The 1,153,433-nt window shown below is 43.7% G+C and overlaps 4 protein-coding genes across 16 annotated transcripts in view; all 4 read right to left on the bottom strand.

Moving 5' to 3' along the window:
• tmem214 (transmembrane protein 214) overlaps positions 1 to 6,028 on the bottom strand; it is a 59,612-nt gene extending 53,584 nt beyond the window's left edge. For all 3 annotated transcript variants that reach the window (XM_078541497.1, XM_078541499.1, XM_078541500.1), the window contains exon 1: positions 5,872 to 6,028. In XM_078541497.1, the coding sequence (XP_078397623.1) occupies positions 5,872 to 5,995 (124 nt within the window). In that variant the 5' untranslated portion in view covers positions 5,996 to 6,028. The remainder of the gene's footprint in view (positions 1 to 5,871) is intronic.
• A 29,050-nt stretch (positions 6,029 to 35,078) lies between these two features.
• Positions 35,079 to 133,971, bottom strand: LOC144680482 (microtubule-associated protein RP/EB family member 3-like). 3 transcript variants are annotated; one of them, XM_078541494.1, is made up of 9 exons: positions 133,880 to 133,971; positions 129,680 to 129,770; positions 123,759 to 123,804; positions 105,039 to 105,166; positions 91,506 to 91,651; positions 81,975 to 82,176; positions 74,103 to 74,245; positions 49,580 to 49,732; positions 35,079 to 35,906 (listed from the first exon to the last, which is right to left on the bottom strand). In XM_078541494.1, the coding sequence occupies exons 4-9, from the start codon at positions 105,157 to 105,159 to the stop codon at positions 35,838 to 35,840; spliced, it is 834 nt and encodes a 277-aa protein (XP_078397620.1). In that variant the 5' UTR covers positions 105,160 to 105,166; positions 123,759 to 123,804; positions 129,680 to 129,770; positions 133,880 to 133,971; the 3' UTR covers positions 35,079 to 35,837. The 3 variants fall into 3 exon arrangements, with proteins under 3 accessions (XP_078397620.1, XP_078397621.1, XP_078397622.1); XM_078541495.1 differs by lacking the exon at positions 129,680 to 129,770 and having other exon boundaries at positions 133,880 to 133,951; XM_078541496.1 differs by lacking the exons at positions 129,680 to 129,770; positions 133,880 to 133,971 and adding an exon at positions 49,124 to 49,166 and having other exon boundaries at positions 123,759 to 129,044.
• Positions 133,972 to 190,492: 56,521 nt separating this feature from the next.
• On the bottom strand, positions 190,493 to 282,497 carry dpysl5b (dihydropyrimidinase like 5b). Its single transcript, XM_078541493.1, has 12 exons — positions 281,964 to 282,497; positions 267,479 to 267,637; positions 234,296 to 234,475; positions 233,956 to 234,024; positions 225,173 to 225,217; positions 225,002 to 225,077; positions 221,689 to 221,845; positions 219,393 to 219,534; positions 215,449 to 215,591; positions 210,852 to 211,059; positions 191,763 to 191,925; positions 190,493 to 191,053 (listed from the first exon to the last, which is right to left on the bottom strand). Exons 1-12 carry the CDS (start codon positions 282,222 to 282,224, stop codon positions 190,968 to 190,970), a joined length of 1,689 nt encoding a protein of 562 aa, XP_078397619.1. The 5' UTR covers positions 282,225 to 282,497; the 3' UTR covers positions 190,493 to 190,967.
• Positions 282,498 to 289,046: 6,549 nt separating this feature from the next.
• dnmt3aa (DNA (cytosine-5-)-methyltransferase 3 alpha a) lies at positions 289,047 to 875,936 on the bottom strand. Of its 9 annotated transcripts, none has more exons than XM_078541484.1 (26): positions 875,832 to 875,936; positions 872,845 to 872,984; positions 818,946 to 819,023; positions 774,378 to 774,485; positions 698,545 to 698,923; positions 568,913 to 568,959; positions 566,855 to 567,001; positions 507,078 to 507,266; positions 492,616 to 492,825; positions 483,586 to 483,744; positions 481,563 to 481,670; positions 477,308 to 477,464; positions 460,219 to 460,365; positions 454,622 to 454,666; positions 454,451 to 454,530; positions 437,952 to 437,975; positions 436,547 to 436,659; positions 422,197 to 422,380; positions 411,412 to 411,496; positions 383,768 to 383,913; positions 374,576 to 374,666; positions 362,601 to 362,749; positions 358,876 to 358,976; positions 333,426 to 333,495; positions 309,825 to 309,943; positions 289,047 to 291,030 (listed from the first exon to the last, which is right to left on the bottom strand). In XM_078541484.1, the coding sequence occupies exons 2-26, from the start codon at positions 872,902 to 872,904 to the stop codon at positions 290,889 to 290,891; spliced, it is 3,138 nt and encodes a 1,045-aa protein (XP_078397610.1). In that variant the 5' UTR covers positions 872,905 to 872,984; positions 875,832 to 875,936; the 3' UTR covers positions 289,047 to 290,888. The 9 variants fall into 9 exon arrangements, with proteins under 9 accessions (XP_078397610.1, XP_078397609.1, XP_078397611.1 ...); XM_078541483.1 differs by having other exon boundaries at positions 872,845 to 872,964; positions 875,813 to 875,921; XM_078541485.1 differs by having other exon boundaries at positions 358,891 to 358,976; positions 872,845 to 872,964; positions 875,813 to 875,921.
• Positions 875,937 to 1,153,433: the final 277,497 nt, after the last annotated feature.

Genomic DNA, 1,153,433 nt, shown 5'->3' with positions numbered 1-1,153,433 from the left:
GCAGAGTGCATTGACATTGTGAATTACTGCCACTGTGCCATGTCACAAGAGGCAACAGCTCCAGTATTGAGTGCAAGGTTGAAACAAGTATTCTAAAGTTTTGCTCAACTTTATGAAGGGAAATGGAAAGGATAAAGTAAGACTTGGAATCTTATCTCTAGAGGCAAAACGGGTCCACAGCTAAAGAACCGCACATATTCGAGGCTAAATACACCCCCTTCCTATTCTGTGATTACAATCACTGAAAATGTGATTATAAATAATGGGATATTATCTGCACCTCACCAGATTTCATCATGCTGAGTTCTGTGGAAATGGATATTTTATAGATCAGTGCAGTCAGATGTCTATAGATTTTACCTATTCAGATAGGTGCTCACATAAAAATCAGCCAGTCTTCTATTTTCAAGAGAAACAACAATGCAAGTCCAGCAGATTTAAGACTCACAGGTGCCCAGTGTGGTAATTTAATGAGTTATTTGATAACCCCAAGTAAAGCACCTTCAGATGTTTGGCAGCATTAAAAAAGTGCTGTATGAACAAGGTTGTTGTTGAGTTACATTGGCAGTGAGTGTTGGTTCATTATGGTAAACATTGCAGGAGTCATATCTAAAGCACAAGCCAATTGAACAGGTTAATTCTTCCATTTCTGATGCTCAATTCCAGCTTCTGTAAAGGGTCAGATTAATAAAATTGTGCTGGGCACTACAAATTTGAATATTGTGTTACTCTCAAGTCATATAGTTAAAAATTCACTGCTTTGGAAGTACAAGCATCAGACACAGAATCAGAATTGTTACAGCCAGGAAGGAGGTCATTCAACAGGTCATGTCTGTGCCAGCTCTCTGCAAGAGAAACTCAGCTAGTCCCACTCCCCCTTCTTTTCCCTGTGGCCTTGTATTTTTTCTTGCTTCAAGTAATTATCCAATTCCTCTTTGAAGGCCCATGACTGATTCTGCTTCCAACACACTCAGGTAGTGCATTCCAGATCATGACTACTCAATGTGTAAAAATGTTTTTCCTCATGTCACTTTTTGCCATTCACCTGCAAATTGTTTTTCTATGGTTCGCGACAGTTGTACAGAATTAGATACGTTTGGAATTGTCAGAATTGGTAAATGACCTCAGTCCAAAAGGACCACCTTTCAAGAAGTTTGCTGTTGTGATTGTAGATTCATGTGGACAATACATGAAGACAGCATCAGGCTTGTAGTTATGTCTCCCGCAGCCAAAAACCTGCCAACACTCACATGATGACCGACCACTCAGGCAAGACACAATAACAAGGCTCTTGTGAAGCTGCCTCCGTAGCACAGTACTCAGGCATGAGAACAACTGCCCATGACATCAAAGCAGCATTTAACAGTGTAGCATCAAGGAGCCCTAGCAAAAGTGAAGTCAATGGGAATCAGGGGGCAAAACTCTCCACTGGTTGGAATCATACCTAGCACAAAGAAAGATGGTTATGGTTGTTGGAGGCATATCAGTCCCAGTACATTACTGCAGGAGTTCCTCAGGGTAGTGTCCTACACCCAACCACCTTCAGCTGCTTCATCAATGACCTTCCCTCCATCATAAGGTCAGGAGTGAGGGTGGTAGCCGATGAATGCAGTGGTCAGAACCATTGACAACTTCTCAGATACTGAAGCATTCCGTGCCCGCATGCAGCAAGACCTGGACAATATTTAGGCTTGGGCTGGTTGCTGACAAGTAACCTTTGCACCAAATCAATGACTATTGCCAAAAAGAGAGACTTTAACCATCTTCCCTTGACATGCAACAACATTACCATCACTGAATCAACGACATCCATGTGATTACCATTGACCAGAAACTCAATTGGACCAGCCATACAAATATCATGAGCAGGGTAAAAGGCTGAGAATTCTGTGGCAAGTAACTCACTCCCCCAAAGCCTGTCCAACATCCACAAAGCACAAGGCAGGAGCAACTCCAACAACATTCAAGAAGCTTGACACCATCCAAACCAAAGCATCCACTTGATCAGGACCCCCATCTACCGCCTTAAACATTCACTCACTCCACCATTGGCATGCAGTGGCAGCAGCACATAACATCTACAAAATGCACTGCAGCAACTGCCCAAGGTTCCTTCGATAGTACCCTCTAATCTGACAATCTCCACAACCTAGATGGAGATGAGCAGCAGGTGCAGGGGAACATCTCCACTTGCAAGTTCCCCTCCAAGAAAAACGCCACCTTGACTTGGAACTGTAATCACCATTCTTTGGGTTGCTGCAACAAAATCCTGGAACACCCTTCCTACAGCAGATGGACTGCAGCAGTTCAAGGCAGCAGCTCATCATCATCTTCTCAAGGATAATTTGGGAAATAAAGAATGGCATTGCTAGCAACGTTCACATCCCAAAATGGGTTTTAAAAGAAAAAGAGCTCCACCAATACACTGTGGCTGTAGTATATACTACTTGCAGTAGGAGGCAGTACAGAAACTCACCAAGCTTACATCAAATCACTTCCCAAATTAACCTTCACCGCCAAGGGCAAGATAAGCAACAGCGATGCAAATTAACTTTGAAGTTCTCTCCAATTGAAATACCATCTCAATTTTAAGTGTTAATTGTATATTGCTTGTGGTTAATTGTATGCATGTGAATATTAACTGTAGTTTTACTTAAGCACACAGGCACTTATTGAAATTGTGGTGTTGAGTTAGGAGGTATATGCTTGTAATGTTTATTTCCGTAAACAAATGCGAGACTAAATAAAAATTTGCCCCAGTGCTATCATTCACCAACTAGCAGTCCGGAGAATAACACAGTATTGTGCCTTCATTATTGTTAAATTAAAATCCTAAATTTTCTGGCTTGAACCATTGTGGGAGCACAATCACCACAAGGACCACAAAAAACAGTTCCACCAGCTTAGAGTGACTTGTGATGGGTAATAAAAGCAGCGATACCATTGCTGCCTGCAACCCGAGGAAAAGAAATTTGAAGAAAAAAGTTCAGTGATTTTAGGGAGGGGGAGTAACATTGGCAAAAATAAGAAGAAAATTACAGTATTAAACAACTAAAGAAAATAAAACTATCAAAGCTGGAAATATATAGTTGGTCCATTAACACCCAAAGAAAATAAAATCAAATTGTTTTGAGTATAGACTTCCAAAGCTCACAGAAGCTCTACACCCGAAATAGTGATACTGCCAGCGTTACATACTTTCAGAATTTTTCAGGTAAGTAAACTAATATGCTGCATAACGTAGCAGTGTCTAATGCAGGGCATTTGTTATGCCTGCAGAGCACTTGCACTTTCAAAAAGTTGTCGAGACTGGGCAAGGAGAAAACACAAAGGAAATGTTCACAAATCCCACCAGCCATTTGTTTCAGGTGAAGTTGCAGTCCTTCACAGACAGCAAGAACCTTCTGCACCAGACCAATACACTCAGTATCTATAAACTTTGATGGGAAAAAAAACTGTAGAAACAGAAGTCCATCTCCCAAGCAGCACTCTTCATAAAAGGAGTCTATGCAAAAGGGGGATGTGCTTATGCTTTTGTTAATTTTATGAAATTACTTGCAGGAAGACAGAAAAAAATATTAAAAGTTTTTCAATTCATTGCTTAAGCTATGTGATCACAATTTATTACAGTGCCAGATCTGCAAATGGATGCATCAACTTGTAATTTTTGTTTTACACAACTCTGCCTCACTGAGGATTATTTAATTCCAGCTGTAGAAAAAAATTGTTCCTTGTACTTTGATAAGCAACATATCTCACCAAGTTGCAAGCATGACATAGGTAGGAACCAACAAAATTAAAATCTACCAAGTGGAACAAAAAACAGAGATGATCAAGGACATTATACATTCCAACCAGAACAGCTGATAGGGACAGGAGTTGTACTAGAACCAATACTCTTACATCTGGTCCTTTTAAAATCACTGTTGTAGTGGACAGAGAACTTCACCATTAAACATTCCCAAAGTACTTGGCAAGTTGCTTAAAAAAAGGCTGAACTAACTATAAAGTTGCAAGTTCAAAAGAATGTCTCTTGCAGCCATTAACGTAGGCTCCTGGAGGTAGCCATTTGTGAAATATGTTGGGGGACAATGTGGCAGGAATTTGTACAGAAGACAGATAGAGGTTAATGGTTTAATTTGTTGGTTTCAATTCCTGAACACTGATTTTAGATTGGTCTCTGCACTAACTTCAACCGGCAAATGGTGGCTTCCTGGAGGCAGTCTCCCATCTCATGTCTCTTGATTAACACTGGCAGTTTTAACTCTGATGCATACCCAGAACCATATCTCATAAATGGGCAAACAGTACTTTTATATAAAAATAGCTCAAATTGATTATCAAATCAATAACTTACCCAAACAAATTAACCATTTGTGTAGCTAAGTCATGCAGATCTGTAAGGTTTCAAGTCTGATTCCCCAGCCCATGCAGAGTTAACTTATTTGGATCTGGGTAACAGTAGTAAAACTATTTATTACAGTTCTTCTCACTCAAGTGGGTGGGATTCCCTCTCCAGATCAGCTAACCAGCAATCACTGGTGGAAATACACAATGTGAAGATCGAGTCAAACTCAGTCACAAAGATACCTACACCCAAGCAACATTCACATGACTAGCAATCAGCTGGACAAAATACCAGAGGATGCTGGCAAGGAGTCACCATTTCAAAAAACACAAAACTGGCAAGGAAAAGAGAGACAATCACAGCAACCAAAGGAGGATCTTGCTGCCAACAAATGTTCTTTATCGACTCTCCAATCAAATGGCAAGTGTACAAAAGGGATGAGACAAGTTGAAAGCTATAAATTACATAGTAGAATTTCTTTTGCATTGCACTGGAAGTGATCCATGTAGTATTAATAAATTTACTACTACAAACTAGATAGATAAAATTTAAATTCAATGTGAGAATATCCCATTAACATGAAATTACAGCCAATTTAAAAAGTGAACATCTGAATAGCAATTCTCAAAAAAAGTCTTCTTACACTTGTTTCAGTTTTGGAGTCATTACGTGAATTTAATTCCCCTCACACCAATTTTAACTAACTGCTCTTCCTTGGCTGATCCTAAATCGAAAAAAAATAAAGAGCAGTCCCATTGAAAAATATTAATAAAACGTCAAAAATTGAATTCACATCACATCAGGTGAACTTGATCTTTAAAAAAAAAAGTGGTTTGCAAACACTACCAAGGTCCCTTTAACTTTAGAAATTCTCAATTCACCCGGTAGAATCGAAACGTTTTGATGCATGCGAGTTGAATGCAACAGAATTCTTGCACCTACGCCAGATATTAAACAGCTTAAAATATCTCATGTTAAAGGGGCCAAGAGTAAAGACTTAGAAGCAACGTCACACTTTAATAGGTTTTTTGTTTAGCAGGTTGACACACTGGAGCGTACAGAGGTTGGTCAACATCGTCGAGGGTCTAATCACAACATACTGCGAAATCCAAGTGAGGAGGACTAACTAGTGTTTATTAGAAATAATACTAGCTTGAAACGCAGTGTAGTAAATCTTTTTTTTTTATTCTGCTATAAAACAACAAGTACAACACTGACTCAAATCAAAATGTCAACCGGTCCAGGCAGCCTCTCCCCGCCCCCCCCCCCCCCCACACACACACACACAAGCTGAATCACTCTTCCTAAATCTTAAATCAGGATGTTCCGAGTGGGCTCTGAACAGGGGCACGGTTAGCTAACCCATAGCATGCGTGGCAAGGCCGAGGACGCCACCATTTCCAGGCGGTGCTCGACTGACACATGGGCCTCCCCCTCTCTCTCTCTCCCCCTCCCTCCTGAAGGGCCCCCAGGCTGGGAAGGCCACTTAGCTCAGAGGGGCATTTTTTTTTTATATTACTCACGGACTGGGTCTATCCGAGGCATGTTCTCAGACAGCGCTTTCCGGGCCGACTTCTTCTCATTTCTAGTCAAAGTGGTTTTCTTGTTTTTCTTATTGACGATTTCCCACTTGCCAGCAGACGCCATTCTGGCCGGGTCGGTCGGTAATGGAGGTAATGGCCCCCCCCCTCCTAGGTGCCGGTTGCTTGGAGGGTGGGCGGGGCCAGGCGGGGGTGTGTGGGAAGTGTTGGCTGCCAATGAACCAGCTCCGAGCTCGAGGCCGCCGCTGACAAACGGCTTTCAACAGTTTCTCAATCGGGCCGCCTTTCAAACTGCTGCCTTGCGTCCAATCAGAGCGGCCGGCGGCCGCCAGCTCCGCACGCGGCGTGACACGTCGCACGGGTCCCTTGTGACGTCACACGGCTCAGCCTTTCGTGCGAGGGGTTGAGGGCTGGAGGGTGGAAATTTGTGTTGGAATGTGAGCCGGGGTGGGGTGGCACGTCCCATTATCACTACACAACACTCATTCATTGATCGGAAATCACTCCACTTCAATGTATAAGCATATATATATATATATATATGGCATGTTAATCCAAATCCTCAAAATGAACACAGCTCCGTATGTTTAAATGGACCTGGCAGCTGTGTTTACCTGTGCCCCCTTAACGGTCTTTCCACAGCTCTGCCATTGCAATGGTCCTGATGCTACTTGTCTGGAGCTAAGCAGTTCCAGTTAATTTCTTTGGGGTTCGCCTTGTATTCATTCTGTCTACCCACCCACCCCCCCCTTCCCTTCCCTCCTCCTCCCTTCCTTCAGGCACCAGCAGGGTCTTCACTTTACAGTGAAAACTGCTTTGATTTAAATTATACCCTTTTGAAGGAGGTATGTAAACTATGGTGCCGCTTGTAGATGAGACCGATGATTGGGAAGCTCACTTGGGAGGAGTGCTAATGGTTCCAGTTATTTCACGTGGTGCGCGACATTTGGACGGGGTGGGTGGGGAAGGGGTGAGGGGTGTTCGTACAGATTATTTTCCTTCTAAAATGGGATTATCTATGGAATTCATTGCCCACAGAAGGCTGTGGAGGCCAGGTCATTGAGTGCATCTAAGACCAAGATAGATAGGTCCTTGATTGGTAAGGGGGATCAAAGGTTACGGGGAGAAGGCAGGAGAATGGGGTTGAGAAACTTATCAGCCATGATCGAATGGCGGAGCAGACTCGATGGGCCGAATGGCCTAATTTCTGCTCCTATGTCTTATGGTCTTATGGGACGGGCTCAAACGCTGCTACTCCAGTTCGGGCTGACATTCTCTAGATCTGACAGAATTATGAAAAAGGCAAATGAATTCGATTCAGGACCAAAATGCTAAATACTATCAAAATATTTGTTAATCCTGAAAAGAAAGAATAAGAAGGCTTGCATTTATGTGCCGCCTTTGATAATCGCAGAAAATCCCACACGCACTTTACAGCCACTGAAGCGCTTCTGACATGTAGCCGCTGCTGTAGGTAGTAAAATGCAAACTGACATTTTTATAGGTTCTGTGCTTTTTTTTTAATATTGTGAAATTAAGTACTAGTGGGCCTGCTATAGTGCTGCACGTAGTACAAAACAGAAAGAAAAATTGGGAACTCTGAAAAAACAGACTGTTGTAAGAACATTTTTGTGTGTATTTGTATTTTGTTTTTTAGTTTCTGCCTCATTTGTCTAGAAATCCTTTTCAGTCAAACATTTTGATTTATTTTATTTTGTCTTTTTCTCAGGTGGTATTCTACAGGGATGAACAGAAAAGGAGAAAACACAACCCAGCTGGAAATAAGCAAATTGAAGCATAAGGCTGGAGAGTAGTGTCAGGATCCAGGTGTTCTCTCAATAACAGTGATGATGTCACTTACGGGGTAATTTTCATAAGGGAATTGAGTCTCATATGAAGTAAAACTGACACCTTTGTACATACCATGAATGGGGAAAGCATGCCATGGGACTAACAATTATCGCTTAAATATATTGCATCGTCAACTACATAAAATGTCCACCAAGTTGTTCAGTGCAAAAGATGGTAAATACCATTTAAACTCTTGGCCAGACCATTGTTTCCCAACTAAAAGTTATAGGCAGATTTGTTTACAACTAAAGTAGCAGAAACAGAAATATAGCAAGATATTAGTACTTTTCTGTGCTAAACAATAAAGATAAAATCAGTTTGAAAAGGGATTTAAATAGTCTCATTTAGAAAAGCATTTCTTGCACAGTTCATCATGTGACAAGGATTTTTGATGAAACAGCCTTTCATACACTTTCAATGATGTAATGTTGTACATCAGTGATGATTCCTTTGTTAACCCATGCCAAATCCTGAAACTGAACTGAACTCAAGTATATAATTACAACAACAAATTACTGCGGGTGCTTGAAATCTGAAATAACAACTGAAAAAGCTGAAAATACTCAGCAGATCAGGCAGTATCTTACACGCTCTCCAGTATGAATTTGACGGTGAGTGGGGAATAATTGTTAGATTTGAGCTCCAAGTGGAGAAGAGAATAGAAGATGCAGAGTTCAGTACATAAGAGACACGTGGTCCACTTGCAGCACCTGTCATTGAGACAGGACAAATAAGTGTTGAAGAAAGCACAAACCAATAACAGCTTCTCTGAAAGCATCCTTGAAAACTGCTTTACTCTTAATTTTTCAGTGGCCACATTGGTTCGTCCTTCCAAATTTCCCCTGTTCTTTCCGCCTTCGTTGCACCTCCATTGGGATGAAAGCAGAGTTTTTGTTCTGTCAAATAGGGAAAAAATGTATTTTTTATAATATTTTATTTTAAATATTAATGGAGAAAGAGAAAAAAGTGGACACTTCAGTTTGATGACATTTGGTCAGAATAGAAAAACTACCATTAACAGACATGGCAGATTTTAAGCGAATACAGAGGCAATACAGGAGAGGAGGAAAGAACAAAACGTGTTTAGATGGAAGGAGGAGAGGTTAAATTGCAAAAGAGAGAATGGTGCAAGGCAAAATGGGATGGTAATGGGCCAAGTAAAGAAATTTTTTAAAATGAATTTAGAGGGAAATGGGAACAGCAGAACCATTGCCAACATTTGCTGCCGATGAAAAGGTGTGCAGTGATTATGATCCAAAATTGTGCGACACAATGTTGTGTCCAGAATGCTGTGAGGTGCCTAATTGCAAGATGAGGTGCTATTCCTTGAACTTCATTGCAATAGTGTAGGAGGCTGAGGGAATGGAGATCAGAGTGGGAGTTGGGTGGAGAATTGAAATGACAGGCACTTGCAGACTGAATGGAGTTCCACAAAACGTTCACCCAATCTGTGCTTGATCTCCCCAATGTGGATGACGCTACAATTTAGTATATTTGCTGCTCATGAGGCATTCTTCTTCACTTTCAGAGAACAAATGTAGTTTGGGTGATTCCTTTGTGGAATAACGACAACTTGTATTTATATGGCGACCTCCATGTAGTAAAACATCCCTTATCACCTCTTTTACCTTGCTCCATCATCCCTTTTGTCCCCCGACAGGTTAGGGCAGGCCTGACTTCCACCCTATCATAGGCCTTCACTTTTGTTCTTTCTTGCCCTCCCCATCATGCCCTGACTTCTTACTTGCGCAAAACCTGTTACAGCTCCAATTCTTTTCATTCCTGATAGAAATTTATTGGCCTGAAATGTTGGCCTGGATTTTCATCCTTGAGGGAGGTAGGAGTCAGAAAAGTCCCCAGCTTAGACAGCCTGCCTTGGGAGGAAGTACCCACAAAGGTGGGATCTTCATTGCCGAGAGCTGGGTGGGGGCTGGAGTCAGGCCAGCTGACCAGCGAAAACATTTGGAGGCAGCCACAGGGGCTGCTGGGAGCGGAGGCGTGCTGTTTAAAAGGCCTGCCTTGGTGCTGTGGGACTTTGTCCCAGTTAAAATAAAAACTAAAAGGCCCTCACCGCTCACATCCCTTCACCCTCCAAACATTCCGCATGCCCTATCAATGCCACACCACGCCCCTCAGCCAACCCCTATGGCCCATCATGCTCCATATGCCAAGTTCTGCCCTCCCACCCACCTCACAAGCCCCTTCATGCCCCCTATGTCAAGCTCTGCCCTTCCATCCACCCCCATGGCCCCTATGCCAAGCTATGGCACTTCCATGCCCAATGACCCACTTTACCCTGTTGAGAACCAATGAACCCTATAGTGACAGTAGGATGTGTAAAAAAAAATGCTTTGAAAAGCAGTAATTCATTCATAACGTTCTCCTATGTTGAAAAAATGTCATTTCACTACAAGCTAATAAAAGTGTCAATCAACCAGACCCTTTAAAAATATCAAGAACAAATACCACTAACCCTTGAAACCACTTAATGTTGTGTAAACAAACATTGTGAAATTGACAGCAGAGATCAGAGACCCTAAGCTGTCAATCGAATAATGTTTTCTCTGGGGCGCAGCTATTTCAACAAGCTTAATGGATGTCTTGGGCCATGGAAGGTAGGTGGAAGGGCAGAGCTTGGCGTAAGGGGCATGAGGATGTCCTTTGAACTTATCTTTTAAAAGGTCCCCTCATGCTGGGGTCCATGACTCCCCTGATGGGCCATGACTCTTTAAAAACCTGACTCTATTCCATATAAATTGCAGAGGAGTAGGACAAGAGTAGTAATGGAGTTGGCCAGACCTAGGGTGGTGAATATGGGCTTTTGACAGGAACAAGCCCACACTTATTAAAGGCACTCCCAAAAATAGGCCCGGAAATGGGGTCGGGAATCCTGATATATCCTGGTATCCACCATTTTTAAAGGGCTCCAGAGTCATTTGACTCAGTGAGAATTAGGTGGTTAAGTTTGTTTCTATCTCCATAGAGACTACCTACATGTACTTCCTGTTTTTATTTCAAGTTAATAATTTCTGGCCCACAAAGATGAGTGCAATCTTAAAGCTGTTACAAATAAGTAATTTGATAAAGGTCATCTGGATATTAAGCCTCCTATAGTTTTTTTTTTAAATTGCATTTAGAATTTCTCCTTGAACAAAGACCTCTTTATCTGTTTAATTAGCAAAATAATCTCGCCAGTTTTGCCTAGGCAATCTGACTCTGCTCTTTATGTTTCCTTTTGAAGTTGTGTACTGATTGGGTTGAAGTTGAAGTCACCTTCAAAGTTAACTCTAGTTAGTATAAAACGCTATAATATTTTTTTCTCTATTAGACAGAACAAAAACTCTGCTTTTATCCCATGGAGAATAAAATAAATAGGTAAGATGAAGGTGGAAAGAATAGAGGAAATTCTGAAAGACAAGCCATTTTGGCCACTGAAAAAAAAATTAGAGTAAAACAGTTTTCAAGGATGCTTTCAGAGAAGTTGTTATGGTTTGTGCTTTCTTCAACACTTATTTTTCCTAATATGACAGGTGCTACAAGCAGACCATGTCTCTTATGAACTGAACTCTGCATCTTCTATTCCCTGCTCCACTTAGTATAGCTCAAATCTAACAATTATTCCCACTAATCATCAAATTTATATTGGTGGAGCATGTAAGATATTCATTACACTAAACCTCTTATTGATGCAGAAAACAGAAGTTGTCACTGCATAAGATTACTCTGCTCAGCCTACTGTTGTTTAAAAACTTATTTACAACCAAAGGAGAATGGACCCTAACCAGCACAATACTTGTCTTGGAGAGTGAGAAACAATCCACAAGTTAATTTCACTTTTTCAGAAACCTTCTCCCAGTTTTTTTGTTCTGTTGCAATCAGAAATTACATCGGTGTCATGAATCCTGCGCATATCTTAACAGTTTAATCATTCTGTCATCCAAAAGATAATTTATTTGATATTGATCAGTTTTGATCAACAGCCCTTCTGGTTCTCACAGACTTGGCCCCACCTGTAACTGACTTAGATACTATGAGAAGGTTATAGTATTTGCTGTGACTGTGAACCCAATTTGTTGAACTGAGTCAGCACATCTGTGATACAGGCATAAACTTTGGCTTGAACTAAAAAGCAGGCGTTTCCAGTTTTGCATTGGCCTCATATATTCACTTGGGTACAGAGGTGCTGGTCATTCCCATAAGCAGCCTGTGTGTCTTATGTTCAAGATATCTGACGTATCAATATTTAATTGTATTTGTAATAAATACAAGCATAATTCAGACATATAACAATAGAGCCTCCACAAAACCACTTGTATTTGTGTTTTCCTTGATATTTTATGCGGGTTCAAGATTTAATTCACTTACATCAGGCCCCATGCACAAATCTGACTACATCCCCAGGTCTACATTGCAAGATTCTGTTGATTGTGCTGGTTCAGGAAGGTTCTTCAAATTATGCCAATTTTCTTTGGTGCACATGCAAGGAGGCACATTTTAAATTTTTGATTTTTCATATCAAAATATATTGCTAGTTTATTAACTAACTTACTAACAAACTGATTACTGTTTACACCCATTAAACGAATAAACGGTTCAGCATAATTCTTTTTAAAGTCATTTTCAGTGATTTTAAAATCAGATTACTCACATGTGGAGGACTGGACACCATTATGAAAAATGCTTCTTTTTGGTGATGAATTCATTTTCAACTGGATTAATAAAAAATGCACCAGGTTACCACCATTACATAGATCAAAACTTTGTTAATGGAAGGGGAAATAAAATAACCAATTGCTTTTTATTACGCTGTCTGATTATGTTTGCTCGTGGAAGATTTGACTACCCTGATTATGCAAATTAATTTTAGTGGAAACTTGAAGCGTAATCTAACCAGTGCAATTTTGAGTGCATTTTGGGTACAGCTTCCCAATTACTCCCAAAGCAGAAACACTACCCTATAAGCTTATCTAATTTTTCACAGTGTGGTGCAGATTTTCTAACAACGCCTTCTCACCCCTACTATCGTATTCCGTAACATAAAGAGGATGATTACTTACATTTTTTCCTCTGGTGCCTTTTTACATTCAGTCTGTGAGGCAATGGATAATCTTTCTCCCTGCCTTTCCCTAATCGTACAGCCATGGGTGATCAGCTGCACTTTCACCATCCTCACTCACCTTGCACTATTCAGTTCTCCCTGCAGAGCCAGATTAAGGATTCTTGAGGCTCTGAATGCCAAGAACACTTGGAGCTCTGAAGCATCCAGTCGGTCTCTGCTCCTGTTCCTCTGTGCAGTGCCAGGAAGCCAAGAGTTCCCCTGGTGCTATGGGGAGAAATAGCAGGGTGTATGGCTTTTAAATTCATAAGCATAAGTACTTTTCCTCTTTATGTTAGAGCAGGTGAACTTACACTGTTATTCTTACCTTTTCTTGCTGCTCTTGAACTTGAAGATCTCCTTTGAGGTCCATGAAATAGTCAACTTAGAGCTGACTCCGTTATCTACTGACACACACCACAGTTCCTTAAAATGCCAACTTGATATTCAGTTAAAAATTGCAGCAGAACTTTTAGATTCCAATCATTAGACCAGGCTTTCAAAACATTGGATGTAATCATTTAAAAATGCTCCAACTTTGGCTTGCAACACATCTGGATTTACTACATTTGTGTCTTTTATCATTGATAACTGGCTCATTAGTCTTTTTACGAGTGCAAAATGAGCACTACAGCTGTGTTATGATTGGTTATTTAGCTGTAATTCCTGTTATTTAATTCATGTTGCACCATATCTACCAGTGAACTGGGAGCACCTGACGCTTTGATTGGCTGCTGTTAAACATGATTAATGTAGGGTTAAGTCTTTATAAATAATTTAAAAAAAGAAAAACATTCCCTTAAGAGATCAAATTCCGCTAAGGTGGTTCATGTTTTTTTCAGCTGCAGCCATAGTAAATGTGTAGCCAATATTCTGTTGTTAATACAAAGGAGCTTGAATACAGATAACAACAGAGCATCTTCTTACGCTCTGGGGGACAAGATTGCTATAATTATCTATTGCTGAACTCTGGGGAGAAAAGAAAAAAATATGGCTGAACACACATACTTTGAGTTCTCAAACTGCGTAGATCAAAAGTAACTGAGATGATACGTACAATTTTTGGCCCATTTTTGAGAAAGTTTACCACAAGCTGGATTCTACTGCCCCTCTTTAGGCATGGTTTTGGTGGGGGCACGTGAAATAGGACGAGTGGCTAGCCCACCACCTTCCCACCCACCCCCAACTTGGTCCCCATAATAGGATAGGCAGGCAGGTGCCAAAATTGGCAGCCTGCCCGCAGCTTTTAAATAATTAGCAGGCAATTGAGCTTGTTACCAAGCCAATTGACACGAATATTAACACAGAAAAACTCAGCAGATCTGGCAACATCTGCGGAGAGAGAAACAGAGTTAACGTTTCAAGTCCACATCGCTTCTTCAGAGCTGGAGAGAGGTAGAAACGTGATGGATTTTATACTGTTTAAGAGGGGGTGGAGCAGGTGGAGCAAAATAGAAGGTCAGGGATAGGCGGGAGCTCAGGAGAGATTTGACAAAGATGTCATGGACACAAGACAAAGGGAGTGTTAATGGTAGTGTTAAAGATTACAGAATGTGCTGATGGTGGCAAAAAGCTAAGACAGCAGAATGTGTTAATAGCAGAACAAGAGTCAGCGCTCTGTGAAAACAAAACATAAGAACAAGTGATAGATGGCCCTGAGATGATACATACCTCGACTACACCTCCTCACACCCTCCGCTGCATCTGTTCCGATTATGCTACCTTCCAAAACGGCGCCTCTGACATTGTCTTCCTTTTTCCTGAACCAAGAGGTCCCCCGTCAATCTGGTTGACAGGGCCCTCAACCTTGTCCAACCCATCTCCCGCACCTCTGTCCTCACCTCCTCCCCTCCCTCCCAGAACCATGATAGCGCCACCCACTTATCCTCACTTTTCACTCCACCAGCCTCCGCATCAAAGGATCATCCTCCGCCATTTCCGTCAACTCCAGCATGAAGCCACAGCCAAACGCATTTTCCCCTCAACCCCATGCCCTGTCAGCATTCCGTAGGGATGCCCTGATCCACTCCTCCATCACAATCGAGTCCGCATCCCCTCCCCACGGCACCTTCCCATGCAATCACAAAAGGTGCAACACCTGCCCCTTTACCTCCTCCCTCCTCACCGTCCAAGGCCCCAAACACTCCTTTCAGGTGAAGCAGTGCTTCACTTGCACCTCCTTCAATTTGGTCTACTGTATTCACTGCTGCCAATGTGGTCTCTTCTACATTGGGGAGACTGGGTGACCGCTTTTGGAACACCTTTGCTCAGTCCGCAAGCATGATCCAGACCACCATGTCGCTTACCATTTCAACTCACCGGCTTGCTCTCATGTCCACATGTTCTTCCTTGGCCTGCTGCAATGTTCTAGTGAAGTCCATGCAAACTGTAGGAACAGCACTTCTCAGCCTTCTGGACTTAACATTGAGTTCAATAAATTCAGACCATGAACTCTCTCCTCCATCTTGTTACCTTTTTTAATCCTTTCCCCCCCCCACAACCACCACCCTCCCCAACACAGGGCCACCTGTGTTCTTATGTTTTGCTTTCACAGAGTGCTGGCCCTTGTTTTGCTATTAACACATTCTGCTATCTGACCTTTATGCCACTATCAGCACCTGCCTTAGTCTTTAACACTATCATTACCACTCCCTTTGTCTTGTGTCCTTGATATCTTTGTCAAACATTTCCTGAGCTCCCACCAATCCCTGACCTTCTATTTTGCTCCACCCCTTTTAAACAGTATAAAAATCCATTACATTTCTACCTCTCCAGCTCTGAAGGAGAGTCATACAGACTCAAAACGTTAACTCTGTTTCTCTTTCCACAGATGCTACCAGACCTGCTGAGTTTTTCCAACATTTTCTGTTCTTATTTTAGATTTCTAGAATCTGCAGTATTTTGCTTTTATTTTATATTATTATGATCTTTGATTATGATTATTATGGTCCACACCAGAAAATGGTTAACATTGGCCAGCAGGCAGGACAGGGAAATGCCGTTTTTTTAAGCCAACTGATTAAAACTGCCCCCTCCCTAGGGTGCAAAATCCCTCTCGGTCCAATACTCCCAACTTACCGCCAGGATCCATGTCCTCTTCACCCCAGCGCCTGCTTGCAGACCCTGCAGTGCCCACTGATGACTTCTGGTGCTGCTGGGACTGCTAGAGCCGCCGGCCAGCTGGCGGCATGGCCAAGGTGAGAGGGGCAGAAGTACCACTCTCACCTCGGTCACACCACCAAATGGTTTATTGCTATGGGTTGGCCTTGCTGAGCAACAATTGGAATGACTTTGACATTCTTTCTGGGGTGGGAAACAATACATGCCCCCACCTCCCACAACAACCCAACCCAATAAATACAACGCAGCATGGCTTGATTCCTGATCATTTTGTGTTGATGGAATAAAAGTGTTATGCTTTGGAAAAAAGGAAGCAAAACAGCTTATGCTGAAAAGGAACAGGAATAAAGAAGTTAATGTCTCAGCTGTAACCTTTCAACAGAACTACCCAGAAACAGCATAAGGTTTGCTTGACTCTTGCTGCCCATCGATTGTTTCAGTTAAAACAGGATACCCATTCAGTGCACAAGCATGAGTTAATAATTTGCCCGGCATTCATTTGAATCCCACCTAATGTCATGCAGTTGGTGTCCCACTTGGCTGAAGAGTGCTGTTGGGTAGCAAAAAAGACTTTTCACAATATCCCCTGTGTATCTAATAGCAAAGTAAAACATGAATCACAGTGGAGGAAAATCAGCAGCTAACCATTAATTGCAGCTTCAATTAATTTTAGACAAGTACTAATACCTAAATTGTAACCTACTGGACATGTATTTTCGATCGCTTCCACGTCCAGATGTAATTGAAAAATGTTTAATGCACTACGTACTTACTTTGCATCATATTAGAGCATTCTTCTGAATGGATATACTTGCAATGTACATAAAGGCTACACCAGTAAATGCTGTTTCACAATAGGTACCAGGCAGGGGCTCTATTCGTGTAAATAAAATAACAGGATCCCAGGAGAACAAAATGCCACAAAAACAGAAAACGATGGAAATACTCAGCAGGTCTTGCAGCACCTGCGAAGAGAGAAACAGAGTTAACGCTTCAGGTTGATAGCCTTTCATCATAAATTGTTATTTTAGACAGAATATCGTAGAAACAGATGGAGGTCCACAAGGAATATGATCAGCTAGAGGTCCCACATACATGCCAACTTAGACAATGAGCAAAAGCTGACTATCAATTTCAAAAACAAGCATGAATGCAGATGTATAATATATATTTATATTGAAAGTGTGAGGCATGGGTCTGTTGGAACTTAAATGGCAGATACACTAAACATTTTGTGACTTATTTAGTAGATGCACTCCTCCATGAGCTCATGCTGGCATTTTTAGCCTTATTTCCATTCACAGAGACACCCTTTCCAAGTTCTTGTTAGCATGCTTCTCCCTTCCTGCATCAGTCTAAGCTGTCACCCTTCTCCTGTCTCACTCCTTCAGTTCAAGTATTATTGAATGACAAAATAGGTTCAAAGAACCAAATGGCCTACTTCTGCTCCTATTTCTTTTTTTTAAATTTATGCACGGGATACGGGCTTCGCTGGCTGGGCCAGCATTTATTGCTCATCCCGAGTTGCCCTTGAGAAGGTGGTGGTGAGCTGCCTTCTTGAACCGCTGCAGTCCATGTGGTGTAGGTATACCACAGTGCTGTTAGGAAGGGAGTTCCAGGATTTTGACCCAGCGACACTGGAGGACCGGTGATATATTTCCAAGACAGGATGATGAGTGACTTGGAGGGGAACATCCAGGTGGTGGTGTTCCCATCTATCTACTGCCCTTGTCCTTCTAGATGTTAGTGGTCGTGGGTTTGGAAGGTGCTGTTGAAAGAGCCTTGATAAGTTCCTGCAGTGCATCTTGTAAATGATACACACTGCTGCTTCTGTGCATCGGTGTTGGAGGGCGTGAATGTTTGTGGATGTGGTGCCAATTAAGCAGGCTGCTTTGTCCTGGACGGTGTCAAGCTTCTTGAGTGTTGTGGGAGCTGTATTCATCCAGGCAAGTGGGGAGTGTTCCATCACACTCCTGACTTGTGCCTTGTAGATGGTGGACAGTCTTTGGGGAGTCAGGAAGTGAGTTACTTGCACAATTCCTAGCCTCTGGCCTGCTGTTGTAGCTACAGTATGTACCTCCTATTTTATACCTTTTTATACCTCCTCCCCCTTTCCTGCGTACACTGACATCCCTAACAAATATGCCAATGTTTATTCTGAAGTTTGTCTCTTTTGTGCGGTATATATTCTTTATTACATTTGAATTTAATATCTAAGTTGCTAGGCATGTAAAATCAGTTTATATAAGAACAGTTATAAAACTTGCAAATTTGTAACTGGTATACTTGTGTGTTGACTTTAAGATGCCAAAGGAAGGTTACCTTGGTTTTCAATATACTTATAATAACCTGAAGTAGTTATACAATCTGTTAAGTGTTGCAATGAGAGAAGAGGATGATGTGGGGTAGGAGATGGCGTTTGAAATCTGTGTGTTTGTCCAATATGTTTCTTGATTTGTGACTATCCTCCTTGGGACAGAGATAACCAGAACACCTTTGAGATCTAAGTGGCTCCAAGATCGCTAGTCAAGTTCATTAATTTTTTTTAAAAATTCATTTTTATGGGATGTGGGCATCGCTGGCTAGGCCAGCATTTATTGCCCATCCCCAATTTAAGAGTCAGCCACATTGCTGTGGGTCTGGAGTCACATGTGGGCCAGATCAGGTAAGGACAGCAGATTTCCTTCCCTAAAGGGCATTAGTGAACCAGATGGGTTTTTTTTTATGACAATTGTTTCACGGTCCTCATTGGACTTTTAATTCCAGATTTTTATTGAATTCAAATTCCACTGTCTGCTATGATGGGATTCAAACCCGGGTACCCAGAGCATTACCCTGGGTCTCTGGAATACCAGTCCAGTGACAATACCACTACGCCACCACTTTCCCCTTGAGGGAAGGAAATCTGCCATCTTACCTAGTCTGGCCTACATGTGACTCCAGACCCACAGCAATCCCAGAAAGAAAAAACAATTTGGACCAGTACTCTTATTTCCCAATTTACACTGATGTTTCATTTTAAGGTATACAAGACCAATTCGGACCAATATTCTTATTTTCCGGTTTTTCGTTTTTTCCTTCTGGCACTTGGTTGAATCTTAACTGCCCTCTGAAATGATCTAGCGAACCACTCAGTTGTATCAAAACTGCTACATGAAAGTCAAATAGGAATAAAAGCAGATGCACCAATCAGCATCGATCTAGGCACCAGAAGCAACAAAAGCATACCATGTGCAATCAATCCTATAAAATGCTCCTTGTTAACAACTGAGGACTTGCGCCAAACTGGGAGAGCTGTCTCACAGACTAGTCATGCAACAGCTTGACATAGTCATACCCATAAAATCATATGTTACAGCCAATGTCCCAGACTCGGCATCATGACCCCTGGGCATGCTCTGTCCCACTGGCAGGATAGTCCCACCAGAGATGGCAGCACAGTGGTTTGCAGCTGGGAGGAAGTGGCTCTGGTGTCCTCAACATTGACTCTGGACCCCATGAAGTCTCATGTCATCAGGTAAAATATCAACAAGGAAATCTCCTGCTGATTACCACGTACCGCTCTCCCTCAGCTGATGAATCAGTACTCCTCCATGTTGAACACCACTTGGAATAAGCACTGAGGATAGCAAGGGCACAGAATGTATCCTGGGTAGGGGACTTCAATGCTTATCACCAACAGTTTGGTTTGGTAACACCACTTCTGATCAATCTGGCTGAGATCTGAAGGTCATATCTGACAGACTGGGCCTGTGGGAAATAGTGAGAAAACCAAAAAGAGGAAAAAAACCTACTTGACCTCGCCCTCACCAATCTACCTGTCGCAGATGCATCCATATCAGCATTGGTAGAGGGAATCTGCAACACAGGGCTACATGCATGCTAAACAATGGAAGCAGTACAAAATAGCAGAGTCGAAGGGATCCCACAATGATTAGGTCAAAGCTCTGCAGTCCTGCCACATCCAGATGTGAATGGCGCTGGACAATTAAACAACTAACTATAGAAGGGGGGTCTGTAAACATCCCCACTCTCAACAATGGGGGGGACCAGCACCTCAGTGCATAAGACAAGGCTGAATCAATTGCAAACATCCTCAGTCAGGAGGGCCAAGTGGATGATCCGTCATGGCCTCCCGATACTCCCAGCATCAGAGATACTAGTCTTTAGCTAATTTGATTCAATCCATGTGTCATAGAGTCATAGTCATAGAGTCATAGAGGTCTACAGCACAGAAAAAGGCCCTTTGGCCCATCGAGTCTGCACCGGTCAAACAAGCACCAAACTATTCTTACTCCCATTTTCCAGCATTAGGCCCATAGCCTTGTATGGCATGGCATCGCAAGTGCACATCCAAATACTTCTTAAATGTTATGAGGGTTTCTGCCTCTATCGCCCCTTCAGGCAGCAAGTTCCAGACTCCCACCACTCTCTGGTTGAAAAAATTCTTCCTCACATCCCCTCTAAACCTCCTGCCCCTTACCTTAAATCTATGCCCCCTGGTTATTGATCCCTCCACCAAGGTGAAAAGTTCCTTCCTGTCTCCCTTGTCTATGCCCCTCATAATTTTATACACCTCAATCATGTCCCCCCTCAATCTCCTCTGCTCCAGGGAAAATAACCCCAGTCTATCCAATCTCTCCTCATAACTAAAACTCTCCAGCCCAGGCAACATCCTGGTAAAGCTCCTCTGCAATATGATATTAAAGAATACAATGTGATATCAAAGAAAAACGGCTGATTTGTTCTCCAGTACTAGATGCACTCCTAGCCAAGCTGTTATAGCACAGCTACAAATCTGACATCTACCCGACAATGTGGAAAATTGCCACGTATGTCCTGTCCACAAAAAGCAGGATAGACCCAGTCTGGTCAATTACTGCCCTATCAATCTGTTCTCAATCATCAAGCGAAGTGATAGAAGTGTGTCTGACGGTGTTATCAAGTGGCACTTATTCAGCAACAACCTGCTTATTGATGCTTTGGTTGGGTTCTACCATGGCCACCTGGCTTCAGACTTCATTACAGCCTTGGTCCAAACATGGAAAAAAGAGATGTGTTCAAGAGATGAGATGAGAGTGACTACCCTTGACATTTGACTGAATGTGGCATTAAGGAATCCTAGCAAAACTGAAGTCAGTAGGAATCAGGCTGAAAACTCTCAATTGGTTAGAGTCATACCTTGTAAAAAGGAAAACGGCTATGGTTGTTGGAGACCCATCATCTCAGCATGAGGACATCACTGCAGGCGTTCCTCAGGGTAGTGTCCTATCAATGACTGTTCCTCCATCATAAGATCAGAAGTGAGGATGTTCGCTGATGATTGCACAATGTTCAGCACCATTCACAACACTTCAGATAATGAAGCTTTGCATGCAACAAGACCTGAACAACATTCAGGCTTGGGCTGATAAGTGGCACATGACATTTGTGCCACACAAGTGTTAGACAATGACCATCTCAAACAAGAGAGAATCTAACCATCTCTCCTTGGCATTCAATGGCATTACCATCATTGTACCCCAATATCAACATCCTGGGGGCTACCATTGACCAGCAACTTAACTGGACTAGCCATTTAAATATTGTGGATATGAACAGGTCAGAGGCTGGGGATTCTGTGGTGAGTAACTCACCTCCTGACTCCCCAAAGCCTGTTCACCATCTACAAGACACATCAGGAGTAATGGAATATGCTCCACTTGCCTGGATGACTGCAGCTCACTCGATACCATCCAGGGAAAAAAACAACCTTCTTTATTGGCTCTCCACTCACCCCCTTAAACATTCACTTTCTCCGCCTCTGTGGCTGCACTTGTACCATCTACAAGATGCACTGCAGCAACTCACCAAGGCTCCTTCAGCAGGGTCCCAAACCCGCGACCTTTACCACCTAGAAGGACAAGGGCAGCAGATACATGGGAACTCCACCACCTTCAAATTCCCCACCAAGTTACACACCACCTTGACTTGGAAATATATCACCATTCCTTCACTGTCGCTGGTCAAAATTCTGGTACTTGCTACCTATCAGGACTGTGATGTATCTACACCACAACGACTGCAGCAGTTCAAGAAGGCAGCTCATCATGACCTTATCAAGGGCAATTACGGATGGACAATAAATGCTGGCCTTGCCAGCGATGCCCACATCCCACAAATGAATAATAAAGAAAAAGTTACATTTTCCCCAGACTGACAAATGAATAATCTGACCTCCAGCCCTGAACAACTCCATTATCCGCCAAACTACATCACCTACCAACTTCCACCCCAAACAAAAACAAGTGAGAGAAGAAACAGAAATGAGCAGAAAAGAGAGACACCACAAATCAATACGACAATACCACTCAATGTTTTTTATTATAAATGTGGCTGGGCGGACAGTCATGGCTGTTGCTTAGTTTTTTCCTTCAATTATCCACCTCAAAAGGCCCTAAACTAATGCTCTAATGCAGGGTGGATTGACTATGCTCTCTGCACACAATGCATCTGGAAATAATTAACAATCCCAGCAAAGTTCGATCTCTTAGGGGAATATTTTCCCCCTTTCTCATATTTTTGCTCCAGGTGTTAATTGTGATTAGAAAGTAGGTGTGTTTGCCTGAGCAGCTGCTTACTGCAAGAAAAAAACTACAGCCCATGTGAAAATGATATTTTAAAAAATAATATTGTAGGCTCATTTATTTGTACCTCCTAATCATTAACTCAACACCAGGTTTGAAAACGTCTATTAACAAATTAACAAACAGTGTTGGGGTTGGCACAATGGCGGCCTATGCTGCTGAAATATAATAAGAAGAGGGGAAGAGACTGAGGGCGGAATTTTCAGTGCCCGCTGGTGTTGGGCTTCATGGTGGGCGTGAGCGGTGGGAAGGCAAAAAATCAGCCTCACGATGTCATGAAACCAGTTTGCTATCATCCGCACCACCAGTCAATGGCGGGCCATGTTTCCTAACGCTGCACATCAGGAACTTCACTGTAATACATCTGCCTACCATTATCGGCCCAGGTCGCCAGAATCAGCCCCCATACTGGATCATCCGAGCACAGCTGTACATAAGCGATATGCGCCTGGTGAGCTGCACTTTGCTCGGGACGTTGAGATTTGTTTGCCTACCTGGCTTCGGGCAGCACTCGCGGTCATCAGCGCCAGGCTTCACAGGCAGCACCACGTCACTTTTAGGGGGGATCATGGGCCTTACCATGGGCTCTACCTACCAAAACAGCCATAAGACGGGGTTGGCTTTTCAATGGCTGCAGGGTAAGGGCTTGTTTGGGAAAGGGGGGAGAAGTGGCTACAGGCAAGGGAAGAGGCTGCAGGGCAAGGGCTGTACTGGGGAAGGAGGGTAACCCAGGGTGTGTGTGTGGGGGGCACATGTTGATCTGTGAAAGTGACCTCAATATGGTGAGGGCTGAGGAGGCAGTCTCCAGAGGAGGTGAGGCCAGATGGAGATGTGAGGGTGTGTGTGAGAGAGTGAGTGGTGATGTCCCTTGAGCTGGCAGTGAGAGAGATGCCAGTGAGTGTATGATGGGCTTGTGAGTGTGTGAGTTTAGAGTGATGAGATGGTTGCCTTACCCTAGGGGCACAGATGAGACCATTCATCCTCTTTCTGCACTGGATGGCCAACCACTTCTGTGCAGCACTGACCACCTCTGCCACCACCTCCCAAGCCGGAATGGTGAGTTTGCTGGACCTTCTGCAGCCAGAGCGGGGTAGAGGACATCACATTGGGCCTCTGAAAGGCATTCCAGTGATGGGCTACTGAACTCTTCCTGGCTTTCAGGGCCATGTCTTCACTGGAGCAGTCCTGGCCTGCAAACATTGAGAACTGTGTGCACGGCTGCAGTTTAGATATGGCATCCAGAGCGAGGAAACAGTGAGATAACAGCATGGCAGGTGATTCAGAGTCCGCCCACCAGCGAGACGGCGCGTTTCCTGTGGCTGCAAAATTAATGGGGCGGGATTGGGGCGATACAGTGTGAAAAGCTGCCATTGTGGCCAGCGAATAAAACGTCCTTTTTCCCACCCACTACCACATTTAGTGCGAATCTGGGACGATTCCGCCCTTAGAAAACAAGGTATTAGAAAATAGATAAATAAATGTGGGTATAGATTTTCCCTTATTATTGGAGACATGAACCATATCAGTACTGAGAAATATTCCTTTTAATACATCAGACAGATTATTGGAACAATTTGACTTCAGAAGAGATTTTTACTCTTTATCACTGGTATCTTAGTAGAACTATCTAACTATTATTGACTAACATTGGAACTCCTGGAATTATCTTCCACGCCTCTTTATCCATTATGGAATGGCAAATACTCATATAAACTAGAGCCCTGGTTTTAAATGCTCCCCCCCTTCCCTGTCATGCCCGGTGGGAGTGGTGCAGGTGACGGGGGGTTAAGATAGTGGCCGGAATTTCCCAGCCCTATTGCGGTGGGGGCGGGGCTAGAAAATGTTGCGAGCCATTCAAAAGTCCATTAACTTTGGCGTGTGTCACGAGACTATTCCCTTTTTTTTTTGAAAAATGATTTAAACTTTCAACTGACTGGAAATTTTACCATTTGAAATGAGACAGAACAAGCTACTTAAAAACGCAAGGCCACCGTCCAAGGTGAAGGTGTAAAGACAAGCAAGTCACCCTCAGGGGAGCATGAAGAGAGGAACATTTCCTATCATTCAGAGGCCCTGGAAACTCATCACTCTCTAAGGAAGAGACATTAAAATGTAAAGTACTGGATATTGAAACAATGGCTGCCACAGACAGACCCACCCAAAACCCTTTGGAAATACACAATGGGTGAAATATAACAGGCCAAGGCTGCAGCTACTGCAGAGAGATTGCAAGAAAGTTTTCAACAGAGGAAGCAGGTTGAAAACTGGGCTCTCTCCCCCCCTCTCTCTCTCTCTTTTGGAGCAAGTGAATCACCTGTTTCAGAAGCCAACTTTACTAGAAATCTACCAGTGAACCAAGATCTTGTAATAATTGCAACATCTTCTAAATCTGACCGCATCCACGAAACTAGTGAATTCAAACTGGCCACAACATTTAAAAATCTATGCCTCAAGCACAAGAAAGGACCCTGAACTGTATGTTCTTTTATTTTCTTTTTATTGGACTCTAACTTCCTTTATTTCTGATACTTGTGTATTTATGACATTGCATTTTCACTATTTTTTCTTGGGTTTGGGATTAATAAATTTGCTCTTTCTTTAACCCAATAAAACCTTGTCCGATTGGCTCCTTATTGCTCGCTGCTTAAATAGTTAAACACATTTGGGTTCGGAAAGGCGCATCCTCGTGAAAAAGAAACATAAACCTTTGTTGCGACTAACCGAAGAGGCTGAATTAGAGGGGAGCCAGTTCACTCTTTCTCATCTGGCCATAACAGCTGGGATGGCCACACAGCAAATTCCTACCATCTTCACTTCAGGTATGGGAGGCCAGTCCAGAGAAGTGGGAGCCGAATGTAATGGTGAAGTTTGTAGTTTAATGATGTCATTTGGATGTGCACACAATATCATTTACAGGCCAACTTAGGGTTGCAAAGTCTCAGAGCTGCTGGCAAAAGTGAATAACAGGCAGTACTGTAGCCACAAAACGCCCAGGTGAATTTATTTTTTCTTTCTATTTAAAGGTGTCGTGTGGACCCGGCAGCTGCCTCCACAAGGATTCCTTGGGTCTCCCTTCTCCTGGCGTCCCACCCTTCATCACTGACTGTGATGCTAATCCCCTTCCTTACTTACCTTGCTGGGGATCGATCCCTGTGTTGTTATAATCCAGGTTGGTGGGTAGACTGCATGAGATTTCTGCTTCACTATCAGAAGAAATGTTGGTGAACTATGATGTGGTTAAAAAAAAACTATTTTGAGTGTGTATGAGTTGGTTCCTGAGGCACGCAGGCAGAAATTTAGGAATATGAGAAAACAGCCTGGGCAAACTTATATTGAGTTTGAGAGAGTAAAACAAAGTAATTTTGACCAGTGGATACAGGCATTAATGATAGAGATGACACATGCAGCTCTTAGAGAAGTAATTCTTTTGGAAGAATTTAAAGTTTCAATTCCTTTGGTAGTTAGAACTCATGTGGAGGAACAGAGGGTTAAAATGGTAAGACAAGCAGCTGATATAGCTGATGATTATGAGTTAGTTCATAGAGCTAAACCCTTTTTTCATCACTCTTTTAAATCCGAGAAGGATAGAAAATGGGAAGGTGACAGGGAGGTGGGTAGTGAGGGAAGAGGAGTAGATGGAAATTCCCAGGAAGTTTTTTCTCAGAATAAAAAGGAAGGTGCTGAGGGTACAAGTGAGACTCAAAAATGGAAGTATTTTCATTGTAATAAAGTTGGACACGTGAGTCATTGTGTTGGAAATTACAGGGGAAATCTGTTGGGATTATTGGGGTGCAGAAAAGTTCTGGAAGTAAAAGCACTGGGGGTTCTGAGGTTCAGGCACAGGAAAAACCAATGGTTTGTGTACAGGTAAATCAGGAAGAAGTAGTGATAGGTAAAGAAGTGGGAATGTGTTCACACTTTACCCAAGGGAATTTGGTTGCAGAAATGTTTAAAGATTTTGTGTGTGAAGGGGAAGTCTTTCCAAGTGTGCAGGTTGTGGTAGTTAAAGAGGTTAAAATTTTAAGAGACACGGGGGCTAGTCAATCCTTAATGTTACAGGATAGTGATATTTGTTGTTCAAAGGGAGTATTTCAGGAACATGTGATAATAAATGGGGTTCATGGAGATGCTAAACCTATTCCATTGTGGAAAGCAAATTTAAATAGTAAGTGGAAAACAGGTAATGTGATTGTTGGAGTAGTGGAAAAATTGCCCATTGCAAGGGTTCAATTTATTTTAGGTAATGATATAGCTGGGTCATAGATGTGGGTGATGCTTATGATAGTTGAGCAGCCTGTAGAAGTGTTTTCAACACAAGTGTTGCAGAGAGAGCATCCTGGATTGTTTCCAGATTGTGTAATAACAAGATCATTGGACCACAGGTTGAAACAAGAAGAACAGGAAGTTAAAAGGCAGGGAGAAGGTGTGGAGGTCCAATTAGTTGCCACTGTTTTTGATAACATTGTTCAAGAAGAAAGACTGAGAGAATGCAGCTGAGGCGTTTAACTCAAGGCAGTTGGTGGAGTTACAGGAAAAGGATATGCAAATAAGATAGTTATATCAAACAACTTACTCAGAAACAGAGGCAAAATGTATTCTAGAATGTTATTACCTTAAGGGTAATGTTTTAATTAGAAAATTGCAAACTTATCATGTTTTAGCAAATGAAAGCTAGAGGGAAGTGCATCAGATTGTTATACCATTTGAATATAGAAATGAGATTCTGAGGATAGCTCATGAAATTCCAATGGAGAGACATTTAGGAATTAGAAAGACACAGGCAAAAATACAAAAACATTTTTATTGGGCTGGGTTGCACAGAGATGTAGTCAAATTCTGTAGAACATGTCACATGTCAGGTGATAGGGAAACCACAAGCAGTGATTAAGCTGGCACCTTACAATTCCAGCATTTGAAGCACCTTTTATTAGGGTCATGATTGATTGTGTAAGACCCTCCCTAAGACTAAAAGTGGAAATCAGTACTTATTGACAATAATGGATATGTCTACAAGGTTTCCTGAAGTGATACCTTTGAGAAATATTACAACAAAGAAAATTGTTGAAGAGTTGACTAAATTTCTTTACAAGATACGGTTTACCAAAAGAAATACAATCAGATCAGAGTTCAAATTTCATGTGACAGCTGTTTAAGGAAGTAATGGACAGTTTGGGGATAAAACAGTTTAAGTCAACAGCTTACCATCCTCAGTCACAAGGGCTTTGGAAAGATGGCATCAAACTTTAAAAACTATGATGAGGGCATATAGTCAGGATTATCCACAGGATTGGGATGGGGGGGATTCTATTCTTGTTACTTGCTATTAGGGATGCTCTGAATGCATCAATTGGTTTTAATCCTTTTGAACTAGTTTATGGTCATGAGGTGAGAGGATCACTGAAATTGATTCATGAGAAATTGGTGGGTCAAAATTCAGAAACTACCCTCCTGGATTACATATCAAACTTCAGAGAAAGGTTGGACAGAGCATGTGAATTAGCTGGGGAACATTTAAAGATCTCACAGCAAGTGATGAAAGTGAAGGCAGGTAAGAAAGCTACAGCTTGTAGATTTGTTGATGGGGAGAAAGTGCTAGTTCTGTTATCAGTACTGGGTGACTCATTAAAGTCAAGGTTTAATGGGCCTTACAGGATTGAAAGGAAGCAGAGTGAAGTAAATTATTTAATAAATCCTCCAGATAGAAGAAAGAAGCAGAGGGTGTGTTATGTGTGTAAATATGCTTAAAAAGTACTTTGACTGGGAAGAGATCCAAAAGGAAGTGTTAGTGGTGGTAGATAAAGAGAAAGAGGTAGAAATGCAGGGTTCTGCAATTGATTTTCCTCTAATCAAATTGGATAGAGGAGGTACTTGAAAATTTAAATGTAATATTGAGTTACCTTCCAGACAATTGTCAAAGTGATTTGGAGGAGCTATTACAGTCACACAAAGCTATTTGTGGGAATAAGCTGTGGAGGACAAATTTAGCTATACATGATGTATGTGTAGAAGTTTCATCTTCGATACGGCAACATCCTTATAGATTAAATCTGGCAAAGTTATCACAAGTACAGAAAGAAATTGAATTTATGCTTCAAAATGACATCATTGAGCCTAGTTGCAGTAACTGGAGTTCGCCTATTGTACTGGTACCGAAAATGATTGGAACACAAAGACTGTGTGTAGATTATTAAAAGGTGAATGTGATGAGAAAAGCAGATTCATATCCTATATCATGTTTGGAAGATTGTATTGAGAAAGTGGGACAATCAAAATTTATCACAAAGTTTGACTTGCCAAGAGGATAATGGCAAATACTGTTATCGGAGAGAGCAAAGAAGATATCGGCTTTTGTGATGCCAGATGGTCTATATCAGTTTAAAGTCGTGCCATTGGTATGAAAAATGCACCTGCAACATTTCAAAGACTATCAAGCAAAGTAATTGCAGGTCTGAGCAATTGTGCTGTTTATATTGACTTGATTGTTTTCAGTCAAATGTGGGAGGAGCATTTACAATATCTGGAAGAATTATTTAATCGATTAAAAGAAACTGATTTGGTGATGAACTTGGCTAATAGTGAATTTGCAAAAGCGCAAGTTACATAACGAGGCCATACCATTGGACATGGTAAGGTGGCTCCAAGAGATGTGAAAGTCAAGCCTACCGTGGATTTCCCTGTGCCGACAACAAAACGAGAAGTTTTGAGATTTCTGGGCATGAGTTGGTTTTACCGGAAATTTGTACCAAATTTTAGCCAAGTGGTTGCTCCACTGACTGAACTATTAAAAACAACAAGAAGTTTTAATGGACACTGGAGTGTCAGAAGTCATTTGACAGTTCGAAAACTGTATTGACTATAACACCAGTTCTGGCAGTACTCAATTATGCCAAGTAGTTTAAGTTGGCTGTTGACGCAAGCGATATAGGCATTGGGGCCGATTTGTTACAAGAAGATGACACTGGAATTGAGAAACCGATTGGGTATTTTTCACAGAAGTTGAATGTATAACAGAGAAGATATTCAATGATCGAAAAGGAGACTTGGGGTCTGGTGTTAGCATTCCAGCATTTTGAGATTTACGTGGCAAACAATTCATCAGAAACAATTGTTTATAACAGACCACAATCCTTTAAAGTTTCTGGACAAATTTTGAGACAAAAGTGCAAGGCTATTCTTTGGAGTTTATTACTACAACCATTTAATCTACAGATTATACATGTGGCTGGTTGAGAAAATCTGATTGCAGATGCATTGTCAAGAGTTTGAAGCTCAAAGGCAAAATTGGACATTTAAAAACCTGAACACTGGACTGGAATGATCTCTGTTGATACCAAGCATTTGTATATATATTATGTTAATGCATACATCTGGTAATGTAAGAGTGTGGGTATATAGATAAGTATATGAGGTAATGTAAGATGGTTTAAGAAAATAAAGCCGTCTTTTAAAATTATGATGGTTCATTTTCCAGTAAGGAGGGGGTGTGTCATGAAAATATAATAATTTTCATAATATTATTGTAATTTATTATAAAGGTAGTTTAATAGTGGGGTTTGGATTAGTTTCTCTGTGTATAGTTGAATTACAGACAGCTAGGGTGCTTTGATGTATCAGAAGGGAAACTAGGTTTGAAATGCTAAGTACATGGTTGAAGCTTTAGAACGGGAGGTGTGAAGAACATTTGCATTTTTAGATAAACCCAAGTAGTGATTTTCAAAGAGATGGTAAGGTGTTACACTTAGCCAACAGAGGCTAAGCCAAATAGCGTCTTTATTTTTCCCAAAGGTTACTGATAATATGAGTACTATGAAAGATTTATATTATAGAAAATGTAGTTGCAAAGACATATTGGAACAATGGGATATACATTAAAGAGGGATAAACCTGTATAAAGGAGATGAGGTTATGTGTAAGAAGAAGGCATTCTAAGATCCAACAAGTGTGAAAAGCCTCCAGTCTCAACGTACCAAGCTCCTGTCTCCAGGAATCAAAGCTAAGGGAATTTATTTTAAATAGCACTGTCCAGGGTATTGTGTGCTTTGGTTGGGTCTGTTGAAATCTATGTTGTTTTACTTATGCCTTAATGGAGGTGTAACTGGGAGCTAGATTAATTAGGGGGTTTAGGAGTTATCATGGTAGTAATTTGTAGACCCATGTATGTGCTTAAAATCATTTATTTTATTAATAAATGTTTAATTTAGTTTTGTAAAGAACCTCTAAGACTCAGTGGACTTATTCCTTCTGAATTCAAGGCACATATCTCAAAATAAAAATATAAATTGCAAAACAGTTGTGGCAGCTGGTTCAAGTTTCCCTCTGGGATTTGAGCAGTTCAGCATTTACAATCCGCTGTGCCATAACAGCCTATTCGTGGTTTTGTGTGCGCTGGCAGTGTTTACAACCTGCAATGTTGTGAGCTTGTCCTTTGTAATCAATTCTTTTTGTACTTCAGGGTTCGCAGAGCCCCAGATGAACTGATCTAACAGTCTTTAATCTGGGTCCTTAAATTTACATTTTCTGGCTGCATGTTTCAATCTTGTTATGAAATTGTCAACAGTCCCAACTGATTCCTGCCTCAGGGCTTGGAATTCATATCGGTGGATTCAATTATCTGATTTTTGCTGGAGATGTGTGCTGAATTTTTCAAAAGTTTTGTCTGTGTTTTTGCTGTCATCCTCACTCACCTTCCAGCTATTAAACAAATTTAACACTTTCTCTCCTGCCCACAAAAGGATGTAGCTGACCCTTTCCTCTTCCCTAGTGCTTTTTAGAAAGCAGTCTGCAGTTTTGTTTAAATTCTTCAAATGCCTCCATGACATCATTAGTTTTCCAATTCATCATGGGCTGGAACTGTGTGTTTACTGCTGCAGTAACCATTTCATTTTTGCGCAATTCGGTTTTTTACTCTCAGGCACCAATTCTTAGTTTCAGAATACAAAAAGGTTATGGCCTATAAACCAAGTTTCCCTCTGGGATTTGGTTTGTGTAGCAATTAACACTGGCTGTGGTCATGACAGTAGTCCGAGCTTTACCAGGTTGACACCTCATTTTTAGATATGTCTGGTGCTGCTCATGGCATGCTCTCATTGAACCAGGGTTGATCCCCCAGCTTGATGGTAATGGTAGAGTGGGGAATGTGCCAGGCGATCAGGTTACAGATTGTGGTTGAATACAATTCTGCTGCTGATGGCCTACAGTGTCTCATGTATGCTCAGTCTTGAGCTGCTAGATGTGTTTGCAATCTATCCCATTTAGTACACTGATAATGCCACACAACACGTTGGAGGGTATCCTCAATGTGAAGGTGGGGCTTCATCTCCACAAGGGCTAGGTGGTGGTCATTTCTACCAATACCGTCATGGTCAGATGGATCTGCAACAGGTAGATTGGTGAGAACAAATCAAGTAGGTTTTTCCCACTTGTTGGTTCCCTCGCCAGCTGTTGCAGACCCAGTCTAGCAGTTGTGTCCTTTATGACTCAGCCAGCTTGATCTGTAGTGGTGCTACCGAGCAACTTATGGTGAAGAACATTGAAGACCCCACCCAGAGTCTATGGCGCCCTTGCCACCCTTAGTGATTTCTCCAAGTGATGTAGTTCTGATTCATCAGCAGATGGGGGGCAGAAGGTGGTAAACTGCAGGAGGTTTCCTTACCTATGTACTACCTGATGCCATGAGACTTTATGGGGTCTGGAGCCAGTGTTGAGGAGTCCCACAGTAACCACCTCCCGACTGTATACCACTGCGCCGCCACCTCTACCGGGTCTGTCCTACCGGTGGGACAGAACATACCCAGGGATGGTTGTGGTGGTGCCTGGGACATTGTCTGTAAGGTATGATTCCATGAGCGTGACTAGTTTGCGGGACACCTCGCCCAATTTTGGCACAAACCCCACCCCCCTATGTTATTAAGGAGGATTTTCCAGGGTTGAGTGCATCGTTGTCATTAGCAGTGCCTAGGTCGATGCTGGTTAGTCCATCTAGTTTCATTTTTTATTGACTTTTCTGTAATGGTTTGATATAGCTGAGTGGCTTGCTGGGCCATTTCAGAGGACATTTACGAGTCGACTACATTGCTGTGGGTCTGCAGTAAGGACGGCAGATTTCCTTCACTACAGGCTAGTGAATCAGATGGGTTTTATAAGGCAATCGGCAATGGTTTCATGGTCACTATTACTGCCCAAGATCATTAGCCTAAGCCTCTGTATTACTAGTCCAATTAAATTACCACTACTCCACCGCCTGCCACAAAGTCTGGCAATTGGAGACTTAGCTGCATTCGGTTCTAGGCGCCACATCCCCAGAAGGATATATTGACTTTGGAAGAAATGCACTGCAGATTAATCACAATAACACAGGCTGAAAGGATTAAACAATAAGGATAGGTTGTGCAAACCAGGCTTGCATTCCCTTAGGTATTAATGGTAAGTTTATGGAGCTGACAGAGAGAAAGAAACTATTTCCTCTGAGGGGGAAGTCCAGAACAAAAAGGCATAACCTTAAAATTAGAACTAGGCTGATCAGGGGTGATGCCAGAAAACACTTATTCACACAAAGGCTGGTGGAAATCTGCTCCAGAAAAAGCTGCTGAGGTTAAATCAATTGAAAATTTCAAAACTGAGTGATTTTTGTTTTAGGCAAGGGTATTAAGAGCTATGGAACTAAGGCAGGAAGATAGTGTTCAGATACAGATCAGCCATGGCCTAATTGAATAGCGGAACAAGCTCGAGGAGCTGAACAGTCTACTTCTGTTCCTCATCAATCTGGTCTATAATAGCTTTGGAGTTCGTAGTAAGATGCATATGGCCTGCAGAGAAACAAATCCCAAAAGCCGGAGACAGGACAGCAGGTCAAATCAGCATTATGAGTCTGCAAGTAGCCAAAGATGTGACCTGCTGAAACAGGGCAATATTAAAATTATTTAATAAATTGTGTGCAACGATAAGAATATTTGGGGGAGCCCACAAAGGGCAAAGGACACATTGGTGCCAAGGAAGGGGAGCAGGATGTCCCAAACAATCAATTTATTAAAAACTTTTACTTAATGAAAAGTTAAAAATATTTTCTTCTAAAACCAAAATTTAAGTTAAAACATTGAAATGAAGCTTTTTGGAACTTGATATGCAAAAAAATTGAGTGTGAGTACGTTTTTAAATAACTTTCAGTGCCACCCAATTGTGGAAATCAGCACAAATAACCTTGACATAGCAAAATTCCATTAGAAATATGGACACAAGAAATTATAATTTCCTACATTCATAATTCTAATGGGAAAAAGTTAACACCAAATTGCAACAAAAATGTGACACAAAGGAGTCAAATGGCTCAGAAATCAAGTATATCCATATATTAAAAGTTTAATATACCACGGGTATAGACGATTGCTCAAATTTTGCAGTCAGTGCAAAGCAACGGTGTTCACCACCGATCTTGAAGAAAGCTGCCCACAAAGATCTAGCGATCTCCATGGTGTGGATTTCCCTTTCCTGGTCAGTTTGAATCTTATGTCAAGTCAAGGGGATTTCCAAGTGCCCAGCAACAGTGATGTCATCAAGCACATTAATGTTTTCTAACAGACAGCAAACCAGAAAGTTTATTGCACTGAGTTATTCGCTATTAAAAACTTTGGATTTCCTGAAATAAATGACTGGGACATTAATGTAGAAACTGAAATATCAAACTTAAAAAAATTATTTTAAAAATGTTAATTATCATGAAGGAGAGATTTGACACTCAACAAATTAAGAATTAGTTTTTCAGGGACAGTGAGGTTGTTCAGGCAGAATAAGAACTTAGTATGCCATTAAAAACCCAGCTACAACTCATGTAAAAGGACAAGTTCTCATCAGTTCAGTGACTTCTAGTTGATTTCAGTCTGCCGGGTGGGGGGGGGGGGTACTTCCAACAGTGCAGTTTGTGGGAAAGGTATAATCGCTGACAGGAATTTCTAGATTTTTGCATTTAACTGCTCATCTGTTGGCTCCAGAAATTGCTGTCAGTTTCAGAGGAGTAAGACAGTCAATGCTGACAGTTTGCTTGTCAATTCTACAACAAAGTCTGGGCCTTACTTTTAGGTCAGTGTGTCATTAGTCATTTGATTGTACATTTTATGGTTTTGAAATGCAAGAAAATTTGTGTCTATACTTGAATACATGTGTGTGTGGAGCATTATCATGTTTATATTGCTGATTAGTCTGCATTTCTTTCAATACACCCTCAATAGTTTGACATGTTTTCTGCATTAATTTTGCATAAAGCAAACCTAGCACAAAAGTATAAATTTCATTCTGGACTGATTCAGTAGCTGGTCAGTATAAATTGACGGCAAGTTTGCTGCTGAATTTACCATCCAATGACAGTACAGGTAACATTTACAAGCCGCCCCAACTGCAGAGTTACCAAACTGACCTTATCTTTCTTTAGCAAGTGGGCCAAGTTGTACTGAGTTAACCATATAGAGTTTCATATTTAGCTAGCAAGATACAGATAAAATAAAACATTTTCTTCTGTAATTTTTCACACGTTTATTTTAAATAAAACTTCACAGATGCAAGTTTTTTCGCACATTAGTGTCATGGGCATAGTATCAGAGAGGTGGTGCAATATGTGATGTCAAAGACATATTTTAGTGGTTTCTGATGAAAAGCAGCTGGAACCAAGTTAATTTGATCTTAGTCACACCATAAAAGCATCCCTTATTCCTCATATTTAGAGCAAACTATAATAAATAAATCCCTTAAAAGCACTATTAAACTTTACACTCCAGACTTTTTCAATCCACTAAGTAATTATGATTTTCTGTGTTTAAAAGCCAGCGATTTGCACACAACTGTAAAGACACCATCTTCTGCGTCACGTCACCACCTACTAAAATCTCCGGGTTCTTTCAGATGTTAGAAAATGACCTCAGTTTATCCAAGCTGCTTCAATTTTAAAAGAAACCCAAACTACATGCTGCATATAACACAAAGGCAATCAACTTGCATCATCATGGATTTCCAATTACTTTCAAACCAAAGTGCAAGTTATTCATTTAAGAAAAATATACAAATTAAATATATTTTATAATACAATCTGCCAGTTATAGTGATGAAAATGACAGCTTTAGCAATCTGTATACAGAATGCACAGGATTATTGTGATTGTGCAGTGGCTGTACAAACTCAATTCAAAATAATGTTAGTAAACAGCCTGGGTGGGGTTCTCAATCACAGAGAGAAGACAGATAGGGAGAGAAATGGGTAACAATTACATAGGCTTAGTATTCATCCTGGTCATCTTCTGGGTGATTTATAATTTCATCATCTTCTGGAGGAGCGAATCCTTCCTGTAAAATAAAAACACAAACAGAATGTTTTGCATCAGCAGCACTGGACCGACTCAACAACAACGCACATTTACATTGCATTTTTAACATGGTAAAATGCCCCAAGTTGCTTCAAAGAAGCATTATCAAACCAAATTTGAATCTAAGATAGCAGTAAAAAAAAATTCAATAAAATTGAGATTGCTGAAAATGCAACTGCTGCCAATGGGATTGCAGTAACTCTTTTAGTGTCGCTACATCTGAATTGTATGCTTTGTAAAGAGTTTATCACAAGGTATCACAGCTGAAGCCATCAAACTTAAGAAATATTCATTAACCAGCAAAATGAACTCATCTCCAAAGCAATAGTTATCAATGCAAAATGCTGATTCGGCTTGCCTAGGCCCCAATTAATAAGATACATGAATAACCATGACATGTTGGATATTCTGGGTGACGTGTCCTCTAATTTTCCTCCAAATTGTGGCTTCTCCTGCATCTTTTTGACAAATGTTCTAACTTGGATTAAAAGTATTTTTCACTGAACCATAGAAATGTATAACAAAAACAGAATTACCTGGAAAAACTCAGCAGGTCTGGCAGCATCGGTGGAGAAGAAATCAGTTAACGTTTCGAGCCTTCACGGCCCTTCGGCAGAACTGAAGCATGGTTAGGAGAGGGGTGAAACATAAGCTGGTTTAAGGTGTTTGGGGCGGGGGGGGAGAGAAGTTGAGGGTGTGGTGATTGTGGAGATAAGCAAACAGTGATAGGATATCAGTGATAACTGATTTCTTCTCCACCGATGCTGCCAGACCTGCTGAGTTTTTCCAGGTAATTCTGTTTTTGTTTTGGATTTCCAGCATCCGCAGTAGCTTTTAGCTTTTTGTTTTTATCATAGAAATGTATAGCATAGCAAGAAGGCATTCAGCAGTCATGTCTGTGGTGGCTCTTTGAAAGACCGGTGTTGCTTAGTCCCATACCCCTGTTTTTTTGCACATAATCCTGTAAGTTCTTCACCCTCAAGTACTAACTCCTTTTTAAAATGATTAATGGAATCAGCCCCCATCTTTTCAGGTAAGACGTTCCAGCTCCTGACAACTCTGAGTGAAAACATTGTTCATCTACCCTCTAGATCTTTTGCCAATGATTTTAAATTATAACTCTGGTTGTTCATCAACTCACTGGACAAAATGGGTTTTAATAGAATAGGTAGAGAAAACCTATCACCTTGAAATGCTCTATTAAATCCAAATCTTCTCTGTTCAAAGGAGAATAGTCCTCATTTCCAATCTCTCTTCATAAATGAAGTTCCTCATCCCCTGAAAATATACTGCTAAACCCTATCTAAAGCCTGTATACTTTCCCAGGCCTTCACATCTTTTCAAAACTGTGATGCCCAGAATTAGCCACAATACTTCAGCTGAGGCCTGACTAGTAATTTATAAATTTCTAGACCACTCTCTTTGCTTTTATATTCCATATCTCTTTATAAACCTAAATAACCCATTTTTAAATACCATCTTAACAACTTCCCCTGCTAGTTTTGAGGATCTGCGCATTGGTACATCAAGATCTTTGCTAATCCAGACGTTTTAAAATTGCATCACTTGTAATATGCGCTCTTTCCATATTAATCCTTCTGAAGTGCATCACTACATACTTCTCCACATTGTGCTCCCTCTGCCATGCTTTTTAACCATTCTGTCTATAAAAATAGTCGTTTGGTAGTACAAACTTGAGTATTGCTGAGAAAGAGACATGCTGTTGAAGTTTTTCATCTTGCACTCATCAGTACAGATTCCCCCTTGAACAGAGAAGATTTAGAATTTAGGATTTCATCTACCACTTGTCTGCCCAATCCACCAACCAGTGTCCATGTCCTTTTGAAGTTCTACACTATCCTCCTCACAGTTCATAATACTTACAGCTTTTGTGTTGTCTGCAAATTTAGAAATTGTACCCTTTACACCAAAGGTCTCGGTCATTAATGGATATCAAGGGCAGCATGGGGCCTAATACCAATCCCTGCTAAACTCCACTAGAAATCATCCCCCAGAAATGAACACCAAATGTCAAACCATGCTCTGTTTCTTGTCACTCAGCCAATTTCATATTCATGTTGCTACTCTCCCTTTTATTCCATGGGTTCCAATGTGTGAAAACATTCACCCACTATCACCCTTTGCTTCCTAGTCAATCTCAGATCCATACTGCCACTTTTCTCTAGTCCATCTTAATAAGCTTCCTGCGTGCTACAGCTAATAAAGCCAGGTGGTGAGGGCTAGAACAAGAACCTAACATGTATACACTTAAGCTTTTAATTAACAGAGATACACATCACTAACTTGTACCTCCAAACCTAACCAACAGTTTCAGTCTGCTATTATATATAGTTTACTCACTGATGTTCAAAATGACCATAGCTCGATGGAAGCAGAGGCACTAACATTAACAGATCTGCTACTACATATAACTCTTTCGAGTACATTCACAGTTCTTGATTTTTTTTTTTGTTCAAGTCCTGGAGTGGGACATGAACCTGCTACTACATATAGGGGCACAAGTGAATCCTAAGTTAATACCCACCACCTGAATACAATTCAACATCCAATTAACACTGTGTAGCATTTTGTCAAATGCCTTCTGAAAATCTGGATTTACTGCATTACTCTGATCAACTTTCTCTGAAATTGCAAAGAATTCAACTAAGTTAGGCATACATGATCTGCCTTTAACAAATCCATGTTGGCTCTCGATTAATCCATGCCTTTCCAAATTAAAGTTTATTTTGTGCCTGATAATTGTTTCCAATAACTTCTCATGATAGGCTTACAAGCCTGTAATTTCCTGATTTATCCTCCTTCCCTTGCTTGAATCGTGTTATAGCACTGCAAAAACCTCCAGTCCTACACTTGTCCAACGAGGACTGAAAGGTTGTGATCAATGCCTCTGCTATTGCAACCTTTACTTCTTTCAGCAATCTAGGATGCATTCCATCTAGACCAGGTGACTTACCAACTTTCAGTGACGCTATTCTTTTGTAAAGTGCAAAATTATTTACACAAATATTGTGCTGTGTATCTTAATGTTAAATGAAGGTCCAGCTGCCTGACTACAGCAATCTGGATGAAGTTAGATTAATTCTCTCAGATTTGATTGTATCTCATTCTGTTATTGTTAAAATGCCATATACAGAAAGAATTTGCTATATCATAAGGCTGTGTTTGCTGCCACCACCACTGCAGGGGGTGTACTCACTGCACATACAGTCGCTGTGCCTGTGATGTCACTGTCATTAACACCACAGGTAGCTGCCTGCATCAAAGATGAATGTTTTGGATGCTTGCATCGCTGCCCCACTCACAATCCCTCGCTGCCTGCTCACCTCCCATTTGCTGCCTCTCTTGTTGATCCTCTCACTGCCCCGTTCCCAACCGCTGAGCCTTCGCTATCTCACTCGCCACCTTGCTGGCTGTCCTGTTCCCTGAATAAAGCAGCAAGCAGGGCAGTGAGGGGAGTAGCAAACAGGGAGGGGCAGTGAGAGGGTCAGCGAGTGGGGAGATAGTAAAGGGATCAGTGAATGGGCAGGGAGGGCACCGACTTCCTGTTCCAGTGTAGTGACAGGTGATACAGTGTTAACGTAAAGGGTAGGGTGAAGTGGAAATCAATTAGCTGGTTGTCAAGTTAGGAAAATTGAGAAGGGTTATACGACATCTCAACTACTATTGCATGAACTCTCAGTGCCCCTCATTTCAGTTGAATGGCCACTGAGTTGGGCATGATGCAAAACAAGATTTTACATGTTAAATAAAGGTGTTAAGATCAGACTTGGATGATTTTTTAAAAAGCTGTTATAAATTGTATAAAGGGCCACCCTGGGATTGTTCGGAGTATGTAAAAACAACTAGGATATACCTCTAAAATACATGTTGGTGCTTGTCAGGAAGATATAATAATTCCCATAATATTATTGGGGTTTACTGTTAAATAGAGTAAATAATGGGACATGTCTCTGTCTATATGTGTGTTTGTGTGTGTAAGACTTAACTGAATTAGTCTAGGGGCTTTGATGTAAGAAGAGAAATTAGGTTTGAAATGTTAATTAGGTAAACATGGGGAAGCTTAGAAACATAGGTGTCAAGGGAACATTTGCATTTTGAAATAAATCAGGCTAGATTGTTTTCAAAGGAGGGATTAAATGTGTCACCTAGCCAGGTGAAGTCCAGAAACAGTGTGTTTATTTTTCCCAAAGATTACTAGTAAAATTTAGTGCTATGAGGGGTTTTTATTATCAGGAAGGTAAAATCCAAAGACATAGTGAAACAATTGATATTTACATTCAAAGGGGAAAATATGTACAAAAGAGTGAAGGTTGTGTGTAAGGGTAGGCATTTTAAGCTCTTACAAGTGTAAAAAAGCCTTAAGCATCTATACCTCAAGCTGCTGTCTTCAAAGGACTGAAGTTAAGAAAACTCACTTTGAATTTGACTTGTTCAGGGTATCATGTTTCTTTTCCTGGGTCTTTTAAAATCTATATATCTTATTGTTGCATTAACGAAAATGTAACTGGGAGTTAGATTGATTAGGGGATTTAGAAGTTATCATAGTAGTAATCTGTAGATCTACGTATGTATTTAAAATAATTTCTCTTATTAATAAATGTTTAATTTAGTTTTATAAAAACCTATAAGACTTGGTCTTATTACTACTGAATTCAAGGCACGCATCTTGAAATTTATACAAACTGCAAATCAAGTTGTGGCAGTTGTTTCAAATTTCCCTTTGGGATTTGAACAACTCAGCATTTACCATCGGCTGTGACTTAACAAAAATTGGGGGCTCTTTGCGGGATATATTTGAAATTCCTTGATTGGTTTGGAGTTGGTGAACCTTAAGGTTACGAGTACAAGAAGCACTTTGAATTCATGAGTTGGTGTGAGGTTTTTTTTGTAGTAGTGAGACTGCAAAATGGCTTTGGCAATTGCTAAGACTTGTCTGGGAGTTGAAGTTATAACTTCGATTGGTTTACAAAAAATAAATAAAGCTAAATTAATGGAATTAGCGGGTAGGTTACAATTAGGATTACCTGCAGGGGTGAAGAAATCAGGCATAGTTGAAGGTATAGCACAGCATTTGCAAGTGGAAGAAATACCTGGGAAACTGAGTTTTCAAGGAAGTATAGTCTCTGAAATTCTTCTTTCTAACAGAAAAAATTAAATATACGGCACAGAGACAGGCCTTTCTGCCCAATCAGTTCATACCAGTGTTTATGCACCGATTGAGCCTCCTCCTATTTCTCCTTATCTGAATCTATCATTGTAACCCCCTATTCTCTTCTCCCCCATATGCTTGCCAAGCTTCCCTTAAATACATCTATACTGTTCGCTTCAACCACTCTCCTTGGTAGTGAGTTCACATTCTCACCAGTCTTTAGGTAAAGAAGTTTCTTACAAATTCCTTATTTATTTTTTGATGACTATCTTATATTGGTGGTCTCTATTTACACTCTTCCCCACAAGAGGAAACATTCTGTGTGTTTACCATTCATAGCTGACTAAGTGAAACAGGGTTTCAGACAATTTTTGCGGTTAACCTGAAATAGTTTATGACAGGATAGATGCATTAGCTGATGTTAGTGAGATCATTTGAGGCCATAGAGATCCTAGAGTCAAAAGCAGGTGCATCAGTGCACATATTTCAAACAATAGTATCCTTCAAGGCTCCTTTTCAGTGAGGTTGAGTACCCTATCTTTGGAGACTACTGCCTGGCACTGGACAACGTTGATTAGGCCAAAGATGATTCTTACACCTCAGCTTAAGTTAATACTTTTAGTAAAATGGAAAAGACCAAGTAATAATTTTCTTATGAAGGACAATAATGGGGCTTTACCGTCAATGAGGAGAGAAAACTAGAAAAACTACAATTCAACAAAATGCATGAGTGATGAAGAACACTTGGCTCTCAAATTAAACAGGGGAGTAGCGGTATTGTCACTGAACTAGTACTCCAGATGCCCAGGCTAATGGTGGTCTGTGTTCGAATCCCACCAGAGGAGATGGTGAAATTTGAATCTGGAATTAAAGTTTAATGATGACCATCAATTGTCATAAGAGCCCATCTGGTTCACTAAATGCCCTTTAGGGAAGGAAATCTGCCGTCTCAGAATCACAGCGCAGAAGAGGCCCTTCGGCCCATCGAGTGTGCACCGACTCGTGAGAAACACCTGACCTACCTACCTAATCCCATTTACCAGCACTTGGCCCATAGCCTTGAATGTTATGACGTGCCAAGTGCTCATCCAGGTACTTTTTAAAGGATGTGAGGCAACCCGCCTCCACCACCCTCCCAGGCAGCGCATTCCAGACCGTCACCACCCTCTGGGTAAAAAAGTTTTTCCTCACATCCCCCCCAAAACCTCCTGCCCCTCACTTTGAACTTACGCCCCCTTGTGACGGACCCTTCAACTAAGGGGAACAGCTGCTCCCTATCCATCCTGTCCATGCACCTCATAATCTTGTATACCTCGATCAGGTCGCCCCTCAATCTTCTCTGCTCCAACAAAAACAACCCAAGTCTATCCAACCTCTCTTCATAACTTAAATGTTTCATCCCAGGCAACATCCTGGTGAATCTCCTCTGCACCCCTTCCAGTGCAATCACATCTTTCCTACAATGTGGCGACCAGAACTGCACACAGTACTCCAGCTGTGGCCTCACCAAGGTTCTATACAACTCCAACATGACCTCCCTACCTTTGTAAACTATGCCTCGATTGATAAAGGCAAGTGTCCCATATGCCTTTTTCACCACCCCACTAACATGCCCCCCTGACTTCACAGATCTATGGACACACACGCCAAGGCCCTTTGTTCCTCAGAACTTCCTAGTGTCATGCCGTTCATTGAATACTTCCTTGTCAAATTACTCCTTCCAAAGTGTATCACCTCACACTTTTCAGGGTTAAATTCCATCTGCCACTTATCTGCTCATTTGACCATCCCGTCTATATCTTCCTGTAACCCAAGGCACTCAACCTCACTGTTAACCACCCGGCCCATCTTTGTGTCATCCGCAAATTTACTAATCCTACCCCCTACATAGTCATCTATGTCGTTTATATAAAAGACAAATAATAGGGGACCCAGCACAGATCCCTGCGGTATGCCACTGGACAATGGCTTCCAGTCACTAAAGCATCCTTCTGTCATCACCCTCTGCCTCCTACAACTAACCCAATTTTGAATCCACCTTATCAAATTACCCTGTATCCCATGTGCATTTGCCTTCTTTATAAGTCTCCCATGTGGGACCTTGTCAAAGGCTTGGCTGAAATCCATATAAACTACATCAACTGCACTACCCTCATCTACACACCCGGTCACCTCCTCAAAAAATTCAATCAAATTTGTTAGGCATAACCTCCTTCTGACAAAGCCATGCTGACTATCCCTGATCAAACCTTGCCTCTCCAAGTGGAGATAAATACTCTCCTTCAGAACTTTCTCCAATAGTTTCCCTACCACTGACGTGAGACTCACTGGCCTGTAGTTCCCTGGCTTATCTCTACAGCCCTTCTTAAATAGCGGAACCAAATTAGCTGTTCTCCAATCCTCTGGCACCTCCCCCGTGGCCAGAGAGGAATTGAAAATTTGGGTCAGAGCCCCTGCAATCTCCTCCCTTGCCTCCTTCAGCAGTCTGGACACAAATCATCCGGACCTAGAGATTTGTCCACTTTTAAGCCTGCCAACACCTCCAATACCTTGTCACTCCCTATATCAATTTACTTAATAACCTCGCAGTCTCTCTCCCCGAGTTCGATACCTTCATCCTCATTCTCTTGGGTGAAGACAGACGTGAACTATTCATTCAACACTCTAGCGATGTCCTCTGGCTCCACCCATAGATTGCCCCCTTGGTCCCTTTTGGGCCCTACTCTTCCCCTGGATATACTTATAGAATATCTTGGGATTTTCCCTACTTTTACCAGCCAGAGCTTTCTCATATCCCCTCTTTGCTCTCCGAATTGCTTTCTTAAGCTCCACCCTGCACTTTCCGTACTCCACTAATGCCTCCGCTGATTTGCTACCCTTGTACCTGCTAAAAGCCTCTCTTTTCCTTCTCATTGTAACCTGAATATCTCTGGTCATCCATGGTTCTCTGGGCTTGTTACTCCTTCCTATAACCTAGAGGGAACATGTTGAGCCTGTACCCTCCCCATTTCCTTTTTGAACACCCCCCACTGTTCCTCTGTAGATTTCCCCACAAGTAACTGTTCCCAGTCTACCTTGGCCAGATCCTGCCTTATTTTACTAAAATCCACTCTCCCCCAATCCAAAACATTTTTTTGCAACCTGTCTATTTCTTTGTCCATAACAAACTTAAATTGTACAAAGATAAAAACAAAAAGCTAAAAGCTACTGCGGATGCTGGAAATCCAAAACAAAAACAGAATTACCTGGAAAAACTCAGCAGGTCTGGCAGCATCGGCAGAGAAGAAATCAGTTAACGTTTCGAGCCTTCATGGCCCTTCGGCAGAACTGAAGCATAGTTAGAAGCAGGGAGATATATAAACTGGTTTAAGGTGGGTGGGGCGGGGGGTGGGGGAGAGAGACATTGAGGGTGTGGTGATTGTGGAGATGAGCAGATAATCAAAAGATGTCACAGACAAAAGGGTCAAAGAGGTGTTGAAGGTGGTGATATTTGTCTAAGAAAAGTGCTAATTAAGAATGGAAGACAGGATATTCAAAGTACAGCTCTAGTGGGGGTGGGGTGGAAAGACTAACGAGGTTTTAGTTTTAGATTTAAAAATAATGGAAATAGGTGGGGAAAGAAGAATCTATATAAATTATTGAAAAAAAAGGCGGGGGGGTGGGGGGCAGAAACGGGGTGGGGATGGCGGGGGGGGAGTTTAAGATCTAAAGTTGTTGAATTCAATATTCAGCCCGGAAGGCTGTAAAGTGCCTAGTCGGAAGATGAGGTGCTGTTCCTCCAGTTTGCGTTGGGCTTCACTGGAACAATGCAGCAAGCCAAGGACAGACATGTGGGCAAGAGAACAGGGTGGAGTGTTAAAATGGCAAGCGACAGGGAGGTTTGGGTCTTTCTTGCGGACAGACCGCAGGTGTTCTGCAAAGCGGTCGCCCAGTTTGCGTTTGGTCTCTCCAATGTAGAGGAGACCGCATTGGGAGCAACGAATGCAGTAGACTAAGTTAGGGGAAATGCAAGTGAAATGCTGCTTCACTTGAAAGGGGTGTTTGGGCCCTTGGACGGTGAGGAGAGAGGAAGTGAAGGGACAGGTGTTGCATCTTCTGCGTGGGCATGGGGAGGTGCCATAAGTGGGGGTTGAGGAGTAGGGGGTGATGGAGGAGTGGACCAGGGTGTCCCGGAAGGAACGATCCCTACGGAATGCCGTCAGGGGGGGGTGAAGGGAAGATGTGTTTGGTGGTGGCATCATGCTGGAGTTGGCGGAAATGGCGGAGGATGATCCTTTGAATGCGGAGGCTGGTGGGGTGATAAGTGAGGACAAGGGGGACCCTAACATGTTTCTGGGAAGGAGGAGAAGGCGTGAGGGAGGATGCGCGGGATATGGGCCGGACACGGTTGAGGGCCCTGTCAACCACCGTGGATGGAAAACCTCGGTTAAGGAAGGAGGAGGACATGTCAGAGGAGCTGTTTTTGAAGGTAGCGTCATCAGAACAGATGCGACGGAGGCGAAGGAACTGAGAGAATGGGATGGAGTCTTTACAAGAAGCGGGGTGTGAGGAGCTGTAGTCGAGGTAGCTGTGGGAGTCGGTAGGCTTGTAATGGATATTGGTGGACAGTCTATCATCAGAAATTGAGACAGAGAGGTCAAGGAAGGGAAGAGAAGTGTCAGAGATGGACCATGTGAAGATGATGGAGGGGTGGAGATTGGAAGCAAAATTAATAAACTTTTCCAGGTCCCGACGAGAGCATGAAGCAGCACCGAAGTAATCATCGATGTACCGGAGAAAGAGTTGTGGGAGGGGACCGGAGTAGGACTGGAACAAGGAATGTTCCACATACCCCATAAAGAGACAGGCATAGCTGGGGCCCATGCGGGTACCCATAGCCACACCTTTTATTTGGAGGAAGTGAGAGGAGTTAAAGGAGAAATTGTTCAGTGTGAGAACAAGTTCAGCCAGACGGAGGAGAGTAGTGGTGGATGGGGATTGTTCGGGCCTCTGTTCAAGAAAGAAGCTAAGGGCCCTCAGACCATCCTGGTGGGGGATGGAGGTGTAGAGGGATTGGACATCCATGGTGAAGAGGAAGCGGTTGGGGCCAGGGAACTGGAAATTGTTGATGTGACGTAAGGTGTCAGAGGAATCACGGATGTAGGTGGGAAGGGACTGGACAAGGGGAGAGAGAAGGGAGTCAAGATAACGAGAAATGAGTTCCGTGGGGCAGGAACAGGCTGACACGATCGGTCTGCCAGGACAGTTCTGTTTGTGGATTTTGGGTAGGAGGTAGAAGCGGGCCGTCCGAGGTTGGGCGACTATCAAGTTGGAAGCTGTGGGAGGAAGATCTCCAGAGGAGATGAGGTCAGTGACAGTCCTGGAAACAATGGCTTGATGTTCTGTGGTGGGGTCATGGTCCAGGGAGAGGTAGGAGGAAATGTCTGCGAGTTGACGCTCAGCCTCCGCGAGGTAGAGGTCAATGCGCCAGACAACAGTACCACCCTTGTCAGCGGGTTTGATGACAATGTTGGGGTTGGACCTGAGAGAACGGAGTGCAGTGAGTTCAGAGAGAGACAGATTAGAATGGGTGAGAGGAGCAGAGAAATTGAGATGGCTAATGTCACGCCGACAGTTCTCAGAACCCCTCCCTCTGGATTCTTACCTTCTCTTAATCTTTTCATTGAGAACTGTCAGCCTTCCGGGCTGAATATTGAATTCAACAACTTTAGATCTTAAACTCCCCCTCCCCCCATCCCCACCCCGTTTCTCCCCCCCATCCCCCCGCCTTTTTTTTCAATAATTTATATAGATTCTTCTTTCCCCACCTATTTCCACTATTTTTAAATCTAAAACCAAAACCTCGTTAGTCTTTCCACCCCACCCCCACTAGAGCTGTACTTTGAATATCCTGTCTTCCATTCTTAATTAGCACTTTTCTTAGACAAATATCACCACCTTCAACACCTCTTTGACCCTTTTGTCTGTGACATCTTTTGATTATCTGCTCATCTCCACAATCACCACACCCTCAATGTCTCTCTCCCCCACCCCCCGCCCCACCCACCTTAAACCAGTTTATATATCTCCCTTCTTCTAACTATGCTTCAGTTCTGCCGAAGGGCCATGAAGGCTCGAAACGTTAACTGATTTCTTCTCCGCTGATGCTGCCAGACCTGCTGAGTTTTTCCAGGTAATTCTGTTTTTGTTTTAAATTGTACAATGTTGTGGTCACTATCGCTAAAATGCTCGCCCACCACCACCTCAGCCACCTGTCCGGCTTTATTCCCCAGAATTAGGTCCAGCAATGCACCGTCCCTTGTTGGACCCTCTACATATTGACTTAAAAAGTTCTCCTGTACATATTTCAAGAAATCCACTCCATCCAAGCCCTTAACACTATGTCTATCCCAATTAATGTTGGGAAGGTTGAAATCACCTAATATAATTAACCTATTGTTATTGTTTTTACATACCTCCACAAATTGTGCACATATTTGCTCCTCAATTTCCTGCTGACTATCTGGGGGTCTATAATAAACACCTAATAATGTGGTTGCCCCTTTTTTATTCCTAAGCGGAGCTTCATTCGATGCCCCCTCCAAGATATCATTTATCCTTACTGCAGTAACTGACTCCTTAACTAATAATGCAACGCCTCCTCCTCTTTTACCCCCTCCCCTGTCTCGCCTGAAGATTCTATATCCCGGAATGTTGAGCTGCCAATCCTGCCCTTCCCTCAACCACATCTCAGTGGTGGCTACTATATCACAATTCCACATATCAATCCTTACCTTTAACTCATTCGCTTTACCTGTAATACTCCTGGCATTAAAGTAGAGGCCATCCAGCCTTGCCTTACTCCCTTGAAGCTTATTGCAGCTGTACTCCCTCTGACTTGATCGTTTTACTGTATTATGATGTGTCCCTAATCTGCTAACATTCTGTGTCCCCTCCCCCTGCTGAATTAGTTTAAACTCCTCCCAACAGCACTAGCAAACCCGCCCGCAAGGGTGTTAGTCTCGCTCTGGTTCCGATGTAGACCGTCCCGCTTGTACAGGTCCCACCTTCGCCAGAAATGGTCCCAGTGATCCAGGAATCTAAAACCCTACCTCCTGCACCAACTCTTAAGCCACGTATTCATCTGCGCTATTCTCCTATTTCTGAGCTCGCTAGCACGTGGCACTGGGAGGAATCCAGAGATTACAACCCGAGAGGTCCTGCTTTTTAGTCTACTGCCTAACTCCCTGAATTCTTGATGCAAGACCTCATCCCTCTTTCTACCTATGTCATTGGTACCAACATGTACCATGACCTCTGCCTTATTACCCTCCCCCTTCAGGATGCCCTGCAGCCGTTCAGTGACATCCCAGACCCTGGCACAAGGGAGGCAACATACCATCCTGGAGTCACGCTGACAGCCACAGTAGTGCCTATTTGTTCCCCTGACTATAGAATCTCCTATTACTATTGCTCTTCCTCCCCTCCTGTACAGACAGGGTGCTTGTGGTGCCAGAAGCTTGGCTGTGTCTCCCTGGAGGAACCAGTGCCCTCATCAGCTTCAAAACGGAATACCGATTTGTGAGCAGGATCCCAGGGGACTCCTGAACTACCTGCCTGTTTCTCTTGGACTGCCTGGTGGACACCCATTCCCTTCCTTCCTCAAGTCCCTTCATCTGCAGTGTGATCACCTCTCTAAACGTGCTATCCACGATGCTCTCAGACTCGTGGATGCTCCACAGCGTCCCCAGCCGTCGTTCCAGCTCTGAAACCTGAGCTTCCAGGAGCTGTAGCTGGACACACTTCCTGCACACATGCTGGTCCCAGGCACTGGAAATGTCCCTGGCTTCCCACATGGAGCACGAGGAGCACACCACGGCTTTGAGCGCTCCTGCCCTGACTTATCCCTTTAAATTAAACCTTTTAGTCAATTACTCTAGGGCCCTTCTTTCCTGATCCTCGTTACTGTAGAATATACAAACTGTAAACCACAAAAAGACCTTAAACTATAAGCGATTAAAGTAGCAAATACCTTCCCCACTACTTACCAGTGATTCCTTTTCCTTGTAGCCTCTCCTGTTGCAGCACGCTCTGAAGATTTAAGAAGTTGGATAGCAAGGAAAAAATGTAAAGAGCACCTCATCCCCTCCGCATCAAATTCCCGCTTTGCACCAAATTCCGAATACCCACTCTGGCTGTGCCCCACTCAGGATGTGCTCTCTCTCCTGTTCGTGTGCAAGCACGTCCTTACCTGGTCTGGGCCTACAAGTGGCTCGAGACCCACAAGCAATGTGGTTGACTTTTATATGCCCACTGAAATGGCGTAGCAAGCCCTTCAGTTCTCAAGGGCAATTAAGGATGGACCATAAACGCTGGCCCAGCCAGCGATGCCAACATCCCATGAACAAATTTTTTAAAAAATTCTTAAGGGATATTGGCTTTTATGATTGTGCTCTATGTTCTATTAACATATTATCTAAAAATATTGTAATGGCAAAACACACCTCAGTTGCATACAGAATCTCCACAATCCTCTGAATGGCAGGGTTGTTCTCACTTTCATGTTCTTGGCAGATGAGTTCAATATCCCTTAATTTACTGAAGTAAAAGTCTCTCTCCTTCTCAAGTCCATCCACTGTCAATTTCAATTCCATTAACTATTAGAAATTAAGAGAAAAAAAGTGTTAATCAGAACAGTTCTTCTTTGAAACCTGATAAATGCCTGTTTTCCCAATATCCTGGTAAGAACATAAGTGGTAAACCCTACAACACATGATATTGTGACTATATACGGACAAAGGTATTTAGAGGGAAAGTGCAGTCAGTACATGGGTAAGTTTGCAAGGAAGTGCATACAAGTGCTGCTCAAGGTGAGCAGAATAATATGCTATTTTTGAGGCTGATTAGGATGCTTAAGCAAAATTGTCCATTTTTTTTAATAGCATGAAAATTCTGGAGCTATTTTGGGGTTTAAATTCTGTAATTATGCTCATTTTGTGGAAGCTCTTAATTGATTTTTTTTTTTCTATTTATTTTTGCACTAAATTTGTCTCTGAAAATTGTGCGCGCAAAATGCTGGATATACAGGAAGATGGCAGGAAAGATATTCCAGATAGCAGAAAGGCAAGAGCATGACTACCAGGATGGAAAGGCAAATGGGTTTGGAGGGTGAGTAAGGGGTCTAAGAAGCAGTAAGAAAGAGATGACGAATCAGAGAATTGGGAAGGAGGGTTCCTGAACAATGAAAGCAGGTTCAACGTTTGAAGGCATTGGAACCATGGAAATGCTGGGAAGGTAGTCCTGATAAGTGGGACTGATAGGATCACAGTGGCAAGCAATCATGATACTGGGAGGGAAAGATGGGAAGAGGAAGAAGGTAAAGGGCGTTGTGGAATCGGATGCATTACTTAGGTGATTTGAAGCGGTAAGTGGAGGATGGGGTTTGAAAGCAGTGAATGGAGCATAGGAAGTGGTTACAGGAAAGGTTGGTACACGCAGTGGGGACATTAGGTTCCGGGACAATTGAGGATAGTGGTCATGATGCATGGGAGAATTTTTTTTTAATTTCTTCTTTTAGGGGATGTGGGTGTTGCTGGCTAGGCCATCATTTATTGCCCTTCCTAGTTGTCCTTGAGAAGGTGGTGGCGAGCTGCCTTCTTGAACTGCTGAAGTCCGCATGGTATAAAGTCCTGACTCCCCAAAGCCTGTCCACCACCTGTCCACAAGGGACATCAGGTGTGTGATGGAATACTCTCCACTTGCCTGGATGAGTGCAGCTCCAACAACACTCAAGAAGCTTGACACCATCCAGAACAAAGCAGTCCACTTGATTGGCATGCCATCCACAAACATTCACCCCCTCCACCACTGACGCACAGTGCAACAGTGTACACCATCTACAAGATGCACTGCAGAAACTCACCAAGTCTCCTTAGACAGCACCTTCCAAACCCACGACCACTACCATCTATAAGATCAAGGGCAGTAGACACACAGTAACACCACCGCCTGGGAGTTACTCGCCAAGCCACTCACTGTCCTGACTTGGAAATATATTGCTGTTCCTTCACTTTTGCTGGGTCAAAATCCTGGAACTCCCTCCCCTAATAGCACTGTGGATGTACCTATCCCACATGGACTAGAATCGTTCAAGAAGGCCGATCACCACCACCTTCTCAAGGGCAATTAGGAATGGGCAATAAAAGCCAGCCTAGCCAGTGACGCCCACATCCCATGAATGAATAAAAAAGAAGTGGCTGGTCCAGTTCAGTTTCTGGTCAATGGTAACCCCCAGTATGTTGATAGTGGGGGAATTCAACGATGGAAATGGTGTTGAATATCAAGGGGAGGTAGTTAGATTCTCTTTTGTTGCGGACGTTCATTGCCTAGTACTTGTGTGGCACGAAAGTTATTTGTCACTTATCAGCCCAAGCCTCAATGCTGTGCACGTCTTGCTACATATTTATAGTATCTGTGGACTTGCGAATGGTGCTGATGTGAATATCCCCACTTCTGACCCTATGATGGAGGGAAGTTTATTGATGAAGCAGCTGAAGATGGTTGGGCTTAGGGCACTAGGAACTCCTACAGTGCTTCCCAGGACTGAGATGATTGAGCTCTAACAACCACAACCATCTTCTTCTGTGCTAGGTATGGTTCCAACAAGGGATGGTGATGGTGGCATCTGGGACATTGTCTGTAAGGTATGATTCCATGAGTATGACTATGTTAGGCTGTTGCTTGACTGGTCTGTGGGACGACTTTCCCAATTTTGGCACAAGCCCCCATGTGTTAGTAAGGAGGACTTTGCAGAGACAACACGGCTAGGTGTGCTGTTGTTGTTTCCAGTGCCTAGGTGGATAGTGGGTGGTCCGTCCAGCTTCATTCCTTTTTGACTTTGTAGCAGTTTGATATAATTGAGTTGCTTGCTAGGCCATTTCAGAGGGTGTTTAAGACATTGTCAATCACATTGCTGTGGGTTTGGAGTCACATGTAGGTCAGACCAGGTAAGAATGGCAGATTTTCTTCCCTAAAGGACATTAGTGAATCAGATGGGTTTTTATAATAATCGTTTCATGGTCAGCAATACTGAGGCTAACTTTTCATTCCTAATTTATGAATTGAATTGAAATTCCACCAGCTGCTGTGGTGGGATTTGAACTCATGTCCCAGAGCATTAGCCTCTGGATTACTCATCCAGTGAGAAGTCACTATGCCATGGGGAACTGAAAAGTAATGGTGCTCAATGGGTGTTGGTCGTATTTTTGGAAGAGAAGGTGAAGGACAATAAAGGCATTAAAGAGCGGTTTCCCAGCACCAAACTTGAAAGTTGTTTTAGTTATTTAAAATGCTTTTTACATTCTAAGCTGACAAATAAATGCTTTCAATTCCTAAAATATATTTCCTAAAAAGGTATCCGAGAACCACAGTACCCGAGGGGAAAGAAATACAGCAAAAGTTCAGTTTTTTTAAAGGCAGTTCCTCAGTCAAAGCCTAGAACTTTACTACGGCGGTTTTCTTGTGCGGGTGGGGGTTGGGGGGATTTTCTTGTGCAGGTGGGGGTTGGCAGATTTAGAAACAGAGCGCAATCTTTCAGGCTGAGAGCGAGGAAAGGATGAACAGGGAGTATGAATGTTTCACTTCTCAATTTTTCCACCAAGTTCATCATTTTCCACAGTTACTGCCACTGCCAGTGCCTTTCCTGTCCACTTCTGCAGTTTATCGCATTATTTTGTATTTTTATCTCTGCTGTTCTTATTGCCTTTTTTAAGATTCCACTCTGCTGCCAATCTCTCTTTTCCTCCATTCTAAATCCTTCCATTTCTTTAACTTTTCCTCTGCACTTTGTCCTATTTGCTCCCCCTATCCACCCCACTTGCTGCAAATAAACCACCTCACGAAGGTGGTTGAGCGGGGATCAAATTGCCACACACGTGTAGTGAATACACTGGCTACTAGAGTTTCAGCCACTAACTTCGGGCAATTTTATTAATATGCATATACATTTTTTTTTAAGAAGTTCATGCCAATTTCAGGAACAATGGGCCCTGATTTTTATCCCATACCACCATGTTTTATAGATGGCCAGCAAAGTAGCCATTTGAATGTTGAAAAAAAAACATACTGCTAACTTCCCACCTGAACTCAAGCTATTCTGATTTTCTGTCGACCTTGATTTAGGTGACAGTGTTATTACCAGAAACAGATACTCTATGCAATCTATGCTCTATAGTTAAGGTCCGATGCCATTTTGGTTATCAGCATGATGCCCCCTCAGGTAAACCCGCCCACTATGTTGGGGCTATACAGAGCAGAAATAGCCATTAGCTTCACTCAAATAGATGACTGGAGGTCTGACAATATAAAACATTAATGGTGTGCATGTTTTCAGCCTTCAGGATGATCTCAGCCTCAACTGCTGCAGGCTTATGGTCTGTGACTGCCCTGCTTGATTTGTGTGCTGGTAATGCACCAGTGGAGTATAAATGAGGCCCAACCATCAAAATGGTTTGGGCTCCTTACCATCAAGCTGGTGGTGTGATTGCACCATCACTGCAAGCCTAAACTGGAAGACAAAAATCAAAATTGTGGCCAAGAATGACAATAGAGGAAAAAATGACTTAGATTGTGGGAGGGTGGGGGTGGTATAGGGCACAATTTCAAAATTTGCAAATGATACAAAACTTGTAATTGTAGCAAGCACTGAGGAAGAGAGTAACAGACTTCAGGAGGACACCGACCGATTGGTAGAAGGGTGAACACACTGCAGATGAAAGTAAATGCAGAAAAGTGTGAGGTGATACATTTTTGTACAAAGAATGGTGTTGTAGGGTGGCCGAGTTGTGCTATTAATGATACAGTTGATCAGCAGACACTTCTTAGGTGGAAACTTTAAGCTTATTTACAATATACTCTGCAGCAACTACACGTGCTTTCAACTCCAACTCTATCTCTACACTGTAGTAGTAGAATGGGCATCAATAATGAGGAGAAACATTGTTCCAAGGAAAGGTCCAATGTAGTCAATGTGTAACAGCACCCAGGGTCTACCTAGCCACTCCCATGAGGGTAATGGAGCTGTCACTGGCAACTTTTGCAGTTGCTGACATTGCACACAGTGCTTTACTAAACTATTTCGCAATCAATCCCAGGCCACCATAGATAGCTGTGTGTTATGGTCTTCATGTATGAAATTCCTGGATGGGCACTGTGTGGTTCAATGAAAAGTGGCTCCCTTCCCTTTGGAGGAACTATTACTGACTCCTGAGGTAGCCCGCGCTACTATCCTATTGGTTACTACAGATCATGTGATCTTCCTTAACCAGTATTATTCTTAAAGGTACATTACACACTAAATAAAACCATAATCACTACATTCCTCTCCCTTTAGCTCAGCTATACATATTACATTTCCAAGTACACATTTTTCAAGACAACATAATATTTACACTAGGTAAGAAATTTACAAATTCAGTCTTTCAGATGGTTTCCTGGTATGTGTGAACGTTGAAGCTCCACAACTTCAGATTCTGTGTCAGGAACCTCCTTTTCCGGAGTTGCCTGAACATCAGGTGTTTCGGTGGGCACTTGCAGTTCTGTATCCTCAACTCTTACAGGAACATCAGATATATCAGTCCTGGGTTGAGTATTCTCAACAGGAAACGCAGACCCGGTCATGAACACAGGTGGAACCATATCCTGGTGATTTGTCTCTCTCTTCTTTAAATGGTCCGCATGTTTACGGATGATTTGGCTTTCCACCACCACGTGGTAAGATAGAGGTCCAGTCACCGCACTTATTTCATCCAGTAACCACTTTGGTCCTTCCCCGAAATTTTTCTAAACCAACTCTCCCACAGTAAATTTCCTCTCGCGACTATGCCAGTCATGTCTAGTTTTCTGGCTTCCCTGATTCCTTTCCACCTTCCCCTCTAAATTCAGCATTATTAAGCTCGATCTCGTCCTGAGACGGCGTTTCAACAATAACTCCACATATGTGACATCTGTTGTGTGAGGGGTAGTGCTGTAATGAAAAAGAAAGCGTGCTAGCTTGGTTGCCAAGGAATTGCCAATTAGCTTTCTCGTGCCTGCCTTGAACATTTAAACTGCCCTGTCGGCCAGTCTGTTTGAGGAACTTTTGCAGTTGCTGACATTGCACACAATGCTTTACTGAACTCTATTTCGCCATCCATCCCAGGCCACCATAGACAGCTGCGTGCTATGGTCTTTATGCGTGAAACTCCTGGATGGGCACTGTGTAGCTCAATTAAGTGCTCCCTTCCCTTTGGAGGAACAATTACTCGTGCTCCCCACAATAAGATGCCATCTTGGCTGGTTATTTCATGTCTTCTGTTGAAGTACAGTTTCATTTTGTCAGATACAGGCTCCTGTGACCAAACATGTAGCACTTGTTCTCGTACTTGAGGTAGGACTGGGTCCTGACCTAATCTCTAATCTGTCAAGTACATACTGGCGATGAATCTAAGAAATTTAGCAGTAGGACAAGTTTCTGTGGAACTGGAATGTGCTCATCATTTTCTTGTAAAGGCAAACAACTAAGGGCACCGGCATTTGCGATTTGATTGCCAGACCCAGGTACGAAGGCGCATTTGTATGCTGCCAGAATTAAGGTCCATCGTTGTATTCTTCCTGAGGCTGGTATAGCCTGGTCCTCACTAACCAATCCTAGCAATGTTTTGTGGTCTGAAACGATTGTAAAATGATGGCCTTGTATGTACTGGTGAAATTTCTTGACACCAAAGATGATGGACAGGCCTTCTTTTTCTATCTGCGACTATCCCTTTTCCGCTTTGGTGAACGTTCTTGATACGTAATCTATTGGCTGTTCCATGCTGTCATCTATCCGATGAGAGAGCACTGCTCCCACTCCGTTGGGAGATGCGTCACACGTCAGCGCCAATTCTTTCGTCTGGTCAAAATGCACAAATAGATTGGACGAGTGCAACAATTGTTTCACCTTTATGAAAGCTTCTTTCTGGGGCGCCCCCAAGACCAATGCTGTTTCTTTTTGAGTAGAGAATGCAGGGGGGCCAGCACTGTAGACAAATTGGATAAGAACCACCCATAATAGTTGATCTTTCCTAGGAATGTTTTGAGCTCTGAGGCATTCTTTGGCGCAGGTACCTCTCTTATGGCTCTCACTTTGTCCTCAACTGGGTGGAGGCCCTGTGAATCTACCCGGTGACCAAACAGATTATCTCCCTCATTTGGAACGTGCACTTTTCTTTTTTCTAGCGCAGACTTTAATCTCAGCCGCCTTATTTATTTCACTGTTGGCCAGACTTCTCTCAGGTGCAAGCTAAACTTGTCTGAACTCAGTGGCTGAGTCTCCCAAAATTTCATTATCTGTCTGCTTCTTGGAAAATTCTGCGACTTTTGCTTCCAAAGCCTCTTTGGCTTCATTTAGCTGATTCTTCAGCTCTTCTGTACCTTTTTTGTATTTGTTTGCTGCCTCCTGGAAAATTGAACAGTGTTGTATCTTTTCTGCCAACTAACTCTTCGGTTTGTTCAGAGAGGTGCTGAATTCTTTCTGTTTCTCTTCATACTTTCCAGAGATACAAACTTTGACCTGAGGAAATCTTGTAGCGTGTGAAGGTCTTTCAACAGGTTTTCTTTCTCCCTTCGAAGGTTGCTCACCTCGTCTCAAACTCTGTCATTAAGCAGGGTCTCTTCGAGTTCCTACTGCTGTTCTTCCAGGTTTTGGCTTAGGACAACCTGCATTTCTTTAGGTTGTTGAGTCCTTACACACTCCTTTTTCAAAACAGGAATACTTCCAGCTTTCTTTTGAAATCTCAGTGGCCAATCAAGGTTAATTTCCCTTAGTCAATTTCGCCCTAGACGGCTTGGTCCTCTGCCTCTCAATACTAACACTGGTGGCTTTGCCGATTGGCTTCCATAAGGGACAGTTACTCTGCATATGCCATTTACTTGAATGTCTTCATGCATATATGTTTTTAGCTTGGCATCTGTTTGTTCCAAACTTAATTGACGTCCACCATTATTCAAATGTCTGAAGGTATGTTCCCCAATTACTGTAGTGGAAGCTCCCATGTCTACTTCCATTCTAACAGGTTTGCCATTTACTTTCACTGTGACAAATATTGGTTCTGTCTTTCCAACTTTCAGATTAAACGACGAGCAAATGTCTGAATTTGTTGTTTCAGGCTCCTCTACATTGTCGATTTCATTGGGCTCCTTTTGCTTGAATCTTTCCTTGCACTGCCTCATTATATGTCCATTGCTGTGACAATAGTAGCATTCGATTTTTTTAAACTGCCAATCGCTAAAAGACTGATTGTTTCTACCTCTATTAAAATTATTCTTCGATTTCGCTGCTAAGTTATTTTTCTTTCAGTCTTCAGCTAGTGGGGGCTGTTTCCCGCTTCTCGGCGGAGTCTCACTTTTTAGCACCTCTTTCGGCTGGGGTTTCCCACCCAATGGGGAGGACGGCACTATTTTGCGCACCCTGTATTGCTTTTGAATTTCTTACTGTGCTTTTCATGGCCAGCGCTATCTCTAGCCCCTTTCTCAAAATCCAGATTCACTTCAGACAATAATCTTTTCAGAATAGTGTCCTTTTTCACATCCCCCACACTAAACGATCTCTGAGCATGTCATTCAGAGTCGTACTGAACTCACAAAGTTCCATTAGCTGCTTCAAATTTGCCACGTAGCATGCAACTGTCTCACCCGGGGCTCTATTTCGCGAAATGAACCTGGACCTCTGTATCATGACTGAGGGCTCTGGTTGAAAGTGACCTTTCACAAGGTCCACCAATTCATCAAAATTCTTTGAATCTGGGGCGCTGCTTGCCATCAAACTTCGAATCAGACTGTAGGTTTTGCTCCCAGAAGTACTCAAGAGGATCGCTCCCCTTTTCTCTTCCCCCGTAATCTCATTTGCTTGAAAAAAGAACGTGAGGCGTTCTACATATTGAGACCAATCATCTGTGGCAGCTCAAAAGGATCCATTCTCCCAAATTGTGGCATTTTGAGGGGATAACCTCCTCAATTCTAACAGAGCATGCTACTTACAATCACTGGGCGAGGTACAGTGCCGATTTCTTTCTAACTTGATTTCTTCTGTTCAATCCTGTTTTATCCTCGTCACCAGTTTTTTGTAGGGTGGCTAAGTTGCACTATTAATGATAGAGTTGATCAGCAGACACTTCTTGGGTGGAAACTTTAAATTAATTTACAATATGCTCAGCAGCAATTACACTTGTGTTTTCAACTCCAACTGAATCTCTACACTGACTCCTGAGGTAGCCTGCACTACTCTCCTATTGGTTACTACAGATCATGTGATCTTCCTTAACAATATTATTCTTAAAGGTACATTACACACTAAATAAAACCATATTACTACAAATGGGGAGAAACAATACATGCAAAATGATGCAACTTTAAAAGGGAATGCAAGGGCAGAGAGACCTGTAGGTGCTCGAGTTTAAATCCTCGATTGCAGGTGGCAGGAGAGTAAAAGCAGTTCGTAAATCATTTGTAATCCTTGGGACTAACTTTATTTCTATTAAGTTAGACAGTCTGATAAATAGAGACATGGCAGGGCACCTCAGTCACGTCATATGCAAGGCCTGTGCCATGTAAGAACACCAGGATGCTTCTTGAGTTGTGGACAACTACATGTGTAGCAAAATGTCATCAGCTGGAGGAACACGAGCTCTGGGTTTCAGAGCTTGAGCAGCAGCTGGTGTCACTGCAGTGCATCCACGAGGCTGAAAGTTTCATGCATAGCACTTTTCAGGGCAGGACTGGATACTAAATATTCCTGGGTACAAGGTGTTCAGGAAAGAAAGGAGGAGGGATCGTAGAGATTAAGGAGAATATTACAGTGCTGGAGAGAAAATATCCTAGAGGGTTAAGGTCATTTTAGATAAAGAAAAGAAACAATTGAGGCATCATGAGACTACTGGGTGTATTCAAAAGGCCGACAACTAGTGGAAAAGACTTGGAGGAGAAATTTGCATCATGTCACTGGCTAGGCCAATATTTATTGCTCATCCCTAATTGCCCTTGAGAACTGAGTGGCTTACTAGGCCATTTCAGAGCACATTTAAGAGTCAACCACAATGCTGCAGTCTGGAGTCACACATAGGCCAGGCCAGGTACGGACAGCAGATTTCCTTCCTGAGGAAAGAACCAGATGCTTTCATTGTCATCATTAGACTTTTTAATTCCAGATTTTTCATTGTTTTCCAATTTTACCATCTGCCTTGGTGGGATTCAAACCAGAGCATTACCCTGGGTCTCTGGATTACTAGTCCAGTGACAATACCACTATGCCACTGCCAATAATGATGGACATCAATTATCCTAATGGTCAAGTGGATCAAGTGTCAGTAGGGGAACATTTAGGGGACAGTGATCATTCTATCATAAGGGTTAGCTTGCTTGTGGGAAATTACAAGGAACAATCCATGACAGTATGAATGTAGGGAAAACTCCAATTTCAATGCAGTGAGAATGGCCCAAATCAACTGGTATCAAAGGTTGGCAGGCCAAACGATATCTGAAGAATGCACAGGCATCACAGAAGAAACAGTTTGGGCACAGACAAGATATATTCCCATCAGTGTTGGGACCACAACTTTTCACTTTATACATTAATGATCTAGATGAAGGAACTGAGGGCATCCTGGCTAAGTTTGCAGATGATACAAAGATAGGTGAAGGGACAGGTAATATTGAGGAGGTGGGGAGGCTGTAGAAGGATTTGGACAGGTTAGGAGAATGGGCAAAGAAGTGGCAGATGGAATACAACGTGGGGAAGTGTGAGCTCATGCACTTTGGTAGGAAGAATAGAGGCATAGACTATTTTCTAAATGGGGAGAGAATTCAGAAATCTGGAGTGCAAAGGGACTTGGGAGTCCTAGTCCAGGATTCTCTTAAGGTTAACTTGCAGGTTGAGTCAGTAGTTAGGAAGGCAAATGCAATGTTGGCATTTATTTCTAGAGGACTAGAATATAAAAGCAGGGGTGTGCTGCTGAGGCTTTATAAGGCTCTGGTCAGACCACATTTAGAATATTGTGAGCAATTTTGGGCCCCGTATCTCAGGAAGGATGTGCTGGCCCTGGAGAGGGTTCAGAGGAGGTTCACGAGAATGATCCCAGGAATGAAAGGCTTAACATATGAGGAACGTTTGAAGACTCTGGGTTTATACTCGATGGAGTTTAGAAGGATGAGGGGGGAATCTGATTGAAACTTACAGAATACTGAAAGGCCTGGATAGAGTGGACGTGGGGAAGATGTTTCCATTAGTAGGAGAGACTAGGACCCGAGGGCACAGCCTCAGAGTAAAGGGAAGACCTTTTAGAACAGAGATTAGGAGAAACCTCTTTAGTCAGAGAGTGGTGAATCTATGGAATTCATTGCCACAGAAGGCTGTGGAGGCCAGGTCATTGAGTGTATTTAAGACTGAGATAGATAGGTTCTTGATTGGTAAGGGGATCAAAGGTTACAGGGAGAAGGCGGGAGAATGGGGTTGAGAAACTTATCAGCCATGACTGAATGGCGGAGCAGACTCAATGGGCCGAATGGCCTAATTTCTGCTCCTATGTCTTATGGTCTAAGTGGGAAGGCTGTGCATCTGGATGGCAAAAGAGATAGAGATTAAGATGAAGAAAAAGCATGCTTATGGCAGATGTCAGGTGGACAATACAATCGAGAACCAGGCTGAATACAGAAGGGTCAGAGGGGAAGTGAAAAAGCAAATAAGAGGAGCAAAGAGGGAGTATAAAGAGACAAACATCTAATATAAAAGGGAATCCAAATGTTTTCTATCGGCATATAAATAGTAAAAGGGTGGTAAAAGGAGGAATGAAGCCAATTAGGGACCAAAAACAGGATTTACACATGGAGGCAGAGTGAATAGCTAAGGTATTAAATGAATACCTTGCATCTGTCTTTACCAAAGAAGAAGATGCTCCCCAGGCCTCAGTGAAAGAGGAGTTAATTAATACATTAGAATGATTTAAAATTGATGATGAGGTATTAGATAGACTGTCTATACTTCAAGTTGATAAAGCACCAAGACTGGATGGGATGCATCCAAGGATATCGAGGCATGTGAGAGTTGAAATTCTAGAGGGGCTAGCCATAATTTTCCAGTCTTCTCTAGTCTCAGGGGTGGGAGTGCCAGAGGACTGGAGAATTGCAAATGTGCACTTTGCTCAGGAAAGGGTGTACCACTGGTTCGGCCTCAACTGAAGTATTGAATCAAGTTCTGGGAGCTACACTATAGGAAAAGATTCACGAGAATAGTCCCAGGGTTCAGGAACTTGAGTTATGTAGACAGATTGGAGAAGTTGGGACCATTTTCCTTGGGGAAGAAAAGTTTGAAAGGAGATTTGACAGAGGTATTCAAAATTATGAGGGATCTGGACAGAGTAGATAGGGAAAAGCCGTTCCCGCTGGTGGAAGGGTCAAGAAAAGAGGGCACAGATTTAAACTAATTGGCAAAAACAACAATGACGACGTGAGATAAAAATCTTTCACGCAGCAGGTGGTTTGGATCTGAATACACTGCCTGGGTGCGTGGTGGGGGCACGTTCAATCGAGGCATTCAAGAGGGAATTGGATTATTTGAAAAGGAAGAATGTGCAGGGCTATGGGTAGAAGGCACGGAAGTACCACTAAGTAAGTTGCTCACACGGAGAACCAGTACAGACACAGTGAGCCAAATAGCCTCTGTCATGTCCAGTAAAAGCATGTGTTATCTATAACTTTTAAAACATGAATTGTAATCAGTTTGGAATCTTCTGGAGCTAACATTTCTTTTCAAAAACGCGCATTAAAATGTTGCAAAAAAATGGCCAAGTCACCTGACTTGACCTATGGATTAAGGCTGCCACAATGTTTTGAGAACAAAAGGACACATTCCAATCTAATATCAATATTCATATCCTGAGGCCATCTAGAGATTTCCTGACTTGAATGGGTCTTTACAGAATAAAAGACAGTGTTTGTCGTAGACCCCCAGGGTGAAAGTCTGCACACACACAGACAATTTATGCCAAACACCCTATTTGGAAGGGAGCCGTGAAGGACCACAAGGCAGCCATGTTGGTAGCCCTTTTCAAAAGAAACCCTTCAGTGCTGTTTTCAGAACACACAACAACTGCAGTCAACAGTACCAGAAAGGGCAGCAACATCTACATCTTTAAAAACTGGAGACTGCAACATCTTAAGGTCTCCAAGCCTATTCCTTGACCAGTCCACCGGTATGGAAAACCGACTTCCTGGCAACGAGACAAGTGGTAATTAATTTTGAGAGTGATGAAAATTCATCCCTTTGAGGGAATCTTGCAATAATTCTGATATACGACTCTGGCCATTGAATCCTCTCGATTACCTGCCAGGAGTGAAAACACCTTCGTTCCTGGGCGCGCAACAAATGCCGCGCAACACGTGCTTTTTGCCAAGACCAGCCAATCTCATGAATTACAAACTATTATTTTGTTAATAACTTGTAAAAGTGCACTATTGTCTTTAACTGTATTTTTCTTTGAGAGGGAAAGAGTGCGTGTGTATGTGTATGGAAGAAAGAGAAAGAGAGAGACTGGTGAGCGAGTAACATGACATTAGACTTGCGGGGTGAACGTGTGAATAAACAATCCTCTTACTTAAAACCACAAAACACTTTCTGCTGGTCAGATAGTCCACACACTCAGGTTAAGACGCGCACACATCTTTTTCAAAAACGCATTGATTACAGACAATAAAGGAAGAGAACAGGAGGTTCAGTAGTTTTCTCTCATCCCTGTCTGTAGTACCTCCTTCTGTGTTACAACAATTCTGAGATGCTATAATGTAGACTAGTATAATAGGATTACAAAGGGCAGAGAGGGGCAAACGTTTCTGAAGTGAATTCAGGAGAATTCTTTTTGATCAGTATGTTTCCAGAGCAACATGAAAGGAGGCATTCCTGGATTTGGTTCTAGGGAATGTGGTGGGTCAAGTAGATCAAGTGTCAGGAACATTTACGAACTGTATCACAAGGTTTAGGTTCGATGTGGAAAAGGAGGAAGCTAGAGGATCAATTTCAGAGGGTTGAGAGCAGATTTGTTTCAGGTAAATTGAAATCAAAGGTTTGCAGGCAAAATTGGTATGGAACAATTGGCTGCCATTAAAGAGGTGGTCCAGGTGCAGTGGCAGCATGGATTTAAAGTTGGCTTAGTGAATGGAAACAGTAATGGTTTACAGTTGGTTTCTCAGACTGGAGGAAGCAATACAGTGGGGTTCACCAGAAGTCAGTAGTACGACCACTGCTTTTCTTAATATATAATAACAACTTACACATAGGTGTAAAGGGCACAATTTCAAAATCTGCAGATGAGACAAAACTTGGAAGTCCTGTGAGTTGTGGGAAGGATAGTGATAAACTTCAAGAGACCACCATCAGGCAGGTAGAATGGGCATATGCGTGGCAGATGAAATTTAACACAGAGAAGTGTGAAGTGGTATATTTTGGTAGAAAGAACAAGAAGAGGCTATATAAACTAAAGGCTACAATTCTCAAGGGATTACAGGAGCAAAGAGACCCAGGAGATTTTGTGTACAAATTATTGAAGGAGGCAGGGCAGGTTGAGCAAGTGATTAAAAAGGCATATGGGATCTATAAATAGAGGCATAGAGCACAAAAGCAAAGAAGTTTGATGAAAATTTTTAAAATACTGGTGTGGCCTCACATAGAGTATTGTGTCCAATTCTGGGCACTGCACTTTATGAAGAATACAAAGGCATTGGTGAGGGTACAAAAACGATTTGCAAGAATGGCTCCAGGGATGGGAGGGACTTCAGTTAGATGGATAGGGTGTGGAGGCTCAGATCATTCTCCTTGGAGAAGGTTGAGAGGTGATTTGATAACGGTATTTAAAATCTTAAAAAGTCTAGACAGAGTAAATAGAGAGGAGCCGAACCCATGGTTAGGAATGATCGAGAAGTAGGAGACACTTTTTTTTTATTCATTCAGGGATATGGGCTCCGCTGGCTGGGCCAGCATTTATTGCCCATTCCTGGTTGCCCTTGAGAAGGTGGTGGTGAGCTGCTTTCTTGAACCACTGCAGTCCATGTGGTGTAGGTACACCCACAGTGCTGTTAGGCAGGGAGTTCCAGGATTTTAACCCAGTGACAGTGAAGGAATGGCGATATATTTCCAAGTCAGTTTGGTGAGTGGCTCGGAGGGGAACTTCCAAGGGGTGGCGTTCCCATCAATCTGCTGCCCTTGTCCTTCTAGACGGTAGAGGTCGTTGGTTTGGAAGGTGCTGTCTAAGGAGAGTTAGTGAGTTTCTGCAGTGTTTCTTGTAGATGGTACACACTGCTGTCACTGTGTGTCGGTGGTGAAGGGAGTGAATGTGTGTAGATGGGGTGCCAATCAAACGGGCTACTTTGTCCTGGACAGTGTCAAACTTCTTGAGTGTTGTGGGAGTTGCACTCATTCAGGCAAGTGGGAAGTATTCCATCACACTCCTGACATGTGCATTGTAGATTATGGGCAGGATTTGGGGAGTCAGGAGGTGAGTTACTCGCCGCAGGAATCCTAGCGTCTGACCTGTATTTATATGGCTAGTCCAGTTCAATTTCTGGTCAATCATAACCCCTAGGATGTCGATAGTGGGGGAATTCAGTGGTGGTAATGCCATTCAATGTCAAGGGCAATGGTTAGATTGTCTCTTGTTGGAGATAGTCATTGCCTGGCACTTGGGTGGGGTCCAGGTCTTGCTGCATTTGGACATGGGCTGCTTCAGTATCTGAGGAGTCGTGAATGGTGCTGAACATTGTGCAATCATCAGTGAACATCCCCACTTCTGACGTTATGATGGAAGGAAGGTCATTGATGAAGCAGCTGAAGATGGTTGGGCCTAGGACACTACCCTGAGGAACTCTTGCAGTGATGGCCTGGAACTGAGATGACTGATCTCCAACAACCACAACCATCTTTCTTTATGCTGAGTATACTCCAGCCAGCAGAGTGTTTCCCTTCAATTCCCATTGAATCCAGTTTTGCTAGGGCTCCTTGAAGCCACACTCATTCAAATGTGGCCTTGATGTCAAGGGCAGTCACTCTTGCCTCCCCTCTGGAATTTAGCTCTTTTGTCCATATTGAACCAAGACTGTCATGAGGTCAGAAGCTGAGCGACTGTGGTGGAACCCAAACTGAGCGTCAGTGAGTAGGTTATAGCTAAGTAAGTGCCGCTTGATGGCACTGTTGATAACTCCTTCCATCACTTTACTGATGATCAAGAGTAAACTGATGGGGCGGTAATTGGCCAGGTTGGATTTGTCCTGCTTTTTGTGTACAGGGCATTTTCCACATTGCTGGGTAGATGCCAGTACTGGAGCAGCTTGGCTAGAGATGCAGTAAGTTCTGGAGCTAAAGTCTTCAGTATATTGCTGGAATATTGTCAGGACCCATAGCCTTTGCAGTATCCAGTGCCTTCAGCCATTTCTTGATATTAGGTGGTGTGAATCGAACTGACTGAAGACTGGCATCTGTGACGCTGGGGACCTTTGGTCGAGATAGATCATCCACTTGGCATTTCTGGCTGAAGATTGTAGTAAGTGCTTCAGCCTTATCTTTTGCACTGCTGTGCTGGGCTTCCCCATCACTGAGGATGGGGATATTTGTGGAGCCTCCTTCTCCAGATAGTTGTTTAACTGTGCACCACCATTGACGACTGGATGTGGCAGAGCTTGTGGAATCACTTAGCACTTTCTATCACTTGCTGCTTATGCTGTTTAGCATGCATGTAGTCCTGTGTTGTCGTTTCACCAGATAGACACCTCACTATTAGGTATGCCTGGTGCTTCTCCTGGCATGCCCTCCTGCACTCTTCATTGAACTAGGGTTGATCCCCTGGCCTGGTGATAATGGTAGAGTGGGGGGTATGCCGGGCCATGAAGTTACAGATTGTGGTTGAGTACAATTCTGCTGCTGCTGCTAATGGCCCTCAGCGCCTCATGGTTGCCCAGTCTTGAGCTGCTGGATCTGTTCCAAATCTATCCTATTTAGCATGATAGTAGTGCCACACAACAGATGGAGGATATCCTTAATGTAAAGACGGGACTTTGTCTCCACAAGGACTGTGCAGTGGTCATGCCTACTGATATGGTAATGGACAGATGCATCTGCTGCAGACAGGTTGGTGAGGATAAGGCCAAGTATGTTTTTCCCTTTTGTTGGTTCCCTCATACCTGCCACAGACCCAATCTAGCAGCTATGCCCTTTAGGACTCAACCAGCTTTGTCAGTTGTGGTACTACCGAGTCACTCTTGGTGATGGACGTTGAGTTCCCCCATCCAGAGTACATTCTGCGGTCTTGCCACCCTCAGTGCTTCCTCCAAATGGTGTTCAACATGGAGGAGTACTGATTCAACAGCTGAGGTGGGGCGGTACATAGTAATCAGCAGGAAGTTTCCTTGCCCAAGTTTGACCTGATGCCATGAGACTTGATCGGAGACTTGATGTTGAGGACTCCCAGGGCAACTCCCTCTCGACTGTATACCACTGTGCCGCCACCTATGCTGGGTCTGTCCTGCCGGTGGGACAGGACAAACCCAGGGATGATGATTGTGGCATCTGGGACATTGTTTGTATGGTATGATTCAATGAATATCACTATGTCAGGCTGGTGCTTGGCTAGTCTGTGAGACAGCTCTCCCAATTTTAGCACAACACCCCAGATGTTAGCAAGGAGGACTTTTCAGGGTCAACAGGGCTGAGTTTGCCATTGTCGTTTCCAGTGCCTAGGTCGATGCCGGGTGGTCCGTCCGGTTTCATTCCTTTGAGACTTTTTAGCGGTTTTGATACAACTGACTGGCTGGCTGGGCCATTTCAGAGAGCGTTTTAAGAGTCAACCACATTGCTGTGGGTCTGGAGTCACACGTCAGCCAGACCAGTAAGGGCGGCAGATTTCCTTTCTCTAAAGGACATCAGTGAACCAGATGGGTTTTTACGACAATCGACAATGGTTTCATGGTCATCATTAGACTTTTAATTGCAGGTTTTAATTGAATTCAAACTTCACCATGGTGGGATTATTTTTATTTAGAATTATTGTCACAAGACCCAAAAATGGTATAAGGAAAATATTTTTTGCACAGTGAGTGGTTACAATCTGAAATGCACTGCTTGGAAGTGTGGTGGATGCAGGTTCACTCATCCTTCTAAGGTGAATTGGATGAGCACCTGAAGGGAGAAAAGTTGCAGGCATATGGGATAGTGCGGGGGAGCGAGGCTAACTAAGTTGTTCTTCCAGACAACCAGCATGGACTTGACAAGCCAAATGGCCCCTTTTGTTCTGTATCCCTTCTCTGATTCTATTCTACTCTGATTTTACAAAAGCCAGGAAGTTATACTGATACTCTATCAAATACTAGCTCAGTCCCCACTGGAGTACAATGCCCAATTCTGGACAACACACATTAAGAAGGATGTGAAGGTTTTGGAGAGGGTACAGCAGAGATTTACTAGAATGGTTCCAGGGATGATGGATTACAGTTATGTGGATAAACTGGAGAAACTGGGATTGTTCTCATTCAAGCACAAATCACCAAGAGCAGATTTGATAGAGGTGTTTAAAATCATGAAGGGTTTGGATAGAGTAAATAAAAATTTGCCAATGGCTGAAGACTGAATAATCAGGGGGCACAAATTAAGTGATTGGCAAAAGAACCAGAGGTGACTTGAGGATTTAAAAAAGAAACACGTCAAGTAGTTAGTATTTGGACTGCACTGCGTGACAGGGTGGTGGATACAGAATCGATAGTAGTCATCAAAATGGAACCGAATAAATTCTTGAGAAGAGAAAAAAAGTGTAGGGAAATGAGGAAAGAGGAGAGTGGGACTAAATGGGTTGCTCTTCAAAAGAGATGGCCTTGATGAGTCAAAATGGCCTCCTTTTGTGCTAAACTATTCCATGATTCTAAGAAGCTGTACGGCAGTGGAAGTTGAACTGCACATAATGCACCTGGCATCCTTTGTCTTCAGCACTGTGTGGCTCACACAATTCAGAGTTAACTGTTAAAGTTGGACAAGTAAACCATGACAGCTGTTTGCTTGCATCTTGCCATCTAGTTATTAACACAAATAAAGGTGCTGAGAAAATGCCTGAACTGTCGCATTATTTAGGAAAGATTAAACTAATTTTAATAATTAAATGTTTGGACATTTAATCTTGCATTAAGATTGCAGTAAAAAGACTGCACAAAGTCCTATTTATCATCTGTCAAGTCCTCATCCAGAATCCACAATTACTTTCAACAAAAAATTAAGGACATATAAAGTCTTAAATGTATATTTTTATTCCAATCTATCTGAATTACTGCAGAAGTTTGAATGTTAATTTATTTAAGTTGCTCTAAAAAAACACACAAATGGGTTAATCATATTAAAACTACAACACATTATTTTGTTCATATAGATAATTGAAAAGTAATTTTTCCACTGCACAAAATTCTTTCAGTGGTGATATACATAATTAAATCTTCTCCCTGCATTACATAATTAACAGCATTTCACAACTGCGATTTTGTGTGTTCTATTCAAGCTTGATCCATCAGTAATGTGCTTATGATGCAAGAAATGCTCAAGTTATAATGCTAACTCTCGCAAAATTCCATCACTGATTAACACCACCAATTGATCGGACTTCGAATTGTTTTAGCAGGGTTGATGAGCGGGGGCCAAGAAAATACAAAAATAATTTCTTCTCTCTGGATTTGTTGATGCATTCAAATCTTTCTCACAGGCTTATTACTTACTGCAATAGTATTAAATCTTGTTAGCATTCTCAGATAGAATAAACATATATGCAAGGGAATTTACAGGGGCAATGTTAACTGAATGGCTACTCTTTATGTAGCTACTCAGTTTTAATTAAAGTTTGAAAACTTAAGAGATTTTTTTTCAAATTACAAGTGGTATGTCAATTGTGATTACTTTAAAGTTATTACAAATAAAAGAACAAAAAGGAAACTGAAGGGAAAAAAATGGAAGTGATGAACAACTTGTAGATGACAGTCCAACTTCTGTATGTTTAGATAAACACGAAAAACCTCAATTGTGTATGTTAATTTCAGCTTAAAAGGATTATACATCTTCAGAACATGATCTGCATTATTTGGAAACTATATAGAGTTAAGAGTTTAATCTTGTAAAGCACATTGATTGTTCTCAGTTACACTATTTCTCTTACCATCAAATTGAAATATAAGTTTAATAATGTTACGTTAAGATTATCAGAACTCATGTTGCAGCATGGATTCTGCAAATTGCTTTTGCTACACTTATGATTCAGTCTATTTCTACCAAACATTCTTGGAATTGTAACACTGCAATCTTTGATGGCAGAATGTTATGTCTACAAGTACATTGACAAAATTTATAAGTATACTGTCTAGTGTTTTGGTTTACATAATTAAAATAGCTGTACAAAAGGTACAATGAAATTCATCAGGTCCTTGACATCATCCAAGTGAGTTAAGCGTGAAACTCTTCAGTTTTCAATTATACTTACGTTAACTGCTGGCTGTGACAGTTTCTTTATATGAGTCAATATGTGGGGACGACTCTGGACCACCTTAGACATCACAATATAACCCTAGACAAAACCTAATCTGAATCAATTTCTCCTGCAATAGCGCTTTAAAATCTGTTGCCCGATACTGGACAATTTTTAACAATGATGTGTTTTTCTACTGCTCACTTCAAGTTTTATTTCATTTCACACGGAAACCATAATGACCCTGATTAGGCAATAAAAATAATAGTGAGGCTATCAGCAGACCCTTTGTTATAACGGTGCCTCATCAAGGGCCTCAACATCGAAATGCATGGAAATACTTATATAATAGATACCTACTAAACTTGCCAAAGTTAGGGATTGTTCGTTCCAGCAAAAGTAATTTTTTCATGGTCTGAATTACTGGCTAACAAGCGCTCTGTTACTGGAAACCAACTTCTACAAACATGGTATAAAAACATAAAAGGCTGGAAAAACTCAGCAGGTCTACAAATATAGTGTCTCATTCCATCAGATTTGAATTATCATTGGAAATTTTTTTAAATTATGTTTTAAATTATCCCTCGCTCTTTTACTTTCCCTATCTTAACCCCAATTATGTTGCATTCTGCATATGATTTGGCATTGAATTAACTATTCTAACTTACATTCCTGGTTCAGACTCTGTGTGCCTCAGTAAAGATTCTTAAGTCTGATTAGGTAAGGCATTACTGCTCACACAAGCCCCAGTTTCCCTGGAGAGGTCAGTGCATCATAATGGCTTTCTAATCACAGCAATTTCCAGTGTAAAAGCCCATAGTAGGTATAATGATTCATGGCAGACTACAAAATCCAGGACAATAAAAATTCTGCAAAAGAGTCACAGTTTGTTTACTCTGATAACCATGAGATGTTTGAAACATGCTGAATATTGCAGTTTTCTTGCTGGTGAGAAATAGTTTTCTGTAAGATATTGCAATTAGTAAAAGGTTTAAGATCTGCATTGCTGGTGGTTGCCATAAGTTTGTATAGTAGCACATCTCAGCAAAGAAAAGGAAACATAAATGGGCTTGTGTCACCAAATCTCTTAAACCAGCTAGCAAGAAAAAACTGCTGAAAAGAGGTACACTTAAAAAAATCTAAATATGACTGAAGCAATTACACAGTGAGTGGCAGTGGTGAATGCCCTTTTTAAATCATAGGGACATTTCTTATTTCCTACATTAAATACCGTTCTTTGTATGAAAAAATCATATTGCTTTATGTGTATTTTAGGCAGAGGTAACTATTATCTATTACCAGAGTAGGTGTAATTTTAGCAAACAAAAACAATATAATTTAATTTGCATACAGTTAACCTTATACAGCAACAGCGTATATATCCTTGTTTCCTTTCTTAAATATATAGAAGGCAAAATTGCTTCAATAGGTTTTGTATAGCTTATTTTGGTGTAATAGACCAGTACTATGGAGGTCAAGAGGCTCATTTAATAACCTATATCTCATTTAGCTAAGAAACATCTCATAAGAAATAGGAGGAGTAGGGCATTTGGCCCCTCAAGCCTACTCCACCATTCAATAAGATCATGGCTGATCAGACTGTGGCCTTAACTCCACTTTCCTGCTTCCTCTCCATCGTCCTCATCTCCCTTTTAGATCAAAATCTAACTCGGCTTTAAATATAAAAGCAAAATACTGCGGATGCTGGAAAAAAAACAGAAAATGCTGCAAAAATTCAGCAGGTCTGACAGCATCTGTGGGGATAAAAACAGAGTTGACGTTTCGAGTCTGTATGACCCTTCTTCGGAATACAGAGAAGTAGAAATGTGATGAAATTTCTACTGCTTAAGGTGGGTGGAGCAGGTAAAGCAGGATAGAAGGCCAGCGATAGGCGGAGGCAAAGGAGAGATTGATTTTTATCCTTTTTTTCAAAATTCATTATTTTTTATTCACTTATTTTTATTTTTATTCATTGTTTTATCCCCCTTTTTATCCCATTTTGAATCTTTTCTTCCCCAACACCGTACCCTCCCCCCACTCCACCCCATTGGGGCCATTTGTTACTTGTTCATGTTGTTCTTTTCAGAGTGCTTACCCCTGTTCCAGTCCCACTCAGGCCCCCTCCCACAACTCTTTTTACAGTACATCGATTACTGTTTCGGTGCCACTTCATGCTCTCGTCTGGACCTGGAAAAATTTATCAATTTTGCTTCCAATTTCCACTCCTCTATCACCTTCACATGGTCCATCTCCAACACTTCCCTTCCCTTCCTTGACCTCTCTGTCTCCATTTCTGGTAATAGACTGTCAACCAATATTCATTACAAGCCTACCGACTCCCATAGCTACCTCGGCCACAGCTCCTCACACCCTGCTTCCTGTAAGGACTCCATCCCAGTCTCTCAGTTCCTTCGCCTCCATCACATCTGTTCCAATGATGCCACTTTCCAAAATAGCGCTTCTCACGTCTTCCTTCTTCCTTAACCGAGGTTTCCCACCCACTGTGGTTGACAGGGCCCTCAACCGTGTCCGACCCATCTCTTGAGCCTCTGCCCTCACACCTTCCTCTCCCTCCCAGGACCATGATAGAGTCCCCCTTGTCCCCACTTTTCACCCCACAAGCCTCCGCTTTCAAAGGATCATCCTCAGCCATTTCCACCAACTCCAGCATGATGCCACCACCAAACACGTCTTCCCCTCACCCCCTACCCCCGTCGGCATTCCACAGAGACCATTCCCTCCACGACATTCTGGTCCACTCCTCCATCACCCCCAACACCTCGGCACCTTCCCATGCAATCGCAGAGGGTGCAACACCTGCCCCTTTACTCCCTCACCGTCCAAGGGCTCAAACACTCCTTCCAGGTGAAGTAGTGCTTCACTTGCACGTCCTTCAGTTTGGTCTATTGCATTTGCTGCTCCCAACTCGGTCTCCTCTACATTGGAGAGACCAAACGCAAACTGGGTAACCGCTTTGCGGAACACCTTTGGTCTGTCCGCAAGCATGACCCAGACCTTCCAGTCTCTTGCCATTTCAACACATCATCCTGCTCTCATGCCCATCCTTAGCCTGCTGCAATGTTCTAGCGAAGCCCAACACAAATTGAAGGAACAGCACCTCATCTTCCGATTAGACACTTTACAGCCTTCCGGAGTTAACACTGAGTTCAACAATTCAGGCCATGAACTCTCTCCTCCATCTTCATCCCTTTTTTATCCCTTTTTTCAAAATTCATTCTTTTCATCCACTTATTTTTATTCATTGTTTTATCCCCCTTTTTTGATTTTGACACCATTTTTGATCCTTTATCCCCACCACCGCCCCCTCCCCCCACCCCACCCGGGCCACCTGTTACTTGTTCATGTTGTTCTTTCCAGACTGCTTACCCCTGTTCTGCTATTATCATTCTGCTTTCTTACCTTTATGCCACTATCAGCACCTTTTTTAGCCCTTACCACTACCATTAATACCCCCCTTTGTCCTTTTGTTCATAACATCTTTGTCAATCACTCCTTTACCCCCACCAACGCTGGCCTTCTATCCTGCTTCACCTGCTCCCCTACCTTAAGCAGTAGAAATTTCATCACATCTCTACTTCTCTGTAGCTCTGAAGAAGAATCATACGGACTCGAAACATCAACTCTGTTTTTCTCTCCACAGATGCTGTCAGACCTGCTGAGTTTTTGCAGCATTTTCTTTCAGCTTTGAATATATTCAATGACCAGAATTCCAACAATTAACAACTCTCTGAAAAAAGAAACTTTTCATCTCTGTCTTAAATGAAAGACTCCTTATTTTGAAGATGTGCCCCCTAGTTCTAGATTCCTCAATGAAGGAAAATAATCCTCTCAGCAGCTATCCTGACATAGCTTTGTGAAAAGAACTCAATTTGTTTTTTTAAAAGTACTGGATGTTTAGGGAAAATATTAAGCTTTCTCAGAAATATAATTTGTAATTGTTTGCCCCCTTTAAAAATTAAATAAATTAAGAAAGGTTCCTGTCAGTATAAAATGTACATTGTCAATTGGAAGAACTGGACTGATGAGTCAAATGGGATTATTCATTCCAAGCACATTCTTGTAAACGTAGGTTTGTTGTTATTAGACTTTTACCCCTAAAATATAAATACTTATTTAGTGAGAGGATAAAAATAATTCACAACATATTGATCAAACAGCTAATTAGACTGTCAATCCATAAACTGAACTTTGTATGAAGATCTCGCCAAAATAAGGAATGCTAAGAAACTATAACACAAAGCTAATGAAAAGTGCATCATTCTCTAACATTTCTACTCCTCTTTACTTTTTCAGTGTGTCCTTAATTTGTGAAGGCATTATTTTCTTTTAGAGTTTTTGTTCCATTACTCAATTTTCCCCATTTAGAGACACCTAATAGGAGCAGAATATTCATATTTTTGCTGATTATGCAGTCCAAGTACAATATCTAGGTCGGTTACCCCTGTAGCACTAAAATTAAGCTTACCTGCTGATTCAGCTCTATTATCTGGGCATCTGCATCACTGGCTCCATTTCTGGCTAAGTGTTGGGTTTTCCTTATCCCCATTGAGGATGGTACATTTGGTGTTCTTGTGACCTTAGGTGCTGTTGGAGATGTTCTCTGCGGCACTTAAAGCAGAATCGAAAATAGATCATTTCAGAACAATTTCAAACGTTGCATTTCAGTATTTTAGAACTGATTCCTGACTGATAATCTAGAAAGTAGAACATTTTCCTAGTGACGAATCTAATCTTTTATTTTCTGTATTTGGTGTGAAGTGGGAGGTGGAATGGGGCTCAAAATACTGACATGCTGGAAATTTTCAGGAGATCATTTCTGTTACGATGACTGACAGGAGTAGGCATTCCAGAAAGTTAACAAGACACTTCATGCAGTATTTATTCGGGGTTGATTAAAAAAACTGTCAGCCTTCCAATCTTCCAATTAACATTCACACTACACAAGTGCCAGGCAATAATAATCTCCAACAAGAGACCAACCACCTTCCCTTGACATCAACTGCATTACCATTGCTGGATCCCATACTCAATATCCTGGAGGTCACCAATGACCAGAAATTTAACTGGACCAGTCACATAAATACTGTGGCTACAAGAGTAGGTCAGAGGCTGGGTATTCTGTGGCATATAAATCAACTTCTGACTCCCCAAATTTCCACCATTTAGAAGGTGAAATGTACAAATGTGCAAAAATAATTTATTCAGGAGTAGCTTTTTTTCAAAAGAAAAAAACTGGAATTTTTATCAACTCTTCAGGCACATTGGCCATAAAGGTGAGGGTTGTTAGTGTTGAACAATTTTCATTTCAGGCACCCAATGACATTACAATTAGTGCAAATCAGGTATGTAATAGAATACTCTCAACTTGACTGGATGAATGCACCTCCAACAACACTAAGCAGCTCAATATCATCCAGAAAAAAGCAGCCCGCTTGATTGGTGCCCTAACCACCACCTTAAACATTCACTTCCGTGGCAGCAGTGTGTACCATCTGCAGCAACTCACCAAAACCACTTTCCAAGTCTCGACCTCCACACCTAGGAGGGAAAGGGCAGCAGCCACATGGGAACACTACCACCTGCAAGTTCCCCTTGAAGTCACACACCATCCTGCCTTGGAACTATATTGCTGTTCCTTCATTGTGTGTCAAAATTCTGGAACACATTTGCATACAGCACTGTAGGTGCACTACACCATGTGGATTGCAGCATTAGGATGGGCAATGTGTTAGACTTGTCAGCAACATCCACATTCCATGAACGAATAAACAAAATTAGTGATTCCCTTAGAAATGTGGTTATTAAAAAATGAATGATTTTCAATATTCACTGCATATTCCCTACATGATACCATCCTCTTGTTAAAATCTCATTTTTATTCTCAACCAAGCTTTGCATTATGAGTGATTCCTCAACTTCAGTAACATGAGCCTGCATCAGCTATTACCCTATGCCTCTCTCGCGATCCTTCTGCCCTTTCTTTCTTTCCTCAACCTCACCCCACGGATAAACTGCAGTACGCACATCCAAGGCCACTCCATTGGCTTTGCAGTACACAAATTGTCATCAAGGGCATGATCGCTGACAAATTTACATGTCTCTTTGACTCAACATGTCAACATGGATAATCTCATCCCATTAGGCATGTTCCTGCCCCTTCAAAAGTAGGAACATTACCCTCTCCTAAAAAAAATCTTCAACCGTTCTATCAACTCAAACTACCAGCCTATCTCTTGCTCTTTCCAAGGCATCTGAATGCATTTTTGATACCCAACTAGACATACTTGTGTTTATAACAACATGCATTTATATAGTGCCATTAAGGCGGTAAAATATCCTAGAGTGTTTCGTAGGATGCAATCAGACAAAAATTGGCAACAAGTCCAAACCTCTTTGCCTTTCCATGCCTTCTCCTTTGTGGCAATGCTAAAAATCTACCTCGCTGACCAAGCATTTGACACCAGTTGAAACAGTCAGAATTCAGAGTGGGACCAGTTAAAAAGGCAAGAGTTCAGAGTGGGACCAGTTGGACAGATGACCAAATGCTTGGTCAGAGAGATAGATTTTCAGCGTTACCATGGAAAAGGCATGGAACGGTAAACAGGCTCGTGGAGCAAGAATTGTCGAGCTTAAAGCAATTGAACATACAGCTGCCAATGGGAGGGCAAAGGAAATGGAGAATGCATAAGCAGTTAGACGGTTCTCAGGCTAGAAGATATTACAGAGATAGGGAGAGGTGATACTTGAGGTATTTGAACATAAGGAGAATTTTAGAAATAAAGCATTAGTGGATGACAGAGATAACAGGTGAAAGGGATTTAGCGCAAGTGAGGATATGGTTTAGGATGAGTTTAACTTTATCGAGTGTGGAAGATGGGAGGCCTTCCATAAGAACAACAACTTATATCTTTATAGCACCTTTAACATAATAAAACAAGCCAAGATGTTTCACAGGAGCATTATAAAACATAAAATGACACAGAGCCACAAAGAAATATTAGGTCAGATGACCAGAAGCTTGGCTAAATAGGTAGGTTTTAAAGAGTGTCTAAAAGGAGGAAACTGAAGTAGAGTGGTGGAGAGGGGCAGGGAGGTACTTCCAGAGAGCTTAGGGTCTAGGCAGCTGAAGACCCAGCCACCAATGGTGGAGCGATTAAAACTGGAGATGCGTAAGAGGCGAGAATTAAATGAGCGCAGATCTCTTGGAGGGTTGTGCGACTGGAGGAGTTTAGAGATAGAGAGGAGCGGGGCCATGAAAGGATTTGAAAACAAGGATAAGAATTTTTAAATTAAGAAGTTGCTTGATGGGAGCCAATGTAAGTGAGTGAGCACCAGAGTGATAGCTGAATGCGTCTTGGTGTGTGTTAAGACATAAGCAGCAGTTTTGGATGACCTCAAATTTACAGAGGGTAGAACGTGGGAGATCTGCCAGGAATGCATTGGAATAGTCAAGGCATGAATGAAGGTTTCAACAGCAGATGAGCTGAGACAAAGGCATGTCAGACAATGTTGTGGAGATGGAGCACTGGAATAGTCAAGTCTGGAGGTCAAGAATTTAGGCATGAGGGTTTCAGCTGCCAGTGGATTGAAGAAGGGGCAGAGACAGGTGTTTTTATAGAGGTAGAAGTAGCCACATGATGGAGAGGTTATGTGCTTGGAAGCTGAGCTCTGAGTCCAGTAAGAAGGTAAGAATGGGAACTGATTGATTCGGCCTGAGTCAGAGAACAGGGAGGGGAATAGAATTGGTGGCTAGGGAATAGTATTGTGGCAACATAGAAGGCCTCGGCAATGCTTAATTTTCAATGTTAAATAATGTCTTTGACGATTTCAGGATGCTCCAAAGCGCTTCAGTGCCAATAAAGTACCTTTTCTTTGGTGTAGTCACTGTTGTAATTGTAGGGTTCCACAGCAACTGATTGTTTTCCTTGACCTATCAGATTTTCTTCAACATTAATGTTAAGATGTTGGAAACTACTTTTGCTCTCCCACTAGTTGTTTCTCCACTTTCACTTCTGATGCTTGGTGTGAGGAGTTCAGGGACTTATTTATTCTGAAAACATGAGCTATCTGCTTGGTAGATTCTGACTTCTCTACCTTTTTTATACCCTTTCCAATCACATCTTAATTCTCCCTCCTCCAATCCACCTCTACAGCATTGCTCTCTGATGGGTTCAACAGTAAGAATGTATCTTCCAATGATCGGTACCCACTCTAATTCCAACTTCTCTGATTAAGCACCAACACTAGACTTGATGACTTGCAAACTCCAAACTTTACTAAACCCTGAGAAGACCTTTAATTTGGAATGCAGCGGTTCAAGAAGGCAGCTCACCAACACCGTCTCAAGGGCAATTAGGAATGGGCAATAAATGATGGCCTAGCCAGCGATGCCCACATCCCTTGAAAGGATAAAAAAAATTCCATATTCAATCATCGCCCAAGAAGTTCTTCACTTCTGCAACATATCACTCCCAACACTGCTAATATCTTTACCAACACTTTTATTCCATGTGTAAACTGAATTCAGATGTTTGTTCGAAGCAACAGCACACAGTTCACTCAGCCACATGAATAGTTCCACCACAACAGTGGGTAAGAGTATTTGCTGCAGAATAATGCAACTCTCATTACACTAAATGTGGGAATAGATAATCTTTATCAACCAGAACATGAACTGTTAGTTCTGCCTTTAATTGGAAAAAAAAAAGTACAGGTCAATCTGCCCTACTGAAGCAAAGGCTATCACTGGGAAGGGGCAACACAGCAAAGGCAGTCCAAACTTTGGAAAAGATGACTGATCCCAAAGAATGACGGGCTCTAAAGTGGCTGACAAATCCCACCTGATCATAGCAGCTCCCCAGAATCAAACACTTTATATCATCATCTTTCCACTTCGCATAACTGCTCTACTAATGCTATCTCATCACCATGCACTCAATGTACAGTGTTATTCAAGTGTATATAATTATGATAGCAACTCAACATTTCAATATATATCTTAAGTACTGTCCAATCAAAATTCATGACCGTAAAATCCATTTATGATGATCTCAGCTGATGTTACTACTGGGCAAACCAGACACCAAGGTGGAACCTGGCTTGATAGATCCTAACTTTTATTTTTTGTTTAGAAATGTGGAGGGTGGCTACTGAACAGAGTCACAGGAGTCAACTGAAGAACTTTTAACAAAAGAATAGAAGTTATTAAAGAAAATATGAACTATGTTACAATACTTCACTTTTTATCTGTAATGTGTTAGGCACTAGAGATAGTTTAAGTAAGTTATATTTGTACTTCTGGGTGTTAGGAATGAGTTTTAGCTTTAAGTTTAAGGTTAATTTGTGTTTCTGTATTGGTGTATTAAGGGGCGAACTTGAATTTCAGTTTCATTTTAGCATACAACTATATTATTACAGATATATACAGATTTGTAAGGATAATACAAGTTACAAAAGCTATCTTATACTCTCATATTCACAGTAAATACACAGTCCATGTAAACTAACAGGCGACTTGTGGTCAGGCACAACACACTCTGAAGCCAAGTGACAGATACCACCCCAAACAGATGCTATGGATACCTCATTAACTCCCCCCAGATGCTTGCCACACCGTAAGCCACTGAACTCCGTCTTTCACAGGACGGTTTCCAATCTCCACTCTCGAAGAACCCGCTTCGGAATCTTCTTCCAAATGACACTTTCTCTCGGGCGTTTTCCACAAGAGTCCACCTCCAGGGTTTCAAACACTCCCCTGGATGGCCATGTGCATTCAAGCTTTGCCTTCTGCACACTCCTCTCAGATACTCAGCCGTGCCAATGGAACACCACTGCTTCACATTCCCATAGTATGGAGTCGCCAACCTTTGGCTGTCTCCTTTGGCTTCTTGCAAGCCCGTTTTTGCTTTAGGTCTACGTCCTGCAGTTATCTCCTTTTAAGCTTGTAGCCTTCCTCTGCTCTTCACTCTTAACTTCACTTAACAGGGCCTTTTTCAGATTCCAGTTCTTTTCCTTTGACTAGAAGGTCTTCTTGGGACCCCTCTTTCTGTCTCACTCCTTGGCTTTGGGACCTTGCAGTTCTTTTGGGAAATCTGCTCTCTGCAGTTCCCTCTGCTGTGTCCAGCTTCTCCTGGTTTCAGCTGAACTAAAAATAACTGCTGTTCTGTTTCTCCCTGTGTCTGTGGGCTTCCTGTTCCTAGACAACAGCCCAGTTTTCTACTTCAAGAGTCATAACCCTCATTAAAAATGTAGGTACACAAACAAAGCATTCAGACTTGCAAGCAACTTGTAAAATGAAACTAAAACTCAAGTTCGCCCCTTAACATACCAAAACAGAAACACAAATTAAACTTAAACTTAAAGCTAAAACTCATTCCTAACACCCAGAAATACAAATATAACTTAAACTATCTCTGGTGCCTAACACATTACCAATAAAAATCCTACAGTCATAACATTCCATTTCAAAGTACACAGAAATTCCCTACATCAACCTTCCCCAAGGGATTTTCTCATTTTAAGAATGTTCCCATTTACCTGTAATACCCATGTAGGTGGCACAGAGGTATGTGGTTTAATGACACTAAATTAACTTTATCAATATTCTAGTGTTTTGAGTCAGTTTGCAGTTCTGTTTCTGGTCACTGCATTGCTGTGCAACGACTATGCTAGTTATTATGTTTTATGAGAGTATATTCCTCTATTTACTCTACTTATTATGTTTTATGAAAGTATATTCAGCAGTGCATTATTTTAATAATTTATTTTCCCCTGCCGCTTTCTTTATTCTGGCTGCTCCAGCTGAAGTTAAGGTCCCTCTCCCTTCCAGGTATCTTGCTTCCTTGACCCAATGGCATTCATATACCATTTCTCTCCTGGGGTGGCATCTGTTCCTATTCCCTCTCTAAATACCTTCCTCCTCATCCCTTGTGTGAGAAATTGATGTTTTAAACAAAATATTTTTAGGGAATATTGTGTTATTCTGTGGAAAAGGCTCCGTGTAACTATGTGTATGATTTAATTAAGCTGGGCAGCGATTTATCAGAGCCAGGCAGTCTGGAGGGTTAAAACATGAAAAGGATAGCGGTGTTAGGTTAGAGATACAAGTAAATAGGTTAGATTTAACATTTGCATTTTTAAATAAGTTGAGAGTTTGGGGAGTCAGAGGTGCCAAGAAATATGTTTGCATCTTGCAGAAGTTCATAAGTAAACAAGATGTGGGGATATTATATTTTATTGATCCAAAAGCAAAGACGAGATGGAGACATGAAAGGTTTTATATTTGGTAGGGTTTGAGTTTCAAAGAGGTATGAAAACAATGGAACCTGAGATGAAAGGGGGAAAAAGTTATTTCAGGGTTCCTGTTTGAGCTGTTGAGGTAGCTATAGCTGGAGCTGCTGTGTGAGCTGTGAAATGAGAGGCTGGAGCTGTTTGAGCAGTTGAATTGGGAGCTGTTAGCTGCTGGGGTTGGGAGAGGTTGCAGTTTGAATCAATCACACAGTCAAGCAAGAAAAATCTTGGGCTGCAAAAAGCAGTTTTATTCTGAAGTTTGGATTTTCACAGCAGAGTGGGAGAGAATTACAGGTCATGTGGTTTGCCTTTATTGAAGATACAGCAGGTTGCCTTGGGTAGTATTACTGGATTTCTTATAGTTAAACATCTACAAGAGAGTGTTGCCTGGAAGGTGTTTACTTGTAGGTCTGACCAAGTGGAGGGTCTTTTTGGGGGGAATGGTTGTAACACTAACCTTAATTGTACAGCTGTAATCTTGTGTGCTTAAGTTTTCTTTTATTCTTGTTAATAAAACTCTTACTTTTAATTTTTTTAATCCTAAAAGTGTTACTGGACCTCTTACTGCTGAGATCGGTATGTTTTCTTCTCGTTTTCAGAATACAAAAAAAAAGGTATGGCCCCTAAGCCAAGTTTCCTTCTGGGATTTGGTTTGCGCAGCATTTAACACCAGCTGTGGCCATAACATTCTATGGTTATAGTAACAAATGTTACTCAATTCATCTTTCTTAAATGGAATTTAGGTTCTCCACAGTCCCATTTTCTTCTATACCCTATCATATTCCCCCTCTTTAGGTAATTATGCAATACATTTTTGTATGATGTAAGCAATTTAGCAGTGATCAACACTTGCTGCAATGCATTCCACATTCTGGTAACTCAGGGTGTCAACATTTCTTCCAATCTTCACTTTATGTATATTGCATTTATCTTCAGCACATATCCTCTGCATGTAAACTCAGCATGGAAATAAGAGCATTAGTTATCATTTGAGAGTATGCTCAGAGAGGACAAATTTCCATTATGCAACAGGCAACTAGAAATTTACCTGCAGTGCCCACGGGTCTCCTTGGTTTGTTGAATATTTGATCACCTGGAGTGTGTGGTGCAAATACATCTTGTCCTTGTCTTGCCAAAACCGGGTCATATTCCTTCCCATCATAGTTTGCATCAAAGAATTTCTTAAACCACTGAACAAATTCAAAATTGTCTTGGAACTTTCCTTTCACTAATCTTTCTACTGGAATAATCTGAAAACAAAACGAGAAATAAATTTCTTCTCCGATCTTGTTAGTTCTTATTTTTCAAATTTAACTATCCTCCATATACCTATGGGACAGGTCAAATCTATTAAGTCCTACATGTAAATATTTCAATGCATTTGCCTCTTGAAAAGTATTTATTAGCCAGGATTTGATTGTCTGTTCTTTATGAAGATGTATAACTCTTTTATTCTTTTATTTCAGCAAATAATAATTGAGTCAAGTTTACCAATTTTAAGTTTTTGCTTTTTATTGATGTTTTGCTTACACAGCTCAAATTACGCTGATTAAAAGCCACAGAAACTAGCCCCCCGCAACATCAAAGAGAGAAATGGCAAAATGCATAAAGCATGTGCACAGCAGACTAAAATGAGAAAACTGAACCTACAGTAATGAGAGGAATTTCAAAGCATAGTCCTTATCAAAAATGTGTGAAACATGAATTGTAGACTTTAAAAGAGGTAACTACATTTGCAAATGAAGACTCACTGGTGAGTATAAGTAATTTATTTGGATTTTCAAAATGCACTTTGAAATACCCTACACATGAGGTTCCAAAAAGCATCAATTGATCACAAATTAGATTGGTGGATTAAAAATTATTTGCCACAAAAGGGAGATAATGACAAATAAGAAGAATTGTTTGGGAAACAAAGGCCTGCAGAATCCCATATGACTTAAATGATAAGAGGATATCTCTGGCAACATTACAAAAATCTCAAAGTATGTGACCGCATGAGTACTTTACAGCACCAATTGCATTCTAAGGGTTTGAGCGATCAAGCAGATGAATTCTTTATTTTCTTCCCCCTCAATTTTCTGAGTTTCTCTATTAGGCCGTCCTGTCCTGAAAGTAATAACATGCTGGGGTGCCAGTGACCTGAAGAGGAGATTTTTCATTTGTGAGCCTATTTGTGAGTGGCAGTGCACTGTTCAACTGGGCAAGTGGGAGTACAAAAAAAATCAAAGGAGGACAAAAGTGTATATAAACTCTTCAAAACTCTTGATTTCTATATGGGTTAACGCCAAAAACCAACTTGGGCTGGAAATCAAATCTCAAGTTGAGCGATGAGAAGATTTTCCCTCTAATAAATAGTGGAGATGTGGAACCGATGCTGGCAAAAGGGATGCTAATTCCTTTTATTTTTAAAAAAAAGGATTGAAGGTAAGGACGTAGGAGTAGAGATTTACACATGTATCAAACATGTCTTCTGCTGGGTCCACAGATGACAATCTTGTTAAACATAACTTGTCAGTATTGTATGCCTTGGATACACTTGAATTAATATTCTGAAATTTCATTCTGCCCACATTTTTTTATTCCATACTTTGTTACTTTTCTTATATTAATTAATGTAATCCACAAGGCAGTAGGAGATGCATTCAAAGGCTGATCAATTTTGTATTCATTGCAAAGGAAGGTGACAGGGTCACCTTAACCTGAATCAAGTATGGAAGTGCTCTTTTGTTTGACTGGTATATTTGCATAGTATGGGCATTAATAATTTAAACAAATGCATCAGATGCTGTAGCACCAAATCATTCACTAGGTTTACTACTCAGGAGCAGGAAAGGAAGAACGATGTAATAGTGTCACAATCTGCAGCTCAGCCACATAAGGCAAATATAGTGTTAGATTTATCTTTCAATTTTATATTTCACTTGTACATCCTCACTTCGTTTTCTCCGCCACTGGAAATTGCACCTTCAGCCATATAGGTCCCAACCTCTACAATCTCACTTTAAATCTCTCCACCTCTCTCTTCCTTTAAGAACCTCCTTAAAACCTCCTTGACAGCAAAACTTTTGGTCGCTCTGCCTATAACCTCCTTTCTGGGCTCAGTGTTAATTTTTGTCTGATTACACTCCTGTGAATTTCTGACATGGTCCTATGTTAAAGGTGCTATATAAATGCAAGTTGTTGTTGCTGTACTATTCTTAGGAATGACAATTACACTTGGAGAAGTGTCCACTTACAACTTACACTAAAATGAAAAATAATGATGATGGGAACTACAAGGAGGTGCTTTTAAAACAGATTTATCAACACTGAATCAAATCCATCTTATATGGGAGAGGACAAATAACGAAAACTAGAAAGTGTTGACTGATTGAGATCAAAGGTGTGAGTTTAAATCCCAAACTGAGCTCAATAAAAAGTGTTTTGCAGGCTAGCACCAGAAAAAAGCTGCTGGATTGTCATAAAAATCTAACTGCTTCAGTGTCCAGTTTCAACACATAATTCTAGAATCCATACTATAATTGGCATCTAATTCCCTCTGTAGTGAGCCAGACAGCTACTCAGTTGTACAATCAGTATAAAGTCAGAAGGCAGCACACTACCATCTTTTTCCAAGGTAATTAAAATAGCCTCACCAATGTCACCATGTTTTGAAAACAAGAGAAAGCTTAAGTTTTAAATAGTTACTGAGAAATGCGAGTTATTCTATAAAAAATTTCAAAAGCACAGATTGGGAAATCAGAGGTGCCATAAAAAAGAGCTCTCAGGGAAAATGAGAACAACACAAGTAAGCAGTCTTTCAATCCATGGTTAATATTTCTAGGACTCTAGACTTACCTGGCCTGCATCCAATTTATTTTTATTTATTATTCATTCTTCGGATGTGTTGTTAACAAGATCAACATTTGTTGGTCTTGAGAAGGCCATAGTGAGTCTTCTCTTAAAAAGGCTGAAGTCTATGTGGTTAAGGCACTCCCACAATGTTAAGTGGGCAGTGCCATCATTTTGAACCAATGATGAATAAGGAATGGCATTATGTCCAGGTTGCAAAGATGTGGACTGGGAGGGGAACTTGAATGTGACAGTGTCCTTGTGCACCTACTGCCCTTGTCCTTCTAGGTGGTGGAGTTTGAAGCTTTTTGTAAGCACTGTCAAAGATGATGACTATGTAAGGCTATTGATAGGAATTTGTGGGACAGTTCTACCAGCTTTGGCAATGATTTCCAGTCGCTAACAAGGAGAATTTTGCACGGTCGACTGAGATGTGTCTTTTTTATGTCCAATGCCTAGGTTGCAACCGAGTGGCCTGGCAGGTTTTATTCTTATTTTTTTCCAAGGCTGTTCGATACAATTCAGTGGCTTCCTAAAACACTTAAGAGGGCAGTTGACAGTCAACCATATTGGTGCTGGACTGAAGCCGTTTATATGCTGAACAAGGCAAGGAGGGCAGATGTCCTACCCTTAAGGGCATTACTGAACCAGCTGGGTTTTTATGGCTCTCTGGCAGCTTCCTGGTCACTTTTACTGATACCAATTTTTATTTCTAGCTTTTTATTGTAGATTTATTTTTTAAAAACTGAACTCAAATTCACAAATGTGAATGGCGTGATTGGACTCACGTGCTCGAGAAGACTCATATAGTAACATAACCACTACACTACTGTTACCCATGAGGTCTACATCTAAAAAAATAACTTACAGTAATCACTGAAGAAAGAATTTCAATTTCTCTGACCATCATAATTGCTCTTGCTGAGCACAATAGTTATGAATAATACATTAATGCTACACTGGAATTTTATGTTTGAATTGTAATTGAATCAGGTATTCATTCAAACGTTACTATCTATTGTAAAAATCCTTTATGTTTATTTCAACACGTATAGAGACAAGCAGGTCGTCCATCTTATTGCACTTGGGTAGTCTCAGTCTAGAGTGTGATTATGATGTTTTGCCAGTGACTCCAAAAAACCCCAAGTTGGCAAATTCAAGTAATTAAAGCTGCTTCTAAACTTAGAGGACAATTGCAACTACTTGTAAATTTCAATCATGTAACAGCTACCTTTAAGAAGTCTTTTTTTGCATCTGCAACTTGTCACAATGCATTGTTATAGCTGGAGTGTAATAGACATGTATTAGGAATAGAAGAAAACAAGTAGGTTACTCAGTCCCTCAAGCATGTTCTAACATTTTATTAGATTGTGGTTGATGCAATATATATACATATATACTATATATATATATATATAAAAATACCATACACACATATTTATAGTGTGTGTATATATATATATATATACATAATATACACACACACACACACATATATATATATATATATATAGATATACGTGTGTGTATGTATGTGTGTATATATATATATATACACACACACACTACACACATACATAAATAAATGGTGATATCTCAGCTAATTGCGAGACAGTAGTCCATTTGAGCAATTTAAAAGCATTGCAAAGATAAGGAATGACATCACTGAACAGCATTTCTCAAATTTTGAAACAATGCATGTTTCCATTGCTGTTGGTTTGTGCAAAGTCAGGTGACGTACCTTGGTATGGTCTTCCTCATGATTTCAATGTAGTTTATCCACCACATACAGATGAATCAGGTCTGTCATCCAAAGGGGGAAATCACAGGACTCTGTCCTTTTAACAATGTTCCTCGCAACAGCCATGTGATCTCCCTCACTCCCACACTGTATACAAGTCAGCGATCCCGATTCCCTCCTTAGGTATTTTTGATGGAGGTGGCTGAAAAGTAGACCGAGGTGATACAACGAAGGAGAAATTAAACAAAATTAACAATCAACCTCCAAGCACTCCAAATCAGCACGAAGACAGTGGGGAATGAAGACTGAAGCTCTTTATTTGAAGGATAAAATACACTTAAAGAATGAGGAAGAACCAATACAAAAGGGAGATCATCCTATTTGCTTCCTCATTTTATCCTCCAGATACAATTATACCATGGTAGCAGCAAAAATGGAGATGGGAAAATTCTGTGATTTGACTTAAAGACCAGCTTAGAGAACAGATGTGGCAAAGATGGTATTTGCCTTAGCAGGTATATCCAAACAACGGTGCTTAGGAACATCTCGAGGGTCTTCCAAGTAGTTGCCTTGTAGCTAGTCTCTCTCAAAATTAATCCATTAAGTAGACATAGACTCAGCAGAATAAACTTTAATTCTGCTTGTAAGTTGCCAAACCAACCAACATAATATGATAGAGAAATACATTCCATTACCTGTTCACAATATAATGCTTGGAGATGGATGCACTTAAGAGTTACCTCAAGGGAGCAAGTAATTGTCTAGAAATGACAACTCCTTGATCCAATCCATTTTATTTGCAACACATCTTAAAATATTAACAATGAATGCTGCAATCAACTTCTGAGGAATACAATGGGGCAAAAATTCTGTCAGCAGAATGAGAGAAATAAATTACTGGAACAAGTTTTCATAAAACATACGAAGGAGGTTCAAGAATAGCTGCACTTGAATGCCAAAGTGGTTGCAGCACAAAAGAATGTTGTTCATCTTGTCAAACAGAAATGAGCACCATGAGACCAATTGTTTCTGGTGCAAGGCATTGGATCTCAAGTGATCACAAGAGTAAAGAGGCATATAAAAGTTTAGGGAGAAAACAAGATTATCACAAGCTGGTTCTAAAGCTCGGTATGTAGAGGATAAAATACATTTAAAGAATGAAGAACCACCAATACCAACGGTACTGCCAAGCAAAACCTCTTATTCATGTGTTCTGAAAACCAAATTGACTGCTTTCAGATAACGAATTCACTTGGGAGATGAGCCTTGCCCCTCTTCATAAACACAGCAGGAACTTTCTATACGCTGGAGAGGTGCCATGCAGAAAGGCCAGCAACACAAATGCCAAACATGTAGTGAGTCTCTAATCAGAGAATGAGACTGGCACCTAATTTTTTAGTAGTACATAACGTATCACCTCAGATCCTCAACAGCTGTGCACAATTTCAATCTTCAAAGAAATATCATCACTTGTGGATGGACAAATTACACTCAGTACTTTTGAGTGGCCATCTGTATTTGTAAGCTGCAGAGTATTCATATCTAGGCAAGGTTTTGCATTCTTTATCTACATGAGGAACATTAGAAATGACTCTGCATTAAACTTTCCGGATTTACACAGCTTGTCTCTTCGACTCAAGAAAGTAATCCAAGCCTTTCCATACCAAGTTTTTGAATCCACAAAAGGATATAAGAAAAAAATCTTCTGTTTATCATATATAGAATAGATAAGATGGTATTAGGATCGAACTCAAACAAGATTTACCCTACACACGGATCTAAAAATTCTTTGACTTCCAATTCAACAAATTAAAATGGCTCACAAAATAGTGAGCCTCAAGATGCACGAGCATTTCAGCTAAAATATAACAAAGCAGAGTTAGCTACCACTACCTAAGATTGCATGTGGGCACCAACAAAGTATCACTGACTTATCAGCAGCCTAAGCAACGGCTGATATAAAACAAATTAAGCCAACATGTACTATAGCTCATACTAACTTGTTAAAACACGCTCACATTGAGGAAAACATTTTTCAAAATCTTAACAGGAGAGGGGTTCTCATTTAAACATTGGTCTCAGAAAACCAATCAATTGAGTTATGTAGATAACCTCTGTCTCAGAACCCACTTAAAGTAGGTAACTCGCAGCTGAATATAATGTTCTTCCACATCTTAGTAAGCACCGAAAGAACTTTGTACTTCTAGTTAGGCTGGAATCTCAACTTCAAAATTTCACTTGAAGTAGAAGTCATCCTTTGGTCCAGAAATCTTTTCCAGTGAGTCAGAATTTCTCAACAAGTGCTTCTTGGAAATGAATTGCCATGCTTCTTTCGGGATACTGCACAGATGTAAGACAGTGAAAATGTTGCTTGAAATAGCTGATGATAAAACAAACTAAATTTAAATAAAGCAATAAATGACAAAACTTAAATTCAAATATTTTATCAGATTGAAGATGTTTAATAACTTGTTACTGAGGGAAGCGCAATACTGTTACTGCTGTTAAACCGTGTGAGAAACAGGAGGGAACCTGGATCGAAGTTTTAGATATACCAAAGCAATAAGGGAGATCTTCCAGTTCCTGGACGAAGACGCGACGAAATCCTGTGATTTCTGTTGCTAGGTGACAGACCTGATTCATCTGTATATGGAGAATGTGTGATGTAAGAAAAATGAACACTAACTTTATTTTCCAAAGGTGTAATGCCTCGATGAGCCATATGATGCAGGACTTCACAAAATATTAGTTCTATGCTATATCAGAGTTCCTAACTTTAGATCATTTAGATAATAATTTTCTCAGTAGTTCAAAATCATCTGTACATTATCTACGCTTACATTTAGAATTATTCTATCACAAACCATAAAACCAGGAAAGCTCCCAGGACTACACAAAAAAAGACTCCTTTTCATTCTCTTTGTTGATTTAAGACTGAAGTTACTGGGGAAAGTGATTTATCTAATTTCGAGCACTTCCTTTCCAGATGAATAACAATACAAGAGCTCCGAAGGTACTTAATGTTATTTCTTGAAGCACAATAATTTTGCTACCCCACTTATAAAGTCCTCAAAAATGCATCTTCAAAGGTTTGGAGGGTTGGGATTTCCTCTCTTTTATTTCTATTGCATCAAATAGAAGAATCAAACATGCTATGGCTTTGTCAGTACAACCATTATGGCCTGAAATTGTTCCTTCGTCATGGCTATGATACAATTAGACAGAAAAATCTTCCTTTAGAATAGAATGAAACTCAATCGTCAATTGCAAGCAGTATCTTTTGTCAATAACCACATGAATGATTTTTACTGTGCATTCAAAATCTAAGTAGAAAAATATTTTGCAGGTGTACTTTAAATCAAATCTGCTCCTAACATCAGAAATTGAATTAGAAATTTAGGCTTTCAAAGCCTGGTGTGATATTGCATATAGAATTAAAACACAATTTTTAGCATGTTATAGTGCAAGCCGATTCATGGACACAAATTAACTAACTCACTTGTAAAGAAAATTGCTTAGTCTTCAACTGTTAAACATCTTAAAGGACAGAAATTTTCCAGAACCTTTTCAGAAATAATTAGAAACATAATTGCTGCTGTTTTTGTTTTCATGCAACTCATCCAAAATAGCAATACTTTATACAAATATAAATAGCAATTGAGTCCATATGCAAATTACCAAACAATACATGCAGCCTTATAAAGTTCAAAGGATTAGTTTCTACCTTTTCAATCTTCTAATCAAAAGCCTGGTTTTCAGGATGTGTTAATGGCATTAGTTCTTCGTCATTTAAGATATACTGTTAGTTGGAATCAGTAAACATACGTGTAAAGTGTTGGTTAAACAGAATCATTTTTTGCCATTAAAAGATCTCTGTTGTATAAAATATTAGGCATTTGTCTTTATTTATGTCTCTTGTCTATGCACTGATTTAAAACATTAAATGTATAAAATGGTTGGCCCAAACAGAACAACTGCTGAGCTGGGAGCTATTGATTGTGTAGGGTTTTATTTTCTGTTGGGAGATAGAGTTGTGACAATCAGGAAATGTTATTCACACTCGGCAGGTTGGGTAACATCCATGGAGAGAACAGACAAATTGACATTTAATATATGGACATCTCATCAGAACAGGAATATATTACAGATAAACAACATTTAAAAGGAACAAAGAGAAGGACATTCACAAGATACAGGGCGTGCAAGTACCAAAGAAAAATGGGGATAAGGCAGGCAGAAATTGAAGTATAAAAAAATAGCAAAGGCTCCACAGACAAGGAAGTCTGGATACAGACTGCCCGCCAGCATGGAATCTCCCTACTCTAAGACCTGTTTATTTGCTTCTCCCAGGTGGTTTGGCCAGTGGGCCCTGCTCTGCTTCGCTTGTTTTTTGTGCTTCTATCACCTACATCTATCCCCGTCCTCTTGAGCTATTTGGACATTTTATGTGTCTCATAAATGTCTTTGATTTCTACTACCCCTTCTAACATTTCCACTCAAACACTTTACAGGTCACTCTTTCTCATGAACCCACATGTCTGCATATACACTTTCCTCCCTTCCCTTTGTTTTATTGCTTTTATAGGCTGATCATCTATAATATCTCCCAGTTCTGATGAAAAGCTCACACCTGAAATGTCGACTTGTCTGATCTCCCCAGATTTGCCTGACCCGAATGCTTTGAACATTCTGTTTTTGCTTCAGCATTTTAATGTTGCTTTGTTGAAAATGTTATGTGATCTTATGCTTAGAAAATGCCATCTGATGCCAACATCTTAAGATTCAGTACAGGGTCAACAGAAAATACGTGCCAGGAGTTGATTAACAGAAAACCTTAGAAACGATTTCTGCCTACAAGAGCCAGTACAGGGTACCCTGCTGCATAAGGCTATGTAGAGATGTCCGCCCAAGGGGAAAAAACATTTGGCACGAAGAAAAACTTGGCAACTCAAACAGTCCCTTTAATAAAAAAAGAGTAGGCTTTTTCAAAATTTGAGTACATACTTTATCAACATTCATTTTCTTGAAGGCTGCTTGGAGGATTTTAAAATGTTGAATGTATTCATGCTCCAACTTTGCTTGGAATTTGACTTTCTTTAGAAGGATACATCCTGGAAAGAGCATATCCATAAACTGACAGTATGCTGTTCCTATTGAAAAAAAACAGCCATATTTTAGTAAGAGCAGAGATCAGTTTGTAAACACTTGAGCTTTCTAGGATATAGGTAAGGTTGTACATATTATTTTGAATGTACACATTTGCATTGAAAAGTCTGTATAATGAATAGTGGAATAACCAGAAGTCAATAATCGCATCACGTGAGGAAAATTAAGCAAGTTATTTGCACCATTACGTGAAGTCTCACATGAAATTACACTCTTGGAAGAATCCACAATATTGGAAAAGAATCTGTACTATAGAGAGTCAAGTATTTTGAATGCCATAGGCACAAGGAGAGTTAGTTAATGTGTGAAAGGTGGAAGATTGACCATCCTTGCAGGCTAATTAAGTGATACTCCAAAAGTAACTTAAGTAATTTACCATAAGATGCAGGAGCAGAAGTAGGCCATTCGGCCCGTCGAGTCTGCTCCGCCACTCAATGAGATCATGGCTGATCTGCTAATCCTCAACTCCACTTTCCTGCCTTTTCCCCATAACCCTTGATTCTCTTACTGATTAAAAATGTCTACCTCAGCCATGAATTTACTTAACAATCCAGCCTCTACAGCCCTCTGTGGTAAAGAATTCCACAGATTAACAACCCTTAGAGAAGAAATTCCTCCTCCTCTCTGTCTTAAATGGGCGACCCCTCACTCTGAGATTATGTCCTCTGATCCTAGACTCTCCCACAAGGGGAAACAACCTCTCGGCATCTATCCTGTCAAGCCCCCTAAAAATCTTATATGTTTCGATAAGGTCGTCTCTCATTCTTCCAAACTCCAATGAGTACAGGCCCAACCTGCTCAACCTCTCCTCATAAGAAAATCCATCCATATCCAGGATCAACCTACTGCCTCCAATGCCAGTACATCTTTCCTTAGATATGGGGACCAAAACTGTTCATAGTATTCTAGGTGTGGTCTAAGTGCCTTGCATAGTTTTAGCAAGGCTTCCTTATTTTTATACTCCAATCCCTTTGAAATAAAGGCCAACATTCCATATGCCTTTCCTATTACCTGCTGAACTTGTATATTAGCTTTTTGGGATTCATGCACGAGGACTCCCAAACCCCTCTGTGCTGCAACTTTCTGCAGTCTTTCTCCATTTAAATAATATTCAGCTCCTCTATTCTTCCTGCCAAAGTGCATAACCTCACATTTTCCCACATTGTATTCCATCTGTCAAGTTTTTGCCCACCTATCCATATCCCCCTCTGTAGACTCTTTGCGTCATCCTCACAACTTGCCTTCCCACTTTTGTGTCATCCGCAAATTTGGCGATAGTACATTCATTTCCCTCATCCAAGTCATTAATATATATTGTAAATAATTGTGGCCCCAGCACTGATCCCTGTCACACTCCACTAGTTACAGGTTGCCATCCTGAAAATGCCCCCCTGTATCCCAACTATCTGTCTTCTATTAATTAGCCAATCCTCTATCCATGCGAATATACTACCCCCAACACCATGGGCTCTTATCTTATGAAGTAGCCTTATGTGCGGTACCTTATTGAACACCTTTTGGAAATCCAAATATATTACATCTACTGGTTCCCCTTTATCTATCCTGCTTGTTATCTCCTCAAAGAATTCTAATAAATTTGTCAGGCATGATTTCCCCTCATGAAGCCATGCTGACTCTGCTTGGTTATATTATGCATTTCTAAATGCTCTGCTATTACACCTTTTATAATAGACTCTAACATTTTGCCCATATGGATGTTAAGCTAACTGGTCTATAGTTACCAGCTTTTTGTCTCCCTCCCTTTTTGAGTAAAGGTGTTAAATTGGTAGTTTTCCAATCCTCTGGGACTTATCCAGAATCTGGAAGATTACCACCAGTGTATCCACTATCTCTGTAGCTATTTTCCTTTAATATTCTAGGATGCAACCCATCAGGTCCAGGTGACTTATTGGCCTTTAGCCCCATTAGTTTCCCTAGTACTTTTTCTCAAGTGATAGTTATTGTATTTATTTCCTCCCCCCACCTTTTGCCCCTTGATTATTTAGTGTTTTTGGTATGCTATTAGATGCAAAGTATTTATTCAACTCCTCTGCCATTTCTTGCTTCCCCATTATTATTTCCCCAGCCTCATTCTCTATGGGGCCTATGGCCTCTCTCTTCCTTTTTACATATTTAAAGAAGCTCTTTCTGTCTGTTTTTATATTACTTACTAGTTTACCCTCAAAGTTTATTTTCTCCCTCTATTTTTTACTGGTCATCTTCTGTTGTTTTATTAAAACTTTCCCAATCCTCTGGTTTACCGCTAAACTTTGCCATATTGTATGTTTTATTCTTTCACTTTGATACTATCCTTAATTTCCTTGGTTAACAATGGGTGGTTTATCTCCTTCCTTGAATCCTTCTTCCTCACAGGGATATATCTTTGTTGTGAGTTTCTGCATTGTTCATCAACTGTCTTTTCTGCTAAACTCCTTTCCCAGTCCACTCCAGCTAACTCTGCCCTCACTCCTTTGTAATTACCCTTACTTAGGTTTAGCACATTTGAATGCTAAATTTCAACATGTTATGGTCATTGTTTCCTAGGGGATGTTTTGCTCAGATTATTCATTAAACCTGCCTCATTACACATTGCCAGATCCAAAATAGCCTGATCCCTGGTTGGATTCACAACATATTGTTCTAGGAAACTGTCCTGAATACACTCTATGAATTCTTGATCGTGGCTACCTCTGCCAATTTGATTTTCCCAATCTACATGAAGATTAAAGTCACCCATGATTAATATACTGCCTTTTTTACATGCCCTCATTATCTCCTGATTTATTCTCTGTCCTACAGTATAGCTATTGTTCGGTGGCCTATAGACTACTCCCACCGGTGTCTTCTTCCCCTTGTTATTTCTTACCTCCACACATATAGCTTCCACATCTTCCGATCCAAGATCATTTCTTGCTTTCGTACTTATTCTATCTCGTGCCAACAAAGCTACCCCACCACCCTTTCCTTCCTGCTGTATTATATCAAGTACATTGGTATTACAATACAATGGTAATGGGTATGGTAATGCAGTGGTCATATTTCCAAACTAGTAATCCAGAGGCCTGACCATGAATCCAGATAAAGTGTGTTCAAATTCTACCATGGTAATTTGAAAATTTGAATTCAGTTTTCTAAAAAATTCCAGAAGCAAAGAGCTGGTATCAGTAAAAGTGACCATGAAGCTGTTGGGCTGTTGCAAAAGCCCAGCTGGTTCTATAACATCCTCGTAAGAATGCTTACCTACAAAAGGCATTTTTAATATCTCTTATATTTCTGTTTGTAAGTAAAATGTAACCAGTTGTTGTATGGACAAACGTGGAGCTCAATGGGTGGTAGGAACATGTAGTGTGGAGGATATCGGGATGAAGGGAGAAGTATTCTGATCGAAGACATATGTGCTGAGGCTCATATTGGACTTTTTAAAAATAAAGACAGTTTTAACTGAACAGGGTCACAGACATGTCATTAAGGTGGTGGCCCAGACTTCATGCAAGTGGTCCTGCTAGCCATGGTGGGATTGATAAAGCACTGAAACCCAATTTGATGACCCGATTCGCAGTATTGCCTTATATGTCAAGGGACCAGGGTCAGAAAGGGGCGTAATGCCACAGCCCACAAGGACACTGTGACTGCAGCCATGACGTGGTCAGTCACGTGAGGTTGTGTGGATACCGAAAAGGCTATGGGCCCTGACAACATTCTGGCAATAGTAGTGAAGATTTGTGCTCCAGAACTTGCCGCATCCCTAGCAAGCTGTTCCGGTGCAGCTACAACACTGGCATCTACCCGGCACTGTGGAAAATTGCCCAGGTATGTCCTGCACACAAAAAGCAGGTCAAATCCAACCCAGCCAATTACCACCTCATCAGTCAACTCTCCATCATCAATAGAGTGATGGAAGGGGTCATCAACAGTACTATCAAGTGGCACTTGCTTAGCAATAACCTGCACACTGAGGCACAGTTTGGATTCCGCCAGGGCCACTCAGCTCCTGACCTCATTACAGTCTTGGTTCAAACAGGACCAAAGAGCTGAACTCCAAAGGTGAGGTGAGAGTGACCGTAACATCAAGGCAGTATTTGACTGAGTACAGCATCAAGGGGCCCTTGAAAAACTGGAGTCAACAGGAATCAGGGGGAAATCTCTCCACTGGTTGGAGTCATACCTAGCACAAAGGAAGATGGTTGCGGTTGTTGGAGGTCAATCATCTCGATTCCAGGACATTATTTTTATTCGTTCATGGGCATCACTGGCTAGGCCAGCATTTATTGCCCATCCCTAACTGCCCTTTTTCAGAGGGCATTTAAAAGTCTACCACATTGCTGTGGGTCTGGAGTCACATGTAGGCCAGGCCAGGTTAGGACAGCAGATTTCCTTCCCTAAAGGACATTGGTGAACCAGATGGGTTTCAGACTTTTAATTCCTGATTATTTTTTTTTTTTACTGAATTCAAATTCACCATCTGCCACACTTTCTGCCAGAGTGTGATGGAATACTCTCCACTTGCCTGGATGAGTGCAGCTCCAACAACACTCAAGAAGCTTGACACCATTCAGGACAAAGCAGCCTGCTGGACTGGCACCCCATGCACAAACATTCACTCCCTCCACCACAGACACAGAGTGGCAGCAGTGTGTACCATCTACAAGATGTACTCCAGAAACTCAACAAGGCTCCTTAGGCAGAACCTTCCAAACCCACGACCACTACCATCTAGAACATGGGTACACATAGTCATGGGTACACCACCATCTGGAAGTTACCCTCCAAGCCACTCACTGCCCCAAGTTGTAAATTTATTGCTGTTCCTTCACTGTCGCTGGGTCAAAATCCTGGAACTCCATCCCTAACAGCACTATGGGTGTACCTACACCACATGGACTGCAGGCGTTCAAGAAGGCAGCTCACCACCACCTTCTCAAGTGCAATTAGGGATGGGCAATAAGTGCTGGCCCAGCCAGTGATGCCCACATCCCAGGGATGAATTTTTTAAAAAATTTGTTCAGCGGATTGACCACCCAGGAACAAGCTCCTGTACGCAAGTCTTACTAAGCAACCAGTATTCTAAGTATATACCATTGCTTAGTAGGTTAATAAAGGTTTTCCACTTTTTGTTTCGTTTCATTGTATGGGGTCCAGACCTTTGAGGGAAGTGAGACCGCTCTGTTTAAGAGTCTTACACTCAGTCCTGCCTATAGGTGAGCCAATCCCACGCCAAGATGGTTGACCATTTAATGGCCACACAGCTGTATCAAACTGCAAGAAATATAAGAATAAAGCCAGATGGGCCACTTACCTGTACTAGGCATTGAATTAGAGTATAGCAGAGGCATGCCTAGCCCAGTCGAGCCTGAAAACTCCTCCTAACACCTGGAAACTGGTGGCCAAATTGGGAGAGCTGGCCCATAGACTCGTCAAACACAATCATAACAATCAGCCAGCGTCAACATCCCTGGGTATATTCTCTCTAACTAGCACCACAGACCCACTCGAAGCACAGTATTATAGTCTGGAGGGGCTGGCCTAACAATGTGGAAAATTATTCAGATATGTCCGCCCACAAACAATCAGCAGAAATCCAACTCAGTCAATTATCACCTTATTATGAGAAATGAGATTGAAGGTGCTGTCCGTAGAGCTATTGAGCTGCTCTAATTGATAACCTATTTACAGGTCCTCAGCTTGTATACCACTAGGGACACATGGCTAGACGTCACTGCAGTTTTGGTCCAAACATAAACAAAAAGTTATATCTGAGGCTAGAGCATTTGACATCCCTGTAGTATTTGACTATCTGGCTGAACCTTAGTGAAATTAATGTCAACTGATGGGGATCTGAGTTGGTTGGGGGGGTGGAGGTGGTGGGGGATCTTTGTAGTGGATTTCCAGGCACAAATGAAAACATCGGTGGCTGTTGAAGGCAATCATCTCAGTCCCAGGACTGAGGAGTGCAGTGCCCTTATCCCAATAATCTTCAGCTGTTTCATCAATGAATCTCCTTCCACCATAAGGTCAGAAGTGGGGCTTTTTGCTGATGATATGAGAAGACAGGTCCATTTACAATTCCTCAGATAATGCAGTGGTCCATGTCCACAAGCTACAAGATCTGAACAATATCCCAGATTGGGGCTGATTAAGTGGCAAGTAAAATTCTTGCCACACAAATGGCAGGCAATGACCATCTGGAACAAGATGGAACTTAACCTCCCCTTCTTGACATTCAATGGGGTATCTTAACCTAGGGTTATCACTCAACAGAAATTCACATGGACCAACTACACAAATGTCATAATAACAAAGTCAGAGTTGAGTAATCTACAGCTTGAGGCTCACCTGCTGACTCCACAAAGCCTCTCCACCACCGACACAGGAGGGGAATACTCTACAATTAATTTGCATTTGAATATATCAATAGGAAATGCTTCCACAGTCTCCCAGGGAGGTTGTTGAACAGAAAAATTCTTGCTCACTTCAATATTGCTTCTGGAGGTTAGTTTTGAATTTAACAAACTTCAAGTCTAAGTTCCCCCCCCCCCCCAGTTCTACCAAGCAGGGCAAGGTTAAGTAAGTTTCAATTTTGGTGTGCCTTAAGACCAACCCAGGTACACACATCAGTAAACCTGGCAAGGGGATGGGAACAGTCATCCTTAACAAGCGTGGATATACCAAAAAAATGCATGCCATTCTTAATGACAAGTCAAAATTCATATCCATTGAACCTGCCGTTCAGCATGACTAGACAGCCTTGCTCAAAGGCAAGCTAAAAAAAACACAGGGTTATGGAGAAAGATGGGGAGTGGGACTAGCTAAGATGCTCTCACAGAGGCCCAGCGCAGACATGACAAGCCTCCCTTCTGAACCGTTATATGATAATTTGTCACACACAGAAAGATAGATTGGCAATACTTTCCCTTTATGAAACCATATTGGTTAACTTATATGGCTTTGTTTATCCAGATGCTCAATGATCTTATTTTTCATAATATGACCATAGCAGTGACGGCAGCAACCTCAATGCAGTAGAACAGCTCACCTATCTAGGCAACATCATCTCATGTAATGTCACTGTCAACAAGAACATAGGCCAACAGCTCCTTTGGCCACCTCTCTAAGCGAGTCTGGCGCAACTATTCACTCCGTGTCACAACCAAAATCCAAGAGTGCAGGGTACACCACCACCCACTTGTATGGATCAGAATCATGGGTTCTGCACAGCAAACACATACCGGCACGTTTCCATTAACTCCGTGTTCGATCAGATGGCAAGACTATGTTGCAAACAATGAAGTCCTCAACAGGACTAGAGTCCTCCCCAAACCAGAAGTTCCTGTGCCCCAACTGCTCGAGTCGACAGAACAAGAATTGGCCTCTACAGTCACCAACGATCCTGCCAACCACTACAGGCAAGCCTTCCTATGATCTTCACCTGCAAACAATCTGCCTTTATGATCATCATATTACCCACAATGTATGTTGCTGAATCACCTCTGCTGTACTTTTTAAAATAGGAGCAGCTTTGACTTAAACTTAGCTTCCAAAATCTTTCTTTCCTTCATGGGTCTTACTGTTCATATTGTTTATTTCCCCTTTGTATAACCTATTTTATTTTTGTTTTAATTTTCCCAATCCTTGCAATGGAAAATAACTTGTAGCCTTATTGCCTCTGTACAGCTCCACATATTTACCTGCTAATCCTTTATGACAGTTACTCCTAAGTGATGTTCTGCTTTCCATGAGATTTACCATTTTGCCCCAAGTTGCTAAAACTCATTTACTGTACTTAGCCTTTCCTTCACCTCGGAGTCTTCTCAAAACTCTAATTCTTCATCCACTCAAGAATCCAGTAATGCATGCCTGAGTAATTTGTAATATTACCTCTGAGAATGTACTTGCTGCGACCTAGAACAGCTTCTGGTTTTCTTTTTACCTTTTCACTGTACTTTAGAATTGAATTATTTTAAGACATTTCAAAATGCCTAAATTGACTCTGATGATTTGTAAAAGTTTCAAGGTGTTAACATCAATACTAAACAGTAATGATGCATAGAAACATTCATCCCTTTGAGCCTACTCCACCATTCAGTCAGTCCATGGCTGATCTGTACTTAGTTCAATTTACCTGTCTTTGTTCCATATTGTTTGATATTCTTACCTAGCACAACTACTGATTTCAATCTTGAAATTTCAACTGAACATGCATCCAGCGCCTTTTGGGGAGATAGAGTTCCAGATTTTCACTACCTTTTGTGAAAGTGATTCCTGATCTCCCTCATGAAGTCCACTAGCTCTAATTTAAGATTGCAGTGCCTTGTTCTGGGTTTCCTCACTGGAGGAAATATTTTTAATTTATCTCCCTTCGCAAATCCCTTTATCAGTTTGAACATGTCAGTTAGATTACCCCTCAAATTTCTAAACTGAATGAAGTACAAGTGAGTTTATGCTACCTGTCCTCAGAATTTAATCCTTTAAAGCCCAGTGTTATCCTGCACAATCTCTGTTTCATCCCCTCCAAGGTCAAAATATCTTTCCTGAGGTGCGGTGCACAGAACTGAATGCGGTACTCCAGATGTGGTCCGACTAAGGCTGTCCAAAATTAAACCATAATTTCTTCCCCTTTGTATTTCAGCCCATTTAAGATAAAAGCCAACGTTCCTTTTGACCTTTTGACTATTTTTTATACAATCTCTACTAGCTTTTAGTGATTTCTGTGCACGTATACCTAAATCCATTTGTACCTCCACAGCTCCTAGTTTCACACCATAAAGGAAATATCCTGGTTTATTATTGGATTCAAATTGTATGACCTGACACTTAGGTCAGTGTTCAGAGTTTTGCACAATCAATGTCTCTTTAAAAAGGGCCATGACTCCTAATCAATGTTCCCTGTAAGATGCGCAGGTGCGCAGCAACCCGGAAGTTCCTGGGCAGACTGTGCACATCAGTCCCTTTAAGTGATAGCACACACAGGATGCGCAAAAATATTTAAAGAGGCTGTGCATTTAAATAAATCATCTACACACTCCAAAAAAATTAGAGGGGTGCGTTGATCCTAAGTTGCTGTCATCCACAAGCTTGAATGTGCAACTTGTTATGATCCCCGTAGAGACCGATAGCTTTTAAAAGGGAAATGAAATTCCCAGTGTCATGTTCTCAGTACAGACCAGTAATGTGCTTTTTATCAGAATCCAAAAACCCAAGTATTTACTGAATGAATGATGTCACAAGGTACACGGCTTAAAACAAGAAATTTACCACACTAAAATCAAAGAGCATGAATCCTAATAATCTTAGTCAGTTACATAAAAGATATTAAAAGTACAATGAATACATATATTTATACTTTCCTTGTGCACCCATTTGACTTGCACCCCAAAAACACAAGTCAGATTATCAAAAATTGGAAGATTAACCACTTGGCCCGAGTATTGTTTCAAATATTCATTTAGGCTTGAGATTTCATGGGCCTTCCACTTACTTCCGGCAAGGTCTCCTCTTCAAATCTCTTCCAAGTGTCCTACGGCTGTGGGCTCTCCCTTCCACTTAAGTGTCTCTCAAGTCAGAACTCGCCTGATTCTAATATTCTTTAACTCTGGAGTCTTGCATCTAAAACGCTCTCTCTCCTTAGCTTTGCTATACCAGAAGTCCAATTCACCGTTAGGAATTCTTGAGTTAAGCTCTTTACAAAGATGTTTTCTCGTCAGCAGTCCGCTTCTTCCAAAACCTCTTCTCAAAGACAGAACCAGCTCCAGGAACACACACGCTCCTATTTTTTTTTTATATATTCTTTCATGGGATGTGCACACTGCTCCAAAGGCAAGCATTTGCCCTTGAACTGAGTGGCTTGCTAGGCCATTTCAGAGGGAAGCTAAGAGTCAACCACATTTCTGTGGGTCTGGAGTCACATGAAGGCCAGGCCAGATAAGGGTGCCCCAAAAGGACATTAGTGAACCAGATGGGCTTTTATGACGACTGATGATAGTTTAATGGTCACCATTACTGAGACTAGCTTTATGTTCCTGATTTGTTAACTGAATTCAAATTCCACTGAATGCTGTGGTGGGGTCTGAACCCACGTCCCCATAGCATTAGCTTGGGTCTCTGGATTACTAGTCCAGCGATATTACCACTATGCCACCATCTCCCGTCTTGCAGGCCTTTTCTGTTCCTATTGTTTATCTTCCAGACAATTGGTCACATGATAATTTACAAACTACTCCATTTTACTATGAATTTACTGGAAGCCAGCTGCTTTTTTTTTTAAAACCATAAATCAGATCCTTGAGAAACCAATTCTTAAAGGGACCATCACCCCAAGTGACCAACCCAAAGGATTGCACAACAAGATTTCACATTTTAAGACTTTATTGTAGCACGTTAAAATCAATATAGACTAAACATTACTTAGTGGGCAACTAAACGTTAAACTAAAGAAAAGGTATTCCTTATTAACTTATTAGCACAACCAAAGACCCCATGCCACATTTATACATTTCACCACACTCTCAGCAGAAATAGACGTGCTTAAAAATCCCAAGCTGCTCCTGGCTTTAGCAGGATCTCTTCTCCTAGCCCCACCAAGGTGAATCTTCCTGTGTCCTTTTAAACAAAGTCCCCTTCACTCAATCTTCAGAGCGTAATTGAATGGACTTCCAGTAGCAAGGTACCCTCTGATGATTCCTTCATTTTTAACTCTCCACAATCTTTGCTTCCTCGGACAAGGTTCCGTTCTCACCAGCACTCCGCTTGGTGATTAGCCCAAAAGCAGTCTTTTTCTTCTGCCTGTCATAGCACCACCAGCTTTCTGTCTTCTTGCCCAAGCCTTTCGGTCTGACTACCTCTGAGAGTCTGAGACTCTGGACAACAGCGTGGCCAGTTGCCTTCTCCTTTGTATCAAGGTATTAAAACTTTGCACCTTACTTTTAATAAGTTTCAATTTGAGTTTTAGCTTCCATAACAAGCAGGTCCCATGTGTGTGTCTCCAGGCAGGTTCAGTTTAAGTTCACACGGGCTTGCCTCCGGGCAGATCCCGTATGAGGCCCCATTCCCCTCTCCAAACTACTCCATTTTACTATGAATTAAAGGAGACAATTTAAAACATTACCATCTTATAAAGTCCAGCATTTGTAACTACATTCATTCATTCATTCATTCACTGGGCAACACCATTTGACATAACCCACCAATCACAGGACATTCTTTCTATCCCTATTGTCTTTTGCCTCACAACCAATTACCGCTATGTCATCAGATTACCTCCAATTTTATGCATTTCAACTTTTGCTGATAATCACCTATGCAGAATCTTATAAAATATCTTCTGGAATTCCATACAGACAACATCCATAAACATTTATATGTCCACCATGTTAGCGATCGCCACAAAAATTCAACGAGATTACTCAGATGTGACCTACCCATCATAAATTTGTACTTACATTCTTTGATCAGCTCATCCTTATCCTGAGTACTCAGTCACTCTGCCTTTGATAATAAATTCTAGCAACTTCCCCACAACTGATGCTAAACTGATAATTCTGTAGTTCTCTGGTTTCTTCTTCCTTACCTTCTTAAACAATGGAGTGACACTCTTAATATTCCAACCCAAGGACAATGAAATACTTTGCCTTATGCTACTGGTTGGCTGGATAAGGGCCACCAGGTGATGTTCAAGTACATTCTTACATATTGTAGCTACCTTGTTAATCAACAATTTTTATTTTTAAAAGCTCTTCTTTGATGATCAAGTTGTGTGATGGAACATCATCCATTTTGTGCACATTGAGTGAGCACCAAGAACTTAAAGTCATATATAATTCAATTAGATGATAAGCAGAACTCCACTGTACTCTGCTCCAGCTGCAAGCTCAAAAAAGAGTAGCTCTTGTATTAAGAGAAATTTAAAATTAGGGGAGTTTTGTGGTGTGGTTCATGCCGAAAGAGTTGAGCTTTATCCAGCAGATTAGCTCAAATGGCAGAGCACTTGTTTAGCCAGCGAGGGGTTGAAGGATTGATGTCCGTATCCTCCAATATGTTTTTTAAGCACATACTGATTGAACTGAATGGTCTGTTTCTGCGTCCTACATTCAATGTGAAGTGCATTCAGACTGACCAAATGCATATTAAATAGATTCCTTACAGCAAGGAAAGGTGTTTAACCCCAGCAGTCTAAACATGGATTTAAATCCAGTCCCCAAGGCAATTGGGTTCCAATAGAACCATTTAATTACAGTGGAGGAGCAAGGTCTAGGTATGCAGTTTCACAGGTCATGAAAAATGACGGAGACACATAGAGGGAGAAGGCGGGAGGGAGAGACTAGAGAGAGCGAGAGACTGAGAAAAAACTGGAGACCCCAAGTGATAGGGATAGGGATGGAGAAGTAGACCAACAGAGAGACAGACAGCATAGCAAGAAAGGAAGTGAGCTTTGTAATCATGGTGCGTTTTCCTGCACTACACAGTCCCTATGTCTCCTCATCGCCCAACATTTTCTAACCTTAGACTGAAAATCAAGTGAACCCACCGCTTCTCGATTTGTTGCAGTACCCGAACAGTCGAGTGGCAACTCCATGTGCTGCTTGGGTCGGCTCAAAAAATTTCCAGACAACTGGTGTGTCCGGACTTCAGATTTCTGGTCTGTAGAGGTTGTAGTGTATTGAGGGGGAAAAATAAGATCCGAGTGTTATAATGCATAGGTCTCTCAAGGTCCATGACCGAGAGTCTATAGTAAAAGTAAAGTATATTTGGATGCATAACTCGGATAATTCAATATAAAACAGAGTACCAGTGTCCTTGTTCAAGATCTTGGTCAGGCCCTCATCTAGAATACTGTGTACAATTCTTGTCTCCCCTCATGTAGTGGCGGGAGATATAGAGGCCCTGGAAAGAGTTCATTTTTCTTCAATAATATTCTCAGAAGTATTATCTCTACTCTAATTGTGTACTATTAACAATTCATAGCAAATCCATTGCAGTGATTTATGCATCTCAGAAAATGAATTCTGGCTGGCAAACTCAATTAAGTTTAGCATCTTTGTGTCTAACACTTAGAAGTAACAAGACATGACCTGAACTCAGCTTTGACAAGGAAAAAATATTGTGTAATCCACTATGACACTTATTCACATTAAATTTGTTTCCTAGCTCTTCCTCATTTATAATTAAATCAGACAGCACTATTGAAAAGAAAACAGCTAACTATGAAAAATGCATTGTGATTTAGTTCCTTCTCAAACATCTGCAATGAGATAAATATAATGCCAGGAGGATTAATTTTACTTTTAAACCTTACAAATGACCAAACAAAGCATCACAACTGAAAATCAGTGTTACACTTGCTACTTATCCAATAAAATTATGTCACCATCTCATTACCTGAACATAGTTGCTCAATCTTGGTGTAGTTGAGCTGGAGGGAGTCATTAACCCATGACAGCATGTCATGTCGGCTTAGATTTTCACTTGTCACAGAGGTGGAATATACATTCACTGCCATGCCACAGCTGTAAGAGAAACAGATTAATAAGTTAAGAAAGTAGAAACAAAATCAACTAGACACCAGTGTGATCCAAAGCAACCAAATCTGCAATAAGTGTGCTTGGTTCAAGGAGCTTTGCCTTAAGTCAATGAGCTGGGTGCCAAGCTACGGACACTTTGTTCCAGAAGGCAGTCACACTCTTTAGGATAGGGTCATTTGATTTGATCAGTAACAAACGTCATGAGGGTGTGACTGCAAGTGAGGCAAGTAAGGGGATCAAGCAGGTAGAAGTGGAGGTGCCTCAGCTCTTGCAATTGTCCAACAGGTTCGAGGTTCTAGCAGCTTGTATGGATGAGAGTGGGGGCTGGAAGGTGGAGGAGCAAAATGACCATGGCACAGTGGTAAAGGAAGCCATTGAAGTGGGGGTGCTAAATAGGAAAGTTGTGGTAATGAGGACATTGTAGTCAGGGGGACAGACTTGGTTGTCTGCAGCCCAGAGCAAGAGAAAGCTATGTTGCCTGCCTGGTGCCTGGTTTTGGGACATCTCAGGGCTGGAGAGAAACTTGCAGTGGGAGGGGGAAGATCCAGTTGTCGTCGTCCACGTGGGTACCAAGGACATCGGTAAGACTAGGAAAGGGATTCTGCTTAGGGATTATGAGCACCTAGGAGCTAAATTAAAAAGAAGCTCACAGGTAATAATCTTTGGGTTATTACCTGAGCCATGAGCAAATTGGCATAGGGTAAATAATATTAGAGAGATGACTGCAAGGCTCAAAGACTGGTGTGGGAGCAATGGGTTTCAGTGCATGGGGCACTGGCACCACTACTGGGGAAAGCAGGAGCTGTACCATTGGGACGAATGGTCTTCACCTGAACATGCTGAGACAGTATTCTGGTAAGCTGTACAATTGGTCGAAAGGGCTTTAAAGAAAATAATGGGGGGAAGGAATCATGTAAGGGGAGATGTGGTAAATTAAAGAGAAATGATAAGGTTATAGAGCAGAGTAGCAATTTGGGTAATGATAACCAGAGTATGGCAGAAAGGGACAGAGCATACAAACTTATGAGTGCACCAAAAGGTAATGTTAGAGATTGTAAAAATGGTAAAAAGACAGAGTTAAAGGTGTTGTATCCGAATGTGCACAGCATTTATAACAAAAAAGATGAGGTATTAGCACAGATAGAAATAAAAATATATGACCTAATAGCCATTACAGAGACATGGCTGCAAAGTGTCCAAGGTTGGGACATGAATGCTGAAGAGTATTTGACATTTCCAAAAGACTGAAAGTTAGGAAAAGGTGGTAAGGAGTCACTTGTGGGAGTAGTTAATTGGCCCCCTAATAGTAGTTACACTGTAGGTCAGGGTATACGGGAAGAAATAAATAGGGCATGTAAGAAAGGTACCACAATAATCATGGGTGACTTTAATCTACATCTAGGTTGTGCAAATCAGGTTGGCAAAGGTAGCCTGGAAAATGAGTTCATAGAGCGTTATTTGGGACAATTTCTTAGAGCAGTATGTACTGGAGCCAACCAGGAAGCAGGCTATTTTAGACCTGGTAATGTGCAATGAGATAGGATTAATCAATAGCATCATAGTAAAGAGGCCTCCAGGCAACAGCGATCATAACAATATAGAATTTCAAGTTCAGTTTGAAGATGAGAAGTGTGGGTCCAAGCCTAATGTTTTAAGTCTAAATAGAGGTAATTATAAGGATGTGAAGGCAGAGCTGGCTAAAGTGAAATGGGAAACTAGGTCAAAAGGTAGGACAGTAGAGGTGCAGTGGCAGAATTTTAAGGAGATATTTAATAACTCTCAACAAAGATTTATCCCAGTGAGAAAGAAAGATTCTTTGAGAAGGATGTATCATCTGTAGCTAAGTAAGGAAGCGAAGGATAGCATCAAGTTGAAAGAAACACAATACACTGGCAAAGATTAGTGATAGTTCAGAAGACTGGACAGATTTTAAGAACCAGTAAAGAATGACGAAAAAAAAGACGAAGAAAGTACAGTATGAGAGAAAGCTAGCTAGAAATAGAAAAGCATAGTAAGAGTTTCTACAAATACTTAAATAGGAAAAGAGTAACTAAAGCGAGTGATGGTCCTCTAGAGAGTGAGTCTGGGAAAATAATAATGGAAAACAAGGAAATGGCAGAAGTGTTGAACAGATGCCTGTCTTCACTATAGAAGACATAGAAAACTTTCCAAAGGTACTTGAAAATCAAGAGGTAAAAGAGAGGGAGGAACATAACACAATCACCATCACCAGGGAAAAGGTACTGGGAAAACTATTAGACTTAAAGGCTGACAAGTCCCTAAGGACCCAATGGCCTGCATCCTAGAGTCTTAAAAAGTGGCTGCAGAGATAGTAGAGATATTGGTTATAATCATCCTAAATTCCTTAGGTTCTGGAGTGTCCCGGTGGATTGGAAAATAGCAAACATTTATTCAAGGAAAGTGGGAGACAGGCAGCAGGAAACTATAAGCCAGTTAGCCTAACATCTGTCATAGGGAAATTTCTAGAATCCATTATTAAATGGGTTATAGCAGGATACTTAGAAAATCAAAATGGGATCAAACAGATTCAACATGGTTTTGTGAAAGGGAAATCATGTTTAACTAATCTATTAGAGTTCTTTGAGGACGCAACAAGCAAGGTGGAAAAGGGGGAACCTGTGGATATGGCATACTTGGATTTCCAAAAAGAATTTGATAAGATTCCATTTCAAAGGTTACCACACAAAATAAGAGCTCATGGTGTACAGCTAACATATTAGCATGGATAATGAATTGGTTAGCTAACAGGAAGCAGAGACTAGGGATAAATGGGTCAATTTCAGGTTGGCAAGCTGGAACTAGTGGTGTCACAGGGGTTAGTTTTGGGCCTCAACTATTTACAATCTATATCAATGACTTGGATGAAGGGATCGAATGTATGGTAGTTAAATTTGTCGATGACACCAAGATAGGCAGGAGAGGTTGTCAACAAGAGGTAAAGAGTCTGCAAAAGGATATGGATAGGTTAAGTGAGTTGGGAAAAATTTGACAGTTGGAATAATAATGTGGGAAAATGTGAACTTAGGCAGGAAGAATAGAAAAGCAGTATACGACTTAAATGGTGAGATATTGCAGAACTTGGTGGTATAGAAGGATCTGGGTGTCCTGGTACACGAATCACAAAAAGTTAGGAAGCAGGTACAGGAGTGGTTAGAAGGCAAATGGAATGTTGGTGTTTATTGCAAAGGGAATAGAAAATGAAAGTATGGAAGTTTTACTGCAGCTGTTTAGGGCCTTGGTGTGACCACAACTAGAATACTATGTACAGTTTTGGTCTCCTTATTTGAAAAAGGATATAATTACTTTAGAAGCAGTACAAAGAAGGTTCACGAAACTTATTCCTGAAATGAAGGTTTATCTTTTGAAGAAAGGTTTAACAGGTTGGGCCTATACCCACTGGAGTTTTGAAGAATGAGAGGTGATCTTATTGAAACATGTAAACACGTGAGGGGACTTGATAGAGTGGATACCAGGAGGATATTTCCTCTTATGGGGAGACTTGAACTTGACACAATTTAAAAATAAGGGGTCTTCCATTTAAGGAGATGAGGAGAAACCTTTTCTCTGAGGATTGTTAGTATGTGAAATTCTCTTCCCTAGAAAACAGTGGAGACAGGGTCATTGAATTTATTCAAGGCTGAGTTAGTTAGATTTTTGATTGACAAGGGAGTCAAGGGTTATGGGGGCAGACAGGAAAGTATTGTTGATCAGCCATGATCTTAATGAATGGCGGGGCAGGCTCTAAGGGCCTAATATCTACTCCTGCTCCTAAGTCCTATCCTCATTTATTCAAAACAGAGCGATAGGTTGCTCTGCCAAATATGATTGAGAACAAGAAGATGAAGTGTTTTGGCCAATTGTTTGAAGTTCCAAAACAAAATATATCCAGATGCATTCATAACAGTAGCTTAATTTATGTAATCAGGATGAAGGATTTCAGGGAGGGGGGTGCAGGGATAAAACAAGAAAAGACTTACACTTAAATAGGGCTTTTCGCAATCGACCACACATCTCAAAGCACTTAACAGTCAATCATGTACTTTTGAAGTGTAATCAGTGTTGTAATGTAGTAAATGCTGCAGCAAATATGCTCTCAGCAAATTCCCAGAAACAGCAATGAGATAATAGCTGGATAATCTGTTTTTTCAGATGTCGACTAAAGGATAAATATTGACCAGGGCACTGGGGATACCTGCCCTGTTCTTCTTCGAAATAGTGCCATGGATTCTTTTACACCAACTGAGCCAGCAGGTGGTGCCTCAGTTCAGTATCTTATCCAAAAGATGGCACCAGCAGCACCACTGAACTGAGTACTGAACTGAAGTGTCAGCTGTGCTCAATACCTTAAGTGAACCTTCTGATTTAGAGGCAAGCATGTTACCAACCAAGCCGCAGCATCAACATAAAAGTGAAAAACTCTTCTGTGATTTTAAAGTTACAGCCGTCGCTGCAGACTGTTAAGCAATCCCAATCCCTCTATCCAGCACTACTTCAGATCAGGTGGTTTACCACCGCCCCCATGAGTCAAGTTCCATAGTTCTAAAGAAAGCCAAATTCCCCAAAGATATTGACCCAGATTTTGTGGTAATAACTGAGGATATCTGTGCTCAATATTATGGACCAAATTAGACTCTGTCTGTACATGCATAATTAAAAGCAGAAATCAGGAAGCTGCTGCCTGATATGTCCTGTTCCTCCACTACTTTGGTAACTCACTTATGCATACAAACAATACTGTTATATACATGTGAAATGAAGGTTGTGAAGTTGCCGTACTTATCTATCAGTTGCCCACTAAACATGCCAGACAGACATGCTGCCAAAAAACTCTGGTACTGCGAAGTGTGGGCTTTCACTTCAGCATTCAATTATTGTTGGAGATTAATAAGGTAAAAAATATACTTATAATTATTTTTGTGGTCTTACCTCTCTTAATCCCACCTTTCCCTCACCTTATTCTGCTTTATATATGCGATTTTACAATTAATTAAATATTTTGATTTATACTTTCTGGTTTAGAATCTACGATCAGAATGTTACACCACCATATCCCCAGGGACAGGCTGGCAGGTGGGATAAAATCACATAGCATGGCGGTGGGCACCGTTTCAGTCATTCAACCGTCTCCACTGGAATTTTACCAGGAGCAGCCCATCTGCCGTTGGGCCAATTAAGGCCCTTACCACTTAACAGCCTCCTCCTGCTGCTATGTTACCAGAAATGGAGGGTTCCCCCACCACATGGCAAATAGCTGTAGGCTCAGGGGGTGGGGACACTCCTGTTTGGGTACCCTGTGCCCAATGGAGGCCCTCCCCAACAGTAACAGCTGCCCTCACTTGTCTCCCCACCACACTCCCTTTCCCACCCCAGGGTCAGCCTGACTGGCCTCAGTGAAGCCACGCCAAATTACAGTATCTGGCGTCATCCATGGCTCCTCATGGGGGACTGCTGCAGTCCCAGCAGTGGCACCGCTCCCAGAGATGTTTCTGGGACTGGAGGGATGCCAGTCATTTGACTGGCTAGCAGCCCTTGAGGCAGGGCATTCACCTGCATGGAAGCGTAAGCCATGACCTTAGACAGCTAGCTAACTGATAACTGTGAAATCTGTTTTTGGCTTCCAGACCCAGTGGAGGCTGTCTCGCCCCCAACTTTTCGGCCGATGGGCAGCGTCACCGCCTCCACAAAAAAATACTGGCCTACATGTCTCAATGAGGATTTTCAATCTGATTGGTTAAGGACACACACTGTTGCCTGCCCTGCTCATATATGCCACAGATTCCCTGTACAGGACACCATGGCAGAAAAAGATCTCCAATGATCACAAGTTGCTACTCAAAAGCCAACAAAAGGTCTGTGGCCAGTTGTAAGCGTAACGAATGGGAAGTTCTATTCCATCACCACCAACCACAAAATTTAGACCATTGCATACCAGAACATGTCCAGTGTGCATAAATTTGTCATCCTGGGTCAGTGGTATTGTCTCAGTATTTGAGCCCAGCCTACTTTTGCAATTGAGGGGGAAAACACCAGAAAAGTGAGAATTTTTGAATTAGCCTGAAAATAATCTAAACCATGGATTTTGGGAATTTTGAGGGGTTTTTTTCAAATGGCATTCATAAATCTGGTTCTTGAAGAATTATCTGATATTTTGCTGTCTCATTACCTTGTAGTTAAATGGGAGAGGCGAGATTTTTTTTCAGGTGCTTCCTTATCCAAAAGTATTTAGGAAACATTCACCTCAGATACAAGTTCCAAGGTAAATTCTGGAAATGTTTATGAGGGGCAAAGACATAGTACTCATTTAAGGCCCTACATGCAAGTTTACCTCTACCCTTCGAGGATGTACAGAGTGGTCATAGAATTTTACCTCTGTTGGAAGTCAAAATTATTTTGTTAAAGCCACCATCCAATTGTTTACTATTGGAGCAAGACAAAGTATGATATTTTTCCATTAATGCATGCAATTATGGTAATTAAGGAAAACATTATTCATTTATTTTTCAGGAGCCAATCAAAAGTATTCAATTCACCGTCCTTGGGGAAATCACATCGAGCCAATGCCCTTGGTCAAAGAGGTAGGTTTCAATGAACTTCTTAAAGGTGGTGTTGGACAAACAGAAAGGTTTAGGGACAAATTTCCTCTGCAATCAAATCCAAGTAGGCACCAGTGAAACTCATGGAGAAGTAATAACTTGCGATCTTTCAAAATTTTCAGATCAAATATTGCCAAAATCTGGTCTGCAAATGCTGTATGTATTAAGAACATAAGAAACAGGAGCTTGGAAGTTCCCTTCCAAGTCACTCACCATCCTGACTTGGAAATATATCGCTGTTCCTTCACTGTTGCTGGGTCAGGATCCTGGAACTTCCTTCCTAATAGCACTGTGGGTGCACCTACACCACATGGACTGCAACGGTTCAAGAAGGCAGCTCACCACCAGCTTCTCAAGGGCAACTAGGGATGGGCAATAAATGCTGGCCCAGCCAGCGAAGCCCACATCCTACATGAGTAAAAAAAAGTAGGCCATTCAACCCCACTCTGCCATTCAATGAGGTCATGGCTGATCTTCTACTTCAACACCATTTTTCTGCACTATCTCCATATCCTTAATGTTTTTAATGCATAGGGATCTATCAATCTCAGCCTTTAGAACACTCAATGACTGAGCATCCACAGCCCTCTGGAACAGAGAATTCCAAAGATTCACCACTCTGAGTGAAGAAATTCCTCCTCATCTCAGTCTTTGATGGCCAGCCTCTATCGAGGCTGTCCCCCCCAGAGCCAGAGGAAACATACTTCCTGCATCTATCTCAAGCTCTGTAAGAGCTTTGTATGTTTGAATGAGATCGCCTCTCATACTTCTAAACTCCAGAGAATAAAGGCCCAGTCTATTTAATCTTTCCTCTTAGGACAGTTATACATTCATTTCTGGCACAAAAACACAACCGGAAAAGTAGGCCAACCATGAATAACAAAAGAAATTAAGGATAGTATTAGATCCAAAGAGGTGTCATATAAAGTTGCTAGAAAAAGTAGCAAGCCTGAGGATTGGGCAGAGTTTAGAATTCAGCAAAGAGAGCCAAGAGATTGATTAAGAGGTGAAAAATAGAGTATGAGAGTAAACTTGCAAGGAACACAAAAGTGGAATGTCCATTAACCAGTTCTCAATTCATGCCAGTATATTCCCAATCCCACGTGCTCTAATTTTGTTTACTAACCTCTTGTGTGGGACCTTATCACAAGCTTTCTGAAAATCTAAATATACCACATCCACCAGTTCCCCCTTATCTATTCTGCTAGTTACATCCTCAAAAAAACTCCCAGGAGGTTTGTTAAACAAGATTTCCCTTTCATAAATCCATGTTGACTCTGCCCAAACCACCATTATTTTCGAAGTGTCCTGTTATCACATCCTTTATTATAGGTTCTCACATTTTCCCTACGACTGCTACTAAGGTGAACTGGCAAATTAGGTTAAGGGATAGGTCAATAGAGATGCAGTGCCAAACAGTTAAGGGGATAATTCAGAATAAATATGTTCCAATGAGTAAGAAAAAGTCCAAGGGTTGGGCACACCATCTGTAGTTAAATAGAAATGTTAAAGATAGCATCAAACTGAAAGAAAAAGTATATAGTTGTTCAAAAACAGGTGGAAGGTCAGAAGGTTGGACTATAAGGAACAGCAAAGGATGACTAAAAGATTAATGAGGGAGGAAAGATCAGAGTACAGGAGAAAGCTAGCCAGAAATATAAAAACAGATAGTAAGGGTTTCTATAAATATTTTAAAAAGAAACGAGTTAACAAAGTGAGTGTTGGTGCTAAAGTGAGCCTAGAGAATTGATAATGGAAAACAAGGAGATGGCAGATGAATTGAACAGGTATTTTGCAACAGTCTTCACTATAGAGGATACAAGTAACATCCCAGATGCAGCTCTAAATCAGGAAATGGAAGGGATGGAGGAACTCAGGAAAATTACAATCACCAGAGAAGTGGTACTGAGTAAATTGTTGGAGTTGCGGGCTGACAAGTGCCCGGGTCCTGAAGGACTTCATCCTAGGGTCTTAAAAGTGGCTAGTGAGATAGTTGATGCATTGATTTTAATCTTCCAAAACTCCCGAGATTCGGGGATGTTCCCATTAAATTGGAAGATAGCAAATGAAACTCCACTATTCAAAAAGGAAGGGAGACAAAAAGCAGGAAACTACAGGCCTGTTAGCATAACATCCGTCATAATGATAATGTTAGGAGCTACTATTAAAAATTTATAGCAGGGCACTTGGATAAGTTCAAGGTAAACAGACAAAGTCAAAATAGTTTTGTGAAAGGGAAACCATGTTTAACTAACCCATTGGGGTTCTTTGAGGGAGTAACGTGCTGTGAATAAAGGGGAACTGGTGGATGTTACTGTACTTAGATTTCCAGAAGGCATTTGATAAAGTGCCACATCAGAGGTTATTGCATAAAATAAAAGCTTATGGTAAAAGGGCGTAACATATTGGCATGGATAGAAGATTAGCTGGCTAACAGGAAGTAGAGAGTAGACATAAATGGGTCTTTTTCTGGTTGGCAGGATGTAATGAGTGGTGTGCCACAGGGATCAGTGCTGGGACCTCAACTGTTCACAATTTATATAAATGACTTGGACGAAGGGATGGTTGCCAAATTTACTGATGACACAACGATAGGTAGGAAAGTAATTAGTGAAGAGGACATAAGGAGGCTACAAGAAGATATATATATATATATAGGTTAAGTGAGTGGGAAAAGATCTGGCAAATGGAGTTTAACGTGGGAAAATGCGAAATTGTCCATTCTGACAGGAAGAATAAAAGAGAGGCACATTATCTAAATGGTGAGAGATTGCAGAGTCTCAGATGCAGAGGGATCTGGGTGTCTTAGTGCATGACTCGCAAAAGGCTAGTATGCAGGTACAGCAAGTAATTAGGAAGGATGATAGAATGTTATCATTATTACGAGGGGAATTGAATACAAAAGTAGGGAGGTTATGTTTCAGTTGTACAGAGTGCAGGTGAGTCCAAATCTGGAGTACTGTGTACAGTATTGGTCACCTTATTTAGGGAAGGATGTAAATGTGTTGGAAGCAGTTCAGAGAAGGGATCAGTGCTGGGACCTCAACTATTTACAATTTATATAATGACCTGGATGAAGGGATGGATGGGATGTTTGCCAAATTTGTTGATGACACAAAGATAGGTAGGAAAGTAAGTTGGGAAGAGGACATAAAGAGGCTACAAAAAGCTGTAGATAAGTTGAGTGGGCAAAGATCTGGCAAATGGAGTATAATATTGGGAAATGTGAAGTTGTCCATTTTGACAGGAAGAATAAAAGAGAAGCATATTATCTAAATGGTGAGCGATTGCAGAGCTGAGATGCAGAGGGGTCTGGGTGTCTTAGTGCATGAAAACAGCAAGTTATTAGGAAAGCTAGTAGAATATCATCGATTGCGAGGGGAATTGAATACGAAGGTAGGGAGGTTATGATTCAGTTATACAGAGCACTAGTGCGACCACATCTGGAGTACTGTGTACAGAATTGGTCAGTATTAAGGAAGGATGTAAATGCGTTGGATGCAATTCAGAGAAGGTTTACCAGACTAATGCCTGGGAGGGTTGTCTTATGAGGTTGGACAGCCTAGGCTTGTATCCGCTGGAGTTTAGATTGAAACATACAAGACCCTGAGGGGTCTTGACAGGGTGGATGTGGAGAAGATTTTTCCTCTTGAGGGAGAATCTAGAATTAGGGGTCACTGTTTAAAAATAAGGGGTCACCCATTTAAAATGGAGATGAGGTGAAATTTTTACTCTCAGAGGGTCGTGAGTCTTTGGAACACTTTTACTGAAAAGCCAGTGGAAGCAGAGTCTTTGAATATTTTTAAGGCAGAGGTGAATAGATTCTTGGTAAGGAAGGGGGTGACAGGTTATCAGGGTAGGCAGGATATAGACTTAAGGTTATCAGATCAGCCATGATCTTATTGAATGGCACAACAGGCTCAAGGGGCCAAATGGCCTACTCTTGCTCCTTGTTCATATGTTCCTGTGTACTGATATCAGCCTAACAGGCTTGTAGTTCCCCATTTTTTCTTTCCCTCCTTTCTTAAATAGTTGGGCTATATTTGTCCCCTTCCAATCTGCAGGAACCATTCCAGAGTCTATAGAATTTGAAAAATTACCACCAATAAATCTACTATCGCTACAGCCACCTCTTTGAACACTCTGGGATGTAGATTATCAGGTCTGGGGATATATCTACTTTAAGTCCCGTTAATTTCTCTAGTGCTATTTGTTTACTAATATAAATATTTTGCCGTTCCTCGTTTACATTAGTGCCATGATTCTCCATTATTTTGAGGGAGGGGTTGGAGGAGAAAAGAGGCTAGTTGTGTCCAGTCAGAGGGTGGGGGAGTCAGTTCAAGTCAGGTCGGGTGGGGGTGGGGTAGTTATGTGTTCGAGGACTAGTCAGGTAGTCTGGGGTAGTTGAGTCAGATGGGTAGTTGAAGGGGTGTTCATGTCCAGTTAGAGAGGTGGTTTGCGCGGAGGGGACAGCTGGGGTAGGGGTAACTGCATCCGGTTTGAGAGGGAGGGGGGTAAAGTTCTCGGTGGCGGGGGGCGTGATTGGGAGGATTGGTTGTGGAGTTACGCGATGTTAGACCAGATTTCAATCTGTCTAACATTTCCTGGGTAATTATCAAGGTAAGTCACACAGATCTGACCCAAGTCTCCAGCTCTGATATTCACACAGGGTCCTGGGCATCAGGTGAATTGTCTATTGGAAGTTTAGAGTTCCTGGGCAATTGTCATGTAGTTCTGCACATCAAACCTTCCACAGGGTCTTGAAGCTTATCTCCTGTCGTGTGGCCAATTCCAGTGCATGTAAATGTGCCACACTGCAAGCCCAACTAACAATCTTCAATTGGCTGTCAGCATAATTCTTAGCTCACTGAGGATTATTTAGCAAATGTGCAATCGTAGAATCATATCTAATGTTGGGCACTGTGTTTTGAGTTTTGCAAGCATGGATTGATTGGGTACGGTCTGTACCTTGTCCGTTGCGAACAATGGCTACGACGTGCTATTTGATACGATCCATCAGTCTTTGAGATGTACGGCCTACATACCTAGCATCACACTGGCACTGGAATTCATGTACCACATCACTCATACGTATGATGGGCAGAACTTTTTTTGGCTTGACGGCAACATCCTGTTCGTGGCGAATACCACTTGTGTTGCTACTGCATAGTAACAGCATGAAACAGCTAGTTTCACCTGTTGCTCAAATGTTTGAGATACCTTGCCCTTCCAGGGAAATCTGAGGTAAACTGGGCACTTTTCAGAGTCAAAAGTGATGGCCTTCATGAGTTTGCATGATATACAGCGCAAAATCATCTCAACAGTGTAACCATTATTCTGCAGGATGTCTTTGATGTGCCCTATTTCAGCATCAGGCTTGCATGGTGAGCAAATGTCTTGGGCCCTATTTACGAAGTTGCCGATAAGACCAATCTTATAGCTTGCGGAACTGCAAGAATCCCAACACGTATCTTGACCAGTGAAGGTAGGTTTGCAGTAGACTGTGGTAGAGAACCCTCTGGCAGATTTCTCAACTAGTACGTCAAGTAAAGGGGTGGTTGGGGGGGGTGTCATTTGACTGCTCCATTTCAAAGGTGAATTTGAGTGCAGGATAGAGCCCATTAAGTCATGTAAGGAAATTATTACATGTAGCTACGGATTTAAATATAGCAAATGTATCATCCACATATCAGAAATGTGCAAGAGTAGGATGTTAGGTGTCATTCCATCAAAGACATGTTTTTCTTGGAACCCAACAAAGATGTTTGCGAGGCCTGGGCCTACAGGAGATCCTATGTCAACACCATCTATTTGGGCATACATGGCGTCATTAAAACTGAATTCAACTGCACGAGTTGCCGAGTTCATAAGTTCAATGAACACTGATTCATTCTATAGCGCAGGCCTAGATTGCCATAATACATTGCTGTAGCACAAATATCTATGACCTCCTTAAGTGGAACATTGGTGAGTAGGCTAGCAATGTCAAATGAGCACATGGACACATAATTGCTGTCAAAATGCAAGCCTTCTAAGGCCTTTGCAAATGTGAAGGAGTCCTTCACCGTATATGTGGAAAACTTGGTCAAAGCTGGTTTTAACAATTCACCCAACCATTTGGTTAATTCATATTGTGAATTATGCTGACAGCTAATTTAGGATCGTCAGTCGGGCTCACAGTACTGACATTTGTGTGTACTGGAAGCTACATATTGCAGACAGAAAGAACACATACACACATTGCACCTGTTTCAGATAAACAAAATAAGTGACAGCCATTCTCGGACTCATTCCTCAGGGCAATGCCTTGACCAATCAGGGTCAAGTTGCCTGGTTTAAATTTCAAACAATGCTTGGCAGTTAACTGTCAGTCACCATCACTGGTGCATTCTCCATAGTAATGCCCTAACCAATCAGAGTCCACTTGCCAAGCAATCAGCACTCTCTTCACATACAGTATAAATTGTTGTTTTCTTCTTGTATTGGTATTCTTGTGAAGTGTCGTGATGAGTGCAAGACGAAAAGCTTTGACATGTCTCTTTTTCAGCAATACTCAAGTTCTGTACTACCAAATGACAATTTGCACGCTCACACTCAGGCCAAGCAAGCACCCAGGGAGAAGGATGAAGCTGTGCTAGCGTGCAAAATTTATGGCATGAGAAAGTTTCTACTGAGTGGAGTTGAATAAGCCCTTGCTCATTCAGGAGTACGTGTCGACGAAACAATCAGTCAGCACAGTGGTGATCAAGAAATCTCAAGCAGCAGCAGAAAGACAGTTAACAGAAACACAGAGGCTTACAGCAGCAAAAGACGCCAAACAGTCCTTCATATCTGAAACAATCCAAAGCTGACCCCATAGCCCTGTTCTCTCGCTTGAGCTTTGTATTGTTCGCTGAAAGAAACTATAGACTCCAGCTCAAACACTCCCCTTAGCAAAGCATTCCATGCTCTCCTAACCACTCTATGTAAATCATTTGCTCATAATCTTGCACATCATTGTTAATCAGTGTGAACTTTATCTTTTATTGCTAGAGCACACCAGCTATCAGCACCTGCACTGATTTCTGATGCTGACAGCCAAGTAAAACGCATTCAGTTGTCATGAAGCTATTAATGTACATAATATTATTGGAAAATATTTTTCTTTTAAAATAAAGGTTTAGTCTGTGGGTGTGTCTTAATTGGATTAAAGCCAGCTAGTCTGGGTGCTTTGATGTGTATTATTTTTGAGATGTAAGAGAGGTGGAGTGCATTTGCATTTTTTGAATACAGCATTAAGGCGGCAAGTGAAATCTGGCACCTAGTTAGCAGAGACCAAGCAATATGTTTATATTACTAATAAAATTGGTACTATGAAAGGGGTTTTATTGTTAGAAGAGGCTGGTGATACAATGAGAATTTACATTCAATGAGCTGTGCTAGGTATAACTTAACAGCAGTTTTCATGTTTTCATGCAGGGCAGAGGCAATGTAAGATCAAGGTAGCTATAAGCCTACAACTGCCTCCACAGGAACCAAAGTGAGAAGAACCTCATTTTGAATTCATAAGATGAAAATGCTTTGCCTGGTGTCTGGTTAAAAATCTATGGGTTGCTGTTGCCTTAATGGAGATTAGTTTGGGGATTTGTTAAAAGTTATGATAGTAGTAATTTGTATCCATGTCTATATATTTAACTTGCATAAATTAATAAAATGTTTCATTTAGTTTAATATAAAACTTCTCGAGAATTGGTGGTCTGATTCCTGAATTTAGAGTTGCATCTCAAACATACCACTTAAAAATAAAGGTTATGACAGTTACAAATGACAAATTACATTTTACTTGGCCATCAGCATCAGAAAGCTACACTCAGTCTAAAGTTTCCCTCTGGGATTTTTAAATAATTCAGTTTTACCGAAAGGCTGTCTCATAATACAGTGCACAACTCAAAATATCACAAGGCTCATTTCCTATTAAATGTCTTTTATTTACTGGTTATCTGAATACATTACTAGCAAAATATCCCAGCTTCTTATTCAAATTACAAATTTCACATATGGATGAGATTTCTAAGCACTGAACCACTGCAGTACCTGGGCTGCATAATTTCATGTCAAAAATCATGATGCTTGTTTCAAATTGGGAGATCACAAGGCATCCAATGACAATGCTCTCCCCCACACCCCTCTGTTGGGCAGAATAAATTTTCTTGCAGTTTAGGGCAAAACTGAAATGAAAAAAAATCGTGGAAAAATATGGTCAAATTTAGTAGACACCAAGTCGATGGTAGCTATCTATCAAATCTGTTGTTGCAAAAATGTCTAATCTCATGATTCATAAGTTTTAGAAGTAAAACTTTTAGTTTGGGGGCTGACGTTTTAAAAAATAATAATAGAAGCACCTGGTTTGGGAGGCTGGAAAACAGACTTACAGTGTTTGCAATTCAAAGGATGGCCTGTGTTTATTGAATAAGATTAAAGTTGTAAGTGGGAAAACATTTAACAATGTGTGGCCACTTTGAGTCTTGGTGGAGACGAAATGTCTACAGATGTCTTCATAAGGGGTTTAATTTATTCATATAGTTTCCAAGTACAAAGGAAATGTTTGAGATAATGAGTTGAAACCTCTACCCGGATCATCCCAATAAGGTTGCTGTGGGAATAGATGGCAGGGAGGTGGTTTTCTTGGATTGGGTTTTTATCTGTGTGCTTTCCCACAGAAACAGTTGGAGCCCGGCAGTGGCTTTGAGAAGTAGAGTGTGTCTCTGCCAGGAGCTGTCGACCAAAAGCAAAAGGGCTATCAGAAACCAAGGGTGTTGTCTGATTTTGGAGTCACTGAGCTAAAAAGCTAAGAGGCCCATGCTTGAGCTGGGATGCCCACAAACCTAAGGTTCCTCAGGAGAGTTGGGAGGGTTCGCTTAGCCGGATGCTGGTGAAATGACCCCAGAAAAGCGCATACCTTGGAGAATAGCAAGAACACTGAGGATGATCAAAGTGAATTCCTGAGAGCTGTGGCTTGGTTTGATTCCAGAAGTAGTGAAGGAATCCTCAAGTAAAGCACAGGGGCACTTGAGTGAAAATACAAGTAGAACGGGGAGTGTGCCGTTGAGATTTTCAAGCTTGAAGAATAAGTGTTTGCAAAATATAGTGTTCGGTTAGTAATACTTGCTTTGTTTAACTTTTGTGCAGTAGAAGTTTTTGTTTAAAATGTGAAACCTTGAGGCATAATTTCTTCAGTTAATAACTGGGAGCTTGAATTTCTTTTTCATCCATTGTCATGCTGACTATTCCATGCTCCTGAGAACAAATGGCTTTTAGATCCATAAAAGAGAAATAATCAAAGGTGATAAGGGATGGGAAACAAATGCTTTGCCATCAACACCTGGATCCCATGAGTTTTCCTGAACATCAGATTTGCTGTAATTTACAAGAATAGGCTCCCACAAACTTTCTGCGAAGGCCACTGAAATTAACATTTCCATTTTCTGCAGCGAGCTGACCAATCTATACTGGGGGTGTATTCCAACAGGAAGTTTCTGGTTAATGCAATCCTAAACCTGATGCATATAACTGATTACAAATACTGTAAAATTTTAATAATGTGAGAAATGGATGTGTCTGTAAAATATTTTTGGGGAATATTGTGTTATTCTGTGAAGAAATCTGTGTGCGCGCGCATATGATTTAATTAAGCTGGGCAGAGGTTAATAGGAGACAGGTTGTCTGGGCGGTTTAAAACATGAAAAGGAGAGGTGTTAGGTCTGAAGTACAAGTAAACAGGTTGGATCTAACATTTGCATTTTTAGGTAAATTAAGAGTTTGAATATCAAAGGGAAGTCAGAGGTAACAAGAAACATGTTTGTTTGCATCTTGCAGGAGTTCCATTGGTAAACAGAAGTGGGGATATTATATTTTATTGATCCAAAAGCAAAGACAAGTTGGAAACATGAAAGATCAGATCTTTGGAAGGATTTGAGTTTCAAAGAGGTGTGAGAACAATGGAACATGAGGTGATAGGGGAAAAAAGACATTTTAGAGTTACCGTTGAGAACTTAAGGGAGCTGTGTGAGCTGTGGTGGCTGGAGCTGGAGCTAAGCTGTTGAGCTAGAGCTGAGTTGGGAGCTCTGGGCTAGGAGAAGATGCAGGTTTGAATCAGCCATCCAGTCAAGCCAGAAAAGTCTTGGGCTGCAAAAAACAGTTTTATTCTGAAATTTGGGTTTCTGCAGCTGTGGATGAGAGTTACAGGTCATGTGGTATGCCTTTATTAATGCTACAGCAGTTTGCCTTGGGTAATGTTACTGGATTTTTATAGTTAAACATCTATAAGGGAGTGTTGCCTGGAAGGTGTTTACTTGTGGGTCTTACCAAGTAGAGAATCTTTTTGGGAAACGTGTTGTAAGACTAACCTCAATTGTGCAACTATAATCTTGTGTGAAGTTTTTTTTTTACTTGTTAATAAAACTTTTACTTTTAATTTTGAAAAAATCCCAAAAGTGTTACTGGACTCCTTACTGCTGAGATCAGAATGTCGTCGTCTTGCTTTCAGAATACAAAAAAGTGTATGGCCCGTTACCCAAGTTTTCCTCTGGGATTTGGTTTGCGCAGCATATAACATGGCTGTGGTCATGACAAATAGCACTATTTGGTCTTTCATATTTTAGGGAATATAATGTACTTTAAAGTCAAAGCAAGTTAACTTTTCAACCTGAGATGTTAAAACAAGGATTTAAAAGCATTGGAATATGAAACTTTGCAAGTTTTGCAGGGTCAAACAGAAAAGATATTCGTGCTTATTTTTATCTAGAATATATTTTTTAAAACTGTGCATAACAGCAAAAGAACACAATGCACATTGTAATTAAAGGATTCACTTTTAAGGAGCAAATTAGGATATAGGATGCTTTTGTTGTCTTTGAGTAGTTTTGTTTTGTTAATTTGTCCTCTCTGTTGAATTATTTTCCCTTTGCTTTCCTTTTATATTCAGTAATCTGTTTACGTTTCATGTACAATAAGGCCAACAGTAGTGTAGTGGTAATGTCACAGACACCCAGGCTAATGCACTGAGGACATGGGATCAAATCCCACCATGGCAGATGGTGGAATTTAAATTCAATTAATAAATCTGGAATATAAATATGGTCTTTATAATAATGACCATGACAACTATCACTGCTGTAAAACCCCAACTGGCTCGCTAGTGTCTGCCAGAGAAGGAAATCTGCCATCCTAACCCGGTCTGGTCTACATGTGATTCCAGACCTGCAGCAATGTAGTTGACCCTTAACTGCCCTCTAAAATGGCCTAGCAAACCATTGAGTTCAAGGGCAAGTAGGGATGGGCAACAAATGCAGGTCTTGACAGTGACCCCCACATCCCATGAAAGAATTAAAAAACATGCCAGTAATCAACATTTCAACAATTTCATCGCCTGGTATAAATTTGCCAGCTCCTTTTGAATTTCAGCTCAACCACTGCTCAAAGCAAATCTTTCTCATCCAAATACTGCAATGGCCTTTCAACTACATCTGGCAAGCATGCTGAACTGGAACTTTCAAAAGCTACATCAGCAACAGCACTGCAATTTTACATGAAGTTATCAGTGGCCAGTGTCATTTATTGATGGATGCATTTGCATGAATAAACAATTCTGTAAATCCTGACCAGAAACAATTTTGCCTCCTAGGTTTTTTTTAATACAAATGTACTTGTTTAAACAAATTCATCAGGATATCTTAAAGGTCTGATTTGCTTTCTTTGGTGTGCATGAAATCAAACGATCGAAATAAGGTTGAATAAAAGGTTAAAATACAGTATTTATGTTCATAAACTGCACACAATAACATAACTTACAATTTAATTCTCCGTATTTAAACAATCCTTTTCAATCAAATAAGAAAACTGGAATTTCCTCTTCTAGCATTTCAAACTACATACAAATAGGCATAAAGATAACTTCTTGAAGAATGAATGCAGTAAAAACCCACCTGTGTCTCTGGCTAGTAAACGCGCCCCAAGGTTTAACAGTGCTCACTGAAAAACAAGTTTGAAGTTTTATACAGTGTAAGTTAGCATCCTATAACCTGTTCCACTGCAGATAACGTTATACTGCAATGTTGGAACAGAGCCCTGCTGCACTAAAAATGAATCGTTCCCCAGCATTTAACATGCTAAGATGAGGAAGCTTTCTTTACAGCAAAATTGTCTAGGTACTCTACATGAAGAGAACTACACATTTCATGAATTTTTTTAATTGTGTAACTCTGGCGCTAAACGGTACAGGTTGACAAGTTATGTCAAGTGACAAAGTAAATGTTATCCCAGTATCATTTTTAACCGACAACATGCACAGAACTGTGTAATCTGTGGATTTTAATAATAGCAATAAGGTAACTGAAAATGTCTCCACATAAAACAAGTTACAGCAGAAATAATATTTTCATAAAGGCTTAATCTAATACTTAATCTTCCACCATCTATGAGTTTTACGAAATAGCATCGTAAATGTTTCAGATTACCTTTTATTCTCACGTGAACCTAAGTTTCACTTTTCAATTAAAGCAAATTGCAGGGTTAAAAGAAAACAATAAAACTGGTGTCAAATATGTCAAGATATTTTTTCTGAGGTAATTGTACAATGATTTAAAATCAATTTTACGGACCATGAGCATGGATTGGCAAGGAGTACAAATTCTTATTCTTTGATCGAGTAGCTTAATGGTCTGCCAACAATATTTTCTATCATATTGAGACAATTTCATAGATTCAGAATCGCCAAAATGAAAATCTATCTGTAAGAGCTTTATTTTGTCATCTTTAACATGTTTATTTATATATTTTTATAAAATGAAATGATAAAGAGCAGTGCAATATTTAGCAACAAACTGATTTGATGTTCAAATGCCCTTGTTTTATTATTTTTGGTCTATTGACTTCAGCAGAGATCATGGGGTTAATTTTTCCATTACTTATCACAATATCACAGAACTAAGCAAAATGTAAATATAATTTCTTTGCTCACAAATATGCAAAAACAACCATAAATTACAAAAATGCTGCCAACAGCATCTCAGGTTTCTATTGCATAAACATTTTGCTAAGTGCAGAATACCTGTAAGACTGATCTTTTCTAACTGCGTTTGTGGAAGGGAATGATCTTACTTCCATTGGGACCATTGCTTCTAGATGCAGAACGAAAAGATAAGGGCAGTGGGGAAGGAGTCATGATTGCATTGAATAAAACACTGCAGAGACAGCACCAAATTATTGCAGCTCCCCAAATGAAGCGATGGCAAATAAGTCGTTATAGCATTCTGACACCAACAGTTTTGATAAAGAATAGGATTTGAGGAAAATGGATGGTGTGTGGTTAAACATTCAAGCTATGAGATTTAATACTGCTCTTGTGGTTAACTGTTTGTCAACCCAGATCTTCAAGTTACGATACAAGGCAATTGTAGGCATATTTATTTAATGTTGAGTTTGTCGACATTATTAAACAGCATATAAAAATTCCCCATCTTGCCTCCAAATACCATGTCTTTTGTTTTCAATGTGACCATCTCCACACCCATTGCCAGTGACTATTTAAACTGCTTTGTCAGGGGAAGACTGATGCTATTTCTTGCAAAGGTTAATTGTAATGATACCAGCACTATGCTTGATGATGATCAGCTAACAATATGGACAAAGGATGGAAATGCAAATATTTCTGGTCTGTATTGCTCAGTTCCCCATGGATTAGTCTATTTACCCGCTGAAACACTGAAGGATCTCCAGAAACCTGTTTTCATAGAAACCTAACCAGATTCTACTGGTACAAAGCTATTTGATATCTGGGGTTACCTATTGCCTACCCCCACATACTTTGGTTGAAGACAAAAAATAAGTCAAGTCAGTGGTTGGCAGAACTGAATCTTTCCTTCAGTCTGAGGTCCATCCCCTCAGGACACTAGTTAGTGTAGGTGTTTGTGGCTTTGGAAGGTGGTTATATCCACAGTAACTAACTGGTGTCATGGTTAGACCCTAGTGTAAAGAACATATCTTTTTATTTCTGTTGGACTGTGGATTAAAATTACAATGGTTGCAGTTTGAAAGACATGTCTACTGGGGCAGTGTGAGGGATATATACCATGTTGCTGGAACAGTGTGTGCCATGAAAGACACGATGGTGCCAAGGAGGAATCTGGTCTAATGGGGAACTGCCTGGGGCAACAATGTTTTAATTGGCTCCTGACCAGGTGACCAGGGTTTGTGTGAGAGCAGTGCAGCAGAATAGCTTATAGCCTGAAAGGAAAAAGACCTAAAATCTCTGTCTCTTGTGTGTGTAAGATTCCAGTAATTCTACAATAATAGCTAGCTGGCTTTTTTCCCTCGTATCTCTTTAACCCGTTCTCTCTCGGAAAACCCATGTCAAGCAGAAAAGGGGGAAATCACCATTAGAGACATTGAAAGGCAAGTCCTCAGCCAGCGAACTAAAGACTGAAATTGCTGGAAGACCACCTCGTGTCATCAACAGAGAACTGAAAGGAATTTGGGTGACATCGATCAAAATCTACCCATCGAATCCTGTACTCCGGAATTGGTGCTACTGAACTGTTTTATCCCACCCTTAAAATCCATGTTTTTATGTGTCTCATGTGTCTTGTATGTGTGTGTATTGTGATTTAAGAAGCGGTAGAGTTTAGGCTATAGAATTAGAAGTTGGCAGCTCATATTTCTTTCTTTTGCCACTGGTTAAAGACAATTTTAATTAAGTTTACAAGCCTGGTGTTTGTATTCTGTTAACCTAAATTAAACAGTTAGGTGGGTTGATCAAACTTTTCATGGCTCAGGGAGCAGTGGGGCTTGATATTGGAGCACACTATCCCCAGTGAGTCACGATACCAGCATCATTGCAGGTTGGACCGAAATATGAGGCAATACAGGCACTTTACTCATTAATTGATGTATTGAGGAATTTAATATCTTCAAAAGTGAAGAAATCCCCAGGCCCGGATGAAACATCTTCTAGGCTGTTAAGGGATGTAGGAGGAGAAATAGTGGTTGCTCTGACCATCATTTTCCAATCTTCTCTGGCTGCACGTGTGGTGCCAAAGGACTGGAGGACAGCTAACATTGTGTCCTTGTTTAAAAAGGGAGAAAGGGGTAGACCAAGTAATTACAAGCCAGTCAGGCTAACTTCAGTACAAAAGCAAAATACAATACTGGAAATCTGAAATAAGGATAAAAAAAGCTGGAAAAACTCAGCAGGTCAGGCAGCATCTGTATGATGAAACAGAGTTAACGTTTCAAGTCGATGACCTTTCATCAGAATAGAAGATAGATTTTAACGTAAGTTTTTAAGCCAGTGGAAGGGGGTGGTGGTGCAGGAAGAACAAAGGAGGTGGTCTGGGATAGGGTGGAGATAAGGAGAGATTAATTAACTAAAGTTTTCATGATGCAACAGTCAGAGTGGTAATGGATATAGTAAAGAAACAAAAGTTGTGTCCAAATGAGACATGAATAGAGATTTAAAAACCATCTGAATGCAACATGAAAGGATAAAGAAATATCACCAACAAAGCAAAATAAAAAACACAGAACAAGATGGGGGAAGAGGCTATGATCTAAAGTTGTTGAACTCAACGTTGAGTCCAAAAGGCAGTACAGTGCCAAGTCAAAAGACAAGGTGTTGCTTCTCGAGCTTCTGTTGGGCTTCATTGGAACACTGTAGCGGGCCATGGACAAAAAGGTCAGCTTGGGAAAAAGGTGGAGAAATAAAATGACAAGCAACTAGAAGCTCTCAGCTGCACTTGAAGGCTGAACGGGGGTGTTCTGCAAAGCAGTCATCCAGTCTGCATTTGGTCTCCCCAATCGAGAGGAGAGCACATTGTGAGCAGTGAATACAGTATAAGAAATTGAAAGAAGTACAAGTAAATCACTTGAACAGAGTGTTTGGGGTTCTGCTTCCATTTTGCTCTTGGTGATTTTTTTTCTTTTTTATTTGTTTTGCTGGGTTGGTCTTCTCTTGTTTCTTTCTTTATCCCCTTCATGTTTCCTTTCAGCATTTTCTGTTTATTTCAGATTTCCAGCATCTGCAGCATTCTGCTTTTCAATTATTTCCATACTCGTTTCAGCTGATATTTTAATTTCTGACCCAGCTAAAATAGTTATACAAACATAATATATGTTATTCTTAAAATCAAAGTTAGTCATGGTACTATTAGAAATGTCCTCTCTGGAATAGATCTTCGGTTCTGTTTCTTTTAAGGGAATGCTTCCTTTAAGGTAACACCTTTCATAACCTCAGCGCATCTCAAAGCGCTTTACAGCCAATGAAGTGCTTTTGAACTCAATGTTATAATATTGGAAGCACAGCAGCTAATTTGTGCACAGCAAGTACCTACAATACCAAAAAGCTACAGTGTGAAAATAACCAATCTGTTTTATTGATATTGATTAAGGGATAAATATTGATGACCTGGACACCAAGGATAACTTTCAATTCTTCTTTCAAATAGTGCCATGGGATCTTTACATCCACTTGAGAGAGCAGACATGCCCTCATTTTAATGTCTCATCCGAAAGATGATATATCTGACAGTGCAGGACTCTCTTAATACTACACAGAGTGGCAGCCTAGACTTCTGTGCTCAAGTCTTTGGAGTGAACTCACAATCCTCTAACTCACTGGTGAGGGTGCCATCAACTGAGCCACAGCTGACACTCTTGCCCTATTGTGACATTGATCAAGCATGGTCGGGTGTCTTAGCATAACTGTTATGTTCAGCATGTTCCTATTCTGAGCTAAGGGGCAGAGTGCAATACAGAGTTTTTAAATTAAAATCAGAAATGATAGAAGCTATTCTCAGAATGATTTTTTTCCTGAAGAACCATTAAGTCATTCCTGAGCAGAAGCCCATACAACTTCCTGAGTACTATTTAACTGTATAAAACCACAAAAGCTTACAGCATAGGAGGTGGCCATTCAGCCCCTTATCTCTATCAGTTCTTTGCTAAAGCAATCCAAACCAAATCTCTCTGCCCTGTTCAAGTGTCACAGCTCTGTACCTTCCTCACCCCTTTAAAGGCACAATCAATCTTATCCCAAATGCTTCTTGTGACAAATCACTCAATACTCCAAATTATCTGCATAAGGAAGTGCCTTTTAATCCCTCTACTACCCTTAAGTGAAGGTTTAAAATAATTCAGTCATTTTCTTTGACTTCCTGACCAGAGGAAATAGGGTGAATGAGGAATGACTATCAATAATCTTCATAATTCTAAAAACCTCAAGTAAATGTGTTAAGCCTCATCTACTGCAACAGAAATAGCCCTAGTGCAGCGAGACCTGTAAACTGGGGACATCCAAGGGACTTGAAGGTACTTGCAGGTGTCTTTATTTTGCAAATGGCCATAACATGTAAAACAAACTGGATGAGCCAAGTATTCCAGAATTCCCAAATACATCCTCAGCATTCATCCTTTTTTCATCTGGAATCATGCCTAATTCTGGAGCCTTGCCAGCAGGGTGTAATTTCAGTTCTTTTTCAAGTTTGTTGGATTTCTTACTTTATTGCCACCCCATGATTCATGAACATTTCCTAGATCATTACGATTCCTTTACTACTGAGGGAGGGGATGTTCTGATCCATGGGACCTATAGGGCCGGAGCGCCTGGAAGTTCGCAGCCAAATTAGGACAATTTGCGTCCTGCAGGTGCCTGTGTGGGAAACCCTCATTTTGAGTGCTACTGATGTTTGGCATGATGGGAGTTGGGTAAGGGGCTGTTCATAGCTCAATAGTATCTTCTGTACTGATAGATTAAGTTTGCCAAATCTGTTTGGAGGTAATCCTGGAGGTTTGATTGTGATAATCTGACCGTGGCATTGGGTCACATGACTTCTACAGTTTACACTGGATTTACCTTGTTAAAAACGTTGGTTCCCTTGTAGTTGAGAATCTTTATTTCTTGCCAGCAGTTATTGTGTGAGAAGGTCCAAGAACCAGGAGGCCGCCTGAGAGCCAGCAAAGAGAGGAAACTGAGGACAAACAGGCAGGGAAACTCTTTTTCACATCACCCCCCAAGCCTCGAGATCTGGCTTCCCACCCAACCCCCGCCACATTCCATAGTCTTGAGCACCCCCACGATTTCAGCCTTGCACCCTTGAAATTTCAGGGCTCCCAATTTCTTACAGCCCACCCTCTCAACTGGCTTGTGTGTAATCGAGATCATTTTACCCAGGAGCCACAGTGGCAGAGAAACTCCTCGATCCCTGTGATAGAGCTGTGATGGTTTTCTGTAGCAATGCATAAGCTGCGCAAAGAGATCTCGATCACATGAAAGTCATTTTTTTCAACCACTGCCACCTTGCACTTAACATGTCTGCTGTTTTGATTTGTAGATTTAGTGCATTGAAGGCACCGGGGATAATTTGTAATTTGCTAGGACCAATGGTTTCAAGGGGCAGTCTGTATTTGTTACAAGTTACTTGGGACTGTCAGTGGTTCTTTTTTGCAGTTATCTATTTTTTGGGGGGCAGACATCTGTTTGTGCAGATTTCAATGTATGTTAAGTTTCTCCTCTCAACCATAGTTTCTCTGCTACTCTATCAACTTGAATTAATGGTGTATACAAAAACTGTAGTGTACACCATGTTCTTTCTACGATGAGACATCAAATACTGCAAATAATTCTCATTGTGAATTAACTGCCTTTTTGTAATTTTTCTCTTCATTCCTATACTCCATTGCGCTATTTATTTAAACACTTTTAATTTTATGGCTCCATCTAGCTATGCTCACATTAAAGAAATTATTTAAACTCAACATGTCTATTCATCTGCACCTTTCAGAAATGTTTTGTGGGTTCACCCACCCACTCCATTTTTCCTTACTTGCAAGTATATACTTTTCCACTTTTGTTTTGTACCTGAGAGTGACAGGTTAGCACAATGGGCAGACAGATGTTTGAGCATCTACTTTATATGAGGAATGACAGTTGCGTGCCCATTCTGCCAACCTATGCCTCTCTCACAAACGCACACACAAAAGTGGGAGGCTTCAAAGTGGTGTTTCCAGTTCAGGCAGCATCCATTTATACAACTGCTGACTCATGTGAGCTTGTCTAACCTTTGTGTGTTGTAAAATGCTGGCAGGGGGCAGGGAGAAGAAAATGAGGCAGAGATGAACAATGGTTGAAAACAACCAAATGTAAACAGAGGTCCATATAACTCCATGACAAACTGCTCAGTACAACTAAAGTGAAAAAAGTATGAAATTCAAACATTTATACACAAATGGTAAAGCAGAATTTAGATATCTAAAACCCTGAATAAAGTGGCTAGCATTGCATCCATTTGGAAGTCGATAGTGCCGAAGCAAAGCAAAGATCGGCTAACTAGGAGGGGAAAGGAATGGGGGTGAAGAGTGGCCAGGAGGTTTGGGGGCCAGGCAGGGACATGGGGCGTGAGATGTGGAGGCGATGGCCTGGACGCTGGATTGGGGGTGGAGGAGGGGCCAGACATGTGCGGGGGGGTCTGCCAGAAGCCTTAGGGGAGAAGGGGGATGGGTTGGCGGATGCCCAGAGAGGTGGTGGGGTTGGGGTTAGGGTTAGGAAGAGGGGAGTAGGGAAGAAGGGGGACCGTACCGAGGGAAGCACGGGGAGGGGCCGTACCGAGGGAAGCACACCGAGGGGGGGGCCGCACTGAGGGGGGGGGGTGCACAGAGGGGGCACGGGGAGGGGGAGGGGAGGGGGGCCGCACAGAGAGGGAGGGGGGGGCACGGGGAGGGGGGGCCGCACAGAGAGGGAGGGGGGGGTCGCACATGGGGGCACGGGGAGGGATCGCACAGAGGGGACACGGGGAGGGAGGGGGCACGGGGAGGGAGGGGGGGTCGCACAGAGGGGGCACGGGGAGGTCGCACAGAGGGGGCACGGGGGGAGGGGGCACGGGGAGGGAGGGGGGCGCACAGTGTGTCACGGGGTGGGGGGGGGGGCTATGATGGGGGTTGATGTGCGGATTTGGGGGACTGTCCAGGTGGACGGTGCAGGGTGAGGATCCACACTCTCTTTTCCCCGGCCTTGAACCCGGAGGCGGCTGGGTGACGGGGGGCAGGGTGACGGGGGGCAGGGGGGCTGGGTGACGGGGGGCAGGGTGACGGGGGCAGGGGGGCTGGGTGACGGGGGGCAGGGGGGCTGGGTGACGGGGGGCAGGGGGGCTGGGTGACGGGGGGCAGGGGGGCTGGGTGACGGGGGGCAGGGGGGCTGGGTGACGGGGGGCAGGGGGGCTGGGTGACGGGGGGAGGGGGGCTGGGTGACGGGGGGGAGGGGGGCTGGGGGAGGGGGGCTGGGTGACAGGGGGGGAGGGGGGCTGGGTGACGGGGGGGAGGGGGGCTGGGTGACGGGGGGGAGGGGGGCTGGGTGACGGGGGGGGGAGGGGGGCTGGGTGACGGGGGGGGGAGGGGGCTGGGGAGGGGGGCTGGGTGACGGGGGGGGAGGGGGGCTGGGTGACGGGGAGGGGGGCTGGGTGACGGGGGGGAGGGAGCTGGGTGACGGGGGGGGGAGGGGGGCTGGGTGACGGGGGGGGAGGGGGGCTGGGTCCGGGGGGGGAGGGGGGCTGGGTCCGGGGGGGGGGGGAGGGGGGCTGGGTGACGGGGGGGAGGGGGGCTGGGGTGACGGGGGGGAGGGGGCTGGGTGACAGGGGGGGAGGGGGGCTGGGTGACGGGGGGGGCTGGGTGACGGGTGGGGGAGGGGGGCTGGGTGACGGGGGAGGGAGGGGGGCTGGGTGACGGAGGGGGGAGGGGGGCTGGGTGAGGGGGGGGAGGGGGGCTGGGTGAGGGGGGGGGAGGGGGGCTGGGTGACGGGGGGGGAGGGGGGCTGGGTGACGGGGGGGAGGGGGGCTGGGTGACGGGGGGGAGGGGGGGCTGGTGGGTGAGGGGGGGAGGGGGGGGGGGTGGCTGGGTGACGGGGGGGAGGGGGGCTGGGTGACGGGGGGGAGGGGGGCTGGGTGACGGGGGGGAGGGGGGCTGGGTGACGGGGGGAGGGAGGGCTGGGTGACGGGGGGGAGGGAGGGCTGGGTGACGGGGGGGAGGGAGGGCTGGGTGACGGGGGGGAGGGAGGGCTGGGTGACGGGGGGAGGGGCGGGACGGAGGGAGGGAGGGCTGGGTGACGGGGGGGAGGGAGGGCTGGGTGACGGGGGGGGAGGGAGGGCTGGTGACGGGGGGGGGGAGGGAGGGCTGGGTGACGGGGGGGGGGAGGGAGGGCTGGGTGACGGGGGGGGGAGGGAGGGCTGGGTGACGGGGGGGGAGGGAGGGCTGGGTGACGGGGGGGAGAGGGAGGGGCTGGGTGACGGGGGGAGGGGGCTGGGTGACGGGGGAGGGGGGGCTGGGTGACGGGGGAGGGGGGCTGGGTGACGGAGGGAGGGGGGCTGGGTGACGGAGGGAGGGGGGCTGGGTGAGTGACGGAGGGAGGGGGGCTGGGTGACGGAGGGAGGGGGGGCTGGGTGACGGAGGGAGGGGGGCTGGGTGAGGAGGGAGGGGGCTGGGTGACGGAGGGAGGGGGGGCTGGGTGACGGAGGGAGGGGGGGCTGGGTGACGGGGGGAGGGGGGGCTGGGTGACGGGGGGGAGGGGGTCTGGGTGACGGGGGAGGGGGTCTGGGTGACGGGGGGAGGGGGGTCTGGGTGACGGGGGGAGGGGGGGTCTGGGCGACGGGGAGGGACTGGGCGACGGGGGGAGGGGGGGACTGGGCGACGGGGGGAGGGGGGGTCTGGGTGACGGGGGGAGGGGGTCTGGGTGACGGGGGGAGGGGGGGTCTGGGTGACAGGGGGGAGGGGGGTCTGGGTGACGGGGGGAGGGGACTGGGTGACGGGGGGAGGGGACTGGGTGACGGGGGGAGGGGGCTCTCTGAGCGTTAACCCGGCTCCGATCTGAACGGGAAAAGCTGCCGTTTGCCTGATACGTAATTATAATTTAAACTGAAATCCGAGACTCGGCCTCGCTCCCCCCAGCGCGAGGGAGCCGAGCCACATTAACACCCATTTATCACCGGGCGGGACGGCTGCCCCGACCCATCCCGGCCTCTGCAAGAGAAGGAGACACCGTTTTGGGGACCAGAGGACCGCTACTCACCGTGTTCCGCAGGTCTGAAGCCCGCACTCAGGCCACTCGCTCTACTCGCACTCAATCAACGCAACGCAACGCACCGCAGCCGTACTGCGCCTGCGCACAGCGGGCGGGATGGGCGGGGCCTCCCGGCACTGCAGCACTGCGCCTGCGCACAGTGTCGGCGGGGGCGGGGGGGTGGGCCAGTTCTGGGCTGAAGGTGGGGCGTGGCTCCAATGCTGCAGTCTTGCTCCGGGCAGGCGGGTGGGGGGGGGCGGGGCTTAGATTCTGCAGCGCAGACGGAGCTGTCAGCGCGTTAATAGCGATGTGTGCATTGAAAACTCAATTGATCACTCTCAGCGTCTGTCAATATCCTAACCCTGCTGAGGTGGGTAATGGGGAGAGGATGTTGTAATCTGCAATTGTCCGTCTGACAGCAAGTGTACAATGTGTGCCAGGAATAACTTGCATTTATATCGCAACATTATCAAACAAAATGCAACACGCAAAGTGTGATAGATGACCCAACGCCTGGTCAGACAGGTAGTTTTTTTTATATATAAGGAGTGTCGCCAATGAGAAAGGGATTTCCAGTACTTAAGGGTCTTGGCAGCTGAGGTAAGGCAGCTAGCTGAATGGGGGGGAGGGGGGGCATTTAAAATAAGCGATGCCCAAGCAGCCAAAATTTTGAGGAGTGCAGATAGATGCCTTGGATGGTTCGGGCTTGGAGGAGAATCAAAGATAGGGCAGGACATGGCCATGGAGAGACTTGAAAGTAAGGAAGGAAGCTTTAAAATTCAGCTGTTGCTGGACTGGGTGCCAATGTAGGTCAGCGAGCACAGGTAAATGGGTGAATGAGAGTTTGGTCATGGGAAGCAGAGTTTTGGATGATCAAAATTCAGTCAAAATTGAAATCAAACATTTGGAATGTTGTTTATTTCAAGGGGAATTTGGATATTTAGATATTCACTTGCATTGCCCATAGCCTCCAGAGCTATGGGCCAAGCGCTGGAAAATGGATTAGTGTAGTCAGATCTTTGTTGACCGGTGTGGGCACGATGGGCTGAATGGCCTCCTCCTGTGCTGTAGGCATCTATCAGTCTAATGGAATATAAAAGTAAGGATGCCTTACTACAGTTGTATAAGGTATTGGTGAGATATAGAGCACTTTTGGTCTCCTTATTTAAGAAAAGACACAATCGCATTAGAAGCAGTTCAGAGAAGGCTCACTCAACTGACTGCTGGGATGAGTGGGTTGTCTTATGAGGACAGATTTGGCCTGTATCCATTTTAGTTTAGAAGAATGAGAGGTGGAGCTGAATTTTCCAGACCCACTGGCAGCGGGCGTGATGGGTGGTGTGCGCGGAAAATATGGCGCAACGGTGTGAAGGCAGATCGTGATCGTCCGCTCAGCCCGCCAACGGTGGGCTCCGTTTCCAGCCATCGGTCGGCGGGGAGCTAATTGTAATACATCAGCATATAGTTAAAAGGCCATCCCGCCAGGCTCTTGGAACCCCGCCGTATCGTCCATCCACATCGGCGGGAAAGCGCGTCGACGTGTTTCACAGCAGCACGCAGGAGACATGCACTCGGCAGCCTTCACTCTGGGGGAACTGAGGTGAGTGAGCAGCAGCGTTCTCCACAGCTCACCCATCGTTTACAGGCCTCAGGGGCACCGGGGGGATGAGGGGCAACTCATGCCTGGCCTCAGAGGCAACTGCTGAGGGGGTGGGTGTCCGGGGGCAAGTGCTGGCCAGCCTCGGAAGTGACCGTTGTTGGTGGGGGGCAGGGGGGAGGGGGGGTCAAGCGCTGCCCTGGTGATGCAACCCGCACACTGGCAATCGAGGTGGGGGCAGGGTAAGCGAGGGATGTAGTCACGCATTAGGGACACCCCGTATAAACTGACCGTGCCTCTGCAACTGAGACAGATCAGGCGCAGCCACAGTGATATGATTGGGGTAAGGCTCCTAGCCTGCCCACCCATAATAGCATCGCAGAGGCAACAAAGAGCCACTAAGTGCACCATACCTTAACCCCCCTGCCACTCCACCCACCCCCGGCACAGACTTCGAGTCTGCCACCACTTTATTGAACCATGGAGCAGTTGGACTGCACACGTTGTACAATCTCCTCGCCAACACTGGCCATGTAGCAGTCACTGCTGGAGGTGCTCACAGCCCCTTGCAATCCCAGCATCCTGGTTTGGACCAATGTCCCCCCATGTTGCAGGCTAACAGGGCAGACATGCAGTGCACTCATCTCTGGCCATCCAAGGGGTGATCAGCACTCTCCGGGAAGCATTAAGGGGCAGTCACACAGGGCCCCGAAAGGCGCTAAGTACAGCCATGATAACCACGTCTCTCTCGCTTTCATGCTGCAGGAGGACCACGTCAGGATCGTGGATCCTGGTGACCTAGCTGTATGCTGGTGGCCCACAGAGACCGGAGAAGACGGAGGAGAGAGCAACTGAGGCTCCTGGCTGTACAAAGGCAGGAGCAGCAACTTCATGAAGAAGGGGCAGCAGGGGCTCCCACACACTCTGCCCAGGAGCGACAGCGAGTGGCTGGTCAGCGCCTAGCAACACCCAGAGTCTATAGATGCCGCCTGCCATTCCTGCAGATGACTGAGAACCAGTGTCACCGACGACTGCGCATGTCTAGGGATCTGGTGGCTCACATCTGCCACTTACTGCAGGACTTGTCGCCAAGGGGACATGGAGAGCATCCATTGCCAGTGACTGTGAAAGTGACTGCGGTGCTCAATTTCTATGTCAGTGGCTCCTTTCAGGGCTCCACAGGTGACCTCTGTGGGATTTCACAATCCGCCACACAAAAATGCATCCATGATGTCACGGATGCCATCTTCTCCATGGCACACAACTTTGTGCATTTCGCCTGGGACTGGGACACCAGGATGCAAGAGTGATTGGATTCACCCTGATCTCAGGATTCCCACAGGTGCAGAGTGCGATTGACTGCACTCATGTGACACTCAGGTCTCCATCGCTACACTCGGTGGACTTCATCAATCGCAAGGGCTTCCACTCACTGAACATGCAGCTGGTGTGCGACCACCAGAAATGCATCCTGCAAGTGTGCGTATGATTTCCAGGGAGTGTGCACGGCGCCTACATCCTGAGTCGCTCGCAGATCCCTGCAGTCTTCCAGCATCCACAGAGGCTGCAGGGTTGGCTCCTTGGAGACAAGGGCTACCCGCAGGGACTGTGGCTGATGACACCCGTGCGGCGGCCTCAGACTGCAGCAGGGTGACACTATAATGAAGCTCATGCAGCAGCTTGTAACTTGGTGGAGCCGACCATTGGGGTGCTGAAGATGCGGTTCTGGTGCCTGGACCGGTCTGGTGGAGCCCTGCAATACAGTCCGCAGAGGGTGTCACACACCATCGTCATCGGCTGTGCCCTTTACAACCTGGCACTCCAATGGGGACTCAAGCTGGCTAAGGAGGAGATGGAGGAGCTGGAGGTCTCCTCACATGGGGAAGATGCCAACAGGGATGAGGGTGAGGGGGTCCTTGGTGGTTACTATGATGGGGATGAGGCTCTGGCACTGGCTAGATGAGGTAGACATGCTCGGGAGGCCCTCATAGCTGCCAGATTTGTGGAGGATGATGACGACATGCAGTGAGGTGTCCCCATATATCCTCATATCGCAGTTGTGAATGTTTGACTCCACCCTGGCTTATGGCAGCGCCAATACCCTCTGTGTTAATGCTCCTGTCATGGAGATGCAGTGAAGGCCCTGATAGCTGCTTGATCGTAGGAGGATGATGACAAGATGCGGTGAGGATACTCCATAGATCTTCACATAGCTTCTGAGAATGTCCGACTCCTGTCTGGCCGAGGGCAGCTCACTTGCGCTCCATGATCAGGGCCATCTCAAAGACGCAGCCATGAAACTTTAGACGCATGTTAATGCTGTGATCGCCTTCAGCACCTCAGCCCTTCAGGAGCTGGTGCACAGCATCACTGGTCGCAGATGCTGGTGTAATGGGGGCCAGCCCCATCGTAAAGGTGCTGAGAGCACACAGAGAGTATGAGGGAACTCTGTGGTGCCTGCCCACTACATTCTGGCAGCAAGGACCAGAACTGCCCAGGTGCAAACATCAGTAATGTTTCCAGAGAGTGTGAGGCCAGACTGTCATTGTGGCCTGAAGACTGCACAGAGCACAGGGAAGAGGCCCTGGACTGAGACACCTGCCTTTATCTTGTGCAGAAAGGTTTCACATCTAAGTGACAAGAACACTGCTCATCAGAACAAGGAGCCACAGGCAGGGAGACATCCTTAGGAGTTTATTGACAACAGTGAACAATATGTACAAGTGATTAACACCCATGCCCAGGCTGTGCAACTACTTCTACCTAACTTTTCTAACCCTGCCTTGGTGCTCCCTGGACATCCACAGCAGGGGTTACAGCAGCCTGCTGACTGTGACGCCCTGTCTGTGATTACTTTGGTGGGCGTCCTCTGGAGGGCCAAGTCTTGGTAGGCCCCGGCCTGCTTTCGGGGTCCTGCTGTGTGGCAGTGGCACCTTCCTCGGCCTGTGAAGCTGGAGCTGTGGAGGTCACAGGAAGAGGGGGTTCGGTACTCTCCTTGACCACCTTTGTTAACCACGGGTGATTCATCCTTCTCATCGAGTCCTTCTCTTTGACCAGGATAAATTTTTACTGAGCATTATGAAATATCTGCTTAAATGTCTGCCACTGCTCATCCACTGCCCTTCCCCTTCATCTATTTGCCCATCCCGCTTTAGACAATTCTTTCTTTATACCTTTGTAATTGCCCTTATTTAAGTTGAGGACCCTGGTTTGAGATCCAAGTTGCTCGCTCTCAAACTGAATTTGAAATTCTACCATGTTGTGATCACTACCCCCGAGAGGATCCTTAAGTACGATATCTCTTATTAATCCTACCTCGTTACACATCACTAGATCTAAAATAGCCTGTTCCCGGGTAGGTTCGGCAATGTGTTGCTCTAAGAAACAATCCCTGATGCACTCTACAAATTCGTCTTCCATGTTACCCCTGCCAATCTGATTTGTCCAGTCAATATGCAGATTAAAATCACCCATGACAATTGTCGTGCCCTCCTTACACATCTCCATTATTTCCCGATTTATGCTTTGTCCTAAAGTGAGGCAACTCTTCGGGGGCCTATAGATGACTCCTACACGTGCTTTTTCCACTTGCTATTCCTTATTTCCACCCAAACTGATTCCACATCACGATCTATTGCACATGTATTACTACTCACCGCCGCACTGATACTTTCCTTTATTAACAAAGTTACCGCACCTCCTTTTCTTTTTTGCCTATTTTTCCGGAAAGTCAAATACCCTTGAATATTGAGGTCCCAGTCTTGGTCACCCTGCATCCATTGCTCTGTAATAGCTATCAAGTCATATCCATTTATTTCGATTTGTGCCTTCAACTCATCTATCTTGTTACAAATGCTGCATGCATTCAGATAAATAGCCTTAAGCTTTGATCTTTTACCATTATTACTCATTCTCGTTCTAATTTCTGCTGCACTCTTCTGCTAATATTTTCTGCCCTTTCCTGTCAGACTATGATTATCATTCACCTCTTCACTACCCTGCACCTCTGCTCTCTCGTTTATTTTTGATTTTCTAAACTTCCCTTCAATTGAACCCTCCCCCCAACTAATTAGTTTAAAGCCCTATCTACACAAAATATAGGAGATCCCCACGTTCTCTGGGCTCAGGCATCGCTAGCTACTTGATGGCAATCATCCAAAACATAAAGCAGGTAAATTGGGCTATAAGATGGAGGGGCTGTACTGGATCTTGTTTCATGAACTGCTCTCCAAGCATTGCAAATGTTTTTTGATTTGATCGAATATACATATTTAGAAATCCAATTACTAGCATAAAACATATATCTGATGGTGCAATTTGGGGAATCATATCCTGCTAGAAGTGTGCTGGCCATATTGTACCAAGCTCCTCCATAGATGTCCAGGGTGCCACCTGTAGTATTTAAACGCCTTGTTATATTTAAATTAGGGGCCAACACTGTCCTATGCTAACCATATTTTTCTGGTGCTAGATTGCTCCTGGCTGTCTTCAGGACAATTACATTACATGGATGGTCTAGTAGGGATGCCTTTGGGACTACAGGATGAGAGAGAGCAGTGAAGAAAGCAACCAATTAAGGCCCGCCCAGCATGAAACGTGAGCAGCAGCACTCAGCGCTGCCTTTGCGGGCGGGAGGTGGGGGGTGGGTTGCTGGTGGGGGGTTGGAAAGGGCAAGCGGGGTGAGTGCGTACTTCACACATGCTCGTGAGTGTGCGCTTGAGAATCTCCCTGAGGCAGCTCTGTGATGAAGAGTCCAGAAAAAAATAAAGAAATTAAAAATGTTATAAAACGTGTCTCCTCGTGTGACTCTCTCATGAGCAGGGATATGTTGTTAATTAAGTTTTAAAATGTTTATTTTGTTTTTATTTGCTTTAGGAAACCTCATCCCGCCTGTGGATGAAGTTTCCTAAAAAGTGCGAAGGCTGTTTGGCCTTTTCGCCTGCCCGCCGGCCGTAATGTTGGACGGGTGGTGAAAAGTTTCTTTTTATTACCTTGTTAATGGCCTTAATAGGCCTTTTAATTGTTGGCTGTCAACTCCAGCACGCGCCCGCCGACCGAAATATTGCACGACTGCGCGTTGACGTTGGGACGCTCAAACAGATTGGGCGCGTGCCCGCCCAGCTAAAAGTTTTGCCCCTGGGCACAAGTGGAGAGCTCCCGTTCGTGTGCTGTGTTGGATTGTTTTCTTGTTCTAATTTGGTTTGTTACTTTCAACGCCAAAGTACACACATATGCAGTAGTAACAATGCACGGTCTGGCTTTACTGAGCTATCAGACTTCATAGTCAAGGATGAGTGCCCTTTTACAATGGTTTGCTTATACCTAAATACTATTTTTTTCCATTAATCATTACATTTCATGCACATTATCAATAAATTACAGTGAAGCAAAGATACATGTAGGTGACAGTATAACCTATTAATGCAGTGAAACCAAGATACACAGTATAACTAACTAATTGTAGTTAAATAACAAAACATTCACATAGCTCCAAATCATTAACAATCCCTTTCAATTATTCCATTACCATGGTTATGTTGCCTTATTTAGCTCAGTGCCATTCTCATAACCACCAGTGATCAGATAGGCATGTTCCAGATCATTGCAATCGTTGCTGAGTGCTTTTCTGACATTGCATCACCCACTTTATTTGTGGAGTTGCCATTCCTTGTGCCCTTTTACACAATCACAATGGCTTACAATCCCACATTGAGCTTTACAATCCCACATTCAGCTTCACAATCCCATATTCATCAGAAAGCCATTTTAACTCATCGTGCATTGATCCTGATTTAATGCATACTAATCCACAGGCTGTCCAAGGCATTGTGTGGACTCTTGTTTTCCCAGTGTCAGCATCAGAAATGTCATCGAGCAGACTGCCAGCATACTCAAGCAATATTTCAACTTCCTGGGAGACATTTAGAATATAGATCGGTTAAGTTAATTGGAAAAAAATTGGCAGGAGGAGTATAATGTGGCAGGAAGAATAGAAAAGCAATATGTTATTTAAATAGAGAGATATTTCAGAACTCTGTGGTACAGAGATATCTGGGTGTCCTACGCATGAATCACAAAAAATTAGTATGCAGGTACAGCAAGTGATTAGGAAGGCAAATGTAATGTTGGCGTTTAGTGCATGGGAAATGGAATATAAATGTAGGGAAGTTTTATTTCAGCTGTACAGGGCCTTGGTGAGACCACATCTGGAGTACTGTGTACAGTTTGGTCTCCTTATTTGAAAAAGGGTATAATTGTGTTAAAACAGTTCAGAGAAGGTTCACTGGACTCATTCCTGGGATGAAGGTTTATCTTATAAAGAAAAGTTGAGCAAGTTGGGCCTTTATCCATTGAAGTTTAGAAGAATGAGAGGTGATCTTATTGAAACATATAAGACCCTGAGGGGACTTGATAGGATGGATACCAGGAAGATGTTTCCTGCTGTGGGAGAGACTAGAACTAGGGCAAATCGTTTAAAAATAAGTGGTGTCCCTTTTCAGATGAGGATTTTTTTCTCTCTTAGAGCCTCGTTAGTTTGTGGAATTCTCTTCCCCAGAAAGGAGTGAAGGGTGGGTCATTGAATTTATTCAAGGCTTAGTTAGATAGACTTTTGATTGACAAGGGTGTCAAGGCTTGTAGGGTGGGGGAGGGGTGGTGGTGCAGACAGGAAAGTGGAGCTGAGGCCACAACCAGCTCAGCCATGATCGTATTGAATGGTAGAGCAAGTTCAAAGGGCTGAATAGCCTACTCCTCCTATGTCCCTATGTTTTGTAATGCAATCTTGACTATATTTCCAGATTTGTTGTCATATGTTGCATAAGTTTACCACAATGGGGGACCTGCCTTTAGCACCTACTGGTCAGAAAGAAGTACAGGAGGAGAAAGAGCAGGAGGCAGGAGCAACATTGATGACTACCTGCCAGAGTTCTTTTAGAGTAACTCACCCAGGAGCACTTTCCTGAACCATGCAGTTCTGCAGTTCCCATTCCTGATGTCCCATTTACCACCAACAATTGCTTTCCCTCAGTCCAGCATTATAGATCTAGTTTTTACTTCAATACAAATAGTAACATAAAAATCAAATCCAGAGCAAACATAAATATTCAACAACTCAGTTCCATTATTTATATTTAACAGAAATATTTAAGAATCACCTTACGCAACCCCCTTTTGCCTGTCTGCTGTGCTCATTTATCCATTGTGGTATTCAGTGGTATTCATGAAAAGTGTTCACTCAACTGGGAAGGTTGGGAAGTGGAAATACTCCTGAGCTTCTATTGAGGAAACTTCAGAAGGCTGTGGTCGGTTGTAATCTAGTGCAAATGGGCTTTGACCTGTGGACTGCACATCTCAGTTTGGGCATCTCCCAGCCTCCATCAAAACAAAATTCTTCTATTTCTGATACCCGAAGAGAACTGTTATTGCGATGTGTTGCTTTGGTGTTTGGCAGATCGGAATCAGGTTGAAAACGTAGTTTTCAAACTTGTCCCTGTTGAACCTCCTGGAAGTATTGGCAGACTTCCAAGAACTCTCTGTTCTAAGACTTCAAAAGCTAAAAGTAGCAACCCAAAACTAAACTGTACGATTACTCAAGAAAACATTTTAACTAATATTGGCTGCAGAAGCATCATGCCAATTATGAAATTGAAATTGCACTGACAGCAATTCAGATCTCACACAATTACCTTACTTTGCATTCTGGAAATCCCTCACAGTGCAGGTTTGAAAGCATTCATCTAGACAATGGCCTCAAAAGCTCTCATATTCTGCTGCAGAACAGAGCATTCCCTGTTCATCAGGAGCTATTCATAGCCTGGCACACAATATCCCAAATCCCTGTTGGATAGTTAACACAACATCTTCATCAGATAGGAATGCCACATAATACTCATTTCCTTCCCTGCACCCTGGCAGTATCCTTGATACCAAAATCTTTGTTCGCAGCTGGTAAGAAGATTTTAAAAAAAACATCCATATGTATAATTCTCATTTTGTTTCAAGTGCATACCCCAATAATAACCTGCCCCTAACTCAACCACCTACCCTTACAATTCACCACCACATGAAATGATCCAAATCACGAAGGTAGACAGAAGAAAGCATATGAAAGGGTTATAAAGCAAAGGAGATAATAATCTGTATGACCATAGTAGACATAGCAACCCCATTTAAACCTATTAACTGCTGACGTCATGATCCAAATCTCTATGAATCTGTTTCAATAAGGATTAAAAAGCATTGCGGTTAAAACTTCAAGTTCTGGATACCCTAGCCAGGTCAATTCATAAAAAGATGTCATTATTAAATTTTACTATTACAAAAGTTTGTTTTTCAAATAGAGAAATTAAAGAACTCTTTACTTTATAGGAGACGGAAGATTTAGTATAGCAATCAGACTGTGAGACACAACAAATCAGTGAAATTTAGTCAAGGAGCATAGTTTTAACAATAGAAGAGACAAAATGGGGGCAAGATCTTTGCCCCAATATGGAGGTGGAAGTGTAATTTTGTGGTGCTGGCCAGAATGCCAATCTTGGCACCATCCCACCCCCAAGCCTTTCTCCTGCAGGCCAGATAGGGGGCTGATCAGCTACCTGCCTGCCAGCAAAGGATAGCTTGTTAAGATTAATAAAATGTCAATTAAGGCCAGCTATCAGAGGCTAACTGGAATTTTCAGAATTTACCCCTGCAATGTCAGGAGCATGGCAGCTGCCTGGAGGCAGCCACTGGAGGGATACCAGGGGGCCAGCGCTCCGGGCTAACTTTGAAGCCCTATTGGCCTTCCAGTTTCAAGGGCCCACCCACCATCTTTAATTGTACAGCGAGTTTGCCATCTGGCTACTAATTGGGCAGTCCAGGCAAAACTAGTTCCTGGTTGGGATCCTATTGGATGCCATCGGTCAGGGTCCCACCCCAAAATAGAAAATCTGCCCAAGGGTAGATTCTCTGTAGAAATACGTGCTGGGAATTGGGGTTATGATTATTCAGCAACACAGACGTGTTTATGGCTGTACTTTTAATTTCCATACTGGCATGGGATGTAGTGAATCATCCTATAGCAAAAGATCATTTTATTTTGAGGCTAACAATTAGGTGACTACAGTTCTGCAGTCAACAGCAGCACATTTTAAGTAAAGTGAGTGGTTGCTGTTTGGACTATGGTGAATAAGGGAGCCTATGGTAGATTAAGCTGAATTATTGATCTGAGATCCAACACTTAATTTCACAGTTTCAAAATATGCACCTTGTGTGCATAAAATGAACATAGGCTGGAGGAATAGTTCCAATATTTGGATTACTGGTAGGGCTGCTGCTCTACAGTCCACAGGGTCTATAGTTTAACCTAAAAACAAGTGAGCCCACAGAAAACAAAAAAGGCAGCAAGAAAATTAGGAAAGAGATGAGGAAGGAACTGATGTGCAGACGAGGAAGCTGGATTGAAACTCTATGATTAAATATGACTTAAAGGCAGCGTTTCTCCCATTGGTTGGGGGGGGGGGGGGGGGGAGGTTGTGTGGGGGTGGGCGGGGGCGGGCAAGAACCCGATCGGCGTCCTGGTCGGGTGCGCGCTGCCATTTTACGTGGGCGGTCCAATTAAGGCCTGCCCAACGTGACATCGGCCCAGAAGCACTGTGCGCTCCCTTGGCCCAGAGGTGCCTCAGGGAGATTAGTTTAAATTTTAAACTTTGAAATAAAGGAATAAAAAAATTTTAAAACACGTCCCCTCGTGTGACAGTGTCACATGAGCTGGGACATGTCATTGAATTTTTATTAAAACTTTTGTTGAATTTTTAAACACTTCATGAAATCTCAACCTGCCCGTGGATGAGGTTCCATGAAAAATGTGAAGGCCGCCTGGGCTCTTCGCCTGCCCCCCCGCCAACTTAAGGTTGGATGGGCAGCTCCTTTAACTGTTTTAATAACTTTTCAATACACCTTAATAGGCCTTTGATAGTTGAGCAGGCGCGCAGCCAACTCAGCTGTGCACCCGCCGAACTGAAAATCTAAATGACACGCAGTGATGTCAGGACCCCTGCCCGACATCACCACATGTCATTTTATGTGTCAGCGATCGGGCCCCGCCCCCACTTGCTGAAGGGAGAATTCTGCCCTAAGAAGTTGCTACACTCTGCCACGAATGAATTTAATTTGTGCTATAAAAACACACATATTGTTCTGCAAAGAATATGCTCCACATCCTCTCCATCCAAACTGAATGGTCATCCTGCAGCCAACTCCCTTTCCATGGGTTTACCAAGGAAAGATTTTCCACATTAACAAATCAAAAGATCAACATTGATTTTCTGCTATTTACAATAATTACGTTCCCATAAACTCTAGATCTGGATTTTCCATTGGTGATCCTATGATATCTGCTTATCCTACTCTGTAATCTATTACTCTGTATAAACTGCTGCCTGAGTGAAAGGAGCAACTGTGGTGGCAGTTTTGCTGTTGGGCAACACAGCCTTGCACATCCTGTCCCAAGTTGGTCATGGTGGACTCAAATGATGTGGAACTTGTCTTCTGCTCATATCGTAAGTTCTTTCTGACTAAGGTCCATGGAGTAGACTTGCATCATGGATTGTCAGTCTGGTGAGACCTTTTGCTTTCCTGCCATTTTCACGTGCTCATTCTTACTCTTGAGTTACAAATTATCTTCCTCAAATTCACTGCCTACATTTTACAAGGTGCTAATAGTTATACCAGTGTTGGCATTCGAGGATCAGTAGTAGCAGTTGTTTTGGCCTCTTCTTCATCAAAGTCTGGCACAGGAAAAGAAACAGAGGAAGGAAGGTTTTACAATGCATCCCCAATACAATGCCTTCAATGAGTGTTATTTCACACATCATATACCTTGCTTTACAAGTGTACCTCAATTGTGAAGTTTTAAGGAGTGAATCAGTACAGTTAAAGCCCTTACATTCAAAAACACTTTTACATTCTCAGGATCATCATATGCAGCAATGAATAAAAAAATTGATATCTTTAAAATGTAGTCATTGTTTTTTAAGCAAATGTTAAACTTGTTTTTTATGCAAATGTAAAAGCCATTTTGCTCACAGCAAGGTCCTCACAAACGACAAATGAAAAAACTTGATCTGTCTTTGGTTGAAGGTGGATTGGTGGCCTGGACACCAGCAAAACTCCATGCCCATCTTCTAGTAGTGTCATGAGATCTTTTATGTCCACCTGAAGGAGTTAAACCAGGCCTCATGAGAGACTTAGAACAAAACATAGCTACAGAGGCAATACACAACAGTAAAACATTATTTCAGTACCATAATAGCAAATACCCCATCATCAGCATTATGTGGGTTAGCAGAAACGTAACTGGACCTGCCATATAAATACTGTTGCTATGAGAGCGAGTCAGAGGCTGAGAATTCGGCATCAAGTAACTCATCTCCTGACTTGCCAAAGCCTGACCACTATCTACAAGGCACAGGTCATGGAATACTCTCCACTAGTCTAGATGAGGGCAGCTCCAACAACACTCAAGAAGCTAGAAGCCACCCAGGACAAAGTACCCCTCTTGATCAATGCCCCATCCATTGTCACTGGGTCAAGATCCTGGAACACCCTACCTAACGCCATTGTGCGTGTACCTACACCACAATGACTGCAGCAGTTCAAAAGGGCAGCTCACCATGTCCTTCATCAAGGGCAAATTCTTTTTAAAAATTTTTTCACGGGATGCAAGCATTGCTGGCAGGGCAGCATTTATTGTCCATCCCTAACTGCCCCTGAGAAGATGGTGGTGAGCTACCTTCTTGAACAGCTGCAGTCCATGTGGTGTAGGTACACCCACATTGCTGTTAGGGAAGGAGTTCTAGGATTTTGACCCAGTGACAGTGAAGGGGCGGTGATATATTCCCAAGTCAGGATAGGGATAGGCAATAAATGCTGGCCTTGCCAGTGATGTTCACATCTCATGAACAAATAAAAAAAGATTGCCAGAGAAGAGATGAGAACATTAAAAGATGTAAATCAGTTTAAAACAGATGATCGTCACAAGATAATCAACACTCTGGATAGTTAATTCCTCAAAGCATTCACAAGGGAAAACATGAAAATTGTGTCTTCCCAAAAAGAGTTTCCAGGCATAATTCAATCCTTAGATCTAAATTAAATGGAAATCCTAAACAAACTGAAAGGGCTTAAATAAAACAAGTCAGCAGGGTTATCTAACATTTATCCCAGCGGTGTGAGGGAGACTAACAAAGAGATTTGAAAGACACTGGCAATCATTACGAGGGAGTCAGTAGAGATGAGGAAGTACCAGTGGATTGGAAACAGGCTACAATAATGTAATGCCCATATTAAACAAGGATGATAAAACATCCACAGGCTACTAGGACCTTTTACTTCAGTTCCATGTAAAATTATGAGTTAGATTTCGTGAGTAAACTTGAGTATAATCTTTACAACACTGTTTTAGTTAGGTACGATCCTGCCTGACCAATATCCTTGATTTCTTCAAAAGTAGCAGCCTAAATCACCTGTGATAAATCCTCCAATGTTGTCTAGATAGACATCAATAAGACATTTGATAAACTTCAACACAAAATGTTACTAATTAAGCTCAAAACTGTTGAAATTTGGGGCAAATTCAGCATCGTAAGAAACTGGTCAAGGGTAGAAAACAAGGGGGTTATGTCATGTCTTCTCGTTCCCATAAGTTAGAAATGATCACACTTTAGACTCACAAAGTTAGAACTTCATCAAGTATATTTCTTTGAACTCACTATGTGGCTGGGAATCTGATATATTGTTACTCAGTGCATGACTACAGTGCAACAGTGAATATGGCACCCCAGGACATATAGTCACATGACAATTAGTTCCTAGCACTTTACAAATAATACAACAATATAACAGGGGCAATGTGGGTGCAAAGAAATATGAAGTGGAATGTCCCAGGGCTTAGTAATTTGAACCACTACTGTTTCTAATTTACATTAATGACTGCGCATTGGGAGCTAGGTGTGCTTTTCAGTGCTTAGGAATCATACAAATGTCTTAAAACAGTAAATTACCAGGCTTGTGAATAGAAAGTGGTGCTTAAAGGCAGAACGGGTCAGGGAATCATGCGGCATGTTCTAACTCTGACCTTTTTTCATTAATCTCGTTTGTACTATTAGGTTTCCATTGTTTCCCATCAGTGGCCCTGTGGAGCCCACATCCGATACCAGTGGTATGGTAGGGATCCATTCAGACGATGGGCCTATCTCTCAAGATTGCAGCTCATTCATGTTCTTCCGCCAGCCCCCTCATATACCTGAACATGAGGCCGAAAGGGGGTAGGGCCAGCAGCGCAAGTGGTGCAGCCCACAGTAGGTCCATCTTAGCTACGCAAAACAACAGAGCTCAGCCACAAGAGTCTCGTATTGACACGCAGTGCCCAGCCACCTCATAAACTCGGGACATTGGGGAGCACTCAGAGTACTAGATTAGGATTAAAAATCTACAGTTTTCACATGCTGGTACTAGAATAATAACATACCATTTATATAGCACATTTAACATAAAAAACATCCTAAGAGGAAGCACAGTGCTAAGCTTGATTAGGCACATACACACTATGCATTTTCATTGGAATTGTGTTTCTAAAATCAGTGTGCTGGCAGACATTTTTCTTGGCAAGTTTCAGAAGTTGTTTTCATCAGATAATATAAATGGGAACAGTGTTTGTTTAAAATTCTTTCATGGGATGCGGGCATCACTGGCAAGGCCAGCATTTGTTGCCCATCTCTAATTTCCCTTGAACCGAGTGGCTTGCCACATGATTTCAGAGGGTAGTTAAGAGTAAACCACATTACTGTGGGTCTGGAAGTCACATGTAGGCCAGACCAGGTTAAGGATGGCAGATTTCCTTCCCTAAAGGACATTAGTGAACCAGATGAGTTTTTTTTACGACAATCGACAATAGCTTCATGGTCACTATTACTGAGACCAGCTGCTGTGGTGGGACTTGAACCCTTACCCCCATAACATTAGCTTGGGCCTCTGGATTACGAGTCCAGAGACATTACCGCCAAGCCACCATTTCCGCCCCCACAAGGAGTTAATGGCTTCTGGAAAGGCTGTGAGAAAATTGACAAGAGGGAAGTACAGACCTTGTTGAAGGAAAGACCCTAAACTGTATTGCTTTCCTCTGGTTACAGCAACGACTCTGTTTAGAAATGCAAGAAGAATCAAAGAGGAAGTGGTTTTAGTTGTTAACCTCACCAGAAGCAGCAGCTACAATTAGAAGCCATTTAATCATTCAGAATATTTCCTGTTTACATTCCATACTAACAGTTTTTAGGAATTATTATTTAAGGTGGAAAACTATGGGTGCAGTGTGTTTCTTCTGTTTTCAGTTTGGCCAAAACGAGTAATATGTTTAACTGGGAGTATTTGAGAGAAGCAAAGTAAATTCTAACAAAAGTGTTTATGTATGTGCATAAAAAAGTGAAAATGTTTTAAACAGTACCATAAGGTGTCCTGAGATTGAAGCTGGGGAGCAGAAAGATTTTAAAGAAAGATGCATTGGTATATCTGAGCTGGAGATAGTGGCTTCACAGTTAGTTTGCACTAGTGTGTCAGGACAAACTGAATGCTGGAACAAAGAACTGCAGTGGGATCACACTAGATCACTAATTGGCACTGGATTTTAGGCTGCTGCCTTTCTGGCAGTGGCCCTAAGAGCAAGGGGGTTGGGGGTCTCAGAGGAGAAGAATCAGGGAGGGGAAGGGCAGTGCAAATGGCAGCCAGCAACAGCGCTTAGCATAGGAATGGATCAGGAAGAAGCACCTCAGTTCTTTCCAGCTCCACTTCCAAGTAAGAATTTTGAAAGATGGTGTCAGGAGTGTGTAGCTGAATTTGAGTGGATTTTGATTGCTGCAAGAGAGGCAGCCACTGTAAGAAACTGCAGAGAATAGTTAAAACTTCAGTCTGTAACTTTGTACAGGGCATTGACTGCTGGGTGAGTCAGCATGGCTTTGGATATTCCAGTACTGGCTCCTATGGAGATGAAGGGAGATTTGAAAATGAATTGGAAATTCTTCCAGTCTCAAGGTCAGAACTATGAAATTGTCACAGAGTTAAATAAGAAACCTGAACAAATAAGAGTAACAATTCTGTTATTAGTGCTGGGGAAAGAGTGCTAGAAGCTGTACCGCACCCTAGACCTCACTGAGGAGCAGAAAAAATAGAATTGTGAAATTTTGGAGGCGTTAAAGGCCCACTTGGAATCCTCTACTAATGTTATTTATGAACACTACAGGTGGAAGTGTCCGCTCCCGTTGGCGGAGTGGGTGGACAATATGGTGGAAGGCCAAAAATCGCAGTGAGGTGGCTGCATGGCAGGCGAATCGGAGGAAGCCCACCAGCGAAATGGTGTGTTTCCCGTGACTGCATAAATAATGAGGCGGGAAGGGGATGATACAGCACGAAAACCCGCCATTGCAGCCTGTGGGCAAAATGTTGTTTTACATGCCCGCTACCGCATTTAGTGCAACTCTGGGACAATTCCGCCCTATGTGTTCAACACCAGAGCTCGAGAAGAGGGGGAGAATATTGATCAGTATGGGACTGCATTGAGACGTCCAGCTGAATCTTGTGAGTTTGAGCAACTGAAGGATGATCTGATCGAAGATAGGATTAGCTTAGGAACAAGAGATCCCGCCGTGAGAGCACATCTGCTGAGAGATAAGAAACTTACTCTCAAGGAAGTTACTGACATGTGCAAAACTCTGAAGTGGTCAAGCATCAGCTGAAGAATATTGATGAGAGAACTGACAAGTCTTTGCACTGTGCTGAAAAGCAGCTCAGGCCTTACAAGCACAAGACAATGGAGTAAAGGAAGAACTATTTACATAAGGGCCGGCAGAAAGATCAAGGCCAGGGTACTGAATTTAAATATTGTGGTGGACACCATACAAAAGAAAAGGAAGCATGTCCAGTGTGGGGAAAACAGTGCTGTAACTGCAAGAAGGTGAATCACTTTGCACACAGGTATTTTGCTGAAAAAATAAACCAGGCCTATAAAGATATCTGCTGGAGAGACTAAAGATATCATTTAGAAGTGAAGTACAAGCAAGGGAAGCAGATGTACATTGCTGACAGACTGTTGAGAGCTGCAATCCCATTTAAGGAAGCTGATGACACTAGTACAGAGTGTGATACCTTTCAGATTCAATAAGAAGCAACAGCACAACATGCTCTGGTAGTCATCAACCCAACAGAGACATTGAATCTAACAGACAAGCATTTTGCTCAGATCAAGTAAGCTACACAACAAGATGCAACTCGCCAAGTGCTGCAAGGAGTAGAGATGAAAGGATGGCCTGAGAACATAAAGGGCACATCTATTGCCAGAAGGGAGTGTTGGGCTTACAGGGATGAAGTGATTGGCCAAGATGGCAACTTGTACAAATAAACCAGAGTCATCACCCCCAAAGAGACAAGAAAGGAGTTGCTGCAGTGCATCCAAGAAAGCCATCAAGGAATGGAGCCTAGCTGAGGAAGGCAAGAGAAGTGCTCTACTGACCAAACATGAGCAATGAGATTAAGGACCACATCCGTTAGTGCAGTTCTTGTAATGAACATCAAGCTAAGCAAACTAAAGAGCTGCTTGTGACCTGTGACCTCCCAAACAGGCAAAAGTGAGGCAGACTAGAATGAACAATCTTCAGTTCACGTGTGATGACTTTCTTTGTAGACAATGTATCTGGATAACATGTAAGTGCAAATGATAGTGCGTGAATGTGTTGTTTTCTTTTTATGAAAAACAGGATGTTTTGGGGAAAAAACAGGACTTCTATTAAGCTGCCATCACCTGACTTTCCCTCCTCACTGATACCTTTGGTCTAACTGCCTGTCTGGGAAATTCCTTGGAGGCGCTCCCACTTCACCAGCAACACTTCACTAAAGTGCAGCAGGAACCACATTGACAGGCATCAGCAGAGCCTCTGCCACACTTCCGACAAAGTAACACCGATGGATCTGAAGCAGCTCCAAAGAATTTCCTGGCTTATCTTTTTAACATTATCTCTATTTCTTTCAAAACTTCCCTTTACAATCCTTACTTGAAAAACATACTCTCAACACCCTCTTTTCATGCCTGGCCTGACCTGACCTGACCCGGCCTGAATTGCCCAGCCCATGAAACCAGCAAGATCCAAAATCCAGTACGGACTTGGTCCCGAGGTTCCCAGTTTTGTGACACTGTACTGGTGCTTGCATTTAGGGCAGATTATTTTATCAAAGGGTGCCTCAAACAGGCATTAGATCCCTTATTTGAAAAGGCCCTACTGTCGGCTTCAGCTGTGGGCCCTGGGTGCTTCTATTTCTGCATTTTAACAACATAGTGGGCAGCACCAATTGTATTGCTCTGCATAAGACATCACAATTACATTGGACAGTTAGATCTTTTTCCTCTCTGTTATTTTCATGGGAAAAGTGATGAGCCGCGACTTGACAACTGAGCTCCTAGTAAAGATGAACAAGCGGTCAAAGACCAGTATCATAGAGCAGCAGCAAGACAGCATGAGCAACTGTTCACTGAATCCAATCCAGGCAGAAAGGAGAAGCACGAGGGAAATGCTGGGGAAGTAAGAGGGACACTGCTGCACTGGTTTCAGAATGTGTTGGGGAGAAATGCATTTTAAGTGCTCTCTTCTAGTCTAAGGGGCCAAGCATTTGAAGCAAGAGACACACTTGCATTTCTGATTTTAATCCCTGGGAAAAGACAGATATGCTTTGTAATGAATTGAGGAACTACTATTTACAAATTTAGGTATGGCTTAAATAAATGTCTTGAGTCCATTGACAGGCAGGTTCACTTTGTTTACTGGTGTTTTGGGGCATTTTGAATGTCAAGTTAATGTTTGTGAAGCATCATTGTTACTGTCCACCTCAGATAGTGGACAAATTGCATTAACAACCATGTGCCTGACACAACCAGTGGGGACTGGTATCTGGCTGAAATTAGTACTTTCCAAAACATAATAGCAAATTTTTTAGGCTATATGTATAAGTCCACTAGTTCAAAAGTAATCATGATGGATTTCTGATGAGCCAAAATTTATTTTAAAATAAAGGATCCACGGGCGTTGAGAAAAAGATTTAGAGATATTCCATTACAATCAGTCCTCTTTTATCCATCAATGTAGTCCAAAATTTACATTTAACTTCTCACGTTGAATTACCTAATATGATATGACACAGTAGAAGACTAAAGTGCAAGGATATGATTGATATCCACTCATGGTGCTATGAATCACAGAACTGTATTCCTTATGCGATCAGCCCAATTATTAATGCCAGCTACCGCCCACAGCTTCTCATCATGTACCGGTGTATAATTACTTTCCTAATTTTATTTTGTTTACACAGAAAGCCAGAAGTCACACCCCTTTATCTCCATAGCTGCTTTCTGCACACTGGAATTCAAAGGAGTCAGTCAGTATTGACTGAACATTCTGATGAAACTGCATAACAATTCAAAAGATGTCATTTTACCCCACCCTGCGAAGGAAGATATTTAATTAAAGGATTATGTGGGGTGAAAGCATTGGGTGGAACTTTCCGATCCCGCTAGCGGCTGGTGTGATAGGTGCGGAAAACATGGCAAAACCTGCTTCACGACGGCTGGAGGCAGTTCACGATCGTCCGCTCAGCCCCACCAATGGCAAGTCGCGTTTCCCAACACGGGGGTTGGCTGGGAGCTAATTGTAGAACATTAGCATATAATTAAAAGGCCATCCCGCCAGGCTCTTGGAAACCCGCCGAATCGTCTGTCCATGTCGGCGGGAAAGCGCGCTGATGTGTTTCACAACAGCACGCAGGCAACGTGCACTCGGCGGCCTTCACTTTGGGGGAACTGAAGTGAGTGAACAGCAGCGTTCTCCACAGCTCACCCGCTGTTTACAGGCCTCAGGGGCACCTGGGGGCAGGAGAAACTGATGCCTGCCCCCACAGGCGATGCTGAGAAGTGGGGAGTATCTGGGGGCAAGTGCTGGCCAGCCTCGGAGGCGACTGCTGAGGGTAGGGGTGTGGTGTCCGGGGACAAGAGCTGGACAGCCCTGGAGGCGACCGTTGTTGGTGGGCGGGGGTCAAGTGCTGCCCTGGCGCTGCATCCTGCGCGCAGGCAATCGAGGTAGGGGCAGGGTAAGCGAAGGAAGTGGCCATGCATTAGGGACACCCCGTATAAACTGACCAGGCCTCTGCAACTGAGACAGATCAGACGCAGACACAGTGATATGGTTGGGGTCGGGCTCCTAGTCTGCCCACCCATGCAAGCAACAGGGAGGCACCAAAGGGCCACCAAGTACTCCATAGCTTACCCCTCTGCAACCCCCTCCTCCCTCTGCATCCCCCCCGCCCCCCCGCACAGACTTTGAGTCCGCCACCACTTTATTGAACCATGGAGCAGTTGGACTGCACACATTATACAATCTCCTCACTAACACTGGCCATGTAGCAGTCACTGCTGGAGGTGCTCACAGCCCCTTGCAATCCCAGCATCCTGGTTTGGACCAGTGTCCCCCCATGTTGCAGGCTAACAGGGCAGACATGCAGCGCACTCATCTCTGGCCATTCAATGGATGACCAGCACTCTCCGGGAAGCATTAAGGGGCAGTCACACAGGGCCAGGAAAGGTGCTAAGTACAGCCATGATAACCACGTCTCTCTCTCTTTCATGCTGCAGGAGGACCACGTCAGGATCATGGATCCTGGTGACCTAGCTGTATGCCTGATGGCCTACAGAGACCATAGAAGACGGAGGAGAGAGCGACTGAGGCTCCTGGCTGTACAAAGGCAGGAGCAGCAACTTCATGAAGAAGGGGCAGCAGGGGATCCCGCACACGCTGCCCAGGAGCGACAGTGAGCCGTGGCTGGTCAGCACCTAGCGACACCCAGGGTCTATAGACATCGCCTGCCATTCCTGCAGATGACTGAGAACCAGTGTCACTGACAACTGCGCATGGCTAGGGACCTGGTGGCTCTCACCTGGGAAGTCCCTGCCTCAGCCTGCTGTGGATCAGAAAGTGCGATGTGCTCACCAGATTGTGATCCCGCGGCTACTCTAAAGCTAGGTCCCACCGCGGTGTGTGTCTCTGTGCTGGTGGAGGGTGTGGGTGAGCGCTGCGATGGGACTTCAGGGAAGGTGCCTTCAGATTCCTCTTCAGAAGTTTCTTCGGGGCTTAACTGGAGGCCCTGGGTCATGGACTCTGTTAGCTGTTTGGCAGATGTGCCTGTGAAAGCAAGGGGAGGTAATTAGTGCATGGCAGTGGCCTGTGAAACAGGACACATCACTCACAGCATGGTTGTCTGATGGATGTTGCACTGCTGGATCCTCACTTGGTAGAGTAGCTCCAACCTCACCGTCAACACAGGACCGGTCCCGGTCATCGTCGGCCAGCTGGATGGCTCTGTTTTCAAATTCTGTCAGAACTTTGATCTCCGGCATCCCCCCACCTGTCTGCAACCTTTCCCTCCTGTTGTGAGCCAGTTGTCCTGCATGGATAGAGATGGGGAGAATGTATCAGGACGCCTGCCAGGCCAGATGATAAGCATGTCTGGCCTGTGTGGGTAGTGAGTGGTCCCATGGACAGGCTGAGGACAAGGATTGTGTGCTTGAAAGAGTGAATGGTGATGTCCCTTGCACTGGCAGTGAGTGAGGGCCCTGTGGATATGTGATGGGTTTGAGAGTGAGAGAGTTGGGAGTGATGAAAAGAGTGACTTACCCTGGCGGAACGGAAGAGATCATTCATCCTTTTGTGGCACTGGGTGGCTGTCCTCCTCTGCAGGGCGTTTGCGCTGACCAGCCTCTCCCAAGCCGGGCTGGTGACTCTGCTGCCCATCTGGCAGCCAGAGCAGGAGTGGAGTGCATCTCGGTGGGTCTCCCCGGCATCCAGCAGTTGCTCGAGGGACCCGTCGTTGAAGCCGGGGGGGTGGGGAGGGGGGTGGGGGGGGGGGGGTGGGGGGGGTGGCGGGGGTGCTGCAGCCTTTTCTCCTTGGCTGGCCATGTCTCCCAGGCAGCGGTGGTGATCTGGTGGTGATGAGTGCTTTGCTGACGGCTGCCTTTTAAAGATGGCGGCTGGCGTGACGCAACAGCGGGGTGATGGCGGGCGGGCGAATGACAGCCCACTTGTCATGGAAATGGCGGTGTTTCGCGGGAGTGAATAAATAATAATGGTGGGCTTGGGACGATACGGCGTGAAACCCACCATTTTTGTCGGCGGGTAGGATTCCATTTTACCTGCCCACGACTGCACTTAGTGCAATTCTGGGAAAATTCCGCCCATTGTGTAATATAACCCAAAGGAAGAGGGGGTATACCTTCCCTGTGAGTCTTCAACAAAAAAACTTTCAAACAAGTTTGCCTAATGCTGAGCATGTTTATAAATGGCCAGAATTAAGAAAATGAATTGTATATTTGTGGCATTAGGGTGATTATTTTATAACTGAAGCAGCAAGAAATTCAGGCTGAATAACAGTTGCCAAAACCCTGTATACAGATACTCTTAGTGTTTCTCAGAAATTCCTGGTCAGAAATCTACGCTGCCAAACAAAATGCCCAACATAAGGCGGAGCAGGAATGGAGTGGGAAAGGATTTTATTAAAATATAAACGTTATACTTCAGTGCCTTGAGCAAAGAGATTTTACCTCAAAATCGCAGAAACTGCCATTCAAACCTGAATTTTCTAAATCCTTTGAGCCAATCCCAATTTTAACCTGCTCTTCAGCATAAGTGGAAAAGGCACCCGACTGATACCGGCAGAGTCTTAATTCAGGTATGCAGATTGGGGGTCTGATGATGCCATAGAACCCCGGCTGCCATCTCAGTTTGGGCCTGAGTGGTGGAAGCCAGTCAACAGAGGATTGGGGACATTGAGGCCTGGGATAAAGAGAAGTGGGAGTGCTCCACCAAGCAAGCCAAGGCTTCCACTGCCTCTAATTCCCTCCTGCGAGACTTCCCCAGAACACCCCCCTCTACTTGCCCATCAGCAGACAGGCACAGTTGACCAATATTCTGGAGGCTAGCCGCTTCTTCCTGCTCACTTTTGGTAACATTGTAATGAAGCTTGCTGGCTAAAATTGCCATGGTTTCATTGCTGCCAGGGGTTAAAATCCACTTCCTTATTGCAGCAAGGGGCCTCACTTTATTTTTGTGTTTGAACTCTGTATGTGGTGGATGCGAAGGTGCTAAAGCTGCAGCTTGGTGGCTCCTGGTCTCCCAACAACCAACTTTCTCACCCTTTCTCATCCCGTGACAACGACACAGAGGATTGCCTTAATATAAGAGCATGGTAGGAGCTGATGGGAACACAGGCACTCCAATGGGTTATTCTGTGTCATTGGTCAGAGGTCATTTAGGAATCAAAAGCCTTTCAGGAAAGCAAAAGCAAAACATTTCACATGCCGGAAATTTGAAATAGAAAAGGAAAATGCTGGAGCTACTCAGCCTGTGAGGCAGCATCTTTTCAGCTGAAGTATGGGATAGTTTTATGCTCAGGAGCCAGAATGCCACATGCGCACAATTAATAATTTCCTAGATGCTTTGAAAGCTAACAGAACTGTAGGGTTGAACTGCCCTGGTCTATTGGCTCTGCTTGTCTGCAGAAAAGTTGGTTAACATTTTGTGCTATGAAGAATAAGGTATCAAACTCTTCCTTAGATGCATTTGTACACAGGAAGTTGACTGGAAGAGGACTCCAGTGCTTGTCTGATGCACAGACATTGAAGGCTGAGAGAAATTTTGTGGCCACCGGCAATGCTATGCAGCTGTAATATGGTCAGTAATTCCCGCTAGAGCAGGTGGAATAAGTTTAGTCACTGCTTCCCAGTTTAGCTGCAGTCCCTTAAGACACTGCTCATCTGTCATTCTCAAATAGTTGTTAAAAAGTGCACTGAAGCCAACTCCCTTGCAGAAGATTCTGGATGTTGCAGTCGACTCCAGTGCACAAGACCAGCCAGCAGTGACTGTGAAGCAATGTTAAACACTGCTGAAATGCTCCAATTCCATTGGTCCCTTTTTCAGAATCCCCATTAATCATCTAAAGTGGAGCAACAAAGCAAGAAGCAAAAATTCTCACTTCAATTCCTTAACTTTACACGCTACAATGTTAACAGCCAATTTCTCTTGGCAGCCATTTAATTGCATCTGCACTGTGGGAGTTAATTATCTATTGCTGTACACTCAATTATTGCCTATTAGCTCTCACGCACAGTGGGCATTTAGTCTATTGGTAATAATTTCTACCTCAATATTTAGTAGCAGCAAAGTAAGTGTTCCAATTTTAAAGAAAGTCAAAATGGTGCATGTTCCAACCGCACCACTGGCAGGCTATCCACGTGCCTTAACATTCAAGCAAAAAAGAAGCAATTATCAAAAGAGAAAGAAAAAATTACTGACCAGAAATACAATGTTAGAAATTTGCCAGTGCAGCTTGTCAAAAGAAATGGTGCATTATATTAGCTAGAGTACTAACAGAAAGAAATGGGCCTAAAAGTCAGCGACATAATTAAAACTCTACAAATACCAAGCCGCAAACCTCTGAGGCATCGAGAGGAGTTCAGTAGAACATTAATGGGAAAATTTTAAAGACACAAAAGATAATTATGTGGTTAAATTTAACAATGTTAAATCTTAAATGATGTTAAGACAGCGTGTGGAGATCAGAGTAGCCATGAAAGAGTGCTAAAGTGTAGGGGGTGGTGGCGTGTGTCAGCTTCACCTCTGACTTCTGAGCGGTCCGAATCACTCCCACTCCCTGGGTTCTTGACCTTGGACTTATTTGGGGGTTGTGACAAAGTGCAGCAGACAACTGGTTTTGGTGCAAGAAAAACTGGGTTTATTGAAGTCACAAAATGAATTTATAACATTAGGATTACACTGAGATTATACAGATTTACAGAGTACACTTAGTTAAGAATGGGTAACACACGGCATAACAAGGGAAAATCACGCTACTAATCCCCTTACCCTTGTCCCATACCCAAAACCTAACTAAGTTGAACTAGGAGAGGTCAGGGATCATGTTCACCAACCAGGCAGTTCGAAATCCAGCCAGGTAAGCCGGTTGCAGTTTTGGGGTACGCTCTTTGTGTCCTCTGGGGCCTGCCATCCCCACGTGGTCCTGGTCTGTGGAATCTGCGAAGGTTCTTCAGTTGAGTGGAGGGCACGGTTGTGGGTGGTTGATCTTCGTGGAGGGCACGGTTGCGGCCTTGTTGTCTTCGGTTGAGCCTGCCACCCCGTGCCCCTCACCGTGATGTTGCCTGCGGGCCTGCAAACCTCCAGATCTCCTCCCTCCACTTGGCTCAGCTACAACCGCTCCAAACTGCTCACTGCCCAAAAACTGCCCTCAAAACTGCTCACCCTTCTGTCTCAGCTTCACCTTCGTAACTGGTGGCCCAGTTATACTGTTTTTTCGAATTTCTTATCTGAAACCAAATCAAGGTTAGTTCTTTGTCTGATTTTTGGTGGGCTTCTTCAGGTGATTGTTGTCTCGTTGTTTTTAATGGGCTCGCATGATGTTTATCGTTATCTTCCTGTCCCCATAACTAGTTTTGAACTGAAAGCCATTGTATATGTGGAGTATTGATGGGTTCGCATAATTGCATTGATTGCGGCCTTCCTGCCTTAGTAGTTAGTAGCGATTATTTATGCAAGATTTTGATGGGCTTTAGTTTCATGTATGATGAAGTCTTTCTCTGGGTTGATTGTTTTAAAGGGAAGAATGCGAATTCTGTCTCCTCTCATCCTAGCCTCCTGTCTGCAGGGTTCTACACTTAACCCAGCAGTTGTGTCCTCTGCCATAAAAGTCCAAAAGTCCTATCCTTGTTGATGATATGAAAAATGTGGGAATTTTGAGAACCCTCCAAAGTTGGGATTTTGTTGCAAGTGTGAATTCAATGTAGGAGGAGATGTTGCTTTTTAATTTTGTTTTGTCTCAAGTTTTCCTTTAGTCTCTCCAATAGGAAACTGTATCTTGCTGTTACCTGACTAAATTAGTAACTTAAACTAGCTAAACCAATTAATAACACTGAAATAATGAATTCAGTTAAAACATTAATAAACTAAATAAATAAATAAGATATCCTAGACATGGCAGGGCAGGCACAGTCCCATAACTGTAGCACATGGGAGCTTGTGAAAGCGCTGAAATTTGAAGGATTTCGACTCAAGAATTGTTGAGCTGCAGACATTGAGAGACGTCAAGGGTTACCCGGACATTTTGTTCCAGCACACAGTCAAACTCTTTAGGTTAAGTAGGACTTTAGGGTTGGTCAATGGTCAGGGTGTGACCGAGAGTCAGGCAGGCATAGGGACCGGCCTGCAATGATGGAGGAGCCTCAGCCTTTGACTTCGGCCAACAAGTATGAGGTGCTTGCTACCTGCCTGGATGAGAACAAGGACTGCAGGGTGAATGGGCAAATTGATCATCATCCCAAGCTGCAGGATGCCATTCATGTTTGCGGGGGGGTGGGGGCGCGGAGTGGGTGGGGGAGGGAGGTGAAAGGAATATGGTAGTGATAAGGGACAGGGGAATCTGCAGCTGCGACTGGGAGTTCCACAGGTTTTGTGGCCTGCCAGGTGCCAGGGTTAAAGACATCTCCTCGTGACTAGAGAAGAACTTGGAGTGGGAGAGGAGGATTCAGTTGCTGTGGTCCACGTAGGAATCAATGACATGGGTAGATCTCTCTCTGCTGAGTGTGTTTGTGGAATTAGGATCCAAATTAAAAAGCAGAACATCAAAAGCATTAACTTCTGGCATGTTACTTGAACCATGCAGCAATTGCGATAGAGATTAACAGACCAGAAGGTTAAATGCATGGCTGAAGGAATGGTTTGGGGGCAGGGTTTTTGCTTCATGGGTCACTGACACCAGAATTGGGGAAAGATGGAGCTGACCTATTAACAGGCTCCACGAACTGGGCTGCGACAGTTGTCCTGGCGAATTGAATAATAAGGACAATAGACAATGTTTTAAGCTAGGCGGGGTGGGGGGTGAGGGAGAATTGAGGAAAGGGTAAATTCAAAAGCATCAAGGCAAATGTCAAGGCCCTGAGAGCAGAGCAGAATTTTGAGAAAAGTAAGCAGAATTAATCAGGAAAGGACAGTGAGAGTAACAAAAGCATTGGTGATGTAAGGGCAAGTTAGAAAAAAAGCTAAAGCTAAAGGTACTATCTCTGAAAGCACAAAGGATTCACAACAAATTTTGCATTTGCTGGACCATAGTATGCACTAGACAATAAGGTGCACCAGGATTTTAAAAGGAAATATTGAGAAAAATAATATTTCCATGCATATATTTAATATTTACATTTACTATTACTATTTACTATTACCATCTTCAGCTGCTTCATCAATGACCTTCCTTCCATCATAAGGTCAGAAGTGGGGATGTTCGCTGATGATTGCACAATGTTCAACACCATTCGTGACTCCTCAGATACTGAAGCAGTCCATGTCCAAAAGCTGCAAGACCTGGACAATATCCTGGCTTGGGCTGACAAGTGGCAAGTAGCATTCATACCACACAAATGTCAGGCAATGGCCTTTTCCAACAAGAGAGAATCTAACCATTGCCCCTTGATGTTCAATGGCATTACCATCACTGAACCCCTCCACAATCAACATCCTGGGGGTTACCATTGCCCACCACGGAGATGAGACTGACTGGTCTGTAATTATTCAGTTTATTCCTCGCTTCATTTTTAAACAAAGGTACAACATTAGCAGTCCTCTGGCACCTCACTTGAATCCAGTGGGGATTGGAAAATGATGGTCAGCGCATCTGCTATTCCCTCCCTGGCTTCTTTTAACAGCATGGGGGTACATTTCATTTGGCCGTTTATACACTTTCAAGGGTGCTAATCCCCTCCTTACTTCCTCTCCCCCTATGTTTATCACATCAAATATTTTACACTCCTCTTCCTTAACTACAATATCTGCATTGGTCCCCTCTTTTGTGAAGACAGGTGCAAAGTATTCATTCAGAACTATACCCGCATTTTACACCTCTACACATCGGTTACACTTTTGGTCTTTATGGGCCCTACTCTTTCCTTATTAATCCTCTTAGCCTTAATGTATTGATAAAACATCTTTGGGTTCTCCTTGATTTTACTTGCCAATATTCTTTCATGTCCTCTCTTTGATTTCCTAATTTCATTTTTTGATTCCACCCCTCCACTCTCTATACTCCTCTCGGCTTTCTGTAGTATTGGGTCCTCAGTGTCCGAAATAAGTTGTTTCTGCCTGATCTTACCTTGTAAGCTCCCTTACATCCAAGGGGCTCTAGATTTGGCCATCCCACCCTTTTACTTTGTGGGAACATGTATACTCTGAACCCCTTGAATCTCCCCTTTGAATGCCTCACGCCGCTCTGACACCGATTTACCTTCAAGTAGCCGTTCCAGTCCACTTTTGCTAAATCACTCCTCAGCTTAGTAAAATTGGCCTTGCCCCAATTTAGAACTCTAACTCCTGTTCTAACTTTGTCCCTTTCCATATTATGTTAAAACTAACCGAATTATGATCGCTACCACCAAAATGCTTTCCCACGGCCGCTCCTTCCACCTGCCCAGCTTCATTTCCTAAAACAAAGTCCAGAACCGTGCCCTCTCTTGTTGGACTTGCTACATACTGGCCAAAAGAGTTCTCCTGAATGTACTTCAAGAATTCTGTTCCCTTCATTCCTTTCACACTAAAACTATCCCAGTTAATATCTGGGGAATTGAAATCCTCCATTACTGCCCTATTTCAGAAATTTGCCTACATATTTGCTGTTCTATCTCCCTCTGACTGTTTGGGGGACTATAGTACACTCTCAGTAATGTGACTGCCCCTTTTTTGTTCCTTAGTTCTATCCATTTGGCCTCATTTGATAATCCTTCGAACCAAGATCCCTCCTCACAGCTGTATTTGCTACTCTAACCAAAATTGCCCACCCCCTCCCTTTTTATCCCCTCTCTATCTCGTCTGAAAACCCAGTGACCAGGAAATTTGGTCTGCCTTTCCTGTCTCACTTTAAGCCATGTTCCTGTAATAGCTATGATTTCATACTGCCACATTTCTACCTGTGCCCTTAGCTCACCTGCTTTATTTGCTATACTCTGTGCATTGAAGTATAGAGCACTGCCAAGCTCTTTTTCTTATTTTCTAATCTTTGTTTCCTCTGCCTTCCAGACTCATTCACTAATTTTCAGCCTTCCATTTCCATTTCTGATTTTGTCCCATCTGAATTCACCCTCAGGTTCCCACCTCCCCTGCTAAACTAGTTTAAACCCTGCCCAACAGCACAAGCAAGCCTCCCCGCAAGGCTATTTGTCTCAGCCCTATTGAGGTGCAAGCCGTCTGGCTTGTACAGGTCCCACCTCCCCCAGAATCAGTTCCAATGCCCCAGGAATTTAAAGCCCTCCCTCCTGCGCCATCTCTCCAGCCACACTTTTATCTTCTCTAACCTATTTCTATGCTCACTAGCATGTGGCACTGAAACATAGAACTTAGAAAATAGGAGCAGGAGTAGATCATTTGGCCCTTCAAGCCTGCTCCACCATTCAATATGGATTATGGCTGATCCTCTATCTCAATGCCATACTGCTGCGCTCTCTCCATACCCCTTGACACCTTTAGAGTCTAGACATCAATCTATTTCCTTCTCAAATATATTCAGTGACTTGGCCTCGACAACCTTCTGTGGTTGAGAATGCAACAGGTTCACCACCCTACGGCTGAAGCAGTTTCCCCTCATCTCAGTCCCAAATGGCCTACCCTGTATCCTGAGACTGTGACCCCTTGTTCTAGACCCTCCCAGCCAGAGGAAATATCATCCCTGCATCCAGTCTGTCCAGCCCTGTCAGAATTCTATACCTTTCAATGAGATCTCCTCTCATTCCTCTAAACTCCAGTGAATACAGGCCTAGTCAACCTAATCTCTCCTCATACGACAATCCTGCCATCCCAGGAATCTGTCTGGTGAACCATCACTGCACTCTCTCTATGGCAAGTATATCCTTTCTTAGGCAAGGAGACCAAAACTGCACACAATACTCCAGGCGTGGTCTCACCAAGGCTCTGTACAGCTGCAGTAAGACATCCTTGCTCCTGTACTCAAGCCTTGTTGCAATGAAGGCCAGAATACCATTTGCCTTCTTAACTGCTTGCTGCACCTGCATGCTTGCTTTCAGTGATTGATGTACAAGGACACCCAGGTCCCTTTGTATATCAATATTTCCCAATCTATCACCATTTAATACTCTACCATTCTGTTTTCCCTACAAAACTGGATAACTTCACACTTATCCATGTTATACTGCATCTGCCATGTATTTTCCCACTCACTCAACTTGTCTAAATCGCCTTGAAGCCTCTTAACACCCTCCTCATCACTCACATTCCCACCAAGCTTCATGTCATCAGCAAACTTGGAAATATTATATTATAATATATTGGGCCCCAGCTATGCCTGTCTCTTTATGGGGTATGTGGAACATTCCTTGTTCCAGTCCTACTCCGGCCCCCTCCCACAACTCTTTCTCCGGTACATCGATGATTACTTCGGTGCTGCTTCATGCTCTCGTCGGGACCTGGAAAAATTTATTAATTTTGCTTCCAATCTCCACCCCTCCATCATCTTCACATGGTCCATCTCTGACACTTCTCTTCCCTTCCTTGACCTCTCTGTCTCAATTTCTGATGATAGACTGTCCACCAATATCCATTACAAGCCTACCGACTCCCACAGCTACCTCGACTACAGCTCCTCACACCCCGCTTCTTGTAAAGACTCCATCCCATTCTCTCAGTTCCTTCGCCTCCGTCGCATCTGTTCTTTTGACGCTACCTTCAAAAACAGCTCCTCTGACATGTCCTCCTCCTTCCTTAACCGAGGTTTTCCATCCACGGTCGTTGACAGGGCCCTCAACCGTGTCCGGCCCATATCCCGCGCATCCTCCCCCACGCCTTCTCCTCCTTCCCAGAAACATGATAGGGTCCCCCTTGTCCTCACATCACCCCACCAGCCTCCGCATTCAAAGGATCATCCTCCGCCATTTCCGCCAACTCCAGCATGATGCCACCACCAAACACATCTTCCCTTCACCCCCCCTGACGGCATTCCGTAGGGATCGTTCCCTCCGGGACACCCTGGTCCACTCCTCCATCACCCCCTACTCCTCAACCCCCATGTATGGCACCTCCCCATGCCCACGCAGAAGATGCAACACCTGCCCCTTCACTTCCTCTCTCCTCACCGTCCAAGGGCCCAAACACTCCTTTCAAGTGAAGCAGCATTTCACTTGCATTTCCCCTAACTTAGTCTACTGCATTCGTTGCTCCCAATGCGGTCTCCTCTACATTGGAGAGACCAAACGCAAACTGGGCGACCGTTTTGCGGAACACCTGTGGTCTGTCCGCAAGAAAGACCCAAACCTCCCTGTCGCTTGCCATTTTAACACTCCACCCTGTTCTCTTGCCCACATGTCTGTCCTTGGCTTGCTGCATTGTTCCAGTGAAGCCCAACGCAAACTGGAGGAACAGCACCTCATCTTCCGACTAGGCACTTTACAGCCTTCTGGGCTGAATATTGAATTCAACAACTTTAGATCTTAAACTCCCCCTCCCCCCATCCCCACCCCGTTTCTTTCCCCCCCCCCCCTTTTTTTTCAATAATTTATATAGATTCTTCTTTCCCCACCTATTCCCATTATTTTTAAATCTAAACTAAAACCTTGTTAGTCTTTCCACCCCACCCCCACTAGAGCTGTACTTTGAATATCCTGTCTTCCATTCTTAATTAGCACTTTTCTCAGACAAATGTCACCACCTTCGACACCTCTTTGACCCTTTTGTCTGTGACATCTTTTGATTATCTGCTCATCTCCACAATCACCACACCCTCAATGTGTCTCTCCCCCCCCCCACCCACCTTAAACCAATTTATATTTCTCCCTTCTTCTAACTATGCTTCAGTTCTGCCGAAGGGCCATGAAGGCTCGAAACGTTAACTGATTTCTTCTCCGCCGATGCTGCCAGACCTGCTGAGTTTTTCCAGGTAATTCTGTTTTTGTTTTGGAAATATTACATTTGGTTCTCTCGTCCAAATCATTGATATGTATTGTGAATAGCTGGGGCCCAAGCACTGATCCCTGCGGTACCCTATTAGTCATCTTCTGCCACTCCGTTTATTCCGACCCTCTGTTTCCTGTCTGCTAACCAATTCTCATCAATGCCAATATATTACGCCCAATTCTATCTTCTTTAATTTTACACACTAACCTCTTACGTGGGACTTTATCAAAAGCTTTCTGAAAATCCAAATACGCCACATCCACTGGTTCTCCCATGTCTATTGTGATAGTTACATCTTCAAAAAGCTCCAGTCGGTTTGTCAAACATGATTTCCCTTTCATAGATCCATGTGGGCTTTGTCTAATCCCGTTGATATTTCCTAAGTGCCCTGTTATCACATCCTTTATAATAGACTCTAGCATTTTCCCTACTACTCATGTTAGGCTAAGCAGTTTGTAATTCACTGTTTTCTCCCTCCCTCCTTTTTTAAATAGTGGGGTTACATTTGCCACCTTCCAATCTGCCAGGACTGTTCAGAGTTTACAGAATTTTGGAAAATGACATCCGACGCATCCACTATTTCCATGGCCACCCCCTTTAGTACCCTGGGATGTAGATTATCAGGCCCTGGGGATTTATCAGCTTTCAGTCCCGTTAATTTCTCCAGCACTGTTGTTTTAGTCATACTCAGTTCCTCCTTCTCACTAGGCCCTCGATTCTCTAGCATTTCTGGGAAGTTATTTGTGTCTTCGTCCGTGAAGCAGAACTAAAGTAATTGTTTAATTGCTCTGCCATTTCTTTGTTCTCTATTATAAATTCTCCCGTTTTGGACTGTAAGGGACCTACATTTGTCTTCAATAATCTTTTTCTTTTTACATATTTATAGAAGCTTTCATAGTCTGTTTTTATTTCCTTGCAAGTTTACTCTCATACTCTATTTTTCCCCTCTTAATCAATCTTTTGGTCCTCCTTTGCCGAATTCTAAACTGCTCCCAATCCTCAGGCTTGCTATTTTTTATAGCAACTTTACACAACTCCTCTTTGGATCTAATACTATCCTTAATTTCTTGTGTTAGCCATGATTGGGCCACTTTTCCTGTTGTGTTTTTGCACCAGAAATGAATATATAACTGTCGCAATGCATAGATTCGTTTCTTAAGCATAGCCATTGCCTATTCACTGTCATGCCTCTTAATGAAGTTTTGGAATCTTTTTTAGTTTCTTTCCAAACTTCATAATTTCCTTTGTTTAGATTTAGTACCTTAGTTTTGGATCGGACTACTTCATTTTCCATCCTAATGATGAATTCTATCATGTTATGGTCACTGTTCCCTAAAGGACCCTCACAATGAGATTATTATTAAACCCTTTTCATTACACAATACCAAATCTAGGATAGCCTGTTCCCAAGTTGGTTCCCCGTCATACTGGTCTAAAAAACCATTTCGGACACACTCCAGGAATTCATCCACCATAGTGTTATTGCTAATTTGGTTTGCCCAGTCTATATGTAGATTAAAGTCACCCATGTTTACTGTAGCACCCTTGTTAAATGCATCTCTAATTTCTTGTTTCATGATGTCCCCTACCTTACCACTACTGTTTGGAGGCCTATAGACAACTCCCACTAATGTTTTCCACCCCTTGTTGCTTCTTAGCTCCACCCAGACTGATCCTACATCTAGGTTTTCTAAGCCAATATCCTTTCTCACTACTGTACTGATTCCATCCTTAACTAACAACAACATCCTAGCCCCTTTTCCTTATTGCCTGTCCTTCCTAAATATCGAGTACCCTTGGACATTCAGTTCCCAGCCTTGATCACCCTGCAGCCATGTCTCTATAATCACAATAATTTCATACCCTTTTACATTTATTTGCATTGTTAATTCATCCACCTTATTGCGAATGCTCTGTGCATTTAGACTTGTCTTTTTAACATTTTTACAATTTTTCTTTGTACAATGGTCCTATTTGCTGCCAGCCCTTGTTTCCTCTGCTTTCCATTTTTGCTTTCCTGTCTTTCATTCCTCTCTTTATTTCGCTCTGTTGTGTCTCCCTGCTCAGGTTCCCATCCCCCTGCCACAATAGTTTAAACCCTTCCCAACAGTACTAGCAAATACCGCCGCAGGTCCTGCTGGGGTGCAACCCAGACAGCTTGTACAGGTCCCATCGGTCCCAATGCCTCAGGAATCTAAATCCTTCCCCACTATACCATCTCTCCAGCCACGCATTCACCTGGTCTATTTTCCTGTTCCTGATCTCGCTAGCATGTGGCACTAGGCACGTATATATAGGCCCCCTAACAGTAGTTGTAGCATAGGGTGGGGTATCAGCCAGGAAATTAGAGGCTCATGTAACAAAAGTAATACAGTAATGACGGAGAGTTTAATTTTTATATAGATTGGGCAAACCAAATTAGCAGTGATATTTTGGAGGACAAGTTCACAGAATGTATACAAGATAGCTTTTGAGATCAGTATGTCGAGGAACCAACTAGAAACAGGCTATTTTAGATCTAGTATTGTACAATGAGAAATGGCTAATTAACAATATTGTAGTGAACGGGCCTTTAGGGGAGAGCGGCTGTAATTTTATACTGAATTTGGGAGTGAGTTAGTTAAGTCTGAAACTAGGGTCTTAAATCTAAACAAAGCAAAGTCCATAAAAGTATGAAGGGTGTTAGGAACACTGAATTTTACAATACTGTTATGTTTTAAAATGTTTCCTTTAACTTAAAGTAAGATTGGGAATTCCAGGGGCACTCCAGCTTAGAGACATGCCTATGTGGTCTGGTTGCCATGGGTGTCAAACTTAAACAGAAACCTATTGAAATCAAGTGACAGTTTTCACAACTGTACACAGCAACTCACAGCAAGGGGACAGCTGCTTGTTGAAACATAGAAAGAAAGCAACTGCTGCTGTGTGGAGGATCAAAGCAGCGACAGCTGTAGAGAAGCAGGATGCTTGTAAGAATTTGTTCTCTGCTCTAAAGGAAGGAGACAGGACCAATGGGTTTTCAGGAGATTTAAAGAACATGGAGTCACCAAGGTGAGCCTTGCTGACGGAAGTTGGATCTGGAAGACTTTGAGTGGAACAAATTTCGATGGACACTGATAGTTTTGACTTCATGTGACAGGGAGAAAGAGCCTGCTGGAGGGCCAGAAGGAACTTTGGACTTGCTCTTGTAATGCTACACATCTACTAGAAAAGTGCACAGTGAAAGGGGTTCTAAGACATATCGAGGTTAGTTAGTCAGTTAATATAAAAGTGCCTTTTCTCTAGTTTGATGTATTAGTTGCCTGTTAAGCAATATTTGGTTTGAATTTGTTTGTTACAGTAAAAGTCATAAAACATGAAATCTTATTTATTGATTATTTTTGTTGCTCATTTGGGAAATTCATCTCTTTTTAAAAGTTATCAATCTCTACAGGGCTAAGTTGGCTAACGTGGATTATGAAACTACATTAAAGGATATGATGGTAGACATTGGCTAATATTCAAATAATTCAAACTCAACGTCCAATAAATATGGCCGGAACTTTCCGGCCATATAGCTGTTGGATGTCATGGCTTGGGGGGGTGGGGGGGGGGGGGGGGGGTGGGCAGATGATGGGACAATCTGGCGAGAAGGCCAAAAATTGGCTTTACGTCATCGTGAAACCAGTTTGCGATCGTGCATCAATGGCAGGCCGCGTTTCCCACCATCGCACGTCAAGAACATTATTTTAATAGTTTTGCATCTAATTATAAGCCCTGCTCACAGGAATCATCCCCCAACATCAAATTTACTGCCGATGTCGGTGTAACTTCAGAATGGCGTGCTTCATAACTGCCTTTAAAAGGCGTGCACCTGGCGACCTGAAAGTCAAGGGGAACTGGGGTGGCGGGGGGGGGGGGGTGGTAAGTGCACACAAGCTTGTGTAGCATTCACGAGCATCGCCCGCAGGACATCAAGGAAGAGGCGTCACGCATTCCCCGGGTGGGGGGGGGGGGCGGTGGGGGGTGGTGGTAAGTCACCTTTTCCCAGCTGGTTTTCAGTGCAGGGGCTCCCATGTTGATCAGGGCGGGGCTGGTGGGGGGAAGGGGGCAAGGCAGCACAGACTGAAGGAAATACTCAAGCACATGCTGGTAGGGGGTGGGGTGAGGGAAGCGGACGCGCACTTGGAAAAGTTTGTCAAAAGTGAGCATTCTTCCGCAGCTAAGACTGTTCAGCAGGAGCTCCATTGACAGGCTTGGAATTGGGCCTCTGAAGCTTTTCTGCTCACTCAAGCAATGCACAAGCATAAAATTGCCACCAAATGCTCCAGAACTTTTCACCCCTCAGGCACAGGCTGCAAATTAATGTGCATTTTAGGGGACAGCAGAGAAATTGGCCGACTGGGCAAGTTGTACAATCCCCTTGTGAAAGGTGACCATTGCGCAGTCACTGGTGGAGGTGCTCACAGCCTCTTGCAATGTCTTTATTCAGGTTTGGACCAGTATCCATCATGGTTTGCAGTGTGAGTTAGGAGAATGCCTGCGTTTGAGCTGAAAACACAGCATGTAGCCCAGTGGGCAAAGCTGCTGCCAATCGGTCAAGTGGAGTGAAACCGAGGTGGGTGGGTTTTTGGGCAGCCATGCACACACTAAACTCTGGCCATCCAAATGATGGTCAGCACTCTCCTGCATGCATAAAGGGTCCTTCAGACTTACCCATGAGAGGTTCTTAGGGCATATATGCTAACCCACATCTCTCTCTTTGATCCTGCAGAAGGAGATCATCAGGATCATGGAGCCTGGTGATTTAGTGGTATGCCTCATGATTTACAGGGAGCAGGGAAGAAGAGAAGAGCGGCGGAGGTGTCTGTCTTGGCAAAGGGAGGAGCATCTCCCTCAAGATGAAAGGGCGGCAGGGCCTGCTGTGCACGTAGCTGAAGGTCCACAGTTAGTCATCGCTCATCGGCATTTTGCTAGACCCAGGGTCTATAGATGGCGCTTGTCATTACTGCAGATGACAGAGAACCAGTGAGGCCGAAGATTGTGCATGTGTAGGAAACTGCTCGGTCACATATATCACCTACTGCAGGATTTGGTGCCATGGGGACATGGAGGGTATCCACTGCCAGTGGCCATGAAAGTGACAACAGCGCTCAATTTTTATGCCAGTGCCTCCTTCCAGGGCTCTGCAGGTGACCTGTGCAGGATCTCGCAAGCCTCCACGCGCAAGTGTATCCAGGAGGTCACGGATGCCATCTTCACGAAGGCACAGAACTTTGTGCATTTTGCCTGGGATTGGGAAAGCCAGGAAGCAATAGCGCTAGGATTAGCGCCAATCTCAGGTTTCCCACAGGTGCAGGGTGCCATCGACTGCACTCACATGACGCTTAGATCTCCTGGCAACAAGCAGTCAACTAGGTCAACCATCAGGGCTTCCACTCTCTGAATATTCGGCTGGTGTGCAACCACACAAATGTATCATATAGGCCTGCATGCGATTCCCACGAAGTGTCCACAACTCCTACATTCTTAGTAGGACTCAGATCCCTGATTTCTTCCTGGGTCCAAAGAGGCTGTAGGGATGGCCCCTCGGGGACAAGGGCTACCCACAGAGGACGTGACTGATGACACCCGTGTGGCGGCCTCAGACTGCAGCAGAGCGACGCTATAATGAGGCTCAGGCCGCAACCCAGACTTTGTTGGAGAAAACTGTAGGCACTTTGAAAATGAGGCTCTGGTGCCTTAACAGGCCTGGTGCAGCACTGCAATACAGTCCCCAGAGGGTGTTGCACATCATTGTAGCTTGCTGCAAGCGCTGCAGTTGTGGGAGGACCTGGCTGAGGAATTGCACATCTCCTCCGTTAGGGAGGATATCAAAGGGGTTCATGATGATGAGGTCCTTGAAGGCGAGGTGATGAGGCCATCGCACTGGCGAGACGAGGCAAGCGCGCTCAGGAGGCCCTCATAGCTGCTGGATACATGGAGGATGATGACGAGCTGCAGTGAGGACAGTCCTGACATCCTCACCTTGCATCTGTAAACATTTGACTTCTGTGTGGCTGATGGCAGCGTACATACCCTCAGTGCTCAGGCTCATGACATGGAGACGCAGCGGAGGCCCTAATAGTCGCTATATTCCAGGAAGATGATGACAAGCAGTGAGGATACACCATAGATCTTCACATAGCCTTTGAGAATGTCTGACTCCTGTCTGGCTGAGGGCAACTTGTTTGTGCTCTGTGATCAGGGTCATATCATAGAGACGCAGCCGTAAAACTTTAAATGCACCTGTTCCTTTGTCAGCCTTCAGCACCTGACCCGTTCAGGAGCGCAACATCACCAGTCACAGGTGAAGAGATGGGGGCCAGCCCCACCTCAAAGGTGCTGAGAGCACAGAGAGAGAATGATGGAACTCAATGACACCTGCCCACGATATTCTGGCAGCAATGACAAGCACCATCGAGGCGCAGGCATCACTAATGTGTCCAGTGAGTGTAAGGCCGGACCATCACTTTGGTCTGAAGGATACACACTGCACAGGGAAGAGGCCCTGGACTGAGACACCTGCTTTTATCTGATACACAAACCAAGGTTTCACATCTGAGTGACAAGGAGCCATAGGCAAGACGACATTCTTGGGAGTTTATTGACAATAATTAACAGTATAAACATTTTATTAACACTGATGCACAGGCTCTGCAACTACATCTTAACTTTCCTAACCCTGCCGCTATGTCTTGGTGCTCCCCTGACATCCACAGTGGGGGTGGAGGCAGCCTGCTGACTGCTACATCCTGTGATGACCTTGGCAGGTAATCTCTGGAGGGCTGAGACCTGGAGGTCCCCAGCCTGTTTTTGAGGTGCTGCTGTGTGGCATTGGCACCCTCCTCAGCCTGTGGAGCTGGAGCTGCTGGGGTTACAGGAAGAGGGGATTTGGATGGGGTGGGTACTCCCGGAGTCACCTGGGTGGATGGCCCCCACAGTGTGCATCTGCTGATCCTCCTCCCCATGGATGCCTGAGGGTCCCTGGCTGACTCGTTGAGAAGGGGGAGCTGGCGTGAGATTGAGCTACCATGCACTCCTCTTGCATTGACACTATTGGAGGCTAACAATGGTGTCAGTGATAGAGTTTAGCCTGCGCAGCAGTGTAGGACCGACGTCCTGGGCCAAGGTCTCCATGGTGACTGCCATCCTACCAGTGTTGACCTTGTTGCGTTGGCATGCCGACACTATCGCCTCAGACAGAAGGTGAATAGACTCCTCCGTCGTGCCTTGCAATCGGAGTAGTGCAGCGGACATCCCTTCCTGATGTTCCTGAGCTTGCCTTTGCTACTCTAGCAACCAAGGTATGACTGAGGCCACAGGCTCATCATCCGACTCAAACTCAGCAGGTTTTAGGCCTCCAGCAGTCCTCAGAGACACCTGGGAAGTCCTTGCCGTTGCCTGCTGTAGATCAGACAGTGTGATGTAGTCACCAGATTGTGACCCAGAGGCTACTCTCGAACTAGGTCCCACCGAGGTGAGAGTCTCTGCGCTGGGGGAAGGTGTAGGTGAGCGCTATGATGGGTCTTCAGTTAGGGTGTCATCAGATTCTACTTCTGGAGGTGTCTTCAGGACTTGAGTTAAGGACCTGGATTGTGGACCCCCTCAGCTGTTTCCCAGACGTGTCTGCAAAAGCAGGGAGAGATAATTAATGCATGGCAGGGGACTGCGGAACAGGGGAACTGACTCACAGCCTGGTTGTCTGATGGATGTTGCCCAGCTGGATCCTCACTTGGTTCAGTCGACCTCACCATCAGCACAGGAACCGTCCAGATCGTTGCCGGTCAGCTGGATGACTCTATTTTCAAAGTCGTGAGGGCCTTGATGTCAGGCATTCCTCCACCAGTCTGTGACCTCCCTTTTGTTGTGTACCAGCTTGTCCTGCATGGATACAGATGGAGAAAGTATAAGCAGGACGCCTGCCAGGCCAGATGATAAGGATGCCTGGCATGTGTGGGTGGGTGAGTGGCTCACCTTGGACAGGATGAGGGCATGATCCACAGGGCAGATGAAGGTGTGTGTGTGTGTGTGTGAATAGTGATGTCCCTTGAACTGGCAGCGAGTGAGATCCCTGTCGATGTGCAATGGGTTTGTGAGTGTGTGAGTTGAGAGTGATGAGAAGAGTGACTTACCCTGGCGGAATGCAGGAGACCATTCATCCTCTTTTGGCTGTCCTCTTCTGAAGGGCGTTGGCACTGACCACCGCCTCCCATTCTGGGTTTTGTCACCTTGCTTGCTGACCTTTGCCCAGAACGGGAGTAGAGGACTTCAAGGTGGGCCTCCACTGTGGCCAGTAGGTGCCTGAGGGAGGCGTTGCTGAATTTGGGGGCAGCTTGTTCTCCCCCCCCACCCACCCTCCCCTTTGGCAGCCATGACTTTGCAGCAGCTTCCAAACCCTTAGAGAGAGTTGCTCTGTGCAGGGGTGCCCTTTAAATATGGCGCTTGGATTACTGAAGGCCTGAGGTGACGGCAGGACGGGTGAATCAGAGGCCACCCCGCCAACGATCCAACGTGTTTCCTGGGAATGTCTTATTAATGAAGCCGGATGCGCCGGGAATGGGACGATACAGAGCGAAATCCTGCCATCGTGGCCGGCGGGTAATACATCCTTTATCCCGGCCGCTACCACACTTTGCGCAAATCTGGGACGATTCCACCCTATATATTCTTTTAAGGCTCATAAACTCCACAGAAAAAATGTCCGACCATAGCTAACAAGAGGAGTTAAAAATAATATTAAAGGAAGAAGCTTATCATGTTGTCAAAAAGAGTAGCATTGTGCAGGATTTTAGAATTCAGCAAAAGAGGGCCAAGAAATTGATAGGGGCAGAGGAACAAAAATATGAAAGTAGATTAGCAAGGGATGTAAAAACAGATCATAAATGTTTCTATAGGTATATAAATAGGAAGGAATTAGCGTAAGTAAACACGGACCCATTAAAGGCAGACACAGGTAAAATTATAATGGTGGATAAGAAAATGGAAGAGACATTAAGCTACTTTATAACACAAAACAAAAATACCTGGAAAAACTCAGCAGGTCTGACAGCATCTGCGGAGAGGGATACAGTTGACGTTTCGAGTCCGTACGACCATCAGAAGAGTCATACGGACTTGAAACGTCAACTGTGTTCCTCTCCGCAGATGCCGTCAGACCTGCTGAGATTTTCCCCAGGTATTTTTGTTTTTGTTTTAGAATTCCAGCATCCGCAGCATTTTGCTTTTAAGCTACTTTATATCTGTCTTCACGGTAGAAGACAAAAAAAATTCCTGAAATAATGCTGAACCAAAGGCCCAGTGAGAACGAGGATCTTAAAAAATAAAAATCAATATAAGCAAAGGAATAGTATTGGAGGAATTTTCCCAGGCCAGGCGATTATCTGTGGGAGGGGGAGTGGGTGAGAAGGAAAATTGTAATAAATTGCTGTTGGGCAGGTACCTGGACGTGCTCCTGCCTCCTTCAATCTTTCCCAGGATGGGTTGGGAGTGAAGTCAGGAACCTCTGCAGCTGAGGCAGGTAGGCAATTAAACTTGCTAAGTAGGCAATTGAAAGATTTTGCAGATAGATCTCCTTTTTCCCAATAGGGGAGCAGTCACACATTTTGTCTCCAACCTGGTAGGTTGGCAAAGGTGAGGCCATAGTGGGAGGGGGGGGGGGGGGGGGGGAGCTTCCTTAGCGTAACTGCAGACAAGCTGTGAAGGTTTCGATCAGTTGCACTGGAGAGCTGTACACGTGGCCAGGTGAGAGGCTGCTATGCAAAGCACTCTTTCTGTCAAAGCGGTCACTGCTTGACCAGCACACATCGTCAGCCACATTTCTCCACCGCTAGCCTTCAGAGCAGCATAGAAGCAGCTTATGCAGCTCACCTTCCATCTCTGCTGATGGTCAGGGCAGGGGTCTTTCCACTTTACTATCCTTTGCAAGTTTCTTTTCATATTGTGTCATGACAGAATTCTTCTTCAGCTCTGAAGAGTCATACGGACCGAAACATTGGCCAGAATCTTCCGTTCGGTGTGCGGGCCCCACATGCCGAAGTGTGAAATGATGCAGTGACGTTGGGCGTGCGTCCCGGCATCACCGCGCGTTGTTCCGATCTTCAGTTGGGCGGGCGCGCACCGGAGTCGGCTGCACGCCGCCGAACTGTCAAAGGCCTCTTAAGGCCATTAATTAACTAATTAATGTGATTGTCAGGGCTGCCCGTCCAAGCATAAGGTCGGGGGGCAGGCGAAGAGCCCAGGCGGCCTTCGCATTTTCCATGAAACCTCATCCATGGGTGGGATGAGGTTTCACGAAGTGTTTATTAATTAAACAAAATGTCTTATGGAAATTCATAAACATGCCATAGCTCATGTGACACTGTGACATGAGAGGACATGTCTGAGTAATTTTATTCTTTCTTTCTGCCAAAGTTTTATAAGTAAATTAATATGAGCTGCCTCAGGGAGATTTCTGTGCTCCTTTGCGCATGTGTGAAAGAGTGTGGGCCCCGACACTCCCTCTCCACCACCCCCGCCGCACAGGTAGCACTGAGCGCTTCTGGGTGCACGCCACACTGGGTGGGCCTTAATTGGCCCACCCACGTAAAATGGCGGCACGCAGCCGATCACGGGCGACGATTGGCTCTAGACCCACCCGCTCCAGGCTGGCCTGCCCGATGGGGAGAAAATTCTCTCTGTTAACTGTTTCTCTCCCCACAGATGCTGCCAGACCTGCTGAGATTTTCCAGCATTTTCTGTTTTTATTCCATAGTCTTCACTGCCTGTTTACCTCTCATCATAGAAGTAATTTCATTCTCAATCACTAAAGTGGCTCTTCCCCTTTCCTGGAGACCGTGGGGGTGGGCGGGAGAAATTTATCCAGCCCCACAGTTTGGAGGCAGAACAGGGCCATGAAAATCTTGGAAAAATGCATTGCGCTGATTCCCTGGCAAAATCCTGCCTCTGGCAGCCTGCCCTGAGAAAAGCTGCGTGTAAAAGGCAATCTGCCTGACAGCAACTGGGATGCTAATGAAGGCCATTGAGGGACTAATTAACCAGTATTTTCATAATGCAATGGCAGTTTGCTGGAGGCGAGTGCATCTACAGCTCATCTCCTCACAGGAGACAAGAACACAACAGGAGCTCTAAATGCCATTAGCTGAGTTTGTACACTCATGTTGAAGAAGTGGAATGGTCTTATTCAGCACATCCGCAGGCCAATGCAGTCATTTGGAGGCATTGCCCTTGCAGACTGAACCCCAAAGTCGTCTTGCCCATTACTAGGATGCCATTTCTACCATGTGAAGTGAGTCACTTTGATATTCCTCATTTTCAACATAGCAATTACCTACAAGGATGGAAAATGGTATAAAAACTCATTGGGCAGATTGCTTGGGAGGGGAGGGGGGTGGGGTGTGCTATATAACTGTCCAAGTGGCATTCCTGCCATCCACCCTGACCTGTTCACAATTTTACCTGGGATGGTCCACACGCCTTCACCCCAATTGAAGCCCTTAAATGGACAATTATTGGTCACTTAAGGGTTGCTTCCCCTGTGGGCCTCCATTTTGAAGCTATAAGAAATCAGTGGCGAGGGGAGAAGCCCAGCTGGTCACCCTGCTCGTGGCTCGGGTGGGAAGACAGGGGCGGGGGGGGGGGTGTGGGGGAGGGTGGAAGCGCCTCTCTTAAGGGTCCCCTTTCCATTTGGGGTGCCTCTCCCCTCCAAGGCCATATTTCCAACACTCGCTCCAACACTTCCCCCAACCCCAGTCTTTCCATCAAGACTCCCACCGCTGCCAGGCTTCACCTCCTCTCTCTGCCATGATACCCCTTGCCCTTAGCTGGTCCTGGACTGTAGTGCTTGGAATACGAGGACTGTTTTTAGTCCCATTGCTGCTGCTGGCATTTCTGTGACTACAGACCTGCCGGCCAATTTGATTGGCTGGCAGCTGAAGCAGGACTTCCACCCAAGTGAGGAGTGGAAGTCCCATCTCGGCCAATTAACACTCCTTGGTGAGTTAAATGGCTGTGGGGCTGCCATGATTGGTGGGGCTTTAGGTGGCAAAGTGAGAAACCCTGCCATTTGAAAAATCCTGCCCATTGTATGGGGGAAACTGAGTCTGCATTTAGCCTCTCAACAGCACGCGGAAGCTGGCTTTATGATCTTAAACCACTTTTAAACAGCTCAAGTTAAATAGTTGTTGGGGGAAACTGTAGTGTTTAAAGCGCAAGGGATGGAAGAGAAAATTGTTGCAGGAGATGGTCTAGCATTGGCTGGATAAGAAGAGTAGAATCAAGTGAGAGCAGTTCCATCAGTTCACCAATGGAGGAGGCTGGAATCTGCAAATGTTTAGGAGTGGCAAAAGCATAAAGGAAGGAACAGGCACCAGAGTTAGAATGTTGCTTGTAGCTTTGATTAGAGTTTTGGGGCTATTGGAGGAGCAGAAACCGGACTGGAGAGAATAAAACAGGTAATTGTGGTAGAAATGTGCAGTTTTGGAGGCAAGAACATCTTCAAGGATGTTGAAGAGGAAATGAAGGTTAGAGATAGGGTGGTAACATGCAAGAAGTGAGAAGTCAAAGGGGATGATGACGACACTGGTTTTGAAAGGTGTGGGCATGAGGACAAGGAATCATATGCAATATCAGCTAGGATCGGTGTCTGCAAGGGAAACTGTGTGGTCAGTAGCTTACTGGGAATACTGTAAAGCTAGCTGGAAGTAGGCCTCATGGACAAGATGAGGTTTGTTGTATACATGCATGCTGCCGAGAGGCTGAATGAAGACTCTGTTTTTCCCATACGATGGGCAGGGTTTTTCGAATGGCGGGGTTTCTCACTCCGCCACCTAAAGCCCCACCAATGACGGCAGCCCCGCAGCCATTTAACCAAAAAAAAGACCTTTTTATGTCAGAGCTTCTTGTGAATTGCCCTGATTATTGCAAAACAAGAAAATACCAATGTCACCAGAAACAACATATTTATACTGTATTTGTACTATTTATACTGCACAGTATAAATATGTTGTTTCCCATGACATTGGTATTTTCTTGTGAATTGTCCTGATGAGGGCAAGACAAGAAGCTTTGACAGAAAAAAGTTTCTTTTTTCCAGCAATGAGGTTTGTGTTGGAGCAGAGAGATCTGGTGATGAATAGCCAAGACGATTGTGTACCATATACATTCAAGTCTATGCCCCTTGGACTTAAATGATTGAAGATAGCAGAGGTGGACCACATTTTTCTGCAGAAATTTCAGTTTGGTTCCATCAACTTTATTACTACTCTCATACTAAAACCCAACAAATGTCCTATAAAGTCTTTACTGTACCAAAACCATGTCAACAGATACATTTTGATGTGGAAAACTCCTTATTTTAAAGACTAGCAACAATAATGTCATGCTTCCCTTGAAAATAAATTGTTCTGGTATGAAGGAATCACACACAAATTTGATTTGTAAACAAACATGCACTCCAAAACAGGTTTAATGCTGTTTTGCATAAATTATCACAAACTTTATATATGCATATATATATACACACAAACACAATGAAATAGCCATAAAATAGCTTGGTCATTACAGCAAAAAAAATGAAACTGATAGTGATTTACTTTCTCCAAATTGAAACAGTTTTCTTTTCCAACACTGACAGTAACCTATTTGCTTTCTAAACAAAGTACAGCGTTTCAAAGGTATATTTCTACACAACATTACACTACAAAATTGCAACTTTTTTTTCCAAGATCTACACATCTCATATTTGCCATCATTGAAATAATCCTACAGGTGATGTACAGCTCTTCATATTTTCTTTGAGAACCATGGGAATATCAGTTCACTAAAACAATACATGCTTCAAATAATCTGGCTTTTAAAACCCAACATGATTGAAATATAACTGTAGATGTGGGAGTATATAGCATTGACTATTGCATTAGGAATGGAGCATTTTTGAAGCACAGCTGAAATATGAAGTTTCAGTTTATTTGAAAAAAATAAAATCAGGGACATCAAGGAAAAATGTAAAAACAGGTTCTATTGAAAGATCTAGAGTAGGATAACATGGTAGATATTATCCACAGTATTTTAAAGTTGTTAAGTTTGCTCTGAAGAGCCAACTTACCACCTTGTTCCTGCTGTTAAAGAAAATCCTCAAACTTTTAAAAGAGAAATGTTCATAAGCAAACCTAGGCTATTAATCATATATGAATTTAAACATCATTCATACTTAGCCAGCTTTAACATCAATCTATAGAATAAAACCAAATGATCCTATCAAGCCTCAAACAACTCTGCAGCAACTTCACTATAACCACGATAGTTGGGCTGTCACTGGAATATACGTTTGTATTCAATAGTTATTGTTGTAATCAAGATTTAAAATGGAAACTGAAAAAGTACATTCTATCTCCACTTCATTTAGTTCATGCAGACTACATTCTTATGTCAATTTCAGTATTCATCACATGTACAGAAATCATTTAAGTATAGAATGAACAACTTAATTTTTAAAAATTATTTGTTTATGCGTTGTGGGCATCACTGGCTAGGCCAGCATTTATTGCCCATCCCTAACTGCCCTGTTCAGTTAAGAGTCAACCACATTGCGGTGGGTCTGGAGTCACATGTAGGCCTGACCAGGTAAGATGGCAGATTTCCTTCCCAGATGGGTTTTTACCCCACAATTGGCAATGGTTTCATGGTCATCATCAGATTTTAAATTCCCAGATTTTTATTGAATTCAAATTTCACCATCTGCCGTGATGGGATTCAAACCCGGGTCCCCAGAATGTTACCATGGGTCTCTGGAACACTGGTTCAGTAACAATATCACTATGCTGCCTCCTCATAAATTTAAGGCTACCAACCAGTTTTAGTGATACAGATAGAAATACATTCTATGGACATGTTTCAATTTAAAAAGTGCTGACTTCCATCTAACTTGTCATCCTTTTGGATGCCAAAACCTCCCATTTAATGTAATTATGATTTAAACATGGAAACATTCTGTAAATTGGATCATTATGGAATTAGAATCTCTTTTTACTTTTCATTGACTTGGCGTATAGAATGAAAGTACCTACAAAATTAATTCTCTCAATTTCAAATGTTTACTCCACAAAAATGTTATAAAATCAAAGAAGTTTATGGGTCAATATCAAGATATCCTAGACATGTCATTTTAGCATAGGACTGGTGTGAAATTTGATGAAATGAGAAAAATAGACACTTAAAAGTTTTTAAAAAATGTTGGTTTGGTGTCAATATCAGTTCGGTTTAATACAAGTGCAATAGAACTGGAAGTCCATTATCTAATTATGACTATTACTTACATATGGTTATATCAGTGCCAGGTATATAAGTAGCATCATGTGTAGCCCATATCAGCTTTCATTTAAAGTTCCAAACAATTATTTAGAACAAATGGAAAAAAAGATTCTCTTTACCAATGAGCCTTAAGAATGCACTAGATAAAAGGATAAGTATCTTTTGGCAACAAGTATAAGGTACAAATGGTCAGTGGTACGGTGCTCATGCATGCAAGTAAAGGCTCTGGAAAGAGGACTGTCTTTAAATACTTCATCAAGGAAGAATCTGCCTGAATTTTTCCTTTAGGTTCCTCTTCCTATTTCATGATTACTCTTTTCCCATTACAAGTATTGATTCTGTTAGAACAGGTCTAAGTTTCTGAGCAGATCAAATAAATTATATTGTCTTGAGAATCATATGGACCTTAGACAGAAGCCTTATTTTGTTATGACAGTTAGCTTGAAACAAAGCTGCTTAAAACAAATCAACCTATTAATTATTCTAACGATGCTTCCAAAAGTAGTGATGCACTGCAGACTAAATTATGAATGTCAGTAATTGTTAGTGAAAATGCAGTACTTATATAAAATGAGACACAATAGTTATGATAAGGGACTTGTGATACTGAAGCTATTTTCAATGGAACAGAGCAGGCTCAAAATAATCTAATAGAGATTTTGTTAGAATAAACAAAGTCAATTTTTATTGGTTGGGCAGTTAGTGATGAAGAGTCATCAACATCATTCCCTCCAAGCTGCATGGGGACTTGGCTGCGCAGCCATCAGCAACGTGTTGCACAAAGCAGAGGCCTTTAAGATGTGCACACATGTGGCAACCTTAAAAGGGACTGCACAATGCAACAAACAGGGACTTACAGCCAAGAGAAATTAGAGGAAACATTGGTCATCAATTTAAAATTTCAATCAGGGTATGCAGGGAGATGTTAAGGAGTGATGTCTTTACGAAAATAATTTGGAGCATGGAATGCTTTGACTCAGGAAGTGGCTGTGGAAGAGACCATATCATATTTTGCAGATACGGTTTTGTATTTTCCTATGTTTCAAATCCATGGGAAGAGATCCAAGGTAATGGGGTTAGATTTAAATTATTTTAGTGAAGAGTAGGAACAGAAACGCTGAGTCAAATTGACTTCTTCTAATACTTTAAACTTATGCTTCTATGGTTCAATGATTTTCAGACATCTTCTCAAAAGTCAACAAGTAGGCAGGATTTCTAAATTAGGATTTTTAATTTTCCAAGCTGTGTGTTGTAGTGTTTCATAAAGCTGGCGGAAGCTAAATTGGAATTCTTCCTACCCAAATGCTAGCCACAACAGCCAAATTTAAAAGTTGTGAATTTGACCAAATGAAAATTCGTTTAGGAAACAGCTGGGTCTGGTATAATGTAAAATAGAGGGCACGTGACAGTGTCCTGCCGGGAAGCAGAAATCGCCGAACTATGAAAGGTATCAGAGAGGAATTTACAAAAGCAATTAATTTCAAATGTAACACTATCTTAGAGCCATGATATAGATCCAACCATACATAACTTTCTGATACTTACATATTTCTGTTTTTTTTTACTATCAGCAATGCCTCCCTCGTCTTCATTAGCTTATAGTTATTTGGGGAAGGAAGTGAAGGAATTAAGTAAAAGTCAATGTGTTTCCCATAGCTATGTAAATCTGTTGTTGCTAATGCTGCATTTAATTGAAAATAACAGACATTTGGTGTAACATTCTTGCACTAACAGTTGCTTGGTAGTACGGATTTGAATATTGCTGAAAAGAGAGCCATGTTACTGAAGCTTTTCATCTTGCAGTCAGGACAAAATGCTAGAATGCCAAATTTCAAATGTGATTCCATGATTGGGCAGCACTTGCCGAACAATACCGAGTGTGCTACACTAACAATTTAAGGTAAGCAGTTGAGCTCTTAACGTAACTCATTTACGCTTGCTAGAGGTGACATACTTTCATACACAGGGACCCTTTCTCTGCAAACTAAAGGAATACGTTCAAGGCATGTGCCTTTTTTGAATTACTTGGGATCTTGGGGAGCCGATAGTTCCTCATTGCTTTCTCCATGGCAATATTTCATACAATCAGAGTTAACTTGCCACCAATCAGCACCCTGTTCTCCTATAGTATAAATTGTTGTGATTGGTTGTGTTTGTCCTGATGGGTGAGACACAAAGTTTTAGCAAGCTGTCTCTTTTCAGTAATATTCTTGCACCATTTGGAAGTTAAGTCCAAACGTAGGTGCCATGTAAATTTTTCACAGACATATTGATAAAGGTCCATGAAGAATTTGACAGGAACCAGAATCTAGAATAACTTTATTTCACTGCTGAGGTGGGAAGGGTTTGTAGCAAGGGACTCTTTGTGATGATGTATTAGGAATGGAAAAACATGATTTTCTTGAAGTATTTATCGGAATTATATTCCTGCAGCTCAAAACCATTTTGTTTCCATTCCAACACAGCATTTGTGACACATATGAAATAATTTTTCCAAACTGGAAAATCCTATTTATCAAGACGAACTGAAGAAATCCATGACACAGTTGCCTAGATGAGTTCATAGTAAATGTATAACTAAGTCCTAATGAAATATCAAAGTTGCAAACTTAAGACGTTTAAAAAAAAACCACCTAAATGAAAGTAATTACTCCATAAACTTTTCTTGGCACGTGGATGACAGGATCACCATATCGTCTCTGTCCTCTCTTTTTCCATCACTTAGCCTGTGCCTGGACCTAGGCCTTGAGTAGGATGCAACAAAAAAATTACCAGAATTTTATCAGAGCTTAAAGATTTAAATTATGATGTCAGGTTGAATAAACTTGTATTGTATTCCTTGAGTTTAGAGATTGAGGGTTATCTAATAGATGTTTTTAAAATGATAGAGATTTGATAGGGTACATACAGGGAAACAGGGGGAGGGCAGGCTGAAGTGGGGCATATACTTCAAATTGGAGGTAGGCAATTTATAGTGAAATTATGGAGCACTTTTCCCAAAGACTAGTAGAAATCTGGAATGCTCTCCCCCAGATGACTGTGAATGCCTGGGTCTATAAATATTTTCCAGACTGAGAATGCTAGAATTTTATTAGACAAGGGTACCAAGGGACATAGAGCACAGAGGGGTAAATGGAGTTGAGGTCCAGATCAGCCATTGCAGAACAGGCTCAAGGGGCTTAAATGGTTTATCCATAATCTTATGTTCCTGAAGAACTGTGCAGTAAAATGGAAGAATTTCCCACTTCACAATCAGTAACAGTAATGGCTACATTCTAAGGGAGGGATTTTTCTGTCCTGTCCACCGCAGGAATTGTTGCAGGAGAGATGGAAAATTTAACGGACCAGCAAAAGGTCTGATGACTTTGGGCAGGAATTTCCGATCCCGCCTGCTGAAAGTTTCATTTTAGACAGCCTTCAAAATTACTGCTTTATTGGTACTTAAGACTGGCTTAATTTTCTCTGTGCACTCAATAATAACATTAGGAATAAACAGTAAATGAGGAAGAAAATCATCAAGGCATACAGGTGACAGCATATGGCTATTAAGAAGTGGGTAAATACAGCACCACATATTAACATTAAACAGCTGTACAATAGCTCTGGAAGTCAGAAAAATTAGCCTTGCTATCTTATTTAGAAAAAAAAAAATCATTTGTGTGAAAATCCAGCGCAGTGACAAAGAATGTTTAAAAAAAAAATGCAAATAGAAAAGCACGTAATTCTCAATTTGCCAAAACATCAATGTCATAAAAAAAGCCCTTAATTATTGTGTGGAATAAGCATTTTCAAAATGATCAATATTCTAAAATGCTTTAAAAAGCTATGTATTTAAATTTTCATACACAAATTATACCAACACACAGAAATGCAACCTTTTCTACTGTGACTGTAATGGGGTTTGGAACCTCTTTCTCCCTTCAGCAAAAAAAAAACCAAGGGATAATGTTACCTGTAGGCAAAACTCATTTAAAAGGCTGTACACTTGCAGTCAGATTTTTGATCATATTAGACGAGTGCTACATTTACACTAATTATCAGCATCAGGCTAATAGCTGCACTGCAAGTTCAAGCCAGAGACAGCCCAGCTGAAACTCCAATTTCTCTGCCCAGGAAAAATTCTCTACCTCCGTGGTTAAAATACATGCAGACATCCTTTTGCCTGGAATTTGCATTTTAAATATTTAGAAAGAGAGCAGTAGCACTTTCCACAATCTCTAAACAGCCATGCTATTTTAAGATAGGCTTAAAAAATGTTCAGGAAGCCGAATGGATACCATAGGCACTCTCTTAAAACCCTTTTGACTCCATGTTGGTTACCACGTGCATGTAACCTGCAGGGAATCTCCCACCATTGCCCCTGGAGTCAGGGTGGGCTCCAACTTCACATGCACATTACAATTTCAGCATCAGGGAGCCTCTTCAAACTGACATCGAAATTGTGGTGGAAAATTTAGTGGCCACTTGTACTGATTCTTATGGCTGCTGTTTACATCTAGATGATTAATACCGAGCTTGATGTCCCATACCAGAACAACCAGTAATAAAGTGAAAGAGTGACCCTGATAATTTTAAGGCTAGTTGAAACCGCAAGGAGGTTCCATTAAATTTTATTGCTTTTTTGCCATTTTTAATCAGTTTCCACATTAGCAGATGGCTTCTAAGTTAGAAGCAGGCCCTATTTTATTGAACCAGGCAAGTGAAAACAATCGTACACAAAAACAAAACTTCAAGCTTCTATCATATTACTATCAAATTGAATTCACAGATAAAATCTGCAGCTATATTCATGTTCTAATGTTCTCCAGCGTACTGTAAGGATTAGTGTATAGAGAACAGTCATTTTATATCCTGTCCAACGTTAGCACCAATTCCAAGGAGTTTCACAAAAATTTAACTGGTTCAAACAAGATGTTTGCCATTGTTAAAACGAAATGTGTGGCAGAATATGGTTATTAAAAAATCATAAATCAGCACATAAATAAAAACAAGGATAAAATATAAAAACATATTTTTCTTGTTGCTTTTGAAATAAAAAAAGACTAAAGTTTCTTTTCAGCTTCTATGAATAATTTGCTCGAAATTTCAAGTGTTAAATACTGAAGTAAAGTTTGAGAAATATGCAACAGAAAATTGAGTAAGTACCTGGACAAACATTTGATATAGGGATATGATTGATATCATGGAAAATGATTGTTCCAGAACACTGGGACTGGCCAAGAGGACCTCAATGGCCTTTAACATTTCCATGAATAATTCACAGTATTATCAAGATTAAATACAAATCTTGCACTTTTGGTGTATGTAATTTTTCCTTTTGCACAATCAAGTTGAAAGTACCACTGGCCTAACTTAAATTTGAACCAAACACATGAAAGCTTTTCTGCTCTTCTTCCCCCAAGATGTACATAATTGGTGATAAGCAGCAGACTATAGTGAGGCCTGTATAAAACTACATTCCCTTCCTTTGAGTGGGCACAACATAGACATGCAGGCTATGTGCTTTGTCCACACATATATGCAATGCACTAAAGCTATGACCATCTGCACAATGGCTAATGCATTCCAACGCCACAATTAAAATCTTTCCATATTTAAGCAGCCTCAATTTAAGGTCAAATTACTCTTTGCATACGTTCAATAACAATGACAAATTTCATCAATGTTGGTGAGATGTTATGGTAATTAAGAGTGCCCATTACAGACAACACACACACACTCACAGGCATCACTACAAGTGTCTATAAAACACAAAATACCACAATATACTAAGACAATATTAGCTATCAAACTTGATCTCAGACATTGAACGTAATGCATTCATAAATTACACAAGAACTCTTGCTCACAACTGTAACATCTGTCATGTTTCTAAGCAGCTATTCTAGAAGACAGATCAGAGTTTTATAGGGTCCTTCATAAGTTTTGGAAAAATTACATTGCTATAGGGAAAAACAAGTAACGAGATTCCAGGAAAGGAGATAATCCCCAAGAAAAATCAATTAAGGGTTAATTAGAGCATATTGTTGTTGATTAAACCCTAAGTGTGTACTCGAGGGAATAAGTACCCAAATTTTAACAACTTGCCAATCAAAAACCCTAACAACAGAGTCTTAGAAATCTTTTGAACATGCATCCATTTGTCACAACCCTTACTCTGGCAAAGCCTATGGGAAAATGTCATCAATAAAAAAATGCTCACATGCAACAAATGCTTTTCTTTTTAAAAAAAAGGGTGGATTTAAATTTTTTTTTCCAGCCTCGTAGTTGCTTCCAGCAAGGCACACCATCATAAAAAAAATTCAAAACAGGTTTTTCCTACACAAGTAATAAATTTGTTTTTTTAAAATTATAGCTTGAATTCAATAGTTTTTTTTTTATTGATTATGAATATCATCATTGAGATTTCTTCAGAAGTCTGGTTACATCACATCCTGGAGAAAGGAAAACATTCTAATTCAGTATATTTAGGAAACGAGAGGAACAATTTGGTATTATAGATCTCTGATCAGCTTTTAACTGAAAATCTATTACATTACGCAACAATAATAGTTAACTACTGTGAGTTCAAAGTGCTGTAGGCACCGCATGCTCTAGGAATGCCAGGGGACAAATGCATAGATTCTAGCAAAACTATGCAATTCTTTCATGTGTGCGCTTACCAGTTAGAGAAACTAAATACTAGACAATCAATTATTATAACACCATCTCCGACCATTATCCAGTCAACTGAAAACTGCTGAATTATCCATTAGGATAGGCAAGTGAATGTCAGGCGAGGCTGGAAATTAAATGCAAAAATAAATATGTAAAAAATCTGAGCATAACTTTATTCAGGCTAAATGCAGGAAGCGCCTGAAACACTGTGTTGTACACATAAGGTTTTCAAATACTTATATTTTAGATGACTTCGAACTTAGAATACTGATTAGAATGACCATTTGTTGCATATCTCCTATTTTCTTTCATCAAATTAAAAATCAGCTGCGTGCAATCCTGAAAAAAGTAACTGGAGGGATGGGCCTGGAAGAGACAAGAAAGAATGGCAAGATATAAACAATTGTTTTTTAATGCTATAAATGCTTAGTAACTGCAAAATCTTGATTTATTATGTGGTGTTATTTAATTGAATCATTAGTGAAACTATAATAAAATCAGCTGCTTTGACGCAGATAAAAACGTACTTTTAAACAAATTTCAGCATGTTCCTTTAAAGAGCATCGATCTTATTAATTTGTGCACTTCATCAGAAGTTTCTTCAGAAAATCTACACGTTTAATAGTTTGGAACCAACATTAAAGACAAGTGTAATAAATTACTGTTTGGTCATAATAACTTAATTGTTTACAATTATCTTTGGGATATATTTAGTTACATGACAGGGCACTAATTTTCTTAGAGATGTAATATTTAGGTAAAAATGATTCACATTTCTTGAAATCTCCAATTTTCAAATTAAAAACCATAAAAAGACACTACATACACATTAAACGAGTTACATAATCTTGTATATTGCAGGACGTTTGAAATGAGAAGGAATGACGCATGATGCTTCCTGCCACATCAGCACAAGCACACCAATTATTTCTCAGGAAGATCAAAAGACTGACACTCAATGCAATTACTTCTCGAGAATTTGTATGCTACTAAACATCACAATGAACTTAATAAAAACAAAAAGCTAAAAGCTACTGCGGATGCTGGAAATCCAAAACAAAAACAGAATTACCTGGAAAAACTCAGCAGGTCTGGCAGTATCGGTGGAGAAGAAATCAGTTGACAATGAACTTGGCTGCCTCATTGATGTATTTGGTGACTTTGGTTGCACAGAATTTTTACAGCAAATAACCATGAGGCTCGGTGGATTCACGTTGGTGTTTATGCTTCACGTGAGCCTCCTTCCATCTTACGTCATCTCACCTTATTAACAGATCCTTCTATTCCTTTCTCCTTCATGCACTTATGTAGCTTTCCTTTGAATGTATCTATGCTATTCATGTCAACCACTCCACGTGGTAACGAATTCCATTATTTTCACCTCTCTCAGTAAAAATGTTTCTCCTGATTGGATTTATTAGTGACACAGAATTTGAGCTTCTGTGGGTGGGGGTGGGGGGGTGCTGACGTGCAACAGTTTTCTACAGAAGTGCAAGAAACACAGCTCCTTTAACTTTACATAGTAAAATGCAAAAATCTTCAAAGGACAAGTAGTGGAAAAAAGGAAACTGTTGTGTGATCACATTCTAAATTGCTCAAAAGACCAAATGCAACATGTTTCAGCAGGGACTCACACCAGGGTTTGGTAATTTATCCAAAATAAACCAAGTGGTGACAACTTGCACAACTCGTACATGGCATGCACTTATGTAACAAACAATTTGCAACTTGTTGAAAAAAATTAATTTGGTTTGGCTAATTTTTCACCACCTTTCCAGGGCTGATTGAGATCTTGCACAGTGAAACTGCCCAAAAAATCAGCACAAGGTAAAAGTAATAGGATGCACCAGTTATTATTAGTTTACACAAAAAGGATAATTTTGTTCTGACAGCAGCACAGGCCACTAAGTATATAAACCACCTGAGCATGTTAACATAAATTATTGTGCAACTTGCGTGCAAGCATTAGAAATTAGTAAGTATTTGAATTTTTATTAGCATTGCCTTCTCAAGTAGTAAGTTTTCTTTTTTTTTTGAGGTGAACAGTTACAAATTTTTTGGGGTGTGTGAAGTCAGCTTGCACCATGCACAGACTACAAAACATTTCACTCACTTGTGTACAATTTATTGTGGCAGAATTATGAAGATTCTGCACTTGCAGCAGCAGAGCCTAACATATGACTATAGTAATGGATCTACAATTTTTAATAATAGTCTACTTTCAGCTATGACCAATTTCTTAAGCGGTGATGTAACATTCTCATACATCTTACAAAAGTCTTAAAATAACCAAAAGGTGGCTTGTATGTTCATTCATATGATAAAGATATGGCATTGCTGAGGCCAATGTAGTAAATTCCAGTGTGTCATGGGTCTAAGTCATTCGTATTCTGTTTTCATTTGACGGTAAGAGTTGGCAGTACTGAGATACACTGTTATTCTTTTACCAGATGCCATTAGAATGGCCACCAGGTGGAGCCAAAACTCTAGATACAGGTCGCTTTGGCAGGTGATCATCAACTTGTGATCCTGCAAAGAACAGATTGAACAGCAATATAAAAAACTGCCTTTCCCAACAAAATGAGTAAAGGATTACCAATATTAAAATATGACCACATACAGCCAGGTCAATATTATGTAAAATCAAAGAATTACTCATTATTTTTCTTATTATCTATAGACCCACATAATCCACATGTGGGCAAGTGATAAATCTACTGAAAGCATATTAAAATGATTGTACATACTCAATTTAGAAAAATTGTAGTTATGCTTAACCAACATAGCTTCAGAAGTGGCCCATATTCTTAAGTAGAAGCAAATTATTACAGATCAACACATTAGAAAGGTCCACAGGGCTTCAAGCTAAGATTTATGGATATTCACTGATTCAGTTATTCAGGTGCATTAATTATTATGCATATTCACAGAATTGTTGCAAGTAAAAGGCAAATAACTGACAATACTGTTGAAGCTGTGACAATGGGAAATAACAAAATAATTTATTTTTGAATCTCATTTAAAGTGGGTGGACAACCTCCCTTCTGACCTCCACCAATGACATCCACTAACACTTCCCTGTAGAAGTCAGTCATTACTTCTGATTCCTCACAACATTAAATTTTGATAACCAATAACTTCAAACACACACCAACAACAATAGCTTAATAAGTTCTAGTTACCTACAGTTAAAAAAAATAGAATTTTGCAAAGTCCTTAAGATATAGTTAAATTTTACCTGATAAGCTGAAGCTGGATTCATGCAAATCTCTCACTCCACTGTGGCGTGTCACAGACCGGGATTGGATGTCTGGGTGAGCCGACATCTCTTTTCCTGCATTAGGCACCATCGCCACATCACCTACGTACGGGGCACGATCCACAGGCTTTGCAGTAAAATTCTAAGATAAATATAATAATGCCTCAATACTGGGTTACATTTATCACTTAAGATCTCATTAGCCAAGTTGTTTGGAATTCCTTTCTGGTCGTTCCTCCTCATATAGCTTTCATTGCAACTGACTTAAGCTCTGGGGCACAGGCCTGAAGATTTATGGCAGGTAACTAGTTGAACCATTCATTACAAATCTGGCTGGGCCACATAAAGCACCATCACGTCTTGCTCTCCTCTCCCAAAACTGCTCACCAACCCAAGGTCATCCTGAAATGCAACGATAACACCAGACTTCTCTTATCCATTGCATACAACTGCTTGAAAATACTCTCTTCCTCCACCTGCGCCTCACAACAAGTGAGAGGAGCTCATGGATTACTTTGTCACCAAGATAAAGACCATCTGGTCAGCTGTCTCCAGTTCACTTTCTTTACCAGCTCTCTAAGAATCCACCCTACCATAGTTCTCAAGTCGCATTTTGAGTGTCACTCCCTTCATGTCCTCTCCGAGCTCATTGTGTCCATATGATCTACCTCCTACTCTCTCGGCTCTATTTCCACAACTTTCCTGGATTCTGTGATGGCTGATATTGTTAATGGGTCACTCCCCTCAGGTACCATTCCACCCCCCCCATCAAATCTGCCTTCATTATCCTTCTCTTCAAACAATGCACCCTTGATCCCACTGCCCTGGCAAACTATCAACAAAGATCCAACTTCATTTTCCTTTCCTAAGTCCTTAAATATGTTGTTGCCTCCCAAATCTGTGTCCATCTTTCCTGCAATTCCATTATTGAATCTATCCAATCAGGTTTTTGCTCCTGCTACAATACTGAAATGGCCCTCAACAAAGCCGCAGATGACATCCTATGTGACTGTGGTAAACTGACCATGCGCAACTGTGCTGCCGCATTTGACCCTGAGGTGAACCTTCAATCACATAGCCACTTCAGCACAAAGACTGCATATTTCTGCTGCCATAACAACACCTGATTCATTTTTTAAAATTCATGGGATGTGAACATTGCTGCCAAGTCCAGCATTCAATGAACATCCCTAATTGCCCTCGAGAAGGTGGCGGCGAGCTGCCTTCTTGAACCTTTACGATCCATCTAGTGTAGGTACACCCACAGTACTTTAGGCAGCTCACACCCCACTACCTTTTCAAGGGCAATGAGAGATGGGCAATAAATGCTGGCCCAGCTTGCAACGCCCACATGCCATGAATGAATAAAACAAAAAGTTCCAGGTTTTTGACCCAATGGCAATGAAGGAACAGTGATATGGTTCCAAATCAGGATGGCGTCTGACTTGGAGAACTTGCAGGTGGTAGTATTCCCATGCATCGTCTGCCCTGGTCTTTCCAGGTGGTAGAGGTCGTGGGTTTGGACAGTGCTGTAGGAGGAGGCTTAGCGAGTAGTCTCAGCTCATCTGCTGCTAAAACCCTCATCTATGCCTTTGTTACTTCTAGGTTTGACTACTCCAATGCTCTCCTGGCCAGCCACCCATCTTCCACCATACATAAATTTGAATGAATTCAAAATTCTGCTGCCTGTATCCTGACTCATACCAAGCCCCATTCAACCATCACCCCATGCTCATTGGCCTACATTAGCTCCTGGTCTGGCAGTGTCGCAATGGTAAAATTCTCATTCTTGCTTTCAAATCACTCCCTGGCTTTGACCTTACCTATTTCTGTAACTTCCTCTGTCCCTACAACACTGAGATCTCTGAACCTCCCCAATTATGGCCTGTTGTACATCCCTGATTTTAATTATTCTCCCAGTGTTGGCTGTGCTGGCAGCTGCTAGGCCCCGCGCCCCAGAATTCCCTCCAAAACCTCCCCACCCATCTCTCTCCTCCTTTAAGATGTTCCCAAAAATCTAGTTCATTGATCAAGCTTTTGGCTTTGTGTCTCAATATCTCTTTTATGTGGCTCTGGAGCAAAGTTTTGTTTCAAAACACTCCTATCAAGCACCTTGGGATGTTTTGCTACACTGAAGATACTATATAAATGCAAAATTGTCATTGTTTCAAATAGTCACATTTATAAATTGGTCTCAATGCATTTGTTGTTGTATTTGAATAGTTAATTCTATGTAAGTGGAGTGGCAATGCATTGCAACGTATAGATTTAGCAGCAGTATTTACGGGGGAGGGGGGATTCAAAAACAGTCATGCTGTGTTACTAAACACTTCACGTGGAAGTCTAGACACAAGCAACAGCTGTTCCAATTTGGCCACAGAAAATATTTAAATTCGTGCAAATATTCACATCAATACTTTGGCTTCAATAGCCCCTGGTTGCACTGACCTGTCTTGGCATCAGTTCGTTGCTGATTCTATCCAAACTGCAGCAACTTTATCGGACCTCTGACTTCAACTTTAGTTTTCCCATGTGTTGTCTCCTCCTTGTTCCTTTATCCTTCCTTTCTCTTTACCCCCTCCCACCATCATACTCCTTTCATTTCTACGCCCTTGGACACATTACCTTCATAAACCTCAATCCTTTAGAAGATCGTGCTTCTGACTCACATGCCATCAACCCATGCTTGACTCTTAAATAATTCTGCAGTTGCCCTCTCTTGACATCCTCAGCGGGGCGCACCGAGACACTCGTCACTGTCTCCTAACAAGCAGCCACCCTGCCCCACATTACTCCATCCTAATCTCACAGCGTGCCTGCTGCGTGGGAGCAGGGAAGCTAATCTTTCAAACTTTCTTTGTGTCCTATTCAATGCTCTATCTGCTGACTCATTGCACTCTGCCAGTGGATCAACCAAGGCCGCCATCTCTGTGCCTTCCTCCAAAATGTATGTCCATTTGTGAACAAGGCCCTTGCCATTGATGAGCTTATCAACATTCATCAACATCCTGGCCTTGACAGTGGTGACGGCATCTTTCCCCTTAATGAAGCTTCCCCACCTGTCTATACCTTTCACCACATAACCCACTCAAACCTCCAGGATGGTGAAACAGCCCTCATCTCTAAATCACATCCCCTCTATTTCGCTGGCAACTTCTCTTTTGAGCATCTCACTTATTCCACCCCTCACGCCTCATACATTAAAACCCTTGTTCTGTACAATACAACCAAGTAACATGTCAAGTTTTTCCACTTGGATATCTTCTTTTCTTTCTCTGCACCGTGACTTCCCATCCTTGGTGATTTCAACCTCCAGCTGAACTCCTCTTCTTCTCTTCCCCAAGTTCACGGTCCTCCTTTCTGCCCTAAATCTCTATCTTCACATAAATTCTCTTACCCATATACACGGCCACATTTTCGATCTCATCATCTTACGCGGCCTCATTACTCCCATTGTAACCATCACGGAGAAAGCCATCTCTGATAATTTCCTTGTAACACACTCCACCCAATCTCTCCCAACCCCATTTCCTTCTGGTTCTATTCCTTGATAAACACTCTTACATGTACCTTACGATTGCACTTTCAAAGTTCCAACTAGGCATTTGCCCTCCATTTATCATGTCATTTCTGCAGCTAGCAATCTCTTAAATCACTCTCTCTTCTTCACCTTTGATGCCCCTGTCCCCAGTAAAACCATTACTTATTCCCCTCACCCTAGTCAATCCCCATGGCATACTCCTCAACTCCACTTCTTAACTTCAAAGGAGACAGACTTGAACATCTACTACTAGTTTAATCTTCCATTGTCAAATCTAGCAAAACCATACAAATCACTAGCAGGTCCTCATCTCGTTCGGTAAATTATTCAAAGATCATCCTGAAGTGCCGATAACTCCCAACTTCTCTTCACAACTAACTGTTTTCTTAAACTACCTTTCTATGCCTCCTGAACCTCATCTCCAATAACAAGTGCGAGGGGACCATGGACTGTTTGCGATAAAGGTAAAAAAACAGCATTCAGCTACCTCTGCCCTTCCCCAGCCCAACAGTCTGAAGTTCCCTTACTGTTCCTGCTGCCCTAGCCCTACACTCACATCTTTCTTGAGATTCTACCTCCTGCATTGCTTTCTCCAAGCTTATCTTGTCCATGAGACCCAATTTTATTTTTCTCTTTTATTCATTCATGGGACGTTGGGGTCACTAGCTGGGCCAGCATTTATTGCCCATCCCTAATTGCCCCTGAGAACCGAGTGGCTTGCTAGGCCATTTCAGAGTCAATCAAATTGCTGTGAGTCTGGAGTCACATGTAGGCCAGAACAGCTAAGGATAACAGATTTCCTTCCCTAAAGGACATTAGGGAGCCAGGTGGGTTTTTATGGCAATCGTTTCATGGCCATCATTAGACTTCTAATTCCATATTTTTTATTGAATTCAAATTTCTCCATTTTCCATGGTCAGATTTGAACCCTGGTCTCCGGAGCATTACCCTGAGTATCTGGAGTACTAGCCCTGTGACAATACCACCATGCATCGATCCGACTCCCACCGAACCTGACCACCCAATATTCCTTCCTGGTTCCCATGTTGATTGATGTTAACGGTTCGATCTTCTCAGGTACTGACCAATGTATCCTCTCATTTTTTTGTTGTGTGCAGCTGATTCATTTAAATGTGTGGGCCCTATAACTTTTTTTTGTGTGGTCGGGCACTCGTAGTAACTTAAAGGGGCTGACATATGGGCAGCCTGGGGGGAGGAGGAACTTCTGGTTTGTCACGTGGCTACGCAGCTTAGAGGGAACACTGGTACTGACCCTTTTGCCCTGAAATTCTCCAACATTACCCCTTCTTCTCAATAAAAACCCACCCTTGACACCATGTCCTTGTCAACTCCTGCTCCCTCTCGAAGTTCCCGTTTCTCTCCAAAACCTTTGAATTGCTCTCACCTCTCAAATCCATGCTCAATTTCCCAAAATTTCATGTTTGATTCCCTCCAATTCAGTTCCCACCCCTGCCATAATACTGAAACAACCCTAACCAAAGTCACAAATGACTGTGACTGCACCTATGGTAAACAGCCTTTGCTCACTTGTCCTGTCCTATCTGTAGAGTTTGACTTAGTTGATCACACCATCCTCCATCCTCCAGCTGGGTGAAACTGCCTTTGTGCAGTTCCATTCTTACCAGAGAATGCCAGCTAGAGAATCAACAGCAATAGATTCTTTTCCCACTCGCAAACTGTTATCTATGGAGACACCCAAGGATTTATCCTTGGCCCATTATATTTCTCATCGCCATACTGCCCCTTGGCAACATCATCTGAAAACACAACATCAAATTTCACATATATGCCAACAACACTCAGTGCTATCACATCACCACCTGTGTTGGACCCTCTATTTTCTCAGATCTGTCAAACTGTTTGTTTGACATACAAAATTGAATGAGCAGTAATTTCCTCCAGTTAAACATCGGAAAGACCTAAGTTATTGCCATTCGCTGGTACAAACTCCATTCTCTGATCGTGGTTTCCATCCCTCTCCCTGGCAACTGTCTTGAGAATGAACAAGACTGTTTGCAACCTTGGTGTTGCGTCTGACCCCAGAGATGAGTTTCTGACTAGTTATCCGCTCCACTACTAAGACCGTCCATAAAACCTCCGTAACATCGCCTAATTCCAACCTAGCATCAGCTCATCTACTGCTGAAACCGTCATTTATTACTTTTAGAATTGACTAATTCAATGCTCTCCTAGTTGATCTCCCACTTTCCACCTACATAAAGTTGTGCTCATCCAAAAACTCTGCTGCCCATGGCTTAATTAGTGTGAAATCCCGTTCACCATTACTCCTATATTTGATGACCTACATTGGCTCTCAGTCCAAAAATGGATCAATTTTAAAATCCTCACCCTTGTATTCAAATTCCTCCATGACCTCACCCCTCCCCATCTCTGTACCCTCCTCCAGCTCCTTCAATTCTGGCATTTTATGCATCCCCATTTTAATTGCTCCACTAGTGGAGGCTTTCAGCTGCTTTGGCCCTAAGCTCTAGAAATCCCTCTCTCTCCTTCTCTAAGATGTTCATTAAACCTGACTCTTTTAACAAGCCTTTGGTCATCTGTCCTGATTCCTCCTTCTGTGGCTCTGTTTTTACTGATAACATTCTTGTTAGGTGCCTTGGGTGTTTTACCACATTAAACCTACTATACAAACCTAAGATGTTGTTGTTGATTCTATTACACACTTGTTAAAAACATTCTTTGCTGGATTTGAACAACTTTAAAATCAACTTCATCTTCCCCATTAATTTCCTGGCTAAGAGGGTGGCAAGATCATCTATTCTCTGATCACAGGCACCATTTTAGAACTGTAAGGGCATACAGGAGCATTGCCTGGGATAGTGATCAGCTTTTGTATTCTTCCCCCATTTTTTCTCTATTGGCAAGCAGCTGGCTTCCTCTAGCTTTTGTAGTAGCAGTCAAGACATAGAACTAAATGTATGGGGACAGTGCATACAATTTAACGTCTTGACCTTCCTTATGTGCCCACATTGCTTACTTAAAACATCTGTATTTCCACCTAGCAATTGAATTTTCTCAAAAATTAGTCACAGATAAACTTGCTGAATACGCAAAGTTACAGTATTTAAATAAATCTTTAACTTAATCACATTTCTCAAGCTTCATTTTAGGCTAAATATGGTCATTTATAAATTTTTCTTCAAGTGCAAGTACACTTTCCAATCAACCTGCAAAAAAAGAAAAAATTGGTGGCATATCAGAGAACATTAGGCTGGACGAAATCACGTAACTTGTTTAATTTAGTTTACAATAGTAATTAATTGTTTCATCAAATTCATAGCCCCTATAACAACATCATAAACTGCAACTTTAGTATAAAGTGATTTCTAAATAAGCTTGTATGAATAGGTTTCCCATTCAGGAAAGAATGTTCAAATCAAAGGCTATTAAATGAGTGTAAACTTACAAATACAGTACAAAGCTCTTGTGTATTTATATGATACCAGTATTACAAGAAAAGTTTTAGGGTCTTCTTTGCAGCGGTGATTATAACAGTAATAAATGATGTTAGTTTTAACTCCATTTATCAGAAGCAATCACACTAAAGGCATCAAGATGGTAGTAAGGAAAAACAAGAAAGTTATAGTGGGTTCTTTCAATAGTCTTAATTGCAGGGGCTTGAGTTGAGGAATACAAAATCTTGCTGCAATTATTTAGAGCTTAGGCGAGGCCACATTTGGAGTACTGAATAGTCTCCTTAATCAAGGAAGGATATATTAAAGGGGGAGAAATGAAGGTTTATTCGACTGATTCCTGGGATGAAAGCGCTGTACTATGAGGAGAAATTGAGTACAATAGGCCTATGTTGTATGAATTTTAGAAGGATGAGAGATGATCTCATTAAAACATAATTTTACGCGTCACTTGAGTTGCCTGTCTCAAGGTGTTCCAGCCAAATATGTTCGCTCATGTTGCTGCGGTTGCCTACAGGAAGGTCAAAAGTACAATGAGCCCTAAATACTGGGCTCATACAAAGAAAAATTCTGAGCACAACTCTAGCACCTCAATGAAACTGAAATTCTCTGCAAAAGCAGGACTTGATGATAGTGTCCGCAGACAGCTGTGTTTTGATGGTCATTAAAGCAACTCCACCTACTGAATAATATTTTAGCCTGGCAAAAGGCCATGGTCACTTAAGAATTCAGGCTTTCGCAGTCTTTCAAAAGTTCTTCCTGAATCTCTTGCTGGGATACTGAGGACAGGAAAAAAGCAACATTTCATTATAATTTATAGAATCATACAGCATAGGGAGAGGTCATTTCGGTCCATTGTCCCTATGTCTTACCTTTTTGAAGTCTTCTTTTACAAAGATTTATCTATTTACCTTTTCTAAGCTATTAAGGACTTTATTTCTGGTAGGGTATTCACTATCTTAACGACCTTCTGCATAATAATAATTCTCCTAACATCTATCTTTTCAATTTAGCATTCATCTTAAATTTCTATCTTGTAATCACCAATTCACCAGCCAATGCAAGTGGTTTTTTTTCCTTATTTTCCTCAGCAACACCACTCAATTTTGAACACTTCCATTACGTCTACACTCAACCTTCTTTGTTCGAATGAAAAGAGCCCCAGTTTCTTTGATGTCATGTCAAATTAAAGCCTCTCAAACCTGGGGGAAAATTTTGCCCCCGTTTGGGGTGGGGGGGGAGAGTGCAGGAGCGAGCGTGGGCTGGCGCACCTCCGATCGGGGGCCCACCACCATTTTACGTGGGTGGGCCAATTAAGGCCCACCTAGCGTGACGTCTGCCAGGAAGCACTATGCGCTCCTTGTACAGGCGGGGGGGGGGAGAGATTGCCTCAGCTAGGAGTGTGCTCTTTCACACATGCACACGAAAGAGCGCACTGATCTCCCTGAGGCTAAGTGCTGCCTCAGGGAGATCAGCTCCAAATTTAAAAATGTTAAAGAGCGGAAAACAAAATTTCCCTCCCATGTCCCCTCATGTGACACTGTCACATGTCCATCACTTTAGGTGAAACATTTATTAAATATTTAAAAACCCCCATGAAAACTCATCCTGCTCGTGGATGAGGTTTCATACTTTTTCTTAAGCCCGCCAGGGCTCCTGGCCTGCCCGCCAACCCTAAGGTTGGTCGGGCAGGTCCATTAATTATGTTAAATACTTTTTAAATGGCCTCAACAGGCCGTTGACAGGTCGGCAGGCGCACAGCTGATTCTGCTGCGCCCCCACCGACCTGAAAACTGAAACGACACGGGATGACGTCAGGAGTAACGCCTCTTCTACACTTTCTCACAGTGATAATATAATTGAGCAGCTAGAGGAAGAGAAAGTTGAAGGCAGAATCAAATGGAGGGAAGATCAGAGCAGAGTGCGCAGGAAGGGAAAATCAATTCCAAACATTAATAAAAGCAAAATATTGCAAATACTGGAGATCTGGAATAAAAACAGAGTTCTGGAAGTACTCAGCAGGTCTCTTAGCAAGAGAGAAACTCTTCTTCCGAAGAGGAGCTCTATTCAAAACATTAACTCTGTTTCTCTCTCCACAGATGCTGCCAGGCCTGCTGAATATTTCTAGCACACAGTTCTTGTTACAAACATAAATATTTCACTTAAGTCATCCAACTCAATTGATGCCTTTATTACTGTGTCACCTAAGGGTACAGATACTACAATTGTTAAATGGTGCTGTATCAAATGCCAAATTCCAACAGTATGTCCAACTATTAATTTAAGCATCTCCATAACTAACATAATTTGGAACATTTTTAACTTAATTCAGTGAGGTTTTCTGTTCCACCAAATTTGCCAACATGAACCACTGTTTTAAACTCTATGACATTTGTTTGGATTCATGCATATTCGTAGACTTAAGGATTGTCATTACCATTGCGGCTTGGTTGGAAAACCAGCAAGAACTATTATTACATTCCAGGATCATTTTAATAACCTTTTGGAAAATTTGTCTTAAGTTTCAAATTTCCTTCCAAATTATTGGCTTGCTTTAAAACCTGAGTCAAATAGAATTAAGGATTCTGGTAGTTATTTCCTTTGGATATAATTTCCTTCCCTCTTCACCATCTAAAATTTCCATTTGTGCATAATTTTTTAGCAATTAATGAATGTACAAATTTCAAAGACATTTGGTATTCAGAAAGGTTAATCCATTCTGTTTCATTTAAGTGATGTGTCCAGTGGCAAAACACTTGCTTTGGCTGTGTTTTAAAACGCATGAGTGCATATATCACAAAACTGTTACAGTGCAGGAGGCCGTGGGGTCCAATGTATCTGCACTGGCTCTCCAAATGAGCAATTCACTTAGAGCCATTCTCCCACCTTCTCCCCGTAACCCTGCACATTCTTCCTTATCAGATAACTGTCTAATTCCTTAATGAATTATTCAATTGAACTTGCCGCCACCACATTCTCAGGCAGTGCATTCCAGACCTTAACCACTTGCCATGTGAGAATGATTTTCCTCATGTCACTTTCCCTTCTTTTACCTATTACTTTAAATCTGTGCCCTCTCGATCCTTACACGAGCAGGAACAGTTTCTCTCTAACTACTCTGTCCAGACCCCTCGTGATTTTGAATACCTCTATCAAATCTTTCAGCCTTTTCTCCAAGGAAAACAGTCTGAAGTTCTTTAATTATCTTCATAATTGAAGTTCCTCATCCATGGAACCATTCTCGTGAATCTTATGTGCACTCTCTCCAACGCCTTCATATTCTTCCAAAAGTACGGTGCCCAGAATTGGGCAAAATACTCCAGCTGAGGCCGAACTAGGGTCTTACACAAGTTCAACATAGCCTCCTTACTCCTGTATTCTATGGACCAATTAATAAAGCCTAGGATGCTGTATGCTTTATCAACTCTACTCTCAACCAGTCCTGCCACCTTCAGTGATTTATGCACACAGGTCCCGCTGCTCCTGCACCCTCTTTAGAACAGTGCCCTTTATTTAATATTGTTTCTCAATTTCTTCTTAGCAAAATGAATCACTTCACATTTCTCCACATTGAACTTCATCTGCCACCTGCTCATCAATTGCGCCAATTTGTCTATAACCTTTTGAAGTTCTACACTATCCTCCTCACAGTTCACAATGCTTCCAAGTTTTGCATCATCCACAAATGTTGAAATTATGCCTGTACACCAGGGTCTAGGTCTTGTGTGCATCAGTGTGTGTCTGGTGTATCTCAATTGGTTGCACTCTTGCTGTGACTCAGAAGTTTGTGGGTTCAAGTCCTATATTTTTTTAATTCACTTATGGGATATGGGCATCGATGGCTAGACCAGCATTTATTATCCATCCCTAACTGCCCTTGAAAGGTGCTGGTGAGCTGCCTTCTTGAACCGCTGAAATCCCTTTGGTGTATGTACACCCACGGTGCTATTAGGGAGGGAGTTCCAGGATTTTGACCCAGCGACAGTGAAGGAACGATGATATATTTCCAAGTCAGGATGGTGAGTGGCTTGGAGAGGAACCTCCAGGTGGTGGTGTTCCCATGCATCTGCTGCCCTTGCCTTCTCGATGGTAGTGGTCGTGGGTTTGGAAGGTGCTGCCTAAGGAGCCTTGCGGAGTTTCTGCAGTGCATCTTGTTGATGGTACACACTGCTGTCACTGTTTGTCGGTGGTGGAGGGAATGAATGTTTGCAGAAGGGGTGTCAATCAAGCGGGCTGCTGAGTACTGGAAGATATCAAGCTTCTTGAGTGTTGTTGTAGCTGCACTCATCGAGGTAAGTGGAGAGTATTCCATCACTCTCCTGACTTGTAGATGGTGGACAGGCTTTGGGGAGTCGGGAGATGAGTTACTCACCCCAGGATTCCTAGACTCTGACCTGCTCTTGTATTTATGTGGCTCGTCCAGTTCAGTTTCTGGTCAATTGTAACGCCCCCAGGATGTTGATAGTGGTGTACCAAAAATAGTAATGCCATTGAATGTCAAGGGGTGATTATTAGATTCTTTCTTGTTGGAGAGGGTCATTGCCTGACACTTGTGTGGTGCAACTGTTACTCGCCACTTGCCAGCCTAAGCCTGGATATTGTCCAGGTCTTGCCGCATTTGAACATGGACTGCTTCAGTGTCTGAGGAGTCACGAATGTTGTTGAACATTGCACGATCAGCAGCGAACATTCCCACTTCTGACATATGATGGAAGGAAGGTCATTGATGAAGCAGTTAAAGATGGTTGGGCCGAGGATGTTACCCTGAGGAACTTCTGCAGTGATGTTTTGGAACTGAGACAACTGACCTCCAACAACCACAACTATCTTCCTTTGTGCTAGGTATGACTCCAACCAGCGGAGTGTTTCCCCCCCCGATTCCCATTAACTCATTTTGCTAAGGCTCCTTGATGTCACACTCGGTCAAATGCTGCCTTGATGTCAAGGGCAGTCACTCGTACCTCACCTCTGAATTTCAGCTCTTTTGTCCATGTTTGAATCTAGGCTGTAATGAGGTCAGCAGCTCAGTGATCCTGGCGTAGCCCAAACTGAGTGTCAGTGAGCAGGTTATTGCTAAGCAAGTGCTGCTTGTTGATGACCCCTTCCATCACTTTACTGATGATCGAGGGTAGACTGATTGCTTTGTGTACAGGATATAACTGGGCAATTTTCCACATTGCTGGGTAGATGCTAGTGTTGTAGTTGTATTGGAACAGCTTGGCAAGTTCTGGAGCACAAGTCTTCAGTACTATTGCCGGAATATTGTCAAGGCCATATGTATCTAGTACCTTCAGCCGTTTCTTGATATCACGTGGAGCGAATCGAATTGGCTGAAGGTTGGCATCTGTGATGCTGGGGACCTCCGGAGGAGGGCCAGGATTTGACAACAAAAATCAAGGCTGACACTCCAGTGCAGTACTGAGGGAGTACTGCACCGTCAGAGGTGCCACCTTCGGATGTAACAATGAACCAAAGCCCCATCTGTCAGGTGGAAGCAAAAAAAAATTCCATGACACTATTTCGCGAAAGAGCAGGGGGCTTATCCCCGAAGTCCTGGTCAATATTTATCCCTTAATCATTATCACAAAAACAGAAGTAGTAGCACTGATTGCTCAGTTCTCCATGTCTTTTGGTCTTGTGCTTTCTTCTTCAGTTGTTCAAAGGAGCCTCCCATTTTCAATTTCAAGTTGTCTAATAACATTATGCCCTTTCTCCCTCTTGGTCTACATGCCTCCAAGCTTCCTTCAATCACCTCCTTCAGCAAGTTCTCATGCCATAGAATACCATCTAGAATGACAAGGGCAGCAGATAGATGAGGACACCACCACCTGTAAGTTCCCCTTCAAGTCACTCATCATTCTAACTTGGAACTGTATCACTGTTCCTTCACTGTCACTGGGTTAAAATCCTGGAACTCCCTTCCTAACAGCACTGTGGGTGCACCTATACCATATGGACTGCAGCGGTTCAAGAAGGCAGCTCACCACCACTTTCTCAAGGGCAACTAGGGATGGGCAATAAATGCTGGCCCAGCCAGCGAAGCCCACACCCTGTGAATGAATAAAAAAAAAATCCAACCCTTATTGCCTTTTCTTGATGATCTTCAGGAATCATTTTTCCTCCTCCTCCATCCTGATAATTTCTCCATTGCACTCGTGTTCTCTCCAACTAACCCACTCCATCCTTCTGCAAACCACATTTCACAACTTTCTAGTCTTTGGATGTCCGTTTTTCTCAAGGTCCACACTTCAGCCCTAAACAACAAGACACTCCAATCACAGTCTTGATAATTATTTTCTGAAGATCTCTACTCATTTTTATGCCAAGCAATTCTTTATGCTCGGAGAATGAATTCTTTGCCACTGTTATTTTAGCTTTGATTTCTTTCTGGCAAGATGCTGCACTGTTAAATTGTGACATCTGCTCCAGATGTTGACCATTTCTTTTGACCTTGACTTTCCCACCATTGTTTCTTCCAATCTTCATGGACTTTCACCTTTTTTATATTAATTTTCATTCCATACATTTTCACCACTTCACTCATTCTATCCATTAGTACCTGCAGATCTTTTGCTGTGCTAGCCACGAGAGCCTGGTCATCTGCAAATCTCACTAACTGACCTCATGTTTTGACACCTTTCTGTACTTCATCTAATGCTTCCACAGAGGTGTTAAAGAGCAACTGTGATAGTAGATAGTCTTGTCTCACTCCATGCCCAACTACACCAGGCTCAATTTCACCAAACACTACATACGAACATATGAAATAGGAGCAGAAGTAGGTCATTTGGCCCCTTGAGTCTGCTCCACTATTCAATAAGAATGGCTGACCTGTTTGTGTCCCATGCACAGAGCTGTTTGTGTTTCAAATTCCACGTTTCCATCTACCCCTGATAACTTTGATTCCCTTGCCTAACAAGAACCTGCCTTAAAAATATTCAATGACCCCTTCCTCTACCGCCTTTGGAGGCAGAGGGTTCCAAAGTCGCACAACCCTCTTAAAAAAAAAATTCTCCTCATCTCTGTCCTAAAAGGGCAACCCCTAATTTTAAATAGTTCAGGACTCAGCCACCAGAGGAAACATCCTTTCCATGTCCACCTTGTCAATGCTGTTCAGGATCTTAATCTTCAATCAAGTCACCCCTCATTCTTCTAAACTCCAGTGGAAAAAAGCCCAGTTTATCTAACCTTTTCTCATAAGGGAACCCACTTATTCAAGGCATCAATGTAGTAAACCCCCTCTAAACCGCCTCCAAAGCATTTACATCCCTCCTTAAATGAGACCAAAACTCCACACAATATTCGAGATGTGGCCTCACCAATGCCCCGTATAATTGAAGCATAACATTCTCCCTTTTTATTTTCAATTCCACTCATAATGCTGTTCTGATTGTAACAGGGCTCTCCCATGTACAGAGCTACAATCATTCTTTTATTCATCCAGTCAACTCTGATTGCCTCCAGCACTTCCAACAGCTTTTGCCAGTTCACCTGGTCGAAAGCTTTTTCATAATCCACTAGGAATTGTCTTGCTCGTATTCTATGCTTCTTTCACGTAACACATATGACCGCTATAGCTTCTCTAGTTCCACAACTCTTCTGAAAACTGAACTGATTTCCAATCTAGTTGCATGCATAATCAAAATTTTGGCGTGACATTATTCACATTATGCAGAATTTGCCTTCTCCAATGGAACAATTGTGCTCCTCAAAACATCTTCTGGCCACTTCCCCTTGGCGTACATCTCCTTACACAGGTTAATCAATTCTCATACTGTCTTCTCTCCAGTTTTTCTATATCATTTCTGCAGGGATTTCATCATATCCTTCTGCTGTTCCTGGCTTCAGTTCTTCTATAGCTCTAAATATTTCACGCTCCAGAAGATCAGGTTCTAAATCTTCCTGGGAAATATCATCTTCTTTCTCTGGTTCTAGTTCTGGTGGCTTGCCATCTTTGTTATACAGGTCTTCAATGCAATCTTGCCATTTCTTTACTTTCTCAAGTTCTACAAGCAGCATACCATCTCTGCTATCGATTCCTTTGTGTTTGCTTACCTCTCCTTTCTCTAGCCGATTCCTTTATTTTCTTATAGGAAGACTGGTTACTCTCTTTTTTAAAAGAAATAGTTCTTCCAATTTTGTGCACTGTACTCCCCACCATCTGCCTCTTGCCTGGTCTACATCACTCCTGAGCTAATTATTTAGTTTTCAGCATATTAATTAACCTCCATTTGTATTTTTGTTCTTCCACTCTCTTCGCCTGTCCACTTTCTTCAGCATTTCTTCTGAGACTCATGGCTTTCTAACTTGTCCCTTCAACCATACCAATATCTTCTTTGGCACTTTCCAAAATATCCCACTGACCTTGGCAATTACACATTTGGAACAGTTTGTTAACCTCTAATTTTTTCTTTGCTGTTTCACAAAACTTAATCCCCTCAGAGCTCTGTATCTTCTTTCTTTCCCACCTAGGCTTTTGGTTTCTCCTCTTGATTTTATTTAGCTGAATTTTAGCTTTCATGGCAACTAGATTATAATCTGTGTGTACATTTGCACCTGGGTAAGGCACATATGCTGTTGATATCTCTGCTTGACAAGGGTGTAATCAATTTGCTACTGCTTCAGATCCCCAGGTGATTTCTGAGTGTACTGTTTCCTCTGATTCTGCTTAAACCAGATATTGATGTTGCACAGCTTCAATCTTCTGCAGAACTCAATGAGCATTGCTCCTCTGTTGTCTCTGACAACCAGTCTATGGCTTCCAACTTTGTTTGCTTTTCAACCTTCAATGCCTTCAGCATACCAGTCTTCCACGAACACCAAGAAGCTGTTTCCTTTTTCCTTTTCAATCAGTTCTTCCCATTTCTAATACTTTGTCTCCACTTCTTCATCCAAGTGGTAAACACTGTTATAACAACTACATCCACTGGAGCACCACCTTCAGCAGTCTGTTTTTTAATTGATCAATTCTCATCACACACTTGACCATTTCGTTATCCAATATTATAGCATTGTTTCTTTGGTTTTGTTCACCACCTGCATAAATGACTTTTATATCATCACTTTCGAAATCACCAGACCTCTCCATCTTACTTCTGTCAGACAAATAATGTTCAGGTATTTCTTCCAATTTCTCTCTTGACATTTTGCAGCTTCCCCCTTCTTTTCATTGTTCTCACATTCCAAGTTCTCATTCTCACTCTCACCAATTTTTCATTATGGATTTTGCATGTTGACAACTTGGGATACCTGATTTCCTCCCTTGCAGGAAGAGACACCAAGGGTTGGATTTAGTAAGCCCAACAGAGGTCTTGTCCAGTCAGAGAACTGGAGGGTAACCCCTATTAGTTCCATGGGGGAGGCCAGGTGGTATTAAGTGTCCTTTAGGTACTTATATGGCCACCGTCGGGCCTTCCCAGAATTCAGGACCCCAGTAGCGGATGTCCCATTCACCAAGAGCTGCCGGTCAATCAAAGGCCAAAAGCTTCTCATTGCTGTCAGCACCACTGCGAGTGGTGGCAGCTGCTGGCATTGCACCCACCAGAGGCCCAGGATCGCCAGGGGACCCCAGGACAAAGCTGAATGAGGGTCAAATGGGGATCACAGGCTGGTGCCGTGGGGGTTGGGTGAGTCAAAGGCAAGGGTAGGGGTGGCTTTTAGTGGTCATCTTCTCGATGCCAGGTCCCCCATTTGAACTGTGGTGGACTCACGGATAATGGGTTAATTAACAAACTGAATTGACATTCTGCCGCCATCCGGAAATTCCGCATCAACCCCTTCTGCCCTCTGACTTAATTGGGGGAGGTTTTACAGCCGTCAGGGGACTGACATAGGACCTCCTCTGCAATTAAGCGGGCTCAGCCGCCTTGGTGCCTGGCTGCATTAAATCCAGCCCCAAGTACCTTGTTGGCCCATTTTGCTTCATTTGCTTATACCTTTAAGTTGTTCAGCTATGACCAGTGACCAATAAGGCTAGGGAAAATAATACATGAGGTGGTTCCCCAGTGCCTTCTTCACTTGCGCTTAAAGAAAATAACTCCTCTTCCCAAAAGATCCTCTGCCTGTAAGCAGCCAATGCCCTTTAAGATTTATCATTCTTTATCACCACCAAAAATTCACTTGTTTTGCTGTTGACCATGGCTTGTAACCACGAGCATGGGATTCTTTCTTGGCCTGAGATGACTCACAAAAGGGTAGGTTCACCCACCCCAAGGCCTCAAATGACCCTTTTACCCCATATGATCTGGTTATTATCACATTCTGTCTGTGGGAGCTTGCTGTGCACGAATTGGTTGCTATGTGTTTCCTACACGACAGTGATTACACTTCGAAAATATACTTCATGCGATATCCTGTGCTCATGAAAGGGTCTATATAAATGCAAGTCACTCTTTCCCTCCGTACAGCCAGACTGAAAATCTTGTCTCTGAAAGATGCACTTGAACAAATGCTTAGGAGGAGCAGGACAACTGTGCAGATTATCTCACCCTTTGAAACTCCTTGCCATACTCTGTGTCTTCTCCATTACTCAACTGAGATTATCAACTGGGCAATGAGCAATACTTTAAAACGCTGAGGTAGTCAAGTGCATTTGATACTCACTGGAGTCGGAGTCTTAAGCTATGTCCCACCAAAGCCAAGAGCGGAAGCTGCTTCTAAATTGTATTAAATAGCTAATCACTAGCATGAGACTGCTGCCTGCACTCTTACTTTTTCTCTATTTGTGCACAAGGAGCAGGCTTTCAATTGGCACATGATTGCAGTTAAAATCAGAACTCACCATATATAAAATCAAAGACATAAAAATGCAGTTCCAGCATGCTGCGAGGCTGTTTCTCCACCAACATACTTGCAGTTGGATAAAATTCCAATAAAGATGGATTAACGTGAGGTTGTATGAAAGACCAATAAGGCAAACCTACTAAATCATTTGGAAGATCCTTGGAACATTTTTGGCCTATCCACATTCAAATTAAATAATACAATTTATAACAAAGCATAAAATTAAATGTTTGGTAAAACAAACTGTACAAAATTGCCCAATTGCATCAAACCTTTGCTGCCAGGGCGTGGAGTGGATAAAGAATCTAATCTCTGGCAAGTGTCTTGTGTTGAGTTTGGCTCTGAGACTGCTACTTGTGCTCCTGGTGCAGTTGCTTTGTGATCCCAAGTAATGTCAGAAGGGCATATACAATAGAAGGGCAGCAGAGCAAATGACACATGCGAACCAGCAAAAGACAAATTGAGAGCAAGAAGATGGAAGCTTGAAAGAAATAGGTAGAACAAAATAAACACACAAAAAAATGATGGAAGACAAAGCTGGATAGAGCAAACACAAAGTATTTAAGTTCCATGAAATAGAGGGAGTTAGTGAATCTCGCTGATTCGTTTGAATCTTTTGCATGCTGAGACTTGGGCTCACCTCGCTGGCCTTTCATCTTGCCACCTCTGCAATTTACAAGTCCATACCAGAAAGAACTAGGAACAGTGTTTTCAATATTAGTGAAGGCTTTTCTTAAATAATTCTCTGCCACTTCCAGGAGGCTACTGTTTTTTTAAACTATAAAACATTTAATCAAAACAGATTGTCTAAACCTGCAAAATTTAAGCTTTCTGTTCCTTCCTGCTGCCCCACATGTTCATGCCTTCTAATCAAGGTATCAAACTCAGCAGAGTAGATGACATCTAACTTTTAAAAAAAAAGTTACACATTCAAGTGGATAATGAAGGCAGCATTTGATGGAATTTAACTGGTAAGATGCCTCAGTCAAAGGAGAAAATTATAGGACATGGTTCATGTTTCAATATATCCAAGTAGGATTGATAATTCTTTACTAATTTATGACTGATCGTAAAATTACTCTATTATTCCAAGTATACAACAAGGGTATCAAAGTCAACCTTTGGTTACCTTGCATGTCAAATCAAAATCATAAAATAGCAGACAATGCTCCTTTTCCTCATCTCCAAATGCCTTATAATTACAAACCAAAGATTAAAATCAAGCATATGAAAAAATGTTGTACATTTCTACATGCCAGTGGAGAAAAGCATAACGATAGTCAACTCTACCTTCTCTCTCTGGATCAGCTTCTTGTACACAAACTCCGAAAAGGGTCGAAGTGGACAGAACTTTCCTGTCCCCTCAGCACAAGTAAAGATGCCATCTTCATAGACAACTCGCCCACGGCTGATTGTCACCAGTGGAACACCATGGCATCGTATGTTCTCATAAAGGTTTACATCACCACCCTGTACTTGCGTGCTCACAGATATTGTTCTGAAACAATCATTTAATTCTTACTACACATGCAGCGATAAACCATTGAAATATATCACAGATTAAAACACAAAAGTTTTAAATTTCAAACCAATGACCTCTGAATAAAATGTGGACTGATATACCTTAATATATGGAAGCAACCTTGGTTGTTATACAACTCTGTTTTGTTGCACAACTAGCTAGAACCTTGGCTAGGCTAATTATGCCTTAGTTAAATAATAGTTAAAGGAATCTAAATGAGGAAGAATATTAGCTTGGTTCAATTAGTCGAGGAGCTGACACTCTCTCATTTAATTTTCTAAAGGCCACTGAGCCAGAAGTTTGTAGATTCAAGTGCTCCAGCGTTTCAAACTTAATCTAGCATAGCACTTCAATGCAGAACTGAGGGATTTCTGGACATCCGCTGTCTTCAGATGACAAGTTAAAAGCAAGATCCTATTTCACTATTCACATGAAGGCAAAAGATCCTGTCCTATGGCACTATTTGAAGAGGAGTAGTCCAGTGCTCTGACCAATATTCACCCAACACCAACAAGATAGATTAACTGGTCACTTGCTTCACTACTCTTTGTGGGAACTTTCAGTATGCAAATTGGCTGTCACATATGCTTACAAAACAGTGGCTGCATTTCATATGTAACTGATTATCTATGAAGCAGTTGGGATACCCTGAGAACATGAGGTGCTCTTTAAATACAAATTATTTATTTTGGTGCAAAACGGATGATCATACTGTTGTGATTATGGTGCAGGCCTGGCTCGAATTTGTTTTTGGTGTGTGGGAATGAATCGAGGAAAAATAATTCTCAATGCTAATATCATGCTGTAAAAGCTGATCTTAATTATACTTTGTAAGGGATATAAGGCTCACCGTCAAAGTTTATAGTAGGATGTAACTGTCACCACGAATATGAGGTAAGGAAGGCTAGGAAGATGATAACACCATTTACTTCAGATACAAGAATTCCCATTTCTCCGATCCTAACTCAGGATATTCATTATGCAAAAAAAACCCCAATGATCATATTTTCCAAATATTGACCTGAATTCACATCAGCGAGACTGGTGGCACAAGTCTTGGTCTGCCCACCTTGGAAGAAAGTGCCTTGCCGTGGGGCCGGGTGCGGGTACGGGCTGGAGTCTGCGCAGTTGACCTGAGGAGGAGGTCGGAGGCAGCCACAAGAGCTGCCGGGTGCCTAGACAGGTTGTTTAAAAGACCCATCTTGGTACTGCAGAACTTTGTCCCGGTTAAAATAAAAACATTAAGGTCTTCCAGCCCTCACCCTCCCCAACCCCCCTCACGCTACCCATGCCCCATTACTGCCACCTCATCAGCCCCCCCCACCCGCCCCCCCCCCTCCACTATGGCCCCTCATGTCCCATATGCCAATTTCTGGCACTTCCATGCCCATTTACCCACTCTACACTGTATAGAACCAGAGAAACCTAGAGTGACAGTAGGATGTGTAAAAAAAGCTTTAAAGCCCAGACAACCATTACTCTTGCTGAAACAGCTGTACCCTAGAGAAAACATTGCTTGATTGACAGCTCAGGCTCTCTGATCTCTGCTATCAATTTCACAATATTTATTTACACAAGGTTAAGTGGCTTCAAGGGCTTGTGGTTTTTGTTACTTTTAATTTATAAGTATTGATCATCCAGGCCCTTTTTACCTTGCAGTGAACTGACTTTTTTTGTAATATATTGGAAAGTTATGAATGAATTACTTTTTTTTTTAAAAAAAGGATTTTTTGCACACTCTACTATCACTATAGGGTTCATTGGTTTTAGACAGCATATAATGGGTCAATGGGCACGTCTGGCAAATAATTTTCAATACCTCTCTGGCCACAGGAGAGGTGCCAGGGGACTGAAGGACAGCCAATGTGGTACCGTTATTCAAGAAGGGAGGAAGGGATAAACCAAGGAACTACAGGCCAGTCAGTCTAACCTCAGTGGTGGGGAAATTATTGAAAGCAATTCTGAGGGACAGAATTAATCTACACTTGGAGAGGCAGGGATTAATCAAGGACAGGCAGCATGGTTTTGTTAAGGGGGCGTCATGTCTGACCAATTTGAATAAATTTTTTGAAGAGGTGACCAGGTGTGTAGATGAGGGCAACACATTTGACATGGTCTACTTGGACTTCAGCAAGACTTTTGATAAGGTCCCGCATGGGAGACTGATAATGAAGGTAAGAGCCCATGGGATCCAAGGCAATTTGGCAAATTGGATCTAGAATTGGTTGAGTGGAAGGAAGCAGAGGGCGATGGTCGAGGGGTGTTTATGTGACTGGATGCCTGTGTCCAGTGGGGTTCCACAGGGATCGGTGTTGGGTCCCTTGCTGTTTGTGGTATTTCTAAATGATTTAGACTTGAATGTAGGAGGGTTGATCAGTAAGTTTGCGGATGACACGAAAATTGGTGAGATGGTAAATAGTGAGGAGGATAGCCTTAGATTATAGGAGGATATAGACGGGCTGGTCAGTGGCAAATGGAATTTAATCTGGATAAGTGTGAGGTGATGCACTTCGGCAGGACAAACAAGGCATGGGAATACTTGATGAATGGTAGGGCCCTGGGAAGTACCAAGGATCAGAGGGACCTTGGTGTGCATGTCCACCGGTCCCTTAAGGTAGCGGGACAGGTAGATAAGGTGGTTAAGAAGGCATATGGGATACTTGCCTTTATTAGCCGAGGCATAGAACGTAAGAGCAGGGAAGTTATGCTGGATCTGTATAAAACGCTGGTTAGGCCACAGCTAGAGTATTGCGTGCAGTTCTGGAATTCGCATTATAGGAAGGATGTGATTGCACCAGAGAGTGCAGAGGAGATTTACTGGGCTGGGCTGGAGAGTTTTAGTTATGAGGAGAGATTGGATAGACTGGGGTTATTTTCCCTGGAGTAGAGGAGATTGAGGGGGACATGATTGAGGCGTATGAAATTATGAGGGGCATAGATAGGGTAGACAGGAAGGAACTTATCCTCTTGGTGGAGGGATCAATAACCAGGGGGCATTGATTTAAGGTAAGGGGAAGGAGGTTTTGAGGGGATGTGAGGAAGAACTTTTTCACCCAGAGGGTGGTGGGAATCTGGAACTCACTGCCTGAAAGCGTGGTAGAGGCAGAAACCCTCATAACATTTAAGAAGTAATTGGATGTGCACTTGCGATGCCATGGCATACAAGGCTATGGGCCTAGTGCTGGAAAATGGGATTAGAATTGTTCGGTACTTGTTTGACCGATGCAGACTCGATGGGCCAAAGGGCCTTTTTCTGTGCTGTAGACCTCTATGACTCTATGAGAAGTGTATAGCTTGGCAGGGGGGTATGAGAGGCCTTGAGGGGGTGGGTGGAGTGGCATAATTTGGAATGGAGGAATGAGGGGCAATAAGGATTGGTGGAGAGGTATAGCTTGGCATAAAAATGATCTGCTGGACTCACCTTTTAAAAGATCCCCTCATGAAGACTAGGTCTCATGATTTCCCCGAGGGGCTGTGAACCACATTTCTTTATAAACCTGGCCTGACTCCACGTAAATTGAAGAGTAGGGACATGCCTATCTCGGCAATGGAGCCAGCTCGGTCAGGAGTGCCAGGTTCAGACTTTTGACAGGAACCAACTCACACCCTTTAAAGGCACTCCCGAAAATCATACAGCTCGGGGATGGGGTCGGGAATCCTGGAATCGAGACCCAGCCGCCATTTTTAAAGGGCTCCCGAGTCATCCCGTCTTGGTGAAAATTTAGCCCATGATGATACCAAAAATCCACACCATAGGGTGGGGGAAATGGGTCAATCTAGTTGGGACACACCCACCCATGCCTTTGTTCTTGACTCTGCTACATTCACATGACATCTAGGGCAATCCACCTGCCACCAGCAAGCTAAAATGTCTGGTGCAACTTGCCAATTTCAAAGGGGCCAGCTCCTTTCCCTCCAAACAGAACTTAAAGTGTGCTACCAGCTGCTCCATTATATCTACATTCAAGTAAGTTGCAACTATTTTCTTTAGCACTGCAGGACACAAAGCTGATTTGGCATCTCAGATGGGGCCTACTCCTGCTGTTTGGCAGTACAGTATGCCTAATCCAATAACGTGTTCCACTAAGACAGAGATGCGTAAAGCTCCGGTCTTGAGAATCCCTGTCCATCTTCAGCTAATGGCCTTGGACAGAAATGATAACCCCAATTTCTATATCCACAAATGTTTACTCCCTGAACCAGCTGAAATTATCAAAGTTACTTGAGATTGGGATTAATAGTGTTATGGAGCAGGCTGGCCTTCCAATCAAGGGTATAAACATAGAAGCTGACTTCCTGTGCTGCAGTCTCTACAAAAGTCTTAATTACATTTTAATCAAAACTCACATGTTTCAAGGTACATACCTTGTAGCTTCTGGGTCCCACACAACAATATCAGCATCAGCTCCTGGAACAATTCTTCCTTTCTTGGGATACAGATTGAAAATTTTTGCAGCATTTGAACTAGTCACAGCAACAAAACAGTTTTCGTCCATTTTGCCACCAACCTGAAAATATCAATTGTAAAAATAGTTGCTTGGACCCTTTGCTTATATCTTGCATTAAATTTACATCTCCCTCTTAGATCTTCCAACATGCAATATCATTTTCCAGCAAATAGCTTAACAAGAAACCTGCATGCAGATACTCGTCAATCTCTCCACTAAATATCTAATTGCAGGTATAGGAGAATGTTTCAACATGACTCATCTTTCCAACTTTCCCTTCCTCCCAGTTACTGTCAAACCCTGGAAATATAGCATGGATCACCACCCTGTAACAGAGCAAGGGCAAAAACAGGTAGAAAGTCAAACTGCAAAAAAGGGCAGAAAGGAACTGTCAAAAATCCAAATCAACTAGAAAGACACATGCAAAAAATTGTAAATAATATAACACAAATCTTAAAATAAAAAACAATTTTAAATGAATGCGAATACACAAAAAGGATTTGTGAAAAGAATTTAATTGCTTCCATGCTTTTTTGTATGTTTAAACTTGTTGGCATAAAAGAAATGAAAACTAGACAAAAGAAGCAGAAAGATGGAGTCGGGGGTGGGGGTGGGGCAGCAGAGAGGGAACTGATGTGCAAAACAATTTGAATGATTTGGCAGCATTGATTTCTGGGGCAATTTGTTCAACTACTGACAGCCCAGCACAGAGGGCTGATTATTTTTTAATGGTGAGTGCAGAGGCCTACAATTGTTCTTCCCGGCAACATAAACTTTGCATATCGCAAAATGCTTGATCCAGCCAATGTGTTAATTGGCGGTAGGGGAATGAGGGATTGGGGGCATGGTGCAACTCTGCTGGGAACAGAGTGTGCTTAAGATATTCATACCAATTTCACAAGTGACTTCCCCACCTTGACAGTTACTTAGTACACATCCTCAGTTCTTGGCTTCAAACCTGCCTCAACTAGTCAAGAACAAGAATAGAAGCAAAAATGGATGAATTTTCTCCTCTTTTATTCCCACCATCTACTGCAGATTCCAACACACCTAGGTATGATTTCACAGGGACTGGCAGCCCCCTGACCCTTGAAGCCACCCCTGACAGCAAGTAATAGCAGGCAGGTTTTGCTGTCTTCATCCGGTATCTAAATAAGGAGACTTCCCAGCAGAGCAGGATCAGCTTAAACTATAAGAACAGGTTGAATAAACTTGGTTTGCATTCTCTTAAATTTAGAAGGTTGAAAGATGATGTAATTGAGGTCTTTAAAATTATTATTAGTCATTAGGCTAGCTACAGAGAAACTATTCCCTGTGGTGAAAAACTGGGCCATTTTGGAGTGAAATCAGGAAGTACTTTTTCACACAGTAGTGGAAATCTGGAACTCTTTTTGTGGAGGGGGCAGGGGGAAAAAACTATGGATGCTGGGTCAATTGAAATATATGTAATATGCTTGGAGATTATTTGTTAAATAATCAAATTCACATTGGAAAGACCTAGGTTGGCAAACTAATCACATTTATTCCTCAACCCTAAGCACAATGGCAGAGATTTTCTTAATCCTGCTCCTGAGCTCGAGTTGCTTAAATTCAGCAAGCAAAAGCAAGTTACAAAAATCAAGAGGATCACAAACTCAAGGGAGCCTGTCCAATTTTCTGCTCATGAATAGTCTGATGTAAAATTGTGAGGGTTCCCTAACATGAGAGATTGAATATCAGCTGTGGGGAAGCTACTGGAATCTGTCATTAAAGTCACTGAGCTTTTGAGCAAATATAGGCTAATCAAGAGAGCCAGCATGGTTTTGTTAAAGTTAAATCATGTCTGACTATATTGAGGAGGTCAATAATAAGACAGACAAAGGAGTATGTATGCATCTTATCTACATAAACCTAGAGGGGGCATTTGGTAAAGTTCCATATGAAAGATCATTGGCAAAAGTGAAAGCACCTGGAGCGTTTTTACTTCTGTCGGAAATTGGTTGGGAGGTAGGAGACAGAGGGAGGTTATTTTGGTGAAAACAGGCACTAATTGGGTGTTACACTAACAAGACGTGCCTATTTGAAATTTAGCACACACATTCGAGACTAATTGATGATTTCAATTATATTATTTTTCTGCAGGTGCTAAAATGGATACTTGTATGTTTAGCACACCAGTGCTGATTGAAAGCAATTTTGTGGAGTGGTATAATTAGCCTCCACACACCTACTTTCACTAGGTATGGAATACATTGGCTGGCAGAGAAGTGAGTGCGCTGCAGAATTGCTCAGGGACCTACAGAGAGGGCGCATAGGTTTCAGGATGCAGCACTGGAGGTCCTGATGGAAGAGGTTTAGAGGAGAAGGAATTTTCTGTACCTGAAAGGTGGGGGAATGGGGTGCAAGCCTTAAGAGGTGAACAATTCCACAAACCCTGCTCAATTACTGTACCAACACCAACCTCAACACACTTCATCGACCACCCAATTACACACTGATGTTTAACACTGGGCACCATGCCTCATAATAGGTACTGATCCTTGAGAGGCAGTGCAGCGCAGATTAACTAGAATCGTTCCAGGGCGTAGCAAGTTAAATTACGATGACAGATTGCATAAAATTGGCTTTTATTCCTTTCAGTTGGGAGGGAAGATGCTGTGGACAGTGGATCAATTGGTGCTTTCGAGATATAGAATTATATTAGGTAAGGCTATCAAGGTGTATAAATGGAGTTGAGGTGCAGATCAAACAACATTTAATAGAATGGCAAAACAGCCAAGATGGCTGGATGGCCTACCCCTGTTGCTTGTAGTCCTCTTTCTTCAATTTTTCATTATCAGCTGCACCCAAGTAATTCAATATGCTCAGGTGCAAGGCAGGAAAACTGTCTCAATAAGAGTCAACAAAAATGGTGCAGAAAAAGGTCAAGTTACTTGATCTAGAATAGGCTTTGAGCACAGGCAGCCTGGTGTAAATCTTTCAATGGGGTAACACCCTAAAATGATTTTTCTTCCTGCGAGGATGGTAATGTGAAGACTGACAATGTACCAACTGTCCAATCTTCATACACACAACCCAAGAAAAATAATTAACATTTAGCTGTAACAAAAGAATCCTTTCAACTGTTTACCTCTAATAGTAATGGCTATCAATTAAACTGATAAAAGTGGAATAGGAATGTTTCAGTATCATATCAGTGTGTTAGGATATATAAAATTATTCACTTTCCCTCAGTTAAATAAACCAAAATAATAAAAAAACCACTTAGTAATGAAGTATAGCTGTCTTTTTTGGAAGACAACAAGCACAATAAAACTTTAAGGAAGTGGTGGAACTCAAAGAAACTCATTTTTTAAACTGTAACTTCACTGTGAAGTGTTCTTAACAGAAAGGAAAGGAAACCGGAGAAAAGAACACAGTTTTTGTATGTATGGGTATATGTTTGAATCAAACACAAACTGATCTGGGGCAGGCTGAAATCTTTTTCTCTGCAATGTGCTAAATTAATTGCCTTTGCACAGTTTCGATCAGACTTCTAGGGAAAATCAATGTGTTACAGTTTAACAGGAGTGTCAATCACATCTAATTGCTGTTAATACTAGACTGGTATAAGAGACGTGGAGTGGGGGAAATAAAACGCCTCTAAAACATTCTATTCCACTGTTGGCAACCTCACATTCTAAGGTATACAAACTCAGAAAAAGTTAAGAAAATAAAATAACGATAATAATTGAAATAGGGTTGAAAGGTCTAATAACATTGCACTATTTGCAGTTTTAAATCAAAATGCTATTGTTAATAGTACAATTACCAAAAGTTGGACTCCCCAGTGCAGAAGTAATAGTAATCAACATTAAAATATCCTAGTAATGTTAAACATACCACTCCTTTCTCCCAGATAACAGTCATTCTGTCCTGCACTCCAGTAACACCGTGAGGAATTTTGGTAAAATCTTCCTTTCCTATAGCTTTTTGCTTGGTAGTAAATGGGCGATGATCCGAAGCAACAACATTAATGGTATCACTAGGAAAAATAAAAGAACAGAAATAATATTTGATGAGTGTCCAACTGAAGTACCATGGCATGACAGATTTAATATTGGATTCATGTTTTGGTCATTTCAATTTAAGGTTAATTATGACAGAAAATATTTTTCACAGCTGTGTTGTGCAATATATATTTTTTCTGTCCCTGACTTTCCACTGTAGATTTATGGTTTTCATTGAAGCTGTTCACATGAAGCAACCCTCAGGGATTTTCCCACTCCAACAACCAGCCCCTGAACAAATGATCACTTGGCACAGGCTAAGTCCGGCTGGCAGTTGACTCCCTCTTGTTTGATGCTGACATTAGACATTGCAACAAGTCTTAAACATATTACCCCAATAAAACATCTATGCCATCATTCCCAATGGCATTAGCTCAGAATGATTATAATGGCTTACAGCACACAATGCCAAGAAGTTTTGTTACTTAATACTGCTTGCCCCTCAGTTACTTTCTGCTTTTCTGCTTGGTGTGCTTGAGTTAATTTGCCAAATTGAACCTGCTGAGCACTTAAGTTCATAGGAGTAGGGCAAAATTTATAGCTGTCCATTGTCTGAGCACCTGAAAATCTCCAGCTCAATCTAATTACCTACTCATACTCTAGTGTCCAGATAAAAGTCTAAAGTACTTTGCAGGCATTTTCAAACATTTCTTTAAATCAAGTTTAGTAATTTCCAAATTGCACAATTTTCTAATACAGTTTTGGTTTATTTTTTAGTTTATTCACATGACCTGGACATCACTGGCAACCCTCGAGAAGGTGGCATGAACTGCCTTCTTGAATTACTGCAGTCCATGAGGTGAAGGTACTACAACAGTACTTTTAGGCATGGAGTTCCAGAATTTTGGACCAACAATAATGGTGCACAACTTGGAGAGGAAACTTGGAGCTGGTGTTGTTCCCATGCACCGGCTGCCCTTGCCTTTCTAGGTGACAGAGATCGTTGGATTGAGAAATGCTGCTGAGGACGCCTTGGCAAGCTGCAGTGCATCTTGTAAACGGTACACATTGCAGACAGTGTGCTTGTGGCAAAGGGAGTGAATGTCTAAGGTGGTGGATGTCTAAGGGGTGCTAATCAAGCAGGCTGCTTTGTCCTGGATAGTGCTGAGTTTTTGAGTGTTGTTGGCCACTGCACTCAAGATTTGTGCCCTGTAGATGGTGGAAAGGTTTTGTGGAGTCAAGGTGAGTCACTTATTGCAGAATTCCCAGCTTCTGATCTGTTCTTGTAGCCACAGTAATAATGTGGCTGGTCTAGTTAGTTTTCTGGTTAATGGTGACCTCAGGATGTTGATCTTAGGTAAAAGCAAAATACTGTGAATGCTGGAAATCTGAAATAAAAACAAAAATTGCTGGAAAAACTCAGCGGGTCTGACAGCATCTGTGGAGAGAAAGACAGAGTTAACGTTTCGAGTCCGTATGAGTTCTGAAGAAGTCATACGGACTCGAAACGTTAACTCTGTCTTTCTCTCCACAGATGCTGTCAGACTTGATGGTAGGAGATTTGACAATGATAGTACCATTGAATGTTGGTCACACATTCTCTTGTTGGAGATGGTCATTAGTGCGCACTTGCATGGCATGAAAGCAACTTGGCACTTATCAGTCAAAGCCTGAATTTTACCCAATTCTTGCTGCATGCAGACACAGACTGCTTTATTATCTGAGGAGTTGTGAATGCCATGTTATAAAAGGCATTTCTTGTTATATACATGCTTGGATGGAGTGATTTAGAAAAATGTGGCCAAAAACATGAGGATGAGATGATGATTATATGTAACATTTTCTGGTTTGTAACTGGAAGCTTTGAGAATAAAAAGAGGTATTTGACTACTTGGTAATTTGTGTGAAATTTATACCACATTGGCATTTTTTTGTTACTATTCATATTTAGTATTAAATATAACAAATAAATTCTAATCCATGTTATATTTATAGAATAATCTGAGCTGTAAAAATGCATTTGCCAATTTGTGAATTATTAATACTGAAATCACTCAGGTAGAATAAATTATGATATGCACCTGCAATCTTCTAATATATTTGACCACAGCTTCGTCAAAAATAGTTTTCAAACATTGAGCAGGAAGCTTAAAGAAAAGTAATGGTTTCAGTTTGTTACAGAAACTCACTTGGCCAGCAGGCTCATGAGATAGTTGGGTGTGCTAGCATCCAGTCGGAGAGGAGGCGCAGTAACGTGAGCAGCAGCAAGAGACCAGTCTGGATGGTAATAGCTTGATCCATTTAGAGTTGTGTGCGCTAGGGTTGTTTCCCCATATATGATTTTGCCTTAAAAAAAGATTGAATTAGGAATTTAAAAATAGCTACCATAATGTATACATTATTAACCTAATTATAGCTTACCAATTAAATATACATTTGTCATGTAGACACAGATACTTTAAGTAATTTTTGTTCTCTATGTCACAGGTTTTTAATTTCATTTCTATGAAGCATATTTTAAGTTTGGGTTAATCTAAATTGTTGTACACCAGTATTAACTTTTAAATCCACACACATTTTGGCATATTAGGGACAGAATCAATTTGAGGAAATTATTGTTGTTAAAGCAATCTTTTGCAAAGAAAACATTGGTAGAATTTTGATTAATAGTTTTATCAAGTACAAACCAGTCAGGTATTCTGACATTATTGATGAGAGTATTGCAGTGAGCATTTAAATAGCAAAGGATGGGGTGTGATTCTGGACAGGCCTGAGCTATTCAAACCTGAGAAATCATTCTATAGATTGGCATGTAGTTGAACCTAACCATTGCTAACATCACAGAGTTGTCCAGGAGGGAAGATCTAAAAGTTACTATCTTGGCAAGAAATTCTCCTGAAGGTATTTTTTTTCTACAAAATTGGAGTCGGGTGTGGGTTGGAGGTACTTTGATTAGCTTTCCAATTGTAACTTTATAGATGAAACTGATCAGCAATTACCGGAGTCTTGACAGTGAAATTTATACCACTTTAAAAGACTCAGCTAAATGGCGAAATCAGTACTGGATATAAAGAAAATAGAGGACAGTCCTTTTTCATCAAAATAACAATCTTAAAAGATTATACATGCATAAATTGATCTTACGCAATCCTGCACAAGGGAAAGGAGATCAAGTGGAGTCTACAAGGCAAAGAGGAGTCTTCAGGTGTAACAAAATTAGGCATATCTGATAACTGGACCAGGGTGCATTGAGCTAATTCAATTCCCCTTTTTAAAGTAATAAATTCTACATAATGCTTCAATATTATATTATTCTTGGTTAGATAATACAGTCTATCTGCAGTACAGGTTAGGGAGTTGAGAGTTGCAAAACTGAGCTACTTTGCAATCATCACTGGCAGGAAGGTATAATTACTGTGTGACAAGTTTACATTAACAGTTTCCTTCATAAATGTGCAAATAAGAATTCATTTTGGAGAAAGTTGATACAAGAGTGTGACAATACAGGGAAACAGGAAGTGAGGTTTGTGGCCAACAGGTTCATGTGGATGTAATATTTTTTATTATAGGGCAATGGATTTCCCATGGTGGTGTTCATGGTAAGTCAAGGATATATTCTCTCCTTTATCCATCTCTTTTTTCTTTCTCAAATGCTGACCCATGTTCTGCTATTCACATATTCTGCTTTCTTACCTTTATGCCACTATCAGCACCTTCTTCAGCCCTTACCACTACCATTAACAGTCCCTTTGTCCTGTGTCCATGACAGCTTTGTCAATCTCTCCTTAACCCCACCTATCACTGACCTTCTACATTGCTTTATCTACTCCACCCCACTTAAACAACATAAATTCCATCACTTTCCACTTCTCTTTAGCTCTGAAGAAGAGTCATACGGACTTGAAAAGTTAACTCTGTTTCTCTCTCTACAGATGCTGTCAGACCTGCTGGGGTTTTCCAGTATTTTATGTTTTTATTTCAGATTTAAGATGAGCCTGATCCGAGTGCTAACTAACATGAGTGCCTTGATAGCCATGGCTTGATTTAGTGAGACAAAGAAATTAACGTAATTGTCATAAATATGATGTTAAAGCCACCAAATGATGGGTTCAAAGCACAGAGAATGAGATTAGGACAACATAAATCAAATAAATTAACTCTCTTAGTTCTTTCCTGAAGCAAGAAGCAGTGTTTGTGATAGAAATAGGGCTCCATTTGATCTCAAATTATGATGTATTTCTGTACTATAACTTCTCATTTGAATGGTAGCTTAGATAGCAGGCACTGAGAATTTAAAACTAAAGCTTTAGTTTTTTTCCAATGAGATTTCCTCTGACCTTTGCTTTGAGTGCCTAAGGGGTAAATGAATGCTGCCTGTGTTTGACAATCAAGTGCTTGCCTTTTATTTGTTTTTTTGCCCGCTAGAATCACTGAAGTTTCAGATGGTTGGCCTTAACCCTCAAGCTTGTGAAATGCGAATTGGTACAAAGCTTTCACTTTGGGAAAATATATATAATAGTCACTTAGAAAACAACAATATTTGTAAATCCTATAACTTGAAGGAAGATCCAAAGCTATCTAGGTTTCAAAAGTTGACAGTATTTGCTTTATCTACTTGGAAGGTGTAATGCATTAAAAAGTTGTTTATAACTTGTTGAAAAAATGGTTCACAGCTTCTTGTCACTTCAGGTATAACTTCCTCCCTGGCCTAGTTATTAATAATGCAGGCTTTTGGTTCTTCAGTTCATTCTTTTCTTTATTCATTCATGGGATGTGGGCTTCGCTGGCTGGGCCAGCACTTATTGCCCATGAGAAGGTGGCGGTGCACTGTCTTCTTAAACCGCTGCGGTCCATGTGGTGTGGGTACACCCACAGTGCTGTTAGGAAGGGAGTTCCAGGGTTTTGACCCAGCAACAGTGAAGGAACAGCGATGTATTTCCAAGTCAGGACAGTGAGTGACTTGGAGAGGAGCTTCTAGGTGGTGGTTGTTCCCATCTATCTGCTGCCTTTGTCCTTCTAGATGGTAGTGGTCATGGGTTTGGAAGGTGCTGTCGAAGGCACAAGACAGAACTCCATAAACAGAAGTGTTCTCAACAAGAACATAAGTTTGCTGAATACTACTGCATCTTTGCCATTGAAAATAGGACACTTTCATTTAACATAAAAGCAAAAAACTGCGGATGCTGGAAATCCAAAACAAAAACAAAAATAAAAATACCTGGAAAAACTCAGCAGGTCTGGCAGCATCTGCGGAGAGGAGCACAGTTAACGTTTCGAGTCCGAATGACCCTTCAACAGAACTAAGTAAAAAAAAAAACTTTTTTACTTAGTTCTGTTGAAGGGTCATTCGGACTCGAAACATTAACTGTGCTCCTCTCCGCAGATGCTGCCAGACCTACTTTCATTTAACAACTTGATCATCAAGAACAACCTTGTGTGTAATGTCAGAAAACACTGGATTGAACTGATTTGATGTTTCCGTACTCTAGAAACCAACCTTACCTTGCATTCTTGCAGAAGCAATGACATCACCTGCAGATTTGCTTGAGACATTAACCAAATATAATGGACAATGGGTCTGAAATTTTAAATTAACAGGAAGAGTTAGATATGGGGCTCAGCTAAAACATTGAATAGATATTTAAAACATAAATACTTAACAGAAAAACTCACTCGATTAGCAATTGTGATGGCACGATGTGTTGCTTCTGCCTCAAGCTGTATGAAGAAAGCAAGAAGTATTTTAAACATTTTTCACACAGAAACAAAAGCATTAGGGGAAAATAAACGAGACTAGCTCTTCCAATTTCCCCAAGGGCAGGGTTTTACGCGTCGGCGAGCAGGGGCGGGGTCCGCTCGCCGACAGGTAAAATGACGCACGGTGACGTCGGGCAGAACTCCCGACGTCACTGCGCCCCATTTAAATTTTCAGCACAGCGAAATCAGCTGCACACACGCCAACCTGTCAATGGCCAACTGAGGCCATTGACAGATTCAATTAAGTAATTAAAGGGCCTGCCCATCCAACTTTAAGGTTGGCGGGCAGGCCAGGAGCCCCGGCGCGAACTAGAAAAAGCATGAAACCTCATCCACGGGTGGGATGAGGTTTCATTTAGGTTTTTAAAAATTTTAATAAAGTTTTTGTAAAAATTATGGACATGTCCCAACTCATGTGACAGTGTCACATGAGGGGACACATCAGGAAATTTTATTTTTCTATTTTTAGGTTTTTAACATTTTGAGCCGATCTCCCCGAGGCTGCACTTAGCCTCAGGGAGATGAGTGCGCTCTTTCGTGTGCATGCGCGAAAGAGCACACTCTCAATTTTGGGAGTTCCCCCCCCCACACCCGCATGTATTTTGTGGACGTCACGCTGGGTGGGCCTTAATTGGCCCGCCCACGTAAAATGGCGTCGTGCCCCCGATTGGGGGCGCCAGTCAGAAGCACGCCTGTGCACACCCGCCCTTCAACTTCGTCCGCGATGGGGGGAAAATTCAGCCCCAAGTGTTTATGTACAGCAGTCTTAGGAATAAACAAGATACGATGAATGAATTTTAAAATAAGGCTTTACTTAGCTTTCGCAGAGTTCCACAATAATCACTGCAACACAATTCTAGTGAACATTTTTTTCCTGTGCAGTTTTCAAAAGACTATGCAGGGGAATCTAGCAATGGGAGTTGACAGAATGCCTATTTAAAATCATCTGCTTCTTTTAAATTTCCAAAATTTTAAGACAAGTAATTTTCAATTTTAATTGAAAATATGCATTGTGAACTTACTGAAGCAGCACCATTTTAATTGGTAAACTAAACTCAAACAGAAGCTTATTTCAGCTTTTTGTGCAGTTTTCATTAACATTCCAGTTCAAAACATAACAATTTACATTTCCATGGCAAAAGTTACAGACACTTGCTAAAACCGCTTTGAAACTTGCCTTGAAATCAAAAGATAGCTGACCTGTCATTGTCAGAAACCTTCAGTGCATAATCTCCAGCATCATACTGAATTACTGACCACTAACACAAAGCCAGATTGTACAATGCAATCCAATTTCAGTAGGGGGCCCCATGATGACGTGAGAAAGGTGGCTTCCCTCACCACCAGGAGCACATCAAGAAACTCCTTAAGTAGTAAGAGAGCGAAAATACCAGCAAACCTGAACAAAACAACAACTCACATTTATATAGCACCATTAACACAGTAAAACACCCCAAGGAACTTTACAGGAGCATTATCAAATGACATCTGATCCTGACCCCCTGGGGCAGATGAGCAAAATCCTGGGCAAAGATATAGCATTTAAAGGACCACCTTAAAAGGAAGGCATGCAGAGAGTCAGAGGTTTAGGGATGGAATTCCAGAATTGGAGGCACACAGACATCTTGAAGAGTTATGGTGCTACAGGAGATTAGAGAGATAGGGCCATACACAAATTTGTAAACAAGGATGTGAACTTTAAAATGGTAGTGATGCATATGGGGAGGTGGTGGCATAGTGGTATTGTCACTGGACTAGTATTCCAGAGATCCAGGGTAATCCTCTGGGGACCCAGGTTGAATCCCACCACAGCAGATGGTGACATTTGAATTCAATAAAAATTTGGACCCAAAGTCTGAACAAATCTGGTTCACCAATGTCCTTTAGGGAATCTGCTACCCTTACCTGGTCTAGCCTACATGTGACTCCAGACCCACAACAATGTGGTTGACTTCAAAATGCCCTCTGAACAAGGACAATTAGGGATGGGCAATAAATGCTGGCCTAGGCAGCGACGCCCACATCCCATGAACAAATAAAAAAAAAATGAAATAACCGGGAGCCAATGCAGGTCAGCCAGCAGAGGGGTGATGGGTGAATGGGACTTGGTGAATGACCTTAAATTCACAAAGGATGGAATGTGGGAAAACAGGCAAGTTGAAATAGTCAAGTCTATTTATTCCCTATCTTTTGCTACAGGTAACAAAAATGACAGTTTCAGCTGATGATGAACTGAGGCAGGGACAGGGTCAGGCTATGCTACAGAGGTAGAAATAGGCGGTCTTAGTGATGGCATGGAAGTGTGATTGGAAGTTCATCTTGGAGCCAAATATGAAACCAAGGTTGCAACCAGTCTGGATGTCTCCAAGGGACAGCTTGCAAATGAGAAATATGAGGTGTCAAAGTATAGATCCTTGGGGCAGGCAACAGTACAGGAGCATGAAGAAAAATCACTGCAGGTGATTCTCTGGCTGCAAATGGATAGGTCAGAATGGAACCAGCGAAGTGCAGTCCCACCCAGTTGGACAATGGTGGAGGAGGATGATGTGTGATCAATCACGTTAGAGATCAATCATGTCAAAGGCCGCAGACAGATTTAGAATACTTAGTTTTGTAACAGACACATAGGATGTCATTTGTGACATTAGCAAGAACTGATTTGGTACTGTGGCAGGGTGCAAACCTCATCAGAGGGATTCGAAAATAGAATTCAGGGAAAGGTGAGCATGAACTTGAAAGGTGACATGTTCAAGGATTTTGGAGAGCAAAGGGACGTTGGAGATGGGACAGAGGGGTGGAGGTTTTTCTTTTTGAGGACAGCAGTGAAGACTGCAGACTGGATTGGTACAGGGGCAGTACCTGAGGAGAGAGAACTGTTAAAAGTATCTAGCACGGGAGTCAGGAAATTAAGTTGGCTGGCTAGCAGTTTAGTGAAAATAGGATCAAAAGGACAGGAGGTGCACCTCATGGACGAGATGAGCTCGATGGGTCATTAGGTAGGATAGGAGAGAAACCAGAGAAAGATGAAAATTCACAACTAGGGAATAGAGGAAACCTTAGAAGTTTGGCCTGGTCAGATAGGGGAAGGAAAAAAAGCAGTGCGGTCAGCTAATTGGATGGTCTCAGTCTTAGTGACAAAGAAGACCATGAGCTCCTCATACTTATTGCTGGGGATGAGTAAAATGAGAATAAACATCTGACTTCTATTTATGATCCTTCCTACACCCTCAGACCCCAAGGCAATCAAGGGTGTGCTTTCTTTTCTCTACATGAATTTCCAAAGGTTATAAAACAGAGGCTCAGTCAGAAACCCACAAATAGTAGATGGAATAAACCATTTAACCTTATCAACGGTATTGCTTCCTCATGAACTATTTGCTTTCATCGCTGTACGTTTTCACTTTTAGCTTGCTGTCTCACGGAAAAAGCTTCTATTTACTTGAAATTAAAGTGACCCTATATTATAAATGTGCAGAATCATCCGGTCTCGTTGGCGGCAGGCGTCATGGTGGGCATGAGAAGGCTAAAAATCGGTTTCATGCCGTCATGAAACCAATTGGCAATTGTCTGCTCCGCCCGTCAATGGCGGGCAGCATTTCGTACCGTCCAACGTCTGGACCTTAATTTTAATGCATTTCATTATTGTGCTCTCACACCAGAATCATCCCCCAAGTGAATTTACCACCCATATCGATCAGAACAGCGTAATTCACAACTGCCTTTAAAAGGCAGGCATCTGGCGAGCTGAACTTAAGAGGGGAACTTGGAGGTGAATGCACACAACCTTGTGTAGTGCTCGCGAGGATTGCCCATAGGACATCGGGGGGAAGTCACTATTTCCCAGCTGGCTTTCAGTGCAGTGTCAAGGCAAGGGCTTCAGTGCAGGTGAGGGTGGCAGGAGGGGTGTGTGGGCAAGGCAACACAGATTGAAGGGAGTACACCAGCAAATGCCAGGAGTGTGGGGGGTGTGAGGGAGGCAGCCATGCACTTGGAAAAGCTTGTCAAAAGGTGAGCATTCTTCCGCGGGTGAGACGGTGCATCAGCAGCTCCGTTGACATGCTTGGAGTCAGGCCTCTAAAGCTTTACTGCCCACTCAAGCAATAAAAAAGCATGAATGTGTCACCAAATGCTCCACAAATTTACATCCCTCGGGCGCACACTGCAAATGAATGTTTTAGAGGCCAGCAGAACAAATGGATGACTGGGCAAGTTGTAGATTCCCCTTGCAAAATGTGGCCATGGCACAGTCACTGGTAGAAGTGGCTCAGAGCTCCTTGCAATGTCCTTATTAAGGTTTGGACCAGTATCCCTCATGGTTCAAGCTAACAATGCAACCTTGCAGTGCAAGTTAGGAGAATGCCTGCAGTCTAGTGGTCGAAGCTCCCACCAATCGGTCAAGTGGAGTGGGGCAGAGGTGATGGGGTTTCAGACAACCGTGAAGCGCACTATACACTGGCCATCCAAGATGTGGCCAGCACGCTCCTGCATGAGTGAAGGGGCTTTCAGACTTAACCAAGAAGGGTCCTTAGGGGACATGTGCTAACTCATGCATCTCTCTTTTTGATCCTGCAGGAGAACATCAGGATCATTGAGCCTGGTGATTTAGTAGGACGCCCCATGGCTTACAGGGGGCAGAGAAGAAGCAGCAGAGTGTGGCAGGTGCGCCTGGCTCGACAAAGGGAGGAGCACCTCCCTCAAGATGAAGGGGCATCAGGGCCTGCTGCACACACAGCTGAAGATCCCCAGAGAGCCGTCACTCGTAGGTGCTTCACTAGACCCAGGATCTATAGACGGCACCTGTCATTCCTGCAGATAACTGAGAACAACTGTCGCTGAAGACTCCACATGTCTAGGGAACTGGTCGGTCACATATGCCACCTGCTGCAGGATTTGGCGCCACGGGGACATGGAAGGCATCCACTGCTAATGGCCATGGAAGTGACCGCGGCATTAAATGTTTATGCCAGTGGCTCCTTCCAGGGCTCCATTGGTGACCTGTGTGGAATCTCACGAATCTCCATGCACAAGTGTATCCAGGAGGTCATGGACGGCATCTTCACGACGGCACAGAACTTTGTGCATTTCGCCCAGGATTAGGGAAGCTAGGAAGCACAGATCTCTGGTTTTCCACAGGTGCAGGGCACCATCGGCTGCACTCATGTGGTGCTTAGATTTCCATGACAACAAGCAGTCAACTACATCAACCGCAAAGGCTTCAACTTGCTGAATGTTCAGCTGGTCTGCAACAACCACAGATGCATCCTACAGATCTACATCGGGTGAAGCTTCCCAGGGAGTGTCCACACTTCTAAATCCTGAACAGGTCTCAGATCCCTGACATTTTCCAGGGTCCACAAAGGATGCAGGGTTGGCTCCTCAGGGACAACGGCTACCCACAGGTTGAGGATACCTGTGCAGCGGCCTCAGACTGTAGCAGAGTGACGCTATAACGAGGCTCATGCTGTGACCTGGACTTTGGTGGAGCAAACGATAGGCATTTTGAAAATGAGGTACCAGTGCCTTGACAGTCCCGTCAAGCACTGCAATACAGCCCCAGGGAGTGTAGCACATCATCATAGCTTGCTGTCCGCTACACAACCTGGTGCTGCAATGGGGGAGGATCTGGCTGAGGAGGAGATGGAAGAGCTGCACATCTCCTCTGAGGAGGAGGATATCAAAGGAGATGATGATGATGATGATGAGGTCCTCGATGGCGAGGATGCTGGAGATGAGGCCATCACACTAGTCCATGTGCTCGGGAGACCCTGATAGCCGCAATATTCATGGAGGACGATGACGAAATGCAGTGAAGTCAGTCCTGACATCCTCACCTTGTGAATGTTTGACTCCTGTGTGGCTGGTGGCAGTGCACATAATCTCAGTGCTCAGACTCAAGTCATGGAGATGCAACAGAGGCCCTAATAGTCGCTAGATTCCAGGAGGATGACAACGACATGCACTGGGACACTCCATAGATCTTCACATTGCCTTTGTGAATGTCTGACTCCTGTCTGGCTGAGGGCAGCTCACCTGCGCTCTGTGATCAGGGTCATACCATGGAAAGGTATCCATGAATCTTTAAATGCACCTTATCCTTTGTCAGCCTTCAGCAGCTGTCCCCTTCAGGAGCACAGCATCACTGGTCACAGATGCTGAAGAGATGGGGGCTAGCCCTACCTCAAAAGGTGCTGAGAACACAGAATGACAAAGTCTGATACCTGCCCACGACATTCTGGCAGCAATGACAAGCATCGAGGTGCAGGCATCACTAATATGTCCAGGGAGTGTGAAGCCAGACCACCACTTTGGTCTGAAGGTTACACACTGCATAGGGAAGAGGCCCTGGACTGAGACACCAGCCTTTATCTTGTGCAGGAACCAAAGTTTCACATTGGAGTGACAAGAACACTGCTCATCAGAACAAGGAGACATTCTTGGGAGTTTATTTACAATAGTGAACATTATGTACAAGTGATTAACACCTGTGCACAGGCTGTGCAACTACATCTTCTTAATTTAGAGGTGTCAGCTGTGGCTCAGGTCATAGCACCCTCGCCTTTGAATCAGAAGGTCGTGGGTTCATGTCCCACTCCCGGAAACCAAGAACTGTGAATGTACTCGAAAGAGTTGCATTCTGTGACTGTCGATAACTCGAAAGAGTTACATCTTCTTAATCTTCCTAAGCCTGCTGCTGCATATTGGGTGCTCCCTCCAAAATCCACAGCGGAGGTGGAAGCAGCCTGCTAACTGCTACACCCTGTCTGTGATGACTTTGGTGTGTGTCCCCTGGAGGGCCCTGGCCTGCTTTTGTGTGCCCTGCTTTGGACCAGGTGCAACCTCCTTGCCCTGCGTCACTGGAGTTGATGGGGGTCACAGGAAGAGGGGATCTGCACATTTCCATATTCACCTGGGTGATGGCCCGGGGTGTTGAGCTGCTGGTCCTCCTCCCTATGGGTGCCTGACGGCCCCTGGCTGACTCGTTGAGAAGGGGAAGCTGGAGTGAGACTGAGCTGCCCTGCACCCCTCTCATGTTGACACTACTGGCCATCTATGGCATCAGCAATGGAGTTCAGCCCATGCAGCAGTGCAGGACACATGTCCTGGACCAAGGCCTCCATGGCGGCTGCCATCCTGCTATCGTTGACCTCGGTGCACTGGCATGCCGGCGCTATCACCTTGGACTGAAGGCAGACCGACTCCTCCATTGTCCCTTGCAATCTGAAGAGCGCACCAGACATCCCTTCCTGATGTTCCCGTGATTGTCTTTGCAGCTTCACCAACTGATTGAGGACTGAGTCCAGAGGCTCATCATCTGACTTGGACTCAGCAGGTTACTTGCCTCCAGCAGTCCTCTGAGTGCCGGCAACCAAGGATGTCCCTGCCTCTGCGGAACAGGTCGTGTGTTGTGCTCCCAGGCTGTGATCTCGAGGTTGCTCTACATATAGGTCCCACTGAGGTGTGTGTCGCTGTGCTGGTGGAGGGTGGGTGAGCGCTGTGATGGGTCTTCAACGGTGCTGCCCTTAGGGTCCTCATCAGAGGTGCTTTCAGTGCTGGGATTGGGATCAAGGTTGCCTGTGGGTCAGATGTGCCTAGAACAGAATGGGGAGATTATTTGTGCTTTGCAGCCACGTTAAACATAGACAGTGGGCTCAGAGTAGTGTTGAGAGGGGGATGATGTGGTGCCGGATCCTCACATAGGTGTTTGCCACCGGCCTCATCATCGCCGCAGGAATGATCCACATCCTCTCTGGCCAGCTCCAACACGCGACTCTCGAACAGAGTGAGGACCTTGATGTTTGGCACTTCACCCCCAGTCTGGGACCTCTCTCGTTAATTGTGCGCAATCTTGTCCTTCATAAAGGCAGGTAGATAAAGGCATAAAGCGCATGCCAGGCCAAATGAGAAGGATGCCAGGCAGGCATGTGTGCTGAGTGGAGCCATGGATGGGATGAGGACGCTATCTCCAGAAATGTGGCCAGATGGAGATGTGAGGGTGTGTGTGAGAGAGTGAGTGGCGGTGTCCCTTGAGCTGGCAGTGAGAGAGAGACCAGTGAATGTGTAATGGACTTGCGAGTGGGTAAGTTGAGATTGATAAGATGGTTGACTTACCGGCGGCACAGATGAGATCAGTCATCCTTTTCCTGCACTGGATGGCCAACCTCTTGCGTACAGCGTTGGCATTGACTACCTCTGCTACTGCCTCCCAAGCCAGAGTGGTGAGACTGATGGGCCTCCTGCAGCTAGAGCAGGGGTAGAGGACATTACAGCAGACCTCCACGGCGTCCAGAAATTATCCCAGAAATGTATCACTGAATTGGGGGGGACTTCACTCTTCCTGCTTTTTGGGACCATGTCTTCACTGGACGAGTCCTGAGCTACAAGCATTGAGAACAGTGCACGTGGCTGCAGTTTACAAATGGCACCCAGTGAGAGGAAGCAGCAAGATAATGACATAGCAGATAAATCTGAGGCCCACCAAAGATCCAGTGCGTTTCCCATGACTGCATAATTTACGATGCGGGAAGGGGACGATACGGCACGAAAATCTGCCATTGGGGCCGGTGGGTAAAATGTCTTATTGCCATGTCCACTACCGCACTTAGTGCAAGTCTGGGATGATTCTGCCCAAGGTTTATGGTAAATATCATTTTTTTGTAAACAGACACTTAATGTGCCTTAATCATTTTAATAAGACAAACCTCCTCAGGTCTGCTGATGTCTAATCCTTCAGGCCCAGTGATTCCCAGTTCAAGGGCTTCTTTTGCACCCTGAAAAACAAAAGAAGAAATAATGCTACAGCACAATCCTCATTCCGGAATTAAATTATTAATTCACCTGCATTAGCTTTAATGCTACTAGAAGTTCTGCAGCATAGAATACACATAACATTGGGTTAATTAAAGCTTTGAATGCAACCTTAAATTCTGCTGTGCCTGTGTCTAAAATGCAATTCAAAGATGACTTCAAACACTACTCATGCATAATTTCAAACATTTTTCATTGCTGACATGGCAGCCAGTTTTAAATGTGAGCATTTACCTCTGCTACGAGCTCTCCATTTTCAGCATGGACACAAGGTATGGCACCAAGGCTTTTACATGCACGAAAAACTTGGTAAAGCTCACTGTCCCGCAGCATGTATTGGTCCTTATAAGTCATGTATGCCTGGAATGAATTCACTCCGTGCTCTTTCACTAGCTCCTCCATTTCAAGTTGCACCTGAATAATTAAAAAAATTGTTGAAGATTTCACCTTAAATGTGCTCATTTTTATCCATATTTATTTAAAACTCATCTATAGCATTACGAGCATTAGGAACAGTAGTAGAAGGCCATAGGGTCCCTTGAGCCTGCTCTGTCATTCAATAAGATTATGGCTCAACGTCCACATCACTTTTCTGCCCTATGTTCATATCACATAATTCCCTTGGTGTCAAGAATCTATTGGTCATGGTCCTGAATATACTCGATGACTAAGCATCCAGAGCCATTTGGGGCAGACAATTCCAAAGATTCACAGACACTTGAGTGAAGAAATTTCTCATCTCATTCTTAAATGGCCAACTCCTTATCCTGAGACCACTAGTTTTAGACTCTCTAGCCAGGCTAAAAAGCCATTCAGATTCTGTCCTGTCAAACCCTCTCAGAATCACAGAATGTTAAGGCGCAGGAGGCCATTTGGCCCATCACATCTGCACCGGCTCTCCAAATGAGCATTATGACTTTGTGCCATTCTCTTGCCTTTACCCTGTACCCTTCCACATTATTTCTTTCAGATAATCATCTCATGCCCTCTTTATTACCTTGATTGAACCTGCCTCCACACTTTCAGATGGTGCATTCCAGACTTGAACTACTCATTGTTTGAAAAAGATTTTTCTCACATCACATTTGCTTCTTTCGCAAATCACGTTAAATCTGTGTTCTCTCATTCGCGATCCTTTTACAAGCGGGAACAGTTTCTCTCTATCCAGTCCTCCCAAGGTTTTGAACACCTCTATCAAATCTCCTCTTAGCATTCTCTTCTCCAAGGAGAACAGTCCCAGCCTCTTCAATCTATCTTCATAGCTGAAGTTTCTCATCACTGGAACCATTCTTGTAAACCTGTTCTGCACTCTCTCCAATGTGTTTACAACCTTCCTATAATATGGCGCCCAGAACTGTACACAATACTCCAGCTGAGGTCTAATCTGTTTTATATAAACTCAGCGTAATCTCCCTGCTCTTGTACTCTATGCCCCTATTAATAAAGCCCAGGATACTGTATGCTTTATTAACTGCTCTCTCTACCTTCAATGATCTATGCACATATGCACCCAGGTCCCTCTGCTTCTGCACCCCCTTAAGAATTGTATGCCTTATTTTATATTGTCCCTCCATGTTCTTCCTATCAAAATGCATCACCTCACACTTCTCCACGTTGAATTTCATCAGCCACCTATCTACTCACTCCACCAACTTATCTATGTCCTTTTGAAGCTCTACACTGTCCTCCTCACAGTTTACAACGCTTCCAAGTTTCATAGCATCTGTAAACTTTGAAATTGTCCCTTGTGCACCAAGATCTAGATCATTAATATATATCAGGAAAAGCAAGGGTCCCAATACTGACCCCTGGGGAACTCCACTCCAAACCTTCCTCCAGCCTGGAAAATATCCATTCACCATTACCCTCTGTTTCCTATTACTCAGCCAATTTTGTATCCATGTTGCAACTGTCCCTTTTAGTCCATGAGTTATAACTTATCTCACAAGTCTGCTGCATGGCACCCAATCGAATGCCTTTTGAAAGTCCATGTACACCACATCAATAGCATTACCCTCATCAATCCTCTGTTACCTCTTCGAAAAACTCCAGCAAGTTAGTTAAACATGATTTCCCCTTTTGAAATCCATGCTGGCTCTTCCTAATCAACCCACATTTTTCCATGTGACTATTAATTCCATCCTGAATAATTGTTTTAAGAAGCTTCCCCACCACTGAAGTCGAATTGACTGATCGATTGCTGGGCGTACAACCTTTTTTGAACAAGGGCATAATGTTTGCAATTCTCCAGTCCTCTGGCACCTCCCCTGAGTCTAGGGAAGACTGAAAGATTATGGCCAGTGCCCCTGCAATTTCCTCTCTTACTTCCTTCAATATCCTTGGATGCATCTCATCCGGTCCCGTTGCCTTGTCAACTTTAAGTACCAACAGCTTATGCAACACTTACTCATCAATTTTGAAGCCTTCAGACAGAGTTTCCTCCTCTGTTGCTACGGCCTTGGTAGCATCTGCTTCCTTGGTAAAGACAGGTGCAAAGTGTTCCATTTAACACCTCAGCCATGCCCCCTGCCTCCATCTGTAAATCCCCTTTTTGGTTCCTAATCAGCCCTATTCCTCCTTTTACCATCCTTTTACTATTTATGTGACGATAGAAGACTTTGGGATTCCCCTTTATGTTGGCTGCCAGTCTTTTCTCATAAACCTTCTTTGCTTCTCTTATTTGCTTTTTCACCTCCCCTCTGAACCTTCTGTATTTTGCTTGGTTCTCAACTGTATTTTCTACCTGACACCTGTCATAAGCACACTTTTTGTTCTTTATCTTAATTTCTATTTCCTTTAATCCAGTTAGCTACTTCTCCATTCATTTTATGAGTGCTAAATCTTCAGAAATTTTGTATGTTCATCTTTATTGAGTGCCTCAAGAAAAGTCCCATATCACCTCCACTACTGTCATTATTAACAGTTTAGTTAAATTTTCTCAAAATAATTTCTTTGCACTTTCCTGCAATTTCTAAAGGCATGAGCAAAGTCTTGGTAATCTTGAGACAGACAGCATCTGGAAAAATCTGAGAACATTTTCTCCACTGATGAAGTGCAAAAAGGTTCAAGATATAAATGGTAGAATCACATACCAGTTAACAAATTAAGAGAGCCCTCATATACAGTTCCTGTGTTTACAAAACTTCAAAAATATTAGCCAGTTTCACCTAGCCCCTCTCTTTGCTAATTAAAGGATGCATACTATCTGATCCATGTGTCATCTTAATATTTAATTCATTAAGCTTGGCATGCGCTTTATTGGTAGCCACATGATTCCAGAGCTAAAAACAGGTATAAGTGCAATTTACTCACACTATTTGAAGACTTTTTAAATTGACCTTTAATTCCCATTTATTCTGTGTACAGCTAAAAGCAATCCCTTGATCGCTCTGGCCAAATACAGTGTCCCTCTCAATTACACAGAGCTCTTGTAGTACTCATTTCAGTTATCCTCAAGTGATTTTTATATAATTCACAGGCCACAGGTCATTTCTTTGTATTTTTGAATAATTTCTCATTGACTTTCATGCAATTTAGACCTGCTATGAGGTTCAACTACTTCCAAGTCAAGAATTGGTTCCAATGGATTGCTAAAATACTAAGGGTAGTCTATAGTAGCATTCACACTTGTTTTTCTAATGATGCATTATGAAACTCTTTCAAGTTATCAACAGTCACAGATTGCAACTCTTTCGAGTACAATCACAGTTCTTGGTTTCCGGGAGTGGGACATGAACCCACAACCCTCTGATTCAAAGGCGAGGGTGCTATGAACTGAGCCACATGATGCATTATGAAGCAGCTGTAAATTATCTTCCCTCATAACTTGCCCCTGGTGTGTTCACTTTACTTCAGAATTTCTGACATCCTCAATTACATTATAATTATCTGTAGCCTGTCTTAATTCCAAAATAGCTTTTATATATTTGCTCATCCCACGCTACCAATAGTGGCTGAAATCAGTTAATCATTATTGGTTTCCACGTATAGTAATTGTGATTTTACCTAATGCAGTGACAGCCAACCTTTTGATGGTGGTTAGATCACTCCTTACCAATAATAGCAGTCCTCTGCATTTATGCTCACGTTTACATAGTGTTCCAAGTCCTCTTTATCTTCATATCTAATTTTTATAATCATGTTTACATGAAGAGCTGCACTATGTCCATATATACAATGATTCCCTGTGCCAAAAGCTCTCCCTCTAATTGTGTGGAGTTTATCCACCCCAATTATCTACCAAGGCAATTAAAGTTGAAAAATTGGGGAGAATTAGCAGTCATTGAAGTCAATTACTTTGCTACTTTTATACCTTTAGATTAGATACAGAAAACAACCTAAAGATAACTGTAAAACAAAAACAGAATTACCTGGAAAAACTCAGCAGGTCTGGCAGCATCAGCGGAGAAGAAATCAGTTAACGTTTCGAGCCTTCATGGCCCTTCGGCAGAACTGAAGCATAGTTAGGAGAAGGGAGAAATATAAACTGGTTTAAGGTGGGGGGGGAGGGTGGGGAAGAGAGACGTTGAGGGTGTGGTGATTGTGGAGATAAGCAGTGATAAGAGCAGATAATCAAAAGATGTCACAGACAAAAGGGTCAAAGAGGTGTTGAAGGTGGTGATATTTGTCTAAGAAAAGTGCTAATTAAGAATGGAAGACAGGATATTCAAAGTACAGCTCTAGTGGGGGTGGGGTGGACAGACTAACAAGGTTTTAGTTTTAGATTTAAAAATAATGGAAATAGGTAGGGAAAGAAGAATCTATATAAATTATTGAAAAAAAAAAGTGGGGGGGGGAGAAACGGGGTGGGGATGGGGAGTTTAAGATCTAAAGTTGTTGAATTCAATATTCAGCCCGGAAGGCTGTAAAGTGCCTAGTCGGAAGATGAGGTGCTGTTCCTCCAGTTTGCGTTGGGCTTCACTGGAACAATGCAGCAAGCCAAGGACAGACATGTGGGCAAGAGAACAGGGTGGAGTGTTAAAATGGCAAGCGACAGGGAGGTTTGGGTCTTTCTTGCGGACAGACCGCAGGTGTTCTGCAAAGCGGTCGCCCAGTTTGCGTTTGGTCTCTCCAATGTAGAGGAGACCGCATTGGGAGCAACGAATGCAGTAGGCTAAGTTAGGGGAAATGCAAGTGAAATGCTGCTTCACTTGAAAGGAGTGTTTGGGCCCTTGGACGGTGAGGAGAGAGGAAGTGAAGGGGCAGGTGTTGCATCTTCTGCGTGGGCATGGGGAGGTGCCATAAGTGGGCGTTGAGGAGTAGGGGTTGATGGAGGAGTGGACCAGGGTGTCACGGAGGGAACGATCCCTACGGAATGCCGTCAGGGGGGGTGAAGGGAAGATGTGTTTGGTGGTGGCATCATGCTGGAGTTGGCGGAAATGGCGGAGGATGATCCTTTGAATGCGGAGGCTGGTGGGGTGATAAGTGAGGACAAGGGGTACCCTATCATGTTTCTGGGAAGGAGGAGAAGGTGTGAGGGAGGATGCGCGGGATATGGGCCGGACACGGTTGAGGGCCCTGTCAACGACCGTGGGTGGAAAACCTCGGTTAAGGAAGAAGGAGGACATGTCAGAGGAGCTGTTTTTGAAGGTAGCGTCATCAGAACAGATGCGACGGAGGCGAAGGAACTGAGAGAATGGGATGGAGTCCTTACAAGAAGCGGGGTGTGAGGAGCTGTAGTCGAGGTAGCTGTGGGAGTCGGTAGGCTTGTAGTGGATATTGGTGGACAGTCTATCATCAGAAATTGAGACAGAGAGGTCAAGGAAGGGAAGAGAAGTGTCAGAGATGGACCATGTGAAAATGATGGAGGGGTGGAGATTGGAAGCAAAATTAATAAATTTTTCCAGGTCCCGACGAGAGCATGAAGCAGCACCGAAGTAATCATCGATGTACCGGAGAAAGAGTTGTGGGAGGGGGCCGGAGTAGGACTGGAACAAGGAATGTTCCACATACCCCATAAAGAGACAGGCATAGCTGGGGCCCATGCGGGTACCCATAGCCACACCTTTTATTTGGAGGAAGTGAGAGGAGTTAAAGGAGAAATTGTTCAGTGTGAGAACAAGTTCAGCCAGACGGAGGAGAGTAGTGGTGGATGGGGATTGTTGGGGCCTCTGTTCAAGGAAGAAGCTAAGGGCCCTCAGACCATCCTGGTGGGGGATGGAGGTGTAGAGGGATTGGACATCCATGGTGAAGAGGAAGCGGTTGGGGCCAGGGAACTGGAAATTGTTGATGTGACGTAAGGTGTCAGAGGAATCACGGATGTAGGTGGGAAGGGACTGGACAAGGGGAGAGAGAAGGGAGTCAAGATAACGAGAAATGAGTTCCGTGGGGCAGGAACAGGCTGACACGATCGGTCTGCCAGGACAGTTCTGTTTGTGGATTTTGGGTAGGAGGTAGAAGCGGGCCGTCCGAGGTTGGGCGACTATCAAGTTGGAAGCTGTGGGAGGAAGATCTCCAGAGGAGATGAGGTCAGTGACAGTCCTGGAAACAATGGCTTGATGTTCTGTGGTGGGGTCATGGTCCAGGGAGAGGTAGGAGGAAGTGTCTGCGAGTTGACGCTCAGCCTCCGCGAGGTAGAGGTCAATGCGCCAGACAGCAACAGTACCACCCTTGTCAGCGGGTTTGATGACAGTGTTGGGGTTGGACCTGAGAGAACGGAGTGCAGTGAGTTCAGAGAGAGACAGATTAGAATGGGTGAGAGGAGCAGAGAAATTGAGACGAATGGAGGAACAGCACCTCATCTTCCGACTAGGCACTTTACAGCCTTCCGGGCTGAATATTGAATTCAACAACTTTAGATCTTAAACTCCCCCTCCCCCCATCCCCACCCCGTTTCTCCCCCCCCCACTTTTTTTTTTCAATAATTTATATAGATTCTTCTTTCCCTACCTATTTCCATTATTTTTAAATCTAAAACTAAAACCTTGTTAGTCTGTCCACCCCACCCCCACTAGAGCTGTACTTTGAATATCCTGTCTTCCATTCTTAATTAGCACTTTTCTTAGACAAACATCACCACCTTCAACACCTCTTTGACCCTTTTGTCTGTGACATCTTTTGATTATCTGCTCCTATCACTGCTTATCTCCACAATCACCACACCCTCAACGTCTCTCTTCCCCCCACCCCGCCCACCCCACCTTAAACCAGTTTATATTTCTCCATTCTCCTAACTATGCTTCAGTTCTGCCGAAGGGCCATGAAGGCTCGAAACGTTAACTGATTTCTTCTCCGCCGATGCTGCCAGACCTGCTGAGTTTTTCCAGGTAATTCTGTTTTTGTTTTGGATTTCCAGCATCCGCAGTAGCTTTTAGCTTTTTGTTTTTATCTAAAGATAACTGTATTGTTTACCTTATACTTATTCTGCAAATCTCTTCATTACATCTTGGGGTTGACACACTATTTTTGCTAATTGTCCCCACAAGTAATATCAGGCCTCTCATTTTATTCCTCCTTTCACAGTCTGATAACCATACCAGTTCTTTCACAATCTATATAAATAACTTGGACGAAGGGACGAAATGTATGGTTGCTAAATTTGCTGATGACATAAAGATAGGTAGGAAAGTAAATTGTCAAGAGGACATAGAGTTTACAAAGGGGCATAGATAAAGTGAGTGGGTAAAAATTTGGCAGTTGGAGTATAATGTCGGAAAATGTGAACTTGTCCATTTTGGCAAGAACAACAGAAAAGCAGCATATTATTTAAATGGAGAGAGACTGCAGAGCTCTAAGGTACAGAGGGATCTGGCTGTCCTGGTACATGAATCACAAAACATTAGAATGCAGGTAATTCAGAAATGATTAGGAAGGCAAATAAAATTTTGTTATTTATTGAAAGGGGGGTCAAGTATAAAAGTAGGGAAGTGTTGCTTCATCTGTACAGAGACCACATCTCGAGTACTGCATACAGTTTTGGTCTCATTACTTAAAGGATATAATTGCTTTAGAATCATAAGAACATATGAAATAGGAGTTCAATAAGATCATGGCTGATCTATTTGTGTTTTGAATTCCACATTCCCATCTACCTCCGATAACCTTTGATTCCCTTGCCTAACAAGAATCTACCTACCTCTGCCTTAAAAATATTCAATGATCCCATCGCCACCGCCTTCTGAGGCAGAGAGTTCCAAAGTCAATCAACCCTCAGAAAAAAATTTCTCCTCATCTCTGTCCTAAAAGGGCAACCCCTAATTTTAAATTAGTTCTGGACTCACCCATGAGACGAAACATCCTTCCCATGTCCACCTTGTCAAGACCATTCAGGATATTATATACTTCAATCAAATCACCCCTCTCTCTTCTAAACTCCAGTGGAAACAAGCCCAGTATGTCTAACTTTTCCTCACAAGACAACCTGCTCATTCCAGGTAGCAATCTAGTAAACCTCCTCTGAACTGCCTCCAACACATTTACATCCTCCCTTAAATCAGGATACCAAAATTGCACATAATATTCAAGATGTGGATGTGGTGATTGTTGCTTTAAGGCCAGCCTTACTGAGTAAGGATCACGTGGTCAGAACAGCCAAACACCACCAAGCGCGTGGAATCTCATAAGGGGTGGAGTTTTCCTAGCCTGGGGAGTGTATTGTAGCCTTGCCAGAAGCAGGCTGCTAATCCAACAGCTCTGTAAATAAAATTCATTGTTCAATTAAAGAAGCCTCTCGGTAGTACATCTCTACGTCTGGCGACGAGGAATCACAGAATTTTAATGGCACAGGAGGCTGCCATTCGGCCCAACGTGTCTGCACCAGCCCTCCAAATGAGCATTATGACCTGGTGCCATTGCCCTGCCTTTTCCCCGTAACCCTGCACATTGTTTCTATTCAAAGAATCACCTAATGCCCTCATGAATACATTGATTGAACCTGCCTCCACAACACTTCCAGGCAGTGCATTCCAGACCCAAACCACTCGTTGTGTGAAAAAGTCTTCTCTCACATCACATTTGCTTCTTTTGCAAATCAATTTAAATTTGTGCCCTCTCGTTCTTGATCCTTTTACGAGCAGGAACAGCTTCTCCCTATCTACTCTGGCCAGCCCCCTCATGATTTTGAATGCCTCTATCAAATCTCCCCTTATCCTTTTTCTCTCCAAGGAGTACAGTCCCAACCTCTCCAATCTATCTTCGTAAGTCAAGTTTCTCATCCTTGGAACTATTTTTGTAAACATCTTCTGCACTCTCTCCAATGTGTTCACATCCTTTCTATAATGTGGTGCCCAGAACGGTACGCAATACTCCAGCTGAAGTCTAATGTATGTCTTATATAAATTCAGCATAATCTCCTTACTCTTGTAATCTATGCCCCTATTAATAAAGCCCAGGATACTATACGCTTTATTAATTGCTCTCTCCACCTGTCCTGTCACCTTTAGTGATCTATGCACATATACACCAAGTTTTTCTGTTCCTGCACCCCCTTCAAAATTTCACCCCTTATTTTATATTGTCTTTCCATGTTCTTCCTATCAAAATACATCACCTCACATTTCGCTGCATTTAACTTCATCTGCCACCTATCTGCCCACTCCACCAACTTGTCTATGTCCTTTTGAAGTTCTACATTGTCTTCCTCACAGTTTACAACACTCCCAAGCTTCGTATCATTTGCAAACTTTGAAATTGTCCCCTGCACACAGAGATCTAGATCATTAATATATATCAGGAAAAGCAAGGGTCCCAATACCAACCCCTTGGGAACCCCACTACAAACCATCCTCCAGCCTGAAAAATATCCATTGGCCATAACTCTCTCCTTCCTATTTTTCAGCTGATTTTCTATCCAGTAGCATCAGGATAAATGATCCTGATGCTACCTCTTGCCCTACAACTGTGAGCATCTCGTTTTAAAGAAGAAAAAGATATATACTTACCAGGATGCCTCTCTTTGGAAGGATTGACCCATTTGACTCCTCCACAGAGGAGTCAAGAGCCTCTGGTTTTATTTCCAGGCCGACTAAATAGGGGAGGCGGCAAAGCGCAAAGCAATTAGAACGTCTGTGGGAGTCAAACTTACAACCTTATTTGCAGTCTCACAGCCCCAAGCGTGTCTGACTCCAAATCATTCAGTGAGCTCGTGGATTTAGTGAAGGGCCATTTTCAGCCCAAACCATCGATAATTATGCAAAGATTCAAATTTAATACAAGGGTGAGGGCCCCAGGTGAATCGATCACGGCTTATATTGCTAAGTTGAAGCAATTGTCAGAGCATTGAGCTTTCGGAGCGACCTTGAATGACATGCTACGGGACTGGTTAGTTTGTAGCTTGTGCAATGACGCCATTCAGCATCTATTGCTTGTACAAGTCGATGTAACTTTTAAACGAGCAATGGAGATAGCACAGGCCATGGAAGGCACTGAAAAAGATTCACGGGAGCTACAGAGCTTGCAAAACTGTGCCGTTTACTAGTTACGGCTGGAACCTGCAGCCAGGTGTGGCGCCAAAACCGCTGAAGCAGCAGCAAAGCGGGAACCATTCCCAGTCACCCAGAAATCAAAAGAAATACCAGAGGCAGACAGTGGTCCTCAAGTTGAAATGTTACCAATGTGGGGGTAACCACACTCCTGCAACATGTAGATTTAAGGAGGCAGAGTGCAATTACTGTCGCAAAAGAGGACATTTGATAAAGCAGTGCAGAGCATAGTGCAGACTGCCAAGTAACCAGCCAGCAAAGATGTTAGAAGTACATAACGTTAAAGAGCCTGAAGTAACTGATTCTGACATCCATTCTCTCTTTAATCTTAAAGCAGTCAAGACAGACCCTATATTACTGTCACACTCCATGTGAACAGGAAGCCTCTAATTATGGAGGTGGGGACAGGGGCATCAGCCACAGTAATGGGTGAGCACACATTTCAGTACCTGAGGGAAGGTACCCAACCCTTGAGCCTGGAGAGAACTTCTGCCCAGCTAAAGACTTACACTGGAGAAGCAATAAAAGTAAAAGGCACCACCATGGTACCTGTGAACTATAGGCAGCAGTCAGCCCAGCTCCCAGTCATAATAACGATTGAGGAAGGACCAAGCCTTCTGGGCCGTGATTGGCTAAAAGAAATCAAGTTAAATTGGTCTGAGATTTTTCAAGTGAGGGCAGGAGGACTGCTAGATTTGTTGAAAAAATATAACAGCGTCTTTCGCAAAGCATTAGGAAAAATCAAAGGCTTGCAAGCCAAGATTTATGTTGATCCAGAGGCAACTCTCTGAGTTTTAAGGCAAGACCAGTGCTATATGCCTCAAGAGAAAAAGTGGATGCTGAGTTAAACAGGTTGGAGGAACTAGGCATCATACAGCCGGTTCAATTTTCAGAATGGGCAGCACCCATCGTCCCCGTACTGAAACTGGATAAGACCATCCGCATTTCAAGCAGTTATAAGCTAACAGTTAATCAAGCCGCCAAGTTGGTTAAATATCCAATTCCAAGAATTGAAGACTTGTACACAAAGTTGTCAGGAGGTCCTACACTAAGTTGGATATGAGCCACGTGTGCCAGGAACTCAAGATAGGTAACACATCACAATAAACACACACAAAGGCCTTTTCCAGTATACGCACCTCCCTTCTGGTGTATCTTCTACATGTACAATATTTCAAAGGACAATGGCGAGTCCACTAGAGGGACTACCACGGGTTGTCATATACCTTGATTACGTCCTCATACGAATTAGGAGCAGGAGTAGCACATTCAGCCCCTCGAGCCTGCTCTGTCATGCAATAAGATCATGGCTGATCTCAATGTAACTTCAATCCCACATTCCTGCTTACCCCCGATAACCTTTCACCCCCTTGTTAATCAAGAATCTATCCAGCTCTGACTTAAAAATACTCAAAGACTCTGCTTCCACCGCCTTGTGAGGAAGACAGTTCCAAAGACTCTCAACCCTCAGAGAGAAAAGAATTCTCCTCATCTCTCTTAAATGAGTGACCCCTAGTTCCAGATTCTCCCACAAGAGGAAACATCCTCTTCACATCCGCCCTGTCAAGAGCCCTCAGGGTCTTACAGGTTTCAATTAAGTCATCCCTTACTCTTGTAAATTCCAATGATACAATCCTAACCTGTCCAGCCTTTCCTCATAAGACAACCCATCCATTCCTAGTATTATTCCAGTCAATCTTCTCTGAACTGCTTCTAACGCATTTACATCTTTATTAAATAAGGTGACCAGTACTGTACACAAAACTCCTGACGTGGTCTCACCAATGTCTTGTACAACTGAAGCACAACCTCCCTACTTTTGTAATCAATTCCCCTGACAATAAATGATAACATTCTATTACCTTTCCTAATTACTTGTTGTACCTGCATTCTAACTTTTTGTGATTCATGCACTAGGACACCCAGATCCCTCTGAATCCTCTCACTATTTCACATTTTCCCACATTATACTCCATTTGCCAGATCTTTGCCCACTCACTTAACCTATGCCACTTTGCAGTCCCCTTACGTCCTCTTCGCAATTTACTTTGCTACCTACATTTGTGTCATCAGCAAATTTAGCCACCATTCCTTCCACCAAGTCATTTATATAAATTGTAAAAAGTTGAGGTCCCAGCACTGATCCCTGTGGCACACCACTCGTCACATCCTGCCAACCTGAAAAAGACACATTTATGCCAATTCTCTGCTTCCTGTCAGCTAGCCAATTGTTTATCCATGCCATGTTACCCCCTACACCATGAGCTTTTATTTTCTGCAGTAACCTCTGATATGGCACTTTAATCAAATGCCTTCTGGAAATCCAAGTACAGTACATCCACCAGTTCCCCTTTATCCACAGTACATGACTTCTTCAAAGAACTCCAATAAATTGGTTAAATATGATTTCTCTTTTACAAAACCATGTTGACTCTGCCTGATTGCTTTGAATTTTTCTAAGCGCCCTGCTATAACATCTTCAATAATAGCTTCTAACATTTTCTCTATGACAGCTGTTAGGCTAACTGGCCTATAGTTTCCTGCCTTCTGTCTCCTTCCCTTTTTGAATAAAGGAGTTATGTTTGCTATTTTCCAATCTAATGGAACCTTCCCTAAACCTCGGGAATTTTGGAAAATTAAAACCAGTGCATCAACTATCTCACTAGCCACTTCTTTCAAGATCTTGGGGTGAAGTCCATCTGGACCTGGAGATCTGTCAGCCTGCAGCCCGAATAATTTGCTCAATACCACTTCCCTGGTGATTGTAATATTCCTGAGTTCTTCCCTCCCTTCCATTTCCTGATTTACAGCTATTTCCGGGATGTTACTTGTGTCCTCTCTAGTGAAGACCAAAGCAAAATACCTGTTTAATTCATCGGCCATCTCCCCACTTTTCATTATCAATTCCCCTTACGCACGCTCAATAGGACCAATGCTCAATTTGTTAACTCTTCTCTTATTTAAATATCTATAGAAACTCTTACTATTCATCTTTATGTTGTTAGCTTTCTCTCATACTTCAGTTTTTCCCTCCTTATTAATCTTTTTGTCATTCTTTGCTGTTCTTTGCATTCTTTCCAATCTTCTGACCCAGCACCCATCTTTGCGTAATTATATGCTTTTTCTTTAAGTTTGATACTGTCTTTAACTTTTTTAGTTAACTGTGGATGGTGGGTCCTCTTCTTGGAATTTGTCTTTCTCATTGGTATGTATCTATTCTGTGTATTCTGAAATACCCCTTTAAATGTCTGTCACTGAACTTCTATTGACATATCCCTTAACCTCATTTACCAGTTCATTCTTTAGTGAACTGCTTCACTGCTTTTATGCCCTTATAATTGCCATTATTTAAGTTTAAAATACTAGTCTTGGACACACTCGTTTCTCCCTCAAAATTAATATAACATTCAATCATATTATAATCGCTGCTACCTAGGGGTGCCTTCACTTGGAGGTCATCAATTAATCCTATCTCACTGCACAATACCAAGTCTGCTCTCTGGTTGGCTCCAGAATGTGCTGTTCTAAGAAACCACCCTGAAAACATTCCATGAACTCATCTACGCTACCTTTGCCCATCTGATTTTTCCAGTCTATATGTAGATTAAAATCCCCCATGATTATTGCTGTGCCTTTCTGGCAAGCTCCCATTATCTCTTCTTTTATACTTGTCCTACTGTGTAGTTACAATTACACAGGGAGCCTGTACATGACTCCCACAAGTGACTTCTTGCCTTTATCATTTCTCACCTCAATCCAAACCTCTTCTACATCCTGGTTTCCTGAACTTAGGTCATCCCTCTCTAATGTGTTAATACCATCATTAATTAACAGAGCCACCCCTCCACCTTTTCCTAACTTCCTGTCCTTCCAAATTGTCATATATCCTTCAATATTCAGGTCCCAATCTGCTATCCTGTAGCCATGTCTCTGTAATGGCTACCAGTTTGTACGTATTTATTTCTATCTGCACTATCAGTTCATCTGTTTTGTTTCAAATGTTACGTGCATTTAGGCACAGAGCCTTTAGTTTTGTCCTTTTATTATTTTTCTTGCGTCTAACTTTACCTGCTGATTCACTCTTAGATTTGTACTCTCTATCCCTTCCTGTCACAGTGTTTATCATTTCCTATATTAATACCAGTCTCTCTTGCCTTGTCTCTACTCTTTGGTTTACCACATCTTCCCAAATTTAATCCCTTGCCCTACTATTGTCTAAAAACCCTTTCTACTTCCCTAGTTAGGTGGCTCGTGGGGACACCAGCACGGTTCAGGTGTAGACCGTCCTAACGGTACAGATCCCACTTTCCTCAATAGTGGTGTCAGTGCCCCACAAACTGGAACCCACTTCTACTACACCAGTCTTTAAGCCACGTATTCATTCCTCTAATCTTATTTGTCCTATGCCAATTTGTAAGTGGCTCAGGTAATAATCCAGAAATTACTACCTTTGAGGTTCTGCTTCTTAATTTGGTGCCTAGCTCGTCATATTGACGATGCAGAGCCTCCTTCCTCATCCTGCCTATGTTGTTGATACCTCCATAAACCACGACCACTGGACGCTCCCCCTTCCACCGCAAGTTCCTCTCCAGCCCTGAGCAGATGTCCCAAAACCTGGCACCGGGCGGGCAACAAAGCCGTCAGGACTCTCGCTCTTTGCTACAGAGAATAGTGTCAATCCCCCTTACTATACTGTCCCTACTACCATTACTTTCTATTTTGCTCCCCCTACTTGAATGGCTTCCTGTACCACGGTGCCATGGTCAGTTTGCTCATCCACCCCGCAGCCCCCACTCTCATCCAAACAAGCTGAGAGAACCTCAAACCTATTGGACAATTGCAGAGGCTCACACTCCTGCCCTCTGGGTCCCCTTATCTGCCTCACTCGCAGTCACACCCTCCCATCCCTGGCTACTGACCAAATCAGAAGACCCTATCCTAAGTGGTGTGATTGCTCCTGGTATAAAGTATCCAGGTAACTTTCCCCTCCCTGATGTGTCACAGAGTCTGTAGCTCAATGATTCTAAGTCGAAGTTCCTCGAACTGCAAACACTTACTGTAGACGTGTTTACCCTGGATCACAATGTTATCCAGGAGCTCCCACATGCTGCAGCCTTGACACATCACCTGTCCTGCCATCTTTAATGTGTTTTAAATTATTATTCAATTATATTAATCACTTACTTATGTTGCTTTCTTACATATTTTATTAACTTTACCCCCAAATTGTGGTCGACAGAGGCCGAGCATTTAGTAAATTTAGAGGAGGTATTAAAAAGATTTCTAGGAGTGGGAGTTCACCTTAAAAAAAGAAATGCACTTTCCAAGCCACCGAGGTTACCTATCTGGGCAGTGTAGACGCACAAGGATTACACCCCATAGAAGGAAAGGTTAGCATGATAAAGAAGGCGCCTTCCCCCACAAATATCACCAAACTCACATTTTTAGGGATGGCAATTTTACCCAACTTATCGATTGTACTGGCCCCCTTGTGCATTCTGCTGAAGAAACACCATCATTGGTCCTGGAAAGTTCCACACAAGGAAGCCTTCAACAGAGTAAAACAACAGCTGCAATCCTCAACCTTGTTAATGCACTTCGACCCATCCAAAGAATTGATGTTGCCTGCGACGCCTCTCCATATGGCGTCAGTGCAGTGTTGTCCCATGAAATGGACGACGACTCTGAGAGGCCAATAGGTTACGTATCAAGAATGCTCTCAGTAGCTGATAAAGGTTATTCGCAGATTGAGAAGAATGAACTGTCAATAGTCCGAGTTAGAAAATTCCACCAGTACTTACGTGGCAGGCACTTTACTATCATCTCTGATTATAAACCGCTCTGGGCCTTTTCAAAGAAGACAAGGCTATACTGCCGATAGCCCCGGCAAGAATTATGCGATGGGCATTAATTCTGTCCGCCTACGAATGCACTTTTAAGCAGTGACCCGGGATACACAGTGAACACGGATGCTCTTAGCCGCCTAGCCTTGCAAGGAAGCTTCGTGTGTACTCCTGCACCTCGAGAAATCATCCTTGCATTGAATTTCTTAGACACATTGCCTGTCAGAAGGTCAGGAACTGGACTAATCGAGATCCGCTTCTGTCCAAAGTGAGAAACCAAATACCTGTAGGATGGTTAAATGAGTCCGTCTTCGAGGAAATGAAACAATTTTTAACCTGGAAATACAAATCGAGTTGTCAGGATGGCATCATACTCTGGGGAGTCAGGGTAGCCGTTCCTGTACCAGGCAGGGAACTATTCCTACTTACACAATGCTCATTCTGGCATTTCTAAGATGAAAATGCTCACCAGGAGTTACGTGTGGTGGCCTGGTAAAGATGCAGATATCAAGAAGCTAGTCAAGCACTGTCAACAGTGCCAACTGCAGCAAAAGTTGCCAGCCGCAGGCCCCCTACAGCCTTGGGAATGGCTTGGTTGGCCATGGGTGCGGATCCATTTAGACTACGTGGGTCCATTCCTAGGCACAATGTTTTTGCTTAGAGTCAACGCACACTCAAAATGGATGGAGATTTTTGAGGTGAAATTACCTACGTCGTATGCAACCATCGAAAGTTTACACCAATGCTTTTCGACTCACGGATTGCCATAAGTTACTGTATTAGACGATGGAGCCGTATTTACAAGTGCTGAATTTCAGAACTGCACCTGTCTAAACGGCATTAAACACATCGAATTGTGCCTTATCACCAGCATCAAATGGCTGAGAGGGACGTCTAAACTTTCAAGCCAGGACTAAAGAAATTGTCGGGAGGAACCTTGGAACCTGAAATCTCACGCTTCCTTCTTAGCTACCGCACGACTCCACATGCAACAATAGGAGTTCCAACAGCAGAACTGCTTATGAAGTGTCATCTCAGAACGAGACTGAAACTTGTATTTCCAAATTTTCCAGGGAGGGTAGCGAAGAACCAAGGTAATCAGAAAACAAGCCACGGTTTGCGTAGTAGAGCCCAGAAATTTACAGTAGATGAAGCCGTATATGTAAGAAACTTCGGTAGCGGTCCAAGTTGGATCCCAGGGATTATTGTCTGTGAGACTAGGCCCCTTTCATACCAAGCAGAGATGGAAGGCCAGATCGTTTGTAAACACGTGGATCACCTGAGGAGCAGGGAGATGCTTCCACAGTCAGTGTTGCCACCAAGGAATGTTATCGAACCCGTAAGCACCGAAGTACCTGATCGACTTGTTATAGACATAACTGGCGTCACCATTGAATCAAATAGTAATGAACTGCCTGTGCCAAAAGAGGTACCCATTATTGCAGTGTTCATGTTGATCCTGTAGGAGAGCCTCAGGCTGTAGAGTTACGCCGCTCTACCCAAAATAGAATACCCACTCAATGATTTAATTTGTAATTGCTGGCCCTATGTACATGTGCATAGTCTGAATTCATGGCAAAGTGCAGGTGTGATTATTTCTAAGATCTTTGACATTGTTTTCTCTTCACCTGTTAAAGTAATTTGTTTAAGGAATGTAAAACAAGGAGTTAAAGGGGAAGGGATGAGGGGATTGCGTTAAGGCCAGCCTTACTGAATAAGGGTCACATGGTCAGAACAGCCAATCAACCACCGAGCGCAGGGAATTTCATAAGGGGATTGAGTTTTCCTAGCCGGGGGAGTGTATTATAGCCTTGCTAGAAGCAGGCAGCTAATCCAACAGCTCTGTAAATGCAGTTTGTTGTTCAATTAAAGAAGCCTCTCGGTAGTATATCTCTACAATGGCCTCACCAATGCCCTGTAAAACTGAAGCATAACATCCTTACTTATGTTCAATTCCTTTTGTAATAAAGGATAGCACTCCATTAGCCTTCTTGATTACTTGCTGTACCTGCATACTAATTTTTTGTGACTCATGCACTCGAACACCTAGATCCCTCTGCACTTTGGGATTCTGCAGCTGTTCTCTGTTTAAGTAATACTCTGCTTTATTAATTCTTCCTGCAAAAGTGAACAATTTCACATTTTCCAACATTATACTCCATCTGCCACATTTTTGCAGTCCAGAGAAAGTTCACTTGACTGATTCCTGGGATGAAGGTGTTAGCTTATGAGGAAAGGTTGAGCAGGTTCGGCCTGTACCCATTAGAGTTCATAAGAATGACAAGTGATTGTATTGAAACATATAAAGATCCTGAGGGGACTTGACAAAGTAGATGCTGAGAGGATGTTTCCCTTGTGGGGAGTCTAGAACTAGGGGACACAGTTTAGAAATTAGAGGTGTCCCATTTAAGACTGAGATGAGAAGTGTTTGGAAATAGAGTTGGCTTAGATAAGTTATATTGGTATTTGTGGATGTTAGGAATAAGTTTTAACTTTAATGTTTAGGTTTGATCTGTATTTCTGTATCTGTGCGTTAAGAAAAGGTCAAGTTGAGTTTTATTTTCACTTTAAAAAAGGTGTCTGCATTTCTAATGAGAGTTTACGACTGTTAGAGAAGTTAAGTAAACATGAATAGAAAAACTGGGTTGCTGCCTAGCAACAGGGGACCCAGAGAGGCAGGTCCCTCCCACAGACACAAGTAGAAACAGCAGTTTGATTTGGAAGCTGTTTGAGTTCAGTTGGTTTGAAGACAGCTCCAGCCAGATGTAACTCAGATGGGGCAGATAGCCAGACCAAGCTAAAATCGGTTGAAAGTAGCTGCCAGAGAGAGACTGGAGCAAAGAGACAGATAGCAGGTTCCAAGCTAAAGAAGAAAGTCCCCAAATCCAGGGGAGTGAAACAGGTGAAAGCCCCAAGAAGGCCTTCTAGTCAAGGGAAGGACAGAAACCTGGAAAAGGTTCTGTTAAGTGTAGTTAATAGTGAAGGGCAGAGAAAAGCTGCAAGCATCAAGATTAAAGTTTCAAGCTGCAGGAAGCAGAGTCAAAGTGACATAAAAACTTGTGAAAAGTCAGAAGATCCAAAGAGGCAACTGAAGGTCTGTAATTCTGCACTGTCTGTGGAATTCTCTTCTCCAAGAGTAACGGAGGCTGGACCATTAACTATATTCAACGCTGAGATAGATTTTTGGACAAAGGCGTCAAGGGTTATGGGGGGGACAGGCAGTAAAGTGCAGTTGAAGTCACAATCAGATTAGCCATGGACTTATTGAATGGCGGAGCAGGCTCGAGGGGCTGAATGGTCTACTTCTGTTCTCAACTCTTGTGATCACTCCAGCTGGACATTACCACCACTTTTTCTTTTCTATTTAATTAATTTACAATTACAAAATAGTTTCTTCTCATCGTACCATATATTTGCATCTTACATTTCCACTATTTTTCAACCAGAATTCTTTCCATTGCATCTTTTTAGCTTTTATCTTTCCAGCTAAATGTTCAATTATAATTAAAATCAAATGATTATTTTTACTTACAAAATGCTTTATTTCTCAACACATCAAGAGAGGTTTCATGGCAACTGCAGTTCATTGTTAATATATAAAGGACAAATCAAAACCTTGTATTTGTACAGAACCATTAATGTAAAGAACATCCCATGGTCCTTTCCAGATAGGCGTATGGAAGGTGGACACCAAGCCAAGGGAGGACAGAGTATGGCTAAGGTAATGGAAAGTTTTGGTGCAAGTGTTTGGATGCACAAGGGGCCAGAATCTTAGGAAAAGAACGTTCTGAGTGCAGGGCTGGGGAGATACATAGGATTACATGATATATGACATGGAAAGGCTATTCACCCCAACCAGCCCACAGCGGCATTTATGTTCCACTCGAGTCTCTTCCCATCTTTCCTCATCTAGATCTATTATTGTAACCCTCTATTCCCTCTCCCTCATACGGCTGTCTAGCTTCCCCTTAAATGCATCTATACCAATTTGCTTCAACCACTCCCTGTGATAGCCAGTTCCACATTCATCACCACCTTTTTGGTAAAAAAAAAGTTTATTCTGAATTCCCTACTGGATTTCTTTATGACTATCTTATATTGATGGCCTTTAGTTATGCTCTTCCCTGCAAGAATAAACACTGGCCGGCCCAGGTAGGACTGGAAATACTCGCCTAAAGTCAATGGACTTTTGGCTGTCCTGCCAGATTTTGTCGTGGGTCCCACCGCGAGCGGGACCAGAAAATCCTGGTCATTCTTTCTGTATCCACTCTATCAAAACCTTTCATAATTCTGAAGACCTCAATTAGGTCATCCCTTCAGTTTTCTTTTTTCATGAAAAGACCCAGCTGTCAATCGTCTCCCAATATGCATACCTGCACATCTGGTATCATCCTTGTTAATCTTCCCTCTCCAGTGCTTCTATATCCTTTGTATAATATGGTAATCAGGACTGCACACAGTGCTTTAAGTGTGGTCGAATCAAGGTTTGATACAGGTTTCGCACAACTTCCCTACTTTACAATTCTATCTCTCTAGAAGTAAAATTTAGTGCTTTGTTTGTTCTTTTTAAAAAAAAAATGGCATTGCTAATCTGTGGCACAACCACTAGTGACTGCTGTATTTGTACTCTGAAAGCCCTTTTTCCTCTATTGCATCTTCCAAGTAATGTGACCATCCTATTCTTCCTACCAAAATGTACTACCCTACATTTATCTGTGTTGAACTTAATTTACCAATTATATGCCCATTCTGCAAGTTTATTAATATCGTTCTGTAATTTGTTGTAATCCTCCTCAGTATTGGCCATTCCCCCTCCCCACAATTTGGTATTATCTGCAAATTTACAAATTGTGTTTTTGATTCAAAGTCCAAATCATTAATGTAAATTGTACAATTGTCCCAGCACTGATCCTTATGCAACACTGCTTCCTACTCTGAAATACTATCCTTTACTCCCACTCCCTGCTTTCTATCTTGAAGCCAACTAGCAATCCAGTCTGCCATTTGTCCCCAAATCCACATTCTCTGACCTTGTTCATTAGCCTATTATAGAGTCATACCATTTTACAGCACAGAAAGGGGCCCTTCAGTCCATCGTGCTGCCCCTGTCATTAAGCTCCTATCTAATCCCATTTTCTAGCACTTGGCCTGTAACCTTGTATGCAATGGCGTTTCAAGTGTTCACCTAAATGCTTCTTAAATGTTGTGAGGGGACCTTATCAAAGGCCTTTTGAAAACCCAGATAAATTACCTCTACTGTATTACCATTGTCTACTCTTTCTTATCTTCTCGGAAAATTCAAAAAGTTTGGTCAAGCAAGACTTTCCCTTTTGAAATCCACTCTGATTATTCGTTTTTATATTTTTTGTTTCTTGATGTTCTTCTTTTCTCTCCTTTAGTGGGGATTCTATTATTTTTCCTACCACTGAGGATAAGTTGACTGGTCTACAATTCCCTGGGCATGTTCTATTCCCATTCTTAAATGTAGGGATTACGACAGTTATCTGCCAGTCTTCTGGCACTACACCTTTTCCTAAAGAATTATTAATTGTGTATAGTAATACCTCCGCTATCTTTTCCCTAGATTCTTTTGAAATATATGGATGCAATCTAACCGGACCAGGGGCTTTAACCTCTTCAAATTTGATTAGCTTATTCAATACATGCCCTTTTTTTAAATTTTAAATGCACTTATCTGATTGAATAATGAGGTGAGCAATATCATGTCCAGCTGTTCTATCTCCCTGGTAAATATCAAAGTGAAATAATTATTTAATATTGCTGCCATTTCTTGAGAATACATGTGTGTCTCTACCCTTTAAATGTTCCTATTCCCACCACAGCTTTCTAATGTTATTGATATGCCTATAAAATATTTTATTATTCTATGTTCCTTGATAATTGAATAGTTCCTCTTTGCCTTCCTCATTGTTATTTGACTTCTCTCCTAACCTCTTTGTATTCTTTTATTATGCACTCCTCTCCTATCTATGTACAATGAAAAAGCTCTTTTCTAACCCTCAATTGTTCCCTTATGTCTTTATTCAACCATGTAGACTACTAGTCTTTAGAATGTTCTTTCCACTTAGCAGAATATATTTTCCCTGCACTCTGTTGAACACCATTTTAAATGTTTCCCACAGTTGTTCTACATTGTTTGCCAATCTTGTTGACCATTTTATTTTCAAGTTCTATTCTCAACACCAAAAAAATCAACTTTTTTCCAATTTATTAACTGGGTTTTGTCATATTTATGTCCTTCCCCATCATCATTTCAAAGTATATTACATTATGGTCACAACTGCCTCAATGTCCACACAATTTTGTTGGGCCTTTTGCACAGTGGGTTAGAAAGGGGTCCTGTACACATTGTAGGAACTCCATTCCCTTATTCCCCCTTATCTTCCTCTTCGGACAATTGATATCAGGGTAATCGAAATCCCCCAGGATTATTATTGTGTTTTTTTTACTCAATTCCCTAATCTCTCTCTATTTTCTTCTTCCATCTCCATTCCATTATGAGGTGCTCTGTAGACTACACCTATTAGTGTGACGGATGTTTTATTATCTTTTATCCCTATCTGTATGGATGCTAATTGCTGTGTCTCTTTTTTTCTACTGCCATTATGTTATCCTTTAAAAATACAGCTACTCCGCCTCCCCTTTCCCCCTCGCTATCTTTTCTAAAAATATTGTGCCCTGCAAATGCCCAGTCCTGATTTTTCTTTAGCTTTGTCTCAGTAATCCCTACTACATCTGTTCCTCCCAATGCAGGATTGCCTCTTTACTAAGGACAACACATGCATTGCTGCACAGACATTTTAACTTTTTTTAGTAGGATTTCCTCACACTTATGTCGAACCATCTTTTTCGACTGTTCTATAACTCTATTTATTACCCTGCTATCAATGTTTCCCTCTTACTTCATTATTTCCTTTGCTCTTCTTCCTAGTCTATGTTACTTGTAGGTCCCTCCACTCATTTTATTAGTTTAAAGCCTTTGCCACCTCCCTATTTACCCTTTGTGCAGTGACACGGGTTCTACTCTGCTTCAGGTGCAGCCCATCCCACTGGTACAGCTTCTTCCTGTCCCAGAACTGGTACCAGGTTCCATGAAAATGATCTCCTCTTTCCCACACCAGCCCTTTCGCTGTGCATTAATTCTACTGACCTGTCAGTTCTGATACCAATTTGCATGCATTTTGGCGATAATCCAGGAATTATTATATTCAAAGTCCTGCTTTTTAAATTAGAGCCTAACTCCTGATACCTTTGTAGTAGGTATCAGGAGTAGGTCCTCCCTGTTCCTACCAATGTAATTTGTTCTAACATTGATCATGGCAACTAGATTTAACCCCTCTCTTTCCAAGTTTCTCTCCACTGCCATGAGATATCCCTTACCCTGGCACTGGGTAAGCAACACAGCCTACGGGATTCTCATTCTTGGCTGCAGGGGATGCTACCTATCCTCTAAATTATAGGGTCCCATATTACTACCATATATCTATTCTGCTCTTCTCCCCTTCTGAGCCCCAGTGCTTTGGTCTACATTGTGGCTGTCCTCCTTACAGCCTTTCTCCTTATCCTAATAGGTAGCAAGTTGAATCTGTTGGACAGGAGCAGAGTCTGTGGAGCCTCCATTTCAACCTCTCCTAAATTCCCAGGCCCAGGCTCTCTATCAGTCACATCCTTCCTTTCCTGAACTTCTGTTTTCCTCAGGGGTGAGAGCATATTCAGGATAAAACTAGCCAGAAATTCCTTCCCTTAAGTGTCAAAATCTCTCCAACTCACACTTGAGCTCACTGATTCTAAGCCCGAGAAATTTGAGATGGAGACTTCTCCTGCAGGTGTGTTTACTCAGAACAACATCATTGTCCAAATTTGCACATTCAGCAGTTCAGACACACAACCTGCTCTCATATCTTTGACTAGCCTTATTGTATTTATTCAATTAATTGAGGTCTTTATTCAACTATTATTTGTAGTTACGTTAAGCAGTTTAACTCATTAAACTATAATTTTAATAATTTTTAATACAGTACCTATACTTTCCCAATCCTAGGTTAAACTGGGGGCTCAGTTTAGAGATAAAAGAAACCTTAAAACTCACCAACCATTCAATTACTTGCTTACCTAATTAATGCCTCTGGACTTCAGTTCTCAGGTCTTGTTGTCTCCTGATCCCTCTCTCGGACCACTCAGTTTTGTGAAAGACCAAACAGTACTTCTTTCCTCACTGCACCAAATTCCCTCACTTACCAATTACCCAAGTTAACTAAGTACTCTGCGCTGAACTTTGTGCTACTTACTACAGTGGAGGCAAAACATGCAGGGATTTAAAGAGCAGTATGCTGAATTAGACATTCTGGCGACCAAAGTCAGTGTAGGTCAGTGAGGGCAGGGATCATGGTTGAGTGGAAAAAGATGCAGCCTGAAGAACTTCGAGTTTATTGTTATGATGCAGCAGGTGGTATTTGCCAGGCTGACCAAATCCACAAGGGAAACTTGGCCACACAATCATGATTTTGCAATTTGTATTTATAACGAGAAGGCTTGTGCGCTGAAATCAGAAGTAATAAGTCCACTACCCCCTTTAGAGATTTTAAAGATTAAATTTAAACATTTATTAACAAAAGAAGCAAAAACATAAACATATATAACTGTATAACTGTAATCTTATATAAATTCCCAAAATGTCTACTTAACCAGGCTCTCAACTACACACCCACTTTAAGGCAATAGTCCAAATAGATTCCAAATTTATGAAGTCATCCAGCAATATTACCACAATTACCCACTGGACAATGAAATTCCAAAGGTCTTTAACACAACTTTGGTTACTGGAACAGCAAACTCCTGCAAGGTGGCTGGTGGCTTTTCCCCTCCCCAAGTCTGGTTCACATAGTCATTTTTCAAGGTCTCACATGGCTACACCTCACACAGCCTACCATCCTTCTTGAAATATATTCCTCCTTTTTTGATCTGTAAATCCATTGTTTCCCCTTGTCTTTAGAAGTTTCTTTTCCCAGAATATAAAAATCTTTTATGTTCTCATTATGGCCACCACTTTTGGGGAAAATCAACCTTTCCTTATTTATCTTGCCAGCTGTAAACATTTTCCATGTCCCTGTTTTATGCCTAACTTCTTTGATAATTTAAACCTTGCAGTCTAATTGTCTCTAGTTTAAATAAATTAGCCACACACACAAATATAAGCCTGCTTTAAAGTATCCCACAGTAATATCATGAAAAATATGATAATCCTTTGACATTATGAACAGTGGAGAATAGGAAACCAGGAGTAAAGCATTTGTATAGTCACATGGGGGCAGACGATGTGCTGAGGTGGTTGCATGTGGTCTTCAAGATGGTTATGAAGCTCAGCTCCAGGTTAAAACAGGACACTGGTTTGGAATCACTGTGGGTCAGCTCCAGACAGCAGAGGGGGAGAGGGGTGAAATTTGTGGCGAGCCAGGAGGAATTAGAATAGTGCCCTGAAAGTTTGCTCTGTGACATCAACATCTTTGCTGCCAGCCTGTCCACACCAGGCACACTTTTCTCCGTTAGATTCAAGGTTGTTATGGCAAAGGACAAGGATGAGCCAGAAATCAGAGTCCTAAATTGGAGGAAGGCCGGTTTTAATAAGATCAGATATGACTTGGCCAGAGTGGACTGGGAGCAGTTACTTTTAGGTAAATCTGCGTCAGAGGAGTAGGGCTCATTCAAAAAGGAAATAGGGAGAGTACAGGGCCAACATATTCCAGTAAAGACAAAGGGTGGGACCAACAAATCCAGGGAACCCTGGGTGTCAAAGGATATACAGGATTGGATAAAGAGAAAAAGGGAGGCTTATGACAGATACCAAGGGCTCAAAACAGTGGAAGCCCTAGAGGAGTATAGAATGTGTAGGGGGGAACTTAAAAAAGAAATTAGGAGAGCAAAAAGGAGGCATGAAAAAACAGTGGCAGGTAAAATAAAGAAAAATCCAAAGTTATTTTACAAGTACAATAAGAGTAAGAGGATAACTAGGGAAAGAGTAGGGCCCATTAAGGACCATAGTGGTAATTTGTGTGTGGAGCCGGAAGACGTAGGTAGGGTTCTAAATGAATACTTTGTGTCGGTGTTCATAAGTGAGAGGGACGATGTGGGTATGGAAATCAGGCAGAAGGACTGTGATATAATTAAAGAAATTAGCATAGAAAGGGAGGAGGTTCTATGTGGTCTGGCAGGCTTAAAAGTAGATAAATCTCCAGGCCCGGATGAAATATATCCCAGGCTGTTGAGTGAGGCAAGGGAGGTAGCAGAGGCACTAGCAATAATTTTCAATACCTCTCTGCCCACAGGAGAGGTGCCAGAGAACAGCCAATGTGGTACCATTATTCAAGAAGGAAAGAAGGGATAAACCAGAGAACTATAGGCCAGTCAGTCTAACCTCAGTGGTGGGGAAACTATTGGAAGCAATTCTGAGGGACAGAATTAATCTACATTTGGAGAGGCAGGGATTAATCAAGGACAGTCAGCATGGTTTTGTCAAGGGGAGGTCAAGTCTGACCAATTTAATTGAATTTTTCGAAGAGGTGACCAGGTGTGTAAATGAGAGCAATGCATTAGATGTAGTCTACTTGGACTTCAGCAAGGCGTTTGATAAGGTCCTGCATGGGAGACTGATAACGAAGGTAAGAGCCCATGGGATCCAAGGCAATTTAGCAAATTGGATCCAGGGTTGGCTGAGTGGCAGGAAGCAGAGGGTGATGGTCGAAGGGTGTTTTTGTGACTGGATGCCTGTGTCCAGTGGGGTACCACAGGGATCAGTGTTGGGTCCCTTGCTGTTTCTAAACGATTTAGACTTGAATGTAGGAGGGTTGATCAGTAAGTTCGTGGATGACACGAAAATTGGTGGGGTGGTAAATAGTGAGGAGGATAGCCTTAGATTACAGGAGGATATAGACGGGCTGGTCAGATGCTCTGATCAGCGGCAAATGGAATTTAAGCCAGATAAGTGTGAGGTGATGCACTTGTGCAGGACAAACAAGGCACGGGAATACACGATGAATGGTAGGGCCCTGGGATGTACCGAGGATCAGAGGGACCTTGGTGTACATGTCCACAGGTCCCTTAAGGGAACGGGACAGGTAGATGAGGTGGTTAAGAAAGCATATGGGATACTTGCTTTTATTAGCTGAGGGAGGTTATGCTGGAACTTTATAAAATGCTGGTTAGGCCACAGCTAGAGTACTGTGTGCAGTTCTGGAATCCACATTATAGGAAGGATGTGATTACACTAGAGAGAGTGCAGAGGAGATTTACTCGGATGTTGCCTGGGCTGGAGAGTTTTAATTATGAGGCGAGATTGGATAGACTGGGGTTATTTTCCCTGGAGCAGAGGAGATTGAGGGAGGACATGATTGAGATGTATAAAATTATGAGGGGTGTAGATAGGGTAGACAGGAAATAACCTTTCCCCTTGGTGGAGGGATCAATAACCAGGGGGCATAGATTTAAGGTAAAGGGCAGGAGGTTTAAAGGGGATGTGAGGAAGAATTTTTTCACCCAGAGGGTGGTGGGAATCTGGAACTCACCGCCTGAAAGGGTGGTAGAGGCAGAAACCCTCATAACATTTAAGAAGTATTTGGATGTGCACTTGTGATGCCATGGCATACATGGCTATGGGTCTAGTGCCGGAAAATGGGATTAGAATAGTCAGGTACTTAAAAAAAGCTTTTTATCTCTGTGTTTAATTGACTGCCACCTCGCTTCAAGAAATGCCCTCTCTGAAGAAGTATGGTTCTGTTCTCCGACAGGATTTCCGCCTGTCTCTTCTGCCCTGCTCACCTTCATTGCTTTCCATTTCTCTCCTGGTGTTTGACAAGGTGTTTACTAAAACCCGCTTTCACAGCCATATCTCTTTCTCAGTGACTGCCTCCATCTCCGACTCACCCCACGTGGATTTCAACTGAAATTCCATCCCTCTTGTTTTGAACCCACCCAGGATTACAGGTATCTCCGGGACATAAAACGTTTCTCGGACTGCTGTTCCCGTCGCATTCTGAGATCCACACTCAGTGCCATGCGCCGCCATATGAACACACTCGACCTCTCCCTCCAGCAGCACCGCCGCACCCTTTTTCAAAGCTGCACGTGCCCCCAGTTTCATTTTATTCTTCGCCTCATCCGTCGCCTCAACAAGAAACTTTTTCTCTTTCTCTTAAGTGCTAAGGAACGCAAGCTCCAACAACTCATCGACACCAACACCCATCTGGGACCCTCCACCCCTGCTTGTCCCTCCATCCATACCCCATCTTCCAATCCCAGCCCCAACCACGTATTCACTATACCCCCTGACCTTACCCCCTCCTATGCTGAACGTTCAGTGCTCAGCAAAGGACTTAGTTTCATACCCTTACGCCCTCATCTCAATGAATTTCGGGCTCGGCATGATGCTGAACTCTTCTTCCGCCGTCTTCGTCTCCGTGCTCACTTCTTTGGGCAGGAGTCCTCTCCCTGTTCAACGGATCCTTTTACCCACCTCCAATATTCTCCCTCCACCTGGACCCCTCCCTCTGGATTCTTACCTTCTCCTGATCTTTTCATTGAGAACTGTCGGCGTGACATTAGCCGTCTCAATTTCTCTGCTCCTCTCACCCATTCTAATCTGTCTCTCTCTGAACTCACTGCACTCCGTTCTCTCAGGTCCAACCCCAACACTGTCATCAAACCCGCTGACAAGGGTGGTACTGTTGCTGTCTGGCGCATTGACCTCTACCTCGCGGAGGCTGAGCGTCAACTCGCAGACACTTCCTCCTACCTCTCCCTGGACCATGACCCCACCACAGAACATCAAGCCATTGTTTCCAGGACTGTCACTGACCTCATCTCCTCTGGAGATCTTCCTCCCACAGCTTCCAACTTGATAGTCGCCCAACCTCGGACGGCCCGCTTCTACCTCCTACCCAAAATCCACAAACAGAACTGTCCTGGCAGACCGATCGTGTCAGCCTGTTCCTGCCCCACGGAACTCATTTCTCGTTATCTTGACTCCCTTCTCTCTCCCCTTGTCCAGTCCCTTCCCACCTACATCCGTGATTCCTCTGACACCTTACGTCACATCAACAATTTCCAGTTCCCTGGCCCCAACCGCTTCCTCTTCACCATGGATGTCCAATCCCTCTACACCTCCATCCCCCACCAGGATGGTCTGAGGGCCCTTAGCTTCTTCCTTGAACAGAGGCCCCAACAATCCCCATCCACCACTACTCTCCTCCGTCTGGCTGAACTTGTTCTCACACTGAACAATTTCTCCTTTAACTCCTCTCACTTCCTCCAAATAAAAGGTGTGGCTATGGGTACCCGCATGGGCCCCAGCTATGCCTGTCTCTTTATGGGGTATGTGGAACATTCCTTGTTCCAGTCCTACTCCGGCCCCCTCCCACAACTCTTTCTCCGGTACATCGATGATTACTTCGGTGCTGCTTCATGCTCTCGTCGGGACCTGGAAAAATTTATTAATTTTGCTTCCAATCTCCATCCCTCCATCATTTTCACATGGTCCATCTCTGACACTTCTCTTCCCTTCCTTGACCTCTCTGTCTCAATTTCTGATGATAGACTGTCCACCAATATCCACTACAAGCCTACCGACTCCCACAGCTACCTCGACTACAGCTCCTCACACCCCGCTTCTTGTAAGGACTCCATCCCATTCTCTCAGTTCCTTCGCCTCCGTCGCATCTGTTCTGATGACGCTACCTTCAAAAACAGCTCCTCTGACATGTCCTCCTTCTTCCTTAACCGAGGTTTTCCACCCACGGTCGTTGACAGGGCCCTCAACCGTGTCCGGCCCATATCCCGCGCATCCTCCCTCACACCTTCTCCTCCTTCCCAGAAACATGATAGGGTACCCCTTGTCCTCACTTATCACCCCACCAGCCTCCGCATTCAAAGGATCATCCTCCGCCATTTCCGCCAACTCCAGCATGATGCCACCACCAAACACATCTTCCCTTCACCCCCCCTGACGGCATTCCGTAGGGATCGTTCCCTCCGTGACACCCTGGTCCACTCCTCCATCAACCCCTACTCCTCAACGCCCACTTATGGCACCTCCCCATGCCCACGCAGAAGATGCAACACCTGCCCCTTCACTTCCTCTCTCCTCACCGTCCAAGGGCCCAAACACTCCTTTCAAGTGAAGCAGCATTTCACTTGCATTTCCCCTAACTTAGCCTACTGCATTCGTTGCTCCCAATGCGGTCTCCTCTACATTGGAGAGACCAAACGCAAACTGGGCGACCGCTTTGCAGAACACCTGCGGTCTGTCCGCAAGAAAGACCCAAACCTCCCTGTCGCTTGCCATTTTAACACTCCACCCTGTTCTCTTGCCCACATGTCTGTCCTTGGCTTGCTGCATTGTTCCAGTGAAGCCCAACGCAAACTGGAGGAACAGCACCTCATCTTCCAACTAGGCACTTCCGGGCTGAATATTGAATTCAACAACTTTAGATCTTAAACTCCCCATCCCCCCATCCCCACCCCGTTTCTCCCCCCTCCCTTCTTTTTTTCAATAATTTATATAGATTCTTCTTTTCCCACCTATTTCCATTATTTTTAAATCTAAAACTAAAACTTTGTTAGTCTTTCCACCCCACCCCCACTAGAGCTGTACCTTGAGTATCCTGTCTTCCATTCTTAATTAGCACTTTTCTTAGACAATATCACCACCTTCAACACCTCTTTGATCCTTTTGTCTGTGACATCTTTTGATTATCTGCTCCTATCACTGCTTGCTTATCTCCACAATCACCACACCCTCAACTTCTCTCTCCCCCCGCCCCCCCACCTTAGACCAGCTTATATTTCACCTTTCTCCTAACTATACTCAGTTCTGCCGAAGGGTCGTGAAGACTCGAAACGTTAACTGATTTCTTCTCCACCGATGCTGCCAGACCTGCTGAGTTTTTCCAGGTAATTCTGTTTTTGTTATAGTCAGGTACTTGTTTGACTGGCGCAGACTCAATGGGCCGTAGGGTCTTTTTCAATGCTGTAGACCTCTATGGCTCTATGACTTTTGGTAATGAAGCAAATCAATGCAAATTAAGTCCCAAAGCTGCCTAGACACAAAGCAAGTCCCATAATAAAAAGATCAGACTGAGATTATGATACCAGAATTTTTAGCATGACAGCTTATGAAGAGGCACATTTTGTTTTTAAATCTGTTTATGTCTGCTATTAGCTTTAATCTGCATGTTGGTGGTCTTCATCTTCATTTAATGGTGTCCCAAGGTGGGTGCGGCTTGGTGGAAGTTTCTCTATTTATTTCAGGTGGCTATGGAACAGCTGTATGTTAAGAGGGGGAGGGGATCTTGCAAGCAGAACAAAATAGGGGGAAGCTGTTTATGATTCAAGAAAGGGACAAGTGAATTTTTTCAGCTGTCAAGGTGGCTTGTGGTCATTTCCTCTTGTCGGTCTCCTACTATATTGTTTAGATAGATTAGCATTCTATATTAGGACTAGATCAATAATAAAGCTAAGCCTGGGGCCTGCTAGCAAGCGAAATCATTCAACTTCACTCTTGGCTACTTCAAACATCATTTATGGAATGTGTACAGTTCATCTGTGTTCCACTATACAGTATTTTAATTTAATTTGTATCATACCGCACATGCCATTCATCCATCAACATATCATTTACCAACTCATAACAGTACTATGACTGATTTTTTAGCTTTCTTTTCTCCCGCCACAATTTTGGCACTGTCTTAAAATTTAGCCAGGTTTCAGTGAGACTCCGAACCCAAGTTGTTGAAGTAAAGTTGGGAAGTAAGATTCCCAAAACTGATCCATGGGACACTTTTTCTCCACCTCCCTGACATCATTCTGCTAACTAGCAATCAAACTTGCTACTCCTCAGCCAATTTCTTCTCTACTACTAGATTTTTTCCCTTAAATTCTAGCAACAGTTTTTCCTTCCAAACTTTGCTAAAGGCTTTTTGAAAGTCTTGGTATTCTGTGCCAAAAAGCTTTGGCCTTGGGATGACACTTTGTGAAAATAATGAAACAGACTGACCAGGCAGGATATTTCTTTCAATGCCACAAGAGGCACAAGGTATTAGGACTCTTTCCACTTGAAAAGAAATGGTTAAGGGGAAATTTCATAGAATTTTCAAAACTGACAAAAGCTTTATTAGAGTCAATATAGAAATATTATTTTCATTGGTTGGTGTGTCATCAATTTAAATTTTTAATAAGAACACCAGTTGGGTTTAAAGAATTCAAGGAGTGTTTTGTCACAGGGAGCAGTTCAGGAAGAGACTACTTCATCCTTTAAAAGAAATGAGAAAAATTATCTTGAACAGAGGATACATAAGACTATGGAGGGATCAAAGGGCAGTGACATTACTTTTGGATTGCTATAACAAAGGGCTAGCACAGACAGAGTGGGTTGAATGGTTTCACTGTGTTGTAAACTTTTATGGTTGTTGAGATCTTATAGGCAATCCTTAAGTTTATGCCTGATAATTGATTCGGTTATTTTGTTAGGTAATAAAGAAAAACTAGTTCTGTCGTCACTTGACTCTGTCCTGTTACTTTTTTTGAAAATGGTTGGCATGTTAGTTTTCATTTAATCTAACAGGACTTCTAGTGCCATCAGCACCTCCCATCTCCTGTGTCTCATATCCAGCCATAAGCCAGTTTTTACTGGGCTTTATAATTAACCCAAAGCGTGTGAAAGATTTCTGTTCAGCATCTCAGCTTACTACAAATTACCTAGATAGCATGCAAAGAAATATGGATGCACATGCAGAAGTAGCTTGAAACACTGAAACCGAAATAAATATCTGAAGAAAAAACTATTACCAAGCCAAGATGTCAGCTGCCTCTTGTTTCTTGCTGAGTCAAGAGGCTGGACTTAATTACATTAACAAGCTCTAAACCACTTGAACATTTACTTTTAACTTATGCAACTTCCTTATTAATCTTATTGTCACATACTCTTATCTCTTCAGTGAATTAAGTCTACTTTCTTATACTGATCTGGTATTCTCTCGCATACCTATAGCATTACTTTTGCTTCCCAAATTGAAGAACAGCCAAATAAACAAACAAGCAAAAACTTTTTTCAAAAGCTAAATAATATAGACTGTAAAATGTACACCTACCTGTGGACCCCACCAAGTTACACCAACGTGAAGGCAGTAGTCACAGCAGACCTTGGGATCTGCTAGATTCCTACACTTTTTATAAGCCTCCAGTAGCGAAATCTCTTTATCTGGCAACACATAACCAATTATCATTGTTGTTCCTCCGACCAGGGCAGCCTATAGAACAAGAGAAACTTTTAATATTCTGAATAATTTAATAATGCAGGGCATATTTAGGAAAATAAAACCAATATACTTTGTGCATTTAAGGCAGGCATTTTAACGTTTAAAATAAAATGCATAGTCTGAAGGGGAAATCCAAATATTTAATAATCATACAACTCTAATAGTTTTTGATGGAGATTCCTGAACGCTTAGGCTGGGATTTTCCATGTCCACCGGCAACGGGCGCATTCGGCGGCGAGCGGACAAATTAGACCAGCCTGCCAGAATCATTTCCCCCTGCACCCCCTGCCCCCAGCTAAGTCGTCTGTCCACATCAGCATGTTTCACAACAACTTATAAAAGGTGTGCACTTGGGAGGCTGCACTTTGAGGGAAACTTGGAGGTGAGTACACAGCAACGATGTGCAGCGCTCGCCAGGGTCACTTGTTTAACTTGAAGCTTCAGCAGCGTTTGAGGGAGGTCAAGGGCTGCCCTGCCATTGAGATTATTTGTGGGGAGAGGGCAAGGGCAGCCCTGCCTCTGAATATAGCGCACAAGCATTCGGGCGAGGGAAGCGGCCACGCATTAGGGAAACCTGTATTAAGTGACCATTCCTCTGCAGCTGAGACAGCTCAGGCACAGCCACATTGATATGTTTGGAGTTGGGCTTCTAGCTTGTCTGCCCACTCAAGCAACGCAAAGGCACCAAAGTGCCATTGAGTGCTCCAGAGCTTTTCACCCCACCGCACAGGCTGCAAAGTCATGAGCGTTTTAGTGGACCAGACCATCACTTTGGTCTGAAGGCTGCACGGAGAACAGGGAAGAAAGGTTTCACATCTGAGTGACAAGAACATTGTTCATCAGAACAAGGAGCCATAGGCAGGGAGACATTCTTGGGAGATTATTGATAATAGTGAACAGTATGTACAAGTGATTAACACCCATGCCTTGGCTGTGCAACTACATCTTAACATTTCTAACCCTGCCGCTACATCCTGGTGCTCCCCAGACATCCACAATGGAGGGTGAGGCAGCCTGCAGACTGCAAAACCCTGTCTGTGATGACCTTGGCGGGCGTCCTCTAGAGGGTCGAGACTTGGAGGACCCTGGCCTGCTTTCAGGGTCCTGCTGAGTGGCAGTGGCACCCTCCTCGGTTTGTGGAGCTGAAGTCACAGGATGGGCCGGACGCTCCCAGAGTCACCTGGATGGATGGCCCTAAAGTGTACGCCTGCTGATCCTCCTCCCTATTTATGCCCTCGGGCCCCAGGCCGACTCCTTGAGAAGAAGGGGTAGCTGGAGTGAGATGGAGCTGTGCGACACCCTTCCCGCGTACAGACTGTTGGAGGCCAACTATGGCATCAGCAATGGGAGTTGAGCCCGCGCAGCAGTGCAGGAGCGACGTCCTGGACCATGGTCTCTTTGCGGCCGTCATCCTACCAGTGTTGACCTTGGTGCGTTGGCATACCGGTGCTATCACTTCAGAGTGAAGGTGGACAGACTCCTCATGCTTTGCAATCTGAGGAGTTCAGCGGACATCCCGTCCTGATGTTCCCAAGCTTGCCTCTGCAGCTCCAGCAATTGCGACATGACCGAGTCCAGAGGCTCATCATCTGACTCGGACTTAGCAAATTTCTCGCCTCGAGCTGTCCTCCTCCAAGGAAGTCCCTGTTGCTGCCTGCTGTGGATCAGACAGTGCAATGTGCTCACCAGATTGTGATCCTGAGGCTATTCTAAAGCTCGATCTCACTGAGGTGTGTGTCTCTGCACTGGTGGAGGCTGTGGGTGGGTGCTTTGATGGGACTTCAAGGAGGGTGCCTCCAGATTCATCTTCAGAGGTTTCTTTGGGGCTTGATTGGAGACCCTAGGTCATGTACTCTATCGGCTGTTTCCCAGGTGTGCCTGCGGAAGCAAGGGGAGATAATTAGTGCATGGCAGTGGCCTGTGAAACCGGACACATCACTCACAGAATGACTGTCTGATGGATGTTGCACTGCTGGACCCTTACTAGGTAGAGCACCACTAATCTCAATGTCAGCACAGGACTAATCCAGATTGTCATCGGCCAGCTGGATGGCTCTCATTTCAAAGTCCGTGAGGACCCTGATTTCAGGCATTCCTCCACTGGTCTGCAACCTCTCCCTGTTGTTGTGTGCCAACTTGTACTGCATGAATAGAGATGAAGAAAGTGTAAGCAGGGTGCCTACAAGGCCAGATGATAAAATGCCTGGCATGAGTGAGTGATAAGTGGTCCCATGGATGGGATGAAGACAATGACGCTGAGTGTGAGCAAGTGAATGGTGATGTCCCTTGAACTGGCAATGAGTGAGATCCCCGTGGATGTATGATGGCTTACCCTGGCGGAACAGAGGAGATCATTCATTCTCTTGCAGCACTGGGTGGCTGATCACTACTGCCACCACCTCACAAACCTGGCTGGTCACACTGCTGCCCACCCTGCGGCCGGAGTAGGGGGGGGCGCTAGAGGCCATCCCAGTGGGACTCCACGGCATCCAAAAGGCATTTCAGTGATGCGTGGCTAAACCTGGGGGCTGCAGTCTTCTTGCCTTTCATGTATATCTTCCTTGCAGCAGTCATGGGCTGGAAGCACAGAGATGTATGCATGCGGCTGGACTTTAATATGGTGCCCGGGGCGATGAAACAGCGAGGTGATGGCAGGCAGGGGAATGAGAGCCCGCCCACCGTGGAAACGGCGTTTTACCCACCTGCTACCACACTTATTGCAAACATGGGACAATTTCACCCTTAGTTTTCCACTGGTCCCATTTTATCATCTTTAAGAGAAGCCTTGAAGAAAACTTTTTTTTATTTATGATCTGCCTGTTGAATTATGACATGGAGAAGGAGTGCACACTTCAGGTAACACTACTGCCAATCACTGAAGTGAGCTCTTGTTAATTTACCTCATTTTTGTTCAAAAAAATCAAGTTATTCACTAATTCAAAGTAAGCGACTAAACTAAAACACATTTTTGTGTTTTTGGAAGAAGAATAACAAATAAATCAATGTAAATGAATTAAGCAACTTTGAATTCAAATATTACAGTAGTGAACTTTAGTCCGCTTTAAGTTTTTGAGCGTACATTTTCAGAAATATTTGGGCACAATATTTCAATGAGGCCTAACCAGTTCACCGTAACTTCCTTGCTTTTGTACTCTTATGCCTCTAACTGTAAAGCCCAATATCGCATATGCTTTAACAATCTCATCAATTTGTCTTGTCACCTTCCAAGTACCATGTGCATCCATCTCCAATCTGTGTTCCTGAATCCCCTTTAAAGCTGTATAATTTCATTTGTATTGACTGTCCTAATTCTACTTTGCAAAATGCAACATTGCACACTTCTCTGCATTAACTTTCATCTACTACATATCTGCCTATTTCAGCAGTCTGTCCACATCCCCTTGAAGTCTCCTCTATCCTCACTGTTTACCACATTCCTAAGTTTTGAGTCATCTGCAATGTTTGAAATTATGCTCTATATACCAAAGTCCAGGTTATTAACATGCATCCACAAGAGCAGTGGTCCTAATTATGATCGGGGGGCCGTGACTGTACAATTCCTTCCAGTCTGCAAAACTACTGTCCACTACTACCCTCCAGTTTCTGGCTCTGGGCCAATTTTGTACCCATGTTACCACTGTCCCCTTAATTAAATGGGCCAAGTAGAATGTGATGTAATAAACAAGTGTGACTTAAGTCAGCATTTAACACTGATGTGAAATTCTCCACAAGAATGTTAAACACAGACACACGCACAGTAGTACAGTGGTTAATGTTACTGAACTAGTAATTCAAACGCCTGGACTAATAATCCAGATAATGTGAATTTAAATCCTACCATCTTAGTTTCAGAATTTGAATTTGGAAATCAAAAGCTGCAATCAGTAACCATCATCATGAAGCTACCAGATTGTCATAAAATCCTAAATGGTTCAAAAGTGTCTTTGAGGGAAGGAATATAACTGTCTTTACCTGGTTTGGCCTATATATAACTGCACTCCCACACCAAATGTGGTGGACTATCTGAAGTGGCCAGCAAGCCACTCAGTTTGGGCAACTAGAGATGGACAATAAATGCCAACATTGTCAGCAATGCCCATTTGCCAAGAGTGAAATAGAAAACATTTGACACAGTACCCTAATTGTGTATAATATGTAGCTGTCTAGGTTTACAGATTGACTATATGCAAATCTTTTTTTTAAAAAATCATGAATTAAGGCACATTTTATGAATGATTCAGGTTTATAGTTTCCAAAGCGCTCTCAAATTTCCTTTGACAATGTCAATTGTAAATTGAATCATTATTTCTACAAAGAAGGTAATAGTCATTTTGCATAAAAATTAATAACTGCCATATTAATAAACAGTTGTAATTGGGAAGATCATCTAAAAAAGTAAAATAAGAGCCAACATTTGTAATTTTGGGCAAGAGCTACATTTAATATTTCTCTTGCAATTTTTTTTACTATTGTACATACCTTATGCTGATTTTTTTTTAAAAAGGCTCTGTTATGCTTACACAGATGTGCAGTTTGATAAACTTAATTGATTGCGAATCACCTCAGATATCTGGGGCATATTGTTCTTCACATGTTATACGTTCTCCTTCCTACTTCCCCAGTGTCCAGGAAGCTAGTTTGCTATCTATAAAGAGGCAACAGGGCATTTGAAATTGTAATGGATGGGATATTTTCCTCCCTGCATCTGATACATCACCACTTCTAGAAACATGATTGCACGCAAACGGCAACAAAAATCTAGAAAGGACAATCCAGACAATTCTGCATGCAGTATAAAAGCAAACTAGAAAGGCTGATATTCTTGGATTCATGAATAATGAAGCAGGTTAGGATTCATTAATAAATTAAGCAGACCTGCATCAGACACCCTCCAAAATCGGAGAAATATTAGTCACCAGCCCAACCTTTACAATTAAGGCCTGTACTATGAAGACACTTTTTCTGTTGGACTTTACATTAAAGCCGAATCTACACCGACATAACTTCAGCTTCATTACTGCTGAACATTCGTCATTCTGTCAAACAGGCTGAAATGTAGATTATATACACATCACTTACAATGTGCATATTGACATTAAACTGCAGTGTGATGTATCTATTCACACAATATATTCTCTTGGAACCCTGGCCAACATTCCTCTCTCAATCAATGCCATCAGACAAAACAACAGATGAACTAGGAATTTATTTAAAGCTGTATAATTTCATTTGTATTGACTGTCCTAATTCTACTTTCCAAAATGCAACATTGCACACTTCTCTGCATTAACTTTCATCTACTACATATCTGCCTATTTCAGCAGTCTGTCCACATCCCCTTGAAGTCTCCTCTATCCTCACTGTTTACCACATTTCTAAGTTTTGGGTCATCTGCAATGTTTGAAATTATGCTCTATATACCAAAGTCCAGGTTATTAACATGCATCCACAAGAAAAGTGGTCCTAATTATGATCCGGGGGGCCCGTGACTGTATACTTCCTTCCAGTCTGCAAAACCACTGTCCATTACTACCCTCTGGTTTCTGGCTCTGGGCCAATTTTGTACCCATGTTACCACAGAGCAGAGCAGCTTTTACCTATGGAAGAATAGTCACTGATCTCAAATGTAGTTCATTAAGCAAAGCATTTTAATTGCTCCAGTTATGTGTTATGACGTTCTAATCCTTCCAACTTTTAAAAAAAATAAAAAGCCTAATATCTAACTGTTCACAAATAAAAATAAAAAAGGAAACTACTTGTATATTAAATCTTAATCCTCAGAAAAGATCATAATGGCATTCCATTTTGCAGCTAAGGTTGGTCCAAGATGTAGCACAATAAAATGTACAGCAATCGACATGATTAACATGTAAATTCACTGATAATCTGGGTTCCTCATAAAAATCACAATGTTTAAAGTATCCTTCATTAATGGTTGAGGTGCTGCAACGCACCGTTAGTATTTTAGGTTGACCTGGTTTTAGCGTCAGTAGGATACTGACGTATTTAACAAAATCTCAAGCTTATAAATTTGAAATCACTATTGTCTCAATTGCTCCTGTACCAAATAAGACCACTAAAACTTAGACTTTTACAAGCCAGAAGGAACAATCTTAACATTCAACCTATGAAAATCAAAGTGCACACATGAATTGTTGGTAGTTACATATTCTTTTTGTATTTGTTGCTATTGGGTGTTAAAATTCAAGAACTTCACCTTTGCCACAGACTAGTGTTAAATCTGTTCACAAAAAAGCAAGTGAAAAGGTTGTGAACAAAACATAAAACAAAGTGACAAAATAACTCTTCTTACTGGTTAGTGCTATTATACTAAAAGTATACACAAGATCTCAAAAAGCAGAACGTAAAATTACAGGATGAAAGCAAAATGCTGCAGATGCTGGAAATCTGAAATAAAAATAAAAAATGCTGGAAAAACTCAGCAGGTCTGGCAGCATCTGTAGAGAGAGAAACAATTAACGTTTCGAGTCCGTATGACTTCTTCAGAGATAAAGAGACTTGAAACTTTAACTGTTTCTGCCAGACCTGCTGAATTTTTCCAACATTTTTTGCTTTTATTACATAAAATTACACTTCAGGTTGGATTCCATGCACAAAGTCTCTCACTTTAATTTATATCTCCACCTAAATCATGAAAATTCAGCCATGTTATCCCAGGAGAGTCGTATATTGCATCTGCCATTGTTAATGTGCACAAATTTCAGCACTGTTTAATGAACAGCTCTCTCAGCTTTACTGCACTTCCAACAAAATCACATAATTAGGCTTCCTTTTAAAACTGCCACAGCAGTCAAGCTAACCATTTCAAAGTTCCCATTGACTTTAACCTTTCCAGTCAATCAGGCCCCAAATAGGAGAGAGCATTTACTTAATTCAAAATAGAATTTAAAGGTAACAATGGAAAGTTAACACTTTGTGAATAAAATTCAAATGATCAATTAAGTAACTAAACAAAATTAAGTGATTTTTATTGAACAGCAACATTACCTTGAAGGGGAGATAAGAGCCAAATTCCTATAGTGCTGAAACCCTAAAATGAAAATTTTGGGCTAGATTTTCGGAGGTGACAGGAAGATCGATTCGGGAAAGTTCCCGACCCAGCAGATCTGTTTGTTTACTTTAAAAAGGCCCTCACCCACCGTTTTTTCATTCCAGGGTGTTCAGGCAGGATGGAGTTGGACCCATCGCCTCCTGAGGCAGGCCAACGGTGACAACACAGGCAGACGGATGGCCAGGCTGGGATACCTGCCTCTATTTAACGGGACATCGGGCCAGTTTTAATGATGAATGTCAAGTTCTCAAACTCTCACCCCCATCCACCCCAAAAGCCCCCTCATAATCCCCAACATGCATCCATACCCCCAATTTTTACTCCTTAGCCTAGTATGTAAATTTGAGCAACCGGTGAAGCTAGCAGTTTCATGCTACTACTCTGCACTGACAACACAAGTGGCGTTTTCCACTAACAGGATGCTGCTGTCAAGCCAAAAAGACACACTGCCTACCATACAAATGATTAATGTGGTATACAAATTTCAGTGCCAGTGTGATGCCAGGTATGCAGGTGGTACATCCCAGTGGCCGATGGATCATATCGAACAGCACATCTCGTGCTTGCAAGACTCAGAACATAATGTCTAACATTAGATGTGATTCTGTCACTGGACACTTGCTGAACAATCCCAAGTGTACTAAGAATTATACTGACAACCAAATTAAGAATAACAGTCAGGCTTGCATTGTAATTTACTTACATGTGGTAGAAGCTACATATATTCATATGCAGGGACTGTCCTGTGCAGAGAAAAGGACATTGCACCTTCTTTGAATAAAAATGGGGGGCAAAGCTCCCTACTTCATTGACCATGGCAACGTCTCAACCAATCAGAGCCAACTTGCCAATCAAGCAGTATAAATTGTTGTTTCCTTTCAGATTTGGTATTCATGTCTGTCCTGATGACTGCAAGGAGAAAAGCTTCAACAGCACGTCTCTTTCAGCAATATTAAATTTTAATAAGCAAAAAAGGTTTCTTATGTCCAATTTTTTCCATTACCCTACTGAAGGTAGAACCTTATGTAACTTTCAAAGTATTACAGATTAAAAAGAATATTGAATGTCCAAAGCACTGATTTGTCACAAATAAAATGCTCTATAAGCCACTACATATCACAGGTGAGATAGCCGAAATGAAAAACACATGCTATACCTTAGGACGTCACAGCTGTTAACTGAACCAGTGCCATGCTGCTAACTGTATCACCGTTACTGTTTAAGCAAAGAGCTCAAGTTAGCTCGAAAACAAAGAAGCTCAGGCTATGTTTCAGGTTTCCAGCCAATATTTCCTGAAGTATATTACATAGCGTAAGAAAATCAGATTGATAAATAACACTTGGTTTTAATTAAAAACACTACTAAAGTTCACCAGAAAACCAGGTCAACTTATACAAAAACCAAGGTTATCAGAAACAAGGAGGTGAAGTCCTTTCCTTACTTAGCTGTCATAAACCTCTCCATTCACTGAAGTATTGCTCCTCTCACAATAGCAGGCAGCTGACAGCTATTTAATCACCAGAACAGAAAGTGAACCTTTGTTAACAGGCAGCCAGATAGCTGTCAAAGTAGAACAGAATTCTCTTTATTTAAAAATGATCTCTCTCCTCTATTCAATCTGCTAGCAACAAAACAGCATTTCTAGAGGGGTATCGTTTCTCAGTCCATAATAATTTCACTGAAGAGTGACAAATTCCCTCAATTTTTTCACTCTGTTCTCCTGGTGAAACAAAAATTACAGGGACAAGCTTGTACCTTACCACACAAAGTGTTGCACTATACAATTGTACCTGTGTAAAAAGGTATCAAACATAAGCTGAACTATGAAGCACTTGCAACTGCATATTTGATTTTTTAATAGCAAATAAACTAAATTAAAACTTAATGCATACAGTGGAGCAAAGACAGCCATGGCGTAGTGAAGGTGATTGTCAATAAACACTGCTAATGGTTAGGAGCATCATGAAGAGTTCAGTTCTTTCTCGACTGGAAAGTAGGGGTGGAGGAAAGAGAGAAAATCAACTTGCTGCTATTAGAAACTGTTAGAATAGTGGCTTGGTGTGCAGGAAGAGAAGGCAAATCATCTTCCCTCATGCACTGAGGCCAGAAAAAGGGAGAGGAAAATACCTCACATGGAAACAAAATAAAACTGTCAGCGCATGTCATAAGCTATAATGTACTTGAATGGTTATAGATAGCATATCTTATCATATGAGCTAACCTTCAGTGAATAGTGCGTGAATGATTAGATAACAATGGATTAGCACAGTGGGTTCAGATCTCTGTGACTGGGTTGAAATCAGATTCAGATGAAGTCTGTTTTTTGTCTCTTCAATTTTGACAATTTTAAACTCATTTAGACTGCACACAGAGCCCCATCAAATGACTGTCCACTTGTGCAGAATTATGGACAATCTCAAGCATTGGTCCAAATGTGTCAGGTGCAGGAAACCAGTGGAATTACACTATCACGGATGCTCTTCTGAAGTTGTAGGTAAACTAATTGTTAGGGCAGAGTAGAGGAAGTTAAACTCTGCCTCACTATAGTATAGTGGACCAGAAAAACAGAGAATAAGAAGGTAAAAACAGAGAAATACCATTACCCATTATGAAAATCTCTCAGTTCACTGGTCACGAAAGAGAAATATATATATATATATATATGTATATATTCAAACTTTCATTTACTTTAACCTTCTTTCCTTTGATCTATTGGTCAATTTTTCTTTCAACACTGCTGCTGTTGCCATCATGCCAGACTTTTGCTATGTAACTGATCATCCCTGATCTGGCAAGATCAGTGTCAGCTAAAAGTAGAAAGGAGTTTTAATCTGAGAATTAAAAATCTTAACAATATCCCTGCTTATGGTAATGGGAGGACACAGATTTAATATAATTTTCAATGAACCAGAGGGAGGGGTTGGGGGGGGGGGAGAGAATTAATTTTATCTTAACACAATGAGTACAATCTAGGATGCACTGCTTGAAGGCAATATGGAAGTAGATTCAGGGATAACTTTCAAAAGGGAATTGGATACATACTTGAAAAGGAAAAAATTACAGGGCAATGGGGAAAGAACCGGGGGCGGGGGAAGTGGTGGTGGAACTAACTGGATAGCTGTATCACGGGCATGATGAGCTGAATGGCCTCCTCCTGGGCTGTATGATTCTATGATATGACACCAGAGTTTCATATCATTTGCTTTTCTTTCTATTGAAATAAATAGGTCACAACATTAATTATTTAATCATACACACAATATATGCTATGCTTGATACAGTAAAATCATTACCCAGCATGCATAGGGAATGGGTGGTGCCAGTTAAACAAAAATGCGGGTTAATGGAGAGTTTCATTTACCAATGGAACATAGCACAATATTTGTAGCATGAGCTAATATGCAAATACTCAGGAAGTAAAGAACAGTATTCTTTTTACTTCTAATCTTCAACAGTATATTAAAACATAAATTTAAGTATAATGTAATACAGTATGCAGGTACGGTTCCTGACAACTTCATAATTACTTATTCGGGGAACATCAGAAATTCTGGTCACTAGGGAATTCTGGTTGATAGAGCACCAGATAACACAGTTTCCTGCACTATGTCTGTTAAATTGGAGAATTTGTGTATAGGAGAACTGCTCATTTTGTTACAGGAATAAACGGTTAAACTTAAGACTACAGAAATGGCAGACATTTATTTTTTTCTAGATTTGGGCCAATCTCTTGCACAGGCAAACCCTTTTTTGATGGTACTCATCCCGATTACACCAACAATTCAGCTGATTAGGATCAGTCAGCATGAGAAGTGCTATTAAATAACTATTGTATATCTTTTTGCGCTGGATTGGTAGGGACACAATACAGTACTGTGTGATGGAATGACAGGGAGTGGGTTCTCATCTGACTTCTCACTAAACAAAGAACAATTACCAATCTCAGCTGCCTTGACAAGAGGGAAAATCCAAGAGCCATTCATCCCTGCACGCCCCAATGATCAGTTTGGAGCAATATGACTGCAAACAGATAAAATAGAAAGTAAAACAAAGGTAGTTGGGGTCTTAACTGATGTCAGCTTCCTCCAGTTACAAAAAGTGAAGCTTTAGTTCTGAGCTGCAGAATTAGAATTTGAATTAAATGAACAAATATGAAAATTTCACATGTCCTCTACTCATCTTTACTGAAATCCTAATTGACAAAACTGACAGAGTTTAACAATTTTGTAGAGTTGGTACATTTGTGCTCCACTACATTGCTGTAAGGAGTGGAAAAACTTGGATAAAGAGTAAGTGTAAACTGTGTAATGTGATGACATCATAAACCACTCAAGATGGCTCTGCAGCCCTGCTCAACATTCATTCTATTTTCTGGCAGCCTCTTTCAATGCAGAGACTAAAAAATATTGCAATTGGTTGATATAGTCCACAAGACATTTTCATGAGATCTATAATTTTAACATCAATGAAGAGCTCAAATCAATACCGATGCTATTAAATAAGAGCAAGTTGTAAATCATTTTTACTCCAATCCCATCTACCTCATTATGCAAATGCAGCATTTGGATGGGGTTTTTTCATGCTCCGGCAGGCAGACGTATCCTGGCCAAGCTACTTAACTGTGACAGGATGACAAAAGAACAATTGGCTGATTTCTATCCCCCTCAGATCTAACAATGCATACTAGATCAGTTTGTTGAAAACAATTCTTTTGAGAACACATAACAGATACAATTACACTGTATTTATTGTTTCTGGTATTTCAGTAACTGTAAATCCTACAGTTTCTGCCCTCTATCAGCAAAAAGAATGAACATGCCAGGCATTCCAAGCAACATAAACAGTGCCAACTTTGAGGCTATTTTGAGAATTGAAACAAATGTTCTTGATTAAATAGGTTTTTTCGAAGTATTTTACTGAATAGAAACAGGAACAATAGTACTCGATTAAGAAAGGTCACATTTACCACCATTAGAGTACTCAAACAGGTAGAGTGATGAGAAACAACTCTTCGTTATCTAAACAAACATCACTGCCAAAATGAATTCAAAAAAAGTCAAAACACATTTAAAATAGATACGGTCAGTGTAATTAAATTTTGCTCATATTGAACCCGTCACCACACCTCTCCCCGCTCTATTGGATAATACAGCCTATGCCAATAGTTTAACCCAGCAGTTGAAATGCAAAGAATTCATTACCCTGGGGCAGAGTTAAAATGGGGACGGGATGAGGCAACCCAAGTAGCTAAAATAGTACCTCGACACAATAGCATTGCCAGACACATCACAGTCAATTGCCAGTTAATTTTTGGGTAGAATGTGGCAGAAGGTGGTGCACCTTTGCCTGATCCCTTTCAGAAATAATTTTGGCACAGTAATTGTTCAAAGGATGCTGGTGATTGGCATATACAAAATGACTTTCAGCTCATCTATGTGAGCAGTGCACCTCCAGCCTAACTCTTCAGTGCCTCTCTAATCCTCATTATTGAAAAATAAATTGAAGCACAATATTTATGTGGTAAAACTTCCATAAATTTATCAACAATATGAAAATTGACTCCAATTATGTTAAACATTTTGGTAATTTATTCTCCAGATTAACAACTGCACACTTGCCTGAAGTGTAAAGGCTGTCGTTAGACAATCTACCTTATTTCCCTGCTACTTACTTTATGGGGAAGGAAAATTGGGTGGGGTATATATGAGCTGCACATTTCCTGTCCAAGTTTAAAGTTTTGCCCACTGTTTTGATGCAACTACTTTGTTATCTGGCACCAGCAGTACTGAATTTGAAATTGGATGCTGAAATCAGAGCTGTGTATTTGAGGGCTGCTCGAAATATGAGTAAAACTGCCATATTTGGAGAATAAATAAATTAAAACACTATCAATAGTGGCACAGACCTAAGAGCAATGCAACTTCTCAATTTGCTGTGGAAAAGCACATTTAGATTAACCAACAAGCATGCCTCCTGTTAGCTTATCAAAGTTCAATTGTTGGTGAACATGGATTTGGTGGCAATGAGCTCTTTTAGAAACTTAAATAATGCCTTATAGTTCTAGATAAATCTCTCCCAACTGGGACATAAAACAGATACCTGTGTATACCTGTTCTTTATTTTTTTGTTTCAACATTGTCATTGGTGGTCTGAAGTTTCTTCTAATGTCATGAACTTTTTTGAAGCAAGTTAAGCTCAAATGGATAGTTTATACTTCATCAGTATGAATAATACTCTAATTCAAGGGCTCCCAACATCTATTATCACCCAAAAGAAATGACCTGACAGAGAGAAATGTTTAAAAAATGCAAATAGTAATCTGAATTGTGATATTTTCCATCGCAAGATATTCACGTGAGGATCTGAGCTTCACAAGATATTCATGTGAGGATCCGAGTGCCCATCTTAGTTCATCCATCCAAGAGTGATGATTTATTTAAAAAGCTATCAAGGTTCACTTGCACCATTTGTTAATTAGTCCATGAAATAGAACAAAATCTTTTGCTCTTCTCCCCAACTGCAAAAAGAACTGGTCACATAAAGCAAAGTCATGACAATTGGTTTCTCATAATTTTTTTTTAAAAAACTGCTGCAATATATGCTTTTCAGTTATCCAAATCAATTTAACTTGGGAAAAGACAGGATACATACCTTGAGCTAAAGCTGCACGTATAAGGTCACACTGATACAAAATGCCAAAGCATAAATGAACCTTTACCACGACACGACCTTCCATCCCTGGCGCTCAGCGCCTTCGAAAGTGTGAATTTGTTTTCCCCCAGTCAGATATAGACAACGATCCGAAGCCAACAGCGGCGGCGTCAGTAAAAACATTGCTCACATCTCCTCCTACCGCATTACATGTCTTGCCTCCTCATCCCTAGCCACATTTACCCCGCCCAAATCGTATTGTGTCCACCTGCCTTCGCCACCTTTGCAAAACATGATGCTTCCCCATACTCAATCCACCTGCTCTCCTCCAGTCCAGTCCCCCTCCCCCCAACCCCCATCCCCATGATCATTGTTAGATGAACTGGAGACGGCTCCACCCAGTGAAATCAGCAGCGACCCCGGTCCACAAAATGCTCACTCAGTGGCGACGGGAACCGAGGGCTTCGAATTAACGCAGGTGGAGCCGGGGGGGGGGGGGGTTCTCGCCTCCCCTCCCGAAGTTTGCCAGCTGCCCCCTTTCCCTTGAAGGAGCGGGTTGTCGCCTCCTCCTCCTCCTCCCTCCCTCCCTCTTACCTTGGTGCCGTGGTAGTAGTCGTCCACCGAGGTCACGTTCATGAAGGTCTCCTGGAAGTGGGTGCTGGTGTCGATGCCACCCGGCATGACCAGCTTGCCGGTGGCGTCGATGACTTTGGCCCCGCCGGGGATCATGAGCTCCCGGCCGACCAGCTGGACGACGCCGTTCTCGATGTAGACGTCGGCCTCCTGGGTGCAGTCGTCGTTGACCACCCGGCCCCCCTTGATGAGGGTCCGCAGGGCGCTGGCGCTCGCGTGCATTGTTCTCCAACAAAAGCCCCCCCCCGCCGCCGCCGCCAACTCAACCGGTGAAGACAAGCTCCCACCCGCTACCTGCCTAATGACAATTCGGTTATGTGTGTGAGGTGAGGGAGGGTCTTCCCTTCTTATTATTAAGATCTGGGGTTTTGAGGGGAGGGGTGGGGGGGGTTGTGTGGAAGCCCGAACCTCTCCCTCTCCGTCCTCTCGCCTCGGCGACCGTTGGCAAGTGGGCAAGAACCGCGCAGCCCCTGGATCGCGCGATTGTCGCCCACCAGCCAATCCGCGTGGAGGGAGCCGGCGGACAGCGCAGCGCGGTGGCCGCCGGGAGCTGTAGTCTCCGCCCCCCCCGGCCAAACGGAGAGGGGCTCGGCCGGCGGACTCCAAGTCCCAGTGCGCTTCGAGCCACATTGGCGTGGTCCTGGAATCTTCAGATCGGGTCCAGGGAGAAGCGGTGGAAAGACCGCATCGCCCAAGCATTGTTTCAGTTTGATCCACCGCGCTACAGTAACGCGTGACCGGTGACATTTATTTTGCTATTTGTATGTGATATTGCACAAATCAATCACGCAATAATACTGCCAACAGGAAAACTTTCTAAAAAAAAATTATGCTTAATGCAACTTTAGATGAAATCCAATGAAATACATTACGGTCCCTCGACCTTGTATACCAACAGATGATTTTCAGTTGTCCATGTTTCTGACTGCAGCTGCTGCTCACATGTCATCTAAGGCAGACATTTTTGAATATAAATCCTTCTCACAGGCCATCATGATTAAGGAGGGCTGTTGCTTTTTCCCTATTTATGATTTCACTGAAGTGGACTATCGCATAAAATATTTATAAAGCATGGGAATTAGACCCCACATCCACCTATTCCTTGAGGTCTTGCAGATATTAAAATCTGTCGCTGATCGCTCCGTCTTGGACAGCACACCCTCACTTCATGTGATTCCTGTCCATCTCGATCTCCATCTCCACTGATCACCAACTGCTAATTTCTAAGCCTGATTCCTCATTGCTTCTTCGAATCCACCCATAAAGATCCACTGGGTTGCTTTAGTGTCATTAACACAAAAACTAACAAAAGTGCCCGCTTTTTAGAAGGACACATATAATAAAGACACAATCATAGTCAAAGGAAACTTAAATTATGTTTCCACCCATGTGAACTATGCACTCCAGTCCCTGCGGTACCCACTGTGAAAAATCTCAAACATTCAGATGGCTTTTGCGTGCTCCTTCTTTAGGGCCACTAGATGTGGACAAAGCCCCAAAAAAGAGGCAGACAGCCAGAGCAACCACACCACAGACTGAATCCAACCTGGAATTGTGGATGGCTACCCTTGCTCGGCCCAGGCGTAGACCCACAAAGAGGTCTTCTGCCTTGTCTGTCCTCCTCTTCACTAGGTGGCTAAAGGTAAAGAGAATGGGACTGAAGTGGAGTCCAAAGCTGAGGAGCAGCCCTTTTATATAGTGAAATTGATTTGCAGCACTCACACTCCATGCATTTATGACACACGGGCCAGAACAGTTCATTCCTTATTGAACCTTTGCAGCTAGCAGGGCAGGATTCATACAAATTGCAAAAGTAGTACCATGGATTACTTAATTTTAAGGCAGTGGTAGAACAGACAACTGAATGGGCTTTATGATGCAGTCCCCCAAAGTGCTTTATGGATTGATCAAGTGAATTACTGTTTAAAAGGGCTGCTCTCAACTTTGGGCTACACTTCATCCATGAGATGAAGTAGGAAACCTGTAGGCTTCTTAGTCAAAATATCCAGAATATCTGACGATCATAGGGATTTATGACTGATTTATCTTTGCTGTTAGATTGTGCAACATCTCATGTTAAATAGATTGGCACATCAATCATTAAGACTAATGCTAGAGACGTGAGGCAACTCATGATCCATAATATTGGACTACTTTTTCCCAGTTTACTTCCCCCATCTCATACTGTTGAAGTGCAATTTTGGAGTAAGCCTTGAATTGACCTAAACCTTTTGATCTGAGACAAGAAGCACATCAGAATCCAATGACTGGTTTTATATTTTGTGTTCAAGAAGCTAAACTCCATACATTATACATTGGAGCTAGATTAAATACTGCAAAATCTATCAGCTTTTTAGTATAATACTTGTGTGAATCAAAATTAGTATAATAATTTTTAAAATCCTAGTGGTAGTAATGAAATTAACTTTTTTTTGTGATTCCTAATAGTGTCATGCAGGCTGGTTGACGTTTTTTGGAGACTGGTTCTCAGGTGAATTTCCTAGTCATGACTAGAATTGGAACTACAAAATCAGTGAAAAATAAGGTTATTTTATAGCTCAATATTCCACAGTACAAAACAAAAATTAGCTAACATTTCATAGTTTTCAAGGTACTTTTGCAGATATTAGAGACATGTAAGATGGAAAGGAAAATGCAAAATCTGTAAATGTTACTAAAATTAAAGGAGTACAAATTTATCTCATTCATTCTAAAGTATTATTTGTTCAGTGATAATGGTAGGTAGGTTTCTAAAGTCTTGGAATTGGATCAGAAGTTGAACTTTTATAGCTGTGCTTGGCTTACAGTGGACTTGGTTGTGATAGATCCAAATGTAGCAGTTACTTTTTTTGTCTCTCAGTAACAAATCCATGGCGTACATCTGTATTGGAACTCTATCTGATAGCATCAGAGTAGTGAGGTGTGGACTGATGTCTATGATCCACCACATTGGTGAGTTCCCAACTTCAGCTGCATTATTTCCGATCATCGTTAAACAAAGGACAGGCGCTTCCCTGGAAAGGAAACTATGGGGAAAAGTCATCCCTAAGATGACTCATATGTTTGGAAGTAGTTACTTTTGAGCTAGAGTGACTAGACATCCTGGAGCTGTTTGGCTGCCAATTCTTCTGGCACAGGTGACATGTGACAGTGGAAGAGCTGGTAGGGGAAAATAAAAAAGCGTAGAACCCTGATTTGCAGCAAAATTGATTGTCCCATGGCAGAATTCAAGCAATAGAATTTGGGATTAATTTGTATTTTTATAGTTGTTGATGAAAAAATAAGAATACCTTTAAAAATTTTCTATGTTTTGGCACAGAATATTGACACATGTTATACCACACTTTGGCAGAAAGTGGTATTGCAGCCATTGCTGTCATAAATTATGTCCCTGCTCTCAAATGTTTCACTGTGAGATGATGCAGAGCAAAGGCCCTACACGGATTGGGGAATTAGAAGGTTAGTTACTTCAACCCACTCTTTTGTACCCCCTAGTTTATGGTTGTACAGAATCCTGAAAGAAGCCTAGAAGTAGGACTTCAAACGGTGCTCTCAGCTTCACAATTAATTTGGCACTGAGGAACTCTAGGTGAGGAAAGGGTGTTTAATTCCCTAAAGTATTCCTTTGTACAAGATGAGAAGAACTTCTTTCACCCACCCAAAAATATTGAAATGCTGAACTGCATGCTCAGGTCATGGGATATTGGATTGTGTCGGGGATGTATTCTCTATGTTTTACTTAAGAGTGTAATGGATATATAATGCCAAGGGAATCCCAAATGAATATTGGTAAGCTGTAATATACGAACAGACCATGTTCAGCTCCATAACGAGTGACAATGTTTACAAGAATGTTTACAGCCAATCAATTCGAAAACGGCTGAATAAAAAGTGAAGATAGTGTTACATAAGATCTTTGCAGGAATTTTAAAAAGTTTTGGTTTTAGATATCATGGTTGTTTGGTATCCACAATTGTTCTGCAGTTTATTAATGCAATTTCAATGCATTGCTCAGCCAAGCAATGAAAATATATATTAAGAAACAATTGGATTTGTCTAACAATTGAAGCTGTATAAAGAAATTTATGAAAAAAGGTGTGAACTTAAGTAGATCAAAAGATTAAATAGTAGAAATAGCTATTCTTGAGTGTTCTGTTGAAAGGTCATGACCTGAAACACTGTTTCTATCCCTACAGATGCTGCCAGACCTACTGAGTATTTCCAGCATTTTCTGTTTTTTTTCTGGAGTGTTGCTTTATTACCTTTGGATGTCAGTGAGAAATTTATTTATGCTCTGAGAGGAGGCTTTTTTTCTGACTGCACTTGCTTGTATTACTATTTGGACATTGGTCCGCCATTTATGAACGTCTGATTATAAAGTGTTTGACTATAACTACCTGCTAATGAACAGCAAATTTAGATTTTGACTGATGATCTTGGAAAAGGGTCATAAGCTGTTTGACTGCAGAGTATCTGCCTGGAGACACCCAGTTATTCAAGGTTAAGCCTATTTTTTCAGAACAGTTTGGCCGATTAGCTGTCATATATTTTTGTTTAATTTTCAATTACAGCACATGTAGCTTATTAAAATCATGTCAAAACTTTATATCATTGTAATGTGTAATTATCCTTCAAAATAATAGAAATTCATAACAGTTTTTTTTCCTCAATTGAATCTTGTATGGTTCATTTTTTCTGTATAAAATAGAGCATAATTTGGTAAATTATGTAGAAAATATGCATGAACTACGAGTCATGCTGTTCTCAATAATAAAATTAGTGCGGTGAGTGTAGTTACCACAGAACTAACAAACTGAAGGCAATCATACATTTGTTGCTTAGCAGTGCAATTTTGTATAACATTTTATTGAGGTTTAACAGACATACAGTCACAAATAAATGTACCAGTATAAATTTTGAGCAGTTACATTAACCATCCTTACAGTAACAGTCACATAGCAGGGTTACACCTTATATAATCATAATATCAATGATGGATGTGGGGTATATATATTAAAGGAAAGAGATGAGAGAATACCTCATTTTATTTAAAGGGATACTGCCTTCATGAAAAAGTGTTTGGCAAACCTTTTTTTGTTTGGAGAGAGAAAATAGGTGTGCACCATTTTGAATCATGATGATATCATGAACGAATGATACAGTAATGTCTTTTGGACAATTAACAATTGCATGTGTGTTTGTAAACAAAAAAAGTTTTCTCAAAATACTTTTTTGTGACATCAGTGCCCCTTTAAGATAGTTTTTTCTGTGCACTGGAGTTGCCATTAACCCTGGTGTGATACAATGTGCTCCAGAATGGACTCCAAATTTATCACAGCTAGATTTTTATGTACTGAGTACTTTTTTAAGCATTTAAAAAAATATTTTGTACCTCTTTCCCCCGTTAAATCCTTACAGTTGCCACCCTTTAGCACCATTATGCTTCATTTTTCAGTGGGGCGGAAGGGACAGTTTCAAGCTGTGGAGAATTGCTGCTCTAGGATCACATAACAGGAGGGAACCTTGAGCAGGGCAGGTTTTGTCCTGCTTTTCTCCTCTATTGAGCTGGAGTTTAATGTAGCTCAAAATATCCATATTGAGCAGCCCAATCACAAGCAAACAAAACTTTTGCTCAGACTTGTCTTCTGAAAAATACTCTACCATTGCAGCAGATGAGCTGCTCTACTATAATGCTTAGGACATATTAAAATGCAGAGACTGCAAGTTCAAATCAAAAGCATCAATATCATTTGAATCTGCTTTCTTAAATTGGAATGAACTCAACCATTTTTCAACTGGCAGCTTAGTGAGTGTCTCAAAGAAGTACAAATTTCAATTTTACTAGGGACTAAGAGACTACTCTTGTCCCATATAATTGCACATTGACTATTAGTTGAAGATAGAGGAATAGCAGTGTAATTTATGGAGGAAGCCACAGCTTGGAGCTCTCCACTGTCCTAGCTGAAGAAAAGCAGCATAGAGGTGAGCTGTCATGTTAGGGAAAAATGGTAAAAATTGGGAGAGAATATAAATAGAAAAATATATCATTAAGGGGGTGGGGCCTTATATCTGCTGGCTACTGGAGTATCAAGAGTTCCCCCAGCCCTACATTTTTTAAACTTAACAAGTATTTGTAATTAGTTACTAATCTGTACTAATTGTCCTAATTGGGATGTTACTTGGATATACATTTTATGAGAAGCTCTTAGTTTTATTGGCATAAATGTTCCCTTCTGACAAAACATTGGATGCCACAGAAGAGGAGGGAAAACAAAGAGCTTTTTCGTCCTTCAAGTTGTTACCAGTTAAAAAGTGCTTCCCCAACTATAGGCTAACACTGCTCCAAAAGGAACAGATTCGCACAGGTCATCTTTAACTTCAACATTTCATTATTTAATTTTATGCTGATTGTACAATACATGTATTGTCTAACAATATCAGCACTTTGCAACTCAGTACTCTGGATAATGTGACGCACCTGGGACCATTTGTGCTGGGAAACATGTCCACAATGAAGTCAGCAGGTAAGCAAAGAGGCAGCAAAATGTGGCCATCCATGTGGTGAAAAAAATGCAGTGTTACAAGCTTAAATTTCCCCACAACACAGCAGCACACAGTTTAGAACACTAGGCCGAGGATTGGTTTCTGAGTAAACTTGCCGAAGTGTTGCATATGATTCCTTTTATTGGATCAGATGCACACATCTGAAACACATTAGCTTTTAGGACAGCAGAGTTCCTTCATCATATGAGAAATGGAAACATGGGAGTCTGAAAACGTTCACATACAGTAAGAGAAACTGTTTTTTTCTAGTGTGCCAATATAACAACCTGGCTGTTTCTGAATAAAACTATTGGAATTTTCTTTTTGCTCCTCAGCAGCAAACCACCTACTCTGATTAATTTAAGGGAACCAGATCATACATGGGTGCGATTTTATTTCCTAGATGTCAGCCAACTGGATCTACAGTAGAAAGAAACAATATACTAGAAGAACAAAAGAATACACAACAAGCCGATACACAACTGTGTACACTTTGCACAAAAAAAACAATACATTTATTCAAGTGTTCTCCAGCACAAGTACATGAGTTTGGGCATTGAAAATGGGGTGGAGATTGACTGCTACATCTGCTGCACGTACTGACCTTTCCATAAACAGCTATGTCACGAGCAATACACAGTAATACAATATTCACTGAAATACAACCTTCAGTGAAATCTCTTAACTTTGAAATGCACATTATTGTCAATAAATATTATCAAAGTTATGACATTAGAATGAAGAAATATAACCAAAAAATACTGTTTGCTGCATGGAATGTGGAAAGAAAATGCACTGCTGCTGGGGATCAAGCAAATACATATGTAACAGTAAAAGTATTAGCAAATTTACTACATTGTCTTCAATATGAATACATGATTCCCACAAATAAGCACCAACTACGGCACTGTCTAGGCTAAAACACATGAAACTGATTTTTTTTCTTTTCAAGTACAAAGTTAAAATGCCTTTTTCTTTTCTTAAAAGAGTAAAATAATAGTGCTTTTCCTTGACTATGAGAACTTAATAAGTCATTGTCAAGAGAGCAGATTTTTATCAATTTCAGAAAAAAAATGTGTAGCACCATATGAATCGACAACTGCTTCACGGGCAACTGGCGGCTGTGTTTGATCAAGAACTGACAGCAGAAATACGATTCGCATAAACAACTTATAAACAACAAAAAAACGTAGATTAACAAAAAAAAAAGCCAAAAGAATAAGGAAGGAAATGGGAACAAAAGAAAAAAAAAAAGAGGCAAAATTACACCATCAAGCTGCACTGTATTGACTTGTACCTGATTATATGCAGCTACAAGGAGGGGTATGTCCTGGTATAAAAGAGACCCCTTAGGAAATTTTAAAAAAATCAACCAAAAAAAAAGGAAAACACAGATGTAAAAAATTCATCAGTCCTTCAGTAAAAAACTGCAGCCTGTCATTTAGTTTTGGATGACCAAAAACATCACTGCATGTTGGCTGGCTATTTGTGCTGCCTATAAGTGACCTGTTAAGTAAGCACCAGGCCTTAGCCCAAGGATGAAAGCTTAAGAAAAAAGCACCATTTTCTGTTATATATTTTTTCTTATTGTACAAACATGATAGAAAAATTACAGTCATGGCAAAAGTCCTTAAAAGTGACTTCTTGAGCATATGAAAACGTTACTACATTTTCACACTCAAGCCACTAAAGACCACCTCGACAACATTAAATGTTGCTCTTTCCTGATTATTTTACAATTCTGCCTCTTGTAAACGGTAAGGCAACATCAGAGCTGATGTTTTCAATCACCTTTTGTAAAAGCACCATTGCAGAAATTGTTGCACAGTAGTACCTTTTTCGAACAACTATCAGTGTATTGTAAATGAGAGGTACTGGCAGCTGATGTACTGTTTCTTCATGGATTCTGGTTGTAGGCACCTGAAGTATTGTATAACATTTGTATGTAGCTTTTGATTTTTTTTGCTCGAGATAGATACCAGAAATGGTGCTGGTAAGGCAAGGCTCAGCTGGCTGACTTGATGTTCCAGGCTCTGTTCAAATCCAGCTTCTTCTTGGTGCTCCTATCCACCTACACAAGGCAAAATTGTCATTTTCCCAGTGCTGCAAAGGATTGAACAGCCTCATCTCAAGTACAGCTTGAACACAACATAAACAAAAATTACAAAATCACCCATTAAAATAGCTGAAAATTAAAAACATTTAAAAAAATTAAATAGGATAAAAAGGGTGACATTTAAAATTGTGAAATTAAGTAACATCTAAACAGAATGTGAATTTTCCTTGCAGGAAATTAATTTCTTTCCTTTTTTTTTTAAACAAGTTCCTTTGTCTTCTTTGTTTTCAAACACAGGCAAAATATTCTTTCAGTGGTGCAAACAGGTGACGTATGACAGGAACACTCCAGGATCTTCCGAGAAGTCTTTGTCGGGCAAGGCGGCTCATATTGGAGACATCTGTGTAATGGACTGGGAAACCAAACACCCTGAAGAAAAAGTGAAAAACGTCAATTGTCAAAAGCATTACAATGATGCCTCATTCCAATGAAACCTGTAGTGCTTCAGGATTATAAAAAAAAGCCTGTCCATCCATGTACATATATGTACGCGGTCGTAAATCAATGAATTAATATTAGAGGACACGTGCAAAAATGCCGCTTCTGGATGAAACCTGGAAAAAATTGCCAGGTTTGAACAAGAAAAGTTTGTATTTCCTTTCTCTACAAGCAGCTTGGTTTGAGAGCCAGTTCACATAAAAAAATGGCCTAGTTATTCTCAAAAATGAGTTCCCATCGGTAGATTGAATATTTCATAAACTAAGAGAATGCCGAATGTTTCACAGCTCTATCTCTCACACGTAACCTGGTTATAACATGATTTGATGGCAAGTAGCAGCAGCCGTTCCATTTATTGTATTTTGTAATGATGTGAGGCTAAAACATAATTTTTGCTGTAAGCTGCAATTTACTAACGCACTGTTTTATTGGGCACTTGTGCTGTGAAAAGTGGATAGAGGGCCTGAAGAGACTTCAGGGATAGGTTGGTATGATGAAATGGAGGAACTTAAAGAGAAAGCTGAGATTATTCAAAAAATTCACCCTGGACCCCTCTGTCTTTGCAAACTCTTTAACTATTTCCAACCCCTCTTTTCGCTCCAAAGCTTTTGAATGTGTTGTTGCCTCCAAAATTCGTGTCAATCTTTCCTGCAACTCCATGGACAGGATTTTGCCCTTGGTGAGGGGTGCTCGGCGGGGGTGGTCGGGAAGCCAATTAATGCCTGCCCTGCGTGGATCGCGAGTGGCAGCGCTGAGCGCTGCCTGTACGGGCAGGGGGAGGAGGGAGAGCCGGGTCTAGTGCGCAGTTCGCGCATGCATGAGAAAGAGCATTTCAATCTCCCTGAGGCAAGGAGCTGCCTCAGGGAGATTGAAGCGCTGTGTAAAAAAAATTAATTAAATAAATAAAAATTTAATAAAACATGTCCCCTCATGTGACCCTGTGAGCTATAATGCCTCCAATGCCTATCATCTCTTGTACAGTTCAGTGGGACTGCACTTGCTTAGATCCCCTCTTACCTATTCATAGTCAGATCATTTCCAGCAATGACTTCTCTTCCTGTACGCACTATTACCTCTGGATTTCTGAAGGATATATCATTGGCCCCTCCCCTTTCCCATCAACATGCCTTGGCAACAAAATCCAAAGATGCAAGGCCAGCGTCTACATTTACACTGATGATGCCCAGTTCTACCTCTCCATGATCTCTTCCAACCCTCCTTCTGCCTCTATGTTATCAGGCTGCTTGTACAACATCTAGTTTTGGATGAGCTTCAATTTCCTCTGATGATCAATTTGTAGTCACTTGACAAGTACTTTGAACTTGTTACTAGCCACCCTACATAACTCACAGCCTGGACTCACAATGCATGAGTTTTGCTGAGTTTGCTCAGTTAGTTCAGAATTTTGAATTTAGATGCTCAGTGTGAGGCTGTAAGATACATTCACTCTACACATGGGAACAGTCATTATGCACTGGTGTTGGAGAGGGAGGAGAACATACAACTAGAAAGAGTAAGTATTTGGGACTGAGCAACTTCTAATTGGATATTTGCAGAGGTGGTGACTGAATTGTGTGTGGCTGTCAGGAGTACTGTAGAGTGAGGAGCAGCACTCTCCTACGCTTCTTCAAACTGGTGCCACGGGAACTTTAATGTCCACCTGAGATGGCAGACAGGGCCTCGGTTTAATGTCTCATCTGAAAGAAGGCACCTCCGAAAGTCGGACAGAGCACTAAACAAGAAATTATTGGAGCTTGTAACAAAGGCAATGTAATAGTTGTGGGGAAATTTAATCTTCATATAGTCTGGACAAGTCAAACTGGCAAAGGTAGTCTGGAAAATTAGTTTGTAGAATATTTTCATGACAGTTTACTGAAACAATATATTGTTGCATCAACAGTGATAAAGCTATTTTTGATATAATATTGTGCATATGAACATGCACAGAATGTGCTAATGTCTCATAGCAGAACCTGACCTCCAAATCTCTTGGGAACCCCCTTGCCTTGGACCATGTGGTAGTTAGGGTGTGACCCCGCGTAAAACAAAATCATGCACAGAAATTTTCTACACATCAAAATTAAGGTTAAGACTGGAACTTCAGGACCCTCATGGACAACCCCAACAGTGACAGATCTGAGCGCTGCATTGCCACCATAACCTGGGAACTTAGTGATCTTGATGTCAACATTGCCACCCTGATGTGCCGGAGAAGGCCAGCTAAAGGAATAAGGCGGCAGGTACATTTTTCTGGAACAGCCTTCCAGCAGAGGTACGATGTCTCTACAAGGTGAGCTTCGCCATCAAAAATGAGCTTGTCTGGCACCTCAGCGACTGCCCCTGTGGGATAAGCAAGTGCTCATGACTGCCTGGCTCACCCCGACAAGGGGTGTTTACAAGGTCAGTGTTTACATTCCTACATTTGAGGCAACAGATGGCACTAAAGAGGGATTCTGCACTGACTTTGAACAATCCGTAGCCCGAGTCCCAACAAGTGACAAATTGATCCTCCTCAGATATTTCAATGCCAGAGTCAGGAAGGACGCAAATCTCTGGAAGGGTATCATAGGCAAGGAAGGAGTAGGGAAACTCTAATGGAGTTCTCCTCCTGATAAATTGACTAGAACATGTCCCTGTCATAACCAACACCCTGTTCTGCCAACAAAACAAGCACAAGGCTTCATGGCAACACCCACGGTCCAAACTCTAGCGCTTGTTTGACTACTTCATTGTTCAAGCAAGGGACTACAGAGATGTCCACATCAGTCATGCCATGACTGGGACTGACGACTCCCGGATCGACCTTCACCTTATCCAGGGGCGTAATGCCAAATTTTGAGCTGCAACAGCTCTAAGAAAATGTGTTTCATTTCTAAATCTACTATAACATTGTTTTCCTATGTATTAATCATTTGAGCCCCCAAACGTCACTAAAACGATGCTTTTTAAGAGAAAAATATTATGTCGTTAGGCATTTTATTTTGAACCACGTGGTATTTTGAATCATTAGTCTTTAGCAGAGCTAGAATTTCATTATGCAATAGTTTAATTATTTAATTCAAGCCTATTGAAAGCATGAACTACCGAAAATTTTATTTACTGCTGACTGGGGGATGATATATAGTGGGACCACTGCTTTTCTTGATTTATATTAATCGCCTAGACCTGGGGGTACAGGGCACAATTTCAAAATTTGAAGATGATGCATGAATTGGCAGTACTGTGAACTGTAAGGAGGACAGTGATAGACTTCAAGAGGATATAGACAGCCTGGTGGAATGGGCAGATGCATGGCAGATGATTTTTAAAAATTCATTCATGGGATATGGGGGTCGCTGACTAGGCCAGCATTTATTGCCCATCCCTAATTGCCCTTGTTCAGAGGGCACTTAAGAGTCAACCACATTGTTGTGGGTTTGGAGTCACGTGTAGGCCAGGTAAGGACGTCATATTTCCTTCCCTGGGACATTAGTGAACCAGATGGGTTTTTACGACAATCGACAATCAAACTTTTAATTCCAGATTTTTATTGAATTCAAATTTCATCATCTGCCCCATGGTGGGATTCGAACCAGTGTCCCCAGAGCATTACCCTGGGTCTCTGGAATACTAGTCAGTGACAATACCACTATGCCACTGCCTCTAAAGAGAAGTGTGAAGTGATACATTTCGGTCAGAAGAATGAGGACAGGTGGCATAAAATAAAGGGTACAATTCTAAAGGAAATGCAGGAGCAGAGGGACTTGGGTGTATATGTGCATAACTCATGAAAGGTTGCAGGGCAGCTTGAGAAAGCAGTTGATAAAGTATACTTAATCCTGGGTTTTATAAATAGGGGCACAGAGTACAAAAGCAAGTAAGTTATGAACCTCCACAAAACACTGGTTCAGCCTCAACTGGAAGGATGGGAAGGTTTTAGAAAGGGTGCATAAAAGATTTACAAAAATAATTCTGAGGATGAGAGACTTCAGTCATGTGAATAGCTTGGCAAAACTGGGGCTGTTCTCCTTGGAGAAGAGAAGGTTGAGAGGAGATTTGTTAGACATGTTCAAAATCATCATGAGGGGTCTGGATACAGTAAATGGGCAGGAACTGTTCCCATTGGCAGAAAGTCGAGAATCCTAAGGTGATTAGTAAAAGAACGAGAGGTGACACGAGGAAAAAGTTTATGCAACAAGTGGTTTGGATCTGGAATGCACCGCCTGAGCGTATGGTGGAGATAGATTCGATTGTGGCTTTCAAAAGGGAACTGGATAATTATCTGAAGGGAAAATATTTTACAAGGCTACAGGAAAAAGGCAGTCTAGCTGAGTTGCTGTTGCAGAGAACCGACATGGAGATAATGTACCGAATTGCCTCCTTCTGTGCTGTAACCATTCTATGATTCCAGTATAGATACATTCAAGGAACCTGATAAACACATGGGGCTGAATTTTTTTCCCCCATTGGGGGGGTTGTGCGGGGGCGGGCGCGAGCTGGCGTGAACCCGATCGGCGCCCCCGATCGGAGATGCACCGCCATTTTACATGGGCGGGCCAATTAAGGCCTGCCCAGCGTGACGCTCGCCCGGAAGCGCTAAGCACTCCCTGTGCGGGCGGCGGGGGGGGGAAGAGGGATTCCCTGAGTCGTTTCCTGCGTTCTTTTGCGTGCATGTGCACGAAAGAGCGCAGAGATCTCCCCGAGGCACAGAGGTGCCTCAGGGAGATTGGTTTGACATGTGTAAATTTGAATAAAGGGAAATAAAAACTTTTAAAACATGTCCCCTCATGTGACACTGTCACATCAGCTGGGACATGTGAAAGAATTATTTTAAATTTTTTTATTGACTTTCAAAACACTTCATGAAACCTCATCCCGCCCGTGGATGAGGTTTCATGAAAAATGCAAAGGCCGCCTGGGCTCTTCGCCTGTCCGCTGACCTTAAGGTTGGATGGGCAGCTCAGATAATTGAATTAATTACTATTTAAATGGCCTTAATAGGCCTTTGACAGTCGGCTGTGTGCCCGCCGAACTGAAAATCTAAATGATACACGGTGACGTTGGGACGCCCGCCGACATCACCGTGCCTCATTTTATGCGTTGGTGAGCGGGCCCCACCCCTGCTCGCCGACCAGAGAATTCTGCCCATGAGGAAGAAAGAAGCTGAAGGTTACCCTGATAGTATGATCAAGAAGGGTGGGAGGAGGCTTGTTTGGAACATAAACACTAACATGGAGGATGTGGGCCAAATGGCCTGTTTCTGTGCTGTAAATTCCATGTAAAGCTGCCAGCAGGGAATACAAACACTATACTGCGTTTCACATCCTCAGGCTATCACAGCCCAGGAATTAACGTTCAGTCGGCAAACGCAGCAGGGTGTTTGGGGAATATTGATGCTGCTTTAAATCCTGGGAACCTTGAGCTTCAAAAGACCCTGAAATGCCTATTTATGAGAAAGCTGTGTGCAGGGAGTTGTAAGGTCTGTATTTGTTTACAGTCAGGGAACTGTACAGGAGTACAATGTGCTGTTGCTGCACATTGACTCAGAGACATTCAGCAGCAGCAGCAGCGTGAGGCCCAGGACCCTGGGCCTGGCCTTCCCTCCACCACCTCTTAACCTCCTCCAGTCTTCAGACTCCAGAGTCAAAGCCACACTGCGAGCTCCGGACATTCTGGTCAACTCTTAGCGTCCAGCCTGAACTCAAACTCCAGGAACTTGTGGCCAAGCTTGCCCATGCGTCCTACATGATAATACAGGTAGAAATCACTTGACGTGGCACCCACACTGGCTGCCTCTGCATCACAAGTCACGCAGCTCCATGTGGTCGTGAGAGGATGATTTCCTTCCGATTCTTCCATGAATGAGCCAAATCCCCCTGCATGTGTTACTCCTGGAAACAAGTAGCTTTAATTTCGGAGGCGGTGAGGATTAAAATCAACACCGATCTTACAGACTGAAGATCCAGTCAAACAATTAATGGATTGGATTCCACTGAGATCAGTGGAAAGAATAATCAAGTGGGGCAGAAAACGGGTGGCTAATCAGCAAAGGAGAGTTTACCATCCAGCCTTTAAATAGGAGGTGTCTGAGGTAAAATAGGGGATATTGGAAGTAGGGTAAGGCTGCAGCCGGAGTTATGGAAAAGCCAATGACTTTTCCTAGCTACCAATCTTCGGGACTGTTCTCATGTTAGTTTTAAAATTCACAGCTGACCTCCGGAAGTTTATATCAATGCATCTTTTGTTGGTGATTTCTCTTCCTTAGCAACGTTTTGTATTGTCAGGAAAGAGAGACTGGATTTGTACAGCTCGAGTTGACCCAACAGCTCGAGTTAAGGACGGGCGTCTAAATGCCACAGGCAGCATTGGTAACTATTCGATATGGTCCTTATGAATCTTGTGGAGTGCTGAATTACAGGACTAGCTATTAAAGCCTTTAAATAGGAGGTGCTGGAACGGCACTCCAGTGGGTTCCAACAGCACTACACCCCTGACCTTATCTGATCTACCACTTTCATCAACCTGGCCCCCTAAACAGTGGAGGCAACAGCAGCGATGCCGCAAGTAAATTACCACCGACAGTCTCAAAGATCTCACCAAGGTGGCTCTTCCCAGTCAGTACCTCACTGCCAACCTCTCAACTTCCAGGCAGCAGGAGCTACAGTGTGCCCATAGTGCCTGGCTGACCCTAAAGTCCTTGGTCTCTCTCGCAGGAAACATTGTGACTGGTTTGATGAAAATGGCCAAGAAATACAGGACCTAATTGAGCACAAAGCTTCCATTGACTGGAAATTCCACAACAGCTCAAGAGAAAAGGAGTAGTCCCACAGGTGGCTGAAGGCAGTGGCACAGCATAAAACCTGCAACATCAAGAACAAATGGTGGGTAGAAAGAACACGGAGATCCAACAACAACTTGTGGGTATCAATGACGTGTGTGGTTTCTTCAGTGCTGTTACGATGATCTATGACCCAAGAACTCAAGGGCGGACCCCGCTGACAGCCAAGTATGGAGGGAGCTATCAGGGACAGGGGTGCAGTCAGTGCTTGCTGGAGAGAGTTTTTGGAAGAATGCCTCAACTGAGACTCTGTCTTTGACTTGAACATTCTGAACTCCATTCCTCAATACCCCAATTGGCTCAGTCTCAATGCAACCCCAGTCTGAACCAAAGTTGAAAAACAACAGAAAAACAGCTGGAAAGTGACAAAACTCCTGAAGCAGCAAGTGACCACAGTGCTCAATTTTATGCCAGTGGCTCCTTCCAGGGATCCACTGTCTGGGGGCCAGGTTGATGAAAGTGGTAGATCAGATAAGGTCAGGGGTGTAGTGCTGCCGGAGCCCACTGGAGTGCCGTTCCAGCACCTCCTATTTAAAGGCTTTAATAGCTAGTCCTGTAATTCAGCACTCCACAAGATTCATAAGGACCATAACAAATAGTTACCAATGCTGCCTGTGGCATTTAGACCTGTGCAGGATCTCGCAAGCCTCCACGCACAAGTGTATCCAGGAGGTCACAGACGCCCTCTTCACGAAGGCACACAACTTTGTGCATTTTGCCCGGGATCAGGAAAGCCAGGAAGCAAGAGTGCAGGGATTGGCACAGATCTATGGTTTTCCACAAGTGCAGAGTGCCATCGATTGCACTCGCGTGGCACTTAGATCTCCATGCAACAATCAGTCAACTACGTCAACTGCAATGGCTTCCACTCGCTGAATGTTCAGCTGGTATGCCAACCACCACAAACACATCCTACAGGTCTGCGCATGATTCCCAAGAATCGTCCATGACTCCTACATCCTTAGCGGTCTCAGATCCCTGACATCTTCCAGGGCCACAGAGGCTGCAGGTTGGCTCCTCGGGGACAAGGGCTACCCACAGAGGACGTGGCTGATGACACCCGTGCGGTGGCCTCAGACTACAGCAGAGCGACAATATAACAAGGACTTTGGTGGAGAAAACAATAAGCACTTTGAAAGAGGTTCCAGTGACTTAACAGATCCAGTGGAGCCCTGCAATACAGTCCCAGAGGGTGTCACGCATCATCGTCGCTTGCTGCGCACTCCACAACCTGGCGCTGCAATGGGGGGACGGACTGGCTGATCAGGAGATGGAGGAGCTGCATGTATCTTCCAATAGGGTGGACGTTGAAGGGGATGATGATGATGAGGTCCTCGAAGCAGAGGATGCCAGAGATGAGGCCATCGCACTGGCCAGACGAGGGAGGCACGCTCAGGAGGTCTTCACAACTGCAGGATTCATGGAAGATGATGATGAAATGCAGTGAGGACAGTCCTGACATCCTCACCTTTCATCTGTGGACATTTGACTCCTGTGTGTTTGATGGCAGCGCACATACCCTCGGTGCTCAGGCTCATGTCATGGTGATGCGGTGGAGGCCCTAATAGTAGCTTGATTGCTGGAAGATGATGACGACGTGCAGTGAGGACACTCCATGGCCTCCGTGAATGCCTGACTCCTGTCCGGCTGAGGCAGCTCGCTTGTGCTCTGTGATCAGGGTCACATCATGAGATGCGGCCATGAAACTTTAAATGCACCTGATCCTTTGTCAGCCTTCTGCATCTGACCCTTCAGGAGCACAGTGTCACCGGTCACAGGTGTTGAAGAGATGAGGGCCAGCCCCACCTCAAAGATACTAAGAGCACACAGAGAGAATGAGAGAACTCTGTGACTCCTGTCCATGACATTCTGGCAGCAATGACCAGCACCATCGAGGTGCAGGCATTACCAATGTGTTCAGTGAGTGTGAAGCTGGATCATCACTTGGGTCTGAAAGTTACACACTGCACAGGGAAGAGGCCCTGGACTCAGACACCTGCCTTTAACTTGTGCAGGAACCAAGGTTTCACATCTCAGTGACACAAGCACTGCTCATCAGAACAAGGAGCCATAGGGAAGGAGACATTCTTGTGAGTTTATTTACAATAATGAACATTATGTACAAGTGACTAACACCCATGCCCAGGCCGTTCAACTACATCTTCTTAACGTTCCTAACTCTGCACTATGTCTTGGTGCTCTCCTGACATCCACAGTGGAGGTGGCGACAGCCTGCTGACTGCTACACCCTGTCTGTGATGACCTTGGTGTCCACTGGAAAGCCGAGACCTGGAGGGCCCTGGCCTGCTTTCGGGCTCCTGCTGTGTGGCAGTGGCACCCTCCTCGGCCTGTGGAGCTGCAGCTGTTGGGGTCACAAGAAGAGGGGAATCGGATGGGCCGGACACTCCTGGAGGCACCTGGTTGGATGGCCCCAGTGAGCACACCTGCTGATCCTCCTCCCCATGGGTGCCCGAGGGCCCCTGGCTGACTCCTTGAGGAGAAGTGGAAACCGGAGTGAGATCGAGCTGCCCCGCAATCCTCTCACGTTGACACTACTGGAGGCCAACTATGGCATCAGCGATGGCGTTCAGCCCGTGAAGCAGAGCAGGACCAATGACCTGGACCAAGGACCCCATTGCGGCTACCAGTATTGGCCTCAGTGCGTTGGCATGCCGGCACTATCACCTCAGACTGAAGGCAGATGGACTCCTCCATTGTGTCTTGCAATCTGAGGAGTGCAGCGGACATCCCTTCTTGATGTTCCCGAACTTGCCTTTGCAGCTCCAGCAACTGAGACATGACCAAGTCCAGAGATTCCTCATCTGACTCGGCCTCAGCAGATTTCTAGCCTCCAGCAGTCCTCCTGAGTGCTGGAAACCTAGGAAGTCCCTGCCGCTGCCTGCTGTGGATCAGACAGTGAGATGTGCTCACCAGGATGCGACCCTGAGGCTACTCTCGAACTAAGTCCCATTGAGGTGTGTGTCTCTGTGCTGGTGGAGGGTGTGGGTGATGCTGTGACGGGTCTTCAATTAGAGTATTATCAGATTCTTCTTCCGAGGTGTCTTTGGGGCTTGAGTCGACGAACTGTCTCCTGGACCCCCTCAGCTGCTTCCTAGATGTGCCAGCAAAAGCATGGAAAGACAATTAGTGAATGACAGGGGACTGTGGAACAGGGGAACTGCTCACAGCATGGTTGTCTGATGGATGTTGCACTGCTGGAGCCTCACTTGATTGAGCACTGCCGACCTCACCATCAGCATAGAAACGGTCCAGATCATCGCCGGCCAGCTGGATGACTCTATTTTTAAAGTCTGTGAGGAACCCGATGTCAGGCATTTCTCCACCTGTCTGTGACCTCTCCCTTTTGTTGTGTACCAGCTTGTCCTGCATGGAGAGGGTGTATGCAGGATGCCTGCCAGGCCAGATGAGGAGGATGCCTGGCATGTGTGGGTGGTCAGTGGTGCCATGGATGGAATGACGACCCGATCGGCAGGGCAGATGAAGGTGTGTGTGTGAGAGAGTGAATGGTGCTGTCCCTTGAACCGGCAGTGAGTGAGGGCCCTGTGGAAGTGTGATGGGTTTGTGAGTGTATGAGCTGAGAGTGATGAGAAAAGTGACTTACCCTGGCAGAATGGAAGAGATCATTCATCCTCTTTCAGCACTGGGGGACTGTCCTCTTTTGCAGGGCATTGGCGCTGACCACTGCTGCCGCCGCATCCTATACTGGGTTGGTGACCTTGCTTGCTGGTCTTCACCCAGGGCAGGGGTAGAGAACGTCATGGTGGGCCTCCACTGAATCCAGTACGTGCCCGAGTGAGGCGTTGCTAAAACTGGGGCAGCTTGTTTCCCCTCTTTGGCAGCCATGGCTTTGCATCAGCTTCCGAACCCTTAGAGAGAGCTAAATCTGTGCAGGGGCACCCTTTAAACATGGCGCCCGGATTACTTACGGCCTGAGGTGACAGCGGGGTGGGTGATTCAGAGGCCCGCCCCACCAGCGATCCCGCATGTTTCACGGGAATGCTTAATGTATAAGGCGGGACACATCAGAAATGGAACGATACGGCATGAAAACCCACCATTGTGGCTGGCGGGTAAAATGTCCCTTTTCCTGACATCTACCGCACTTTGTGCAAATCTGGGACAATTCGGCCTTTTGAAAATGGCCAGAAGTCTTCAGGGTGCTGGCATTCAATTTGCCTGGGGTGCTAACAAACCTCAAGCCAGCCCCGCACATCACCTCTAGCAAGTTACCCACAAGTGTGGAGATAGTCTACAGAACAGAATCACAGAATTGCACAGTTCAGAAGAGGCCCTTCGGCCCATTGAGTCTGCACCGACACGTGAGAAACACCTGACCTACTTACCTAATCCCATTTACCAGCACTTGGCCCATAGCCTTGAATGTTATGACGTGCCAAGTGCTCATCCAGGTACTTTTTAAAGGATGTGAGGCAACCCGCCTCCACCACCCTCCCAGGCAGCGCATGCCAGACCATCACCACCCTCTGGGTAAAAAAGTTTTTCCTCACATCCCCACTAAACTTCCTGCCCCTCACCTTGAACTTATGTCCCCTCATGACTGACCCTTCAACTAAGAAGAACAGCTGCTCCCTATCCACCCTGTCCATGCCCCTCATAATCTTGTACACCTCGATCAGGTCGCCCCTCAGTCTTCTCTGCTCCAACGAAAACAACCCAAGTCTATCCAACCTCTCTTCATAACTTAAATGTTTCGTCCCAGGCAACATCCTGGTGAATCTCAGATGGCAAACTGTTCAATCAATTTCCCCTTCAATCCAAAACCAAAACCACCCCTCATCTTTGAACTTCAATATGCAGATGATGCTTCAGTGTGTGCCCACTCAGAAACTGAGCTCCAGGTCATTGTCGACTCCTTCTCTGAAGCATATGAGAAAATGGGCCTTTCACTAAATGCACAAAAAATTAAAGCCCTCCTCCAATCAGCTTCCACAGCAAAACATCTCCCCCATTGATTAGGATATCGATGTGATCCTGGAAAATGTGGACATTTTCCATATCTTGGGAGGCTCCTCTTGATGAATGCAGAAATAGATGACAAAAATTCATCATCACCTCCGATGTGCCAGCTCAGCCTTTGGCTAACCGAAGGTTAGACTATTTGGAAGATTATTTGAGGGCCAGGATCTCAAATTGGAGGCTAAGGTCATGGTTTACCGGGCAGCAGTGATCTGTGCGCTCCTATAAGCTTCGGAGACTTGGACAACCTGCAGCAGGCACCTCAAAGCACTGGAGAAGTACCACCAGCGATGCCTTTGCAAGATCCTCTAAATCCCATGGTAAGAAAGGTGGTCCAACAGCAGCATCCTCTCCCAAGCCAACTTGCCCAGTATCAAGGTACTAATCACTCAAAACCCGCTCCACTAGGTGGTATATGTCCTTTACGTATCTGACCACAGACTTCCAAAGCAACTGCTCTACTTGGAACTCGGTTGCAGCAGGAGAGTCCCAGGAGGATAGTGGAAACACTTTAGGGATGTCCTCAAAGTATCCCTGAAGAGGTTAAACACACCTGCCGACTCATGAGAGCCCCTGGATTGTGACTGACGTAAAGGGGAACGCTCATTCGGGAAGGCACCGAACACATCAATAGACTTTGTCAGGAAGGTGCAGAGGTGAAGTCGAGGCGTTGGAGGGAGTGCACACACCTCAAACCAACCCGTCTCCCCAACCCTTCAAATGCCCTGCATGTAAGAGTCTGCAGATCGCACATTGGACTTGGTCATCTTAGAACCCATCGAATCAGAGCAGAAGCAAATCATGCTTGATCCCGAGGGGCTGCCTAAGAGAAGAGAGTATTGTGCACTGAGGCAGGGTTAACTAGTAATGTAGTAGTAGATCTGCTGGGAAATAGTGATCATTATACAATTGAATTCCATTTTAAGTTTGAAAGTGACATACTCCAATCACAAACAAGAATCTTATGCTTAAACAAAGCCAATTACATAGGTATGAAAGGAGAGCTGGCTAAAGTTAAAAGGGTAAATAGATTGAAATGTATGGCACTAAATAAACAGTTGGAAACACTTACAGAAACAATTCAAAATGTTCAACAAAAATACATTCCACTGAAAATCAAAATTTCAGCAAGGAAGATCCATGCATGGATCACTAAGGATGTTAAGGATAGTATTAGATTAAAAGAAAAGACTTATAGTGTTGGCAAGAATAGTATTAAGTCTAAGGATTCGGATTGTCTTAGGGTGCTTCCCTAAGCCAACCCCATCCAGAAAAGGGTGGCCAAAAATTGATAAAGAGGGAATAAATAGAAACTGAGAGTAAACTATCCAGGTATATAAAAGCAGATTGTAAGAGATTTTGCACGTGTAATAAAAGGAGCAGCGTAGCTAAAATAAATGCTGGCCCCTTAGAGAAATTATCGTGGGATATGAGACAATAGCAGAGACATTGAACAAATATTTTGTTTCCTATAATGTGAAGATAGACACAAGTTACATACCGGAAATAAAGGGTAATCTAGGGGCTAATAAGAGTGAGAAAATTAAGGTAATTAATATCAGCAGACAAAAAACAATGGAGAAATTTAAAGGACTAAAATCCAACAAATCCCTGGGACCTGATGGTCTACATCCTAGGGTTCTGAAAGAGACAGCTGCAGGGTCAGTGGGTGCACTGATTATGATTTTCCTAAAATTCCCTAGATTTTAGAATGGTCCCAGTAGACTGAAAGTTGGCAAATGTCACACTACTATTCAAGAAAGGAAGGCGAGAGAAAACAGGAAACTACAGGCCAGTTAGCCTGACATTCGTCGTTGAGAAAGTGATTGAATCTGTTATTAAAGAAGTCTTAATAAAGCACTTAGAAAATCACAGTATGATCAAAGTCAATATGGTTTTATGAAAGGGAAATCATGTTTGACAAATTTACTAGATTTTTTTGAGGATGTAACTAGTAGATTAGATGAAGGGGAACCAGTAGATGTAAAATACTTGGATTTCATAAAGGCACTTGATAAGGTGCCACAAAAGGGTAATATACAAGATAAGGACTTGTGGTGTTTGAGGTGATACATTAGTCATGATAGAGTATTGGCTAATGAACAGGAAGCAAAGCGTAGGTATAAACGGGGCATTTTCAAGTTGGCAGGCTGTCACTGGTGGAGTGCCGCAAGAATCTGTACTGGAGCCTCAGCTACTTACAATCTATATTAATGATATAGACAAAAAAAGAGTAATGTATCTAAGGCCAGGATTTTCCCCTCGGCGATTTGGGGGCGGGGCCCGGTCGCCGAGGGGAAAATGACGCGTGATGATGTCAGGAGGAATCCCCGATGTCATCCCGGTCCATTTAAATTTTTAGGAAGGCGGGCGGACAGCGAAATCAGCTGTCCGCCCGCCGAACTGTCAATGGCCAACTGAGGCCATTGACAGGCTATTTAAAGTAATTAAAGACCTGCCCGTCCAAGCTTAAGGCTGGCGGGCAGGCCAGGAGCCCCAGCGGGCTCCAGATTATTGATGAAACTTCATCCACTGGCGGGGTGAAGTTTCATGTCCGTATTTTTAAAAATTAATAAAGTGTATGTGTTCTTTATTAACATGTGCCATCTCGTGTGACATTGTCACTTGAGGGGAACATGTTAATAACTTTTTAATGTTTCTATTTTTAATCTGTCGGTATTCTCCCTGAGACAGGACTTTGCCTCAGGGAGCAGTGTGCTCCCGAGCGCACTTTGACAGTAGGGGATTCCTTCCCCCCCGCACAGGAAGCGCATAGTGTTTCCTGTCGGGGATGCCGCTGGGCGGGCCTTAATTGGCCCGCCTACTTAAAATGGCGGTGGGCCCCGTATCAGTGGTGGGGATCGGCTGCCTGCCCACCATCCAAGGGCAAGATTCTGCCCTAAATTTGCTGACGATCAAAGCTAGCTGAGAATGCAAGCTATGAGGAGGAGGTAACAGGAGGCTGCAAAGAGATGAAGACAGGTTAAGTGCATGGGCAACAAAGTGGCAGATAGAGTATAATGTGGTGAAGTGTGAGGTTATTCTCTTTGGCTGTAAGAATAGAAAAACAGAATATTTTTAAAAAGATGTTAAGCTTGTAAATGTTGATGTCAGAGGGACTTGGGTGTAAGGGACACAGAAAGCTAACATGCAGGTGCAGCAAGCAATTAGTGTGCAAATCGCACGCTAGGCTTTATTGCAAGGAGATTGTCTTGCTACAATTGTACAGGGCTTTGGTGAGAGCAAGCCTTGAGTACCATGTGCAGTTTTGGTCTCCATATTTAAGGAAGGGTATATTTGCATTGGAGGTGGTATGGCAAAGGTCTACTAGATTGATACCTAGGTGAGAGGGTTGTGGTCCCTATGGAGAGGGCTTGGATTATTTGGGTCTATATTCACTGGATTTAAAAAAATGAGGGGTGGTTTCACTGAAACATATAAGATTCTGAAGGGCCTTGACAGGGTAGACTGAAAGGTTGCTTGCCCTGGCTGGGGAAACTGTGCATGTAGCAGTCTTGGGATAAGGGGCTAACATTTAGGAATGAGATGAGGAGAAATTTCTTCACTCAAAGGGTTGTGAATCTTTGGAATTCTCTTCCTCAGAAGATTATGGATGCTCCATCGTTGAATAAATCTAAGACTGAAAGAGAGTTTTGGTCTCTCAAAGAATCATTGAATCATAGAATGATTACCTGAGAAGGGAGCCATTAGATGCACTGTGTCTGTGTAAGCCCTCTCTTTGCAAGAGCAACTCACTTAGTCCTATCCCCCTGCCTTTTCCCTAATAGAATCAAGGATATGGGGAGCGATGGGGAAGTGGAGTTGAAGCTAAAGATGAGCCATGATTGTATTGAATGGCAGAGCAGGCTCGATGGTCTGCATGGTCTACCCCTGTTCCTATGGGCGGAATTTTCCATCTGCCCACCACCGGGATCTTCCGGTCCCGCTGCAAGTCAATGGACCTCTGGCTGTGGCGCTGCCTCACCCTCAGCGGGGTCCCGTCCATGACGGGGCTGGAAAATCTCGGCCTATTTCTTATGTTCCATTGCTCTACATTAAGAAATATATACTTTTTGCCAACTTTTTCAGTGGTGGCTGCTAGCTGGGCCACATTCACATCCAGAAAATCTGAGCAAAGCAGACCTTACACCGGAGAGGGTTGTTCAACAGGTGGTAGACCCCTCATTAATCCATTCAAGTGGCATATTCCTGTTTTAGATGGCCACTCAGGATCAGTACATCAGTTGGTAGTACTCTCGCTCCTGAGTCAGAAGGTTCTAGGTTCAACTCCCACTCCAGGACTGAAAATCAAAGCTGCACTCCAGTGTAGCACTGATGAAGTGCTGCACTGTCGGAGGTGCCATCTCTCAGATGAGGCACTAAAACGAGACCCATCTTCCCTCTCGGGTGCACGTAAAAGTTCCCATGGCACAACTTTGAAAAGGAATAGGGGAGTCAGCCCTGGTGCCCTGGCTAATATCTACCCCTCAATCTACTTCACAAAGATACATTATCTAGTCATCACATTGTTGTTTATGAGAGCTTGCTGTGCACAAATTGGCTGCTGTGTTTCCCACATTACAACAGTGACTACGTTTCAAAAGTACGTCATTGGCTGTAAAAAACTTTGGAATGTCCTGTGGTTGCGAAAAGTGCATATATATGCATGTCCTTTTCTTTCCTTAGTTAGTGAATTAAATACATCAAGATAACAGAATTACAGGAATGATTGGGAATGTATGAAAGAGACTATCATTGTGTCGAGTGGGAGGGGGATTGAAATGAGTGTCATCAGCAACTGGAACCAAGGCAGGTTGAGCTCAGGAAAAGAAAAGGAAATAAAACATTGATTTATCGACTTTACCATGATGACTTAAATAAATGAAAGGGAGGCTTATAAGAAGATAAGGAGAGACTTATCGATACTTGCATAAAAGATTAAGAGAGAAATTGCAGGATAAAACAGAAAATGGAATAGATTTACAGTATACATTCATGGTCATTTCCTATAGCAATGTATTTTAAATCAACATGACAACAGACAGTACTCATTCAGTTATGAGTATTGATCCAGTAAGGGAACATCTCTGAAATAGTGCCCCTAATATAGTTGAATTCAAAAGCAGGTTTAAAGGGAAGAGAGTAGCAAATCATATTTTGTAGTTTTAACAAGACTAACTATGAAGTGCATCAGAAGAAACTGACTGCAATGGAGTTGGAAGAAATTGTTAGCTGGTAAATCTACAGATCAGCAGTAAAATCTTACTAATTCTTCAACAAGATTGTGAGAATGTGAAATGCATTAAAAGACCACAAATGCAGTTGATTGAGGTATTTAAAAGGGAAATAGGTGTACACATGGGAACAAGCGTGTTAAGGGATTTAGAGAAGAAACATTGTGATTAAAAAGTTAAAGGGCTAGATATCTCATTGTTAGCTAGAGCAAGTGTGTGGTGGGACATCTGCTTGCTACCCCAAACCCACCATGATCATGATGTATCTTCTTGCAGTTCTTCCATTACAGCATTAAAGGAGAGGTGGCCAAATTTAAGGGGATAGAAGCATCCCAAAGGGTGATTTTAGTTTTAGTCTTTTGACTGGGCTGCACCTCTATACAATGAGTAGTTGGAGCCTCAGGAGAAGGAGAGGTGCCCATGACTGGGCCCACTCCTTCCAACTGGGACATGTTTGGGCCTTCCGTTGCTGCCCTAGGACTGTCACCACCACTCCTTCCTTGGAGTCCTAGGATTGACAGGTATAGTGGCTGAAAGCAGGGGATTCAATCACAGTGCCTGGCTCCAACTCTCTACTGTCAACTACATGTAGCCGTTGCTTCTTGGTTGGTGGAACGAAAATTTAGTTTGGGGTGGAGATGTGGCAGCAGAGCCCCCTACCAATTTTCTACCACTATACTGAACAAATTCAGGGAGCGTGAAATCCAATTCAAAAAGCTGCTATGATCAGCAAAATGGCATTGTCAGCTCAGCAGGGTAAACTCCTTATGTAATGTTGGTTAGAAATATTTCAAATCTCATCTTTTAATTGTTTCTTCACAATTTGCATGCTACCTACTGCTCGCAGGGTATATGACTAACTACAGTGGTGCACTCTAAAATCTATGAGCTGGACGTGGACTTGTCGAAGCTCAAGATTTTGGAAATTGCTGGAATGCTAGATAACTAGACTAAACAAATGAGGCAAATACTGCATAAGTGCGGCTAAAGTCAGTTTAAGAATAGATTTGGTCGTATTAAAAAGACAGAGGACGAGGTGGCGTAATAGTATTAATTAGTAATCCAGAGACCTGAGTAATGTTCTGGGGACCCGGGTTTGAATCCCACCACTGCAGATGGTGAGATTTGAATGTAATTTGGAATTAAAAGTCTAATGATAACCATGAAACCATTGTCGATTTCCATAAAAACCCATCTGGTTCACTCATGTCCTTTATAGAAGGAAATCTGCAGTCCTGACCTATATCTGACTCCAGACCCACAACAATGTGGTTGACTCTCAAATGCCCTCTGAAATGGCCTAGCAAGCCACTCAGTTCTCAAGGGAAATTAGGGATGGGCAATAAATGCTGGCCTAGGCAGCGACGTCCCCATCCCATGAACGAATTTTAAAAATGCATAAGATATAGTACAAAGGGGAAGAACAGGTGGGATTATCCAGTTCATGAATTCTGGTCTGGTTAGAACTCATTTTACACACACACAATGGGCTCCATCTCTCAAGCGACTGTTCTCATAGAAGACTTGGTGATGTTGTCCAACAAAAGAACATTTTTATTAAATCCTGCCTCATTTATGTCCAATTGTGCTGTATTGATTATTGACGGTGAGAGGCCAGCATTCTATTAGCAGTTGGAAGTGAAAAACTGTGATTCGATTTGAGAAAAATAACATACCTCTCCATTTCAGTGCACCAGAGAATGTCTTCCTTCTCGTTCATTAGGACTGGGAAGTGCTGGTCTTTGCCCTGCTTGACAGAATTAGATCTAGTGGTGATGGTTCGCACTTTGTTGAACTAAAAGAAAAAAGTTATGCTTAAGACCAAAAAAAAACCAAACCAATGAAACTAATATAAGTTCTAATTTACAAAAACTTACTGAGGAACATATGCAAATATGGTTTTATTTATATTTCATAATGCAACATGATCTTAAAGTTTCACAGCACTTTTATGTTCAACACACAAATAAAAAGCAGGTTAAATAGATTCAGTATTTCTGGAATTGAGCACATTGTTAAATAATGGTAGAGGTTAGGGTTAGATATTTTCTAGCCTGTTATGTAACATCGTCATTGACAATCAATTCTCATTGGTGGGAAAAGGATAATGTACTTGCAGTAATAGGTTTGCCCATCTATAGTTTTGAAAATAATTGTACACTATACATAATAATAATAATAATAAGTAGAACCATTAAACCAGAATGGAAGCAAATGATTAGAACTACTTTTTAATTACATTATGGGTAGGGATTGGATCCTTTTTATGCAGGGAAGGGCAAACTTGGAAAATTGAAACATGGCCTACTGAAAGTGGGTTTCAGACCATCCAAAAACTTGGATCCAATCTGAACAAATAATGAAATATGGCACTTATTCATATAAATAGCTATGCATTGAGATCCCAAGGTGTCAAAAGTTAAGCTCAGCTTCTGTTAGACCAACGTTCTAACTGAGTCACACATGAGAGCGCAATCCAACATGTGACCTAGTGTGCAGAGTCCATGGATGTGGGAGAGGTAAACAGGTAGAATCTGAAATATTTGTAGAGAATCTTTTTTTCATATTTTTGCAATTCCAATATGTGAGAATTTATATTTAGAGAAAGCACACTATTAGTATGCTTACCTCACACAAAGAAATCAAAAATCATGAAAATGATCAAGAATCCATTTTCTTTGCGATAATTGCTACTTTCTGTAGTTGCAGTTAGCAAACACTTGTTAGCTTCATTACCACGATGGGACATGTTGACTGCTTCCTAAACAATGGAGAGTTCCAGACAATTGAGTATGACAAGTGATTAAAATCAAAATAATGAAAACACACAAATGACATCTGGAATGGAACTGCAAATATACAGGAACAAAACAAACTATTCTGGCCAACAGACAACATGGGAACCTACTTGTCACTGGCAAGGCCTCAACTGCTATGGATGGAGCCAAGTACACAGAGTACGAAATGAGCATGGTATGGATCCATAGTGCTGTAACCAGTGCATTTGAATAGTAGCGTTTATACAATGTTCCCAAGACTTCAGTAGCCAGGATTGCAACATGATTACTTCATTTTAATGTTTTAATACTTTGCCAAATTTCATCAATGTATGTAGAATTTCCAGCAGTTGATATTCTTTGTTCTTCTCTTACACACCAGTCGCAGTAGCCCTGTAGGATAATCGGGTTGTTATGATCCTGGTGATCCCCCTCGCTGCATTACTCAGGCATGGTGGGTTATGGGTGGGTGTTGTGAGCTACATGTGGAGTAGGTATTCCCTTGTTGCCCCAGCAGCCACCCGATTACAATGGTGGAAGGGTCAAAAATGAGGGAGAGGGGGAGGGGGTGCGGTGAAGAGAATGGTCAAGTGCCACGAGATAAATGCATTGTGATGGTTACCTGGGTACCTTACACATACTTGCATGATCTTATTTCTGTGATCAGAGACTAAGTTAGACATTAATTGACTGGTAGCCCTTCTTTTTCACAAATGCTCCTGGCTAATTTTCTGGTACCCCTATGGCAACATGTGTACTGTCACTGATGCCCTGGACATGAGGAAAATCAGCCAATACTGCAAACTCCAAGCTTTTTCATGTTGACCGCTGAGGTCACTTGGGGAGGGTGATGTATTGGTTAGGTCTGGCAAACAGGGCATTGGTGAACTGCTCAATGCAGTTATGTATTGGTCGGGTGGGAAGTATGGGTAATGATTTTTGTAACAGACTAGAAGGAGAAAATAGCAAAGGAGTTAAGCACTGTGGTGACTTTGAGAGCCACTGCCAAAGCATGGTTCCTGGTCCAGCAGGCAGAGTCCTGTTGCTAGGAGGCTGCATAGGTCTGCAACAGCCTGCCCACAGCAGTGCAGTCACCTGAAGCACTGCCCTTCAGATAGATCCAAGAAACTAACTTCTGGTTGTACACCCTGTATGTTGGATATGTCCTCCGATGATTACCCACCACCATCACCACTCTCACCCTACCTAGCACCCTTACCTGCTACCTTTTAATATGCCTAGCTGTTGCTGGTTGCTGAGGCTACTGCTAGTACTGTGGGTTGGATTTTCCCAAAGCCTTAAGGAACCCCAACACTGAGACCAAATGGAGGTCCCAAGCCTGCACTTACTGGTGCAACCAATGGCACAATCTTCCCAGAGGTGGGCTCCTAATTAGCCACCTTTGCCCAATCAGGAGCTCTGGGGGCTTGGCAGCCACACCAGGAGAGGTAGTCGCTGCTGAGACAAGTTGGGAACTGTGTGTGCATGTATTTATAGTTAAAATTATTAGGAGCAAGCCTCTCGAAGTGGAGGGGAAGCCCCTCCAAGTGCATTGTCTGGGTTGTGGGTGTGGCCTTTCCTGTTTGCGGCTCCCCAACATTGGCACATGAAGCATCTGGCTCCAATGGTCCCCCAGCTTGCTGAAAAGAGGCTGACTCCAAGGAAATGGCAGCCCCTGCAAGCAGTGCTGTTGCCATTCCACCAGAAACAAAATGCCAGGGCACCCACAGAATCAGACCTAATTGTGTCTGTAAATCAGCTTCATTGGTCACCCACCTTCCTCGGGCAGGCAGTCGATCTGCGTCCCCACCCGCCCATGAGAAACTTCCCTGGTGGCGGCAATACATCGGGAAGCTGTCTGAACACGGCTTCCCCCCTAACTTCCTAGATCCACCCCCGCTTCCAAGTGCACCATCGCAGGAAAATTCAGCCCCTCTTCCTTCAACAATTCCTCCATCCAATTACTCTGGCAAGAACAGCGCCCATGATAAGCAGATAAAGCTTCTCGCAGGTAAGTAAGGCAAAAAAATTGTAGAAATAAGCAATACGGAAGGTGAAAAACTCTCCTGGCAATCCAGAAAACATAATGGTACACAGATCCTTTGATCCAATTACCTGCAGTGAGTTCATGTTGGGCAGGCAGGATTAAAATCACCCATTATGTTTCAGCATCCTGGAGGATTGCACTTCTATTTGTGACTGCATGCAGGTGACCTTCACAGTGATGGTCTGATAACATGCAAAATTAAATACTATTATCACTTTAAATTCCCACTCTCCTAATTAACAATTAAATTGAGGCACGTTCAAATTTATTATGAGCTTCCTACTGGCAATGAATGAATTTAGTGTTGAATTGGAGGACAAGTTCCAATCTATTTAGTGATTAAAATTTGAATTTTAATCTCGCAACCTTTGATTTGTTCTCTGAAGCACGACATTTGCAAGAAACTTGTACCAAAAGCAGTTCTCTGTATGAACGATCTTGACAGGCCTGATATAAAATTGGTTCTTAAATCTCCTCCTGACTTGGTTTAGTTGGTAGTATTCCTGTCTTGGAATCAAAGTTGGTGGGTTCAAGCCATCTTCAGGGTTTGCACACACACACCCTGGGTGCTCCAATGCAATACTGAGGGCTTGCTGTTTTGCAAGAGATGGTGGTCCTTTACATGAGGCTTTAAACCAAGGTCTCATGTGCCTATTCTAGCGGTTCAGTTATTATTACAGATCCTGTGGCTGTTACTGTTCAAAGAACCGCAAGTAACTTTCTGAGTATCCTGGCCAACACTACTCCCTCAAGTAACAGTACACATTAGCTGACCATTCATACATCACACTGTTTTCAGATCATGCTGTATGTAAAATGGCTGTTGCATTTGGCTTACGCGGCAAGAGTGACCATGCTTATAAGCAATCTTTTGTCAAGGGTACCGCAACATGTTTGAAAATAATGATAAGGCTTATTATATGCACAAGCCCTTTTCTATCAGCAGGCAAGAAAAAAAGTCAACATGTTCCACAAGAGTTTCACCTCTTCGATACTTCCTGATACATGGTTCAAAGAGGAGGAATGCTGAGAGTAAACCTTTGGAGCTAGAAGTGAGTTTGAACAATCCAAACTAAAAATGAGCAGCCTAGATTTAAAAACCAGAGTTATTTTAACATGGGCATTAATTAGTTTACTTTAAATAGGTTGATGCCAGTGTTTGATCAGAATATCTAGGTTATTGAATTATGAAACAAAGGTGTAGTTTAAACACAGTTGTAGGTTGTAAGGAAAACAAAGTACTGGGCAACATAACAAAATATTTAAAATATAAATTGAAAGGTTATTTAAAAATTGTGCATGACCTTGGTAGGACCACATCTTTGTGAGCCCAGTTTTAATTCTCTCATTCAAATGGAATATCAGAGTGGGCTCAACACAGGAGTACAAGATTAAATGGCAGCATGCAGAGTACGCAACTGTAAAGAGTTATTGTATTATCGAGGGTTTTTCTTTCTCAGGAAGACTTAATAGAAGTTTTTAAGACTGACTGGATTACATAAGTTTGATATGGCTAAGTTTTTCTGGAGTACACAAAATTCCAGAACCAGAGACCATAGATTCAATTTGAGGAAAATTAAAATTAAATTAGCAATTCAGACAGAATTTTGTTTTGAAGGGATGACGTACATGTGGAATAGGATGAGTTGCAGTTTGAAACTGTGGAAGTTTGAAGTGCCTGGCATTAGAAAGGATTCATGGCAATAAATGATATAAAGGTAAGTCATAGGAAAGAAAGGGGTTAATCCGTTGTGCTGGATATGTGGATGAATGATCTTCCCTGACCTAAAATGAGTTACTCTGACCTTGTAGTTTAACGTAGACAGTGGGTGGATTCCAGTGAAGCTTGTGGCATTAGGAAATGAGGTGGGCAGGTGCACTTAGTTGTGCAGGAGGCGAAATGTTAGCTTTCCGACAGCGGGATGAATGTTGGGAAGTAAGTTGGTGGTAGATTGAAGGCTGATTGTGGTTCCCAATGGATTGTGGTCGCCAGGTTAAATTGTAACTTTGTGATTAAGTCAGCAGCAAATAAGAAACATGAGCCTTCAGATTCATGACTGGTTAAAGGTGGTGTGCAGCAGGCAAGGTAGGTAGTCTTCCTGGTGGTTTTGGAATGAGTAGGAACTGCTTTTCTTGGATGGGGAACTTTGTTGAACCAGGGGAGAGGAAGCTGAGCTGTTGCATTGAGCTTGGGTGGCAGTTGCCCAGGGAGGTCAGCACATGGCCGTCCCAGGGGAGGGAAGGTCAATCTCTGCTCAAAGCAGCTCAAGCATAATAGAGGGGAGATCAAGGGTGATTGAGGGCAGGACAATGTTGAGGCTGGGAGAGTCAAAGGTAACTGAGGGCAGGTCAAGGGTGATAGCAGGAGGGATGAGGATGACGGTTGGCAGATTGAGGGGTAGGTCCAGAGTGCTGGGGGACAGCACGATGGTGATGGGGGAGGGCAGATGTAAGTTGACAGTTGAATCAAGGGTGATGGTGGGTGGTTCAAAAGTCCACAGAAGGTGGACTGGAGTGATGGAGGGAAGGTCAAAGGTGACTGAGGGCGATGGCTTGCAGCTCCAAGGATAAAAGTAGATCAAATTCAAAATCCTCCTCTCAGACAGGCAGAATGGTACATGGTTTGCAGGGCCATAAGACCATAAGACATAGGAGCAGAAATTAGGCCATTCGGCCCATCGAGTCTGCTCCGCCATTCAATCATGGCTGATAAGGGCATGGGTGCCTGTCTGGGTGCTGATTAAATATGGCGCCCGGACCTTTGACCACTGTGAGGTAATGGCGGGGTTGACGACTTCTTGCCAGCCCCCATCCCACAATTAAGCCACGTCCCTCGACTGTGCACAGCTACTTGGCTGGCCACCACATGATCCCGCCTCCGAGTGGAAGTCCCGCTCACTTCTGGTCCGCCGTCAGGACACTTGCTACTACAACGCGATTCAGTCCTGTGATTCTACCCATAGCCAAGTAGCTATGGTACGAAACATGATATGAAATAACATTTTATGATCATACGTGTCATGCTCTGCCATATCATTCAGATTATCAAAAAAAAGATGAAAAACATTAGTTAGAGCTGAAGCAGTTTCCTCAGCCTATCGTAGCTGGTGCCAGAACATTCTAGCAAGAACATTCTAGCAAAAAGGCTGATCTTCAAAGACTGGAATTCTCTGGCTAGCTGTCTATTGTTTCATCAGTCATTTGGGGTATTCGCGACACTGTAATATTTCTAGTTAGTCTATTTTTAATAAGGGGCTCTAATATGACAAAATTTTCCTGTTGCAGGCTCATGAATTTGTAATCAGGCTCATTTATTTTGGGTAAAATGCAAAAACGTTGCGTAATCTTTTTTTCTGAAAGAAAGAGCTTTTTCCATGTTTTGGTGGCTTGTACTCAAATCTCAAAACAGAAATCCTGGATTGACGCACTTTTCAGGTTTTGGGCAAGAGCTGCAACAGGGAGGTGAAGAAGAATATTTTTTCACAGTAACTGGTAATAATCTGGAACTCGCTGCCCATGAGGGTGGTGGAAGCAGAGACAATCAATGATTTCAAAAGGAAATTGGACGGACACTTAGGGAAATAAACTTGCCAGGCTACGGGCATAGAGCCAGAGAATGGGACTGACTGGATTGCACTGCGGAGAGTCGTCGTAGATTCAGTGGGCCTAGTGGCCTCTTCCTGTGCAGTAAATGACAATATGGATAGAATTTTCCCCCCATTGGGGGGGGGGGAAGTTCAGGAGTGGGTGCGCCGCCGATCGGCTCCTCCGATCGGGGACGCGCTGCCATTTTACGCGGGCGGGCCAATTAAGGCAAACCCAGCATGACATCTGCCAGGAAGCACTATGCACTCCCTGTGCGGGCGGGGAGGGATTCCCTCAGCCGAGAGTGCGCTCTTTTGTGCATGCGCGCGAAAGAGCACACTCATCTCCCTGAGGCTAAGTGCTGCCTCAGGGAGATCGGTGCCAAATTCAAAAATGTTAAATATAGAAAAATAAAATTTCTCTGACATGTCCCCTCATGTGACACTGTCCATCGCTTTTAATTAAACTTTTATTAAATTTTTAAAAACCTACATGAAACCTCATCCCGCCCGTGGATGAGGCTTCATGCCTTTTCTGATGCCCGCCAGGGCTCCCGGCCTGCCCGCCAGCCTTAAGGTTGGACGGGCAGGTCCTTTAACAAGTTCAATTACTTTTTAAATGGCCTCAATTGACCATTGACAGGTCGGCGGGCTCACAGCTGATGCAGCTGTGCCCCCACCAACCTGAAAATTGAAATGACTCTGGGTGACGTTGGGAGTTCCGCTCGATGTCATCCCGCGTCATTTTATGCGTCGGCGAGCGGGCCCTGCCCCCCCACTTGCCGACCTCAATATCTGCCCCATGACCCTCAATCCATGCCCTAAGGTAGGGGCATAGATTGAGATACTAAGGGTGACAAGTTAATCCTGGTTTAAATGATATCAGGTTAGTCAGTTTTGTAATCATTTTGAACTGACTGGAACCTGAAATAATAAAAACAAAGAACCTGTTTCAGACTTCAGTATTTAATTGTTTCTTCAACATTACACTACAGCATATCCTTGATGAGGGACAGTTGATCAAGGATGATGGTGAGTGGCTCAAGAGTCCCTGACCTTGGAACACTGGCTGCATGTTGGAAGTTTTCCAAGACTGGTCAGTCCTCATGCATTTGTGGCAGAATCTCATTGTGACTTCAGCAGAGTCCATTGAAAAGACCACAGGTTCTACCAGGAACTGGATTTGCTGGCTCTTCCCCTACCTTAGGACATAGATTGAGAGTCATAGTGTCATTTACTGCACAGGAAGAGGCCATTAGGCCCACGGAATCTACGACGACTCTCCGCAGTGCAATCCAGTCAGTCCCATTCTCCTGCTCTATTCCCGTAGCCTGGCAAGTTTATTTCCTTAAGTGTCCGTCCAATTTCCTTTTGAAATCATTGATTGTCTCTGCTTCCACCACCCTCATGGGCAGCGAGTTCCAGATTATTACCTGTCACTGTGAAAAAATATTCTTCTTCACCTCCCTGTTGCAGCTCTTGCCCAAAACCTTAAATCTGTGTCTCCTCGTCCTTGGACCATTATCTAATGGGAACAGTTTTTCCTTGTCTATCTTATCAAACCTCTCATAATCTTGTACACTTCTATCAAATCTCCCTTCAATCTCCTTCGCTCAAAGGAGCAACCTAATCTTGTAGTTAAAATCTCCATCCCAAAAACTAATCTGGTAAATCGCCTCTGCGACCTCTCAAGGACCCTCACCTTAGAATCTTTCCTAAAGTGTGGTGACAGATGGAATGCTCTAGTTGCGGTCTAACCAAAGCTTTATCAAGGTTCAGCATAACTTCCTTGTTGTTGTACTCAATCCCTCTATGTAGGAAACCCAAGATCCCACATACTTTTCTAACCACTCTCAATGTGTTCTGCCACCTTTAAAGTTGTTTGCACGTGCACTGCCAGATCTCTCCGTCCCTGCACACTCTTTGAAATTGTACTATTAAGCCTATATTGTCTCTCTCTAACCCTCCTGCCAAAATGCATCACCTCTCACATTTCTCTGTGTTAAATCCTATCTGCCGCTTGTCTGCCCATTCTGCTAGCCTATCTATGTCATGTTGCAGTCGATTAGCATCATCCTCATTGTTTGCCAATCCTCCAAGTTTTGTATCATTGGCAAATTTTTAAATTTTTCTCTGTATTCCAATATGCAAGTCATTTACTTATATCAAAGAAAGCAATGTTCCTAGCAGTGACCCTTGGGGAACACCACTGATTACCATCCTCTAGTCTGAAATATACCCATTTACCATGACTCACTGTTTTCTGTTCTGAAGACAATTTTTTACACAAGATGACAATGACTCTCCTGTTCCATGAGGCACAATTTTGTCAACCAGCCTTTTATGTAGTACTTTGTTAAATGCTTTCTTAAAATCCATATAGACAAGATCCATTATATATCCCTCTTTACCCTTCTGTTACCTCATCAAAAAATTCAATTAGATTAGTCAAGCATTATCTGCCTTTTACAAATCTGTGCCGGCTGTCCTTAATTAACTCAAGCCACTCCAAGTGCCTATTGATTTTTTTCTCTGATTATTGTTTCTAAAACCTACCCACCACCGATGTTGAACCAGCCAGCCTGTAGCTACTATAGGAATGTTCTTGCAGCCTTTCTTGAATAAGGGTGTCACATTTGCCACTCTCCAATCCTCTGGCACCTCCCCTATATCTAGGGAAGATGAGAAGATTATGGCAAGCCCTTCTGCTATCTCCACCCCACTTCCTTTAGCATCCTGGATGCAAGCCATACAGACCAAGCGACTTATCCACTCTAAGCAAGCCATACAGACCAAGCGACTTATCCACTCTAAGCATAGCCAGCCTTTACAATACATCCTGCTTATCAATTTTCACACCATCCACTACCTCTACCATTGCCACTGCCACTGATATTTTAAACAAAAACAGAAATACCTGGAAAAACTCAGCAGGTCTGGCAGCATCGGCGGAGAAGAACAAAGTTGACGTTTCGAGTCCTCATGACCCTTCATTTTTACTCAGTTCTGTTGAAGGGTCACGAGTACTCGAAACGTCAACTTTGTTCTTCTCCGCCGATGCTGCCAGACCTGCTGAGTTTTTCCAGGTATTTCTGTTTTTGTTTTGGATTTCCAGCGTCCGCAGTTTTTTGTCTTTATCCACTGATATTTTGCCTTCCTTAGTAAACACCAATACAAAGTACTCATTAAGTATTCTGGCCTTGCCCTTTCCCGCTAAGCATATATCATCCTCTTTGTCTCTGATAGGACCCACTTCACCTCTGAATACCCATTTACTATTTATATGTCGGTAGATCATTTCTGGCTTACCTTTTATGTTAACTGCCATTCTATCTATTTTCATTTTCCCTCTTTGCCAGTCTTATTTTCCTCTTCACTTCCCCTCTCAACCTATTGTATTTGTCATCTACAGAATTTTTATTAATCCTGTAAACTCTTGTGCTAGAAGCTAATATTCATTTTCCATTTTACACTGGATTCAGCAACTGGCATGGACAGAAATTCCTAACAGACTGAAAAACATCTAAACATTTAAGTCGCAAGCAAATTTAGTCCAGAACAAATCTCTTTTCTTAAAGCCGGAGGATACTGAGGTCAATTAGAGGTTCAGAAAATCTTGAAGTCAATTCAAAGATAATCGTTTCCCTGGAGGTTGGCAACTGCTCGTAAATTCTTGACTTTTTTTTTGCAATTATGACAAAGTATAAAGTCTTACGTGTGATGGATGTACTCAGAATTTTGTATAAACTAGGGGATCTCTTGTGTTGCTCATAAATAGTCTGGAGTGCCATGGAGGAGGTTTTAGCTCCTAGCTTAGCTTTTCCTTTCAAGGCTGCTGCTAAAGTGGTGGGAATCCAGTAAATAATAGCTACTTGTAATTTTGGCATATTTTAGGTGAAATCAAATCGATGTTAGTAAATTGCTTCTGCATTGCAGGCCTCAATGTTTGAATTCTTTTTCTAAGATTATTTTGCATTTGCAACAAAGTCCGGAGTGCACTCACTGGAGTATAACACACCTATGCAAGATTGCAAGACTTTTAAATGTACCAATCAATCAAAAAAATTTCCAGTGGCATTGCTTGCAATGAACAGGAAGATACACTGTTTTATGATGAGGATAGTTTTACATGAACCAGATGTAACATAGCGAACACATGGCTAGACAAGACTAACATATACACACATACTTCAACTGGAAATAAAATTGGTGGGGTGTCAAATGGACAGCCAACCCAATCCTGTCAGTTTCCACCAGGTGGATTAGTTTAAATTTACCTCCAAATTATACTCGTTTTCCTGTTTTTTTGCCTTTTAAGCCAACAGAAGAGATGGGCAGGACTGTGAACTTCTCAACAATGTCAAAAATGAAATTCTATGTTCATTGTTCAGAAAAAAAATCACTTCCTATAAGAATAAAATGTCAGTTTATGTCCACTACAAAAAAAGATCCCTTTCATGGGATGTGCCTTTAAATTGTGCAGTCTAGAAGTAAGTGTCAGTGTGGGTGTGGAAAGTGCAGTGGCAGGCAAACACATCAAAACTAATTGAAGGCTCCAGCCACCGAGCTTTGAAAGCAGTTTGCTGGAATTGGCATTAAATAGGGGCAGGTGGTGAGCTGAAAACAAAATGGGTAAGAAATAAACTCAGAAGTTTTGAAGAACTAATCGAAACCAAATAAATCATTAAAGCAGCCAGATCAAACTATAATAGAACAATATTCCATACTCTAATCTGGGTTCAAAGATAATTTGACATTTTTTTAGTCTGTAAATACTTAAAGGTACACAAATGGAAAAGAGCCACTGATTGAACAGTTCCGAAGAAGTCATATTGGACTCGAAATGTTAACTCTGTTTCTCTCTCCGCACATGCTGCCAGACCTGCTGAGTTTCCCCAGCACTTTCTGTGTTTATTATTGATTGGGGAGTTTTGGTGTACCGCTCCTACAGCCAAAATAGCAGATCAGAGAAAAAGTGAGATGGTGACACAGGGAGACAATAGTGCAGTGGTAATGTCACTGGACGAGTAATCCAGAGTCCCCGGTTAATGCTCTGGGAACACAGGTTCAAATCCCATGGCAAGTGGTGGAATTTAAATTCAACTCAGTGAAAGCGAGTCTCAGTAATGGTGACCATGAAACTATGAAGCTGGTCTCAGTAATGGTGACCATGAAACTATCACGGATTGTTGTAAAAAAACGCATCTGGTTCACGAATGTCTGATAGGGAAGGAAGTCTGCCATCCTTACCTGGTCTGGCCAACATGTGATTCCAGAACCATAGCAATGCGGTTGATTCTTGACTGCCCTCTGAAATGGCCTAGCAAGCCACTCGGTTCAAGAGCAATTAGGAATGGGCAACAAACGCTGGCTTTGCCAGCGATGCCCACATCCCACGAACGAATAAATGATTAAAAAATTATCAATTTTCAATCCTGAGTTTTGAAGGAAAGAATGAATGAAACCATTTGGAACTGGGTGATACTGTAGTTTGGCACACAGTCATTTCATTTTGAGATGCTGGCTTTGAATGCACTCAGGTGGGATGAAAGTTTCCTCTCTCTTTGATGTAAGAGTCCTGTTTTGTGCTATTCCAGTTCCTAGTACATGTGAGCTCTCACCATAAAAAAGACCCTAGCACGATAAAAATGGGTTGAAATGATCTGTTTTAATGGGCTGTTTAACATTTTATGCAAATTATTTGTGGGTGAATTAAAAGACCACACAGGGCTTTGATACAAACAATACAAGCCATGTTTTAAGATTTGCTCACAAAGGAATTTACACTCCTAAACTGGCAATCTCGCTCAGAGAGGCATGTGGGGTACAGAAAAATATTCATATTGGTGCAGCCCTGCTAGGTTGGATTAAAAAGCATTGATGGGACAGCATAAAAGGAGCTTTATCCAATCCATGCCACACAAACTCTTGATTGAAAATTGGTTAAGTATAATCCTTTCCCAAAAGCTGCATCTTTCCCTTTTACTTTGATACCTTCGAGAATAAAATTCACCCATGCAAAAAAAAAATTAAAATAAAATTTTCAGTTGTTCCTATTAATTTGCCCAACGTTTTTAATTTTAGCACATGATTAAAAAGCATCATAAACTGGAAAAAAAAAGTATAGGCTGGGATTCAACGTGGGGGTGGTGGCCCCACTGGAAGGTCAGGCCATCTCCGCTGGCCCTGGAAGACGTGACTGGAATTTACGGTCGTCAGACAATCAGTTGCCTGGCAGTTGGGAGGTTTGACTTCTGCCAACCACCCCCCACCCTTCCCTGAGACAGGGTGTCCTGCCTCCAAGAACAACCTGCTGATCGGAGGACTGGCAGCTTTTCAGCCTCAGCAGCGCCACGGGGAGTGGTGGCCACTGCTGGGACTGCAGTGAGCCTGGGACCAGGAGCAATGCTGGGATGACTGGAGTAAAAGTAAGTGGGGTGGGCTCACTGGGGCTGGTCCGGCAGGCTCTAATGAGGGGTGGGGAGAGAGAGGTGATTGAGAGGTCAGGAGGGGGTCTTGAAGCTGGGGTTGCCCTTGCTGTTGGGGGGTCCCTCCAAAGGGCACCAGGTGGTGAAAAGGAGGGACCCCCCACTACCCGAGTCCACTGTCTGGTTGCCACATGATGCGGGCTTCCCCGTGCACTGGTAAAATACCAGCCACAGTGAGAAGAGACCCTGATGTGACCTAAGGGCTTCCAGGGTGGGCAGGCCATCTGCAACCCACCTCACCACAAGTAAAATACCAACAGAGGGGAGTAGGTGATGGGCAAAGCCATTCCAAACGATTTTAAGCAACCCCGCCCCCTGCCTCCCAGGTTGCCCCTTGAGCTGCATAAAATTCTGCCCCTAGATTTTTACTTTCAACAGGCTTTGCAGCCAGCATGTAACCCAGATCTGATGTAAAAAAGTTTGCACGACCAAATTATTTGTGCACATATCAGTCTATCAGTGAACTGTCAAATAGCTCCCTGCCTCAGGATTTGAAAACACACTTTTGACATCAATGTTTCTATAATCTATGTTCAGGAAAGTCAAACATATTACGGTCTGACAACATCATATAAATAGCTCAGCTGCAACACAGATGGTTAGCATCCTTGGATACTGTTGCTAAACATCTCTGCCTGGCTTGCATGTGGTAACACAAATAATACCATGCACCAGCCAGGTTCTACCTGCTGCATACAAAGCACTCTTTCTTGCCTTGAAATTCGGAACAACACACGTGCAATCATGTGCCTAAGTGCATTAAGCATCATATATGCATTTCTGCACCTACAGTGTTGCCCTAAGCACTACAAAAAACCAAAGTACCTAGCAATAAGTAGAAGAATAAAACAACAGCGCAAAACCACATCCCAAAGTGCTTTATAAACAATCGATTTCTTTATGGAAGTGTTCTCAGTGTTGTTATGAAGATACACACAAAAGCTCATTTACGCACAGGAAATTCCCAGCAAATGGGATGGACCAAATAATCTGAGTATAATGATTATTACAATAACTCGTCTACTTCAGTGTAGGAAAATATCCCAAGGCACTTTACATTTGGGGTTCAAGTCTGAGGATAAATACAAGGCAAGTTAAGGAAGCCAGCTGTAGCCACTACCAGAGAAGTAAAGCTTAAGCAAGCTTTTGAGGGCATGGAAAAACATAGCACGGCGTGGGGGTTAGGGAGAGATTTTTGTAGCCTGGTGTCAATATTGCTAAAGCTTCTGCCATTAATGATAGACAACAGGGAGAAAGGGGGGAAAACACATTATAATTGAAGGTGAAAAATGGAGGTGTGAGTAGGGATGTTGGCTGTAGAGATTTGCAGAGGTAGAGATGCATAAACTATGTAGAGAATTGTTAAAAATGAGATTTTGAAGCCAACCTGATGAGGGACAGGGAGACTGCAGAGTTCAACGGGGACAAGATTGACACTTGAGCAGGACTACATGCAAGATAGGATGTGGGAAGTAAAAATCAGGATCAGTTAAAGTACATGGGAGGTTGCTGAACATAGGGAAAAGTCTGAAGATAGCCAAGGCATGGATATGGATTTCAGCTGCTGTGGGGCGAGACAAAGTAGGAGATGGATGATACAGGTAATTTGAAGGAGGTCATGGACGTGCACTGAGTGCACTTGAAACTCACTGTTGAACAGAATACTAATGTTGCACACCGCTGAGCTAAACTTTAGAGCCTAACTTACCTAACTGCAAATGTTATTTCTGGCCATCAACATGCAGTTAACTAACACTCTGCATCAGACTAAAGTAACATTTGGTTACAGGATGTTCCATCCCATCTATCCAGGCATTATTTGAACATAGGTAACACAACGTCCATTATCATTATTTCCATTCTTTCTGATGATCTCACATCTTATTGTCCCCAATGATTGGAAGGTAGCAAACGTAACTCAGCGAATCAAAAAAGGAAGGAGAGAGAAAATGGAACTATAGGCCAGTCAACCTGACTTCAGTAAATGATCAAATCTATTATTCGGGTCATGGTAACAGGGCACTTAGAAAATCATAACATGATTGGTCAGATCTATGAAAGGGAAAGCTTGTTCGACAAACCTATTAGATTTTCTTTGAGTTTGGAATAAGCAGTGTAAATAAGGGAGAACAAGTGGATGCAGTATATATGGATTTTCAAAAAAATAATAATTAAGATGCCATAAGACAGTTATTCCACAAAGTTAGGGCTCATAGATTGGGGGGGATGGGGGGGTAATATATTAGCATGGATTGAGGATTGGTTAATGGACAGAAAAAAGAAAGTAGGAATCAACGGTTCATTTTTGGGTTGGCAAGTTGTGTTGAGTTGGGTAGCGCATGGTTCAGTACTATTTCCAATCTATATTAGTGACTTAGATGAGGGGACTAAGTGCAACGTATCCAAGTTTTCTGATGATAAAAAGCTAAGTGGAAAAATATATAAGTATATAAACTGCGAGGAGGACACAAAGACGCTGCCAAGAGATAGAGGCAGGTAAGTGAGTGGGCAAGAATACAGCAGATGGACTACAATGTGGAGAAGTTGTCCACGTTGCTAGGATTAAAGAGAAAAGCAAAATATTGTTTTAAAAGTGAAAGACAGGGGAATATTGGAATTCAGAAGGACTTGGGTGTTCCTATACAAGAGTCACAGAAAGAAAATCATACTGCTAAATCTATGCCAATTTCAGGAATATTATCACATAAAATAACAGCTAGAGAAATGAATGTGAGCAAATTCACAAGCTGAATGAAGTACATTCACATTCTATAAATATAAGGACCAATTCCATGGTCCTTGCTGCCAGTGGGGAGAGAATCCTGGGAAATTGTAGACATTCAGGCAATGAATTACCACAGTATTTTGTAGAATAGGCCCAACATTTAAACAGTAATTTTTAAAACGTCAATACATGAATAAACTAAACCATATACTGTTTTTATATTTTATGTTTGACCACAAATATACCACTGTAGACTTCAATAGGTAAATGGTGTACAGGACACAATAACAAACCAGCTTTTCAGCATATCTAATGCTTCTCAATTGTTTCAAAACAATAGAGTTTTCAAAGTCAAATTTCCTTACTCTTTCTCCCATTTTCAGGATGCACAAGGGAATATAGCTACAGCATCAACGAGGGCAGGACCCAACAATGAAATATTAAAGTCCTTTTATCCCCTGTCAAAATTTCTAGTCCATTTGTGGGCAATCACATGACATCACTGCCACAAATAGGCAGTTGCATCCAAACAAAGGAATGATATCATAAGAAGCCATTCCTGCATTTGTGTGCTAAGTAACCCTGAGCGCCAGAGATGCCTGTACGAGCTACGGCAGTGTGAAAATCAGCTCACTGAATAAAGAAAGCAATGCTTTCTCATCAATTTCATCGGAGCAGCCCAGTAATGCCAATGGCCAGTCCATCTTCTGAGTTTCCTGCGGCGGGCGCCTCAGTTGCAAGTTTAATAGTGCAGGCATCCTTTCAATACATTCAAATACTGCTGTGCCCAGGCTTTGAGAGGGGATCAAGGATACACTGAAATGTGGGTAAAATTCTGCCATGCGTCATACTCAACAGGCCTCCTAAGGAAATTCGAGGCACTTATCTTACTGTGTTGGAAAAGACAAAAGCTGAGCATTTGCATGCCGATTTGACATTTTGATTAGCAAGCACTTAAATGCTGTACTGACACTGCGTGAATGGCCTTTTTGCAGGTTACTTGGATATGGTACAGTATATGCCAGGGATTAATACAAATCTGGTCCCCAAATCCAAGTTTATGTGTATTTGACTGGTTTTCTTGGGTGTGAGTTTAGATTGGCTGGGTTTATTGTTTAGGAAATGGTGCCTGTTTTTTTTTAGCAAAGGCTACTCCTGGACTTAGAAGTGAACAGTTCTCAAGCTTTTTTAGTGAATTGAGATTTAAGCCAGAATCAGAGAGGGCATTTTCTTAATGGCTAGCTACAGAAACTTGCAGCAAACACATTTCATTCAATCTTCAGAGACTGTTTTTTTAAAAATCAAATTATGCAAATATCTGCAAGTTTTAAATAAAAACACTCTTTAAAACAAACGATTTAGCCTATCCTTTTGCTTCCGTCATATCACATACCACTCCCTGGTCAAGAGGGTTGAAAGGTGACTAGTTCGCATGCCAATCCATTGCTCTATTCAGAAGTGAATCGGAAATGATTAGAAAAGTTCCATTCTGTGTGGGAGCTTCTATCTTAAAGTTGGTGTGTCATTTCGACTGGACTCCTGAGATTGTGAACTCACTGTATTTTACATATTATGAAATCCTCATGCTCTTGAATGAATCATAAAATATAACATTAAAAGACCAGAGCCAATGTTCAGAAGTATTATTATGGCTCAATGGCACAGTAAATTGGTACCCAAATGTGCCATGGCACAGAGTTTCTAGACATGGGTTCCAGTCAATGATTCTCTATCTGTTGAGTTCACAACCTCGCCATGGTCAACAATGGGTGGCACCAAGTGCCTATTAGCAAGAAGGGATCATAGTCAGACCCCAGTAAAAGCAAGGAAGTATTTCTACTGGCAAAAGTATTAAAGCTCATGGAAACCATGGTAAATGAGAAGCTGTTACAACATCTCAATCATAGAAATCTACTATCTGTTTGATAATTTAGCTTTAGAATAAAGCAGTGGATTCCTGATGCCCTCATCCTCAAGATCCATCAATGGAATGATTCGCTCGTTGTCCAGTATGAATTAGTGCAGTAGCCTCTGACATTGTTGGACCTTCAAGAGGGTATGGAACCCCTCCCTCACTGAGAAGATGGTCTCATGTGGTATATCTGGTGAGCTGCTTAACTGGATACAACTCTTCCTCAGAAGATGCAAACACCAGGTCATGGTTATTGGATGCTCATCTTCTTAGCTCAACACCTACGCAGGGGTCCCTCAGGCAATTGTGCTTGGCCCCACTCTATTTCTTGTCTTCATCAGTGACTTGGTGGATGTCATCAAAAGTGATGTTCTCTTTGCTGATGACACAACCCTCTACAGAGTGGTTAACTCCCCATCTGAAAGACAAGCAGCGACTGAATCACTGCAGGAATAGACAGCATTGGACAGTGGGCGGACAAACGGTGTGTTATCTTCAACGCTAAGTAGATCAAGTCAATTTCTCGGTCAAGAAAGTTTAATGGGTCCCACCCACCTCTACTCTACAAGGTTGTAAACTCAGCTCAGTTCCTTCATTTTGCAATCAAATCTCTACTGGGAAAAGCATGTGAGCGTGGGTGGAAAAGCTGGCAGATTGGGGGTTCCTCAAGAAAGCTCAGCCCTATTTGTCACCAGCAGCAAATTCAGAGTTCTACAAAGTTCATATCTGCCGAGTGATGGAACATTATTGTCCTATTTGGGAGGCTACAGACAATATGTATTGCCTGTTACTGGACTTAGTCCAGTCTAAAGCCATGCAGACCAGGGGACAGAATGAGAATGGCTTACTCCACATCAGAGTCCACTTTCCACAACATTAGAAGGATGTGGCCAGACTGTCAGTCTTCTTCTACCCAGCCCAGTTATGAGAGCTCAAGCCAAAACTCCACGTTTAAGCCAGGAGCATAAGATCTGCTGCATTTGCCCCTCAATATTCTGTATCAATTCAAAACATTTGCACAGAATACCAGCGGCGAAGCTTAACACACCGGTTCTCCTGCCTCTCCAGACAGTGGTCATCTAGAGCTCCATTCCTAGTATGCAGAACTTCAAATGCAAAAGTAACCATCACTTCTTGAACCAGGGTTGCAATAGACTATCAGAAATTTCTGATCTGGCCATTGGTGCCTCAGGACAATTTTCCCATACCTTTTAGTACTCTGAGCAACCACCAAGGTCAAATTCGTGGACATCTGTCCTTGCTACAGCTGCACCTGTTTTTGTGTCACCCAATATACAAAGAAAGAAATTGAAGGATAGGTAACTCTGCAAAGGGACTGGAGATAATCGGAGGGAGAGTGGTCTAGGTCTACTCTCCTGCACAGTCCAGTGGTTCTCATGGGAAGGAAGGAAGGTAACATTTCCAGTGTTAACATACCTTAAAGAAACAGGGATAGAAATTAGCTTTGGGGATAGTGTAAAATGGGCAGTAGATCGGCCACCTGTTATTCATCCCACCTGGTATTCAGTTGCACTGAAATCAATGGAACTGACTATCATGCTGGGTGTATAACAGAGAGCCAATAAAATACCACTCTATTTTGCACTCCTGCCCGAGATTAATTTCTACCATCACAGCGTACTTTATTTTGAGTTTACATTTTCTTTTAAACAAAGGTAAATGTAGTTGTTATCCTGGAACCAGGGCAGCATTGACCATACCAATGAGGAGAAAAAGAGGAATAATACATCACTGAGAATGTCATTTGTGACTTTGGTTAGGGTTTATTTGGTGCTGTGGGAGGGGTGGAAACCCAACTGAAGGGATTGAAACAGCAAGTTGAGGAAAAAAACTCTTTTAAAGTTTACTGGATTAACTTCATGACCAAGTTGTCAATAGGACAGAAAAGTTCTCACTTCCTGGTTTAAGTGGGTCAGAGAGGAAAATATTTATAACCAGGATTGAAAAGTGAAAATGTTGGAATGGGTGAAATGTTCTGAACGTTGCTGGATACCCTTTGAGTATAAGGAAGTATTTCTGCATAATAATGAGATTAAATGAATGGGATAACGCCCATGATATGGGAGAGAAGTTAATTGGCTAAATGGCCATTCTTTACTGCTTTCTTAGCCCATGTTCTGACATAAAATGTGATTTTTTTCCCCCGTTCCTCCAGTGAACTTAATTCAAATGGAAGTCCAGGAGCTACAAGTTCAGGTTAGTTAATAGGATGAAACAAGTATGCTCACCAAACTTGGTCTTTCTCATTAAGTGATTAAAAATACGTGATTTTAATAAATTTATACCAGGAGCTAAACATTTTTTTTTAATTTTTGGACTGTTAGGGACTAATGGGCTTTTGTGATTTTAATTAAGACATATTAGGGTTGGATTTCAGAATAAGTACTTCTGGTGAGGAGTGGTGATTGCAGGTTGAAAAATTGCTGTAAACTTTACTTTTTGTCCAGTTAAATGAACAGATGGCAAAAAAACAAGGAATATAGTCCTGTTGTGAGTGCTGCCCTCGGAAGGGAGTGCCAAATCATGGAATCGGCCTTAAAGCTCCTTCGAATGTCTATTTTCTATAAGCAGTGACAAAGCTGCACCTAAAGGTGATTAAAAAGCTGATTCTGGCCAAAAAACAAATCATCTTAAGATAACACTGGTATTACTTCTGGTTGTTTTCAGCCATTTTGATCAAATATGGATTAAGTACCATGCCACATTCCAACTGCTGACAATGAGTTACATCAAGGGCTGAAACTGGTAACTAATGAAACACTCTCTTTTATAATGGCGTATTTGGAAACCAAAGCTAATTCAGGTAACAGATTCAAATTGCATTACCGTACATTAAAAATATGATGCTTTTAATAACCATGGTTGGAAAGGCAGGGATAGTTCTATTCTTATTTTTCAGAGATGTTCTACTGATTGGACATTATTGTGCACCCCCAGTAAGAGGTGGTAGAAAAAAATGTTTTCTAGACATCCATTCTCGCAGTGACAGAAAGGATTGCAATGTGGCACCAGTGCGTACTGATATTAATCTAAAGGATGCTGACACTGGGAATATAGCACACCTTCCCCTGGAGTAACACATGACTCAAACCAATTAGTTCTTTATTTGACAACCAGGGACATGTTATACAAAGTTAAAGGACAAGGAAATCCAAGGACAAGTATTATGAATGGTAAGCATTAAGCCCTTGGTGTGACTTAGGCTATATATCTCATTAATAATGCAAGCATGATTGGGTGACACCAGGCAAGTAGGCCTTGATGCATGTTCATTTCCTATGATTGGTGTCACTGTTTGTCTATGTAAGTTTCTAGTTATAATTTTAGCAAAATCTCGGTGGTTATTGAGAAGTTTTCTTTTTAAAAAAGAAATGAAACACACTGACACCAAAGAATGGTATAAACAAGCAACCTAGGCAGTGTGAAGAGCTGCAACAAGTTTCAAAGGATCAGATGCATTTCTTCCAATAAATTTAAAAGTTTTTTTTGACTTGGAATAACTGAACTTATTCAACATGATTTCAAAGGGTGTAAAGCACAGTGAGAAACTGTGCTCCACACAGGAGAAACACCCAGGTGCTAGAAATGGTGATTCACAGTAAAGGGTAACATGTCCCCATAAACAATGTTAAAGGTGCCCCCATGAGAGACAGATTACAGTCGTACAATGTCTACTGACAACATTTTCCTGTAGGCATCTTAAATTACTTTAACAAGGTTTGCTTGGTGTAATTATTTCATGTCCTCTTTTGTCAGTTCACAGTGACTTAATCATGTCAAAACTCAGAACTTTTCCTGCTTGTTACTCATTTCAATATTTATATATTGCACTCAGTTCAGATAAGATGCTATTTTGAAACTAAATCTGGTCTTTTTCTTTCATCTCTAACAGAACCTTGGTGGGATAGAGTTACAGATGATTTATAAGTGAAGTTATCACATTTCTGTTGTATTATTTAAGAAATTACAGACAATCAGATATTCTGTAACCGAAGTTTCCTTTCTGTTTTGCAACACTATGACACTGGGTGAATTAGCTCAGCTCGCATTTCTCCTCTCAACTTGCATATTCTGCGGTATTTGACCTTAGCCTCATGAACAAAGGCCAGGAAATATGTGGTTCAGTTTAATGCGTAGAGTGTACAACTGACTGCCTTTAAAGTAGCATCAGTAAATTGGATTTTTTATTCTTATTTGTTTCGGAATAGATTATAATGTGCAGTTGCAAAGTAAATGAGATTTTTAAATCACTAACTATAAATCTATTTGAGAAGGGAGCACAGACAAGTGATTACAACCCACTGATGGCACATGAATCTCTAATTTCATAGAAAATTTGACCTCAATCTATTTCAGCAGCATTCATCACCTTTATCAGATCTTAGCTCCCCTTACTGATAATGTCTGATTTTCTACAAATGGAAAAGTGTACATTAATTCATTGTTATTTAATTATCAAGGGGATATTAATATATTGGCTATTGTCTCTCAGTTGCTCTTCTTCACCCTCAAAGAAGTGGTGAGAACAGCATGAGAGAAGATTTTAATAGTGTGTAGAACTTATTTGATTTGACATTATGGATGAAAACAGGAGATATTATTTCATGGAGGAGAAATCCATGATGCTTTAGAAGGATAGTTTTACTCAGAACACCTGCTTCTAAACAGGAGATCTAAATGTAAAAACAGAAGACTGAAAGACATAGGTAACTGTACAATACTTGCCTTTAAACATTTCTGACTACAGGGTAATTCTGCAATTCAACAGACAAGACTATTCATTGATAGGAAATCTTTGGCGGGAGTGGGGAGAGGACATGTGAAGATCTGCAACAGGACTGCTGAAAATGAAAATTAAACCCTGTATGTTGTCTTTAATATACACTCTCCAGTTTATTAACTGTACGAAGGTGATGTTTGAGAATTCCAGTCAGCATTGTAAAACAGCATGTTTTGGATTGGGAAATATTGGGACAATGACATTTGCTTTTAGGTTGTAAAATAGAAGCAGAGAAATATTTCTTTTTCTTTTATATAACAATATGCTATTTGGCAAATAAAGTATGCAGCCTCTTCACATTTTTCTCTCCGTACAGAATCTTCTTGGGATCATGGAACTCAGGATCAGGCTGGGGACCGTGTTACACTCCGCCCAACTTTATTACCCATTGTACGGCAATGGAAAATAAAATTGGGTGGAGTGTAAAATTGGGCAGATTAGATTAAAATTATCCCCCTTAAGGACTCTGTTTAGTACCTTCCAGTACATTGTGTCTGAGCCAGTAAATTCAGAGCATGTAAGCTTGATCCTTCGGTGATTAACCTTGTCATTTTTTTTTTATTAATAAGAAAGATTGTTTCCTTGGGATTCCCCACAGAGAGGGAGGGAAAAGCTCAGTTATTTTATTAGGCAGCCAGATATATGGTATTTCTGCAAAGAAAAGGGGGAAATTGATTCACAGCGCTCATCTCCTAGCAACTAGATACAGATAGTACTGGCAAGAGGAACTAGTCACGTGTCCTATTTCTCTGTTGCATAAGGCTGTGTGGGATGTGACATTTAAAATTGGTAGGAAAAAACTGATACCATACATGCTTTCAATTTTTATCATCTCAAAATAGCCATCCAAATGGCAATAGATTAGCCATTTTTCAAGCTCTCCCTCAATGTTTCGTTATTATACAGTGGATAGAAAATTATTTTGAAAATTATTTGCACTAACCTTTGCTGTCCTGCCATGCTCCAGGCAGGTCTGAAGGTCAAGTTTATCATTATACATGGCAACCAGTGGTCTAAAGTAAAAAGAACAGTTAGTTAGTCTGGCACTAGAATTAAACTTGATTACATTGAACAAATGGACATACATTCTAAACACTTTCCTGCCTTCCCAGGTCAAGGGTATATAACTGGAGTAAGAAGAAAGCTTCCTATCTGTCTTTGTTTCTTTGTGAATGTTGACCTATATTGACTGCTGGTGTGACAATGCTTCAATTTTAAAATTCTCATTCTTGTCTTCAAGTTCATCCATGGCCTCATCCCTCCCCATCTCTATTATCTCTTCCAGCCCTACACGCCTTTGAGCCCCCTGTGCTCCTTCAATTCTAGCCTCTTGCGCATCCTCAATTTTAATTCCTCCACCTTTGGTGCCCAAGTTTTCAACTGCCTTGGCCCCAAGGACATTTTTTAATTCACTACCGAAACTTCTCTACTTCTCTCTTCCCCCTTAAGATGCACCTTAAAACCTATCTAGTTGACCAGACATTTGTCCTGATAACCCTCTCGCTACTTCGATGTCAAAAATGTTTTATTGTTATTGTTCTTGCCAAGTGCCGTGGGATGTTTTTGCTACATTAAAGGCCCCTTAGAAATGCAACTTGCTGTTATTGTTGTTTGCTCCTCTTTAATAAACTTTTTATTTTTGCCCTTTTTTGTCAGCTTTAATGTGCATGTTTCCTAGATTATATAATATTAAATTGGGGTTTGTGTTATCTTGGAGTTTTTGCAATAATTAATAAATCTTCATATTTATGTGGTCTTTGTCAATGAAAAATTAAATACAGAAAAAGGGAAAGTAGGCACTTGGATCAGAAACTGGCTGAGTGACAGGAAACAGGGTAGTGATAAATGGTTGCTTTTCAGCTTGGAGGAAGGTCTGTAGTGAAGTTCCCCAGGGGTTAGTGTTGGGACCCTTGCTCTTCTTGATATTTATGAATGACCTATATTGTGGTGTGGAGGGCATAATTTCAACATTTGCGGATGATACGAAGATTGCAAGTTTTGTTAACTGTGATGAGGATAGCCTTGAACTTCAAAAGGACAGACATGTTGGTGGATTGGGCAGACAAATGGCAGATGAAGTTCAATGCAGAGAAGTGTGAGGTGATTAATTTTGGCAGGAAGGATGTAGAGAGACAGTGTAAAATAAAGGAAGAAACTCTAAAGGAGGTGCAGGAACAAAGGGACCTCGGTGTATGTGTACATAAGTCATCGAAGGTGGTAGGGTATTTTGAGAGACCAGTTAATAAAGCATATGGTATCCTAGGTTTTATTAATAGGGGCATTGAGTACAAGACTAAGGAGGTCATGTTAAACCTGTGTAAGACATTAGTTAGGCCTCAATTGGAGTACTGCGTTCAGTTCTGGACACCATACTTGAGGAAGGGTGTGAAGGCACTGGAGAGTATAGAGGAAATTCACAAGAATGATTCCAGAGATAAACAACTGTAGCTATGAGGACAGATTGGAGAGGTTGGGATTGTTTTTCTTGGAGAACAGAAGGCTGAGAGGAGACTTGATGGAGGTATTCAAGATCCTGAGGGGCATGGGCAGGGTAAATAGTGAGAAACTGTTCCCTCTCAAGAGTACATCAAGAACTAGAGATTCGAAATAATGGGCAAAAGGAGTAGAAGTGATGTGAGGAAACATTTTTTCACCCAGAGGGTGGCTGGAGTCTGGAATGAACTTCCTGAAAGGGTGGTGGAGGCAGATTCAATCGAGGTACTCAAGAGGGAGGGGAGTGGGACTGGTAAATTGCTCTTTCAGCGAGCCAGTGCAGACTCAATGGGCCGAATGGTCCCCTTCTGCACTGTAAAGGTTCTGTGATTCTGTGAAAATACATATGTCAAAGGGCAGAATCTTACAGCCCCGTTTCGGAGGGGGGGGGGGGCGCATAAAATGCAGCGAGGCATTCAAAAGTCCATTGACTTCAACGGGACTGGAAAATCCTGCCAGCGGGAGGGGCTGTAAAATTCTGCCCAAAGTCTCTCCAGAAAAGTCCAAACCTCAAGAAATAAGGATAATAATAGTGGCTTTTTGTTTCAATGGCCACTCACTCCTGGTCATCTTAGTGCTTGGAATTATTGAAATCTCACTACAATTGATTTCCACGTGAGGAAAGTGAAAGCACTGATACATCTGCATCGCTTTGGCCAAAGCAATAGCTGTACCGACCTAAAACCCCAATTAAATTAGGCGCATGGATTGGGACAAGTCCTTGGCTCCGTATCAACTTTTGAAAGCAAAATGAAATACAGGCACTGGAGAAGGTGTGACACAGATTCACAAGAAACGAGAGCATTTAATTCTAGGTTGAACAGGCTGGGGCACTTGTCTCTAGAAAAGAAGTCTGAAGGGTAACCTGATGGAAATCTTTAAGATTGTGGGCTGGCTAATATGCTGTGGAGTAGGCGTGGGGGGGCAGCGGGGGTAAGGGGGGGGTGGCCTTCCGACTTCTCGTCCCGCTTTCGGAACATGCCCGATTAAGCGCTAACTGGGGCACTTGAAATCGCAGGGCAGGCTTGAGGCCTTCATCCCATCCAATCAGTGCTGGAGCGCAGGACATCCAGCCTTTGAGGTCATTGGCTGTGACCCGCAACATCGTCACTACCAGTAATTTAAAGGGCTCCCTGGCGTGGGACAATGTCAGTGGACCCAGCAAATGCCAGCATTGTTCAGAGTTTGGAAGCTCATTGTGACTTCAACGATTTAGTGTGCATTTATTTGAGTTCTGCCGTTTCCAAACTTTGCCACTGAGCAGAGGAGACACTATTTTTGAACCTGAACAAGTTTTCCACATCTTTGCTGAGAGGAGTTGTCTAATTTTGCATGTTTTCCTCCAGAGACGTCTGAGCCATTGGAGTGAGGGGAGAGGCAGGGGAGAACGGCCAAACCAGCCCATCGATTTAATGATGACTCTCCCAGAGCCCTTCCCCATGCAGTGTCGAACCGACGTGGGCAGCTGATGCCATCCAGTGGGAAACGGAGAAACCTGACCAAAACACCTGCTGCCTGAGAGGAGGTGACTGTGGAGGTCAGCAGTGTTGGGCTAGTGAGGAGAACATGGTCTCAATGCCAGATGAGGCTTAATGACCTCTTGAGGGCAGCCAGGGTGAGTAAGTCTTTAGGATGTGTTATCTTGTGCAAGTGTGATACAGAGTGCCATCGTGAATGCAGGAGGAAAGTGAGTTTGGCTGGAGCTCCAGGGCAGCATGATGCAACAAAGACATTACTGTCAGTGATGATGTCAGTATGCTCCTAAAGCTTTGGTCCAGTTGGAGGATTGCGGGGGGGGGGTGGTGGTTGGCAGACTGTGCAAATGAGGGATGTGCACAGCATCTGGGCAGCCAGACACTTTGCTAATAATGCATCAGTGGCATGCCATTAAGTAAGCTGAGAGTGCCAGTGAGTGCAATCTTACACATCTTTGCAGGAGAAGCGAGCCCACTATGCCCGAGAATGAGGCTGGACTAGGTGGGGGAGGTGGTGGTCTGTCAAACCTGGTGGTCTTGAGGAGAAGGTGTTGACACTCACTGTCACAGAGTCATCCAAGACCATTGGCAGAGGTGAGATTGGAGGAAGGCAGGGGTCTGGTGAGATGGCAAAAGGCAGAAACTGATAGAAAAGGGGAGAGGGCAAGTGGGAGGTGGATGGAAGTTAGGCATGATGCAATGAAAGTCGTTAATATAGTTCCGACACTGAAACTCTGGGAAGCTTCATAATCGGAAGCTTCAGATGTTGGTACAAGCGTGTATTGTGTCTGCATAGTCTCATCTCTCGTGTTGAACATGACTAATGTAGCAGAGCTTAGTGACTTTGCGCTGATGTGGCAAGGTCTGTGATGACCACTAATCCCCTCACTAATGTTTCTTTGCCACAGGCGGAAGCTTCTTCGGAGGACCCTCCTCCAGATGCCATGCCACCACTCCCCTGCGAAGAGGAGGAATAATCCTTGAAGAATGCAGCGTCACATCCTTTCTCTGTCCCAAGCACCATCACAGATACTGGCATCTTGGCAAGGATTTGCACATAAGAACAGGCGCATGCACAGTCTGGTGACGGCACTTCAGAGTGCCACATGCAGCTACCAGACGGCGTGGTGGGGCAAGTCTCGGGCAGTCGGAGAAGTGTCCGGGGTGATCCAGAGACTGATTCCAAGGCAGATGATGAGCGCTGGAGTTGTCTGTAAGGCAGCAGATGCTGGATGTCCAGTTCAAGGTCTGTGAAGATTTGGCGGTGTACCAGAGGGGCTGCGTGCACTGGCCAGGACTGTGGAGATGTCCTTCTAGGCCATGTGCACCCACTCTTCAGAGCGCCAAGCTTCCTCCATGGATAGATGCCGACTGTCCTGGAGGCCCAAACCAGGTGTATTGCAGACGCACTTGTTGGTATGCTCTCCGACCTGCACGCCATCGCCCTAGCTCTGAGCTCAGGGGCCAAGAGTCAGGGCCACAGGGAGCATGGGTTCAGACCCAGTTCCTAGGATCTCATCGGTTGGCAGGGAGGACCAAACAGTCCTAGTGGCGGAGGATGAGCTGCTGCTGCTGCCATCTGGAAACACCTCTCAGGGCACTTCTGATGGGGGCAGCATCTCTTACGTCCATCCACCATCGGCACGGTCCTCATGCAGTGCCACGGCAACAGAAGATCCTCCTGCCTCTCAGCAGGGGTCTTCTAATATGGTGAGCTGCTCAAGGCTGCAGCCACATAGAGGACGCCCGCCAAAGACATCCAGGGCAAGGGAGGTGGCAGATCAGCAGCCTCTCCCCAGTGGAAGAGCAAGCGAGGGGGGAACACTGCACCAGAGCACTCATAAACGCATCAAAACAAAATCACAGTAGTCATCAAGAGGGACACATGGGTGAGTAGCTTATTCCTGTGAATATAAATAATCACTGGACATTTGTAAATAAACTGAGACCTCATTGTCCCTCATGCTGATGTTTTTATACCACCCTGTGGCTGTGGGCCTTGTATCAGGAGATAGACAAAAGCTTGAACATATCAATGCAGGGCAGGATACCTCGTGTGTTAATGTTTGGAAAGGGTAAATGTGCTGACATGACAGTGACATCAGTGGCACAGTGCACATGGACAAAGGTTTGGACACATAGCATTCACAGATCTCTGATGCCGGGGCTTTTGAGGCTATCAAAACCTCTGCCTTATTAAGGCATCCCTGGTGTCATGGCCATCCATGCCATCACGGCCAGGGCCATCAACCTGAACATCACCATGTTCCCTCACCTCATCCTCTGAGGAATGGCCCCGATCGGCCATGCCCTTATCCTCCAGGGCATCCCCTCTTTGGATGGCAGGGTTAAGGAAGGCGCAGCACACCATGACCGTCAGGGACACTCTTGAAGGAGCGTACAGCAATGCCCCTCCTGATCTACCAAGGCATCTGAACCTCATTTTCAAGAGGCTGATGGTCTGCTCAACAAAGGCCCTGCTGCTTCCGTGGCTGTCGTACCTTCTCTCAGCTTCTGTTCTGGGTGCCCTCACAGATGTCATTAGCCATCTCTTCATCGGATACCCCTTGTCACCTATAAGCCATCCATCCAGGGCTTCAGGGCTACTGAATAGGTCTGTGAGTTTTGGACAATGAAGGAATCGTGACTGCTGCCCGGGTACCTGGCACGCGCCTGCACGATCTGGTGATGGCAATCACAGACCAGCGGGATGTTGCAACGAGTGGAAGCCCTTCCTGTTGATGAAGGTGCAGGGCTGTCCAGCAGGAGCCTTTATGGCAACGCGCATACAATCAATGGCTCCCTGCTGCCTGAAAGGAGCCTGTTAGGAAGAAGTTGAGCATGACAGTGACCTTCAAAGCTACAGGCATCGAGTAACCCTCCCCAAACAGTTGGAGGAGATTGCCCCTGCGACTATGTCACACAGTGATGTGAATGTGGCTCTTGTGAGCCTGATCCTTCTCTTGCTCGAGTCTCTGACATTTGCAGATAGATCAGACTCTGCCCGTACACTTGAGGGGCTGCATAAGACCTTTTAAACCTCTGCTGAGGATGTATGACGCCTTCAATGACCCTCTGGGTCTGGTGCAGCTCTGGCCCTTCATGCACCACCAGTGCATCCTGGATCTCCCACTCTGCCCTTCTTCCTCTCACTCTCAACTGGAAGTTGTGTCTCCCACCGAGACCACAATGCCCATTTTTCTCAGCTACTTTAAAGCCTTGGGTGATAGACAAGAAATAAATAGAGCACTCAGCAGGCGGATAAAAGTCCTCTGATTAATCTAAGTTTTAAATGGAAACTCTACTCCTTGAATGAAGCACTCCCAGCAGTTACAGGACCCTGAGCTGCCAGGATGAGATTTAGGGCTCACTGAAGCTTTTAAACTCACCCTAACAAGCTTCCTCATAAAAAATTTAGGAACCCTACATGGCCTAAAACAGAGTCTGCAAGCGTATTATTGCTGACACAATGTATTATTGCAGTCAATTGGGTCGTTAATAACCTTGAAACCTACTTAAATAAAATTTTAATAACGCGGACAGGCTATGGATTTTTAAGCACGCCCACCCGCTGTATTACACAAAACTGGAGCAATGACGTCGGGAATATGACCCAACGTCATCACGCCTAATAATACATTGGGGGTAGGTGTGGGGAACACTCCTGATTTGGGAGTGGATTATTCAGACCTATGAAGGGGTTCAATAATCCAATTGAGATTTCATGTGAAACCTCTTTACTCAATGAGTGGTGAGAATATGGAACTCGCTACTACAGGGAGTGGGTTTTCCTTGTTTTTTCAGCTGACCTGACTTCGGGGCTGTGCTTGATTTATCCCTTATTTTGTTAATTTAGTTAATTGTTTTAACTCTATAAGAGTTACAGGGAGTGGGTGAAGTGAATACATTTCAGGGGAAGCTAGATACATACATGGGGGAGAAAGGAATAGAAGTATATGTTGACGAGGGGAGATGAAAAGGGTGGATGAAGGCTTATATGGAGCATAAATACCGATACTGATTCCGCGATTGGACAACATTTGCTAGATAAGCAAACTAACTGGTAACATAAAATGTACTGATTGGTTAAAAAAAAAGCAAATTGTCCAATTTAAGGAAAGATTGGAATCCTTCTTCTACAAGCTGTTTTCTTTGGATCCTCCTTTCTAAGGAATTTCACTGCCAAAGAGGGTGGATGTTCCCTGGCTTCTGTAAAGGCCACCCCAAATCATCCACGAGCAGGCGGTAACCTGCCCATTTTAGGCAAAAACACAGTAATTGATTAAAATTATCAACTGGTAGCAATGTCAAAACAACTTATAGGGCTGGTTAAAAAGAGGCCAGGAGGCAATCTTAAAAACAGTCCAGTTTGGTTCTCTCTCTGAACTTCTCTGAGGTACGTTATTCCATGCAGAGACTACAGACAGCAAAATTAGAATTATATAGGCTGTGGGCTGGATTTAATGTTGCCATCGCAGACTCACTGGTAGACTGTAAGTTGCCAGAGGCCTGGCATGGGTTCATGGCAGCCAGCTGAACCTGATCCATCCAAGGGACTGGGTCCAGTGCAGGAATAGGATGAATGATTTTCTTTGCACCGATAGGGTGGGTTTGAATGACAGACTGGCAAAAGTGGATTAAAGGTGGGTGATGACAGAGGGTCATTTAATTATTATGGGCTTGGACAGGCAGGGACACGTACACTGTGTCCCCTCACCAGCTTCCCTAGCTGCACTGGTTGCATGTGTGTGTTTCATGGGATTCTGAGTCTCCCTCTCCACGTTAGGCACCTTTCTTGAGAGCATGAGTTTTGGAAGGACAGATGGGAATTGTCACACCTCATGGGACTAGGGGACAGTCTAGCAGTAAGGGATTCTCCTCATCATCGTTTGAAGCCTCACTAACTCTCCTCTTATGCATGTAGGACAAAATGCCCACAGCAAGGAGTGGATGAAGACTGGGAGTGAAATGCAGGTAAAAGACATTGACCAACACAGAGCTGGAATCACTGGAGCTGACAGGGGAACAGGGTGGATGCTGAGTTTGGAGTGTCAGGTGTGGAAAGTGAGGAAGATTTGCATTTATCCATCAGCTCTGGCTATGATGGCAGTCCACTACATCCATAGATGGGAGTAGACCGTTCAGTCTTCACTCGAGTAACTGTGTTTGTGCTTCCTTTGCAGGTTCGACTGCTGCAGAGACTTGGGAGCAGCTGGGCTGTACACTGCCTCTGACCTTATCTGAGGTCAACAGTCCCAATGTCTCTGAGGGTGCAGCGTCACATCTGTTCCCATGCAACCAGCACCAGCATGATACACACAGCTCAGTGGGGAGTCGATTGCAAATCGGCCCTGGGTCACATTCTGGTGAGCGCCTCACAGCTACGCAGATGCAGATGACTGAGGCAGTGACAATCAATGGAGTGACACAGACCACTGACAGTCAGAGGAACATTGGAGGCTAGGCTTCTGCTATGCCCCGGCTGATGGGCCTCTGATGATGGCCACATTGCGAGAGTTTCAGAGGCAAACAGGGGTGGAATTTGGCAGCACTTCCTGAGGCATTGAGCAGACCTGCACAGTCAATGGGGAATCCATCCAGGCCATGACCTCTGCCATGATACAGGTGGGTGAGTGCATTGCTTCTTCCAAGGAGAGGTAGACCCAGGAGACCACACAGTGGGTGCCTAATGTTAGTGTGAACCTGTAGACCATCGCTGGCACCATGACCATGATGTTGCAGTGGCCCAACAAGAAGTGGACGGTGCCTGTGGACATCCTTCCAGGAGCACATCCACACATGGAAAGCAGGGAGGTGCCACCCCGCATTGAGAGTAGTGAGGAGCGGATGGTACTTTTCAGGGCACTCGATGGTAGCCAGCAGCTCCCAACCCCTCTGCCAGTGACTCAAACTCCTCCAGCAGTATCAACTACAGAAGAGGCTCTTGCACCAGTACTGGAACTCTCTGCCAGCCTTGGTCCATCCAGGCCTGCAGCATCCAGAGGCACCCACCACAGTCAACAAAAGGCACAGGGCATGGGGAGAAACAGGCTGCATCAAAGTTGTCTGCAGATGTTGGGGAAACACCTCGCCACAGCACTCGCAAACATTTTAAGAAGGAAACATAAACACATCACTGTGGCAATGGGGTTTCTTTGATTTTGTCAAGATTGTTCTGTGCATTTTGAATCAAACCTGGTTGCGTTTTTCAGATCTGTGTGATCCATTCTGATTTCAGGTAGGATAAGAATGGGGAGACTGCTTAGCTGGTGTGTCACATACATGACGTGTGGCTGCCTTGTTGGGTGAGATCATTGTGTCAGCATAAGAGATGGGACATGTGGGCTTTGTATGTGATGGGGACTTAAGGCCAATAGTCAAGTGAGGAAGATCTTTGCCCAGCTGAACCTCATTATATAACTGGCACTGAAAGTGGGAGAGGATAAGGTTGCCTTGCACCTCCCTTGCATCAACCTCCACTCCTTTGGTGTCTGCACCATGTTGATGTAGATGTCCCTCTGCCAGAGCTATCCCCTCCTCTCCATTGTCATGATCAGATGAGGCGTTTGCTGCCTCTTCCTCATCTGGGTTCAGGTGTTCTCTCCTTTGTAAGGCCACCCTATGGGGGGCACAGTACACCATGAAGAGCTCCCCCTGACTTGTTCAGGCCACAAAAACATATTTTCAACAGCCCTAGTGTCTGCTCTTTGTTGGCCTGTGTGGAGCCAAGACTGGCATTTTAACTTTCCTCCACTTCAGTGCGAGGGTTTCTCTCAGGCATCTTCAGCCAGGTGCACAGAGGGTATCTGTGGTCCCCAAGGATTCATCCATGACGCTGCTGACTGAACAGCTGTGGCATTGTGAGTGTCGCAGTATACAGGCGTCATGGTTGCTTCCTGGATATCTGCCACACAGCCGAAGAAGCCTTTTCTGGTGTGCAATAGCACCCTTTTGTAACCAGTGTGTGTGTGTGTGCACATACATAAGAAAAACAAATTAAACCAATCTCTCTGTTACTGATGTCCATGTTGTCCACATGGATGATTTTGTCTGTAAAAATGTGACAGTCTGGCAACAAGGGGGGGATTATGGATTCCTTAGCTGAAGAACTTTTGGTTAGAGGGGTTTACTAACCAACCGAGGAACAGTCTCTTTGTTTGAGAAAGAGGTTTAAAATCCGGTCTAAAACAAAAGTGGATTGTACACGTGAGTGGACTGACCTTCCGAAATGGCTGTGCTGACAAGAACTATCGGGTGACGGGGGCGGGGTTCCGCAGAGGTGTCTGAGATGCTCAAGAATTTTCCTGCCCCAGCAAAGCCAAGGGACATGATGCTGAAGGACATTTTGATTAAGCTCGACCAGCACGACAATCCCAAGCCATTGGAGATTTCAGAAAGCTATCATTTTGGAAAAAGGAATCAGCCACCCACTGAGGACATTGGGGAGTTTAGTGCGGATTTGAAAAAGCTGTCAACTCATTTTTGCAGAATTTTAAGAGCGACTCCTGCGTGACAGATTTGCTTATGGCTTAAAAAGTGAGCGCATTCGCAGTATGTTGATGATATTGCCAAATGATGATGACTTTTGCCATAGCTTGTCAAACCAGCATCATCCATGGACGTGGCAGAATGCGACTCAAGAGAAGTTAGAGTTAACAACCAGCAGTTGTCTGCTTAAGTAAATAAGCTGCAGCTGAGTAAGCAGAAGGCCCCAACAATGGCAGCTGGTGGAACCCACTGGGGTAGTAGCAAGTGTACGACAAAGTCCTGTTACTGCTGCTTAGGTCAACACTGGGCACAGAATTGTCCATTTGCGAAGGCAGAGTGCTAGACTGCAAGAAGAGGGGTTAACTTGCCAAGGCATGTCGGAAGAAGGTCAACGGAGAAAATGCTGACAAGAGGGAACGTCAATCGCTACATATGGTTGTCGACCAACAGAAGGCTGACGAGGGGTCAGTTAAGACCCATACGATTAGAAGCACCAGGATGCCCAGTGGAAACTTGCAGGGCATCGTGGTCCAAGTAACGTTGGATGGAGGTCTGGTAGACATGGAAGTTGACATGGATTCATCAGTTAGCGTGATTCCTGAGTCGCTGTATTGTGAGAAGCTGTTAACATTAGCTGGAAAATTTGCGAACAGAGTTATGCAGTCATGGAGGAAAATTTCCATAATTGGAATTGAGTCGGTTCCAGTCACATAAAATGAGCAATGCGCAAATTGCCCATTATTGTTATGAGAAACCAGCCTTATTAGGAAGAAATTGGTTAGCAGCGCTCAAGTTAAATTGGAACCTTTTCATATTGAAGTGGAATTCACAACACAAGATAACATGGTCGTCAATTGTCCGAAGGTGTTTAGCGAGACTGGCAAAACGATTCAAGTGTGCAAGGCTAACGTACAGGTTCAGAGGAACGCAAGGCCAGTTCATTGCAGGTCGTGTCCAGTATCCTACACTCTTAGAGAGAAGGTAGAGGAAGAATTGAAAAGGCTTGAGTCTGAGAAAATTCTCTCTTAAGGAGAGCAGAGTAACTGGGCTACTCCCATTGTGGTAATGCAACATACAAATCTGAAGAAACGTCAGTTGACATTGGATCACAGACTGGTGAACTTGCTGCTTACCTATCGTAACACCCCTCACAATATTACTGGCAGAACGCCAGCTGAATTGTTTCTTAGAAGACAGCCCAGGTTGAGCTTTACATGGCTGAAGCCATATTTAGCACAGTCAGTAGAGAAGAAACAATCAAGACAGAAAGAGAGTCTTGATAGGGGTAGAGTGAGAGGAAGAAGAAAGTCGGGCAGAATCAAATGAGACTGATAAATCAGATAGTTTGGATATGAGTCGAATACCAATAGTTACTCCAACACAAGTCATGTCAGAAATTAGTTCAGACCCAGGTTCAGAGGCAAACAGACACGTCTGATGACGTGGAAAATTCAACTCTAGGTCAAGGACAAAATCAATCCTTGTTGGAGAAAATTTCTCCTCAAACTCAGTTCAAGGGGGGGTCAAGGTCTTTCCACAAGTTCTGAATGTTTGGGTCAGGAAAGGAGATATCCCCTTAGGAAGAGGAAACCTCTGGTTACTTTTGATTTGTTAATAAAGGAAAACAAAGAAATGTCTTAAGATTGTGTGGAAATCAAACATCATAACTTTTTCATTGAGGGGTAGTGGGGGGGGGAGCTGTAATAGTGTCTTGTCACCACTGTGAGTATAACATGTAGATAAGAAAAAACAGATTAAACCAGTTTCCGTGTTACCCAAGTCCATGTTGTGCACAGAAGCGATTTTATCCACTAAGATGATCACACACTATCTGGGCATTTAAAGATTAAAATCCCTTCTGGTTTGTGAAAGCAGCCGGCTGATCAGAGAGTGCCTTGATGATGACTTGTGTGCAGTCGATGAGCCCCCTGCAGTGGTGGAAATTCTGCCATGGTCACAAAACCCATGGAGCACTCAGCCTGGCTATCCTCATCCATGCAAAATTTTATGAAATCACCAGTACTCTTGAAAACAGCACTGGTGACTTTCTTGATGTAGCTGTGTGTGTGGCTGCCATGAAATCCCAGATAGGACCCTGGTCAAGCCCTGGAAGGAACCACTGGCACAGACATTCAGCGTGGCTGTCACTTTAAGCAGGGGGTTACCACCCCATAGCCCCCCAGGTGAAGGTTGGCCTGCATGAGGGCGCATAGCTGAGTGACAGTCTTGAAAGAGAGGCAGAGTCGCCGCTGGCGCTACCCCTTAGCCATCAGAAGGCAAGTTAAGCATGTGGAAAAATCTCTAGGCTAGGCTTGGGTGCCATCTTCTGTGTCTCCCCTGCTGCCTGGCCACTTGTTCTGGAGTGGCCTCCTGCGGCTGCTGCTGAGGGACCTGTCCTGGTGCCTCTGCACCAATGTCCTGATGAGCATCACGGACACCCTCAAATCCAAGTGGATTGAGCATTACAGGGTGAATTAATTCCATTGCTGGTCCCTGCAAAGTGAAACCACCGCTTTTGTGCTGCCACTTTAAGAAGCAGACTTCTACTCCTGCACTGAGCGCCGATACTTTAAGGGCCTGGCCCTCTGACTGCCAGAGGTCAGCTTCCTGAGATAGGCTCCACTCCCACATGTCTCCAGCCAGTTCTCTGGAGCTTCAGATTATTCAGGCTGGATCAGAACACAATGATATGCAGATCAGGTCTCAACTGACACCAGCTCAGGCAGATCGTCTTATAAGTCGCCAGGTTTAGCTGGGCAGGTTTCAGCAGCCACGGGACACTAATGGGATTTTCATGTAATGAACAAGGCATAACTAAGTCGCGGCACATTTGACTTTAAGTTACTTTAATGTGCTTATTAATGGGCTTAATTACCTTCCCGCTGTAAGCGGGTGATTTTCCTGCATTGACACCATCTCGCAGCTGACACGTTTCTGGGAGGTTTCCCCACCACTGGCAACCAGACACGCAGCCTCCCACATGATCAAGTCTCCCCAGACGCCATATTTCCCACCATGGTGGGCTGCTTTAAATTGTGCCCTCTTTCTCAGTGCTTCTCCCCCACCTCTCCATGCTAATGTCTATTGTTCAATGCACTTCTAGAGGGCATTCTAGAATTTAATAACATGATTTAATTTTAAACACTTTTATATTGCTGAAAAGAGAGACACGTTGCTGAAGCTTTTCTTCTTGTATTTGTCAGGAAAAGCACGAATACCAAAAAAAAACTTAGCGGAAGATGAAAAGCTTCGGTAACATCTCTCTGTTTTCACCAATATTCACGATCTGTAATACCAAGTGACTATTTAAATACTTTTATTAATTTCACAATTACTTAAGTAAAGTGGGGAAAATGAAACAATATTTGCATTTATCCACATTTAATATGCCATAATTTGCTAAGGAAAGCAATACCAGCACCCCCCAAATTTTTTTTTAAGAGGTACTCTCCTCATGTTCATAGAGATCCTTATCCTGTTCACTGAATAGCCCCTCCTCGTTTAGAGGCATTCACGCTTTCCAGAAACCCAGTTTACAGAAGCGTTCTCCCTAATAGATATCCTTCCCACTTCCGTTCCTGGCTGCAGCTCTAATTCATGCAGGTACATCATTACTGGACCATCACTATTGTGTGCTGAAGGAGGAGTTCTTGATCTTCATTAGGCTATTAGGAGGTGGAAATGCCATGTTCCCCTAGCCAGATCCCTTAAGGTAGTAGATCTGCCCTTGTATATAGGAACAGAGGAGCAGGAGTAGGCCATTCGGCCCACCAAGCCTGCTTTGCCATCCAGACAGATCATGGCTGATCATCTACTTTGACATCATTTTTCCCCAATATCTCCATATCCCTTGATGTCACTGGTATCCATAAATCTATCGATTTCTGTCTTGAACATGTTCAGTGACTGAACTTCCACAACCCTTTGGGGTAGAGAATTCCAAAGATTCAACACCCTCTGAGTGAAACAATCCCTCCTCATCTAAGTCTTAAATGGCCTGCCCCCTTTTCTGAAACTGCCCACTGGTTCTAGACTCACCAGCCAGGGGAAACATCCTAACTACATCTCCCCTGTCACACCCTGTAAAAATGTTGTAAGTTTCAATAAGATCACCTCTCATTCTTCAAAACTGTAGGTAATTCAGACCCAGCTCCCCAATCTCTCCTCATAAGACAATCTCCCCATCCCAGGGAATAGTCTGTGAATCTCCACTGCACTCCCTCTATGGCAGGTATTTCCTTCCTTAGATAAGGAGATCAAAACTACACGCAATACTCCAGGTGCATTCTCACCAAGGTTCTATACAATTGCAGCAAGACATCTTTACTCCTGTACTCAAATCTCCTTGCGATGAAAGCCAACATAACGTTTGCCTTCCTAATTGCTTGCTACATCTGCATGTTAGCTTTCAGTGATTCATGAACAGTGACACCCGGGTCCCGTTGGACATCAACACTTCCCATCATCTCACCATTTAAGTAATATTCGGCCTTTTTGTTTTTTCTACCAAAGTGGTTAACTTCACAATTATTCACATTATATTCTGCCTGCTATGTTCTTGCCCACTCACTTAGCCTGTCCAAATCCCCTTGAAGCCTCCTTGCATCCTCCTCACAACTTACATTCCCACCTTGTTTAGTGTCATCAGCAAATTTGGAAATGTTATATTTGGTTCTCACATCCAAATCATTTATTCAGATTGTGAACAGCTGTGGCCCCAGCACTGATCCTTGCGGTACCCCACTAGTGACAGCCTACCATCCTGAGAATGACCCATTTATTCCTGCTCTCTGTTTTCTGTCTGTTAACCAATTCTCAATCCATACCAGTACATTACCCCCAATTCCATGTGGTCTAATTTTGTTTACTAACCTTCTGTGTGGGATCTTATCAAAAGCCTTCTGAAAATCCAAATGTACCACATCTACTGGTTCTCTTTCATCTAAGCTATTGGTAACATTCTCAAAAAACTCCAAAAGATTTGTGAAACATGATTTCCCATTCATAAATCCATGTTGATTTTGCCCAATGATATCATTATTTTCTAAGTGTCCAGTTATCATATCCTTTATAATAGATTCGAACATTTTCCCTACTACTGATGTCAAACTAACAGGTCTGTAGTTCTCTGGTTTCTCCTTCCTTCCCTTCTTAAATAGTGGGGTTACATTTGCTATGTTTCAGTCTGCAGGAACCTTTCCAGAATCTCCAGAATTTGGAAAGATACCATCCACTATCTCCATAGCCATTTCCTTCAAAAGATCATCTAGTCCAAGGGATTTGTCAACCTTCAATCCAATTAATCTTTTGAGTGCTAGCTCATTTTCAGAAGTCCCTTGGTTCCCTAGTATCTCTGGGATATTTTCTGTATCTTCTTCTAAGGAGACAGACACAAAGTAATTGTTTGATTTCTCTGCCATTTCCCCATTCTCCATTATAAATTCTCCTGTCTCTGCCTGTAAGGGACCCATATTTGTCCTTGCTAATCTTTTCCTTTTCACATACCTATAGAAGCTTTTACAATCTGCCTTTATGTTCCTCGCTAGCTTGCATTCATATTTTCTTTTCCATTTCTTTATCAGTTTCTTGGTCCTCCTTTGCTGGATTCTAAATTACTCCCAATCCTTGGGCTTACCAATTTTCTGGCAACCTTATAAACCACTTCCCTTAATCTAATGCAATCTTTAACTTCTCTTTGTTAGCCACGTCAATTTACCTTTCCTGTTGGGTTTTGTGTCTTAGATGAATAAATATTTGTTGTAGACCATGTAATATTTCTTTAAATACTAGCCATTGCCTGCCTCCTTTCAAATCTTTTAATGTGTTTTCCCAATCCAGCACTGCCAACTTGCCCCTCATACCTTCATAGTTTCCTTTGATCACATTTAAGACCTAGTTTCAGAATGAACTATACAGCTTTCAAACTTAATGTAGCATAAGCTTAGGCTGCAAAGGTTCATTTGCCACCCCAGAAAACAAAAGCTATACACATTTGTGTGCAGTGCACACACCTGCTATGGTTCTGGCAATGAGTAGTGTTGTTTGATAGCTGAGTGCTCATGGGAGCCCAATGTCTCTTATTGGAACTTTTGTGTCACTGCTACTTATTTACTGAACACCTGGTTAAGTCATCAAATGTAGTGCTCATCATTTAAAGTTAAACATACATTATTTCAACATGCGAAAATTATTAGCACATGAGCAATTGGCATAGGATGAATAAGATCAGAGAGTTGAGCGTGTGGTGCAAAGATTGGTGTGGGAGAAATTCATGTGGTATTGGCGCAAGTCCTGGGGAAAGAGGGAGCTGTTAAATTGGAATGGGCTTCACTTGAACTGTACTGGGACCCGTGTCCAAGCGAATCAAATAACAAGGGCTGTAGAGAGAGCTTTAACCCAAAAAGAGCTGGGGTAGGGAAGATAAGGGTTGAGGTGAGGGGAGATTTAGAAAGTTAATGAAAAAGGTCAAGGCAATGGTGCAGGGTAGTGATACGGGCAATGATAACCGGTGTGTGACAGGAAGGGACAGATTTTAGAAATGTATGAATGCATCAGCAAACAGGGTGAGGATGGGGAAGCATGATAAAAAGACGGAATTAAAGGCTCTTTATTTGAATGCATGAAGCATTTGTGACTAGATGGCTGAATTGATAGCACAAATAGAAACAAATAGGTACAATATGATAACTATTGCAGAGACATGGATGGTAAGGTGACCAAGGCTGGGAATTAATATTCAGGAGTATTTAACATTTTGGAAGGGTAGGAAGAAATGAGAATGAGGTGGAGTAGCTCTGTTAATATAAGGATACAATCAATTCAGTATTGAGAAATGAATTTGGCTCGAAAGACTACAACGTAGGGTTTTGGTGGAGATACGAAATATTAAGGGAAATAAGTTACTGGTGGGAGTAGTTTATAGGCCTCCTAACACTACTGTAGCACAAAGTATAAATCAAGAAATAATGAGGGCTTGTAAGAAAGGTACTGCAAAATTGCAGATGATTTTAATCTTCATATAGTTTGGACAAATCAAATCAGCAAAGTGTATTTGGGGCAGCTTCTTAGAACAATAACTCATGAAACCAACCAGGGAAAAGGTTATTTTAGATGTGAAATTAGATAGGATTAATTAAAAGATCTCATAGTAAAGGATTCTCAAGGGAAGAATGATCATAACATGACAGAATTTCATATTCAGTTTATGGATGAGAAAATTGGGTCTGAAACTAGAGTCTTAAACTTAAATAAGGACGATTACAAAGGTATGAAGACAAAGTTTGCCAAAGTACACTGGGAAAATAGGTTAAAAGGCAAGCTGGTAGATAAGCAGGGGCAGACATTTAAGAAGATATTTCATAATTCTCAACAAAGATATATTCCATTGAGAATGACAGCCTCTCCAAGAAGGATGAACCATCCATGGTTGACTAAGGAAGTTAAGGATGGAAGAATAGGTGTACAAGGCTGCAAAGGTTAGTGGTAGCTCAGAATATTGGAAAAAAAAATTAGCAACCAGCATAGGATGACAAAAAACGAAATATTAAAATATGAGAGTAAACTAGCAAGAAATATAAAAACAGATGGTAATAGTTCCTTAAAGTATATGAAAAGGAAGAGAGTAGCTAAAGTAAACATTGGTCTCTTAGAGGATGAGACTGGGAAATTAATAATGGGAAACATGGAAATGGCTGAGACTTTAAACAAGTATTTTGTATTTGTCTTCACAATAAAAGCTTCCCAATAATAGAAAAAAGTCAAGGGGCAAAAGGCAGTCAGGAACTTAAAAGAATCACTATCATCAGAGAAAAAGTAATAAGAAAGCTAATGGGACTATAGGCTGACAAGTCCCCTCAGCTTGATGGCCTGCGTCCTTGGGTCTTAAAAGAAATGCCTGTCGAGATGGTGGATGCATTGGTTGTAATCGTCCAAAATTCTGGGAAGATCCCAGCAAATTTGAAAACTGCAAATATATAGACTCCCTATTCAAGAAAGGAGGACAACAGAAAGCAGGAAACTATAGGCCAGTTAGCTTAACCTTTGTCACTGGAAAATGCTAGATCCATTATTAAGGAGGTAGTAGCAGAACATTTAGAAAATCATAACACAATCAAGCAGAGTCAAAATGGTTTAATGAAAGCGAAATCATGTTTGATATATTTTTTAAAGTTCTTTGAGGATGTAACACACAGGGTGGATAAAAGCGAACCAGCAAATGTTTTGGATTCCTAAAAGGCATTTTACAAAATGCCACATAAGGGTTACTACACAAGATAAGAGCTCATGGTATTGGGGCATTATGCTGCATGAATAGAGGATTGGTTAACTAACAGGAAGCAGAGAGTTGGGATAAGTGGGTCATTTTCAGGTTAGCGAACTATAACTAGTTAGGTTCCATAGGGATTAGTGCTGGGGCCTTAGCTATTTACAATTGATATTAATGACATGGCTGAAGGAACCAAATATATTGTAACCAAATTGGTTGATGATACAAAATGATAGGTATGAAAGAAAGCTGTGAGGAGGACACAGAGAACTGGCATAGGAATACAGATAGTTTAAGTAAATGGGCTAAACTTTGGCACAATGTGGGAAAATATGAGGTTGTCAACTTTGAGCTTGACAGGGTGGATGCTGAGAAGATGCTTCCTATCCTGGGTAATCTAGAACTGGTGTGGGGGGGGGGGGCGACATCGTTTTAGAATAAGAGGTCTCCCATTTAAGACAGAGATGAGGAAAATTTCTTCTCACAGAGTGTTGTTAATTTTTTGAATTCTCTACCCAGGATCATTGGATATATTCAAGGCTGAATTAGTTAGATTTTTGATCTATAAGGGAATCAAAGGTTATAGGAGGTAGGCAGGCAAGTGGAGTTGCCACGAAACAGGTCAACCATGATCTTACCAAATGGCGGAGCAGGCTCAAGGGGCCAAATGGCCTACTCCTGGTCTGATAACTTATGTTATTTCTTATTTTCATATATAATGAAGGCATGAAACTATTATTTAAACAGGTGAACCAATACCTTCTGTAAATTAATGGTAAAAGGAACATATTAATCAATCAAATGCTCGTGTCCCATGGCACCATTTCAGGAGCAACAAGCTTATTCTTAAAATGGCCAGCCAACATGGAAGGTAATCCACAAATACTCCTAAACATAAACATCTAAACAACTGCCTACTAAGGCAAGAGTGAACCATACATACAACAATTCTACCCTTGTGCCTTTCTCTTTTCTGGCACCTAAAATCTGAAACCTGGCCGGGGGGGTGGTAGCAGAGAAAGAGGTGGAAGAACAGGAAGACAGCGATGATGAAGAAACGCTGTCACTTGCTTTCACACTGACATTGTGCATACTTTACAGGATAGCTTACAGGCAGAATCTGCATGTTGTTACGACCAGGTGAGACGGGTTGAACTGGCTCCCCTCCATTCAACCTCCTCGATTGGTTACAACAAAGGTTTGAGTTTCTTTTTCACGAGGATATGCTTTTTCCAAATCAGAATGTATGTAACTATTTACTGCGAGCAATAAGGAGCCAATCAAACAAGGTCTTCTTGAGTCAAAGAAAGAGCAAATTTATTAACCACTAAACCCGAGGGAAGAAATAAAAAAAATGCGACATCACACCAAGGTATCAGAAATAAGGGAAGTTAGAGCCCAATAAAAAAAAGTTAAAAGAATATACGGTTAAGGGTGCTTTGTTTGTCCTTGAGGCATAGATTGTTATACGTTGCAGCCAATTTGGGTTAACTGGTTTTGTGGTTGTGGTCAGATGTAGAAGATGTTCCAATTATTGTGAAATCCTGGTTCGCTGGTAGATTTCTAGTAATGTTGTCTTCCAAACTAGGTAATACGCTCGTGCCAAAAGAGAGAGAGAGAGTCCAGCTTTCAGCCTGTCTCTTCTGCTGAAAACTTTCTTGCCATCTCTCTGCAGTGGCTGCAGCCTGGCCTTTGATACTTCGCCCATTGTGTCTGTCTGTGGCAGCCATTGTTTCAAAATCCAGCTCTTTGCACTTTTAATATCTCTCCCTTAGGCAGTGTCAAGTTTTGATGGGTTTTTGAATTCTAGGAAGTGTCCCTCTCTTCACATTCCCCTGAGGTTGTCTTGTTTGCTTTAAGTAGTTTGTTCTGTCTCATTTCAAATCGCAAAATATCCAGTCAGTTGAAAGCTTGAAAATCATATTTTCAAAAATAAAGGGGCATAGCATTGTGACAGAGTGGGGAGACATTGGGCATGAGTGACCTACCTGCATTCAGGGCAGGGGACAAGGGTAGAACAGGTGCCAGTTGACCAGAGGGCAATATTGCACACGGGTTCCACTGCAGAAGATAACATTGATCACTTCAATATGGCGGCCTACACAAGAAGGCTGATGGGTATGCACAATGAAATGCTTGTTGCACTGGCAGGCCTGGATGCATTGTCAAGGAGCATGGAGGAGCTAACATCAATAGGGATTTGTGCATAACTTAAGAGCCCATCCTTTACAACATGGAAGGGATGACCAATTCTATTAGCACGCTTGTGGTCCCAACTATCATGGAGCGCCTGATGATTGATGTCTCAGCTTCCATTATAACACAAGCAGAAGCCACTCAACTTCTGAGTGCTGCAGCGGAAGCTCACGCTGAGGTCATGCAAGGCATCACTTCCACTGCCATGCGAGCTCAAACTGCTGCCATTTTGGCTGCGGATCAAAGTGTTCAAAGTGACTTGAACAGCGTCACAGTAGTTGAGCAATCTGTGCTCCAACAGATTGTGAAGCTTGCTGAGGCCCCACCTTGATCGAATGCAGTGTCCTTGTGGAGTATAAGCCTGCTGCCCTCTCTTCGGATGACAGCATTTGGCTTCCAACCACTGCCACACCATCAGTGTCCCTGCTGTTGCCTGTCAGCCAGCCAGCACAGACCTGCCACCCACGCTAAGATAGTGCAGTCCAACGCTGGGCCTTCTAGGCTCTGCCTGCTTCTCTCTGGCAAGAGAGAATGAGATGTATTTTAGCTCTCTTGTGACTTGGTGCCTTCTCTTGTTCAACAATGATTTGTGAAATGGGAGATGTTGCCATTATCATCTGCTCCAGCCTGGAAGGTGCCAGATGCATAAACGTACACAGTCACAATCTTCTTGAGTACCACTGGCAATGCTGTCCTCTCTCTGCTCTGAGGCTCACCACTGCACCTTCAACTTCCCAACTATCTAGCCTTTGGCCTACAAATTCATCATGAAATTTCTGCAGTTACTGATTTGCTAACTGTCACTCTCTACACTATCGTTGATGCCCTTGCCCCCACGAAAACCATTACACCCTCTCTCACCCTAGACGTTCCCCGATATAGAGCCCCAACCTCGCTCCCTTAAGTCTAAGGGATGCAGGTTTGACTGTTTTTGGTAGATAATTGATTTTATCTGGATGGATCACAAAGTGTTATTGGCTCCTGTTCTCCATTCCTAAAACTGCCCACTATTTGAAGATTATCCAGGCAGACAAAGAATGTTCTGATGAAGAGTCATATGGACTTGAAATTCTGTCTTCTTCTCCACAGATGCTGTCAGACCTGCAGAGTTTTTCCAGCAATTTTTGTTTTTGTTTGAGACAACGAGAACAGCCAGCTTCTCTTCTCCACCATGAATACTCTTAAACCACTTACACCCGTCTCCTCCATTTCACATCCAATAATAAGTGCGAGGAACTCATGCACTTGTCACAAAGAGCAAGACCATCTGTTCAAATACCCTGTTGCTTCCCTCCCCCTAACTCACTGGAACAAATTAACTTCCTCTGAGGTTTCCCGTGCCTTAACCCTGAACTCAGGTCTTTCTCTCATTTCTTTTCTACCTTCCTCAGGCCCTCCCTGAACTCATCTTGCTGATGAAACTGTAGATCTTTTCCTAAAGGCTCCTATATTAGGCAATATTATAAGTGGCTCTCTCTCCCAAGTACTGTTCCCCTCTCCTTCAAATCTGCCATCATCACCCTTCCCTTCAAAAACCAACCCTTGACCACCTCCTTTCCTGCAAACTACCATCCCATTTCCAATCTCCCGTTCCTCTCCAAAGTTCTTGTTGTTGCCTCCCAAATCCATACCACCAAGTAATGAAACAGCCTTTATTAAGGTCAAAAATTACATCTTATGTGACTGTGACAAAGGTAAACCATCCCTCCTTGTTCCCTCTCAACATGTTTGAGCTTTTGAGACAGTTAACCACAAAATGCAAAGTCTCTCCATTGTTGCCCAGATGGGTGGGACTGCATTCGCCTGGTTCCATTCTTATTTATCCAATTGTAGCCAAAAAATTACCTACAATGGCTTCTCTCTTCTCTCCCTCATGCTACCTCTGGTGTCCCCTAAGGATCTATTCTTAGCCCCTCCTATTTCTCATCTACATGCTGCCTCTTGGCAGCATCAATAGAAAACACAGAGTCGGCTTTCACATGTATACTGACAATACACAGCTCTAAGTCACCCACACCTCTCTTGACCCCTCCACTGTCTTAACTTGTCGGACTGCTTGTTCAAAGGCCAGTATTGAATGAGCAGAAATTTCCTCCAACTAAACATTAGGACAACAGAGACACTGTCTTAGTTCATGTCACAAACTCCATTCCCTAGCTAGGAATTCCATCCCTCTCCCTGGCAACTGTCTGGGGCTGAATAAAAACCGTTTATAGCCTTGGTATAATACTCGATCCCGAGATGAACTTCTGACCATATATCTGCACCATCACTAAGACCGCCTATATCGACTACCGTAATGTTTCCTGGCCTCGTCCCTTGTTGCTGCTGAAACTCCCATCCGTGCCTTTGTTACCTCGAGACTTGACTATTCCAATGCACTCCTGGCTGGCCTCCCTTGTTCTACCTTCTGCAAATTTGATGTCATTCAAAATTCTGCTGCCCGTGTCCTAACTTGCAAGGTCACACATCTACCCTGTGCTTGCTAACCTATAGACCCCTCTGGATATGCAATGCCTCGGTTTTAAAATTCTCAGCCTTGTTTTCAAATCCTTCCATGGCCTTGCCCCTTCATAACTTTGTAATCCCCTCCTGCCTTATAACGCCCCTAAGATATCTGTGCTCTGCCAATTCCAGTCTCTTCAGCATCCCCAATTTCAATCACTTCCCCACTGGTGGCCATACATCCAAGTGCCAAGGTCCCAAGTGCCGGAACTCCCTTCCTAAATCTCTCCGCTTCTCTACTTCTCTTTCTTCCTTTAAGAGGCTCCTTAAAATCCAATTTGACCAAACCTTAGGCCATCTGGATCTCCTGTGTGTCTCAGTGTCAAATTGTGTTTCATAATGCTGGTAAAATTCCTTGGGATGTTTTATTAAAGTTGCTGTTGTTAAGGTTCAGGAAGGAAAACTGCTCACTGAATACCCTGTGTGGATACCGCAATTCCCTCTTCCAGCAGTTTGTCCTGTTCCATGTCATATTTGCTTAGTCTCTCTGTCATCCTGTAGTCTAAGGAGAATCCATACTACTGCACCCATGGCTGGGAGCAAGTAGTTTGCGCAGAATCCTTGAATCCAGGATAAAGTTGTTCAAGACCTGCCACCTGACTCCCTGTTAACTTCAGCAAATTTAAAGACCTCTCCGAATGGCCTCCTTCTGTGCTATAAATCGTTCTGTGTTTCTATTAAAGCACAAACCCTTTTACAATCATAGCAAGAGCCAGTACATATCAGTCAGCAAGTAACCTGATTCTCCCTTTAAATAGTGTGGTTAGGGGATCCTTCCAGCTGAATGTGTGTCCAGCTGTGCTTGTTTCAGGGGTGATGTTAGCTGGAGTTTTGAGCTCCAAGATGGCAGCACTGGCATCAAATCAAAGTTATACGCTGATTAATGTCATAAGCTGCCTATTATGCATACTTCTGGCAGCTGGTCCCTAAGCATTTGTGCCAACACCCTCCCCATTATGCCATCCAGTGTGGATCACACCAGACATGTTGTCGAAACACTTCTGGTGCTGAAATCTGGGACCTGAGTATTTCTTGGTGTTTTTGTTAGCTGGTTATATAGGCTCTGTGGATCAGTGGCTATAGGGAATTAGAGATTATGAAAATTAGTAGAACATACACCTGCCCTCAATCTGTATCTCTTTACTCTTCCACCAGCATCTTCACTTCAGCAAGCGGGAAGGCAGCAGACTTTTCCATAATTACCGTCAGCAATGTTTACTATCTGCACGATCAGCTTTCCTTTCATAAGCTAAAATGTTCTCCATTTCCTGACATTATTTTGAATCTGTTGCCAAGTCAAGGGGATCAGAATGTAGCCGGTGGGAATGGGAAGTGGCACTGAAAACAAGTCGTTGGAAAGTAGATTATTCGTGGTGAACCTGCGTAAAGGTTCACGACATTTGCTTATTTTAAGGTTTTCTTCGACTATTTCCTGCGGCGTGCCTGTGATGTTGTACTTACATCGCTGTGCTTTTGGGATTGAACATTGTGGAATAAGATGTAAAGGAAGAAAATATAGAAGGACAAAAATCAGGCACAGTAATTAGAAATTAAATCTTGACAATTTAGAATTGCTTAATTCTAGAATAAAAAGCGTCTGCCTCCAAAAGACAGTCAATAGTTTCAACTTTCTGAGCTGTCATTTCAATCAGTCTACAAATTTCACCAGTTCTCGGTCAGGTGGGACACACTGTAGAAACGAGTTCCTCTGCAGGAATAGGAAAAACTGACAAATACGTCTCATCTTGCATCTAGCAAACCAATCACAATGTCAGAACACTACAATCCGGACCACATTACATCTCATCCTGGAAGGAGCTCAGTGGATGAGACAAAATGAGGTATAAAATCTGGAATCAAATGGTGAGTCAAGGATTTCTATAGAGGTTCTATGTTGGCTGACAGAATACTCTGCTGAGTCTCACTGTGTCACGTTGTCCACTGGCTAATTCTCAGTATGGGTCCCTCACCGTGCTTTCACCAACCTGTTCATACCAGGAAGGTTACCCCAGAAGTAACGGGCTCGGTGGGCAGCGGAGACTTCCTTGGCATCTATCATCACAGGATTACACTGGCACAAAAAGAGAAAAAGAATGAGCTTATTAATTTCATGAATATTATGTTCTGAATGGAATCTTCTCCCATCCCACTCATCCACCCCAAACTCTCGGATCACCTGCTTAAAAATCAGAAAGGACGTTTAGCAATTTTCCCATCTGGCCTAGAGAGTTGTCAGTTGGGGAAAAATGTGAATTTTGGCACGCTGTCCCCATGAATCTCAGTCAACCATGAGGGGCATGCACCTGTATTCTCAACAAACACTCCTTATTGGCAAAGGTCAATGCCAAGAGTGTGGTTTCACAAAATTACCCCTTATATATAACTTTTATAAATGACGGATAATTTAAGTTGAATTAATGCCACTACCTTTGGCATGTCACAAAATTCATATTTCCCTGATACATTCTATGGTGTCTTACAATACGTCTGCTACAATAAGCTTTGCCTTTTAAGAGAATTTTAAATCAACACAAAAGCATGAAATCATTCAGCAGGTTAGTGCATATGTCACCTTGTGAGGGCAGAAAGATATGGTGGACCGGGCAACGCCACTCTATTTAAAAAGGATTCTATGGCATTATAAATATTATAGCTGTAATCTTAATCCACTGCATTTCACGTGGCTGCATTGATGGAAACAGAATTACAGTCCGGAAACAACATGTAGCAAATATCAGGGCGTGCTTCTCAAAAGCAGGGGACATTACCAACCACTCGAAAATACACAGACTGTTGAAGCAAAATAAATGTTATAAGACAAGCATGCACTGCAGTCGATGAATTAATAGAGCCACCACATTGCACTGTTTGATTTGGATACCTTGTTGCTTCAATATAACTTTCAAATACAGCTAAAATTGGGGCTTTAAAAAACTTGGAGATTTGGGAAATTATTTTATATGTGAATTTTTTCTTCATTTATCCGTTCATGGGATGTGGGCATCACCGGCTAGGCCAGCATTTATTGCCCATCCCCAACTGCCCTTGAGAAGGTGATGTTGAGCTGCCTTCTTGAACTGTTGCAGTCCATGTGTTGCAGGAACACCCACTGTGCCGTTAGGAAGAGTATTCTAGGATTTTGACACAACAACAGTGAAGGAACGGCGATATAGTTCCAAGTCAGGATGGTATGTGGCTTGAAGGAGAACATGCAAGTGGTGGTGTTCCCATGCATTTGCTGCCTTTGTCCTTCTAGGTGGTTGAGGTAACGGGTTTGGGAGATGTTGTCGAAGGAGCTTTGGTGAGTTATTGCAGTGCATCGTCTAGATGGTACACACCAATGCCACTGTGCATCGGTGATGGAGGGAGCAACTGTTTAAGGTGGTGGATGGGGTGCCAATTTGTCCCGGATGGTGTCGAGCTTCTTGAGTGATGTTGGAGCTGCACTCATCCAGGAGAGTATTCCATCACACACCTGGAGTGCGCCTGGTAGATGGTGGACAGTCTTTGGGGAGACAGGAGGTGAGTTACTCATCACAGAACTCCCAGCCCCTGATCTGCGCTTGTAGCCACAGTATTTATATGGCCAGTCCAGTTCAGTTTCTGGTCAATGGTAACCCACAGGATGTTGATGGTGGGGGATTCAACGATGGTAATGCCATCGAATGTCAAGGGGAGATGGTTACATTCTCTCTTGCTGGAGATGGTCATTACCTGGCACTTGTGTTACACAAATGTTATTTTCCATTTATCAGTCCAAGCCTGGATATTGTTCAGGTCTTGCTGCATTTGGACATGGACTGCTTCAGTATCTGAGGAGTCGCGAATGGTGCTGAACATTGTGAAATCATCAACGAGCATCCCACTTCTGACACAATGATGGAACGAAGAGCATTGGTGAAGCAGCTGAAAATGGTTGGGCCTACGTCACTACCTTGAGGAACTTCTCCAGTGATGTCCTGGAACTGAGATGATTGACCTCCAACAACCACAACCATCTTCCTTTGTGCAAGGTGTCACTGCAACCAGTGGAGAGTTTGCCCCATGATTCCTATTGACTTCAGTTTGCTAGGGCTCCTTGTTGCAACACTCAGTCAAATGCTGTCTTGATGTCACGGGGAGTCATCCTCACCTCACCTGTGGAATTCAGTCCCTTTGAACATGTTTGGACCAAGGCTGTAATGAGGTCAGGAGTTGATTGGCCCTGGCAGAACCCAAACTGAGCATCAGTGAGCAGATTATTGCTGAGTGAGTGCCACTTGATAGCACTGTTGTCGACTCCTTCCATCACTTTACTGATGATCGAGAGTGGACTGACTGGCCAGTAATTGGCTGGGTTGGATTGGTCCTGCTTTTTGTGCACAGGGCATACCTGGGTAATTTTCCACATAGTTGGGTAGATGTACTGTATTGTAGTTGTACTGGAAGACCTTAGCTAGGGGCGCGGCAAGTTCTGGAACACAAGTCTTCAGTACTATTGCCGGAATGTTGGCAGGGCCCATAGCTTTTGCAGTATCCAGTGCCTTCAGGTGTTTCTTGAATTCACATGGAGTGAATCGAATTGGCAAAAGACTGACATCTGTGATCCTGGGGGAACCTCACGAGGAGGCCGACGTGGATGACCTGCTTGGCATTTCTGGGTGAAGATGGCTTCAAATGCTTCAGCCTTCTCTTTTGCACTGATGTGCTGGGCTCTCCCATCGTTCAGAATGGGGATATTTCTGAAGTTTCCTCCTTGTCTTAGTTGTTTAATTGTTCACCACCATTCACGACTGGACGTGGCAAGACTGCAGAACTTAAATCTGATCCGTTGACTGTGGGATTGCTTAGCTCTGTCTATCTCATGCTGCTTCCACTGTTTGGCACGCAAGTAGTCCTGTGTTGTTCAATTCCAATATAAATCAAACCTGGCAAAATGAGGGCAGCTTTATCATTCTATTCCCCTATCTAATGATACATAAAGAAATTATCTAAGAGACATGAATCCATCTAATTAGACACATTCTCATCGGTATTTTTTTCTACAACCATAGATTTTAAAGGCAATCATTTGCTTGATTTTTTTTTGTTGTTTTCCTGTGAACACTTTTAATTTCATAAAGAAAAGGATACTGATTTCTTTCCTCACATATCTTAGATCATCACTTTTACTTCAACAGAGATCATAGTTATCATGTACACTTCCATTCTGATTGAAACAGAATGCTAGCAATGGAACGAGGCTGGAGATTTCTGACAAAATACACTCAGAAATTAATAATAATATTCCTCACAGTTGCACTGAAGCACAGACCATAAGGCATGTCGGCATTTTCTCTGTCTGATTTGCCCCTTTAAAGTCTTTCTGTAGCACCCACAATACAATTGCTAAGAAGGTGAGTAGCTGGGACACTCCCAGAACTCTGCTAATGCAGTGTCAGCGCAGACAGGAGCTGGGAAATGCATAATACGCAAGAGTGACTAGGTCTCCAATCTTATCATTTTGCATTGTGGATTTATTATGAATGGTTTGCAATTTAATTCAGATCCACTTACAGGAAAATTATGAAGGCTGTGAAGTATAAATGTAGCAAATTGACTTATGGGACAGAAATTCGGATTTCGTGATTTGACCTGTCTTTTTTCAGGACTGCAGGGATAGAGTTTAAAAGGAATAGCTGTTTCTGTTTCGGCTTCTTGCTTCGAAGAAACTTACCTCTAAAAAGCGGGAGATGTCCCTCTTGTCACTGACTCCCATTGCCACCACATTTTCAAACAGCCAGAAGAATGGCCTATTGTCTCCTTCTTTAGGCCTTGTTTCATGGAGAAGACGATAGAACTCAAAAAACAGGCGGCCTGTGCCTTCTGTAAAGTAAACAGGATATAACACATTGAAAGCTGTCCCTTTGGACACCTTGCCGCGAAATTTGATAAGACCCAAAAACAGGCACGGTAAGCGTGATGCACAATTAACCCATGTCCATTGCCTCCAATGTAGGCAGGACACAATCTTTATGCTGCCTTCTCATTTAAATGATTTCTGCCTGCAGCCAGCGCTAACTGCATTGTTGAATGCCTAAGCAGAGGGCCCAAAATTGTGAGGGGTCAGCACCACTTAAAGATATCCTACACTACTTAGCTGCAAAACGGAGCGTGAGCTAGAAGAACACTGAATGGTGGCACAACATGGCAGTGAGCAGACTCCAAGGGTTTTCTGCGCTATACTGGAGGCTTTGGTTGAGGGGGTGCAGATTACATCAGAGGACAAGAGGTGTTATATATCGGCAGGTGGTCAAAAGGATTTCTGAACAAACTCTTAGAAGGCAGTGGAAGCAGGTAACTGTGGTGGTCAATGCCATGAGTCCAGCCTCAAGGACCTTGATGCAATGATATAAAAAGTTCAATGATCTAACGCGAGTTGTCAAGGTTAGTGAATATATCTTCAAATGCTATATCCTAACTGCATTATTAGACTCACAGACTGCTCAATGCCCCACCACATCCCCATCACTCAGCTTCCAACTATTTCTAACATTCACCACTCATACATTTCACCTCACTCTCACACACTTTATTGCTGCAAGACTCACACCTACAAATCACAGCTTGCACACACTTCCAGTTATTCAACCATGATAGCCACTTCAACCAAACAGATTGCACCACACTTGCAGACACACTTCCTTGCCGTTTCCTTTAAACAGAGGCAGCAGGAGCTGACTGGCAGGGGAGATGCATTCCTGCATGTCCTTACAGCAATGGAAAAGACAGTGCTCACCATCATTGGAGCAGCAATGACTGAGGCCTTGGCCAGCAGTAAAGTTGATGACAGCATCCTCACAGCTCATCCTTCCTTTCTCACATCCCATTTCTCCTCTGCCCACAATCCTATCTGGTTTACAAGCTGCTGATGTGGAAGCACGTGCCTCTTGCTTCCCCCCACCACCCCCACCAAATCCCATCCCTGCACCACAACCCTATCCTTGTGACTTGCTCCCTTCAGATACCCAAGAACTGCAGCCTGGCCAGGAGGTGGTGAAAGAGAAAGAGGTGGAAGAGCAGGGAGGCATGATGAGAAAGAAATGACACTACATGCTCTCACTCGCAGACACCAGCTCTGATATTGACACTGCATTTATTTTAGAGGATAGCTTAAAGGTGGGATCTGCACATGGAAAGACAGTGGACAGGACAGCCCTGTAGCTAGGGCAGGGCACAAGGTTTGTGCAGGTGCCAGTTTGTTGGAGGGCAAGTTTTCACATGAGTTCTGATGCAGAGGACTCAGATGAGGACTTCAATGGGATGTCCTACAGAAGAACACTGATGGGTATGCCCAATGAAATGCTTGGTGCACTGGCAATGCTGCCAGAAAGCTTGCTGTCACTGTCAGGGAGCATGGAGGAGTCTGGCTTCAACTTGGCATAGGGCTTTGTGCAGAGCTTGGAGCCCATCCTTTACCACATGGAAGTGGTGCCTAAATCCATTCGCAAATTTGTAGACCCAAACACGATTCATTGTCTGATGGCTGGTGTCTCAGTTGCCATTGCAGTACAAATAGAAGCCACCTTAAACATGGCTACTGCAGTGCAGCTCAGACTGCTACCATCATCGCTGCAGGTACCAGTGCACAAAGGGGCTTTCAGGGGGTCACATCAGTCTAGCAATCTGTCTTGCAACACATTGTTAGGATTATTAAGGCACTGCTGCGAGGGAGTAGCAGTGGCACTGAGAAGCACAAAGCTGCTGTCCTCTCTAAGGACGACAGCACTTGATTTCCAAAACCTGCCACTCCACCAGTGCCCTTGCTGTTGACCATCAGGGAGCCAGCCGGTGGGAAGGTAGCGAAGGTCTGAAGCAAAGGCTCCTGGGCCAAAATGTCGACCTCCAAGGCCACCTGTAGTCTCCTCCACTGAAAGTCAGCAGCCTTCCACCAGAGATTTGCAGATACTGGAGCAGCAGTGTGTAAGAGCACCAGGGCAAGTAAAGGCATACTGTAAACAAGAACTATGGGAATGCACAAGGGTGAGCGGTTTGATTACTAGATTTGGTTTGGAGTGTTTGTTTTACATTGACTTTTGTTTCGCATTGTGGCCAAGAGAATGCTGCGATGGTCAGTAACAAAGGGAAAGCAAAGTGTTTGACTGCTGGTTAACGGGAAATTGGGATTTGCATTCACTGGTACCACAGTCAGATGAGTCAAATATGGGGTGCCTGGCGAGAAAGAGAATGTATTGGTTGTCTCCTCACATCTTCCTCCCCCTCTTGCTCCTGCTGCTTCTTAGTTGTGCAGGATATATGTGGTGGCAATGATGGTGAGGTTGTGCAGGATGTAGCAGACCACAACAAGTTGTGACATGCACTCTGCCGGGAGCTGCAGAGCTCCTCCAGAGTGGTCCTGGGAACAAAAATGTTGTTTAAGCACCCCAATGGTCTTCTCAATGACATTTTGTGTGGCAGCATGAGTTATGATATTGACATGCTGTCTGTATGTGTGGGTTGCACACCACAGTCAGGAGCTATGTGGTTAGTGGGCAGCCTTTGTTGCCCAGTAGCCCTCCCCCTCTGGTTTATTGTGGTACTCGAATGCAGATGGCACAACGGACTGCCGCAGAATGAAGGCATCATTTACCACTGCCAGGCTACTGGGCATTGATTTGCATGATTTGCTGAGTATGATCTCACATCAGCTAGACACTGAAGGAGTGGAATCCCTTCTAGTTGCTGCACATCTCAAGAGCTGACATGCGTCACCCATAAATCAATGTGTGTCAGTGAGTGACACCCTGCACCATGGGACATCCTGTCATCCTCACAAAGATGCATCCTCCATCTGTTTGCTTGCTTCTGACAAAAGAGAATAAAATGTAGGCAGCTCTCTTCGATCAAGAGCCTTTGAAACCTCTCTTATGCAACAGTGAACACCAAACTGCAACATGCTGCAAATACCGCTTGCTTCAGCCTGGAAGGAGCCAGACGCATAGAAGTTAATTGCCACAGTCACCTTCATAACCACTGGCACTGAGGCCCTCAACCTGCTCAACCTCTCCCATTGTGCTGTTGGGGGTTCTATCCTGCTACTGAATGTGGGTTCAGGGTGAGGAGAGAGCATTAGTTGGAGCACTCTGATAGAAAATGGCACCATTATAGCCAAATCAGTGCTACATGCTGACTTTGGTCATGATCTCCCCATTCTGCATGCTTCTGGTACATAATCCCTCTGTGTACCGATGTCATCATCAAAATAGTGTATGGCAAAGCCAGCACCTAGAGCGTGCACGGATGTTATTTTGGACCTAGAATGGCACCTGTCTGCTGCAATTTTGCAGCCCTCAACAGCTACTTGTTCCAAGTAGACACAATTTCTCAGTCGGATTGGTATTTACTATACTGGCTATGGACAATGGTAGAAATAACAAGATAACACTGTTACTACAGTTCGGGACACACAGTTCAACAACTGACTTTAAACAGTATCATAGCCATTAGGTATAATTTTGAGCAAGTTGATATAATTTCAGTACTGAATGTGTTAGACACACTGGAGTGCATGGTATGAATTTGTATCTCACACTTGCTATGACTGCATCTGACTACCACCAGGGCATACTGTGCTTATAAATGGGGTAATTTAAAATCCTATGACCAGCAGGAGATGGTTGGATTGGGGTGGGTGTGGGGAGCTGAATCAGAAAATGTGCAAAACCTGACTCCAACTCATCATAAGTGCACCTACTTCTGTTTTAACAGTGGTGGGTCCACTCCTTCAATGTCTCAGTGGTGTAACCTATCCTGGAGATGTGGTTCTGTGATTATATTTTAAAAAGGCTCTGCTCCTGAGAATTTTGCAACCAGTTAAATGTAACTTTGGCCAGTTGGGTTTCCCAGAGCCAAGAAAACTGTCAGCTAAAGGGAGACTGGAGCAGCCGAATCAAGTGCTTTTTAGAGCAGTGCTTGTGGGTCAAGAGAAGCAGGAGTGATTGATTGCCCCAGGATTTTCAATCAATCTTCCTGCCACGATCAACTGACCCTACTGACCTCCAATCCCATTATCTCTTCTGGTCAAACCCCTTTTCGATTGCTGCTCTGAACAACCACACCCCAACCCCGTGTTCTCTCCAAGTCGTTCAATCCTTCCTGATTGCTTGTCCCACATCCCAACAACGCTGTCATTTCTCCTAGTAACTCTTTCACTCCCAAATGCATGTCTAATTCCCCCCATCCAACTCCAAAGCTTTTCCCATTGCCCCCCCATCAACACCCCCCCCCCACTCCCCCCTCCTGATTGCCAGTCCAAGGCCCCTCCAGCAATCCCAGCATGCTACCTGGTTGCCAGAGAAACATGCCTGGTTGCACACACCTGCTGCTGGCCTTCCTGCCTGGCAGCCTGTAAATTCAGCTGGCTGCCTGGTGGAAAACTGAGTGAAAAATTGATAATGAGCTCCCGCTGTTAAATTGGGCAGGGCCTCCATGTCCCCAGCATTTCTGGGGTTCTCCCCTCTACCCGAAACACAAGTGCCGCTCCTCCCTCCCCATAAATATTGGGCCCAAAGTTTCAATTGCAGCAGTTCGTTCAACCTCCGATGTCCCAATCAGCACTGAGGTCATGAAGAATTTTGGCCAGAGAGTAAAAGGTTGAACAAAGAACAAATCTAGGCTCATTAATGTCTGTCCTAATTTATTGCAACTATTAGCCATGTTTACTGCCATGACGGTTGTGCAGCTGACTATGGAGAATGTCACTTCTCCACAGCCACAAGGAAAAATGTAAGCAGAAATAGAAGGCACAAAATTCAGGTGTGTGGCGCCTGTTTTTTTGGGCATTGTGAGTGGCCTTAAAAGTCTAAAATGGCATATGCAGTACACACACACATTTCAGGTGCACATCACGCTGGATGCCATATTGATAAGGGCGTTAGCATGCACACAGTACCCGCCCATGGGTAAAATGCAGAGCAGGCAGATCATGACATTGATTAATATCCAGCATTAATTTGATGCCAAGAGTACCAGTTTGGAGCTCAAAGCTCCAGCACATGTTCTCACTTCACCATGCACAGCTGAACATGCACTCAGCACCGGGAAGGACACCCTACCTGTGCTATTTCAACTACTTTCAGGTTAGTTGCTGAGTGATTTCTACTGACTGTTGCTACAATTGTACAAGTGTTTTTTTTTCCCCAGTTGCTTCAAGTAGCTAAATTCTACAGGGAGTGGTGTGGCAGTTGCTGAAGGACTTTTGCTGACTTCAAGGCTTCTGCATAAACCGACTGTACCCAGCCATGGGTGCAGTCGTAGGCATTCCCTGTGGACTACAGCATAACTTGGAAAATGAGCAGAGGGCAAGCAGAAGAGGACAAGAAGCTAGAAGAGAAGGAGGGGGAGAAAAGCTCTCAGGAGGGGGCGATATTCATCCAGGCTACTCAGGGAGCAATTCTCCTACCTGAACCTCAGTGATGAACAGTGTGTGAGATGTCAGTGCTTCAGTGAGGCGTGAGTTGGCTAAGATAGATTGGGGAACTTCATTAAAAGGCATGACGGTGGATAGGCAGTGGCTAATATTTAAGGAACAAATGTATGCATCGCAACAGTTATATATTCCTTTCTGACGCAAAAACACAACAGGAAAAGTGGCCCAACCATGGCTAACAAAAGAAATTAAGGATAGTATTAGATCCAAAGAGGAGTCATACAAAGTTCCTGGAAAAAGTAGCAAGCCTGAGGATTGAGAGCAGTTTAGAATTCAGCAAAGAAGGACCAAGAGAATGATTAAGAGGGGAAAAATAGAGTACGAGAGTAAAATTGCAAGGAACATAAAACAGGACTGTAAAAGTTTCTTTAAGTATGTAAGAAGAAAAAGATTAGTGAAGACAAATGTAGGTCCCTTACAGACCGAAACAGGAGAATTTATAATAGAGAACAAGGAAACGGCAGAGCAATTAAACAACTACTTTAGCTCTGTCTTCTCGGAGGAAGACACAAATAACTTCCCAGAAATACTAGGGAACCAAAGGTCTAGTGAGAAGGAGGAATTGAAGGAAATTAGTATTACTAAAAAAGCAATGCTGGAGGAATTAATGGGACTGAAAGCTGATAAATCCCCACGGGGCCTGATAATCTACATCCCAGGGTACTAAAGGAGGTGGTCATGGAAATAGTGGATGTGTTGGTTGTCATCTCCCAAAATTCTGCAGATTCTGGAACAGTCCTGGCAGATTGGAGGGTGGCATATGTAACCCCACTACTTAAGAAAGGAGGGAGGGAGTAAATAGGGAATTACAGACCGGTTAGCCTAACATCAGTGGTAGGGAAAATGCTAGAATCTATAATAAAGGATGAGATAACAGAACACGTAGAAAATATCAACGGGATTAGACAAAGTCAACATGGATTTATGAAAGGGAAATCATGTTTCACAAACCTACTGGGGTTCTTTGAGGATGTAACTAGCAGAATAGATAAGGGAGAACCAGTGGATATGTTGTATTTGGATTTTCAGAAAGTTTTTGATAAAGTCCCACATAAGAGGTTAGTGTGCAAAATTAAAGCACATGGGATTGGGGGTAATACATTGGCATGGATTGAGAATTGGTTAGCAGACAGGAAACAGAGAGCAGGAATAAATGGTCTTTTTCAGAATGGCAGGCAGTGACTAATGGGGTACCATGGGGATTAGTGCTTGGGCCCCAGCTACTCACAATGTAGATCAATGATTTGGATGAGGGAGCCAAATGTAATACTTCCAAGTTTGATGATGACATAAAACTAGGTGGGAATGAGAGTGGTGAGGAGGATGTGAAGAGGCTTCAAGATAATTTAGACAAGTTGAATGAGTGGGCAAATACATGGCAGATGCAATATAACATGGATAAGTGTGAAGTTATCTACTTTGGTAAGAAAAACAGAATGGCAGAGTATTATTTAAATGGTGAAAGGTTGATGTAGAAAGGGACCTGGGTGTCCTTGTACATCAATCACTGAAAGCAAGCATGCAGGTGCAGCAAGCAGTTAAGGAGGCAAATGGTACGCTGGCCTTCATTGTGAGAGGACTTGAGTACATGGGCAAGGATGTCTTACTGCAGCTGTACTGGGCCTTGGTGAGACCACGCCTGGAGTATTGTGTGCAGTTTTGGTCTCCTTGCCCAGGAAAGATAGACTTGCCAATGAGGGAATGCAGTGAAGGTTCACCAGACTCATTCCTGGGATGGCAGGGGTGTCGTATGATGAGAGATTGGGCCGAGTAGGCCTGTATTCACTGGAGCTTAGAAGAATTGAGAGGGGATCTCACTGAAACATATAAAATTCTGACAGGGCTGGACAGATTGGATGCAGGAATGATGTTTTCTCTGGCTGGGGGTGGTCTAGAACAAGGGGTCACAATCTCAGGATATGGAGTAGGCCATTTAGGACTGAGATGAGGAGAAACCTCCTCACTCAGAGGGAGGTGAACCTGTGGAATTCTCTTCCAGAGAGGTCTGTGGAGGACGTCACTGAATATATTTAAGAAGGAAATTGATGGATTTCTAGACTCTAAAGGCATCAAGGGGAATGAGGGGAGAGCGGGAGCATGGCATTGAGATAGTGGATCAGCCATGATCATATTGAATGGCGGAGCAGGCTTGAAGGGCCGAATGACCTATTCCTGTTTCTATTTTTCTACGTTTCTATGAAATCTGTCACCTGCTGCAGCCACAACTGCAACATCAGAGCAAGCACTGCATTGATAGTGGTTGTGTAGGCGAGTATGGCCATGAACTTTCATGTGTCGGGATCCTTGGAGCTGGAGCTGGAGATATTTGCAGCATCCTGCATTGCCACGTAAAGGAATTCACTGACACTCCAGTCAAAAGACCAGCAGATGGACAGATATGTGGTTTTACAAGGTTTTCTGGCTTTCCATGGTGCAGGGTGACATTCAGTGCAGGCACAGCACGTCATCTCTCAGATGTACCAGAACCAAAAGGGGTTCCACTCCTTCAATATACAGCTGGTGTGCAACGATATGCAGCAAATCATGCAGGTCAATGCCCAGTATCCTGGCAGCAATCATGATGTATTCATTCCGAGGCAGTCCACTGTGTCAACGTGGTAAACCAGAGGGTGGCTACTGGGTGACAAGGGCTATCGACTGACAACGTGGGTCATGATGACAGTGCAGAAGCCATACATACTTGGGTAGCATGCACACACTGAAAGTTGTACTGCCATACAAAATATGAGCAGGCCACTGGGCTATTGAAAAAATCTTGTGCTGTCTGTACTACTCTGGAGGAGCCTTACAGTACTCGGTAGAGCAGGTGTCAAGATTTGCAGTGGTCAACTATGTGTTGCACACACTCGTCATCATGAGCCTCTGCCACTAGGTATATGGTGGCTAGCTGTGGAGGAGGAAGAGGAAAAGAGGAAGAAATCCACCCAGTTCCTTTCTGCTAGGCTGCCGTAAACAGCTTGATAAACTGCGATACCAGTAAACACAACTGAAAGTCTCCAATCACCACCAGTCCCACACCTGACCTTCCCTCTGTTACTACCACAGAGTCCACTTGATCACAATGCAAAAATAAAAGCCACCACAACATAAACATTCTAGACCAAATTTACAAATGAACGCATTCCGTATGGCATCTAAACGTCAACTAATCACCTTTGTGCATTCTCTTATTGCCTTTGTCTATCGTAGGACTCCAATGCAGTGCTACCCCAGTGGCTGCATCAAGGCTGGTGATCTTCGGTAGGAGACACGACAGATGGATGTGGAGGATGGCCTTGAATAGCTCTGGACTTGGAAGGCCCAGTGACAGACTGCAGCATCTTGGCATGCGCAGCAACAGCCTGGGCTGGCTGGCTTCAGGCAACAGCCAGGACCCTGGCATTGTGGCAGAGGTTGGAGGGTGGATGCTGGCATCCTGACAAAGGACAGCAGGATGGCACTCCATGGAGCCACTATCTCTGCCTAGGGGTGACTCTTCAACTATCCTAGTAACCTGTTACAGGGCGAATTGCTGGACTGCTGTGTCCCTATCAAGACTGTAATCCACAGCCATGTTAGCAGCAGTCTGAGCTGGCGTCAATTTAATCTGAGTTTCCACTGTAGCACCAAGACTTTGGGTGGTTGCTGCTTGTGCTGTAATGGAACCTGAGAAACTAGCCATCAGATGCTGCATCATGATTGGGTCCACAAGTGTGTTAATCCAGTTGACCACCACCTTCATGCTGCAACGGATGGGCTCCAAGCTCTGCCCAAGGCTCTGTCCAAGCTGGTGTCAGTCTCCTCCATGCTCCTGGATATTGCATTCAGGCTTTCTATCAAGCTTCCAGGTTCACCCAGCACTTCATTGTGCACGCCCATTAGCCTTCTTTTGTAGAAGCAAAATACTGTGGATGCTGGAAATCTGAAACAAAAACAAAAAATAGCTGGAAAAACTCAGCAGGTCTGACAGCATCTGCGGAGAGGAACACAGTTAACGTTTCGGACTCGAAACGTTAACTGTGTTCCTCTCCGCAGATGCTGTCAGACCTGCTGAGTCTTTCCAGCTATTTTTGTTTTTGTTTCAGCCTTCTTTTGTCGTGGCTCCATCAAAATGCTCAAATGAGTCCTCCGCAGCAGAATTCATGTCCGATCTCCCCTTTGGAGCGCTGGCACCTGCACTACCTTTGCTCCAGGCCATGGCTGCAGTCCACTTTGTGACCAGTGTCTGACTAGGTGCTTATTTCTCCTCTAAATTACATGCAGTGTTGGTTTCTGAGTTGGTAGATGCAAGTGTAAGATCAAGTTTCTTCATCATCACTGTCTTCTTGCTCTTCCATTTGCTGCTCTTCATCATTGCCTGGCTAGGTTTCAGTTGCTATGTATCTGAAAGGAAAGAGGCACAAGGGTAGGGTGTGGTGAGGAGAGTGGAAGAGAGCAAAAGGTGCATGTTTAAACCATCTGCTGCTTCTAAATTAGAAGAGATTGTGAGATGAGGAGGAAATGGGACACAGGTGAGGATATGGATTTCGCCATCTCCTATTCTTTCAGCTCTGCCATTGGCCATGGCCTCAGCAATAGCCATTCCAATGATGGTGAGCACCATCCCCTCCATTGGTGTAAGGGCATGCAGACTTCCCTGTCCACTGCATCCAGTTGTGCACCACCTTGTCCTGCAAGAGAGAGGGAAGTGTGTCAGTGAGTGCTGAGCAATCAGTTTGGATGATATGACGGTTATGGTTGGATAGCTGATAGCCTGTGCAAGCTGTGAGATATGGGTGTGAGGGCTTTGGTAGTGTGTGAGGGTGTGGAAAATGTTAGGCATGAGTTATAGTTGATAGAAATTGTTGGTAAGTGTGTGATGGGGGTCAGGTGATTTGAGTAATATCTGAGGTTAGTGATATAAGATGCATTCATTACCTTTATTTCTCACTTAAGTTCATTGAACTTTTTGCGGCACCGCATCCAAGTCCTTAGTTCTTGACCCTTGCTATTGATTGCCACAGCTATCTGGTTCCACTATCTGCTGAGATCCTGTTCTCTGCGTTTCCTGGCCCTCTTTGATTGAGCACATCGCTTCTCCTATGCACATCCTTAACTAAAGCTCCCAGTGCAGCATCAGAAACCTTGGAATCGGCTGTCTGCCACGTTGTGCCATTTTTCTGTCCTTCCCAGGCAGGACCATTTGCAGAATAACTTACAGCATCTGCTCTAGTTACAATGGTCATGCTCCAGTCCATTTTAAGAGTTTCAGGCTCTATTTAAGTATTGCAGGCTACCTTTAACTGGCGCTAGCCTCTAACAATTTTGGGCCCCACAATGAGGTGTGCAGTCACTCAACAGCACTGGCTGCATGCTGCAATTATGGTAAACAGCAAGAAGATGGCATGTTACCTGCATTGGAAGCAAAGTGCATAATTTAATACCCCCCTTGCAATCCCCATGCCACATTTTGCGGGCTATTGAATTTAGCCCCAAGTAGTTAAGACCAGTATTGCGAGCTGCAATGCATAAACAGTAGATTTATCCTAATATGATTGCCACTGTGCTTACTGAAATCTTAAGCTCAGAAAATTCTTCTGACACTATTTCACTATTTTTTATTTGAAATAAGCAAGGCACTAACACCATTCCAAGAGTCACATTTTTAGCCTGTATACCTTATGGAACATAATGTAACCAACAGAGCAGGTAAACCATCTTTTTAAGATGGTTTAGAAGGCAAAAAATTAAAGGGAAATGTATCAAATGATAATTTTTTTGGTAATGTTCATTTAAAAAAAAGTTAAATATTTGTTGTATTGAGATATGTGTTCAACACAACAGAGCTTTAAAACAACAGCCTGCCAATGGGACATTTCAGGTACATTAAAATTGAATTGTAATGAAATTGGTGGCACAGTTGATTAAACAATTACTCTTGCACCTCTGGGGCTGGGTAAAAATTCTAATCAACTGAGAGGATGGAAGTCCCCTCTATTTAATAGGTGTAAGTATCAAACTACAAGAGGAAAGTAAAAAACTAACTCTTACTGTTCCATGGAAGCACGACTCGATTGGGCAACCACAGAGTTACCTGGATTGAAACATTAATCATCCCACTCAACAAGCTGAACGAGATGTTGTGGTGCTTGGAGTGGAGTTGATGAAATAACAATGAATTCAAACAATTGGGTGGAGAATGTGATGGACAAATGGGAATAGTAGCAATTATATAATTCACTCACCATAAAGTCCTTTCCTGGCAGGATTCACTATGGACAAGTCATTGCAGGGACTTCCACCAATCACCAGGTCAAATGGTCCCCACTCCAATAGCTGAAGGAAGAAAAGTAATTTTAAACACAATTTCAAGCCACAGTTACTGAGCTGTCATTAAATACCACAGCCAAACTGTCAGTTTAATTGGTAATGGCTGACTAAACTGAATTATTCAGGTGTTGTACTACCACATGAACCATTTTCTGGTGCCTACTTTATTTTGAGATGTAAAGATTTTCTGGAAGTATAACACAGACTAACAGTTCTTTTGGTTTAAACAAAACTGCTCATGCAACATGGCAACACAACAAGCAGGTGCTCAAACATGGTGGCTGAGAAATTGGGTTTGTTAGCACCTGTTTTTTTTGAAGGCTATGGGTGCCCTTCGAGAATGGTATCTGTTGGGGTGTGCGCACATTTGTGAAATGGAACACAAAGGATGTAATTTTGGTGCCAAAGTTAGTGTGTACACAGTGAATGTACCACTGGATGTACATAACATTAATTGACGTCAGCCCCCCCATTTTAGAATTCAATGCTTCAGCCAACATCTTCTTTCAGTATCGCACAGCTGAACATGTGTTCAACAGCAGCAAGGGCCCCCACCAGGATAATTTCTAGGGATCATCAACTTCTTACAGTTTAGTTGCTGGTTGACTTTTTCTAGCTGTTGCTACAGTCCTACAAGTGTTTGGTGCTTTGTATAGGTGTTTCTAGTTACAAAACTCCCCAGGGACTGGTGTGACAATGCTGAAGGACTTGTTCCTGACGTCAAGGGGCAGGATTTTCCCTGTGGGCATCAGGATCAAATGGGGGGGTCAGAAGTCCGCATGGTATGGGGAACAGCCACCCGGGTGTGATTTACCTCGGTTTGGCCAATTAATGGCCACAGGGTGGGCTCGTTGTCCAATTCAGGAAGGCAGGCAAGGCTCTTGAAGTTGGAGGGCCTCCAGCATAAAAGCAGCAGCAGGCTGCCTTTTCAGGTAAGTGAGGGAAGAGACACCCTCTCACCAACCTTTCGAAGTTGAAAATAAGAAATGTTTTCACCAGCCAGGCCACACTGTGGAGGGTAAATGCCACCTCAGAGCAGTGTGCAGCAGCAACTGAAACCCAACTAGCCTCAAAGCCAGCCTGGAGCGCTGGCCCCCAGGGCTGCTGTTGGCAGGCCACCTCTTGGAGCTGGACTGTTCCTCGATACCTCCTGGGCCTGAAGACCAACTGGAAAATCCCACTCGGCCTCTGACAATTGGTCTTAATAGGCTTTTAAACAACCTTAATCAGCTACCTGCCACTTGCAGGCGGGTAGCCCTGCCACCCTCCATCCAAATTCTCAGAAAATGGTTGGGGTGGGGGATGGTGCTGCAAAGCTGTGTGAAAGTCTGTGGCTGCCTGCCTCTGTGCTTGCCCCTTGGGGCCTAAAAATTCTAACAGAGGTTTCTGCACAAATCACAAACAGGGCATTCCCCTTGGAATACAGCGTAACTTGGAGAATGAACAGTCACACAAAGCAGGGCAAGCTGCCAGAAAAGGGAGGAGGAGGGGGAGATGGAGAAGGGCTCTCGGTTGGAGGTCATAAACATCCAGGGTGTGCAGGCAGAAATTCTCAGTGAAGAACAATGGCTGTGGTGTCTGCGCTTCAGTAAGAATGTCCCCAATTAAATTTGTCATTGTGCTGCAGCCACAACTGCAACCTCAGAGTGGCAGGGACTGCATTGCCAATGGCCATGAAGGTGACCATGGTGATGAACTTTTATCCACTCGGTTCCTTCCAGTCAGTAGCTGGAGATGTTTGCAACACCTCACAAGTTTGCTGTCCACTGTTGCATAAGGGAGGTCATTGAGGCCCTGTATTCCAAGACAGCTAAAAACATTTCATTCTCTCTTGAAAACAGCAGTTGGAGTAAGCACATGGCTTTGCTAAGACTGCTGGCTTCCCCGTGGTATAGGGTGCCAATGACGACACACAGATCATTTTGCAGGCACCACAGGCAACATTTTCTCCCCTTTGGGGCAGGGGGGAGGGGGGGGGTGGTGGTAAAGTGTGGGAGCGGGTGTGGGCAGACGGCCCTCTGATCGGTGCGCCCAATCGGGGGTCGCCGCCATTTTTAATGGGCGGGCCTTGACATTGGCACGGAAGCACTATGCGCTTCCTGTGCGGGCGGTGGGGGAATGCCAAATGCAGAAGTGCGCTCCTTCATGTATGCGCATGCACGCGAAGGAGCGCTCCGATCTCCCGGAGACTAAGTGCTGCCTCAGGGAGATCGGTTCCCAAAGTGAAAAAGTTATTCTGTCGAAAATTTCATTTACCACCCATGTCCCCTCATGTGATAATGCCATATGAGTTGGGGCATGGACATAACTTTAAATAAAAGTGAATCTTAAATTTTTAATTCAGTCATGAAACCTCATCCCGCCCGTGGACGAGGTTTGATGCTTTTTCAGGCGGCCGCCAGCGCTCCTGACCTGCCCGTCAACCTTAAGGCAGGTCCACTAATTGGTTTAACTGTTTTTTGATTGGCCTCAATAGGCCGTTGACAGGTCGGCAGGTGCGCAGCTGACTCGGCTGCACCCCTGCTGACCTGAAAATGCAAATGACGCGGGATGAGTTCTGCCCGACGTCATTCCGCGTCACTTGACGTGTCAGTGAGCTGGCCCCGCCCCCGCTCGCCGATGGGAAAAGTCTTCCCCACATGGCAACTCTGACCTATGCTGAACCAAATGTGATTCCACATTCTTAATGTCCAGCTGGTGTGTGACCATAGGCAGTGAATCATGCAGGTCAATGCTTGGTATTCTGGCAACAGGCATGATGTCTCCTTCAGTCTGCATTTCAGCTATCATGGCAAACCTAAGGGTGCTACTGCGGGACAAGGGTTATCCACTGATGGCATGGTGGATGACTCTGGTATGCAACCCAAGCACACACATATAATCAAAGTCATGTGGCCACGAGTGATGATACAGCAGGCCAGTGGAGTTCTGAAACAGCTGTTCTGCTACAGGATTGCTCTGGACAAGCCCTACACCCAACATTGTGTGTGCCAAGACTTGCAGTGGTCTGCTGTATCCTGCACAACCTCTTTATCATGAAGGGACAGTCCTTGCCACCAACTACACAGTGAGCAGCAGAGCAGCGGCAGCCTGAGGGAGAGGAAGAGGAGGAGGAAGGGAGGAGGCAACCCACAGAGCCATCTTCTGCCTGGGCTTTCCTTAAGGAACTTGTCTGAGTGCAAAACTGTTAAGTATAACTCCCATTACCCATTCACCGACAGTTCCACATCATACCTTCTCTCTGTCATTGACCATCATAGCACCTGCTTGACCACAATGCAAAAATAAAACCCAAAACAGAATAAACCTTCCAAACCAAATTTGTAAATCAAAGCATGTCATATTGCATACAAGTGTCTTTGTGCATTCCCTTAGTGCCTGTCTTCCATGTACCTTCACCTGTCTTAGTACTCCTCTGCAGTGATACTTCAGTAGCTGCACCATGACTGGTGGAAGGCTGCTGATTTTCAGTGGGGGAGGTTGCAGATGGTCATTGAACATGACCTCATTCAGCTCTGGGCCTAGAAAGACCTCCTGTGGACTACACCATGTTGGCATAGATGGCAATTATCCGGACTGGATGGCCGACAGGCAACAGCAAGATAACGAGGGAGTGAGAGGATGAACATATACATACATATGAATTAGGCACATGGGTTTGCCATTCAGCCCCTCGAACCTGCTCTGCCATTTGATAAGCTCATTGCTGAGTTGATTGCGGCCTCTAATTTCCTGCCTACCTCCCAATACAAACATATGAATTAGGAGGAGTAGCCATTTGACCCCTCAAGCCTACTCCAAATGAATGCTGTCATGCTGAGGGAGGAAGCAGGTTCATGCTCTGTGTAGCCACTGCCACTTCCCTGGGGTGATACCTCAGTAATATTGGTAATCTTTTGGAGAATAGATTGCTGGGCTACTGTGAGACCCTGCAAGTCCCTTTACACACTGTAAAGTCATAGGGTCATAGAGATCTACAGCACAGGAAAAGACCCTTCAGCCCATCGAGTCTGCGCCGGTCAAACAAGTACCTAACTATTCTAATCCCATTTTCCAGCACTAGGCCCATAGCCTTGTATGCCATGGCATCGCAAGTGCACATCCAAATACTTCTTAAATGTTATGAGGGTATCTGCCTCTACTACCCTTTCAGGCAGTGAGTTCCAGATTCCCACCACCCTCTGGGTGAAAAAATTCTTCCTCACATCCCCTCTAAACCTCCTTCCCCTTACCTTAAATCTATGCCCCCTGGTTACTGATCCCTCCACCAAGGGGAAAAGTTCCTTCCTGTCTACGCTCATAATTTTATACACCTCAATCATGTCCCCCCTCAATCTCCTCCAGGGAAAATAACCCCAGTCTATCCAATCTCTCCTCATAACTAAAACTCTCCAGCCCAGGCAACATCCTGGTAAATCTCCTCTGCACTCTCTCTAGTGCAATCACATCCTCCCTATAATGTGGATTCCAGAACTGCACGCAATACTCCAGATGTGGCCTAACCAGTGTTTTATACAGTTCCAGCATAATCTCGCTGCTCTTATATTCTATGCCTCGGCTAATAAAGGCAAGTATCCCACATGCCTTCTTAACCACCTTATCTACCTGTCCTGCTACCTTAAGGGATCGGTGGACATGCACAAGGTCCCTCTGATCCTCGGTACTTCCCAGGGTCCTACCGTTCATCGTGTATTCCAGTGCCTTGTTTGTCCTGCACAAATGCATCACCTTACACTTATCTGGATTAAATTCCATTTGCCACTGATCAGCCCGTCCATATCTTCCTGTAATCTAAGGCTATCCTCCTCACTATTTAGCATCCCACCAATTTTCGTGTCATCTGCAAACTTACTGATCAACCCTCCTACATTCAAGTCAAAATCATTTATATTTACCACAAACAGCAAGGGACCCAAGACCGATCCCTGTGGAATCCCACTGGACACAGGCATCCAGTCACAAAAACAACCCTCAACCATCACCCTCTGCTTCCTGCCACTCAGCCAATTCTGGATCCAATTTGCCAAATTGCCTTGGATCCCATGGGCTCTTACCTTCGTTATCAGTCTCCCATGCGGGACCTTATCAAAAGCCTTGCTGAAGTCCAAGTAGACTACGCCAAATGTGTTGCCCTCATCTACACACCTGGTCACATCTTCGAAAAATTCAGTCAAATTGGCCAGACATGACCTCCCCTTAACAAAACCACGCTGACTGTCCTTGATTAATCCCTGCCTCTCCAAGTGTAATCCATAGTCATGATGGCAGCAGTCTGCGCTTGCAGATATGAGGCAGCAAGCTGACCTTGTATGACTTCATTCTGAGCTTCCACTGCAGCATTTAGATGTAGGTGGCTAATGCTTGCGCTGCAATGGAAGCTATCACAGTGGCCTTCAGATGCTGTATCATGGTTAGATCCACAAGTGTGTGAACAGAGTTGGTCAACGTTTGCATGCTCAAAAAGTTGGGCTCCAAGCTCTGTGCAGAGCCCTGTGCCAAACTGGTGCTGGACTCCTCCACACTCCTTGAGATTGATGGCCAGCTTTCTGGCTGGCTACCCAATGCACCAAGCATTTTGTTGTCCATACCCATCGGCATTCTGGTCTAGACTGTCCTGTGAGCCCTCTGCAGGAGAACTCGCATGCAACCTTGCCCTCTCCATCTTTTCCAAATCTGTAAAACCAACCGCTATCCCATGGCACTTCATGTTCAAACGCCAGTGCATTGTAGCACCACACCCATACAAGTTTCTTTTTAAATCAAAAACACTGCTAGCCTGTACTGGATTTCCAAAATCATGAGAAGCTGCCGTTTTTATCTTCAGTTTTTCTTCCAGATATGAAATCTTCTTTTTCATCAGAAAAAAAACACAAGCCTGTGTTTGATCCGGGCTTAATGTTTGCAAATGTTTATTTGGATTGACTGAACTGTACTCATATCAGCTCCCACTGGTACTGTATCAATATTAGCAGCGATTATTTCAATTCACTTTTAAGTTTTTGAACCGATTACTCTCTAAAATTGAAGCAGACATTCACTTGGTCAGAAACTGCAGCTACATTGAAGAGGCAGCTTTAAAATTATAAGTTACCTCACATCTCTCGTTTTCTTTCCTTGTTCATATCTTAGCTGAAATTGTTAACGGTTCTCTTTCTTCAGATGCTGCATCTCTTTTCTTTAAATCTGCCATCTTCACCCCTCTCCTCAAAAAAAAACAGCACCCCCCCCTTGATCCTACTGTCCTTGCAAGCAATGGCCCATTATTCAACTTCCCTTCCCTTTCCAAATTCCTAGAATATGTTGTTGCCTCCCAAATTGGTGTCCATCTTTCCTGGAACTCCATGTTTGAATCCCTCCAATTAGGTTTCTATCCCTGCCACAGTAATGAAAAGGATCTTATCAAAGTCATAAATGATATCCTGTGTGATTGTGACAATGGCAAACTATCCCAAGTTATCCTTCTCAACCTGTATGCACCTTTGACACACCATCCTCCTCCAATGCCTCTCCACCATCATCCAGTTTGGTGGGACTGCACTTGCCTGGTTCCATTATTACCTATTTAATCATAGCCAGGAGTATCACCAGCAATGGCTTCTCTTTCTGCTCCTGCACCAGTAACTCTTGTGAACCCTAAAGATCTATCCTTGTGCACACCCCTTCCCCGATATTTCTGATATAATACTGTCCAACATCATCCAAAAACTCTTCTGATGAAGAGTCATACGGACTCGAAACGTTAACTTCGTCTTCCTCTTCACTGATGCTGTCAGACCTGCTGTGTATTTCCAGCATTTTTTGTTTTTGTTTCACCCAGAAACAATGTCACTTTCCAAAAGTACACTCTCGACGCCCACCTCTACCTCAGCACCACTTCTCTCGACTCCTCCACGGTCACCAAATTATCAGACGGCCTTTAGCATCCAGAACTGGATGAGCAGAAATTTCCTCCAATTAAGTACTGGGAAGACCAAAGCTATTGTTCTTGGTCCCTGCAACAAACTCTGTTCCCTTACTACCAACTCCATTCCTTCCCCAGGCAACTGTCTGAGGCTGAACCAGACTGTTTCCAACTTTGGTGCCATATTTGACTTTGTGATGAGCTTTCCATCACATATTCACACCGTCACCAAAACTGCCTATTTCCAGCTCTGCAACATTGTGCTATTCTGCCCTTGCTCAGCTATTGCTGAAACACTCAGTCATCTCTTTGTTACCTCTAGACTTGGCTATACCAATGCACTCATTGCTGGCTTTTCACACTTTACTTGGTGCACACTTGAGATCATGCAAACTCTACTACCCATGTCCTCCCACCAAATCCCATTCATCCATCATCCCAGTGCTTGCTGACGTACATTGGCTTCGAGTTAAGCAATACCTCAATTTCTTATCCTTTTTCTCAAATCCCTCCATTATTCGCCCCTCGCTATCTCTGTAATCTGCTCCACAGTATCTTTGCCCCTCTAATTCTGACCACTCAAGCATCCCTGATTTTAATCGCTCCACCATTAGTGACCATGCCATCAGCTGCCTCTGTCTTAAGCTCTGAATTTCCCTCCCTTATCTTTCCTTGTTTAAGATTCTCCTTAAAATCTACCTCTGACCAAACTTTCAGCCATCTGCCTTAATATTGCCTCATATAGCTCAGTATCAAACTTTCCTCTATAGCGTTCCTGTAGAGTGCCTTGGGATGTGCTATTCTGCCCTTGCTCAGCTATTGCTGAAACACTCAGTCATCTCTTTGTTACCTCTAGACTTGGCTATACCAATGCACTCATTGCTGGCTTTTCACACTTTACTTGGTGCACACTTGAGATCATGCAAACTCTACTACCCATGTCCTCCCACCAAATCCCATTCATCCATCATCCCAGTGCTTGCTGACGTACATTGGCTTCGAGTTAAGCAATACCTCAATTTCTTATCCTTTTTCTCAAATCCCTCCATTATTCGCCCCTCGCTATCTCTGTAATCTGCTCCACAGTATCTTTGCCCCTCTAATTCTGACCACTCAAGCATCCCTGATTTTAATCGCTCCACCACTAGTGACCATGCCATCAGCTGCCTCTGTCTTAAGCTCTGAATTTCCCTCCCTTATCTTTCCTTGTTTAAGATGCTCCTTAAAATCTACCTCTGACCAAACTTTCAGCCATCTGCCTTAATATTGCCTCATATAGCTCAGTATCAAACTTTCCTCTATAGCGTTCCTGTAGAGTGCCTTGGGATGTTTTATTATAGTAAAGGTGTGAGTTGAATAAAAATGGTTGTTATTACAGCCTGGAATTCCTGGAGCCACTAACATTTAAAAAAAAAACAGCTGAGAACGAATGAGCTTGAGACCAAACCTAAAAGCTAAATAAATCTAATTTGGAACAATATCGATTATTTTAGATTTTAATTCTAAAATGTTGCTGCTTTTAGTTCAAATACACCTCATTTGAATTATCAGTAACATTGATTTTTCTCATTTACAGAAGGTCAATTGCTGTTATAATTAATTTGCTCAATTTGAATTGTGGGTAATTTGAGTTTGTTTCTTGGAGAAAAACTTCAAATGAACAGGAAAAGACTGTATTTATAGATGGCTGGCCCTAAAATTTGGAACATCCCCCCCGCCCCCCCACCCCACCCCAAACCTCCCTCTCCTCCCTTACAATGTTCCTTAAAACCTACCTCTTTGACTTAGTTTTTGGCCACCTGTCCTAAAATCTCAATAGGACTGGAAGCATCTATGGATAGAGAAAAACAGAGTTCGCACTTCAGATCCATGACCTTTCATGAAAGGTCACAAACCTGAAATGTTGAGTCCGTTTCTATCTCCATAGATGCTGCCACACTGGCTAGCTCTTCCCAGCATTTTCTGTTTCCAGCATCCGCAGTACTTTGCTTTTGTCCTAATGTCTCCTTATGTGGCTCAGTGTCAAATTAAAAAAAAAAAATAGCTGTCTTAAAAAAATTGAAGCTGCAATGTGGATCAGATAATAAAAATAGAACATTACTAAAATACTTGTAAAACCAAATCTATTTGTTAGCAAATACTAATCTGCATCAAATTTACTTCCAGATTCTGATGCATGGAATCAATTTCAAAAGTATTCACGTACATGTTTGCGAGTAACATTTCGAACATCTCCCACATACATGATCTTCCCCTGGTGTCTGACCATACCCACTGTGATGGAATCATCACAGACCTCCGATGCAATGTAGCGTTCCACTTGGATCCCCAGATCCCTTAGCACTAGGAGCCCTGCAAATAGACAAATATAGTTTAACTTGCAAAGAAAAAAAATGGTTCAGCCTGCTGTTTAACTCATCTTTCATTGATAAATTGATGCAGAGATAATGCTGATTGACACAGCTAAATCCTGGTAAACGCACACTCTGCCAAAAACTGTTTTGGCTCAGTCACCATTTCAACAAATCACAGCTAGACAAGATGCCTCAACCTTCAGTCCTTCTTTTAACAACACAAATATTGAATTGCTAAATATTTTACCATTATTTTATATATATTTTTTTTAATTCACATTAAGAAATCTGAATTTTTAAAATTTATTCTTTCATTGGATGTGGGCATCACTGGCAAGTGATGTTGCTCATCCCTTCTTGAACTGAGTTGCTTGCTAGGCCATTTCAGAGGGCAGTTGAGAGTCAACCACATTACTGAGGATCTGGAGTCACATGTAGGCCAGGCCAGGTAAGGATGACAGATTTACTTCTCTAAAGGGCATTAGTGAACGAGATGGATTTTTACAACAATTGGTGATAGTTTCATGGTCATTATTACGGAGGATAGCTTTCAAATCCATATTTTAAAAATTGAATTTAAATTCCACACACCGCCGTGGCGGGGTTTGAACCTGCATCCCCGGAGCATTAGACTGGGCCTCTGGATTACGAACCCAGTGATATAACCACTACATCACTGTCTCCCCCTAAGAGTAGACATCTGCTTTGAACAATGTTGAATTTCTGCTGTCTGTCAGCAAGCAGGTCCACACCATCCAGGACAAAGCAGCCTGCTTGATTGGCACCCCATCCACCACCTTCAACATTCTCCCTCCACCACTGATGCACAGTGACAGCAGTGTGTACCATCTACAGGCAGCAACTCACCAAACATCCTTTGACAGGACCTTTCAAACCCATGACTTCTACCACCTAGAAGGACAAGGGCAGCAGATGCATGGGAGCATGGGAAGTTGACCTTCAAGCCACACACCATTCTGACGTGGAACTATATTGCCATTCCTTCACTATTCCTGGGTCAAAATCCTGGAACGCCCTTCCTAGCAGCACTATGGGTGTACTTACACCACAAATACTACAGCGGTTAGGAAGGCGGCTCACCACCACCTTCTCAAAGGTAATTCGGGATGGGCAATAAATGCTAGCCTAGCCACATCCCATGAAAGAATAAAAAAAAACTTAAGACAGTGGATAAACAACATCATTCAAGGAGCTTCCCTTAGAAATCCTAAGATATTAGCATAAACTCTATGTTCAGATCCAAAATTAAATGTCTATGAAACAGGTGTGAATGATAGAATTTACCATGCTGGCACTTTATGCTTTTGTTGGGTTTTTTTTGTTGAATAGCTGTAACACTGATTTTCAGTTACAGTTCAGCTCTGCTTTGCAGAATAATGATCTAACATTATTGATACAACAGCTGAATAAGTACTATTTCCGACTGAACATTCTTTATGCTTGAATGAGGCAACTTTTCACATTTTTAAGATTCTCAGTAATGAAACAAAATCTCAACAAAAAAGTACCAGAAATATAAAATTAAACAGCAGCATTAATTGAACACACATTGGGACACAATTTCCATATGATTTGGAACCACAATTAACAGAACCAATTGACAATTTTGTTGACCCATGGAAATAAAACTTACCTCTTTGACCAGGCGTCTGCTCACCTCTCCTTTAATTTTTTTTGCAGACTGTGAAATGCCTTTCTATATTAAAGCTCGTAAATATATCTACTTGTCCCAGGTCTCTACTTATCAGTCTCGTGAATCTTCCCTCCACTCCCTCTAAGCAAGTACAACCTTTCACAGGCAAGGAGGCCAAACTGTACACAGTACTCCAGATGTGGCTTTAGCAATGCCCTGTATAATTGCAGTAAGGCTTCTTTACTCTAATACTCCAATCCATTTGTAATAAGAGAAGCACACTATTTGCTTTCCCAATTCTTGCTTTCATTTATTCATTGGCAGCCTTCCAATGAGATGATGGTTTGCATGGTGATCAACACGGTGTTAAACATCGCCTGGTGTGGCTCAGGAGACCCACTCTGCCATGGCAGCCTCTGCCAGTGCTACAAGCAATTTTAAGGTATTAGCTTTTAACGTCAGGGATCAACTATTATTGTGTGTGAATGTGTGTACTTTCTCACCCTTGGAGTGATTGAGTCAATTTAAATAACTCAGTAGCAAGCTTCTGTGGATTAATAATGAAGAAAGTTACTCTATTTCTCACATGCACTTGTCCTGAAGTTTAAATGAACGCTTAATGGCTCACTGACATGACACAACCACACCACCGTACATACAAAGACTAGGTACAACTGAAGGTATAGCAGTAATTATAAAAATCGAATTTAACTCAGTCTCTATTTGTTGCGGGCCCAATGTTTCTTGGTTGAATTGATGATTTGACTGGAAGTGAAAATCTTGAAAAGCAGGGAATCCTCTGCAGCTGTGAAGACTCTTGTAGTTGATCTGCCAGAGGTTGAGAGTTCAGGGGCACCTGGTGGGGGAAATAGTTATAGGAGAGAGTCCTTGTTCCTCTTGCAATATATCACAGGTATATACTTTGTAGGACTCTCCTCTCTAAGGGAAGCTGGTCTTGAAGTCTCTGAAGATGTTTTTTTCTCCAAAAGTCAGTTTGAAATTCTGTTAATGTCTACTAGCAGGGAGCAAAGGTGGCTGATGTATTATGTGACCTCACACCAATGTGGAGTTTTTAAAATTGATTTTCAGGATGTGGGTGTCGCTGGCTAGGCCAGCATTTATTGCCCATCCCTAATTGCCCCTGAGAAGGTGGTGGTGAGCTGCCTTCTTGAACAGCTGAAGTCCCAGTCGTGTAGGTATAACCAAGGGGCTTCCGCACGTGCGCACACACACACATACACACACACACAGAATTGGGGAAATTCTGCCAAAGTTTAAAAGTCAATGGTTCAAAGGTTCAAATGATTCGTATGATAGATGGTGGAGCCCTTGAAATAGCACCTGGGTTATACAGTTGGTCTCTGCTCCGCAAAACCATTAATCACTCTGGCACTGCTTTTCAGGCAGGCTCGAGGACCACTGGCAGGTAGTCTATTCAAGCACATAGCAACTTAGGAGCAACTTATATTCACATCGGCTCTTGACTGCAAAAAGGCTGCTGTCTTCCTTCTCGAGCAGTTGGTCCTTCTCTTCTCAAATGCAAGACCAAAACCCACCTTTAAAATACAGTCTTCCAGCCATTTTTATTTTTCAGAGCCATAAAACCATGTGACTCCTTTGTACACAGTTCACTAGGGTCAAGATGTTTCCAGTTTTTTTTACAACTGCTTAGTTACCCTTTCCTGTAAAGAGATGCTTTTTCACGGAATAGCAATCAGAGTCATGCATTAACCCTTTAAGGGACAGTGTCTTTTAAAATGCAAATTCTTCCAGAACGTCCTAAGTCCTTGAAGGCGAATCATTTTCTGTGCTCAAAGTGTTCACGACACTCTACCCAAGTGGTCGAATGTCTTGGTGAGATCGATGAAGGCAATATGTAGTGATCTCCTTTGTTTACAGCATTTCTCTTGCAGCTGCCAGTCTGAGAAGATCACGTCAATTGTGGATCTTCCAGTTCTGAAACCATTCTGGGATTTGGGCTCGATGTGTTCAGCCAGGATCTACAGCTTGACAAGGGCAACGTGGGCAAATGCCTTTCCCACAATGTTTAGCGGGGAGATGCCCCGATAATTGTTTCAATCACTGCGGCTGCCCTTGTTCTTGTACAGGGTCACAATCTTAGCATCACACACATCCTGAAGCATCGCCCCCCCACCCCACCCCACCCTCTCTCCAGCAGAGGCAGAGAAGTTTATGCAGATGCTGCAGGAATATCCCAATTCCTAATTATTCCTATACCTGCAGGTTAACTTTCTGTGATTTGTGGACAAGGGCAAACTTGTGAATACCAACATTTCCCATTTCCTCACCATTGAAAAAATATTTTGCTTTTCAATTTTTCCTATTAAAGTGGATAACCTCAAATGTCTCCACATAGTGTTCTATCTGCCACATTTTTGCCCAGACGTTTAACCTGTATATATCCCTTTGTGGCCTCTTTGGGCCCTTGTCACAACTTACTTTCCCACCTTCTTCCTCTTAAGTCCTTCTTGATCGAGAATGACTTGCTTCCACTCTGACTTGATGGGTTCTGAGATGGCTGCTAAGTCCAGCGTGTGATTTGCAGACTCTGCCACATGCAGGGCAGGTGGTGCTTTGAAGGGTCGGGTAGATAAGATGTTTAGAGGTTTGTGTACTCCCGCTGATGCCTGAACTTCACCTCTTCGGTGCCTACCCCCGAATTTATCTTCTCCGTTTTGGTCGGTCGCACAAGCCAGGGATTCCCATGAGTTGGCGGGGATGTTTGATCTCTTCAGGGATGCTCTGAGGACATCGAGAATTTCCACTGTTCTCCTGGGAATCTCCTGCTGTGACCGAGTTCTGAATAGAGCAGTTGCTTCGCGAGTCTGGTGTCAGGCATATGGATGACATGCCCTGCTCAGTGGAGCTGGTTTTGAGTGATAAGCACCTCGATACTGGCATATTTGCTCGGGAAACAACAATACTGTTGGATTGTCTTTCTTTGCCACCAGATTTGGAGGATCTTCCAAAGCACCACTGGTGGTATTTCTACAGTGCCCTGTGTTGGCTGCCCAAGTCTCTATAGCATATGGGAGCAGGGATCACTGCTGCCTGGTTAAATCATGACCTTAGTCTCAAGTGCGAGTTCCTGGTCCTCAGATACTCTTTTTCTCAGTCGGTTGAAGGCTGAGCTGGCACTTTGGAAGTAGAAGAATTTTATCATCCCATGTCTGCCTCTGTCAAAAGGGGGCTCCTAAGATATAGTAAATGGTCTACATCTTCCAAGATCTTGTTGTTGATCTTAATCTATTTCAGGGGGGTGGGTGGCGGGGCTCAGAAATGTTGTGCGTTGCGCTGTGAAAGCTGGTTGGAAGAGGACCTTAGTCCATAGTTTTCCAAGTGTTTTCTCATATGCTTTGAGAAGGAGTCAACAATGACCTGGAGCTCAGTTTCTGCGTGAGTGCACACATAAGGGTCATCTGCATCCTGAACCTTGGCAAATGCTCGTGCAGACTATAAGCTTCACCACAGCTCAAGAGAAAATTAGCAGTTTACAGGCACCTGAGGGCAGCGGTATAGCATAAAATTCGCAATATAAAGAACAAATGTTCGGTAGAAAGAGCATGGGAGGTGCAACAACTTGTGGACAGCAAAGACATGCACAGTTTCCTCAGCGCTGTCAAGACAGTCTATGGCCCAAATGCTCAAGAGTCCACCTCAAGAGCCAAGTACGGAGAGGAGCTCACCAAGGACAGGGAGGTAGTCAGTGCTCGCTGAATAGAACATTTAGAAAAACTCTTCAACTAAGGCTCTGCAACTTGAGTACCCTCAACTCAACTCCACAATACAAAATCCAGCTCAGTCTTGGCCCCTAGCACAGTGTGGAGCCTTTCAACAGCTGAAAAACAACAAGGCCTTTGGAGCAGCTGGAATCCCTGCCGAAATTCTGAAACATGTCAGTTAGTCCTGGCAATGGCTGCTCAACCTCCTATCCTTCATCTGGGAAGAGGAATGCCAGTGGAATCTCAGGGATGCTGTAATTGTGACTATATCCAAGAAGGGTGACGTGTCCGATTGTAACTGCTGTCTGCCACAGGGATGATCATTGCAAGGATCCTCCTCAATCGCTTCCCCCCAGTGGCCGAAGAGCTCCTTCCGGAATCGTAATGCAGCCTTCGCTCGGCGAGAGGCAACGCAGACATAATTTTCACTGCACAGCAAATCCAAGAAAAATGCAAAGAGCAGCACCAACTGCAGTACATGGCCTTTATTGACCTTACAAAAGCCTTTGCCTCTGTAAAGCGTGAAAGTTTATGGAGTATGCTCCTCAAATCTGGCTGTCCTCAGAAATTTGTCACCGTCCTTCTCCTACTCTACAATGACATGGCAGCTGAGATTTTAAAAAAATTCATTCATGGGGATGTGGATGTCGCTGGCTGGGCCAGCATTTATTGCCCATCCCTAGGTGCCCTTGAGAAGGTGGTGGTGTGCTGCCTTCTTGAACCGCTGCAGTCCATGTGGTGTAGGGAGGGAGTTCCAGGATTTTGACCCAGTGACAGTGAAGGAAGGACGACATATTTCCAAGTCAGGATGGTGTGTGGCTTGGAGGGGAACTTGCAGGTGTTGGTGTTTCCATGCATCTGATGCCCTTGTCATTCTAAATGGTAGCAGCCGTGGGTTTGGAAGGTGCTGTCTAAGGAGCCTTGGTGAGTTCCTTCAGTGCATCTTGTAGATGGTACACACTGCTGCCATTCTGCGTCAATGGTGGAGGAAGTGAAAGTTTGTGGATGGGGTGCTAATCAAGTGGGCTGCTTTCTCCTGGATGGTGTCGAGCTTCTTGAACGTTGTTGGAACTGCATTGTGCAATCATCAGCGAACATCCCCACTTCTGACCTTGTGATGGAAGGAAGGTCACTGATGAAGCAGCTGAAGATGGTTGGGGCTAGAACACTACCCTGAGGAACTCCTGCAGCAATGTTCTGGAACTGAGATGATTGACCTCCAACAACCACAACCATCTTCCTTTGTGCTAGGTATAACTCCAACTAGCAGAAAGATTTCCCCAATTCTCATTAAGTCCAGTTTTGCTAGGGGTTATTGATGTCACACTCGGTCAAATGCTACCTTGATGTCAAGCACAGTCACTCTCACCTCACCTCTCGATTTCAGCTCTTTTGTCCATGTTTGAACCAAAGGAACCACCACAAACCCTATTTCAGTGAAGACTGGGGTCAAACAAGGTTAGGTCATCACACTAACATTCTTCTCCATTTTCCTCACCGCAATAATACGCCTACCTCCAACCAATTACCCACAGTCATTTACAGAACAGATGGGAAACTGTTCTATCTTTTCCTCCTTCAATCCAAAACCAAAATTACTTTCCCATCTAACACTATCATCAGAAAACCTGGAGACATTATACTTGGTCCCCACATCTAAGCCATTGAAATAGATTGTAAATAGCTGAGGATCATGCTCTGATCCTTGTGGTATCTTGATAGTTACAGCCTGCCTAACAGAAAATGACCTATTTTTTCCTACTCTCTTTTTTCTGTCTGTTAACCAATCTTCAATCCATACTAATATACCCCAGTCCCATGAGTTCTAATTTTGTGCAATAGCCTCTTATGTGGCACCTTACCAAATGCTTTTTAAGGATTGAAATACAATATATTTACTGACTCCCTTATCTACCCTGCTAGTTACAACTTCAAAAAACTACTACAAATTTGTCAAACATGATTTCCCTTTCATTTACCTGTGATGACTCTACCTGATCATTATGATTTTCTAAGTGCTCTGTTACCATAATAATAGATTCTAGCATTTTTTTGATGACTGATATCAGGCCAATTGGCCTTTAGTTGCCTGTTTTCTCTCTCTCCCTCTTTTCTTGAATAGCAAGTTACATATGCTGCCTTTTAATGCTTTTTCATGAAAAAGATCATCCTTCACTGTCACAAGTGAGGAAACTGGTGCACTGAAGTGGGATACTAGGAAGTTGTGCTGGCTGGAAGAAACAGACAATGATAAATGCAAGTTGGAAAAAGGAAAAAGACAGGGGGCGGGGATTGTTGGAACAGCAGGGGAAAAAAATTAACCACAGTGGTCAGCAAGTTTTCAAAAAAGAAAAAAAAAATCTATTGGGAAAATGTTTAAAAATGTTTGGGGCACAGAACTACATCAAAACATAATTGCAGGGAACAACAAAAGGGTCATGAAGGAAAACTAATAGGATATGAAAAGGGCCTTAAGGAAGAGAGGCCTGTAAACAACAAATCATCAACTTGCACTTACCTAGCACCTTTCATCTAATAAAATGTCCAAAGGCAATTCACAGCAGCATTATAAAACTTGGCACTGACACACACATGTTAGGGTGAACAACATAGCTTGGTCAAAGAAGTGGTTTTGAGGAGCTTCTTAATGGCAGGACTAGAGGTAGCAAGGCAGAAAGATTTAGGGAGGGAATTCCAGACTTTAGGCACTGGGCAGCTGGAGCAATTAAAATTGGAGCTGCTTAAGAGGTTAGAATTAGAGAAGCACAGTTGTTTATTTCAGAGATTTGGAGTGGCGAAGCCATGGAGGGATTTGGAAACAAGTTTAAGAACGTTAAGATTGAAGCGTTGCTTAACTAGGAAGCAATGTAGGTCCGCAAGCACTGGGGTTGACAGATGATTGGAATTTGATACGGGTTAGCACATGGGCAGCAGGGTTTTGTCTGAACTCAAAGTTTATGGAGGGTAGAAGATGGGAGGTCAAAAGATGTATAATGAAATAGCCTTTTTTATTCTTTCAGGTGATGTAGACATTGCTGGCAAGGCCAACATTGCCCCTGAGAAGGTGGTGGTGAACCACATTCTTGGACCATTGCAGTCCATTTGGTGCAGGTACGCCCACAGTGCTTGTAGGAAGGGAATTCCAGGATTTTGATCCAGTGACACTGAGGGAAAGGAGACAAACCAGGATGGTGTGTGGCTTGGAGGGTAACTCAAGTTTATGGTGGTGTTGTTCCCATGCTTCTGCTGTTCTTGTCCTTCTAGGTGGTAGAGGTCATGGGTTTGGAAAATGCTGTCAAAGAAGACTTGGTGAGTTGCTACATCTTGTATTAGGTACACATGGCTGCCGCTGTGCATTGGTGGTGGAGGGAGTGAATATTTAGGTTGCTGGATGGAGTGCCGATCAAGTGGGCTGCTTTGAGCGCTGTTAGGGCCGCATTCATCCAGGCAAGTGGCGAGTATTCCATCACACTCCTGATTCATGCCTTGTAGATGGTGGACAGGCTTTGGGAAGTCAGGAGGCGAGTTACTCACCCAGCCTCTGATCTGCTCTTGTAGCCACAGTATTCATATGTTTTTTTCATGGGATGGTGCCCTTGAGAACTGAGTGGCTTGCTAGGCCATTTCAGAGGGCATTTAAGAGTCAACCATATTGCTGTGGGCCTGGAGTCACATGTAGGCCAAGCTAAGGACTGCATATTTCCTTCTCTAAAGGACGTTAGTGCGACAATCAATTTTCCAGATTATTTTGATTGAATTCAAATTTCACCATCTACCGTGGTGGGATTTGAACCCAGGTCTCAGAGCATTACCCTGGGTCTCTGGATTACTAGTCCAGCAATAATATCACTACATCTCCCCCTGGTCCAATTCAGTTTCTGGTCAATGTTATCCTTAGGATGTTGATAGTTGTCGAAAGGTAACAGAAGCATGCAGGAGGGTTTTGGTATGAGATAAGCTGAGGCAGGGGTGCAGACAGGTGATGTTATGGAGGGAAATAGGCAGTCTCAGTCTTGGTATGGCTGTGTGGCTGCAAGCTCATCTCAGGGTCAAATATGACACCAAGGTTGCAAACAGTCTAGTTCAGATTCAGGTTGACATACCTCCAGGATGTGTGTGCATATGTAAGGCTTTTTATATATTTCTAGTGGAAATTCTGTGGTAAATTACAGGAAACAGTTTCTGTCTTATCTATCTTTATCATCTTTTGAGATTCTAAGTCCTTCCCTCTCTGTCCTTTCATCACTCATTGATTGAGGATTTTTTGGACAATGGTGGTGGTGGTGGAGGGGAGCGGGTGGTGGTAGAATGGTGACTGATGGTGGATCAGTCCCATTGCAAGGCCTCATTGACATACATGCAGCAAGCTGCTTCAAAAGAGTTCTTTGATGTAGGTGCCAGCTGTGGGCCAGCCCTATAATTTTTCAGCCCAGAGGCTGACATGGTCAGAACACTCCTGTTCCTCCAGGCCCCACAAAATATATATTATAGTGCTTATCTCTACTACTGCAGTGAAGCCTCCATATTAGACATTCTATCCAATATCAGCTATGTCATAAGGTCTTGATTTGCATAGAGTAATAAGGATCCTGTATTGGGCACCTTGGCTGTCCAGCACTGATCCTTGGGAAAATGGGAGCGGAATAGGAATGGAGTGGTAAGTTCACTGCAATTTTATCTCCATAACTGCCTTGTTAAAAGCTCCCCATCCATAATTTTTCTTCCGGTTCTTTCTACGTTCTCTCTCTGCTTTTCCTTTTTGCCATCTGAAAATCTCTCTTTTGTCGTCTCTGTCTTTCTTTGTCTTCCCTATCTCTTGTCCTTGTGTCTGGGTGAAAAGCTATAGCCAGGGCTGCCAGCCACAAGGCAGCACAGCCTTTTCAGGTTGAAGGTGTGGCTGGTGAGTGGGTAGAAAGGTCAGGCCAAGAGGTTACAATTTTTGAGTGATGCATCAAAGGCAACAGTGGAGAATGGGATTCAGGCAGAGCCAATGGCCAGCTTTCTGCAGCACATATGGTGCTACAGTTAATTGGTGGAAGTTGAGGAAAGGGTTTGGACCAGGGGGTAGCAATATCAGATGGAGGGGCAGGATGCTGGCCAGTGGACCAGTACAGAGATGGCAGGCGGTGACTGCAAGGTGGGATAGGGGTATGCATAGAATGGAGAGGGGAAAGGAAAGCAAACTGAAGTTGGGGGTAGGTGGGCAGTGGCACAAGAGACCAGTGAGCCACAGTGCCACCTACCATAGAGATGCAAATTCTGGAAGATGGGAGGAATGAAAAGTAAGTACAACATAAGCATATTAGGAGTTTACATGTTATGCAGATTATGTAGCCATCACAAATATGATCCTCTGATAAAGGAAAAGTGTTCTTTATTTAAAATGTTGATATATTTGTGAATATATTTGCTGTGCTTTGGGATTTTCAAACATTTTTCATGCTAATAATTTGGTTATGATATACATTAAAACAATGCTTTTATTTAAAGTGAGTTCACAAATATTTAAAATTCAGTTTTATCCCATATGCTGGGACCAATAGAACATTGTGAATAAGCCGACCAAAGATGTTATTCGCAACCACTGAAATGATCTTCCATAAGATCAGGGAGAATAATTAATTCATTATCCTGCTAAAATCAATATTATTACTTCAATTCTCATACATACATTCATTGATCAAATTCATATATTGTTAAAATGTCTGGATTCAGATATACTTGTTGGGCATGATTCCGAAGCAGCCCAAAAAGTTCCACACCAAACTAAAAACTCTCAGAAGAGACATATAGAATGCCTATCAACAGCGGCTGGGATTTCCCGTGCCCACCAGCGTCGGGCATGTTCGGTGGCATAAGTGGACAATACGGTGCGATCGGTTTCATGATGGCTTGCAACCAGCTCACGATCATCCGCTCAACCCACCAATGGCGGGCCGCATTCTCTGCCATCAGACATCAGGAACCTCATTGTAATATACCAGTACATTATTATTAGGCCTGCCCGCTGGAATAGTACCCCCCCTGCTGGATCATCTGCCCACATTGGCGGGAAAACACGCTGATTTATTTCACAACAGCACCTGGTGAGCTGCACTGCTCAGAACTTCAAGGTTTCTTTGCCTACCTTGCTTTGGTCAGCACTCGCAGTCATCAGCGCCAGGCTTCATACACAGCACCGCATCACTTTTAGGGGGGCTCAGGGGAAGGTCTCTACCTACCAGATCAGTCATATGTGGATGGTTTTTCAATGGTTGCAGGGTTAGGGCTTGCTTGACGAAGGGGGAAACGTGGCCTCTGGTAAGGGAAGAGGCTGCAGGGCGAGAGTTGTACCAGGGAAGGAGATAACCCAGGGTGTGCGGGGGTCACATGTTGATCTGTGCAAGTGGCCTCAAGATGGTGAGGGCTGAGGAGGCAGCCTCCAGAGGAGATGAGGCCAGATGGACATGGGAAGGTATGTGTGTGATAATAGGTGGTGATGTCCCTTGAGCTGGCAGTGAGTGAGATGCCAGTGAATATGTGATGGGCTTGAGTGGGTGAGCTTAAAGTGATGAGATGATTGCCATACCCTGGCTACACGGATGAGATCATTCATCCTCTATTTGCAGTGGATGGCCAACCTCTTCTGTGCAGCATTAGTGCTGACCACCACTGCCCACCGCTTCCCAAGCCTGGGTGGTCACGCCACTGCTCATCCTGCAGCCAGAGCGGGGGTAGAGGACATCATGGCGGGCCTCCACGGCGTCCAAAAGGCGTTCCAGTGTCGTGTCACTAAACCTGGAAGCTGCGGTTTTTTTTTTGCCTTTTGTGGACATCTTTCCTGCAGTAGTCGTGGGCTAGAAGCACTAAGATGTGTGCATGTGGCTGGACTTTAAATATTGCACCCAGCATGATGAAGCGGCGAGGTGATGGTGTGACGGGCGAATGACAGCCTGCCCGCCATGGAAACGGCCTGTTTCCCTGGAATGCAAGACTAATGAGGCAGGTTTTGGATGATACGGCGTGAAAGCCTGCCCTTGTGGCCAGCGGGTAAAACATCGCTTTACCTGCCCGCTACCGCACTTAGTGCAAATCTGGGACGATTCCGCCCAGCATCTTTTCAACAAAAACTACTATGGGACTAGCAATTTTAACTTTTTTGTAACTCAACGTAGGCTAGAATTATTCTCGAAATAGTTTTGACATAGGGGTCCACCTGAGCATTACCTTCAATATTGGTAGAAGCAAATCTGCATGTAATACATAGTCCAATATACAAAATGTTTAATTTAAAACTCCACTGAATGACATCACACTGAATATTGTCAGCCATAACTCAAGTGGTCACACATTTGCCTCTGAGTCAGAAGGTCTTTGGTTCAAGTCCCAATCCACAGAGTTATGCATGTGATCTATGCTGACAGGTCAGTGCAGTACTGAGGGACTGCTGCATTGTCAGAGGTGATGTCTTTTGAATGAAATATCAAACGTAGTCCCCAACTGGAACATAGGAACAGGAAGAGACCATTCAGCCCCTCAGGTTTCTTCCACCATTTAATGAGATGATGGCTGATCTGTATCCTTTTATATTCTTGTCTAGAAAAAATACCTCACAATTAAAGAAAATGATTAACTGAGCTAGCATCTACTGGTTTTGCAGGAGAGTCCCACACTTTTACCAACCTTTGCTTGAAGGAATGTTTCCCGACTGCTTTCCTAAATAGCCCAGCTCTGATTTTAAGGTTATGTTCCCTTGTCCTGGACTCACCCACCAGCAGAAAAAGTTCCTCTCTCTGCCCCATAAATTCTTTACAATATTTTAAAATCCTCAAATCACCCCTTTATCTTCTAGATTCCAGGAAATACAACACTTGGTAATGTAATTTTCCCCCCACAATCTAACTCGCGGTGCTCTGTTAACGTTCTAGTGATCTGCACTCCTTCCAAGATAAATATACCCTTTCTAAGGTGCAATTCCCAGCACTGTGTACAGTGCTCCAGATGTGATCTAACCGGGGTTTTGTTATAGCTTTTTTGCGTTGCAGTGAAACACCTCCTACAGTACATTCTAGGCAGCTAGTTGTAAGGCCTAACATTCCATTAGCCTTTTTGATTATTTCTTCTTTCTAATTATCACATTCTAGTGATCTGGTACATGAACTCCTAAATCTCGTTGGACGTTCACTGTTTTTAGCTTTGCACTACTCTCAGTTGGATGTGCGAGATTCCATGGCATTTTCAAAGAAGTGCAAGTGAGTTCTCCAAAGTGGCCTGATTAATATTTATCCCTCAGCCAACACCTCCAAAAATAAGATTATCTGGTGACTTATCTATGTGCTATTTGTGGGGCATTGCTGTGTGCAAATTGGCTACTAGAGTATCCTTCATTATAACAGTGACTACATTCATAAATAATTCATTGGAAGCATTTTGAGATGTCCTGAGCTCATAAAAGATGCTTTATTAATGCAAGCCCTTTCTTCCTTATCATCAATATTAAATGAATGCTAATTAAATTAAGTTTAAGTGGCCCCAACACAGAAAGTAGGAAGGAATTATTAGATGATCAAAAAAATACGAGAATTGTGTTAACATACTTTGCATCTCAATGGCTTCTACATTTGGTCTCTATAAGCTTTACATATTATTTTTTGTCTTTTCCAATTGACACCTAACTCACAGTTTTAGGATTTTCTGTTTCAGAGGTACATCATTTTGTAGATACCTCATTCCAGGAAAAAACAGCATTCTGCAACCTAACTTAGAGGAAAAGAAAAACATATTAAAGATTTCCAGAATTCCCTCAACAACCACAGCTTTGAAATAGTGAAATCAAATTGCCCCTACAACTGTCTATTGGTCAGTGAAATCCTCTTTGAGTAAAGATTGCTTCTTTAAATAATTAATATTAACTGGTTATTAGTTTGACTAATTATGCCAATGAGAAAGCTAATACTTGTCTTTTCTTTTACAAAGCAATATCATCACCTTTCAAAGGTATTAGGGTTCTTAGTTCTGTTAAACATGATGAACTGATATTGTTTACTTTGAAAAGTCAGTTACATTCTAAAAATTATGTGCTTTTGCATCATGATTTATAGTCTTCCCACCTTTTTTCCTCCAGAATTTGTTGCCCATCCCTAATTGCTATTGAGAAGGTGGTGGTGAGCCCACTTCCTGAAATGCTGCAGTCCATGTGGTGTAGGTACACCTACAGTGCTGCTATGAAGGCAGTTCCAGGATTTTGATCCAGCGACAGCGAAGGGACGGCGATAGAGTTCCAAGCCAGGACGGTGTGTGGCTTGCAGGGGAACTTGCAGTTGGTGGTGCTCCCAAGCGTATGTTGCCCATGGTGGAGGTTTGGGAGGTGCTGTCAAAGAAGGCTTGGTGAGTTCCTGCAGTCCAACTTGTATATATCGGTGGTGGAGGGGGTGAATATTTAAGGCGGTGGATGGGGTGCCAAACAAGCAGGCGGCGCCTGTCCTGGGTGGTGTTGAGCTTCTTGAGTATTCTTGGAGCTGCACTCATCCAGGTAAATGGAGAATATTCCATCACATTGCTTGTAAATGGTGGACAGGCTTTGGGGAGTCAGAAGGTGAGTTACTTGCCTCAGAATTCCTAGCCTCTGACCTGCTTTTGTAGCCACAGTATTTTATAATCACTGGTCCAATTAAATTTCTAGTCAATGGTAACCCCCAGGATGTTGACAGTGGGTGATTCAGTGATGGTAATGCTCATTGGATGTCAAGGGGGGATGGTTAGATTCTCTCTTGTTGGAGATGGTCATTGCAAATGTTACTCTGCTTGGTTTAGCAGAGGAAGATATTCTGCTTGTACTATTTTTGAGGGAGCTTACAACAAGCTCAATCACTTACTGTTTACAACTAATAAAGTGTTTCACACAAGTGGTAGGAACATTCTGTTCACCTCCATTTATTCCGCATTTGTATAGTTATTGAAAAAATGTTTTGTTTAAATTCTGAGATATGCACTGGCATCATTCGATATGTCATGTGCATGCTCATTATGAGAAGCAGTTCATTATATGACTGATGTAAGTAGAATGCAAATACCAAAATACTACTTGGAGCATCACAGAATAATCAAGTAATACTTATAATATAAATAAATCATAAGATCTGTTACAGTTATTAATGCATTCTGAACAGTATTTTCAGTATGTTTTTCCCCCTATAGTTAACTTTCCCTTTCTCTTTGCCACAACATTGGTTTCTATTCTTCAACTGCCTAACCCCATGCTCTGGAATTGGCTCTAAAAATACATCTTTCTTTCTAACTTCCTTCTAATTTGCCAAGTCCCTCCTTTAAGCTAACTGCTTTAAACAAGCTTTTGATAACTTATCCACATATAGTCATAGAGTTATACGGCACAGAAAGAGGCCCTTCGGCCCATTGTGTCCACGCTGATCACCAAGTCCCTATCTACTCTAACCCCATTCTCCAGCACTTGACCCGTAGCCTTGTATGCTATGGCATTTCCAGTGTCCATCTAAATGCTTCTTAAATGTTGTGAAGGTTCCCGCCTCTACCACCTTTTCAGGCAGTGAGTTCCAGATACCCCCCCACCCTCTGGGTGAAAAAACTTTTCCTCAAATCCCCTCTAGCCCTCCTGTCCCTTACCTTAAATCTATGCTCCCTGGTTATTGACCCCTCCATTAAGTGGAAAAGTTTCTTCCTATCTACCCTACCCATGCTCCTCATAATTTTGTACACCTCAATCAGGTCCCCCCTCAGCCTTCTCTGCTCTAAGGAAAACAACCCCAGCCTATCTAGTCTCTCTTCATAGCTGAAACACACCAGCCCAGGCAGCATCCTGGTGAATCTCCTCTGTACCCTCTCCTGTGCAATCACATCCTTCCTATAATGTGGAGACCAGAACTGCACACAATATTCCAGATGATGGCTAACTAACGCTTTATACAGCTCCATCGTAACCTCCTTGCTCTTGTATTCAATGCCTTGGCTAATAAAGGCAAGTGCCTCATATGCCTTCTTAACTACCTTATCTACCTGTCCTGCTGCTTTCAAATATCTATGGACATGTACATCAAGGTCCTTCTGATCCAGGGTCCTACCATTCATTGTGTACTCCCTTGCCATGTTAGATCTCCCAAAATGCATCACCTCACACTTTTCAGGATTAAATTCCATTTGCCACTGTTCTGCCCATCTGACCAGCTCCTCTATATCATCCTGTAGTCTAAGGCTTTCTTCCTCACTATTTACCACGACACCTATTTTTGTGTCATCTGCAAACTTACTGATCATACCTCTTACATTCAGGTCTAGATCATTAATGTACATGACAAACAGCAAGGGACCCAGGACCGAACCCTGCGGGTACGCCACTGGACACAGGCTTCCAGTCACAAAAACAATCTTCAACTATCACCCTCTGCCTCCTGCCACTAAGCCAATTTTAGATTCAAGTTGTCAAATTGCCCTGGATCCCATGGGCTCTTACCTTCTTGACCAGTCTCCCATGCGGGACCTTATCAAAAGCCTTACTGAAGTCCATGTAGACTACATCAACTGCACTACCCTCATCTACACACCTAGTCACCTCCTCAAAAAATTCAATCAAATTTGTTAGACATGATCTCCCCCTGACAAAGCCATGATGACTATCCTTGATCGATCCTTGCCTCTCCAAGTGGAGATTAATTCTGTCTCTCAGAAATGTTTCCAAAAGTTTCCCTACCACTGATGTTTGACTCACTGGCCTATAGTTTCTTGGTTTATCCCTGCCACCCTTCTTGAATAATGGTACCACATTAGCTGTCCTCCAGTCCTCTGGTATCTCTCCTGTGGCCAGGGAGGATTTAAAAATTAATGCCAGGGCCTCTGCAGCTCCTCCCTTGCCTCCCACAGCAGCCTGGGATACATCTCATCTGGGCCTGGGGATTTATCCACTTTTAAGCCCGCTAAAACCACTAATACCTCCTCCCTCTCAATGCTAATTTGTTCAAGTAATCATAGTCCCCCTCCCTGATTTCTATACCCACATCGTGAATACAGGTACAAAGTACTCATTTAAAATCTCACCTACGTTTTCCGGTTCCTCACACAGATTGCCACTTTGGTCCCTAATGGGCCCTACTCTTTCCCTGGTTATCCTCTTGCCCCTAATATAATTATAAAATGCCTTTGGATTTTTCTTCATTTTACCCGCCAGTGTTTTTTCATGCCGCCTCTTCGCTCTCCTAATTTCTTTTTTAAGTAAACCCTGCACTTTCTATACTCCTCTAGGTCTTCCGCTGCTTTGAGCCCTCGGTATCTGCCATAAGGCTCCCTTTATTTCCTTATCTAATCCTGTACATTCCTTGACATCCAGGATTCTCTGAACTTGTTGGTCCCACCCTTCACCTTTACAGGAACATGTTGGCCCGGCACTGTCTATTTCCTTTTTGAATGACTCCCACTGCTCTGGTGTAGATTTTCCTACAAGTATCTGCTCCCAGTCCACTTTGGTCAGATCCTATCTTATCATATTAAAATCTGCCTTCTCCCAATTCAGAACCTTTATTTCCAGTCCATCTCTGTCTTTTTCCATAACTACTTTAAATCTTACTGAGTTATGGTCACCATCACTGAAATGCTGCCCCGCTAACAATTCTACCATTTGCCCGGCTTTGTTCCCTAAAACTAAGTCCAGCACTGCCCCCTTCTCCTTCTTTGGCTGGCATTCATTTTTTCTTTTGATTCTACTGTACCTCTGGTAAATGCTTTGGAATGTTTTTCCACGTTATACAACAACCTGCATATATTTTTACCTTTAACATAGTAGACCATTCCAATGCATTTAAGTAAAGGTGATATATAAATTCAAATTGGTAAAATTTGCAACATTTTCATAACTTGTATTGCTGATGTCATTTTTTCCATTCGTAGAATGTCATTGCCTCGTTTATATCAAGCAGAAAATAACATTTGATATTGTCATGTGATAAAGGGATATTTTGCTGACAACTAACACATTATGGTTCTCCTCTGGTCACATTTCATCTCCTTTAATAATCTTAACAAATAAGTCAGGCATCAGTTGGAATAGAATTGATAGACTTGTTAAATTTAAAATCAGTCAGTGTGAGAGTTTTTTTAGTGCCACTTCAAACTTACGGTGTCTAAATATTTTCCAAAGAATATCTTTATTTCAAGGAGGTCTTGTTCCTCTGTGGGCAGCATTCCTGCCTCTGAGCCAAAAGCCATGGGTTCAAGTCCCACTCCAGGATTTGATGGTGAGGAAGGTGCGTTCATTACTTGGCCAAACAGGTTGAGTATCAACTTGTAAATTCTTCCAACATATGCCAATGACATATGCCAATGGTAAGAGCAGGAAAGATTCCTGGTCAGCATTCTAAATACTACAATATTGTGATGGAATCCGTGGTTTGTGGGACCAGTGGGGGAACATGTGTGAGCTGAAGTCGGAAGAGGTGGCTTGTTGAATGTTCTGTTGGGTGCACTGACCCTGGTTTCAAAGCTGGCATTTTTTTGGGGTCAGACCCTAACTGAAAGGGAAATGGAAACTTCAGGTTTCTAGGGAAAGCAAAACTGAATCCAAAACTTCAGGCTTCTCTGGAAACTGAAACTAGTTGAAACCAGATAAAAGAAATAGAGCTATGTGAGCTCAGATAATCCAATACAGGCAGGCTGAAGAATACAAAGGCTAGGTCCAGAAGCTGGAAATAGGCAAATATCAGGGTTGCTGCAGTTCTTTTTGTTACTTAAAGTAACTGACTGACCAGACTTGACTATACAGTGCACTGAAGGATCAGATAAAAGTAATACAAGTAAATCCATGCCATCAAGACTTTCACGAGCGGAGCTGAAGAGGTTCTGAAGAATTGCGCAATTTTGGTGAGACCACTGTGGAACTTGGGTTGAAGGGGAGCTGCTGTCAGATGAGAATCAGTGGTTAAATCCTTGAAGAAAAGGAGCTGGAATTCTGAGGAAATTTTAGAACTTTGAAGGACTTTGAGGCTGAAATTGGTGCCATAGACGCTGAGTGGACTCCTCAGTAAATCTGAGAGATCTAGCTTTGATGCGTAAACATGCGCCATTTTTTACGCAATTTGTAGTTTATATTGATCTCAATTTGCTTATTAGTTCATGTTTGCTTTATGTTGATTTTGATCTGACTGTTAAAATATAAGTTATGAAAAGTAAAATCTTGCCCATTGGTTTTTCATTGGGGTTGTTCGGTAAACTCAGTTCTTTTGGTTTGTTGGACTCCACAGGAATCATAACAATATTCTTGGTAGTTCCTGCATGTCCTTCCCCCACCCTTCTTCTCCAGTCTACAGATCTCACAGAATTGCAACTCAAATATAAAGGTACAGACTGTTAACTATTGGTACCTAAAACATATAACAGTTGGATAAAACTGGCACATAACAGTCAGGTCTTAAATCTTAGAATTATTAATAATGAAAAGTGGTGAACATTCTCAGATAGGAAGAAATTGGTTGGAAAAAAATAATTGGAGCACTTCCTAATTAATGAAGTACACAATGCTGTACAGGAGTTATAACAGAAACATCAGGCTATGCTCACACGCGAAGGTGTGTTGATTCAAAGTCTGAAGAAGGGAATTAAAGTTTAAAAAGTATGTCTAAACTCTTTAAACTAAGACCTGGTCCCTCTAGCTCTGAAACTTAACTCCCAACCCTGGAGTCTCATTCAATGGAAGTGAACATTAGAGAATCAGTTGGAGAGGTCAATGCATCGACTCATAGTACCTCCCCAATTTTCCAGCCACTTAAGCTTTAATTCTTAAATTGGCTGCAGAAAATTTACACACACTAGAATATGCTTCAACAAAATACAATGAACAGGGGGTGTCTATTGTATGTGAACCCAAAATGACATAATGTGTGAGGATAAGCAGATAAGACTGTAGCTGCGCAATAGACTTTCCTGGGGATTAGAATGCAACCAGACCTTTTTGAAAGAACAATGGCCCAGGTTTTGTGGTCAGTGGTGAAGAGCTGCTGCTCACCACTAACCTGGAAGAAAATTGCCTACAAAGCTCAAGCAATCCCTGCAGCATGGATTTCACCTTTCCCAATGTTAATTTGAAACTGTTGCCAAGTCAAGGGGATCTCCAGGCATCCAGCAACAGTGATGTCATTAAGCAGGGCAAGAAGCTAATCACATTGAAGCATTCTTACGGACAGCAAACCAGGAAGTAAACTCACTGATTATCCTAAACTTCTACAAATGGTACAGAGGGGAAACGAAATGATTAAGCTAATATTTCATACATATTAGAAGCTGAAATTTCATTTAAAAAGTTTTTTTTAAATGATATTAAAAAAACTAGAATTTTTATCAGAATGGAAAAAATAATACACAAATAAAAAAATAGTTTTCAAGGACAAGAGAGGTTCTTTAGCAGTAGTTATGACTTAGTATGCTGTTAAAAAACAGTTATAGCTTATTAACAAGATGTAACTTTTTTGAGGGTTCTTTTTTTACAGCAATGTTACAGCATAAAATGTGATATTCTCATTAGTTTAATGATTTCTGCAGCTATTTCAACACCATACCTAATAGTGAAGCATAGAAGCACTGACAGCACCTTCTGAACGCACCTTTGTGCGTTTTACTGTGCACGTGTAGAAGTAGCTGTCAGTCTCTGAGGAGTAATGATGGTGACTGCTGACAGTTTCACAATCATTACTGCTACAAAACCTAGCCTAAGGGTCGAGCTAGGCAAGAAATGGATCAGATCATTTGCAACCTCAATCATTTCCAAGCAAACGGAAACAATGAGCAGCAGTACCTGTAACAGTTGGAAAGGATTTCGATCACTGAGAAAAATGTTTGTTGAATACTCCCAGCCCCAAGGTGGCAGGGTTGGATGTGGGGCTCGGGGAAACCAACAGGAAGCCAGGAATGTTCCTGGGGCAGGAACCTAATTAATGTCGTTAAGGCCCTAATTGGGGAAATTTTGCTGACAGTGGTGCAGTTCTTTGCTACATGCAGAGCCCACCAGTAATGGAGCAAACTTCCCTGTGGCAGACTGTTCCCACATTATCAAGGAGCCATCTCGGGGGGGGTTTCCCCCCCTGGTCTGAGGGGCCTACTGTCATCCCCTCTCTGATTAATATATATTGCGGGTCCTTGTGGGTCGTTTTGCTAGTGCTGTTGGGGAGGGTTTAAACTAACTTCGCAGGGTGTGGGAACCAGGAGAGAATATTAGAAAATAACACCAGGGTGCACGAAATGCTGGGAGAGGCAGATAGCACTAAAATGGAGATTAGTAAGTTAATAGATGGAGTCCAAGTAAGGGAACAAGTAATGAAGTCTAAATCAGGATTTAAACTGCTTGTATGTGAATGCACGGAGTATAGTTAATAAAATTGGGGAGTTACAGGCACAGATTGCCATGTGAGATTATGATGTTATGGCGATAACGGAGACCTGGCTTAAGGAAGGGCAGATCTGAGGGTGTTAAATATTCCTGGTTACAAGGTGTTCAGATAAGATAGGAAAGGGAAAAAAGGAGGAGTGGTGGCGTTTTTGGTTAAGGAGAGTATTGAAGTACTGGAGAAAGAGGATGTGTCAGAGGATTCAATGACAGAATCAATTTGGCTAGAGCTAAGGAATAAGAAGGGTGTGATTACATTGCTCGGTGTAATATATAGACCCACCAGCTAGTGGGAAGGATATAGAGGAACAGATCTGCAAGGAAATTACAGAGAGGCGTAAACATTGTAGAGTAGTTTTAATGGTATTATAATTACCCATATAAAGACTGTGATAATGGTGGTGTAAGGGGCAGTGAGGGACAAGTGTCCCTAGATTGTGTTCAGGAAAATTTCCTACAGCAGATGTGTCTAGTCTAACAAGAAAGGAGGCACTGCTAGACCTGGCTCTTGGGAATGAGGTTGGCCAAGTAGATCAAGTGGCAGTGGGGGGAACATTTAGGGGACAGTGATTATTGTATCATAAGGTTTAGGATGATGGTGGAAAATGACATTCGTCAATCCAGAGTAAGAATAATCACTCACAGACAGCAGACTTCAATGGGGCAAGAACGGAGCTTGGCCAGATAGACTGGAACCAAAGGTTGGTGGGGAAAACAGTGGCTGAACAATGGGCTACCTTCAAAGTGGAGATGGTTTGGGCACAGTCAAGGTATATTCCCTCAAAAGAGAAGGGTAGGACAAACAAATCCAGAGCTCCCTGGATGACAAAGGAGATAGAAATTAAGTTAAAGAAGAAAAAGTGTGCTTACGACAGGTGTCAGGTAGCAAATACAATTGAGAACCAAGCTGAATACAGAAGATTCAGAAGGGATGTGAGAAAGCGAATACGAGAAGCAAAGAGGGATTATGAAAAAAGACTGGTGGCTAACATAGAAGGAAATCCCAAAATATTCTATAAGCACATCAATAGTAAAACGGTGGTAAAAGGAGGAGTAGGGCCGATTAGGGACCAAAAAGTGGATTTACATATGGAGGCAAGAGGCAAGGCTGAGGGTTAAATGAATACTTTGCATCTGTCTTTACCTACGAGGCTGATGCTACCCAGGCTATAGTGACAGAGGAGGAAACTCAGTCATTAGAAGGGTTTAAAATTTATAAGGAGGAGGTATTGGATAAGCTGCCAGTACTTAAAGTTGATAAGGCTTCTGGACCGGATGAAATGCATCCAAGGATATTGAAGGAAGTGAGAGTGAAAATTGCAGAGGCACTGACAATAATCTATCAATGTTCCCTGGATTTGGGGGAGGTGCCAGAGGACTAGAGAATGGCAAACATTATGCCCTTGTTCAAAAAAGGTTGTAAAGATCTGCCCTGCAATTACAGACCAGTCAGTTTAACTTCGGTGGTGGGGAAACTTCTAGAAACAATTATTCAGGATAGAATTAATAGTCACATGGAAAAATGTGATTTGATTCGGAAGAGTCAGCATGGATTTGTTAAAGGAAAGTTGTGTCTAACTAACATGCTGGGGTTTTTTGAAGAGGTAACAGAGATGCTTGATGAGGGCAAGGCCATTGATGTGGTGTATATAGACTTCCAAAAGGCATTCAATACAGTGCCATACAGCAGACCTGTGAGGAAAGTTATAGGTCATGGAATAAAAGGGACAGTAGCAACGTGGACACAAAATTGGCTGAGGGATAGGAAACAGAGAGTAATGGTTAATGGGTATTTTTCGGGCTGGGAGGAGGTTTGTAGTGGAGTTCCCCAGGGACTGGTATTGGGACCCTTGCTCTTCCTGATATATATATAAATGATCTAGATCTTGGTGTGCAGGGGACAATTTCAAATTTTGCACAAGGCACAAAACTTAGGAGAATTGTAAACTGTGAGGAGGTCAGTGTAGAACTTCAAAAGGACATTGACACATTGGTGGAATGGGCAGATAGGTGGCAGATGAATTTCAATGCAAAGAAGTGTGAGGTGATACACTTCAGTACAAAGCACATGGAGAGACAGTATAAAATAAAGGATATTATTCTAAAGGGTGTGCAGGAGTAGAGAGACCTGGGTGTATATGTACACGAGTCATTAAAGGTGGCAGGACAGGTAGAGAGAGCTGTTATTAAAGCAATACAGTATTCTAGGCTTCATTAATAGGTGCATAGAGTACAAGAGCAGGGAGTTTATGATGAACTTACATAAGACACTGGTTAGACCTCAGCTGGAGTATCGTGTACAGTTCTGGGCGCCACACTATAGGAAGGATATGAATGCATTAGAGAGAGTGCAAAAGAGGTTTACGAGAATGGTTCCAGGGATGAGACACTTCAGTTATGAGAAAAGATTGGAGAAGTTGGGACTGTTTACATTGGAGAGGAGAAGGCTGAGAGGAGACTTGATAAAAGTTTTCAAAATCATGAGGGGTTTGGACAGAGTAGATAGGGAGAAACTGTTCCCACTGTAAATGGATCAAGAACCAGGGGGCACAGTTTTAAAGTATTTTGCAAAAGAAGCAAATGTGAGGTGAGAAAAAACTCTTTCACACAGCGAGTAGTCGGGTTTGGAATGCCCTACCTGGAAGTGTGGTGGAGGCAGGTTCGATTGAGGCATTCAAGAGGGCATTGGATGATTATTTAAATAGAAACAATGTGCAGGGTTATGGGGAAAAGGCAGGAGATTGGCACTAAGTTAAACTGCTCAGAGAGCCAGTGCAGACACGATGGGCCAAATGGCCTCCTTCTACACCGTACCAATTCTGAGATTCTGTGATTTAATTTTACCCCTCAAGGGTTTTGAGGTACCCTCGAAGCCTCCCTCCTGCCTCAGTAGTGTCCGCTTCTCCCAGTGGGGCTGCCGAGTTTTCAGAGCTACCGGCCCTCTGAACGGATGATAAGCTCAGAGGCAGCAAGTGAGGAGGCTGCCATTGTGCTGGTCTAGCTGTCATCAAGAGCAGGCTCAGGATCCCCATTCGGCCCTGAAGTCTTGTTCCCGACACCCGTGGGAACATCCTGCCTATCGTCACAAGTCACAGAAAGTGAAATACAACTTTTTCAGAACCACTTTACATATTCACTATGGTGTGGAGGTTTTTTGCACCACGAGAATCATATATGATAATCTCTAAACTCAGTCAAGATGATTATAGGGTCTAAATGAGAAATATTCTGGCACTGTTAAAATTAAATGTTTAACTCAATGGTTCAAACTTGCTGGATATAATAAGCGCCTGTAAATGTATCAGCTAAATTCTGCTGTTACTCTGTATCATCCTTGGAAATAGGCATGTAAGCCATGTCGGAAAGCTTGCTCTTTCTGAAAATACTTTATTGTTACTGTTGCTATTCCAGATGACCATAGTATTAGCTGTGCCCACTGTAGCTTCCAACAAAAGTCTGTTGCTTTGATAAACCTGAAGAAATTGCCCTCTTTCACTAAATGCTGTGAAGTACATTAAAAGTACTTCATGTTATTCTATTTTAAAAGGTGAGGTAAGATGGCTTGCTTACGTGCTAAGACTGGAAGGGATTTTCCTTCTGGCATTTGTGATCAAATTTTAAAAATTAATAGTTGTTGAAACATTCTATATTGTATTGTTGTAAAATGACCTCATGCCAGTTAACACTGAGCCTTATCTAAAAAATAGCAACAGGACACAGACAAATTAAAAGACAGATATGGTGCCAGATATAAATCACCGAATCCTTCACTCTGGCTAGTTCAGGAAAAAAAAACAAGGGGGAAAGGGGTGACAAAAAATGATTCCCCTCGAGAATGATTAAGAAGCCAAGTTTTTGACTAATGAGGTGAATGCAAGTCGTGAAAATTTGAAGTGGCATTTGGGTCAACTTTAATGAATGAAGTTAGTGCTTTCGACAAGAAATCAGAAAATGATTCTTGGTCAATGGACATAGACAGCCTATGTGAAATCTAGACAACTGGAGTTAAGAAAAATGATATTCATGACTTTGTTGATTAGCAACTGAAGTATCTTTCTCACAAGTGAAATGTTGGTTCTGGAGACTGGGATAGTGGTCTCATGAGAAATTTGTGAACAACCATAATAAATAATTTAAACTGCCCCAACGAATAATAATGGCTCTAATTTGCTGTCAAAATAACACTGAGGCTAATGTCACTGCCTGTCATTTAAGTGCAAATGTTACACCAACTTCAGGTGAGGGCAGATGAGCAGTTAAATATAGAAATCCAAAAGCTATTGTGCATGATGCACTGCTTGTCATTAGCTTAATAAGAATGGCATTTCACCATTTGCTTCACCATTGAAATACATTGAATGCCGGTAAGTTACTGTATTTGTGCAGTAGATTGTCCACAAAACTTAGGAACTAAACTCGCCACAGAAAGTTAAATCTTGTCTACTTCAGTCAAAGTGCACATTTAACAATGTGTTAATTACTGCTAATAAACATCCCTGACACAGAAAAATAATGATAACAAGTGTGGAGTCTCATTCCTTCAGGGAACAATTGTTGGAGATTGCAAAAACATAAAATTTAAAACCTTTTTTTACTTTTCCATTCTGTCACATTTCTCTTTCCCTACCTAATTTGACATTGCCTAATTTACACTTCCTTCCTAGTCTTTGCACTGTTAATTTCACAACCCTTCAACCTGATTAGATAAGTTGATGCCCGGTTGCTTGCCCTGTTCACACTCAGACCCTACAAATCCAGTTTTCCTCACTGTGACATTATCAACTCACATTTTCAACAACTTGCCACACGAAAAATTTAGAAGCCTAAATGTGGAAGGCTAAATCAAACAAACAGCAAATTCTAATAGATTAATTGCTACAGCAATTTATGGCTCATTGTATGAATGTATTAATTATCACAAGTGAGGCTATTCTTAATCTTAATTCATCAGAATTCATACATACAGAACAGCCTATCTAATGAATTGCATTGATCAATCCAACTCCTGAGATTTGCGCTCATAATCTATGAGCACTTGAGCTCTGAACTGAGGCTGTGCTGCATTGTCGGTAGAGTAACTTTTCAATATTACACAGCAATGACTAGTCTACGTTCCTGTTTGATGATTGGATAGGAACTGCAGCAGATGCAATTTTAGCTTAAACATTTGTAAAGATATTATTTTGCGTTGTTGTTAAATCTGTGATGCAATGCTCGACGACATGCATTCCAAGATAATTTGTTAGGCAATAAATTCCCTTTATTAGCTACCTTTTGGCATTAATTTTATACTGTATTACAATAAATCAATAGGTCTTTCGAACCCCAGTGCAATTTAATAAAGAGAAGATTAAAGGTCCACTGTTAACCTCCTGAATTCACCTATCTCATTACTACCTTGTTTGAGGAGAGTGAAATGATGCTAAAGGAAACCAACCAAACAAGTTCAGCGAGGGATTGAGGGCAAGTTGTAGGATTTACCTGCCCAACCTGGAAAGTGGGAGAAATTAAAACAACTATTCTTAAACCTGACCGTATCATTTTTAGTATCTTTTTCTGTAAACATTTGAAACCTATGGAATGGAGGAAAAGTCGGGAACAATAACATTTTTAAAGCTCCTGCAGAATTGAAGGGTGCACAAAAATAGAAGGACAATTTTATTTATAAAATCCGAACGGTATGCGGTTTATCATTGAACATGTACATTTGGCTGTATACACTACCTGTGGCTATGCCATCAAAAAGTGACAGTACTCGAACAGGTTTTCTCTTCTCAGCAGCAATGGGTGCAAACAACTTTGGTGGGTCCTGCCAATTTAAATAAATAAAAATGTTAAGAGAATTTCAGACCAGTGCATGACATTACAGAAAAATCCCTTGGTATACGAGATTACACGAGTGGATCTCCCTTGGAGAAGTTAATTGCTTTATGAATTGCCGGAACTTTCTGGCCCCAGCATGGTGGGACCTGGCGTGGGAGATTTGGCGGCCCGGCCAAAAGTCCCTTGACTTTCGGTGGGACTGGACAATCCCAGCAGTGGGCGGGACCTGAAAATCCCACCCTTGCTTTTCCTTCTCTTCTTTGATACAGTATTTTACTTAAGTGTAAAGCAAAAAATTTGCACAGAGTGGTGTGATGGACAAACCCTACAACCATTTGTGGCCAGGGATGATTTATTCTCGAGGTTTTCTTCATCTCTGTGGGAATGAAATGTTTCAAGGAATCACAAACCCCTCCAACCTAAATGATCTGTTGTGTTGCTTTTATTTCCGCAATGTAATCTGGCACTTTGGGCCAAATTTTCCCGGCCTAGGTGAGATGGAACCGAGGCGGGAAAGTAGGATAATGACTGCTGAGCACAACGGCCAGAAGTCCCACCTCGGTTTCCACCCTCTGGCTAATGCTCTGTTGACATGGGTTCAAATCCCACCATGGCAGCTGGTGGAATTTGAAGTAGTTAATAAAAAATGGGATATAAAACTAGTCTCAGTAACGATGACCAAGAAACTCTTACCGATAGTTGTAAAAACCCATCTGATTCACTGATGGTGCCTGCTTCACCATTCACCGATAGTTGTAAAAACCCATCTGATTCACAGATGCCCTTCAGGGAAGGAAATCTGCCATCCTTGCCCTATCTGGCCTACATGTGACTCCAAATCCACAGAAATGTGACTGACCCTCAACTGTCCTCTGAAATGGCTTAGCAAGCCACTCAGTTCAAAGGCAATTAGGGATGGGCAACAAATGTTGGCCTTGCCAGTGATACCCATGTTCCATGAAAGAATAAAGAAAAACTCAGTCTGACTCTTACTTGAGTCTGACTGTAGTTGCACCAGAATGGATTTCTCTCTACTTTAGTGGCATTTGCAGACCTAATGGCAGGAATGTAGGAGAGAACTCCCAGAAGAACATAAGAAATAGGAGCAGGAGTAGACCATTTAGCCCTTTGTGCCTGCTTCACCATTCAATAAGATCATGATTGATCATTGCTACACTTACCCGTCCTATCCTCATATCTCTTTATTCCCTTAATATCCAAAACTCTACTGATCTCCATCTTGAATAGACTCAACAACTGAGCATCCAAAGCTTTTGGGGTACATAATTCCAAAGGTTCACAACCCATTAAATGAGGAAATTTATCCTTATTTCAGTCCTAAATGGCCACCCCTTATCCTAAGAGTATGACCACTAATTCTAGACTCTCCAGCCAGAGGAAACATCCTCTCAACATCTACCCTGACATGCCTTTAAGAATTTTATATGTTCTAATGAGATAACCTCTCATTTTTTAAACTTTAGGGAATATGTCTACTTAATCTCTCCTCATGGGAAAATCCCCATGTCCCAGGAACAGTCTGATGAACTTTATTTTCAGGTTGACAAGCTGGTACTGGTGGAGTGCCACAGGGATCAGTTTTGGGTCCTCAGCTATTGACAATCTATATCAATGACTTAGCTGAAGGGACAAAATGTACAGTAGCTAAATTTGCTGATGAAACAAAGGTAGGTAGGAAAATAAGTTGTCAAGAGGACAGAGTGTCTACAAAGGGATTTAGATAGGTTAAGTGAGTGGGGAAGATTTGGCAGATGGAGTATAATGTGGGAAAATGAGAACTTATCCACTTTGACAGCAAGAATAGAAAAGCAGTACATTACTTGAATGGAGAGAGACAGCAGAACTCTAAGCTACAGAGGGATCTAGGTGTCCTGGTACATGAATCACAAAATTCATGTCTCATGGTGCAGCAAGTGATTAGGAAGGCAAATGGAATATTGTCATTTATTGCGAGGGGAATTGAGTATAAAAGTGGGAAAGTTGCTGCAGCTGTTCACGGCCTTAATTAGACAGCATCTGGAGTACTGTGTACAGTTTTGGTCTCCTTACTTCAGAAAAGGTATAATTGCATTAGCATTTCAGAGGAGATTCACTCAACTGATTCCTGGAATGAAGGGGTTAGCTTATGAGGGAAGGTTGATCAGGTTGGGACAAAACCCATTGGAGCTAAGAAGAATAATAAGTAATCTTATTGAAACATATAAGACCCTGAGGAACTTGACAAGGTGGATGCTGAGAGGATGGAAGTGGGTGGGCTCCAAGGTTTTCAGACGCTGCACTGGAGCCATTGGTGGAGGAGATGTTCTGTATCTGCAGACACATGTTTAAAGGGTGGTGGGAACAGATAGCCATGAAGGTCAATTTCAGGAGTCGAGCTTTGAGGAACTGGATGCAAGAACTTCAATGACCTCAAATGAGAGGTGAAGGTCAGTTGATGCATTTTCAAATGGCATATCCTATCATCTGCACCACTAGCCTCAAACAGTGCACAATTCACACTTCCATTATTCACCTACCAGCACTTTCTATTGATCAGGACTCCTAAGTAACATTCATATGTTTCACCTCGTCCTCACACGCTTGCTGCTGCTGAAAGGCTCACACCGAAATCTCATAGCTTGCACATAATGCCACATACGGCCACATCAGCCAAACAGATTGCGTAACAGTCAATGACACAGTTACCTCCCTCTTGCAGGGCAAGGTGGCACAGAACCAGAGGCAACAAGAGAAATTGGATGGGCACTTGAAGGAAATAAACTTCTGGGGCTACAGTGATACAGATACAGTGGGGGAATGGGACTGACTCATTCCTGGGATAAAAGGCTTATCTAATGAAGAAATATTGAACAGTTTAGGCCTGTACCCATTGCAGTTTAGAAGAAGAGATGATCTTATCGAAATATATAAGATCCCGAGGGGACTTGATAGGGTAGATACCGAAAGGATATTTCCTCTTGTGGAGGAACCTAGAATTTGGGGATGTAGCTTAAGAATAAAGAGGTCTCCCTTTTAAGGCAGAGATAAGGAGAATTTTTTCTCTCAGAGGATTCTTAGAGTGTGGAATTCTCTCTTCCAGAAGGTAGTGGAGGCAGGGGCTTTAAATTTATTAAAGGCGAAGTTAGGTTTTTGTTGGGCAAGGGAGTCGGGGATTATGGGGGGTAAACAGGAAAGTGGAGCTGAGACCACTACCATATCAGCCATGACCTTATTGAATGGTAGAGCAGACTCGAAGGACCAAATGGCCTCTTCCTGCTCCTAAGTCCTTTGTTCCTAAGTATGAAGGAGTCCAGCACCAACTGAACTTGGACTTTGCACAGAGCTAGGACTCCAATCATTTCAGCATGGAAGTGGTGGTCAACTTCATCCTCACACTTGTGGACCCAACCATAAATGCTGCACCTGATGGCCAATGTCATAACTTCCATTGCAGTACAGGAAGCAGTCACTCTACCTCAGAGTGTTGCAGTAGATGCTCAGGCTGGTGTCATGCAAGCTCAGTGCTGCCATCGTGGCTGTGGATTACAGGTGTGGGACTGTTGGCGAATGGGGTATTGGGGTTCTGGTTTCTGGCATGACACCTGGTTGAGTTCTTCACTGACAGCTTAAGCAGTTTATTTTCTCTATTTTGCATCCTCTTCTTCCCCATGCTCCTACTGCTCAGCTGCCTGCCAGACAGCTGGTAGCAAGGGGTGTCCTTTCAGGATGGCGAGGTTGTGCAGAATGCAGCAGACCATCAGAATTCTTGATACTTGCTCTGCTGAGTGCTGCAGGGCTCCTGAAGTGCGGTGGTCCAGACAGCGCAAGTGTTGTTGTTTCAGAATGCCTATAATCTGCTGTATGCTTGTTACCGACTTTTGTGTGGGTTGTGCACCAGAGTCCTCAAGCCAGCAAGAGATGCAGGGGAATGTGAGGAAGAGTTTTTTAATGCAGCAAGTAATGACCTGGAACTCGCTGCCCATGAGGGTGGTAGAAGCAGAGATGATGGATGATTTCAAAAGGAAATTGGATAGGCACTGGAAGGGCTACAGATTTACAGTGGGGGAATGGGACTGACTGACTGGATTTCTCCAGGGAATGCCAGCAGACCTGATGGACCAAATGGCCTCTTTCTGTGCCGTAAACAACTCTATGACTCTATGTCATCAGTGGATATCCCTCATCGTCCAGCAGCTACCCTTTGTTTTGTTGTGGCGGCTAAAACGTGACTGACACAGCAGATTGCTGCAGAATGATCGCATCATGACTGCTGCCAGGGTACTTTTTAAAATTAATTCATGGAATGTGGGTGTCGCTGGCTAGGCCAGCATTTATTGCCCATCCCTAATTGTCCTTGTTCAGAGGACATTTAAGAGCCAACCACGTTGCTGTGGGTCTGGAGTCACATGTAGGCCAGACCAGGTAAGGACAGCAGATTTCCTTCTCTAAAGGACATTAGTGAACCAGATGGGTTTTTACAAGAATCAACAATGGTTTCATGGTCCTCATTAGACTTTTAATTCCAGATTTTTATTGAATTCAAATTCCACCATCTACCATGGCGGGATTCAAACCCGGGTCCCCAGATCTGGATTATTAGCCCAGCGACAATACCACGAGGCCATCGCCTCCTCTGAGTATTGGGCATTGACTTGAAGATTCTCTGCTTATGGGCACAGACGAACTGAACTTTGAGGGAGAGGGATTCCTACTGGTTCCAATCTTGGGCAGAGTTGACATCCGGTGTTTGCAAAGCAACAGGCGTGCCATTGTTGTCACTCTGCAGCACAGGAAAGCCTCGAATCATAGAAAAGCCTCAACGTTTGCACTGGTGGGGGTGGTGTCCTACCTGCTGCTGAATGTGTGTTCAGCTGTGAGAGGTGAAGAGTGGGCATAGCTGGAGCACTGAGCTCCAATATGGCACCACAGGCATCAAATTAGCCTTGCACGCTGATTAACATCAAGATCTTCCCATTCTGTATACTTAAAGCAAACATTCACTGAGCTAATCTGATGCCCTGCACACTAATGCCTGCAACAATAAGACTTCCACTGTGATTTGTCCTACATGCATGTTTGCGCATTGTGGAAGCCATTTTGGAGTTCCAAGGGTAATGGCTGCAGCAAAGGAAATAAGCCCAATTTCTCACTCAATAACCTCGTCCTGTGCATTATCAGTTGGTCAGGGCCAGGGGTTGGATGGTGCAATCCTCTCAGCACCAACTGGCACACCAAAATTTCGACAGTTGACATATATGGTGACCACAATGCAGGTGCAATTACTTAAGATGATAGTTATTGAATGAAATTAGGATATTTCGACACCACAGGAGGCAGGTAAATTGCAAATTTAGATTGTCTTGAGGCAAGGAGTACACTAGACAGGTTGTATCATCACATTGAGGAAACTGGGCCTGCATTCTCTAGAGTTTTGAAGAACGAAAGGTGATCTCATAGAAAATTACAAAATTCATATAGGGAGTGATAGGGTAGATGTAGATAGGGCGTTTCCCCTGGCTGGTGACTCTAGAACCAGAGTACATAGTATCAGAATAAGGGGCAGGCTATTTAAGACTGAGACAAGGAGGAATTTCTTCACTTGGAGTGTGGTGAATGTTTGGAATTCTCTACCCCAGTAGGTTGTGGAAGCCCAATCATTGAGCATGCTCAAGACAGAAATTGACAGATTTCTGGAAGCTAAAGACATCAAGAGACATGGGGATAGTGCGGGAAAGTGGTGTTGAGCCATGATCTAATTGAATGTGGAGCAGGTTTGATGGGCCAAATAGCCGATTCCGACTCCTATGTTCATATGTTCTTATGTATATGGGAACATAGACGCATGAGTAGGCAATTCATCCCCTTATGCCTGTTATGCCAACAGTCAGTTAGACCATGGTTGATCTGTACCTTAACTCCATCTATCCACCTTGGATCTGTAAAGCTTAATATCCTTACCTAACAAAAATTTATCAACCTCAGTTTCAAAGATTTCAATTGACTTAGCTATAGTAATCTGATATGTAGTATACCTTTAAGACAAGTGTTGTAACGTAAGATCACATGATCTTAATACCCAATAGCAGAGTAGCGTGGGCTACCTCTATGAGAGAGTCTTGAGTTAGACACTGTAGAGTGAAGACAGAGTTTTGAGTTGTGAGCACACAAGTGTAGCTGCTGGGTTCAGTTTGTAAATAAACCACATGTGCTTATTCTAACAACAATCTCCAGACATTCTCTGTCTCTGTACCAACTCGGTCACCCCAAACAAAGTGTGCAATCCGGATCCTTTAGACCCGACAAACCAAGAGCACCGGATCCAACAAACTGGCGACGAGAGTAAAAGCACGAAAAGCCACGGAAAGAAACGAGGTAAAAGGCGAGGAAGAGCGAGGGAAATCAGAAGAACCGAAATCGGGCTGTACCTCGCATGGTAGTCATAAGTAAAAGAAAATTTCCTTCTTGATTGTTGAAGTAACCCCCTCAGAGCATACTGCAATTTGGAAGAGTGGAGCCTTTCGATGCAACCGTGGGCAACTGGTCTCACCATGTTGAACGCCTCGCGTTCTTCTGCCAGGCGAACGACATTGCAGGGGAGGAGAAGAGGCGCGCGATCCTGCTGTGCACGTGTGTGGGAGTAAGACATACTAATTCGAAATCTGTTGGCGCCCAGTGCCCCAGACTTGAAAAGTCCTGATGACTTAGTGAACCTCGTAAAGAATCATTTCCAGCTCAAGCCGTCGGTGACAATGCAACAGTTTAAAGTTAACTCAAGAATTAGAGCTGTGGGGGGGAAGACATTTGCTTGTTGCTTGGCAAGTCTGAAGCAATTAACTGAACTTTGTGAGTTCGGTACATCTATCAACGATATACTTAGAGATTGTTTGGTGTGCAATATAAACAAAAATGCGATTCAGAAGAGATTACTGACTGAAACGAATTTAGATTTTCAGAAGGCATTGGAAATCGCTCTGGCAATGGAATGTGCAGTGCGAGACTCAGGTGCCAATGGCCAAAATGGCGTCGTCCTCCATGCTGGGCGGGGAGCTTCATCCAAAAAGAGCGCGAAAGTACAGAGCTTTGCTCAGAAGCGGGAGGCAGCCATCGCTAACAGACAAATTAAAAGGGATAATTTAGCAGCAAAAACATGGCATAATAGTAACAGAGATGGAAGCAGGCAACCTTGCAATGAATCACAGTTTAAAAAATTTGAATGTTTCTTCTACCATCGATATGGACACCTCATGAGGCATTGTAAAGATAGAGTCAGGCAGACTTGCAGACAAAAGGCAAAGACCCAATGAGATAAACAGCATTGAAAAGCCTGAAGTAATAGATCCCGATATCTATTTGTGATATAATTTAGTGGTAGGAAGAACAGAGCCTATCTACATAACCTTGAGATTGAATGAGAAGCCTGTCAGAATGGAGGTGGATACTGGTGCAGCTATTACGGTGATTGGTGAACAAACTTTTAAATACCTGAATCATGGGGAACATAAACTGAATTTTGAAGAAACTGATGACAAATTAAAAACTTACACTGGAGAAGAACATACAAGTCAAAGGTGTCTGTAAAGTCACAGTACATTATAGAGCTCAGGGAGATTACCATTGATGGTAATAGCAAGCAAGGGACCCAGTCTCCTTGGACAAAACTGGCTGAAAGAAATTAAATTGAATGGGTGGAAATCTTCCAACTGAGAACTAAAGGGCTTTCAGAGCTACTACAAAAACGTGCCTCCGTTTTCAAGGAAGAACTTGGAAAAATTGAAGGGCTACAAGCAAAAATTCATGTAGATCCAGAGGCAACACCAAGATTCATGAAGGCAAGACCAGTACCCTATGCAATGCGGAATAAGGCAGATGCTGAACTGGACAGATTAGAAAAACTGGGAGTGATACAACCAGTGCAGTTTTCAGAGCGGGCAGCTCCAGTTGTACCTGTTCTCAAACCTGACCGAAGTGTTCGAATATGTGGGAACTATAAATTAACAGTCAATAAATTGGATAGACACCCTATACCTAAAATTGAAGATTTCTATGCTAAATTGGCAGGTGGAGCGGCTTACACGAAGTTAGATTTGAGTCATGCCGACCAACAACTGGAATTAGAGAAGGCATCCCGGAAGTTTGTCACCATAAATACACATAAGGGATTGTACCAATACCCCCTTTTACCTATTTGACGTATCATCTGCTTGTGCCCTATTCCAAAGAACCATGGAAAGTTTACTACAGGGATTGCCCCACGTTGTAATTTATTTGGATGACGTTCTCGTGACTGGACTCACTGAAAAGGAACATTTGATGAACTTGGAGGAAGTTCTGAAGTGTTTTTCGCAGGTGGGAGTGAGATTGATAAAGGAAAAGTGCACATTCCAGGCAAAAGGGGTGACTTACCTAGGTCACAAGGTAGATTCACAAGGCCTACATCCAGTTAAAGAAAACGTGAAAGCCATTAAAAAAGCCCCATTACACCCTGGGAGTGGCCAGGAAGGCCATGGGTATGGGTACACATCGATTACATGGGACCTTTTATGGGAACAATGTTTCTACTTATCGTCGGCGCACATTCAAAATGGATGGACATATACGAAGTGAGGTCCCCCACATCTTCAGTGACGACAGACAAGCTACGGCAAAGTTTTGCAATTAATGGACTACCTGAAGTGCTCTTTTCAGATAATGGAACGTTATTCACAAGTGCTGAATTTAACTGATTTACAAGCCTCAACGGTTTTGTTCTTGTGAAAACATCTCCACACCACCCTTCTTCAAATGGACTCGCTGACAGAGCAGTTCAGACATTCAAATCTGGTATGAAAATATTATCCCGAGATTCGATAGCAGCTAAATTAGCAGGATTTCTTTTCCATTATAGATCCACCCCTCGTTCGACAACAGGTGACACACCTGCGGAACTGCTGATGATGCGCCGACGCCAATCGAGACTGAGCCTAATTATGCCAAACTTAGGGGTGATGGTAGAAATAAGGCAGAAAATGGAACATGATTGTCACAGTCGGGACAGAACAATTAATGTAGGAGAGAATGTATTTGTGAAAAATTTGAGAGAGGGATCAGCATGGTTGTTCGGTGAGGTAAATGCAGCAACCGGACCTCTTTCCTACCACTTGAGAGTCGAAGATCGAGTAATTAGGAGACATCTGGATCACATCAGAGGAGAAACCAAATATCCAAAAATGATTCCCCCAGTGTTCGAGACTGAATTGACATCTTGAAAGATGTCAACCGAGTACAAACGTGTTTGAAGGGCTGACTGTACTTGAAAGAGTCAAAGAAACAGATTTACAGGTACCTACTGAAGAACCAGATGCTCAGGTGACTCCAGTAAAGGAGGTCCTAAATCAAACTTCAGAAGCTGAACAGCTGGGACCTTATACATGCAAAAGGAAACCCCCAGAGAGACTGACTTTGTAAGTAATTGATCTGTGTAAATAACTTGATATATTGAAAAATTTGTAACATGTATTTTTCAGTAAAGGGGGAGGAATGTAGTAATCTGATATGTTCTATACCTTTAAGACAAGTGCTGTAATGTAAGATCACATGATCTTAATACCCAATAGCAGAGTAGCGTGGGCTACCTCTGTGAGAGAGTCTTGAGTTAGACACTGAAGAATGAAGGCAGAATTTTGAGTTGTGAGCACACAAGTGTAGCTGCTGAGTTTAGTTTGTAAATAAACAGCATGTGTTTATTCTAACAACGATCTCCTGATGTTCTCTGTCTCTGTACCAACCCGGTCACCCTGAAACAAACGTGCAACCTGGACCCTTTAGCCTCAACAAACCAAAGGGCACTGGATCCAACATTAGCCTTAACAGCTTTTGGTGGAGAGAGTTCCAGATTCCCATTACCATTTGTTTTCAGACATCATCCCTGAATGGTCTCGCTCTAATTATAAGATAACACCCCATTGTTCTGGACTTTCCCATCAGTGGAAATGGTTTCTTACTGTATACCCTATCAACGTCAGCGGCTGGGTTTTCCCATTGGAGTTGTGAACTGGGAGGCAGGTTTGATTCCTGGTCGTAAACCCTCCTCCATCTCCAGAGTGTGAAGTGGGACGTTTTTGGGATTGGGATCATAATAACCCTAGAGATGCTGCCTTATTAGTGGCTGGGGTTGTGGGGAGTGGCTGGGGGGTGGGAGGGGGGTGGGGGGAAGCAGGGGTGAAGGGGGATATGTAGGTGGGACATCAAAGAAGCGAAGCACATTCTGGCCCAAGCAGTGACTGCCGTCTGTGTGTGCTCTTTAAGAAATGAGAGGTTCTTCATGTTCAAAGTGGCCAGGATCAGTGGAACGCTGGGACCCAGGATAGGGCAGGGAAAGGTTGCTTACTAAAACGTTCGTTTTGTCCAAACTTTCAATTTTTTCACTGAATAAACTGTTTCAGGGCTGCAGGCCTGTTCCCGCCAGTTTCTAGTTGGTCAGCTTCAGAGAGCTCCGAACGGCATCAGCACCCATGAAAGCCCCCGGGGAGGCCAGAAGGCAAGTTCTTAACAAGCTCCCTCAGGATCTCAAGCTGCCCGATCAATGATGCGAATGACTTCACTTTCCCACATCCCTGTCCTCAGGAAAATCATCACAGTCAGGAACATCTCAATTCTATCACACGTTCGCATATCTTCGAAAAGAAAGCACATGTAAATAATACTCACAAATTCCTGGTCGTGGTTATTAGCAAAAAACTGTTGGAGCCGAACTGGCCAATCCTCCCTCCGCCTTAGCAGTCCAAAGATTCCTTTATGATTGCACATGTAACAGTTCCAGGGGTCTTCTTTAATAGCTGCCTGTGCAGCACCTGGTCCAACCAGTAGGTCCACACATTCCACACAGAAACACCTTGATGAACAGAAAATGGAGCATGTGTTTGGCGGCAAGGTCAAGACTCAGTGACAAGATTGCTGGATCCTACAGCTCTGGTGGGTGAAGAAACTGTTGGTACTGACGCTTTCCGTAAAAAAAGCAACTTTTGTTATTTCAGAACAAGCCAATATAACTGAAATAATAAACGATAGATTTGACAGTTTTCAATAGTGAGACTGAACAATATGTAATTTCTATTGATGGAACAAGAAATTAAAAATTGAGAATTTCTGTTTTCTACTAATGGTCCGACATCATCCTATGCAAATGTTAGCATTGATTTTTGAGAAATAATAGAACTCTTAGCAAATGCTCTGCACGGAAACAAACTTAACAATGGTGTGCAAATTACAGAGTGCTGTTAGCATATAACTGCACATAGCAAATTTCTCTGTCTTGCTCTTGGTGCCATATTTGTCCCTGAGATGAGCTTCCGACTGCACATCTGAGGCATCACTAAGACTGCTACCTCCACCTCTGTTAGACTGCCTGACTCCGCCTCTGCTTCAGCTCATCTGCAGCCGAAATGGTGGTCCACCTGTTACTTTTAGGCTTGATTATTTCAACGTACTCTTGACTGGCTTCCTACATTCTATCCTCCGTAAATTTGAAGTCACCCAGAACTCTGCTGCCCATGTCCTTACCCACACTAAGTCCTGTTCACCTATCAGCCCTGAACTCGCTGACCCACAATGACTCATGGTCAAGCAATGCCTTTATTTTAAAATTCTCGTTCTTGTTCTCAAATTCCTCCATGGCCTCATCCCTCCATACCTTTGCAGTCTCCTCCATCCCTGCAACACTCCAAAATATCTGCACCCATTTAATTCTGGCCCCCTGAGCATCCCCGATTTTAACTGCCTCACAGCTGGTGGCTGTGCCTTCACAAACGTCTCCACCTCTCTACTGTCTTTCTCCCTTGAAGAAGATCCTTAAAAACTAACACTTTGTCCAAACGTTTTGCCACGTGCCCGAATATCACCATATGTGGTTTGGTATCTAATTTTAAAGTATAACACTCCAGTGAAGCTCCTTGAGAAGTTTTATTAGGCTAAAGGCACTATATAAATCTAAGTTGTTGTTTTTGTTGTATGATACTTTAACAGGGGAATAAAGACGCCTTCTGAAGCCGCTGGGTGGTATTTTCCTCTTTGACAGGTTGACTGCCAGAAGTGTATCCAACTCCATTTCTACCTGCTGCTGTCAACCTGCTCTGATCCCATCATGTTTTTCTCTTTAATATTGAGGATGGGCTCCCAGTTACTATTAATGGCATTTATTGTAAGCTTACCTCTGGGCCTGCAGTACCTTTAAAGTGGCAGGCCAGAAATTATCTGCAAGCTAGGAATTTAACAAAAGTCAGGAGAGGAAACATATCTGAGGGTGCTAAAGCAAGGTGCAGAGCCCCCAAGTTTTTAACCCACCCATAAAGGTTTTATTGGGCTTGTGGCACTATGGACAGTGTCCCTGCCTCTGAGCCAGGAGTTGCGGGTTCAAGTCACACTCCGGAACTTGATGGCCAAGGAAGGTGTGTACATAACATAGCCAAACCAGATTGCGTATCAACTTGTAAATCCTTCCAACACACGCCAATGGGCAAGCGGTGAAAACAGGGGAGATTCCTGGTCAGCCATGTGATGGAAAGAAAATTAGAGCCTTCACCAACACTATCCAAGTGCATGTTGTCACAACAACTCACTCTTTGTGTGGGGGTGGTGCAGGTGGCTCAGTTGACTGAACGGCCAACATGGATCTGATTGGTGCCAACACCACCATTCCGGCTGGGGTGGATGTAGGAGCTGTCTCCTTGCCCTACCCATGGTGGAGGTTGCAGCGCTATGGGTAGAACCTGCCTTTGGCAGAGAACCGAAGAAGCAGAATAAAGGCTTTAATGTCCAAAATGAGGCAAAGGATTTCTGTGATCGAGCAGAAATTGGCCACACATGCTGCAGCAACAGAGAGAATGAGAGATTGTGGCATTGTATGCTCTAGGATGTGAACACCTGCAGTGGTAGCAGAGGGAAACAGGATCCACAAGTCCAATGAATCTATGAGTAACTGGAACTGTCCAATAGGTATTTAGAAGATAATTTGGATGCCAAGAATGGGTGGGTTTGAGTCAGGTGAGAAGTCAAAATTTGAAAATTTTCAAACCCAACCTCAGCCTTCTCACCTCGTTTTTTTTTCATTTGTTCACAGGGTTTGGGCATCACTGGCTAGGCTGGTATTTATTGCCCATCCCTAATTGCCCTTAAGAAGGTGGTGAGCTGCCTCCTTGAACCACTGCAATCCATGTGCTGTAGGTACACCCACAGTGCTGTTTGGAAGGGAGTTCCAGGATTTTGACGGTCAGTGACAGGGAAGGAATAACGATATAGCTCCAGATGAGGATGGTATGTGGCTTGGAGAGGAACTTGCTGATGGTGGTGTTCACGTGCATCTGCTGCCCTTGTCCTTTTAGGTGGTAAAAGTCGCAGGTTTGGAAGGTGCTGTCGAAGGAGCTTTGGGAAGTCAATGCACTGAATCTTGTAGATGGTATGGCCTGTTGCATTTCCTGGGCTTCAGAAAACCTGCAGTTGAGAAGGGCTCTCTGCAATCTCTCCCTCCCTCCCAACCTACATTCTGGTCTTCAGCTGTAGTCAAGTGCTTTCCCACCCCACAGGCTGGCATCCTGTCTATCAGGCTGCCTGCTAGGTGACAAACCTAGTGAAGTGCAGTGAGAAGGGGTTAATCATTGTGCAATGAAAAGGGATTAATTACTGGTCTTGTTGTGCAGGGTCCTTCAGGGAACAGTGACCATAACATGATAGAGTTCTTCATTAGGATGGAAAGTGGAGTAGTCTGATCCGAAACTCGGGCCCTATATCTAAACAAAGGAAACCTAAAAGGTATGAGGCGTGAGTTGGCTAAGATAGATTGGGGAACTTCATTAAGAGGCATGACAGTGGATAGGCGGTGGCTAATATTTAAGTAACGAATGTATGCTTGCAACAGTTACACATTCCTTTCTGGTGCAAAAACACAACAGGAAAAACGGCTCAACCACGGCTAACAATTCCGCCTCAATGATGGTGGAGTCCAGCATATCAGTGCAAAAGATAAGGCTGAAGCATTCGCAACAGCCTCAAGCCTGAAGTGCTGAGTGGATGATCTATCTCGGCCTCCTCTGGTGGTCCCCAGCACCTCAGATGTCAAGCATGAGCCAATCTGATTCACTCCACATGATATCAATAAATGGCTGATGGCACTGGATGCTGCAAAGGCTCTGGGCCCTGACAATATTCCGGCAATAGTACCGAAAACTTGTGCTCCAGAACTTTCCACGCCCCTAGCCAAGCTGTTCCAGTGCAGTTACAACACCAGCATCTACCTGGCAATGTGGAAAATTGCCCAGGTATGTCCTGTACACAAAAAGTAGGACAAATCCAACTCAGCCAATAACCACCCCAGCCTACTCTCGATCATCAGTAAAGTGATGGAAAAGGTCATCAAAAGTGCTATCAAGTAGCACTTGCTTAGCAATAACCTGCTCAATGACACTCAGTTTGGGTTCCATCAGGGTCACAACTTCTGACCTCATTACAGCCTTGGTTCAAACATGGACAAAAGAGCTGAACACCAGACGTGAGGTGAGAGTGACTTCCTTGACATTAAGCAGCATTTGACCAAATGTGGCATCAAGGAGCCCTAGCAAAACTGGACACAACTGAAATCCGGGAGAAAACTTTCTGCTGGTTGGAGTCAGACCTAGCACAAAGGAAAGTGGTTGTGGTTGTTGGAGGTCAAACATCTCAGTTTCAGAGCATCACTGCAGGAGTCCCTCAAGATAGTATCCTGATTCCAACCATCTTCAACTGCTTCATCCATGACCTTCCTTCCATCATAAGGTCAGAAGTGGGGATGTTCGCTGATGATTGCACAATGTTCAGCACCATTTGCGACCCCTCAGATACTGAAGCAGACCATGCCCAAATGCAGCAACACCTGGACAATATCCAGGTTTGGGCTGGTAACAGCCCAAGTTACATTTGTGCCACACAAGTGCCAGGGCAATGACCATCTCCAACAAGAGAGAATCTAACTATCGCTCCTTGACATTCAATGGCATTACCATCGCTGAATCCCCCACTATCCTGGGGGTTACCATTGACCAGAAACTGAACTGGACTAGCCATATAAATACTGTGGCTACAAGAACAGGTCAGAGACTAGGAATCCTGCAGTCAGTAACTCACCTCCTGACTCCCTAAAGCCTGTCCACCATCTACAAGGCACAAGTTAGGAATGAAATGGAATGCTTTCCACTTGCCTGGATGAGTGCAGCTCCAACAACACTCAAGAAGCTTGACAAGCAGCCTGCTTGATTGCCACCCCTTCCACAAGCATTCACTCCCTCCACCACCAACAGATAGAGGCAGCAAGTTGAACCATCTACAAGATGCACTGCAGAAACTCACCAAGGCTCCTTAGGCAGCACCTTCCAAACCCACAACTGCTACCATCCAGAAAGACAAGGGCAGCAGACACATGAGAACACCACCACTTTGAAGTTCCCCTCCAAGTCACTCACCATCCTGACTTAGAATGATATCACTGTTCCTTCATTGTTGCTGGGTCAAAATCCTGGAACTCCCTCCCTAGCAGCACTGTGGATGTACCTACACCACAGGGACTGCAGCAGTTCAAGAAGGTGAAATTAAGGATAGTATTACATCCAAAGAGGTAGCACATAAAGTTGCTAGAAAAAATAGAAAGCCTGAGGATTGGGAGCAGTTTAGAATTCAACAAAGGTGGACCAAGAGATTGATTAGGAGAGGAAAAACAGAGTATGAGGTAAATATGCAAGGACCATAAAAGCGGACTGTAAAAGCTTCTATAAGTATTTAAAAAGAAAAAGATTAATGATGACAAATGTAGGTCCCATACAGTCCGAAATGGGAGCATTTATAATAGAGAACAAGGAAATAGCAGAGCAATTAAACAACTACCTTAGTTCTGTCTTCACGGAATGCGAGGGAGCCAAAGGACAAGTGAGAAGGGGGAACTGAAGGAAATTAGTATTACTAAAACAAAAGTCCTGGAGAAATTAATGGGACTAAAAGCTGATAAATCCCCAGCTTCTTTCTTAACATTTTCAAAAATCTCAAGAGTGTGAGAGGAGAATCCTGGGACAGGCAGTCAGCAGCAACTAGAGAAGAGTGCAAGAGCAGGGCCCTGGGACTGGCAGTCAGCACCACATAGATGAGAGTGTGAGAGGAGGACCCTGAGCCAGGCAGTCAGCAGTGCCTAGAGGAGAGTGTGAGAGGAGGACCCTGAGACAGGCAGTCAGCAGCACATAGATGAGAGTGTGAGAGGAGGACCCTGAGCCAGGCAGTCAGCAGCACCGAGAGGAGAGTGCAAGAGGAGCACCTGTTTCTACCTGTCAGAGACAAAGTGTGACGTCAGAGGAAAACAGATAGGTGACTGGTGGGTATCTCTTCCATGTCTCTTTTGATTGGCCAAGTGGTTTAAATCAGGAGACGTTATTGCAGCTAAAGAGTACAATTAAGAAATTCACTTTTAGAACATTTACCATCCAAATGAATTAATTAAATAGAATAGAGATGGCTGGGCAGGCGATGTGTTGCAGCTGTAGTATGTAGGATCTGGATGACGCCGGTGCCATCCACGGTGACCACAGCTGCAGCTGTGAAGCGTTGGCTGCTTGAGGAACTTCAGCTCAGAGTTGATGAGCTGGAGTCCAAGCTGTGGACATTGCGACACATCAGGGAGGGGGAGAATTACCTGGACACTGTGTTTCAGGAGACAATCACACCCCTTAGATTAATTACATCAGATTTGAACAGTGGTCAGGGACAGGAGGGTGTGACTGCTAGTGAGGCAGGTACGGGGATCCAAAATTTAGCTTCGGAAAAGCCTCAGCCAGTGCCCTTGTCCAATACCATGTCCGGGGTTCTTGCTCCCGGTGTGGACAAGGAAACAGACTGCAGGGAGGATAAACGAACTGAACACAGCACCGTGGTGCAGAGCGCCATTCAAGAGGGGAGAAAAGAGAAATGTAGTAGTAATGGGGGATAGCATAGTTAGGGGAATAGATACTGTTCTCTGCAGCAAAGACAGAGAGTCCCGAAGGCTGTGTTGCCTACCTGGGGCCAAGGTTAAGGACATCTCTTCTGGTTAGGAGAGGAACTTGGAGTGGGAGGGGAAGGATCCAGTTGTCGTGGTCCATGTAGGCACCAAAGACATAGGTAGGACAAGGAAAGAGGCTCTGCTGAGGGACTACGAGCAGCTCGGGGCTAAATTCAAAAGCAGAACCACAAAGGTAATAATCTCTGGATTACTACCTGAGCCACGTGCAAATTGGTGTAGGGTAAATAAGATTAGAGAGGTAAATGTGTGGCTCAAAAATAGGTGTGGGAAAAATGGGTTCTGATTCATGGGGCACTGGCACCAGTACTGGGAAAGGAGGGAGCTGTTCCACTGGGACAGGTTTCATTTGAACCATACTGGGACCAGTGTCCTGGCCAATCATTTGGCTAGGGTTGTAGATAGGACTTTAAACTAATTAGTTGGGGGTAGGGTTCAATTGACGGGAAGTTTAAAAAATCAAAAAGAAACGAGAGAGCAGAGGTGCAGGATAGTGAAGAGATGAACGATATTCAAAGTGTGACAGGAAGGGGCAGAAAATATAAGCAGAAGAGTGCAGCAAGAATCAGAATCAGGATGAGCAATAATGGTAAAAAGTCAAAGCTTAAGGCCCTTTATCTGAATGCATTCAGCATTTGTAACACGATAGATGAGTTGACGGCACAAATAGAAATAAATGAATATGACTTGATAGCTATTACGGAGACATGGTTTCAGGGTGACCAAGAATGGGAACTCAATATTCAAGGGTATTTGACCTTCCGGAAGAACAGGCAAAAAGGAAAAGGTGGTGGGGTAGCTTTGTTAATAAAGGAAGGTATCAATGCGGTGGTGAGTAGTGTTATAGGTGCAATAGGCTGTGAAGTGGAATCAGTTTGGATAGAAATAAGGAATAGTAAGGGGAAGAAGTCATGGGTGGGAGTTGTCTATAGGCCCGCGAAGATTTGCCTCACTGTAGGACAAAGTATAAATCGGGAAATAATGGAGGTGTGTAAGAAGGGCGCTACAATTTTCATGGGTGATTTTAATCTGCATATTGACTGGACAAATCAGATTGGCAGGAGTAACATGGAAGACTAATTTGTAGAGTGCATCAGAGATTGTTTCTTCGAGCAATACACTGCTGAACCTACCCGGGAACAAGCTATTTTAGATCTAGTGATGTGCAATGAGGTGGGATTAATAAGAAATATCGTAGTTAAGGATCCTCTAGGGGGTAGCGGTCACAACATGGTAGAATTTCAAATTCAGTTTGAGGGCGAGCAACTCGGGTCTCAAACCAGGGTCCTCAGCTTAAATAAGGGCAATTACAGAGGTATGAAGAATGAGTTGTCTAAAGCTGGGCTGGGAAAATAGATTAAGCGGAAGGTTAGTGGATGAGCAGTGGCAGACATTTAAGCAGGTATTTCATAACGCTCAGCAAAACTTTATCCCGGTCAAAAAAAGGACTCCGTGAGAATGATGAACCGCCCGTGGTTAACAAAGATGGTCAAGGACAGTATCCAATCAAAAACTAAGGCATACAAATTGGCGAAAACTAGTGGTAGGATTGGGAATTTTTTAGGAACCAGCAGCGGGTGACTAAAAGGCTAATAAAGAGGGTGAAAATTGATTATGAAAGTAAATTGGCAAGAAATATAAAAACAAACAGCAAGAGCTTCTACAGGTGAATAAAAAGAGTGGATAAAGTGAGCGTGGGATCCTGGGAGGGAGCAACTGGAGAGCTGATAACGGGAAACAGGGAAACGGCCAATCATTTCAACCAATATTTTGTATCGGTCTTTACGGTGGAGGACACTATATACATCCCAAAGATATCAGATATGCAAGGAGCTAATGGGAGGAAAGATCTTATAACAGTCTCCATCACAAGGGACAAAATGTTTGACAAACTACTGGACTAAAGGCAGACAGGTCGCCAGGACCTAATAGCCCGCATCCAAGGGTTTAAAAGGAAGCGGCTGCAGAGATAGCGGAGGTCTTGGTCGAAATATTCAAGAACTTACTGGATTCCAGGAGGGTCCCAGTGGATTGGAAAACTGCTAATGCGATGCCCCTGTTCAAGAAGGGAGGTAGACAAAAAGCAGGAAACTATAGGCCAGTCAGCCTAACATCTGTAGTTGGGAGAATGCTAGAGTCCATTATTAAGGAAGAAATAGCAGGGCATTTGGAAAAGCTTAACGCAATCAAACTGAGTCAAGATGGTTTTGTGAAAGGGAAGTCATGTTTGATAAATTTGCCACAGTTCTTTGAGAATATAACAAATAGAGTTGATAAAGGGGAACCAGTAGATGTAGTGTATTTAGATTTCCAGAAGGCATTCGATAAGGTGCCGCATAAAAGGATTTTGCACAAGATAGGAGTTCACAGTACTGGGGGTAATGTATTAGCATGGATTGAGGATTGGTGAACAGACAGAGGACAGTGAGTCGGGATTAATGGGTCTTTTTCAGGATGGAAAGATGTAACTCCAAAGATTGCGGAGTGCCACAAGGATCAGTCCCAGGGCCTCAATTATTTACTATCTATATTAATGTCTTGGACGAGGGGGCAGGGTGTAATGTATCCAAATTTTCTGATTATAAAAAATAGGTGGGAGGGCATGTTGTGATGAGGACATAAGGAATCTGCAAGGTATCCCCAAGTGGAGTGAGTGGGCAAAAACTTGGCAGATGGAGTTTAATGTAGGAAAGTGTGAGGTCATGCACTTTGGTAGGAGGAATCAAAAGGCAGACTATTATTTAAATGGAGACAGACTCCAAAAAAGTGCAGCACAGAGAGATCTGGGTGTTCATGTGCATGAAACACAAAAAGTTAGGATGCAGGTGTAGCAAGTAATTATGAAGACAAATGGAATTTTGGCCTGTGTTGCTAGGGGGTTGGAGTTTAAAAATAGGGAAGTCTTGTTACAACTGTACAGGGTGTTGATGAGGCCGTGCCTGGAGTACTGTGTACAGTTCTGGCCCATGTTTTTAAGAAAGGATATACTGGCATTGGAGGCAGTTCAAAAGAGATTCATTAAGCTGATTCCCAGGATGAAGGAGTTGACTTGTCAAGAGTGGCTAAACAGGTTAGGCATTTATTCATTAGAGTTTAGAAGAATGAGGGGTGATTTTATTGAAGCAACAAGATTCTGAAGGGGCTTGACAGGGTAGATGTTGAGAAAATGTTTCCGCTAGTGGAGGAATCTCAAATTAGGGGACATGGTTACAGAATAAGGGGACATTCATTTAAAACTGAGATGTGAAGGAATTTCTTCTCTCAGAGGGCAGTGAATGTCTGGAATTCTCTACCCCAGAGAGTTGTGGAGGCTAGATCACCGAAAGTATTTAAAGAGGAGGTAGATAGGTTTTTGAAATATCAGGGAGTTGAGGGCTATGAGGAGCTGGCACGAAAGAGGAGCTGAGGCCTGGGGCAGATCAGCCATGATCTTATTGAATGGCAGGGCTGGCTTGAGGGGCTGAATGGCCTATTCCTGCTCCTATTTTTTATGTTCTTCTTATGTTTTTAATTCACAAATCCCCAGGGCTTGATAATCTACATCCGAGGGTATTCAAAAAGATGGCCGTGGAAATAGTGGATGCGTTGGTTGTCATCTTCCAAAATTCTATAGATTCTGGAACAGTCCTGAAAGATTGGAGGGTGACAAATGTAACCCCACTTTTTAAAAAAGAGGGAGAAAACAGGGAATAATAGACCGGCTAGTGTGCAAAATTAAAGCACAAGGGATTGGGGGTAATATAATTGCATGGATTAAGAATTGGTTAGCAGACAGGAAACAAAGAGTAGGAATAAATGGTCTTTTTCGGAGTGGCTGATGGTGACTAGCGGGGTACCGTAGGAATCAGTGCTTGGGCCCCAGCTATTCACAATATATATCAATGATTTGGATGAGGGAACCAAATGTAATATTTCCAAGTTTGATGATGACATGGAGCTTGGTGGGAATGAGAGTGGTGAGGAGGATGTTAAGAGGCTTCAAGGTGATTTAGACAGGTTGAGTGAGTAGGCAAATACATGGCAGATGCTGTATAACGTGGATAAGTGTGAAGTTATCCACTTTGATAGGAAAAACAGAATGGCAGAGTATTATTTAAATGGTGATAGATTAGGAAATGTTCATGTACAAAGGGACCTGGGTGTCCTTGTACATCAATCACTGAAAGCAAGCATGCAGGTGCAGCAAGTAGTTAAGAAGGCAAGTGGTATGTTGGCCTTCATTGTGAGAGGACTTGAGTACAGGAGCAAGGGTGTCTTACTGCAGTTGTACAGGGCCTTGGTGAGACCACGCCTGGGGTATTGTGTGCAGTTTTGGTCTCCTTGCCTAAGAAAGGATATACTTGCCATAGAGCAAGTGCAGCGATGGTTCACTAGACTGATTTCTTGGACGGCAGGATTATTTTATGAGGAGAGATTGGGCCGACTCAGCCTATATTCACTGGAGTTTAGAAAGATGAGAGGGGATCTCATTGAAACACATAAAATTCTGACAGGGCTGGACAGACTGGATGCAGGGATGATGTTTCCTCTGGCTGGGGGCTTCAGAACAAGGGGTCACAGTCTCAGGATGAGGGGTAGGCCAATTAGGACTGAGATGAGGAGAAACCTTTTCACTCAGAGGGTGGTGAACCTATGGAATTCTCTACCACAGGAGGCTGTGGAAGCCAAGTCACTGAATATATTTAAGAAGGAAACTGATAAGAATTCTAGACTCTAAAGGTGTCAAGGAGTATGGGCAGAGTGCGGGAGTATGGTGCTGAGACAGAGGATCAGCCATGATCATATTAAACGGCGGAGCAGGCTCAAGGGGCCGAATGACCTACTCCTGCTCCTGTTTTCTATGAAGAAAATTAAAATATGCCCAGCATTTAATATCTGCAGACATCTGGGAATTCCATACTTGCAGCTTCTGAAAAATTGGATCAGGGCTTATTGGTGAGAATATGAAAGCAAAGAGCATTTGGACTAGGAACTTAATATTCTTGGTAATAACAGTTCAAGAGAGGCAGAGGGATTTCAGGAAGGAATACTCGAGTTTGGGACCTAAGTGGCTGAAAGTATGGCTGTCAGCAATGGGACAAAGATAGCATCTGGGGTTGGAAACACAGCTTGGGTTGAACAGAACTGAGATTGCAAACTGGCTGGGTTAGCCCAGGATGGTAGTTAGTGAAGGGGTTGAAGTTGGTAACAAGGGTAGTGAGTCTGTGGTGGGAGACAAATATAATGACTTTGTTTTACCCAGTGATTAGTTGGAGAAAGCTGTGGGTCATCCGAGACTAGAGGTCAGACAAGATGTTTGACAGCACAGAGGCATTGCAAGGGTCAACAGCCATGATGGAGGTGTTTGGCTAGGTGGCATTGTTATTTTTTATAATGTTTCACAGGAAGTGGGCGTCGCTGGCTAGGCCAGTATTTGTTGCCCATCCCGAATTGCCCTTGAGAAGGTGGTGGTGAGCCGCCTTCTTGAACCGCTGCGGACCATGTGCTGTAGGTGTACTCACGGTGCAATTAGGAAGAGAGTTTCTAGGAATTTGACCCATTGACAGTGAAGGAATGGTGATATGGTTCCAAGTCAGGATGGTATGTGGCTTGGAGGGGAAGTTGCAGGTGGTGCTGTTCCCATGCTTCTGCTGTCCTTGTCCTTCTAGGTGGTAGAGGTTGTGGGTTTGGAAGGTACTATCTAAGCAGCCTTGGTGAGTTGCTGCAGTGCATCTTGTAGATGGTACACACTGCTGCTACTGTGTCGGTGGTGAGTGAGGGGATGTTTAGGTTGGTGGATGGGGTGCCAATCAAACGGGCTGACTTATCCTGGATGGTGTTAGGCTTCTTAAGTGTTGTTGGAGCCACACTCATCCAGGCAAGTGGAGGGTATTTTACCACAGTCCTGACTTGTGCCTTGTAGATGGTGGACAGGCTTTGGGGAGTCCGGGGTTGAACTACTCTCTGTAGAATTCCCAGCCTCTGACCTGCTCTTAGAGCCACAGTATTTATATGGCTGGTCTAGGTCAGTTTCTGGTCAATGGCAACCCCCAGGATGTTGATAGTGAGGGATTGAGTGATGGTAATGCCATTGGACGTAAAGGGGCAATGTTTAGACTCTCTCTCTTGTCGGAGATGGTCATTGCCTGACACTTGTGTGACATTTATTGGACATGGAAGACCAAAAGCTCACAGATGATGTCACCAAAATGAAACATACACGAAGAAGAATAAAGGGGCATGGCTGGTTCCTTGGGACTCCAAAGGTTTTGGAAGAGAAGACATTGATAGAGTTACTCTGGCTGTGATTGGAAAGGTAAGAGAGGAACCAAGCAAGGGGAGAGTCACGGTAACATCGAGGTTGCTTGCCATACTGTCCTCCAACCTAAAATATTCTGGCAATGCATATCAGACAGTTTCCACCCATACATTAACTTTAAGGAGAAAATATATCCTAAAAAGCTTTAAAGCAGTAACATCAAGGCAGGAGCTGGCTGAGAATGGACAAATCAGTGGAGGGGCAGGATGCACCTAAGGGTGGAAACAGGACTGTCAACCATGGATTGGGGCCTGGTGGTTTGCAAGGGACCAAGAATAATTAGATCCATTATTTTGGGTTCTCTTTTATTATAAGTTTACCCTGCCCTGTACCTCCTTTCCTACCATTCCACCATGGCCTTGCTATCCCTATCTCTGCTATCTCCTCCAAACCCCCACCACTCCTCTAGATATCTGTGTTCCTTTAATTCTGGCCTCTTGTGCATCCCCAATTACGATTGCTCCACCATTGGTGGCTGCGCCTTCCATTGCCTGGGCCCCACGCTCAGGAATTCCCTTCCTACACCACCCCGCCTCTCTACCTTACTTTCTTCCTTTCAGACACTCTGTAAAACCTACCTCTTTTACCAAGCTTTCGGTCAGCTGACCATAAATTTCCTTATGTGGCTTTGTGTCACATGTTGCTTTATAATGCTTCTGTGAAGCACGTTGGGACATTTCATGACGGTAAAGGCACTATGTAAATAGAGGTAGTTTTTGTTGTTGTTGATGGCAATAATGCCCAATACTGCTAGACTTTGACCTCCTCTGATCCCATTCCTAATGCTTCAGGATTGTTCTTCCTTCCTCAGCACTCCCAGGTCCCCTCTCCAATGATCCCAGGCCCCAGGAATTGCCACCTTGACCTCAGAATAACAATTTGTTCCTGGAGTATTGTATTTTAATCCTGAGAATTGATAGCTTTACTATGTATTAAAAATAGTACTGCTACTTTGAGGCTCAATTTATTAATTTACAATCTTAATTTCAAAACCAAATACCCCCTTAAAGCAGGATTGTGCCTGTAGCTTTTCTGTAATTGCACAATCTGAGTATGTCATAATGAAAACTCCATTACAAAAACTATTGTAAGTATACTCATAGAGGGGGAACCTCAAAAAACTACAAGGCATTGCTGGAGTATACTTCATGATACTATTTGTGAGATTAATTTACACAATATTTTCTCTCTTGTGGAAGATCATTAAGAGGACTTTTCTAAGTTGATTGTGTATGTATAAAACTTGCCTTGTGTCTCAATATTACCTCATCCCAAATCATCTATATATATGATTTAAATGTAAATAAATTACGTGGTGATTTAAGCCCATAATAGTCTGGCAATAAGTGACACTTCCATACTCAAATGGAACGAAGATGCAAAATTCAATGTATAATTTTACTGCAAAATAGGATCATTGTTAATCATGGACTATATACTCCTCGATCATGAGAAATATAACTAGCTCCCAAGTAGTCTGTCACAACCTTTGAAAAGTGCACCAATGTGAGATCCTCTTAAGGGCAATATTATTCTTCCTATGTCTTGGTAACAAGAATTGCACAGTACACAGGGTAGAGTCTAACCAGTGCCATATAAAGTCACACTGTGTTACAACAAGTATCCAATAAGTTGACTTTTTATTCTGCGTTTCCTCTTCTCCTTTTCCCATTTGTAAAATCAAAAATTGATCGTACCTGCAACAATTATTGTTTCCGCACATGAGTACTTCCCTGCCTCCACAGCAGATGGTACAATAGGACTGGTAACCGTCATCATCGTATTGGTATGCACACTCCAAGAAGCAATTCTGCAAACAACCACAACATGATTTGGAATTTCATAACCAAACTTTTCCATTGTACTTTCTTTAACCTTTCGCTGCACCTCAAAATCACCGTGAGCTCGTGCAATGGTGCTCACTCTGGGATTCTCTGTGTCACTCAGTGCTTGGAGCACACCTTCACATGACTTGGCTCATGCATTTACAATTTCTTCCACCACATTAAGTTTTGACACCAAAGTACATTTGCATTTTTAAGAAATATCTGACCAAATAATAACATTCTGTTGGGTTGGCCTGGTGGCTTTGAGGTACCAAAATGCCACATTACAGAGTTTTAGAATATGGGATCAGGCCTGCTAACCTGCTGGGGTATCTGAGATGGTAAGTAGAGACAAGGTACTTCCCAGCAGGGAGGGAGAATCAGAGGTTAAGTAAATCTGTGGTGCTCTCAAGCACTTCCTAGAAGCCAACTCAAAGAGTGACTTTGGTAGAGGCCTGAAACAGGTTACCGACCCGTCCTCTCAGTCAGAAAATGGTGGGCGATGACCTAGAGAAAGGAGAAAAAGAGGACTGAGAGTAGACAATAATTCTCTTAAAGGGATAAGGCAATGGTGGTGGTGGAAAGGGGAGGGGATGTAATTTACATGTGTGTGTCCCACAGAGACAGGTTTGAAACCACTGCAAAAAAAGTAATCAAAAATAAGGAGAAAAGCTACTCAGTTTGTCCCAGAGGCAGTGATTTGACACAAGCAGATGCAATATAGACATGAAGAAGGGAAGAGTCTTACACATCATGAGTACCTTCCCCCTTTCACCTTACATTTCACATCTGTTTCAAGCAAGTAACTGTCTCCTATGATAATATGGAAGATGATTACAACCAGCTATTAGTTAGTAATTAATCTTGTTTTAAGCCCAATACTGTGTGGCACACACTGTGGTGGGAAAGTGGAAGATACTTTCCATTTAAAGTACTTCCTCTCCCCACCACCCAATATACACCCCGTTAACCCTTTGAGTACTTGCTGTGCCTTGCAGCTTTCACAATATGCACCTCGGGCCCTATTTTCAAACCTTTTGCTGCTTTGAAATGTTATTTGCAGAGTGTTTGTTTTGGGCAAGTTGCGCTTGCAAAGTTTTTCGTTTTCTCCCCCTTTGTCGGGGGGGCAGAGCGCATTGCAGTTGCACAAAAAAACTTCTGCAAAGGTTTTCTGCAGTTTTTGGAGGCAATTCCCGTAGGATTATCGCACTGAGGATGCGATATTCGAATCTCATAAACTGCCGCAAATTGTCAGGTTTGCGTGAAATTGACTTACCCCAGTTTTAACTTGCCGTAAGCCCTGCAGAAACAAGAAACATACATTAAAATAAAAAAAAATGCGAATTTGTTTTACAAATGACAAGGCATGTGTATGTGTCTTGGGAAACAACAATGCACAAGAAATAACTTCTCACTCTGAGGGGGTCATCTTCCCAAATGTTAGTGATCTTTGCAGGGGCTGCCAATGTCTTCTGTTTCATTTTATTCCTGGTTCAAGATATTCCTGGTTCACCAAGATTAAAAAGTGCCATTTTTTGATTTTTTTTTTCCAATAACATAATTGACACGTGACAGCGCAAAATGTGACACTGAGCTAAAACTTGATATCTCAAGGTGCAGCAGTGCACAATTTTGAAAACATCCCAAAAGTCTTCAAAAAGAAAATTTCACAAATGATCTGCGGTGCGTCTCTGCAAACTAAGCAGCTATTGCGCAAACAAAAATGCAAACTATTGAAAATAGGGCCCATTACATTTCACACAACATCATAATGAATTGTTGAGTACTATAAGATAATTAAGAGAGCTGTGTGAAAGCATGCATCAGGTCTTTGTTCACGTTCTTATCCAAATAAACCAAAACTTTAATAGCTGTTATTTTTATTCGCATAAATCTAATATATTCAACAGTCCTCAAAGGGTTTGTTTCTCTTAATAACAGCTTTTCCTCCATATGTTCTTCATCCAGAATACGCTATAACCTGTGAAAGTTCCTTAACTGTATATTAGTGGATGCAGCATAACCCAAAGCTTGGGTGCTTATACAATAAGACTTTAAAGCAGATTTGCACCCTGACAAACTGAATATTTGTAAATATTTGAGTAAAGCAGATATGAAATAGCCATGTGCCGCTAAGAGAGGTGGGAGAATCCCACATGTTATCATTACATTTTCACCTGTTACTGTTCGCATATTGCATCTGCTTCATTCAAATAACTGTTCCTTGGGCTTTACAGATACTTTCTCTGATAGATCCATGCGTTATGATGTTGATACTGGATAATGTCCTCCTTTGAGTTTCCACTGTGAGGAGCATTTTAATTGGGTTAATGCCGCCATCAAAACAGAAGGCATTAGAGTTTAGCAAGTACAAATGTACAATATTGTGCAGTGTAATATCCATATCAAGTATATATATAAAATGTCAGTATGTGTCTGTCTCCAGTGGGTTATTCTGTATGATAAACCTAACCAGCAGATTATATGTGACATTAATCATGGAAAAGTCAAAGGAAACGTTGTTTTAGAACAATAAGGGTGTTATCAACAATGACAGGGAAAACATTATGAAAAAGTGTTACAGGAAATGTAAACTATATGTAGGGCTTTTAAGATATTGTAGACATTTCACATTGGCTTATTTTTTTTCATATTCCTGTATGTGTCCATCTTCAATAAGGTTTCTTATCGTCCACTTATCGCAAGTAAAACAGAGCTTTCTTTATCTGTGTCAACAAGTTTTGATTTTCTTCCCACAGGAGCTTGTATCCTTGCACTCCTGAGTTGGAGGTCAGGATGATTAAAGTTACAAAATTCACTATGATCCTTTACATGAATGGAAGAAGCATTTGTTGCACAGCAAATGTTCAAAATAGGTTGTAAAGATCTGCCCAGCAATTACAGACCAATTCGTTTAACTTCGGTGGTGGGGAAATTTCTAGAAACAATTATTCAGGATAGAATTAATGGTCACATGGAAAAATGTGGATTGATTCGGAAGAGTCAGCATGGATTTGTTAAAGGAAAATCGTGTCTAACTAACTTGCTGGAGTTTTTGGAGAGGTAACAGAGATGGTTGATGAGGGTAAGGCCGTTGATGTGATGTATATGGACTTCCAAAAGGTGTTCGATATAGTGCCACACAACAGACTTGTGAAGAAAGTTATAGGTTATGGAATAAAAGGGACAGTAGCAACGTGGATACAAAACTGGCTGAGGGATAGGAAACAGGGAGTAATGGTGAATGGGTATTTTTTTGGGCTGGAAGAAGGTTTGTAGTGGACTTCCCTAGGGGTCAGTATTGAGACCCCTGCTTTTCCTGATATATGTAAACAATCTAGATTTTGGTGTGCAGGGCACAATCTCAAAGTTTGCGGATGATACAAAATTTGGGAGAATTGTAAACTGAGGAGGTCAGTGTAGAACTTCAAAAGGACCTTGACACCTTGGTGGAATGGGCAGATAAGTGGCAGATGAAGATCAATGCAGGGAAGTGTGAGGTGATACACTTCAGTACAAAGAACATGGAGAGACAGTATAAAATAAAGGGTATTATTCTAAAGGGTGTGCAGGAGTAGAGAGACTTGGGTGTATATGTACATACGTCATTAAAGGTGGCAGGACAGGTAGAGAGAGCTGTTTCTAAAGCATACAGTATTCTAGGCTTCATTAATAGGGGCATAGAGTACAAGAGCAGGAAGGTTTATGAGAATGGTTCCAGGGATGAAACACTTCAGTTATGAGGAAAGATTGGAGAAGTTGGGACTGTTTTCCTTAGAGAGGAGAAGGCTAAGAGGAGACTTGATAGAAGTTTTCAAAATCATGAGGGGTCTGGACACAGAAGAAAATGTTTCTGCTTGTAAACAGAATGAAAACCAGGGGGCACAGTTTTAAAGTGTTTTCCAAAAGAATCAAATGTGAGGGGAGAAAAAACTCTTTCACACAGCGAGTAGTCAGGGTTTGGAATGCACGGCCTGGAAGTGTGGTGGAGGCAGGTTCAATTGAGGCATTCAAGAGGGCATTGGATGATTATTTAAATAGAAACAATGTGCAGGGTTATGGGGAAAAGGCAGGAGATTGGCACTAAGTTAAACTGCTCAGAGAGCCAGTGCAGACATGATGGGCCGAATGGCCTCCTTCTACACAGTACCAATTCTGTGACTCTGTGTTTAATTTTAGACAGTATGTCATACCAGTCTGCCACATAATAGGATTGTCAGCAAAGTTGAAGCCCGTTGAATAAAATCCACAGTGGCAGCATGGATATGAAGTTAGCTGAATGACAAGAAAGAGAGAGTAGTGCTGAATGATTGTGTTTTGATCTGGAGGAAAGCATATAATGAAATTTCCCAGAAGTAAGTATTAGGCCCATTGCTTCTGTTCATCTTTATCAATCTAATTGACTTGGGTGTGCAGGGCACTATTTCAAAATTTGCTGATGACACAAACCTTTCAAAAAATTTCAAACTGTGTGGAGAATAGTGATAGGCTTCAAGAGGACATAGATAGGCTGGTGGGATGGCCTGACACATGACAGATGAAATTTAACGTGGAGAATTGTGAAGTGATGTACTTTGGTAGGAACAACAAGGAAAGGCAATATAAAACAAACGATACAATTCTAAAGGGGGTGCAAGAGCAGTGGAAGCTCCAGTGTATCTGCACAAATCATTGAAGATGCAGAGTAGGTTGAGAAAGCAGTTAATGAGGCACAGAGGGTCGTTGGCTTTATAATGGGAGGCATAGGGCCAGATTCCTATCTCCAAATGGAGGCAGGAATTGGGGTACAAAGCACAGCGCTTGTGTTTTTCAGAGGAATCTTCCCAAACCTGCACCATTTTCATGTGCCATTTTGCAGCCCGGGAAGGTGTGCAAAGTGCACATTCACCTCTTCCAATATCGGGGTCACCATTTTGAAGACGACAGGAAAATTGTACTTCCTCCCGCACAGCATTTTCATATGGTAGTGCAAGGTTTGTGAAGCTCTAAAAAAAATACATCTCCTTGGAGAGGACTTGAACGCGAGAGAAAACCTGCTGAAGAGTCGGGGACATTCTGACAAGTAAGTGTTAAACGTTTTGACACATTCAAATGTCCATATTAGATGGTGTATTGTAATGCAGATGTGTTATTAATGCACTGATTCATCACTGGCGTCTGTCCTACAAAGGTAAGTTGACCATTCCATTGACTGGCATTGTCTAATTGTTATCAAGTATTACAGTACTTCTCCAATTCTCAAAAGAGCCATGATACATTAAAAATGTAAAAAAAAAAAATCCTGTCAGACTGTTGTCAGGTTTTGCAATGTGATTTAAATCAACTGACTGTTGAATGGTAGTGAATGAATAAGCAACTCACTCGAGGAGGAGGCTCCAACAATATCTACATCCTCAGTGATGGGGGAGCCCAGCACATCGGTGCAAAAGATAAGGCTGAAGCATTTGCAACAATCTTCAGCCAGAAGTGCCGAGTGGATGATCCAACTCCGCCTCCTCCTGAGGTCCCCAGCAACACAGAAGCCATTTGGGCAGAACCCAAACCGAGCGACAGCGAGCAGGTTACTGTAGCACAGAGCTGCCTCAGGGAGATGAAGATATAAAAAAAATAAAGAATTTTAAGGTGTTAAAAAACACGTCCCCTCACGAGACTCTGTGCGAGTGTGTGATGACGTCGAGACGCTTGCCCAATGTCATCGCACGTCATTTTACACTCGTTTGGGTTGGGCGCGTGCCCACCCGACGAGCAGAAAATTCTGCCCATGGCGCGGTAATTGGCCAGGTTGGATTTGTCCTGCTTTTTGTGTACAGGGCATATCTGGGCAATTTTCCACATAGCCGGGTAAATGCCATGTTGTAGATGTACTGGAACAGGTTGGATATGGACGTGGCAAGTTCTGGAGCACAAGTCTTCAGTACTATTGCCGGAATATTGTCAGAGCCTATAGCCTTTGCAGTATCCAGTGCCATCAGATGTTTCTCGATATCACTTGGGGTGATTTGAATTGGCTGAAGACTGGCATCTGTGATGCTGGACACCTTCGGAGGAGGCCGGGTTGGATTGTTGCAAGTGCTTCAGCCTTATCTTTTGCACTGATGTGCTGGGCAGCCCCATCATTGAGGGTGTGATATTTGTGGAGCCTCCTCCTCCAGTGAGTTATTTATTCATCCACCACCGTTCACGACTGGATGTGGCAGGACAGCAGGGCTTAGATCTGACCGTTGGTTGTGGAATCGCTTAGCTCTCTCTATCACTTGCTGCTTATGCTGTCTGGCACGCAAGTAGTCCTGTGTTGTAGCTTCACCAAGTTGGCACATTTTTAGGTATACCTAGTGCTGCTCTTCACGTGCCCTCCTGCACTCTTCATTAAACAAGTGTTGATCCCCTGGCTTGGTGCTAATGGTAGAGTGGGGGATATGCCAAGCCACGAGGTTGCAGATTGTGGTTGAATACAACTCTGCTCCTGCTGATGACCGACAGCAACTCATGGTAGCCCAGTTGTGAGTTGTTAAACCTGTTCAAAATCCATCCCATTTAGCATGGTAGTAGTGCCACACAACACGATGGAGAGTATCCTCAATGTGAAAACAGGACTTTGTCTCTACAAAGAATAACCGGAGGTCACTCAGACCAATACTGTCATGGACAGATGCATTTGCGGCAGGCAGGTTGGTGAGGGTGAGGTCAAGTATGTTTTCCCTCTTGTTGGTTTTCTCTCCAACTGCTACAGTCCCTGTTGAGCAGCTATATCCTTTAGGACTCAGCAAGCTCAGTCTGTACTGATTGTACCGAGCTACTCTTGGTGATGGCTATTGACGTCCCCCACCCAGAGTACATTCTGGGCCCTTGCAACCCTCAGTGAGTCCTCCTAGTGGTGTTCAATATGGAAGAGCACTGATTCATCAGCTGAGGGGGAGCTCTATGTGGTAATCATAGAGTCATAGAGTTTCACAGCACGGAAAGAGGCCCTTCGGCCCATCATGTCCGCACCAGTCACCAAGCCCCTATCTACTCTAATCCCATTTTCTAGCACTTGGCCCGTAGCCCTAAATGTTATGGCGTTTCAAGAGTTCATCTAAATACTTCTTAAACGCTTCCACCTCTACCATCCTTTCAGGCAGTGAGTTCCAGGTACCCTCCACCCTCTGAGTGAAAAGAAATTTGCGCACATCCCCTCTAACCCTCCTGTCCCTTACCTTAAATCTATGCCCCCTGGTTATTGACCCCTCCACTAAGCGGAAAGGTTTCTTCCTAACTAAGCCCCTCATAATTTTGTACATCTCAATCAGGTCCCCCCTCAGCCTTCTCTGCTCTAAGGAAAACAACCCCAGCTTATATAGTCTCTCTTCATAGCTGAAAGACAACAGCCCAGGCAACATCATGGTGAATCTCCTTTGCAACCTCTCCAATGCAATCAAATCTTTCTATAGTGCGGAGGCCAGAACTGCACACAGTGCTCCAGATGTGGCTTAACTAACACTCACAGCTCCATCATAACCTCCCTGCTCTTGTATTCAATGCCTCAACCAATAAAGGCAAGTATCCCATATGCTTTCTTAACCACCTTATCTACCAGTCGTGCTGCCTTCAAGGATCTATGGACATGCAGACCAAGGTCCCTCTGATCCTCTGTACTTCCTAAGGTCTGACTATTCAACATGTACTCCTTTGCCTTGTTAGTCCTCCCAAAATGCATCACCCCACACTTTTCAGGATTAAATTCCATTTCACTGTTCATCCAATCTGACCAGCCCTCCTATATCATTCTGTAGTCTAAGGCTTTCCTCCTCGCTATTTATCACACCACCAATTTTCATGTAATCTGCGAATTTACTTCTCATACCTCCTACATTCATGTCTAATGTACATTAGTACATTAATGTACACTACAAACAGCAAAGGACCCAGCATCGAACCCTGCGGTACGCCACTGAACACAGGCTTCCAGTCACAAAAACAACCTTCAATCGTTACCCTCTGCTTCCTGCCACTAAGCCAATTTTGGATCCAATTTGCCAAATTGCCCTGGATCCCATGGGCTCTTACTTTCTTGACTATTCTCCCATGTGGGACCTTGTCAAAAGCCTTACTGAAGTCCATGTAGACTACAACAACTGCACTACCCTCACCTACGCACCTAGTCACCTCCTCGAAAAATTCAATCAAATTTGTTAGACATGATCCACCCCTGACAAAGCCATGCTGACTATCCTTGATTAACCCTTGCCTCTCCAAGTGGAGATTCATTCTGTCCCTCAGAAATGTTTCCAAAAGTTTCCTAACCACTGATGATAGACTCACTGGCTATAGTTCTCTGGTTTATCCCTACCGTCCTTCTTGAATAATGGTGCCACATCAGCTCTCCTCTAGTCCTCTAGTCCTGTGGCCAAAGAGGATTTGAAAATTAATGTCAGGGTCCCTGCAATCTCCTCCCTTGCCTCCCACAGCAGCCTGGGATACATCTCATCTGGGCCTGGGGATTTATCCACTTTTAAGCCGCTAAAACCACTAATACCTCTTCCCTTTCAATGCTAATTTGTTCAAGTATATCACATGCCCCCTTCTTGATTTCTATACCTACATTGTCCTTCTCTATAGTGAGTATAGATGCAAAGTACTCATTTAAAACCTCACCTATGTCTTCCGGCTCCTCACACAGATTGCCACTTTGACCCTAATGGGCCCTACTCTTTCCCTGGTTATCCTCTTGCCCCTAATAAATAAATGCCTTTGGATTTTCCTTTATTTTACCCACCAGTGTTTTTTCATGCCCCCTCTTCGCTCTCCTAATTTCTTTTTTAAGTTCCCCCCTGCACTTTCTATACTCCTCTAGGGCTTCCGCTGTTTTGAGCCATCGGAATCTATCATCAGGTTCCCTTTTATTCCTTATCCAATCCTGTACATGCCTCGACATCCAGGGTTTTCTGGACTTGTTGGTCCCACCCTTCACCTTTCTGGGAACATGTTGGCCCTGCGCTCTCCCTCTCCTTTTTGAATGACTCCCACTGCTCTGATGTTGATTTTCATATAAGTAGCTGCTCCAAGTCCACTTTAGCCAGATCCTGCCTTATCATGTTAAATCACCCTTCCCCCAATTGAGAACCTTTATTTCTGGTCCACCTTTATCCTTTTCCCTAACTACCTTAAATCTTACTGAGCTATAGACACTATCACCGAAATGCTCCTGCACTGACAACTTCTACCACTTGCCTGGCTTCATTCCCTAAAACTAGGTCCAGCACCACCCTCTCTTTTGTAGGACTTTTTACGTGCTGGCTTAAAAAGCTCTCTTGGATACATTTTAAAGAATTTCGCCCACTCTAAGCATTTCATACTTTATCTATCCTAGTTAATATTGGGGAAGTTGAAATCCCCTACTATTATTACCCTATTCTTTTTACACTTCTCTGAGGTTTGCCTACATATCTGCCCTTCTATCTCTCCCTGACTGTTTGGGGGTATACAGTACACTCCCAGCAATGTGGCCTCATTTGAGGAACCTTCTAAGATACCATCCCTCCTTATTGCAGTAATTAACTTCTTGATCAATATTGCAACACCATCTCCTCTTTTAAACCCCGCCCCCCCACCATCTTAACTGAAGATTCTATACCCCTGAATATTGAGCTGCCAGTCCTGCCCCTCCCTCAACCATGTCTCCATGATAGCAATGATGTCATATCCCCATGTGTTAATCAATACCCTCAACTCATCTGCCTTACTCACAAGGCTCCTTGCATTAAAATAAATGCCATCCAGCCTTGCCATGCTCCCTTGTGCCTTAACTTGACTGTATACGCTCTGCCTTCTAGATTGACTTGGTTTTCTTTTTATGCTTCTCTGTACATCACCCCTACTCTACCTCCACTCCATATCCCACCCACCCCTGCCAAATTAGTTTAAACCCCCACAGCACTGGCAAACTGGTCTCACTATGCTGGTCTGGTTCCGGTTCAGGTGCAACCCGTCAGAGGAGGTTTTCTTGCCCACGTTTGACCTGATGCCATAAGACTTCATGGAGTCCAGAGTCGACGTTGAGGACTCCCCAGGCAACTCTCTCCGGATTGTATACCACTGTGCCGCCACCTCTGCCGATGGGACAGGACATACCCAGGGGTGGTGACAGTGGTGTCTGGGACATTATCTGTAAGGTGCAATTCCATGAGTATGACTATGTCAGGCTGTAGCGACAGCCGTCCCAATTTTGGCACAAGCCCCCAGATGTTAGTAAAGAGGACCTTGCAGGGTCAACAGGGCTGAGTTTGCTGTTGTTGCTTCTAGTGACTGGGTCGACACTGGGTGGTTCACCTGGTTTCATTCCTTATTGACCTTCTAACAGTATGAAACAACTGAATGGCTTGCTAGGCCATTTGAGAGGGCATTTAAGAGTCTGGAGTCATACGTAGGCTGATTTTCTTCTTCCCTAAAGGGAAGGAACCAGATGGGTTCATACAACAATTAACATGGTCATCAACTGACTTTTAATTCCAGATTTTTATTGATTGAATTCAAACTCCACCATTTGCCATGGTGGGATTTGAACCTGGGTCCCCAGAGCATTACCCTGGGTCTCTGGTCCAGTGACAATACCACTACATCACCAACTCCCCTCAAATATTCTGTAATAAAAGAATATTCCTTTGATGTCGTTTCTTGTAAGTTTGCAAACCTAAGTAATCCCAGAAATAATTGTGAATCAGGAGGTAAAAGGGAGGGAGGAACTCAAAACAATTACAATAACCAGGGAAAAGGTACTGAAACAATTATTAGAATTAAAAGCTGACAAGTCTCCAGGTCCTGATGGACTTCATCCTAAGGTCTTAAAACAAATAGCTGCTGAAATAGTAGGCGCATTGGTTTTCATTTTCCAAAATTCCCTAGATTCTGGAAAGATCTGGAAAGGATTGGAAAATAGAGAATGTGGTTCCTCTATTTAAGAAAGGAGAGGGACAGAAAGCAGGACGCTACAGGCCTGTTAGCTTAACATCTGTCATAGGAAAAACATTGGGATCTATTATTAAGGAGGTTACAGTGGGGCATTTAGAAAATCTCCATGTAATCAGGCTAGAGTCAACATGGTTTTATGAAAGGGAAATCATGTTTGACTAATTTATTGGAGTTCTTTGAGGAAGTAACAAGCAACATGGATAAAAGGGAACCTATGGATGTGCTATACTTAGATTTCCAGAAGGCATTTGACAACATCAAAGGTTTCTTACGCAAAGTAAGAGTTCATGGCATTGGGCGTAACATATTAATCTAGATGGAGGATTAGTTAGCTAACAGGAAGCAGAGGGTTTCTATTGTCTTAAGTCTTTTGTAACTGTCATAAGCTTTCTTTCTCTGCTTTATCTTGGCCTGTATGCTTCTGGATAACAAAGAGGCTCTGGATTTGGCAGTACCACCCTTTTTCTTTGTGGGGACATGTCTACGCTGTGCCCATAGAATCTCGCTTTTGAATGTGTGACAGAACCTCTGAAAATTAAGCTAACTTTTTTAGGTGTACGGACACTAATATGCACATTTTAAAAGCTTGTGAATATAGTTTTTCTTGAAATTACTTAGAAACTGACAGAAGTATAACTAGTAAATGGTTCCATATAGCCTTTTTAAAGTGATTTTTGGTTATTTAAAATCCAGTTATTCACAGGTGATGGAACCTACACTGACTAAAATGCATATTTTTTTAATAAACACACTTTCGACTGCATTAATCAAGTCGCACCAAATTACCACTCTTAAATATACCAAGGGGTATTTTTAAACCAAATTATAAAGAAAATAACTTGTAAAATGCTGTCAGATTGTGCTGGTCCATAGCAGAATTTTTTACTTGGCCATTATTAAATGTGATGGGTGGAAACTTGGGGAAAGAAGCACTTTGTGAAATTAGGGCGATACTGAGTTAATTTAATTGCTCCAAGATCATCAATTATAACTGAAGCAGAAACTCTGGCCAAACAGTCTAACCATTCTTAAATAGATGCAGTCTGAGGTACGAGTTTAATTGGTAGGAGGAAAAAGATCAAAATACGTTTGTAAATTTCAGCTACCAGTCAACTGAATCTGGCCTTAAGTCATTGGCTCTTTTTTTAAGGTTTGTTTATGTAGTAATTGTAGCTTTAAGGAATGTAGTGACTGTAGCTTTAAGAATTATTGGGTTCTATAGTATCACGTGACAGTGTGAATGAATCAACTCTAAGTGCAGGGAACCTTAGAGTAGAAATTCTTCTTCTCGTTGTGGAGCTTGATGGAAGCGTGTAACTGCTGACGCAGTCTATAAATAAAGTTCGATGTTTCTCATGAGAAACCTGTCTGGAAAATCAAATCCATAACAAACTGGCGACGAGGATAAACTGCGTCCGGCATTGTCCCTGACCCAGGGACTGAGAGTATCTTGTTTAAACAGAAGAAATGGAAGATACACTCACCAGATATGCCACATTTTGGCAGGACCGACCCCTTCGAACCATCCACAGAGGATTAGTGTCAATATGTAGAATGCCTCGGGTTCTATTTCCAGACAAATGAAATAACGGAGGAGGAAAAGAGGAGAGCAATTCTCCTAAGCGTTTGTGGCAGTAAAACCTATAATTTAATCCGAAGTTTGACGGTCCCGAATGCAAAGACCTTCGGCGAATTGGTTGACCTCGTTAAGGGACACTTTCAATCCAAACCCTCAGTCACCGTGTGGATGTTCAGGTTTAATTCAAGAGGTAGAGGCCAGGGGGAGACCATTGATACATATGTGGTGAAATTGAAACAACTGACTGAAAACTGTGATTTTGGGGAGACCCTAAGTGATATGCTCAGGGATTGTTTGGTCTGTGATGTGCGAGCAGATACCAGTGAATGACGATTATTGGCTGAAGCAAACCTCAATTTAAAAAAGCATTGGAAACGCGCTCGCATTGCAAAGTGCCGAAAGGTGTACAAAATGGCGCCATTTTGCAACTGGACTGGGAACGGATAGCCGGGTGTGGCGTGAAAAGCCAGGACTCTGCCGCGAAGTGGGAGACAGTCTCCACTACCCGCAAATTTAAAATAAACACAGGAAACAGCTCAGCAGCAAATCTGAAAATGATTTGCTACCGATGTGGAAGCAATCATACTCCTGAAACTTGCTGTTTTAAAGAGGTGGAGTGCTATTTTTGCCATAAAAGGAGGGCACATACTGAAGCACTGTAAAGCAAGATTGAGACAGACTCCCAGACAGCAAACTAAGTTAATCAAAGTACATAATGTGGAAGAACCAGAAACCACCAATTCTGATATTTACTCCCTATTTAATGTAAAGTAGGGAAGGCAGAGCCAATCAATGTTACTCTGCAGGTAAATGGAAAACCTTTAATGATGGAAGTGGACACTGGTACTTCAACCACTGTAGCGGGAGAGCACATCTTCAAGTATTTAAACAAGGGTACTCAACAATTGAATTTGGAACAGACTTCAGCCAAATTGAAAGCTTATACTGGCGAAGCTATCCAAGTGAAGGGTATTATCACCGTACTTGTTTATTATAAGCACCAAACAGCACAACTCCCAGTAATGGTAGTAGAAGGTGAAGGACCAAGCCTTCTAGGTTGCAATTGGTTGAGGGAAATTAACCTTGATTGGCCAGTGAGGTTTCAAAAGGAAGCAGAAAGAGTTCCTGAGTTGGGAAAAGAACAAAGCAAGGTACTTCAGAATGAGCCTGGAGAGTCACAGGACCTTACAGGATGCAAAAGGAGTGTGTAGCCATTCAGCAACCTGAGGAAATGAAGACTGTCTTAAACAGCAGCATGGAAGAACAGAAGGAGAGACTCAAGGAGACTCTGCTGAATCATAGGATTCAAGATGAAGCAAGTGAGCTCCACAAAGAAAAGGAAAACCTTTTGAAAGGCCTTCACACGCTACAAGGATTTTTCAGGTCAAAGCTTGTAACTCTGGAAAATTACAAAGAGAAGCAGAAAGAATTTAATGTCACTCTGAACAAACGGAAGAACCAGTTGGCAGAGAAGACACAGCAAGGTTCCAGGTGAAAGCCAACAGATACAAGGAGGCAGAAGGGCTGAACAAACAGCTGAGTGAAGCAAAAGAGGCATTAGAAGGAAAAGTCGTGGAACTTTCCAAAATGCAAGTGAGTGATGAAGCCATTGAAGCTCAACCTCAAGAACTGAACCAAGTTGAGATTTCGCCTGAGAGAAGTCTGGCCGACTGTGAAGTCAAAACGAAGGACGAGACTGAACTCTGTGGTAGACAGAAGAAGACAAGATAGAAGGTGGTTCAGAAAAGACAATGAACACCCCACCCCCCCCACACACTACTACAGATTCAACACCTTCAGAGTTACTTATGAAGCGACGCTTTTGAACGAGATTAAGCTTGGTACTTCCCAATTTGAAGGGGAAGATGGAGAAAAGTCAATGGAATCAAAATGCAACTCATGATTTGCACAGTCGTGAACTAGAACTTACTGTTGGTGAAGCAGTATACATATGAAACTTCGGTGGTAGATCGAGTTTGTTACCTGGTGGAATAGTTTCTGTGACTTGACCCTTGTCATACCACGTAGAAGTGGAGGGCCGGATCACCCGCAAACATGTAGATCATTTGAGAAGAAGGGAGATGCCCCAACAAAATGTTGTTCCACCTGTAACCATTGTAAAACCCATGGTCCCTATTGAAATTGTTCAACCAAGGATAGACATACCAGATGTCTCTGTTGGGAGTAGATAACACTGAACTGCCTGTGCCTAAAGGAGTACCTGATGTTGCTGTGGTTCCAGATATTGTGGATCCTGTAAGAGATTCGAATGTCGTGGAGCTACAATGTTCCACCTGGGTCAGGAAACCACCTGAGAGACTGAACTTATAATTCCATGACCTGCATATATATTTGTAATGTGATGAAGGTAGATGTTTTTGTAAATACAAACTGTACAAAAAGTTTAATGGGGGAGGAATGAAGTAATTGTAGCTTCAAGGAATGTAGTGACTGTAGCTTTAAGACTTATTGCGTCGTATAGTATCACATGACAGTGTGAACAAATCAGCTCTAAGTGAAGGGAACCTTAGAGTGAGGAGTTCTTCTACTAGTTGTGGAGCTTGATGGAAGCATGTAACTGCTGCCGCAGCCTGTAAATAAAGTTTGATGTTTCGAATGAGAAACCGGTCTGGAAAATCAAGTCCATAATAGTTTACATTTGTAGCAAGGTTTCATATCAGGTCTGTGACTGAAGTCTGCTGGATGCAAGACTTATTATCTATATATATCTTATTAATAATCTTCACCTGGAATTTTCCAAACAATTAAATGGACCACATGTAGAAATGTGTGACAGTGATCGTGCTAAAGTTTGAGAGAAAAATATGAGCTGAATGCGACATTTTGTTCATACGTTACTGGTATTTTTCATGAAGATTCATGATTATATTGTTGCACAGGATTGCACATCTTTGATGAAAGAATTTGGGGAAAAAAAAGGGATCCTTCCCAGAGACAATGAAACAAGTATCTTTTGAAGGAAGTGGAAAATAAATAGTACTGTTTTTACCCATTTAGGTATAGAAATAGATATCACAGTTACATAAATACATTTCTGCTAATAACATTGGGGAAAATAACTCTTTATTCTTAATTGCTGTTTAAGTGTGCATTTAGAACTATGAATGAAGGCCAAGAAACATATAAAACTTGAGTTGAACTTTTTTATTAGAACCTTTAAGTCTTTACTAAATATACTTATGACAGTACTTAGCATATTTAAGAAAATCGTTTTGGTAAAACATATAAACTTTAGAACTTTTATTTAGCACCTCCCTACAGACTTGAATAAGGTCCTTACAAATGCTATCTATTTATGTGAACAATAATGTTCAGTTCTCGGTAAAAACAAATAAAAAGCTGCTGTTGTTACCATTCAGAATACATTGCAAAATAAAAAAAACATCTTTAAAATGTGGCATAGTTTAAAGTTTGATTTGCCATACATGTAATATACAATGAACAGCTCTAGTATAAATAGTGTGTGCATAATGGAGTATTGTAACCTAAATGATCTCAGTTAAAATTGAAGGACTTATGCCTTGTCTTTTCTTTGATATTTTATGCAAAACTGCTCCGCTCCTCAAATTTTGGCTACTTTCACTGTCCAATAAATTGTTTCCTGGAGTTGCGCATTTTTGGTCATTTTGCATTGGAGAGCACAGGCCCTATAAAATTTTGTCACGGTGTGAATGGTCAGTCTTGTTGTCAATCATAAAAGATTCCAGAAGTTGTACATATCGCTGAATGCTAGGATCTGTTAGCTTGAGCCTGTTCAGCTAACAATGATGGGCCTAACAACTTGCAGGACAATGTCATCTCACACAAATACTCAAAGGAAACATAGAAGAAAATATCATGTAGGTAATTTTTAAAAATGGCCAGGGAATTCCTCAGGGTTGCTTCTACTGCATTCAGGTCACTTGGTCAAAGGTCTGATCTATGAATGGAGATGGAGTTTCTGCCACAGTTTCAGTGGGTGGAGTTGGAGCGATCTAAGGTATTTCTGAGCCTGTATTTTTCAAACTTATTGAATTACTTTAATGTCCTTATTATGTTATAAATATTATTCCCAGTAGTATGTGTTCAGTTTTGTAGTGAAAACAAGATGGCAGCCAAAAGGATGTAACAAATATATGGAGTAATTTCACTTGCTCACTTTCTCCTCCCTTTCATTGATAGAGTTTGCTAATTGTATATCCTTAATGGCTCTTCACTGGTAGCTTTTATTAATTGCTTTCTCCCTTTTGGTTCATGCATTCCATACCTCTTCAACTCTGAACGGTTGCAGTTTTATAAATGCTAAGTGCATGCCGATCAATGGCAAGAAATTTGCACATATTCATATAAGGTGTGACACAGGAAGTATAATGTGCCAGGCAATATGTGTCCTAGCGACAACATTAGTATACACATTTGGATCAACGGGTAGCTAGATAGATAAATAAATGGTCAGACACATATACGGATACATCTTCAGTAAATCCGATGTTGAGCAATCACCTTTAGAACCAAAGAGATGGGAAGGATGTTTCATAGATTGACTGAGCATGACTTTTCCGAAGAAAAGAGTCTTCTCCCACCAATTTTCCCATCCTGGTTGTACTTTATTTGTGAAAATATTTTGCCCACTGATTGTTCTGGCTTGCGGCTGAAGTGAATTGGGAAGAAAACATGGCTGAAAGTAACTTTTAGCAGTGGTGGAAAGCGAGCAGAAGGAGACTGGCCACCCATTATACAAACCGCACAATATTCCTATCCATTGCCTTCAATTAATCATGGCAGCTGATCTGCTACCACCCATATTCTGGCACTGTGAAAAGTTAACATCAGCCCTAACTTACTTAACGTCTTCTGTTCATTCTTTTAAGGTCTCCCTGATTCCTGTTCCACTGGCAACAGGGGCTGCAGCCAAGTCTATTGCAAGAGGCGCCCAGGAAACATGCACAACGTACCTGAGCAGAGACAAGACCAGTTTCCTAACAATCTTAACTCTGCCTCTGGTCACTCTATCACAAAAAAGGGAAAATCAGATGGTGCGTCAGTTGCTCCACTGACCCACCACCTTTTAGATCGGCTAGCCCCCTTGCCCGGAGTGAACCCCTGGTAAGATGGGGTTGAATCACTAACGTGGTGATAGCCCTATTTCATGTTATCATCAGGTTGACAAAAAAAAAAACTACTGACAATACAGCTGCTCTAAATCATCACCAACAACATTGTAAACCATGTGACAGATATTTTCTTACCTTACAACTTTGGCACATGCCTCCAATGAAGAGAGGGTGCTCAAGAGTAATATTTTGACTTCCACAGGCAAGGCAGATATCTGCAAATGGTTTAGAAAACAGTAATTAGCTTACATTAAACTTATGTTTGTTGGATAAAGTAATTCCTTAATGAAATCGGAATGTATTTACCTTCAATGTTTCTGCTGTTTTGCCTCACATCATAGACTAGCCTCTCTGAAAAACAAAAGACATTTATGAAAAAAATATGGTTGATGTTTCAATATCACTGCTGTAGAATTGAAGCATCATATACTCCCGGGCTAAGTCTAAACCCACATCCTTACTGCCAATTAGATACTGGATGACCAGTGTTCAAACATTTGAGCCCAGATTTCCCAACACCGTGAAGTCCAATCGGAAGTAAGACAGAATGCCTAGATGTCAAGTGAATTACACACTTTACTTATTTAAATTCTGAGATAGAGTCTAATTTAAATAATCAGATCAGGAATTCCACGATTGTGAACTCATCCATTGGAAAACGTGAACTCCTGAGGGTTTAAAGACATGCAGCAGTTTAATGGGGATGGTATCTGGGAAAACCGATTGGAAAAAGAGAACATAAGAACAAAAGAAATAGGAACGGGAGTAGCCCATTCGGCCCTTCGAGCCTGCTCCACCATTCAATAAGATCATGGCTGATCTTCTTATGTTTGGATTTCCACGTTCTCATCTAACCCTGATAAGCTAATCCCGAGCAGAAAAGTCTGTCAACAGTAATACCTGTGAGGTCCGCAGGAGCACAGAGAATCCCCAGGTTCACCTATGTAGCTGTAGAACTGCTGCTGAGCTAAGGCAAGCAGAGGAGAGAGGTACAGGAACAGAATGGTGTAGATCACCAAGGTGAGCTGCCCAAGGAGAGTGAAAGGGACAGTAAGTGTCAATGCAAACACCCTGTCACAGGAGAAGGCTCATTAATCAGATATCGGTGCTGGGAATTTCCTTAAGGGATTCTCCCTCTCCTTCACTGTGACTTTGGTGAAGGATTAAGGTTGCCTCCATGACCTTCCCTCTCCATGTGCTCTGATAGCACCCGCTGCAGCTCCAGCATGTTCTCCTTTCTGCTCCTGCTACTGTTGATGCAGCTCCTCCGCCTTCTCACCTGCCACATGCCCCTCGGATTTCTCCTATGGCAACTTTCCTCACTCGATCTCCCTCCCTGAAGGCAAAGAATAAATTCTGCCACAATTCTTCAAAAGATCTCTCTGCTGTAACTGGTTACCGAAGTTGCAAATCCTTCCGCAATGTTCAACTAAGAATTTTAGCAGAAGTACCCACCATTCTTTCTGCCGCTGTTTGCCCCTGTAAAGCAGGTTTTTATTTCCCAATTGTGGCCTTAACCGCCTAGGATTACTGGGTGGTCCAACTCCTCAGTCCTACTTTCATTTCAGGTACCTATTCGAGTCATCGGACCCCAATTTGCAAAAGGGTATTAGTCTATTGTTGCTTTCAATCAGTGACCTAGGCTGCTTATGTTGAGGGCCACAGGATGATGGCATTGTCAATGGAAAATGGGCTGTAATTCGTTTCTGACTGTGTGGGAGGTTTCAAATTCACCTGGAATTTAATTTCTTTGTGCATTCGACATGCACCTGCTCTCCAAAGATTACAAGATACCTACAGATGAGGAAGGCCATTTGTCCAAATAATTTATCTGTTCAGAAAAACCAGACCCTATTCCCACTGTTATTCTAATTGATTCCAGTTTTTGCCTCGATTCATCCATCTGAAGTCCATTCTATGTGGTAATTATTCTCTGTATGAAGTAGAGCTTCCAAATAGCAGTTTCCAAATCACTTTTTACTAGTCTGATAGTTAATTCACAGTTTAATTTAAAGTAGTATTCTTGATTTACCTTTCTCATTCCCTCAACAATCTTATATGACTCAATAGTCACCTCTTGGATGCCTTCTTTCCTGGCTAAAAAGCTGATGTTTCTCTAGTCTTTCTCTAGACCCCTGTCACAAGAGATCAGCCAAATGGATCTTCGCTACACAGCCTCCAATGCTTCAATCTTTTTCTTTCTCAGCAATCAAGGTGTGATCTGAGCAGAGCACCATACAGTTTGATGGTGATTTCCTATCACTTACATTCTACTGTTTTTTCAATGTAGTCTATGCATTGAACCATAGAAATGTTACAGTACAGAAAGAGGCCATTCAGCCCATCGTGTCTGCGCCAGCCAAAAAAAAACTAGCTGCTCATTCTAATCCCACCTTTCAGCACCTGGTCCGTATCCTTGCAAGTTACAGCACTTTAGGTGCAGATCCAGGTACCTTTTAAATGAGTTGAGTGTTTCTGTCTTCACCAGCAAACCAGGCAGTGAATTCCAAACACACACCACCCTCTGGATGAAGAAGTTTTTCCTCATGCCCCCTCTAATCCTTCTACCAATGACCCTAAATCTATGTCCCCTGGTAAGTGACCCCACAGGTGGGGGAAACAAGTCTTTACTGTCTACCCTATCTAGGCCCCTCATAACTTTGTACACCTCAATTAGGTCACCCCTTAGCCTCCTCTGTTCTAAGGAAAACAACCCAGGCCTATCCAATCTCTCCTCATAGCTGCAATTTTCAAGCCCTGGCAACATTCTTGTAAATCTCCTCTATACTCTCTCCAGAGCAATAATGTCCTTCCTGTAATGTGGAAACAAGAACTGTACACAAAATTCCAGCTGTGGCTGAACCAACGTTTTATACAGTTCCATTATTACATCCTTGCTTTTGTATTCAATACCTCATTCAATAAAGGAAAGCATTCATAAACTTTTTTTTTACTATCTTATCCACGTGTCCTGTCACCTTCAAGGACCTGTGGACATGCACTGCAAGGTTTCTCACTTCCTCTGCCCCTCTCAATATCCTCCCGTTTATTGTGTATTTCTGAGCTTTGTTTGCCCTCCCCAAAATCATTACCTAACACTTTTCTGGATTGAATTCCATCTGCCACTTTTCCGCCCATTCAACCAAACCATTGATATCATTCTGGAGTTTACAGCTCAATCAACTACATAGCCAATTTTAGATCCAACTAGCCACCTTCCCCTGTACCCGATGGACTTTTACTTTTCTGGCCGGTCTGCCATGTGGTACTTTGTCCAATCCAGGCCTGACTAAAATCCATGTAGACAACATCCACTGCACTACCCTCATCAATCCTCCTTGTTACTTCCTCAAAAAATTGATTAAATTAGTTGACATGACTTTCCCCGAACAAAACCATGCTGACTATCACTGATTAATCCATTCCTTTCTAATTGACAGTTTATCCTATTTCTCAGAATTGATTCTAATAATTTTCCCACCACTGAAGTCAGACTGAATGCCTATAATTATTTGGCCTACACTCGCACCCTTTTTAAACAATGGTACAATTTTCGCAGACTTCCAATCCTCTGGTATCTTGCCTGTATCTAGTGAGGATTGGAAAATGATCCTCAGAGCATCTGCTATTTCCTCCCTGACTTCCTTTAATAGCCTGGGATACAATCCATCTGGCCCTGATGATTTATCCATCTTCCAGGGTGACAGTCCCTCCAGTACTTCCTCTATCACTATGCTTATTGTATCTAATATTTCACAATCCTCTTCTTTAACTAGAATGTCTGCATCATCCCTTAGTTGATTGCGGCAATGATTGGATAAGTTGAGCATTGAGTCAACAAAGACTTTCAATGTCATCCAGAGCTACTTAAACACTAATCATGGAGTATATTCATGAATACCCAAAGCCTGTCCACCATCTACAAGGCACAAGTCAGGAGTGTGATGGAATGCTCTCCACTTGCTCCAACAACACTAAAGAAGCTTGATATCACCCAGGACGCTTGATCAGCACCCCATCCACAAATATTCACTCCCTCCGCCACTGAAGCACAGTAGCAGCAATGTGTACCATCTACAAGATGTACTGCAGGGACTCACCAAGCCTCCTTGGGTGGCACCTTCCAAACCTACAACCATCTAGAAGGACAAGGGCAGCAGGCACATGGGAACACCACCACCTGGAAGATCCCCTCAAAGCCACACACCATCCTGACTTGGAAATATATCACCATTCCTTCACTGCCGCTGGATCAAAATCCTGGAACTCCCTCCCTAACAGCCCTGTGGGTGTACCTACACCACATGGACTGCAGTGGTTCAAGAAGGTAGCTCACCACCACCTTCTGAAAGGCATTTACGGATGAGCAATAAATGCTGGCTTAGCCAATGATGCCCACATCCCATGAATGAATTAAAAAAAACTATGTGGGTTTTCCATTTTTTTCACCCTATCTGCAGAAATTTATATTTCTCTGCATTAAGAACAAAGGAACATGGCTGACCTGGAATCTGACTCCATATACCCACCTCTGCTCCATATTCCATAATATCTTTGGCTAACAAAAATGTACCAAACACAGTTTTAAAATTAACAATTGATCCAGCATCAATTAATGTTTGCAAAAGAGAATTTCAAACTTCTATCACCCTTTGCATGAAGAAGCATTTTCTAATTTCACTCTTGAAAGATGTGGCTTTAATGTTTTGACGATGCCTTCTAGTCCTCAACAGGCAAAAAATATTTTCTCCCAATCTACCCTATCTGTTCCCCTTAATATCCTGAAAGGTTTGATCCAGTCACCCCTTAACCATCTAAATTCCAGGGAATATATTGTTTGACCTCTCCTCCTGGCTTTAAATTTCAATTATATTTCATTAGCACATTTTTTCACTCATTCTATTATTTCTGGGCTGTCTCCTTCATTTTTATTGCCCCTCTTAGTTTTGGTATCATCTGCAAATTTGGACAATTTGCATTGAGGCCCTAAGGACAGTCCTGTGCTATACAGGTCTAGGTGCTAGAATGGAGAGAGCTGCCTTCCTCTGACCTCAATGGCATTGGGGCTGGATGACTGATAAGCATTACACAAAGTATTGCTCATCTCATTGATATAATTTAATCTGCTTTCCAGTAGATCAAGTGTGTACATCAGGAATGAATATGCATAATGGTGCTGTCACACAGGATAGCTTCATACGCAAGCTTTCAAGTCAGACATCTCATGCATGTGGCTGAAAGGAAGTAGTGCAGTGCAGCAGCATAGGTGGTGCAGCCTGCAGCAGATCCATGACAGTATTTAGCTGTCATGAAATGTCTGGCTCCTCAGGCTCTTATTGCAATAAACAACCAGCCATCTCATGCACTTCAATCACTAAGGTAGCTCAAGATGAGGTGTAAGACTTTAAACAAAAGGAAGTGCATGGATATGATTAGCCCCAGTTGTAGAGGCTAACCTTGATATTCTAGGAGCTATTCAGAATGTGTCTTTCTGGGTGAAAGACTGCTACTACAGTAGGCTACCTTTAATTGAAGGCACTGTGCGGCTGTGTTATGGTATACTGCTGATCACAAATGAATCACACATTAAGTGAGTGAAGACAGTCTAAGTTCAAGCATTGAACAAGAGTGCATGTATGACTGTGTGGGTGAAATCAATGATTCTTTGCCAAATCCAGCTACTGACGTAATGGTATTTATGTGGAGGTAGATCAGTCCATTTGTGGCATATAGACAAAGACCAAACATCAGAGGTCATATATATATATATATATATTGTTCCAAGAATTAGTTTGAATATTCAAAATTAGTTTCCCATTTTTCTTTCTTCTGAAAGGATTCTGATTCTCTTTGCATTCCATTCAATACTTGTTAAACAAATCGTTTGAACAACAGGTTCGTACCTCGAGTTTGTTCATCTATGATTTCTTTGACTTTTAGCTTCTCTGTGCTTCTTCTTGGTTTTTTGGCTGGGGGAGGCGGAGGATAAACAGCAGCTTCAGGCTCCACCCAACTCTCTGTATAAACCTCTTTGTAAGGATTTCGTTCTTCTGAAAATCAAAGAACATCATTGTTACTAAATACAGGACAAAGCCATGCAAAGACTACAAAAGGCAGTATTGTACAGCGATGGAATGTTGACAGGTTTGATGATGTTCATAAACACATGGGTAAAATTCAACTTCGTGGGCATTGGTGGATTGGCTGCCTGTTATACACCCTGTCCAATTCTGTTTTCCATTGAAGTTATTGGGCGGGTTGTTTTGTGCCTCTGTGCAAGATTGAATGTTACATCCTCATAGCCATGTCTTTCCGATTTGGTGATTGGCTAGTTACAAAATGTCACTGACAGGATTGTCCATCAATGGTCTAGGAATCTATCCTCAGATTTGGTTAAGATATTGTGTAACTTCCCAGCAATACTATTTAATCCTAATTATAGATTTCTATATTTCCAACTTTTTCTTCTTTTAAGGCAATTTTGCAGGGAATGGTTCAAATCCAGAGCTGACTTGTAGGATAAATGTCTCCTTCCTTTGAAAGTTGGAAGAGTCTCACGTGGAAAAAAAATTGGGCATTTTGAATCCAGCTGGTGATGAACATGGGCAGTAGCAAAAAGTACTTGTAACTTGACATGAGTTGTTACTGAGCTGTCTATCTCACTCAGAGAGGCTGCATGGTGACTGGCTGTGAAATGTCATCCTGGTGTAGGAGGACATGCTCTTTTGAGTTTGCGTGTGGGGTAAAGCTGTAATCTGGGTCTAACTGTGTTACAGATCATCTGGGAATGTTTGCTGAATTTGGATACCTTGAAAAAATGAAAACTCTCATCTTTCTGGTGGTTGTAAAGGTTCTATGTAAAATTTCTTTCACCATTCTCAACTGAGTTCTTTAGTGGACATGGGATCCAGCACAAAATTGGCAATCTTAGTTGGAGAAGGAACACGGTCGCTTGGGTTGTAAGTGGAAAATGTATATTTTAATGGACTGGGGTGCTCTCCTACTTGGGGGCTGAGGCATATAGCTGCAACATGGTAACATCTTTCATGATAATGAACATTTAATTCACAATAAATTAATAACGTATCCTCACCAAATATTATGTTATTTATGCTGTCCACAGTTGAATCTAGAACGGTATCATAAAGGTAGCAGAGGTGAAACTGAACTTTCTACGCCTTCTGTTTTTGAATGGGATTTAGTGGATTAGAAATATTCTACCACTTTACCAGAAGCTCCTTGCAAATTCTCACCTTAATTTTGAGCAGGTATTCTTGAAGCTACCTCTGCTGCAATGGCATTCCAAGGTGCCAAATGACCTCTGCAGCATGAGAGGGAGCTTAAAGAATGGTCAATGAAGTAGAAATAATCAGTGGAATTTAATGGTTGTGGCTGTGTGCCTGTCGTCCAGCTGAAAAGCAAATGGCAATCCCATGGCAGCTATATCTGGGAGCCCCCTTGGGACTAAATCCCAATCAGACAGCCCGCTGGCTGCCATGAGAGCTCCCGGCTCGTGTAGGGGGAATTTCTGGCATCAGCTTCTCTTGTAAGGTGGAAGTCCTACCTCCTAGAGCTGCCAGCCAATCAGAGGCCGGCAGCTCCACCAAGAGTGATGGCCATTGCCGGTACTGCAGTCGGCCTGAGGCTGAGGATCATTGCTGGAACTCCGTAACACAGGTAAGTGGAGTTGGATCACCAGGGTCAGTCAGGGAGGCCCTGGTGATGGGTGGGGGGGTGAAGGGGAGTTGCTGTAAATGGCAAGGAGGGTGGCCGGGGAGGGGGAGGGGATGGGGGGAGGCTTTCTGCAGGTCCCTCACTTGCCATTGGCGGGTCCTACCATTGGGTACAGATACTTGAGAAGGAGGGATCGCCACCCACCCCCTCAGACCATATGGCATGGCCCCCCGTCTGCTGTCAGCTGAATGCCAATGACAAGCAGCAAGGAGAGAAAACACAGCAGTTGCCAATAGTAAATACAGAAAACAGATTGCAAGAAACAGCTGAAAGACTGCTCACAGAGCTGGGCCAGTTTAAACCCAATGTCAATGGCTGCAATTCTTGCTTTCCGGTTGCTCAAATTGAACTGAATGGATGTGTTTGAAGCACAGCAGGGGTGCTTATGGGAGAGCTTAAAAAAAAACACAGGAGAATGGGGAAGGAGGCAGGGAAATGTTTGGAGAGGGCAGGAAGGTGGAAGAGAGGAAAAGATGGAGTGGAGGAGAGAGAGGAGGAAAGTAGGGGAAGGGATAAAGCTAGAGAAGAGAAAGGGGAGGCATGAAGTAAGGAAGTGGGCATAGGAGAGTGAAGAGGAGCAAGCTGGAGAGGATGCATGGATGGAGTAAGGATGAAGAGGAGGAAGGTGGTACAGAATGGAGGAAGGGAAGGAGGAGGAGGAGGGGAAGGAGAAGAGGAGCATGAAGAGAATGAGGATTGGGACAACAGAGGTGAGGGACGATGGCAGGGAGGAGTGGTACAGAGCAGGCGGTTTGCTGTTTAGTGTGTTGCGGCCATGCCTGGGAAACCATGTCACAATGAGGGGTGTGGTACGAGTGCTGACGGCTGAAAAATTCAGCCAGTGGGTTTGGTGGAGTGCTGGCGTGGATGGACAATTCAGATCAGCAGAGATATGGGGATTGGGGCAATGGTCAGCCCGCCATTAAGAGGAAATATCATAGCAGCCAGTGGTATTAGAAGATAATGTGGGTGAGAAATGCATTTGGGGAGGGGGAGGTACTAATAGGGGAAAATAAAGTAGGCTAGGGGAGACTGAGAATAATGCATCCAAGTTTGTTGGGAATACAAAGCTAGATCAGAATGTTAATACCTGAGGAGGACACAAAGAAGCTGCAAAGAGACATAGACAGGTTAAGTGAGTGGGCAACAGGGTGGCAGAAGTATCATGTGGGAAAGTGGGAAGTCATTCACTTTGCTGGTAGAAACAGAAAAACAGAATATTTTTAAAAGATATGAAACTTGTAAATATTGATGTTCAGAAAGACTTGGGTGTTCTCGTACAAGGAACAGAAAAAGTTAGCATGCCGGTACAGTAAACAACCTGAACAGTACTGGCAAGAGTAACCTCGCAGGGAAATTTGCTAGTGCTGTTGGGGGAGTGGTGGGGCGGGGTTGAAACTAGATTGGTAGGGGGAGGAAACCTGGGCAAATTCAGAGCAGGGAATGGGGGAAGGAGAAATAGTGAGTGACTCGAAAGGACAGAAGCAGCACAGGTTAAAAAGTGTACAGCACAGGAATTTGTCAGTGTTAAAAGGTATATATGTAAATGCAAGGAGCATAGTAAATAAAGCTGATGAGCTAAGGGCTAAGATAGACACATGGCAGCATGATATCATCCACTATATCATCCACTAATGGAAACTTGGTGCAAAAATGGCAGCTCAACATACCTGGATATAGAGTTTTCAGGCAGGATAGGGAGGGAGATAAAAATGGTGGGGGTGTAGCATTATTAGTTAAAGAATCTATGACAGCTGTGAGGTGGGATAATATACTAAACGAATCATCAGATGAGGCCACATTGGTTGAGCTCAGAAATAAAAAAGCAGCAGCCACACTGCTAGGAGTGCACTATAGACCCCCAAATAGTGGGAGGGAGTTAGAAGACCAAATATGTAGACAGATTTCTGAGTGTAGAAAGAATAGGGCAGTAATCATTGAGGACTTCAGCTACTCTAATATCAAGCGAGATATGAACAGTGTGAAGGACACAGAGGGTGCAAAATTCTTGAACTGCATTCAAGAGAACTTTTTTAGCCACAAGCCCAACGAGAGGGGGAGCAATTCTAGATTTTGTCTTAGGAAATGAAGCTGAGCAAGTGGATGAAAAGCAGTGGGGAACCATTTTGGAGACAGTGACCATAATATAGTTAGATTTAGCATCATTATGGAAAAAGACAAAGGTAGAACAGGAGTAAAAGTTCTAAATTGGTGGGGGGGAGACAAATTTTACAAAGCTGACAGGTGAGCTGGCGAGTGGGGACTTGATACAGTGATTAGAAGGAAAAGCTGTCAAATCAGTGGGAGACATTCAAAGGTGAGATTCTATGGGCACAATGTAGACATGTCCCCACAAAGAAAAAGGGTGGTACCACCAAATCTGCAGCCCCCTGGTTATGCAGAAGCATACAGGCCAAGATAAAGCAGAAAAAGAAAGCTTATGACAGAGGCAAAAAGACAAAAGACAGAGTAGAGACAAGGCAAGAGAGACAGATATTAATATGGGAAGTGATAAACAGACTGTGACAGAAATGTAAAATCTAAGAGTAAATCAGCAGATAAGGCTAGACACTGCAAAAATAATAAAAGGATAAAACTAAAGGCTCTGTATCTAAACACACATAGCATTTGAAACAAAACAGATGAAGTGATAGCGCAAATAGAAATAAATAAGTACGATCCGATAACCATTACAGAGACATAGCTACAGGGTGACATAGATTGGAGCCTTGTACATGACATTTAGGAAGGACAGGAAGTTAGGAAAAGGTGGAGGGGTGGCTCTGTTAATTAACGATGGTATTAACACATTAGAGAGGGATGACCTAAGTTCAGGAAACCAGGATGTAGAAGCGGTTTGGGTTGAGATGAGGAATGATAAAGGCAAGAAGTCACTTGTGGGAGTGGTGTACAGGCCCCCTAATTGTAACTACACAGTCGGACAGAGTATAAAAGAAGAGATAATGGGAGCTTGCCAGAAAGGTACAGCAATAATCATGGGGGATTTTAATCTATATATAGACTGGAAAAGTCAGATGGGCAAAGGTAGCATAGATGAGGAGTTCACAGAATGTTTTTGGGATAGTGGCAAATGGAATTTAATCCATAAAATGCATTTGGGGAGGGCAAACAAAGCAAGGGAATAAGCAATAAACAGGAAGCTATTGAGAGGGGTTGAGGAAGTGAGAGACCTTGGAGTACATATCCACAGGTCCTTGAAGGTGGCAGGACAGGTGGACAAGGTGGTCAAGAAAGCATATGAAATGCCTTCCTTTATTGGACGAGGTATAGAATACAAAAGCAGGGATGTAATGATGGAACTGTATGCTACAGTTGAAATTTTGTGTACAGTTCTGGAACATTACAGGAAGGAAATAATTGCTCTGGAGAGAGTACAGAGGAGATTTATAAGAACGCTGCCAGGGCTTGAAAATTGCAGCTATTAGGAGAGATTGGGTAGGCTAGGTTTGTTTTCCTTAGAACAGAAGAGATTAAGGGGTAACCTAATTGAGGTGTATAAAATTATCAGGGGCCTAGATAGGGTAGACAGGAAAGACTTGCTTCCCTTAGCTGAGGGGTCAATTCCCAGGGGACATAGATTTAAGGTGATTGGTAGAAAGATTAGAGGGTACATGAGGAAGAACCTTTTCACCCCGAGGGTGGTGAGCATCTAGAATTCACTGCCTAACCTGGTGGTTGAAGCTGAAACACTCAACTCATTTAAAAGGTACCTGGATCTGCACCTGAAACGTTGTAACCTGTAACCAGGTGCTGGAAAGTGGGATTAAAATGAGCAGCTAGATTCTTTTTTTATCTTTTTGGCTGCCGCAGACACGATGGCAGAATGCCCTCTTTCTGCACTGTAACTTTTCTCTGGTTCTAATTACAGCAAGAAATTAGGCAGGCAAATGGCCTTTATTGCAAGTGGACTGAAGTACAAGGACATAGGAGTCTTGCTGCATTTTTACAGGGCTTTGGTGAGACCGCACCTGATGTACTGTGCACAGCTTGTTCTCCATACCTACGGAAAGATATACTTGCCCCAGAGGCAGTACAGTGAAGGCTCACTGGACGGGTTCCTGAGATGAAAAGGTTGCCCTATGATGAAAGGCTGAGTAAATTGATCCTCTCCTCTCTGGAGTTCAGGAGAATGAGGGGATGATCTTGTTGAAACATACACAATTCTGAAGGTTGTTGAATGTATTGAGTGGCAAAGTATGCTCTGGTTTTGTTAGGGTAAGATCGTGTCTTACTAAATAGAATTCTTTGAGTAAGTAACAAGGAGGATTGATGAGGATAGTGCAGTGGATGTTGTCCACATGGATTTTGAAGGTTGTTGAATGTATTGAATGGCAAAGAATGATCAAGGCGCCATATGGTCTATTCCTCCTCTTATTTCTTACATTGTTATGAGATTTCACTTAGACAGGGCTAACCAAGACAACTGAGATTGCCTGACTGACAAATAATGGAACGGAAAAGTCTGGCATTAGACAAGGATGTTTACATCAGCCTGTGATCATGATTTTCTTCAAGAAGCGAGACAAATCTGATTGCCGTAAACTACAGGGGAGTCTCCCTGCTGTCTGCCACAAAGATCACTGCAAGGATCAGACTCAACTGCTTCCTCCCAGTGGCCAAGGAACTCCTTGTAGAGTCACAATGTGGTTTTCAGCCATCAAGAGGCACCACAGATATGATCTACACTGCAAGGCAAATTCAAGAAAAATGCAAGGAGCAGCACCAAGAGCTGCATATGCGGTTTTGACTGTCAACTCCGAAGGCTTATGGAATATCCGCCTCAAATTTGGCACCATCCGCCTCCTACTCCACAATGACATGCACTCTGAGATTCTTACCAAAGGACCACCATAAACCTTATTTCAGTAAACACCGAGGTCAAACAAAGTTGTGTCATTACACCAGCTCTCTCCTCCATTTTCCTCATTGCAATACTGCACCTCACCTCTAGCAAATCACCAACAGGCATGGAGGTAATCTGCAGGACAGACGGAAACTGTTCAACCTACACCACCTTCAATCCAAAACCAAAACCACTCCAACTTCAACCATTGAGCTCCAGTATGCAAATGATGTGCGCTTACTCAGGAACTGAGCTCCAGGTCTTTGTTGACTCCTTCTCCTTAGCATATGAGAAAATAGACCTTTCACTAAATAGCCAGAGAACTAAGGTCCTCTTCCAACTAGCTCCCACAGCAAAACACCGTACCCCCATATCAATTAGGGTCAATGCGAGATCCTGGAAAATGTGGACCACCTTCTGTATCTTGGAAGGTTCCTTTCAATGAAAACAGACATAGATGACAAAATTTATCATCACCTCCAATAGGTCAACTCACCTTGGGCTGACTGAGGAAAAGAGTATTTGAGGACCAGAATCTCAAACCCAAGACTAAGGTCATGGTTAATTGGTTAGCAGTGATCTGTGTGCACCTCTAAGCTTTGGGGATTTGGACAACCTACAGCAGGCACCTCAAAGCACTGGAGAAGTACCATTAGTGGTGCCTTTGCAAAGATCCTCCAAATCCAATGGCAAGAAAGGAAATGCAACAGCAGCGTCCTCTCCCAAGCTAATTTGCCCAGCATCGAGGCGCCAATCACGCAAACTTTCTCTGCTGGGTGAGGCATGTAGATTGTATACCCAACGCCAAACTCCAGAAGCATCTGCTCTACTCGGAACTCTGTAGCAAAAGGAGGCTCCCAGGAGGAGAAGTCTTCAAAGCATCCCTGAAGAGATCAAACATCCCTGCTGACTCATGGGAGCCCCTGCCTAGTGACTAACCAAAATGGAGAAGGCTCATCCGGGAAGGCATCGAAGACTTTGTCGCGAATGTGCAGAAGTGAAGTTGAGGCATTGGAGCAAGATCGCAAACCTCCAAACAACCCATGTACCCAACCCTTCAAGCACCACCTACCTCGCATGTGACAGAGCCTGCAGATCACACATTGGACTTATCAGCCATCTCAGAACTCATTGGATTGGAGTGGAAGCAAATCATCTTGTTAGGGATGAGTTCCAGAACTTTGACCCAGCAACAGGGAAAGAATGGTAATATAGTACCAAGTCAAGATGGCACGTGGCACGAAGGGGAACTTGCAGGTAGTGGTGTTTCCATGTGCCTGCTGCCCTTGTCCTTCTCGGTGGTGGAATTTGCGAGTTTGGAAGGTGCTGTTGAAGGAGCCTCAGGGAATTGCTGCAGTGCATCTTGTAGATGGTACACACTGCTGCCACTGTGCATCGGTGGTGGAGGGAGTGAATTTTTAAGGGATGGATGACATGCCAATCAAGCGGGCTGCTTTGTCCTATATTGAACAGATGTTGCTTCTGTCTCTTCCTCCTGGTATTACTCCCTCATGAAGACATGGTGGCAGTTTCTACAATCTTTAGCATTCACAAATACCACCTGAACGACAGGGGAATGGAATCCCTTGCAATTTAAAAAGTTCAGGTAGTTGTGTGCTGGAACCAATATTACAAGATGGTCTTTGTCATGAAGCTTGCACCCAAGGGCAGCCAACTAGTCTTTCCTGGGCTGAGATCAAAAGGTTAGAAATTTTTTATGCCCTGCTGAGATAGAAACTGGCATACACAGTAATGGGCTGAGAATTAGAAGTCAGAACTTGTAGCCTGAAAGGACTCATGTCACAAAGGAATTGAGAATTGCTCTGACTTTCACTGAGATGTGGAGTACAGAGAGTATTTGAAAGGAGGTATGGAAGTCTGAATGCAATTGAACTGAACTGTAGTCTCCTTCTGACTTCTAATTCGCAGCCCATTACTGTATAGGTCAGTTTCTATCTCTTTTCAGCAGGACATAAAAATTTCTAACCTTTGGAATATCAGCCCAGGAGAGACATTTTTTTTATTATGTATACCTTTCAGGCATGTTCTGCAATAAACAGTGCAGTCTCTAAACTCAGGTGGAAACCATCATCCTAGCTCCTGCAGCATTGTCTTGTGTGCCTCTCTCATTTCCTCTTCAATTTTACTCCTACCCCCATAATCTGGTCATACATATGGGAATGCCTGAGGGAAGCCCAGGGTAAAGTCACAATGAAGGAAGAGTGCAAAAAAGTTCCAATCTAAAATCATTGATCAGCAGCAGCACAGGGCTAAGAAGAAAAAATCTAAATTCAATCACTCATTGTATTGAGCAACTCCCGACATGTATACAGGGATGAATTCAGTCAGGTTCAGCTCTGGTGGAAAAGGTGGAATTTCTGATTGGTCTCAGCATTCCATTGTTATCCTTCCATTTACATAAAATTGCCACTGATGTTCAGAGACCTTCTTTATCTGTAAATGCTGATAAGCACCAAGATTACATTCCTACGGATTTTCCAAGCCATTTTGTCTTCTGCATTTTAGAGGGTGCAGGCTTTGGATTATTGGAGACTTAGCCTGCCCTTATGGAAACTTGCCCATAAACACAAGACAAAGGCTGGGATTTTCCATTCCCACCAGCGTCTGGCGTGTTTGGTGGTATGAATTTGCAACTGAGACAGTTCAGGCACAGCCGTTAATATGAGTGGAGTCAGGCTTCTAGTTTATCTGCCCAGTCAAGCAACACAGAGGCATCAAGGTGCCACCAAGTGCTCCAGAGCTTTATACCCCTCGAGCACAGACTGCAACATAATGAGCATTTTAGTGGGCTGCAGAACAATTGGACGACTGCACACATTGTATAATCTCCTTCCTAAAGTTGGCCATGGAGCAGTCAATGGCGGAGACACTCACAGCCCCTTGCAATGTCAGCATCCCGGTTTGGACCAGTCTCCCTGATGGTTCAAGCTAACAGTGCAGTCTTGCAGTGCGGGTAAGGAGAATGCCTGCGTCTGAGCTGAGAGCACAGCATGCAGTCCAATGGGCTAAGCTGCTGTTGATCAGTTGGGTGGAGTAGGGGTGGAGGTGGGTGGGGTTTTGGGCAGCCATACTGCGCACTAATCTCTGTCCATCCAAGTGGTGGCCAGCACTCTCCGCGATGTGTTAAGGGGCCTTCACACTTAACCAAGACAGGTTCTTAGTACACCCATGCTAACCCAAATGTCTCTCTCTGTCATCCTGCAGGAGTACAATATCAGGATCATGGAGCCTGGTGACCTAGCTGCATGCCTTGTGGTGTACAGAGAGCAAAGACAACAGAGAAGAGAGTGACTGAGGTGCCTGGCTGTGCAGAGGGAGGAACAGCACCCTCAGGAAGAAGGGGAAGCTGAGGCTCCTGCACGTGCCACCGAAGAGCCACAGTGAGTCATCGCTGACCAAGAACCAGTGTCGCTGAAGACTGTGCATGTCTAGGGAACTGGTCGGTCACATCTGCCAGTTATTACAGGATTTGGCACCACGGGGACATGGAGGGCAGCCACTGCCAGTAGCCGTGAAAGTGACCACGGCGCTCAATTTCTACAACAGTGGCTCCTTTCAGGGGTCCACAGGTGACTCTGTGGGCCATCACAAGCCTCCACCTGCAAATGCATCCATGAGGTCACGGATGCCATCTTCGCAAGGGCAACTTTGTGCATTTTGCCTGGGACCAGGGCAGCCAGGATGCAAGAGTGAATGGATTTGCCCAGATCTCGAGTTTCCCACAGGTGCAGGGTGCGATCGATTGCACTCATGTGGCGCTCAGGTCTCCGTCGCAACACGCGGTCAACGAGATCAACCGCAAGTGATTCCATTCGATCAATATGCAGCTGGTGTGCAATCACAAGAAACGCATCCTGCAGGTCTGCACATGGTTTCCAGGGAGTCTGCACGACTCCTACATTCTCAGTCGGTCACAGATCTATGACGTATTCCAGGGTCCACAGAAGCTGAAGGGATGGCTCCTCGGGGGCAAGGGCTACCCACAGAGGATATGGCTGATAACACCAGTACGCCGGCCTCAGGCTGCAGCAGAATGAAGTATAATGAGGCTCATGCTGCAACTCGCAACCTGGTGGAGCAGACGATCAGGATGCTGAAAATGAGGTTGCAGTGCCTGGACCGGTCTGGTGGAGTCTTGCAATATAGTCCACCGAGGATGTCACTTATCATCGTCGCCTGCTGCACCCTTTACTGCAGGAGGAGATGCAGGAGCTGGAGGCTTCCTCGGAGGTGGAGGACACTGACGAGGAGGAGGGTCAGCAGGTCCTTGAAGGTGGCGATGACAGGGGTGGGGCCCTTGCACCGGCCAGACGAGGCAGGCAGGCTCGGGAGGCCCTCATAGCTGCTGGATATGTGGAGGATGATGATGACATGCAGTGAGGTGACCCCATAGATCCTCACATCGCATTTGTGAACGTTTGACTCCAGCCTGGCTTATGGCAGGGTGCATACCCTCTGTGAGAATGCTCCTGTCATGGAGACTCAGTGGAGGCCCTAACAGGCGCTCAGTTGCAGGAAGATGATGACGCCATGCAGTGGGGACACTCCATAAGTCTTCAGATAGCCTCTGAGAATTTCTGACTGCTGTCTGGCCAAGGGCAGCTCACTTGCGCTCTGTGATAAGGGTCATATCATAGAAATGCAGCCATGAAGCTGTAGAAGCATCTGATCCTTTGCCCGCCTTCAGCACCTGCGCCCTTCAGGAGCACAGCGTCACTGGTCACAAATGCTGAAGAGATGGGGGCCATCATTCTGGCAGCAATGATAAGCGCCATCGAGGTGCAGGCATCAGTAATGTGTCCAGGGAGTGTGAGGCAGACCATAACTTTGGTCTAAAGGCTGCACAAAGCACAGGGAAGAGGCCCTGGACTGAGACGCCTGCCTTTATCTTGTGCAGAAAGGTTTCACATCTGTGACATGAACACTGCTCATCAGAAGAAGGAGCCATAGGCAGGGAGACATTCTTGAAGTTTATTTACAATAATGAACATTATGTACAAGTGATTAACACCCAAGCCCAGACTATGCAACTATATCTTCTTAACCTTCCTAACCCTGCTGCTACATCTTGGTGCTCCCCGGACATCCACTGTGGAGGTGGAGGCAGCCTGCTGACTGCTACACCCTGTCTGTGATGACCTTGACGGGTGTCCTCTGGAGGACCGAGGCTTGGGGGACCCCGGCCTGCTTTCGGGGTCCTGCTGTGTGGCAGTGGCATCCTCCTCGGTCTGTGGGGCTGGAGCTGCTGATGTCACAGGCAGTGGAGATTCGGATGGGTCAGGCACTCCTGGAGTCACCTGGAAGGAAGGTCCCGGGCAGAGGGGGGGCGGGGGGTGACTGGGGCATGGGGAAGGGGAACACTTCCTGATCCTCCTCCCCATAGATGTCCAAGGGCCCCAGGCTGACTCCTTGAGGAGCAGGGGTAGTTGGAGCGGGTTCGAGCTGCCCAATACCCCTCTCACGTACACACTGTTGAAGGCCAACTATGGCACCAGCAATGGAGTTGAGCCCACTCAGCAGTGCTGGAGTGACGTCCTGGACCAAGGTCTCTATGGCGGCTGCCATCCTACCAGTGTTGACCTCGGTGTGTTGTCCTGACAGCACTATCACCTCAGCCTGAAGGCAGACGAACTCCTCCATCGTGCTCTGCAATCTGAGGAGTGCAGTGGACATCCCTTCCTGATGTTCCCGAGCTTGCCTTTGCATGTTGCCTTGCAACATGATCAAGTCCAGAGGCTCGACATCTGACTTGGACTCAGCAAATTTCTGGCCTCCAGCAGTCCTCTGAGTGCCGGAGGCCTGGGAAGTCCCTGCAGTCGCCTGCTCTGGATCAAGTGATCCTGAGGCTATTCAAAAGCTAGGTCCCACCGAGGTGTGTGTCTCTGCGCTGGTGGAGGGTGTGGGTGAGCGCTGTGACGGGACTTCAGGGAGGGTGCCTTCAGGTTCCTCGTCAGAGGTTTCTTTGGGCTTGATGGGAGGCCCTGGGCCGTGGACTCCTTCAGTTGTTTCCCAGATGTGTCTGCAAATGCAAGGGGAGATAATTAGTGCATGGCAGTGGCCTGTGAAACAGGACACATCACTCACAGCCTGGTTGTCTGATGGATGTTGCATTGCTGGATCCTCACTTGGTAGAGTAGCACCAACCGCACCATCAGCACAGGAACGGTCCAGATCCTCACCGGCCAGCTGGATGGCTCTGTTTTCAAAGTCCACGAGGACCTCGATTTCAGGCATTCTTCCACCAGTCTGTGACCTCTCCCTCTTGTTGTGTGTCAGCTTGTCCTTCACGAATAGAGATGGAGAGAGTGTAAGCAGGACACCTGCCAGGCCAGATGATAAAATGCCTGGCATGTGTGGGTGGTGAGTGGTCCCATGGACGGGATGAGGAGGATGAAGGTGTGTGTGAGAGAGTGAATGAGTGACGTCCCTTGAACTGGCAGTGAGTGAGATCTTTGTGGATGTGTGATGGGTTTGAGAGTGTGTGAGTTGAGACTGTGAAAAGAGTGAAACGGAGGAGATCATTCATCCTCTTGCGGCACTGGGTCCTCTTTTGAAGGACCCTGGCGCTGACCACAGCTGCCACCGCCTCCCAAGCCTGGTTGGATACGCCGCTGCCCATCCTGCGGCCAGAGCGGGGGTAGAGGACATTGCAGCGGGGCCTCCAAGGCGTCCAAAAGGCGTTCCAATGATGCGTCGCTAAACCTGGAGGCTGCAGTCTTCTTACCTTTCATGGACACCTTCCCTGGTCTGGAGGCACTGAGATGTGAGCGTGCGGCTAGACTTTAAATATGGCACCTGGCGTGATGAAGCGGTGAGGTGATGGCGGGCAGGTGAAGGAGAGCCCGCCTGCCATGGAAACGGCATGGTTCCCGGGAATGCATAAATAATGTGCTGGGTTTGGGATGATATGGTGTGAAAACCCACCATCGCGGCCAGTGAGTAAAATGTCGTTTTACCCGCCCTTAGTGCAAATCTGGGACAATTCCGCCTAAAGTATTAAAAAAAAGCTCGAGCTATAATAGAACGTTGTCAACTTAAACCATTCACCTTTCAGTTTGCCATTAATAGTGGAGGTGCTCTCTGTTGCTAGTACATTCAGTTCTAATAATGATAGCCTGGAAATTATTGTTTGCAATATTAGCATATGAATGCTGAACACATTATTAGATTCCTCTGTCTGATATGTTAATGAAGTATTAATCATATATTTTAAAAAGGCTGCTGCTAAACCAGCAAAAGAATATCATACTAATATTAATGGGTTAGGCACCTGCACATTAACATTGCATAAAGTCAATTATCAGTGCTATGTTTTTAAACGTAGGAGGTGTTCTAGTACAAGATGACAGGCTTCCTCAAGGATAGATTATGCTTTATCCCGCCCCTCTGTTTCTCCCAGTTATTCCACCTTTGCTGCACAGACCATACGAACGTACGAACGAGGTGCAGGAGTAGGCCATTTGGCCCCTCGAGCCTGCTCTGCCATTCAATAAGATCATGGCTGATCTGACAGTAACCTCAAATCTGCATCCTGCCTACTCTCAATAACTTATCACCCCATTGTTTACCAAGAACCTATCCACCTCTGTCTTAAAAATATTCAAGACTCTGCTCCCACCACCTTTTCAAGAAGAGAGTTCCAAAGACTCACGGCTCTCTGGTAGAAAAGATTTCACCTCATCTCTCTTCTAAATGGGCGACCCCTTATTTTTAAAGAGTAACCCCTAGTTCTAGATTTTTCCACAAGGGGAAACACCCTCTCCACATCCACCCTGTCAAGACCCCTCAGGACCTTATATGTTTCAATCAAGTTGCCTCTTACTCTCCTAAACAGCAGCAATTACAAGCCTAGCCTCTCCAACCTTTCCTCATAAGACAACCCACCAATTCCAAGTATTAGTCTGATAAACCTTCTCTGAACTGCTTCCAAAGCATTTACATCCTTCCCTAAATAAGGTGACCAATACTGTACACAGTACTCCAGATTTGGACTCACCAGCACTCTGTATAACTGAAGCATAACCTCCCTATTTTTGTAGTCAATTCCCCTCATAATGAATGATAACATTCTATTTCCCTTCCTAATTACTTGCTGTACCTGCATACTAGCCTTTTGCGATTCATGCACTAAGACACCCAGATCCCTCTGCATCTGAGACTCTGCAATCTCTCACCATTTAGATAATATGCCTCTCTTTTATTCGTCCAGTCAAAATGGACAGTTTCACATTTTCCCACATTATACTCCATTTGCCAGATCTTTGCCCACTCACTTAACCTAGCTATATCTTTTTGTAGCCTCCTTATGTCCTCTTCACTAATTACTTTCCTACCTATCATTGTGTCATCAGCAAATTTGGCAACCATCCCATCCATCCCTTCGTCCAAGTCATTTATATAAATTGTGAACAGTTGAGGTCCCAGCACTGATCCCTGTGGCACACCACTCATTACATCCTGCCAACCAGAAAAAGACCCATTTATGCCTACTCTCTGCTTCCTGTTAGCCAACCAATCTTCTATCCATGCCAATATGCTGCCCCCTATACCATAGCTTTTATTTTACGCAATAACCTTTGATGTGGCACTTTATCAAAAGCCTTCTGGAAATCTAAGTACAGTACATCCACTGGTTTCCCTTTATCCACAGCACGTTACTTCCTCAAAGAACTCCAATAAATTGGTTAAACAGATTTCCCTTTCACAAAACCGTGCTGACTCTGCCTGATTACCTTGAACTTATCCAAGTGCCCTGCTATAGCTTCTTTAATAATAGCGTCTAACATTTTCCCTATGACAGATGTTAAGTTAACTGGCCTGTAGTTTCCCGCCTTCTGTCTCCCTTGCTTTTTGAATAATGGAGTTACGTTTGCTATCTTCCAATCTAATGGGGCCGTCTCTGAATCTAGGGAGTTTCAGAAAATTAAAACCAATGCATCAACTATCTCACTAGCCACTTCTTTTAAGATCCTAGGATGAAGTCCATCAGGACCTGGGCACTTGTCAGCCTGCAGCTCCAACAATTTACTCAGTACCATTTCTCTGGTTATTGTAATTTTCCTGAGTTCCTCCCTCCCTTCCATTTCCCGATTTATCATTGCTTCTGGGATACTCTATTTTGTAGAGTATACTCTATTGTATCATTGTTTGTATACTCGTATACTCTATTTTGACATGTATTTATTTTTGTCAGTTGAAACTGCCTGTGCCTGTCCCAATTCCTGGGTCACTGATTTCAACCCTTCCCTTTCCACCCATCAGCCTCTACATTTGCCAAATGCTCTTCCACAATTTCTACCGCCTACAAAGTGAGGCCACTGTGAAGCAGATCTTCTTCTCTCCTCCCCTCTCTGCTTTTCAGGAGCATAGTACCCTCCACGAAGCATTGGTCCATTATTCTGTCGTGTCACCGCTTCTTCCCAGGCAGCTATATAAATGCAACACCTGTCCATTTACCTCCTCCCACACCATTATCTAGGGTCTCAAAACATTCATTCCATATGAGACAGCAATTTACTGAATTATGCAGTGGGGCAAATAATTTCATCATTTTCCTAATGGCCAACAGCAGCCATGTGAGGAGATCAAAAGACCCTTGTGGGCATTGACATCACACAGGTACATTTAATCCTATTCTATATGCAGCATAATTATCAAACATGCCACATAAGTTTTCAATTAGCACTTCGTATGCCTTGAATAATTGGGAGATACCTTACAGTACAACAGTACAGCTTTTTAGGAAAAATATTATCATCTCCTTCGTGTCCCATGTCTTCACCCTACAAAGTGGCCTCAGTATGAAGTTGAGTAACTAGATGTCAAACTTGTGACGGATCAAATAAGCTGAAGCTGCCAATGAGAAATTAGCTGTGCAACCAACAATACAAAGAAGACTGGTGCACCAAGCACTAATTCAAGGTGTTTTATTCTTCAGTTGTTTCATTCAGTTAATCTATGTATTGGCCATTCTACCAGCTCAACTGTGTAAATGCTTCCAAATAGCAGTTCAGAACTAATTCACGTTTCTTTCATTTAATGGGTGATACATTGTGTGGATGTTGTAACCCACATTGCATCACACACACTGAAAACAGTAAAATCATGCATTAAAAAAAAATCTTCACAATCTTAAATCTCCCTCAATTAACCTCAATAGCACAGGAACCGAAATTTCCAGATTATCACGATGATGCTTTCTCTTTTAAAGCAATAATATTCTTCCAGGCTATCTTCTTCTCTACGCATAATTATCAGTAGAAATTTCTCATCGCAACATATGTGTGACAACGCTGTAATTTACATGAGAGAAAAATTTCTACATCTAGTTACCAGTTTAGTTGGAGCTTTTCCCAATCTATGCTCAATCTTACCTTCTGGTGGTTCCAAACCCTTTGGCCCCAAAGGCAGAAATCCTTCCGAAGCCCATTCGATCATCTGCTTGGTTTGGGCTTCCACGCCTTTGGCTGTGTCTAACTCATCATTCCCAGAATGTGTTGGAAAGAGCTTTCCTGCTCTGTTGCTTGCCACCTGGTTTAAATTGGTAAATTGAAGATTCGGGGTGATCTTTTGGTAATTTGAAACCTGAAGCTGCAGCTTACATCTCTGAGCGTACAAGACCCAGACAACAACACACATAAGGTTGCAACTGTATGAGTCAACTTGTATAAGGTTAGCATAAATCGCCATTTAAAATTATTCGTATAAAACAGTTCCCTTCACAATACGTTTTATTTTCAAATGATGGACACATTATTCAGCCTACTCATTATTGTAAGTGACAACAGTTGTAATAATGGCCAAGACCCAAATGCAGGATTAGTTTTCTTAGTTACAGTTTGTGGTGTACATGATAGAATTCAGGTTCAGGTCCAGGCCTATGATGCCTATATCATGAGTTGTCCACATCACAGGGGAAGGAAGCTATGAAAGACTAATATAAAAGGTAAGTCAACCTCTACTATTTTTGTGTGCCTCTTAGAGTAGATGATTAATTACCTTAGGTCATTCATCAAGTTTACAGGGACAAACATTCAACTGTCCATTCCCTTTTTTTTCAGAACATAGGCACTTTTCTATAATTTTTTTTTACTGAAACAATATCTTTGTTAGGATTGGAATGAAATTATAAACTTTCGGTTGAAACTCAGAATTTATCCATATAAAAGAGAATTCAAACTGTGTGTGGTTGAGATTGGGCTGTGTATAAACGCACAGCGATATAAATGTCTATTATTACATTATTAACATATAGTCCTCTCAATGTTTTCCGGAGAGTATTTTATTTCTCTTTGTGCTCTTCAAGGAAGAATGTTGAAGGCCTTTCCAAAATCCGATCTTGAGCACTGCCATACATCTTGTGAGTATGGTTGTTTTTTGGAATTTTCAGTCATCCAATACAGTCCCATCCACATCTGTACATTGCCATGGTCTAATCCATTTTGACTAACATTGCCTTGTGCACTAGTTGAGCTATCATGAATGCCTATCCTTAGATTTAATAAAACATTACATTTTATACACAATTGAAACAAAATACAACTAACGTTACAGTCCAAATGTGCAATTGCCTTCAAGTATTTTACAGCAGTGCTTCCCCTTGGTGACAATACACTGGGAGGGATTTTATGCCACCCCATTCCCGTCATCATATTTGAAGGCAGGAGCGGGTGGAGTGGTGGGGCTAGCCCACTGCCTTCCCACCCATCTCAGAGCTGGCCCCCATAATATGGTGGACGGGTGTCAGTGTCTGCATGTCTGCGAAGGAGTCTTCTTGACTTTGCTCCATTTAAATCACTGACAGAAAATTGAGTGTTACCCCTCACTCACATACACTCCGACTCACCCTTCTTTGCTGACACCTGCTGCAGTCAGGCATTTCAGTCTGCCTGGACAGAGGCTGAAGAAAATCTCCCATTATGAAATATGTGCTCTAGAACTAACTTATTGCTTCCTCCAAGTGTTCTGTCAGTGGCAAGAGTAATTAAGGTAGCAGGCTTCTTGATCTCTTGGGTTTGAGGTGGCATGTGTCTCTTCGTCTTGGTTCAGGGAATGGCAAATAACTTTTTTGGCAAAGTCCACTGCTGCAGTGGTCGGCTGGTCCTGCCTACTATTCAGCAAATCCATTATCATTTAAATACGGAGGCTGGAGATGGCACCTTCATCAATGCCAACTCAAGCTATTGCTCTGTTGCTAGGCACTCCAACAGCCTTTTTAGTGCCTTTTGGAAGAGTAGACATCTGGTCAACAATGGGTGTAGTGCAAATCTATGTGTAATTGGACTCTCCATCTGATTCTCCAGTGTGTTGGAGCTTGAGAAGAGCGTTTTATGGTATTTGAAGCCCAAAACCACCATCCCAGCAGTCTGAGCGTTCACCAGTGCTCACTCCTGTGAGAAAATTTCCATCATGAAAAGTTTGATGGTAACTGGTCTAAGAGCTCCTTGTACTTCATGCAGCATTATAGTTTACTTAAGTCGTCATGCATAAGTCACAGAATGGTTACAGCACAGGAGGCGGCCATTTGGCCCATTTGTGTCTCGGTTCTCTGCAAGGCTGACTCACCTTGTCACATTCCCCTGCTTTTTCCCTGTAGCCCTGCAAACTTTTTCTCTTCAGATAATGATCCAATTGTCTTTTGAAAGCTATGATTGAATCTGCCTCCACCAAACCCTCAGGCAATGCATTTAGATCCTGACCTCTCGCTGCATAAAAAGGCTTTTCTTCACGTCGCCGTTGCTTCTTTCGCCAATCACCTTAAACCGGTGTCCTCTGTTACTCGATCCTTCTGATAATGTCAACAGTTTCTCACTACCTACTCTGTCCAGACCCCTCATGATTTTGAACATCTTTAGCAAGAATGCCTCTGAAGAAGAGTCATACAGGCTCCAAATGTTAACTCTGTTTCTCTCTCCACAGATGCTGTCAGACCTGCTGAGTTTTTCCAGCATTTCTGTTTTTGTTTCAGGTTTCCAGCATCCGCAGTTTTTTGCTTTTACCTCTATCAAATCTGCGGACAACCTTCTGCTCTCGAAGGAGAACAGTCCCAGCTTCTCCAATTGATCCACGCAACTGAAGTTCCTCGTCCCATTCCCTGGAACCACTCTCGTGAGTCATTTCTACACCCTCTTGGCATCCTTCCTGAAGGGTGGTGCCCAAAGTGTGGTGTCTTATGAGGAAAGGTTGGACAGACTAGGCTTGTATCCGCTGGAGTTTAGAACAGTAAAAGGCGACTTGATTGAAACATATAAGGTCTTGAGTGGGCTTGACAGGGTGGATGTGGAGAGGATGTTTCTTTCCTCTTGTGGAAAAATCTAGAACTAGGGGTCACTGCTTAAAAATAAGGGGTCGCCCATTTAAAACAGAGACGAAGCGAAATTTTTTCACTCGGAGAGTCGTGAGTCTTTGGAATTCTCTTCCTGAAAAGGTGGTGGAAGCAGAGCCTTTGAATATTTTTAAAGCAGAGGTGGACAGATTCTTGGTAAGCAAGGGGGTGATAGGTTATCGGGGGTAGACGGGATGCAGATTTCAGGTCACTGTCAGATCGGCCATGATCTTATTAAATGACAGAGCAGGCTCGAGGGGCTGAATGGCCTACTCCTGCTCCTTGTTCATACGTAATATGTTCAATACTGCAGTTGAGGCCGAACCAGTGTTTTGTACAGGTTTATCATAACTTCCTTGCTTTGGTACTCTGTTCCCCTATTTATACATCCCAGGATCCCCTATGTTTTAATAACCGCTCTCTCAACCTGCCCTGTCACTTTCAATGATTCGTGCACATATACCCCCAGGTCCATCTGTTCCTCGACCCTTTTTAGAATTATACCCTTTGTTTTGTATTGCCTCGCCTCATAATTTCTACCAAATTAATCACTTCACATCTCTCTGCATAAAATTTCACCTGCCCACTTGTCTGTCCATTCCATCAGCACAGATGGTACTCTTCGAGATTCACAACCAAATTTATTTTTTAATACTGTGCCAAACGCTACTGATAGGATCCTTCTTTTGAATGCAGAGTTTATGAGGATCAAATCTCAGCTGAACAGCTTAGGGCGGAAAGGAGCTGGTCTTCCAACCCCTTCACAGCTGTCATGTACTTCTGCTCACTCATGCTCTGAGATTTGTCTACTGCACCCTCCTGCCCCATTCCTTCTGCTTTATTGTAACTCTTTCGAGTACATTCACAGTTCTTGACTTTTTTTTTCCGGGAGTGGTACATGAACCCACAACCTTCTGACTCAAAGGTGAGGGTGCTATGAACTGAGCCACAGCTGACACCTCTCTGCTTTATTGTAGGTGCTATTATTTAAGACTTGTTAGCATGTAACATTTTCTGCTTCCTGCACTCCATTAAGCTCCATGTTGCAGGCCTATTCCAATTTGCTGTGAATAAATAATAAGGCTGATTCTAGAAAATATAGCAGGATGGGCCATTCTTGAGAGCACTGGTCTTGCTGCTTCAGTGCTTGAAATGCCATAGCTAAGTTTCATAACATTTCAGGTAAACATCAAAGGATTATTTTTATTGAGACCAACCCAATCAAAATAGACCCACAGAAGCTGGTGACATATATTAATAATGAACAAGCGTTTAAAGAACAGATAAATGAATGGGTTTCATACCTGTAAGACTTCAAAAATTGCTTTCCTATACATAGGCTGTTTGCTATAGGTTGGCTGGTGAAAGGCAGTAGAAAAAGAACTCAAAGGCATCAGCTTTTCTACACAGACCTGTCAAACCAGAGAAGACTGAACTCAGTGGTAATCACAATCATTGAAAGAAGTACTTATGACCCTTCATTCACATACCTGAAGCCCAACGTATCTGAGACAGAGGAAAAGTAGAAAAAAAACAAAAGAAAGAAATGGGAGAGACATATTTATCTAGGATTTTTTAATCAAGTCTCTGAGAAACACCTCAAAACACTTCACATATAGTGAATTGCTCTTAAATACACAGACTGTTGCTCTCTAAGCAAATGCAACAGCCAATTAAAATCCTACATAGAGCAATGAGGTGAATGGCCAGTTATTCTGTTTTAAGTGTTGACGGCTAACGGAGGAATGTTATCAAGAAGCACTGGGGAAGTCATTCTCACGCAGCAGGAACAGAGGCATTTGATGCACTTTGTTCACAGCCCTCAAGAAGCAAAGCATTTAAGATAGCTTATTCCCTCACTTCAAGAGCAGAAGGATCTGCGATGTTTCACTTGCAGAACTTGAGCAGAGGAGCACCTGAATTATTTAGTTCAGAAATATCAAAAACAAGAGAACTTAAAGCAGTGTTCCCATTTCATGCTCAGATGTTTTTCTGTTTACTTTCCCTAAATATCTTGAGTGGCCTGAATATTTTTGTATACATGGTGTTAGAGCTCAACTTGAAAAGTATGAAACAGAACAATACGTCTCAGATTCTCTTGCATCTAAACGTCTGTACAACTTTGTGTTGTCTTATGGGGTTTGCAGCACAAGTGGATTCATCCAAAAAGTTACAAGTGTAACTTATTGTTTCGTTTCTTTTCTCTAGCTTTATCACTCCTTTTCCCATCAGCTGTGTTCCTTTAATTTTATTCTCTCCCCTTTCTCCAAATTTCAGTTTCCCTTTATTCATCTACTGTTTCTCCCTCCGTTTATTCCTTTCTTTACCCCTTCTATTACCCCTGTATCTCCCTTCGCATGGTTTTCCTATTTCTCTTTCTTTTTCTCCAGTTTCTATTTTATCTTCTGTTTGTCTGGCATCTCCCTTCAGTTTCTTGAACTCACAATGCAGTTGACCACTATATTTCATTGATACTGTGCTCTCCTGTGACTAACCAAGAGAAAGTTGGGGCAGATACTAAGGTTCTAGATTTGTAACCACAGGCCCCTGCGTGTCCCTTAAGACTTTTTCTTACGGAAGAGCGAAATCCCATGCTTTTCTCTGGTCTTCTCGCGCCAGGTATTATCTGTGGCAAAATAGACAAGCAGGTGACTGGTTCCCATTTCGCTGACCATTCTGCTCCGAGCTGATTTTCAAAAGGCTCATGTGAAGGGAATGCTGTCTCACTCATTTTTCCTCCCTCAAGACCAGCCCTGGTTCTCAGCCCAGTATTAGCCCACGTTAAAATTGCTGAGATTGAGAACTCAGTAGAGTTGGTGGCTTGGACTTGTCATTCTGTAGCACCGCATGCTGATATTTCAATGTGCTATGCTACAATGCTGCTTCACTCTATGAGGCAGGTGTTTCTAGGTGATATGATGTAATGTTGGACCTTTTTTAATCATCGGAAAGAATCACAGAATCACACAGTGCAGAAGAGGCCCTTCGGCCCATCGAGTCTGCACCGACATGTGAGAAACACCTGACCTACCTACCTAATCCCATTTACCAGCACTTGGCCCATAGCCACCCACCAACTTTGAGAGATGCACTGCTAGCTTCCTACAAAGGCATTATCAAATGAACAGAAGAAAAACAATAATATGTAATGATTTATTTTTAAATCGTAGTATTTGAAAGTAAACAGGCATTGAAGGGATAAAAGAGGATTTTGTGTAAAGAGCCTAGATTACAGGGTAGCTTCATGAGATCAACTATTTCTATTCTCCCTGTCTCAGTAAGAAAGTATATGCAAGTTTTTTTTGAAAGCCAAGATATTAGACTTACAACAGAAAATTTTCCATCTCCAAACCACATCACCCATCGTGTTCCTTCAGCTGCCCGGCTTCGGCCAGTCATCCACCAGGAAACAATACGACCAGGCCACCAGGAGAATCCCCTTAATTTCCCCCAGACCAGCTCACCAATGCCAAATCCACGCCCATCCTGGAAATTCAGATGGCAAATGTTAATGAAGGAATTTGACATTTCATCGCAAAAATATGAGAGGTCCAAGGATTGAGGCCTGCAATCAGACAGCCTTGCTAACCATTACTTCACTATGAAAGAATATCACGACAGTTCGTTATTTTGGAAGTTTTTGTACTCACCCATTAGTTTTAATCAACAGAAAACATACCAGGCTGACTGAAGTTCGTGCCTGGCAAGTGGAAAAGTCCTGCGCTACAGACACAAATTTGTACTCCTTGTGCACTAATCCCCATAATCTTCTGGTTCCAGCCGGGTGCCAATGCAACCTTTTTCTAAAGTATTTGCTTTTAAATATTATAGAATCTTAGAGAAATTATAGCATGGATGATGAGGTCATTTGTTCATCACACCTGTGCAAAAGATAGCTTTTCAAATGGAGTCCTCCATTCCAATCCCAATTGCCCGCCATTTTGTCAAAAGAGGTAAGCTTTGGGCACTATAACACCGGTAGCTGACTGAATTGCTTTGAGGTGCTGGGCCCTGTGCCTACACTGGAGGAGCATCTGCCCTATTGAAATGCCCTGAACCCAAAAAGCAAAACAACTTGTATTTTATAAAGCACCTTTAACATAAGGTGCTCCACAGGAGCATTAATCAAACAAAATTTGACACAGAACCACACAAGGAGATATTGAGGCAGATGATCAAAAGTTTGGTCAAAGAGGTAGGTTTCAAAGAGGAGCATCTTGAAGGGGAAACAGTGAGGTAGAGATTTTTTTGGGGGGGAGTGGGGTGGTGCAGGTGGGGGGGGGGGGCAGGGGAATTCCAGAACTTAGGGCCTAGGCAGCTGAAAGAATGGCCACTAATGGTGGGGATGCTCAAGAGGCTAGAACTGGAAGAACGCAGATATTGTGGAGCATGCAGGGCTAAAGGAGATTACAGAGCTAGGGAGAAGCAAAACCATGGAAGAATTTGAAAACAAGGATGGGAATTTTAAACTAGAGCTATTGCTTGACCAGGTGCCTATGTAGGTCAGTGAGCACAGGGGGTGATGGCTGCATGAGATTGGGTGTTAGTTACGACATGGGAAGACGGGAGATAACAAAGGCATGGATGAGGGTTTCAGTGGCAGATGAGTGAGGCAGGAGCTGGGTAATGTTATGGGGGTAGAAATAGGCAATCTTAATGTCGGTCAGGACATGTGGTCAGGAGTTCCTCTCTAAGTCAAACATGACACCAAGGTCGTGAACAATCTGCTTCCACCACAGGTATTCACCAGGAAGACCGAGGAATAGAGAAGCATTCAGGTTGTGTCAGGTGGAACATATTACACTTGAGTCATGCCAAAACCCAGGGGGAGGGAGGTGTGCGAGGGGGATGAAAATTATTCTACTAATACAGCCTCTATAAAGCTTTAAAATTAATTTTAAATATTTGTCAGGCCTTGCTAAAACTGGAGTGGATGTGTGGCAGGTGAAGAGGAGGTATAGAATATTGAGCAGAAATGAAGTGAGAGGAAATCCATTGTGTAAAGGGAGGAGATGGGAAAATAGATTAAGTGTGTCAAAGAGAAATTTCTTGAGCAGTATATTTCTGGCCCAGTGAGAGAGTATCTGGTTCTGGGAAATGAGGGGGGCCAACTGGATTAAGTGTCAGTAAGGAAACATTTAGGGAACAGTGATCAGTGTATCATAAGGTTTAGATTTGTTGTGGAAAAGGAGGGGTAAAAGTATTTAATTTGGAGAGGGTTAATTTCAGTGGGTTGAGAAAGGTTCTGTCTCGTTTAAACTGGAATCAAAGACTGACAAGCAAAACTGTAATTGAACAATGGGCTGCCTCTAAAAAGGAGATGGTTCAATACATTCGAGGCACATTCCCATGAGGGAGAAAGGTAGGGCGACTAAAACCTGAGCTCCCTGGATGACGAAAGAGATGAAGAATAAGATGAAGCAGAAAGAGGGGTAAGACTGCTGTCAGGTTCTTAATAGAAGCAAGAACCAGACTGAATATAGAAAGCTCAGAGGGGAAGTGAATTGGACAAAGGGAACAGACTGGCAACTAACATAAAAGGGAATCCAAAAGTCTCCTTCAGACATTTAAACAGTAAAAGGGGAGTGGGGCCAATCAGGGGTCAAAAAGGAGTCCTACATGGAAAGTAGAAGCAGAAAGTATGCTTGAGGTGCTAAATGAGCACTTTGCATCTCTCTTTATCAAGAGGATCCCCATAATGAGGGAAACGTCGTTAAGATATTGGATGTGCTAAAAATCGGTAAAGCAGCCATATTAGGAAGTCTAACTGTACTTAAAGCTGATAAATCCCCAGCATCGGACGGGATACATCTGAGGATACTGAGGGGAATAAAGGTGCAAATTGAAAAGGTTGTAGCCATAATCTTCCAATCCACCTTAGATACAGAGGTTGGTTCTAGAGGACAGGAGAATTGTAAATGTTACATTCTTGTTCAAAAAATGGTGCGAGGATAATGCGAGCAACTTCAGGCCAGTCAGTTTAGCCTCAGTGGTGGGAAAGCTTTTATAAATGATAACCTGGCACAAAATAAACAGCTATTTGGACAAGTGTGAATTAATTAAGGAAAGCCAGCATGGATTTCTGAAAGGCGAATCATGTTTAACTAATTTGACTGAGTTTTTTGGATGCGGTAACAGAGAGGGCTGATAAAGGTCATGTGATTGATGTGATGTAAATAAGCTTCCAAAAGGTGTTCGATAAAGTCACATAATAGGCTTGTCAGTAGTGCTGAAGCCCTTGGAATAAAATGGGAAGTGGTAGTGTGGATACAAAGTTGGCTGAGTGACAGGAAACAGACTCTAGTGGTAAGTGGTGTATTGGGTAAATTTCAAAATTTGCCCATGATACTAAACATGGAAGTTTGGTAAATGGTGAGGAGGATTGTGATGGACTTCAAGAGGACATACATCGGCAGACTTGGTGGAATGGCCTGCCACATGATATTTTGGTAGAAAAAAATGAAGGGAGGCAATAAAAACCTAAGAGTACAATTCTAAAGGAGATTCAGGAACAGGCAGATTAGGTGGTATCTGTGCACAAATCATTGAAGGTGGCAGGGCAGGTTGAGAAAACCTTTAAAAAGGCATTCGGGATCCTGAGATTTATAACTAGACGAATAGAGTACAAAAGCAAGGAAGTTATGATAAACACTCATAAGACATCGGTTAGACCCCAAGTGAAGTATTGTGACCAGTTCTGGGTATAACATTTTAGGAAGGATGTGAAGGCTTTAGAGAGGGTGCACAAAAGATTTACAAGAAGGGATTCAGGGATGAGGGACTTTAGTTACATGGATTCGATTAGAGAAACTGGGTTGTTCCCCTTAAAATGACGGTTGGGGGGAGATTTGATCGAGGTGTTCAAAATCTTGAGGAGTCTAGAAAGGTCAGATAGGGTGAAGTTGTTCCCACTGGCAAATGAGTTGAGAACCAGAGGACACAGGTATAATATGATTGGCAAAAGAATCAAAAAGGACATGTGGGGAAACCTTTTTATACAGCAAGTGGTTACAATCTGAAATGCAGTGCCTGAAAGGGTAGTAGAGGCAGATTCAATCACTGTTTTCCAAAGGAGGACTAGTTTTCTCTTTCATTCGTTCATAGGATGTGGGCGTCACTGGCTAGGCCAGCATTTACTGCCCATTCCTAATTGCCCTTGAAAAGATGGTGGTGTGCTGCCTTCTTGAACTGCTGTGATCCATGTGATATACGTACACCCACGGTGCTGTTTGGAAGGGAGTTCCAGGATATTGACCCAGCGAACGGTGATATAGTTCCAAGTCAGGATAGTGTGTGACTTGGAGGGGAACTTCCAAGTGGTGGTGTTCCAATGCATCTGCACAAAGGAAGGTTGCGGTTGTTGGAGGTCAGTCATCTCAGCTCCAGGGCATCACTGCAGGAGTTCCTTAGGGTAGTGTCCTTGGCCCAGCCATTTTCAGCTGCTTCATCAATGACCTTCCTTCCATCATAACATCAGAAGTGGGGATGCTCGCTGAAGATTGCACAATGTTCAGCATCATTCGTGACTCCTCAGATACTGAAGCAGTCCACGTCCAAATGCAGCAAGACCTGGACAATATCCAGGCTTGGGCTGACAAGTGTCAAGTAACATTCGCGCCACACAAGTGCCAGGCAATGACCATCTCCAGCAAGAGAGAATCCATCCATCGCCCCTTGATGTTCAATGGCATTACCATCACTGAATCCCCCACTATCAACAGCCTGGGTGTTACCATTGACCAGAAACTGAACTGGACTAGCCATATAAATACTGCGGTTACGAGAGCAGGTCAGAAGCTAGGAATCGTGCAACAAGTAATTCACCTCCTGACTCCCCAAAGACTGTCCACCATCTACAAGGCACAAGTCAAGACTGTGATGAAATGCTCCCCACATGTCTGGATGAGTGCAGTTCCTGAAACACTCAAGAAGCTTGACACCGTCCAGGACAAAGCAGCCCGCTTGATTGGCAGCACCTCCAAAAACATTCTCTCCCTCTACCACTGACACACAGTAACAGCAGCATGTACCATCTACAAGAAGCACTGCAGGAATTTACCAAGGCTCCTTCCAAACCCACGACCACTACCATCTAGAAGGACAAGGGCAGCAAATAGATGGGAACACCTCCACCTGTAAGTTCCCCTCCAAGTCACTCACTATGCTGACTTGGAAATATATCGCCGTTCCTTCACTGTCGCTGGGTCAGAATCTTGGACTCCCTTCCTAACAGCACTGTGGGTGTACCTACACCACATGGACTGCAGTGGTTCAAGAAGGCAGCTCACCACCACCTTCTCAATCTCAAGGGCAACTAGGGATGGGCAATGAATGCTGGCCCAGCCAGCGAAGCCCACATCCTGTGAATGAATAAATTTTTAAAAATGCTGCCCTTGTCCTTCTAGGTGGTACAGGTCGCGGGTTTGGAAGGTGCTGTCAAAGGAGCCTTGGTGAGTTTATGAAGTCCATCTTGTACCTGGTACACATTGCTGCCACTGTGCATCAGTGATGGAGGGAGCGAATGTTGAATGTGGTGGATGGGGTGCCAATCAAGCAGGCTGATTTGTCCTGGATGATGTCAAGCTTCTTGTGAGTGGTGGAGCTACACTCATCCAGGCAAGTGAAGAGTATTCCATCACACTCCTGACTTGTGCCTTGTAAATTGTGGACAGGCTTTGGGGAGTCAGGAGGTCAGTAACTCATCACAGAATTCCTGGCCTCTGACCTGCTCTTGTAACCACAGTATTTGCATTGCTCCTCCAGTTCAGTTTCTGGTCAATGGTAAGCTCCATGTTGATAGTGGGGGATTCAGTGATGGTAATGCCGCTGAATGTCAAGGGGAGATGGTTAGATTCTCTCTTGTTGGAGATGGTCATTGCCTGGCACTTGTGTGGCATGAATGTTATTTGCCTCTTATCAACCCAAGCCTGAATATGGTCCAGGTCTTGTTGCAAATGGACACGGACTGCTTCAGTATCTGAGGAGTGGTGAATGGTGCTGAACATTGTGCAATCATCAGCAAACATCCCCACTTCTGGTATTATGATGGAGGGCAGGTCACTAGTGAAGCAGCTGAAGATGGGTGGGCCTAGGGCTCCTGCAGTGATGTCCCAGGATTCAGATGATTGACCTTCAACAACCATAACCATCTTCCTTTGTGCCAGGTATGTCTCCAACCAGTGAAGAGTTTTCGCCCTGATTCCCATTGACTCCAGTTTTGCTCGGGCTCCTTGATGCCACACTCGGTCAAATGCTGCCTTGGCGTGAAGGGCAGTCACTCTCACCTCACCTTGGGAGTTTAGTTCTTTTGTCCATGTTTGGACCAAGGCTGTAATGAGGTCAGGAGCTGAGTGGCCCTGGCAGAAACCAAACTGAGCATCAGTGAGCAGGTTATTGCTGAGTAAGTGCCGCTTGATGGCACTGTCGACGACACTTTCTATCACTTTGCAGGTGCAGCGTGCCAAAACATCTCCCAAGCCAAGCCTGGCAGGTATGAGAAGATCTTTGAAGAACATCTTTGAAGAATTCCTCTAATTAAATTAATGGCAGTTCAGAATGTTCTGCAGGTCCCTTTCAATACTGGGCTTCTCTAAACTTTGCAACTGAGTCAGCAAAATGGATGAAGCTGTTTGAGGTTCAGGTTGTCACTGTAACTGAAACCAGCAAAAAAAAAGTAGCTCGATAGGTGCAACCACAAGACCAGTTGCATGTGTAGAGGTGCCAGCTGATTTCCCTGCATACAGGCGAAACTCTCTTTTTCAGTATTGTCTGCCATTCCGGAATTGTTTATTTGCACAGGAAAATCAGGAGTATGTTGTGCAACATATGTAAACATGTATTGTGTACTGCAAGTGGAAGCATTCTAAGAAATAACTGACTCAGTCATTACGGTACACTCATTTGGCAGCAGAATGTAATGGGTGGGAGAAGACAAAGTATTCATTTCCATTCATAACTGATCTCATCATAAATCCGGTCATTTAAACTGGCATCTTACTAAAATTCTAGAGGAGCATAATCCCTGGGTAATTCACACAGTTTACACGAAAAATGAGTGTATAAAACCTTTTATGAGAGCGTCCAACTCCCTTTTTTATTGTGTTCTCTTCCAGGCCAAGTTCCTGGCTAGGAAGATAGTTTACTCTCCGGCTATCACTAAACGCTGTCTTCGTCTGTCGATTCGGATCAGTGTGAGAAGGATTCAGTGGAGATACCCTTACTTATTTGTTTCTCTCTTATGATGAGATGCTCGGCCTCTGGCCAATAACAGCCTCAGTCATAGTGACAGAGCAGCTTAAGTTTGGCTAACTAGCAGAGTGGGAGATTAAACTTGCATCTCTCCAGTCAGTATCATGCAGTGACATTTTAATGTCAGGAAGACCTTATAAAGAAGTGCTTCAAACTATTTTCCAATGTGACCTTATTTTAACACCTGAAAATTAATGTGACCCCAGATGCCAGCCAAAACAAAACAGCAATAAAGCAGCACAGTAACTGTCAGTATATAAATGATTAAAGTTCACATATTATGGATCAACATGGAATAATACATCATATAAATATGAAAGCTGTGTTTATAAAGTACTTTGTGAAAATGAGTACATAAAATATTAACTTGTTATTTTCAGCCAAGCTCTCCATATTCTTCAGTGACAGAAGGCTTAGTGAAGACCCCTTCCCCACACCCCAACACACGCACAGTAATGAGCCCCCCTCCCCATAAATGCAGTAATCAGCCCCTCTCTCTCCCCCCCCACCACAGTAATCAGCCCCTCTCCACTCCCACACACAGTAATCAGCCCCTCTCCCCTCCCACACACAGTAATCAGCCCCTCTCCCCTCCCGCACACTGTAATCAGCCACTCTCCCCTCCCACACACAGTAATCAGCCCCTCTCCCCTCCCCGGTACACAGTAATCAGCCCCCCTCCCCTCCCACACACAGTAATCAGCCCCTCTCCCCTCCCACACACAGTAATCAGCCCCTCATCTTCCACACACAGTAATCAGCCCCTCTCCCCTCCCACACACAGTAATCAGCCCCCCTCCCCTCCCACACACAGTAAGCAGCCCCTCTCCCCTCCCACACACAGTAATCAGCCCCTCTCCCCTCCCACACACAGTAATCAGCCCCTCTCCCCTCCCACATACAGTAATGAGCCCCTCTCCCCTCCCACACACAGTAATCAGCCCCTCATCTTCCACACACAGTAATCAGCCCCTCTCCCCTCCCACACACAGTAATCAGCCCCCCTCCCCTCCCACAGACAGTAATCAGCCCCTCTCCCCTCCCACACACAGTAATCAGCCCCTCTCCCCTCCCACACACAGTAATCAGCCCCTCTCCCCTCCCACATACAGTAATGAGCCCCTCTCCCCTCCCACACACAGTAATCAACCCCTCTCCCCTCCCACACACAGTAATCAGCCCCTCTCCCCTCCCACACACAGTAATCAGCCACTCTCCCCTCCCCGGCACACAGTAATCAGCCCCTCTCCCCTCCCACACACAGTAATCAGCCCCTCTCCCTTCCTGCACACAGTAATGAGCCCCTCTCCCCTCCCCGGCACACAGTAATCAGCCCCTCTCCCCTCCCCGGTACACAGTAATCAGCCCTTCTCCCCTCCCACACACAGTAATGAGCCCCTCTCCCCTCCCACACACAGTAATCAGCCCCTCTTCCACCACTACTCCTCCCCACCGCAACCAACCCCCCTTGCACGCCCTTTTTGGTCTAGTTGCTGGTGCTGCAGAGCATCGTTTCCAGCCCAGCCAGGGTAAGGAGCCTGTACAACAGGAGCAGAAACACGGTAAAGCTTGAAGCCACCACTCAGCCCCACGGCTCAGCCGCACGACCTCCTGGTTTTCGCCGCACACAATCAGTCACTGAGTTACAACCGCCTGCCTCTGCCTGCACCAAGTCAGCGCACAAACACCCAGCGCCTGCTTCGCACTCACCGCTAAAACTGTTTACTGAGCTTAAAGAGGGTTTTGAGCACACCATCCACCCCTTGCTGTTTGGTGTCAAGCAGTCAGTGAGTCCAGGACTGTCCCGCCAAAGTCAGCTCTCCACGCCAGTCATCCTGTTGCCTCGGAGGAGAGAGAGAGAGAGAGCGTGGGATCCTAAACTCGATGCGACCCCACTGGGGATCATAACCAACGGTTTGGAAACCCCTGTCATAAAGGCATCAGCACTGTATCACGATCCCTTAACCAATCGGCGCTGGCATCTCACCATGATGCCACTTCTGTATATTTCTTTCTGAGCATTAAAAGCACTGAGCTTGGCGCCTTTCACAAAAACTGCCAAACTACCCAGCCAATGTATATCGGAGGATTATAAAACAGTTAACTTACTTCATATTCTGCTTCCTCATCGATCACTTTGGACGTGGTCTTCTCAGCTGTCTCATTTGCAATGACTGTAGGTTCTGGAGTGGTTGCAACGCTGGGAGGTGTTGGATCAGTGGACTTCTGGGAAATGATTGTGCTTGTTTCTTTCTCTTTCTGAGCCGGGGTATCTTCCTGGGCGTTCATTACAGCTACAAGTTTTGCCCTCTTCTCAGCCTGTGGAATAGGAAAGGCGTGGTAGCATGGGGAAGGAAGGGCATAAGTTAGAATAGGGATAAATAAGTGAAGGTTCTAACAAATATCTGTACCTCTGAAGGAGTAATATACTTTATACTTTCTAACATGAAGTTTCTTTGTAAAACACAGCTATTAACTAAGTCTTTTGAACAACAGTACATTAGTTGGATGAGAAATTAACTCCACTGATGTGAGCCTTTGCATTAGAGATATTATCATTTCAATTGTGCATCATGCCAATTTTTCAAGCTGTTTTCTTTTGTAAAAACTAAGGCAATGTCAAAGTAAGTCTGCGGGAAAAGCATTTCCTGTGTGTTTAAAAATATTCATCAGGGTCAATCAAGCACTGACACGAGTAAGTCAACCAGCTATGCCACATGGATTGCTCAAACTAGTGTTGGATGCCTATGACATCCCAAAGGTCAGGTTTATCTCACGGGTGGAAAAATGGAAATTAGGTTGAGCAACTCCAGGATGGTTTTGCGAAACTCCAGGGGGGGGGGATTTTCCCCGTCGGCGAGCGGGGGGGCGGGGCCCGCTCGCCAACACGTAAAATGACACGCGATGACGTCGGGACACAATTTCTGGCCCAGGTAGAAAGTTATACAGAGTATTGCAGAGATTTGTGAGTATGGAACTTCACCACCTTCTTGTCAGGCAATGCTGGACCAGATCGAAGGTGGGCGGGAGCTAAAAACCCCTCTAGCCAGTGTGCCAGTTCCCAGGCTCCATCCTGCCTCTGGGCTATTCTTGTGATGGTGGGATGGAGAGGGGGCAGGGCGACAGGAGTACCTGCCTGCCCGTGTAGCCAACCCAGCTCTACCAGGTCAACTAAAGGAGGCTGACTGGAATATTCCAATGGGCCTCCAGGTTTCCATAGGCGGTGGTGGCCAGCACTCCAGGCAGGCGCAAAGGCCCTCACTGCCTTCTTGGATGCAGGGACAGCCACGGGCTACCTTATAAATGGGCTCCTACCACCGCTCCACCCCACCCCACCCCAACAGTAATGGCTGGTTGCAAAACCAATTTTTGATTTAGATTTGAAGAAGTTAGAAAGCGCCTCCATCTTGAAGTGCCCGCTCACTCACTTACCTTACATTGCAGCCTGTTGCTCTTTTCCAGCTGGAAGGTCACTGATTCAACCTCCAGCTTCAAAAGCCCACTCACTGTCCTTAATTGGACGGTGAACCTGTCTCCAGGCCCCAGTGCCCCCTGAAAATCCCAGTGAATGACTGCTTCCCCAACGGGGCGGGTTCAGCCCCTAGAAACAGTCTTGAACTTTGTTTCCCACCCCCAGAGGGAAAGCCCTGCCCATTGTGATGTGGTGGGCTTTCAACTCTGGAGCTGGGTTCAAATTCAGCCCAGCCCAATAAGATTCAATAAACTGAGTTTGAGCAATCTCAGTTCCTTTCCTGGAAGGAAGTTAATCTTAATTTAGCACCAACTGGTATCAAATTGCCAGCCTTAGTTGGAGATGTCATGATGGCTTGTTTGGGAAATGGAAATGTCACTGAGGAGATACTCTTTCGAGTTATCAACAGTCACAGATTGCAACTCTTTCGAGTACAATCACAGTTCTTGGTTTCCGGGAGTGGGACACGAACCCACAACCCTCTGATTCAAAGGCGGGAGTGCTATGAACTGAGCCACAGAAATGGAAATGTCACAATGATAAAGGATGCTCCTTGGAGTCTGAGGTTGATGATCTTGGCACAGAGTAGAGGGATACCAGGGATAAAGCCCAACACTTTCTGGTCCGTGTGACTATGACGAGTTTATTGATGTCAGCCACTGGCAAAGCTAAATCACAACATTTTATGACGGACATTCAACCAGGTCCCTATCTATTTCTCAGCACTAACACCCATGGCCACAGTGACGAAAAAATTAACAGAAAAAGAATATCATGTTGGGAGGGAATCTGAACGCTGGAGTGGAGAAGAACAAATAATTTTAAGGCAGGTGAAAAACAGTGAAGATATCCATGAAATATTTTTCGATGTTAGTAAATTAAAGTGGCTACTGCACAATTACACAACATACTTAGCAAACCTGGAAATGTATGTAAAGCATAAGTGGGACCTCACTGAAAAAAGGTAACTTTTTTTAAATTGGTGCAACATTTATCGTGTACACAGTGTGCTGAAATTTATCATTGAATGTTTATTTAGACAAAATGAAGCAGTACAATGCAGTATAAAAATTTCACACACACAAATAATCCATAAAACACACAAGGTTCCCTGATTTGGGAAACAACATGCTCCAAAGGGCTATTCATTTAAAGGGAATGCTGAAATACCCACCTGCCATACCTACCCTATAAATCAAATTAAACTTAAATAAGAGCACATTATCCCACCAATCCGCTCCTGTTGATCCCAAGAAAGATATAGTAAACACCAGAGTGACCCACTGTCCGGTTGCAGTATTTTATTGTCTAGTGGTGTTCCACTGTTGTGATTTTACATTGGGTATCTTTTTTTTATTTCTTGATATGTTTCATAAGGTCTAAATGTTAGAAATGCCAAGATTTCTCTTTATTTGAAACTTGTTTTCATGTAAGTGCCAATTGGTGCTGGACGGCCGACAGACCACTGACAGCCTTGTTCTCCTGCGCTGATGCACACACAAGAACATTTTGCACTTGTCAGTTTTTTTCCTTTCTTTCCTGTCGGCCTGTATGACCAAGTCATACTAGGTTAAGGTACATTGGATACTGCCACACTCTGGTACCTCACCAAAGCGGCTACTCTTCATCTACGAGAGCTTAGACAGTAAGAGTTGACGCGAGGGGCGTCCTGGCTGAGTCTGATCCTAATGTTCACACATCCACACTTTCCAACACGAGTCACTGGGCAGAAAGTCTGGATGAATATTTTTCCACTCCGCAGTCCAATGTACTCCAGTTTAGATCAGCTAGATTGGCACGTAACCAGGAATCAAACCTGAAACTTTCTGGTCAGTGTGACTTAAGATTAAATTTGCTTTAGTTGGCCATTGGAAAAATTAAATTGCAGCATTTTATGATGCAACAGCAGAAGGAGGATTATTCTCTAGCTAGGTAGGTGCTTGTTATGATTTGGTGCTTATTTACCCAGGAAAGGAGGGATGTGAAACCAGTCTTTCCTTAACATAGGTTTATTCCCAAAACCCAGAGAACAGAGGCACAAACTTCCCTTTCCTTCCCCCCACACAGGGGGAAACCGGTTTTTATATATACTTAAGATTAATGCCCTAACGTTTCCCCAATTAAGAGCAGCTTTTCACACTTACATGCACTTCATTGTGACAGGGCTGCAACATTAACAGTGCTAATCCCTAAAAAAATGAGACCGTGCTTGACATCATTACTGGGCACTAAATGTCATTCGATTAGGCCAAAGAGATAGTGATCGCAAAATAGATATTTATGTCCACATAGAGGAAACATTCATCTAAATAATATTGTGAGGTAGCTCACAGTGGATTTGACTTCAAACTTTTGTTCTGTTCTTTGGTAGAGAAGTCTGCGAACAATTGATCAATGTTAAAGAATGCCACGTGGAACGAAATAAGGTGGAATAGTATTTTGTAAAGTTTGGGAATAAGTTTGATAAAGATGTTTTCCTGTCTTTAATCAAAAACTGCATAGTTACTGCCTTATTTAGGTTGGACGAAGAACTATCATTTCTCAATTAATGTAAATATTTAACATCGCCCAAAATCTGTAATATAAAATGTATTTACCAGATTAATTGACCAACTAGATGGCTTCTGAAGGCCAATGGGCAATTCAAACTATTCCTCGAAGACACCCTACACCCACTGTTCTGAACAATGGCTTCAGTAACTTCAAACTTTGGGTGTATCTTCATTTCCAAACTAATTTTAATTAACCCCAGCCTTTCCAATGTTTGTTTATATAGTGCCCAATTTCCTTAGATATTTATACTTTTTTTTTCTTCTATGATTTAATGCTCCTGCCTATTACTTGACTGAGATGCTGTGTGACATTCTTCCATTGATGCTTCCTTTCTAAATTAAGAACAGAAAATGCTGGAATGACTCAGCTGGCCAAGGCAGCATCTGTGGAGAGAGAAACAGTTAAACCTTTCGTCAAGATTGTTTCACTCTCCACAAATTCTGTGTGACCTGCAGAGTATTTCCAGCATTTTCTGTGTTTGTTTCAGATTTTCAACATCTGCTGTATTTTCCTTGTATTGCTGTTTCTTTTCTGTTTTTTTTTTCATATATTTCCCTTCCATTTTCTGATGATATTAACATGCCTACTTGTTATATTTCAGTCCTGCAGATGGGTTCACATCTTTAAGGTTAACTGGTCTGTTCTCTCCACAAATGTTGCTTGACCTACATACCAGAGATTTTATCTTAATCAAAATTATTTGACTGATGTCAACAAAAAACATTAATATGTCATGTATTGAAACTATGTACTAAAAATTCAGATCATAGTTTTAGTCACTCAAATCTTATGCCGATCAACATAGAATGTCTCTTACCTCATGTTTTGGTAACATGCTAAGTATATTGAAAATTCATGTCAGCAATTCAACAGATGCTGTGACTATAATCTAAAGGCTGAAGAGAAGTAGAAGTGCAATTTTTAAAGAAATATTTGTATTAGCAATGGATGCTATAGTTATTTATATTTGTTTCTATGATGGGGTCATCAGCAATTTGGTTTCAATTCAGCATTTCTCTATCCAAAGTAATTATGACGACCAGACATACAGAGATTTGTCATATGCAGGGTGGTGGTGATTGTAAGGTTGGACATAGATATTTTGCCCCATGAAAATGGCTAAGTTGCGATACAGCCTACTTTAATACCTCCCCGGAATCCGCTGTATGATGTTATCTTTCAAATCAATTACTGCATCAATTATGTAATCCTACTGTTCACATAGAATACTGACAGCCAAAAATAATTTAGTATTGTATTGCAGAGCTATGGAGGCAGTTAATGACAAATATAAAATATTATGGCATGATGGATTTCAAAAAGCTTTTAAATTTTGTTCTTAATGTTTATGAACAATTGATCCCTGCCTCACAACTGAATTACATTGCAATCTCTTCTGAAATTGGAGATCCTCCTTAAATGTACTTCACCAGGTCCTCTTTGGCCGGCCCGGTCTTTTTCCGCCTGGTGGTGTCCATTCCACTGTCACTCTGGCGGGGCGTACGTCCAGGAGGCAAAATATGTGTCTTGCCAGCCACAGTCATGATGGCCCACAGGTGCCTCTGACCATCCGCTGTGGCACTTCTTTGTTTTTAATGCTCTCTCTCCATGTGATGCCCAGGATCTCACATAGGCTGTGCTAGTGAAAGGGGTCTAACTTACGTGACACCTTTGCTGTTTTCTGCCATGCCCCACTGATATAGATTGTAGTTGGTATTACTATGGACATGTAGAATTTCAGCTTCATGGCTGTGTTGATGGTGTTGGATGGCCAGACAGTGTGGAACTTTTGGAAGACCAATGTTGCTTTATCGATTCTTATGTGGATGCCGATCTCCTCATCCTCTCTGGAGATGTTGCTTCCTAGGTAGGGAAGTGGTCGACATCCTCGATGGTGATGGGAGGGAGGGCCTCGTTGCCATCCAGTCGTCACTGTCTTGGTCCTCTCGCAGTTGATGTGTAGCCCAACCTTGGCGCAGCTACTCTCAAGACTGGTGGTCATGTCTTGGAGCATGTGCAATTCTTTGGCCAATGAGGTAATGTTGTCTGCAACATCCAGGTCTATGTACTGCTGGTGCTGACACAGGATGCCAAAGCCTGCACCCACCATTGCCTTCCTCACAAACAAATCAATAACCAAGAAGAAAAGGAATGCAGGGGGTATGTAACCTTGCCATACTCCTCTAATGATGTTGAAGGAGCCCATGTTGCCCATGCTGATCTTGGTGCAGCAGCTGGAGTCACAGTACAAGGCTTTGAAGATGTTAACGTACTGCTCCAGGATGTCATAACATCTTGCGATGCACCAGAGTTCTGCCAATGGATGCTATCAAAAGCTTTCTTGAAATAAATGAAGTTGAATACAATGGCTTCTGATATTCTAGGCTCTGCTCTATGATGCTGAATGTAAGGATCTGCTCGCAGCATGTTCTGCCACCTTGGAAACCTGCCAGGTCTACATTAAGGGTACTGTCTACCTCCGCTTTCAATCTGTTGAGGAGCACCATGCAGAAGACCTTGCCAGGTACTGGTAGCAGTGTTAAGCCCCTCCAGTTGTTACAGTCGCTGATGTTCCCTTTCTTTGGCAGCTTGCTGATTACCCCTCATCATCTCCAGTCATCCAGGACATCCTCTGCAGACCAGGTCTTGTTGAACAGGCCCACGGGCTCTGTTACAATGGTGTTCTTGCCATGTTTCAATAGCTCTGCTGGTAGCACATCAATCCCAGGTACCTTGTTGTTCTTCAGGCTCTTGATAGCTCTCTGGACCTCTGATCTGACAATTTCTCCCAGGTTGACACTCAGCTGCTGAGGTGCAGTTCCGTCATCAAACTTGAACATGGAGCTGGGGTTGGGCTGGTTGAAGATCTCCCGAAGATGTTCTACCCATCTTGCCTCCTGCTCCTGATCCTTCAGTAGTGTCCTGCTATCTTTGCCCTTGATTGGTACAGTGCTGTTGCTTCTTGCACCAGTCAGTTCCTGTATGATCCTGTACAGTGTCTTGGAGTCATTCCAATTTGCTGCTTCTTGTGCCTCCCTGCCTTTGAACGCTATCCAGCCTGGTCTGTCCCTCTCATAGCCCTTCTTCGTAGCTTTATCTAATCTTCTGTACTTCTCCCTGTCTTCTTGTCTTTGCACAATTTTCTTTTCCTGGTCCCTCTTGCTTGTCACCAGCTTTTTCTCATCAATCAAATTCCAAGTTGAGTTAGTGATCTAATGTCCTTTGTTGGTTCCCCTCCTCTGTCCTATTGTGACGTATGCACTCTCTTTAATCCCACTTTTGAAAATTTCCCACTGTTCCTCAATGTTGCCCACTTCAGCAATATTTAAAATCTGTTGGAGAGGGCTGAGATGTCCTTGTCCTTCAGTTTCTGCATTGCAAATGGCCATTGTGTCTTTGTGATTGTTGTCTTCTTCAGCTTCAGGTGGCTCTTGCTGAACACAAGGTGGTGGTCCGAGCCTACATCAGCACCTTGACAAGTCTCTTGCTGATGGAGGTCAATGTCATTCAGGGTGTTACCATCTGGAGACCTCCATGTCTTTTTGTGGATTTCCTTGTGCTTGAAGAAGATCTTCCCAATGCTGAGCCTATTGCTGTTGCAGAATGCCAGGAGGTGCTCGCCATTTCCGTTGAACATGCTTGCTGACCATGGACCATCGACCTTTGCAATGAGGTCACCAATTCAATGAGGCCCAGCGTGGACTGCAATTGTTGGTGGAATTGATCTTTCTTCTCTATGTCTGCCTCTGTTGGTGTATAAACCTACACGACAGTGACGTTGGCGTGCCTAGTGTGGAATCTGGCGGTGATGGTGCAATGGTTTACTGGCTTCCCCCCCCCCATCTAATGTTTATGCTGAGCACCTGTTGAGTATGAGGCCAACTCCATGGGTGTGATGTCCTTCTTGGCCGTAGTATAGAATCATCGTGCCCTCACCGTTGATTTGTCCTTGTCCTGCCCACAATGTCTCGCTGATGCCCAAGATGTTGAGGCGATAGGTTCTCAACTCTCGCAGCACCTGAGACATCTTCCCACACGGGAGGAGTGGTCGGATGTTTCAGGCCTTGGTTTGGTGTTGAATATTGGGCTTGTCAAGGATCGGACTTCTTTTCAGCTGTCATCCAGTCCCAACATACTCACATCTTCAGATGTGCTGTCCTTTCTTTGCCGGTTTGCTGGTATGGCTACTTCTTGCAGTTTCTGTAGCAGAGCTGCGCTCATCCAGATAAGTTTGGAGTATTCCATCAAAACCCTGACTTATACCTTGTAGAAGGTGGACAGGCTTTGGAATCCCCAGCCTCTGACCTGCTCTTGTAGCCACAACATTTATACGGCTGGTCCAGTTAAGTTTCTGGTCAATGGCGACCCCAGGATGTTGACAGTGAAGGAATGCCAAGAAATGAGTGAAGGTGAAGACACAGCACCTTCACTTGATTTCACACTCGAAGCCACGAGCTCAGATGCTGCCACAGTTTGCATCTCAGAGGATGGATTAGAGGCAGGATCTGCACGTAATGAGACCCCAAGCATTAGTGTGCTGTAAGCAGGCCAGGGGCAAGGACAGTGCAGGTGCCGGTTCACTGAGGGTGAGGTTGCACACCGTTTCTGCTGCAGAGTACTCAGATGAGGACTTTGATGGGGGGTAACCTACAGAAAAACACTGATGGGTATGCAAAACAAAATGCTAAGTGCATTGTGAAGCCTGCCAGAAAGCCTATACTCAATGCCATGGAGCATGGATGAGCTCAACACCAGCCTTACACAGGGCTTTATAAAGAGCTTAAAACCCATCATTTCAAGCGTGCAAGTGGTGGCCAACTCCACACTTCCGAACCCAAGATCATGCAGTGTCTGATGGAAGTTCAGACTGCTGACATGCAAGATCAACTTGCTGCCACACAAGCTTAGACTACAGCCATCATGGCTATGGATTAGTGCTCAGAAAGGTGCATGGTGGCTCTATACGAACATAGGAATTGGCAGCTGGCTATTTGGCCCCTCGAGCCTGCTCTGCCATTCAATAAGATCATGGCTGATCTGACTGTGGCCTCAACTCCACCCAATAACTTTGACTTCCTTGTTAGTCAAGAACCTATCTCCTTCTGCCTCATTGACCCTGCCTCCAATGCTCTCCAATGCCCTCCAGCAGATTACTGGAATTGCTGAAGCACCATCCTGGGGTAGTGACGCTGGCTCCATGGACCATAAACCTGCTGCCCTGTCTGAGGAACACGCCATTCGTCCTTCCACCCTGCCACTGCCCTTGCTTTTGCCTGTCAGACAGCCCCTGATGAGATGGTGCAGGCTTAGCTGGGCCCAAAGTTGCTCGTAGTCATCCTCCAATGTCACCTGCAGTCTCCCCCTCTGAAAGTCATCATCCATATACCAGTCATGCTGCAGCCATTAAGGCATCACTGTGTCGGAGCACTGGGATAAATAAATACATGGAAGACACACGCCAAGGGAATGCACAATGACGATTAGTTGACTTTTGTGCACAATATGGTATAATTTCACCATAAATTTGGCTGGAAATGTTTATTTTGTGTTGGTTTTGATTTATTTTTGCATTGTGGTTAAGCAGATGCTGTGATGATCAGTACGGAGGGAAGGTAAGGTGCAGGACTCTTGGTGAATGAGGAGTTGGGTTTGCGGTTACTGACATTGCACTTGGATGAGTTTCAGCATCTCCTGCTCTGTGCATGCATTTGTTTATTCTTTAAGTCATGCTGTATTCCAAGGGGAGTGAGTGCATCCATGCCTGGGAGCAACTGGTTTGTGTCTGTATGCATCAGAAAAATGTCCTTCAGTGTCTTTTATGCCACTCCCTGTATACTTCAGCAACTTGAAATAAGTAAATAAAGTCACAAACATGTGGGAATAGCCCAGGTAGAAAGAGGCTGTCTATGATGCCTCCTCCCATCCTCTTCCTCCTCATGTCTCAGCTGCTTGTTTTATGGTAGGTGGCATGGTCTAACCCTTCATGTTGGCGAGGTTGTGCAGCAGGCGATGGCGATTTTCCACACCAGTTCTGCTGACTGCTGCAGGGCTCCTCTAGAGTGGTCCAGGCAGCGGAGGCATTGTTCCAATACACTAATGGTCTGCTCTATTCCATTTCCTGTGGCAGCATTATTTTCATTGCATGCTGTGCATGTATGAGTGGGTTGTGCACCAGGGTCATCAGGGATCCATGCAGCAGATAGCCCTTTCCTCACAGTGGCCATCCTTTGGTTTGCTTTGGCGACTCAAATGCAGCTGGTAAAGCAGACTGCCACAGAATGAAGGCATCATGAATGCTACCAGGATATAAGGATTGACAGCATGATTCGCTGCCTATGGTCACACACCATCTGAACGCTGAGGGAATGGACTCCCTTTTGGTTCTATTACAGAGCGGAGTTGGCATGCAGTGCCCGTGTGCAGTCAGTGGCATCCTGCACAATGGGAAAACTGGTGATCCTGGCGAAGCTGTATACATCTGGCAAGTGTGAGAGATGAAATGTCATTAGTTCTCTTCGGTAGACTGCCTCAGTGAGTTTATGTAGTTGCGGAAGTCAAACTGTGAGATGTTGCAAATTTCCAGTCTGGAAGAAGTCAGAACGCACAAAAATACATTGCCACTGTCACTTTCGCAGGCATTGGCAATGCTGTCGACACCCTGCACTGAAGTTGCAGCTGTGGCTGCAGCAGGTGGCAGATTTCAGTGAGTACATGTTGCTCCAAGTAGGAGAATTGATCCCTGAAAACCATTGGTGCTTAGAATTCTACTCCCCTCCTCCCTCTTTCAGCATCTCCTGCCCTGTGCAGGGTTTGTTTATTCTTTAAGTCATGCTGTATTCCAAGGGGAGTGAGTGCATCCATGCCTGGGAGCAACAGGTTTGTGTCTGTATGCATCAGCAAAATGTCTTTCAGCATCTTCTACGCCACTCCCTGTATACTTCAGCAACTTGAAACAAGTAAATAAAGTCCCAAACATTTGTCGGGATATGACAATAGCCAGAGAAATTAAGAAACAACTAGCCAGTAAGGGGTGGATGATTCTTCTCAATAGTGTTGAAGCAGGCTGAATACCTGAACGCATGTAGAGGATGATGGTTACAACCAGGATGACAGTGCTGGGCTCAAATCAGTGTTGCCCACTGATTAACGTCATGACTTATTGCTCTGCATATTTCTGGTAAACATTCAGCCCACACGCACTAATGCCTGCATCAATAAAATGAACAACTCATCCTTCAAGTGTGTGTACCATTATAGACGTAATTTTCGAGTTCTTAGAGCCCAATTTCTCCCCCAAAGTACTTTAATTTGAATGGCATGATCTCATCGCTTATAAGCAAAAAAAGTCTGAAAAACATAAAGGAAGGGAACACTATTGAAATTGACTCATTTTAGGGAAAGCTAAATAAGGGATTAGAAGATTCAGATGAAGTAAGGTGGGAGAAGATTCATGTGGAGCATTGACACTGGAATGGATCTGTTGGGCCGAATAGCCTGTTTCTATGTTGTAAACACAATGGAATTCTTCAATCTTCTTTATGATGAAGTAAAGTAATAAGATCACTGAAGTTGTGATGACCACTGTTTTATATCAGAGCTACAACTGTCACTTGGATGGAGCAGTGGGATTTGATATCAGTCAGGTAAAGTTGGCAAGTTTTATTCGAATTCCTAAGTTAGACTGATTCAGATCAGTTAAATCATTTAAATCACCACTGAAATGTTACTGGATTTGGGCGCTAACTGAGGTAAATAATTCAGCTAGTTTTGATGAAATCCAGTCCAAACTGGAGCTCTTACAAATTCCAACCAGTCAAAAAAGCATCTTATCAACGCTAATGAAAATTTTAATTTATGGAAAGCAGAAACAGCCCTAGGCACTTTTCTAATGCTTCCTGAGGAGCAAAAAGACCTGCCATGTAAAAGGAAGGATAGGTTTAATGAAAGTAAACTCCCTGCATCGAGTTTCGTACCAGGGAGGACAAGTAGGGAACTTAGAAAGGCAGATCAGTGGGCCTCCCAGAATTTTCCATCCATTAACCAGAATGAATAGAAAATCCAACAAGGCCCACTACCCACCCCATTCAAAATCCTGGTACATACTCCCAGTGCACAAAGCTCTGCTCTGGGATTACAATTCATAAAATTTACAGTGCAGTCAAAAATAAAGCCTTCATTGTATGTAGAAGGAAACTGACACATATGACTTGAAATTGAATCTAGCTTCAGTTCAGGGAATATTCAGCAGGACTATGACCATATTTTCTGTTAATTGCAAAGTTATGTTAATGTATTTCAAAGTCAAAACAATTTTCAGATGTTGCACACTACATGGTCACCATTTGTAATGGCGATATAAAATTCTGCCCAAGGAACTTTCCTATACACGCATCATACCAAACATCATTGTTGAACAGTAGTTAACTTTAATGTAATATTTAATTGTGAGGTCTTGCAACTGCATTGACACAAAGAATTATGTAACAAAATTATGTTTAGCCACTAGGTGGAGATAAAGTTACATATTTTGAATGGTGAGTAATTTGCATTTTTTAAGATCAAGGACATAAAAAAATCTTGTTAATTATTCCAAGAGATATCTCTAAAATGCCAAGCTTACATTTGCTGGTCCGACACTGAAGTCACTCTTTTATCCTTGCAGAGATGTAGGGTGGGGGTGGAGTAGGCGGGAGGGTGGGAGGATCAGTGGCCAGAGGGTGCTGGAGGTGCAGTGGTGGTCAGTGGTAGGAGGGGCGGAAAAGTGAAGGCCACAGTAACAAGCTTAAACTTTAAACTGTTTACTGTGTTTCACCTCACAAGCCTCTGAACCTCTGGTATACAATGTACTGCTCTTGGAGTGGTGAGGAAGTCTTCGGATTTCCTCGTCAGTCTCCCAGTCGTTGGAGAATGACTGGAACGGGGGGAGAAAGGAGGGCTGCGTGGGATGGGAGTGGAAAACAGGCTGCATTCAAAATATATCATATCTGTAACACTCTGTGTTTGCTTTGCTTTGGTTAGATTTGATTTATTTCCTGATATCCTAGATAGGATATTACTGGCAGTTTTATTGCTGTTACTCACAGTAACTATATAATTAACATTGCAAAACACTGTAATTCAAAGAATGATTTCACATATTCAAGCAGGTAAGAATTCCTCTGGTTACCATGTGGAAAAAAATGAAGAACATCTGCATTCACTATTGCAGGTGAAATCATAGGTACAAATGGAAATGACCAGCTTACCATTTCTCTCAACAAAGGACATCTCCACTAAACTTCACTTATTGCTACAGAGTGGTCTGAGAAATTTTCATTAACGGTTTGAAGTTTGGGAAGTGATCACGGATTTAACAGCATAACACAGAACCAAAATTCATCACTTAATTAACATCCTTGGAAACAATCCTTTAAGGATTAGGGAATTGAAGGGCCATACCTAGTCAGCAGTGTGAATTTTCTGAGGTTAAAGATTAATGTAACGTCAACATCTTGTAGAGAATGCTCTACATTGTTTAGGGCCAATATCATAACTGATCAGGGAGTGCTTGTTGCTCTCAATGAAAGATGGCAATGTGGAGAACTATTCCACCAACACTCCTTACCTTGAAATTTCCCAAATCCCTGAAAGCTCATGAAGGAGAACTGTCTGTTCTACTGATGACCACACTTGTGCTAACTTTTCATTTCTTTTTCTCATCCTTCTCTTTTTCACCTCATCAGTTTTCTTTCATCTTTCCTGATGATGCTATCTCATTGCTGACCTACATTTATTTGAGTCTAGACAGTGAGCATCAGCAGGTTTCTTGACAATAACAGTGGAAAATGGCATCACTGCAAAGCTGTATCCTGCCCTCACATCAACTTACAAGCACTTCCAGCACTTGTCTCTGGATTGTGATCAGAAGTGGGAACCATGATTAATTTTTCCCTCCTGAACCCAGTGGTCATTGTGGTCAATTGCGGCGCCCTTTATCTCTGCCTGGATGGGATCACCAAACTCTTCGTTGGCAGCGGATTGAACTTTTCTGATCTGTAAGGCTCAGCTTGTCTCTGGTAAACTTGCTGAACCATCCAGGGAGGCCAATTCTACGATTGAACGATTCCAATCCAGATTGAGGGTTAATTCCCTGACGCCAACCAATTCCAAGATGCTCTTGGTACAAAGCAGCACTCCCTGGGAGCACAGCTCAAGAAACTGCGGGCCAGCACTGCTTAGGTCATGGACGTGATTTCCTGATTAAAATTTCCTATGAGAAACACTCAACACTTGGATCAATGGGCTAGGGAATCAGCCTATTGGTTCTTAACCTATACCTGCTGCCATTATGTTCAATCATTCAGTTAGTGACAAAAAAGATGGTATCTGTAGTAACAAGATTATGACATCATCAAGGCATCTCATGGCAACAACCAATCAGAAATGTCCTGATAATACAGACAGGAATTTGTGCGATTACTCTACGCACCCCTGCTTTATGCGCTGGGTGACAAAATTACTTATTGAAACAAAGTAACCCAGTAGTGTAATGGTTTAGACACTGTACCTCAGTCTGGGGGAGGGGGTGCAGATTCCCACTTCGGGGAAAATATGATATTCTTTCCATCTCACCCCACGGTAAGAGTGCTTCCTCTTGGCTAAGCAATGGAGAGGCATTCAAGTGAGAAGCATCAGTGGGGTCTGCAGCCTTTTTACTCACCCTCCTAGCGGGAGAAGGATGCATGGAGGTGAGAGACTAAAGTGAAGGAATAAGAAGACAAAAACAGGAAAAATATAAGTAAATGAAAAGAACACCCATTATGGAACGGGGACAACATTAATAAATTTTCGGTGTTTCGTACCTACAATTATAAATAAATATATACTAGCATAACTAGAAATTCCACCATTGTGACATTACCTTTTTGGGCTACATTGATCAGTAGTCAACCAAGCAATAAGCTAAGCTATCTTCACCCTGTTTAAGTCTGACCTTCGGAGAAACTTCCACCATCTCCTTTCAAAATTTGTGCAATGTGCCCTTTCAGTTGATCTTTCACACATAAATTTGCTCATTTGGTTAAGGTCTAGAACAGAATAGTATTTTCCAACATTTCTGTAATTTCGTTGCACTATTTTGAGGAAGATGTTCAATACATCAGGTTAGATTGTCTATTGATCTCCGAGATTAAGCTTGTACTTCTGCAGAAACTTTCCCTGGTAGTTGGGGGGGGGTAGGAAGGGGGCAGTAGGGAGGAGTGAAGTAACCAAATGAAGCAGCTGGCACTTTTTGCAGATACGAGCTGGTCTAACACCAGTTCGTAGTAAGACCTGTAGGATTGCTAAGCACCGCATTGTAACACCATTTTTTTTTTTGCTACTAATCCTTCTTCCTTATAATGGATAATTCCTGCTTACCAAAATGGTGGTGGCATAACAGATAATTATTTGTTGATTGATTACTTTCTTCCTGAACAGAGACTGGTAATGTGTGTAATCACTGGAGGCCACACTAAGGCATGCAGCTTAATTTAAAAATTGTTTTCATCATACTTAAGAATGCCTTCCATTTATAAAGATACATTATGTAGCATACCATCTTTGTAACACTGACGACCTCATCTCTGACAAAACACATGCTAATTCCTTCAGTAACTCAGAACTCATGCCAAAGATCCCGACTGATTATACAATCTTTGCATGATTTCGAATGTAAAGATCGGACAGCTTCAACTTTTCAACTTAAAATTGAAAAGCTGCTTTGTTTAGTATTCCCGCTTACTGCTAAATATCTTCCGGTCAAGTGTTTACTGCCTTCCTTATATTGAAGTGGGCAGCAATAAGGTACTGTTTTACCATGCGATGTCTCTCATGATAACCATAAAGGTAAAAGAAAATGTGCTGAAGTGCAAAACATTTGTACCGCATGAACTCATTAGTGGAGCTGCCACATTTTGCCTACAGCCAGTTTAGTGGGCAGGTTGTCCAACTGACCACAAATTAGAATTTCTACTGTTGGTGTGTGTGCAGGCGTGCGTGTCCACCCTTGTGTGCATAAAGTCAATAATGGCTTGAACACATGACCTGTGTGGGTAAAACCTGCTACAGCAAAGCCTAAGAATCAAACCGTTAAGTTTGGATAAATACACAGGGGTCAGTCAGAATTAGCAACGTGAAGGGGATAGTTTTCTGTGTTTGTGAAGTGCATGGGGAGCCTTGCCCCTGGCCATGCATATTGGAAATTACAGGAACGCCATCCATGATTTCTCAATTTTCACAGCAAGTGGGTCCGGCTACATGAAGCAGCATAAATTTGTAAGATCGATGCTAATGTGTTACCAAATGACTGTATTCTTGGGAAGACTCTGTAAAATGTTCCTTTAGCTGCTCCAATGTAACTCTGAAACCACAGAAGTGATTTCTCCCGCTCACAACAATTCCTTCTTCCTTGTCCAGTCCCCTCTCATTTACACCTGTGAATCTTCTGGTGCCCTCCATCTCTTTAACAGTTTTCAATCCCCTGGCTCTTTCTGCTTTTCATTATGGAGATCCGATAACGCTACACCTCCACCCCCACCCACCTTCCTCCACCTGACTGAACTTCTCACATATGTTATGACGGGGATGAGAGGAGCGCGCCACATGAAGCCCCACAACTCCGCAGGCTGTACCATTAATCTAAATGTTAATTTTCTCCCTGAAATATTCAGTTGTGTTCCTATACCTTTCGTACCCAGAAGAAAAGAGACTCTGACCAGGCTTATTTCAAAAACTCAGAATGATTAATTTATTTTTAAAACAAAGCTTCTTTTAACAAGTTGCCAGTCCTGGTTAACACAGGATTGTAATCGGGAAGTACAACCATCCATCTCTTCCTAAAGAATTCCACCCGTGCACACATAGACAAACAAAGGACAAACAGATAAGAGTCTCTCTACAGAGATGGGCTTTAGAGGATGGGGGCTATAAAATAAAGGATAGAGTCCGTTGGGTCTCAATGCTGTCAACCTGGAATTCCCTCATGCGAAGACGGGCTCTGGTCTCGGTAGAAGTCTGGAAGTTTTCACCAACTGGTCTCAGCTTTGCAGGTCCAAATGCAGGCTGGCTAGACTCAGGTGAGGGCTCTCTGGCTACAGGTTGATATCCACACACAATTTTAGGCAAGATAGAGAGAGGGAGCCAGCTAGGGTAACCTTCCTTCCACACCTTGTGCCCCAACAAGACTGAAAGCAAAACCACAGATTCAAACTTAAGGTTTGCCTCTGCCATGTGATTGCCTTTTTTGCCTTCCAGCTTTCGTTGATTAAAGGGCTTTGCAGTGCAAAACAAACAAATCAAGTGCCATAAAGCTCAGGTGATTTCTCGGACGAGGCCTGCTTGCTGACAGTTCCAAGGTGAACTTATGACTTTCTTTAAAATAAATCCCAGGTGAGCATCCACGTGTTCAGATCGTGGCATGCCCTTCCATTTTGTAAAAGAAAACTTCAGTCTTGAGAGATATGATTTTAACACACTGAACAACTTTCCCTTTGACTCCACTCATTCACTCCTAAATAAAAGATTTTGCTATCAAGAACCTTTATGGATCCTAGCTATACCTGACTTTTTATGGGTTGTGTGGAACAATCTTTTGTTCCAGTCTTACTCAGGTCCCCGCTCCCACTTCTTTCTCCAGTACATTGTATCAGATTTGTTATTCCCTCTCGCCCTTAACTGAAAAAAATTCATTAACTTCGCTTGAAATTTCCACCCTTCCTTCATCATCACATGGTCCTTTATTTGCCTTCCTTGACTTCATTCTTATAATTTCTGGGGCTAGGCTGTCAACTAATATTGACTATAAACCCAATTAGTCCCACAGCTATCTTAACTGTACTTCCTCCCACCCCGCTTCCTATAAGGGATTCTATTCCATTCTCCCAGTATCTCAGACTCCATTACATCAGTTCTGACATGTCATCTTCCGACCAATACTTCAGATGTCTTCCTTTTATCTCAAGCGAGGATTCCACTCCACTGTGGTTGACAAGACCCTGACTGTATTTGTTCCATTTCATGCACTTCAGCTCTCAATCCTCCCCCTCAATCCCAGATAGTGTTCCCCTTGTTCTCACCTCACCTGGCTCCATGTTCAACGATGCATCCTCCGCCATTTCCACTACCCACATTGTGTGACGCGTCACAAAATATATCATCTCCCACCTCGAGAGCCAAAATCTGGACCATAAACTCTGCTTCTTTCTCCGCATATGCTGTCAGACCTCACTAAGTATTTCCCGCCATCTCTGTTTTGGTTTTGGATCACCGGTATCTGCAGCATTTTCCTTTCTGTAACTCTTAGCTCATTTTGTTGCAACTATCCATGTCTGAGGCCTTTCTTTGCAATAATGATGAATAAACTAGAGCTGGTTTTCTGGCTCTAATCCACCAGTGGGGAGCTTAGCTGGCAGTGTGGATCGGAAATTGAAGCCAGTAGCGTGTGCCATTTTTCCGATGGATAATTGGAAATCATGGGTTGCACATACCTGAATTTCCAACATGCACATCTATCAGGCAAGGCTCCCCATTGCAAGGAAAGATTCATAAAATCACCTCCTTCCACAGTGTGTCACACCTGCACGATTGCAGGGAAATCTGCTCAAAAGCTACCCCAAGTCCTTGGTCCCGATAAATCCATTCCTATTTCCTAATCCCCCAAACCCCCGACATGGTATAAACGTCAGTCATGCCAACCTAGCCCTTTTCTGTTCAATACTTTAAGAGAGAAGATCATTTTTTGTTAATTTTTATGCTGAGAATCAGCATTGATATATATATATGAGAACCCAGGTAAAATAGTATGTGAACGTATTTAACCAGAGGCGGGCAGGGTCAAAGCCACATGGGCCGACCTCCAGGAATACTCTGGCTGGTAGGCCTCAGGGTACCTCCTTGCCTGGCGCTTTGTGAGGCATCCACAGGTGGGAACAGAGTGACCCAGAATAAGACCCTTCCGGCCTCCAAATTTACCTGCCTCCCCCTCACCAGGACCTCCCTGTCTGGTCCCAGTGAACCCATCCCAATCACCTGTTTCCTGGGGCTCCAGTGTTGGTCCCGGTGGCACAGCCAATTTGGGAGAGCTCATGGCCTCAATTGGCCAGCAGCTCTTGGAGGCGGGACATCCACCCCACACCAGGGTTTCTGGGGAGAAATTCCACTCACAGGAGCCGGGAAACCCAACAGCAGGCAGGTAAGCGCCTAATTGGGACTAAATCTCATTGGGCCTCTATAAAATGGCCACGATGGGGTTGCCATCACTTTTTCAACTGGTGGACGGCCCCCCATCTGTGACCATTAAATTCCACCTGTAGTTTCATGTCTAGGGCAGGGGGAATCTTAGGGAGTTTTGGCTTGGTGAACATGTGAAAGGAGGAATGCTGCAGAGACAACTCAACCAATGACCTCCATCTTCATGACAAAGAAGACATTGGCCGGGATTTGCCAGTCCCGCCAGTGGCGGGCATAGTCATGGGTGGGACGGGAAAATTTGGAGAGCGGTCAAGAGTGCCGCCTACTGAGTTCCTTGCATTTGTTATAGAGGTTAGGGCTGAGGGGAGCGGACAGAGGGAAGAGCTTTAAGGAGTTGTTGTTTTCTTTGTTTTCCTGGATGGCCCTTAATTAGCAAGAGGGGAGCAAGGGTTTTATGTGGTCCAGTCACATCTTGGAGTGGATGGTTTAAAACAGTTGGTCTTTTATAAAAAGTAATATTCTGTGTCACTGCAAGGGTGATTAGAACTAATGTGGCTGCATTATGAACCAGTCATCTAGGAACGTCACAATTGGTGTTGATGTTTACACACACAACCACTAGTATCTTAAGAGAATCACAAATTGGATGAACTGATACCCACCCTAAAATGTATACAATTTTGGATCTTGAGCCAGTTGAATTTTGTAGAGGCAACCAAGCTACAAAATGTTGCGAAACTTCTACTCAAGTCGCTGGAGAAGATCCAAATGCAGTTCCCTTATCCAGAATATGGACCATGGCTGACCTTTAGGCGTGAAAGTTGGCCATAACGAAAGGTCAGAAGGAAATAAGTGGGTTAGGCAGTAGAGGGAGAACCCCAGTTCCTAGCAAGAGCTGAAAGTAACAGCCCTGATTTGGGGTGAACGCAAAGCCTGATTTGAAGGATGACTTGAAACACAGATATTGTAGTCTTCTGAAAATAAACTGAGACCGGAATTATTCAACTGAATCTATCAATATATTGTTTTCCCTCCCCCAGCTAATAGACATAGAACCCCAGATTGAACCATGTCAGGCCAATCTGGAGAGTATGGATGGCTAACTTTATGTTGGGTGGATGTTCCGCTCCGGAGACTAAGTGCAGTGGTGGGCGGGATTAGTGATGGGTTTCCCGCTGATCAGTGGGTCAGGTTCTCACGCCCGATCTTCTGCTCGAAACCTCATTAAATGTGCATAGGTGAGCTGCTCACTGAATCACGTGGCAGGGCAAGCACTGGTTCTTTCAGCCGCCGTCACCTCATGGGGTTGAAGTTCCTGACGCCATATTTAAACGCCACCCGAACAAACGCATTACTCTCTGCAGCCCAGTTGTGTGGTCAGAAGTTCTGGAGATGGCCCTGAGGAACAAGAAGACGGCGCCAAGGTTTAGCCTCGGCTCCCTGGAGGCTTTAATTAGGGGTATCTGCCAGCACTGGGAGGTTCTTTTTCCCAGGGATGGATCCAGGAGGCCTACCGATCTCACCCCGCCGGCCTGGGAGGCAGTCATGAAGGAGGGCAGCTCCGCAGGTAATCGCCAGAGAAATGCCATCCTGCGCAGGGAGAGGGTGAATGAGCTCATCCGCACTGCCAGGGTAAGTCAGCCTTCAGCTCACTCCAAACTCACACTCTCATCATGACATTATGTGCTCAAAGCGTCACACAGCTCAGGGGTCTCACACAATATTAGCAGGGGAGATATCAGCATTGAAAGCCCATGCACCAGCATCTCATCTATTATCCTGCACCGGCAGCAGCTTCAGCCCTTACTGGGGAGGGCTCAGCACACAGCAGGCATGCATGCTTCCCAAACTCTGCTCCATCCCTTCTCATCATATCCCATCCATTTGTCCATGCAAGCCAAGCTTCTATTCTCACATTCCTCTCTGTCAATGCTCAAACTGATCATCTTCATTGTGAACCCAATGACTCCTGCAGTCTCACATTAAAGCGCTCCAAACGTCAGTGGCCCCAGTTGCACCTTCTCAATAAACTCTTCTGGAGGTCCAGCAGCTCAGACTCCATTTCCATCTAAACATTGTGAGGGTGCCCTCTATAGAGCTGCTGAGTCCAGCTGTGGGCCCCTCCCACATTGCCTCAGCCCCCCTCCCTTGCACATTCTTATCCAGTTCGATTGTAAACTGGCATAACATCGGGATCTCAAGATGGTGGCGCCGTATTTTTACTTTGAGACTAACTTTATCCCTCCCCCTGTCAGAGTTTGGCTCCCCCTGATATTCCTTAAGCCTCATGACGTGCAGGTAGAATTCCCTCTGGTGATTCTCCAGTCTCCCTCAGTAACCCTGAACTGCATTGTCATTGTTGTGGACATATATGCCCTTTCCCACCGGGACCCATTACTGCTGATCTCCCCATGCCCCATGTGGACCTCACTCTTCCCCATCTCAAGGCTGTGCGCATGGTCACATTCAGAGGTGACACCCCCACCCCCGCCCCAGGAGAGTTTCGATTACCCACCCCCTTTATAATGTTCTCCCCATTTACAGGATGCAGATGCCTCCTGTGACCATTACCATCCCACCTACAACCCAGTACCGAGCCACCGTTGAGAGTGAGACTATGGCCACGCCCTGCACACGTGATCCCCACTGAGCACATAGGCCTTGTCCCTCCCTGGAGCGGGAACACGACGCACGTGGCATGCAGGACCCTGTAGCATGGCCCACACAGCCCCATGTGACTACCTTTAACCTCTCATCCTGACTACGTGGTCCACAGGGCCCCTGGACTGCCTTTAATCTCTTGTCTCGATGTCTTGGCATCTATACAGGGACAATGACTTGTCTTTCACTCAGCTCTCCTGCTCCTCAATGAATGACCACAAAACCGTGCAACCAGTCCCTCTTCTGCAAGTCTTTCCCACCCAAGACCACTCATGAGTCTCGGTGGAACCCTTCCCTCTTGTGCTCCACTAACTTCCCCACCGCCACCCGATCTAATTTCCTAATTTAGACTGATCTCATTTCCTGCTGGCACGGCATATAATTGGGAGGAGAAACGGGATTCCGACGAGTTGCATCTTTAATGAATATTCATAACATGCCAATGGATGCAAATGATGTTCCCGACATGGCTCAGCGGGGAAGCCCACCCGCCCTCATCCCGCCAGGAAAGCGGCGAGGGGAGAATTCCGACTCGTTTTTCCTCTGGTGGGAATCCGACTTTTGGCCTCACTCCGAACTTTCTGCTCCCACCGCGGGCGGGTCTGGAAAATTCCGCACGTTTACTAAAACAATTGGTTCAGAGACAAAGGTAACAAGCACTTAATACACAAGGCTGTACAATACCATGGAAACACGAAGGTCAACCGGGAAATCATTTCCAGGGCAAAACTCAGTCATGTCCATAAGACCACAGTCTTATGCAAATGTAGAAATTAAGGTCCTCAAATGGTGCAATGGGAATACTCGAATACGGGTGTTAAATCTGTTCACGCGAAATTCTGGTCTCCATTATTTTGATATGGACACTGACCCACTTATTTTAAGGAACTTAAAAATGTTTGAAGCCTTTGCATCTTACTATTAGGTGGTGTCATTTTAGGGGTTTAATCAGTGTTGAATCAGGCATAACGAGCTCAGTATTTGATTCTCCAAACGTATTCCTGTCAAGCAAGCTATTTTGCCAGAAACCTAAGGGAAAGAATTTGGTAAAACAATAAGCTACATAGTTTTAACCGAGAGCTTTTATGAGCACTGCGAATACTGGGATAGCTCTGACTCTGGCTCTTTCCCCACATATGTGCAACCTTTTCCCCTTCAATTATTTATCTAATTCCTTTTGGGAGCTAATATTGAATCTGTTTCCACCACTCTATCAGGCAGCGCATTCTGAATCCTATTCACTTGTTACCTAAAAAAAACTTACCCCCATGTCACCTCTGGTTCTTTTGTCAACCACCTTAAATCTGGGTGCTCTGGTTATGCCTCCTTCAGCCACTGGAAACAGTTTCTCTTTAGTGGCTCTATCTAAATCCTTCATTCTTTAAACCCTCTATCGAGTTTCCTCTTGGCCAACTCTGCTCAAAGAACAACCCCGGCTTCTTTAGCCTATCCACTTCACTGTAATCCCTCGAGCCTTCCCAGGAAATCTCTGCTGTACCCTCTCCAAAGCCTCCGTATCCTTCCAAAGGTATGCTGCCCAGACTTCAGCACAATACGGCAGCTGGGGCCAAGCTAGTGTCTTATAACAGGTTTAGCAGGAATTCTTGGCATTTGCACTCTATGGCCGAATTTTCCTAGCCCTGAAGATGCAAATTTGGAATCGAGGGAGAGGGTGCTGGGGGAGGCTTCGTGTAATTTTAGAAATGAAATCTGTAGATCGGCTCCCCAATATGTTCCTGCTTTCTACTGCTTTTCCCAGTGGCAGCAGCACACCAGCCATGGCAGCAGTGAACAGATAGTCATGTCAATTAGTGAGATACTAAACAGTTATCTTGTGAGCTGACTGCAATCTTCCCAGCATTGCGTGGGCCCCAAATTGTTTGCAGCCTGGCAAGTAAGAGAGGCAACTACACTGTGGGAGGTGGCCGCTGTGCTATACATAATGAGATTTAACAGGCCTCAGCAGAAAATGGCAAGTCTGCTTTCTTCCCATCTCAGCCTTGCCATTGAGTGGGGGATTCCGGGGAACCGATGTTTCCGATCGTCATGGGTCTCACGGTGGCTCAGCTGCTCCCTTGGTGCTGATGATAGCAGCAGTGCTTCCCCGCTCCTTGGGCCTCAGCAATGCTCCCAATGATCACACAGTAATGGCTGCTGGCCCCACTTGCAGCAGGCCGCGCTGTCCTGAGCTCTTGTCTCTGGAACTCGCTTGCTGTCCCTAACTGGACAGTAAACGCAGAGGCAGCCCATTGATTGGTCGCTTCCCATAAAATGATGCCGGTGGGCACGCTATTGAAAAGCGCAAGCTCGAGATCTGAAAACAGTCCGAAAGCCCAAGGGGAATTTCAGTCCTTTGCTTCTATTTGTGATGCCCAGGATCATTTATTTTATCAGCTGCTGTGTTGACCTGATCCACACCCTTCAAAGGTGTGTGCACAAGCATCCCACGGTCTCTCTCTCTCTCTTTGCAACCCTTCTTAAAATTATCTTTCCTCATTCTTCCTACCAAAATATATCACCGAATACTTTCCTGCATGCAATTTCATCTGCCATGTTTACATCTGTCCATTCTACCAGCCTCTTTGTCCTTTTGCATCCGATCTTTCTCACTGTTTACTGTATTTCCGAGTTTCGTGTCAGCTGCAAATTTTGAAACTGTGTCCCATACCCCAAGTCCAAATCATTAATGAATACCAAAATGAGCAATGATCTGAGCACTGAACCCTCTTGTATACCTGCCTCCAGTCCATAAAGGCGCCATTCACTAAAACTCTCTGTTTTCTATCCCTTAGCCAATTTTTTTTATCCATGGCGTTCCTGTGCCTTTTATTTTGTGCCTTTCAATTTTACTAACAAGCCTATTATGTGGTACTTTATCAAACTACTTTTGACAGTCCATTTATACAGCATCAACTACTTTGCTCTCATCCACCCTTTCTGTTACCTCATCAAAAAACTCAATCAAGTTAGTCAAGCACAATTTACTCTGAACAAATCCATGCTAACTCTCCTTTATTTGTCTATATTGTCAAAGTGACTGCTAATCTTCTCCCAGATTATTGCTTCTACAAGCTTTCCCCTGCACCGAAGTTAAACTGTCAAAAGGCTTCTCCGTTTGAATCCTTTGGAAAACCTTTAGTTATAATGCGCAGGTGGAATATGTGATCTGCTGAAATATGGGTATGCTGGAGATACACTGAATAAACTATAAGATTCTGTGAAAGTCTGCCAATAGCTCACAGTCAACGTGGAACATGTCAATGTTTTATTGAATACAACCATGGTCATCTACGTGGCAAATTATACTTTTGGGCAGCCTTAACTTGCCAAATTTATTGAGGTTTGCCATCCTTTACTACATGGTACTACCCTGAGGGTTACCATTGACCAGAAACTGAACTGGACTAGCCATAAAAATAACAACAGAAACAAAAGTTGCTGGAAAAACTCAGCAGGTCTGACAGCATCTGTGGAGAGAAAGACAGAGTTAACGTTTCGAGTCCATATGACTCATCTTTTAGTTCTCGAAATGGACTCGAAATGTTAACTCTGTCTTTCTCTCCACAGATTCTGTCCGACCTGCTGAGTTTTTCCAGCAACTTTTGTTTTTGTTTCAGATTTCCAGCATCCACAGTATTTTGCTTTTAGCCATATAAATATTGTGGCTACAAGAGCAGGTCAGAGGCTAGGAATCCTGTGACGAGTAACTCACCTCCCGACTCCCCAAAGCCTGTCCACCATCTACAAGACACAAGTCAGGAGTGTGATGGAATGCTCCCTGCTTGCCTGGATGAGTGCAGCTCCCACAACACTCAAGAAGCTGGACACCATCCAGCACAAAGCAGCCCACTTGATTGGCACCACATCCACAAACATTCAGACCCTCCACCACCGCCGCACAGTAGCAACAGTGTCTACCATCTACAAGATGCTCTGCAGGAATTCACCAAGGCTCCTTCAACAGCATCTTCCAAGCCCACTACCATCTAGAAGGACAAGGGGAGCAGATAGATGGGAACACCATCGCCTGGAAGTTACCCTCCAAGTCACTCACCATCCTGACTTGGAAATATATCATCGTTCCTTCACATCTCACTGGGTCAAAATCCTGGAACTCCCTTCCTAACAGCACCGTACCTACACCACATGGACTACAGCGGTTCAAGAAGGCAGCTCAGCACCATCTTCTCAAGGGCAACTAGGGATGGGCAATAAATGCTGGCCCAGCCAGTGAAGCCCACATCCCATGAATGACTAATAATAAAAAAAAAAATCTGCCAGTTCCCAGTTCCTTGGGTAGTTAACACTACGTTGACCCTAGCTTTCCTTCCTGCTGTTGCTTTGAATGTTAAATAAGACAATGATTTTTGCACCCATGTCATGCAGTAGCATTTTCAGTTCATCAGTTGGGTGCAATGCTGCTCAGTGATATATTCATAGACGCTGTTTCGTATATCCACATAAAATATGTCTTGCCTTGTTTATTGTCTCTTGCATTTTACCTCCTATTTATCCTTTTCAAAAGTTACCATATACTTAAAATAATTTTGCAGACACCCGTGGCTTTAAACGAACAAATCCCTCCAGTTTGACAGTTTACAGAATCTTCCTACTCCTGCTCCGTGTTGGGCAAGCTCCCACTTGCAGAAAGAATCTAGGCCAGAAGTGCTACTTAGATTGTCCAACCTCACAAAATAACTGAAGGACAGACTTTGTGGCGTTCACCAAGCACTTTGCTCAATATTCTTCTGCCCTGGGACCAAAAAATTTAACGTTATGCTTTTACATAATATATTCATTTCCTTCAATGGAGGGACTGGGCAGCACACTGTAAAGTGTTCCTTTCTACAGCAGAAATTTCTCACCTGGGCCAATAGAAAAAAATACCAAATAGAAATATACACTTAAAGCCGGTAAATATATTTGTTTGGTGAAATGGTTATCAGAGTGATTACGATTAAGTAGTAAACAGCAGTCAATATCAGCCCATGTTACTTGCTTAGAGAACTCTTCCAAAGCACAGATATGTATGAATCAATGACTGAATTTAACTAGTGCTAGAAAAATGTTGCTGGATTGAAACTAGGAAGGTATAGAATAAGATTGGAACAAAAGCAATTATTGTTTTTGACTGGATAATGTACAAAGTTGACTGTAGATGTGTAACATAAACACATCACAGGATTAAGAGTCCACAGCAGATTCAGAAAAGGTGCTATATTAACACCATGAGCTCCAAAATGAGGAATCATCAGTCATGTTTTGCTCAATAATAATCTATATCTTATCACAGATTGTTACTGCAATTTAAAGGTGAAGCCTATTGAATACAAGATGTGAAATGTTGTTGCTGCTCGTTAAATAATTTTAGTATCACAACCAAAAGCAAAAAAAAATCCTGCTGTTCCCCACCACCAGACTGCCCAAACATGTCCAGGAATAGCAGGTTTCTTACATTCTTCTCAGACTGCTCGGCGAAGAGAGGTATCCTCTCCACGGTTCAGGTTTTCTATCAAAATCCTTGTTTGATTTTCACCAATGAATGCCGTGCTGAAAAATATCTGTGACGACAGAACTTTTGGGAATTGAGCTCCCAGCTGTTTCGAGTAGGACCAGTGGCCATTCAAAAATTTACTGGGGCTGAACTTATGCACTCAGTAAGCCACAGCTTAAATAAAAACGTTGTCTGTCCACTGCCTCATTACCAGCACCAGCGAGTCAGTTGGCAGATGGAAACTGTCCCTAACGCGTCTTCAGGAGCAAAGGCAAAAATAAAAATTGGAAGGAATTTTTTTGGAGCTAACTAATCTACTAGTGAATAAATGGGTGATGCATTTGCTTGAAGTGTTTATGTTTCAAAACATATGCCCTTTTTGATTAACTTGTGCTATTACTTTCATTCAACAGGGCTCGCTCTCGCAGCTGTTGCTTATCGGTGCTACAATATAGCCTTTTTTTAAACAAAATGATGCCATTTTGCACTGGTAAGGTTATGAGAAAATGCAGAGGCCATTACTTTCCAGGGGCCTCCTCAAAACTGGAATAATGTTAATAGTCACTTGATAGTACAGAACTTGAGCATTGCTGAAAAAAGAGACATGTTGAAGCTTTTCATTTTGCACTCATCAGGACACTTCGCACCAATATAAGGGGAAACAACATTTTATACTTTATGAGAAGAGAGTGCTGATTGGTTGGCAGGTGGACTCTGATTGGTAGAGGCGTTGCCATGGAGAATGCACCAGTGATGGTGACTGACAGTTAACTGCCAACCATTGTTTGAAACTTAAACCAGGCAGCTTGACCCTGATTGGTTATGGAGGAATGAGTCAGCGAATGGCTGTCATTTATTTTGTTTAGCTGAAACAGGCGCAATGTGAGTACGTGTTCTTTCTGTCTGCAAAGAACAGGGTCCTGTATATTAATATATGTAGCTTGCAGTACACACAAATGCGCCTTACTGCAAGCCCAACTAACAATCTTAAACTGGCTGCCAGCATAACTCTTAGCACGCTGAGGATGATTTAGCATATGTTGTCCAATTGTGGAATCACATCTAATATTGGACACTTTGTTTTGAGTTTTGCAAGCACGGGTTGGTTGGGTATGGTTTGTATCTTTGCAAACAGTGGCTGGGACATGTTGTTTGATAAAATCTGCCAGTCTTTGGGTCATACAGCCTACATACCTAGCATCACACTGGCACTGAAATTCATATACCACATTACTCATTTGTGTGATAGACAGAACATCGTTTTGGCTTGACGGCAGCATCCTGTTAGTGGCGAATACCACTCGTGTCGCTACTGCATAGTAACAGCGTGAAACAGCTAGCTTCACCTGTTGCTCAAATTTTTGAGATACCTTGCCCTTCCAGGGTAATCTGAGGGAGACTAGGCACTTTTCAGGGTCAAAAGTGATGGCCTAAGGCGCGAAATGATCTGATCAGGGTAGCCATTATCCTGCAGGATGTCTTTGATGTGCCCTATTTCAGCATCAGGCTTGCATGGTGAGCAAAAGGCTTGGGCTCGATTTACAAGGTTGCCGATAAGGCCAATCTCATAGCGTGTGGAACTGTAAGAATCCCAACACGTATGTTGACCAGTGAAGGTAGGGGCTTGTGGTAGACAGTGGTAAAGAAACCCCTGGCAGATTTCTCAACTAGTACGTCAAAGAAGGGGAGTTCATTTGACTGCTCCATTTCAAAGGTGAATTTGAGCGCAGGATGGAGCCCATTGAGACATGTAAGGAAATTATTACACGCTGCTACAGATTTAAATATAGCCAATGTACCATCCACATATCAGAAGTATGTAAGGGGTAGGAGGTTAGGTGTCATATCAACAGCAATGCTGTGTCCATTTGCTCATTTGAAGTTGCTAGCCTATTCACCAATATTCTACTTAAGGGAGATATAAATATTTGCTCTGCAGCACTTATATCATGGTGATCTAGACCCGCCACCATTGCATGAATCAGTATTCACTGAGCTTATGAAATCGGCAACTCATGCAGTTGAGTTCCGTTTTAATGATGTAATGTTTGCCCAAATAGATGGTGTTGCCATGGGATCCCCTCTTGGCCCAGGTCTTGCAAACATCTTTGTTGGGTTCCATGAGAAACATGACTTCAATGGAATGACACCCAACCTCCCACCCCATTGAAAAGGAGCAGTCAAATAAACTCCCCTTCCTTGATGTGCTAGTTAAGAAATCTGCCAGGGGATTCTCTACCATGGTCTACCACAAGCCTACCTTCACTGGATATGCGTTGGGATTCTTACAGTACCACACGCTGGAAGATTAGTCTTATCAGCAACCTTGTAAATAAGGCCCAAGCCATTTGCTCACCATGCAAGCTTGATGCTGAAATAGGGCGCATCATGCAGGATAATGGCTACTCTGATCGCATCATTTTGCACTGTATGTCACACAACTCATGACGGAGCTAAGGCTGTCACTTTCAACCCTGAAAAGTACCCAGTCTCCCTCAGATTACCCTGAAAGGGCAAAGTATCTCAAAAATTTGAGCAACAGGTGAAGCTAGCTGTTTCACGCTGGTACTATGCAGTAGCAACATGAGCGGTATTCGCCACTAACAGGATGCTGCCATCAAGCCAAAATCACGTTCTGCCTATCACATAAATAAGTAACGTGGTATAATGAATTTCAGTGCCAGTGTGATGCTAGGTATGTAGGCTTTGTGGCCCAAAGACTTGCGTATTTTATCAAACAACGTGTCCCAGCCACTGTTCGCAACGGGCAAGGCTCAGACCATACCCAATTAGCCCGTGCTTTCAAAATTCAAAACAGTGTCTAACATTAGGTGCGATTCTGTGACTGGACAACATTTGTTAAACAATCCTCAGTGTGCTAAGAATTACACTGGTAACCAATGTAAGATTGTCAGTCGGGCTCGCAGTGTGGTGCATTTGCGTGTACTGGAAGTTACATATATTAATACACAGGGCCCTGTTCTTGACAGACAAAAGGAACATGTACTCACATTGCGCCTGTTTCAGCTAAACAAAATAAGTGACAGCCATTCGCTGACTCATTCCTCAGGGCAATGCCTTGACCAATTAGGGTCAAGCTGTCTGGTTTAAATTTCAAACAATGGTTGGCAGTTAACTGTCAGTCACCATCACTTCAGTCAGAGTCCACTTGCCAACCAATCAGCGCTCTCTTCACATAAACTATAAATTGTTGTTTTCCCCTTATTTTGGTAATCTTGCGAAATGTCTTGATGACTGCAAGATGAAAAGCTTCGACATGTTTTTTTTTCAGCAATACTAGGATAATATTTCTGTATTTTCTCACTGATTTGACACGGTGAACGTTTTGGCGGAGAATATTAACTAGTTTTTATACTGAAAATGATGCTGCCCTTTGGAGAGCTGACTAAATTTGTTTCATGCTTCATAGGCACCGCCTGGATAAACTAACATTTACAAAATGGAGATTGATGTGACTCAAGTGGCCAAGCCTCCTTCAGCCGGAAGGGCGGCGAGATGACTTATGTAACAGTGTGATGATATTCCTCTTCCGATTCAGCCAACAGCAGGAGTGTTGGCTGGGAGGGGGTGGGGGGGGGAGAAAGATGGCCTATGTCTCACTCGGCAGTCTGACAGAGATAGCCTAACATAATCACATGTGGATGAGGGGGCTTGAACTGGAAACCGCGTCAAGATTTTACAACTAGGCATATAACTATTGTAAGCAGAATTACAGAAAAGAAGCAAAACACGTGCAGCTTTCAGGATTATTCAAAATAGACCTTACAGCCGTAATTTCTTTATAGTTTTCATTTCAGTAAAAGCTAGAGATCTAAAATTCATCGGAGTGATTGATTTACTATAAAATCACCCAAAAAAAAAATCAAATTTTCTGTTTTGCATTTACTGCTATTTTGCATCAAAAATAGGGACAGGAGGAATTTCAAACCAGAAATGCTCTTGTAACCAATATTCTATGGGTGATTAGTTGTACTACTTAAATGGTATATGAATTCACTGTTGCTAAGTCAACGTCAAAATGACTTATGCCTTGTTACTAAAATAGCAATGTCATGGCCGCGTTAGAAGTTTGCCATGAATGCTGCCCTTATATACATTTACCGGTATAAAATTGAAGAGAAAATATTTTATAAACTGTCCCTGTTTATAACACAAGTTGATAAGAAAGACCTCAAGGTTACGCATAGAGGAAAATATACCCCATTGTGTTCTAGTAAAAGCAGAAAAGTAGCATAAGCTAAACAACAGCAACTTAATGTAAGCCCTCATAGCATTTGAAATGTAAACATCACTTTTTATTTGTATTAATGTATCAATTTACCAGCATTTCATCCATTTAGGTGAGATATAGCAGCTGCTTTTCATCTTAATTACCAACAACCACTAACATCGGAACCCAGTAAAAGATTTGCAGCGCTGTAAGAGTTAATGTGAATGATGGACGCCTTGAGAAACAAACTATTTTGCCCAGTTGCCTTGATCAAATAAGACATAGCGTAGCGGAGTGTTTGTTTTAGGCAATACTATTATGAGAATTAGAATTACATTCCCAGTTTTTCTGTGTCTGTTTGAGAAAAAGTGCAGGGATTGTTAACCGATAATAGATATTTGGCTTTGTTGAGCTTTTATTCAACGTAACCAAAAATCCTCTCCAGTAATGATGGCAATTTGCATTGTCATTCTATATCAATGGTTCTCAAACTTCATCACCTGCAGACCACTGCAAAAGACCACATGCTGGTTCGAGCCAACCCGCTTTTGCTTGCCACTGCATAAAACTCGCAGTAGAATTAACGGGAAGAGCGGTGCTAATGTGCTGAGACACCAATGAGGTGACTGTTTCACCAATAAGGACAGTGGTCTTCATCAGTGCCTGTCTCAGTGAGAGTCTTTATTGAACTAGGTAGAAATGGCAGCCGACAAGTCAGCTTGCCTCATGGCAGAGTCACATGACTATGGCAAGTTAGGCGGTACACTTAGTAAGAACGCTTTCTTAAAACCCCAATCACCCCCCTTTGCCTATCGAACAAAAGATACAATCATCCCCCTTTCCCTAGAAAACAAAACAATACGTTTGCATGCACGATCCTGTGTCACTGAAAGTTACCTACTATACACACACGATTCCCGTGCATTAACAACCATTTGTTCTATTAGTCAGTCTCTGCACATGCATCGCACACATAGACCGGAATTTTTAGCTCGGCGGGTGGGCGGGCGCCTGACCCGAGCGAGCATGAAATGGCACGCGATGACATCGGCCGAGCGTGTCTACGTCAACGCGCAGTTGTGCAATAGTTCGGACAGGCACCCGCCGGCAATTAAAAAGCCTATTATTAAGGCCATTAAGTTATCAATTGGCATTAATTTTTCACTGCCCGTTCAACCTAATGGTTGGTGGGCAGGTGAAAATGCCAAGCGGCTGTCGCATTTTTTTTGGAAAACTCATCCACTGGCGGGATGAGGTTTCCAAAAGCAAATAAAAATAAAATAAAAACTTTATTTTTTAAATTGAAAACATGTCCTTGCCCATGTGACATGTTATATTACATTTTTCTGCTCTTCATTATTTTTTGAAGTATCTCTTCATCTCCCCGAGGCACGGAGCTGCCTCAGGGAGATTATTCAGTGCTCTCTCGCGTGCATGCGTGAAGTTCACGCTAGGCCTGCTCGCCCTCCTCCCCTCGTCCACACAGACAGCGCTCAGCATTGCTGCTCGCGTATTGCGCTGGGCGGGCCTTCATTTGCCTGCTAGCATGAAATCACGGTGTGCTGTTGATCACAGGTGGCGGTGGGCTTCCCGACTGCCCCCACTGATCCCACACGCCAAGGGCAAAATTCTGCCCATAGTCCTTAAACCATGCAGGTCTCTTAATGGAAAGGGTGCACGTTGACATCAGCTGTTCGTCTGGGTGATGTTCCTTGTCCGGAGAATTTCGCTCCCATGGCCTTTGTTGCTTTGGTGACTCCTGTTGTTCCACTGCGTTGTTGGGGACTCGTGGACCTCTGGGATTGATGATAATTCTATACTCAGTGCAGCTGGTGAGGTCCCTTCTCCCTGACCAGCTGGTTGCTGTGAAGGAGCAGCAAAGTTGTTTGGATATGCCTACGGTTGCACTGGTATATGTGGTCGCTCACTTGCACTGCGTACAACCGAGGTGACAATTTCAAGTTTCCGTGTGGGCTGACTCCTGTGGAGAGTGTTGAAGGTTTGCACCCTGACTGGTCCTCCAATGCTCAGTTCTGGTAACGGTTTTGGCGGTCTTGTCAAACTGAAATTTGGCTGTCATTTCACCTTGATCTTTTCACTCACGCCTGTTACGACTTCTGGTTTTAGTAGCTTTTTTGCTATTGACAGGGTAATTTACGTGTGGCATGACGTCAGTCTATAGACAGGACCACATACCAGGCCTTCAGCTGGTGTGTTTCTCCATTCAGGGATTGCCTTGTTTTACACCAGTGCTAGATTTGCTCAATTTCTTGATGAATCCTTTGGCAATTTTTACTGCTGCCTCAGCCTTTCCTTTTGACTGGGGCTAGCGTGGAGATGATGTGTCGTGCTGAATTTCACAACACTTTGTGAACCGGCTGAATTCTTCACTTGTGAAAATAGGGCCATTGTCACTCATCACAATGTCCGAAATGCTGTACTGACTGAAGTGTGCGTTGAGGCATTCTCCCCTTTCTCCCGTCGTTGTTGAAGTCAACTAGTCTAACTCCCAGTAGTCAGAATAGTAGTCTACAGTGACAAGGTAATCAGTTCCTGCCAAAGTGAAAAGGTCTACTCCCAGCTTCATCCATGGTCTGTCTGGGCTGCCATGCATCATCAACGGCTCTCTAGCTTGTTTAACTTGGTACCCGTTACAAACACCGCACTGACCTACGTGGTCTTTAATTTCATTGCACATGTTTGGCCAGTAAAGCACATCTCTTGCTTTTCTCAAAGTCAATTGAATTCCTTGATGGCTTGCATCAACACACCTTAGCATTTCTCCTCTCATCTCCTTAGGGATGATGACTATTTCCTTTGTACAAGATGCTATCTTGGGCTGTCAATTCATCTCGGTATGCTCAATATGCTTGTGACCTCAGGTGTGTCTTGATGCGCTCAGGCCATCCTCTCATCACCACTTCTTGTGGTGCTTGGAGAGTTGCATCATGCTGGGTAATTCGCTTGATTTGAGCAAGGTGCTTGTCTGTCAGATTCGATGTCTCTGCTGGGTTGATGGCTTCCAGATCATGTCTAGCTGCTACTTCAGGTTAAATGTGGAAGATGTCGCATTCTGTTGTTAAGGGATGCCTGCTTCCAACCTGGAGAGCGTCAGTTTCACATCGGGCTCTATGTTCAGCTGGTTCCTCTTCTTTGCTTTCAGCCCCACAAATGCTAAAATCCGATCTCACGGTTGTTAGTTGCAACAGTAGCATAAATTCTGCTTGTAAAACTACATTTTAAAACAACATTGCCTGCACTTACGTTGATTCATACCATGTACACAGGAACCTGTCTGGTTGTGTGAGTGGTGGGATGAGGATTCAGGCCTGTTCTCTCGTATGGCTTCAGCTTTAGCATTGTGTGTCAGTGACTTGCACTCTGGACCAGCCTGTGGACCACAGTTTGAGAACCGCTGCTCCCTCTATGTATAAGTTCTGATGCGTTGAATAAGCAAAGTGTATGCTGGCATTTTGTAATTGCTGGGTGTCATGAGGTAGAGGAATGTACTTCAACTTACTTAAAAGTATTTTGAAAAACAATTCTTGACACAACATTTTAAGAGGGATGTTAAGGCCATGGACAGGGCACAGAGGAGAATTACTGGAATGCTACCAGGGATCAGGGACTTAAGTCATTTGATATAGATACATTGCTGAACATTTCATTTCTAACTCTGTTTGTGTGCAACATGTATCCAATGTCCACAAACAGAAATTAGACAATTGACCAGATAATCAAACTTAGTGATTTTGGTTTGAGGAATCAATATTAGCCAGAACATCAAGAGAACCACTCTGCCCTCTTCTTCAAATAGAGCCTTGGGATTTTCTATATTCACATGAGGGGGCAGACTGTTTAAGGTCTCCTCTTACAGGGCAGCAGTCCCCCAGGACTACATTGCAGTGCTGACCTGGATTATGTACTATGAATCTCTGGACTGAGGCTTGAACCTACAACTCTCTGACTCAGAAGCAAGAATGCTACCACTGAGCCAAGGGCAACACCTTATGAAACCAAATACAAAATCACCCACCAGTAAAACACAGGAGTTCTCCTGCTTACTATTTTCTGTTCGGTTTTTTAAAAAAATGCCTATCCAAAACAAGCAAAACAAAAACCAACGTAGATTATTTTTTGGAGAAAATCTCCTCTGCATTTCATTTCTTTACAAACGATTTCTTCTTTGTCCGTTTATATATGTACAGAGAGAAGAGAGCAATTGGCCTTCATGGCGTGACCCTATCTGCTTTTCTCATGGCTTGAATGAAAGCTGCTGTATTTATCCTGAAAGATGCTTTGCTGAAGTTGCACTAGGTTTGGTGCTGGCTTACGGCATTTCCTGGCATCAATTCTGCTCTCTACAAACCCGCTATATTTATTACACTGCATTAAATCATAAACAAGTACAAACCTGAAGAAAGCCATGATTCGTGTTGCAAAGTTCAGAATTCCCTCTGCATTGCAATAAATTAATATGAACTGAGGCTCTCGTATATGAAATGTGAGATTCTAACCATAACAATAACTGTGAGCCAACCCTTTCTTTTCAGATGGGCCTCATTGAAGAAAATATTCTACCAGATGTGTGACATTTTTATACATAGCTTCAAGGATTGTTTAAAAATGACTTTAAGGCCAAAGATGAGAGATATATAGAGGAAGGTTTTCAAGTCATCCAAAAATGGGTCCAATACTCACGGTGCGGAGAGAGAGAGACGAGAGGCCATTAAAGAGTGAGGAGAGAGTCAAGAGAGCATTAAAGAGCACAGAGAGAGGGGGGCAAGAGACCATTAAAGAGTGCGGGGAGAGAGGTGAGAGGTCATTAAAGAGCGCGGGGTGAGAGGTGAGAGGCCATTAAAGAGTGCGGGGAGAGAGGTGAGAGGCCATTAAAGAGTGCGGGGAGAGAGGTGAGAGGTCATTAAAGAGCGCGGGGTGAGAGGTGAGAGGCCATTAAAGAGCACGGGGAGAGAGGTGAGAGGCCATTAAAGAGTGCGGGGAAAGAGGTGAGAGGTCATTAAAGAGCGCGGGGTGAGAGGTGAGAGGCCATTAAAGAGCACGGGGAGAGAGGTGAGAGGCCATTAAAGAGTGCGGGGAGAGAGGTGAGAGGTCATTAAAGAGCACGGGGACAGAGGTGAGAGGCCATTAAAGAGTGCGGGGGGAGAGGTGAGAGGCCATTAAAGAGCGCGGGGAGAGAGGTGAGAGGCCATTAAAGAGTGTGGAGAGAGAGAGAGAGATCAGACACCATTAAAGAGCGCATGAGGGAAAAAAGCGCGGAGAGCAGCTGCTTGGTGAGTAGGATTGGTGAGTATTTCCAGGCTTTAAAGTAAAGAGTCTTTTTTTCTCTTTTTCTTAAAAATAGCTTGTTAAGTATAGGATCGATACGTGTAAAAAAAATAATTACAATAAAGTGTAAAGAGTGGGGGATTCTTCAAGTGTAAAGAGCAGGGGTACTAGAGGAATTAATGAATAAATTAAATAAAATACGACAGTGATGGCAGGACGGGTGATGTGTTGCTGCTGCAGCATGTGGGTACTGCTGGACACCAAGGTGATCCAGGGTGAACACATCTGTAGTGTTTTCAGCTCGAGGAACTTCAGATCTGAGTTGAGGAGCTGGAGTCCGAGCTGCAGACATTGCGCCACATCAGGGAGGGGGAAGGTTACCTGGACACTTTGCTCCAGGAGGCAGTCACACCCCTCAGATTAGGTCATTCAAATTTGGTCTGTAATCAGGGACAGAAGGGTGAGACTGCAGGTGAGGACGGTGTGGGGACCCAGGGGGTAGCGTTCAAGGAGCCTCGGCTCCTGCCACTGTCCAACAATTACAAGGTTCTTGCAAGCTGTGTGGACAAGAGCGGGAACTGCAGGGAAGATGAGTGAACTGACCATGGCACCATGATACAGGGAGCCATTCAAGTGGAGGGAGGAATTAGGAACATAGTAATGGTAGGGGACAGTATAATTAGAGGGATAGATATTGTTCTCTGCAGCCATGAGCATGAGTTCCAAAGGCTGTGTTGCCTCAGGGTTAAGGGCATCTCCTCAGGGCTACAGAGGAACTTGGAGTGGGAGGGGAAGGATCCAGTTGTCGTTGTCCACGTTAGTACCAACGACACTGATAGGACTAGAAAGGAGGCTCTGCTAAAAGAATTTGAACAGTTAGGAGCTAAATTAAAAAGCAGAACCTCCAAGGTAATAATCTCAGGATTATTACCTGAGCCATGGGCAAACTGGCATAGTGTAAATAAAGTGCGTAGCTCAAAGATTGGTGTGGGAGGAATGGGTTTCAGTTCATGGGGCACTGGCACCAGTACTGGGGTAGAAGGGAGCTGTTCCGGTGGGACGGGCTTCACTTGAACCGTGCTGGGACCAGTGACCTGGTGAATCGAATAACTAGGACAGTAGAGAGGGCTTTAAACTAAATAGAGGAGGGAGGGTTTTGGGGAGGAGATATGTAGGCTTACAAAGCAAAAGAATATGGCAGCCTTGCAGGGCAGCTATTTAGGTAATGATACCCAGAGTGTGACAGGAAGGGACAGAGTGTATAAACATAAAAAAAGCAGCAAACAGGGTCAAAGGGGGGAAAAATGGTAAAAAGGCAAAATTAATAGCTCTTTACTTAAATGCATGTAGTATTTGGAACAAAATAAATGAATTAATGGCACAAATAGAGATTAATGGGTTCGATGTTATAGCCATTGCCGGGATGTGGTTATAAGGAGATTAAAGCTGGGAGCTAAATATTCAGGACTATGTGACTTTTCAAAAGGACAGGCAGGAAGGAAAGGATGGTGGGGTAGCTTTGTTAGTACGAGATGGAATAAGTACGATAGCAAGAAATGATAGGATTGGAAGATGTAGAATCCAAATGGGTGGAGGTAAGAAATAACAAGGGAAAGAAGGCACTGGTGGGAGTAGTCTATAGGCCCCCTGACAGTAGCTATACTGTAGGACAGGGGATAAATCAGGAGATAATGTGGGCATGTAAAAAAGGCAGTACATTAATCATGGGTGACTTTAATGTTCATGTAGATTAGGAAAATCAAATTGGCAGAGGTCGCCACGAGCAAGAATTCATAGAGTGTATTCAGGACAGTTTTCGAGAACAAAATGTTGTAGATCCAACCAGGGATTAGGCTATTTTGGATCTGGTAATGTGTAATGAGGCAGGTTTAATAAATGATCTCAGGGTAAATGATCCCCTAGGAAACAGTGACCATAACATGGGCCAGGATTTTCTGGTCCCGTTGTGGGCAGGACCCACTGCGCGCAAGGCAGTGCCCCAGCCAGAAGTCTGTTGTCTTGCTGCGGGACCGGAAGATCCCGGTGGCGGGCGGGTGCAGAAAGTCCCACCCATGGCTGAATTTAGCATTCAGTTCGAGAGTGAGAAACATGGGTCGGAAACAACTGTGCTAAACTTAAATAAGGGTAATTACAAAGGAATGAGGGCAGAGTTGGCTGGAGTGGACTGGGGAAGGAGAAAAGACAGTTGGTGAACAATGGCAGAGGTTTAAGAAAATAGTTCATGACTCACAACAAAGATATATCCCAGTGAGGTGCAGGGTGGCAAGGTACATTTAAACTTGTTTGTTGATGAATGGGAAGACATGAATTGATGTGGGCCAATGAATGCTCAAGGGGTGATTGGTTGTTTGGAGGACTGCGTTGCGTCAATGGCAATGGGTAATGTGGGAAGAGTAGCCATTGCATATTGCCTGTGACATGGGTTCACTTGTACAACATAAGTCAACCTTGTATTAATAAGGGTAACCTTGGCAGCAATGCGATCAGCTCGGGATGAACTGCCATCTTCACTTGGTTCCTACTAATTTTCCTCCTCTTCTTCTAGTCTTCTTCTCGGAAGCTGCAGGTCTCCGCCGCTTTCCTGACATGACAACCTGAGCCTCCTGAGACACAGCTGTTCATGCATGCCAAGTATGCCCTGCCTGTAGACCCTGTCTCATGTGTGATGCCTCCTGCGAGCTGCATCTCTCTGTTTCTTTTATTAATTCTTCCATGGGGATGTGGTCATCACTGGCTCGGCCTAGCAATACAGCACTTATGTGGCATGAGTGTTGCTATCCTGTCGTCTGTTTCCTTCTCTGGTGTTCCCCTCTCTCCTGTGCAGTTACAAGTCTGTGCAAGCTTTTGGGTGTGGTTCTTCAGCCATTGGCCATTTGCTCCTCATTCAATCTAAGGCAGCCAAAGAACCACGCATGCTGATGCAATAGAACAAGTCTCCAAAGTGTAGAAAGTGAACTCTCAGTGAAAAGTACTGTGAACAACCTTTCCCACTAGCAGGAAAAAAGCAGCTGTGAGTACTGACTATCTATTGTTATATTTTCATCTGACGGGTTGACCCCCTAAAATTCAAAGTTAGTTAGAAAGGGTCTAATAGGTAGCTGAAGAAATACAGATACTGTTTAATACTTAAAAGCATTCATTTGTTACTTCACAGGCTCCCGTAGTTTGCAACGTTGCCAATTTATATGGTTGAGAATGACAAAATTACAATACCCCATGGATAAACGGTGCTGATTCAGACAGCTAGTAATTTACCCTGTAGTTAAAATGCTGAATTCTATTTTAGTGTGATTTAAAAATAGCTAAATGTTATCTAAGTAGTACAGTTAATCATTCTTAGCAAGAATATCCTTAGCCACCATAAAAAGGTTATGGTGACATTTAATTTTCAGGACCATAGTTTCTTTGGCTTGTTATGATGTCATGGCCATGAAATATTTGGTCCATGGGGCTGTTGATAATAGTAATTACTTGAAGGGACAGTGGAATAGAGGAGGGGCACTTTGGGGGAACTTTAACATAAAGGAACATTTGAGTTTGAAAGTGGATGGGGGTTAAAACCAGGAAAATTGACAGTGGGGTTGAGAATCCAGCTCCAATCTGTCAACTTCTGCATTTCACTGCATCTCTTTAGGCTTTGTGCACACAAACCCCCTTGAAAGAGGTGGGGTGCCAATTAACATATGTTAATTATTCCATTAGAATAATACTTAGAATAATAAGACTTTTGACTTTAACGTTGGGTCCATGGGTTTCCTGAGCTTCCTGTAATTTGCCAGTGTTGGCAAGTTGAGAGCACAGCGGCATTTTAGGGGGTCAATCCATCTAATGGAAATATAAGCAATAAATACTCAGTACTCAAAGCTGCTCTTTTGGTCTGCACCTCTTCACAATTTTTCTGCTAATGGCTGATTTATGTATAAACATTCCCACACGTACTGTTGAAGTCTTAACCTACATTTTAATAGATCACCAAATATATGTGAATAAGGACAAGTGTATAAGGCTCATGAACGAATCTCCATGAAATGTAGGCCCATCACTTGAGATAACTTGTGAATTATCTGAAACAATGCAGGTTTGGACAGTTGCTCCATTTTCCAATAGACAAACGCCTACAACATACTGAGCAAAACACCTTCCCTTCAAAAACAGCACAACAGATAAACAAAACAATCCCCATAGCTCCACGCACGCGTACCCTGACCCTTGAGCATACACACGCACATACAAGGAAAATAAATACTTAGCTTCATCAGCAAGTACTGTCTTTGGCAAAGTAAACATCTTTGGTCATGCCAAACTTGTAAGCACAATAAATGTATTTCTGACAAATGTATATAATGGTGATCCACACTACAACCAAATCCAAAATATTTTATTTTATAACTGTTAACTGGGTAGTAATAATTGTTTTCTTTTTCAGAAATACTGTTGCACATTAAATAATTAACACCCAGCTGTCCAAAAACAATTGATCATATTTCCACCTATAAATATTTCCTTAAAGACTAGTTCTCTTTCTGTGAGAATTTATACAAACAGCTAATGAGTCCCTTAGGATACTGATTTTCCAGTAGTTTAGTCTAGAGGGTCCTTTATATTGTCGTAAATTCAGCAATATTTTAGTGAGATAGAATGCAAGGGGGCTTTGAACTGTAATTTTGAAATCTTACAGGGTTTTTACCATTGAAGAAATTCTATATTTTTTTAATAAAACAGTATTTTGTACCTCAAAAATATGTTTCCATAAAATCATCTTAATATCAGTGAGCCAACACCTATGGAGAACAAAATGCAGTCAGATCTTCAAAGCATGACTATTCCTGAAAGGCAAAGACTTACCTGTAATACAGAAAGGGAAGCACGTGGAACCCAATCAATTCCATTTTAATTTTAATCATAGAAGAAACACACAGAAGCAAAAGCCAGCAACAGAACACCCAGTGCTGAAACAGACTAACTCACTGGCTGCTCACATTAGATGCTATTAAATAATTTTATTCAAAACCAAAACAGAGAAAGAACTGGGAGAAGAAGAGACCTTTATAATCTGACTGCTCACTGCACTCAGGGCGATGTCTCGAGAAAAAAAAAATACAACTGCAGATCATACCTTGTACAGATTTATAAAATCTTTCTCAAGTTTGAAATTTTGGTCACTCTGTGATCTCATATTGAGTAAAAAACAAAAAAAAATGATATGCACAATTTACATTAAAAGGGATAAATCTGTACTGTACTTTATTGGACTACCTTTTATCTCAGAGATAGGAACTTGCTCTATTTCTAATGTAATAATCTATCAATGTCTTGATGACCAAGAATAATAGAGTAACAATAAGGTCAGGGTGAACCCCACCGGGTCAACTCCTCTCCCTTACGATCTGGAACATGACAACTATAGAACGTCAGGGAGGTGCAGTTTTGGTACACGTCAGTGATTCCTCAGGTTGCTTGCACAGGTTTCTTGACCACCTCCCCCCCCCCCCCCCCCCCCCCCCTGCCCCCCCCAACCTACCCCTTCTCACCCTTTACCAATAGGGACCAATAAGTTTTTCCATCTATCACAACATCAGTTTCCATATGTATGCTGATGACACCTAATTCTACCTCATCACTGCCTCTCTCAACCTCTCCACTCTCTAAATTCCAGTACTGGATGAGCAGAAAGTTCCTCCTATTTGGGATGACTCAAGCCATTATTTTCAGTCCCCATCACAAAGTGCGCTCCGTCGCCACCAATTCCATCCCTCCCCCAGGCAACCAGCTGAGGCTGAACCAGGCTTTTTGCAACCTCAGTGTCACAATTGGCCACGAGGTAAGCTTCTGACCATATAACTGTGCCATCACTATGGCTGCTTATTTCTACCTCTGTGACATCCCCTGTCTCCACCCTGCCTCAGTTGCTGCTGCTGAAATCATCATCCATGTCTTTGTTACCTTCCAGGCTAGACTATTCCAACACACTCCTGGCTGGTCTCCCACATCCTACCCTCCATAAACTTGAGGTCATCCAAATCTCTGCTGCCTGTGTCCTAACTTGCACCAAATGCCGTTCACCCATTCTTACCGGCCTACATTGTTTAACTTGGCGCCAATGTCTCAATTTTAAAATTCTCCGCCTTATTTTTAAATCCCTCCACAGACTTGTCCCACCCAATCTCTGTAAACTCCTCCAGCCCTACAACCCTTCAAAATAAGTGCACTCCTCTAATCCCGGCCTCTTGAACATCCCCGTTTTTAATTGTTCCACCATCGGTGGCCGTACCTTCAGTTGTCTAAGCCCTAAGCTCTGGAATTTTCTCCACCTCTTTACCTCATTTAAGACTCTCCTTAAATCCTACCTTTTTGACCAAGCTTTGGCTCACCTGCTCTAATATCTCCTTACGTAGCAGGGTGTCAAATTTTACTTTGCGAAGTGCCCTGGGACATTTTATTCCATTAAGTGTGGTATATAAATACAGGTGTTATTTTCGTTATGAACAGCCAAAGCACAGAAAATCTAAACCACAAATTATTTGTAAGAGAACCTTTCCACAGTGTGTGCACTTAACCAATTCTTCTCCCGGTAATTAAAAACTTCAAAGAGTGACATTCACAAACATTGTTTTGTCTAAGTAACATACTCCAACCAATGACAGCTCCATACTCTCCTCCCAATATCGCACCTTGAAAAAGTCTAGCAACTTGTTGAAGCAGGCCAATGTTTTCCCAGATTTGCTTTTATTGCCTGCGGCTCTTTTCTATCACTGTTGTCTCTCATTGATGCCAGTGGGAGTGGGATACTTCTGTGGCAGGGGCATAGCTGTAGTTATAATCTGACTTCAACTTGTTAATGGCAGTTTGAATGCAGCAAGGGAATTGTCCACAAATCAGAAAGTATGCTCATCTTTCAAGGACAGGCTCTGAGACAACCCAAAACGGTGTACCCAGCCTACCTGAAGTAGCAGGGCATTGCTGTTTCCTCCTCAATCACCTTATCCCTTAAACCCCGTTTACCAACTACTACATCACTGTCAGAGAGAGAAAAGATATCAGAAATAGCCTTGTAACTTGGAGAAAGAGTCATTTGTAATCAATCCAGAAGAAGCTCTCAAGAAAAATAAGTTTTTTGGGCTGCCTTAGCATTTCAGTTCATGCTCCCACGAGCAAGGGGAAAAAAAAACTTGCATTTATATAGCACCTTTTATAGCTTCAGGACGTCCCAAAGTGCTTTACACCCAATGAAGTACAATGATGTAACGGGTATTCACCTTGCTTCGTTTTATTTTGCTACTGACCTAAACATGATGGTCTGGATTTTATGGCCGGGTGTATTTTCAGTGGGGTGGGAGCACTTGAAATATGAAGGATGGCTAGCTCACAGCCTTCCCGCCCATCCCCATCCCCGATGGCCATAATAGGGTGGGTGGGCAGACACCAAAATCGGCAGCCTGCCCGCCATTTTGGAAAACATTAACAGGCAACTGAGCTGGTTAACAAGTCAGCTGACCTGAACATTACGCTGCCTACGCCAGAATGGGGTTGGAGTGGGCAGATGGGCAAAAGTGGGGAGTCAGCTCTTTCACCGACTGAGGTAAAAAAAGTGGGGAGTGTGGAGAGCATCCTTTAGGGGGTGCCCTGTGCTCATAGGGGGCACCCCACCCCCCACAAAGATGATACTCTCCTTTTGTGCTTCCTCACCTGGCCTCCAAAAGCCTCTCATCCCCCATGCCTCCCCTCCCTAGGGTGCCTCATCACTTCCCACCCTAAAAGCAAGGGACTTACCTTAGTTCGGGATCCACTGCTCTTCTTCCCGGGGTTTCCGTACAGTCCCAGCAGCGCCCGTGACTGAGTTCTGGCACTGCCCGGGCTGGTAGAGCTGCTGGCCAATCAGATTGACCGGTAGCTCTTGAGGGCGGGGTTTCCACCCACCGACGAGCAGCTCATTAACGCAGCCAGCATCATGTTATTGCTGTGGGACCGTCTTTTCTGAAGTCTGTCAGTTCATGGCCGACTTATGTAATTGAGAGGGGGAGGTGGGGGTGAGCAATATGCCCCCCTCCCCTATTATTTTAAAATAAAAATCAGTAACAACAAAAAACTGAAAGGTGGTGTGTTCTATCAATGTCTGCTATTCGTCTTCCGCGCCAGCAACATAATTATTTAATAAATCCATTTGCTGAAAATGCCCCATCTAATTAGAAGGTTGCGTTCAAGACATTTTAATGAAAACAAACCCCGAGTAAAAGATGGATTTTTACCATTTTGGAATTAAATGGGCATTTTTAAAAATAATTACGCTTTTCACTGATTAGGCACAGGCTCATAAAAATGGTGTTAAAGATGTGATTTACACCATGCACAGGTACTGCACAGTTACTTTGCTGCAATGTGAAAATATAATTTATAATTTTGAAATTTCAACATCTGGCACGGCACTTTCATAGTAATGTCATTTGAAAACTAACATCATGAAATATTGGTATGTGCACAAATAAATACATATACTTTTTAATTCCTTTTAAAATAAGTTATGTTAATCCAGAAAACAGAACTAAGTGTCACATGTCACCTATTTAAACCATGTCTTTAAAGAAGTCTGGTATGAATTAAAGTTTTTGAAAATTAATAAATACGCTGATTGAGATTTTAACAACTTAGTTACAAAACTTGACTTTAAAACCATAAAACAAATCTGCCACCAGTTTCATACTTAACTGTGACATAAATTCAAACCTTGTAGCACGTTTACAACCAAACATTTGGGAAATAACATCTCAATAAACGCACATCTTCTATAATCTGCCATCTACTTGTGCAGTAAAAGTTATGAAACACGTCTGTTTTGTTTTCAGTTTCCCCAGGAGGTTTATAAAGCGTTCACCTGCCCTGCCCCCACCCCCCACAACTGCAACCCCCCCCCACCCCAACCCCCCCTCCAACTCCCGCAAGTCAGTGGGCCTGTGTCTGCATGCAAGGACTCATCCAGCTATCCAGCTAGACTGCTTAGCAGGTTTTGTAATGTAGTATACTAGTATAGGAAGTGCAGGACAAAAATATCACAGTGCTATATAAACTAGTAAACAAGGGACATACCAGGTACAGTACATCTTTTTTTTAATCCAATGAGTTTTGCCCCCCTCTTGCAGAATAGAAGCCCAGAAACAAGCTGATATTTCCTTTGTCTGGAACTCAAGACCACATGATTCTAGTCAAGATTTCTGGTTGGCTAACATCTGAAAATCTGGCAAGGAGCCAAAAACTGCTGGATGTAGGCTGAACATTCGGTGTACATTCTCTCTTTCTCCCTGTTGCATTTAAACCAAACACTATCTGTACAGCAGTGACAGAGATATAAAAGCCAAAAGCTAAACTGTCAGACTGACTGGGGCATATGTTTATTTTTGGCAACACACTAGCTGTAACAATACTGTCAGATTTCCCTTGTGTTTCTGTACCATTTCTTCTTCCAAGACTTATTTATTGCCTGGTCATGTCCCTTCACTGCAGGGGCCTATATAACAAACACACACATACAGGCTTTGGAGGAAATAGGCCGTACTCTGGTTACCATGGCAGCAGGTCATTATTAAACTGGGTATTGTTTAGTGTTTCAAATTCATTTTTGAAAGAGACAATTTATAGCTTGAGAGGAGGCCAACCAAGACACATTTTATGCTTAGAACGGAAATGAAGAATCGATGTAAATAATCAGAAGATTTTAAATACATGCACATTTTTTTCCTGTACTCCTATAATATAACTGCCCATGACATGCCCTGACTCACATGAACTGCTGCAAAATAAGCTCTTTGTCGGTTTGCTGTGGCCACTAGTAGAATTCTTATGCTTACAATTGACATGTTGATTATGGAAAAAGTATTCACAAGACCACAGGCAAGAATGGTTCAGTCTTTCCAAAAGTAGTCCAAGTTTCACCACTGTTACGACTAAGGAGCTAAATAAAGTAATCAAAGCAATATGTGTAGGGGAAGCAGTGGCATAGTGGTATTGTCACTGCACCTGTGTTCCAGAGACCCAGGGTAATGCACTAGGGACAAAAACAAAAACAGAAAATGCTGGGAAAAACTCAGCAGATCCGACAACATCTGTGGAGAGAGAAACAGAGTTGACGTTTCGAGTCTGTATGACCCTTCTTCACAGCTGTGCTCTAGGAACATGGGTTCAAAACCCAACTTGGCAGAGAGTGAAATTTGAATTCAACAACAATCTGGAATGAAAAGCCTGATGATGAAACGATTGCCATAAAACCCATCTGGTTCACTAATTTTTTTAGGGAAGGAAATCTGCTGTCCTTACCTGGTCTGGCCTACATGTGACTCCAGACCCACCAGCAACGTGGTTGACTCTTAAACGCCCTCTGAACACGGGCAATTAGAGATAGATAATAAATGCTGGCCTAGCCAGCGACGCCTATGTCCCATGAACGAATAGAAAAACTATTCAGGCAAATGAAGCAAAAAATGTATGACATTTATTATGTATGACATGTATTACTTCAATCTCTTTCTCATCTTGAGCCATATTAAATGAAAGACTGAAATGCAATAATTCAGGAGTGTCTAAGCTTTTAGTCATTGTGGACTGCTTAGATGTTTACCATGGAGTCTCAAGGGCCAAGGATAAGCTGTGAAAAACGTTTCTATTAACTTACATACATCTCAAGCTGCAGATACCAGAAAATCTAAGCGTTATGACCTGGTATTTGTCCATCAATGAGATAGGTGAAAGAAAATCAGTCCTCTCCAAACTTCCAGGCCTTTAAAATACAAACAGAAATAACCAGTGACAAAGACAACCACAAGTAGAACCTGAGCTGCCTGAATTTCATGGGCTAAACTTCCCAGGTGCATGGGCACATGGCATAATTTAGACACCACAGAAACAGTCAGTCTTTGAATTTAATTTCTTATGATATGAAATGGGGCAATCTGATCTGGTGATCATTTCATTTCTTATTAACAATCTACGTTTATACTCAGGCCCTACACATCCGAATGAAAAATTAAATAATATTCTTGATTTGGAAACAATGAAGCAACAAATCACTTTACTTTTAACAAAATGTGATACCAATATTCCTTTTATAGATGATGTAACTAGGTCTTTTTGGACCTGTGGAATAACACAACTCGCTGTCCCATTATAATGACGCGATTGTGCTGCCAACTTACTGTCCCCTCATTTTAATTGCATGTCAAAGTACTGGGCAAAGCAAACATTGCTATTTACTCATTTTTAAAATTCATTCACAGGATGTGGGCTTCGCTGGCTAGGCCAGCATTTATTGTCCATTCCTATTGCCCTTGAGAAGATGGTGGTGAGCTGCCTTCTTGAACTGCTGCAGTCCATGTGGTGTAGCTACACCCTGTTAGAGAGGGAGTTCCATAATATTACCCAGCAACAGTGAAGGAACGGCAATATGTTTCCAAGCCAAGATGGTGATTGACTTGGAGGGGAACTTCTAGGTGGTGGTGTTCCCACCTAGCTGCTGCCCTTGTCCTTCTAGATGGTAGTGGTCGTGGGTTTGGAAGGCGCTGTCTAAGGAGCCTTGGTGAATTCCTGCAGTGCATCTTGTAGATGGTACACACTGCGGCTACTGTGCATCGGTGGCGGAGGGAGTGAATGTGTAGTGCCAATCAAGCAGGCTGCTTTGTCCTGGATGGTGTCAAGCTTCTTGACTGTTATGGGAGCTGCACTCATCCACACTCCTGACTTGTGCCTTGTAGATGGTGGATAGGCTTTGGAGAGTCAGGAGGTGAGTTACTCACTGCAGGATTCTTAGACTCTGACCTGTTCTTGTAGCCACAGTATTTATATGGCCAATCCAGTTCACTTTCTGGTCAATGGTAACCCCCAGGATGTTGATAGTGGGGGACTCAGTGATGGTAATGCCATTAAACATCAAGGGACGATGGTTAGATTCTCTCTTGTTGGAGATGGTCATTGCCTGGCACTTGTGTAGTGCAGATGTTACTTGTCACTTGTTAGCCCAAGCCTGGATATTGTCCAGGTCTTGCTGCATTTGGACATGGAAAACTTCAGTATCTGAGGAGTCACGAATGGTATTGAACATTCTGCAATCGTCAACAAACATCCCCACTTCTGACCGTATGATGGAAGGAAGATCATTGATGAAGCAGCTGAAGGTGGTTGGACCCAGGGCACTCATTTAGTCTCAAGGTACAATGTGTTATGAAATGCATGCTTCTTTGCACATATACAAATAGCTGTTGCTGTCAGGTCAGGCTGTGGACTTGGATATAGAAGGACAATGAACCAAAATCTCGTGGGGCCATGTATTTGTAGTGTCCAGTACATCTTGAATCTTGCTTGTTTGAACAGTAACCCAATCACCAATGCCAATCACACAAATGAGAGGCATCTTTAAATAAACGTCTGTTCTGAAGCTTGTGCAAACATTCTCTTATTGTCATCCATTATGTGGATGAGACTTCACACTGAATAATTAATTTATCAAATCCAAACATCTGAAGTAAATGGCCGGGCAACAGCAGGTCCCAGAAACACTCAAATGGTCTAATTTATGCACAATTTGGGTGCATTCAGGATTTCCAGGATATTTTATAGGGCGGAATTTTCCATTCTGGAACTAAGTGTGATGGCGGGGAGGAAAGTAGGCATGATTTCCAGTGTGCGGTGGGTCAGATGAACTCACACGATCTTCTGGTTTTTCAGCTCATTAATTATGCATCAGCGAGTTGCTTGTTGAATCTCGTGGCAGGGTGGGCAGGAATTCGTCTGTCCCGCCTTAGCTCATGGGGTTGAAGGTCCTGGCGCCATATTTAAATGGCACCTGGACAGACATACACTCACTGCAGTGTTGTGTCATCCAGGTTCCCATGGTTCCTAAAAGAACCAAACCCTCCACTGCACGGTTCAGCAAGGCCTCCCTGGGAATGCTCCTCCAGGTCGTCCAAGAAAGGCAAGAGGTCCTCTTTCCTCATGATGGGAACTAGAGGTCCTCCCGCCTGACCACGCCAGCCTGGAAGAAAGTTGCCAGGGAGGTCAGTCTTCATGGCCAACAAAAAGGAGTGCTCTGCAGTGCCAGAAAAGGATGAATGTTCTGATACGCTCCTGCAGGATGGCTGAACGTCCTACACGCTCTCATAAGGGCAACAGGCAGTTTAAGAGTTACAGTCCATAGTGATGTCACACTACCAGCAGATAGGACATCAGCACTGAGTGTCCTTTCTTAGTTCTCACTCTCCCCATGCATGACACAGAACAATGGAAGTTGGTTCCACTCAGCGACATTAGAAATATCTGCTAGAGGGAATGAGTGTGTGTTGTCAGAGGTGTGTGCTCATCCTGATGAAGCCATTTAATTACCTGTGAAGATCTTACTTTGCACATGGATAGCTGCCTACAGTGCTTTGCAGCCTCCTTCTGTATAGGCACAGTATGCAGCTCGATATGGAATTCATTGCACTGTGCACTCATTGACTCTGGGTATGTAGAAAGGATTGGTCCTTGTGAGGTGGACAATGTTGAGGACTGTAATACTACGAAAGAGATGCTTTGGCACAGCTCTTGAGTTCTCAGCAAAATCTATGAAGAGAAGTTATCATTGACTGCTGTGTCAATACTGACTGGACAATGTTTCTCTCAAATGCCAAGGCAATATCGGAGGTAGACTTGCCAGGCTTCTAACAAGTGTAGAGTCATGAGTGTTTGTCAAAAATCAAACGATGGTCCTGCTGAAGCACTCTCTGTGAGGACAATGCTCACATGACTCTCAGCTTTGGGTGCATGCTGTAGAATAACTGGTCACTGTATCCTGGTGTCCGATGACACCTTCGGGCTCAGTATCTATGTTATTTATCTGTGAGAGCTGGCGTTTGGAGAGATGGTGCTGTCTGAATGTTGGTCCCTCTTGAGACAGTCAAGCGTTAACCATTTTTCCTGTTAGCGCTGCTTTGCAAAGCTACTGTCTTTGTGGGTGCGGTCCCTCCTTGTCAGCATCTGGGATTCCCTGGGGCCCTGCTGGCTCTTAATGCCCTGGGCAATGGTCTTCCCTCAGCTGTGCCAATTGGCAACGGGCCCTTCTTCTCTACATTCTAATCATAGCTGATCTATAACCCACAGTCAGGCTTCTGCTGGTTGTCTTTCAGTGCCCTTGACAATAATTATTGATACCCAATCCTTGCATTTAACTCATGACTGCAGGTATGGTGCCTTGAATGCCATGACCAGTGTAGGAGGCTTGTAGGGTCCATGCTGCTTCTGGGCAGCAGCTGTGGCCCTTGATTGTTTGACCCTACAATCAATTCTCACATGCCTCTGTAAGGATCAGATGCCAATTTAGACCATATGCATCACAGCACCTAAACCTAATGGATACTTGTCTAAATGTGCAACATTAGTAAAGGAACTAAGCTCATTCATTGCGTATCAGACCCTCGAGTTCTGCATTCAGCTGAGCCGTGCTCCCCATGGTTTGAGCAGGAAATTTAAAGGGTGTCTCTTCAATCGGCCAAAAATTGCTGTGCTGAACTCTTCCCATGTGCCGAGATCCCTCCCCAATTGATTTTTTTCCCAGCTTGTTCTTCAAACTGCATCATTCTTCACTGAATGGAAAAATGGTGGTGTTGACTTTCGTGCATGAGACCAGCTTCCAACTTCCCCCTATCATCCATCAAGTTCCTTCCATCCTCCTCTATACTCACTGCCTCCTTATTCTCATTCCTCCTGTCTCTATCCCAGCCTCCCCCCGCCCGTTACCCTTGACCCCATCATTGTTCACGTGGATATACCTGTTCTCCACCCTGAACCCTTTAATGTTAAATGTCCCCATGCCTGACCCCTACCCTTCTTGAAGCCACAAGTACCCTTACTTTTCAGGACCACACACCCCCTCCCCCACCCCAACCCCCAACCCCCGACCCCACCATGAAACTATCCAATACCCCACCATGACTTTTCAGCTACCAACCAAGGATGCCTCCCTTGAACGTTATTGTGTCCCCTGCCTCACAATAGCATGACTCAAACTCCCAGGATCAAATGCCTTAGGCGACTGACTACACTCTGCACACATATTGTGCATGACCATTCATGCCCAGAGAGGCCTCCCCCCACCCAGGACAGGGACCAAGACATGCGTGGCATGCAGAGCCCTCTAACACGGCCCGTACAGCCCCAGCAGACAGTCTCTTAATATGCCTCCGACAGCATGGTCTCAGTTCCAGGGCAGTCTCTGACACTTCCTTGGTCTTTCACTCTTCCACTCTGCTCCTTGGCCACCTCTTAGTCCTGTCTCCATCTCTCCACTCCCCTCTCATGTCTTCCCCCTCACCAGTGCTGCTTCTGTCTCCACCTTTCACGCTCATGTTCCACATTCCGCCCCCCTCCCTTGTCCTGCCTCCGTCTCACCCCTCCCTGCTGGTCTTGCCTTCCATGCCCAGCCTTGGCGCAGCTTGTGATAAAGACGCTCGATATTTGGCAGCTACGGTCTTCAAGGAAGGTGAAAGCAACATCTACTCCATGCCATGGAAGATGTGAAGCTCACCAGGAGCGCGCTCTTTCGTACAGTTGCAAAACAGACCGTTCTAACTAGCCGCTGGCAGGGCACTTATTTTGGACGGGGAACATAATTCCGGTGAGTTGGCCTTTTAATGAGCATTCATGAGGTGCAAATGAGTGCAAATGTAATTCCCGGCACAGATCAGCAAGAAACACGACCCGACTTTAACCTACCATCAAAGACAGGAGAACAAAATCCCAAATTAATTTCCCACTGGCAGGAAATTGACTTTTTCCATCACGCCAAATTTAGTGCCCCCCCCCCCCCGTCCGCCATGCACCACGATTCCTGCCGCTGGCGGGGGCGAAAGATTCTGTTTGTTTGACACCTTGCGCAAGATTTTTCCTGTGAAAATCAGGAAGGAGTGCAGAGAACAGAGTCGTACTCTGTTCTGATGGATCAATTGTCTTGTTCTGAAGTTTTTCAGACAGCCACATTGATAGATAGTAGCCTCAATTTTAACCAAAAATGGGAATTGGGCAGGCGGGGAGGGATCAAGGCGAGTGTGAAATCCGCTGACATCAATAATGAGAGCCCAAAGCAATTTTAACTCCCAAATCTTATCTATGTGTCCCAGGTAAGTTACCCGCCCAAAATGGGTGGGAGCCAACGGCAACCTTCTTCAGTTCCAGAGGTTTTGGCATGCTGGCTACTGGAATCTGGATGAGAACTGAGTTCTACAGCTGATATCACACTCCAGAAAAATAGGTGTAACAAACATGCAAATCCAATGATAAAAGCAGCATCACCAACTTATAAATATATTTAACGGAGTGCAGTGTTCTGAGAGTATGGGAAAGAGGTGCTTAAAAACAAGGTTGAACAGCCAAGGCTAAGATGACTTCTGAAACTAGGGAAGGGATGAAGCAAGTTGCAAAGTCTTAGTAAGGGAGTTCCAGACAGCAGTGTCATCCTGTTACCAATGATACAGCAGAAGGAGAGGAACGTGAACAGCAGCACAGACTAAGAGCAGAGGGTGTGGGACAGTATGTATGGCGACAGGAGAGGGCAGAGGTTGGGCAGTGAGGTCATGTAGAGATTTGTAGACGCGGAGAAATATTTTAAAGTCAATGCAGTGGGGGATTGAGAGCTACGGAGGTCAGCAAGGCTAAGGGTAGCAGGTGACCAGGACATGCTGGGGAATAGGATGTGAGGACAGAGTTCTGGATAAGTCAGAGTTTGCCTATAAAACATTTCAGAAGGATAGTGGCAATAGCTATGCGGAAAATGAGCCTGGAAGTGACAGCGATCTAAACAGTACTCTTACAATTCACACATACCCAGGCTTGTGCCTTAAAGCTGGAGGTAAAGAGGAGGAACTAGTTGAGAAGTACAGAAAATGTTTTTCTAGTTGTTTTACAAGGGAGAAACTAATTAGAACATTGTCATCCTGCCTTGCCTCTGGTACATTGCTCTACACTTGAACATGTGCTATGATATGCCAGTGTTAGGAACGTGCCAGGTCAAAGGTTAAACAATTGCTAGTGCTGTGCAATGCCTTACGGTGTCTAGGTCAGACAGTTAGGGCAGAAACTGTCTCAGGATAATTAGTGTGACAGACTGACAGGCACAATAACATGATTAAGTGCTTTTTTTTTTATGACTGTAACCTGAAAGTCATTAGATTTAAATATACACTGAGCTGTTACATCCAGAGCCATTTCTAAATCCTTTGAAAAGTATAGTAGTATGCATCAAAATCAAATCAACGTACTGACAGCACGATTACCAAGGTGCGAACCATGTGAATACTTAGTAATCTGAGCAGTTAACATATAAGGAAATTCTCTGACCCAGGAAGTTGTTAATCATTCTAGAAATCGACTCCAGTTCCTCCATCACTTGGTCTTGCCTTGCAAATTGATCTTAAACTTCTGCCTTATAAACAGCACATAATTCAATGAGACATTTTTTTTCCCAGAGACAGCTATCGAGATATTACTAAGAGGGAATGGGTCCAGTAACTGTGTGACTCAGGCAGCAAGGTTGGGGACAATAGGCTATATATAATTCAGTACAGAACCTTGATCTCTCAGGTTCCCACTCGTCCTACAATCCCCAGAAAATTATGCTTCAGGGAAGGATGGTGCAGACGCTTTGTTTGCTCTCTCATGTCACATTACACAAACAGTTTGTGTTACTGTAAGGGATATAAGTCAGTCTGAAGCGCCCTAGTAAATCCATCAGGACCTTCATCTACTCAACAGAGGCCTCCCCATGAGTAGGAGATAGTAATGATTGCCATTAAACAGAGGGGGTCTTTTGTTGGGTCTGGTACTTAGGTTTCCATAAGACCATAAGACATAGGAGCAGAAATTAGGCCATTCGGCCCATCGAGTCTGCTCAACCCCATTCTCCCACCTTCTCCCCGTAACCTTTGATCCCCTTACCAATCAAGAACCTATCTATCTCGGTCTTAAATACACTCAATTACCTGGCCTCCACAGTCCTCTGTGGCAATGAATTCCATAGGTTCACCACTCTCTGGCTAAAGAAGTTTCTCCTCATCTCTGTTCTAAAAGGTCTTCCCTTTACTCTGAGGCTGTGCCCTCGGGTCCTAGTCTCTCCTACTAATGGAAACATCTTCCCCACGTCCACTCTATCCAGGCCTTTCAGTATTCGGTAAGTTTCAATCCCTGCTTGGAGAAGCAGATGCCCCCATTGGAATTGGCTGCCTTTATGGATCAACACCAGTTATGATGCTAAAGGAATGGGCACTCAGCTGAAATATTTAAACGACCCAGTTCCGGGGACTGGGGAGGGTTTAGTAGTGGTTAAGAGTAGTGGGCAGAGGTTCTGTGCCTCAACATATTTACAGGAGCAATATGGCTGTGGCTTTTCTGCTGTAAGAACTGAAAATACTTCTAATACAGTCCAAGCAGTGCACTATCTAAGCAAAAGTTGTAAGGCTGTGAACCAATAACAAAAGACATTGAAAAGGTAATGTTTTCAGACAAATATTGTTTGGTGCAACCTCCTTCATTTATTTGCACATGAGACACAGAAACATAAATTACATTGCATCTCTCACACATCACTCACCTCTCAACCTTTTAGTAAAAATGGACCTTTCTGATTTAAGTTTTAACACTCAAATAAATGGAATAACAAATTAAGTTAATGTTCATTCAGATGGGTTGGGCTGACAAATTTCAGAATTTTCACCATAAGAGTGAAATTAAAGCTTGCGCATATTTTGCATCTTTTATATTCTCAGGATATCCCAAGTGCTTCACAGTCAACTAATTATCTTTGCAGTGTCATCACTATCATTATGTAGACATCCATCGATGTCTCCTCCCTCCAAACGCTCCAGGCTCCAACCCTGTCCCATCAACCCCACCCTTCCAATCCCGATGTCTGAAGCCTCCCGGTTTGACAGCCAGTCTCTCAATCTGGCTGGTTGCAAAAAGGAAACAAATTTCAAAAATGATAATCTGGTCTCGCCGTTAAATTTGGCAAGGTCTGAGGGAAACCTATCTTTCTGAATTTCTGGGCCCACAAAGCTGTCTCCCCACTTCCTCCCTGTCTCCCCTTTGATAATCGAGGCCTGTCAATCTGCAGTGCTGAAGTTCTTTTGAACGCAAATTATCTTCAAGATGAAGTGAAGGGAGAGAGACTCAATGCCATTATCATCAATTTCATCATAATATCTTTAAGACTTATTTTACTACGGTCAACTTTCCTCCTAAAATCCTTGACTGCGTTGCTACCTCCCAAATCTGTGCCCATTTTCCCCGAAACTCCCCAATCAGGTTCTTGCCTCACTGCACCACTGAAATGGTCCCTATCAAAGTCACAAATAATATCCTCTGTGACAGTGTCCGTAGTCTGACTTAATCCTTCTTGACCTGTTGCAGCCTCTGAGATATTTGACCACATCATCCTTCTCCAAAGCATCCCTCTGGTGTCCAGCTGAGTGGGACTGCCTTCACCTGGACCCACTCTTACCTATCCATTCTTTATCAAAGAATCTCCTAGAGAGGCTTCTCTTTGTTGCTCCCTCTCCCCAAATCAACCCCAACACACTTACCAATGGAGTCTCTCAAGGATCTCTCCTTGGCCCCCTTCTATTTCTCATCTATATTCTGTCCCTTAGTGACATCATCCAAAAATACATCAGATTCCACACATACACTGATGACATCCAGCTCAACTGTACTTAAATCTCTCTCGACCCTTCCGCTGCCAGTCTGACAACCAATCTCAGGTGAGTTGAAATTTCCTCTAATTAAACACAAGACTGAAGCCATGAACTTAATTCTCTAGCTGATTCCTCCTCTTCAGTGGATGCTTTCACACACTGAACCAGACTGTTCTCAACCTTGGTGTCCAATTTGACACTGTCGAGGGCTTCCGAAGCTACCTCCCTCTCTCAATCTTCCATTGCTTTTGTGTTGCCAGAATTCTTGTCTGGCATCCATTCTCAGTTAAGCTGTCTCGAATCCTTCCTGTAGCTACTTCTGGGCTGAATCGGATTACTCACAACCATGACATCCTCGTCAACCCCTTGAAGGAGAGCTTCTAACAACTGCCATCATAAAGATTGCCTACTTCTGCTCCAATCTCAGCCTATCTGCCACTGAAACTCTTACACATTCCCTTTTCATCTCTATTACTCTAATGCTCTCCTGGCTAGCCTTCCATACTTCACCTTCAGTAAACTTCGGATGATCAAAAATTCTGCTGCCTCAGTCCAATCCTTCATCAAATCCTCTTCATCCTCATTGACCAACTCTGGCTCCTAGTCTCTCAACACTTCAAATGTGTGTGTATATATATATATATATTCCTCCATGGCATCGTCCCCACCCTCCATTCATTAGTTTCTCTGATTCTAAACTCTTGTACAGCTCCTCTCTCTTTGCACTGCCATTGGCAACCTTACCATTCAGCCGCCTACAACCCCATATTCTGTCATCTCCTCTCTATCACGTTCTTCTCTTTTGACATCATCATTAAGACCCATCTCTTTGAGCAGGCTGATTAATAAACAGGCCTGAATCCATCTCCTACTGTTGCAACATAGACGTAAGATAAGTATGGAAAAAGCGTAGAGACAGAGAGAAAGAAATGCCATGTTTACATTCCAACAAAGGATGCAGTCCTGCTCTATTTTCACACAAATGTAAACTAAAGGCACATTTTTTTGCTATCATTTTGAAGCGGGATGAATTAAGAGCACCTGCTCGCTGGCCTCCTGCTGCAGCCTCTTGTGAGTTTCAATGATGAAAAACAGCTGCTGAAATAGTCAGTACTTTTCGAACTTAAAAAACTAGAATACACCTAGAGTTTATTTAAAACTTAGAAACTTACTTTTTAAAGGCGCTTTGCCCCAGTTGCTTTAATGCCCCCCACTACCATTATGAGGCCACCTTTTCCAGGTAATTTCTGGTAGGTGACTGACCTACTTCTTGATCTTCTTGCTCTCCAGATCAGGAGACACAACTGAACAGCTGATGGTAAAGTAGCATTGGAGTGATCCCAGTAGCAGGACAGCAAATTCAGACTAATGCACACACGCAGGCTGCGTCCTGACCCTTACATGTTGCTTGCAGTCTGTCATGAAAAACTGTAAACTCTATGTATATGTTTTGATACGAGACTTCAGGTACGGAGCTGAATTGCAACTAAAACTCTCACGCTTAATATAATGCTGCAGGGCAGGATTTTCCTACCACCTTTACTGTGAAGACAAGGAAACTAATGGAAATGTGAGAGGAAGCAGAATAAAGCCCCCCCCCCCCCAAAAAAAAGGGCAAAAAGAAAACGTGCAGAATTATTTTCAAGATTAGTTTTTTTGCAAAATGGTCCTTTGCTGCTGTTTCCAGCTGGAACAAATAACGACTGAGAAACGCAGAGCACCAGGGGGCGCCGTAACCACGATTTTACTCAAAATTGGAAAACACATGTTAACAATCAGGCCTGAATCCATCCCCTGCTGTTGTGACATTGAACATGGAACCGAGGCCAGCATTTCTCACGCGATAACAGTGTAAGGAAAGGGTTAAAAAAATTTCAAATCACACAGCTGATTTTACCAGCCAACACGCCAGGCAGTTCTTGAGCGACATAAACATTGGTCACAGATATTAGCGACTGGAACCTTTCTCAAAACCAATGGGGCGAGTTTTAACCTGTCAGGATGGTCAGGAAAGTCGTGGGTTAAGTTGCACAAATGGAAAGCCATCCGCAAACCTCTGGTTTGAAAGGCTGTTGGCTGGGGTGGGGGGCGGTTGGGTAGTAGTGGCTGGGGTGGCAAAATGTAATCAGGTAAGTTACCTGCTCTCTGGAAGCAGCCCAATAATTATAATATGTTAATGAGACTGAAAAGCAACAGTTTTTTAAATCTATCATGGGATTTGGCTGACACTGGCAAGATCAGCATTTCTTGCCCATCCCGAATTGCAACAACAGAGTGGCTGGTTAGGAGTAATTAAGAGTCAATATGAATCTAGATCTGGAGTCATGGGTAAGGACATTAGTTAAACCAGGTGGGTTTTTCCTGAGTCAATGGTAGTTTCATGGCCACGATTACTATTTTAAATTATTGATTATTTTTTTATTAATTGAATTCTGCACCAGCTACCATGTGGAATTTGTCCTCCGACCATTAACTTGGGCCTCTAGATGACTAGTCCAGTGGCATTACCACTACGCCACTGCGTCCCCATAGATTTTAGTGGTCATTTAGACTTAATGACTCAGAATGTCTGGCAGCTAAAGGGAGGTGAGAACTGCCAGATACAGCAGGTAAATGCTTTTCCAGCACTGCTTGTGGGCCAGGAGCAGCAGCAGTGCTTTAGCCTTGGCCCCCCCACCCCCCCACCAAACTAACCTCTTATGAAGTGCCTCCCTCCCAATGATCGGCGGACCCTTGCGCTGTCGGCTGACACCCCGCACCATGATCTAATTTCCAGATCAACCAATCTGATCTCTGGACCCCAACTCGCAATCCAACCACAAGACAGCCCAGTGACTTGGTCACAAGAGGCCCTTCTGTTCTGATCTCAACCCCCCACTCCACCACAATCTTATCTCCAGACCACCACTCTTTCCGACCCGTGGTCTGATATCCAGAGCCTATCCCCTCCCCTGGTGATTTTTCCCCCCTCCCCACTTCTTCAGCTGCAGGCTTGTACCGCAGGCCCTCTCACCTGGCAGCCTCTCAAACTGGACGGCTGCCGGGCAGGACACTCGAGTACGAAAAATTTTTATGAGGTCCTGCCATTAGGTTTAGCAAAACCTCTGGGTTTCCCCAGCTGCTTATAGTCGCATCCCTCACCTTCCCCGCAAATGCCGGGGTCAATTTTATTTACAAACCGGCCTAGAGGGTCTGCAGAAATAGCACGTTCATAGCTGGCACTCATCCATCATGCTTGCAGAGATCGTGACACAGCACCTTGCTGCTCTAAAATAGGGGGCTACAGGTTGAGGTCCACATGAGTTCTCAGGTCACAATTTATAGATCTGGGACTCTGACATCGATTGCTGTTTGAATTTTGGATTTTGGGCCCACACGCTGCGCAGTTGTCGCCAACCACACTGGTAGCTGGATTTCCAGGATGTTCCTGTAACTCCTTCACCCCCATACTCTCAAAACCTACGTTAGGACAGAGACGGAAGAAACAATGCAGCAATAAATAGAAACCCAGTCCGCAGTCTGCAAAACCCTCTCTGACGTCCACCCCAAAAAGCAGCAGATCATTTTGGGTTTATAACTTTGAAGAAGTATAAACTTGAGACTTGTTCCACATAAATGAATAAGAAAACATTGATGATGTTCAAGTGAAGGGTTGTCCTGTGGCTAACTGTGTAACCACTGTACCTAATATGCAAGCAGCACTTGCTTGAATCCGATTTAATATTATGAAGATGGGGTGACTCAATTTTTCCCTGTAGTTTATAGGACAGCTCTGACAATATTTGTCCATCTGAATAATGATACATCTGCCCACATTTCCTGTCCATCACACACACACACACACACACACACACATCCTGTATCATTCTGCTTTGACACATATAATTTTTAGACAAATTTATTTCAGGTCAAAAAAAACCCACAAAATTGTCATCCTTGCTTCTAACTTGCAGCCAAAAGAGAAATTGATCTGAAATTGACCAGTGCCTCTGTTTATTTTATAATAATTAGACTTTGTGGCCACAAAGAGGCAACACTCCACATTTGCAGCAGAACAGTATGTTGTGTGTTACATGGTTTATACTCCCACCCCTATCAAACGTGTCACGCAAGTTAATTGCTCGGATCTGGCAGTCCCAACTCAAGACTGCACAGGGTTGGGCGGGAGAAAAAAAAAATGGTGGCTGCAGGGTGAATTCCCCCATTTGCTTCTCCGGCTATTTTCAGCGGTGTGAGAAAGGGGGTACGTTGGGAGCCCCGCGTCCTGCTGTTTAGAAGTAGCTGGCACCGTTCTGGATGTGGATCTTTCAGAACTTTTTGCAATTTTTATCGAGGTGGCTGCATTTTGGAAGCCTTTCTAAATCACGCTTGGTGTGTGGAGTCATTAACCATGGATTGGAAGTGGGAAAAGTCTAAAAGGTGAGTAAAAAGAGTGTTATCCCTTTGCAGTTCATCACGAAATGCTGTGGCCTGAATAATATAAACTGTTTACTGTGATTGGAAAAGGTGTAAGTGGCCATTAAATAATGTGGTTGCCAGGTTGTTAAATCTGACAACTGGCAAGCTGCCAAATGAAATAACAGCATTGTAAAGGTGGACAAGTCATCAGCTTCATTAGAATAAATTATTCATTGGATAAAGTGCTATTCTGCATTGTACAATATTGAAAGCATAGCCCAATGTGAGATTAATAGCTAATCATTTAACTGGCTTTCAATCATTCCTTTAAAAACATCCTAGCAATCTGTTTGGCTGTTAGAAAGCTTTGACAGATCTTTGAGCATTCATTCATTTTTTAAATAACAGCTCAGCCATCCTTTTGGCTGTTTCAGAGCTTTGATAGGTGTCTGAGCTTTTCACTGTCTTCAAAGGCACTACTGGATTCTGTACTGCAGGGTTTGTTTAAACAGCTTTGATAGGAAATGTCAGTTTGACTGTTTGGCTGCCTTCCAAACCACTAATGGATTCTCCACTGAAGGGTTTGTTTGCATCATTGTCCAGGGATGTGAGAGTTTGATTAATTTGACAGATTTATGAGTTTCAAAACGGATAATGGTTTTCACATGTCTATTCAAGTGATGTTTGTTCATCTGGACAGATTTCGGAGCTTTTCAAAGGCTTCCAAATGCTATTCAGGGCTTCTGAGTTCTGTATATAAAATGGATACTGGATGATTGGGTGAGGGGTTTTTGAAGGGTGAAGAGGGTGAGGAGGTGAAGTAGTAAGGGGATGAAGAGAGTAAAAGGGTTGAGGGGTGGGAAAGTTGAGGGGATGAAAGGGTAACGAGGGGATGAAGGGTGGTGGAGAAGAGGCGGTGAAGGGATGAGGATGTAATGAGAGAGTGAAGGGGGTGGAAGAGAGGGAATTCTATTGAAGAAAGCTTTCTGTGCCATCTCTCGTTTTGGGGCCTCTTCCTCATTGAGGATATATTCTGACAGTTGTCTTTAGATGGCTACTAGTGAAAGAATATCAGTTTCATAAGTTTTTTGTGAAGTTATTAGTTATTAATAAGTTATTAGAAAGACAGACAATTGTGCTGAGGAACATTTGTCCACTTGAATCTATATGCAGGAACCTCTGATCTGCAGCCACTCATTATAAAGCTTTTCAATGACAAAACATCTGAATTCCTCAGGAAATAAAACAAGATTGTCCTTTCAAGGTTTAATAATTATCCAGCCTCTACAAACATGTTTTTATCTGATCATGACCTGTCATACAGTGCTGTGACATGCAGTTGAACAGTACTGATGATCTTCGTCCCTGTATTTAAGGGACAGTTTCGATTGATTTTGCTTTGAGAGGCTGAATTCAAACGAAATTGACTGACGCAGTTTCCCTATGATTGGAATTTTTAAGGGGGTAGCAGGCACAGTAATTATCTGAAGAACCCACTTTTAAAATAAATTTACAGATCGAGTGAGCGGACATCAGCTCGAGTTTCCAAACCTGATCCCTAATCCAGTGATCCCTATCGGAAAATGCATGACAATGGATGTCAGGGGGCAAAAACAGAATCAGGATTCGTTTGGTGCTTCTCACGGCACAACATTAACTATAATCGGTCACAAAGAATTGCCTTTTTCAGAGGTGCTAATTATTTCGTGTGGTGGGTAAAATGACTTCTGCCTCCATCCTTTACTGCCAAAGGAATGACGCCACAGCTCACATGACTCAGAGGTCACACGATTATGGCAAGCCACAGTACACAACATGCACCGTGCACAAAGACAAAGGCATTTCTCCTTTTCATGAAAATTAAAAAAAAAACCGCCTTGCATGCACTATCAGTTGTAGTTGCAAGTTAGCCTCATAAATGGTCTATACAGAAAGTCACCACGTGTGAATGAAAAATCATTCATTCTAGACTCACTTTTGCCTGTCTCTACACATGCATTGCACTCATGATCTTTAAAGTGTTCGGGTCTTCTAATGGTACGTGTGAGGTTGTTGCTGGTTGTTCATTTGGGGTCTGCCAGTTTCTGGTGTGATGTTGCTGCTCTGGGGAATGATGTTGCTGTGGCTAGTGTTGCTGCTGACCCGTTGCATTTATTAAGAGCAGCTGACCTCTGGGACTGAGAGTCATTTTGTTCTTTGTTCAGTCGGCGAAATCAACTCTTCTATAATCAGCTGTCTGCTGTGAAGGAGCAGCTTCTTCCGTTACACGCATGTGTTTGTGGTTGCGACGATATATCTGGTCACTCGTTTTGACTGTGTACGGTTGAGGTAACAACTGATTTACATAAGTTCCAAGTTGCCAAGTGGGCTGACCTTTGTTGAAAGTGTTGAATGTGTGCACTCAAACTGACTTTCCAACTCTCAACTCTGGCAATGACTTGGCCGCTTTATCAAAGTGAAATTTGGCTCTCTGTCTTTCATTTTGCTACTCGCTCCTATTACTGCTTCTGGCTTCAGTAGTTTTATTTTAGCTACTGGAAGAGTAGTCTGGCGTGGGGCGTGGTATTAGTCGCTGGACTAGACTACTTTCCATGCCTTCAGTAGGCGTGCTTCTTCACCCTAAGATCATCTTGTCCACATCTGTGCTGGATCTACTTGATTTTTTGATGATCCCTTTGGCAATTTTCACCACAGCCTCAGACTTTCCATTTGACGGGGGATAATGTGGTGGTGATGTGTAGTGCTGAATTTCCCAATTATTCATGAAGTGCCTGAATTCTTCACTTGTTAACTGAGGGCCACTGTCACTCAATGCCATAATGATTGAAGTGTGCTTTCAGGTATTCTACGATCTCACCAACAGTCATTGACGACAGCTTGCCTAACTCCCAGTAGTCTGAATAGTAGTCGACAGTAATGAGATAGTAAGCCCCAAGAGAGTGAAGAGGTCTACTCCAAGCTTCATCCACGGTCTGTCTGGGATGTCATAGGTCATGAGCAGCTCTTTAGCTTGCTTAGTTTGATGTCATTACAAATGCTGCACTGACTGATATGGTCCTCAATCTCATTGCTCATGTTTGGCCACTAGAGCACTTCTCTTGCCTTCCTCAGACTAGACTCAATTCCTTGATAGCTTGCCGGGATGTGTTTCAGGAGGTGGTAGCATAGTGGTATTGTCATCCAGGGTAATGCTCTGGGGACCCGGGTTCAAATCCCACCATGGCAGATGGTGAAATTTGAATTCAATAAAAAAAAAACCTGGCATTACAAGTCTAATGATGACCATGAAACCATTGTCAGTTGTCATAAAAAACCCATCTGCTTCACTAATATTCTTTAGGGAAAGAAATCTGCCATCCTTACCTGGTCTCACCTACATGTGACTCCAGACCCACAGCAATGACTTTCAAATGCCCTCTGAAATGGCCTAGCAAGCCACTCAATTCTCAAGGGCAATTAAGGATGGGCAATAAACGCTGGCCTAGCTAGCAATGACCCGCATCCCATGAACGAATAATAAAAAAAATCTCTTTTCTCATCTCCTTGGCGATAATTGCTCTACTTTCTTTGTACACCCACTTCATATCGGCACATCCAACACAGTCTTATAGCAATAGGTGTGTCCTTGATGGTTACAGGCCATCCTTTCATCAATACTTCCTGTAGCACGAGGAGATTTGCATCTCTTTGTGTAGTCTGCTGCATCTGAGCAAGACCCTTGTCTGTTAGGTTCAATGTCTCGGCTGGTTTGATGATTTCCAGAGTGTGTCGTGCTGTTGCTTCTCTTGATCCTGGAAAATTTCGCACGCTATGCTAGCACCATCAGCTTTCTTCAAAGGAGGTGCAGCTCTCGACAGCATGCTGGCAATGTACATCTGCTTCCCTTGCTTGTACTTCACTTCACTTCTCTGCAACCAAAGTAACATCCTTTGCAAACGCTCCAGAGCAGATAGAAGCAGTTTGAGAAAGATGCTTTGAAGTGGCTTGTAGTCAGTCTCTACTGTCACTTTGTCTCTTCCAAACTGGTACTGATTAAAATGCTCACAAACAAAGACAATAGCCAGGCACTCTTTCTCAATCTGGGCATAATGTTGTTTAGTTTGCCATTAATACTCTGGATGCAAATGCAACTGGTTGTCCTTGTTGCATGAGGGTTGCGCCAAGTCGTGTTTCACTGGCATCACACTGCAGGGCGACTTTGTCACTGACATCATAGTACCTCAGCACTGGTGTTGTCATCACGAATTGTTTGATGTGAGTGAAGGCTGTTTCTTGTTCTGTGCCTCAATACCACTGAACATCCCTTGCAGAGAGCTTGTGTAGATGTTCACACTCTGATTACAAATTGAGCAAGAACTTTGCTAGGTAGTTCACAAATCCAACAAATCACTGTATCACCTCACACCGGTTGGTTGATGCATCTCTGCTACAGGTTTCATGTGATGGGTAAAATGGCTTCCGCCTCAGTCCTTTGCTGACAAGACAAAGGAATGACATCAGAGGTCACATGATTTGGAGGTCACATGACTATGGCAAGCCACAGTACACGACATACACAGTGCACAAAGGCAAAGGCCTTTCTCTGCACACTAATGATATGATCTTGCTACTTCATATCACATGATTCTTCTTATCAATTTCAGAGGCTTTGCAGCTACTTGTTCACTGGTAGCCCTCAAGGATATAAGAAAACAAGAAATAAAAATGGTTACTTTGTTCCCATCGCATCATATGCTTTCACAAGTCATATGTAATCTACTCTCATGAATATAACAACAGCTCATATAATCTCCCGATGAAATGCTCTATGAAGTTTCTTCTGCACTTCCAAAAAATTACATCAAGTGCAAATGCAGACAGTCTATCTAACCTTACATCTTAACTGGTTGCCTTCCCTGGCATCACATATTTATGATCCTTGCACCTAAGGGAGTTCTACGTTTCACAGAACATTCAATCAATCTTATCTCTACTTAACCTTTTCACTCTCGGTGCTATTCCTAAACATACACTTATCCAGGTTCTTGGAAGCTGCTGATTGACGCAATTTCAACTGGTTTTGTTGGAACTCAATGCGATGAAAAGAGGATAAAATCCTGAAGGGATGGCAGGCAAGTGATACAATCCTCTGATAATTAAAAATAACTTTCAAATGTTATTTAAAAATGGTTTTGGTTTTATGTTGTCAGGACATCATTTCTTCCTGCCTTGGGATATGATGTAGTAAGGCCACATCATTAGTGCCTCTGCAAAAGGTTAATGGAGTCACCCTAGCCTTCACAAACATGGATCAGTTACCTGCATTTCTGAAATAAGTTATCTTCTTCAGTTGGACAGAAACGATTACTTCCATAATAATAGATGACATTAATTCATCCTCTAGGATACTTAGGGTCAAGTTGTTCTTTCAAGGGAAATTCAAATGATCTAGTTTTATGACAAACATCTGCAAGCAGAATACGATGAAATTGTTGATATGCAGCAAGTTACTATAAAAAAAAATAAGCGCTTTAAAGGGTCATGACCATTATTTGCGTCTATAGCAAAGTGTTGGGTGTTACCTTTCACTAGTTAAGGAGCCAGTGAAAGATGTGCTTGCAGCACAGGCCCAAGGCAGCAGACAGGAAACACAAAATGGTTTCACTACCATATATGTCTTGTTTGCTGCTCACAAAAGTATGTCCCAAGTGCTACCTCAAGAATTGTCCATGAGTGTAACAATTTTAACAAGAGAGCTTGCAAAAAAGAGGAGTATGTTGGAGTGGTAATAGCATAAGATGCATCCATATATAAAATGATCAATTTTAATCTATTTAATTTTGAGAGAGGGGTGTAAATAAAATATAAATCTCGAACAAAAAGGACAGTGGCCAGAATTCTGTGGAGGCGGCAGAAGTCCCACTGCCAGGCCGAAAGTAGGAGGCGACCACACTTCAGCTAACAGTTGGATCTCGGGTTGCATCTTGCCGGTGGCAGCCTATTAAGAATATGGTGGCCTGCCCCCAAGAGCAGCTGGCCCAATCAGAGAGCTGGCAGCTCAGGAGCCTCAGCAGTGCCACTGCTGACAGTGGTCATTGCTGGGCCTGCACCTGGAGGATGAGAGCGCATTGTTGGCTGTGCGCCCTTGAAGGCAGGTAAGTGGGGATCCAGGGCGAGGCAGGCAGGCCCCAGATGGTGGTGGTGGTGTTGGTGGTTACCGTCACGTGGCTGCAGGGTCAGTCATTGTTGCCAGGGGTCTCCCACGTGGTCCAAAAAGTGCCCAGAGAAGGTCCCCCACCTGAGCCCACTGGAAGAAATCCAGAGTTGACCTGGCTGTTTCCTCATGAAGTAAGAGGGAGGGGTGGTTTGTGGGGTGGGGGGGGGGCTGCCAAGGTGGGTCCTCTGCCACTGGATAAGTACCAGTGGAAGCGGAAAGAGGTCCTTAACTGGCCACTTAAGTCATTCAATTGGGCTCCAGGTGGTGGGCCTTCTTCCATCTTTCCCATCACTAGCAAAATGGCATGGTGGGACGATGTCAGGCACATCACATGACATCTTTCTGCGTCACTTTGCCATCCCCAAAGGAATGGTAAAATGCAGTTCAGTGATGGAGAGCCTCTAAGGTGTATAAAAGTTTACAGCATACATGGAGGCCTTGGGCTCGTTGTGTCCCTGCTGACTCTTTGCCAGAGTAATTCAAATTGAATCCCGCTTTCCTGCTATCTCTTCACACCCTTGTACCTTCCTCTGTTTAAAATATTATACTATTTTTCCTTCAAAAGATGTAATGCTTTTTATCTCAATCCCTGCTGTGGAAAAGCATTCCATGCTCAAACAACCCTGTGTCAAGGAATTTCTCTTAATCTGTCTTCTCAATTTTAGTGAGATTGCTTCTATAAATTGTCCATTAAATTTGCTTTCGTTACAAAGTATAGAAAGTGCAGTTCTTGATGTTGATAATTTTAATAAAAACTCTACTGGTTCACCACTTTGTGCTCAACAACTACTTGCATTTATATCATGCCTTTAACCAAGAGAAACATCCCAAGGTGTTTTACACACACAGGCATAATCAAAAATAAATGAGCGCCAAGGCAACATTATATTATAATTAATATTATACTAGGAAGGGTGACTAAAAGCTTGACCAAAGTAGTGGGCTTTAAGAAGGGTCTTAAAGGAAAAGTGGGCTGGGTTGGTGGAGAGGTGGAGGGGCTTAGTTAGGAATTCCAGAACGTGGGCTGAGGCAGTCAAAAGTATAACTGCCAGTAATAGGGCGAATGGGAGGGGGTTGCACAAAAGGACAGAGTTGGAGGAACAGACAGTTCAGAAGGGGAGCTATAATGCTGTTGCAGAGATTGAGAGTGAGCAAAACCGTGAAGAGGTTTAAGCATGAAAATTAAAATTTTAAATGGGAGACACCATGAGGACAAGGTGGGTCAGCAAGGTAGGAGGATGAGGGGGGAGGGGGTTGATGAGGGTAGTGTCGATGAAGGGGAGCGAAGGGGGTAGGGATTGAAGGGGGTGAGGGGGTAGGGGGGGGTTAAAAGGATCAGGGTGAGCTTTATACTGGACTGAAGAACTGGGCCGATGTCTCTGGAAACAGAGGCCAGCATTTTAACGTGGCCACTTTTGCAATGGCCCATTTTTGTCTCCACCTTCATCTCCACCTTCCTCAGCAGGCCCGACTCCATGCCGTCCTGTCCTCAAGGAGTTGAAAATCCCGCCTGCTGGCACTGTTGGGACAGAGGCAGAGTTGTGATGAAGTAGTGAATCCAGATTCTCGCAGCCCCACCTCCAACAGGAAAACTCCCACCTTGATGTCGAACAAGCAGCCTAATAGGATGAGGCTTGTGAGTAGTAGAGTTAGGTGTATCAGAAAGATTCTCAGTTCTGATGAAAGGTCATCAGCCTGAAACTTTAATCCTGTTTCTCTCTCCACAGATGCTGCCTGACCTAATGAGTATTTCCAGCATTATTTCCGATTTCTGGCATCCACAGCACTCTTGCTTTGGTATCTGCATTCATGTCTGTGTATCAAGTTGCCAAGTATGGAGATAAGGAAGTGGAGGTCAGATCACTGGACGATTCCAGAGTTATTGCTGATGAGAAGAGAAGCAATTGTGGGGCATGCTTTTGCTATAATTGGACAGGTAAGAATGTTAACTGAGGGCAATCCCACTGAGCTGAACAACAGAGGATAGCCACTGGAGAAGGATGGTGTGGTCAACCATGTCAAAGGCTGCTTTGTGGTCGAGGGCACCAAGGAGGAAGAGGAGGATAGTGTGCCATGGTCACAGTCACAACAGATGTCATTTATGATGTTGGCAAGGGTTGTTTCGGTATTGTAGTAAGGATGTAAACCAGATTAGAGATTCAAAGACAAGAGTTGTGGGAAAGGCGCACAGATAAGCGAGGCAACAACATTTTTAAGGACTTTGGAAAGGAAAAGGGTGTTAGTTTGCAAAGGCAGTGGATCAATGGTGATTTTTTTTTGAGGGAGAGTATAATGACTTCAGCTTAGAAAGACAAAGGTATCGTTCCTGAGAAGTAAGAGTCATCTACAATGGCAGCTACCAAGGGGTCCGAAAATTGGATGGCCAGTAGTTTAAGGGGAATAGGGTCAAGGAAGCCGGAGGTGGATCTCAAAGTTAAGATGAACTCAAAGGAGATGTGAATGAAGATGGGAGAAATACTAGAGAAAGATTTCACACTGAACTTTCCAATGAAATTATTAACAGGAAGATGTTTATGAGTAGCCTGTGCTGATGGATAATCACACCTCTCCTGATATTCACGTGAGTTCAGCAAAATATTTCACAATAACCTAGTGATGGCTGGAACAAAAACAGAATTACCTGGAAAAACTCAGCAGGTCTGGCAGCATCGGTGGAGAAGAAAGGTTATCTCAGGTGTGAACCTCTGCATCTTTGCCTACTTCCTATACGAAGCTGAATTTATCAATGAATATGTGTACAGTCTAGTAGTGGTGGGAAAAAAATGAAAGCCAGCTTCCACAATTCACCGGGAGTGAGCACTGCAAATAAATGACAATATCAATTTTGCTCAGCATTTGATTAACACAATGGTATAATTACCTTCAACAATAAAAAACCACTGAAGCAACGCTGGTCAACCTTCTCACGCCGCAGTATATCTGTGGTTCACTCCTAAAAAATAATTTCCTAGTGAAGGGTGCATTCAGTTTGTTGGCTGTTGTACAGTGGTTCTTTTGCAGTTTGCTTCATGCCTTGAAATCTCATCTTCCAGTTCCCCTGTCTGAGAGGCCCCACTTACAAGCCAACTCTGAATTCAGAACTTGTTTCCAACATACAGATCTTGAAAAGAAATAGAATTCTATAATACCATCCTGCTGTCGAACGTTTCGTAAACCAGGACTGACCCGCCTCTTCAGGCCAAAGCCAGCTTCTTGGGAGCTTGGTTTCCTGCACATCATTTGTCCACGGTGTGACATGGTACCTGTTTGCTGCAAATCAAGCTCGCGGTCCACGATGCTCTTAAGTTTAGGTATAAGTTCAAATATGAGAATAAAAAAAATGGCATTTCCTTCATACCCTCCAGGCAAATTCAATGCAAATGAGGCCCCTGCTGGCCTGGGACATTGCAGCTTTGGTTCGCTGCCCCCAGCAGAAATGGGCACGTCGGCCAGGTTCTGGCCTCCCCAAATTCATTTTTTCATGATTATTTTCAACCACAAACAACAGAGAACTACAGAGACTGCGCACTCAGACATACAGACAGACAGACAGACACATATATACAAAATCTGGAAAATGTTTACCGAATCCGTCCCGAAAGGAATGCTTTATATAGATGTGTAGACTCAAGTGAGTAGACTGGCCAGGAGTTGGAGGTACTCAAAGCATTTCTCTGTTGGACTTCATGGGAGGATACAGGTTTTCTGCCACAGCATGAACCTTTTCTGATCAACTTCTTTTTGTAACGGTCTAAATTTAATGGGGCACATATGGTGGCATCACTCGCTGCAGGGAGAGTGTTCCAGCATTTCCCTGAGAGCCTCCACCATACTGGACTAATTATATTTTACTGATGGACAGGTGGAGCCAGTCTTTGTGGCTTTGACTCCAAGATAACAGAAAGTATCTACCCTGGCTAGGTTCAGCAAGGGTGAAAAGATCCAGCCCTATACCAGGCTCACATTCCTTTACAGATACCTTTATGGGAGACAACAGGTTTTTTTTAATTCTTTCATGGGATGTGGGTGTCACTGGCAAGGCCAGCATTTGTTCCCCATTCCTAATTGCCCTTGAAATGAGTGGCTTGCTAGGCCACTTCAGAGGGCAGTTAATAGTCAACCACGTTGCTGTGCACCTGGTCTCACATGTAGGCCACTCCAGGTAAGGATGGAAGATTTACTTCCTTAAAGGACCCTAGTGAACCAGAAGGGTTCTTATGGTCACCATTACAGAGCCTGGCCTTTTATTCCCAATTTATTAATTGAATTCAAGTTTCACCAGCTGCCATGAACCCATGTCCCCACCGCATTAGCCTGGGCCTCTGGATTATGAATCCAGTGACAGTACCATTACGCCACCATCTCCCCTGTTAACATACTAACTTGTGTTGCCTGAAGTTTTCAAGAGAGGAGAATGCCTTTTAAATACTGCCTTTTGTGCCTGGAGCAAATCATTTTTAAAACAACGTAAAGCATAGTTCAAGAAAACTCTTGCTTATGTACTCAGGGACACCTATTTAATCATCTGAGGGAAAGTTGTACATATTCATTCAAAAATCTCTGAAAGTACTCTTACATTTGTGTGTCCTAGTGCATCAGTCCCTGAACGTGTGGGTCTTGCATAGCTGCCTGCAAGTCAAATGCAAAGGTGCTGGGACTGACTACAACTTGCTTCCAGGAGGATGTGTTTCCAGCAGGTCTTCCAAACTGCTGGTTTCAGTGCATCCCATCAGTTTTTCACTTCCCTTGCAGTCAGTTGTGGAGATTTGTGTTTCTGGGTACTGGCATCATTTAAAAAAAAACATTTACAGGACTTCAAAATTAATGAAAAAAGCTTATTAATTCAGAATGAATGGTAACAAGGTAGCACAAACACAGGATTATCACTGAGGAATGAAAAGAATGAAAACGTTTCATAATTTTGAAATCCCCTTGAATGGATTCCCCTCCTATAAGCTCTTTGATCCAGAGAATGAGTCCTTAAGTCCTTTTTAACCTTTCCTTTCATAATTCTTTTCCTCCTCCAGCAAATTGCTGCTGTACCTTTTCCTGACTTCAATCTTCTTCGATAAATGGGGTACCTTGAACCTTAAAATAAAAGCAAAGTACTGCGGATGCTGGAAATCTGAAATAGACATGGGGTACCTTGAACCTCTGCAGCTTTAGCCTAGTCACTTCCTGGTGGAAATTCAACTGCTCTTCCTTGTTGCTTTACTCAAGAATCAGAATCCAAATGACCATTTTGTAGCTTTTTTCTGTCTGCATTCTGAGCTTTAAAGATCGGTCTATCTGCATTTCTAGTTTTCACTGTTCCTCCTCGGCTCGATCACAATATTACAGGTTAAGATTTACTATCCAAAATGTAAAACTCTACGTTTCTCTCATTTGAACTGCATCCGCCATCTCTCTGCCCAATTTGCTAACCTGCTACGCTCCTGTTGTTCACTGCTTTGTGGGAAGAAAATCAAACTTCCAGTTTTCCTTGAGATTTTGTTAGCATTCTCGTCGTGCCCTCTATCATTCTGCATTTCAACATCCAAGTTAAAAAGCCTGCTAATATCTATGGTTCTCAATATTTTGAAGACCATGTCTTCTTTTCTTCTATAACTATTGCAGCTTTCTAAGCCTCTCCTTAATGATGTAAACAGTGGGGGCAGTACTACATGCATTTGGTGCCCCGATAGCACAACCATTACCTAGTCAGCCTTTTTTTCCATCATGGCCATTCTGGTTTTCAGACTACATTGTGAGCTCAATGCAACGCCACATCACTTAAAATACCAAGCATATAACACTCCACAAAAGAGTCTCCAACAAAGCTATTTGCTTGAAGGCTAAATAGTCACTGCTACCTAGGTAGTTCATGGGAAAATCAAATCTAATTTAACGCCTGAAACTGTACAAGGGAAATGTTGAAGATTTTAACTGGAATCAGAACAGTTTAACATCCATTCTGTTGTTTTGATTTGACTCTTTATTTAAATAGCCAGTTCCATGTTGCTATTTAAGTAGTGCCAGGGCATCTTACCCTAGTTCCTGAGTAATTTCAGTTACAGGTGACTGTTTGTTTCCACATTCTGTCATACCTCAAACTGTAATAATGAGCATGAGGCTTTACTATGCTGCCAATTTACTGGGAACAGTTCCGTTTTTTTGTGTCTCACTTTCAAATAGGCAAATGAATTATACAGAATTGTACCAGAAAAATGCAACAATCTGTGTAGCACTTACAGGACTAAAGCCACAGCAACTCCACAGGTTCAAGTTCATGTTACTCTACTGCCACTCAGATTTATGCCAGGTTTACAAAGAAGTGAAACTCAAGTACAAAGATCTAAATTACAAAATATAGATCACAAGCCATGTGTCTACTGCCATTTCCTCCCTCCTCCACTTTCCTGTTAGCTTTAAGAAAGATCTTAAGTGGAATGTGAAACTACTCTTGATCTTCACCTACAAAGTGCTGATGTCATCTTTGAGCTAAGTAAATCTGCAAGTAACGAGCATTAGCATATATACATATATACTCCAGATTTCATTTAAAGTTTGGACTTTAGCTCGGTTTACACCAGAGTACATCATGGTGGTGTAAAAGTGTCATACAATATAGTCAACCAAATAAATAACACAATACCTTGCAGTTGTTAAGAACCTTGTAGTACCCTTCTAACAGTCATGTGATCAGTATACCTCCAATTACGTATCCCAAAATGCTTGTAATTGGTACTCAATAACATCACCCTTTGCCACTGCATTAGAATACAGGGAAACTCTACATTGGCACCAAAAATGCCCGCATTCAATTAATTAAAATTATACATAAGCATTTAAAAAGCAGTTGGAATGAGGGAATTGAAATATATTAACGGAGCGTCTTTTCAGAGGGAACTTTTGATCTATTTGAACCCCTTTGGTGATGTCAGTGCCTTGTAACCCCTGATTGCCTATGACTTGACACGTAAGCACAGGAAAGGTGAAGACTGCCAACTTGTCATGAGATTATCTGAAAACAGGCGCAAGTTTCAAATTGTCATTTTCATCCTTTATCCTACGTTAACTGCATTCTTAACAGGGCTAGGGTCTCTGCTGCTCTCCCAATGAAGGCCCAGTTTTATTCACAATGACAACTCACCTCCTTCTTCCATTTTGCAAGCCACTCATCCCTCTTCCTTTTGCTGATATAATAGGGGTCGCCAGCCTGGAAAGTTATTCGCTGCATAGGTCTCGGACGCAGGCTACTCTCCCATCCTGACTGGCCACGGCGTCGTCCCCTTGTTCCCTGTTCAAAAGGATGGATATTGTTGACAATATTGGAAAACATCAACCTATAACTCACCTCTTATTCATTTCTAACGTCAATGCTAAATCAACAGTTACTGAGTGTGAATAGGCAGCTGTAGGTGCTACCAGAGCTAGGTTCCTGCTGGATGGAGGCCAAACTTGATGGAGGTGAAAATTCATATCACATTTTACAGCGGTTCAAGAACACTTTACGAAGATTTACAAAGAATATTGGGCTACTCTGAAAAGGGCTAGCCAGCCACCTTTGGCTTGGATATTTCATTAAAACTGAAGGGTTTTAGATTTTCCTGTACAGTGGCAGACAAATATAAAGTTAAAATCTCTTCCAAATTGAAGAAGAATCACATCTGAGCTCAGGTGTGGAGGATTTTGCTTTTTGATTTAAGGAACAGAGGTAGGTGGCAGGAGTAAGATTTCACTTGGCCAATTAAACGCATGAAATTATTAAGTTTAATGTTCATTCTTCCTGGTTATACGGTGCACAATCTGATCCAACCACAAATTGGCTTTTGAAAAAAAAACCTAGTTAAAGACAGCATGCGGCTTATCAACCAAGTGCCAGCCTTCTTTCACTCGACGCCTCAATACTTAGGCCGAGATTTTCCGGTCTTGCTGTGGCTGACCCGCTGCGGGAGGTTTGGCGGCCCAGCCAACAGTCCATTGACTTTCGGGTGGGACCAGACGATCCTGGTAGCGGGCGTACCCGGAAAATTCCGCCCTCAGTTTGAAAGCTAGACTTATATTTACGTGGTTACGGAGTAGCAACTCAGCGACTGGTGATAATTGGCATCCGTATGAAGAAAAATTGCTCATTTTGCACCTAATTTTTTTTTTCCAGTGACGTGATTTAAACATAACTTGAAACTCTGGCTCTACGTATAACTGACATGCACTACTTTTGATGAAATGTGATGGTTTCACACAGAAGCTGCACATGAATAGATTGTTGCAAGAATGATCGTGTATTTTATATCCCTGATTAACAAAAATGATTGAACTATGTCCAGATTTAAAAAAAAAAGTTTGTTCTGACACATGCCCTGACACAATGTGAAAATTACAGAACTTAATTTAGAAAAAAAAGTGTGTGCGGGCATTACAGGTGCTTGAAAAAAACACAGGAGGAGCTCAAGACAATGTTCCAAACCTTTGAGGTTTAAAAGTTTATGATATGAATCAAGAGATTGTATTGCTTCACTTGACTGCAGTTCTCGCAAGCTGTTATTTTGTAGATAGTGAGATGTTTTGTTGCAAAAAGGACCGTTGGTCCACTCTCCTCTACTCTGCCTGGAATCGTCCGTTGCGATAGGTTTAAGGTGAGGGGCAGGAGGTTTAGAGGGGATATGAGGAAGAATTTTTTCACCCAGAGGGTAGTGGGAATATGGAACTCACTGCCTGAAAGAGTAGTGGAGGCACAAACCCTCATAACATTTAAGAAGTATTTGGATGTGCCATGGCATCCAAGGCTATGGACCTAGTGTTGGAAAATGGGATTACAACAGTTAGGTACTTGTTTGACCGGCACAGACTCGATGGGCCGAAGGGCCTTTTTCTGTGCTGTAGACCTCTATGGCTCTACGATATCACACCATTTGATAGAAAGGAAGTAACGTAAACATTCTGATGAAAAACCTGTCGTGCTATAGCATCATGCACTAGGAAACAACACTGCAAGGATACTCACTACCTTGTGCATATATATATATATATGTGTTTATGGGCGGGATTTTCCACACCCACCTGCCGCCAGATTGGTCCGGTCCGGTCCCGCCACAAGTCAATGGACTTCTGGCTGGGGCGCCGCCTCGCCCGGGGGGGGAGTCCCACCCACAATGGGGCCGGAAAATCCCGGCCTATGTTATATATAAGATGAAAGAAGGGGTATTACCTCTACTTTTACTGACTCCTGTGTTGATGTGGTGTTTTCCTCAGATCCTAAAGAAGTGAAAAAACATTCATGACTCTTCAGAACTATATCACCAAATATATTAGACTTAAGCACAAGACAATAAAGCTGGGATCTTATCATGGGCTGTTTGGCTTTACTTATAAACATTTTTGAAATGTCATGTGGGGGACGAACAGCAGGCATTTTCCAAAGTTTTGAGATCGATCAAGAAATCTTAAATTCCTATTTTGACGTAACCACATTATTTTCCTATGGAGAAATATGAGTGACTTGCATAATTGAGGACACACATTTTCCTTAATATGCCTTGTATCTACGATACCATCTTACTACTTATATATGGGAATAAGGCTGGGGAGGTGCATTCCCAACCATTTCAAAAAAATATTTTTCTCCTCCCCTCCTTTTTGATAATTTCACCTGACAAGTCAGTATTCGTCGCTCCAAGACTTTCAAGTGGCTGCCTGTGTACTGGGATTGGTAGACGTGGAAATCGGCTTTTTCAGCTGAAGTGAAGTAGTAGAATGGTGTGTTCACAATTACATCGCTTTCCCACAGTCCCGATGTCAAGGCAACCCAACTATCCTAAATGAACAAGCACAAATCTAGGGCTGCTTTAAATGGAGGGGAATGGGTTCTTTCCTGCCAGCTGGAGCCAACAAGAGACCCACGTCGCCTCTTGTCGGGGTGACTGGCCGCGTTAAGTGCTAATCAGGCACTTAGCTGGGCAGCGCAGGGGCTTTCCCGGGATCAGTTTTTATGACTCGGTAGCAGCACCAGGGAGGCGGGTGGCTGTTACTGGTGACAACACAAGGCTCTCCCTTCCCCACCCTGCCTCCCCACCTCCATCTGCCCGGAGGCAAACACGTCAGGATTTGCTTTTCGGGCTTCCCACATGATGCACCCCTCACCGTCCGCTACTGGGATGAATACTAGCAGCGGCAGGATGAGGCCCTTTAGTGGCTATTAATTGTCCACTTAGGGCCTCAATTGGTGCTGGGGTGGGAACGCTGTCCACGGGCTTCCCTTTCATCGACTTAATAGCGGCATTGGCGGGAAGGGTCCGGGGTCCCCACTCGCCATTCTTCAGCCCGATTAAATGCCCCCCTGCCACCACCAAACTTGCCACAGGGGAGGGCATTAAATACCACCCCTAGAGACATTTAGCAGAGGAATATGAAACATTAGGACAATTTCTGTTTAGCAACCCTCTTAAAGGATGCTGTCATCATGGAGTAGCATTTGGGAAAAACTTCTTTTCTCTTTTTACAAAAATGTATTGCATTGATAATGTAAAAATACACCGCAACATTGTAAGGGTAAACAGCTCTACTGGCACCATTTCTTCCACAAACATTAAAAAGCTCACTGAGCACTTTTTTCATGAAAATGGTGCGGGATTGTGGAATACGTTGCTAAATAAAGGAACTGAAATGCCAAGTATAACTGGGTTCTAAACAGAGATGAGGATCACGTGTAAAAGAAATACTCGGGCTTATAAAACACCTTTAATGTCCTAAGGACATGCCCAAAACCAAGGAATTACTTTTGAGGTCTTATTACTGTGGCCATGTTGCCAGCCGATTTGCAAAAGGCAGGAGTTACAAGCAACAGTTAACGTGCTTTTTGATGGTGTTAGTCAAGGGAAGAACATTGGTCAGTCTTTGGCAGAAATCCATTTTCCTTTGACCAGTGCTGTGGCGTACTTTGCATTCATCAGAGCTCACGGATGAGACTGTGGTTCAGTGTCTCACCTGAAGGATGGCAGCTCTAAGAATGCAGCGCTACTCTCTTAGTACTGCACGATATTACCAGCCTAGGTTATGTGCTATAAGCCTGGAATGGGACTTGAAGCCATTGCCTTCTGACTCAACAATAAGGAAGCTACCGCTTAGCCAAAACTGACACTGGGCATGTAGGTGACACTCAACAACCGAAAAGGGTTGTGCTTCTAGCCTCAGTTACCCTTTGCTGTTCTTAAAACATCTTAAGACAGTGCCTGTAAGTGAATAAAATCTCAGAATTCTCATAAACTTGAAGATTCAAATGAACTAAAAGCTATGCAAATTATATCAACGGCTCTTGACTTCCTTAATTTAAAATGGATCAGTGGCGGACCAGTGGGGAAGTTAATTGCCTCTAGTGGTGCTGAGTCGGAAAGTCCCTGGTCCTTGCTGAATTAGCTGACCCCACTCATGTGGTAATGAGGATGATGTAATTGACCTCAGAGAAATCTAACAGGGGAGGGTTCCTGCTCTAGTTCACCATTCACTAATTGCTGGAAAGTGTAGATATTAGGTATGACCAGCATCAAACTCCTTTTGGGATTCCTCCCAACTGCCTACTGACACTCAATATTTAGGTTCACACATAAAGAGTGGTCACTTGAGGGACGCATTGTAGAGCTGCTAGTGCCAATGAAAAGGCCTCCCAGCATGAGTTATTGCATTGAGGGGAAGAAGGAAGCGAAGAGAGATGGAAAATATAAATGGCAGCATTTAGGGCCAGAAGAGGCCCAGACAGCATATTTTATATAATTGTTTTTACAGGTTTCGTTGCGGGTCAGGAAGAGCATTTCGGCTCCTCCAGGTCCCACAAAGAAACCTTAAACCTTCCCTCACTGCTCGCTTTTCCATGTTTCTGCCTTGCAGTTAAAATTAAACTCCGACTGTCAGAGCAGTAATGTTTACAGCCACATATTGGAGGTGCAAATGTATGTTCTGGCCCAGCCTTGTTCAGTTTTCAACCTGTGTGTGTCCACATTATGACAGTGGGAGACACTACAGAAGGGAACATTCTAAGTGAATCATATCTGCTAATACACAGAGCGGTTGTGAAAGAAGTACACGTAAATAGAGTACAACTGTTGGGAATTTGGTGAAAGTGGGAATTCTCTGTTAAGTATTGATGTTGAGCTGTATATGTTGAGCTGAAAATTTAGTTTAAAATTTGAATTTAAATTACAACTTGGAAAACTCATTTCTTTTGTAGAGAGTCCTGGAATATGTGGAGACCTTGCAATTATACTCCTGCCTTATCTATTATTCTATGATGCCCCTCAAATCAGGCTTCCAGTTCAGAAAAGCACGACTATCTCACTGATCTGTGGAACTGTGTTTGCAACTTGCTTTCTTCCCTCCTTAACAGGTTTAATCTGTCAGCTGCCAACAATACCATTCACCGTTTTGTCCTCCTTGAATGTCTCTCCTCCACAGTTCACCTCCATGGCACTACTACCTCATGGCTCTACTCTCATCTGTTAGTGCAAAGAGATAATAATAAGGTTGATTCTGCAATCCACACTCTCGCCTAATAATGTTCCATGCTCCAAATAAAGACTCAAGTATACCCTTTAAATTTTCTCCAAAACTTTCTTCCCATGGCCCCATGGTCACATGTGCTTTATTTCATAATTTATATGCTAGCCCATGATAATGTTAGCCAAAAACATGATATATACATCTACATGTATACGAATGATTCTCTGCAAAATCTCTTTGCCTGCTCTATCAACTCCCAAGCCATCACCACTGTTTCCCATTGTTTGTTTCACATTAAGAGCTGGATGAGATGTAACGTCTGCCACCTAAATAGTGGTAAAATTGATCCTCCTCTTTGGCTCCCACCAACAACTATGCACCTCTAGTCTTGATTCCAACAACCTCACCAGCTGCCCAGTGGTGCGAAACCTTAAAAGTTAACCCCATGGTCAGCTTCCTGCACCACATCCAATCCATAGGCAAGAAGGCTTTCATTCATTACTGAAATATCACTTGGTTCTATTTCTACATCCCTCCTCTGCTTTATTAAATCATGGCTCAATTTCCACAGGGCTGTTGCATTAATAAAACTGAGAGGTTTCTTTATTGTCTAAGAACCTCAGAATTGACATATATTGACCTAAGTTGCTGTATGTGATTTTTTTTTCCCTTAACGTTTATAGAATACCAGAATGCAGTAAAATAATTAAAGGGACAGCACAGCAACCAGTTCAATGTTGTATAATTGAAAGTATCATTGCTGCGGAGAAAGTACTTTCAGTCGGCATGGAAAATTCACCAGGTTTCTGGTACACAAAGCGGTGTTGTGTACTGGAAAATTCACCCTCCATTTCCTGCTCTGTACTTTGTAATACTGATCGAGTTCTACCTATTGCTTGGATTGCATCCAAGAGAAACACAGCAGCACAGCTGTAAGTACAGTGCAAACAAGGGACTATATGTACATGGTCTTTGGACTTTAGTAGCTCTCTGAGCTCTCATTGATTTTATCTAAAATTACACTCTAAACTTCTAAAAGTGACAGTATATATTTTTTAAAGTTCTGATATAATGTATTTTTAAAAAATTTATCAATGCAGAACCACTGCTAAAAACTACCTGTGATATTTTTGTTTATTTTGTGAAAATGGCAAAATATAGATTTCAAATGAACACTGGTGAATTCTGAAATTCCTTCCGAAAAATGGATACCTGATTTTCCACTTTTGCTTGCACACTTTGAAGTGTAACATAGGGCGCTTTCATATCCAACTTACAGTCTAAGAACATAAGGAAATAGAAATAAGATAAGGCCTCCCATTCATCCAAGTCAACCTGCCTCTTTCAGGACCTGCCAAAATCATTTTTATCTCTCTCCTGAATTGGCATCAAGCCCAGATCTCTCCATCGCCTGATGAATTATGAATATGCTGTTTTCCCTCTCAGTGGTAGAACTGAGTCGGCATATACCGTACTGAATGGGTTTTTTTCCCCACAAGTTAACAACTGTTAAGTTGTTCTCCTGCACAACAACAGTACCCTGCTTTGCTGCTCGCTTCATCGAATTCTCCTTGACTACCTGCTCCTTCAGAAGGCCTCTCTGTGCAATAAGATCGTGTAACTTGCAGAAGATTAGTATATTCTTTGGCGCCATGGTAGACGTAGGCTGTGGTATATTCCCTGATTTGGCCCAGAAAGCTGAAGCATGGGTTGAACAGACAGAGATAACATGCTGCGTAAATATCCTGTTGGTCACATGTAACTCATGATATAACTGTCCACTTCTTATAGTTATGATCCAGGTATGATATATTTACCCACAATATCCAAAGATAATTACAGATGAGGAAAGCCGCTTATCCCATCTCAGACAAAAAAACCCCTACATTGGCCCACTGCAGCATCCACTACAACGCCTAATTATTTCTTAAATAATTCCAAGGTTTTTGCCTCCACCGGTTTGTCTTGATCCCCTGATATTTTATTGGGCAAAGGCACCGATCCCTGCTCTATTCTGAGTCCCCTGTACTGGCTGTAGATACAATCCCTGGTTTGTCCTTATTCCTGGAATGTTTGCTGGAAAAAGGTCAAGTTGCCTGACTGTCCATTCCAGGTGTTGATCGCTTTTTCTGTGAAGAACCTGGCCCATCTTAATCCAACTGGAGCTGCAACTCTCTTCCATGTCTTTGTAACATCCAGACCTGATTATTCCAAAGAGCTCCTGGCTGGCCTGCCATTTCCCACTCTTTGGCGGCTCATCTAAACCAAGACCCGTTCATTCACCATTACTCTCATTTCTGACATACATTAGCTCCTGGTTCCCAACACATCCAATTTAAAATTTTTATTCCTGTGGCTAAAGCCCTTCATGGCCTTGCTCCTCCCTATCTCACCTCCAGCCGTACAATGTCTCCACCCCTGAACATTTTGATTCCTCTGACTTGCTCTGCCATGAATCATCCCTTGCCTTTGCCTCAACATTGGCAGCTGCGTATGCCATATACTCTGGGAATCCTTCCCTAAAACTCTCTGCCATTCCACTTATCCATCCTCTTTTTAAAACCATCTTTGGAATCCATCTTTTTATCAAACATTTGGTCAGCTGATCCTGATGTCCCTTTCTCTGGCTTACTCTTTGTTTTTCCTTTATGCTTCTGTGATGCATTTTGGGGAAATTCCTTCTACGTTAAAGGCACAATTTAAATCTATGATGTTATTGTTATTCTAGTAAATTTATCTTGAAACTGTGTCCCTTTGTACCATTTTTGTACCTTAATTTAATGTATTGTTCTGGATTTAGATTTTCTGTACCTTGACTATTTGAATCAGAAGGCAAATGGATAATGTTCAGCAGACGCATCAAAATTAATGTATAACAACTGCTGCAAGGGAAATAAGTTTTAATTTCTGAATTTCCATTATATTGTGCAGATGGTCATGGTCCATCTGAAAATTCACGCAATGGATTTCCTTTTAGCACCTGAAAACTTTGACATCCAGTGCAGGGGATCTGGATGGGGATGGGTGCCATCAATAATATCCACAATTCGTGGAATACAGGCACACAGAAAAAGCAGTCCTTTCACGCTGCTGCTTGGTTTATGTGAGAAAACAGGAATAAGTCAGCTCTGACAGACAACACATCTGTCAGTTCTATTGTATGCACCAGTGCACTGTTTGACTTGACATACAGCCCTTGTGCTAGCTTGGAATGATCTGAAGGCATTAAAGTTCAGTGCTGTGTTTACCTTTACAGACACTGGTAGAACTGTCCTTGTGGTTAATCTTGTCTGCAGATGAGGCTTAAGGATATGACATAATTTTATCACTGCTTCCCTGGTGAACTGGCAACTGCAAAGATTGATTTCCTCAGGCATTCCCAGGTCTCTGTTCCCAAATATGCAGACAACGCTATATTTGGTAAGGCCACGTGCAGGCAGTTCACCTCTGGTGTTAGGAAGCTGCCTCTCATCCCTCCTCGGATCCTCACATTTCACCTCTACTTAGAGAGGCAGAAACCCATATTCTAAAAGTTGACTTACAGCAATTCCAAAACTGCATATGTCAGAAATCCAGACGTTGTAAAGATAGGCAAAAAAAAAATACAGCAGACTAATGCGCAAAGCAAAACTGCAGAAATGTAAATTTTGGGATGAAAAGCTCCCAGCACATTCAAAAGAAGTCATCTCCTGAAGACCAGAATGGGCCTCCCCTTCATCACCCATTTTGTACAGGTTACTTCAACACACAGAGAATTCCAGGGAAGAAAAACAGCAAATCTTGCCACGGGGTACTTTATTCACATTTGCATTAGTTCCAGGCACTTTAATTAAGCTGTAGCACATTTTATGCAAGAACGTTTTAGGATTGAAGCAAAGTCCTGAGAGGAAAAAGAGGCTCAGGGTAAATCAGGTAGGGATTGTGTTGCAAAGATCTCTGCCTGATTTTTTTTTTTTTTGCCTATGCTTACACATTCCACACTAGTGAGAACTAGCTCGGCAATCAGAAAATTGGCCCTGGTCCCTCTGGATAAATGCCAAGTAACTAATTTTCTTGAAGGAGTGGAGGGATTTTACTTTCTAAATACCTGATTTGCTGAAGCGATGAGGAGAGATCAGACTAACTGGATCAGTTGTGTACAGTGACTATCAGAAAATCGGGCGGGTCAGAGCACACACAATGTAAATGTCATTTCTGTTGACTGAAGTGGAAGGAGGATCAGGTGGCTTATTTTGCAGCTATGCACGCTGACCTGCCCCTATTTTTCTCCAATGTCACTGTGTCTCCCGCCAATGCAAGATGGCCGCCTAAGGTGGTCGCTGATACCTGTCTGTGCATGTGCACTCGTTCACTCATACACGGAAAGCCAATGACATCGTTGGCCGGATTCACAGTGCCAGCAAACCCCGTCTTTTTTTTTTAAAAAAAACTTCTACGGAGATTTTCAAGTCCAAAAAACGATAATTGCATTCAGATGTTAAAGAACCTGAATTTATAGATCCCGCTTTTAATAAATCTGAGTGTTATATTAGGTTATTTACCATTTGGTAATGTATGAACTTCCCAGATAACCTAGCGTTAAGGCAACACAACAGTACTTGCAGAACATGAGGATTATATCTTCAGTGTCTGAAGGCTTTCAAATTGATCTGTACACGTTTTTGAATTGTTTCATACGAAAGTACATTGATGCTTTAATATTTAGAAAGTGATGGAATTACATAGAGATTAGCTACTTTACCAGATGGATGATCACTATTGCTTTAATTTAAAAATACACTACATTCATGAATTTTTCATTACAAATAAAAAATCTTAGGCCATGAGTATCTAAGGAACTGAAAAGTATAATTGATATGAATTCTGATCTCCGTCGCTCACAATGAAATCGCGGAGTAATACAGTACAACTACGCATGCACTGGCTTGGCAGCAAACGCAGCCCTCTGATAATCTTGGTGCTAAGGGGATCCAATGCACTTGGATGCAGACCCAGGAAAAGCTCTCCTGCTGTGTGCTGTCTTCATGTATTCCACACTCCAAAACTAGCAGCTGATGTGCTGGACTGGAGTGCCACAAACCTCAAAATCTGCACACTTCTTAAGGTTGCTCATGGGTCTTTACAGGTCAATTATGAATTGCAAATTGCGCTCAGTATTTGCCTCTGCCGTCCTTGTCTTGTTTTTAATCTCAGTCTCTATTTTATATCATTAATAAAACATTTGTTATGAATATATTCAGGTAATATTCAAGGAATTCCCAAACTAGGAAGTATCATAAGTGTTGATCTAATAGTTTTGAAAATTGATTGTAAATTACTTCACAAATTGTTTGTTACCAAGTTTCATTCTGGCTGAGAGAGGCCTCACTAACCTTGATGGTGCAGTGGGTAGGACAAGAGTTAAGGCTGAGTCACTATCTCAGCAATGCATTAAAATGATGGCCCTGATCCAAAACCATTCTTAAATTTCAGAATTATTCATATAGAGAATGCTCAATGTTAAGGCCACTTATCGGGGTGGGCGGTTTGGCATGGTAGTCGGTGGTAGTTGAGGATAGTCGGGGGTCATGAGGGTGGTTGGGATGTAGTCAGCCGGGCAGCTGGGTGGTCCAGAGATTGGGGGTAGTTGGGTGGTCAAGGGGTTGGGAGTAGTCAGGAGGTGGGGGGAATTGGGTGGTCAGGCGGTGGTGGGGGGTTTAAACGGAGGTTAGAGAAGTAGACAGGGGATGGGGATAGTTGGGTGTCAGGGGATGAGTAGTCGGGGGTTTGAGAGGTAGTCAGGAGTAGGGGGTAATCGGGTGGCCGGGGTGGGTAGTTGGGTGGTCGGGTTGGGCTAGTCAGGGGGTGGGGGAGCAGTCAGGGTGGTCAGGAGTGGGTAGTCAGATAGTTGGAGGGATAGATAGTTGGGTGATCAGGAGGTGAAGAAAAGTTGTGTGGTTGGGGGGGTGGGGTGGTAGTTGGTGAGTTAGGGGGTAGTCGGGGGTTGGGGGGCGGTAGTCAGGGGGTCAGTACATGAGGGGTTAGTTAGGAAGTTGGGGGGAGTGCGGTTGGGTTTAGTTGGGTGGTCAGGGTGGATGGTTAGGAGTGTCCAATGGGAAGTTGGGGGATTAGTAGTATAGGTATCCAGGAACTAGAATTTTTCTGCTAAGTGAGTCGAAACATTCTGAAGACTCTGACTTTAACTCCGAGTTCTGAAGGGTTCCAGATGCAGGGTAATTGCCCTACGGCAGTTGGAACTTCCCAGGCACTTCCATGTAGACAGTGCGTGAGGACCTCCAAGGGGTTCCCCAGCGCATCTTTCGGGGTACCTCCAGGATACGACTATCCAGAGACTGGAAGCTCTGGGCCATTGTGTCCCATTAATTCTTTACAGTTTCCTCAAATTATGTCAGTTGACCTGTCCATGAAGTCAGCAGGAGCCCTGTATCACAATACTAATGAGGCAGGAGGGGGTGTTCCCAGCCTTCTGCCTCATTTGGCATTTAATGAAGGTGTTGAATGCTCCCGCAGAAGGGTAGCTGAATAAATCTGCCAAGATACCCATGGACCAGAGCATATGCAAGGGGCCAAGGGACCAGAGCATATGCAAGGGTCCAAGGGCAGCAGCAGCCAAAAGTTCGCAATGCCTACTACCAGGAAGATGGCTTCAGGTCTCTCTAGCTTACTGCTAAGCTCCTGTTTACTGCCTGTTTTCCAGCGAATGGTTCAGCAAAGGTTAATCGTGAGCCAGAGGGACATCTGGCTACACAAATGGTCAGGCCATCTTTTGGATAAGATGGTAAACTATAAGATCCAGACTCCTCAATGCCTGTCCACCATCTACAAGGCGCAAGTCAGGAGTGTGATGGTATACACTCCACCAGCTCCAACCAATGACATCATCCAAGAAAAAGCAGCCCGTTTTTTCGGCACCCCATCCACCATCTTAAACGTTCACTCCAATGCACAGTGGCAGCAGTGCGTGTACCATCTACAAGATGCACTGCAGCAACTCACCAAGGATCCTTCGACAACACCTTGCAAACCTGTGACCTCTATCATCTAGAAGGACAAGGGCAGCAGATGAATGGGAACATCAGGACCTGCGAGTTCCCCTCCAAGCCACGCATCATCCTGACTTGGAATTGTATCGCCTTTCCTTCACTGTCACTGGTTCAAAACCCTGGAGCTCCCTCCCTAACAGCACTGTGGATGTGCCTAAACCGCATGAACTGCAGTTGTTCAGGAAGGCGGCTCACTGCCACCTTCTCAAGGACAATGAGGGATTGGCAATAAATGTTGTCCTTGCTAGTGATGTTCACATCCCAAACAGATAAAAGAAGGCATCTCAGGCGGAGTTATAACTGTTTCAAAGTGGCACAAAGGAAAACCCATACCAAAGGGAGTCTTAGTGACATTTACATTGTTCCCTTTAACTGTGCTCTTTTTAAGTTTAATGACGTATTAGCAACATAAGCTCAGCTAGCTCATTCTAGTTCCCTCTAAATGGCCTAGTTCATGATTATAGATACCGTCTCAAAACAATTACAAGCATTAACCTCAGTCCAAAAACAAATTCTGTTGTTTAATTGATCGGCTGTTCCTCAAGGATGACATCTATTCAGGGTTGCATGTTTCTACCATGGGTCTTCATGTGACTGAACAGGCAGGTTCTCGACCCACAGGGCTGTATCTTCTGGTCGGCGAACCATGGCGGGGCCCACTCGCTGATGCGTAAGATGACACGAGGTGGCGTCGGGCGTGCGTCCTAATGTCACCCCGCGTCATTCAGACTTTCAGTTCGGCGGGCGTGCACCTGAGTCGACTACGCGCCCGCCGACCTGTCAGCGGCCTATTAAGGCCATTAACAAAATAGCTGAAGCCATTAATGGACCTGCCCGTCGGACCTTAAGGTCAGGAGCCCTGGCAGGCCTCAGAAAAAGGATGAGGTTTCATCAGGGTTTAAAAATCACTCAATATTTTAAAATAAAAGTTATGGACCTGTCCCAACTCATGCGACAGTGTCACATGAGGGGACACAGCAGGGAAATTTTTTTCTCAGCTTTATTTAAAGTTTAAAATGTGAGCCGATCTCTCTGAGGCAGCACTTAGCCTCAGGGAGATCTGTGCGCTATTTCGCATGCATGCGTGAAAGAGCGCACTCCCGGCTGAGAGAATCCCCCCCTCCCCTGGCTGCACAGGGAGCTTCCTGGTGGACGTCGTGCTGGGTGGGCCTTAATTGGCCCACCCATGTAAAACGGGGGTGCGCCCCCAACCAGGGGCGCCGATCGGAAGCCCGGCCGCCTTCGCCCGCTCCCGCACTTCCCCCACAATGGGGGGGGGGGGGGGGGGGTGAAATGTTGCCCCCAGAGTTTTGGGCACTTGGGGAAGGACGTCCCATGAGGTAGTGCGATCCATGGTGCAGGGTTTCCTTCCTTTTCTTTCCTCCTCTGCTAGCTCTGCCTCATCATTTAGATGTTTGGACTCAAAGGGTGATGCTACTTGATGGACAAGTTGTCGCCATTTTGTACGATTGGTAGCAAGCTCCTCCCAATCATTAATGTCAATGCTGCCACGTTTCAAGGAGACCTTCAGAGTGTCTTTGAAGCATTTTCTTTGTTCTCTGCTGGGACACTGGCCAATTGAGAGTTGAGACAATAGAACCTGGCCTTTTTTGAAGCCACCAGGCCATCTATAGACCAAAGTCAAATGGACAAAATCCTCTTTGCTTACAGGATGGTGTCTCTCTTCTTAAGGATAACAATGCAATCCTTCAATGCTGGAAAGAACATTTCCAACGACTCCACAACCCTGAATCCCAGCTGGCAGCACTCTCCAGGCTATTCCCCAGTACCCTGTGGTGGGATCCACCGCTGATGGGACAGCGGCAACACGCAATCAAACGGATGAAAAACAACAAAGCCTGTGGCTCCGATGGTATTCCAGCTAAGGTCTTCAAAGCTGGTGGACGTTTACTCACATCAAGGCCCCATGCACTCATCCTACAGAGGAAATAGAATTCCACCCCCCCCACCCCCCACCCACACCCCACTCCCACCCCCCTCCCTGCCAAAACCGACTTCAGCAATGCAACAATTGTAATCATTTTCAAGAAATGAGATAAATCATGCTGTGGAAGCTTTCAAGGTAGTTGTCTCTTGTCTGTAGCATGGAAATCCTGACACGCATTCTCCTGAATCGTCTACTTCCTGTGTCTGAGGAAATCCTCCCAGAGACACAATGTGGCTTCAGACCTTCCAGAGGAACCTTTGACATATATGTTGCCTGGCAGATCCAAGAAAAATGTTGATAACGCCACCATCATTGCACTCATTGACCTGACCAAAGCATTTGATGCAATAAATTACGAGGCTCTGTGGATTGTGCTTCAGGGGTTTAGATGTACAAGAAACTTCATTATAATTCTGAAACTGCTGGTTTGATGTGACTGTAACTGGCTTGACTGCGAGATCTGAAACAGTCCCCTTCAAACTCCGGCAAGGCTGTGTGATAATCCCCATGTTATTTACAATCTACCCAACAGTGGCTATTCACCTCATCATACAAACACACAAACAAGGAGCAGGAGAAGGCCATTCAGTCCCTCAAGCCTGCTCCACCATTTAATAAGATCATGGCTGATCTGATAGTAACTGAAGAAAGCTACATCCCACCTACCCCCCCCGATAACCTTCACATACCAATAATCTATCCACCTCTGCCTTAAAAATATTCAAAGACTCCGCTTCCACTGCCTTTTCAGAAAGAGAGTTCCAAAGACTCATGATCCTCTGAGTGAAAAAAATGTTGCCTCATCTCTGTTTTAAATGGGCGACCCCTTATTTTTAAACAGTGACCCCTAGTTCTAGATTCTCCCACAAGAGGAAACATCCTCTCCACATCCACCCTGTCAAGATCCCCTCAGGATCTTATATGTTTCAAACAAGTCGCCTCTTACTCTTCTAATCTCCAGCACATACAAGCCAAGCCTGTCCAAACTTTCTTCATAAAACAACCCATCCATTCCAGGTATTAGTCTGGTAAACGTTCTCTGAACTGCTTCCAATACACTTACATCCTTCCCTAAATAAAGTGACCAATATTGTACACAGTACTCCAAACGCGGTCTCACCAGTGCCCTGTACAACTGAAGCATAACCTCACTACTTTTGTATTCAATTCCCCTCGCAATAAATGATAACATTCTATTAGCTTTCCTAATTACTTGCTGTACTTGCATACTAGCCTTTTGCGATTCGTGCACTAGGATACCCAGATCCCTCTGCACCTCAGAGCTCTTCTATCTCTCACCATTTAGCTAATATGCCTCTCTTTTATTCTCCCTGCCAAAATGGACAATTTCGTATTTCCCATATTATACTCTATTTTCCAGATCTTTGCCCACTCACTTAACATATCTATATCTTTTTGTAGCCTCCTTATGTTCTCTTCATAACATACTTTCCGACCTATCTTTGTGTCACCAGCAAATTTGGCAACCATCCCTTCAGTCCCTTCACCCAATATAATATAAATTGTAAACAGCTGAGGTCCCAGCACTGATCCCTGTGGCACACCACTCGTTATATCTTGCTATCTGAAAAGCACCCATTTATGTCAACTCTCTGCTTCCTGTTAGCCAACCAATCTTCTATCAATGCTAATGTTACCCCCTAATACCATGAGCTTTTATTTTACGCAATAACCTTTAATGTGGCACTTTATCAAATGCCTTCTGGAAATCTTAGTATAGTACATCCACTGGTTCCCCTTTATCCACAGTACATGTACTTCCTTAAAAAGCTTCAATAAGTTGGTTAAACACCATTTACCTTTCACAAAACCATGTTGACTCTGCCTGATGACCATGAGCTTATCCAAGTACCCTGCTATAACTTCTATAATAATGGCTTCTAACATTTTCCCTACATCAGATGTTAATCTAACTGGCCTGTAGTTTTCCACTTTCTGTCTCCCTTCCTTTTTGAATAGTGGAGTTACATTTGCTATCTTCCAATCTAATGGGACCTTCCCCGAATCTAGGGAGCTTTGAAAAATTAAAACCAATGCATCAGCTATCTCGCTAGATGCTTCTTTTAAGACCCTAGGATGAAGTCCAGCAGGACCCAGGCTCTTGTCAGCCCGCAACTCCAACAATTTACTCAGTACCACTTCTCTGGTGACTATAATTTCCCTGACTTCCTTCTCCACTTCCATTTCCTGTTTGCTTCTGGGATATTATTTGAATCCTCTATAGTGGAAACTGACGCAAAATACCTGTTCAATTCATCTGCCATCTCCTTTTTGTCCAATATCAATTCTCCAGACTCACTTTCTATAGGACCAATGCTCACTATGTTAACTCTTTTCTTTTTAAAATATTTATAAAAACGCTGTCTGTTTTTATATTTCTGGCTAGCTTTCTCTCATACTTGAATTTTCCCTCCTTATTAGTCTTTTACTTGTTCTTTGCTGTTCCTAATATTCTTTCCAAGCTTCTGACCTGCCACCTGTCTTTGTGCATTGAGATGCTTTTTCTTTGAGTTTGATACTATCTTTAACCTTTCTAGTTAACCACGGATGGTGTGTCCGTCCCTTGGACTCTTTCTTACTCGTTGGAATGTATTTATTCCGCGCATTTTGAAATATCCCCTTAAATATTAGTCACTGCATCTCTATTGACCTATCCCTTAATCTAATTTACCCATTCACTTTAGCCAGCTCAGCTTTCATGCCCTCATAACTTCCCTTATTTAAATTTAAAAACTTAGTCTCAGACCCACTCTCTCCCTCAAACTGAATGTAAAATTCAATCATATTATGGATTGCTGCTACCTCGGGGCACCTTCACTATGGGTAAAATCTTTAGCTTGGTGGGCAGGCGCCTGACCTGACTGAGCATAAAATTATGCGCGCTGACGTTGGGTGAGCGTCCTGACATCATCGCGCGATATTTCGGTCGGCGGGCGCGCCCTGGAATTGGCAGCGTGCCCGCTGAAAAGTCCAAGGCCTATTAAGGCCATTAAAAAGTTAATTAAAATAAATATTTTCGCTGCCTGCCCAACCTTAATGTTGGCGGGCAAGCGAAAAGGCCAAGCGACCTTTGCACTTGTTTGGAAAACTCATCCATGGGCGGGATGAGGTTTCCAAAAGCAAATAAAAGCTTTATTTTTTCACGAATAACATGTCTCTGCTCGTGTGACAGAGTCACATGAGGAGACAGGTTTCATAACATTTATAAAATCTTTAATTTTTTTTTGAAATCAGTTCATCTCCCTGAGGCAGCTCTCTGGTTGACACCGGAACATGCTATTCTAAGAAACTGTCCCGAAACATTCAATGTACTCGACATCTAGGCTATCTTTGCCCATCTGACTTTTCCAGTCTATATGTAAATTAAAATCTCCCATGATTATCTCTGTGCCTTTCTGACAAGGTCCAATTATTTCTTCTTTTATGCTCAACTCTACCACGTGGTTACTGTTAGGGGGCCTGTACACGACTCCCACAAGTGACTTCTCGCCTTTACCATTTCTCATCTCTACCCAAACCATTTCCACATTCAGGTTTCCTGAACTTAGGTCATCCCTCTCTATTGTGCTCATACCATATTTAACTAACAGAGCCACCCGTCTACCTTTTCCTCACTCCCTATCCTTCCTAAATATCCTGTACCCTTCAATATTCAGGTCCCAATCCATGTCTGCCTGTAGCCACATGTCCGTAATGGCCATCAAATTATATTTCTATGTGTGCTCTCAGTTCATCTTTTGTTTCGAATGCTACGTGCATTCAGATACAGAGCTTTTAGTTTTATCCTTTTATTTTTATAACCTCTAGTTTCATCTGTTGATTTTCTGTTAGATTTGTGCTGTCTATCCCTTCCTGTCACTGTCTATTTTTCATTTCCCACAATGATACCTTTATCTTTTGTCTTTTCTCTGTTCTTTGATTTACATCTTCCCAAATTTGATCCCTCACCCCCACTGTTTAGTTTAAAACCCTCTCTATTTCCCTAGTTATGCGGCTCACAAGAACACTGGTCTCAGCACGGTTCAGGTGTAGACCGTTCCAACGGTACAGATCCCACCTTCCCCAATACTGGTGCCAGTGCCCCACAAACTGGAACCCACTTCTCCCACGCCAGTCTTTGAGCCACACATTCATCTCCTTAATCTGATTTGTCCTCTGCCAATTTGTATGTTGCTCAGGTAATGACATTTGAGTTTCTGCTTCTTAATTTGGTGCCTAGGTCCTCATACTGACTCTGCAGAACATCCTTCTTTGACCTGCCTATGTCATTGGTACCTACATGGACCACGATAACTGAGTCCTCCCCCTCCCACTGCAAGGTCCTCTGCAGCCCTGAGCAGATGCCCTGCACCCTGGAACCAGGCAGGCAACACAGCCGTCTGGACTCACACTCTTTGCAACAGAGAACAGTGTCAGTCCCCTCTGACTATACTATCCCCTACTACCACTACATTCCTTTTTACCGTCCCCACCCCCCCCCAACTTGAATGATGTTCTGTACCATGGTGTCATGCCCAGTTAGCTCATCCACCCTGCAGCCCCCACCCTCATCCAAACAAGCTGATAAAACATCAAACCTGTTGGACAATTGTAAAGGCTGAGACTCCTACCTTCTTGCGCTCTGAATCCCCTTACCCGCCTCACTCGCAGTCACACTCTTCTGTCCCTGACCACTGACCAAATCAGAAGACCTTGTCCTAAGAGATGTGACTGCCACACGGTACAAAGAATCCAGATAACTTACCCCCTCCCTGATGTGTTGCAGTGTTTGTAGTTCAGCCTCCAGCTCATAAACTCTGAACTGAAGCTGCTCAAACTTCAAACACTTACTGCAGGTGTGTTTGCTCTGGATCAAACTGGCATCCAGGAGCTCCCACGTGCTGCAGCTGTGACACATCACCTGTCCTGACATCCCTAACATGTTCTAATTAACTCTTTATTGCATTCAATTATATATTTTACTTTTGTTTTTATAATATTTTATTAACCTCACCACCAGCTGCCAGATTATGATGAAGTTTAGGAATAGAATAAATCTTAGTCACTTATCAGATACTCAACGTCGCAGAGTACAATCACTTCCTGAAGGCTGAGAAAGTTAGAAAGCAGAAAGCAAAAGAGCACCTCCTTCCCTAACTCCCTTAATTACCCAACTCCTGGCACTCTATTCTAAGTCGCAATTCTTGCAGTAAACCTTACCTAAAGCACCTCTTTTCAATTATGCACTGAATTCCCACTTTGAACCAAATTCCCAAATATACTTACTCGGTCTCTGTCCCACTCAGGCCGAAGTCTCCCCTCGCTGATCGTGCGCCTCTTACTCTGCCCCTCTGGTGAGAGTATTAAATACTGCCTAGATGGAAAACTCTTTAACCCCAATTGCTTCTGTGTCAAAACTAAACTGACCACCATAGTAACACATGATCTACAGTTTGCAGATCACTGCAGTGTCGTTGCTCACTCTGCACCAGATCTATAAGCCACTCTCGATCTCTTCAATTTTGCATACAAGAAACTTGGCCTGTCCTTGAAAGTTGCCAAAACAAAGCTGTTATATCAACCCGGACCTGGTCAGTCAAATATTCCACCTCCCATATATGTTGAAGGAGAGACTCTAGAATATGCTGAGTATTTCCCATAACTTGGCATGTCTTTCAAAAAACCCCCATTAATGAGGAGATCCAATACCAGATGAGATGTGCCAGCTGAGCCTACTACAAACTACGGCAGTGAGTGTTTGACAAAAAAGACCTCCACAAGTCAACAAAAGTCCAAGTATACACAGCAGTTGTTGTCACCACACTCCTGTACTGCAGTGAGACCTGGACTGTGTATCAGCGACACATCAAAGGGCTAGAGAAATTCCATCAGCAACGTTTCTCCCACATCACCTGGATTCAATGGGAGGATCGTCAAATGTACGTTCATGTCCTTCTTGAAGCAAACTCCACAAGCCTTCAGGTAAAACTGCAAAATCAACTACAATGGACTGGACACTGTGTCTGGATGGCCGAAAAGCTGTTTAATTACTACTCATTTAACAATATTGGTTGGAGAAAAGTATTGGTAATGAAAATGAAGGAGATGTTCTCAGATGTCGTGGGTTGTATCTCAAGGTCATCATTTACAGCACAGAAGGAGATCTTGCGGCCGACTGAGTCCATGCCATTTCTCTGTAGAGCAATCCAATCAGTCCCACTCTGCCGCTCGATCCCCGTGTCCTGCAAGTTTATTTCCCTCGAGTGCCCATCCAACTTCTTTTACAAATTATTGTCTCCACTTTCACCACCGTCACAGGCAGCAAGTTCCAGGTCATTCCCACTTACTGTGTAAAAAAAGTTCTGGCTCTTTTTCAGCTGAAAATATCTGATCATGTGGGATGGGGAGATGCTTGCTGGAAGTTAACAATGTCCCATTCTGCAGCGCTGACATCATGCTGAGTACATTGACACAGACAAGCTCATTTTATTATTCCATTAAAAATTAGAGAGATACATTCAATGGAATGTTCTCTCCTCTGTTCTGTTACTTTTCAGCTGACAAAACTTACAAATATTAGCTAACAATTAGCAAGCCTAAAATTTAGAAGTGAAATTCAATTTTATATTAATCAAGCACGCCTGCTTTGTAAGAAGATTTAATGAGGCATGTTACCCGAAGTACATTTTGTTCACGGAATCTGTCATAAGGAAAATGTTAGAAGCTACTATTAAGATGTTATAGCAGGGCACTTAGAAAAATTCAAGGCAATCAGGCAGAGTCAACATGGTTTTGTGAAAGGGAAATCATGTTTAACCAATTTATTGGAGTTCTTTGAAGAAGTCACATGGGTAAAGGGGAAGCGGTGAATGTACTGTACTTAGATTTCCAGAAGGCATTTGATAAGTGCCACATCAAAGTCCTAGGAAATAGAGGTAGTTTAAGTAAGTTATATTTGTATTTTCTGAGTGTTAGGAATGAGTTTTAGCTTCAAAGTTTAAGTTTTATTTGTGTTTCTGTATCTGTGTGTTAAGAAAGGTCAAATGGAGTTTTAGTTTCACTTTAAAAGGGTGCTTGCATTTCTAATGAGGTTTGTTATAACTGTTGCAGCTAAGTTAAAGAAACAAGGGCAGAAGTATTGGACTGTTACCTAGCAACAGGGTGCCAGACAGGTAGGTCCCTCTCACAGACACACAGACAGAAGAAGAAAAGACAGGTCCTGTTAAGTGAAGTTAAAAGTGAAGTGCAGAGAGAAATGCTCCAAGCTTCAGATTTAAAGAATTTAAAGCTGCTCAAAGCAGATTTAAAGCGAGAACAGGCTGCAAGAGGCAAAAAGGTCCAAAGAGACAACTGAAGGTCTGCAACTCTTTACTCTGGGCATGTGAAGCAGTGGGGTACCATTGACGACTGAGTCAGTGAGAGAGAGTGCGTGGAAGACAGCTTGAATGCATGCGGCGACCCAGGGGAGAGGAACATCGGAAGGAGAGTTTGAAATCTTGGTGGTGAACATTTGTGGAAGGCACCTGAGAGAAAGTATCAGTTTGGGAGAAGGTTACAAGGTGAGGTCTTAGAGAGTGGAGTTTGGAAACCCTTGTGTGAAAGACGGAGTTCAGTTAGACTGGTTGGCTCAGGGTGTGGCAAGCATCTGGGGGGAGTTGAGGAGAGATCCATAGCATCTGGAAGAGGTGACATCTGTCACTCGATTTCAGGGTATGGTTTGTCTGACCACAGGATGCCTATTGGTACATGGACTGTGTACTTACTGTGAACATTAAAGTATAAGATAGCTTTTGTAACTTGTGTTATCCTTACAAATCTGTACAGACCCGTAAAGGTATAGTTGTGGGTGAAGGAATATTGAATTATAGTTCATCTTTTCCTGTTTAATAAATGTTTTATTCTTTTGTTAAAAGTTCATCAGCTGACTCCTGTGACTCTGTTCAGTAGCTACTCTCCAGGTATTTAAACAAACAAATAAGAGTTAGGATCTATAAAGCTGCAGTCCACCCTGGGATCAGGCTTGTCTAGGGGTAATCTCAGCTGGGATCATAACAAAAGGCTATTGCATAAAATAAAGCTCACGGTAAGGGGATAACATATTGGCATTGATAGAAGATTGGCTAGCTAACAGGAATCAGAGAGTTGGCATTAAATGGGTCTTTTTCTGATTGGCAGGATGCAACGAGCGGTGTGACACAGGGATCAGTGCTGGGGCCTCAACTTTTTACATGTTAAAGAACTGACTTGGATGAAGGGACCAAAGGAATGGCTGCTAAATTTTGCTGATGACACAAAGATAGGTAGGCAAGTGAACTGTGAAGAGCACATAAGGAGGGTACAAAGTGACATAGATAGGTTAAGTGAGTGGGCAAAGATCTGGCAAATGGAGTATAATGTGGGAAAATGTAAAATTGTCCATTTTGGCAGGAAGAGTTTGTATGTATATATTTTTGATGGTGTAGATACATATTAATACTAGATACTCCCACAAGGCTGAGCAATCAGTTAAATATTTTTAAGTTTCACTTGAATTTATAGTAGCCAGCATTTTTCAACCTCAATTATTAAATACACTCAGTTCAGATTTTCTTCTGATTGGCCTATTCAGGATGTCTCACCTTCTAGAGATTGAGGCAATTTGCTTTTTGAGTGTGCGTGAACAGGAAAGCAATTTTAATGGGTGACTTCAATCGACTTGATATAAACTAGGAAAATTTCATTGGTTTAGAATCAGTTTTTATGGGCCCCTGCCAGTGGGTTTGCAAGCAGGGGGTCCCATAAAATTCTCTGGGTGGCCTTCCCGCCCCCACGTGCCAGAAATTTTAAGGCGGGAGGTTGGGTGAGGTCTAGAGCAGCCTGTCCACCCTCACCCCAATCAGGGCCCTTAAGTACCCGAATACTGGGCACTTGAAGGCCACTTCCCACACAGCTGCAATTTTGAGGCTGGAGGGTAGAAGGTCAGGGACGGAGAAACCCTGCAGGTTAGTCTGCTTGGGCCTCAGGCAGGAAGGAGTTGTCCCGCCTCCCCAAAGTCTGCCGCCACCTCCACCACCCCCCCCCCCCCCCAACACCCCCTCCACTGAGTGTTCTAACCCTACAATCCCCAGGAGCCTCCACTCTTGTCCCCGCCACAAGAGGGGTGGAAGTCCCATCTCAAGCAAATTAACCTTCCATTGGCTGTCAACGTTGACAGGGATACATTCTCTACTGACCTTTCGAAACCCCACTACACAAAAAAATCCTGCCCAGAGTTGGTAGGTGTCATGCATGTCTGTCTTTTCACTCAGTGCATCGTGGAGGTCACAAGAGGCAATGCTCAACTTGATCTGATATTAATTAATAAATTAGTTAATTAACCCCAAAAACGTGCAGAAACAGATATTGTGGTGTCAAGAGACAATCTAACCTGACTTGGTAATCAGAAATATAAAATAAGAGAAGCCAACTACATAATTTTAAAAAGACTAAAATTTGACACAATAAGGGGGCAATAGAAAGAAACTGGGGAGGTCGTTGATCAACAATTCAGTGGAAGGCTAATGGAGCGCCTTTAAAGATATGTGCTGGGAATTTTCTTTGAAGGATTAGGGGGTTCTCCCAATTGGCCACTACAATTTTGGCAGAAGACTGGCGGAAAGTTTGGATAGGTGTGTAAACAGGATTTCAGCTGACCTTTCACGGAAGTTATGGAAATCAGCTAGGAGAACCCCCTAGGGGAATTCTCTGTTATGATGTTAAACACGCAGGACAAGTAGATTCTCAAAACTAACAATTTCAAGAATAGGTAAATGTGATGCTAAACGGGTTAACAAACATGTTAAAAGCGAGTTAAAGAAGTAATATACCCTGAGCCAATCCTGCTGCAAGGCAGTAGAAGTATTCCAGTTGGAAGAACATTAAAAAAAAACCCCAAAACTTTAACAGGGTGATGCATTGATTTTCAGGAATAAATCTGAGGACGATAAGTATAACAATGAACAAGTTAATAGCAGCTAGCATGCATTCAAAAGGGGAAAACCGCCTTGATTTCTTTGAGGAAGTGACAACCCAAGTGAACAATTATAGTCCCAATGAGTTGGGCTCCTCAACTTCTAAATAAGGTTTTAATGAAATTAAGTGCTACAAAAGGAAACTAAGACAGCAAAGTAACTTTTATCACACTTAAAAATGAAGTGGTCCAAGGGGGCAGATGTTTATCTTTATGGTTGGGTTGACATAATAAAAAGCTATCAATTAAACTGAAAGTTATAGCAATTCAAGGTAAACTCTGGGAGCGTCTGATGGATAATAAACAATGAATACTCTTTAGAGGAGTTATGTTGGAGTGGAAAGAACAGTAACTGCAGTGCCCTAGAATTTAGAGCCGGGACAATTATTGTTTCTGATCCATGCAAACGGTCTAGAGTTGGAAACTCAGTCCAAAGTGCAGCTTCAGCTGAAACCAAGCTGGGCAAAGCATTGGAACTGGAGGAGGCAGGATGAGTTGGGATAAAATATCCAAATTGACAGAACAATGGCAGATGAAATTTAATGAAAAAAGTGTAAAGTGCTATATACAGGAAAGAAAAATACACAATTACTTTATAAATGGAGTGCATAAAAACTAAAAATTAGGTTGAAACGGCACTATGAGTCCTAGTAGATTCTATACTAAATATGTCCAATCAATACGGAGCAGCAATTAACAAAGCCAGTAAGATGTTGAGCCACAGCCAAAATAGCAGGATAGAAGTCAGAGGGCGTAATGATCAAATTTTATAATTTTATAATATGAGTAGATCGCAGCTTGAATTTACATCCAGCTTGGATTACCGAGAAATAACAGAGACATTCAAATGCTGGAGATAGTGCAGAGAAGAGATGGTAGGTTGATCCCCAGTGTCTGAACTGTGAAGAAAAGCTGGGTTTTCAGCCAAGAAAGGAGGTAACTGAGAGGTAATCCAACAGAGATTTATAAGATTGTTAAGAGCTTTAGAAAAAGTCAACCCTGAGTACTTATATTGAATTGTGGAAGTAGAAACATCAGACAGATGTTCAAACTAACAATAGGTAAGTTTGGGACTAATACCAGGGACAAAACGTTTGCCCGGCGGGTGGCGTGCACTTGATCCGCTCGAGCGTGAAATAACGCGCGCTGACATCGGTTGAGCGTGACAATTAAAAGACCTGTTAAGGCCATTAAGTAATCAATTGACTTAAATTTCTCGCTGCCCGTCCAACCTAACGGTCGGCGGGCAGACGAAAAAGCCAAGCGACCTTTGCATTTTTTTTGGAAACCTCATCCACAGGCAGGATGAGGTTTCCAAAAGCAAATAAAAATAAAATAAAAACTTTAAAATTTTTCATTAATAATATTTCCCTGCTCGTGTGACAGAGTCACGTGCGAGGACATGTTTCGTTATATTTTTATTTTTTTTAAATGATTTTTTTCATATCTCTTCATCTCCCTGAGACAGCTCTCTGTGCCTCAGGGAGATTATGAAACGCTCACTCATGTGCATGCGCAAAGTTTGCACCTGGCCTGCTCACCCTCCTCCTCCCACCCCTGCACAGGCAGCACTCAGCGCTTGCTGCTCACGTTTCACGTGGCCTACCAGCGTGAAATCGCAGTCCAGTGCGGATCGTGGGCAGCTTCCCAACAGCCCCCACCCGCCAAGCCCGCCCACCAAGGGCAAAATTCCACCCCAGGAATTTTTTGCTCACACAGTGTGGTCAATTTGTGGAACGGAGGTAAAAAAAAGCTCTGGGATAATTTCAGAAACAACTGGATGCTACAGGAAGGTGGGGTTTGTATAGGATGTCACTGGATGGATGAACGTTAATGGGCTGAGTGATCTTCCACATATATAATTATTTTATGAATGGTGTGTGGAAATCATGTGACCCAAGCCTGCAATACATGTCTAGTATTTTGATTGGCCTAGAGAAATTACATCATTGTTCCCATAATCAATTCAGTATTACCACAGGTCACCCACTTTTATTCTCCAAATAAATTTGCCATTTGCTTTTTCCTAAATTCACTTCACTAAGCTGTCCAAGGCTAAGCCTAATGCCCCTGTCATTGCCAAAGGCTAAATTCCAAGTAACAGTTGCCAGTAGTGGTTCTTACCTCAGAGGATCCTGTATATTGATGTTTGTGCTTTTCTACTTCCAGTCTCTGACCTGCTGTAAGGCCCCAGTGGTGATATTTTATTCTGTCTCTGCAGCTGAACGTCTTTCTTAACCTGCTTCTCAAGTGCTAATATTTCTTTCAACAGTAATACACCCTCCCAAACTGTTTTCCTGATTTCCTCCGCTCTTTTCTCCCATTTCATCCGAAGTACGTTTTGCTTCAGGAGAGGACGTAGGTTCCCCTCATTATTAAACCATGACAGTTTCCACAACTGTCACTGTAAACTACAGTCATCACCATCGTGGCTGCAGATTATCACCAGGAAATCTGCAACCCAGGCTAAACAGCTCAATCACCACCCGAAATGTAAACTCGTTTAATCAAATTCATCAGCAACACAAAATCAAGACAAAAAAACAAAATAATCTTAAATACCAAAACAGAAGGCTTAAGAAAATGGCAAATAAAATAAAGGAGGAATGAAGTGGAAAGCCAAAACAGGGTAAATGGATAAAATATAGAATGTAAAAAATAGCAAAGAAATACAAAGAAAAAAAGTAATTTTATAGCAAATGTTTAAGGTTTTAATTTAGTTTTGTTTTTCAATTTCACCATGCACAATGTCCAGCACCATTCACGACTCCTCAGATACTGAAGCAGCCCATACTCAAATGCAGCAAGACTTGGACGATATCCAGGCTTAGGCTGACAAGTGGCAAGTAACATATCGGCCACACAAGTGCCAGGCAATGACTATCCCCAAAGCCTGTCCACCATCTACAAAGCACAAGTCAGGAGTGTGATGGAATGCTCCCCACTTGCCTGGATGAGTGCAGCTCCCACAACACTCAAGAAGTTTGACACCATCCAGGACAAAGCAGCCCGCTTGATTGGCACCCCATCCACCCCGATGAACAGTCACAGCAGTGTGTACTATCTACAAGATGCATTGCAGGAACTCACCAAGGCTCCTTAGCCAGTACCTTCCAAACCCACGACTGCTACCACCTAGGAGAACAAGGACAGCACATACAAGGGAACACCACCACCTGCAAGTTCCCCTCCAAGCCACTCACCATCCCAACTTGGAAACATATTGCTGGTTCCTTCACTGTCGCTGAGTCAAAATCCTGGAACTCCATCCCTAACAGCACTGTGGGTGTATCTACACCAATGGGCTGCAGCAGTTCAAGAAGGCAGCTCACCACCACCTTCTCAAGAGCAACTAGGGATGGGCAATAAATGCTGGCCTAGCCAGTGATGCCCACATGCTATAGAAGAACTTTTTAAAATGTAGTCGATCTACCAGAACCACTTTAGTGGGTTGTTTAATTGCATTCCATCTTCATCCCTTTTTGTTGTATCTTTCTGTCTTGTTCGAGCAAAGAACCATGAATATAGAACAAACACGTTTATCAGCCTTCCATCCTGTATCCTGATTACGTGACCTTGGGTTTTTAGTATCAGTGTACTTTGCTTGTGATGTTGCATCAGAAATAACACATCACCATTTTTTCATGTACCGAGAAAGTCTGGACCAGAAATTTGAGCTAATCCAATGGATTTAGTGCGATTAAATTGAGGCAATACTTAAGTCAGGGCTTGACAGGTTCAGGGTCCTTTGGAAAATCACTGAACTCTTGCTTTAAAGGAGCGGGGGAACTGGATAGTGGAGAAGTCAGGGAATTTTAAAAGTTGCTGTTGATAGCTATGGGTAATTCAATCACACATCATCTGTATATGTAAACCTGATTGTCCTTCAAAACCAAATGAGAAAGGCATTTGAGTTAGGTTGAAGGTACTTGCTAATTTCACTATGGTGATCTCATATACTGACTCCGGATACAGCCAGTGGCTGAATTATTATCTTACAGTAAGAAGCTGAGAAGCAAAGTGGCTCTCAATGGTGTGTCGGTAACACTAGGGGAACAGCCTAGACTTTCATTGCCAATCCTTCCATTGGTCTTTTTACATGCAGATCCCATAAAATGGCTATCAGTTCATTAGATGCTTAATTTTGGTGGACTAGCGCATAAATCACATGGCAGTCAATGTAGGGTTATTCTTTTAACAAGGAGTCTTTTAACAAGGTAGATGACCTCAGCGGAATTTTATCAGCATTAAAGATTTTCAGGTGTCGAGGTCAGTAACTTCTGCAGTGCACCCTCCAGCACGATCCTACGGGCAACAGCCAATTAACAAGTCGCCCACGGGTTTGCAGCCCAATTACGGATGCCCCACAGGTTCCGGAGGCGAGAAGCCCAACAGGAGTGCCCACAGCACAGGACAGATGGCAGCCTCACTGGGAGAGGTGGGTGCTGCTTGGCCAGGTAAGTGAGTACTCGGACGCCTGAAGATGGAGGCACTTTCAGAAGTCTGCTAAAACTTTAAAAAAATAAGCAAGGCCTCCAGCTCTTAGAGCCATCGGTGTGGAGGATAAACCCCTCATCAGGAATGATTATGGCTGAGGCTGAAACCTTTCCATTCTTGCAGCTCATTCAATGAGGAGGCATTGATGGCCCTCTGGCTGCCATCGTGAGGCCGCCTCTAAGTTGCTCAAGGCCTTTGGACTCAGCAGTAGACCCAGTCCAATATCAGGAGAGTATCACCGGTGTCTGAAACTTGGCCCTAGGTGGAGCCATAATTACCTTCCTGCCGCTGCCATGTGGGGGAACTTCCGCTGCTTTAAACCAACCTCTGGCAAAAGCGTACGGAGCCAGCAACATGTCAGGGAGCCGACCCGAAGCCTGGCTTCCAAAGTTTCTCCGTGCCCCTGGCTCCAAAGCTGACTCCGCAGGGCTGGTAATATTCCGCCCCATCATGTTCGAGCCAGCTAAACTGGGTGACAGTAAGTCATTGATGAGGTGAGAAAACATTCATCAAAATAATAAAATTACATTCACATCAATAATTGGTGTGTACCCAAGGATTTTGTGTTATCTAAGAATGCTGCTCTTTGTTATACAAATTGTTACAATTTGAGCTTACACGACAAACATTTTCCTTGTGCCAAGTGCAAAAGACCAATCCTATAAACAAGCCTTTGCTTCCCAGGAACTGACGCATGATCTTAAGGGCAATGTATCTGATTAGGCAGCGTGCCTGAAGTAAATATTAAATCCCTTACTATGTTATTAAATTCACTGGAAGTCAAATCTGCTGTCTGGTATTCCCATGACCTCTCCAATTGTTGGACAAATAATATTCTAATTGAGGATATATCTCTGGCTACAAATTATGAAGCAATTAAAGAGAAACAAAGTCAAAGAAAGCAAATTTCATCGGATTATTCAGTTTCTCACCAGTACTTTAAACCAATTTCAAAAAATGCCTCAATAACTTGGTAATTCTTCTCATATTGAACACAAGAGTTTGAGGAAAAGCTTGTATTTGAACTTGGCTATTCACAGAGTCCTCACTCTGCCTCAATACTATTGCAATCAGAAAAGACCTGAACTGAATTATGAAACAGGTCAACCCAAGACTTTGCTTTGATGTAAAAGTTGTTGGCTTTACATCATTTTCAGTACATAATCCTAATATGATTTTAAACTAGATATCTTAAAAGTATTTGTCACCTTGTTTGATTGGTTCACACTGAGTGCAATTCATAGTGGGGCAACTCTGCAAATAAATTGAATGGGAGGAAAACTCAAAGGGAGTATCTTTACAAGAATGTGTCCTGTTTTCTGATATTCACAGCGCCAGGTAATCCAGTATGGTTGGGCATGGACCCAGGAAAACTTTCCTTTATAAATATAGCTTTATAATTAGTTTTTGCTTTCTATTTCGCTAAAATTCTCATGCCAAAAAAAGATCAAAACATATGATTATGTACTGATTCCAAAATTAGACAGCCAACCTAACCACCTTCTTTGAAGGTTAATCGCTGCTTTGTTGCTATTTATAAGCTTGGAAAGGTATTACCGTTTGCATTCCTACCTGTTCGCGAAGCCAACTGAGGAAAGCCTAAACATGCTGCCTTGCCCATATGACCACCATAACGAAACAAAACATGGAAATCCATTCATTTTCACAGGCAAACGTCAACTGTTTGGGGAAGTTCAAACTTATGCCATTTTTGTCACGATCAAGTTTTGGTGTGGACCACATCACAACGTTCAAGTCTTTGGCAAGGTACTTGTCCCACACAAGACAATGCTACTTTAAAATAAGTACTTCTGAACCACTGTGCAAGAACGTTGGGCAGGTTTTAGTTAGCAACAAATATCCAAGTAGTAAAAGTGCTGTGGCTGACAGACTCCAAGTAGTCAGGGCTTGGGAGGAGCCCTGGAAAGCTGAAAAGGCAGCTGAAGTTCTGTAACTCCATGCCGTAGGCCGCGGGTGCAAAGGTGTTCACCGTGGTGCTCATTGTGGCTGAGGAGCTGGAGTTGGTGCTCGGGAGTCGGTGCAGACTCGAGAATCCAAGGGAACGTAGTCTCGGGGGATGAGATTAAAACCCTGGGAGATAAGCAGTCTTTGAGGCAGCTTTGAGGGAATTCAGAGACTTGGGGCAGGATTTTGCCCTTGGCGGGGGTGCTCGGTGGGGGCGGACAGGGGCTGTCGGGAAGCTGACCGCCGCCCACGATCACCTCCGCACTGCGATTTTATGCAGGCAGTCCAATTAAGGCCCGCCCAGCGTGGAACGCGAGCAGCAGTGCTGAGCACTGCCTGTGCAGGCAGGGGGGTGGCGGGGGGAGGAGGGTGGGCGGGCCTAGCGCACAATTCACGTGTGCGCGAGATAGAGCGCTTCACTCGCCCTGAGGCAGCTCCGTGCCTCAGGGAAATGAAGCGCTGTTTAAAATAAAAAGGAAACACACGTCATAAAACATGTCCCCTCATGTGACTCTGTCACATGAGCAGGGGCACGTTTTTAATTCAAGTGTTACCAAAGTTTTATTTTATCTTTAGTTGCTTTAGGAAACCTCATCCCGTCCGTGGATGAGGTTTCCTAAAAAATGTAAAGGCCTCTTGGCCTTTTTGCCTGTCCGTCAACCGTTAGGTCGAATGGCCAGTGAAAAATTCAGTACAATTGTTGACTTAAAGGCCTTAACAGGCCTTTTAATTGTCGGCGGCCGCGCGCTTCCGGCTCTGGAGTGCGCCTGCTGACCTAACTATCGCGAGAGTGCGCATTGACGTCGGTGCGCTCGGCTGACATCAACGCACTTTATTTCGCGCTCTGGCGTGTCCAGCGCCCGCCCACACGCCAAGCGTAATTTTCTGCCCTTGATCTTCGAAAGTGAAAAGTTTGGAAATCCCACCCCCCCCCCGCCCCATGAGGGAGACAGAGTTTTATCAGGATTGTGTAACTCCACAGTGGGGTACAGCCATCTGGGTGGGTTGCTGAGAAATCTGTGTATCTGCCTCGTTCACATTTGTGTTACGTTGTGCAGTGTAGTGTGTTCGACCACAGTTTGCCTGTTAATTCACATGTGCTTCATTCTAATTCTGAATGCTAAAGAGTACAAGGTAGATATTGTAAATTGTTTTACTTTTCTGACTTTGTATAGTAAAGTTTATTTTGTTTGTTCAGGAACCGTGCAATCCTGTGGCTTCATTCTCTTAGTAAGTGCCTTGGATCTCAAACTCTGTGTACTTTAAACAAAACGTTACTGGTCCCTAACCAGATCGTACTAAATCTGGTCCAAGGTCATAACAAATGTCAAAGAAGAAATTTATAAGTGGCCAATAAAGAAGGGCGTTCTATACCAATTATCTATTCCATAAAGTCCTTTTAACCCTTTCCATAGGCAAATCTGCACAAAAACTCTCTAACATGTAAAACCAAAGTTGTACTACAATTTATCTCAGTGCAATATTCAGCACTTTTCAAATACTTTACATACTATCAAACTTGTGGCGATAATTACAGAATTTTCAAGAACATCTAAGATGTGTGGAATTAGGGTTCGTTTGTTAAAAAAATTAATGACTTGGAAGCCTGATCGTCGGAGGAACTGTGCATATTTATCCAACAATGAACCCAGAAGGAGTGCAATTTGAAGACTTCCGGGAGAATTCCGGCTTCCTGGCATGAGCTGGTGGTTCAATTAGTTCCCCACCAGCCACGCAGTGCTCGGAGGCCGTGATGACTTTAACTGCCTCTTTGACAAGCCATCAAGCCCAGAGTGTGCGGAATCCCGATGGTTTTCCAGCAAGTGAGTAAACTGGGAAATTTTAACAGCCCACCTGCCTGGCTTACACTGGCAGGTAAGGTTAAAAGCTGCCTCCTGCTGTGTGACGTTTTTGCTCAGCTATCAGGAATGGTCCTCGAGGAAAGGTAAATCATCTGACCTACCGCTTGTCGCATTTTTGCACTCTGAGCACACGTGAATTTAGTCCCGGATTTAACATGTTGAAATCAACATCTGGAAAAAAACTCCCTTGCACACCGCACTTATCTCATGGGCAATACAATATTGGGTATGTGACTTTGCCACGGAATATATTTAACACTTGTAATAATATTTTGTCCCACTACTTTACCACTGAGCTTAGGCCAGAAACAGCATTGCCAAGGGTAGGGAGGGCTGGAAGTCTGGGCTGAGCAGTTAAAGTAAAATTCCCTTGCGCAAAGTGAAGCTTAATGTCATTTGAATACATGGTTGGGGTACTGTCATATGGAGGACATGTTTTGAAGACCCGCTGTCTTTCTTTCATACAATTGAAAGCACGTGTTCATCAGTATCACGCCTTTCAAAGGCATCAGACCTGAAAATATGAAACAGCAGATGGTAGATGCTGTGTGTACAATAGGAGGCAAAGCAACGACTCACCAAGGTACTTCAACAGCTCCTCCAAGCACCTTGTCCTTTACCACCAAGAAGGACCATGTTGTGCAAACATGCTCAACTCCAAGTCGCACAACGTCCCAACTTGAACTTACACTGCTGCTTCATCATTGTTGCCGGGTCAAAATCCTGGAATTCATTATCTAACACCTATATCAGAGCAACATCGTCACAAGAGCTGCAGCATTTCGAAAAGACAGCCTGACCACCACTTTCTCAGGACAACTAGGGATAGGAAATTAAGTGCGGCATTGCTATTGCACTCACATCCCAAGAACCAACAATATATATATTTTTTTTTTTGAATGTCATCAGTCTTCAAAAGTCCTGCATCTTAAAATATCAGCCCACAATGGTCAGGCATCTATAAAAATTGGCATAAATGCAGGAAAGAACTTTCCCACATAGAAGCCTGTTTTCCTGTTTGAGGCTTGGATCGTTTTACTACACAAAAGAAGATGATATAAATACGAGTTGTTGCTGTGGTCAGCTGGGCCGGGGGAGGTAATTTCCAGCAGCTGTTGACATATTCTGTCTGTGCGAAGGATGCCTCAGGCTTGATGCAATTTTCACCCAGCCAGCTCATGCGGGATATAAAATTATGAAAAGTGCATTGCAGCAGCTCTTGTGCCATGACAATGTGGTGGAGAGGACCAGGGAGTTTTACCCCTGGGGCAAAGTAGTGTCTGACAGACATCATGGGAATTGCAATCAACCTGCTCATGTGGAATTTCTACAATACTCGGGTGTGAACTGTGATAAACCATGGCAAACATTTACTAAGAGCAGCCGTAAAATGTGAGTGACAGTAAAAAAATGTTTTTTTTTTACAATTTAAGTTATCAAATGAAAATTCTGAGCTGTCTGTTACAAGGAATGTTTTTTTTTCTTTTGTATAGCCTTTGCTTCCAAACCTTTGGACCTTCCTTCTAGTAATTCTAGATCTGATGTGCTGATAATATCTGTGCCCAAGTTACTGTCTGATACCGATCACGTTTTGTGGGATGACTTAGGAATTTTTGACAGCGTTCCCCGAATTGGTGACTGGTTTCCGTGTTTTTTTTTTGCCTCTTCCGGGAAACGAGTGAGTCGGAAGGAAAGATTGTCATATGAGAATTGGTCTGGTACAAAGTGGGCAGAGTGCAAATGGGCATGATGGCGTTTTATTGTCTCGAGGACATGACACGACACAATACAACATAGCTACATAAACATAAAATAACTACATAACTTATCATATAACATAACATCATTGTTCTTGGAAAACCTCCTCACGTTAAAATGATCAGCTTTTTAACACATTAGCAATATCAGGGTGGAGCTTACACTTGGGTCCCACTGTTGCCCTAAGTCAGCACAAGCTCGGCAAAAGATTTGAGAATTTTAAGTGTACAATTACAGTCAGCACAAATCACTTCTCCACAATCTTTAATGGTTAATTTCAGAGACGTTCTGCTTGAAATCGGCCTCGTTCACAAAACAGGTCATGCCCCCAGGATGCAGTAACCACCATTAGGTGTTTCCATAAATTGCAGTTATTTGCAGGCGTTCCAAGAGGCTCTAAGAATTTAGCTTTTTGAGCGCAAGGACTACTCTGCACCTGCTCAAAGCTTTAGAATGTAACTTTTAATTTAAAATCAGGTTACTCATAAATGGTGGATTGACACTGTGATTGAAAACACTTATTTTATGTGATAAACCCTCATTCACTTGTCATCAAACTGCACCAAACTGGTAACTTTCAAATACATCAAATAATATTTTTTTTTTAAAAAAAAAATGCTTTCAAACATTGCCCCAATTATGTTGGTTCATGGTGGATTTTCCATTTGGTGATATGCAAATACGTTTGAGTGGAAACTCAAGAAAAAAAATCCAGTTCTTAACCATGCACAATTTGCACCTAGATCACTGATTGTGGCCAAAGAGGAAACTCAACCCCCCCCACTATGTCAAGAGCATGCAGGCATCTTACTCCTGCCGTTGCAGTTTGTCACAGTTGCAAAGCAATCTTAAAATACAAATAACTTTTGACTTACACATTTAACCTCCAGCAGCATATTTCCAACTCCGAAAATCCCTGATCAAACAATTCAACGCTATTTACTTAGCAATTGTGGCTTTAAAGGAACACAGCTTCACCTGAGAAGCAGAATAATACATTGTGCAGTACATGGCTATTAAGATTCCTACATCATCCAAAGCACAGCAAGCATGACTGTGGGAGATTCCCATTTAGATACAATATCTTCGAAATGCATCACACTTTGGATGCCTCCTTTTTTGCCACATGGCAAATTTCTGTGACATACAGAAAACAGATGTATTAAAAGGACAGAAATCAGGTATTTCCTGTCAGTTTCAGGGAGACTGTTCTATTAGCCTCAGCATGCGTGCAACAGCAACAAACCCCAATGAGTCTCAGGACGGGCTTACAGAAGAAATAAGACCTTGTAGCCGGGATGTATACGTTACTCTGGGTCACATGTTGCTCATCAGTTTTAGCAATCTAGCCCATGGAACTCAGGAAATTAGCTGTAAATAATTTTTATATTTTTTACTCAATGCTTTGTCCTCTTTGAACTTTGTACATCTGTGGACTTGAAAATGGTGGTATTCATAAACTGCTGCCTCATTTTGGATAAATCCTAAATCCAGGCATTTAAATTGTCAAGAACTCACAGCTTGATATATACAGGCACATTGATTTACACTATTAAATGTGGCCTGTGAGGCTCCATGGTATGCAACTAGGTCGCCTAAAATAGAAAGGTTTGGACAACCTTGAAGAAAGGGCGGGTTACACACAGGTTTACCCTTAGTAGCAGAATGGTACCTCATCTATGACATGGGCAAATACCACTGCCCTTATAACTGAGAGTATCCTCTCCCTTACTGTGAACAATTCCTTGGAAGATCTGTCACTATCGTTATACGTCTATGATTCTGAATATATTAAGCAGTATGCGTGCACATATTTTTTTCTCTGTCATAATTCACGTATCACACTCTAGATCTCACACTACGGGCAGGATCTTCTGCCCTCTCTGGTGGCAAGCTTGGGGGCAGGAATGGCACTTACTAAGGTGGGATGGCGATGTACTGGAACCCCGCCGCCTTCCCATCTCCGCCAGAATTAGGTTATGGGCAGGAAGGCCCATGGTTGATCTTCCTGCCCCACTGCCAGTTGAGGCCCTTAAGTGGCCAATTAATGACCACTTAGGGGCCTCATCCCACGTATTAACCCAGCTGGAGGTAGGCCTGTCACCATGCGGCGTGCACGGCAGCTAACACAATGTGGGCAACTTGTCACCTCCTGCGACTGGGGTGGGAGGGAAGAGTCCCTTGATTATAGGCACTCAGTGCCTGATTGAGGGCCTCGACAAGAGGGAGGGCCCGCCTAGCGCCACCCCCTGCCCTTGCTGCTGACCTCTCTACAGCCCTCTGCCTGTGACCACCACCCCACAAAACCCCCCCATCCCCCACATTACTTACCTGTGGCTTGGGCTGTTCCACGATCCTGGGACTCCAATGCCTGTCCTTCCAGCAGCAGCCACAGCTGCCCCTGTGGCGCTGCTGAGCACCATAGCTGCCGACCTCTGATTGGTCGGCAGCTCTTGGCAGGCGAGACTTACGCTCCTTGGGTCTTGATCCCAGGAGAAGGCCTGCTGCTGGCCTCCTCGCTGCCTGATTGGCATGTAGTTTGGCGGGCCTTCCCAGAAGGAGGTAGCACAGGCCTCTCACCAGCTCTCCAGCCAGCATGCGAGACCCCGACGCCTCAGGAAGATTCCACCCTGTGTCACAAATGCAAAACTCTCTCCAAAGAAAAGACAAAAAGCAGGCTTACTTCATTCTGAACACTTCCAAGCTACAGTGCGAAACTGACAGACACTTCCCAATCTGCGAACCTTCCCATCAGACACACAGATCAAAAATCTCCAATTAGTGTTGATTAGAAACCGTCCTTAGAAAGTTTTCAAAGTAAGCATCTCCTTACAACTATTCAACATTTAACTACCCTCCGTGTAAAGAGATTCCTTCAACTTCCCTTTACATTTTTTTCCTGAAATGACTTAAATTTGTGCCCTTTTGTTACCACCTCACCATCCAGTGTAAATAATCTACAATTGTTTACCTTCATCCTCATAGTTTCGAAGACCTTTATCAGGTCATCCCCTAACATACTCAGCTCTTAACTCCTCAGGTCTCTCATTCCCAGGAACACCCTAGTGAATCTACGTTAAACCCTTTCCATTGCCTTTATGTCCTCCCTATAAGTGCCCAAAACGAAACACAACACTTACACTGTAGTACAACTATGGTATTATACAAGCCCAACATTATCTCCTTGCTTCTGTATTCTATGTTTCTATCGACACAACCAAGGATTCAATTTGCCCTTCTTATAATAGTTATCAATTATGCTGCCACCTTTAACAGTCTTTTTATCTTAAAATCTTACTGTGTCAGTGTATTTTCCTTTCACGTATGTCAAATATTTAAAGATCAGAACTCTGAATGACATCCTTTTATAAGCATATGGTGTAGGTAACAAATGGGTATGTGTAGAAAATGGCCACAAGTTTAGAAGTTCAGCTTTTTCCATGAGGTGAAAGAAGTAGTTAGCAGTGATCAAAGATGTTATCAGTGCAAATAGTTTGAAACAGTACCTGCCTTCATTTACTGAGCCACACTTCAATGTTGTTTTAAATTATGTGAAACAAATGTAACGTTTCTTGTCTTAGCCAAGAAAAAGAGTTCAATTACAATTAGGTCGTTCAAATAATATTTCTGCATATCAATGTGTGCATTGATAGTTCAGAACTATTCTGTTTATTAAAACGTCAGCCTTTTCAGATACTTTGAAAGCTCTCCAACATAATGCATTTTCTCAAGAGATTGAAAATATAATGACATCCAAAGTCTGTCCACTGGTGCTAGTGAAATCTGTCAAAGCACGTATTAACTCACTGTTTTACGTGGAGAGAATTAAAACAGTTCTCTTCCATAATACTTTATCAATATGTAAACTCAACAAATGCTTTCTATTGTTGAAGTGTGTATCGAAGCACTTACAAAACAGGTTGACTAAATTATCCACCCTTTCACCGGTATTTACTATGAAACGACGATTTGACATGCAACACTAATAAGAGGCTTGTTGAAGAAACATACAATCCATGAGATTGCAGGTTTCTGGTCCCACTGCGAAGATCAGTGAATTGGGAATGAAGGTCATTATGGCCAAGACGTAGCAATGCCGATTTTTCAGCGATGAACATTAATGAGCACAAAATTGATAACACTACAAATCAAGCAGGCAGACCTATATGTCTGCTTGTCCTGTTGAATGGGACAACTTCAGGAAAAGAAAATACTTACACACCACAGCAAAATCTTACTCTATAATTTCAGGGCTTTTTATTTGAACAAATAAAATGAATAATAAAATCATGCAAATATTTGATTCCTACAACTAGGTTACATACATGACAATAACCTTGTTGAAGTATATAGGACGAATTCACTCAGACTCTCACCAGCGCCCTAGTTAATTCTTACATTTATGTTAAGACGGCCTACATAAGTGGTTACAAGAAAAATGGGTTGTGTAGCATGCCACAACACAATCTATCTCACCTTTGGCACCTGGATTTGAATGTAGATCAGACAGAGAAGTCCTTTACCTTACATTGTAAATGAGCCTTAGCAAGATTACATAATACAAAGGTCTTTTAAAATACACATCACTTGTCCAAAGCCTATTTGTACTGCGCTGAGACAAGATCCTATTATAATAGTTAGTGATGAAGGATAATGTCACTTGAGTTGCTGCAAACTCCATTCACTGTGCAAGAGTATCATAATTCATTTCAGAATTCTGTGCAAAATAAAAACAGAATTACCTGGAAAAACTCAGCAAGTCTGGCAGCATCGGCGGAGAAGAAATCAGTCAACGTTTCGAGCCCTCATGGCCCTTCAGCAGAACTGAAGCATAGTTTCAACAAGGGAGAAATATAAATTGGTTTAAGGTGGGTGGGGGGGAAGAGACACATTGAGGGTGTGGTGTGAGCAGATAATCAAAAGATGTCAGAGACAAAAGGGTCAAAGAGGTGTTGAAGGTGGCGGTCTTTGTCTGAGAAAAGTGCTAATTAAGAATGCAAGACAGGATATTCAAAGTACAGCTCTAGTGGGGGTGGGGTGGAAAGACTAAAGGTTTTAGTTTTAGATTTAAAAATAATGGAAATAGGTGGGGAAAGAAGAATCTATATAAATTATTGAAAAAAAAGGCGGGTGGGGGGGGAAAAGAAACGGGGTGGGGATGGGGGGAGGGGGAGTTTAAGATCTAAAGTTGTTGAATTCAATATTCAGCCCAGAAGGCTGTAAAGTGCCTAGTCGGAAGATGAGGTGCTGTTCCTCCAGTTTGCGTTGGGCTTCACTGGAACAATGCAGCAAGCCAAGGACAGACATGTGGGCAAGAGAACAGGGTGGAGTGTTAAAATGGCAAGCGACAGGGAGGTTTGGGTCTTTCTTGCGGACAGACCGCAGGTGTTCCGCAAAACGGTCGCCCAGTTTGCGTTTGGTCTCTCCAATGTAGAGGAGACCGCATTGGGAGCAACGAATGCAGTAGACTAAGTTAGGGGAAATGCAAGTGAAATGCTGCTTCACTTGAAAGGAGTGTTTGGGCCCTTGGACGGTGAGGAGAGAGGAAGTGAAGGGGCAGGTGTTGCATCTTCTGCGTGGGCATGGGGAGGTGCCATACGTGGGGGTTGAGGAGTAGGGGGTGATGGAGGAGTGGACCAGGGTGTCCACTCCTCCATCACCCCCTACTCCTCAACCCCCACTTATGGCACCTCCCCATGCCCACGCAGAAGATGCAACACTTGCCCCTTCATTTCCTCTCTCCTCACCGTCCAAGGGCCCAAACACTCCTTTCAAGTGAAGCAGCATTTCACTTGCATTTCCCCTAACTTAGTCTACTGCATTCGTTGCTCCCAATGCGGTCTCCTCTACATTGGAGAGACCAAACGCAAACTGGGCGACCGTTTTGCGGAACACCTGCGGTCTGTCCGCAAGAAAGACCCAAACCTCCCTGTCGCTTGCCATTTTAACACTCCACCCTGTTCTCTTGCCCACATGTCTGTCCTTGGCTTGCTGCATTGTTCCAGTGAAGCCCAACGCAAACTGGAGGAACAGCACCTCATCTTCCGACTAGGCACTTTACAGCCTTCTGGGCTGAATATTGAATTCAACAACTTTAGATCTTAAACTCCCCCTCCCCCCATCCCCACCCCGTTTCTTTTCCCCCCCCACCCGCCTTTTTTTTCAATAATTTATATAGATTCTTCTTTCCCCACCTATTTCCATTATTTTTAAATCTAAAACTAAAACCTTTAGTCTTTCCACCCCACCCCCACTAGAGCTGTACTTTGAATATCCTGTCTTGCATTCTTAATTAGCACTTTTCTCAGACAAAGACCGCCACCTTCAACACCTCTTTGACCCTTTTGTCTCTGACATCTTTTGATTATCTGCTCACACCACACCCTCAATGTGTCTCTTCCCCCCCACCCACCTTAAACCAATTTATATTTCTCCCTTGTTGAAACTATGCTTCAGTTCTGCTGAAGGGCCATGAGGGCTCGAAACGTTGACTGATTTCTTCTCCGCCGATGCTGCCAGACTTGCTGAGTTTTTCCAGGTAATTCTGTTTTTATTTTGTTTTGGATTTCCAGTATCCGCAGTAGCTTTTAGCTTTTTGTTTTTATCTCAGAATTCTGTGTCCTGATATGACCACAATTAATTTCCCAAAGGTCCCATCAATTCTCCTGATCACTTTGATGTCCTGCCTCTGTACGTGCAGCTCATTCTATGTGCTCCAACTTGAACCCAGGCCAGTTGCTATGTTAATGAAAGCAAAATAGGAACAGAAAATGTTGGAAAAACTCAGAAGGTCTGGCAAAATCTGTGGAGAGAGGAACAAAGTTAACGTTTTGAGTCAAATAAGACTCTTCTCTGGAAATGAGTGTTACTATGTTCTTTGACCATCTGTAAAATGTCACCATAACACCATATACAACTGATGTGCTCGATCAGCCTCTTGGGACAGTGACCTCCTGATAAGACACATGGCAAAGGAATTCCGATCTGAGCTTTCCAACAGATGAGGAGTGTAATATTTTGTGCCACTTTCAGCAATAATTGTGTTCCATCAGTTTTGCACTGTATCGTGTAAGTTGCTGAATATCTAGCATTAACACAAGAAAAATGTCTTCGTTTTATGTAGTATGATATGTGCAATAGTTTTTGAAAAGTCAATGGAGCGGGGGGGTTGGGGGGGGTTAGAAATTGATATGCATAGTCTCCCTTTCTTGGACTGCACTGTCGGAGGTGCCACCTTTCGGATGAGGCTGATAAACTGAAACCCGGTCTGACCTCTCAAGTGGATGTAAAAGATCCCATTGCACTATACTGAAGAATTGTGCTCTTCTGGCCAAAGGCTATCTCTAATCCAACATCAGTAAAACAGATGACCTGATCATTATCACACTGCTGTTTATGATATCCTGTTGTGCACAGGTTTATTCATTTCATTACAAAACTGACTATACCTTAATAGTATTTCATTGGCTACAAAGCACTTTGGGATGTCCTGAACTGTGAAAGGCACAATATAAATGCAAAAAATACCTTTCTTTTAACTAATGTTACGATTATCTTTCAATTTAATACAGGTGAACCCTTGATTATGTCCAACTTTTGCCCTGGAACTATGAATTTTGACATTAACTAAGCATAAGTAAATACAAATCAAATCAGTATTTAACACTGGTACTTCTGTGGCGAGGATTTGATAATTGCCCATGTTTACATTTTTTGATAAAAGATTCACAATGTTGATGTTATGTTAAAGGCTGGATAAAATGTGATAAGATTTATAAAATAGTCATCAAAGTTTATTGAAGCATTTCTGTGGCAGATTCTCAATCACTATTAAGAAAGAAAATAAGCCCTGTGTGTTGAGACTTAACAAAAATATTTCGCCTCCTTAACATATTCACATAATAAAGACTCAGGATATTATTTACTGCTCAAAATGAAAGATATCTGTTTTTCCTCATTTTTGTGGTATCGTTGAAGTTCATCATGTGTGCTCTTCCTGAAGGCAGGTCCTTGGCTTATCATCTGCTGATGCTTCATCCTGAGCCATTTTCTTGGCAGTTTTTGTCAGTGGTGGTTTGTTACTGCCTTCCACTCTCAGGCGTATGGCAAAGAGGCAGGTCCCAAGTTTACCTCAGCCGGGACTGAACCGGAATCAAACCCGCACTGTTGGCATTGTTCAGTTGCTGCGTGCCAGGCGTCTGGCGAATTGAACTAAACAACTACCATTCCATTGTCTAAATTGTCAAGCTCAATTCCAGGTGTAAAGAAATACCTTTGCCTCACTTTGTTGGTTTGTTCAATGGGCGCGATGATTACCTTCAAACCTTTCACTGTCAGTCAGAAAACAAGAAGCTTTCTCGCTCCTAGCCCAGGTCATACTCTCTCTGTGAAAAAAAAATGTGACTCAGGTCTGGAATAAATAGACATCCTTCTAAGTATTTGCTCTCTCATCAGAATTAACTATGCTAAAATCTGATGTATGTTGGGTTTACATCTTCCAAAAAAAAAAGGAAACTGGGATGAAACAGACAGGGCAAAAAGGCAATTGAGGGACATGGTCTCAAATGAATATACATTGTATGGTTGTTCATATTATGGTTAAATATTTGGGGGGTGTGGGGAGAGATGGACATACATAAAAAGGAACATTGAGTCCATAAACTTATTTTAGAACTCCCAGCCTGAGAAAATTTAGGATGATGGAAACTCAGCCAAATGCTAAAGGCTAAAGAGTGAAGGCCAAATCAGCCTTAAAATCATTGACTGTTTCAAGGTCCAAGAACGTATGAGGTCTAGATGACCTCAGATATGATGAGACGTACATGGAACTCAGTGATACATCCTACCCTTTTACTGTCTAATTTATATGCCTGTGCAGTGGTGTCCATGTGGTGAAAGTACTCCCACAGTGGTTAGATTTTGACCTAGCAACGGTGAAGGAATGGTGATATAGTTCCAAGTCAGAATGGTGTGTGACTTGGAGGAGAACTTGGAAGTGGTGGTGTTTCCATGCACCTGTTGCTCTCGTTCTTATAGGTGATAGAGGGCCTGGGTTGGAGAAGGTGCTATTGAAGGAGCCTTGGAAAGTTGAAATAGCTATTGTAAACTCTCAGCTTATTCAATTTAATGCCAATAGACTAAATAATATATTAAGGCTAGGATTTTTTCAACAGCTCGCAACTGGAACTGTGCACCGCTTATGCTCTCTTTTTCCTGATTCCCACGTGATTACAATTAAAATTATAAGTGCTGGCGGCATGCAATGGAAATCACGTGCGATTAATGCGGAAGGTACAGGCGGGCTGTAAAAGAGCCTCCTGGACAAACAGGGAAGTTCTGCATCATGGTCACAACTTTCCTGCCCAACTTCACTGTGATTAACATGAGACTTGAGAGCACAAAGGTGGCACAGTTGTTTTTCACAATTAAATTTCACTTGTAGATATTTCACATTACGCTGGTTTCACTTTATTCACATGTGCATCATCAAGATTTGTTGAGACGAGCTTAGACACAGAGCTAAGTATACTGGCACGCCTCATGGTTGGCACGCATTGACGGTTACAGAGGAGTTAGGGACATTTCCTTTATTGTAGAAGAGACAATGTTGTGTTTTTGCATTCAGTCTTTATTGAATGTTCATGTTAGCGTCCCGTGTTGTACTTACCACTCTGTGGGACATGGATGAACTTGCAGGTTTAGCTGGCCCTCCCTTCTATGCATGGTAAAGGACATTGTCTGAGATCACTCTCAGTGGGGGTAACTGAAACGTTGTAGGTGAACTCAAAGCCTTGTAAGCAGGATCAGGGAGAGAAATCATGGGCCACGGTGCTTTTCTTGTTTCTGGGCCACTTATTCCCCCCACCCCCTTAACCCTCATCCCCAGTCATGCAAGCTATTTTATTTCCTTTCAAGATTCACCAAAAAATCACAGAAAGGTCCTAGTGAAATGATTGACGCGGATTGTTGGCAACTGTTATAAATATCGTCCAATGTATATGCAAAATAGGGTCATTAATGTTAAGAGCAGCAACAATATAATGCAGTGTTAGTTTGTGTGCATCCTATAGGTGATCCTACTGCAACTATTAAACAAGCCAGAGAGTACAAATTTTAGTTTAATAGCATTGTGCAATATTGTTGATTTGACAGGAAAATATCCCATCAGTTATTTAAAACAGTGCAAGTGATAACATTGTTTTGGTTACTGCCTCATTAACATGTTCTGTACATTGCATCACACGTACATGGTGACAATAAACACATATTTGGGGGAAGATTCAATACTTGTAACACAGGTTACAAGAAAATCTTTCAGGTTTTGGTTTATGTATTTCGACTATCTTTTCTGTATAGAAAAGAAAGACCTTCTCCATGCTGCAGCTTGCATTGTTTCATTGTCAGAGAGTTACAGAAGGGAAAGAGGGAGGGATTGAGGGGAGGAGGAGAAGGAGCTGTCCCATTCACTTGCTGCTGCCCAAGCTCCCTCTTCCCTCCCTGGACAAATTGGCACAGCACTCACTCATAAATAAATAAATAAACATTGTGCAATTGATAGTTCAGCGCCAGAATTATCAATCAAGCAATGTTTTCCCCGGGGCTCAGATGTTTCAGTGCTCTAATGGGTTTCTAGGCTTTTAAATGTTTATTTACACAAGATAAAGAAGTTTCAAGGGCTTGCAGTTTCTGCTATTGATACTTGAAATGGTCTGGATGATTGACACTTTTGCTAGTCTAAAGTACAAAGGAGTTTTGTTAAGAAAGTGGAATGTTATCAATGAATGACTGTTTGTTTTTGCTTTTCTTTTTAAATCTAATGTCACTCTAGAGTTCATTGGCTTTATACCATGTTTAGTGGGTGAATGGGCATAGAAGTGCCATACCTTGGCATGGGAATATGAGAGGCCATAGTGGGTGGGGGAACAACCTTGTTATGGGGGGTCATGAGGGGCCTTAGGGGGTAGGTGGAGGAAATACCTTGGTTTGGGCTGCATGAAGGGTCATAGGGGGTGGGTGGAGGGCATAAGGTGGCATGGAGAGTGTGTTGTGGGGGGGGGGGGGGGTGGTGGTAAGGGCCAGAGGCCTTATTTTTTTCATTATAACAGGGACAAAGTCCTACAGCACTGAGGCGAGCCTTCTAAACAGCCCACCTCGGCACCTGTCAGGCCTTGTGGCTGTCACCGAGCTCTTTCCCAGGTCAGCTGGCCCAATTGCAGTCTGCACCCGCACCCCCCCACCCCTGCAATGAAGATCCCATCTTTGTGGGCACTTTCTCCCGAGGCAGGCAGGCTGAGCCGGAAAATTTCCCGACTCCCGCTACCCTCCTTGAGGATGAAAATCCGGCACTTTATCCGCATCTCAACTCACCATCGGGAAACTGAAATTACACACCCCGCCTAATTAATCACCCAGCGCACCATGTTCTCCGCTCTGTAAAATCCACCCCCCCAAGTGTGTGTTTGTATTTAAAATGCATGTGATACTCAAAATATTGTGGGTAGGAGGGTGGCTGCTCAGAAATAAGGGTGATTCTCACTTCAAAAGTAAGAGTCTACTGGAGGGCCTAGAACTTTGTGGGCGCTGGAAGTTTCAGTCTTCACTGTTATGAGTACAGCTTACATATGTCAAAGAGAAATGAAAACATATCGCTCAGGCAAGCAAAGAAACACAGTTATATTCCTGCCTTATTTTTATAAAATTACGAAACTGCGGCCTATCTATCGGCATGACATGGAAGTATCAGAAACTCAAGGTTGGCAAGACATCATTCCAGGGTGTTGGGTACATGCCAATGAACAAAATAAAAAACAGTGTAATGTGGTAACTTGTTAAGGTTATCATTGTTCCACACATGGGCTAATTTTAACCTTAACCACCTGGTAACTTACAGAATCAGAGGCTGCTGCTTATTTTATAGCCGACCCAATTTTAACTGCCTACTGACTTCCAAAAATCAAGTGAGCGGCCCAAGTGAATTTTACAACTTCTCTCCCTCCACATTAAGTGCGTTTCTGGGGCTCTCCCGTGCTACCCATACCCCTAATTATGTCCTTGTAAGGCCCAATGCAACTGAAAGTGACGATGGTTGATGAGAAAAAAACCAGCTTCCAAGAAGGGAGGCAAGAAAGCCTTAAAGAAACCGGTAGCGAAGGGCGGCAAGAAGCGGCGAAAGTCGAGGAAGGAGAGTTACGCCATCTACATCTACAAAGTGATGAAGCAGGTTCACCCCGACACCGGCATCTCCTCCAAGGCCATGAGCATCATGAACTCGTTCGTGAGCGATATTTTCGAGCGCATCGCGGGTGAGGCTTCCCGCCTGGCCCATTACAACAAGCGCAGCACCATCAGCTCCCGGGAGATCCAGACCACCGTGCGCCTGCTGCTGCCCGGGGAACTGGCCAAGCACGCAGTGACGGAGGGGACAAAGGCGGTGACCAAGTACACCAGCTCCAAGTAAAACCCCACAATGGCCTGAAAATCATTCTCACTAACTGAGAGGTGGTATTAGTTTTATCCCGATCTATGAAAGGAGGAAAGACTAAGGTAAGAAATCACGGAGGAGGGGGCGATAATCAGAAAAATCATGGCACAGAACTCCTTTGCTGAACTTTTGCTTCCGAATCGGGAGATTGTAGGTTCAAGACCCACGCCAGGAACTTGAGCACAAACATCAAGGCTGAGGCTCCAATGTAGTAGGGCAACTCTGTAAGAGGTGCCATCTTTGAAATGAGCCATGAAAACAAGGCCTAGGTAAAACTCTTAGGCAAAAAGTCTCACGCCACTATTTTGAACAAGAGTAGGGGAGTTCTCCCTGGTGTCCTGGCCTGTATTTATCTTTTAATCAACATCGCTAAAACAGATTATCTGGTCGCTATCATATTGCTGCTTGTGGGTACTTGCTGTATGCAAACTGGCTGCTGTGCTTCCAATGCTACAATAGTGCTATACTGAAAATGCACTTCACTGGCTGTTAAGCGCTTTGGAAGATCCTGGAGTTGTGAGAGACACTATATAATTTCAAGTCTTTTTGTTCTGAATGCAGCAAACGTGGGGCCGGCTGCAATCGAGATTATGAGGTCCATATGCAACCTAACCACCAGTGGACCTTAAAAGAAGGCTGTCACCAAAAAGGTACATTCTTTAAAAAAAAATGAATATATTTATCTGAATGCGGAGCAGGAGCAATTGGAGTGCTCGACACAGACAACGAATCACCACTGTCAGTAGCTGCTTGCATTTACTCTGGCCCCTGGGACTGCGACCCAGGCTCACAATTGGTCCTCAACCGGCAGCTCAGCAAGACGGTCCACTGTCCTCCTATGACCTGGTGAGTTGCCCTTGGGGGTCACGGCTGGCGCATGCAGCTTATCCATGATCAACAAAGGAGGAGCAATTTGCCATGGTCGTGCCACTACTCTCTTTAGGTGCGCAGAGCGGGTACTGCACCAGTGCTGCATTGCAGGATCCAATATGAGTCACTACATTCTAGATATAATGTACAATGCTTTCCTGCGCTGCCCTTTTCGAATTAACCTTAGCTCTGTAATTTTCCAGACACAGTAATGACTTTGTTGCTTTTTTTTCATACTGGTTGCTCCAAGAGATGGATATCCTTTGTTTCTAAGCCTGCTATTTATACCATGATTGTATTGCACAATGGGGCTCCAACACTGGTCACAATCTGACCTTAGATGTGAATAATAATAGTCCACCTGAGGCATGAACGCTGGATTAGAGCCAATATAAACTAGGCACAGCACTGGGGTTGGTTTCATTCTGGCTGTGGTTCAAACACATGTAACTATAACTTGGGTAACACCACCAATACAGCATCAGCACTATCCTAAACTAATGTACAGGGTGTCAGAATTGCTGAGACACTGTAGCACAGCTTGCAGGGAACTATCACATTACAATCTTACATCTATTAATATTATTAATATATGCAATATCAATTATATTAAGCACACAATCTGCAGGTTTTGGCAGTTCACACAAATATAGTCACAATATTAATAGATATAGGCTTTAATTGAACACAAAAAGTCCAGTTTTTAAAAATTCTTTCAAGGGATGTGGTCTTCACTGGCTAGGCCAGCAGTTACTGCCCATCCCTAATTGCCTTTGGGAAGGTGGTGGTGAGCCGCCTCCTCGAACCACTGCAGTCCATGTGGTTAGGTACACCACAGTGCTGTTAGAATGGGGGGGGGTTCCAAGATTTTGATGCATCCTAAATGTTATGAGTTGGCATTGGTTATTCATGTCTGAGTCAAACTTTCCTTCTGGTTTTCCCCTGCACTCCCCCCGCCGTATCTCCAACAAGAATCCAGCAGAACATCTTGGGGGAAAAAACAAGAGACACAGATAATGAACAGTGAAGGCCAGTACGTGTGTGACAAGAGTATGCACATTCCAGATAGATTTGGAGGGTGTCACTTGTCGGGGAGGTGGAGTGGAGAGTTGCCTAGCAGTCGGCCAGAGGTGCAATCTGAACTGCAAAATATACAAACATTTTTTTTCTAAATTGTAGATCCAATCCTAGCTTGAGGAAACTGTACGCAGTCTCTAGGGAGGGCCTGAGAGTCCTCCTATGGTCAAGTGACAGGCTCTCTAGGACCGTGCGACTGATGCCTACAATCGACCTTGCTGATTTAGGTGCCCACCAGCTCCATGGAACTTAGATGCCCTCTCACTGCACTGAGTGCTAATTTGAGTGCACTGAGTGTCAAGCTGGGGCTCAGTGAGTGAGGGAGTTTGGTGCAGATGGGGAACTATAAATTAATTAAGAAAAATAAATTTCTTTAATTAACACAATACAGATGGCAGGACGGGTGACGTGTCACGGATGCAGCATGTGGAAACTGCTGGATGACACTGCAATCCATAGCAACCACATCTGCATTAAGTGTCTGCGGCTTGAGGAGCTATGGCTCAGACTTAATGAGCTGCAGGCATTGCGACTCATCAGGGAGGGGGGAAAGTTATCTGGACACTCTGTCCCAGGAGGCAGTCACATCCCTTAGATTAGCGTCATCTGATTTGGTCTGTGGTCAGGGACAGGAAGGTGTGACTGTGAGACAGGCGGGTCAGGGGATCGAGAAGGTGGGAACGGAGGAGCGCTTGCGACTGACCGACAAGTTCAAAGTTCTTGCAGCTCGTATGGACAAACCAAGGAGTGCAGTGTGAGTGCGTAAGCTGACCATGGCACCATGGTACAGGGAGCCATTTAAGTTGGGGGAGTTAAAAGGAATGTAGTGGTAGTAGGGGATAGTATAGTCAGGGAGACAGGCACTGTTCTCTGCAGCCAGATCAAGAATCCAGAAGGCTGTGTTGTCTGCCTGGTGCCAGAGTTCAGGATACGTGCTCAGGACGGGCGAGAAACTTGCAGTGGGAGGTACAGGATCAAGTAGTCATGGTCCATGTAGGTATCAACGACATAGGTAGAACTAGGAAAGAGGTTCTGCATAGAGAGTACGAGGAGTTAGGCACTAAATTAAGAAGCAGAACCTCAAAGGTAATAATCTCTCGATTATCACTTGAGCCACATGCAAATTGGTGTAAGATAAATAAATCAGAGAGATGAATGCGCGGCTCAAAGAATGGTGTGGGAGAAGTGGTTTATGGGGCATTGGCACCAGTATTGGGGAAGTTGGAGCTATACTGTTGGGACAGCCTATACCTGAACCATCTGGGACCAGTGTTCTAGTCAGCCGCATAACTAGGGAAGTTGAGGGGGTTTTAAACTAAATAGTGGGGGCAAGGGATTAAATTTGGGAAGATGTGGTAGAGACAGGGCAAGAGAGAAATGATAAACAGACTGTGACAGGAAGGGACAGAGAGTACAAATCTAAGAGCAACTCAGCAGATGAGGCTAGGGATTACAAAAATAATAAAAGGACGAAGAAAAAAGGCTCTGTGTCTGAATGCGTGTAGAATTCTAAACAAAACAGATGAACTGATAGCGCAAATAGAAATAAATAAGTACGATCCAATATCCATTACAGAGATATGGCTGCAGGATGACACAGATTGGTACCTGAATATTGAAGAGTATGAGACATTTAGGAAGGACAGGAAGCTGGAAATGGGTGAAGGAGTGGATCTGTTATTAAAGATGATATTAGATCAATAGAGAGGTGGTGGTGAGGTAGAACTGAGTGTCGTCAGCATACATGTGAAAACTAACGCTATATTTTTGGATGATGTTGCCGAGGGGCAGCATGTAGGTGAGAAGTAGAATGGGGCCAAGGATAGGTGTTTGGGGCCACCAGGAGGAATGAAAAAGTTTTTTCCAAGTGGAAAATTTCAGTGCTGTGAGTCACTGTGTTTCAGTAGCCCAGCTGTGATCTGACTGAATACACCTTAAACCATGCTGCCAGATTCAGGTGTTATGCAGTAATATTGCTGGAAACTAGGGATGTTTCCCAGAGAAGTTCTTGTGGGCCTGTTTCCTGGCTCTCACCTTATAGGTACTAGGCAAGCACAATGCACCTGAAGTGTACTGTACCTGAAAAGGCACAAGCAGCAATCCGGGCAATTACTGCATTTGGAGAAGGTTCCATTAGTTTGGCAAATAGCAGATGTAACTCCTTTGTTCAAAAAGCGCAGGAGACAGAAATAGCAGAAATAGGTCCTAAGCTCAGGAAACCAGGATGTAGAAGCGGATTGGGTAGAGATGAGAAATGATAAAGGCTAGAAGCCACTTGTGGGAGTGGTGTGCAGGCTCCCTAACAGTAACCACATGGTAGGACAAGGTATAAAGGAAGAAATAATGGGAGCTTGTCAGAAAGGTACAATGATAATCGTGGGGGATTTTAATCTACATAAAGATTGGAAAAATCAGGAAGACAAAGGTAGCCTAGATGAGGAATTCACAGAATGTTTTTGGGATAGTTTCCTAGAACAGCATGTTCTGGCGCCAACTGGAAAGCAGACTATACTGGATCTGGTATTGTGCAATGAGATAGGATTAATTAATGAACTCATAGTGAAGGTGTCCCTAGGTAGCAGTGATCATAATATGATTGAATTTTACATTCAGTTTGAGGAAGAGAAGAGTGGGTCTATGACTAGTATTTTAATTATGGGAGCATGAAAGCAGAGCTAGCGAAAGTGAACTGCAAACTAAGTCAAGGGACAGGCACCATTTAAAGGAATATTTAAGAATACACGGAATAGATATATTTAAGGGGGGAAAAAATTCCAAGGGGAGGACCCACAATCCATGGGTTAACTAAAAAAGTTAAAGATAATATCAAACTTAAAGAAAAAGTATATAATTGTGCCAAGATGAGTGGCAGGTTAGAAGATTGGACAGAATATAAAAAACAGCAAAGAATGACTAAAAGATTAATAAGGAAGGAAAAATTAGAGTATGAGAAAAAGCTAGCCAGGAATATAAAGACAGATGTGAAGAAAGAAGGCAAATGGTATGTTGGCCTTCATAGCGAGAAGATTCGAGAACAGGATCAGGGATGTATTACTGCAATTATACAGAGCCTTGGTGAGACCATACCTGGAATATTGTGTGCAGTTTTGGTCTCCTTATCTGAGGAAGGATGTTCTTGCTATAGAGGGAGTGCAGCGAAGGTTTACCAGACTGATTCCTGGGATGGCGGGGCTGACATATGAGGAGAGATTGAGTCGGTTAGGATTATATTCACTGGAGTTCAGAAGAATGAGGGGGATCTCATAGAAACCTTTAAAATTCTAACAGGACCAGACAGGGTAGATGCAGGGAGGATGTTCCCGATGGTGGGGGAGTCCAGAACCAGGGATCACAGTCTGAGGATATGGGGTAGACCATTTAGGACTGAGATGAGGAGAAATTTCTTCACCTAGAGAGTGGTGAGCCTGTGGAATTTGCTACCACAGCAAGTTGTTGAGGCCAAAACATTGTATGTTTTCAAGAAGGAGTTAGATATAGCTCTTGGGGCAAAAGGGATCAAAGGGTATGGGGAGAAAGCGGGAGCAGGCTACTGAGTTGGATGATCAGCCTTGATCATAATGAATGGCGGAGCAGGCTCGAAGGGCCAAATGGCCTACTCCTGCTCCTATTTTCTATGTTTCTATGAATTTCTATAGAAATTTAAAGAAAGAGTTGGCAAAGTGAGAGTTGCTCCTATAGAAAGTGAGTCCGGGGAATTAACAAAGGAAAATAAAGGAAACGGCAGATGAATTGAACAGGTATTTTGCATTGGTCTTCGCTATAGGGGATACAAGTAGCATCCCAAAAATAGCTGTAAATCAAAAAATGGAAAGGAGGGAGGAACTCAAGAAAATTACGATCACCAGGTAAGTGGTACTGAGCAAATAGGTAGAGCTGTGGGCTGACAAGACCCTGGGTCCTGATGGACTTCATCCTAGGGTCTTAAAAGAAGTGGACAGTGAGATAGTTGATGCATTGATTTTAATTTTCCAAAATTCCCTCGATTTGGAGAAGGTTCCATTAGACTGGAAAATAGCGGATGTAACTCCTTTGTTCAAAAAGCACAGGCGACAGAAAGCAGGAAATTACAGGCCAGTTAGCTTAACATCTGTTATAGGAAACACATTCGAAGCTATTATAAAAGATGTTATGGCAGGGCATTTAGAAAAATTCAAGGTAATCAGACAGAGTCAACATGGCTTTGTGAAAGGCAAATCATGTTTAACAATTTATTAGAGTTCTTTGAAGAAGTAACATGTGCTGTGGATAATCGGGAACTGATGGATGTAGATTTCCAGAAGGCATTTGATAGGATGCCGCATCAAAGGCTATTGCAGGAAATAAAACTCATGGTGTAGTGGGGTAACATATTGGCACGGATAGAAGATTGGATAGCTAACAGGAAACAGAGTAGGCGTGGGTGGGTGTCATGAAAATATAATAATTTTCATAATATTCTGGCTTATTGTAAAAGTGGGTTAATAGTGGGGTTTGGGTTAGTTTCTCTGTGTATGTATGTGGGGTGGGATTTAATTGAATTGAAGGCAGCTAGACTGGAGGGTTTGAGTAATCAATAAGAAGCTAGGTTTGAAATGCTAAATACATAAACATAGCTGAAGTTATAGAATGTGAGGTGTAAAGAACATTTACATTTTTGGATAAATTAGGTTAGTTTAAATTTCAAAGAGAAGGTAAGATGCTACACCTAGCCAGAAGGAGCTAAGCCAAACAGTGTGTTTATTTTTCCCAAAGGGTACTGATAAAAATAGTACTATGAAAATATTTATATTATGATAAAAGTAAAGTTTCAAAAACATAAGGGAACAATGGAATTTGCCTTAAAAAGGAGAAGCATGTATAAAGGAGATGGGGCTATGTGAGGGGAATGGAATACAAAAATAGGGAGGTTATGTTTCAGTTATACAGGGCATTGGTAAGACCATATCTGGAGTACTGTGTACAGTATTGGTCTTCTTATTTAAGGAGGGATATAAATGCATTGGAAGCAGTTCTAAGAAGGTTTACTAGACTGATAACTGGAATGGGTGGGTTGACTTATAAAGAAAGGTTGGACAGGCTAGGCACTGGAATTTAGCAGAGCAAGAGGCGACTTAATTGAAATATATAAGATCCTGCGAGGTCTTGACAGGGTGGATGCGAAAAGGATGTTTCCTCTTGTGGGTGAATCTAGAACTAGGGGGTCAGTCTTAAAAAATAAGGGGTCATCCATTTAAGACAGAGATGAGGAGAAACTTTTTCTCAGAGGGTTGTGAGTCTTTGGAACTCCCCTCCTCAAAAGTAGTGGAAGCAGAGTCTTTGAATATTTCTAAGGCAGAGCTAGATAGATTATTGATAAGCAAGGGGGTGAAAGGTTATCAGGGGGAGGTGGAAATGTGGGGTTCAGGTTACAATCAAATCAGCCATGATCTCATTGAATGGCAGAGTAGGCTCGAGGGGCTGAGTGCCCTCCTCCTGCTCCTAATTCGTGTGTTCACTGACCCTGCAAACTCTGGCGGGGTTAGTACTGGTGGGCACTATGGATGCAATAATTGCCCGGATTGCTGCTTGTGCATTTTCAGGTGCAGTACACATCGGGTGCATTGTGCTTGCCCAGTACATATAAGGCAGAATTTTACGACAGCAGGATTTTATGTTCCCGCTGTCGTCAATGGGATTTATAACGGCCCCGCCACATTTTACGGTCCCGTCCCCACTGAAACAGGGCCATAGAATTCTGCCCATAAGGCGAGAGCCAGGAAACAGGCCCACAAGAACTTCTCTGGGGGGAAACATCCCTACTTTCTAGCAACATTACTGCATAACACCTGAATCTGGCAGCATGGTTTATGGTGTATTCAGTCGGATCACAGCTGGGCTACTGAAACACAGTGACTCACAGCACTGAAGTTTTCCACTTGGCAAAAACTTTTTCATTCCTCCTGGTGGCCCCAAAGACCTATCCTTGGCCCCATCCTATTTCTCACCTACATGCTGCCCCCTGGCAACATCATCCAAAAATACAGCGTTAGTTTCCACATGTATGCTGACGACACTCAGCTCTACCTCACCACCACCTCTCTTGACTCCTCCACTGTTGCTAAATTATCAGACTGCTTATCCAACACCCAGGACTGGATGAGCAGAAACTTCTTCCAATTAAATATTGGGAAGACTGAAGCCATTTTCTTTGGTCTCCGCTCCAAACTCTGTTCCCAAGTGACCTCTCCCTGGCAACAGTGCGAGATAAACCAGTTTGTTTGCAACCTTTTGTCACAATTGACCCAGAGATGGGTTTCTAGTCACATATTTGTGCTATTGCTAAGGCTAATTATTTCTACCTCTGTAACATCATCTGATCCCAGGGCGGAACCCAGCTTATAGATCCTAACATTTATTTGTTTGTTTAGATACGTGGAGAGGGGCTACTGAACAGAGTCACTAGAGTCAACTAATGAACTTTTAACAAAAGCATAAATCATTTATTAAACAAGAAAAGGTGAACTATATTATAATACCCCTTCGCTCACAACTATACCCTTTACAGATATATACAGATTTCTAAGTTACAAAAGCTACCTTATATGTTCACAGTACAGTCCATGTAAACCAATAGGTGACCTGTGGTCTGACATACCACACTCTGAAACCAAGTGACAGATAACACCCCAAGCAGATGCTGTGGATCTCTCCTGAACTTCCCCTTGGTGCTTGTTACGCCGTGTGTCAACCAGTCTCACTGAACTCCATCTTTCACACAAGGGTTTCCAATCTCCACTTTCCAAGAACTTGGCTCAAGAACTAACCGCATTCTCTCAGACGCCTTCTGCAAAGGTTTACCTCCAGGGTTTCGAACTCTCCTTCTGAAGTTCCTCTCCCCTGGGTCACCGTATGCATTCAAGCTTTCTTCCATGCACTCTCTCTCACCGACTCAGCTGTCAACAGTACACCACTGCTTCACATGCCCTTAGCAAATAGTTACAGATATTCAGTTGCCTCCTTGGACATTCTGACTTCTCACAAGCCTTTATATCACTTTGACTCTGCTTCCTGTGGCTTGGAGCTTTAAATTTGATGCTTGGAGCCTTTCTCTGCCCCTCACTCTTAACTTCACTTAACAGGACCTTTTCCAGGCTCCTGTCCTTCCTTTGACTAGAAAGTCTGCTTGGGGCTTTCTCCTGTTCCACTCCCCTGGATACCTGGGGTCTTTCTTCTTTAGCTTGGGACTTGCTATTAGTCCCCTTTGCTCCAGTCTCTCTCTGGCAGCTACTTTCAAACAACTTGGGCTTGGAACTGGCTGTCTGAGCCTTCTAGGCTGCTTCTGTTTGGCAGCTGTCTTCAAAACTGAACTGCTGTTTCTAGTTTCTTGTGTGTGTGCCTGTGGGAGGTTCCTGCCTCTCTGGACTCTGTTGCTAGGCAACAGCCCAGTTTTTCTACTCTTGTGTTTGCTTAGCTTCTCTTACAGTCATAAACTCTCATCAGAAATGCAGGCAGCTTTTAAAGTGAAACTAAAACTCAGCTTGACCTTTTCTTAACAAAGATACAGGAATACAAATCAAACTTAAACATTAGAGCTAAAACCCATTCCTAACACTCACAAGTACCACTATCTCTACTTCCTAACGAAATACTCGCCCTTGTTTTCTAGTCCGCACATGATTTTGTTCCCTATCACTGTAACTTCCTCCTGTGCCACAATCCTCTGAGATATCTGTGTCCCTCTAATTCTGGCCTCTTGCACGTTCCTAATTATAACTGCTCCATCACTGGTGTCCAAGATTGCAGTTGCCTAGGACCTATGCCGTGGAATTCCCTCTGCCTCTACCTCGCCTGCCTCCTTTAATACACACCTTAAAACCTACATCTCTGACCAAGAATCCAGACATCTGAGATGGCTCAGTGTCATAATTTGTTTTATAACACATGAAGTGCCTTGGAATGTTTTGTTACATTAAACAACATAAATTGTTTTTTTGTATTTCATCGATTGCTAAGATGTACCTCTTCTTCTTCTTTCACCTCTCCAATAAAATTCCAGTACTTCATCTAACAATCTACTGATGAGCTGAGGAAATTTGATGTTGAGCACCTCCAGGGTAACTGCCTCCTGACTGTATACCACTGTGCTGCCACGTGCCCCATCACACCCCCGCCACTGTTTTACCTGCAGCAAGTGGGGGCACAGGCCCAACAGGTAGTCTGGCAAGTTTTATTGGGTGAGCTGGTGTCGGGCATGAAGTGGAGGGAGGCACCTTTTGGGGGTCTCCTATGTCCATTGGAGGTGTATACCCCATCAAGGTCATACCTCCCCATTAACCCAGATGCCGGCTTCTCAAACCTGGCCCCCTCACCTCCATACCCCCTCACTGAAGCCTGCAAGCCTGCCCCCCGGCCCCCTCACCCCCACCCCCACCCCCACCCAATACCCCTTGACTTCCATAACCTCCTCTCCTTTGATGACTGTAGTCCCAGCAGTGGCCACTGCTTGAAACTGAAGCTGCTGGCCAACCGGGTTCCCCGATAGCTCTCTATGGCAGGACTCCCTCCCCAGATGGGGAGGTGGAAGTATCGCCCTGAGCTAGTTAACACCTCGCCAAATGTTAAATAGCTACGGGGCAACTGCACTCTTTGTGGCCAAGCTCCCAACCGACTTTCTAGCCTGGGGTCCGGGGAACATGGCACCCCATAAAATCTAGCCTAATGCTTTTTGGCAAAAATATGCACCACTGCTTTGACATAATAATACAAAAGCATAACTTTTTCTTGAAAACAATATTGAACCACTGTATTAAAAACACAATTTACTGGTGCTCAACCTATAATAGCAAATGGGATCTTGAGATGGTACAGACCTCAGAATGTTTACACTGCTAAGGGGTGTTTTTAATGGAAATATTCAAGATCCACGAGGATACCAAACTGATAAATGCCGATGGAATAGAATTTCCCAAATAAATGCCTATTTGCACTCTTTCCCAGAGTTTTCATCGAGATTACAGGGGACATGCACAAAAACTCCTGTGGAAATTACTGGGATATGTTTCACGCAATCACAGATGCTACAACAACTCTAAAGGGTGCAGGGGATTAAAAAAGTTTACATTTAATCGCATAGATATTTGTCTCTGTATGAAATGGATTGTCAAAGGGGGCAGTGGAATTTGAGACAGTTGGATAAGTCTCTGACAAAGATTTGATAAAGGGGTGTAAGAGGTATTTCCTAACTCTTGAGACTAACCAGGTGAATCTCAATTTCCATTCCTATAAATCTCTAAGAATCTGCTCCGCATATTGATGGTGCACCCATATAATGGCTGCACTAATGCCCTTCCTGAGGTGACGTACGGAACAGCCAATGCTGGAAGTGGTGATGTTGGCACTTTGGTACTAATGCAGCATTCACAGTGCCAAAACTACCAGTGCTATGGACCAGGTTTTGCGGTCTGGGTTTTTATTTTATTTGGCTTATCCCTGTCACTTTAGAATCTGGATCACTGGGTTAAGGGAAATTGCATGAGTATATCATTACACTTGAAATGAATGAATATTAGATGTAGAGGTCCAGCACATGAAATATTTGACTCCTAAATCTCACAGAGACTGTCAATTCTCCTGCCATTTTCAGTCATTTATGTCATTTCCCTAGGGGTTCCACTGAACCTCACCCCTCCCTGCACATGTGCTTTATATCAGGCATACCTGTAGTGCATAATCCAGATCGAATCCTGCATGTGTTTCATACCCTGAAGCAAAATTTCTTATTAAATGAACGTATCCAAAAGGTCCTTTGTACTTTACTTTTCTTCAGGCCTACCAACCATCTTGGGGTTTTTCTGTGTGAAATTACAGTTTAATGCCTAAGTGCCGGGCCTTAGGAGCTGCTGATCTGCACAGTTATTTTTTGCAACATTCAGATGTACACAGAAAGATTCACACAAGGCCGCGTTAAAGTTCTGAGTTCCTTGGTAGAACCATCTTCAGCTACTTCATCGATCACTTTTCCAAGTCATAAGGTCAGAAATGAGCTGTTTGTGAATGATTCTACGGTGTTCAGCACCCATCACAACTCCTGTATGATGCCTTGTGTGCCTGCGTGCCATTGTAATGTAAAGGTGCTCAGCAGAGCAAAGGTTAACATGGGACTGGATAATAGCACTGCCCATGGTATGATGTATAGAGTCACATGGTAATAGGCTGAGAAAACACTGCATGGCAGCAGCACCATGCATGACATTAACTGGGATTGGTACACAGTTAAAGATTAACAATGAATGGTTCATCTTTAAACATACAAGTTTCAAGATCTCATCATTGAGACATCAGACAAACCCACAACACAACATGGTGATCAACGGTGATATGAAAGGTGGCATTTTAAATGCTGAAACCAGAACAGAATGCCAAAATAAGAAAAACTAAAAGCAGCTGAAGCTGGCATGGAGAGATATGCACCTAAGAAGAAAATTTGAAACAACAGTTGAAAAAGCTTTGCTACAGACTTAACAGTTGAGGAATCCACCAGACCCTTGAGTATCGCAGAGTAAAAGAAATCTGGTCAGATCACAAAGATGGGTGAGCAAAAAATGTAGCAAATGGCAAGATCCTGAGTGATGCAGTGTGAAGAATACTGTCAGTTCACAAGATGGTGAGAAAAACACAAAAATCGCAAGACCCTGAGTGGCGCAGAGTCAAAGATCCTGGTCAGTTCACCAGTCAGCGAGCAAAACTGACAAAAAAGAAGCTGCACTTACATTGTAGGACAGGTGGCAGTCCTAGGGGCTCAGCAGTTTGCAGCACTGAATTTTAAAAAAAAGCTAAATGAAAAAAAAACTGCAGAATAAAGAGAGAAACCTGTAGAGCACGGTATGAAAAAAAGGAAAAAGTCTGCAGAGTTTAACAGAAGGAGAGCTCTTTTCAGTCAGGTCCCTGGCTTCTTGTATACAAGAGAAAAGTGCAGCAGAGTTAGCAGCTCATAAGTTAAAAAAAAATCATGCCTCCACCAAAACTCTCAAAGCGTGGGAAGTTCAAAATGAAAAGGTCTTGTAGAGGTAAAAGAAAACAAAGAATCACCCAGAAAAGATATGCTGCTATTTTGAAGTTTTTTTTAAAAAGTGACCGATTGCCGGGGAGCCCGCCAAAATCGGAAAAGCATAGGAAACTCAGAGAGAAAACTAACAGGCTGCAGGCAGCCTGAAGTGAATAAACAGTTACTGCACACATAGCCTTAAAGGGGCAATGACATTTAAAACAGTAAATACAAGTTTTAAAAAATGGCTATGGACAGAAAATCAGAAGAGCCAGACATGTTTTGGTTAAGGGCTAAACCAGACACAAAAGAGTGGGAGTCTTGGAGAAGACAATTTTTAGTTTACAAGAGAATTACAGGATTAAATATGGAATCAGAAGAAGTGCAAGTTTATACATTTTTATTCCTGGTTGGTTCACTTGCTCGTGAAGTATTCCACAGCCAACATATAGATAAATACTCAGCATCATTTGGTGAGAAATCCAAAGGCTTTGATAGATATTTTAAACTCCAAGTTGTGGACAGCACAGCCCCTAGAAGAAGGTCTAGCACACGCCCAATAAAGAGCTGAGTGCAACAAGAGACCTCAGAGAATGGGCAACTTCCAATATAATGCCAAGGCCAACAAAAGACCCCAGAGCCAGGGCAGTAAAAGGCTCCAGAGGGAGGGCAACAAAAGAATTCCAAGCAAGGGCAACAAAAGACCCCAGAGCAAGGGAGACAATATTCAAGTAAACCACAAGATGACAACATCCAAGTAAACCACAAGATGAAATGCACGAGCCAAACAGTTTAGTGCAGAAGAAAGAAATGACTGAGAAGCAGCTGAAAGGCTTCAAAATACAGCTTTCTGAAAATGATGACACTGTACCCAAACTGCAACACCAGATAGCAGTGCGGAGTGAGCAGATGGCTCTGAATTAAGGAAAGCTATCTAAGGTAACTCAAAAGAAGCAAAACGTGCAAAAAGTAAATGAAGCTGTTCTACGGGAAAGTGTTTGCATCAGAGCTGAACGGGAAGATTTGAAGCGCAAGATTCAAGCTGAGTATATACCTTTGAAAACACATGATAAACTGAAGTCTTCAATAAGCCAAGCTGTTTGACATCTGAAAAAAAAACAAATTTCAGAGATGACACAAAGGTATCAGGAGGAAATAATGGCCCTCAATTCCACAGTTGGCAAATCAATGCAGGAGTTGGGAAAACTCAACCTGATGTACAGCCAGGCAAAACAGCAGGCAGTAAAGGCATGCAAAGAAGTTGTGACCCTGAAAGACTCCTTGAAGAAGCAATATGTAGCCATGGAAAAACAAGAGGACCAAAAAAGATCATTGACTATTATTTCAGGAAAAAGTTGCATTGGAGCTATCAGCAGCAATGAAAAAATGCACTGAAACCCAGAGTGAGTTGGAAAGAGGTCTACAAGAAAATTAACAGTTGAAAGAACAATTGATTGCTGTTCAAGATCAAATGGAAAAGGAATACATAACCATTTAGCAACATGAAGAAATGAAGACCGTCTTGAACAGCAGAATGGAAGCACAGCGGAAGAAACTCAAGGAGACTATGCTGAATTACAGGAAAACTCAAGATGAAGCAAGTGAGCTTTGCAAAAAAAAAGGAAAACCTGTTGACAAATCTTCACAAGCTACAAGAATCCCTCAGGACAAAGTTTATTCCTCTGGAAAGTTACGAAGAGAAGCAAAACGAAGTTAAAGTCACTCTGAACAAACTGAAGAAGCAGTTGGCAGAAAAGACTCAGCAATGTTCTATATTCCAGGAGGAATCCAAAAGCTACACGAAAAAGACTGAGGAGCTGAAGAATCAGTTGCATGTAAAAAGGGGAAGACACTGAAGAGAAAAGTCGTAGGACTTTCCAACTGCGAGCAGATCATGAAGCCATGAGTAGCACAATTACAGAACGGAAACAAGTTAAGACTTTGCCGAAGACAGACCTGGCCAAGAGTGCATCCAAAACAAAAGACAAGGACGAAGTTCTGTTGCATACAGAGAAAGAAAAGACAGGAATAAGATTGGAAAATGTAAATCCAACGTTGAAGTGCAAGGAACTAGAAGGAGGAAAAGCTGAGCTGAATGGAAGAGTTCATAAGCTTGCAAAATAATTTGTAAATAAAACAGCAAACAAATGTTTGGCTGAGATTGTGAAACAAGCGGATATGAAGGTTTCATTGGTAAAACATCACCGTCCAGCAAGAACATGGCAGACGATACTGAAAAAGAAAATTCGAGTCTACCCTAGGAATGAATGGAGTGCACATTCCTTGGGGAAGGAACAGGAGGAACCCACAGTGTCTGAAAAAGGCAGACAGGTTGTTAATAAAGAGAAACTCAAAGGAGCACAAAAAGCAAACCAAACGGAGGTAACTAAGTACCAGAAACAAAGAGTACCACTACCATTCCTTCAAATGTGACAGACCAAAATGTGGAAGAACCGTCAAACCTCAAGACCGTCTGAATTTATCAAATCAGAGACTTGAGGTGGGGAGAAGGGATAGCAAGTAAAGATTTATTGTCATACTCTGTTGGAAGGGAGAAAAGTTTTCTTTTGAGAAGGAAGGGGGATGCTGTATGATATTGTGCATGTCTGCATGCCATTGTAATGTTAAGGTGCTCAGCAGAGCAAAGGTGAATGTGAGACTGGAGAGTAGCACCGTCCACTGTATGATCTATAGAGTCACATGGTAATGGACTGGGAGAACACTCTAGAAGCAGCCTATCTGCATGTCAGCAACACCATGCATGACATTAACTGGAATCTGTAAATAGTTAAAGATTAACAATTTTTGGTTTGGAAAGTGCTGTCATTCAAGTAGTTCAAGTGAAGTTAAAAACACCATTCAAAGATGAACAAGGAGCTCTTCTAATGTCCTGTCCAACAACGCAGTCTCCAATGTTAAAAAGATTAACAGGTCATTCACTTTATTGTTGCTTATGGGATCTTTCTGTGCACAAACTGACAGCTCTATTTGCCTAAACACCAACAGTCACTGGACTTCAAAGTAACTTCATTTATTGAAGGCATGGCTCTATTATCTTTGGCACAGAGGAGCCCCTTTTCTATTGTTGGTTGTCAGACCACATGGCAGGTTACTCACTACTGACATATGTATTGCTTTTGACTATCATTTTATGTATTTAAATCCTACAGGAAAAACAACATCACAAGTCAGTACAAGAGATAGACTGATTTTTGTGATTGCTACAGGGACTGACTCTATAAGTACCTTGCAAAGTTATAGGATCCCACCAATACGTTATACACCATTATAAAATATCTAGTTCAGGAAAAGTAGGCCTTCTGTTGCACTGGCACTGTCTCAATAAACTGCAATGGTCTCCTAAGGTCTCAGCTAGGCCTCTCACTCCTGCATTCCTTCAGCGAATAAACGGATAGACCCAAATGCTCAGTGTCATTTTGCTGTGAGTTAAAGTTGTAGGCTGCCTATGCAACATGTACATACCTTTAATCTGATTTATCATGCATGATAACCTTAAACCTCACAAGGTCAGAAGTAAGGAGTTCAATCTAATTTGCTGAACGTGGGCAGTGGAAGAAACTCCTGGAGGAGCAACTGAGTTCCATATTATCTGTCAGTCAACAGACACTTAGAGCTGTGATATATTACGCGACAACATGATGCTTTCAGTAAGAGGCTAATGAGTGTGCTAATAGTTTCCATTGCCTGAAGAGGGGATGCTGGAGGCAATGGACATGGCCTGCTAATGATAGCTTTATAAAGAATCTGAATAGCAGCTGCTGCCGGACTCTAATGATTTCACACGGTTTTTGACATCTCTTCGGTGAAAAAAAAAATCAATTGTTGGAAATATGCTCTGCTAGGTTTTCTGGGTCTCCACTGTACTGAAATGGGAAGGATTCCTCCAATGGCTCAGTGACTTTCGCCAATGAATGAGCCATTCAGAACATGAAAGTCACAAGTTTGATACTCAGCTGTGCTGAGCAAGCTGATCGTAATTTCTGGGTAATGTTCCAGTTAGCTTTCAAGACCCTTGTGTCACCCAGCACGACACCTTTGCCACCTTCACTTTTCCAATGACCTCCTAGGGGAGTTACCTGCTCTCCCCATTATGCGAACTGTGAAAGTGTATGTTTGTGGATGCTGCTGGGTAATGGCATGATTGATATTAGTTGTGAATTTAGGTGGAGTATCAGAGGGCACCCATCGACTGGTTCCCATGAAACTCTGTCCTAACAAGAGGAAAAATCCTTCAGGAGAGAGAAAACCAACAAGATAAATAGGTGCAAGGAGAACTCCCGATTTAAATATATTGATGCAGTTATAAACTGCCTTGGGACTAAAACAACAATCGTCATTGTTTTAATGAAATTATTAGTCCAATCTCGTTTCGATGGAAATATTTACTGTATGACAGATGCAGAGGCAATATACAGTTATACAGACTAATCCTGTGGAAAAAAAACTAATCCTCTGAAACAATGGACACACAATGAGATATATTAGGGAAGTTTTTCCATGGTTTGAGCCCAGGCATAATGGATCAACATGCAGTAATGGAAGGTGAATCCTACACAGTTGTGCACTCCAACTCATCTGAATTTCCAATGTTCGTCGCAGCCAGGAATTTCTCCCCAGTTGATCAGTATTGCACTTTTCTCAAGAGTTTCAAGTGAAACCATTTGTAAAAATAATGGATTGGTTCAATAAAACCATGCAAGAAATTTTATCAGAAAAAATGAAAATGTTATTTGAATATAAAATAGGGCAGAATTTTCTGCCTGTCGGGCGGGCGGGCCTGACCCAATCTCTGGCGGGCGGGGAGCCGATCCCCGCCGGAGAAGCGGGCCCCTCCGCCATTTTACATGGGCGGGCCAATTAAGGCCCACCCAGCGTGACGTCCGGCGGGAAGTGCTATGCGCTGCCTGTGCGGGTGGGGGGGGGTTTTCACCAAAAGTGAGAGTGCGCTCTTTCACGCATGCGCACGATAGAGTGCACATCTCCCTGAGGCTAAGTGCTGCCTCAGGGAGATCGCTGACAATTTCAAAAACATCAAAAATAGAAAAGAAAAATCCTTAACATGTCCCCCGAGATGGGACATGTTCATAATTTACACTAAAACTTTATTAAACTTTTTAAATCCCCAAAAGAAACCTCATCCCGCCGGTGGATGAGGTTTCATGTTTTTTCTATTGCCCGCTGGGGCTCCTGGCCTGCCCTCCGACCTTAAGGTTGGACGGGCAGGTCCTTTAATTGTTTCAATGATCCTGTCAATGGCCTCAATTGGCCATTGACAGGTCGGCGGGCGCACAGCTGATTTTGCTGCGCCCCCGCCTACCTGAAAATTTAAATGAGGCGGGATGACGTCAGGGGTTCCCCCTGACGTCATCCCATGTCGCCGAGAGGGCCCCGCCTCCTGCTCGCCGACGGCAAGATTCAGCCCCTAGAGTTTCTTCTTATTTATCCCCAGGGTAAATGAAATAAATACAATCCTCTTTGCTTATACAAAGATTAATAACCTTTTCATGTTATTTATGATTGTCTAATGACATGGGAGCAGGGTAATTTGTATAATAGCATTTTGCTTGTGGTTTTCCATGTTTCTAGACTTCATTGAGAGACTGGATGAACAGCTTATTATGGGATCTTTTGGACTTATGTAGCTGAAATCTCTCCAAGGTCAAAGTGGATAAGTATTTTGGAGAGAAATGCAGCATCAGTTGCAACAGCCACGACAGCGGGAAGATGGACTAGATAGACTGGTGGGATTTTTAGCCTTGAGATTTCCTATGTTTCCATGACAAATAAGTGGTCCCCATGATGATGATGACAACTTATAAAAATAATCCTTTAAACACTTTAGCATCTAAAAAAAACTATATCACTGAGATAAATAACAAAACGTTCGGTAATTCAGGCCTGGTGTGCTCAAGCAAGTATCGTAAATCCTGATTAACCCATAAAGTAAACAATGTTTGTGCTTATTTATCAGTGAAATAGCTAAACATTTCTCACAATAAATTACTCTGGAATAGAGTGGCTATTGCTATACAGGCAAACATAGCAACTGGTCTGCAACAATAACATCCACAAATAGCAATAAGATGACTGACGATTTCAGCAGTTTTTGGCAGCATTGATTGAGGAAGATTTATTAGCCTGGGCACCAAGAGAACACTCTGCTCCTCTTTTAACTGTCTTCCCGACTGGTAGATGGTATCTTGTTTTAATGTCTCATCCACAAAACAGCATTTTCACTCACTCACTGTGGCTCTGGCCTAGACTCTGAACTGGAGTCCTAGAACAGCAGTTCAACCCTACCCTTCTAACAGGGGTAAGAGTATTCTTGATTGTTGAGATTCAGAAACTTAATACAAACTGGTCAAATTTGTTGATGATACCAATCCGGAAGGAGCAATTCATTGAAACAGACAGGTCTGAAATTGAGTTGAAAAGAAATGGATACATGAGCAGAACAATGGCAGGTGAAATTTAACGCATGCATTGGAAGGAGAAATGGATGCCACACATGCTGTACAAATGGTGTTGAAACAGCTAAGATGAAACTCAGGAAGACCGAGGGATGGAAGTTAACTTTCACTGCTGGATGGTAGCAGGTTGACCGCCTGTGATATACATTTTTCCTTTATCTTATTTATTTATCTTGTACAATTTTCCTTTTCATTGAAGTGAATAGCAGCCAATCTAATATCCTCATCAATCCACAGAATGGGGAAAGCCAAGATGCATCCACCAACGTTTTAGAAGACTCAACACTCACATGCCCAGTAACCAACGAAGCCAACTAAATACTGAACTACATAACCAAGCCAGCAGAATGTAATTCAGAGAAAGTCGTGATTCCAAAAGCCTAATTTTTTAAAGCTAATATTTAAAAGCCTCCAAATAAAAACATGAACTTGAATTGGTTAAACTGGTAGCTGAAGGGAAAGCAGAGAAAGTGTTTCAGCTAAATGAATGTGATATTCAATTAGAATTAGAAAAACCTAGAAAGGAAGAGGAGCTAGGAGAGGTGGAAGTACTTTTGGTCACTATGACCATTCCTCCACTCCTGGCCAAGTAGGATTCCAAAGTTTAGTCTCTCCTGGGGCAACTGCCTTCAGCTGCTCCAACTTTGGGGTTTTGTTAGAATTGGGTCGATTTGTTCAGCCGCTGAATCCATAGAGAGTGCGGCCCTGGCATTTCAGAGCGTACACCACATCCAGGGCGGTGACCGTCTGACGCTTGGTGTGCTCGGTGTAGGTGACAGCATCCCATATGACATACTCCAGGAAAGCCTTCTGCACCCTGCAAATCTCCTCGTAGATCAGGCCCGAAATCCGCTTGACACCGCCACGGCGAGCCAGATGGCTGGTTTGGTGATGCCCTGGGTGTTATCATGAAGTGCTTTGCGGTGCCATTTTGCTCCGCCTTTTACTCAGTCCTTTGCCTCCTTCTCCTCTACCAGACGTGGTGCTTCTTCAGTCAAATATGCTCAGCTTAGCTGATCTTGTCAATTTGCTTATTTGATTGCTTTTCCTATTATTGCTGGTACATAATATGTAACCTGGTGGGTGAGTCAGAGGGGTAGGGAGTGGGCATAATTTTGGGAACCAGCAACCAATGAAAGGCTGCTGGGCAGCCACTGAGGACTCGCATTCATTTATAGTGCTGGGAAGGGAACGAAAGCGGGAGGCGAGGGCCGAGCCTTTTGAGGCCAAAGTGAGGAAGAGCTGTTGACCAATCATGGCAAAAAAAAACTCTGGGTTACCATAAGGAAAGTTATAGACTACCTAGATTTTTAAAAAGTCTGCTGGATTTCATCTTTGGCATCCATTGGGAATGAGCATTCAGAACTGCTCAGACACCCCTGTTGCAGAATAGGATGGTCCTCTGACTTCAATCATTTCTACGACCCTAATGATGCATGATCTTGTGCACAAGTTCCCAAAGTTCTTTGTGCTGCCTAGCCTTAATCGACTGCAATGATCCTACAAAACATCTGCCATGTTTGTTGACAGGACAACACATCTGTATTATAAATTAATTCTCTGTATTTGTGAAACACTTTGCAAAAATTCAGAGATGTAATAAGGTGCAATACAAATGCAAATTTTCTTCTTTGGAGATTGTAAGAAACGTTTATCCTCGCAAAGCAGTAGATTGCATGGAAGAAACTTTCAGCAAAAAGGAACTGAGGCTAAATTGATCAACTCCTTTGGAAAGGAGTGAGCTTATCCACAACTCTACTGCCTGTAGCCTAACTCGCACCAAGTCCCATTCACCCTTTACCCATCGACCAACATTGGCTCTCAGTCTGGAAACATCTCAATTTTAAAATTCTTATCCTTGTTTCTAACTCCCTCCATGGTCTCACCCGTCCCTATCTCTATAACCTCCTCCAGCCCATGCACACCGATATCTCTATTCTCCTCCAATTCTGGCCTCTTGGGTTTCCCTGATTTCATCACTCCACCATTGACAACCATGCCTTCTGCTGCCAAAGCCCAAAGCTCCATAATTTCTTCCCTAAATCACCCCCCTCTCTACCTCTCTCTCCTCCTGTAAGACACTCCTTCAATTGTACGTTCTTGACCAAGCTTTTGGTCATCTGTCCTGTTACAATTATGAAGTTTATAAGATTATTATGTTTTGGATCTGTGCCTTTGATTTAGAGTAAAATGAAGGGGGTTATATGACCTGTTCTGAATTCTACCTGACAGCAAGCTTGGGTGATGGTTGTTAGTGATTAAAGGGGACCCAGATTGCTTTACTGGTGTTTACGCTTGGAGACAAGGGCAGCAGCTTGTTTGTTAACAGTGGATAAACTGAGTCTCCAAAACCCCAGAAAAATGTTGAAAATGTTGGGTTATAAACAGTTGTGCTTAAACTGTCCACTTAGTTCAAAGATGAAAGGGAGTTGAACTCTCAAGGATCTGCACCTGGATACATGGCCCATGTGATTCACGTTGCCAAGGAAATGGGCTTTGGGGAGGGAACAGTACGAAGGAAACCTGTGTGATATTCAGTTATAGGCTTTCCCAAAATATCACTGTATATCACAGACAAATTGATGTGCCAAGGTCCGGGAAAGAAAGAGCAGCTAGAGGCCATATGATTCACTGTGCGGGAATGCAGGTGGAATTCACACTCGGATTAAAAAGACCAAACTTGTGAGGAGTTAAAACGAAGCTGGACTATTTGCCGAGCTTGTGCTAGAGGGTGGATCTCATGTAATACTAGCACCATGAAGGACAGTTCTGGGGTTAGAAGTTATCAGGCTGAGAAAGGAAAATAACAAAAGTAAACCCTAGCCAACTAAGAACCATTTTGGACTGATTCTGGGAGAATTAAATGTCTACTCAAATTGTTTTGTCAGTTATACTAAAACTAACAAGGAGGTTTCTGTTCTGTAGTTTAAAGTACAAGTTGCCTACAAAGATATTGTTTAGTCTGTAGTGCTTTTCGTATTTTGTTGCAGTGGTCCTGGTATCTCCTTATGTGGGCCATGTCAAATTTTGTTTGATAACATCCATGGGAAGGACCTTGTGATATCTTACTACGTTAAAGCTGTTACATAAAATTTGACTCGCTGTTGTTGTTAGGCAAATGTTTTCTGGAGGACAATAGGCCAGCGTCAAACAGTGATGTAAGAATCAATACATATTTCGGCCATTTTCGTTTGGACATCAGGAGTATTAATGCAGGATAAGTTGCTCGAACAATTAATTTTGTAGAGTATAGGACAGATAATAGTTTGAAGCAGAGGAAGAAATAGGGAAGTGGGAAATGAGCGAGGCTGTAGATTTGTTTTGGATTTTTCTAGCAAAAGGCTGGCCTGGCATGATGGGCTGGCTCTCTGGACACATATCAACATTTCATGCATTGTCAGAACAGTATGTCCTCAGTTAACATTATAGTTGCATTCCTGAAAAGTACAACTTAATGCAAAATGCTTTTATGCCAATCAGATTTTCCCATTACAACCAATGTAAAAGCTGTAGTTAGGTTCAGTCAGACCTTTCCTGTCAGAAAAAAAATTAAAGCATTATACTCTAAATTGAAATACTGCACATTCCTGAATTCCTATGTGAAATAACTCGTAAAAATAATAACTTTAAAAATATAAATGTTAATTCTTTCCACTGACCTCCTGCTCACCAACTCTCCCGCGGGGCCATTCTCTCCCACTCACCCCCTCCCTGCCCAACCCTCCAACTTGTCACTTCCCTGCCAGACTCTCGCACTTGTTGCTTCTCTGTCAGGTCCTCCTGCTCGCTGCTTCCCTCCCCTGCCCCTCCCACTCGGCCGGCATTTCCCCGCCAGACCCTCTTCACTCGTCGCTTCTCTGTCCAGCGCTGAGAGAAAGTGAGTCTCAGGGAATGGGAGAGACTATTCCAAAATGGCACCCATTGGGTCATGCACACTCCATCGAAATGTCGCTCAAACGAAAGCCCTCACGCTAAGTGCGCACACCAGCCCCCATCATACCCACGACGCTAAAGTGAAATGATGTAGAACGAGACAACTTAAAATGAGAATTTATTGTACACAAAATGGTCTGCAGAAACACTGGGCTTGGTGGGTTAAATGGATTTCCCTTTTTCCCCGCTTTCTCCTTTTTTACCCAATATATAATGGTGCTTTAACCAAGGTGTTAAATCAGAATAGACTGGACCTAAATGCTATAAAATAGGAAGTACTCATGTTCTGATTTAATTTTATTTTATCATGGAATTTCTCCTATTCATGGATTAACTAGTCATCTAACAGCAATAAATTCCAATGTGTGTTTCTATGGCAGGGATTACCATGTTCATATTGTTTTGGCGTAACTGAAACTGAAAGCTCAACTAAACATTGGGACTGGCGACTGAGACATGCTTCATGGCTCATTATTACCTCAAATGCAATTTTTGTTTGTACCTTGATGGTGGGGCACCTCAGGTTTTCAATCATTGCAATGTCACATTAGGAGACGTACTTCTGTTTGCAAATTTCATCAAAAAGGTAAAGAAAAATGATGCAACCTGGGCAAAACGTGAAACTGTCTCTTTGTCTAAGCATTGCTCAGAGGATTACTCTGGTTAAAAGTTAATCAGCAACAATTTATGCAGGGTTACTTGTGGGTGAGGAGCGGATGATAAAAAAAGGGTAGGTACCGTATGGAACGCGAGCTCATACTCGCTGTTCATTCGATTTTTGAATCGAAAGGGATTTGAAAGTGATGACAGAAGCAAACACTGAAATTGGAAGCAATCCATTTACTGCAATCCCATCTGTTAATCATTCAGGCTTCCTCAATCTGTGAGATTGTAACTGTGCATCAACTTCAATGTGATGTTCAGGATACCAGGTTGAGCCATTTTGCTTTATTACATTGGTACTGCACGTTAATGAATTCCCTCATATTCAAGTACAACTGTTTGCAGGCTCCAATGCAATTTTCTTCAAAATTAACAAATTCAGTTAAAGTATATGAAACATGTCTGGGTGGTTAAATTCTGAATGTGCAAATTAAAGTACAAATTGAGAACCTGTTCATCAAACAAATTTGCTTCTTACACTATTCCGTTCAAAACATGGCTATCACCCCACCAATGAAACGGGTACTCATTATGCACTGAATCAACTGTCTATCATGAAACATCTTCCACAAACCTTTACATTAGATATTGTCTCTTGGAGTTACATCGAGCAACTATTCTATTGGTCCAGCATATTGGAATTGAGTTCAGCTCCATGTTGAAAATATCTTACAAGTCACTGGTCAGAATTTTTGATGGCAGCAGGGTTTCCCGTCGCTGGAGCCGAAGGGGTGTGGTTTGGCAGGCAGTGTGACCGCATTTTACCAGCACCAGCCAATTAAATGGCCATTGCCAGGGTGTTAAGGATGGCAACCTGCCCCCCCAAGAGCTGCTGAGGCAATTGGGGAACAAATGCCACAAGTTTCTGGGTCAGGCTGACCTCACCCTCCCCGATATTCTGGAAACGTTGCCTGTATGCAAGGGTGAAATCGGGAGTGACTCCTAAATTGGTGGGCTTTTTAAGCACAGCTTATCTCTGGGCCATGAAAAGAGAATTTCAGAGTTCAGCTTGTTTTGCAGGTGTGGAGGTAGAATGTCAAAGTAATTTTTTTTTTGCTGGTTGACATTGAAGTTGATATTATGCAAGTATGTCTCCACCCTCCTGTAAATCATTGGTCAGGTGGACAGGTTATTGTTTTACATTAACCAGGCAATATCATTAGCATATATGAAGTTGTGGGACTCTTTTTCAGGCAGATCATTAGTGTAAACATTGAATAGCAAGAGTGCCAGGACAAAACTCTGTGGGAGTCTGTTTTTCCCATGTCTGCTTCCTGAATGCTAACGTATACCTACATTGCTGAAATCCTCACCATCACCATGACAGGACCCATTCCCATAAGCCTCCACAACATCTACAGAATCCACCCCTTCTTCAGCTGCTAAAACCCTTATGCACATGTCTTCATCATCTTCAGGCTCAACTCGATGCACCTGGTGATACATTTTGTAAAAGTTTAACCTGGATTGTACCCTTGTAATGGTGTTTTTGAAATGGTTTGGAATGTGATCGAAGATATTTTATGAATAAAGTATATTTTTGCAACAAAAAAAAAATCTTCAGGCTCAACGCCTGAAACTACTTTCTTGCTGAATTCCCATCCTTCATCCTCCAAAGGCTCCAACTATTCAAAAACCCTGAACTTCTCCAATTCAGCACCAAGTCACCATCCAAAATATATATGCTCCTTGTACCAATATCACAAAGCTAAAATCCTCCTTTTCATCTTTAGAAGCCTCTAAAGGTTTCCTTTGACCCTATCTCTGCAGTTCTTCTCTATATACATCCCTAAATCTCATCTGTTACTCACAATAAGAGCTTGTCATGGAAAAATTAATCCAAAGCTAGTTTATTTTCAAGCCAACTCCTCAGTGCTACAAACTTCCTAGTAGCTTCCACCCAGAATGCTCCAGCTGTATCTATTTATACTGTTTTAAAGGGAGCACCAATTCCTATCACCTGTTTTAACTAGCAATTGTCTTTAACAAGGTAATTGCCATGCAATGTGGTTACTAATACATTGACATCATCATTCCAACACCAGCACCTTGTGAATGCCTCTCTCCCTTTATTCCACCGCTGGTAGCCACCTCCACCCTACAGTCCGGAATTTCTTCCATAAATTTCCAAATCTCTCTCCTAATTTAAGACAATTCTTCAAACCCCTTCAGTTTGACTAAGCTTTCAGGTACATCTCATGTTAACTTTTGTCTGTGTACACCTCTGTAAGGTCGTTTTCCGACCTTAAAGGCATTACATAAATACTTGTTGATGTTTTGTTTTACAGCTATATGGCAGCTCCCAGTGGGAATCACACCAACCAGAGGGGGGTGGATTTACCAGTGCAGTGTGGGAAGATCCCAATAAAATTGCAGCTCCCAAAGAGACAGCAAAAGCACTTAAAGAGGTAGTAGCTAACCAAAGCCTAAATGATAAATTTCTTGTGAGGCTCAAACATTTGAGGCCTTGTCTTGGCCTTCTCTCTGTCATTTAAAGAATTTAAAAAACCTCAACTCCTATCTCTCCCATCATGTTTCAGCCATCCCTCCTTATCCTGCCCGAGCATCTGTTTCCCATATGTTTTCTGTGAAATCCTCATGAGTTTTTTGCTGTAAAGGCACTATACAAATGGAATGTTTTGTTATTGCATACAAATAGCTATTCTGTTTTTTGAGAAACAGTGATTTACGCTGTCAATTCACAAGCTGTCTGTACTTGAGCAAAACCATGCTCAGTTTATACACGTTTAAATGCACTTAGCTTAGGAGCGCTGGAATGGTGGTGAGATGATTTCCATTAGCGCCAGTGCTTTCTCAATATTAAAAATATGAATGGATTTTCCTGAGTTATAAAAATAACGTTTTAAAAAGTTACCCAATCGCCTGTGTGAAGCCTTAAGGCCACCTCACATTTCTTGCTGAAGTTCAAACAAAATGAGCCACTTCAGCCAATCTAAGTGAAGAATGGCCTAATGTTTCACATCATAATAAGTGATGGAAACTTGTTCTGCAGACTGAAAGCCTGAAGGGTTAATTAATAATATCTTCAAAGTGGCATGCTCGACAAGACACAGATCCCATAGCCTCAGAGATAAAAAGATCTCACTGGGTTACCTTGGTTAAATATACCCAATGTAAATTAAAAAATAAGTCAACTGTACAGTTGTGCTAATGCATAAACAATTTCCTACAGTATTGTACAAGCTTAATTAAAACTCACAAAAGGCACATGACTGTTTAAATTGCCAGCTGCTTTCTTTAATTAAAGTCAGAAGCATGGTCATAGTTCACAGCTGCCTAACACAAAAGGTGCTTTAACATTTCCTAAGTTTCACGTTACAGTAATAAGAATGAAGCGGGATGGAACCTACAAAAAAAACCTGTGAGCAGTTTTAACTATATTAATTTTAAGGATAATTATAGCAAGTATGTTACAATTTTTATTAAAAGAACTGCCTTTTCTAGCGTTACAATCATCTATTGAAGCAACTTGACGATTGAAACTGAATCTGGTGCTAATGATTGATATCTTCAGAAAGCTTTATTTGGTAGCGGGATCTCCGAAGTGTTTGCAGAGCCACCCTGTGCTCCAGATTATTTTCCTTCCTGTGCCACATTACTGTAATGGAGTGGACGACTGCAAGTCTCATGGCTGATATTCCGTCTGAATGAGGGAGCATTGGCAGTCTTGGATATACCAAGTAGGCAAGATAAACCAATCAACTCCTAATATAAAAGCAAAGAACTGCGGATGCTGGAAATCCAAAACAAAAACAGAAACAGAAATACCTGGAAAAACTCAGCAGGTCTGGCAGCATCGGCGGAGAAGAGCACAGTTGACGTTTCGAGTCCTCGTGACCCTTCAGCATATCTGGTGTGAAAACTGTGATTTTTGTTTCATCCTAACCTTTGTCTGGTTCTCACCAGTAGTATTTTAAGAAGATTACAGAGTCCAAGGAGTAACCCAACTTTGAATATTATTCGCCTGTTTTCATCTCTTGTCTTTTTGTAAGAGAACCTAATTAACTCCTCTTTGTGACAGATGTCAGTAGCCCTGACTGTCTAGGCAGAATCGTCCCAGGTTTGCACTAAGTGTGGTAGTGGGTGGGGAAAAGGATGTTTTAGCTTTAGGCTGCAGTGATGGCTTTTCGCGCCACGTTGTTCCATTTCTGCACCGCGTCCCACCTAATTAATTATGCATTCATGGGGAACATGCCAGATCGCTGGCGGGAAGGCTCAGATTTGCCTGCGGCGCTGTGACCTCAGTGCTTCCTTGCTCCAGGTGCCATATTTAAAGCGCACCAGAGCGCAGTCTACTTCACGTCCACAGGCCAGGACTGCTCCAGGTGACAAATGGCCCCGAAAGTCAAGAAGATGGCAGCCCCCAAATTTAGTGATGCTTCTCTGGGTGCCTGCTGGACACGGTGGAAGGCTGCTGCAATGTCCTCTACCCCCACTCTGGCCTCAGGAAGTCCACAAGAGTCCACCAATCTGGCCTGGGAGGCAGTGGCAGCGGTGGTCAGTGCCACCGGAGCACAGAGGAGGTCAGCCATCCAGTGCAGGAAGAGGATGAATGCTCTCATCCGTTCCGCCAAGGTAAGTCAACCACCTCATCACTCCCAACTCACAAACCCATCACACGTCCACAGGGGTCTCACACCTCAAGGAACAACCCTACTAACTCTCACACACACCCTCACATCTCCATCAGCCTGATATCCTTTCAAGCTCGAATCCTCATCCCGTCCATGGCTCCGTTCACCAAACGTTCCACTCAGTACCATGGGTCCTGCTTGCACTCACTCCATCTGTTTTCATGCAGGAGAAGCCTGCTCACAACAGCAGGGAGAGGTCCCAGACCGGGGTGGAGTGGCCCACCTTAGGTCCCTCACTTACTTTGCCCTCACCTCCAACTAAGAGGACACCTCTTCCATTGAAGAGCTGGGAATAAGCAGCTGGAAGACCCATCACAGCGCTTACCCACACCCTCCACCAGCGCATAGACACACACCTTGGTCTAGAGCAGGCTTGGGTTCACACTCTGGTGGTCACCACACGGACACGTGTCCGCAGCAGGAGGAAGCAGGTTCAGCCAAGGTCCCCAGCACTCGGAGGGCTGTTGGGGAAGAGGTATCTGTGAAGACCGAGTCAGATGACAGACCTCTGGATTTGGCCTTCCAACTCATCCTGGAGAATCAGCAGAAGGCAGGGGAACATCATGCAGAGCTGCTGAAAGCCATCAGCAGAGTGGCACATGAGTCGGAGGAGTGCTTCTGCCTGCTCTCTGATGAAGCGGTGCCCACATGTGCATGTATGGAGGTCTCCACGGGAAGGGTGGAGGATGCCACGGAGACCCTGGTCCAGCAGAATGCAGAGATGCGCGCAGGCCTGCACTCCATCACGGCAGCCATGGGTGAGTTTCTGCAGTGGTGATGCGAGGGGGAAAGGGGCACCTTGACATCCCTCCAGGTGCTCCTTCCAGCCAAGGAGTCAAGCTGGGGCCCTCGGGCAGCTGAAGGGAGGAGGAGCGGCAGCTGGACACCCCTGGGTCACCCACTTGGAAATCTCAGAGGCTGTCCACTCCCTCCGAGACCCCTTTGCTTGTGACCCCCTCAACCTCATCTTCTGTCACTGCAGAGGTGGCCCACAGGAGTACAACTAAAGCAAGTCGGGGCCCTCAAGGCCTCGGCTCTCCAGAGGACACACGCCAAAGTCATCAAAGGCACAGGCTGTCTCCACCCCTCCTGTGGATGTCAGGGCAGCACCTAGAGGAAGTGGTAGGCTAAAAAAAGTTAAGAATTTCTGATCACAAGTGGTTGCACAGGTGAACACATTTTGTCACTTTATAATCTGAAAATATATTCTCTTTCACTGAACAATGTGTAATTGTGTCTTTCAGCTTCATTGACAAACTTCGTGAGTCCTCCCCCTGCACCCCTCCCCCCACTAGCAGTTCAGCTGCACGCAGCCAGGCCATGAGTGATGCTGGACGGTGAAGTGTGTGTGTGGCAGGGCCTTTCGGAGCCTTGTGCAAGCTCTCTCCCACACACATGGAGCCTTCCTCCGCAACACTCGTCCCAATGTCTTGAGCATTTTCAATGTTGCCTGCTGGGGTTCTCTTTCAGTTGTCTATCTGAGCCTGAACTTGCCTCTCCGCCCACCCACTGATCTCACTCCCATGCAGCACCAGTGCCTGTCCAACACGAGGGCTCCGCTCAATTTAGATTTGAGGAAAATGGTCGTCGTCTCGTTTTGATCAGCTCCCCCATCCTTTCCCCTTCCCAGGCCACCCAAATCCTTTCCCCCATTACTGTTGAACCCTGGCATTGCCTCCCCACCTCCCCACCATCACCTTCCAACCAGAGCCCTTTACTTTCCAGGATGTCCAGGTGAACATGCACGTTCCCTACCTTCCTGAGAATCCCACCCCCCATCCACAACCTCCTCCTTCCCACTCCGCACCTGCCTTCTGGGCTGGCGTGTTTTCCCGCCTATGTGGGCGGTAAATTTGACTTGGGGGGGGGGATGATTCTGGCGAGCAAGCAAGACGATGACTCGCAAATGGTTTGAAGTTAGGTTCCCGACATGGGATGACAGGAAAGGCGACCTGCCGTTTACGGGCGGGGCAGACGATTGCAAACTGTTTTCACGCTGACGTAAGACCGATTTTTGACCTTCTCCCCATATTATCCTCCCACGTTCACCATGGCGCCCGACGCCAACGGGGGCAGACAATTCCTCTATTTTCACGTGTAATCCTCCACCCCCTCATTGTTTCATTATTTTTCAGTTCTATACAGGAGCTTGCTTTCTTCCAGTCTCAAGTTCTGTTGAAGGGTCTGCACAGAAACATTAACCTGTCCTCTTTACACATGTACTGGATGTAAATTTCCAGCATTTTCTGTTTTTGTTTTTGATTCCTGGAATTTTCAGTAATTTTCTTTTTAAGGAGTGAGGTCAGAGGATCAAGTCAAATCACTGACAAATTATTTTCCTGGGAATGATTCACATGGGAACAATTTGGGCAATCATAATTCAAGGATGCATGTTAATGTGTAAAGATATAATGCAACATTTCCTTAAAATGTCTTTCCTTGACCTGTTCAAGCAGTGAAATACATTTTCGTATCATCAGGGGTATTTCTTCTGAATTACGACTCTTGATTGAGAGTTCTCTGCCATTTTACTGTCCTAAATCCATCGGTGATATTAAAGGAATGGGTGCAAAACTGGCGTAACAACCAGTTTGGCCCCCATACACGCTGGCGTGAGGCCCAAGCCACTTTACATGCCTTTGGCAAGCTAAGGGTGCCAAGCAGATAATCTGCTGTTCTTCACTAGTTGTGAGAGGACATCAAATCTGCTCAATCAGTCACCTCACTCACTACCTGGGTGGAGTGGTGGGGGGAGTGGGGGGGGGCCTCAGACAGGCTAGCACAGGGCTGAAATTTTGAGGTTGTGGGGGGGTGGGGGACCCAGAATGTTCGTTCTGCTCCTGGATCCACCATAAAAATAAAAAAATACAATTTCCTGGCACATTTTTTTGAGAGGCTCAAGTCACCATCTCAAGGTCGCTGGTCAGGCCGCTTCAACCCTCTGTAAAACGGGTGGTGCCTGCACAGTGCATGATACTCCCATTCGCACTTGAATCATGATCCTACAACCCGTCAGAACTGCAATGAACACAGTGAAGCAGCCTTTCACCTGCTTGCTCGGTTAGGCAGACTTTGTGCACTACTGATCCTCTCCTGATCTTCAATTGCTAGTGACCTGTATTCAGGTAAGAAGTAGGGTATTTTTGTTTTTGTTTCAGGTAAGAACCTGGTTGGTCAGTATTTGAAAATCTCTCCCCTAGGATCAATCTATCTGATAACAACTTTAACTAGCTCTATAATAATGGCAGTCATGGTATAACTAACTCAAATAAACACAGTTAACAAACCCAATGGTGATATCGTCCATCAAATTTTAGACGTAGCTTTGGGAACAGCTTCCATTGTGTGCCACACACAATGCAATGTAATCAAAATCTTCACTCCTATTTAACTGTCAGATCCTATCACAATTTTCCAACGTACAAACACTTTGAAAATAAATGATTACGCTGTGTTTTTTCAGAAAAGCATGGTGCCTTTCCAAAACAGCAATCAGTATGTTCTGCTCCTTAAAGGTGCCACTTTTCACATTAATCATAATAATCCTAAAACCAGTCAGGCCAGATATTTATCAAAACCTGCAACTTCTTTTAAGAACTGCTGTCTAGGGCACGGCTGGTGAGAAATTGGGCTCGTTGGTGCCCCGTTTCTGGGCGTTACAAACGCTCTTCGACTCCAAAATGGTGCCTGCGACAAGTTTATATACTTGTGGGATGAGTCAGACAGGGGGCTATTTTTCTTATATTCATTCATGGGATGATGCAGGCGTCGCTGGCCAGTCCACCATTTCTTGTCCATCCCTAATTGCCCTTGTTCAGAGGGCATTTAAGAGTCAACCACGTTGGTGTGGGCCTGGAGTCACATGTAGGCCAGAGCAGGTAAGGACGGCAGGTTTCCTTCCCTAAAGGGCATTAGTGAACCAGATAACGCACCTTTCTTAACACTGAGCAGCTGACCACATGTTCAGCAGCAGAAAGAACCCTCACCAGCATTGCTTAGAGGGTTCAACACTTGAAATAATGATTTTCTGGTTGGTTTCTTCTGGTGTTTGGCGCTTTCTATCGTTGTCTAAAGTTGCAAAAGTCTACAGGGAATGGTGTGGCAGATGCTCAAGGAATTTTTTGCTTAATACAAGGCTTCTGCATAAACCAGTTGCTTGCAGACATGGATGTTTAGTAGGCCTTCTGCTTAATAGGCCGTGACTCAGAAAAGAAACGGCATGCATTGAGAGCAGGACAAGCTGTTGGGAGAACACGAGTAGAGTTGATATATATATACCCTGGAGTTTAGAAGAATGGAATGTAAAAAAAACAGAATTCTGGCCTACTGTGTCCATACTAGCCAAACGAGAGGTGATCTCATTAAAAAATATAAGATCCTTAAGGGCTTGATGGGGTAGATGCGGGGAGGATATTTTACCCGGTTGGGGAGCCTAGAAAGAGGGGTCACAATCTCAGAAATTGTGGTTGGCCATTTTGAATTGAGATGAATAGAAATTTATTCACTCAAAACAGCTGTGAATCTTTGGAATTCTCTACTCTAGTGAACTGTTCAAGACACCAGCTGTTAGATTTTTGGATACTAGAATCAAAGGATATGGGGATAGTGTGGGAAGATGGAGTTGAGGTAGAAGATCAATCATAGTCTCACTGGCAGAGCAGACTTGAAGTGTCAAGAGGCCTACTCTCGTTTCTTACGTTCTTATAAGCGAGGAGGAGGAGTAGGGGGAGTAGGGTTCTCAGCAAGAAGCCATATCCACCAAGGGCATTCAGGGAGCAATTCTCCTACCTGGACAATGTGTGAGACTTCTGCACTTTAGTACGTATATGTTCACTGAAATCCGCCACCTGTGGCAGCTACAACAGCAACCTCAGAGCAGGACAAGAACCACATTACCAGTGGCTGTGAAGGTGATCACACACACCAGGGGGTCAGTGTCCAGCCATGGGCAGTGCCCACACACACGCGGGGGGGGGGTGGGTCAAGTGTCCGGCCCTGGGCAGTGCCCACTCTAAGCACCCAGTGCAGCCCCCTGCCCTGCCGGTGACAGACCACCGTGTGATGGATATTTATAGGTCAGGTTTGAGATGGAGATATTTGTAACACCTCGCAGTTTGTGATGCACTGCTGTGTAAGGCTGCGGCTCTGCATTCAAAGGCAGCCGACTATATTCCATTCCCTCTTGCCAGGGACAAGCAGCTGGAGACAGCATGCTGCGGAACTAGGATTGCAGGTTACCCTATGGTGCAGGGTTCCATTAATTGCCTGCACATCACTTTTTTGGTGATATCTTTCAGCTCTGTCATATAATGGAACCGAAAGTGATTCCACTTCCTTAATGCTGAGCTAGTGTGTGACCAAACGCAGAGTATCAGGCAGGTCAATGCCCAGTGTTGGGACAGTAACCAGAGTGCCTTGATTCTTCAGCAGTCCGCTTCGTCTGCTGTATTTCAGTCTCCATGTCAAATGGAGCCACTGCAGGATCGGCTGAACTGGGAGCACATTCACACAGCTCAGTAACGTCTGGGGTGACTGATATCACGCGGTCTGATTCCTGCCTGTTCTTCCACCACCCCGCTCTGTCACGTTTCACCATCCCATGGCCACCTCCCCTCCCCTAAAACCCCAGCAGCTCCCGGGGGCTCATCGTCCTGCCCGACTCGTGACCCCTGTCAAGTGTCAACCACTGCCCGCGAGCAGCTCTACACGTGATCCTGTTACCACCAATCACTGGCCAAAGTTCCGCAACACAAGACCCCCACTGCCAACCCTGCTGACCAACATGTGGCCCTGTCACCACCACTATCAACCAGAGCCGGGGAGCTGCCTAGCATGTGAACACATTATGACCCCCCTGCAGCCCAACATGTGACCCTCTCCTGATGGGGTTTTCCATTTGCCTCTTTGACCATCTTCAGTATCGTATGTGTGGAAAATACTTGCTTGAGCCCAGGCCCCACTGAGGCACAGGCCCCGGTGTTTTGCACTGTGTGCACCCCCCGCCTTTCCTGGGTCTTGGTCAGCAGCTATAAGGGGAGGCAACTGAGAAGCAGGAAGAAGAGGAACATATGAAAATACGAATCAGGAGCAGGAGTAGGCCATTCGGCCCCTCGAACCTGCTCCGCCATTCAACAAAATCATGACTGATCGGATTGTAACCTCAGCTCCACATTCCCACCTATCCCTGATAACTTTTCACCCCCCTGCTTATCAAGAAGCCATCTAGCTCTGCCTTTCTACTGCTTCGCAAAACCATTTTGCTGTTGCCTGACTACCTTGAATTTTTTCAAGTGCCCTGATATAACCATCTTTAATAATCGCTTCTAACATTTTTCCTGTGACAGACTAAGCTAACTAGCCTGTAGTTTCCTGCTTTCTGTGTCCCTCCCTTTTTGAATGAAAGGAAGGGAGGCAGAAGTCTAGACTGCCACTTTCTATTTGGGCTGTCTGTGAAGAACTCATCCGATTGCAATAGCAGTAACCGCAATCCCAGTCCCACACTGTACCTTTCCTCTCTTACTGACCATCAATGTGCCACAAATACAAAACCTACCACAAAATAAACATTCCACACCAAATTTATAAATGAAATCAAGTGATGTTGCGAACAAAAATCAACTAAACACCCTTTTCTACTCCCTTACTGGCCTTGCCTGGCCTGCAGCTCCTACACAGTGCTATCCCTGTGACCTTTCATTAGAATTGGAAAACATCACAGATGTATCAGGTTTTAAGCAAGTACTGAGGCATGGAAAGAGGGGGAGGGGAAGAAAGAACAAAAATGAAAGTCTGTTTGGGTGGAAGGCAAGAGTAATTAAATGACAAAAGGGAAGATGGCGCAAGGCAAAAGGGGATGGTAACAGGATAAATAAACAAATAAAAGATGGATCAAGAGAAGCCGTGGAGGGCAACAGGAGAATCATTACCAGAAACTGCTATCCAAAAAAATGCCACCCGTGTTTATGATCTGAAATTGTCCAACTTGATATTGAGTTTTTCAAGTGTCTAATTTAAAGATGAAGCGCTATTCCTCAGTGGAACAGAACAGGAGCTGAAGGATAGAGAGGTCAGGATGGGAGGTGGAAAATTAAAATGGCATATGAGTGGAGTCTGATTGCTATGCTTGTGGACTGAACGAAGATGTTCAGCGAAGCAACTATCCAATGCATAGGAGACCCCAGCACACATAGTGAATACAGGATATTAAACTGAAAGGAGTGCAAGTAAATCGCTGTTGTACTTGGAAGGGGTGCTTGAAGCACTCCTTTTAATTCTCTGCTCCACTCCAATTCCCACGTCTCTGTCTTCAGCCTCCTATGATGTTCCAATGAAGCTGAATAGAAGCTCCTGGAACAGCACCTCATCTTTCATTTAGATATCTTACAACCTTCTGGGCTCAACACTGAGTTCACCAATTTCAGATCATAACCATTGCTCCCATTATTTTATTTTTTTTTTGTCAGGCAGTTACTGGTAATATAAAAGCAAAATACTGTGGATATTGGAAATCTGAAATAAAAACAGAAAGTGCTGGAAAAACTCAGCAGGTCTGCAGCATCTGTGGAGAGAGAAACTGGAGTTACTAATGGTTCTTCTCTTGCCAAAAACACCTTCTCTTGACCCAACTTTTGTTTCTTTGTCTCATTCCCACTCTTTTTTGCTTTACATCATCATCCCTTTTTGTCATTTAATCACTTTTGCCTTCTACCCTATCACAGGCCTTTCCTTTCATTCTTTCTTCCCTTCCCCCTACTTTCCTTGACTCTGTACTTGCTTAAAATCTGTTACATCTCAAATCTGTTCTCATTCTGATAAAAGGTCACTGGCCTGAAACATTAACTCCACTTCTCTCACCTCGGATGCTGCATGACCTGCTTGATGTTTCCAGCATTACCTGTTATTTATATATAATATATATGCTCTTATAATCACTATTGTAACTTGCACTTTTGTGTAATTTATTTTGTTCCCCAAGAGGATCCAAATACTTTCATGTAGTTAGTGATTAAATAGAGAACATAAGAAATAGGAGAAGGAATAGAGCATAGAATCCCTTGAGCCTGCTACGCCAGTCAATATGAAGATGGCTGATCTTCTCCTCAACTCCACTTGCCCACACATTCCTCATAACTCTTGAAACCCTGAGACACAAAAAAATCACTCCATCTCAGCCTTAAATATACTTAATGGAACATCCACAATTTTCTAGGTGGGCAATTCCAAAAGTTCACAACACTCTGTGCGAAGAATTTTTCCTCATCTCAGTCCTAAATGATTGACCCCCTATCCTGAGGCTGTGACCCCATGTTCTAGATTTCCCAGCCAGGAAAAACAATCTCTCAATGTCTACTCTGTTAAACCCATTCAGAACCTTGCATGTTTCAATGAGATCACTTCTCATTCTTCTAATTAATGACCTTCCTTCCATCATAAGGTGAGAAGTGAGGATATACGCTGGTGATTATACAATGTTCAGCACCATTCATGACTCCTCAGATACTGAAGTAGTCCATGTCCAAATGCATCATGACCTGGACAATATCCAGGCTTGGGCTGACACATGGCAAGTAACATTTGCACCACACAAGTGTCAGGCAATGACAATCTCCAACAAGAGAGAATCCAACCATCGCCTCTTGACATTCAATGGCATTACCATTGCTGAATCTCCCACTATCAACATCGTGGGGGTTTCCATTGACCAGAAACTGAACTGGGCTAGCCATATAAATACTGTGGCTACAAGAGCAGGTCAGAGGCTAGGAATCCTGTGGCGAGTAACTCACCTCCTGACTTCACATAGCCTCTCAACCATTTACAAGGCACAAGTCAGGAGTATGTTGGAACACACTCCACTTGCCTGGATGAGTACATCTTCAAAAACACTCAAAAAGCTTGATTCCATCCAGGGCAAAGCAGCCCGCTTGATTGCAATCATTCACTCCCTCCACCACTGACACACAATGGCAGCAGTGTGTACCATCTACAAGATGCACTGCAGGAACTCACCAAGCATCCTTAGACAGCATCTTCTAAGCCCATGACCAATACCATCTAGAAGGATAAGGGCAGCAGACACACGTGAACAGCACCACCTGAAAGTTCCCCTCCAAGCCACTCACAATCCTGACTTGCAAATATATCACTGTTCCTTCACTGTCACTGGGTCAAAATCCTGGAACTCCCTCCATAACAGCACTGTGTACCTACACCACATGGACTGTAGCAGTTCAAGAAGGCAGCTCACCACCACCTTCTCAAGGGCAATTAGGAATGGGCAATAAATACTGGCCCAGCCAGCGACGCCCGCATTCCATAAATGAATTTTAAAAAATAATCACCAAAGATTTACTCAGCATCTCATCATAGAACAATCCTCATATCCCAGGAACCAATCATGTGAACCTTCACTGTACTGCCTCCAAGGTAAACATATCCTTCTTTAAATATGGAGACCAAAACTGTGCACAGTACTCCAGGTGTGATCTCAACTAAAGCCCTAAAAGATTGTAACAAGACTTCCTTATTCTTATACTTCAATCCCCAGTAATAAAGGTCAACGTGCCAACTGCCTTCCTAATTGCTTGCTTTGCCTGCATTCCAACTCTCTGTGTTCTTTGTATGAGTACACCCAAGTCCCTCCAAACATTAACATTTAGGAGTTTCATGTCTTTTAAAAAAAAAGTCTGCTTTTCTACTCTTATTAACAAAGTGAATAACCTTGCATTTCCTTACATTATACCCCATCTGCCACCTTGTAACCGACTCACTTAACCTGTCTATATCTCTTTAATGTTTTGTTGTGTCCTCCTCACAGCTTACATTCCCTTCCCTTACGTTTAACTTTGTATTGGTAGCAAATTTGTTTAAGTTACTCTGCCTCTTCATCAAAGTCATTAATATAAATTGTAAACAGCTGAGACCCAGCACTGATCCTTGCAGCACTCCACAAGTTATAGTCTGCCATCTTGAAAGTGCCCATCTCTCCCCACTCTCTGCTACCTGTCCATTAACCAATCTGCTATCCATGCTAATATATTACTCCGAACTCCATGGGCCCTTATCTTGCATGCTAACCTTTTCTGTGGCACCTTATCTTGTCTTTTGACAATCCATGTTTACGACAACTAATGGTTCCCCTTTATCTACCTCACTAATTACATCCTCAAAACACCCTAGTAGATTTGTTAAATACCATTTTCCTTTTGTAAAAGCATGTTGACTTTGCTGGTCATCCAAGATTTCCTAAGGGCATTGTTAAAACTTCCTTAATAATAGATGTCAACACTCGCTGACGACTGATCTCAGGTGAACTTACCTGTACTTCTCTGTTTTCTCTTTCTCTCCTTTTTTGAATAGAGGTATTATATTTGAGAGAATCCGAGGTATTATATTTGAGAGAATCAGAAATAAACCGGTAGATGCACTTGGCTTGCAGTGTTATTTTGTGCTGAGCACTTGCCACAATAATGCTGTGGTTGTTAGTTCCAAGGTCAGGGCAAAGAGGAGAATAGGCATGCCAATTGGGTTCCTGGCCAGGTTACTATTACGGCAATGTTAGTTATTGCAATGACTTTGGTGAATCTTAGCCTGAAGTGATTCCTTTCAGGCACAACCAGGTAGACTGATGCTTTAATTAAATACTCTACCAATATTGGAGGAAACAACTGTAGTGTAGGATGATGAGAAATTGGATATAGTGTACTCCTGTAGACAAAGATGTGTCTGACTTTGTGCCAAATTGAAAATCTGGCATACTGCCAGGATTTGGGCATCCTAGTTTAACAAGGAAATGGATCTGCAGGTTCATAGTTAACTGGGTCGTGTATTTTTTGTAGATAAGCAAGATATTTACTTCTTCCTACATGCTTGGAAATGTGTTGAATTGAATCACGTGTTAAAATATCTCATTCAGAAGGAGGCCAACTCTGGGGTCAGTATTTCGCACAACTCTGTTGAGACTGCAGCATTTCTGCGGCTTTACAACTATATATGGTCTCTGTTGCTGGCTTAACATTAAGAGGGGTGGGAGTCTGGCTCTTCACTGTTCATCTCAGGTGCTGATTGCTTCCAGCTAAATATCCTAGTCATGATTTGACTGTGAAGAAAATGCTTACTCATATTTCATTGTAAATTTGTGGTAAGGAAGAGATTATTCATTATAAAGGAACAAACATACTATGAGAAACGGTTACTAAATTGACAGGTCTATACTAAACAATATTGAATCATGTCAGTAGTGAATGGTTTTCTCTCCCATTTTTATTTTAAGAATACTGTCAGATACTCGTACATCTCGTGAGGTTATGCTCACAAGCATAGTTTCTGATGTTCGCAAAGGTCCTGCAGCAGCCTAAATGTGACAGTACAGCAATTCCAACTAAATTTGTGTAAATAAAAAAGACCTGGTGGAGTGGATGGCAATTTGGAATCATTCTGCTCGATACTATGCATTCAATCTTGAGTTTGGGTGTTCATAAATTCTGCATACTGGTGAGGGGCCCAGACTCCAAGCACCATAAGGTAGTTATTGTATGGTTGAGTGGGTTGGATTACAATTCTTGGCCGAAGAATCAAATTCTGCCCAGATGAAAGAGATAAAGTTCTCTTGTTGATGTCTACTCAAGGTCGTGAGAAAGGTTTCATAACTTAATCCAATTTAGCATTCTTTCAAAGACAATTACTGTTGATAGTTTTTTCAATTTATTTCTTTGCAGTTCTGAGTAACTGCGAGTATCTCTACTTAAACTAAAACAGCAGGACTTCCAGTGGTGTCTATTTTCATCTCAAATGAATACAAGAAATTCAACAAATCTATTGAAATATAGCAAGTACTAAGTACTAATTTTAGTCAACCTGATTATGATATGCCTATTTTAAAATGGTGTGTAATTAGATTAAGCTAAAATGTTGGGTATTGGTCGATATCAACCAGCCTTCTAAATTATTTAAATAGATTAGAAAATGGGCCATGGCTATCTTTGGAAAATGGTTGTTGCCATTTGTATAGCAGCAACATTCAGCAGATAAACGGAAACTCTAGCTCTTTAGTGAACTTATCGTAAACAGCTAAATTAATTACTGTGCCAAAACCCAACATAAGTATTTTGAGGAATATATAATGGTTATAGTGATCCATGTTGTCTGTGAGATGATGTTATATCTGAGCAAAATTATATTTTGCAAGTAAAACAATGCTCATGTACTGAAGACTGCAATGGTTAGAATTACAAACTTTTCTTCCTGCATTTTCTCTCTTTCACTGCTAGTACTGATTAACGTTGAACTGCAGTTATATTGACACCAGCGGTCTTAGGATCGTAGAAATTTACAGCACAGAAGGAGGCTACCATGACTGTGCCAGCCCAAAAAGAGCTATCCAGCCCACTCCCACATTCCAGCTCTTGGTCCTTGAAGCTTGTAGCACTTCAAGTCAATATCCAAGTACTTGTTAAATGCGATGAAGGTTTCTGCCTCTACCACCCTTTCTGGCAGTGAGGTCCAGACCACCACCACCTTCCGGGCAAAAAAGATTTCTCAACTGCCCTCTAATTCTTCTACTAATTACTTTAAATCTATGCCCCTGATTATTGACCACTCTCTAAATGCAAACAAGTCCTTCCTATCCTCTCTGTCTAGGCCCCTCATAATATTATACACCCCAATTAAATCTCCCTTCAGTGTCCTCCATTCCAAAGAAAATGACCCCAGCTTATTCAATTTTCCCTCATTACTAAAAGTTTCCAGCCCTGGCAATGCCCACATAGCTGTCCTTTGTACCCTCTCCAGTGCAATCACACCCTTCCTGCAATGTGCCAACCAGAGGTGTGCACAGCACGCTAGCTGTGGTCTAACTTGTGTTTTATATGGTTTTAGCATAATCTCCATGTTCTCACATTCTATGCCTTCACTAATAAAGGAAATTATCACCATACACCTTCTTAACCAACTGTCTGGCTATCCTCAGGTAGGTGTGGATTTTTACCACAAGGTCCCTCAGTAACTCTGTACTTCTCGGTATCCCAGGATTTATTGTGTATTCACTTGCCTTATCAGCCTTCCCCAAATGCATTACCTCACACTTTTTCCCGACTTTTTCTGTCCGCCTGTCCAGTTCATTGACATCTTTCTGGAGACTACTGCTTCCTTTGTCACTATAAACCGATAACCAACTTTTCGATCGTCTGCAAACATCGTAATCATGTCCCTTGCATTGAAGTCTAAATCATTAATATAGGAAAGCAAGGGACCATGCACTGAGCCCTACAGAGCTCCACGGGAAACAGCCTTCCAGTCACTAACACACCATTGGCCACTTGCCACTGAGCTAATTTTTTTTATCCAACTTGTCACTTTCCCTTGGACCTCATGAGCTTTTAATTTTCTGACCAGTCTGTCACATACAGCCTTGCCTAAAAACTTGCTAAAATCCATGCACACTGTATCAAATGTGCGACCTTCATGCACCTGCTTTGTTACCTCCTCAAAAAATTCAATGCAGTTGGTCAGACAAAATCTTCCCTTAAAAATCCCATGCTGACTCTCCTTGGTTAGTTCATACCTTTCTGAATGATGATTAATACTGTCCCTCAGAATTTTCCCAATAATCTGCCAAATCATCAAGATTAGGCTGATTGATTATTCCTTTCTCCCTTTTTAAATAACAGTGTTTAGCAGTCCTTCAGCGCTATGCCTGTAGCCAGAGAGAATTGGAAATGCTCAGATCCCCTGTTATTCCCCCTTTGTTACTACTACCTAGGATCACTTCGTCCTGGCCTGGTAATGTATCTACTTTCTAAGATGCTAAACCTCTTAATATTTCCTCTCTTATTATGTTTATCCCATCTAATATTTCACATTCCGTCTCCTCAAGTTTAGGGTCCGCATCATCTTTTATGAAGACAGACAGCTGAGGGGGTGGGGTGGGGGGGCGGGTATACGTGGTAATCAGCAGGAGGTTTCCTTGCCCATGTTTGAGCTGATGCCACGAGACTTCATGGGGTCCGGAGTTGATGTTGAGGACTCCCAGGGCAACTCCCTCCCGACTGTCCCACTGTGCCGCCAACTGGTAACTGGTGATGGTGGTGTCTAGGACATTATCTGTGAGTCTGACTATGTCAGGCTGTTGCTTGACTAGTCTGTGGGACAGCTCTCCCAATTTTGACACAAGGAGGACTTTACAGGCTTGATAGGGCCATGTTTGCCATTGTCATTTCCAGTGCCTAGGTCGGTGGTGGGTGGTCCGTCCGGTTTCATTCCTTATCGGATTTCTAGCAGTTCGATACAACTGAGTAACTTGCTAGGCCATTTCAGAGGGCATTTAGGAGTCAATGACATTGCGAGTCAACGACATTGCTGTGAGTCTGGAGTCACATGTAGGCCAGACCATGTAAGGACGAGAAATATCCTAAAGGACATTAGGAATTGAAGACAATCGACAATGGTTTCATGGTCATCATTAGATTTTAATTCCAGATTTTTTTATTGATTGAATTCAAATTCCACCATCTGTCATGGCGGAATTCAAGTCCAGGTCCCCAGAGCATCACCCAGGGTATCTGGATTGGTGTCAAGCTTCTTGAGTGTTGTGGCAGCTGCACCCATCCAGGTAAGTGGGGAGTATTCCATCACACTCCTGACCTGTGCACCTTAAAGATGGTGGACAAGCTTTGGGGAGTCAGGAGGTGGGTTACTTGTCGCACGATTCCCAGCCTCTGACCTGCTCTTGTAGCCACAGTATTTATATGGATAGTCCAGTTCAGTTTCTGGTCAATGGTAACACCCAGGATGTTGATAATGGGGGATTTAGTGATGGTAATGCCATTGAACGTCAAGGGGCGATGGTCAGATTCTCTCTTGTTGGAGAGTCATTGCCTGACACCTTGTGTGGTGCAAATGTTACTTGCTACTTGTCAGCCCAAGCCTGGATATTGTCCAGGACTTGCTGCATTTGGACATAGGATGCTTCAGTATCTGAGGAGTAGCGAATGGTGCTGAGCATTGTGCAATCATCAGCGAACATCCCCACTTCTGACCTTGTGATGGAAGGAAGGTCATTGATGAAGCAGCTGAAGATGGTTGGGCCTAGGACACTGCCCTGAGGAACTTCTGCAGTGATGTCCTGGAGCTGAGATGACTGACCTCCAACAACCACAACATCTTCCTTTGTGCTAGGTATGACTCCAACCAGTGGAGAGTTTTCCCCAATTACTGCTGACTCCAGTTTTGCTAGGGGTCCTTGATGCCACAATCGGTCAAATGTGGCCTTGATGTCAAGGGCAGTCACTCTTCCCTTACCTCGGGAGTTCAGCTCTTTTGTCCATCTTTGGATCAAGGCTGTAATGAGGTCAGGAGCTGAATGGCCCTGGCGGAACCCAAACTGGGCATCAGTGAGCAGCTTATTGCTAAGCAAGTGCCGCTTGATATCATTGATGACCCCTTCCATTACTTTACTGATGATTGAGAGTCGACTGATGGGGCGGTAATTGGCCGGGTTGGATTTGCCCTGCTTTTTGTGTACAGGACAAACTTGGGAAATTTTTCACATAGCTGGTGGATGCCAGTGTTGTAGCTGTACTGGAACAGCTTGGCTAGGGGTGCGGCAAGTTCTGGAGCACAAGCCTTCAGTACTGTTGTCGGAAAATTGTCAGGGCCCATAGCCTTTGCAGTATCCAGTGCCATCAGCCATTTCTTGATATCACGTGGAGTGAATCGAATTGGCTAAAGACTGGCCTCTGTGATGCTGGGGACCTCAAGAGGAGGCCGAGATGGATCATCCACTCGGCACTTCTGGCTGAAGATTGTACCAAATGATTCAGCCTTATCTTTTGCACTGCTGTGCTGGGCTCCTCCATCATTGAGGATGGGGATATTTGTGGAGCCTCCTCCTCCAGTGAGTTGTTTAATTGTCCACCACCATTCACGACTGGATGTGGCAGGACTGCAGAGCTTACATCTGATCCATTGGTTGTGGGATCACTTAGCCCTGTCTATCACTTGCTGCTTATGCTGTTGGCAAGTAAGTAGTCCTGTGTTATAGCTTCACCTGGTTGACAGCTCATTTTTAGGTATGCCTGGTGCTGCTCCTGGCATGCCCTCCTGCACTCTTCATTGAACCAGGGTTGATCCCCTGGCTTGATGATAATGGTAGAGTGGGGGATATGCCGGGCCATAAGGTTACAGATTATGTCCGAGTACAATTCTGCTGCTGCCGATGGTCCACAGCGCCTCATGGATGCCCAGTCTTGAGTTGCTAGATCTTTTCAAAATCTATGCCATTTAGAGGACAGTGCCACAGAACGCGATGGAGGGTATCCTCAATGTGAAGCCGGGACGTCGTCTCCACGAGGACTCTGCGGTTGTCACTCTTACAGATACTGTCATGGACAGATGCATCTGCAGCAGGCAGGTTGATGAGGATGTGGTCAAGTATGTTTTTCCCTCTTGTTGGTTCCCTCACCACCTGCTGCAGACCCAGTCTAGCACTTATGTCCTTTAGGGCTGGGCCAACTTGGTCAGTAGTAGTATTTTCGAACCACTCTTGGTGGTGAACATTGAAGTCCCCACCCAGAGTACATTCTGCACCCTTGCCTCCCTCAGTGCTTCCTCCAAGTGGTGTTCAACATGGAGGAGCACTGATTCATCAGCTGAGGGAGAGCAATACGTGGTAATCAGCAGGAGATTTCCTTGTCCATGTTTGACCTGATGCCATGAGACTTCATAGGGTCCGGAGTTGATGTTAAGGGCCCCTAGGGCAACTCCTTCCTGACTGTATACCACTGTGCTGCTACCTCTGCTGGGTCTGTCCTGATGGTGGGACAGGACATACCCAGGGATGGTGATGGTGGTGTCTGGGTCATGATCTGTAAGGTATGATTCTGTGAGGATGACTATATCAGGCTGTTGCTTGACTAGTCTGTGAGACAGCTCTCCCAGTTTTGGCACTAGCTCCCAGACGTTAGTAAGGAGGACTTTGCAGGGTCAGCAGGGCTGAGACTGCCGTTGCCGTTTCCGGTGCTTAGGCCGATGCCGGGTGGTCCGTCCGGTTTCATTCCTAGAAATCCCTGCACTGCGTCTATATCTTACAGCTTACATTGTGGTGTTAAGAAAAAAAGAGAGATTATAACATCATTAGCCTTTCTTCAATAACAAGCTCTTGTACTCCTGATTGAATATCTGGAAAATATTAACCTTAGGTCAAGAAAGCAGAGCCATTTTTTACTCTAGTATTTACTCTATTAACCAGGTGGTTATTTTAGCTGTGGTTGTGTTTTTTTTTTGAGTAGAGATAATTTAGTTTTAAGGGGCAATTATTAGCCAGTGTGAAAAGGCAGCTTGGTTGGTATGAACTTTAACCTGTATGGATAGAATGCAACATTCAAGCCAGCATAAAGTCTTTGCTGTAAGATCACTCAGAGCCACTATTTAACTTGGAAATTGGCTGTTATGTTGATCCAAAAGAACAAATTACTGAAACTAATGTAACCAATAGCTTTTATTGGAGGACTGGTTAGCTCAGTTGGCTAGTGTGTGATGCAGAATTACGCCAATGGGGCGAGTTCAATCCCCATACCAGCTGTGGTAGTTCATGGATGCCCGGCTCCTTGCCTTGCCCCACGCTTGTGGAGTGGTGGCCCTCAAACTATATATCACCAATTGTCTCTAATGGAGGGAGATGCCGATGGTCCTTTGCAGACTATGGCTAATTATCTAACAGCTTTCACTGAACCAACTAGGGCCAGACCTACTCTTTTTATGAAGAGAAGTAACGGATTTTTCCCTTTAATGAATGACCAGCAAGGAAATGGGCAACTTTGAAATGTACAGTTTATGAAAATATGTGTTAACGAGTCTCGGCTATTACGAAGCTCCACTTGACGCAAATTTGAGGGCGGCTCATCAGGATTTCAGTTTAATTGTTTTCTGTACCGGCAAGTTAGCTTTCTGTAATTTTTTTTATTCATTCCTGGGATATGGGCATCACTGGCTAGGCCGGCATTTATTGCCCATCCCTAATTGCTCTTGAGAAGGTGGTGGTGAACTGCCGCCTGGAACTGCTGCGGTCCAATTCCTTAACACATGTGCAAGGACAATCAAATCCCTCTGAATATCAACATTTCCTAATCTCTCACCATTTAAAAAAATCCTGCTTTTCTGTTCTCCCTACCAAAGCAGATAATTTCAAACTTTCCAACAATATAAAAACATAAGAAACAGGAGCAGGAGTAGTCCATTCGGCCCATCAAGCCTGTTCTGCCATTCAATATGATCATGGCTGATATTTGGCTTCAACTCCACTTTTCCAGTGGATCTTGTATTCCTCAGGGGAATGTATATTAGTTAAGAATTATGAATTATTTATTTCAAGTATTTGCCATTGCTTATCTAACTCATATCTTTTAAACACATTTTCCAATCTACCTCAGTCAACTCACCTCCCATACCTCCATATTTGGCTTTGTTTAAATGTACAACCCAAATTTCAGCTTTAACCACATCGGTCTCAAACTTATTATGGAATTCTACCATAGATATGATCACTCTTACCCAGAAGATTTTTTTACCATAACATTATGAATTAATCCTATCTCATTACACAATTCTAATTCTAAAATGGCCTGTGAAGTTGGTTCCTCCACATATCATTCTAGAAATTTCATGAACATGTCCTTCAAGCTACTTTTGCCAGTTTGGGCTTGCCTAGTTTATATGAAGATTAATGTTCCCCACAATTATTGCATTACCCTTGCTACGTGATTCTATAATTTCTTCATTTGTACGGTGTCCAATGCAATGATTGCTGTTAGCGGGCCCATAAATTATTCCTCCCAGAGTTTTCTGTTGTTTGTTATTTCTTGGCTTCATCCATACTAACTCTGCATCCTGCTTTCCTGGGCTGAAATCCTTTCTCCTAACTGCCGTTATCTCATCCATCACTACCTTGCCTCATCCAGAGGTCACTAGCATCACAGATGCCAGCCTTCGGCTAATTTGATTCATTCCACATGACATCAAGGAACGGCTGAAGGCACTGGATAGTGCAAAGGCTATGGGCCCTGACAATATTCCGGCAATAGTACTGAAGACTTGTGCTCCAGAACTTGCTGCGCCCCTAGCCAAACCGTTCCAGTACAGCTACAACACTGGGATCTACCCAGCTATGTGGAAAATTGCCTAGGTATGTCCTGTACACAAGAAGCAGGATAAATCCAACCCGGCAAATTACCACCCCATCTGTCTACTCTCGACCATCAGCAAAGTAATGGAAGGGGCCATCAACAATGTGATCAAGCGGCATTTGCTTATAAATAACCTGTTCACTGACGCCCAGTTTGGGTTCTGCCAGGGCCACTCAGCTTCTGACCTCATTACAGCCTTGGTTCAAAGGTGGACAAAAGAGCTGAACTCCCAGGGTGAGGTGAGAGTGACTGCCCTTGATATCAAGGCACATTTGAAAGAATGTGGCATCAAGGAGCCCTAGCAAAACTGGAATTAATGGGAATCAGGGGGAAAACTCTCCACTGGTTGGAGTCATACCTAACACAAAGGAAGATGTTATGGTTATTGGAGGTCAGTCATCTCAGCTCCAGGACATCACTGCAGGAGTTCCTCAGGGTAGTGTCCCAGGCCCAACCATCTTCAGCTGCTTCATCAATGACCTTCCTTCCATCATAACTCCAGAAGTGGGGATGTTCGCTGATGATTGCACAATGTTCAGCACCATTCATGACTCTTCACATACTGAAACAGTCCATGTCCAAATGCAGCAAGACCTGGACAATATCCAGGCCTGGGCTGACAAATGGCAGGTAGCATTTGTGTCACAAAAGTGTCAGGCAATGATCATCTCCAACAAGTGAGAATCTGACCATTGCCCGTTGACATTCAATGGCATTACCATCACTGAATCCCCCGCTATCAACATCCTGGGGGTTACCATTGACCAAAAACTGAACTGGACTAGCCATATAAATACTGTGGCTACAAGAGCAGGTCTGAGGCTAGGAATCTTGCAACGATTAACTCGCCTCCTGACTCCCCAAAGCCTGAATACCATCTACAAGGCACAAGTCAGGAGTGTGATGGAATACTCCCCACTTGCCTGGATGAGTGCAGCTCCCACAGCACTCAAGACGTTTGAAATCGTCCATGACAAAGCAGCCCGCTTGATTGGCACCACATCCACAAACATTCACTCCCTCCACCACCAACGCACAGTAGCAGCAGTGTGTACCATCTACAAGATACACTGCAGGAATTCAAGAAAGGCTCCTTTGACAGCACCTTCCAAACCCACGACCACTACCATTTAGAAGGACAAGGGCAGCAGATAGATGGGAACACCACCACCTGGAAGTTCCTCTCCAAGTCACTCACCATCATGACTTGGAAATATATCGCTGTTCCTTCACTGTCGCCAGGTCAAAATCCTGGAACTCCTTTCCTAACAGCACTGTGGGTGTATCTATACCATATGGACTGCAGCAGTTCAAGAAGGCAGCTCACCACCACCTTCTTAAGGGCAACTAGGGATGGATAATAAATGCTGGCCTAGCCAGCGAAGCCCACATCCCGTGAATGAAAAATCTCCTTTTCCATTTTGCCTATCTTTTCTCAGAGTCACGTCGCCTGGAATATTTAGTTCCCAACCTTGGTCACCCTGAAACCACATCTCACTAACAGCTAAGTAGATCAAACCCATTTATATCTGTTTATGCCGCTCATTTACCTATCTTGTTATGACTGCTTCATGCACTCAGATATGGCGCCTTTAATTTAACTTGTTGCTATTTTCACTGATGTGACCTTAGCCGTTAATGTCCTATTAGTGTTATTAAACGTCTCCTCTTGATACAAGCTGCCTGATTTTACCCAAATCGCTAAACTGTTCGACAGCTTTGACATTTATCTTCAGTCTCAAAAAACTTATCCTTGTTTGAACACTCCTCCCCCTTGTTAGTTTGAAGTACTATCTACCACCCATGTTATTGATTTTGCCAAGATACTGGATCCAGAAGTATCGGGAAAACTCAGCATCTGTGGAGAGAGAAACAGAGGCAACGCTGATGTTTCTGTCTCCATAGATGCTGCCAGACCTGCTGAGTTTTTTCAGCATTTTCTGTTTGTATTTCAGATTTCCATTCGCAGTATTTTGATTTTATTTTTCAGTTTATGTGAAGTCTGTTCCAACAGAGCAGCTCACTCTTTTCCCGTACTGGCGCCAGTGCCCCATTATTTGGAAACCCTGTCTCTCACACCATTCTTTCCCCTATGCATTAAAATTCAAGTCTTTTTGTCCTTATGACAATTTGCACGTAGATAGCAATCCGCAGATTATCACATTCAAGCTTCTGCTTTTTAGCTTGTATCCTAGCTTCTCAAACTTCCCTCAGCAGAACTTCATTTCTACTTCTCTCTGTGTCATTGGTTCCAACATGGACCACAACTGGATCCTTCCCCTCCATCTCCAAAGTCTTCACCAACCACCAGATGTCCTTAATCCTAGCCCCTGGCCGGCAACACAGCCTTTGGGACTCCCTGTCACAGCTGCAGAGAATAGTATCTACCCCCCTGATTATATTGTATCCTATCACTACCACAATCCTTTTCACTCCCCCCGATTTGAATGGTTTCCAGTACCATTGCCTATTTGCCCATCCTCCCTGCACTCTTTGTTCTCATCCACACCGGTAGCAAGTAACTCAACACTTTTGATCATGGAAAAGACTGAGGCTCCTCTGCCACTGCATCTGCCATTCCCTTAGATGCCTTTGTTGCAGTTGCATCCTCCTGTTTCTCACCACTAAACACATCTAAACCACAACCTAACATAAAGGGTGTGACTGCCACCTGGGCCAAAATACCTAGGTAATTCTCCCACTCCCTAACGCATTATAATGTCTGCCCCAAAGACTTGAGCTCAACAACTCTCAAATGAAGTTCCCTGAGTTGCAGACATTTGCTGTGCTTGTGGTTGCCTGGGATTTTCCTGCTCTCCAAACTCCCACATGCTGCACTTGTGGTGCACCTCCTGCACTGCCATCTAGATATAATCTTATTAAATGTATTTAATTAACTAAAGTTTTATGCAATTAAGTGATTTGGTTTTTTTAGTTTTTAAAACTAATTAATTTAACCAGCTAAAATTGTGAATTTAATATAAATTATTAAAGTTTAAATTGTTAAAGATATCACAAGGAGGGCCCTTCTTCTGCCTTTGCACTGAATTCCCACTCTCACCAAATTTTCAACTTCCCACTTAGCCGGTGCACTGTATTCATGTTGTGATCTGTGGTTACACACAGTTCTTAGATGGTTTTGAACTACAATAACTTTAAGGACAACCCAATGAAAGGACCTCTGTGGTCTTGAAAGCAAACATAATTTAAAAAGTTTAAGCAGATCCAGCAATGTACAGTATTCTCAGTAATTTACCTCAATGTGGCAAGACTATACCTTTTCCTGGTTTCCTTCTGGGTTAAAGTTTATTAAAAGTCAGCTGGGAACTTTACATGAATGCGTTAACAGACTGTTATGCCAATGTTGCAGACTTCCCCCATTGTTCTATGAGTTAAGGCAGTGATCATTGGCAGGCAACATGGGCAAGGAATTATTAAATAAAGCCTGAGTGGACAAAGGAAATTACAAAAATTACAGAATGAGTTAAGCAAAGTATGCATGTTGGTCAAACAATGGCAGGTAAAACTTAATGCAAGCAAATGCAAAATGTTTCACACAGAATCGAAAAATAGCCAACACAGAGACTCCATGAGTCATGCTTTCATAGCTAAAGATGATGTTGAATAAGACTGAGCATTCTTAATAGACTCAATCCTGAACAAGTCCAATCAATGCAGAAGAACAATCAACAAAGCAAATAAAATGTTGAACTACATAGCTAAAGCAGTAAATACAGGTTGAGGGAGTGGTAAGCAAACTTTATAGCTTTGATGAGATCATAGTGTGAGCATTGTGCCCAGTTTGGCTTTTGAAAAACAAGAGAGACATTTGAGCACTGGAGGCAATGCATAGAAAAGCCATGAGGTGCATCCCTAGTGGTGGTGGTCTGAATTACAAGGAAAGACTGGAGAAACTGAGATTTTTCAGTCTGAAAAGGAGGTATCTGATCTTCTAAAGTCATGTAAGCTAATAAAAGATATGGAAACGTTTAATTCAGAATAGTAACTGTATTGAATAGAATGATCGGCTATTGTGGGCTTTGGAAAATACGAAGAACAAACCGTGCTCCCAACAATGTGTGTGTGTGTGTGATGGCAAGAATTCTTGATGCCTCAAAAATTTGGATTGCAATGTTATTAAATACTTCAAGCAAATATACCTCCGAAGTTCACCTACAGTGGCGACACCCAAGTTATCTGACTGGCAATAACTAAAAGAATGCAGCACTACCTATTGACATGGTCAGGAAACTACTTCACACCACAGTTGACTTTTAAGGACATCTTCTGAGTCTTTACACTGTCCTCTGCTTCTCCAACAGAAGAAGCACCAGTTAGCATAATGCAATTCTTCATAAGTGCACTGTATTTTTATATTCTCCTTCCTTGCTAAAAATTTGTTGTTATGAGGACTCATTACTTAGCTGCAGTTCGCTGCACAAAACAGTTGCTTCACAACTCCCATTGAAACAGATCCTCATTATTGTTTCCTGAGCCAAAAGCACAAGCGGAGAGAAACCTTCCAACCAGGACAAAGTTCAGGGTGAGGAAAGTACACCGCATGGCAAAAAAAACACGTTATGTCAATAAGACAATCTGAAAGTAGATTTGCATTGGCACAGGTTGTGTTTATGTCCATATGCCAAACTGAAAATTCAGGGATTTTGATTTTTTTTTGACAACAGAATGAGAACTTGTACGTTACATAACCAGGGTTTTAGAAACAGTGGGCTAAAAGACCTCTGAAAATACTGGCATTAAGAAGAAAAATCAGGTAAGACTTTGATGAGTAGCAATAATAAATACAATTCCTTTTTTGACTAATAATTGTACAGAATTTTATCAGAGTCATTGGCGCAGTGATAATGTCACTGGGACTAGTAATCCAGAAGCTGAAGCTCATTCTCTGGGGGGGATACAGATTTGAAACCCACTGCAGCAGCTGGTGGAATTTAAAATCAATTAATAACTCCGGAATTAAAAGCTGGTCTAATGGTGGCCGTGAAACATTGTCGGATGGCGTAAAAAAAACCCATCTGGTTCACTAATTTCCTTGGTCCGAATTTTACCTTTGGCAGGCGGGCGCAATCGGTGGGGCCGGGAGCAGTTGAGAAACAGGGACCCCAGCCGTAATTTAACGCTGGCCAGCCAATTCATGGTCAGCCAGCACGAAACGCGCGCTGAAACGCTCAGCGCAGTCGGTGTGGGGGGGCGGGAAGAGGGCGGGCAATGACGGTTCCGCGGGCGTGGGTGAGCGCTGCGAGAAAGCTTCATGAAGGCAAACAGTTGCCTCAGGGAGAGCTGCAGACCCGCAAATCATCAAATAAAGGTTTAAAAAGCTGCAAAAAAAAGGTCCATGCATCACCATCAGATGCCTGAAAATACAGCTGATAAAAATGTCGTCCACAGATATTAATTTTTATTTTATTTCGTAACAGAAATTTCATCCCGCCCTCGGATGAGGTTTGATGAAAAATGTAAAGGCCGCCCGGCTGATTCGCCCGTCCGCCAACCGTTAGATTGGACGGGCCAAGAAAAATCAGAGACAATAGCGCCGTTAATGAGCTTTAATTGCCCTCTTAATTGACAGCAGGTACGCTTCCAACTTTTGCACGCGCCCACCGAGCGAAATATCCCGTGAATGAGCGATAGCGTCAGGATGCTCACCCAACACCTTCTCCCGCAATTTTATGCTCGATCAGGTCAGGCGCACGCCCACCCCTGGGACGGAAAATTAAGCCTCTTGTGGGAAAGAAATCTGCCACCCTTACCTGGTCTGGCCTACATGTGTCTCCAGACCCACAGCAATGTGGCTGACTATTAAATGCCCTCTGAAATGGCCGAGCAAGCCACCCAGTTGTATCAAACTGTTATAAAGTCTAAAACAAATGAAACCGGACAGACTTCCTGGCATCGACATAGGCACCGACAACAGCAAACTCAGCCATCAACCCTGCAAAGCCCTCTTTACTAATGTCTGTGGGCTTGTGCCAAAATTGGGAGAGCTGTCTCACAGACTAGTCAAACAACAGCCTGCTCAATAACAATCATACTCATGGAATCATACCTTACAGACAATGTCCCAGACACCACCATCACCAAGCCTGGGTACATCCTATCCCACTGAAAGGAGAGACCCTGCAGAGTTGGCGGCACAGTGGTGTACAGTCATACAGTGAGGGAGGGGGGTGGAGTTGCCCTGGGAGTCCTCAACATCGACTCTTGATGCCATGAAGTTTCATGGCATCAGATCAAACCGGGCAAGGAAACCTCCTGCTGGTTACCACCTACTGTTCCCCCTCAGCTGATGAATCAGTACCATCTATGTTGAACATCAGTTGGAGGAAGCACTAAGAATGGCAAGGGCATGGAATGAGCTCTGGGTGGGGGACTTCAATGTCCATCACCAAGAGTGGCTTGGTAGGACTACTGCTGACCAAGCTGGCCGAGTCCTAAAGGACAAAGCTGCTGGACTGGGTCTGCAGTTCTGATGCGGGAACCAACGAGAGGGAAAACCTACTTGACCTCATCCTTGCCAATTTACACATTGCAGATGTATCTGAACATGACAGTGTTGGTAGGAATAACCATCACAGAGCCCTTGTGAAGATGAAGACCCATCATGTTGTGTGGTGATACCACCATGCTAAATGGAATAGATTTTGAACAGATCCAGCAACTCAAAACTGGGCATCCATGAGGCGCTGTGGGCCATCAGCAGCAGCAGAATTGTACTCAACCACAATCTGTAACCTCTTGGCTCACATTCCCCACTCTATCAAGCCAGGGGATCAATCCTGGTTCAATGAAGAGTGCAGGAGGGCATGCCAGGAGCAGCACCAGGCATACCTAAAAATGAGGTGTCAACCTGGTGAAGCTATAACACAAGACCACTTGTGTATCAAACAGCATGAGCAGCAACTGATAGACAGAGCTAAGCGATCCCACAACCAATGGATCAGCTCTAAGCTCTGCAGTGCAGCCACATCTGATTGTGAATGGTGGTGGACAGTTAAACAACTAAATGCAGGAGGAGGCTCCACAAATATCCCCATCCTCAATGATGGAGGAGTGCAGCACATCAGTGCAAGAGATAAGGCTGAAGCATTTGCAGCCACCTTCATCCTGAAATTCCGAGTGGATAATGCATCTCGGCCTTCTCCTGAGGCCCCCAGCATCACAGATGCGAGTCTTCAGCCAATTCGATTCACTCCACGTGGTATCAAGAAACAGCTGAAAGTACTGGATACTGTAAAGGCTATGGATCCTGGCAACATTCCGGCAACAGTACCAAAGACTTGTGCTCCAGAACTTGCCTTACCCCTAGCCAAGCTGCTCCAAATAGCTACAACATTGGCACCTATCTGGCAATGTGGAAAATTGCCCAGATGTGTCCTGTACACAAAAAGCACGACAAATCAAACCCGACCAATTACAGCCCCAACAGTCTACTCTCCATCATCAGCAAATTGACGCAGCGTCGTTGACAGTGCTATCAAGCAGCTCTTATTCAGCAAAACCAGTTCACCGATGCTCAGTTTGGATTCCACCAGGGCCACTCAGCTCCTGGCCTCATTAAAGCCTTGATCCAAACATGGACTAAAAAGCTGAACTCAAGAGGTGAGGTGATTGTTACTGCCTTTGACCAAGTGTAGCATCAAGGAGCCCAAGCAATACTGAAGTCAATGATAATTGGGGGAAAACTCTCCACTGGTTGGAGTCATACCTAGCACAAAGGAAAATGGTTGTGATTGTTTGAGGTAAATCATCTCAGTCCCAGGACATCACTGCAGGGGTTCCTCAGGGTAGTGTCCTAGGCCCAACCATCTTCAGCTGTTTCATAAATAACCTTCCCGCCATCATAAGGTCAGACGTGGGGATGTTTGCCGATGATTGCACAATGTTCAGCACCATTCGCGACTCCTCAGACACTGAAGCAGTCCATGTCTAAATGCAGCAAGACCTGGACAATATCCAGACTTGGGCTGACAAGTCGCAAGTAACATTTGCGCCACACAAATGCCAGGCAATGACCAACTCCAACAAGAGAGAGTCTAACCATCTCCCTTTGATATTCAATGGCATTACCATCGCTGAATCCCCCACTATTGACATCCTGGGGGTTATCATTGACAAGAAACTGAACTGGACTAGCCACATAAATATTGTGGCTACAAGAGCAGCTCAGCTGGGAATTCTGCAGAGAGTATATCATCCCTTGACACCCCAAAGTCTGCTCATTGTCTACATAGCATAAATCAGGGGTGTGATGGAATGCTCTCTACTTGCCTTGATGAGTGCAGCTCCAACAATATTCAAGAAGCTTGACACCATCCAGGACAAAGCAGCCCGTTTGATTGGCACCCCAACCGCAAACGTTCACTCCCTCCACCACCAATGCACAGTGGTAGCAGTGTGTACCATCTACATGATGCACTGCAGGAACTCACCAAGCCTCCTTAGACAGCACCTTCCAAACCCACAACTGCTACCATCTAGAAGGACAAGGGCAGCAGATGCATGGGAACACCACCACCTGCAAGTTCCCCTCCAAGTCACACACCATCCTGACTTGGAACTATATCACCGTTCCCTCACTGTCGCTAGGTTAAAATCCTGGAATACCCTTCTCAACAGCACTGTGGTTGTTCTTACAACAATGCATTGCGGCGGTTTAAGAAGGTAGCTCACCACTACCTTCTCCAGAGAAATTAGGGATGGGCAATGTATGCTGGCCCGGCCAGTGACACCCACATTCCATGAACGAATATAAGAAAAAATAATGGTAATACAGACGACCTTTAAAATCACAGAAGATCCTTTCTTCAAGCGATACAGAATAAAGGAGCTATAATTTAAAAAATACTTAACTGGCATCTCATTTTTTTAGCATGAAAGTTAAAATCATGTTGCATATAATTACAGCCTTTTGAAAGCATTTTTTCAAGGCTGAGGAGGAGGGAGGAGGAGAATTTTGGGTCAGAGGGTGCACTTCTGTGGTTTTACGTCCCTGCAGATTCCTTTCAATATGTTACTGTAAATAAAAGAAGTAAATCCCTCAATCGGAACAACGGACAGAGAAGGCAATACCTTGGCCATACGTATCATGGAGGCAGCATTTCAGATCAATCAGATTAGAAATGATTTTAACATGCAAAAATAAACAGATTAAAATGTCATCTCTCTTGGGTGCACAAGCAACATTAACACCGCAGTTTATCATAGAGAATAAATATCAGTTCTGAATGATTTCAGTTTGCTTTGGAATAAGTCCACAGATGCTATTGCCAGAGCCATATTTACATTATGCAGTCCACTCCAGAATAGCCCACGCCTTTAACAGAATCTCTGTAATCCAAATAAGCACAATCTGAGATACCATGATTATGCCCTTCTTCATGATTGTACTGTCAACAATATTCTCTGAAGTGAAGTAGAAACAAAAACATCTCCCATCTTCTAGTTTTTTTTTGCTTTTAATTCCCCTAAACCTGTCCAATCGAAATGTTTAACAACTTTAGCAACTTAATTTAGGTGTCATTTGTAAATGTCTCTGAACAGAAAGAGCGCTTTTGTTTTATTGTTCTGTTTGTGCACCTGGTCACAGTGGAAGAAACACTGAACTTGCGCAATGCACATCTCAGGTTTGCATGTTATAAAAACCTGTATGCAAGCCCAATTTGCACCGATTTCACGGCGTACAAAAATAAACAAGAACACATGATTTATGTTTGTAGAGGCCATCAGGAAAGAGCAAAACACGTGATCAACTTCGAATCTTGTAAAAATTTGCAATCCTGATGCAGTAATTAAAATTCCTGACTCGTGTTGATCAGGTTATTCAACAAGGGAATTAAGGAGTTGTGCTCTCCTAGAATGTTCTACAGAATTCACGCTGAGACTGCAGCTGGTTGACAGAAATATTATACAGAACTCATGCTGAGAATCCAACAAGCTAGCAGGGGTGTGCTACAGAACTCACAGTGAGAACCCTTGAGCTAGCAGGGACATGATATAGTGCTCATGCTGGCACTACAGTGAGCTATGAAGGGATGTTGTACAGAAATCACACTAAAAATTTAGAAAACAACTAGAGGTATGTTACAGAGATAAATTGGGACTCCATGGATGTTTAATACAGCATTTTTTTCCCTAGCTTACAATGGTAACTATACTTCCAAAGTATTGCCTGTGAAGTGTTTCAAGATGTCCTGAGGTCATGAGAGGCCCTATCTAAATGCAAGTTCTTCCTTTCCTTCTGGCAGAGGCTATAACTCCAAGGAAGTGGCAAAGATGCTCTATATCCCTCACTCAGAGAATGTGTTACTTCTGAGCCCAGAATAGCATGGAATTTCTTGGCCAAAATTCATTTTCCAAATGAGACTGAGTCCATGCATCCCCAGAAAGTGTAGACTTTTTACACTGTACTTGGAGATTTTCCAACAGTTTTACAATGGACCAGCCAATTCACTCTTTCTCCACCTATGGAATTCCATTCCCTAGTCCTCCAGAGAAGAAACATTACTAGAAATAAAAAAGAAGGAATTAAATAGTATTTCTATAAAAATAGATGTCGAAAATATTAAAGGCATTGACAAAGATTTAATTAAGCCAGAATTTTCTAAAATACAAAAAAAATCTTAAATGAAAACGCAGCACTGATCTGAAGTACAAGCGACTGGTGATCTATTGCTCCCCTTCAATTATTTTTGTTACAATTTGCAGCCGGTCTAATTAAACATTGATAGAAAACTATTTTGTCTGCTCAAGTGTTCCTTACCAGCTAGACTGGATGGGTGTGGCACGTTAACAGGGATCTCTCTTTTTTCACCCCACCAGCCCATGCTCAATGCCCAGGAATGAGCTATGCTGGGTGGGAAAAATAGCCACCTCCTTGCAGCTGGGAACTGTTTCTGGGCAGGAGGTAAGCCTGTTGCAGGTACTGGTTCTGTCACACACATGACCTGACCTGCTTTCTGTACAAATGCTCAGACGACGCCACCAGCAAACTGTGTTTGAGGCCCCCCCCTGACCAGACCTGTAAGCTGTGGTTCCTACTTCACAAACATATGAGTGTTTGGGAAAACCTCACCTTTGCCTGTTTTGTCTCTCTGCCTTGGACTGCCCAACAATATCTTCCACTCAAAGCAACTGAGACAGACCTCCAGGCCTGTACAAATGTTGTGTGCCAAATCCACAGCCTAAAATGAATTTTTACATCAATCTGTAACTTTCTCTTACACATTAAAGCTGATAAAAACGACCATTTAACTTTTTAACCCCAGACCTTTCTTACCTACTGCCATTCCAATAGATGTCCAAAATCAGTCCTTATTTCTAGCTGTCTAGCTGAGTACGGAAGTCACCTCAAAAAACAATGCACGCATTGGCATTTCACCCGAGTAGCCGTGAGAGACAGGTAGCACCAGAGTTCAGAACCCTGAAATTTCAGTGAAGGCAGCCAGGCTGATTTTAAATTGCAGGGCAGTCACAAGGCCCAAACACCAACTGTGTAAGTACAGGCAGGATCGTATGCTTCAATATGACTTAATTGAAAATCTTCCCCAAGATGAGTGAATTTAATTATCGGGAAAGGAAGGTAAACGAAGTAGACAGTCTAAAAGTGTTTGAGAAGCAATCTACGTTTGGGGGAAAGGAATACATTGATGGCCATGGTGCATAAAAAAACAACGGGCTTGATGGACCTTATTGTCTTTTCCAGTTATGACCACCGAGGACATACGAATATACAAATTAGGAGCAGAAGTAGGCCATTTGGCCCCTCGAGCCTGCTCAACAAGATCATGGCTGATCTGACTGTAAACTCTTTTCAACATTCCCATCTACCCCCGATAACCTTTCAGCCCCTTGCTTATCAACCATCCATCTACCTCTGCTTTAAAAATATTCAAAGACTCTGCATCCACTACCTTTTGAGGAAGAGAGTTTCAAAAACTCACAACCCTCTGACAGAAAAAAATTCTCCTCATCTCTGTCTTAAATGGGCAACCCCTTATTTTTAAACAGTGACCTCCTAGCTCTACATTCTCCCACAAGAAGAAACATCCTTTTCGCATCCACCCTGTCAAGACCCGGCAGGATCTTATATGTTTCAATCAAATTGCCTCTCACTCTTTTAACCTCGAGTGGATACAAGTCTAGCCTGTCCAACCTTTCCTTGTAAAACAACCCACCCATTCCAGGTATTAGTCTAGTAAACCTTCTCTGCACTGCTTCCAAAGCATTTACTTTTTCCTTAAATAAGGAGACCAATACAGTACTCTAGATGTAGTCTACCACTGCCCTGTATAACTGAAGCATAACCTCCCTACTTTTGTATTCAATTCCCCTCGCAACAAATTATAACATTCTATTAGGTTTCCTAATTACTTGCTGCACCTGCATGCAAACCTTCTTCGATTCATGCATTAGGACACCCAGATCCCTCTGAGTCTCAGAGCTCTGCAATCTTTCACCATTTAAATAAAAAGCTTCTTTTTTATTCTTCTTGCTAAAATGGACAATTTCACATTTTCACACATAATACTCCATTTGCCAGATCTTGACCACTCACTTAGCCTATCTATGACACTTTGTAGCCTCCTTATGTCCTCTTCACAACTTACTTTCCCACCCATCTTTGTACGTGAGCCACCTCCTGCCACATGCAAACTGAGGTATGTTACATACCGGGGTGACCTGATCTCGGAAGAATAAAGAACAGGGAAAGTCAGGGACAGCAGCTGAGACCGACTTCACCCTGATTCTAAAGTGAAAACACAGACAATGCAGAAAGCAGGTAGAATACTGGGAATCTCTTTAAGTGAAAGTGGTTAGCAGGTAAGGATTTACAATGCTTATGCATTGACCACACCAATTCATGTCGGAAGACATCTGCTTCCACTGACTTTGTAAGGAACATTCTAAGTTTAGAGATGCTGGTTTCATTCTGTTATCAATGAAAGATGTTTGGGATAGAAAGGAACAAATGTACGGTAAATGCATAAACAGCTTTCAGGGAAGCGGCCAGATGATACAATGGAATCGATTTTAATTTCTGGAATGTGGCGGGCAGTCGAAGTCTGCACACCTGATTTAAATGCTGTGAGGCTCAACCATTTTGCGGCCCAGGCTTCCTTTGCATGAGGCCAGTTGAGGCAAATTGCTGGTTGCGGAGGGTCAATAAATTAAGTCCCCTCTCAAGTGGCAACACTCAGCAACAAGTTAGAGCCCCGTCTGGCCTCACAAAACATTAATAATTTCTTCCTATCATTTTTGAGGGTCCACTGAGCAGCCTCTTTGAGGACTGTCGCTTAGGCTGCTCAATGCCAATACAAATTAGCCGAACTTTGACAGTGCACAGCTCACCTATTTGTACCTAAAAATTGCAACTGGGGTCCCATTTGCATCATAGAACTCCAATTTGCACATTGCAAGTGGCGTCCAACCTGAAACAGGTGGCTGCTTCGGCCGATCTCCTCAAGGCCCGGTCCAATGTAGCAGAGGCCGGAGCACTATAGCGACTCAACATCATTTCCAGACCAATAGCGCCCCATTTACTGCAGCCTAAGTCAGTTAAAATCAGTCCCCGTAAATATAAACATTTGGTTATGTAGTGGTGTTCTCATTGTGGCACTCTGTAAATCAATAACACAAGAAATATAGCCAAATAAAAGGCTTAACAGCTTTTTAAACATTCAGTCAGCCAGATAACAAGGAAATGCAAAGTTCAAACACAACTTCAAATCTGCAAGAAAAGAACTGCCTTTTGGCAAATATAATTAGCAGTGAGGAGTGTCTATTTCTCAGTGCATACCTGTCTATAGCACTGGTACAACCTTGGTGAAACAATGGTAATACAAATATAAGAAGCTGACTTTTCCATTATTTCACTCAGATAATACCACCTCAATAGGCTGGAAAGTAGTAGTTAACAAGCAGCTTATTTTTCTGCTGGCATTAAATGATAACCCTACAACCCAAAGCAATCGATAAAGAACAAAGATGGTGACTGAACAGAAGTGAGGGTAGAGTGAGCAGAAGTATTTCATTAAAAACTGAGAGCTATTTCTACTTATTGTATCAACTATATAGGCTTATGATTAGATTAATAATGCTACTGATGTTTGATTACTTTTATTACTATATTCGGTACCTCGTAGCGCTATAACCTGAATTGACGCATCCCTTTAAAGACTGCTGGTTAGGTCACATATTTAGCACATTTACCATCACTGACTGCGCAAAGGGCAGCTCAATTTTTCATTGACGGCCTCTAACAGGTATCTACTCAGATGGGCAAAGGAACTAATGCCTGTTTCAGGTATGGGTCCCGGATAACTTTTCATCTGCCTTCACCAATATGGTGAGCAGCACACTTATGACAGGTAATGACTTAACCCGGCATATTGGTTGCTTTAGTGGTAGGTTTGTACCTGAAACCAGGCATCCTGCCATCCAGTTTTAGCCCGTCACTTTATTCCATGAAATTGAACCATGTATAAATTCCAATGCATTCTATATTCACAATTCAGAGCTAGCTCACAATCACATTTTTTGCTGCACTGACCCTAGAGGCAGGCAAAGGATTATTGGGTTAATGGTATGCTGAATTAGCCACTTAACTGCATGAATCAACTTTAGTTTTCTTAGAACCCAAAATCTATCACTCTTTTATTGTGTGGAAAATGGGTCCGTTGTCCGAAAGTACACCCAACATATGTGGTTCTCCATCAAAACTAAAAGATAAACAAACAGCAGTTTAATTGTGAAATCGGGGTGTGAGCTCAGGTCTCCACCCAATGGGACTGACTGGAACAGATTTCTAAGCTTGCACATTCTTGATCAGGCATGAATGCTACCACCAATGGTTCATTTTGTGTCATAGTTGATTGTCACAGAACCTATGCACCTCGGAACTAATCATCGAGATACATTATTTTCTTCATACACAACTCAAAAATTCATGATAATAATAGTCCTTCCTGTCTAGGTATGGCATAAGTTGGCTGCATGGGCCAATAATGTCCAGTCACATTAGGAAGTCAGTAGTTATGAAAAGCTTGCTGTCTATGCAGCTGCTAATGTTGGTTGCTGGTGAACTGCTCAGTAAACTGCTAATAATAGCGAGTTTAGTGATACACGGATTCAGAGAGTTTCTTAATGGAGTAGCATATTTCAAAGCAGCTGGCTTTTGAGATGTTCTGTAAAGCAGCAGTCACAGAAGCCTGTGAGCAGCTTATTTAATATTTTCTCATTTGAGGTTTGGTGCACGGTGAAGTGTGACAGTGAAAGGAGAGAAAGGAAGTGTCCCTTAAGAGGAAAAACGGCAAAAAAGACAACATTCTTGCCGATTTACACTTAAGAATATTCAGAACTGATACGTAAGAAAAATATAGGTTCAAAATTCACCTGCATATTTTTCCAGGTGCAACAGAAATTCAGCACTCAAAAGATAAAATATCACTGTGGAAAAAAAAATAACCAGGATGGAATAATTGATGAAATTTTAACCAAGACAGCATTTTCTGATTTCAAGAGAGATATCTATATGGCCCTGAAAGATGACTAAAAAGTTTGATGGAAAATTACAATTAGAATAATTTTGACCTCCTTGATGCTAATGTTCAGAAGTGGGGATGTTCGCTGATGACTGCACAATGTTCAGCACCATTCGTGACTAGTGAAGCAGTCCATGTCCAAATGTAGCAAGACCTGGACAATTTCCAGGCTTGGGCTGTAAAGTGGCAAGTAACATTTGCGTCACGCAAGTGCCAGGCAATGACCATCTCCAACAAGAGAGAATCTAACCATCGCCCCTTGACATTCAATGGCATTACCATCACTGAGTCCCCCACTATCAACATCCTGGGGGTTACCATTGACAAGAAACTGAACTGGATGAGCCATATAAATACTGTGGCTACAAGAGCTTAGAATCCTGCGATGAGTAACTCTCCTTCTGACTCCCCAAAGCCTGTCCACCATCTACAAGGCACATGTCAGGAGTGTGATGGAATACTTGCCTGGATGAGTGCAGCTACAACAACACTCAAGAAGCTTGACACCATCCAGGACAAAGCAGTTTGCTTGATTGGCACCACATCCACAAACATTCACTCCCTCCACCACTGATGCACAGTAGCAGCAGTGTGTACCATCTACAAGATGCACTGCAGGAATTCACCTAGGCTGCTTCGACAGCACCATCCAAACCCACGACCACTACCAACTAGAAGGACAAGGGGAGCAGATAGATGGGAACACCACCACCTGCAAGTTCCCCTCCAAGTCACTCACCATCCTGACTTAGAAATATATCGCCGTTCCTTTATGGTTGCTGGGTCAAAATCCTGGAACTCCCTCCCTAACAGCACTGTGGGTGTATCTCCACCACGTGGACTACAGCAGTTCAAGAAGGCAGCTCACCACCACCTTCTCAAGGGCAACTAGGGATGGCCAATAAATGCTGGCCCAGCCAGCGATGCCCACATCCCGTGAATGAATTTTAAAAAATTAATTTTGCTCTTTGATACTTGATATAACATCCTTCACATGTAGTTCAAACTTTATGCATGAAAATTTCCCTGTGCATTTTTTAGCCTTTAATAACCTGTTTTATAGTTGCATAGTGGATTCAATAAAACACTTGTTCTAATGTTCTACATTTTAGTTTTCCATACGCCAAGGCAAAATGTGTTTCCAATAAAATAAAACCTCAAAACCTCCTTCTAATAGCCTTTAGGGAATGCAAAAGAATCAATGTTTTTTCAGAAAAGCAGAAGCATTATTAGGTAATCTTTTAGAACACTTAGCTCTGAAAGCTGCATTCACCACACATTATGTTCACACTTAATCCATAGTGTCTGAAGTTCAGTGAATCATACCAGTATGACTACTAGCATTTTGCTTTCAGTCACCCATATCCACACAAAGTCACTTCCATGGATACCATAGGTACTAGATTACATGCTTATTGTCCCATATTGAAGAATGTAACATTTCTGTGTTAAAACTAGGTGCAATGAATTAAAAATATCGAGTGAGAAATTGCAATTGTGCATGTTTCTTGGGCAGTGAAAGTGCCCTTAAAACTCCAAAATGGCATCCAGTAAGCACGTGCATACTTCTACTGTGAGCCGCACTGGATGCCATATTGGTGAGAGTATTAGTAAGCGAACTATGCTGAGTGGACAGGTCATGACATTAATCAGCATACAATGCTGACTTATGCCAGCGCTGCCATTTTGAAGCTCAATGCTCCAGCTAACATCTCTTAATGTTACATAGCTGAACACACATTAAATAGCAGGAAGGGCCTCCGCCAGCGCTATTTGAAGGGATCATCAACTACTTAGGGACTAAATGTTCCAGGATACTTAACTTTCAGAAGGGAAAAACAAAATGGAAAAAGAGGGGTAGCCTTGGTAATAAAGGATGGGACAAAGGCAGTAGCGAGGAAGGATCCTAGCTCAGAAAATAAAGGAGTAGAATCAGTCTGGGTGGAGATTTGCTAAGAAACAGCAAGGGGCAGAAAACATTGGTGGGAGTTGTTTAGCGGCCTGTTAACAGTTGTTATAGTGTATAAATCAGGATAGTAGAGGCACTTATAACAAGGGTAATATAGTAATCATATGGGTTTTTAATCTTTGTTACAGAATTAATGCATAATTTGCAGCAAGCATAAGTTCCTTTAAGGAATAAAAACCCCACAGGAAAGCATTCCAACCATAGCTAACAACAAATACTTTGTACCTGTCTTCACGTAGAAGATACAAGAGACATTCTAGAAATAATAGGGAATCAAGGACCTAGTCAGAATGGGGAGCTTAAAGAAATCAGTATCAGTAAAGTCCACTAACATTTTCTTTCCTCACCAATTTCTTGCTCCTCCTTTGTTGAATTCTAAAATCCTCCTAAGCCTTGGTCTTACTTCTATTTTTGGCAAAATTACAAACCTCTTCCTTTGATACTATCTTTACTTTGCTTCTTTGTGTTAGCCATGGTTGGCACAGTCTTCTGTGAGGTTATTAATTCCTAAAGGAAGGTACGTTTGCTGAACATTAAGTATTAATTCTTTAAATGTTGGCCATTGCTTATGTCCCTCAATAGCTTTTAAGGAGCTTCCCATTCTAACTTAGCCAACTCACCTCTCAAACCTACATAGTTTGCTCTGTTTAGATTTAAAACCCCAGTTTCATACTTAAGTAAATCACTTTAAACTCAACAAGAAATTTTATTATATTCTAGAATTCCCAAGGATTGGAAAGTGGCCAACATAACCCTGTTATTTAAGAAAGAAGGAAAAGAGAAAATTGGGAACTATAGGCATGTTAGTCTAACATCAGAAGCAGGCAAAATGCTAGAATCTATTATTAGGGTCTTGGTAACAGAGAACTTAGAAAATCATAAAATGATTAAGTGGAGTCAACACAGATTTATGAAAGGGAAATCGCATTTGACAATTTAATTTTTTTTGAGGATGTAATGAGCAGGATGAATAAGGGAGATTCATCCCTTATGTGGATGTAGTGTGCTTGAATTTTCTGGAAAGCATTCAATAATTAACCACACAAGAGGTTATTACACAAAATTAGGTCTCGGAGGATGGGGGTAATATAATAGCATGAATTGAGGATTGGTGAATGAATGAGACATTTTCAGGTTGGCAGATTGTAATTTGTGGTGTACACTTGGCCTTCAACAATCGGTAATAGTGAATGGCCTAAGGGCTGGTCTGCAGCTCATTTTTCCAATGCCTTGCAGTTTTCTAGTTTCCTCTTCAGTTGCTCATAGCAGCCTCACATTTTCAATTTCAGCTATCTATATTAATGACTTAATGGGGGGACTGGACATAATGTTGTATCCAAGTTAGATGATGCTACAAAGTCAGGTCAGCAAGTTAGCAGTGAAGAGGATGCAAAGAAGCTGCAGAGGAATTTAGACAAGTTCAGGAAGTAGGCAAGAGCATGACAATGTTGTGAAGTGTAAAGTTATCCACATGGATAGGAAAAAAATTTAGAAGCAGAACTTGTTCTTTGAATGTTGAGGACGAGGGGGTGCAATGAAGGTTTACTAGACTGCTTCCTGAGATAAGGGGATTGTCAATGAGGAAAGATTGAGTTGACCAGGCCTATATTCCCTGGAGTTTAGGCATTCCTCTTGGAATACAGCATGGCTTGCAAATGCCATGCCGCAGGGTGAGCTGCTGAAAGAAGATGAAGGAGAAACAGGAAACAGAGGCTCTCAACAAGAGGTCATATGCACCCAGGGTGTCTAGCAGGAATTTCCCCGTGCTGAATGCGTGTTCAGCCATGCAAAGTTAAGAGAGAAGTTACAAGATTCAGCTGCTGGAGCAACTGAACTCCAAAATGGCAGCTCTCTCTTAAATCAGCATTGCATGCTGAGGCACAATGTGTGAGATGTTTGTGCTTCAGTAAGGATGTCCTCACTGAAATCTGCCACCTGCTGCAGCCACAACTACATCCTCAGAACAGGGAAAGCTGTGTGCAAGGCCCTGTGCCAAGCAGATGCTTGAACTTCTCCTTGCTCCTTCACACTGACTGCTGGCTTTCTGACAGGCTTCCCGTTGTACATTAGCGTTGTCTTCATCAAAGAGTCTTCTGCAGCAGAACTCAAGTGCCACCCCAGCCTCCAACGACCTAGCATCTGTGCCATCCTTTCCCCTGCCCTGGCAGCAACCCACTCATGCCCAGTGTCTCACCATGTGCAGTTCTAGCTATGCTATCCTCTAAACTGCCTGCAATTCCAGTATCTAAGCTGATGGGTCTGGGTGTGAAAATGAGTGATGGGGCATCTTCACCATCACTGTCATTTTGTTGTTCATTCACTGCCTGGACAAGGAGCACATCTTGGATATTTCGAAAGGAGAAAGCCAGAAGGGTAAAGCTGTGATGTGGGGAGGCAGAGAAAGTAAAAGGTGTATGTTTACATCACCTGTAACTTATAAAGCAGAAGAGAGTCTGAGATAAGGGGGAATTGGGATTTGAGGAGAAGAGTTAGGTGTGATGATACCATCATCTTCTTTGGTTTCAGCCCCGCTGCTGGCCAAAACCTAGCAACAGGTGTCTTGATAGGGGTCAGCATCATCTCCTCCATGGGATACAGATTCATGTATCCCTCTAAAGTTATCCTGCTGCCTCTGGTTGTGCACCACCTTGACCTGTAAGAGTGAGGGAAGTGTGTTAGTGAGTGTCATGCAATCTGCTTGGCTGATATAGCAGCCATGTTGAATAGCTGGCAGTGTGCAAGCTGTGAGATGGAGGTGTAAAAGTGAAGGCAAGCATATAAATGGTATAAGGAATTAAGCAGTGTGTAGTAGTGCAGTTGGTAAAATATGGCATATGAAGATACATTCACTGATCTTGATCACTCGTGTGACATCATTGAACTTCTTATGATACTGTATCAAGGCCCTTGGGGCTTGAAACCTGGCACTGACCTCCACACTCTATGCTCCCACTACCTTCAGAACATGTGGCTGGAGGGCGTACACACCCGCTGCAGATACAGAACATATAGTCTCCTTTCCACTTCTTCCACCGAGGCTCCAGTGAAGGTTCTGAAATCCTTGGAACCCACTCTCTTCCACGTTGTGCTATTTTTCAATGTTTCCTATAACCTATTTCTATTCCTATTGTTGAGTCCTGAAATTCTGGGTGCAACACTCAACAAGGGTAGCTTCTATGATGTCTTTCCTGCTGATATTTTCCAGCACTTACAACTTTGAAATGATCTATGTCAGAAACATTAATCTGTATTTTCTCTTACTGATGCTGCGCATTTCCAACCTTTTCTTTTTTATTTCAGAATTCCATTTCCTTCTCTCCTTTTTATTCATAATTTTTAAATTTTTGGTACAACATCTATCTCTGATAACTTTGAACAAAAGATTTTAATTTTAGGAAGAAGAATAGGCCATTAGGGCCAACAAAGCCTTTCTTTTAGATCAACCTCACCCACCCAGCTGTCGAATGAATACTTCAATCTCTCCAAAAGCCTGTCAGGGGTATAGTTTACAGGGCCGATGGGAGAAGAAGTTGGACTCCAGAGTGGGAGAAAATTGGAAGGAGAAAAACAAACGAAAATGAGTAAGAAACGAAGCTTTAGAAAAGTAACAAAAATTAAGTGCTTTCCATAATAGGCGACAATGGTTTTACATCCAGCAGACAAACTGAAAACCTACCCAATTATGCTGTTTTTCTTTGAAAGGCAGCTTCTATGAGTTTACAAAATAAGCCTTAATGTGGATTCAAAAAGATATGCAATTAAAGTGGTAAAGTATCGAACAGTAAATCAGTCGGTGGGTATCACTCACTCTCGCAATATCTGCCTGACATGGTTCGTTGGTTTGTTTTCCAAAAAACTGTCAACTGTTCCCGTGTATATTCTATTTACACAACAATATTCCTTTCGCAGCCTTGAGGAAACAATGCAAATTAACGTTGCACTAAAGACAGCTTCCTTCAGAAGAATTTTTTATTCACCGCGGAAGACTTTAATGGATTTCAAATTTTTTTGAATGAGTTTATTAGAAATCATTCAAGGCAATGTTTCTCAAAAATTCAGGTACTTATCTGAGTATTTTTCAGTCATGAAAAGGAGCTTATTTTTTGATGCCAACTGTACATTGGTAAAAATGTAAAACATTTAGGGGAAAATGATCGCTCAGCTTCTAATCTGGTTGTCCAGCACTGGCAAACCAAAACCTTTGTATTTTGTATCTTCGTTGACAACTGGGCTGCAAAAATAGTTTTAAGGTTAAATTGGCAGAAAAGGATCCTGAGGCTATCACAGAGCAAAATGGTTCTGGTGTCATGTATTAATGCCTGAAATGATGCAGAGAAGAGGACTTCCTAACATAACTAAGATGTGAAAAATATGACAGGGATTAAGAGATACATAATTTGGCAAGCACTGATATTTTTGGAAAAGCTTTCTTATTCACGAATATAAGACATACAAATTTAGACCCAAATCTTGCTTAGCGAGAGTAGTTTGATTTTCCAATGTGCTTTCCTTTCCCAAGAGTTGGAACATGTCCATTGACACATTCTGTAATAAGCACTGCCGGTGCCAGTTTATTCTAGTAAGTGAACTAAAACTTCAAGTGTGGTTTTCTGTCGCAGGCACTAATATCTGGAGCTCTCCCTCTCCTCATTCAGGGATTAATCTGCACAACTGTAGGTTCTACAAAGCGGGATTAGAATGGGCGGCTAGTTTTTTTCAGCTGGTGCGGACACAATGGCCAGAATTTTTAGGTTGTCGGGCGGGCTTGGCAGGGGTGGTTGCCGCCGGCGATCAGGACCAGACTGCAATTTCATGCTGGCAGGCCAATTAAGGCCCACCCAGCGTGAGATGCGCACTGCAGCGCTGCCTGTGTGCGGGGGTGGGGGGGGAAGGAGAGCGAGCACTGTGGGTGCCTGCAGGAAAAGCTCCCTGAGGCACACAGCTGCCTCAGGGAGATTAAGATATTAAAAAAAAATAAAAATAAAGCATTTTAAGATGTTAAAAACATGTCCCCCCTACGTGACTCTGTCACATTAGCAGGGACGTGTTAGAAATTAGTATGAAAATGTTTTATTTTTTTTAACGATGGAAACAAAACCTCATCCCGCCCGGTGGATGAGGTTTCGCGAAAAATGTAAAGGCCGCTTTGGCTCTTGCGCCTGCCCGCCAACCCTAAGGTTGGACGGGCAGCAACAAAATTGACTCAATTAGATCGTTAATGGCCATAATAGGCCTTTTAATGGTCGGCGGGCATGCTGCCAACTCCCACGCGTGCCCGCCGACCGAAATATCGCGCAAGTGCGTGATGACGTCGGGACGCTCGCCTGACATCGACGCACGTTCAGCCGCAGAGAATTCTGCCCAATGGGCTGATGGGCCTCTTACTGTGCCGTAACTTTTCTACGGTTCTGCATACTTTCACTATCGAACTGCATCTACACTTAACTGGAATCTCTGGAGCACGGTCACATCGCACTGAATTCTCACGAGCCTTTCAAGCTTATTGTGGTGTCCTTAGGATCTTCATTTAAGAATCTCAGCATAAGTTATGATAAAATATCTCTATTATATATATAGACTTTTGGAATTGACAGCAGAACATGACAAGTATTCCATTTGTTGTCGAGTATATTATATTGTAATTAAAGGATAATTGTTATCACCCTGGCATTATTTCACATTCGCGGTGAACATAATGATATGCTTTTCAGCTCATTGGACACTTGGTCTGATTATGGAAATGACCTTTCTGTTCTGAGATCAAGTGAAACGTATTAAGACAAAGTCTGAATCATAATCCAATTCATTATTAATGTAGCTATTTTAAGATACACATCATCATCATTTTCTTCCTGTCCTCCTTTCTCTCATTTTCTGACATCTGAATTTTGCAACCTAGTAATAAAACTTCTGCCTAAAGAAATGTTAACTTTCCCTCTGGCATTGAGTATTGATAATTTGCCTTTTTAGTAAACCTTCCAGCTTGAGTGCTCTCTCTGAGGCTCTGTCCATGACTGTAATGGAAGCATCAACTTCTAAAGAAGATTTTCATGGTTTAAGAACAAAATTCAAAATACGATGAGCCTTAATTTTTGAACCAACTTTACCAAAATTGCTGCAAGTTACCTATCAGAACAGGGGCAAGCCTTGTGGCTATCTGTAGTTACATGCGTAGAGTACAGGTCGCTGCGCCACTAAGAGAGAAACATCTAAAACCGCATCGATTATATTGCTGCAGGACAAATTTTTGTGACAGGTTTATGCAATTACTGTCATAAATGTGCCGCAAAATCCGTGGCATAGCACTATCACACATAAGTCCTCTGGAAATGGTATTCATGGCATGCTTCCTTTCAGATCCCTCAAACATGCGGCTGTGAGTGTATTTCCTGCTCCAGATCAAGTTTAGCTGCTGGGGCTGACATGATATGATTACAATCTGCTTGAGTCTCTGCTCAGCAGTGACCATGACGGTAAATGTTTGGGGTTCTTCCCAGATTCAGGGTGGCAGGTAAACGTAATATATCCAGTGCAAGAGGGATGGGGACTAACTTGACCTCATTCAAATAGGTTCAGCATTCTCATACTAGATTGCTACTCTGCCCTCATTTAGGTGAGCACACTTCCTCCACTAAGCCTGAGCAGTAACCTCTTACCACTACTGGTGAAAGAAGAGGTTAAAATTTAAGAAGATTGGAACTCATATTGTTCTTTATTTAGGGCAGACAGACTTCTGATGTTACTGGAAATATGCCAAGAGGGAAAATTTTCCTTTTGCAGTCCTACTGTTTGTACTCTTTGCAAGTTTTCTTTATACTTAACAGCATTCGTTTCTGAAACAGGATCAGTTCATTCCATACGGTTGGTTTCTGCACAATAGATAGCAACTTGTTGCAATGTATCTTAGATTAGCTTATCTGTTGTCACTTGCCTCCAAAATTAGAGGAAACACGATGCTTCATTAGGAAAAAATAATTTACGTGCGATCATAAATCAGAAGTGCTCATAAAACACAGCAAAATTAAGACTTCAAGGAAAAGGGGGAAAAAACAAACCAGCTGTGCATCATTTTTCAGCTGTATGACCAGGCAGCAGTGTTTTACAAAGAGACGTTGGAGATTTGAAAAACATTTTGCAAAAAAAACATGCACTTTTCTCTTGCTTTTCTTGGTTAATTTTCACTCCCCTCGAAGGCATTGACTCATTGCTGGGATGGTTTCACTAGTGCTCGGCAATACTTCATGCAAGTGGCATGTCTTCATTTTGTAGCCAAGACTGCAAAGGTTTGACAGCCTACTTAACCCTAGCTATTACCGCTGAGCCCAAAACAAGAGCAAAAATACCTGGAAAAACTCAGCAGGTCTGGCAGCATCTGCGGAGAGGAACACAGTTAACATTTCGAGTCCGAATGACCCGAATGCTCCCCAGGAAGTGGTCATGACCCCTCCCTTGCACGTACACCTGGACATTCCCCCTCTGGACCCCGTCCCCACAGAACCATTTCCCCACTCCAGACCCCTTCCAACCCCCCCACCACTTAATCATTCCCCTTTCCCAATTCTCTTAGCCATCCTTATTTCTTCTGCCGCCCTTAGTCCTTCCCTCCTCCTGACTTCTTCCTCCAGCCTCACTCCTCCCCCCTTCTTGACTCCCTCAGGCACCCTCACTTCTTCCTCTAGCTTTACTCCTTCCCCTTTCCCAACTGCTTTCTCCACTCTTACTGCTTCCTCCACCCTTACTCCCTCCCCTCTCCATACTCCTTCCTCCCCCCAGACTCCCTCCCCTCTCCGTACTCCTTCCTCCTCCCAGACTCCTTCCGTTCTCCACACTCCTTCCTCCCCCTGCACTCCCTCCCCTCTTTGCACTCCTTCCTCCCCTGGACTCCTCACCTTCTCCGAACTCCTTCCCTTATACCTTCCATCTCCCTTCCACCTACCTCCCCAGTTGCCATCTTCTCCCGTCACCCCCTCCTCCCCCGTACGCCCTCCCCCCTCCCAACCTCGCCCCCACACCCCGACATCTTCATTCTCCCCCCAATCTCATCCCCTCAAACCTTCATTCCCCCCACCCTCCCAAACTCAACACCCCCCCCAACACCTTTTCCTCTCCCAGTCACTCCTAAACCTTTGTCTCCCACCCCCTCAACCATCATCCATTGTGAGCATCAATGGTGACTTTCCAACTTCTGTGAGCTGCTTCACAGCAGAGCCACGTCCATGAAAATCCACCCAGCATGTCATGGACGTTCCTCCAGCGTGCTCCAGCACGTCAGGCTCCAGCATCTTCTGCTCCTCGGATGTCCGCGATGTGAGCAAGGACCTTCTGGTAAGTCCCGATTTCTGCACATCACAGCTGTCAAGACGCTATCTGCACTGGCATGTTTTCTCACTGACGTGGGCGGACGATCCAGCGGGGATGGGGAGGGGATGAGTCCGGCGGGCTAGCCTTATAATGATATGCTGATACACTACAATGAGGTTCCAAACATTGTGAAACTGATTTTTGGCCTTCTCGCCATATTGCCTGCTCATGCCACTGAGCACGCCTGACGCCAGCGGGCATGGATGATTCCACCCAAGGTTCAATTAAAATAGCAATATCCCCGATTTTATTTTATCAGTACATTCATCAGCAACCTGTCAATTTAAAATATAGCCTGTGTATTCTAACTGAGTAGCCCTAGTTCTGAACTGTTGATTTTTACTTAATTGAATTGTGAAGTAAAGGCCAATTATGTTGGCCTGTAACATTGCTGATGAGTCCGCAATGCGCAACACAGTAGTGGGCAAGTAACATAAATAACTGAGCTTGTCTGATAATGTGTCACCATCTTATTTTAATAATGATCGTACTTCGCAGTACCAATTTGTGCATGTGTCAGCAGCACACTGTACACGTACATCAGAATTGTGACAAATTACCAGCTGTTTAAAAAACTGATCGCAGTGAAAGCAGGGAAGCACATTAACAAATCTAAACTCTTGTAGTGAAGAAGGGACGGAGCAGGACTGTTCTTTTTGAGGGCATTGGTCTGGAAAATTTACTCTAGAGATATTACAGATGATGGTCGCCATTCCTGGAAATGGGCAGATTTAGGCAGTCATCACAGTCTTGGATGTGGTGTCAACAGTTCCAGGACCAATCTGCAATCCAGTCGAAGAAGGTTGCGGATCACGTTCATTCCAAGAGGCATGCATTAAAACACTGCCACAGCCATTACAGTTCCACCTTCCACTCGTTCTCAGTGTCTTTTTTTGAGATCGACAACCCCACACTGGAACCAGTGTTCTGGTGAGTGGTAAAACTAGGGAGGGAGAAAGGGCTTTAAACTAAATAAATAGTGGGGGGCGAGGGATCAAGTGAGGGGAGATGTGATCAATTAGAGAGAGAGAGGACAAGGTAGCAATAAGGGAATTGATAATCAGAGTGTGGCAGGAAGGGACAGGGTGTATAAACTTAAGAGTGCGCCAGCAGATAAGGACAGAGGTTGTGAAAATAATAAAAAAGACAAAATTAAAGGCACTTTATCTGAATGTACACAACATTCACAAAAAGGCTTTTGAATAGACGGCACAAATAGAAGTATCTAGCTATGATCTAATTACCATTACAGAGACATGGCTGCAGGGTGACCAAGGCTGGGAACTGAATGTTCAAGGGTATTCAACATTTAGGAAGAATAGGCAAAAAGGAAAAGGAGGTGGGGTAGTGCTGTTAATAAAGGATGAGATCAGAACATTAGTGAGAGAGGATCTTAGATTGGAAGATCAGGATGTAGAATCAGTTTGGGTGGAGCTATAAAACAGCAAGGGACAGCAAACAGTAGTCATTAATTACAGGCCACCAAACAGCAGTGGTAATATAAGGCATGATATAAATCAGGGAATTAGAGGTGGATGTAACAAGGATGATGCAGTAATCACAGAGGACTTCAATCTACATACAGACTGGGTAAATTAGCACTAATGCTGTGGAGGATGAATTCCTGGAATGTATACAAGGTGGATTTCTAGAACAGTAGTTTGAGGAACCAACTAGAGAATGGGCTATTTTAGATTAATATTGTGCAATGAGAAAGAGCTAATTAATAATCTCATTGTAAAGAAGCCTTTAGGGAAGAGTGACCATAATATAATAGAATTTTACATTAAATTTGAAAATGATGTATTTCAATCTAAAATTCGGGCCTTAAATCTAAACAAAGGAAACCACAAAGCAATGAGGGGCAAGTTGACTGTGGTATGCTGGAAAACTACAAAGGTATGACAGTAGACAGGAAATGGCTAGGTTTACAAAAATTTACATTCCTTTGAGGCACAAAAACCCAGCAGGAAAGGTGATCCAACCATGGCTAATAAGAGATGTTAAAAATTATACAAAGGAAGGGGCTTATAAAGTTGCCAAAAAACATAGTAAGCATGAGGACTGGGAATATTTTAGAATTCAGCAAAGGAGGATCAAGAAACTGATAAAGAAAGACCACATAGAAAATGAAAATAAACTAGCAAGAAACATAAAAAAAGGACTATAAAAGCTTCTATGGTTGTGCAGAAAGGAAAAGATTAGCCATTCTTACTGACAGGTCCAAATTCGTATCCATTGGACCCACCACTAAGCATGACCGCATAGCCCTGCTCAAAAGCATTTACAGAAATGCTTGTTGGACTTCTGTAAGAATAACAAGCTGCCTGGTGGTGTATATGATAGGATTCATCCTAATGGTTCACTATGTCCAAGACGCACAAAAGTGTTGTCCTTTTGTGTCCTTTCTTATCTCTGACTGGTCCTGGGCAACATGAATTGGCCAAATGATTGAGTGAGTTGCTAAAACCAATTCTGAGCAAGTTTTCCACATTCATGGTGAAGGATTCCTTCAACTTTGTGAAGAATATGCAGGACTTGCATTTCGATAGCAATGTTGTGTCTCTGCTTGTTGGACATTGCTAGCCTAATTACTATTGTACCGCTCAAGGAAGCCATTGATATTTGCAACACATCTCTAGATCATGCTGATCTTGATACATCGCCATTATCTGAATCTGTACTCAATGAATTTATGAACTCAGCAACTTGTGTAGTTGAATTCCATTTTAACAACACCATGTGTGCCCAAATAGATGGTTTTGCCATGGGGATCCCCTCTAGGCCCAGCTCTCACAAACATTTATGTTGGTTTCTACGAGAAATATATGATCGAACAAAGCCTAACCTCCTACCCCTTGTATATTTCGATATGCAGATGATGTTTGCTACACTTAAATCTTCAGCTGAATGTGAGAATGTCCTTACTTGACTTAATAGGCTCTATCCTGCACTCAAATTCACCTTTGAAATGGAGCAGTCAAACAAGCTCCATTTCCTTGATGTGCTGGTTGAGAAATCTGCCAATAGGTTATCTACCACTGTCTACTGTAAGTCCACCTCCAATGGTCAATATATGAGCTAGAAGATTAGCCTTATCGGGAACCTTGTAAATAGGATCAAAGCCGTCTGCTTACCATTCAAGCTAGATGTCGAAAGCTATTCTGTGGGATAATGACAACCCCGACCAACAGGTAAAGCTACTATGTAGTAGCAACACAAGTGGTATTCTCCACTAAGAGGATGCTGCTGTAAAGCCAAAAAGAATTTTTGCCGACCACACAAATGAGTAATGTGGTATATAAATTTCAGTGCCGGTGGGATGCTGGGTATGCAGGCTGCACGTCCCAACCACTGGTGGATCATATCAAATAGCATGGGCAAAGTACTGACCATACTCAACCAACGTGTGCTTGCAAAACTCAGAAAATAGTGCCCATCATTACATGTGATTTCGCAATTGGACAACATTTACTAAACAATCCCAATTGTGCTAAGAATTACACTAAAGACCAATTTAAGATTATCAATTGGGCTCACAGTGTGGCTCACTTATGCATGCTAGAAGCAACATATATTCACACACAGGGCCCTGTCCTTTGCAAACAGAAAGAACATGTCCTGCATTGCACCTTTTTCAACTAAACAAAAGATTGAAGGACAGCCATTCCCTGGTTCATTCCTCATGGCAAAGCCTTGACCAATCAGAGTCAACTTGCCTGGTTTCAATTTAAACAAAAGCTTGGCAGTTAACCCTTGCCTGGTGGATTCTCCATGGCAATGCTTCTACCAGTGTCCACTCACCAACCAATTAGCACCCTGATCTTGTGCAGTATAAATTGTTGTTCCTTTTGAGATTTGGTATTCTTGCGATTCTGTCTTGATGAGTGCAAGACATAAAGCTTAAACAGGATATCTCATTTTTCAGCAATTCTTAAATTAGTATTAGTAAAAAAGTAGTACTGGAGAAATTAATGGGACTGAAAGTTGATAAATACCCTGAATCTGATTATCTACATCCCAGAGTGTTTGAAAGAGGTGGCTGTAGAGATAGTGGATGCATTGGCGGTCATCTTCCAAACTTCTATAGATTTTGGAATGATTCCTACAGACTGGAAAGTAGCAAATGTAACCCCAATGTTTAAGAAAGGATAGAGAGAGAAAATGGGAAACTACAGACCTGTTAGACTGACAACGGTAGTGGAGAAAACATGAGAATCTATTGTAAGGGATGTGATAACTGAACACTTAGAAAATAATGTTAGGATTGAGCAGAGTCAACATGGATTTATGAAAGGGAACTCATGTTTGACAGAAGTGTTAGAGTTTTTTGAGGATGTAACTAGCAGAATGGATAAGGGGGGGGGGGGCAGCGAATGTGGTATATTTGGATTTTCACTCGGCTTTCGATAAGGTCCCACTCATAAGGTTAGAAAGCAAAATTAGAGCATATGGGATTGGGGGGGTAATATATTGGCATGGACTGAGAATTGGTTAACGGACAGGAAAGAAAAAGTAGGAATCAACAGGTCATTCTCAGGATAACAGGCTGTGACTAGTGGGGTACCGCAAGGATCAGTGCTTGGAGACTAGCTATTTACAACCTATATCAATGATTTGGATGTGAAGACCAAATGTAATATTTCCAAATTTGCTAATGCCACAAAACTATGTGGGAAGGTGAATTGTGAGGAGGATGCGAAGAGGCTTCAAGGGGATTTGGACAGGCTAAGCGAGTGGACAAGAACATGGCAGATGGAATATAATGAGAGTAAGCGTGAAGTTATCCATTTTGGTAGGAAAACAAAAATGCAGAGTATTTCATAAATGGTGGGAGACTGGGAAGTGTCAATGTCCAAAGGGGCCTGGGTGTCCTTGTATCATAAATCACTAAAAGTGAACATACAGGTCCATCAAGCAATTAGGAAAGCAAATGGTATGTTGACTTTTATTGCAAGAAGATTTGAATACAGGAGTAAAGAAGTATTTGTGCAACTGGTTAGAGCCTTCCTGAGACCACACATGGAATACTGTACAGTTTTAGTCTCTTTAGCTAAGGAAGGATATAGTTGCCATAGAGGGAGTGCAACAAAAGTTCACCAGACTAATTCTTGGGATGGTGGGACTGTCCTATGAGGAGAAATTGAGGAGACTGCACTTATATTGTCTGGAGTTTAGAAGAATGAGAGATGATCTCATTCAAACATACTTCATTCTTACAGGGCTCGACAGGGCAGATGCAGAAAGGATGTCTCCCTTGGTTGATGAGTCTAGAATCAGGGGACACAGTCTCAGAGTAAGAGGTAGGCCTTCTCTTGTTCATTTCTTTGAACCTAGCAGGAGATTCACCTTCAGAATTGTGGTTGTGCCAATATAAATTGAGGTGGCAATGGGCAGAGATTTTTTAAAAAATGAGTTTGAAAATAAATTGGAAAACCGCAAATGAAAGGAAAAAATAGAATTGGTGGCAAAATAAAATAACCAGTCCTGCAACAAAATAAAACTTCTGCGATACTAAACTGCTGCTTTACTGATAATGGTGCTTTCCTTGAAGAATGCAATCTCCAAAATGCCTGAAAGTGGCTTCAATGCAGCACTTATATTGCACGGGCTCCCAATTTCTCCAATGCATACCCGCTGTTCAATATGGGAAATGATACCACAAGGTAGCTGGCATAATTTTGGAACTCTTAAAATTTCCACCCACAAATGAATCTCTAGCAACATGACTCTACTGCTCTTCTATCAGGTCAGCTAGTTTCTGCCTCTTTGTGTCCTTGCCCTATATCACAGGGCACAATAGACACAATTAGCACTGCTCAGCTGGACCCAGCTGGGTTAGAAATGTGCCAAAGCATCTCTGGAAATAAAGCTGATACACATGTCTCCAGAGGGATGGAGGCACATTATACCCTCATTAAAAACAAGAAATACTCAGGTACAATTATTGTCCTATCAACATGCAGCAATCATCAGCAAAGTGATGGAAGGAGTCATCAACAGTGATATCAACATGCTCAACAATAAGCTGTTCACTAGTGCTCAATCAGAGATCCATCAGCATTACTCGGCTCTAGACCAAATTCCAGAGGTGAAGTGAGTTGAGAGTGAATACCCTCACCATCTTAAATTAGACATAATGTTGTTCCTTTATTAACGCTGAGTAAAAATCCTAGAACTCCCTACCTAACAGCAATGTGGAAGCAACTTCATCTCATGGACTCCAGTGATTCAAGACGGCACCTCACAATCAGTTCCTCAGGACAATCACAGATGGGCAATAAATGCCTGCCTTAATAGCAATGCCTACATCCTAAGAATTTTTTTTAAAAACTGTTTGTTTCATTGTAACTGGTCCAGTTAAAAATGTTTAGCTCTTCTCTGACATAAATCTGGGAAACAGCTAAAATGAGCATTATGCAATGAAGTGCCAACACCTATATACCCTCAATCCAAGAAAAAGTTCATTTGATAAAGGCTTACTTTGCTTCTTTTATTTAAATGCAAACACTTCTGCACACTCATTCATAATCCAATTACTGAATTAAGCTGCAACAGTGGAACTCTATAAAGGTACTCCATTACTCCACTAGTTTAAAAGTTGTTTCCAGGAATTAAAATTTCCAGCTAGTCACATATTTACTTCATTTTTTATCATAGGACATGACCCTAATGAAATGTACACCCAAAGCCAAGTTCTTAACCTATTAATTGAATGATACACAAAGCCTTATATTCAGAAAATATTTCAGCCCTACGGCCTCTGCATGGGGTGAAGTTATCAACAGGAGGAATTTCAACGCAATTATTTTTGTGATTTAGTCCAAGGGGAAGGAATCTTATCAGTAGTGGGAGGGTTGTAATTGCTTGGATTTTGTTTTTCTTCAGCTTGTATCAAGGGAGCACTGTCAATGGCCAACTTGTTTCTGATCCCATAACATGCTCGAGTTCAATCAAATGTGGAAACTTCATCTTATCAAGTTTGGACAATACAATTAAGGTGAAAAAAGATAATCATGCAGTTAATCTCTTCCTTGCACCCAAGATGTGTAAGTAACATACTGGTCACAAGTGGATTTCCCAATGGTGGGCAACATTATCATGTACCATCATCACTTCTATAAGTGCTTCTCTCAGTCACCTTTCAAGGGGGAAGAGACCAGATTTCTTCAATTTTTCATAACATTAAAGATCTGTCTTGTGGCTATTCTCTGCACCGTTTCCACTCAACTGTCTCCCTTCTGTTTTGGTCACTAAAACTGGTCATGGTGCTCAAAGGGGAGAATTTTCCCCCCATCGGGGAGGGGGGAGACGGGGGAGGAGGCTGTGGTTGTGCAGGTGCAGGCAGGGGCGGGCACGGACTAATCTTCCTGCCTCAGGAAGATTAGTTTCAGTTTCAAAAATTTAAATAAAGAAGAGAAAAAGTTTTAAGAAATGTCCCCTCATGTGACAGTATCACATGGGCTGGAACATGTCAATGAACATCAATGAAAGAATTTTATTTAGTTTATAAACCCTTCACGAAACCTCATCCTGCCCGTGGATGAGGTTCTATGATAAATGCGAAGGCCACCTGGGCTCTTCGCCTGCCCCCCTCGACAACCTTAAGGTTGGATGGGCAGCTGAGTTTATTAGTTTAATTGATATTTAAATGGCCTTAATAGGCCTTTGACAGTTTGGTGGGCGCGCAGCTGATTCAGCCCACCCGACGTCACTGCACGTCATTTTACCCATCGGCGAGCGGGCCCCGCCCCCACTCGCCGATCTGAAAGTTCTGGCCACATTGTAGTTTGAACTGAGCACTACAATGGGACAAAATATTTCACGTTCTATTTGCTTTGTTGATTTCTGCGCTACAGTGATTAGACATATTAATTGCTGAGTCTATAGACAACCCAAGATTGCTTTCTACTTTTCCCTTAGCTACTTCATCAGCATTTACTGAGTGTGATATTGTTATATTATTCGTAAAGAGCTAGTAACTAATTGTTATGCGAATGTACATCTAGAATGCCATATTTATTGCTGCACTCCACAGGTGAGCCTGTTGATAATTTCAACAAGATTGAAAAATGCAGCCAGAAAATGTAAATTCAAATAAAGAATTGAAAGGCTGATCACTCAGTTCATTTGGGGTTTTGCACACCCTGAAGTAGAAAGAGATTTCATTGAAAAGGACAAACTCAATATCGCAGGCAATGGACACTGCCAGAGCACATGAAGCTGTGAGTAGGCAGATGAAGATGCTCACTACCCAAATGGCTAGCCTCCAGTTAAGTCAAGAGAAAGGCAACAGGAATGATGCAGTGAAACAGCAACAAAAGAATGCAGATCAGTCAGAGGGAAAGACATGCAAGAGCTGTGGACGACCACGAGTTCACAAACAGAAGGAAATGTCCCACATATGGATTAAACTATAGAGCTTGTGGAGAGACCAATCACTGGGAAAAGATGTGCAGAACAAGGAAAGAAGATGGTAAATGAATTATCAGAGACTGAGCAACAGGCCGAATGAGGTGGTAACGAAACTAAAACATCCATACCCTGGAAGGTGATGATGAGTTTTAGAATGCGATAGGCACAGAAATCACACATCTGCGTGAAATGCTGAGTTCAGACAGCAAATTAGTGATGCAATTTAATACTATATCACAGTCAGAGAATTATTTACTGGGGACCAATAACAAACTGAGAAATGCTGGGGCTTTTAAAAGAGGAAATACAAAAGGCAAGAAACCAAGCTGAGTAGGAAACTGAAAAGTTGGCGGAAGACAGGCACACAGGCTGGTTGGAAGAGAAACGTATGCTACTGAGTCGTAACACAGAGTTCGTTCAGCTTCAGATCAGAAGAAGAGGCACAACATTTTATCACCTGAATGATACTATGAAAAATATTTTTTGAGGAAAAGAAAAAAGACTCTTAAGGAGTTCAGTTATTTATAGCAGTCGATTGTGAATCTTTAGTTTGGACATAATAAAAAAAAAGTTATCATTGGAACAGCTAAATTGATATATAGAGTATATAAGGGTGTTATATTGTTATATTATTTGTAAAGAGATAGGAACTAATTGTTATATGAATGTGCCACCAGGGTGGCACATTTACTGCTGCACTGCAGTCAGATGCCAGGGAACAATGTATCGGTCCAACAGCCAGAGGTTTGTAAGAAATACATTCAATGAAACTCCAGCATTTTGAGACTAAAAGTGTGATTATTTCAAATTCTGGGAACATGAAGACATAACACTGAGTATGGGACCAATGTTAGGTCAGCCTGTCCAATGTAAACACTGTAGTACTGGCTGGAAAATGGTCTCATTCATGCTGATACTCCTGCCATTGCCATCTTGGAAGGGTTCTATCAATGGGCAGCTGGAGCACCTGCCTATATGCCGTGGTAGATTACTTTAATATACAAGTTATGCTACTATGATGTAAACATCAGCTCAACTGCAATTTTGACAACAAATAGGTGCAGCATTTATAACGTTTTTTGTTGAATGGCTACAAATCTTTTTTTGATTTCAGTTTTATGGGGCCAGGAGGAACAGGAGTGGTCCCCCTGGGCTCTACAATAATACGATGGGTTGCTGTCACACAGTGCTCCTGGGCCAACCTGCCTGTCGACCGATTCAGCATCCTCATCTAGCCAACCATGAGCTGCAGCGGGACACCCATTCTCAGCGTGCAATGCACAGGTGTCATGCTAATGATTCCCAAGTCTCAAAATAGCGGAGACTCTCCACTGGCCCAAAGTGCTTCCATGCATATTACCAATCCTTTCTTCAAACTAAGGCTGAATTTTATCTGTGACTGTGCCATCCACTTGTAAATTTTTATTTCCAGCTCATTCTTTAGGTCTTTGGCTACCTCATCAGCTTTGATTGCATTTGACCAGCTTATTATTGACATTCTCGCCTTCAGGTGATTTTTTTTGACCTTTCTGTGTGCGTCCCGAGTTCCCATCAGCTTATGCTTCCATGTCTTGTTTAAAGAACTTTGTTAAACATTTTCTGGCAGCTCTGGTGCGCCATGTCACTTTCGACAGTACACTTCCCCCAAGAAAGACAATGTGGTTGGTCAACCACAATTGGTTCTTACAATGCAAAAACTGTTGTTTAGCGAGTAACCATTGTTCATTGAGAAATGTTATGCTTCAATTTGTGTAAAGAAGAGTTCCTGCAGAGCTTCCAAAAATGAGAGAGCACCACTAGCCCAAACTCCTTCCATGCTGTAAAGTCGTTGAAGACACACTAGTAAGCGCTTAGTGAAATGTACCTTGGTTAATGCAATGAGTTAAAGGACAATGCGCAACAGCTTGGGCTGGATATAAATGGATGTACTTTTCAGATAAGTAACAAATTCTGCTTCCAGAACATGTCTGACAGGCAATTAGCACAATTTTGTTTTTGTGTAAGACAGTCATATATTTGGTATCATGCATGGCTGACAGTGAGAGCCATTTAAATCAATGGCTCTTGATGACACTGTACTACAAAAACACACTACTGTGGTCCATCCCATAAATTAGCTCTAATAGTTTATCTAGTGAGTGTGCCTGATGATTGTTGATTCTGGAATGAACAAGTTCGATGAACACAAAAACTAATCCCAGTTATTCATTGCTAATTCTAGGAGCAACAGCACAGACATTCGAGAGTTAGTTTCTCAAAAGATTTACTTAACTGTATAAACATTATTTTCCCAAACATTAAGCCTAATTCAGTCGCATCAGTTCTCCTTGTCAGTACACTCAAGTTCAGATTTTTGCACCTACCACAATTTTGCTGTGGAGAGTTTAATGCTTGTTTTATAAACCCTGTTGCATGTAACACTGAGACAATAGGGGCAGACCTTTCAATTGGAAAATACTTTAATAAAAACAATTCAAGGAACCTCAAAACCTTGGGCTGTTTGTGGCTTTTAGAAGCATTATTTTATAAAGGGTGCCTGAGCCACAGCTACTTTTGAGGTCTGGTTGGGATCCTGAAGATGTAGGTATATAGATTTATTAAAAAGTTTTCAAACCTTTTTCAGCAGCTTCCAATTGTCGTTTTTTGTACTTCTTTCTGAGAGTGGATGGTACCTTCTCATTTTCTCCCTTTTCAGAATCCTGCCCATCTTTTGGGGTATAACATCCATTCTCCATCTCCAAATCTATTTCAGTTTCTCCATCCAGACTTGTGCTTTCTTCATTTGAATCCTGATCTTTCAAGTTCTGAGCCTCAGGGACAGATTTTCTCCGGTCACCATTTTCAGGAACACTTCTCTCTCCAAACTGCTGTGAGTTCCCTATGTCTTGCTGGTTACTTTCCACCTCTCCATTGTGCACCTGTGATGATGACTCCTGGGAAGACTGGCACTTTGGGGCTGCCACCATTTCACTGGAAGCTTCATTGATGTCCACCTGCAATGAAGAAACAGAATTGAATTAGCAGTAATCAAAAATTATATTAATAAAAGGTTTGGACTATATTCCCCTTATGACATTTTCTCCATAGAGTATGGATACATTTACAGTGTATATGTTATGTTTCCAAACATAACACTGCCATTTGGTAGTATGGAACTTGAGCATTGCTGAAAAAGAGACATGTCAAAACTTTTTATCTTGCACTCATCAGGATACTTCGTAAGAATACCATATCAGGGGAAAACCAACAATTTATGCTATTGCATGTGAAGAGTGCTGATTGCTTGGCAAGTGGACTCTGATTGGCAGAGGCGTTGCCATGGAGAATGCACCGGTGATAGTGACTGACAGTTAACTGCCAACCAATGTTTGAAATTTAAACAAACCAGGCAACTTGACCCTGAGGAGTGAGTCAAAAAAAAAAAATTCCTGCCTTATGTTTAACACATTTCAAACTTTGGGGAAGGCAGCGAGATTGAGTTTTAGTTTTATATCCTTTTTGAGGTTTACTTGGTAAGACATCTATAACATCATTAAGTGAACAACTGAAACATCTATTTTAAATCATTCCCAAAGAAGGAAAACACTGATGACATTGATTCAAGCTAAATTAAAATTCTTTCCCTACAATAACTGATGGAAATAGACACACGATAAAGGAATGTCAAAATAAAATGTCCAAGTTACTTTACATTCTTGAGTAAAGCTTCAGAGAAAAAAAAACAATATTCACAATATGTATCCATTAACACAGTACTTGCAGAAAAACGAGTTATCTAACATTCTGCGATTTCAGTACTCCAGCTAGAAAGGCATATTAATTTAATAGGATCATCCTGAACTGTACAGTCACTAAATCCGCCCCATAGTCCCTATAACTTAACAGAGCAGAGTATTAATCTGCAAACAACAAAATAATTTTACCACATGGAGGTGGGAGGAAATCAAGGGGGAGATATAGTGATTAACTTTTGGGATTGGTTAAACGGGACAGTGAGTAAAGCTGGTGTCCACCAGCAGAGCTAGTTGTTTCTTGGTGGTAGTTAATCAAATCAGCTGATTCATTTATTGTATAGCATGAGTTTGTCCTCAACAAGGAGGGTGGTGGGGATGGGGTCTAGGAAAATAATTTGACAGAGAGATGCCTGAGCCTTTAAAGGATCAGACATGACTGCTGCAATTGCTGTTATCCACATCAAAATACACCCCTGGTAGTTCTGCATAATAGGACATGCTCAAAAAACACAGACATTTCTGTGGATAATCCTCATGTAGTTTCATGCAGGCAGTCTCATGTGATAACTCTGAAGTTATAAAGACCACGGCAGAAAGTACCCCCTCCCTCAAATCATTTTCCCAGGTTTCCTCCCCGCAACAACCTCCCCACTCCAAGTGTTCATCCTGGTTGTGGACAAAATCACACTCATACCACACATGATAAACTTCAAAAAAGGAAACAATTCCTCTACAGGTGCAAGCGGCTGTGGAACTCACACCATAGTATCAGGATCAATGAGATTGACCATTTGTAGATACCAAATCCTTTTGCCCCTCCCAAACCAAACTGTTGCTGGAGGGACTTCAGTAGCTGCGTCGGCTCACAAACAAAAAACTGGGGGGACTCAATGAAAGCCTTGTGATGCCAAGAGCAAAGCTCCAAACTAACCTCTAACAAGTTAAAAATTACCAAGTTATTTGTATACTTCTGTGTTATACAAGGTCACTTATTGATTCAGGCCAATGTAAACGTATGCTGTACAAAGTTAGTATTCACAGGTTTTTTTTTTCTCTGTTGAATGGTGATCATACGAGGAAACATAACATTCAAGTATAGATTTTACAAACTTTTCAATCGATATGGAGGTACAAATAAAGAATAATATCAATAGTTTGTGTTGCAGATAAGACCGACTGAATTTAGGTTAAGGTTATAATCCACATGCACTGTTTAGCTTAATAGCAATCTGAACCAGCTGACTTATTCTGGAGATTTATTCAGTTCTTCTCCATTGCTAATTAGGCCATGACCAAAATTATCTTTTGTTTCCCTTCACTGACATTGGTCTCTGCTCGATTCTCTACAGTATTTGCCTGAAAGCCGAGACTACAAAGTCACTGTGGCCCGGAGACAGGCTAATATTCCGGACTATGACCTGATTACCATCAGAAATATAGGAGTATTTATGCACAAATCCTCAAGAGTAGCTCAGCTGCACCACTACTGACTGAGCAGGCATAGTCCATTGTCGATTATTGTAAAAACCCATCTGGTTCACTAATGTCCTTTAGGGAAGGAAATCTGCCATACTTACCTGGTCTGGCCTACACATGACTCCAGACCCACAGCAATGTGTTTGACTGTTAAATGCCCTCTGAAATGGCCTAGCAAGCCACTCAGTTGTAAAAAACCGCTACAAAGTCACAAAAAAGGAATGAAACCGGCCGGACCACCTGGCATTGACCTAAGCATTGGAAACAACAATGGCAAACTCATCCCTGTCGACCCTCTTAACTCCTCCTTACTAACATCTGGGGGCTAGTGCCAAAATTGGGAGAGCTGTCTCACAGACTATTCACAAACAGCCTGACATAGTCATCCTCACGGAATGATACCTTACTGATAATTTCCCAGACACCACCATCACCATCCCTGGGTATGTCCTGTCCCACCGGCAGGATAGGCCCAGCAGAGGTGGCAGCACAGGGGTATACAGTCGGGAGGGAATTGCCCTGGGAGTCCTCAACATCCACTCTGGGTCCCATGAAGTCTCATGGCATCAGGTCAAACATGGGCAAGGAAACCCCTTGCTGATTACCACATACCGCCCTCCCTCAGCTGATGAATCAGTGCTCCTCCATGTTGAACACCACTTGAGGAAGCACTCAGGGTGACAAGGGCCCAGAATGTACTCTGGGTGGGGGGACTTCAATGTCCATCGCCAAAAGTGGCTGAGTAGCACCACTACAGACCGAGCTGGCCAAGTCCTAAATGACATAGCTGCTAGGCTGGGTCTGCAGCAGGTGATGAGGGAATCAACGAGGGGGGAAAACATACTTGACCTCATCCTCACCAACCTGCCTGCTGCAGGTGGGTCTGTCCATGACAGTATCGGTAGGAGTGACCACCGTACAGTTGTTGCAGAGATGAAGTCCTGCCTTCACATTGAGGATATCTTTCATCATGTTGTGTGGCATTACCACAGTGCTAAATGGGATAGATTTCAAACAGATCTAGCAACTTAAGACACATCCATGAGGCACTGTGGGCCATCAGCAGCAGCAGAACTGTGCTCGAACACAATCTGTAACCTCATGGCCTGGCATATCCCCCACTCTACCATTACCATCAAGCCAGGGGATCAACCCTGGTTCAATGAAGAGTGCAAGAGGGCATGCCAGGAGCAGCACCAGGCATACTTAAACATGAGGTGACAACTTGGTAAAGCTACAACATACAGGCTTCAGCTGATAAGTAACATTTACGCCACACAAGTGCCAGGCAATGACCATCTCCAACGAGTGAGAATCTAACCTTCTCCCCTTGAAATTCAACGGCATTACATCGCTGAATCCATCACTAACAGCACCCTGGGGGGGTTACCCTTGACCAGAAACTTAACTGGACCAGCCATATAAATACTGTGGCTACAAGGGCAGGCCACAGGAATCCTACAGTGAGTAACTAATCTCCTGACTCCCCAAAGCCTGTCCACCATCTACTAGGCACAAATCAGAAGTGTGATGGAATACTCTCCACTTGCCTGGATGAGCGCAGCATCCAAGACAAAGCAGCCCACTTGATTGGAACCCAATTAATTGTCTTAAACATTCATTCCCTCCACCACTGATGCACAGTGGCAGCAGTGTGCACTGCAGCACCTCCTTCGAAAGCACCCTCCAAATCCAAAAACCTCTACTACCTAGAAGCAAAAGGGCAGCAGATGCATGGGAACACCACCACCCAGAAGTTCCCCTCCACACACCGTCCTAACTTGGAACTATATCATTGTTCCTTCACTGTGGCTGGGTCAAAATCCTGGAACTCCCTTCCTAATAGCACTGTGGGTATATCTATACCTGATGGACTGCACCAATTTAAGAAGGTGGTTCACCACCACCTTCTCAAAGACAATTGGGGATGGGCAACCAAACCTGGCCTTGCAGGCGACACACATCCCATGAAAGAATGGAATAAAACAAATCTTTCCCTCGAGCATGTGATTATTTCTGGTCTTTGGGAAGGGTGTGTAAAAGAAAACTTAGATTTACCTTGCTCGAGATTGCCTCCAGGGGCTCCTCAGAACAGCTGGTTTGGATGTCAAAAGGCTTAGAGTACTTATCATGCATGTACGGTGCATGTTGTGGCCAGTCACAGGCAAATTTCGCAGAAGGTACCTCAAACAGGCATCCGCCTTCCTAATTGCATTTGAAAAGGACCTAATACCTGACTGAGGTGTGTGTCCTGGACACCTATGCAAAACCTTTACAAATATGGTGGGTGGCACAATTTCAATCGAGGCGAAATGAACGTGCTTACGCTGCATCCTTGGCTGTCATAATTTCGAGGCCCACATGCCTGTGACAAGTCCACTTGAGTGCATTTGGCAAAGCAGCAAAATCGCACATTGCTGAATTTAATATTAACCGATTTATTTTTGCATACTCAGAGCACTCCTACACATCAGTGCGTTTGGGCTCTAGAAGGAAATTACCTCACACAGCACAAGAGTTTCAAAGGTGCCATTTGTGAAGTGGCCTTTTTTTTCCCTTTGAAGGAATAAAAATAAGTTAAAGGCATCGGAAAATCTGAGCCTAGAGGTTCTCATATTTTTCAAACCAATATGCAAACAAAATGGCAGTGCAATATCACATTAACTACAAGCGCAGGAGTGAGTGCAGCTATCACATTCACTGAAAGTAAACAATAATGTGTTGGCAGGATGTCAAGCACTAATTCACTCCCCACCCGGTTCACAATGACAAATGACAAAAATCATTTGCATTTTTACATGGAAAAAATGGATGGAATTGAGAAAAACGATTTGCAAGATACCAGTAAAAATCCCTGAATACGATATAATAAAATTAGATTGTTTCAGTCCTAGCAAACTGCTGATCTGATCTGATCTGAGTCAGGGGACAAAATATGAATCATTCATTTCCTGCAAAATGGTGCCAAGGCACGAGGTAGAGCCTTTCCCCTGCAGACATGTGTGGGGGGGCGGGGGTTTAAGTGTGAGCTGAAAATGGGTACATGACTCAAGGGAAATGTGCACTTTACAGTCTGTGCAGAGCCGTACTGTAGCTTTACGCAATAACTGTTGTCCTGATGGCCCCTCAAAGGGGAAACTCTCCTCTAAATTCAGTTCGGAGCTACAGATGCAGTTCATAAGTTTTAAAAACTTTTTAAGGTTCGCCCACAAATAAGTGCCAGCCAACCGCCTTCTTGCAAAAATCCATCCTCAGCAGGAATTCCATTTCACGATGAGCTGGTTCCATTTTATGTCGAACAGATTGCAACCGGGGTGGAAAAATTAACGCGTCTGAATCAAACACGGAAAAGAAATTCAAAAAACATGTGGAAAACATACCTTTCCCATGCCCGTGCTGACAGGCACGAGGGCAATTTAATATTATACTGTACCACCCCCGATGCTTTCCGGCAGAATCAATCCCACAGAGTTCTGGAAGGTCGCGTGACCAACATTTGTAGAATTACAGCAAGCTTGTCTCCCGTCCCGTTATCCTGTTCACTCCAACTTTTCAAAATACACTCATCTTTGGTGGAAGGAGTGCAGCAACCGCACCTTGGCGAGCAGCTGCAAATTCTCTGTGGTTGTCCCACGCTGCAAGCCCAATATTTTCAGTTATATAAATAACGTGACAAGTTGTTTCCTAAAATAGCAAAGGGGCTGTCTGCTCAAGGCACACAGTGCTTTTGAGGTGGGTCAGTGGCGAACACTGGTGTAAGCTGCCCTGTGTAAAGTAAGCAGCTCCAATCCCCACAAGGTAAGCTTTGAATCACGGACAGATCCTGCAGGAAAAACAAAACAGTGAATGGAAACAAAATTTAGCCCGACTCGTGGGATGGGAAAAGTCAAGCCAAATTATGCTTCTCGCACGTAGGCCCCTGGTGCCGAGTGTTGGCAGAATCCGGAGAACGAGAGCTGATTCACTCTCTCATCTGGAGAATGGCATGTGCCTTGGGCAGACAGGCAGAAGTACTTAAAAAAATTAGAACTTTTTTTTTAAATGAAGAAACCTTTCCTTCTCATGGCCGATACAAATGAGTTTGAACGAAGTCATGAATAGATTTACATGAACAACTGTCACTTCATTCTCCCAATTTTTGTTCTCTTCATTTTCCTCAAAAATCCACACCTGCAACTATCCCTTCTCGTTTAGTAGGGCTTTTTTCTGCAGTTCGTTCCATTACTTTATATTATTTAGCGGAAACATGATTCTGGCCAGAACGTGATTTATTGGTGAATGACGTGAGCTATTCTGAGTAAAATGGATGATTTGAGTTTGTCTTCAGTATGTGGCTGCTTTCATTGACCATCTGTAGTTGCCCTGATAAGATAGTGAAAGATTGCAGTCCTCCTGTCATGATTAAAAAACCAGACAGACCACCAGGAATCGACCTATGCACTGGAAACGTCAACGACAAACTCAGCCCTGTCAGCCCAGTAAAGTTCTCCTTCCTAACATCTGGGGGCTTGTGCCAAAACTGAGAGAGCCTGACATACTCACGGAATTATACCTTACAGACAATGTCCCAGACACCAACATCACCACCCTGGGTATGCCTTGTGCCATTGGCAGGACAGACCCAGCAGGGGTGGTGGCTCAGTGGTATATAGTCGGGAGGGGTTGCCCTGGGAGTCCTCAACATCGACACCGGACCCAATGAAGTCTCATGGCATCAGGGCAAACGTGGGTAAGGAAACCTCCTGCTGATTACCACCCACCACTACCCGCCCTCCCTGCAACCCTCACCCCCCCCCACTCAGCTGATGAATCAGTACTCCTCCATGTTGAACACCACTTGGAGGAAGAACTGAAATGGCGAGGGCCCAGAATGTACTCTGGGTGGGGGACTTCAATGTTCATCACCAAGGGTGGCTCGCTAGCACCACTACAGACCAAGCTGGCCGAGTCCTAAAGGACATAGCTGCTAGACTGGGTCTCTGGAAAGTGGTGGGAGAACCAACAAGAGGGAAAAACATACTTGACCTCATCCTCACCAACCTGCCTGCTGCAGATGCATCTGTCCATGACAGTATCGGTAAGAATGACCACCACACAGTCCTTGAGGAGACAAAGGACCACTTTCACATTGAGGATACTCTCCATCGTGTTGTGTGGCACTACCACTGTGCTAAGTGGGATAGCTTTTGAACAGATCTTACAACTCAAGACTAGGTATCCATGAGGCAGTGTGAGCTATCAACAGCAGCAAAATTGTACTCAACCACAATCTGTAACTTCATGGCCTGGCACATCCCCCACTCTACCATTACCAACAAGCCAGCAGATCATCCCTGGATCAATGGGGAGTTCAGGAGGGCATGCCAGGAGCAGTACCAGGCATACCTAGTAACGACGTGTCAACCTGGTGAAGCAACAACACAGGACTACTTGCATGCCAAACAGCATAAGCAGCAAATGATAGATAAAGCCAAACAATTCCACAACCAACAGATCAGATCTAAGCTCTGGAGTCCTGCTACATCCAGTCGTGAATGGTGGTGGACAATTAAGCAACTCACTGGAAGGGGAGGCTCCACAAATATCCCAACCCTCAATGATGGGGGAGCCCAGCACATCAGTGCAAAAGATAAGGCTGAGGCATTTACAACAACCTTCAGCCAGAAGTGCCGAGTGGATGATCCATCTCAGCCTCCTCCAGAGGTCCCCAGCATCACAAATGCCAATCTTCAACCAATTTGAGACACTCCACATGATATCAAGAAACGGCTGAAGGCACTGGACGCTGCAAAGGCTATGGGCCCTGACAATATTCTAGCAATAGTACTGAAGACTTGTGCTCCAGAACGTACTGCACCCCTAGCGAAGCTGTTCCAATACAGCTACAACACTGGCACCTACCCAGCAATGTTGAAAATTGCTCAGCTATGTCCTGCTCAGAAAAAGCAGGACAAATCCAACCCGGACAATTACCGCCCCATCAGTCTACTCTCAATCATCAGTAAAGTGATGGAAGGCGTCATCAACAGTGCTATCAAGCAGCACTTGCTTAGCAATAACCTGCTCACTGATGCCCAGTTTGGGTTCCACCAGGGCCACTCAGCTCCTGACCTCATTACAGCCTTGGCTCAAACATGGACACAAGAGCTGAACTCCAGAGGTGAGGTGAGAGTGACTGCCCTTGATATCAAGGCAGCATTTGACCAAGTGTGGCATCAAGGAGCCCTAGCAAAACTGGAGTCAATGAGAATCAAGGGGAAAACTCTCCGCTGGTTGGAGTCATACGTACAACAAAGGAAGATGGTTGTGGTTGTTGGAGGTGAATCATCTCAGCTCCAGGACATCACTGCAGGAGTTCCTCAGGGTAGTGTCTAAGGCCCAACCATATTTAGCAGCTTCATCAATGACCTTCCTTCCATCATAAAGTCAGAAGTGGGGATGTTCGCTGATGATTGCACAATGTTCAGCACCATCCATGACTCCTCAGATACTGAAGCAATCCATGTCCAAACGTAGAATGACCTGGACAATATCCAGGCTTTGGCTGTAAAGTAGCAAGTTACATTCACACCACACAAGTGCCAGGCAATGACCATCACCAACAAGAGAGAATCTAACCATTACCCCTTGATGTTCAATGGCATTACCATCACTGAATCCCCCACTATCAACATCCTGGTGGTTACCATTGATCAGAAACTAAACTGGACTAGCCATGTAAATACTGTGGCTACAAAAGCAGGTCAGAGGCACAGAATCCTGCAGCGAATAGCTTACCTTCTGACTCCCCAAGGCCTGTCCACCATCTACAAGGCACAAGTTAAGAGTGTGATGGAATGCTCTCCACTTGCCTGGATGAGTGCAGCTCCAACAACACTCAAGAAACCTGAAACCATCCAGGACAAAGCAGCCCGCTTGACTGGCACCACATCCACAAACATTCACTCCCTCCACCACCAAAGCACAGTGGCAGCAATGTGTATCATCTACAAGATGCACTGCAGGTACTCGCCAAGCCTCTTCAGACAGCACCTTCCAAACCCATGACTGCTACCATCTTGAAGGACAACAGCAGCAGACACATGGGAACACCATCACGTGGAAGTTCCCCTCCAAGCCACTCACCGTCCTCACTTGGAACTATATCGCTGTTCCTTCACCATCGCTAGGTCAAAATCCTGGAGCTCCCTCCCTAACAGCACTGTAGGTGTACTTATCCCACATGGACTGCAGCGGGTCAAGAAGGCAGCTCACCACTGTCTTCTCAAGGGGAATTAGGGGTGGGCAATAAATGCTGGCCTAGCCAGCGATACCCACATTCCATGAATGAATTTTTATAAAAACTCCCACCAATGGTGTCAGGTAGGGAATTCCAGGATATTGCAGGCAACACATGGATCTGGCAATAGGCTGTTCACTTGGTGCAGAGAAGAGACATGTTTTCTGTTTCAGTTCTACCCTTTCCTCAGGGCTAGAGTACCAATGGAAAAATAACTAACAAAACCCACAATCTTACAAAAGCAGACAGTCCTGAACGGCAGAAAACTATTCTTAAAATAGCCACCACCTGATTAGGAGGGTGGCAACTTGCTGCTCCCATTAATACATGCAGAAAAATATAATGGCCTAAATATTACTAAAGTGGAGCATCTTGCAGGGTTGAATTTAATGGCTCTGTCCACCGGGGCAAGCCCACTGTGGCCATTTTTGGAAGCCCCAATGCAACCCTATGGCCATCATATAATTAACTTCCTGGCTTTGGCGCTTCCATGTCTTTAAGGGTGGAGGTCCTGCATCCAAGAGATGCTGGACCAGCAATAATGGAGGAGGCCCCAGAATGGGGCTAAGTGTATGGTCAATCAAGCCGATCCCAGCTGGGGTGGGGGTGTCATTGTAGGGGGGTGGGAGGGGGCATTCTGTGGGCCACAGAGTGCCTGATCAGGAGGGTGACCCCCACCCCAATTCCACAAGGAGGCTGCAACCCCACATGGAGTAGCACCCCCCCAACCACCCTCTGCAACCCCCCCACCCCCACCAGCTGCCCAGTGGCGCAGGCACCTCTGGGTGGGAAAGCTGTCCTTAGCCTTCTCATCCATGATTGAATTGGAGGGAGTCAGGGAGGTGACAGGCACTCCACCACCACCCCACACCCACTGCCTTCCCTCTCGATGCTATGGCCACCCCCCCCAACTCAGAACTCACTCCTGAGGGCAGAATCATGTTCTGTCCACAGTGTGCGGCATTAAGTTGCACATTTCCCTGCACCCTCAAGCTTGGAAAAACTTTTGTCCTTTTAGTTGTTAGAAGTACAAGTTGGGAACAAGGACGAACGGGCCATCTGAATAGTGAATAGGGGGTCAAACAGTGGGTTTGAGGATTGAGAAAATAACAAGGAACAACGGAGAAGAAGGGTGAATTAGAGACATATTGAAAAAGAAATTAAGAGAAGGGGAGAAAGACTGGATTAAGAGGGAGGGAGGAAAGAGACTGGAAGGAAAAGTAAGATTTTTTAAAAATTAAGCTTCTGAAAAGTATTTACTACAGGCTGGAATTTAAACTGTTTACAATTTAAACTGTTTCATTTTTGGGCCAGAGAGGTTGATTGGCTTTGAATTAACAATAGTCCTGTCAGTAAAAGGGTACTTGCATTGTGAAATCCTAGCTCCAGCTCTTCTGTACTGAGCTTCATTCGAGTTTCGTGTACACCTCCAGTGAGTTTTTGAAAATAACAAGGAGATTGAGGGAAGCTGCTGTTTGCACAAGGCCAATGGCAGATTGGTATAAATCAGCCAGCAAGCTATGGAGATTTGCAACTCAATATGTATCTTTTCTTTGCCTGAATGTTCTGGCTGATTAGTATATTAATTAAAGAGTGCGCTGTGAACTCACCATTATTTTTCTGAGTAAAATTTGAGCCCAGGCTGTCAAAACAGCCCCGATTCCAATAAGCTTTTTTTTTTCTCTCATGTTGCTCTTTTCCTTACTTAATTATACAAGTCTCTCAATATTCAGTCCACAGCAATATTAATTATAAACATTGCAATGCACCCATTTGTGAAATGTCAATCAGGACTCTTCATTCTCCTTTTCACCTTTGTAATAAATAGCCCCACTAGGCTGTTCAGTGAATAAATTATTTACCAGCACTGAAACCTGGGCATTTAAAGGTTAACTGGTGGCACTATAAAGCGAGGCCATAAAAATGTCTGGCTCCACTGAGAGAAAGATCATATTGCAATAAATTTTCTGAAAGAAATGATAATAGTGGTTGGGGACCGAAACAAATCCACTTGTCCCGTTTAACCACTTCCCTCAGGGGCTACAATGACATGATGTGTCATGAATTAACTACCTCAGACCCTCACACACAATTCTGTACTTAAGTCAGCGAGAATGGAATTTCATACTTTTGATTAATGTTTCATTTCACCCAACATATGATGTAATTTATGCCAGCTTTTGCCAGTCGCTGAAAGGGAAAAATGTTTATATTGCAAGTATATCAAATGCAGATTATTCTGAAGTGTAGTTCTGACAATGGATCTAAACCCAAAGGGTTATGCATTTTTCCTTTTATCGTATAGATGCGTATCAAATACGTGGCCCTGTTTTTAAAGGGCGGGGGAGTACAAGGTCACTATAAATCAGCAAGAAACGTATGTCAACATTTGTAGCTGAGTCTCTGTGGCAGTAGTTCAAAGCACAGTGGGAATAGCTCTCAAGAATCCTCACCATGCTGCTAAGGAGGCCTTGAGCTTAAAGTACAACAGGCTTTCTTGTCTGGCTATGACATACTGGGAGATCAGATGGAAAGGACCATAAAACAGGATTTCAAAAACATATTATTGCTACCCTAAGTTCTCATGGACTCAATGGGGGTGTTCAAAAAACAGAGGCATAACTGAGGATGCATGGAGAAAGTTGTCATATAAAAGCAAGTTGTTGTTGTCTCTCAGGCCAGTTACCTAACTGGCTCATCTAGCCCCACCTACCTTGCTCAAATGACAGATATGGCACACCATTTGGGCCATCTCTCAGCCTAGCATTCGGTACTACAGGACCATCTCAATTCTAACTCGCTGCCAAAGAATTCAACCTATTTATTTGATAGATGGGGACGACACAGATAGAGTAACATGAGGTTATAGAAGACACACCCATATTCTGTCAATAAGGGAATCAAATAAAAATGGTATTACTGGCTTAAAAGTTATAGAATCATCAAGTTAATTTAATCTCTCCCTGAAGAGTTTACTCTTAAGGATGGAAAGTAAGGTAGCAACAGATCAATGGTTTGGCATCCATGACAGCTGAAGTAATGTAGAGAAAATTGTTGCAAATAGTATATTGGGTCACTGCATGATGCACATGTAGAATATTATTTAAATAGGAGGCTACACCACTTAGGTGTATGTCATAGTCATAGAGCCATAGAGTCATAGAGGTCTACAGCACAGAAAAAGGCCATGTGGCCCATCAAGTCTGCGCCAGTCAAACAAGTACCTGACTATTCTAATCCCATTTTCCAGCACTAGGCCCATTGCCTTGTATGCCATGGCATCGCAAGTGCACATCCAAATACTTCTTAAATGTTATGAGGGTTTCTGCCTCTACCACCCTTTCAGGCAGTGAGTTTCAGATTCCCACCACGCTCTGGGTGAAAAAATTCTTCCTCACATCCCCTCGAAACCTCCTGTCCCTTACCTTAAATCTATGCCCCCTGGTTATTGAACCCTCCACCAAGGGGAAAAGTTCCTTCCTGTCTACCCTGTCTATGCCACTCATAATTTTATGCACCTCAATCATGACCCCCCTCAATCTCCTCTGCTCCAAAGAAAATAACCCGAGTCTATCCAATCTCTCCTCATAACTAAAACTCTCCAGCCCAGGCAACATCCTGGTAAATCTCCTCTGCACTCTCTCTAGTGCAATCACATCCTTCCTATAATGCGGATTCCAGAACCGCACGCAATACTCTAGCTGTGGCCTAACCAGCATTTTATACAGTTCCAGCATAACCTCCCTGCTCTTATATTCTATACCTCGACTAATAAAGGCAAGTATCCCATATGCCTTCTTAACCACCTTATCTACCTGTCCCGCTACCTTAAGGGACCGGTTGGCATACACACCAAGGTCCCTCTGATCCTTGGTACTTCCCAGGGTCCTACCATTCATCATGTATTCCCGTGCCTTGTTTGTCCTGCCCAAGTGCATCACCTCACACTTATCCGGATTAAATTCTATTTGTCACTGATCAGCCCATCTGACCAGCCCGTCTATATCCTCCTGTAATCTAAGGCTACCCTCCTCACTTTTTACCACCCCACCAATTTTCATGTCATCTGCAAACTTACTAATCAACCCTCCTACATTCAAGTCTAAGGCAAGTGCAGAGTATTCCATCACACTCCTGCCTTTTGCCTTGTAGATGGTGGACAGGCTCTGGGGAGTCAGGAGGTGAGTTACTCATTGCACAATTCCTAGCCTCTGACCTGCTCTTGTAGCCACAATATTTGTATAGCTAGTCCAGTTCAGTTCCTGGTCAATGGTAACCCCCAGGATGTTGATAGTGGGGGATTTAGTGATGGTAATGCCATTGAACATCAAGGGGTGATGGTTGGATTCTACCTTGTTGGAGATGGTCATTGCCTGACGCTTGTGTGGCACGAATGTTACTTGCCACTTGTCAGCCTAAGCCTGGATATTGTCCAGGTCTTACTGCATTTAGACATGGACTGCTTCAGTATCTGAGGAGTCGCAAATGGCGCTGAACATTGTGTAATCATCAGCAAACATAGTTGGGCCTTAGACACTACCCTGAGGAACTCCTGCAGTGATGTCCTGGAGCTAAGATGATTGACCTCCAACAACCACAACCATCTTCCTTTGTGCTAGTTATGACCCCAACCAGCGGAGGGTTTTCCCCCTGATTCCCATTGACTCCAGTTTTGCTAGGGCTCCTTGATGCCACACTCTTTCAAATGCAGCCTTGATGTCAAGGGCAGTCACTCTCACCTCACCTCAGGAATTCTGCTCTTTTGTCCATGTTTGAACCAAGGCTGTGATGAGGTCAGGAGCTGAGTAAGCCTGGCGAAACCCAAACTGGGCATCAGTGAGCAGGTTATTGTTTTGATAGCACTGTTAATGATCCCTTCCATTACTTTACTGATGATGGATGGAGACTTATGAGGCGGTAATTGGCCAGGTTGGATTTGCCCTGCTTTTTGTGTCAAGACATACCTGGGTAATTTTCCACATAGCTGGGTAGATGCCAGTGTTGTAGCTGTACTGGAACAGCTTGGCTAGGGGTGCGGCAAGTTCTGGAGCACAAGTGTTCAGTACTGTTGTCGGAATATTGTCAGGGCCCACAGCATTTGCAGTATCCAGTGCATTAAGCCGTTTCTTGATATCACACGGAATGAATCGAATTGGCTGAAGACTAGCAATTGTGATGCTGGGGACCTCAAGAGGAGGCCGAATTGGATCATCCACTCGACACTTCTGGCTGAAGATTGTTGCAAATGCTTCAGCCTTACCTTTTGCACTGATGTGCTGGGCTCCCCCATCATTGAGGATGGTGATATTTATGGAGCATCCTCCTCCTCCAGTGAGTTGTTTAATTGTTCACCACCATTCACGACTGGATGTGGCAGGACTGCAGAGCTTAGATCTGATCGGTTGGTTGTGGGGTTACTTAGCTCTGTCTGTCACTTGCTGCTTATGCTGTTTGGCACACAAGTAGTCCTGTGTTATAACTTCACCGGGTTGACACCTCATTTTTAGGCATGCCTGCTGCTGTTCCTGACATGCCCTCCTGCACTCTTCATTGAATCAGAGTTGATCCCCTGGCTTGATGGTAATGGTAGAGAGGGGGATATGCCAGGCCAAGGTTACAGATTGTGTTTGAGTACAATTCTGCTGCTGCTGATGGCCCACAGTGCCTCATGGATGCCCAGTCTTGAGTTGCTAAATCTGTTCGAAATCTATCCCATTCAGCATGTCTCCTCAATGAGAGCTAGGGTACAACTCTACCAGGCTGCAAAACCATTTCAGTAGTGGCATCCTCCATTTTATGGCAGTCCTGATCTAGCTGTGCTTGCAGTTAAGCTTCCTTTTCCATCATTAAGGGTCTTTAGATAGGATGCTATGCAACATGCAGCAAACAATGTTCTTCAAGAATTTGGCAGTATTGGACTGTAAGATTGCCCTATTCAGTCAAGGCATCTGAAGTGCTGCTTCAAGAAAACAAGTATATATTATGTTATTGCACTGGTAGCTTCAAGGTCTCACTGATTTTGCTGCATCTGAGTTTACCTTCTATTCATGGCACTGGCAAGAATTTCCTAATCCAGGGCTGCAAAAGGTATGCTTGATACCCTAGGGATCAATCCTCAAGTCTTCCTTCTCCTTCAGATAAATTGCACGCACAGGAATGTCTTAAAATAAAACAAACAAGAGCTGCCTGCGAAGTAGGCACTGACTTGAAAACGTTGTGGTTCATGAATATTATGGCATGTTGATCAGGAGTTTAAGAGCCACAAGGATACCATCAATAGCCCTTGGACTTTGTGGAATCACATGGCCTTGTCATTCTGAGGTTGCTTTTCCATCAGAAAAGTTGATTTCATTTTTCCTGTTGAACATAACATCAAGAACCTGCTTCAGGCATTGTGTGTTTCAGTGCTCTCCTGTAGATTAGAGGCAGCTGGTAGTATACAAGGTGATTACTTTAAATGTCACTGAGATAACCACTCCCTTGGTCAAGGCCACAGGTCAGATTGCAGCAGGTGGTACAACACCATTACTGTCTTTCTGGTGAACCTGAGTTTGACTGAAATTCTCTTTAGGCATTTGCAGGGAATGTAAATGAAACTCCACAGATAATGCCTCAAATGGGTGTCAAATTGCTCTTCTATCTCCTTATATTCAAGTCTTTTGTCTCTAGTAAACTCAAGGAGGACCACCCACTCTCAATTTCAAATAGCTGCAATCAAAAACACAGAACTTTCTGAAAGCCCTTGTGATAATGTCCATTATACATTGGAAGCCTAAACACATTGCCCAATCTGTGTGCCAAAAACAGAATTTCATAAGAGGATTCATTATAATCCCACTTACATAAGACTGAGAGTTTAAACTCTCACACATTCTATGAGAGAGTAGTTTCTTGTACGTAGAAAACAGTGCACCGTTCTCAATCAGGCTGGAGCTGGCAAATTTCATCAGCCTGTCATTTCCCATCCCCGCAAATTTGTTTCACGTCGGTAGGAACATTCCTGTTAGTAATAAGTTCCATCATATTGCATAGAAGTAACCGCTATGTCCCACCACACTCTGTGTTGCAGCCTACTTGATTCCTTTCTGGTGACTCTCTGAGGTCTGTGGTTAGTCTCAATTCAATTCTCCGTCAACTAGGATTTGAAACTGTCACACAGGATTACAATAAAACCTATATTCAGTAATGAGTAGTAAACCAGAAGGAGAAGCTGAAATGACACATCTTTTTGAACTGATTCATCAATACCCAAACTTGACGTAATTTGCGCTCGGTTGAACGCATCCTTTAAAAGTAATGACTGTGCATGCACATAGAGAAAATTTCTATCTACATGTAATACGCCTCACATGGGGAAAAATCTTTTTTTTTTGACTGACTGCCGGCACAACATACACATAGAGAACTCCACAAAGCACTACATATAACATCAAATCACAGTTTTGATTTACCAACTGGATGCAGTGCTTGGGAACCAAAACAGGAACATATGAGATAAAAGCGGAAGTGACACAGACTGAATTTTAGACCAGAGACGGGTTCTATTCGTGGAGGTGTGGGTGGGGGCGGAGTGGGGGGGATGGGGGGGGGGGAGAGAGGTGGGGGGCAGGTGCGGGGAGGAGGCGTTGAAGCTGTTGTGAGGTAACTAAAGCCTGGCGAAACAGGTTTTCTGAATGACCTGCAGAATTTAACATCGGGGCTCCATTAGTTTTTTTTCTGTGGATTCCACCCATAGATAACGTGACCGACAGATGAAGGTCTACAGGGCAGGAAGCCTACTTCCAGAATCCATCTGGGGTGCAGGATGGGAAGAGGGGCCAGGGGTCCAGGTTGGCAGGGGCTGGTGGGGTTTCTGGATCATATAAGGATTGTCCAATGGTGATCACGGGGGTAGGTGGTGGTCTGGAGAGCAGATTGTGGTCAGGGGGAGCAGACAGATCGCCGGTAGGAGGGTTACTTTATGAAGTAGTTTATTAGACACAGTGGAAACACTTCAGCTCCACTTGGTCCACAAGCAGCGCTGTAAAGGCATTTGCACCTAGATTCAACCCTTCTCGCCTTCTCTCAGCTGCCGAGTTTCCCAATGCCTGGGAAACACACCCACCTGAGATTAAAAGCAAAATAACTGTTAATATGAGGGTCGGCATTGTAAAATTTAAATGACCAAACAGTTTGCTGTGAGCAAATTGATCACCCATCCCTCGTCCCGACTATGTTTAAACTGGACGCGTATGGGTTCAAGGCAAGTTTAGTACCTTGTTCCAGGTGTTTTTGCATGTTAACCTCTGACATGAGCTCAGTCCACCGGTTTTTGGGAGTTAAGAATTGACCCAAAGTTTTGGTTATGGCGAAGACAGAGCCGAGTGATCGTAGAAAGCTCTCAGCAGAGCAGTGTGCAGAACAAATAGCAGCTGATTGGGTAGGACAGAGCGTAGTATCATCGCAGGAAATAAGACGGACCACATTATTAAATGCTGAGAAATAAGCAAAAAAAAAATCAGAGAAATGTAAATTCCAGCATGCTGTGTGTGACATAAGCTTTTGTGTCATATTAAAATGACATATATAATGAAGGTGGTAAATTATCCCTCTGTAACTATGCATTGTCAGATGGTATGTATAGATGCAACACAGCAGCAAAAGTAGAGATCTTCTAATCTACAGTTTTCCACTGATAATTTAGTGGTGAATGAGCATCTGACACTTACTGAGAAATTGGGGTAGGGAGAGAGAGAGAGAACGAATCATAAATCTCTAACAGTCTATTTGCGAGTTTGTGTCTTATCTCCTTTGATGGAGTCAGGCAATAAATTCAACTTTCCCAGCAAAATAATGCTGAGTAAATGCCTTATCACCGGTCAAATTTCCAAGGTCTAGCAGTGAACATGGGCTTGGCTGTTTCACAGTGATATACGTATGCATCTGTGGTGTGGAAGTAGTACGAACTCCAGGTTCACATATTGGTTGTTTCCTTCTAATTCAAAGGCCTGAATAAATGCATTTCCTGAGTCAGAAATCTCAAGAGAATTTGATGAAAGATTACATTTTTGTTGTTCTTTCGTGGGATGTAGGCATCGTTTGTAAGGGCAGAATTTGTTGCCCAAACTTAATTGCCTTTAAGAAGCTGGTGGTGAGCCATCTTCATGAACCACTGCAGTCCATGTGAGGTAGGTACACTCAGTGCTGATGGGACAGCAGTTCCAGGATCTTGACCCAGCAACAGCGAAGGAACAGCAATAAGGTTCCAAGTCAGAACGGTGTATGGCTTGGTGGGGAACTTGCAGGTGGTGGTGTTCCCATGCATCTGCTGTCCTTGTTATTCTAGGTGGTCGAGGTTGCCGGTTAGGAAGGTGCTGTTGAAGGAGCCTTGGTGAGTTGCTGTACTGCATCTTGTATATGGTACTCAGGGCTGCCACTGTGCATTGGTGGTGGAGGGAGTGAATGTTTAAATTGGGGGAAGGGGTACCTATCAAGTGACCTGCTTTGTCCTGGATGGTGTCAAGCTTCTTGAGTGTTGTTGGAACTGCAATCAGCCTGGCAAGTGGAGAATATGCCATCACACTCCTGACTTGTACCTTGTAGATAGTGGGTAGGCTTTGGGGAATCAAGAGGTGAGTTACTCACATCTGAAATCCAAGCTTCTGACCTGTCCTTGTAGCCACAGTGTTTATATGGCTAGTCCAGTTCAGTTTCTGGTCAATGGAAATCCCCAGAATGTTTAATGAGGGATTCAGCGATGGTAATGCTATTGAATGTCAAGGGGCGATGGTTAGGTTCTCTCTTGCTGGAGGTGGTCATTGCCTGGCGCTTGTGTGGCACAAATGTTACTTGCCACTTATCAGCCCAAGCCTGAATGTTGTCCAGATCTTGCTACATATTGGCACAGACTGCTTCTGTATCTTAGGAGTTGCAAATGGTACACAACATGGTGCAATTATCAGCGAACATCCCCATTTCTAACCTTAGAAGAGGAGAAAAGTCATTGATGAAGCAGCTGAAGATGGTTGGGCCTAGGAACTCCTGCAGTGATGTCCTGGAATTGAGATGATTGATCTCCAACAACCACAGCCATCTTCCTTTGTGTTAGGTGTGACTCCAAACAATGGAGAGTTCCCCCCCCCTGCCACGTTTCCCATTGACTTCAGTTTTGCCAGGGCTCCTTGATGCCACACTCAGTCAAATGTTGCTCTGATGTCAAGGGCAGTCACTCTCACCTCACCTCTTGAGTTCAATTCTTTTGTCCATGTTTAGACCAAGGCTGTAATGGGGTCAGGAGCTAAGTGGCTGCAGCGGAACCCAAACTGAACATCAGTGACAGGTTATTGCTTAGTAAGTGCCACTTGGTAGCACTATTGACAACATCTTTCATTACTTTGCTGATGATCAAGAGGATGTTGGTGGGGCGGTAATTTGTCAGATTGGATTTGTCCTGCTTTTTGTGGACAGGGCATACCTGTGTAAATTTCCATCTTGTCAGGTAGATGCGCGTGTCACTCTTTTTTTACCTTTATATATTCCATTGTTACTTTTATAATTTGAACAAGGGCCTTGTTACAGACATGGGACAACTGTTTACAGGAAAAATGTAGGAAACTGTTAGTTGCAAACAGAATGGAAGAGAGGCAATTTAAAACTTTGCCCCATGCGGGCATGTCACAAATCTAGGAATTTATTTTTTCAATTATCCTCTCTGGTGGGTAGAGTAGCTATGCTTATTATTAGTTTTACTGCATCATTTTATGGTCTCCATTAAGTTCTAGGAACTTACTCATGGAGTACAGCCCATATCCTGCATGAATTAGGTATCTGTAGGCTATACTCACACAATAGGCTGAATTTTACACAGGGGTGTCTGGACCCTTGTCCCTGGCGCAGAAGTTGGGACCGAGCACCCCTGTGCTTGGCCGATTTGCCCCGCAGTCATTAAATAGCTATTGGGCATTGAATTGGCTTGATGAGGAATTTCTGTGCCAATCTGTAAGGAAACGCACTTCCTGGAGCAGTGGCCATTGCTGGGACTACAGAAAGTCCTCTGAAGGAAAGGAGCCAGGAGCCCAGTACAAGGTCAGCCCAGGGTTTTGCTGGGGTCAGTAGGGGGCCGGGGTGGACAGGGTAGGGAGGGAGGGGAAATGCAGAGGTGGGGGGCATGGGGGGGTCTTGAGGGAAACTCTGGTGGAGGGCCTCTACGGTTGCGAGGTGTCCAAACAGGAGGCACCGATCAGCACTCCCAGCGCAACCACTAACCTTTATTGGGTGTCCTGGACACTTGGCTTGGGCCTCCCCAGTTTCAGGAAAAATCCCCACAGCAGCAGGAGGAGACCTGGCCATTAATTGGCCACTTATGGGCCTCAACTGGCCTGCAGGTGACCGGGCCACTCAACTTTTCCCCTGCTGGGGGTAAAATACTCTTGGGGAGGGTGAGCTGGGTAGGCAACGGGCAGGGTGCTGTTGCCATGGCGTCCAACATGGCCGGCCATCCCCTCCCTGAAGGGGTGGGACATAAAATTCAGCCCAAAAAGACTGCATTCTGCCCAACTGACCTGACTGTTAAATGAAGAAACTGGATTCGTTTCACTCACTTCAACATCCCACAATTGTTTCGGTGCATGGTCTACTGATAAAATAAAGGCGCAAGCCAGGGGAAGGAAGTTGAACAATCCTGTTATCGGCAAAATTGATCTAAATGATGGCATCTGCTGCAAGGAATCGGAAATTGAAATAGACGACTGAAGTAACATAAAACACTATCTTCTGTTTGTGGGAGGAGAAAGTTGTACATGTATAAAAATGGTCAAACAGCATGGGAGAGGGAAAAATAATTCAAAAGCACAAAATATCTGTCCTTGTTATTAGACTCCATCTGGAAAATAAGACCCTAAGAATGTTCTCTGAATATGGTATGAAGTAAAGCCAGGTGGTGATCATGGTTTAAAAATCAAACTAAAGCAAAATGTGCCAATTCAACTGACCCAGATAAGTATTTCAATCATTTTTGGCAGTATTCTCTGTTCTTCAAGAAATTCAAACTAGCCTGACCAAAATCTTAAGAGTTGAGCCAAGATTCCATCTGCACCATTGACTATTACTGTGGTTATACTCTGTAGCGTAAACTTGGTATAGTAGTTCCACACATTGGAAGGGAATGAAATTGGCTTGTTAACAATGCATACTTTTGTTTTTCTGTTAGCACGTGCACACATTCATTGCCAACACATCTACTAGAAATTAAACTAATTCCAGGATAGCTGTGGTGTGTATGTGTGATACATAAAGGTAGTGAGTGCAATAGGGGAGAACATTTTAATACGGTGTACAGGTTCTCCAGATTTGAATTAAACCCCTCTTTAGACCATTATCAATGTATTTCTATATATTGTCATGAAATCACTATCTGCCAGTTTCAAGTTCAAGTTGAAATCTCAAACAGTGGATAACTGTGGTGTGAGATTTCTGACTATTTCAAAGACTCAGTTCTGGCTTTCAGTTTAATGGATTGAGGTCATTCAACTAAGACTAGTCTATTTATAACACAAGTAAGTTATATTTGTAACTAATTATACTGGTGAACAACTTCATTAAAATCACAAGCAAAAGAGCTTCAACTAGTATCACACGTTACAATTTCATCCCAGAAGTGTACAAGCCAAAATAGTCTGAAGCCTATTGCTGCTATTACATTATGGGCTTGTACATCTGTTATGTATTAACATTATGTTTTCCTTTTCTCAATGTTTAACCATGCAGCAACCAAGATAAGCTGCATGCCTATCAGCCTATCATAATATTCCTGCATAGCTACTCAGAAACTACAATTTCAAGAAAGGAGATATTGACTGTTGCTACAGTGCAACTACAATGCAGAGATCCACATGTACCAAAACTTTGCTTCAGTATGTAAACCAAAGTTCGATGCAGATTCTGCCTGTTCCTACATCAATTCTTTCTACGTAAACAGCCATGGGTATTAAGTGAACTAGCTGTGGCCAGCTATGCCAACTATAATTGCTCTGACATCACATTGCTGGACCGAGCAATGTTGTACAGAAATCTGTGAAACCACATGTTTATTCGAGACGAAACAAGAATCCAAAGCTCCATATTAAAACTGCACAAAGCTCTTAACACACTCTCTCAGGCCTTTTAACTCCTCTGAGCTTTGAGTTTCTAAATGGCATCAGAAGAACCGATACATGTCAGCCAATCCTAATTCTCCTGAATAAATATATACAGCTGACCATTTTATCATATAGGATAAAGCAAGGATATTATGCTAAACACTCATGAATCACTGGTTAGGCCTCAGCTGAAGCATTGTGTCCAATTGTGGGTACTGCACCTTTGGAAAGCTATCACAGCCATGGAGAGGGTGCAGAGGAGATTTACTATAATGGTACCAGGGATGAGGGACTTCAGTTGTGTTGGCAGACTAGACAAGTTAGCATTGCTCTCCTTTTAGCAGTGAAAGCTGCAGGTTTACATGTGGGGATTTTGTCAGGCCAACAAGGGTCTTGCCCGCCGGCAGGAGAACTGGCAGGGAACCTCTGTCAGTCCCATATGGGTGGCCTGACGGAACCAAGGGTGCTTCAAGGGCCCTTGTGCCCTTTAGGTGGTAGACAGTCTTCCAGAGAGTCAGGCCATGAGTTATTTGCCATAAAATGCCCAGTCTCTCACCTGCTCTTGTAGCCACAGTATTTACGTGGCCAGTCCTGTTAAGTTTCTACTTAATGGTAACCCCAGGATGATGATGGTGGGGGATTCACTGATGGTAATGCGGTTGAACATCAAGGGGAGATGGTTAGATTCTTTCTTGTTGGAGATGATCATTGCCTGACATTGTTTGTGTGAATGTACTTGTCATTTGATATAATTTGATGTCCAGATTTTGCTGCATGTTGACATGGACTACTTTAGCATCTGTGGAGTCGCAAATAGTGATGAACATCACACAATCATCAGCAAACGTCACCACTTCTGACCTTATAAGGGTGGGAACATCATTGATGAAGCAGCTGAAGGTGGTTGGGTCTCAGACACTAGCCTGAGGACCTCCTGCAGCAATGTCCTGGGGATGAGATGATTGGCCTCCAACAAGCATAACCATCCTCCTTTCTGCTAGGTATGACTCTAACTTGCAGAGAGTTTTCCTCTCAGATTCCCATTATCATTGTGCCTCCCTACAGCCCCAAACTCCATGCAGCAGTCAGCCAATTTCAGGCCCCCCCAAGAACAGTAAAAAGAATGCAACTCTCTGTAGCTTAAAGCAATAATTTCACAGCATTAAAATAAGAAAGTATTAAATAATTGTCAATTAATTAAGCCAGCCAATCAACTGCAGGCTTATTAAAAAATAAAGCAATTGCAATGTTGCTCTGAAAAGTTCCTCAACCAGAAAAACAATATAGCACAGTATTCTCATTGCTTTGTTTAAAGGAACACCTTTGCTGCTCCTAGGCAAGCTAACAAGTAAGGACTCATTAAATATAATTGTAGCCAGAATCATAGAATCACAGAATCGTTACAGTGCAGGAGGAGGCCATTCGGCCCGTCGTGTCTGCATCAGCTCTCTGAGCAGTTTAACTTAGTGCCAATCTCCTGCCTTTTCCCCATAACCCTGCACATTGTTTCTATTTAAATAATCATCTAATGTTCTTTTGAATGCCTCAATTGAACCCGCCTCCACCACACTTCCAGGCAGTGCATTCCAAACCCTAACTACTCGCTGTGTGAAAAAGTTTTTTCTCATCTTGCATTTGCTTCTTTTGCAAAACACTTTAAAACTCTGCCCTCTGGTTCTCGATCCATTTATGAGTGGGAACAGTTTCTCCCTATCTACTCTGTCCAGACCACCTCCTGATTTTGAAAACTTCTAACAAGTCTCCTCTCAGCCTTCTCCTCTCCAATGTAAACAGTCCCAATTTCTCCAATCTTTCCTCATAGCTGAAGTGTCTCATCCCTGGAACCATTCTCGTAAACCTCTTCTGCACTCTCTCCAATGTGCTCACATCCTTCCTATTGTGTGGTGCCCAGAACTGTACACAATATGCCAGCTGAGGTCTAACCAGTGTCTTCCATAAGTTCTATAACCTCCCTGCTCTTGTACTCCATGCCCCTATTAATGAAGCCTAGAATACTGTATGCTTTAGAAACAGCTCCCTCTGCCCATCCTGCCATCTTTAATGACGTATGTACATATACACCCAGGTCTCTCTACTCTTGCACACCCTTTAGAATAATACCCTTTATTTTATACTGTCTCTCCATGTTCTTTGTACCAAAGTGCATCACCTCACATTTTTCTGCATTGAACTTCATCTGCCATCTATCTGCCCACTCCACCAAGGTGTCAATGTCATTTTGAAGTTCTACACTGTCCTCCTCCCAGTTTACAATTCTCCCAAATTTTATGTCGTCCACAGACTTTGAAATTGTCCCGTGCACACCAAGATCTAGATCATTTATCAGGAAAAGCAAGGGTCCCAATACCGACCCCTGGGGAACTCTACTACAAACCTTCTTCCAGCCCAAAAAATACCCATTAACCATTACTCTCTGTTTCCTATCCCTCAGCCAATTTTGTATCCACGTTGCTACTGTCCCTTTAATTCCATGATTTATAACTTTCTTCACAAGTCTGCTGTGTGGCACTATTTCGAACGCCTTTTGGAAGTCCATATACACCACATCAACAGCCTTTCCCTCATCAACCATCTCTGTTACCTCTTCAAAAAACTCCAGCAAGTTAGTTAGACACGATTTTCCTTTAACAAATCCGTGCTGACTCTTCCGAATCAATCCACATTTTTCCATGTGACTATTAATTCGATCCCGAATAATTGTTTCCAGTAGTTTCCCCACCACCGAAGTGAAACTGATTGGTCTGTAATGGCAAGGCAGATCTTTGCAACCTTTTTTGAACAGGGACCAGCACCTACTTTCAAACCCAATTCTCCAAATGCAACATTTCACCACATTATCACGCTTTTACAGTAACAAAGCTACTGGACACATTTTATATGGTGCAGAAATATGTTGCCTGTCACATGTAAATCATGTAAGATGTGCCCTTGATCAATACTGTCACCTGAAACTCCACGCATGCTGCATTGTAATGTACTCACTGAATAAGGAATGCAGGCTATGAAATGCCCTACATTATTCGGTAGAAACTCTGTACTGCACAGCTGATATATTTTTTCCATAGAGAAAGTGATGAAAGTATGTATTGCTCTTTTGACACGATTAATAATGGAGAGCAGACTGGCTGATCCGGAATATATCTGCAAGACCCCTCCCCCCACCACCCCAATAACCCCATAATGCTTTGGAATTGCCTGACACTTAATTCACAGGTGCCCTGCACAGCTACAGGAAGAGCCGCTACTGTTCTGAGAGTTGTGTGCACAGCAGCCTGGAGCTGATAGCACTGATGTGTAACAGCCTCCCTTGTAAGAGCAGAGGCTGAATATCATTTTTTTTTCTGAGATGCCTGGATGGGTCTGTCTTCGTCTGACAGTGAGCAAGGGGTAAGGGCAGCTGAGTACTTAATACCAGGAATGTAATTATATTTGCCCTTCCAATTAATTAACCCTCTTTATTTTAGATTGTGCAGTGCTATTTGGCACACCCATTCCCCTAACCTCAAGAACTTTGCTCAAGTTGCAACTGCAAGCAAGATCGATGTACTGAAAATGTGGCAAATAAAGGACATAAAATGCAAAACAAAACGCACGGTATAATAAGCAACAGTAATTAATATGCGAGGGAAAATGAACTAAATTTTCGCTGAAAAACAAATTAAACATTGCAACCAGAAGTGAACACAGCCGTACAACTTTAAGGAGCAACTCTGACCTGCAGAATACTCAAAGGCATTTGTGGGCAAGCTCCATTACGGGGGATGAACTGGTAAGAACAGCGTGATATCTAATGTGGGACCAATTAACGATTTTTCAATTACATTGAGGCTCGTGATGGGCCCCAATCTCCACAGTCTCCTGAAAGCTGGCCCATTTACTTCACTGCAAAATGTAGTGCAGAGTGAATTGGGCATCTGAGCCTCTGCAGCTCACGTCATGACCCACATTCTACTGCAAGGAAGTCTTTGTGGCTGGGTACCATTGGCATCCCATCACATCATGCCAAATGCACGCTTGTTACTGTGTTTGCCACACATTAAAGTGCCACATGAGAAAACAGGAATCACATCAGATGTTAAGTTTAACAGATGTACTGAACCCACAGACTGCTGAGGGAGGGGGGTGGGTGTTCCAGGTACCCGCAGTTTCTCTGACATTTTAAAAGCTGAATGCTCATCTGTATTCTTGGATCTACACAGCTTATGTTCCCTCCAGTGACTAGCCATCCTTCTAGGCCCCAGTTTTTAAGAACAGATCATTTGTTTGCCAATGGTAATGAATCATTACCACATTATTAACATATGTGGTTGATTATGTTGAAATGCCTGAAAATGTAAAATTGATTTTTTTTTTCATAAAGAAACTTAATTGGTTCAGAAAAAAAAAACAAATATGAGATCTGATCCAAAGAGGCAACCCTCAGAAATCTAATCTATCAGCAGCCAAGTAGCACAGAGGTTAAGGCACTAACTTGGCAACCGTGCGATCATGACTTTCATTCCCAGTACTGTCTGACCCCTTGAATCTGCACATTGTGCATCTGATGTGTTGCGTTGCTTCTTGGCTACATTGGTATAAAGAATATCCTGTGGTGGTGGAACATGACACATCAGGAGTAATCGGGGGGTGTGGCAGAATCTAATTAGCTCCCTATGGCCTCCAATTGACCAGAAATAGAAAGCGACTGGAGTCCACTGCAGGCTCATCTGCTGCAGAAAAGTAATAACCCAAATAGAGACAAATAGGGAGCACGAAAAGAGAATGTAATGGGGCAGTGAAAATATACCGCAATATGAGGTCACCTTTGGAACTTGACAGCTGTTTTTTTTAGTCAGGTAATCTGAAGGAGACTTTGAGCCCAAGCTATTTATTAATGATTGCCAAAAATGTGTCGGCTTCTAGACGGGCGGCTTTTAACAGCAAGTTCATATTTGTCAATAAAGGTAAAGTGTCAGAACGTTCATGAAACAATTGTTTATTTGGATAAAATCCTTCTGTCAGAACACTCAAATTCGGACAGCATTTTATTCAGGGGATCCAATGCTTCAAATCATTTATCCTTTTTGCTGAGAAATGAACACTAACAGCGTTATCCGGCATGTTCAGTCAGGTCACGGGCCGAAATAGTAAGAGATACCTACTAAACATAGAAATTCAGCTGCATGGAAGTCGGATAAGAGATATCAATATTTTACATCATCACAACTGACCTTTCTGAAACTTAAGGCTCTTTGCTGAAAATCACAGAGGGTGTACCCTGCACATGAGAATCCTTCTGCGCGCACATCATTGTTTTTTTGGACGAAAGATTTAGAGTGCAGCCTTGGGCACATTGCACTGAACGTTGTGAAGCTCGACCAAAAGTATTTGAGGGAATCTTTGACCATCCGATACGCACCCCTGCTCAAATGGCTCTGAGCTTGGAAAATATACTTAGCATCGGTAAAGCCTGTTCTGGCTGATGGTAGTTGCTTGCAAGCAATAAGCAGCACCCTGGATGTGGGGGTGTGTGGGAGTTAGGCGGGGAGCAAACAAGTTCATAGCTTTTAGCACGCCTGTTGTAACTTCGGGGTGGCACACATCAAGCATGTGCTGACTAACCCACTCTTCATGCAGATGAATTACAACAATGATTACACTTCAAAAGCACTTAATTGACTGTAAATCGCTTTGAGATGTCCGGTGGTCGTGAAAAGTGGGTAATAAATGAAAGCTTTTCATTTATTCCTGTCCTCCCCCTGCCATAAAGCTGTGACACAGCAGAGACTGAGTTTCCCCTGGACAATCCACTTAGTGGTTTCTATTTGTAATTTGGAAGCAGGAACTTGTGTAACCAAAGGATATAACGGGGGGGAGGGGGGGGGGGGGGGGGACAACTAATCATGGAACCACTCCTCAAGTTTCCCAAGATTCAGAGTTTGACATCTAAATTAAAACCCAGGGTTTCTAAGGTTAACCACTAAACCACATTTTTAGAATGAATTAAGCACATTTTTCAAATACATGTGTTAATGCCACCACAACCACAATTCTGCCATATTTTGCTTTCTGGTTGGTTCTAAAAATCACATGACAATTGCAGAAATGCATTTGGTGAATCCAATGCTACAACACATCCTTAGGTTTGAATGTAAACGTAAATGAAATGCTTAGTATATGTCCAGAGAATAACTTATCAATTGGCAGTCATGGCTGAATGGTATATACTGTGAGGCAAACTTATTCAATTTTGCTGCAGCTGTATAAAATGTCAATCTTGTCAAATCCGTGCAGAAAAGATGTTTTAAACTGATCACGGATAAACACGGTAATTTCAATGTAACAAACTTAGATGTTTAGGTCTGTGGATCAAAATGGAATAAATTGCTCTTGTTGGAATAAATTAAGAGTTGTTTACTGTGAAATGTATGCCAAATTCAGCATTCACCAATTGCAGTTTTATGGCCGACTATATTCCAACAATTAAAGTTACATACCATAGATGTCAGCATATAAGTTGACCTTTAAAGCCTCCAAAAATGGGGTTGACTTAAACGGGAAGTATAAAATGTTAACTGCTGGTGTGTGCGTGTGTGTGGTCACTATTGTGAAATGTGGAAAATAAACGTAACACCAGTAACTCATGTTAAATTATTGTGGCACGGTTTACTGGATAAATTAATTGTACAAAGATACCTTAAACCACAATGAAAGCATATTAAAACCTCTCAAATTCACTGTCTTCTGCATCCGATGCAAAGAGTTCATCACTTTCATTGAGTCACTTTCATTAGGGCACCATCATAAGGATCCCACTCTGGATCAGATTTGGCACCTTCAGTTTCAGAATCATCCCCCTCCACAACAAGTCATCTTTCTCTCCATCCACTGAATTGGATATTCTGCTTTTTTTTTAAGGATCTGGTGACAGTTTATGCACTAATAGCATCCCACAATTTGATGGGACAAAACCATATAAAACACCAAGTGGGGCAATGTGCATATTTCCACACTTTGTGAAGGCTTTTTTCCCCAGCCATCCACCTATTCCATTCAGCGCGAACAAGATCCTTGCCTGGCTTGTCGAGGCACACATCCAAAGACTGAGCTAGACGTTAGACCCCCTGCAATGTTGGTGCTATTTCTTTGCAGGCGCCTCTTGATCTGATCAGTTATATAGGATCTGAACATGTTCCACACTAGTAGGCTGCATTCTTTACATGCATGGCCGGGTCACCTGTTCCACACATCATTGATCCTTAACTTTACTGCATGTTCATCCATCCGACCATTGTCACGGACATGCACAAAAACTCATGCAAGGAACTTGATTTTCGGTATGGTTTTACATTTGAAAATTACCAAAGGCCTTAATTTTGTTCCGTCGACCACGCAAGCTAGTACCACCGTGAATCTTGTCTTCTCGTGTCCTGTGGTTTTCATTAGAACTGTTTTCAAACCTTTCCACTCCAAAGTTCGGTTGCTGGGCATATCAAAATATCATGGGCGTTTCACCCATGTTGCCGATGTAGTATAATGGATACTTGTGTTTTTGCCACTGTCTGATACGTAGGAACATATAAATTAGGAGCAGTAGACCATTCGACCACTTGAGCCTGCTCCGCCATTCAATAAGATCATGACTGATCTAATTGTGGCCCCAACTCCACATTCCTACACTTCTGATAGATTCTTGACTAACAAGGGAGTCAGAGGTTATCTACCTCTGCGTTAAAAATATTCAATGCCCCTGCCTCCTCTGCTCTCCAGGGAAGAGAGTTCCAAAGACTCACGACCTCTCAGAGAAAAAAAAATTCTCCTCACCTCCATCTTAAATGGGATACCCCTTATCTCTCCCACAAAGAGAAACACTCTTTTAGCATCCGCCCTGTCAAACCCCCTCAAGATCTTATATGTTTCAATAAGATCACCTCTTGTTCTTCTAAACTTCAATGGAAACAGGCCCAGCTTCTCCAATGGGTCAAGTGAACCTTCTCTGAACTGCTCCTAACACAGTTATATCCTTTCTTAAACAAGATCAAAACTGTATACTCCAGATATGGTCTCACCAATGTCCTGAACAACTGTAGCAAAACATCCCTACTTTTATATTCAATTCCCCTTGCAATAAACAACAACATTGCATTTGTCTTCCTAATCACTTGCCTTACCTGCATACTAACTTTTTGTGATTCATGTACCAGGACACCTAGATCCCTCTGTACCATCAATTTTTGCAATCCTTCTCCATTTAAATAATATACTGCTTTCCTATTCCTCCTGCCAAAGTGGAAAAGTTCACGTTTTCCCACATTAGCTGGCCAATCCTCTATCTTTTCTTGAATAGAGGAGCCACATTCACTATTTTCCAATCTGATGGGACCTTTCCAGAATCTGGGGAATTTTGAAAAATTAAAACCAATGCATCTACAATTTCAGCAGCTACTTCTTTTAAGACCCTAGGGTGAAATCCATCAGGACCTGGGGACTTGTCAGCTTTAAGTTCTCATAATTTTCCCAATACCTTTTCCCTGGTGATTGTAATTGTTTTAAGTTCCTCCCTTCCTTTCACCTCCTGATTCACAATTGTTTCTGGGATGTTATTTGCATCCTTTACAGTGAAGGTAGATGCATCTATTCAATTCATCCGACATTTCCATATTTTCCATTATTAATTCCCTAGATTCACTATCTAGAGGAACAACACTCACTTTACTTACTCTTTATTTTAAATACCTGTAGAAACTCTTACTATCTGTTTTTAAATTTCTAGCCAGCTTTCCCTCACACTCTAATTTCTCTCTCCATATTAATCGTTTAGTCATTCTTTGCTGTTCTTTATATTCTGTCCAATCTTCTGGCCTACAACTCATCTTTACAGAATTATATGCTTTATCTTTCAATTTGATGCTATTTTTTAACTTCCTTAGTTAGCCACAAATGGTGCATCCTTCCCCTAGAGTCTTTCTTTCTCACTGGACTGCATCTTTTCTGAGTATTCTGAAATATCTCCTTAAATAACCACCACTGTCTCTACTAACCTATTCCTTAACTTAGTTTCCCAGCTTACTTTAGCCAGCTCTGTTTTCATGCCCTCGTCATTGCTCTCATTTAAGTTTAAAACGCAAATCTTAGATCCACTTCTCTCTCCCTCAAACTGAATGTGAAATTCAATCATATTATGATCACTGCCATCTAGGGGCACCTTCACTATGAGGTCATTAATTAACCCTGTCTCACTGTGCATTACCAATCTAGTACAGCCTGTTCTCTAGTTGGCTCTAGAACGTGCTGCTCTAAGAAACTGCCCCGAAAACTCTATGAACTCATCGTGCAGGCTACCTTTGCAAATCTGATTCACCCAATCAATATGTAGATTAAAATCACCCATGATTATCATCATACCTTTCTCACAAGCCCCCATTATTTCTTCCTGTATACCCCGTCCTACAGTGTGGTTACTGTTATGAGGCCTATAAACCACAAGTGACTTCTTAGCTTTACTATTTCTCATCTCTGCAGATGAAGAATTGCTAGAAATGGTAATTTTGGCATTGACGTCTTCTAGTAGTCTCTGAGCAATCTTGGTCTTCTGCCACAGCACTAGACATTTTTATTCCATAAAGCGGCTATACCAACTAGTTGTTGGGTCTGAAATCTTTGCTGGACTCAGGGTTTCATTGGGCCCACTTAAGTATGTATATACGCATTGCATTTCTCGTGACAATGAGACCATTCTGATGATTTTCGAGGACCCATTCCGATACATGCTTCTCAAGATCAGACCAGTGGCTGGTCCCTGTTCTGATGGCATGCTTGGTCTTAGGCATCTTGTTCAAGGCAAATTCCTTCTTCTTCCATTCTCATACCAGTTTTTCACTAACACTGGATTCCCTCGCTGCAGTGCAGTTACTTGAGGAATTAGCAAATATTACGACTTGGAGCTTGAAACCAGCTTCACGCTCCATTCATTTTGTCGGGAAACTAATTTCTCTTCGTCGTTTGCCATGCAGGGTTTACGCACGTGTGGGGATGTCTTAAACTCCTGTGCATCTACGCAACATAGCCCACATCGCCTGTCCAATCCCTTGTCCAAGGACTTTCATCTAACTTTAGTCAAAGGTGATGACAGTACTACTACAGAATATGGATCTCTACTTTCATGTTCAGTTTTTAGGAAATCTGGATAACTGTCCAGTAGGTGCACAGCCAGTGCATTAGACGGAAGGGCCATCGTGGCTTTTGCTTGAAATTCTTCACATGGCGAGTTCCCAGTCTCAGTCAGGTTGTCAGGAAACAGAGTGAAATATGATGCATTTATCAACTTTCAGCTCTCGCATAACAAATATTGCACTGCTTAACTACAGAACTGTATACTTCATGGAGCCTTGTAGTAAACTGGGTAGTTTTTAACATTAATAAAACAGAAAAGCCAGTCGTGTTGATGGTTATTTTAGGTGTAATTAAAAGTTGCCATTTTTGATCGTTTTGAACAGCCTAAGCAGATCAACAAAACAAATCACTCACACTTTAAAATAGGCAGTTGATAAGTCAAATAAGAAAGCCTCTATCACAAACTTTCTCATTCATTAGTTTAAAACAATACCTACAAAATGCTCATAATTTCACCTTTAAGCATATCTTATATCACACTTTGAAGCCTTATAGAGTGCCCAATTTTGAGCTGCTAGATCTGTTCTGAATCTATCCCATTTAGCACAATGGTAGTGCCACACAACACAATGGACAGTATGCTCAGTGTGAAGATGGAACTTTGTCTCCACCAGAACTGTATGGTAGTCACTCCAACCAAAACTATTATGAACAGTTGCATCGGTGATAGGTAGATTGATGAGGGGGAAGCCATGCAGGTTTTCCCCTCTTGTTGGTTTTTCACCACCTGTCATAGACCCAGTATGGCAGCTATGCCCTTCAGTAGTTAACCAATTCAGTCAGTAGTTGTGCTACTGAGCTACTCTTGGTCATAAGCATTAAAGACCCCACCAGAGTTCATTCTGTGCCCTTGCTATACTCAATCCTCCTTCCAAATGGTGTTCAATATGGAGAAACACTGATTCATTAGCTAAGAGGAGGTGTTAAGCGGTAGCCAGCACATTTCATTTCCTATATTTGACTTGATGCCATGAGACCTTATGGGCTCTGGATCAATGTTGAGAACTCCCAGGGTCACCATCTCTCAACTGTCCATGAAATAGTGGGCACTAAAGTGGACAGATCCCAAAAAAGAAATAGGAATCACAATATATGATTAACACTTGTGCATGCAATCTTTATACTGCCTGATAATTTGAATGATTGCTGCATGCAGGCAGCTCTAACTCTATTATTCTGCATGCATCAGAAGGAGGCCCACATTTGTAACTTGCTAGCACTGGTTAAAGCTACCCAGCACCTCTTAGGGAAGGCACATTGTGGCTGGACCAGGTGCTGGCAATTGTGCAGTGCCTGAATCTGATCTGGAAAACAATGAAAGATGGCAAAACATGGGAGAGCGTAGACTCCATGGTTTACAGATGCTGCATTAAAGGCATTGGAGTTGGAGCTGGAAAGTAAGAGAGATGTCCTGTGTTCATAGGGGCCAGGAGGCAGCACAGTGGTAAACTCTAACCTCATGGCTCAGCATATCCCCACTCCACCATTACCATTAATCCAGGGGGCCATATGTGGTACAACAAACAGTGAAGAAGAGCATGCCAGGAGCAACACCAAACATACTTAAAAATGAGGTGAAGCTACAACACAGGACTACATGCATGCTAAACAGTGGAGGTAGCATGCAATAGACATACCTTAGTGATTGCACAGCTAACAGATCAGATCAAAGCTCTGCAGTCCTGCCACATCCAGTTATGAATGGTGGTGGACAATTAAACAACTAATGGGACAAGGAAGCTCCATGAACATCCCCTTCCTCAGTGATGGCAAAGCCCAGAAAGTGAGCACAAAAGACAAGGCTGAAGGGTATGTCACAATCTTACAGTCAGAAGTGCCAAGTAGATGATCCATCTTGGCCTCCTATTGAGGTCCCCGCCATGTTAGAGGCCACTCTTCGGCCAATTTGTTTCACTTCATGTGATATAAAGAAACAGCTGAGTGCACTGAATACAGCAAAGACAATGGGCCCTGACAATATCCCAGCTATAGTGCTTCAGAACTTGCCTCATCTCTCAACAAGCTGTTCCTGTACTGCTACAACACTGGAATTGACCCGAAAAAGTGCCCAGATATGTCCTGTTCAAAGTTGCCGTGAAGCTATGCGGCCATGCAGCAACCCAAAAGTTCCCACCTAGGCCATGCACAAATAGGCCTCTCTAGGATACTAATCTTGTGCAGCCAACCAAAAAACAATTAAAGGGGCTGCACACTTAAACAAATCACCCACACAAACTTAACGGTCTGACAGTTTATTTTTAGTAAGTTTAGTTCTAATATTCCTTTGTTGCCAACCATCATTACACTTGTGTTTTCATTTAAATTTACATAAGTACGCTTCAACGTGCTGGCTGTAATTCCTGTTCTCCTTTCGTCATAGTTAAGGACAGATACACTTATGCGCTGCAGCAACTTACCAAGGTTCTTTTGACAGCACTCCCAAGCTGTGACCTCTATCACCGAAAAGGACAAGGGTAGCTGCCACATGGGAATACCACCACCTGTAAATTTCTCCTCCAAGACACACACTCAGCCTGACTTGGAAATACATCGCCATCCCTTCATTGTAGGAGTACTTTCACTACACAGACTGCAGCAGTTCAAAAGAAGACAGCTGACCACTGCCTTCTCAAAGGGGAATTAGGAATGGGAAGTAAATGCTGGCCTGGCCAGCAAACCTACACCCCATGAATGAATTGAAAACAAAGCCTACAGAAAAATAATGATGTGTACGTGCAACTGAATGTTTTGTGGATTGGGGAGCCTGCCAGAAAACCTGCAATCAACCTCAAGGAACGTGGTAGGGCCCACAGCTTTGCAGCTTGGGGGAAGATTGAAATCCTAATGAGGACACATTCTTACTCGACCTGCTTGATTCAGGCAAGAGAGATTTAAATGTAGTTAGCTCTCATTTACTTCCATTATGCATCAATGAACAGCAAATTGCAAGATGTTGCAAATACATCTGAATCCAGCCTGCAAGAAGCCTGACACATAGAAGTTCATTACTACAGCCACCTTCACAGCCTCTGGCAATGCAGTCCTTGCCCTACTTTCAGGCTGCAGTTGTATAACATGCATAGGAATCTGTGGCGATCCACTTTTCTGCTTCTAACACACTGATGGCAGTATGGCTGCTGTGCCAGGTGGAATCCAATTCGGCTGCCAATTTATTTTAAGTAAGGCAGTTAACCAAAGAAAAAGCTAATTTAAATAATGTTGTTTCTGTCCAAACCAATCTTTGTCTTTAAATACCCAATTATTGCTTCTAAAAAAAGGACAATTCTTTACCTAAACAAAAAGCAATATCAGGCAAAGATCGCTTTTCTTATAAGTCTGCACGAGTCGTGTCATAACCCTGTTGTCATAATTCTAGGCAGACAACGAGCTGCAAAATAAAACATAAGCAGTTGGAGGGAGGGTCTTGAAGGAAATGCCAAAAGCAGTTTTGAATATTGGTCGGTAGGGGGGGTCTTCAATCTCATCCACATCTATATAGCTTTCGGCATCTATTTGGTAAACCTGGATCAATGGTGAGGAGGTTTAGAGTCCTGAGAAGTTTCAAAACTTGGGAAGCCTAAAAACATTAGGATTAACTATCCTTTTGTATTTTTCTTTGTCCATAACCAACCATAACAGGTGCAGCCGACTGCATCAGTCTTCTTGCTAACAAGATTAAAAAGGAACCTTTAAACCTCTCAACATCTCAGATAACCAATCTAATTAAACAGGGAAGCCTAGTGGAATAATGTGCCCTTTGCTTGCCCAGCTGACTAATTAGGAGAGCAGCTGACTTTCTAACACTCATGGGCACATGCAGCTCAATATACATCATTGCCTCTTTCTTTACAATCCTCATATTGCCACTGCCTGAGGACAGTAAGTTCCAGTAACAGCTTAAGATGCGACAAGATGTTACAAAAGACTGGGCATGTATCGCAGCATGTTTGGACCAATGAGGCTTGTTTCTCTACCGACAAAGCACTGTTTTCAATCGGTCCATTGATTCAGATCCAACCCAATTCAACAGGCCAGCTGATGGGACAAAAATACAAAAACAAGTTGATCCAAAAAAACCACGTTTAGTCTTTCTCCGGCCAAGAACTGTGTCTTGCCATTTAACTTTGTGCCTTAAATAGAAAATTGTGTGAGATTATTCTAAGTATTAGAGATTTACAGTTTTTACATAACTACAGAGCTATGGAGAAAGGTGTGTGTGTGTTGGAGGGGGTGGTGGGGAAGGCTGGAGGGATGAAAGGAGAAGTGGGTGGTAATGGGCCAAACAAAGAACCAAAAGCAGGGTCCATGGGAAGTGTAAATAGTTACCTAACTTTCTCCATCACATTGTCCCTTTTACCAGATTTTCCATGCTTCCCTCCTTAACCCTCTTCTGGATCAACCTTTCCTACATTTAAAGAGCCTGCCAGGCACTATGGGGCAAATGGCTTCCTTCTGTTGTGCATCATTCTTTGGTAAGAACCCCACTCAGTCGCTCCTGTGACAGTTTTCCGTCTCCTTGGACGATGGTTTATGCCGTGGCTGTCAACTCTGTGTTAAAGCATCGCCTGGCATGGCTCAGGAGCCCCACTCTGGCAAGGAGTTTCTGCTGGATTTACTGCACAGGAAGACAGAGAGCTGAGAAGGTACCCGATGCACTGTTTCCTCTGGGCCCTCTTCTTGGCCAGCTGAGGTTTTTGTTTCCGCTCAACTCTTCCAATGCCCTTCCAGTCAGACTCCAGGGATCACAGCCGTCAGTCACTATGGCCTGAAATAGAACTTGTGATCTCTGATTTTTAAACAACTGTCCAGATGCAAGTTCGAACAGACTCAGTCTTGTGCCATCAGTGCCGTAGAATTCATTCTGTACATTGAATCATAGAAGCAGACGGTTCAATCTATCAAGCCTGTGCTGGCTTTTTGAAGGAACTAGCCAATTACTTGCAGTTCCCCTCCCCTTTCACTCCTGGCCCTGTATTTGTTTCCTTTTCAAGAATTCATCTAACTCTTTTTCGAAAGTTATTATTGAATCTACTTTCACCACACTTTCAGCAAGTACCAGCGACCATAAGATCTTAAGTGCCAGGGGATCATAACAAATCACTGTGTGAATAGATATCTTCACATGTTGCCTCCAGTTCTTTTGCCAATCATCTTAAATTTGTGTCTTCTAGTTACTGGCCCTTCTGCTACAGTTTCTCGTTCTTTACTCTATCTAAACCCTATGAAATTTCCTGTTAGACTTCTCTGCTTTAGGGGAAGCAACCCCAGCTTCTCCAATCAACCCACGTACCTACAATTTCTCATCCCTGGAATCATTCAAGTAAATTTCTCTGTAACATCTCCGAAGCACATCCTTCCTGAGTGTGATGCCGAGACTGAAGTTGGGGCCTAACCAGTGTTTTACAATGGCATTTACAAAGGTTTTGCCTAATTTCCTTGCTCTTGCAGTCTAAGCATCTCTTTAAGAAGTCATGGTTCTCATGTGCCTTTTTAAATGCCTTCTCAACTTTTTCTGTCACCTTTGAAGACTTGTATATGCCCCACCCCCACATATCCCAGTTCCTGCGCCCCCTTTAAAATGTACAATTTAGTCTATATTATCCCTCCTTATTCTTCTTACTAAAATGAATAGCCACACTTCTTTCCATTAAATTTCACCTGCCATGTGCTTTCCCATTTCATCAATCTGTCTACATCTAACTGAAGTTTGTTACTGTCCAATTCATTAGCTGGAATTTTCTGTCCCCGTTGGCATTGAGCTTCAGGGCAGGCGGGGCAGGGAGATGCAATATGGCAAGAAGGCCAAAAATCAGTCTTACGCCATTGTGAAACCACTTGGCAATCGTCCGCTCCGCTCGGTCAATGGTGGGCTGCCTTTTCTGCTGTCCAACGTCGGGTCATTTTAATACATTTGCATCTCATTATAAGCCCTGCGCGCTGAAATTATCCCCCCCATGCTGGATTATCTGGGCACAATCACGCTGACATGTTTCACAACGGTACATAAGCAACGTGCACCCGGTGAGCAGCACTTTGCTTGGGACTTCGAGGTTTGGTTTGGTTACCTTGCTTTGGGGAGCATTCGTGGTCATTGGCACCAGGCTTTGCAGACAGCACCACATCACTTCTAGGGGACTCATGGGCAGGTCTCTACCTACTAGAGCAACCGTAAGGCAGGGGTGGCTTTTTGACGGCTGCAGGGCTAGGGTTTGCTTGGGGAAGGGGGGAGAAGTAGCCTCAGGCAAGGGAAGAGGCTGCAGGGCAAGGGCTACCCTGTGGAAGGGGGTATCTCAGGGTGTGTGTGTGTGGGGGCACATGTTAACCTATGCGTGGCCTCAGTATGGTGAGAGCTGAGGAAGCAGCTCCTAGGGGGAGATGAGGCCAAATGGTGATGTAAGGTTTGTCTGAGAGAGTGAGTGGTGATGTCCCTTGAGCTGGCAGTGAGTGAGATGCCAGTGAGTGTGTGATGGCCTTGTGAGTGTGTGTGTTTAGAGTGATGAAATGGTTGCCTTTCCCTGGCGGCACAGATGAGATCATTCATTCATTTTTCTGCACTGGATGGCAGACCTCTTGTGTGCAGCATTGGCACCGACTACCTTTGCCAATGCTTCCAAAGTCAGAGTGGTGAGACTGATGGGCCTCCTGCAGCCAAGGTGGAGGTAGAGGACTTCACGCCGGGCTTCCACGGTGTCCAGAAGCTGTCCCAGGGGTGTGTCACTGAATCGGTGGGGGGGGGGCTGCACTCTTCTTGGCCTTTGGAGCCACGTCTTCACCCGTGCCCTCCTGGGCTGCCAGCATTGAGAAGCGTGTGCGCAGCTGCAGTTTAAACACGGCGCCCTGCGTGAGGAAGTGGCGAGGTTAACGGCAGGGCGGGAAAATCGGAGATCGCCGGCCAGCAAGACGGCGCGTTCCTGCGGCTGCATAATTAATGAGGTGGGAATGGGACGATAAGGCACAAAAAGCCGCCACTGCAGCAGGCGGGTAATACATCCTTTTCCCTGCCTGCTACCATACTGAGTGCAAATCTGCGATGATTGTTTAGTACCTTTTTGAGTTTGGTGTCATCTGCAAACTTCCAAATTATGCCCTGGCCAGGATTTTTCCTATGGCGGGAGGGCTGGGCGGGAGCTGGTGTGGAGCCAATTGCTGCCCGCTATCGGCTCCACATCGCCATTTTACACGGGCGGGCCAAATAAGACCCGCCCAGCATAACACACGGCCAGTAGTGCTCAGCACTACCAGTGCAGGCAGGGGGAGGAGGGAGAGTCGGGGTCAGCACACTCTCTAAGGCACAGAGCTGCCTCAGGGAGATTGAATGGATATTAAAATAATAAAAGGAATTGATTTTAAAATGTATTTCAACGTGTCCCCCCATGTGACTGTGTCACATGAGTGGGGACATGTTTTTATATTTATGAAAATTAATTAATTAATTAATTAATTTAATAAAAGCTTCAGGAAACCTCATCCCGCTCATGGATGAGGTTCCCTGAAAAACGCGATAGCCGCTTGGGCTTTTCGCCTGCCCCCCGACACTAAGGTTGGACGGGCAGCGTTCTCAAGTGGCTCAACTGATTACTTAATGGCCTTAATAGGCCGTTTACATTTCGGTGGGTGCGCAGCCGACTCTGGCACACGCCCGCCGAATGAAATGTCGCGATGGTGCGCGATGATGTCGGGACGCACGCCCGATATCATGTCACGAGGGACACCACTGCATACATCCCTTCAATCTGAAAAAAACAATTGTTTACCACTATTCTCTGCTTTCTGCCCTTAGCCAATTTCTTATCCATACAGCCAATTTCCTTTTAATTATATGGGCTTCAATTCTATGATGTGATTCTTTACTAAATGCCTTTTGAAAGTTTGAAAGATGCATATGCTCTAGCGTCATCCACCCTTTCCGTTACATCATCAAAGAATTCAATCATGTGTTACAACCTCTGTAGAAACTAATAACCTTTAAGAAAGAGATTCAAACTTGCAGTGAATAGCTGAGAGGATGACACAACAAGATTTCGTGTTTTAAGACCTTTAGTGTAACAAACAGACTAAAAGGACTGTTAACTGAACACTATACGTTAAACCATGGAACAGAACTTCCCTTTTTACTTTTAATATAACTGAAAAACCTACTTCACGGGTATACTTTACACTGTCCTTAAATAGTCATTCAATCTTCCCAGTCCAAAGTGATTCTTAACTCCTAAGGGTTTACTTACATTCCTTTTCTTTTCCAGCCTAGTAACATTTAACCCCAGAGTTGTCTTTCATGGCGAGGGTTTTCCCCTGGCATTTCTCCCTCTTGCCCAAGCTGGGTGAAACTTATCACCTTGTTTCAAATCCTCATTATCTTGGTCTTTTCAATTTGAGCATGATCTTCCACCCATCTTTCTGCACAGTGAACTATAGAGAATTTCTAGCTGATCTCTCTCTCTCTCCCAGATTCTGCTTGTCTGAGAGTTTCAGGAATATTTTTAGGAAAGCTAGTAACCTAATCTCACAATGGTTTCCTAAGGACTTTCCCCTCTCAGAACCCATCTGTATGGCAATGCAAATCCCATGGGCCTTGTATCCAGGTAGAAATGTTGATTAGCTATTCTTTGAACCCAACTCTCTTTTAACTTGGAAGTAAATGGACAGTTTAAAGCATGAGTGGTCACAACCAGGCCTTCTCAACCCCTTCCTGCGATTTTGGAGACTAGCAGTCTATCCACTGCTGCCATTGTCTCAAACCTTACACTTTCTTTCCTTAATCTTTAATCTTTAATCCCCTAATCTTTAACAGGCACATCACGTAGCCCATTGGCAGGCAGACTACAGAACAGGTCCGATGACCCCTTCATTTTACCCTAAATTAAAGCACAGTCCCAAAACATAACAACCTTATAAAACTTCTCGTTGGTAACACAAGTTGGTCAGACACAATTTCCTTTCAATAAATCCCTGCTGACTTTTATTTATTAACCCAGATTTTTACAAATACCAATTAAATTTGTTTCAGATTAATGTCTCCAAAAATGTCCCCACCATCGACATTAGGCTCATTGGTTCACAACTGACAGGTTTATCTTTTCCCCTTTCCTCCACTCCTTTCACACCAGTCCCATGTCTATGGAAGACTAGAAGATTGCGAACAGAGCCACCTCAATTTTCACCCTTACTTCCTCTCCCCCAACAATCTAGGAGGCATTCCATCCAGATCAGATGACTTTTCAGTGCTATCAACTTTTTGAGTAGCTCCTTGTCACCTATTTTATCTTATCCTACTTATCAACTTCCTCCTCCTTTACTGTGACATTAGCAGCATTCCCTACTTTAGTGAAGATAGATACAAAGTATTCATTTAGTAGCTTAGCTATCCTCTCTGCCTCCATAAAATCATCTCCATTTTTGTTCCTAATCAGTCCCACTCTTCCTTGACCATCCTCTTAAGAATTATTTGTTTATAAAAGACTTATGGGTTCCATTCTATGTTAACACAAGTTATTTTCATATACTCTCTGTGGTCCTCTTTTTTAAATCTTTTTTCAATTCTCCCCTGTACCTTTTGTATTCAGCTTGGTTCCCTACTAAATTATGAATGTGGCATTTATGATAAAGTTTCCTTTTCTTTTGCCTTTAGTCTTTGCCTCTTTGCCTTTCGTCATCCAAGCTAGCTTTGGATGGTCTACCTTGCCGCCTCATTGTAATGAGTCTAGACTGTACCCAAACTATCTCCTCTTTCAAGGCCTCTCCCATTGTTCATGTACTATTTTACCCGCTAAACTTGGATTCCAATCCACCTGAGCTAGATCCTTTTTCAACTCACTAAGATTAGCCCTCCCCCAGTTGAACTTCATTTTTATCTGTCCTTTCTATAACATCTCTAAGCCTAATAATATAGTGATCACTGTTTCCCAAATGTTCTCTCAAGAACATATGCTCCACCCCATTCCCCAGAACTAGTTGCAGAACTGCTTCCTTTCTCAGGTAAAGGCAAAATACTGTGTATGCTGGAAAAACTCAGCAGGTCTGGCAGCATCTGTGACGAGAGAATGTTTTAAGTCCATATGACTCTTCTTCAGAGCTAAAGAGAAGTGGAAATGTGATGGATTTTGTACTGTTTAAGAAGGGGTGGAGTAGGCGGAGCATGATGGAAGGTCAGGGATAGGTGACAGCTATGGAGAGATTGACAAAGATGTAATGGACACAAGACAAAGGGAGTGATAATGGTAGTGGTAAAGAGTAAAAAAGATGCTGATAGTGGCATTAAGGTAAGATAGCAGGAGGTGTTAACAGCAGAACAAGGGGCAGCACTCTGTGAAAGCACAACATGGAAATAATTGACAGATGGCCCTGTGGGCGGAAAGTGGGTTGGGGAAAAGGTATTAAAAAATGAACAAATAAATAAAAGAATAAACTAAAACAATAAATAAATTAATAAATAGATAAAAATTCGATTTCAAAGGGGGGTCAAGATGAGGTGCTGTTCATCCCCTTCCCACGGCACCTTCCCATGCAATCACAGAAGGTGCAACACCTGCCCCTTCACCTCCTCCCTCCTCACTGTCCAAGGGCCTAAACACTCCTTTCAGGTGAAGCCGTGCTTCACTTGCACCTCCTTCAGTTTGGTCTACTGTATTCGTTGTTCCCAATGCGGCCTCTTCTACATTGGGAGACTAAATGGAGACTGGGTGACCGCTTTGTGGAACACCTTCGCTCAGTTCACAAGCATGACCCAGACCTCCCTGTCGCTTGCCGTTCTGCTCTCATGCTCGTGTGTCCATCCTTGGCCTGCTGCCATGTCCTAGTGAAGCTCAACGTAAAGTGCAGGAACAGCACCTCATCTTCAGATTAGGCACTTTACAGCCTTCCGGACTTAACACTGAGTTCAACAACTTCAGACTATGAACTCTCCTCCAATTTGACCCCCTTTTTTAATCCAGTTTTTAATTATTATTTATTTATTTTAAAATTTTGTTTTATTCTTTTATTTACTTGTTCATTTTTTATCCTTTTCCCCAAACCACCCCCCCCCCGCCCCCCCCACTGGACCACCTGTCACTTGTTCTTATGTTGTGCTTTCACAGAGCACTGACCCTTGTTCTGCTATTAACACATGCTGCTATCTTACCTTAATGCCACTATCAGCATCTTCTCTACTCTTTACCACTACACTTTGTCTTGTGTCAGTGACATCTTTGCCAATCTCTCCTTAGCCGCTACCTATCCCTGATCTTCTCTCTTGCTCAACCTGCTCCACCCCTTCTTAAACTGTATAAAATCCATTACATTTCCACTTCTCTTTTAGCACTGAAGAAGAGTCATATGGGCTCGAAACATTAACTCTGTTTCTCTCCTCACATATTCTGCCAGGCCTGCTGAGTCTTTCCAGCACTGCCTGTTTTTATGTCTGCTTCCATTCTTGTTAGGCTGGAAACATACTGATCAAGAAAGTTCCGGTGTGCACATTTGAGGAATTTCTCCCTTTAGCGTTTAAACTGTTATTTTCCAAGCTCTTATATTTGAATAATTGAAGTCCCTGATTATCACTACCCCTGCCGTTCTTGCAGCTTTCTGAAATTTGCCTGCAAATCGGCTCCTCTATCTCTTTTCCACTAATGGGTGGCCTGTTGTATACACCCAGCAGCGAAATAGGTCCTCTCTTGGTCCTTAGTTCTAACTAAGTAGTCTGCCTTTGAACCTTCAAGCACATCATTCCTTCTTCAGTATCTGAGGAGCGGCAAATGGTATGAACACATTGAAGTCATCAGTAAACCATCCCCTCTTCTGACATTATGTTCGAGTGAAGGTCACCGATGAAACGACTGAATGTGGTTGGTCCTACTTCACCACCCCAAGGAACTCCTGCTGCGATGTCCGTCTCACATTTCTCCACCCCGACCCTTCTGCCTGATCCCTCCTATTTTTGAACCAATCTTTATTCTATTGGCTTTATTCTATTCTATCTCAGTGCACTTTGTTTCTCCTCTCCAATACTTCATCCTGGCACCCTTCCCCCCCGCCGAATTAGTTTAAACCCTGCCCTACAGCAAGGTTGCTTTTATTGTACCCTACTCTAATCTCGTCAGTTACATAAACTGCTGTTATTTTGTAAAGGCTAACGGACCTTGGGATTCCGATATAACATTTTATATTTTGTTGCTGGAGATTTCCTACACTTACTTCATTTAAATATATAAAAGTTAGCACTAAAATAGCACGGCATAATGTGGGTGGAGTGACCTTAAAAACCACAAAAATTTCCAATCGGTTATTTCATATTTAATTCAAATCATAAAAAATCCATCACCAACAGCTAAAATCGTTGCAATTTTCCACACACATCTATGAAATGGTGTGACAATACCAAAGGAAATATATGAAAAGGCTGAATTTTTGTTGATCAGCCTAAATCAAAATCTTACTGGCTGAGAAGATAAAATTTTCAGAATCGACCAATTCTGAAAACAATTCAATTATTCCAGGTTGGATCACAAATGTGTGAGTTTTTTTTCCCCCCAGATACCAAGGTTTGGAACTCTTAACTCAGGTTGACTGCACCTCAACAGGTGCAATGTCATTTTATGTATGTTGAAGTTGGCATTTCCAATCAGCCGTCACAACAATAACAGTCACTCAAAATACTTTTACTGTTTTTTAATGTTCTAATTTAATGTTAGAATGGGAGCTCTGTCCAGTTCTTGGCATTCTTCTAACACAGAATGAGCAAAAATGTTGGATCCCTGGGGAATTGATGGTGAAAATGTTGCCATTTATAAGACTTCTCTTTTTTGCAATGTGCAACCTTGCCCCATGGCTGCCAATGCTGCTTTTATTGATCATCCCTAGTTTTGACGGGCTCAATGGGAAAAATAATCTGTTTTCTCTGGTTGGGAAGACAAGTGGCAAGGGGTCGTCAATTTAAAATAGTTATCAAGAGTGTCAAGAGGAGATTGGAAAAATTGTATTTGATGGGTTGCTGGAACATGAAATGCTTTGCCAATGGGAATAGTTGAAGCAATCAACTACATATCTGACATCATCAAAAATAAAGCAATTTGTTCATTTTACTGATGGAATATGTTTACTCTTGTAAATGGTATTGCTGTTCACATCTCACTGAATAACTGACTATTGGGGTTCATTAATTTGTAAATACCCACAATTTCCCCAGTTGGGATTGCTTTAGAGTTATGCTGATGCATTGTTTTGAAAGTACATAGTATGTGTTCACTGTCTATATTGTAGTGCTACTGTTTCTATCCTGCTATCAATTTTGCTCCATCAGGTCATTGGTAACAAATTGCTTTCTTTCTGTAACAAAGTCTAGAGAAAACCTAGGAGCAGGGGAAGTTCCTAGTGTCCTCAACTTATATGTTTTGGTGGCTTAGCAACCCTTTCAAAACAACCATCATCACCTTTCCTCAAAAATCTCTCCTAGGCGCCTGTGCCCTTGTATCAGTCACTCTATCTCCAACTTCCCTTTCCTCTCCAATGTCCTTAAATGTTGTCGCCAAATCTGTGCCCATCTTTCCTACAACTGCTTATTTGAATTTCTCGCATCAGGTTTCTGCTGCTGCTGCGATCACATCAAAATGGCCCTAAACAAAGAGACAAGTTACATCCTCTGTAAATAGGGCTATGGTATATGTTCCTTCCTCAACCTCCCAGTAGCTATTGGCATGATCAACCACATTTTCATCCTCCAATGTCTCTCCTCCATAACCCAGATCAGTGTGGCTGACCTTATTTGTTTCCACTCTTGCCTTTCCAATCAGACCCAGGCCTAGGGTACCAACGCCAATAGCCTCTCTTCCTGCCCTTGCACCATTAGCTCTGGATTGCCTGAAGGATCTATCCATGGCTCTCTCGTATTCCCTATGCACATGCTGTGCCATGATAGGGGCAACCTCCACATGTTCACTGATGGCACTTATTGTGATGAATTTCTCAATTACCTTCTTCATTACCTTCTAAAGGCACTCACAGCTGACTGTGTCAAAGTCCTTAGTCAGGATAACAAACATGGTGTAGAGGTCCACGTTCTATTCTTGGCATTTCTCCTGGAGCTGTCTAACTGCAAATACCATATCAGTGGTTCCCTGACCTTTTCTGAAACTGCACTGATCCTCTGGCAGCAGATTCCCATAGGCTCAGACGTTTATTGCACAGAAGGAGGCCATTCGGCCCATCGTGTCCCCACCGGTCAACAAAGATCTGACTACAATAATCCCATTTTCTAACGCTTGGCCCACAGCCCTGGAGGCTATGGCAACGCAAGTGAATATCTAAATACTTCTTAAGTGTTACAAGAGTTTCAGACTCAACCACCCTTTCAGGCAGTGAGTTCCAGACTCCCACTACCCCCTGGGTGAAAAGATTTCTCAACTCCAGTCTTAGCCTTCTACCTCTTACCTTAAATCTATGCCCCCTGGTTATTGACTCCTCTACTAATGGAAAAAGTGCCTTTCTATCCACTCTATCTATGCCCCTCATACTTCTATCAGGTCCCCTCTCAACCTTCGCTGCTCCAAGGGAAACAGCCCCAGCCTATCCAAACTTTCCTCATAGCTCAGATTCTGGTTGAGGTGGTGCACTAAGCAGTTCAGAAGGATTCTGGTGAAGCTTTTGCTGATGATGGGGAGGAGTGAGATTCCTTTATGATTGTCGCAAGATTGGCGAGTTCCTTTCTGCTTGTACAGGTGGACATTGGAGGCATCTTCGTATTCTAGCAGGATGGATCCTTGCTCCCATATAGACTGAAAGAGTTCAGTGAGCTTCTTGGCCAGGCATTGATCTCAGCCTTGTAGACCTCAGCTGAGATAGCATCAGCTCCTGGAGCTTTGCCACTAGACAGGAGTTTGATTGTGTTCATCGCTTCTAATAGCATGGGAGGATCATCAAGAAAGCAGTTGATGGCAACCTGTGGCAGCCTATTGATTGCTTCTTCATTGATGGGTGAAGGCCGATTTAAGATGTGGTTAAAATACTCTGCCCATCTTTCTAGAACTTGGGCTTTTTCTGTGAGCAGTGTTGACCCATCATCACCCAGGATTGGTGATGAACCTGTAGTCAGGGGCCTGTAGACAGATTTCAGAGCATCATAGAATCTCTTCCAGTCTTGGTTCTGCAATTCCACGAAGGCAAGCTCCATGTGCATTCTGGATGATGGTGAGTCTTCCGACCCATTCTTAGCCCTTAATGGAGTTAAATGGACTGTGTACAAGTGCCAACCCTCAACATGCTTTTCTCCACCATGTTCTCCAGTGTCTTGCATGATGGTGATCCTGGCATTGAAATAAGATATCACATGGATGGGAAGCTGCTCAATCTGAGAAAACTCCAGGCAAAGTCCAAGGTCTCCCAGAAATACTTCACAATTTCTAGTTTTCCAATGACTGTGCACTAACTGCCGTTCAGAGCTGGATGTGCAATGTAGAATGGACTTGTTCTTCAATGCACGTGATAACTTTGGCCTTATGATCAGCACAAATAAAACCGAAGTAATGTTCCAGCCTGCTCCCAGAAAGCCCTATCTCAAACCCAAGGTTTAAGTCCATGACCAGGACCTATCAGCAATGGATAAGTTCACTTATCTCAGCAGCAAACTCTCTCGAGCTGTATATTTTGATGACGAGACACACGCAAGAAAGTGTAGCCTTCAGAAGACTTCAAACAAAAAAAGTAAGTCTGGCTACCAAACAGAAAGTCTATAGAACAATAGTCATGCCCACTCTGCTCTACACATGCGAGATTTGGACTGTGTACCAGGGTCATGATGCCAAGAAGCTGAACCACTTTTACTTGAGCTGCCTTCGGAAGCTTCTGAAGATCAGGTGGCAGGACAGAATACCAGGCACTGAGGTATTTACCCGAGCTGGCATGTCAAACATTCATGCCATATTGAGACAGTCACAACTTAGTTGGGCTGGTCATGTAGCCAGAATGCTACACTCGCTTACCAAAACAAATCTGCTATGGAGAGCTTGCGTCTGGAGTGTGCAAGGGCACCCTGAAGGCTTCACTTATAAGTTTTGATGTTGACTTTGAGTCCTCGGAGAGGATCCCCCAGGATCACTCATCTGGCACAACCAAATAAAAAATATTGCAGCCTCCTTTGAAACAAGTGCATATCAGAAGCAGAGAGAGAAAACGCAAGCCGAAGAAATCCTGAGCCAACAACTTTCCCAAAACTCAAGTCAACTGCAGTATCCTATTCTATCCAGAACCTTCTGGATGCTTTAAGGACAACCCTAAATTGTTTTATGTTGCCCTCCTGGGAGTCTCCTGTCACCACTGAGTTCCAAATAGAGCAGTTGCTTTGGGAGTCTGGTGTCAGGCATACGAATGACATTCCCTGCCCAGAAGAGCTGGTTTTGAGTGATTCACGCCTTGATGTTGAGGATGTTGGCTTGGGAGAGGATGCTGCTGTTGAACTGTCTTTCTTGCCATTGGATTTGGAGAATCTTGTGAAGGTATCGCTGGTGGTACTTCTCCAAAGCTTTGCGGTGCCTACTGTGGATTGTCCAAGTCTCCAAACGCCTATAAGAGCGTGGGGATCACTGTTGCCTGGTAAACCATGATCTCAGTCTTGGGTTTGAGGTCCCAGTCCTCAAGTATTCTTCCTCAGTCGGCCAAAGGCTGAGCTGGCACATTGGTGGCGAAGGTGAATTTTGTCGTCTATGTCTGCCTTCGTCAAGAGGAGGCTCCAAAGATATGGAAAATGGTCCACATTTTCCAGGATCTCATCATTCATCTTAATCAATGGGGGAAGGCGTTGTGCTGTGGGAGCTGGTTGGGGGAAGACCTTAGTTTTCCGGGTGTTTAGTGAAAAGCCCATTTTCTCACATGCTTTGGAGAAGGAGTTGACAATGACCTGCAGCTGTGTTTGAATGACCGCGCACACAGGTATCATTTGCATACTGGGGCTCTATGACTAAAGTTGGAGTGATTTTGGTTTTGAATTGAAAGCAGCATAGGTTAAACAATGTCTCGTCTGTTATATAAATTATCTCCATGCCTGGAAAATACAAGGAACAGCACCAGCTGCTGTACATGGCCTTTCTTAACCTCACAAAAGCCTTTGACTCTGTCAACCATGAAGGCTTGTGGATAGGGTTACCAGATTTTCAAAAGTCAAAACTGGGACACATTGAAAGTCTAGGAAAGGGGCAGTTGAAGGCGAGCGGTCATGCAATTACATCTCCTGGAATATATCTGGTCAAAGTTGGCAACTCTATTCCGTAGATTGCTTAACAGACATCATCAGCAGTGCAGCCGTCAGTGCCAAAAAGGTAGTGCCAGCATGCGTGCAGATATCAAAGAGGCAGTAGGGGAGGGATACAGGTCCGCTGCATTCAATGTAACGTGACGGGTGCCACAGGAGGAAGGACAAAATTTCAGAGATTTTCTTCCTCCAGGCCCAGTTTATATTTGACACAAAGGGAAAAGATGAAAACAGGGACGTCTGAACCACTTTTAGGAAATAGTGGGGATACCGGGACGTTTCGTGAAAAACTGGGACTGTCCCAGCAAAACCAGGGCGGCTAGTTACCCTACTTATGAAGCATCCTCCTCAAATTTCAATGCCCTCAAAGAAATTTTTCGCCGCCCTCTTCCTGCTCCATGATGATATGCAAGCTCTGCGATCCTCATGAACAGAACCGCCACAGACCCTATCTCAGTGAAGACTCAGTGAAAGCTGTATCATCGCATCAACCCTCTTTTCCATCTTCCTTACCTTCCTCACCTCCAGCAAATTACCCACAGGCATGGAGATAATCAGAGCCAACCAGCCCCCTGTACTCAACAGATACATACACATCACATTTCTGAGCATGAAAATGGTGACTAAACTATTTTTTCTCCATTCAGCGTAGGAATGCTATCTGTCACCCTCATTCCCTTGTCACCAATCCCACTCCAACAATTAAATCAACACAAACCCTAGGTCGCACGTTGAAGTTCTGCGGTCTGTAAGAATCAATAATGCACAGCATGGTGCATCTTCTCACTGAAGCCTGGGCAGGAGCCTTGGTTTCATAGATGTTACCTTGGGAATTTGCAAAAACTTTTTCATTTGCGGGTATCTGTAAAAGTCATAAGTTAAAGATCCCTTCCCAGGTTGTTTTCAAGTGTTTACCAGTGGAAGGTGCCTCCTCAAACAGCAATGCTTGGTGTAACTTGAAAGTAACTCTTTTTCAGATACTTCTACTCCCGTCATTAACCTACTCATTTCCATTGCTTCCGTGAGGCATTGTTTTCATGTGAAAACATTAAAAACGAGTTATAAAATAAATCCACGCTGTTATTCAAGCAACAGCTATTTCCCACTGCCAGAATCAACTGGAAGCAACCCAAGGTTGGGTCTTTCAGAATGATGGTTTCTTTTGTATGATTCTAAGTCACCCTTGTGGGAAGAGGTAAACCAATAAAGAGAGTTATGTTTTTAAAATTAAATATTGCATTTTCAGATAAAACTCCCACACTATTGAGCAGAGAAATATTTACTGAAACTGATCATGCTGTTTAAACAAATACACCCAAATTTTACAAACCTCCTCTTGAAGGTTATTCATGGCGCATTTTAAAAAATACATTTTAAGTCATGGGACAATGAGAATAATCCTTTTTGAAAGGCAGAAATCATCTTAACATTTTTCATAGGTTACTCCGAACGGCCTCTGGCAATTCAGCTTACAGTAATGACAATTTTTTCTCAATGTTGATTCTAGCATTTTGAGTCAATGCATAGTCACATATTTGATTTGGAAGTTATCCTAAAATGTCAGTCTTCAGATAAGGACAGAGTAATATAAACTTAATTATATTTTTGTTGGTTAACAATCTTATCTCTGATTGATCAATGCCACTTAAGTGCTTTCATACTACAGGGTAAAATACTGGATACACGCACTGGTGTGCATCTAAACTTCTACAGTGGCCTCAGTGACATGTACATAAAAGGCTGGCAGCTGTTCAATGGTCTGGCTCTGGGAGCTCACAGGCATGAAGGTAGGATTAAAAGCTTTGATGCAACTACTTAAAGGGCTGCAGCGACCAAGAGTAGGTAGCAGCTAGATTGAAAGACATCCTCCCAAACAGAAAGTGCTTGAAATACTAAGCAGGCCTGGAAGCAACAGTGGAGAGAGAAACAGAGTTAACGTTTCAGGTCAATGACCTTTCATCAAAACTCCATATCAAGAGAGCACTCTCTACTTAGCGACACAGCAAGTCAGACAGCATCTCTGGAGAGAGAAACAGTAAATGGCTGGAATTTAGTGGCACTGGCCTGAAAGCGGGTGGAGCAGCCTGGCTTTAGCCGTATGGGGCCACATCTCGTCAGTGGTGGCCGCCCACCCCCAAGAGCTGCTGGCCAATCAGAAGGCCAGCAGCTCAGCAGCTCCACTGGAAGTGGTAGCCACTGCTTAAACTGCACCTGGAAGAAGAGCACAGTGATGGACATGCACCCTCAAAATGGGACCTGAGGACCAAGGCCGGTCAGGCAGGCCCCAGTGAGGTGTTGGGGGAGGGGGAAGAGGGGAGTGGCAGTGTTTTTTGAGAGAAGACGGTGCTATGGCCATGGGGCAGCCATTCCCACATGGGCCAAAGATGCCTGAATAGGAGGCACCTCCGCCCAGAGCCTGCCAGGAGACTGCTAGGCTTCATCTGGTGGTCTTCACCCCACTACTAGTAAAATGACTGTTGAGGCTGGAAGAGGTTCTCAGCTGGCCACTAAGTGTGCTCTGGCGGGAGGGTCCTCCACCACGTTCCCATCCAATGGCAAGATGCCATGGTGGTGGGAGATGATGGGCACACCCCCTCCCCACTTCCCTCTCTATTTTACCGGTTCGCCCATCTCCCAACCCATCCTCAGAAGGCTGGTAAAATCTAGCCCAATGTTTCAGATCAATGACTTTTAATTAAGTCATTGATGAAGCAGCTGAAGATGGTTGGGCCTACGACGCTACCCTGAGGAACTTCAGCAGCAATGTCCTGAGGTTGAGGTGATTGGCTTCCAACAATGACAAACATTTTCCTTTGTGGTAGGTATGACATCAACCAGTGGAGAATATTCCCTCCCATTTTCTCTTTGACCTCACTTTTACAATGATTTGTTTATGCCACAATTGGTGAAGTACTGTCTTGATGCCAAGTGCAGGCACTCTCACTTCAGCTCCACCATTCAACTCTTTTGTTCATGTTTGGACCAAAGCTATAAGGTCAGGAGCTAAATGGCCTTGGTGGAACCCAAACTAAGCATCAATAGGAGGTTATTGTTGAGTAAATAACCTCCTTGAGGTTCTTGATAGCACTGTCAACGACATCTTCCATCAAATTGCTGATCATTGAGAGTAGCTGGGGCGGTAACTAGCTGGATTAGATTTGTCCTTCTTTTTGTGAACAGGACATACCTGGACAATTTTCCACATTGCCGGGTAAACGTCAGTGCTGTGGTTGTAGCGGAACAGCTTGCCTAGGGATGCGCTAGTTCTGGAGCAGGAGTCTTCAGTATCACAGCCAGGACGTTGTCAGCCTTTACTGCATCCAGTGCCTTCAGCCATTTCTTGATATCACACAGAGTGAATTGAATTGACTGAAGACTGGCACCTGCGACCCAGAGGGCCTCAGAAGGAAGCCGAGATGAATCATCCACTCAACACTCCTGACTGAAGATGACTGAAAATGCTTCAGCCTTGTGCTGACTCCCCCATCATTGAGGATGGGGATATTTGTGGAACCTCCTCCACTGGTTAGTTGTTTAATTGTCCACCACCATTCACGACTGGATGTGACAGGACCACAGAGCTTAGATCTGAACGGTTGGCTGTGGGATCATTTAGCTCAGTCTATCGCATGCTGCGACCTCTTTTAAGCACGCAACTGTGAAGGAATGGTGATATATTTCCAAGTCAGCATGGTGTGTGGCTTGGGGAGGCGGGGGGGGGGGGGGGGGGGGGGACGGGGACTTGCAAGTGTTGGTGTTCCCAGGCATCTTCTGACCTGTCCTTCTCGGTGGTAAAGGCCGCAGGTTTGGAAGGTGCTGTTGAAGGAACTTTGGTGAGTTGTTACAGTGCATATTGTAGGTGGTACACAATGCTGCCACTGCACATCGATGGTGGAGGGAATGGATGTTGAAGGTGTTGGATGGGGTGCTAATCAAGTGGGCTGCTTTGTCCTGTATGGTATCAAGCTTCGAGTGTTGTTGGAGCTGCACTCATCCAGGCAAGAGGGGAGAATTCCATCACACTGGACAGGCTTTGGGGAGTCAGGAGGTGAGTTACTCTGCACAGAACTCCCAGCCTCTGACTTGCTTTTGTAGCCACAGTATTTAAGTGGCTGGTCCAGTTCAGTTTCTGGTCAATGGTAACCCCTAGGATGTTGATTGTGGGGAATTCAGCGATGGTAATGGCATTGAATGTCAAGGGGTGATGGTTAGATTCTCTCTTGTTGGAGATGATCATTTCCTGGCACTTGTGTGGTTTGAATGTTAGATGCCACTTATCAGCCCATGTTTGGATATTATCCAGGTCTTGCTGCATTTGGACATGGACTGCTTCAGTATCTGAGGAGTGGTGAATGGTACTGAACTTTGCAAAATCATCATCGAACATCCCTACTTCTGACGTTATGATGGAAGGAAGGTCATTGATGAAGCAGCTGAAGATGGGCAGGCCTAGGACACAAACCTGAGGAGCTCCTGCAATCATGTCCTGGGACTGAGATAATTGACCTCCAACAACCACAATCATCTTCTTTTCTGCTAGGTATGGTTTCAGCCAGTGAAGAGTTTTCCCCCTGATTCCCAATGACTCCAGTTTTGCTAGGGTTCCTTAATACCACGCTTGGTCAAATGCTGCCTTGATATCAAGGGCAGTCACTCTCACCTCACCTTCAATCCCTTCCTTCTGTTTCCACTTTTCTCTTCCAGCAACAAATGTGAGGGCTTCATGGGACTTTTCATGTTGTAGTTTGTGATATCTGTGTGCTTCTGTCACCTTCATTTGATAACAGCTCTCACCCCACCCACCACCCCCCAACCATTAACAGCAAGGGAAGAAGGGGTACCAACAAAAGTCATCGCTAACGCCTTTACACTCACACATGAGGATTGTGCACCTGAAAAGGAACGCCCAGATTATTTTGGCCCGTTTACTTATAACCTGTGGAGTCATGCATAATGTTCTCTTAGGCTGGGCATGTATTTCAAAATATCATTGTCTGCATCACAAAAGAGGGGATGACACAGTCCTCAAGAAGATCACTACAATCCACAATGCAGCAGCCCCAAGTAACATGTCAGTAGTCTGCTGGGTGTTAGGTGTCGCCACTTTCTTTTGCTGCATCATACCCAACTTGCTACAATTGCAGTCATTGTAAAAGTTCAAGGTAGCATCTTAAATTAGGAAGTAAAGCATGGCTGTTAGCCAACACTCTACTCTGGACTTGATAATCCTATCGATTATCCTGCCATAAAACTGAGGTCCAGATGTTGTCACAAGTTGTTATTTGAAAAAGTCTGAGGAATTCATTAAGTTTGAAGCTCAAAGTTCTACACCAAATTCTACACAAGCTGATATCAAGCAAGTTACAAAGAAAGATCAAACACCACCTAATCTCTTAAGTACCTTCCAGGAACAGGAAACTATGTTCTACCCTTAAAGGTTACATGTTATTACATAAAACATACAACATAGAAACAAGCCGTCAGGCCTAACTGTTCTACGACAGTGGTTATACTCCACACGAGCCTCCTCCCATGCTACTTCTGCTTCAAGGACACAGGATGATCATTTAAATATGAGAAAGAGGCTGCAAGCCTCAATGTCATTCATGTTTTTTAATTTAAATGTTGTCGGCCGAGTTCCCCAAACCTCGAGGAACCCAACGGTTTCATCCAGGCGATGACTTGAAATCCAGGAGGTGAATGCCTTTACACCTACTTCCTGAATCCAGTGTGCCTGCCTGCAGAACCCCAGCGATTGAGCACACCAATGCCGCTCCACACAACATTTCCCACAAGGCCACCGATCCTATCTCCTTGAAGCCTCCAACCTTGCCCCAAGCCTCTGATCAACTGCCCAACTGAGGCCACCCAACTTACCAATCGACCCAACCAGGCCTCTGCATTCCCTTCCTCCCAGGCCTCTGATAGTGCTCCAGATAGTATACATTGATCTAGTGATAGTGTTGAATAAATCTGTGTTAAATAGGAACTATCTTGAAAACTTACCCTGGTGTCTATACTAAAACTTGTTCCTAATTTAATGATTCTCAGGTATTCTGAACATCTCCCGTTCTCCTCCTCCCACAGCCACAACCCCAAATTTTTCCCCTCCCGTACTGAAGATGATGGCTTATGCAGAGATAAATGCCAGAAGCATCACCTTGTTCAATCAAGGTAACCTTTCTGCATTCAAGCCAAATGGCTCTTTATTGGCTTATGAAAATATGCAATCAGTAACATAGAAACAAGAAAAAATAATTACTAAAATTTAAAAGCAAAAAGAAAGTAAAAAGTGGAAGGAAGGCAATGAGAAAACAATGAGAGTGAAAAGAACTTGTAGACTGACAAGAGTCCAGCTTGTCTCTCTCTTTTTCTACTTTTCTTCTTGAACTCTCTGCCTGAAGGCAGTGTGCAGGTCTGACCCACAGTGCCACAACCTCCACCAAGGTCTCAAATCCACCCCACCTGGAGTGGGGAACAAATGCTATGCCGTTGGCATTAATCTGATTCACACCAGCTATTCAGCTAACTGAGCCCACCAGTACCTCCAAGGAGACCGAGGCCAGGATTTTCTGGCCCCACCATGGTGGGACCTGCTGTGGGGGATGAGGCGGGTCAGCCAAAATCCTGGAAGATCCCAGCCCCAGCTTCTGTTTTAACATACACTTTTACATGCGTGTTGTAGCCTGGAGCTATGAATAGTGATGGTAGAGGTTCCAATTTCTTTCCATCAGGCCAGGAATCTCTCCCACTCCCGCTACCTGCCATTGGCATGTTTGGAAAGAATTACAAGTTGATACTCAACCTCAACCTACTCACCTTCCTTGGCCATCAAGTCCTGCAGTGGGACTTGAACTCAGAGCTTCAGACTCAGAGGCAGGGACGCTACCCACTGTGCCACAAGACCTCCCACGGGTTTCTGCTCTATTTGTCACAATTTCTGAGCTCTTTGAAACCTATTAAGGTCCTCACATGACCAACGATGATATTTTCAAGTACCTATTACCATGCGAACTGCTTCTGTCATTTGATTTATTATTCAGTGACTGCATAGTTAAAACTCCAGTTATTGGTTGTTTTTTTATTAAATATGGCTTTTGAAAGTTGCTAAGTTAACTCATAGACTTCTAGACATTTACAGCACAGAAGGAGGCCATCTGGCCAATCGTGTCCACACCGGTCAACAAAGGTCTGACGACACTAATCCTATTTTCCAGCGCTTGGCCCATAGACCTGGAGGCTATGGAAACACAAGTGAATATCGAAATACTTCTTAAATGTTACGAGAGTTTCTGACTCAACCACCCTTTCAGGCAGAGAGTTCCAGACTCCCACCACCCTCTGGGTGATCATTTTAATAAAACTGGTTTCTATTTCTAGCTCTGTGTATTAACATGTGATCTCCAAAGCAGAAAGAATTTATTCTGGTTAAGAGAAAACAAAAATTAACGACAGGGTTGGGAAGTCTCACTTTTATATTCTAAATATCCCATCAGATAGCTGAATAAGTATGATTTGCTTACAAAATGTATATTGCATCCATTCAATCAGATTACTAGATAAATCCACTGCTAGGCTGAAGAGTGTCAACTTTATGAAGCATCCTGACGAATCTGTTTTCTTTGTTTATAAACCCTCAATTTAATTTTCATAAATTACATTGCAATGTGTTATGTTAATCACACAAAGTTTTACTGTAACAAAAGTTATATGGTTCTTCTGCCTCAGTCATTGCCAGTCACTTTCTTCATGAAAGCCATGTCTTTTTATTATCGGTTTGTCCTTTTTTTAAAAAATCAGTTGTTAAGCAGGAATATGGACTAAGCAGCAAATGTAAAACAAGCACTTAAGAAAAGATGCTAATTTGGGCTTGTCTTGCTGTGCTTCACACTTCCTGCCCTTTTGTAAATCAACTTCAGTGCCAGACACGGACAGACCTTCTTCTGTTGCATTAAAATGTTTCCATGATGGCTTGTTATCTGCTTGCCACAGCTATTACTTTGAAAAGTTGGCTTGTGATCATGCAACTCACGCATCAATTTTAATTTGTTTAGTAATTAGTTGAAATTTAGTAACTTATCGACAGTTTTGTGGCGATTTTAGTGGTTCGTGGCATTTTTTGTGGCAATTGTAGTGATTTACAACAAATTTTTTTGCAATCTGTGGGGTAAGTTACAATATGCATTTGATCTTTGCTCTGTTGATGGGTACTCATTTGAAACTTTGCATGATATTGCTGTCTGACTCTGGTTGATAGGCCCATGCAGAATATGATCTGAGGCCTCGCTGGTGTATTGATGTACACAAAACTGGTTGACATCCCTGTTTAATCTTTGCTAGTCCAGAGCATACTCACATTTTTATATCGGTCTTGAACTGTTAATTTGATTGAAAGGAAACTGAGGAAATCTGGGTTTCCAGATCAACTCCTGATCCAGGTTAAGTTCCTTGATTTTGCACATTCATCAAACCCCAGTTGAACTTCAGTTCTCTGTATTACTGCCACTGGTCTTCCTTCCCTCACAACACGAATCTTGGTCACTATCCTGCCATCCCACTGACACTGATCACTTCACTATCCTATCTTATCTTTGTTAAAACTGTCCTCTTCTCTGTCTTATCTGTACTCACACTGCTTGCTTTCATGTTCTGTGTTGAAAATGGTCTCTAGTTTGCCTTATCTGCACTGACACTGGTAACCATCATGTCCTGTCTGTTCTGCTCGTGGACATTTACCCCAGCCCAAGGTAAGTTTTTCACTTTGTATTCATACCGAGTGCCAAACTATCATTCTAACTACCTCTTCAACTCTGTGTGAAGGCAAAGAATCTACAAAGGGAGAAAAATATTAAATAAGAGTATTTTAAACTATAGTAAAAGCAAAATACTGCAGGTGCTGGAAATCTGAAATAATCACCCTCTTTGCCTTGTGTTCCATGACATCTTTGTCATTTAATCTCTCCCACCCTCCATCTTATCCCAGACCTTCCCTTTTGTTCTCCCTTCCCCTCCCCTTTCAACAGCATAAAACCTATCACATTTCTACCTTCCTTCAGCTCTCAAGAGTCATATTCGAATCAAAGTGTTAACTCTGTTTCTCCACACTTGCTGCCAGACCTGAGTATTTCGGTTTTTATTTTAAAATATAGTTCTTTGAAAAGTCTCAATCACAGCATGAAGAAATATAAGGGCATAATTTTCATCTTCAATGGAACTAAAAATAAAGTGGGCTCTACATCAAGAGGCCCATCTACCTAACCAATTTACTGTCCCCAAATTACACTCAAAGTGTGTTTTAGAAGCAATGTGTGTTACAGTGGTACTGTTAATATTGTTTGATGATACACCAGCATTTCCACAGACCTTTCTTATGATTGGAAATTGCTGCTGCAATCACATCATTGGACTTGGGGGTACAGGGCGCAATTTTGAAATCTGCTGATGTCACAAAACTTGGAAGTGTAGTAAACAGTGAGGAAGATAGTGATAGGCCTCAAGCGGACATAGACAGGCTGGTGGTGTGGACAGATACATTGCAGATGAAACTCAATGCAGTGAAGTGTTCTGTGATACATCTTGGTTGGAAGAATGAGGATAGACAATAAAAGCCAAATAGGATAATTTTGAAGGAAGTGCAAGAGAACAGAGATCAGGGGATGCTTGTGCACACATCTTTGAGGGTGGCAGGACAGGTTAACAAAACAATTAATAAAGCAGTTAATAAAGCATAAGGAATCCTGAGTTATATAAATTAAGGGATAATTGCATAAGCCAGGAATTTATGGTAAACCTGCATAAAACATTGGTGTAGCCCCAGTTGGAGTATTTTGTCCAACTTTGGGCACTGCACTGTAGAAGGGCTTTGGAGAGGGTACAGAATATACTTACAAGAACACTGTCTCTCCAGCCAATGCAAGATGGCGGTCTGCGCTTGCGCACTGGTCCGTGCATGTGTGTAAATCTACCGACGTCATTCTGCTGCGCCCAGACTGCCAGTAGCAGTCTATGCATGCACAATTAAGGGCTGCACAGCGTGGTGACATCAGAAGGATCATGAATGCGCAAATTTCGAAGTACGGTGATCCCCGGGAGCATGTCCTCACCGTCCATAAGGAGCGTTGGGCAGCATTTATGGTGGTCCCTATCCACCCCTCCTCACCCCCATCACCTCTCTCCTCTCCCTGGGCAAACACTCTCGGGGAACCCCCTGTCAATGGCTCCTAATGTAATGGCTATTGCTATCAATCACATGGCGCCATATGCTTTCTCCAGGCTTTGTGGATGGCAGATAGAATACAGCTCTCACAGTGAAACCCAATGATTTAAAATCGCTCCTTGTTCCATAGGCAACTCTGCAATTATTCCCTGTAAAAATGCACATTTTTCTATTTAACTAGCTATATGAATTCTGATTACAAGCAGCTGTGATTTATTTCAGCATGCTGGTATCCATGATGGAGAGAGTGCAGTGTCTTGCCTTAAATCTGTGTTTTTCCTTTATGCATGTTATAATTTAAATAACCCACAATGGATAAGTGCAAATTAATACAGTTTCAAATCCTTTTCCAAATGATTAAAGGGATGCAGCCACCCAGCTGTGACAATTTCAGCAGCACCATCTTTGGTCCTGGCCGCTGACTATTCAGACGCTCCAAATGATGTCACAGGACAACATGCTCGAACTACGCGTGCACAGATCATGCTCGGCATTGGCAGGAAACTCAGTCCTACTAGAACGGTTCCAGGAGTGAGGGATTACTGCTATGTGGATGGACTGGAGAAGCTGGGTTGTTCTTCTTGGAGCAGAGAAGGCTAAGAGGAGATTTGGTAGAAGTGCACAAAATCATGAAGGGTTTAGATAGAGTAAACAAAGAGAAGCGGTTTCCAATGGCTGAAGGGTTGATAAGTAGAGGACACAGATCTAAGGTGACTGTAAAAGAACTAGAGGCGCTATGAGACAGGTCTTTTGTTGCACAGATGTGGTTAGGATTTGGAAATGCACTGCCCGATAGGAGGCAGATACAGATTCAATATTAGGTTTCAAAGAGGAATTGGATAAATATTTGAAGGGAAAAATTACAAGGATATGGGGAAACAGCAAGGGAGTGGGATTAACTGGGATGCTCTTTAAAAGAGCTGGCGCAGACTTGATGGGCCAAATGGTCTCCTTCTGTGTTGTGTTATTCTATGATTTCATGATGCGACATCCCAGTTAACGAAAAGATAAGTTTTAGATTGAGATTAATACTTGTTGTATAGTCAGCCCAGTGGTAGCATTCATTGGTATAATGATAAGTTGCTAAGTGCAGAACGGGGCGATGAGGTGTGTTGTCCACAATAATTCCTCCTACATAGAATTTGTAACATCATTGGGGGGGGGTTGTGAGGCCGGGGTGGGGGGCACGGTGCTTGTCAGGAGTGTATGTTAGGAAGTAGAATTGGTTAAAAGAAAACCTGAGAGAAGACCAGGCACACCACTCTTTCGCACCTCCTAGCAACTGGTTTGAGAAAGCCATTAGAAAAGGCCTAGGGCAGCCTGTCAGGCTACCCTTTCAGTTGGGAACAACCAGAAAAGCCTAAACCAAACTCAAATTAGTAGGAAAATAAAATAATTCCTTAAGTCAGTGGAATGGCAATAGAGTGGGATGACACAATTCACTTTCTTAGTTTACTCTCATTGCAGTGAGGTGCTAGATCGGAAATAGTGAAAATAACCAAAACCACACAAAAATACATACTTTTATCACTTCACTTATGCTAGCGCTTGTAATAAAGACACTCAACATTGTCTACCTTCTAATATATCTGCAATACAATAAGTAAACATATTCTACGTTCTTAAGTTTACAATAAAATAAACCAAGACTACCTTTCTTCACACTTCAGTGCAGATCTGTAATCCTTTTCTGTGTCCAATCTAGGTAAGTGCCACTTAAACATCTTTACAGCTTTCATAATACACACATTTTCTATCACACAGTATCTGCACACATGCTATCCTGTACGACTGTTATGCTGCCTATTATGAAATAACTACCTCTCCATTCTCACAATAAACGAAACAACGCAAGTTAAATGAACCACGTAACCTTAGCTTTCAAAGAGATTGTCAAAGAAAAGTGTGCAGGTGATCAGCATTCAGAGCTGGTGCTGAACACGTGCTTATAGCCACATATATAGATTGTTACATTTCTACCTCAATTGGGCCTTCATCATCCAGCTAAAGCCTGAACACGTTAGATTTCAGCAAAACTGACAACTGGTTTGAACATTTAAATATTTAATATGCCTTAACTGGTTAAGCCGGGTCTTTCTCGCACTTAGCAAAAGATATCAGACCAGGCGTTAACTGTTTTAAGAGTGGGAGCATCAGAAATAGTTAAAGCTTGCTGTAGCAAAATGAACAGACATGATAAAGATGATAGAGTTTTAGTTAAGATTCTGTGACAGGAAAAACATACATTTAAAAAAAAAACTCACAGTAGCTAAAATAAGTTAAATGGTTAGGTCTGACATACCATTATATGGAACAGAAGCCCAAATATTTTCACCGGTGAGACAATTCCCCGAAGATGCGGCAGAGATGCACACACTGTTGCTGCCTTTTTTCCTATACTTCAAAGTAGTTCTGCATTTCCTGTCAATTTTAAATATGCATTCTCCTGTCATTTACAGAAACCACCCCCACTTCCTGTTTTCAGCACGAGTCGGGCAAAGAAGGCCTTACAATATTAGTTACGCTGCAGACCTCAGATCAAACCAGCTTCAACATGGATTTCGGCCACCGGGTATATGGGAATTTCTAATTCTCTCAGTTCTCAGACACACATTGTATACCCAAGTTTTTGGACACACCTTGGAAGATCACACTTGGTATTAAACTATTCAACTTGTTACAAGTATGAGTTTAAGATTATTAAGTTTTAGGACTATATATTTTGGTTTAGAAGAGTATTATAGTTTCGGACCATATCTTTAAATTTAGGGTAAATGAAAGGGGTCATATGACATATGCTGGAGTCCACCTGGCAGTAAGTCTGGGTGATTTAATTGTTAGAGATCAGAAGAAGACTCAGATTGTTTTATTGAGAGGGGGGTGCAAGGTATTTACACTTGGGGACAAGACAGCTGTTCCTGAATCTCCCCGCGTCTCCAGAAGTCCCAGAAAGGCGGTATCAATAACAAGTTGTAAACGGTTGTGCTGGAACCTGTCCCTTTGCTTCTAAGGTGAACGGCAGTTGTGATCAAAGATAACTGATTAGCATTTCTACTGAGATACGAAGCTATTATGGTTCTCGCTGCCATGAGTGAGAGGGTAGAGGAAGCCATCTTGAGATCAGATTACAGGCTTCCCTATAAACCTGGGAATATCACAGACAGAAAGCAGTTGCAGTTTTGTCTTGCGTGGTCTGCAGCTGAGAGGTAGAGAGCAAGAAAATAGAGAATTAGGCAGGCCTGCATCCTAAGCAGAGAAAATGCTGACTCTATTGTTCACCGTGCAGAATGTGGGTGGGAGCTGGTGCTCAGTTTAGAAACATAGGAGCAATAGTAGGCCATTCTGCCTGTCGAGCCTAGTCCGCTATTCAATTAGATTATGGCTGATCATTTACCTCAATGCCACTTTCCTGAACAATCCCCATGTCTCTTGATGTCATTAGCAGCCGGAAATCTATTGATTTCTGTCTTGAACATGCTCAAGGATTGAGCAGCCACAGCCTTTGGAGTACAGAATTCCAAAGATTCACTACCCTCGGAGGGAAGATTTCCCTCCTCATCTCAGTCCTAAATGGTCTGCCCCTTATTCTGAGGCTGTGCCCTCTGGTTCTAGACTCACCAGCCAGGAGAAATATCGTATCTACACTTACACTGCCATGCCCTGTGAGAATTTTGTAAGTTTCAATGAGATCATCTCTCATTCTTTGAAACTCTAAAGAGTATAAGCCCAGTTTCCTCAATCACTTCTCATAGAACAATCCCGCCATCCCAGGGATTAGTCTGGTGAACCTAGTTTGAAGACTGAGTTCGTGAGGAGCTAAAAGAAACTGGAATATTTGCCTAGCTTGGAGCTAGAGGAATAAATCCAGAGTGTAACCCTCACATTAGAGAGAGTTCTGGGATTAGAAGTTACCTGGCTGGGGAAATAGAAAGGAAGCAACCCGCTGGAAGCAGGACACAAGTGTCTGAAGCAGTGCTTGTCCAAATGCAGCAAGGCCTGGACAATATCCAGGCTTCAGCTGACAAGTGGCAAGTAACATTCGCAAGTGCCAGGCAATGGCCATCTCCAACAAGAAAGAATCTAACCATCGCCCCTTTACATTCAATGGCATTATCATTGCTGGATCCCCCACTATCAACATGCTGGGGGTTACCACTAACCAGAAACTGAACTGGACTAGCCACATAAATACTGTGGCTACAAGGACAGGTCAGAGGCTGGGAATCCCGCGCAGAGTAACTCACTTCCCGACTCCACAAAAGCTGTCCACTATCCATAAGACACAAGTTAGGAGTGTAATGGAATGCTCCCCACTTGCCTGGGTGAGTGCAGCTCCTACAACACTCAAGCAGCTTGACACCATCCAGGACAAAGCAGCCCGCTTGATTGGCACCCCTTGCACAAACATTCACTCCCTCCACCACCAACGAACAGTGGCAGCAGTGTGTGCCATCTACAAGATGCATTGCAGAAACTCACCAAGGCTCCTTAGGCAGCACCTTCCATATCTACGACTGCTACCATCTAGAAGGACAAGGGCACCAGATAAATGGGAACACCACCAACTGGAAGTTCCCCTCCAAGTCACTCACCATCCTCACTTGGAAATATATTGCCATTCCTTCACTGTCACTGGGTCAAAATGCTGGAACTCCCTCCCTAACAGCACTAGGGATATATCCACACCACATGGACTGCAGCAGTTCAAGAAGGCTCACCACCACCTTCTCAAGGGCAACTAGGGGTTGGGCAATAAATGCTGGCCCAGCCAGCAGCACTCGCATCCAGTGAATGAATAAAAAAAGTCAATAATGTGTTTTTACTTTTTTGAAACAGTAGAAGTTTTTAAGAACGTGAAATCTTGACATATCATTCAAGCAGCTAATGACAGGAAGTCTGAATTCTCTTTAAAAAGTTATCTGCTTCTACAGAGATTGTAACAAACTCTTACTTTTATTATCATTAGGCTGATTCCAGTTTGAGGTCATCAAAGGTGAAGAGATGGCCTAGTGGTATTGTCACTGGACTAGTAATTCAGAGACCCGGGGTAATGCTCTGGGGATCTGGGTTTGAATCCAGCCACGGAATTCAATAAAAGCCTGGAGTTAAAAGTCTAACGATGACTGTGAAACCATTGTCGATTGTTGTTAAAACCTATCTGGTTCACTAAATGCCCTCCACATGTGACTCCAGACCCACAGCAATGTGGTTGACTCTCCAATGCCCTCTGAACTAGGGGGCAGCTAGGGATGGGTAATAAACGCTGGCCTGGCCAACAGCACCCACGTCCCATGAATGAATTTTTTAAAAAATGCAGACATTGCTGAAAAATACCGAATAGATCTCTCCATTATATTGGTGTTAATTGGTGAAATCTGACGCCGGACCGGTTTACATGGAAATGGAAGAGTGCTCTAATTCACCATCAATCCGTTTCCTGGTGACTTTTCTAGCCTGATGCCTACATTAAAAAATAATGAATGCAATGGCCCAGGCAGGATTTTTTTTTTTTAATAAGCTGGCATATTGTGAAAATTACATCAGTGTGAAGAGGGTCACTAAACTGAGGCAGAAAATAAGTTTGCACAAAGTAAATACCTCCTCTGCGTGGAATATTGAGAAAACCTACTTTTCTAAGAAATAGCTTATGATCAATAGCCATGTCTTCTGCTAAAGCACTTGGTGGTTTCTCGCGTTCCTTAAGTTGTGGTGGGAGTCAGGCAGGGTGCATCCAAAATGCAGTCAGCCTGACCTGAGCTGACCTACGGTCTGGGTTCAGATCAAATGCCTTCACAGGAAATTTCAACCAAAAATCAGAAGTCAAGGCACCACCACTGCTGCAGACCTAGGGGCTTAAGCTGCTTCTAGCTGCTGTCCATAATTAGGCCTCCGGTTGCAAAGGTCCACAGCTGGCTCAGTTAAAAAAAAACATACTGGGGTATTTTTGAGCCCTCCATCTGTTTGCTGCTTACTTCTCTTAGATCCTCTAATCTCAAGGAGGTGGGACACACTAGTATCACTGTGCCATGCACTGTTGATGGGACATCCTGCTGGCTTAATTACTCCATTTAGGCCTCTGCCAAGTGAAAATGAGGTAAGAATGCACTGCGGCGGTGGACAACTCATGAATAGAGGACCACCATCCTCACAACTAACTCATACAGCAACGCCTCAATTTCAGCAGTCATTTATTAGGAGGTTTGGCTGCTGGATCATTCTGCCGCTAGCCTACAGATGCACAGCTTAATTTCTGCCTGTTTCCCTTAAAGTCCCCTGTTTCTTCATCCTTAGCAAAGTTGCTAAGGGCTTGCCATTTCCAAAATCCTTCCATATTCTCGACAATCTACTGTGACTCTCCCTTTTAATAGTAGCCCTGCCAACCCCACCATCATTTTAAATTTCATTTGCGCACAACTTGCTGCTGATATCACTTGTGTGCTGCTTAGATATGTTCAGGACTCCATGTTTGCATCCCACTGATCTGCTTTCCTCCCCTGTCATGGTGCCAAGGCAGGTCTTAGCAAAGTCACAAATTACATCCTATGTGATTGTGACAAAAGTAAACTTTCCCTCCTCATCCTTTTCAACCTGTCTGCAGCCTTTGACAACGTTGACCACATCATCCTCTTCCAATGTCTCTCCAGGGTGGTCCAAACAGATGGGACTGCTCTTATCTGGTTCCACTCCTATCTATCAAAACATAGCCAGGGAATCACTTGCCATGGCTTCTCTTGCTGCTCCCACACTATCACCTCTGGGAAGGAGATTCAGGGATCTTAATTCTGCTGCATGTGTAATTACCCTGACCACAAAGTAGATGAATGTTTCGTGCAACACTCATTTTCTACCAAATAATGACGCAGATAGCTGGATGTAAAGCCTTTCCTCCCTCATGTTTACAAAAAAAATGTTAAATATACAGCCTAGCCCCCAATTCACAGGGAACTGTGGTGAATCTTCTGCCTCTGACCCAAAGGAGACAGTCAATTTTTAAGTAGCTAATCAAAAGCCTTGAAATGCAACTGATGAGGCTCATACAACAACTCCAATTTATCTGTTTAAAACATAACTTCCATTTCTTGACAAACTCAGCGGTATAGTGGAGCACAACATTTCATCCATGATTGTCACTGTCATGCATGCACAGCTTTACAGGAAAATAATATTTATCATAATGTGTGTACATGTATATATCCTATACATTAACATTGATTTTCTTTTGCTCAAGAAACAAGTTCATCTGGATCAGTTAAACTGGCTGAAATTCTCAGATTTACTAATTTGCTTCAATTCAAATTTCAAAAACATTGTTCACGCAATTCACTGATGAAGCTTAAGTTGCTAACAAGAAATAACATCATCAAATAATTTTAATTATCCAGTAAGCTATGCCTTTCACCATGTCACCAATTTATCACTTAAGTTTATTTTCTGCAATCTGACATTCTGATCAGCAATTCCACAGTAGCACATCCAAGGCTAGCTTTTTCAGTTTTGGTTTAATTTTTGCTGCAATGGCTATTTCTGAATCTTAGGTCCTCAAATAGAAGTCTGCTTGCACCTCATGCTCTGTGGTCAGCTGATTAGCATTACATCAGGTTCAGGTTTGGGCAACAATAACTTTTACATTAACAATAACAGTGCATTCAAGGTACTAAAATGTCCCAAGGCACTTCCTAGGAGTGCTACAAAACAAAACAGGACACCTAGCCAGTGAGGCAGAGAGGTGGAGCATTGTAGGGAGGGTATTTCAGAGCTTTTGGCCTAGGCAGCTGAAGGTACAGTCACCAACGGTGGAGTAATTAAACTCTTGAGATGCTCGAGAGGCCAGCATTACAGGGGCACAGATATCTCAGAGGGCTGTGGAGCTGGAGGAGTTAGCAGAGTTAGGGAGGGGCCGAGACCATGGAGGGATTTGAAAACAAAGAGGAAAGTTTTAAAAATCAAGGCTTGGCTTAACCAGGAGCCAATTTAGGTAAGCAAGCACAGGGGTGATAGAGACTTGGTGCGAGTTAAGACATGGACAGCAGAGTTTTATGGAGGGTAACATGTGGGAGACTAGACAGGAGTTCACTGGAATAGTCAAGTCTAGAGGTTACAAAGGTATAAATGAAGGTTTCAGCAGCAGCTGAGCTGAGTCAGGGACAAAAATCGAGTGATGTTAGGGCGTTTAAAATAGGTGGCCTTAGTGATGGCACAAATATGAAGTCAGAAACTCAACTCATAAGGTCAGATGTGACACCAAGGTTGCAAACAGGCTGGTTTAATCTCTTGGGAGAAGGATGGAGCCCCTAGCTAGGGAACGAGTTTGGAGCGGGGATCGAAAACAATGGCTTCAATCTTCCCAGTATTTAACTGGAGAAAATTTCTGCTCATCCAGTACTCAATGTTGGATAAGCTGTTTGATAGTATAGCAATAGTGGAAGAGTCAAAGCAAGGTGGTGTCGGGGTCGAGCTGGCTGTTTTCAGCAGGTTTGCATGGTTTTGGAGGGAGCCATATTCTCAGCAACTCTCAGTTTGGCTGATTGCAGTGGATATCCAATTGTTAGATATCCAGTTAATATTGAAATGTTCTACCTCCTAATTGCTCAACTTGTACAATGACAATTTTTACTTTTTATGGATCAGATTCTAAGCCAATTTGTGTCAGTGAAACAGTGCTAAATCCTATTATAAAATTATCTAAATGCTCTGCCTCAGACAGGGAGGGAACTGACCACGGAGGAAGTTGAAAAATGAAGGTATTGCATTTCTGGGTGCAAATGTAGGTCACCGAGCACTGAAATAACGGGTGAATGGGACTTGGAGCGAGTAAGGACATGGGCAGCAGAGTTTTTAGGCCATCTCAAATTTACACAGAGTAGAATGTGGGAGGCCACCCAAAACCGCGGGTTGGAATAGTGCAGATGTAGCAAAGGCATAGATGTGGGCTTCCACAGATGAGCTGAGGGAGGGAGGTGAAGTTTGGCAATGTTACAGAGCTTGAAATAACAGGTCTTAGAGATAGCTTGGGTATTTGGTCAGAGCAGCCCCAGAATCCTCTGAGATATCTGTGTTCCTACAATGCTCCTGTGAAATGCCTAGGAGTGTTTTAATACAGGTGCTCTACAAATACAAGTTGTTTTATATAATGTTCTTAAATTCAACGTCACTTTGGATTTGAAAGTCTGCTCAATATCACTCGCTGGGATGACAAATCAATCAGTTTTGTGAAAAAAGAAAGCAGACTATCACATCCGACACAAACATAAAATCAGAAATCCCACTCTGGAATTTTTAACTTTGCTGAAAACATCATTTGGTACGACCATTATAGACCCCACCCATTATCCACCCTGCTCAATTTTCCTTTTCATTGCAGGGTGGATAACAGATGGCCAACCTAAAAATCAACTGTTTTAGGCCCCAGCTGAAGTAGCAAGTTCTGCCCTCAGAGTTAATTCTACTTTAAACAATGAAACAGCTGGTCCCAGAAGTCATAAATTATGTCACTGCTAACAAAGGCAGCTCAATCTATCTGAATGGATTTGCAATCTGCCTCAATCTTGACCATCATAAATGCTAGTGGTGATAGCACTTTGCTATTTTATCATACTAATATCATATCAAATCGTTCCCCTGCTACTTTTTGAATGATAGAGGATGAATGTGTCTGCATGTTTGAGTGAATATGCTTGAGGGTGTGAGTATGAGAATGAGTGAATGTTGGTGTGTGCAACCTGTGTGCAGATACACGAATGAATCACCATCAATCTGTCACGCTTTCAGCATTCATCGTTATGGGAATAAACTGGGAGTTTCATACACATGACTTGAAATTTATCATATGTTGTATTTCTGGAAATTACAGTCAAGAAACTTCCCATAAATGAAACAGAATAAAATGGAATGTAAAAAATATTTAATTCTATAACCAAACGGCATATTACTTCAGATACTGTAGGAAGTTCCCCAATATTTTTCTTAAAGGTCTAGTACATTTTATTTTGAAATAAGCAAAAACCCTATTCCGACAGAGCGCACTTCTGAAGTAAAAAGTAATTTTAATCCATTTTTGAGTACCTCCATCAAACAGGTAAGCCAGTTTATTTCAGATTGAAGTGACAGATCTAATAATAACTGTCTACAACATGTTCACAACTATCACGTGACTAGCCTGTGGAATGAGATTTGGCTGCTGGTAGTTAAGAATTCACAGTTGCAATCTGTTTGGTTTGCTCCATTTAAATTGGCAACCTTATTAAAATAGTTAGAGAATTATTTTGCAGGATTTTTTTTTCTTCCAGATTCTTTTATTGCCAGATTATTGGCGGTAGAATTGCAAGATTATAACAGCAAATGAAAAATACTGTTCCTTAAAATTCAACCCAAGTGGTATTAGTACTGGATATCTGGGAATGATTGCAAGGCAGTAATCTGATTAAACAGTTCAGATGCCACTGTTAAGCTGCGATGGCAAAATTTTGAGCATTATTTAAATGCCATCTGGAACTTCATGGGATTAGATTACAAACTTGGCTATCACTTTTGCAGCCTGCTACTTAGGACAGATTTTTTTATGTTAGCGTTATCTGGAATTGCCGCACTGTTTTCAGTCATTCTTTGTGCTGGTAGAAGCCTTCTTTGTGTTCCTGATATGTGGTAATTTTCACAAAAAAACAAATGTGACAACATCATCTCAAATCTGTTGAGAATTGAACTGCAGTTGATGACCAGGAAATTCCTTGTCTTATGCGTAGTATGGATAGGGGGACGGCAATAGCATTTGTCCAATCAAGAAAACTAGCTGTAAGCTTTGACTGTACAGCATCACACTGACAATTAAACTTAAATCTTGGCTAAATTTTTTCATTGTAACTGCACAAAGTGATTGCCCATCCTTAAATTTTGATGTCCGCACAGCTCGAAAAAGGACAGAACTTGCTTGCATATAGTACCTTTAGCATTCTTCGGACATTCATAAGCAGTGTACAGATAATGAATTAATTTTGAAGTGTAGTTACGGTTGTTATATATCAATGTTGCACACAATTTGAGTATAGCAAAGTCCCACAGACTGAAACAACGGCTGAGCTGAATTACCAGTTAATTTGGAGGAGTTGGTTGAGAAATCATCTTGACCAATTTTGCTTCCCCAATGCTATTTCAAGTGCTGTGAGGATTCCTAATTGCAGTTCACAGCTAGCTTTGAGATCCTGTCACTCTCTTTTAATTGTCTGACAACAGCGTAGGAAAGTTATCACAGTTTTGTCCAAACACTGGAAAGCAACAATATGATGCATAAACCAATGACAGTAAATTCTCTCCTAACGCAGAATCAGAGTTTCCTAACATGATATAAGACCACAGCTTCCAAGGTATATATACTGAGCTAGCAGTTGTGAATGTCTACCATGTCATGCGAATTTCCATTTATAGCCAAAAACCCAGCTACATTTCTACACAACTATCATCAAAGAGGAAACATTGGCCCAGAACTTCTGATTGCCGGATGATCGTACGCCAGAGATATCCCCCAAGATGCGCTGGAAACCCTTGGAAATCCCCATGCACTGACCACACAGGAAGTGCCCGTGGGGTGTGTTCTTCTGATGGGAAAATCTCTACATCTGGAACCCTCCAAGACTCTGAGTTAAACCCCCTCACCACCTGCCAACCTAATGCCTCACCCACCTGCCACCCAAGCCCTGCACCCAGCCACCTGCCACCCAACCCCCTCACCTGCCACTCTACTCCCTCACCCACCTGCCATCTTATCCCCTCTCCTACCTGCCACCCTACTCCCTCACCTACCTGCCACCTTACCCCCTCACCCACCTGCCACCCAATCCCCTCACCCACCTGCAACCCTACTGCTTCACCCACCTGCCACCCAACCCCCTCACCCACCACCCTACCCCCTCACCCACTGGCCACCCAATCCCCTCACCTACCTGCTAACCTACTGCCTCACCCACCTGCCACCCAACCCCCTCACCTGCCACTCTACTCCCTCACCCACCTGCCATCTTATTCCCTCACCTGCCTGCTACCCTATGCCCTCACCCACCTGCAACCCTACTGCCTCACCCACCTGCAACCCTACTGCCTCACCCACCTGCCAACCTACCCCTCACCCAGCCACCTGCCACGCAGCCCCCTCACCCACCACCCTACTCCCTCACCACCTGCCAACTACCACACTACCCCTTCACCCATCCACCTGCACACTACCCCCTCACCTACCCACTCCTTCAGCTACCCACCTTACACCCTACCCCCTCAGCCACCCACCTTACACCCTAACCCCTCACCTTCCCACCTCCAACCCTACTCCCTCATCCACCCTCCTGCCACTCTACTCCCTCACCCGCTTGCCACCCCCTCACCCACCTGCCACCCTGCCCCCTCACCATCTGCCGCCCTATAACCCCTCACTCACCCACCTGCCACCCTACCCCCTCATCCACTTACCTTACACACTTACCTTCTCTCCGTAGCTTTCCAAAGTGGTTTTGGAATCTTTAAACTCTCTACTTACCGGAATACAGCAGCTAGTGCCGTAAAAAGAGGACATGGCTTGGCTTCCCCCGATGATCCTGCACTATGAAGAAGGACTCCTAGAACAGGTAGGATCTGCATTTCTGAAGAGGCCCAGTTCAAAGGCTGGGCCAGAAATGCAGAGCTCCATCTTAGGGTAAAAAAAAATATAGGACTGGAGTGGAAATCCAAAGTTGATTGCCACTCCTTAGAAGATTCGGCCCTATGTCTTGGAGGGATATCTCTGACTTGAGTGCGGAGACTTCATGTAAGGAGTTTCTCTATTTCTGAGGATTAAGGTCAGCATTAAGGGAGACTGCAGCAGCCAGAATGCAAAGAAATGAAATTTGCTAACTATTTCTGAATTCTTTGGAACATTAGTGATTACTTTCTATACAAACAGAACATGAGATGCTGTTTTTATTTCTGTTTTTGGTTATTTAATGTACTTCTCAATAAAAAAAATAATAAATTAATAATTTCAAAAACTATAACTTCTTAAATTGATTCATATCATCATTTAATCGTTAACTGATACAGAAAGTATGCCCAACCTAAAACTGCATGATTAAGATTAAAAACTTTAAAGTCAACAAACTCTTTCCATAAATTTAAAATATGATTAATATATTTGAAATATTAAAATTATGATCTATATCTAATAAATTGTTCAATGTATTTGAATCAAAAGTGTTGGTGCACACTCATTGTGCTATAGTCTTACTTATCATCTTCAAATCAAATCTAATACTTTATCAGACAGTATGAACCAAAGAACAAAGAAAGACTATATTAATAAATATGAAAGAATGTCCAATCAATAATATCACATTCATGCAGACATTAGATACTAAAAATATATCAGCACAATATTAATCATATGAAATAGCAATATTAAGCAGTTCAGCAACATTTATGTTTGTTCCATTACACATAATGGAAAGATCTCATTAAATCAAATTTCTACACAAGATCACTTTTCCTCTAGATGACAAAGGACTGATCTCAAAAGCCCTCCAGGGTTTTTCAATTATTCAGCAAAACAGCGCCAACTTCTGCTGAGGATGAGGGGTGTAGTGAACAATTTTTCTATTCTGAGATTAATTAAATTCCATCTCCTTTGTTCCTAATAATTACTATGGTTGTGGCACGTTACAGATCACTCAGAGAGACCAAGCTGCTGAGGCAACATGCGCCTTTACATACATGTTGTAGTCTAGAGCCATGGGTCGTGATGGTAGAGGCTCCAACTTTCTTTCCATCACACTGTTGACCAGGAATCTCTTCTGCTCTTTCTGCCTGCCATTGGCATGTGTTGGAAGGACTTTCAGGTCAATAATCGACCTGTTTGGCCACATTATGAACACACCTTCCTTGGCCATCGAGTCCTGGGGTGGGTCTCAAACCTGGAGCTTCTGGCTCAGAGGCAGGGGCGCTACCCACTGCGCCACAAAACATCCCAACAATTACTATATGCCTCATTAAATCTAATTTGATGCCAATAGTGGAGAGTCACCCTCCTATTTAGCAGAGTATGGTAAATATAAATAATTCTGTTGCAATGGAAAGCATCTTTCTCTAATACAGATAGCTTGTCAGGAAAGTCTAGGATGGTTTGCTGGTGTTTGAGCCTTGCTATACCCTACCTAAGGGTGGCTCATTGAGTAATACGGCCAAGCTGATCATGACCCAAATTAGTTTATTTCTATCAAACCAAATCAATCACTTGAGCAATCTTGAGCCTTGTTCACTCTCTGCCTGAGGTTATTCTTGGGCTATATTGTACAGATCATCCAGACTGGAGGCATAGTCTCTCCTCTTATCACAAGCTATAAAATACTTGAGTCTATGATTAGTGCATACATAACGATGGCGTACAGAAATTTTTTACCAATTATGACTTTTGTCATTACCCCAAACACTGAGGATAACACACATACAGAAGCGCGCGCGCACACACAAACATATCGCGCGTGCACACACACAAACACATCGCACGTGCGCGCACACACACACAAACACATCGCGCGCGCGCACACACATAAACACATCGTGCGCACGCACACACATAAACACATCGCGCGCGCGCACACACAAACACATCGCGCGCGCACACACACACAAACACATTGCACACGTGCACACATAAACACATCGCGCGCGCGCACACACAAACACATCGTGCGCGCACACACACACACACGCAAACACACATTTATGGCCATAGAACAAACACATTTTGCTACAAGTTGCACTATATAGAAAATATGCATGGCAAGGCGTTACTAGCTGTAACACAATGGAGTGATTTCAGTGACATCTGTCACACGGTTCATCCAAAACTGAGACACGAGTCTCATCAGCGAACTGCAGACGCCAACTGGGTGTCCGGAGGCAGCTCGCCAGTTTCACAAGGAAAATGTTGGTCTGGCCCCCTTCCCAGCAGTGGCCCACAGGTAGGTCCTGGAGAGGGCGGGGGGGAGGTGGGGGGGAGGGGGTGGAGGGAAGGAAGGAGTTAATTGAGAGAGAGAGAGAGAGAGAGAGAGAGAGAGAGAGAGAGAGAGAGAGAGAGGGTGAGCGATCGGGAAGGCTAGGGGAAACGATTGGGAAGGGGCCAAGCTGGGATTGGCAACGGTCTACAGGACTCGGTGTGAAGCCAAGCGGAGCACTCCTTCTCCTCCCAGCTCCACATTCAGGTAAGTATTTTTTCAAAAACTTACCTTTATGGTGGCGGCCTCCAGCGGTCCCTTTAAGGACTGCTGGTTAGGCCGCATGTAGACACGGTTATCTTGAACGCAGCTGGCCCGGTGCCAGAGAAAGGAGAAGACCTATGCAGAGGAAAATTGTTATTGGGATTTCTAAATAAAATAAAATAATATGGCCATATTTAATGATATGTTAAGAGAGTTATTTGATTTTTATGTGCTTATTATTATTATTATTATTATAAGTCATTGGCTCAAAATGCAACATAGCAACCAAAAGAAATTGAAGTAAAACTGTTTCAACGATTGTGTTGTGTTTCGGCCGGTTGCTGGCTGGTTGATCCTTTTTCTCATGAGTCAAGTGCACGGATGTGATTTCTAATTGATTTGCATTTAAGTCCACCAGGTTCTTGGGTCAATTTCAATTGCTCCCTTATGGACATGTGTGACTGTTGAAAACTATAATGTTACAGAATTGCAACAGATACAAAACTTCAATTAAACGTGCAGAATTTTAACACAGATTTTGCACTTTTCTCCTATTTTCTCATATTCATTGGAGGGAATGACAGAAGAGAAATTTCAATTCCCAGAGAGATAATGGACCTCATTATGCTAATGGCATGAACAGTTCTGACTCTAACCCTTCCCCAACTAGTTTACTTTTCCATTCCCTTGACTAACAAACTTAAAACTGTTCAGAAGAAAGCCCTCAGAGTCAGATTAAAATGTTGGGTTGCACTCCTGTGATGCAGCTAACTGGCCACGTTATTACAAGTTTGCCTGTGAAATAATTACAGGCATGCCTGTAATTATCTTGCTGACTACTGTCACGGTAGCCCCGATTTTAACCTGGGAAAGAAGTGCAGGATCTGAAGCTGGCCGCATTTTAATGTTTCCTCGTGGGCTCTAGCTGAAACTGCAGGGATGACCGAGTGGTCAGCAGGTGTACGTGGAAAATTGCATGGCTGCGTACTCCCACCAGAAAACGGTCCTAAGCAAGGGGGAGGGAAGCCCCGGCCAGCGAGACCCATGGTGTCCTTGTGGGGCCAGGAAGAACACTCCTGCTCCTCATGCCCCAAAAAAAGTTTAAAAACAACACTTCCATGTCACGCTACACTTGTCATCAGCTTTTGCTGTCGGATCAGAGTCTGGCCAGGCCTTAGTTGACCCAGAGTTAAAATCGCAAGTATATCACAAATTTGCATTTGCCATTAGGCTCCCGAATGACCTAAAATAAAAGCAAGCTACTGCAGGTGCTGGAAATCTGAGATAAAAACAGAAGGCGCTGGAAATACTCAGCAGGACTGGCAGCATCAGTGGAGAGAGAAACAGAGTTAACCTATTCGAGCCGAAACTGACTGTTCACAATGTGGCCTCCTCTGCATTGGGGAAACTAAACCGCTTTGCGGAACACCTCTTCTCAGTCCACAAGCATTGCCCCCGAGCTGCTGGTTGCTTAGCCATTTTAATTCACCACCCTGCTCTTCCGCTCACATTTCTGTCCTGGGCCTGCTGCAGTGCTCCAGTGAAGCTCAATGCAAGCTCAAGGAACAGGACCTCATCTCCCCATTAGGCGCTTTACAGCCTTCAGGACTCAACATTGAGTTCAATCATTTCAGACCATGAACTCTGTGTCCCCCATTTTGATTCTGTTTTTTTTTTGCCACATGCCAGATTGAATCTTGTTTCGCACGTTTTTCCTTCAGACAGAGCTATTCATTATTCTGGCATTTACACTCACTCTGGACAATTGCCTTGCCTCTTTATTGCAACCATGGCCACTCCCATTTCCTTTTGTTTCATGACATCTTTGTCATTTAATCTCCTCTGCTCTACTCCCCGTCCCAGACATTTCCTTTTGTTCTTCCTCCCCCTCCCCGCTTTCAAGGGCATATAACCCTTCACATTTCTACCCCCCGTCAGTTCTGAAGAAGTCATATTTGACTTGGACTCAGTTTCTCCGCAGATGCTGCCAGTCCAACTTAATTGTATTTCCAGCACTTTCCATTTTTACCCCAATTATCCAGAGCAGGCAACTGTCCCAAAGCCAGATAATCACCAATTAAAATTGCCTGCATTGTGAATGGTGTGGGAAGTTCATAAACTCAATTTTAACTGCCAGACAGGCTGGATTAAAATCAAGTCTTGGAATTTTTCATACTAACCATATGTGTGTTGAGTACAACTGGTTAGTTATCATATAATGGCCTTCACAAAGCAATCATTGAAACAATTTCAAGTCAAATTTGCATAACAACCAAATATGGTCTAGGTATTTCACACTTGTCATGACTCACCTTCACTTATGCAATACTCAATATCACTTTCCCCTGAGATTACTGCACTCCAAATTCCATCAGTAACAGCCATGAATAATCGCTTTTATTCAGCAAAATTATTAACTGTCTCCATGTGGTTACTTACTTAGAAGTTTAAATAAAGGTTAATAGTACAATTACATGAAATATGTGATTATTTTAATTTTCTCGCAGCTTTGTTACGATATTGGCCAGCTGTAACTACCACGTTACAAAAGTGAACATGATCAAGTATAATTGTGGTAATAATTAGGAGGTCTGTAATGGTTCCAATTTATGTGATAAATATGCAGTTGATTGCAGTCATCAGCAAAGCCTGTACTACGCTGTGTAGAATAATCATATACTTCTAGGGTGTATGTTTTATTACAGCTACCGAATCACATTATAGTGATTTTTACACTGATATTATACAGGATTATTTTTGCAGCCCAGATTGATCATGGTGAATTAACTACCGTAACGATACAAACTTAGGTTTGACTGCGGTTAAGAGCCTCCACTACATAACGTAAGCCAAACTGTCTGAGAAAAGAGCAGTTGTGTGGTACTGAAAGACCTTTTTTTTAAAAAAAAATGCCAGTGAAATAATTTTTTAAAAATACAGTGATGATCCGGTGCAGTACTGGTATTTGTCATTAAAGTACCCATTTCTGTGACTGGTTAGCAGGTATGATTAAATTTATGAGATAACTTAATGATCTTCCATAAATGTTAAAATATGTCCATGTTCTCTAGCGTGCATATCAATTTCCTCAGTAGTCTAAGATATTTGACCTCTGGAGGACGAATTGTGAAGTTGGCGACAGGGGGGAGAGAATAGATAATTTCCCTCACAGTTTAGTTGTGGGTAACCCCTTCAAGCTTCAAGTTCTCAAGGGTAAATGCCTAAATCCTTAATGTTTTAGCAGATGCTGTTCCTGTTTGTTTTGCAACTTATTTAATAACCCAAATTTAATGTCCCAAAGCCTTGGGTTCTAAGTTTCAAGTCTGGATCCATCTGAATGCACTTTTTAAAAAAAATGTAAGTTATTATAGATTTTTTCCTAACTCAAGCCCTTTAAGCATTTTTATGCCAATAGTCAACTACTCTAAAATACATGAGGGCAGCCTAGGATTACAAAGTCCCTTGCCTCCCTGCAATCATCAATTCATCTTCAAGAAATTGGTACAATCAGCGTTCACTGTGTGAAGAACCGAGGGAACATAACTCATTCCTACCTAACACCCCTAATAATATGCACACATAGGTGGTGAAATTGGTCTTTTGCAACCAATTTTACCGTGCGTCTGATTTTCTTTTCCATTAAAGTTAATCAAGCTGAGCATAAAACAAGCTGCTGCCTACTCACTGTGAGTACACCGCTGGTGAAGACCAATTTCACCACCCTACAGTATAAATTTCCAATTCAGTGCCTTGTGAGCAGGGAACGAAAAGAATTCCATGATGGGAGAATTCTGACTTACCCACATTAATTTGCACAAATTTACTGGAGCAGAATGCTATATTTTCCTATCTAGAAAAGTGCTAATAACACTACAACGCTCTCCCGATTTGTCAAGCAGTTATCAAAACAGGACCTAATGCTTTTATTATTTAGTGAACAGCTGTTTGACCAGATGTTCCTTGTTGTTCACACATTATACTATGTGTCACGTTTCTAATGTGAATGTACACTACCTATATCTTCTGGCTCTCTCCACACTCAAAATGAAACGTAAGCAAAGCAGGCTCATTGGAGGAAATCCATATTAGAAGTCTGAACTTACAATCAAACCTTTTACAACTAAGTCAGGCTGGCTAGTTTTTCTTCTGTAATAGACTCTTTTCCCTGGTCTGGCCTAAATCTCCATCACCAATGACACTCCATTTCTGTCCAACAAACAGCTGTTAATGACAAACGGATTTAATTGCCTTGGAGTATGACAAAAGCACCTTTAGAGCAGCACACAGGGGCTAAAGGCTCAGAAATTCAGGCGTGCTTATTTTTGAAGAGATTTAGCCGCACACTGTTCATATAGCCCACACTCAAATGGGGAGGCCCAAGGAATCCCTGACTTTGGGTTTTGACCTAATCGTAATGGAGATGTCACTGAAGTACGAGTGTGCAGAGGCCAGTGCTCCAGTTGCCAGGTAACAAATAAGGTTGGATCATGGGAGTCTGGAGAGGGTAATGAGTGAATGTTAGAGCTAGGGTCGCTAACTGTGATTAAATGTATTCCTGGAAGTTTCATCATGACTTGCCCCACAGGTCCAGCCATGAGTCAGCCAACATATCCATCCTTGTGACACACTGCCTTCCTTTGCCAATTGGAAAGCAAAAAGGTTCATTATCCAATTGGATGATGCTTAACAGTCAGTCAACACTTTTATATCTGGTAAAGAGAAATGTTCAAAGGAAATGACCAAAACAAGCTGATCTTTTTGAATGCCCCAATAATTTTTCTCCAGGGTTGCACACAGCAGTGTCTTGGAGATTGATCTCCAATTCCTGGAGATGCCAGGCCAGTCCTGGAGGGTTGGCAACCCTAAAAAGCCCATGATCAAGATTCGATGGGGAATTAGGGATGGCAATCGGGAGCACTGTCAAGGAACTGGTAGAGAAAGGTCACAGTGATCAGGAATACTGTTGGGTGGGTGGGTAGGAAGATCGCAGGCCTCGGAAATACTGTTGGTGGTTAGGTATGATCACAGGCCTCAGGGATATTCTTCGGAATTAGGTAGGAGGATTGCAGACATCAGGAACACTGTTAGAGGTTCAGGAGGGGTGTTGGGGGGTGAGGGTTTGATAGTCAGAGCTAGGGATGGGGGCGGGGTTGGGTTGAAGATTGGGGTGCCCCAGAGGCCTGATATCTCGGGACCTGGAGTGCCAGTCATTATGTCGAGTATAAACGTTTTTTTACTTACGTGATACTCAGTGTTGGTTTTCCCCAGAGGCAAGCAGCACCGGTGCTGGCTGACTCAGGGCAAACCAAAGTTGCAGCATGGAGCAGAAGCAGGCATTATCCCCTTATTTACGCGTGTTAATGGACTAACGCCTACTTCACATATGAGTGAAGGATGCTTCTCGTTTGTCCCTTACCAAGATGGCATTCTCCAGGATTCACAGCAAAAGTACGTGTGCACATACATCATATGCCATTTTGGTCCTCAGCCAACTCCCAAACAATGGGCAGTACCAATCCCAATCACATATTTAAATTACCTTGTGCGATCAAAACTTGCCAGCTCCGCTATTTGCAAAAGCAGGTTGTCAAATCATAAATGTCAAGATAAGCCCAAGTGTCAGGCAGTTAATAAAAATTGTGTTGTGTTTAAGAAATGATAGTTATCAGGATGCTCATTAGCTTCTTCTGTTTCAGTGAAGTGGGTATTGCATGGTGTTGCTGTTCCCACAAAGGTATTATATCTGAAACATCAATTTGTCTTTTCTCTCCATCAGCGCTGACTGATCTGCTGAGCGTTTCCAGCATTTTCTGTTTTAGTTTATATTTCCAGAAATTGCAGGTTTATTTTGCTTATATTACAGAGGGACAGAACACAGGAGCCACTTGTATTCACTTCTTTTAACTGGTTAATAATGTGTCTTTTTCTCCCCCTTTCCATCATCACCGAGGGTTCTGCTCCATTTTACACATAATTCCTGGAAGTTTCATCATGATTTGTCCCACAGTCCAGCCATTAGTCAGCCAACATATCAATCCTTGTGACACACTGCCTTCCTTTGCCAATTGGAAAGCAAAAAGATTCATTATCCAATTGGATGATGCTTAACATTCAGACTGTTATAATTAAATAATTAAAGAAATGGCAAAAAAAAACATTCAGTTGTGAATAGTCTCCTCACAGGGCAATAGCTCCAATGCACCCAAATGGGGCCCCTTGGTAAATGTTGCAATAACATTCCTGCTTCATTGTAAGAGGAAAGCGGAGTTCTAGGAAACAGTTCTTTGAGCCCCATAATTTAAAGGCTCACTGTTTCTTGAGAGGAGAAAAACCGAGGAGCTGGACAATATGATATATGCACACTATTTACATCACTAAATCTTGACAATTAAGGTTTTGCATTATAAATAATATATACTGAATATGGATTAGTCCAGGGGTAAGCACTTAACATTCCTCACACAGGATCCTACAATAAATTCTCCTTTTAAATATGCATATTTTCTTTTGGCCTTACGTAGCTAAAAGAAAGCCTTTTGGCTTTCAAAATGTTACATTTTTAACCTCCTCCCCACCAACCCAACACCTGAACCTCCCCGCCCATTGTTGAGAGATTTCTATTGAGCCCGCAGTCTCCACAATCTCCACATTTCACAGATAATCCAAATAGGATGAGGTCACATCATAAAGAGTTGGTGGTGTGCTCGGTATTTAAATTTTCAGCCTATTCAAGTTCTTCTATAGTGCCGCCCCTCCCTATTTCTGAAACCTTCAGCTGCTGGACAACCGTCCAAGATGTCTACGCTCCTCCAATTCTGGCCTCTTACCATCCTTGATTTAGATCCTCACTATTGGCAGCTGTGCCTTCAGCTGCCCAGGCCCCAAGTCATAGAATTCCCTCTCTAAACCTTTACACTTCTCTCTTCCTCTCGCCCTCCTTTTTAAAATGCACTCCATAAAACCTATCTGATTGACTAAACATTTGGTCCTAATATTCTTTATGTGGCTTGGTGACAAATTTTGTTTGCTAATACTTCTGTGAAGCACCTTGGGAAGTTTTACCATGTTAAAGGCACTATATAAATGCAAAGTTGTTGTAGTATTTAAAATTAATTTACTTATTAAACATTCCTGATTTTATTTCTTTTAAATTTATTTTTTGTGTTATGCTCATATAGATGAAGGACATGAATGTCCATGAATAGAACTGTCTACTTCACAGACTCCTCCATCGGTGTACCATGACTCAGGTGCAGAGAGAAGTTCCATTATTTCCCTAATATCCATCATTAACTTTCTTCCCCTGTTATCACTGCTGTTCTATCGCATTGTAATAACAATGCTCACAGCAAGATTGTTGTATGATTAAAACTACGAACTTGAGACAAAATGGGTACTTCTGCAGTATCAAGATTGATCCTCATAGTTTTACCTCTGCCCCAAGATAGGGTGGTCTGCATTGAAAGGTGTTGTCCTACCTGTTTGGCCAAGAACTAAAATAACCTGGCCTCGCTTGCATACCTGCCTCTTAAAAAGTAATTAAGTGGTTGAATATCTCTAATGATTGCGCAACGTGTTGGTGTCAACTGATTGTTATGGTGATCTTTTAAGTTATTAATGATGGACTTGCGTCCTTTGATTCTAGACTCTTAATCCAACTGTAATACCCTGCTTATATCAACATTATCTATGCTTTGCAGCATGTTAAAGAGATGGATAATATCTTTATCAGTCTTCTGATCCTTTCAGTCTTTCTTCCTAGTGATACTGCAACTAACAACCTTACACACAATTGATGACACTTGTTGTAAAGCTCAGTACAAAATGACAAAGGAGTTCTGCTTCCACAACAGTTTATTTTCATGCTCAAGAAGAGTGCATGATTCAGTCCTTTTTATCTTCTAACTATAAAAGTATTCCATACTTAAGTTTTAGAAGTTCCTAGGAGCTCGTCTGTTTTGAAATTCAGCTCCACACAGGCTCTTGTCTAAACACAAAGTCATGTGGGCCACCTCTTGGAGACTGGACATTAATGCACTTGGGTGTCAGATTGGGACCCAGTACCTGGGCCAGATTTATGTGTCTCAAAAGTCAGGAATGGGTGTGGGAATCAGAAAAACTGAGGCCTATAGGACCAGAAATTTGAATTTCCCCCTCCAAAAGAGCCCCACATAAACTCCCTATAGGCAAGCAGCGGTTCAAATTAGGGTCAGGTTGCGACCTCATACGCATATCCTGTAATACTGAGGTCACTATCAATAGATCTAGGGGAGAGAGATTTGTATTTTCATGACCCACAGTATTTTTGTCGGATCAGGCTGGCTTTGGAAGCCTTTGGAAAGCATGCCAGTTAAGAGATTTTAGGAACTTTGAGGAAGCCTGCTGAGAAGTAAGGAGCATCCTGCCAAGAGAATGCTAAATGCTTTGACAACTTCAAATGTCATTATTAGACAGGGTATAATAAGTTAAATGTGTTTTTAAGGCAGTAGTTGATCATAGCATTCTGTCCTGAAAAGATAAGTTGACCATTACATAGACCAGCATTTTGTAGGTGTTGACATTCATGAGGGTACTTTTCCATTGGACGAAGTGCTGCAATGCATTCAAAACTATGGAAAACAGTGCCTGGCAACTCTAGTGAAGAGAAGTGATTTAATTACCTACAATGGTCTCGGATAGGAAAAAAAAATGGCCAGCTGCTTTCACTTAGGGGAAAAAAAACAGCCACCTACCCCTGGAATTCTTTGAATGATGGGCTATCTGGTTTAACTTAGGCAAAAACGTAGTCATGTGTTATTTCAGTTTCAACAGGCTCTGGAGATATAAAGGTTTGTTTTGACAGCTGAGTCCATTATGGCTGAGTTTCAAAATCTGCTCAACCATTTGGCTTAGCAAGGGGAGTGTAGACAGTTTAATTAGCAGTATTAAGAGGTTTTTAAAGGATCATCTGTCTTTGATGTGGTTTCTGAATAGATGTTTTTTTTTTACAACTGAATAACCACTTGAGGGGATTTAAGTTTTTTTCTCAATGAGTTTGGAGGTTTTTTCAGTAGTGTGTGTTTGAATAACAGTTCCATAAGATTGTTTAAGGGTTTTTTTTCACATCCATTTCAAAAACTTACCTTTGCTATTACATTGCTCCTGACGTAGTGGATACTGGGTGAGTAGCTATGGAGGATGCATCGGGTAGGGGGGTGGTATAGTGAGACGCAAAGGTTAGTGGATGTAAGAATGATGTGGAGAGCTAGGCCGATATCTCCAGGGACAGAGGCTGGTCCTCTCACCTTGACCACCCACACGTCTCCGACGCTGCCTCAGGTCTGCCTAGGGAGGAAGCGGACCCAAAACCTGCCCGTACACATTTCTTGGAGACGAAAATATGGCGCGTTTGGATTGACGAAGTCAGGAACTGCTCCAACTCATGTTTCCTGAACCCAAGGTGAACATCCAGCCTCCCAAACAAAATAAAAACAGAATTACCTGGAAAAACTCAGCAAGTCTGGCAGCATCGGCGGAGAAGAAATCAGTCAACGTTTCGAGCCCTCATGGCCCTTCAGCAGAACTGAAGCATAGTTGCCAGTCAGTTCTGCTGAAGGGCCATGAGGGCTCGAAACGTTGACTGATTTCTTCTCCGCCGATGCTGCCAGACTTGCTGAGTTTTTCCAGGTAATTCTGTTTTTATTTTGTTTTGGATTTCCAGCATCCGCAGTTGCTTTTAGCTTTTTGTTTTTATCCAGCCTCCCAAGTTTATTCTGCTCCTTTTCTCACTGATGCAGAAGTAGAAAAGTAAGTTGTGAAGAAGACATAAGGAGGCTATACAGGGACAAAGATAGGTCAATTGAGTGGCAAAGATCTAGCAAATGAAGTATAATGTGGGGAAAATGTAAAACTGTCCATTTTGGCAGGAAAAATAAAAAAAGCATATTATCTAAACGGTGAGAAATTGCAGAGCTATGAGATTCAGAAGGATCTGGGTGTCCTAATGCATGAAGCACTAAAGGTTAGTATGCAAGTACAGCAGGCAGTTAGGAATTATCTGTTATTGCACAGGGAATTAAATATAAAAATATGGAGGTCAGGCTTCAGTTGTAGAGGACACAGGTGAGGCCACATCTGGAACACTGCATACAGTTTCAGTCTCCTTATTTAAGGAAGGGTGTAAATTCATTAAAAGCAATTCAGAGAAGGTTTACTAAACTAATACCAGGAATGGGCCTGTAGTTTTATGAAGAAAGGTTGGACAGATGTATCCACTGGAGTTTAGAAGAGTAAGAGGTGACCTGATTGAAGCATGTAAGATGCTGAAGGGTCTTGACAGGGTGGATGTGGAGAAGATGTTTCCTCTTGTGAGAGAACCTAGAACTATGGTGTCACTGTTTAAAAATAAGGGGACACCCATTTAAGACAGAAATTAGGAGAATTTTTTTCTCTCAGAGGACAGTGAGGATTTGGAACTCCTTTTCTCAAAAAGCAGTGGAAGCAGAGTCTTTGAATGTTTTCAAGGCAGAGGTAGATAGATTCTTTATAAACAATGGGGCGAAAAGTTACCGGGAGGTAGGCAGAAGATTACAGTCAGATGAGCCATGATCTTTTAACGTGGAGCAGGCTCGAAGCACCCAGTGGGCTACTCCTCCTCCTAGTTCATATATGTTCACATGTTCAAAGCTGTTCCGTATCAGCTGAATAATTGTACATTTGGTGCTCTAGTCTGCTAAATATCTAAAGTGAATACCTAATATTAAATGCAACACTCAAAATGTATCAGTGAATTTCTATAAGGTTCAAATAAATCATTTTATAATCAAATGTTCTTTTGGTGTATCCCAGTATTTTGCCAGCCTTGTAGATAACAGACTGGATGAAGATTGGCCAGAAATGACACTTTTGTTATTTTCCTCTTCCCCCAATCCTAATCCTTTTGCAAGTGTCATTGTCCTAATATACATGACCTTGCAATTATCCACCTAAGTTAATTTACAATTTCTTTGTTCATCTACTTTATTGATCCTTGTTCATCTGAATGCCATCAACATCCCTTATAATGATCAGACGGTCACTTTTCAAATTTGACTTTATTTACACCAGAAGCACTCTCTCTCCAATGCGACATTATGGGGCAAACATTGGAAGCTCATGTTCCCTTCACCCGAGTTGAAGTACAGAGGTCAGCAGTTCCCACAGGATTCTCGAGCCATTAAAATCAATGATTGGAAAGTCTTGTAAATCCTGTTGTCTTCCATGCCTAAATTAACCTTATGCTTTCCCTCGAGCACTAATTTGCAAAACTCATCTTCTATTGTTATTTCGGGGCGGTAAGGCAAGTATTTTTAAAGCAGTACACCTACAGATGACATGGGTTTGCAGCTCACTGTCTATTGCCAGGAAGATAGCCATCATTCATTGCATTCAGTTATTTTGGTGATAAAGCTGGATATTAACCAATACAATAATAAAAACAAATAACAAAAAAATTCCACCATCTGCTCTGTCATTTGCTACATTTGAGAAAAATATGTTTACTAAAATGTTTTTGAGTTAATACAGTGAAAATGGTGCGTTAATTGCTGGACAGAGGAATGGATATTACCTGGAACAGACATTGACCTTCCCATTTTATGCAGCAAGATTTTTTTGTCTAAACGTAAATATTCTAACAAGTAACAAGATTAATTTGTTTCTTTAAAGCCAAATCTTTCAGAACGATTTCTTAAAAAGATAGGTGAGACATTTCAAAACAGCTCTGCAGGTAAAAATATACATTTTAGAGGCTATAGTTCAAAACAGCTATAGCCAAAGCTTTAAATGTGCATTGAGTGACAACAATTTAACCACAAGGTCAAATTTTAACATGAATCTTTTTGAAATACTTGTTTCAAAAATTGATCCTTTAAACATTCAAAGAAGAATTATTCACTAGGTGTAATCGATGCAAAATATTTCTGGTGAATAGGGTTCACTCCCTGTATTTAGTGAAGTTGCCAGAGGCACTTGGCTGATTTAATCCACAGGTTCAGTTGATTCAGTGAGGATCACTGCTTTTTTTTTCCAAGTCTCCCTGTGCATGGCCACAAAAGGCTTTGACATTTCATAGCAAAAAAAAATGCAAGTACTCTAATCAGCTACAGAATAGGAGGCTTCTTTTAAAACTTTGTTCTCTTTTTTCCACGTGCTAGGTATTTTAACAGTCAGATCTGTTTCATGGGTTCCATTCACAGGTTTACTGACATATACATCTACTAAACGGGGAAGGAAGTAAGAATTACCCAAATTTGCAAGCCGCATTCTTTAAATCTATTAGTGTTGTCTGTATGGTTTTCTACTATTATTTACAATAAAACTGATTGCATACAGGTATGAAAATTTTGCTCACCAGCCACGTGCTAGACAGCACTGCCCAATTCATTTTCAGGAAATGTATAATACTAAACAAGACATAAGAATTAAATGAAGCTTTCTTTACTTCAAAAAAAAGTGCAGAAAGGAGGACTGCTGGTGGAGACACTGATAGGCACCGACAGCTCATTCAGAGTATTCAGATGAAGTCAGAGATCTAATTTTGGAGTGACTGCGGTTCTCTCTATGCAGGTACACACTGTTTCAGCAGCACCAGGACTTGGCCCAAAAATGTCCAAAAAAAAAAATCTGGAGTCAGCTGTACCCATTAAACTAGCACAAAAACAGAATTACCTGGAAAAACTCAGCAGGTCTGGAACGTCAACTTTTTTCTTCTCCGCCGATGCTGCCAGACCTGCTGAGTTTTTCCCCAGGTAATTCTGTTTTTGTTTTGGATTTCCAGCATCCGCAGTTTTTTGTTTTTAACCCATTAAACTAGCCTTGCACTCGAGTGACTGTCAGGAAAGGATTAATTTCCTTCCTCCAATGAAACATTCGTGCAGTACCATTCTCAGTATGAAATAGTTACTGAATCTGGTAGGGATGATAATGTCTTCATTAGCACTTATTCTGGAATAGAGAAGCCATGTTGAGTGTACAGTTTCTGTAAAGCTGTGTCTTTACTAGCTCCCCCTCTTCACCCCTTTCCCTCAGCCCATGAGACTTTTGTGCATGAGAGTTCTGGGTTTTTAACCAGGTCATGTGGACTCTATTAATAAAAATAACACAGGAAGTAGCAGATGCTGATCAGGGCTGGGGCCATGGATTACGTATGAGAGAAGACGATGCAGAGTACTGGTTTATTAAACGGATAGCAAAAATGTGTTCTGGAACTCCAAAATATTGCCTTGTTATGTTCTGTTATTTTAAAACAACATTTCAGTCTCGGTCAACCACCCTGCAAAATGTGATCAAATAAATGAACAGATTCCCTTTCCTAACATGTAACGCCAACAAAATTTTAATATCTCTATAAACATCTTTACCTTCCTTTGTGAATTGGATCTTGGTGCAATTGTAAAGGTACAACTTGTTATAACAGCAGCTCTCGTTAAATGCTTACTTCCGATGACAGCTGGTAAAAAGTTAGGCTATAGTGCGTGTTCCTGGAGCCCTTCTTAAATGTTCTCAGCATCCATGATCTTTTACAAGTGTTTAAAAGAACAGACACATTCTAACACACAAACAGCTGCTTTAGAAATAAGCATTTGAATGACTGTATACCCACCCGGGTTTTACAAGTGGCCTGGGGAAACCATCCTACACATTATTTTATGTAGTACAATACTCCACAAGCAATTTGGAGCATACTGTGAGCTAACATTCGCTCCGGCAACCATCTGAATCATTCAGTTCACTGCATATAGTGAACAGCTGCACATTATGACCACTGATTTCAAAAGCCTAGTAGCCAAGATTAGTCCTTATGCTTGCATGTCCCGTCAGATTCACTTGCTACACGATCACTATTTTATCCAGATGCAAAATTGAACTTCAGTATTGCTAATCATGGTAAGAAAATGATGTAGGTATCTACAGCACTTTGCTGATGTCCCACTTTTCCATTTTTTGAGTGAAAGCCTGATATCCGAGGAAAAGGTATCCATGCAATATTGGTAGATATGGATGATCCCACAAACTCATAATCAATAGTAAAAATGAAAGCTTGGTCATATTTCAGGGGTTTTAATTTATTTTGTGACTGGAGTTCAGATTTTTGATAAAATAGAGAAATCTTTGATGATAGTCAATTCTCAATTAACTAAGTTTAATTAAGCATCAATATTTGCCTTGGATTTGCTTTCATCTCTGCCATTTATACATTATGTGCATTCTAATTATTCACTATCCAGTGCAGCATCAAGCTGCTGTGCAGCTTAGTGGTAATAGGTCAAAGTGCTTAACTGCCCCACAATTTACACGGAATTGTATAACTTACATAAAAATAATTATTTGCAATGTGACATGGTTGTACATCTTGAAACCTAGATAAGCTTTCAGTACCGAAAGTTTACACTTACATCATTGGTTCATCACAACACATCACTTGAATTTTAAATCAGTCAGGAAATATGGTGCACATGATAAGTGAAAAACCAGGAAATTACAACCCAAATATACCAGGTAAAGATAAAAGAAATTATATTCTTTAGTTCCTTGTCAAAATACTTCAGCAAATGTCATTCGGAAAAGGAGAGAACTTTGTTTCGACTCACATGCTCATTTACTTGGCTATTTTCTGATTTCTTCATATGCAGGGAATGAAATCTGCCATTCTTATCCAGTCTGACCTACATGTGACCCCAGATCTACAGCAATATTATTGAATCTTAGCTCCGAAATGGCCTAGCAAGCTGGTACAAAAATGTCAAATAAAAATAAGACCAACAGGTTGACGCTGGCTGGCCTAAGCGCCAGATATGACCTTCAAAGTCCTGGAACACTCTCTAACAGCAATGTGGGTGTACTACACCACATGGACTGCAGCAGGTCAAGAAGGTGACTCACCACCACCTTCTCAAGGGCAGTCAGAATGAGTGATTAATGCCGGCCTTGTCAGCGCCACCCACATTTCATGAATAATTAAAAGAAAATGTATGTGTTCCTGTTTGAGCGCTTTTCCAATTATTTGCCACAGAGTCACCAAGTTGGCCTCTGTGTAAGACTTCAATGGATGGGAGAGAAGTATGAAACCCAACTGATCAGAACTAATCACTGCCATAGGCAATGAAAGGAGCTACTCCGACACACATAATGATGAATCTATCAAACCCCACACTGAAGAAATGTTTTCTTCTTTGGTTTAGCGTCTTTTGTCTGAAAACCCTGCTACGTTAAAGCTGTGATATCAGAGCAAGTTATTATAATGGGGCAAGAGGAAGTAAACAGTTCAATGAAAAAACAAATCTGCAGAAATAATGCCTGAAAGGGTGAAGCAATATAAGTAATAAACTAAATTACATAAGGTAAAAGCATGAAGAGTTCAGAAAGGGAGAGGAAATTGCAGAGAAAACTAAAGAAAGTTAAAGCAAACAAAGTGAACAAGGAAAGTAAGATACTTGACATATCAGACCAAATTAAATGAGAAAAAAAACAAAAGAGAAAGCAGAGAAATCTTATCTAATTGAAAATAAATCAAAGGAGAAATTGAAAATAAATTGAAAAAGGATTAAAGGCTGCAATAAAAAAACTGCAGCCCACCGATTTTGCAATATATGAGATACAGGCGCTTTTATTTGTTTTTCCATTGTTTCTGTTGGCACCTAAAAAGTGGTTTGGACAGGCTGGCAGATATTAGTGGCTCAAATAAAGAACAACTGCATCAAAGAATGCTCTTAGTTCTTTTGTAGGCTGACATTGTTTCCACTCTGTACTAGTCACATCCCTTACACTTGGTGACCACGTTGATGAATAAAACTAAAGTGGGAACCTGAAAATATCGGCAAGGAAGATGCAGAAGTGCTGAAGAAGCAGGAATGTATTGATATCTATGTCTATACTGTTATAAGTGTGTTAAAATAATCAATGTGAAGAAATAGCTGGAAAGTGCTTTCAACACTGTTCCTTTGTATCTGGTCAATTTTCTCTTTTATGGCTCTTGTAAATATTAGGGCAATCTGATGAGCCTGTGTGATGGTGTTACCCTTTGAAACAGTGATAAATGGTGGTGTTTGGATGAGAATGTGATTAACTGCCAGAAAGGATTCAAGCCCTCAGTACTTAAGAGGCTATAAACCTGCAATGCACCTGGCCAAAGAAAGCAGTCAATGTGGATTAGAATTATTGGAAAGAGCAAGCTTGTACTATGCTGTGTCGGTACACTGTTAACAAAGGAGTTACACAACGGCAATTTCTTTTCTGAAAGACTTTGTGTCCAGTGTTTAAACAGTAAAGCAGACAGTAGTAGCTTTTGTGTCCATGGGGTCAGTGCACTTGATTTGATCAGGGCACTCGTACATCACTCATATCAGTATCGTGACATGATGGTCTTCCGTGCCATCTCTCTCTCGCTCTGCAGCTCCGGATTTCCAGCAGGCAAGATATCAAGAAACCAGTGACATAATTTTGCTGCACATAAGACACAGAAAATTGCAAAGGAAAAAATGAACATGCTTAACAGGCGAAATGAAATACAGGAAAGAAACGGGAAATGCTGGCTAAACATTGTTACCTTTTCAATTGGTAATCCTTCATCGGAGCTTTAAATTCTAATAATTAGTCAGATCTCTCTTTCTCTTTCAGAAATAAAATCAGAACATGCTGGAAATACTCAGCAGGTCAGGCAGCATCTGCAGAGAGAAAAGCGATTAACGTTTTAGGTAGCAAATGTTTTAAATAAGTGTAAGGGGCGATGGTGCAAAAAAGAACAAATGTCTGTGATAGGGTCGAAGACAGGAGAGATTAAAACAACAAACGAGTTTGTGGTGCAAAGCCAAAGGGAGCGGTAATGGGATAAGTAAAGAAACAAAAGATGTGTCTAAAGGAGGTATGACGGGCAGAATGTTGAACAACTACTATCCAAAAGCAAAAACTAAAGAAAAAAATGAGAATAAAACCAAAACCTGCAAAGAAAAAGGAAACAAAATGGGATCAAAAGGTTCCAATCAGAAATTGTTGAATTCGATGTTGAATGCAGAAGGTGCCAAATCAAAAAGATGAGCTGCTGTTCCTTGAGCTTCACTGGAATACGGCACGAGGACAGAGAGATCAATATGAGAGCAACGTAAAGAATCAAACCGACAGGCAACCAGACGCACAGGATCACACTTGTGGACTGAATGGAGATGTTGCGCTAAGCTGTCACCCAATCTGTGAGTGATCTCTCCAATGTTCAGCAGACCAGATTGTGCACAGTGAATACAGTGTACTAAATCGAAAGAAGTACACGTAAATTGCTGTTTCACCTGGAAGGAGTGTTTGGGGTCTTGGATGGTGAGGAAAGAGGAGGTGAAAGGGCAGGTGATACATCTCTCCCTTTTGCACAGAAAGGTACCACTAGAAGGGGAACGGATGTTTAGGATTGAGAAGCGGACCAAGGCATCACGGAAGGAATGGATCCTTCGGAATGCTGAAAGAGAAGTTTGGAGACAGCAGAGGATAATCCATTGAATAGGAAGGCTGATGGGGTGGGATGTGAGGAGTGAAAAGGGAAGATGTTCAAAGTAAGAAGCTTGCCAGGCAGAGAAGAATGGTGGTCGATGGAAACTGGTTGGGGCTCCACTCAAGGAAGGAGCAGAGACCATCCTGGTCAGGGATGGAAGTGTAGAGAGATTAGATGTTAGAGAAGACAGTCAGAGCCAGGAAACTAGAAACTGTTAAAAGTGACACAGGGCATCAGAAGGGTCGCAGGTGTAGGTGGAAAGAGACTGGATAAGGGGAGGGGAAAAAAAAAGTGTCAAAATAGGAAGAAATCAGTTCAGTGGGGTGAGAACAGGCTGAAATTAGACATCTATAGGGGAAGTCCTGTTTGAGAATTCAGTATACTAAATTAAATGAAGTACATGAGAGTCACTGTTTCACCTGGAAGGAGATACCGACTGATGTGTTATGCGTTTTAGGCGTTTCAGGCTTCGTTTAAAAATTTGTAGTTTGTTTTAATCCCGACATATGCAGCGTTATTAAATTCTTTCCACCACAAATTTTTGTGCTGAAAAGAAAAAGGGGTTAGAAACTGGTGCTTTTCAAGCACAAAGTGGGTGTGACACATATCCATTTAGCAATGGAACGGCCAATCTGAGCAGCTGTGCAGCCCAACATTAAATTTGTCTCGACAATGTAGCTGCCTAAGACGGGCGTCAGAGTCCTGAATATATAAATGAGGGTCTAATGCCTGTTGGAGCACCCCTTACTGGAATTAGTTGAGCACGTGTGGACCTGGTGTTGGGGCTTGCCTCATGAGAATTCTTCAGTGGCGACCAAACAAAAAGGTAGGTCTTTTCAAGTCTTCTTTTATGGAAAAAAAAACCTTTCTGAGCAGTGAGGTGATGGTGGAGTGCTCTCCTGACTTCACCGTCATGACAATTGCTTCTCACACCCCATTTCCCACCCATCCCTGTTCCTAGAACTTACCTGAAGACCACTGCCAAGTTGCCCGTCAAGGTGCACCAAGAGCTCACATCAAACATGTGGATGAAGCCCAACCCTTTGCTTCCTGTGGGCCCAGCTGGCCCAGGCTTATGCCCTTTGGCATTTGTTCCCATCCACCCCTAATCTCCCAGAACCTTTGGACGGGCGTTTGGCATCTGCAGTTTAACAGTCAGATTCAAAATGAGGCTACAGCAAAAAAACGGCCATGGCCACTTCACCACAAAGAATGAGCTGTCGGGTGTCGCATTTCGCAGGTCAGCTAACCCAAATAAAAACTATAAGATAAAAACAAAAAGCTAAAAGCTACTGCGGATGCTGGAAATCCAAAACAAAATAAAAACAGAATTACCTGGAAAAACTCAGCAAGTCTGGCAGCATCGGCGGAGAAGAAATCAGTCAACGTTTCGAGCCCTCATGGCCCTTCAGCAGAACTGAAGCATAGTTTCAACAAGGGAGAAATATAAATTGGTTTAAGGTGGGTGGGGGGGAAGATACACATTGAGGGTGTGGTGTGAGCAGATAATCAAAAGATGTCAGAGACAAAAGGGTCAAAGAGGTGTTGAAGGTGGTGGTCTTTGTCTGAGAAAAGTGCTAATTAAGAATGCAAGACAGGATATTCAAAGTACAGCTCTAGTGGGGGTGGGGTGGAAAGACTAAAGGTTTTAGTTTCAGATTTAAAAATAATGGAAATAGGTGGGGAAAGAAGAATCTATATAAATTATTGAAAAAAAAGGCAGGTGGGGGGGGAAAAGAAACGGTGTGATTCCTCTGACACCTTACGTCACATCAACAATTTCCAGTTCCCTGGCCCCAACCGCTTCCTCTTCACCATGGATGGCCAATCCCTCTACACCTCCATCCCCCACCAGGATGGTCTGAGGGCCCTTAGCTTCTTCCTTGAACAGAGGCCCCAGCAATCCCCATCCACCACTACTCTCCTCCGTCTGGCTGAACTTGTTCTCACACTGAACAATTTCTCCTTTAACTCCTCTCACTTCCTCCAAATAAAAGGTGTGGCTATGGGTACCCGCATGGGCCCCAGCTATGCCTGTCTCTTTATGGGGTATGTGGAACATTCCTTGTTCCAGTCCTACTCCGGCCCCCTCCCACAACTCTTTCTCCGGTACATCGATGATTACTTCGGTGCTGCTTCATGCTCTCGTCGGGACCTGGAAAAATTTATTAATTTTGCTTCCAATCTCCACCCCTCCATCATCTTCACATGGTCCATCTCTGACACTTCTCTTCCCTTCCTTGACCTCTCTGTCTCAATTTCTGATGATAGACTGTCCACCAATATCCATTACAAGCCTACCGACTCCCACAGCTACCTCGACTACAGCTCCTCACACCCCGCTTCCTGTAAAGACTCCATCCCATTCTCTCAGTTCCTTCGCCTCCGTCGCATCTGTTCTGATGACGCTACCTTCAAAAACAGCTCCTCTGACATGTCCTCCTTCTTCCTTAACCGAGGTTTTCCATCCACGGTCGTTGACAGGGCCCTCAACCGTGTCCGGCCCATATCCCGCGCATCCTCCCTCACGCCTTCTCCTCCTTCCCAGAAACATGATAGGGTCCCCCTTGTCCTCACTTATCACCCCACCAGCCTCCGCATTCAAAGGATCATCCTCCGCCATTTCCGCCAACTCCAGCATGATGCCACCACCAAACACATCTTCCCTTCACCCCCCTTGACGGCATTCCGTAGGGATCGTTCCCTCCGGGACACCCTGGTCCACTCCTCCATCACCCCCTACTCCTCAACCCCCACTTATGGCACCTCCCCATGCCCACGCAGAAGATGCAACACCTGCCCCTTCACTTCCTCTCTCCTCACCGTCCAAGGGCCCAAACACTCCTTTCAAGTGAAGCAGCATTTCACTTGCATTTCCCCTAACTTAGTCTACTGCATTCGTTGCTCCCAATGCGGTCTCTTCTACATTGGAGAGACCAAACGCAAACTGGGCGACCGTTTTGCGGAACACCTGCGGTCTGTCCGCAAGAAAGACCCAAACCTCCCTGTCGCTTGCCATTTTAACACTCCACCCTGTTCTCTTGCCCACATGTCTGTCCTTGGCTTGCTGCATTGTTCCAGTGAAGCCCAACGCAAACTGGAGGAACAGCACCTCATCTTCCGACTAGGCACTTTACAGCCTTCTGGGCTGAATATTGAATTCAACAACTTTAGATCTTAAACCCCCCTCCCCCCATCCCCACCCCGTTTCTTTTCCCCCCCCACCCGCCTTTTTTTTCAATAATTTATATAGATTCTTCTTTCCCCACCTATTTCCATTATTTTTAAATCTAAAACTAAAACCTTTAGTCTTTCCACCCCACCCCCACTAGAGCTGTACTTTGAATATCCTGTCTTGCATTCTTAATTAGCACTTTTCTCAGACAAAGACCACCACCTTCAACACCTCTTTGACCCTTTTGTCTCTGACATCTTTTGATTATCTGCTCACACCACACCCTCAATGTGTATCTTCCCCCCCACCCACCTTAAACCAATTTATATTTCTCCCTTGTTGAAACTATGCTTCAGTTCTGCTGAAGGGCCATGAGGGCTCGAAACGTTGACTGATTTCTTCTCCGCCGATGCTGCCAGACTTGCTGAGTTTTTCCAGGTAATTCTGTTTTTATTTTGTTTCCAAATAAAAACTAACTGGCTCTGGAGTTCAATAACCTAGATGGGTTGCAGGTGGTAATGTCAAAAGATATGAATAAAAATGAACAGGCTATACAAATAAAATATTCAGCATCCAGAATTTAACAAAAATTAGGGCTAATATGATGCATACAGGACAAGACTACACAAATGGATTTTTTTTTTTACTTTCTAACCTGAATAATTGTATGATCAGTTAAGGTTCAGAGTACAACTCCTCTTACAGTCCTTAAAGGGTTTAAACTTGCTGCATTCAAAACTGTAAAGTGCAGCAGTATGGGACTTCCCCACCCAATGGCCTCAGCACTGATCCTGCCAGAAACAGCAGAGTCAACTAATTTTAATATTGCTGGGCAGCGTGCAAGGCGGAGGAGTAGCAACACCAATTGCTGCATAACGTCCGGGAGGCCCTCGTAACCATTCTGAGGTCACAGCTACAGGATTTAAAGATGAATTGCTCTTAAATCAGGAGCAGCAGGAAGCATGGCGTGGAAATAGCTCCAACAGGAGAGATGCAATGTCTCCAGAGAGTAATGTAAATATTATTCCGTCCTTCCTGTGGTCTGAACGCAGCTCCAGCGTGTAGCAACCCGAAGACATGGCACCAACAAGAGGTGGTGAGGAGAGAGTCTCTAAATGAGAGACTGAGCAGTATCAACATTCTATGAAGTTAAATTTAGCACAGGAGATATGCAACAGTGGGAGTGTCGCCAATGCAGAAGTCAAAACTATGTGAAAGGAAATAATACAATTAGTGAGTGGCAACTCTACCTCCCAGGACCCTCTCAAGCGCAGGAAATAATTTGTGACCTCATAAGACCAGTTAGGGCAGGTGTGATGGCAGTAGACTGCCGTTTGTCTAATGTGTAAACATTACAGACTATAGACAAATGTTAACCTTAACTACAGCAACAAACATAAACATATAACCCCCGTGAACTAAATGAAATGCACAGGCTTCTTCATCGCAAGGTAAGGAGCATGGCCGTAGACTCCTGCAAGGCTTAAATTCCTCCTGAAGAGAAGTGACGAGGCCTCCAATTGCAAACAAATACTCACTGTGCCAAAAGTTAAAAAAACTCTCCGTTTTCAGTTACAAAGAAGTTATGTACATAATTCCTGGCCAGCTTCTTATTTTGCACCCTCTGCAAACTTGAGCTCATTCAAAATTCTGCTGCCCATTTCCTAATTTGCACCAAATCCCATTCAACCATCACACCTACATGGGCTTCCAGTTAAGCAACACCTCACTTTAAAAATTTTCATCCTTCCTTTCAAATCCCTCCATGGCCTCGTACTTCTCTGTCTCTGTCATCTCCTCCAGCCTTGCAACTCACTAAGATCTCTGTACTCCTCCAATTCGGGGCTCATATGCATTCCTGATTTTAATTGGCCCGCCACTGGGGGGTGGAGCCTTCAGTTGCCGAGACTCTTAAGCTCTGGAATTCCCTCTCTAACCGTCTCCGCCTCTCTCGGCTTCTTTAAGACACCCCTTAAAACTACCTCTTTCGCCAAGCTTTTGGTTACCTGTCATAGTATCTCCTTATGTGGATCAGCATGACATTTTTTTTTGGTATCATTTCTGTGACGGGTCTTAGAACATTTTGCTACGTTAAAGGTGCTATATAAATGCATGTTGTTGCTGTTGATGATGATAAAGGTGGTCAAGCTGCAGGAGCAGGATCAGCAGAAATCTGATTGACCCAGCAGGAGCAAGAGGCCGTGAAGAAAGCAGGATCCCACTCAACTAAGGCAAAAGAGAGTGAAGATTTGGGACTACCTGCATCCACAGCTGGTTTCTGCTGCTTTGGTTTCTGCAGAACAAGTCCTAATGCTCAAAAATCAACAACAAAGTTCTTCTGACAATCAAGCTCTGGGTAAAAGGCTCAAAGCAGCAGAACAAGTGGATAGCAGAAAACTCAATGCATTTGCCCTTTTCTACCCCACAGAAACTAGAACAAGGACAAAGGAAGCAGTGAGACAAGTATGGCTGTGATTTTAATTTTCCCTATCCAGCGAAAACTGGACAAGGGGGTGGCTGAAATGGAGCAGGGGATTTACCAACTAGCCTCCTGGTGGCTTTCCAACAGGCCAAACCGGAGGGGAAATGGATCCAGAGCCAGGTGGAACCCAGCAAGTTGTTACTTGTAATTAGCAATGGTGAGCCAGGGTGTGGAAAGAAAGCAAACCTGGGACGCTCTTTTTTTCTACCTTTACCAATTTAAAATAAATCGGACACCATAAATGTTGAGATCAGCATTTTCTAATCTAATTAAATAACTGGCCCCAAAAAGCCATGGGGCGCTGGAGTCATATCTAGCAGCTTGCCCTGTCATGTTTGGGGAGTTCCACGTTTACATGAAGTTGGAAAAACGATCTGAGTGATGTCTATCTGGCCCATACAGTTGGAAAGTTTGGCACCTGGCTGCCCTGGTAGATGAGGCTGTCCAGACCACCATGCAACGTTCCCTTGACCACCTGTAACAAGAGGCCATCTTGAATTTTTTTTCCATTTCTGGTCTGGATCACCAGCGCCCTCCCACCAGCACTCCATCCCACCCCACTCTGGGGCTGCTCTAAGCACCGCGCGCCTAGTAACAGGATAGCAGGAGTTCTGTCCGGGCCAACCCTGCCACTGTTTTCCAGTGTGTTCTGCAGGCTCCAACCAGGGTACAACGACAGTGCAAGGCAATCTCACGCATTTTTAGAGTCATGATCTTCTGGTGCATTCATTAGCAACAACAAAAAAAAATTAAACAGGCTGCCTTCATTCAGTATCGTTTCATTAACGCTTAAGTTAAAAAAAAAGAACTAATTAAAGTCATGCTGATATGCACACCCTTTGGGGTCACCAAAGGTTCAAATTTGAAAATTTACAATTTAAAAAAAATAAACAAAATTGGAATTTTGCTGCGAGTCCAACAGAGTCATTAAAATGTACTGAGAATTGAAATAATGCATGAAGCACTTGGAGCTGATTTTGCTCGGTGAAAGTGTGCTGTTATTCATGACCCTGAAGTTGTCAGGAAGTGTTTGTTATGACCCCAGCTTGTTTGGATTACACTTTTCAGCTGATCCATGTCAATTGCCTGGTTAAAGACTACAAATATCCTTCAGGGTTTCTTTTGTTATTAAATTGAGGTCAATGGACCTTCTGTGAAATATGATCTCCAGGATCAGACAAAAACATGTCCAGTCATATGCCCAAACCAACTGGCTCGACAGCGAGAGGACTTGGTAATTGTGTGACATTCTGTCAATCAACTCTCAAGTCAGCTGGCCCAGAATACTTAGTTGAGTTTGTTTATAGAGAAAGTATGATGCTTGGTGTGCATTGCCTTTTTCCTTCAAAGATGTTTTTTAACAGTAACAAACACACATCTCAATGGAATGTTAATGAAAAAATTCCATGTCTGTTTCATCTGCTACGCAATAGGTTAACGGAAGGAAAATAGTTTCTCATCTGAATCCAATGTCCGTAGTGTGACTCAATATCTTTCTTTTTCCTTTCCTTCTTGGTAAATTTATTTTCATAGTTTCTGAGATTCCTTCACCCCTCCACCCCCCCACCACTTCCAGCTGTACAGGTAAGCAGACAGGTAAGTACCTCTAGGCCTCTGCTGGTGTTGCTCTGAAACAGGAATTACTGGATGTTATTTTATCTTACTCCATGGTGCAAGAAGTTGACGGGATCAGCTTGGTAACTCATTTTATACCCCTCCCTTGACTCCAAAAGGAGAGTAAAATTGGCAGGACTGGAAACCTGCAGCAGAACTAAACCTGTCACCTTCCCACTGATGGATTAGGTTAAAACACTGTCCCACACACCTTGCATTCTACATGTCCTTCAACCTAGAGGGTGAGGAATTGCAGTGAAGAAACTAATGACCTACTAGTCGCTAGTGCTGGCGACTTGGGAGATACAAGTGGTGACCCAAACAGAATTGCAGATATATGCTTTATTCTTAGGTCTAACCTTCTCCTTTCATTTTTTTCTCCCGTGAGTTTTCTTTTCCTCTTTATCCATTTTCTTAATAAAGCATGGCTCATGCCTGGATATAGATGCTGGAAGTAGCCATTGATCAGTTGTGAGTTTGGGCTGTAAGTATTGCCAACTGATTGACCAAGGAAAGCACTAAACTGATGCCTGGTGCTGTTCTCACCTGCTGTCCATACATTTGATGAAACTCTGATTAGAGATTAGGACCATGGCCAATTTTCCTCTCCCGAGCTCAGTGGCACCAGTATCATTTACCTTGCAGCACTACCACTGAAATCAGATTGCTACTGGTGCCAAGACTACAATGCAAATACAGCACTAAGATAGTCATCCTACTCAAAATATGATTTTCAGAAGAATTAATATTAAATTTCATTTCACAAGCAAATTTCAGGATAGAGATTGTCCATTTTCCAGATTAAAAAGTCCCAAGCCCTGAATAAAACTCTGGAAATCCTGGGTAACCTCAGTAACATGTGAATTGAGTTTACTGAATTGCGTCTACTGCTTTAGTACAAAGCTTCACTGGATCAGTAATTCTGGTTACGTATAAATGAAAGAAATGTGCTCTGCTTCTGGACAGCTGCCAATTCTGAGCTTGAGGCAATAGAATCTGTAGTAGACATTGACAACAAACTGAAAAATGGACAGTCACAATCCTGGTGCCACACCCAAAACATTTAATTAATAGGGTAACATGAAGTGTAATGCTAATGTACCACTGGTGAATTTTAAAAAGATATGAAATTTAACAAACTGGAAATATGTACAGTGTCACACAACATAACAATCAATTTACTGAGAGTAGGATTGAGAAGGTTATAGGAATGATTCAAGCTGTTCTTAATCTGCGCTGAGATAAAAGTTGGTTGCAAATAAATTACTTATTGTGGTTTGAAATTCTCAATGCACTATTTACTCAAACCTTTCTCATCTCTTACTTACACACTGAAATGTTGATTAAATGCCACATGCCTAAAGTAATATGAAGAGGCAACTATACCTCTTCTGAAGAAAACTGGTCACCAAAATATAATTCATAAGAATATCACCAATCCTACGTACGTTAAATCGAGCAACTTTCCCTGACCAAGTCTATAGTCTGTGGTATGTGTGGTTCCCACAATTGTGAAATACAGCATTTTTCTTCTTCAAAATTCAGATTATAAAATGTAGCAATATGCTCTGAAATACACAACCTGCCATAATGACAACTCCCAGCATTCACATCTAAAGCCAGGAGATCACTTAAATTTATTGCTACAACTCTTGTTGCCACTAAAACTATCAACCTAGTACAATTTATACTGCTGCAGCGTATATGAACTTTGCCAGATTAATTCAGGCTTCCCTAAACCCCCCCCAATTGAAAAAAAGCCTTGAAACGGAGAGTCGGCTGAAGAGAAAGCATGAAGAGACAACTGGAACAAAGATAGGTGGGCAAATCTCACAAGGAATTTAGCTTGATGAGCTATTGTGAGCAGGTGAGACTTGTGGGGGCAATTTTTACCAAATACTTTAGGCACTAATGTGGTGAAGAAGTGACCAAGTTGGGGTTTCAAGCTGAAATGTCAGTTTAGCCCATGTTTAGTGCAACATACCATCTTGGGAAATGAGTTGAAGCCAGTGTTAGAAACGACCACCCAGAGGTGTGAAAAGGTTGTTTACCACTTAAGATGCCTGCCAGTGCTCATTAAAGCACCTGCACAGCATTTTTGGGTGACAAGGGCTTCAGCTACTTGGAGGGGAACATTACCACCTCAAATTCTCCTGCAAATGTCACACCATCCTAACTCAAAAACAAAATCATGGTTCCTTCACTGCTGCTGGGTCAAAAATCCTGGAACTCCCTCCCTAACGTCACTGTGGGTGTACCTACACCACATGGACTGCAGCAGTGCAAGGCGGCAGCTCACCACCACCTTTCTCAAGGGCGATTAGGTTGGGCAATAAATGCTGGCCTAGCCAGCAATGCTTACATCCCATAAACGAATAAAAGAAAAACTAATACCAACTCGTAAAAGTGATCAGTAAACACAGCACTGATGTCGGTTTCAAGCGCTGAAGGGATACTCAGCGTTTAAAGATGTACTCACCATTTCGTGGTTATTGCTGCCATAGCTAACAAGGGGACGGAGCTCTGAAACATTTTGGGAGACTTTCTGGGGCAGGGTCTCCCCCATTTGAAGAGTCAGAGGAGAATACATCCAAGCTGGAGACAGCAGCCCTGCAGCCGTGTGACGCTCTTTGGAGTATTAACAGGCTGGAGACGGGACTTCCACAAGTGGTCCCCAGATTCTAAGCCCTGGAGTCCAGGACCAGATAAGTGCAGGAGTCTCACGACAGGGAGGGGAGGGGGTGAAGATTTTGATGGAGAATCCGGGGGACGGTGGGGGTGGAGATGTGCCCAATGTGAAAAGGGGGCCCTCAAGGCCTGAGCAGGGTGGTATGCCAGGCCTCCCTCCCAACCTCGGCCTCCTCCCACCAGCCTCAAAATTGAGGGCGGGCAGGAAGCGGACCCTTAAGTGGCCAATAATTGCATGGGTATGTGGAAGTGAATGTGGATTGGCTTCAGTTTTACCCTTCACCAACTGGCTTTCATAAAACATTTATGACTTGCCATTTTAATTCTCCATCCAACTCCCATCCTGACATCTCTGACCTCAGCCTCCTATATTGTTCCAATGAAGCACTACAGAAGCTTGAGTAACAGTATCCCTTCTTTTGATTAGGCACTTTCCAATCTCTGGACTCAGCATAGAGTTTAACAGCTTCAGATCATAATCACTGTTCCCATTCTTTCAGATAGCAGCATTCTGTTATTGCCATCTACATCTCCCCTAGACCCATCTTTTGTTTCTTTACTTCTTCTATTAATACTTCTTTAGCCTTGCACCATTATACCTTTTGTAATTTAATCACTTCTAACAGCGACACTTCCTTCTTGTTCCTTCCTATCCTAGCCCCGTTTCCCGAAACTGAACTGGTTTAAAACCTGTTACACCGCTAACCTTTTCTAGTTCGAATGAAAGGTCACCGGCCTGAAACATCGGGTGGTATCTTATGGGGCCCGTAAGAGCAGGAAATGTGGTAGGTGGGGGGTGACTTAATTATGCTGGAGCCAAAATTTTGGTTTCTCAATGATGGGTTGAGGTGCAGAGATTAAGTTGGCTGTGGGTCAGGCCTCACGCTGTCCTGTGGTGAGTTCCTACTTATAATATATTTGCATTCCATGATTATTCATTATATCAAAACTTTTTGTAAATACGCCGTCTTCCAGATTAAGTCAGCGGCGCAGGGGAATCCCGTGGCACCCAGTTCACTTCCGTTTAAACCTGGCTTGCAACAGTTGGCTTTGTGCAGCTGTGTCCCAGTTCAGCAGTTCTGATGAAGGGTCATACGGACTCGAAACGTCAGCTGTATCCCTCTCCGCAGATGCTGCCAGACCTGCTGAGTTTTTCCAGGTATTTTTGTTTTTGCTCAGCAGTTTCTTTGTTGAACTCTGCAGCAAAGGGGAGGGAGCAGAAGGATGGCAGCTAAAGTGGAGGCTGGCGACCAGCAAGGGCGAGTCAGAGTGAGCAGGGGCCGGTTTGGAGTGGCATCGGCAAATGGAGGAGGAGTGGAAGCGGCATCCAAGGGAGGACAGGGATTGAGGTTGGGGGGCGTGCAGGAAAGGATGTGACAAAGGAGAGCTCTTGCCAGTCAACAACAGAGGCCACAGCAGCAGGCAGCAGAGGGGGAGGCTGGTCAGGACGCAACCATCCAGGAAAGGCACCATAGAAGACGGGGCATTGACACGTCACCGCATCTTAGGACAAGAACTAAATACCTGCAGATGTCAGAGAGGCAATGCCAGAGTCAGCTGAGGCTGTCCCAGAAGTGGCTGCCACATACAGGTGCATAAAATAGATGTCCAATCCTGTCTTCTATCATGTGAACTAATTCATCAATTACTGCACAGATGAGGACAGCCAGGCGGCACAGACATCAGGCTTTGCAGCCATCGCTCATTTCACTGGAGTGCAAGGGTCCTGGCGGCAATCATGTGGCCATTAGAACTCCCTAGGAACAGCCAGCAAATTTGCAAATCACAAGGGCTTTCATTCTTTGAATATGCAACTGCTCTGCAAGCAGAGATTCATGCAGGACTGTGCTCATTTTCCAGGAAGCTCTCATGAATCATACATTTTGCATAACTCGCCCATCCCAGAGCTTTCAGAAGCCCCAGCCCAGGTTGATGGCAGGGTTGACCAATGAATACCTGCCCTAATATTTCCCAGTGTAAAAACATAGAAAACAGGAGCAGATCATTTGGCCCTTTGAGCCTGTTCCGCCATTCAGTATGATCATGGCTGATCCTCTATCTCAATGCCTTACTCCCGCGCTCTCCCCATACCCCTAGATGACTTTAGAGTCCAGAAATCTATCTCCTTCTTACATATATTCAGTGACTTGGCCTCCACAGCCCTCTGTGATAGAGAATTCCACAGGTTCACCATCTTCTGAATGAAGAAGTTTCTCATCTCAGTCCTAAATGGTCTACCCAGCATCTGTGACCCATTGTTCTAGACCCCCCAGCCAGAGGTAATATCATCCCTGCATCCAGTCTGTCCATCCCCGTCAAAGTTTTATACGTTTCAATGAGATCACCTCTCATTCTTCTAAACTCCAGTGAATACAGGCCTAGTTGGCCCAATCTCTCCTCGTACGACAAACCTGCCATCCCAGGAATCAGTCTGGTGAACCTTCGCTGTACTCCCTCTACGGCAAGTATATCCTTTCTTAGGCAAGGAGAACAAAACTGCGCACGTCTATGTTTCTTATGCCCTCACCACGTGATCGCACGTGTCGCCCATGCACACCACCAGCATTTTAACTTTGAATTAGAATTGCACGGAAGCCGGCTCTCTTCACGGGAGAGGTGCCGCCCACTTCCAGTTCCACCATCTAGAATGGCGCACCACCCACTCCCGGAAACCAAGAACTGCGATTGTACTCGAAAGAGTTGCAATCTGTGACTGCTGATAACTCGAAAGAGTTTCAACCACAAATTACCATGATTGGGGCAATCCACCTTGATGATCATGAGTAAAAGTCTAATAACAAGATAGATAAAGACACCGCCCATTACTTTTATTTCTCTCCCCATAGGTGCTGTCTGACCCAATGAGTATTTTGAGCATTTTCTGCTTTTCAATCAGATTTCCAAACAACTGCCGTGTTTCGCTTCTCTTTTTTATGTCTTCAATCTGTTTGCTAATGATGGTAAATTAGAAAAACTAATTGTTTGTTTGCCTTTGAATGCAATTAGCTTTTAGCATCGCTGAGGAAGAACTGTTCATAAAAACAATGTTGCAGCACAAAAGATTAATTTTTCCAAATAAAAACTTACAGGCCAATAAATAAGGTTGATGCTTATTCCCAATGGCGAATTAAAACCCAATTACAAAAGCCTTGACATTGAAAAATTCATGATTACGTTTTATAATTGTAGCTGTCTGGTCAAAATATACCAACATAGCAGTATATTAAAATGATTCAATGGGTACTGGATATATCACCATTAATAAGCTGTCAGTATCATTAGTGTTGAAGCACAATGCTTCAGATGATACATTTTTTATATTTTATACTCTTCTTAAACTGAACTTTTGGAACTCTTTTAGATCCAAAATGTGCACCTGCTTACTGCAAATAATACAATGCTGCTCATGCTCTTAGGCAAAAATCCCTTGTAGCCAGATTTATTGGTTCCTAGGTGAAATATATTTAAGGTTCCCCTCTCCCTTCTGTTGTAAAGTTGTTGACTCCTTGTTGGATACAGTTCCACGTGATTGCAAGTAAAATACAATGGGTGGCAAGCCTACCACCTACCCACCGACCCCATAATACGGCGGGTGGATGGGTGCCAATTGGCAACCCGCCCAACATTCTAAATAAATAATTAACAGGCAATTGAGTTTGTTCCCAAGCCACTTGACCTGCATTTCACGCTGCCTACTCCACAAAATACTTGCGAGGGGAGAAGCAATGAGAAGTCCACTTCTGAAAAAAACATTTTTGTAAGGGGGGGTGGGGGTGGGGGGAGAGAAAGAGAGAGAAGAATGTCGGGGGTGCCAATTGCGCATCAGGGGAACCCCCCCCCCGCCGCCCCCCATCCTCCCACGATTTTAACCCCCTTTGTTCCTCCCTGCCTAGCCTCCAAAACCTTCCCCCCACAATCCCCTGCCCCCCCCACCTCCCAGCCCCTGGCTGCCCGATCCCAATCCACCCATAAAGGCTCCGGGGCCCACCTTCTCTTCTTGGTGGGTCTGCTTGCAGTCCCAGCAGCGCCCACTATTGAGTTCTGGCGCTGCTGGGACTGCTAGAGCTGCCGGCCAATCAGATTGCCAGCCAAACGGCAAGTAGCTCAGGGCTGGGGTTTCTCCCCTCCGAGGGCGGGAAATCCCACTCTCAACTTGTTTAGCCTGCCGGCAGCACATTATCACAGTGCAGCGTGCTTTTTTTTGGGTCTATCAGCAGCCAGCGGATTCTTGCAAGGGGGACTGCCTATGGTGGTGGGTGAGCAATATGTGACATTCAGCCCATAGTCTCAAGAACCCAGTGGACCTGAAGAGATGTAGGCAAAAAGGTGACTGACCCCAAGAAACCAAAGTTAAGGCTTCGTGTTATGACAATGCAGTTGGTACAGCTGAGTTATTTAACAATTCCAGAAGGAAACTTAAAACAATGGTCATAACCTATAATTTTAAGTGTTATGTTTGAGATGTAACTCCAAGTTCAGGAATCAGACCATCAATTCTCAAGGCTTTATATTAAGCTAAATGAAACATTTTATTAATTTACACAGGTTAAAATATATATACACATGGCTTCAAATTGCTATAACTTTTAACAAATTCCCAAATTAATCTCCATTAAGGCATCAGCAACCCAAAGACTTAACCAAACACCAGGCAAAGCATTTTCACCTTATGAATTCAAAATGCGGTTCTTTTCACTTTGGTTCCTGTGGAGCCAGTTGGAGGCTTGCAGCTGCCTTTTGATCTCACATTGCCTCTGCCTTGCACACCCAAAATCTACTGCAGTTATACCTACCAGCCCCATAGAATGTTAATTCTCATTGTATCAACAACCTCTGAACTAAACCTCTCTAACAATAAAACCCCTTTCACAGCACCAACTTTATTAGTAATATAAACATATGGCTTGGTAGCTGCTAGATAGGTGTCAGTTTTCACCCCACTTCTTTAATGCTCTATTCAAAAAATGCAAATACACACCATCTCTCTTACATATCAAAACTAGCATACATCAAAGCACCCAGACTAGCTGGCTTTAATCCAATTAAGACGCACCCGCAGACTAAGCCTCTATTTTAAAAGAAAAATATTTTCCAAAATATTATATACATTAATAGCTTCGTGACATTTGGTACAGTTTGTTTGTCTGGGCTCATGTATTGCCCAAAAAATGGGCACTGAAGTGTCAATAGAGCTCCAAAATGGCATTAGCAGCACGTGTGCACACTTGTAGGGTCAACAGCATTGGACACCAAATAAGTGAGAATGTTAGCACACATGCAGCCCAGTCATGCCCGGTGTCTCACCACATGCAGATCCTGCCTCTGAACTTTCCTCTAAATTACATGCAGTGTCAGTTTAAGATAGTGGCCGCGAGTGTGAAATCAAGGGATGGTGCTGTGTCTTGATCATCACTCTCTTCGTGGTCTTTCTCCATTGCCTGACCAGGATGCAACTTTTGGGTATCTGAATGGAAAAAGGGACAATAGTAAAGTTGTGGTGCAATAAGCAGTGGAAAGCAAGAGGAACATGCTTACACCATCTGCAGCTTGTAGATCAGAAACAGTTTGGGATGGAGGGGTAACTGAGACGTGAGAAGCAGGATTAGGATACGGTCATCTTCAATGACTTCAGTGCTGCCATTGGCCATGGTCTCAGTTTGTTTGGCTGTTGTAGCTGTCATGGTTGAATAGCTGGGAGTATATGCAAATTATGAACTGTGGATGTCAGGCTTGCCGCAGTGCTAAGTATGTGGCGATGAGGTGAAGTATATGAATATTGGGTACAAGTCCTGACCAATGTTTAGACCATAAGACATAGGAGCAGAAATTAGGCCATTCGGCCCATCGAGTCTGCTCCACCATTCAATCATGGCTGATAAGTTTCTCAACCCCATTCTCCCACCTTCTCCCCGTAACCTTTGATCCCTTTACCAATCAAGAACCTATCTATCTCGGTCTTAAATACACTCAATGACCTGGCCTCCACAGCCTTCTGTGGCAATGAATTCCATAGAATTTCTGCTAAGTTGTGCAGCTGCCTGGAAGGTACTATGTAGGCCTTATTCCACAAGTACCACAATGTTGCAGCTGCACAAAAAAAAAATCAAATACACTGTATATTCAAAAAAACTGGCCAGACACAATTAAATGTTCAAGGGAACACTGATTGATAGATAAAAGCAAAATACTGCAGATGCTGGAAATCTGAAACAGAAACAGAAATTGCTGGAAAAACTCAGCTGGTCTATCAGCATCTGGGGAGAGAAAAATAAAGTTAATGTTTCAAGTCCATATGATTTTTCTTCGAGTCATATGGACTCAAAACGTTAACTCTTGTTTTTCTCTCCACAGATGCTGTTAGACCTGCTGAGCTTTTCCCAGCATTTCCTGATTGACAGAAGTTGTTGGCAGGTGAATGATGGGGTGCGGTGATTTAAGCAGTACCACCATTGCTATCTGCTCTCACTACCCATTAAGCACATCTCGTGAGGGCCTCCTGTCCCCCAAGGATACAGGGCATCTCTCCACCTTTCTACCTCCTGTATCTAGGCTCCCCATGCAACATTCAAAAAAGCCTCGAATTCTGCACTCTCTCTCCCATATTATGCCACTCTTCACTGCTTCCTAGTTTTGATTCACTTCCTGCATGATTGCCAGTGTCTGTTCCAGCCACAGTGCACCTCCCCTTTAAGAAGTAACAGCTAGCTTTGAATAGCGCTAGGAAGTTATGATTTTGGGCTGGCTGAAATGTGCGTATATTTTCCTGGCTGCATGCAGCAAATCATTCTATCGAGCAGGTAGCACCAAGTTAGCCTGCATTACACTAAACGGGTGTGTGTTAATTGCACATCCATTGTGATCCCAGCATGGCTTTTCGGGATATTCCAAGTTAGCCCTCAATAAACTCGGGTAAGTTCAAAGGGCGGCTTTGTGACTATTTTTTTCTAAACCTTGAAAATTTCATGACTGCTTAATTATTTTTCAGACAGGGATGAATTATGGGGGTGAGCTGACAAGAGTCTGAAACAGTAGAAGCTCTTGACTTTTTTTTTTGAGGAGACTCATCTGAATTCTATTGAGTATGAGAGCATCAAGGGAGTGGGGCATGTTGAAGTTGAAGTTGGAGGCCTCCCCCAAGATTTATAACATATCCTCTTGTCCTTCCTGAATCTGGTTCCCTCACCTGCTCAGTCACTGACACACAGGCATTCCCTTGCCTCCAGTAATCTCACACAGTGTATTGTATGGAAAATAGAGCCAGAAGGAGCTTATTTGATTAATCGTTCTCCTTTTCATAGGCCACAAGAGAAAAGTGACAGCGCAACTTGGGTCCCAGGCAATGTGCACTTCACCAAAGCCAGCGGTATTTTACTCTACTTTTACAAAAGCATCAGCGTAGTTACACAAGCCTTGGGAGATGTATGCGGTGTGCCTGAGAACGCACTACAGGGTGAATCGCTGGGTGTAAGCAACAAGGAACAAGTGGTGGCAGCTAAACGGAAAGGTGCCCAATGTCCAGAGGGTCTCTGCTGCACTGCCTGTAGACCTGACCTCCATTCTGTTTTGGTGTTTCGGAGATTGCTGCTTAAACAATGTTATCCGCGTGAATTACTTGTGTCTGCACAAGATATTCTGTAAACTCTCATGGTGAGACATTTGAAGAAATTTACCCGACAGATTTGTGCAGTAATAACCTGCTCTTCTATATGGTTAAAAAAAAAAGGAGCACGATCAAACAAAATTTGACACCAATCCACATAAGGAAATATTAGGACGGGTGACCAAAATGGTAAGCATCTAAGAGGAGGATAGAAAGGCAGAGGTGTGGAGAGGTTGGGGGGAGAATGCAGGAGGCCAGAAAGGAGAGCACTGAAATAGTCAAGTCTAGAGATAACAGAGGCATGGGTGAGGCTTTCAGCAGCTTCAGAGCTAAGGCAAGAGTGAAGACAGGCAACACAATGGCTGAATGGCAGACCATTCAATCAACAATAAAAAACCACACTTACATTAACGTAGGACTATTAATATACTCCGCAGCGGTGTAGAGAACAAATATTTCTCGAGGGCTTGAAATTTTTAGGAGGGAAAAGGGTCTAGAAAAAGATTATGAAGGGTCTTAAAAGGAGAGAGGGGGAGAGGGGGTTCAGGAGGTTTATTCCAAAATGAGGGCCCTTGGTGATTAAAAGGACAGCCACCAACGGTGAGGGGGAAGGGAGGTAGGATCTGCAAAAGGCTAAGGTCACAAGAAGAGTGTGTGGTGAGGTGCATTATAGCACCGAGGTTACAGATTTAGAGGGGGGCAAGGCCATGGAGGAAATTAAACACGAGGATGAGAATTCTCTATTTGAAATGTTGAGGAACGAGAACGCAATGTAGGTCAACAAGGATAGGATGATGAATGAGCAGACTTTGTATGGGGTAGGGTCTAAACAAAAGTTCTGAAACAGCTAAACTTTATGCAAGATGGATAGGCAGCTAGGAGAATTTTGGATTGGAGTGTTGAAGATGACAAAGAATTGAGGTTTTCAGTAGCAGATGGGCCGTGTTAGGGGCGATCAAAAGCATGTGGAAGAAAGCAGTCTTAGTGATGGAGAGGAACTAGGGTTTTCCTAATGTTTAGCTGAAATAAAGTGCAGCTCATCCAAGACTGAATGGCGTTCAAGCACTCTTACAGCAGAGTCAGTGAAAAGGTGAGACAATGGTGGTCAGGTCAAGCAGGGTGGCAACTGCTTAGGTTTGGAACCTGACCCCACATCTGCAGAAGATATTGCTGAGGGGCACCATGTAGATTAGAAAGTGAATGGAGCCAATGATAGGTCTTCAAGAAACTCCTGAGTGATGGTGTCAGGAAGGGAGAGAAATCATTGGTAGAGATGGTGTCACTATGATCAGAGAGACAAGAGTAAAACCAAAGGACAGTTCCACCATTTTGCTGAGGAATTGGTGGGCAATGGCATGATCAGAGGGGTCAAGAGGAAAAGGAGGCATAATTTTTAAGATTCATTCATGGGACGTGGGGGTTGCTGGCTGGGCCAGCATTTATTGCCAATCCCTAACTGCCCTTGAGAAGGTGGTGGTGAGCTGCCTTCTTGAACCGCTGCAGTCCACGTGGTGTAGGTGCACCCGCAGTGCTTTTATGGAGGGAGTTCCAGGATTTTGACCCAGTGACAGCAAATGAACGACGATATATTTCCAAGTCAGGGTGATGAGTGGCTTGGAGGGGAACTTCCAGATGGTGGCGTTCCCATGGGTCTGCTGCCCTTGTCCTTCTAGGTGGCAATGGTCGTGGTTTGGAAGGTGCTGCCTAAGGAGGCTTGGTGAATTCCTGCATTGCATCTTGTATATAGTACACTGCTGCTACAATGTTTGTGGATGGGTGCCAAACAAGCGGGCTACTTTGTCCTGGATGATGTCAAGTTTATTGACTGTTGTTGGAGCGACACAAATCCAGGCAAGTATTCCATCACACTCCTGACTTGTGCCTTGTAGATGGTGGACAAGCTTTGGGGAGTCAGGAGGTGAGTTACTCTCTGTAGAACTCCCAGCCTCTGACCCGCTCGTATTTATATAGCTAGTCCAGTTCAGTTGCTGGTCAATGGTAACCCCCAGGATGTTGATAGTGGGGGATTCAGCGAGTGACAATGCCATTGAATGCCAAGAGGTGATGCTTAGATTCTCTCTTGTTGGAGATGGTAATTGCCTGGCACTTGTGTGGTGCGAATGTTACTTGCCACTTGTCAGCTCAACCCTGGATATTGTCCAGATCTTCTGCATTTGGACATGGACTGCTTCAGTACCCGAGTTGTGAATGGTGCTGAACATCGTGCAATCATCAGCGAGTATCCCCACTTCTGACTTTATGATGGAAGGTCATTGATGAAGCAGCTGAAGATGGTTGGGCCGAGGACACTACCCTGAGGAATTCCTGCAGTGATGTCCTGGAGTTGAGATGACTGACCTCCAACAACCACAACCATCTTTCTTTGTGCAATATATGACTCCAACACGCAGAGAGCTTTCCCCCACCCCCCCCCAACAATTCCCATCGACTTGTTTTGTTAAGGCTCCTTGATGCCACACTCGGTCAAATGCTGCCTTGATGTCAAGGGTAGTTACTCTCGGCTCACCTCTGGAGTTCAGCTTTTTTGTCCATGTTTGAACCAAGGCTGTAATGAGGTCAGGAGCTGAGTGGCCCTGGCTGAACCCAAACTGGGCGTCAGTGAGCAGGTTATTGCTAAGCAAGTGCCGCTCGATAGCATTGTTGATGACCCCTTCCATCACTTTATTGATGATTGAGAGTAGACTGATGGGGTGGCAATTGGCTGGGTTTGATTTGTCCTGCTTTTTGTGTACAGGACACACCTGGGCAATTTTCCACATTGCCGAATAGATGCCAGTGTTGTAGCTTTACTGGAACAGCTTGGCTAGGGGCGCGACAAGTTCTGGAGCAAAAGTCTTCAGTACTATTGCCGGAATATTGTCAGGGCCCATAGCCTTTGCAGCGTCCAGTGCCTCAGCCGTTTCTTGATATCGCGTGGAGCGAATCAAATTTGGCTGAAGACTGGCATCTGTGATGCTGGGGACCTCCGGAGGAGGCCAAGATGGATCATCCACTCGGCACTTCTGGCCGAAGATTGTTGTAAATGCTTCAGCCTTATCTTCTGCACTGATGTGCTGGGCTCCCCCATCATTGAGGATGGGGATATTTGTGGAGCCTCCTCCTCCAGGCGAGCCGTTTAATCGTCCACCACCATTAACTACTAGATGTGGCAAGACTGCAGAGTTTAGGCCTGATACGTTGATTGTGGAATTACTTAGCTCTGTTTATTGCTTGCTGCTTATGCAGTTTGGCACGCAAGTAGTCCTGTGTTGTAGCTTCACTAGGTTAACACCTCATTTTTAGGAATGCCTGATGCTGCACCTGGCATGCCCTCCTGCACTCTTCTTTGAGCCAGGGTTGGTCCCCTGGCTTGGTAGTAATGGTAGAGTGGGAGATACGCCAGGCCATGAGGTTGCAGATTGTGGTTGAGTACAATTTTGCCGCTGCTGCTGATGGTCCACAGAGCCTCACGGGCGCCCAGTTTTGAGTTGCTAGATCTGTTCGAAATCTATCCCATTTAGCACAGTGGTAGTGCCACACAACACGATGGAGGATATCCTCACTGTGAAGACACTCCTACCGATAATGTCATGGACAGATGCACCAATCTGCAGCAGGCAGGTTGATGAGGATTAGGTCAAGTATGTTTTTCCCTCTTGTTGGTTTCCTCACCACCTGCCACAGGTCCAGTCCAGCAGCTATGTTCTTTAGTACTTGACGAGCACGGTCTGAACTGATGATACTGAGCCACCCAGTACACTCAATCCCAGAGTATATTCTGCGCCCTTGCCACCCTCAGTGCTTCCTCCAAGTGGTGTTCAATATGAAGAAGTACTGATTCATCAGCTGAGGGGGGGCAGGAGGTTTCCTTGCCCAAGTTTCACCTGGTGCCATGAAATTTCATGGGCTCTGGAAATGATGTTGAGAATGCCCAGGGCAACTTCCTCCAGACTGTATACCACTGTGCCACCACCTCTGTTGGATCTGTCCTGCTGGTGGGACAGGACATACCCAGGGATGGTGATGGTGGTGACCGGGACATTATCTCTAAGGTATGATTCTGTGAGTATGACTATGTCAGGATGTTGCTTGACCAGTCTGAGAGACAGCTCTCCCAATTTTGGCACAAGCCTCCAGATTTTAGTAAGGGTTATGGACTGGGTGCAGGTCAATGGGACACGTGGAATAATATTTCGGCACAGACTAGAAAGGCCGAATGGCCTGTTTTTCTGTGCTGTAGTGTTCTATGGTTCTAAGGAGGACTTTGCAGGGTTGACAGGGCTGAGTTTACCGTAGTCGTTTCCGGTGCCTAAGTTGATCCCAGTGTCATTCCTTATATACTTTCTAGTGGTTTGATACAACTGAGTGGCTTGCTAGGCCATTTCAAAGGGCATCTATGAGTCAACCACATTGCTGTGGGCCTGGAGTCACATGTAGGCCAGACAGGCAAGGACGGCAGATTTCCTTCCCTAAAAGGCATTAGTAAACCAGTTGGGTTTTTACCACGGGTTTTCATGGCCATCTTTAGACTTTTAATTCTACCATCTGGCATAGTGGGATTCAGCCTGGGTCTCCAGAGCATTACCCTGGGTCTCTGGATTAGTAGTCCAGTGAAAATACCACTACGCCGCCACCTCCCCACCAATATGCTGCAATATGATCACATTCAGATAGAAATTAGCTTGTAGAGCCAATTTAGATTTTTAGGGTTAGGCAGCTAAAATACTCTGGAAAGACCATGGGTAGAATCTTACCTATGGCGGGCAGGCTGGCTGGGAATGGGCAGGGGCGGGCGATCAGCTACGCACCGCCACGTTACACAGGCGGGTCAATTAAGGCCCGCCCAACGTAACGCGCGGCTGGTAGCGCTCAGCGCTACATGTGCAGGCAGGGGGAGGTGGAAGAGTTGGGGCCTGCGCTCTTTCACGCACGCACGAATGAGTGCAACAATCTCCCTGAGGCAGCTCCGTGCCTCAGGGAGATTAAGTTGATAATAAAACTTTTCAATAAATTGACTAAAAAATTTTTAAAACATGTCCCCTCATGTGACAGTGTCACATGAGCTGGGGACATGTTTGTGCATTTTTCAAAATTTATTTAATTATTTTATAAAACCTTCTGGAAACCTCAACCCCGCCAGTGGATGAGGTTTCCCGAAAAACGCAAATGCCGATTGGGCTCTTCGTCTGCCCGCCGACATTAAGGTTGGACGGGCAGCGCTGTTAACAACATCAATTCCTTTTTTAATGGCCTTAATAGGCTGTTGACAGTCCGGCCGCCTCTGGCACGCGCCCGCCCGCCGAACGAAATATCGAAATGACACGCGATGAGGTCAGGACGCACGCCCGACGTCACTGGGCGTCATTCTACACGTTGGCCTGTCGGGCCCGCCCCCACACGCCGACGGCAATATTCTGCCCCATCACAAAACAACATTTTTTTTAAAAAATGATTTCAGAAAGATTAAAAAGGTGAGAAAGGGAAAACATGAACACAAACCCAGGCATGGTCATTTCAAATAACTCCCCGTCTTCTTTTCACCTTTTTCAAAAGTCTCAAGTTTCGATAGAAGATGGAAAGCTCAAATACCCTAGTATTTATGACAGTAAGATCCAACTGCAGCATAAGAATATTTACGTGTATTATCTACCAATTTGGACAGTGGCTTCTGCTGAGCACATCACAATTCTGTGAGAAGCTCACATTGCTCACAGGAGAAGAATCTCGGAAAATCAGAGATAAGAAGTGCAAGATATTCCATTAACAAAATTAATGGATGGAAGATTGCTTCCTGGAGTCCCTGCAATTTCCCAAGATATGTTGCTTGTGATCACTGCTTCCCATTGAAAGCTCCAGATCATTCAATTATCCTGCCTGTCTTCAATGCCTGCTATACTCAGGCTGAAGAATATGTCAATTGACAAAGTGACTGATGCACAAAGTAGTATCGTTAAATAAAAAATTAGGCTCCAAAGTTGCACTTTGAAACAATGTGGGTAAATACTAAATGCACCGGTTTGAAATTGTTTGCACTATTTTATATTAAGCCATTCATCTATCTATTTGAAACAATTTAAAGTCTGTTAAAATAGCAGAGGAAAAATTTCATTTAAATATGTTAATATGCAACAATCCCATTATGCAATTTAAAGGCTTTGATGCTGTAGCACCAACACCCAACTCCTAAATATACTCTCGCAAAACAAGTGGAACTTTTGACAGTTTAAGTTGGAATCCCAGGGGTATACATTAAAAGTATAAATTGTCACATTTCAGGACAACAATGGATAGTTGGTGCTATTCAGAAACATGCTACAGTACATGATGCATAAGGATTTACAAAAGTTAAGCATTGCAAGGAATTCAGGTTTCAAGTGATCTTCTGCGTTAGTTTTGATCACCTACATGGATCAGAAAGGAATTTACCAGATATTTTTCACCCAAATTGGCTTGGTGTTTATCCGATTTTTTTTTTCAGGCCTCTCCCTCAAGATCACAGTTTTGGATGGGGTGGCGGGTATATATATTGTGATGGACAGGTTGGATGGGCCAGAGGGTCTTTACCTGTCTGTCATTGTCCACACGTTTGTATATAAGTTATACAATTTATTTCTACTTGGGCAGAAGAGGAATGATATTGAATGTTTGACAATCACACTCAACTAAGGGTTTGAGATCAACCGAAGAGAAACACGAGATTGCAAGAAGGCATAGACAGATCAGTGAATGGGCAGGTGTAGTTAGCTACAAGAAAATGTGAAGTGAAGTGGTCCAGCTGGGGAGAAAAAAAACATTGAAAGGAAGTATTCTCGAAATAGTAAAGAATGGAGCAACAGAAAGATCTTTCAGGGAGGGGGTGGGGGTTGGAGTGCAGATAGAAAAGCCCATAAAATGACAAATGTACAAAGAAATGATGTTGGATTTCTGTGAGATATTGGTTAGGCTACAGTTGGGGAATAATACATGTTGTTTTGGACACATAAATTACAGGAAAGATATTAAAACAAATAGAGAAGGTTCAAAAGAACTCAAAAATGATAATACAAATAACAGAGAATAGGTGTCAATAAAGGTTCAAAAATTTGGAGCTTTGTCAAACAAAAAAGAAGAAAGATGTTTTGTTGCATAATGACCGTTTGGGACAGGCTCAATATTACAACTGGTCTTTTCCTGTCAGAAGTTTACCATCAATGTAAGTATGGTTATTCCATGATCGTGCTTGTACAGTATTGAGCTAAATCATTGATGAAAGGAAACAACTGATGAATTGTCAGCATAAATTAGAGCCACTGAAAATTCTCTGAGTTCCTAACCTGCCTTTTCCCTTCCATTTTCTCTCTAGGTTAACCTTTTATTAGATGACCTCGTCATTCCTACATTCTCATGAAACAAGGAAGCTTAAAAACGTTCTTACCTTTTTTCTATAAGAACAAATACATTTTCATTATTAGAGGTGTTTGTAGGATTTGGTGCATTGAGTCCCATTCATTTTTTTGTATTTATATCCCACAAACTGATAAAGCAAGTTACTTAAACAAGAGATGTTGGGTCATTGCCTACTTATCCAACTGCTATTGACTGACTAAGTGTATGACAGTTGAGTGTCTTCTTTGCTAACGTTGCAGCTTGGCAGTGCTGAGCAACTTTATAATTGGTTCCTAAAAACAAAACTGTTTCACCATTTGATTCAATAAGTCCTGAGCAAAGGACTGAGCCAAGTCAAAGCCCAAAACATTATGGCTATCGTAAACCTGGATCTGACTATAAGGTATAGCTGATTTAATCATTGCATACATTCCTTCAGACCGAGTCTGGAAGATAATTCCAGATAATCGATTCAGGTCAGCTTTTACAGAAGGATGGCTATAGTTTCTATCTCACCAAGTTAAATAATCTGAATAAACACGCAAAAAACAAACCCAAGTTACTAACAACTTGGCCAACATGAGAAGAGGAAGAACCTGAAACCCCGTCAAGCAATGCTAGAAATAATTAGCAGGTCAGGCAGCATCTGCATAAAAAGGAAAGCTGTTTTGAGTTTAATGTTTCAGCGAACTTGTTTTTTTAAACCTTTTGCTCAAACGTACTCTTTCTTCTCAAGGTGCCTCGTAGTAGGAGACCCAAAAACTTCTGAATCTCAGCACACGTATAGATTAAATTTATATCACATAAAATAAGTGTTTGTGTGCAGACACTCTTTTAAAGCCAGCTCCAATGCACAAGAGAATTATTAAGTGCGATTGACAGGGTCTAACAAAGAGCAAATTTCAGATGAGCAGCTTTCTGCTTTTAGCTATAACGTTTAGGTAATAATGTTGAGATGCCAGCCAAATCATCTATTTGGATGCAAACACTAACACAAAAGGAGCTGGCTCTGGGCGAATTAATAAATTGGAACTTAGCAAGAATAGATGCATTTTAGTTAACCTTCAGAATGATTCAACATTTTCATAAATGTGCAGAACAGTTTAAAGGGAGGTTGACTCAACACATGTACGGGCAACAACAAGAGCTGAATACTGCCAACTGCTATCGTGACTTAACTATGTACTGAAGTTTAGTTAATGACTATGGTGACTTCCGATGGTAGCATTTTCAAGTAAATACAAATAATTGATGTATAACATTCAATGTCACTCCTGACACAAGAAATAGTGATATGTTTCTTGTGTGTCTGTAAAATATTATAACACAAAATTATGCAAATGAGGTGTAATGAGATGAAAATCTTTGGAACTGTGTTTAAATCAGCCGACTCACCTTCCCTTTGTGCAGTCACCTCAAAATGAAAAGTAGTTGGATGGTGTCAACCTGGTTCCTAATGGAATAGTTCTACCAACTACACTTTTGCACCAATTAGTGTTAAACCAGAGCGATATTCAGGTCCCAAAACGACTTGGTGTGTGAAATGGAAAACTTGGAAAGGATAGGTAGGTTTCCTCTGTGTGCTAATGTGTAACAACGTTGTAAGTGTATTTAAAAAGAACTGGGTTATGATTTTTCTAATGAAGTACAATGAGGAACTCTCCCCCATGTTGGTGAAGTGGAGGTGCTTCTTTCAGGTTTAGATTAAAGCAAATTATTGGACGTTACACTGACCTTTCAGCACCAGAATGGAAAGTGTTGCTGCTGAAACTGGATTCAAAAAGTAGAGTGGAGCTAATGGGAAAAATTGGAAGGAATGAGAGAAACAAAGCTAACAGCATCTTAAAAAAAATCAAACGTAGATCTGGGAAAGAAAAAGCTTCCCAGGGCCATATGGAATGATCTCTTTCAAATTCTGTGTGCTGGTGCCTGGCTGAGGCAGTTACTCAACCAATCGTTGGACTGTATTATGAAGAAAGAGCTAAACATAAAACACAGTCGCTGGAAAAGACGGTTTTTAAAAAAAAACTTAGGATCAGTTGAGGGGAACAAAGGCAGCCAATCAATTCATATTCTCATAAGAATGTTGACATTCCATTAGTGCATCCCTACCAGCAACCAGAGGACTCACTGTATTTGAAAACCATGGGACATTTAACAATAGGATCTGTGCTTACCATTGTTTGCTTGCGTTTTCTCCCTGGCCTGCCTCGTCTTTTCTCCTTGTTTCTATTTTTCTCTGGCTGCTCATCATTCTGTATCATAAAAACAAGGTACAGACAACCATATGATTTCTTTTAATAAACGATGATGTAGCAGGTTATTAGAATGATCAGCAGGGCAAAAATCTTTTATTTGCCATTCTTATTACGTATTGCAATGGACAGTTTATTTTATCTTTGATTAACATTTTCTTTTCTGTAATTCATTAAATTTTTTTTGGCAACTTGTTAATTGAGAGAATTTCTTCCACAATAATGAACATTTTTCTGTTAAAGTGGTGGATTTGTGAGCATTCATCTCTAAAATGACACTGTAAACGGACTGCTCAGATATCTCTCCTACACCAAGTACATATTGTTTTCCTCGGTTAGAAGACAAAACTCAGGGTGAATTTAAGGGGCAAGTAGACACCTAGCAGGAATAAAGAATTGGAAATTGGGGTAGCGGCGGGGAAGAATGCCAAGACATCTACTTCTTTACAATTCTTTGAAGACAGGGAAAGAGGTAACAATGCAAAGTGGTTTTGAAAGAGTGTTCCAAAGGATAGTGGCTGAAAGATCAGCCTTTGCTGGTACAGTGGAGAACTAAAGAACAAGCAGCAGACAAGAATTTGAGGAATAAAGGATGCAGGTTGGCATATATGACTAGAGAATATTGCACACTTGGAGAAGGAGCTTGAAGTTAATGTGCTGGAAAACACCAGATCAGTATGGCTAGCTTGAAGGTGCATGTGCCTTTGTACTTTGAGAGGTTCTGACCAAAGGATGAAGCTAAAAGTTCACCATGTGGCGCACATAAGAACCTGGTCTTCAAGATGATGATGGTGTGGATTGAGTTTTCATGAGTAGAGGTAGTGAGTTACAGACATAAAAGTGACATTATACTGTCAAGTGAAAGACAGGCATCTTGGTGATGATGGTCAAACATGGGAGAAAAAGCTCAGTTCAAGATCAAAGAGAAAGACAATGTTGTGTACCATTGGGTTCAGTTTTTAGGCAATAAAGGGGAGTCGATGAGGTACTAATGAAATTTAAACAGGTGTCAGTTTTTCCAACATTGAGCTGCTGGGAGGCAAGGCTGATCCAGGGCTTGATATCAGACAGTCTAATGGCAGAACAATTACAAGGAATCAATGGGTATTTGGGTGACAGTGACTGTCTCCATATTTGGCAATTAAAAAGGTAGAGGGACCGAGGAAGGTGACTTAATTCACACAAGAAATGATTGTACATATAAAAAGGTAAGAGAAACCCTTTGAAGAGATATAGTGATTGGTTTAGTATAGATATGAATAGAATCAAGAGAGCACAGTGACGTGGAGGTAGACCATGACTGAGAGGTAGTGGAGGAAAATGGAAGTCGTCAACATGTTGACTGGGTGGAGAGGTCAAGAGGAATACAGCAAAGTAGAGATAGTCCTAGTGACTTTGAGTAGGACTGTGTTGATACCATGGGTCAGTTGGAAACCAAATTAGAGAGGTTCGAACAGGGGGTGGTAGAAGAGGTGTTGTATTTTGAGGCCACATGTTTAAGAGATATACATATTATAGATAATATAGATAATTAGATAATATAGATTATAGATAACAATATAGTAACAAAGTTCTGTACGATAAACAAAAAGAGAAAGAAATAACTTACTGAAGCCAATCCAAAAGGCTTCACAGACGATGTACTACTTTTATGAAGTAGAGTCACACATTTGGGAAAAATGGCAGAGATAATGGGCTGAACATTACAAACCCGACTCACCCATTTTTGGGAATTTTCAGAGTTTAGAACCCAAACAGTTGAACTGGTCTGCTTCTGATTATAAACAGAGGTGGGGCAAAGGCACCCAACCAACCCGGTCGCAGGTAACAAGTTGATCATTTAAATAGTATAATAAGGCTGCCTGCTATCATTTAACAGTCATTCTATTTTCAACCATAGGCAGCTGGGTTTCACTGGCCTTGGAAAACTCAGCAGCTGAAAGGCGGCCAAAAGGGCTGAATCCATGAGGCAAGTGTCTTTACAGCATTACTTATGGGCCAGGTGGGGCAGGAGCGGTACCTTCAAGTGCAACAACCTACCCATTAAACCACTCCACCATGATTGGTCAGCTCTTCCCCAGACCTGCCATCAGAACCCATGAAAACTATCTGTTCCCCTCGATCACTGTAGAGACTCCCCCCACCTAGCCCACTGAGTCCAGAACCAACCCCACAATCAGGTGCCACTTTACCCCTACATTAGGGCCCCGCGCACACCCGTTACTGCACCTTCCAATGAGCTCACTCCCAGAATACACTGACCTGCTCTCATAGGCTTTGGGCCTGTGACCCAAGCTGCCTGCCTAAAAGGCTTCCTGCATGTCAATCAGGCTGGCTATGGGCAGGAACCCCACTTAAAAGGGGCCCTGCATTTAAATTCTGCAGGATGTTTGGAAAACTGGTTCCTCCACGTTCCCCGATCTCACATCCCCTTCCACCAGCCCCCAAACACAGAACTCACCTCCAAACTAGAATTTGGGCCAATGTGCACAACAAGGTCTTAAGACCACCAGTAATTCGGTTTTTGGTGGGGCAAGTTTAAGGAGAAATACTGGCAAGAGCACCTGGAGAACATCCAGCTCCTTCTTGAATAGTGATGTAAAATCCTTTATGTCTACCCAAATAAGCAGATGGGCTTTCAATTTAATGATTCAACCAAAAGACAGCACCAAAGTACTTTCTAAATACTGTAGAGCCCAGATTATATACACAAGTCCAAGCTTGGGACTTGAATCTACAGGATAATAACATGGGAGGTGACAATGCTACCACTCGATTAAGTTAATCTAATATCCTGAAAAATACATTTTTTTTTTAATATACATTAAAAAATAAAATGGGACTTTGAATTAAACTAAGGTCCTTTGATTAGATGTGTTATGGTCCTATAGGGCTTGGATATTGAGCAGATGGATAAGATCGTTAACTGAAAAGACAAAATGTTTGTACACCGAATAGTCACATACTCTTCAAAAAAACTAAACAATTTTTCCAAACTACGTCTGATTCAGATTCATCATGCTTGGTTTGGTGATGAACTATCAACTCCTAAATGCACAATACTTCGTAGACTTGTATGCCTTTAAAATAATTCTGTATTTTTGTAGTGGCTTTTTTTAAAAAAAAACTTGTAATTTTAAAAGATCATTCAAGTAGTAAATGTTACAAACTGTGTGAAGAATTCAGCTTTCAATATCTTGTAGAAGTTTATTTGATGCAGATGAAACATATCATAGCTGAACATAAGTACACGAATTTCCTTGGTTACAAATAATATATTGTGCTTTCCTGTTGCTTTTTTTAAAAATAGATTATTACTTTTTTCCCCCCACTTATTAGGATCACATTTATATATACTAAATCTTCTATGCTTTTGAAGAATAGGAATAATTTACCATTTTCTCACTAATATAAATACAGTTCAGGTAAGCACACACTTTGGGCAGAGTTATAGCTCCTCTTGCGTGGCAGACACGGGGTGGAGTGACAGTTAACAAGGAGTGGGAGACAAACCAGCTGGCCCCTTACTCTAATCTGATAGAAATTTTAAAGTGCAGGCGCGCCAAGGACATCTGCCCGAAGCCAGCGTCCTTCTTAAAATATGCAGATTGAGCTCTGAAGATATCATCGGGGCCTACTCTAATCTCTAGCAATCTAGATGGTGGCTACCCGCCAAGGCAAGCTTCTTGGATAGTGGATCCTGGACCAGAAGAGGCCCAGAATAGTGAAGCTATTTTTAATTTTTTTTTTTGTAGTTTCTCTTGCAGGCCAGGAGAAGCAGAAGTGCTCCTCAGGGTCCCACAAGGAAAACTTGGGCCTCCCCTGCAACCCTCCCACTCCCTAATCACGATCCCTGCCTCACCGCTTACCTTAGCACCGGGAACCATTTCTTCTGGTTCCCAACAGCAGCTTCCTGCTGCCTGATTTTAATGGCCGTGCAGCCACTTCCCATCCGCTTCTGTTTCGGGAAGTTGGCTAGCAGCACATCAAATGAGACCCGACCATTAAAATCTTCTGAGCCTCCCGCTGTCGCTCCCAGATGTGCCACTCGTTAGGCTGCATTCTCACCCGGGAGTTAAAAGCGACCCCATTATCTTTCACAATTAGACAGAATATAAATCCATGCTCTCTGTGGAACGTTGATCTGCTGATAGGGAAATGTTTGTTTCCAGCAGGACCAATAAACTCTGATGATTTGTAATCAACCAATTATTGTGGTAGCTTTATTAAAGTGAACAATTTTAGATTATTCTCATCACCATCGACCATTTTGTACAATGCATTTAATTTAGTTCAGTTTACGGCGTTGATTAAACTTTGCGAATGTCTTTTAAAAAAAGCGTAACTTTTCAAAACATGATTAATTGAAAGCAGAAGTGAAGAAACCCAGCATTTTGAGTCAATCGTTCTTTGTGCAAACTAACGAATTCTAACCTCAAGGAAAAGATTTGTAATTATAATGGCACCCAATCTCTCAGAAACATTGCATAATGAGTTGCTTTGAAGTCCTATCATAGTTGCTATGTGGGCAAACTGGTTCTAGATTTGATGAAATTATGTAAACAGTCGTTGAAAGGAGTAATTGATATCTATAGCTTTCCATACCACAATGCTGTAAAAATAAATTAAAACTGCATCTACTTCTTTAATTCACACACAATTCTGGTTTCTGAAACCTGATGACTTCCCTTTCATTAAATAATGGTTATTTTTATTATAAACACGCTGTTAGGCTTTAAGATTTGTTTGCTATGGGATTTCTTGAAATCTTGAAAATATTAACAATGTCCTATAAATGACAACAAAACAACAGTAATTAGTTAAGTAATGCAGAGCCACACACATACAAAGTAGGATTTCATTGCATGATAACTTGAAAGTTCGCGAATCCAGCAATAATAAATAATAAACAAATGCATTGTGCATCAACATATTTCTGCCTACATTTTGAAAGGAGGCCATATGGCAATTAGATACACTATCTCAGATTCCTCAGATGGAGGTTGGAGGAGACCCATTGTATTAGATCATCTTCATTTCTTGGAGTTCCCTGACTGTCCTGTAAGGGACAAAATCTTTGTCTGCCCCTTACAAAGCAATAGCCACCCCTTGCAAAGCAATGGCCAGGAGAAGAGTCTTGACAATGGTCTCCCTAAGCATTCCTTTGTCTCAGACAGGACCTTACCTTATAACGTTTGTAATATGCTAAGTGGAAGCCCATGCGTGGGATCCAAGACACACAAGCCCCAGGTAGATATTTTTTACACTTATCAATAAACCCAATTGTGCAGAATGCCAGTATAACCATGACTGGGATTGGGGGTTCTGGGCACAGGTTTTCAAGCAAGTATGGGCAGCTAAGCGTTATTAAACCATCCGAAGTGATTGACTGCACAACTGAGGTGCCCTCCCACTAACCCTTCAAGCTATGGTGGGGCTGGAGGATATCATTGGGGCACAATCCAGTTGTGGCTTTAAGGATAATTGCCTGAAAAATTTCACGGCCAGTAAAACTTTCCTGCAAATTGAAGAAATACAAGGTTATGACAGCATAGAGATAAAAACAAAAAGCTAAAAGCTACTGCGGATGCTGGAAATCCAAAACAAAAACAAAATTACCTGGAAAAACTCAGCAGGTCTGGCAGCATCGGTGGAGAAGAAAAGAGTTGACGTTTCGAGTCCTCATGACCCTTCGGCAGAACTGAAGTATAGTTAGGAGAGAGGTGAAATATAAGCTGGTCTAAGGTGGGGGGCGGGGGGAGAGAGAAGTTGAGGGTGGGGTGGAGTTCTGCCGAAGGGTCATGAGGACTCGAAACGTCAACTCTTTTCTTCTCCACCGATGCTGCCAGACCTGCTGAGTTTTTCCAGGTAATTCTGTTTTTGTTTTATGACAGCATAGACATTGACAATACCTCCCGACAACTCAAGAAAGGGACATTATGGATACATTTTGCACATTTATCAAAAATTATTTTCTGCACACAGAAAGGTCAAATTGAATAATGTATGGAAATTGATATTAGACCAAATGTTACAGCGGAGAAAAACATGAATAAGAGACGATATCAGAGCACTTTTATATAATTTTTGCAATGATTACATGCTTATTAGTACAATAAATCCCATTTAACTACAGTGAATATTCATCATTGTTACTCCTTCAAAATGTCAAATATTTTAGCAATGGGTTTTTCACTTATGTCCTTTAAAGAAACCCAAGCAACAAGGCTGAAAATTTACAATTCTTGCCATAATCTCAATGAAAGCAAACTCTGTGTTGCGGGATTTTCAGAACATAAGTGATATCCACTGATTTCTGAAGCATTAAATGACATCAACACACTTTGCATGTGGCTCAACTCTCGCAGCCAAATAGATAAGTAGTGAATTTATTCTGTGTTGAACTTTTTTTTTGTCTTCCACAGATCAATAGAAAACGGGAAAAGTTCTTTCATGTGCACATGTTGCACCTGACCCCAGATACCCTGTCTCATGACACCGGTGTCTGTCTACCTTTGACCTGAAACATCATTCCCCCACCACCTCACTGATGTTGCACATGCCTCCAGTGTTAAATAGCAGCATGTTGTAAATTCAACAATGATTCGCATTTACTTGCTGCTACATTTAAGTGATTTAATTGAAGTCAATGACCCAGTCCCTGCATGCATTATTAGTTTATGTGCAAGCAGCTCGAGCAGGTGAAGAATCATCAAAACCCTGAAATTTGGAGTAAAGTAGTACAAGATGACATTGTCAAACTACAAAAGCTGTGAAACTTAGTTCAGACCCTCCTCAGAATGGAATGCAAACACCCAGATAGTTAACTGAATGTATTCATTTTCTGGCTTTGTGCTTTCGGTGAGAAGTCTTATTACTACTTGCTGGAAATTCTACCTCGTGGCACACAAATTTTCCAAACCTTTGAAGTAATGATAGGAAAATTATGTGCCGTGTGCAATGGAATTTTGATACTCATGTTCGGTATTCAAAGCTCCTTATCATTATTGAGAAGTCTGCAAACTAATTCTAAAATATAATGACAGTAAGCCAAAGGAAGTTATTCCTTGCATTTCACCATTACACTCTTGCCAAGGTGAGTACAATTCATCTGTGGTATTCAGCTGCCACAAGCACGCAAACTCTTTCTCTGCAGTTTGATGTGCACTGCCCGAATACACAAGGTATATAGGGTAAACTTTTATAAAAGTGGGTTTTGACTTTAGGAATCAATACATGACCAGTATTCATAAAAGTTGTTTTTTTTTCAATCTACGTAAAATTGAAGCCAAAGTTGGGAGTTACCCCATTAAATCTGGGTATGTCAAAAATACTCATTCTAGTGTTCTTTAGGTATTAATAAAGTCATTACAACTCTTCAAAATAGATCCTCAATCTGACAACCATAGGAATCATTCGCAAAGTCCTTCTGGTGTGACAGGTTTTGGTGGCTTGATTTTTTATATATGTACACATATATATACATATACATATATATATATATATATATACATACACACACACACATATATATACATACATACATACTATATATACATATACACACACACACACACACACACAGGCTCACAAAAATATGATACAACAACTATAATTTTGTACATGTTTGTTGTGTTTATTATCAGTAACATCAACGAGGTTACAGCCACACAAATGTCTTTGGAGCAAATACCTCAAGATGGATCTGAAAGAATTCACTGTTTTACAGGTTTAATTTCACACATTTCATTTACGTGTACAAATTTGTTTACTCTTACGACACCAGAAAGACCATTGCAGTAACGAAGGTCAGGTTTCTCATTTTGAAAAGGGAATGAAAATTGGATTTCCTCCCACAAACCCCTTTCACCTGGTGCTGTGGGGTTGTGGAAGCCCAAAGCATTGTCAGGTTTGAGAGTTTGTGAAGAAAATGGAAAGCTTGCTGAGGAGTCTGGAACAGTAAGTTTTCACACCTTCAAATGTCACTATTAGGTGCTGTATTATAACACAGATGTGTTTTTAATGCAGCAATTCATCATTAGGGAATATGTCCTTTAAAGGTGAATTGACCCTTACATTAACCAGGCTTTTATGTTTGTTTACATGCATTACAGTGCTCTTCCGATGGAAAAAGTTCCGTAATGCAGTGAAGAAATGTTACAAAATGTCCCATCAACCTGTGCTGCCATCTTTTCTATTGTGATTTAAATTGCCCTGGCTGACTGAAAAAACAATCTAGATGGAGAGAAAAAAAAATCTACACTTGAAAAAAAGTCTAACCACCTGCTCCTTTACATTATAATAAAGATAAAAGCAAAATACTGCGGATGCTGGAAATCTGAAATAGAAACAGAAAATGCTGGAAAAACTCAGGTGGTCTGATAGCATCTGTGGATTGAGAAACAGAGTTAACGTTTAGAGCCTATATGATCCTTCTTCAGAGCTCCATTACATTCATCAACGGGCTCTTTGAAATTAAAATGAGCACCTTCTATCCTTCCCTTTCCAGAAAGTAGTCTGTTGTTTGGCGAGCTGCAGCCATTATCAATGCCTGGCTGAGTTTCAAGTGCTAACGGGTTTCAGCACAGTAGGTGTTCCATATCTGAGAATGGATGACATTTTTCAAGAATTTGAGAGAACAGATTGTCCTTTTGACGTGATTTCTGGTTTGTTGACACAAGCAAATAGGATTACTAGTATTACAAGATTTTGTCATGTGGCAGAATGCATTATTTCCTCAGAAACAATGATATGGAGGCTTTCATTAGATGGCAAGATATTTCTTCACCACCAGCCATGACTATAAAACCTTTTTCATTGATATTGCATGGAATCAGAGGACTGTACGTAGTAAACACTGGGTGAATGGCTATGGAAAATACATGGGCAGCATAGAGGTGGCATGGGGTGATTTGAGGGGACATGGCGGATACATGGGAGGCAAAGGTGGCATGTGATCTAAGGGGCATGGGTTGGCATCAAGGGTGGAGGTGGGCGGGGGGGGGGGGGGGGGGAGAAGAGAAATGAGGTTTAGGGGGCCTTTAAGCACTGTTGGGAACTAGGATACGGTGTTGGAGAACCTAGATAGACTTTTTCACAGGCCTGCCTCCAGACCCACACTCTCTGTTCACACACTCCAGCACGCTGTAAACCTGACCCCAGTGTGCAAAAAGACAAAAATAGTGCATTAAGTCATACATGGATCTGGTGGGCAGTTTGCAAGCTGCAAAAGTGAACAGATCAAGTTTTTAACAAGCCCTGAGGAAGATTCAGCCCTAGCCATTCCCAACCCACAGAAAGGCCAGAGGAGAATGGTACAGGGTTGAGAATGCGGAGGACTTCCTAAAAAATAAAAACAAAGTGTGGCTATTCACACAACGAAATGTGCCTCCCTGCCCAGATGAAAATCTAACCCCTTGGCTGCAATACTGAACAGCCCCTAGGAGTGGTTGTGGGAATTGCAATGTGGGATGACCCTACAACCATTGCTTCCAATGCAGGCAGCGCACAAATTGCATTGTGTTGCAGCCAATGCTAAGCACGCTGTTGAGTGGTTGAGCAGGGGCACAACATTGTTAGAGGCTAACTTGATTGAAAGCCAGCTTGCACTTCTTAAAAGTAGCAGCGCATTGAGGTTGGAGTGGGAACCAAAATTCATTCTAAAACCGATTCTGACATGGGAAACACTGAATAATAATACAGTATAGAGAGCAGGCTCCACTGGATGTCAGGCACCAAGCCACAGAACCTTACTGCGGTGCCACAAAAAGTTCAGTAACTTCACTCAAGTAGTCAAGGTCAGTGAATCTATTTTCAAATGCCACAGTAACTATACCACTAGCCTTACACACTGCTCAATTCATCACCCACCCAACACTCACCTACCAATCAGTCAATCACAACTCATACCTTACATAGCTTCACCTCATACCCACATAACTGCAACCTTCACATCCACATCTCACAAACTGCACACACTGCCAGCTATTCAACCAAGACAGCCACATGATCCAAGTGCATTGCACCACACTCATTGACACTTCCCTCTCTTTTGCAGGGCAAGGTGGTGCATAGCCAAAGGCAGCAGCAACACCTAACCAGCAAGTGACAGGCACAGTTGCATGTAATTACCCCAAATGGAGGCATCAATGGGGAAGCCATGGCTGAGGTGATGGCCAGTGACAAGGCTGAAAACCATCAACGATTACAATATCCTCACACCAAATCCTCTCTTTTTCCCCCATTCACTTCCACCTCATCCAACAATCTTTTCTGATTTGCAAGTTGCACTTTTTGCTTCCCCTCCTCCCCTCCCAACTACCCCATCTTGTGTTGTTCTCCTTTCAGGGATCCAAAAACCATGGCTCCATTTGAGAAACTAATGTATCATTTAGCGCCCGCTGAGAAGTCCAAATATATAATGTCAGCAGAGCTATCTTTAAATCTACGAAGCGGGTTAGCTCCTTAAATGATTCAAACCAGATTTTGAGATTATTTTCTTTTACAGAAGATCTGCTGTAGGTCTCCGATAACCCCTTACTCTGTCCCAATGCTCATACAGGAGCTTCTAATGTTACCTCACAACTTTCCAGTAACTGGAATTAAGCTAATAGGTCTATAATTATCTAGTTCTGACTTGCTGCCATTTTAAAAACTGGTTAAGGCATTCCCACTCTCTGATCCAGGGAGTCCGTCCTTATCTTCAATCAAATGTTTGACTAATTAAAAAAAAAATCAATAAATTGAAATTGTTCATTGCTGGACCATATCTGAAACATGTTCAAGCAATTGCAACTTCTTACAGCTACACACGCTGCTTCATCGCCATGGCCAGTGCCCTATAAATCATGCATGCCACCCACAGTTATGCACACTGCCCCTAATTACACATACCTCGCGGTTACGCATGCCATTCCATTGCCAAGCCCATTATCAATCATGCAATCATTCACAGAGCAAAATGTTTATCGGATCTTATGGTAATCATGTATTGAACATAAAAAAAAACCTCAGTTCAGATTTTGAGCCCAGCGGTGAAGTGATGGTGCTCACCGCTGAACTTAGAGGAAAACTTGCCAGAAGGGTCTAATAAGCTCAGTCACATGGATTTCATCTTTCCTCCAGTTAATTTTATTCTGGTGCCAGATATTATGGATCACTGGCTTCCATCAACAGTTCTCATCAAGCAGACTAAGTAGCTAAGGGGCTAGGTTGAAGGTTCTAACAGACACAAAATCAGGAAATAACAAGCAGGTTTTAATTGTTTTTAACATAATTTTACAGAAAGTGAAATAAAGATTGGCATGTACAAATCGAATTAAAGTAAAAGTTGAAATATCTTAAAATTTTAATGATTTCAGCATTTTAAAAATCTATGTTTTTTTTTTAGAAAGCATGGAATGGAGAAATTTGACATTCCATGAATATAATTTGATTTCAGAGCCAGAGAGGTTTTACAGCAGTAACTATGACTTAGTATGCTGTTAAAAATCCCAGTTACATCTTCGTCAACAAGGATTTTTATAGCAAGAATAACACAGTAGTATAGGAAGTTGACGATCATGTCAATTAGTGATTGCTAATTGATCAGCATCTGTGAGGACAACAAGATGTCAGCTGTGGCTCAGTTCATAGCACCCTCGCCTTTGAATCAGAGGGTTGTGGGTTCATGTCCCACTCCCGGAAACCAAAGAACTGTGATTGTACTCGAAAGAGTTGCAATCTGTGACTGTTGATAACTCGAAAGAATTTTTTTGTGAGGACTACAACAGCACACCTTGTGGAGGAGTGGGGAATCACCGACAACAACAGCATTTACCTGCACAGATGCAGATGCCAGAATTAGCCGTCAGTTTCATACAGTAATGAGGAAAAGCACTCAGTCTTGCCCTCATGACAACTACAAAATCTGGGCCATGAGTAAATTTGCAGGATAGGCAAATTGTGTAATTGGCAAATTAATTCCAAGAGAGATAAATGTAGAATGTTACATTTTAGAAGGAAGAATATGGAGGCCACATACTGCTTTGAAAGTAAGAGTCTAAATGTGGCAGAAGAGCGATGGGATCAAGCTGTGCAAATCCACAAATCAGTAAAAGCAGTGATGCACACAGCCATAACTTCTGTACCATAACTTCTATGAACCCATGAAATATCGTCAGTAAATAGAACACCACAAGGATTTTGGTGCACTCATTATTAGAAGGTTACAAGTAAAATCAAACATAGTTAACCCACAAATAAACTGCTCATCTATCAGCCTTCATATTATGTAACTACACACAGAATGTCCCTACAATCTATTGAAAATCATCTTTCAAGATATTTACAATAATACTAGAAAAGAATATTGGATGTACCTGTGAAATCCAGGCAGCAATGCGCAGACACTCCAGAATGTTCAACTGAGCAGCAAAACACATTTGAACATTCACCAAAATGGTAACAATTATAAATTCAACCACTCTCTAAACCTAAATATAGGTTCTGTGCTAAGCAGATGGCATTCCAGATGGCATGAACCTGGACTTCTGTTTGTTTATAATCAAACAGTAAAGATAGCAATACAATGAAATGTCACACCCACGTTACATTTTATGAATGGAATATTCATCACCAAATAATTTTAGTAAAGCTGTAAAATAATTAAAGTGATGCGTACAAAATATTCTGCTGGTTAACTTTTGTGCGGTGCATCTTAGTTTTATGAAATGTCACCACATGCCAAGATGCACACTGATAACTGCAAGCCATCCTGACAACTGAAAAAAAAGATAATTTATATATTTATGAGGGAGACCAGGCTGTGCTGCAATCTAATCTGTGGGGTTTTGTTGACAGTTAAAAGGTAACCAGGTTTTGATCTTATGATTTATGGCATGTTCCACACCCCTTGATTAGATTACAGCTTTGTTAGCTCATTTTCAGGTATTTGCAATTTACAAGTATGTTTAAAAAAGCACTCCAAATTAAATTCAACCAATCAAGTCCCAATCAATAAAACCGACCAGTGGAAAGGTTTAAAACTAACAGTGGACAGCATATAACTGGGTAGCCGTTCAACTCCGTTGGCAAGATGGCAGTGTGAGATCAGATCAGTGCCGACAGCAAGTGGTTTGATCCCCATTCAGACCAAGGTACATTTGGGGCCTGCCTCCTCACCCTACCCATAGTACAAATTACAGCACTTTGCTGTGGTTTGGTGAATAACTACCAAGGACCTGCCTTCAGTCAGAGAACTGAAATACTTAACTGCATAACGTTGGCCAACAGAGAAAAGCAAACCATATGGAAATAAGGAGAGAGTATGATTTAGTAAGGATTTTTTAAAAAATTTATTTGTTCCTAGGGTGTGAGCATTGCTGGAAAGACCAGTATTTGCTGTCTGCCTCTAATTGCTAGAGAAGGTAGTGGTGAGCGGCCACATCTTGAACTGCTGCAGTCCATGTGGTGTAGGAACACCACAATGGAAGGAAGGGAGTTCCAGGATTTTGACTTGGTGACAGTGAAGAAAGTGTGATATATTTCCAAGTCAGCGTGTTGCGAGGTTTCGAGGTAGTGGTATTCCCATGCGTCTGCTGCCCTTGTCCCTCTCGGTGTTAGGGGTCACGTGTTTGGGAAGTAATGTCAAAGGAGGCTTGACAGGTTACTGCAGTGAATCGCATACGTGGTACTCACTGCTGCCACTGTGCTTCGGTGATGGAGGAAATAAATGTTTCAGGTGGTGGGTGGCATGCTGATCAAGCAGCTGCTTTGTCCTGGGTGGTGTCAAGCTTCTTGAGTGTTGAGGAGTGGAGAATATTCCATTACACTCTTACTTTTTTTTATTCTTTCACAGGATGTGGGTGTCTCTGACCAGTCCAGCATTTTGTTGTCCGCCTCAAATTGGAAAGGTGGTGGTCATCCAGCTTCTGGCACTGCCGCAGTTCATACGCTGTAGGTATGCCTTGTAGATGGTGGGCAGGCTTGAAGGAGTCAAGAACTGAGTTAATCGCTGCAGAATTCTCAGCCTCTGAGCTGCTCTTGTAGCCACAGTATTTATATGGCTGGTCCACTTAAGTTTCTGGCCAATTCTAACCCCCCGGGATGGGAAGGGATTAGAGAGGGTGCAGAAAAGATTCATGAGATTTATCCCAGCGTTGAGGAATTTCAGTTACGTGGATAGATTGGAAAAGCTGTGACTGTTCCCATTGGACAAGAGGTGATTTGATAGAGGTTTTTAAAATCATGAGGGATCCGGAGAGAGTAGTTGGGGAGAAACTGTTTCCAACGGAAGCATCAAGAATCAGAGGACAGCGATTTAAGGCAATTGGCAAAAGAAGCAATGACGACATGAGGAAAAGCTTCTTATACACTGCATGGTTAGGATCTGGAATGCTCTGCCTGAGAGCAGGTGGGGGCAGATTCTATTGGAACCTTCAAAAGAGAATTGGATAATTATACAAAGTGAGAAAGTACAGGGATATGGGGAAAAGGGAAGGGAGAGGCACTAGGTGAATCACTCTTCCAGAGAGCCAGCACAGACATAACTGGGTGAGTAGTCTACTTCTGTGCTGTAACCATGCTACGGTTTTATGTTTAGGGTGGGGGTTTCAGTGACGGTGATCTATTGAAAGTAAAGAGAGATGGACATTCACACCACACAAATGCCAGGCAATGTTACTTGTCACTTATCAGCCTAAGCCTGAATGCCATCCAGGTCCTTCTGCTTTCAGGCACAGGCCACTGCGATCAACAGCAAACATCCCCACTTCTGAATTTATGATGGAGGGAAGGTCATTGATGAAGCAGTTGAAGATGGTTGGGCCTAGGACACTAACCTGAGAAACTCCTTCGAGCAATGTCTCAGGACTGAGATGATTGGCCTTCAACATCCACAACCATCTTCCTTTGTACTAGGTATGACTCCAACCAGTGGAGAGTCCCCCCCACCCCAGCCGATTCTCATTGATTTTAATTTTTCAAAGGCTCCTTGATGCTACCTTGAAGTCAAGGGCAGTCACTCTGACCTCACCTCTTGAATTCAACTCTTTAGCCCATGCTTGAACCAAGGCTGCAATGAGTTCTGGAGCCAAGTGGCCCTGAGCACTGGTGAGCAAATTACTGGTGAATGAGTGCCACTTGATAGCAAAATCATCACTTTGCAGATGATTGACAGTAGACTGATGGGGCAGTAATTGGCCAGATTGAATTTGTCCGGCTTCTTCTGGGCAGGACATACGAGGACAATTTCCCACTTGTCAGATAGATGCCAGTGTTGCAGCTCTGTTGGAACAATTTGGTTAGGGGCGCAGCTAGTTCTGCAGCACAAGTCTTCAGTACAACTACCAGGATTTTGTCAGGGCCCATAGCTTTTGCTGCATCCAGTGCCTTCAGCCATTTCTTGATATCAGGTGGAGTGAATCAAATTGTGTCATCTGTGATATTGGGGGACCTCAAGAGGAATGAGGAAGAGGCGGAGATGGATCATCCACTCAACACTTCTGGCTGAAGATGTTTGCAAACCCTTCAGCCTTGTATTTTTCATTGATGTGCTGGGCTCCTTCATCATTGAAGATGGAGTTGTTTGTGGAGCCTCTTCCTCCAGTTATTTGCTTAGTTGTCCACCACCATTCATGACTGGATGTGGTAACACTACAGAGCTCTGATCAGATCCCCTTGGTTGTGGGATCGATTTGCTCTATCTATAGCATGCCACTTCAGCTGTTTAGCATGCATGTAGACCGGTATTGTAGCTTCACTAGGTTGGCACCCCTTTTTAGGTTTGCCTTGTGCTGCTCCTGGCATGCTCTCTTACACTCCTCATTGCATCAGTGTTGATCCCCTGACTTGATAATGGCAGAGTGAGGATCTGTTGAATACAATTCTGCTGCTAATGATGTTCCACAATGCCTCATAGATGAGTTGCTAGATCAATTCTGAATCTATTCAACTTAGCATGTTGATAGTGCCACACAAGACGATGAAGGGTGTGCACTGATTCAATTTGGTCCACATTGCAGAATTACTGGGATAAAAGCAAAGACTACAGATACTGGAAATTTAAATAAAAACAGGAAATACTCAGGTCAGGCAGCATCTGTGGAGACAGAAAGAGTGTTAACATTTCAGGTCAGTGACCTTCCATCAGTCACGTTAGGTTCATTATTGATTTTTGTGTTTTGCTCCTATTTGCACTGATATAAATTTTAAAATAATAATGATGCTTACTCATATCCCTTAGCAAAGACAACATTTCACAATAAACAGAAGCAAGCAGGGTCAGCAGCTGAGACAACAGGTACTGGAGCTGAGGATCAGTAGTGCGTAGAAATTTATCAGTAAGGTCACTTATATGTAGGGATGGGTTTAATAGCAATCACATTGTTAAACAGTTGATGGGTATTTGTACACCTATAAATGGGGATAGCTGAGACACTGGTGTGTTGGAGTAGTGTTGACTGTGAACTAATTCAATAAACTCTCTCCAGCACAGAAAGCTGCTGTGCCTTAGTTTTAACTTCACCAACCAGCATGGATACGGTTAACAACTAAGAGGGTTGTGTCAGAATTGGGAAAGAGGACAAATTTGAAATAAGTCAGTAACTAGGAGGATGTCAGAAGAACGAACAGATGATACGTTCCAGATATTAAACTTTTATGCAGGTGCATCATTATTACTTACAAAGCGATTTATGTTCAGTAACTCCTATCGCGACATTAGAACTATAGAGATCAAAAGAAAAAATACAGGGAGGATACTATGTCAGTAGAAAACTGATTCACTTAAACTGCAGTGTTGCGCTGGACTCATTAGGTCCCCACTGTTTATTAAATTGGCAACCACCTTCTAATGCAGCACCTCACAGCACCCATTTGGACTGTGGACTGAATAGGAATCCGTATTATTGAAAAATGCCCAGCCACTGCTACCTGTTGCCCCCACCTCCAAGTGCTGCGCTCCTCCACCACCCCCCCCTGCCTCATGATCCATGTCTGGTGCCCCTTCCCAAGCTTGTTGTCCTTCACTAGCTGCTGTAGTCCAACACTGTAGTCTTGGTGCTATCACATAATGAGTGACACATCATGAGCAAATGTGTTGACCTGGAGTTATGTGGCCCTTTCAAGACGCACCCATGTAGAAATAGCACAGATTGGATAGAAGAGAAAAGTTAATACAAAAAGAAAGGAAGACAATGTGTTTGAAAGGCATCTATTTATGTAACTTTATCATGATGTCACATCATCTCCAACCTGCTCAACGGAATTACTTTTAAAGTGTATCCTCTAGTAACTTTTATTCACTTAAAAGTTCAGCATTCCTAGATGTGCCCAACAGGTAAAATTCAATGGAGCAGCCTTATTAGACATGACTTTGACACTCTCATCCAGCCAGACTCGAGCAGCAGAGCATCACAAAACTTCCCTTATATCCCACTGCCCACCAATGAGCAAAATTCAGCATCGACTTAAAAAGTTTTGTCCAAAATGTCTTATTTCAAGTAGTTTTCTACAGGCAAACGAAGCATTTTTGCTTTGTAAATGGATTACTTTTTTCCCCCCTCATACTTGGTCATCATGTGAAAATCCCTTTGTTTTGAAAATGTTGGTACTTCCTGCTGAAGTGTCCAGGCATCCTTACTATGGGAGCATTTCTGCCAATATTAACAAACACTAGGAAGTCAGTTAAAGGATTCAGTCTAATCCTGCAGTTCAATATTTATAAAATTGCATTCTTGCAATTTATGACATGATATGGCTTCCCTGATTAGGCTCTTGGCCTTGCCGCTCACTCCAACATATCTATTATTCAATATCTTTGTTTATGTTGCACTGGAGAATTATTTTTGAAGTTATATTAATAATTAATGTAAACAGCACTTTGTGGAGTTCTGTAATATTAGATTTCATAACAGAATGGAAGATAATTATCTAAAGGTAAACATTGGGCAATTAAATAAGTGGGCCACAGAATATCAACTCATATCATATAATCGTGTAATACCGCTACAAATTAAGATTAGGAAACACCTTATGCAGGACAAGGCTCTTCATCTGAAGGTCCTTTTACATTAATGCTTGTATTCAGATTACAAGAGAGCAGTGTCAGAATACTGGCTAACTGTGTTAATACAGTTAAAAGCATCTCATATCCTGACAGCATGTAGACCCATGAAAAGTAATCTGGTAAAACTGGCTTCCTTATCCCATGTAAACACAGGCAACCAGCATGTAGATTGCTGACTTTTATAGAACATGCCCTACTTTTATTCCATTGAAATCGCTGATTGAAAAATCAGGCAGGTTCAATAAAAGGGCAAACAATCAATTGACCCAGCATTCAGGTTCCATAAGCCAGTAGATCACTTGAGGGTTTTTACCAAAATGGACTGTAATATTGTACAATGACCCGTACAACGTTAGAAACATTCAATTCAGTAAAGAATACCAAAAAGGTCAAGGATAGGCCAAGTAGTTGTTTCCTATCAAACCCCACCCAACTGTAGTCTTAACATGCACATTTTAACAGTCAGCTGCAATTATTACATTTCTAATGCCTCAGATTCTGCAAAATTGTTCACCACCGTTATTCCTCCAAAACTGACAGCAACGTTTTGAATCTGCACGTACGTAGAATAACACAGAAATCCATAAGCTTTTGTCAGTGATTCTACACTTCTCGATAGAAGTAATAGTTTAGGTCCCCCCCATCCTCAAGTAGAAATCACTAAACTGACAAGAGCTCACCCTTTTACGCTATCGGTCTTGCTGTTAAAAACTCCTCGAAAAGTTACACTTTGTTGAAAGAAGTATAACTGGGTTTTTTAAATGGCATACTAACTTCATAACTGCTGCTAATCACTCACTGGTTTTGGGAAACTAAATTTATATTTGCGGACTGTAAAATTTCACTATTAATATTAAAATATTCATATATTTGAAATTATGTTTCTTTATTTACAAAGTTTATGATATCTCAGCTTCAATCTTAATCCCAAGTGTATGTCCCAATTATTCAATCATTTATTGTGTTCCAAGTGAAATTCAGTGCATTTTATTTCCTGGTTTGCCGTATGTGAGAATGCTTCAATGCGATTGGCTGCCTATCCTGCTTGATGACCTAATTGCAGCTGGACACCAGGAGATCCCGTTGACTTAGTGCTAGATTCGAAATGACACTGGGAAAAGGGAAAATGCACTTCACAGAGATCAAACAAACTTTGTGAGCAGTTTTCTTTGAGGTCAGTGCCAAGCGCTATCATTTTGCTGCTGAACGCAAAATCCACACGTTTTTGCTCGACATACAGAATGTTCAAAATCCTTATTGCTTTGCTGATAAAGTTATTCCTGCATCTGATTTAAATTTGAATTAGTGAAAAATAAATATATGTTCTGTGGCCCTATTTTCTGACTTAATTTGAAGCAATTTAATTAACCGAATTAACTGTAGTGTTCTATGGTTCTATTAAGAATAAACTGGATAGATACATGGATGGGAGAGGTCTGGAGGGTTATGGACTGGGTGCAGGTCAATGGGACTAGCGGAATAATATTTCGGCACAGACTAGAAGGGCCGAATGGCCTGTTTTTCTGTGCTGTAGTGTTCTATGGTTCTTCTATGGAATATCTTATAAACAATGAAGATCGCCCTTAACTGCCTTATTTTGACATGCCTAGGAGCAGATCGATCTTGGAATCATAGCATATCTGTGGCTGATAGTTATTAATTAGGTAGGATAAATCATTAAAAACTTCTACTTGGCTTGTTGTGGCTTTATTCACCCAGCAGGCAAAGGGGTTTGCCAATGGTCAAAGATGATAAATTTAGAAGAAATCATGAGCAGGCACAGCCATGGAGGCCAAAATAATTTTGCAGAGGATAGATGAAGGGGAAACAACGTGATAAACTAGATGTTCTACTGTTTTCCACGACGTGTTGCGAAGGCTTGGTTTGATGCAAAATAAGATTAATTCTTATTCAACATTGTAGGGGCACTGATACTGCTCTAATATTTTGCATGATGCTAATTAGCAAGGGTGAAGTATTAAATTATTGGTGATTTTGGTCCAAAATATATTATTTATCTGTGCTAGGACCAAGCTTCCTGGCAAAGTTACACTGTGAAAAGGCAAACCGCTGTTTTGATTTGCTGGAATATTTGCCTATTCAGATGGACAGCATGTGGAATAAGAGAAAATCACATTAAGTCCCAAAACAACTATTCAAGTCAGAACAGCCTTGCCCGGAAAACAGCTTAAGAATTGGATTCTCCCAACACAGGATCTAGAAGCAATTCCCTCAGGGGATCTATCAATCAAGCAACTGACTAAAGCAAATATAATAATTCATTAGTGAATAAGTGAATGCAATTTGGGTGGAAAAGTCACATTTATAATGACTTCAAATCGTTCTAATTGGAGCAAGGAACTTTACATATTTAACTGTAATTTAGTGACATAAGAGTAGGTTATGATTTAGTCTTATCCATTGGTTACATTACTTCCAGCAATGTTTTATGTAACTAAAAAGAAGCAAAGGGAACACTTGCAGTCAATTAAGTTTCATGTTTGATTGCTTGTTGGGCTCATGGTACACGCCTGTGTTTATCCAGGAGCTAACAGCTGCATAAAAATAGTGCATGATGTAGTCTTATACCAAGAATCAGACTGAGACTGCTCAAACCTATTTCACACTTTGCAGAGAGAGGAAGTCAGTCCAATTTCTTTGGGCTACCTTTAACACCAAAGCGTCAAGGCATGTTCTAATTCAATGCATCAACAAGTCCAAATTAACTTCTTAAATCATTGAACTGATCAAGAACTTAGACTGCTGAACAAAAATCCATCTTCTGCCTTGCCCCAAATGCACCAATTTTCTGGCCACATCATGAGAAGATCAAGACTATGCAAAGATCATCTAGATTTTTAGGTAACTTAAAACAAGCATAAATACTTAGGTTAACACTGAAGAATCAGGTTGTAATTCTGGAAGTGCAAAGAAAATAGTTTCCAGTTATGCGATTCTCCAAGATTTGAGAGAGAAAGAGAATTTGGATTTATATAGTGCCACATAATTTCTTCAGCACATCCGCAAGCAATTACTTTTGAGGTCGAATAACTGTCATTAGATAAGCAAATCTAGTAGCAAGTGAGCACACAGCAAGATTCCACAAACAGAAATGAGATGACTAACTTGTTAAATTAGTTTTAGTGATCTGGGCAGAATGTTGGCCAGGACAATACATTGTTTTCCATGTAAAAATCAATCCCATGGCATTACATCAAATTAGGAGCTAACTTAAATGTTTCATCCAAAAGATGGTATCTCTGACATTGCTGCAATCCCTCAGTTCTGCACTGAGGTGTCAGCTGAGATTCTATGGTTGAATCATGTAATCAAAGTTAAAAACCCACACCATCTAATTTAGCAGCACCAATGCCATCAACTGAACCAAACTGATGCTTATAAGCACTGAGACAAAACTGACCAAAACTGACACGTGCATTGACAAAATTGGCCAATACAAAAAACTAGATTGTAAAATGATTCTGGAACAGCTCATGCAAGAAAATTGGAATCTGCAGCTTCTTTAGCAAACTCTACCTACTAGACCGAAAAACTTATACTCAAGAAAATACAGATTTCCCAATAAGCCTGAAACCCTTAAAATCAGTGGAACCTGAACAAGTGAAAATGGGAACGAGAATGTGTACACAGTAAATTCTAAGAGCCATAAAGAACATGCAAGTGAAAACACACCTCAATCCAGTGATGGCTAATAGATAACTTTAATAAACATTTATCTGTATTGTTTACACTACGTACATTCTCTGCTTTGAAGTTTGGTTAACATAACAGCACACTCCATACTTTCTGGTTTCTACTGAACAGCTATGTTGTTTTATGTTTTGTTTGTCAAATCTATCACCATCTAGCCACTTTCACCGTTCCCTGGTTTTTAAATCTATTTTTAAACTTTTCCAGCCAAAACAACACCGAAAATATTTTTCTCAATGCGTCACTTCTCTCTTACTTTAGTTCAAAAATCTTCTAATGTGTCATTTTCCCACTCAACTAATTTTCAACATATTTCTGTAGCATCAAAACACAAATGCCTCCCCAGTGGTCTTCTTGGATTCAAGACTTATTTTTCACACACTTACAATGCTGTTGAGCAGAAAAAAAAAACACATTGGCTGCATTTACACTGCAAGCAGCACGATAGTTATAGTTCTGCCTCAATACAAAGTCAGGGATGACTTGACTCTGGAGGGAACATTTGTTTTGTGCATCTAATACAGAAAAACATCCCGATGTGCTTTACAGGAACGTTACCAAGCAAAATGTGACAATGAGCCACTTAAGGAGGTATTAGAACAGATGGCCAAAAGCTTGGTCAAAGAGACAGGCTTTCAGGAGCATCTTAACAAAAGGAGAGAAAAGTAGAGATTTAAAGGTTTAGGGAGGGAATTACAGAGCTAATGGCCCAAGCAACTAAAGGCATGACCACCAATGATAGAGTGATTAAAATTGGTGACGCACTAAAAAGGCCAGAATTGGAGGAGTGCCGTTATTTTGGAGGATTATAGGGCTGGGGGAGATTAGACAGACAGGCAGATAGGGAGGTGAGAACAGAGGGACTTGAAAGAAAGGATGAGAACTTTAAAATCAAGATATTGCTGAACAGGAAACCAATGTATTTCAGCAAGCACAGGGGTGACAGGTGAATGTGACTTGGTGCTAGTTGGGTGCATGAAACACAGTTTTGGATGACCTCAGTTTTATATGGGGTGGAAGATGACAGAAGTGCATTGGAATAATCAAGTCTAACAATGGCATGGACAAGGGTGTTAGCAGACAAGCCAAGGCAGGTCATGGAATGGAAGTGGAAATAGGCAGTATTACCAAGAGAGTGGATGGGGTAAGAAGCTAATCTCAGGGTCAGATGTGACACCAAAGTGCCATTCAGTCCAGTTCGGCCTCAGATAGCTGCCAGGAAGTGGGGTGGCTATGAAATGAGCTTTGTGGCAGGGTCCAAAGACAATGACGTCAGTCTTTCCAATATTTAGTCCGAGGGAATTTCTGTTTGTCCAGTGTTGGATGTCAGTAAAGCGGTGCGATAAATCAGATCCAGTGGAGGGGTTGAGAGCTGGTGGTGAGGGAGAGCTGTTCTGCCATCAGGACACATGTAAATAAAAACAAAAAACTACTGCGGATGCTGGAAATCCAAAACAAAAACAGAATTACCTGGAAAAACTCAGCAGGTCTGGCAGCATCGGTGGAGAAGAAAAGAGTCGACGTTTCGGGTCCACACGACCCTTCAACAGAACTGAAGTATAGTTAGGAGAGGGGTGAAATATAAGCTGGTTTAAGGTGGGGGGCGGGGGGGAGAGAAGTTGAGGGTGGGGTTTTGTTTTTATCTCACCACTAATGCGTCTGCGTCAGCCTGCCAGAAACCCCCCCCCTCCGACATGTAAAACCTGATGTATTTTCAGGTGATGTCACCGAAAGGGAAGCGGGGAGTCTTAGGTTGCTTTGGTGCAGAGCAATATTCCCGCCAAGCCATGCAAGTTGCCCCGTTTAAGTTAACACACATGCGTGGCTGCACAATAGTGTAAAGGTACTGTGCAGTGAAATGAACAGGCCACACACAAAAGTAAAAATTAAAGGGCGCATTGATCGTAGGTAGGTCAGATCCAACAAGTCATTTTGTACTACACAAATTTATTATTGTGGTGAAGCTGAAAACACTTGACACTCATGCCAAGCTTGGAATGGAAATGTCCCCAAGCATTCTACTTCTCATCGCCAGCCTGATTTTATGAAAACACACATGCAACTTCAAATCGCTAGAAACTTATTTTATCATTAACCTTCATTAAACTTTTTCATTGTTTCTCTCGTTTGCACTTTGCTCAAATAAACTTATTTTCCCCTCACTATATCCATATTGTTCACACTAAAGTATTTTTTCAGGAGCTCCTTTACCATTTACTTTATTCTCTAAAGCTTTGTTCCAATATTCCAAATTTGTCTAATTTGCCATCTTCAACATCTCTTGTAATTTATCTCGTGTTATGTAGAATCTATTCCTAGTGTGATTTAAACTTTTATACATTTTCCCACTAATCCTGAGCCCATTTTTTAAGTCACCTGGACTATCATCATAATAAATTTGTTCACAAACCATGGCTGCTGGAAACAAAAGCAAAACAGGGCAGACACTGGAAATCTGAAATAAGAACAGGAAATGTTGGAAATATTCAGCAGGTCTCAGCAACTGTGGGGAGAGAAAGAGTTAATATTTCGAGTCAACGACCTTTAATCAGATGGCATTTGGAATATAGGCTCCTTGCCAGCTATGCTCAGAGATGCCACTGTATCCCATTATAAACAACAACGCAGACCACAAGGCTACAAACACAACAAAAGCCATAAGTATTAAACAAACTGAGAAGACTTTAGTTCATCTGTACAAGATGACATAAAAGTCATAAAGACTTGGGACAGGTGATGTGATTCAATGTGGAATTTATTTTCACATTCCCTATTGTTTTGTTTCTCAAACGGTCCTTAGACAATCAAGAGATTTACGCTGACAGATCCTGAAGAACCTTTGGAGAATTTGGGACAGGAGGGAAATCACTCTCACCTATGTGTTAGGAATGTCCAAGAATACATAAATGCTAGTATCTTCAAGGATATTAGAAAAAGTTACTCAAGTGAAATTTCCAACAAGACTCACACATAGCGCTGGATTTTACGGCTCCACGCCAAGCGTGTTTTCGGTGGGGTGGTGAAGCTCATCAGTTATGTCGGGTGGCTAGCCCACTACCTTCCCACCCACCCCAACCCAGTCCCCATAACACAGGGGATGGGTAAGGCGCCCACAAGCTCGCTCACCCTTCGGTCTACTGAGGCTCTTAAGTGGCCAATTACTACCCACTTGGCCTTCAATCTGCTTCTACCACCAAAGAACACTGGGCAGGGGAAGGCAAGAGAGAGTGGGAAGGCTGTTTTTCACCCAAGTTGCTGAAAAGGCAGGAAGAAAGGAGGGTACATCCTTTGGGAAGGAGGGGGGGTGGTTATGCTTTGTGCACATCAGAGGCACCCTCAAGATCATACCCACCCTTTGTGCCTCCTCGCCGGGCCACAAAAATCACTCCACAATGTCCCCTTCGCTCATCTCCCTGGATCCCCAATCCCTCCCTACCCCAAAATCTCAGGACTTACCTGTCTCTGGCATCCACGGCACTTCTTCGTAGAACTGCTTGCAGTCTCAGCAGCGCTCACTGCCAAATTCTGGTGCTGCTGGGACTACACGAACTGCTGGCCAGACTGACTGGCAGCTCTTGAAGGTGGGTCTTCCTTCCACTGCCCCATAAAAAAAAATGCTATGGGCTGGATTTTAAAAGCAGGATGAGGCACACTGGACTTCCAAAACAATGGAAGGAAATACTTCAGAAAAAGATCTTGCATGGTCTTTGTCCATGAGTAATAAGATATGTTTTCCACTATATTTAGCTTTTCAACAAGGAAACTCAAGCAAAATAAGTTGTCTGAGGTAGAGATAGATATTGCGATCACCATGTTCACATTTATTTTGAAGCTGATTACAAAAGTATTTTCCTCTCTATTAATTACATCAAAGTCAGAAACCCACTGGTTCTGAATTTCCATGCATTTCTATGAAACTCCCGTTATAGGGGATGTAATTGGGGTAGATGGTGGTGTACTGATAATGTCACTGGACTAATAATCCAGAGGCCCAGTATAACTCTGGGCACATGTGTTCAAATCCCACCATGGCAGCTGATGGAATTTAAATTCAATTAATAAATCTGGAATATAAAGATAGTCTCAGTAATGGGGGCCATGACAGCCATCATCGAACGCTGTAAAAACCCATCTGGTTCACCAATGTCCCTTAGGGAAGGAAATTTGCCATTCTTACCTGGTCTGGCCTAGATTCCAGACCCACAGCAACGTGCTTGACTCTTAACTGCCCTCTGAAATGGCCCAGCAAGCCACTCAGTTCAAGGGCAATCAGATGGGCAACAAATGCTGGCCTTGCCAACAATGCTCACCTTGAAAGAATAAATATGTATCAGCAGGAGATGGCAAAACCTAGGGAGAAATGACATAACAATTGCTTTTTTTACCATTTAAAAACTCTTTCTCCAGAGGTTCCACTAATGTCTGGTTGGAAAACAGAATGGTCCATCCAAGCAGTTGTGAGCAACTGTTTTCTGAACTACTAAAACACAGAAGAAAATGTCAAGTATGAGTTTTCAAGCACTTTGTCTCAGTTCTCAGCATCTCCATTGCTCAATGCCTTCAAGATAGAATGTTCTGCCTAACTATTTCCAAAAGATCAGTCCTTGCCCAAGTAGTAGGACTCTGCCGATGGTTGTTTTTTTTTGTACTATTTATTTTCATGTGGTAATTGGTGGTCAACAAAAGATGCTAATAACTCTACCTCCAATAATTCCAATTTAAGGCATTTTGTTGTAACATGTCCACTATGTTCAAAGAGGCAATGGAAAGAATGCAGTGCACATTTTATGCCCACCCAACTTATGCACATTGCATTTGGCCTCAATGTCCAGTGATCCTGTGGCAGTCAAATGTACCATTTGAAAGAGAAGGCAGGATGAATCGCTACCTCCTCAAAGATAAAGGCCGGGCACCAGAACAATGGCCGATACCATCTCTGCACATTCCCCTTTACAACACAGAAGCAGGCCATTTTCCCCAGCTTGTCCATACTGGTGGATGTTCCACATGAGGCTCCGCCCACTCCACTTCTTCAAACTCAATTAGCATATCTTTCTATTCTTTTCTTACGGTACTTATCTTGCTTCCCCTTAAATATGCAGTTATGCTTATCACCTCAACTGGTGATAACCAGTGGTAGCAAGTTCCAGATTCTAATCATTCTTTGAATAAAGTAGGTTCTCCCGAAATCCTTTAGATTATTGGTGATGATGATTATTTATAGATTTGGTCTCTTCCACATTTCTACCCCCACCTGGCCCCAACCACCCAAGCAAATTTAAAAATCTTCTCTACATCAAACCCCCTTGATAATTTGAAAAACCTCTCTCAGGTCAGTCTCAGCCTACACTTTGGAAGAAAAAACAACCCACTCTGCTCTGTTTTTGCTGATAGTTATAGCTTTTTAGTTCTGGTTATTTTCCATGTAGATCATTTCTGCACCTTCTTCATATCCATTTTGAAATATAGAAACCAGAACTGTGCACAGAACTCCAAATGTGGTCTAACCAAGGTTCTATACAAGTTTAACATAACATCTCTGCTTTTCAATTCTGTTCCTCTAGAAATTAACCTCGGCGCTTTGTTAACTTTTCATATTTCAGAAAGACGACCAAATTTTTTTAAACATGAAAACGAAAACCATTTGATCATGCTCGACACATCTGTTTCAAATTGAATGCTCATAATAAACAATTGTACTCTAAAAAGTTAATAAACGGCTACAAATGAATGCTCGTTCCACAGATTCAGAATCCACATGGTCTTCTGCTAATCTCAAAAATATTGTTTTGGCAATTCTGGATGTGACTGCTCTGCCCTGAACAAAGCAGCTACATCCACCAGAATCAATACAACTCACAATCTCAAATTAAAATTAAGGTTCTAACAATAAATCCGTACCTAACCATTTCAGAAGTGTATATTAAGAATTTATATTCAAAATCAAAGTATGAGCAGAAAATCAATTTGCCTTAAAAATTAATGTAAAAGAAAGCCACATAATCTCTAGTTTTTTCAGCAAGGTGACGTTACTAGGCCGCACATCGTGAATTTATTTTGCTAAAACTGACCTAACAGCCTGACTAGCATCATTTCCCGTCTCAGTAGAGCAAAAAGTGTTGATTTCTTTTCAAATATAAAAAGTTCATACTTAAAAGCAGCAACATCTTTTCAACTGAAAAAGATTTCACTTATCAGTTACTGAAGGTCGACACTACATATCTCAAGCAGATGTTAAACATTAATAAACACCCATTTGACGAAAATTGAACATTTATGCATGGGAAGTACTCAAAGACTTGCATGCTAAGGTTTACTAATGATTCAACGAAACCGTTTTAAAGCTGCATTGAGAACAGAACCTACTGGAACTCAAGAGCTAAAGCATAAAGAAATCCTTTTTAATGAGTTTCTGTTAACGTTACCAACAGGAGAACTTTAAGTACATAGTTTAGAACAATACAGATCAAACAATTATTTTCATAATTTTAATCAGTTTTACCACCAAAGAACTCTTTCATTCCATCAGTCCAGCTGAATTCAAACCCAGATTGCAGAGTTCAAAGGACACTGTGCTAATCCCACTGCACCACTTAATTCTCTTAAAGTAGTATTATTATTATTAAGGCACAAATGCATCTTTATTACAAAGAAAGCAGAGGAATATAGAAAAGAGATAGCAGAGGCACACATGCACATATTCAATTATTCATTAGAAAAAGATGTAGCCAGAGAAGAGGCAGATAGCTAATATTGAAGAAAGGAGCGAGAACAGGTCCCAGGAACTACAGACCAGTCAGCTTAACATAGGCCATAGAAAAAATAATGGAATCCCTATGAAAGAAGAAAAAACATAATAATGAATCTTCAACTTAGATGTCAAAAGGAAAAGTCTTGCGTGCCCAACTTTATTAACAAGGTAACAGAGAGCATAGACAAGGGTAATGTAGTAGATATAATATGTAAATTTCCAAATGCCTTTGGCTGGCTGAAAGATACAAAGCAGAAAGAGTAGCTATTCAGAGTGGCAGAAGATGGGAAGCGGGGTGACGAGGATCAGTGTTGATAGAGTTGATCACAATTTATATTAATTCATTTTGTCAATTTACAGAAGACACCAAATTGGAAGGGATAGTCAACACTGATTAGGACTACACCAAATTATAAAAAGGCATTTATAAACTTACAGAGTGGACATATAAGTGGAAAGGGAGTATCAACATAGTTAAGTGTAAGATGTTAGTTTAAGTGTAAATAAGGCGGTCACATATTACTTAGAAAATAATAAACTAAATGAGGACAGGAGCAAAGGGATCCGAGAATACAAATACATAATTAAGTTGCGACCCAGGTCAATAAGGCCATAACAAAACAAAGCCAAGTACTAAGCTTTATTTCTAAAGGGATAGAATTGAGAAGTAGGGAAGTTATGCTAAACTTGCATCAAACCTTAGTTAGACCACACTGCTGTGTACATTCCTGGTTGCAATATTCGAAAAAGCATATGGAAGTATGACACCATGGTCATATTGAATGGTAGAGCAGGCTTGATAAGCAGTCTACTACTGCTCTTATTTCTTATGTTCTTAGGCACTGGAGAGGATGCAAAAAAGATTTCCAAACATGATACTAGAACTGCAAGGTTGTACAGATCAGGAAAAGATGGGTCTCTTTCTTCTTAAAAAGAGAAGGCTGAGGAGTGACCTAAAAGAGGTTTTTCAAAGTTCGAAAGGTTTTGATCAACTGGATTCAAGAGTGAATGTTTTCACTTGTGGGGAAGACCAAAGTAGACCTCATCAATTCAAGAAAGTCACCAAGAAAGCAAATAGGGAATTCAGGAGAAACCTCTTTACTCAGATTGGTGAGAATGCAGAGTAGTTGAAGTGAATGCTATAGGTGCATTTAAGGGGAAGCTAGATAAGCATAAGACAGGGTGGAATAGGGACTTATGCTGATATAATTAGAGGAAGAAGGATGAGAGGAGGTTCAAGGAGGCATAAATGCCAGCATGGACTGCTTAGGATGAATGACCTGTTCTGTGTTGTGTATTCTATGTAATTCTATGGAACAATAATTGATGCCATTTCTTCTGATACAGAAAATCCATTTGACAAGGTGGAGAAAATGTACTATGCACTAAGCCAATGTAAATTGAACAGACGCTCAATCACAACTTTGTATGGGTCCCCCAACGCATTGACTTAGGCATTATTATGGGAAGGTGGCTTGGTGTTATTGTCATGACATTCAGAGACCCGGGGTAATGCTCTGGGGACCTGGGTTCAGATCCCACCACGGCAGATGGTGAAATCTGAATTCAGTAAAAAAAAGAATCTGGAATTCGAAGTCTGATGACGACCATGAAACCATTGCTGATTGTTGTAATAAAAGAAAACCCATCCGGTTCACTAATATCCTTTATGAAAGGGTAATCTGCTGTCCTTACCCTGGTCTGGCCTACATGTGACTCCAGATCCACAGCAATGTCGTTGACACTTAAATGCCCTCTGAACAAGGGCAATGAATGCTGGCCTAGCCAGCAATACCCACATCCCATGAACGAATTAAAAAAAATATAGCAATTATCTTGAACTACAAAAGGCAGAAAGAGGAAAAAACGTTTATCATCACCATTTTTATCCTAATTTAAAGCATCTAGCTCAAGTTAACCGGCTATGATGGATCAACAAATTCAAGGCGTACAAACCAGACAGGAATTGAAGTGGAGAAGGGGGTGGAGAGTTTCCTCTTCATTGCACACAGGAAGCACTGAGGTCAGCCTCAGGCCCCAAAACCCCGCCCCTGCAAGGTCCATGCTCTCCCTGATCCAAGCCTCTCAACACTCCAAGACATCACAGGCCTCAGTAATACACGCTTCCACACTGCAGTCCACGAGTATATGGGTGGAGCATTCAAAGTCCATGACTGCTTCTAGACACACTGCTCTTAAACCTCAGCTGCCTCAAGTACTCTCAGACCTACAAACTTTACCCTTTCCACCACCAATTGTTTCAAAGGCCCCATTTTCACATCCCAGTAATGTCACTGCCCAGGTCCGGCAGTGCTCCTATGTTCTGATCCTTCCAACTCCCAAGTATTGGTGCTCCCTCAGTCCACCCAAGACTTAGCTCCCTCTGCCTATTGTCTCCTATGTGCTAAATATGTTCCCTGCACTGTCTCCCACGCACAGCTTCTCACCCTACATCTGTCCTGACCTGCCAGGCACTAACACTTTACTTCTCATTGTCTCAACTGTTGGAATGCACATCAGCTTCCCCCTCATCCCAGTATCCAACACCAATTTGGTACATTACAGAGGATAAATGGCACAGAAACAGGCCATTCAGCCCAACCAGTCCATGCCAGTGTTTATGCTCCATTCAAACCTCCTCCCACCTTTCTTCATCTAAATTTACCATCGTTACCATCTATTTGCTTCAATCACTCCCCGTGGTAGCAGGTTCCACATTCTTACCACTCTTTGGATAAAGAATTCCACAGTGGATTTCTTGGTGACTATCTTATATTGATGGCCTCTAGTTATGCTCATTCCCACAAGAGGAAACACTCTCTCTCTGTATATGAGCTGGTTAACATCTTCACGAGTATCCTGCTTTTCAAACAAGAAGTTTTTTTGAAAAAACATGTTTGTAAGGAATACATCAGGGCAATTAATTCAAGATTAGGAGACAGGAAGAAGCAACTTACACAAAGGCTAAGAAAAATAAGGAAAATAAACAAAAATTTACGGAATGTCACAATGAGAGGGAGAAGGAAAGGCAAAAGAAAGAAAAAGACGCAAATCAGAAAGACAAAAAAAAAGTGACATGGAATGAATTAGAGTGAAGGAAAGAATGAGAATTGCAGGGAAAGAAAAATCTTTCATAGATTAGAAGACACGTGAGCAACACCACATGAAACCAACTAGTTTTAATCTCAGAACATGGGCGGACTGCAGTGTCTGGAGATCTGGAGTGCAGATTTTAAGAGGATGCAGGAGTCCCATTTTAAGTTGCCTGGCAAAGGTAAACTGATGTTTGAAATGCACATTTTACTGATTATACAAAGTAATTTGAATTCAGAATTTGAAATAAATGGTAGAAATTGTAACCAAATAAACCAGTAATGTAGCACAAGTGATTGGACACTTAATTTAATCCATTCCATAGATTGCAATGCAGCACTGAAAATACTTGGATATATTTAGGAAGGGATGCAAATTCCTTTACAATCGCCATTTACAGACGTTCACGTTATTTAGTCACCTCAATATTTCAGGGTGTTTTCATGGAATTACTGCAAATAAAAACTCGTACGGCAATGCCAATTTAGTAAATTTTACACAAACTCTTTAATTATAACAAAGGAGATTTTTTTTTTCACATCATATGAGGAAACGTGATAGAATAAGTTTGGAAAAGGCTGCAATTTAGCAAAAGGATGAGATCCGGAAATGTAAAGTGACCAACACTTTTTTTTAAAAAAAATATTCCTTCTTGCATTCTTGGGATGTCAGTGTTGCTGACAAGGCCTGTATTTATGGTCCATCCCTAAATGCCTTTCAAACTGACTTGAGTGCCAGGCCAATTCAGAGGGCAGTTAAGAGTCAATCACATTTGCTGTGGAGTCATGTGATAGCCAGGAAACATGGCAGGATTTCTCCCACAAATTAAATCAGTGAACCAGATGGGTTGTTACAACAATTCAGTAGTTTCACGATCATTATTAACGAGACCAGCATTTTGTTCCAAATTTATTAATTACTTGAATTTAAATTCCCCCAGCCACCATGTTGGGATTTGAATTCACGCCTCCAGAGCTTTAGTTCAGGCCTCTGTATTACTAGTCCAGTAACATTACAACTGTGCAACTGTCCCCTTCCTGGCAGAGACAGATACAGATAGAGATAGGAATGGTTTCTAATAATTATGCAGCAAATGAAATACAAGATCCCTGTCCGGAACGTTTCTTCGTCAGTCTAAATCTCAACGAAATTATGAAAGCCGCACTTACCCGCTTGTCGGGAACTCCAAGACTCAACAGTCTGAGTGCCTGCGCATGCACAGACTGTGGCGCGGGCTGCACATGTGCAGAGCTGCATCTTTTGGGCCGGGGACCAGCCCAGCGCGCCTGTGCATGAAGAAAAATGGCGTGAATACCTGGGTCAGGTGACTGGTGCGAAGCGCCATTGCCGGCAAGCGTCGCAGGCAGGGAACAGGGAGAATCCCGAAAGAATAGTTCTAAAGAGGGGGACAAGGACAGGAAAAGGTCCCAGTTCAGTTAAAAAGAGAGGAGCAGGTTGGTGACTCTCGTGCTGCAGGCTCTCGGGGCAAAGGTACACCTTTGGAGCAGTGGTGTTCTGCTCGGCACGGCCGAAGATCCGAAGTTGCGTCTGTGAGTTGGGTGCTTGAGGGTAGACTCAGGAATCCAGGGAAATGGAATCTCTGGAAACAAGATTGAAACCCTGTGAGGTGGGCCGTTGTTGATGCTGTCAGTGTTGGAGTGACTTTTGGCGAGAATAACAAGGTCAGATCTTCATTGGTCAAGGCAGGAATCCCTCATGACAGGGAACTTCAGTGAGATTGGCTGACTCACTGTGCTACTGACATCTGGGTGGGTTGTTGAGAAATCCACAGACTCTGTCTTGGTTGCATCTACCATTTATTGTGTAGTGTGGTGTGTGTGACCACAGTTGACTTGTTAACTCACGTGTGCCTCATACTTACAATATCTATCTTATACTCTAATACTCAGGGTAAATTGTTCTATCTTTCTGACCTTATATGGGGAAGTCTGCTTGTTCCATTCTGTGGAATCTTGTGGCTATACTCACTGAGCAAGTGTCTTGAACCTCAAACTTGGTCTGCTTCAAAACAAAATGTTATTGACCCCAACTGGCTATTAGCAACAACTTGGGGATCTGGCCAAGGATCATTGCAAAGGTTAGGGTTATTAATGATTCTATGGTCCATTCTTGATTGATACAAAATTTGTTTGATTGATTTTCTATTGTGTTCCTTACTGTTAAGTTCTTAAATGAAATGATAAATTTTGGACATAATAAATGATCATTTAATCACACAGTGCTAAAGCTACAGTCTGTGAAATATCTCCAAGATATAATTGAAGTTATTTTTTCATCATGTATAAGCATTACAATATCTCCACTTGCAGCCCCCCTCTCCTTTGGTACTGACCTACATTGGTTATATTTCCACAGCCACTTCTGGTTTATCAAAGTGGCCATTCTTCATGTGTAAATCTAGACAGTAAAGTATATCAAGCTATTCAGGTATGAGAAGCCATCAGAGGTGAGCTCAATCCTGTCCTCACAAATGCATGCCCTGTCCAGCACAGAGCACAAGATAGCAATCAGGAACAGAAAATCAAACAGATTTTCAAAGGTGATGAAGGCAATCACAACACCATTAGCAGCACCCAGGCGAAATCAGCAAGGTGACCAGAGACCAGGTATTGAACCTGGGACCTTCCATGCCTGTACACCAGCCCAGCACCATACCGCCAACATTTACCTAGTGAGCTCCTGGGAGCATTCAAGGTACTTCATATGAAAAAAAATGCAAGAATGAATAAAAATAAAGCAGATCACTGAGTGTTCTGACTTCTATAATCAAGTAATTTACTGTGATTCAGCTGCTTAATCAATTGGAGCACATGATGCAATATCCACTGATCATCAGATGTCTATTTGTGATGTAATTCTGTAATATATATTGCTCATGTGACCACTATAAAAAAATGCTGATTGGGATGGCTTCCCCAGCTTTTGGCAACAAGATACTGAAAAGCTGCCAAGTGATGACATAGTTCCAAAAAAATTCTTGGAGTCCAAAATACAAATTATTTTCACAATTCTTCAGAGCTGATTAATTTAATCAAAAGCTGAAGGAGAAAAAAAAATTGGAAAAACAGAAATTGCTGATACACTGGCCACACACCCATGTGAAAGTCACTTATAAGGCTACAGGGAGAGTCAGAGCATTCTCCACTAAACTATAATCAAAGTATCTTAAAGAGTTTTTGTATCTTTTCATGATCACATTACAAATGGGATTCACAATGGGGAAAAGTGGATGATTTCACTCATGGCAAAGGCTTTCATAACTCACTCCAAGCATCATTATTTTGCTATTTGTAATTATGAAGCCTTCCTTGCTCATGGAATATCCAGAGCAATTAATGTCCACTTATGTGTCACATCCCACCACAACTGGTATTGAGCCAGCTGCGGGCACTCCATGTCTGATCGAGGGACCTGGCATTGGGAAAGGGGGGGAGTTAACAGCCAAGCTCTGCCCTTTCTTCCAACCTCCCCTACTTACCCACTGACCCCTCCCCCACAATCGCCCTCACTCACTTGTGACCTGGGTCCCGAGGCAATCCCAGGCCTTCCGGGGGAGGGGGGGGGGGGGGGGGGTGTGCATTGCGCCATCATTCCCAGTGGCACCGACGGGCCATGGAGAGCTGCTGGCCTTTCTGGGGGGATCTTAAATCATGAGGGTAGCCCATTACTGGCCAGTTAAGTGCCTAATGGGCACTTAACATGGCAGGCATTCCCCAACCAAGAAGACACGCAACTCAAGAGATCATCATAACCTAGAGTAAATTCCTTCCTACCTTCCTCCTCCGAATCAACTTTTGCTACTGGATAACGAATAAAAGAGTTGAAAAGGAGTTCCACAGGCCGGAATTTTACGGTCCCATCACAGCGGGGAAAAGGCCGTAAAATGCAACAACCCATTCTAAACTCCATTGACTTCGGCAGGACTGTAAAATCCCACTAATAGTTTTCAGGTTTTGGGAAAGAATGAGTTAAAGCGTGATGTGTTAATTTCAACACAGTTCAAACGTAAAGAGGAGGAAGAGGATGGCACATTTACAAGACTGTAAAGTTCAAAGGGATACTGAATACAGTCATAAGAACAGGGGCAGCTGAGAAGGTCTGCAATGAAAACAGTGAGATTATGAGATTAAAGGTTAAAGATGACAAAGAACACAACTTTTTTCTATATAAAATCATTAATTCTTCAGAAAATCATAGACACTTAGAAGCACTGCTCTTCTGGATTTACAATAATTAAATATGCTAAGTCAGAGCTCTTATAAGGGAGGTCGAAAACTGGAGGGAAGCACAGAAAGAGCTTTTGATCCATCATGTTTGCGCTGGCTCTGAGCGTGGAATCTTATCCCCTTTACAAAAATAAACGAGGGGCAGGAACATTTCTGTGTCCTGACCCTGTCCGAGTGCAACAAGCCTGCCAGCACGATTGTTTGGGAGATAGTCAACTTCTGTGAAAGGGAAATCATGCTTAACTCATTTATTAAGAGTTATTTGAGGGAGGAACAAGCAATGTGGTGTTCTTGTATTTCCAAATGCCATTTGATAAGGTGCAGTAACCTCTGTTGTGGCACAGGGGCACATGTTGTAGGGGGTAACATATTATCCTGGGGGTTAGCTAAGAGGAAGTAGAGAGTTGGGGATAAATGGGTCTTTTTTCAGTTTGGCAAGCTGTAACCCAAGGAGTACCACAGGGATAGGTGTTGACACCTCAACTATTTACAATCCATATGGCATGGATGAAGGGATGGAATGTATGGAAATTAAATTTGCCGATGAGACCAACATAGGTAGGAAAAGAGAAGGGGATATAGATAGGTTAAGTGAGTGGACAAAAATTTGGCAGATGGAATATAATGATGTGGGAAAATGTGAACTTGTCCACTTTGGAGAGATTTCAGAACTCAGTGGCAGAGGGATCTCTACCTGGTACATGAATCACAAAAGATTAGTATGCAGGTACAGCAAGTGATTAGAAAGGCAAATGGAATGTTGGTGTTTAATGCAAGGGGAATGAAATATAAAAGTAAGGAAGTTTTACTGTAGCTGTACAGGGCTTTGGTGAGACCACATCTGGAGTACTGCCTACAGTTTTGGTTTCCTTATTTGACAAGGATTTACTTGCGTCAGCAGTTCAGAGAAGGAAGGTTCACCCGACTCATTTCTGGGATGAAGCTCTTATCTTACGAAGAAAGGTTGAGCAGAATGGACCTTTACCATTGGAGCTTAGAAGAATGAGAGGTGAAATTAGCAAAATGTAAAAGATCCTGAGGGGTCTCGATACGGTGGATACCAGGAAGATGTTTCCTCTTGTGGGGGAAGAGTAGAACTAGGTGGCACAACTTAAAAATAAGAGGTCATCCTTTTAAGACTGAGATGTGGAGAATTTTTTTTTTTATCTCAGATGGTCATTGGTGTGTGGAATTCTCCTCCCCAGAAAGCAGTGGAGGCTAGCTCATTGAAATTTTTTCAGAGCTAAGTTAGATAGATTTTCCATCAACAAGGAAGTCAAAGTTTATGGAGGACAGACAGAAAAGTGGAGTAGAGACTGCAATCAGAACAGCCATGATCTTATCGAATGGCAGAGCAGGCTCGAAGGGCCGAATAGCCTACTCCTGCTCTTAAGTCCTATGTTCCTAATTGGCCATCTCGGGGTCAGGTGGATCCTGGGCTGCAGCTCCAATCGGAGGGCTGGTAGACTTGGAAGGACAGCAGCCTTACTGTCAGAGGTGGGCAACTTTGGCCACAGCTGCCAGGCCATCCCTGTGGATGGGAAACCCACAGCTGTGACCCACGGATCAATACTGCTCCAGTGGAGACAAGAGCAGGAGGCCTTGCAGCAACCACCCCACCAGCTCCAGGCACCTGCCAATCTTTGGCCTCAGTCTGTCGCTAGGGGGCGCAGCCGGGATCTTCCTATCAAATGGGCAGTTAATTATTCAAATCGATTGCCCACCAGCGACAGTGATGATCCACCTCTGGCAGGAATGCCTGGTGGTGGGCTGATAACCTGATGCCCAGATATCAGCATTTTCGCCCTGTTCTACCTTCAAGCTCACCTCTGCAGGACTGGCAAGAGTCAGCTTTGAAAGAGCAGCTGCCTTAGTGCCCCCTGCTTCTTGTCTGTAGCCATGTGCAGAAGCATTTAAAAAGAGAGCCTTCCCACTTAACGGGCGCAATATTCAAATCTTGGATAGAGTTCAGGTGTGAAAAACCATGTACCTTTAGCAATGAAGGAGAAATGGGAATATAACTTAAAATTAAGAAAGTTAGTGAGGTAAATTTTCAACTTACTGCCAAGTGTACAACTAACATTGCAGATTAGCCAACCATCGTGGAAACGTCCCAACTTTAATCTGCAATTAAATTAATGGAAATGCACTCCTGACTTGTGAGTAATATTTAATAGCATAAAGAGCTCGTATTTTTTTCACTATAACATGGCTTTAAATGTAACATGCACAAAAGAGGAGTACCGCATCCAAAGATAATTAACAAGAGAATGCTGGAAATTGTCTGAGATTGTCAAATGCACAGCCTGGGAAACAAGCAAGCCTTTACCTTTTATCAAGCAACAGTAGAAATCTGGCCAAAATAAAAGGCGCAGAGAGTCCATTCAAACCAACTGGCACGATTCCAAAGCTGAAAAAAATCACCTTTTTAAGCTTCAGTCAACTGAACTAAGTAAACAATAAAAAAACTGTATTAAATCAGGTACACCTCCACCATGCATGTATTCACAAACAAAGCTCTGCCTGTTTTCAAATGGTTAGAAGTATGCATTGATGGACTGCACTGGCAGACTCAACCCCATTTCATTTGCTTTCTTTTCTAATTACATTTCTTTGGAAAAAATGTTAGACTGACCTTATAAAGCTGAGAAAGTATAAATTATGTTTCAATTGTTTCTAAGGTAGTGTATACTTGGAAGAATGGATGCTGGCAAAGCAGCAATCGCTTTGAGCTGTGTTGGTTCTGGTTCATGAATCTGAGCACAAAGATTCAGACTAAACTACTGTTTTAAGTTCACTGAATTGTTATTTTTGATCCTTCACAAAACGTACTGACAATGGTTATTCTGGTAGTCATTTGGTAGTACAGAACTTGAGTATTGCTGAAAAAGAGACATTTTTTGTCAAATTTTTCCATCTTGCACTCATCAGGACAATTCGCAAGAAAATGCCAATGTCAGGGGGGAACAACATAATAATACTGCACAAGCAGAGTGATGGTTGGTTGGCAAGTGGACTCTGATTCATAAAGACATTGCCATGGAGAATGAACGAGATTGGCCTCATCAGCAACCTCATAAATCGGGTCTGAGCCGTTTGCTCACAATGCAAGCTTGATGCTTAAATGGGGCGCAAACACATCCTGTGGGATAACGGCTACCCTGATCAGATCATCATTTCACGCCGTATATCGCGCAAACTCACGAATGGGCCCAAGGCCACCACTGTCAGCCCGAAAAATGCTCCAGTCTACCTCAGATTACCCTGGAAGGGCAAGGTAACTCAAAACTTTGAGCAATAGGTGAAGCTAGCTGTTTCACGCTGCTACTATGCAGTAGCAACACAACAGGATGCTATTCGCCACCAACAGGATGCTACCGTCAAACTAAAAAGAAATTCTGCCTATCACACCAACGAGTAATGTGGTATATGAATTTCAGTGTCAGTGTGACACGAGCCATGTAGACCGCACGTCCCAAAGACCGGCGGAGCGTATCAAACAGCATGTCCATTCCGCTGCTCGCAATGGTCAAGGGACAGACCACACCCAACCAGCCCAGGCTTGCAAAACTCAAAGCATAGCGTCGATGTGATTCCACAAATAATCTTCAGCGTGCGAAGAATTATACTGACAGCCAATTTAAGATAGTCAGTCAGCTCGCAGTATGGCTCGTGTGTGTTTGTGTACTGGAAGTGACATATATTAATACACAGGGCCCTGTTCTTTGCAGACAGTAAGAACATGTACACACACTGTACCTGTTTCAGCTAAACAAAGTAAGTGACAACCATTCGCTGGTCCATTCTTCAGGACAATACCTTGACCAGAATCAAGCCGACTGGTTTAGATTTCAAACAATGCTTGGCAGTTAACTACCGGTTGCCATTAACAGGTGCATTCTCCATGGCAATACATCTATGAATCAGAGTCTACTTGCTAACCAATCAGCACTTTCCTCTCAATACAAATGTGTTGTTTCCCCTGACATGTATTTTCTTGCGAATTGTCCTGATGAGTACAAGATGAAAAGTTTCAACAAAAAAGTCTTTCAGCAATGCTCAAGCTATTCCAAGTTCGTCCACAATTATGTCCGGCCTTTTATAACATCAGGCCATTGGAAGGTGTAAAAAAAAAATCTGAAAAGACTTCTTCCACACGTTTACTCTTTACTGTATTTTCATTTGGCATCTGAATCTGTTGATTTTGACAGAGCATGTTTGGAGGCATATTGGGTTACATATAGGTGCACTCATGGGGGAATGGGGCTTCCTTGGCTATTACGAAGCTCCAATTCACACGAATTCGCGTACGGATCCACTGGAGTTCGACTCATCAGGATTTCACTGTAAACATGGAAAAAGACAGTTTCCAGTGATGGTAAGGTCAATAACCAGAGGACACAGATTTGGGCATGAAAGGTGCCATACAAGTGCAAGGCTTTATCCCTTTCTTTAAACATTTAGCCTTCTCTATCCTCTCAGGTGGAAATAAACAGACCCAGGATATTATTTAAAGAGGAACATGGGAGTTTTTCCTGGTGTCCTACCCAATATTTATCCTCAACCAATATCACTAAAACACATCATCTGATTATTTTCATTTCATTGCTGTTTGTGGAATCTTATTATGCACAAATCGAGAAACAAATTGTCCCACATTACATCAGTGAATGTGCTTCAAAAATCTCCACTGGATGTGAAGCACTCAGAACATACTGAAGTCATGAAAGGTGTTGTACTTTTAATGGAAATAAATAATTTTTATTAATACAAGTAGGAGAGTCAGATTCATAAAGCCTGAATTGGCCCTAGTCTTGAATAATGAAAACTGGTCTTCACCTTCTAACACACAAAACATAAGAGGGGCTTAGGAAGTGATGGGACAGTTGAAAAAAAAAGTAATCTTCAGGTTGGCAAGAATTTGAGACTTGGGTTTGGTAGAATCTGCAATAAATTGCTAACGTAGGGGCGTAACAGGAGCAAGACAGAGAAAAAGTGTCATGGCTTTTGAGGTAGCAAGATGTGACACAGCTGATATAGGAGGTTGTATTGATTATCTGCAGAATATATTACACAACCATAACATAGGGATCTCAATGCCGGAGGGTGCAATCTGCAACACATCCCAAAGGAAGTTTCCAGAGGTAAGTTAGGAACGCACCACTATGAATCTGTAAATGAGAACAACTTTTTTTAAAATCAGCACGCTGACAGCCCACGGATGAGTCAAGGTTTCTGGAAATGAGTGTTAGAGCTAAATGAGATAAGGGCTCTGATGTGGGTGTCAAGAGTTTCAGAGGAGGCGGAGCCACTTCTGCAAAGATGAGGTGATGATACAAAAATGGAAAGCAGCAGCCTCGATGACTAACTAGATATGGAGTTTCAACTCAATTCAGGAACAGGATATCGAAAGTTCTTCAACCTCAATGGACAACTGCAGATAAAAATGGAATGAGGTTAAAACGCCAAAGAGGGTGGCTTTAGTTTTGCCAGTATTGAGTCAGCATGTTCCAGCACCCATCTGGCTCGAAGAGCCTGCATTTCCATTAGTCAACACAAATCTGCAAAGGACAGCTGTCATTCAAAGGCTGAGGTACCATCAGAGGACAGGTCAGACAGAGGTCAGCAAGGTAACAAACATTCAAGCAACGGCAGAAAATTCACAGTAGCTTTGGTCAAGCGAATTGGACGATGGTTCCTAGCCGGAAATGGGTAACTCCCTCTCTGACATACATGTCAGACTAGTGATGGGCTGCCATTCAATCCATCATGAAAGAACTGTCATCAGTAACTCATTAACTGGGAATGGATGAAATTAAGTGGACCCCATTGCAATTTCCTCATATTTAAGAGCCTGCAGACTTATCGCTCAAAACCACTAGCGCCGAGTTCCAAAGACTCGCGACTGAAGAGAGAAAAAAAAAATCTTATCTCTGCATCTGGAAGGTGCAGGTTGTTTTGTGGAAATGACCCAAAAGGGTCTGAGTATCGCCATTCACTGATTTTAACAAAAAAAAACAAACAGAACTAAGGAGTGGTATATCAGAAGATAGTGCCAAAGGCTAGTTCTTCATACAAAAGAATATTCATAATTGGACTGAACATTTGTAATCTTCCAAAAAGACAGTCAAAAAGCAAGAAAAATTGAATGATTGTTAATAAAAATGCAACAATGAATTTGTGCTGCAGTCTGCAGATTCAAATTGGAAAAAAGTGAATAATTTACTCCAGGTGAGAAATGGAGCAATTCCAACAAAGGTGAAAGCATCAAACTATGGCCAGAAGTAAGTGGCACAAAGGCGTTTTCTGTTCCAGAGATTGGGTCTAGAAATTATTGATGAGTATTTTGCAGTTCATCAGGCAGAGGTGAAGTGGAGGAGGAGGAGGGGGGGCTGCCAGTAAACACAGAAGGATTAGTATGACTCTCATCAGATACTTTCCCAGGAGCTGGTGCACTGCAGCAGTGCCAACTGCTTGATCGTGAACAGAGAGTGCAGTAAGGCTAGGCTGACTCAGCTTCACCAGAATCACAGGATAAGGATCGCATTTTCTCAATTGAGTTTTTTTTCCACCCCCCAACCTTTTAGGGGTGAGAGAGTTTTCTCCAGGCTGCGAACCCTAGCGCCACAGCAGCGGTCCAATCTTCCGGGGAGAGGCGTCCAATGAAGCGGGCTGGTGCAGTGGGTGGCGGAGGCAAGAGGGGTGGGTGACTCATCATCTCGGGCGGTTGCAGGACCAGAGTGGTGTACGTGCAGAGAGAGAGAGAGAGAGAGAGTTGCGAGTGGGGCGGGAAAGGGTTGCACAAAATGGAGGCGCCCAGTTGAACACAACAATAAGCTACTTCCTCAGCACCAACCTCGATTTGTTCCTGTAATCTCCAGGGGGATAAGGAAATGGGTAAACCTCCCTGCCTGTCAATGACCTCAGGCTTGCTCATTGTCCCACCTGGAAGGGCTGGATTACATTTCAGTCTTCATGGCGCTGCCGGTAAAAATGTCTTCACACCAAAAACATTTCTTGGGTTAATCGCGTCCTTTAAAAAACCACCTTTGAATGGACTTCTAGCCCACTGTCGCCAGCCTCTAGGGAAAGCAAAACCCATCCGCCGCATGTTTGGTTATCGCCAGTAGCAAAGTCTACTTTTTTTGTGTGTGTGTGTTTCTTCCTGATTTTCCTTGGAGGTCATGTAAATCTCTTCCTGACCTTCCTGCCAACTTGTCCCTGGTGGTGCCTATTGCCTCTCGGCCAGCTGATGACCTTCTCCTTGGGTTGATTTCGTGAATATAGAGGTTGCAGTTGGGGGGTCAGCGCGATGAGGGGGGGATTCACACGGCCAAACATTTGTCTTATGCGGTCAAATTCACCTGTGTGCGCTGCTTTCCCCCTGGACTGGTTAGTGGAAGATCAAAGCCTTCATTGGCTGCTAGTTAAAGGTAGTAAAATAAACTCTGAGAAATGCCGATGGGGGCTATCATCACTTGAAATTAATTAGCTAAAGTGCATACCAAGAGTAAACTGCATCATTCTCACCTGATTAGGGATTACATTGGACAACACGTAGGGTAGATTTTAATTTCATTGCCATTGTAAATCGGCTGCCTATTTATATATTTGCACGATTTCCTTTTACCCGGAGTCAATGAAAAGGAATATGTGGCAGGATGTATAACAGACCAGGTGAGGTAAACAATCGGTCCAAGTTCATCTCTTCCCCGATGCTTCAAAGCCATTTTTTTTTTGGTTTTAAAAAATTGATTACACGCCAAAATGGAAACTTCACCTTAAAATTTTGGAATTGTCAGCTAAGTTGAATTAAGCAAATTTAATTTCAGGCAAGCAGATTTTAGGTTAGCTGGAGGCTCAATTTTATAACATACGAAATGTTACCTCCATGGGGGAATCAATTTGAAGTACTCATGGCTTTGTTTGGTGAGAATTCAGCTCATCTAGAACTCCAACAGAACAGAACAGCACAAAAATCAAAGCTTGAGACACCAAGGTCTTGTTTTCGAAAACATCTCAACACTCATCTAAGGCATGTTCTAATATGTTGAATGCATCATGACAATGTTTGTTCTATTTCTTACTCTGATAGGACAATAGTGACTGCTGCTCAGCTCTCCCCAACATTATACATCCCTGTAGGATATGATTCCTTCCTCAGGCAGAAGTAACAACTAAGCAACTAATGACAAGAAATGATGAGGCTAGCAGAGTAAAACAAGTATACATGAGACGGTGGCATAGTGGTAATATCATTGGACTAGTAATCCAAAGGCCCAGGCTTATGGATTCAAATCCCCTTTGGTGGTGGTGGAATTTAAATTCAATCAATAAACTTCTGGAATTGAAAGCTAGTACCAGTAATGGTGGCTGACACTATCATTGACTGTTGTAAAAACCCATCTGCTTCACTAATGTCCTTTAAGGAAGGAAATCTGCCATCCTTACCTGGTCTGGCCTATATGTGATTCCAGACCCGCAGCACAATTGGTTGACTCTTAACACTGGCCCATATGGGCAACAAATGCTGGCCTTGCCAGTAATTCTCACATCTCATGAAAGAATAAAGGAAAAAAAAAAATCACACAGAAGCACTTTAAGATTGATAGAATGTCTGTCAATGGGGTTTCATTAAACATGAGACCCCTTTTTGATAACAGGTAAAGAAAGAACTTGCAGTTATATAGCACTTATTGTGACCTCAGGACATCCCAAAGCGAGTGAAATACGTTTTCAAGTATAATCACTGTTTAATGTAAGAAATGTACATCAAATGTGGCAAAGGCCACTGAACAAGTGGTGAATAGTTCAGAATTCACTGAATAGGCAGGACCTGTTGACTGGAATTGCACTGGATGGAATAATTTTCCTATGTGAAATGAGAACAAAATAGAAATCACATCTGCAACTACTGTTCGCATGGGTTGTTGGAAGTGCTTTGTCATCTATTGCCTGAGCATAGGACCATAACTTGATGTCCAGGTGATTGGGCTCTGAATGGTGAGCTTGTGGAGAGTACCACAAAGAATTTGCATAATTTGCTTAGCCTTTTACTGGAAAGCACTCTGATCAACCTGAGACCAAAACTGCAGTTTGAGTACACTATATGGTTCATTTAAAATTGATTAAGTTGCTTTTTGTGCTTGGTTGAATATAAATATTCCGCAAGCATTTGTGCACCAAGACTGATAGGCACATTTTCAGATCTCAGTTGTAATCCAGATACTTTTTTGACTGGCAGAGGATGAAGTAGTTATATGTTGAACCTAGAAATTGAGCATTCACCAGTAGAATCACCTTCTGGGAATTGCAGTCCATCTGTATGTGCAGCAAATAAAAACCCTTAGAATACACCCTGCTAGGCACTCATAACTTCAACTCCGGAGTGGGCCACATCCAACATCTGGAGTAGCTAGCAATGGTGTAAAATTATTGCTGACTGTCCAGTGAGTCTTCTACGTGCTGGCAAAAATAGAAAAAAATGGATGCCAGATTTATCTAAGGCAGTCTAACAGGTACTGTTCATATCAATTAGTTTGTTATCCTGGTTGATTCTGAGTCCTGAGATAAACATAAATACAAGAAATGCAGCTGGTAGGGATTTAGAGTGCATTACGTGATACAAAGACACGCTCTCTGTTGTCTTGCCTAATCCTTCCCATGTGTTGGTTTTCTCTTCAGTAGTTTGACTCCCTGCTGTACTTGTGAACCATAGTTGCAGATCAGCTAGTGTACAGTACATATTGCTTTTAAACTTACGTCAGAAAAAAGTTAATTTTATATTTTGTTTTAAGTTTTAGTCAAAAAGTACAACTCCCAATTCACTTCATCGTTTATAAGAATAATTTCCTCCGCAGCTTTAATCTGCATTAATTTTTGATACGCAGGACTGGAATAGTGCTTAAGGCTTATTAACAATACGATGTGCCATGCTCAGCAAATGGCAAGCCTTGCCGTCAACCATAAAAAATCTGCAGGCTCAAAGCATGCTAGGAGCTATAAGCTGCTACATTATTGAGCCTATTCAGCTTAGAATAATGGGTCCGAGAGCATCTATGAACAAAAGACTCAGGCTTGAGACGGGCACAGGTCTCCAATGGAAAATATTGGAGGCATTGTGAACGCTATTCTATTAATCATTTTCTTGTAAGTTCATCCATTATTATGTTACAATTATTTTTTTTTTCTGATAGTAAGTCCTAATCTTGAATGAGAATCAAATATGGTGGCCAAAATTGCTTTGTGAAGAATATTTTGGAGAATTTCATTGGTTCACTTTTTATACATACACACACACACACACATACATACGTACATATATATGTAGCTTTTTTTGCTACCGAATTGGTTGTATTTGTACATCCTTAGCAGTTCTTCTTTGTAAGTGCAACTACTATAGCTACATCTGATCAGTACACTAACTATTTAATATGCTATTTTTTGAATATGAAATCTATGTCTATGTCTATCAGGTGCAAGCATGATGCAAAATGTGCATATAAAAATGTGATGGCCACATTATGATGAACAGAATGCATGCAGATACAAGACATATTTTTAATATCCGGATATACTTCTGAGTTTTGCAAGAATAAAGCAAAAATGCTCCATCTGGTGCTGGCTTCTTCATGAAACCTATCCGCATAGGAACAAGATGAGGTGAAAAGACAGTTGAAAATCAACCATTTTCTTTGTCCAGTTTTTTTGTAATTTGAGGAACAAATTTCAAGGATTCATAGTAAATCCGAAATATTATGACAAGCTCTTTGAGATATTTTTTCCATTGAGATTGCTGAGATGAAAGCCATGCTATGTGATGCATGGCCTAATGTAATTTTATTAGTCGCTTAGGACCTGTAGATACAGAATTTCAAGATAAGTTTTTGTTTTGTAGTGATCTATAGATTTCTACATTATAAGATGATAGCTGCAAGTTTGCAACAGGCTTGTAATACATCAATAAGTTTGAATAAAGTTAAAATCTGCAGCAATGAAACTTGAACAACGGTATATATTTCTTACTCCACTTGATATGTAGAAAGCTTCTACGATGTTGTATTGCCACAGAATTTTAAGTGAGGAGTGTAACAATGAACAGAAACTGAAAGATGCTAATAAAGTCAGTGGCAGCCTTCATGTGATAGCATAGAAGACAATTGTTTGACATTAATTGTGATATTCTAACTGAAGCTGGGGATAGACAGAAAGACAAATGAGTGGGTTAGATCAAGAGTAGAAGTTCAGGAATCAAAAGGGTTGCTAAGTACAGTTAGAGAGAGAAAGATAGCTAAGTATGGATATCGAAAACAAAAACCCAACAGCCTTATCCCAGCAATTGGAGGGTAAAAACAGAAGAGGAAGAAGAAAAGTCAGATGGGTGGGTAACATTGAGACATGGACTGAGGGAGGCTTGAAGAAAGCCAGAGAAGAAACAAGATGATGCCAATGGTCCAACTAAAGCTATGCTGACAACAACCAGAAGTACCGAAGTGATACCATATTACCTTATTCACAGTAGAATCTTTGGACACCGCTGAATGCTGATCGGTGTTAAGCCTTATATATGCACCAGACTGACAAATGTGTGTTTATTTATCTGTTGGAGAAACTAATGAAGCACAATACTAATGGAGTAGCTACAAGTACCAGAACAAATAACTAATCAGGAAAATTGTAAATTCCATAAATTGCAAAGATCACTGGCTGACTAAATCACTACTAACTGCACGAGATGCCAAAAAAATTTCCAAAACTTAAAATTGACGCAAACATAAACCATCGGTAAAGATAGCATAGCAAACCTGAAAAGTCTAGAAGGAACACAAACAGAAGTTAAGAACATCCAAATAGCTTGGGGAGGAGGGAAGAGAGAATCTGTTTGTAGAAAGAACAGGGTGCCATAAAAGGTATCAAGTGAGGCAAAGTGATTTAGTATCAGATTACCAAGGGAAATTCAGGTGCCTGGCCAGATGGATGCTATTACTTCAACTGAAATCAAACATATCAGAGAATATGGTAAAACAATATCCTCTGCTGCAAACATTGATTTGACAATAAAGATATTTTACACAAAGCAAACAATAGTTAAAAAAGACATTTCAGCCACAATTTGATTGCCAAAACAATTTGCATTTATAAAACAGCTCCACAACCTCATAACATCCCAGTGCTTTCTAGCCAATGAAGAACTTGTGAATTGTAGTCACGGTTGTAGTGTAGGAAAATATAGCAGCTAAGTTGCAGACAGCAAGGCCCCACAATAAGCAATGAGATCATGATCATCTAATCGGCTGAATTTTCCCAGTTGGATCGCAATCTCAATGCAGGCCTCAATTCTGGATAGGAACCCAGAAGTGGCCATGATGGGACGTCAATCATGATCTTCCTGGAGGCAGCCACTTAAGAAGCCACCTTTAGGACCTCCGTTCATTTAAGGACGGTGGGTGGATCAGGGAAGTGGGAGGCCCGGTAGAAGGGCCTGCAGCAATTATCCAGCTGGCAGCACCACTGGGAGAGATGGGGCCTATGAGGCAGGCATGAGACTGCAAGGGTGCCTCAAAATGGAGACGCTCTCTGCAGCATTGAAAAAAATTAGAAAACATGCAGAGTCACAGTTGTCAGGCCATCACTGTGGAGGGGAACACCTCCACAGAATGGTTTGCAGCTGTGATTCTTCCCCTTCACATTCCAGTGTGTCTATGTTGTAGTAAGAAAGATAACGCATTGGTGATGTCTCAGCCTGCGTTAGGAAGCCACCTCCTATTAAATGCTGGGCTCTGGCTCCAACAGGAATGCATTCGCCATTGGGAAGATCCCAACGGCACCATCATCTTTCCCCTGTTTGGCTACCCATTGCTGCTGGGTGGGTAGCCTCTACCGTGTTCACCCCCACCTGCAGCAGGATCGTTCAGAGGTGGGAACACGCTGGTCAGCTATCCAACGCGCCATTTTACAACTTTTGCTCCCAGTCCCTCCTTCTAACCCACTTCTGCGGGACCGGGAAAATTCAGCCAGTATGCTTTCGGTTGTGAGACTTGAGTAATAAATATTGGGCGAGAAACTAGAATTCTCTGTTCTTCCATCTTATGCACCAGTATCAATATTGAATGTTATTCACTAGGTAAGAGATATCTTTCAAACTTTTTTGATCCAATAATGTACTTTAACCTTAAACTCAGAATAGGAATTTAGTAGTCAAAAGGTTTTGCACCCTTGTCCTTCAAAGGCACTCGAATTTTTGATTATATTTTAATATTGGGTGATTTATAATTTGTTTTAGATAAATACCATTCCTGTTCGTGAAACATATTTTCTCCAACTTACTGATTCTGCCTTAAAATAAAATAAAAACGGTACAAGACACAGTGATCCGAGGTCAAGCTTAATACTAAAGTTAGTAGTCAGCCAGCTGCTTTTGACGCCAACATGCTGGTTGTTATGGAGATATGGTCAACCTGCTGGGTGAGATAAACTGCTAATTGGCACCACTGGAGGACTGAGCTCTATGAAATATATATTTTTCCCAAAGCTGGCAGACCTGCCAAAGGAATGTTATAGTTGTGCAATTTGTAATACGGCCTAGGAAATTAAAAAGTCAAAGTAAAGTCTAATATTGAAACGTATTCACTATTTATGTGGTACAGTTGTTTCATTGTATCTTTCTGGCGCTACAAAGTAACAAAGCTTTAAAGAAATTACATTTGTCAAGATTTACGTTATTTCACAGCCACTGGCTACAGCTTTAATTATTTGTACTGGGCTTCACATTGCACAAGCATGGTTTCAACACAATGTTACAAATCACCAGTGAAGTTAGGCTTGTTATATAAATTAATAAGCCTTTACTGAAGAAGTTTTGAAGCTGATAAATTTGCATGAAGCCTCACCATAAACTGCCATCTGAAACCTCACCCAAACATAAACCCAAAGAGCCTGAGCCTTGCAATTTACACTTGCGTTACCATTTTCATCTAAAATTCTGTTCATTGCTCTGGGTAAAGGTATTTTACTTTGAAAATGCCTTTGCACCACATGTACAAATCACAATTGTGATACTTTGGGGAGGAAAGCTCTATTTTTTTTCTTACTAAAAACAAAGGTTTTCTCTTTTAACAAACAAAATCTACACTGGCATCCAACTTTACTGAAAGTATATTAAATTTGCTAAAATGTAGTATGGTTGCCTACAGGATTCAATTGATGGGCAATACAAAATATGGGAGATAAAACAAACATACAGTGGCTATGACTTTTACTAAGCATCCATGTTACTAGCTGGCAACAACTGTTACATCACAGCATAAAGTTCATATATCTCTTGGGAATCTATATGAAACCTCTGACGAGTCTATTTGACTTTATACCCATTTTGTTGCTAGAAAGAACTCAAATCCATTTTCTAAGACAAAATGACTCCAAACAAGAATGGAGGATCTATAATGTTTACTTTTAGTGACAAATTGATCCACTTCTAACCATTTGCGTGACAACTCAAACTCAATTAATGCACTTTCATACATGAGCAAGTAGCGGACTGCATCACAGGCTAAAATACTAATATGAGTAAGAAGAATTGTTGACAATTACTGCAGAATTTGACTTTCTTTTACGCAGATAAGTCAAATTGTCATGGTGAGTAATGCAGTAATCATTTCATTGAGTGTAGTGATTTGTGCTATTTTCGGTGTAATCTCAATTATTTTACAAGTACACAATTCTAGAAGAATTTGAAATTGTATCCAATACATTTACTTTGCTGTACTGGATAATGTAAGGAATCACTATTTAGCTACTCTGGTCTTTGTATCACAATGGCTGCATCAGTGTTGAATAACTTGCATTTTAATTTTTTCCCTGAAGAACTGATTTGGTGTAGGTGGCACAAAATAAACTGCTTATTTTGACAGTTATCAGTCATTTCTAACACACTTGAAATAAATTGAAACATTTTAATTCTGTACAACATGGAACTGTGATAAAGGTGGGAGCAGCAACAGCTGTGATTGTAGTGTCACAATAGCAGCAGCAATCAAGCTAATACACATGCATTTGTGTTGATAAGCATTGTGTGTAAGATAGATGATTCCTTTATGGTAACCAGGATGACAGTTACGAAGGGGCATGATTGAAGGCATATATTTACAAAAAGAATTATAGTCCTACAAAATGCAGACAGTGGGAGTTCATGGAGTCAGAGAGAGAAAGATAAAGAAAAAGGAAAACCTGTGAAGTGGACTATTCAGATAGAGAAGTATAAATGGGCAGACAAAAGGAAAACGGAGAGTCTGTGAGATGGAGGAGTCTAAAAAAGCATGCAGGGAATACAGACAGCTTATAAATGTGACTAGTGGAACAAGGCCTCAATATAGATTGGGATTCTTCCACTTTGTTCAGTTTTAAACCTTGGCATTAGACAAATTCCAAAGAGGTAGCAAAGATAATCAATTTACACAGCACCCAAGTAAACTGAGTTTGTATTTTCCTAAACAAAAACAAAAATACCTGGAAAAACTCAGCAGGTCTGGCAGTATCTGCGGAGAGGAACACAGTTAACGTTTCGAGTCCGTATGACTCTTCAACAGAACTAATTAAAAATAGAAAAGAGGTGTTCTGTTGAAGAGTCATACGGACCTGAAACGTTAACTGTGTTCCTCTCCGCAGATGCTGCCAGACCTGCTGAGATTTTCCAGGTATTTTTGTTTTTGTTTTGTATTTTCCTATAGAGTTTGCCTATAAATGGTGCAAAACATTCAGTAATATATTTGTACAGTTTCTATAAATTGACCCCTTGTGAACAGTCAGATATTAGTCATCTTTTTAGCCCTAATAATTGATTTTTTTTCCCAATTAATTCATTTATAATCATTGATCATTATAATTAATTTATAATGAAAAGTCAAATAACCACAGAAGAGATATGTTGACTACTTGCAGGGTGTCTATTTCTCAGATCTGCTTTTTGCTTAATGGCACGAAGTGATATAATTAATGCAGAAATACAGGATACTATGGAAGTAGTAACATTTATATTCTACAAAGGGTTTATTTTAAGATTGAATACCATTAAAGCTTCTCCAATGGAACAAGCTGTTATTGCACCTAGATGATATGAGAGTGCAAATACTCAGTTTGGCACCTGCTCAGTGAGCTCCAACTGTGTGCAGACTAAGAAGGAAATATACTGAGCTGTGAAAAGGCACTGACATTCAAGGGAGGCAAAACCAGATGGTGAGATGAGCCATGTCTACTCTTACCCACCTTCCAGTGGCTGATTTGAGAGTGGCACCTTCTGAAGGAGTGACATGTGGTGCCGGAGTGTTTAAGAGAGAAGGAAAATGACTAAAAGTTGTACTGTTTTCATTACTAGTTCCAAGTTATTGTTCAATGAATGATTTTGAGGGGTCTACAGTCCCAGTACTGTCAGCTATTCAGACCCATGTGACACTATTAATGAGCGTTCCTTCAGTTCTCATTTATTGTATTGAACACCTCACAGAAGTGAAATGTACAATAACAGCAATTAGAGATGCTCATCCAGCTATATGCAAAGATTTGTTGACTAACTGTAAGAAAATTCAGTGGAAAGATGAACCTAACTTTGCGGTGTAGGAAGTAGCTCAAATGAAGACAACTGGGGCATTAAAACCATTTTTAAAAGAACTGATTTCCCCCCCAATGTTTAAATCTGGACAAATATAATGTTTACATTTGTTTTTAAAAAAAAAATACTCTTTGACTACTTTGGGACTTTGATACGAGCAAACCCAAATTTTTTTCATGCTGAGTGCAGAATTCCAGACTGGTTTATTTTGAAGAGAGTCATCTGGATTAATATTGCTGACACGTTGATAACCAGAACACCACCACCTCGATTGTAAACAACTCTCAATGGGCCCACTGAATAACATAAAGCTCTCTGCCAAACATCCGTTCAGTTGAACAGCAAATGAATCTCGCACCGTCTGTAACCTGCTTTTTAACCTGCTGAACATCGGCTGAAGCGACAGGGGTGGTGGGGGGGTTTACTGGCAATGGCAATCCGGTTCACTTTTGTTTCCCCCCCCCCCTCCCCAAACAACCGGCCAGCAGATGCGGGGCGGCGTTCAGGTTCAGCTAAAGCGACCTTCCCCAGTGTGTCCAGAGCCAAATGCACTTCACGCTGCAAATTGACCCGCTCCCTTCCAATGGGCGAGGGTGAAAGTTTGTGAACTGGGTGCAACCTGACCGTGTTTTAACTCGGCACAATAAAGCACTTGACCCTGACGCAGCGGGATGGTGTTTGTCGGCAGAGATGGAGGTGGTGGGGTTGCGGACGGTGATAAAATCCCATTGTAAAAAAATAAATAATTTAAATATGAATCCACGGGGTCCGGCGGAGATGAGCGGTTCTGGCGCAGCGCGCGAACGGGATGACGAAGCTGTGCGGGCCAATTGCGGGGGCGGGGATGACGGGCCAATTGCGGGGCGGGGATGACGGGCCAATTGCGGGGCGGGGATGCCGCGGGCGGGGATTGCGGACGGCGTAGGGCGAGGGGGGGGGGGGGGGGGAGATGCTGGGCTGCCGTCGTGGGGCGGGGATGACGGCGATTGCGGCCGGTGCGGTGCGGGCGGGCGGGGAATTGTGCGGGGGCTGCAGAGTTGAAAGTTTGATCTGACTTTTGCCTGCGCTATGCGACAATCCCACAATGCAACGCCTGGCAGCTCAGCAGCAAAAGAAAAGCAGCCACCCCCCCCCCCCCACGAACAGCAAGATCCCAGCGCGGAGCCACAACAGGAATTCAGGGAAGGGGAGGGGAGCGGAGTGGGGGGGGAAGACACACTGTGGCCCTAAGGTGGCCGAGATCTTGGCGAAGGTCGGGGTCCCGCTCCCGCCCGACCTCAACAAACCCTGTCACGGAAACCAAAACAAAGAAATGCAAAGGAATAAAGTGTTAAAATCTGAAATGGGGGTGGGGGGGGGTCATTTCTTACCATCTGTGTCTCAACTCCTTCTTCCAGGGCAGGGGTTGTGTTGGTATTGGACGGCATCATGGGACCAGATTTAATAGATTGTTAGATTTTACACAGAATAAAGCGGAGTGGTGCCTTCTCGTCCTTCAGCTTCTCCTTGTCTAGAGAGAAGGGGGGTGGAGGGGAGGGGGGGGGAAAGAAGAAAAAAAAGCAAATAAAAAACAAACAATTGATGATTCTTTTTTTTTTGTTGGAAAACAGTCAGATTGAGGATCGATTTCTTAATGTCTTCAATGATTTAACTGCCCGGGGGCTCTTGCCACCTTAGCGAATATGATAACTGTTTCAGGCAGTGAGGCTGGACAGTTGTTGACAACCATTTTCACGTTGAGCATCGTATATAATCTCGCCTCCTGATCATCACTAATCGTCAGCTCCCCCCTCCCCACCCACCCACCCACACACACACACACACACACACACACACTTGGACACCTGGTTGAACATTATTGTCATTATATGCCTCCCCTTAAAAACAAAACCCGTAACAGATCACAATTACATTGAATGAGTGTTCTCTCTCTCCACCCCCCCCCCACCCCCCTCCTCTCTTTCTCTCTCCTATAACATGGCGGTTTTGACATGGTGCCAAACTGCGCATTTTGTTGCTTTACTAGCTTTGGCCAGAGGAGAAAGCGACCCTTTTTTTTCTTCAAATTAAAATGCATCTATTTTTAAAAAAAATTTTTTTTGCTGGCAACGTTTCATTCTCACGTTCCGCTCGGTCAGCATTTTCCATTCCCCCCCCCCACCCCCCCAAACCTCCCCCACTTCTCATCTTCGTCAAGCTTGTCAGCAACACCTCACACCAGCCCAGATTCCCCCTGTTTTTTTCTATGTTACCTCACTGGCAAGGATCTCCCGTCCAACATTTTGTTTTAAATCTCTTTCGCTCGATCTTTGATGGAAACTAATCTTCACACATGTGGAAACAATTGGATACGTAACAAAGTCGAGTGATACTCTTCCAGATCCCCTTGAAATATCCGATGTCCCCATCATATTGTGTGTGTTACGTATTACATTACTGGATTAAATGCTCTCTGAAACCACTCGCCCCCCCCCACCCCCTCCTTTTTTCTGTGTGTGTGTGTGTGTGTGTGTGTGTTGATCCGTGCAATTCAGAAGAACAAGCAGAATTAAAGTCTTTTGACCACGGGCTGCAGGTTGACATATCGGATGTAAAATAATACAAATTGAAAAGGAAAAAAAACCACATCTTAGCATGTGAATAAAGTCCCGTACGTCATTCAGGTTTTTTTTTAAAAAAATATAAAGATCGAGAAGATGGCCTGGTTTCCTCGAAATACCCGAGTTGTGATCTGATTGATAATTAGAGCTTTGCTCTGTGTTTTGACTCAGAAACGGTGACCTCAGCTAGTCTGACTGTACCAGGACTGATGACTGTGTATCAGTCCCGCAATAGTAGCAGCGATGATGATGAATAAAAAAAAATAACGCCCCGTCAAAATAAGGGACTGAGCACCTGTTGCTATGGAAAATCCTACATGCATTTGCCATGTGTGATGTTGTACTTGGCAGTGAGAGAGATTTTCTGGAGCCTTCCATTGCTTCAACACTCCCCCTCCAGCTCCCCACCCCCCCCCCCCCCCTCCTTCCTTCATCTAGAATCATTGGGAATAGATTGCTAACATGGCCGTCTGCTGCCTTTAAACTTCAGCTTAACCTTCAGAGACCGGTTTCACTACAAATAATCACATAAAAGAAGCATTCGCAACATGACATCCCCAAAATTATCCATGTGCCACAATTACGAACGTTAATTATTGCTGGCTGCTGCAAATAGACCTATCTACCATGTTAATAGTGCAGCAGATATACAATTGCCACAAAAAAAAATCCATCCGCTACCACTTGGTAACTTTGAAAGTAAATAAAAGCCAAGAAATCCCAGGATCCTGATAGCTACAATAACGGGATACACTGAAGACATTAAGACATGATTATGTAACACATGTTAAGTCACAACTGCTGCACTTTGCTGCAGATCACAGTGGTACCGAGGAACGAAAAATAAAACAGTGACATGTTCATGCAGAGGCAGTAATGTCTATGGAAATAAAAATGTATTACTAAAGAAAGCATGTAGTTTACATATTATCAACCCCCCTCCCACCCCCCACCCCCCAAGCCCCCACAACACCCCCAGATTTGCCTGCAGGTGGGGCAAGGTACGATCCATCAATGATTCCACACGGACATCGCCTAATCTCGGGGGAATCATTTACTATTGCACAGTTAGAAAACAAAATTCTCCAAACGGGCTGCACTGATGCAGAATTTGATGCCATTTTGGTTCGCCGGCGCTATCAGAGAGAGAGAGAGAGAGAGAGAGCAATGGAAGTGCCAGAGACTGACTATAGAAGTGGAGTTTGGAAGGCCGCCAAGCTTCAGATGATAAACTAGTTTTAGCTGCAGTGAATACTAACACGTACCGAGGCTTAGCTACATTTTTTGTTCGATGTAAGACTTTAGAGGAGGAGTAGGAGGGGAAGAAGGAGGAGGAGAAGGGGTGGGGGGGGGGAGAGAGGGAGAGAGAGAGAGAAATCACACACACACACAGAGAGACACGGCCAGATTGCACTGAAGGAATATTTCAGCTTTTAACAGCTCCTTCGCTCAATCGGAAAACGCAGTTCTTCCCCCATTAAAACCTCCCAAGTTCACGGTGAAAGTGAACAATCGTTAAAACGTACAAGGAGGATACATCTGCACAGAACTCTGATGGAACCTCTTCTCTCTCTCTCTCTCTCTACCCCTACCCCCCCCCCCAACCTAACCTAACCCACCAACCCACCCCCCCCATTAAAGGAAAAACATCACCATCTTTTTACTGCACTAGGTTCGCAATCGCCGTTCGAAAAGTTGACAATCGGCAAACATATTGATTAGCTGATGAGTTTAATAGTGATCCGAGTGTAAATTACCCGTTGCCAATCCAGGCCTGGACCTTTTCCCTCGGCTGATTCTTCCAGCGTCCTCCCCAGCCGGCGCGGCCTCCTTGAGGTCCTCTGCACTTACTGCAGAGTCCTACCGAGCGCAGCCTGGATTCCGCGCAGTCCTAAAGCCCGGACACACTCCCACTCCCGTCTCTCTTCCCAGCCAACTCCCCCCCACCACCCCACCCACCACCAAGCACACTGTAAATGTCACCAAACCTGCCAACAAGGTCCACCATATCCCTCCACGTTATTTCCAATAGACATCTTGCAAAGTGCCACTGGCCTGGCGCCGAACGCAATTTGACGATACGCACGAATCGACTTATATATATTTAGCATTCCAATTTCCCCACCACTCTTAACGACCAAAGCAACTTGGTGTCAACGTTTTTTTTTTAAAAAAATAAAACAAAAACCAAAAAAGTGCATTCGAACCTCTATTACCAACGCGTTGAAGATCAACAAAGTAGTTTCTTCTGATCAGGGTCTCATATGGAGTTTTGAGCTCCTTTTATTGAGCTTTCTATAATGGAGCTTCCAACTCGAAGTGGGGGGCAGAGTTATCTGTTCATCGTGGCTCGGCTGCATGCATTTCAGACCTCCTTTCCCTTCACTCATTCGCTTCAACACGATGGCAATTCTGCAATGTGATTATTTCCACCAATTTAACTGCTAACGGGATATTTGCTGCCAGCACTTTTAGGAAGGCTGATTTTCAAAATTAGCGAGATCACAGATTAGGCAATAATTTCAGATTTTACAACTAAGATGATTATTACAAAGTGTATTCTTTAGCACAATAACTAATCCTAATTTTACAATTGCTACGTAAATCATAAAGCTGCCATAGATAATCTCGAATCTAAATGACATAAATTTCAAGGTAATTAATGCTTTTCCTGTTGAAGGACATTAAATACTAGTGAGTAAAATAGATTATATGCTGATACCATCAGCCATTCACACTTCTCGTATTCTATATATATATACATATATATATACATCCATTGGATAACAATGAAAACATGAAGATTTACTGCTAATTACTTTTTGCTTGATTTAGTATTAGTCCCATTCCTTGAACTTTGTTTCTAAACCACATATTGCTTAATCTAAGATTTATCAATCTGTGAGATATAAACAGCGGGCCCGAGTGTGTTTGCTTAACTATCTAATTTCGCAACCATTTAAGCTGAAAATTTCCATAAACCCCTTACATTGCAATATTAAACGCCGACTGCATTACCGGTGTAGACGTTTGTGAAACAGAAGATTGTCACTCTGAAACTACCATTATAAATAACGTCGGGTTTACAGTTCTAGACTTCAATCACTGGTGATGGAACTGCGATTATAAATTTTAGTCGCAGGTCTTAAATTCTGGATAGATTGCATGACATCATGACTGGACCGTGCCTCTGTTTACTGCAATCTTTAAGAAAGCATTTCCAAAGTTTTCAAGTATGGAAACTTCAATAGTGTGATTTTTGTTTGAGAAACATATATTCCAAGATTGTAAGTTCTGGTGACAGTTTATGCATAATGTTATCTCCTTTACTTAATTAAATGGCCCGTATTTAATGCGTAACTCCAGTCTCAAGGTTTCAAATACAACTAATAGCATGTGGACGTAGAATCACACTTCATTCACTGTATTATTTTCCATTTTTTGGCCCAGATAGAGGCTATTTAATAGGACAACATTAAATTGTGTTCGATAATGCTATGTTTGCAGCGAGCAAATCAGAAAATCTTACACCCTTTTTCTCGAATGTGCCTACGATCGAACAGAGGATGAACAAGATGTGTACAATATTACAAACTTTAGCGTGTTTTCCTGCTATGGGACACGGGCAGCTTAAATGTTGCAACAGAAATCCTGCACCAATATATTGCATGCCTGGAAACCTAGCAAACATAAACATTACGTCAGCGTTGAAATTCTTTGATTTAACATCCGAAATGTTTTGTTGATTGACACGTGTGAAAACTAAATTGTAAAAACACAGTTAATCATGTTTGGAACTACTCTTTTATTTGGACAATGCAGTTTTCATCACTTTTTTGCTTTATCACTACACACTATACATCAGGTTAGATACCAAAATTTGCTAATAGCCAGTATCGTGCACAGCAGTGGGGCTAAAACGGTGTTTATTGTGTGAAAAGCAAACTTATATCTTGATAATTTGCATCAGTCCGGTAATGGGCTCCCATCAAAACTGAATAAATATAGATTAGAGTGTAATGCATCGGAAATATCCCCCAACAAAAACATTCAGAAACATGACCTCAATATGCATTCCACAGTTAAACAACAATCTCTTCAATTACGATGCTCATAGATTTAACAATCAAAACTCGATGCATACAACGTTACAGCCGCAACGTATTCTCCTGGGGACAGACATGAATGCGAGTCAATCAAGGTGAAGGACGTCAGTGCTAGGGGAATGAGACGTTTTTCCCACTGTTCCACTCGGTGACAGTATTACATTTTTCACGTCAGCTGTGAGGAATGCGCTGCGTTTCAACGCTTCCGAATTAGGGGGCGCTCTTCCTGCACTGAAGCCTATTGCAACGGTGCCATGCAAGTCAATCCGGGAAGAGCACCCGCTGATCGCTGTTTCCCCAAAGAAGCGGTCTCTTGCTTACGTGAAGGGAATTTCTACTGTGGACTCACACTCCTTGCAAACACTTCACAGCGAGGGGAAACAAACAACCATAACAACGTGCATGCAAAGCAGCGCCTTTAATGTTGTAACACTTCGCAAAGAAATCGATTCTATCTGGCTAGGGGATTGCACTCGGTAACTCCCGGGAGCGATGTAACAAAAGCTCGTAAAACGTAAGAGGAGGTTGCCTGGATCTGCCCATTCGGGATTGCGAACCTATGTAAACATTTGCTTGCCAGATTTCATTTTACTGTCTTGCGCGGGTATTTGAAAGCCAAAAACGTCTTCCTTTCTTCAGGTCTCTCTCTGGCTAAACATGAAATTAGGCTGTGATCACATAAAGGCTCAACCTAAATAGTGATGACGTAAAACAGCTCCAGTCAAAGGTCATTGACCTGCCTGACATGCAGTCATGGCGATCAAACGATACACTCGTTTAAAATACTTGGCAAAAAAAAAGAAATGCGCAATGAAAACATAAAGTATCAATTGGATTTCTTATGTCTCTCCTCGATGTCTGAAGTGAGCTCAGCGCACGGACAGGCTGACAACCAACTGCCTTTAGGGCCATGTGGTCTGGCGTGGTTATCTTGGCTGCTCGTACTCGCATCTTTGGCCATTTCCAAACAATTTACACACAAAAGGATTCTAAAAATAAAACCCCCTCCAAAAGCATTGGGTCATCTTTACTTTGATTTGCATTTGACGCAATGTTCGATCCCATTAGCATTACAGCATCTTAAAAGATACGGGGCGATACGCTTTTGGCAAAGGGGCAAATGTCAACTCTGAGCACAGTCCAAACAGCATTGAGCACACTTGCTGTTATAGTTTGTTTTTAAAAAAAGTTTGAGGTTTAAAGTTGAAAAACAGCCCCTCGCTCACACCTTTCCTTCCGTGGAATTGGGCAACGATTTAGTTAGCAGATAGCTTCTAGAATCTGCCACAAATAAATGACTGCCACCAGCTGGCCTGAAGATCGTTTACTTATCACCCGCCCCACCCAAAGGTCAAGGTCAGATGTTGTAAACTGACTGACTTCAGGGTGGGAAGTAAATGTTCCAACATTATCTTGCCGAACGACCAAGATTAACCCAAGGAAATTTGCCCTGAAATGAAGGGTTGGCGCGTTAACTTTTAACAGCTGGTCCAGATCGGAAACGCTGTCAAAAATTCACCACAAAGAAGGAAAAAAAAAATCTAAATTTTCATGTGGTGTCATTTTCATCATCATTATTTTTTTTGTTGTTGTTGTTGCTGTTTGAACGTATAAGTTGTGAAGTGGCAGGGCTAAAATGGCAAGAAACGAAACATTGCATGTCTTTTTTATTTAACTGCGTCACGTATATGTTTCTTTAAGCAGAAAACAACCAACGAGTGATTCTCCGCCAAGCGCCATTTAAAAAAAAAAGCAACACTGCCGCAGTAAATGAAGACGCCTGGGTGGCTGATCTGGCGGTTTTTTTTGGGGGGGTTGGGTGGGGTGAGGGGGGGGCTCCTCAAACTGACAAGAGAACGTCAGCATCTCTCGGGCCAAAGGGGTTTCCAGCCAGAGAGCCAGCCTGCACATGACGTGTCATTTTACCATTAATATTTATTCTACATCTTGTTTTCTCTTTTTTTTGTTTTACCTGCAACTTCCCAACCTCAGGAATTTGCAGACAATCCGGGTCAGGGCAGAGGATTGAGTCAAATTCCAAAGCACCCTTGCTTCATAAATCACCAGACTTGACTTCCCTACCCCAATTCCACCCCCAGCTTTGATTTTTTATATATATATATATATAGGAAAACACTTTTTTTTGTTGCATATTTTATCATCGAGTCGCTTGCCGAAAGCCTACATCCCAACCATTCAGTGTCGCTCTATTCGGTGAGCACCATCCCGGTGAGGTGCAGCCACAGACCATCCGCTGTTTTTATTTTAAATTATCAATTTTTTTTTTTTGCAAATTTGCTCCCAGCTCCGCTCTTTCATTTATTTATTTTTGTTGTTGCAAACCTCCCAACTTGGTCTTGCCTGAATTGCAAAAGCCGGATCACATTGTAGAAAATGGCGTTGTGGAAAATACCCAGCCCCTTTTATGTTACCTTCAACTCCAGCCTTTTGTTGTTGAGGTTTCACTGACGGCCGAGGCGAGCCCCTCAGTCAGATTCCTTGCAAAATTAACATAAACTCCAAGGGATGAGGGGGAATGGCGTTTTTTTTAAACTGAGCGCACGGTTGCAGTTTAAATTTTAAGGTCTCACGGGGTTTGGTAGATAAACCCGAAGCTACGATACGTACATTGCTCCTTTTTGACAATATGGGATTTCTTGGTGGTCTTTCTGTGTGAATTCATAAATGTACGAGGGTTTTCCCCACCCTCTCTGGTTTTGATTTTTCTACATTGCGTCATGTGGGGAGATCTCTGCGTACTTTTCCCTCCTATTTTAATGACGCCCTTTCAAAGCAACCGGGCTAGAATATGGCCTCAACAATTGAAGGATTGACCCACAGTGACGAAACAGGCTGTAGTCCCATTGTCGCCGAGTAAGAGGTTTCACCCTAAAACGGTACACACTCGACATGCTTTAGAACAGTTTGCGCCTGAAGTGGGAAAATGGAACAGCCCACACCTTAAAAAGAGGTGAAATAAAACACATGCGAAGATCCTGCGATACACATGTAACAGAAATAGATAACTGCTATTTTGATTTGAGTATTTGCAAGATAGGGAAAACCTAAAATTAGCCTTTCATTGGGCACTGGTCTGATTAATTGCAATGCACTAATTGTTTTAAACCATCTTCCAGAACGTTGTGTGCAGTGGCACATGAACTATTGAAAATCTTCTGGGTAACGCATAACAAAAGACACCACAAGGGAAAAAAAAAGGACGAAGTGTTATTTGTTGATCAGCACAGAATTAGATCCGATTAATGCAATGATCATGGAGCACCATTCTCAATTTTTTCAGATTGTGTTTTTTTTTAAGCAAGTTCTCGAATTCCTACTGAATTCTTGTTTAATCTGCGATCCTGTCAAGCTGTCATATTTTAAAATACTATTTACAATAGGTTAATTAGTTGGAAATTACATGAACACACTAACAATGATATTAAACTATTTGCATCTTACTGTTTCCTTATTTAAAAAAAAGATCTGGAACCCTGATATTTTGCCATTCCGGCAGTAGAAAATAACTTCCCCTGTGCCTAGAACAATTGGGAGGAACTGGGTTAAGGCAACTTAAATGGGCAGGTGCTTATGCCAGTAACATGCAACTGTGCCAACTATTTGTTGGGCAAGGGTGGAAATTACACAATGTACAAAAAAAACCTCTTAGGGTGTGTGATCATAAAGCTGGCTGAAAAAAAATTAAACATTCAAAAACAAGGTCAATTTCCAGCAAGGCTACTTTCTTTACAATAGCCAGTCACTTTGCAACCAGTAGCTGTAAGAAAACCAGCCGTTCTAAATTTGGTGGTTTTAATCTTTGCCATTTCATGATTCATGGGACCACCACTGATCAAAACTCCAATAGGCAATGTCATCCTGTGATACATATTCAGAGTGAGTGGAAGTTAAGGTCCCACCCCAAATTCTTTCTCGATTGCATTTTGAATCTGCACAGATATTTGGCAGTCATGTTTTAGTTGAGAAAATTAGTTTGCAGTGATACTACCATTTAAAAAATAAATAAATGTACCATTCATTGGTAGGCTGAGGTAAAATCATAGCTTGATGAACAATTCTTAATTCTATATTTGGACATTGTCCAATCCTATGGAGTGAAATAACCTGCATTCGCGAATCAGGAATAAAAACCGGGAGAAGTTTTCTGATGCTTAGAGAGCAAAATTTAGATATGTAGCAGCAATGAGAAAGGAAGACTCTAGGAGATGAATGTACCATCCATAGCTAACTAAGGAAGTTAGAGATATTACCAAATTGAAAGAAAAAGCATACAATTCTGTGATAATTAGTGGCAGGTGAGAAGATTGGACAGAATATAAAAACCAGCAAAGAATGACAAAAAAAAATTAAGAAGGAAGGAGAAATTAGAGTATGAGAGAAGGTTAGCTAGAGATATAAAAACAGATAACAAGAGTTTCTACAAGTATTTAAAAAGGAAAAGAGTAACTGAAGTTTGTGTGGGTCCTGTGGAGAGAGTGTCTGGGGAATTAACAATGGACAATAAGGAAATGGCAGAAGCATTAAATAAATATTTTGTGTCTGTCTTCACTGTAGAAGACACAAACAGCATCCCAGAAATACTTGTAAATAAAGAGATGAAAGGAAGTGAGGAACTTAAAACAATTACAATCATGAGGGAGCGTGCTCTGAGAAAACTGTTAGAACGAAAGTTTGACAAGTCACCAGGACCTGCTGGACATCATTGTAGGATCCTAAAAGAAGTGGCTGTGCAGATAGTAGATGCACTGTTTTTAATTTTCCAAAGTTCCCTTGGTTCTGGAAAAGTCCCATCAGATTGGAAAATAGCAAATGTAACTCCTCTATTCAAGAAAGGAAGGAGAGAAAAAGCGGGAAACTACAGGCCAGTTAGCCTAACATCTGTCATAGGGAAAATGCTAGGATCTATTATTAAGGAGGTTGCATCAGGGCATTTAGAAAATCTTAATACAATTAGGCAGAGTCAATATGATTTTGTTAAAGAGAAATAAATCATGATTGACTAATTTGTTAGCGTTCTCTGAGTAACATGTACCATGGATAAAGGGGAACCTGTGGATGTGGTGCACTTGGATTTCCAAAAGGCATTTGATAAGGTGCCATATCAAATGCTACTGCACAAAATAAGTGCTCATGGTGTGATGGTGGTGGTGGGGAGGGGGTGGGGGGTTACATATTATCATGGATAGAGTATGGAGGATTGGTTGGCAAGCAGGAAGCGGAGAGTAGGGATAAATGGATCATTTTCAGATTGGCAAGCTATAACCAGTGGAGTGCCACAAGGATCAGTGCTGGGCCTCAACTATTTAAAATCTACATAAATGACTTCGATGAGGGACCAAATGTACGGTTGCTAAATTTGCAGGTGGTACAAAAATAGATAAGAAAGTAAATCGTGAGGAGGACGTAAAGAGTTTACAAAGGGATATAGATGGGACAAGTGATTGGGCAAAAATGGCTGTTGGGGTATAATGTGGGAAAATGTGAACTTGTCCACTTTGGCAAGAAGAACAGAAAAGCAGTATATTATATAAGTGAAGAAAGTTCACAAAATTTGGTGATGCAGAGGGATCTGGGTATCCTGGTACATGAATCACAGAATGTTAGAGGCAGGTACAGCAAACGATTAGGAAAACAAATGGAATGTTGCAGTTTACCGCAAGGGGAATGGAATATAAAAGTAGGAATGTTTTGGTACAATTGTATAGGATGTTGGTGAGACCACATGTGGAGCACTATGTACCTTTTTCATCCCCTTACTTGAGAAGGATATAATAGCATCAGCAGCAGTTCAGAGAACGTTCACTCTACTGATTCCTGGGATGAGGGGGTTACCATATGAGGAAAGGTTGGACTGTATCCATTGGAGTTTAGAAGAATGAGAGGTGATCTCGTTGAAACATATAAGATCCTGAGGAGAATTGACAGGGTGGATGCTGAGAGGATGTTTCCCCTTGTGGGAGAGACTAGAACTAGGGAACACAGTTTCAAAATACGGGGCCTTCCCATTTAGGATGGAGATGAGGAAAAATTTTTCAGAGATTCATTGGTCTGTGGGGGAATTCTCATCCACGGTCAGCAGTGGAGACAAGGTCATTGAATATTTTTAAGGCTGATTTAGATAGATTCTTGATCGACAAGAGAGTCAAAGGATATCAGCGGTAGACAGGAAACTAGAGTTGAGACCACAATCAGATCGGACATGATTATATTAAATGGTGGAGCAAGCTTGAGGGGCGGAATGGTTTACTGTTCCTAGTTTGTATACTCATATGTTCTTTTGTATCCATTTTTGGGAGTTTTGGGTGCCCTTTGAGCTCCAAAATGGTGTCTACAGCACACTTGCACACTTCTGGCGCATGTTGTGCTGGATGCCACATTGGTGCAGGCGATCATGAGTTTAGTGAATATCCACTAGAAGTATGCAGTGTATCAAATCACGATGTCAATCAGTATGTAACGCTGATTTGGTGCCAGTGTTGCCATTTTGATTTGCCAATGCTCCAGCTAATGCCCTCTCTTAATCACACATGGCCTGAGCACACATACAGCAGCCAAAAGAACCTTCACACCAACATTATTTAAAGGGATCATCAACTGCTTGTAGGTTAGTTGCTGGTTGATTTCCACTGGCTGCTGCTATGATTGTACAAGTCTGAGGATAACAGATTTGTGCTCCATGGAAACATGGCCATTTCATTGGGGTGGCATCTCAGAAATCCTATGTAACGCATTGGACGACAGATTGCTGGACTGCTGTGACACCCTGCAAGTCCCTTTGAGCACTGCAATCTACAGCTATTGTGTGCAGCAGCCTGAGCTTCCAATGCGGCAAACTGATTTTGCATGACAGAAATCTGAGCTTCAATGCAGTTCCCAGAACTTGGGTGGCGTCTGCTTGTGCTGCAGTGGAAGCTGAGTCAATTACCATCACATGTTATGTCATGCTTCAGTCCACGAATGTGCCAATGGAGTTGGCCACCACTTCCATGCTGGAAAGGATGGACTTCAAGCTCTGTGCAAAGTTGGTGCTGGTCTCCTCCATACTCCTTAACATTGCTTGCAGACTTTCTGGCGGGGCTGACATTTCATTGTGTACGCCCAACCTCCTTCTGTATTCCACCCTGTCAAAGTCTTCATCTAAGTCCTCTGCAGCAGAACTCCCGTGTAATTCATGCTCTGAAGAACTGACATCTGTGTAACATTGGCCCCTGCCTTTCTTTTATTTGTATGGCTGGGGAAGTAGTTATAGTTCGATGTCAAGGTTAACAATCCATTCAACGGTTTCACCTGATGAAGTGTGAATGATTGCGATGCAACCAGGAATGGATTTCTCAGGGAACAATACGCAACATATTTCAGTATATATATGGGCGAGGGTCTGACTTGGATGGCTGCAGGCCTCATGCCTGCTCTCTTATCATGTGCTGATCCCACCTCTAAGCTATTCTTTAAATTATGTGTAGTGCCATGAATCTGAGCCAGTCACTGCAAGTGCCTTGTTGCTCTTCCATCACTGCCTGGCCATCAGTATCTCAAAGGGGAAAGGCACATGGGTCAGGTTGTGTTGCGGGGTGGGGTGGGGAGCAACAAAGAAATATACACTTACACCATCGCAGCTTGTAAATCAGAAGAGATTGTGTGATGATAGGGAAAGTGAGATGTGCTGAGGAAGATTCGTCATCCCCTATGATTTCAGCCCCACTGTTAGCCACAGCCTCAGCAATGTCTGGTCCAATGATGGTGAGCACTGTCTATTGCATGGGAGTTAGGAAATGCAGATGCATTTCTCTCCCAGCAGTTGGCTCCTGATACCTTTGTGCACCACCTTGTTCCACAAGAGAGAGAGAGAGAGAGAAGTGTGCTGGTGAATTTGGTACAATCTGTTTGGTTGATGTGGCTGTCCTTGAATAGTTAGCAATATACATGAACCGTGACATGTGTGTGAGGCTTATAACAGTGCTTAAGTGTGTGAGGGTGAGGTGCAGCTATGAATATAAGGCAAGAGTCCTGGTTGATTGTGATTGTTGGTTGGTGAGTGATGGGAGTGTGGTATATGGAGCTGTGTGTGAGGCCAGTGGTGCAATGGATGGGAATTGGCATTTGAAGATTAATTCACTGACCTTGACAATTCCTGTGAGGCCCTTTAACTTTTTGCAGCACTGCATCCAAGTCCTCAGATCTTGACTCCTGGCATTGACCGCCACAGCTATATGGTCCCATTGCCTTCTTAGCATTTGTCTATTAACCTTTTGCCCCCTTGTGGATACAGCACCACTCTCCTCCTTTACACTTGCTCCGATAGTTCTCATCAATGATGTGCCATTATTCAGTCTATTCCCACGTCAGGGTGACTTGTACAAGGACACCGGCTCTAGCTGCAATGCACCTCTCCTTTATGAGGTGCAGGCTAGCTTTAAGTTGTGCAAGCTTTAACTCATTTTAGTCTTTCATGATTTTGGCCCACTGCTGAGTGTGCAGCCACTCAACAGCATGATAGAACCCTACAATCATGGCAATGAGCGGGCAACATGAAGTTACTGTGCTATCTGCATCACATTGAACTGAGATGGATAACCACATATTGCGAGCCCTTGTTCCTGTTTTTGGGCAGTCATTTTAGCCCCAATATCTCTTACATAATTTTGTTTGAAGTGAAATATTTTACTTCTCATTTCCTGCATTTTGGTGAATTTTAGAAGTAATAAGCACTGAAAGGAAAACCTTTTATATAAACAGAATGAAGCATAGTCTTTGAGAAAGTGTATTCATATATTGGTAACTTCAATTTTCAACTGAAAGTCATCAGTTATGGAGGCTGGTGGAAAATAGATATGGACAATCTGTTTCCAATTAACTTATTCCAATATCTATTTAATTGGTGTCGATGTCAAGCAAACTTTTTTTATATAACAGGATTTTAAAGAGACAATGACTTTATTATGGACCTATTTAAAAAATATAGTCCCAAACCTCCCACATCTCTGTCGACTTAAAAGGCTGTGCATACTCCAGTATATAGAGTCTGGGGTAGGAACTTTTCAAAATTAAGCAACAAAATACAGGGCATATAAAATAACACTGGAAGAGAATAACCTCATATCATATTATATACAACATATTACACTTAGGAAATATTAATAGGTCTTTTTGAAACAAGGCTAGAGCCTTTTTACTAACTTAAATTTCCCTTTTCTCTATTGACAGATTCCCCCAACCCCAACCCAACTTCTTTAGAATTGTCATTTAGGTTCTAGCTCGGCAGGTACTGGCCAACCTGTAGCACATTGTATGTGATTATTCTTCATGTGCATAGTGAGTGTCAGCAGGCTATTTTACCACAGGGGTTTTATAGCCAAACTTGAGCTCAATCTGACCTGATGTCCAGGTATGTGAGCTCGGGTCACATTGCAGCTCCAGTTGAGATTAACTAACTCAGCCTTGGATTGGCAGCAAACCTGGGATACTGCTGGTCGGTGGGGCTCAGAACCAGATCGGGAGGTGCATTTACTGAAGGTAAATGGGTAGGTTCGGGTCAGGCACTCACTTTACCCCACCCTTCCCTCATTGACTCTCCATCGACATTAATGGATAGTAAAATCAGGCAGAGTGTTGGACCCCAAACCCATGATATCCTGCCGGGCAGATTAGACTAAAGTAACTACCTTCATCAGTGCAGACCTAGCCCAGAATTTCGTCATACTTCCTGTGTCAATCTCCCCAGTAAGATTTTGCCACATCAATTATATGCAAATCCCTTCAAAGCATTTAAACTCTATCATGCAAATTTGTGGTTATTCAAATTCTCTGTTCATTTATTCACACTTGATGCTAATTGTTCCATCTACAAATTTATTCACCAGGCTTCACGAATATTAAAACCAGAAAGGAGAAGCCAAGTAAAACAGTGAAATCACACAAATTCCCGAAGTTTCTCAAGTGTAATTGTTTTCCTGAAACTGAAGTGAAAATTTTAATGTCAATAAGAAGTTACATTTACTGAAATATCAAAAAGTTACATATTTCAAAAACATTAACTTTACCTACAGATTTACCTACTGTGCTTTTTAAAACCTTCGGTCAGCTTTTTCAAAAAAAACAAGCCTCAACCTCTTTCAGAGGATCAGGCAGTTGGTACTTTTCTCAACTATCACTCAGAGCCTGCAGTTACTTGGAGGTTGCAATCTGAGTTTATGCAGAATGCAGAATTTTCAAGCATGGCAAGATGATTATCTCAATGTGCAACTTGAAAGCAATCTTCCTTTGTGTTATAATAAGATTTTTGAATTTTCTTTTCCAAATTATTTGTAAACCGGATTTTCAGTCGGTGTAACAGTGCTCAGCTGTAGAATGAACCCTAGTGAGTGGGGAGGAGGGAGGGAGAGTACCTGAGACTGGCCCAAATTGGTTTGGGCACGTAGTGAGGCTGTTTTTCTGCTTCTGTGATGAATTTCTAGCTCCAAGGAGTTTAAGTTGTTTTGCTGAAAAATTAAAGTAATATGAATAACTTTTGTCTGCTGCTAGCCCCACTTTACTGTGAACCCTTGCAAGAGTCATAAAGGTCTACAGCACAGAAAAAGGCCCTTCAGCCCATCAAGTCCGCACCGGTCAAACAAGCACCTAACTATTCTAATCCCATTTTCCAGCACTAGGCCCATACCCTTGTATGCCATGGCATCGCAAGTGCACATCCAAATACTTCTTAAATGTTATGAGGGTTTCTGCCTCTACCACCTTTTCAGGCAGAGAGTTCCAGATTCCCACCACCCTCTGGGTGAAAAACTTCTTCCTCACATCCTCTAAACCTCCTGCCCCCTTACCTTAAACCTATGCCCCCTGGTTATTGATCCCTCCACCAAGGGGAAAAGTTCCTTCCTGTCTACCCTATCTATGCCCCTCAATTTTATACACCTCAATCATGTCCCCCCTCAATCTCCTCTGCTCCAAGGAAAATAACCCCAATCTATCCAATCTCTCCTCATAACTAAAACTCTCCAGCCCAGGCAACATCCTGGTAAATCTCCTCTGCACTCTCTCTAGTTCAATTACATCCTTCCTATAATGCAGATTTTAGAACTGCACGCAATACTCTAGCTGTGGCCTAACCAGTGTTTTATACAGTTCCAGCGTAACCTCCCTGCTCTTATAAAGAACTTTGTTGTTGATGTAATGAATAACTATAAACTACCTGTGAAAATACTACATACGGACATAAGAAGAAAGAACAGAGATTAGACAATAGCATGGGAGCAAGAAATACAAAATTGATGCTTTTCCTTTGTTAGTTCCCAGAGTAGAATTGTGAACTTTGAACTTATACATAATATTCTGTCTAACCGATTCGAATAGAACATGAAAAAATGGATAACACACCAGAGCATATTGTAAATATGATTCATATGTAAATAAAGTACAAATATATATTCATAATATATTTCAAATTGCTGTAGTTTGACAAATATGACTGACAAGTGTTTATTTTCAGGATAGTGGATAGTGGGAATGAAGTAGATTGTGAGTGAAGTAAACCCACATTGGTGGAATGAGAGAGAGAAGGATGTGTGTTTAAATGTCATCAACAATTTTTGCAATAGACAAAATGCCATGAAGAATAGGTGATAGGACAGGGATGGGTTAATTCATTCGCTGAAACATATGATTGTGGTTACTATGTGTAGTCACATAGTAAATCTATTTATAAAGATTTTCCCTTCAGTATTTCAAGCAAAATCATGAACACAACCAAAAACAATTGATTTCTTCATGAATGTATCTATAATATCGACATACATAATGACCCAGAGGAAGTCTTATCCCACTATAGGTACAGAAATGTGATGACAAAGATATAAGGGATGTAGGAAGTGGCATAAAACAGGTGGAATTCACTTGGACTAAATTGGTTGTTAAAATAAATATGTCATTAATAAACTAACAGAATAAAAAAAAGGTCCCACACTAATTTCCTCCCTTTTTGTCTTCCTTTCTACTGAGGTTAGTAACAGCCTTCAGTTCAGTTGTATGAGCCCAGAATGTTGGTAGGCTATTTGAACATCTAAATATCCCAGCTGAAAGGCTACACCTGAGAGCCACTGAAGAGCAATCAAGGGCTTTTAATCCTTTTGTGCATAGGAACACAATAGGTAGTTGTTATATTCACATTGCTGCCATGGCTGAGGTCAGTCAGCTCAGCACCAGGGATTGAACCTTGGACCTTCCTACCACAGTTAGCCATTTATCCAAATGAGACAATTTGCTTTAGGAAGGAATATTTGAGATTATCAAGGTAAGTTTTGTCAGCACTGGGAAATGTACTTCTAGTTTTATTTATGTGAGAAGCCAAGGTAAATGTATTAAAATTCATTGTGCAGTTATCACAGGCCGAATTTTAACACAATGCAAGCGGATGGGTTTTTGAGTTAGTTCAAATCTCACTTCACAATTTTTGGAAAATATGTAAGACCAAATAGATCATGAAGTAGTCATTCTATGACATCAAGCTTGGGGGATTAAAAGCTTGCTGAAAGAGGCATATGCTCCATAGGTTTAAGATTTTGGGAAAGAATGAGTTAAACTTTAATGAGAGAAAGAGAGCTAGAGGAGCGACAGGGATCATCTCTAAGAGTATAGCTTTTTGTTCTATATTGCCCATCAGTGTGAGCGAGCTATTCTGATAGTATACCTTGATGTGAGAAAAATGTTTTATTCTCGGGCTTATCTCTCTTGAGTCCTCTGCTGTTTTGAAATTGCAAGTATGCTTATCTGACATCCAGTACTGAATGAGCAGAAATTTCCTCCAACTAAATATTGGAAAGACCAAAGTCATTGCTTTCGATCCCCACTACAAACTCTGCTCTGTAACCACCAACTCCATCCCTCTCCTGGCAACTGTTTGAGGCTGAACCAGACTGTTTGCAACCTTGGTGTCATACTTGACCCTGAGATGAACTTCCGTAACATCGCTCAATTCCGCCACTGCCTCGGCTCATCTGCCGCTGAAATCTTCATCCATGTCTGTTCCCTCCAGACCTGACTCTTTCAACACAGTACTGGCCAGCCTCCCACATTCTACCCCTTTAAACTTGACATCATCCAAATCTCTACTGCCCATGTCCAACTCACCAAGCTCCCTTCAGCTATCGCCCCTGTGCCTACTGACGTACGTTGTCTTCTGGTTAAGCCATGCCTCAATTTTGAAATAATCACCCTTGTTTTCAAATCCCTCCATGGCCTCACTCCTCCCTATCTCTGTGACCTTCCCTAGCCTCACAGCCCTCCACGATATCTGCTCTCTTCTAATTCTGGCTGTTTGAGCATCTATGGTTAGAATTGCTGCACTGATGGTGGCCGTGTCTTCAGCTGCCTGATCCCTAAGCCTTGGAATTCCCTCTCTAAAATTCTCTGCCTCTCTATCTTGCTTTCGTCCTTCAAGATGCTCCTTGAGGATGTAACAAGCAGAATAGAGAAAGGGGGCCAAGTAGATGTAGTGCATTTGGATTTCCAAAAAGGCATTAAATAAAGTGCCACACAAAAGGTTACTTGCACAAGCTTGGTGTCCTTGCTGATATTAGCATGAATAGAGGATTGGCTAGCTAACATGGGACAGAGTCAGGATAAATGGGTCATTTTCAAGTTGACAAACTATAACTAGTGGAGAGCCACAGGGATCACTGTTATTCACGATCTATATTAATACCTTGGATAAAGAGACCAATTGTATTGTAGCCAAATTTGTTGATGATACAAAGATAGGTAGGAAAGCAAGATGTGTGGAGGATACAAAGAGCCTGCAAAGGGATACAGATAGGTTAAATGAGTGGGCAATAATTTGGCAAATGGAGTATAATGTGGGAAAATCTGAGCTTGTCCACTTTGGCTAGGGTTGCTAACTGTAATTAAATGTATGCCTGGAGGTTTCATTACATGACTTGCCCCCATGCTCCAGCCAATCATCAGCCAATACATCCATCCTTCTGAGGCATGGCCTTCCTACACCAACTGGAAAGCAAAAAGACTCATTACCCCAATTGGATGATGTTGGACTGTCAGCAAACAGCATTTCCACCCCACCATTTTCAATATTTTAATATCTGGTAAAGACAAATGTTCAAAGAAAATGACAAAAAAAACAATCTTTTTTAATATCCCCATGATTTTTCTCCAGGGTTGCACACAGCAATATCCTGGAGATTAATCTTCCATTCCTGGAGACCCTAGGCCAATCCCGGAGGGTAGGCAACTCTTACTTTGGCAGGAAGAATAGAAAAGCAGCACATTATTTAAATGGAGAGAGACTGCAGAATGCTGGAGTAGAGAGGGATCTGGGCATCATTGTACATGAGTCAGAAACATTTAGCATGCAGGTACAGCAAATAATTAGGAAGGCAAACAGAATGTTGGCCTTTATTGCAAGGGGTATGGAGTAGAAAAGTAGGGAAGTATTGCTACAACTGTACAAGCATTGGTGAGACTACACCTAGAGAAATGTGTACATTTCTGCTCTCCTTGCTTGAGAGATACACTTTAATAGGAAACAGTTCAGAAAGATTCACTTGGCTGATTCCTGGGATGAAGAGGTTGTTTTATGAGGAAAGCTTGTGTAGGTTGGGCCTATATTCATTGGCGTTTAGAAGAATAAGAAGTGATCTTACTGAAACATAAAAAATTCTGAGGGGACTTGACAGAGTAGATGCTTCCTCTCCTAGGCGAATCCAGAACTAGGGGGCACAGTTTAAAAACATGGGGCCTTAAGACAGAGATGAAGAAGTATTTCTTCTCTATTATAAAAGCAAAAAACTGTGGATGCTGGAAATCCAAAATAAAAATAAAAATACCTGGAAACACTCAGCAGCTCTGGCAGCATCTGCGGAGAGGAACACAGTTAACGTTTCGAGTCCGTATGACTCTTCAACAGAACTAAGCACTCTTCTGGTGAAGAGTCATACGGACTCGAAATGTTAACTCTGCTCCTCTCCGCAGATGCTGCCAGACCTGCTGAGTTTTTCCAGGTATTTTTATTTTTGTTTTAGTATTTCTTCTCTGTTAGCCTTTGGAATCCTCTTCTAAAGAGAACAGTTGGGCCTGGTTCAATGAATACATTCAAACCTGAGCAAGACAGATTTTTGATAGACAAGAATCGAGGATTAAAAGCAAAAAACTGCGGATGCTGGAAATCCAAAACAAAAACAAAAATACCTGGAAAAACTCAGCAGGTCTGACAGCATCTGCGGAGAGGAACACAGTTAACGTTTCGAGTCCGTATGACTCTTCAACAGAACTAAGGAAAAATAGAAGAGAGGTGAAATATAAGCTGGTTTAAGGGGGGGTGGGACAGGTAGAGCAGGATAGAGGACCAGTGATAGGTGGAGATTGCCAAAAGGTGTCACAGACAAAAGACCAAAGAGGGGTTGCCAGTGGTGATATTAGCTAAGAAATGTGCTAATAGGTGACATTAAGGGTAGAAAGCAGGACGAGCAAGGTACAGATAGCACTAGTGGGGGGTGGGGTGGGGGGAAGGGATCGAAATAGGCTAAAAGGTAGAGATAAAACAATGGACGGAAATACATTTAAAAATAATGGAAATAGGTGGGAAGAGAAAAATCTATATAAATTATTGGAGAAAAGGGGGATTGAAAAGGGGTTGGGGATGGAGGAGAGAGTTCATGATCTAAAGTTGTTGAACTCAATATTCAGTCCGGAAGGCTGTAAAGTGCCTAGTCGGAAGATGAGGTGCTGTTCCTCCAGTTTGCGTTGAGCTTGACTGGAACATTGCAGCAGGCCAAGGACGGACATGTGGGCATGAGAGCAGGGTGGAATGTTGAAATGGCAAGCGACAGGGAGGTCTGGGTCATGCTTGCGGACAGACCGAAGGTGTTCCACAAAGCGGTCACTCAGTCTGTGTTTGGTCTCTCCAATGTAGAGGAAACCGCATTGGGAGCAGCGAATGCAGTAGATTAAATTGAGGGAAGTGCAAGTGAAATGCTGCTTCACTTGAAAGGAGTGTTTGGGCCCTTTGACAGTGAGGAGAGGGGAAGTAAAGGGGCAGGTGTTGCACCTTCTGCGGTTGCATGGGAAGGTGCCATGGGAGGGGGTTGAGGAGTAGGGGGTGATGGAGGAGTGGACCAGGGTGTCCCGGAGGGAACGATCCCTACGGAATGCCGCCAGGGGGGGTGAAGGGAAGATGTGTTTGGTGGTGGCATCATGCTGGAGTTGGCGGAAATGGCGGAGGATGATCCTTTGAATGCGGAGGCTGGTGGGGTGATAAATGAGGACAAGGGGGACCCTATCATGGTTCTGGGAGGGAGAGGAAGGTGTGAGGGTGGATGCGCGGGAGATGGGCCGGACATAGTTGAGGGCCCTGTCAACCACCATGGGTGGAAAACCTCGGTTAAGGAAGAAGGAAGACATGTCAGAGGAACTGCTTTTGAAAGTGGCATCATCAGAACAGATGCGACGGAGGCGAAGGAACTGAAAGAATGGGATGGAGTCCTTACAGGAAGCGGGATGTGAGGAGCTGTAGTCGAGGTAGCTGTGGGAGTTGGTAGGCTTGTAATGGATATTGGTGGACAGTCTATCACCAGAAATTGAGACAGAGAGGTCAAGGAAGGGAATGGAAGTGTCAGAGATGGATCATGTGAAGATGATGGAGGGGTGGAAATTGGAAGCAAAATTAATAAATTTTTCCAGGTCCAGACGAGAGCATGAATCGAGGATTAATGGGGACAGGCAGAAAAGTGGAGTTAAGGCCACAATAAAATCAGTCATGATCTTATTGAATGGAAAAGCAGGCTCAAAGGACTAACTGGCCTATTCCTGCTACTGTTTCTTATGATTTTAAAACCGACCTCTTTGACCAAGATTTTGGTCATCTACCCTAACATCCGTTTGTGGGGCCCGGTGCCATATTTTAGTTACAATGCTTCTGTGAAGGGCCTTGAGATGTTCTATTATTTTAAGGGTGCTATATAATTTATGTTGTTGTTGTTGTTGGATAGACTTCTTACAGAGTGAAAAGTTGGTGAGTAGAAAGAAGTGCGAGTGCAAAAGAGGATATGAAACTTATTAGTGATAGCTTTTACAATGGAGGGTGAAGGAGCTGCGTATGAAATTGGAAGCTTGTAAAAAAAAAACTTCTCAACTCGCTGGTCTTACTAAACCTGTCTGGAATTACTTTGGCATTGCTATTGCAGCATTAGATGGACTAGTAACCCAGAGACCCAGGGTAATGCTCTGGGGACCTGGGTTCGAAACCCGCCACGGCAGATGGTGGAATTTGAATTCAATAAAAATCTGGAATTAAAAGTCTAATGATGACCATGAAACCATTGTTGATTGACAACAAAACCCATCTGGTTCACTAATGCCCTTTAGAGAAGGAAATCTGTCGTCCTTACCCGGTCTGGCCGACATGTGACTCCAGATTCACAGCAATGTGCTTGACCCTGAAATGGCCTAGCAAGACACTCATTTGTACCAATTACTGCAGGAAATTGGATAAGGAATGAAACTGGCTGGGCCACCTGGCATCAACCTGGGCATGGGAAGCGACTACAGCAAAATCAGTCCTGTTGACCCTGAAAAGTCCTCCTTACTAACAGCTGGGGCTTGTGCCAAAACTGGGAGAGCTGTCTCACAGACTAGTCAAGCAGCAGCCTGCCATAATCATACCTTACAGATAATGTCCCAGACACCACCATCACCATCCCTGGGTATGTCCTGTCCCACCGGCAGGACAGACCCAGCAGAGGTGGCGGCACAGAGGTTTACAGTCATGAGGGAGTTGCCCTGGGAGTCTTCAACATCAACATCGGATCCCATGAAGTCTCATAGCATCAGGTTAAAAATGGGCAAGGAAACCTCCTGCTGATTACCACGTACCACTCCACTAACAGCAGCCCGCCCCAACCCCTCCTCAGAACACTGCTTGGAGGAAGCACTAATGGTGACAAAGGCGCAGAATGTACTCTGGCTGGGAGACTTCAATACTTCAATGCCCATCACCAAGAATGTCTCGGTAGCACCATTACAGACCGAGCTGGCTGAGTCCTGAAGGACACAACTGCTAGACTGAGTCTGTGGCAGGTGGTGAGGGAAGCAACAAAATGGATAAACCTACTTGACCTCATCCTCACCAACCTGCCTGCCGCGGATGCATCTGTCCATGACATAATCAGTAGGAGTGACCACCGCTGAGTCCTTGTGGAGATGAAGACCTGTCTTCACATTGAGGAGACCCTCCATCATGTTATGTGGCACTACCACAGTGCTAAATGGGATAGATTTTGAATAGGTCTAGCAGCTCAAGACTGGGCAACCATGAGGTGCTGAGGGCCATTAGCAGCAGTAGAATTGTACTCAACCACAATCGTGGCCCAGCATACCTCCCACTTTACCATTACCACCAAGCCAGAGGATCAACCCTGATTCAATGAAGAGCGCAGAAGCAGCACCAGGCAGACCTAAAAATGAGGTGTCAACCTGATCAAGCTACAACACAGGACTACTTGCGTGCCAAACAGCATAAGCTGCAAGTGATAGACAGAGCTAAGCAATCCCACAAACAACGGATCAGAACTAAGTTCTGCAGTCCTGCCACATCAGTCGTGAACGGTGGTGGACAATTAAACAACTCACTGGAGGAGAAGGCTTCACAAATATCCTCATCTTCAATAATGGGAGAGCCCAGCACATCAGTGCAAAAGATAAGGCTGAAGATCTTACAACAATCTTCAGCCAGAAGTACCAAGTAGATGATCCATCTCGGCCTCCTCTGGAGGTCCCCAGCATCATAAATGCCAGTCTTCAGCCAATTCGATTCATTTCGCATGACATCAAAAAACGTCTGAAGGCACTGGACGTTGAAAAGGCTATGGACCCTGACAATATTCTAGCAATAGTACTGAAGACTTGTGCTCCAGAACTTGCTGCACCCCTAGACAAGCTGTTTCAGTACAGCTACAACACCAGCATCTATCTGACAATGTGGAAAATTGCCCTGTATACACAAAAAGCAGAGCAAACCCAACCCAGCCAATTACTGCCCCATCAGTTTACTTTCGATCATCAGTAAAGTAATGGAAGGGGTCATCAACAGTGCTATCAGATGGCACTTGCTTAGCAATGACCTGCTCATTGACACTCATTTGGGTTCCGCCAGGGCCATCCAGCTCCTGACCTCATTACAGTCTTGGTTCAAACATGGACAAAAAGGCTGAACTCCAGAAGAGAGATGAGATATCTTGACATCATGGTATCATTTCACTGAGTGGCATCAAGAAGCCCTAGCAAAACTGGGAATCAGGGGGAAAACTCAGGGGGAACTAAGTCAACGGGAATCAGGGGGAAAACTCTCTGCTGGTTGGAGTCATACCTAGTGCAAAGGATGATGGTTGTGATTGTTGGAGGTCAATCATCTCAGTTCCAGGACATCGCTGCAGGGGTTCCTCAGGGTAGTGTCCTAGGCCCATCTTCAGTTGCTTCATCAATGACCTTCCTTCCATCATAAGGTCAGAAGTGGGGATGTTCGCTGATGATTGCACAATGCTCAGCACCATTTGCGGCCTCTCAGATACTGAAACAGTCCATGTCTAAATGCAGCAAGTCCTGGACAACATCCAGGCTTGGGCTGACAAGTGGCAAGTAACATTCATGCCACACAAGTGCCAGGCAATGACCATCTCCAGCAAGAGAGAATCTAAGCATCGCCCCTTGACATTCAATGGCATTACCATCAATGACTCCCCTACTATTAACATCCTGGGGTTGCCATTGACCAGAAACTGTACTGGACTAGCCATATAAATACTGTGGCTACAAGAGCAGGTCAGAGGAGCAGAATCCTGCAATGAGTAACTCACCTCATGACTCCCCAAAGTCTGTCCACCATCTACAAGGCACAAGTCAGGAGTGTGATGGAATACTCTCCACTTGCTGGATGAGTGCAGCTCCAACACTCAAGAAGCTTGACACCATCCAGGACAAAGCGGCCCGCTTGATTGGCACCACATCCACAAACATTCACTCCCTCTACCATTGACACACAGTGGCAGCAGTGTGTACCATCTACAAGATGCACTGCAGAAACTTACCAAGGCTCCTTAGACAGCACTTTCCAAACCCACGACTGCCACTATCTAGAAGGACAACGGCAGCAGATAGATGGGAACACAACCACCTGGAAGTTCCCCTCCAAGCCACTCACCATCCTGACTTGGAAATATATCGCTGGGTCGAAATCCTGGAACTCCCTCCCTAACAGCACTGTGGGTGTACCTACATCACATGGACTGCAGCGGTTCTAGAAGGCAGCTCCCCACCACCTTCTCTTGGGCAATGAATGCTCGCCAAGTCAGCGACCTCCACATCCCATGACTGAATATAAAAAACTTAGATACATGCATTTGCAGCTGCCACCACTATAGCACAACACGAACAACTGCTAGAAAGAGCAGAATTTTTCGCTGAGCGGGCGGGCGCATGGCCAACCCGCTCGAGTGTAAAATGTCGTGTGTGCGTCCCAACGTCAGCGTGCACTGGTGCAATATTTCGCTCGGGGGGTGCATGCAGGAGCAGGAACTGCACCTACCATTAATTAACAGGCCACTTAAGGTCCTTAACAACCCAACTGATGGCGATTTAACGTTGCCCGTGTGAGTTTTCGCTCGTCACACGGGCAAAACGGGTAGACGGGCAAGCTACGATTTGCAAAACCTCATCCATGGGCAGATAAGAAGGGTCAGCAGCATTGTCAGTAGTGAGTAGTGCGGAGTTTTGGAGATAATTTGCTGCTGATGGCTTATTGAGACTTGGCAGCTTATTCTTTCATCGGGGCTTCATTCTTAGCATTTCCAGGCTTTATTTCTGGGCTCATTGATGTCTTCCAGGCCCCTTGAGGATTTGGACCATGTGGGCCCTTCCAGGTATCAGACAACCTTCCTTTACCCTGGTAATGGAGATTGTGGTCTCCCCTGGAGGCACCTCCTCTGAGGAGGACCAGAAGGGCAGAAGGGAGAGGAGGCCACGTGTCCCAATGCAGTTTCCAGGGGAGGGGCCTGTGGGAGGAGAGGCCCAGGCACAAGGGGCGCAGGGCCAAGAGGTAGTCCAAGGTGGAAGGGGCCACAGAAGATGCCACTATACTGCTGCCAGGGTTTACAGGCGGTGATGCAACTACCTCAATATGTCTGAGGTGCAGTGCCAAAGGAGGCTCCACCTCTCAAGGGAGACCGTGACCTCCATCTGTCAGATGATTGTGCCTGACATCAGCTCCGACTGTGTGGGTGGACACCCCATGCCAGTGGCGCTGAAGATCACAGTGACCCTCAACTTCTGTGCCTTCAGCTCTTTCCAGGGATCAGTGGGGGATCTGTGTGGAGTCTCCCAATCTATAGTTGCATGAAGCTGGTGATAGAAGCTCTGTTCAGGCGGGTATTGACCCTTATTCATTTCTGTATGGATGAGGCCAGCCAGGCTGAGTGAGCCAGAGATTTTGCGGCCATTGCTGGCTTCCCCCACGTCCAGGGTGCTATAGACTGTACACATGTGGCCATCAAGGTGCCAGCGGGTGACCCTGGTGCCTTCGTCAACAGGAAGGGCTTCCACTCCATGAACGTGCAGATAGTGTGTGACCACAGGATGCTGATTCTACAAGTCTGTGCAAGGTACCCAGGCAGCTCCCACGACGCCTACATCCTCAGACACTCCCAGGTGCCGGGGCTCTTCAGTGCTCCAGCCCGGCTGGATGGATGGCTGCTGGGTGACAAGGGCTATCTCTTGAAAAGGTCACTCATGACTCCTCTCTGCCATCCAAGAACAGAAGCTGAGCAGCGGTACAATAGGAGCCACGGCTCCACAAGGGCGGTGGTAGAGAGAGCCATAGGTCTTCTCAAGATGCGCTTCCAATGCCTGGGCCATTCAGTGGGTGCACTGCAATACCCCCTAGAGCGGGTGTCACTGATAGTGGTTGCTTGCTGCGCTATCCACAATCTGGCACTGCCAAGGGGGGGACTCACTGGAGGAAGAGGATGTTGATGCAGCTGCACAGGCCACAGAGGATGAATCCAGTAGTGAGTCGGAAGAGGAGCACGGTGAGGAGAACGCTGAGGATGTGGAGACAGACCTTGGTAACCTTCAGGGAGGCAGGGACACCAGGGACACCTTGATCCAACGCTCCTTCAGCTAGGCTGTCAAATAAGAACTACCACCTCATGCCAGGGCTGCCGCCTCCATCACGGATCGCACAAATGACCTTTTCCTTGGCCCCCAAGAAACACTCAGTGCCTGTGCAATAAAGGTTCAAGCCACCAGCCGGATGAGGTTTCATGGAGGGTTTAAAAAAGTTTATTAAAGTTTTAGTGTAATTTATGAACACGTCCCATCTCATGTGACATTGTCACATGAGGGGGACATGTTAAGGGTTTTATTATTTTTCTATTTTTAAAGTTTATACAGCTGTCAGTGATCTCCCTGAGGCAGCACTTAGCCTCAGGGAGATGTGCATGGAAGAGCGCACTTTCGCTTTTGGGGAATCCCCCCCACCCCCCCCCCCACCGCCCGCACAGAGAGCGCATAGTGCTTCCTGCCGGACGTCACGCTGGGCGGGCCTTAATTGGCCCACCCACGTAAAATGGTGGCGGGGCCCGCTTCTCCGGCGAGGATCAGCTTCCTGCCCACTGGAGATTGGGTTGGGCCCGCCCGCCCGACAGGCAGAAAATTCCGCACAAAATGGGGGAACAAATGATCACCTGTGAGCAGTCCCTCTTGTGCTTAAAGTGCTTTAAATTTACGTTTACGGGTGCTACGTCTAGGTGCTCCCTCCTCGCTGGCACCGGCATTGGAGACAGCCTGCTCACTCTGCTGTCCTGTTGGCCTTGATGACCTTGGTGGTCGTCCTCTGGCCAGTGGAGCCCATGTTGGCCCCGCCTGGGAGGGAGCGGCCAGTGGCATGGCTGGCATCTTCCCGTCACCACAGCCTCATCAGACGTGATGGTCACTGGTGGAGGGGCAGAGGAGCTGCTGCCCTCATCCGGAGCGCCTTGGAAAGAGCCCGCAAAGATGACAAGCAGCTCGTGCTCCAACATGAGGTTGCTCTGGACCTCCCTGCTCACCATGGATGGACGGGCACCTAGCTGGGGTACTGGGTGCCCCATCCATCTCACACAAGGACACTGACCAGCTGAGGCCATTGTTTGTGTGAGGGCTTGCAGGTCCGAGCGCAACCCCAGGAACCCTGATTCTGTTCCTGGAGCAGCCTCTCCATGAGAGTCACCGCTCTCTCAATGGAGGAGGCAATGCGCTTGGCCACGAGGATCAACACATTGATCACACTCTGCAGGGACTCCTCCACAATGGAGAACATGACACGCATACCCTCTTGGATCCCTGCCAGATGCTCCCGCACACCCCGCTGGATGTCCAGCATCTGCTGCTTAATGGATGAGACCCACTGTCAGCCTTCGACTGAGCATCGTCCTGGTCCCCAGCAGTCCTCCGACTGCCGGTGCCCTGGGCACTCTCTGCCTCCTCTTGCACCTCAATATGCACTGAGATACTATCCACCGAACTAATGCCCACCGAGGTGCTGGTATCTGTGCTGGTGCCTGCTTCAGAAAGCGGGTGTGAAACAGGCGCTTGGGGAGCATGGTGGTCCTCCGGTGTCAGGGGTGGCCCTTCCAGGTCCGGAGAGCAAATGCCTGCTGGTGAACCTAAAAGGGAGAAGAAGGACATGTCATTAGTTAAAGTCATCACACTGTCACTGTGCATGCCAGGCACCCTGGTGAGACAACGGAGATCTACATCATGGTGCCATCATCTTTCAATGATCAATGGGCACTCCAGGTTCGAGGCTCACATCAATGAAGAGACTGCACTAGTATGGTTGCACAAGCCGAAATTCTCACCTCAGTGCACTGCACTCTTACCTTCATCTGACAACCCAGCCTCACTGCAGCTACTTGACCGAGGTGCATTGTGCCTCTCGAGTTCCAAGGCCTCCTGCTCATAGTGGGAGAGGCTGAGGAGGTGTGGGGATCCTCCGCCAGTCCACAACTTCTCAATATTGTTATGGGATGTCTTCTCCTGAAAGGACGGAGGAGCATTGATTAGTCCACTCGGTACCTGCAACGCCATTGCAGCCTGGACAACCCCAGCTGAGGAGCACCTTACAGGGCACATCCGAGTTGTGGCACTCGAGGCGCAAGGCACTCAGTCAAAGCAGCCAGGGCTCACCCTCTTGACCAGCTCTGATGTGATTGACAGTTGGCACTCACACTCTAACACCCCTGAGCTCCACAGGGGAGATGGCCAGCCCAAAACAATTGAATACACTACCCCATGCCAACATGGAACTCACCCTTCCTGAGCGCAGCAGGCTATTGAAGCACCCAGGTGCATCACTCCACATCATGGCCGCTCACCCGGGCTGCTACCTCCTCTCACACCCTCTTGGTGAGGCGCAGTGGTTTCCTCCTCCCATCTCTGGGGATGAGGGTGTCCCTTCTGGCTGCCACCTCCTCCTAGAGGACAGTGAAGCACTCGTTGGAAAAATGGGGGGGGGTGCTGAGTGCCCCCCTGACCTGCCTTCCCGCCTGGCGTTTGCTGACACTCTGGACTCTATCTGTGCAGGCGGTAGACAACCTTTCTGGGGCTGCCTGGGCCGTCTTTAAACAGGCCCCTGGGTCACCATTGGACCGGTGGCCAACAGGCCCCCACCCCCATTCAGCCCTTCCCAGCCAGTGACAAGCCACGTTTCACGCTGGCCTGGTCTTATTTGGCGTACCAGCGTGAAATGTGGTCCGGCCCCCATCGCGGCCGGTGGTCAGCTTCCTGACTGCCGCCAAGCCCCCCAACGAGGGCAAAATTCTGCCCTAAGTTTTACATTAACAAAATCATTTTTTTGCAGTCACATCTGAAACATTTTACCTTGGACTAAGGTCATGCCCCCTGCTCAGGGACTGGCCCTGCAAGAAGCTTCATCCAGAACTGTTTTTTTTATCATTTCTGCAATTCAAAATATTTCACAGGATTCCAGATTTAAATTAATTAACAATTTAAAAAGGGTAGCGCAGAGAAAGGTTGAATTGAGACCTGATTCACATTAATGAATTTCAGTCACACTGATTATGTCACACTCACATTGCTAGATAAAATAATAACGTTAAAAATAATTCCCAAAGGCCCACCAATCTGCTGAATTTAAAATATGATTAGTTTTTGCTAAACATATAGAATAGTAAAGGTTGTTAGAAAACATGGTATATAATGCTGATATTTATGTGGCCATCAGTTTACAAGGTCTCTAGTCCATCGGTAGGAAGTCCTTCATCAGTAATTTACAGCTGCACTTGACCTGCATGGATCTTGCTCTGTATGTTACCTGTAGCAGCCTTGTTTTAAATTTAAAAGCAAAGTACTGCAGATGCTGGAAATCCGAAATAAAAACAGAATCCTGCTGGAAAAACTCAGCAGGATTTTTTTTAAATTTATACGCTCTTATAATAAATGTCACCTTTTTGTTAGTTTTGTTAATTACCATTGCTCAGCTCTGCTGTACCCACTCATAACAAGGCCATAGCCTAGCATGAGAGCAAGCAATCCACTGGCGAGAAGTTGTTCACAGCCACTGAACAAAGTAATTGGCGGAAGGATTAAAGGAGAGTTGAGGAGGAAGTACTTTTCATCCAGAGGGTTGTCGAGGCCTAGAACTCACTGTTGGAAAGGGCGGTAGAGGCAGAAAACCTAATCACATTTAAAAAAAACTCACCTGAAGTGTCGTTACCTATATGGCCACGGACCACAAGCTGGAAAGTGGGATTAGGCTGGATAGCACTTTTTCAGCCAGCACCGTCACAATAAGCAAAGTAGCCTCTAATTAATTGTGTTTCATCATATGCAGGTGGTTCGCCTGTACTCTTATAAACAGTAAAAGTCTGAAATTGTTGTTGTTGAATTAGGAGATGCATATTTGGAATGCATTTTTCTGTAAATAAATGCTTATAAAAGTGTGTAAAGATTGGCTCCAGTTCTGTCCTTCATTTTCTGGAGCAAACACCTCCTGAAAATTTTGTGCCATAAATTTTCATGTTTCTCTGAACATTTAGCACAACAGCTATGACGTTGGGATGCCCTGTTGATGACTGTTATTTCTTAGGGACTATCATCATGCTTGAGAGTCTGTTGTAATAGATGAAGGGACATGGATAAAATAGTACTTTCATGGCTCGAGAAAATAGATCCTGCCATTCATAGCCTTGAATCATCTGAAGCTTTTGCCTAGTTTTTTTTCTGAAGCATCCATTTCTGATGTGGCTCAATAGTACCATTCAGTCGATCTTCCTGTGATGTCCTTCGAAGCAGCCAGCCAGTTTTTCTTATCTAACAAATAACTACATTCATATCATTGTGGCCAGGTAATATTTTGTCAAAGACTGACAATATAGGGTAAGTTACAGTTGCAAGACCCACATGCTGATTGAAGAAGGGTCAGAAAATTCTAGACAGTACAGGAGGAACAAATACCTTAATTGTCCTCTCACCTTTTCCCACTTCCTTGTGTCTGATTCCCCACATGAAGGCAAGGGGAAAGTCTACCCTTATGACTTTCTTCCCCCTCACTGTTCATCTTTCGTATACTCAAACTCCAGACATTGCACAATACACTTTTGATTATCTTTATCATCTGGTGATTCTTATATTAATTTTAAAAAGGGCAAACTAATATTTAATTTGCGCATGATATTGTTCGTCACTGAATCAGCATGGGCTGGTCAGAGGGGTCAATTTTCTTCAAGTAAACTGGACCCACAGAAATTGTCAGCAATCATGTTTGAAAATTCAACTTGTCCAAAATGACTTCTACCACCCTCCCATTCCCCAGAAAAAGCACCAAGTTGCTTCTCTGACATTCCTGTTTCTCTGTGGTGCAGATACATTGGACCGTTAGTGGTGCAGGCTTCCACCCCTTTTTATGTAAATGCCCCACCTCCAAGATTGGAAATGAAGTTAACCTTGGGTTTGACTAGCAATGAGAAGCCTCAGAGGAGTGTTTTCTTTCCCCCCTTCATTCAAGTCGCTTCACTCCATTTCATACGTATCTGTGAAATTTGAGTGATGATGGCTGCCCATTTCCTTGGATCTAACAACATTTTTTTTCTGGAATGTTCAGTCACATGCGAGACTGTTTTATCCTATAACTGACATGTTCATGTCTGATGTGCCAGTTTCATCAAAGCAGTTTTTTGCTCTAGGCAGTGATGAACTGAAAGGCTTCATTACACTTGTTTCAGTGTTCACCAGATTGGGGGAAAAAAATATTTCAGTAGTTTAAAAGCACTGACGCTAATTTGATGAAAGAAATTACTTTAGCAAGAGGAGAATTGAGAGGAAAAATAGAAGGTAGTTTTGAAATCTGTAAATCCACTTAAAACCTTTCCAGGATTTTGATTTTAGAAGTTTGACCGAAATGTTATTTTCTATTATAATGTGTACCATATTCACCCAATTCCACACTGAGCTCAGTGCGCCCTATGTCTCACTACAGCTCTGTGTTGAAATGTGCAGCAGTCCTTTGCTGTTGTAACTCCTCACTGAATCAGAACCATGACTTCATTGCATTTTAAACATTAACCCCAATACATTGATAAAGTCCGTCAACGAACAAGCTTGACAGATTTAAGGAAGGAAGTGCCCCACCAGAACAAGGGTGATGTTGTTCATTTACTCTTCAAGTTGAGCTTTGCACCTAGCAGAGGTCAATAGATTTTATTTCAGCAAACCACTGTCAATAACATTTTGTGCTGAGAAAGATTAAAAGATGTGTCTCTAATTTTCTTCTTACTATAACAGGAAACCATGTTAGTTTAGAAGTCAGCCTCATTGGATCCTGCAAAAATTTCTAAGCCCTTTAAGGATAGTAAAAGCTGTTTTTACTTTTCCTATCAATGAAAAAATAAGACAGTGATATGCATTTGAAAAGACAGTCTATGGTGCAAAAATCACAATAATTTAGCAGAATATTGCATTATAATATGACTCAGAAGGTGCATACTACAAATATTGGAATAAATCAGAGAAGGTTCTGACACCTCAACAAGACAGATTGAAGGGAGCCTTCTTGATCCCTGCTTTCAAATGATGACATAGGGTGTTTCTATCTGATGAGGAATAAATATAATGGGAAACACTGAAGGATGAACACAGGAGACAAAGGGCTCCAAGATCTTCAGACACTGCATAGGATGACTTGGTGGAGTTGGTGGAAAGGAGGACAGATGCCTTATATCTGCAGAGGGTTAGTAGACACTCCAAACACATGTTCAGATTGCTGTAGGAGGACCTAGCCGTGGTTGTCAATGCCAGGAGTCAAGTCAAGGACCTGCATGCAGCATCACAAAGAATTTGAGGTCAAGGTCAGTGAACGGATCCTCAAATGCCATATCCCATCAACTGCATCACTAGGCTCAGCCACTGCTCAAGTCATCACATTCCCATCCTTCACCCACCATAATCTCATACCTCACATTCATAGATTCACCTCACCGTCACAACTTAGCACTGATGCAAGTCTTACATCCACATCTCAAAGCTTGCACAAAGTTCCAGCTATTCAACCATGGCAGTCGCATTGCACCACACACACACACTGATAGACTTCCCTCTCTCTTACAAGATAAAGTGGCACACAACTGGAAGCAGCAGAATCTAACTGGAGGGATAGAGTCATGCTTGTATGCCTTAATGCCCATGGAAGAGACAGTGCTGGCAATTATTAGGACTGACATTGTTAAGGCCATGGCCAGCACTGGAGCAGAGCCCATTGAAGATAACAGCATCCTCACACCTACTCCTCCTTCTCACATTCCACCTTCCCCTCATCCCACACTTTTCTGATTGAGAAGCTGCAGATGGTGTTAGTATACACCTCTTACTCCTCCACCACCAGCTGCACTAGCACAACCTTCCATTACACCCTTCTCCTTTAAGGTACCCAAGAAGTGTAGTCTAGCCAGAGAGTGGAGTAACAGCAAGGTGACTGTGTTGATGTAGATGGACTGTCACTCGATCTCATGCTTGCAGTTAGCAGCTCAGATACTGACGCTGTTTAACTTAGAGGATGGCATAGAGGCATAATGTGCGTATGCTGAGACACTGGGCAAGAGTGGATTGCAACCAGGCCATGGCGCAAGGACAGCACAGGTGACAGTCAACGTACCCTCTAATTGTTTCTTTGGAGTAGACGGCTGATTTGTTTAGGTGCAGGGGCCCTTCAAATTATTTTACTCAGTCATGTACACCTGGTAACTTAAAGGGGCTGATTTGTGCACAGCCTGCATGGGGACTTTTGGCCATAAAGCCTTGAAGGAACATTAGCCTGTTTGCCAGGGGGCAAGATTATGCATTGGTGTCGCTGGAGAACTTAAAATTAAAACTTTGACGGAGCAGCCTACAAAAGAATGCTGACGATGGGTTTGAACAACAAAATGCTTGGTGCATTGAGAAGCCTGCCAGAAGGCCCCGACAGTCAATGTCACGAACATGGAGGAGTACCACACCAAGTTGGCACAGGGTTTGAACAGAGTTTGGAGACAATCCTTTCCAGCATGGAAGTAGTGGCCAACTCTGTTTGCACACTTGTTGACCCAAGCGTGATGCAGCACCTGATGGCTGATGTCACAGCTTCCATTGCAGCACAAGAACTGTACCTCAGCCAGTGCAAGAATTGAACCTGTGCTGTTGGTATTATTCTGCATGACACTCTAGCCATCTCGCTAACTGAACTAACTGACCCTCTGCAGGAGCACTAAGACAGGAAATAGCACATGGGCAGACAGTAAATAAAGGCACAACGATGATTAGTTGATGTTTATATGCAACATAGCATGATTCCATTTATAAATTTGGTTTGAAACGTTTATCTTTTGGTGGCTGTTACTTGTGCGTTATGACCAAGTGGATGTTGTGATGGTCAGTGACAGAGGGGAGGTAAGGTGTGGGAGTTGTTATTGAATGAGGAATTAGCTTGCAGTTACTATTGCACTTGGACAAGTTCTTCACAGAGAGCCCAGGCTTATCTGAATTGCCTCCTCCAGTCCTCTTTCTCCTCCTCATCAGAAGCTTCCGCTTCTCAGCTGCTTACTGTATGGTGCTGGTGTCATGAGGCCTGTCCTATATGATGGTGAGGTTGTGCATCCTGCCGTAGACAACTAGGAATCTTGAAGCACACCATACTGAGTACTGCTGGGCTCCTCTACATCGTCCCAGATCTGTTTTTCGAGCAAACCAATAGTCTGCTCTATCACATTTTGTGTGGCTGCATGACTTTCTTTATAAGCACACTGTTCACATGGGCACAGGTTGTGTGTCAGAGTCATCAGCTAAGTCTTCAGCTTTGTTGCTTGGTAATCATCCTTTGGTTTGTTTCTGGTGGCTCAAATGCAGATGGTACAGTGGACTGTCACAGAACAAAGGCATCACAACACTGCACGGACACCAAGCATTAACCTGCATGATTCTCTGCCTATGGTCCCACATTAGCTAGATGTTGAGGGAGTGGAATCTCCTTTAATTCCAATTTAAGGCAGATTGACAGGCAGCAATTCTGTGTGCAGTCAATGACATCCTTCAGGGCAGGACCGGGAAGCTGCAATCCTAGGGAAACCATGTGTTGGCTCTGCCTGCCTGTCTTTAGCAAAAGAGAATAAAATGTTTTTAGCTCTTATTGAATAGAGAGCCTCAGTGATTTCCCTTAGGGAAGGAAAATTGCAAACTACAAGATGTTGCGAAAATCTCCAGCACCAGCCCAGAATGAAACAGAGACATAAAGATTCATTGCCATATCACCTTCACAACCACTGGCAATGCAGTACTTGCACTGCTCTGAGGTTGCAGCTGTGGATGCAGCCAATGGCCAATTCCATCAAGGACGTGTTCACTGAAGTGCAGATGTCTCAAACACTGTTCCTTGCTGAAATTCAGGTGGGGGAATTGCTCCCTGAACACCACAGGTGGAAATGGTCTCATGTGGCAAGCTCTTTTCACCCTTCTCCTTCTCTCTCTTCCAGCATCTTGTCCTGCTCTGCATTGCCTCTGTTCCTCCTCTAAGCCATGATGCATTCCAAGAGGAATGCCTCCTGCTCCATCCACATCTGGGAGCAACTGGTTTGTGCAGATGTCTTGCAGTGAGTAATGAGTTCTTCCACACCTGTAACACCACCCCCTGTAGACATTTACAACTTCAAACTATAGGAAGAACCAAACACTTGCAAAATCAAAGCAACAGTCAGAAGGAATCAGTCAGTAACTAATTTCTAAGCAGCTGATGATCCCTTTAAATAGCACTGGTGTAGGTCTGTCCTGCTCCTGAATGTGTGTTCAGTTTTGTGAGGTTTAGTGAGGGCATTACCTCATTACCACTGAGCTCTAAAATGGCTCCGTTGGTGTTAAATCAGCATTGCATGCTGATTGACATCATGATCTGCCTATTCTACATATTTCTGACAGGTGTTCACTGCACATAGTCTCATACTCTACTGACATGGCTACTGGCATGATTCAGGTATGTGTAGGTGCCCCAAGGCACCATTTTGGATATCCAAGGGCACCCGTAGCACCCAGAAAACAGGCATAAATTTCTCACCCTGCATCTTTAAAGGTCCCATAAGACGTTTTGTACTTTTGGCTAAAAGCTCAGAAAGCAATGATTTGCTTAACAATGTTAAATTGCTAATGCTAGTAAACTAGTAAGACAATGGTGGAAGATTTAGTATATTTAAATTTCTTAGAAGAAGTACTATGTGCCTGATGGATTGAGTGCTGTGTTTTAAAAGGGGATAATACGATAAAGTTAACAACACATATCTTCTGCAGGAATTCACCGAGGCTCCTTCAACAGCACCTTCCAAACCCATGACTGCTACCATCAAGAAGGACAAGGGCAGCAGATAGATGGGAACACCAGCACCTGCAGGTTCCTCTTAAAGCCACTCACCATCCTGACTTGGAAATATATCGCTGTTCCTTCACTGTCTTTGGGTCAAAATCCTGGAACTCCCTTCCTAATAGCACTGTGGGTGTACCTGCAGCAGTTCATGAAGGCAGCTCACCACCACCTTCTCAAGGGCAATTAGGGATGGGCAACATCCCATGAATGAATTAAAAACAACAATGAAATTAGCTTTGATCTTTGTCCTTCCAAAACAAAGACAAAAATCATTCGGAATGCAAGCATATATACATATATATAATAAAAAATAGTCGCTTGGTAGTACAGAACTTGAAAATTGCTGAAAGGACAGACATGCTTCTGAAGCTTTTTGTCTTGCACTCATCAGGACAAATGCAAGAATGCTAAAATTTTGTATTGGTTGGTTGGCAAGTTGACTCTGATTGGCCGAGGCATTGACATGGAGAAAGCAACAGCGAAATAGAGGCTCCACAAGCTCCCAGGTAATTCAAAAAAAGGTGCAAAACTTGAACATATTCCTTTTGTTTGCAGAGAATGGGTCCCTGCTTATGAACGTATGTCATTTTCTAGCAAGTGTAAATGAACCAAGTTACGAGCTTAACTGATTATCTTAAACTTGTTGTTAGTGTAGCTATTAGCACATCAGGATTGTTCAGTGTGTGCTGCTCAGTCGCGAAATCATATCTAACAGTAGCTGTTTTGGTTTGGGTTTTGCAAGCACAGGCTGGTTGAGTACAGTCTCTACTCTGCCTACAAGCAAGTAAAGGAACGTGCCTTGATTCGATGAGCCAATCATTGCGACATATGACCGACATCTCTGGCATCACACCGGCACTGAAATTCATATACGGCATTGCTAAATTGTGTGGTAGGCTGAAGGTCTGTTTGGACTGATGGCAGCATCCTGTTAGTGAATATACCACTCACATATCCACTGCATTGTAGCAGTGTGAAATGGCTTGCATAACCTGTTGTTTACATTTTTGAGATCCTTTGCCTTTCCAGGATAATTTGAGTTCGATACATCTTTAAAAATACAGAAAACAGATTTTAACTAGTTTGGTACGCCAATATAAGGTGAGTTTTGTGAAGGGTAGGTTAGTTATACAAAACACTTGTTTAATCTCAGTGAAGGAAGTTCAGGACAATTAAAACAATTCACTTGGGAAAAAGATTCTTTTGATAAATGGAATGGGATCTTCTGTTTGAAGTGATTCAATGTTGAAATTTCCTCTTAAAGCTACGTGGATGTATTAGGTAGAATGCCTCTATTATGATCTCTTATCATTGCAGCTCAGTTATCAGTCCCCAAGCATTCTGCAATAAAAGCAAAATACTGCAATGTTGGAAATCTGAAATAAAAACAGAAAATGCTGGAAATACTCAGCAGGCCTGACAGCATCTGTGAAGATAAACAGAGTTAACGTTGAGTCAAATATGACTGTTCTTTAGAACTGAAGGTGGGTAGAAATGTGATGGGTTCTATGCTGTTAAAAGGTGAGAGAGGGAGGAGAACATAAGGGAAGATCTGGGATAGGGTAGAGGATGGAAGAGATTAAATAACAAAGATGTCATGGAACAAATGGTAAAGTGAGTGGCAATGGTTGCAGTAAAGAGACAAAACATTTGGCTTGAGTGAATGTAAATGCCAGAATAATGAACAGCTCTGTCCAAAAACAAAAACGTGAAAAACAAGGAGTAAAATTTTATGGCCCCATCACAGTGGGGTTGGGACCATAAAATGCGGCCGGCTGTTCAAAAGCCCATTGACTTCGGCGGGAATGAAAATTCCTGTCAACGGGAGGAGCCGTAAATTTCCATCCAAGATTCCAAATGGCACATGGCCAAAAAAGCAGAGTCAAAATGGGAGACACAGAGTTCGTGGTCTGAAATGATTGAACTCAGTGTTGAATCCAGAAGGTTGTAAAGTGTCTAATCAGAAGATGAGCTGCTAATCCTTGAGCTTGTATTGAGCTTCACTGGAACACTGCAGTAGGTCAAGGATAGAAATGTGAGCATGAGAGAAAGCTAGTGAATTAATTGGCAAGCAACCAGAAATTCGGGGTCTCAACTCCCGGTGGACTTCGAATCTTTAGCGTGTGAACAGTAGTGTTCTGCCCAATGTGACCAAAATCTTAGGTTGTGCCTGCAAGTTGGTGCTTGAGTGTATATTTGGAATCCAGGGGCACGGAGACGAGATTGAAACCCTGCGAGGTGGGCGGTCATTGATGCCATCTGAGTTGGAGCGACTTTGGGAGAAAGTTCCAAGGCTAGACCTTCGAAGGTAAAGACAAGGGAGTCAGGGTTGTGGGGGCTGCAAGGAAAGCGAAGTCAAGGCCATAAACAGATCAGCCATGATTTTAGTAAATGGCAAGAGAAGGCTCGAGGGCCCCCTTGAAATTGCGTGAGAAGACGTCAGGCGCGTGTCCCGACGTCATCGTGCACTCACGCAATATTTCGCTTGTTGGGTGCGAGTGGCAGCTGGAAGTGCGCCCACTGACAATTAAATGGGTGATTAAACATATTAAGGAAGCAGTTGAGATCGATTCTATGTGACCCGTCCACTTTTACGGTTGGCAGATGGGCCAATCGGCCAGGCGGCCTTTACATTTTCGCTGTAACCTTGATCCAGGACAGGGTGAAATGTCCGGGGTGAAATATAAGAAAAAAGATATCTGGGAACTGATGTTTTTTGACTTCTGCTGGGGCTGCTTGAATTTGCTGCATAGACACAGTTTGCTGCATTTTTTTTCTTGTCAGTTAATCTGCACAGGTTTGTAGCTTCCCTGAGGTAGTTCTGCAGCGACTGTCTGCCTTCAGGGAGCCCGCTACCAGCGCCCACCGCACCCTCACTTTTGTCGGCTCCCCGCTCTCTTCCTGCCCCCCCCTCAGTCGCGCTGAAGCTTTCTCAGCTCGCGTTTCACGCTGGCCGGCTGTTAATTGGCCAGCCATTGTGAAGTCACAGTGGGGGGGTCGATCACGGATGGAAGCGCATTTCACGTCCGTTTCTGAGGCCCGCCAATCGCGCGTGCCTGACGAACGTAAGATTCAGGCCAGGATTTTTTTTCTGCTTCAGGTGCAGGGTTGGCTACCTCTATCTCTCTCTCTCTCTCTCCCTTCCTCAGATTCTCTTCCTGTCTCAGATCCTTGCAGACTGAGCTGTCTCTGTCAGGTCCATTGATGCCTTAGAACACCCTGTAAGCCAATATGACAATGGCTTGCTGTGGGCTCTTACCCTCTCAAAGCCCATCTCGTTGTAACATGAATCACATGGGCCTTCATTAATTCATGCTTGTCCAAACGACTGCCAATTTTCTCCCTCATTATTATTTCTGAAAGGTACCCGACCACTGACGCTAAACTGATTCACCTCATTGTCAGGTTTGTCTTTCTCCCTCCACCTTTTTGAATCATTTGCAATCCTCTGGCATCAGGTATAAATGCTGATTAGCTATCCTTTAGACCCCAAACTCCATTCTGTCTTGAAATTAAATAGACAGTTTAAAGTATAACCATTTATAAAACTTGACATTACGAACGCCTCCCTATGAGGGGGGAGACTATAAATCTATCCAGTGTCAGCCCAGCTGCCCTGGGCCTGGATTTGTCAGTCGGTGGGCAGGCTCGGCGGCAGCGGGCAGGGGCGGGGGTGGTGGTGGCGCCATTTTATGTGGACAGGCCAATTAAGGCCCGCCCAGCCTAAGATGCAAGTGATAGCTACCTGTGCAGGTGGGGGGGAGGAGGGAGGGTCAGGGCCAGCGCGCAGTTTGTGCACACACGCGAAAGAGCGCTTCAGTCCCCCTGAGGCACGGAGCTGCCTCAGGGAGATTGAAGCGCTTTTGAAAATAATAATTAAAATCAATAAAAATTGAACGAAACTTCTCCCCTCATGTGCCCGTGTCATTTTTATTTTTTAGAAAAACTTTTTATTTAATTCATAAAAGCTTTAGGAAACCTCTTCCCGCTCGTGGATGAGGTTTCCTAAAAAACGTAAAGGCCGCTTGGCCTTTTCGCCTGCCCTGCCGAACGTAAGGTTGGACGGGCAACATTAACTTGACATGAATTAATTCGTTCATGGCCTTAAAGGCCTCTCAATTATTGGTGGCCGCACAGCCGACTCTGGCGTGTGCCCGCCGAACGAAACGTCGAGAGACAGCGCGATGACGTCGGGACACACGCCTGACATCATCACGTGTCATTTGACGTGCTAGCGTGTTGGGCCCGCCCCTGCACGCCGACTGGAAAATCCTGGCCCTGGCCATTGTTTACGGGTGTGAATATCTTGCACCTTCCTCTCAGTAAGACAACCTGACCCCCCCCATTGCCACCATCCCCCAACTACAACCTTTATAATCAAGCTACCCAAGGTTGATGTTGGGCATAACATGGTCCCCTTCTTCATTTCCTCCATTTTACACTAAATTAAAGAGACAGTCCCAAAACATAACATTCTTACAAACTTAATAGTTCTAACAAGTTGTTCCTATCCTTGCAGTTGCGCAGGACAGACCATTGCAATTTCCCTGTGTTAGGATGACCAAATGATTATAGACAAGGAGGTTTAGTGGTCAGGAGCTGGCAATACGTTTGGAGAAGATGAAAGGAAGACGGAGATACAAAGAAAATGATGGCAGGGTTTGCCCGATCTCCTTAGAAGCTGCCAATGGAACAAGCATGGGAGGAAATATTAGAACAGGCCAACAGTTTGTCCTGCACCAACAGGCACTGGAAGGATGTAAGCAATAAGATGTTAGAGCTGAAGAGATCTGGTGAGGCAAAACAATATTACTATTAGGTGTATAATAAGGTACCTGGAAAAAATCGACCTGTAAGAAAATCTGCTTTGACAAACTTTCAATCCTCTTCTGCAGAATCACGCTAACCAGTAAGAGGAGTAGCAAAACAAAAACAGAATTACCTGGAAAAACTCAGCAGGTCTGGCAGCATCGGTGGAGAAGAAATCAGTTAACGTTTCGAGTCTTCATGACCCTTGGGCAGAACTGAGTATAGTTAGGAGAAAGGTGAAATATAAGCTGGTCTAAGATGGGGGGGCGGGGGGGGGGGTGGGGAGAGAGAAGTTGAGGGTGGGATGATTGTGGAGATAAGCAAGCAGTGATAGGAGCAGATAATCAAAAGATGTCACAGACAAAAGGATCAAAGAGGTGTTGAAGGTGGTGATATTATCTAAGAAAAGTGCTAATTAAGAATGGAAGACAGGACACTCAAGGTACAGCTCTAGTGGGGGTGGGGTGGAAAGACTAACAAAGTTTTAGTTTTAGATTTAAAAATAATGGAAATAGGTGGGAAAAGAAAAATCTATGCCAGACCTGCTGAGTTTTTCCAGGTAATTCTGTTTTTGTTTTGGATTTCCAGCATCCGCAATAGCTTTTAGCTTTTTGTTTTTATCTCTGAGGAGTAGCAACATGACAGAGCCAGAACAATGAACAATTAGTAATGAGGCGGGATACTAACGTATGAGAAAGTAGAGTGGGTTGGGTTTTGCAGTAGTAATGATGGCAAAGCCGCCACCGTCTGCTGTTATTGCAACTGTTAAACCGACAGCGACTTCTGGTGCCCGCAAATACGTAGTTAAACGTGGAGGTCCAAAAGTTGCTGTCAGTGATTCCGCGCACATCCATTGTGTATGTTCCTGAAGTCCTCACAGGTGGAAATCTTAGAAATCATTTGATTTGATGTGAGCTTCCACTACTTACATGATTTCTCTTGTTATGAAAACCCTTGAAAAAGTTGAGCCCTGTTGAATGAGATGTAACTGAGTTTTCAATGGAGTAAATAAGTCACAATTACTGCTGAACAATGATAAAACTAATTTCATATTTGTGGCATGTCAAATTTCTTTACCATAATAAAAAAAAATCCAGATTATTAAAAATGTGAAGTTTATGATATTTCAGATCCTACCTTAATTTATATGCCTCAGCCTTTATTTTTCTCCCTGAAAACTGATAAAAATATGAAGACTAATCAGTGCTTTTTAATCTCCTGATTTGATGTCTATGAGAATTCTTCAATATGATTGGCTGCCTCTTCTGCTTGGTGACATCGTATTTTCTGGGCAATAGAGATCCCCTTTAGCTGATCCTGGAATGAAATTAACATCGGGAAAGGAGAAAATCAGCTGACCAAATATTGCTAGACCATTGTAGTCAGTTTCCTTTGAGGTCAGTAACACCATCACTTCACCCCCCAACCCCAAAGTCCATCCCAGTGAGCGAGTGCACATACCAACTTATGTGCGAAGCAATGATTCCTTAAAGGGATGTTGCTACAAAAAAAATACCTGTATCTCAACCTAGCAACATAATCCCTATTCAACCTTTCGCAAGCAAAATTGTCTTGAAGCTGGTCAGCCACATGACATCACGACTGCTCGATGAACTTTCAGTTTTTCTCAAAACTATTCTTCCATTTACAGGGCAAAGTGCCAAAGGCCTGTAGAAATGGAGAACAAAAACACTTCAAATACCCAATCCCATTCAGGGAGGCAAACATTGAGTAATGGGTGCTTATATATCAAGGCAGTGGGGAGCCATGAAGTCAGAGGCTTCCTCCAATGTACGACCAGCACTATAATATCCGTGCTTTCGCAGAGGCATGTGCTGAATTTGAATAACATCACAAAAAGCATCATTCAAGTGAAAGTAGTTAATTGGGGCGGCACAGTTTCTTCTATATTTTTCAAGAAGGAGGAAAAGTATTGGCAGAGTCGGTGTCCCTAAGGAACCACAGACATTACAGCATCCTGTATCACGATTACCATGTCTGTCAAATACCTGCAAAGCCATTTGCACCCTTGCGAGATACACATAATGAGGTTAAGAAAGCAGCATCAATGTTATGATGCAAACTACGTGCTACATGGGAGATGTAACTTTGCCACATCTAATGAATGAATGAAAAGAGCACTTGCTAGTTATAGCCATGCAATGTGGATGAGCATGTTTAGCATCTGTTATCCAATGCTCTGGCAACATAAAAATTCTCAGGTATTGGCATTTTCAAAGAGAAGAACTAGCATTGTCCTGGAATCACTTGCAGGGATGCTAATTAATTGATTTTGTCCGGGATGCTTATGCACATCTGGAATCTTGTTGTGTTGCCCCCATCCAAATGAATGTTGAGTACTCCAACACACTCTGCTTTGAGTCTTCCAGATGATGGAGAAGCTTTGAGGGATCAGATGCGAACCAATTGTTACAAAATACTCAGCCTCTGCCCTTTTATAGCCATGCTGTTGACATGGCTGTTTCAGTTCAGTTTATGAGCTATGAGGACTTGCAAATATGAGTGGTGGAGGAACTATGTGCTAATGGTGCCTTGTTTGGCAGGAAAAATTACTTATTCACCCTTCTCAGAGGAAGCTGCCAGTAGCTTGACAACCTTGTAATTTGCCTGGATGCCACGTGTTCTGACTGTAGAGGGTAAAATAGATGACATTTATATCGCCAAATAAGCAGTAGGCTTCTGCTTCTTCACTGCTGCCCCACCTCCTGATAGGGCACCATAAATCAACTGGTGCTCTGCCCTCACTCTCACTAACTGCATCCTCCACAATGCGTGGAGCTATTTGTATACACTGATACTGTCTTGTGGGGCAATGTCAATACAGACAGTTTGCTCTTCAAAGGCCTACAATGACAGAAAAGGAACAAATACTAGAATGTGGGTGCAACCTTGAAGCAGTGCTTAGCTGCAATATACTGTTCCTTTGCCTGCCTGTGTATGTAAAAGAAGACAAAACATAAGAGTGGGAGGGGACCAGCCATGAGCTTGAAGGGTGAATGTCTTCATCATCTCTTACTCACACCATGCTTTTGTTTCCAATGGTTTCTGGGGTAGCCTCCTCCACTTCTGATTTCCAAGGCTGTCTATAATTTGGATCTCATTGTTTGCATTATACTGAATCATTTTATGAGTGTCAGCTTGGTTTCATTGGCAGCACTCCCACTTTTGAATCAGAAGGTTGGGTTCAAGCCCAAATCTGGAAATTGAGCGTATAATGTAGGATAACACTTCGGTGCAGTATTGAGGAGCATGGCATTACTGGAAATGCTGCCATTCAAATAGACATTTATTTATTTCGCAGTCAGTCACAAAGGCAGAACATTGTTCATAATTTACCTGAGTTATAAGATCATCTGCAGAATAACCTTCCACTGGATAACAATAATGAAGCTACCCAACTGTTTCATCAGATGCTCTAGGTTTTGATATTGTTCCCAAGGATTCTACAGGACAGAATGAAGTTACGAGAGTGAAAAAATATGTCTTTGCTCCATAAGCACAGACAATTAGCACCTGTTATGCCCAGTAAAGGCATGTCATATTCATAACTCTAAATGTGGACTGTGGCCAAAATTCTTGGCTCGGCGAGCGGAGGTGGGGCCCTCTCGCTGAGGCATAAAATGACACTGGGTGACCTCGGGCGTATGTCCTGACGTCACCGCGCGTCATTTGCATTTTCAGTTCGACGGGCATGCAGCCGATTCAGCTGTGCACCCACCCAGCTGTCAAAGGCCTAGTAAGGCCATTTAAACAGCAATTAAAGTAATAAACTGAGCTGCCCGTCCAACCTTAAGGTTGGCGGGGGTGGGGCAGGCGAAGAGCCCAGGCGGCCTTCGCATTTTTCATGGAGCCTCATCCACGGGCGGGATGAGGTTTCATAAAGGGTTTATAAATTAAATGCATTTTTTCACTAATGTTCCTTGACAGGTCCCAGCTCATGTGACACCGTCGCATGAAGGGGCATGTCTTAAAATTATTTCTTCTCTTCATTTAAATTTTTAAACATTAAACTAACATTTGGATTGGAAAAGAGACCTACGGGGAAAAGAACATTAAAAACATTTTTTTTTTTTGCAACCAACCAAGGAAATGGAATAAAAGAGAACCAGTCCATCCTTCCTCACCTGGTCATAACACCTGGTTCAATGAAGAGGACGGGAGAGCAGGTCAGGAGCATCACCAGGGGCAGAGTTAAATGCCTGTCGGGCGGGCCATGCGAGAGTGGGCGATCGGGTCCGCGCCGCCATTTTACCCGGGAGGGCCAATTAGGGCCCGCCCAGCGTGAATTGCGGCTTCGGAGGACAGCGGGAGTGGGCGGGCGGCGGGGGGACTGTAATGACCACCGGGTCCAATGGTGACCCCGGCGGCCTGTTTTAAAAAGCTGCTGCAGCCTTTCCGAGGCTGTGGATCATGGCCAGTGGAAGAGCTCTCCAGAGCGCGGCTGGTGAGCAGGCCAGGCAGGAGGGTAGGGCAGGGGGCCAGTGTGCCCCTTGTTTTTCTGATGATTGCCTTGTTGCCCTCCTCCAGGAGGTGACAGCACGGTGGGAGGTCCTGGTACCCCAGGATAGGAGGAGGAGGCTCCCCCACATGACCAAATGTGCCTGGGAGGAGGTGGCGGAGGTGGTGTGCTCCCGCGATGTGGTGTGGCGCATCTGGATCCAGTGTCATAAGCGCTTCAATGACCTGTTGCGTTCAGGAAGGGTGAGGACCATGTTGGCATTGATGACTTAACCCAGCAGGTAGGCTTTCCCCCCTGGCACCCAACCCCGCCCAAGTCTGAGTGTAGTGACTGCATTCAATCATTGACGGCCTGTGTCCTTCGCTGGGTGGGCTGGCAGATATTGCCCATGCTGAGGTCACCCTGAGAGGGTGGTGAAGAGATAGGTTCTGCCCCCGCAGCATGTGTTACACTGAGACCCACATGACTGTTTTGGGGGCAACCTGGAGGAGCTGCACCTGGACACAGGGCTGGAACTCCAGGACATGTCCAAGTCAGGGTGATGAGATGCTGGGAGGGGAGCTTCAAGGTGGCGTTGGCACCGATCAATCTGCTGTCCTCTGCTCTCCACGTGCTTGCGCCTCCTTGCTATCGAAGGATATACCGTGTGGTGCCAAATGTGATGTTGGCAGCATTTGGCCAAGGGGGTGGGGGGAGGACAGGCCCAGCATCTTTGCGTGAGTATTCGGCAGCAGCCGGGTGAGGAGGCACTGGAGCCCTGCAATGTCCCACTCTGGTTGGGGTGGGCCGTCCATGAAGAGAATCCAGGTACAAGTAACACTAATCAATGCTCTTCTCTCCTTTTCAGGAGAAGAATGCACGTAATGTACCCGAGCGGGTGAGGACTGGCGGAGAGCCGGCCCAGTTGGCGATTCTCAGCCGCTTCGAGCAGGAGACCCTAGATCTGGAGACACCCCATGCGCCCAGGTCCACTGGTGTTGGTGAGGCTGGGGTGCCAGGGCAGGTATGTTTGCCCAGCAGTGAGGTCACCATTGTCCTCCCAGCAGCCATGGCAGTGCTGAATGTTCAGTGATTGAAGTTTGCAACATGGCTTGACCATTGATTATGGAAGGATGAGCGTATAATGATCAGGGGACAGGGATGAAGTTTGTCATTGTCTCCACGTTAACTAACCCAATGTCCTTGTTCTTCCTTTCAGCATCAGCGGAGCAGGGCCGGGAGGAGGAGCAGCAGAGGTCCCCTCTCACACCTGAGGGGCCTGGAGTCTCACCAGCATCACACCATCTCTGCCAGGCAGGCACCAGCGCAGACACTAGCACCTCGGTGGGAATTAGAACATCGGCCAGTGTCCCGGGGCCACAGCACTGAGGGCACTTCACAGTCGCTGGAGGAGCTGGCAGAGACAGAGAGTGCCCATGGTGCCAGCAGTTGGAGGACTGCAGGGGACCAGGCACATGCTCAGTTGGTGGTTGATGTTGTGCCTCTGGAGTTGTCTGTGATGCAGCAAATGCAGGAAATGCGGCCGGGTGTGTGGGAGCATCTGGGGGAGATACATGAGGCTATGCTTGGCTTGGTGTCCGTGGTGGAGGAGTCTACGTGGACCATCGCCGATGCAATGAGTCTCATGGCCAAGCACCATGCGTCCCCCATGGAGGGACTGGCGACTCCCGTGGAGAGGCTCCTCCAGGAGACCAATCAGTGCTTCCTGGGGATGCGCTCGGACCAGCAAGCCCTCACATCGGCACTGACCTCAGCTGGTCAGTGCCAGTGTAGGAGATGGCCTGGGTGCCAAGTTTCCCAGCTCGGTGCCCATCCATCCACGGTGAGCAGAGAGGTCCAAAGCGACCTCACGTCAGCACAGCAGCTGCTTGTTGTCTCTGCGGGCACCTCTCAGGGCGCTCAGGATGAGGGCGGCAGCTCCTTCACCCCTCTGCCAGTGACCATTGTATCCAATGAGGCTGCAATGCCTGGGGAGATGACAGTTATGGAACTGGCAGCGCCCTCCCAAGCAGGGTCAGCACAGGCTCCACGGGCCAGAGGACACCCGCCAAGATCATCGAGGCCAACAGGACAGCAGAGTCAGCAGGCTGTCTCAGATACCACTCCCAGCGATGGGGCAGCTCCAAGACGTAGCACCCAGAAACATAAACATAAGGCACCTTAGGCACACCACAGGTTTATCACTGGTGCTTTTGTGTTGCCGCAATGAGGTCTTTATGAGTTGGTGTGATTTTTAACACCTTTGTCATTTTGTTTTTTTAAGTTCCTTTTCTTATAATATTAAATTCAGACATGTCACCATGGCTGAGGGTGCCTCTTTTCTTCTGCAGGTGGATGGTCACCAATGATGTTATGAGTGATTTGTGGGACATTCAGCTTTATTAACAAGGACCTTAGTTAATGTTCTAACCAGGCAGATTTTACACTCAGGTATCGAGTATGGAGCCTCTAGCCCAGGCTTGTCCTGGAGGTCCATCTGTGGTGTGCTAGCTGAAGGTTCCTTGGATTAAAGCCTCCCAGGTATCCCTGCCTCCCTGGAGTATGCCCGGGTCAGCGTCTACCCCCTCAGCATTTCCCTGTGCGTGCTCATCCTCGGACTCACTGCTGGACTCATCGTGTGCAGCCGCAGCCACTGCGTCAACATCTTCATCATTCACTGCGTCCCCCCTTTCCAGCGCAAGATTGTGGAGAGCGCAGCATGCAACCACTATCAGCGACACATGATCTGGGGGGTACTGGAGTGCGCCCCCTGAGCGGTCCAGGCATCGGAAGCGCATTTTGAGAAGACCGATGTTTCTCTCCACCATGGTGTCGTGGCTCCTATTGTAGCGCTGCTCAGCTTCTGTTCTTGGATAGCGGAGAGGCGTCATGAGCCACCTTCTGAGGGGATAGCCCTTGTCACCCAGCAGCCATCCATCCAGTCAGGCTGGAGCACTGAAGAGACCCAGCACCTGGGAGTGTCTGAGGATGTAGGCGTCGTGGGAGCTGCCTGGGTACCTTGCACAGACTTGTAGAATCAGCATCCTGTGATCACACACTATCTGCACATTCATGGAGTGGAAGCCCTTCCTGTTGACGAAGGCACCAGGCTCACCTGCTGGTGCCTTGATGGCCACATGTGTACAGTCTATAGCACCCTGGACACGGGGGAAGCCAGCAATAGATGCAAAGCCTCTGGCTCGCTGTGTCTGGCTTGCCTGGTCGCAGCGGAAGTGGATGAAGGTCAATGCACACCTGAACAGAGCATCTGTAACCTGCTTGACACAAGTGGGGACAGCTGATTGGGAGACACCGCAAAGATCACCCACTGAGTCCTGGAAGGAGCCAGAGGCATAGAGGTTGAGGGTAACTGTGACCTTTAGAGCCACTGGCATGAGATGTCCACCCACACAGTTAGGGGGGATCTCAGGGCCAATCATCTGACAGATATAGTTGACTGTCTCCCTTGAGAGATGGAGACTCCTTCAGCACTGCACCTCATATTGAGGTAGCTGCTTCACCGCCTGTAAACCCTGGCAGCAGGATAGTGGCATCTTCTGCGGCCCCTTCCACCTTGGACTGCGTCTTGGCCCTACACCCCTTGTGCTTGTGTCTGTCCTCCCAAAGGTGGCTCCTCTGGAGGCTGAATGTGCACTCCTGGCCTCCTCCCCCTTCTGGCCCTCCCTTCCTCCTCAGAAGAGGTGCCTCCAGTGGACAGATCAGCTCCCATTCCCAGGTTAAGGGAAGGCTTCCTGAAACCTGCAGACTCAAAAAAGATTCCTCGCTGCAGAGTGCTGACCTGAAGGTTGTGAGTCCAGTCCCATCAGCAGGTCTGCGTTTTGAAGTATTGCAGATCACACAGGCAAGTATCAGTAACTTTGAAAAATAAATGTTTGACAGAGCACACTCGCAACCCCACCGAGTCCTCTTCTCCCGCCCGTGGATGAGGTTTATACAAATGTGTCCTACCCGCCTGCCCGTTGTGCCCATGCGCCAACCCGAAGATCACAAGGTTGCCAAAAAATCGCCGTCAGTTGCACCTCAAGGGCCTTAACTGGCCTGTTAATTAATGGTGGGCACGCGTCGGAGATCATCGTGTGCCCAGCGAAATATCATGATGACGTGCGGTGATGTCGGGATGCTCGCCCGACATCACCGCCCATCATTTTACGCGTCGGTGTGCGGGTCCCGCCCCTTTACGCCAACGGGAAAATTCTGCCCCAGGCATACCTAAAATGAGGTGTCAAACTGGTGAGGCTATAACACAGGACTACTTGCGTACCAAACAGTGGAAGCAGCATGCAATAGACAGAGCTAAGCAATCCCACACCAAAGTATCAGATCTAAACTCTACAGTTTTGCCACATCCAGCCATGAATGTAGCTGGACAATCAAACAACTAACTGGAGAAAGATGCTCCACAAACATCCCCATCCTCAATAATGGGGGGCGCCCAGCACATCAGTTCAGCATTTTCAACTATCTTCAGCCAGAAGGGCTGTGTGGATGATCCATCTCGGCTCCCAGGATCACAGGTGCCAGGCTTCAGCCAATTCAATTCACTCCATGTTATGTCAAGAAACAACTGAGGGCACTGGATACTGCAAAGTTTTAGGGCCTGACAACATAGAAAGATAGAAAATATGAGCAGGAGTAGGTCATTTGGCCCTTTGAGCCTGCTCCGCCATTCAATATGATCATGGCTGATCCTTTATCTCAATGCCATAGTCCCGCTCTCTCTGCATATCTCTTGACGCCCTTAGAGTCCGGACATCTATTTCCTTCTTAAATATATTCAATGACTTGGCCTCCACAGCCTTCTGTGGTAGTGAATTCCACAGATTCACCACCCTCTGACTGAAGAAGTTTCTCCTCATCTCAGTCCTAAATGGCCTACCCCGTATCCTGAGACTGTGACCCCTTATTCTAGACCCCCAGCCAGAGGAAACATCATCCCTGCATCCAGTCTGTCCAGCCCTGTCAGAGTTTTATATGTTTCAATGAGATCCCCTCTCATTCATTTGAACTCCAGTGCACACAGACCTAGTCGGCCCAATCTCTCCTCATACGACAATCATTCCAAAATAGTATTGAAGACTTGTGCTGCAGAACTAGCCAAGCTGCCCCAGTACAGCTACAACACTGGCATCTACCCAGCAATGTGGAAGGTATATCATGTCCACAAAAAGCAGGACAAATCCAACCCGGCCAATTATCGCCACATCACTCTCAATCATCAACAAAGTGATGGAAGGTCTCATCAACAGTGCTATCAACTGGCACTTGCTCAGCAATAACCTGTTCACTGATGCTCACTTTGGGTTCTGCCAGGGTCACTCAGCTCCTGACCTCATTACTGCCTTCGTCCAAACATGGACAGAAGGGCTGAACTCAAGAAGTGAGGTGAGAGTGACTGCCTTTGACATCTTGGCAGAATTTGACCAAATGTGAGGCATCAAGGAGCCCTAACAAAACTGGAGTCAATGGGAATCAGGGGGAAAACTCTTCACTGGTTGCAATCATACCTAGCACAAAAGAAGATGATTGAGTTTTTTGGAGATCAGTCAGCTCAGTCCCAGGACATCACTGCAGGAGCTCCTCAGGGTAAAGCCCCAGGCCCCACCATCTTCAGCTGCTTCATTAGTGTGCTTCCTGCATCATAAGGTCTGAAGTGGGGATGTTGGCAGATGATCGCACAATGTTCAGCTGCATTCACACCTCCTCAGATACTGAAGCAGTTCATGCTCATATGTAGCAAGACCTGGACAACATACAGGTTTGGGCTGATAAGTGTCAAGTAATATTCACGCCAATCAAGTGCCAGGTAATGACCATTTCCAACAACAGAGAATCTAACCACCTGTCCTTGATGTTCAATGGCATTACTATCGCTGAATCCCACACTATCAACATCCTGAGGGTTACCATTGATTCAAAACTAACTGGACCAGCCATACAAATATTGTAGCTGGAAGAGCAGGTCAGAGACTGGCAATTCTGCAGACAGTAACGCACCTTCTGAGTCCCCAAAGCCTATCCACCATCTACAAGGCACAAGTCAGGAGTGTGATGGAATACCCTCCACTTGCCTGGATGAGTGCAGCTCCAACAACACTCAAGAATCTTGACACTTTCCAGGACAGTGCAGCCCCGCTTGATTGACACCCCATCACTATATTAAACATTCCCTCATTCCACCTCCTTCAACCTCCCTTCACAGTAGCAGCAGCGTGTACCATCTACAAAATGCACTGCTACAACTCACCAAGGCTTCTTCGGCAGCACCTTCCAAACCTGCGACCTCTACCATCTAGAAAGAATAGGGCAGCAGATGCACGGGAGCACCACCACATGGAAGTTCCCCTCCAAGCCACACACCATCCTGACTTGGAAATATATCACCGTTCCTTCACTGTCACTGGGTCAAAAATCCTGGAACTCCCTCCCTAACAGCACTGTGGGTGTACCCTCACCACTTGGATGCAGCGGTTTTAGAAGGCAGCTCACCACCACCTTCTCAAGGGCATTTAGGGATGGGCAATAAATGATGGCCTAACCAGCGATGCCTAGACCCTGTGAAAGAAAAGGAAAACAGGATGAACTAGTCCTACTATATACATTTTGAATGATAGTATTTTTATTATCATTGAAACAAACAACAATCTCCTCAATCCATGAAATCTACTTTGGAGGCCTACCTACTCCCCTCAAGTATTGATAAAGCTGCAGCTGTGGTGTGGAAAACTTAGTAGTTGCCCTACATTTCTGTTTAGTATGAGATAACGTTTTGCTAATGATTTATGTATATACTTTGCAAAGGCAAAATTATAATTATATCTAGTGTTTTTCTTCTGCAGTTCAAAACCACAAAGGAAAGAGCTTTTGTGGTGTTGGGGCACCTCCCTTAAAAAGTACCTGGATGAGCACTTGGCACATCATAACATTCAAGGGAATGGGCCAAGTGCTGGTAAACGGGATTAGGTAGGTAAGTCAGGTGTTTCTCACATGTCGGTGCAGACTCGATGGGCCGAGGGCCTCTTCTGCACTCTGTGATCCTGTGAAGGCAACTGACCACCACTTTTTCAAGGGCAATTAGGGATGGGCAATCAATGCTGGCCTAACCAACGGAGAATGAATAAAAAAAAGAGACATGCAAAGGAATTTAGGGCATGTCAGCACTTGTTGGCTTTCAACATAAAATGCATTGAAAGATTTCCTATTTCCAAGTGACGATGTAGAAATACAAAGTCATAGAATTTCCTGAAAGCTTGCAAACCTTCCGATGCCTTCTTTACCAGAAATATATGCTGAAGTCCGCAGTGCCAACATTTGAAAAGTTTCCAACTCTCTCAGAATTTGTGAAGCCACCATTATGCAGAGTAGGCAGCAGCATCATACAGATGGCAAGGGGATTTGCTATGAAGGTTTGAATAATTGGCTGTAACTCAATGCCAGTTTTTGCTGAGATTTAAAAGACAATTCTGTCTTCCTGATTTGCGATGTCATCAGATTACTGACTTAGAATCATAAATAATACATCGGAAATTACATGTTCATTTTTTAAAATATTGTATTAATTGAATGAACATAACTTGGATCATCTGAAGTTATGCGGAACAAATCACTATATCTGCCATACATTAGGTGCCTAAATTGAGTGAAATTAGCAATAACAAAAGGATTCATTTTTTATTTAGTCTAGAGCAGGAGCTTTACTACCCTTGATGAAAATTTCACCTCTGGTTTGAATTTAGAGTTACTGACACATTAACGTAATCCTAAACTTCAGCTCTGAAAACTGTTTATCTGAATAAGGCTTCTAATGGTAACTGTAATGATTACACTGCACTTGCATAACTCTTTATTAATTAAATTGATACTTACAGTTACAATTCAAGTCTGGTCAGGCTTGGCTAGTATTTCCTCCACAAATCATAACATTTTGAAAGGTAGTATAGTAGTTATTGGTTTTGTGATGCTCATTCAACCACCATTGTCAACACGAGAGAGGTTTGTACCAGCACTAAAACGATTTGCTTCCTATACTGATAATTGAGAAATTAGGCAAAAATAGATGAAACTGACATCTATCAATAGTTTAATCACACGTGGGTCAATACCTGGAAATGGCAAAGATATGTACGCAACTTTGAGTTCATTATTGTCGTCAGATTTTATTTTTAATTTAGAGAATTCATCATAATTTAGCACATAGAATGGTAATTGGAAGTTGGATGAAAATGCATGAAGTGGCTATTTACTACAGGTTTTAGCATGAAGCAAAGACAAATGCTGAAAAAGGGTGTCTGGTGTGTTTGTGCCCAGATAAACATACCCAAACAGTGTTCTGTTGACTTTAAACAGTTTATGTAATAGGGAATAATACAGAATAATAAAATGTCCAGAGAGAAATAAATTGTGCAAATATTTTTGAGGGAGTGTGTCAGTGATTTTCAGCCATCCAGAGTAGAAAGTTTTACAGGTTACCACGGTTTCCTGGAGCTTTGCCCAATTGCCTTAGTGAGCCTAGAAGGAATTCCCTAGGGAACGTTTCCTAAATTGGTTTCAGATTTTTTGCATCTCCCAGAAGTTTGTACAATTAAGCAAGTACCACAAGTCAATGTTTCATCTGGCTGGACCACGATTGGATGGGTCTGGCTTGATGGACCAAATAGATTCTTTCCACCATATTTCCAAATGTAAAAGGATACTTTTCCATAATGTTTAAATGGTGTGTGACGCTAATATGAGAATTATACTTGTTAATTCTAACAACAACTTGTATTTATATAGAGCCTTTAACATAACAAACTGTCCCCAGTCACTTCATAGGAGCATTATAAAGCAAAAATTGACACTGAGCCATATAAGGAGACATTAGGACAGATGATCAAAAGCTTGGTTAAAGAGGTAGCTTTAAGGAGCATCTTAACGGAGGAAAGAGAGGAAGAAAGATGTAGAGATTTAGGGAGGGAATTTCAGAGCATAGGGCCTTGTCGTTAAAGCCGCGTCCGCCAATGGGGTGGAGCAATTAAAAATTGGGGGTGCTCAAGAGGCCAAAATTAAAGGAGCACAGAGATCTGAGAGAGTCATGGGGCTGGAAGGGGGATTACAGAACTAGGGAGGGGCGAGACCATGGAAGAGTTTGAAGACAAGGATAAGAATTTTAAAATCGAGGCGTTGGTTAACCCGTAGCCAACGTAGGTTAGCATAGGAGTGATGGGTGAAAGGGACTTAGTGCGAGTAAGGACGCCTTTAGCAGTGTTTTGGGTCATCTCAAGTTTACAGAGATTAGAATGTGGCAGACCATCCAAGAGTGCATTCAATTAGACATAATAAAGGCATGGATGAAAGTTTCAGCAGCAGATGAACTGAAGCAGGGACAGAGTCGGGTGATTTTATGGAGGTGGAAGTGGGCGGTTTTAACGATGGCGTGGATGTGTTGTTGAAAACTCATCTCACGATCAAACATGACATCAACTATTTGAACAGACTGGTTTTGCCTCAGACTGTTGCCAGGGAGACGAATGGAGTTGGTAGTATTGGTTCTTTCCAATATTTAACTGGAGAAAACTTTTGCTTATCCATTACTGGATGTCAGACAAGCTGTCTGACAAGTTAAGAGACCTTGGAGTGGTTGAGGGAGGTGGTGTTGAGGTGGAGCTGTGTGTCATCAGCATGCATCGGAAACTGAGGGCGGGTTGAGATAAAATGTTTGGGAATTAGGCACGATGCATTCATTCTGAGCAATCATGTCTCCATCATTCCTTCATGGGTGAACAAAGATTAGTTTCTATTTCAGTGTCTGCCAAGGGCAGTTCAACTCTGCTTTTAATTTTATTTCAGACCAGTGGCTGTGGTGTGCACTGCTGACTCACTACATCAACAATGATTTTGGAGTCCAATGCAACATCTTTCAATGAACTCAGATATCGCATTTTGTTTGCATAGAGATTTTGTGTTAGTTTAATTAGCTAGTGAGCCAACTCAGTCTTCAAGCCCAAGTCAACATTGGCTACAAGGTGCAAGGGGGACTAAGAGAATCACTGATCATATCGGTAAGGCGTAAAATGTTTTTCCGATGCTTGATAACTTTTTGGTTGTGTTGGGGGTGGATTTTGCACTCGAATGAACAAAATGACAGTATTCTGCATGCTTTAAAAAAAAATTTTCATGATATGAATGACATTAGTAAAGCTGCATTTATTGCCAATCCCTAATTGTCCTGAGAAAGTTCTGGTGGGTCTTCTTGTGCTGAGGTTTTATTGCGCTTTGTAGCAATTGTTTTCCAAAAAATGTTCTTGTTATCTCTCATAATATCACTTATTTTGCTGTCCAACATTTCAGGATTCCCTCTTCTGTAGTATCCTTCTCTTAAGAAAGGTCCAAAGCAAAGTACTTATTTAATAGCATTGCCATTTTTGGTAATCATTTTAAAATCTTTTTACAGGAGGTCAATCTCGCTTTCAACAATTCTTCCTAATGGGTCTGTGTATGTCAACATATTCACAACTCAGGAGGAACAAGAAAATAAAGTTCAGGTAAGGAATGATGAGATAAAAATAATGGTTGCTATGCAGAGGGTTTGAAGGCTAGAAGTGAGGATAGGACAACTAATGGATGACAAACATTTCCTTGTATGCACACAAGGCTTATCTGATTTAAGAGCAGTTTTCATGTTTTGAAATAAATTTTATAGACAGTTAGAAAGTGTTGAAGAAAACTTTGCATAAAAAAAAAACTCAAGGTCCTTGGAGACCTACATCAACAATGGAACAAAATATCCATTGGAGATCACAGCAGGTATTGAGGTTAAGCAAAGACAGAAACACAAATACCTGGAAAAACTCAGCAGGTCTGGCAGCATCTCTGTGTTTAATTTGCTTTTATCATTGAGGTTAAGCACTTTAATGGATAAGGAAGAATTAAGGTTGATGCCATCAAAGGTAACAAGACATTGGCTGGACTAGTGAAAGATGAAGGAACAATGGGAGCAACTTTCAACTTCAGCAGACTGGTGATCTCGGATCTGCCGCCCAATTCTATATTCAAACTTGGACATGATATACCAAAGGGCAGCTGATCCAATATCACAATCTTTTGCTTTTGCTGAAGCTACTTTGAAGAATGAAAAACATAAATTTTCTAATAGTAACCTCAAGGTGACGTCCAAGTGTTTCCAATGGCGTGTGCCATTGCTGTCCAGGGCCAATATTTCTGTATCACAGCCCCAATAAAATTTGAACCCAAATTAATCAAATGATCAATCCTTTCAGAGATAGATAAAAACTGCGCCTCAGAAGGAAGCCATGAGTTTCATTGTGGATGTGTTGGTTACACCTCTTCAGTTGGAGCTAATTACTGCAGCCCCAATTCTCTGCCCTTTCTCCAATCCTCCCATATTCGTCCATGGCTAATACTTATCTGGTTCCCTTTTAAATGATGTTAATTCTGCATCCCAGTTGTAGCTAACATTCCATATTCTAGTAACCGTCCAAAATAAAAGCAACATCTGAGAAATACTGCTAGGATTTTGGGCTTTTTTTTGTTTGTTAACAGTCAGATTAAACTTGCCGATTGCATTGGTATCTTGATAATTCTTTTGGTCATACATATTATTTCACCTGTACATGAATGTAACCAAAGTAGTTTAACCTCTACACAGTGGTCCAACATTGTATTGTTTTCCCACCTTCTGAAATTATGGGCAGAATTTTCAGTTTGACGTGTGGGGGGTGGGTCCTGCACGTCTGCGTGTAAAGTGACATCATCAGGCACCGACTGAGCATGTGCCTGTCCTCCAACTGCTGGTGCCATGGGCACTCTCTGTCTCTGCCAGCTCCTCCAGCGACTGTGAAGTGCCCTCTCCACTGTGCCCCGGGACACTAGCTGATGTTCCAATGCCCACCATGGTGCTAGTATCTGCGCTGGTGCCTGCCTCACAGAAATGGTGTGACGCAGGTGACACTTGAGGGCCCTCAGGTGTGAAAGGAGCATCTGCAGCTCCTCCTCCCGGCCCTGCTCTGATGATGCTGAAATGAACAACAAGGACAGTGGATCAGTTAGCGTGCACACAGTGACACACTTCATCCCTTTCCCCCAGGCTCATTATGCGCTCAACCTTCCAGGACACAATCATTGGTGGGGTGGTAAATAGTGAGGAGGATAGCCTTACATTACAGGAGGATATAGATAGGCTGGTCAGATGGGCTGATGAATGCCAAATGGAATTTAATGTGAATAAGTGTGAGGTGATGCACTTGGGCAGGACAAACAAGGCACGGGAATACACGATGATTGGTAGGGCCATGGGAAGTAACGAGGATCAGAGGGACCGTGGTGTGCATGTCCACCGGTCCCTTAAGGTAACGGGACAGGTACATAAGGTGTTTAAGAAGTCATATGCCATACTTGCCTTTATTAGCCGAGGCATAGAACACAGGAGCAGGGAGGTAATGTTCCAACTGTAGAAAACGCTGCTTACGCCACAGCTATAGTTCTGCATGTAGTTCTGGAATGTGCTTTATGGGAGGGATGTGATTGCAGTGGAGAGAGTGCAGAGGACGTTTACCAGGATGCTGCCTGGCCTGGAGAGTTTGACTTATGAGGAGAAATTGCATAGACTGGAGTTATTTCCCCTGGAGCAGAGGAGATTGAGGGGGAACATGATTGAGGTGTATAAACTTATGAGGGGCATAGATAGGGCCGACAGAAAGGTACTTTTCCCCTTGGCGGGGGGGATCAGTAACCAGGTGGTATAGATTTAAGGTAAGGGGCATGAGGGATGTGATGAGCAACTTTTGTACACAGAGTGTGGTGGGAATCTGAAACGCACTGCCTGAAAGGGTGGTAGACGCAGAAACCCTCCTGACGTGTAATAAGTATTTGGATGTGCACTTGCGATGCCATGACATACAAGGCTGTGGGCCTAGTGCTGGAAAATGGGATTAGAATAGTTAGGTACGTGTTTGACCCGTACAGACTCGATGGGCCAAAGGGCCTTTTTCTGTGCTCCACACCTCTGACTCTATCACTCTATGACCGAGCAATGTTGCAACAATAACAAGTTTAACAATCATCAGCGCTATGGATATTGGGTGGACATAGTGGGTCTCACTGTTGGCCTCAAATACCTGGCCGTTCCACCCCAGCCTCACCGACACCAGATGACCTGGGTGCATGGTGCCTCTTCAGCTCAAGGGCCTCCTGCTCGAAGCGGCATAACATGAGGAGGTGTGCCTGGCCGCCTCCAGTCCTCACATGCTCCAAGGCATTATGAGCATTCTTCTCCTGAGAAAGAGAGAACACCATTCATTACGGCAAATTGCACATGGACTCTGCACGCACACGCCGCACCCCAACCACAGTGGACCATATTAGGCCTCCAGTGCCTCCTTGCCCTGCTACTGCTGATCATTTACACAAATTTCGTACGCCTGCTCCCAAACCCCCCCAACGGCCACTTTGAACACATGCTGCATTTTAGGAACTACACGGTCTTTGCTCCCACAGCGAGGATGCACAGCTGAGGGCAGCAGCTGGTTCTTTGCCACGACACCTTGAAGCTCCCCTTCCACCATCTCATCACCAGTGAATAGGACATGTCCTGGAGTTCTGAGTATGAGCCTAGCTGCCTCTCCTGCAGATCGCCCCCGGACTAGTCATGTGCGACTAAGAGTAACTCATGGTGTGGGGGAGAACTCATCTCCTCATGAACCACTCAGGCTGATCTGAGCGTGGGCACCATCTGCTTGCCCACCCAGCATACGAGAAAAGGCCAACCTGATTCAATGCAGTCACGATAGTAAAACTTGGGGGGGCCGTCAAAGGCTAAGGCTCCCTGCTGGGTTAAATGCCCAATGCCAACATCGTACTCATCCTGCCAGAGCGCAACAAATCTTTGAAGCGCTTACGACACTGGATCCAGGTGCACCGCACCACATTGCAGGAGCTCACCACCTCCCCCACCTCCTCCCAGGCACGTTTGGTCATGTGGGGGGGCCTCCTCCTCCCGTCCTGGGGAAACAGCACCTCTCGTCGTGATGCCACCTCCTGGAGGAGGGCAAGGCAGGCATCAGAAAAACGAGGGGCACATTGGCCCCCCCGCTGGCCTACCCTGCAGCCTGGCCCTGCTCCTGGGGCCCACCCTGCAGCCTGGCCCTGCTCCTGGGGCTGACCCTGCAGCCTGGCCCTGCTCCTGGGGCTGACCCTGCAGCCTGGCCCTGCTCCTGGGGCTGACCCTGCAGCCTGGCCCTGCTCCTGGGGCAGACCCTGCAGCCTGGCCTGCTCCTGGGGCTGACCCTGCAGCCTGGCCCTGCTCCTGGGGCTGACCCTGCAGCCTGGCCCTGCTCCTGGGGCCCACCCTGCAGCCTGGCCCTGCTCCTGGGGCTGACCCTGCAGCCTGGCCCTGCTCCTGGGGCTGACCCTGCAGCCTGGCCCTGCTCCTGGGGCTGACCCTGCAGCCTGGCCCTGCTCCTGGGGCTGACCCTGCAGCCTGGCCCTGCTCCTGGGGCCCACCCTGCAGCCTGGCCCTGCTCCTGGGGCTGACCCTGCAGCCTGGCCCTGCTCCTGGGGCAGACCCTGCAGCCTGGCCTGCTCCTGGGGCTGACCCTGCAGCCTGGCCCTGCTCCTGGGGCTGACCCTGCAGCCTGGCCCTGCTCCTGGGGCCCACCCTGCAGCCTGGCCCTGCTCCTGGGGCTGACCCTGCAGCCTGGCCCTGCTCCTGGGGCTGACCCTGCAGCCTGGCCCTGCTCCTGGGGCTGACCCTGCAGCCTGGCCCTGCTCCTGGGGCTGACCCTGCAGCCTGGCCTGCTCAGCCGACCCCCTGTGGTGTGGCCTCGAACTGGCCATTGTCACCATCCTACAGGAGGCTGCCAGGCCTTCTTTTAAACAGACTGCAGGGTCGCCATTGGACCCGGTGGTCTGTACATGCCCGCTATCCACGGGAGTCGGGAAATATGCTGGGCGAGTCTTAATTGGCTGTCCCGCGTAAAATGGCGGTGTGGACCCAATCACGGGCGCCAATCGGGTCCGCGCCCACCTGCACCCACACCCGTGCTTCCCCCCCTCCCCACACAATGGAAAATTCTGCCCTATGGAAAAATGAGATACACATTCCGCGTAGTCCTCAGTAATTGTTATTGGTTAAACCTGGGTTATACTAATCAATATCAAGCAGATTATAAGGAAGTATGTTTCAGTGCGTCATGGACTAGCTAATTGCGGAAACTGTAGTCTAGCCGAGAACATGAGAAGTGTTAGGGGAAGAAAACAAATTAGAACAGCAACATTTTGCTGCCACGTCAAGGGGCAATGGGGAAAAGATCGATACGCAGTGATTCAGTCCTTGGAATGGAGATTGTCAGTACTGAAGGCTTGCAGCTTGAAGGAAGTTGTTAGATACAAAATGGATCAATCAATGAAACATTATGTAGAATCAGGTAGTAAGTGGAATGGTCACCTAAGTTAAACAGAACAGAAATGAAGAGAGGACTGAGCTTTGAGGGATCCCTTGGTTCAAGGAAAATGAACCAGAAGAGAAGCAATGACCTGGGGCATAATTAAATAAATTTGAATGGAAACTTTGAACAGTGACCCTATTTAAGAAGGTGACTGAGGGATGATTTACTGCACTGTTCATGGGCACAATCTCAGCGATTCAGAGATACATAAGCGAGGCATTAAGACCAGCCATGGAGTGACCATGCTGAAAACCAGACTGGCCATGATGGTTTGGGACAGAACATTGAGGGTGATGCACCATTGGAGAATTAGCAGCTGCTTCTTCTGACCTCAAATAAAATATCTTAACCCTAACCTGAGAACATGGAACTGCTGCAGTCCCCTATGCCCATTTCTATACCAATCGACCTTGTAATCTTTGAATGAATAATTATAATTCAGCTTTGAACTGCAGGCATTTTTTTTTAAAACTTGGGCTTTACAGAGATCGGGGAATTAATTTGTGACTATGCCAGTTAATTTTACCAGCTTATTTCAGCCACCAGAAAGTGAAAACTTTCATCTCATCAGCTTAGCATAGACTTGAATCCCTGTTCTGTAGCTGTCAACACAGGACAGAATTTCCAGTGCCCGCTAGTGGTGGGCGGGCAATATGGCGCGATTGGTTACACGATGGCAGGAAAGCAGGTTGAGGCTGTCACTCAGCCTGCCAGTGACAGGCCGCATTTCCCACCATCAGTCATCGGGAATCTCATTGTAATAGAACAGCGTATCATTATCATCCCGCCAGGCTCTTGCTAGATCGTCCATCCACGTCGGTGTGCTTTCCCGCCGACCTGTTCCACAACAACACAGGGAGGCTGTGCGCTTGGCAGTCTTCACTCTGGGTGAACTGGAGGTGAGGGCACAGCAAGAGCTTGCCAGGGTCGCCTGTGGCTTTGCAGGCTTCAGGGGCGCTGGTGGGGGGTGGTTGGGGTTAAATGCTGCCCTGCGTCAGAGGTGACTTTTGAGGGTGAGGGTGAGGGGGAGTGAGGGGCAAATGCAGCTCTGCCTCTGAGGCGACTTGTGAGGCTGAGGGGGAGTGGTGGGCAGGTGCAGCCTTGCCGTTGAGGCGACTTGTGAGGGGGGATGGGGGCAAGGGCAGCCCTGCTGTTCAATATAGCGCACATTCAGGGTGCTGGGGGGTAAGGTGGGTGAGGGAAGTGGCCACGCATTAGGGAAACCTGTAGAAAGTGACCATTCCTCTGCACCTGAGACAGTCCAGACACATCCACATTGATCTGACTGGGGCCGGGCTCCTTGCTTACCTGCCCACTCAAACAATGCAAAGGCCTCAAAGTGCCACCAAGTTCTCCAGACCTCCCCCCACACCACCAGCATCCCACCTCCTGCCTCCCCCTCCCCACCTCACCCCCCCCCCCCCCCCCCAACACCCCCCCCCCCCACCCCCACAGGCACAGACTGCAAATTCATGAGAACTTCAGTGGACTGCAGAGCAGTTGGACTGCACACGCTGTACAATCTCCTTGCTAAAACTGGCCGTGGAGCAGTCACTGCTGGAGGTGCTGACAGCCCCTTGGCAATGTCAGCATCCCGGTTTGGACCTGTCTCCCCCATGGTTCAAGCTGACAGGGCAGCCTTGCAGCGCACAAATCTATAGCCATCCAAGTGGTGACCAGCACTCTCCAGGAAGCATTAAGGGGCCATCACACTTAACCAGGACAGGTTAGTACACCCATGCTAACCACGTGTCTCTCTCTTTCATCCTGCAGGAGGAGTACATCAGGATCATGGAGCCTGGTGAACTAGGTCTATGCCTGATGGCCTACAGAGCGCGAAGGCGATGGAAGAGAGAGCGATTGAGGCTCCTGGGCTGTGCAAACGCAGGACCAGCAGCCTCAGGAAGAAGGGGCGGCTAGGGCTCCCCCACACACCACCCAAGAGCCACAGCGAGCTGTCGCAGGCTGGCGCCTAGCGACACCCAGGGTTTGTAGACGCCGCCTGTCATTCCTGCAGATGACCGAGAACTGATGTCACCAAAGACTGCGAACGTCTAGAGAGCTGGTCGCTCACATCTGCCACTTACTGCAGGACTTGGCGCCAAAGGGACATGGAGGGCATCCACTGCCAATAGCTGTGAAAGTGACTGCAGTGCTCAATTTCTATGTCAGTGGCTCCTTTCACGGCTCCACAGGTGACCTCTGTGGGATCTCACAAACCTCCACCCACAAATACATCCATGATGTCATGGATGCCATCTTCTCCATGGCACACAACTTTGTGTATTTCGCCCAGGACTGGGACAGCCAGGATGCCAGGGCCATTGGATTCACCCTGATCTCGGGATTCCCACAGGTGCAGGGTGCAATTGACTGCGCTCATGTGGCGCTCAGATCTCCATCACTACACTCGGTGAACTTCATCAATTGTAAGGGCTTCCACTCACTGAACGTGCATCCTGCAGGTCTGCCCATGGTTTCCAGGGAGCGTGCACGATGCCTACACCCTCAGTCAGTCACTGATCCCACTTTAAGTATATTCAAGGCTGAGATAGAAAGATTTTTAATCAGTAAGGGAATCAAGGGTTATGGGGAAATGGAGTCTTTCAAAGTCCACAGAGGCTGCAGGGTTGGCTCCTTGGGGACAAGGGCTACCCTCAGAGGCCATGGCTGATGACACCCGTGCGGTGGCCTCAGACTGCAGCAGAGCGAAGGTACAACGAGGCTCATGCTGCAACTTGCAACTTGGTGGAACAAACCATCGGGATGCTGAAAATGAGGTTCGGGTGCCTGGACCGATCTGGTGGAGCCCTGCAATATAATCCACAGAGGGTATCACACATCATCGTCATCTGCTGCGCCCTTTACAACCTCGCGCTCCAACGGGGAGACAAGCTGTCTGAGGAGGAGATGGAGGAGCTGCACGTGTCTTCCGATGAGGACACCAACGGGGGTGAGGCTGAGGAGGTCCTCGGTGGCGACAATGACAGGACGAGGCCCTCACTCTGGTCAGATGAGGCAGGTGCACTTGCGAGGCCTTCATAGCTGCTAGATTTGTGGAGGATGGTGATGACATGCAGTTAGGTGACCCCATAGATCCTCACATTGCAGTTGTGAACGTTTAACTCCAATCTGGCTTATGGCAGTGCAAATACCCTCTGTGAGAATGCTCTTGTCATGGAGAGGTGGCGAAGGCCCTAATACTTGCTCAATTGCAGGAGGATGATGACAACATACATTGAGGACACTCCATACATCTTCACACAGCCGCTGAGAATGTCTGACTCCTGTCTGGCTGAGGGCAGCTCGCTTGTGCTCCTTGATCAGGGTCATATCATAGAGACGCAGCCATGAAACTTTAGAAGCATCTGATGCTTTGTCCACTTTCAGCACCTGAGCCCTTCATGAGTTGAAGCACAGTATCAGTGGTCACAGATGCTGAAGAGATGGGGGCCAGCCTCTCCGTAAAGGTACTGAGAGGACACAGGGAGAATGAGAGAACTCTGTGGCACCTGCCCACTACATTCTGGCAGCAATGACCAGCACCATCGAGGTGCAGGCATCAGTGATGTCTCCAGGAAGTGTCAGGCCGGACCATCACTTTGGTCTGAAGGCTGCACAAAGCACAGGGAAGAGGCCCTGGATGGAAACCATAAGACGTAGGAGCAGAAGTAGGTCATTCGGCCCATCGAGTCTGCTCCGCCATTCAATGAGATCATGGCTGCTCTGATAACCCTCAGGTCCACTTTCCTGCCTTTTCCCCATAACCCTTGATTCCCTTACTGATTAAAAATCTGTCTATCTCAGCCTTGAATATACTTAACGACTCAGCCTCTACAGCCCTCTGCAGTAAAGAATTTCACAGATTAACTACCCCCTGAGAGAGGAAATTCCTCCTCATCTCTGTATAAATGGGAGACCCCTTAATCTGAGATTATGCCCTCTGGTCCTAGACTCTCCCACAAGGGAAAACAGCCTCTCAGCATCTACCCTGTCAAGCCCCCTAAGAATCTTATATGTTTCAATAAGGTCGCCTCTCATTCTCCTATATTCCAATGAGTACAGGCCCAACCTACTCAACCTCTCCTCATAAGAAAATCCCTCCATACCCGGGATCAACCTAATGAACCTTCTCTGGACTGCCTCCAATGCCAGTATATCTTTTCTTAGATAAGGGGACCAAAACTGTTCACAGTATTCTAGGTGTGGTCTAATGAGTGCCTTGTATAGTTTTAGCAAGGCTTCCCTATTTTTATACTCTATTCCCTTTGAAATAAGGACATCTTCCTTTATCTTGTGCAGAAAGGCTTCACATCTGAGTAACAAGAACACTGCTCATCGGAACAAGGAGCCATAGGCAGGAAGACATTCTTGGGAGTTTATTGACAATAGTGAACATTATGTACAAGTGATTAACACCCATGCCCAGGCTGAGCAACTAATTCTCCTTAACCTCTGCCCCTCTTCCGTGGCTACGTTTGCGGCCGGGTGTCCCTGGAGAGGGAGCACACGGTGTCTGCCGGCACCATCGAGGCCTTCAGTGCCCGGTGGGCACCGCGGGGTCTGGGATGCTTTATCGACCCCCTCAACCACATTTTGGTTTGATGTTTGTAAGTTTCCTTTAAAATTTGTCTTTGGTTTTGCAGTTCCCTAATTTAGGGGCTGTGTTTGTTTTGTCCCTGATTTTGTTAATTTAGTTTATTTGGTGGACTCTAAAAGAGTTAATTCTCCTTAACTTTCCTGACCCTGCTGCTACATCTTGGTGCTCCCTGGACATCCACAGCCGAGGTGGAGGCAGCCTGCTGACTGTGATGCCCTGTCTGTGATGACTTTGGCAGGCGTCCTCTGGAGGGCCGAGACATAAAGGGCCCCGGCTTTGCTTTCGGGGTCCTGCTGTGTGGCAGTGGGATCCTCCTCAGCTTGTGGAGCTGGAGCTGCTGAGGTCACAGGAAGAGGGGAGTCGGATGGGTCGGACACTCTCGGAGTCATCTGGATGGATGGGCCCAGGGTGAGGGCACCTGCTGATCCTCCTCCCTATGGGTGCCCAGGGGCCCCAGGCTGACTCCTTGAGGAGCAGGGGTAGCTGGAGTGTGATCGAGCTGCCCCGCACCCCTCTTGTGTACACACTGTTGGAGGCCAACTATGGCATCAGCGATGGAGTTGAGCCCGTGCAGCAGTGCAGGAACGAACTCCTGGACCAAAGTCTCCATGGCGGCCTCCATCCTACCAGTGTTGACCTCAGTACATTGCCATGTTGGCACTATCACACCAGCCTGAAGGTAGACCGACTCCTCCATTGTGCCTTGCAATCTGAGGAGTGCAGTGGACACCCCTTCCTGATGTTCCTGAGTTTGCCTTTGCAGCTCCAGCAACTGTGACATGACCGAGTCCAGAGGTTCGTCATCTGACTCTGACTCAGCAAATTTCTGGCCTCCAGCAGTCCTCCAAGTGCCAGACATCTGGGAAGTCCCTACTTCCGCCTGCTGTGGATCGGACGGTACAATGTGCTCACCAGATTGTGATCCCAAGGCTATTCTAAAGCTAGGCCCCACCGAGGTGTGTGTCTCTGCGCTGGTGGAGGGTGTGGGTGGGCGGTGTGACGGGACTTCAGGGAGGGTGCCTCCAGATTCCTCGCCAAAGGTTTCTTCAGGGCTTGCTTGGAGACCCTGGGTCGTGGACTCTGTTGGCTGTTTGGCAGATGTGCCTGTGAAAGCAAGGGGAGATAATTAGTGCATGGCAGTGGCCTGTTTAACAGGACACATCACTCACAGCATGGTTGTCTGATGGATGTTGCACTGCTGGATCCTCACTTGGTAGAGCAGCGCCGACCTCACCGTCAGCACAGGACCGGTCCAGATCCTCACCGGCCAGCTGGATGGCTCTGTTTTCAAAGTCCGTGAGGAACTTGATTTCGGGCATTCCTCCATTGGTCTGTGACCTCTCCCTCTTGTTGTGTGCCAGCTTGTCCTGCATGAATAGAGATGGAGAGAGTGTAAGCAGGACGCCTGTCAGGCCAGATGATAAATCTGCATGGCCTTTTTGGATGGTGAGTGGTCCCATGGATGGGATGAGGATAATGAAGGTGAGTGTGAGAGAGAGTGAATGGTGATGTCCCTTGAGCTGGCAGTGTGTGAGGGCCCTGTGGTTGTGTGAGTTGAAAGTGTTGAGAAGAATGACTTACCCTGGCGGGAACAGAGGAGATCCTTCATCCTCTTGCGGCACTGGGTGGCTGTCCTCTTCTGAAGGGCGTTGGCACTGACCACCGCTGCCACCACCTGCCAAGCCGGATTGGTCACATTGCTGCCCATCCTGTGGCCAGAGCAGGGGGCACAGGACATCCAGGCGGGCCTCCATGGCATCCAGCAGTCGCTCGAGGGGCCCGTCATTAAAACAGGGTCTGTAGCCTTCTTGCCTTTGAGGGTCATGTCTCCCGGGCAGCAGCGGTGAACTGGAAGCAATGAGCGCCGTGCTAGCCGCTGGCCTTTAAACATGGCGCCCGGCCGTGATGAAATGGCGAATGAGGAGCCCGCCCACCCGCCATGGAAACGGCGTGTTTCCTGGTTAGTGCATAAATAACAAGGCGAGCTCGGGATGATATGGTGTGAAAACACGCCATCGCTGTCGGCGGGTAAAACATCCTTTCAACCGCGCGCTACTGCACTTATAGCAAATCTGGGATGTAACCCTGCCTCTTCGGCTCTTCGAAAATCTTTTTTTTTGCCTCCTCAGGTTACTCGCTTATTTCTCTGGTATTGTTAAAATAAATTTTATATGAGGTAAGTGATCAAATGTTGAATTGTTTTTAACTATTTCCCAGGATGTGGCTTTCAAAATGAAGGCCAGCCCATCCCTAGTTGCCCTTGAACTGTCTGGCAAGATCACTGCAGAGGGAAATCAAGAGTCAACCACGTTGCTGTGGGTGTGGAATCACATGCAGGCCAGACTGGGTAAGGATGGCAGATTTCCTTCCCTAAAGGGCATTAGTGAACCAGATGAGTTTTTACAACAATTGACAATAGTTATCATGGTCATTATTACTGAGACTAGCTTTATATTCCAGATCCATTCGTTGAATTCAAATTCTACCAGCAGTGATGGTGGGATTTGAACCCACGTCCCCAGAACATTAGGCTAGGCCTCGGGATTACTAGTCCTGTGACATTACCGTTTCCCCATCAAGTTCAGTTTCTTTAGACTGAGAACAGGGTCTACTTAAAGATGAGATTACAGTAGAATTCACCTATTTACATGCTAGGCCTGGAGCCTCATGTCACAAGAGCATAAGTTTGTAAAATCTGATTTCAAAGCTACTTAGTTGTGTCTCAGCCATGGGTCTGTTAGAAGCGCTCTCATCTCTGAATCACAAGGGTCTGGGTTCAAGTCACACTCCAGGGCGTGAGCACAAAAAGGAAGGCTGACGCTCCAATGCTGCACTGTTGGAGACATTAAACCAAGGCCCCATCTGCCTGCTTGGGTGGGTGGATGTCAACGATCCCATGGCACTATTTTGAAGATGAGCAGGAGAATTATCCCTGGTGCCCTGGTGATATTTATCCCTCAGTCAACAGAACCATATAGTTTGGTCATTATTACATTTCTTTTTGTGGGTGTTTGCTGTGCACAAATTGGCCACCCACAAGAGATTGTTCATGTACAGCTGCGCAGAAAATTTAAGGTACCATGCATTGAAGTAAGCTTCTCTCCCCCCACCCCCCCACACCTTAAACCAGCTTATATTTCACCCCTCTCCTAATATTACTCAGTTCTGCTGAAGGGGCATGAGGACTCGAAACGTCAACTCTTTTCTTCTCCGCCGATGCTGCCAGACCTGCTGCGTTTTTCCAGGTAATTCTGTTTTTGTTTTGAAGTAAGCTGGTTGTGCTCAAAGAAAATTCAGAAGGAACATTGTTGAGAACTCGCATGGCATAATTCTCATGACAATAAAATTCAGTATTTAAAAAAAAATGCTTTTATATATTACCAGCCAGCCTAATATTGGTAGATAATAGGGTAAAAAGTTAACACTCGCTTATAAAAACATGGGTTACTTAAGGACAGCCAGCGCAGGTTTCTCAAAAGGCAAGTCCTTTGTGCAGAGAATCGTTAGTGTTCCCTGTTTTATCAGGAATATTGGTGAAAGCAGAATCCAGGATGGCTTTTGCATGGAAAAAAGGGCATTGAATGGGACTATAGTGGAGAGGTCTTTCAGAGAATTGGCAAAGGAGTAAAGGGCCAAATGACCTCCTTCTGCGTAATGTAGTTATATAATTTTTTTTTTACTGTTAAAAGACACGAGAGAGTTCATTATGTTGCAACGAGGGAACATGAACTGATTAAAGTATTCTGCGAAAGCCTGTGCTTTAATCAGCTCTATTGCCTATTCCAACAGGAAACATGCTGGAACATTCATTATAAACGAATTAATACGTAATTGAGCAGAATCCAAGATCTGAATCAGCCAGCCTGTCATTAATTTGTGGCGAAGGATTGAAGAACCACTTTTAAATTCACAAAGTCAACGTAAAAAGTTTAAAGCAAATATTTATTTTGTAAATATTATTTCATACTCCTGTCGACAGATAAAACCGAGTCTCAAAGTTAGCTTCTAAAAACAAATTCAAAATCTTAATTATCGGAAAAGAAAGCAGGCAAATGTTTTATTTAAAATAGTCTTTTTTTAAAAAAAAATTGTTAATTCAGCTGTGCATTAAAGGCTTCAGTAGGCAATGAGGGACCTCAAGCAGATGAATGCACTTGATGCTCAGCTCCTGATTTAATTAGTTTTCTGTCCCTTATTTTAGCATAAACCATAGGGGGTCAGACAGTATAGCCCAATTTTAGTATTGTTAATAATTTAACATGATACCTAATTTGACACGTTGAAATTCCAAGGTGTATTTACCTTGGAAAAATCCAAGGATTTTTTTTTTTAACAGATGGTCACTTTGTCGTTGCGTACATATTCTACAATAGTCATAATCTTGAAGTTTTACAGCAGAAAATAACTCCCAGATCTCATTAAAATATGCTCTGGTACATAAATGTTTTTGACATGGGATGCAATTACCTTTTGATGAACTTGCCACGTTGAATTAACTCATTTTATTTACAAAGTAAGGTCTCCCTAGGCCATACGCCATAATGTAATTGAAGCGTGGGCAGACAATCTCTTCATTGGGACTCCATAACCAGCTGAGGGAGCATGAGAACTGCCCTGTTGACCCACCCACTGGTCGTCCTCCCCAGCATAAAAATGCTTGGCATTGAATTAACTTTAAATTAACTTCACCTAATGAATTAACTTCACCTAATGCGTTTGAAATGGGGCGCTGCCTGTGTCCGAATAGGCATCATGGCAATCAGCACTGAAGTATAGTACGGAAACTACAATGGGAATCATTACTTGGGGGCCATTCATCACACAAATACACAACTGCAACAATGGGTTGAAAAGTTTATTCGCATAAATGAAATAAATATATGTTCAGATGCTTGTAAGCAGCCTTCCTATTTTTCAGAGCCTCGTGCAAGCACTCTCCCACACATGTGGATCCTTCCCGTATCACCCTCACCTCAATGCCCTGAGCATTTTGAATGCTGCGTGCTGGGATTCACTTACAGTCGTCCATCTGAGCCTGACCTGCATCTCCACCCACACAGTGATCACACTCCCATGTCCAGGTGAACGTGCACATTCCCTTCCCTCCCCAAAATCCCACCCCAAAATCCACATTCACCTCCCCGGCCTCCTCCTTCCACTCCCAGGGTCCGTGTCTGCCTCTGTGTCCCCACCAAACACCCTCGCCGCCCCTTCTATCGCTACCGTCAAACCCTCACCCTCCCACCCTACCGTCTAACTCCACCCTCGGTCATTCTCATCATTCCCTCATTTCATGCCCACCCTCAGTTTGCTCCCCAGGAGGCACTCATAGACTCATCATAGCCCTCCCTTTCACGTTCAACTGGACATCCCCCCTCCAGACCCCTTCCACCCTCCGGACCTTTTCACCCTTGGAACCCCTTCCGCCTCTGGTCTCATTCCTCCCTTGGAACTCCTCGCCCCCTTTGAACCCCTTCCCCCCGGACTTGATCCTCCCCTGTCCACCTCTCCTACCCCCCCCGCACCGCCGGAATTCCACCGCTGCTTAGCCCTTCCCCCTTCCTGACTCTTTCAGCACCTTTACTTCTTCTGCCACACTTAGTCCTTCCCCCCTCCTGACTCTTTTCTCCAGCCTCACCTCTTCCTCCAGCATTACTTCTTCCCCCTTCCTGAATTCTTCCTCCACCCTTACTTCTTCTTCCAGTCTTACTCCCTCTCCTCTCTGCAGTCCTTCCTCCCCCCCCCGGACTCCCTCCCCTCCGTACTCCCTCCCCCGTCCGAACTCCTTCCTCTACACCTTTCACTCCCCTCCTTACATCTACCTCCCCAGTTGCTGTCTTCTCCCCTGTTATACACTCCTCCCCCATTTCTCCCCACCCCCCCACCCCCCAACTTGATCCCATCCCGACACCTTCATTCCCCCTCTCCCAACCTCACACCATCCTGACACCTCTTCCTCTCCTGGTCAATTCTAGACCTTCCTCTCTCACCCACCGGTACATCTTCTTCTCCCAAACACAGCTGGATCTTCCTCTCCACCCCCTCGACCATCATCCATTGTGAGCAGACGTTCAACGGTGACTTTCCAACTTCCATGGGCTGCTTCATGGCAGAGCCACGTCCACGGGAATCCAGCCAGCATGCCATGGACATTCCTCCAGTGTGCTGTTGCTGTCGGGCTCCAGCATCTGCTGCTCCTCGGATGTCCGCGATGTGACCAAGGCCCTGGCGGTAAGTCCCGACCTCTGCACGTCGCACTTGTCAAGACGTGTTCTGAACCGGTGTGCAATCCTGCCGACATGGACAGACGGGGTGGGGGAGATGAGTCCGGTGGGCTAGCCTTATAATGATACGCAGACGTATGACGATGAGGTTCCCGACGTTTGATGGCGGGGAAAGCGGGGCCCATTGATGGGCTGAGCAGGCGATCGCAGATTGATTTCACGATTTCACCACATTGTCCACTCTTGCTGCCGAGCACGCCCAACGCCAGCGGGCACAGAAAATGATGACCCTTGTCTCTGACGTGTGGCTGGATGCTGATTCCTCATGGTTGCCGTCTCAGGTTTCCCACCCTCCCAAGCTGGTGAGCTCACTGCCAGCTATGGGAATATACAGACAGCACGCCAATTTAATTTAAATAAAACCTGGGCATCAAAATGGTTTGAGCTTCTCACCAATGACATTGGGTGAGCAGCAGAGAAGAGAAATGAAAAAAAAACACAAAAAGAGAGTCAAGTGAATTCAATAACATGAAGAAAACAGATGTTTAAGAAAGTAACCATACTCTCTGACCTGTCACATAGGGTTATAGAGTCATTAGGGCCCAGGAGGCAGCCACTCGGCCCATTGAATCTTTGCCAGCTCTTTGCAGAGCAATTCAGCCAGCCCCATTCCCCATGCAACACTATTGGAGAAGGATTGGTATAGGATTTAAAAAGCATGATTTGTTCATAGGAAATGATATGAGAGTTGCAGAATGCAGACAATCGTCTGGTCAGGTAATCAGAGGAAGGGAACAATCCATTCAATTTAGATATAGGTATCTTGAGCTTTATAATAATTAAATGAACACTCCACCAATATTCAAGCAAATGGTTGATTAGTTTCCACAGCTTCTAGCAACGTTAAATAAAAAGAGAAATTGTTACAAACGGTTGTTCAGCATTAGAAAGAAAAAGATATATTTCACCAGAACTGGTAGTAACTGAATGGTCCATTCAGGATCCAGGCTTTATTTTATTCATAGGTTCTTAGTGTCGTCTGAAGACCTTTCTGTGGGGCCACATTTGCTTCACTTGGGGATGGGGCCCTTCAGCCACTTTTTTCTTGAAGTTAAAATACTAAAAAAATTGTAGTTCATCCGAGTTATGGGGTCATTACCAGTTCAACCACCAGCAACACATTTTTTAAAAAAAAATTGCATTCAGCAAACATTGTTTAAAAAAACTGTCTTGATTTTTTTTAATGTTCAATCTATATGTATCCATACATTTAAATGTTTTTGGGGCTAATTTTGACTTTGGGCTATAGTGTCAAATGGACGATGGCGAATACACAAGCCGTTTCACATTTCTCCTGACTTCATTTGCATTGATTTCAAGGGGTTTGGAATGTGACAGGCTGAGATTTGAATGCATGAGGAAAAAATAATGCAACAGCATTCCCATATATGAAAGTATTGGGAAAGCATTAAATTACATTCCATGTTTGGACCTGCACTAATTATTCCAATGGGAGGCAGAGGTTTCCGTCCTTCATTAACATGTGGCACAATTCCTGCTAAGGCTCCTTTTAACTTCAAGCTAGGATGTCTTGGCATTTCTTTGCCAAAAGAACAAGTACAAACTTGACTCTTCCACAATCAAGAATAGTTTGACAGTTCTCGACAGTAAACCAAAGATACAGCATAGGTGGACCTGAAGATGATCTCTTAGCCACAAGCTTACCATTTATTGTCATTGACAATAAAGGAAATTCTCATTTTTTTTCTACTAAATCTCTACTTCTCTGTCCTCCTTTAAATATCTTTTTGGCCTAGGCTTTACTTACCTTTGCAAACCTTTCTCCTTGCATTTGGTCCTCATTATGTCTCTCTAAAACACCTTGAGGCATTTTATGGATTATTGACACTTCATAAATGAAAATTTTTGTTCTGAAATATTCTAGGGAAATATGCTAATTTGAGAGTTAAGACATACTATGTATAAGTTCATTCGCTTACCATCCAGGCATCAATACGATTTCTAACAAATATTTGTTTACCACTGGTGGAAATTAAATGTTGCATTAAAAAATTAGTTGCAACTGCTTAGTTCCATTCCCAAAGGCAAGTTGCATTTGTTATTGGTATATTAACAGTTACGATGCTGAAGACAGGTAGCAGTATAGCAACAAAGTCACAAAAAGAAATCAAGGAGACAGCAACAACCACTTCTTAAAATCACGTCAGAACATTTTAGTCAAACATTTTATAAAATTCAAAAGTGGCTTCACCAGGATTAAATAGATACATGCTGCCTGCGTCAACAGAACCATATGTAGATCATGATCTTTAAAGTTTCAGCAACAGTTTTTAAAATCCCTCTACGGGAAACAACAGCAACCTAAAGTGTGGCAAATAAGAAAATTAAATTCAATTTTGAAAGGTTCAAATTTCGATGCAACTAAAAGAAACATAATCATTTGGCTTAGTTAATGTTTACGGAAGTTGTGCAAAATGTTATGCAAGGGAGCATCAGTACAGTTTGATTTATAAATGAACTTCCAATAAAATAAAAGTTGGTAAAAGCACTGTACAATACAAATAACTTAATTTTACAGCAAATAATATAAATCCAGCGTTAATAAGAAATGTAAGAATAAAAAAAAAACAAATAACTTGCATTCTATACTACCTCATCGTATCAATCATTGGAATATTTCCCAATGCAATCAGTGTTCTTATGTGGTCAATTTGCAAAGTCCCACAAAATGCAAGTGTTTGGGCTGAATGGCTTTTTTCTGAATCTTCTATGTAAAGCCCACCTCGCCCAATAGCATGAGGTCAGATCATTTGAATATTTTTCTAAGGGCGTCACTTACGACTTGTTGGGACTGTGAGGGAGAGCAGGAGCCAAAGCTGCAATTTCAGGCTCCAGCATGTCAGCCAAGGTTGCTGGCTGCCTTTGGAGTCCTGGCACAACTTTTTGCATGGCAAGAAAGAGCACAGAACAATGAGGCACCAAGGAGAGGATTCTTTAATTTTCAAAATTGGTGTCTCATTGTTCCAAAAATGGATGCTGCGCAGCTGATTTGCTGCTCAGGCACTCCAGTCAAATCATGAAAAGACCACATATTTAAACCTTTTTTTAAAGAGTGTGAATGAAACTTGCACCATTGCATATGGAAACACATTTGATGGCTGGGGTTCATTGTTAGGCAGAGTAAAAGCTCAAGTCAGGCAGTGCAGGAGTCCAAGACAAAAACAGAATTACCCGGAAAAACTCAGCAGGTCTGGCAGCATCGGTGGAGAAGAAATCAGTTAACGTTTCGAGTCTTCATGACCCTTCAGCAGAACTGAGTATCAGGAGTCCCCTGGGTCCATCTCCCTCTCTAACAGATTTTCTCACTTTGGATCCTGCCGGGGCAGATGATTTCTCAAGGGAATGCAGCAACAGCTAAGTCCACGGCCACATGAGTGGCTCAGCTGCACAGGTGGGTGGGAGGGGGGGGAGGAGAAAAAAGAGTGGGAGAGCAATAGTGATAGGGGATTCTATCGTAAGGGGAACAGATGGAAGTTTCTGCAGCCGCAGACATGACACCAGGATGGTGTGTTGCCTCCCTGGTGCCAGGGTCAAGGATGTCACTGAGCGGCTGCAGGACATTCTGAAGTGGGAGGGTGAACAGCCAGAGGCCGTGGTCCATATTGGTACCAACGACATAGGTAAAAGGAGGGATGAGGTCCTGAAAGCCGAATGTAGGAGGCTAGGAAATAAATTAATAAGCAGGACCTCAAAGGTAGCCATCTCAGAATTACTCCCAGTGCCACGAGATCAGGAATAGGAGAAAGACCAGATGAATGCGTGGCTGGAGAGATGGTGTAGGAGGGAGGGATTTAGATTCCTGAGGCATTGGGACTGATTCTGGGGAAGACGGGACCTGTACAAGCTGGACGGGTTGCACCCCAGCACGACTGGGACCAACATCCTTGCAGGGGTATTCGCCGGTACTGTGGGGGAGGGTTTCAACTAAAGTGGCAGGGGGATGGGAACCTGAGTGGGGAGACACAAGAGAGGGAAACAAAGATAGGAATGAAAGACGGGAAAAGTGGAAAGCATAAGTGGAAGGCAGAGGAAACAAGGGCTGGCAGCAAATAGGGCCATAGTACAAAAGAAGATGTGTAAAAATGTTAAAAAGATAGTCCAAAGGCACTGTATCTGAATGCACAGAACATTCACAATAAGGCAGACGAATTAACAGCTGGAATAGATTTAAATGGATATGAAATGGAGTGGAATCGGCCCAGATTTGCACTAAATGTGGTAGTGGGCGGGTAACACGACATTTTACCTGCTGGCTGCAATGGCGGCTGCTCACACTGTATCGTCCCAAGCCCGCCGCAATAATTATGCATTCCCGGGACACACACAGTTTCCATGGCGGATGAGCTCTTATTCACCGGCCATGCCATCACCTCGCTGCTTCATCACACCGGGCGCCATATTTAAAGTGCAGCCGCACGCACACCTCTCAGTGCTTCCAGCCCAGAGTTGCCGCACAGAAGACAGGATGGCCCCCAAAGGCAAGAAGACTGCAGCCCACTGCTGCAGTGACGCATCCCTCGAGCGCCTTTTGAACACTGTGGAGGCCGTGATGTCCTCTAACCCCCCCCGGCTCTGACCGCAGGAAGGGCAGCAACATCACTAATCCAGCATGGGAGGTGGTGGCATCAGTGGTCAGTGTCAACGCCCTGCAGAAGCAATTCAGTGCCGCTACAAGATGAACGGTCTCATCTGTGCCACCAGGGTAACTCTCTTCTCGCCACTCTCAACTCACACACTCACAAACCCCTCGTACATCCACAGGGATCTCACATCTCGAGGGACAACACCACTAACTGTCAAACACACCCTCACATCTCCATCAGCCTCACATCCTCTGGAGCTCACATCCTCATCCCATCCATGTCTTGCTCACCACACAAATATTCCACACAGTGCCATGTGTCCTGCTCATACTCTCGCCGTCCCTTTCCATGCAGGAGAAGCTGGCTCACATCAGCAGGGAGAGGTCCCAGACAGGGGGTGGAGTGGCCCACATTAGGCCCCTCACTCACTGTGAGGAATGTGCCATCGCGCTGACTGGTGAGGACGGGGACCCTGCCTGCGGTGACGGTGAGGTCAGCGGCGAACACCCTCCTGAGGATCCTGCACCACATCATCCCTCTCTCAACACAACTGTGACTGCTCTCTCTCTCTCTCTCCTGCTTTTGACGCTGCTGCCAGGCACTAATTATCTCTACTTTGATTCACAGGGAACTCTGCCAAGGGACCGGCACCCTCAACCAGCCCGACCCTCAGCTTCATCCAGGTCCTCACCTCCAAAGCATTGTCCATGAGAATTCACCGGGTGTGCCATGGACATCCCTCCAGTGTGCTGTTGCTGTCAGGCTCCAGCATCCTCTGCCCCTCAGAGGTCCCGACTTCTGCACGTCGGTCTTGTCAGGAAGCGCTCTGCACCAGCGTGCGATCGCGCCCGATGTGTAGGGACGATCCAGCGGGGGGGAGGGGATTGTTTCGGCAGGCTGGTCTTATAATGATATGCAGGTGTATTACAATACAGGCAGGAAACACAGCCCATCATCAACAGGCTGAGCGGATGATCGCAAACTGGTTTCACGATGTGGTGAAGCTGATTTCTGACCTTCTCGCCATATTGTCTGCTCATGTCACCGAGCACGCTCGACGCCACCAGTGCTACAAAAGGATAAATGATCTCCTCCGTTCCGCCAGGGTAAGTCACTCATCTCATCACTCAACTCACACACTCACAAACCCATCACACATCCACAGGGTCTGCACTCACTGCCAGTTCAAGAAACATCACCATTCACTCTCTCACACACACCCTCATTGTCCTCATCCCGTCCATGGGACCACTCACCACCCACACATGCCAGGCATACTTATCATCTGGCTTGGCAGGTGTCCTGCTTACACTCTCTCCATCTCTATTCATGCAGGATAATCTGGCCCACAACAAGAGGGAGAGGTCGCAGACCGGTGGAGGAATGCCTGAAATCAAGGCACTCACTGATTTTGAAAACAGAGCCATCCAGCTGGCCGGTGAGGATCTGGGACCGGTCCTGTGCTGACGGTGAGGTTGGCGCTGCTCCACCAAGTGAGGATCCAGCAGTGCAACATCCATCAGACAACCATGCTGTGAGTGATGTGTCCTGTTTCACAGGCCACTGCCATGCACTAATTATCTCTCCTTGCTGTTGCAGGCACATCTGGGAAACATTAAATGACTCGGGGCCTCCAGTCAAGCCCTGAAGAAACCTCTGAAGAGGAATCTGGAGGCACCTTCCCTGAAGTCCCGTCACAGCCTCACCCACACCCTCCACCAGCGCAGAGACACACTCCTCGGTGGGACCTAGCTTTAGAGTAGCCACGGGATCACAATCTGGTGAGCACATCGCACTGTCCGATCCACAGCAGGCCGAGGCAGGGACTTCCCAGGTGTCTGTCACTCAGAGGCTAGAGTTGCTGAGTCCGAGTCAGATGATGAGTCTCTGGACTCAGTCATGTCACAGTTGCTGGAGCTGCAAAGGCAAGCTCAGGAACATCAGGAAGGAATGCCCACTGTACTCCTCGGATTGCAAGGCACGATGGAGGAGTCCGTCCGCCATCCTGATGAGATAGCACCGACATGCCAATGCACCGAGGTCAACACTGTTAGGATGGCAGTCGCCATGGAGACCTTGGTCCACAATGTTGCTCCTGCACTGCTGCGCTGGCTCAACTCCATCACTGGCGCCATAGTTAACATCCGACAGTGTGCAGACAAGAGGGGTCCCGGGCAGCTCGTCCTCACTGCGTCGTCATCATCCTCCTGCAATCGAGCGATTGTTAGGGCCTCCACTGCATTTCTATGGCAGAGGCAAAATCACAGAGGGTATTCGCGCTGCCATAAGCCAGACTGGTGTCAAACGTTCACAGATGCAATGTGAGGATCTATGGTGCCTCCTCACTGCATGTTGTCATCATCCTCCATACATCTAGCAGCTAAGAGCGCATCCCAAGTGCACCTACCTCATCCAGCCAGTGGGAAGGTCTCAGCCCCATCGTTGTCGCCTTCGAGGACCTCCTCACCCTCATTCCCGTCAGAGTTCTACTCATCGGAGGAGCCCTCCAGCTCCTGCATCTCCTCCTCATGCAGCTCCTCTCCCTGTCGCAGCGCCAGGTTGTAAAGGGTGCAGCAGGCGATGATGATGCGTGACACCCTCTGTGGACGATATTGCAGGTCTCCACCAGACTGGTCCAGGCACCGGAACCTCATTTTCAGCATCCCGATGGTCTGCTCCACCAGGTTGCAAGTTGCAGCACGAACCTCATTACACCTTCACTCTGCTGCCGTCCGGGGCCGCCCCACTGGTGTCATCAACCACGGCCTCTGTGGGTAGCCCTTCTCACCGAGGAGCCATCCCTGCAGCTTCTGTGGACCATAGAAGATGTCAGGGATCCGTGACCGACTGAGAATGTAGGGGTCATGGACACTCCCTGGAAATCGTGCACAGACCTGCAGGATGCGCTCGTGGTGGTCGTATACCAGCTGCACATTCAGTGATTGGAATCCCTTGCGGTTGACATAGTTGACCACTTGTTGAGATGGAGACCTGAGCGCCACATGAGCGCAGTCGACCGCACCCTGCACCTGTGGGAAACCCGAGATCTGGGCAAATCCAATCGCTCTTGGATCCTGGCTGTCCTGGTCCTGGGCGAAATGCACAAAGTTGTGTGTCCTTGTGAAGATGGCGTCCGTGACCTCATGGATGCATTTGTGCCTGGAGGCTTGTGAGATCCACACAGGTCACCTGTGGAGCCCTGAAAGGAGTCACTGGCGTTAGAATTGAGTGGCCACTGGCAGTGGATGCCCTCCATGCCCCTGTGGCGCCAAATCCTGCAGCAGCTGGCAGATGTGACTGACCAGTTCCCTAGACATGCGCAGTCTTCGGCAACACTGGTTCCTGGTCATCTTGGGGAGGGGATGGCATAGTGGTATTGTCACTGGACCGGTATTCCAGAGACCTAGGGTAATGCTCTGGGGAGCCGGGTTTGAATCCCAACACGGCAGATGATGAAATATGAATTCAATAAAAATCTGGAATTAAAAGTCTGATGATGACCGTGAAACCATTGCCGATTGTTGTAGAAACCCATCTGGTTCACTAATGCCCATTTAGGGAAGGAAATCTGCTGTCTTTAACTCGTCTGGCCTACATGTGACTCCAGACCCACAGCAATGTGGTTGACTCTTAAACTGCCCTCTGAACAAGGGCAGTTAGGGGATGGGCAATAAACACTGGCCTAGCCAGCGACGCCCACATCCCATGATTGAACAACAAAAAAATCTGCAGGACTGAAAGGCCCTATATATAGGGCCCTATAGACCCTCGGCCTAGCTAGGCACTGACCTGTGACTGCTCGCTGTGGCCCTTCAGTGCCGTGTGCGGAAGCTGCAGCCTTCCTTCTTCCAGAGGGTGCTGCTCCTCCCTCTGTGCAGCCAGGTACCTCAGTCGCCTTCACCGTCTCTAAGCCATGAGGCCTACAGCAGGCTCCATGATCCTGATATACTCCTACTGCAGGATGAAAGAGAGAGACACGTGGATTAGCTTGGGTGTCTTGGTTAAGTCTAAAGGCCCCTTTTACACATCTTGGAGAGTGCTGGCCACCACTTTGGATGGCCAGAGTTTAGTGCGCTGCATGGCTGCCCGAAACCCCACCCACCTCCACCCGACTCCACTTGACCGATTGGCTGCAGCTTTGCCCATTGGACTGCATGCTGGTCTAAACCGGGGTCCTGACATTGTAAGGGGCTGTGAGCGCCGCCACCAGTGACTGCTCCATAGCCAGCTTTAGCGAGGAGATTGTACAACGTGCCCAGTCATCCAACTGTTCTGCAGTCCACTAAAATACTCATTAGTTTGCAGTCTGTGCCCGAGGGGTGAAAAGCTCTGGAACAATTGGTGGCGTTTTGATGTCTCTACATTGCTTGAGTGGGCAGAGAAGCTAGAGGCCCGACTCCATGCATGTCAATGTGGCTGTGCCTGAACTGTCTCAGCTGCAGAGGGATGGTCACTTTATACAAGGTTTCCCTAATGTGTGGCCGCTTCCCTCGCCCACCCCTCCTCTCCCACGTGCTTGTGCACTGCCTTCAACCACGGGGCAGCCCTTGCCCCCCCAACCCCACCCCACCCCACCAACATGCCTCAATCTTGAACCCCAACAGGCGATCCTGGCAAGTGCTCCGCAGCGTTACTTTACACTCACCTCCGATTTCCCCTGAAAGTGCAGCTCGCCAAGCGCACGCCTTTTATATGTTGTTGTGAAACACGTCAGCGTGCAATCACACCGACCACGGGCGGACGATCCAGTGGCGAGGCACGATTCCGGCGGGCTGGGCTGATATTGACATGTAGATGTATTACAATAAGGTTCCCGACATCCGATGGCGGGAAACCCGGCCCACGGAGCAGACGATCGCAAACTGGTTTCGCGATGTCGAGAAACCAATTTCTGGTCTTCCGGCCATACTGTCCGCTCATGCCACCGAACACACCCCACACCAGCGGGCATGGAAAATCCTGGCCTATGTTTCTATGTTTTTGCAGGCAAGACAAATCGTTGAACTGTTTTATTTTAGACAATAAGTGATCATACAACGTAATAATTCTGATCCGACTCCATTATTCAACCAGTAGAACTTGCCTGGGGTAATAATATATCATTATGAACAAGCTATCTACCTCCACATTAGTGCGTTGTCTTGAGCGACTTAAGCAAAATATTTGCTAACTAGTCTTTTGCACCCTAATCTTAAATCCTGCCTGCCAGTTTGGGTTTAAAAGCCTGACAGTATTTTATGTCCCTATTGTGTCTTCCTGTGATCACAATCAATGCAGACAATCCTTTCCAAGCACCCAAGAACAAAAACAGTGCAATTCATTACATAACCGAGACAGACTCACAAATCACTTCTCTTTGAGAAGCGACAATGCCAAGTTCATCAGCATTTCACCCACTTTTTGTCTCCATTTTTTTTTCTGTTTGAATACGCTTTGCTTTAAAAACTAAATTTTGAAATCTAACCCCTTTTGCAAATCTTTTCTTTGGAAAAATTAGAAATCTCATCATGTGACCGAGATCTTGTCCATCAGAGCCACACACTGTCAGCCCCTGAAAATCAATATACTTAATTATGGGCAGAATTTTACACTTCCCCGCTAGCTTGTGTTTTTGAGGCGGGGGGGAGGCGGGGGGAGGTGTGTGTAAAATTCCTCAGGTGGCCTTCCCACTTGCCCTGACCTCTCTATTTTACAATGGGTTGGCTGAACCCTAGGTCAGCCTGTCCCCACTTTGTCCCAATTGAAGCCCGTAAGTGGCCAATTAACGACCACTAAAAGGCCGATCCCGCCCAGCCTCAACGTTCAGGCTGGCGGAAGGAGTTCAGGAGCAGGGGGATGCCTGGAAAGTGACTCTGCTCGGGCCTCAGGTGGGAAATTGGGGGCACCTCCATCAATGGCCTCCTTTCAAAATCAGGTGCTCCCCCCGCAAAGCCTTCCCGCCATGTGTTCTCCCTCCCCGCCTGGCCTCTCCACCCACACACCCCTACCACCCTATCACTGTCCACCATCCGGGGCCTCACCTCCCCTCCCCACCCTGAGACGACCCCCTCACTCTTACCTGTCCTGGACTCCAGGACTTTGACTCTGGGGACTGTTTGTTGTCCCAGTTCTGTCCACTGGAGCTGTGGGCGCTGCTGGGACTGGAGAGCTGCTGGCCAATCAGGTTGACCGGCAGCTCCCTGAGGTGGGACTTCCTCCTGAGTGAGGGGCAGAAGTCCCAACTCCAGCTAATTAACTCCTCAGAGGGACAAGCAGTATCGGAAGCGATGCATTCTCCACCGACTCAACAGGTGGGGAAACCCTGCCATCTGAAAGTTGTTGCCATGAGATAACGGCCCAGGTTTGGTGGCGCTAATGACAGTAAAACTATCAGCGTTCGCTGTCATGACTCCACTGACTTGAAAACAACTTTGGAAGTCCGCACCTGCAATGGATAATGTAGGAATCCAGGAGTTGCTGCTGCCAGTGATTCTGTGCTTCTCCAGAGGAGGCGCTGCTGAGATCCCTCCCAGGCTGCAATCAGTATGAAATCTATGAATTTAGGAGAAATTCCACTTCTACGCTATTAGTCTTGCTGTAAAAACCACTGAAAAAGTTACACCTAGTTGTAGAATGTGTAACCTCTGTTCTTAACACCACGTTGTTACGATCTCGAGGGAGACCATTAAGTTTTATGAAAGGAACTTGAACTCCCGGTTATTGACTGAAAGAAATTGCGCCATAAGATTTCAAGTTTCAAACAATACCTTTTACTGCACAAGAATTAAACAAAGCAAGTACATTATATTTCATAAGCCCTTATTATTTAAACCCAAAAGTCTAAACTGACTACTTCCCGTTCTGCTTTAGTTGCACTCTTGAGTTCCCTAAACTTTCCAGGGTCTTGAGCGTTCTTTCACTACTCCTGATTCCAAAGCAAGGCGGCAGGATATGATTTTCCAGCATTGTTTTGTGAAACGGAACCTCATGATCAATGGAAAAATGAAGTCAATGTATGGACGTGGGTTACGTCTCTACAAAAAGAACAAGGAATAGCTCTGGCACCTTTGCTTCTTGCCAGGATTAAGATCCGCTGTGCAGTGTTCTTGCAACTAGATGCTCAGGAACTGGGCAATGAAGAAGGTTTGGATATTTTCTTGAGGTGCACGGATAAAATATGTCATCTATGAGGCTTGGTCAGACTTTGATAAATTTTAAAAAAGCAAACTACATCATGGAGTTGAACGGACTATAAAGGAGATTGCAGCGATTCCGCTTGGAAATTCCTAAATCAGCACTTGCCTTTAAATTATTGGACTGTGTGAGGATATCAGACATGGATAGGCTCTTGGTTTGAACCGGAGTTAGATTCGAAAAGAGATAAACGCTTTTGGATCAAATGTCCGAAGCCTTAAAAAAAAAATTTCTGGGGAAGCAATCATTTCCGGCTGGTTTTCTGGCGCAAATGGGCTCTTCCAGCAGTGACACCAAAGATGGAGGATACAATGCGAGCAGCGTTTCGAGACTGTCTGAATGTAAGGATCAAACGTCTGTATGAAAGAAGAATTACAAACAAAAAGTATGAGGACGGAGACCCTTTTGGGAGCTATAATAGGTGGCGGGAGTTGGGCAATTATAGAAGGAGGATGAACCCCAGGAATAACCAAGGGGTGGTCAACAGTGCTTCAGATGCGACTCTAAGGGTGGAATCCTCCCAGACTTGCACTATGTGTGGTAATGGGCATGAAAAAAGACGTTTTACCCGCTGGCTGCTATGGTGGATTCTCACGCCATATCGCCCTCTTCCCAGCCTCATCAATAACGCGTTGACGGGAAACGTGCCGGATCGCTGGCAGGCAGGCTCAGATTTTCCCGCCGTGCCGTGACCTCAAGGTAGGTCAACCATCTCATCACTCTCAACACACACTTTCAAACTCACCACACATCCACAGGACCTCACACCTCAAGGGACAGCGCCACTAACTCTCACACACACAGCCTCACATCTCCATCAGGCTCATACCCTCTGGACCTCATCCCGTCCATGGCTCCGCTCACCACACTAACATTCCATACAGTGCCATGTGTCCTGCTCACGCTCTCTCCATCTATTTTCATGCAGGAGAAGCTGGCTCACAGCAGGATGGTCCCAGACCAAGGGTGGAGTGGCCAACATTAGACCCCCCACTCACTTTGAGGAGCGTGACATAGCGCTGACTGGTGAGGACGCGCCTGCGATGATGGTGAGATCAGCAGCAAACACCCACGTGAGGATCCTGCACCAGATCATCCCTCTGTCAACACAACTGTGAGTGCTTTTTCTCTCCTGTTTTTGACTCTGCTGCCAGCACTAATTATCTCTCCTTGGTTCACAGGGAGCTCTGCCAAGCGTCTGGTGCCCTTAGTCAGCCAGTCCCTCAGCTCCATCCATGTCCTTCCATCCAGCCAAGAGAACACCTCCTCCATTGAAGAGCTGGAAAGAAGCAGCTGGAACACCTGTCACAGCCCCACACCCTCCACCAGCACAGAGACACACACCTCAGTGGGACCTAGATCTAGAGCAGGCTTGGGTTCACAATCTGGTGGTCACCGTACGGACACATGTCTGTAGCAGGAGGAGGCAGGTTCAGCCGAGCATCCTGGCACTTGTTGACAGGCTTCGCGAGGTCCGAGTCAGATGACGAGCCTCTGGATTCAGCCTTCCAACTCATCATGGAGAGTCAGCAGAAGGCAGAGCTGTTGGAAGCCCTCAACAGAGGGGCACGTGAGTCAGAGGAGTGCGCCCGCCTGCTCTCTGATGAAGTGATGCCCACATGTGCGCATATGGAGATCTCAATGGGAAGGATGGCAGATGCCACGGAGACCCTGGTCCAGTAGAACGGGGAGATGCGCGCAGAACCTCCACTCCCTCCTGGTTGCCATGGGTGAGTTCCTGCAGTGGCAAAGCAAGAGGGAAATGGAGCTCCTTCCCCTCAAGGAGCCAGGCTGGGCAATCGGACACCCGAAGGAAGGGGGAGCGGCAGCTGGACACTCCAGGTCATCCACTCAGGAATCTCAGAGGCTGTCCTCTCCCTCGAGTCCCCTTTGGCTGAGATCACCTCAACCTCGTCCTCTGTGACCGCAGAGGGAGCAGCTGGCCCACAGGAAGATAGCCAAAGCCCTTACTCCTTCTTCCACCCTTACTCTCCAGAGGACGCATGCTGAAATCATCAGAGGCAACAGGGCCAACCATTGCACAGGCTGTCTCCACCCCTGCTGCGGATGTCAGGGCAGCACCTAGAAGAAGTGGTAGGCCTAGAAAAGTTAAGAGACTCTGATCACAAGTGCTTGCACAGGTGAACACATTTTGTCACTTTATAATCTGAAAATATATTCACTTTCACTGAATAATGTGTAATTGTGTCTTTCAGCTTCATTGACAAACTTCGTGAGTCCTCCACCTGAATCCTCCCCGTCCCTTCTATGCAGTTCAGCTGCATGTAGCTGGACCATGAGTGATTCTGGAGGGAGAAGTGTCTGTGTGTGTGTGTGTGTGTGTGTGTGGGGGGGTGGGGGCAGGGCCTTTCGGAGCCTTGTGCAAGCTCTCTCCCATGCACATGGAGCCTTTCTCCATCACACTCATCTCAATGTCCCGAGCATTTTCAATGCTGCCTGTTGGGGTTCTCTTTCAGTTGTCTATCTGAGCCTGACCCGCCTCTCCGCCCACCCACTGATCACACTCCCATGCAGCACCTGTGCCCGCCCAACACGAGGCTCCGCTCACTTTTGATTTGAAAAACATGGCTGTAGTCAAGTTTCTCATAAGCTCCCTTGTCCTCTCCCTTTCCCTAGTCACATATGTCCTTCCCCCATCACCTTCCACCTTCCTAATGCTATCCTGCAGCCTGAACCCTTGTCATTCCAGGATGTCCAGGTGAACGTGCACATTCCCTACATCCCTGAGAATCCCACCCCCATCCACATTGACCTCCCAGCCTCCTCCTTCCCACCCCCAGGGTCTGTGTTTGCCTCCGAGACCCCACCAACCACTCTCGCCACCTCTTCTACTGGTACTGTGAACCCTTACCCTCCCACCCTACCAGCTCGCTCTACCCCCTCTCTCACTCACCATTCCCTCCTATTGCTCCCACCCAGAGTTCACTATCCAGGAGGCAGTCATTGACTCCACAGACCCTTCCCTTGCACATTCACCTGGACATACCTTCCCCTACCCTTACTCTTTCCTTCCCCCTCCTCCCTCCTCCCCCAAACTCCCTCCTCCACTCTGCAAAACTCTCCTACCCTCCCCCCCCAACCCTCCGAACATCCTCCTCCCCACTTGTAGCATTCTGCCCTCCATATGACCTCCTCCCCACTTGCAGCATTCTCCCCTCCTCACCCCGGGCACCTTCCTTCCCCCCTTCCAACCTCACCAGCCCCCAACACCTTCCCCTGCCACTCACAGCTAGACCTTTGTTTCCCACCAACCCCGCCACCCCCCACCCCCACTTTGTCGATCATCCGTGCCAGCCCATGGCGAAATCCATGAAGTTCTGAAGCAGGCCTGAAGCATGAACAGAGGCCATGGAAGATGGTATGAGCCCAAGGCGAGGTCCGTGAAGGCCTGAAGCCTCAGCAAAGTCAAGGTTGCTGTGTGGAGACCTCTCACCTTCGAGAGCTGCTTCGCGGCAGATCCAAGTGCGTGAGCATCCACCCAGCATGTGACGCATGTGCCCCTCGAGGGTCCGGTAGTTGTAGGCTCCAGCATCTCCCTTTCAGATGGCGACGATCTGAGAAATGCCCTGAAGGTAAATCCTGACTTCTACACGTCACAATTGTCCAGACATGTTCTGGGCTGGTGTAACAGTAAATTGGGCGCGGGGGGTGGGGGGGAGACGATTCTGGTCGGACCTTACTTTGCATCCCATTAGCGGGATGCAAATTGGGTTCACGCCGGCCTCCAGCAGGATTCGCGATTTCCCATGGTGAACAGCATCTGTGATCCCGAAACCAATTTCTGCACCGTCTGCCGAATTCTCTCCCATACCCCCCACCCCCCAACCCACCATGGGGTGCCTACCACCAACAGGAGCAGATGATTCTAGCCTATGTATCATTATGTGTTGAATTGCCCAAAATTGAAAAAGAGAGCTTTTTAGACAACACCTGACATGAAAGATGCAGATGTGAGGAGGACAATACTGGCCAATCACAAGGAACTGTATTGCTCACCAGAAGGTTCGGTCCGGTAATGAATATCCTAGTCACAGATTTGTTCATTTACGCAGTTCTAGATAGTGGGTACGTGTCCACGGTATGTGGAGTGGATTGGCTAAAATGTTACATGGATTCTTTAAGTAAGGAAGACCAAAGTAAAGTCAAAGAATATGACAGTTCTATTTATTTCAGGTTCAGCGATGGTAACACGTTGAAATCACTAAAAAGAATAGTAATTCCATGTAAAATAGCAGGGGTAAATCACTTTATCAGTACTGATGTGGTATCGAGTGAAATACCTTTACTGTTAAGTAAGCCTTCATGAAGTTGGTCATGGAGCATGATAAAGCAATTGTTTTTGGAAGATATGTAGATTTGGAATTTACACAGTCAGGACATTATTGTGTTCCTTTAAAGCCTATCATCTCTAGACAGAATGTTAAAGTGTTATTCAAGGCAGCTGGGGATAGGGATTTAAAGGAGAAGAAACAAATTATTATTTTTTTAAATTTGCTTGTGGGATGTGGGCATTGCTGGCTAGGCCAGCATTTATTGCCCATCCCTTAATGCCCTTGGGCATTTTTAAGAGTCAACCATATTGCTGTGGGTCTGGAGTCACATGTAGGCCAGGCCAGGTAAGGACAGCAGATTTCCTTCCCCAAAGGACATTAGTGAACCAGATGGGCTTTTACAAAAATTGACAATGGTTTCATGGTCATCATTGAACTTTTAATTCCAGATATAGTGGGATTTGAACCCAGGTCATTACCTTGGGTCTTGAGATTACCAGTCCAGTGACAATACCACTATGCCACTGCCTCCTCCATCTCCCCAAACTACATTGACAATTTGCACATCCCTTTAGCCATAGGTTGAAGATCCTGTTAAAGGATGCAGGGGTACTAGATGAGGAATACACAAAACTTGTCAAGGATATTAGTGAAAAACGTGATATTTGTAAAAAGTGCAGAAGAATGCTATCGTGACCAGTGGTAAGTCTTCCACTTGCGAGAGACTTTAATGAAACAGGAGTGAAGGACCTCAAAGTATGGGATCAGGAAAAAAATATCTTGATTCTACATTTTGTAGACGCAGTGACTAGATTTAGTTTGTCAACAGCAATTTACATTAAAGACAAAAAAGTAATTATCGATAAGGTAATGGAAAGATGGATAGGAACGGAGCTGGGGGCTTCGGCTAAATTTTTAATGGACACTGGAGGAGAATTTGCCAATGATGAATTCAGGAGTATGTGTGCAAATTTGAATATTGTAGCAATGCACACGGCAGCAAAAGGTCCTTTTGGCAATGGGATAGGTGAGAGAAATCACACTGTGATTGACCAAGTGCTCCGAAACATTTTCGCCAATCAACCGAATTGGAAATTGACAATTGCTCTCGCATGAGCAGTATGGACAAAAGACACACTTCAGATGGTTGGGGGCTACAGCCCTATCAATTAGTTTATGGCAGGAATCCGAAGATACCTTCAATAATGTGGGACCACCTCCCCGTCTTTGGAGGGGACTATATTTGTTCAATTTTTGCAGAACATTTGAATAGCATGCATGAAGAGAGGAGAGCATTTATTAAGGCAAAGGGTTCGGAAAAAATCAGGAGAGCTTTGAGGTATGGAATCAGACCATCAGAAATGAATTTTAAGCCCGAGGACATGGTGTATTATAAAATAGAAGGGCATAAAGAATGGAGAGGCCCGGGAAAAGTTATAGACACTGATGTCAAAATGATAATCTTGCAACATAGTAATTGAACTGTTAAAGTACATTCCATGCGGCTTACAGGCATGGATTACACATTGACAGAACCAGAACAGAAGATGGAAACTGAAGATGCACCATGCACTATATGCCAGACCTGTATAAACAACTGAGTGTAACAGATAACTGAGAGTAGACCAAGCGATAGTGAAAATCAGGATAGGGCCATTTTATCACAAAGATCAACTACTGAAAGTTGGAACTAGGGTGGCATTTATGCCAGAAGGGGCTAGTGAATGGAGGGAAGACATCACAGTAGAAAGGGCAGGAAAGGCCACAGGAAAGTAAGAAAAAAAAACTGGCTGGCTGTGTAAGACAAGGGGCAGAATGTCAGATCTATGGATTGACAGAAGGAAGTAAAAATGTGGGAGAGCCAGGAAATGTAATGTCAGTTCAGGCAGTGGGCCTAATGGTGATCATAGCCCAAGGAAAAGATCAAGAACTTGTGAAGGGAAGCCTAGTCACAGGAGGGACAGGTCGGGTAGTAGTAGTCCAGATAGAGACAGGAGATCTAGTAGGGGGCGTAGTTTAATAAGAGCAAGGATTAAGGAACAGGCAAGGAGTGACAGAAGAAGTAGGAGCCTCTATGATAGAGAAGTTCTGGTGGCTACTAACAAGTTAGATGGTAAATTGGTAAAGGAGGCAAAACAAAAAGAAGTTGACAGTTGGAGAGACTTTGGCATTTACATGCAGGTGCCAGAATTGTGTACCATCTACAAGATGCACTGCAGGAACTCACCCAGTCTCCTTAGACAGCACCTTCCAAACCCACAACCTCCACCATCTAGAAGGACAAAGGTAGCAGACACATGGGAACACCACCACCTGGAAGTTCCCCTTCAAGCCTGACTTGGAAATATATCGCTGCTCCTTCACTGTCGATGGAGCAAAATCCTGGAACTCCCTTCCTAACAGCACTGTGGGTGTACCTATGCCATGTGGACTCCAGCGGTTCAAGAAGGCATCTCACCACCACCTTCTCAAGGGCAATTAGGGATGGGCAATAAATGCTGGCCTAGCCAGTGATGCCCACATCCCATGAATGAATAAAAAAAATGTTGCCCCATGGATGGATATGTGCGGAGAAAGTACTCCCAGATGGTGCGTACAAAGCTAAGGCCAGACTTGTAGCTTGGGGACTTGAGGGACAACTGGACAACCAGGAAATTAGACTAGACTTCCCAACAGCAGGAAAAGTATGTTTGAGGATTTTCCTAGCACTTTTAGTGACATACTCTTGGGAATGTAATTCCATTGACATTAAAGCTGCAATTTCCAAGAGAAGTATTCTTAAAGCCTCAGAAAGAAGCTTGAGATGTAGAGGGGAAATTATGGAGGTTAAACAACTCTATTTACGGGCTACACAATGCATACAGGGTTTGGTATTTTTTTGGTTAGGTCTGTCCTACTAAAAACTGGTTACATTCGCTAAAAGCAGACCCAGCAATATTTTATTGGTACGATGAAGGAAAACTAGCAGGAATTTTCTAAATGCATGTAGATGATTTCCTGTGGGGAGGATCTACAACAGTTGAGAAATATGGTGATAAAATTATAAAGGAATTCAAAATTGCAAGTCGGGCTTCTGGAGCTTTTACGCATTTAGGATTGGGCATTAGACAGATTAAGTTGGGAATAACCCTAACTCAATGGTCTTACCCAGAGAATGTCCATAGGGCCCCAATAAATCAGGCCAGATCCTTACAAAAGGAAGACTCTACAACCAAGGAAGAAGCAGATCTATTAAGAAGCTTAATTGGGCAATTAAACTGGTTATACACACAAAATAGACCGGATGCGTGCTATGATGTATTAGAATTGAGCTCTATGCTGAAATATGCTACTGTTGGGGAAGTGTTAAAAGCAAATAAGACTCTGAAAAAATTAAGCTGGGAAGAATGTATGCTCAGATTTCCAGATCTGGGTGACCCAGAAGGGATGAAATTAGTCATTTTTAGTGACCCCCCCTCACACGCTAACCTTCCAGGTGGTTATTCAAGTACAGCAGGATTCATTTTGCTTTTAGTGGGAAGAAAAGATTAATATTGTCCATTAGCCTGGGGAAAAAAAAAATAGAGCAGTTAAAAGCACCTTAGCTGCAGAGACCCTCATGCTGGTCGAAGCAACGGGTAGGGCTATGTATTTATTGAGAATTTGAAAGGATCTCCTATATAAGGAGCAACCAGGGGAAAATGTACCTATAGAATGCTATATAGATAACCGCTCACTCTGGGCAATGTCCATTTGACAAAGAGTGTTACGGAGAAAAGGTTGAGGATCGATCTCGTGAGTATAAAAGAGATGTTGGAGAGGAAGGAGATTTCCAAAGTAAAATGGGTCGACGCAAGTCACCAGTTGTCGAATTGTTTCACAAAGAGAACTGCTTGTCCAAAGGCATTGTTGGATACCCTTGAAGGGGGATGCCTTGTGTTATAATGGATTATGAGAACCTAGAGATTTTCATGTGGTAGCCTTATTACATTGTTTTTTTGTTTTCAAGATGGGGGTGGGGTGGGGCGGGGGGGTGGGGCAGGGAATATGGAGTATGTTCATATTGTATAATAAGATAACATGTATTATCATTTTGTATTTTTGCTTATGAATAGTTTTTATTTGCACAAAAGCATCCTCGTCTCAGTGTCTTCTTCACAATCAGGCTTGGAAGTTTCTCTGACGTAATGGTCTGTGTGCCCATTGATCGGGCAGTTGGCATATACACAATTATCTTCTCACAGCCTTCCAAGCTGACATCTTATTTGCTTCTGCGAGGAAAAACACACAGATAAACCCCACACAGAAGGGTCGTTCCCTGCAACCTATCCCCATGGCAATGCCACACCTGGGATGTCCCAGATAGAGAATTAACGAGTTAACTTTTACCTTCAATACCACCCTTTGATTCTGGGGCCTAACTGATTAATTGATATCTCTAATGAAATAATGGCCTGCTTACCAGACTTGCTTGTTCCATTAAGAAACCCAATGTTTACAAGTTGCTTTTAGCTTTTTTGATCGGGGGAACCTACATGAATAATTGAATAGTTCACACTCCAACTCCAAAGCATTTTCCAAGATGCCTTCTAACAAACTGGCTTCTCGAGATAGATCCAAAATAGCCACGATAATCCTGACAACACAATAAAACTTCACTTTTGAACTCCAATTACCCCAGGGTTGTTTCCCGGTTTCTCAAACCAGGTTCTTTCGTTACCTTAAATTTTTAAAACTTCCAACCCAACCTAAAATTTTTACTCCTAAAACATGTGAACCACGAAGTTGGACATTTTCATAACAATACTAACTTCATAATTACTGCTAAATGTCCCCACTGTTCCTGTAAAGCTAATTTATATTTGTGGAATGTTAAATTTCTCCATGATGATACAAATTTTCAAATTTTTTATAGAAGCCGTCTGCCTTTATTTTAGCTCCTATCCTAATCCAATCATGAATCATTTATTTCAGTACCTGAAATTTTAAATTAAGAGAGATCCAGTCCTTTAAACTTCCTGGTTTGCTGTTAGTTTCAAAGACAAGTGGTTTTGTTGGCTTGTCTCAGTTATGCAATGAATTGGACAGTTCTTGGTCATGGGTGTTTGAGAAGGATTACTGCTTACCTTGCTGGCTGACATTAATGCTGCTGCTGTGGAGATCCCCCTGACTTGGCACAGGTTTAAACTACCGCTGGGAGAGAGGAAGTCAGTGCTAGAGATTAACAGCGCTGTTACCGTGGGGCACAAAATGCTGGCTATTAGTGCTCCTTGAATGTGATTTCCCAGAGTGTGCTGAATGAACCCATTTGAAAAGACTTTGTTACTGGATGCAGTTTCACAAACCATTGCGTTTCCCAGAAAAAACCTTCAGAAAACAGCAACCACTTGGTGCAAAATTCACAAAAAGCATTGGCACGACTTGTAATTAATAAACCTGAGGTGGTCACACACAGCCAAAATTAATTCCGGGTATGCTCTATTAGTGACTAAAATTTTAAATGGGCTGTTCGTTTACTAAAAGCGACACATCTTTCTCAATGAGGTAAAGCCAATTATTATATCTGAACAGACTGGAGTTAACAGGACATATAATGATCATAAAAAATCTTGGCGTTCTGAAGAATAATATTAAAATATTGAAGCTTACATTTAAGTCCACTGATGCAGTGTAATGATTTGTATCTCATTTAACTTTCCACTGGTTTAATATGTGGGGTTGAGCGTCTGAAGATTTGGAGCTTTCCCTGATTTGCACTAAGTGTGGTAGCAGCTGGGTAAAATGACGTTTCACCCACCGGCCGCGATGGTGGCTTTTCACGCCGTATCGTCCCAAACCCGCCTCCTTATTTATGCATTACCGGGAAACAGGCTGTTTCCAGTGCAGGAGGTCTCTCATTCTCCCTCTCGCCATCACCCAGCCATTGCATCACGCTGGCTGCCATGTTTAAAAGGCAGCCCGCCAGCACCATGCTGGTCGCTACCAGTTCACCGCCGCTACCCAGGAGACATGGCCAGCAAAGGCAAAAAGACTGCAGCCGCCCCCCCACCCCGGTTTAATGACGGGTCCCTTGAGCGACTGCTGGATGCCATGGAGGCCCGCCGGGATGTGCTCTACCCCCTGCTCTGGCTGCAGGGTGGGCAGCAATGTGACCAATCCGGCTTAGGAGGTGGTGGCAGTGCTGGTCAGTGCCAACGTCCTTCAGAAGAGGACAGCCACTAAGTGGCGCAAGAGGATGAATGATCTCCTCCGTTCTGCCAGGGTAAGTCACTCTTCTCACCACTCTCAACTCGCACACTCACAGGGATTTCACTCACTGCCAGTTCAAGGGACATCACCATTCACTCTCACCTTCACCTTCACTCTCCTCAGCCCGTCAATGGGATTACTTCACCACCCACACAGGCCAGGCACATTTATATCTGGCCCGGCAGGCATCCTGCTTACACTCTCTCCATCTCTATCCATGCAGGACAAGCTGGCACACAACAAGAGAGAGAGATCACAGACTGGTGGCGGAATGCCCGAATTCAAGGTCGTCACGGACTTTGAATACAGAGCCATCCAGCTGGCCGGTGAGGATCTGGACCTGTCCTGTGCTGACGGTGAGGTCGGTGCTGCTCTACCAAGTGAGGACCCAGCAGTGCAACATCCATCAGACAACCATGCTGTGAGTGATGTGTCCTCTTTCACAGGCCACTGCCATGCACTAATTATCTCTCCTTGCTTTCACAGGCACATCTGGGAAACAGCCGACAGAGTCCAAGACCCAGAACCTCCAATCAAGCCCCGAAGAAACCTCCAAAGGGGAATCTGGAGGCACCTTCCCTGAAGTCCCATCAGAGCGCCCACCCACACCCTCCACCAGTGCAGAGACACACACCTCGGTGGGACCCAGCTTTAGAATAGCCTCAGGATCACAATCTGGTGAGCACATCACACTGTCTAAACCACAGCAGGCAGAGGCAGGGACTTCCCAGGTCCCCGGCACTCGGAGGGCTGCTGGAGACCAGAACGTTGCTGAGTCCGAGTCAGATGATGAGCCTCTGGACTCGGTCATGTCACAGTTGCTGGAGCTGCAAAGGCAAGCTCAGGAACATCAGGAAGGGATGTCCACTGCGCTCCTCAGATTACAAGGCACGATGGAGGAGTCCATCCGTCTTCAGGCTGAGGTGATAGTGCCAGCATTGCAATGTACTGAGGTCAACACTGGTAGGATGGCGGCTGCCATGGACACCTTGATCCAAGATGTCACTCCTGCACTGCTGCACAGGCTCAACTCCATCGCTGATGCCACAGTTGGCCTCCAACAGTGTGTACGTGAGACGGGTTGCGGGGCAGCTCGGTCTCACTCCAGCTACCCCTTCTCCTCAAGGTGTCAGCCTGGGGCCCTTCGGCACCAATAGGGAGGAGGATCAGCTGGTGCCCTCACCCCGGGCCCATCCACCCAGGTGACTCCGGGAGTGTCCAGCCCATCTGACCCCCCTCTTCCTGTTACCTCAGCAGCTCCAGCTCCACAGGCTGAGGAGGGTGCCACTGCCACACAGCAGGACCCCGAAAACAGGCTGGGGCCCTCCAAGTCTCGGTCCTCCGGAGAACGCCCACCAAAGTCATCACAGACAGGGTGTAGCAGTCAGCAGGCTGCCTCCCCCTCCTCTGTGGATGTCCGGGGAGCACCAAGATGTAGCGGCAGGGTTAGGACAGTTAAGGAGAATTGGTTGCACAGCCTGTGCACGGGTGTTAATCACTTTTATATAATGTTCACTATTGTCAATAAACTATCCAGAATGTCTCCCTGCCCATGGCTCCTTGTTCTGATGAGCAGTGTTCGTGTCACTCGGATGTGAAAGCTTTCTGCACAAGATAAAGGAAGGTGTCTCAGTCCAGGGCCTCTTCCCTGTGCTCTGCACAGCCTTCAGACCACAGTCATTGTCCGGCCACACACTCCCTGGACACATTACTGATGCCTGCGTCTCGATGGTGCTGGTCATTGCTGACAGAATGTAGTGGGCCGGTGCTAGAGTTCCCTCATTCTCTCCGTGTGCTCTCAGCACCTTAAAGGTAGGGCTGGCCCCCATCTCTTCAGCATCTGTGACCAGTGATGCTGTGCTCCTGAAGGGGTCAGGTGCTGAAGACGGACAAAGCATCAGATGCTTCTAAAGCTTCTTGGCTGTGTCTCTATGATGTGGCCCTGATCACAGAGCCCAAGTGAGCTGCCCTCAGCCAGACAGGAGTCAGACATTCTCAGAGGCTGTGTGAAGATTTATGGAGTGTCCTCAATGTACGTTGTCATCATCCTCCTACAATCGAGCGACTATTAGGGCTTCCACTGCATCTCCATGACAGGAGCATTCTCACAGTGGGTATTCGCACTGCCATAAGCCAGGCTGGAGTCAAACATTCACAAATGCGATGTAAGAATCTATGGGGTCACCTCACTGCATGTCGTCATCATCCTCCACAAATCTAGCAGCTTTGAGGGCCTCCCGAGTGTGTCTGCCTCGACTGGCCAGTGTGAGAGCCTCATCCCCGTCATCATCGCCTCTGAGGACCTCATCACCCTCATCCACGTCGGCGTCCTCCTCATTGGAGGAGACGTACAGGTCCTCCATCTCCTCCTCAGCCAGCTTGTCTCCCCGTTGTAGCGGCAGGTTGTAAAGGGCACAGCAGATGATGACGATGCATGACACCCTCTGCGGACTGTATTGCAGGGCTCCACCAGACCGGTCCAGGCACCCGAACCTCATTTTCAGCATCCCGATGGTCGGCTCCACCAAGTTACAGGCTGCTGCATGAGCCTCATTATAGCGTCACTCTGCTGCAGTCTGAGGCCGCTGCACGGGTATCATCAGCCACAGTCTCTGCGGGTAGCCCTTGTCCACAAGGAGCCAACCCTGCAGCCTCTGTGGACCCTGGAAGACTGCAGGGATCTCGAGTGACTCAGGATGTAGGCGCCGTGCACACTCCCTGGAAACCATGCGCATACCCGCAGGATGCGTTTCTGGTGGTCGCACACCAGCTGCACGTTGAGTGAGTGGAAGCCCTTGCGATTGATGAAGTCCATCGAGTGTAGCGATGGAGACCTGAGCACCACATGAGTGCAGTCAATCGCACCCTGCACCTGTGGGAATCCCGAGATCAGGGTGAATCCAATGGCCCTGGCATCCTGGCTGTCCCGGTCCCGGGTGAAATGCACAAAGTTGTTGCCATGGAGAAGATGGCATCCGTGACCTCATGGATGCATTTGTCGGTGGTGGATTGTGAAATCCCACAGAGGTCACCTGTGGAGCCCTGAAAGGCATAGAAATTGAGTGTCGCAGTCACTTTCACAGCCACTGGCAGTGGATGCCCTCCATGTCCCTTTGGCGCCAAGTCCTGCAGTAAGTGGCAGATGTGAGCCACCAGGTTTCTAGTCATGCGCAGCCGTCAGTGACACTGGTTCTCAGTCACCTGCAGGAATGGCAGGCGGCATCTATAGACCCTGGGGGTATGGTGGGGGGGGTAAGGTCTGGAGCACTTGGTAGCACTTTGGTTCCTCTGCATTGCTTGCTAGGAGCCAGGCCTCAATCACATCACTGTGGCCGCGCCTGAAATGTCTCAGTTGCAGAGGGATGCTCAGTGTATACGGGTGTCCCTTCTGCATGGCCACTCCCCTCGCCTACCGTGCCCCCCACCTCGATTTCTTGTGCACAGGATCAAATGCCAGGGCAGCAGTTGCCCCCCACCCCCACTCCCCCACCCCCCCACCTCCCCCCGCCCCCCTAACCAACAACAGCAACAGTCACCTCTGAGGCTGGGCAGCAGTTGCACCCAGACACATCCCCAGCCCGACAACACAGTGGCCTCCGTGGCAGGGCAGCAGCTGCCCCGGACACCACCCACGCACCGAGGCAGGACAGCACTTCACCCAGGTCCCCCTGGCGCCCCCCGAAGCCTGAAAAGCAACAGGCGACCCTGGCGGGCTGTGGAAAACAATGCTGGTCACTCACCTCAGTGCCCCCAGAGTGAAGGCCGCCAGGTGCACGTCTCCTGCATGCTGTTGTGAAACACGTTGATGCACTTTCCCGCCGATGTGGACGGACAATCCAGCTGGGTCCAAGAGCCTGGCAGGCTGGCCTTTTAATGATACGCTGATGTATTACAAATAGATCCCCGACGCCCATTGGCGGGAACCACAGCCCGCCATCAGCGGACTGAGCAGGTGAGTGCGACCTGCCTTCCCGCCATCGTGAAACCGATCAGGCCATATTGTCCGCACACACCACCTATCACACCCATTGCCGGCTGGCACAGAAAACTCTGCCCTCAATGTCAACAACTGATCAATCTCTTCAACGGTGTCAATAAAAGAGAAGGCAGGATGGACTCAGATCCAGGCAATTTTAATCCATTGCAGGTACGTTACATGTTAAAACGATTTTAAGATAAATAGGAAAACAGTTAAGCATAAAGCAAGAAAATGATCATGACAACAGGCCGAAGTGTTCCTGTCAGCAGCCATAGGAAACAAGAATTCAGGCTAACGTCTGTGAATAACAGGGCACCTTGAGCCATTCTTCCTAAGTTGAAATAACTATCTTTGGAACATTGAACAGAGTTGTGGAAGTTGAAGAGCTCCAATTTGAAGCAAGTCATACAGTCTTCACAAACTCAACCGGTGAAGTTTACTGTGGTGCAAAAAAAACCCAATCTTTGGCAACTGAATATTATGGGCAGTGATTTGAGAGGAGCATCGATCATGAGTATATCAGAGGGTATTGGAAAGGAAGGGGAAAAAAGCTTCAAAATTTATGGTTGGTTAGATATCTCAAGTGATTCGGGTAACGAAGCTGTATGGGATCACAAAGCACTATATAGTAATCCTAAAATTAGGATACATGAAGAATTTTAGTTGCGAATGGAATAAAAATATTTTAACAGGAGTGCTATTCTATACAATAAATTTATGATATTTTTTGTTTGGAACTGCAGTATAACAAACGGAGGTTGACAGCAAGAAAGCTGGTTTTAATTACTCTACACTGCACTACATGGCATAGCTTCAGGTATTGCAAGATTATAAATCATATTACGTTAAGTTGGCATAGGAGGATGAGATGTCTTTGTCAAAAAATTGAATGGTGAGCCAGAGAAACATAACCCCAGCATTAGTGAATACATAAATTGTTATTCTATCTAGCTGACTTCTCTAACATCGTATGTTGTATGGTTATTGATTAGGTCTTACATAGACACTCTGTTTGGATGTAGTTTTATATTGCATTCCCCTTTGGATACTCAGAGGCATTGATGTAGATTATCATATGTTAAAACCAGTATGCACCTCTTTGCATTCTTGAGGAGGGCTTTGTATTGCTTTAAAAAAAGTTGAAATAAGCCAGACTTCCTATCTTTTTGTCTTTGCATCTTGTCAGGGGAAAAAAAGCACAGAATTTGCTGCTACACCTGAATCCAGAAGGGAATTTTGTTATGGCACAGCGGATGGTAAACGCTGAGCTGCTCAAATCCCAGAGAGAAACTTGAAACAGCTGCCACAGCTATTTGCAACTTGTACTTTATTTCGAGATGCATGCCTTGAACTTCAGTAGTAATGAGCCCATCAAGACGTGGAGGTTTTTATAAAACTAAATTAAACATTAATTAATAGAAGAAAAAGGTTTTTAAGCACATACATAGGTCTACAAATTACGACTATAATAACTCCTAAATTTCCTAATTAATCTAGCTCCCAGTTACACCTCAGTTAAGGCAACAATAAAACAAGATAGTTTTCAACAGATCCAGGCAAAGCACACAATACCCTGGACAGTGATATTCACAATGAGTTTTCTTAGCTTTGGTTCCTGTAGACAGCAGCTTGATGCATAGAAGCTGAAGGCTTTTCACACTTGTTAGATCTTAAAATGCCTTCCCCTTACACATAACCTCATCTCCTTTATACAGGTTTCTCCCTTTTTAATGTAAATCCCATTGTTCCAATATGTCTTTGCGACTTTACCATTTCCATAATATAAATCTTCCATCGTGCTCATATTATCAGTAATCTTTGGGAAAAATAAACACACTGTTTGGCTTAGCCTCTGTTGGCTAGGTGTAACACCTTACCATCTCTTTGAAATTCACAACTCTGGCTTATCTAAAAATGCAAATATTTCTCACACCTCACATTCCAAAACTTCAGCCATGTTTACTTATTTAGCATTTCAAACCTAGCTTCTCTTTGGATAATTCAAAAGCTCCAGTCCAGCTGTCTGCAATTCAATTAAAACTCCCACACACACACAGCCTCACACAGAAAAACTAACCCAAACCCCACTATTAACCTACCTTTACAATAAATCACAATAATGTTATGAAAATTATTATATTTTCATGGCAACTTTGAGAATAGGCATGTTCCAAACCACATACTGCATTGCCTCAATGTGGTCTTGGCAATTACATGTATATACATGAAATATAATGCAAATATAATATGGTGGAGTTGTTTGATAATTCTGTGATGTAATAGATGACTAATACAGCAATTACTTTAATACTATGGTAAACTCTACTGATACTTAAAATATTCTAACTGAAGTAAGTAGGATGAATCGAATTGTCTCCAAGGTATGTTTGGGAAAGAAAAAATTGGAATCAAATTGAGTGTCTTGGCAATATTCCTGTTCTGGGATATGTTGCTGATTGACCAGGCAGTTTATCTTATTACCAAGACCTGAGGGGATAAGACTTGTTACTGAGAGCTGAATCTTTTTCTATTTAATTCCAGATAACCCTGTAAACCAATACACTAATACAGAACAGATGCATTGGTTGAAGAAGAACATCATCTGTGCTGATAAGCTGTACTGTTTTAGCTGTTAAATCTCCAGCAACACCTCTGTGCACAGTTAGATCCCTAAACATTGGCTATTGTCAAACTATACCTAAGTTTCCTGGTCTTAGGCAAGTGGGGAGTTTCCTTAGAGGGAGAGAGTTTGCACCTACATCAGGCAAACAGAAACCCGGGCCCTTGTTTAAGCCTAACCCACCCAGCAGGTTTGAGTCAGACATTGACTTTGCACCCCAGCCCATTTTATTCTCCACCTGAAGATCTTGCAGGTGGGTTAGATTTTTTAAAAAAAATCAGGATTTTTAATCATTGTCGTTTTCTTAACAATTTAGTTTCTAGGCTTTTAAGCATGATGTTGTGTCAGTCACCCAGCTGATCAAAAAACCAATGATTGGGCAGAACTGTAGTGGCTTTATAACAGCGTGTTCAATGGAGAGCACTGTCTTAGATTTGTTTACACAAGCAGTGAATCGGTTAATATACTTCACAACAAAGCACAGTTTTTACAGTAGGCAGAATGTGGGATTGAGGCCACAATCAGATCAGCATGACCTCAGTGAATGGTGGAGCAGGCTCCAGGGGCTGAAAGGCCTACTCTGCTCCTAGTTTGTGCGTTCATAGTAATATCCTTGCCAACCTTTGTGGTCACCAGTTTGTATCTCAGCAATTTAGAAGGCATTTGATAAGCAGTCTTACAAGAGGACTGTTCGAAAAAACTCAGACACGTTGGCCTGAGTTTTACATTTGCCATGCAGTCACGATGCATCACGAAGTAGCGCGTGATGACATTGGGAGGGCTTCCCAACATCGTCACGCCACCTCGCGATATTTTGGCCGCCGGACACGCGCGAATATCAGAAGCACGCCTGCCAGCAATTAAAGGGCCAGTTAAGGCCATTAAAAGTCCAGTTGACCCGATTTGGAGTGGCCTGTGGGCTTTTACGCTTGGCACATGGGCCAATTAGGCAGGCGGGTTTCAGGTTTTTTAATCATTCTAGATCCAGGGCAGGATATAAGGCCCAGAAGGAATGGAGAGGTGAGGAGTTAGGAGTATTGAAGTGAATTGGGAATGTGTGGATTATAGTTCATTTTTGGAATCATTTTGTTTATTTGGATAATATTAGGATATTTAAATCTTTGCAAAGTAATTCTGCAGCCTGGCCCCTTCATTGTTCAAACCTGTGCAAGTATAAGGTCTGACACAGGTATTGTGTACTCTGCTAGAGGGACCTCCTCAGATGAGGAGGGGAGGGCAAGAAGGGAGAGGAGGCCAGTTGCCCTCAGGCACTGTACTACAGCCTGCTCTCTGCACTGAGGGGCACAGCCAGAATGGGTCAAGGGCTAGCAGGCATTGCAAGAGAGAAGGGTCAGGAGAAGGCGCCAGTACCCAGCTGGTAGAATATACAGCCTGTGACCCAGCTACCTGGACATGACAGAGGTACAGTGCCGAAGAAGGCTCCACCTGCCCAGAGAAACATCACCTCAATATGTGACGTGATTGGCCCTGAGATAGCCTCAAACTGTGTAGGAGGCCACCCAATGCCACTAGCTCTGAAGATCACAGTAGCCCTGAACTTATATGGCTCAGGTTTGTTCCAGGGCTCTGTGGAAGAGCCCTGTGGAGTGTTGCAATCTGCAACACACTGTTGCGTCAAGTTGGTGACAGATTCACTGTTCTGAAGGGTGAACATCTTCATTCAGTACAAGACAGATGAGGCCAGCCAGGCAGAGTGAGCCAGAGGTTTCGCTGCAATAGCAGGATTTCCATGAATTCAGAGCCATTGGTTGCACACGTGTGCCCATCAAGGCACCTGCACTGAATATTGTGAATAAAAAGCGGTTCCACTCTCTGAACATTGTGTGACCACAAACACAAGATGCTGCAGGTTTGTGCCAAGTATCCTGTTAGCTGCCACGATGTTCGCACCTTGCCAGGTCACTCCCAGGTGCCAAGGCTCTTTATAGCCCCAGCATGGTTGGATGGCTGGCTGCTGGGGGACAAAGGCTACCCACTCAATAGGTGGCTGATGACACCACTCAGACACCCAAGGATGCCTGCTGGGGAGAACTACAACAGCAGCCATGCTTCACAAGGGCAATCATTGAGAGGACAATAGGCCTACTCAAAATGAGGTTTCGCTGCCTGGACATCTCAGGGGGATCGCTGCAATATCCTCCGGAATGAATTTCCCCTATTGTAGTAGTCTGCTGTGCCCCACACAATCTGGCTCTCTCAAGAGGGGAGCTTATGGAGGGTGAAGGCAGAGATGTTGTTCCAGAAGCCACAGAGGATGAATCCAGCGCTGAATCTGAGGGGGAGCCTGATCAGCCCCAGGGTGATGAAAAAGATCCAGCAATGAGGATGCTTTTGGGAGACCAGGGAGGCCCTGATTCAGAGGACTTTCCAGTAGGACTCCAAAGCCTGGAGTCCAAACGATCACAAACAGACCGTCACCTTACCACCTGGGGCTGATGAGGCTCTCCCGGCACCATCCTCTCCTATCCCTCCTTCTGGAATAAACCTTGCAGCCCATCCGACGTCTTACACAGAGTTACTGGCCTCCTCCCTATTACATGAAGCAGAAAAAGGCCGTTTGACATGACGTCACATTTTAATAATGATTTCTGACATACATTCACCATTTCACAAGTGACAATGGGAAATGATTCACCTGTGAAACCCCTTCTGTGATCAAAGTGATTTAAATTTATGCTTCCGCGTGCTGCGTCTTGGTGTTTCCCCCTCGCTTGCAGCCCCAGTGAAGGCAGGTTGCTGACTCTGATGCTCTGTCAGCCTTGATGACTTTAGCAGCCGTTCTCTGGTCGCCGGGGTCTGTGTAGGCCCCGAGTGGGCCGGAGAGTCCAGCGACATGGCCAGGCATTCCTCAGTCATCGCTGTCTCCTCAGATGTGATGGGCACTGGCAAAGGGGCAGAGGAGCTGCTGCCAACATCAGGAGCACCTTGAGAGGAGCCCCAGATGGAAGGAGCCGCAGGTCATGTGCCAACATGAGGCTTGTTTGAACCTCCCTGCTCGCCAGAGATGGACAGGATATACGCTCATGCTTCACATGGACCCTGCCAATACAGAGACCATGGCACGCAGACCCTCTGAGATCTCTCCCAGATCTTCATGTGTATCCCACTGGACATCCAGCATTTGCCGCCTAATAGACAACCCCAGATGCTCATCATCTGACTCGGGCTCAGCTCCGTCCTGGTCTCCAACAATCTTCCCATTGTCGGCACCTTGTGGATTCTCTGCCTCTGCCAGCCCTTCAAGCGAGCGTGACCTGCCTTCCCCAGTCTGCACTACCACCTGCTCTGGAGTGTTCATGTCCATTGACGCGCCTGTATCTGCACTGGCACATGGTGCAGAGAGAGGAGGTGACACGGGTGTAGCTGACTGTAGATCATCCTCTGATGTCAAGGGAGGGTCTTTCGGGTCCTTCTGTGGTCTGGAGGATGTTCCATCTGAGGGAGGGCAAACATATTGTTGTGGAGTATTTTAAACCAACACTCACACAGGGTCTTTTGTTCAAACATCAAGCAGCTTTTATTTTTTACTCCAGTGGGGAGACAATCTCTACTGGTAAACCAGGGGCTCCTCCAACAATACAGAGTTTCAGGCAGTTTGTATACTATTCTAATTGCGTTACAATCACAGTACCGCCTACAGCGGAACTGATACCATTAAGAAGGACAGGAATTTAGGACATTACAACAATGACACTGGATAACCAGCATCATGTAATCTAATTAAGAAATGAAGGAGGCAATTGTCACAACCAAATGGCCCCAGACAACATCCATTCACTCCTGTCATGGAAGGGGAGAAATCTTTTACATAAGGATCAACTTTGGAGCCAAGGGCAGTTCATCTGTGTAGGATCCATTGTTTTCAGTTGTGGAAATAACATTAGCTCTGAGCAGGTCTGTCCAGAACAGACTTGCTGGATCAAAGTGGATGCTAAGCGTCAATCATCCAGCAAGATGTCCTCAGGAGATGTGTTTGTGATAATCTATAAGCTTAGTATCCAGGAACCATTTTAACCCCATAATTGCTGCAGAGCTTGAAAGCTCCACTTCAATATGTAAGTCTCCAGCAGCATTAACAAGTCAGAGTACATGCATTCTGGTCGCTTCTCAGAATGGACATCTGGCTGAGCAAATGCTTCTGAATGGGCGAGCATAGGGGATTAGTGGATTTCACCTGTTAGTGTTACAAATGCTGCCCCTACATCTCTCATACCCTCCCCCAGTCTCTTCGTTGCCCACTGAACTCTTACCCTCCTCAGAAACCCCTGCCTCTCCACGGCCAGTGGACCTGGCTCCAGCATCTGCTCCTCCACCTGACTTAGCAACAACAGGTTAGAGACACCACCGCCCATCCGTCCACACTCCTGTGCATTGTGACTCCTTTTCACATATAAGAACAATAGTGCTTTTCATTAGTCCCCCCCACCCCCTCTACATTTCAGAGCATTCCATCCTCCCCCCAAAGTCACAGCTTTAGGTGCCATCACATTGTAGCACTTCACCCTTTGATACATGCCAGCCATCTTGTCCACTCACACGCAGTCTTTAAGGGCACAGGATTAAGCTTGGGGCTTCACACCCAGGATCCCAACAAATGTTGTCACACACAAACACATCTCTTCACAGTGACAAGGGGTCTCAATGCTCACCCTGGCAGAGCACAGAAGGTCATTGAAACTCTTCTTGTGCTGCATCCAGATCTTTCTGACTACATCATGGCCGCTGACCACCTCCGTCCATGCCTTCTTAGTTAAGTGTTGAGGCCTCCTCTTTCTGTCTCGCAGCAGCAATATCTCCCAGCGTGCACTCACAGCCTCCAGTGGAACCCACAGACAGTCACCCGAAAAGTGGGTGCCAAGTGGCTTTGTCCATTTCTAACACGCCTGGCATAGATTCTGGGTCCAGAAGTCTTTGCTGGTGTCCTAGCCACACTTGACTGCACAGTACATCATCACAGTTGTCTGCCCCTTTAAAAATTAAAGCACCTCTCTGACACAGTTCCTCCACGCATAGCAGCCCTCAAGGATCTGCTTTAAAGGGTCTTCAGGCAAGGTCATGGTTATTAAAGGCAATGTAGTAGCACGGATGGAAACTTGTTTGACGGACAAGAAACAAAGCATTAGGGTAAGTGGATGTTGCTTGAACTGGAGAGGTTTTGGAAGTCATGTATACTAAAGATCAGTGCCCACTTTCCTTTTGAAATATATGTATCCTGACTCAAATATATGGGACACAAGCACAAAATTTAATGCTGACACAAAAGAGCAGGGGGCTATTGGCATACATTGAATAAGACTCAAGGAGCAGCTTTAAAACCCTTCGCCTAGAGCCACAATCATTCCAGTGCCCGCTTTTCTCCCGCCCTCCCCCCAAACCCCCATCATCAGCACTGAATCTCTCTCAGCGCAAGTATCAAGCTGGCCGGCAATTAATTGGCCAGCCAACACGTAATTGCTGTCTGGAGCTGAACGTGGGCAGGAGCAGATTTCACATCCACTTCCGCTCCCGCCAATCGCGCTAGCCCGAGGGCCCTAAAATTTATGTTGTGGTTATTAACGATAATGTAATAGCATGGATGGAAACTTGTTTGACAGACAAGAAACAAAGTATTAGGGTAAATGGATGTTGCTTGGACTGGAGAGGTTTTGGAAGTGCTGTGTACCAAAGATCAGTGCCCACTTTGCTTTTGATATACAAGTATTCTGACTCAAGGATATGGAACACAAGCACAAAATTTAATGTTGACACAAAAGAGTTGGGGGCTATTGGCATACATTAAGTAAAACTGAAAAGACACTAGGAAGACATACAAATTAATGCAATGAACAAACAGATAGCAGATACAATTTACTGTGGATATGGAGAGTGTTCATCACAAAACATATCTACTTCAATCTTGTTACAATGCCCACCTCTGCTGTTAGGAATCCCCAAGAACTATATTATTTTAAAAAATTGGATGGACATTGAATTATTTGGACTCGCCCCTGAGTTTTTTTTCCTAAAAGGTTACAAGTTCACCTTGGTCTGTGGGCAAGCTGCTTTTTCCAAGAAATCACATAACTTCAGCGATGTGAACAGCAAGGCACCTGTTATTTGTTATTTTTTATATTTGTTATTTTGCTTACTTGACTTAAAATATGAAAAACTGCTGTTGCCAGTCTTTAGGCTCCTGCTGATTGGCTGAAAAACACTTGGCCTGGGAGAAGTTCTGTCTGAACATGTCTTTTGAACTCATTGCGTGTCTTGGGAGCAAGCTGTGATGGAAGATTGCTTCTCTCCCTCTGTCTAACTCCCTGTATGCCGTACAGTCCAGAGTAGGTGTTCACCTTCAGTCAGAATAACTCCATCTCAGAATGGTTGGCCTGTATTTGAAAGCCTACAAGGCTGTGACAAGTGAGAGTTAACAGCAACAGTGTTTCACCAAAGCTCCTTTGGAAAGGACTTCCAGGCAACTACTGTAACCAGCACTCCATCTTCACATACAGGAACACCAAATTGACAGCATCAAGAGCTTTTCAAACTTTATCCTTTTTCATAAAGTGTTCCCTTATGCCAACCTCTGCAGAGACCTTACTTGTCTTGTCCTTTGTTTTTGTTTGTACGTGTTGGACTTTTAAAAGGGATAAATTGTTCCACTTTCGGATTATGAATTGTATGTTAACCAGTGTTGCAACTTTTTTTTAAAACAAGTTTTGTTTCATAATAAATCAATTATTCTGAGTTTATTGAAAAAAGCCTGGTTAAAGTCTCTTTTATTCTGGGTCTAGCAGTAGCGAAGGTAAACAATTAGCCATTTTGGCGAGTGAGTTAAATATTTACACTTATGGTGTGACCTGTGAAGTAGTGGGGCTAGAGAAACAGAGAACTCCTCCCGTCCTGGTTATAACACTGTGCTTAACTCAGTCCATCAGCTGAAATTCTCACCATGCCTTTGTCACTTCCAGACTCAAGTACTCTGATACTCTCCTTGCTGGCTTCTCATCTGCAACCCTCCACAAACTTTAGCTCATCCAATAGGAACATAGGAAATAGGAGCAGAAGTAGGCCATTCGGCCCCTCAAACCAGCCCTGCCATTCAATAAGATCATGGCTGATCTGCCCCAGGCCTCAACTCCTCTTTCGTGTCAGCTCCTCATAGCCCTCAACTCCCCAATATTTCAAAAATCTATCTGCCTCTGCAACTCTCTGGGGACACTCACTACCTCCCAAGAGAAGAAATTCCTTCGCATCTCAGTCTTAAATGAATGTCCCCTTGTTCTGTTACTATGTTCCCTAGTTCGAGATTACCCCACTAGTGGAAACATCTTCTCAGCATCTACCCTGTCAAGCCCCCTCAGAATCTTGTACATTTCAATAAGATCACCCCTCATTCTTCTAAACTCTAATGAATAAAGGCCTAACCTATTTAGCTGTTCTTGATAAGTCAACCCCTTTATCCTAGGAATCAGCCTAATGAATCTCTTTTGAACTGCCTCCAATGCCAGTATATACTTTCTTAAATACGGGGACCAAAACTGTAGACAGTACTCCAGGTGCGACCTCACCAACACAGATGTACAGTTGTAACAAGACTTCCCTATACTTGGCCTAGCAATACAGGCTAAAATTCCATTTGCCTTCTGAATTACTTGCTGCACCTGCATGCTAAATTTTTGTGTTTCATGCACAAGAACACCCAGATTCCTCTGTGCTACACTTTTTTGGAGTCTGTCTCCATTTAAACAATAGTCTGCCTTTTGATTCCTCCTACCATGACCTCACACTGTCCTACATTAAACTCCATCTGCCAAGTTTTTGCCCACTCACTCAACCTGTCTATATCCCCTTGCAGATTCCTTATGTCCTCACCACAACATGCCCTCCCACCTACTTTTGTATCATCAGCAAATTTGGATGCATTACACTCTGCCCCCTCCTCCAAGTCATTAATATAGATAGTAAATAATTAAAGCCCTAGGACTAATCCTTGTGGCACTCCACCAGTTATGTTTTTCCAACCTGAGAAAGCCCCATTGGGTAGGATTTTCCCGTTGGCGAGTGGGAGGGGGCGGGGCCAACTGCCGATGTGTAAAATGATGCTGGATGACGTCGGGGGGAACTCCCCATTTAAATTTTCAGGTAGGCAGGGGTGCAGCAAAATCAGCTGTGCGTCCGCCGACCTGTCAATGGCCAATTGAGGTCATTGACAGAGTAATTTAACTAATTAATGGGCCTGCTCGTCCAACCTTAAGGCTGGCGGGCAGGCCAGGAGCCCTGGTGGGAATTAGAAAAAGCATGAAACCTCATCCACGGGCGGGATAAGGTTTCATGTAACTTTTAAAAACTTTTATTAAAGTTTATAAAAAAATTATGGACATGTCCCAACTCATGTGACAGTGTCACATGAGGGGACATGTCAGGATTTTTTTTTCTCTATTTTTAGTATTTGTGACAGAACAGCCAACCTCCCTGAGACAGCACTTAGCCCCAGGGAGATGAGTGCGCTCTTCTGTGCGCATGCGCGAAAGAGCGCACTCTCGGGTTTAGGGATTGCTCCCCACCCACACAGGGACCGCACAGCGCTTCTGTGCGGATATCACGCTGGGCGGTCCTTAATTGGCCCGCCCATGTAAAATGGCGCACCGATCGGAGGCGCGCCCGCAATTCAACTTCGCCCCCAATGGGGGAAAAATCCTGCCTATTAACCCCGACTCTCTGTCATCTGTGTGTTAATCCTCAATCCATGCTAATACATTACCCCCAGTACCGTGAACTCCTATCTTGAGCAATAACCTTTTATGTGGCACCTTATCGAAAGCCTTCTGGGAATCCAAATACAATACATCTACTGGTCCCCCTTTATCAACTCTGCTTGTTATATCATCAAAGAACTCTAGCAAATTTATCAAACCTGATTTCCCTTTCACAAAACCATGATGACTTTGTTTGATTGCGTTAAGCTTTTCTAAATGTCCTGCTATTTCTTCCTTAATAATGGACTCTAGCATTTCCCCAACTACAGATGTTAGGCTCACTGACCGATAGTTTCTTGCTTTTTGTCTTCCTCCCTTCTCGAACAGGGGATCACATTAGCGGCTTTTCAATCCACTGGGACCCTCCTGGAATCCAGTGAGTTCTGGAATATTTCGACCAATGCCTCCACTATCTCTGCAGCCACTTCCTTTAAAACCCTTGAGTATTGAGTTTCTTGGATGCAGGCCATTAGGTCCTAGTGACTTGTCTGCCTTTAGTCCCACTGATTTGTTAAATACTTTGTCCCTTGTGATAGAGACTGTTACAAGATCTTTCCTCCCATTAGCTCCTTGCATATCTGATATCTTTGGGATGTTTATAATGTCCTCCACTGTAAAGGCTGATGCAAAATATTGTTTTAAATTATCTGCCATTTCCCTGTTCCGTTATCAATTGTCCAGTTGCATCCTCCAAGGGTCCCACGCTCACTTTAGCTACTCTCCTTTTATATGCCCATAGAAGCTCTTGCTGTTTGTTTTTATATTTCTTGCAAATTTACTTCCATAATAAATTTTCTCCCTCTTTATTAGCTTTTTAGTCATCCGCTGCTGGTTCCTAAAAACTTCCCAATCCTCTGGCCTACTACTAATTTTTGCCACTTTATGTGGCTTAGTTTTGATTGGATAATCTCCTTGACCACCTTTGTTAACCATGGGTGATTCATCCTTCTCTTCGAGTCCTACTTTTTGACCAAGATAAATTTTTGCTGAACATTATGAAATACCTGCTTAAATGTCTGCCACTGCTCATCCACTGACCTTCCCTTTAGTCTATTTTCCCAGCCCGCTTTAGATAACCCTTTCCACATACCTCTGTAATTACCCTTATTTAAGTTGAGGACACTGGTTTGAGACACAAGTTGCTCGCCCTCAAATTGAATTTGAAATTCTGCCTTGATGTGATCCCTACCCCCTAGAGGATCCTTAACTATGATATCTCATATTAATCCCACCTCATTACACATCACGAGATCTAAAATACCCTGTTTCTGGGTGGGTTCTGCAATGTATTGCTCTAAGAAACAACCCCTGATGCACTCAACAAATTTGTCTTCCATGTTACCCCTATCAATCTGATTTGTCCAGTTAATATGCAGATTAAAATCACCCATGACAATTGTACCGCCCTCCTTACATGCCTCCATTGTTTCCCGATTTATACTTTGTCCTACAGTGAGGCAACTCTTCGTGGGCCTATAGACAACTCCCACCCATGACTTCTTCCCCTTGCTATTCCTTATTTCCACACAAATTGATTCCACATCATGATCTATTGCACCTATATCACTACTCACCGCTGCACTGATACCTTCCTTTATTAACAAAGCTACCCCACCTCCTTTTCCTTTTTGCCTATTTTTACGGAATGTAGTACACCCTTGAGTATTGAGTTCCCAGGCTTGGTCACCCTGCAACGACTTCTTGGTAATAGCTATCAAGTCATATTAATTTATTTCTATTTGTGGCGTCAACTCATCCATCTTGTTACAAATGCTGCGTGCATTCAAATAAAGAGCCGTAAGCTTTGACTTTTTACCATTATTGCTCATCCTGGTTCTAATTTCTGCAGAACTTTTCTGCTTATATTTTCTGCCCCTTCCTATCACACTTTGATTATCGTTCACTTCTTCACTATCCTTCCCTCTGCTCTCTCATTTCTTTTTGATTTTTTAAACTTTCCTTCAGTTAAACCCTCCCCCCCATTAATTAGTTTAAAGTCCTATCTATAAACCTAGTTATACCATTCGGCAGGACACTGGTCCCAGCCTGGCTCAAATGAAGCCCATCCCAATGGAACAGCTCCCTCCTTCCCCAGTACTGGTGCCAGTGCCCCATGAATTGGAACTCATTTCTCCCACACCAATCTTTGAGCCACGCATTTACTTTTCTGATCTTATTTACCCTACACCAATTTGCATGTGGCTCAGGTAGTAATCCAGAGATTATTACCTTCTTGGTTCTACTTTTGAATTTAGCCCCGAGCTGCTCGTAGTCCCTCAGCAGAACCTCTTTCCTAGTCCTACTTATGTCGTTGGTACCTACGTAGACCACGACAACTGGATCCTTCCCGTCCCACTCCAAGTTCCACTCCAGCCCTGAAGAGATGTTCTTAACCTTGGCACCCAGGTTGGCAACACAGCCTTCAGGACTCTCTGTCTTTGTTGCAGAGAACAGTATCTATTCCCCTAACTATGCTATTCCCTATTACTACTACATTTCTCTTTTCTCCTCCCATTTGAATGGCGCTCAGTACCATGGTGCTGTGGTCAGTTCACTCATCCTCCCTGCAGTCTGTGCCCTCGTCCACACCGGGAGCAAGTACCTCGTACCGATTGGACAAGGGCGCTGGCTGAGGCTCCTCCAAAGCTAAATTCTGGATCCCCATACCTGCCTCACTCACAGTCACACCCTCCTGATCATGGTCCAAATTTGACATAATTAATCTAAGGGGTGTGACTGTCTCCTGAAACACATTGTCCAGGTAACTCTCCCCCTCCCTGATCTGTCGCAGTGTCCAAAGCTCAGACTCCAGCTCATCAACTCTGAGCTGAAGTTCCTGGAGCAGTCAACTCGCCGCAGATGTGGTCACCGTGGATTGCACTGGCGTCCACCGGATCCCACGCACTGCAGCTGCAACACATCACCTGCCCAGCCATCTCTATTCTATTTAATTAATTCATTTGGATGTTACATATTTTAAAAGTGAATTTCAAAACTGTACTCTTCAGTTGTAATAATGTCTCGTGATTTAAACCAAATGGCTAATCAAAAGAAACACGGAAGCATATACACCAATCACCTACTTGCTTTCCTTTGAGATCACACTGCAGCTCTGACAGGTAGAAACAGGTTGAAGGGGCTCTTTGCCGCCAGTTTTTATCTCCCGCCACCACTGCCCATCTCACGCAGGTTCGTTCTCTGTCTGCTCTCCTTAAACCCCCGGCTTCTGTCGCGCTCTTTATCATTCAAGGTTTGTTTACCTGAATTCTAAATCCCATTGACTCATCAACCTTGCCCTTGCTAACCCATCTTTGCAACAGTGATCAATGATGGTGCGGTAATAGTAATAAAAGACACTCTAAAGTGTGGATGAACAAGGAGAAGCAAAATTTTCCTAATTAGCGCCAGCTCAGGGATTGATCAGCTGGCATCCTGTTCATTGGTCCTTTCAATGACCATAAATTGCAAAATGATTTACTTTCATTTGATTCCTCTCCCCATTCTCACGCACATTTTAACTGTTAACTGAATTTAACTGATGGAACACAAAAACAGGCTGTTCAACACAACCTCTCCATCGTGCAGTTTACTCTTCACATGAGCACTGGTCCTAACACCACGAGTCCACCCTATTCTGATGTCCCTTTATTCCCCTTTCCTTTGGCCGACATGGTCTGTACTTTTTAAAATGAATTTGCTTGTTACTTCAGTTACAAACTCCAATGCCTCACGACTCTCTCTGATACATTCACAGCATGTTCCCTGTTTCGAACATCATAAGCCTATATTAGAAATTGGAAACCTCTGTTTTATGAACAAGTTATGGGAAGACAACTAACTCATTGTATCCAAAGCTGCCATTTTAGAGAGTTGTGAGACCATCAAACATATTGCTGGTAACTAGAAACATACTTGTACCTTACAACACATTAGAAAATACTTGATCTATGCAATGTAAAAAACGCTATAAAATGAAAAAAATTGCAGGTTGCAAGTGAAAGTACACGTGCAAGCAATTTTATATTTTTTACCATCCATTCATGATGTAAAGAAGCACCAGTGTTTGGCTGCCATTTTTCAGTATTCAATCTTTACAGTGAAAGAAGATAATTTATTCATGTATTTTGTTGTGGCTTTACAGGATCTTGAAACAGGTTATCAAGCTATCCGGCAGAGAACAAGGGACCAGCCTGATTGCTTCTTTTCATGGATCCAGGACACAGTTGTCAAAGTCACTGATTAGCGTCAGTCCTTTGATGGATGGCTGTACAGTCAGGGTTACCATTTGGACTTTGGAGATTATGGTTGACTTGTGACCTAACTCCATATATTTGCCTTTGCCCCATATTCTTAAATATCTTTGGGTAACAAAAGAATACCAATCTGTATCATTCTGAGGTCAGCAGGATATTTATCTAAACTGGGCAGAATCTTTTGGAGACTGTGGGGGTCTCAGCCCAGGGCTGCAGAGCTGGCAAGAGCCCCACGACGGCTCTTTTCAGGGAGGCCCACCGCATATTGTGCCACTCAGGCATTTGACAGGCCAGCAATGGGCCTTCCTCCCGGGTTAAGGGGCCTCCATGGGCGGAAGTCCTGCCTGCCGAGAGCTGCCGACCAATCAGAAGCCGGAGGTTCTTCTGTACTCAGCAACACTATCGGGAAAGTGGTGGCTGCTGCCGGTACTGTACCCACTCGAGGGCTCCAATCAAGGAGGGGCGCAGGTGAATGATGGCGGGAAAGGGGTTGCGAGGCGGGGAGGGGGGGTTGGGGGGGGGGGTGGGGGTGCTGGGAGAGAGATTGTTAGCAAGGCTCTTAGCAGGCAATCCCCCTTCCTGATGCCAGGTTCCTCAATCAGGCACTGAGTCCTTTTGAACTACGCCCCACCAGCAACCCCCACCCCAGCTGGTAAGAACATGGTGACAGTGTTTGCTTGTTGCGCTCTCAGTCGGGTGAGTCTCCCGCCTATCGCTGGGTTAATACCAGCGGCAACAGGAAGTGGGCATTAATTGCCCACTTAAGGGCCTCAATTGGCTGTGGGGCCAGAAGGCCTTGCACCGGCTTTCCCACTACGGACTTCAATCGGGCTGGAGGCAGGAAGATGGTGGGGTCCCCACCCGCCACATTCCCACATGATTACATGCCCTCTGCCACCAAACTGGCCAGGCAACTCAGATATCATTTAGCTACAGCAGAAGCGGGCAAGAGTTGTGTAGGTTCAACATATGGGTAGAGGATCATCTTTATTTACTTTAACTTTTTAAATAGTAGTGTTCATTATTACTGTAACATGTACTGCTTTGCATTGAGGTTTATTTGTCTGCTCTTGGTTCAATAAATTATTGTGGTTTGTAATTTGAGTCTCATTCTAATTGGGTTGGATTTAATGCAGCGTCTGGGCCTAATTAATCATGGAGGGGGCCTGTCATAGACAAAACCATCCCTGGTTAAGCCGGAGGACAGACGGGGTTGATGTGGGATTCCTGGTCGGTGGGGGGGGGATGTAATTTAGCGTCATTAATTGGCACCCACTATCCCTGAATTCACTACAATTCAGTTGTTGCGCAGGGATTAAACGGGTGCTGCATAGATCTCTCGCGCCCTTGGATGGCTGCCTAGCAAAACATGTCGCGTTTTCCAGCTGCCTTCTGGGGCGGGGTGAGAGGTGAGGGGAACCCTCGCTATCAGGCACTCTGTTCCTGATTGAGGGACTTGGTAATGGGGATGGGGAATGGTCGCTGAAAGTCACACACCCCACCCTTGCCTCTGACCCCCCATCCCCCTCCTCCCACGACCCCATTCCACTTTCATTCACGTGTGGCCTGGGGACCCTCCGCCATCCTGGGCCTCGGGTGCGTGCAGTGCCGCCAGCAGCCACCGACACTGGTGGCAGCGATGAGCAGCTGACCTCTGATTGGTCAGTTCTTGGCGGGCGGGACTTCCACTGCCAGGGATCTCAATGGCAAGGAAGGCCCGGCGGCAGCCAAGTAAGTACTTGAAGGGCACTTGCTTCTGTCGGGCCTCCCCCCTGGGAACTGACAGGGGTTCCCCGCCAGTTCTCTGACTGGTGAAGAAGACCTTTGTTGGCCTGGCAAAATTCCTACCATGGATAGCCTGCTTCCTGAAAAGAAGAAAAATGTGATGATACATTATACATTTCAGTAAGCCAAAATACAGTGACAGGAGTTCCCTTGTTCAAGTTCTAGGTCTTACAATCATTGATTCAGATATTGGACACACTTCAGTTTATCAGAGAAGAGTGGTTTGCCCACAGATTGGTTTAGTGACATAAAACCAGAACAGAATATCCAACATAAACTTTAAGAAGTAACGGCAAACTAGAATCTGAAGCAATTTTGTATTTTTTTCCAATTGGTTTGTAGCGTAAATAAAGCACACTCCATGTCTATTTAACATGAGCAATTTTTCACTCATAACCCACTCAGACTTGTTGACTTGGCATGCTGATTCCAATTCATGATGACATGTTTCTCATTTGTTACTTTGATTTGCAATTCACCTTCTATTATAAAACACACATTTTGTAGTCCTATTATATGTATAGGAATCGCTTCATGCACGCAACATTTACACCAGCAACTGCAAAGGCATTAATGATAACAGCAAAAGACAATGGAATCAATGCTAACCTGCACAATGACAGGCAGCGGAGGTTTGGAGTTAAGAATGAAAAGGCGGGGAATGCTGTGTTCTCGCTTGCTGCCATTTTTGCAGGGGTGGGCCGTGAGGTGTGTGTGTGTGAGTCACATCCCGAAGAGGCATCATCATAAAACTGAGATCAGAATCTCCCAATTTTGTTGGGAGCAGCTGGCCGGTTATTCCAGGTCTCGGGGAAACCCAGCAGCTAAATGGAAACCGGAGTAGCCAGCTGCGACAGTACGTACTTTTCAGAGCAGGTGTTATGGGTCAGGAGCGAGCAGGAGTGCTCTGCCAGCCACTCAAGCAAACCTTCTGCCCATTGCAGCTTCTTTCCTTTGCCACAAGCAAGCACCCCACCCCACACCAACACCACCCCACCCCCCACCTCCCCCAATACAAATCTCTGCCTTACCCCTGAGATCAGCCAACCCCCAATGTTTCCTGGGTCTGTCCTCAAGAGTCCCCAGCTTTGCTCTCCTGCCATCGGCATTCCCAGCCTGTCAATTTGGTCAGTTGCCGGGAAGGAAATGGAAGGCCGAATTTATAGGCGAGGTCCTGCTGTTAAATTTGCTAGCACAATGTGGGTGTACCTACACCACATGAGCTGCGGTGGTTCAAGAAGGCAGCTCACTACCACCTCCTCATGGGCAATAAATGATGGCCAAGCCAGTGATGCTCCCTTCCATAAGCGAATAATTTTTTAAAAAAGGCATCTTCATCTGGGAGTTCTGGGTTTCTCCCTCTCATTAATGCACTCCCCATAAGTACTGGAGCCAAATTATTTATCTTTGTTATTTTATTGCCAATATTAACCTAGTACCTCTGTTAAAATTGCAAGCAGAAGAATGTCATGCAAATGTGTTAAGTTTTCTTCTGTAACTCTAACCAACAGTAATCTCTAACTGTGATGCAGCGACAGTGACTTTACACCGTTGATTTTAGTGGGCAGAAACTGCAGGCTGGCTCAGAATCAGAAAATTATGGTCACTGCTTTTCACAGAAGTATTACATTCTCCAAATTCGGTTTTAATTGCTGATATTTTAGGCTATCTCGCTGTGTTAAACAGCACCTTTACTCTTCCTTGTTAACATTTCATTTCAAACTACAGCCTTAAGGATTTGTTGGAGACAAATGCTTCCATTATCTGCCTATGGTCCTGAGCTGACATCATAAAATGTTAAGTTTATGGAATATCATCATACACTGTAGGCAATGGAGAATTAATTTGTTTTAGCTCAGGGCACAATATTAGCAGCTATGCAAATAGATTCTAGGTCGTTGTTTCTCTTCTTAGCAGAGTGGACCAGTTAATTATAACTGAGTTCTGGTCATCAAAGTAAACAATTCATAGGACCTACCCAATTGTAATTGTTAGTGACAGGAGTTGACTAAATCAGTGTTTTCCGTCTAATACTCTTTGCATAGTAGCATGAATTAGTTCAAATATTGGAATGCTGCTATCCAGCATTCCAAAAATTGGATGGTGGAAATCATGGAGAGAGCAGTTGGAAGTTTTGCCTAAAATCTCGATGTTTCAAACATGAAGGAGCCAATTTGACTCCGATCACCTGGATTGAATGGGTAACAGCCTCGAAACGGGGTTGGCACCTGTTGTATTGTTATATTAGTCCGATATGATTTAGCAACTCCATGTTCATGTGTATGCACACGCGTAATTATATGAGAGAGTCACGTCACTCACTACTGCACTCCAGCCTGTGTATCGAGTTAACAAGTGTGTGATCTGAGAAATGCACCCGATGAAGCTCCAGCATTTCTTACAGTGTGGTCACAGTCCCCATTAAATCATTGGCGGACTATGATGTAGTCTTAAGCTGCATCTGCAGTTCATTCGTTTGCTGTCTGAACTCAGCACTGCCGTCCTTTTCATTTTCAAGTTCTTCCTTTTGGAGGATGTGCTGTTGAAGTCTTGACTGGAGGTTGAGCCCTCTTGGATACTTCTTCTGCTTTAACTGTACAGCATGCAGTCTCTCTTCCATAGGCTCCTTAACAGCAATGTCATGTTATGTCTGGTTCAGCATTCAGTTTTTCCTAGTCAGCAACTTTATTCTCTAGTTTAACATTACGTCTCGGAGTGCTGTCGATTTCTGGAAATCTCCCTTAGCTTATCTGACCTTTCTTAATGAGCTCTTTTACCTTTTCGGTCAAGGGTTCTTTGCGTTTTTCAATATTGGCCTTCAGCATGTCAAATATCCGACTGCAGCCCATTCATCTGTCTTTGATGGAATTCAACCAATCTTGAGGCTCTATAAAGCTGGCAATCACTTTCTTTCCTTCCATCCCTTATCAGCTCTCGTGGGTTTTCTGTGTGGTCTGACGTGTGAGGTATGAAAGAACTCATGGACAGAATCAAGCCAAGGAAACTCCTCAGCTTTTTCTTGTCTCTAGGAACTCCCACCTCCGAGCTAGCTGTGACTTTTTCAGGGCTCAGCTTGACTCAGTCAGGTGTGTACACCATTCCAAAAAACTCGGCATTCTGTCACCTTCTCAATGCATTTGTCTGCATTTAGCCCGATCCCAGCTTTCCTTATCTTCTGTGTGGCTTCATCATGTAGATGGTGGTCATGATCTTTCTCATCTACATTGTATCGGTCTGCAGTGCATGGTGTGGTCCGAGAATACATTCGACGAGTCTCCAGCATTTGAATTTAAAAGTGTGATTAATTTGAACATTTGGAGCCCAACTGCCATTTAGGTTAGATCTGGTGAGAGTGTGTGCTGTGCTCATTCCAATCACTTCCACTGGCAACAGAGGAGAAGAAGCCCAACCAAGGTGAGTTTGAAATTATTTTGTGGGGCTTGGAGGAGCAAAAGCGGCTCACAAAAATAATCAGGGTGATTCTATCTCAGTGATGCCACCTGGGTAACCCCCACCCTCGGTGATCACACTTTCTGTGGCCCCCACTTCCCGCACTTACGTTGTTGACAGCTGAAAGTCCAATATCGGGAGGCCTTAATCCAGCGAACTACACCAGGGTTCCATGTTGGCAGCCCGTAGCTCGGGCACCTGATGTGAAGGAGGCTGTCTCAAAACCATGGCCACCCTTCTGTCTTGGGTCCAGGCAATTGGCTGGCTCCACTGGTTGGTCATCCAAAAGTTAAAATTGACTCCTTGGAACCTAAACTGGCAATTTTGTCATAAACTTACTTTGTTTTTAAAAGTACTGCTGAATAGACATACTATGGTAGAAATTAATTATGAGCCATTTTGGGCATATAACCAATGGCTTGCAGATAGGTCATGCTCACAGCATACCCAAGCCTGGAAGCCCAAGGCACATTTGAAATCGGGCCTTAGAGGCCTCATAAAGTTTAAGTTTAAGCAAGCAGTTGCTGCCACTACCTGTCGCTCATCATTTAAACAGGATCAAATTTCTGACGATTGCCTCCTTGGCAGTCCCTCAGGTAAGTCTCGGGGGTAAGGCCAATGTCAGTGGTGCTCAGGAGTGCTGTAGAGACAGGAGGAGCACTCCTGTTGTTCTGCAGTCCCATGCCACGTCAACATCCAAAGCTGCTTTTTACCAAATGGCAACATCTGTAATGCAGATCGGGCGGGAGACATTGCAACCTTAAATTAGCCCACTTTACCCCACATTCTGTCCATTAAAAGGGAAACAACGATTACCCCAATTATTTCTTTGCCAACATTCTGAATTGAGCTAACAACATTTCAATAGAAAAGCAATATAGCCCAAGTTATAAAGCTGGCATTAAATTTCTACAAAATAATCTTTTCAGCCGATGTTAGTGCCGAATTGTCCAGGCAATACAATCTTTCCCTGTCGTATACTGCTTGCATCATAAATACAAACCCATTGTCATTCTGGTTGTACAACACAGTTATTGTTACCCCCTGTAAATGCAATCTTTTCCATCCCCTACCAAAAAACGGTATTCTTCACTTTTGAGCACCACCACTGAGAGTCAGTCTGCTATTCCATTAAGGAGGGTTGTGGGGGGGTCTGGAACTTACAGCCTGAAAGGGTAGTAGAGGAAGAAACCCTCAAATCATTTAAAAAGTGTCTGGACGTGCATCTCAAGTGCCATAACCTGCAGGGCTACGGACCAAACGCTGGAAAGTAGGATTAGGCTGGGTGGCTCATTTTTCGGCTCTAGCAGACAGGATGAGCCAAATGACCACTTTCTGTGGTTAGCTTTCTATGATTCTATTCTAAGGGCCTGGCGGCCAGGGTCAACGTTGTCCTCATTTAACATCCCAAATGTGCGCTAAATACTAATCGATTATTTACCTTGCAAACCCAGGGATAAGGAGGTAATCTGTAGCCCGCCTCCTGCTTAGGTCAGCTAACATCAGGGATCAAGTCTGCAATCTTACTCATCTGTAACATCAACTGGCCACAAAAAAAAATACCAATTGAAGTAACCATGTTTGTGCTTCTACTGTTCTCAGTTGAACAAGCTACCATAATAAGCCCTATATCTCATTTGGAAAAATGTGCTGCCTTAAAAATGATCAAAAATGCTTTCAAAATACGTTGGAATGTTAAGTGGATGAATTCTATATAAAATGTTGTACTGCAGTGTTTTAATCAAAGGATTTAATCAAAGGCCATGCCATAGGGGACATAGTCAGCCTAATTGTTATCAATTAACTTCAGTGTTATGCAGAATATTTGATTAAAATTTTTCAAAACAACAGAAAATTTGGCTTTAATCTGGTCTAAATAAAACATGCAACTTTACAATATGACGGGAATGTTATTTTGAACATATGCTGCAGGAACTTGACACAACTCTCAGGCTTCAAAGAGTTTCATGAGCTGTTGAAATTATGGGTGTGGCATGGCCTTAATCCTTTGATCAAAACACTGCAGCCCAACATTTTATATAGAATTCATCCAGTTAACATTCCAAAGCATTTTTGATCATTTTAAAGGCAGCACATTTTTTCAATTGTGATGTGGGCTTATTATGGTAGCTTGTCCAACTGAGGACAGGAGAAGCACAGGCAGGTAAAAATGCGGGACAAGATGATTTCCTGCTTTGCTGGATTCCCATTGTTTTCCATAAGGGACAATGTGGTTTAATGAGTTATAATAGTCTTTCCCAACATTTTATTTCCTCTTTCAAGTGGAAGCAAGCTCAGTCGATTCCCATAAAATGTTTTGAAACAATGTATATCCAGACGTAGTGCTTTACGATACTGTACTGTACGAAAGTAGATATTTTTGAAATGATACATGCACTGTAATTTACCTTGTGCCAGGTAACCATCGTCTACAGCATCCACATGATTGGCCTTTTTTTGTCTCCAGCACAGTCCTTGTTAGAACTTCTTCATATTTAGCTGCCAAGTCAGCTGCATTCGTCAAGGAACCATTGTTTTTATAAAAATATCCTTGTTCAACTTAGTCAGAAACCTACTTATTTGAGACAATGGGGCTATGACTGTTTCCTTCGTCACTTCAGTTTAAATAAAACCTGAGACGACATGAGTGACTGTATTAAAACATCCTTTTATTTCTAGGGTAACCAACCTTCAATTCAGTTTAACAGCCAGATTTTTCCACCTCTTATTAATATGGAACAAATGAAAACATTTTAACAAATGCTGATGGTTATGTTGCTGGATCTTTTCTACCCTAAGGGCAGAATTTTGCCCTTGTTGGGCGGGCTTGGCAGGGGGCGAGAGGGAAGCCGCCCGCCGCCCATGATCATGGCATGGCCACGATTTCACGTTGGGCAGGCCAGTTAAGGCCTGCCCAGCGTGAAACGCGTCAGCGCTGCCTGAGTGGGGTTGGGGGGGGGGAGGAGGGCGAGTGGGGAAGTTTGTGGGTGCACACAGGAAAAGCTCCCTGAGGCACAGAGCTACCTCAGGGAGATGAAGATTTTGAACAATGAAAATGAAGAATTTAAGAATGTTTACAACCTAATAGAAATTATTTTGAAAATTTTTAATTTTTTATACAAGTTCAACAGGTAATAGGGAAGGCAAATGGAATGTTGACCTTTATTTCAAAGGGAATGGAGTATAAAAACAGGGAAGCCTTGCTAAAACTATGCAAGGCACTAGTTAGACCACACCTAGAATACTGTGAACAATTTTGGTCCCCTTATCTAAGGCATTGGAGGCAGTACAGAGAAGGTTCACTAGGTTGATCCCGGGTGTGGAGGGATTTTCTTATGAGGAGAGGTTGAGTAGGTTGGACCTGAACTCATTGGAGTTTAGAAGAATGAGAGGCAACCTCATTGAAACATGTCAGATTCTTAGAGGGCTTGACAGGGTAGATGCTGAGAGGTTGTTTCTCCTTGCGGAAGAGTCTAGCACCAGAGAGCATAATCTCAGAGTAAGGGGGAGCCCATTTAAAACAGAGATGAGGAGGAATTTCTTCTCTCAGAGGGTAGTCAATCTGTGGAATTCTTTACCGCAGAGGGCTGTAGAGGCTGGGTCGTTAAGTTTAGTCAAGGCTGAGGTAGACAGATTTTTAATCAGTAAGGGAATCAAGGGTTATGGGGACAATGCAGGAAAGTGGAGTTGAGGATTATCAGGTCAGCCACGATCTCATTGAATGGCGGAGCAGACTCGATGGGTCAAATGACCGACTTTTGCTCCTACGTCTTATGGTCTCATGGTTCATTGTATAGATTCTACAAGATAATTTTTTCTATATCTCTGCATGAAAGGAAAATCGTAAGAAGTCATTATATAAGTGCTAAGCTGTTCTTGTGTTGATTACTTCTGAAGGGTTTCTTTTCTTCTGTTCATGGCAAGAGTTAGAGGAGGTCTCCTGATTTCCAAGGAGAAATTGTCCTGCTTTTAGTCAGATACACTGACCTGGGGGCATCTTGCCACCTACTACCAAACAACCCCATAGAAAATTCAAGCAAATATCTTACCATGTTTCTACATGGGGGAGACTAGAATTCAGAGGCGGTTAATATAAGATAGTGACCAGTAAATCCAATAGAGAATTCAGAAAGAAACTTCTTTACCCAGAGAGTGATTGGAATGTAGAATATTGGCTGCCGCATGGAGTAGTTGAGGTGACGAGATTTTAAGGTGAAGCTAGATAAACAGGGCCAAACTAGCACAAAGGTAGCCTGAGGTGAAAGAAATAGAGGAATATGTTGATGAAATTAGATGAAGAAAGGTGAGTGGAGGTTCATGTGGAGCATAAACACCCTGTTAGACATGTTGGGCCAAATGTTTCTATGCAATATACGCTATGTGATACTATCCATCTCCTGGGACTTCCAATCCGACTCTTACAAAATTGTATCCCGCAAAACTATTACCAGGGCACTGAATTTTGAACAATTGGTAACTGCATTCTAAAATAATTGGCTATCATACACACATTGAACAAGTAACACAGCCTGTATTTGTTCTTGTGGAACTTGACACCTTCTCCAAGCTTTTGAAACAACTGACAAAACTTGCATAATTTCTATCAAGTTAAGCCTGGGGCTAGACCTTGGCTGGAATTAGGTTTTAAAAATTCCTTGGTGCCTCGTGACAAAAATGGAAAAAAAACACAACTGAACTGGGCCCAAAATCCCCGGGTCCGGGCGGAAGTTTTCAAAGGCACTGAGTGGGGAAGGGAATGTGCACTGGACACTGGAGCCACCACATTTTTTGCATCTTTGGGAAACCAAATACTTTGGTGTGGGCCCCTAATACACTCTCCCACAAATGATGAGTGTTATACGATAATGTAGCTGAGGAAAATATCGTCGGAGGTGTTTTCCCATGGGCGTCCTTTAACAGAACGGAAAACCTGTCAGCCTCTGGTGCCCAATGTTGCTCGGGTTATGAAGGGCACGGGGAGTTTAACAATTGAAAGGCTTTTTGTTTGACAATGCAATCAATTGTAAAGTGAGCAAGTGCACTGCAACAACTAGCCAAAGATTGTAACAGGAAGATTCTTTTTAAACTTTTTACTTTGCATTCCAGAATCCTGTGGGCCTGGTCATACTGTAATAGCCATTGCATCAAGTTCCCCAGCCCGCATCCCATTCCTAGGATAGGAATCCTAGCTGTGCAGGAATGGTGACACTGACCTACCATGTTTAAATTGGACAGTCTCCGTGGGGAGAGTTTTTAGCATTTCGGGTGGGCTGGGTGGGAGCAGGCGCGGAGACGTTCGCTGCCCGCAATCGGCTCCACGCCGCCATTTTATGCGGGCGGGCCAATTAAGGTCCACCCGGCATGAATCGCGGCTCCCGAGAACAGCGGGAAGGGGCGGGCGGTGTCTGGAGTGCAATGACCGCCGGGTCCAATGGCGACCCGGCGGCCTGTTTAAAAATGGCTGCCAACGATGGCGCACAGCAGGATGTCCGAGAGCGCACTCGGAGGGCAGGCCAGGCAGGAGAGCAGGTCGGCAGGGCATTGTGCCCCGAGATTCTCAGATGAGTGCCTCGCTGCCCTCCGCGAGGAGGTGGCAGCACGGCACGACATCATTGTGCCAAGGGACGGGAGGAGGAGGCCCCCCCCCTCCACATGACAAAACGTGCATGGGAGGAGGTGGCAGAAGGGGTCAGCTCCCACAATGTGGGGCGACACACCTGGGTGCAGTGCCGCAAGCGGTTCAATGACCTCTTACGATCGGGAAGGGTGAGTACCATGTTGGCATGGGTCACTTGGCACAGCAGTTAGCTTGGCCCCCCCTGGCCTCCCACCAACTCGGGATTTAGTTACTGCGTTGATTTATTCATGGCCTGCGGCCTTCGCTGGGTGGGCCAGCATTTATTGCCCATGCCTAGTTCACCCTGAGAGGGTGGTGCTGAGCTGCCTTCTGTATCCGCTGCATGTGGTAGACTTACACCCGGAGTACTGTTCAGGGAGCGAGCTCCAGGATCTGTACCCAGGCACAATGCTGGAACTCCGAAACATTCCAACGTCAGGCTGCTGAGTGACTGGGAGGGGAACTTCCAGGTGGTGGGGCAGCCATCCATCTGCTGCCCTTGTCCTTCTAGATGGTAGTGCTCCTTCCTTTGGAAGGTCATTCAGTGTGAGTGGTAAATGTGATAGAGGCAGCATCTGGTCAAGGGGGTCAGCCCTGGTTGCTTGGAGTGAGTGTACGGCAGCTCCAGGATAACGAATCGGATGACCCCTGCCAGGTTTTCCTCAGCTGGGGTTGGCCAGGCTGCAATGGTGCTGCAGGTACAGGGTGGACTAATCAATGCTCCTCTCTCCTTTCAGGAGAAGACAGCCCACAATAACGCAGAGTGGCTGTGGACTGGCGGAGGGCAGGCCCACATACTCATACCCATCAGATTCGAGGAGGAGGCTCTCGAGCTGGAGGGGCACCTTGTGCCCAGGTCTACCAGCAGCAGGAGGTTGGAGTGCCAGGGGGAGGTAAGAGTGCCACGCACTGAGGTCACAATGTCTGTCATTGTAACCATTCCAATGTTGACTGTATATTGAATTCAGCCTCCAACATGGGATCCCCATTGATAATGGAAGGAGGAGCGCGTCCTGATCCAGGGGCCAGGCATGCACATTAACAGTGTAATGGCTTCAACTCATCAAATGCTCTTGTTCTTCTGAGCACGCCCGGATTCAGGAGGCAGAGGGACCACCACTGACCCCTGAGGGCCCTGAAGATATATATGCACCAGTGTGACACCCTCTCAGCCAGGCAGGCACTAACACAGATACCAGCACCTCGGTAGGGATAAAATCATCGGCTAGTATCCTGGGGCACAGTGGTGAGGGCACTTCACACTCGCTTGAGGTGCAGGTGGAGACAGAGAGTGCCCAGGGCGCCGGCAGTCGGAGGGCTGCTGGGGACCAGGAACATGCTCAGTCGGTGGCTGATGATGGGCCTCTGGAGTCGTCCCTGAGGCAGCAGACGCTGGAAGTCCAGCAGGGTGTGCGGGAGGGTCTGGCGGAGATACATGAGGGTCTGCGTGGCATGGTCTCCATGATGGAGGAGTCCATGCGGAGCATCACCGATACAATGACCCTCATGGCCGAGCGCACTGCCCCCTCCATGGAGAGAGAGGCGACTCTCATGGAGAGAGAGGCGACCCTCATGGAGAGGCTCCTCCAGGAGAACAATCAGGGCTTCCTGGGGATTAGCTCGGGCTACAAGCCCTCACACCGGCAATGACCTCAGCTGGTCAGTCTAAGTGTGCGAGATGGATTGGGCAAACAGTATCCCAGCCAGGTGCCCATCCGTCAATAGTGAGCAGGGAGGTCCGAAGCGACTTCATGTTGGCGCACGAGCTGCTTGTTGTCTCTGTGGTCTCCTCTCAGGGTGCTCTAGATGAGGGCAGCAGCTCCTCCGCCCCTCTGCCAGTGACCGTGGCATCTAATGAGGTTGTGGCAACTGGGGAAATACCAGCTGTGCCACTGGCCTCTTCCTCCCAGGCGGGACCATCACAGGCTCCACGGGCCAGAGGACGCCCACCAAGGTCATCAAGGCCAACAGGACAGCAGAGTGAGCAGGCTGTCTCCAATGCCAGTGTCAGCGAGGGGGGAGCACCTCGACATAGCACCCACAAACGTAAACTTAAAGCACCTTAGGCACAACACGGGCTTATCACTGGTGGTTTTCTGTTGCCCCTGTATTAGTTGCTTCTCATTCGGTGTGCAGCTCAACACCTTTTAATGCACTTTCATTTCTGTTTTGTAGTATGAAATCATTAAATGTCTTAGTTCTCAACAAGCCTCTGGGTGTTTCATTACTTCTGCAGGTGGACGGGAACCCATGATGTTATGAGTGACTTGTTTGTCATTGAGCTTTATTGACAAGGCACATAGTTAATGTTCCTAACCAAGCAGATGTTGCTCTCAGGTATCGAGTATGGAGCCTGCAGCCCTGGCATGTGGTGGTGGTTCATCTGTGGTAGGCTAGCTGAAGGAGCGTTGGATCAAAGCCCCCCCCAGGTGTCCCTGTCTCCCTGGAGGTTGCCCAGATCAGCGTCTATCCCCTCAGCATTCTCCTGACTGTGCTCGTTCTCGGACTCACTACTGGACTCATCGTCTGCAGCCAGAGCATCGGTGTCTACATCTTCTTCCTCCACTGCGTCCCCCCTTTCCAGCGCCAGATTGTGGAGAGCGCAGCATGCAACCACTATCACCGAGACACGATCTGGGGGGTACTGGAATGCGCCCCCTGAGCGATCCAGGCATCGGAAGTGCATCTTGAGAAGACTGATGGTTCTCTCCACCACAGACCTTGTGTTGCCGTGGCTCCTATTCTACCGCTGTTCGGCCTCTATTCTTTGATAGCAGAGGGGTGTCATGAGCCACCTTCTGAGGGGATAGCCCTTGTCACCCAGCAGCCATCCATCCAGCCGGGCTGGAGCACTGAAGAGCCCTGGCACCTGGGAGTGTCTGAGGATGTAGGCATCGTGGGAGCTGCCTGGGTACCTTGCACAGACTTGTAGAATCAGCATCGTGTGATCACACACTATCTGCACGTTCATGGAGTAGAATCCCTTCCTGTTGACAAAGACACCCAACTCACCCGCTGGCGCCTTCATAGCCACATGTGTGCAGTCAATTGCACCCTGGACACGGGGGAAGCCAGCAATGGCCGCGAAGCCTCTGGCTCGCTCAGCCTGGCTGGCCTCATCCAAGCGGTAGTGAATGAAAGTCAATGCATGCCTGAACAGAGCGTCTGTCACCAGCTTGACACAACTGTGGACAGCTGACTGAGAGACTCTGCAAAGATCACCCTCTGACTCCTGGATAGAGCCAGAGGCACAGCAGTTGAGGGCAACCATGACCTTCAATGCCACTGGCATGGGGTGTCCACGCGCACAGTTGGAGTTGATCTCAGGGCCTATCATCTGACAGATGGAGGTCACTGTCCCCCTTGAGAGACGGAGCCTCCTTCGGCACCGCACCTCAGACATATTGAAGTAGCTGCATTGCCGCCTGTAAACCCTGGCAGCAGGATAGTGGCGTCTTATGCGGCCCCTTCCACCTTGGACTTCCTGTTGGCCCTGCACCCCTTGTGCCTGCGCCTCTCCCCCCACAGGTCCCTCCCCTGGAAGCTGAATATGGACTCCTGGCCTCCTCCCCCTTCTGGCCCTCTCTTCCTCCTCAGAGGCGGTGCCTCCAGTGGAGAGCACAACTCCCATTCCCAGGGTAAGGGAAGACTGCCTGATACCTGTAAGGCCCCAGGAATGATGTTTACTGCAGAGTCCTGACCTGAAGCCTGTTCTTCCTGTAAAAGCATCTCTGAAGAGATTTGAAGTTCTCCTGTTCACACAAGCAAGTAGCAGTAAGTTTCTAAAGTAAATGACTAACAACTCGCATTAGCGAGCCCGCTCACCCCTCTTCTCCCGCCCGTGGATGAGGTTTTTAAAAATGTGACCTCCTGGGCTGCCTCTTGCACCCGTGCGACACTCCGAAAAACAACAGTGTATTAATGCCTCAAGGGCCTTAAGCGGCCCCTTTAATTAATGGCGGGTGTGCCTCAGAACTCGTAGCACGCCCACCCACCGAAATATCCCGATGACGCGCGGTGACGTCGGGATGCACTCCAGACATCATGGCACCTGCCCCTGCACGCCAACATCAAAATTCTGGCCCCAAGATTTTGTACAAGATGGGCCATGCTGCAAGTGTGTTGATGGAAGTTCTGGCCTAACCAGATCAATGATATTTTTTGAATGAATTTATGGCTTGCTCCGGGCATTGAACTGCTTTCGAAAGGGAGCCTTTGTCGCAGTTTGAGGCAGTAGGTGAAGCATAATTTCCACCTCAGTCTCAAAGCATTGCTTATTAATGACAAACATAAAATTCCAGAACCCTGCGGGCCTACTAACTGTGTAATTAGCTGCCACCCAAAATTCCTCCCCTCCCACTATGGCAGGCAGCTCAGCTACGTTGGAATGGAGTACCTGCCTATCCACACCCATAAACTGCATTTTAAAAAAGTTATCAGTTCTCAGCCATATTCGCAGAATACACAAATTGTTTAGAATCCAAGTCTGAACAAATCAAGTCATGTTGGGTAGTTGATTTGTTGCTGAAAGTTAACTTTCATCTCTAAATTCTTCTCATTTTTGACGTGTCGCTGCAAGACGCAATTCAAAGTGGAACAGTGTTGATGAGTGTGAAGGATACATAAACGCCAGCTTGGACATTAAAACCAAAAACATACAAATAGCCAAACCGGTGTCCCATGCTCTTCAGTTCTTTTTTAAATGACACTCTGTTGCTTTGTGTTGGTGGCTCATGGGATCTCAGAGGGTCATTTTCCACGTAAAACTGTCTATCGTGGACTCATTTCAAAACTTAATGAAGACCAACTACTGAGACTTTGACCATTCTATTGTTTTGGAATAGTGAGTAACAGGTTAAGCACAATGTTTCTATACAGACGATGATGTAAAGTTCCGTGCTGTAGGGTCGGTAGGTATGCCACAGTTGTACAAAGCTCTGATTAGACTCCATCTGGAGTATTGTGTTCTGTTTTAGGCACCTCAGCTCATGAAGGATATGGTGGCCTTGGTTAAATTGCGAGGACAGGTTGCATAGAATAGACTTGTAATTTCTCGAGTATAAAGATTAAGGGGTGATCTACTTGAGGTGTTCAGACAAAGAGAAACTATTTCCTTTGGTGGGAGAGTCCAAAACAAGGGGACATTCCCTTTAAAGTAGAGCAAGGCTTTTCAGGGGAGATGTCAGGAAACACTCCTTTACAGAAAGCGTAATGGAAATCTGGAACTCTCTCCAAACAGCTATTGAGGCGAGGTCAGGTGGAAGTGTCAAAACTGAGATTTTTGTTAGGCGAGGATATTAAGGGATGTGACAAAGGCAGCTGAATGGAGCTAGGTACAAATCAGCTGCGATCTAATTGAATAGAATGAGTTTGAGGGGCTGAATGGCCAACCTCTGTATCTGCTAGGCTCCTCTAATGATTTATTTTGACTTCTGGATAACTTCTTACAATAAGTGCAAATTGGCAATTTAATCTGAATTATAATCCATCAGGATAGTGGTTTCCACTGATAGTGACATCATGAACATGCACTGCATTCCCATTCCATGAGATATCATTGTTTGCTGTGAGCTGCAATACCAAATATTTTGTGCATAAGATGTAATTTTTGGATGGTCAGTAAGTTGACCTTTCTTGCGCTGTCTTCCTCCACCAAATGCCACCCTCCCCCATCCCGCCAACCACTCCACTTTCATGCAGTCCAGGGAGGTTTCCTATATCGAATGGGTCAAGTATTCTTCTACATAAAGTGATCAAAAGACGTTCCACAGCTAATTAGGAAATTGAAGGGTTCTTCGGACAGGATAAACCATTTGCTTTGATGCAAACATCAACGCTCTACTCTCTTCTTCTCCGTTGTGCAGCTACAGCCTTTCAGCAGTTCAGGGAAGGTTTACTAGACTATTACCAGGAATGACAGGTTGTTTTATGAGGAAAGGTTGAACAGATGGCTGAGTTTCTCTCTGCAGATGCTGTCGGACCTGTTGAGTTTTTCCAGGTATTTTTGTTTTTATTTTGGATTTCCAGCATCCGCGTTTTTTGCTTTTATAACATTCAAGGCTATGGGCCAAGTGCAGGTAAATGGGATTAGATAGGCAGGTCAGGTGTTTCTCACGTGTTGGTGCAGACTCGATGGGCCGAAGGGCCTCTTCTGCTCTGTGTGATTCTGTGATTCTGTTAAGAAGATTAGGCTTGTATCCACTGGAGTTTAGAAGAGTAAGGGGCAAGTTGATTGATCTCTTTAAGATCCTGAGGGGTCTTCACAGGGTAGATATGGAGAGGATGTTTCCTCTCGTGGGAGAATCTAGAACTAGGGGTCACTGTTTAAAAATAAGGAGTTGCTCATTTAAGACAGAGGTGAGGAGAAATTTTTTCTCTCAGAGGGTAGTGAGTTTTTGGAATACTCTTCCTCAAAAGGCGGTGGAATCAGAGTCTTTGAATATTTTTAAGGCAGAGCTAGATAGATTGTTGATTAACAAGGGGGTGAAAAGTTATCGGGGCTAGGCAGGAATGTGGGGTTGAGGTTACAATCAGATCAACCATGATGTTATTGAATGGCAAAGCTGGCTAAAGGGGCTGAGTGGCCTTCTCCTGCTCCTAATTCGTATGTTTGTATGTTCATATGTTTGACATCTAAAGCTGCAAAATATTTCCGACCCTCTGATCTAAGATGGAATTGGCTCGATCTGGTAGTGATCTCTATAAAAATTGGATGGTATTTTCAGCTAGATATTCGGTTTACATCAGATACATGCAAAACCACCACAAGTTACATCTACTGAAAGCCTACAATCATCTAAATGTTGTAATCTGACTTATTTTTCTCTTTATTGTTCCAAAATTACTCTTCAGTTTTTCAAATATTTTTCTGTGAAAATCTTACGCATTTGCTTTAGATCAGTAAGAACAATGTTTTTTTTGAGAATAGGAACACATATACAAACTCACCTCCGGGAAGAGCAGTTGGAGAGATGGACCTGGCAGCTGCTTAGAATTGGCCCACACTGAGTTCAAAAGGCGAGTGACGATAAAACAAATTGTGACATCACAGGAAAAAAGCAGAGAAGAAACTAGCTGTTTGGTGAGTATCGAGTAAGTGTTTAAGGTTTATTCTATTCCTAAGGTTTAAAATAAAGTAGGAACTGTACTTTTGGTAAAGTTTATTAAGTAGGGCCAAGTAATATAAAGTTAATAGAAGTAAACTAAAGTAAAATAAAATAAATGTAAAATAAGTTAATTGAAGCCATGGCAGGACAGCTCGGTCGTGTGGAATGCATGTCCTGTAATATGTGGGAAGTCATGGACGCTCCCCGATGTCCCAGACCAGACAGCCTGACTTCAGTGGTAGGCAATTTTTTGCAATCAATTCTGAGAGACAGGATAAACTGTCGCTTAGGAAGGCATGGGTTGATCAGGGACAGTCAGCGTGGTTTTGTTAGGGGGAGATCGTGTCTCACTAACTTAACAGAAATTTTTGAGGAAGCAACAAGGAGGATTGATGAGGGTAGTGTAGTGGATGTTGTCTACATGGATTTTAGTAAGGCATTTAACAAGGCCCCACATAGCAGACTGGTCAGGAAAGTAAGGTCTCATGGGTACAGGGGAAAGTGGCAAGTTGGCTCCAAAATTGGCTCAGTGACAGGAAACAAAGGGTAGCGGTTGATGGCTGTTTTTGCGAATGGAAAATGGTTTCCAGTGGTGTTCCACAGGGCTCAATGTTGGGACCTTTGCCTTTTGTTGTACATATTAATGATTTGGACATAAATATGGGAAATTTGCAGATGACACAAAAATTGGCCATGTAGTTGATAGTGAAGAGGATAGCTGTTCACTGTTGTCTCCAGAATGACATCAATGGTTTGGTTGAGTGGTAAGAAAAGTGGCAAATGGGATTCAATCTGGAAAAGTGTGAGGTGATGCATTTGGGGAGGGCAAATAAAGTAAGAGAATACTCAATAAACGGGAACTTATTGAGATGGGTTGAGGAAGTGAGAGACCTTGGAGTGCGTGTCCACAGGTCCCTGAAGGTGGCAGGATAGGTGGATAAGGTGGTAAAGAAAGCATATGGAATGCTTTCCTTTATTGGATAAGGCATTGAATACGAAAGCAGGGATGTAATGATGGAACTGGATAAAATGCTGGCTAGGCCACAGCTGGAATTTTGTGTACAGTTCTGGTCACCACATTACAGGAAGGACATAATTGCTCTGGAGAGAGTAGAGAGGAGATTTACAAGAATGCTGCCAGGTCTTGAAAATTGCAGCTTTGAGGAGAGATTGTTTAGGTAGGGTTCTTTTCCTTAGAACAGAAGAGGCTAAGGGGTGACCTAATTGAGGTATACAAAATTATGAGGGGCCAAGATAGGGTAGACAGGAAAGACTTGTTTCCCCTGGCTGAGGGGTCAATTACCGGGGGGAATATAGATTTAAGGTGATTGGTAGAAGGACTAGAGGGAACATGAGGAAAAACTTTTTCACCCAGAGGGTGGTGGGCATCTGGAATTAAATGCCTTAATCAATGGTTGAGTCTGAAGCGCTCAACTCATTTAAAAGGTACTTGGATCTGCGTTTGTAACCTGCAAGGCTACGGAAATTGGGATTAAAATGAGCGGCTAGTTTCTTTTTCATCTTTTTCTGGCCGGCACAGACATGATGGGCTGAATGGCCTCTTCCTGCACCGTAGCTTTTCTATGGCCAGAATCTTCGGGACGACATGCGGGGACATGTAAAATCAGGCACGGTGACTTCAGGCGTGCGTCCCGATATCACCGCACGTCATTCAGACCTTCAGTTCGGAGTTGGCTGCGTGCACGCTGAACTGTCAAAGGCCTATTAGGGCCATTTAAAAATGAATTAAAGTTAGTAACTGAGCTGCCCGTCCAACCTTAAGGTTGGCAGGGGGGCAGGTGAAGAGCCCAGGCGGCCTTCGCATTTATCATGGAACCTCATCCACGGGCGGGATGAGGTTTCATGAAGGGTTTATAAATTAACTAAATTTTTTAATTGAAGTTCATTGACATGTCCCAGCTCATGTGACAGTGTCGCATGAGGGGACAGGTCTAAAAATATGTTTTTCTTTTCATTAGAATTTTTGAAAATCAAACGCAGAGCTGCCTAAGGGAGATTTCTGCACTCTTTTGCGCTCATGCATGAAAGGGCGCAGGCCCCCGACTCAGCCTACTCCCCCCGCCCACACAGGGAGTGCTCAGCACTTCCGGGTGCGCGTCACGCTGGGCGTGCCTTATTTGGCCCGCCCACGTAAAATGGCGGCGTGCAGCTGATCGCAGGCAGTGATTGGCTGCGCGCGCGCCCGTACCCGCTCCCTCTCATCACCACCCCCCAACCGACGGGGATAAAATTCTCCCCTATGGTTTCTATGGTTCTAAATACACACCTGGAAACAAAGCTCCAGGTCAAAGTGTTTACCATCATTTGCCATGCTATGTTTACACAAAGAACAAAGTATTAACCCTTGCAGTGCCACTTGTTACCTTGCTCTTCAAGCACTATAGATGTCCACATAGTTAAGGAGGGACATAGAGTACAAGAGCAGGGAGGTTATGCTAAATATATATGACACTCGTTAGACCTCAGCTGGAGTATTGTGTACCGTTCTGGGTGCCACATTACGGGAAAGATGGTGAACACATTGGAAAGAGTGCAGAAGAGGTTAACAAGCATGGTTCCAGGGATGAGACACTTCAGCTATGAGGATAGATTGGAGAGGTTGGGACTGTTCCCCTTTGGAGAGAAGAAGGCTAAGAGGGAATTTTATAGAGATGTTCAAAATCATCAGGGGGCTGGACAGAGTAGATAGGGAGAAGCTGTTCCTGCTCGTAAAAGGATCAAGAATGAGAGGGCACAGATTTAAAGTAGAGTATGGCGTGCAGTTCTGGAATCCGCATTGTAGGAAGGATGTGATTGTGCTAGAGAGAGTGCAGAGGAGATTTACCAGGATGTTGCCTGGGCTGGAGAGTTTTAGTTATGAGGAGAGATTGGACAGGCTGGGGTTATTTTCCCTGGAGCAGAGGAGATTGAGGGGGGACATGATTGAGGTGTATAAAATTATGAGGGGCGTGGATAGGGTAGACAGGAAGGAACTTTTCCCCTTGGTGGAGGGATCAATAACTAAGGGGCATAGATTTAAGGTAAGGGGCAGGTGGTTTAGAGGGGATGTGAGGGGATGTTTTTTCACCCAGAGGGTGGTGGGAATCTGGAACTCTCTGCCTGAAAAGGGTGGTAGAGGCAGAAACCTTCATAACATTTAAGAAGTATTTGGATGTGCACTTGTGATGCCATGGCATACATGGCTATGGGCCTAGTGCTGGAAAATGGGATTAGAATAGTTAGGTACTTGTTTGACTGGTGCAGACTTGATGGGCCGAAGGGCCTTTTTCTGTGCTGTAGATCTCTATGACTCTATGAGCAGAGGCCGAGCAGCGGTACAACAGGAGTCATGCTTCCACAAGGATGGTGGTAGAGAGAACCATAGATCTTCTTAAGATGTGCTTCCAGTTCCTGGACCGTTCAGAGGTGCACTACAATACCCCCTAGAGCGGGTGTCACTGATAGTGGTTGCATGCTGCGCTCTCCACAATCTGGCACAGGCAAGGGGGGGACCCACTGGAGGAAGAGGATCTTGATGCACCTCCACAGGTCACAGATGATGGATCTAGTAGTGAGTCAGAAGAGGGGCGCGGTGAGGAAAATGTTGAGGGCATGGGGCCAGACCTCGGTAACCTCCAGGGAGGCAGGGACACTAGGGACGCCTTGATCCAACACTCCTTCAGCTAGGCTGCCAAATTAGCACTACCACCTCATGCCAGGGCCATCACCATTATCCTGAATCTCAGAAATGACCCTTTCCTTTGCTCCCAAGATACACTCAGGGCCTGTGCAATAAAGTTTTGAGCTAACCGCATTCAGCATTACATACTGGCATACCCTGCACCTACAAAACAAATGAAGCAAACTCAGGCCAATAACACAAAAGCAAATGGAATTTAATGTTGGCGCTCACAGATTATGAACAGAACAATATCCGGTGTTGATGGTCACACCATTGAAAAAAGGAAAAAAAAATGGGAGAACAAAAGATCACCCGTGACCGGTCCCTCTTGTGCTTAAGATGCTTTAAACTTATGTTTACGGGTGCTACGTCTTGGTGCTTCCGCCTCGCTGGCACTGGCATTGGAGACAGCCTGCCCGCTCTGCTGTCCTGTTGGCCTTGATGACCTTGGCGGTCATCTCTAGCCAGCAGAGCCTGTGCTGTCCCCGCCTGGGAGAGCGCAGCCAGTGCCACGGCTGGCATCTCCCCAGTCGCGACAGCATCATCACGGTCACTGACAGCTGGGCGGAGGAGCTGCTGCAGTCATCCGGAGTGCCCTGAGAGGAGTTCGCATGTGCCAATATGGGATCTCTGTGAACCACCCTCCTCACCATTGATGGATGGGCACCTAGCTGGGATACTGGGCGCCTCATCCATCTCCCACACTGACACTGGCCACCTGAGGTCATTGCTGGTGTGAGGGCTTGCAGGTCCGAGTGCATCCCCAGGAAACCCTGATTCAGCTCCTGGAGCTGCCTCTCCATGAGAGTCGTCACTCTCTCCACAGAGGACGCAGTGCACTCGGCCATGAGGGTCAACGCAGTGCTGATGCTCCGCAGGAACTCCTCCACAACGGAGACCATGGCACACATACCCTCATGTATCTCTGCCAGATCCTCCCACATCCAGCATCTGCTGCCTAATGGACGACTCCAGAGGCCCATCATCAGCCTTCGACTGAGTATTGTCATGATCTCCAGCAGTCCTCCGACTGCCGGCGCCCTGGGCACTCTCTGCCTCTACCTGCACCTCAAGCACGTGTGAAGTGCCCTCACCACTGTGCACCAAGATACCTGCCGCTGAACTAATGCTCACCAAGGTGCTGGTGCTGATGCCTGGTTCAGAGAGTGGGTATGATGCAGGTGCATTTGCACACATGCACTGTAAACCTAATTTAGATTTTATTGCAGCCTCTCTCACTCTGACCCCATCCAATACTTTAATATTTCTTACTCAGGTGCTACTTGTCTCTCCTAATCTTTGTGCATTGTGTTTCCCCTTCCCATCTGCATCTTAGGTTCCTTCCCCAACAGTACTAGCAAACCACCTTGAGAGGACAATGGTCCCAGCTCTTTTGAGATGCAACCTGTCCATCCTATATAGGTCCCACCTCCCCAAGAACTGATCCCAATGTCCCAGGAATCTAAAGTCTCCCTCCTGCACTATCCATTCATCGACTCCATCCTCCTATTTCTGTACTCACTAGCACATGTTACCAAGGATAATTCAGAAATTACTACTTTTGGAGGTCGTGCTTGTTAGTTTCCTTCCGAACTCCCTCGAATATGCCTGCAGGACCACATCCCTTACCAATATAAACCACCACCTCTGGTTGTTCACCCTTCTCCCCACCCCAAGTGTTCTGCAACTGTTCAGTGACCTTGACCCTGGCAACTTTTTTTAATTCATTCATGGGATGTGGGCATCGCTGGCTCCCTTGTTCAGGGAGCATTTAAGAGTCAGCCACAGGATAGGTTGTCACATGTAGGCCAGACCAGGTAAGGATAGCAGATTTCCTCCCCTAAAGGGCATTGGTGAACCAGATGGGTGTTTATGACAATTGGCGATGGTTTCATGGTCGTCATCAGACTTTTAATTCCAGATTTTTTTTTTTATTGAATTCAAATTTCACCATCTGCCGTGGTGGGATTTGAACCCAGGTCCCCAGACCATTACCCTGGGCCTCTGGATTACTAGTCAGTGACAATACCACGACGCCATTGCCTCCCTGCTGTACTTAATGGACCAGAAAGCGTATGCAAACAGGTATTACAATAAAGCAAGAGTTTTATATTTCCCATAGGGTCATGGGAGAAGAGGAGTTTATACTGGGGTATGATTCCACTTGCTTAGCAGCTTCACTGTGGGTGTGATAATATGGAATCAAAATAACCCATGAAGTCTGTTGTTTAAGTAAATGTTATTAATAATAAAAACCTAGAGCTCATGAAATACCTAAATCAGAATTAACTCTGTAAAGACCAACACTTGTTCTTGACTTTCCTCTGTGGTCACTGTTGTAACAAAGGCTTGTTAGTCCAGGGACAATAACTCTGCTCATAGTTCATGCTGAAGTGAATTTTATCCTCACAAGCTTTCTTACCTTGATTAATAACACTATACGGTTCTCTATAACTGTTATGTTATGTTGTCACAGAATCACAGAATGGTTACAGCACAGGAAGAGGCCAGTCAGCTTGCCGTGTCTGCCACTGGCTATCTGAAGGATCAATTCACCTAGTGCCACTCCCCCGCCTTCTCACCTTGGCCCTACACATTCTTCCCTTTCTGATAATAAGCCAATTCTCTCTTGAATGCCTCAACTCAATCTGCCTCCACCACACTCTCAGGCCGCGCATTCCAGACCTTAAGCACTCGCTGTGTGAAAAAGTTTGTTCTCATGTCGCCCTAGTTTCTATTGCCAATCGCCTTAAATGTGTGCGCTCTTGTTATCAATCCTTTCACCAATGGGAACAGTTTCTCCCTATATACTCTGCCCAGAAGCCTCATAATTTTGAATACCTCTATCAAATCTCCTCTCAACCTTTCCTTCTCCAAGAAAAATAGTCCCAACTTCTCCAGTCTATACACATGACTGAAGTTCCTGGAACTATTCTCCCCAATGCGTTCACATCCTTCCTAAAGGGTCACCCAGATGTGGATGCAGTATTTCAAGTTGAGACTGAACCAGTGTTCTATACAAGTTTAACATAACTTCCTAGCTTCTGTACTCTATGGCCCTATGAATAAAACCTAGGATGCCATATGCTTTATTAACTGCTTTCTCAACCTGCCCTGTCACTTTCAATGATTTATGCACATGTACAGCCAGGTCCCTCTGCTCCTTTAGAATTGTACCCTTTATTTTATATTGCCTCTCTGCATTCTTCTTACCAAAATGAATCATTTCGCACTTAACAAAAAGATCTGAAGTGCATCATCCTCTGCAGCACCAGCATGGAGTTATCTGCTTCCAGAAATGCCATTTCTCCTGGCTTGCTGAATAATTATTTTGACCAATGCATACCGAATTAGGGCTATTTGCATGATGCATGCCTATGCCTCCTAGGAGTTTGCCACATACTATTCAAACTAATTTATTATGCACTTATTAACAGCAGGGAGAGAAGATTTTCATTTTAAGGCCCATAGATAACCCCATCAGAACTTGCCGCACACCCAGTTTTCCACTCAATTGATCAACTGTACCGTACCAAACCATATCATAACAAGTCATGTCATACAATTTAACAGAAGAAGCAAATGGATAACTTAAAGGAATTTGCTTTAGAAATGGAACAACATATATCAATAACACAGTACATGCTGTGGAATGAAACAAATGATCTGGTTTCATTTTTTTTTTTGTTTCAATTTTCTCTCTCCTGAAGGCAGTGGCTAATGCTAAGATATGGTTACACAGCACTCTGCTCCCAGTAGTGCATCCCATTCATGTGCGAATTTGACAGTTGTCGCTGACAAGCACAACATTAGAGCCAAATCCTATCCGGTGGGGGTATCAGTGACTAGCCATCAGGGGCAGGAACCATGGCTGACATTTTCCTTCCTTGGCCTATGGACACACAGCAATTCTAACATGTCCCAGCTGAGATCAGCTAAGTCAACATGATCAAGTTTCCATAAATCAAGCAACTTCTAAAACCTGAGCATATTTCTCATGGAACTGCGACCACTTCAAATTCAAATAGTTTACGTCAGCTTGCAGGCAGAAAAACTCTCATTATTGCCCATCTCAAACATTTAAAATATAAATGGGATACGGGCATCACTGAAACATAAATTACAATACATTCTGCAACATCTGATGGATCATCGAAAAAAATGATCCGCTACGGGTAGCCAGATGAGCCATTTAATCATAGCGTGTGATTCAGGCAGTACTTTTAAGTCAGTTAATATTTCAGGCAGAAAGCCAACTTTTCTTGAAATATTAACCTACCTTTTTCCTTTGCAGATCCTGAAAGATCTGCTTTATATTCCCACTACAGTATTTCCAGGCTTATTTCAAATGACATTGCAGTTTTTTTTTTTCTTTTTAATCAAAACTTCTAATAGTCCAAGTCAAATGATCCATTAAACAAATTATCTTTGAATCTGCAGATTTGGAATCGCAATAGTCTAACAAGTTCCTTTCTTGTTGAAAATGACTACTAATCGCTGATTCAAATCACGAAAGATACTAAAAATAATGAACAAATCAGAACTAGATTGAATGAACTAAATATGTTTGAGGAGAAAAGTAAATATAGATAAACTAATAGCTTTAGATTTAAGGCTAGGAAATTAAAAAAATGTGTACTTTATAATTGTTAAGCCATTGAGCATTACCACGGCTGAACATACCAAAAACTATGAAAATAGAGTCAAATCTGTAAGTGACATTGTAAGCGGTCATCATTTCAAACAATTCTCAATGATCCTCCAAATCATTCCCATTTAAACATAAGAACATAAGAACTAGGAGCAGGAGTAGGCAATTCAGCCCCTCGAGCCTGCCCCGCCATTCAGTACGAGCATGGTTGATCTCATTTTGGCCTCAACTCCAATTTTCTACCCTCTCCCCATAACCTTTCAACCTGTTACTAATTAAAAATCTTTCTATATCCTCTTTAAATTTACTCCCGGCATCCACTGCACTCTGAGGTAGTGAATTCCACAGATTCACGACCCTTTGAGAAAAGTAATTCCTCCTCATCTCTGATTTAAATCTACCACCCCTTAGCCTAAAACTAAGGCCTCTCATTCTAGTGTGCCCCACAAGAGGAAACATCCGCTCCATGTCTATTTTGTCTATCCCCTTTAGCATCTTATATACCTCAATTAGATCTCCTCTCATCCTTCTAAAGTCTAGCGAGTATAGGCCTAAACTGCTTAATCTCTCTTCATAAGACAAGCCCCGCATCTCTGGAATCTATCTAATGAACCTCCCCTGAACCACTTTCAATGCAACTATATCCTTCCTCAAGTAAGGGGACCAAAATTGTGCACAGTATTCCAGGTGTGGTCTCACCAATGCCTTGTACAGTTGCAACAACACTTCCCTATTTTTATACTCTATTCCTTTAGCAATAAATACCAAAATTCCATTTGCCTTCCTTATTACCTGCTGTACCTGCATACTAGCTTTCAGCGATTCATGCACGAGGACACCCAGATCCCTCTGCACTGAAGCATTCTGAAGTTTCTCTCCATTTAAATAATAAGTCGCCTTTTCCTTCTTCCAACCAAAATGGATAACCTCACACTTATCCATGTTAAACTCCATCTGCCAAATTTTGGTCCACTCACCTAACCTGTCCATATCCATTTGTAAATTTCTTATTTCTTCATTACAACTTACTTTCCCACCTATTTTGGTGTCATCTGCAAATGTAGCTATAGTACCTTCTATCCCTGAATCCAAGTCATTAATATAGATTGTAAATAGTTGGGGCCCCAAGGACCGAACCCTGTGGCACCCCATCAGTTACAGCTTGCCACCCAGAAAAAGACCCATTTATCCTGACTCTCTGCTTTATGTTGGTTAGCCAATCCTCTATCCAAGCTAATATATTACCCCTAACTCTGTGTGATCTTATCTTGTGTATTAATCTTTTGTGCGGCACCTTATCAAAGGCCTTCTGGAAGTCCAGATATACTACACCTACAGGATCCCCATTATCCACCTTGCTTATCACATCTTTAAAGAACTCTAGCAAATTAGTCAAACACGATTTACTCTTCATAAAAGGTGGATTGCATTTTGACTTTCCAAATGCCCCATTACTACTTCCTTAATAATGGATTCCAACAATTTCCCAATGACAGACGTTAAACTAACTGGTCTATAGTTTCCTACTTTCTGCCTCCCCCCCCTTTTTGAATAAGGGCATTATATTAGCATTTTTCCAATCCACTGGAACCTTTCCAGAATCCAGGGAATTTTGGAATATTATAGCCAATGCACCCACTACCTCTGCTGTCACTTCTTTTAAGACCCTGGGATGTAGGCCATCAGGTCCTGGGGACTTGTCACCCTTTAATCCCAATAGTTTGCTCAGTACTTTTTCTCTAGTGATGGTGATTGTTCTAAGCTCCTCCTTCTCTATATCCTCTGCACTACCTGTTACTATTGGGGTGGTACTAGTGTCCTCCACTGTGAAAACTGAGGCAAAATATTGATTAAGCGTCTCTGCCATTTCTGCGTTCCCCACTATTAACTCCCCAGTCTCATCCTCCAAGGGACCAACATTCACTTTAGCTACTCTCTTTCCTTTTATATACTTGTAGAGGCTTTTGCTATCAGTTTTTACATTTTGCACTAGTTTTCTTTCATAATTTACCTTTGCTCTTTTTATTATTTTTTTAGTAACCCTTTGTTGATCTTTAAAAGTTTCCAAATCTTCCAGCCTGCCACTGACCTTTGCAATTTGGTAAGCCTTAGATTTTGCCTTTATGTTATCTTTAACTTCCTTGCTTAGCCATGGATGCTTTTACCCCCTCTTACCATCTTTCTTCCTCTTTGGATTATATTTTACTTGGGAGCAATTGAATGGCTACTTAAATATCTGCCACTGTTCATCAACTGTCCTACCTTGTAGTCTTCCTGCCCAGTCCACTCGGGCCAAATCTACCCTCAAGCCTATGTAGTTACCTTTGTTTAACTCCAGAACTCAAGTTTCTCGCTCTCAAACTGAACTTGAAATTCTAGCATGCTGTGTTCACTCTTCCCTAGGGGATCCTTTACTCTGAGATCATTAATTAGTCCCATCTCATTATACAAAACCAAATCCAGAATAGCCTGCTTGCTGATTGCTTCCACAACATATTGCTCCAAGAAACAATCTCTAATACTCTCTATGAACCCTCCCTCGAGGCTACCCTTACCAATTTGATTAGTCCAGTCTATATGCATATTAAAATCACCCATGATTATTGCCGTGCCTTTCTTACATGCTCCCAGTATTTCCTGGTTTATTCTGTGCTCTACTGCTGATCTACTGTTTGGGGGCCTATAGATTACTCCCACCAGGGACTTCTTTCCCTTGCTATTTCTTATTTCTACCCAGACCGACTCTACGTCTTGCTGTCCAGTGCCTATATCATTCCTCACTATAGCACTGATCTCTTCCTTTACTAACAAAGCTACACCACATCCTTTTCCTTCCTGCCTATCCTTCCGAAACACTGAGTACCCTTGGATATTCAACTCCTAAACCTGTTCTTCCTGTAACCACGTCTCAGTAATCGCCACCAAATCTCTATTTGCGCTGTTAACTCATTAGTTTTATTCCGAATGCTACGTGTATTCAGATACAAAGCCTTTAAGTTTGCCCTATTGTCAATCTTATATGATTCTTTGGTGCAATATGGCGTTCACACACTCTGTCCCTTCCTTTCACTCTTTGGTAACAATCAGCCTCGTCACTAACCTGCACTCTTACCCTCTCCTTAAACTTTGATTTTTTATATTTCCATGCAACTGAACCCTCCCCCCCACTATTTAGTTTAAAGCCCTATCTACAACCCTAGTTATGCAATCCACCAGGACACTGGTCCCAGCCTGATTCAAGTGGAGCCCGTCCGAACGGGCTCCCTCTTTCCCCAGTACTGGTGCCAATGTCCCATGAACTCGAACCCATTTCTCCCACACCAACCTTTGAGCCACGCATTTACCTCTTTAATCTTATTGCCCCTGTGCCAATTAGCTCGTGGCTCAGGTAGTTATCCAGAGATTATTACTTTTTTGGTTCTGCTTTTTAATTTAGCCCCTAGCTGCTCATATTCCCTCAGCACAACCTATTTCCTCGTTCTACCTATATCGTTGGTACCTACATGGATCACGACAACTGGATCTTTCCCCTCCAACTCCAAATTCCTCTGCAGCCCAGATGCGATATCCTTAACCCTGGCACCAGGTAGGCAACACAGCCTTCGGACTCTTGATCCTGGCTACAGAGAACAGTATCTATTCCCCTAACTATACTATCCCCGATTACATCTACATTTCTCTTTTCTCCCCCCCACTTGAATGGCTTCCTGTACCACAATACTATGGTCAGTTTGCTCATCCTCCCTGCATTTCCCACTCTCGTTCACACAGGGAGCAAGAATCTCGAACCTGTTGGATCAGGGAAAGGACCGAGGCTCCTGCAGCGCTACTTCCTGAATCCCGCTACCTGCCTCACTCATAGTCACGCCCTCCTGTCTGTGACCACTGGCCGAATTTAAAGTAGTTAATTTAAGACTGTCTCCTGAAACACAGCGTGTTATATTCACTTATATTCAATTGTGTGTTCATTCTGCCCGATATCTAACATTCGTACAATCTGGGATGTTAACATTTAATCTCCTTATAATCGGAACTGGATAATGGGGGTGAAACTGATTTTTGGCAGTATTGCAAACCAGGCAAGTACAAACAGGCAGTTTGACTAAATTCCCTTTGAAATGACTGAGCAAGCCATTCAGTTCAAGGGAAATTAGGGATGAGCAATGCCAGCACCACTCATAATCCATGAAAGAATATTTTAAAAAGTGAGGTCGATACACCCTGGCCCAATTAATTCCAGTTCTCTAATTCCACTTCACCATACAATCACATTTAGCTTAGACTCCTTGGAGGTAGTTACCAATTTCACTGCCTGGACAGAAACCCGACAGAGCAGTTTGCTAACCTTTTATAGAAGTTACCCAATTTTCATTTCATTGATTGAGTATCTACATGGCACAGGCAACGTCCTCCACTAGACTATCACCCAGGTAGTAAAATCAAAAAGATGATCCCCAAACCATCCCCCCTTCAACCCCATCCCATCATGCGCACATATGTAAATTTTAAATCTCCCATGGTTTTGTACTCGTGTTTAATTAGTCAATGTACATGTTAATTACAGGGTGGCCTACTGGGGATTGTACTCCATATAGAACCTTAAATGAGACTTTTGTTTTATGATAAAGCACCATTAATGCTAATATTAATTTATGCTTGCTAGCAAGGTAATGATCCTTGATTGGGAAACACCTTACAAATACTCATGGGGTCATCTACAATGTAGGCATTAATCATTGTGAAATATGTCATCAGAACCAATGCCACATATCACTGAGTGGTTAGTCTCTGTCACTTCAATAAATTGCACGTGGTCCTCAAGTGGTTCCTCAGTTTTGCTGTACAGAGACCCCTGGTGACCCGTTAATTCAATAGGAGTGTTTCAAAGGGTTAATTGTAATGAATGGATGAGCACAATGAAGGAAACAAACAACCCCCCACTGATTTGAACACAGAGGGCAGAGGCCATTAAATATTCCCTAGGGCTCTGGACAATCTACTGCTGAGATGTTAACATAGGATTAGTACTTGTTCCTTAGTGTGAGAGGTAATACTATTTAAACAGAGCTGCTAATGAGGTGATGAGGTGTAAAAGTGTTAGTGTTGAAAGTGAATAAAGAGAAAGTAAGGAATAGAACTAGTCACATTGTTTAAAGGCACAACAGTCTTCTTGATACTCCGCACAGCTGGATTTGCCTAGCTTGTTTACACAAGGGATCAGGTGTGATTCAGACTTCATTGATTCAAATTAAATTTGATCTCCTTGGTAATTACACTCCCCTCTGCCCCAAAGCAGTATGAAATTACCGTCCCATGCAACCAATTCACATCAGGCACAACAGGAGAAAAACAGAGATTCACAAGACAAGAATGAGCATATTTGCACTAAGAGGTCAGTGTTCTGGAATTCTTGAGTTACTAAGCAAAGGAGTTGAGGCATGGTTAATGTAGTTGTTTCAAATATCAAAATACAGCAAATTATGAAATACAGTATTTTGTCATTTTTCATCATTTTAAAACACGATTACAATGTGTTTTGGTTGTTTATTATTGTTCTTTTCATTTAAAAAAAGAACTCTTCCTTTTTATTTTGAAGCATTTACTCCCCTTCTTTTGAAATTCTTCCATACCACACATGGTTGCATAGGTATATATATATTTCATATAGTTTGATATAGAGGCTAGCAATCCATTCAACAGCTTCTGAAGATACAGTGTGAATGGCTGAGATGCCGCCAGGAATGGATCTCTCAGGGCAGGAGTTCAGGAGCAAATACATGGCAGGTGCAGCATAATGTGGATAAATGTGAGGTTATCCACTTTGGTAGCAAAAACGAGAAGGCAGATTGTTATCTGAATGGCTATAAATTGAGAGAGGGGAATATGCAACGAGACCTGGGTGTCCTCGTACACCAGTCGCTGAAGTTAAGCATGCAGGTGCAGCAGGTGGTAAAGAAGGCAAATGGTATGTTGGCCTAGCCACCGATGTCCACATCCTGTGAAAAAAATATATAAAAGAGTTGTGTTTGTTTCGACATTCCAGAAATAATTCCCATGACATCCAAAGGTTTCCACTGCCTTTGTGTGGCAGCTCTTGAGCCAAGTTGAACGACAGTACTCTGCTACTGGGGAGAGCAGGATGAGTGAAGCAGTGCATAGTGCATTGGTTCTGTTACCCCAGGTGATACCTGCCAGTTTCCATGTAAGGTTCACTCTCATCTTGACCTTGGCTCTGGTGTTCTGGAGTTTTTTGCCAGTAGGTCAGCATATGGTCAAGAGTGATGTAGAGCTAATTTGGCTTTGGGTCGTGGGTGAGTGGTCAGCCACGGAACTGGACATGTGGTCCTTCCCTGGCCTTTGATTTTGTTCAGGGTTGGAAGGCTGAAATAGCAACGTTGACAGTGTTTAGTTAAAGTTACTGAAGTAGGTTTCCAGACAGCATCGATCTTCAGTGTTTTATCAATGTTGTAGAGTTTTTAAGCCCAGAAAGCCAGGGCCAAGGCGACAGCATATGTGACGAGCTGTGACTGCGTGTGCCTGCGTGTGCCTGCGTGTGCGTGCGTGTGCCTGCATGTGCGTGCGTGTGCGTGCGTGTGCGTGTGTCTCTTTCCATCTCCGAGATTCACACAGAGCTGTCAGTTGCTGATCATGGGGTTGATTAGTTGTAAGGCTTTCACAGAGGAGATGATTTTGGAGAGTTTCAGCAGGATGCCTGTGCACCAGACTGTGACACAGGCACAGGGAGGGAGACAGCAACCTTCATGTGGTCCTCCTCTAACTTGGAACTAATGTAAGAATGGGACTGAAACTCAGCCACCGGGCTCCCTGTCCAAGTGATAAAAAACCCACTGGGAAATTTCATCGGTGAGCTTGTGTTATAGATTTCGGGTCTGCCCAAGATGTTCTCATGGTTACAACAGGATTGATCACTCCTGGAAATGGCCCAGGCGTCTAACAATTTTATATGTGCCCATGCTGCCCAATACTTAATCATGCAATTGCGTAGCTCAGCTGTGTAATGATAGAATCAAAAATGCGATCAGAAATAAAATGTTATGTCTTTTGTATTTGCTTTCAAGTGTGCTTCTCCGATTTCTTTGGAGATGGACTGAGAAGTGGCTAGTGATCAAAACACAAAGCAGATTATTGAACATCAAACTATTTCAAGCAACAAGAAAACGTAACAAAAACAGAATTACCTGGAAAAACTCAGCAGGTCTGGCAGCATCGGCGGAGAAGAAAAGAGTTGACGTTTCAAGTCCTCATGACCCTTCCGCAGAACTGAGTAAAGTTAGGAGAGGGGTGAAATATAAGCTGGTTTAAGGTGGGGGAAGGGGGGGGGGGTGGGAGGAGAGAAGTTGGGGGGGGCGTGGTTGTAGGGACAAGCAAGCAGTGATAGGAGCAGATAATCAAAAGATGTCACAGACAAAAGGAACAAAGACAAGAAAACGTACAGTGTTAACAGTCAAAGCAAATTTCACAGCCTTAGCTCAATCTCAATTTGCTTCTCAAACATGCAAAGACATAAGAAACCATATGTCCTGTCCCTTTTGTAGGCCAACTTGCTTTATCTTTGCAAGACCACGGCCGGGATTTTCCTGCCCCCTTGTGGGTGGGACATGCCGCGGGCGCCCCAGACAGAAGTCCATCGACTCGTGGTGGGGCCGGTAGATCCCAGCGGTGAGCGGGTGCTGAAAATCCTGCCTTGCCTTATTTTCAAGCAGCTGGAACTAGGAGAGGCTAGAACCAGGGGGTTCCACCCGATGTCACCCCACGTCATTTTTGAGTCAGCGAGTGGGCCCCGCCCCCCCCAGCTCGCCGACAGGAAAATTCTGCCCTCTGTTTTATTCTTCCTGCCAAAATGGACAATTTCACATTTGCCCCACATTATACCCCATTTGCCAGACCATTGTCTACTCACTCAACTATCTATATTCCTTTGTAGCTTCCTTGTGTCCTCTTCACAATTTACTTCCCTACCTATCAGCAAATTTAGCCACCGTTCCTTCGGTACCCAAGTCATTTATATAAATTGTAATAAGTTGAGGCCCCAGCACTGATCCCTGTGGCACACCACTCATCACATCCTGCCAACCTGAAAAAAAGACACATTTATGCCAACTCTCTGCTTCCTGTTAGCCAACCAATCTTCTATTCATGCCAGTATGTTACCATTTACACCATGAGCTTTTATTTTCTGCAAAAACCTTTGATTGTGGCACCTTATCAAATGCCCTCTGGAAATCTAAGGGAATCATTCCTGAGGGAATGTAAGGAAATCTTTATCAAATGCCTTTTTAAACCTAACTTCTCAAAAAGGGAGACAGAAAGCAGGAACCTATGGGCCTGTTAGCCTAACATCTGTCAGAGAGAAAACGCTAGAAGCTATTATTAAAGATGTCATAACAGGGCACTTAGAAAAATTCAAGGTAATCAGGCAGAGTCAACATGGATTTGGAAAAGGGAAATCATGTTTAACCAATTTATTGCAGTTCTTTGAATGAGAAACATGTGCTGTGGATAAAGGGACATGGATGAGGGCAGCATGTAGGGTGTGAAGGAAATTTGCATTTTTAGATAAGTGAAGCGGTTGTTTAGGTTTCAAAAGGATGATAGGATGTTTACAACTAACAGGATAAGCAAGGCCAAGCAGTATGTTTATTTTCCCCAAAGGTAACACGTAGGAGCAGAAGTAGGCCATTCGGCCCATCGAGTCTGCTCCGCCATTCAATGAGATCGTGGCTGATCTGATAATCCTCAACACCACTTTCCTGCCTTTTCCCCATAACCCTTGATTCTCTTACTGATTAAAAATCTGTCGATCTCAGCCTTGAATATACTTAAAGACCCAGTCTCTACAGCCCTCTGCGGTAAAGAATTTCACAGATTAACAATCCCCTGAGAGAAGAAAGTTCTCCTCATCTCTGTCCTAAATAGGCGTACCCTCACTGTGAGATTATGCCCTCTGGTCCTAGATTTTCCCACAAGGGGAAACAACCTCTCAGCATCTACCCTGTCAAGCCCCCTAAGAATCTTATATGTTTCAATAAGGTTGCCTCTCATTCTTCTAAACTCCAATGAGTACAGGCCCAACCTACTCAACCTCTCCTCATAAGAAAATCCCTTCATCCCCGGGATCAACCTAGTGAACCTTCTCTGGACTGCCACCAATGCCAGTATATCTTTCCTTAGATAAGGGGACCAAAAATGTTCAGAGTATTCCAGGTGTGGTCTAACTAGTGCCCTGTATAGTTTTAGCAAGACTTCCCTATTTTTATACTCCATTCCCTTTGAAATAAAGACCAACATTCCATTTGCCTTTCCTATTACCTGCTGAGCTTGTATGCTAGCTTTTTGGGATTCATGCACAAGGACCCCCAAATCCCTCTGTGCTACAGCTTTCTTCAGTCTTTCTCCATTTAAGTAATATTCAGCTCCTCTATTCTTCCTGCCAAAGCGTGTAACCTCACATTTCCCCACATTATATTCCATCTGCCAAGTTTTTGCCCACTCATTTAACCTGCCTATATCCCTCTGTCGACTCTTTGTGTCATCCTCACCACTTGCCTTCCCACCTATTTTTATGTCATCCGCAAACTTGGTGATAGTACATTCATTTCCCTCATCCAAGTCATTATTATGTATTGTAAATAATTGTGGCCCCAGCACTGATCCCTGTGACACTCCACTAATTACAGGTTGCCATCCTGAAAATGTACCCTGTATCCCAACTCTCTGTCTTCTATTAGTTAGCCAATCCTCTATCCACTCTAACATACTACCCCCAACACAATGGGCTCTTATCTTATTAAGTAGTCTTACGTGTAGTACCTTATCAAACGCCTTTTGAAAATCCAAATATATTACACCTACTGGTTCCCCTTTATCGATCCTGCTTGTTACCTCCTCAAAGAATTCTAAGAAATTTGTCAGGCATGATTTCCCCTTGATGAAGCCATGCTGACTCTGCTTGGTTATATTAAGCATTTCTAAATGCTCTGCTATTACATCCTTTATATTATACTCGAACATTTTCCCAGTGATGGATGTTAAACTAACTGGCCTATAGTTACCTGTTTTTTGTCTCCCTCCATTTTTGACATTGACAGTTTTCCAATCCTCTGGGACCAAGAATCTAAGGATTCTTGGAAGATTACTACCAGAGCATCAACTATCTCTGCAGCTATTTCCTTTAATATCCTAAGATGCAACCCATCAGGTCCAGGGACTTATTGGCCTTTAGCCCATTAGTTTCCCTAGTACTTTTTCTCTAGTGATAGTTATTGTATTTATTTCCTCCCCCACTTTTGCCCCTTGATTATTTAGTATTTTTGGAAAGCTATTAGTGTCTTCTACCGTGAAGACCGATGCAAAGTAATTATTCAACTCCTCTGCCATTTCCTGGTTCCCCATTATTATTTCTCCAGCCTCATTCTGTAAGGGACTTATATTGACTTTGGCCTCTCTCTTTCTTTCTTACATATTTAAAGAAGTTTTTACTGTCCGATTTTATATTACTTGCTCGTTTGCCCTCAAAGTTTATTTTCTCCCTCCTTATTTTTCTGGTCACCTTCTGTTGTTTTTTTTAAAACTTTCCCTATCCTCTGGCTCACTACTAATCTTTGCCACCTTGTATGTTTTTTCATATGGTACTGACCATATTGGCAACATGAAAGGTTTTTATATTATGGGAAAAGTATATTTCCAAGGACATACAGAGCAATGGAATTTACAGATTAAAGAGGGAGAAACACATATAAAGAAGGATGGAAGGTTATGCTGGGGGGCCATGTAAGAACTAAATGGACCGTGTAAAACAGCTTTGAGGAAGCCTCCAGACACTTTTGCAGAAGTCTGCTGTGTCCAGTAACCAAAGGTGGAGGAAAGCCGTTGGAATTCCACCATCGAGTAGACGCTGTGGTAAACTTGCTGGCTTGCCTATTTAAATTTAAAATCTAATTTGGGACTGCTGCCTGAAAGGGGGTGTGTAGTTGGGAATCAGGTTAATTAGGGGTTTTGGGATTTGTTATAGTATTAAGGAACTAATCTTATGTATGCGCTTGAAATCTTTTCTTTGGTTAATAAATGTTTTAATTTAGTTTTTAAAATTTCTAAAGGTGTTAGTGGACTCATTACTTCTGAATTCAGTGCACAAATCTTCTCATAATAAATACAAATTGCAAAACCGTTGTGATAGCGTGACCAAGTTCCCCTTGTGGATTTGGTCTGCCTGGCACACATCACCTGCCAAGTCATAACACATTGCTATGTACCACAAACAGAAAGGGACACACTCCTGAATGTTCTGGAGCACCTTCCAGTCACAAAAACAACCAGAGTGACCAACTCTGGGGGAGAAAAAATAAAGGACACTTCACCATGGGAGGCTGTAGGAGCACAGGGGTGGGGGAGGGGTGGTGGAGGGGGGAGATGTTGTTTGTGGGAACCAAAGACTGGGGGAGGGAGGATTGTTGTTGGGACTGTACATGGGGTTGGGGTTTGGTTTCAAGCCTGGACTCAGGCCTGCCTCCGCCACCTGATCCGACTTCGGAACCACCTCCTGCCCCAAATTGAGCCTGAAACCACCACACCCACAGGCTGGGACACCCGCTGGACACCCTCCAGTCCCCAACCCAAACCAGCCGCCCTCTAAAGCCAAGCAACTCTTAGAGGAGAGTGCTGGGTGGCGTTCCCTCTGCTCCCTTGTAACTGTGTGGACTCTGTGCTGCTCCGCATGCATAGACCCATGTGTATGCACAGACAAAAAAGAATCAGATAGAGAAATCTGGGGCAGGTGGCGTCCTAGGTAGCTCAGACCCAGGATGCGGGACAGAAAGCCAAATTCCGGGTCAGTGCCAGAAAATCTGGGATGGTTGGTCATCCTGAAGACAGCTGTCGACCATTTACTCTTTGCTTCCAGCCACTGAGTCAATTTGTGATGCAGCCTTGTTAAAAGCCTTGCTGAAATCCACGTGAAACTACATCAAATGCACTACTCTCATTGACCTGCCTTGTTACCTCCTCACAAAATTCAATCAAATTAGACAAGACCTTCCTTTAACAAGTCTGCGCTGACCGTCCTTGATTAATACGTGGCTCTCTATATAACGATTTGTACTGTCTCACAGTTTCTTCCAATAATTTATCCACCACTGAACTTAGGTTGACTGGCCTGTAATTACTCAGAGTATCCCTTTCTCCCTTTTTAAACAATGACACTATGTTAACCTGCAGCACCGCACCTGTAGCCAGAGAGGATTGGAAAACAATGTTCAGCTTCAATACACGTACAGTCTGTGGCCTTTCTCCTTAAAACTGAACAAATTAATGTTCTTTTGCAGCACAATCCTTCTGCATTACTCAATCCCAAAATCTTCTCTGCAAAAAAAACAAGAAGGGTCATACGGACTCGAAACGTTAACTCTGTTTCTCACTCCACAGATGCCGCCAGACGCAGCATCTGTGGAGTGAGAAACAGAGTTAACGTTTCGAGTCCGTATGACCCTTCTTGCTGAGTTTTTCCAGCATTTTCTGTTTTTGTTTCAGGTTTCCAGCATCTGCAGTAGTTTGCTTTTATCTGCAAGAATCCCATAACGTTACTGCAGGTGTACAAATAGCTCACTCCTCCCAGGTTCTTGACAGCTCACTTCTCCTCACATGGTTCCAGAAATCTGGGTGAATAGATCAATAGACTTGGTCTCCAGTTTATTTTATTGCAGAAACAAACTCAGCCCCAGCATGGGAAACTGGTGAACTGAATTTAATTATAGGCTGGTCAGTGAACAGTTCTATAGGGAGCAATGTAGATCAGTCTCTTGACATGGATACCCCTGAATCAGCATCCAAAATAAGAAGGTCAGTCTGAAACACAAATTCCCAAAGGGAGAAAAGGGTCCTTTAAACAGGATCCCTCATTTACCTAGATAAAAACAAAAAGCTGCGGATGCTGGAAATCCAAAACAAAAACAGAATTACCTGGAAAAACTCAGCAGGTCTGGCAGCATCGGCGGAGAAGAAAAAAGATGACGTTTCGAGTCCTCATGACCCTTCAACAGAACTGAGTAATATTAAACACCTTGTCAAACACCAGGAGAGAAATGGAAAGCAATGAAGGTGAACAAGGCAAAAGAGAGATACGGAAATCCTGTCAGAGAGAGGAGCAGTACTTCTTCAAGGTAGGCATTTCTTGAAGAGAAGTGGCAGTCAATTAAACACAGAGATAAAAACAAAAAACTGCGGATGCTGGAAATCCAAAACAAAAACAGAATTACCTGGAAAAACTCAGAAGGTCTGGCAGCATCGGCGGAGAAGAAAAAAGTTACTCAGTTATTACTCAGTTCTGTTGAAGGGTCATGAGGACTCGAAACGTCAACTTTTTTCTTCTCCGCCGCTGCTGCCAGACCTGCTGAGTTTTTCCAGGTATTTCTGTTTTTGTTTTGTGTTCCCTCATTTACCTGCTAGGATGACCACTTAGTATTTCATTTCTCCCACAATATTTGTCCTCATTAAAAGAAAAGACAGCAGTTTAAAACTGTATCTGATATTAAAATGATATCTGATGCAACTTTTTAAGTTACTAACTTTAGACTCAGATGCTTAATGGGTTTACGTATGTGTAATATCAATATTCCCAGTTCTCCGCTGTGGAGTCCTGAATTCACACACTTTGCGCCATAAAGATCGGAGCGCATGCACTGGAGTATCATTTCCGCTGGTACGTCTTGCCATTTTAAAATGTACCACTCACAAACCATCTATTCTGTTTCACAGTCGTTACATTTTTTTTGTTGTATTTAGCAATTTGAAAGAAAATATTGGCTTGCAGACTTGATGAACATTTAAGGAATATTTCTTCCTTCTGGGGTTTATCAATGTGGTGCTTCTTTTAAAGTGGCATAATCTTTAAGCATTTGCAAATCTTTGCACGCCAAAATGCGTCATGTTACCCGGAACTGACAAGCGACACTTCACTTCCTCACGGCAACTCCAAAAGCATCTGAAAAAAGGTTAGTTTTTCAAGTAGAGACCCCTTCATGGCAGCATGGATTTGTCAAACTTTTTTATCCTGTGGATAGTATTCTACAAGCAACTTTGATTTGTTTTTCTAAGATTTTCTCATCTTTGACTGAAGCAAATGTTAAAAGCGCACTGTTGTGGTTGGGTAAAATGTAATTTGAAAGGAAGCATAAATAGAATTCTGAACAGTTAATGCACCTCTAGGAGTTTTATTAAATTTCAAGCTTTTGCTCATCTCTCAATGAGATATAGATTAAAAAAAAAAGTTTGTTTATTCAGGGATGTTGCTGAGCTCTGAATTGGCCGATATTGTGTTGAACTCGATAGCTTTGATTACTTTATAAGTAAAAACTCCAAAATCAACACAGTCCACAGGGGTGTGACAGACTGGGTAATGTTTTACTAAGTTCTGTTCTCTTCAGTCTTTACCTCTGTCAAACACACTTACCTTCTGTTTCAAAAGTTAAATTGCTGCTTTCCTGATTATGGTGGACAACCCATCAGGATTGTGCTAGAGTTTTCCAGGAATTGAAGACACTAGGCAGGATCGTCCCAGATTTGCACTAAGTGTGGTAGTGGGCGGGGTAAACGACGTTTTACCTGCCGGCCGCTAATGGCGGCTTCTCACACCGTATTATCCCAAACCCACCGCGTTAAGTATGCATTCTCGGGAAACATGCCATTTCGATGGCGGGCAGGCTTTCATTCGCCCGCTATGCCATGACCTCGCTACGCCATCACGCTGGGCGCCATATTTAAAGTGCAGCCGGGCACACACCTCTCAGTGCTTCCAGTCCAGGACTGCTGCATGGAAGACAGGATGGCCCAGAAAGGCAAAATGCCTGCAGCCCCTGGGTTTAGTGACGCGTCCCTCAAGTGCCTTTTGGATGCTGTGGAGGTGCACCATGATGCCCTCTACCACCACTCTCGCCGCAGGATGGGCAGCAACATCGCCAATCCAGCTTGGGAGGCAGTGGCAAAGGTGGTCAGCGCCAATGCCCTGCAAATGAGAACAGCCACCCAGTGAATGAATGGTCTCCTCCGTTCCACCAGAGTAAGTCACCCTTCTCATCACTCTCAAGTCACACACTCACAAACCCATCATACATCCACAGGGCCAGCTCAAGGGACACAAACATTCACTCTCTCACACTCACCTTCATTGTCCTCTTCCCATCCATAGGACCACTCATCGCCCACACAGGCCAGGCATACTTATCGTCTGGCCTGGCAGGCGTCCTGCTTACACTCTCTCCATCTCTATTCATGCAGGACAAGCTGGCACACAACAAGAGGGAGAGGTCACCCAGTGGTGGAGGACTTTAAACATAGAGCCATCCAGCTGGCCGGTGAGGATCTGGACCGGTCCTGTGCTGATGGTGAGGTCGGCGCTGCTCTACCGTGAGGGTCCAGCAGTGCAACATCCATCAGACAACCATGCTGTGAGTGATGTGTCCTGTTTCACAGGCCCCTGCCATGCACTAATTATCTCTCCTTGCTTTCACAGGCACATTTGGGAAACAGCCGACAGAGTCCATGACCCAGGACCTCCAATCAAGCTGAGGAGTCCGCTGAAGCCCTCCCTGAAGTCCCATCACAATGCTCACCCCCACCCTCCACCAGCGCAGAGACACACAGCTTGGTGGAACCTAGTTTTAGAGTAGCCTCGGGATCGCAGTTGTCTGCAATTTCTCGGGGCCCATGTGATCTTCAGGACATCACATGGGCGCAATGGGCAGGCGGGTAGGAGACATTTGTATAAACCTCATCCACATGTGGGATAAGTGGGGTGAGTGGGGTCGCAAATGTTATCTTTCAGGTATTTAAGTGTGAAAGTTACTGATACTTGCCTGTGTGAGCAGCAATGCTTCAAAACTCATACCAGCTGCCTGGACAGGAGTAAGAGCCTTCAGGTCAGGACTCTACAATAAAGATCATTTCTGGGGCCTGCAGCTTTCAGGAAGCCTTCCCTTAGCCTGGGAATGGGAGCTGAACTCTCCACTGGAGGCACCACCTCTGAGGAGGAAGGGAGGGCTAGAAGGGGGAGGAGGCCGGGAGTGCACATTCAGCCTCCAGGGGAGCCACCTTTGGGAGGACAGGTGCAGGCACAAGGGGCGTAGGGCCAGCGGAAGGTCCAAGGTGGAAGGGGCCGCAGAAGACGGCACTATCCTGCTGCCAGGGTTTACAGGCGGCGAAGCAGCTACCTCAATATGTCATAATCAAGGGTAAACCCATGTTGCTAACTTCAATCACTGAGCATTCAGCAGTGCCATGGCTTCTGGGACACACATGGTGACCTGAATCCTCGCCAAACATACCTCCCCGTGGCACCCCAGCCTCACCGCCAGCAGTGGACCTGGGGGCATGGCGCCTCTCCAGATCCAGGGCCTGCTGCTCAAAAGGTGTCGGGATTGCCAACTGGGCCTGGCCTCCGCCAGTCCACATCCGCTCTGTGGGATTGTGCGCAGTCTTCTCCTGAAAAGGAGAGAGGAGCACTGATTAGTCCAGCCTGTACCTGAATTCCCATCGCATCCCTGCCAACCCAGCCAGAGTGGGACATTGCAGGACTCCAGTTCTTCATCACCCCGCAGCTGCCGCACACTCACCCAAACAAGCCAGGGCTGACCCCGCCCCAACCCCCACCCCCATTGCCCAAATGCTGCCTCCTTCACATGTGGCACCACAAGGTGTCATTTTGCTAAGTAAGGAGGCACAAGCATGTGGAACACAAACACCAGCAGGTGTATTGGTGCCCCGCCAACTGGAAGCTCCCCTCCCAGCATGTTAGCACCCTGACTCTGATATGCTTCCCAGTTCCAACTCTCTGCCTAGGTGCAGATCCTAGAGTTTCCCCCCATTCTATACTCTGGGTGTCAGTGTCACACATGCTGTGGGTGCAGAACCCATCCTAGCTCAACCCTCTCAGGATGAACTGGGCACGGGCAATCTCTACTGTCTCACCCAGTGAGGGGTCCATGCCGTGAGGGATTCAATGACGTTACTGTACTCAGGGTTGCCGGGGGTAGGGGGGGTGGTGGTTTTGGGGGAAAGGGTGACGGCTGCATTAAGTAAGCCAACATGGTTCTCACCCCTCCCGAGCACAGGGAATTGTTGAATCTTTTGCAGCACTGGACGCATTTGCACCCCCCACGTCATGGGCGCTGACACTCTTGGCCACCTCCTCTCACGCACGTTTGGTCAGGTGGGGAGGCCTCTGCCTCCCGTCCCTCAGAATCAGGACCTCCCACTATGCTGCCACCTCCTGCAGGAGGGCTGCTAGGCACTCGTTGGAGAAACGAGGGGGTCACTGCCCCGATGGTCTACCCTCCGGCCTGGCCTGCCCCGCTGGCCTACCCTCCTGACTCGCGTGATGCACATCGCCCCTCTGCTGTGCTCTTCTCCCGGCCATTGTGAGCAGCCTTGAAAAGGCAGCCAGGCCTCCATTTAAACAGGCCGCCGGGTCACCATTGGACCCAGTGGTCTGTGGACGCCCACTGCCGCCCACCCACTCCTGCTATCCTCGGGAGTCGAGGAATACGCTGGGCGGGCCTTAATTGGCCCGTCCGCGTAAAATGACGGCGTGGACCCGATCACGGATGGCAAGCGGGTCCATGCCTGCCCACGCCCGCTCCCGCATGGCCTGCCCGACATGGGGAAAACTCTCCCCTGTGTTAAAATTGACCACAAACGGCCTCTCTCTGGAACCAACAATCACTCCACTTTCTCTCCCCACCACAAAAAACTCCCTCATCCCTTGACCTATTGTGCATCCCTTGACTCTGCCATTGGCAGTGTGCTGTTAGCTACCTACACCCTCCGCTCTGGAATTCCAATGCTTAAACTCCTCCACTTCTCCATTTTATTCTCCGTTGAGATCCTCAGTGCCAGTCATGGCTCAGTTGGGAGCGCTCACCTCTCAGTCAGACGTTCCGGTTTAAGTCCCACTCCACGGCTTGAGCACAAAAATCTAGGCTGACACTCCGGTGTAGTGCTAAGGAAGTGCTGCACTGTTGGAAGTGCTGTCTTTAGGAGGCCCCATCTGCCCTTTCCGGTGGATATAAAATAACACATTGCTCTATTTCAAAGAAGAGTAGCAGAGTTATGCCTGGTGCCATGGTCAATAATTATCACCAAATCAATGTCACTAAAACAGATTTTTTGGTTGTTATCACATTGCTGTTTGTGGGAGTTTGCTGTGCGCAAATTGGCTGCTGTGTTTCCTATATTGCACCAGTGACTACAACAAGAGAGAACCTAACCATCGCCCCATGACGTTCAATGGCTTTACCATTTCTGAATCCCCCACTATCAATATCCTGGGGTTACCCTTGACCAGCAACTGAACTGGACTAGCCATATAAATACTGTGGCTACAAGAGCAGGTCAGAGGCTAGGAATCATGTGATGAGTAACTAACCTGCTGACTCCCCAAAGCCTGTGCACTGAGGCCACAAGGCACAAGTCAGGAGTGTGATGCAATATTCCCACTTGCCTGGATGAGTGCAGCTCCCACAACACTAAAGAAGCTTGACACCGTCCAGGACAAAGCAGCCCCGCTTGATTGGCACCACATCCACAAACAATCACTCCCTCCGCCACCGATGCACAGTAGCAGCAGTGTGTACCATCTACAAGGTGCACTGCAGGAATTCACCAAGGTTCCTTCGACAGCATCTCCCAAACCCACGACCACTACCACCTGGAAGGACAAGGGCAACAGGTAGATGGGAACACCACCATCTAGAATTTCCCCTCCAAGTCACTCACCACCCTGGCTTGGAAATATATCGCCGTTCCTTCACAGTCGCTGGGTCAAAATCCTGAAACTCCCTCCCTAACAGCACTGTGGGTGTACCCACACCACATGGACTGCAGCAGTTGAAGAAGGCAGCTCACCACCACCTTCTCAAGGGGAACTAGGGGTGGGCAATAAATACTGGCCCAGCCAGCGAAACCCACATCCCTTGAATGAACAAAAAGAAAATTGGAAATACTAATTTAGCTGAAAAGTGCTTTGAGGCATCCATGTAAGGCACAATATAAATGCAAGTGTGTCTGTTTGTGTGTCCATCTGCCAAGTGGCAAGATACTGATCTAAGATCTGAGCCATGAGGAGCGATGCTGAATGGACTAAAGAAGGTGCCTCACAGGGAAGAAGGGGAAGATCGATAAGTGAGCCAAGCCATACTGCGTGTAATTGCAGTGTTCATTGACACACTGGTATGAAAAGAAAAAGCCATTCACTTGCCTCTTTTAGGAGACGAATGATGTACTGGACAGACGATCAAAAAGAAGAGAGGATGGAGAGGAAAAACTATTTTAAAAACTGTAAGGCACTTAATTTGATGGGTGAACAAGATTAATCATTAATTCCTCCCCTTTGCTATGCATAATTACTCATTTCAACTGAGTAATTAACATCTTGATTTGTCTGTTGCTTTAGCCTGATTAAAATCTCATACTACATCAACCCTTTCAAATATATTCCCCATCTGGCACACAACTTGAACCCGAATTTGACACTTGCATCCTTTAAACTGCTAACTAGTTAGTTGTAGGTTCAAAGAAAATGAATCAAGCCAGCTACATTTTATTTGTGATCCTTAACAGTTATCAGAAAATCTTGATGTTCTTTGTCTATAGTGGCATTGAAACTAGTCCCCAGAGCTGCAATGTTCTGTTGCAGTGTACTGACAAGACCTTCATATGATATATCACGTTACTGTGACATTTTGGTGGAAGATGCAAAGTAACTTTGTTAACTTTATTTATGGTTAAACAAAGTAACTGGGAAAAGAAGGATAAATAATCCAAACCAGGTAATCCACGAAAACCCCTTGGCGATGAAAAGCTCAGCTGACACACTGCATTGGAGACAAGACGACCAATTATGACATGTTTGCCCTTCTGCATACATACAAGAGAGGTGGAACAGGAGAGAAATGGTTCATTGTCATGGTAACCATGACATAGACAAAGCAACACAAACAGTGATTGCTGATGTTTGAGGTTCAGAACTGCTGAATCGGTATCAGCAAATGCTATGAGGGGAACTGGTCAACATCCATCCATATTATTTATGGCCCACAGAAGTCAAGGCTACTTCAATACTGTGTACATGAATATAGGCAAGGTATTACGAAGTTATTATTGTGCTATAAATGATATGTTTTGGCAGAGGCAAACAGATATGCTTGGGATACTCTTATGCAAATAAATTTAACCCATAGTGTACTGTGAATGAATTCAAGAAACACTTTTGTTCCTCAGCTGCTGATGCGTTTATTCATGCATCACAACCCATTCCTGTTTACCATGGGAAAAGTCAGAGAATGACAGGGTTGCATTCCACAAACCCCCATTTAATCAGCTGCATTTAAGCCAAACAGCGTGTTTTAAAAAGTTACTTCCATCTCCGAAATGGGAGCAGAGAAGGAAGGAATAAAAAGTTCTTAAAAATTGAGTACTAAATCACCGTTCTCACTCTTGTTGAATTTGCAGATCTGGAACTTCATTGAAGCAGGGCACAGCAATGAGATGCAAATGTAGGTCAGCTCTTCAGTAAACCTGCCAACTACACTGGTCCACAAGGGCCACATTTCTTCATGCAGCTTAAAAATGTTATCGTTCAGATGTCCTTTGAACTCTGCAACAGTCAGTCTGACAGGATTGGAAGGGTAGCTTTGGATGTGCTATTTCAGTTAGAGGTTAACCCAATGAAACTTCCATTGTTGAAATAATCAAGTGGATTAATAACCAACTAAGTAGCTGATCTCATTGAGATGTTGTAGAATGATCACAATCGTTGAAGAATAAAATACAGGCACAGAGGGATAATTAAGTATTTTAAGCTTTGCAGCAGAGTTTCATTTTTTCCCCCTAAAAATTCTTATTGAATAAAAATGGCACCATTTACCATTTCTTGTTTCAAAACAAATAAATGCAACAGCTCATGCCACGAGGGCACCTGGTACCCGCACTTTGAGTTGCTTTTGACACCTGTAGTACTTTTTCTCTCTCTCTGGTTTCTGATTTCTATGGCACATGTAGAAAAGTTGCCTTTTACTAAATGCAAATACAAATTATCTGCAAGTAGTTAGTGCCTCTTTAATTGGTAGTTTTAAAATATAAAGTATTGCACATAATGCGTAATGCATCGGCATTACCTCATAGTGAAGCATAATTACTTCGTGTGACTCAACAAAAATTATTTTAAAGAAAAATTATAAGGTGCTTATAAACAATAGCTTTTACAGGAGTGGGAAAAATCAACCTTGTTTCAATTATGAATAAGAGAATATATTCCTAATATGTAACAAACTAAATTCGAATTTATATGTAATCTGCTCGTAATTAGCTTAACTGACCTTTCAGTCAACATGTGTGTTTGGGGAAACAACTGGATTCAATTGTGTGGCGGAGCAGTTGTAATTAGTTATTGATGGAAAAACAGATTTATGTTAATTACCAATCTTTATTACCACTGGTAACAAATCGCAAAATACATAAATACACGCAAGATATTTTCGGCACAAACAACAATGTGCATTATTTTTTGCATCATATCACTGGTTCCCCAAGCCCTGTTTTTCTAAGCAGACTTTGCTAGTACAGAACTGTCAGGAAGAATCCAACAGGAGGGAATATGTTGAAGATATCAATCGCTGTGGGAATCGTACACAAAACAGATAAACAATTTCTTTTAGAGCCATCTGCTTATTTATGCTTCCTTTCAGGAAACAAATATCTGAAGCTTTCGAAACTTTGGGCGGAAGCGTCCCAGATTTGCACTAAATGTGGTAGCAGGCGGGTAAAATTCTGCAAATGGCAGCTTCTCACGTCATATCGTCCCAAACCCACCTGGGATTCCTGGGAAACAGGCAGCTTCCATGGCGGGCAGGCTCTCATTTGCCCGTAACGCCATCAGCTCACCGCTTCATCATGCCGGCCGCCATATTTAAAGTGCAGCCGCGCACACACCTCTCAGTGCTGCCAGCCCTCGACTACTGCAAAGAAGACATGGCCCTGAAAGGCAAAAGGCCTGCAGCCCCCAGGTTCAATGATGCGTCACAGTGGAGACTCACCATGACGTGCTCTACCCCCGCTCTGGCCGCAGATGGGCAGCAACATCACTAATCCGGCGTGGGAGGCGGTAGCAATGCTGGTCCAGCGCTAATGCCCTGCAAAAGAGGACAGCCACCCAGTGCTGCAAGAGGATGAATGATCTCCTTCGTTCCGCCACTCTTCAGTCACTCTTCCCATCACTCTCAACTCACACACTCACAAACCCATCACACATCCACAGGGCCCTCACTCACTGCCAGTTCAAGGGACATCACCATTCACTCTCTCTCACACATCTTCATTGTCCTCATCCCATCCATGGGACCATCACCACCCACACAGGCCAGGCATACTTATCATCTGGCCTGGCAGGCGTCCTATTTACACTCTCTCCACCTGTATTCATGCAGGACAAGCTGGCACACAACAAGAGGGGGAGAGGTTGCAGACTGGTGGAGGAATGCCTGAAATCAAAGTCCTCACGCGTTTTGAAAATAGCGCCATCCAACTGGTCAGCAATGATCTGGACCGTTCTTGTGCTGATGGTGAGGTCAGCTGTGCTCAACCAAGTGAGGATCCAGCAGTGCAACACGGCCCATCGTGGGCTTTCCCTAGGGAAAAGAATATTGTCATTGTTGTTGCCAATTCACAGCGTACTGTGCTGAGGCACTGAAAGTGTGGAGTGGATTCACATGAGATGGCATCGTCTTGCCACCACTACTTGGTACAGATGTTCTGCAGTCATGTAGTTAGCTGCCAAGACTCAGTGGGTGAATAATGGGCAGTGCCATAGTCATTATCCCATCCACTTGCCCTCTTGCCACCCGTTTATCAGGATGCACCCACACAGTTGACCCTTGACCAGGTCCCTCACGGCAGCACATTACACTGTGACTAAAAGGTGGGGGGGGTGGAAACAGGCTGTCATTGGTCACGGAGCACAGCGTGCTACCTTGGGGTCACAGCCGCAACATACATGGCACGAGCCATTTGTGCAGAGCCATTTTCTCCACCACTTTCCCAGTGATCATTGTTCATATGGTGAAAGTGGTTAGTGTGTGTTTGCACACTAAAGTGAATGTGAGCATTGTAATCTGAATGGTTCATGACTCTTTTTTTGCCTTAAATTTTATTTATAGAATGTGACAGAGAGGAGATGCGGGGGAAGGGATGGGTCCAGCCGCACCATGTTTTTCTGACCATAACCTTCATGTTTTGGTGGACGAGGGGAGCAGTGCTCTACCCTGCTGGCCTCCATAAAGCCCCTGCAGCAACCAGGAAGGCCGGGATTTGAATGCAGCGGCAGCGAGCGCAGCAGGAGGCCATCCCCGTTCATGGATTCAGTGCAAGAAAAGGTTCAATGATCTGCTGCGTTCCAGGAAGGTGAGTAGCTTGGCTCGTCCGCACAGCGCTCCAAGGGCAGGGTCATATCTGCATGCTGCAGCCAAAGTGCGAGGCACGGCACATACCACTGCTTCAGCACTGAGGCTTGTATGTGTACACAGCTCATGTAGGTGTGCGCAGAACACATGTGAGTGAGCACTGTGATGCACAGACACAGGGAAGAGTAATATCCCTCCACGCACTATTTATCAGGCTAACATAAATTCATAACAAAAACAGAATTACCTGGAAAAACTCAGCAGGTCTGGCAGCATCGGTGGAGAAGAAAAGAGTCGACGTTTCGAGTCCTCATGACCCTTCAACAGAACTTCATGTTGTCGTCGGAGTCGAAAAGGGTGAAGAACGCCATGGAGCTGGCTTGGTCTGAGGGTGGGTGAGCCTGGCTGAGACACATCTGCCCTGTGGAACAGATGGCCATGGAGACTGCCGGGGCAGCTATCTGACGGTGATGGTGAATGGCCGGTAGCAGGCGATAAAGGCGGTGTTCAAATCGCCTTGGCACAGGGTGGTAATGGTGAAGGTCATGCTTCACTTCATTGAGCAGAATGGGACAATGACAAGTGCAAGGATGGGGTGAGTCATACTGGCAGCACCAGCATGGTCAAACGCAATGGTGTGCGTCAGAGAGTGCTTTCACAATGAGAAGGGCTATACCTAAATAACCTCACACAGATGCTAATTCTGCTCCCTCACCACCCTTTCACTGCCCCCACCCCTCCCCGCCCGCTGGGCATCAAGAGGAGGAAGAGGTATCTGAGGAGGCAGCGTTACATCATGCCAGTCCACACTCCGCCAACTCAGGCACCAGCGCTTTGGAGGGATGTAGCGTGCGGGTAGAGTTGGTAGCACAGGGTGAAGGGCACCGCACCAGCGTGCAGGAGGAGGTGTCAGAATCAGAGACATCTGTGCACAGTACCCCACAAAGGAGGGAGGAAAGTCACAATGATGTTCCAGTGGGCAGGAAAGTGCAGCCTCAGGAATCACCTTTTGGGGCATATTATTTAGATAATCAGAAGATGTGTGGTCATCTGGCAGAGTTCCCTCAGGCATTGGGAGCTCTACAACTGGGATTGGATGAATCCATCACCGTCATATGCTTCACATTGTCTGGAGGGGCTCAACCATATGAGCTTTGACCATGAGGGATCGGCCAATCACATGGAGAGACACATGCAGCAACACTCGGATTGGATGCAAGAGCAGCGTTTCAGCCAGGAAAGGGTGCAATCCTCCCTCAGCAGCCCGGATCAGTCCACTCAGAGTATGAACACTGACATCCATGGAATACATGAGGAGCTGTGTACCCTTAACAGGGTGGTCACACAACGGTTGCTGGAATGGACGACTGCTGCACACCAGCAACCAACCCCATCAGCCTCACCTCACGGCCAACCCAATGCTGGGCAGGCCACTTGGGAGGGTGAAGGTATAAAGAGCTCCTCAGCACCCTCAGCTTCCTCCACCTCCCCAGCCCCTCCAACAGCTCTGGTCTGCTGCACGTGTGCCAGTGACCACGGTTGCAGAAGCCGCAGTCTGAAGGAGGTCCCAGTGGGTGCCTGCACGATGAGACTGGCCACCACAATTCCTATTTGCCATTTAGACCGAGAGGTGACCGGCCTGCCTGTACCTCCTCCAGGGCCACACGGGGGCAATTCATAAGAGCGTGGGTGAGCACAGGATGCCTAGAGCACTAATGGGTTCATCCTGATTACACTTTTCATGTTGTATTTATCACATTTAAGCACTTTTTGAATATATTTGACATAAACTTGAAGATGACTTGATGAGTGTTTGTACACTACAGAAGTCCAAAAGAATGGTAACATTATAGAGGGCACCAGTGATAATGGAGGTGGCATGCTGAGGTCCATCTTGAGGCGAAATCATCAGGGGCAAGTATGTGACCATATTTATGGAGGTCTTCTTCCTTCTCTGCTGTGTCACGTAAGATTCCAGTGTTCAAAGCCTCAAGAACTGAGATGCTCCTTGTATCTTTCATTGCCCATCCAAGCTTGACTTTAAGGGCGAGGTCGGGCAGCAGGGGCCTCTCAAGCATGTATGCTGGGTGCAAGGCACTCATCCACACGGCACTGTCACACATTGGTCTCGGTGTAAGCATCGCAGCTCGCCAGGCCATGTGTGCTCCAGGGAGTATTGCTCATCTGCTGTCCCCACTACTTTGGCAGCATTTGCATTCAGGTGGCAGAGGATGTGCTTTCTGATGAAAGCAGAGGTGTATGGAAGCCTGGGATGTTGGGTATGGTGCCCACCCCAGAAACTGGACTTTGGCCAGAATGGACGGTGCAAAGAGCTGTTGTCGCACAGCTGTGGCCTCATCCTGCACAAAATGCCTTATCTACAGGTTTGCTGGCATATACAATCCTGTCAGCATGTAGAGGGTGTAAAGTCTTATGCCATGTCACTCTCAGCATTGTGGGCATGTGGACAAGGCGGCAGTTTTGGCATCTCACTTACAGGCACTGGTGTTTATGAGAGTGGGCCAGGTTGTGAAGGACTTCTTACCATGTGTGTTGGTAATGATGAGGCCCATGGCCATTGATGGTGAGGGTTTCAGCCATAGGAATGTGACTGAGTCAAACTCATTGATGTGGATTCTCTCCCTTGTAGGGGGTGGGCATTCCCCTGAGTGATTGTGACATCGTTGTAAAAGGTTCTTTACTTGGAAGTTGCTCACCAGGGACTGGTTTTTGACAAGCGTGAAATAGGAAGAGCTTTTGTGAATCAATTTTGCACAATAACGTGTCTGGTGATGATCCGAAAGTATGGTTGTTAAATTTGCCGATGACACAAAGACAGGTAGGAAAGTATGTTGTGAAGAGGACGTAAGGAGGCTACAAAGGAATGTGGATAGGTTGAGTGAGTGGGCAACAACCTGGCAAATGGAGTACATTGTGGGAAAATGTGAAGTTGTCCATTTTGGCAGGAAGAATGAAAAAGAAGCTTATTATCTAAATGGTGAGAGATTGCAGAGCTCTGAGGTGCAGAGGGATCTGGGTGTCCTAATGCATGAATCACAAAAGTTCAGTATGCAGGTACAGCAAGTAATTAGGAAAGCTAATAGAATGTTAATGTTTATTGTGAGGGGAATTGAATACAAAAATAGGGAGGTTATGTTTCAGTCATACAGGACATTGGCGAGACCACATCTGAAGTACTGTGTACAATATTAGTCCCCTTACTTACAGATGGATGTAAATGCGTTGGAAGTAGTTCAGAGGAAGTTCACTAGACTAATACCTGGACTGAGTGAGTTGTCTTATGAGGAAAGGTTGGACAGGTTAGGCTTATATCCGTTGGCGTTTAGAAGAGTAAGAGGTAACTTGATTGAAACATATAAGATCCTGAGGGGTCTTGACAGGATGGATGTGGAAGCGATGTTTCCTCTTGTGGGAGAATCTAGAACTAGGGGTCACTGTTTAAAAATAAAGGATCGCCCATTTAAAACAGAGATGAGGAGAATTTGTTTTTCTCTCTGAGGGTCGTGGGTCTTTAGAATTCTCTTCCTCAAAAGGTGGTGGGAGCAGAGTCTTTCAATATTTTTAAGGCGTACGTAGATAGATAGATTTTTGATAAGCAAGGGGTTGAAAGGTTATCGGGGGTGTGCGGAAATGTGGCGTTGAGGTTACAATCAGATCTGCCATGATGTTATTGAATGGCAGAGCAAGTTTGGGGGGCCGAGTGGCCTACTCCGGCTCCTAATCCCTATGTTTGTATGATCCCCTCCTGCACATCCCCTGCAAGGCCCAGGCTGCATGGCCATTGCTCCCAGCTGCTCTGCCATTGGCAGCTTCCTTTTGGGAATTCCATTTGGGAATCGTCAGGAAACAAAGGGGCTTTTTTCTCCTCCTCATCTTCCTCATCCTACTCCTCCTCAGAGGTTGGAGCTGCATCCATGACATTGGCGTCATCGATTTCTAGGCCCCTCCGCTGCACAGTGTTGCGCAGCATGCAGCATACCACTGCTATTCTTGATACCCCTGATGGGGCAAATTACAGGACCAAGTCCAACTGAGCGACCGAGGCACCTGAAGTGCATTTTTAAAATGCCAACGGCCTGCTCGATTGTCTGCCTTGTGCCAACACGGCTGCTGTTGCAGCTGCACTCTGCCTCCATTTGTGGGTTCCTAAAGGGGTCAATCGCCAAGTTCTTAAGGCGTAGCCCCTGTTCCCTTAGAAGCCAACCACGGATCTGCAAAGATGGCTGAAATAGCTGCGGGAGTTGGGAATTCTCGCATTTCATCAGACGCCAGTGAGACCAAAATCCAACCTTAGTGAAGGCAGCTGCCGATAAATGTGGGCAGCTGCTTCCGTGCATGTGTAAATCCCGCCCGGGGCTCATTCCCACCCCCTTGAAAATGGTAGGTGCCGTATTCAGGGATGGGACTTCTGAGTTCCAGGCCGGTCACCTTTTTCACAATGATGGAGCGGCTCTCTGTCCTTGCGAAAAAGTAGGCCCCTGACCTCAGGACAAGACATCCCTAAACATTAAATTATTGTTGAAGTCCACACTTTAGGAAAGATTGTGAAGGCATGAGAGAGAATGTAGAAAAGATTCACAAAAATGGTTCCAGGGATGAGGGACTTCAGTAATGAAGAGCAATTGGAGAGGTTGGAATTGTTTTCCTTGGAGAAGAGAAGGTTGAGAGGAGATTTGGTAGAGGTGTTCAAAATTATGAGGGCCTGGACAGAGTAGGGAAGAGCGATGTTCCCAGTTGTGGAAGGGTTGAGAAGAAGAGGGCGCAGATTTAAGTTAATTGGCAAAAGAAGCAATAGAGATATGAAGATATGAAGATCTTTTTCAGGTGGTGAGTGCTTGGGATTTGGAATGCGCTGCCTGAGGGTGTGGTGGAGGTAGGTTCAGTCAAGGCATTTAAAAGGGAATTGGATTATTATCTGAAAAAGAAGAATGTGCAGGGAGAAGGCAGGGAAGTGACACTGTGTGAATTGCTCCTTTGGAGAGCTAGCACAGACACGACAGGCCGAATAGCCTCCTCTGTGCTGTAACCATCCTGTGATTCTGCGAAGTACAGGCACTGTCATATATGCATATATATCTGCTCCTGTCTCAGCACATCTGTGCTCATCCACGCTTTTCTTTTACATCTAGACCCAGATATTCCAATGCTCTCCTCACTGGCCACTTACCTTGCACCCTCTGTAAACTTCTGCCATGATCCTCACTCACACCAAGTCCTGTTCACTCATTGCCCTCGTGCTTGCCGAGCAATGTGGGTTCCTGGCCTGGCAACCCCTCATTTTAAAAATCTCACTCCGATTTTCAAATGCCTCATGGTCTTTCCCCTCTGCTCGCTCTAAAGATCTATAACCTTCTGAGATCTCTGCACTTTTCCAATTCTCACTCACAGGCAAGCATGCTATCAACTGAGCCAAACACTGAACTTGTCACACAGCACGGCGAAACAGTGTGAGGCAACGATGAAAAAAAAATGAACAGGATGTTTGAAACAATTTGCATCTAAGTTCCCAGGAATCATGCTGAAGCTGTATTTCATCCTGACTAGTTCTATTCACAATTCTGGTAGTGACATATATCAGGACCTGGACGGTCCTTATGTAAGTGCAGAAGAAAGCTAAATGGGCATTGCCAGTGTCAGAAGGGAAGCCAATAAGATGCAAATTCATAAATTAAAGGACTTCAACCTCAATAGTTAACATTTCAAAGAAACTTTGTAAAGATATATCAAAGATAATAGGATGGTGAAAATGAGCCAGAGCGATACTCTTAAATACAACAGAGTAGCAGGACAAGATAACACTGGTTCAGGGTCGTCAAGGGAAAGTTTACAACAAGCATCAGGTGCAGAGTTTTGCCCTTAGCGGGGGTGCTCGCCTGGAGCGAGTGGGGATGGTCAGGAAGCCGACAGCCACCCACAATCGGCACCGCAGCGCGATTTTACACGGGCGGGACAATTAAGGCACAAAGCTGTTTAAAAAAACGAATGAAGATAATAAAAACGTCATAAACATGTCCCCTCATGTGATTCTGTCACATGAGCAGGGACATGTTTTTAATTCAAGTGTAAAATTTTTATTTTATTTTTATTTGCTTTGGGAAACCCCATCCCGCCCCCATGGATGAGGTTTCCTAAAAAGTGCAAAGGCCACTTGGCACTGCCACGTAAATTTGAATTTAATTACCTTTTCAATGGTCTTAATCGGCCTTTTTATAGTCGACGGGTGCACTGCCAACTCTGGCGCGCCCCCGCCAAACAAAATATCGCGCATCATTTTACACTGGGCCGGGTTGGGCACTCCCCCCCTGCCCACCGAGCTCAGTGTTCTGCCCCAGGAATAGGTGGCTGACCAGCTGGAACAGGCTACCAGGCAGGGTGGTGGAAACAAGGCTCTGCAGTCATTTAAGAACCTACTAAACTGAGCAGCAGGAATATGGCAGGTTTGGAATTCTGAAAGAGCGTATTCTTACCTAAATCTGCTTTGTGATCCCTTTATTCCTTCACCTAATCTCAAATAGACAAAAGAAAAATATTAATTTCAGAATTCACTGTGAAAGTATTCCTCTCCTTATATGCTCATATTCTTAAAAGAGCAATAGTTACCCTGCCGTGGCCCTGCTTTCTGTTTACCAATATCCCCAGTTAAGGCCCAGATAAGTAAATATACTCATTGAAGTCATGAATGATAATATTAGCTCATGCCATATGGACAGTTTGGATTTCACAATTACACTGTTTACAGACTGGTCTAATAGATTTTCTTTATCACATGCCCTGTTAAGTTTTCCTTTTGAACACCGAGAAAATTGAATGGAGGCCTATTGATCTGACTGGACCGAGGACTGTGGAGAAGGCCGGCAAACTGGTCTGCTAAGAAGTCAAGGGATTAACCTTGGAGAATTGTACTAATTGTCTCTTACTGAAACTGAAGATTTTACACCTAAGCCATTGGCAAATAGCCGTACTACCACTGTTACTATTACCCCAGAGGTCAAACAAAATAGAAAGGGGGTCTTAAGGACTTCATCAAAAGCCTGCACTGTGAATCATTAAAACTTACAAATTATATATTTGGTTGGCAAACTAAATCCCTCTTGAAACCCATGAAGCTTCAGTTGTATTAAAGCAGCATTTTCCATTAAGATTTCAATGCTTGCCGGACTTATGGTGATCAAGTCACCTTATTTATTGCACGACACAAAATATATGCAATATTAATAAAACAGCTGTTCAATCTTTTGAAAATAGGTTTGAGGTTTTAAATGGTCATCAATCAAGACTGATACACTCACTAACAGAGCCAGGAGGACACCATCAGGACTGGTTTGCAATCCAACTGTTCCACAGAGCAAGCCTGCTGTGCACATTCTCAAAGGGTGGTGACAATCTGTTAACTGAAGTGTTCTGTTTCTGACAACATGCTCCAGTTTATTTCAAAAGATTCAATTGCTCCAAGAGTAAACTGTCTCTACTTTATCAGAATTGATATGAGGAAACTCGGGGGGGAATGGGGGGGATGGTGGGGGGTGGGGGGGTGGGGGGGGTGGGAAATGAATTGACAAATCTCTATGCACTGTCTTCTGTACTCTGGATCTTGCCTTGCTTACTCTCTGTCACCTGGCATTTCTGAACACAGTGTCTGGACATTTAATATACCTTTGACTCATGGTCAACCATTTGTAATCTCTCCTTTTATACCAATAGTGCCCTATTCCTTTCAGTTGCTCATTTCAACACATCCACTAAGATGAAGGTTGAATACATTTGAATGCTGCACAGACCTAGCTTGCCAAGATTACACATTTCAACTCTCATTGGCAGCCATGCCGTGCTGTCTGTTGCTCAAGCACCTCAATTGTTTGGCAAACACTCCTAACAGCCAGCTAAACAAAACCAAGCTCTTCAGTTAGCATCTCGCGCCACTAGTTTCCCAAAGAAAGTGTCGAGAGCAATCAGAACTGCTGTCCTTCTGAAGGCTGTCTCTACTTTCCTGGATATCTAAATGTGTCATTGTTTAGAGGCACCCAGAGAGACCAAGAACAAAGAAGACAACAAGCAGTAGGCTATTTCCCTTGGGCAGAGTTTTCCCGTTGGTGTAAAGGGGTGGGCCCTGCATGCACAGGCTTAAAATGACACGCGGTGATGTCGGACGAGCGTCCCGAAATCACCGCGCGCCATCGCGTGCCATCGCAATATTACATTGGGCGAGCGCGCGATGATCTCCAATGCGCACCCGCCATTAAATAACTGGCCACTTAAGGCCCTTGAGGCACCAATAGACCACGATTTTTCGGCACCCGTGCAATCTTCGGGTTGGCGCACAGGCGCAGTGGGCAGGCGGGTAGGACACATTTGTATTAACCTCATCCACGGTGGGATAAGAGGGCTGACTGGGGTCGTGAGTGTGCACAGTCAAATATTGTTTTTTCAAAGCTACTGAAACTTGCCTGTGTGATCTGCAACACTTCAAAACACATACCAGCTGCTTGGCTTAGTCCTCAGGTCAGCACTCTGCAGTGAGGAATCTTTTTTGGGCCTGCAGGTTTCAGGAAGCCTTCCCTTAGCCTGGGAATGGGAGCTGAACTCTCCACTGGAGGCAGCTCCTCTGAGGAGGATGGGAGGGCTGGAAGGGGGAGGAGGCCAGGAGTGGACATTCAGCCTCCCGGGGAGCCACCTTTGGGAGGACAGGCGCAGGCACAAGGGGCGCAGGGCCAAGAGGTTGTCCAAGTGGAAGGAGCTGCGGAAGACGCCTCTATCCTGCTGCCAGGGTTTACAGGCGGCGAAGCAGCTACCTCAATATGTCTGAGGTGCAGTGCCGAAGGAGGGTCCGCCTCTCGAGGGATACAGTCAACTGTATCTGTCAGATGATTGGGCCTGAGATCTCCGTGAACTGTGTAGGTTGACACCCCATTCCAGAGGCTCTAAAGATCACAGCTGCCCTCAGCTTCTATGTCTCTGGCTCCTTCCAGGGCTCGGTGGGTGATCTTTGTGGTGTCTCCCAATCAGCTGTCCACACTTGTGTCAAGCAGGTTACAGACGCTCTGTTCAGACGTGCATTGACCTTCATCCACTTCCGCTGGGACCAGGCAAGTCAGACACAGTGAGCCAGAGGCTTCACGGCCATTGCTGGCTTCCCCCGTGTCCAGGGTGCTATAGACTGTACACATGTGGCCATCAAGGCGCCAGCAGGTGAGCCCGGTGCCTTCGTCAACAGGAAGGGCTTCCACTCCATGAACGTGCAGATAGTGTGTGACCATAGGATGCTGATTCTACAAGTCTGTGCAAGGTACCCAGGCAGCTCCCACGACGCCTACATCCTCAGACACTCCCAGGTGCCGGGGCTCTTCAGTGCTCCAGCCCGGCTGGATGGATGGCTGCTGGGTGACAAGGGCTATCCCCTCAGAAGATGGTTCATGACGCCTCTCCGCCATCCAAGAACAGAAGCTGAGCAGCGGTACAATAGGAGCCACGGCACCACAAGGGCTGTGGGGGAGAGAGCCATTGGTCTTCTCAAGATGCACTTCCGATGCCTGGTCTGCTCAGAGGGCGTATTCCAGTACCCCCCAGATCGTGTGTCGGTGATAGTGGTTGCATGCTGCGCTCTGCACAATCTGGCGCTGGAAAGGGGGGACGTAGTGGACGATGAAGACATCGCTGCATTGTCTGCGGCTGCACACGATGAGTCCAGCAGTGAGTCCGAGGATGAACATGCACAGGGAAATGCTGAGGGGGTAGACGCTGACCCGGGCATTCTCCAGGGAGGCAGGGACACCCGGGAGGCTTTAATTCAATGAACCTTCAGCTAGCACACCACAGATGGGCCTCCCAGGACAAGCCTGGGCTGCAGGCTCCATACTCGATACCTGAGTGCAAAATCTGCCAGGTTAGGAACATTAACTAAGGGCCTTGTTAATAAAGCTGAATGTCCCACAAAACACTCATAACATTTTTGGATACCATCCACCTCCAGAAGCAAAGAGGCACCTTCAGCCATGGTGACATATCTGAATTTAATATCACCAGCAAAGAAACTATAGGAAACAAAATGACAATGGTGTTCAAAATCAAAGCAAATCATAAAGACCTCATCTTGGGCCAACACAAAAGCACCAGTGATTAACCCGTGGTGTGCCTAAGGTGCCTTATGTTTACGTTTCCGGGTGCTACGTCTTGGAGCTGCCCCATCGCTGGGAGCGGCATCTAAGCCAGCCTGCTGACTCTGCTGTCCTGTTGGCCTCAATGACCTTGGCGGACGTCCTCTGGCCCATGGAGCCAGTCCACATCTGTCATCTCCCCAGTCTTTGCAGTCTCACCGGATGCCATGGTCACTGGGAGCGGGGCGGAGGAGCTGCTGCCCTCATCCGGAGTGCCCTGAGAGGAGCTCACAGAGACAACAGGCAGCTGCTGCGCCGACGTGAGGTTGCCTGGGACGTCCCTGCTCACCGTGGACGGATGGACACCGAGCTGGGAAACCTGGTGCCCAGACCATCTCCTACACTGGCAATGACCAGCTGAGGTCAGTGCCGATGTGAGGGCTTGCTGGTCAGAGCGCATCCCCAGGAAGCCCTGATGGGTCTCCTAGAGGAGCCTCTCCACGAGAGTCACCACTTGCTACATGGAGGACGCATGGCGCTTGGACATGTGGCTCATTGCTTCGGCCGTAGTCTGCGTAGACTCCTCCACCATGGACACCAAGCCAAGCATAGCCTCATGTATCTACCCCAGATGCTCCCGCACACCCGGCCACATTTCCTGCAGCTGCTGCATCGCGGACGACTCCAGAGGCACATCATCAGGCACCGACTGAGCATGTGCCTGGTCCCCTGCAGTCCTCCGACTGCTGGCGCCATGGGCACTCTCTGTCTCTGCCATCTCCTCCAGTGAGTCTGAAGTGCCCTCACCATTGTGCCTCGGGACACTAACCGTTATTCTAATTCCCACCGAGGTGCTAGTGTCTGTGCTGGTGACTGTCTGGCAGAGATGGTGTGACGCTGGTGAGACTTCAGGGCCCTCAGGTGTGAGAGGGGACCTCTGCTGCTCCTCCTCCCGGCCCTGCTCCGCTGATGCTGAAAGGAAGAACAAGGACATTGGATCAGTTAACGTAGAGATAATGACAAACTTCATCCCTGTCCCCTGATCATTATACGCTCATCCTTCCATAAGCAGTGGTCAAGCCATGTTGCAAACTTCAATCACTGAACATTCAGCACTGCCATTGCTGCTGGGTGAACAATGCTGACCTCACTGTTGGGCATAAATACCTGCCCGTGGCACCCCAGCCTCACCGACACCAGTTGACCTGGGCACATGGCGTCTCTCCAAATCCAGTGCCTCCTGCTCAAACCAGCTGAGAATGGCAAAATGCACCTGGCCGCCGCCAGTCCTCACCCGCTCGGGGGCATTATGAACATTCTTCTCCTGAAAATGAGAGAAGAGCACTGATTTGTGCAAATTGCACATGGATTCTCTTTGCAGACGGCCCACCCCAGCCAGAGTGGGACACTGCAGGGCTCCAGGGCCTCCTCACCCCGCTGCTGCTGGCCGCTCGCATAAAGATGCTGGGCCTGCTCCACACCCTCCACTCCTCCCCGTCCCCCCTTAACCACATGCTGCCTACATCACATTTGGCACCACACGGTCTAACCTTCCATAACAAGGAGGCGCAAGTATGTGGAGAGCAGAGGACAGCAGATTGATCGGTGCCAACGCCACCTTGAAGCTCCCCTCCCAGCATCTCATCACCCTGACTTTGACATGTCCTGGAGTTCCAGCTCTGCGCCTGGGTGCAGCTCCTCCAGGTTGCCCCCTAAACAGTAACGTGAGTCTCAGTGCACCACATGCTGCGGGGGCAGAACCCATCTCTTCACCACCCTCTCAGGGTGACCTCAGCATGGGTAATATCTGCTGGCCCACCCAGCGAAGGACACAGGCCGTCAATGATTGAATGCAATAACTGCACTCAGACTTGGGGGGTGGGGGTGGGTGGCCAGGGGGGAAAGCCTACCAGCTGGGTTAAGTGACCAATGCCAACATGGTCCTCACCCTTCTCGAGGGCAACAAGTTATTGAAGCGCTTACGACACTGGATCCAGGTGCGCCGCACCACATCGCGGGAACTCACCACCTCCGCCACCTCCTCCCAGGCACATTTCATCATGTGGTGGGGGGGCCTCCTCCTCCCGTCCTGGGGAACCAGCACCTCCCGCTGTGCTGCCACCTCCTGGAGCAGAGCAGCAAGGCAGTCATCCGAAAAATGAGGGGCACACTGGCCCCCCTGCCCTACCCTCCTGCCTGGCCTGCTCACCAGCCGTGCTCTGGGGAGCTCTTCCACTGGCCATGATTCACAGCCTCTGAAAGACTGCAGCAACTTTTTAAAACAGGCCGTCGGGGTCACCATTGGACCCGGCGGTCTTTACAGTCCCCCCGCCACCCGCCCACTCCCGCTGTCCCCGGGAGCTGAGATTCACGCTGGGCGAGCCTTAAATGGCCCGCCCGGGTAAAATGACGGCGCGGACCTGATCGCAGGTGGTGATTGGGTCCGCACTCGCCCACGCCCGGTCCCACCAGCCAGAAAATCCTGTCCCTTGTTTCATTGAGCAAGTGGCCCTTCAATTTCCAGGTCGCTAGAAACCCGGCAACTGAACTATATACATGATGGGCTGAATGGCCTCTTCTGTGCTGTAACCATACTGTGATTCTGATGAACAATGTCGTGGGTTGACTGATATGTGGCTCCTGCCTCAAAGCAACACAATTTGATTGTTCCTTGCTCAGTTAGGCATGGACAACAGATAGTGGTCTAGTGGTGACACCCATAACTCATACCCAGCGCAGCAATTTTAACACAACTCATTATTATGCGGCTCTAAAAATGAACAGCAGCAATTCACCATATGCCTGTGGCTGACTCATCACATGTGGCGAGCATATTGGACAACACTGTATGAAAGCAATCTAACTTTCATTTGATCAAGGCCAGAGAGAGATGAGCGAAATCGTAAGTGCACCGTGGACAAGGAAGGCAATAGTTTGGTTTGCTTAATCCTTCAAGCATCCAACATACTTTCAGCTTTCTTCTGTGTGATATATAAATCTGTCCGAAGAGAGATTTTTCAATCAGTATTGTAAACTTCTCTCTTCAACAGCTCACTGAGTAAATGTTCTTCCTAACGTGTGAAAAGAAGATTCCATACTCAATTCCTGGACCAATCTGAGTTAGCTGACCTCAGTCCAGCCAATATTACCACTGGGCTCAAGAAGAGTCAGTGTTTTCAATTGTTATTCAGTGAATCCTGCTGGTAAAAACACACGGATGTGATTGGTTCATCTGTGATGTCCCCTACAGTCAATACCCTATGAAAACTGAAGTCAAACTTGAAGAATAGCTACTTGGACAAAGTAGCAGAACTTGCTGGCATCTGTGGAGCGGTTTCCCAGTGTGAGAAACTACCTTCAAGTGGCTTTTTTCATGAAAAAATGTCAGGCCTTTTCAAGTTTCACGCTTGCAAACTCATGCAGAACCGTTGTAAATCCAGCTGAAACGCACATGTATCATATATATTTCGGGAGGAAGTTTTCCCTTCTCAAACAATAAGCGCTTTTTCCACGAAGAAAAAGGTGACAAATTAAAATGAAACATTTCTGGCCTTTTTTTCTCCTTCCTGTTTAGGCCTTCATAAACTTTCTCAGCCCAGAAAGGAAACCTGTGATCTGTTCCTATTTTTGTGATATGTGACAGGGGTTAAATTGGTTAGCCCCGGCGATTAATCCCCGCCCGTTGAGTGGAATGTAGGCAACACGCCAACTTTGTGCTGCCTGCTAATTATAATGATTTCTGTATGCAGTCACCGCTCCCCCCACACAGATCACTGGCTGCATACATCAGCAGGGGACCCAACATCATTACCAACGGGTACTGCTTAAAGCTAGCCTGCACTACTTAAAGCTAACCTGTTTAACTTAAAGGGAGGCGCATTGTGGCCGGAGCAGGTGCTGGGAGTCATTCCGTGACTGAATTAGACATGGAATAAAGAGAAGAACGGCTGACCATGGGAGAACGTAGACCCTGAAGTTTTCAGACACGACACTAGAGGTTTGGTGAAAAGGAGGAACGATGTCCTGGATCTGTGGTGGGGGCAGGGAGAGTTTATTTTTTTTATTCATTCATGGGATGTGAGCATGTGAGCATTGCTGGCAAGGTCAGCACTTATTGCCCATCCCTAACCTCCCTTGGGAAGGTGGTAGAGAGCTGACTTTTGGAATGGCTGCAGTCCATCTGATGTAGGCACTGCCATAGTGTTATCAGGGAGGGAGTTCCATGATTTTGATCCAGCCACAGTGATAATTTCCAAGCGAGGGTCATATGTGGATGTGTTGCTTGCAGGTGAACTTGCAGGTCGTGGTGTAACCATGCGTCTGCTGCCCTTGTCCTTCCAGGTCCTAGAGGTCATGGGTTTGGAAGATACTGTCAAAGGAATCTACAATGCAGTAACTTATCAAAGGCTTTGAGAGAATTCAAATATATTACATCTACGGCCATATCGCTGTCTACTCTTTCTGTCACTTATTCAAAAAATTCATTGTGAATTGGCAAGACCGGAAGTAAGGGAGTGCAGGTTGGAAGAGTTCCTGGGTGCAGCAGCAGACCGTCAGGAGGGTTATAAATAGTGAGTCCCTGAGGTTAGGCCTCATTTGGAGATCTCAGAGACAAGGCAGTGTGAGCATCAGGGAGAGGGGTAAAAAAAAAACACCTCAAACAGCAACAGCACAATGGTAGGAGCTAATCAGTGAGTCGCTGTTGGAAAGGGTGGGACTCACCAATCTAGAGCCCCTGCATATTAAAGTGCGTACAGGGTAGGCTAGGAGAAAGAAATAGGAAGCCTACGTCAGATCCCGAGTGCTCAATCCTGCAGGAGCCTGGAGAAGTACAAAAGGTTCAGGTGTAAAACGAGAAGGGAAATTAGGAAAGTGAAGAGATAGCATGGGAAAGCATTGGCAAGAAAAAAAATCAAAGGAAACCCAAAAACGTTGTATAAACAGGTAAAGAGCAAGAGGATAACTAAGGAAAGAGTAGGGTCAATTAGAGACCCAAAAGGAAAGCTGTGTGTGACGGCAGAAGGTGTGGGCATGGTTCTTAATGAATAGTTTGCATCTGCCTTCTGCTTCCACAAAATAGAGAAAGAAAGCAGACATTGTAGTTAAGGAGGATTGTGAAAGACTGAATGATTAGGGAGGAAATATTAAGGCATTTATTTCGCATCATTGAAAGTGGATAGATCACCAGGCCCAAATGGAATGTATCACAGGCTGTGAAGAGAAGAAAGTGAAGAAATAGTGGAGGATTTTCCCATCATTTTTCCAATCCTTTCTGGCTCTAGGTGTTATGCCAGAGGACCGGAGGACTGCTAATGCATTGTTGTTTGAAAAGGGAGAAAGGGATAGACCAAATAATTACAGCCTAATTGTGGTGTTGGGAAAATGATTGGAAAGAATTTTGATAAAGAGAATAAATCATCATTTAGAAAGGCATGGATTAACCGAGGACAATCAGCATGGTTTTGTGAAGGGAAGGTCATGTCTGATTAAATTGACTGAATTTTTTGAGACAGTAACAGGAAGGATTGATGAAGATCGCATATCTGATGTAGCCAACATGGATTTTAGCAAGGCTTTTGGCAAGGTCCCCTATAACAGGCAGCTCAGAAAATTAAAAACACATGGGGTTCAAGGGAAAGCGGCAAGTTGGATCTAAAACTGGCTCAGTGTCAGGAAGCAAAGGGTAATGGTCAACGGGTGTTTATGTGACTGGAAGGGCTGTTTTCAGTGGAGTTCCACAGGGCTCAGTACTAGGTCCCTTGTTTTTTTTGTAGTGTTTATCAATAGTTTAAACTTAAATGTAGAGGATATGATTAAGAAGTTTGCAGATGATAAGCAAATTGGCCATGTCGTTGATAATGAGGAAGAAAATTGTAGTCTGTTTTAAGATATCAATGGACTGGTCAGCTGGGCAGGAAAGTGGCAAATGGAATTCAATCCTGAGGCTACAAACCAAGAGCTGAAAGTGGAATAAGGCTGGATAGCTCTTTTTGGGCTGGCACAGGAGGGATGGGCCAAATGGCCTCCTTCTGTGCACAGATTTCTATGATTCTAATAAGGTTGGTCAATCATGACCCTCCCTTTTGAAATCTGTGCTGACTGCTTTTTCTAATATTTTCAGTTTCTAGATATTTGTCTATTACATTTTTGAGCAAAGATTCCATTATCTTTCCTGATGGTGATGTTAAGCTCTTCGTCTTTATTTGCCTAGACTTGTTCCAGTTCCCTTTTTAAATATAGGAACATTACTGCCCCATCCTCTGTTCCTCATCCTCTGGCACTATTTCCTTTTCTACCAGCTGGTAGGACCTTTATTTTGAAAAAAAAATAGGGCCTAATTTCTGATATTCCCTTAATACCTCCTCCCTTTGCTTTGTTGTGTCATTGGTCCCAATATGGAACACGACAACTGGATCTTCCCTCTTCCTTTTCATGTTTTCCTCAAGAGATAAACATTACCTTTGTACCAGCTAGACAACACACCCTTCTGGACAGTGTTGTAACAGCAGAGGGTGCTTTCTATCCCCCCACCCCGCCTAATTATCAACCCCCGATAACGGCAACCTCACAAACCTGCTTCTTCCCCCTCGGACTACCTTCTGCTCTATGGTGCCATGGGGAGAATCCTGATCCTCTTCCGTGCAGCCTTCATCTCTATTATCACAGGTATTAAGTACCTGGTACCTGTTGGTTCCCCAGACAGTCACACCCTTTCTGCACCTGGTGGTTTTTCTCTGAGGTGTGACTGTGCTCTGGAGTAAGAAAACCTCCTCCCTCCATTATGTGTCAGCGTCTCATTAACGTGGACTCTGGCTCAAAGCCTCTGGGTCAGAAAGTCCCAAGGCACAGTCATTTCCTGCAGTTTCGCTGTCCACAATCCTCCACACATAACAGCCCAGCTGCATGACTGCCAATTCTGGCTTATATTTATTCATTTCCTTATTTGTCAGTAGTAATTTAATTCTAAAACTAATAAAAATACTTGAGCTCCAGGTTATGTTTAGTAGATGGATTAACGTTTTATTTTAAGTTATTAACTATTCTAAATATTTATTGAACAATTGGTAAAATGGAATGTGTATAGTAAATTAAATATTTAACTTAATTTGCTTGGGCCTGATATTTTTCACTCTGTGCTGGCTGTGATGTCGCTGTGATTTTTCTTTGTTTGTTTAATTGCTGGGCAGGACTGTAGCGGTTTCCTTTTAAACTGCTCTGGTTTCCCACTCTTTTTCATCCTTTCTGGAGCTCCATGTTTGATTCCCTCTACCAGGTTTCCGTCACTGCCACAGTCCCAAAACGGCCCTTATCAAGGCCACAAATTACACCCTTTGTAACTGTGACAAAAGCCCTTCCTCGTCCCTCTCGACCTGTCTGCAGCCTTTGACATGGTTGACCGTGGACACCATCCTCCTCCAATGTCTGTCCATTGTTGCACAGCTGGGTGGGACCGCTCTCACCTGGTCCCATTCCTGTCTATCTAATCATAGCCAGAGCATCGCTTGCAATGTCTTTTCTTCTTGCTCCCGCACAGTTACCCCTGGTGTCCCCGCAAGGGTCGATTCTTAGTCCTTCCTATTTCTCACCTACATGCTGCCCTTCAGTGACATCATTTTAAGGCACGGTGTTAGTTTTCACATGTGGGCTGACCACACCCATCGCTACCTCACCATCATCTCTCTCAACTCCCCCACTGTTGTTAAATTATCAGACATTCATTCTGGGTGAGCAGAAATTTCCTCCAATTAAATATTGCAAAGACTAAGTCATTGTTTTCTGACCCCCCCACCCCCCCGCTCCAAAATCTGTTCCCTAGCTGCCAATTCCATTTCTCTCCCTGGCAACAGTCTGAGACTAAACCAGGCCGTTCACAACCATGCTCTGTCACATTCGATCTCGAGCTGAGCTTCCGACCTCCTATTTGTCCCATCAGGAAGACCACCTATTTCCACCTCTGGAACGTCACCCAACTTCGCCCCTGTCTTAGCCCATCTGCTGCTGGAATCCTCATTCAGCCCTTTATTACCTCCAGACACGGCTATTCCAACACACTCCCGGCTGGTCTCCCACATTCTGACCTCCATAAACCTGAAGTCATTCAAAACTCTGTGGCCTGTGACTTTAAATTGTAGCAATTCTTGTTCCCCTATCACCCCTGTGCTCGTTGGCATCCAGCGGCTCCGCCTTGACTTAAAATTCTCATCCTTGTTTTCAAATCCATCTATTACTTTGCCCCTTCTTATCTCTGTAATCTCCTTCAGCCCCACAGTCCCCTGAGAAACCTGTGTTCCTCTCATTCTGGCCTCTCACGCATTCTAAATTCATAACTGCTCCACCATTGGCGGCCATGCCTCAGTTGCCCAAGTCCCAAGCTTTGGAATTCCCTCACTGAGGGAACACCTCTCTGCCTCTCCAACTCGTTCTCCTTTAAGACAATCCTGAAAAACTAGGACCAAGCTTTTCTCTGACCTATGAGGCTTGGTGTCCATACCTCATTTATCATGCTCCTGTGAAGGGCCTTGGGACGTTCCATTGCATTAAAAGGAGCTATATAAATAAAGCAGTTGTTGTTTTAACTGCTAATTATGGACAACAAGCTTATCACAGCTGCCAATAGGTTAAAATATATATATATATTTACTTGAGGCTAATGAGATATGACTGCTAAAAGGCTCATAAGGACCCTGATGTTTTTGGAATCCACTGCATGTGAACACATGGATGTGGCATCCACATCACTGCTCTGTTCAAAACGGCAATCGAGCTCTATCAATAAAGCTTGCAATTTAAAACCCTCGGGTTCACCAAGCAGACAGGAGGATGGACATATGCAAGAGATGTATAAAAACACACATCAGTAAAAATATTACAGCCGAAAGGGAAAAAATGTTCACCCATTAAATCAGAAGATTCTGAAAGTGTGCAGTCAGTGTTTGAGAGAGAGTCTCAGATCCCTTCCATCTGAAGGAGAAAAATTGAGTAGAAGCCTTTCTCAGGATAGTTCTGATGAATTATCCCACACAAAAGTTAAATAATTGTTCAACTATCAACTGACCAGCTGTGCCTTTCCATCATTTTCTGTCAATAAAATATCCCCGTAGACAAAGTCCACTCGAGTGAATAAATTCTCCTTATTGTTATGTGAAAGCAGCTTATAGAGATCTGCAGAATGAACACCATGACAAATAGTTCATTTTGCAGAACAATGGTAATGCCAAGTAGGCAACATCAAAAGGCAAATTCTATTGGCTCATTACTTAAACAGTGAAGCCCTAACTTTAACTTGAGGTGGAAATCATTCTGACTTCCATAGTGTGAGACAAGGGGCTGAATTTTCCCGTGCCCCCTGGCGTCGGGTGTGTTCGGTGGTGTGAGCGGACAATATGGTGAGATGGCCAAAAATTAGTTTCACAACGTTGCGAAACTAGTTTGCGATTGTCCGCTCAGCCCGTTGATGGCGGGCTGCATTCCCCACTCTCGTACATCAAGAACCTCATTGCAATACATCAGCGTGGAACCATAGAACCATAGAACACTACAGCACAGAAAACAGGCCATTCGGCCCTTCTAGTCTGTGCCGAAATATTATTCCGTTAATCCCATTGACCTGCACCCAGTCCATAACCCTCCAGACCTCTCCCATCCACGTATCTATCCAATTTATTCTTAAAACTTAAGAGTGAGCCCGCATTTACCACGTCAGATGGTAGCTCGTTCCACACTCTCACCACTCTCTGAGTGAAGAAGATCCCCCTAATGTTCCCCCTAAACCTTTCCCCTTTCACCCTAAAGCCATGTCCTCTCGTGTTTATCTCTCTTAATCTCCATATCATTGTAAGGTCAGCCGGCCAGACTCATCCCCCCCTCTCTGGATCGCCTACCCACGTCGGTGGGAAAATATGCCGGTGCATAACACATCTTGATAACTGTGACGAGCAGAAGTTGGGACTTACCACCAGGGCTTTATTTGCATCACGGACATCCGAGGAGCAGAAGATGCTGGAGCCCAACAGCAACGGCACACTGTAGGAACACCCATGGCATGCTGGGGGGGTTCTCAAGAACTTGGCTCCGCTGCAAAGCAGCTCACGGAAGTTTGGAAAGTCACCATTGAAGCCCACAACCAGATGACGGTCGAGGGTTGGGAGAGGAAGATCTAGAGTCAACTGGGAGAGGAACAGGTGCCGCTGGGGGTTGAGGTTGGGAGGTGAATGAAGGAGTCAGAGGTGAGGTTTTGAGGGAGGGAATGAAGGCGTCAGGGCGGGGAGGTTGGGAGGAGAGATGGAGTATGGGGGGAGGAGAGGGTAACGGGGGGGAAGATGGCAACTGGGGAGATAGGTGCAAGGGGGGTGGAAGGTGTAAGGGAAGGAGTTCGGAGGGGGGGAAGGAGTGCGGAGAGGGGAAGGGAGACGGGGGAGGAAGGAGTGTGGAGAGGGGAGGGAATCCATGGGAGGAGGAAGTGTGGAGAGGGGAGGGAGTAAGGGTGGAGGAAGAAGTAAGCGTAGAGGAAGGAGTTGGGAGGGAGGAAGCTGGAGGGAGAAGTGAGGCTGGAAGAAGAGGTGAAGCTGGAGGAAGGAGTCGAGAGGGGTGAAGGACTACGGGTGTTGGAAGAAGTAAGGGTGTCTGAGGGAGTTAGGAAGATGGAGGGACTAAGCGGGAGAAGGGAGTCCAGAGGTTGATAGGACTAAGGAAGGGGTTCCAGGGGGAAGCGGTCGGGAGGTGGGAAGGGGTTCCGGGGTAAAAGGGGTCCAGATGGGGGGATGTCCAGGTGAACATGCGGGAGAGGGCTCCGATGGGTCCAGGACTGCCTCCTGGGGAGGGAGCTGAGGGTGGACGTGCTATGAGGGAATGGTAATACTGAATTAGGGTAGAGTGAGGCAGCTGGGTGGGAGAGTGAGGGTTTGACGGTAGTGATAAAGGAACGGTGATGGTGGTTGGTGGAGATTCAAAGGCAGACACAGACCCTGGGGGTGGGAAGGAGGAGGTTGGGGAGGTTAATGTGGATGGGGGGTGGGATTTTCAGGAAGGAAGGGAACATGCACGTTCACCTGGACATCCCCGGAAGAAAATGGTTGTGGCTGGTAGGTCACGGAGGAGAGATGGAAGGTGATGCCAGTAGGGGGTCAGCTGTGATGGGGGAAAGGAAATGGGTGACTGGGGGAGGGGAAAGGATGGGGGAGCGAAAGTAAAACCGAATTAGCACCATGCTGTCCAAATCGAAGGTGAAACGAGAGTCGTGGTGGGTGAGATCAGGTGCTGCATGGGAGTGTGATCATTGGGTGGGTGGAGATGCAGGTCAGGCTCAGATAGACAACTGAAAGTGAACCCCAGCAGGCAGCATTGAAAATGCTCAGGACATTGAGGTGAGTGTGATACAGGAAGGATCTGCATGTTTGGGAGAGTGCTGGCACGAGGCTCCGAAAGGCCCTGCCACACACACACTTCTCCCTCCAGAGTCACTGGTGGGCCAGCTGCTCCCTCTGCAGTGACAGAGGGTGAGGTTGAGGGGGTCACAGGCAAAGGGGACTCGGAGGGAGAGGACGGCCTCTGAGATTCTCCATGGCTTTCGCCATCCTCCCCATGAGACCTCCATACCCGCAAATACGGGCACCACTTCATCAGAGAGCAGGTGGATGCACTCCTCCGACTCGCAAGTGACTCTGCTGAGGTCGTCCAACAGCTGTGTGATGTTCCTACGGCTTCTGCTGACTCTCCAGGATGGGTTGGAAGGCCAAATCCAGAGGTTCGTCATCTGACTCGGACCTCACAGATTCCTCTTCCCCAGCAGCCCCTCCGAATGCCGGGGTGCTCGGCTGAACCTGCCTCCTCCTGCTGCGGACACGTGTCCGTGCGGTGACCACCAGAGTGTGAACCCGAGACTGCTCTACATCTAGGTCCCACCAAGATGTGTGTCTCTGCGCTGGTGGAGGGTGTGGGACTGTGACAGGTCTTCCAGCTGCTTATTTCCAGCTCTTCAATGGAGGAGATGTCCTTTGGCTGGAGGTGAGGATGTGGATGGAGCTGAGGGTGTCGGTCGCTTGGCAGAGCTCCCTGTGAACCAAAGTAGAGATAGTTAGTGCATGGCAGCAGAGGCAAAAGCAGGAGAGAGGGCACTCACAGTTGCGTTGAGAGAGGGATGATGTGGTGCAGGATCCTCAGATGGGTGTTTGCTGCCTACCTCACAGTTGCCACAGGTGGGGTCCACACCCTCATTACATTAGTCAGCGCGATGACACGCTCCTCAAAGTGAGTGAGGGGCCTAATGTGGGCCATTCCATCTCCGGTCTGGGACCTCTCCCTGCTGATGTGAGCCAGCTTCTCCTGCATGGAAACAGATGGAGAGAGTGTGAGCAGGACACATGGCACTGTGCGGAATGTCTGTGTGGTGAGCGGAGCCATGGACAGGATGAGGATGTGAGCTCGAGAGGATATGAGCCTGATGGAGATGTGAGAGTGTGTGTGGGAGTTAGTGGTGTTGTCCCTTGATATGTGAGATCCCTGTGGATGTGTGATGGGTTTGTGTGTGAGAGAGAGTTGAGAGTGACGAAAAGAGTGACTTACTCTTACGGGACAGATGAGACCAATTCATCCTGTTGTGGCACTGGGTCGCTGTCCTCTTTTGCAGGGCATTGGCGCTGACCACCACTGCCACTGCGTCCCATGCTGGATTAGTGATGCTGCTGCCCCTCCTGCAGCCAGAACTGGGCTAGAGGACATCACGGCGACGCTCCACAACATTCAAAAGGTGCTGGAGGGAGAAGTCCCTAAGCCAGGGGCTGCAGTCTTCTTGCCTTTCGTGGCCATCCTGTCTTCCGTGCAGCAGTCCTGGATTGGGAGCACTGAGAGGTGTGCACTTGGCTGCACTTTAATATGGCACCTGGGCTGATGAAGTAGTGAGGTGATGGTGTGGTGAGTGATTTAGAGCCCGCCCACCATGGAAATGGCGTGTTTTCCCAGGAATGCATAATTAACGGGGCGAGTTTGGGATGATACAGCGTGAAAAGCCGCCATTGCGTCCAGCGGGCAAAAGGTCACTTTACCCGCCCACCACCGCACTTAGTGCGAATCTGGGATGATCCCAGCCAATGGAAGTCATTGTTTGGCCAGCAGTTTAGATTTTTTTTTAAAAGAAAAGGAAAATGCAAGGAGAGCTTTCTTCTTTAAAGTTAATGAGAACATATTCCTTGTTACAACTTTTAAATAATTTTTGTTCAAACAAATGGGCTTCATCTAATGTTCTGAGAAAGCCGTGTGGCTCCAGTACTAAAACATTGGACCGAGTTCGAATCTGATATTTTAGCTGTAAGTAAGGAGCATTGCAATTCAGTAAAGGCTGTGTCAGTTATAAGATTGTAATTGTGACATGTTGTCAGTCCTCACCAAAATCAGTTAAAATCCAAACCTGTGAACTAATCATTTTTTAACATATCCCCATGGGCCATAATTTTCCAGCTCCCACCACGGCGGGTTCTCCCACACAGTGGGGAGGGGGCCAGCGAGACATTAAAATCTCCGTTCACATTGGCAGGACCGGAAGATCCCACCAGCATGAGGGGCTGGAAAATTCTGGCCATAGTCGTCGCCATCAGGTTTTAAACATACTACCTACCTTTACTTTTCCATCCCCTCTTACATGGACTGAAACTCAAATGTTAAATAGCAAAGTTTGGTTCTCACTTGAGCCAAGCGAGTTGTGCAAGTTCACATACATTTGGTTGTGTGGCGACCGTATTTTCAGTGCCGTGGGTGCAGTTCTGGGTTCCAAAATGACATCCACGCTGCACGCAGACACCTCTGTGGCACACCTCACCAGATGTCATTGGGCTGGGTGTTAGCACAGGCTCTGGGAGTGGGAGCCAAAAGTAGGAAAATCGGGACGTTAGTCTGCTGAGGTGACTCTTAACAGTGCCATTTTCAACCTTAATATTACAGCTAATGCCCTCACTTAACCTCATACAACTGAACATGTGTTTAACGGCAGGAAGGACCCCTCTCCCCAGCAGCAGTATTTAAAAGGGATCATCAATCACTTTCAGATTAGTTTCTGATTGATGTTGCTGAGTTAGTAAAAGTGTTTGAAGGCTTGTACTAGTACTTAAAGTTGGTGAAGTCTACACAAAGTGGTGTGGCTCGTGGTGAAGGCTTTGGTTGCGACTTCAAGGATTCTGTTCAGACGACTCTTTCAATCTTGAGGGCAGCATTTTCCACCCCCCCACCCCTTGGCCTGTGGCATGACAGGGAGAATAAGCAGAGGTGACATAGAGGAGGCCAAGCTGCTCGAAGAGAGAGGAGGAGGAGGAGGGGGAGAAGGCAGAAAGCCATATCCACCCAGGGTCTGCAGGGAACAATTCTCTTACCTCAATCCTAGGGAGGAAACAATGTCTGCATCCTCTATTTAATTGAGGAGTTGCTCTCTGGAATCTTCTATTTCAGGCAGACCTGCAGCCTCAGAGCAGGGCAAAGGCAACGTTGGCAGTGGTGTCAAGGTGACTATGTAATGAATTCTGTCACATCAGTCTTCTTCCAGGATAGAGGAGGTGGCATTTCCAACATCTCCCAGTTCACTGTTCTGTTGCATAACAGAGGTTGCTGTGTCTCCATGTGCAACATGAGCTAAATACATTCCACTCTCTGTTGCCAGAAAGAAACAGGCAGCACAAGCACACTGCTTCATCAGGATAGCAGGCATCCCCATGCTCCAGGGTGCCATTAACTTACACACACGTCACACTGTAGGCACTACATGTAAATTGGAGAGATGCCACTCCCTCAATATCATTGCATTAAGGACATCAATGCCAGCTATCCTGGCAACAGTCATGATGCCTTCATTCTGCAGCAGTCCACTGTACTCTCTGTATTTGAGCCACCACTTTGGATTATCCATGGGCTACCTGGTTTCTGACTCGGGTTTATGGCCTTTGTACAGCATACAATAATGATAACCACACTGCCGCACAAAATGTCGTTGAACAGATCATTGGATTGCCTAAGCAATGTTTCCGCTGTCTGAACCACTCTGGAGGAATCCTGCAGAACTCAACAGAGCCTGTCTCAAAATTTGTCGTGGTCTGCTGCATGCAACTCAACCTTGGTATCGTGAGAGCACAGCACTCTTCACCAGTGAGATGGTGAGCAGCTGAGGAGGCAGAGAAGCTCCATTCTGTTCTGACTGTCCATGATTGGCTCATCCAGTGGCAGTAAATGTAACCCCAATTCCCCATTAAACAACCAACCCGGTGATGGAGAAATAGCGATATAGTTGCAAGTCAGAATGATGTGCGACTTAGAATGGAAGTGGTAGTGTTCCCATGCACCTGCTGCCCTTCAGTTTTACTAGGGCTCCTTGATGTCACACTTGGCCAGATACTACCTTGGTGTCAGGGGCATTTGAAGATGCATTCACTGACCTTGGACACTCATATGTGGTCATCGATCTTCTTGTGGCACTCTTCAGGACCACACTGCTGGCATTGACTGTAACAGCTTTCTGCTTCCACTGTTATTTCAGGATCAGTCTAGAGGGCCCCCTGGTCACCTGTGTATAGAGGACCTCTCTCCTCCTATCTACCTCCTGTACCAAGGCCTCCAGTGCTGTTTTGGGGAACCTTGGAGCACACTTTCTACCACATTGTGCCATACTTGAGTTTGACCTGGGGAAGGCGCATGTTTACAATGACTTCAAGCATCTGCTGGTGTCAAAATACACCTCCCCTTTAAGAGGTGGAACAAGCTGGCTTTAAATAGTGCAGGCTAGCTTGCTTTGTGCTATACTCTCATGATATTGTGCCCACTCAGCAGCACCCTTACTGCTAGCTCCACACTACAGTCATGTAAATGAACAAGCAACATGAAGTGCTGACTGCATCTGAAGAGATGGATGTGGGCTAATTGTGCATTATGATCTCCGTTCTCATTGTTGGGTTCATTCAAATTTTGCTGCACCCTCCCCAACCCCCACGCCCCACATCTTTAATATACATTAAGAGGTACTGTGGCCCAAATGCTGACTCCCTGGGGTGAGTAGTGTCCCTCCAGTCCCAAATATTTCATCACTACCCCCTTCCCTCTGTCTCTTAGCCAATTCCACATCTAAGATGCCAATGCCCATTTTAATCACCAGCACCATCCCCCTCCCATCAATTGATAACAATGTATTTGCCATCTAAACCTGAAGTTCTTGAATTTTCTCCCTAAATGCTCCACACCTTCCTTTCGTCTTTAAAACCCATCCCTTGACCAAAACTTTAGTCACACGTCCCTCCTAATATTTCCTTGTTTGGTTCACTCTCGGTTTATCCGAAGTAGCTGCTGTTCAGTTTGAAAAAGTTAAGTCTGGCAAAAGAACCAGACACAAGGATTTTTATGCAGTGAGGTTTACTGACCTGGAATGCCTGAAAAGATGGAAGCAGACTCAACAAGAATTTTCAAAGGGAATTGGATAAATACTTGATCGGGAAAAACTAGCTGGGTTATGGGGCAAAAGCAGGGGAGTGGGACAGCACAGGTGCAATGGGCCAAAAGGCTGCTTTCCATGCTGTATCATTTAGAGTAGTTTGAAAACTGAAACCTCTGCTAAAAAGAGCTGGTGGTGGCATCAATGGCTTTTGAATTCTGGGGAAGCCGAGAGTACTGGCTTGGAAAACTGGGCCACTTGACAGGGTTCAGTATCATCATGGCCAGGGCGAGCTATAGGTCTGATCTTGACCAGAACAATCTGTAGCCTTAAGCATGGACTAACTCTTAAGTGACTGACGTCATAGTCAATGGGAAGGAATTAGTACATAGCATTGGGGATTTGGGACATTTTTTGGTTTTCATGGTCAGCACAGCCCAGTGGAGGAATAAGAGTAACACATGGACCCAGAAATTGTTGCTCATGATACAAGCGGATAAACCCTTAAGACATCCACAATGATATTCTTTTTTCCGCTATTTTAGCAGATACATCCCATTTGTAAGCCAGTTAAGTTGTAAAAGGAGTTACATTAATATCGCTAACGTTAATTTCTAGATATGTTTCAGATGATGCATAGTTGCATTTAGGTCTCTGATTCAATTTAGATCAAGTCACCAGACCTTTGTTCAGAAGGAAGAGGCCAATTCTGTCTGATTTCCACTGAATTCAATGCGATGCTCAGTATTTGCAATGCTCATCGGCGCTGTAGAAATTGAACAGCGGCAGGACATGGTTCACGGAACTTTTCATCAGAGTCCCACAGAAAATTCCTCGCTGCTCAACAGTCCACTGTTATTGTCATATTGGGAATATCATTTTTGTTCACTCAACTGAGCTTCCTGCTTGCTGCTTGCTTGGTCATTCAAGAATCAGGGCCTTGCTGGTTTCCACTGCAAATTCTGCAATCATCCAACCATCTGTTAAACTAATTAAAAGGTCTGTTTTTTTTAAAAAAATTCTCTAGAAAAACGCTCAAACGTATAATACATTGTGCATCAGGGGTGCAATCACTAAGGATTTACTAAGTGCATGGTATTCAGGCAGTTTTCCTAAAGAAATGAGATGGTCACAGGAGGAAAATTTTATTCACAGTCATAGATCAGGGTAACACTAAAAAGAATCACATGAGATTTTGCCTCTTTGGAAATGATTCTAAAAGTGTAACTGTGCAGCAATTGAACTTTTATACCACCGCAGTTTATATTTCTGAACTGTATGCAGATCACTTTGAACTCTACAGGGGAAATTTTCACAATACGCTCAAAAAGGACATGAAGGTGGGCAGGATATCTACAGGGCAGGGCTTGTGCCTCACCCCCAAGTGATGTGCAAGCGGTCGATGCCTTTCACATTGGTTCCAGGTAGATTACTCATGACAGGAGGGTGGAGGGTGGAATTAACACCTTTTAAAGGCAACCAACTCCTCTAAAGAGGGGGGTACATTTTGCCTGTGCTTCATGCTTGACACTTCAACCTTCAGACATACTGGAGTTAATATCAGTTCTAGAAGACCTCCACCCAATCCCACCCCCCAGATATTCAGATATTCCCACAGAAATCCTCGTGGAGAGGTTTAGCACGAGGAACTGTTTCCAGTGGGTGGCAGATGTTTGCCGAGGTACAAATGGACAGAGGTGGTTGAGCAGGTGAATGCTTGTATTACTCCTAGGACCTGGCAGCATTGTTGAATAAATTCGGTGATCCCATCCTAGCTGGTAAGGTAAGAACTTACTCTCAGCTCATGGCCCTGGACCCAGTCCAGGACCACTTTGTACCCACACCACGAAACACGAGTCGAAATTGCAAAATATTTTGTATTGTCGTCTTTTCTCTTCACCAGCATGTTAATCTTAAGAAATAAATTAATTTTAAATCAGCAAATTTCGAAGTGCAGTTCCACCCCTTTTAGCAGACACAGTGAATGATGTTTCCAGCTGATCTCTGTAACAGCTGTTTATACAGTTGGCAAGGGATCAGCTCAGCAGCACTGTTAAGAATTAGAGCTTCAATTAAAGTGCTTGTAAGAAGAGTGGGTGCCGACTGCGCAAGCAGCTGTTATTGTAACCAGCTAAAAAGTTTATCTTTAGGCAGGCTGAGAGGGGCTGGGTGCTAGCTAAACAGCCAGTGAGTAGACAAAATGATAGAAAGTTGGATTGCAGGGCATTGTATGACCGAACACTCATTATCAGTATGACTAATGTTGAACTGTGAAGGAAAAGGAAACAAGAGAGAGGAAAAAAGAGAAAATCATCCCAACGAGCATCTCGCCTAAAATATATTCATATTTCTTGTGTACCAGCAAAATGTCCCATCACCAGTGCCCAGTGATTATTAAATGTGTACCATCTACAAGATGTGCTGCTTAAACTCAGCAACACCTCCCTGAATCTGTAACCCCTACCACCTAGAATGACAAAGCCCACAGGCGTATGGGAATATCTCCGCCTCAAAGTTCCCCAACAAGTCACACACACCATATATAAAAGCAAAGAACTGTGGATGCTGGAAATCCAAAACAAAAACAGAAACACCTGGGAAAAACTCAGCAGGTCTGGCAGCATCGGCGGAGAAGAGCACAGTTGACGTTTCGAGTCCTCATGACCCTTGTTCTGTTGAAGGGTCATGAGGACTCGAAACGTCAACTGTGCTCTCCTCCGCCGATGTTGCCAGACCTGCTGAGTTTTTCCAGGTATTTCTGTTTCTGTTTTTGTTTTGAAGTCACACACACCATCCTGACTTGAAAATATATTTGCTGTTCCTGGAACTGTCTCCTTCCCGAACAGCACTGGGAGAGTACCTTCATCACAAGGGCTGCGGTGGTTCAAGAAGGTGCCTCACCATCACCTCCTCAAAGGCAATAAGTACTGGCCTTGCCAGCAAAGCCCACATCCCATGAACAAATAAAAAAGGATCAGGCGATTTAGATTGTCACTACATATCTGATTTTTGTGCAACGCTGAACTAATTTAGGAGTTAAAAAAAGGACTTACCTGATTTTCATTTAGCAACTTTTCTTTTCATTGATTCTCATTTTCTTCTTTGGTTTAAACCCTCAGTGCTACACATGTACCCCCAGCGAGCACGGGCAATGATCTGTTGTCAGGTCCTCCCAAGAGCACTGAATTTGTTCGTACATGATCTGTAAACTTGCTTCTTTCTCTTCTTTAAATTTCTTTTGACTATTATGAGGAATTCATTGGGCCTATTCACAACAAGTCAAAAAACTTGGGGCAAAGTACCTAACTGCCCTTTAGTGTGCTGGTTCCACATATATTTCCAGATTCAGTCACCTGTTCACATTATGATAAAGATTGCAGCCTGAATCTTGCGTTCTGAGGTCAGGCGTGCATCCTGATGTCATCACACACGTGTGCAATATTGAAATCGGTGGGCACGGGCGGGACTCGGAGCAGCTCCTGCCGACAATTAAAGGGTAATTAAAAAGCCTATTGACCATGATTTTACATTGCTCATGCGATTTTTAGCTTGTCACACGGGCAAAACGGGTGGGTGGAGTTCACGTTTTAATCATTTCCTCATTCGCGGGCAGGGTAAAAGGCCCCCGGGGCAGCAGCACTTTCTCTGTCAGTGCCAGTCCTTTGCTGTGTGAGTATAGAGCTGTCCCAGAGTTTCTTGGCAACTCATTCGATTGTCAAGTCTGCCTTTCAGCTTCTCAGGTCTTCATCTTCCCTGGAAGGTTCCTCTGAGTTTTGCAGCACAGAGCTCCTTCATTTTCAAGGCACTGCTCCCCTGCCTCCCATCTAATGGTGTATTCTGCTGGTGGAACCTCCTCTGAAGAGGAAGAGAGGGGCAGGAGGGAGAGGAGGCCAAGTGGGCGCAGGCAGCATCCCAGGGTCAGATCTTTAAGAGGAGAGGGACGGGCTCACTTGGTGCAGGACCAGCAGGGAGGCCAAAGCAGGAGGGCACGCCGAAGATGTCACTACTCAGTGTCTCGAGTGTTCAGGCAGCGCTCCAACTACCTCCAGATGTCCGAGGTCCAGTGCCATCTCTCCAGGGACACAGTGGCAGCAATATGTCACATGATAGGTCCAGAAATCGCCTCCAACTGCACAGGTGGACACCCCATGCCGGTGGCTTTGAAGGTCACAGTGACCCTCAGCTTCTCTGCCTCTGGCTCTTTTCAGTGCTCAGTGGGGGATCTGTGCGGTGTTTCTCAATCATCTGCACACAGTTGTGTCAAGCTTGTTACTGATGGTATCTTTAGACACGTCCACACGTTCATCCACTTCCGGACAGACAAGATGAGCCAGGCGGAGAGAATATGAGGCTTCACTGTGATGGCTGAGTTCCCGCACACTCACACAGCCATCAAGGCACCAGCAGGTGAGCCTGGAGTTTGCGTAAACAGAAGGGGGTTCCACTCAATGAATGTTCAAATCGTCTGTGACCACAGGACACCGATTCTCCAAGTTTGTGTCCGTTACCCTGGGAGCTCAGACGATGCTTACGTCTTGCGGCACTCACAGGTACCAAGGCTGTTCATGGCTCCTGTGTGAGTGGATGGATGGCCCCTGGGTGACGAGGACTATCCCTTGAAGAGGTGGCTGATGAGCCCTCTCTGTTACCCAAGAACTGAGGCTGAGGAGAGTTACAATAGGAGTCATGCCTCCACAAGGGCAGTGGTGGAGAGGACCATTGGGCTGCTGAAGATGTGCTTCAGATGCCTGGCCCGGTCAGGGTGAGTATCGCAGTATCTTCCAGAGTGTGTCTCCCTCATAGCCATCGCGTGCTGCACTCTACACAACCTGGCTCTGGCAAGGGGGGACCCACTGGAGGCTGAGAAAAGCGAGGCAGCTCCACAGGCCATGGAGGATGACTCAAGTGATGGCTCAGAGGAAGAGCCTGGGGAGGTGCAGGGTGAGGACCTCGAGGCAGAGGTCAGGAACCCTCAGGGAGGCCGGGACACCAGGGATGCTTTGATCCAGCGAACTTTCTGCTAGGCATCCAATGTATCGATGCCTCGACAAGCCAAGGGCACTGTCTCCTTTGCTAACAATCAATAAATAAGAACCCAACCCAGTACGCCAGCTCCACACAACACCATACTTTTACAAGCCTGGGCTGCATCTGGCAGCTATTCAAACCATCCAGCAAACTCAGCCATTTAAGTCAAATAAATGTTTATGTTACTTCACATGAATAAACAAAGAACAAATAAAGTGTCTCAGACTCCCTCAGACACTTCTTCCTACCTCCCCCTGAACCATGACACCACCACTGAACATCAAGCCATTGTTTCCAGGACTGTCACTGACCTCATCTCCTCTGGAGATCTTCCCTCCATAGCTTCCAACTTCATAGTCTCCCTACCCCAGACAGCCCGCTTCTACCTCCTTCCCAAAATCCACAGACAGGACTGTCCGGGTAGGTCAATCATGCCAGTCTGTTCCTGCCCCATGGAACTCATTTCTTCCTATCTTGACTCAGTTCTCTCTCCCCTTGTCCAGTCTCTTCCCACCAACATCCATGGTTCCTCTGATGCCCAACGTCATATCAACAATTTCCAGTTCCCTGGCCCCAACTGCCTCCTCTTCACCATGGACATCCAATCCCTCTACACCTTCACCCCCACCAGGATGGTCTGAGGGCTTTCTGCTTCTTTCTCGAACAGAGGCCTGAACAATCCCCATCCACCACCACCCTCCTCCGCCTAGCTGAATTCGCTCTCTCACTGAATAATTTCTCCTTAAACTTGTCTCAACTTCCTGCAAATAAAAGGTGTGGCTATGGGTACCCACATGGGTCCCAGTTACGTCTGTCTCTTTGTGGTGTATGTGGAACATTCCTTCCTCCAGTCCTACTCCGGCCCCCTCCCACAATTTTTTTTATCGGTACATTGATGACTGTTTCGGTGCCACTTCACGTTCTCGTCAGGACCTGGAAAAATTTATCAATGTTGCTTCCAATTTCCACCCCTCCATCACCTTCACATGGTCCATCTCTGATACTTCCCTTCCCTTCCTTGACCTCTCTGTGTCCATTTCCAGTGATAGACTGTCCACCAATATTCATTACAAGCCTACCGACTCCCACAGCTACCTCGACTACAGCTCCTCACACCCCGCTTCCTGTAAGGACTCCATCCCACTCTCTCAGTTCCTTCGCCTCTGTCGCATCTGTTCCCATGATGCCACTTTCCAAAATGACACTTCTGACATGTCTTCCTTCTTCCTTAACCGAGGCTCCCCCCCACACTGTGGTTGACAGGGCCCTCAGCCGTGTCCAACCCACCTCCTGCCCTCACACCTTCCCCTCCTGCCCAGAACCAGGATAAGGTGCCCCTTGTCCTCACTTTTCATCCCACCAGCTTTTGCATTCAAAGGATCATCCTCCACCATTTCCGCCAACTCCAGCATGATACTACCACCAAACACATCTTCCCCTCACCCCCCAGTCTGCATTCTGTAGGGATCGTTCCCTCCAGGCCACTCTGAGCCACTCCTCCATCACCCCAACGCCACATCCCCTTCCCACGGCACCTTCCCATGCAACCGCAGAAGGTACAACACCTGCCCCCTTGCCTCCTCCCTCCTCACCATCCAAGGGCCCAAACACTCCTTTCAAGTAAAGCAGCATTTCACTTGCACTTCCCTCAATTTAGTCTACTGCATTCGCTACTCCTAATACGGTTTCCTCTACATTGGAGAGACCAAACGCAGACTGGGTGACCGCTTTACAGAACACCTTTGGTCTGTCCGCAAGCATGACCCAGACCTCCCTGTTGCTTGCCATTTTAACACTCCACCCTGCTCTCATGCCCACATGTCCGTCCTTGGCCTGCTGCATTGTTCCAGTGAAGCTCAACGCAAACTGGAGGAACAGCACCTCATCTTCCGACTAGGCACTTTACAGCCTTCCGGACTGAATATTGAGTTCAACAACTTCAGACCATGAACTCTCTCCTCCATCCTCAACCTCTTTTTTTTTAATCCCCTTTTTTCTAGATTCATTTTTATTTTTTATCCACTTATTTGTGTTTTTATTAATTTAGCTGTGGTTTCATCCCTTTTTTATCCTCCCCCTTCTATTACATTTTCTATCCTTTTTTTCCCCACCACTGCCCCCTCCTCCCACCCCATCCCCCACAGGGCCATGTGTTACTTGTTCCATGTTGTTCTTTCACGCAATGTTACCTTTGTTCTGCTATTATCACATTCTGCTTTCTTACCTTATTCCACTATTAGCACCTTTTTCGCACTAACCACTACCATTAACACCCCCTTTGTCCTTCAGTTCACGACATCTTTATCAATCTCTCCTTTGTCCCCACCTACCGCTTGCCTTCTATCCAGCTTATCCTGCTCCACCCCCCCTTAAATGTTATAAATTTCATCACTTTCCACTTCTCTTTAGCTCTGAAGAAGGGTCATATGGACTCGAAACGTTAACTCTGTTTCTCTCTCCACAGACGCTGCCAGACCTGCTGAGTTTTTCCAACATTTTCTGTTTTTGTGACAAATAAAGTGTCCATCCCTAACAGAAGAGTCAAAATAATGAACACAAAAATGTCACCCATGACATGCCCCTGTTATGCCCAAGGTGCCCGCGCACTCCCCCTCCCCCCCTCGCTGACAGTGGTGTTGGAGGCAGTCGCTGACTCTGCTGTCCTGGTGACCCTGATGACCTGGGCGATTGTCCTCTGGCTGCCTGACCCTGAGCTGGCTCCACCTGGGAGGGTGCATCCAGCCTCATAGCTGGGCACGACATCATCAGATGCAGCGGCCACTGGCAGAGGGGTGGAGGACCTGGTGCCCATGTCCAGAGCGCCCTGAGAGAAGCCCATAGAGACGACAGGCAGCTCGTCTGCCAGTGTGAGGTGTGTTTGCACCTCCCTGCTCACCATCGATGGATGGGGACCTAGCAGTGAGACTAGGTGCCTCATCCACTTCTCATACTGGCCTCCTGAGGCCATTGTCTGAGTGAGGGCTTGCAGGTCCGAATGCCAGGAACCCCTGAGTCTGCTCCTGACACTGCCTCTCCATGAGGGCCACTGCTCTCTCAATGGAGGACGCTGTGCGCTCGATGTTAAGGGTGAACGAAGAACTCTTGCTCCACATGGGCTCCTCCATGATGGAGATGGTGGCGCGCAGACCCTCATGGATCTCAGCCAGTTCTCCCCACCCACCGTGCTGGACATCCAGCATCTGTCGTCTGATGGGCCAATCCAGAGGCTCATCATCTGCCTCAGACTCAGCTTGGTCCTGGTCTCCAGCTGTGCTCCCACCGTCAGCTCCCTGGGACCTCTCTGCCCCTGACAGCTCCTCATGTGAGTGTGATGTGCCCTCACCGCTGTGAATTACCCTCAGAGCCGAATACCTAATGTCCACTGAGGTGTGAGTATCTGCGCTGGTGCCTGGTTCAGAGAGATGGTGTGATGTTGGTGCAGGTGTGATGTCTGAGCTCAATGGGGGGTCCTCGGGGTCGCTGGTGGCTCCTGTGGATGGTGTATCTGCAGGAGGAAGGCAAAAGATCAGTACATTCAATCATTAAAGTCACTCTGCATGCTGGGCGGGCTGAGGAGACAGTGGAGACCTGCTGCATGGCGCCATTTCCATTGGAGCTTCAATGGGCTCTCTGGCTCCGACAGTTCAGTTCCTGATGAGAGGAGCCCGTTATGGTTCCAGTACCCATCGCACACGCACCTGTCACCTGCACTCTTCATCCGAGACCCCGCCTCACCGTGACCGGAGGAGTGAGCTGGCCGGTGGCGTTCCAGCTCCAGTGCATCGCTATCGTGCTTAGTGAGGAAGCACAGATTTGGCTTCTCCACCTGCTCCGCAGTGTTTTGACTGCTCTTCTCCTGACAGGGAAAAATAGCCTCATTATTGCTCCGTCTCCCTAGTTCCGCCTTTCCTGGTTCCCACCTGGGCATTAGGTGGGCCATGTCACTGTGGCACATCTCACCCAGCAATGCACTGAGGCCAGTTGTGCTGACATCCCAGCCTTGGCAGGGCAGGCTTCAGTGCCAGTTGGCATACACACTCTTAGACCCCTGAGCATTCTGAGCAATGGGCACCTGACTAAAGTTCCCCGAACAGGTCCATGCCATCTCTGCACTTACCCTTGCTGACCACAGCAGATCATTGAACCTTTTGTGGCACTGAAGCCACGTTGTTCCCACTGACCTGGGCGGCGACTTCTGTCGAGGCCTTCTCGGTCAGGTGGGGGCGGCCTTCTCTTGCCGTCCCTGGGCATTAGGATATGCCGCCTGGCGCTGACCTCCTCGACCAGCACTCCCAGGCACTCACCTGAGAAACGGGGGGGCAGAGTGCCCACCCAACTTGCCCTCAGTTCTTCCATGATCACCAGGTGCTGAGGCCATGTCTGTACGCCAGAACATTTGTTGGATTGGTTCCAAACAGCTCCCTCAGCCTCCCCCACAGCTCCTGGCAGCCATCAGGGAGCTGCCTCTTCCGTTTATTGAACACCCCGCCAAGTCCCCATTGGACCCGACACCCGGCACATTGAAAACACATCCGGCGGTTAGCGTTTCACCCTGGGCAGGCCTTAATTGGCCACCCGGCGTGAGATCGCGTTCTCAGCACAAACTCGGCCGGGAGCAGGTTTTACATCTGCTTCCAGTCATGCCAACGTCGGGCACGCCTCGAGGGTAGAATTTAGGCGATGGTGCTGTAAATACCTGTTCTTTGCATCATGTCCAGGAAAGGCATGTCATATTCATAACTTTAAACCTGGACTGTATTCGCAAATGACTTTCTGCAACTGCCTTTTCTTTAAAAAAAAATGGAGTTTAAAAGGCGGTTAAGATGGCTGCCAGAAGGTCAGGTGACTTATGCAATTTCTGTCTGAAGTCTCTGGAAAGTTCCTGATTGCATAACAATGGATGGGGGCCTACTCCTTGAATGGAACATTCCAAGACAAAACCCATCCATGCGATTTACACCTGCTATTGTTTGTGGTTTACCTGAAACTCAAAATTTCCTAAACCCACCATCTCCGAGTTTTATATTTAACAAAAGAGAACTGCAGAAACCAGTTAATCACAGGTAGTTGTGAATAGCCATCATCTCTCTCCCATGGTGCAGCAATGGCTTCGGGATTCCTAAACATTCTGGGTGGACAATTGCAGTCGATCATGCGACTGAAACCGACCACAGATCACAAATTCTTTTATCCTGAGAATCAGAAAGAAAATAGCCAGTCTACACCGGACACTAGCTACAGGACACTAGCTGCAGAACAATGCAAGTGTACCCTCACATTTTTAAACCTGGAGACTGCTACGTCTTAAATGTCTCCCAGCCTGGTTCCAATTCCAAGCCCACCTGTACAGAAACTTGACCGCCTGGTAAGAAAACCACAAGTAACCAACTTCAAGAGCTGCTGGATAAGTCCATCTCTTTGGGGGAATCCTGCAATAATCCTGATATATGACTTTCAGCTATTGAAACCACCTGGATTAACCTTCAGGAGTGAAAATAACTTCTTTAATGGGCCCACAATGACTGCTTCTCCAATGATGAGCCAAATACGTGAACTGTGAGTTATTCTTTTGTGTACAACTTGTAAGAGTACACTACCATCTTGACCTGTAACTTTTCTTGAGCATATGTGTGTGTGTGTGTGTGTGTATGAGAGAGACAGTGCTGAATGATTGATCTAATGTTGGACTTTTAGAGTGAATGCGAGAATAAATAATCCTCTTCATTTAATCCCACAAAAGCTTACTGCTGACCATTCAAAAAAATTGACCACACACTCGGGAGCTGAGAAACACACGCACACTTTGCTTTCCAGAAAAGAGCACATTGATTACGGACTGCAAGGGAAAGGAGCTGAGGGCTCAGTTCTCCCTCATCCCTGCCCGTACCATTTGGGACATCATTTGTTCGTGGGTAGAAACCAACTACTTCTATAGAATCTGGAGGTCCACAGAAACTTCAAGAGGCAACCTTTGTGATGTGGTAGCAGGAGGCAAACTAAGTGAAAAATGTTTGTAATGAGTGGAAGAGAGTATCTCTCAGATGAGCTACTAAAAAAATCTCCAGCAGGAAATCAAACAGAGAAGGAAAGTCTTCCTTTGGAATGAAAATCATAGGGTCTCAAACCATTCCACAGGAAAAATGCAAGGAAAGGATGTCTCCTTGTTGCATTTTCTGTATCATTCCAGTTGCATGGAAGCAATTCACCAGAAAATTTAACGACTTTACCCAGTGGAGAATGCATCATTATATATTAGCAAAGTACTAATTATGTCTGGTAATTACAATTGCTTCCTCCTCACACTGTGTTAAAGCATTTTCATTGCCTCCCATTCAAGACCATAATAATGAAGCTGCAGCCTTCGCCTGGAGTGTTCCTTAATTCACACCCTTATACACATTCTGGCCATAAATCACCCTCCCATCTACTGTAGCTGTATGACGCAGGTTTCAACCGCTACAGCCTGGAAGACACTTGTGTATGACAGGTCACACCTATCAGTGCCGTGGTGAGACGTGCCGACCATTGGCACAGATGTTAGTGCTTTCCCAGGATGGCAACATGTACCGATGTTCCCATCTAGATGTATGCAGGGCCAAACCTGCCCATGTAATTATTGAAGTAAGGGAGTTGGCAGCTGATCTATCTCAGGATCTAGCTTCTAGAGTAGCATGCAGGTGACTGATTTTTGGAGTACCAAGAAGATTCTTTTTTCCATAAATGTGGTGTGAATCCTCCCTGTAATCTTCAGGCAGGGCTCTTCCAAAGCGTAAGCGCAAAATAAGCCTGGCAATTTTGATGAATCAATAATATTCTGGCTTGGAACATCATTAAGTTGGTGAAGGATGTCAGGATACACAAAAGGCCAGAATTGGGGGAATGTAGAGCTCTTGAGAGGGTGGAGAGTTAGGAGGGGTTAGAGAAATAAGGAGCTGTTGAGGCCAGGAAGTGATTTGAACAAGAGGATAAGAATTTAAAATTTGAAGTGTTTGGTGAATGTGGGTTGGCAATTCAAGAAGCCAGCTCACCACCACCTTCTCAAGGGCAATTAGGGCTGGGCAATAAATGCTGGCCTAGCCAGTGATGCCCACATCCCTTGAATGAATAAAAAAAAAAGAATATAACAGCAATAGGTGAGTGGCGCATGATGTAGGGTAAAATACAAACAACGTGCATTTTGGGTGAGCTGAAGATAATGGAGGGTGGAGGATAGCCAGGGAAGAACAGAGCTGGTACGGTCTGGAGGTAATCAAAGCAAGGATGAGAATTTTTGTAGATGGGTTGAGGCAGGTGCTGTTAAAGGTGAAAGTGGGTGGTCTTTTTGATGGAGAAGATATGGGATTGGAAACTCAACTCAGGGTCAAGGACCACTCAGGTTGCAAATACTCTAGCTCGACCCAAGACAGCAGCCAGGGAGGGATTTGGAATCTGTAGTGGCAGTACAGAATTTGTGGAGGGGCTGGAAGTGATGGCTTTGTTTAACCTGAGGAAATTACTACTCATTTAAAACTGGATGTCGGACAAATAAGCTGAAATTGCAGTTGCAGTAGAGGCCTGAGGAGAAATGATGATGAGGTAGAGTTGGCTGTTGCAAGCTGTACGGAGAGACGACTGCATAAATCAGGAAATGGTGATTATGTAATGCAATTTTTGGCTTTAAAAGCCTGGAGGATGAAGGGAAAACTGAAACAGCATTTATATTGGATGAAGTAAAACCCAGCACTTCCAAGCCACTGATGACATCCAGCATGTTTATTTTGGTACTGCAAGGCCATGTGTCAGGAGGCACCAGCACCATCATCAGTCATGAGCAATACTAAAACAACACGAGAGGAGTTGGCTGTTTCACAGCTTTAAGGTTCAAAAAGAACTTGAGTAGGCGATTTGAGTCATGAGCTAGGTGGGTGACAATAGTCATCGACTCAACAAGTCCTTTTATACGAAGCCAGCAGCAGGGGGAAAACTCTGATGCAATTACACTTTTTCCTAATTGCCATATTGGGTGGTTATAAGAATCACCACAGCAGCAATTCTATTACCACAAGTCCAACTAAAGAATGTTACTCATTTTAGTTGTCCGCATAATCTGTTCTGATGGTACCGCAAATCTTTTGAAAGTAACACAGAAAAGATTAAATGTGATAACAGGAGATGCAAGAAATCTGGGGCTCATAGCTGTTTTATATTTGATAATTGTTCATTCTTGGTTTTGTCTTTTGGAATTAAAAGACATTTCAATCAAAGTGAAACTGTTGAGGGCTTCTAACGGCTCTGAACGATGTTCCCCCACCATCTGCTGACTCTCCAGGATGAGTTGGAAGGCCCAATCTAGGCGCTTGTCATCTGACTCAGACCTCACAGATGCCACTTCCCCAGTGGTCCTCCATGTATCAGGGAGCTTGCAACGAACCTGCCTACTCCTTCTGCGGACACGTGTCCGTGCACTGACCACCAGAATGTGAACCCGAGCCTGCTCTAGATCTAGGTCCCACTGAGGGTGTCTCTGCGCTGGTGGAGGGTGTGGGTAAGCGCCGTGATGGGTCTTCCAGGCTGCTTATCTCCAACTCTTTAATGGAGGAGGTGTCCTCTTGGCTGGAGTTGAGGACCTGGATGGAGCTGAGGGACTGGCTGGCTGAGGGTGTCAGCTGCTTGGCAGAGCTCCCTGTGAACCAAAGTAGAGATAATTAGTGCATGGCAGCAGAGTCAAAGCCAGGAGAGAGAGCACTCACAGTTGCATTGAGCGAGGGATGATGTGGTGCAGGATCCACATGAGGGTGTTTGCCGCCGACCTCACCGTCACCGCAGGATTGGTCCACATCCTCACCAGTCAGCGCGATGGCACACTCCTCAAAGTGAGCGAGGGGCCTAATGTGGGCCACTCCACACCCGGTCTAGGACTCCTCCCTGCTGATGTGAGCAGGCTTCTCCTGCATGGAAACAGATGGAGAGAGTGTGAGCAGGACATGTGGCACTGCGTGGAATGTTTGTGTGGTGAGCGGAGCCATGGACAGGATGAGAACACAAGCTCGAGAGGGTATGAGCCTGATGGAGATGTGAGGGTGTGTGTGAGAGTTAGTGGTGTTGTCCCTTGAGGTGTGAGACCCCTATGGATGTGTGATGGATTTGTGAACGTCTGAGTTGAGAGCGATGAGAAGAGTGAGTTACCTTGGCAGAATGGATAAGACCATTCATCCTGTAGTGGCACTGGGTAGTGGCTGTCCTTTTTTGCAGGGCATTGGCACTGACCACCGCTGCCACCACCTGCCATGCTGGATTGGTGATGCCGCTGCCCCTCCTGCAGCCGGAGCAAAGGTCGAGGGCATCATGGTGGGCCTCCACGGTGTCCAAAAGGTGCTCAAGAGAGGCATCACTAAACCTGGGGGCTGCAGTCTTTTTGCCTTTCGGGGCCATCCTGCCTACCGTGCAGCAGTTATGGGCTGGAAGCGCTGAGAGGTGTGCGCGTGGCTGGACTTGAAATATGGTGCCTGGTGTGATGAAGCGGTGAGGTGATGGCGTGGCGGGTGATCGAGAACCTGCCCGCCATGGAAACAATGTGTTTCCCAGGAATTCATAATTAATGCAGCGGGTTTGGAACGATAGAGCGTAAAGAGCCACCTTTGCGGCCGGTGAGTAAAATGTCATTTTACCCTCCCGCTACTGGACTTAATGCAAACCTGGGACGATTCCACCCAAGGATTGGAACTGCAGGCAGAAGCATTAATGCAGAAATATTGAGGATGGAGTCTTACACCTAGAGTATTAACCAGTCTATTCCCTTTGCTGATGCTGACTGACCTGCTTTTTCCAGAATTTATCATTTTGTATTATATGAATGCTGTTACATTAAATTGTTCTCTTCTAATCAATCACACATCTCAGCCTCAGATATACTTATCTCTCAATCTCACTTCATCTCACGAATGTCTGACATATTTTACTGACTACATAAATCACTGTTGTATTCCTTTCAGTTACTGCAGTATGTATTATATGCACGTGTGCTTTGCTTTTATAGACTCTATCATTGCATTATCTTAGCTGATGATTTTCATTTTTACTTTGTATTGCTTTTCTCACCATCCAAGACAAATGCTATTTTATTCATTACAATCCATTGAGTATCAGATACATCAGATACAGTTGTTTAAAAAAAAATCAATAGGATCAAAACTGGTGGCCTATAAGGTTGTAAACATGAGCAGGAAGCAAGATACTCTCCTGAAAATGATTGGAAGCTTAGATGACTGTGCCTATCCATTCTTGAACAAGAAATTGGGGATGCCCTACGCAATTTCCTTAGTGCCATTCTCTCACCTTCTCCTCGTAACCCTGCACATTCTTGCTAATCATATAACAGTCAATTTTAAACGCCTTGATTGAACCTGCCTCCACCACACTCTTAGACAATGCAGCCCAGACCCAAACCACTCGCTGCCTGAAAAAGTTTTTTCTCGTCTCGCTTTTGTTTCTTTTGCCAATTACTTTAAATCTGTGCCCTTTCATTCTCGATCCTTATGTGAGTGGGAACAGTTTTGCCCTATCTACTCTGTCTCGACCCCTCATGATTTTGAAAACCTCTATCAAGTCTCATATCTGCATTGCCTACTTCAGTCAAAGTGATGTAGCCAATCTTCAAAAAGACTATCAGACATCAACGCCTTCTTAATCTTTTTCTTTAAGAACTTGTAGCGAAACAAAGAGAACTTCATAAAATGAAATTGTGATATTATTCCTGGTTGTCCACAAAACACTCCATAACTTGTGGTGCCCACCAGTCACGGAAGCTCTCAAGTATTACTGATGGAGTCTCCATGCTCCATTTCAGGCCCGCAAGGGCATGAACAAGAGTGGGCAAGAGAGGAAAACCAGAGCAAACAAATCACCCACCCTGCCAACCACTCCCCCCTCCTCAACATGGTACATCCATCCTGCACCTATAGAACATCAGTCAGACCCAAGCGTAGACCCATAGAAAGGTCCTTCAACTTTCTCACCACCATCCCCCCCGCCCACCCCCCCCTCACCTCAGCATTGTGTGGCTAAAAGTCAGAGGTACAGACCGAAATGGAGCCCGAAAGACCTTCTTATTGATATTGCGAGTTACTGCAGAGTAACAACAGCACAGGGGCAATTGGGGGAGGGGGTGGGTGGAATCACCAGAGTGTCTTCATTTTTTGAGTCATGTCAGCACAAATTGTGATGCGAATTCGTGCTTCACTTTTTGTACAACCTGAGCACTTTTCATTGGTGCAAGTTAGCATTCTTTTCATAAAAACATGAGTAGGCTGTGTTTGCTGACCCACATCGCTCTGAGGTTGAGCAATGCTTCAATCTTAAAGTTATCATCCTTGTTTTAAATCTCCCCTGGCCTTGCCGCTCCTTCACTATAATCTCCTCCAGCCCTACCATCCTTGAAGATCTCCACGCACCTCCAATTCTGTCCTCCCGCGCATCCCTAATTTGAATCACTGTACCATGGGCAGCCATACCCTCAGCTGCTGAGAACCTAAATTCTGGTATTGCTTCCCTAAACTTTTACTCCTCCCTACTTTCCTTTGCCCCTTCGAGATGCTTCTTCAAACTTACCTCTTTGACCAATCATTCGCCCAAATAGCTCCTGTGATTCAGCATCGAATTTTGTTTCGTAACACAACTGTGAAGCGTTTTGAAACAAAAACAAAAAATACCTGGAAGAACTCAGCAGGCCTGACAGCACCTGCGGAGAGGAACACAGTTAACGTTTCGAGTCCGTGTGGACTCTTCACCAGAACTTTGAGCAGCATTTTGAGATGTTTTACTATGTTAAAGATAAACATAAATGAAATTGTTGTTCAGTATCTAACCAGGAAATAAAGGTTAAGCCAATCCCACAGACCTTCAGTATAAAGCTTGCCTTGAAACTCTTTCGAGTTATCAACAGTCACAGATTGCAACTCTTTCGAGTACAATCACAGTTCTTGGTTTCCGGGAGTGGGACATGAACCCACAACCCTCTGATTCAAAGGCGAGGGTGCTATGAACTGAGCACCACATTTAAAACTGAGGCAAGCAAGTGTCAAATTAACTACTAATTAATTACTGCACTGGAGAGGAACAAACATTTGAACAGTTCATTTTGGGGAAAAAAAAGTCAATACAACTGGATTTAATTGTAGATGATATACAACCGCCCACACACACCCCCGCGCTCCTTATAAAAATGCTATTATTTTATTCTGAATAGAACTTAAAATAAAATGGAATCGTTCCTGGAGGTTTGACAACCCAATGGATTAAAACATTGTCCTTTCACTTCTAGGAATCAAATAAAGGTCTAACGTCAATTTAATGAAGTCCACATGCCACTTGGGTATTGTCTAATTTTTGCAAAAACATTTTGCATAAACTCCGACGGGTGATGAAAATAAAAATGTTCATCATTGCATCCAAGGGTTCTTGCTGACCTTAAGGGTAAAATTAATATTTCTACAAAAGTCCTGAACCAGCATATTGCTAAGTGGCTCAAAATAGGAATCAAACATAACCTTAGTGCCTCAAGTTGGTAGCACTGGCAACTCTGAGGTAGAACTTTGTGGAGTTCCGCCTCACCATGGAAGGCAGCCTAGAATATGTGCTAACACTTCACCGCAGCACCAAGGGAGTACTAGACGGTCAGAAGTGCCATCTTTTGGATTACTCTTGTTTTTGCTTTTAAGTTGTGATGGTAAATTTTCTAATCTAAAATACGTACGATCTTCCACATGCATTCCAACCCAGTAAACATCCTGTCTAATAAAAAGTTCACAGGCAATTCTATTAAAAATTATTTCCTGTTAGCATCCTACAATTTTAATGAGAATTAAATAGCACAATCCTTGAACTCTAGTATTGTAACAAAAATGTCTGACTTTCATTAGCTACACCCAGGAATGTCACTTTATCCAATTACAAATGCGAAAAGAATTAAAACACTATTAAAGCGCAGATTCACAGGTGGTATCTGTTAAAGCTTGGAATTCCATCTGGGGTGTGCTTTTTCTTTCAGAATAGGCTCAACTCGAAAACACACTTAACTATACAAAAAAAATACATAAAACTAGAATGCGTTGTCTCTGCAACTGCACAATTAAATGTGTGTTGGTTAGTGTGACTTTATTTGTTATTTTTATAACCATTCAAAGTTTGTATTTTTGCTTCATCCTTCCTCTTCCACTTTTCTCCTCTCTGCTGGCTGTCCAGGAGGATAATTCCACAGGTAGCGATCGCCATTTGATATCTCAGCCAAGCAGCTAGCCTTCATGTCTGACCCTCAAATGGCACTGAATATATTTTGTTAGAGGCTGGCACATTGCCATTTTTCACATTAACTTTTGGCAGGCTGTATAATCATAGTCAAGCCAGATCTTATCTTTTATCACTTTGGTTGGGGATAGGAGAGTCACTGGAAAGCTGTCAGGAGCAGAAACCCTGCTTCCCAGTCAGGGGATGGAGGCTAATTGTGCCATTTAAATTGGCACTCTGGCTGCACCAGCAACACTTGGTCTTAATAACTCAGTAGCACACTCGGTTGAGTGCAGGTGGTGCATTCAACATTCAAGCAGGTGAGGCAAGTGTGCTTCACGGTCTTAATCTCAAAGTTCAAGTTCCACAAGATAAGAGTAGGATCCCTAAATTCAGACCAAAATTCATACCAACATCCCTTTAAGTAAAAGAAGCCCCAAACTATTTTGAAGCTCAAAATACCTTAGCAGTATGATTATTGTGAAAATTATGATCAGAATTGCCACAAGAACACAAGAAATCCATACTTATCCTGAATCTTATTTTAAGTACAATCTAATCTTAAATTTTAAGTGGTTGTCAGTGAGATCCAGCTTTCCAAACTGAGTGGTTGAACTTTATTGTAAACCCTCGACAGCATCACTGATGGATTGGCTATGCAACAGGAACTTTGTTCACGGGCTTCAGTGCTATCATTGCATTGAGTATCCATTATAAGAGGTACCTGCACCAAAAGCAACATGATGTAAAAAAAGAACTAAGTGGTCCAACAAAGTACATGAAAGCAAATCACATCTTACGAGGTTATCTTACGAGGAAAGGTGGGACAGGCTGGGCCTATATCCATTGGAGTTTAGAAGATTGAGAGGTGTTCTTGTTGAAACATATAAGATCCTGAGAGGACTTGACAGGGTGGATGATGAAAGGATCTTTCCCCTCGTGGGAGAGATTAGAACTAGGGAACACAGTTTAAAAATAAGGGCTCTCCCATTTAAGACAGAGGTGAGAAGACATCTTTCTCTCCCAGAGGGTTGTGAGTCTTTGGAACTCTCTCCCCTAGAAAGTGGTGGAGGCGGGATCAATAAATATTTTTAAGGCAGAGGTAGGTAGATTCTTGGCTAATAAGGGAGTCGAAGGTCATCAGGGTTAGGCAGAATGTGGATTTGAGGTCACATCAGATCAGCCATGATCTTATTGAATGGTGGAACAGGCTTGAGAGGCTGAATAGCCGACTCCTGCTCCTAATTCGTTTGTTCATATATCCAATGACAGCGGTGATGAACAATCAGGCAACTACGCAAAATAACTCACCACCATGTCAGTGGCTAAAGACAGTTCCAGTCATTCAGCGGTCTTGCAGAAGTATCAAGCAGGTGATCCTACGTGACCTTTTCCTGAGATCCCCACCTTTATAGGTACCAGTGTCCAGCCAATTCAGTTCACTTCATGTGACATTAAGCAGTAGTTCAGCGCACTCAACATCACATGTCTTGTTTCAGATATGGACATGAGCTGAATGCCAGAGGACAGGCTCTGTACTAGCTGATCAAAGCATCATGCAACTGAGGGGCCTTGGATAAGAGGACATAGGAGGCCCAGCAGCTGTGATCATATTTGACATGTGAAGATTATTGTGAGTGTTAGAGGGCAATCATCACTAGCACAGGACACCTCCTCAGGAGTTCCTTAGAGCATAACATAAGAACATAACAAATAAGAACAGGAATGGGCCATTCAGCCCTTCGAACCTGCTCTGCCATTCAATGAGATCATGGCTGATCTACTTCAACACCATTTTCCTGCACTATCTCAGCTTTACTCCTATACTCAAACCCACTTGTAATAAAGGCCAACATATAAGTTGACTTCTTAATTGATTGCTGTACCTGCATATTAGCTTTCAGTGACTCATGAACAAGGACATCCTTCCCATCCTCTTATCACGTAAGAAATACCCCGGATTTCTGTTGTTCCTATCGAACCTAACCTCATATTTCTCCACATTCTATTCCAGCTACCAAATTTTTGCCCACTTGCTTAGCCTCTCCAAATCCCCTAGAAGTGTCTTTGCATTGAAGTGGTACATTAGGATGCACTGAGGAATCACCCAGACTTGGCCAAGTTGTGGATATAGGTTTTAAATGTTTTTTTTAATTCTTTCATGAGATGTGGGTATTGCAGGCTAGGTCAACATTTATTGCCCATCCCTAATTGCCCTTGAGAAGGTGGTAGTGTGCTGCCTTCTTGAACTGCTGCAGTCTATGTAGTGTAGGTACACCCACAGTGCTGTTAGGAAGGGAGTTTCAGCATTTTGACCCGGGGCAGTGAAGGAACAGTGATATATTTCCAAGTCAGGACGGTGAGTGGTTTGGAGGGGAACATCCAGGTGGTGGTGTTCCCATGTGTCTGCTTCCCTTGTCCTTCTAATGGTAGTGGTCATGGATTTGGAAGGTGCTGTCTAAGGAGCCTTTGCAGTTTAAAACAAAACTAGAATGAATATGACCTTTTGGCCAGCCAGGAAGTTGATGACTAGACTTTGGGTCAGTCCATGATAAGCTAAAGGAATGTGACCTTTGAGTCAGGATAAATAAGTTGATGAATGGTCTATAAATTATGCTGCAATAAGCTGAATTACTTAAACTCAGGATGAAGTTCAGATATGTAGATGAATTGGCACAGCAGCAAAATAATCAGGATGGATAAGTGAAGTTTATGTTTTTGAATGAGCTGTGGGCATCATTTGTGCTAAAGGTCAGGTCATTCCATGATTGTTTTACAAATTCCTCTGTAACTGTGGAGGAAAGGAACAGGTCAGTTCATGTTTGTGCTGTAAGCTCATTTGTAATTATTGATGTAACAAATTAGACGTACAAGATAAGAACATTGTGAGTAATTGATGAGTTATCCCAAAGATTGTATATATAACCAACAGAAACTATGTAACTTTGAATTGCCTTTTAGAGCATTCTGAAAGAGCACTTCCCCTGTGTGCTCACTTGTGCTGAATAAAACTGCTGCTTGTCTCTACTTAAAACTAACTCTGTGTAGAAAGTCTTTTAGATACTCCACAACAATTGGCACTGCAAGCTGGGTGTTGTTCCCAAAGATCAAAGGTTTTAAAAAGTTCTCCACAAAACAATCCCCTGTTGACAACAGAGTGCACCATTGTATAGCTGCAACTGATTGCGCTACATGGTCTATAAAGGTTAGCAAGCTTGTAGCGATGACCAGGGAGGTCATTTTACATACCAGATATGTATTGTCTTCAATCTACCAGTGTTTAACAGTTCCACCAGTGTCAGGCAGCCAGAGAGCTCCATGGGAAGCAGTTTTGTTGCCAAAGGATAAGTCAGTATACTTTACTGGACCATTGCCTCTTAGTCGAGGCAAAATGTACTGCTTAGTTGTGATAAACCACTTCACCCAATGGGTAGAAGCATTCATGACAAGAGATCGTTCCGCAAATACCGTAGTGAGAATTTTTGCTGACGGAATTATACCCCGATGGGGAATACCCCTGTAGATAGACTCAGATTAGGGAACACATTTTACAGATAAACTAATTAAACAAGCATGAACCCAGCTGGAAGTTAAGCAAAAGTTCCATAAACCATACCACCCGCAGAGCTTGGGTGCAGTGGAAAGAACGAATAGGACCCTCAAAGTGTCGCTCTCCAAGGCGATTGCCAAAACCAGCAAGGGCTGGGCCGATCTGCTACCTGATGAGACTGCGGGTGACTCCTAACTGAGTGACGGGGCTAACCCCATTTGAAATAATGACCGGATGAGTCACAAGGACACTTATACAGGCAGCGTGGACTTAGGGCCAGCTCGGGAAAGGGCTAATCGATTCACCAGAGAATTGTGTAAGCAATTGCATGTCCTGAGACAGGAGGTTAGGTTCCAGCACTCGGAAGTGGGACAACAACAGCGCCACATGAAATACCCTTGGAATATCCTGAGTAAAGGAAATGAAAGAAAATGAGGGGTGCCTGACCTTCCTGGTATGGCATGGCTGATGGTAAATGCCGAGCGGCCCAAATCCTAAAGGGAAATTTGAAAGAGCTGCCAAAATGGTTTTTTCCAATCTTATAGTATGAGGAGAGGTTCTGAAATCAGGAAATGATGTCCCCAACTACTTGTAATGATTTTATAGTAGGGTAAATGTTTATTAAAAGATTAAAGCAAAAAAAAACACAATTACCTTTAAACACAGGAATGGCTTTACAGAGTAAACAGTACTTTAACACAGTTCAAGAAAGGTTTTAACCCCCCTCAGAGCTAACCTTCCTCCTTTCTGTTCAGCAATTATCCTTATAGATTTTAAAATCTATAGAATTTTCAGTAATTTTTATCACACAGTGCCTTTTTCCTTGGGTGTCCTCTGTGGCTGACAGCAACTGATTCTCCAGGCCTGGCCTTGTTCACACTGTCTTCTGGGGATCCTGACCAGCTATCCTGCTGTCTTCTGCGAGATCTAAGCAGCTACCCCTTCACATAGGCTTCAGTATTTCCTTAAATACATTCCTTCCCTTTGATCTCTCTATTGTCTCAACCAATCACTTCAGAAATGCTTTCTTCCCAGAATGGATGAAACTTGTTTCTTTACTTTAGCTCTTAGACTTAACAAAAACAAACTTACCCTATCTTTACCTTACTTACTGACACCTTTTTACAAACTACATATGTCCCCCTTTGAACTAAAGCAACTCAATTCAAATTTACTCCTGTTATTGCTTTATGTAAAATTCTGATTGAAGTTCTTCTGGGTTCACTAACATATCAAAACCATTTCTTACTGTTGGTTTTAGACTTTTGCAGTTGCTCTGGCTTTTACTCCAATTACCATATTTACAATCCCCAACAGCCTGTCATCCAGTACGTAAGAAATATAACAGTATTATTACCAGAAGAAAAATATGACAATTTCTTGTTTTCTTGACATCCCCCAATGTTGCATCAAGTGTTGGGGATAAATGTTTTGATATTGTATGTGTACCAAGTGTAATAACTGACAGCACCACCTCAGATCCCCAGAGCATTAACCTAACGGGCTGGGGGATGTGCACCAGGAATGGTATGAGGGAGCTACGGAGGGAGCATGGCAGATAGAGGGGTGTGGCTGAGGAAACCTCCCACAGTCATGACCACCCATATGACCCCAGTAACCTCAACTCCTGGGACCATGGCTACAAGCACTAGGGAGCCCTTAAAAAGTGCTCCCAAATCCACCCTGGATACCAGACTGGACTTTTGGTACGGGACTCCGGTAGAAACGTGTTTGAGAACATACATCATGAGATAGCCTTGGTTGTACTTAATATTAGTCAGATGGAACTGTCGGAGTGGTGTGAGACACAGACGAAGTCCTTCTATCACTGACTACTCCAAATGGTCTCGTCCCATCCTTCGAGGGACATCCTCTGAGCATCCAGGCCTTGCACAAGTTGAATGCCCCCCCCACTGTAAATGAGGCCTAATTAATGATGCAGCCACCTTCTATGGTGCAGGGATGTCCACCATTAATTCCCTGGACATAACAGGGATAGATGACAAGGTTAATCACCTGACCTCCACATTGCTGGAACTTATGTTAAGAGTCAGTGAATAGGAAAGACAGCAAGGACAGACAGGAAGTCTGGCCAGAACCTTATTAGGATCTGTGCAGGTTCTAGAAGACCATGCCCACACCATTAACCAGGTCTTAACATACCTACCTCAGGCCTCCACACGCGCAGACAGGGACTGTGTATGCGTAGTCTATGGCACATGGTTGGTGGGGGAAGTCTAGCACAATCTAGCCCAACTCGACAGTGGAGATGTGCCGGACTGGATCACAGTTCACACATTACAGACCTGGGCGCCTAAAGGTGGAAATCGCTCCTTATGTCCCCTGAGAGCCAAAACATGCATGTACCTGACAGCCAAACACTGTGTCACCACACACTTGTGATTAGTAGGAATGGCCCTGGCCAAACCTAATTTACAGGGAGGAGGATCCAAACCCCTCTTCAAGGTGGAAAATATCAGGATCATAAGAGATGGAAATTGGCTAAAGTACTACCACATCTCTAAATGTGCAACCCAGAGGGGAGCCTTATTTACAGGAATCTCACTAGATGGCTGTAGGGAGAAAGGAAATAATGTTATTTGCCCACATCCTGTAGCGATGGGCTTGAGAGCCACATGTGGTTTTAATACCACCCTAAACTGTACCCTTGAAATTTCTAGCGTTGCCACGAATCAGCCCAGGTGGCACACCGTGGAGGAAGAGAATACTGTGCCATCACCAACAAGCCTCAATACCAGTACGGTAACATCCACTGCCCAGTGATCAACCCAAGTATCCGCTTCCATCCCAGGGACCCGACAACAATCGGACGTTTGGCAATAACCCACATCCGGCCTCCTCCTCGTCAGGAGTGGGTGAAAACAACCAAAGATCTGAAGGAGGACTGACTGACTGAGACGCCTGCTTCCCGCGGGGAAGTGGAACATAAAGCTACCGGAACGTCAGCTGGAGCTGCAGAAAGAGGCCCAGGCGCCAATGAAGAGGTATCACCAGGAAGTCAAGCAACTGGGGGAGGATGTGAAAAATGAACGGGAGGGCGCACCATGGTGGTGGGTACTGGAGTGGGCATTCAACCTTGGATCAGGATTACCTCTCATATGCTGGTGGTGGTACAACTGCCAATTGCTTTCGGACTCATGATTGAATGTGGTACCTGGTGCCAGCAACACCAGAACCGAGCCATTGCTAAAGTGGTGGAATTGATAAAACCGTCATGGAATGATCTGACCTTTGGCACCAACGATGTCCACAAAGCACGGCACAAGCCTGGGGAGGAACAGAGTATATTAGATGTAGCTTAGAAAATACGACCTGCCTGGCCAGCAGTGAAGGGGCGAGGAGTACAGGATAGTTCAGTGTTAATTGGCCATCTTGGGAAGTTAGTAGCCAAGGGCCAAAATGGGGGGAACTGAAGTGGCATATCAGGATGCATCATGGGATCACCCAGGGCTGGCCAAGTTACGGTTATATGTTTTAAGCATTTGCAGTTTTAAAAACCTAGAATGAATGTGGCCTTCTGGCCAGGGTAGGAAGTTATGACTAGCCTATAGGTCAGTCCATGAGAAGCTAAAGAAATGTGACCTCTGGGTCAGGATAAATAAGTTGATGAATGGTCTATGAATTATGCTGTAATAAACTGAATTGCTTTAACCTCAGGTTCAGGCTGGGATATGTAGATGATTTGGCACAGCAGCAAAGATGCTGTGGCATATTTGGCATCACAGGATAGATGAGCAAAGTTTATGTTTTGGAATGAACTGTGGACTTCGTTGGTGCTAAAGTTCAGATCATTCCATGATTGTTTCATAACTTCCTCCGTAACTGTGGAGGTGATGAACAGGTCATTTTGTGTTTACGTTGTAAACTCATTTGTAATTGTTATGACCGATGCAGTTGGTAAAGCTGAGTTATTTAAAAATCCCAGAGGGAAACTTTAAATAACCTATAATTTTAAGTGTTATGTTTGAGATGCGACTCTAAATTCAGGATTCAGACCACCGGTTCTCGAGGTTTTACATTAAACTAAATGAAACATTTTATTAATTTACACAGGTTAAAATATATATACACATGGCTACAAATTACTATTATCATAACTTTTAACAAATTTCCAAACTAATCTCCATTAAGGCAACAGTAACCCACAGACTTAACCAGACACCAGGCAAAGCATTTTCAGCTTATGAATTCAAAATGCGGTTCTTTTCACTTTGGTTCCTGTGGAGCCAGTTGGAGGCTTGCAGCTGCCTTTTGATCTCACATTGCCTCTGCCTTGCACACCCAAAATCTACTGCAGTTATACCTACCAGCCCCATAGAATGTAAATTCTCATTGTATTATTAGCCTCTTTTAACAATAAAACCCCTTTCATAGTATCAATTTTACTAGTAATATAAACATATTGCTTGGTCTCTGCTAGATAGGTGTCAGTTTTCACCCGACTTCTTGCTCTGTTCACAAAAATGCAAATGCACACCATCTCTCTTATATATCAAAACTAGTACACATCAAAGCATCCAGACTAGCTGTCTTTAATCCAATTAAGGCAACCCACAGATTAAACCTCGATTTTAAAAGAAATATATTTTCCAGTAATATTATATACATTAATATCTTCATGACAGTAATGTTGGATGTAACAAATTAGGTGTACAAGATAAGAACATTGTGAGTTAATGATGAGTTATCCGAAAGAATATATATATATCTAACAGAAACTGTGTTACTTCAAATTGCCTTTTAGGGCATTCTGAAAGAGCATATCCTCTGTGTGCACACTTAAACTGAATAAAACTGCTGCTTGTCTCTACCTACAACTAACTCTGTGTCAAGTGTCTTTTAGGTGCTCCACAACAGCATCTTCCTCAAAACTCACACTTCCACCGAGCTTTATGTCATCTGCAAACTTGGAAATATTACATTTAATCTCCACGTCCAAATCATTAATACAGATTGTGAATAGCTGGGGCCCAAGCACTGATCCTTGAGGTACCCCACTAATTACAGCCTGCCAACATGAAAATGACCCATTTATTCCTGCTTTCTGTTTTCTGTCCATTAATTAGTTCTCAATCCATGTCAGTATATTACCCCTAATCCCATGTGCTCTAATTTTGGGCAAAATCTTCTGTTTGGCGTGTAGGAGCAGGCCCTGCACGCTGACGCATAAAATGACGCACGGTGATTTCGGGCATATGTCCCGATGTCGCTCCATGTCATTCCAATCTTTAGTTCGGCGGGCGTGCTCTGGAGTCGGTTGTGGGCCCGCTGAGCTGTCAAAGGCCTGTTAAGGGCATTAATAAACTAATTAAAGTCATTGTCAGGGCTGCCCGTCCAACCTTAAAGTTGGCAGGGGGCAGGCGAAGAGCCCAGGCGGCCTTTGCATTTTTCATGAAACCTCATCCACAGGCGGGATGAGGTTTCATGAAGGGTTTATTAATGAAATAGAAATTATCAAAATTCATGTACATGTCCCAGATCATGTGACACTGTCTCATGAGGGGACATGCCCGAATAATTTTCTTTTTTCTTTTTCTCAATGTATCGTAATGAAACTAATCTCCCTGAGGCAGCTCCGTGCCTCATGGAGATTACTGCGCTCTTTCGCGCGCATGCTGAGCGCTTCCGGGTTCATGTCACGCCGGGCGGGCCTTAATTGGTCCGCCCACATAAAATGGTGGCACGCAGCCAATCACAAGAGGCGATCGGCTCCGCGCCCGCCTGTGCCCGCTCCCAACCAGCCCGCTCGATGGGGAGAGCACTCTGCCCTTTGTTTACCAGCCTTTTGTGTGGGGCCTGATCAAAAGTTTTCTGAAGATCTAAATATACCACTTCCACTAGTTCCCCCTTCTCTATTCTGCTCATTGCACTCTCGAAACACTCTAACAGGTCTGGTAAACGTGATTTCCCTTTCATAAATCCATGTTGACTCTGCCCAATCCTACCATTATTTTTGAGGCGTCCTGTTATCACATCCTTTATTATAGGTTCTCACATTTTCCCTGCTGCTGATGTCAGGCTAACAGGTCTACATTTCCCTGTTTTCTTTCTCCTTCCTTTCTTAAGTAGTGGGGTTACATTAGCCACCTTCCAGGAACCATTCCAGAGTCTTTCGAATTTTGAACGATGACCATCAATGCATCTACTGCAGCCACCGCTTTCAACACTCTGGAGTGTAGATCATCAGGTCCAGGGGATTTATCTACTTTAAGTCCCATTAATTTCTCTAGTGCTATTTTTTTCACTAATATTAAATCTTGTAGCTCCTCATTTACACTAATCCCTTGATTCCCCATTATTTCTGGGAGGCTTGTAACATCTTCCTCCATGATGGCAGACACAAAGGCCTGAGTATTTCCCTTGTCAGGAGCGAGCGGGGGCAGTCGGGAACCCGACTGTCGCCCGCAATCGGGTGCGCGCCGCCATTTTACGCTGGCGAGCCAATTAAGGCCCGCCCAGCGTAACGCGCGTGTCCGAGATCAGCGGGAAGGGATGGGTGGGAGCGAGAGCTCAATGTCCGCCAGGCCCAATGGCAACCCGGCGGCCTATTCAAACAGGGCACAGGCAGCCGTGCGAAGGCTGCTATTGGCTTTGCAGAGCAGGATGGGGCCTGAACGTCGTTGGAGTACAGTCCAGGCGGCAGGGCAGGTCTGCGGGCAGTCGGGCCCTGAGGCTTTCAGACAAGTGTCTCACTGCCCTCCCGGAGGAGGTGGCAGCACGCCAGGATGTCCTTGTCCCAAGGGACGGGAGATGGAGCCCCCCCCACCTCCGCCTAACCAAACACGGCTGGGAGGAGGTGGCATCCAGGGTGAGCTCCCATGATGGGGTGAGGCGCACATGGGTGCAGTGCCTTAAGCGGTTCAATGATCGGGAAGGGTGGGTACCGTGTGGGATTGGGTCATTTAGCACAGCAGTTAGGTACATACACCAGCCCCTCGACCCCCACCCCCGGACCTCAGTTATCTTAGAGTGTGAGTGGCAAATGTCAATGAAGCAGCATCTGGGCAAGTGGGTGAGCCCTGGCTGCTTGGAGTGAGTGCCTTGCGGCTCCAGAGTCACGAATGGGCTGAGCCCTGCAAGGGTTTCCTCAGGTGGGAGTGGCCAGGCTGCAGTGGCAATGCAGGTACAGGGTGGACTAATCAATGCTCCTCTCTCCTTTCAGGAGAAGACAGCCCACAATAACGCTGAGAGGCTGCATACTGGTGGAGGACCGACCCACCTTCTAATCTTGACCAGATATGAGCAGGAGGCACTGGAGCTGGAGAGGCGCCATGCGCCTAGATCAACTGGCCACGGTGAGGTTGGATGCCACAGGGAGGTATGAGTGCCGTGCACCGAGGTCAGAATATTTGTCATCGCAACCATTCCACTGTTGTCTGTATATTGATTTGAGCCTCCAACATGGAATCCCCATTGATAACGGAAAGAAAAGGGAACCCTGATCTGGGTGTCGGGCATGCACAGGAACAGTGTAACTACTTCAACTAATGACATGTCCTTGCTCTTCCATTCAGGCTCACCGGAACACCCTCGGTCTCAGGAGCATAAAGCTGACAAAAAAAATAGGTAATCAAAATAGAACATGCTGGAAAAACTCAGCAGGTCTGGCGGCATCTGTGGAGATAGAAACAGAGTTAAAGTTTCGAGTCCGTATGACTCTTCTTCAGAGCTAAAACGTGGTAGAAATGTGATGGATTTTATGCTGTTTAAGAGGTTGTGGAACAGGTGGAGCAAAATAGAAGGTCAGGGATAGGCGGGAGCTCAGGAGAGATTGACACTGATGTCATGGACACAAGACAAAGGGAGTGTTAATGTTAGTGTTAAAGGCTAAAGGAGGTGCGAATAGTGACCTAAAGGTGGGATAGCAGAATGTGTTAATAGCAGAACAAGGGTCAGCTTGTGAGAACACAACGTAGAAACAAGTGACAGATGGCCCTGTGGAGGGGGGAGAGGGGGCTGAGGAAAAAGGATAAAAAAAAATGAATAAATAAATGAAAATGTTTTTAAAAATTTAAAACCGAACGAAAAGGGGTAAAAATGGTAAGTCTGGGAATCGGGAGCAATTTAGAATTCTTCAAAGGAGGATCAAGAAAAAAGGTTAAGAACAGACTGTAGAAGCTCCGATAAGGTATACAAAAAAAGGGAAGATTAGCAAAAACAAATGTGGGCTTATTACAAGCGGAATCAGGAGAATTTACAATTGGAATAAGGAAATGGCAGAAAAACTAAACGAATACTTTGACCAGGGTTTTACAGTCGGTGTGCGGGGTGGGCCCGACACGCCAGGGCGTAAAATGACACGTGATGACGTCGGGCGTGCGTCCCGATGTCACCGTGCACCATCGCGATACTTCAGAAGGCGGACGCGCTATGAATCCGGATGCGCGCCCACCGTTCATTAACGGGCCAGTCAAGGCCCTTGAGGCAGCAATCGAAGACGACTTTTCGCAGCCTTGTGCGATTTTCAGGGCGCCGCACGGGCACAGTGGGCATTCGGGTAGGCCACATTTTCAAAAACCTATTCCGCGGGATAAGAGGGGTGAGTGGGGTCGCTAATGCGAATGATAACTTTAGTCTATTACTTACTGCGACTTGGCTTGTGTGAACAGGGCAACTTCATTTCGCTTCGGAACTTTTCACAAACACAGGAAGTCCAAAAGCACTTTACAGCCAATGAAGTACTTTTGAAGTGTTGTCACTCGTCACGTAGGAAATTTAGCTCAGATGTTCTGGTGAATCTGATTGCTGCTCTGTATTGGCTGTGCACGTTAAGCAGTGGGTCTACTGAGACAGCTCGGTTTCTTTGAGCTTCATCCTTAGCTATTTCAACACCATTCAAGGAATATATGTGTCACCCATTTTTCCTACCTATAGTACTATACATTTGATAAGTCATTTTGCAATTTCTAGGTTGCCTGCTTCAATGCCACTGACCTTCTCTTTCGGTATCATCTACAAATTTGACTAAATTTCAATGAACTTCTGAATGAAAGTCATTGATGTAAATGTGAAAAAAGTAGCTTCTCAACAGGGCTAAGGACATCTCATTCAGTATCTCTCCCCTGTACTCTGGCATAACTTGCTTCCCAATTTCTAACCCATTCCTAAGTTTTATCATGAATCCCCACAGCTTGGAGTTTAATCGGTAGCTTTTTCAGACGAAACGTGGTAAAATGTATTTTGATAGTTTCACAGACCACTTCAATTGCATTACATAGACTTACACCTGAAAATAGGGCAGGAGTACAACCGAAATGGGAGGCTGTGTCAGTAATGCACTTGTCACTGAAATGCCTTTGAAAAGTGCACCTCTACTTGAAAGGGCGGCAGGCTGCCTTGAAGTAGCAGCAAGCCTATTGGATTTCACACGCCTCTAGATATTGGCCAGAATTTTATGTTCGGCGTGCGGGTACGCGCCCGACACGCACAAGTGTAATATGACGCGCGATGATGTCGGGCGTGCGTCCTGATATCATCGTGCACTCGCTCGGTATCTTGTTGGGCTGCACGCCCGCCGATAATTGAAAGGCCTATTGAGGCCGTTAACAAGCTAATTAAGTTGAAATTTACGCCGCCCGTCCAACCTAACGGTTGGCGGGGCAGGCGAAAAGGCCAAGCGACCTTTACATTTTTTTAGTAAGTACATAAGTACATAAATTATTTTGAAATTAAAAACATGTCCCATCCCATTTGACACAGTCACATGAGTGTACATGTTTCATTAGATTTTTATTGTATTTATTAATTTTTTTTAAAAAAGCGCTTCAATCTCCCTGAGGCAGCTCCGTGCCGGAACTGCGCGTGAGGCCCGACTCTCCCTCCTCCCCCCCCGCCCACACAGGTCGCTCTCAGTGCTGCCGCTTGCGATCCACGCAGGGCGGGCCTTAATTGGCCTTAACATGCCCGCGTGAAATCACGGTGTGGAGCCGATAGCGGGCGGTGGTCGGCTTCCCGACTGTTCCCACCGAGCCCGCCTGACGAGGGAAAAATTCTGACCGTTGAGCTGCCTGTTGAATTTCAACAAGGCTCTAGCATGAAAATTGACCAGGCTAACTGCTGATGTCATCAGATGGGTGGAGCCGAGGCCTCTCCCACAAGTTACCTGACATAGACCATATATGAAAATTGCCTTAGGTACACAAAGTTCTTGGGTCTAACACAATCGAGGACACTTGTCAAGCAGGTGTGTTCCCTTCTAAAGCAATGCTGGCTGCTGTTAACTAGGTGGCTGTGCAAGTAATTTTCAATCTTACCCTTATCATTGAATTAACCTTGAGTTTGCAGTCAGCGTTAACTGCTGACCCCAAAGCAAGTCTCACCGAGAAATCTGGTGAGCTCTTTGATGAGAATTTCACCTCTATTACCATGCAGTGATGCTGCAACTGAGTTCAGCGTTCTTTTACTGGCATTCCCAGTGTGGAGCAGCAGCGATGTCATCGGGCTGTTCAAGCAGCCAATCACATTAAAGGATTTTCACAACCTAATCTGTTGCTTGCCTGACATTCTGAAGTTGTGGTCAGCATCAGAAGGGTAACACTGGTGCACTGGCCAATCAAACTCCTGCTCAAAACCCAAACACCATCAAACATGGGATTGAAGTGAACTGAAGTTTAGTTACCCTTTCTGAACATATAAGTCATCATTCAAAATAGTTACAATTTGATGTTCATCAGCTTTAATGTTCTCATCTCGTCTGACAGGCCACGTTGACCATTATTTACCAGGTCACTACCATGCTGGTAACCCTCAAGTTTATTCCCAATTATTTTACCAAATGTTGATTTTTTTTTGTGTAGTACATTATACTTTTCCATGTTTCATCTTTTCTGCCATATAACAGCCACTTAAATGTTGTGCCCAACTTATTTCATAGCCCCCCGAGTGCCTCAGCAGATTAATCTGCCCTTCACTGTACATCCAAATTAAGTACTTGGAGTGAATTTGACAGGTTTGCATTGAGCTTGCCAATTCAAGAACAACAACCTGTATTTATATAGTGTCTTTAACATAATAAAATGTCCCAAAGTACTTCACAAGAAAGTTACAAGGCAAAATTTGACAACAAGCCATCTAAGGAGATAGTTGGATAGGCAACCAAAAGCTTGGTTAAAGAGGTATGTTTTAATAAGGACTTAAAATGGGGAAAGAGAGGTACAGAGGCTTGGGGAGGGAATTCCAGATCTTAGGCCCTTAGCAGCTGAAGACATGGCCACCAGTGGTGTAACAATTTAAATCAGGGACGCTCAAGATGCCAGAATTAGAGGAGTGCAGCTATCTTGGAGGGTTGTGGGGTTGGAGGAGATCACAGGGGTAAGGAGGGCAAGGATGAGATTTTTAACTTGAAACATATAAGATCCTGAGGGGTCTTGACAGGGTGGATGTGGAAAGGGTGTTTCCTATTGTGGAAAAATCTAGAACTAGGGGTCACTGTTTAAAAATAAGGGGTCACCCATTTAAAACAGAGATGAGGAAACATTTTTTCATTCAGAAGGTCATGTGTCTTTGGAACGCTCTTCCTGGAAGGTTGGTGGAAGCAGAGGCTTTGAATATTTTTAAGGTAGGGGTGGATAGATTCTTGGTAAGCAAGGAGGTGATAGGTTATCGGGGGCAGGTGGGATGCAGATTTCAGGTTACTATCATATCAGCCATGGTCTTATTAAATGGCGGAGCAGGTTTGAGTGGCTGAATGGTCTACTCCTGCTCCTTGTTCATACGTTCATATGTGTTACTTAACCACGAGGCGAAGTAGGTCAGCAAGCACATGGGTGATGGATGATCGGGATTCAGTGCAAGTAAAGACACTGACAGCAGAGATTTGGATGACCTCAAGTTTACCAAGGGTAGAGAATGGGAAGCTGGCCAGGAGAACATTGGAATAGTCAAGTCTAGAGGTAACAAGGACATGAATGAGGGTTGCAGAAGCAGATGAACTGAGGCAGAAATGGAGTCAGGCGATGATGTGGAAGTGGAAATAGGCAATCATAGTGATTGCACAGATATGGTCAGAAGCTCATCTTGGGGTCATATGTGACAAAAAGGTAGCTAACAGTACAGGTCATTAATGCAAATTAATTCCACCACTAATCCACATCGCCGTTATTCTTCTAGCGAGTACTGTTTGCTTATCACTGAGCCACTTTTTATCCACCCCCAGGTTTTACTTCGAATGCCCAAGAAATTGACATTAAGTGGAGGTTGGTGCAGATTTTTGTCAATTTTCTTAGGAAGTCTATGGTTTTTGATTACCGTAACATAAACATAAGAACATGAGAAATAGGAGAAGGAGTAGGCCATCTGGTCCCTTGAGCATGCTCTGCCAATTTAATAAGATCATGGCTGATCTGATTATGACCTTAACCCCACTTTCCTGCCTGCCCCCATTAACCTTAACTCTGTTGTTGATCAAAAATCTGTCCAACTAAACCATGAATGTATTTAATCACCCAGCCTCCACTGCTCTCTGTAGAAGAATATTCCAAAGACTAACAACCTCTTGAGAGATGCAATTTCTCCTCATCTCTGTCTTAAATGGAAGACCCCTTATTTTTTAAACTGTGCCCCTAGTTCTAGATTTCCCTAATTTACTGAGAGAGCAAAGATCTGTCTATCCCAGCCTTAAATCTATTCAATGATGGAGCATCCACAACCCTCTGGGGTAGAGAATTCCAAAGATTCACAACCCTTTGAGTGAAGTAATCTCTCCTCATTTCAGTTCTAAATGATCGGCACCTTACCCTGAGACTGTGCCTCCATGTTTCAGACTCCGTGACTAATGGAAACAATCTCTCAGCATCCATCCTATCAAGCCCAATCAGAATTTTGTAGGTTGCAATGAGATCACCTCTCATTCTTCTAAACTCCAGAGAATATAAGCCAAATTTACTCAGCCTCTCATCCTAGGACAACCCCCTCATCCCAGGGACGAATTTAGTGAACCTTTACTGTACCACCTTCAATGCAAGTATATATTTTCTTAAATGTGGAGACCAAAACTGCACACAGTATTCCAGATGCAGTCTCACCAAAAGCCTGTAAACTGTAGCAGGACTTCTTTATTCTGACACTCCAATCCCATTGCAATAAAGACCAACATGCTATTTTCTTTCCTAATTACTTGCTGCACTTGCATGCTAACTTTCTGTATTCTTTGTACACGCATACCCAAGTCCCTTTGAACATCAACACTTACAAGTTTCCCACCTTTTAAAAAAATATTCTGCTTTGTTTATTCTTACTACCAAAGTTAATTACTTCACACTTCCCTATATTATACTCCATCTGCCATATTGTTGGCTACTCACCTAACCTGTCTATATCTCTATGTGTCCTCCACACAGCTTACTTTTCCAGCCAGTTTGGTGTCATAAGCAAACCCAGATACATTACTCTCTGTCTCTTCATTTAAGTCATTCATATAGATTGTAAATAGCTGAAGCCCAAGCACTAATCCTTGCGGCACTCCACTATTCACCTGCCTGCCAACTTCAAAAAGCCCCATTTATGCCCACTCTCTGTTTTCTATCTGTTATTCAATCCTCTATCCATGCTAATATATTACCCCAATTCTATGAGCCCTTTTTTTTGCCTATTAAACTTTATGCGGCACCTTATTGAATACCTTCGAAAATCCAGGTACACTAAATCTACTGCTTCCCCTTTATCTATCCTATTAATTACACCTTCACAAAACTCTAATAAATTTGTCAAACAGGATTTCCCTTTAGTACAACCATGCTGACTTGTTTTAATCATACTATGCTTTTCTCAATGCACTGCTAAGACTTCCTTAATAATAGCTTCCAGCATTTTCCCAACAACTGATTTTAGGCTAAACTGTAGTTTACTGCTTTCTCTCTCCCTCTTTTCTTGAAAAGAGGTGCAACATTAGCCAATTTCAATTCTAGTGGGACCATTGTTACTCAGTACCTCTATGCTTGGGTAACTCAGCTTTCTTTGTAAATAGTTTGCCAAAGTTTAGCTTGTACATTAAGGTGTGTTTGGGTGATATTTTCTGTCTTGAGAGTTCCCAGGAGATAGAGAGCATCCACATTTTCTCCAGCAAGCGATTTACTTCAATTGGCTTGTTCAATATGGGTTAAAATCCTTGTTCCAGTCCTACTCCGACACAACTCTTTCTCTGGTACATCGATGATTACTTCGGTGCTGCTTCATGCTCTCGTCTGGACCTGGAAAAATTTATTAATTTTGCTTCCAATTTCCACCCCTCCATCATTTTCACATGGTCCATCTCTGACACTTCCCTTCCCTTCCTTGACCTCTCTGTCTCAATTTCTGGTGATAGACTGTCCACCAATATCCATTGCAAGCCTACCGACTCCCACAGCTACCTCGACTACAGCTCCTCACACCCTGCTTCCTGTAAGGACTCCATCCCATTCTCTCAGTTCCTTCGCCTCCGTCGCATCTGTTCTGATGATGCCACTTTCAAAAACAGTTCCTCTGACATGTCCTCCTTCTTCCTTAACCAAGGTTTTCCACCCATGGTGGTTGACAGGGCCCTCAACCGTGTCCGGCCCATCTCCCGCGCATCCGCCCTCATGCCTTCTCCTCCCTCCCAGAACCATGATAGGGTCCCCCTCGTCTTCACTTATCATCCCACCAGCCTCCGCATTCAAAGGATCATCCTCCACCATTTCCGCCAACTCCAGCATGATACTACCACCAAACACATCTTCCCTTCACCCCCCTGGTGGCAGTCCGTAGGGATCATTCCCTCCGGGACACCCTGGTCCACTCCTCCATCACCCCCTGCACCTCAACCCCCTCCCACGGCACCTCCCCATGCAACCACAGAAGGTGCAACACCTGCCCCTTTACTTCCCCTCTCCTCACCGTCCAAGAGCCCAAACACTCCTTTCAAGTGAAGCAGCATTTCACTTGCACTTCCCTCAACTTAGTCTACTGCATTCGTTGCTCCCAAAGCGGTTTCCTCTAGATTGGAGAGACCAAACGCAGACTGGGTGACCGCTTTGCAGAACACCTTTGGTCTGTCCGCAAGCATTACCCAGACCTCCCTGTTGCTTGCCATTTCAACACTCCACCCTGCTCTCATGCCCACATGTCCATCCTTGGCTTGCTGCATTGTTCCAGTGAAGCTCAACGCAAACTGGAGGAACAGCACCTCATCTTCCGACTAGGCACTTTACAACCTTCCGGACTGAATATTGAGTTCAACAATTTTAGATCATGAACTCTCTCCTCCACCCCCACCCCCTTTCCGATTCCCCCCCTTTTTTTCCCAATAATTTATATAGATTTTTCTTTTCCCACCTATTTCCATTATTTTTAAATGTATTTCCATCCATTGTTTTATCTCTACCTTTTAGCCTTTTTTGATTCCTTCACCCCACCCAACCCCACCCCACCCCCCACTAGGGCTATCTGTACCTTGCTTGTCCCGCTTTCTACCCTTAATTAGCACATTCCTTAGATAATATCACCACCTTCAACGCCTCTTTGTCCTTTTGTCTGTGACATATTTTGGTTATCTCCACCTATCACTGGCCCTCTATCCAGCTCTACTTGTCCCACCCCACCTTGAACTAGCTTATATTTCACCTCTCTTCTATTTTTACTTAGTTCTGTTGAAGGGTCATTTGGACTCGAAACGTTAACTGTGTTCCTCTCCGCAGATGCTGCCAGACCTGCTGAGTTTTTCCAGGTATTTTTGTATTTTTATTTTTGTTTTGTATTTCCAGCATCCGCAGTTTTTTGCTTTTATATCAATAGGGTTATGTTAACTCAGACTGGCAGAGAGAAAAGAGTCAGGTTTCAGCTCACAGGAGACATCGTCGGCTGACAGAAGCTGTTATCAAGTCATTTGCGCAAAAAAGTAAATGTTGGAAGGGGACCAAACTGTAACCATTTCATATATTTACGATTTAATGTTAAGCCTCAGTTTCAGTCCCATTAATAAATTTAGGTCCTCACCTCTTCTTTGAATTCTCTCTTAACTGTTAATAGCACTGAATATTGCAATTATGTTTTGCTCTGTTTATTTGCAGACAGTCTTTATGATGATTTGTTGAGAAGCTGAGCCGGAAATAATGAAAAATGGAAAATCTAAGACGTCCATTCATTAATTCGTTCTGTAATCAGACTCTAAACTCAGCCGATACAACTGGCTTGATTCCTAACTTGAGATCATCAGATTACAGGGTCTGTCTGGTCAATGCACATTAAATCCTTGTCTTTTTAAGCATATTGCAAACAAGATCATGTCTAATTGAATATCATCAATTTTAGATTGATTGGATTCAGATGAAAACAGAAAACTGCTTAGTTTAGTTACAGGACACAAGCGGACTGGGCAATACATTTTTCTGACAATACTCAGGCTATAGCTGGCAGGAAAGATTGAGCAAACTGCGGCTCTTTTTTGGAAAAGACAAGCCTGAGTGGGTGACCGGACAGAGGTCTGTAAGACTGTGAAAGGGTTTGATAGGGTAGACATAGAGAAGGCGTTTCCATATGCAGGGGAGGCCAGAACTCGGGGCCATAAATATAAGATAGTGTCTAATAACTCCAAAAAGGAATTCAGGAGAAAGGTCTTTACCCAGAGAGTGGAACTCACTACCACAGAGAGCAGTTGAGGCAGATAGCATATATGGGGAAGCTGGATAAGCATGAAGGAGAAATGAATTTGTTGATGAAGTGAGGTGGAGAGAGGTGGGTGGGGGGACATATGGAGCATAAACACCAGCATGGACTTGTTAGTCCAACTAGCCTGTGTGTGCTGTAGATATATGTAATATATTTTCCTTTTGGAAAGATGACTGTACAAAAATCAGCATTAAATTTGGAGCTACTTGCTGTCAGGTCTTATTGTTGCTGGTTGTTCAGATCCAAACTAGTGAACATTCACATAAAGGATAACTAACAGTCTTAAATACTTGTTTCCAAAAAGGTGAAATTTGAATAATGCATTTTACTTACTACAATAGGATGGATACTTGATGTGAAAAATACTTTCCCCGTGCCACCTTTCTCCTTCAAAGGAATATTTCATGGTAAAGTGTAAATCGCAGAGAATTTGCTGTTGAAAAACTAAAGTACCATAAGAACGTTAATTAGTCATATAGATCAAAAAGGCTGCGGATTTGATTATCGCTGTCTGCTCAATTCGTTGATCTCCATCAAAGGGACTGTAGATTAACTACAGCTTTTTAAAAAAATATTCTTTCACCGAATGTGAGAATCGCTGGCAAGACCAGCATTTGTTGCTTATTCCCAATCGGTGGTGATAAGTCACCTTCTTGAACCGCTGCACCTCTGTGGTGTAGGTACATCCAAAGTGCTGCTAGGAAGGGAATTGCAGGATTTTAACCCTGCGACACTGAATGAATGGCAATACAGCTGCAAGTCAGGCTGGTGTGTGGCTTGGAAGGGAACTTGCCGGTGGTGGTATTCTCATGCTGCCCTTGTCCTTCGGGGTGGTAGAGGTCACAGGGGATGTCAAAGAGGCTTGGCGAGTTGCTGTAGTGCATCTTGTATATGGTACACATTGCTACCACTGTGTCTTGGTGGTGGATGGGGTGCCAATCAAGTGGGTTGCTTTGTCCTGGATTGTTAGTCTGAATACAACACAAGTTAATCAATATTAGTCAACAATAATACTTGAATGATGTGTTGATGCTTTTTGATATGATCTATATTTTATATCATGCTTTGTCTTTTTACCATTTATACACAAGATATTTACTTAAAATGCATTAAGAACATTAGAAATGCTGACCTTGTTATGCAAATACTCATGGCAAAGTGCTTTTTTTTTTGTTATGGTCCTAGGTTTTAGCTTAGTTGTAAACAGAAGAGATTTTGCCTATTTGGACAAATTGCCTAAAGTTTGTGTCATCAACCTTTGCCAGGGTATTGTCTAGAGAATGGTCTGTGTTTTTGTAGGGACAGAGTTTCAGACAACAACTGCATAGCACCAGTGGAAAATGCCATGTCTCAATTGCATCTTCATACACAAACAGAAGTCTTACCTAGCATTCCCTTTCCTCCCATTGCTCACACCTCACCCCTGCACCCTGCCCCCATGAGGACAGGATCCACTCAGCTCAGTTGCCCCAGGACCAAAACGTATTTCTCCTTTGATTGATATTTAGGTCAAGATATGTGTTGTCTAATTGTTCTAATTAGTGGTTGTTTGGAAGATCATGCTGTGCAACTGAAAGGCAATTTATGAATTTAGCTTTAGGGTAAGAATGAAAAAAAAAATGCAGAAAAATGTTTCCTTGAGGAATTTGTGCGCACAAAAGCTGTAACAGACATCGGGGAGGAAATTATAGTCACGGTTCAACTGAAGAGTTTCTGCTGATGCCATAAACGTAAGAATGGATGATGATGATGATGATGAAGAATAATTCAGAACTCATTGATTTACAGTCTTATTTTCTTCCGAGGGTTTTCTTTTTTCTACAATATATACTTTAAGGATGTTTAATGTTGAAAGCTGAAGTTCTCTGTTGCCTGCTGCTACAGGCTGGCTTTAATAAATGAGCAGGCAGAGTAGAAATATTCCTTGTACTGACACTTTGTTTAATTTGGTGCAATGTGGATTGTGCAAGTTTTATATGTATTAAATAACAGAAAGAGTGTTTTAAGGCAATGAAACTTCATTAAGAACAGATGAAATAAATTGGGCAAAATTAACAGTGGTAAGTAATATCCATTTGTGGTTGTTGCTGATCTTTATATGGTTCGAAATGGTTTGGCAGTAGTCATGTATAAGCCTGTTTTGTGAACAGTAAACAGTTGCTCCAATGTCCTGTTTGTGAGCTGTTACCCATTCAAACGCAGCACTTGTGAACTAGCACAAGAGAAGAGGGACAATAAATTATAAACATTGATGCACCATCTCGACATATCTCAACGCTCTGAAGGGTATTAGTTGTGTGTCAGCAGCAGTTTACAGAGTTTGCACAATGAGCCTGATTCATTTTGTCAGTTTTTTTCATCTTCTACCTGACTCAAAGTTCAACAAACATTGCTCAAAAGGTCTAAAGTCAGATTCACAGACATTGTCATGGCTGTTACTGACTCTGCCCCTCAGGTTTGAAGGGAACATCGCTTCTCAGCCAGTTCTCCCATCGTGCCAAGTAACTGGAGGTATTCAACTGCGAGTACCATCCAACACTACCATTTGAGTTTGAATTTCCTAGCGGACAGTGCAGTGGCTAATCAATTATTACAAGTAATGCTTGTAGACAAAAAAATTGGACCACGCTTCATATTTTTCGGTCTAACCTCTTTGTATTGGCCAAATTATAAAAGATACAGCCAGTCACAATAATTCGTGAAGCCCTTGAGGGACTTTTGCGCAGGACTTCCCCTGACCTAACCTGGAAACAGAAACAAGGCAAATGGAGAATTCTTATTGTCTACTCAACCATGATGCTGGTGGCAGCCAAGCCAAGCTAATGGAATGGTATTGTTTGTTGTGAGGGGATTTGATTACAAAAGTAGGGAGGTTTTGGGCAGAATTTTGACGTTGGCGTGCGGGGGCGGGCCCAACATGCCGATGTGTAAGATGATGCACAATGACGTCGAACAGGCGTCCCGAGGTCACCGCATGCCATCTTGATATTTCGGTGGGCGGGCGCACTATGAGTTCCAAGGCGCGCCCGCCATTCATTAAGGGGCCACATAAGGCCCTTGAGTCATTAATACTCCGCAATTTTTCAGAGCTTGTATGATTTTCAGAGCAACGCACGGGCGCAACGGGCAGGCGGGTAGGTCACATTTTTAAAAACCTCATCCACGGGCGGGATAAGAGGGGTGAGCGGACCCGCGAATGCTAGTTGTTAGTCATTTACTTTAGAAACTTACTGAGACTTGCTTGTGTGAACAGGAGAACTTCAAATCTCGTCAGAGCTGCTTTTACAGGAAGAACAGGCTTCAGGTCAGGACTCTGGAGTAAACATCATTCTTGGGGCCTTGCTGGTTTCAGGCAGCCTTCCCTGACCCTGGGAATGAGGGTTGTGCTCCCCACTGGTGGTACCTCCTCTGAGGAGGAAGGGAGGGCCAGAAGGGGGAAGAGGCCAGGAGTCCATATTCAGCCTTTAGTAGAGCCACCTTTGGGAGGACAGGCGCAGGCACAAGGGGCGCAGGGCCAACGGGAAGTCCAAGGCGGAAGGGGCCGCAAAAGACGCCACTATCCTGCTGCCAGGGTTTACAGGCAGCAAAGCAGCTACCTCAATATGTCTGAGGTGCGGTGCCGAAAGAGGCTCCGTCTCTCAAGGGGGACAGCGACCTCCATCTGTCAGATGATTGGCCCTGAGTTCAGCTCCGACTGTGTGGGTGGACACCCCATGCCAGTGCTGCTGAAGGTCACGGTGGTCCTCAACTTCTATACCTCCATTTCTTTCCAGGGGTCAGTGGGTGATCTTCGCGGTGTCTCCCACAGCTGTCCACAGTTGTGTCAAGCTGGTGACAAACGCTCTGTTCAGACGGGCATTGACTTTCATTCACTACCACTCAAACGAGGCCAGTCAGACACAGCGAGCCAGAGGCGTTGCGGCCATTGCTGGCTTCCCCCGTGTCCAGGGTGCTATAGACTGTACACATGTGGCCATCAGGGCGCCAGCAGGTGAGCCCGGTGCCTTCGTCAACAGGAAGGGCTTCCACTTCATGAACGTGCAGATAGTGTGTGATCACAGGATGCTGATTCTACAAGTCTGTGCAAGGTATCCAGGCAGCTCCCACGACACCTACATCCTCAGACACTCCCAGGTGCCCAGGCTCTTCAGTGCTCCAGCCCGGCTGGATGGATGGCTGCTGGGTGATAAGGGCTATCCCCTCAGAAGGTGGCTCATGACGCCTCTCCACCATCCAAGAACAGAGGCTGAGCAGCGGTACAATAGGAGCCACGCCTCCACAAGGGCTGTGGTGGAGAGAACCATCGGTCTTCTCAAGATGCGCTTCCGATGCCTGGACCACTCAGGGGGCGCACTGCAATACCCCCCAGAGCGGGTGTTACTGATAATGGTTGCATGCTGCACTCTCCATAATCTGGCGCTGGAAAGGCAGGATGCAGTGGGGGAAGAAGATGTAGACACCAATGCTCCGGCTGCAGACAATGAGCCCAGTAGTGAGTCTATGCACGAGCACAGTCAGGAGAACGCTGAGGGATAGATGCCGTCCCAGGCAACCTCCAGGGAGACAGGGACACCTGGGAGGCTTTGTTCCAATGATCCTTCAGCTAGCCCACCAAAGATGGACCTCCAACACATGCCAGGGCTGCAGGCTCCATACTCGATACCTGAGAGCAACATCTGCCTGGTTAGGAACATTAACTATGTGCCTTGTCAATAAAGCTCAATGACAAACAAGTCACTCATAACATTATGGGTTCCCGTCCACCTGCAGAAGTAATGAAACACCCAGAGGCTTGTTGAGAACTAAGACATGTAAGGGGTTGAGCTGCACACCGAATGAGAAGCAACTAATACAGGGGCAACAGAAAACCATCAGTGATAAACCCGTGTTGTGCCTAAGGTGCTTTAAGTTTACGCTTGTGGGTGCTATGTCGAGGTGCTCCCCCCTCGCTGGCACTGGCATTGGAGACAGCCTGCTCACTCTGCTGTCCTGTTGGCCATGATGACCTGGGCGGGCATCCTCTGGCCCTTGGAGCCTGTGCTGGCCCCGACTGGGAGGGAGCGGCCAGTGGCATGGCTGGCACCTCCCCAGTTGCTGCAGCCTCATTCTGATGGTCAGATGGTCACGGCCACTGGCAGAGGGATGGAGGAGCTGCCCTCATCTGGAGCGCCCTGAGAGGACCCCGCAGGGACTACAGGCAGCTCATGTGCCAACATGAGGTCGCTTCAGACCTCCCTGCTCACCATTGATGGATGGGCACCGAGCTGGGATACTGGGTGCCCAATCCATCTCCCACACTGGCACTGACCAGCTGAGGTCATTGCCGATGTGAGGGCTTGTAGCCCGAGCGCATCCCCAGGAAGCTCTGATTATTCTCCTGGAGGAGCCTCTCCATGAGGGTCGCCTCTCTCTCCACGAGAGTCGCCTCTCTCTCCATGGAGGGGGCAGTGCGCTCGGCCATGAGGGTCACTGCATTGTTCATGTTCTGCATGGACTCCTCCATCACGGAGACCATGGCACGGAGACCCTCATGTATCTCCACCAGATCCTCCCGCACACCCTGCTGGACTTCCAGCATCTGCTGCCTCAGGGACGACTCCAGAGGCTCATCATCAGCCACCGTGTTCCTGGTCATGTTCCTGGTCCCCAGCAGCCCTCTGACTGCCGGCGCCCTGGGCACTCTCTGCCTTTGCCTGCACCTCAAGCGAGTGTGAAGTGCCCTCACCACTGTGCCCCGGGACACTAGCTGACGATCTTATTCCCACCGAGGTGCTGGTATCTGCGCTGGTGCCTGCCTGGCTGAGAGGGTGGGATGCTGGTGCGTTCATGTCTTCTGTGCCCTCAGGGGTCAGCGGCGGTTACTCTGCCTCCTGAGACCAGGCTGCTCTGGTGAGGCTGAAAGGAAGAACAGGGACATTTGATGAGTTGAAGCCATTACACTGTTAATGTGCATTCCTGGCCCCTGGATCAGGATGCGCTCCTCCTTCCATAATCAATGGGGATCCCATGTTGGAGGCTGAATTCAATATACAGTCAACATTGGAATGGTTGCAATGACAGACATTGTGACCTCAGTGCGTGGCATTCTTACCTCCCCCTGGCATCCCAACCTCCTGCTGCTGGTAGACCTGGGCACATGGTGCCCCTCCAGCTCGAAAGCCTCCTGCTTGTATCTGGTGAACATGAGTATGTGGGCCTGCCCTCCGCCAGTCCGCATCCGCTCTGTGTTATTGTGGGCTGTCTTCTCCTGAAAGGAGAGAGGAGCATTGATTAGTTCACCCTGTACCTGCATTGCCATTGCAGCCTGGCCAACCCCAGCTGAGGAAAACCTGGCAGGGGTCATCCGATTCGTTATCCTGGAGCTGCCGTACACTCACTCCAAGCAACCAGGGCTGACCCCCTTGACCAGATGCTGCCTCTATCACATTTACCACTCACACTGAATGACCTTCCAAAGGAAGGAGCACTACCATCTAGAAGGACAAGGGCAGCAGATGGATGGCTGCCCCACCACCTGGAAGTTCCCCTCCCAGTCACTCAGCAGCCTGACGTTGGAATGTTTCGGAGTTCCAGCACTGTGCCTGGGTACAGATCCTGGAGCTCGCTCCCTGAACAGTACTCCGGGTGTAAGTCTACCACATGCAGCGGATACAGAAGGCAGCTCAGCACCACCCTCTCAGGGTGAACTAGGCATGGGCAATAAATGCTGGCCCACCCAGCGAAGGCCGCAGGCCGTGAATAAATCAACGCAATAACTAAATCCCGAGTTGGTGGGAGGCCAGGGGGGGCCAAGCTAACTGCTGTGCCAAGTGACCCATGCCAACATGGTACTCACCCTTCCCGATCGTAAGAGGTCATTGAACCGCTTGCAGCACTGCACCCAGGTGTGTCGCCCCACACTGTGGGAGCTGACCCCTTCTGCCACCTCCTCCCATGCACGTTTTGTCATGTGGGTGAGGGGCCTCCTCCTCCCGTCCCTTGGCACTATGATGTCGCGCTGTGCTGCCACCTCCTCGAGGAGGGCAGCGAGGCACTCACCTGAGAATCTCGGGGCACAATGCCCCGCTGACCTGCCCTCCTGCCTCTCTCCGAGTGCGTTCTCAGACATCCTCCTGTGCCAGCCTTTGGAAGGCTGCCTGCGCCGTTTTTAAACAGGCCGCCCGGTCGCCATTGGACCCAGCGGTCAATGGACTCCCGCCACCACCCGCCCCTTCCCGCTGTTCTCGGGAGCCGTGATTCACGCTGGGGGGGCCTTAATTGGCCCGCCCGCGTAAAATGGCGGCGCGGAGCTGTTCACGGGCAGCGATCCGCTCTGCGCCCACTCCCGCCCAGCCTGCCCAACATGCTAAAAATTCTCCCCTATGCTTCAGCTGTACAGGGAACTGGTCAGACCACATCTGGAGTACCGGTCTCCTTATTTAAGGAAAGATGTAAATTCGTTAGAAGCAGTTCAGAGAAGGTTTACTAGACTAATAATAGGAATGGACAGGTTGTCTTATGAGGAAAGGTTGGACAGGTTAGGCTTGTATCCACTGGAATTTAGAAGGGTAAGAGGCGACTTAATTGAAGCCTTTAAGATCCTGAGGGGTCCTGACAGGGTGGATGTGGAGTGGATGTTTCCTCTTGTGGGAGAATCTAGAATTAGGGGTCACTATTTAAAAATAAGGAGACGAGGAGAATTTTTTTCTCTCAGGGGGTCCTGAGTCTTTGGAACGCTCTTCCTTAAAAGGCGGTGGAAGCAGAGTCCTTGAATATTTTTAAGGCAGAGCTAGATAGATTCTTGATTATCAAGGGGGTGAAAGGTTATCGGGTGTAGGCAGGAATATGGGGTTGAAGTTACATTCAAATCAGCCATGGTCTTATTGAAAGGCAGACTAGGCGTGAGGGGCCAAGTGGCCGACTCCTGTTCCTAATTCATATGTTTGTATGTTCATTGAATTTGTTTTCAGATGTCAGAAAAGGAGTAATTAGCCAAGGCTGTGGTCTCCAATCTGCCATCCTGTCAGTTATCTGGGTGCACAGTGCAGTTATCCAGAATTGCCTGATAAAAAGTGTGTTGCATTTCCTGGATATATATGTTGACATGCAAAATGAAATGGCTGACATCACTCACATTCAGTAAAGAAATCCTTTCCTATTGATCAATCTAAGGATGGTTTTGGATGGGACCTTGTATCTAAGTGGGTACGGTATCCTACCCTTGTGAGAATCCAGCCTCTGTACAGAAGTTATTACTGCTCTCTCTGCTTTGTTGAATCCACGTAGGAGTTAAGAAACTCAAGAAACAAAGTGTCTGATCATGGTATCAGTTCCCTGTCAGATGTGACGATGCATTGCTAACTGACCTATGTGACATAGGCTACCTGAAAGCATCTGGATACACAATCCCTTCAAATGATCAATACTGTCCATTAGGACACTGTGGAAATAATTTTGAATTTCCATATCTGCAATACAATCTGTATAGCAAGATGTAAAGCAAAACTCATAAATTTCCCACTGGATGTCCAGTTCTGTTCTCTCCCTAGAGTGTCTCTGCTACACAATAGATTTAGTGTTCTTCAAATGAACTTTTATGATTATGGTTTGAAAACCTTGGGTGTTTTTAACACCAGTAGTAGATATTTCTTCATGTCTTCAGCATAATTAACAAGTAAAATTCACAAGCAAGTGCTGTGCCCAATACAGAACTTTATGATGTGGAAGGTGATGAACAGTATAGTTAGTTGCAGCCCATATTTCTTTCCAATGCTTAATCGTTTTCTGAAATGGAAACCTTTTATTAGTCTCTTGATTTAATGATGTCTTTCAGGGTAATAAACGTGACTTAATTTTCTGCAGTCTCACTGTACAAACTTGCTCTTACTTCTGCACCTCCTGACCCAAAACTCATCCAAAACACTAATGCTATGAAATCAATTTAAATCATTTTATAGAAATAAATATCTAGCCATTGGTTACTTAGTATAATTCAATAATTTGCTGAAAAAAGAGACCTGTTGAAGCTTTTCGTCTTGCACTCATTAGGACACTTTGCAAGCATGCCATGTTAAGGGGAAACAACAATTTATACTATATGCGAAGAGAGTGCTGATTGGTTGGCAAGTGGACTCTGACTGATCCTCAGTGTTAAGAATTACACTGACGACCAATTTAAGGTCGTCAGTCGCACTCGCAGTGTGGTACAATTGGTGTACTGGAAGCTACATATATTGATACACAGGGCCCAGTTCTTTGCAAACAGAAAGAAGCAATTGTGACATGAGGGAAAACTTTTTCCCATAGCGAGTGGCTAGGACCTGGAATTCACTGCCTTTGAGTGTCGTGGGGATAGGTTCAATCAAGACATTCAAGAGGGAATTGGATTGTTATCTGAAAAGGAAAAATGCGCAAGGCTGTGTGGAGGAGGTGGGCGAGTGGCACTAGGTAAATTGCGCCTACGGTGAGCTGGCACAGACATGATGGCCAAATGGCCTCCTTCTGTGGTTCTGTGAAATAAGTAGGTTTCAAGGGGCATCATAAAGGTCTCAATTCTGAGTCAAGGGAGTTGTGGGTTCAAAGCACACACCAGAGATTTGAGAATGAAATCTAGGCTGACACCACTGTGCAGAACTAAGGGAGTGCTAACAGTTGGAGATGTTAAATCAAGGACCTGTCTGCCCTATCAGGTAGCCATAAAAGATCCCATGGTCCTATTTCAAAGAGAAGGGGCGTTCTCCTCAGCCAAGATCACTAAAAAGCCTTTGCTTGTGAGCCTTTGCTGTGCACAAATTGCCACATTTCGTACATTACAACAGTGACAAGACTTCAAAAGCATTTCATTGCCTATATATTGCTTTGGGACATGATGAATTCACATTAGGCTCTATATAAAAGCAAGTCTGTCTTTCTTTCGCATTAGCCATTCTTTAAACTACTTTAGCGTATGTTTCCAGATAGCAGTAATTTTGATGGCATTTAGAAATGGTAGTACAACATGCCAATAAACAGTTGTTCAGGTGGAAGGAGAGGTTACTTGTTTATGTCCTATGTTTATAATGTTTCTTGAGCATTAAAGAAAGCAGTAATTAATTGTTCAGCTGATCCATTTAACTGCAACAATGCTGTAGTTTCTAAATACACAAGAGGCTTGCACATGTGCTCACTGTACGTCATGTTTAGCACTGGTAGTAATGGGACAAATATTTAGTCAGGAAGCAAGTGAGCAACGACAACATCAAGGTTGCTGTTATCATCCTTCTGAAAAACAGAATAAATGGATCTTTGGAACATACAATTGGAGAACTGTCACAAAAAGGCTTATTCCTAGGCAGGGGGTCAACAGCACTATAACTTAAAGAAACAAAATAGCAATTGTCCGGAGGTCAAAGCCCTCCAAGATGACAATTACTTTAGTGAATAGTTAGTCAAAATGTAGGCAAGGAATTATACTAGTTTGAATTCAAGAAATAAGTAAGAACTATTTTCGAAGAAGTTCCAGATTCCAAAAGTGCAGATCAGCTGTTGGGAAAACTGCAACAACTGAGAGCAACAATTGCTTTCCCTAAGATTGAATGTGATTGGCCGCAGTTGTGGAGGTCAGGGTGACCACATTTGGTTTAACGGTGCACACAAATTTCAAAGGCTTCCATTCGACATACAAACGGTTTACAATGTACAAAAGACTGTAGGTATTAATGCACCTTACCAAGAATAAACACAACTCCTTCATTCTCAACCAGTAATCTCTACCAACAGGGTTGAGTGCTATTACCAACTGCTACATTAATTATTTGGGTAACTGGCCTGTGGCATAAATAGAGGACTTACGATACAATTGTGCAGTCCAGACAGAAGAACACAATTACAGCCAGCCACACGATGCATTCTATAAAGCAACTATTTAGGGCCAAAATGTTGTTGCCACCCATTTTTGGCTGCAGGGGTCACAATTCGCAATCTGACTGCACCCATCCCTGTAGATGCATTTTCGTACTCAACATACTGTCTAATTTTATTTTGGAGTGCTCGAGCGATTTACTTACGTGTGTGGCCCCTTTACATTTTGTTTGCATGACCATGCATGTTAGCGTGTTAGCTTAAAGGGGTTGACTTGTGCATGGCCTGGCTGGAACTTTCAGGTTTCCATGTAGCTGTGCAGCCTGGATGGAACACGGTGTGCGCTGCCTCCTCACTTAAATTATTGTAGTGTTTGGCCAAGCAGGGCCTGCACTGATAGATGGCTGAGTGCGCAACAAAGGGCCCACCTTTGGGTACACCGATAGCACTTTGTGCAGCTCGCCTGCTCCTCTTCAAGGGGACCTTCACTCTGTAGAGGGAAGTTGCTGCTAAGTGCCTATACTGACACAGATGCCAAACAGGAGCTGCACAAATGGAGCACCAAGGAAGAGAAAAGGCTCCTGGGCTCATGAATTTAGTGCTGGAGGTCAACAGGAGGAGAGAGTCATATTTCTGCAAGGGGCCAGAAAGTCCTCAAGAATCACCCTCTGATGGGAACGGGACTTAGAAGCTCGTCTCAGTAATATTGCCCTGAAACTATTGGATTGTCATAAAAACCCATCTGGTTCACTAATGGCCTTTACAGAAAGCAAACACGCAGCAACTCACCAAGCCTCCTTTAACATCACCTTGCAAACCCATAACCTCTAACAACTACAAGGACAAGGACAACAGACGCAGACCACTAGGGCCTGCAAGTCCCTCTCCAAGGCACACGCCATCCTGATTTGGAACTATATCGCCACTCCTTCACTGTCGCTAGGTCAAAATCCTGGAACTCCCTTCCTAACAGAACTGTGGAGGTGCCTATGCCAGATGGACTGCAGCGGTTCAAAAAAATAGCTTACCACCACCTTTTCAAGGGTAATTAGAAATGGGTAACAAACGCTGGTCTTGCCAGCAATGCTCACATCCCATGAGAGAATTTTTAAAAGCTGCATACCCATACCCAGAGGGGATGGACACTGAGATCCAGCTAAAAGGAGGCAAACCCCCAACACAGGGTCAACTGGCAGAGGGTCAGTTCTGACCATACGTCTGAGCACTCGTGCCTCAAGAGGCTCAGGCTTTCATGGCCAAGTCACTGCTGACATCAGCAGCCTTAAAGAACAAGACCTCATGCCCATTGGAGCAGGTGGGCACTCGCTGCTAGTGGCCGGCTAGGTGCCTGGCACTAGAGGGCCCCTCAATCACATCTCCCCACTCCCCAGGGGCTTTGCCTCTCACTAAGCTGTTTGCTGTCTTTCTCTGCAAGGAACAAGAGCAGAGAGGTGTGAGTGTTTGCAATGGTTTGTGTGGAGAGGAGGGGAGGAGGCCATTTGTGGAGGGTGACTGTGTGGCACAGGTGCGAGAGGGCAATAGGATGAGGGTGAGTAGGAATGTTGGCTGTTCAGATGGGGATGTGAGATGTATGGTGAGATGAATTAGTGGAGCTGCAAGGCGTGTACTCTGAGGCGTGCTGTACAGGAGAATGCTGGGAAAATCAGAACGTGGGGCTTGCACTTGAAAGTATGATGTCACTCACCTTGTCCGCCCTCCTGATGTCCCGGATCGTGTCGGTGCACTGTCTCAAGGTTGGAGGGGCCACACTCCTGCTGCTGAGTTCCTTGGTCGCTTTCATCTACCCCCTGCTTGGTTGGAGAAGCTGTCCCCTTCCCCTCATTGTTGGGAGAGCTCACCTCAGTGCAGTTCTTCATATCCTGCAGCAGGACCTGCAGGTAAGTGTGAGACACCTGAGGAGCGGCCTTTCCTGGTCTCCTCTTCATTCATATAGTTGCTGGAGCCTCAGAAATCCAAATGCTGATAAGATTTTCTTGCCCACACTGTGGTCCTTTTAATTAGAAATCTTTCCTTTGACAGAATTGGTGTGTTACCCCACACTCCCTCCTTCCCTAATTGCTCAGGGAACCCAGATGTGGGCTGTTAATTGTTTTGCTTTGATAAAGAGCAACCACAAAGTGTGCACACCAAGGAGTTGGGCTCCAAACCCAAAAACAGTCCAGCTGTTGTTCCAGGGACTGAGGTGGTAAGATCTCACCCAAGGATCCATATGCCTTAACAGCCTTCTCAATCTGTACTGCGACCTTCAAAGACTTACATACATTTACCTCCAAGTTTCTCTGTTCCTGAATCCCCTTTGAAATTGTACCATTTAGTCTATATTTTCTCTATTCATTCTTCCTCCCAAAATGCATAAGTCCCAAACATCTCTACAGTAAATTTCATCTGCTATGTGTCTGGCCAACTCACCAGTTTGTCTCTAAGGCCTCCTTAAATATATAGCTATCTTCCTCACTGTTTAGTATATTTCAGAGTTTCATATCATCGACAAACATTGAATTGTGTCCTGTGTACTCAAGTCCAGGTCTTTAATATAAATCAAAAGGAGCATTGATCCTAACACTGATCCTTATGGAACAACACTGTATACTTCCCTCCAGTTTGAAAAACAACCACTACTCTCTGCTTTCTGTCCCTTAGACAATTTCATATCCATGCAGCCTCTGTTCCTTTAATTCCACATACTTCAATTTTGTTTACAAGTTTATGATGTGATACATCATCAAAACACCTTTTGAAAGTCCGTGTACCTAAAACAACTATACTATCCTCTTTCACCCTGTTCATTACCTCAAAGAGCGCCATCAAGTTTATCAAACATTGGTTTGCCTTTCACAATTCTGTGCTGGCTTTCATTTATTCACTTATATTTTTCCACGTGCCAATTAATGATTAATATCCCTAAAAACTTTCTGACATTGGACATTAAACTGACTGGATTGTCATTTTCAGGTTTATCCATCTCCCCCTTTTCAACAAGGGTGTTATATTTGCAAACGCCCAGTGCTCCGGCCTCAGTTCCATGTTCAAGGAGAATTGGAAAGTTATGGGCAAAGCCTCCACAATTTCCAACTTTACTTCCCTCAGCAACCTTGGATGCATCCCATCTGGACCAGGTGGCTTTTCTACCTTGAGCACTGCCAACTTTTAAAGTATCTCCCCTATATCTATTTTCTTCCTACCCAATTTCACTACCAACTCCTCCTTTACTATGACATTTGCAGCATCCTGTTCTTTAGTGAAGATAGATGAAAATACTACTTTCACACCTCAGCCATGTCCTCTGCCTCCTTAAGGTCTCATCTTTGGTTTCTAATTCACCTGACCCTTTCTTTGATTACTCTTCTGTTATTTATATGTTTGAAGATGACCTTTGGGTTCCCTTTTATGTTATGTGCTAATTTGTTCTCATATACTTTTCCCACTTATATCCTTTCACAGATCTCCCATTTACTTTTTATATTTAGATCAGTTCTGTACTAAATTATGAACCCAGGATTCATCATAAGCATTTTCTTTTTCTGTTTCATTTTAGTCTCCACATCTTTCCAAATCCAGGCAGCTCTCACTTTTCCCATTGTGGACATGTGTCTAGTACGTAACCAAACTATCTCCTCTTCGAAGGCTTTCCCACTGCTCATTTACGGTTGTACCTGCCAATCGTTGATTTCAATCCAGCTAAGCCCGATCCTTCACAATTAGCTCTTCTCCAGTTGAATATTTTCACATTTGATTTTTTCTTTGTTTTTTTCCGCGACTACTCTAAACCTAATGATATAGTACTTGCTATTTCCCAAATGCTTGTTCATTGACATGCTCTATATGGCCCACTTCATTCCCCAAGAGTAGTTCCAGCACTGCTTTCTTCTTGGTTGGGTTAGAAACATACCCATCAAGAAAGTTCTCTTGCACACATTTCAGAAATTCTTCCCCTTCTTTTTCCTTTACTTTCCCAGCCTATATTTTAATAATTGAAGTCCTCCATTATCACTCTGTGTAATTTATGCATCTATCTGCAATTTGTGTGCAAATTTAATCCTATATTACCCTTATTTCTCAAGTTTCTAATGTGCACATCTGAGATCAGTGGATAGTTAATTGTTTAAGGGGTTAAAATGTTTGCATTCTATGTGTCAAGGCATTAAAATAAGATTATCAAATTTGAGTTCTGATTTGGGGGCTTTGATTCCCAAATGGCATATTACACTACTGCTGAGTATTACTGAGTATTACTGCTGAGTATTACTGAGTAATACTGCTGAGTATTACTGAATATTACTGCTGAGTATTACTGAGTAGTACTGCTGAGTATTACTGAGTAATACTGCATGTTACACTACTGCTGAGAAAACCTATTTGAAAATGCACTTCCCAATACTAGTTAAGTTGAGCCACTTGTACAAACGATTCCTCCATTAAAGATACTAAAAGATGAAACCTGAAAACATATTCACTATTAGTGAAATTGGAAATTAGAACCAATTTTATGCTGCAGAATTGGGTCGAGACTGCTCAAACTCATTTAATAGAGAATATGTCCATTGAGAAGTCAGGGCTGGATCTCATTCCAGCAGTTGGGGCTGTTTCAACACCACCTTCTCAAGGGCAATAAACGCTGGCCTTGCCAGCGATGCTGACGTTCCATGAATGTGTAAACAGAAAACCTGAACTCAGACATTGGCAGTGAACAGCGAGTGTGCTAACCAACCTCTGTACCAGCTTCTGTTATAACCTCTCATATTATATTGAACTTCCCTCCTAAGCCTATTTAACTTGGCTTCCTGTCTATTTGATGGCTTAAGGTTTAACTGTTGTAAATTGAGACCAAAACCTGTTACTTTAATCGGAGGGTCAGTTGCAGCTTTTCACACTCTATCCCTGCGGTGGGTGAGAGCAGCATTATTCTTCCAGTATTGTGAGGATTGGGCAAAATATTCTGTAAGTTCAATGCTCAACTGCTACCAAGTTAAGATTGCTCCAGCCTTCTCATACAGTTTCCAGTTATCAGAATTAAGTACCAATTCAAATGAAATGATAGTGATTATCCCTAAACTGTAATTAAGCTTCATTGAAAAGACTACATAGATAAATTATAACTTAATATAAAGAACTGTAAAAATTGCTTAAAAAGAGTGTCAAAGCTCTTTGTCTTGCACTCATCAGGACAATCGCAAAAATACCAGTGTCAGGGGAAGCAAAAACTTTATACTGTATGAGAAGAGAGTGCTGATTGGTTGGCAAGTGGACTCTGATTGGTACAGGCATTGTCATGGAGAATGGTGACTGACAGTTAGCTGCCAAGCAACAGATGAAACAGCTGTTTCAGTAGCAACATGAGTGGTATTCGCCACTAACAGTGGCAGTTAACTGTCAGTCACCATTAACTGATGCATCCTCCATGGCAACACCTCTACCAATCAGAGTCCACTTGCCAACCAATCGGCACTCTCTTCTCAGACCGTATAAAGTTGTTGCTTCACCTGATGTTGGTATTCTTGAGTGTCCTGATAAGTGCAAGAAGAAACAGCTTTGACATGTCTCTTTTCTTCAGCAATACTCAAGTTCTGTACTACCAAACAACTAATTGTAAAAATACTATAAAAATAAGGTCTGAATTCAATAGGGCCATTTTCAATATTTTTATGGAGATAAATTTAACATTGAAATTTTTTATTTTGCTATGTTGTTAATTATTGACTTTATTTCAGTTTTCTGTTCCTTTTTTTATACTGTCCTTTAACTCCATAAGTTATCGTAAAATCTTTGTTGCCAGATAACATGTCAGCTACAAAATTCTAATAATTTGGCCACTGAGTTTACAATGTAGTGATCTTAACTATAGTAGCAAATGGCTGCATCAATCTGTAAATGGTAAAGAGGTGTTACAATGCTTAAGATCTTTAAAACACTGTTATTCTTCAGCATAATTTAAAGGCAATAAGGACATCAAAAAGCATAGAATAAGGAAAAGCTTGATAGCAGCCCATGTGCAATCGTCTAGGGCTGTATCAAGTAAAAGCTATTACCAACTTTATCTATATGAAGAAGCTTTAGTTCAAAATGTGGATCTGTTTTGCCCATTTTTGGGGCTGAGAACTCCAAAATGGTGTTCATGGTGCATGTGCACACTTCTATCATGAGTTGCACCAAGCACCATTTGGTGAGAGTATTACTGTGGGTAGTGAATGTCCGTTGGAAGTATGCAGAGTAGGCAGATCATGACTTCAATCAGCGCGTGACGCCAATTTGACACTAGTGCAGCCATTGTGGAGCTCAACATTCCAGCTAACACTCGCTCTTTATCTCACAGCTGAACGGACATACAGTAGCCCAAAGGGCCCCTCACCAGCAATATTTAAAAGGTTTATCAACTACTTAGAAGTTAGTTGCTGATTGATTCCTACTGGCTGTTGTTATGATTATATAAGTAGTTCTTTCTAGAGCTCATTGAAGTAGCTGGAATCTACAGAGGGAGGTTTGGCAGGCTCTAAAGGACTTGGTCCTGACTGCAAGGCTACTGCACAAACCAGTTGCTGCCAGTCATAGATGCTCTAATAGTCATTTCCTTGGAGTAGACATGGCTTGGAGAAGGAATAGAAGCCTTGCAGAGAAGGAAAAGCTGCTGAACTCACTGAGGAATGAGATGTGGTTATGAAATGTCTGTGCTTCAATGAAACCTGCTATCTGCTGCAGCCACAAAGACAACTCTTTAAATTCATTTTTACAGGACATGGGCGTCGTTGGCTGGGCCAGCATTTATTGCCCATCCCTAAATTCCCTTGAGAAGGTGGTGGTGAGCTGCCTTCTTGAACTGCTGCAGTCTATGTGGTGTAGGTACACCCACAGTGCTGTTAGGGAGGGAGCTCCAAGATTTTGACCCAGCGATAGTGAAGGAACGGCGATATATTTCCAAGTCAGGATGGTGAGTGGCTTGGAGGGGAACTTCCAGGCGGTGGTGTTCCCATGTGTCTGCTGCCCTTGTCCTTCTGGATGGTAGAGGTCGTGGGTTTGGAAGGTGCTGTTTAAGGAGCCTTGGTGAGTTTCTAAATCTTGTGGATGGTACACACTACTGCCACTGTTCGTCGGTGGAGGAGGGAGTGAATGTTTGTGGAAGGGGTGCCAATCAAACGGGGCTGCTTTGTCCTGGATGGTGTCAAGATTCTGGAGTGTTGTTGGAGCTGCACTCATCCAGGCAAGTGGAAAGTATTCCATCACACTCCTGACGTGCCTTGTAGATGGTGGACATGCTTTGGGGAGCCAGGAGATGAGTTACTGACCGCAGGATTCCTAGCCTCTGACCTGCTCAGTGTTTATGTGGCTAGTCCAGCTCAGTTTCTGATCAATGGTAAACCCCAGGATGTTGATAGTGGGGGATTCAGTGATAGTAATGCCATTGAATGTCAAGGGCAATGGTTAGATTCTGTCTTGTTGGAGATGGTCATTGCCTGGCACTTGTGTGGTGTGAATGTTACTTGCCACTTGTCAGCCCAAGCCTGGATATTGTCCAGGTCTTGCTGCATTTGGACATTGTCTGCTTCAGTATCTGAGGATTTGCGAATGGTGCTGAACATTGTGCGATCATCAGCGAACATCCCCACTTCTGACCTTATGATGGAAAGAAGGTAATTGATGAAGCAGCTGAAGATGGTTGGGCTGAGGACACAACCCTGAGGAACTCCTGCAGTGATGTCCTGGAATTGAGATGATTGACAACCAACGACACAACCATCTTCCTTTGTGTTAGGTATGACTCCAACCAGCGGAGAGTTTTCCCCCTGATTTTCATTTATTCCAGTTTTGCTAGGGATCCTTGATGCCACGCTCGGTCAAATGCTGCCTTGATGTCAAGGGCAGTGACTGTCACCTCACTTCGGGAGTTCAGCTCTATTGTCCATGTTTGAACGAAGGCTGTAATGAGGTCAGAATCTGAGTGACCCTACCGGAACCCAAACTGAGCATCAGTGAACAGGTTATTGCTAAGCAAATGCTGCTTGATAGCACTGTTGATGACCCATCCATCACTTTACTGAAGGTGGAGAGTAGAATGATGGGGTGGTAATTTGCCAGGTTGGATTTGTTCTGCTTTTTGCATCTCGGACATGCCCGGGCAATTTTCCACATAGCCAGGTATATGCCTGTGTTGTAGCTGTACTGGAACAGCTTGGCTAGGAGCATGGCAAGTTCTGGAGCATCCGTCTTCAGTACTATTGCTGGAATATTGTCAAAGCCCATAGTCTTTGTGCTATCCAGTACTTTCAGCCATTTTTTGATATCACATGGAGTGAAACGAATTGGCTAAATACTGGCATGTGTGATGATGGAGACCTCAAGTAGGCTGAGATGGGGAAGGAGAGCAGGGGAAGGACTGCATTGCCAATGGCTGTGAAGATGGTCATGGCAATGAACTTCCAAGTGTTGGGCTCCTTCCAGGCTGGAGCTGGAGATATTTGCAACATCTCACAGTCTGTCATCCACTGCTGCATAGAGGCTGTTTACACGTTTTATTCTCTCTTTCCAGAGACAAGCAGGCAGATTGAGACCCTGAGGTTTGCAGGCTTCCCTGTGGCCCAGGCTGCCTTTGACAGCGTGCATGTCTTTGTAGATGCTGCATGTCAACTCTGAGATGTACTCCAACTGAAAAGGATTCCACTCCCTCAACACTGAGCTGGTGTGTGGCCATGCACAGAGAATTATTCAGGTTTATGTCTGGTATGCTGACAGCCATCATAATGCCTTCATTCTATGGCAGTGCACTGAGGCAGTGTATTTGAGCTACCAGCGCAGACCAAAGGGTAGCTATTGCATGACAAGGCCTATCCATTAGTGATATGGCTAGTGACTCTGGCACAAAGCATTCATGCAATAAATCCCTAGCTGGCATACAAAATGTAGTACAGTAGACCATTGGTGTGCTGAAGCTCTGTGTAGTACCTGCCTTAGAGGGCATCACTCAAACAGTCCTAGCCCAAGAAAATCTGGGTTTGGACTGCAACATCTTGACATGGTTGTTTAGCAGTCTGGGTATCTGGGCCATCCGGATGATAGGCAACAGCAAGCGTATGGTGGAGTGGCAGTGATGGGGGAATGAACACTGTGGTCCTCAAAGAGAACAGCAAGTGCATGCTCCAAGAAGCCAGGGTGACACCTCAGCAACCCTCGTAATCTGGGGGGGCAGATTGCTAGACTTCAATGACAACCTGCAAGCCCCTTTGCACACTGTTATCCACAGCCACGATGGCAGCAGTTGAAACTAGCATGGCAGAAAGTGAGCATGCACACAGATGTTTGAGTTTCCATTGCTGCACTAAGACATTTGGCAGCTGCTTGTGATGCAATGGAAGCCGAACTATGGGGCATCAGGTGCTGCATCACAGTTGGATCTGGAGGTTGCTAATGGAGGGACCAGCATGTCCATGTTGGAATGGATGAATTCCAAGGTGTGCATATTGCCCTGTACAAAGCTAGCGCCAGACTCCAGTATGCTTCATGACACAGGCTTTCTGGCAGGCCTCCCAATGTACCATGCATTTCATGGTGCATGCCTATCAACCTTCTTCAGAAGCCTACACCATCAACGTGCTTATCTGCATCCTCTGCAGTGGAATTCATGTACGATCTTGCCCTCTGGTGAGGTGGAACCTGTCCAATCCTTGGCCTCTACCATGTCTGCAGGCCACTTCTGCCCACTGTCTCACCGTGTGCTGATCCTGCCCCTATACTATCCTCTGAAATATGTGCAATGTCATTCTTCTGAGCTGGTGGCTGCAAGTGTTAGATTGAGTGATTGTGTTTCTTCATCATCAGTGCCTGTCGCTCTTCCACTTATTTCTCTTCCACCACTGTCTGGCCAGGTGGCTGCTCTTCTGTATCTGAAAGGAGAAAGGCACAAGACTAAGATTGTGATGAGGGGTCAGGGGTGCGGCATTAATGCAGGAAGTGCAGGTTTACACCATTTCCAGCTTGTAAAGGAGGCTGTGGAATGAGGGGGAATGGGGTGTGAGGAGGAGGATAAGGTACGAGGATACCATGATTTTCTATGGTTCCAGTCCCACCACTGGCCATGGCCTTGGCAATGACTTCTGCAATGATGGTAGGCAACATTCCCTCTATGCGGGCTACAGCATACAGCCCGTGTCTGTCCACTACCGGTTAAGCTCCTATTGTCTTCAGTTGTGCATCACCTTGTCCTGCAAGAGAGAGAGAGGGAGGTACATCAGTGCATGTGGTGAAATTTCTTTAGGTGATGTGACTGTCTTGGCTGAATAGCTGGCAATGTGTGTAAGCTTTGAGCTGTGTTTGTATGTGGGTGTGCTGGAGCATACGAATGTCAGGTGTGAGGCCTGACTGATGGATGTTGTTAGCCGGTGAATGTAGGGGTTTGGTGTATTGATCAATGAGGCTAGTGGTGCAATTGGTAAAATATGACATTTGAAAATGAATTCACTGACCTTGACCATACTTGTGAGGTCATTGAACTTTGTGTGTCACTGCATCCAAGTCCTCGGAGCTTGACTTCCGGCACTGACTGCCATAGTTAATCTGGTCCCATTTGCCATTTGTCTGGAGGGCCTCCTCATCCCTGTGAATATGACACTTCCCTCTCCCTCTTTACCTCCTCCAGCAAGGCCTCCCATGCAGTGTCCTAGAACCTTGAAGCCTGCTCTCTGCCGAGTTGTTCAATTATACAGTCTGTTTCCAAACCAGAGTGCTTTGTAGAAGAATAAAAAATATCCACCACTTATTTCAGTCCCAACTCACCCTCAAGGTTAGTTAGTTTAAAATCGTGCTAGCCTCTCACAATTTTGGGCACCCTTCTGAGGTGTGGAGCAACTCAACACTGTCTGTATTGCACTCATGGCCATGAGCATGCACATGATGTTGGCCATGCTAACTGCATTCACATCGACTGGGCTTGGAGTAATTAGATGCATCGTGAGCTCGTGCCTATTTTCAGGTGTTGTCCAAATTAGCCCTCCCATCGCTTTGTTTGTTGGTGCACCAAGTTTAGAATGTAGCAATGAAACACACACAAAAAAAAAGTTACAAAGAATGGTTCAGTTAACTTTCGAAACCACAGATGATTAATCACAAGCCCTGCTCTCTATCAAATCATTTCCATCTCTGAAGCTCACAACTTTCTGGCCATCTCATGCTTATTTGTTTGTATCCGAACAAATTCAATTGACCTGTGAGAGTTAAGCTTATACCTAGCTCGACCATGATGCCAAACTTTGACTTTAGTCCTGTTCATAAATCAAACCCTTACCCAGTGCTTGTATTTTCACATAACAGAGATGAAGCTAAATTGAAAATGCTAACAGAGGGACCATACCATAATAACACCATGAGGAGAAGTGTAATACTCCACAAACAAAGGAAGGGAATTTCATCAGCTTTTCACAGTGGATGAAATATTAAGGGAGTAACTCGACTCAGAGCACAGAAATGGTGCCTTTACAAAAAGGGAAAAAAACATATACAACTAATCAGCTTATTAATTGCCAACGATCGTACAGGCAGAATAATATATAAAGTTTTCACCCTGTCACATGATCAGTTCTCAGTTCAAAATGACAGATTTGACAAAAATAGGCCTGATAATGGCAATTGAGTTCCAGTGATGATGCCGCCATTAAGAGCCTAGGGGATGGGGCTTTGCTGCAAAATGCTACACACCTTGGAACAGGTGTAATTCTTCACATGAGCTAAAGGGACTTGGGCAACTATTTGAACAGGAAAAGGTGATGGAACATTTATGAGGCCAGAGGTTCATCTCAGGGTTAAATAGGACAGCTATGTAGCAAATAATCTGGTTCAGGCTCAGTGACCAAGGAGAAAGCTGGAGTTAATGGCTAGGAACAGACTTTGTAAGGGGTAAGGGGTGGGGGATGGGGGATGGAGGGGGGCATAGTTCTACAACAATAGCTTCAAACTTGTAATATTTAGTTAGAGGAAATGTACGCTCATCCATGACTGGATATTGGACAAGTAACATAAAAAGCTAAAGACATTGGAGGCGTTTATCAGAGCATAGGGCGCAAATGGATTATCTAAAATAGTTTCAGTTATACCTTCTTCATTCTTTGACATATATACTTCTAATGTAGACATTTTCCTTTGAGGTCACTACTGTGCATTGTGAAGTATAGTGTGAGAATCTACAAAGATACAACTCCTGGCAATGACTGAAAAGACTTCAGATATGGACCTTTTTTTTCCACCAGCCACAACAAGCAAATGGTCAGTAGCTTGGCTGCCAGCTGTCCAAATACTCTTCACTTCTTTACTTTACAGAACATGGATGGACATCAGTTCGTATAGAATTACTTTAACACACTGTTTACACTGAGCTAATCCTGCCAAATCCATTGATGGGGTTGAGTATCGTCTCTTAAGAATGGAATCTCTAATCGCAGTTGGTAAATAGTGAGTGGAATCTCTAATCCCAGTTAGTAAATAGCTGTTACACATTTCATTTCTGTGAATTGAAACCGTAACATTGGTGATTTCATACAGCCTGTTTCAGACTGTTTATTTCTGTTAAAGATTAACTGATGTAAAAATTAACAAAACAAAAGTAGCCTTCAAGATTAAAAATACTTTACTCACATATGACAAATATTATAATTGAGTATTATAGTTAATGTCTCTATATTTTAACAATGAAACAGCAGCTTTTGTTAGCCACTGCACATTATTAGAACATAAACTTGACAGTGAATTTTTAATACTTGTGATGGTGGGCCCCTCCACCAGCTGGAGAGCCAGTGGCAACACTGCAGTGGACATTCTGAGCATTCCCCCCACCCCCACCCCCGACCCCCACCCCCACCCCCAACCAGATTCAGGCACATAACTGGTTGGCATCGGGGTCCTCCTCAAGGTCAGGGAGAATTTCCTGCCTCTGAGAGCTGCCAGACAACAGAGGCAGCAGCTCTTCAGTACCTGCATCACCACTGGGAGCAGTGACCACTGCCAGTACTGCACGACGCCCAGGCTACAGGGTTGTCTCTGGAGCCTGCACTGAAGGTAGGGAAGGCAGCCTCGCTGTTGTCAGTCAGTGGGTCTTACCATTGGGGGGGGCATGGGCTGCTTAGGTAGGTGGGAATCTCCTGGGCTTATCTGGTGGGTTGCTCACATGGCGTGGCCCTTGTCCACAGGTGATTCAATACTGGCGGTGACACGATGAGGCCCTTCAGTGGCTTCTCGGTGGGAAGGCCGTCCTCGGCTTTTCCCGACCCGGAGTTAATTGGGGAAGTCGGGATTTCAATGGGGTCTCACCCCCCACACTTTCCTACCTGATTATACAAGTACCCCACCCCCCGCAGCCACTGCCTCCGGCCCCATTCCTGGGGCAACATTAAAATCTGCCCTTGGTCTCAAACTGGAATTTTATTTTCTGGATCTTAGATGTCAAGGTTGATTGATCTCAAATGTGCAGTAATTTAAGCAAGTTTTGGCTACTTCTTTAAACTGAGAAAATAAACATGGAATGTACTTTTAATTTGTTTTGATGTTCAATTATGAACATTTAGATGATCCCTTATTGACAGTGAAAACTTCTAAATGAAGAATATCCAATATACTAGTATGTATGCAGCCCACTGTAAATTCTACAGCTCCTCAGTTCATGGTGTGGTGCTGTGGTTCTGATACTGATCAAAAGTATTAAGGTTGAATTTGTGCTCAACGGTATTTACAGTGAATACTTTAATGCACACTCTGGTAACATACTCATTGACCCATTTAAAGTAAACTATTTAACTTGCTTTGCTATTGCTTTGAAATAGCGCACAGGGGAATTGCATACAAATGTGCAAAGCTATTTCTTACAGAAACCACTGAGAGAATTTTAATTCTACAGTTTTCACAAAATTCGCGAAAGGTTCAGTGGCTGGTGCCACGAACGAAATTGTAGAATGGAGCCGGCCTGACATTTCGATGATTTAATCCTTTAACCTTTTAGTTCTAATTCAGTAACGTACCCAAACTATCCTCACACAATTCCTAGTAAACCCTTGATAAATAGGATATTGTCTTTTAAAAATAAAGTCAAACAGGTATAGTTTGAATTATTTACACTCGACAACAGCAGTGCTTCTGATTCCTGCTTAAAACAGTAGATGTTTACAAATCAATATGGTCCTACCTTCAACAGGGGTTTTGGAAGAATCTATAATATAGATCTGGGTTATTAATAAAAAGCGATATTTATTTTCTGGCAGTGATAAACATTTTAAGAGTTTGAACGGCTAAAGTCACCTACGTTTGTCGAGCACCTGCAGCAACATGTCAACCAATCACATGAAGGTTAGGCATTAAAAGGGTAGAGTTTCCACTAGTTTTGCACCCAGATTCCAGTGCAAATGGCCAAACCAGCACAAAAGATCATGGGCCAGAATTTTATGGTCCTTCTTCCACCCCCACAACCCCTGGCAGGTTCTGAGTGGGGGAGGGGGGGGGTGGAGGAGGAGCGTGAAATTGCATGGACGGGATTCTCGCCAGGTTTACACCCGTCCCAACATCGTAGCGATTTTATGGAGGGGTGAGCAGGGTCTTGCCCTTACTCCAATTAAGCTCTTTGGCCACTTAATGGCCACTCAAGGGCCTTTTACCACCCAGCCTCAACTTTTACACTGGTAGACAGATGACAGCTCGGGGCAGGGGGAAGGTTGGAATTAAACTAAGTTCGATCTAGGGCAGGAAGGAGGTGGGGTGGGGCTGGGGAGGTTGTTTGGGATGGGGGGGGCGTTGGGCACCTCTAACAGAAGGTCCCTTCTGACTGGGGATGCCCTCCTCTTAAGCACCTGGGGACCTTCAGCCCTCCCTCCGCCCCCCCCTCCAGCCTATCCCCTGAGACTCTTCGCGGCACCACCCCACCCCCCCTCACACATTGCCCAACCTCACCACCCTGGAACCCCTGCCACTTAACCTGCCCTCCGGGTCCTGGAACTTAGTTCCAGGCAGCTCCCTGCAGTCCCTCTTCCGGCCACTGCGGCACTGGAGGGTCCGGGAGCTGCAGACCAATCAGCTCGAAGCCTGCCTGAAACCGAGCCGACCCCCTATCCCGCCATCCTAAAAATTCAGGCCATGGAAGTTAAAATATGAGTGAGTTACACCCAAGACCACTCTCACGTGGTTTCCGCAAAGTTTTATGTAGATTCAAGTTTAATGGACTCGGATCAGTCCCTGGCCTACAAAACCTGCTACACCACCAGGGTTGAAGTTGAGATTCCTCCAATGGTGTTGGTTTGTAAAGGCTCTTCAAATTGTGCTCGTGGCAGTGAAGGTTTTCATAGAAAACAAAAAAATTACACATAAACATACAAATATCTATTGAATGAATTCCTAAAGCATACCAATGAAACAATTAAACTGTTGAAGGGTCATGAGGACTCGAAACGTCAACTGTACTCTTCTCCGCCGATGCTGCCAGACCTGCTGAGTTTTTCCACGTATTTTTTATTTTTTGTTTTGGATTTCCAGCATCCACAGCTTTTTGTTTTTATATATATATATTTTTAAACAATGAACTGGTTCAGTTTTAAGTAATTTTCAGTGATTTTAAATCCGATTACTCACAGGTGGATGACTCATGAAAAAATGTTTACTTCTGGTCATAAAGCGATGTTCAGCTGTCTGCTAAGCTACCGTTCTTAAATACATCAAAGAATACTTTTTAATGAAAGAAAATTATGTTCCATTACACTGCCCGGTTGGAGGGGTACATGGAAAATTTTATATTTGTTATTATGCAAATGATTTTAGCGGAAATTTGAAACTTTAAGCAACACAATTTTAAAGCACATTTTTGGCACAATTTCCTGATTGTGCCTAAAGAGTAAACTCCACCCCGTAAAACCTAATATCAAAGTTTCTTAAGTTTGACAGGGTCGTCCCATTTTAATTGCCCATTGCAAGGTTTGAAATGTGCGACCTTTTGAAAACTCGAGTTGTTTCATTCCTCAATGCTTTTTCTACAATTCCACAAAAATGATTTTACGCATTTTCTCCTCGCGGATTATTTTTCAAAGATCGTTCTGGTGCCATTGCGCAATCTGTGGAGAAATATTTTACATGGTTTCAAAATTTTGCCAAGCCTACAAAAGTATGCTCACTGCAAGGTCGTCTGTCACACACACATCGGCCAGGAGATTTAAACATGGGAGACTGCAAGGGAGAGTCAGGAAGCTGTCACGCCTGCAAGATAATGCTCCAAGGTGATTGGTCAGAAATTGATATTAGCATAATACCTTTATCATAAGAAGTGTAGCAATGCCAGTATGATGAATGATTTGTTGTGGGACTATTGGCAGCACAGTTACTATTCGAATACCTAATAGAGAAGATATTTGCAATTCATCCCAGAGATATTTGTATGTTTATTGATGTCAAAGATTGTATTAAAAATCAAAGAGGTATGCCACTCTTCTGATAGTTTAACTAGTTCCTCTTTCATTCAAAATTGCTGAATTAGGCAAAGGATAGTGACAAAAAGACAACAAATGACCTACAAGTAATCTACTAAATACGTATCAACCGTAATCTGGAAACTGGCTTCTATTTTATTTTGTCCCACATGCAGTAACTCTACTTACTTCTGGGGTGGGACTTTTACGCTGACAGGATTTTACAGTCTCGCCAAAACCAATGGGGTTTAGAATGTCTTGCTGCATATTACAGCCCCGCTCCCGCCTCAATGGTGCTGCAATGTTCCAAAGTTCCAAAGTTTGAGGAACGTTTGAGGACTCTGGGTCTATGCTCGATGGAGTTTAGAAGGATGAGGGGGGATCTGATTGAAACTTACAGAATACTGAAAGGCCTGGATAGAGTGGACGTGGGGAAGATGTTTCCATTAGTAGGAGAGACTAGGACCCGAGGGCACAGCCTCAGAGTAAAGGGAAGACCTTCTAGAACAGAGGTGAGGAGAAACTTCTTTAGCCAGAGAGTGGTGAATCTATGGAATTCATTGCCACAGAAGGCTGTGGAGGCCAGGTCATTGAGTGTATTTAAGACCGAGATGGATAGGTTCTTGATTGGTAAGGGGATCAAAGGCTACGGGGAGAAGGCGGGAGAATGGGGTTGAGAAACTTATCAGCCATGATTGAATGGTGGAGCAGACTTGATGGGCCGAATGGCCTAATTTCTGCTCCTATGTCTTATGGTCTAACCCTGATGTTAGTTCATCTCTCGTGCTGCTGAACACAGATGCAATCATGCACTATTCCGCTCAGTGGATGATTGAAAGGACTTTTGGCATCTTGATAATGTACTGCAGACGCCTTGACTATCTAAACAGTACACTGAGATACAGCATGCTACATTTTTCATAGCACTGAAATAATTTTGGACTAAGGATTGAGGTATACTTTGATCAGTGTCAGGATGATTATGAACAGATACAAATTATAATTAAAATAAACACATGACATATGGAAGCGAGCACGGACAATCTGTTTTAACTTCTTAACTTGTTTAATCAAATTGGCTGCTATTACCATTATATTTAAAATGTTGCAGTTGTAGCAGGGGAAATGGGATGTTTATTTCAAATCCTAGTCCAAATAGAGTCAAGTTAAAACTAGTGCAAAGGAAAGATACAACTTTCTTCCTGATCACTTCTTTACTGTAAGCAGTTGTAGTAATCTGAGATGTAATACACCTTTAAGACAAGTATTGTGAGGTAAGGTCACATGACCTTATTGCCCAATAGCAGAGTAGTGTGGGCTACCTCGATGTGAGGGAGTCTTGAGTTAGTCACTGATGAGTGAAGACAGAGTTTTTATGTTGTGAACACACTAGTATAGTTGTAGATAAAAGCAAAATACTGCGGATGCTGGAAATCTGAAACAAAAACAAAAATAGCTGGAAAAACTCAGCAGGTCTGACAGCATCTGCGGAGAGGAACACAGTTAACATTTCGAGTCCGTATGACTCTTCATCAGAACAGGTATAGTTGTAGAGTTAGTTTGTAAATAAACAGCATGTGTTTAGTCTTACAACAACCTCCTGATATTCTCAGTCTCTGTACCGACTCGGTCACCCCGAACAAAGTGTGCAACCCGGATCCTTTAGCCCCAACAAACCACGGGCACTGGATCAAACAAACTGGCGACAAGAGTAAAAGCACGAAAAATCATGTGAAAAAAATCTAAGCAAAAAAGCGAGAAAACTGAAGGAAACCAGCAGAACCGAAATCGGGCTGTACCTCGCAGGGTAGTTGTAAGTTAAAGAAAATTTCCTTCTGAGCATTGAATTAATTCCCTAAGAGATGCTGCAATTTGGAAGAGTAGAGCCATTCGATCCAAACTCGGACGACTGGTCTCACTATGTTGAATGTATCGCGTTCTTCTTCCATGTGAACGACATCGCCGGGGGAGGAGAAGAGGCGAGCGATCCTTCTGTCCACGTGTGGGAGTAAGACATACGGACTAGTTCGAAATCTGTTGGTGCCCCCAGTGCCCCAGACTCCAAACGTTTCGATGACTTAGTGAACCTTGTAAGGGATCATTATCAGCCCAAGCCGCCAGTGACCACACAAAGATTTAAATTCAACTCAAGAATCAGAGCTGCGGGGGAGCTTCTTATGTGGCAAGTCTGCAGCAATTAACTGAATACTGCGAGCTCGGGGTTTCAATCAATGATGTGCTTAGAGATCGGTTGACGTGTGATATGAGCAAAAGTGCCATTCAGAGGAGATTGTTGGCTGAAACAAATCTAGATTTTCCAAAGGCGTTGGAAACCGCTCTTGCAATGGAAGCTGGAGTCCAAGACTTGGAAGCCATTCGAGGAGTGCAAAATGGCACCTTCCTCCATGTTGGGTGGGGAGCTTCAACTAAAAAGAGCGCGAAAGTGCAACGCTTTGTTCCAAAGCGGGAAGCAGCCACCACTGGCAGACAAATTAAAAAGGAAAACTCAACAGCAAAAACGTGGCATCATAGTAACAGAGATGGAAGTAGACAGCCCTGTAATGAAACACAATTTAAAAAGCTTGAATGTTTCTTCTGTCTTCAATATAGACACCTCATGAGACATTGTAAAGATACAATCAGGCAGACTGTCAGACAAAGGCAAAAACTCAATGAGATAAACAGCGTTGAAAAGCCTGAAGTAATAGATGCCGATATCTATTCACTGTATAATTTAAAGGTAGGAAGAACAGAGCCTATTTATGTAACCATGAGAGCCTATCAGAATGGAGGTGGATACTGTGGTGATCGGAGAGCATACTTTTCAATACTTGAATCATGGAGAATGTAGGCTGGATTTAGAAGAAACTGTTAAAAAATTAAAGACTTACACAGGAGAAAATATACAAGTCAAGGGCATATGAAAATTCACAGTAAACTACGAAGGTCAAACAGTGAGATTACCCTTGATGATAGTAGCAGGCCAGCGACCTAGTCTCCTCGGCCGAAACTGGCTGAAAAAAATTAAATTGCGATGGAATGAAATCTTCCAAATAAGAACTAATGGACTTTCACAGGTACTACAGAAATATACCTCAGTTTCCAGGGAACAACTTTGAAAAATTGAAGGGCTACAAGCAAAAATTCATGTTGATCCTGAGACAACGCCAAGATTCACGAAGGTAAGACCAGTACCTTATACAATGCGGAATAAGGTAGACGCCGAACTGGACAGATTAGAAAAACTGGGAGTGATACAACCAGTACAATTTTCAGATGGGCAGCTCCAATTGCATCTGTTCTCAAACCTGACCGAAGCATTAGAATGTGTGGGGACGACAAATTAATCCAAAATTGGATAGACACCCCATACCTAAAATTGAAGATTTGTACACTAAATCGGCAGGTGGATCAGCTTACACGAAGTTAGATTTGAATCATGCTGACCAACAACTGGAATTAGAGAAGGCATCCCGGAAGTTTGTCACCATAAATACACATAAGGGATTGTATAAATACGCCCCTTTACCACTTGACATATCTTCTGCTTGTGCCATATTTCAAAGAACCATGGAAAGTTTGTTACAGCGATTTCCCCCATGTTGTGGTTTATCTTGATGACATTCTCATGACTGGACTCACAGAGAATGAACATTTGATGAACCTGGAGGAAGTTCTGAAGTGTTTTTTGCGGGTTGAAGTGGGATTGAGAAAGGAAAAGTGCACATTCCAGGCTAGAGAGGTAACTTACCTAGGTCACAAGGTCAATTCACAAGGCCTATATCCAATTGAAGAAAAAGTGAAAGCTATTAAAGAAGCCCCAGAACCAAAGAATACATCCGAATTGAAATCATTTTTGGGGATGATTAAACACTATGGACGCGTCTTGCCTCGTTAGAACTGGCACCATTATATTGTTTGCTCAAGAAAAATCAGAGATGGCCATGGCAAACTCCACAATAAGAAGCTTTCACAAAAGTGAAAAAGTTGTTACAGTCATCTACACTTCTAGTACATTTTGATCCAAAGAAAGAGTTGATATTAACGTGTGATGCATCAGCTTATGGAGTTGGAGCAGTGCTTTCTCCTCGAATGCATAATGGATCAGAACGACTTATAGGTTATGTGTCACGAACACTTAGTACTGCGGAGAAAAAAATACTCTCAAATTGAAAAAGACCTGGCGATCATTTTCGGTGTTAAAAAGTTTCATCAATATGTGCAAGGTTGTCACTTTACTATCATAACGGACCACAAGCCATTATTAGGACTATTCAGTGAAGACAATTCCATATCCCTATGGCCTCATCAAGAGTACAAAGATGGGCTTTGATCTTGGCAGCGTATGGGATACTTTTATTCATAGACCCAGAAGTCAAACTGCAAATGCAGATGCACTCAGTTGTTTACCCTTGCAGGTAAAGGATGAGGATGTTCCACTTGCTCAGGGATACCTCTTGTTATTGAACTTCCTGGACTCATCAGTTCAGCAGGTGTGACACCTGTTGTCGAGGGGCAACAGATAGTGGAATAAAAATGGTGCTAACTTAGTCGCTATCGAATCTCCAGACAATTTATTTATACCAGATTTGAACATTTGAACCGCTCTCTCAGCAACTCCATTTGAAGGATGGTATGGAGATGTTTTCACCTGAACAATACCATTGAAGCTTGTGAATTAGTTAAATTCAGCACTTGTGAATTATGTTCCATTATCTGATACAAGCACTTCAGGTAATCCATTTATAGTGAAGCTTTGTTATAGCTTGTCTATTGTCGCTGAACAAATTAAAGATTGGATCAACCGAGTCCAAGTCTCATCCAAAGTGAGAAATCAAGTTCTTTCTGGTTGGTCAAAAACACAAGAATCTGATTAAATGAAACCGTATTTCCAGAGAAGATACGAGGTAACCAGCCAAGAAGGTATTTTATTGTGGGGAGCTCGTGTAATTGTTCCTCTGAAAGGACAAAAACCATTGTTATCTGAACTTCACAGTGCACATCCCGGAATTTCCAAAATGAAGGCAATAACACGTAGCTACATGTGGAGGCCAGGAATGGATGGAGAAATAGAAAACCTAGTAAGAGGTTGTATGCAGTGTCAACAAATGCAAAAATTACCTGCAACAGGCCCTTTACACCCCTGTGAATGGCCGGGAAGACCATGATGAAGACCAAGACATCGATGTACACATCGATTATGTGGGACCTTTCATGGGAACAATGTTTCTCCTTTTCATTGATGTGCATTCAAAATGGATGGATATATACGAAGTGAGGTCACCAACACCTTCAGCGAGAATAGACAAAGCTTCACTATAAATGGATTACCTGAAGCGCTAGTATCAGATAATGGAACAGTATTCACAAGTGCTGAATTTAACTAATTTACAAGCCTCAATGGTATTCTTCATGTGAAAACACCTCCATACCATCCTTCAAATGGACTTGCCCAGAGACCGGTTCAGCCGTTCAAACCGGGTATAAATAAATTGTCTGGAGATTCAATAGCGACTGAGTTAACACGGTTTTTACTCCACTATCTGTTGCCCCTCATTCAACAACAGGTGTCACACCTGCTGAACTGTTAATAAAACACCATCTCCGTTCGAGACTGAGCCTAATTATGCCAAACTTGGCTGGGGAGGAAGGTAGAAAGAAGGCAGGAAAATCAGAAAATGGGACATGATTGTCACAGTCGGGACAGAACATTTACTGTAGGAGAGAAGGTATTTGTGAAAAATTTTAGAGAAGGACCAGCATGGTTGTTCGGTGAAATAAGTGCTGTAATGGGACCCCCTTCCTACCACGTGAAAGTCAAAGATCGAATAATAAGAAGACATGTGGATCACATACAAAGTGGAGAAGCCAAATATCCAGAGGTGATTCCACTAGTGCTGGAGACTGAATCAATATTTCCTACTGAAAGAACTCAACCAAGTACAAATGTATTTGAAGGGCCGACTGTGCCTGAAAGAGTTGAAGAAACAAATTTACAGCTACCTGCTGATGCTCAGACGAGTTCAGTAAGGGAGACTCCAAAGCAAACTTCAGCAGCTGTAGAGCTGAGATGTTCTGCACGCATAAGGAAACCCCCAGAGAGACTGACTTTGTAAATAATTGAACTGCGTAAATAACTTGATACATTGAAAAGTTGTAAAATGTATTTTTCAGTAAAGGGGGAGGGATGTGGTAATCTGAGATGTAATATACCTTTAAGACAAGTATTGTAATGTAAGGTCACATGATTTTTATTGTCCAATAGCTGAGTAGCGTGGGCTAGCTCGATGTGAGAGAGTTTTGAGTTAGTCACTGATGAGTGAAGACGGAGTTTTATGTTGTGAGCACACTAGTATAGTGCAGAGTTAGTTTGTAAATAAACAGCATGTGTTTATTCTAACAACAACCTCCTGATGTTCTCTGTCTCTGTACCGACTCGGTCACCCCGAACAAAGCATGCAACCTGGATCCTTTAGCCCCAACAGACCAAGGGCACTGGATCCAACAGTGGTTCAATGATTCCACGGATCAACCGTCTTTCAGCATCTTCCCAACGCGGTCTTTCTTCATCGTCAGATGTTGGAAATTATTTTGTTTTGCAGAAGGTGGTCAACAGCTGAAATGAGGCTAGGATACTGGATTCATTTAAAACACCTAGCTGCTCTATTGGGAACTCAGTTCGCTTGGTATTTTTGATGGTTGAGACCTAGTGGCTGTAAGGGCCTTCTTCACCGAACTGCATGTGATAATGTGGAATGCAGGCAAGTTACGTGCGGTGTCACATGGGTTAGTTTATTACTTTAATCCCAGTGTAGGAAGAGGATTATTTCATGTTTGACTAGATTTGATGCATGAATTATAGATATGATAAGGACATCAGTGTTAGTTTAGTGTCGAATAATGCAGAAATTATATACAATTTAAATTGTACTTTTTGCAAAGTACATGTAACTGCATGCGCGTTTCTTTTAATATTTATTAAATTTTGGACAGAGCAATTTTAGAGCTGTGAATGACCAGAACAATACTGTCAAACGGCTGGTACAGTTACTGAAAAACACGATCAGATTGACTGATTGGCTCCTCGTGGATTCTGGCACTTATGAACCTCAGTGGCTGTTAACTTGAATGTTTTATTTTGTGTAATTCTCTGCTCCCTGGCATGAATATTGTTTCTACAATACATTAAGAGAATTTGTTTTGGAATTTCAGAAAGGCTTACCAGATAGATTGAGTTGATCTGTAGAGATGTATATCTTGGTTGCTGAGTTTGCTGCATGATCACTTAATCCAGGTGTTGCAAAGTGAAGATGGGCCATAACTTCCGAGCTCCCTGGCATCTTATTTTGGGGGTTACTACCCTAAATATGTGCTGGGGAATCCCCTTTGGAAGTTCACAGGTAAGGTTTGCACAACAAGTGAAAACTTCCCCTGGGCAATTGTCCTGTGCTGAGAACCATCCGAAAATTGAGATTTAAATCGCAAACTTCGGATGGTTCCGACTGATTTACACCAATAGTTACCCAGAAAAAGTTAGAAGGATTAAAACCACTTCTAACTTCTGGGTAACTATTGCATAGGTCCAGACCGACCCCTTCCCCCCCATGGGACTCCTCCTACAACCCTGACCCTCCACGGACACACCTCCCCGCCTGGCCGGGACTCCCCCATCCCCTGACTACCCCCATCACAGGACTCCTGACTAACCCCCCAATGGGGGCTCTTCACCCCCCCCCCCCTCCCCACCCACCATTCCCCCCCACCCCAGGCCCGACCCAACCTGAGGCCCAAAACCTCTTAAACCACCCCCCCACCCCAAACAAGTTCTTTGGCACTTCACATGTAAATTTTACAAATTAGTCTAATTTATTTAAGTGGCTACATTCACTGACCCAACGTATTGCTAAATGTAGACAAGTGTGTTATGGACATCTTCACCAAGTTAACTCCCAAACCACACCACTCAACCAGAACGTGTAGTCTGAGAAATGTCAAATTGTTAATTGTAACTGAATGCAAGCAAAATTCATGAAGTAAAATTTAAAATGCTCACAACATACTTTTAGTTACATCCAGTTTCATGTGATAATTTACATTGTGTACTCTAAAACTTTGATATGTATTGAATTTTAGGTTCAAAGAGTTTACACAATACTGTAAACAGCAAATCGGAAAGCTGACATAATACATTTGAGACATGAGGTAGAAAATGCCAGAATAACTTAACAACGTGTAATAGGACAAGCCAAGTTGTAACATAAGCATTTCAAGTGGAATGAGACAACAGTATCATTAGTTAGTTAAAATACAATATTTATTGGGCAGGATAAGGTTCCAAAATACACAGCTGCTATTTCTACATAAAAAGGGAAAGCATTCATATAAACACTTGGAAGTGACAGAAAATTTTTATTCTCTACTCATGGCACACAAGTACAAGGCAAAAAATTGGAATTCGGCAAAGCAAAGTTCACACGAGTTGAACATCCAGCACATAGCACCAGGACATGGCATTGACTTCAGTACAAACATGCCATAAATGCCTTTTCAATGACGATGTGTGGACATTTGTAGTAGTTTTTTTTTAAAAGAGCTGATTAAATTCTGATTTGTGCATTTTGAGTGTCATTTATTTGGAGGAAACATTGAAAAGGAGAGGCTATGTTGCCTGAGGATGAAAGGTAAAGTATTGTTGCATGAGCTATGAAGTACCGCCACTCCTTACTTTAACACTGTCTGATTTAACGTACACTGCTGACGGTGCATTCACCAGTAAAGAAATCATACTCCATTTCTAGATGCTCACCACAATAACATGCTTTTGTACGATTCCCAAGGACAGTGCTATAGATAAGTTTCGTTTAGCTATGAAACTATTATTCAAGTAGGCAAGCAAGTCTTGTCTGACATTTACCAAGTTTAACAGCTATTCATTTTAGTAGCTCACACATCATACAGCTCCTGTATTTTCTATTCCCCAGAGACACAGTGGTGAAATTGTAATAGCTAACACTCTAACACTGCTGGCCCTCGTATCAATGGGTGAAATCTTTTGTTTGTGCTGGTGGTAAGTTTGGAGGCCGGAAGGGCATTTACTTTGGCAGAATGGTGGTGTACCGGAACCCTGCTAACCCTTCCCGGCTCCACCAGAATTAAGTTCTGGATGGGAAGCCCATGGTCAACCTTCCTGCCCCACTGCCAATTGAGGCCCTTAAGTGGCCAATTAATGCGCACCTAAGGGCCTTATCCAACAGCCACTAGTATTAACCCAGTGGCAGGTGGGCCTGTCAACATGCGTCAGGCATGGCAGGTAAAACTGCATGACTAGCTTTTCATCGCCACGGAAAGGAGGGTGCGGAGGTGGGGGGTTCCCTTAATCATAGGCACTCAGTGCCTGATTGAGGGACTAGACATCGGGAAGGGAGGGAGGGCCCTTGCTGCCAACACCCCTACCCCATGAAACTCACCCTCCTGCACACACATTCCTTACCCGTGGCCTAGGTCGCTGCACGATCCTGGGACCTTGGTGCCTGTCCTTCCGGCAGCAGCCATGGTCTTCCCAGCACAAGAGCTGCCGGCCTCTGACTGGCCAGCAGCTATTGGTCTGCAAGACTTCCGTTCCTGGGGTCTTACTTCCAGGGGAAGGCATCGCTGCTGGCCCTGCCACCACCTGATTGGCTTGTGGGTCAGCAGGGCCTTCCAGAAAAGAGGCAGCTCTCCAGCCAGCAGACGAGACACTTCAACGAGATTCCACTAAGTATGTAACTAAGAGTTGCGAGATGTGACACACAGTAGACACAACATGAGAATCCATTCTTTTGCAGAGGAGTGGCTTGGTTTCTTTATTTAGTGCATAACAGATATTGCATTGGACAAGTGAAAGTTTCTCCTGTGACACCAAATCCCATGTAATGCGACATTAACGAAGATCATGTACATCATTAAATGACACTGAGGTCCTGATATGCAATATGTACATTGATATTACTGCTTCCAGTTGCTTTACATAGATATGCACCAATTTTAAACATTAAAATGATCAATCTGATTTCCCAGTACAAGTGATAAACAAAATAAACTTTGTTCTTGCTTGAAGATATACTGTCAAAATAATGACTTGCCTCACTTAATTTGTGATAGAGGTTACTTTTGTTACAGTAATAGCATTGAAACTTAGCTACAGAAATTAAGAGATGACGTGAAGTCAAGAAGTACAATGGTTTGCTGTCGGAAAAGATTCTTTAAGAATCCACAGCATAAAATACGGAAATTAATTTCAGTCATGGGACAAATGTGCTTAATAGCTTCATAATCTACGAATATTCATCACCTATGTATAAATATGAAAGAATTACAAGGGGAATATCATATTTTATCCACAAGTATAATGGATCCAGAATTTCCAAGTCAAAACTGCAGCAGACTCAGAATCCATGAGTCTTAAGTACAATTGATTCAAAATACACGGCAAGTGCAAGAGACCTAGAAACCACCAGCCACAAGTGCAAGAGACCATGACTCCACCAACCACAAACTTAAGCAGCCCAGAATTCACTTGTCAGAACTTCCAAGAGAACTAAGAATTCACTAATCACAAGGAGAAAGGACGAGCAAGTCACCAGTGCAATATTGAACTAAATTGAGACATTACTGTCACAATGAAATAAATTCTATAAAGCTGATACAACATCGTTAGTTTTCCAGATTTTTTCCTTCTTTAAAAGAGGGAAGAAAGCAATCTGAATTTTAACAGTAATATCTATTGCTACGTAGATGATAACCAGCATCCACTAATCCTGTGGATAATTTGTTTGAATGGTGAGTAATCCCTTCCCCCCCACCCCCGAAAGTGATAATCATTCCCATGATTGCTGCTAGAAAGCTATTGATATTTGCATATGTGCACAACATAATTTTCCGAAATACTTAGTTACAATGCCAATTCAAAAATCATATACAACTTTAACATTCTAAGGATGCGGAATCTTTCTAAACGCTGCCAAAGAGCAAACTGTTCACTCCACACGATCTGAAATGTCTCATGAGTTTCCTGAAAAGCAGCCCTGAGGATAAACTGTAAATTCTAATCAAGGACATCAACTAGGATAGCTGCAGAAGTAATTTTTTCCATTCTAAAATGCTGCTTTGGTTAAGTGAAAGGATTAATGACTGAATATTAGACTTGCCAACTATTAACTACCCATTTTGGGATTAAGATAAATGGAAGGGTTACTAAACCCTAATGACTATTATTATATCAAGTGGTTTGTAGTCTACATTATTCTTAAATTTCCAGTTCATCAAGTTTACTTCCAGAGAGTTCCACAATTAACCATTGTTAATAAAGATGATTGCCTGCACCAAAATGTATTTTCTGCATATTTAAACTGTTGGATATTAATTTCCAGTTTTTAAAAAGTAATTATTCACTGATGCAAATGTCAAAACTGTGCTCTTAATACACAGATCAGCAACAGATTCCAGAACTTTAGCGGTCAATGAATTAAAATTGTGATTCAAAATAAATAAAATGCATTGCACAAAATCATTGTTCGTAAGTGTTATCGGGCAATGTTAGAAATCAGTTCTTACAAAATTTGGATTGGTTCTCCCTCTAAAAGCATAAAGAGATTAAAGCTTCATGGAGTTTGAGCTTTTGCCGATACAGTGGTGCTAATGTTATTTTTCTGTGGGTGTGAGTTTCTGAACATGGAGCTTAAAAATTATATTGGACCAGTTGTTAAAGGAGAGGAAACTCAAAAGCAACTAAGACCACATCAAATAACAAGCACTTACCATATCCGCCAATGGAAATGCAGTCTCCATTCTGAATATTTATTGGAAAGGATTTCACAAGTGGCTAGGTCTACCGCCCCACCACCAAAAATGACACTTCCAAATGCAGCCTCCCCTCCCTGATTCTGGCAGGCTGCCCTGCATCCAGCTAATGCTCGGGCTATTGAGAGCTGGTCCCAACGGTACCATCGCAAGTGATGGCCACCGCTGGGACTGCATCCAGCCCCAGCGAAGAAGAGCCAGGAACTGGATGAAAGGTAAATTGAAGGGGGTGTTCTTGCCAGGGCCATGAGGAGGCTCCAGGGGTCAGTTGGTGTGGGGGGGGGGGGGGGGGGGAAGGGGGGTGGTTGGGGCGGGGGGGGGAAGCGGTTGTGGTTGGGTGATGGAGTTGGAGGCCAGGGTGTACAAGCCATGGAGGGAGGGGGCGCCTGGACAAGCTCAGACCTTCGGACCTTGGAGCCTCTGATGGGAAAAGGGAGCCTGTGAAGGAAGCAGCCCCCCCCACCCCTTCCTGCCCCAGGCGGAAGCAGGTTTAATTCTCCGGCCTCCATGCAACGGTTGAAAATTGCAGCCAGGCGGGAAGTGGCCCTTATATAATTGGCCACTTAAAGGGCTCAATTGGTGTGAGAGCAAGCAAGCTGTCCAAGGCTTTGCCTGTTAAATCGACTGATTAGCTGACCTTATAAAAGGTCAGAGTTTTGCATTGAAAAATGGCAGGTGTTAGCTTCAGAGAAACCCTGCAATCTTTTTCTGCTCAGCGTGCTGTCTTCCAACGTGTCTTGTCTTTAATAATGGTGGACAAATTCAATGATGGAAACTCCCACTCCTTCGTGATGACTGCTTTCCGCTTCATACCACGGCTTTCCGCTTCTTCTAACAACTTTGCCTTCTCTCCAGTCGACAGCACTCTAACTTTCTCACAGGTTTGGCCACACTCACAGGCTTTGCCTATCCTTTCACAGGGAGATTTCGATGTTAAACAATGACTTACCCAGCGCGCCATGATTTCACGCACTTGTGTGGTCTAACTCCGCTTTGATTGGACAGCACGGTCACATCACAAGCTTGGACAAGTTTGGCTAATCCCGAGTTATCAGTGCGGAATTTTGCCTTATCATGGGCATCGTTTATGGGATTTGCTATTCTGCCAGCGGAAATGGTTGACGACTTCGACTTAACTGGAATTTTGTGTCATCCGAGTTTGACTCATCGTGATTTTGCTGTCTCTTTGTACCATCGCAAATTTGGCTACGATACATTTGTCCCCTCCATCCAAGTCATTAACATAAATCCTAAATAGTTGAGGCCCCAGCTCTGATTCCTGTGGCACTCCACTACTTACAGTTTGCCAACATGAAAATTACCCATTTATCCGGACTCTCCGTTTCCTGTTCGTTAGCCAATCCTCTATTCATGTTAATATATTACCCCGCAACACGATGAGCTCTTATCTTTTATGTAGCATTGTAAGTGAAGTAGGCGTTCGCCTTTTTTATCCTAATGACCCTGTCCCTGGGATGGAGCCTGTGCTAGAGCTGGCTGGCAGGGGAAGATCACATCCGCATTATTTCTAGCAACGTAATGGCTTGCCAGGAATTTTAAGGCTCCTATTTCAACACACAGGTTCAGAGATAAAGCAAAGTCATCCACCTTGAGTGAATCAGGCAATTAGATAATTTTTTCAGATGGCAACTCGTAGTCATTGTCTGATCTTATCTGGTAGTCTTCCTCTAACACAATAAAAATGAGTACATTACTAACATGGTAATTGAAGAACGCTGAATATCTAGGAGCCTAGAGAGCTATAATATAGCTGAGTTGCTAAGATGATATAAACATGAGAGTGGAATTTAAACCATCATATTAACCTCAAGATGAAATTAGTCTGTAAAATACTTTGGTGAATCAACTTTACCGAGCCCTTTTAGATGTCATGTTAGGTGCCAATAGCCTTTGAGCTTTATGTGCATGCGATGTCCGAAAGGATTAATAATCGTATCAAAGTTACTTTGATGTCTTCACGTGGGGAATAATATTGGACATGGAGAGGAGGAAGAATTTTTATCTCACCTGAGGTTTGAGCATATAAGCGATGCTGGCACTACAGTTCAGTACTGAAACAGAGCTGCACTTTTGTAGGTGCCATCTTTTGGATGAGATGTTAAGTGGGAGGTCCACTCTACCTTCTGAGAGGGACGTAAAAGAAAGGGGAGCAGGGGAGTTGTCCCTCGTGTCCTAGCCAATGGTTATCCCTCAACTAACACCACACAAAAATAGTCTGATAATTATCTCATTGCTGTTTCTGGCATGTTGGCAGCAAATTGACTGTTGCATTTCCTGCACAAACACATCATTAGTTGTAAAGCACTTTGGAATGTCCTGAGGTTAGGGAAGACACTGAAAGTCTTTCTTCCATTCTTTTAAAATGGAGTATATAGCAGAGTACGCTACTGAACCACTGCATCTGTTAAAGGGCACTACATAAGTTGTGTGGGAGCCTGCTTTTTATAAGCGAGAGAAAACATTTTCCTAAAACAAATTATATGACGTACTTCACATGTTATATTATTCCGAACAACGAAGGAAGGGAAATAAATTAGCGATGGTTTTGCTCCTAATCATGACTCAGCCACTTCTGCTGTAAAGTGTCAACGTGCAGATTCTGAACATGAAGTCTGACTATGATAACCCTGTCAAATGTCTCTCCAATACTCATATTCAGGCTGAAACATGTAAAGCAGTCACTTGGGCAAAGTAGGACAGGAAAAAATAAAAGGAGAATTATTTCTGAATTCAGAAAGCTTGCATTGTACAGATAGAAGGGTAGATTTTTTGGCCCGAGCTCAAAGGCAGCAAACAATAGGATTTCTTCAGTGGGACTGGAAGGAGGTTGGCGAGATTAGCCCTGAGCAGAGCAGCAGGCAAAATGCCCAACCAAATGGAAATAGGGAATCAGGTTATTATGAGAGGAATGTCCTGATAGTAAACACAGGAGATGATATGAGACTGTCAAAAATTGAAGTGAGGAACTTGGTGGTGTGATGAAATGGACTTGTATGTTAATAAGTTAGCTTGGATATTAAAATAACAATTGTCAAACCCATGCACTTCTTTGGTTTCTTCGTGTCTAATATTCTTCCAAGGCAGATTTGTGCCATTGACCTATTCAAAGCTCTCAATGTGTCACACAAGTTCTAACACCAAGGTAGATTTGCAACGTATGCCCCATGCTTCTCAGCATATTGCAAATTATTTTGCAATTGAACAAATAAAGGCATAACCATTGGAATATGTACCAAAAACGTAGATGTAAGGTCATGGCCAGTACATCCAGGGCAAGAAACCTTATGACCTCACTCCAGAATTACCGAATTCAAGGACATCTGAGATTTCAGTGCCTTTGCTGATGCATTAGTTCCATCTTTTCATAATTAATTTGGAGCAAATCAGAAATGATTGATTGGTTCCACTGAATTACTTTCAGAACAATGTTTATTCAAAACATATTTACCTGCACCTTCAACTAAATGTGCATATGGCCTGAAGCAGCATAGAAATATTCTGTAAGCAGAACCTTTTCAATCTTGATAGAAAAAAGCAACTTTGTGAAAAAGCAACTTCCAGCCATTTATTCTTGGCCTTTGTTTAAGTCTTCATCAATGGGCTTTGTGTCTATTCTATCGCCAAGGCAACGGCTTAACATTGTAACACTCTTTTGCATTGAAAGAAGAAAAAATTAATCTCGCTCTCCAGTTACAATTGTTTCTTTATGAAAGTTAGTGATATGTTACAGATCACATTTTTTTTGGAAAAGATCAATTGTTATCACAAATTTAGAAGGGGATGAGCATTTCTGCATTTACCAGATTTTGGTAATTAATTAGCAAGGGTATTCTAATCTCTTTTGTTTGCTCCATTCCCTCCTTTCTCTAACCACTATATTAACACGAGATCAAACAAGACACAGTGGCAGGAGTAGACCATATGGTTGATCGAGCCTGCTCCGCCATTCAATACGATCAATGCTGATCTTGGACTTCAACTCCACTTTCCTGCCTGCTCCCCCATATCCCCTGATTCCCCTAGAGACCAACAGTCTGTCTATCCCAGCCTTAAATGTACCGCTGGGGTAGAGAATTCCAAAGATTCACATAATCCTTTGAGTGATGAGATTTCTAATGATCACCCTCTTATCCTGCGACTGTAGCCTCATGTTTTAGATTCCACACCAGCAACGACAGCTTGCCGTCTTTAATAGCAGACCTTCATGGCCTCAAGATACACCTACACTGATAAATGAAAAAGTGTGCATCTGACAGATGTCAGGTTGATTGTACAAGTGACAACCGGTCTGAACACAGGAAGCTCAGAGGGAAAGTGGAACAAGTAATAAGAGAAGCTTAAAAAGAGTATAAGGCAGCAAACATTAAAGGGGGTTCAAAAATCTTTTACAGGCATATAAACAGTGAAAGGGTAGTAAAAGGAGGGGCGGGGAAGATTAAGGAGCAAAAAGAGGATTTATTCATGGAGGCAGAAAGCATAGCTGAGGTACTAAATGATGACTTTGCATTTGTCTTCACCAAGGACAAAGTCGTACTGAAAGAGGAAATAGTTGAGATATTGAATGGGCTAAAAATTGATAGAGGAGGCATTAGAAAGGCTGAAATAAAAACAGAAAATGTTGGAAATACTTAGGGTAAACAGCATCTGTGCAGAGAAAAACAGTCAATGGGCTGAATTTTACATGTCCCTGGTGGGCGTGTTTCCCGTAGGGTACACATGAAATAGTGTGGGCGCCCATCCCACCACCTTCCCACCCACCCCCAAGCTCAAACCCATAATATGGGGTGATAATAATAATAGGGGAGTCACTGGACCGGTAATCCAGAGACGCAGGTAATGCTCTGGGGACACTGGTTCGAATCCCACCGCCAGGACCGACCCAGCAGAGGTGGCGGCACATGGGTATACAATCAGGAGGGGGTTGCCCTCGGAGTTCCTCAACATTGACTCTGGACCCCATGAAGACTCATGGCATCAGGTCAAACATGGGCAAGGAAACCTCCTGCTGATTACCACGTACTGGCCCCTCTCAGCTCATGAATCAGGGCTCCTCCATGTTGAAAACCACTTGGAGGAAGCACTGAAGGTGACAAGAGCACAGAATGTACTCTGGGTGGGGACTTCAATGTCCATCGTCAACAGTGGCATGGTAGCACCACCACAGATCAAGCTGGCTGAGTCCTAAAGGACATAGCTGCTAGACTGGGTCTGTGGCAGGTGGTGAGGGAACTGACAAGAGGGAAAAACATACTTGACCTCATCCTCACCAACCTGCCTGCTACAGATGCATCCGTCCATGACAGCATTGGTAGGAGTGACCACTGCACGGTCACTGTGGAGACAAAGTCCCGTCTTCACTGTGAGGATACCCATCGTGTTGTCTGGTACTACCACCGTGCTAAATGTGATAGATTTTCAACAGATCCTGCAACTCAAGACTGGGCATCCATGAGGCACTGTGGGGCCATCAGCAGCAGCAGAATTGTGTACAACCACAAGCTCATGGCCCAGATATCCCCTATTCTACCATTACCATCAAGCCAGAGGATCAACCCTGGTTCAATGAAGAGTGCAGGAGGGCATGCCAGGAGCAGCACCAGGCATACCTAAAATAAGGGGTCAACCTGGTGAAGCTACAACACAGGACTACTTGCGTGCCAAACAGCATTAGCAGCGAGTGATAGACAGAGCTAAGCAATTCCACAACTAACGGATCAGATCTAAGCTCTACAATCCTGCTACATCCAGTCGTGAATGGTGGTGGAAAATTAAACAACTCACTGGAGGAAAAGACTCCATAAACGTCCCCATCCTCAATGATGGAGGAGCCCAGCACATCAATGCAAAAGATAAGGCTGAAGCATTCACACCAATCATCAGCCAGAAGTGTCGAGCGTGTGATCTACCTCGGCCTACTCCAAAGATCCCAAGCATCACAGATGCCAGTCTTCAGTCAATTTGATTCACTCCACATGATATCAAGAAATGGCTGCAGGCACTGGATACAGCAAAGGCTACGGGCCCTGACAATATTCTGGCAATAATACTGAAGACTTGTGCTCCAGAACTTGCCGTACCTCTAGCCAAGCTGTTCCAGTACAGCTACAACACTGGCATCTACCCAGCTATGTGGAAAATTGCCCAGGTATGTCCTTTACACAAAAAGCAGGACAAGTCCAACCCGGCCAATTACTATCCCATCAGACTTCTCTCAGTCATCAGTAAAGTAATGGAAGGGGTCATCAACAGTGGCACTGTTGCAGTGGCACTTGCTCAGTTTGGGTTCCACCAGGGTCACTCAACTTCTGACCTCATTGCAGCCTTGGTTCAAACATGGACAAAAAAGCTGAACTCCAGAGGTGAGGTGAGAGTGACTGCCCTTGGCATCAAGACAGCATTCGGCGGAGTGTAGCATCAAGGAGCCCTAGCAGAACTGGAGTCAATGGGAATCGGGTGGGGGGGTGGGGAAACTCTCCACTGGTTGGAGCCATACAAAGGAAGATGGTTATGATTGTTAGAGGTCAATCATCTCAGTTCCAGGGCATCCCTGCAGGAGTTCCTCAGGGTAGTGTCAGCTGCTTCATCAATGACCTTCCTTCCATCATAAGGTCAGAAGTGGGGATGTTCATTGATGATTGCACAATGTTCACCATTTGCGATACTGAAGCAGTTCATGTACAAATGCAGCAAGACCTAGACAATATCCAGGCTTGGGCTGGAGTAATATTTGTGCCACACAAGTGCCAGGCAATGACCATCTTCGAGAGAATCTAATAATTTTCCCTTGACATTCAAGGGCATTACCATTGCTGAAACCTCACTATCAACATCCAGGGGATTACCATTGACCAGAAACTGAACTGGACTAGCCATAAAAATACTGTGGTTACAAGGGCAGGTCAGGGGCTAGGAATCCTGCAGCAAGTAACTCACCTCCTGACTCCCCAAAGCCTATCCACCATCTATAAGTCACAAGTCAGGAGTGTGATGCCTCAGGGAGATCGAAGCGCTTTTGATACAAATAAGTAAATGGAGTAAAAATTTAATGAAATATGTACCCTCATGTGTCTGTGTCACATGAGATGGGGCATGTTTTTATATTTCAGAAATGTTTTTGTTTAATTTGTTAAAGCTTTAGGAAACCTCATCCCGTTCGGCCTTTTTGCCTGCCCACCAACTGTTAGGTTGGACGGGCAGAGTAAATTGGAAATGAATTAGTTCCTTAATGGCCTTAATAGGCCTTGTAATTATCAGCAGGCGCGCAGCCGACTCTGGCGCGCACTCGCCGAACGGAACATCGCGAGACAGCGCGATGATGTCGGGACCCATGCCCGACATCATCACGTGTCATTTGATGGCTGGCGTGTCGGGCCCGTCCCTGCATGCTGACTGTAAAATCCTGGCCCTGGAACTCCCTCCCTAACAGCACAGGGACTGCAGCGGTTCAAAAAGACAGCTCATAGAACCATAGAAAAGTTACAGCACAGAAGGAGGCCATTCGGCCCATCTTGTCCATGCCAGCCCGAGGACACCCAGGTGTCCTTTCTAATCCCACCTTCCTGCACCCGGCCCATAGCCCTGCAGCTTACAGCACTTAAGGTGCAGATCCAGGTACTTTTTAAAAAGAGTTTAGAGTTTCTGCCTCTACCACCAACTTGGGCAGCGAATTCCAGACACCCACTACCCTCTGCATAAAAAAATTCTTCCTCATGTCCCCCCTACACCTTCTGCCACTTATCTTGAATCTATGTCTCCTGGTTCTAGAATTCTCCACCAAGCAAAACAATTTTATGCTGTCCACTATCTATTCCCCTCATAATTTTGTACACATAACCACCTTCTCTAGGCCAATATGGGATGGGCAATAAATGCTGGCTTAGCCAGTGAAGCCCACATCCTTTGAATGAATAAAACATATATATATACACTTGAGTTTGGCCGGAAACCTGCACTATATCTTAATTTCAGAAAACCAGTGCAATTTGGGCTCAGATTGCTGATGGCACCCAAAGATCCCGTTATATTTTGACATAAATAAATGCTCTGGTCTCATTGGAACAATTAGTTAGTTCTTCCTCATTTCCACTGTTCCACTAAGTAAAAATGAATATGACACAATATAACTTCCCTTATATGAATGGAGCCAATCATAAAAGTGGTTTGAAGTCGCCATCAAAAATAAAGAGGTAAAAGGTAAGGTGCTATGTTAAAAACCTAAAGTGTTGTTAAAATATTGCAACTCAACCTGAGTGTTTAACCGATACCCAGCCAATTAAGCTTCAGTCTCATCAGTGATGACATCGTCTGACTTCTCAGACTGGATTACTCACTGTAGTCCACTGCCAGGCAATGAACAGTTACTGTGTAGGCTTGAATAGACAGGACACCGAGCACCTTTAGTCTCTTAACCATTTCAGACCATAAGACGTAGGAGCAGAAGTAGGCCATTCGGCCCAGCGAGTCTGCTCTGCCATTCAATGAGATTATGGCTGACCTAATAATCCTCAACTCCACTTTCCTGCCTTTTTCCCATAAACCTTGATTCCCTCACTGATTAAAAATGTCTATCTCAGCCTTGAATATACTTAATGACCCAACCTCTACAGCCCTCTGTGGTAAAGAATTCCACAGATTGACTATCCTCTGAGAGAAGAAATTCCTCCTCATCTCTGTTTTAAATGGGTGACCCCTTATTCTGAGATTATACCCTCTGGTCCTAGACTCTTCCACAAGGGGAAACAACCTCTCAGCATCTACCCTGTCAAGCCCCCTAAAAATCTTATATGTTTCAATAAGGTTGCCTCTCATTCTCCTATATTCCAATGAGTACAGGCCCAACTTACTCAACCACTCCTCATAAGAAAATCCCTCCATACCCAAGATCAACCAGTGAACCTTCTCTGGACTGCCTCCAATGCCAGTATATTTTTCCTTAGATAAGGGGACCAAAATTGTTTACAGTATTCTAGGTGTGGTCTAACTAGTGCCTTGTATAGTTTTAGCAAGACTTCCATATTTTTATACTCCATTACCTGTTTTTTGTCTTCCTCCGTTTTTGAATAAGGGTGTTAAATTGGCCATTCTCCAATCCTCTAGGACTTTTGCAGAATCTAAGGATACTTGGAAGATTACCACCAGTGCATCCACTATCTCTGTAGTTACTTCCTTTAATATCCTAGGATGGAACCCATCAGGTCCAGGGGGCTTATTGGCCTTTAGCCCCATTAGTTTCCCTAGTACTTTTTCTCTAGTGATCGTTGTTGTATTTATTTCCTCCCTCCCTTTTGCCCCTTGATTATTTAGTATTTTTGGAATGCTATTAGTATCTTCTACTGTGAAGACTGAAGCAAAGTATCTATTCAATTCCTCTGCTGTTTCCTGGTTCCCCATTATTATTACCCCAGCCTCATTCTGTAAGGGGTCTGTGTTCACTTTGGCCTCTCTCTTCCTTTTTATATATTTAAAGAAGCTCTTATTGTCTATTTTTATATTACTTCCTAGTTTACCCTCAAAGCTTATTTTCTTCCTCTTTATTGTTCTTTTGGTCGTCTTTTATTGGTTTTTAAAACTCTCTCAATCCTCTGGCTTACCACTAATCTTTGCCACATTGTATTTTTTCTTTCAATTTGATACTGTCCTTAACTTCAATAGTTAGCCATGGTTGGTTTATCCCCTTCGTTGAATTCTTCTTCCTCACTGGGATATATCTTTGGTGTGAGTCATGAAATATTTTCTTAAACGTCTATTATTGCTCATCAACTGTCTTTTCTGCTAAACTCCTTTCCCAGTCCACTCCAGCCAACTCTGCCCTTGTTCCTTTGTAATTACTCTTATTTAAGTTTAGCACAGATGCTTCCGACCCAAGTTTCTCACTCTCAAACTGAATGCTAAATTCTGCCATGTTATGGTCACTGTTTCCTAGGGGATCTTTTACTCTGGGATCATTTACTAAACCTGCCTCATTACAAATTACCAGATCCAAAATAGCTTGATCCCTGCTGGATCCACAATATATTGTTCTAGGAAACTGTCCTGAATACACTATGAATTCTTGCTCATGGCGACCTCTGTCAATTTGATTTTCCCAATCCACATAAAGATTAAAGTCACCCATGATTAATGTGCTGCCTTTTTTGCATGGCCTCATTATCTCCTGATTTATTCTCTGTCCTACAGCATTGCTACTGTTAGGGAGCCTATAGGCTACTCCCACCGGTGTCTTCTTCTCCTTGTTATTTCTTACCTCCACCCATATGGATTCTACATCCTCTGACCCAAGATCATTTCTTGCTTATTCCATCTCGTGCTAACAAAGCTACCCCACCACCCTTTCCTTCCTGCCTGTCCTTTCAAAAAGTCACATACTGCTAAATATTTAATTCCTAGCTTTGACCTCTTTGTAACCATGTCTCCGTAATGGCTATAAGGTTATACCCATTAACCTCTATTTGTGCCGTTAATGCATTTATTTTGTTTTGAATACTACATGCATTTAAGTAAAGAGCAATTAATTTTGCCTTTTTACCATTTTTTTCCTCCTTTGACCCCATTTGCTGCTGTTTTTTTATGTTTGCACACTCTGTCCCTTCCTTTTACACTCTGGGTATCATTACCTAAATAGCTGCCCTGCAATGCTGCCATATCCCTTTGCTTTGTAAGCCTACGTATCCCCTTTCCAGAACTCTGCCCCCCCTCTATTTAGTTTAAAGCCCTCTCTACAGCCCTAGATATTCACTTCACCAGGAACTGATTCTTAACGAAGGGATGACATATCTATGAAATGGTATTGCGAAATAAAAGATGCCAACCCATTTAAAACTGCAAGGCTTCTATTGTTCAAGGAGTATCTGTAGGTTGAGAAAATTGTCTGTAATTATGAAAACAAACCCATAACAAATTTATACAAGTCCACGCCTCATAAACATAGGCTTCAGCTGGCACTTGACTGAACAAGAAGTGTGGCATCTAATAGCTTGATAACAATTTAATTGAAACGTAAATATCTTTGACCCAATAATAAACTTCAGCTTGGATGTGAAAATGTTTCAAAGGGCGGATGTGGGAAAATAAATCCAGAAAAAGGGTACATGTATAATAAGACGACCAGACCAAATAAAGAATTTAGGAGGAATTTCTTAACATAGAGAATGTGGAGCTGGATTTTACAGCCCCCCCATTGGACATGTTTTCTGTGAGGGGGAGGGGAGCACGTAAGCTAGGATAGGTGGCTAACTATCCACATCAGGGACTGCTAGATTGGCTGGTAGCTCTCAAAGGCGGACTTCGTCCCACTGAGGGGGTGAGTGTCTGACCCTCGCCTCCCTAAGGCTGCCTGGAATACGTTATGGCTGCAGGGCGGCCTTGTTTAATGTCATTCTGTTCAGGATTGACATTTCTTCCGGGTGGGGTGAGGAGAGGAATAGGCCCTCACAAATCCTGTAAAAATTCAGCCCGCAGAACTTGCTGCCTCATGGGGCGACTGAAGCAGATAGCATAGGGGTATTTAAGGAACAGCTTGATGCCTACATGAGGGAGAAGGGAATAGACGGCTTTGGGGAAGGTGGGAAGAGGTATTTAGCAATGGGAAGAGGCTTATATGGATTATAAATGACAGCATTGACCAGTTGGGCTAAATGGTGTGTTTTTGTGCTGTAGATTCAATGTAGTTCTATGCAGCTTGATAGTATGCAACCCCTGTGTTACTGAATTTTACTTGCTCTTAGGTCTTGAATTAGATCCCTCCAGTTCAGCACTCAACCAGAGTTCAAACAAATATTTCTGATCCTATTTGTTTCAAACAGAACACAAAGTGTGCTCCAGTGCTGCTTGGCAGCAGAATCAACATTGAATGCCTATTATGCTGAATGTTTTGAGCAAGTATTTGAGGGGAAACAATTAAATTTCTAACAGCAGGATGCCCACCCACCAATTTAGGAT

This window comes from Cetorhinus maximus, chromosome 5 (genome assembly GCF_964194155.1).
Source record: "Cetorhinus maximus chromosome 5, sCetMax3.hap1.1, whole genome shotgun sequence".
In the NCBI taxonomy this organism is placed as follows: domain Eukaryota; kingdom Metazoa; phylum Chordata; class Chondrichthyes; order Lamniformes; family Cetorhinidae; genus Cetorhinus; species Cetorhinus maximus.
This window is presented reverse-complemented; position numbering and strand designations above follow the sequence as displayed.

Coding starts and splice junctions, on each gene's coding strand:
- LOC144680482 (XM_078541494.1), bottom strand. CDS start 105,159: ATGGCAGTGAATGTATATTCCACCTCTGTGACAAGTGAAAATCTAAGC. Junction 91,652..105,038: donor GATTGAGCAACTATGTTCAG/GTAATGAGATGG, acceptor TTTTTTCAATAG/GAACAGCATACTGTCAGTTT. Junction 74,246..81,974: donor GAGACCCGTGGGCACTGCAG/GTAAATTTCTAG, acceptor TTCTGCTTTAAG/TGCCGCAGAGAACATCTCCA.
- dnmt3aa (XM_078541484.1), bottom strand. CDS start 872,904: ATGATGCCGTCCAATACCAACACAACCCCTGCCCTGGAAGAAGGAGTT. Junction 698,924..774,377: donor TGGAGGCCGCCACCATAAAG/GTAAGTTTTTGA, acceptor TCTTCATTGCAG/GTGGACATCAATGAAGCTTC. Junction 483,745..492,615: donor ATGAGGAAGCAGAATATGAA/GTAAGTTAACTG, acceptor CTGAATTTCCAG/GATGGGCGTGGATTTGGCAT.
- dpysl5b (XM_078541493.1), bottom strand. CDS start 282,224: ATGCACGCGAGCGCCAGCGCCCTGCGGACCCTCATCAAGGGGGGCCGG. Junction 225,078..225,172: donor CCATCACAATTGCTAATCGA/GTGAGTTTTTCT, acceptor TTAAAATTTCAG/ACCCATTGTCCATTATATTT. Junction 191,926..210,851: donor AGCTGATCCAGAGAGAGAAG/GTAGAGTTGACT, acceptor TATTTATCTTAG/AATTTTACTGCAAAGCCTGT.